Consider the following 1,153,433-nt stretch of genomic DNA (forward strand, 5'->3'; position numbering starts at 1 on the left):
TATACAGCATGAGGCAGGCTCAGACGGTGTTAGGCCCAGTATGGATTGCACGTCATTGCACAAAGGTTAGAAGGGGTACCGTATCCCCGGATAACATGTATGGATAGCGTACACATTCAAAATATATGTCTATACAGCATGAGGCAGGCTCAGACGGTGTTAGGCCCAGTATGGATTGCACGTCATTGCACAAAGGTTAAGAGGGGTACCGTATCCCCGGATAACATGTATGGATAGCGTACACATTCAAAATATATGTCTATACAGCATGAGGCAGGCTCAGACGGTGTTAGGCCCAGTATGGATTGCACGTCATTGCACAAAGGTTAGAAAGGGTACCGTATCCCTGGATAACATGTATGGATAGCGTACACATTCAAAATATATGTCTATACAGCATGAGGCAGGCTCAGACGGTGTTAGGCCCAGTATGGATTGCACGTTATTGCACAAAGGTTAGAAAGGGTACCGTATCCCCGGATAACATGTATGGATAGCGTACACATTCAAAATATATGTCTATACAGCATGAGGCAGGCTCAGACGGTGTTAGGCCCAGTATGGATTGCACGTCATTGCAGAAAGGTTAGAAGGGGTACCGTATCCCCGGATAACATGTATGGATAGCGTACACATTCAAAATATATGTCTATACAGCATGAGGCAGGCTCAGACGGTGTTAGGCCCAGTATGGATTGCACGTCATTGCACAAAGGTTAGAAGGGGTACCGTATCCCCGGATAACATGTATGGATAGTGTACACATTCAAAATATGTCTATACAGCATGAGGCAGGCTCAGACGGTGTTAGGCCCAGTATGGATTGCACGTCATTGCACAAAGGTTAGAAAGGGTACCGTATCCCCGGATAACATGTATGGATAGCGTACACATTCAAAATATATGTCTATACAGCATGAGGCAGGCTCAGACGGTGTTAGGCCCAGTATGGATTGCACGTCATTGCACAAAGGTTAGAAAGGGTACCGTATCCCTGGATAACATGTATGGATAGCGTACACATTCAAAATATATGTCTATACAGCATGAGGCAGGCTCAGATGGTGTTATGCCCAGTATGGATTGCACGTCATTGCACAAAGGTTAGAAGGGGTACCGTATCCCCGGATAACATGTATGGATAGCGTACACATTCAAAATATATGTCTATACATCAGGAGGCAGGCTCAGACGGTGTCAGGCACAGTATGGATTTGACGGCCCAGATTACACAGCGGAGGAGCAGGGAGAGGTAAAGATTGCAAATGCTGGGGCCCTGGCCAAGCAAGGGGGGCACACTCGTGGGCGTCGGTACTGGCACTGGGCCCCTCATAGTACAGCGGTGTGTCTGACGGCGGGTGTGCACCACCACCGTCAGAGACACTTGATTGCACTATGAGGGACCCTGTGCCAGTGCCCGCGCCCAAGAGTCGGCCTACCCACCTGTCCAGGGCAACGGCACTCGCACGGTGTCGTGCGCTAGGTGGTGACCCCGGCCATGGGGGGGAGGCAGCACAGATAGGGAGTTTTAGAAAGTGGCATATGTTGATGTTGGACATTCAACTGATGCAAAAGGCAAAATAGGTGAAGTACCAGGAAGAGGTGGACCAAAGCAAGCCATTTTTCTGTCACCCTATGTGTCATCAGGGGAAGGTGGGACAAAATCCTTGGAAACCCATGCGTGGTTCATTTTAATGAAGGTTAGATCATCCACATTTTGGGTTGACAGACGGGTCCTTTTTTCTGTCAGGATTGATCCAGCTGCACTGAAGACTCTTTCCGATAGCACACTTGCAGCTGGGCAAGCGAGCTCCTGTAAGGCATATTGGGCCAATTCAGGCCAGGTGTCCAGTTTAGCGGCCCAATAGTCAAAGGGGAATGACCTGTGTGGGAGAACATCGATATGGGAGGAAAAGTAGTTTGTAACCATAGTTGACAACTGCTGTCTCCTGTCACTTTCCATCGATGCAGTATTACCAGTTGTGTGAGCGGTATTTGAAAAATCAGTCCACAACATTGTCATGAAACCCCTGTCTCCAACGCCACTTCTGCTGTGTGCACCACGAACACCTCTGCCAAGCTGCCCCCGGCCCGTACGGCTCGTGTGAGAACCATCACCGCTGCTGTGTGCTGGGAATGCCTCAAGCAACCGATTTACCAGAGTTGCTTGTTTATTAGCCAATATTAGGTCAAGGTTCTCCTGTGGCATGATGTTTTGTAATTTGCCTTTATAGCGTGGATCCAGGATGCTGGCCAACCAGTAGTCGTCATCGTTCATCATTTTGGCAATGCGGGGGTCCCTTTTTAGGATCCGCAAGGCATAATCTGACATGTGGGCCAATGTTCCCGGTGTCAATGATGCACTGCGAGTGCTGGGTGGAGGAGCACTTTCTGGCAAATCCACATCCCTCCAGTCACGCACAAACCCTGTACCAGACCTTGCCACGCCAACATTTTCACTTGCCCCACGAGATGCATCCTCCTCCCCTAAGTAGTCATCCCCATCATCCTCCTCCTCCTCCTCCTCCTCCTCTTCTTCCTCCACCTCGTCCAGGAGAGGTCCCTGAGCAGACAATGGCTGAATGTCATCAAGGATTCCCTCCTCCTCTTCCTCCTCATCAACATTGGCTGCAGACGCCTGCTCCTTAAGGTGCGTCAAAGTTTGCATGAGCAGACGCATAAGTGGGATGCTCATGCTTAGGATGGCGTCGTCTGCGCTTACCAGCCGTGTGCATTCCTCAAAACACTGAAGGACTTTACAAAGGTCTTTCAGCTTCGACCACTGCACGCCTGTCAACTCCATGTCTGCTCTCAAAGTGCCTGGCCGTGTATCCTCCCACAAATGCATTATGGCCTGCCTCTGCTCGCACAGCCGCTCCACCATGTGCAGGGTGGAGTTCCACCTTGTTGCAATGTCGATAATGAGGCGGTGGTTGGGAAGGTGGAGCAATCGCTGCAGCTTCTGCATACGAACGGAGTGTACAGGTGACCGGCGGATGTGCGCGCACAGTCTTCGCACCTTCTGGAGCAGGGCTGTTAACTCCGGATAATTTTTGAGGAAGCACTGCACCACCAGGTTCAAGGTGTGAGCCAAGCAAGGTATGTGGCTGAGTTTTGAAAGGGCTATGGCTGCCACAAAATTACGGCCGTTATCACTAACTACCTTGCCTGCCTCAAGATGTACACTGCCCAGCCATGACTCAGTTTGTCGCTTCAAGTACTCGGCCAGCACCTCGGCGGTGTGTCTGTCGCCCAAACACATCATCTGCAACACAGCCTGCTGACGCTTTCCACTAGCTGCTCGATAGGGGGACACATCGTGTGCAACAGTGGCAGCTGCAGATGGAGTGCTCGTACGACTGCGCTCTGTGGACGAGCTGTCGCTTCTGGAGGAGGAGGAGGAGGAGGAGGGTCGAACGCCTACAGCCAACTGTTTCCTAGACCGTGGGCTAGGTAGCACTGTCCCACCACCGCTGTCCCCTGTGGACCCTGCATCCACCACATTAACCCAGTGCGCAGTGATGGACACGTAACGGCCCTGGCCATGCCGACTGGACCATGCATCAGTTGTGAGGTGCACCTTTCCGCTCACTGACTGCTTGAGTGCATGGACAATGGGTTCTTTCACATGATGGTGGAGGGCTGGGATGGCTTTGCGAGAGAAGAAGTGGCGACTGGGTAGGTCATAGCGTGGTACTGCATAGGCCATGAGTTCGCGGAAAGCTGTGCTTTCTACCAACCGAAAGGGCATCATCTCAAACGAGATTAGTTTGGCAATGTGGGCGTTCAAACCCAGTGTACGCGGATGAGAGACTGAGTACTTTCTTGACCTACTCATAGTGTCTGGGAGGGTGAGCTGGACTTGAGAGCTGCATATGGTGGAAGTAGCGGTGGACAGGGCGGACTGAGAGAGGGTTGATGATGGTGATGGAGTTGGTGTTCTTTCTGATGGCCTAGAATCAGTCTTTCATTGATATAACAGTGGGATTCCCTGACTGCTGTGGCCTTGCAACGACACCTCAACATTTGCTGCTGTGCTAACCGGTGTGCTTACAGTGGGGGAAACAATGTAGCGTTGCTGACTACCTTCATTGTGATCAGTTGCACATGTGGCACTTGAGGTTTGGTGTTGTGTCCACGCTTGCAAGTGCATGCTGGTTAAATGTCTAAGCATGCAACTGGTATTCAAATTTTTCAGATTTTTCCCTCGGCTAAAGGTCTTTGCGCACTTCTTACAGATAACCTTGGCCTGATCATGAGGATTTTGTTCAAAAAACTGCCACACTGCACTCTTCCTACTTTGGCAGACATTTTGCGGCCTAGCACGCTGTGATCTTTTGACCCTCTGGACAAGCTGTCCAGCAACTCTTTTGATGTTTGGAACCTGTCTTTGGAGTGCTCCGGGCCTGCCAGATAACAGCTGTTGCGATGTCGATGTCTGCTGTGGATGCTCCTCATCTGAGCTATTGGAAGCAGCACCCTCTTCCCCCAATGGATGCCAATCTGGGTCAACAACTGGGTCATCCATCACCTCCTCTTCTATGTCATGTGCACCTTTCTCTGTGTCACCGTGTATGGTGGTATAGTGTGCGGGAAGGGGCACCTGAGTCTCATCAGGGTCAAAATCTGGCTCTGTACACTGCGAGGACAATGTAGTGCTCTGAGTGAATGTACCAGCAGAATCATCCATCAGCGGCTGTGCATCAGTGCACTCCATGTCAGATTCATCTTGGCCTGGGTAATTCACCATTTGACTTGATAATCCAGGCATGGTATGTGAAAACAGCTCCATGGAGTAATCAGTAGTATGGTCTGCGTCATCCTTCAATCTTGGTTGGGGTGAAGGACACAAGGAAAGATGTGGTTCATGAACATGAGCCTCCAATGACGACTCAGTGCTTTTACTTTTTACAACTGAAGAAGAGGAGGCGATAGAGCTGGAGGCTGAGTCAGCAATGTAAGACAAAACTTTTTCCTGATGCTCTGCCTTTAAAAGCGGTTTGCCAACTCCTAGAAAACTAATCGTTCGAGGCCTTATGTAGACAGACGATGACGCAGGGTCAGCACCTCCTGCATTTGGTCCTATTTTGCTCTTGCCACTACCATCAGATCCACCACCAACACCATCATTACCAGCTGCCAACCCCCGCCCAATTCCACGGCCTCTTCCACCAGCCTTCCTCATTTTTGGTAGAAATGTAGACAAAATCCAACAAACTATATAGTAATGTAAAACAAGGTACAAGGTGTCTATAGGACAGGGGAGTTTTAGAATTTCTGCACACACTTGTGGACAGTGGACATTTGTGGATTGTGTGCGGCCCACTGATATCTGAGCGCTATGTGACACGCTCGATGGCACAGCTGCCTGTGACCAAAGTGACGAGAGGATAATGGAGATTTTGAATCTCTGCGTACACTTGTGGACAGTGGACACTTGTGGATTGTGTGCGGCCCACTGATATCTGAGCGCTATGTGACACGCTCGATGGCACAGCTGCCTGTGACCAAAGTGACGAGAGGATAATGGAGATTTTGAATCTCTGCGTACACTTGTGGACAGTGGACACTTGTGGATTGTGTGCGGCCCACTGATATCTGAGCGCTATGTGACACGCTCGATGGCACAGCTGCCTGTGACCAAAGTGACGAGAGGATAATGGAGATTTTGAATCTCTGCGTACACTTGTGGACAGTGGACACTTGTGGATTGTGTGCGGCCCACTGATATCTGAGCGCTATGTGACACGCTCGATGGCACAGCTGCCTGTGACCAAAGTGACTAGAGGATAATGGAGATTTTGAATCTCTGCGTACACTTGTGGACAGTGGACACTTGTGGATTGTGTGCGGCCCACTGATATCTGAGCGCTATGTGACACGCTCGATGGCACAGCTGCCTGTGACCAAAGTGACGAGAGGATAATGGAGATTTTGAATCTCTGCGTACACTTTTGGACACTGGACACTTGTGGATTGTGTGCGGCCCACTGATATCTGAGCGCTATGTGACACGCTCGATGGCACAGCTGCCTGTGACCAAAGTGACGAGAGGATAATGGAGATTTTGAATCTCTGCGTACACTTTTGGACACTGGACACTTGTGGATTGTGTGCGGCCCACTGATATCTGAGCGCTATGTGACACGCTCGATGGCACAGCTGCCTGTGACCAAAGTGACGAGAGGATAATGGAGATTTTGAATCTCTGCGTACACTTTTGGACACTGGACACTTGTGGATTGTGTGCGGCCCACTGATATCTGAGCGCTATGTGACACGCTCGATGGCACAGCTGCCTGTGACCAAAGTGACGAGAGGATAAGGGAGATTGGATTGCTTTTAAAAAAGCAGTTTGCGGAGCAGTGGGTAAACAGCAATGCCAGCGTGTTAGGAAGCCTTAGAAGGCAGCCCAACAACCAACACCACTGATACACCACAATATAGCCTCCCCTTGCACTGCACACACAGTGACTTGTGTGTTGTGCAGGCCAAATCGCTAGCATCAGAAGCAGTTTTTTTGTCTTCTTCCCTGCCTAACGCTCTCCCTACAGAATCAGCAGCAACCTCTCCCTATACTAAGATCGGCAGAAGTAATATGGCGGTCGGCGTGCACGCCCTTTTATACCCCCTGTGACGCCCACCAAAGCAAGCCAATCACTTGCATGCCCTTCTGAAAGATGGTGGTGACCCGTGCCTATGTCATCACGTTGCCCACAGTGTCCGTGGATCCTGATTGGCTGAAAAAGAGCGCAAAACAAACTTTTGAAACGCGACTTTGGCGCGTAAGTCGCCGACCTCGTGGCCGACCTCATCCTAGGGTCGGGTTTCGTTTCATGAAACCCGACTTTGCCAAAAGTCGGCGACTTTTGAATTTTTTCGACCCGTTTCGCTCAACTCTAGTAATCACAGATCCATCCCCATCACTAACGTTGTTCAGCGGGTTATCTGCACCTGTAAGCGACAAACGCTGGCCTTTTCAGTGTAGCGCACATGCAGCCACGGACATGTAAGGGCATGACACACCAGTTATTGGCCAATCTCATGTGCCACAGCCTCACGTGTCCCTCTAGTAAGCCGGACTTGGACCGCGGGGCATGACGGAGTCTCGTTCGTTAACGGAATTAAGCTTGCAATGTGTGCATCTGTTCTGTAGCTTGCATGGTTGAGGTTTCCCAGGTGGAGTCGAATTAAACCGTAGGCTCCACTCCTGGTGGTGCCCTTCTGGACATTCCTTTAAGGTTCAGCTTTGCAACCATACTGCCCACATAAAACAAACACTTTGCCTTCATGAACGCTGTTTGGAGGGTCATGACTCATGGGAATAACGCCGCCCAATCAGTTAACCTGCTAGAGAGATCCTTCGTTGCTCCCAAGCATGACATCACACTCCCTAGGAGGAAGGTAATGCCACTGTGGCGACCGTACTCCTGGGGGCGACACAAGTGCACTGATGCCCAGCCACTGCTCGATGAATCTGCTGGTACATTGACCCAGACCACTACATTCCCCTCGCACGCTACACGGCCTGAATCTGACCCTGATGAAACTCAGGTTACCCTTCCCATATACAGTTCCATCTTACACGGTGACAAAGAGGAAGCTGCAGATGAAAGTGCAGGTTCGGCCCACCCGCCATCAGACACACCACCGTACTATCAGGGGCCCTGTGCCAGTGCCGTCGCCAACGAGTGGGCCTCCCCTGCTTGCTCAGGATCACAGCACTTGCAAGGTTGAAATACTGTGCAGTGAGATGGAAGATGGGAACGACGAGGAGTCCAGACTAGAACAGGGATTCCCTAGCAAGGAGACTTATTTGATTATTTTCAATGTTGGGACAGCAATTTTTGGGGAGCACTATACTCTGGAGAATGATAGATGGGGCCCACCATACACTGGAACATTCCAAAGGTGAACATCAGACATTGGAGCAGCATTTACAGGGCCCATTATACACTAGAGCATTAGAAATGGGGCCCATTATGTTTGGAGCATTATTTGGGCCCATAAGACAGTGGAGCTTCATCCATGGGGACCAACATATACTGTAGCATTATGTGGAGCTCATCATATACTGTTTCAAACATTATATGGGACCAATGATTCTGTATGGAGAAATAGATGGGCCTTGTCATGAGCTGTAAAAAGTGAAGTATTTTTCATTGTACTATACCGCTATTTCTCTGCCGTATCGGAGCATGATGAGTTGTGGTATGTGTTAAAGGGGCGCTCTTTCGCCCAGGGCACATGAAAACCTGGAGCCAGCCCTCCCCCCCACAACTGTAGCCAAATAACCCCCATTTTTTAGTGCGTTACTTGTATTATGAAGTTAATTAAGGTTGACAAGCTTAAGTAAGAAGAATTGATGCTTTTGGCATTCAAATGGGCACTGTTGGTGTGTTTCCTGTCCTCCTCTCACTGCCGACTTTTATTCCCCATTGACTTACATTGGGTTTCGTGTTTCAGGACGACCCCGACTTTTCCCTATAATCGGACGATCTTGCTCGACCCGACTTTTGGAACAGTCGGGTTTCACGAAACGAAACGCGACCCTAAAAAACCAAAAGTTGCTCAACTCTAATGGGTACCAAAAATAGTGGGATCCCCTCCAAAAAATAGCGTGGGGTACCCCTATTTTTGTTAACCAGCCAAGGTAAAAGCAGACAGCTGTGGCCTCGTATTCTCAGGCTGGTGAGGCCCATGGATTTTGGCTCTCACCGGCCTAAGAATAGCAGCCCGCAGCTGCCCTACAATTGGCACATCCAAAGATGCGCCCATTGTGACACTTTATCCGGCTCATCCCACTTGCCCTGTAGTGGTGGCAAGTGGGGTTCATATTTGTGGGGTTGATGTCACCTTTGCATTGTCAGTTGGCCTCAAGCCCACAGATTAGTAATGGAGAGTGTTCTGTAAGACACCTATCCATTAATACTCCTATAGCTACATGGTAAATAAAGACACAGCCAGAATAAAGTCCTTTAATTTAAATAATGACACAGACTCCTTTACTAGATCTTAATTAAACCATATTTACTGCAATGCCTGTTCCACTGATGCCCTCATCTCCTGGAAGAGAATTAAAATAAAAAAGCAACAATATCCTTCACTGTCCGTGGAGAAAACATACATACTTGTCCCACGACGAGCCCAGCTCTGCTACATCTGGATGCCTTTGGCTGACCGGTGGCATTATGCCGCCATTCAACCTGACATCCAGAACACAGCTGAGCTTGAAACTGATCACCAGAGATAACTCGTGCACTGCAGTTCTTGGGGTCAGCTGATCATGAGAACTTGGCTAGTGACCGGAGATCACCCCATCCCCGGCGGTCATGTGCACGCCAGTTCTTGCGGTCAGCTAAGATCATCGCGAGAACTGTAGTGTAGGTGTACTTCCAGCTAAAACAAGGTACACCTATATTTAAATTAGTACACATGTGTAGTAAGCTGAGTTGCCACACTTAACCCCTTAAAGTCCAATGACAGACACAGTCCATCATTGGGCGCCTCCCCCTGTTTGGTGCGGGCTCCAGCTATGAGCCCGCACCTTTTCTGGGACATGACAGCTGATCTGATCAGCTGACATGAGCCCGGAACAGACGTGGGTGAAATCGCAATTCACCTGCGGCTGTTAACATGTTAAATGCAACTGTTAAACTCTGACAGCGGCATTTAACATGCATGCGCAGGAAACGCATCCTTTCCTCCTCCCATCGGCGCCCGTGTCACATGACTGTAATAACTGTTCTTTAGTCTGGGGGCTTAGTACAGGTAATTCTTCTCCATAGCTCCACCCTCTTTGACAGGAGCATTCTCATCAAAACTAAAATCAGATGGATTAAGAACCTGCATGCCGGACCCTTCATCATCCGCACCAGGCTCTGCGGGCGTCACTTCCCATGGCTTCTCAGCCACACTCCCTGTCTCACAGCTGCTTCATGTCTTCCATCCGGTAAGGGTCTTGTGAGCTGACGGCTGGCAAACTTTCCGCCTCAGGGGATGATACTAGCGGCTCTTCCTTCTCATTGACTTGAACCGTAGGAGTGTGCATCTCGGGAACTCTTGTCACCTCTTCTCCTTTGCCGGTAGCTTGTGGCAAGCCTGGTGGTGACTTACTTCGATGGACCACTCGAGCAGTCGTCCCTTCCTCCTCTTCAGGTCGAATTTCACTGTCGGGACCTCTAGACCCAGGTTGGAGTACTACTAAACTCAATCTCTTCTCAGCATCCGACGTCATGACATTGTCTTGCTCTGAGTGGGGCTCTCCTTCTCCTGCCGTACCATTCCCTCCAGTGGCAACGTTCCCTCCAATTAATAGGACCTTCGGAGGGGTGAGCAGATCTTTGCCATCGCTTTTCTCAGGTAGGGCAATTTCTGGACAGGTGTCCCACTCTTCTGCACTCCCAGCACTCACATCTGCGGCTGTCTGGTGTGCGCTTTGATCTGGATCGTCGACCCCGGCGGGAAGCATATCTGCTCTGTGGTTGCTCTTCACTCCAGGATAAAGGGTTATACTCTGGAGCTGTCACTGAAGCCTTCTTCATGCTCCGCACCTCTCCTCTAACTCCCTCTGCCTGCTTCCGTGCGTTACCTCGGGGTATGCCACTGGTCCCCAAGACAGCAGTAAGGGCTTCCCCCAGACTCTCGACTTTTTCCCAAATTCTCATTTCCAGCCATAAATCTCGGGTCCATGTCAGCTCTTCTTCATTCGGACTGGGCACTCCTCAATGCTGGACCATCCCTGTCAAGGCTGCAATCCCTTGCTCCTGCTCGCTGCTGCTTCTGCCCCAATCTCAGAGAAAGTCATACTGGGTTTTACTCGCAAGCGCTCCCTCAGAGCCTGCTTCAGCCGCACATCACATAGGCCTGTCAGTAGCTGGTCTCACAGTGCTACGTCAATGGACCCTACGCCGTCTTTGCGAGCAATGGCAGTATGGAGTTCCTGCAGCGCATTCATAAACTGGGTCACGGCCTCCCCCTCTCTTTGAATACGCCTGAATAGACGCATATGTAATTCTCCTATGTCCATAGGGTCCCCATAGGTCTCCTCAAGTATTAACAACACTTTTCCCAGGGTGTCTCTTGTCTGTGGGGGTTGCAAAATGACAGAGTCCCTGGCCTCCCCATCTAAAGCCATCATAGCCACCTCTGCTTCTAGGGCTGGAGTCATGGGATACATCTTCATCACCCCCCCTTACACGTTCAGTCCAACTCCACCGCATACTATCATTCCCAGTGTACTTAGGGAGATTGTTCAATATCGTCCCCAGCGGTATACTGGCCCTTGGAGCTCCCCCAACTGCTTGGTCTGCCACCCCTGCATTCAAAGACTGCATCCTGCCGACTTCGCCACTTGTAATAACCTGAAGGAACGCGGGATGCAGTCACGCTCGTGGAGGCAGATCAAGGGTTAAACAGGTTTATTTACAGGGGGATGTACTCCACGCAGGGAGTGAGGGATTGTAGGGTGATGGCGAGGAATGGGGCAGAACTGGAAGGTTAGCAGGGTAGATGAGGGATGAATGAGAGATTAGTAATAAAGAGGTTAAACCTATCGGACTGTATTCTTCTGTTCAAAGGAAGTACTGGCAGGAAAGAGTGGAGTATGACGGAACAGGTTTGAACCTGTTCACACAGGAGAAGAACCGCAAGGCTGCGGAGAAGAATAGTAGAGCAGCAAGAGGTTCTGCAGCAGCAGAACCAGAACCAAGCAGATCCGCAAGAGTGCAGAGCACAGGCAGAGCCTGCAGAGTACAGAGCAGGCAGAGTCGCAAGAGAGTGGAGCACAAGCAGAGCCGCAAGACTGCGGAGAAGAGTAGTAGAGCAGCAAGAGGTTCTACAGCAGCAGAACCAGAACCGCAAGAGTACGGAGCACAGGCAGAGCCTAAAGAGTACAGAGCAGGCAGAGTCGCAAGAGAGCGGAGCATGAACAGAGCCGCAAGAGTGCGGAACACAAGCAGACAGGGAGGACACAAAGAAAGACACAGGGAAAGAAGCCAAAGACAGGGAGACAGACAGACAGAGGTAGGACAGAATTCAGACAAGGTAACAGTGCAAGACAAGGTACAGGACCAAGGACACAGGGACCAGAGTATGCACAGGAACAAAGCAAGGCTAGAACAAAGACCCAGAGACCAGGATATCCTGCCCCCCAGGACGGCAGACAGAGAAGTAGCAAGCAAAGCTAGGAGCAATGCCTCCAGAGAAGGAGGAACACAGAGCAAGACCTGGCAGCTCAGTAGCAAGACACTTACTGAGTTAACACATTGCAAAAGCAAGATCCACAGGGTGGAGCTGCCCTAAATACTAGAGGGCTCTTTGTAATTGGCCAGGGACACATTAGACAGGTGCACCCTGATTCCATAAGAACCAGAGCATTCTGGCACCACCCCCCTATGCACACAGCCAGGAAACATGCCCAGAGCAGATATTAGACAAAGCATGGAGCTGGCAGCAGACAGAAATCACAGCATGGCCTGGAGCAGTGAGTAAGTTAGTGTGTGGGGGATGGGAGGCCATGCAGTGATGCCAGCAGGGTTGTTACAAGGATGCTGGGTGGTGAGAGGGGGTCCTGCTCTCACCACTCTTAGTTACAAGTCCACACTCAGAATTTGTCACCGCGCTCCTCGGTCTGTCCAGCTACTACTCTCAGGGGCTCAGATCTGGCACTGTGTACGCCGGGCGTGCACGCACTAGCGACTGTCTCTGGCTTGTCAAGGGAGTCTCCTCCGGTCACGGAGGCTGGCGGGATCACGTCTACACAGAGGGGACTCACCGCATACTGTCGGTCTGTCTCAGTCCTCAGCAGGAGGGCTCTTTTGAGTATGTGGTCACTCTTGGGCAGAGCGGGTACGGTACTCACTGTCTGCTAGTATATGGCACCTGGATCTGGCTTAGTTCCGCATGCTCCGCTCTGCTGGCACAGCTCCACACACTCCGCTCTGCTGGCACAGCGCCGCACACCTCGCTCTGCTGGCACAGCTAATTCCCTCAGCACCACAGCTCCTATTCCAGACAGCAGTAACATGGCCTGTCGCAGGGCTAGCACTCTCTGAAGGGGGAAGCATAGTGTGCTCTTCTCTGCTCTGCGCGCTGCACTTACTTGGTGCCAACTCCTGCTGCAGAGCGCGCTTTTCCTTCTTATCTCCCTGTGTCAGCGTGCTCTCCCTAGGCTCTCCCCGCCCTCTCTTCTTGGCACGAAACTCTGTCTCTCCTCTCCTTCCCTCCTGCAGCAGGGGAGTCCGCCTCACTCAGGATTCCCCCCAGAAACAGAGGATGCAGCCCTTTTAGTTCTGGACCAGGCATGCAGGTACCCATGGTCCAGTCCACCTCCTTACATGACCGCAAGTTGCCGAAGGGTTGGCATGACAACCCGGATGGGGTGCACCTGGTGGTCGGTGTTCATAGCAAGTGAGCATTTCTGATACATAGAGCAGGGCTGCAGCTCTGCTGTATGCATGGCTCCTCCGTCCTCCCCCTGCTGTATGCATGGCTCCCCCGTCATCCCCCTGCTGTATGTATGGCTCCTCTGTCCTCCCCCTGCTGTATGCATGGCTCCCCGTCCTCCCCCTGCTGCACGCATAGCTCCTCCATCCTCTCCCTGCTGCATGCATGGCTCCTCCGTCCTCCTGCTGTATGCATGGCTCCTCCGTCCTCCTCCTTCTGTATGCATGGCTCCTCCGTCCTCCTCCTGCTGTATGCATGGCTCCTCTCTCCTCCCCCCACTGTATGCATGGCTCGGCATGGCTCCACCTGTTCTCCCCGTCATACTCACCCCATCCTGGCGCAGTCTCTGCACTTCCCTGTTTCTCCATTGTCCAGGCGAGGCAGCTTCTTCCTTTGTTCAGTGGTCACGTGGTACTGCTCATTAAAGTAATGAATATTAAGCTTGGCTAAAATTGCTATTTAATATTGTGGCTCCACATATTATAATTACTAGAATTAGTCCTAAGTGTGGGCGTTCTTCATTTTTACAGTCTAGTCTATATCACACCTATAGTTGTGTGATTGATGTCCCAGCAGTCTAGTCTCCCATGGAGAGTATTGAAGCATGCAAAATGTTAAAAAAAAAATGTTTTTAAAATATAAAAAAAATAGAAAAGTTCAAATCACCCGCTTTTGCAACATTCAAAATAAAACAATTAAATAAAATCAAATATACACATATTTGGTATCGCCACGTTCAAAATCACCCGATCAATATAAAAAAAAATTACCATATATACTCGAGTATAAGCCGACCCGAGTATAAGCCGAGGCACATCATTTTGCCACGGAAAACTGGGTAAGCTTATTGACTCGAGTATAAGCCGGGTATGCATTGTCCCCTCATCTCTGTCCTGGTATGGCTCCTCTGTCCCCCCCCCTGCTGTATGCATAGCTCCCCCATCGTCCCCCTGCTGTATGCATGGCTCCCCCGCCCTCCCCTGCTGTATGCATGGCTCCCCCGCCCTCCCCCTGCTGTATGCATGGCTCCCCCATCCTCCCCCTGCTGCATGCATGGCTCCCCCATCCTCCCCCTGCTGCATGCATGGCTCCTCAGTCCTCGTCATGCTGTATGCATGGCTCCTCCGTCCTCCTCCTGCTGTATGCATGGCTCCTCCGTCCTCCCCCTGCTGTATGCATAGCTCCGCTGTCCTCCCCCTGCTGCATGCATGGCTCCCCCATCCTCCCCTGCTGCATGCATCGCTCCTCCGTCCTCCTCCTGCTGTATGCATGGCTCCTCCGTCCTCCTCCTGCTGTATGCATGGCTCCCCCGCCCTCCCCTGCTGTATGCATGGCTCCCCCGCCCTCCCCCTGCTGTATGCATGGCTCCCCCATCCTCCCCCTGCTGCATGCATGGCTCCTCTGTCCTCGTCATGCTGTATGCATGGCTCCTCCGTCCTCCTCCTGCTGTATGCATGGCTCCTCCGTCCTCCCCCTGCTGTATGCATAGCTACGCTGTCCTCCCCCTGCTGCATGCATGGCTCCCCCATCCTCCCCTGCTGCATGCATCGCTCCTCCGTCCTCCTCCTGCTGTATGCATGGCTCCTCCGTCCTCCTCCTGCTGTATGCATGGCTCATCTGTCCTCCCCCTGCTGTATGCATAGCTCCCCTGTCCTCCCCCTGCTGCATACATGGCTCCCCCATCCTCCCTCTGCTGCATGCATGGCTCCTTTGTCCTCCTCCTGCTGTATGCATGGCTCCTCAGTCCTCCTCCTGCTGTATGCATGGCTCCTCCGTCCTCCTCCTGCTGTATGCATGGCTCCTCCGTCCTCCCCCTGCTGTATGCATAGCTCCCCTGTCCTCCCTCTGCTGCATGCATGGCTCCTCTGTCCTCCTCCTGCTGTATGCATGGCTCCTCAGTCCTCCTCCTGCTGTATGCATGGCTCCTCTCTCCTCCTCCTGCTGTATGCATGGCTCGGCATGGCTCCCCTTGTTCTCACGTCATACTCACCCCCTCCTGGCGTAGTCTCTGCACTTCCCTGTTTCTCCATTGTGCAGGCGAGGCAGCTTCTTCCTTTGTTCAGCGGTCATGTGGTACCGCTCATTAAAGTAATGAATGTGCGCTCCACGCCTATGCCTATATTGCTATTTAATATTGTGGCTCCACATATTATAATTACTGGAATTAGTCCAAAATGTGGGCGTTCTTCATTTTTACAGTCTAGTCTATATCACACCTATAGTTGTGTGATTGATGTCCCAGCAAGGCCCTTTCTGTTTCCTCTCTACACCACAAATCCCTCGCATTAACGGTATTGGTCCTAACTCCGGGAGTCTGACAGCATTTCCCAGCGAGCTTAGTGCTGCTGTGGAACAGGGGGGAGGCAGATAGGTCTTTGCTAGGTCATTAATTGGGCCCTTTGGGGCGTGATAACCATAAAAAGGGGTTGGATTGTAGCAAAGAAAATTAGATAAACACTTGGGGTGATAGGAATCAGTTCTAGAAGCGCTGTTATTAGCTCGTAGGAGTGAATCCTGCTGATTCCCTTTAAATGCGGACTGAAGTATTTTTATAAATGAGCCCCACTGTCTCATTCCATCGGGGCTCTTTAGAACAAAAGATCCAAGTACACAGATATTCAAGTACAGGAAACAGAAAGAAAGAAAGCTGATCATTTACACAGTCGCTTTTCTTTGCTGCTTTGACCAAACCTCCCATTGGCATTCAATCAAACAACTTAAGTGGAAGTAGGAAGGATGTTTAGTTCATCTGCTGCCTGATTGCAGATCTGATCTTCTCTTGGCTCTTTCCCTCTCATTAACATTACGTGCCAAAAAGTCCTATAGCGATCCCAGAGACCTTACCTATCATGACTGATCTAACGACATAAGTCTCCGGAATTTCATTGTATAGAAATAAAATTAAAAATGCATTAGCTAGCTACTATTATATTAAAGGCGTAATGGATGTTTCTTTCCTCTAATGTTCCTACTGCATGTAGTAAATCTGCTGAAGGATGCAGGATGAAGTAATTATTTTGTCTACTTGGTCTATCCTGATAAAGTTTACATTTTGGGTGATTAACAGTGTTGTAAAGTAATAAAGTAATGACCAACAGCGGATGCAAAAAGGGGTTTGTGTATCAATCATCCTGCAGTAAAATAATTAGGAAATTATGGAGCAATAGTGTACAAAGTACGTGTGACCAAAGATCAAAGGTGTATCATAATGCTAAAATACTCTTACTAGAGTAGATGCACATGTTAAGTATTTGTTTCTGTCATTTCTGCATCAAAAATATGTCTCTTGGCAGGTAAATCGATGCATACAAAATAGTTTTTCCATGTGTTTTTTATGTGCTTTTTACATTTTTTTCCATTCATTAGGTTACAAATATGTTGAAATAATTGACATGCTACTGAATTGAAATAGCTTTAAATCCAGGGATGCCAACTGTCGAGAAATTCCAGGACAGTCCATCAAAATAGGGCACTTTTTTGCCCTGTCTGTAAATTTTTTTAAGGGGTCCATGATTTTTTTTAAGCTAAATAAAGTTATACAGATTATTTTGACGAGCCACAAAAGAAAAAACCAGTATAACATGCCAGTAAAATTGATTCTACTTTATTCAAGGAATTTGTAATAAAAATAGTATACATAACATCAATTCACATTTCAAGGTCACTACTGAAACATCATAGGAGTGAACAACGCCAAAAGCCCAACCTACTTATTATGCAAATCAGTGCACATTGTATTTCACAGACATAGCCATAGAAAAATCCACATTGGCTTAGGGTTGGCTGTCAGTATAAAACTACTATTATATTACCTAAAGATGAGTGCTGTGATAAAGAGAATTTGTTCAAAGCACTTACATATATATGTGGTCTGCTTATGCGGTCCTCCACAAGCGCCCCAACGCGCATTTTGTCCCTTCGTCAGGAGGCAAAGGGACGAAACGCGCATTGGGGCGCTTGTGGAGGACTGCATAAGCAGACCACATATATATATGTAAGTGCTTTGAACAAATTCTCTTTATCACAGCAGCCATCTTTAGGTAATATAATAGTAGTCTTTATACTGACAGCCAATACTAAGCCAATGTGGATTTTTCTATGGCTATGTCTGTGAAATACAATGTGCACTGATTTGCATAATAAGTAGGTCGGGCTTTTGGCGTTGTTCACTCCTATGATGTTTCAGTAGTGACCTTGAAATTGTGAATTGATGTTTTGTATACTATTTTTATTACAAATTCATTGAATAAAGTAGAATCAATCGTACTGGCATGTTATACTGTTTTTTTCTTGCTCATTCAGTTTTTCTCAGAACTGGACACCGTATTCCAGATGAGGCCTGACCAAGGAGGAGTAGAGGGGGATAATGACTTCACGTAATCTAGACTCAATACTTCTCTTACTTCATCCTAGAACTGTGTTTGCCTTTTTGCTGCTGCATCACATTGTTGACTCATGTGCAGTCTGTGATCTATTAGTATACCCAAGTCTTTTTCACCCATGCTGTTGCTTAGTTCTATTCCTTCCATTCTGTAAATGTGATATTGTTTTTCTTGCCCAGATATAGAATCTTGCATTTTTCCCTGTTAAATAGCATTCTATTTGTTGCTTCCCATTGTTCAAACTTCTCTAGATCCTTTCTCTGTCTTCTCTAGTGTTAACTATACATCCTAGCTTTGCATCTTCTGCAAATTTGATTAGTTTACCTTAAGTTCCCTTATCTAGATAATTTATAAAAATGTTTAACAACACTGGGGCCAGGACTATGCCTGGTAGTACCCTACTTGAAACACTCTTCCATTTGGATGTGCAACGATTTATTACCACTCTTTGAGTATGATCCCTGAACCTGATATGAATCCACCTAACCGTAGCCTTGACTATCCCATACTTGGTCATTTTTTCAATAAGAATAGTATGAGATACTTTATCAAATGCTTTGCTGAAGTTGAGATACAGTATACTTTATCTACCACACTTTCCTGACACACCCAGTCAGTAATTAGTTTAGTCTGGCATGACTTGTTTGCTACAAATCCATGCTGGCTCTGGTTGATTACTGTATTCTTATCCAAGTAGTAAAATACATGCTGTTTAATAATTTGTTCAAAGATCTTTCCTGGTATAGAAGTAATGCTGACTGGCCTGTAATTTCCTGGCTCCATCTTCTTTCATTTTTAGAAGATAGGGAAAACATTTGCCCTTCTCCAATTTTATGGGGCTTCTCTTGTTTTCCAGGATTTTTCAAAGATTCTGGCTATTGGTTCTGCAATTTCCTCTGCTAAATCTTTCAGTACCCTAGGATGTAAGTCATCTGGACCAGGAAATTTACATTCATGTAAATTAGCTAAGTGTTCCCTTACCATCTCTCTGTTTATAGATAGAGTGGATTCTTTTATTTCTTAGACGACACAGTGAAGATCAGTTGATGTTACAATTGCTTTGATGTTACAGATACAAATTAGGAATTTAAAAGTTCGGCCTTCTCAGCATCATTTTTCACCAGTTAAACCTTTTCATCCTGTAAAAATCCTATAGCATCTTTGACTTTTCTTTTGCTTTTGACATATCCCCAAAATCCTTTTCCACAGCTTTTGTTCTCCCTTGCAAGTTTCATTTCATTACTGGCTTTAGCTCTTCTAACGCTTGCCCTGCATTCCCTGAAGACAGCATTATATTCTTATTTAGATATGCCCCCTCTTTCCATTTAAGATACATTTCTTTTTCCTTTTTAGCAAGTGATTAAGTTCTGTGTTCATCCATTCTATTCTCTTTAAATGCTTCCAATTCTTCCTTCTTTTCAAGGTTGTTACCGATTGTGCAGTGTGAATTTCATTTAGTCAAATCTTCCATCATTCTTGGACGTTTCTGTATGATGTACAGCATGCAATGCTGTACAAAGTATATTCTATTAAAAATATATTACAATGTTTTGTCGTTGTCATCTAAATGGATAGGAAAACTATGAGGGAGGTACAGGGCGGTAGTCTGGCTGATACCAATTGCGTTAGTGCGCTCTTCCCTCCCGTCACACACACGTACTGGCCATAACACTGCATACCTGTGGCTTTTTCCCCAGCACCGTCAGGGTCCTCTGTCCGTGTCTGGAAGTCTTCAAAGTCTGGTTTTATACAAAATGAGCCACAGTCCAATTCAACTTTCAAACTGGTAACTTTACTGATTCTGGTACACAGCATATTCATATTCTTTCCATCATCAACATCAGGTTTCCCAACCTGCAACTCCTTCTCTTTCCCTGTACTAAGCTCGCTTCTGGGACGGACCGTACCTTTTGATCCTACAGCGTCCTTATGGTTCAGCCTTACTTCGTTAGGGGACTCCCTCAGCTGGTTCACCCCGGTCCTGAGGGCATCAGCCCACGCGATAAGCTGCCACATATTGAGAGACCTGCCCGTACTGCTTAGTCTTCACCGGCAACTGCAGTCCCACTAATACTGCACTGCTAGCACTATTGCTGTTGCTCCTTCTGGTGAAAATCCTGGCTACAAACACTGTATGGCTGGGTATTAATCTTCGGCAACATTGCATGGTGTTGCCCGGGGCTAGTTAGCCCAAGTGAGCTGCACAGGTGCCCTGGCCCCAACTGCTTCTATAAGGAAGTCCTTACTACCATATCCACCGTGCCCCTCCTATCTTAACTATTTACACTACTATTCCTACCACTAAACTGTACCCCATCTTGTGGCCAAACCTGGACACTACAGTCACCCTACCAGTACAATGACTACAATGACATACACACACAAATATATATATATATATTTGTAATATATATATATTACACAGATATACAACCTTTATACATACAGCAACCAGGACGTAACTTAAAGGGTTAACAAGGCTCTACAACCGTTAACAAAACCTTTAGTATTTATGGAAAAAAACTGACCTTTCTGAAGGTCAATTAACAAATCTGAAAATATAAAGTCTCTTTCTTCCTTCCTGCAATGCCTGCACATGAGGAAAGAGACATAGCAAAAGACCAGCAAAAGACCAGAAAAAGCCATACACCTGACAAATGCTATTGAGAACTCTGCTATTAGAAGTGGAAAGGAAGAACAAAGACAAAAGAATCTAATTAATAAAAATATTGGAGGAAGAGAAACCTATCACAAACTAAAATGTTTCTATACTAATGCGCAAAGCATGGGCAACAAACAAGGAGAATTGGAACTACTAACACAGGAAAAGAAATATGATGTCATTGGAATCACTGAAACTTGGTGGGACAATACACATGATTGGAATACAAAACTAGAAGGATACAACTTATTTGCAAGAAACAGACTTGATAAACGAGGAGGGGGTATCGCATTGTATGTTAGAAACGCGTATATCTGCACAGAGATTGAAGCTTCAGAGACTGGGAGTCCTGTGGAAACTGTTTGGGTAAGAATACAAGGACAGAACAATGGAAAGGACACCATTGAAGGCATTTACTACAGGCCGCCTGTGCAAGCTGAAGATATGGACGAACTCTTTATGCATCAAATGGCCAAGTTCTCCAAAAAACATGACATAGTTGTCATGGGAGATTTCAACTATCCAGACATTTGTTGGGAATCTCTCTCAGGCAAAACTAACAGGTCAAGGAAATTCTTATCCTCTCTTGCTGACAACTTTATCTTCCAAAATGTAGGGGAGAAAACAAGGGGAACTGCTACCTTGGATCTAATCCTTATAAACAGGGAGGAAATGGTTGAGGAGGTAAAAGTGGCTGGGACCCTAGGAGGTAGCGACCATGCTATTTTAGAATTTTGGATAACTAGAGGCGGAAGACCTGTGAAGACTCAGACGTCAAGGTTAGATTTCAGAAAGGCAGATTTTAAGGGATTCAGAAAGAGAATTGGAGGGATCCAATGGCTGGATATCCTTAAAGACAAAAATGTCCAGGAAGGATGGGAAATCTTGAAAAATGAAATTCTCAAAGCACAGTTGTTAACAATTCCGAAAAGAGGGAAGAATAGGAAGCATTTAAGGAAACCAGGATGGATGAACACTGAACTTAAGCACATGCTAAAAAGGAAGAAAAAAAGTTTATAAAATGGAAAGAGGGAGGCATATCTAAAGAAGAATATAATGCTGTCTGCAGAACCTGCAGGGCACAAATCAGATTAGTAAAGCTGAAAATGAATTGAAGCTTGCAAGAGATGTCAAAAGCAATAATAAAGGATTTTGGGGATATGTCAAAAGTAAAAGAAAAGTCAAAGATGCTATAGGATTTTTACAGGATGAAAATGATGAAATGGTAAGACAGGATGTTGAGAAGGCTGAACTTTTAAATTCCTATTTTGCATCTGTTTTCCCTCAGAAAGGAAATGTAACATCAACTGTTATTCACTGTCCTATTAAGGGAATAGAAGAATCCAGGATATCTATAAACAGAAAGATAGTGAGGAAAAACTTAGCTAACCTAAATGAATTCAAGTCTCCAGGTCCAGATGAGTTACACCCCAGAGTACTGAAGGAGATAGCAGAAGAAATTTTTGAACCCCTCTCCATAATCTTTGAAAATTCTTGGAGAACAGGAGAAGTGCCAGAAGACTGGAGAAGAGCAAATGTTGTTCCTATCTTCAAAAAGGGGAAGAAGGTGGACCCAGGCAACTATAGGCCGGTAAGTCTGACTTCTATACCAAGAAAGATCTTTGAACAAATTATTAAACAACATGTATGTCAATACCTGGATAAGCATGAAGTGATTAAACAGAGTCAGCATGGGTTTGTAACTAATAAGTCATGTCAGACTAACTTAATTTCCTTCTATGATGGTATCACTGATTGGGTGGATCAAGGAAATGCTGTAGATATAGTATATTTTGACTTCAGCAAAGCATTTGACAAAGTCTCTCATACAATCCTTATTGAAAAAATGACTAAGTATGGAATGGACAAGGCAACTGTTAGGTGGATTCATAACTGGCTTAGTGATCGGACCCAAAGAGTGGTCGTAAATGGCTGCACATCCAGTTGGAAGAATGTCTCAAGTGGGGTACCACAGGGCTCTGTCCTGGGCCCTGTATTGTTCAACATCTTTATCAACGATTTAGATGGAGGAATTGAGGGTAAACTGATTAAATTTGCTGATGACACAAAGCTAGGAGGGATAGCTAATACTAGAGAAGAGAGAGAGAGGATTCAAAAAGATTTAAATAAACTGGAGAAGTAGGCAGCAACTAACAGAATGGTTTTTAACAGGGAGAAATGCAAAGTACTACATCTGGGCAATAAAAATGAAAAAAGCATATACAGAATGGGAGGAATAGGGCTAAGTGACAGCACATATGAAAAAGACTTGGGTATACTAATAGATCACAGAATGAATATGAGTCAACAGTGTGATGCAGTAGCAAAAAAGGCAAATGCAATTCTAGGATGTATTAACAGAAGCATACAGTCTAGATCACGTGAAGTCATTATTTCCCTCTACTCCTCTTTGGTCAGACCTCATCTGGAATATTGTGTCCAGTTTTGGGCACCACATTTTAAAAAAGACATCAACAAACTGGAGCAAGTTCAGAAAAGAGCGACCAGAATGGTGACCGGTCTGCAAACCCTGTCTTATGAGGAAAGGTTGCAGGATTTGGGAATGTTTAGTTTGCAAAAGAGAAGACTGAGAGGAGACTTAATAGCTGTCTACAAATATCTAAAGGGCTGTCACATTGTAGAAGGATCAACTTTATTCTCATTTGCACAAGGAAAAGACTAGAAGCAATGGGATGAAACTGAATGGGAGGAGACACAGATTAGATATTAGAAAACTTTTTGACAGTTAGAGTGATCAATGAGTGGAACAGGCTGCCACGAGAAGTGGTGAGTTCTCCTTCAATGGAAGTCTTCAAACAGAGGCTGGACAGACATCTGACTGGGATGATTTAGCGAATCCTGCTTTGAGCAGGGGGTTGGACCAGATGGCCCAGGAGGTCCCTTCCAACTCTACGATTCTATGATTCTATGAAATCAGAAAGAATATACTACATTTCTAATTGGAGGTGTTTGCTAATATTATTATTGTTATTATTATTATTATTATTACACCTACTTCATATTGGGATAGGATCTTGGAGATGGGAATACCCCTATAATTACTATTTCTGGATCATCATCTACTACTCCACCCAAATTTTGCAGGCTAAGGGGCCATACCGAACAATGGAAATACAGTAAAATAAAATAACAACGACAATTCTTCTTTAGTGTACACTTTACAAGCATATGCTAATCAAGATCCTTATACATAGCTAACAATAAGTTATGGGAATGCACCAGTAAGCTACTCTTATTTCCAGGAGAACCAAGAAATAAAGACCGGGATTCAATTGCTATTCACTATAAAAATAAACTTATTGAACATGTTAAAAACAGTTAGAAAATGCTAAAAGGCAAGATAACTATATCTATGTCAGCTATTTCAGCATTATAAAAATTAGCTAGGCATATAGGAGCAAGCTGATGCCAAATGATAAACAAGACAGGCGTCTATGTCAAAACTGTATATAATTCCCATGCACAGCAAGCAAAGACAATGTATAGATATCAACAGTATTCACAAAATACGAACTATAACTTAAAATTTGTAAAAAAAAAATAGGAAATTAATAAGGCCTAGGGAAAAATAAGAGAATATAGAATGGTAAGGTATAGAGACATGTATGTATCTAAATGGTCATTTGGTCACCAAACCATCCTAAAATACAAGGGAAATGAGTTACAAGACCATGTAAATAGTAAACAAATCAATCAGCCGCTGTAAACAGTAAAGTAATACATGAATGAATAATGCCAGACGTGTCTCAAGAGCCTGCCTTGAGGTTCCCGAGTCCCAGTGTGCTTCAGCCTGCTTCCTCAGGGGGCATATATATAGGATCTTACCTACCCATATAATTGAGTAGGTAGGATCCTATCTATATAATTGGGTAGGTAGGATCCTACATACCCATATATATATAGGATCCTACCTACACATACAATTGCAGGCTAACAGCCCAGGAGAGGTATCATATTAGGTTAGGTTACCAGCAAAGAGGATCGCCTTGTTGTTGGCTGCTAGGCGCACATGAATTGGACAATTTATGCTCAAATTATCTTCTTTTTAACCTATTTTCTACAGCAGTAAGGGTCCCGTTTCACTTAGCGACGCACCAGCGATCCCGACAACGATACGACCTGGTAGGGATCGCTGGTGCGTTGCTAAATGATCGCTAGTAAGCTGCCAAACAGGCAAATCTCTTCAGTGACGCAGCAACGATCCAGCGATCAAACACAGCGAGGACGCTGACGACGAAAAAATGGCCCAGGACATTCCTGCATGATCAGCGATATGCAGCGGGGGGGCCGGTCACTGCTGCGTGTCACATGTAGCGAGATCGCAGGTGAGATCGCTGTTGCATCACAAAATCGGTGACGCATTAGCGATCTCATTAGCGATCTCGCTATGTGAGACGGGGCCTTATTGCAATTCCAATTTCTTCTATTTTATGTTTGCATACTATAGCGTTACAGAGTGCAGCTTTTGTTTGTTAGTCACATACAGGGCCGTCATCAGGGCATTACTGCCCTGACTGGTGTATGGGGCCCAGTGGGCGGAGGGGGCCCGCATCGGGCCCCATCTCATCTGCTCACTGGGCCCCTACTGGCAGGCTAAACCCGGCCCTTAGCGGCGCTGTGGGCTATGGCAGTTCAACCCTATTAACGTGCAGGCCCGGGCCTGCACGTCAATAGTTAACAGCTGCCAGCCAATTGGAGGCTGGCAGCTGACGTCAGCCGCAGTGTGCGTGGCCAGGTAAGAACTTGTTTTTTATTTTTTTTATTTTTATTGAAAGCGGTAATCCAGGGGGGCCCGGGGCAGACTGTGAGACATGGGGGCAGAATGCGAGACACGGGGGCAGAATGCAAGACACGGGGGCAGAATGGAAGACACGGGGCAGAATGCAAGACATGGGGGCAGAATGGAAGACATGGGGGCAGAATGGAAGACATGGGGCAGAATGGAAGACATGGGGCAGAATGGAAGACATGGGGGCAGAATGGAAGACATGGGGCAAATGGAAGATATGGGGCAGAATGCAAGACATGGGGGCAGAATGGACATGGGGCAGAATGGACATGGAGCAGAATGTGAGACACGGGGGCAGAATTGACATGGGGCAGAATGTGAAACACTGGGGCAGAATGTGAGACACTGAGGCAGAATGGACATGAGGGCAGAATGGACATGGGGCAGAATTTGAGATATGGGGGTAGAATGCGAGACATGGAGGCAGAATGGACATGGGGCAGAATGTGAGACATGGAGCAGAATGCGAGACACAGGGCAGAATGTGAGACATGGGGGCAGAATGTGACAGTGAGATACAGGAGGGGGCAGAATGGACAAGGGGGCAGAATATGACAGTAAGACACAGGAGGGGGCATAATATGAGACACGGGGCAGAATGGAAGACACGGGGGGCAGAATGGAAGACACGGGGCAGAATGCAAGACATGGGGCAGAATGGAAGACATGGGGGCAGAATGGAAGACATGGGGCAAATGGAAGATATGGGGGCAGAATGCAAGACATGGGGGCAGAATGGACATGGGGCAGAATGGACATGGAGCAGAATGTGAGACACGGGGGCAGAATGGACATGGGGCAGAATGTGAGACATGGGGCAGAATGTGAGACATGGGGCAGAATGGACATGAGGGCAGAATGTGAGACATGGGGGCAGAATGGACATGGGGCAGAATGCGAGACACAGGGCAGAATGTGACAGTAAGACACAGGAGGGGATGAATATGAGAAACAGGGGCAGAATGTGAGACGCAGGGGCAGAATGCGAGACGTGGGGGCAGAATGGAAGACACGGGGGCAGAATGGAAGATATGGGGCAGAATGCAAGACATGGGGGCAGAATGTACATGGGGCAGAATGTACATGGGGCAGAATGTACATGGGGCAGATTGTGAGACACTGGGGCAGAATGGACATGGTGCAGAATGGACAAGGGGCAGAATGTGAGAGACTGGGACAGAATGGACATGGGGCAGAATGGACATGAGGGCAGAATGTGAGACACGGGGGCAGAATGTGAGACATGGGGGCAGAATGCGAGAAACGGGGGCAGAATGCGAGAAACGGGGCAGAATGTGAGACACGGAGGGGAAGAATGGAAGATATGGGGGCAGAATGGAAGATATGGGGGCAGAATGGAAGATATGGGGGCAGAATGCAAGACATGGCGCAGAATGGACATGGGGCAGATTGTGAGACACGGGGCAGAATGGACATGGTGCAGAATGGACATGGGGCTGAATGTGAGACACTGTGGCAGAATGGACATGGGGCAGAATGGACATTAGGGCAGAATGTGAGACACAGGGGCAGAATGTGAGATATGGGGGTAGAATGCGAGACATTGGGGCAGAATGGACATGGGGCAGAATGCGAGACACGGGGCAGAATTCAAGACACGGGGGCAGAATGCAAGACATGGGGGCAGAATGTGAGACAAGGGGGCAGAATGTGACAGTGAGATACAGGAGGGGGCAGGATGTGAGACACAGGAGGGGGCAGGATACGAGACACAGGGGGCAGGATGGGAGTCACATGGTGCAGGATCATGGGGCAAGATGGATACGATGTAAACAGATGGGGCAGGATCAGGAGCAGAATGGATACTCATGAGGGCAGGATGAGAGAAAATATGGCTAGAGCCAGGAATGAGACACACGGGGGTCAGGATGGGGGATATTATTACCATAGGGGCTAATTAAGGGATATTATTACTGCAGTGATGTATTTATTTTATTTTTTGAGAATACTGTTTTAAATGGGGGATGGTTACTGTGCAGAGCGACAATATGTCGCCTTTTTTTCTTCATCTGGTGTATTGTAGAAGTTGGGAAAAAATTAAGTAATGTGTTCTGCAAGTGGAGCTCTAGATAACGGGTGTTATTTCCTGCAGAGACGAGCCCCGGCTGGAAGACATGATGGCGATCTGTGCTGGATGAAAGATGAAAAGCAAATATGAAGGACTTCACCTAGAGACGTCACTAGTGAGTCAGTGTGTTACCTGTACACTGACACTATACACTATATACAGAGTTCCTGTGTACGATGTCACCAGTGATCACTGTATTACCTGTACACTGGCACAATATACAAATGTCCTGTGCATAATGTCACCGGTGCTCACTGTATTACCTGTACACTGGAACTATATACAGAGCTCCTGTGTACAATGTCATTGATCACTGTATAACCTGTACAATATATACAGAGCTCCTGTGTACAATGTCACTGGTGATCACTGTTTTACCTGTACTCAGACACTGCATACTAAGTACAGATCTCCTGTGTATAATGGCACTTATGGTGATAGTATTATGTTTTCTTTTATTAATGATCAGTATTGTACTATTCAGTCACCATGTGGTGGTAAAATGTGATCTGGGTATGGTGCGGTGGTATTTGTCCCTTGTATGTGCTATTATTCTGTCACTGTGGTGGTAATATGTGGTCTAGTCATGGTGTGGCTTTATTTGCTCCTTGTATGTGGTATTATAAGTCACTATGTGGTGGTAATATGTGGTCTGGACATGGTGCAGTGGTATTTGTCCCTTTGGATGTGATATTATTGGTCATTTTAAAAATTGAAAAATAAATAAAAAATATACCTAAATTGTATTGGAAATTTTAACAAATGTTTAATAGGTTAGAGTAGGACCTGGCCAAAAGAGTCTACCTTGTCATGGTGGCAGATTTAAAAAATCTTTTGGCCAAAACAAGACCTGCTGGCTATATGTGTGATCTGGTGATGGAAACGGTTAGGCTATGTGTACACGCTGCGATTCACCTGCGGGTTTTTCCACGCAGATCCGCAGGTAAAACCGCAGGTAAAGTGACCTGCGGTTTTCCTGCGGTTTGGCCTGTGGTTTTCCCCTGCGGTTTGGTACCTGGACAATGGAATAGGTGCCAAACCGCTGCGGAATCCGCAGAAACAATTGACATGCTGCGGTTTTTAAACCGCAGCAAAACCGCGCGGAAAAAAGCACAGCGGTTTTTAAAACCCATAGGGTAGCATGGTACTGTAGCATGTCAGCGGAACTTCTGCGGTTCCGCAGGGCCAAAAACGCTGCAGAACCGCAGCAGAATCCGCAGTGTGTGCACATATCCTAAATGTGTGATTGGTGAGAAGTGGAGTTTTTCCAAGAGAGAGCGGTGGGACTGTGGACAGTTCGAGGGGTGGAGCCTGGGTGGAGTCTCAAGGGGTCCCTGAAAATTTTTCCAGTATGGGGCCCTGAAATTCCTAGTGACAGCCCTGGTCACATACAGAGAGGCTCTCTTAGCTTGCAGCTGTTCACATCTGTTTTCGGAAGGGAACATTCAGTTGACATGACAGGTTCTCTTTAAAAAAATTGTGTAGCTAATATGTTTTTGTTCTTAGTACTGACATTTATTATGTTTGCCTCAGGAGCATATCCTGATTTAGCTTAGTAAAATATTAACTATCACTTGTTCCTGTAAACACAATAATGTAGTGGACTCAGATAACTTACACAAACATTTCGTTTTAGGGTGCAGTCATTTTGCAAGGTAGGGTGTTATGTATGAAATTGTATTGCCAAATATGGTGCAAGTAAGAGTCTTTGACTTGTAGATGTGAAGGCAAACAAGATAAACAAGTAAAACAATCGTGGGGTAACATAAATCAGCATGTTATTGCATTGTTTGAGGGTTTTTTATTTGTTTGTTTTAATGCATGTAACTAAAGGAAAATCTGAAACAGTGTGATTTGTTTAGAAATTAGAATTATTCCATGTTGTTAAAACCTCAGTGCACCCTAAATATTGGTACAATAGAGGTATGTTAAGGTCTTTCAAGTTCAGACACATTATCAGATTGTTCAACACAAAATATATTTATTATGAAAATACTGGAACTTGGCAAAAGGATCTGCCATATCACTTAAAAACTGAATAAAGAGGTTCACATCAGGTCCTTCCTTTGCTCATCAGTATACAATGTGTAGGAATCTGTACTCACTTGGCTGCGGTTGATGTAGGCACAGGAAGCGGTATTGTGGAAATGTCCAAGCAAGTTTATTAAAGTTGCATAAACCGCTCTGGTTCAGCTGTCTTAGGCTGGTTTCACATTTGCGTTTTTTAGCGCTGGAAAAAAACGCATATGTGCGCATGCGTTTTTTCCCCTATATTTAACATGGGTGCGCATACCTGCGCGCTTGTAAGCGCATGTATGCGATTTTCATGCGCTGCGTTTTTTTGGGGTGTGCGTTTGTATTTTCCAGACGCAGCATGTTGCATTTTTTGGCCCTGCAAAAAAGCGCATGCGCACATATGCGCACGTTTTGCGCTAAAAATGACCATTATAGCCTATGGATGCGCATATGTGCGCACTGGCATGCTCATGTATGCGTTTTTTTGCATATGCGGTTTTTTTTTTTAACCATGGAATTTAGGGGTTTGGGTTAGAGTTAGGGTTAGTTAAGGGGGTTTAGGGTTAGGGTTAGGGTCAGGGTCAGGGTTAGGGTTGGGGTTTGGGTCAGGGTTAGGGTTAAGTATGGTTTGGTTAAGGGTTAGGGTCAGGGTTAGGGTCAGGATTAGGATTAGGGTCAGGGTTAGGGTTAGGGTCAGGGTTAGGGTTAGGGTCAGTGTTAGGGTTAAGTATGGTTTTGTTAAGGGTTAGGGTCAGGGTTAGGGTCAGGATTAGGGTTAAGTATGGTTTTGTTAAGGGTTAGGGTCAGGGTTAGGGTCAGGATTAGGGTTAAGTATGGTTTTGTTAAGGGTTAGGGTCAGGGTTAGGGTTAGGGTTAGGGTCAGGGTTAGGGTCAGGATTAGGGTTAAGTATGGTTTGGTTAAGGGTTAGGGTCAGGGTTAGGGTTAGGGTTAGGGTCAGGGTTAGGGTTAAGTATGGTTTTGTTAAGGGTTAGGGTCAGGGTTAGGGTTAGGGTTAGGGTCAGGGTTAGGGTTAGGGTCAGGGTTAGGGTTAGGGTTAGTTAGGGTTTAGGGTTTGGGTTAGGGTTAAGTATGATTTGGTTAAGGGTCAGGGTCAGGGTTAGGGTTAGGGTTAGGGTTAGGGTCAGGGTTAGGGTTAGGGTTAGGGTCAGGGTTAGGGTTAGTAAAGTCATGGTTTGGGTAGTGTGAGGGGCCACCTAAAAATGTTGGAAAAAAACGCAAACGCGGTAAAAACGCACTAAAAACGCATACAAACGCATAAAAACGCTGCGTTTTTTTCATGCATGCTCATAAAAATGCTTGAAAAAAACGCAGCAGTTGTATGCTTTTGTATGCGTTTTTTCAATGCGTTTTTTTGCGGGAAAAACGCGCTGCAAAAAAAAGCAAGTGTGAAACTAGCCTTACCCTGGCTGACCTATTATACACCTTGGACTGGGCTTCCTGAGCCTTGAGGAGGTGCTCCTTCACAATGGGCATCACACTGGCAATCCTCTCTTGCATTTGGGTGGCGTGCTCTACCACGCCTCTATAGGGGGTGGTTTCAGCCACCTAGGATTCCTTCGCCACATCCAGGAGCCCTCGAGGTTTTCGTCCATAGAGCAGTTCAAATAGGGACAAGTCAGTGGAAGCTTGGGGAACTTCCCGAATGGAGAACAACAGGTAAGGAAGCAACAGTCCCAGTCTCGGCCATCCTTCTCCACTGCTTTCTTCAGCATAGCCTTAAAGGTTTTGTTAAACTTCTCCACCAGTCCATCAGTCTGGGGATGGTACACTGAGGTTCTGAGTTGGTAGATTTGCAGGATCTTGCACAATGCCCTCATGACCTTCGACATGAAGGGGGTCCCTTGGTCCTCAGTATCTCCTTTGGTAGCCCGATTCTGGAGAAAATATGGATCAGCTCCTTAGAGATACATTTAGCAGAGGCATTTCTTAAGGGCATCACCTCTGGGTACCAGGTAGCATAATCCAGAACCACCAGTATGTATTGATGTTCTCTCACAGACTTTACCAGGGGACCCACCAGGTCCATCGCTATCCGCTCGAATGGCACCTCGATGATGAGCAACAGTACCAGAGGACTGCGGAAGTGAGCTACTCTGTAGGTCAGCTGGCAAGTGGGGGCAGGAACGACAATAGTTCAGGATTTCTCTGTAACACCTAGGCCAGTAGAATTTCTGCAGAATGCGCTCCTTGGTCTGATCTGCCCCCAGGTGACCACCCAACACATGGGAATGAGCCATGTCTAGCACCTTGCCTCTATAGAGTCCTGGTACCAATAACTGCTCTATCACCTCACATATTGGCTTGGTTACCATGTAAAGCAGATCACCAATCACAGAAAAATGAGGGAACCGACTGTCGGCCCTCGGATTCTGAAGCACACCATTTAACACAGTAATGTTTTCAAATGCCCATCTAAGAGTTAGGTCTCTGAGTTGGGCAGTTCCAAAATTTCCCCTGGACACCTCCAACTCAGGGAAGGTGGCCTCAGTGGATGCTGCTTCATCCTTATCACCAACCAACACACACAACGGAAACCTGTCATCTGCAGCCTGCGATGCGGTTTCTTTTGGGAGTAACCTGGATGTTGTCCGGACAACCAGACGTTCTCCCTTTCCCCCACAAGTCCCAAAATAATGCAAAGTCCCGCCCTAGTATAATAGGGTGCAATAGGTCCTTGACCACACCGGAACTCTATGCCACAGTTTGTGTTAATGACACTTGAGCCACAGGATAGTCCTTAGCGTCACCATGGATACAGCGGACGACCACTCTTTTCCCAGGAATCAGCCAATGGTGAATGGTAGCACTCACTTGGGTTACCAAACTCCCTGAATCCAGCAGACCAGTCACTTTCACCCCATTTACTGTTACAGGACATTCTAGTCGACCCTCCCCTGTCTGAGGGACAGCACTGCAGGCAGGATATGCAAAATACGAGCAGCACCGACGAGACAACAGGCAGCTATGTGGCCAGGGGTATGACACCTCTAACAAATTACACTATGGGAAGGAACCTTGGGCAGTAACTCTGGTACTCTTGGCTGCCCCACAGGTGTGGCTCTAGCTCCCCTCTTTTGGGTGTCAACCCCGCTTTGGGAGCCCCAGAATGGGGAGGCTCAGCCCCCTTGTTTTCCCATGGAACTCTGGCTGCCTGGTACCTCTCCACCAGGCTCACAAGGTCATCAGCATTACAGGGATCTCTCTGGGCAACCCAGGATTGCACCGGCCTCAGCAGGGAGTGTATTAACTTGTCCATAATGACCCTCTCCACCATCTGTGCTGGGGAGGAAGATTCAGGTTGCAACCACTTTTGGAACATGTGTAGAAGGTCAAACATTTGGGACAGGGGAGGTTTGTCACTGCGATAGGCCCACTGGGGCACTCACTGAGCCCTGACAGTCAGAGTCACTCCTAAGTGTGCCAAGATTTCAGCTTTCAACTTGATATTCTCTTTAGCATCCTGCAACGCCAGGTCACAGTAGGCCTTCTGTAAGGGGAGGCCAAGACTGTAGTCGTGATCACAGACACTGATGCATCTGTGTCCAGACCTTCCCTCACAGAAAACTGTATTCCTCTTCTCAGCGTACCTGCATCATCAAGTTCAGGTCTCCCTGGTCACTTCCCAGGTGGCGACGGTCCCTCTTTCAGGAGATCCCAGTAATGGAGACACAGTCCAGGTTAAATTGAACATTCTCTTTACTTAATACTTCACACATTACATCCACAGTTGGCACAACATGAAATTCGCTTGTCTCCTCTTTCCATGCTTTGCTGTCGCTTCTGTGCGGCACACGCCCGGATCGGACCATCTTAGACTGCTCCCCAGTTCCTTCCTGGCCTAACCTCGTCATGACAATTCCTTCTGCCTGTTTCGCCCCATACTCAAAATCATCAGGCACCCAGTTTGGTTGCCTCTGGTAAAGCATCCGTCCCATCTGTACCGTTCTCGTTGAAGCTCCAACTTCCTTCAACTCCTCAGTTCAAACGACTCCTGCCCTAAAGGCGTCCGCCCAGGAGATGAGTCGCCACATCTTTCCTTTCCTGTTCTGGCCCACTGCTATGATGCACAGTGGCCGTGGATAACGTGGGCTGCAGCGATTTAATGTTATGTGGCTGCTGAGTTGTCCAGGCCTATAGCCCATGTGGACACTTGGGGCACCCTGGTCCCGTCTGAACTAACTTCCTAAAAACTCCTGTCTTATCACCAGGCAGCCCCTCCTACATCTAACCATCTATAACCTTACTATGAACTATATCTAAAGTGCACACTAGTATGCCCCCATCTAGTGGTTCCCACAAGTACTACAGTTACCCTTAGTAGTAAAGAACTGCAAACACTATAATGCCCCCCTCTATTGTCGAAAGGGTACACTTCACTTTCCTTAAACTGTACATGAGCATTAGTAAACATTATATACACTGAAGAGCATGACAACACATTATTATATTACATTAAAGGAACACAACATAATATAATATTGTCCTACAAAGAATGGTAACACGTATGCATGTGGCAGTACCATATATGTGAGCGGTAATACATATTACTATGTAGCAGTACCACAAATATTAACATAGACATATGTAATTATCATATGTAAACATCAATACACTAAGAACAAATAAAGGAAGGGAAGCAAGGAGGTGATTCTATCTCACTCCCTTACACTTCTGCGGTTCATCTGTTAAATATGGCGCCAGAACCTCTGCCCACTGGTCCAGAGGCATTTTCTCCTGTTCCACCACCCTCTCGAAAACAGTTAGGAACGCCTCAAAGTCATCTCCCGGGGTCATCTTTTGCAACGCTCTTCTTACCACCTTCCGGATGTGGGCGTCATCAGCAGGACCTGGGGTTGGGGCCAGTGGCGTAGCTACCGGGGGGCAGGGGGACGGTGGCCCCGGGCCCCGCGCTCTGAGGGGCCCACCGGAGCTACACTACACTACTATTCTGCAGCAGAGCAGGGAGAATCGATCTCCCTACTCTGCTGCCCGGCCGCTATGGGCCCCTGAAAAGGCGGTGAGGGGCCCCGATGCCAGCAGTGGGCCCCCCACCACTCTGCCAGCAATGTCGTCCTGGGCTATTCTGTGCGCACAGGACTTGTGATGAGGTCACAGGAGGGGAGGAGTCAAGGGGTCACATGATCAGGGGCTGCAGGACTCTGCTGTGCTAGTTGTCATGGTGCTGGATGAGGTGAAGTTTCTGTGTGGGGTCAGGAGGGGTTTACAGTGTGGATGTAGCAGAGCTGTGTGTGTATGAGGTGTACAGAGCGGAGCCGTGTGTGTAGAAGGTATACGGAGCAGAGATATGCATGTATGAGGTGTACGGAGGCACGGAGCCGTGTGTGTATGGGGTGAGCGGAGCTGTTTGTGTACAAGGTGTACGGAGCGGAGCCGTGTGTGTACGGGGTGCACGGAGCCGAGCCGTGTGTGTACGGGGTGCTCGGAGCAGAGCCGTGTGTGTACGGGGTGCTCGGAGCAGAGCCGTGTGTGTACGGGGTGCTCGGAGCAGAGCCGTGTGTATATGGGGTGCACGAAGCAGAGCCGTGTGTGTACGGGGTGCACGAAGCAGAGCCGTGTGTGTACGGGGTGCACGGAGCCGAGCCGTGTGTGTACGGGGTGCACGGAGCAGAGCCGTGTGTGTACGGGGTGCACGGAGCAGAGCCGTGTGTGTACGGGGTGCACGGAGCAGAGCCGTGTGTGTACGGGGTGCACGGAGCAGAGCCGTGTGTGTACGGGGTGCACGAAGCAGAGCCGTGTGTGTACGGGGTGCACGAAGCAGAGCCGTGTGTGTACGGGGTGCACGAAGCCGAGCCGTGTGTGTACGGGGTGCACGGAGCCGAGCCGTGTGTGTACGGGGTGCACGGAGCCGAGCCGTGTGTGTACGGGGTGCACGGAGCCGAGCCGTGTGTGTACGGGGTGCACGGAGCCGAGCCGTGTGTGTACGGGGTGCACGGAGCCGAGCCGTGTGTGTACGGGGTGCACGGAGCAGAACTGTGTGTGTACGCGGTGCACGGAGCGGAGCCGTGTGTGTACGGGGTGCACGGAGCGGAGCCGTGTGTGTACAAGGTGTACGGAGCGGAGTCGTGTGTGTACGGGGTGTACGGAGCGGAGCCGTGTACGGAGCGGAGCCATGTACGGAGCGGAGCCGTGTGTGTACAGGGTGTACGGAGCGGAGCCAGGTGTGTACGGGGTGTACGGAGCGGAGCCAGGTGTGTACAAGGTGTACGGGGCGGAGCCGCGTGTGTACAGCGTGTACGGAGCACAGCCGCATGTGTACAGCATGTACGGAGTAGAGCCGCGTGTGTACATCGTGTACGGAGCAGAGCCATGTGTGTACAAGGTGTATGGAGCAGAGCCGTGTGTGTATAGGGGGTGCGGAGCGGAGCCATGTGTGTATATGGGGTATCAGGTGCAGTAATAGGGACACATAAGGCAGCAGCGGCTCAGCATTGTGGTATCAGGTGCAGTAATAAGGACACATACGGCTGCAGCGGCGCAGTATTGGGGTATCAGGTACAGTAATAGGGACACATACGGCAGCAGCGGCTCAGCATTGGGGTATCAGCAGGATGAGAGGTTTGTGCAGGTTGGGGATACATGGTGATGGGGCTGGAATATGAGAACTGAAACGTGTCTTTGTTGTATTCTCTGTAGCCGAGTCGTGGCTGGAGGAGTTGTCATGTCAGTCTGGGCCAGATGGAAAAGACGTGAAAAGTGAACGATTCCATCAGAAAGATCGTCAGCAGTAAGACACCAACTATAACTGTGCAGTAATCACGTATATGTTTTGTAGGACTGGTATTTACCACTGATCATATTGCGGTAATATCAATATTGGTCTTTATATAGGGATTATTTTCAGTAACAGCACAGTTATCTCCTACATCCACTATTAGGGTGCGTCACCGAGTTGTAATCAAAGTTACCTAGTTAGGGGCCCACTCAGAAGTTTCGCCCCCCCCGAACCGAAACCCTAGCTAGGCCTCTGGTTGGCTCGTCCTGCCCTGGATGGCGGATGCGAGAAGCTGCATCTGCTGCCGTTGCTCATGCTGTCTCTGCTGGATCTGCTGTAGCAACAGCCTGTTGGTCTCTTGCTGCTGCTGCTGCTGTGACTGGACCAATTGTTTCAGCAGGTCCTCAATTTTGTCTGACGATGCTTGCTGGCTTGCAAAAGACTTAACCCTGGACATGCGGTATCTGCAGTCAAACTGCCTCTTGGAATTCGTGCCCGTGCTTCTAGCACCAATTGTAGGAATCTATACTCATTTGGCTGCAGTTGAGGTAGGCACAGGAAGCAGTATTGTGGAAATGTCCAAGCAAATTTGTTAAAGTTGCATAAACCTCTCTGGATACTCAAAACAAATGAACAGCCTCTTCCGGCACAAGGTGAAGAGCAAACAGGAACAAATACACAGTCCATAAAATAATGCGGGTCCGCCCACTCTGGTCAGTGTCTTTAGCACACACACACATGGGAGGTCTCCACACCTCCAGCCACAGAGACATTTTATTATCCAAACCACCCAAAGGGGGTGAAGGGACGATGCATACCACGAAAGGAGGGTGAGGGGACCATGCATACGAGGATTGGGGAGTGAGGGGACCATGCATACCAGGATAGGAGGGGGGCAGCACATACCAGGATGGGAGACCGTCTAATATATAAAGCTCAATGTGGGTGTGTATGTCCGGGATTGGCATCTGCACCGTCGCAGCTAAAGCCACAAAATTTTGCACAGTCACACGTCTGGACCTCGAGAGCGTCATAGGCTATGTAGTGAGGCAAAATTTTAACCCCGCGCGTTCCAATTCTCCAAACAATTTTGCTCCTATCTACTTAATGGGGAAAAAGTGAAGGGAAAAGTGTTGGAGGCAAATTGACAGCTGCCAGATGTGAACAAGGGGGACTTAAAGAATGAGAGCGATGGCGCCAAAGAGTATATACCATACAGTTGCTAAGGTGGGGCCCTGACATGGGATACTCACCACACACGGGGATATGAACACACACAAAATGCGCCACACACTACCACGTGCTTCACCACATATACCACCCTCAGCACACATTCACCACACATACACCAACCTCGCCACATAAAAGTCGAAACACAAAAGTCCCACACAAAACTCACCACGTTGTCCCAGAGCTGTTTAAAAAATGAAAACTAAGCTCTGATTGGTTGCTATCAGCAACAGTTTTCTTTGTAGACAGTTGTGGTAACTGAGGCCTATTATTCTTATCATTTCTATGGTGTTATCGTCCTTCTGTAAAGCTGGAAATAACACAATTTATTACCGTGCCAACACAGACCACCCTCTGACACAGACTGCAGGGGGAGCCCAGTATCACACAGGATAGGATTAGATACACAGCTCAGCAGTCAGTATCACACAGGATAGGATTAGATACACGGCACAGCAGACATTATCACACAGGATAGGATTAGATACACAGCTCAGCAGTCAGTATCACACAGGATAGGATTAGATACACGGCTCAGCAGTCAGTATCACACAGGATAGGATTAGATACACAGCTCAGCAGGCAGTATCACACAGGATAGGAATAGATACACGGCTCAGCAGACATTATCACACAGGATAGGATTAGATACACAGTTCAGCAGTCAGTATCACACAGGATAGGATTAGATACACGGCACAGCAGGCAGTATCACACAGGATAGGATCAGATAAACGGCTCAGCAGTCAGTATCACACAGGATAGGATTAGATACACAGCTCAGCAGTCAGTATCACACAGGATAGGATTAGATACACGGCACAGCAGGCAGTATGACACAGGATAGGATCAGATACGCAGCTTAGCAGTCAGTATCACACAGAATAGTATTAGATACACGGCTCAGCACACAGTATCACACAGAATAGTATTAGATGCACGGCTCAGCAGACAGTATCACACAGAATACGATTAGATACACGGCTCAGCAGTCAGTATCACACAGGATAGGATTAGATGCACGGTTTTTATGTGCAATATAATCATAATTTGTTAAAACTAACCACAGTTGGTTACTATGCCCAGGCAACGCCGGGCTCTTCAGCTAGTATACCAATAAAAATGCTCGCCACCCGGGCGTAGAACGGGTTCATAGCTAGTACATATATATGCAGTACGTACTCTTTTAAGACCTAGCACCTTTGGAGGATGGCCAGATAAATTGTCGAATGTATTTTCTGGCCATATGTAGTCTTCATCTTCATCAATGTCTGCTGCTTTTCACTAAATGTAATTATATAAATCACAAAAATCACACCTGAGCAATGCCTGTGACTAGTTTCTCCATACAAGATGCGTCTTGAAGCTGCCATCATCAACAAAGGCTTTTGTGCGAATTATTAAATAAACTTTACTAAGCGTGTTCATTTCAATACTTTTTCCCTGTGTCACCTCTCATTATTACACATAACTTAATTTATGGACATCTATGGTTTGATTTCTTTGCCTGTGTGGATTGATGGATTGTTACTGACGAATTTCATGACGACAGCACTTTTAGAAATATATTTAATTAGAAAACTGGTGACATGTTCAATACTTTTTTGATATATATATATATATATATATATATATATATATATATATATTTGATAAAATAATAATATACAGTTGTGGCCAAAAGTATTGACACCCTGCAATTCTGTCAGATAATACTCAGTTTCTTCCTGAAAATGATTGCAAACACAAATTCTTTGGTATTATTATCTTCATTTAATTTGTCTTAAATGAAAAAACACAAAAGAGAATGAAGCAAAAAGCAAAACATTGATCATTTCACACAAAACTCCAAAAATGGGCCAGACAAAAGTATTGGCACCCTCAGCCTAATACTTGGTTGCACAACCTTTAGCCAAAATAACTGCGACCAACCGCTTGCGGTAACCATCAATGAGTTTCTTACAATGCTCTGCTGGAATTTTAGACCATTCTTCTTTGGCAAACTGCTCCAGGTCCCTGATATTTGAAGGGTGCCTTCTCCAAACTGCCATTTTTAGATCTCTCCACAGGTGTTCTATGGGATTCAGGTCTGGACTCATTGCTGGCCACCTTAGAAGTCTCCAGTGATTTCTCTCAAACCATTTTCTAGTGCTTTTTGAAGTGTGTTTTGGGTCATTGTCCTGCTGGAAGACCCATGACCTCTGAGGGAGACCCAGCTTTCTCACACTGGGCCCTACATTATGCTGCAAAATTTGTTGGTAGTCTTCAGACTTCATAAAGCCATGCACACGGTCAAGCAGTCCAGTGCCAGAGGCAGCAAAGCAACCCCAAAACATCAGGGAACCTCAGCCATGTTTGACTGTAGGGACCATGTTTTTTTCTTTGAATGCCTCTTTTTTTCTCCTGTAAACTCTATGTTGATGCCTTTGCCCAAAAAGCTCTACTTTTGTCTCATCTGACCAGAGAACATTCTTCCAAAACGTTTTAGGCTTTTTCAGGTAAGTTTTGGCAAACTCCAGCCTGGCTTTTTTATGTCTCAGGGTAAGAAGTGGGGTCTTCCTGGGTCTCCTACCATACAGTCCCTTTTCATTCAGACGCCGACGGATAGTACGGGTTGACACTGTTGTACCCTCGGACTGCAGGGCAGCTTGAACTTGTTTGGATGTTAGTCGAGGTTCTTTATCCAACATCCGCACAATCTTGCATTGAAATCTCTTGTCAATTTTTCTTTTCTGTCCACATCTAGGGAGGTTAGCCACAGTGCCATGGGCTTTAAACTTCTTGATGACACTGCACACGGTAGACACAGGAACATTCAGGTCTTTGGAGATGGACTTTGTAGCCTTGAGATTGCTCATGCTTCCTCACAATTTGGTTTCTCAAGTCCTCAGACAGTTCTTTGGTCTTCTTTCTTTTCTCCATGCTCAATGTGGTACACACAAGGACACAGGACAGAGGTTGAGTCAACTTTAATCCATGTCAACTGGCTGCAAGTGTGATTTAGTTATTGCCAACACCTGTTAGGTGCTACAGGTAAGTTACAGGTGCTGTTAATTACACAAATTAGAGAAGCATCACATGATTTTTCGAACAGTGCCAATACTTTTGTCCACCCTCTTTTTTATGTTTGGTATGGAATTATATCCAATTTGGCTTTAGGACAATTCTTTTTGTGTTTTTTCATTTAAGACAAATTAAATGAAGATAATAATACCAAAGAATTTGTGTTTGCAATCATTTTCAGGAAGAAACTGAGTATTATCTGACAGAATTGCAGGGGTGTCAATACTGTTGGCCACAACTGTAGCAATATATAAAAAGCATAATTACACTATATACATATTGCTACCATTATACCATAGTCAAAAATCATATAACAAAAGGCAGCACCTGTGCCCACCCACAATGCCGATGAGCTGATAATATCAGTCACCTCTGCAATTTGCAGTCAGGACTGGCCCGATTTTTACAACATCCATTTGAACTTGTCTACCAGTGATAATGTAAGTGTAGATTGCAGATCGTATATTGCTACCCTATGAGTCAGGAATCTGCTCTTGGAGTGGTCCTAATTATTATAATAAGAGCTTTGCAAGACAAGCACAGTTTCTCACTTGAATTGTCTCTATAGTAGAATAACGAGAGTGGAAATTTCCACTCTTTGAGTTTTAAAAACTGACACATTTAGATAAATATTATACAATGTAAGAATCAAAAAATCTTCTCAAATGTCAGTCTAGTTGAGAATCCATCCCAATAATTTATTTTGGCGGCATCCCAGATACAGTTCATTCCGCACCTAGTTAACAAATATGTATATTGCTTCATGAAAATCATAGCACGTTAGATGCAGGGTTTTCCTAAAGCACCATCATAAGTAATTTTATTAAGTGTTTTTTATTAGAAAAAGTGTGATTTTTTTAAAGGTTTTTTCTTAAGAATATATATATTTTTATAGTCTTTTTTATAATAAAAATTACAAAAAGGAAACTGGTCCGATGCAAAAGTTTGGAGCTTGGGCACCCTTGGAGATTTGTGTACTCAGATGACTTTGACAAAAGTTTCAGACCTTAATTAGACTTTTAGTATTATGGTTTGTTCACTTTCATCATTAGGAAAGGCCTAGTGATACAAATTCCCAGCTTTATGAAAACCCAGCCTCTTCTAACCTTGTGTTAAAAAACAGCAGCCATGGGTTCTTCTAAGAAGCTGCCTAGCACTCTGAAAATGAAAATGGTGCAGGTCCACAAAGCAGGAAAAGGCTATAAAAAAATAGCAAAGCAGTTTCAAGTTGCTCAGGAACAGTGAAGGTCAAGATAAGGTCTGGAAGACCAAGCAAAATGTCAGTGAGAGCTGCTGTTAGAATTCCTAGAGGGGGAAATCAGAACCCCCCTTGACTGCAAAAGATATTCATAAAGATTTAGCAGCAGACTCTGAAGTTGTGGTACATTGCTCTACTGTTCAGAGACACCTGCCCAAGTATGGCCTTCATGGAAGAGTAATCAGCAGAAAACCTCTCCTGCGTCCTCACCATAAAATTCAACATCAGAAGTATGCAAAAGAGCAGCTAAATAAGTCTGATGCATTTTGGAAACAAGTCCTGTGGACTGATGAGGCTAAAATAGAACTCTTTGGCCAAAGTGATTAAAGGTATGTGTGGAGAAAAAAGGGCACAGAATTTCAGGAAAAGAACATGTTGCCAACCATTAAGCATGGGGGTGGATCAATCATGCTTTGGGGTTGTGTTGCAGCCAATGGCAAAGGGAACATTTCACGGGTAGAGGGAAGAATGGATTCAATGAAATTTCAACAAATTCTTGATGCAAAGCTAACACGTTTCTGACATACACTATAAGAATAGGAACCCTATGAGTAAGAGAGTAGGGTACTCCAGAACCATGTAAGGCTTATCTTCATGGTTGTTATTCCTGTTTTTAAATTAATTTCTAACAAAAATGTGAATTTTATGGCTGGAAAAAAAATCCTTTTTTCTTATTCAGTTCTACAATAGCTGAGTTTCACCAGCAGGAATTGACTTTGAAGGGTGATGGAATGGACTTTCTACTGCAGTCTTCTATGATTTTTATGGATGAAAGTCCCGGTAAATTTTTTTTTGTTCTACTGTCATAAAATAGCCTAGGTTTACTGATGTGCGATAATGAAACGCAGAGATTGTTTGTTATATATGTTTCTATAAAATGAGTAATGGCAGCTCATGTTTTATCCATGTCTGATGATAATATCAGAAGGCTTTGCAGAGTATTTATTTTTCATTTATGCTTTTTAGCTGTAAAATTCAGCTAGCATTGTTACATTTCCTGCTTTACTTCACAGTCACGCAGCCTTAACCATAAATGGAGCCAAGTGACTCACGCAGCAAGAGACAGACTGACACAGGCCTCATAAAATTTTTTAATAATAGCTGTTTCATTAGGATTCTGAAGGTCAGGATGAGATTTTCGTTACTTATTAACAGTATAACTAAGTTACCTTAAAAAAAAAATCTTTGAAATAAATGAAGAAATGTTGCTATGGATTCTAATTAACACACATAAAGATTTAAAGTGTATTATCACTTTTGTTTTCCTTTACTGTAAATGAAGGAACTGCCCCACGACCTGTCTCAAGTCCAACCTCCATAAAAAATAACCAGTAAGCTTCTAAACCAAATTAATAAACTTCCAATAAAGTTTAGACAATAGTAAGAAGTGACCTATAAGTTTCTTTAAATGTCGTCTGAAACCATTATGAAATTTACTTCTGGGCTTTCCAGCTGGAATGTAAAATAAAACCTTTAAATATCACAACATTTTCATGTCCATTAGAAAAAATTCAATTTGGTTCCTCCGTCTTGTCATCGTGAAGAGATATTTTACAGCATTCCCTTTTCTGCATTTCAGTCCTGTCACTATCTCTCCTCCAACAGAGCCTACATGTTCCCGTTTTCAGCGCTGCCTACACAAAGTGATTATTTCTGTCTAATTTTAGTTTCACGAATGACTCCCACTGAAACGCCTGCTTCTTTATAGAATTTGGAGGGCCAATTACTTTACTTTTCTAACACGTGACAGCAAATAACATGTTTCTCCAACCATCTGACTTGCTTTGTTTGCTTTTTAGAAGACAGATTGCTTTTTAACAAGATTTTCATATGTCCTACACATTTGTCAAGTTTTCATGGAGTTTTTATCTTGTTTTCTTTCTTACTCTTATTTCTACATTAATTTTCAAATATAATATTTTAATTCTTTATCAAAGATATTTTGTTTGTACAGAAAATAGTTGCCAGATATAACCCTTAAACTAGTTACCTTATAATGTATAGCTCTCCCTCCTCCTGCCAAAGCAGTAAGACTTCTATAGGTGTCCTGTGGTATCTGACAGTTGCTTTAAAGTCAATGTATCATCAGGATTTCCCACCTAATCTGAGAGCATCCTAATGTAGAGACAAAAACCCTGATTCCAGCGATGTGTTACTTACTGTGCTACTTTCTGTAGTTTTGATAAAATCACTGTTATATTAGTAGCTGATTCTCTAGTAAACCGGTTGCCATGTAGTCCTCCCTATTCATAGGCTCTGTATAACCCCGCCCCTGCCACTGTTTGGCTGCTTTTTGCCTATCCACAGTGTATACAGAAAGATGCCAATCAGTGGTGTGGGCGGGGCTATACAGAGCTCAGCATTCAGAAAACTCCTAGATTTGCAGCAGACACAGCTTTATCAAAACTGCAGTAAGTGACACATTGCTGGAAGTCTCTACACCTATATCATGCTGCTCTCAGATGGGATAACAAAAACCTGGTGACAGATTCCCTTTAAAGGGAACCCGTTTAGCACATTCATTTTGCCCAAACAGCAGCATGTTATATCTGTGCTCATAAGTAGAGATGGGCGAACCCGAACAGTAAAGTTCGGTGTCCGTACTGAAAACCTATTGTTCGGGCATGGACACCTACCACGGACTTCAGCAGGAAGTCCGTGTTACTGTTCGGGTTTGGCTGCCTGAACACCGTGTGCTTGTCGCGCTGTCATGTGCATGACAGCGTGGCAAACATCGCTTCCGATCGGCGGTGAAATCATCCCTGCCGGTCAGAGAGCCGCAGTTTCCATGCTGTCAAAAGACAGAGTGAGGGCTCAGCTGTGATCGGAGGTATAAAGTTTACCTCTGGTTACTGGTGTCAGCTGAAGGGACTACAGCTCCCATCATCCGACAACCGCTACCATTAATAACAGCGAGTGCAGGAGCAGCAGATGGGTGTATTCATTAGCCGGCTCCTGCACTGTAAATAAATAATATTAAAAAAAATGGTGTGAGTTCCCCTGTGTTTTTGATAACCAGCCAGGCAAAACTCACAGCTGGGAGCTGCAACCCTCAACTGTCAGCAAGGCCGGTTATCAAGAATAGAGGGGTCCCCACGCTGTTTTTAAAATTATTTAAATAAATAATTTTAAAAAACGGCATGGGGTCCCCCCCTCCTTTTTGAAAACCAGCTTTGGTAAAGCAGACAGCTGGCATCTGGTATTCTCAGGCTGGTAAGGGGCCATGGATATTGCCCCCCAGCCAAAAATAGCAGCCCGCAGCTGCCCAGAAAAGGCACATCTATTAGATGTGCCAATTCTGGCGCTTTGCCCGGCTCTTCCCACTTGCCCTGTATCGGTGGCAAGTGGGGTTAATATTTAAGGGGTTGATGTCACCTTTGTATTTTCAGGTGATATCAAGCCCACGGATTACTAATGGAGAGGCGTCTATGAGTCACCGATCCATAACTAATCCTATAGTGGTGTGATAAATAAAGACACAGCCAGAATAAAGTATATTACAAATAAAACTACACACAGTTTTACTTCTTTATTTAAAAATAACAAACACAGTTATACTCACCTAACACCTATTCCACCAAAGCCCTTGCTCTCTTGTAAAAGAGGCCAGGAGCCATTTGGTGAGCTGCATTTCTTGCTACATGTTCACAGATTTACCAGTGGAAAAGCCAAACTTCACATGCCACAAATGCAAGCTTGTGACCCTGTTGGAGGAAAAGTTGCAAAATCTCGAAGAGAGGTTAGCTACGTTGAAGATAATTAAGGAAGGTGAAGAGTTCTTGGACAGAGCAGAATTATCTCTTCATGTTACAGAAAGAGAAGAAATTCGAAGTGCACCTGAAGAAACAGAGGAATGGAGACATGTGACCCAGAGAAGCAGGAGGATCAGGAGGCAGTCAGCACCCATACTTCTCAGAAACCAGTACCAGGCTCTCACGCAGGAAAATGATGAAGAAATACATCAGGATAAGACTTTGCCAACAAACAGCAACCTTGTACGCCTTCAGAGTCCTCCTGGATGGAGAAAGAAAAATGTTGTGAAGAAGAAACGGAGAGTGGTGGTCATGGGGGATTCCCTGTTGAGAGGAACAGAGGCCGCTATCTGCAGACCGGATATAACTTCAAGAGAAATGTGCTGTCTTCCAGGTGCAAAAATTAAAGATGTGTCTGACAGGATATCAGGACTCTTCAGACCTACAGATGACTACCCATTCCTGCTACTACATGTGGGGACAAATGACACCGCAAGAAACGACCTGGAAACCATCTGCAGAGACTTTGAAGACTTAGGCAAGAAAGTGAAAGAACTGGGAGCGCAGGTGGTCTTCTCTTCCATCCTCCCAGTGGATGGCCATGGAACAAGGAGGTGGAATAAGATTCTGCAGGTGAACAACTGGCTACGTCGATGGTGCCGTCAGCAACGATTTGGATTTCTGGATCACGGAGTGAACTACTTATACGATGGACTACTTGCTAGAGATGGGGTGCACCTTACGAAGACTGGAAAGCAGGTATTTGGAAGTCGCCTTGCTACACTTGTAAGGAGAGCTTTAAACTAGAACTACATGGGAAGGGAAGCAAAAGACCAGAAAAAGCCATACACCTGACAAATGCTATTGAGAACTCTGCTATTAGAAGTGGAAAGGAAGAACAAAGACGAAAGAATCTAATTAATAAAAATATTGGAGAAAGAGAAACCAATCACAAACTAAAATGTTTCTATACTAATGCACAAAGCATGGGCAACAAACAAGGAGAATTGGAACTACTAACACAGGAAAAGAAATATGATGTCATTGGAATCACTGAAACTTGGTGGGACAATACACATGATTGGAATACAAGACTAGAAGGACACAACTTATTTGCAAGAAACAGACTTGATAAACGAGGAGGGGGTGTCGCATTGTCTGTTAGAAATGCGTATATCTGCACAGAGATTGAAGCTTCAGAGACTGGGAGTTCTGTGGAAACTGTTTGGGTAAGAATACAAGGACAGAACAATGGAAAGGACACCATTGTAGGCATTTACTACAGGCCGCCTGTGCAAGCTGAAGATATGGATGAACTCTTTATGCATCAAATGGCCAAGTTCTCCAAAAAATATGACATAGTTGTCATGGGAGATTTCAACTATCCAGACATTTGTTGGGAATCTCTCTCAGGCAAAACTAACAGGTCAAGGAAATTCTTATCCTCTCTTGCTGACAACTTTATCTTCCAAAAGGTAAAGGAGAAAACAAGGGGAACTGCTACCTTGGATCTAATCCTTATAAACAGGAAGGAAATGGTTGAGGAGGTAAAAGTGGCTGGGACCCTAGGAGGTAGCGACCATGCTATTTTAGAATTTTGGATAACTAGAGGCGGAAGACCTGTGAAGACTCAGACGTCAAGGTTAGATTTCAGAAAGGCAGATTTTAAGGGATTCAGAAAGAGAATTGGAGGGATCCAATGGCTGGATATCCTTAAAGACAAAAATGTCCAGGAAGGATGGGAAATCTTGAAAAATGAAATTCTCAAAGCACAGTTGTTAACAATTCCGAAAAGAGGGAAGAATAGGAAGCATTTAAGGAAACCAGGATGGATGAACACAGAACTTAAGCACATGCTAAAAAGGAAGAAAAAAATGTTTATAAAATGGAAAGAAGGAGGCATATCTAAAGAAGAATATAATGCTGTCTGCAGAACCTGCAGGGCGCAAATCAGATTATCTAAAGCTGAAAATGAATTGAGGCTTGCAAGAGATGTCAAAAGCAATAATAAAGGATTTTGGGGATATGTCAAAAGTAAAAGAAAAGTCAAAGATGCTATAGGATTTTTACAGGATGAAAATGATGAAATGGTAAGACAGGATGTTGAGAAGGCTGAACTTTTAAATTCCTATTTTGCATCTGTTTTCTCTCAGAAAGGAAATGTAACATCAACTGTTATTCACTGTCCTATTAAGGGAATAGAAGAATCCAGGATATCTATAAACAGAAAGATAGTGAGGAAACACTTAGCTAACCTAAATTAATTCAAGTCTCCAGGTCCAGATGAATTACACCCCAGAGTACTGAAGGAGATAGCAGAAGAAATTTTTGAACCCCTCTCCATAATCTTTGAAAATTCTTGGAGAACAGGAGAAGTGCCAGAAGACTGGAGAAGAGCAAATGTTGTTCCTATCTTCAAAAAGGGGAAGAAGGTGGACCCAGGCAACTATAGGCCGGTGAGTCTGACTTCTATACCAGGAAAGATCTTTGAACAAATTATTAAACAACATGTATGTCAATACCTGGATAAGCATGAAGTGATTAAACAGAGTCAGCATGGGTTTGTAACTAATAAGTCATGTCAGACTAATTTAATTTCCTTCTATGACGGTATTACTGATTGGGTGGATCAAGGAAATGCTGTAGATATAGTATATCTTGACTTCAGCAAAGCATTTGACAAAGTCTCTCATACAATCCTTATTGAAAAAATGACTAAGTATGGAATGGACAAGGCAACTGTTAGGTGGATTCATAACTGGCTTAGTGATCGGACCCAAAGAGTGGTCGTAAATGGCTGCACATCCAGTTGGAAGAATGTCTCAAGTGGGGTACCACAGGGCTCTGTCCTGGGCCCTGTATTGTTCAACATCTTTATCAACGATTTAGATGAAGGAATTGAGGGTAAACTGATTAAATTTGCTGATGACACAAAGCTAGGAGGGATTGCTAATACTAGAGAAGAGAGAGAGGATTCAAAAAGATTTAAATAAACTGGAGAAGTGGGCAGCAACTAACAGAATAGTTTTTAACATGGGAGAAATGCAAAGTACTACATCTGGGCAATAAAAATGAAAAAAGCATATATAGAATGGGAGGAATAGGACTAAGTGACAGCACATGTGAAAAAGACTTGGGTATACTAATAGATCACAGACTGAATATGAGTCAACAGTGTGATGCAGCAGCAAAAAAGGCAAATGCAATTCTAGGATGTATTAACAGAAGCATACAGTCTAGATCACGTGAAGTAATTATTTCCCTCTACTCCTCTTTGGTCAGACCTCATCTGGAATATTGTATCCAATTTTGGGCACCACATTTTAAAAAAGACATCAACAAACTGGAGCAAGTTCAGAAAAGAGCGACTAGAATGGTGACCAGTCTGCAAACCCTGTCTTATGAGGAAAGGTTGCAGGATTTGGGAATGTTTAGTTTGCAAAAGAGAAGACTGAGAGGAGACTTAATAGCTGTCTACAAATATCTAAAGGGCTGTCACATTGTAGAAGGATCAACTTTATTCTCATTTGCACAAGGAAAGACTAGAAGCAATGGGATGAAGCTGAATGGGAGGAGACACAGATTAGATATTAGAAAAAACTTTTTGACAGTTAGAGTGATCAATGAGTGGAACAGGCTGCCACGAGAAGTGGTGAGTTCTCCTTCAATGGAAGTCTTCAAACAGAGGCTGGACAGACATCTAACTGGGATGATTTAGCGAATCCTGCTTTGAGCAGGGGGTTGGACCAGATGGCCCAGGAGGTCCCTTCCAACTCTACGATTCTATGATTAAAAAAATAAAAATAAAAAAACAACAATATCCCCTCATCTGTCGATTGTTCTGTCCCACACCATAATCTATGTCTGGGGGAGAACATTCAGATTTCCGCCCATCTCTACTCATAAGTCTGGAGTGCGGAAGGACGCTTTTGCTTGAACGCAACAGATAGATAGTCTGAAGAGGAATCCAGCTCCACGGAGTAACACTTTCTTTATTAGTGAATGAATTGAAATCCAGCAGTGAGGGTTAAAATATCATTTCAATAGCATAGCTATAGAGTAGATACGAAGCCATGACTAGATGGTCAAGCTATCGACCAAATGATCTACGCATTTTAGGTGTTGTGCCCCCTTAAACATGAACATTAAGGGTGATGATCAGGGTCGGAATGGCCCATCGGGACACCGGGGACATGCCCGCTGGGCCCCGCCCCAGAGAGGAGGAAGAAGACAAAAATTGAAGCGGAAGAAAAAAAAAAAAGGGACGCTTACCCTTTAACACTAAAGGAGGCTCAGGCGCACGCGTGCATGGGACGCATGCCGTCCCGTGCATGCAGTCCGGTCCCGACCAGGGCTGGCGGCATGGCACCACCCACCCCGTGAACCCAGGTAAGCGCTAGGGGCCCTGAGCAAACGGGGTGGGACACACGGCAGGACGCAGCATAGGGTCTGTGAGTCGGGGCCCCCCGGCACCAGCGCTGCCATTGGGGCCCCCTCTAATACTCGCCTCTCCTCATTCCGGCAGCTGCCTGCAGGGTCTTCAGCGCTCTCTGACTCTGCGGCGTCTCAGGGCAGAGAGTGCGATGACGTCATCACTGCATGCTCAGCCTCTCTGTCCGGAGCCCTGCAGAGCTGGAAGAGACACTGAGTGCACCTGCGGTGGAACGGGAGAGGTGAGGATTTTTTTTTATTTATACAGCATTACGTGGGGCCCATAATGCTGTATGGAGGAGCAGGGGCCATAATACTGTATTGGAGGAGCAGGGGCCATAATACTGTATGGAGGAGCAGGGGCCATAATACTGTATCGATGATCAGGGGCCATAATACTGTGTGGAGGAGCAGGGGCCATAATACTGTGTGGAGGAGCAGGAGGCCCATAATACTGTATGGAGGAGCATGGGGGCCCATAATACTGTATGGAGGAGCATGGGGGACCATAATACTGTATGGAGGAGCAGGGGCCCATAATACTGTATGGAGGAGCATGGGGGCCCATAATACTGTATGGAGGAGCATGGAGACCCATAATACTGTATGGAGGAGCATGGGGGCCCATAATACTGTATGGAGGAGCAGGGGCCCATAATACTGTATGGAGGAGCATGGAGGCCCATAATACTGTGTGGAGGAGCATGGGGACCCATAATACTGTATGGAGGAGCATGGGGGCCCATAATACTGTATGGAGGAGCATGGGGGCCCATAATACTGTATAGAGGAGCATGGGGGCCCATAATACTGTATAGAGGAGCAGGAGCCCATAATACTGTATGGAGGAGCAGGGGCCCATAATACTGTATGGAGGAGCAAGGGGCCAATAATGCTGTATGGAGGAGCAGGGGGCCCATAATGCTGTATGGAGGAGCAGGGGCCATAATATTGTATGGAGGAACATGGGGGCCCATAATACTGTATGGAGGAGCATGGGGGCCCATAATACTGTATGGAGGAGCAGGGGCCATAATACTGTATGGAGGAACATGGGGGCTCATAATACTGTATGGAGGAGCATGGGGGCCCATAATACTGTATGGAGGAGCAGGGGCCCATAATACTGTATGGAGGAGCATGGGGGTCCATAATACTGTATGGAGGAGCATGGGGGTCCATAATACTGTATAGACGAGCATGGGGGCCCATAATACTGCATGTAGGTGCATGGGGGCCCATAATACTGCATGGAGGTGCATGGGGGCCCATAATACTGTATGGAGGAGCATGGGAGGCCCATAATACTGTATGGAGGATCATGGGGGCCCATAATACTGTATGTAGGAGCATGGGGGTCCATAATACTGTATGGAGGAGCATGGGGGTCCATAATACTGTGTGGAGGAGCATGGGGGTCCATAATACTGTAAGGAGGAGCATGGGGGCCCACAATAATGCATGGAGGTGCATGGGGGCCCATGATACTGCATGGAGGAGCATGGGGGTCCATAATACTGTATGGAGGAGCATGGGGGCCCATAATACTGCATGGAGGTGCATGGGGACCCATAATACTGTATGGAAGAGCATGGGGGCCCATAATACTGTATGGAGGAGCATGGAGCCCCATAATACTGTATGGAGGAGCAAGGGGGTCCATAATACTGTATGGAGGAGCATGGGGGTCCATAATACTGTATGAAGGAGCATAGGGTCCCATAATACTGCATGAAAGTGCATGGGGGCCCATAATACTGTATGGAGGAGCATGGGGGCCCATAATACTGTATGGAGGAGTATGGGGGTGCATAATACTGTATGGAGGAGCATGGGGGCCCATAATACTGCATGGAGGAGCATGGGGGTCCATAATACTGTATGGAGGAGCATGGGGGCCCATAATACTGCATGGAGGTGCATGGGGGACCATAATACTGTATGGAGGAGCATGGGGGCCCATAATACTGTATGGAGGAGCATGGCAGTCCATAATACTGTATGGAGGAGCAGGGGCCCATAATATACTGTGTGGAGGAGAAGGGGCCCATAATATACTGTATGCAGGAGCAGGGGCCCATAATATACTGTATGGAGTGCAGGGGCCCATAATATACTGTATGTAGGTGCAGGGGGCCATAATACTGTATGGAGGAGCAGGGCAGCTCATAATGCTGTATGAAGGAGCAGGGGGGCCCATAATTCTGTATGGAGGAGCAGGGGGCCTATAATGCTGTATGGAGGAGTAGTATATGCAGCCCATGATATACTGCATGATTGAGTATTGCACGTGGCCCGTGATGTTCTATATGGATGAACAGTATACAGTGGGGAAAAAAAGTATTTAGTCAGTCAGCAATAATGCAAGTTCCACCACTTAAAAAGATGAGAGGCGTCTGTAATTTACATCATAGGTAGACCTCAACTATGGGAGACAAACTGAGAAAAAAAAAATCCAGAAAATCACATTGTCTGGTTTTTTTTCATTATATTTGCATATTATGGTGGAAAATAAGTATTTGGTCAGAAACAAAATTTCATCTCAATACTTTGTGATATATCCTTTGTTGGCAATGACAGAGGTCAAACGTTTTCTGTAAGTCTTCACAAGGTTGCCACACACTGTTGTTGGTATGTTGGCCCATTCCTCCATGCAGATCTCCTCTAGAGCAGTGATGTTTTTGGCTTTTCGCTTGGCAACACGGACTTTCAACTCCCTCCAAAGGTTTTCTATAGGGTTGAGATCTGTAGACTGGCTAGGCCACTCCAGGACCTTGAACTGCTTCTTACGAAGCCACTCCTTCATTGCCCTGGCGGTGTGCTTTGGATCATTGTCATGTTGAAAGACCCAGCCACGTTTCATCATCAATGCCCTTGCTGATGGAAGGAGGTTTGCACTCAAAATCTCACGATACATGGCCCCATTCATTCTTTCATGTACCCGGATCAGTCGTCCTGGCCCCTTTGCAGAGAAACAGCCCCAAAGCATGATGTTTCCACCACCATGCTTTACAGTAGGTATGGTGTTTGATGGATGCAACTCAGTATTCTTTTTCCTCCAAACACGACAAGTTGTGTTTCTACCAAACAGTTCCAGTTTGGTTTCATCAGACCATAGGACATTCTCCCAAAACTCCTCTGGATCATCCAAATGCTCTCTAGCAAACTTCAGACGGGCCCGGACATGTACAGGCTTAAGCAGTGGGACACGTCTGGCACTGCAGGATCTGAGTCCATGGTGGCGTAGTGTGTTACTTATGGTAGGCCTTGTTACATTGGTCCCAGCTCTCTGCAGTTCATTCACTAGGTCCCCCCGCGTGGTTCTGGGATTTTTGCTCACCGTTCTTGTGATCATTCTGACCCCATGGGGTGGGATTTTGCGTGGAGCACCAGATCGAGGGAGATTATCAGTGGTCTTGTATGTCTTCCATTTTCTAATTATTGCTCCCACAGTTGATTTCTTCACTCCAAGCTGGTTGGCTATTGCAGATTCAGTCTTCCCAGCCTGGTGCAGGGCTACAATTTTGTTTCTGGTGTCCTTTGACAGCTCTTTTGTCTTCACCATAGTGGAGTTTGGAGTCAGACTGTTTGAGGGTGTGCACAGGTGTCTTTTTATACTGATAACAAGTTTAAACAGGTGCCATTACTACAGGTAATGAGTTGAGGAAAGAGGAGACTCTTAAAGAAGAAGTTACAGGTCTGTGAGAGCCAGAAATCTTGATTGCTTGTTTCTGACCAAATACTTATTTTCCACCATAATATGCAAATAAAATGAAAAAAAACCAGACAATGTGATTTTCTGGATTTTTTTTTCTCAGTTTGTCTCCCATAGTTGAGGTCTACCTATGATGTAAATTACAGATGCCTCTCATCTTTTTAAGTGGTGGAACTTGCACTATTGCTGACTGACTAAATACTTTTTTCCCCACTGTATGTAGCCTGTGATATACTGTATGAATGAGCATTATATGGGGCCCATAATACTGTATGGTGGACTATGTGGTGCCCATAATACTGTATGGAGGATTATGTGGTGCCCATAATACTGTATGGAGGACTATGTGTTGCCCATAATACTGTATGGCGGACTATGTGGTGCCCATAATACTGTATGGAGGACTATGTGATGCCCATAATACTGTATGGAGGACTATTTGATGCCCATAATATTGTATGGAGGACTATGTGGTGCCCATAATACTGTATGGAGGACTATGTGGTGCCCATAATACTGTATGGAGGACTATGTGGTGCCCATAATTCTGTATGGAGGACTATGTGGTGCCCATAATACTGTATGGAGGACTATGTGGTGCCCATAATACTGTATGGAGAACTATGTGGTGCCCATAATACTGTATGGAGGATTATGTGATGCCCATAATATTGTATGGAGGACTATGTGGTGCCCATAATACTGTATGGAGGACTATGTGGTGCCCATAATACTATATGGAGAACTATGTGGTGCCCATAATACTGTATGGAGGACTATGTGGTGGCCATATTGTACTATACCTGTATGTTTTATCTGTGCATCATGAGTCGTGGCATGTATTAAAGGGGCCCACTGAGACTCTTTCGCCCGAGGCCCACAAAAACCTGGAGCTGACCCTGGTGACATCGCACATCAAGATGAATGCCAGCTGCAGCTGTGATAGGGCATTCTGCTCTGTGACAGGCCATGCGTTGACATCACATAGCAGTTACGTTGAATGACTCCTGCAGCCTTTGATAGGCTGGAGACCTTTCAATGTTACTGCTATGTGATGTCACTGGTGATCACTGTATTACGACCTGTACACTACATACAGGGGTTCTGTGTATAATGTCACCAGTAATCACTGTATTGCCTGTACACTGGCACTATATACAGAGGTCCTGTGTATAATGTCACTGTGATCACTGTATTACCTGTACACTGGCACTATATACAGAGCTCCTGTGTATAATGTCACCAGTGATCACTGTATTACCTGTACACTGGCACAATATACAGAGCTCCTGTGTATAATGTCACCGGTGATCACTGTATTACCTGTACACTATATACAGAGCTCCTGTGTATAATATCACCAGTGATCACTGTATTACCTGTACACTGACACTATATACAGAGCTCCTGTGTATAATGTCACTGGTGATCACTGTATTACCTGTACACTATACACTATATACAGAGCTCCTGTATATGTCACTGGTGATCACTGTATTACCTGTACACTATATATAGAGGTTCTGTGTATAATGTCATTGGTGATCACTGTATTACCTGTACACTGACACTATATACAGAGCTCCTGTGTATAATGTCACTGGTGATCACTGTATTACCTGTACACTGACACTATACACAGAACACCTGAGTATAATGTCACTGCTGGTAATAACAGTGTTAGTATTGTGGGTTGTATTCATGATTAGTATTGCAGTATTTGGTCATTATGTGGTGGTAATTTGTGGTCTGATGTCGGCGTGACAGTATTTCTCCTTGTATGTGGTATTATTTGGTCCTTATATGCTGGTAATATGTCATATTATTGAGTGACTATATGGTCTGATCATGGTGTGGTGGTATTTGTCCCTTGTATGTAGTATTATTCGGCCACTAAGTGGTCTGGTCATGGTGTGGCAGTATTTCTTTTCTGTATGTGGTATTATTCGGTCACCATGTAGTGGAATATGTAGTCTAGTTATGGTGTGGTGGTATTTCTCCTTGTATGTGGTATTATTTGGTCGCTCTATGCTGGTAATATTTGGTCACTATGTGGTCTGGTCATGGTGTGGTGGAATTTCTTCCCTGTATGTGGCATTATTGGTCTTGGTATAGTGGATTGTGTAGTGTATGGTGGTCATTTGTTCTCTCTAATAATTAAATACTTGGCACACAGTGGTAGAGATGCACTTAAGCCCCCATCACACAGCAAGATCGCTAGCGTGATCGCTGCTGAGTCACAAGATTTGTGATGCAACAGCGATCTCAGCAGTGATCTCGCTGTGTGTGACACCTATCAGCGACCGCCACCCCCTGCCGGGTATCGCTGATCGTGCTCGAAAGCCCTGGACATTTTTTTGATCGCTGGTCTCCTGCTGGCCAGCATGCATCGCTGCATGTGGCAGGCGGGAGACCAGCGATCAGCGAGCTGGAGCTGGTATCCAAGGTAAACCGCAGGTAACTAAGCGCGCGTCACTTAGAAACCCACTGTTTACCTTGGATACCAGCTGCTTGCACCAGTACGCTGGTATCTAAGGTATACTGCGGGTAACTAAGCGATGCGTGCACTTGTTACCCGCGTTGTCGCTGGTCCTGATCGCTGCTGACATCTGCATGTTTGGCAGCTAACCAGCGATCATGTAGCGAAACACCAGGGATCCTGACAAGTTCATATCGTTGTCGGGATCGCTGGTGCGCCGCTATGTGTGACGGGGCTTTCCTGTGAAAAAAGTAATCACCTCTCCACAGGATAAGTGAAAACGTATTGATTGGTGGGAGTCTGACTACTTTGACCCATTCAGCAAAATGTGGAACTTTTTATCTCCATTAGACTGGAGCGTCATGTACAACTTGATCACTGATCCATTCATTCCCTCCGTGGCTGCACTTGTTTTTTTTCTGGAAGCCCCAAAGAGAATGAATGGAGCTGCAGTCAGATATCCCACCTGCCACTCCATTTTAAAATGGGGATAAGTGTCCTATCAACGATAAAACTTCCTCATTCTTCCAATCGGTGCAGTTTCTAATGGTCGGACCTAAGCGATCACCTATCCTGTGGAGCCCATGGATCGGTGATAACTTGTTTAACCAAAGAACCCCATTAATGTAAACTACCATAATTATACATCCCAGTTATGGGGGGCACAGTAGATGTGCAGGAGCAGCCTGTGTTTTACAGCCGAAGCTCCACTATAATGGGGATAAGGACTGACAGATATTTTCATATAGCTGTAAGGTGGGCCCCTAGAGTCCATTCCCCTGGTGGACCCCAGACACCCCAGTCCGACCCTGGTGATGATGACATCGTGATCAAGGGTGGATAAGACTTGAAATGCGTAGATCATTTGTTCTAATCATGGACTTTTAAGAGTATGTTCCCATGGTGTCTTTAAGATGCCAACTGTTTTTCTGAAGTGTCTTTGCCGGTGTCTTTTCAGACATTTTTGCGTCTTTGCTCTGCACTCTCAATTGTATAGAGCGAGTGGCTTCCTACAGCAGTTAAAAAAAGTAACAATAGACAGACCATGTGCACAGTAATGTTGTTTTGATATTGATGTGCATTAAGTTCATGTTTTGAGGCTTTTTCAAGAATCTGTCTGAAAAAATGTGTGTACATGCCCTTAGAGCTGTATTTATCGGAAATAGAAAAGAGTAGAGTGTTGAAATCTGATTGCAGTATGCAGTGTCAGACTATGGGGGCCAAGGGCCCACCAGTAAGATTGACTTCAGGGTTGCCCACTTTTCACTAACATATAAATATTACACTACCCTCATTCATAAATTTACCTGTATCGCTATAATAATAATAAACTGGGTAGTTAAGTTAATTAATAAGATGCTGCTTTTTTTCTGTACAGAGTGAATCAAGTGAATTATTGCCAAGTACTGTCCATACAGAGGGATTGGGGGCCCACCGGGAGATTGCCCTGTTACCCTATGGGCCAGTCCGACCATGGAAGTATGGATAGGGCGTTTCAAAGAAAATATATTTTGAAAGCTGTTAGTTCTCTAAAGCCTAGAAAAATATCAGAAAAACAAGTCTTCGTAACCCATGACACCATTTTAATTGTTATCATCTGTCTACGTGGTTAGATGCTTCTGCCAGTGGTCAGCTCCAAATTCCCCTCATCTATATTTGAATAATGTCTAAATATGCCGAGGCCAAGTAACTTCTTGGCCAAAAAGCACTAACAGGATATGGTTCCACGAATTGTTAAATTGACCTAAGGGAAATGCCAAAACCCCCACATATTCCCGTCACCTCCAATTAAAATAATCTCATAACTCATGATATAGTTGACATATCATTATATAACTTATCTTTCTTGCCAATTATTGTACAACCGTATCTGTATTTTGCCAATTGTTACTCAATGTTGCGGAATTGTCCATATTTGTCCATTTCCTCTTCTGGTTTACTATAAAAGATCAAGCCTGCCCCTTTAATAAAGGAGATTTACTTGATAAACAAGCAACCTGTGTCTCTCGTTTTATTTCTCCCAATCCTAGGTACCTAGGCAAAAGCTCCTCCTGAGCTTTACCCGAGGAGACATAGAAATCCCTTCTCCGACAAAGCCGAGGACCATCGGCAGAGTCGAGACTAGCCATGCGCCGACACAGGTGATTGACAGATTTGTCGCTACAGGAGAGACCTATCATAACTTTTTGCAGTGCTGGGTAAAGTTGGCCGAAGGTGGTGTCAGACTGGTGGTGATGATCCCCGGCCAGCTCTTTTAACTATTACCTTCTCTGAAACACCTTTCAGAGAAAAATATACCTGGCTGCAGTTGTTGTTCCAGGCTTTCATTCATCCTACCTGTGGTTTGTGCAGCATGAATCAGCCGACAGGTTTCCTTTGAATTGATTCTTTTTTTTCTTACTTGCAGATAAGGTGATACTGATACATTACTCGCATAAAGGTAAATACAGAGAAGGGTAAATATGCAAATATCTTGTGAGGATGTTAGTCACAAAATGCTTTTTTTTTCAGATGAAAAATTGCAATTAATCATAGGGACACATGTATTATAAGACCAGCATTTTACTTCTAGCATGTTAGAAGTAGCTTAGGCCCATCACACTATATTTTCTGCTTGGCAAAATGTTTTCCAAGCCATTGTTGTCATAACATTTTGTAGCTGTTGATGTTGCTCACATAGCATGAAAAGACCGTAATAGAAATGTCAACCCCCATTAAAACGAAAATCCATCTGTGCATTACTTCCTCACTTTTTTTCCTTAAAGGGGCTGAGAAGAAAAGTAAGCAGTCATAGTAACTGCAGACAACCGAATCACGTCAGTGTGCGATGCATAGATCGTCCCAATTTCTCAAACTGCCTGTTGTGCCCAGCACTGATCTCTGCCGGCACAGAGCAGTCACCGACTACTCCTGCCAGCGATTCATTTTATTAACTGTAAAGCTGGAAAATTTCTAGTGTATTGAAATTCCAAAAAAAGTGCAATTTCACAATAGATTTTGTTTTATTTTTCTATTTACCATGTTCACTATAAAATTACAATGTTCACTGTAAAATTGACATGGCAATATAATTCTCCAAGTCAGTACAAGTCCACACATACCAAACGTGTACGGGTTCTTTTTTTTTCAGAGGTAAAAAAGAAATTTGGAAATTTGTGGAAAAAAAACTAAAACTTTCTTGTGACGCCATTTTTCTGAGACCCATAATGTTTCCATTTTTTAGGATCTAGGGCTGTGTGAAGATTTAATTTTTGCACCCTGAATTGATGATTTTAATGATACGATCTTGTGGTAGGTATGATGTTTTGATTGCCTCTTATTGCAATTTATTTAAAATAAACACATATTTCTAGCTTTTCAATTTCTTTTTATTATGCCGTTTACCAATCTGATTATTTTATTTTATATTTTGACAGATCGGACATTTACAAACTCAAAGAGACCAAATATGTGTGAACCTATTTTTTGTTTAATTTTTCATATTTTTAAAAACTTTTTTTTTTACTTTTTACTGTATTCAACACTCCCCTGTGGAGACTGGAAGCTGCGATCATCTGACCACTTGTGTTATACATAGCAGTGCATCAACACTGCTAGGTATTGCAAAAATAATGATCTCCTATGAACACCAGCTAAACGCTAGCTGAGAATTGAAATGACAGGTAAAGGGGTCGACTCTTCAGCAGATCCCCCGCCTGTCATCAGAACGCATCGGAGCCCGCAATCATATCACGGGCATGCCGATGAGCATGCGTAAAGTCGCGCCCCACCTGTTGGCACATGCTAAATTCTTCTGCGTTGCTCCACCTACAGCACTCGGAAAGTCAAGGAGCCGGCATATGACATGCGAGTACGTCATGTCAGTAACAGGTTAAAAGATTTTATGGATTTTTTTCAACTTACACCTTAAACCAGTAAAGATAGCAAAAAAACACAGCAAAGTGAACCTCAGGGAAAATGGGGCTCCAGTTTTCCTATCTGCATTCTTATATGTTATACATGACAGAGTCCTGTTCTATATGATGAACCAAGATCTTTGTGCATTGGAAAGGATAAATCTATTCGTATACTTTGCTTCCTTGTCAAACCAGTTTGAAGAGCATATTTGTGAAATGTCTTGTTCCTGCTATCCGAGGAGGAAGGCTGGAGAATGTTTATTGAAACAAGAGAGCCTTTCATATGAACCTGTCAACAATCTGTGCTCACTAACCCTTCACTAATTTAAGATCACATGTTCTTCCCCTGCCTCCATAAATACCCACACAGAATTCAGGAAGAGAGGGAGAAATGCATATCTTTATTTGTTACTAGTATATATTATTAAAATGCAGTCCCCTGCAATACATGTATATAAGTATCTCACTAGTAGTGTTGAGCATTCCGATACAGTAAATATCGGGTATCGGCCGATATTCGCGGTATCGGAATTCCGATACTGAGTTCCGATACCTTTTGCATATCGAATACCGGAATCGGAAGTTCCCATAATGCAATGAGCCAGTTTGATTTTATTCAGCCTATGAGGAATCCTAAGAAGTGTGGGCACATCCTGTTATGCATGTTAGGCATGTTAACTAATGGCATGGCTGTGATTGGCTGCGAACAGACCACCCAGCTGCTCCTCCCCCAGACACACGCTGAACAGTGATCTATGGAAAGTGAAACTAGTGAGGGAGGAGGAAACGACCAGTTCTCATTTCAAAGCCAGAACACCCCCCCTGGACGTTTGTCTTAGAAGCAAGAGATCATATCTTGGAAACCGTGCAGACTAGCCACAGAAGGTAAATTACTTATTGTCAGCATTCTGCAGCCCAGATATGCACTGAGATTATGTGAAAAGCCCAGACAACCTGTTCTGTTATGTATTTCCGCCAAGTTGGATTGCCCGCCAGGGCTGGTGGGGTACTCGGTACCGGGCCCGTTGGTTTCAATGGGAGATGTCACGGTAGCTGTGACCCGGTCCGTGGCCCTGGGCGTCCATTGTAAAAGGGAAATGTTGAACGTGTGGATGATGATTAAAGTTTATGAATGAATGATTCGTGACGCCACCTGTGGTGTTCGGCAATGAAGATGTTAAGCCGATGCTGCAGACAGATCCTCTGGGACAGATGGTGTGCTGCAGCTTTGATGTTGTGGCCCTCCACAGGTAGGGCTGTAGTCCCAAGGCAGTGTAGATGGAGAGGTAGTGAGGAGACGTAGATGGTGCAGTGCCAGGCACAGAGATGTAGCAGTGCTGAGTGTGTTGGCGCAGGAATAACTGGAGTACACCAGGGCATATAGTTCCAAAGCTTTACTCACAGTCTGTTGTGCATACAGGTGCCCGCATCCGTGCCGTGTCCTCAGGGTCAGGGGCTCAGATAACCTCCAAGCTAGATGAAGCACTCCATTCCAACACTCCGCCAATATGTGCCTTTTCTGAACGTGTCCCTCTATTGCTTCACAACCCCTTTAACATAGTCAATATCTTTGTAACTCCGAACGTCTTAAAAAAAAAATTAATTCCTGCTGTTCCATTTGATTGGGCTAAACCTCTATGCCTTTAATGTCTCCTCCACCTCCCCCAATACATTCTACATTATTCTTAGTTGTTTTCCTTCATGTAGAATTTACCTACAAGGAAAGTAAGGGTTTATTTTCATTCCGATATTTGTGTCCCATTGACTTGCATTGGTTTCTGGTATCGGAATCGGCGATATCCGATATTTTTGGGGTATCGGTCCGATCCAATCCGATCCGATATTTCCCGATATTGGAAGGTATCGCTCAACACTACTCACTAGGTATGCACATTGGTAACTAGAACATATATGTCCATGTTTGCCGCAAGGCACTGGAGGTCTAGTGCCTAACGTGGCAGGTTGCAGGGGGTGGCGCACTGGTCAAGGTTTAAAAAAATATATATTTTTATAATATCCCTCCCTCCTCCAGACTCTTTAAGAAAACGGCAGTTTTCTGGTGGAGGGAGGGGGTGCACCGCATTCATTTGTATTTGCATCTATAAAATGTGAATACAATTGAACTTCTGTGCATGCTGGCACTTACGGGATCAATGGAGCTCCAATAAGCTCCCTGAACTGACATGAGGTGGCGCATGAATGCTGCTGATGTCATAGTAGTGTGAAGAGGTGACCTAATCACACTTCTCTATGCCCAAACGAGGGCAGAGCAAAGCTCGATATTGCGCATGCACTGGCTTTACCTACGTGTCATCAGCGCATGCCGTCTGTGAGAATAATTAAAGCTCTTTTTTGTGCCTTGTATAGGGGACTGGGGACATAAAGACAGCTGTCATGCACGTGTCTATTGTGGACCCACTGTGCTATGATCTGAGCTTATCTAGGAAAGGCATAGCTAAGTGTCTAACTGATGGTGGACTTAGACTTAAGCTGTAGGTAGCTGTCAGGTACCATTCTAGGCAGTACCCGGTACTTAAGCTGCCGACCCCAAGGGTCAGGATCGCAGACACATACAGGAATTGGAGAAACTGAAAGGACAGGATTCGGACTCTGTTCAGACAGCACAGGTTCTAGATCTTTGGACAGAATGGATACTAATAGGGAGTCACTGACATGGCTGGATTCAAATACTGGAACAGTCTCCGACAGAACGTGACTGCAGAGTTGTGAATTCTCACATCACGTACTGCTTGCTGTGAGTATTCTCCAGTGTCAGCGTCAGGGACGGCAGTCATGTGACTTGCATGCTTCTGACACTAATTCGGACTTGCTCATTTTATTTGCATTGAGTAAGGCCATGCCCATCTAGTCAGTTTGTGGCCAGCAGTATGCATATCGCATATTTGTGGTCAAATGACCATCATTCCCGGCGCTGATACCGGAGAATCCTCACATCGTGCAGTGCGTGTGCTGGTAGGATGTACAACTCTACAGTCACAAACAGTGATTGCAGATATGTAGTTTTAGACCGTATAACCCCTTTAATGACTCTCAGCGTTTCCGAGAACTAGAACACAGGTCGATCATCCGAACTACTGCTCAATTTTTTCATGGTCTACTGCGACAGAAAGGGGCCAGAAAACCTCAGCGTCGGATTTCACCTACTCCTGCCTTGATTATAAGTAGATCGCTATAATATTAAGCAGTGTAGGTTTCTGATAGCCATGCAGAGGTTCCTGCTTGGATGATCTCATCTGTTCAGTAGTAGCCAGTCCTCTCTCCTATATGTACTCACCTCTGGCAATCTAGAATGCCAGTGTTAGTCTTGTACTCAAAAGGAAAAAAATGGCACCAGGTGATTTCCATAAAAATTCAAATTTTGACTTTTTATTTAATCCATAGCTTGTAAAAAGATGCCTATGAATAAGGATATAAAGGATATAAATAAGGATATAAAGTCCGAAACGCGTCAGGCGTGCAGAGGATGTTTGCTCCTTGACACGTATGTTCTTAACTTTTTACAAACTATGGATTAAATAAAAAGACAAAATTTTAATTTTTATGGAAATCACCTGGTGCTGTTTTTTTTCTTTTTGCTTGCATTTACAAGTGGCCTCCAGCCAGATTGAACCTAGCACCCGTGGTCCTGTGATACTCTGGTGAGCGCTGAGTTAATCCTTTTCCCCTTTTCCTCTGTTGATTTAGTCTTGTACTGTTTGGTGTGGAGTGGAGGTGTTGGTTTTTGGTAGAGGCATTTGGAGTGTTGATCTGTGACTTGCTTGCTATTTTGGCTGTGTGCAAATCCTAATCCTCTCCTTTGGTTTTCCTTCCTTTTCTCCCCAGTGTCCTATCTTTTGTCTGTGAGTGCATATTTGTATGTTTGGTATTTCATCTACCTCTGTAAGTCCTCCCTTGTTAGTCTGATTTGTGTATATACATATACTATTACTCCCCACTCCCCTGGGTGGGGGAGGGAGGCAGATATAGGGCTGATTCTGAAGTGCAGCAAGGTACAAGGCCCCACCGTCTTTACCATCACAAGTAATTCAGGAGTAGGGATAGCTAGGGAGCCCCTAGAATTAGGGACAGAGGAGTCCCTGGCCCCAGGTATTCCAACAACAGAGTTGTGACACATTAATTATTAATGCGAGTGCTGGAGATTACTGGAGTTCTGCTGATCTTTGGCATTCTCATTAGAATGAATGGAACAGTAGTGCAAACTATCAACCTCCACTCCGTTCTAGTTTTAGGCTTGGGGGGACCAATATCCATGGCCCCTTACCAGCCTGAGAATACCAGCCCCCAGCTATCTTCTTTAGTTTGGCTGGTGGTCAAAAATGGTGGGGCCTCCATGCCGTTTTTTTAAATTATTTATTTAAATAATTTAAAAAAACGGTATGGGACCCCTCTATTCTTGATAACCAACCTTGCTAAAGCTGACAGCTGAGGGTTGCAGCACGCAGCTGTCAGTTTGTCTGGCTGGTTATCAAAAATACAGGGGAACCCATGTCATTTTTTAAATTTCCTCATTTACAGTGCAGGAGTCAGCTGATGAATACATCTAGCGACAGCAGGCGCAGGCTGATAGGAGTAGTAGTCCCATCAGCCGACCCATGTTTCCGGTGGTAAACTTTTTACCTTTGGTCACAGCTGTGGGCTCACGCTGTCATCTGACAGCGTGGGAGCCAAAGCGCTCTGACCGGCAGTGTTAATCTTACTGCCGACAAGAGGCAGTATTTGCTGCACTGTCTTGCACATGGCAGCATGGTAAACACAACATGTTCGGGCCCCTCATTCATGTGAATGGGGGCCGGGTTTGGATACAGTTCTGGTACCTGAACCAAACTTTTTTTAACTGTTCGGCTGAACCCCCCGGACGCAAATGGGTCGCCCCGTCCTAGGGCCGTGGGGTACTCGGTACCGGGCCGGTGTCAGGAGGAAAGGTGTCACAGTGGCGGTGACCCGGTCCGTGGCCCTGGGCGCCCAAATCAATGGTGGTTTGTGATATAGTTTATGTGATGAAATAGTTTGTGATGCCACCTGTGGTGTTTGGCAAGCAAGATGTTAGCCAACGCTGCGTGCAGATCCTCTGGAGCTGATGGTGTGTTGCAGCATAGATGGTATAGCTCCCCACAGGTGAAGCTGTAACCCCAGGGCAGTGTGTAGGCGCAGGTAGTGTAAAGGATGATACCTAGATGTACCGGTGCTGACGGTGTTGGCGCACAATGACTGGAAGACACCAGGGCTTGTAGTTCCAAAGCTTTACTCACAGTTCGTGGTACACACTGCTGCCTGCCTCTGTGCTGTGTCCTCCGGGGTAGAGACTTAATCAACCTCCCAGGCAAGTCAGGCTTCTCCTCTTCAACACTCCACCAACATGTATCTGTCCTGAACAACTCCTCTATTGCGTCTTTAGTGTGAAGAGCTCCAGTACCGTGGTACTCTAGAGTCTCCTGTCAAATGTTCCTAACAACTCTTCCTTGTACGGCAGACAACTGTAGCCTACTTCAGGGACTCCCTTTATCCTGAGTCCCGGCTCTCTATACAGATGCTGTTGTGCCCCAAGTCTTGGATGGGAGTAGTGCATTTACAGCCAACTACTCCACCGGTGTCTGCTGCAGAACCATAAGTGTCCATACAACCTCAGAGACCGGGCCCCGGTCTTGCACTGAGAACCTATAGGCAGGGTTCCTCTTCCAACCCACAACTCATATCTGTTCTCCTACTCCTTCGTTCCGCGCTGTTCCTTCTCTCTCTTATGGAAGCTTAGGTTGCAGTTCTACGTCTTTCTCCTTCTGTTCCTTTCCCGTGCCAGCTGGCTCAGGTCGCTGAGGCACCTGTAGCACTCCTTCTTCTCTCTCCTCTCCTAGGGAGCTCATTCCACTAAGACCAGTCCTCAGCCTCGCCTGACTGACTGTCTTCCTCCGCCTTGAGTTCCCCTCAGGCTGACCTCCTGTTAGCCTGCTCTCTGACTCAGACTCCCAGTCTGACTGACCTGTATGTTAAGAACGGATAGCCGAGAAGAAAATAAAAACAACTCAAGCTAAGTCTCAGAAAACCAAAGAGGTTGGTAACTATAGAGACTGCAGATCCCTGATTCTAACCGCACAACTAGTAGCACTCGTGGAGCGTTCCTACGTTGGACCTAGATGCCTCATCACAACCGGAGAGCTACATAAGCCTAAAGCAGGAAAAGAGGAAAACTAACTGCCCCAGAGCAGACCCCAAAGGAAAGACAGCCCCCCACATGTATTGACGGTGAAACAAGATGAAAACACACACAAAGGAAGGAAAATAGGCTGAGCAAACGATGGGGCACGACTAACTAGAAAGGACAGGAAAGGAAAGACACTGTCTGCAGTTTGCCAAAAAACCCTACAAAATGTCCAACACAACTGATAGCAAAATTAACCCTGAAGTTACTAGACTTCTCCCATTATATCAGCACTCTGAAATATTCTGAGACAGAGCAAAAAGAGGACAATCTAACAAGAGGCAAAAAAAAGGCAATTTGGCAAATAAGAGTGGAAATTCAGCACAGCCCAGCCGAGCTGGCTGACAACACAAAAAACTGAAAAGACCAACAAGAGCAAGTGTTAACATTAGCAAAAAAACCAAACTTATCTTGAAAGACTGGAACAGAGCTGAGTCCTAGACCTGAGAAGCAGACTGAATCACCAGCAACAGGATAGGGCGTCGGCTGTCTTATATCCAGTCTGATACTCCAGAGATCCAATCATTATCTTCCTCACAAGGTGGCAGATCACTGCCACTTGAACCAACCTCACTACCTCCCATCACCACCAGAGGGAGAACGGAAGGGGAACTCTCAACTGATGGAGCAGAAAATGAGCTCATAACACCTGTAATTCTAAACTTTCCCACTCTTTTATATCTAACGCCACCCACCTCCCAGCACATCTCGTGTTACGAAGCAAGGACCCACGAAAGGTGCTCTGCTATCCTCTAAGCATGGAGCCGCAATCTGGTCCATTGCTGAACTATCCTGTGTGTGGGTGCAGGTGTTGGAGTGTGGAAAGGAGTTCCCAACTTACCTAGGTGGTGGGGCACTACACCTTAGGAGAAGGTGCAGTACCTCTGTGGCGACTGAGCCTCAGGGGCACCACATACCCCCCTGTTAAACACAGCACGTCCGCGGGCTGCAAGGTAACAAAGTAGACAGCAAAGAAGCATACAAAAATTTTGTGATGCATAACAAACTTTTCTTATACTAATCTTCCTAGTATAGGAGGTACTCATCTTGAACGTTACGAACAATTCTATCTAAAATTTTTAATTCTAAGTGCAATTCTCAATTCAAAGTGCTATTCTCTGTAACACATTTTTCTAGTTTCTTTCTCTAGTACACATTTATTTTTCTACTTTCACTGTCTCTTCTAGACGTAAGACGCTGACCGCAAATACCTGGTCCGTCACCTGTGTACTTTCAATTCTCTATTCACATCACTCATCTCTAGAACAGACATTCCTAATTCTTCTATAAAAGCCATTTCTCAGTTACTAATACTCATAAAACACATTATCAAATACTTCACAGTAAAACTTTCAACAGTTTTTCTTGTAAGTGCTGGACACCGCTCCCAGCCGGGATTTCTTGCAGTGTCCTTTGAGGTAGACATCATCTTCGAAAAGTATCCACGCAAAAACATTATCTTCGCAAAGTGTCTCTATATGTAAAACCAAGAGAGGGCACCTAAAGAGGTGCAACTATTTACAATAAAAGTTTTTGGATCACTCCAAGTTCATGATCGCTAGTTCAAATTGGGAAAACGCTGCCATTGCAAAAACTAGGCAACAAAAGTGCTACCAGAAAAACATGACAACAAAAAGGCACAACTGGTACAAATAAACCCTCCTGGGTAACGAGATTTAGAAGTTTACTTTACTTGTGGTCCCTTCCTGGGATTCTAGAAGAACTGGAACTGTTCTCATCCTGATTCTGGTTTCTTGTAACAGGGCCTTGAAACTGTGGCAAATGGAACCCATGATGTATCTCAATGCCCATCAACTGCTCTTCCACAATAGGTGACTCTGTTGCTCTGGTACGAGGTCTAGCTCCTAAGGCTTCTGCAGCTTGTCGGCTCTGACAAGCCACTGCCTGGGGACTTGGCAGTGAAGATCATCGTCCCAAAATAATCCAGACCCCCCTCTAGCCTGTAGATGTCGGATCGGGCACGCCGGCTCCAACCGTACCCCCACCAGCATGGTCCTCCTCCTCCTCCCCATCAACCCATTAGGAAGGCCAGGATATATATACCTGGGAGTTCCGGGCAGGAGCTTCTCTTCCTCCGCTTCAGCTCCCTGGGCTGAAAACAACTCCTCCAGTATCAGCGGCAAAGAGGGGACATTATACGCTGCCGATGGCATGGCAGCGGCTCCAAGCTCCGCAAGGTCTGCCAGGAAAAAATCCAGTGCAGCAGCCGTGGGTACCGGTGTCGTAGGTACCGCAGATGTAAGCCCCTCCTGGGCGCGCTGCAAGTTCAATGTCCATAGCGCCTCTCGCCTCAGTCGCAGGCGGCGCGTCAGCTGAATAATCTCGTCCTCCAGCTGTTGGTGATTCATCCCTGAGATCGGGTTGGAGCCTTCAGCCATGGTGCCAGGGAGATCCGTTTCCCCGCGCTCCGCAGGCCTCCTTCCCTCACTCTCCAAAATGGCGTTCTGGCGTTCTTCTTCCTGCCTCGGCCCCTTTCCCGCCACTGGCTTCTTCTGCCCCTCCTTCCGGGGGCGGCGTCTTCTTCCAGCACCTCCATACCAAGCCAGTATACGAACCCCTCTGGGGTGGGCCATGTCGCTGTCACATAGTAGTTCAGGAAGGGAAGGCCCAATACTCTTCGCGGTCTTTTCCTAGCACCTCCCAACTCTTCACGCCCTTCTCCGCGCCAGCGACCATTTCTAATGTCCATTTTACAGTCTATTAAATCAGGTCTTCTGCACATTTTCAAAAGCACAAAGTCTCACAAATTTCAGGTGCGCAGAACCCGATGGCATCGGGTCTCGTCATCCTGTTTGTGACGCCAAAATTGGGTCCCCCGTCCCAGGGCTGTGGGGTACTCGGTACCAGGCCGGTGTCAGGGGTAAAGGTGTCACAGCGGCAGTGACCCGGTCCGTGGCCCTGAGCGCCCAAATCAATGGTGGTTTGTGATATAGTTTATGTGATGAAATAGTTCGTGATGCCACCTGTGGTGTTTGGCAAGCAAGGTGTTAGCCAACGCTGCGTACAGATCCTCTGGGGCTGATGGTGTGTTGCAGCATAGATGGTATAGATGGTACAGGTGAAGCTGTAACCCCAGGGCAGTGTGTAGGCGCAGGTAGTGTAAAGAATGATACCTAGATGTAGTGGTGCTGACGGTGTTGGCGCACAATGACTGGAAGACACCAGGGCTTGTAGTTCCAAAGCTTTACTCACAGTTTGTGGTACACACTGGTGCCTGCCTCCGTGCTGTGTCCTCCGGGGTAGAGACTCAATCAACCTCCCAGGCAAGTCTGACTTCTCCTCTCCAACACTCCGCCAACATGTACCTGTCCTGAACGACTCCTCTATTGCGCCTTTAGTGTGAAGAGCTCCAATACCGTGGTACTCTGAAGTTCCTCCTGTCAGATGTTCCTAACAACTCTTCCTTGTACGGCAGACAGCTGTAGCCTACTTCGGGGACTCCCTTTATCCTGAGTCCCGGCTCTCTATACAGAAGATGCTGTTGTGCCCCAAGTCTTGGATGGGAGTAGTGCATTTACAGCCAACTACTCCACCGGTGTCTGCTGCAGAACCATAAGTGTCCATACAACCTCAGAGACCAGGCCCCGGCCTTGCGCTGAGAACCTATTGTCAGGGTTCCTCTTCCAACCCACAACTCCTCTCTGTTCTCCTACTCCTTTGTTCCGCGCTGTTCCTTCTCTCACTTATGGAAGCTTAAGTTGCAGTTCTACATCTTTCTCCTTCTGTTCCTTTCCCGTGCCAGCTGGCTCAGGTCACTGAGGCAGCTGCAGCACTCCTTCTTCTCTCTCCTCTCCTAGGGAGCTCGTTCCACTAAGTCCAGTCCTCAGCCTCACCTGACTGACTGTCTTCCTCCGCCTTGAGCTCCCCTCAGGCTGACCTCCTGTCAGCCTGCTCTCTGACTCCCCGTCTGACTGACCTGTAATTCTAAACTTTCCCACTCTTTTATATCTAACTCCACCCACCTCCCAGCAGATCTCGTGTTATGAAGCAAGGACCCACGAAAGGTGCTCTTCTATCCTCTAAGCATGGAGCCGCAATCTGGTCCATTGCTGAACTATCCTGTGTGTGGGTGCAGGTGTTGGAGTGTGGAAAGGAGTTCCCAACTTACCTAGGTGGTGGGGCACTACACCTTAGGAGAAGGTGCAGTACCTCTGTGGCGACTGAGCCTCAGGGGCGCCACACAAACATCCAGGGGTCTGCACATTACTAATTCCCTATAATTAACAAATACTAAGAAGTGGGGTACTAGGTAGAGATGAGAGGATCTTTTGAAATCCAAATTCACTGACTTTGCTGAATTTTTTCCCAATAGTTTCACGGCAAATAAATTTGCGCAAATATCAATATGAAAGGAGAGCTGGAGAGAGAGGACTCCGTTGACCATAAGAGTTTATACTCTACAGGAGAGAGAGGACCCCGCTGACCATAAGGGCTTACACTCTACAGAACTACAGAACAGAGAGGTCCTCAATGACCATAAGAGCTTACTTTCTACAGGAGAGAGAGTAAGAGCTTACACTCTACAGAGGACAAAGAGAATGGACCCTGCTGACCATAAGTGCTTACACTCTACAGGAGAGAGAGATGTAACCAGGGACTTTGCTGTGCAAACTGTGCTCCGCTGGGAACCACTGATCTGTGATGGCCACCACTGTGCAAGAGATGATAATCCGCTAGATGTCATAGCTGCAGGGCATTATGGGAATGCTCGCATGACAATGCAAAATGATGTCAGCTCACTCTCTGATGCTTCAGCAGTGTGGGAAATGTGTGTTGCAAATCACAAATTGAATCTCAAAATTTTCAAATTTACGTGAAACTGAAAATTTCAGTAAATTTAACTTGAACTTCCACAGATTGATCTGCTTATTTCTAGTACTAGCTCTAGATGGTATTTGTGAAAGTAATAGCCACATTAAAGCTAGAACATTGCCCAAAGCATCACTCTACCTGCTTGACCTATGGTGCATCTTGGTTATCATATCTTCCCCAGGTAAGTACCGTAATACACCCAGTCGTCGACATGTTGGTAAAAAAAAATGAATTCATCAGACCAGGCGAGGCCACATTCTTCAAGAAAATACTGATAGGTTGAAGGCAATTGCATCATGTGAATATTCCAAATATCCTATGTAGATATACTGTATTATTTGGACAGTACAAGAAGAAACTCCACTATCATATGAAACTAAAGAAATAGGATTGCCGACTTCATAATTACAAAGGAATCAATTTTATTAATCAAAATAAATCATAAAATATCTGAGGCGTACACCAAGAAGGAAACATCATTTGTCACCTGGGGAACAGTCATAATAATTGGGCTGTCATTACACAGGGGAATCATTCTAGCATACATAAAAATGCTATCATGAGTCAAGCATGTAAGAGTTTCTATCGGTATATATTGTGCCTACAGCACCAATAAAGAGGTATCTCCAAAGAAGAAAACGTAATATATACTAGGTGTATCCACATCCTAGTAATATACTTTTCTTTGAAAAAAATTGGTGTACATAGGCGAATCATACAGGTATCACTGATATGCTTGCTAGATCAATACGGAAAAAACAACTTACCCATTGAAAGGAGGCTAATGGCAGCTTAATCAATAAGAGGTATGTGTCACAGGTATGGCTGCTCCCTGTGATGTAACCCGGAGTATTTTCCTTTAGTGCACGTAAGCACTAGGATGTTGTTTAGTGCCCCTGTGTCCGGGTTGCGGGTAGCTATGAGAGATGGGCGGGTCTGGCTAACCACATACCTCATATCTGGGTGTGGTTATAGCCTACATAATGGAGGCTGTTGTTTGGCACATGGTCTTGGTGCAGAGAGGGAGAAGCCTTCCTGTTTGTGTGGCTCCAGACCGAGCCTGAGTGCTGGACATTGCCCTGCCTGTGTGCCCACAGGCCTGAGGGAGCAGAACCCAGCTGAGGACATTTTGGTGTTGTTTTATCTGCTCTGAAGGTCGTTTACCCTTTTGTTGTTGCGTATGGGTTTATGAAGTAAATAAACCCGCATGGACTTTTTTAAATAAACACACCTCCTGTTTTCCTCCTGCCGTACCTGAGTGAGTACGATCTCTATACCATGTTAAAGTGCAAGTGCAGTTAAGTGTTCCCCGGGGACCGTTTTGTGTTTGCTTTCTCACAGGGGTCTCACATACTTTGGTTGCTACATGCTCACGTTCTGATGCTCATATGTCCATTGTAGACAGTTTCAATGGTCGATAGGGGTCATTATTGGCCCTCTGACTGGTCTGAGGCATCGAAGCCCCAAATATGGCACATTAAAATGCCCTGTGTCTTCCAGCATCCCTTTTCACATTCAGCAGTAACTTTTCCAGAAATCTATTCTACAGTTGATCTACTGTGGGATTGAACCGGATGGGCTAATCTTCGCACTCCATGGACATAAATAAGCTTGATAGAGAAAAAGGCAATCAATAGTTAGTCTTCCTTGGATGACTTTTGGAGGGTATTAACTACTCCATATTAGGAATATTCCCTAGGACCTGCAATTTTGGAGATGCACTGACCCAGTCATCACAATTTGACCCTATGTTAAATTCACTCAGTTCCTTACATTTGCCTATTTCTCCGGCACATCAACTTCACTCTGGGAGAGCTGCAGAGATCCACAGCTCAGGTAGGAGAATCTGTCCACGGGAGAACTATTAGTAGTAGACCTTTATGGAAGAGTGGCAAAAAGAAAGCCATTTTTGAAAGCAAGCTATAAGAAGTCCCATTTGCAGTATGCAAAAAGCCATGTAGGGGACATAGCGAGTATGTGGAAGAAGGTGCTCGGGTCAGATAAGGCTAATCTAGAACTTTTTGGGTTAAATGCAAAACAATATGTGTGGTGGAAAAATTAACACTGCACATCAACTTGAAAACGCCATCCCCAACGTCACACATGGTGGTGGCAGCATCATGCTGCGGTGAGGCTTTTCTTCAGAAGGGGCAGGGAAGCTGGTCAGAGTTGATGGGAAGATGAATGGTGTCAAATACAGAGCAATTCTGGAGAAAAATCTGTTAGAGGCTGCAAAAGACTTGAGACTTGAGGCTGTAGCATAGGTTCACCTACAAGTTGGACAACAACCCTAAACATACTTCCAGAGCTAAAATGGATAGTTTAGATCAAAGCATATTCATGTGAGTGAATGGCCAAGTCACAGTCCAGACGGAAATTTCTTTGAGAATCTGTGACAAGACGTCTCTATCCAATCTCTCTGAGCGAGAGCGAGTGTGCAAAGAAAAAGGGGCAAAAATGTTATCCTCTAGATGTGCAAAACTGGTGAGACATACCCCAAAAGGCTTGCAGCAGTAATTGCAGCATAAGGTGGTCCTACAAAGTATTGATTCAAGGGGGTTGAAGACAAAAGCATATTACAAATTTTCAGATTTATATTTTTAAAATAATTAGAAAACCAGGTATAATTTTCTTTACACTTCACAAATACTTGCTACTTTGTGTTGGTATAGCACATAAAATACAAATAATACATTTAAACACTAACAGTGTATTCTATTTTTTGATTTAATAAATTAATAGTACACATTCAAATAAGCAGGGGTGGGATTCAAATTTTTAACAACAGGTTAATGTGCAGGAAAACCACACCCATTTTTAAACCACACCCATTTTAAGCCACACCCATTTTAAGCCACACCCATTTACACACACCTTTTCTTCAAACATATACAAGTAGGGGCGTAGTCAAACAGTTGAAAAAAAAATAATTGGAATAAGATCAGAACATTCTGGCCAGCGGCTCTCCTGACCCGAGTGTAACAGCTGCATTTATTTCTATGCAGCTGTCTCACTTGACTGACCGGCTGTGCACTACATTCTGATATTAACAGTTCCCATCAAACACTAGATCACACATATAACCAGCAGCTTTTGTTCTGGCCAAAATAATTTTTAAGCTGATACCACGACACAGTAGACTCAGTCGGCCGGGCCCTACTCTACTCTAAACTACTAAAAATAAATATATATTTATGTATTTTTCTTTAAGGGAATTAATCACAAACATTTACTTTTTTTAAACTACCATTAATACCACATACAAGGGACAAATATCATCACACCATGACCAGACCACATATTACCACCACATAGTCACTGAATAATACCACATACAAGGAACAAATAATGCCGCACCATGACCAGACCACATATTACCACCACATAGTCACCGAATAATACCACATACAAGGAACAAATAGCGCCACACCATGACCAGACCACATATTACCACCAGATAGTGACTGAATACTACAATACTGATCATTAATTAAAAACACAATACTAAATGCAATTGTATACAGGAACTCTGTATTTACTGTCAGTGTACAGGTAACACACTGACTCACCAGTGACGTCTCTAGCTGAAGTTCTTCATCTTTGCTTTTCATCCAGCACAGACCGCCATCACTTCTTCCAGCCAGGACTCGTCTCTGCATGAAATAACACAGTTACCTAGAGCACATTCCCCACTTTTTCTCTTTCTTCTACACCAGACATCTGAAAACAGACGTGCACCCACAATTAATACATAATTGGTTATTATGCAACCCACCATTCCAAATATAAATTACAATCCACCACTGTGCACCCACTAACTATAAATGCCACTTTCCCCATCTAATATATAAATTAGCACCTGTACTCTTTCCCCCAATTCATTACCAGGCACTTCAACCTCAACGCCCCCCACTATGTACCTCCCGCTCTAACCCTAACCCCGATTCATTATATTTGCATGCCCCTCCCACCTCAATTCATTGTCATGTCTTTCTCTCTCTCCCTCTATTCATTATCAACTGCTCTACCCCACATTCAATACATCACTTAGGCCTCTTTCACACTTCAGTTTTTTACAATCAGTCACAATCCGCCAGGTTTTGAAAAAAACGGATCCTCAATTTTCTTTTGAGGATCCGTTTTTTTCCCCCATTGACTTCCATTACTGGCGGATTGTGACGGATTGCTGTCCGTTGCATCCGTTTTTTTGCGGATCCGCCAAAAGTTCTTGTCCGTCACCATCCTCAAAGATTTGAAAACAGAGCTTGCAACGTTTTTTTTTCTGGCGGATCCTCCAGACACTAATTTAACCCGAAATTCCTTCTGGGTGCTGGACAAAACAAATTTTCTCTCTCTCTCTCTCTCCCCCCCCTTGCCGGCCAGCGATTCCTTTAAATTTCCTCATTTTCAGGATCCGTCTGAAAACGGATCCTGTGCCATCCGTTCACATCAGTTGAGAACGGATCCGCTTGTCTGACTTTTTGGCGGATTTCAACTGATGCAAAAAACTGAAGTGTGAAAGAGGCCTTACTCCCCCACACTCAAAATTCTTTATTTGTTCTCCAGATAGATCATTTGCTCTCCTTACCCCCACCTTCAATTCATCATTTGCTCTCCTTACCCCCACCTTCAATTAAATTGCTGTGCCCTGTCACTCACACTGAATTCATCATTTGCAGTCCCCCGCCCTCTCCCCCACATCATTTGCAGTCCCCCACTTTAATTTGAAGTCCCCTTACTACATCCGTTGCAGTCTCCTATCACCCCTCCCTTCATCTGCAGTGCCCCTTCATCATTTGCAGCCCCCTATCCCACTTCCATTTCATCATGTGCAGTCCCCCTTACCCCCCACTTCACCATGTGCAGTCTCCCTTCATCATGTGCAATCCCCCTTAACCCCCATCATCAAGTGCAGCCGCACTCCATCATGTACAGCCCCACTCCCCCTTCATGTGCAGCCTCACTCCCCCCACTCCATCATGTACAGCCCCACTCCCCCCACTCCATCATGTACAGCCCCACTCCATCATGTACAGCCTCACTCCCCCCAATCCATCATGTGCAGCCCCACTCCATCATGTACAGCCTCACTCCCCCCAATCCATCATGTGCAGCCCCACTCACCCCCTCCATCATGTACAGCCCCCGCACCCCCTCCATCATGTTGACATTGGCCATAAAACATAAAACCTGCAAAAGACAAAGTGAGCAAAAACCCTGCTGTAACTAAATAAGTAAAAGCAAAAGTGCATCTAAATAATACAGAGTTTTTAGTAATACTGTTTTTGATCAAAAGTAGCATGAAAGCCATCCCACCACGACTTTTGATCAAAAACAGTATTACTAAAAACTCTGTATTATTTAGATGCACTTTTGCTTTTACTTATTTAGTTACAGCAGGGTTTTTGCTCACTTTGTCTTTTGCAGGTTTTATGTTTTATGGCCAATGTCAACATGCATTTATACGCTGCATGTGTATCATCTCAAACCAAGCTCAATTTTTGTGTTTTTTCTTTGTATTTTTTGCATTCTGTGCAAGCTGGGGTGTGGCCTCCCTCTCCTGAGCTGGAAATTGTATATAAGGCTTCCCCAGACTGGTGTCTACTGTTTGGGACCCAGTCCTTTTGTCTGCCCTTGTTCACACATTGAGGTCAACTTTGACACAAAGCAAGGTTTTTAATATTAGACAGTGTAGGACTATCCTGAACAGAGTTACCTTGTCGTGGTGGGATGGCTTTCATGCTACTTTTGATCAAAAACAGTATTACTAAAAACTCTGTATTATTTAGATGCACTTTTGCTTTTACTTATTTAGTTACAGCAGGGTTTTTGCTCACTTTGTCTTTTGCAGGTTTTACCCCCTCCATCATGTACAGCCCCATTCACCCCCTCCATCATGTGCAGCCCCATTCACCCCCCTTCATCATGTACAGCTGCCCCATTCACCCCCTCCATCATGTATAGCTTCATTCACCCTCCTCCATCATGTACAGCCCCCGCACCCCTTGCCATCATATGCAGCCCATTTACCCCTCCTCCATCATGTCCAGCCATATTCACCCCCCTGCAACATGTACAGCTCCATTCACTCTCCCCTCCATCATGTACAGCCCCTGCACCCCCCTCCATCATGTGCAGCCCCATTCACCCTCCTCCATCATGTGCAGCCATATTCACCCCCCTCCAACATGTTCAGCTCCAGTCACTCCCCCCTCCATCATGTACAACCCCGCACCCCCCTCCATCATATGCAGCCCCATTCACCCCCCTCATGTGCAGCCATATTCACCCCTCTCCATCATGTACAGCCCCGACACCCCCTCCATCATGTGCAGCCCCATTCACCCCCTCCATCAGGTACAGCCCCCACACCCCCCTCCATCATGTACAGCCTCCGCACCCCTCTCCATCATGTGCAGCCATATTCACCCCCCTCCATCATGTACAGCTCCCGCACGCCCCTCCATCATGTATAGCCCCCGCACCCCCTCGATCATGTGCAACCCCATTAACCCCCTCCATCATGTACAGCCCCAGCACCTACCTCCATCATGTACAACCCCCGCACCCCTCTCCATCATGTGCAGCCATATTCACCCCCCTCCATCATGTACAGCCCCCGCACCCCCCTCCATCATGTGCTGTACATCCATATTCACCCCCCTCCATCATGTACAGCCCCCGCACCCCCCTCCATCATGTGCAGCCCCATTCACCCCCTCCATCATGTACAGCTCCCACACACCCCTCCATCATATACAGCCCCCGCACCCCCTCCATCATGTGCAGCCCCATTAACCCCCTCCATCATGTACAGCCCCAGCACCCCCCTCCATCATGTACAACCCCCGCACCCCTCTCCATCATGTGCAGCCATATTCACCCCCTCCATCATGTACAGCCCCCACACCCCCCTCCATCATGTACAGCCATATTCACCCCCTCCATCATGTACAGCTCCAGTCACTCCCCCCTCCATCATGTACAACCCCGCACCCCCCTCCATCATATGCAGCCCCATTCACCCCCCCTCATGTGCAGCCATATTCACCCCTCTCCATCATGTACAGCCCCGGCACCCCCTCCATCATTTGCAGCCCCATTCACCCCCTCCATCAGGTACAGCCCCCACACCCCCCTCCATCATGTACAGCCTCCGCACCCCTCTCCATCATGTGCAGCCATATTCACCCCCCTCCATCATGTACAGCTCCCGCATGCCCCTCCATCATGTACAGCCCCCGCACCCCCCTCCATCATGTACAGCCATATTCACCCCCCTCCATCATGTACAGCACCCGCACCCCCCTCCATCATGTGCAGCCCCATTCACCCCTTCCATCATGTACAGCCCCCGCACACCCCTCCATCATGTACAGCCCATGCATCCCTCTCCATTATGTGCAGCCATATTCTCCCCCCTCCTTCATGTACAGCCCCCGCACCCCCCTCCATCATGTGCAGCCCCCGCACCCCCTCCATCATGTGCATCCCCATTAACCCCCTCCATCATGTACAGCCCCAGCACCCACCTCCATCATGTACAACCCCCGCACCCCTCTCCATCATGTGCAGCCATATTCACCCCCCTCCATCATGTACAGCCCCCGCACCCCCTCCATCATGTACTGTAAAGCCATATTCACCCCCTCCATCATGTACAGCCCCCGCACCCCTCTCCATCATGTGCAGCCCCATTCACCCCCTCCATCATGTACAGCTCCCGCACCCCCCTCCATCATGTACAGCCCCCGCACCCCCTCCATCATGTGCAGCCCCATTAACCCCCTCCATCATGTACAGCCCCAGCACCCCCCTCCATCATGTACAACCCCCGCACCCCTCTCCATCATGTGCAGCCATATTCACCCCCCTCCATCATGTACAGCCCCCGCACCCCCCTCCATCATGTACAGCCATATTCACCCCCCTCCATCATGTACAGCCCCGCACCCCCCTCCATCATATGCAGCCCCATTCACCCCCCCTCATGTGCAGCCATATTCACCCCTCTCCATCATGTACAGCCCTGGCACCCCCTCCATCATGTGCAGCCCCATTCACCCCCTCCATCAGGTACAGCCCCCACACCCCCCTCCATCATGTACAGCCTACGCACCCCTCTCCATCATGTGCAGCCATATTCACCCCCCTCCATCATGTACAGCTCCCGCATGCCCCTCCATCATGTACAGCCCCCGCACCCCCTCGATCATGTGCAACCCCATTAACCCCCTCCATCATGTACAGCCCCAGCACCCCCCTCCATCATGTACAACCCCTGCACCCCTCTCCATCATGTGCAGCCATATTCACCCCCCTCCATCATGTACAGCCCCCGCACCCCCCTCCATCATGTACTGTACAGCCATATTCACCCCCCTCCATCATGTACAGCCCCCACACCCCCCTCCATCATGTGCAGCCCCATTCACCCCCTCCATCATGTACAGCTCCCGCACCCCCCTCCATCATGTACAGCCCCCGCACCCCCTCCATCATGTGCAGCCCCATTAACCCCCTCCATCATGTACAGCCCCAGCACCCCCCTCCATCATGTACATCCCCCGCACCCCTCTCCATCATGTGCAGCCATATTCACCCCCCTCCATCATGTACAGCCATATTCACCCCCCTCCATCATGTACAGCACCCGCACCCCCCTCCATCATGTGCAGCCCCATTCACCCCTTCCATCATGTACAGCCCCCGCACACCCCTCCATCATGTACAGCCCATGCACCCCTCTCCATTATGTGCAGCCATATTCTCCCCCCTCCTTCATGTACAGCCCCCGCACCCCCCTCCATCATGTGCAGCCATATTCACCCCTCTCCATCATGTACAGCCCCCGCACCCCCCTCCATCATGTAGAGCCATATTCACCCCCTTCCATCATGTACAGCTCCCGCACCCCCCTCCATCATGTGCAGCCCCATTCACCCCCTCCATCATGTACAGCCCCCGCACCCCTCTCCATCATGTACAGCCCATGCACCCCTCTCCATCATGTGCAGCCATATTCACCCCCCTCCATCATGTACAGACCCCGCACCCCCTCCATCATGTACAGCCCATGCACCCCTCTCCATTATGTGCAGCCATATTCTCCCCCCTCCTTCATGTACAGCCCCCGCACCCCCCTCCATCATGTGCAGCCATATTCACCCCCCTCCATCATGTACAGCCCCCGCACCCCCTCCATCATGTACAGCCATATTCACCCCCCTCCATCATGTACAGCTCCCGCACCCCCCTCCATCATGTGCAGCCCCATTCACCCCCTCCATCATGTACAGCCCCCGCACCCCTCTCCATCATGTACAGCCCATGCACCCCTCTCCATCATGTGCAGCCATATTCACCCCCCTCCATCATGTACAGCCATATTCACCCCCCTCCATCATGTACAGTCCCCGCACCCCTCTCCATCATGTGCAGCCATATTTAGCCCCTCCATCATGTACAGCTGCCCCATTCACCCCCCTCCATCATGTGCTGCCCCTCACCCACTGAATTCATTTAAAAAAAAAAGGTTTCCCATACTTACCTCACAGCCGCTCCCCAGCAACGCCTCTCTGCAGCCAGCATCCAGGTACATGTCGGCGTCTGCGCAATGACGTCATCACGCAGGCCCGACACCTGACCCGGAAGTAGAGAGGGAGCTGCGCAGCTGTCAAGGTGACGTACCGGATCGCAGCTGTGAATCTCCCCGGTTCGGGGAACCGGCTGCTTTTTTAACAATCGGTTCCACCAAACCGGGGAGAACCGGCTGAATCCCACCCCTGCAAATAAGCAACTTTGTAATATATCTTATGAGATAAAACTGCTTCTTTCTTCTCCAGGACTGATCTTTCCTTTTTAAAATTATCAATTCTCTGATAAAATCTGTCTTCAATGAAGACAGAATATTACAATACTGAGATGGGAGATGAGTTACTACAGACAAGATTCTATGTAAAGAATCTCATTTACGTAATATGAAAAATGTGGATATCTCTAGAATAAAATATTGGATTGCAAATATCAAGGTATGATTTTTTTTTTCCACTTTATATGACCCTTGTACCCATGCAGTTAGTTTACGAGGGTTGATCCTACTAACAGATTCCCTTTAAACCTTTGGATACCCAAATTATATGTTTTTATACCAAAGCATGAGACTTTATGCATTTACTTGATTTTATGAATTCCAATATTAGTCGGACTATAGAATAGCATTATTAGGATGATTGCATATTCCCATGCTTACGGGTCATAGTAACATTACCATTGTCCGTCTCAGCATTGCCAAATCTGAATGTCTTTTTACAAAGTTCCAACTGCATCATATGATCTATCCCTATGGGTTGTCTGTGACTCAGATACGTAAGACAAGAGTTCCCTCTTCTGGATAATACACATAATAGGATAAGTGGGAAAAATTTCCATCTTTACTTTGCCAGGCATTAGATGATTAGAATTCAACTTCAAGTATACTGTATTTCTACTTATCCTCTATTGGATTTCGCTCCTAGAAATTGCAGCCTATTTATCCAGGAACTTACAGCAGTGATTTGCCCAGTTGTGAAAAGACGCCGGCTCTTTGCTGGGATTCATTTCATAATGTTCATTGGTTTTGAGTTTAGTCCAAGTAAATTTTATCACTTCCACTCAGAAGAAGTGGAAATGTTCCTGTCACTTTCATTTACCATAAGGAATCACCACTTGGTTATAAAGCTGATGGTGGAAATTGTTCTGTACAGTTTTATATTTTTTTTTATAATGGATCACAATTATCTGCAGAGTCATTCTGTTTGCTATTACTAGTAGAAGTCATAGGCCGATTATAATGAGGACAATCAGGGTTATCGCCTGAGGCCCTAGGTTCCGTGGGGCCCATGGCCAGATTCTCCTCATTATAATGTTTTGTGCACCACCATCGGTAGCGCACGCATCCCATCAGGGAGCTTTCCTGGAGCTCCTCTCCCAACAAAAGAGAATAGCAGCGCAGCTCCAGGGGAACTCCTGTCACCTCTGCTGTGATGTGCCGATGCGATGACCTCATTAGCCAGCAGAGTGCTAGGGGAACGGCACCAGTTGGGTAAGTGGTGTTTTTTTTTAATATGTGTATGAGATGTGTGCATATACAAATATGTATATATATATATGGGCTATGTGGGGGTTCGTACTTTATATAGGTTGTTATGTGGGGGTTCATACCATATATAGGGAGTTATGCAGGGGCTTTTACTGTATACATATTGCTCTTTACGGGTTCATAACATAGGAGCCTATGTGAGGGCTCATATTGTATATAGTGGGCTATGTGAGGGCTCGTACTGTATATAGGAGGCTATGTGCAGGTTCACACTGTATATAGGGGCTATGCGCAGGCTCATACTGTATATAGGGAGCTCATCCTGTATATAGGGAGCTCATACTATATATAGGGAGCTCATAGTGTATATAGGGAGCTCATATGTGTGCGCTCATAGTGTATATATGAGGCTATGTGAGGGCTCATGCTATATATAGGAGGCTATGTGAGGGCTCATAGTGTTATATAGGAGAGTATATGGGGCTCATACTGTATATTGAGAGCTATGTGTGGGCTCACACTGTATATAGTAGGTTATGAGGGGCTCATACTGTATCTATAGAAAGCTATGTCAGGGATCATGCTTTATATAAGAGGCTATGTGGGGCTCATACAGTATATAGGCAGCTATGTGCAGGCTCATGCTGTATATAGGAGGCTATTTGAGGGCTCTTATTGTATATAGGAGGCTATATGGGGGCTCATACTGTATATGGGCAGCTATGTGTGTGTTCATACTATAAAAAGGAGGCTATGTGGGGACTCATACTGTATAAAGGAGGCTATATGGGAGCTCATACTGTATATAGGGAGCTATGTGCAGTCTCATACTGTATATAGGGATCTATGTGAGTGCTCATATATAGGAGACTCTGTTGTAGGGGCTCATATTGCATCTAGAGGGCTATGTGGGGGGTCATAGTGTATCTAGGTAGCTGTGCGGACTTACACTGTATATGGAGGACTATGTGGGAGTTCATACCATATTAAGGGGGCTGTGTGTGGACTCATACTTTATGTATCATATTGTATGTAGGGGCAGGTAGGAAGGAGATGCCACTAAGATAAGTACACAACTGTTCAGGCCATATAGGGTATATACGGTATATATACAGTGGGGCAAAAAAGTATTTAGTCAGTCAGCAATAGTGCAAGTTCCACCACTTAAAAAGATGAGAGGCGTCTGTAATTTACATCATAGGTAGACCTCAACTATGGGAGACAAACTGAGAAAAAAAAATCCCGAAAATCACATTGTCTGTTTTTTTTTTCATTTTATTTGCATATTATGGTGGAAAATAAGTATTTGGTCAGAAACAAGCAATCAAGATTTCTGGCTCTCACAGACCTGTAACTTCTTCTTTAAGAGTCTCCTCTTTCCTCCACTCATTACCTGTAGTAATGGCACCTGTTTAAACTTGTTATCAGTATAAAAAGACACCTGTGCACACCCTCAAACAGTCTGACTCCAAACTCCACTATGGTGAAGACCAAAGAGCTGTCAAAGGACACCAGAAACAAAATTGTAGCCCTGCACCAGGCTGGGAAGACTGAATCTGCAATAGCCAACCAGCTTGGAGTGAAGAAATAAACTGTGGGAGCAATAATTAGAAAATGGAAGACATACAAGACCACTGATAATCTCCCTCGATCTGGTGCTCCACGCAAGAACGGTGAGCAAAAATCCCAGAACCACGCGGGGGGACCTAGTGAATGAACTGCAGAGAGCTGGGACCAATGTAACAAGGCCTACCATAAGTAACACACTACACCACCATGGACTCAGATCCTGCAGTGCCAGACGTGTCCCACTGCTTAAGCCTGTACATGTCCGGGCCCATCTGAAGTTTGCTAGAGAGCATTTGGATGATCCAGAGGAGTTTTGGGAGAATGTCCTATGGTCTGATGAAACCAAACTGGAACTGTTTGGTAGAAACACAACTTGTTGTGTTTGGAGGAAAAAGAATACTGAGTTGCATCCATCAAACACCATACCTACTGTAAAGCATGGTGGTGGAAACTTCATGCTTTGGGGCTGTTTCTCTGCAAAGGGGCCAGGACGACTGATCCGGGTACATGAAAGAATGAATGGAGCCATGTATCGTGAGATTTTGAGTGCAAACCTCCTTCCATCAGCAAGGGCATTGATGATGAAACGTGGCTGGGTCTTTCAACATGACAATGATCCAAAGCACACCGCCCGGGCAATGAAGGAGTGGCTTCGTAAGAAGCATTTCAAGGTCCTGGAGTGGCCTAGCCAGTCTCCAGATCTCAACCCTATAGAAAACCTTTGGAGGGAGTTGAAAGTCCGTGTTGCCAAGCGAAAAGCCAAAAACATCACTGCTCTAGAGGAGATCTGCATGGAGGAATGGGCCAACATACCAACAACAGTGTGTGGCAACCTTGTGAAGACTTACAGAAAACGTTTGACCTCTGTCATTGCCAACAAAGGATATATCACAAAGTATTGAGATGAAATTTTGTTTCTGACCAAATACTTATTTTCCACCATAATATGCAAATAAAATGAAAAAAAAAACAGACAATGTGATTTTCTGGATTTTTTTTTTCTCAGTTTGTCTCCCATAGTTGAGGTCTACCTATGATGTAAATTACAGACGCCTCTCATATTTTTAAGTGGTGGAACTTGCACTATTGCTGACTGACTAAATACTTTTTTGCCCCACTGTATATATATATATATATATATATATATATATATATATATATACATACATACATACATACATACATACATACACACACACACCGCATATGTAGTCCATGTCTGTTGAAATGTGACTATAAGCTATATGGGTTTTTAAACCAACTAAAGAGATAATTTTTAAAGTTTTTTTTGTTATGGTTTGCCTATCACTTGATCTATCATGTACATCGGGTACTGAGTAGGCCATGTCTTCTAATCTAGCTGGGGCCCTGGCTACTCTTAATGCGCCTCCTGCGGCTGCAGTTCCTTGCACAACCAGATGGCCAGGAGAGCAGCAGTGCAGGAAAAAAATTAAAAGGGGCACAGCTTTGCACCTGTGGCAATATGACTGCTTCATTTTCATTTTCATGTTGTGTTGGTCCCAGCTGCCAGACACCCACTCCAATCATGAAATGATAACTCTCTGAGCAATATGCCCTCACTTTATAAGACTTTAAATGGTTTTTCTTGTACTCTGACAACACCTTCTTAAATACTGTATTCCCCAATTTAAAATTAATATAACAGATACTCACCACCTGCATCAACACGACTCCAGCAATGGTGGTACTAGGTCTTCTGAGTATTGTGTGATATTATTATGCCAGGTGAGCAGAGGGTTGCAGTTCTCACACTTCCCACAGACATCCAGGATTCATCTGAAGGAAGTTTGATCGAAGCAGCTCATCAGCAGCCGCTGATTGTCTGCAGTGCTCTCATGGCATAAAAATGTCACACTAGCCCCGATGCTGATGTCGGAAGTATCTCATATATTTATGTGACGCTGGGGAACAAAGTTTAAATATATCCTGACTGCTGATACATGCAGCCTGATCCATGGGCAACATGTATTAGCGAGTGGCTGCATGATTTCACACCTTGATTATTTCGGAAACAGTTTAATAGATGTAAATACTTATGTCCCCCCAAAAAATGAGAAAAGTATTAAAAGTGTGATACCTTTATTGGCTAACCAAAAAAAGTATATTAGCAAGCAAGCTTTCAGGATTCAAAAGGTCCCTTCATCAGGCTAGATTACAAGTGAATTACTAAGAAGAGATGGCAACATTTAAATAGGAATTATAACAGGACATGAGGTGATGCTAGCTAGAGACAGGCCAAGGAAATCAAATTAAGGTTTTTGTTACACATGCAGATGAGGACCAAGTGTTCTATTAGAGATCTGAAGACCTTCCTGTGGAGGTGTGAACTGTGTCCATGTAATGAGTCATGAATCTAGGTGTCAAATTCAGTCCTATTGTTAGAGATTGGAACATATTTGTAAATTTGAACTCCCAAATATTCCTTTCTCTGTCACTATTAAAATAACCTTTCAATATTAGGACTTTTACATCTGCCAAGCTGTGTCCAGGTCTAGAGAAGTGTATCCCTACAGGTGTCTATGCAGATTCATCCTTTCTTGTAGTTTTTGCTTAGTTTCCCTGATGTATGTCCCTGCATTGCACCTTGTACATTGTACCATGTACACGACTTTGGAGAATGTACATGAAAAAGAGTCCATGATCTTATAGTCCTGATTTGTCTTGGGTATGGGGACTTTATCTGTTGGTGATATGTGGGGGCAGGTCTTGCATTTCTCTTCTGTTACAAGGGACTGTGCCTGTCTCTGATGGTGATGCGAGGGCACTTCTGACAAGGATATTCCTTAGGTTGGGAGGCTGTTTGCAGGAGAGCAGTGGCAGTTCTGGGAATATTGCTTTCAGTCTGTGGTCTCTGTGGAATATGGGTTGGAGGTCAGCGCCAATTTTCCTTAAAATGTTCATGTGAGGGTTGTACGTGACCACAAGAGGCACCCTGTTGTTATCCTACTTCTGTTTGTAGTCCAGGAGGCTGCTTCTTGCGATCCATGTAGCTCTGTCGATCTGTTCATCAATTACAAGTGGATGATATCCTTGGTGTAGGAATGTTTTCCTGAATGATAGTAGTTGTAGTTTTCTATCCTCGTCTGAACAGATCCGAATGTACCTTAGAGCTTGACTGTAGATTATTGATTTTTTTGTGTGTCTCGGATGAAAGCTGTTCCATCTCAGGTATGCCGGACGTCCTGTGGGTTTATGGTAAATAGTCGTTTGTACGGTATTGTCTTTGATGTATATAGTTGTGTCCAGAAAATGGATTTGGGATTTTGAAAAGTTGAGGGTGAGCTTGATGGTTGGGTGGAACGTGTTGAAGTTTTTGTGGAAGGTAAGCAAGTCCTCCTCTGAGCCTTTCCAGATTATTAGTAGGTCATCAATGTAGCGGAAGTATGCTACAGGTTTGATAGTGCAGGATGCCAAAAAGTCTTGTTCTAGTTTAGCCATAAACAGGTTAGCATACTGTGGTGACATTTTGCTTCCCATGGTACTGCCCATGCACTGTTGGTTTATATTGCTTCCAAAGGAAAAATAGCTATGGTGGAGCACAAACCTGATGAATTGCAGGGCTGGTTCCGTGGCCAGATTGTTTTTTTGGAGGAAATATTTGCATGCAGCAATCCCATCTCTGTGTGGATTGTTGGAGTATAGGGACTCTACATCCATGAATACTTTTCTCAATTTTTGGGGGGACATAAGTATTTACATCTATTTTTCTGGCTAACACGGTACCACAATTTTATTTTGTATTGTACATCGGAAACAGTTTAAAGAAGAACAAGCATGTAATTTTTTTTTAAGTATAGCGCAAAGACATGGGCGGCAGAGCTGCCACAAGAATGACGGCAAAACAGTGAAATCTCATCAAAAGGACGACCGCCGGTACTCAACCTGAAGCGGCATCGCCTGGGAAACTTGATAGGTGCGTTGGTGTCTGAAAGATGAAGTGTGCACATATGCTAAGTTACTTATAAATTAGGTAAGCTTTTCATCACCGCTTTCCACTATCCCTTTTCAGAAACTAATTTAAACTAAAACCATTTTGGAGATGAAGGAGAATGAAAGAAGAAGAAAAGGAATGCAAAAGAAAAAGTTACAGGGATTGGACTACTGAGTGCAGAAATACTCAGTATTGATTCTACACAGATACCCAGTTGGATTCAAACTGGCGCTTAACAATAAAGAATATGGCTGGTGAAAAATAATTACATTCCACTTCCTACTCAATGCAAACAACATTTCATCTGCCTCAGTGTTCCTTGTAAATTAATTATGACATAAAGTAAAAATGGATTGTACATTTTCTGCTTACCTCTTTTGCTTTCACATTTTTATGATTCCACAAACTTTATGTAGTTTGTTTCTTACATACAGCTAGTCAGAGTTTTTTTGTAACTTTTTATTGAGTTTTTCCACAAGAACTTCTTTTTTTGTCAATAAGTTCATAAAAGTATCAAATGTGATAGGAACCTATGAGGGTGAACTAAAACCCTGTTACTTGGTGCACAGCTTTACTGTTAAAGTTCCTTTGTGGAGAGCACCAGGCTGGTGTAGCCATGCAATGCTCCACTAAATAATTAAATATGCAATTAGCCTCTTCATGGAGGACGAGAGCATGGACTTTAGTGTAACATTAGGGTTGGCTGTATGTCCTAACTCACGTGGCAAGGCTCTTATGGATTGCTACTTTCAACAAGTGGCATTAGAGTGCCTGATCTTCTCCTCTGTGAAGAAGTTACATAAATAGGTGCTAAATTGCCATATCTAATATACAGTCATATGTAAAAGTTTGGGCACCCCTATTAATGTTAACCTTTTTTCTTTATAACAATTTGGGTTTTTGCAACAGCTATTTCAGTTTCATACAGTGGGGAAAAAAAGTATTTGGTCAGTCAGCAATAGTGCAAGTTCCACCACTTAAAAAGATGAGAGGCGTCTGTAATTTACATCATAGGTAGACCTCAACTATGGGAGACAAACTGAGAAAAACAAATCCAGAAAATCACATTGTCTGTTTTTTTTTCATTTTATTTGCATATTATGGTGGAAAATAAGTATTTGGTCAGAAACAAGCAATCAAGATTTCTGGCTCTCACAGACCTGTAACTTCTTCTTTAAGAGTCTCCTCTTTCCTCCACTCATTACCTGTAGTAATGGCACCTGCTTAAACTTGTTATCAGTATAAAAAGACACCTGTGCACACCCTCAAACAGTCTGACTCCAAACTCCACTATGGTGAAGACCAAAGAGCTGTCAAAGGACACCAGAAACAAAATTGTAGCCCTGCACCAGGCTGGGAAGACTGAATCTGCAATAGCCAACCAGCTTGGAGTGAAGAAATCAACTGTGGGAGCAATAATTAGAAAATGGAAGACATACAAGACCACTGATAATCTCCCTCGATCTGGTGCTCCACGCAAAATCCCACCCCGTGGGGTCAAAATGATCACAAGAACGGTGAGCAAAAATCCCAGAACCACGCAGGGGGACCTAGTGAATGAACTGCAGAGAGCTGGGACCAATGTAACAAGGCCTACCATAAGTAACACACTACGCCACCATGGACTCAGATCCTGCAGTGCCAGACGTGTCCCACTGCTTAAGCCTGTACATGTCCGGGCCCGTCTGAAGTTTGCTAGAGAGCATTTCGATGATCCAGAGGAGTTTTGGGAGAATGTCCTATGGTCTGATGAAACCAAACTGGAACTGTTTGGTAGAAACACAACTTGTCGTGTTTGGAGGAAAAAGAATACTGAGTTGCATCCATCAAACACCATACCTACTGTAAAGCATGGTGGTGGAAACATCATGCTTTGGGGCTGTTTCTCTGCAAAGGGGCCAGGACGACTGATCCGGGTACATGAAAGAATGAATGGGGCCATGTATCGTGAAATTTTGAGTGCAAACCTCCTTCCATCAGCAAGGGCATTGAAGATGAAACGTGGCTGGGTCTTTCAACATGACAATGATCCAAAGCACACCGCCAGGGCAACGAAGGAGTGGCTTCGCAAGAAGCATTCCAAGGTCCTGGAGTGGCCTAGCCAGTCTCCAGATCTCAACCCTATAGAAAACCTTTGGAGGGAGTTGAAAGTCCGTGTTGCCAAGCGAAAAGCCAAAAACATCACTGCTCTAGAGGAGATCTGCATGGAGGAATGGGCCAACATACCAACAACAGTGTGTGGCAACCTTGTGAAGACTTACAGAAAACGTTTGACCTCTGTCATTGCCAACAAAGGATATATCACAAAGTATTGAGATGAAATTTTGTTTCTGACCAAATACTTATTTTCCACCATAATATGCGAATAAAATGAAAAAAAAACAGACAATGTGATTTTCTGGATTTTTTTTTCTCAGTTTGTCTCCCATATTTGAGGTCTACCTATGATGTAAATTACAGACGCCTCTCATCTTTTTAAGTGGTGGAACTTGCACTATTGCTGACTGACTAAATACTTTTTTCCCCACTGTATATCTAATAACTGATGGACTCAGTTATATTTCTGGATTCAAATGAGGTTTATTGTACTAACAGAAAATGTGCAATCTGCATTTAAACAAAATTTGACCGGTGCAAAAATATGGGCACCTCAACATAAAAGTGACATTAATATTTCGTAGATCCTCCTTTTGCAAAAATAACAGCCTCTAGTCGCTTCCTGTAGCTATTAATGAGTTCCTGGATCCTGGATGAAGGTATTTGTGACCATTCCTGTTTACAAAACAATTCCAGTTCAGTTAAGTTTGATGGTCACCGAGCATGGACAGCCCGCTTCAAATCATCCCACAGATGTTCAATGATATTCAGGTCTGGGGACTGGGAAGGCCATTCCAGAACATTGTAATTGTTCCTCTGCATGAATGCCTGAGTAGATTTGGAGCGGTGTTTTAGATCATTGTCTTGCTGAATTATCCATCCCCTGCGTAACTTCAACTTCGTCACTGATTCTTGCACATTATTGTCAAGAATCTGCTGATACTGAGTTGAATCCATGCGACCCTCAACTTTAACAAGATTCCCGATGCCGGCATTGGCCACACAGCCCCAAAACATGATGGAACCTCCACCAAATTTTACTGTGGGTAGCAAGTGTTTTTCTTGGAATGCTGTGCTTTTTAGCCTCCATGCATAATGCCTTTTTGTATGACAAAACAACTCAATCTTCGTTTCATCAGTCCACAGGACCTTCTTCCAAAATGTAACTGGCTTGTCCAAATGTGCTTTTGCATACCTCAGGCGACTCTGTGGCGTGCTTGCAGAAACGGCTTCTTTCGCATCACTCTCCCATACAGCTTCTCCTTATGCAAAGTGTGCTGTATTGTTGACCGATGCACAGTGACACCATCTGCAGCAAGATGATGCTGCAGGTCTTTGGAGGTGGTCTGTGGATTGTCCTTGACTGTTCTCACCATTCTTCTTCTCTGCCTTTCTGATATTTTTCTTGGCCTGCCACTTCTGGGCTTAACAAGAACTGTACCTGTGTTCTTCCATTTCCTTACTATGTTCCTCACAGTGGAAACTGACAGGTTAAATCTCTGAGACAACTTTTTGTATCCTTCCCCTGAAAAGCTATGTTGAATAATCTTTGTTTTCAGATCATTTGAGAGTTGTTTTGAGGAGCCCATGATGCCACTTTTCATAGGAGAATCAAATAGGAGAACTACTTGCAAGTGGCCATCTTAAATACCTTTTCTCATGATTTGATACACCTGGCTATGAAGTTCAAAGCTCAATGAGGTTACAAAACCAATTTAGTGCTTCAGGAAGTCAGTAAAAAGTAGTTAGGAGTGTTCAAATCAAGAAAATGATAAGGGTGCCCATACTTTTGCACCAGTCAAATTTTGTTTAAATGCAGATTGCACATTTTCTGTTAGTACAATAAGCCTCATTTGAATCCAGAAATATAACTGAGTCCATCAGTTATTAGATATATGAAACTGAAATAGCTGTTGCAAAAACCAAAATTGATTTAAAGAAAAAAGGTTAACATTAATAGGGGTGCCCAAACTTTTACATATGACTGTATAAAGCTCAATGTGGATGTGTATGTATGTATGTGTGTATGTCCGGGATTGGCATCCGCACCGTCGCAGCTACAGCCACAAAATGTGGCACAGTCACACGTCTGGACCCCAAGAGCGTCATAGGCTATGTTGTGAGGCAAAATATTAACCCCACATGTTCCAATTCACCAAACAATTTTGCCCCTATCTACATAATGGGGAAAAAGTGAAACGAAAAGTGTTGGAGGCAAATTGACAGCTGCCAGATGTGAACAAGGGGGACTTAAAGAATGAGAGCGATGGCGCCAAACAGTATATACCGTACAGTTGCTAAGGTGGGGCCCTGACATGGGATACTCACCACACACGGGGATATGAACACACACACAAAATGCGCCACACACTACCACGTGCTTCAACACATAGTCGAAACACAAAAGTCGCCACTCAAAACTTGCCATGCTGTCCCAGAGCTGTTTAAAAGTTGAAAAATGAGCTGTGATTGGTTGCTATCAGCAACAGTTTTCTTTGTAGACAGTTGTGGTAACGGAGGCCTATTATTCTTATCATTTCTATGATGTTATCGTCCTTCTGTAAAGCTGGAAATAACACAATTTATTACCGTGCCATCACAGACCACCCTCTGACACAGACTGCAGGGGGAGCTCAGTATCACACAGGATAGGATTAGATACACAGCTCAGCAGTCAGTATCACACAGGAGAGGATTAGACACATGGCTCAGCAGGCAGTATCACACAAGATAGGATTAGATACACAGCTCAGCATTCAGTATCACACAGGATAGGATTAGATACACAGCTCAGCAGTTAGTATCACACAGGATAGGAATAGATACACGGCTCAGCAGACAGTATCACACAGAGTTGGATTAGATACAAGGCTCAGCAGTCAGTATCACACATGATAGGATTAGATACACGGCTCAGCAGTCAGTCAGATAGGATTAGATGCACGGTTTTTGTGTGCAATATAATCATTATAATTTGTTATAACTAACCACAGTTGGTTACTATGCCCGGGCAACGCCGGGCTCTTCAGCTAGTATATATATACTAGTTTATGGCCCGATGCTATCGCATCGGGAGGATGCGATAGCATCACACCTCTTGCCATGTTAACCCTCAACACACACACTCCTCTCACCTTTCACCATCTCCACTCACTCTTTCACTCCACATATGACCCCTTCTCTCACTCCGTCTCTCATACTCACGCCGTCATCGCCGTTGCTCAACGATCCCCGACATCTTCTTCCGCCGGCGCCATCCTGGATCCAGACGTTGTCCACGCCGGCGACATGTTCTTGCGGCGATGCCATCTTGAGTATCGTGAAATCCCGCGATACTCAAGATGGCATCGCCGGAAGAACATGTCGCCGGCGTGGACGACGTCGGGATCCAAAATGGCATCGGCGAAATCTCGCGAGTTTTTGCCGACGCCATTTTGGATCCCGACGTCGTCCTCGCCGGCGACATGTTCTTGCGGCGAAGCCATCTTGACTATCGCGGGATTTCGCCGATCCAAAATGGCGTCGCCGCAAGAACATGTCGCCGACGTGGAGGACGTCTGGATCCAGGATGGCGCCGGCGGAAGAAGATGTCGGGGATCGTGGATCAGCGGCAATGACGGCGTGAGTATGAGAGACGGAGTGAGAGAAAGGGTCGTATGTGGAGTGAAAGAGTGAGTGGACGTGAGTGGAGATGGTGAAAGGTGAGTGGAGTGTGTGTGTTGAGGAGGAGTGGTGTGTTGAGGGTTAACATGGAAAGAGGTGTGCAGTGACGTCACCGGTTACTACTGGACGGAAGTTGTTACAACTGGAAGCTGCTTAGGGCATTTATTATTATAGATTTATAAATGAGGCATAAATGCCATCTATATAAATGAGGCTTTTAAAATAGTTGGCTGTATCAAATTAAAATTATGCAAAAGATCTTTAAAGGGATTTTTCATAATTAATCAACTAATAGATCATTGTATGATTGGTGTAGTCTTTTGCACTTAAAGGGTATCTGTTAGCAGGAATCCATACCCCCAAACTATTACTAAAGATGTGTAGCTCTTTCAAAGATAAATCAAGTAATAGCTTTACATGGAGAGTCTGTTCTTCTAATACAAAGAAATCAGCATTTAATTGTATTTGCAAATAAGGCGGTAGAACTGAAGCCTCTGTCACTCCAGCTCTAATCCCCGTCCAGTGCCACCTCCTCAATGCTTCCATGCCAGCTGATTTTCCTGAAGTCACACAGCTTTGGCCAGGTTTTACTGTTATACTTTAACCCTATTTCGGTTTTATTATATCTTATATTGCCTTCCAGTGTGAATTAACTCCTTTTTATATGGATCAGAGACTTACAAAGTTAGCGCACGTATTTAATGACGCACATTCCACCACATTGGGGTCATCTGATTTAAAGGAGCTGTTTTACAAACTGATTGACTTGGTGGGATTATAATTTCTTGAAAAATTCAATAGATAAAAAAATGATACCCCGTGGATTACATATAACCCCACACAACCACCCATGTGTTTTCAGATGAGTTCCTACAGAAATGGAATAACATCTTATCTGACTGTTTTCTAAAACTCATGGAATTAATCGTGACAAATGATGAACTCAAACTTTCCCATATGAAGGAGGAGATTGACACTATTAACACCTCCTTATCAACTCACATAAATACATCTGAACACACCTCATTAAACCAGAGGTTAAAGTCCCCGTTACACATAGCGATATCGCTGGCAATATCGCTGTAACATCACCGATTTTGTGACGTAGCAGCGATATTGCTAGCGATATCGCTACATGTGATACTTACCTCCAACCGGCTCCCCCGCTGCTCATTGCTGATCGCGCGAGAACGTCCTGGACCATTTCTCGTCGGGCGCTTCCTGCTGGGCTTCCTGTGGCACCGACGAGCGACACGTGGAGGCGGGTGGAGGACGTCAGGATCGCCGCATCTGACAGGTAAGTAGCGACCCCCGACCCCTGCGATGTCGCTGGTGAGATCTGCCTGGGTGGCAGCTCACTAGCGAGCACTTAGCGATGCACCAGCGATCCATATCGTTGTCGGGATCGCTGGTGCATCGCTAAGTATAACGGTACCCCAAGAGAAAATCTTAATGCTCAGGAGGAATCAATCATTAAAATGAAACGGTCCAAATTTAATAGGGATACTTTGGATTACAAAAATGTCAAGTTATGTACAAAAATTCTAAATTTAATCCCACTACAGGAACTAAATCTATTTTGAAAAATTGTAGTTTCAGAACTTCAGCTTCTGATGCTGACAAATGGGCCTCTTTTTCTTCCTCTGAACAGGAGTTGACAGATTTCAACTCGGGCACCTCTTTTTCAGATTCCAATTTCAGGATTTTTCCCAAAAAACGCCAGAGGAAGAGGGGGCAGCAAAGTTTGCAGAAAATACTCAGGGAGAGAAATCATTTTCAATGTCCATAGACCACCATTTAAATAGTGTCCTTATCCTTATACCTACTATTCTCAAAGCCCAACAGAACAAGGTTCTTCCTAGGGGTCTTAACTCTGTAGATTACGGATGTAAACAGGTTTGCCCGTAATCTAGCGGTTAATATACACTTCTTTAGGGAAGATGATTGTCACTTCTGAATCTGATTATTTTAGCTTGTCTGCTCATATAAATGAGTTTTCTGACTTATCTTTCACTGAACAAAATACATGATGTAACAAATCTGCATTCCTCTATTCCCCATTTTTTTTGCAACATCTGCTATTGAACATTATTTGAATAAGTACAGCACACATGAGTTTAAACAGTGTATCTTGATTGTTTTACATATCTTTTGAAACATAACTTTTTTATGTTTGAGTTCAAAATTTTTCTTACAAGTTGTTAGAGCCTCAATGGCTGCGAAGTTGTCCTCCTCTTTGGCCATTTTATTTATGGCCTGGTGGGAGGAGAATTTCATTTTTAATCCAATTAATGATTTTTCTTCTGATCTGAAAAGGTGCGGCAGATATGTGGACGATCTTCTCATAGTATGGTGTGGGAACATATCTGGCATTGCCAAGTTTTCGGCTTATCTAAATAATAATGAGTACAATTTGCGGTTTACAGTCAATACCCCTTCAAATCAGACTCCATTTTTGAATATTCATTTGACAGGTGAAGGGCAGGTTTATACTTCCTAATACAGAAAAAACATATTTGGCAGCACAATACTACAGTCCTCCAGTTGACTCCTTAGACTTACCATCCGAGCCATTCCATATGGCGAATATATGCGTGCCAGATGCATTTGCTCAGAGGAAAGTAGCTTCCATAGAGAGAGAACTATTGTCAAAAACAAGTTGCGAGAAAGAGATTATAATTAGAGTTGAGCGAATTTTTCAATATTCGGTTCGGATTACAATCGCCTGCAAATATTGTATTTACAATATTCACCAAACACAGCTGAACGCCATTGGAGTCAATAGGAACGGAAATGAGTGAATACGTTCGGAAACGATCGTCAGACATAAATTCGGCACAAACAGAGTACCAATATGGCACAAATATGGCAAATTCAGATTCGGCAATGGTTTCTGAACATATTCGCTCATATCTAGTTATAATTCCTACTTAGTATCTACAACACTTAACAGAGTCGCATCCCAACCTAGAAATGCATTATTGGAGCATAGAAGTACAAATCAAGCAACAAGTGGTTTAGTTGAATCTGTCCACTTTTCTACACCTTCTAGTCTGCAGTTTTGGCAAATAAGAAATATTATCCAAATAAATCTCTCCATTGCTTGTCAAGATGATATTGTGGGTAAAATCTTTTCAGGTGGCTGCAGATATGTAGATAGGAGGGGACGATCCTTTGGGAATATATTATCCCCTAGATTGTTCCACAAACCTGATACCACTATGTCTTGTCTAAATGTTAAGGGATTTTTTAGGTGTGCAAGGAGTTGGTGCAACATGTGCGTCTTTGGCTTGGATAAAACCAAGGATTTTTCTTCATAACAAGGTGGAAAATGTTATAATGATACATTTACTAATTGTGATAGCCACCGTGTGGTATACTTTATCGAATGCAGTGCATTACAGAAACTGTCCTGAACCTCCAAACTTGTCCCGGTTTAGTGTGTATATTTGTAAAATTGTGTATATATTATTGGTTCGTAATGATATGTATAAAATCTACAATGTAGATATGTATATGATTAGGGAAAGTGTAGTGTGCATGTTTGGTCACTAGATGGGGGTATTATAGGTGTGCTTAATGAAGGACAAGAGTTTATTCGTGTAAATGGTTAACCGTAGGAGGGGTTAGCTGGGTGTAAGACAGGAAGAATTCCTGGTTAGAGTCAGTCGGGGCAAGGTAACCCAAAGTGCTCGTGTGAGCTAAATGCCCGAGCTACTCAGCTCCCCTCAGCGTTTTAGGAGGAACCCAGCCATAAGGAGTCAGTGGGACAGTATTGTCTCAGATATAGCAGTGACGGCATCTACAGGAATTTGGGATACAGGAAAAGTCACGGCAGCACAACAGGGCAGGTTGCTCACTGTGGCAGGTCATTGCATGGGCTGATGCCCTCAGAACTGGTGCAAAATAGCTGAGGGAACACTCATATGCAGTGAGGCTGGCCAAGGAGGACGTTGAGGAGCCATTGGAAACGGTCTGACCCAGAAACATGCAGTGTGACAGGGAGATGAGTGCAGAGAAAGATGAAGTAACGTATAACGTACAAGCTGTCCAAAATATTGTAACGAATCTGGATGTGCTGCGAAGTCATGAAAGTAAAGTTTTAAGCTTTGAGTTGCACCGGGACTGTGTCTATGTTTCTTCAGAAGCGGCCGGAGGTGACCATAAAGAATGGAGATCAGACCCTGATGACGCAGGGGACAGAGAGGCAAGTAAGCTGACAGTGGAGCGTGATTTTTATGTATTGGAAGGCCAGGGCACACTATGGCCATGGCTGACCTCTACATAAGATAAGATACATAGGTTTCATTATTAGAAAACTAAAACAATGTATCTGAGAACATCTTGCTAATATAGTCAAAAAGAATGCATCGTATTCCAGTGCAGTAAAGCATTTTGTCTATGTATTTAATTGGGATACTAAACACTTTGGCTTCTATGTTGTAGGGAAGGCTTCATACCCTGTCAGAGGAGGAAGTTGACAGAAGCGCCTCATGTTGAGAAAAGCCTTTTGGAAACGTAAACTTGACACCAAAAAACCTGTGGGTATGAATTTCAGAAAAGATTTGTTTTTTATTTTTTTGTTTTCGTAGGTGCAATATCCTCAGGCCCCAATAAATATCCAATATATGAGTTTTTTTTCCCTCTACATGGCATATGAAGTACAGGGATTCTACTATTTTCTCTGCTTATTTCTTTAGTGACTGTCCAAATATTACGTGTTTAATTTTTTGAATATATTTGAGGTCATAGAACTTCTCACTTTGATATGTTGCATACATGATGCAAACCCCTTATCATTCAGGTGTGTTCTCAAGCATGTGCTTCTCCTGTTATGTGGTTTTCCTGTTAAGTGCATTTGCGTCATGTGTTAGCTATTGGATCATTGTGCTTTAAGTAAGACCACTAGTGTTGAGCGATACCGTTCGATACCCAAAAATATCGTATCGGATGGTATCGCCCGATACGAAAAAAATATCAGGTATCGCCGATTCCGATACCGGAAGTCCCATTCAAGTCAATGGGACTTCCGGTATCGGAATTAAAAAAAAGCCCTTTATTTCCTTGTTGGCTAATTCTACGTAATTGAAAACAAATAAGAGTCATGTAGAATGTATTGTGGGAGGTGGAGGAGACATTAAAGGCATAGTGGTTTATTCAAATCACATGGCATAGCAATAATTCCAATTTTTTTTTCAAGATGTTCGGAGTTAAAAAGATATTGACTATGTTAACTTTTTTATATTTTGTCAGATATGTATGTTTCACAACTTCCATGCTCTTCACCTTCTTTTGTACTTCTCCCACACTTTCTACTTCATGATCCGCAGCAGTAGCATTTTTTTCATCAACTTTTTCTTCACCTTATTCATCTTCTTCACCTTCTTCCCATTAATTTTTTTTTTCCATTCTTCATATTCTTCTTATTCAGCTATTATTAATTTTCAGATGTTACTTCTTCATCTTCTTCCTATTCTTCTTTGTCTTCATTTTCTTATGGTGACAGGCATTCCTGTAGTACTTATCTATAAAAGTTATAAGATTACACCTTACGTTCTGCCTGTCACAAAAGATTTACAACAGGATTTGTCCGCGTTCAGTTTGGCCTGCAGCAGGCATTTTCCAGGGGCACCACGAGGAGGAACGGACTCACCCCCATTTACTGCTTAGTCTTCTTCTGCTTATAATTTTGATTTCTTCTATGCTGATTTTTAGTCTTATGCTTAATGTTCTTCTGCTTTCTGTTCTTCTGCTTTTGCTTCTTCTGCTTCTTGTTCTTCTGTCTTTTGTTCTGTATCTTGGTGGTTGTCTTCATGTTCTTTGCCCTCTTGGTCTTATTATTTAGGGTCATATTTCTGGTCTTCTTTGGTGTGGTCTTCAGGGTCGTCGTTATCAGGGTCGTCGTCATGGAGATCAATAAGGATTACCAAAGACAATTTCAAAAAGCTTGATCTTGCAAATGTAGCAGAAGGTACAAGAAGGCTGAGAAACTGGCGAGAACCAGCTGACAGTACTGGAACCCCTAGTGGCAGCAGAAGGAACAATAGCCAATGGCATTCCTGAGGAACAGGTGACGGTGCTGGACCCCGGTTACTATGCAGGAGGTACCTGTGCTAGAAACCACTACCAAGGACCAGCTGACGGTGCTGGACCTCGGATACCGAGATGGAGGCACCTAGGCCAAAGGCTCTGGCGAGAACCAGCACACAGTGCTGGAACCCGGATGGGTAGCAGAAGGAACAAGAGCCAATGGCACTACCGAGGACCAACTGACGGTGATGGACCACGGTTACTAAGCAGAAGGTACCTGTGCTAAAAAGCACTACCAAGGACCAGCTGATGGTGCTGGACTTCGGATACCGAGATGGAGGCACCTAGGCCAAAGGCTCTGGCGAGAACCAGCTGACAGTGCTGGCACCCGGATGGGTAGCAGATGAACAAGAGCCAATGGCACTACCGAGGACCAACTGACGGTGCTGGACCACGGTTACTAAGCAGAAGGTACCTGTGCTAAAAAGCACTACCAAGGACCAGCTGACGGTGCTGGACTTCGGATACCGAGATGGAGGCACCTAGGCCAAAGGCTCTGGCGAGAACCAGCTGACAGTGCTGGCACCCGGATGGGTAGCAGAAGGAACAAGAGCCAATGGCACTACCGAGGACCGACTGACAGGGCTGGACCACGGTTACTAGGCAGGAGGTACCTGTGCTAAAAAGCACTACCAAGGACCAGCTGACGGTGCTGGACCTCGGATACCGAGATGGAGGCACCTAGGCCAAAGGCTGTGGCGAGAACCAGCTGACAGTGCTGGCACCCGGATGGGTAGCAGAAGGAACAAGAGCCAATGGCACTACCGAGGACCGACTGACGGGGCTGGACCACGGTTACTAGGCAGGAGGTACCTGTGCTAAAAAGCACTACCAAGGACCAGCTGACGGTGCTGGACCTCGGATACCGAGATGGAGGCACCTAGGCCAAAGGCTCTGGCGAGAACCAGCTGACAGTGCTGGCACCCGGATGGGTAGCAGAAGGAACAAGAGCCAATGGCACTACCGAGGACCGACTGACGGGGCTGGACCATGGTTACTAGGCAGGAGGTACCTGTGCTAAAAAGCACTACCAAGGACCAGCTGACGGTGCTGGACCTCGAATACCGAGATGGAGGCACCTAGGCCAAAGGCTCTGGCGAGAACCAGCTGACAGTGCTGGAACCCGGGTGGGTAGCAGAAGGTACCCATCCAAAGCAAAGTAGCCAGGCCGCAAGCCGGCCGCAGTTACCGAAACCCACAGTCCTACAGGGGGTCCATGTCCCATTGGCACTACGGATCCAGCCTTCAGTGCCAGTTCCCGCAGCCCACATAGGAGTCACCTAAACTGCAGGCACCGTAGAGTCGGCTAACCCGGCCGCAAGACGACAGGACAACGGATTGGTGGCATAGTGACCTTGACACTACCCGGAAACAGCTGGCGTGCTGGAACCAGGCTGGGCAACAGGGAGTACCCGTGCCAAAGACACTGCCGAGAACCAGCTGACGGTGCTGGAACCCAGATGAGTAGCAAAAGCTACAAGAGCCAATGGCACTACCGAGGAACAGCTGACATTGCTGGACCACGGTTACTAGGCAGGAGGTACCTGTGCTAGAAAGCACTACCAAGGACCAGCTGATGGTGCTGCACCTTCGGATACCGAGATGGAGGCACCTAGGCCAAAGGCTCTGGCGAGAACCAGCTGACAGTGCTAGAACCCGGGTGGGTAGCAGAAGGTACCCATCCAAAGCAAAGTAGCCAGGCCGCAAGCCAGCCGCAGTTACCGAAACCCACAGTCCTACAGGGGTTCCATGTCCCATTGGCACTACGGATCCAGCCTTCAGTGCCAGTTCCCGCAGCCCACATAGGAGTCACCTAAACTGCAGGCACCGTAGAGTCAGCTAACCCGGCCGCAAGACGACAGGACAATTGGTGGCATAGTGACCTTGACACTACCCGGTAACAGCTGGTGTGCTGGAACCCGGCTAGGCAACAGGGAGTACCGGTGCCAAAGACACTGCCGAGCACCAACTGGCATTGTTGGAGCCCAGGGACAATTATGGTGTAGGCCGAGGCCTACTTGGTGGCAGTTTTAGATTGTTTGTAGACTACAACAGACTGTCAACGTGCTCCAATTAGGCATCTGTCTCCACTCTGTTTCCAGGATTTCACGTGACCACCAACACTGCCAGTTTATGCGTACAGCAGCCGTCTGCCCAATCCACACGTGTTCCTGTGTTACTGGGGTTCTATAATGTCAGCAGATCCCCTGATGTGTGTCTGCCACTGTCTCCTGCTCTGTCCACATTCCCTCCGCTTGCAGTGGGAAGGTGGACAGCGCAGGACACAGTGCCGGACACACATTGGGGGATCTGCTCACGTAACAGAACACCAGGAACACAGGAACAAGTGTGGAATGCGTGGACGGCAACTGTGAGCAGGAACTGGCGGTGTTGGAGGTCAGGGGAAATACTAGAGACAGAGTGGAGACAGAGGCCAAATCAGAGAATGTTTAAATCTGAAGTAGTTACAATTTGGAGGCAGCAGCAGTTTGCCCTCCACACAGCAGGGGATCAGCTGACGTTACCGAACCCCACTTACACATGAGCGAGTGTTTTGTCTGTGCGTACAGCACTTCTGAGCACCAACTGGCGGTGTCGGAGCCCAGGGAAAATCAGGTAGTAGGCCGAGGCCTACTTGGAGCCAGGTGTAAATCTGAGGTTGTTTGACTGTGGAGGGAGCAGGACACTTTGCATTACACACAGCAGGGGATCAGCTGACGTTACCGAACCCCACTTACATATGAGCGAGTGTTTTGTCTGTGCGGACAGCACTTCTGAGCACCAACTGGCGGTGTCGGAGCCCAGGGAAAATCAGGTAGTAGGCTGAGGCCTACTTGGTGGCAGTTTTCGATTGTTTCTAGACTACTACTAACTGTCAACGTACTCCAATTAGGCCTCTGTCTTCACTCTGTTTCGAGTATTTCCTCTGGCTTCCAACCACGCCAGTTGCTGCTCTGAAATGCCGTCTGCACAACCCACACTTGTTCCTGTGTTACTGGGGTTCTGTAACAGCAGCTTCTCCCTAGAGGTGAGTCAGGCAATGTATCCTGCCTGCTCTGTCCACTTTTCCACTACAAGTAGTGGGAATGTAGACAAAGCAGGAGACATTGCCGGACTCACCTCTGGAGATGAGCAGATGTTACAGGACCCAGGTAACACAGGAACAAGTGTTGATTGTGCAGACGGCACTTGAGAGCAGAAACAGGTGGTGTTGTAGGCCGGAGGAAATACTCAAAACAGAGTGGAGACAGAGGGCAAATCAGAGAACATATTAAATCAGAGGTAGTCAGAAGTTGTAGGCAGCAGGAGAGTTTGCCGTACACACAGCAGGGGATCAGCTGACGTTACCGAACCCCACTTACACATGAGCGAGTGTTTTGTCTGTGCATACAGCACTTCTGAGCACCAACTGGCGATGTCGAAGCCCAGGGAAAATCAGGTAGTAGGCCGAGGCCTACTTGGAGCCAGGTGTAAATCTGAGGTTGTTTGACTGTGGAGGGAGCAGGACACTTTGCAATACACACAGCAGGGGATCAGCTGACGTTACCGAACCCCACTTACACATGAGCGAGTGTTTTGTCTGTGCGTACAGCACTTCTGAGCACCAACTGGCGGTGTCGGAGCCCAGGGAAAATCAGGTAGTAGGCCGAAGCCTACTTGGAGCCAGGTGTAAATCTGAGGTTGTTTGACTGTGGCGGGAGCAGGACACTTTGCCATACACACAGCAGGGGATCAGCTGACGCTACCGAACCCCACTTACACATGAGCGAGTGTTTTGTCTGTGCGGACAGCACTTCTGAGCACCAACTGGCGGTGTCGGAGCCCAGGGAAAATCAGGTAGTAGGCTAAGGCCTACTTGGTGGCAGTTTTCGATTGTTTCTAGACTACTACTAACTGTCAACGTACTCCAATTAGGCCTCTGTCTTCACTCTGTTTTGAGTATTTCCTCTGGCTTCCAACCACGCCAGTTGCTGCTCTGAATTGCCATCTGCACAACCCACACTTGTTCCTGTGTTACTGGGGTTCTGTAACAGCAGCTTCTCCCTAGAGGTGAGTCAGGCAATGTATCCTGCCTGCTCTGTCCACTTTTCCACTACAAGTAGTGGGAATGTAGACAAAGCAGGAGACATTGCCGGACTCACCTCTGGAGATGAGCAGATGTTACAGGACCCAGGTAACACAGGAACAAGTGTTGATTGTGCAGACGGCACTTGAGAGCAGAAACAGGCGGTGTTGTAGGCCGGAGGAAATACTCAAAACAGAGTGGAGACAGAGGGCAAATCAGAGAACATATTAAATCAGAGGTAGTCAGAAGTTGTAGGCAGCAGGAGAGTTTGCCGTACACACAGCAGGGGATCAGCTGACGTTACCGAACCCCACTTACACATGAGCGAGTGTTTTGTCTGTGTGGACAGCACTTCTGAGCAACAATGGGCGTTGCTGTAGCCCAGGAAATAAAGTTCAGGTCATAGAAACATGAACACAACAGGAGACCTGGATCCTGTTGCCAGCCAATTATTTATTCTGGAAGATGACTGGCAAATTCAGGTGAGATCCAGGCCTTGTTCATTTTCAGAAAAGTAAGCCGGTCAACATTATCGGCGGATAGTCGCGTGCGACGGTCTGTTACCACACCACCTGCAGCACTAAAGACACGTTCCGATAATACACTGGCAGCAGGGCAAGCCAGCACCTCCAATGCATACTGGCTAAGCTCTGGCCATGTATCCAGCTTAGAGACCCAATACTTGAACGGGGAAGAGCCGTCTGGGAGTACACTAACAGGGCAAGACAAGTAGTCTGTCGCCATCTGACGGAAACGTTGCCTCCTGCTGACTGGAGCCGTCTGTGATGGTGTAGCCGTTTGTGGCGGTCCCACAAAACTTTTCCACATTTGGGCCATATTGGCCATGCCTTGTCCTGCGGCACTGCCTCTGCTACCTCTTTGTGCAGAGCTTCCTCCACTGCCTCTACCCACATGGCTGCTTTGAAAAGCACTACCAGCAACACTTGCGGGGGGAATGGAGAACATGATGGCCTGCACAAGTGTTTCTTGGTACTCCCGCATTTTACGCTCACGGTTCAACTGTGGTATGAGGCTTTGTAAGTTGTCCCGGTAGCGAGGATCTAGGAGGGTGTACACCCAATAATCAGCCGTGTGGAGAATGTTGGCGATGCGGCGGTCATTTAACAAGCACTGCAGCATGAAATCAAACATGTGCTGCAGACTGCCAACTGGACCGGAAACACTGTCCCCAGCTTGAGGCAGCATCTCAGCCTGCTCAGCATCACCCCACCCTCGCTGTACACACTGACTAATAGAGCCTTGTGTACCTCCCTCCTCTGGAGAGATGTGTTCCTCCTTTTCCATTGACTCCTCGTCATCCTCCTCACTAAGTGTCCCCTGCCTGGGCCTTTGTGTGGAAGCACGTTGCGCAGACTTGCCAGAAGCAGATGGCATTTCTGACTCCTCATCCTCGACCTCTTCAAAAACCTCCTCACTTAGTGCTTGTAAGGTTTTTTGAAGCAGACAGATAAGGGGGACAGTCATGCTGACTAGTGCATCATCTGCACTGGCCATCCGCGTGGAGTCATCGAAGGCATGCAAAACTTGGCAGATGTCCCTCATAGTGGCCCACTCAGTGGTGGTGAAGTGTGTCACAGTGCGACTTGTTTGCGCCTGATGCAGCTGGTACTCCATTACTGCTGCCTGCTGCTCACACAACCGCTCCAACATATGTAACGTTGAATTCCACCTGGTGGGGAGGTCACATATGATGCGATGTTCTGGCAGGCGGAATCGGCGTTGCAGAGATGCAATGCGCAATCTAGCCATGCTGGAACGCCGCAAGTGAGCACACTCTAGGCGAACCTTGTGCAGCAGTGCATCAAGATCCGGATAGTCCCTCAGAAAGCTCTGCACGACCAAATTGAGCACGTGTGCCAGACATGGTATGTGAGTGAGGTTGCCTAGGCCCAGAGCTGCCACTAGATTTCGGCCATTGTCACTCACTACCAAACCTGGCTGGAGATTTGCTGTCACAAACTACACATCGCTCTCCAGCTTGATGGCATTCCAGAGCTCCTGTGCTGTGTGGCTCCGATTCCCCAAAGAAATTAATTTAAGGACGGCCTGTTGACGTTTGGCCACACCTGTGCTCATATCTGGCCTAACAGGCTCATGCAGTGCTGATTCCGAGGAACTAGAGTAGGAGGAGGACTCAATATGTACAGACTGCATTCCTGCAATCCTTGGAGTTGGCAGAATACGTACAGAGCCACTCTCCAGATCTGTACCCGGCTCCACAACATTGACCCAATGGGCAGTGAGGGAAAGGTATCGTCCCTGTCCATGGCTACTGGGCCACGCATCGGTGGTTAGGTGGACCTTGCTACTGATGATGTTTAGTAGCGCATTTTTAATTTTTCCCTCCACATGCTTTTGCAGGGCAGGGACGGCTTGCCTGCTGAAATAAAAGCGGCTGGGCACATTGTATTGTGGAACTGCCAATGACATCAAGTTCCGGAAGGTGTCAGTCTCCACCAGCCTGAATGACAGCATCTCAAGGGCCAGTAGTTTGGCAATGCCGGCATTCAGAGCCAGTGCTTGGGGATGGTTTGCCGAGTATGGCCGCTTTTTCTCCCATGCCTGTGCTACCGATTGCTGGTGAGTGGCCTGGGAGTGTGCTGATGACTGAGAACGTGGTTCAGTGGGTGGAATTTCACTGGGTCTCTGGACAACAGTGGCAGTGGTTCTTCCATGGCGTTCCAGTGAGGAAGCCGAACCAGCTGTGTGTGAGCTGGAGGAAGAGGCCCCAACACGAGCTGAAGAGGTGGTAGGTGCTGCTGAAGGTTGGCCTACATCTTCAGTGTGTCTGTGTAACTCCACCTCGTGCTTGGTACGCACATGTTTCCACATATTTGTGGTATTGAGGTTGCTCACATTTTTCCCTCATTTAACTTTCTGATGACACAGCTTGCATTTGACAAAGCAAATGTCATCTGCAACTGTGTCAAAAAAAGACCACGCCCTGCAAGTCCTGGGAGCGCCCGTTTTCTGTTTTGGAAGAGGATTGCTCCTCACGGGTGCCAAAGTGGAGGCTACAGGCAACCAAGTATGCCCCTGCCCTCTCCCTCCTCTTTTGGCCGTTCGGGGAATCTCTTCCTCAGAGCTGCTCCCACCACCTTCCTGTGGCTGACGCCATGATGGGTCAAGGACCTCATCATCTCCACTCCCCTCTTCAAGCACCGGCTGGTCCTGGGTTGTCTCGCCAGCACCGTACGCACCAGAAATTGGCAACTGAGTCTCATCATCATCAGATGAGCACTGAGGTGTGCTGACAATAGGCACTGGCCCACCCGCCTCTTCAGATTCAGAGGGACAAAGCAGTTGCGCATCACTGCATACTCCCTCTTCTTCACGCTCTAGAATGCTGCTTGGCTGGCCACCTCTTTCCAAGCCAACAGATTCTGAGAACAGAAGTAAAGATTGAGATGGCTCCTGTCCAGGGCTCTCAGACTGCCTGGGCAATTTGGCAGGTGGTGAAGAGACAGATGGTTGCTCTTCAGTGCTCTGGCCCTGGGAGGATGCGGAAGTCATTGAAGTGGATGCGTTAGCTGCCATCCATCCGACAACAGCTTCAATTTGTTCGTCACGCAGCAGTGGGGTATGGCGAGGTCCTACAAAGCTGCGCATGAAGGATTGTTGCCTGGTAAAAGTGAGGGATGCCGGGTCACTGGTGGCCGCAGCAGACACCGAATCCCCACGTCCTCTCCCTGCTGAATCCCCCCGTCCTCTCCCTGCTGAAACTCCATGGCCACGACCACGTGCCTTACTCCCTGCCTTCTTCATCTTGGTAGACTGATAAAGATAGGCAGAAAAGTAAAAAAGGGGTGGCTTAGTGTTCTTATTCCTGAACACCTGCTAACCAGTATAAGAAACACTAATTTAAACACTAATTTGGCTAAGAGTGTGTGTACTACACTTTAATATGATCTAATGTGGCCTACACAACTCTAAAGTGGAGTGTTTGGTGAACTTTATTTCCTTTTTTTTTTGTTTTTTTTGGGGGGAAAAAGAAAAGGATGTGACCAAAGTTTGAAAGCTATAGTATCACAAACTTTTTGGAGTGATTACAATGCGGGAAGCTAACCTACAATGCAATTGATGAGGCTCCAAAAAATAGGGTGATACTAGTCTGGCTGGCCCTGAAGGGCACAAGCCAGCAAAAAGGCTCCTCTATCTAATCCTATATAGTGTTTGCAACCAACCAATGACAATGGATGCGGATGGAAGCACACTAATATAGGAGCAAAAATCTGGACTAATTAGCTGCAAAAAAAGGACTATGTATGAGGCAGTGACGCACGCTGAGCGGACTACAACCAGCGGTGGCTGTAGAACACACTGCAACGTGAGCTGAACTCACACACAGAGAGACCTATCAGACAGCCAAAAACAGTGCAGAGAAATGGGCTATAGCACTGAAAGGCTGCTGAAAGGCTCCGCTGTCCACTCCTTTAGTGTTTGCAACCAACGTATATGGATACGTATGGAAGCACACTATACAGGAGAAAAAAAAAGCAGCAATAAAAGAAAAATGTGTATGAGGCAGAGACACACGCTGGGCGGCCTACAAGCAGACGTGCCTGCAGGACACACTACACAGCGTGGGTCTGCACTCACACAGCCCTTGCAGACAGCTATTAAAACAGCGCTGCTGGGCTACAAAAATGCTACAGTGGTGGATTATGTATCCTGGGTAGAGCAATAGATATGTTTGATGATCGCTATTTCTAACTGTCCCTCACAGTCTTCAACAGCAGCCTGTCCCTAACTGAATTCACAGCAGAGTGAACCCGAAATGGCGGCTGCTGCAGTTTTTATAGTGCATCATGACATCATTTCAGCAGCCAATCACAGCCATGGGAGTAGTTAACATGCCTACATGCCTAACAGGATGTGCCCACACTTCTGAGGATCCCCATTGGCTGAATCAAATCGAGCGGGCTCCTAGCATTATGAGAACTTCCGATTCCGGTATTCGATATGAAAAAAGTATCGGAACTAAGTATCGGAATAACGATACAGCGAATATCGGCCGATACCCGATACTTGCAGTATCGGAATGCTCAACACTAAAGACCACTGTAATGTAAGGTATTTGTTATACCATGAATAAGGGTGAGAAACGCATCGGTTTTGAATCCCTTGTGTGTCATTTTAATGGATACAAAATTAAAGAATTATTGACTTTTATTTACTGTTTGAGGTGTCGTCTCTTCCGTCTTCCCTAAGCTTAGAAGCTATCTTTAAGGCAGGAGGAGGTGGCGCTGGGTGGGTTTGAGGGTGAAATCCTGCTGACAGATTCCGTTTAAGATACAAAAGGAATCCAAGCACAACGCCGAACTCCACTTTTTTCATCATTGTCCGCAGACTTTAAAAGATGTGAGAACAAGGCATGAAGTGGTGCTTGAAACTTTATGAATCCTTCAGAATTGTTCATATTTCTGCATAAATTTGATTTAAAACTAAATGAGATTTTCATACAAATCCTAAAAGTAGATAAAGAGAACCAAATCAAACAATTGAGTCAAAAGTACTAGAATGTCTTTTTTTAAATGAGGAAAGTTATCCAATATCACATGTCTGCGAGTGACAAAAGTATGGTGGTTGAATCCCATGAAGCGCTTGCTTCAGGTCCTTCCACAACATTTCTCTAGGATTAAGACTTTGACTTAGCCACTCCAAAAGTTTAGCTTTATCTTCTTTGACCATTCTCTTATGGAGTGACTTGTGTGCTTTGGGTCCTTGTCGACTGCATGACCTACATTCTCTTGAGATTCAGATCATGGATAGATGTCCTGATATTTTGATATTTTCTTTTGGAATTTGATAATGCAATTCACCATCAATGATGACAGCCATCATGGTCCAGATTCAGCAAAACAGGGTCAACAAGGATACTACTATCACCATGTTTCACAGATGGTATGAGGTACTTATGCCATAATTCAGTGGAGACGGTGTTTGTCCAAATATAACGCTTCTCATTGAAACCAAAAGCCTCTATTTTGGTCTCATCTGTCCACAAAATATTAACTCACAAGCATTAACATTAACTAATGTAAAAAAGGCCTTTAGTTGCTTAGAAGTTATCTTGTGTTGCTTTGTGAGTGACCTCACCGACTATTATATTCTTTGTTTTTGTAGTGATCTTTGTTGATCTGACCCCCTTGGGGAGGGTAATAATGGTCTTGAATTTTCTCCATTTGTACACAATCTGTCTGACTGTGGATTAGTTGAGTCCAAACATTATATATTTATATATATATATATACACATACAGGATATATCTAATATATAAAGCTTAAGTGTGTGTATGTATGTATGTATCTGTGTATGTCCGGGATTGGCATCCGCACCGTCGCAGCTACAGCCACAAAATTTGGCACAGTCACACGTCTGTACCCCGAGAGCGTCCTAGGCTATGTTGTGAGGCAAAATTTTAACCCCGCACATTCCAATTCACCAAACAATTTTGCCCCTATCTACATAATGGGGAAAAAGTGTGTGTGTATCAAGCCCCGCCCCTCATTATGATGTCATAATGCTAGCCATGGCGACGCTGATGTCATCATAGGTTGCAAGCCCCGCCGTTCATTATGATGTCATAATGGTTGACTAATGGGATTGAGGATGTGTGATGGGTATATGGGCACTGGGCTATGGGATGGAGGATATGTATGATGGGTATATGGGCACGGGACTATGGGATGGAAGATGTGTGATGGGTATATGGGCACTAGACTATGGGATGGAGGATATGTATGACGGGTATATGGGCATGGGACTGTGGGAAGGCGGATATGTATGAGGGGTATACAGGCACGGGACTATGGGATGGAGGATATATATGATGGGTATATGGGCGTGGGACTATGAGAAGAAGGATGTGTGATGGGTATATGGGCACTCGACTATGAAATGGCGAATATGTATGATGGGTATATGGACATAGGACTATGGGATGGAGGATGTGTGATGGGTATATGGGCATGGGACTATGGGATGGAGGATGTGTGATGGGTATATGGGCATGGGACTATGGGATGGAGGATGTGTGATGGGTATATGGGCACTTGACTATGGGATGGAGGATATGTATGATGGGTATATGGGCACGGGCCTATGGGATCGTGAATATGTATGATGGGTATATGGGCACGGGACTATGGGATGGAGGATAATTATAATTTGCTATAACTAACTACAGTTAGTTACTATGCCCGGGCAGCGTCGGGCTCTTCAGCTAGTATATATATATATATATATATATATAATAAAATAATATAATAACTATTATTATATAATAATTATTTTATTAACTCGGCTGTTTGGACACTGCTGAATAGGTTTTGCACCAATTGTATAATTTTGGCAGTGCTGCCTTTTATATATATATATATATATATATATATATATACAGTCATATGTTAAAGTTTGGGCACCCCTATTAATGTTAACCTTTTTTCTTTATAACAATTTTGGTTTTTGCAACAGCTATTTCAGTTTCATATATCTAATAACTGATGGACTCAGTTATATTTCTGGATTCAAATGAGGTTTATTGTACTAACAGAAAATGTGCAATCTGCATTTAAACAAAATTTGACTGATGCAAAAGTATGGGCACCCTTATCATTTTCTTGATTTGAACACTCCTAACTACTTTTTACTGACTTCCTGAAGCACTAAATTGGTTTTGTAACCTCATTGAGCTTTGAACTTCATAGCCAGGTGTATCAAATCATGGGAAAAGGTATTTAAGGTGGCCACTTGCAAGTAGTTCTCCTATTTGATTCTCCTATGAAGAGTGGCATCATGGGCCCCTCAAAACAACTCTCAAATGATCCGAAAACAAAGATTATTCAACATAGCTTTTCAGGGAAAGGATACAAAAAGTTGTCTCAGAGATTTAACCTGTCAGTTTCCACTGTGAGGAACATAGTAAGGAAATGGAAGAACACAGGTACAGTTCTTGTTAAGCCCAGAAGTGGCAGGCCAAGAAAAATATCAGAAAGGCAGAGAAGAAGAATGGTGAGAACAGTCAAGGACAATCCAAAGACCACCTCCAAAAATCTGCAGCATCATCTTGCTGCAGATGGTGTCACTGTGCATCGGTCCACAATACAGCGCACTTTGCACAAGGAGAAGCTGTATGGGAGAGTGAAGCGAAAGAAGCCGTTTCTGCAAGCACACCACAAACAGAGTCGCCTGAGGTATGCAAAAGCACATTTGGACAAGCCAGTTACATTTTGGAAGACGGTCCTGTGGACTGATGAAACAAAGATTGAGTTGTTTGGTCATACAAAAGGCGTTATGCATGGAGGCTAAAAAACACAGCATTCCAAGAAAAACACTTGCTACCCACAGTAAAATTTGGTGGAGGTTCCATCATGCTTTGGGGCTGTGTGGCCAATGCCGGCACCGGGAATCTTGTTAAAGTTGAGGGTCGCATGGATTCAGCTCAGTGTCAGCAGATTCTTGACAATAATGTGCAAGAATCAGTGACGAAGTTGAAGTTACGCAGGGGATGGATATTTCAGCAAGACAATGATCCAAAACACCGCGCCAAATCTACTCAGGTATTCATGCAGAGGAACAATTACAATGTTCTGGAATGGCCATCCCAGTCCCCAGACCTGAATATCATTGAACATCTGTGGGATGATTTGCAGCGGGCTGTCCATGCTCAGCGACCATCAAATTTAATTGAACTGGAATTGTTTTGTAAACAGGAATGGTCACAAATACCTTCATCCAGGATCCAGGAGCTCATCAATAGCTACAGGAAGCGACTAGAGGCTGTTATTTTAGCAAAAGGAGGATCTACGAAATATTAATGTCACTTTTATGTTGAGGTGCCCATACTTTTGCACCGGTCAAATTTTGTTTAAATGCAGATTGCACATTTTCTGTTAGTACAATAAACCTCATTTAAATCCAGAAATATAACTGAGTCCATCAGTTATTAGAAATATGAAACTGAAATAGCTGTTACAAAAAACAAAATTGTTATAAAGAAAAAAGGTTAACATTAATAGGGGTGCCCAAACTTTAACATATGACTGTATATATATATATATATATATATATTTATATTTATAATTTTTGCCAGAGCTGTATAAAAGAGACCACTGCACAGTTTTATAAATATCAGCTTCTTTACATGTCTGACAGCCATTCCATTCCCGTGTCAGTTAAATTCCAACCAGAGTACACCTGATTCTACCTAATGTGCTTCTGATTAGGTGATCACCTGAACCAAATCTTATTTATTAAAGAAGGAAAGTATAAAAAACCCTGCTGTGGTGTTCACAATCCTCTTGCAATAGGACAAGCTGGATGGCAAAAAAGTGCTAGCAATATCCAAAAAGAAATAGGAAGGAAAAAATAACTTTTAACCATGCCAAAGAAGTTGAAAATAAAAGCTTTGAGTGACGGGAAAAAAAGAGGGTTCAATTCTGGCTTTAATAGCAGAGGGATTCAGTGAGCGTCATGTTGCCTCCATCCTTAAAATTGCTAATACGGCAGTCCATTACAACAAGGTCAAGCAGCAGACATTGGGGACAACAAAGCTACAGACCGGCAGACTGCGAAAACAACTCCACTGACCGTTATCTTATTCGAATGTCACTCAGCAACCCTAGGATGACATCAAGTGACCTAAAAAAGGAAGGCAAATGGCAGCTGGGGTGAAGTGCACGGTAAGAACAGTTCGTAACAGGCTCCGTGTGGCAGGGCTCAAGTCATGTAAAGCTAGAAAAAAGCCTTTCATCAATGAGAAGCAAAGGAGATCCTGGCTGAAGTTTGCCAAAGACCATAAAGATTGGACCATAGAGGACTGGAGTAAGGTAATCTTCTCTAATGAGTCAAATTTTCGGCTTTGCCCCACATCTGATCATCTAATGGTTAGACGGAGACCTGGAGAGGCGTACAAGATGCAGTGTCTTGCACCCATTGTGAAATTTGGTGGAGGATTGGTGATGATCTGGGGATGCTTCAGCAAAGCTGGAATTGAGCAGGTTAATCTTTGCGAAGGACTTGTGAATCAAGCCACATACAAGGTTATCCTGGAAAATCAGCTGATTCCTTCTGCTCAGGCAATGTTCCCAAACTCTGAGGACTTGTTTTTCCAGCAAGACAATGCACCATGCCACACAGCTAGGTCAATCAATGTGTGGATGAAGGACCATCCACCACATCAAATCTCTGTCATGACAAGCCCAATCTCCAGACCTGGCCCCATTGAAAACCTCTGGAATGTAATCAAGAGGAAAATGGATAGTCACAAGCCATCAAACAAAGAACAACTGCTTACATTTTTGTACCAGGAGTGGCATAAGGTCACCCAAAAGCAGTGTGAAAGACTGGTGGAAGGCATGCCAAGACACATGAAAGCTGTGATTAAAAATCAAGGTTATTCCACAAAATATTGATTTCTGAACTCTTACCGAGTTAAAACATTAGTATTGTTGTTTCTAAATGATTATGAACTTATTTTCTTATTTGAGGTCTGAAAGCACTGCATTTCTTTATTCTTTTTACCATTTCTCATTTTCTGAAAATAAATAAATGTATTGCTTGCAAATTCGAAAACATGTCAGTAGTTTATAAAATAAAAGAGCAATTTACATTCTACTCAAAAATATACCTATAAAGAGAAAAATCTGACAAACACAAGCTGAAAATTTTGCAGCGGTATTTTAATTTTTGCCAGGGGCAGGTTGGTTGTGCTGGAGCAGTTGGGCTGTACTGGGGTACTGGGGCAGCTGGGCTGGGCTGTGCTGGGGCAGGTGGGCTGTGCTGGGGCAGCTGTGCTGGGGCTGGGGCAGCTGTGCTGGGGCTGGGGCAGCTGTGCTCGGGCTGGGGCAGCTGTGCTGGGGCAGCAGGGCTGTGGCAGCTGGGCTGGATTGGGGCAGCTGTGCTCGGGCTGGGGCAGCTGTGCTGGGGCAGCTGGGCTGTGGCAGCTGGGCTGGATTGGGGCAGCTGTGCTGGAGCTGGGGCAGCTGTGCTGGGGCAGCTGGGCTGGAGCTGGGGCAGCTGTGCTGTGCTGGGGCTGGGGCAGCTGGGCTGTACTGGGGCAGCTGTGCTTGGGCTGGGGCAGCTGTGCTCCGGCTGGGGTAGCTGTGCTGGGGCAGCTGGGCTGTGGCAGCTGTGCTGGATTGGGGCAGCTGTGCTGGGGCTGGGGAAGCTGTGCTGGGGCAGCTGGGCTGTGCTGGAGCTGGGGCAGCTGTGCTGTGCTGGGGCTGGAGCAGGTGGGCTCTGTGGGGTGAGGGTGGCGGCTCTCTGCGCTCTGATGCAGGGGCTCCGCCGGCATTTCCTCCAAGCCCGGAGGCCCCCCGCACATCCCCTGCTGGTCGCCGCCATGTTGCGTGGCCTCTGGGAACATGGACGCCGGGAAGATGGCTGCCGGTCCCGGAACGGCGCATGCGCAGGTTCAGATCTCGTCCCGAGATCTCGGGGGACGAGATTCAAATCAAGTCCAAAGCCCCACGCCACCGATGCGCGTTTCGCTGCTCTTTTTCAAGGTGCCGGTTGGAAGTCACCTTGTCGATGGTGGGACGGCTTTTGTGCTATGTTTGATCAAATACAGTATTACTAAGAATTCTGTATGATTTAAATGCACTTTTGCTTTTTACTTATTTAATTATAGCAGGGTTTTTTTCATTTTGTCTTTTGTAGGTTTTGTTTTCTTACACAGTTAGCAAACACAAAGTACCATAAGAACACTGGAGTGATGGTTGTTGGAAATGGGCCTCTATACACCTATAAAGATACTGCATTACAAACCAGACTTTTGCAGCTAGAATAGTCATTTGCCACATTAGCAATGTATAGAGCGTATTTCTGAATCATTTAATAGAGTTGAGCGAAACGGGTCGGTCAAATTCAAAAGTCGTCAACTTTCGCTAAAGTTGGGTTTCGCCGAGTGAAACCCGACCATAGCGAGAGGTTGGCCATGCGGTCGCCAACCCGAGCACCAAAGCAGCGTTTCCCATAATGCTTTCAGGCGCCTTTTCTCTGCTAATGAGCAAGGATGCACACTGTGGGCAACACGATGACATGGGAAGCGGGCACCACCATCTTAGAGAAGGGCATTGCAGTGATTGGCTTGCTTTGTGTGGCGTCACAGTGGCTATAAAAGCCCTGACCGCCGACCGCCATTTTACTTCTGCTGATGTTAGCATAGGGAGAGGTTGCTGGCTGCCGCTGTTTCTCAATAGGGAGAGTGTTAGGCAGGAAATAAAACAGATAGGCAGGGAAGAAAAAACATTCTGTGCTTGTGCTGATAGCAATTGTGCTGTACAGTTAGTGTGCAGTGACAGGGGAGGATTTTTTTGTGTGCAGCAGCGCTGATTATTAGGCTGCCTTATTAGGCTACCTGATAGCTGCATTGCTGTGTGCACACTGCTGTGCAGACTGCTTTTTACACAGCACTCCTACTTTTATTCTTTTTTTCTGAACAGTTACTGAGCGTTCATTTTTTCCCACACCGTATTGGGGTTGTACGCTCCTCACACACTACCGTGTACCGGCTGGTATCACAGACAAATATATGCTATCTGTGTGTGACTCCGGAAAAAAATAGAGATTTACATTTTTCCATACACACTGCTAGGCATCGGGTTCCTGCAGCTGCACAGCAGGAATCAAGAGCCATGCAGCCAGCGGTCTCCCATTCCCCTCCAACCTCTCAGGGACCTGCACAGCAATCTCAGCCATCCAGATGCCCTGCTCAGACCAGTTCTTTGGTTCTGGTTGTTGCTGCCACCTCTGGACCAGTAATAGTAGCGCAGCCTGCTCTGCAGCAAACCACTCCAGAGGCTAAGTCCTCTCGCTGCGCTACTGGGCACACGAGACGATCTCCCAGTAGAGATCGGGAGTCACGTGCTCAGGTCCTTCTCCTGATCTGATTGGTCCATCTCAGAGATCTGGAAGGTCCCGGAAGCGCATGGCTATAAAAGGCCCTCATGGCCGCTCGGCCATGTGCTAGTATATACTCTACTTGCTACCTGTGTGAATGATGACGGATGCATGTGCCTGTGAATGACTCATTAAGACTCCCCTCCCTCTGATATTATGTGTGTGGATAGGGACTTAGTATTAGAGTCAGCGCCAGTCAGTGGCATGATACAGGCCACAGTGCATATCTTCACCTATCTAGCGTCCGACAGTGCGCCTCCTCTGGGCACTGACGTATAGTGGCTGAGTCAGTCGCCTCGCTGCAATCAGCAGCATCTGTGGGCGTCCGCGGTAGCAACGCCGCACACACGGTAGGTCTAGACGGACCCTGACTCTCTGCCTTGGGTTCAGCTCCTGTGACCATTTACCATGCATGCAGTTCTCTGAGACCTGTGAGTGCAACAGGCTCAGTATTTACGGATCGAATGGTATCGGCCCGATACGAAAAAAGTATCGGGTATCGCCGATTCCGATACCGGAAGTCCCATTCAAGTCTATGGGACTTCCGGTATCGGAATAAGAAAAACCCTTTTCTGTCCTTGTACAGCCTCTTGGGGGTGTGTACGGACCTTCTGGGGGTCTGTGCCGGCCTGCTTGGGGTCTGTGCCGACTGCCCAGGGGTCTGTGCGGACTGCCGGGGGTCTGTACCGGCCTGCCGGGGGGCTGTGCAGGCTGCGGGGGGCTGTGCCGGCCTGCCGGGGGTCTGTACCGATTGTCCGGGGGTCTGTGCAGGCTGCGGGGGTCTGTACCGGCCTGCCGGGGGGCTGTGCAGGCTGCGGGGGGCTGTGCCGGCCTGCCGGGGGTCTGTACCGATTGTCCGGGGGTCTGTGCCGGCCTGCCGGGGGTCTGTGCCGGCCTGCCGGGGGGCTGTGCCGGCCTGCCGGTGGTCTGTACAGGCTGCGGGGGTCTGTGCAGGATCGTCCGATGGGACTACAAGTCCCATCGGGCGATGCCTGCTACCATGACGGTGATTGACACATTAGCCAATGATGGGACAGTAGTAGTCCCATCATCCGGCTAATGTGTTGAATGTACAAAAAAAAAAACACATACTACGTACATGCTACATACATACTACATATATACTACATGCATACTACATATCTACTACATATATACTACATGCAACCAAATTCATACATACTACATATATTCTACATATATACTACATGCATGCAACATACATACATACTACATATATACTACATATATACTACATGCATGCAACATACATACATACTACATATATACTACATGCATGCAACATACATACTACATATATACCACATATATACTACATACATGCTAAATACATACTACATATATACTACATGCAACATGCATACTACATATATACTACATGCATGCAACATGCATATATACTACATGCAACATACATACTACATGCATGCAACATACATATATACTACATATATACTACATGCAACATACATACTACATACAGTATATACTACATGCATGCAACATACATACATACTACATATATACTACATGCATGCAACATAGTATACATGTTGCATGCATGTGGTATATATGTAGTATGTATGTTGCATGCATGTAGAATATATATGTAGTATATATGTAGTATGCATGTTGCATGCATGTGGTATATATGTAGTATGTATGTAGTATGTATGTTGCATGTAGTATATATGTAGTATACATGTATGTTGCATGCATGTAGTATATATGTTGTATATATGTAGTATGCATGTTGCATGCATGTAGTATAAATGTGGTATATATGTAGTATGCATGTTGCATGCATGTGGTATATATGCAGTATGCATGTTGCATGCATGTGGTATATATGTAGTATGTATGTATGTTGCATGCATGTAGTATATATGTATGTTGCATGCATGTAGTATATGTAGTATATATGTAGTATGCATGTTGCATGCATGTGGTATATATGTAGTATGTATGTAGTATGTATGTTGCATGTAATATATGTGTTGTATATATGTATGTTGCATGCATGTAGTATATATGTTGTATATATGTAGTATGCATGTTGCATGCATGTAGTATATATGTTGTATGTATGTATGTATGTTGCATGCATGTAGTATATATGTGGTATATATGTAGTATGCATGTTGCATGCATGTAGTATATATGTTGTATATATGTATGTTGCATGCATGTGGTATATATGTAGTATGCATGTAGTATGTAGTATGTATGTAGGGGAAGAGTCTTGAGGAGATCATTTGCATATTCCCAGTGCCTTCTGGGATAAGTGAAGAGTCTCCGCGAGCTCAACGATCACTGGGTTTTGGCCGTTGCAGCTGAAAAGAGGAAATCGGAGAAATTTTGGCTCATCTTTCATCTTTTTAAGAAATCTCAAGATGGAAGAGGCCAGGAGCCATTTGGTGAGCTGCATTTCTTGCTACATGTTCACAGATTTACCAGTGGAAAAGCCAAACTTCACATGCCACAAATGCAAGCTTGTGACCCTGTTGGAGGAAAAGTTGCAAAATCTCGAAGAGAGGTTAGCTACGTTGAAGATCATTAAGGAAGGTGAAGAGTTCTTGGACAGAGCAGAATTATCTCTTCATGTTACAGAAAGAGAAGAAATTCGAAGTGCACCTGAAGAAACAGAGGAATGGAGACATGTGACCCAGAGAAGCAGGAGGATCGGGAGGCAGTCAGCACCCATACTGCTCAGAAACCAGTACCAGGCTCTCACGCAGGAAAACGATGAAGAAATACATCAGGATAAGACTTTGCCAACAAGCAGCAACCTTGTACGCCTTCAGAGTCCTCCTGGATGGAGAAAGAAAAATGTTGTGAAGAAGAAACGGAGAGTGGTGGTCATGGGGGATTCCCTGTTGAGAGGAACAGAGGCCGCTATCTGCAGACCGGATATAACTTCAAGAGAAATGTGCTGTCTTCCAGGTGCAAAAATTAAAGATGTGTCTGACAGGATATCAGGACTCTTCAGACCTACAGATGACTACCCATTCCTGCTACTACATGTGGGGACAAATGACACCGCAAGAAATGACCTGGAAACCATCTGCAGAGACTTTGAAGACTTAGGCAAGAAAGTGAAAGAACTGGGAGCGCAGGTGGTCTTCTCTTCCATTCTCCCAGTGGATGGCCATGGAACAAGGAGGTGGAATAAGATTCTGCAGGTGAACAACTGGCTACGTCGATGGTGCCGTCAGCAACGATTTGGATTTCTGGATCACGGAGTGAACTACTTATACGATGGACTACTTGCTAGAGATGGGGTGCACCTTACAAAGACTGGAAAGCATGTATTTGGAAGTCGCCTTGCTACACTTGTAAGGAGAGCTTTAAACTAGAACAACATGGGAAGGGAAGCAAAAGACCAGAAAAAGCCATACACCTGACAAATGCTATTGAGAACTCTGCTATTAGAAGTGGAAAGGAAGAACAAAGACGAAAGAATCTAATTAAAAAAAATATTGGAGAAAGAGAAACCAATCACAAACTAAAATGTTTCTATACTAATGCACAAAGCATGGGCAACAAACAAGGAGAATTGGAACTACTAACACAGGAAAAGAAATATGATGTCATTGGAATCACTGAAACTTGGTGGGACAATACACATGATTGGAATACAAGACTAGAAGGATACAACTTATTTGCAAGAAACAGACTTGATAAACGAGGAGGGGGTGTCGCATTGTATGTTAGAAACGCGTATATCTGCACAGAGATTGAAGCTTCAGAGACTGGGAGTTCTGTGGAAACTGTTTGGGTAAGAATACAAGGACAGAACAATGGAAAGGACACCATTGTAGGCATTTACTACAGGCCGCCTGTGCAAGCTGAAGATATGGATGAACTCTTTATGCATCAAATGGCCAAGTTCTCCAAAAAATATGACATAGTTGTCATGGGAGATTTCAACTATCCAGACATTTGTTGGGAATCTCTCTCAGGCAAAACTAACAGGTCAAGGAAATTCTTATCCTCTCTTGCTGACAACTTTATCTTCCAAAAGGTAAGGGAGAAAACAAGGGGAACTGCTACCTTGGATCTAATCCTTATAAACAGGGAGGAAATGGTTGAGGAGGTAAAAGTGGCTGGGACCCTAGGAGGTAGCGACCATGCTATTTTAGAATTTTGGATAACTAGAGGCGGAAGACCTGTGAAGACTCAGACGTCAAGGTTAGATTTCAGAAAGGCAGATTTTAAGGGATTCAGAAAGAGAATTGGAGGGATTCAATGGCTGGATATCCTTAAAGACAAAAATGTCCAGGAAGGATGGGAAATCTTGAAAAATGAAATTCTCAAAGCACAGTTGTTAACAATTCCGAAAAGAGGGAAGAATAGGAAGCATTTAAGGAAACCAGGATGGATGAACACAGAACTTAAGCACATGCTAAAAAGGAAGCAAAAAATGTTTATAAAATGGAAAGAAGGAGGCATATCTAAAGAAGAATATAATGCTGTCTGCAGAACCTGCAAGGCACAAATCAGATTAGCTAAAGCTGAAAATGAATTGAGGCTTGCAAGAGATGTCAAAAGCAATAATAAAGGATTTTGGGGATATGTCAAAAGTAAAAGAAAAGTCAAAGATGCTATAGGATTTTTACAGGATGAAAATGATGAAATGGTAAGACAGGATGTTGAGAAGGCTGAACTTTTAAATTCCTATTTTGCATCTGTTTTCTCTCAGAAAGGAAATGTAACATCAACTGCTATTCACTGTCCTATTAAGGGAATAGAAGAATCCAGGATATCTATAAACAGAAAGATAGTGAGGAAACACTTAGCTAACCTAAATGTATTCAAGTCTCCAGGTCCAGATGAATTACACCCCAGAGTACTGAAGGAGATAGCAGAAGAAATTTTTGAACCCCTCTCCATAATCTTTGAAAATTCTTGGAGAACAGGAGACGTGCCAGAAGACTGGAGAAGAGCAAATGTTGTTCCTATCTTCAAAAAGGGGAAGAAGGTGGACCCAGGCAACTATAGGCCGGTGAGTCTGACTTCTATACCAGGAAAGATCTTTGAACAAATTATTAAACAACATGTATGTCAATACCTGGATAAGAATGAAGTGATTAAACAGAGTCAGCATGGGTTTGTAACTAATAAGTCATGTCAGACTAATTTAATTTCCTTCTATGATGGTATTACTGATTGGGTGGATCAAGGAAATGCTGTAGATATAGTATATCTTGACTTCAGCAAAGCATTTGACAAAGTCTCTCATACAATCCTTATTGAAAAAATGACTAAGTATGGAATGGACAAGGCAACTGTTAGGTGGATTCATAACTGGCTTAGTGATCGGACCCAAAGAGTGGTCGTAAATGGCTGCACATCCAGTTGGAAGAATGTCTCAAGTGGGGTACCACAGGGCTCTGTCCTGGGCCCTGTATTGTTCAACATCTTTATCAACGATTTAGATGAAGGAATTGAGGGTAAACTGATTAAATTTGCTGATGACACAAAGCTAGGAGGGATAGCTAATACTAGAGAAGAGAGAGAGAGGATTCAAAAAGATTTAAATAAACTGGAGAAGTGGGCAGCAACTAACAGAATGGTTTTTAACAGGGAGAAATGCAAAGTACTACATCTGTGCAATAAAAATGAAAAAAGTATATATAGAATGGGAGGAATAGGGCTAAGTGACAGCACATGTGAAAAAGACTTGGGTATACTAATAGATCACAGACTGAATATGAGTCAACAGTGTGATGCAGCAGCAAAAAAGGCAAATGCAATTCTAGGATGTATTAACAGAAGCATACAGTCTAGATCACGTGAAGTCATTATTTCCCTCTACTCCTCTTTGGTCAGACCTCATCTGGAATATTGTGTCCAATTTTGGGCACCACATTTTAAAAAAGACATCAACAAACTGGAGCAAGTTCAGAAAAGAGCGACCAGAATGGTGACCGGTCTGCAAACCCTGTCTTATGAGGAAAGGTTGCAGGATTTGGGAATGTTTAGTTTGCAAAAGAGAAGACTGAGAGGAGACTTAATAGCTGTCTACAAATATCTAAAGGGCTGTCACATTGTAGAAGGATCAACTTTATTCTCATTTGCACAAGGAAAGACTAGAAGCAATGGGATGAAGCTGAATGGGAGGAGACACAGATTAGATATTAGAAAAAACTTTTTGACAGTTAGAGTGATCAATGAGTGGAACAGGCTGCCACGAGAAGTGGTGAGTTCTCCTTCAATGGAAGTCTTCAAACAGAGGCTGGACAGACATCTAACTGGGATGATTTAGCGAATCCTGCTTTGAGCAGGGGGTTGGACCAGATGGCCCAGGAGGTCCCTTCCAACTCTACGATTCTATGATTCTATGATTCTATGATTCTATAGTATGTATGTTGCATGCATGTAGTATATATGTAGTATGTATGTTGCATGTAGTATATATGTATGTTGCATGCATGTGGTATATATGTAGTATATATGTAGTATGTATGTTGCATGTAGTATATATGTTGTATATATGTATGTTGCATGCATGTGGTATATATGTAGTATATATGTGGTATATATGTAGTATGCATGTTGCATGCATGTAGTATATATGTTGTATGTATGTATGTTGCATGCATGTTGCATGCATGTAGTATATATGTTGTATGTATGTTGCATGCATGTAGTATATATGTGGTATATATGTAGTATGCATGTTGCATGCATGTGGTATATATGTAGCATGCATGTTGCATGTAGTATATATGTATGTTGCATGCATGTAGTATAGATATGGTATATATATATACTATGCATGTTGCATGCATGTAGTATATATGTAGTATGTATGTTGCATGTAGTATATATGTAGTATGTATGTATGTTGCATGCATGTAGTATATATGTGGTATATATGTAGTATGCATGTTGCATGCATGTGGTATATATGTAGTATGCATGTTGCATGTAGTATATATGTAGTATGTATGTATGTTGCATGCATGTAGTATATATGTGGTATATATGTAGTATGCATGTTGCATGCATGTAGTATATATGTAGTATGCATGTTGCATGTATGTAGCATGTATGTAGCATGTAGTATGTATGTAGTATGTTTTTTTTTTACATTCAACACATTAGCCGGATGATGGGACTACTACTGTCCCATTATTAGCTAATGTGTCAATCACCGTCATGGTAGCAAGGACTGTGAGGGAAGGTGCCTGAGGGGCAGTGTTCAGGTAGCTTCCACTGAAGTACCAGCGGATCTCTCCTCGCTTCCCAAACCGTACCATCAGTACACGGACGTCTTCTCTAAAAAATCTGCAGAGACGCTTCCGCCGCACCGTCCTTACGATTGTCCGATAGATCTATTGCCAGGCACAGAACCTCCTAGAGGCTGCGTGTATCCGCTATCACTACCCGAGACGGAGGCTATGTCTCAATATATCCGGGAGAACCTGGCAAGAGGTTTTCTTCTTCGTGCAGAAGAAGAGCGGAGAGTTACGTCCCTGCATTGATTACAGAGGTCTCAACGCCCATAACGGTTAAAAATAAGTACCCCCTTCCGTTGATCTCTGCGAGGGGATCGGGTCTTTACAAAATTAGATCTATGGGGGGGGGGCGTACAACCTGATCCGCATTCGCGAAGGAGACGAGTGGAAGACCGCATTTAACACCAGGGACGGCCATTATGAATATCTGGTCATGCCCTTCGGCCTCTGTAATGCGCCTGCTGTCTTCCAGGATTTTGTTAACGACGTCTTCCGCGATATACTCTCTACCTAGGTGGTGGTCTATCTGGATGACATCCTCATCTTTTTGCCAGATTTGACCTCCCACCGGAGAGACGTCTGCAGGGTCTTCGACCGTCTACGGGCGAACTCTCTTTTTGCCAAGCTGGAGAAGTGCCAGTTTGAGCAGGAGTCCTTGCCGTTCCTGGGCTACATCATCTCAGCCCAGGGGTTGGCTATGGATCCGGCCAAACTGCAAGCGGTAATGGACTGGCAGGAACCACATTCACTCAAAGCGGTGCAGCGCTTTTTGGGGTTCGTCAACTATTATCGCCAGTTCATCCCCCACTTCTCCACACTGGTAGCTCCTCTGGTTGCTCTCACAAAGAAAAGAGCTAATCCTAAGGCTGAACTAGTATCCAAGGCCTTCTCGTCTCTAAAATCCCATTTTGCTGGCGCTCCCATCTTACACCGTCCCGATGTGGATAAACCTTTTATCCTAGAGGTAGATGCTTCGTCCGTCGGTGCAGGAGCAGTCCTTTTCCAGAAGGATGCTCAAGGTCGGAAGCATCCCTGCTTCTTCTCTAAGACCTTCTCACCGGTGGAGAAGAACTACTCCATCGGGGACAGGTAGCTCCTGGCAATGAAGTTGACCTTTTCCAAGTGGAGACATCTCCTGGAGGGAGCCCGGTTTCCCTTCCAGGTGTATACGGACCATAAAAATCTGGTCTATTTACAAACGGCCCAGAGCTTGAACTCTCGTCAAGCTAGGTGGTCGCTCTTCTTCTCCCGCTTCCGCTTCACCTTGCACTATCTGTCTAGAGAGAAGAACGTCCGTGCGATGCTCTCTCATGCTCAGTGGTTTCAGCAGAGGAAGAGGAGGCTGAGCCTCAGCTAATTCTCCCTACTGAGAGTTTTAGGACCGTGGCTCCAGTTGCTCTCGAGTCAGTGCCGCCGGGCAAGACCTTTGTCCCTCCTCAGCTATGGCCGGAGGTTCTCGCGTGGGCACACGCATCCAGCGTGGGTTGTCACTTCGGCAATAAGCGGACCACAGAACTTCTGGCAAGGTCTTATTGGTGGCCGCACATGGCTTGAGACACGAAGGAATACATACAGGCATGCGTCTCATGTGCACGGAACAGGTCCTCTAGACAGAGGCCAGCTGGGTTATTGTATCCTCTGCCGGTGGCAGACAGACCTTGGGAGATGGTTGGCATGGATTTTGTGGTTGGCCTGCCCAAGTCTGATGGCAGTACTGTCATCTGCGTAGTCACCGACCATTTTTCTAAAATGGTGCATCTGGTGCCACTCTCACGGTTGCCTTCCGCTCTTGGTCTTGCCACACTGTTCATAAAACATGTATTCCGCTTGCATGGCATGCCAGACAAAATTGTCAGTGACCGAGGTCCCCAATTCGTGTCCCGGTTTTGGAGGGAGCTCTGCAGCCTACTCAGCATTGAGCTAAACCTGTCCTCCGCATATCACCCCGAGACGAACAGGTTGGTTGAAAGAGCCAACCAAACCTTGGTCACGTACCTACGGCATTTTGTCTCTGCCAGGCATGATGACTGGGCATCCTTGCTACCATGAGCTGAATTTGCCCTGAATAATGCAGTGGCTGATTCCACTGGTCAGATGCCGTTCCTTCTTAATTACGGCCAGCATCCATGCATCCCTGTCCCGATGCCAGTGTCCTCCACTGATTCCAGGGTGGCAGACTGGGCAGTGGAGGCTCGCGACATTTGGGATTGCACCCAGGATGCTATTCGAGCCTCTAAAGAAAGAATGAGGGCGTCTGCCGACACACATCGGCGTGCCACTCCAACCTTTTCCCCCGGCGACTTGGTGTGGCTCTCTGCTCGAAATATCAAGCTGCGGGCCGTGTCTACCAAGTTCGCGCCACGATACATCGGAACTTTTAAGGTTCTCGAGCGAATCAGCTTGGTGGTCTACCGCCTGGCCCTTCCACCACATTTGGCCATCTCTGACGTCTTCCACGTGTCCCTTCTCAAACCTGTTCACATGGCCCGGTTCTCCGAATCATCTGCCGGCTCATCAGACTTGTCTTCAGATGAGTTTGAGGTTAACGCCATTGTGGGACGCAGGATTGTGCGCGGCAAAAAATTTTATTTGGAGGACTGGAAGGGTCATGGTCCAGAGGACCTGACCTCGGAGCCAGTGGAGAACATCCACGCTCGCTCCTAATTGCAGCCTTTGAGCATATCGAGGCTCAGAGGGGGGCCCTAGGAGTGGGGGTAATGTTAAGCATCAGGTTCCTGCAGCTGCACAGCAGGAATCCAGAGCCATGCAGCCAGCAGTCTCCCATTCCCCTCCAACCTCTCAGGGACCTGCACAGCAAATTCAGCAATCCAGGCACCCTGCTCAGACCAGTTCTCTGGATCTGGTTGTTGCTGCCACCTCTGGACCAGCAATAGTAGCGCAGCCTGCTCTGCAGCAAACCACTCCAGAGGCTAAATCCTCTCACCGCGCTACTGGGCATGCACACGAGACGATCTCCCAGTGGAGATCGGGAGTCACGTGGTCAGGTCCTTCTCCTGATCTGATTGGTCCATCTCAGAGATCTGGAAGGTCCCGGAAGCGCACGGCTATAAAGTGCCCACATGGCCGCTCGGCCATGCGCTAGTATATACTCTACTTGCTACCTGTGTGAATGATGACGGATGCATGTGCCTGTGAATGACTCATTAAGACTCCCCTCTGATATTACGCGTGTGGATAGGGACTTAGTATTAGAGTCAGCGCCAGTCAGTGGCATGATACAGGCCACAGTGCATATCTTCACCGATCTAGCGTCCGACAGTGCACCTCCTCTGGGCACTGACGTATAGCGGCTGAGTCAGTTGCCGCGCTGCAATCAGCAGCATCTGTGGGCATCTGCGGTAGTGACGCCGCACATACGGTAGGTCTAGATGGACCCTGACCCTCTGCCTTGGGTTCAGCTCCTGTGACCGTTTACCGTGCGTGCATTTCTCTGAGACCTGTGAGTGCAACAGGCTCAGTATTTACGCTTAAGTTCTAAGCGTCTCTGTGGAGATAACAGAGTACGCTCAGTGCACACCGGGTGACGTTCAACCCATGTGCGATATACTGCCATATTGTGCGTCTGCCATTATCTAGCAGCGGTGTAACACCTACTGCACGGTGGACCCTGGGCGGTGAACGCACTTATTATTTTTTATTTATTAGTGCGTTCCTCTGTCCCTAACACATACACCGTATAGAGCTGTCCGCTTCTGATACAGTACTGTATATCTACTGTTTGGATTACGGTCAAATCCATACTGAGACAGCGTCTGTGTGTGACTCTGGAAAAAAATAGACGGAGATTTACATGTTTCCATACATACACCATATAGAGCTGTCCGCCTCTGATACAGTACCGTATATCTGCTGTTTGGAATACGGTCAAATCCATACAGAGACAGCGTGTGTGTGTGACACCGGAAATAAATATACATAGATTTACATTTTTCCATACACCGCATAGAGCTGTCCGCTTCTGATACAGTACCGTATATCTGCTGTTTGGATTATGATCAAATCCATACTGAGACAGCGTGTGTGTGTGACTCCAGAAATAAATATACATAGATTTACATTTTTCCATACACCGTATAGAGCTGTCCGCTTCTGATACAGTACTGTATATCTGCTGTTTGGATTACGGTCAAATCCATACTGAGACAGCGTGTGTATGTGACTCCGGAAATAAATATACATAGATTTACATTTTTCCATACACCATATAGAGCTGTCCGCTTCTGGTACAGTACCATATATCTGCTGTTTGGATTACGGTCAAATACATACTGGGAGAGCGTCTGTGACTAAGGAAATATATATGGAGATTTAAATTTTTCACTACACCTTATACAGCTGTACGCTCCTCATATAGTACCATATATCTGCTGGCATTTTTGGTACATTTTCCCAAACATGAGGAAGTATGGTGGAAGAGGCCGAGGGCGGGGGGCAGCTGGTACTGATGGTGGTGGTGGTACATCTGCTGGTTATGCCAAAAGCACAATAGCAGCTAAGGAAGGAGATGTTGAGCCAGCATCATCGTCTGGCTCAAGAAGGCCTGTAAGGTTCCCTTTTCTGGGAGTAGGTAAACCGCTTTTAAAGCCGGAGCATCAGGAACAGGTTTTGGCTTACATTGCCAAACCAGCCTCCAGCTCTATTGCCTCCTCTTCTGAAGTTTCAAAAACTGCAAGCACTGAGTCGTCAGTGCAGGCTTCTGGTCAGGAACAACATCTTTCCTTGTGTCCTTCATCCTCACCAAAAGTGAAGGATGTGGCAGGCCATACTTCAGATTACTCCATGGAACTCTTTTCACATACCATGCCTGGGTTATCAAGTCAAATCCTGAATTCCCCAGTCCAAGATGAATCTGACATGGAGTGCGCTGATGCACAGCCACTGCTAGATGATTCTGCTGGTACATTGACCCAGAGCACTACATTACCCTCGCAGTCTACTGAGCCAGAATCTGACCCTGATGAAACTCAGGTTCTCCCTCCCGCATACTATACCACCTTACATGGTGACACAGAGGAAGGTGCAGATGAAATTCAAGAGGAGGTGATGGATGACCCAGTTGTTGACCCGAATTGGCATCCATTGGGGGAAGAGTGTGCCGCTGGCAATAGGTCAGAAGAGGAGAAGGATCCGCAGCATGCATCATCATCGCCGCATTGGTTATCTGGCAGGTCCGTAGCTGTCCAAAAACGTGGTAAAAAACAAAAAGAGTTCCAGGACAGCTTGGCCAGATGGTCAAATTAGCACAGCGTGCAAGCCCTGAAAATTTATACCATAGTAGGAAGAGTGCAGTGTGGCACTTTTTTGACCAAAATCCTATTAATGAGACAAAGGTTATCTGTAAGAAGTGCGGAAGGACCTTTAGCCGAGGGAAAAATCTCCGAAATTTGAATATCAGTTGCATGCTTAGACATTTAACCACTATGCATTTGCAAGCGTGGATGGACTACAAAACCTCAGGTAGCACATGTGCACCTGCTCCGACTGAAGGTAGCCAGCAACGCTCCATCGCTTCCCCCAATGTAAGCCCACCGGTAAGCACACCAGCAGCAAGAAATGTTGAGGTGTCGTCGCAAGGCCAAAGCAGTCAGGGAATCACAATGTTTTTGCAACGAAAGACTGAATCTAGGCCATCACCACCATCACCATCACCAACCCCTTGTCAGTCCGTCAGGTCCACCGTTAGTTCCCCATATGCAGCTCTCAAGTCCAGCTCACCCTACCAGACACTCTGAGTAGGACAAGAAAGTACTCACCCTCTCATCCGTGTACACTGGCTTTGAACGCCTACATTGCCAAACTGATCTCATTAGAGATGATGCCCTTCCTTTTGGTTGAAAGCGAAGCGTTCCAAGAGCTCATGGCCTACGCTGTCCCACGCTATGACCTACCCAGTCAGCACTTCTTTTCTAGAAAAGCCATCACTGCCCTCCACCTGCATGTGAAAGACCGCATTGTCCATGCACTCAAACAATCAGTGAGTTGAAAGGTGCACCTCACAACAGATGCATGGGCCAGTAGGCATGGCCAGGGCCGTTACACGTCCATCACTGCGCACTGGGTTAATGTGGTGGATGCAGGGTCCACAGGGTACAGCGATGGTGGGACAGTGCTGCCTAGCCCATGGTATAGGAAACAGTTGGCTGTAGCCGTTCGACCCTCCTCCTCTTCCAGAAGCGAAAGCTCGTCTACAGAGCGCAGTCGCATGAGCACTCCATCCGCAGCTGCCAGTGTTGCACACGAGGTGTCCCACTATCAAACAGCTAGTGGTAAGCGTCAGCAGGCTGTTTTAAAGATGAGGTCTTTGTGCAACAACAGACACACCGCGGAGGTACTGGCTAACTACTTGCAGCGAGAAACTTATTCATGGCTGGGCAGTCTAGATCTCGAGCCAGGCAAGGTAGTCAGTGATAACGTCCGTAATTTTGTGGCGGCCATAGCCCTTGCAAAACTCAGACACATACCTTGCCTGGCTCACACCTTGAACCTGGTGGTGCAGTGCTTCCTAAATAATTATCAGGAGTTAACAGCCCTGCTCCATAAGGTGCGAAGACTGTGCTCCCACATCCGTCGCTCGCCCATAGACTCCAGTCGTATGCAGAGGCTGCAGCAATCGCTCCACCTCCCCAAGCACCGCCTAATCATAGACGTTGCAACAAGGTGGAACTCCACCATGCACATGGTTGAGAGGCTGTGCGATCAGAGGCAGGCTGTAATGCATTTGTGGGAGGATACACGGGCAGGCAGTTTGAGGGCAGACATGGAGTTGTCGGGTGTGCAGTGGTCAAAGCTGAAAGACCTCTGTAAAGTCCTTCAGTGTTTTGCGGAATGCACACGGCTGGTAAGCGCAGACAACGCCTTCTTAAGCATGATTATACCACTTATGCGTCTGCTCATGCAAACTTTGACGCACATTAAGGATTAGGCATCTGCAGCGGAGGAGGAAGAGGAGGAGGAGGGAAGCCTTGATGACAGTCAGCCATTGTCTAGTCAGGGAACTGTCCTGGATGAGGTGGAAGAAGAGGAAGAGGAGGAGGATGAGGGGGATGATTATTTTGGGGAGGAGGATGCTTCTCGGGGGGCAAGGGAAAATGTTGGCTTGCCAAGGTCAGGTACAGGGTTTGTGCGTGACTGGAGGGATGTGGATTTGGCAGAAAGTGCTCCTCCACCCACCACTGTCAGTGCATCATTGACACCTGGAACATTGGCCCACATGTGTGATTATCTCTTGCGGATCCTAAAACGGGACCCTCGTATTGTCAAAATTATGAAGGATGACGACTACTGGTTGGCCAACATCCTCGATCCACGCTATAAAGGCAAATTACAGAACATCATGCCACAGGAGAACCTAGAGCTAATATTGGCGAATAGAGTTGAGCGAAACGGGTCAAAAAAATTCAAAAGTCGCCGACTTTTGGCAAAGTCGGGTTTCATGAAACGAAACCCGACCCTAGGATGAGGTCGGCCACGAGGTCGGCGACTTACGCGCCAAAGTCGCGTTTCAAAAGTTTGTTTTGCGCTCTTTTTCAGCCATTCAGGATCCACGGACACTGTGGGCAACGTGATGACATAGGCACGGGTCACCACCATCTTTCAGAAGGGCATGCAAGTGATTGGCTTGCTTTGGTGGGCATCACAGGGGGTATAAAAGGGCGTGCACGCCGACCGCCATCTTACTTCTGCCGATCTTAGTATAGGGAGAGGTTGCTGCTGATTCTGTAGGGAGAGCGTTAGGCAGGGAAGAAGACAAAAAAACTGCTTCTGCTGCTAGCGATTTGGCCTGCACAACACACCAGTCACTGTGTGTGCAGTGCAAGGGGAGGCTATATAGTGGTGTATCAGTGGTGTTGGTTGTTGGGCTGCCTTTTAAGGCTTCCTGACAGGCTGGCATTGCTGTTTACCCACTGCTCCGCAAACTGCTTTTTTAAAAGCAATCCCAATTTTTTTTTTTGTTCTGCTGAGAAGAAAAAAAAACTGCTTCTGCTGCTAGCAATTTGGCCTGCACAACACACCAGTCACTGTGTGTGCAGTGCAAGGGGAGGCTATATAGTGGTGTATCAGTGGTGTTGGTTGTTGGGCTGCCTTTTAAGGCTTCCTGACAGGCTGGCATTGCTGTTTACCCACTGCTCCGCAAACTGCTTTTTTAAAAGCAATCCAATCTCCCTTATCCTCTAGTCACTTTTGTCACAGCTGTGCCATCGAGCCTGTCACATAGCGCTCAGATATCAGTGGGCCTCACACAATCCAAAAGTGTCCACTGTCCACAAGTGTGTGCAGAAATTCAAAATCTCCCTTATCCTCTAGTCACTTTTGTCACAGCAGTGCCATCGAGCCTGTCACATAGCGCTCAGATATCAGTGGGCCTCACACAATCCAAAAGTGTCCACTGTCCACAAGTGTGTGCAGAAATTCAAAATCTCCCTTATCCTCTAGTCACTTTTGTCACAGCAGTGCCATCTAGCCTGTCACATAGCGCTCAGATATCAGTGGGCCTCACACAATCCAAAAGTGTCCAGTGTCCAAAAGTGTGTGCAGAGATTCAAAATCTCCCTTATCCTCTAGTCACTTTTGTCACAGCAGTGCCATCGAGCCTGTCACATAGCGCTCAGATATCAGTGGGCCTCACACAATCCAAAAGTGTCCACTGTCCACAAGTGTGTGCAGAAATTCAAAATCTCCCTTATCCTCTAGTCACTTTTGTCACAGCAGTGCCATCGAGCCTGTCACATAGCGCTCAGATATCAGTGGGCCTCACACAATCCAAAAGTGTCCACTGTCCACAAGTGTGTGCAGAAATTCAAAATCTCCCTTATCCTCTAGTCACTTTTGTCACAGCAGTGCCATCGAGCCTGTCACATAGCGCTCAGATATCAGTGGGCCTCACACAATCCAAAAGTGTCCAGTGTCCAAAAGTGTGTGCAGAGATTCAAAATCTCCCTTATCCTCTAGTCACTTTTGTCACAGCAGTGCCATCGAGCCTGTCACATAGCGCTCAGATATCAGTGGGCCTCACACAATCCAAAAGTGTCCAGTGTCCAAAAGTGTGTGCAGAGATTCAAAATCTCCCTTATCCTCTAGTCACTTTTGTCACAGCAGTGCCATCGAGCCTGTCACATAGCGCTCAGATATCAGTGGGCCTCACACAATCCAAAAGTGTCCACTGTCCACAAGTGTGTGCAGAAATTCAAAATCTCCCTTATCCTCTAGTCACTTTTGTCACAGCAGTGCCATCGAGCCTGTCACATAGCGCTCAGATATCAGTGGGCCTCACACAATCCAAAAGTGTCCAGTGTCCAAAAGTGTGTGCAGAAATTCAAAATCTCCCCTGTCCTATAGACACCTTGTACCTTGTTTTACATTACTATATAGTTTGTTGGATTTTGTCTACATTTCTACCAAAAATGAGGAAGGCTGGTGGAAGAGGCCGTGGAATTGGGCGGGGGTTGGCAGCTGGTAATGATGGTGTTGGTGGTGGATCTGATGGTAGTGGCAAGAGCAAAATAGGACCGAATGCAGGAGGTGCTGACCCTGCGTCATCGTCTGGCTACATAAGGCCTCGAACGCTTAGTTTTCTAGGAGTTGGCAAACCGCTTTTAAAGCCAGAGCATCAGGAAAAAGTTTTGTCTTACATTGCTGACTCAGCCTCCAGCTCTATCGCCTCCTCTTCTTCAGTTGTAAAAAGTAAAAGCACTGAGTCGTCATTGGAGGCTCATGTTCATGAACCACACCTTTCCTTGTGTCCTTCACCCCAACCAAGATTGAAGGATGACGCAGGCCATACTACTGATTACTCCATGGAGCTGTTTTCACATACCATGCCTGGATTATCAAGTGAAATGGTGAATTACCCAGGCCAAGATGAATCTGACATGGAGTGCACTGATGCACAGCCGCTGATGGATGATTCTGCTGGTACATTCACTCAGAGCACTACATTGTCCTCGCAGTGTACAGAGCCAGATTCTGACCCTGATGAGACTCAGGTGCCCCTTCCCGCACACTATACCACCATACACGGTGACACAGAGGAAGGTGCACATGACATAGAAGAGGAGGTGATGGATGACCCAGTTGTTGACCCAGATTGGCATCCATTGGGGGAAGAGGGTGCTGCTTCCAATAGCTCAGATGAGGAGCATCCACAGCAGACATCGACATCGCAACAGCTGTTATCTGGCAGGCCCGGAGCACTCCAAAGACAGGTTCCAAACATCAAAAGAGTTGCTGGACAGCTTGTCCAGAGGGTCAAAAGATCACAGCATGCTAGGCCGCAAAATGTCTGCCAAAGTAGGAAGAGTGCAGTGTGGCACTTTTTTGAACAAAATCCTCATGATCAGGCCAAGGTTATCTGTAAGAAGTGCGCAAAGACCTTTAGCCGAGGGAAAAATCTGAAAAATTTGAATACCAGTTGCATGCTTAGACATTTAACCAGCATGCACTTGCAAGCGTGGACACAACACCAAACCTCAAGTGCCACATGTGCAACTGATCACAACGAAGGTAGTCAGCAACGCTACATTGTTTCCCCCACTGTAAGCCCACCGGTTAGCACAGCAGCAAATGTTGAGGTGTCGTTGCAAGGCCACAGCAGTCAGGGAATCCCACTGTTATATCAACGAAAGACTGATTCTAGGCCATCAGAAAGAACACCAACTCCATCACCATCATCAACCCTCTCTCAGTCCGCCCAGTCCACCGCTACTTCCACCATATGCAGCTCTCAAGTCCAGCTCACCCTCCCAGACACTATGAGTAGGTCAAGAAAGTACTCAGTCTCTCATCCGCGTACACTGGGTTTGAACACCCACATTGCCAAACTAATCTCGTTTGAGATGATGCCCTTTCGGTTGGTGGAAAGCACAGCTTTCCGCGAACTCATGGCCTATGCAGTACCACGCTATGACCTACCCAGTCGCCACTTCTTCTCTCGCAAAGCCATCCCAGCCCTCCACCATCATGTGAAAGACCGCATTGTCCATGCACTCAAGCAGTCAGTGAGCGGAAAGGTGCACCTCACAACTGATGCATGGTCCAGTCGGCATGGCCAGGGCCGTTACGTGTCCATCACTGCGCACTGGGTTAATGTGGTGGATGCAGGGTCCACAGGGGACAGCGGTGGTGGGACAGTGCTGCCTAGCCCACGGTATAGGAAACAGTTGGCTGTAGGCGTTCGACCCTCCTCCTCCAGAAGCGAAAGCTCGTCCACAGAGCGCAGTCGTACGAGCACTGCAGCTGCCACTGTTGCACACAATGTGTCCCCCTATCGAGCAGCTAGTGGAAAGCGTCAGCAGGCTGTGTTGCAGATGATGTGTTTGGGCGACAGACACACCGCCGAGGTGCTGGCCGAGTACTTGAAGCGACAAACTGAGTCATGGCTGGGCAGTGTACATCTTGAGGCAGGCAAGGTAGTTAGTGATAACGGCCGTAATTTTGTGGCAGCCATAGCCCTTTCAAAACTCAGCCACATACCTTGCTTGGCTCACACCTTGAACCTGGTGGTGCAGTGCTTCCTCAAAAATTATCCGGAGTTAACAGCCCTGCTCCAGAAGGTGCGAAGACTTTGCGCGCACATCCGCCGGTCGCCTGTACACTCCGTTCGTATGCAGAAGCTGCAGCGATTGCTCCACCTTCCCAACCACCGCCTCATTATCGACATTGCAACAAGGTGGAACTCCACCCTGCACATGGTGGAGCGGCTGTGCGAGCAGAGGCAGGCCATAATGCATTTGTGGGAGGATACACGGCCAGGCACTTTGAGAGCAGACATGGAGTTGACAGGTGTGCAGTGGTCGAAGCTGAAAGACCTTTGTAAAGTCCTTCAGTGTTTTGAGGAATGCACACGGCTGGTAAGCGCAGACGACGCCATCCTAAGCATGAGCATCCCACTTATGCGTCTGCTCATGCAAACTTTGACGCACCTTAAGGAGCAGGCGTCTGCAGCCAATGTTGATGAGGAGGAAGAGGAGGAGGGAATCCTTGATGACATTCAGCCATTGTCTGCTCAGGGACCTCTCCTGGACGAGGTGGAGGAAGAAGAGGAGGAGGAGGAGGATGATGGGGATGATTACTTAGGGGAGGAGGATGCATCTCGTGGGGCAAGTGAAAATGTTGGCGTGGCAAGGTCTGGTACAGGGTTTGTGCGTGACTGGAGGGATGTGGATTTGCCAGAAAGTGCTCCTCCACCCAGCACTCGCAGTGCATCATTGACACCGGGAACATTGGCCCACATGTCAGATTATGCCTTGCGGATCCTAAAAAGGGACCCCCGCATTGCCAAAATGATGAATGATGATGACTACTGGTTGGCCAGCATCCTGGATCCACGCTATAAAGGCAAATTACAAAACATCATGCCACAGGAGAACCTTGACCTAATATTGGCTAATAAACAAGCAACTCTGGTAACTCGGTTGCTTGAGGCATTCCCAGCACACAGCAGCGGTGATGGTTCTCACACGAGCCGTACGGGCCGGGGGCAGCTTGGCAGAGGTGTTCGTGGTGCACACAGCAGAAGTGGCGTTGGAGACAGGGGTTTCATGACAATGTTGTGGACTGATTTTTCAAGTACCGCTCACACAACTGGTAATACAGCATCGATGGAAAGTGACAGGAGACAGCAGTTGTCAACTATGGTTACAAACTACTTTTCCTCCCATATCGATGTTCTCCCACACAGGTCATTCCCCTTTGACTATTGGGCCGCTAAACTGGACACCTGGCCTGAATTGGCACAATATGCCTTACAGGAGCTCGCTTGCCCAGCTGCAAGTGTGCTATCGGAAAGAGTCTTCAGTGCAGCTGGATCAATCCTGACAGAAAAAAGGACCCGTCTGTCAACCCAAAATGTGGATGATCTAACCTTCATTAAAATGAACCACGCATGGGTTTCCAAGGATTTTGTCCCACCTTCCCCTGATGACACATAGGGTGACAGAAAAATGGCTTGCTTTGGTCCACCTCTTCCTGGGACTTGACCTATTTCGCCTTTTGCATCAGCTGAATGTCCAACATCAACATATGCCACTTTCTAAAACTCCCTAACTGTGCTGCCTCCCCCCCCATGGCCGGGGTCACCACATACCGCACGACACCGTGCGAGTGCCGTTGCCCTGGACAGGTGGGTAGGCCGACTCTTGGGCGTGGGCACTGGCACAGGGTCCCTCATAGTGCAATCAAGTGTCTCTGACGGTGGTGGTGCACACCCGCCGTCAGACACACCGCTGTACTATGAGGGGCCCAGTGCCAGTACCGACGCCCACGAGTGGGCCCCCCTTGCTTGGGCAGGGCCCCAGCATTTGCAATCTTTACTTCTCCCTGCTCCTCCGCTGTGTAATCTGGGCCGTCAAATCCATACTGTGCCTGACACCGTCTGAGCCTGCCTCCTGAGACATATATTTTGAATGTGTACGCTATCCATACATGTTATCCGGGGATACGGTACCCTTTCTAACCTTTGTGCAATCACGTGCAATCCATACTGGGCCTAACACCGTCTGAGCCTGCCTCATGCTGTATAGACATATATTTTGAATGTGTACGCTATCCATACATGTTATCCAGGGATACGGTACCCTTTCTAACCTTTGTGCAATCACGTGCAATCCATACTGGGCCTAACACCGTCTGAGCCTGCCTCCTGAGACATATATTTTGAATGTGTACGCTATCCATACATGTTATCCGGGGATACGGTACCCTTTCTAACCTTTGTGCAATCACGTGCAATCCATACTGGGCCTAACACCGTCTGAGCCTGCCTCCTGAGACATATATTTTGAATGTGTACGCTATCCATACATGTTATCCGGGGATACGGTACCCTTTCTAACCTTTGTGCAATCACGTGCAATCCATACTGGGCCTAACACCGTCTGAGCCTGCCTCATGCTGTATAGACATATATTTTGAATGTGTACGCTATCCATACATGTTATCCAGGGATACGGTACCCTTTCTAACCTTTGTGCAATCACGTGCAATCCATGCTGGGCCTAACACCGTCTGAGAATGATAGATGGGGCCCACCATACACTGGAACATTCCAAAGGTGGACATCAGACACTGGAGCAGCATTTACAGGGCCCATTATACACTAGAGCATTAGAAATGGGGCCCATTATGTTTGGAGCATTATTTGGGCCCATAAGACAGTGGAGCTTCATCCATGGGGACCAACTTATACTGTAGCATTATGTGGAGCTCATCATATACTGTTTCAAACATTATATGGGACCAATGATTCTGTATGGAGAAATAGATGGGCCTCGTCATGAGATGTAAAAAGTGAGGTATTTTTCATTGTACTATACCGCTATTTCTCTGCCGTATCGGAGCATGATGAGTTGTGGTATGTGTTAAAGGGGCGCTCTTTCGCCCAGGGCACATGAAAACCTGGAGCCAGCCCTCCCCCCCCACAGTTTGTAGCCAAATAACCCCCATTTTTCAGTGCGTAACTTGTATTATGAAGTTAATTAAGGTTGACAAGCTTAAGAAAGAAGAATTGATGCTTTTGGCATTCAAATGGGCACTGTAGGTGTGTTTCCTGTCCTCCTTTCACTGCCGACTTTTATTCCACATTGACTTACATTGGGTTTCGTGTTTCGGGACGACCACGACTTTTCCCTATAATCGGACGATCTTGCTCGACCCGACTTTTGGAAAAGTCGGGTTTCACGAAACGAAACGCGACCCTAAAAAACCAAAAGTCGCTCAACTCTATTGGCGAACAAACAAGCAACTCTGGTAAACTGTTAGAGGCATTCCCAGCACACAGCAGCAGTGCAGGTTCTACCACGAGTCATACTGGGCCAAATGGAAGAGGTGTTCGTGGTGCACACAGCCAAACTGGCATTGGAGACAGGGGTTTCATGACCATGTTGTGGACTGATTTCTCGAGGACCACTCACACGACTGTTAATACTGAATCGATTGCAACAGACAGGAGACATCAGTTGTCAACTATAGTTCAAAATGACCTCTCCTCCCCTATCGATGTCCTCCCTCACAGTTCATTCCCCTTTGACTACTGGGCCTCTAAACTGGACACCTGGCCTGAATTGGCACAATATGCCTTACAGGAGCTCGCTTGCCCTGCTGGTAGTATGCTATCAGAAAGAGTCTTCAGTGCTGCTGGATCAATCCTGGCAGAAAGAAGCACCATTAAAATGAACCATGCCTGGGTTTCAAAGGATTTTGTACCACCTTCCCCTGATGACACATAGGTTGCCAGCAAAATGGCTCGCTTTGTCCTCCTCTTCCTCCGACTTCGGCAATTCCTCCATTTGCAGCTGCTGAACGTCCAGCAAACACCTCAACATATGCCAGTTTTTCCACCTCCCTAACTGGCCTGTCCCCCCCCAGGGCCGGCGTCAGCACCTGGCGCACCCGGGCAAGTGCTGGGGCCCTGAGCAGGTGGGGGGGCCCACTCGTGGGCGACTGCACTGGAACAGGGCCCCTCACAGTACGCAAAAGTCTCTGACTCCACAGGCAGCCCATCAGACCCCGGTGTCTTATTCACTTCCATAGAATCTAGAGCCTCCTCTAATTCCTACAGACTAATTGGTGCCTGCAGCCCAACAGCTTCCGATTCCGACAGAGTAGGCAGACCAGCAGTCCCCAAAAAGCTACTGAGCAACTTGTCAGAGAACACGCCCTGCGAATTATATAATGTCTCAAAAAACTCTCTAAAAGTTGCTAGAATTGCCCAGAAGATCTTTCTAGTTCCCCATTTTTGTTTTTTATCTCCGCTACCATTGCAGGGCCAGATTGAGTCTTGATCAGGGTAGCTAGTAGATGTCCAGTTCCACCCCCTTCCCCGAAATAGAGCTGCCACCGGAAATATCGTTTATCTGCAGCTTTTGAAAGCTTATGTTGGGTTGATCGTTTTTCAGCATCTTTTAATGTGTTAAAGTGTATATCCGACCGAGTTATCAAATATTGCAATTCTGCAGAGATAGCTTCCTTCTGTAAAAGTTCCTCATATTTTCTAGACTTAGTTCTAACTCTATTCACTTCCGAGATCAACAGTCCTCTCACATAAGCTTTAGACTCATTCCATAATCTTTCCCTGGGGGCTGTACCCTCATTAATAGCAAAAAATTATTTTAGCAAGTCAGGGTTCCTAGCATCTGCTTGAATAATAGGGAACCAGAATGCGTTAAACGACCATGGTGCCCGTTCCCCTCTCCCGCCATTTTCCCAATTAAATGTCGCCATAACAGGGGAGTGATCTGACAAGGCCCTAGGTTGATTCTTGCTTGCATAATTATTACTAGGCAAGTTGTATTTGAGAGGATTCTTTTTATTATTGAACAACAACTATGTTCTCAATCAACCGAAAAGACTCATAAATATCAAAGCTTAATATTTTTGGAAGTTGGAGTGGAGTTTTTTTAGATTTGGCTATCTTAGGAGGATATCTGTTTGTGCAGGTAAGGCTAGTTTCACACTAGCGTTTATGAGCGCAGCAACGGCCTGCACACGGCCGCCGCTAAGCCCCGCCCCCTGCCGCGCCCCGCCGGTAGCTCCGCCCACCGGCGCATGACGCTGCATGCGCCCTGCGTCCCCTATCTTTATCACAGGGGGTGCAGGCCGTGCGCAGTTTGCGTTTGGCGGCGCATGCGCCTTTTTGACGGTGCGCCGACGCAACCAAACTGCAGCAGGTTGCGTTTGGCGCAGGTCGGCGCACCGTCAAAAGGACGCATGCGCTGCCAAACGCATACTGCCCACGGCCTGCGCCCCCAGTGATAAAGATAGGGGACGCAGGGCGCATGCAGCGTCATGCGCCGGTGGGCGGAGCTACCGGCGGAGGCGCGGCAGGGGCGGGGCTTAGCGGCGGCCGTGCGCAGGCCGTCGCTGCGCTCATAAACGCTAGTGTGAAACTAGCCTAACTAGTACTGTGCAGAATTATTAGGCAACTTAATAAAAACCAAATATATACCCATCTCACTTGTTTATTTTCACCAGGTAAACCAATATAACAAAACACAAAATGTAGAAATAAACATTTCTGACATTCAAATCCCCCCAAAAAAGGGACCAACATAGCCACCTTTCTTTACGATGACTCAAAAGCCTTCCATCCATAGATTCTGTCAGTTGCTTGATCTGTTTACGATTAACATTGCGTGCAGCAGCCACCATAGCCTCCCTGACACTGTTCCCAGAGGTGTAATGTTTTGACTCCCTGTAGATCTCACATTTTATGAGGGACCACAGGTTCTCTATGGGGTTCAGATCAGGTGAACAAGGGGGCTATGTCATTATTTTTTCTTCTTTTAGACCTTTACTTGGCAGCCACGCTGTGGAGTATTTGGATGCATGTGATGGAGCATTGGCTTGCATGAAAATCATGTTTTTCTTGAACGATACCGACTTCTTCCTGTACCACTGGTTGAAGAAAGTGTCTTCCAGAAACTGGGAGCAGGTCTGGGAGTTGAGCTTCACTCCATCCTCAACCCGAAAAGGTCCCACAAGTTGATCTTTGATGATACCAGCCCATACCAGTACCCCACCTCCACTTTGCTGGCATCTGAGTCAGAGTGGAGCTCTCTGGCCTTTACTGATCCAGCCTCGGGCCCATCCATCTGGCCCATCAAGAGTCACTCTCATTTCATCAGTCCATAAAACCTTACAAAAAACTGTCTTAACATATTTCTTGGCCCAGTCTTGACGTTTTATCTTATGTTTCTTGTTCAAAGGTGGTCGTTTTCCAGCCTTCCTTACCTTGGCCATGTCCCTGAGTATGGCACACCTTGTGCTTTTTGATACTCCAGTAACGTTGCAGCTCTGAAATATGGCAAAACTGGTGTCAAATGGCATCTTGGCAGCTTCATGCTTGATTTTCCTCAATTCATGGGCAGTTATTTTGAGTCTTATTTTATCAACACGCTTCTTGCGACCCTGTTGGATATTTGCCATGAAACGCTTGATTGTTCATTGATCACGCTTCAAAAGTTTGGCAATTTCAAGACTGCTGCATCCCTCTGCAAGACATCTCACAATTTTTGACTTTTCAGAGTCCGTTAAAGCTCTCTTCTGACCCATTTTGCCAAAGGAAAGGAAGTTACCTAATAATTAAGCACACCTTATATAGGGTGTTGATGTCATTAGACCACACCCCTCCTCATTACAGAGATGCAAATCACCTGATTTACATAATTGGCAGTAGGCTTTCAAGCCTATACAGCTTGGAGTAGGACGACATGTATGAAAAGGATGATGTGATCAAAATACTCATTTGCCTTATAATTCTGCACACAGTGTATAGGCCCATCATACACAGGAGCATCATCCATGGGGCCCATCATATACTGCAGCATCATATGGGGCCCATTATATATGGAGCATAATATAGGCCCATCATACAATGGAGCATCATCCATGGGGCCCATTATATACTGGAGCATCATATGGGGCCCATAATATACTAGAGCATCATATGGGGCCCATTATATATGGAGCATAATATAGGCCCATCATACAATGGAGCATCATCCATGAGGAACATCATATACTGGAGCATCATATGGAGCCCATCATATACTAGAGCACCATATGGGGCCCATTATATATGGAGCATTATATAGGCCCATCATACAATGGAACATCATCCATGGGGCCCATCATACACTGGAGCATCATATGGGGTTCATTATTTATGGGGCATTATATAGGGTATGGAGCACATATGGGGCCTATTCTGTATGGAGCATTATATGGAGCCCATGCTGTATGGAGCAATATATGGGGCCCATCATTTACTGTATGGAGCTTTATATGCGACTCATTATACTGTATGGAGCAATATGTGGGGCTCATTCTACTCTATGGGGACCATTCTATACTGTATGGCACATTATATGGGGACCATCATATACTGTAGCATTATGTGGAGCTCATCATATACTGTATGGAACATTATATGGGACCAATTATTCTGTATGGAGCAATATATGGGGCTCATTAATCTGTATGGCGCACTATGTGGTGTCCATAATACTGTATGGAGGAATATACTGGCCGGTTTTTGAGCTATTGTAGAATTTAAAATACATATCAGTCATGTAATGTAAGAAGTGAAGTATTTGTCATTGCACTATACCTATATTTCTCTGCCGTATCGGAGCATCATGAATTGTGGTATGTGTTAAAGGGGTGCACTGACACTCTTTGGCCCAGAGCCCACGAAAACCTGGAGCCAGCCCTACCCCCCCACAACTTTAGCCAAATAACCCCCAGTTTTCAATGCGCAACTATTATTATGAAGTAAATTAAGTGACCCTAAACTTTTGAACAGTAGTGTGTAATATATATATATCTAATATATAAAGCTCAAATGTGTGTATGTACGTATGTATGTGTGTATGTTCGGGATTGGCATCCGCACCGTCGCAGCTACAGCCACAAAATTTGGCACAGTCACACGTCTGGACCCCTAGAGCGTCCTAGGCTATGTTGTGAGGCGAAATTTTAACCCCGCGCGTTCCAATTCACCAAACAATTTTGCCCCAATCTACATAATGGGGAAAAAGTGTGTTTGTATCAAGCCCCGCCCCTCATTATGATGTCATAATGGTTGCCATGGCGACGCTGATGTCATCATAGGTTGCAAGCCCCGCCGCCCATTATGATGTCATAATGGTTGACTATGGGATGGAGGATGTATGATGGGTATATGGGCAAGGGACTATGGGATGGAGGATGTGTGATAAGTATATGGGCACTCGACTATGGGATGGCGAATATGTATGATGGGTATATGGGCATGGGACTATGGGATGGAGGATGTGTATGATGGGTATATGGGCACTGGACTATGGGATGGAGGATATGTATGATGGGTATATGGGCATGGGACTATGAGATGAAGGATGTGTGATGGGTACTTGACTATGGGATGGCGAATATGTATGATGGGTATATGGGCATGGGACTATGGGATGGAGGATATGTATGATGAGTATATGGGACTATGGGATGGAGGATATGTATGATGAGTATATGGGACTATGGGATGGAGGATGTGTGATGGGTACGGGCCTATGGGATCGTGGATATGTATGATGGGTATATGGCACGGGACTATAGGATGGAGGATAATTATAATTTGCTATAACTAACCACAGTTAGTTACTATGCCTGGGCAGCGGCAGGCTCTTCAGCTAGTATATATATAATAATAATCTTTATTTAGCGCTAACATATTCCGCAGCGCTTTACAGTTTGCACACATTTTCATCACTGTCCCCGATGGGGCTCACAATCTAAATTCCCTATCAGTATGTCTTTGGAGTGTGGGAGGAAACCGGAGTGCCCGGAGGAAACCCACGCAAACACGGGGAGAACATACAAACTCCTTGCAGATGTTGTCCTTGGTGGGATTCGAACCCAGGACCCCAGCGCTGCAAGGCTGCAGTGCTAACCACTGAGCCACCATGCTGCCCAGGTATATATTAGGCTTACAAATACTGAGGTAAAATACTGACCAAATACTGAACGTGTCCACAAAAAAAAAAATATATATATATATACACAAATATATATATATACACACACAGTCTATATATACACATATACACCTTTTCCAGCCTGATGAACATAGACATCAACAGTCCTTCTGAGGTCCTCATAAATCTCCTTTGTTCATTTTATGACACATTTCAACACAGATATGGTGTGAAAATAAGACTTTGATAGATCCCGTTCTTTAAATAAAACAGGTCACACCCGAAAAACCAGAGACTCATTTACTCTTTAAATTATTTACTAATCATAAAGGTTCACTTGCTTTTACCACTGATAGACATGGCATATTATTAATTTTCCTTGTTTCACACTGTCAGTATTTGGTCAGTATTTTACATCATTATTTGTAAGCCAAAACCACGAGTGGAACAATCAGAGGAAAAGTATAATAGAGACACATCTCCACTTCTGCATTTATCCCCCACTGCTGGTTTTGGGCTTACAAATACTGAGGTAAAATACTGACCAAATACTGAACGTGTCCAAAAAAATGACAAATTCTAATATTACTCATTAATTGGATTTGGTTCTCTTTATCTACTTTTAGGACTTGAGAGAAGATCTGATGCAATGTTACTTTAAATTAGTGCAGACATTTGGAAAATTATAAAGGGTTCATAAATTTTCAAACTACAGTTCCTTACAATGAGAGAAGTAGGGGAGAACATAAGCCCACTGTTCTGGCAATTGGTAGGTGTCCCACACTGATCTAACAATTCACCGTACAGCGGATAGGTGATGAAATATGTATTCTGGAATAATTCTTTAAGAAAAAGAAAAACAACTTATTATTCTACATTTAAACCTCTGGGACAGAGCATTATGCCTACCGTAATTAGTGTCTGATTCCTTGTAGGTCATGGGTTTGGCACTAAAGCAGTTTTCCTTAAACAAATTTATTGATCTTTGATTTGACTTACATTGTAGAGTTTCTTTTATTTATTCTTTGGCCAATAAAACAGTATTTCAAAAAGAATTCAGGAAAAAAAACAGTAAGTGCATATTTATCTGTGGCTTTGGAAACATGATTTTTATTCTCTGTGACAAGGTTTATAGAATTAATTAAAATGTAATATTGCCATCTTGTGGTGAAGTCATGGAAAACCATGTACCGAAAAAAAAATCCTTATTAAAATAAAGCTTTTGTCTCTAATATACAGTTAAAGAAGCAATCCTCACATCTAAGTTTTTATCCACTTAATATGTTACAGTCATCATATTATATAGTTCTGTGTATTTACAATTGCTCATTTTGCCTTTTTACCAAGTTAGTTCTTCTTTTTTCCATTAGGTCTATGACTTGACATGATTAAAAACAGACTAGCTGAATCCTTCTAAGCTCTAAGTAGAAACAGGAAGTCTATTTTCCCTGCATGAGTCATCATTAGAACTGCAACTGCACATCTTAGTTCCTGTCAATCGATTTGCACCAATATTAGCCATGATTACTCTAAGGCTATATTTACATGTTGCATTTTGCAGCATTTTTTTTAGAAATCTCATTCACACGCTTGTTTTTTTTGTTCCCTGACTGAATTGAAAAACTATTGCATTTTTAAAAATCTGCAGCGTGTAAATTCTTTTATTTATTTCACCTATAGAGCACAAGGAGAAAGTGAAAAAATGTTGCAAAAAATGTAATGGCATTTATCGCAGAGTTTTTGCTGCATTTTCTAAGATTTTGGTGAATAAAACTGACTTTATTTAACATGTTTTGTAGGCAAAGCACACATGTAATCTGCAGCCAAAAAATGCTAAAAACACTTAAAAAGCACAGTGAAAAAAACAGAGCAAAAACGCAGATAAATGGGCTTTTGGAATGCAGTGTTTTTCCTGCCAAGGGAGCAAGTTTTCGTTCCAATAACAAAAACACAGCAAAAACGTTGCATGTGAATGTGAGGGACGGACAGGGCTGTAGTCGTGGCCACCAACATCTCCAACACTGTGCCCTGGCCTCCCATCACATAAACACACTGCCCATCACTCAGTGTATCTGCAGCGCCTTTCACAGCTCCATTTGGGTACTCTGTACATTTCTGGAGGGCTTCAGGATCCACTTTGGAAATAACTGAGTCATAGTCCAGTACAACTTTAAAAAGAGCAACTTTCCTGGGACTTGTACACAGCATATTCATATTCTTTCCATCATCATCATCATCATCATCAGGGTTCACATCATGCAACTTCTCTTTTGTCCCTTTCCTTCTCTCTCTGTCACTAAGCCCACTTCCAAGACGGACCGTGCCGAACAGTCCCACAGAATCTTCAGTGCCCAGCCGTACTCCAGTTGGGTGTTCCCTCAGCCATTTCACCCCAGCTCTGAGGGCATCAGCCCACGAGATAAGCTGCCACATGTTAAGTGATGTGCCCGCACTGCTTAGTCTTCAATAGCAACTGAAGACCCACTTATACTGCGCTGCCAGAGCTGCTGCTGTAGATTCCTCTGTAACAATCTTGGTCACGGATACTATATGCTGGGCCTTTGACTTTAACAGAATGTTGCGTGACACAGTGTTGCCTAGGGCTAGCCAGCCCTCCTGAGCTAATGGGCGCCTTCGCCCCAACTGACTCCTATCAGGAAGTTCTTCCTAATTTATCCCACTGTGCCCCTCCTTTGTGAACTGTAACTATTTCAAATATTCTACAATGCCCCATCAAGTGGCCAATCTGAAGTAATATTTCCCTTTAGCATTATACCTCCATCTAGTGGCCGACCCGGGGTAACTCACTTTCCCTGAATACCACAGTGCCGAACATATGTACATGGAGACAAATTATAGTATATAAACATATATAGTAGCAGCAAAATCTTAATTCCACAATTATATACAGCACAGCATAGGATACCGGAATGAACAAGGGCATAACCCACATTTATACCAACATGAGCATAAGGGATGTTTTCGTGATCCCGGCACATCCCCTACATGAACATAGCCTAATCCAGTTTCTCTGGATAAGACTAGTCAGCACCTGACCGCAAGTATGCAAATCTTATACATGTGGTCACATGACCGCCCATTCGCACAACGCATACAGGGGAATCGTGACACTATGCATCACGCTGCTACAATTTGGCAGTCTGCAATAACATGGGGTCACTCCAGACTTTTCTTCTAAGACTGGAAAACTATTTTAATTGTTATTAATATGTATTTTTTTTACTTGTGAAGCGGTACTCGCTACCGAGATGCTGTCCCATCACGCTCTGACACTTTACAGGAAAATTGTGTGTGTCCTGGTTAGGGGTTGATGTTGGTGTTGTGTTTGTCTTGTGCTTGTGCAGGATGCCTTTAGCCGATGTTATTGCCTGACCAGGACCACAACTTCCACAGATCAATGAAGGAGACTTCTGTGCAAACATGGGAACTTTACTGAACTTAATAATGGTTATGTACATGTGTATAATATATTCTTATTGGTCCATTTCATTTTGATTACTCTGAGGTGGTCCCTATAAAAAAAATGGTTTTGTCATGCTACTGTAGTGCAGTATAGCGCAACCTCCACCAGGAGGTGCTGATGAGGGACGAGAGGTTGCATACACAGCGTAGCAACACTGAGCAGTAGCACAAGTGGCACCAGGTGGCGAAAGAATGGTCAGACAAGCCGAGTGAAAAAACAGGAGCAGAAGTACCAGAAGTCACAGCAGTACACGTGGTCAGGAACAAGCCAGGGGGTCAGCAACGGTCAGAAGCAGATAAGGTAAAGACAGATGCAGGTCCAAATGCAAGCCAAGTCAAAACCAGACGGTCAAACTAGCAGCAAACCTGAGACCAGACTGAAGCTGCGAAAAGTTAACCCCTGAAATGACCAGACCGGGAACATGGAAACACAGGACTCAAAACCCGGTCTGGATCATGATAGTACCCTCCTCTCAAGGGGGGGGCTACCAGACCCCCAGGCTTCCCAGGAAAACGTGTAAGAAATGCCCGAACCAATCGATCAGCATGGACAGATCGCGACGGGACCCAAGATCGATCCTCAAGACTTTAACCCCTCTAATGGACCAAATACTGAAGCGAACTACAAACCATACGATAATCCATAATCCATTCCACTTCATACTCAGTCTGATCATCTGTAGAGACAGGAGGCAGAGGGGATGGGGACCCAGAAGAGGATGGCACAAATGACTTAAGAAGGGACTTATGGAAAATATTGAGATCCGAAGCGATGGAGGAAGGCGTAAGCCAGGGGTCCCCAACCGCCGGTCCGCGGCCCAGCACCGGGCCGCTGCAGTGCCCTTGCCGGTCCGTGGACACAAGGGGAGCCAGGGGCGGTCAGTGGCGTAGCGGGGGCTGGGGCGGCGCGCAGCAGTTCTTAGCGGCGGCCAGGGAGCGATCCAAGCAGCTCCGCTGCCTGCAAGGGGGAATAGTAGGAGCGGAGCTGCAAGGACCCGTCAACTGCGTCCAGCTTCCTGCCCGCCGCCCGCGCTTCCTGTCTCTGACTGACACAGAGAGGAGAGCGCGGCCGCTGCTGTGTCAGAGCGAGGAAGCGCGGGCGGCGGGCAGGTGAGAGGAGAGAGGTGGTGTGTGTATGTATAATGTGTGTGTGTGTATGTATAATGTGTGTATGTATGTCTGTCTGTGTGTGTACGTGTATATGTGTGTGTGTCTGTGTGTGTGTGTTGGTCTGTGTTTGTGTAGCCTGGCCCTGGAGGAGATGGGGACATGAGGAGAAGGCCATGAGGGGAGTGATGGAGAGACGGCAGTGATGGGGTGAAGGCAATGATGGGGAGAAGGGAGTGATGGGGTGAAGGCAATGATGGGGTGAAGGCAATGATGGGGAGACAGCAGTGATGGGGTGAAGGCAATGATGGGGAGACAGCAGAGATGGGGTGAAGGCAATGATGGAGAGATGGCAGTGATGGGGAGAAGGGAGTGATGGGGTGAAGGCAATGATGGGGAGAAGGGAGTGATGGGGTGAAGGCAATGATGGGGAGAAGGGGGTGATGGGGTGAAGGCAATGATGGGGTGAAGGCAATGATGGGGAGACAGCAGTGATGGGGTGAAGGCAATGATGGGGAGACAGCAGAGATGGGGTGAAGGCAATGATGGAGAGATGGCAGTGATGGGGTGAAGGCAATGATGGGGAGAAGGGAGTGATGGGGTGAAGGCAATGATGGGGAGAAGGGAGTGATGGGGTGAAGGCAATGATGGGGAGAAGGGGGTGATGGGGTGAAGGCAATGATGGGGTGAAGGCAATGATGGGGAGACAGCAGTGATGGGGTGAAGGCAATGATGGGGAGAAGGGAGTGATGGGGTGAAGGCAATGATGGGGAGAAGGGAGTGATGGGGTGAAGGCAATGATGGGGAGAAGGGAGTGATGGGGTGAAGGCAATGATGGGGAGAAGGGGGTGATGGGGTGAAGGCAATGATGGGGAGACAGCAGAGATGGGGTGAAGGCAATGATGGAGAGATGGCAGTGATGGGGTGAAGGCAATGATGGGGAGAAGGGAGTGATGGGGTGAAGGCAATGATGGGGAGAAGGGAGTGATGGGGTGAAGGCAATGATGAGGAGAAGGGGGTGATGGAGCACTTATTCAAAACCTATGGTGAGTTGAGTCACATTATAAATGTTATTTAATTATAAGTATGCACTGCTACACTATAACCGTGTCCATAGCCCCGCCCCCTTATGACCAAAGCCCCGCCCCTGCCACACCTCCATCCCCGCCCTGCCGGGCCATGGAAGAATGGTCTTGCTTGAAACCGATCCCTGGTGCAAAAAAGGTTGGGGACCACTGGCGTAAGCGAATGGCAACTGGATTAACAACCTCAATTATTTCATAAGGACCTATAAACCTGGGACCTAGCTTAGCCGAAGGAATGTTCTTGGTCGACAACCATACCTTATCACCCACCATGAACACAGGTCCTGTAGATCGTCGCTTATCGGTAAAATGTTTGTTTGATCTGAGCCTCCCCAATGTTACTCTGGACCTCCCTCCACACCTCCCTCAACCGCTGAATGGCTGACTCAGCTCTTGGACACCCGGAGTTCATCCTGGAAAACTCACCAAAATGGGGGTGAAAGCTGTAATTACAAAGGAACGGAGGGGTGCCCGTGGACTGGTTAGTCAGAATATTAAAGGCAAACTCAGCCACAGACAACGACGAGCACCACTCATCCTGCTGGGACTTGGCAAGACACCACAAAATCTGTTCAAAGGACTGATTGGTCCTCTCTGTCTGCCCGTTGGTTTCGGGATGATAAGCTGATGAGAAGGCCAACCTAATAGCTAATTTTTTACAAAAAGCCCTCCAGAATTTGGACACAAATTGTACCCCTCTATCTGAAACCACAGTCAAACGCACACCATGCAAACGCACCACGTGTTCCACAAACAACCTAGAAAGTGTTTCAGCATTAGGCAGTCCTGCTAAAGGTACAAAATGCGTCCGCTTACTGAATCTGTCCACCACCACTCAGTCCACAGTTTTGCCATAGGAAGGAGGGAAATCAGTGATAAATTCCATGGACAAATGAGTCCAAGGTCTATCCGGAATTGGCAATAGCACCAATTCCCCAGCTGGCTAGTTATGGGAGCTCTTAGCACGGGCACAGGTATCACACGCAGACACAAACCCAGCGACATCAGAGGTCATGAAGGACCACCAAAACAGCCTAGTTATGGCTTTCAGTGTGGCCAAGATTCCAGGATGCCCACTGAGAGCAGAATTGTGGAACTCCTGGAGCAACTTCAACCGATACTGCACAGGGACAAAGAGCTTGTAGTCAGGCAATGACAGAGGAGCAAGAGTCTGAGCCTCACGAATCTCTCTCTCCAATTCAGTGGACACCACTGCCATGACCACCCTGTGCTGAAGAATGGAGGAAGGAAGTTCGGGGGGGTGATATCGGATCAAAACTGCGAGATAAGGCATCCACCTTACATTCTTGGAACCAGGCCGAAAAGTGATAGAAAAATGAAAATGAGAAAAAAATAGCGACCACCTAGCTTGCGTAGAAGTTAACCGCTTGGCAGATTCAATGTAAGACAAGTACTTGTGGTCCGTAATGACCATGATCCGATGAACTGCCCCCACCAAAAAATACCTCCATTCTTCAAAAGCCAATTTAAGGCCAATAACTCCCAGTTACCGACATCATAGTTCCTCTCTGCCGAAGAAAACTTCCCGGAGAAAAAGGCACAAGGTCTTAAATTGGTCAAAGTAACGGGTCCCTGAGACAACACCGTCCCCACTCCCACCTCCAATGCATCCACTTCTACAATGAATGGTTCTGACGGATCGGGATGAACCAATACAGGAGCAGACATAAAACACTTCTTTAAAGTATTAAATGCTTCAACCACCAAGGGTGACCAGACTTTGAGATCAGTCCCCTTGCAAGTGAGATTGCTGAGTGGCTTGACCACCTGAGAAAACCCCTTGATAAATTTTCGATAATAATTGGCGAAACACAGAAAACGCTGCAGACCCTTGAGGTCTCTGGGATGCACCCATTCAAAAATGGCCTGTACCTTTCCGGGATCCATCCGAAACCCATTGGCAGAAAGGATGATCCCCAGAAAGGAAAGCTCCTGGACACAAAACAAACATTTCTCGGGTTTAGCGAACAGAGAGTTTCCCCATAACTTGTGAAGAACAGCACGTAAATGACCAATGTGGGATTCCTTGTCAGGCGAGAAAACAAGGATATCATCCAGGTATACAACCATAAAGCGCCCGATGAAATCAGAAAAAACATGGTTCATGAAGTTCTGAAACACTGTGGGTGCATTCGTGAGACTGAAGGGCATGACCAAATTTTCAAACAGATCCTCAGTAGAGTTGAGCGACTTTTGTTTTTTTAGGGTCGTGTTTCGTTTCGTGAAACCCGACTTTTCCAAAAGTCGGGTCGAACAAGATCGTCCGATTATAGGGAAAAGTCGGGGTCGTACCGAAACACGAAACCCAATGTAAGTCAATGGGGAATAAAAGTCGGCAGTGAGAGGAGGACAGGAAACACACCAACAGTGCCCATTTGAATGCCAAAAGCATCAATTCTTCTTACTTAAGCTTGTCAACCTTAATTAACTTCATAATACAAGTTACGCACTGAAAAATGGGGGTTATTTGGCTACAGTTGTGGGGGGGGAGGGCTGGCTCCAGGTTTTCATGTGCCCTGGGCGAAAGAGCGCCCCTTTAACACATACCACAACTCATCATGCTCCGATACGGCAGAGAAATAGCGGTATAGTACAATGAAAAATACTTCACTTTTTACATCTCATGACGAGGCCCATCTATTTCTCCATACAGAATCATTGGTCCCATATAATGTTTGAAACAGTATATGATGCGCTCCACATAATGCTACAGTATATGTTGGTCCCCATGGATGAAGCTCCACTGTCTTATGGGCCCAAATAATGCTCCAAACATAATGGGCCCCATTTCTAATGCTCTAGTGTATAATGGGCCCTGTAAATGCTGCTCCAGTGTCTGATGTCCACCTTTGGAATGTTCCAGTGTATGGTGGGCCCCATCTATCATTCTCCAGAGTATAGTGCTCCCCAAAAATTGCTGTCCCAACATTGAAAACAATCAAATAAGTCTCCTCGCTAGGGAATCCCTGTACTTGTCTGGACTCCTCGTCGTCCCCATCTTCCATCTCACTGCACAGTATTTCAACTTTGCAAGTGCTGTGATCCTGAGCAAGCAGGGGGGGCCCACCCAGTGCTGTGATCCTGAGCAAGCAGGGGGGGCCCAGGGGGGCCCACCCATTGGCGACGGCACTGGCACAGGGCCCCTGATAGTACGGTTGTGTGTCTGATGGCGGGTGGGCCGAACCTGCACTTTCATCTGCAGCTTCCTCTTTGTCACCGTGTAAGATGGAACTGTATATGGGAAGGGTAACCTGAGTTTCATCAGGGTCAGATTCAGGCCGTGTAGCGTGCGAGGGGAATGTAGTGGTCTGGGTCAATGTACCAGCAGATTCATCGAGCAGTGGCTGGGCATCAGTGCACTTGTGTCGCCCCCAGGAGTACGGTCGCCACAGTGGCATTACCTTCTTCCTAGGGAGTGTGATGTCATGCTTGGGAGCAACGAACGATCTCTCTAGCAGGTTAACTGATTGGGCGGCATTATTCCCACGAGTCATGACCCTCCAAACAGCGTTCATGAAGGCAAAGTGTTTGTTTTACGTGGGCAGTATGGTTGCAAAGCTGAACCTTAAAGGAATGTCCAGAAGGGCACCACCAGGAGTGGAGCCTACGGTTAAATTCGACTCCACCTGTGAAACCTCAACCATGCCAGCTACAGAACAGATGCACACATTGCAAGCTTAATTCCGTTAACGAACGAGACTCCGTCATGCCCCGCGGTCCGAGTCCGGCTTACTAGAGGGACACGTGAGGCTCTGGCACATGAGATTGGTGTGTCATGCCCTTACATGTCCGTGGCTGCATGTGCGCTACACTGAAAAGGCCAGCGTTTGTCGCTTACAGGTGCAGATAACCCGCTGAACAACGTTAGTGATGGGGATCACTGATTACAATTATTACCCGCGAACAATGATTTCCCAGTAAGTGCAGGTCAACCGCAGTTCCGGAATTAGGCCTAACCGTCATTCCTGAAAAAATGAAAAACTTACGTATGCAAACCACAGGTGCTGTAGCTTGCTTAACAGCTCGCCAGCCGTTCTCACGCCCAGTATGGATTACACGTGATTGCACAAAGGTGAGAAAGGGTACCATATCACCAGATAACATGTATGGATAGCGTACACATTCAAAATATATGTCTATACATCAGGAGGCAGGCTCAGACGGTGTTAGGCCCAGTATGGATTGCACGTGATTGCACAAAGGTTAGAAAGGGTACCGTATCCCTGGATAACATGTATGGATAGCGTACACATTCAAAATATATGTCTATACATCAGGAGGCAGGCTCAGACGGTGTTAGGCCCAGTATGGATTGCACGTGATTGCACAAAGGTTAGAAAGGGTACCGTATCCCCAGATAACATGTATGGATAGCGTACACATTCAAAATATATGTCTATAGATCAGGAGGCAGGCTCAGACGGTGTTAGGCCCAGTATGGATTGCATGTGATTGCACAAAGGTTAGAAAGGGTACCGTATCCCCAGATAACATGTATGGATAGCGTACACATTCAAAATATATGTCTATACATCAGGAGGCAGGCTCAAACGGTGTCAGGCACAGTATAGATTTGACGGCCCAGACTACACAGCGGAGGAGCAGGGAGAGGTAAAGATTGCAAATGCTGGGGCCCTGCCCAAGCAAGGGGGGCCCACTCGTGGGCGTCGGTACTGGTTCTGGGCCCCTCATAGTACGGCGGTGTGTCTGACGGCGGGTGTGCACCACCACCGTCAGAGACACTTGATTGCACTATGAGGGACCCTGTGCCAGTGCCCGCGCCCAAGAGTCGGCCTACCCACCTGTCCAGGACAACGGCACTCGCACGGTGTCGTGCGCTAGGTGGTGACCCCGGCCATGGGGGGGGAGGCAGCACAGTTAGGGAGTTTTAGAAAGTGGCATATGTTGATGTTGGACATTCAGCTGATGCAAAAGGTGAAATAGGTCAAGTCCCAGGAAGAGGTGGACCAAAGCAAGCCATTTTTCTGTACCCTATGTGTCATCAGGGGAAGGTGGGACAAATTCCTTGGAAACCCATGCGTGGTTCATTTTAATGAAAGTTAGATCATCCACATTTTGGGTTGACAGACGGGTCCTTTTTTCTGTCAGGATTGATCCAGCTGCACTGAAGACTCTTTCCGATAGCACACTTGCAGCTGGGCAAGCGAGCTCCTGTAAGGCATATTGTGCCAATTCAGGCCAGGTGTCCAGTTTAGCGGCCCAATAGTCAAAGGGGAATGACCTGTGTGGGAGAACATCGATATGGGAGGAAAAGTAGTTTGTAACCATAGTTGACAACTGTTGTCTCTTGTCACTTTCCATCGATGCAGTATTACCAGTTGTGTGAGCGGTACTTGAAAAATCAGTCCACAACATTGTCATGAAACCCCTGTCTCCAACGCCACTTCTGCTGTGTGCACCACGAACACCTCTGCCAAGCTGACCCCGGCCCGTACGGCTCGTGTGAGAACCATCACCGCTGCTGTGTGCTGGGAATGCCTCAAGCAACCGATTTACCAGAGTTGCTTGTTTATTAGCCAATATTAGGTCAAGGTTCTCCTGTGGCATGATATTTTGTAATTTGCCTTTATAGCATGGATCCAGGATGCTGGCCAACCAGTAGTCGTCATCGTTCATCATTTTGGCAATGCGGGGGTCCCTTTTTAGGATCTGCAAGGCATAATCTGACATGTGGGCCAATGTTCCCGGTGTCAATGATGCACTGCGAGTGCTGGTTGGAGGAGCACTTTCTGGCAAATCCACATCCCTCCAGTCACGCACAAACCCTGTACCAGACCTTGCCACGCCAACATTTTCATTTGCCCCACGAGATGCATCCTCCTCCCCTAAGTAATCATCCCCATCATCCTCCTCCTCCTCCTCCTCTTCTTCCTCCACCTCGTCCAGGAGAGGTCCCTGAGCAGACAATGGCTGAATGTCATCAAGGATTCCCTCCTCATCTTCCTCCTCATCAACATTGGCTGCAGAAGCCTGCTCCTTAAGGTGCGTCAAAGTTTGCATGAGCAGACGCATAAGTGGGATGCTCATGCTTAGGATGGCGTCGTCTGCGCTTACCAGCCGTGTGCATTCCTCAAAACACTGAAGGACTTTACAGAGGTCTTTCAGCTTCGACCACTGCACACCTGTCAACTCCATGTCTGCTCTCAAAGTGCCTGGCCGTGTATCCTCCCACAAATGCATTATGGCCTGCCTCTGCTCGCACAGCCGCTCCACCATGTGCAGGGTGGAGTTCCACCTTGTTGCAATGTCGATAATGAGGCGGTGGTTGGGAAGGTGGAACAATCGCTGCAGCTTCTGCATACGAACGGAGTGTACAGGCGACCGGCGGATGTGCGCATACAGTCTTCGCACCTTCTGGAGCAGGGCTGTTAACTCCGGATAATTTTTGAGGAAGCACTGCACCACCAGGTTCAAGGTGTGAGCCAAGCAAGGTTTGTGGCTGAGTTTTGAAAGGGCTATGGCTGCCACAAAATTACGGCCGTTATCACTAACTACCTTGCCTGCCTCAAGATGTACACTGCTCAGCCATGACTCAGTTTGTCGCTTCAAGTACTCGGCCACCACCTCGGCGGTGTGTCTGTCGCCCAAACACATCATCTGCAACACAGCCTGCTGACGCTTTCCACTAGCTGCTCGATAGGGGGACACCTCGTGTGCAACAGTGGCAGCTGCAGATGGAGTGCTCGTACGACTGCGCTCTGTGGACGAGCTTTCGCTTCTGGAGGAGGAGGAGGAGGGTCGAACGCCTACAGCCAACTGTTTCCTATACCGTGGGCTAGGCAGCACTGTCCCACCACCGCTGTCCCCTGTGGACCCTGCATCCACCACATTAACCCAGTGCGCAGTGATGGACACGTAACGGCCCTGGCCATGCCGACTGGATCATGCATCAGTTGTGAGGTGCACCTTTCCACTCACTGACTGCTTGAGTGCATGGACAATGCGGTCTTTCACATGATGGTGGAGGGCTGGGATGGCTTTGCGAGAGAAGAAGTGGCGACTGGGTAGGTCATAGCGTGGTACTGCATAGGCCATGAGTTCGCGGAAAGCTGCGCTTTCCACCAACCGAAAGGGCATCATCTCAAATGAGATTAGTTTGGCAATGTGGGCGTTCAAACCCAGTGTACGCGGATGAGAGACTGAGTACTTTCTTGACCTACTCATAGTGTCTGGGAGGGTGAGCTGGACTTGAGAGCTGCATGTGGTGGAAGTAGCGGTGGACAGGGCGGACTGAGAGAGGGTTGATGATGGTGATGGAGTTGGTGTTCTTTCTGATGGCCTAGAATCAGTCTTTCGTTGATATAACAGTGGGATTCCCTGACTGCTGTGGCCTTGCAACGACACCTCAACATTTGCTGCTGTGCTAACCGGTGGGCTTACAGTGGGGGAAACAATGTAGCGTTGCTGACTACCTTTGTTGTGATCAGTTGCACATGTGGCACTTGAGGTTTGGTGTTGTGTCCACGCTTGCAAGTGCATGCTGGTTAAATGTCTAAGCATGCAACTGGTATTCAAATTTTTCAGATTTTTCCCTCGGCTAAAGGTCTTTGCGCACTTCTTACAGATAACCTTGGCCTGATCATGAGGATTTTGTTCAAAAAGGTGCCACACTGCACTCTTCCTACTTTGGCAGACATTTTGCGGCCTAGCACGCTGTGATCTTTTGACCCTCTGGACAAGCTGTCCAGCAACTCTTTTGATTTTTGGAACCTGTCTTTGGAGTGCTCCGGGCCTGCCAGATAACAGCTGTTGCGATGTCGATGTCTGCTGTTATCTCATCTGAGCTATTGGAAGCAGCACCCTCTTCCCCCAATGGATGCCAATCTGGGTCAACAACTGGGTCATCCATCACCTCCTCTTCAATGTCATGTGCACCTTCCTCTGTGTCACCGTGTATGGTGGTATAGTGTGCGGGAAGGGGCACCTGAGTCTCATCAGGGTCAGAATCTGGCTCTGTACACTGCGAGGACAATGTAGTGCTCTGAGTGAATGTACCAGCAGAATCATCCATCAGCGGCTGTGCATCAGTGCACTCCATGTCAGATTCATCTTGGCCTGGGTAATTCACCATTTGACTTGATAATCCAGGCATGGTATGTGAAAACAGCTCCATGGAGTAATCAGTAGTATGGCCTGCGTCATCCTTCAATCTTGGTTGGGGTGAAGGACACAAGGAAAGGTGTGGTTCATGAACATGAGCCTCCAATGACGACTCAGTGCTTTTACTTTTTACAACTGAAGAAGAGGAGGCGATAGAGCTGGAGGCTGAGTCAGCAATGTAAGACAAAACTTTTTCCTGATGCTCTGGCTTTAAAAGCGGTTTGCCAACTCCTAGAAAACTAAGCCTTCGAAGCCTTATGGAGCCAGACGATGACGCAGGCTCAACACCTCCTGCATTCGGTCCTATTTTGCTCTTGCCACTACCATCAGATCCACCACTAACACCATCATTACCAGCTGCCAACCCCCACCCAATTCCACGGCCTCTTCCACCAGCCTTCCTCATTTTTGGTAGAAATGTAGACAAAATCCAACAAACTATATAGTAATGTAAAACAAGGTACAAGGTGTCTATAGGACAGGGGAGATTTTGAATTTCTGCTCACACTAGTGGACACTGGACACTTTTGGATTGTGTGAGGCCCACTGAATATCTGAGCGCTATGTCACAGGCTCGATGGCACAGCTGTGACCAAAGTGACTAGAGGATAAGTGAGATTTTGAATTTCTGCTCACACTAGTGGACACTGGACACTTTTGGATTGTGTGAGGCCCACTGAATATCTGAGCGCTATGTCACAGGCTCGATGGCACAGCTGTGACCAAAGTGACTAGAGGATAAGTAAGATTTTGAATTTCTGCAGACACTTGTGGACACTGGACACTTTTGGATTGTGTAAGGCCCACTGAATATCTGAGCGCTATGTCACAGGCTCGATGGCACAGCTGTGACCAAAGTGACTAGAGGATAAGTGAGATTTTGAATTTCTGCATACACTTGTGGACACTGGACACTTTTGGATTGTGTGAGGCCCACTGAATATCTGAGCGCTATGTCACAGGCTCGATGGCACAGCTGTGACCAAAGTGACTAGAGGATAAGTGAGATTTTGAATTTCTGCTCACACTAGTGGACACTGGACACTTTTGGATTGTGTGAGGCCCACTGAATATCTGAGCGCTATGTCACAGGCTCGATGGCACAGCTGTGACCAAAGTGACTAGAGGATAAGTGAGATTTTGAATTTCTGCAGACACTTGTGGACACTGGACACTTTTGGATTGTGTGAGGCCCACTGAATATCTGAGCGCTATGTCAGAGGCTCGATGGCACAGCTGTGACCAAAGTGACTAGAGCATAAGTGAGATTTTGAATTTCTGCAGACACTTGTGGACACTGGACACTTTTGGATTGTGTGAGGCCCACTGAATATCTGAGCGCTATGTCACAGGCTCGATGGCACAGCTGTGACCAAAGTGACTAGAGGATAAGTGAGATTTTGAATTTCTGCTCACACTAGTGGACACTGGACACTTTTGGATTGTGTGAGGCTCACTGAATATCTGAGCGCTATGTCACAGGCTCGATGGCACAGCTGTGACCAAAGTGACTAGAGGATAAGTAAGATTTTGAATTTCTGCAGACACTTGTGGACACTGGACACTTTTGGATTGTGTGAGGCCCACTGAATATCTGAGCGCTATGTCACAGGCTCGATGGCACAGCTGTGACCAAAGTGACTAGAGGATAAGTGAGATTTTGAATTTCTGCAGACACTTGTGGACACTGGACACTTTTGGATTGTGTGAGGCCCACTGAATATCTGAGCGCTATGTCACAGGCTCGATGGCACAGCTGTGACCAAAGTGACAAGAGGATAAGTGAGATTTTGAATTTCTGCTCACACTAGTGGACACTGGACACTTTTGGATTGTGTGAGGCCCACTGAATATCTGAGCGCTATGTCACAGGCTCGATGGCACAGCTGTGACCAAAGTGACTAGAGGATAAGTGAGATTTTGAATTTCTGCTCACACTAGTGGACACTGGACACTTTTGGATTGTGTGAGGCCCACTGAATATTTGAGCGCTATGTCACAGGTTCGATGGCACAGCTGTGACCAAAGTGACTAGAGGATAAGTGAGATTTTGAATTTCTGCAGACACTTGTGGACACTGGACACTTTTGGATTGTGTGAGGCCCACTGAATATCTGAGCGCTATGTCACAGGCTCGATGGCACAGCTGTGACCAAAGTGAGTAGAGGATAAGTGAGATTTTGAATTTCTGCTCACACTAGTGGACACTGGACACTTTTGGATTGTGTGAGGCCCACTGAATATCTGAGCGCTATGTCACAGGCTCGATGGCACAGCTGTGACCTAAGTGACTAGAGGATAAGTGAGATTTTGAATTTCTGCAGACACTTGTGGACACTGGACACTTTTGGATTGTGTGAGGCCCACTGAATATCTGAGCGCTATGTCACAGGCTCGATGGCACAGCTGTGACCAAAGTGACTAGAGGATAAGTGAGATTTTGAATTTCTGCAGACACTTGTGGACACTGGACACTTTTGGATTGTGTGAGGCCCACTGAATATCTGAGCGCTATGTCACAGGCTCGATGGCACAGCTGTGACCAAAGTGACTAGAGGATAAGTGAGATTTTGAATTTCTGCTCACACTAGTGGACACTGGACACTTTTGGATTGTGTGAGGCCCACTGAATATTTGAGCGCTATGTCACAGGTTCGATGGCACAGCTGTGACCAAAGTGACTAGAGGATAAGTGAGATTTTGAATTTCTGCAGACACTTGTGGACACTGGACACTTTTGGATTGTGTGAGGCCCACTGAATATCTGAGCGCTATGTCACAGGCTCGATGGCACAGCTGTGACCAAAGTGACTAGAGGATAAGTGAGATTTTGAATTTCTGCTCACACTAGTGGACACTGGACACTTTTGGATTGTGTGAGGCCCACTGAATATCTGAGCGCTATGTCACAGGCTCGATGGCACAGCTGTGACCTAAGTGACTAGAGGATAAGTGAGATTTTGAATTTCTGCAGACACTTGTGGACACTGGACACTTTTGGATTGTGTGAGGCCCACTGAATATCTGAGCGCTATGTCACAGGCTCGATGGCACAGCTGTGACCAAAGTGACTAGAGGATAAGTGAGATTTTGAATTTCTGCAGACACTTGTGGACACTGGACACTTTTGGATTGTGTGAGGCCCACTGAATATCTGAGCGCTATGTCACAGGCTCGATGGCACAGCTGTGACCAAAGTGACTAGAGGATAAGTGAGATTTTGAATTTCTGCTCACACTAGTGGACACTGGACACTTTTGGATTGTGTGAGGCCCACTGAATATCTGAGCGCTATGTCACAGGCTCGATGGCACAGCTATGACCAAAGTGAGTAGAGGATAAGTGAGATTTTGAATTTCTGCTCACACTAGTGGACACTGGACACTTTTGGATTGTGTGAGGCCCACTGAATATCTGAGCGCTATGTCACAGGCTCGATGGCACAGCTGTGACCAAAGTGACTAGAGGATAAGTGAGATTTTGAATTTCTGCAGACACTTGTGGACACTGGACACTTTTGGATTGTGTGAGGCCCACTGAATATCTGGGCGCTATGTCACAGGCTCGATGGCACAGCTGTGACCAAAGTGACTAGAGGATAAGTGAGATTTTGAATTTCTGCAGACACTTGTGGACACTGGACACTTTTGGATTGTGTGAGGCCCACTGAATATCTGAGCGCTATGTCACAGGCTCGATGGCACAGCTGTGACCAAAGTGACTAGAGGATAAGTGAGATTTTGAATTTCTGCTCACACTAGTGGACACTGGACACTTTTGGATTGTGTGAGGCCCACAGAATATCTGAGCGCTATGTCACAGGCTCGATGGCACAGCTGTGACCAAAGTGACTAGAGGATAAGTGAGATTTTGAATTTCTGCAGACACTTGTGGACACTGGACACTTTTGGATTGTGTGAGGCCCACTGAATATCTGAGCGCTATGTCACAGGCTCGATGGCACAGCTGTGACCAAAGTGACTGGAGGATAAGTGAGATTTTGAATTTCTGCTCACACTAGTGGACACTGGACACTTTTGGATTGTGTGAGGCACACTGAATATCTGAGCGCTATGTCACAGGCTCGATGGCACAGCTGTGACCAAAGTGACTAGAGGATAAGTGAGATTTTGAATTTCTTCAGACACTTGTGGACACTGGACACTTTTGGATTGTGTGAGGCCCACTGAATATCTGAGCGCTATGTCACAGGCTCGATGGCACAGCTGTGACCAAAGTGACTAGAGGATAAGTGAGATTTTGAATTTCTGCTCACACTAGTGGACACTGGACACTTTTGGATTGTGTGAGGCCCACTGAATATCTGAGCGCTATGTCACAGGCTCGATGGCACAGCTGTGACCAAAGTGACTAGAGGATAAGTGAGATTTTGAATTTCTGCAGACACTTGTGGACACTGGACACTTTTGGATTGTGTGAGGCCCACTGAATATCTGAGCGCTATGTCACAGGCTCGATGGCACAGCTGTGACCAAAGTGACTAGAGGATAAGTGAGATTTTGAATTTCTGCAGACACTTGTGGACACTGGACACTTTTGGATTGTGTGAGGCCCACTGAATATCTGAGCGCTATGTCACAGGCTCGATGGCACAGCTGTGACCAAAGTGACTAGAGGATAAGTGAGATTTTGAATTTCTGCTCACACTAGTGGACACTGGACACTTTTGGATTGTGTGAGGCCCACTGAATATTTGAGCGCTATGTCACAGGCTCGATGGCACAGCTGTGACCAAAGTGACTGGAGGATAAGTGAGATTTTGAATTTCTGCTCACACTAGTGGACACTTTTGGATTGTGTGAGGCCCACTGAATATCTGAGCGCTATGTCACAGGCTCGATGGCACAGCTGTGACCAAAGTGACTAGAGGATAAGTGAGATTTTGAATTTCTGCAGACACTTGTGGACACTGGACACTTTTGGATTGTGTGAGGCCCACTGAATATCTGAGCGCTATGTCACAGGCTCGATGGTACAGCTGTGACCAAAGTGACTAGAGGATAAGTGAGATTTTGAATTTCTGCAGACACTTGTGGACACTGGACACTTTTGGATTGTGTGAGGCCCACTGAATATCTGAGCGCTATGTCACAGGCTCGATGGCACAGCTGTGACCAAAGTGACTAGAGGATAAGTGAGATTTTGAATTTCTGCAGACACTTGTGGACACTGGACACTTTTGGATTGTGTGAGGCCCACTGAATATCTGAGCGCTATGTCACAGGCTCGATGGCACAGCTGTGACCAAAGTGACTAGAGGATAAGTGAGATTTTGAATTTCTGCAGACACTTGTGGACACTGGACACTTTTGGATTGTGTGAGGCCCACTGAATATCTGAGCGCTATGTCACAGGCTCGATGGCACACCTGTGACCAAAGTGACTAGAGGATAAGGGAGATTTTGAATTTCTGCAGACACTTGTGGACACTGGACACTTTTGGATTGTGTGAGGCCCACTGAATATCACAGCGCTATGTCACAGGCAGAAATTGGCTAGTGTATCACAAACTACAAGGTGTATGTAGAATTGGGCAGAGTAGGAATCTCCCTAGAGTGCAGGTCTGTAAGAACGGAACATGTCTTCGACTTATTCTCACAGAGTGACCCAGATAGCTTCACTGTGGCTGTGATAACAGCCGTTACACGGTACTGTGTGAGGAGCGTACACCGCTGCATGGTGTGAAAAAATGCACGCTCAGTACCTCAGCAGGACAAAAAAAAAAATTGGGATTGCTTTTAAAAAAGCAGTTTGCAGCTCAGTACCTCAGCAGGACAAAAAATAAAAATTGGGATTGCTTTTAAAAAAGCAGTTTGCAGAGCAGTGGGTAAACAGCAATGCAGCTGTCAGGAAGCCTTAGAAGGCAGCCCAACAACCAACACCACTGATACACCACAATATAGCCTCCCCTTGCACTGCACACACAGTGACTTGTGTGTTGTGCAGGCCAAATCGCTAGCAGCAGAAGCAGTTTTTTTTCTTCTTCCCTGCCTAACGCTCTCCCTACAGAATCAGCAGCAACCTCTCCCTATGCTAAGATCGGCAGAAGTAAGATGGCGGTCGGCGTGCACGCCCTTTTATACCCCCTGTGACGCCCACCAAAGCAAGCCAATCACTTGCATGCCCTTCTGAAAGATGGTGGTGACCCGTGCCTATGTCATCACGTTGCCCACAGTGTCCGTGGATCCTGATTGGCTGAAAAAGAGCGCAAAACAAACTTTTGAAACGCGACTTTGGCGCGTAAGTCGCCGACCTCGTGCCCGACCTCATCCTAGGGTCGGGTTTCGTTTCATGAAACCCGACTTTGCCAAAAGTCGGCGACTTTTGAAATTTTTCGACCCTTTTTGCTCAACTCTAATCCTCAGAGATGAGAAATGTCGTTTTCCACTCATCCCCTTCCGAAATGCAGATAATATGCTCCCCTGAGATCAAGTTTGGAAAACCACTTAGCCCCAGACAATTGATAAAGAGATCAGGAATAAGTGGGAGAGGGTAGATATTTCTCACTGTAATTTTATTTAGTTCCCGGAAATCGAGGCACGGGGATAAACCACCATCTTTTTTCTTGACAAAAAAGAATCCAGCGGCCACAGGTGAGACAGAGGGACGGATGTGACCTTTGCATAGACCATCAGAGATATAGTTTTTCATAGCAATAAGTTCCGGGCCAAAAAGATTGTACAAACATGCTTTGGGCAATTTAGAACCTGGAATAAGGTTAATTGTCATGATTCGGTACCGAGGAGGATTATGGGAAATAGCTAAGCAACCAGGAAACCAGAAAGGTTGGCAACTTAGCGGATTGCAGACCCCTAAACCTAACAACACAAATAACATTAGCCGTGGTATGTGCCTACGATGCCCTAGCTGCCTTGGCACAGCCAAAGAGTTAACTAAGCCTAAAGCAAGAAAGGGGAAAGCTATACTGCCCCGGAGTAGAACCCCAAAGAAATAGATAGCCCCCAAGCATATATTGACGGTGAGTAGAGTTGAGCGATACCGTCCGATACTTCAAAGTATCGGATCGGAATGGATCGGCCGATCTTTAAAAAAAGTATCGGTATCGCCGATTCCGATACCGGAAGTCCCATTCAAGTCTATGGGACTTCCGGTATCGGAATAAGAAAAACCCTGTTTTTGCCTTGTACAGCCTCTCTGGGGTCTGTACGGGCCTTTCGGGGGGCTGTGCCGGCCTGCCAGGGGGTCTGTGCAGGCTCCGGTGGTCTGTGCCGGCCTGCCGGGGGGCTGTGCCGGCCTGCCGGTGGTCTGTGCAGGCTCCGGTGGGCTGTGCCGGCCTGCCGGGGGGCTGTGCCGGCCTGCCGGTGGTCTGTGCAGGCTCCGGGGGGCTGTGCCGGCCTGCCGGGGGGCTGTGCCGGCCTGCCGGTGGTCTGTGCAGGCTTTGGGGGTCTGTGCAGGCATCGTCCGATGGGACTACAAGTCCCATCGGGCGATGCCTGCTACCATGACAGTGATTGACACATTAGCCAATGATGGGACAGTAGTAGTCCCATCATCCGGCTAATGTGTTGAATGTAAAAAAAAAAAAAAAATTACATGCTACATACATGCTACATACATACAACATGCATACTACATACATGCTACATTCATACTACATACTACATACATGCTACATTCATACTACATAAATACTACATGCAACATACATACTACATATATACTACATACATACTACATATATACTACATGCATGCTACATACATACTACATGCTACATACATACCACATATATACTACATGCATGCTACATACATACTACATGCTACATACATACTACATATATACTACATGCATGCTACATACATACTACATGCTACATACATACTACATATATACTACATGCATGCTACATACATACTACATGCTACATACATACCACATATATACTACATACATACTACATACATACTACATGCTACATACATACCACATATATACTACATACATACTACATACAATACATTCATACAATACATACATAGACATACAGTACATATAACATAGAGTAACATACTTACCAATACTTGTCACATTGTTCCCCGAAGCCATTGTCTTTTCCGGAATAAATATTAACATAACAAACCACAAAAATACTCACCCATGATCCGAAGCAGTCCACGAGTGTGTCCCACGACGATCTTGGGTAGAGAACTGCAGCATCAGCTGATGCTGCCGTTCTCTACGGGCTGCAGGAATCCAATGACGGAAGGTAGGTATCCTTCCGCACTGTATTCCTCCGCCACTTAAAAAAAAAAAAAGTCCCTAGTCTCACTTTATGCCATTGCTGTGTGGGAATTTTCCCACTTTTTATTCCGGAAAAGACAATGGCTTCGGGGAACAATGTGACAAGTATTGGTAAGTATGTTACTCTATGTTATATGTACTGTATGTCTATGTATGTATTGTATGAATGTATTGTATGTAGTATGTATGTAGTATATATGTGGTATGTACTGTATGTAGCATGTAGTATGTATGTAGTATGTATGTAGCATGCATGTAGCATGCAGTATGTATGTAGCATGCATGTAGTATATATGTAGTATGTATGTAGCATGCATGTAGTATGTATGTAGCATGTATGTAGTATGTATGTGGTATGTATGTAGCATGTAGTATGTATGTAGCATATATGTAGTATGTATGTAGCATGTAGTATGTATGTAGTATGTATGTAGTATGTATGTGGTATGTATGTAGCATGTAGTATGTATGTAGCATGCATGTAGCATGCATGTAGTATGTATGTAGCATGTATGTGGTATGTATGTAGCATGTAGTATGTATGTAGCATGCATGTAGCATGCATGTAGTATGTATGTAGCATGCATGTAGTATGTATGTAGTATGTATGTAGCATGTATGTAGTATGTATGTAGTATGTATGTAGCATGTAGCATGTATGTAGTATGTATGTGGTATGTATGTAGCATGTAGTATGTATGTAGCATGCATGTAGTATGTATGTAGTATATATGTAGTATGTATGTAGCATGTAGTATGTATGTAGTATGTATGTAGTATGTATGTGGTATGTATGTAGCATGTAGTATGTATGTAGCATGCATGTAGCATGCATGTAGTATGTATGTAGTATGTATGTAGCATGCAGTATGTATGTAGCATGTATGTAGTATGTATGTAGTATGTATGTAGTATATATGTAGTATGTATGTAGCATGTAGTATGTATGTAGCATGCATGTAGTATGTATGTAGTATGTATGTAGTATTTTTTTTTTTTTTTTTTTTAACATTTAACACATTAGCCGGATGATGGGACTACTACTGTCCCATCATTGGCTAATGTGTCAATCACTGTCATGGTAGCAGGCATCGCCAGATGGGACTTGTAGTCCCATCGGACGATGCTTGCACAGACCCCCGGACATCAGCACAGCCCCCCGGCAGGCCGGCACAGCCCCCCGGCAGGCCGGTACAGACCCCCACAGGGCGCACAGACCACCGGCAGGCCGGCACAGCCCCCCGGCAGGCCGGTACAGACCCCCACAGGGCGCACAGCCCCCCGGCAGGCCGGTACAGACCCCCACAGGGTGCACAGACCACCGGCAGGCCGGCACAGCCCCCCGGCAGGCCGGTACAGACCCCGGGCAGTCCACACAGCCCCCCGGCAGGCCGGCAGAGACCCCCGGAAGGCCCGAAATGACGGCGCATCATGATGCGCACACACCGCGCATCATGATGACGTCAGGCTGTCAATCAACTTTGAACTTCCGATTCCGATGCCGAATTCCGATATTGAAAAAATATCGGAAGTCGGTATCGGAATTCCGATACAGCAAGTATCGGCCGATACCCGATACTTGCGGTATCGGAATGCTCAACACTAACGGTGAGACAAGATGAGGCACAAACACAGGCAGAAAATAGAGTGAGCAAATGATGGGGTCCAAACTGTCTAGATAGGACAGGATAGAAAACATACTGTCTGCAATCACGCAAAAAACCTAAAAAATCCAACACGTCTGATGTACAAAACACTGAGGACACCCAACCTCTCCCCCGCTAGATCAGCATTCTGGTGTGAACTGGAAGCAAAGCAAAAGATACTAATATAACAGGGGATTATTAATACTGAACAGAATGACATAAGCTGTGACATATGAGAGGGGTCCAACACAAATCCCAGCAGGGAATAAGGCTGAACCCGCACAGTAAAGCAGAAGGCAGAGAAAGGCAAAACTATATCAAATGCAAAAGATTCCAGCAAACAAATAATTTATCTGAATGATGCAAAACCAAGGAGGGGAAAAAGTAGACTTCACAATGCACAGGAAGACAAACAAATCACCAGCAGCAACTGAAGGAAGCTTGCTCACTTAAATCCTCCTAGTCAGTAACTCCTGACTTCCAATCATCGTCTTCAGGTGACAGACTTCTGTCAATACGACCAGCTCCACTATGACACAAAAACAGCAGAAAGACAACCATTGGAACAATTTTGACCCCATTTAACAATATCACGAGATCCCCAGTGAATAACAGGATTATGCCTCTGTAACCAGGGGAACCTGTTGTGAATTCCCTTGCTCGAAGTTCTGAGCCGAAGCTCCCTCCGATCCCTCTGGTGGTTACAGAGAGAAGTGGAACTGGCCAGGTTGATGGACGTTCCCCACCTGATGACGATAATTGGGAACCTGGGATTACTGGCTGGGAGCATATAATTGAGCTGGCTGCTCTTGGAGGTTGCTGATGATTTTCTCCTTGTGCATTTGGAGTTCTTTTGTCCCCTGCCTGATCTGCATGGTTCAGTTAAGTTATTATTTTGCTAATCCTTTGCAGCTAATCTGGTTGTGCCTTTTTTTACTTTCTGCATTGTTGCTAGGGTTCAGCGTGCTCCCTGCTGGGGGCAGTGCTGGGCCCTGCTTCTTATGTTACAGCTTGTTCAGTCCCCTGTTATGTTAGGATCTTTTTGCTTTGCTTCCAGTTTATACCAGAGTGCTGATCTAGAGGGGGTGAGGTTGTGTGGCCTCAGTGGCCACCAGTCCTGCAGGAAGATTATTCATAACATAACATGAAATTTGTTCCCGTTCCCGATGCAAGGACCCCACCTTGAGGAGGAAATCCTCAGAGACAAACTTAATAACATTTTGAGCCAACGGTGTCTTATCAATGGCAATGATATGGTTGGGAGTCTGTAGCCTAACTGTCCCTAATTTTAACTTGGACACCAGACTAGAGTCAATAAAGTTCATGGAAGATCCACAGTCCACGAAAGCTGAAGTGGTTGTGAAACCACCTCCATAACACAGTTCCACCTCTAACAAAACTTTTTGAAATGATGAAAGTGGTACTTGAGAGTCTAGGTGACCTCCTCGACAATAACTCAGATTCGGCAGCTTGTTACCCGATGGACAAGAGGTGCAGTCCTTCTTCCAATGTCCGGAATCTCCACAATAAAAACATAATTTCCCATCACGTCGTTGCTTCCTCTCTTTCTCCTTGAAGTTGGTGGCACCAACCTACATAGTCTCCATGAATGGCATCACCTCAGACTTGGCAGCACACAGGGGCCCCAGGCAGCACACAGGGCAGAGACAGCAAACGGGGCCCCAGGCAGCACACGGGGGCCCCAGGCAGTGCACAGGGCCCCAGGCAGCACACGGGGGGCAGAGACAATGCGACTGTTAATGTTGATGATTATGGCTTACAGCTAATGAAAACCCAAAAGTCATTATCTCAGTAAATTAGAATACTTTATAACACCAGCTTGAAAAAATGATTTTAAAATCCAAAATGTTGGCCTACTGAAAAGCATATACACAAAATGCACTCATTACTTGGTCGGGCTCCTTTGACATCAATTACTGCATCAATGCGGCGTGGCATGGAGGCGATCAGCCTGTGGCATTGCTGAGGTGATATAGAAGCCCAGGTTGCTTTGAAAGCAGCCTTCAGCCCATCTGCATTGTTGGATCTGGAGTCTCTCATCTTCTTCTTGACAATGCGCCGTATATTCTCTATGGGGTTAAGGTCTGTCGAGTTTGCTGGCCAATGAAGCACAGTGATACTGTTATTTTTAAATCAGGTATTTTTGGCAGTGTGAACAGGTGTCAACTCATAATAATAATAATCTTTATTTATACAGTGCCAACATATTCCACAGCACTTTACAGTTTAACAGTTCATACACAAGTCATAAGTAACAAGGCTAAAAATAATACAATATTTAAAGCAAAATAAGACAACCCTGCCCATAAGAGCTTACAATCTACAATGAGGTAGGGGGGGACACAAAATACAAGTGTGTATTTACAGTGATGGTCCAGCCATCCTGAGGAAGATGGGAATAGATAAAGGCTGCATGAGCTGGTCACCAGCCAGTATTTGTGGTGCTATTGGGTGTGGTGGAGGGTTATTCTCAGATAAATAGTGAATGGGCCAAACACACACACTTCGATTAGGGAACGTGATAGATCGATCTAAAAAATTGTGTTTTAAGGCAGCGCCTAAAAATGTACAGGTTGTAGATAGTTCTATTTTCTTTGGGTAGAACATTCCAGAGGATTGGCGCAGCTCAGCAGAAGTCTTGGAGCCAGGAGTGGTAGGTACAGATTTGTGCAGAGGTTAGTAGAAAGTTGCTTGCAGAGTGTAACGATCCGGTAGGCCGATAAACAAAAATGAGAGAGGCGATGTAGGGGGGTGCCGCACTGTGGAGAGCTTTGTGGGTGAGAACAATTTAAATTGTATCCTATAATGAATGGGCAGCCAGTGAAATTGTGGCACCCCAGGAGTCCAGTTGCCACAGTGACATTGTCTCCCTCACAGGGAGTGATGTCATGCCTGGAAGCAAGGAGGGTTCCCCTTACCAGGTAACACCAGCATCCAACATTTTTCCAGACTTCAGACCAGAAGGGGTTGCTCTAACACCTGGTTTCAGGAAAGCTTCCCTGTAAGTTCTGGCCTGGAGGCTGGGTTAGTCAGTCAGTAGCAAACAGTCTGTGAGAGTCTGTGCTGCGGACAGGAACAGAGAGGAGCTTGTCCCCAGACAAGAGCAGAGTAAAGAGAGAGCAAAGTGTAAGTTTAGGAAAGCCTGGGGGTGGGAGCTGTGACCAAGCTCACCCCAGGGTAGAGCTCTTGGCACCGGATGCTGGAGTCCGTGGTTGTACGGGTACAACAGTCCCAGCAGCCAAATCCAGAGGACAGGAGACTGCAGGCCTCCTGGCCTCATCTCACACCTGAAGGCACAGCAGCATACTAGAGCTGGAGCCATCACGAAGGAGTGACACCTGTAAATGGCTCACGCTGCCTGCAATACGGGCAAGTACCACAGGACAGTAAGGAACAGAGGACCAAGCATAGCTTTAGGCAGCAAGGACCTCAAAGGACAGTGCAGAAAGGAGGCCTCCAACCCATCTGGCTTAGTGGATCCTAAGTTGCTTCCAGGCTGCTTGAATCTCCATTACCATCTGTACTCAGTGTCCTGATCTGCCCCTCAAACTGTGAGTAAATGTGTGAAGAATGCACCCCGCTGTGTCCTCCTGTTTATTTGCTGCACCACCTCAGCCCTGCACTACAACCATCATCACCATCATTTTACACTATTACCGCCCTGGGACTTAGCTCTACATGTGGAGAGCTGTAACAACTCTGCTGCATTATCATCAGCCCCAGCGGTCTCTTCAAGCAGTGTCGGCTAACATCTAATTGTGACTAGCTGGTCCAGTGCCTCCTTGTCTGACACATCCCTTCCTGTGACAGGCACCTCGCTGTCTATGGACTTTGTACACTGAGAGCTAGGTGTGGGCAGGGTTAGCTTCCTCAGCTCTGCTTCATTGCTAAATTTAAAAGTTCTGATTATGTCAGAATGGCTGCTCCCAGTAATCTAAGTGATACATTGCTGGATACAGCATCTCTTTGCCAACATCATGCTGCTCTAATATAAGGTAGCAAAAACCTCCACACAGATTCCCTTTAATAGTTAAAATCAATTACTAGTGCTACAAAAACGTCAGTGTAGCCCAGGGCTTAATGTCACTTGTAAATAAGCTAAGGATGGGCTGCTGTTTGGCCAGTTTGCACTCCAAACTAAAATTTGTCAGCCAGCCCCTGCATACCAGGATAGGGATGAGGGGGCCATGCATACAGTGGGTATGGAAAATATTCAGACCTAATTTTTTTCACTCTTTGTTTCATTGCAGTCATTTGGTAAATTCAAAAAATTTCATTTTTTTTCTCATTAATTTACACTCTGCACCCCATCTTGACTGGAAAAAAAACGAAATGTAGAAATTTTTGCAAATGTATTAAAAAAAGAAAAACTGAAATATCACATGGTCATAAGTATTCAGACCCTTTGCTCAGTATTGAGTAGAAGCACCCTTTTGAGCTAGTACAGCTATGAGTCTTCTTGGGAATGATGCAACAAGTTTTTCCCACCTGGATTTGGTTAGGGTTCTTAAAAGAAAGGGAGAAAAATAAAATAAAATGCAAAAACAGAAATTAACCATGTCCAGAAGGGTTTAATGCTTTAATGCACAATTCAGTAGAACCTATAAATAATAAAATATATTAATAATAAAATAATTTGTTTTTGAAGGCAGCTTAGAATTTTTTTCTACACGTCCCGTAAGCTCATTGTTCATTCCAGTATGAGCAAAATCACATTTGCCAAATGGATAAGCACAAAAAAAGGTATTATAAAACCAGGGAAGTGCCCAACAGTGTCCATCTGATTTTGGAATGAAGTAATACAGAAGTGTGGTGAAAAATACCCACAAGTTAAAACCAATTAATTCCAAAAAGCCGTATTTTGTATTATTTTCAAAGGCACCCCAAAGACTACTACAGAAAAGGCAATTACATACAATCCATGGGATCATGTTGTGTTACTAGCAGACTGGCCAATTATTTTATTGATTACCTTATATCTGCCAATTAAGTTATCAGTGTGGGACTAAACAAGGAGCAAGAAGTTCTTAGAGAAGTGCTGTGCACCTCGATCCACATAGTACTACCAACCCACGTTGTACAGAAGTTGGGTTTATCTCCAGCTGGGAACACTGATGTGTGATGATAGAGAAGCCAAATTTAATTTAGCTGTTTTAGTTATAACTCTTTTTCTTATAACTCTCCTTGGGATATGCAGCAATATAATTCTGATTAAAAAAGTTCTTATTGTGACTGTGCCCAGGGTTATTTTTATTAAAGAATGAGCGTTCTGGGTCCAAGAGCTCATGGGGCTTTTATGACACTTTCCAATCTTAAAGTGTTTCATGGAGGAGAGCTCTTGTCTTTTAAGTTTTGGGTAAAACAAGCACCACTTTATCAAAGTTATTATATTGTCCTTAAATGCACACTATAATGATAAAAGTAAAAGAATGGTTAAAAAGCAAACTAGAAAATATATGAATAAATATTAAAATAAAAGTATATAGCAGTAAATTAAAGTGTCTCGCCATTAGAGCAAGATCAGGCGTATTACAGACAGACAGCAAATTATAACTTAAATCTGTCCTTGTAGTAGATTTGGAGCTCTCCCAGCTAAGAACTAAGACTAGCCATACACATTAGATGGATGATGGGCAAACTGTCCTGCCGTCGATCATTCAGCTGACGGCCATCTCAGCCGGCACTCCCGATACACAGGAGCGTTCACTGGACAGAGCATTCCTCTGTTGTCTGTGAGAAAGCCATCGGCTGGCGACTTATCTCATGGGGAACGATGAGATCGACAGTATGAAATTGGACATTTCAAATTGACATCTCTCCCGACCATTAGTCAGCCGGAGGCCCTATATACAGTTAGGTACGTAAATATTTGGACAGTGACACAAGTTTGGGCAGCTTACCTGTTTGCCAAATTGCCAAAACATATTCAATATCCAGTTATATAATCAATATGGGCTTACAGTGCAGACTCTCAGCTTTAATGTGAGGGTATTCACATCCTAATCGGAGTAAGCGTTTAGGAAATACAGCTCTTTAATATGTAGCTGCTTCTTTTTAAAGGAACCAAAGGTAATTAGACAATTATCTCAAAAGTTCTTTAATGGGCTGCATGGGCTATTACCTCATTAATTCACCATCAAATAAGCAGGTAAAAGGTCTGGAGCTGATTCCAGGGGTGGCATTTGCATTTGGAAGTTGTTGCTGTGAACCCACAACATGCAGTAAAAGAAAATCTCAACTGAAGATAAACAGACCATCATAAAGTTGAAAAAAAGAAGAAATCTATCGGAAACATAGCAGAAATGTTAGGAGTGGCTATTTGTCAATGGAGTAGCATTCAAGCATGCACAGTGCTGCTCCATTTATTCTCAATGAGAATTGCTGAACTTGTACTCCGATATCTCCAGCAGTCCCATAAAGAGTAAATGGAGTGGCAGTGCCATCCAAACATTGCTTCATGCAATTGAGATGCAAAAGCCCCCTTTTTTAGCATTTTATGTGGGTCGCCCTGCAACAATCAAGCCCTTATCCAACTAGGTTATCAAAGCCAAGGTTAATGTGTCACAGAAGATTATCTTGCTTAAAAAGATAACATTGTAGAAGCCATTGACCGATTTCAGGTGAGGTGTTGAATTATGTGTTTTTTTTGTGCAGTGATACCCCAGTGTAGGAGTAAGTCAAGGTAACCTTTGCTATATCTGTACAGCGGCAGGAAAACCAAATTCTGGTTCTAAGAATGTGGCAAATACTTTTTTCAATGAGAAGCAGAAAAAACTATAACAAAGCCCTATACAACTGTAGTATTATTGTAATTGCCCAGACCCATAGCATTAAGCTAGTGTGGGGAAGTGTGACTTGACGGACAGACTTGACTGGAAGTAGGAGGGGACGGTTTGTGCACTATAGACGAGGATTGGCAATGACAGAAGGGTAACAGCTGGGAAAGATAGAAAAGGGAGTGCAGTACCTAGAATTGACCACAAGATGGCAGGGGGGAGTGTAGTTCAGGACTTGACATCAGCTTAGGGCTTAAGAAACTGCTTAGTCATGGGGGCGGGGAGATAGGAACCCAGGAGGGAAATTCCCAGTGAGAGAGGGGATAAATAGGACAGGTTAGGGTTCCAGGTTAGGCTAGTCCCGGGAGGAGCTCAGGAGGAGAAGACTCAGGACAGAAGACTGAGACCGGTGGAAGAGTTCGACCAGGGGACTGACAGGAAAAGACAGTCAGGGGGGTGGCCCTGACACGACGGACCGCAGGACAGATGAGGCCCTGGGGGTACCGATTGGACGACAACCTCGGGCAGGTGAAGCGCTGGCGGTAGATTGGTCTAGGACAGCCCCAGCAAAAGATCTGCGAGGGACGTCAATTCGACAGAAGGAAAGGTGAAGGTAACCGGGCCTGAAAACGGAGAACCGTAAAGGAACTGCGGTGCATGGCTATGGTCGTCAGGAGGACTTCCAACAAACCCGGATCTGTTACAACTGAAATCTGCCTCCGTCTCGTCTTTGCATCGCCTGGTGTCTGTGTCGTCTGGACATGGTAAGCAGTGGACCACCCCCCAATCTGGACCCTACCACACTACTTACTGCACGTGTTAGTTTAGCCACATATTAAATGGCGCAAAATTTTCATTAGCAGAATCAATAGCAGAATTAGTGTTTCCTATGTCATTGAAAAAAGAAAATAAAAACAAATACAATGACAGTAAAGGATGGACATTCACAACATGCTTGTTAGATTGCATTTGTCATAATTGCATAAACTGGCTAATGTAATTTTATTCAGAGCAGAATTTCTCTGATATAGACTGAGAAAACGTCACGCAATGGTTTCTGTTTTCGGCTATAACCAATTCTATGTGTCTGTAAAGGCACCTTACATTTAATGTATATTAATAGGATTAATTAGGGTGAATGCATTTTGCATTTCTTCTTGGTAAATCATAGCTTTGTAGGAGAGTTGTACATCTGTCACAACATCAGCTGATAGAAAGGAGTTTGTTTCACTTATACGTGCTGCAGTACCGTCTGGGGGTCTAGGGGGCTCAGTTTGGCTTATTCAGGTTATGTGTTGATAATCAAGTAACTCTGACCTTAAAGGTTCGTTTACACGAAGGTTATCGTGTCATGGATATTGAAGAAGAAACCCAAGCCAAGATACAGCAAAAACCAAGCTAACCAATCAGGGAAATTAGGTATCAATCAATATTTATTTTTAATTATTCAAAAGACATAGTGACAATAGAAGTAAAATTCATAAAAAACAACAAAAATGTGCGCATACAGGACAATACAAGATCATATAAAATATATAAATGAGAATAGTAGCCCTAAAAGGCTCATGTAAATAGTCTCGGTTAAGGAAAGTGCAATTAAAGTGCAAAAATTTGATTAAAGAAGTGGAAAATTCATAAGCAGAAAATTGCCAATATGGATAAAAGTGCAACATGCAGCAAAAGGCCTGAAACACTGTGGAAGCACTAATTAAATAGGCACATAGGGTGAAACAACGGATGATTAATAAACAGGATATCCCATTATAATAAAAAGTGCAGCATGCAAAAGAACCAGAGAATATATTTATATGTATAGCACAATGCAGCGTGCAAAAGAACTAGAGGATAAATCTATATATATAGCGCAATACCTTTTAGGAGTGGCTGTCCTGAGCGACATGTGCCCCGACACGCGTTTCGGATAGACTTTTTCCTTTGTCAGACTTTTTCTCCCCCCTGACGAAGGAAAAAGTCTATCTGAAACGTGCGTCGGGGTACATGTGTGCTTAGGACAGCCACCCCTAAAAGGTATTGTTTTGTTGTTTTTTATTATCCACTATACACAGGGTGAGCTTAATTTTAATTTAGTGTAAATATTATATTTATTATATATTTTTTAATACCTTAATAGAAATAATATATGTGAATATATATATTTCTAAAAAATCGCCAGGCAGCTCCACCCACCACTCCTTTCCTGAACGTTGGTTTCTAGTCATTTTGTTCTGCTAGTGATCTGTTTGTGCATGTGTATTCTGTTTCTCCCGTTAGTGACCCAGCTCACTTACCAGTCCTGTCTGAACTTTCCGCTCCTAATCTCGTCTACGTGTATCAAACCTGTGCTGCCTGCCCTCACCTCGGATCATCTGACCACATCTTTATCTACACCCTCCTGTGTTTCATACCTGAGCTTCTGACCCTCCGGTCAGCTACTGCAGTCCCGGAGACTTCCCTGGTGTAGTACCTGGTGTCTAATGGCAGCTGAACCTAAATAAAATGCTTCCATAAGAAGGGGGAGTTTGTAATGTAATATTCAGTAATAAACTAAGTAGTACACATAACAATTCTGGTCTGGAGTTGACACAGAGACCAGTAGGTACGGTGCAAGAACAGAATATAGGCCCTTTGCTCTCCCATGTCTCTTAATAAGGTGCCTTGTTATATACTTAACAATCTCCTAGTAAAAAAAATATTATTAGTTCAGTCCCTCACATGCAGTCAGTATGAAGTTGGCAGTCCCCCCTATCCTTCAGGTCACATATATATTACGTCTGCTCCTGATTCTGGCACATCTCATCTAAGATATCAGCATTGTGCCAGCAACTCCTTTTTTTATTAATGCTGGAAATTTAGGAATAAATGGACAAGTGGGTGTTACCATTCCCATGTTGAAAGAAATGGGTGCCTACTATAGAGAGGGCGGATTAATTTGTGGGGCACCGGTCCATCGGCCGAGTCAGTAGTCTCTGGCCACTGGATGGTAGGCTCAAAACTCTCTGACCTTTCAGGACCCTTGACAGAGCTTTTGATTAGCTGGGCTGGCACAGCGTCATTATTGAGACGCGACTCACACATGACATCACGCTAGCCCAGCTAATCAAAAGCAGCATCAGGGATTGGGGAAGATAAGAAATTTGTTATCCTCCCGTCCAACACCCAGAGACTACTGATCTGGTCGGTGAGCCGGAATCAATCCATCCATCTTTAGTCCCTATGGAATTTGATACTTTTCATCTGGATATTCTAAGAGTGTCCCCAAATACTATCCAATCAGTGCTAGCAGTATTACACTTTGTAGACACACCTCTTTGACACGGGAATGGTAACACCCTGTTGCCCGATAGTTTCATAAACTTTTAGCGGGAATAACAGAATAATGGCACAATGCAAAGGTCAAATAAAATATTGCCACAGGATTCTTATTTTATGGGCAAGGCAAGAATTTACTAAAATAGCTAGTCAGGGTAGATGACGGGTTCTGTTCCGTCCTCTTTGAAAAAAGCTTCCATTATGGATTATTATTTAAAATACTCAACATTCAAATTTTCAAGAAAATTTGCAGTTCAATTTTTCTTTTCCCTTAAATTCAAAGTCATCAAAACTTTTTTTTTATTTATATAAACATTATTACAATGCACCATAAGCACAAAGACCATAACAATAATAAGGAAAAACAAAAACTTTTTTTAAAGACAGGAGTGTTCCTTTTATAGAGTTGATTTTGAAGCATAAGTTTGGTTTTCAACAGCAGTTGCTTTCTACTAAAAATAGATGGTTATTTTCATTTATAGACCTGGCAGCCACTGTCTTTGTACAAACTAGAATAAAAGAAAAAGCTTTGACAAATTCCATCTGTAGCTTTTCTAATGTTCATTTATTCACTGCATGAAGTGAAAAGAAATACAGAACTACGCTCTACAGTATTCATGTCGCTGGTGGTTTTGATTAACCGGGTGGTCAAACTCACTTTATAATCCCTCTAATTGGAATAACTTTATCACATGGGGTAAAACGGGCCATGAAAAATCAAAACAGACGTTATAAAAGTGGTGGAATATGTGGCTTTGTAATTACATAAGTGTGATTCACAGACAGCTGTAACCAAGCAAGAGCTTGAATTGAGTCTTTCAAATACGCACATGAGAGATTTCTTTATTATATAGTAGTAAAAAAGAAAGAGCAGCAGAAGTGGTACTTATCCGAAATACTAATTAGATCCAGATCTGAATTTTTTGATTTGCGTCTTTGGGGTTCAAAAGCTATATTCTCATTTGTAACCATTTTTTATTTCTCCAATGCATCTTAAATAAAAACTAACGCTACTGAGGAGATGCCATATAACAGAAATATATTACTAATGTGTGTCTTCTGTGCCTATTTTCACGGATAAAGACTTGAAAGAAATATTAGATATCAGAAAATTGCACATATACTCCCTTCCACCTGTCTCTTACTTTTTGCTACTCTAAAGCCCCCCGTTACACATAGCGATATCGCTAGCAATATCGCTGTAACGTCACCGATTTTGTGGCGAAGCAGCGATATTGCTAGCGATATCGCTATGTCTAATACTTACCTCCGACCGGCTCCCCCGCTGGTTATCGCTGATCGCGCGAGAACGGCCTGGATCATTTCTCATCGGGCGCTTCCTGCTGGGCTTCCTGCTGTGGAGATGAGCGACGCGTGGACGCGGGCGGGAGGACATCAGGATCGCCTCGTCTGACAGGTAAGTAGCAACCCCCGATCGCTGCTATGTCGCTGGTGAGATCTGACTGTGTGCCAGCTCACTAGCGACCACTTAGCGATGCACCAGCGATCCATATCGTTGTCGGGATCACTGGTGCATCACTAAGTGTAACGGTACCCTAATACAAGTAAGGGATAGATGGAAGAGAGTGCAGATGTAGTTAAGTTTACTATCTTAAAGGGAATCTGTCAGCAAAATTTCACACCCCAAACTGTTTATATGCACATGTAGCTCTTTCAAAGACAAGTCCAGCAGTATCATTACATGGACGCTCCATCCTTTTGTTACTGAGAAACTTGAGGCACTTGAATTCTATGCAAATGAGGCTGAAGAGTTACTGTAGATCAAAAGCCTCCGCCTCCTCAAGCCTGACTGACAGTTCCATTTCTTGAAGTTTCACACTATAGAGCAGGGGTCCTCAAACTTTTTAAACAGGGGGCCAGATCACGGTCCCTTGGACCATTGGAGGGCCGGAATATAGTTTAAAAAAAATTATGAATAAATTCCTGTGCACACTGCACATATCTTATTTAGAAGTAATAAAACAAAAATAGGAACAAATACAATATTAAAAATGAAGTTAAATCATCAAACTTACCGATTTTTTGGGTTCTTCGAATATCCTACACTTCGAGTCAATTTTTTCTCTTTCTTGATATTATTGTTTCCTAGGGATTCAAAATTGTTATTAGTAAAATACCAACATATATACAGCGCTACAAAAACAATATACCAGCAATAAAACTGCCCACACAGAGACATACAGACTGCACTGACCATCAAGGCAGCCTGATCAGTGCCCATTAATGCAGTCTGATCAGTGCCCATCAATGCAGCCTGATCAGTGCCCATCAATGCAGCCTGATCAGTGCCCATCAGTACAGCCTGATCAGTGCCCATCAATGCAGCCTGATCAGTGCCCATCAATGCAGCCTGATCAGTGCCCATCAGCGCAGCCTGAGCAGTGCACATCAATGCAGTCTGATCAGTGCCCATCAGCGCAGCCTGATCAGTGCCCATCAATGCAGTCTGATCAGTGCCCATCAATGCAGCCTGATCAGTGCCTATCAATGCAGCCTCACCAGTGCCCATCAGCGCAGCCTGATCAGTGCCCATATTGGTGGAACTCCACTTTTACCTCAGGCTCAGACTGGTGTGGTGCAAGAATCCCCAATAGGCAGCATTGGTCCCTAAAAGGCAGGTAAATGTCCCCAATAGATAGCACAGGTCCCCAATAGACAGGTAAATGTCCCCAATAGGCAGCATAGGTCCCCAATAGGCAGGTAAATGTCCCCAATAGGCAACACAGGTCCCCAATAGGCAGGTAAATGTCCCCAATAGGCAGGTAAATGTCCCCAATAGGCAGCACAGGTCCCCAATAGGCAGGTAAATGTCCCCATTAGGCAGGTAAATCTCCCCAATAGGCAGCACAGGTCCCCATTAGGCAGCACAGGTCCCCAATAGGCAGGTAAATGTCCCCAATAGGCAGCACAGGTCCCCATTAGGCAGGTAAATGTCCCCAATAGGCAGCACAGGTCCTCATTAGGCAGCACAGGTCCCCATTAGGCAGCACAGGTCCCCAATAGGCAGCACAGGTCCCCATTAGGCAGCACAGGTCCCCATTAGGCAGGTATATGTCCCCAATAGGCAGCACAGGTCCCCAATAGGCAGGTAAATGTCCCCATTAGGCAGGTAAATGTCCCCAGTAGGCAGCACAGGTCCCCAATAGGCAGGTAAATGTCCCCAATAGGCAGCACCGTCCCCATTAGGCAGCACAGGTCCCCATTAGGCAGGTAAATATCCCCATTAGGCAGCACAGGTCCCCATTAGGCACAGCACCAGGTCCCCAATAGGCAGGTAAATGTCCCCATTAGGCAGCACAGGTCCCCAATAGGCAGCACAGGTCCCCAATAGGCAGGTAAATGTCCCCATTAGACAGCACAGGTCCCCAATTGGCAGGTAAATGTCCCCATTAGGCAGCACAGGTCCCCATTAGGCAGCACAGGTCCCCAATAGGCAGGTAAATGTCCCCATTAGGCAGGTAAATGTCCTCATTAGGCAGCACATGTCCCCATTAGGCAGGTAAATGACCCCAATAGGACCTGGCGTTATAAAAAAAAAAAAGTACTCACCTATGTCCCCCGCTGCTCTGAAGAGGCGCCCGCTCATCTCAGTCTTCTTCCTGCACAGGCACACAGGCGGCGCGACGTCATCAGGCCGCACAGGCGGCGTGATGACAATCACGCCGTCTGTGTGCACTGTGCTCTGCTGCATACGGAGGGCTGCGTAACGCCTTTCCTCGGCGCCTCGTCCCGTCCGCGAATACAGGGCCCGCTGGCATTGAACTGCAGTGCAGTTCATGAGTTCAATGTCGGCCTAGCGGGGGGCCGGATAAAAGTCCTTGGCGGGCCGCATGTGGCCCGCGGGCCGTAGATTGAGGACCCCTGCTATAGAGGCTATCTTGAAAGCAGGAGAAGGATTTGAGGGGGGAAGTCCTGCTGACACATTTCTTTTAAAATACAAAACACGACCAGCCATAAAGACCAAGCACAAGCCTACACTCCACTTTTTTCATCATTACATCATGTCATCAATGTTGCCTCATCCGGCATGAATGACAGCCTCTATTCTGTTGGCAGAAAAAAATCTAGCAACAAAAATGTAAAAAAATAATAGTTTAGAAAAAAAACAACAATTTATTTGTATCTATTATAATCATTAATCATGCGCGTTTCAAATATCCATTTCTTTACTTATACGTCGGAGCGCGTAAGCTTTCTTGGATCCCCCATTTTTTACATCATATGTTGTGTACTGATTTTAGTGGGTGCAAATTTTTTTTTTACTATTATTATTATTTTTTCAATTTTTGGTGCTGGATTTTTTACTCCTTTTTTCTGTACTTGCTGCCTATGATACTGGCCCTGCTTTATATACAAGCATCATTTTGTGGACTTTCATACATGTTTACTTTGGTGAGTTGATGGTTTTTACCCCTTTTTTCTTCATCTATTCTGTGTGACTTCATGCAAATTTGCCATTAATCAAGCAGGAGGAGGCAGCACCGGGTGGGGAATAGAGCTGGAGTGACAGAGGCTTTAGATCTACCATAGCTCTTTAGCCTCATTTACATATTGATTCAGATCCCAATTTCTCAGTAGCGGAGGAATGTACTTTTCAAGTAAAAGTATTGCTGGAATCTATGACTAAGAGCACACAAAGCGCCAGAAAAGTGTCAGAGTGTTTTTTCTATCACCAAAATGTGGATTTTAATTGTTTGATACTTATGGATTAAAATTTGAATATTTTAATCTATTTCTTGGATGTGCAGATCAACTTTTCTTGGACATATTACTGGACTTGTCTTTGAAAGAGCAACTGTACGTGCACATAAAAATAGTTTGTGATGCGAAATCCAGATGACAGATTCCATTTAAGAAAGATGACACCGTATATATCAGTCAGTGGCTTGTGCAAAGTTAGTTGATCTTAATCCCTTCAAGTGAGATAACCTTCAAAGACAAGTTATCAAGATGGTACCTTATTTGTCAAGTTAAAGATGGCCACATCAGCATGTCTGCAGCATCAGACTATGTCAGGTTTAGTTCCACGTCTGCATAAGAGCTGTAATTTCTGGTGAACTTGTCTGCCGTGCCTCTATCTCCCTCCAGTTTGTTATCCTAGAAACATCAGATGTGTATCTAGGATCCCCCCACCAACACCAAGCACATATGCGATTTGCACACTTAGTAATGTGTCGGCGAGCTGCTCGCCCTAATTCCTTCTTCAGTGAAAAACTGAGAGAAGCAGAAGAGAAGCTCGTTGTCACGTAACAGCGCAAGTATGAAAATCACATATGAGTGAAGCTGTCATGTGATGTCTGAAGGAACCAGCAAGCAGAGCTGAATCCTGACAGTGTAGATATTACTTGCTGTTAGGATTGGCTACAGAGATTCATTTTACAATTAAAGGGTGCATCCAGGTTTGAGATGAAAGTCTGCAGTCACTATGGGTGGCTGCAGGCTTCTGAATTCTCACAGCACATGCACTGCAGACTTTTAGGATTCTCCTTTGCACAAGTATGCGATTTGTATACTTCTGGCCACCTTCTGACTAGACATGTCCGGCCTCACTCAAATAATTTTCATTGAGGTCTAGTCAGCATGTGACCACATGTATGCCATTCAATGTATGCCATTCAATGTCAGCAAGCAGTTAATCCTGAATGCTTTATATGTGTCTTCAACTATGCAAGCTTATATCTGGTATATAGTTATTTCAACTTACTCTGCTTGTCCCCTTATGTTGTGAGGTCAAGAAACTTTTCAAAGTGCTTTATGATCCATGTAGTGCTGGACATCTGTTTATCTGACCACAACATTTATTGGGTTCTGCTGTCTCAATTTAGTTTGATTGATTAACGAGAAGAGAGAGAGCCAAAAAAAAAAAATCTAAGCCTTAGCCTCCTATATATTCAGACATAGCTTGGGGGAGCATTTATGCAGGGGGCATTTATGCACATGTAATCGAAGTACATGTATCAAAGTACGAGGCAGTTATAACATAGCAGTTAGACAGGGCAGGAGACAGGTAAGACATTTATATACATCTACTTCCTGTACATTTGGAGGGCAACAAATATATACCATATGCATTTGTTTAATTTATATCCTGGCCGCTGCATTCACACACATTGACTGCCCTGGCATTAACTCTCTACACTCCATCCATATCGGCCCCTCGCTTCTTTCCTCTCCTATGTATAGCACTCACGCTCTTTTCACATTGTTAAATTGCACAGATCCAGTCAGTCCCACCATTCAACATAAGAGACGCTCTCACAAATCACTTAACCATCAGCTCACTCTTTCTATCCTCCTTCTCATAGTTGCAGGAGACATTGCTCCCAACCCTGGTCCCCCATGTTACAGAAAGTCAAACCCCCCAACTGCTACACTCAGAAATCCCTCTAATCTTATTAATATTCCCTGCATTCCATCTGTCTCTCTTAATTGTGCACTTTGGAATTCTCACTCAGTGTGTAACAAGCTCTCCTTCATTCATGACTTTTTCCTTTGTAATTCTCTTAACCTCCTGGCTCTTACTGAAACCTGGATCCAGCAGTCAGACACTACCGCTGCTGTTGCTCTTTCATACGGGGGACTACACTTCTCTCATACCCCAAGGTCAGACAATAGAGCGGGTGGAGGCGTAGGTCTGCTTCTATCACCAAAATGTACCTTTCAGGTTATCCCTCAACTACCCTCACTAGTCTTCCCTTCTTTTGAGGTCCATGCCGTCAGTCTCTACACCCCCTTCTCCATGCGAGTGGCAGTGGTGTATTGTCCTCCTGGCCCTTGTCAACAGTTACTGCATCATTTTGCCACTTGGCTTCCACATTTTCTCTCCTGTGACATCCCTACCCTCATCATGAGAGATTTCAACATCCCCATTGCTCTTCCCCTCTCCCCATCTGCTACTCACATTTTATCTCTAACCTCCTCGTTTGGCCTTTCGCAGCTTACTATTTCTCCAACGCATGAAGACGGAAACTCCCTCGACTTGGTTTTCTCTCGGCTTTGTGCAGTGCATGATTTTGCAAACTCCCCTCTCCCGCTCTCTGACCACAATCTTCTTTCATTCTCTGTCAAGAACTGCCAGGCTGCTCAGGTCACCCCCACTGTCCATACTTATAGAAACATACAGGCCATTGACACCCAGAAACTTATGAAGAACTTGCAGTCTTCATTGGCCCCTATCTCCTCCCTCTCCTGTCCTGATTCTGCATTGAAGCATTGCAATGAAACACTTCAAGGTGCCCTGGATGAATCTGCACCCCCTATAAATAGAACACCACAACACAGACGGCGACAACCCTGGCACACCCTGCAAACACGTTTCCTGCAGCGGTGCTCCAGGTGCGCCGAACGTCTGTGGAGAAAATTCAATCTACACGAAGATTTCATCCATTATAAGTTTATGCTTAGAACATGCAACACTGCCCTTCACCTCTCCAAACAAACCTATTTCAACACCCTCATCACCTCACTGTCCAATAACCCTAAACGTCTCTTTGACACTTTTCATTCTCTACTCAACCCAAGAGTACAGGCCCCAACCACGGAGCTCTGAGCTGACGATCTGGCCAATTACTTCAAAGAAAAAATTGACCAGAACCGACAGGAAATTATCTCCCAATCACCTCATACCATGCATTGTCCTCCCTCCCCCACTGCATCTAGCTCACTCTCTGATTTTGAACCAGTCACAGAAAAAGAAGTAAGCAGGCTGCTTGCATCTTCTCGCCCAACCACTTGCACCATTGACCCATTTCCGTCACATCTCCTCCAGTCCCTTTCCCCTGTTGTCACCCCCTCGACCAAAACTGTGCCGCTAACTATAGACTTGTCTCTAATCTTCCCTTCATCTCTAAACTCCTGGAACGCCTTGTCCACTCCCGTCTTATCTGCTATCTCTTTGATAACACTCTTCTCGACCCTCTCCAATCTGGATTCCGCTCTTTACACTCTACTGAAACTGCCCTCACCAAAGTCTCTAATGATCTACTAACAGCTAAATCAAATTGTCATTACTCCATGCTAATTCTCTTGGATCTCTCTGCAGCATTCAACACTGTGGATCATCAGCTCCTCCTCACTATGCTCCATGCCATTGGCCTCAAGGACACCGTTCTCTCCTGGTTCTCCACCTATCTCTCTGACCGCTCCTTTGCTGTATCTTTTGCCAGTTCCTCCTCCTGTCACCTTCCCCTTACTGTTGGGGTTCCTCAAGGATCAGTCCTAGGCCCCCTACTCTTCTCTTTGTACACTGCCCCTATTGGTCAAACAATCAGTAGATTTGGTTTCCAGTACCATCTCTTTGCTGACGACACCCAATTATACGCTTCTTCTCCTGACATCACGCCAGCCTTTCTAGAAAACACCGGCGATTGTCTAAATGCTGTGTCTAACATCATGTCCTCACTATATCTGATACTGAACCTGTCAAAGACTGAACTCCTTGTGTTTCCTCCTGCTACTAATGTACCTATACCCGACATTGCCATTTCCTTGTGTGGTTCCACTATTACTCCCCAGCAACATGCCCGCTGTCTTGGGGTCATACTTGACTCCGAGATTTCCTTTGCCCCCCACATTCGATCACTAGCTCGCTCTTGTCATCTGCACCTCAAAAACATTTCTAGAATTCAACCTTTTCTTACTTTTGACTCCGCAAAAACTCTTACTGTTTCTCTTATTCATTCTCATCTCGACTATTGTAACTCTCTTCTAATCGGTCTCCCTCTTACCAAACTCTCCCCTCTCTAATCTGTCTTGAATGCTGCAGCCAGGATCATATTCCTCACCAATCGTTACACCGATGCCTCTTCCTTGTGCCAGTCATTACACTGGCTACCCATCCACTCCAGAATTCAGTATAAACTTATTACCCTCACCCACAAAGCCCTCCATGGCTCAGCACCACACTACATCTCTTCCCTTGCTTCAGTATGCCACCCTACCTGCGCCCTCCGTTCTGCTGATGACCTGAGGTTAGCATCCTCAATAATCAGAACCTCCCACTCCCGTCTCCAAGACTTTACACGTGCTGCGCCAATTCTTTGGAATGCACTTACCAGGTCAATACGATTAGTCCCCAATCCCTACAATTTAAAGTGTGCCCTGAAACGCATTTATTCAGACTGGCCTACCGCCTCAACACATTAACCTAATCTATCCCTGGGTGGCACAATCAAAAGTTTTACCATAACCAGGTTCCCCGCATCATGTTCCCACATTCTTTATGCATCCATTAGCCCTCTGTGTCTGTACTGTTACACACTTAACATTATGGCTGGTCCAAACAATCAGGGCAATTGTTATCACTCACCTTTCGTGTCTACCTCTTTCCTCATAGACTGTAAGCTTGTGAGCAGGGCCCTCATTCCTCTTGGTATTTGTAATAATCTATGTGATTATTGTTATGCTGTAATGTCTATTGTCTGTACAAATCCCCTCTGAAATGTAAAGTGCTGCGGAATATGTCGGTGCTATAGAAATAAAATTTATTATTATTATTATGTATGCAAATCGCTGGCACGTGAGAATCCTGACACTGAGCAGTGGGCACTGTGAGACTTCAGAAGTCTTCAGTCACATAGAATGACTGCATACTCACAAACTTGGACAACCCCTTTAATGCTACTATGAGAATTAGTATCACAAAAAACATTTTCATCCAGCTACCTTATGGATGACATTGTCCCTGGAGTCGTTTTCCTTCATCCACAGCTGGTCATTGCAGACTTCCATCGTCTCCGGTCTTCTGCAGCACATCCCCACACGATGCCCTTAAACATAGCAGTGTCATTATAATGCTCCTGAATAAAAATATCTGTCCTACGCTGAGCCCCTAAATAAATAATTGCCCCTTACTCCAGTATATTCCCTGCACAAATATGACCCCCACACTGTACCTCTTATGGTACATGCTTTCCACACTGTCCTCTCCTTTCCATACTGGGCCCCCTCTTCATTCTGGGCCCCCACAATAGGGCCCAGTCTCTGTACTATGCCCCCTCACCATACTTCCTCTCCTTGGTATATTGTCCCCTCTTGGCTGTGCCCTTATACTGTTCTCCCATCCCGCACACTACTCAGTCTCTATTCTGTACCCACTCACACTTTTCTTCTCCCATATTGTCTCCTCGCACTATTTCCGTCAATAGTCTCCTCCCTCACCTCCTCTTCACCCTCCATCCTCATATATTTACCCTCTCACTTTCTATACTGCCTCCTCACACATCCCACCAACTCCCCCTACTGTTTCCAAACCCATCCCATCATCCTCACTCCACATACTGTGTCTGCATACATTTTCCCCTCATTCCTCATGCTGTGTATACACCCATACCCCCACTCACTATACTGTGTCTGCACCTATTCCCCCATACATGCCCCCCATCTCCCCCCTTCCTCCTCATATTGTGTCTTCAAATTTCTCTCGCTCCCCATGTTTTGACTGTCCTTTTGTTTGCTCCCCAAACTTGGGTCTTCAAATCATCCCCCCCTTTACAATCTCCTCCAGCCCCGGTACACTAAATACCCCATCATAGTAAATCTCCCCCAGGCTTGTTTCAGTAAATCTTCCCCACACTCAGTAAATACCAAACAGTAAACACCCACACACACAGTAAATACACCCCCCACACAGTAAATACACCCACACACAGTAATACCCCACACACACAGTAAATACCCTCTGGTAACATTCTATTGATTTATGAAAAAAAAGAAAAAAAAAAAAGAAAAAAGAAAATGACAGTTACTCTTTAATCAAGACTATATACAGTATATAGATTTATATCAGTTTGCATTTTAAAATAATTTCAGTTGCAACATATCCTTTTTAGTGAAATATTTCCTCTGTGTGACATAATGTAGATAATATTTATGATCATGTGAACTCTCAAGCTATTGTCGCTCAGCGATTAATTTTCATTAGAGATGGGCAAATTTGTTTGAGTGGACCAGAATTCTACCAGAATTTTACAAAAATCCAAATTCTGGAGACTTTTTTATAATTTTCCCTACAAGAATTCAGCAAAATGGCAATCAGCTGCAGCTATCATCTTGCCGACAGTAGTGGAGTAAACAGGTGCGTGGATGCAACACAGCAGTGGTAATTAACAAACAACCATTATATATACAGTGGGGCAAAAAAGTATTTAGTCAGTCAGCAATAGTGCAAGTTCCACCACTTAAAAAGATGAGAGGCGTCTGTAATTTACATCATAGGTAGACCTCAACTATGGGAGACAAACTGAGAAAAAAAAATCCAGAAAATCACATTGTCTGTTTTTTTTTTCATTTTATTTGCATATTATGGTGGAAAATAAGTATTTGGTCAGAAACAAAAGTTCATCTCAATACTTTGTAATATATCCTTTGTTGGCAATGACAGAGGTCAAACGTTTTCTGTAAGTCTTCACAAGGTTGCCACACACTGTTGTTGGTATGTTGGCCCATTCCTCCATGCAGATCTCCTCTAGAGCAGTTATGTTTTTGGCTTTTCGCTTGGCAACACGGACTTTCAACTCCCTCCAAAGGTTTTCTATAGGGTTGAGATCTGGAGACTGGCTAGGCCACTCCAGGACCTTGAAATGCTTCTTACGAAGCCACTCCTTCGTTGCCCTGGCGGTGTGCTTTGGATCATTGTCATGTTGAAAGACCCAGCCACGTTTCATCTTCAATGCCCTTGCTGATGGAAGGAGGTTTGCACTCAAAATCTCATGATACATGGCCCCATTCATTCTTTCATGTACCCGGATCAGTCGTCCTGGCCCCTTTGCAGAGAAACAGCCCCAAAGCATGATGTCTCCACCACCATGCTTTACAGTAGGTATGGTGTTTGATGGATGCAACTCAGTATTCTTTTTCCTCCAAACACGACAAGTTGTGTTTCTACCAAACAGTTCCAGTTTGGTTTCATCAGACCATAGGACATTCTCCCAAAACTCCTCTGCATCATCCAAATGCTCTCTAGCAAACTTCAGACGGGCCCGGACATGTACAGGCTTAAGCAGTGAGACACGTCTGGCACTGCAGGACCTGAGTCCATGGTGGCGTAGTGTGTTACTTATGGTAGGCCTTGTTACATTGGTCCCAGCTCTCTGCAGTTCATTCACTAGGTCCCCCCGCGTGGTTCTGGGATTTTTGCTCACCGTTCTTGTGATCATTCTGACCCCACGGGGTGGGACTTTCCGTGGAGCACCAGATCGAGGGAGATTATCAGTGGTCTTGTATGTCTTCCATTTTCTAATTATTGCTCCCACAGTTGATTTCTTCACTCCAAGCTGGTTGGCTATTGCAGATTCAGTCTTCCCAGCCTGGTGCAGGGCTACAATTTTGTTTCTGGTGTCCTTTGACAGCTCTTTGGTCTTCACCATAGTGGAGTTTGGAGTCAGACTGTTTGAGGGTGTGCACAGGTGTCTTTTCATACTGATAACAAGTTTAAACAGGTGCCATTACTACAGGTAATGAGTGGAGGAAAGAGGAGACTTTTACAGAAGAAGTTACAGGTCTGTGAGAGCCAGAAATCTTGATTGCTTGTTTCTGACCAAATACTTATTTTCCACCATAATATGCAAATAAAATGAAAAAAAAACAGACAATGTGATTTTCTGGATTTTTTTTTCTCAGTTTGTCTCCCATAGTTGAGGTCTACCTATGATGTAAATTACAGACGCCTCTCATCTTTTTAAGTGGTGGAACTTGCACTATTGCTGACTGACTAAATACTTTTTTGCCCCACTGTATATATATATATATATATATATGTATATATATACAGTATCTATAAGCCTTCCTTCTCACCCCCCACTGGGAGTGGTCTTTGTTGTCCCTTCTCTTGTCCTCTACCATAGGCCTGGGAGTTTGAGGGTTCTGTGCAGGATCTTAGTTGTTCCCAGTATTGCGCTTTTCTGGACAGAGCTCAGATGTTGCTCCTGGGATCTGTTGTAGCCATTCTTCTAACTTAGGGGTCACTGCTCCAAGTGCTCCTATCACTGGAATCACTGTGCCTTCACCTTCCACATCTTCTCCAGTTCTCCTTTGAGACCCTGGTATTTCTCCAGCTCATATTCCTTCTTTCTGATGTTGCTGTCACTTGCCACTGCCATATCTATTATCATTGCTGCCTTCTGATCCATGTCTACTATCACAATGTCTGGTTGGTTAGCCAACACCTGCTTATCTGTCTGGATCTTAAAGTCCCATAGGATTTTAGCCCTCTGTTGGACGGTTTCGGAGGTTTCTTTGCATAGTCTGTGGGTCGCCCTCCCAGGGCTGTGGGGTACTCGGTACCGGGCCGGTGTCAGTGGGAATGTGTCACAGCAGCAGTGACCCGGTCCGTGGCCCTGGGCGCCCAAGTCAATGACGGAATGTATATGTAGTTAATGGAATAGTTTGTGACGCCACCTGTGGTGTTTGGCATGCAAGATATTAAGCCAACGCTGCATGCAGATCCTCTGGGGCTGATGGTGTGTTGCAGCATAGATGGTGTAGCTCCCCACAGGTAAAGCTGTAACCCAAGGGCAGTGTAATTGCAATAGATGAGGATAGGCCCAGGCGGTGTGAGGAATGCTGGTACCCAGATGTAGCGGTGCTGACGGTGTTAGCGCACAAATGAATGAAAGACACCAGGGCTTGCAGTTCCAAAGCTTTACTCACAGTCCGTGGTACACACTGGTGCCTGCCTCCATGCCATGTCCTCCGGGGCAGAGACTCAATTAACCTCCTGGGCAAGTCAGGATTCTCCTCTCCAACACTTCGCCAACATGTACCTTTCCTGAACGACTCCTCTATTGCGCCTTAAGGTGTGAAGAGCTCCAGTACCGTGGTACTCTGGAGTTCCTCCTGTCAGATAAACCTAACAACTCTACTCGTATGGCAGACAGCTGTAGCCTCTCTCGGGGACTCCCTTCTCCAGAGTACTGGCTCTCTATTCATTTGCTGTTGTGCCCCAAGTCTTAGATGGGAGTAGTGCATTTACAGCCAACTACTCCACCGGTGTCTGCTGCAGAACCATAAGCATCCATACAACCTCGGGGACGGGGCCCCGGCCTTGCACTGAGAACCTAAAGGCAGGGTTCCTCTTCCGACCCACAACTCCTCTCTGTTCTCCTACTCCTTCATTCCGCACTGTTCCTTCTCTCTCTTATGGAAGCTTAGGTTGCAGTTCTACGTCTTTCTCCTTCTGTTCCTTCCCCGTGCCAGCTCGCTCAGATCACTGAGGCAGCTGCAGCACTCCTTCTCCTTGGACCCGTCCTCAGACTCTCCTGACTATCCTACAGACTCCACTCCTCAGACTGATCTGACCTCCAGTCAGACTGAACTGTAATTCTAAACCTTCCCAACCTTTTATATGGATCTCAACTCCACCCACCTCCCAGCACATCCAGTGTTCCATGCAGGGAACCACCAGAGGTGCACTGCTACTCTCTAAGCACTGAGCCGCAATGTGGTTGTGCAGAACTACCCTGTTGTGTGGGGTGAGAGTGTTGGAGTGTGGAAAGGAGCTCCCAACTTACCTAGATGGTGGGGCACTACACCTTAGGAGAAGGTGCAGTACCTCTGTGGCGACTAAGCCTCAGGGGCGCCACATCTGCAACTTGGGTCCTGTTTTGTGTGGTAGATTCCTGCTTCTATGGATCTGGTACTTAGTGCTTGCTCTTGTGCTGCTATGATTAGTGTGCTTGGGCTGTCTTGAAGTCCAGCTTTCTCCAGCCATTGGTAGGATTTCTCCACGTCAGCCACCTCCATTATCTGCCGATGGTAGTGTAGTAATCGCAAGCACGCGGGATGCAGTGACGAGATGGGAGCCAAAGTAACCTTTAACTGTAACTTTTATATAGATATATATGAGTTTCCCTTTAGGGTTATCTCGCGTAACCAGCAAAATAACAAAACGTTATCCTTGCAGGGATCAAAACAACAATGCACAAGTAACACACTGATAACTGCCCGGTTGGAACCGGTACCTATAAGGCCGCTATACGGCCGACTACGGGTCCAGAAACTATGATTATACAACTACAGCGTGTCACTTATCCTCTTCTGACATCCGGCAAAGTGGTGATCGATGTCCATTCGACGTCTCAGCCGCTGGGCCCAGCCGACGCAGAGTTCTCAGGCTTCTGGCGTTCCTACGCCCAGGTGGAGCGAGGGCACAACAGGCCTCCGTGGAGTTCCTCTGCGTGGCGCCTCCCGGCGATGGTGATGTGACAGTGGTCGGGGCCCGGAGTGTGTAGGCCCCAGCCGCAGACTGGAGTCGAATGGAGCCGGCCGCGGGTGGCAGTGGGTAGGCCGCAGCCGTGGGCTAGAGTTGGCCGACAGTGGCAGCGGGTTGCAGTGGATGGGCCGCAGCCACGGGCTGGAGTCGGGCAGTAACGGCCACGGGTGACCACGGGTAGGCCACGACCGCGGACTGGAGTTGGCCGGCGGCCGCGGTCGGCAGCATGCAGGCCGCAACCGCGGGCTAGAGTGGGACAGTAGCTGCCTCGGTCACGGGTTGGAGTGACGGGGACAGGTGCGTGGTCGTTTGGTCGGCGGCTCCCTCCTGGATCGCCTGGGGCTGTCTCCTTCCTAGCAGTCGTGGATCTCCCTCCGTCCTCTCTGGCTGTCGCTCACTCCTGCGGGCTCTGGTTCAATGGCGTCACCTGAATCTCCTGCTCCTTCTCTCCTGTACTGTTGACTGCACCCTGCTGGTGTCCTCAGCTCCTTTTATATAGGCTCCGCCCCCACTCCTTCTAGAACTGTCTCTGGTCCGTAGTCTCAATATGTCCCCCGGAAACAGTCACCCTGGGAACCTTGGTGACAGTCCCCTTGGTTCTGGTCCGGTTCCACAGTGGGGACTCTCCCACCAACACTCCACCATCCTGTATGCTCGCCAGTCCTCGGGCGAGGGCTTCGAGGAGCTTGGGCCTGCTCCTTGATGTAAAAGTCTTTTTTGCCACATGAATTGGTCTTGTTCGTAGCGTTCAGGGGGTTTGCCAGCTGTAGGCCACTTGGAGCAGCGTGGCTCGACTATGGTGGAATCTTCTGAGGTGGTGGATCGACTGGGGTTGCTGGATCAACTGGGGTCGCTGGGGTATCGGTGCCTGAAGTGTCCATGTGTACCATTGGAGGATCTTCCTCGTCGTCCTCATTCCACACTGTCGGCGGAGGTTCTGGGACCTGAGGAGGGGCCTCGGGTCATTCAAGGTCCATGGAAGCCCAGGGCCGCAACATATTGTGGTGCATGGTTCGGGTAGGGTGTTTTTCCCCTTGCTCAGTTTGTATTTCGTACACCGGTCCATCTGGGCTTATTCGGCGCAGTACGCGGTTCTTACAGATCGCATAGGCGGCTGACTCCGCTGTCTGATCTCGAGCAGGGGTCACCACGGCGAATTTGGTAAAATGGTCCACCATGAGTAGGCAATGTTCGTACCCCTGGAGAGCGGGGCCAATGGTTAAATAGTCTATCATTAGGAGTTCGAGGGGTGCTGCTGTTGCTATTGTTTGCACTGGGGCCTGTTGCTCAGGTGGTTTTAGTTAGTTCGCACATGCGACATGCATGGCAAACTTCTTCCACTGCAGCTTGCAATCAGGGATGGTAGACCATTTGTTGTAGCCACTGGAAAATCTTTTGTGCCCTGAAATGAGCCCCCTTTTCATGGGCCTCGCGAGCAAGTTCAGCGAGCCGAGCTCCTGGAATCATGACCTGCCAGGCGGTCGTCGATGTTGTGCGCAGCACTGCCTTACGGTATAATAGTACTCCTTTCATAACCAATTTTTCCCATTGGCATAGCATTAGCAGAGTGTCTCGAGTCAATGTCCATCTTTGGGTGTCGCTGGATATCTGCTTTGTGGCCACCCATCGACGCAGGAGGCCTTTCTCTCCATCTGTTGTATCCATTCATCTCGGGATTGTTCTAGCAGGCCCTTAGCGTGTCCTGTGTGGGATTGCTCTCGGGTTACAGCTATGATTCCGGCGGGGGCCAGAGTGAACGTCTCTTCTCCTTCCAGCTCATCCTCTCGGTTTTGCCCAGGGGTTGCACATCGAATTCTAGAGAGGGCATCGGCATGTACATTTTCTGCTCCCCATTTATAGATGATTTTATATTTGAATTTGGCCATCCGGGCCACCCACTGCTGTTCGAGGGCCTTCAATTTGGCATTGTCAAGGTGGGCCAGCGGGTTGTTGTCAGTCCGTACCACCACCTCAGAGCCTGCCAGGTATTCCGCGAACCGCTCCGTCATGGCCCACACTACCGCGAGGTGCTCGAGTTTAAAGGAGCTGTAATTGTCGGGATTGCGTTCGGAATCGTGGCGTGATCGGCTACCATAAGCGATCACCCTTTCCCGGTCGTTTTGGACTTGTGACAATACAGCTCCCAGCCGGTGTAAGCTCCCGTCGGTGTGCAGTATGAACGGTTGCGAGAAATCCGTGTAGGTTAACACTGGGGCTCCCGAGAGAGCGGTTTTGAGATCTTGAAAGGCCTCTTCCTGCGGTTCTCACCACTGGATTTTCCAGCAATTGGCCATGCAGGGGCCCCCTTCAACAGGTCCTGTAGGGCTAGGGCCCGGCGGGCGAAGTTTTTTACGAAGCGACGGTAATATCCGGCTAACCCCAGAAAAGCTCGTACATCTTTTACCGTCTCGGGAGTAGGCCACCCTTGTATCGCGGCGACCTTCTCCATGGAGGGACTGACGCCCTCAGCTGAGACGGTATGCCCTAAGTATTTGATCTGCATACAGAATAGGTGGCATTTCTGGGGTTTTACCTTCAACCCATACTTTTGCAGTCGGCCAAGCACCTGTCCCATCCGCTGCAAGTGGTCTTCAAACGTGGCAGCATAGATGATGATATCGTCCAGGTATATCAAGGTGGCTTCGAAATTGAGATCTCCTAGACATCGCTCCTTCAGCCACTGGAAGGTCCCGGGGGCGTTGGCTAGTCTGAACGACATAAGATTAAACTCAAACAGTCCCATGGGTAGAATGAATGCGGTTTTGGCTCGGTCGTTCTCCAACATTGGCACCTGCCAGTACCCGCTGGCCAAATCTAAAGTAGAAAAATACATAGCTTTTCCTAAGGCTGATAGGGATTCCTCTATACGGGGCAGCGGGTACGAGTCTTTGATGGTACAGGCGTTCAATTTTCGATAATCCACGCAGAACCGCAAGGTACCTTCTTTCTTACGGACCAGCACAATGGGGGCCACCCAAGGACTTTGGCTTTCCCAGATAACCCCTTTTTGCAGCATTTGGCACAGCAGTGTTTTTACTTCTTGGTACAATTGCAGCGGAATCTGCCGATATTGCTCTCTGATAGGGATCATCCCTTCGGTGGGAATGCCGTGCGTGATGGCCGCGGTGCATCCGAAGTCGTCTTCATGGTTAGCAAATACCTCATAGTACTGGCCCAGAAGTGTTTTTACTTGCTGCATTTGGGCCGGGGTTAGGCCGGAGAGTTCTGCCCACATTTTCTCTAGGATAGTTCGGCCCTTCTCTTCGGACGTGGCCCCGGCGGTTTGGATGGAGCAGATAGTCACTGCCCAGGGGTCCCCCGCTTGCACTTTTAGCTGTAATGCCGGGGTCGGAGGCACCTCCTCCAAAGGTTTCACCAATTTTGCTATTTCGGCGCGCGGTTTTAGGATGACATCTTGGTCTTCCAGGTTGACACAGCGCACAAGAACGGTCCCCTTTCTCACGGTGGCCAAGACGCAGGCCACCAGGACCCCAGGGGGTAGGCGCTCCGAGAAGCACGGCTCCACCTGCACTTCTACTCCCTCCAGATGCATATGGGTCCGGATGGGCAGGGCTACCACCGTCTGCCCTGGCGGCAACATAAGCTGAGGGGTCGCCAGTGCCATTCCCTCCTGGCAATCCTGTAGGACTCGCTCCTCTCGCACCAGCTGTTGGAAGACCTGTCCTTGGGGAGTGTGGGAGCCCCATTGTCTCAGAGTTTCTTGCGTAGGTTCACTGAGGAGCAGGCTGCCGAACTCTCTCAATATGTTTATACCCAGAGTGACAGGGTGTTTTTCGTTCGCATCCCCCTGGGTCAGAATCATCCCTCGACAGCCGAGTTGTTTGCCGCACAATGAGATTTGCATCCAGGCCAATCCAACGGCAGGAACTGGTAGCTGGTTAGCGGCTAGTAACTTTATCATGAACCCCCACTGGGGCCTCATGGCTTCGGGAAAGTGCTGTCGGAAATAAGTTGCCGGCATGGTTGTTACTTGCGACCTCATAACTACCAGGCAGCGCACTGCACGTCCTTCTTACTCTGCCCATATCACCGGACACTTCGCAATCAGGTCTTCGGGATTTCCACCACCCCGTGTTGTGGGTTCTGGCTCCGAGCAGCGTCCCCTCAGCTCAGAGCCCTTTAATTTAATGGCCGCCGGGTGGGTATCTCCTACACTGCGGACACTCAGGCAAAGTGGCCTAGCTTGCCACATCCAAAACATTCCTGAGGCCGCAGGTCCGACCGCATCTGGGATTACAAGGGCCACATGGCGCTAGGCCCGGCCCAGGCTGACCACTTGTGGTCTCGGCCCTTCTCTTCACCTCGGCCAATTCGCCTCTGATACTCTTCAGCTCCTGCTTCAGTTCTTCACCCCATTGCGGCTCTCCGATGGCGTTTACGGAGTCTTCAGTACTCCGGACCGTTCCCACGGGGACTGTCAGCCCCTGTTCTTGCTCCCAGGCACGTGCCATGCGTGGGTTTACCTGGACCCATTTCCGCAATGCATGCTTAGTCAGGGGGTCATGAAGCCCGGTCACTAAGAGGTTGCATAGGGTTATGTCAATGGGCCCTACACCGACACCGTCCTTTCGTTCAATGGCCGTATATAACTCCTGAAGGACATTCATGTATTGGGTGACCGTCTCCCCTTCCCCTTGCATACGACTGAATAACTGGGTCCTCAGCTCTCCCACGTCTGTCGGGTCCCCATGGGTCTCCTCCAAGATCTGTAAAACCCTGACAAAGGTGTTTCTATGTCCCGGGGGCCTCAACATCACGGAATCCCGGGCCTCCCCATCCAACGCCATTAGGGCCACTTCTGCCTCTAGGTTAGGGGTCATCGGATGCATCCTAAATAGCCGTCGCATCCGTTCTGTCCAGCTCCACAGCATAGTGTTGCTGCCAGAGAACCGGGGCAGGTTATTCAGCACAGCCCCCAAGGTTAAGCTGGACCGGGGGCCACCGTCGCCCCGCTGGTCCACAGCATCGCTCGCGCTTGGAGACTGCGCCAAATGTAGTAATCGCAGGCACGTGGGATGCAGTGACGAGACGGGAGCTGAAGTAACCTTTAACTATAACTTTTATATAGATATATATGACTTTCCCTTTAGGGCTATCTCGAGTAACCAGCAAAATAACAAAACGTTATCCTCGCAGGGATCAGAACAACAATACACAAGTAACACACTGATAACTGCCCAGTTGGAACCGATACCTATAAGGCCGCGATGCGGCCGACTACGGGTCCAGAAACTATGATTATACAATTACAGCGTGTCACATCCTCCTCTGACATCCGGCTGAGTGGTGATCGATGTCCATTCGACGTCTCAGCCTCTGGGCCCAACCGACGAGGAGTTGTTGCAGGCTTCTGGTGTTCCTACGCCCAGGTGGAGCGAGGACACAACAGGCCTCCATGGAGTTCCTCTGCGTGGCGCATCCCGGCGATGGTGATGTGACAGTGGTCGGGGCCCGGAGCGTGTAGGCCTCAGCTGTGGACTGGAGTCGAATGGCGCCGGCCGCAGGCGGCAGCAAGCAGGCCGCAGCCGCCGGCTGGAGTTGGCCAGCGGTGGCCATGGGCTGCAGTGGATGGGCCGCGACCGCGGACTGGAGTTGGCCGGCAGCGGCCGCGGATGGCAGCGGGTATGCCTCAGCCGCGGGCTGAAGTTGGGCAGTGGCGGCCGAGGACGGCAGCGGGTAAGCCACAACCGTGGGTTGGAGTGGGGCAGTAGCGGCCACAGACCACACACCATTCCCATTTAATTTAGGTGTATCCATATAAATGGCCCACCCAGGTGTATCCATATAAATGGCCCACCCTGTGTATATATATATATATATATATATATTATATACAGTATATATGCACTTTGTCATGGGGAACAAGGAAGAATGTCAATACAGTAAAATATGTCAGAACACAGTAACACAGTCAAACAGTATATCTATTCAGCAATATATCTACAGTGCCTTGCAAATATTCGGCCCCCTGGAACTTTTCAACCGTTTCCCATACATCATGCTTCAAACATAAAGATACCAAATGTTAATTTTTGGTGAAGAATCAACAACAAGTGGGACACAATTGTGAAGTTGAACAAAAATTATTGGTTATTTTAAATTTTTGTGGAAATTCAAAAACTGAAAAGTGGGGCGTGCAATATTATTCGGCCCCTTTAACTTAATACTTTGTTGCGCCACCTTTGGCTGTGATTACAGCTGCAAGTCACTTGGGGTATGTCTCTATCAGTTTTGTACATCGAGAGACTGAAATTCTTGCCCATCCTTCCTTGGTAAACAGCTTGAGCTCAGTGAGGTTTGATGGAGATTGTTTGTGAACAGCAGTTTTCAGCTCTTTCCACAGATTCTCGATTTGATTCAGGTCTGGACTTTGACTTGGGCATTCTAACACCTGGATACGTTTATTTGTGAACCATTCCATTATATATTTTGCTTTATGTTTGGGATCATCGTCTTGTTGGAAGACAAATCTCCGTCCCAGTCTCAGGTCTTTTGCAGACTCCAACAGGTTTTCTTCAAGAATGGTCCTGTATTTGGCTCCAGCCATCTTCCCATCAATTTTAACCATCTTCCCTGTCCCTGCTGAAGAAAAGCAGGCCCAAACCATGATGCTGCCACCACCATGTTTGACAGTGGGGATGGTGTGTTCAGGGTGATGAGCTGTGTTGCCTTTATGCCAGTAGCGTAGCTACCAGGGGACAGAGGGGTCGGTGGCCCCGGGCCCCATTCTGAGGGGGCCCACCCGAGCTACACTATGTAACTGTATTGGCGTGCGCAGCTAAATGTCTCATTTTGAATGCAGTAAGATATGTGCATATGCACCTCATGTTATGCGTTCTGACCACTGGCAGTGCTGGCTCTTTTCTCTTTTTATTGCAAATTGGTTTTGTGGCTGACCACCACTGTTGCCGTGCACGCTGGGTCATGTTCGCCATCTTTTCTGTGTTTATTGTGATTGATCTAGGCTGCTGTGCACACTCACGGCAGCCCCGCCCTGCCCCAGGCTTTATTTATTTTTGCATCCATGTCTGAGCCTGCATTGCCCTTCATCTGTGTTTGCTGGTGAGGCAGTGTGTGGAGGTCAAACCTGAGATGTCTGTGTTCAGACCAGGTTGGCCTTCATCTGCACCTGCTCCATCTGGCTGCACGGGAGTGATGCAGATATGCTTCAGGTATGGATTGCATTTGATATGTTCTTGCTTTTAAAACATTTAGGAAGCCGCAATGGCACAGTGAATAAATAAAAATGTAGAGTAGGACCCCCCCCATATGAGATTGCCTTGGCGTGGCGGGGTGGCTCAATATATTGATCAATATTTTGCTAAATGTCTCATTTTGAATGCAGTAAGATATGTGCATATGCACCTCATGTTATGCGTTCTGACCACTGGCAGTGCTGGCTCTTTTCTCTTTTTATGGCAGCAGCGGCTCAGTATTGGGGTATCAGGTGCAATAATAGGGACACATACGGCAGCAGCGGCTCAGCATTGGGGTATCAGGTGCAGTAATAGGGACACATATGGCAGCAGCTCAGCATTGGGGTATCAGGTGCAGAAATAGGGACACATACGGCAGCAGCAGCTCAGCATTGGGGTGTCAGGTGCAGTAATAGGGACACATACAGCAGCAGCGGCTCAGTATTGGGGTATCAGGTGTAATAGGGACACATACGGCAGCAGCGGCTCAGTATTGGGATATCAGGTGCAGTAATAGGGACACATCATACGGCAGCAGCAGCTCAGTATTGGGGTATCAGGTACAGTAATAGGGACACATACAGCAGCAGCGGCTCAGCATTGGTGTATCAAGTGCAGTAATAAGGGCACATACAGCAGCAGCGGCTCAGTATTGGGGCATCAGGTGTAGTAATAGGGACACATATGGCAGCATCCGCTCAGCATTGGGGTATCAGGTGCAGTAATAGGGACACATACGGCAGCAGCAGCTCAGCATTGGGGTATCAAGTGCAGTAATAAGGACACATACGGCAGCAGCGGCTCAGTATTGGGGTATCAGGTGCAGTAATAGGGACACATACAGCAGCAGCGGCTCAGTAATGGGGTATCAGGTGCAATAATAGAGTCACAAACGCAGCAGCAGCTCAGCATTGGGGTATCAGGTGCAGTAATAGGGACAGATACAGCAGCAGTGGCTCAGCATTGGGGTATCAGGTGCAGTAATAGGGACACATACGGCAGCAGCGGCTCAGTATTGGGGTATCAGCAGGATGAGGGGTTTGCGCAGGTTGGGGATACATGGTGATGGGGTTGGAATATGAGAAGTGAAACGTGTCTTTCTTGTATTCACTGTAGCCGAGTCCTGGCTGGAGACGATGTCAATGTCGGTCTGGGCCAGATGGAAAAGACGTGAAAAGTGAACAATTCCATCAGAAAGAACATCAGCGGTAAGTCACCAACTATAACTGTGCAGTAATCATTTATATGTTTTGTAGTATTGGTATTTACCACTGACCATATGGCGGTAATATCCATGTTGGTCTTTATATAGAGATTATTTTCAGTAACTGCGCAGTCGTCTCCTACATCCACTATTAGGGTGCGTCACCGAGTTTTAATCAAAGTTACCTAGTTAGGGGCCCACTCAGAAGTTTCGCACCCTCTGAACCAAAACCCTAGCTACGCCTCTGCTTTATGCCAAACATAACGTTTGGCATTGTTGCCAAAAAGTTCAATTTTGGTTTCTCTTCCACATGTTTGGTGTGTCTCCCAGGTGGCTTGTTGCAAACTTTAAACAACACTTTTTATGGATATCTATGAGAAATGGCTTTCTTCTTTCCACTCTTCCATAAGGGCCAGATTTGTGCAGTGTATGACTGATTCTTGTCCTATGGGCAGACTGTCCCACCTCAGCTGTAGATCTCTGCAGTTCATCCAGAGTGATCATGGGCCTCTTGGCTGCATCTCTGAACAATCTTCTCCTTGTTTGAGATGAAAGTTTAGAGGGACGGCCCGGTCTTGGTAGATTTGCAGTGGTATGATACTCCTTCCATTTCAATATGATCTCTTGCACAATGCTCCTTGGGATGGTTAAAGTTTTGGAAATCATTTTGTATCCAAATCCGGCTTTAAACTTCTCCACAACAGTATCACGGACCTTCCTGTTGTGTTCCTTGGTCTTCATGATGCTCTCTGTGCTTCAAACAGAACCATGAGACTATCACAGAGCAGATGCATTTATACGGAGACTTGATTACGCACAGGTGGATTATATTGATCATCATTAGTCATTTAGGACAACATTAGATCATTCAGAGATCCACCATGAATTTCTGGAGTGAGTTTGCTGCACTGAAAGTAAAGGGGCCAAATAATATTGCACGCCCCACTTTTCAGTTTTTGATTTTCCAAAAAAATGTAAAATAACCAATAAATTTCGATCATCTTCACAATTGTGTCCCACTTGTTGTTGATTCTTCACCAAAAATTTACATTTGGTATATTTATGTTTGAAGCATGATATGTGGGAAAAGGTTGAAAAGTTCCAGGGGGCCGAATACTTTCGCAAGGCACTGTAAGTTCACACTCTGCTTTATATTTACAGCTAAGGAACTACTATCGTAGGTATTAGCTCATCATAAATCCCCAAGCTAAGGGTGTCACTCTCAGTACTAGGGTCCTTATCTTTCTCTAGGTGGCTCCAAACGTCACATAGGCCCTAGAGGGTCATCGGTATTTAGGCCTCAAGTCCTGGATTGTTGAGTTGCTTGGAACACAGTACACTCATCACATTGCTATCTTATTTTCTTGAAGCCTCACTCCGGTGTCCACTCTGTACCGTACATCTACGCTGTAATGATTCACACAAGTGTTCCTGTCTTCGGCCTGATCTCTTTCATAGCTCTGGTTTTGTTCACTCGATTTGGATCCCTCAGCCCTAGTCTCTCGGATCAGGTTATTTGGTCATGTTCTTGGATCTAATTGCTCAGTCCTCACTTGCAATGGCGGCTATAAGCCATTTCTGCTACGGTGCACATCCTTCCTGTTGCAAGTTTTGGCACCAACTTCTCCCTTTCCTTTACCATTCCTGGATTTTTAGAATTAATAAATGCACCACAGCTGTCAGCTGACGTGGTCTTCTCCAATCCCTTGCCCAAGGGAACATGTACTTCATTCTTGAGTTCCTGTTACTGTACTTTATGCTTTCATTTTCTCTACAGCCCCTGACCAGGAGATGGCGGGCATAGCCTTCAACTACTCTACTAGGTATTTACTGCGTACATCTTCTCTCTTGTTCTTCTACTTACAGAGGGTTGGCAAAAAATTAAAAGAAAAACAAAACATACCACTCACCTTTCTGGATGCACCCCGCTCTTCTCTTCCCAATGTCCGGTCTTCCACGCCTTTGTCATACTGCATCGCTCGGGCCCAGTGTTTTCTCTAGACTGGGGTTTCCAGCCTTGAGCAGTATTTATAATACTGGTGTCTCTGGGCTACCTCGGGAACCTGGGCACTGGTACAACTGCTGCATCTTCATCCATTAGAGCTGTGCCATGATATCTTTTGACTCGTAGGTGAAAGGGATGATATGCACTACCATCAGCTGTACCAAGAAATATATAGCCTTGGCTAGAGGTATAGATTAAAAGTGATTTCTCTGCTTGAATTTTCAATTCTTAATTTAATTCTTGATATATAAGTTCTCAAAGAACTTAACTTACCCCTTGCAGCTCCAGTGCTGCCTCACCGTCACTGCCCCATGTTTGTTTACAAAGTTGTAGCAGTGACATTGTAAGCAGGTTGCGTGATGCAGTGATGCAAAGGAGGCAGAGTAAGGGTTAACAAATTTAACAATTTAATTAACAGGGTAGATAAACTCCTCACAGGGAGATAGATGGTTAAATGGTGAAAAGCAAGTGCAAAATAATAACAGTCCAATTATCAAACTTATCGTGTCCTTTATGTTCCTCCATCGCAGATGATCCCGTGGGGGTTGTAGCACCGGCAACGGCCGTGGAGATGTCCACAGATGGGGGTATCAAACGATGATCCGTCTTCTGGCTTCAACGTATGGTCTCCTGTTTTACACGTTGAGCCCCTAGTCCATGAGCCTGTGCAAGCCAAAGCAAAAAGGGCTGCAGCAATCCCGGGGTTAAACGTGGACTCATGTGTAACAGATGGCATAGCGGACCGCAAGCTACTGTCCTTTACCCGGCCCTCGCTTCGCTGAACATGTGCAGTATTCACAGTCACTGGGCACACACCGCTCTTTACTCTCACTGTCCCACTAGTGGTGACAAGAGCCGTTAAGTGCAGTCCGTCGCAGCACCGCTGCTCGGGATGCGAAGCGCGCTGCTCACCCTGCTGCGCTCTGCCTGATGGCGGGAAACTCTGCCTCACTTCGCACGCTTTTCCCTTGGTTTCCGGTTCACCCAGGGCCCCTCCTTCCGGGTCATGGGACCTGTCCGGTCCCTATTCCTTCCCTCAGGCAACATGAGATGCAGCCTCGACAGTTCCGGACTCGGCTCAGTACAGATACCCGCAGCCCGGTCTTCCTCCTTACATCATTACGACAGCATGTCATCGCTGCAGCAAATCACTGAGATCAGTGGTGATGTCATTGTAAATGGCACGAGACTGATCAGTAACTGGCTGCGATGGTCATGTGCTGCAGTCGTAACGTCATCACCGCAACCACATTAACAAAGACTAGAGATGGTGATTGAGAATGAGCAACGGAAAAACGGAAAATGGAACGGGGTAAGTAAAGGTTTTTTTTGTTTCTTTTTGTTGTAGAACAAATCCAAGAAATAAAAAAAAAAGTTGTTGAAAAAAAAATCTTTAACTCACACCGTAGTTACCTTTGGTTGTATTCATTCCCTAGGATAAAACAGAAAGTGCTATGTCAACGACAATCTGTGTCATCACTAAAATATACTGTGTCATCACTGTATATGTGTTTTAAGCCGAGGTCACAATTGCAAGTGTGAAGCGAGAAACTCACATGAATACCCGGCACTGCCACCGGCACTCGGACCGGAGTGTGCGGCTGCATGTATTTTTATGCAGCCGCACACTCTCGTCCGAACCGCCGGCAGCAGTGCTGGGTATTGAGGCAAGAGAGTTTCTCGCATCAGACTGGCAAGTGTGACCCTGGCGTTACTGCAGCTTAAGAGAGAATAGAGACCTTCACTAAAATCTTTGCAAGTGCCAAACAGTGGGAAGTGTTGGTGTCTGCCCTTTGGCTTTTTATCCCAGATAGGAGAGGAAGAAAGTACAGAAAGGGAAAACAGAACAAAGGGATCAGAATGGTAATCTGATGAACAGAAATGGCTAAAACTCAAAGCTCTTCTTAAAGCGTTTTTCTCAGCTCCCTGCAGGCAATGTCCTATTTTTGTCTCGTACTTTGAAGTTCATCAGACACTTGAAATTTTTTTTGGAATTAAGTATATCACAAAGCAAAGCTCTTTCCATAGCGTTCATCAGAAGCTCAGGAAATTTAGCTCACTTTTTCTTTTTTTTTTGCAGAACTGAAGAGAAGTTTTTCGAGAACAGGCAAAATCTAGAATCAGGTAAAATAAAGGGAAAGATTATGAAAATTATGAAACACCAAGTACTCAGCTGATAAATCCCCAAACCCTTTCCAGGACTTGCAGAATTAGTTTTTGCTGCATATAAAATGTGGATATGGACTAACAGACTCAAAGAAGCTTAAAATGGCATTGTAAACTTTTGTAGACTCAAGTATTTCAGCAGGAATTCAACAATAACCAAGTTTTCAAACGACCGTCGTACAAAAGAAAATTCCAGTTGGTTTTTCAAAACGTTTGTATAAAGCGATGCAAACTTGAACAAAAACATTTACACCGCTCAAACCTGCAGATGGCGCTGTTGCAGCTGCTGTAGGCAAACATTGGGCATGTGACTAATTCTGGGCCATCACTATAAATGCTGTCAACTCACTGACCATAAAACATAGAGAACTGTTAAATGATTTATTACAGAGTGATGACGGTTAACGTATTAGGTCTACAAAATATTTAGTACATCTTTTTTTGTGTGCATAGACACATGAATTATTCAAATCCACGGCACTTTGTGAAAAAAGTCTCGGCTGAATTTCTGCAGGCTTTTTTTTTTAAGGAAGATAAGTTAGAAAGTTGATCAAATCTATGTTCACATGCAGTGTTTTTGCTTTTTTTTCTGCAGCGTTGTTTCACTTTCTCATTGCTTTCTACGAGTACAAAAGCATTGAAAGAATTGACATGCGGCAGATTTAAAAAACACTGCAGCTCTCAAATACAGTTGGGAAAAAAGAAGTGTGCATGAATGACATTTCTGGAATCTCATAGCTTTTGCTGGTAGTATAAAAAGATGCTAAAAAATTGCAGCAAAAACACAAAGTGTGAACACAGCAGGAACTTAGCAGATACTATATTGCACTGAAAATGGCAGTACAGCAGAGAACCCTTTTCAAGACAAGAGCTTATTCTTGACTTCAGTATAATTTTAAATACTTGCATATTCTCTTATCATATCCTACTTATCTTTTTCATCCATGTCACTGGCATTCAGTCGTCCATGTTGGATGTAAGTGTGGTGCCCCTAAGGGTCCAGTCGCCACAGAGGTACTGCACCTCATCCAGAGGTGTGGTATCCCAATCTCAGGTAAGGAGGGAGCACTACCCAGGACTCTAACACTCACACCCAACACACACCAGTTCAGTCAGGGCATCTGGGTGTACCCTTAGGGAGGATGGCTTCATCCCAGGCTGGCTAAGAAAGGGTGTTGGGGAATGAGTGGGGAAGGTAGGAAAAAGGGGAGGAGCTTAAGGGAGTGACAGTTGGTGGGAGGAGTTAGTGCTGAGGTAAGAAGATTGTTCTGGAAAGAGTCAGTCAGTCAGGCGGAAGTGAGAGGAGTGAGGGCTGACAGAGTCTGAGGAGAATTAGTGAGGAGACAGAGAAGGAGCAGTAGGAAGAGCTGGAGAGAGAGTTGTGAGGGGAGCCTGAAGAAAGCTCCCGGGAGGACAGAAGGGGTCCTTGGGGCACGGGAAGAGCGGAGGTCCAGAAGTGAAGGGACCAGGTCGCAGTGGGGGAGCCGGTCCCTAAGACTAGTGGAGGACTACAAAACTCAGCTAGCAAGCCGGAGGCTGGGGTAGCTGTACGTACCTCAGCCACAACCACATTCATTCGCCGAAAAGGCAGCCATATAGAAGGAAGGGGACTCAGAGGTCAACAACTATGAGAGACAAAATGAGAAAACAAATCCAGAAAATCACCTTGTCTGATTTGGCAAGATTTATTTTGCAAATTATGGTGGAAAATAAGAATTTAGTCATTAACAAAAGTTCATCTCAATATTTTGTTATATATCCTTTGTTGGCAATGACAAAAGTCAAGCGTTTTTTGTAAGTCTTCACCAGGTTGGCACACATTGTTGATGGTATGTTGGCCCATTCCTCCATGCAGATCTCCTCTAGAGCAGTGATATTTTGGGCCTGTCGCTGGGCAAAACGGACTTTCAAATCCCTTCAATGATTTTCTTTTGGGTTGAGATCTGGAGAATGGCTAGGCCACTCCAGGACCTTCATATGCTTCTTACAAAGCCACTCCTTCATTGCCCTGATGGTGTGCTTGGGATCATGCTGAAAGACCCATCCATGTTTCATCTTCAATGCCCTTGCTGATGGAAGGAGGTTTGCACTCAAAATCTCACGATACATGGCCCCATTCATTCTTTCATGCACATGGATCAGTCGTACTGGTCCCTTTGCAGAGAAACAGTCCCAAAGCCTGATGTTGCCACACCCATGCTTCACAGTAGGTATTGTGTTCTTTGGATGCAACTCAGCATTCTGTCTCCTCCAAACATGACGAGTTTTGTTTCTACCAAACAGTTCCACTTTGGTTTCATCAGACCATAGGACATTCTCCCAATACTCTTCTGGATAATCCAAATGCTCTCTAGCAAACTTCAGACGGGCCCGGGACATGTACTGGCTTAAGCAGGGGGACATGTCTGGCACTGCAGGATCTGAGTCCCTGGTGGCGTAGTGTGTTAGTGATGGTAGCCTTTATTACGGTGGTCCCAGCTCTATGCAGGTCATTCACTAGGTCCCCCTTCGTGGTTCTGGGATTTTTGCTCACCGTTCTTTTGATCATTTTGACCCCACAGGGTGAGATCTTGCATAGAGCCCCAGATCGAGGCAGATTATTAGTGGTCTTGTATGTCTTCCTGTCTTCCATTTTCTTATTCTTGCTCCCACAGTTGATTTCATCACACCAAGCTGTTTCCTATTGCAGATTCAGTCTTCCCAGCCTGGTGCGGGTTTAAAATTTTGGTTCTGGTGTCCTTTGGCAGCTCTTTGGATTTGTTTTCTCATTTTGACTCTCATAGTTGTGGTCTGCCTATGATGTCCATTACAGACCTCTCTCATCTTTTTAAGTGGTAGAACTTGCACAATTGGTAGCTGACTAAATACTTTTTATCCCCATTGTATAAAGAGCTCTTGTTTTTAATGTCACTGGGGATCACTGTATTACCTGTACCCTATACACTATATAGAGAGCGCCTGTGGTAATATGTGGTCTGGTCAAGGTGTGGTGGTACTTGTCCCTTGTATGTGGTATGTTGCATTATCAAAAATAAAGTCAGTGACATATAAGCTCAGCGCTGCTGGAGTTCCTACATCAATGACTTGATTTATGATGAGCTCAGAGGGCTGAAGACGTTGCAGAAACACTCAATCCTGTGATAAAACAAGTAGGGAAATGTGTCTTGAAACAGACTATAACAGTGTTTCATTTATGATTCCAGTAAATTATTATTAAACAGAATTTTACTGTGATGGTTATGGTTGGGTGCAGTTTAGCAGAAAGGGCTTCCGAAATTTATTATAATTTATGCCACAAAATTGGCAAAAGCTTATAGCAAAAATGGTCCATAAGTTGAATAACTGGAATACATTTCGGACAATGGCACATGGCAGCTGAAAGGTGCGTGAAATTCATTCATTTTTTTTTCTGGTTTCTGAATATTTTCCAAAATACTCTTATGTAAGTTAATATTGCAATAGTTACTGTAGCATGTACATCATCATATCTATTCTCGATGAGAAGAGCTTGTTTAGTTAAATGAAGCTCCTTATTGCCAGGAAAGGCGTACATGGCCGATATAAAATATCCCAGAATGAATTTATACAAAAAAGCAGCATCTCCACAAGCAGCAGATAAAGAGCCAATTATTAACAAGCCAAAGGTAAAAAGCCAGAGCCTAAAATAAAAACGTGTTAATTATAATCGACATGCAGAGTGATTAAATTCTAAATTAGATTTTAAAAGTGTGAACAGTGCGGCGCTAACAAAAGGAAGAAAGAAAATGTGTGATTTTATAGACCTAGGAGAAAAATGAACATTAATCCCTTTCTTAGTGTTGAAAAAAGAAACTGCATATTGATTTAAATTAACGTAGAAGACTTAATCTTATCGGTAGCGCTTTTTTCTGACCGTCATATATCCTTACATCAAAGGCCCACAATTGATGTATCATTTGGAACTAAGAAAATTGAAGGATGGTTAAAAGACGAGAGGTTTCTAACATTTTCTTGGCCATATTCGGATTTCCAGCCCTCTCCATTTACCAAAGCTGATTTGCTCCAGTTTGTCGAAGGAAGACACTCGATGATTTGGATTTTTTACAGGTAGTGCTTAAGATGATTGTAGCTTCTAATTATCCTGTCCTTGTCTTAATAGAAGTCATCCATTATTGGTAAGGTTTTGGTCCTCTTCTGCTTCTACAAAAGCTTGTTGGAACGAGAAGATCTACAATAAGTAGGGTGACAGCGGCAGAAAAGAGGTAAATTTCAGACTAAATTATCTACATAAGGGCTCAAGTAGACGCGCGTATAAGTCAGACATGAGCTGGCGGATTTTTGATCGGATAACGTACACACAGCACTTTGACCCCTGTAATTCAATAAGGCTGTTCACACGAACAATTTTTTGCTTGGTTCAACTGTCTGTGAAAAAAAATGTACATTTTTTAATGTAGATATATGAAAATGGATTTCACACGGATGTAAAAACGGACACATGGATGAAAATCCAGTTCTCTAGATGAAACGCGGATAATTTTTAATACTCTCGTCTGCAGCCGGCCTATGTTGTAGATAAGCTTGAGTCACTGATAGAATGAAATAATTTTTACATAAGTGACTTGTATGTAATTTTTAAATGGATGGTCAAGGTATCAGTAGATCAATGTTAATACTACTAGATGGACTCTTATCTAAAAATGAGTGAATATATTCGAGTGGAATTGAATTTTACTTGAATTTTCACATTTTCCAAAAAGTTCAGATTTTCTTGCAATTCACTTTGCGTGAATTCAGTAACATGGTTAAGGCTGAACCCTATTTTTCTGAACCATAAAGGATTATCAAAAGATTAAAAATTAAAAAAAATCATCATACTCACCTTGCCACTCTGCTCCTCACCATCACCTGTCCAGTTCACGTTGCATCTTCTGATCCCTGCCGTGAGCACTGAGCCAGGACTTCTTGCTTTGATAAGGCTCAGGAGGGTTCTGCTCATGTGTGCACAGGGTCACAGTGCACGTCGTCAAGTCTTGAACTCTTGTGCGCTTGCACAGATCCCTCCCTCAATGAGAGAGGCCCAGGGATTTCAGTGATTGTGTTGGAGATCAGAAGCTCAAAGGACCAGATGGTTGACAGTCTGGAGCAGAAGGGTTGAGAAGGTGAGCGGTAAGGTGAGAATAAGCATTTTTCTTTATTTTTTACATATTACATGAATTATGCTCTGGGGGTCTGAAGAGACCGTTAAGCACAATAAGATGCACTAAATTAGCTGATAACGAATTTTCTACAAATTGAATTTCCTAGGAAAATCTACGAGTACAGATGAATTCAAAGTGTGCCTCATCTGCTCTTCTCTACTTTTAAAGTAATGAAGAAGCCTTTTCAAAGAAGAAAAGAACAGGGTTTCAGTGAATGTAGGAGTCGATATTGACTCTCTGAAAAACCTTGCCACATGAATAAAGATATAAAATCAATTCAAAATCTTCTCCAAAAAAGAATAGACCTCCGTTTACAAGCAATTGTTTCAGGCAATAGCCTTTCATCAGTTGAAAGTAGGATTTGATGGAGCTCTAAGAATTAAATTTTCTCCTTGAGGACAGCGCCAATTTATTTATTTATTTTTTATTTTACTCACTTATATAGCACCACTAATTCCACAGCGCTTTACATACATTATTATCACTGTCCCCATTGGGGCTCACAATCTAAGTTCCCTATCAGTATGTCTTTAGAATGTGGGAGGAAATCGGAGAACCTGCAGGAAACCCACACAAACACGGGGAGAACATACAAATTCCTTGCAGATGATGTCCTTAGTGCCAATCTGACATAGGGAAACTTACAGGTCATACAATGGTCCCAGAGAAAAAAAAGTATGCAAATTGCCTTTTCAAAGAGGAAGCTGAGTAAAATGCCTTCCAATCAGGCTTCTACTCTGCACTGATGAGGGGCAAAAATCCTGAAACAGCTGTTTGGAAATGGAAATTCTGGTTTGGCTCTATATCCTAAAGTAATGCATCAAAGCTCTTAAAAGGGTCAATATACATTTCTTAGAGCGATGAAGGTGTTAGGCGTCGGGTTCCAGGCGCTACACAGCGGGAATCCCGAGCCTTGCTGTCAACGGTCTCCCATTCCCCTCTGGCTGCAGTGGAGCCTGCTCAGCAAACTCCACAATCTTGGCATTCTGCCCACACCAGCATGGTGGGTTCGGTTGCTGCTGCCACCTCTGGTCCAGTTATGGCAATGCAACCTGTCCAGCAGCAAAAGACTCCAGAGTCTAAGTCCTTCCTTCAGTCTACTGAGCATGCTCATGAGACGATCTCCCTTTGGGGATCGGGAGTCACATGCTCAGGTCCTTCTCCAGTTCTGATTGGTCCAACTGGAGGATCAGGAAGGTCCTGGAAGGGCACGGCTATAAAAGGCTCGCATGGCCGCCCCGCCATGCTCTATGATAGACTCTGAGACTAATGTATTTAGTGTATGTATAATGATGGATGAATGAGCCTGGTGACTGGCGCATTATCATTCCCCCTCCTTGGATATTACGCATGGGTTAGGAATTAGAGTCAGCACATTAGGTCTATCACTGCATAGTGCCACAGTGTTGCTCCTCATCTACCGCTAGTGCCTAGGGCGTCGGCCAGTATAGGCCTACTTGGCCAATTCTACCGCAGCGTCCACAGTAGCGCCATGCGCCGTGTGTGCGCTTTCCAGCACCGTTGTTTGGCTGGTTAGTGGCGTCCGTCAGGGCGGACACTGCACACGTTGCAAGCAGTGGTTCACACCACCGTGACCTGTGACGCTAACAGGTTGCGGTTGTTCGCCAGCTGGTACGTGTTACGTGAAGTAACGGAACTCGTGCCTGCTAGCATCGGTTCAGTGGTTACCCACTGGTGTCCGGCTTTCCTCCTACATACCTTTCCCTCATTGTTCAGCAGCAGTTGGTCACCTCTGCACGGTGGGCCCGGGCTGCGAACGCACCTCTTCTATTATTTCATCTTTATTTATTGGGTGCGTTCCGCCAGCCCGTGACAGCAGGGACAATAAAAGTGCAATAGGGTCTTATCCAATGAATGAAAGGTTGATAGAGTTAAGCTCACCTTGAAAGTTGTGTAACACCCAACAATGGGAAAGGAATTTAAAAGGAAAAATTTCCAGCTTCTGCAACATCTGTGTTGTTCAACTTCAAATCGCGGTGAGATTAAATCACACTGATGACCTTCTACACCATCTTTTGGATTTTTATTGGAATTATAGCACCAGAAGCTTCCTTCCAATACTTTAATATAAATTTCTTGCATTGCTGCCACCAAGAAGTGTCTTTAGAGACTGTTCTCTTCCTTTGAAGAGGTTATTTGCAAATCTTAAAAGTGCTAATACTTGTAAAGAAAGCTGATTAGGTGTTAAAGATGTGGACAATCCTTTATAGAATGTAGCCAGCAATACCCACTAGGGCCATGGGGTACTGGGTCCAGGCTGGTCCGTGGCCCTGGCAGCAGTGGCCCGGTCGGTGGCCCTGGGCGTGCAATGGAAATAAAGATGATTTTGGGGAATAAAGATGGGAAAGTTTATAGTGGATTTAACTTGATGCCACCCATGGTGTTCAGCAATAAGATGGCCGACGCTGCGATTCAGATCCACTGGGGATATTGGTGACGCAGCAAAGATGTTACAGCTCTCCACGGGTAGAGCTAGGCCCCAGGGCAGATATAAGGTAGTAGATGTTGGTAATGATTGTAGTGCAGGATAGATGACGCAGTAAATAAATCTGAGGACACAGCGGTATGCAGTCGTCACACTATTACTCATGGTCTTTCAAGTTACAATCCCCAGCTGGGGTGCAGTGTCCTCTTGGTCGGTGGTCCAGTCAACTCCCAGGTAGTTTGGGGTACACTTTTCCAGAATCCCCTTCTTATGTTCCTTCTCTGGTCGTCTCACTGCGCTGGCTCGCGGCTCTCCTGCCCTGCGCCTCACACAGTGTCCCAAGCCAGCAGCCTCGGATCCTGTCGGGCGATGATCTCCTAGTCCCCTTGACCCTATGTGGCTACCTTTTCAGTGAATGTGTGTGGATTTGGCTGTGGCACATACAGATACGTCAGCCTCCGGTTTGCTAGCTGAGTTTTGCAGTCTCTCCACTAGTCTAAGGCCGGTCCCCAAGTGCGACCTGGTCCCTCCACCCAACTACGGTCGGGTTGGATTCGGGCGCCACGGGCGGATCCCTCACTTCCCATGCCCCTAGGACCCCTTCTTCACTCCACTTTCCTCTCCAGTCCTGGGACAAGCTCCTCACTCCTTCCAGTCCCTTACACAACTCCCTTCTCTTCCTGAATGCTTCTGACTCCTCCTACAACTGTCACTCCTGTTACCATGACAACTCTCACTGTTAACTCTCAGCTTTCTCTCCAGCTGTCCTACCCTTATCTACTTCCTCCACCCACACCCTCTACCTAGTTCCTCCCTGGTCTAAAGAGGTGTTGTGTTGGGTGCTAGTGTGTGGGTACTGGATAGTGCCCCCTCCATACCCGAGAGTGGGGTACCACACCTTTGGCTGAGGTGCAGTACCTCTGTGGTGACTGGACCCTCAGGGGTGCCACATAGCCATCCCAATAATAAGTCAGTCAGTGCTGGCTTGGCTATTGTAATCGCATTTAGTCTTGGCAGTGTGAGGGCCCTTGCCTTGAGGTAGCCATTGAAGAAAGGTTATATACTCACAACACTTACGGTACTTAAAATGTCCCACCATGAGCATATGAATAGCGGAAATAAGTTTCTTTACACATGTACGTTAGGAGTTTTCGATGTCTTACACCTCAAAATGAAGGTTTTCAGCCTCCTTCAGGTAGATAAAGACCTCTGGAGATGTTTAACTCTTGGGTTGGATGTTTTCTGTATATATATGCTGAGCGCCTGTAAATGCGCAATGTGAACAAGCCTACAACACATATGAGCATGAGCTCTGCCAGCTAACCTTCCTACAGTAACTATTAGGGTATGTGTCCACGGGGCGTATTGGCAGCACCTTGGAAGTAGTAGATACCCGGCTCCGCCCAAAGCACTGCCCCCTTTTGTACGTGCGGTGATTCGGCATGTATTCATTGAATCACCACATCCTATACATAGACTGTGATATTTATCTTGCAGAGACTGAGCGTCACCGTAAGATAAATAGACATGCTGCGGTCTATAAAGACATGTCCGGTTGCGCAGGTCTACCGCCTGCGTGTTTGCACGCATAGTGGAAATGGGATGTCATGAAATCCCCTCCACTATGCTGTAACATCTGGATGCTGCGAATTGGATGCTGTGGCTGTTAAAATAAGTTAGAAAATATGGAACATTTGCAGAGCAAGAAATCATCTTTATATAGGCGTTGCGTGTGCAAACACAATATGCTATATGCACACAGAGGTATTTGAGGCATTCAAAAACCAAAAAAATTTCAAGCAGAAAATGCTCCTTTTCTACTGAGTTTTGAAGGCGGTGTTCTTTTCCTGAAGCAGGTTTTAATAGGTTTTGGGCTTTCTGCACACAGCTACTTGTGTTGAGTTTTAGGGTCAGAATCTGGCTATGTGCACTTGGAGATTTTTGAGGTGTTTTCAGAACAAAACTTTGATTGGAAATCTCCAATCAAAAATGCAAAACTCCTCAACCACTTGGAGTTTCTGCTCAGTGGCTATATGCACACAGCGTCTTTAATCTTTAAGAGTCTTTGAGTTTTCTTTCACATTTTCTCAGCAACTCTGCTGGTGTCTTTTGCCACTGTCTTCTATTAAACAGTGCGGGCGGCTTCCAAAGAAAACTACCCAAACAATGAATATGTTACTTCTTTTAACTACACCAGATTTTTCGAACCCTGAAGCAGATTGGAGTAATAAAATGCTGAACATGTGCACAGCAATGTGATTTTGATTTTTGTGGCACTTTTTCAGGCAGAATCCGCCTGAAGAAGACATCGTGTGCACATATCCAGTGAGTGGAAACTCTCCAAATCCTCCTCCAAATCTTAAAACTCCTCAAAAACTTGGGGGTTCTGCTCAGTTTCTTCTCCTAAATCTCAACAAAAAGACTCAATGTGCACATGGCCTAAAGGATAACGTGAATGTTGATTGCATGACATCTGGATATAGTTAGAGGCAGTTACTTAGAAAGGAAACTATATGTTTGTAATGTCAACCGTGAAACAGCCACTTGCTGTTTCTTGTAAAAAGATGTTATGTTATCAATAAAGGAAGTTTTTCCACCCAACATTGTTTAATCTGTTCAAACCAAGGCGCAGGGAGATGCCAGGTAACATTAAAGGAAACTCGATCCATCTTTATCATGTTTGTAAGGCTGTGCTGCTTTACTTCCTATCATAAAAAGAACATTTCTCCGTAGCTTTTTTCTAAAAATTGTAACTTTCCAAACATTAAAACTATAAAGCATAAATTAATGTTGCAATATATTAAGACTAACTACATAATTTAATTATATTTTAACAACTTATATTTTTAGCATGTGGCAGGTGGTTCAGTTGCTTGACTTAAAGGGGTTGTCTCCTTTCAGAAAACGCACTTTAAGCTGCAGTAGTTATACTGCACAACAAACTAACAAGCTATTACTTACCCTCCCTGGGTCAAGCGTCTGCTCTCCGTTACTGCCCTAGTCACTGTTATTTGCTGGTGTCGACAGACCTGCAGCCAATCACTGAGCTCAGTGGTTCAGCCTACATAGACGGCAAGAGCTGCCGACCTCACTGATTGTCTGCAGAGCAGAGATCTCTAATCAGCGCTGCCACAAAACAACAGAAAAGGATTAAGGGAATTGCAACATTAAAATGCACTTTTTATTGTTGAATTCCACTGTAACTGGAGATAGCATTTTAGCCCCAGTTGCAGGACAAACTCAGCTTCCTGTCTACGCTAGAAAATTAATCTGGTTCTGCTAAGACCCAACAGCTCCTGTTTCCTCCCAACATCTAATGGTCATATGTTCTCTGGGATGGGATTTTATTTTTAACTTTGCAAGTTACCATTTAATTGTGCCTTTGCTGTACACTTGAATCAACGCATCACCAAATGCAGTAATCTCTTATGCCCTATTACTTAATCCCAAATATAAACCCTACTTTATCGCACTAATATAATAGTAAAGCATTTATTCTTCTATTATCCAGATAGTGTTGATCCCAAGCAAAAAGGCAGACCAAGTCCTAATAACCGAAATACTGTGACATGGGCTGCTAATTAGTTTCACTAATCCAGGGGAGAATTCCTGCAATTGGTCTAATTATGTATTTGCCATTTTCCTTCCCACGTAAGTACTTATGTCTTTCTTAAAGGCTTTTACTTCTGCCCTCATTTCATAGTTATTTATGGCTCATAGATTAATGATTTTCCACCACCCTTATAAGGAGATGCTTTAGCGAAGCCAGTGATCATAACTTTCTTTGTGCAACACATTCCATAATAATCTACAAAATAGTCACCTGCTTTAGCACATTTCTGATATTATAGGTCGAAATTCGACACCTTTTCTTTTTACAGTTAATCATTTTAGAATTATTTTTTCTTTATTATGATTCCATGTTACGTAAAAAAAGAAAGTATAAAATACAGCTATAGATATAATCAATATTATTATTATTGAAAATTTATTTAACGGCCTTCTGCTTACTTTTTTTACCTTGATGGATGAATGATTTGTAGGAAGATCGATCTTCTGTAACCTAGGTAGGTCCAGCAGGGTCTTCTCCACCATTATCTTGATAGTATTAAGCCATCAGGTTTCTGGTCTTCCGCTTCGCCTTCTTCCTTCTATTTTTCTGATCATGATGTCCTTCTCCAGCAATTGGTCTTGCTAATCCTTGCTTCAAGTGACATTTTTGGCTTGATTTGTTAAAAAATTGATTTGTTTATTCTTCTTGCCATCCATGGAATTAATAACCTTCTTCTCCAGTACCATATTTCAATGGCGTCAATTCTTCTTCTCTCTTGTCTCTTTATCGTCCAGGTTTCGAGTCCATAAAATACCACAGAAAAGATTAGACTATTGTAGGGTCGGTGGGTCGGGCGAGCTGGGGGGTGGTCCCTCTATTATACCGCGCACAGACAAAACAGAGACAAGATGGAGGCAGGTACTGGGTACAACAGGTCCAAGTTTATTTCTTTACTTGCCGTCCGACTAACGGCCTCTGCAACACACCGCACTTCTCTTTACTTGACGGCCCTTCGTTTTCAGAGCTGTTTCACACTGTACTTCTCACCAGGGAAGTATCTGTACGTACCGTCCCTCCTTCACTGTTTGACGTTCCTGACTGGTCCGTCACTGTGGCCGCCCTAGGCCCGTAAACCAACAGCGCTTCCACTGGTCAGTCGTCGTGTTAAATACAGTCTCTTGCACCCACTGCCACGTCTCTTCTGCGGTACCTTCCTGTCAGGACCACCCCCCTGACGTTCTCTCTCCTCAGTCCCCCTGGTCGGATTCTCCTCAGAGCGCACAGACTGGCGCAGTCCTCCTGTCACCTGAGCTCCCCCTGGGGACTGGAATCTTCTGGAACCCTCCCTCAGAATTTATAGCTCACCCGGTTCCTTGAAACTGTCACTCCAACCACGCCCCCCATGACCAATGGTTTCTAAACCCCTAAGCTGCTGTCAAGTCCTTTGCTCACATTCCTCCCTGCCATCTAATGTCCACCCAAGGTACTGCACGTCCACTACACTTTCCTAGCTGTTTCCCCACTGTCATAACTGACACCTACCTACACTGTGCAAACCTTTCCTTCTTCACTCTGACTAGTCCGTCCATCCATCAGGTCACCTTCCCTACACTCGCCCTTCCTTTGTCCATTGTCGTCCTCGACAATCGTCATCCCTGCCTTCGTCGTTCTGAAGCTACACCTACCTTCTGTTGTCGGACCAGCTGTTGAGCCAAACCCAATATCTGCGGGGGCCAAACCATACTGGGAGCACTATGCTCTGAGCAGCCTACTGCTACTCACCAGCGTGCACGCCACATGACAACGTCTTTCAAATTGGGCTAGGTACACCCATATTCTCTCTATGGCGTGTACCTTCCCCTACTCTCCCCTACTGTCACCTTCCACTATTCGGTACGCCATGATCGAGGTCTCTTACCTTCCAGATCATTACCAGCGCCCGCCTTCCTCCTTCAGGGGTGTCCGTGGTGTTGGGGACCTGACCTAGGACGGCTGTCTCTCTCACGTCTTCCATTTCTATATCTTTCTCTCAAAAACGGGTCATGGTCGGCGTCCCAGTCTCCCAGACCTCCTCAACTCTTAGATCCCTACCGGATCTAACACTTTCCTTTGGTCCCGCAGACCTTCCCTTACCCGGACCTGTTGCATTTTACCTATTACCATATTATACATCAAACAACTTTATAATAGCACAAGTACCCATTTTTATATATTTTTTTTGTTTTCTTTTGCTTTAAAACTCAACATCCAACAGTAAACATCACCAGTACTCCGTTTCCCTCCCCCTTCCTTGGACATGGACACTCCCTCTCTTTTACTTATCCCCGCTCTGTCAGGCAATCAACTTTACGTTTGCTTTCCATACATGAAACAGAAAATAATTGCATCAGATAACAACAAAACATTTTTTTTTTTACGCAACTGTCCTTTTTAACCTGCACAACGGTGCACCGAAATTCTGACAGTCCAGGCCATCTCCTGATGGCCGGTAGCAAGGGGCCCCACAACCGTGGAGCTCCTGGGATGCAGGGAGTGTCCACAACAGTCCTCTTTACGGGGGTTCGCATTCCTCAGGTTCCGCCAGCACTGCCACCGCATAATATCCGCGGGGGCAGTACTCTTTATAATAGGAAACCAAGTCCCCTATTTCCAGAGCCCGGCCATGCCGTATAGAGGCCACGTTCACATACACTTTCTGGCCAGTCTTATCACGGATGAAACCGTACCCCTTCTCGAGGTTGGTGTATACCAGCCGCCCCTGTGATCTCTTCTCCGCCATGCCAGCCTCCCCCTTGTCATGCAGCTGTTTCCAAATCACTTTCTCCCGTGTCTTATTTCCCTTAATAACCTCCGCAACCCAAACGGAGGGTACCGCACCAGTCCCAGAGACCGGTGGGCGGGAGCTTGTCGAAAAAGGACGTGGGGCAGAGGCGGCCGATGGTATCTGTGGCCCAGCAGCCGCTGGGGCCGAGTGGCGGTTGAGAGCAGCCGTGTTTTTGGGGGGCTGGTCCAAAGGGCCCGTCAAACAGGCCGCCGCTGTTTTTAGCGCTGGCATTTTCACGGCCGCAGGGTAGGCCGCATCCACAACTTTAAGCAGAGCCGGAGTAACAGCCGATTCGAGTGATGAAGCTGGAATCGGCCGAGGAAGTGCAACCGAGCCTCTTGCCAATGAACTCCGCCCTGATGACTCCGGGCGGGTTGGCTCAGGGACAGGGACAGGGGCCTCGCTCAACTCCGCGTAAAGCATAGGGCCTTCTGCAGCCAGGCTTTCCGGTACGCAGGAGGCTGCGTGCTGCGGCAGAATGATAGGGGCCGCTGGGGTAGCCGCCGGCAGGACCGGGGGAACTCTCACCTTCCCCGGCGCCGCGGCCTCCGTCACATCACCACACGGCTCCTCCCGCAGCCTCCGCTCTTCAACCCGCTGCTCCGCGGGCCTAGCCTCCATACTCAGGGGCTCCGTGGGGAGGCTCTCTGCCGGTATCAATGGCAGCCGCTCTTCCTGGCTCCGCTCGGGCCCCGCACGGGCTCCGCTTCTTTCCCATGGACCCGAGGATGACGTCTTCTGGCTCACTTCGTTCTCCCGCCGCCATTGCCACTCCAGGCGGCCGATGCCCCGACACCCGCAGCGTCTCATACCGTCCGGTGGGCAGCAATCGAATGGCGCCAAACAGCCACAGCCAAGTCCCTCTTCTGTGCCACTCCTCCTGCTGGGTGGGGCATTGGCAGGCCTTTCCTCCCATCTGTTGGGGTACAGTACATGAGAGCGTCGGCCTCCGGGCACATACTGCTGTCCACAGGGGTATGTTGGAGGGGGCCCCAGTCCATTCAACACGACTGCAAACACCCGGACCTCTCCCCTGCGCTGTAGTAATGTCGCCATCTTGCGCAGCTCCTGATACCGCCCCGGATCTTCTGTCAGCACCACGGAGTCACCACAGCGCTCCCAATTTGTAATCCACAGGTAAGCCAATTGTAATCCACAGGTAATTGTAATCCAAACAGAGTAGTCCAAGTCCTTCTCCATTCTTTGAGGCAGGCCTGCCGCAGAAGATGGGGTATTAGCGGCGGCGATCCTGCCGACTACGCCAAATGTAGGGTCGGTGGGTCGGGCGAGCTGGGGGGTGGTCCCTCTATTATACCGCGCACAGACAAAACAGAGACAAGATGGAGGCAGGTACTGGGTACAACAGGTCCAAGTTTATTTCTTTACTTGCCATCCGACTAACGGCCTCCGCAACACACCGCACTTCTCTTTACTTGTCGGCCCTTCGTTTTCAGAGCCATTTCACACTGTACTTCTCACCAGGGACGTATCTGTACGTACCGTCCCTCCTTCACTGTTTGACGTTCCTGACTGGTCCGTCACTGTGGCCGCCCTAGGCCCGTAAACCAACAGCGCTTCCACTGGTCAGTCGTCGTGTTAAATACAGTCTCTTGCACCCACTGCCACGTCTCTTCTGCGGTACCTTCCTGTCAGGACCACCCCCCTGACGTTCTCTCTCCTCAGTCCCCCTGGTCGGATTCTCCTTAGAGCGCACAGACTGGCGCAGTCCTCCTGTCACCTGAGCTCCCCCTGGGGACTGGAATCTTCTGGAACCCTCCCTCAGAATTTATAGCTCACCCGGTTCCTTGAAACTGTCACTCCAACCACACCCCCCATGACCAATGGTTTCTAAAGCCCTAAGCTGCTGTCAAGTCCTTTGCTCACACTCCTCCCTGCCATCTAATGTCCACCCAAGGTACTGCACGTCCACTACACTTTCCTAGCTGTTTCCCCACTGTCATAACTGACACCTACCTACACTGTGCAAACCTTTCCTTCTTCACTCTGACTAGTCCGTCCATCAGGTCACCTTCCCTACACTATGTATGAGTCATGTCTTCATAGCCAGTGAAATGTTCCTCAATTTGAAGACATTGTCCAGTGACTTTGTTGCCCATAGCTATTCTCCTATTGACTTCCGCAGTCATCGCTGCATCTTGAGTGATCATCGATCTGTGTAGGTTGAAGTCCCTTACAACTTCCAGTTCATCGCCGTCCATCTCAAATGTTTCCCGGTCATACCTGGCAGTAGTCAATACCGTTATCTTCTTTGTGTTGGGTAGCAGCCCCATGCTGGAGCTTTCCATCCTGACACTCTGTAATAAGTCCTTCATTCCATCTACACCTCTTGCTATCAATGTTGTATCGTCTGCGCATTTAGCATTGTTGATGATTCTTCCAGCAATTTTGATTCTTTCTTCTTTTTCGGCAAGTCCCGCCTTCATGAGAATAGTTTCTGCAATATATGGTCTGGTATTGTCATGGATGTCCTGCATACTACTGGGACCTGTGGTACATCTGAGATAAGAAGATCACAGTGGTTAGCTGAGCACAGGTCCTCTTTAAATCTGCACAGCCATTTATGAGTTAACAGTTTTCTTGTAGCATGGAAAGGGTTTACTGTTCATTGTGGTCTATTGGCTGGTCTGCTTATTTGAACCGTACCCATTATATAAACCTGGGTCTGGCTTCCCTCCATGGGAGCAATAGAATCTTCATTCTGTTTCTGGCTTCATTTTTGAAAGTGTTCTGGAGAGTCGTTCTTGTCATCTTGAGATTGTTGCATGCAGTTTGTTGTGAATACCTCTACCTTCTCCTTCTGCCTCTTTACTGTGTACCCATTTTCCCTTTGTATTTTATCCTGTGTGTCAATCATTTGAGTGTGCCTTGGCTTCCCCATGTCTGCTGAGCTGGTGTTATACTTTTACTACTGCCCCTTTCCTCCTTGGGGGGAGGGTGGAAGCTGCGTAGGATTTCGTAGGAACACAGACAGGTACGAGACCCGGACATCTCCACCCTCAGGGGTAACCCTGGGTTTGAGATATACTAGGCCTTCCCTAGAATAAGGGACAGTATATGGTCCCTCCTCCCTGACTTTCCTACAGTCACAGTGTCACATGGACCTGTCCTGTGTGACACGGCTCGCAGGCCAGTAACAAAAACAGCAAGACGAGGCACGTGATACTGTTTTGTGTGACACGGCCCGCAGGCCGGTAACTAAAACAACAAGACAAGGGGAAGGGAAAACAGTTACAACGGTGGGCCCTGCGATAGGGAAAGGGGATGTGGAGACCTCCTGCACTCCCCTGAGTCAGTGTCCCTAACGCTCCTAACGTTCCCTATGCCGGTTCTGCACCGGGCGCCGCTCAGGATACCTGTCGCCCTAGCACACCCTACACCTATCCCTTGCTAGGGAGCTGGGTGGCGCAGGCACTGGCCCCACCGCTGTACTAATACACACAAAGGAAAAACACAAACAGGGAAACACCACTTAGCTTTACTCTGTTGCACTTGCTCCTGGCAACAGTCCACCACCAGAATGCAGCTCTCCTCCTGAAACGCTGCCACCAAGCTCTGTCAGAGCTACAAGGAAATCCCCTATGACTCCTTCCACACCAGGGCTAAGACAGTGCTGCAAGGAACGTTCTCCAGCTCCTTCCTCCACCAAGGATGGTTGAAATGAATACTATCACCAACGCTGATTGCAACACCAGTGACACTTTTATAGCAGAGCCAGCAATCACACCTGCATTATAAACATGTGCACTTAACTAAAGAAACTAGAGTGCAATGACGCTCACCACCACCAGGGGCAAACTTAGAACAAACGACACCACAGTGCAATAATCCTAATGGCCCCCGGGGGCAAAAACCACACTTAAGCACAGCTTAAGGAAAACAAAAAAGGTTACCTGTGCTTTTATCTGTCCTGATCCCGCATGGATCATGACACGCAGTGTGGCTTTAGGTTACAGGTAAAGTAAGAAGTGCTTTGGATACAAAACAAATGCTTAAAGAGGGTGACAAGCAAAATGTACTTTTGAATTAGAAAAGTCCTATAGTCTCAGAATTATCCAGAACCAACATCTACATTGCAAACTTAAAGGGAATCAGTCACAAGGTTTATGCTTCCCAATATGAGGGAAGTATAAAATAGGAGAGAGACCTGATTCTAAAACTATTGTCCCTAATTGGGCTTCATGCTAGTTTTTTGCTAATATCATTGTTTTATCTGCTGTAGTCCTCTAAGTAATTAGCTCATTATAACTACACCGCTGTGCATAGGCAAAATACAGCCAATCGATATTGAAGTTTATTCCCCTCAGCAGCCTCGCTCTTGCAGTCATAGAGGCGCAGCTGGCACTATTTCCGTCACCACGTAGTGCATAGAGAGTGGCGGCTGTAACCATACCCCGGCGCTGACTGACAGCTGAGACAGCTGACTCTAATGTTTGCTGTCAGTCAGTGCAGAGTCATAATGCTATTAACCCGCAGATTAACCCTATTTCTGCAGGTTATTATAGCTTTGTTTTACTTGACAGGTTCCCTGTAAGTGAGAGTGAACCTGGGACATTCTATAAGGTTTACTTACGGAAGGGCTTGGAAGTACAGGGTAGAGAGGCAGAGTCATAAAACAACATGGTATTATGTTCTTATTATGCTTTTCTTATATAGCGCTATCATATGATGCAGCGCTTTACATACATTATCATCACTGTCCCCAATGGGGCTCACTATCGAAGTTCCCTATCAGTATGTCCTTGGAATGTGGGAGGAAACCGGAGAACCCGGATGAAACCCATACAAACACGGGGAGAACATACAAACTCCTTGCAGATGTTGTCCTTGGTGGGATTTGAACTCAGGACCCCAGTGCTGCAATGCTAACCACTGAGCCACTGTGCTGCCCTACTTTTCTCCTTCACTGCAATCAGTATAGCACCTTCATTATGCACATAAGCAACTCGGCACAGCACAATGTATGGGTTGCATGTAGCCCAAGAGATCTACATGGAATGAAAATAATGTGCAATATGGCCCAGCCTGTACAATTAAATTGCAAAAGGAGATAGCAACACACAAAGCAAATGGGATGTAAAAAAAAATCATATCACAGATAATTATGTGAAATCACAATAATGAAAAGCACATCCCTAGCTCACATTACGGACAGTGTAGGACACACTTCACATCTACTAGAAAAACCACAAGAAAAAAACGCTATGAAAAAGTCCAGAGAAATATTGTTGTATCAAAAAGTGAATAAATAAACCAAGTAGTCATCACATGGGATAAAAAAGTGACAGACTGAATCCACATGCAAAAGGCGGTGGGACAGTGAAAGGTACCTCAAATGTAAATCTTTCAGTTAAATCCCAATTGTAAAGGGGGCCCTATACATACGGTAAACATATAACATACTGTATGTCCCGAGAATCCATAAAGTGCATAAAGTAATGTGAGGACTCAGGACTAACTTTCATAATTACAGCATACATGTTAATTGCAACCACATGAAACAGGCACCAAAAGGGGAAGAACATACCAGGAATGTAGATAGAGGCGCCACTTTGTCCACCGCCCACCCCAACGCGCGTTTCGGAGATTTCCTTCCTCTGGGGGCGTGCATTAATTAATTGCAGTAATTTAAGAGTGTAACACTGATCCAACTCTACTAGATGTCAATTCAGATTAAGTGTCCACGATCTATTAACACTTGAAGCCTAGTTAAAGAGTTCTCATAATGGCATCCTAACATCCAATACACAATACAATCCAGTCTATTTGATCATACAACACAGGATTGGGCCATGTGCTGTCAATCATCAATGATACTTATGGTTACACTGCTATTCCTCGTTGTTTTCACAATTACTTCCTATAGTTTCTTGTTGAGTTGAGATGCAAGTGCAGACCTTGAATCGTTCTTCAAATAAAATATGGTTTACTGTAACAGAAATTTGTAAATCTTTTCTCATCTGTATTTCCAGGCACAATTATTTTAACTATTCAAAATCCTTGTTTTAATTGTGCCAAAAACTACAGGGCACGTGAAAATTAGCATGTTTAACATCTCTATGAGTAACGTTTTGGGCTCCATAAGGGATTTAGCTTAAGTTCTGGACAACTTTGGCACAGTTATTGCTAAGGCTATGTTCACTAGTCCAGTTAATTTTTTTGCCCCTCTGAAATAAACTGATTTCAACTGGATCCCTTTTTTCAAACACTGAAGTTAATGGAATACAGATCCATTTAGTAGCCATCTGTTTCTCTCCCATTTTAAAAGGATCCATTTTTTACATATTGAAGGTGGAAAAATAGATATTTCACATATATTTCTGGATATGTGAACTTTCAAGTTATCATCTCTTTGAAACTGATTCAGTAAGCAAAAACAGATATTTTTCAAATGGGAGAAAGGCAGATGGCTAATTAATGGATCCATTTTCCATAGAGGGTGAAATCATAGAGAGCGATGTGGGAAAAGCAAATGTTTTAAATACTTTTTTCTCAACAGTGTTCACACAGGAAAAGGATTTGCCAGGGGAAATGCAGAGTGATAATGTAAACTCCCCATTAAGTATTACCTGCCTAACCCAAGAAGAAGTGCAGAACCGCCTTAGTAAGATTAAAATTGACAAATCACCAGGCCCTGATGGCATTCACCCTTGGGTATTAAGGGAGTTAAGTAATGTGATAGACAGGCCTCTATTCCTTATATTTAAAGACTCTATAGAAACAGGGTCTGTTCCTTTTGATTGGCGGCAAGCAAATGTGGTACCAATATTCAAAAAGGGGTGTAAAAGGGAACCTGGAAACTATAGGCCGGTAAGCTTAACATTTGTTGTTGGTAAAATTTTTGAAGGGTTTCTAAGGGATACTATTATGGAATATCTCAATGTTAATAAATGTTTAACTCCATATCAACATGGATTTATGAAGGATCGCTCCTGTCAAACTAACCTGATCAGCTTCTATGAGGATGTAAGCTCTCAAATGGACCAAGGAGAATCATTGGATGTCATTTATCTCGACTTCTCTAAAGCATTTGACACTGTCCCACATAAAAGATTGGTAAGTAAGATGAGAAAGCTTGGGCTAGGGGAAAATGTGTGTAGATGGGTAGGTAGCTGGCTTAGTGATAGAAAACAAAGAGTGGTTATTAATGGTGCATACTCAGATTGGGCCAGGGTTACTAGTGGGGTACCACAGGGTTCTGTATTGGGCCCCCTACTATTTAATATATTTATTAATGTTCTAGTGGATGGCTTACACAGTAAAATATCAGTATTTGCAGATGATACAAAACTATGTAAGGTAATTAACACAAAGGAGGACAGTTTGCAACTACAGACAGATTTTAGTAAATTGGAGAATTAGGCTGAAAAAAGGCAAATGAGGTTTAACACAGATAAGTGTAAGGTTATGCACATGGGAAGGAGAAACAGATGCTAAAATTACTTACTAAATGGGAAACTGCTGGGGAAATCAGACATGGAAAAAGACTTAGGCATCTTAGTCAATAAGAAGCTAAATTGGAGTGCCCAGTGTCAGGCAGCTGCCACCAAAGCAAATAGGGTCATGGGATGCATTAGAAGAGGTCTGGGGACACGAGATGAAAACATAATTCTCCCTCTGTACAAATCACTTGTCAGACCACACTTGGAGTATTGTGTGCAATTTTGGACGGCGTTGCTCAACAAAGACATTACTGAACTTGAAACGGTTCAAAGGCGGGCTACTAAAATGATAAATGGAGTTGGTTCACTACAATACCCAGAAAGGTTATCAAAATTAGGTCTATTTACTCTAGAAAAGAGAAGACTTAGGGGAGTCTTAATATATATGTACAAGTATATCAGAGGGCCATACAGAGATCTCTCCAATGAACTGTTTGTACCAAGGACTGTGACAAGAACAAGGGGGCATTCTCTTCATTTGGAGGAAAGACAATTTCTGCACCAGCATAGAAGAGGGTTCTTCACGGTAAGAGCAGTGAGGTTCTGGAATACCCTTCCTGAGGAAGTGGTGATGGCCAACTCACTGAATGAATTTAAGAAAGGAATGGATGCTTTTCTTGTGAGTAACAGTATAGAAGGTTACAAATAACAGAATATTATAGGTAGATGGTTGACCCAGCTTAGGGGAAGGAATTTTTTTCCCTATGGAGAAAATTGGCTTCTACTCTGGGTTTTTTACCATCCCCAGGATCAACAATGCAGAACAGCTGCACTAAAAATAGGCTGAACTAGATGGACATAAGGTCTTCCTTCAGCCTTCAAAACTATGTTACTATGTTTAATGTTTAAAAAAAGGGAACCCGTTAAAAGTAATTGTTTCCATTTGGGCAAAAATAAGTTATTTGCACAATTTTTTTTGTTAATGGATTGCTGATGATGATTATTGGACATATACCTTTGTAGGGCTGCCCTCTCCTGAAGAATTCTTGCCAATCAAAGGTGTGAGGAATGGACCCATGCAGGGTCGGTGCCAGCGCCCAGCAATTCCGGGCAAATGGCGACAGCAATTTAACCTCTTAGGGGTTGGAAATGGAGGAAGGTGTTCACACATCTGTGGGGAGCGAATAACATTATAACATTGTCATGGCAGTCTGGTGTTAGAGGCACTGAAGACCCGCATGCCTGTCATATTTGTATACCTGTGACTCCCAAAAGGGACTAAGAAAAATGTAAGAAAAGAATTAAAAAAGAAAAGTTTGCATAACCCCTTTTTTTTTTCTGGGAGTGTAAATAAAATCTATGAATAAAAAAAGCATATTTGTTATAGCCATTTGCGAAACTGTCCGAACTTATAAAATATCATAATATTTTTCTCATATGGCGAACACTGAAAAAGAGAATGAAAAGAGATCAGAAAGTCATACGGACACCAACATGGTAATGATAAATACTACAACTGTAATATTTATCATTATCACAGGCTACAATTATAGAAAGTTCTAGCTTTTGGGAATGGAGGAAGAAAATTCTAAGAGATTCTGAGCATGTGAGCTTGGAGAGGAAAACAAACACTAGGTCGGATTATCCCAGGAACGAAAGCAAGCAGCACAATGGGGGCCTATTTTAATTTTTGCAATGGGATTCTGTCTTTTCTATGTACACCACTGAGTATCAATGAATGATGTCATATATTTAGTAATAGAGATGAAAAAATGACTACCTGCTCATATATACTATCGAAGAATTTAGCACATCCTTCTCTTGTTAAACCAAAGTGTTTATTGTTGTCTGGTGATAATAACGTCACACTCCATTATATAATTTACGTAAAAATGTATAATTTTTAGTCTTTTGTAATATAGAATATATTTTTTTTTTACAAACCACTGTTAAACTCAGCATTTTGCCAGAATCAGTTTACATCACCTCCAATACTCTATGTGCTAAATATTCAATCCGGCCTCTGACCGGCACGCCGGTGGGAAGAATCGTATTGAAACCAAACAGGAAAAAAAAAACGGTAGTGATTCCCAGGCACTGCCACAGAGTGAAGACAAGGGTGTATGTTCTCTGGATCCTTATTCATTCATAGAACGCATTTCGAAGTCATGTTGACTCCTTCATCAGGTATACGTATCAGGTATATACCTGATGAAGGAGTCAACCCGACTTCGAAATGCATTGTATGGATGAATAAAGATCCAGAGAACATACACCCTTGTGTCATATATTGAGGGTAACACGTTTCGAGCCCCTTTTCTCTTTTTCGTTTCTATGTGGTAAATGAAAAACAACATTAAAGTTGGACTCTGGCCTGAGAGTTAGTATAGAAGTGCCGATGTAATTGCTGCAAGAGATTAAAAGCGCAGGATTAATCTGTGTCACATTAGTTTCTAGGTCATTGTAGAATATTAGTGCTTGTATGTAAAGGGAATTAGCTGGAGGAGTCACAAAATCTGCCTAATAGGTAAATCTTTCAGCTACTCCCAGGGCTTTGAAGTCAATCATTTTCAACATGAAGTTGACCTATTTTTAATCAGTAAACCCCAATAGGATAATTATTTTCTGTCACACTGTTGCTTTCGAATTAGCATTGGCACAATGTATCTTTCACTCAGATGAGCTCCATTCATCATTCCTTCTTTAACCAAAAGTTAACTCCTTGGAAAGTTTTTCAAGAAAATAACATCCATATTTATCCAGTGCAGAGGAAAGTTAGCGAAGTGAATAACAACTGCAAAAGTCTAATAAAATAATAAAAAATAAAATGTATAAATTCATTTTCAGTAGGTTTAAGGCTTAACCTAGATATGAAATAGTGATTATCATAAGGACTTTAAGGAGATTTAGTTGTTTCCAATCTTTGGGGCAAATATATCCTTTTAAGAGATGAAGTGAGCAGGAGGTAAAAATAAGTTGCGTTAAAGGAAAATTATATTTTTGTCTCATGAAGAAAACTCCTTTTCAGATGACAGCTGCTGCGGCGGCCAAAGGATCAGTGCAGATTTGGCTTCTGATATCCCCAGCAAACATGATTTTGCCAGGAAAAAGCTCCTCCTTTAGTTTGTGTATTATTACATGGCAGCCATTTGTGGCCAACACAGTAAGTATATGTGCACATGTTCATCATGGAATCCTAGAATGTTAGAGTTGGAAGGGACCTCCAGGGTCATCGTGTCCAACCCCCTGCTCAATGCAGGATACACTAAGCCATCTCAGACAGATGTCTGTCCAGCATCTGTTTGAAGACTTCCATTGAAGGAGAACTCACCACCTATCATGGCAGCCTGTTCCACTCACTGATCGCCCTCACTGTCAAAATGCTTTTTCTAATATCTAATCTGTATCTTCTCCCTTCCAGTTTCATTCCATTGCTTCTCGTGTTTCCATGTGCAAATGAGAATTATGATGATACCTCTACACTGTGACATCCCTTCAGTTATTTGGAGACAGCTATTAAGTCTCTTCTTAGCCTTCTTTTTTGCAAGCTAAACATTCCCAGATACTTTAACCGTTCCTCGTAGGACATAGTTTACAGTCCACTCACCATTCTGGTAGCTCTTCTCTGAATTTGCTCCAGTTTGTTGATGTCTTTTTTAAAATGTGGTGCCCAGAACTGGACACTGTATTCCAGATCAGGCCTGACCAAAGAGGAATAGAGGGGGATAATTACTTCATCTTAATTATTTGTAGCAAAAGAATCTGTTGAAAAAACTGGAGTGCTGACAGGACAGGAAAAATGCAATGTAAAATACGTGCGTGTTTGCAGCATTTTTGCTGCATTTTCAGGTGCATTTTTTATGTAATTTTTTCCCAATCATTTGAATTTGTGGAAAACGCTGCAGATTTGAAACTGCTTCAAATCTGCAACGAACAAATAAGCAACATGTGCACTGGCGCAGCTACCGGGGTAGCAGCCGAAGTGGTTGCTTTGGGACCCGCCGTCTATAGGGGCCCGGGTCCCCAGCTCCGATCGGCGCTACCCGGGGAGTGCAATTAAGTACATACTCACCTCTCCTGCATGTCTCTTGCAGCCCCCCTGCTTATTCCATCTTCTGAGCACTGTTCGTCCTGTTTTCAGCGGCCGCTCATTACATATGCGCATATGTAATGAGTGGCTCATTACATATGCGCATATGTAATGAGAGGCACCACGTGGACACTGAAAGCAGGAAGAACAGCGCTGAGATGGAATAAGCATGGGGGGGAGGCTGCAAGAGACATGCAGGAGAGGTGAGTATAACGGAGGGAGCCATATTCACCTGTTCCCCGTTCCACCACTGCGCATCGCTCTGCTGTCTTGCTTCCTCTGGCAGTGACATTCAGGTCAGAGGGTGCCATGACGTAGTTAGCAGGCACCCTCTACCTGAACAGTCACTGTGCAGGGCCGACAACGCTGAGGAGCAGCAGCTGCAGCTGCAGGGACGAGGTGAGTATATAGGCTTTTTTTTTCCTTTAATTGAGACAGCGGCAGCAGCATTGTAAGGGATCACTAATGACCGTGCAGCATTACAAGGGGCCACTAATCACTGTGCAGCATTACAAGGGGCCACTAATCACTGCAGCATTACAAGGGGCCAATAATCACTGTGCAGCATTACAAGGGGCCACCAATCACTGTGCAGTATTACAAGGGGCCACTAATCACTGCAGCATTACAAGGGGCCACCAATCACTGCAGCATTACAAGGGGCCACTAATCACTGTGCAGCATTACAAGGGGCCACTAATCACTGTGCAGTATTACAGGGGGCCACTAATCACTGTGCAGCATTACAAGGGGCCACTAATCACTGCAGCATTACAAGGGGCCACCAATCACTGTGCAGCATTACAAGGGGCCACTAATCACTGCAGCATTACAAGGGGCCAATAATCACTGTGCAGCATTACAAGGGGCCACTAATCACTGCAGCATTACAAGGGGCCACCAATCACTGTGCAGCATTACAAGGGGCCAATAATCACTGTGGAGCATTACAAGGGGCCACCAATCACTGCAGCATTACAAGGGGCCACTAATCACTGTGCAGCATTACAAGGGGCCACCAATCACTGTGCAGCATTATAAGGGGCCACCAATCACTGCAGCATTATATGGGGCAATGTTATTATGGAGCATGTTATAGGGCCACCATTATTCACTGTGCAGCATTATTAGGCATATTTTTGTATGGAGCACCACTGCGCATCGCTCTGCTGTCTTGATTCCTCTGGCAGTGACATTCAGGTCAGAGGGTGCCATGACGTAGTTAGCAGGCACCCTCTACCTCAACAGTCACTGTGCAGGGCCGGCAACGCTGAGGAGCAGCAGCTGCAGCTGCAGGGACGAGGTGAGTATATAGGCTTTTTTTTTCCTTTAATTGAGACAGCGGCAGCAGCATTGTAAGGGGCCACTAATGACCGTGCAGCATTACAAGGGGCCACTAATGACTGTGCAACATTACAAGGGGCCACTAATCACTGTGCAGCATTACAAGGGGCCACTAATCACTGCAGCATTACAAGGGGCCAATAATCACTGTGCAGCATTACAAGGGGCCGGTAATCACTGCAGCATTACAAGGGGCCAGTAATCACTGTGCAGCATTACAAGGGGCCACTAATCACTGCAGCATTACAAGGGGCCACCAATCACTGTGCAGCATTACAAGGGGCCAATAATCACTGTGCAGCATTACAAGGGGCCACCAATCACTGCAGCATTACAAGGGGCCACTAATCACTGTGCAGCATTACAAGGGGCCACTAATCACTGCAGCATTACAAGGGGCCACTAATCACTGTGCAGCATTACAAGGGGCCATTAATCACTGTGCAGCATTACAAGGGGCCACCAATCACTGTGCAGCATTATAAGGGGCCACCAATCACTGCAGCATTATATGGGGCAATGTTATTATGGAGCATGTTATAGGGCCACCATTATTCACTGTGCAGCATTATTAGGCATATTTTTGCATGGAGCATCTTATGAAACCCATCATGAACTTTATGGAGCATCTTATGGGGCCCATTTTATTTTTGAAATTTACCAGTAGCTTCGGCATTTTCCACCCTAGGCTTATACGCGAGTCAGTAAGTTTTCCCATTTTTTTGTGACAAAATTAGGGGGGTCGGCTTATACACGAGTATATACGGTACATTACTGCAGCGCTCCGGCGGGTGCTGTGGCCAACGCTGTCTTGGGGGCCCGCCGGCCCGGTGTGTGTAGTGTAGGGGATCCGGGGCCCCGATGGAAAAAATGTACACTATGATTTCAGAGCCTACGCTGCATTTCTGTGCCTGCGAAGCACATATTGGGCCCGCCTCCCTGCCTGCAGCCAGAGTATTGCTTCAGACTAGTTCAGTCCCGCCCCTTCCCTGAGCCCTCGCTGTCTATTAGCTCTTTGCAGAGCTGCCTGCTGCATGGACCTCTGGGAAATGTAGTTCCTGGAGGTTGGTTTGCGCGGAGGAAGGCTGGCAGCCCTCACTGTCTCAGCTGCATTAATGCCAGGCCAGCCACTCAGCCAACTCTAGTATGCATTATCGGTAAGAGGGTGCGTCTAGAAGGGGGGTGTCTTGAAGGGGATGTGTCTTGAAGGGGGTGTGTCTTTGAGGGGGCCCTGTTTAAAAGTTTCCTATGGGGCCCAATCAGTTCTAGTTACGCCCCTGAACATGTGTGTGAGATTTCAGGAATCTTATGTACTGAAAAAATGATTTATAAAGATGCAACGCATATACATACTCTTTCGATCCGAGTGTGATCCTACAAAACATCAGATAACACTCAGACCAATGTTATTCCATTGGGCCGTGCACATGTCCCATTTTTTCCTTGCACCGAGTCTGTTCGAGGAAAAAAAATTACAACATACACAATTTGCATCCCCAAATCGGATCATACTCGGCCATGCAAGTCAGTGGGTCCATCAAAGAAATCAGACCACTCTCAGATAACATCTGAAAGCGGTCCCATTTTCATGGACTAACAGAATGGAGATTGAGAAAAAAAAATTTCATCTTCTATACATCCGAGGAAATTGGATCACATTGCCATCACACATGATGATCAGAGTGTGATTAGCATAATCAGACCGATTTTCTCAGATTAAAGAAAATACAGTTGGGTGACCCTAGCCTAATCAACAATTATGAACATACTTCTACAATTATGGAAACATCTTCCATTTCAGTTTTTGTTATTGTCTAGATCCTTTGATGTTCATGATAATTTTAGAAACAACACAAATTTTGGCTTAGTTTGCAATGCGGCTACAAAGAGACTCTTAGCACATTACTTGATCATTAGCGCATCATGTTTTGCATACTGCAAAATTAAACCAATTATACTTTTGGAATTACTGAGTAAATATGTAATTAGTTACAAATATGTAAAAAACAAACAACAATTGATATATGCAGAAAAAAATCCCCACTGATACAAATAATATTCTAAAATACATAAGGGGTAAAAAAGGGTATTCACATCTGGGACATTTATGGTGTATTCACAGGGAGCATGCGCGCCAATTTTTGGAACTTCCAAATGAGTGACTATCACCTATTCATTCACAAGATCCTTCCAATAGTGAATAGACTCTATTTACAGTATTCGTTTGTAAGTTCTGAAAATTGTCGACAATGGTTCATGTGGATATACCATACATGTCCCAGATGCAAATGCAATTTCTAGACATACCTTTAGAATAATAATGTATTACTAGACATTTTTTCTGCATTCAATAGAGCGAGCTGCACATGCGTACCCAGTGATGATTGGACAAGCCATATTCTGGAGATTGATGGATGCTGTGGATTATCCATAAATGTTCCCTTTTCAGATGGGGAAATATTTATCCTATACAGCAGTGTATCTAAAGATGATTACCTTTGTTAAATATTGTCCCTATTACAGAACATATTTTTTTTCTTGATTTGTTGATACAGAATACAACAGAAAAAAATTAGGATATAGGTTTATGGTGGAGTAAGGATGCATGCTTGAGCCCTTAAACATTAATCTCTTAATGGTGTCCATTGTATTTTCACGTTAGACAGCGTGGATTCCAAATCTGCAGCAAAGTTTCTTTGGTGTTGCTGTAGTAACTTTCGTGCAGTCTAGCAGAAGCTTAATGGGTCTTTGGGGAGAAGACAGAACCAATTTCTCACCACTTCTGCCTTTTCTGTTTTTGTCTACTTAGCTCTCACGGACAAAGAATAGAAGTATTGGCAATGCCAATGCTTCTATTGGACACAGGCAGGATCGTACTGGCCCACCGGAGAACCGGAGGATTCTCCGGTGGGCCCAGGCACTGACACCTGCTGGCATACTAGCCAGCAGCTGCCTAGGGTCCCCACTGCTCCAGGGGCCCCCAGCCAGTGGTGTGTCACTAATAGCTGCATACCAGGCCGCTATGGAGCCCTTGAGTCAGCAGAGCAGTAGCTGGAGACAGGAGTGTGGGCGTGGAGAGGAGTGAATATCATTTCATTTTAATAGTTGGCAGTGTTAGCCTCAGGCTGAGGCTAACGCTGTCCGCATGTAAAGCCGGAGGTGGGCCCCTGCAGGACGGCTTACCCTGAGCGGAGTGGAGCTGCAGGGTGTCATGATCTGGTTAGTTTATGGGATTACGTAGTTCAGAGGTTAATCTGGATGGCCTCACTCTGAGATTCTGGGAGGCTTTTTATAGCCTCATTGTGAGCTCATTCCTCGTCGCTTATACTCAGACCCTTGGCCGAGTGAGTGTGACCCTGGTGTGCTTTGTGACTGTGATACTTTATGCTTGTTTGGTTTTGATCCGGTTCCGTCCCTGTTACGAGTTCTGTCTGTCCCTCTTGTACTGTGCTGCTATCTCCGTGTATGACTCATTGCCTATGACCTGACTATTCTATTATTGCCCCTCTTGTACTGTGCTGCTATCTCCGTGTATGACTCATTGCTTACATTCTGACTATTCTCTGCTCGCCCCTCTGGTGCCGCGCTGCCCTCTCTGTGTATGACCCCCCCGTTTGTCTGACCTGAGATCCCCTCGCCTCTCCTCCAGGATTCCTGTAGTAGAATCCTACAATCATCTCCAGCAGTGGGATGCTAAGCCCCACCCCCTGTGGTCACATTATCATAGGTCCTTGTACTTCTTACTACCTTCAGCGTCGCAGGTCCCATCTGTCTGAACTTTCCCTGCAGTATCTGACCTCAGGCCCTCCCGCAGTGTGGGTGGGTCACCCTGCTCAGCCGTGGCAGTTTGCCGGCACTGACAGGATCCTGATACAGTTTTCTGATGCGGCTTCCTTCCCGGTGCTTCATGTCTGACGCAGCTCAGCTGGATGTCGTCATCATTCAGTGCTCTGTTTCAGACAGAAAGATGCTAGGAAGGAAGAGGCTGCCGGGATGTGCTGCGGGGAACTTGCGGAGAGGTGAGTGGTGCTGTGTATTTGTGTGTTTGTGTGTGTGTGGTGCGGTGCTTTGTGTGTGAGTGTGAGAGAGTGGTGCGGTGCTGTGATTGTGTGAGAGAGTGGTGTGTGTATGTGGTGCCGTGCTTTGTGTGTGTGTGTGAGTGAGAGAGAGTGGTGTGATGCTTGTGTGTGTGTTTATTGGAGATTGGCAATGATGGGTGTGGTGGGGAAGGAGGCAATGATGGAGGTGGTGAAATGGGCAATGATGGGGTGGTGGGGAAGAAGGCAATGATGGCTGTGGTGGAAAGGACAATGATGGTAGTGGTGGAAAGGACAATAGTGGTGGTGGGGGAGGAAGCAATGATTGAGGTGGTGGAATGGGCAATGATGGGGGTGGTGATGAGGACAATGATGGGATGGAGGGGGAGAACAATGATGGAGGTGGAGAGGGGCTGCATTATACCCTATGAGAGGGGCGGCATTATACTTTGAGGGGGCTATATTATATTCTGTGGGGGTACTGCATTATTCTCTCAAGGTCTACATTATATTTTGGCGTGGCTACATCATACTATATGAGGGGGTACAATATACTCTATGGGGGGCTGCATTATATTCTGTGGTGGGGCTGCATTATTTTCTCAGGGGACTACATTATATTCTAGGGGCTACATCATACTATATGAGGTGGGCAGCATTATGCCCTATGAGGGGGGGGCTACAGTATATTCTACGGGTGGCTGCATTATATTCTGTGGTGGGGCTGCATTATACTATATGAGGGGGGCTACATTATATAGGGTACTACATTATATTCTATGGTGGGTACTGCATTATACCTTATAAGGGGGTTGCATTATATTTTGTGGGGTGCTGCATTACATTCTACTAGATGGAGGCCCAATACTATCACATCGGGAGGGCGGTAATGTCATGATGGGGGCAGGCTTTGCAGCGTGGAGAATCTCCCCCCATGTGTTCACCCATCTATCCACTCTCTCTTTCCCCATGTGGTGACTTCTCCTGTCTGTGCTCTCTTCTTTGACCTGTCTACCCCATGTGCTATCCCCCTTGTCTGCTGTCACTCTCCTTCCTGTGCTGTGTTCTTCCCTCATGTGCTGTCCCATTTAAACTGTCTCCCCCTGTGCTCTGTCTCACCCCTATGCGCTTTCTCTCTCTCTCTCCCCATCTGCTATTTTCTCCTCTCATGTCATCTCTTGTTTGACCTGTGTATTCCATCATTAAACAGTCAATGCATAGCATGTCAAAAAGAATTTCTATTTAAAGGGGTTTTCCCATGAATGAAACTTAATTTTAAAAATTCTCCATGTCTGACTGTGTACAGAACATACCACAGCTCCTGGGCAGGGGAGGAAGCAAAAGACAATACTGACATTACAGCAGGAGATTGCAGAGGATACATTTTGTGAGGTAAATTATTGTTTAAAAACAGTCAGTGAAATATTTTACCTCACAAAATGAATCCTCTGTGATCCCCTGCTGTATTGTCAGTATTGTCTTTTGCTTCCTCCCCTGCCAAGGAGATGTGGTATGCTCCGTACACGGTCAGACACGGAGAATTTTTAAAATGAACTTTCGCTTGTGGGAAAACGCCTTTAATGTGACCGGCTTCCTCTGCCTGCAGACATGTCATGCATCTGCCGCCGGGATCAGCCGAATGATTCACTGCACCTGCGCAGAATTCCGCTGGTGGTACCGTGCAAGAGGCTGCGTGAGTGTGTGAGTGAGAGAGTATGAGAGTGTGTGTGTGGTGCGTACGGCGTATAGAGTGTGTGTGTGTGTGTGTGTTTGTGGTGCAACGGTGTTCCAATGGTGGTACCAGCAGTAGTTTCCATATTGAGATACCCATCGGTGAACTTCCTCCACTTGGAATTATTTTATGAGGTTGGCTGCATTATATTATATGAGGGAGGCTACATTATATTCTATGAGGGGGCTACTTTATATTCTATGAGGGGGCTACCCCAACCCTTGCTACATAATTAAGATGTTTACTACCTTATATTATACCCGGATATTAGCATGTTTTACCACACAATTGGTGGTCTTGTATTTATTTCTATGTAGCTACATAGTGGTCCCCAAGAATGATTTTCTCTGGTGGGCCCAAGGTGCTCCAGTCCGACGCTGGACACAGGAATCAATTGATCCCAGAGTATCTTCAGGGCAAAGCATTTTCCTATAACTGCAGTTCAAATAGATGCCCTGTCATATTGAAAAATTGAGTAAAACACATACTCTGAGGAATAGTTTATCCAGCAGGACAATGTGCCATGCCACACAGCTAGGTCAATCAATGTGTGGATGAAGGACCACCACATCAAATCCCTGTCATGGCCAGACCAATCTCCAGACCTGAACCTCACTGAAAACCTCAAGAGGAAGATGGATAGTCACAAGCCATCAAACAAAGAAGAACTGCTTAAATTTTTGTACCAGGAGTGGCATAAGGTCACCCAAAAGCAGTGTGAAAGACTGGTGGAAAGCAGCCAAGACGCATGAAAGCTGTGATTAAAAATCATGGTTATTCCACAAAATATTGATTTCTGAACTCCTCCTGAAACATTAGTGTTGTTGTTTCTAAATGATTAGGAACTTGTTTTCTTAGCATTATTTGAGGTCTGCAAGCACTGCATTTTTTTGTTCTTTTGACCATTTCTCATTTTCTGAAAATAAATACAAAATTTAGTGCTTGGAAATTGAAAGGCATGTTGTCAGCAGTTTATAAATTAAAAGATCAATTTATATTTTACTCAAAAATGTACCTATAAAGAGAAAAATCAGACAAACTGAAAATTTTGCCAGAGCTGTGTATGTATATATATATATATATATATATATATATATATATATATATATATATATACTGTGTATATATCCCCCAGAGGTAATTTTTCACCTCTTCAGGGACATGTTATATAACAAACACATGTAAATAGAAACTTATATTTAATAAGAAACCATGGAATTTAAAGAAAAAAGACCCTTCACAAAAATTATAAACGTATTTTCATAGTTTGTGAGGCTGAAGGTAGACCTAAAGGGGTTGACCAGCGAATAAAGTACATTTTAATCACTAAATCTTGGAATAATAATAATTTCCACAATTGGATGTGTTTAAAAATAATGTTCCATCTGCTGAGATAATCTTATAAATGTCTCCCTGCTATGATATATACTGTGTAATGCCTGTGTCTCACTGTGCAGGAACATGGTCTGATCATACCACAGCTCCTGGGCAGGGGAGGATGCAAAAGAGTATTCAGACATTACAGCAGGGGATCACAACTGGTTCTTTGCATTTCACTGCCTGTTTTTAAGCAATGTTTTACCTAAAAAAGAATAAGCCATGTTCCCTTGCTGTTCTGTCTGAATACTCTTTTGCTTCCTCCCCTGCCCAGGAGCTGTGGTATGATCAGACCATGTTCCTGTACGGTCAGACACGGCCATTACACAGTACACAGCAGGTGCACATTGATGAGATTTTCTCAGCACAGGAACATTATTTTTAAATAGTGGAAATTATTATTATTCAAAGATCTATTCAGTAAAATGTTGATTAAAATTAACTTTGTTCATGGGAAAACCCCTTTAAATGCAAAAAGGCAAAAAGAAAAAAAAATATGGATGGTCCTTAAAGGCAACCTGTCATCTGAGTAATGCAGCCAGAAACGTAAACAGCAAGAATTAAATAATGCAGAGGACTATCGGTGTCTGAATAGGTAAACACTTATTAGTCAAAGTGATCGGGACACAGCATGAACCGGGTGACAGGTTCCCTTTAATGCCTTAGCTCAGGGTTTCTCATTAAATGGGGTTGTCTACTACCGTTACATTGATGACCTATCCTCAATGTCAGATCGCCCCCATCAGTTGCTGCCAGTGCTGATGACAGCCGGTCAATTGCTCCACAACTCTGTCACCTGCATAGTGGCTGCAGCGGGGTACCACAGATCAGCTCCCGAGTCCCAACTATTCTGATAGTGGCAGATGTGCAGTATCCATCCATAATGACGGAGCTGTACTCAGCAGCTCTGCAACTGATCACATTCGGGAACGCTGTGAGTGACGGGTGTCGCACTTCCACAGATTTGATATTGATTACCTATCCTAAAGTTAGTTCATTAATATAAAAGTAGTGGATAACCCTTTTAAGGGGTTCATGGCTAAATATATTTAGCTTAATTCAAAATAAACATAAATTAAATCTAACCATAAAATAACAAAAAATTAATAAAACCAATGCTACACGCAGTCAACAAAGCTTATGCAATGGGGAAAAACAGCACGAAATCCTGTAAGTCTCCGGGCCTTCCCATCATGGCTTGGCTGGGGTTACAGTACAGCTGCCAATGCTGACTGCAGGTGCTTGTGCTTCATTAATTGACATTTATCATCAGCCAAAGTTCTTTGCGTGAAAATCTTTTTCCTGCCCTAAAATTGACAGATTTTCCAAAAATTACCAGCCAACCAGCCCTGTTAAAATCTACAGTCAGGAAAACATGGACTAGCCACGATATCATTTAATATTACTCAGGTGCACGTAATAAAAACAAGTGCTGTGAAATGCAGAAATGTGCTTTTTCCAATATGCGCAGCGAAAGAAAGAGTCAAATCTGTCCAACCTTTTAAAACACTTACTTTTTAAAGGGAATCTATAAGCAGGTTTTTACTATTTAATCTGAGAGCAGCATAATGTAGGGGCAAAGAGCCCGATTCCAGTGATGTATCACTAACTGGTCTGTGCGCTGTAGTTTCAATACAGTGTTTTATCACCAGGAGATTATCACTGCCAGACTAGATCTCATGTGCACTGCAGCGCAGCTAATCTGTGTAACTCCGCCCCCAACACTGATTGGCGGCAGCTTGTTGGCAATGTACACTGTACATAGAAAGCTCCCAATCAGGGGTGTGGGCGGGGTTATACACAGCTCAGCATTCATTCTGGAATCAGAGTCTCTGTCCCTACATCATTCTGCTCTCAGATTACATCTCAAAAACCTGCTGACCGATTCCCTCTAAATACTGTAATTGGTTGATTATAGAGTAACTAAACATTACTTAACATTTTCTATAGTTTGTTGTTCATTTAATTGCATGCAGGTTGATGTGGGTCCAGGTCAGACGATCCCCATGGAGCACTCCGAAACACCCCAAAAAGTGCGCAGCTCAGAAGGGCACTGTGCGTGAGTGAGCTGTGTGTGTCAGCTGTACACTGCTGTCTCCTGAGCTGTGCACTTCTGTTGGTGTTTTGGAGCAATTGTTTGCTATTAAAAGATCCACAAAAATGTATTTTTTAAAATGTTATCCAATGTCTAGGTACTTTTTAATAATTGTATCCTAGGTTTGTTTTATGTTTTGTCGTGCTGCAGTATCCACACTGAGCAGTGATGAGGCAGTGACCCAGCAAAATTCAAAACAAAAATCTCTTTGATGTTCAACTCACAGCAAAACAGAGCGCACAATATTCTCCGGATCGCAGCCGGGAACCATATCCTCCAGATTGCAGTCAATAAACACACCAGTCCACCTCTGGTTCACAGATGGGCACAAGACAGTATACCTCCGGAACGCAGCCGGACACAGAAGAGTCTACCTGCGGGATTGGTTGCCGTGGGTGATTGCACCACCGTGTACGCTGTGGGTGCCAGGCCTTTCAACTCCGCCTGCTTGTGTTGCCTCACACAGGTGGAGCTCTGCAGAGCCTTCTGCTCTGCATGTTTGCCAGACTAAACTAACATTGACACTGACCCGGACACACCCAAACCCTTTTCTGCAAGGTTATTAACTGGAATCTGTGGCCATGTGCCACATGGAAAACCCAGGCCGGGAATGAAACCGACTGCACCACTACCATCTGTAGTCTGTTTCAAAGCACAAAAGCTCAGAGCAAATTTTCCCTAACTCTGCCTTGAACAACTAGCATGTCCAAGACCTATACTTACTTTTACCTTAAATTGCAATCACAGCTATGCCTGTGACTGTAATGCACTCTCAAGGCCTCAATACTAGAGTTGAGCGAAACGGGTCGAACAATTTCAAAAGTCACCGACTTTTGGCAAAGTCGGGTTTCATGAAACGAAACCCGACCCTAGGATGAGGTCGGCCACGAGGTCGGCGACTTACGCGCCAAAGTCGCGTTTCAAAAGTTTGTTTTGCGCTCTTTTTCAGCCAATCAGGATCCACGGACACTGTGGGCAACGTGATGACATAGGCAGGGGTCACCACCATCTTTCAGAAGGGCATGCAAGTGATTGGCTTGCTTTGGTGAGCGTCACAGGGGTTATAAAAGGGCGTGCACGCCGACCGCCATCTTACTTCTGCCGATCTTAGCATAGGGAGAGGTTGCTGATTCTGTAGGGAGAGCGTTAGGCAGGGAACAAGAAAAAAAAACTGCTTCTGCTGCTAGTGATTTTGCCTGTGCAACACACCAGTCACTGTGTGTGCAGTGCAAGGGGAGGCTATATTGTGGTGGATCAGCGGTGTTGGTTGTTAGGCTGCCTTCTAAGGCTTCCTGACAGCTGCATTGCTGTTTCCCCACTGCTCTGCAAACTGCTTTTTTAAAAGCAATCCCAATTTTTTTTTTTTGTCCTGCTGAGGTACTGAGCGTGCATTTATTCACACCATACAGCGGTGTACGCTCCTCACACAGTACCGTGTAACAGCTGTTATCACAGCCACAGTGAAGCTATCTGTGCGTCACTGTGGAATGATAAGTGGAGGACTTGTTCCGTTCTTACAGACCTACACTCTAGGGAGATTCCTATTCTGCCCAATTCTACAATTCACTTTTTTCACACCTGTGCCATCGAGCCTGTGACATAGCGCTCTGATATTCAGTGGGCCTCACACAATCCAAAAGTGTCCAGTGTCCACAAGTGTCTACAGAAATTCAAAATCTCCCTTATCCTGTAGTCACTTTTTTCACACCTGTGCCATCGAGCCTGTGACATAGCGCTCTGATATTCAGTGGGCCTCACACAATCCAAAAGTGTCCAGTGTCCACAAGTGTCTGCAGAAATTCAAAATCTCCCTTATCCTGTAGTCACTTTTTTCACACCTGTGCCATCGAGCCTGTGACATAGCGCTCCGATATTCAGTGGGCCTCACACAATCCAAAAGTGTCCAGTGTCCACAAGTGTCTGCAGAAATTCAAAATCTCCCTTATCCTGTAGTCACTTTTTTCACACCTGTGCCATCGAGCCTGTGACATAGCGCTCTGATATTCAGTGGGCCTCACACAATCCAAAAGTGTCCAGTGTCCACAAGTGTCTGCAGAAATTCAAAATCTCCCTTATCCTGTAGTCATTTTTTTCACACCTGTGCCATCGAGCCTGTGACATAGCGCTCTGATATTCAGTGGGCCTCACACAATCCAAAAGTGTCCAGTGTCCACAAGTGTCTGCAGAAATTCAAAATCTCCCTTATCCTGTAGTCACTTTTTTCACACCTGTGCCATCGAGCCTGTGACATAGCGCTCTGATATTCAGTGGGCCTCACACAATCCAAAAGTGTCCAGTGTCCACAAGTGTCTGCAGAAATTCAAAATCTCCCTTATCCTGTAGTCACTTTTTTCACACCTGTGCCATCGAGCCTGTGACATAGCGCTCTGATATTCAGTGGGCCTCACACAATCCAAAAGTGTCCAGTGTCCACAAGTGTCTGCAGAAATTCAAAATCTCCCTTATCCTGTAGTCACTTTTTTCACACCTGTGCCATCGAGCCTGTGACATAGCGCTGTGATATTCAGTGGGCCTCACACAATCCAAGTGTCCAGTGTCCACAAGTGTCTGCAGAAAATCTAAATCTCCCCTGTCCTATAGACACCTTGTACCTTGTTTTACATTACTATATAGTTTGTTGGATTTTGTCTACATTTCTACCAAAAATGAGGAAGGCTGGTGGAAGAGGCCGTGGAATTGGGCGGGGGTTGGCAGCTGGTAATGATGGTGTTGGTGGTGGATCTGATGGTAGTGGCAAAAGCAAAATAGGACCAAATGCAGGAGGTGTTGAGCCTGCGTCATCGTCTGCCTCCATAAGGCTTCGAAGGCTTAGTTTTCTAGGAGTTGGCAAACCGCTTTTAACGCCAGAGCATCAGGAAAAAGTTTTGTCTTACATTGCTGACTCAGCCTCCAGCTCTATCGCCTCCTCTTCTGAAGTTGTAAAAAGTAAAAGCACTGAGTCGTCATTGGAGGCTCATGTTCATGAACCACACCTTTCCTTGTGTCCTTCACCCCAACCAAGATTGAAGGATGATGCAGGCCATACTACTGATTACTCCATGGAGCTGTTTTCACATACCATGCCTGGATTATCAAGTGAAATGGTGAATTACCCAGGCCAACATGAATCTGACATGGAGTGCACTGATGCACAGCCGCTGATAGATGATTCTGCTGGTACATTCACTCAGAGCACTACATTGTCCTCGCAGTGTACAGAGCCAGATTCTGACCCTGATGAGACTCAGGTGCCCCTTCCCGCACACTATACCACCATACACGGTGACACAGAGGAAGGTGCAAATGACATTGAAGAGGAGGTGATGGATGACCCAGTTGTTGACCCAGATTGGCATCCATTGGGGGAAGAGGGTGCTGCTTCCAATAGCTCAGATGAGGAGCATCCACAGCAGACATCGACATCGCAACAGCTGTTATCTGGCAGGCCCGGAGCACTCCAAAGACAGGTTCCAAAAATTAAAAGAGTTGCTGGACAGCTTGTCCAGAGGGTCAAAACATCACAGCGTGCTAGGCCGCAAAATGTCTGCCAAAGTAGGAAGAGTGCAGTGTGGCACTTTTTTGAGCAAAATCCTCATGATCAGGCCAAGGTTATCTGTAAGAAGTGCGCAAAGACCTTTAGCCGAGGGAAAAATCTGAAAAATTTGAATACCAGTTGCATGCTTAGACATTTAACCAGCATGCACTTGCAAGCGTGGACACAACACCAAACCTCAAGTGCCACATGGGCAACTGATCATAAAGAAGGTAGTCAGCAACGCTACATTGTTTCCCCCACTGTAAGCCCACCGGTTAGCACAGCAGCAAATGTTGAGGTGTCATTGCAAGACCACAGCAGTCAGGGAATCCCACTGTTATATCAACGAAATACTGAATCTAGGCCATCAGAAAGAACACCAACTCCATCACCATCATCAACCATCTCTCAGTCCGCCCTGTCCACCGCTACTTCCACCATATGCAGCTCTCAAGTCCAGCTCACCCTCCCAGACACTATGAGTAGGTCAAGAAAGTACTCAGTCTCTCATCCGCGTACACTGGGTTTGAACGCCCACATTGCCAAACTAATCTCGTTTGAGATGATGCCCTATCAGTTGGTGGAAAGCGCAGCTTTCCGCGAACTCATGGCCTATGCAGTACCACGCTATGACCTACCCAGTCGCCACTTCTTCTCTCGCAAAGCCATCCCAGCCCTCCACCATCATGTGAAAGACCGCATTGTCCATGCACTCAAGCAGTCAGTGAGTGGAAAGGTGCACCTCACAACTGATGCATGGTCCAGTCGGCATGGCCAGGGCCGTTACGTGTCCATCACTGCGCACTGGGTTAATGTGGTGGATGCAGGGTCCACAGGGGACAGCGGTGGTGGGACAGTGCTGCCTAGCCCACGGTATAGGAAACAGTTGGCTGTAGGCGTTCCACCCTCCTCCTCCTCCTCCAGAAGCGATAGCTCGTCCACAGAGCGCAGTCGTACGAGCACTCCATCTGCATCTGCCACTGTTGCACACGAGGTGTCCCCCTATCGAGCAGCTAATGGAAAGCGTCAGCAGGCTGTGTTGCAGATGATGTGTTTGGGCGACAGACACACCGCCGAGGTGCTGGCCGAGTACTTGAAGCGACAAACTGAGTCATGGCTGGGCAGTGTACATCTTGAGGCAGGTAAGGTAGTTAGTAATAACGGCCGTAATTTTGTGGCAGCCATAGCCCTTTCAAAACTCAGCCACATACCTTGCTTGGCTCACACCTTGAACCTGGTGGTGCAGTGCTTCCTCAAAAATTATCCGGAGTTAACAGCCCTGCTCCATAAGGTGCGAAGACTGTGCGCGCACATCCGCCGGTCGCCTGTACACTCCGTTCGGATGCAGAAGCTGCAGCGATTGCTCCACCCTCCCAACCACCGCCTCATTATCGACATTGCAACAAGGTGGAACTCCACCCTGCACATGGTGGAGCGGCTGTGCGAGCAGAGGCAGGCCATAATGCATTTGTGGGAGGATACACGGCCAGGCACTTTGAGAGCAGACAAGGAGTTGACAGGTGTGCAGTGGTCGAAGCTGAAAGACCTCTGTAAAGTCCTTCAGTTTTTTGAGGAATGCACACGGCTGGTAAGCGCAGACGACGCCATCCTAAGCATGAGCATCCCACTTATGCGTCTGCTCATGCAAACTTTGACGCACCTTAAGGAGCAGGCGTCTGCAGCCAATGTTGACGAGGAGGAAGAGGTGGAGGGAATCCTTGATGACAATCAGCCATTGTCTGCTCAGGGACCTCTCCTGGACGAGTTGGAGGAAGAAGAGGAGGAGGAGGATGATGATGGGGATGATTACTTAGGGGAGGAGGATGCATCTCGTGGGGCAAGTGAAAATGTTGGCGTGGCAAGGTCTGGTACAGGGTTTGTGCGTGACTGGAGGGATGTGGATTTGCCAGAAAGTGCTCCTCCAACCAGCAGTCGCAGTGCATCATTGACACCGGGAACATTGGCCCACATGTCAGATTATGCCTTGCGGATCCTAAAAAGGGACCCCCGCATTGCCAAAATGATGAACGATGACGACTACTGGTTGGCCAGCATCCTGGATCCACGCTATAAAGGCAAATTACAAAACATCATGCCACAGGAGAACCTTGACCTAATATTGGCTAATAAACAAGCAACTCTGGTAAATCGGTTGCTTGAGGCATTCCCAGCACACAGCAGCGGTGATGGTTCTCACACGAGCCGTACGGGCCGGGGGCAGCTTGGCAGAGGTGTTCATGGTGCACACAGCAGAAGTGGCGTTGGAGACAGGGGTTTCATGACAATGTTGTGGACTGATTTTTCAAGTACCGCTCACACAACTGGTAATACAGCATCGATGGAAAGTGACAGGAGACAGCAGTTGTCAACTATGGTTACAAACTACTTTTCCTCCCATATCGATGTTCTCCCACACAGGTCATTCCCCTTTGACTATTGGGCCGCTAAACTGGACACCTGGCCTGAATTGGCACAATATGCCTTACAGGAGCTCGCTTGCCCAGCTGCAAGTGTGCTATCGGAAAGAGTCTTCAGTGCAGCTGGATCAATCCTGACAGAAAAAAGGACCCGTCTGTCAACCCAAAATGTGGATGATCTAACCTTCATTAAAATGAACCATGCATGGGTTTCCAAGGATTTTGTCCCACCTTCCCCTGATGACACATAGGGTGACAGAAAAATGGCTTGCTTTGGTCCACCTCTTCCTGGGACTTGACCTATTTCGCCTTTTGCATCAGCTGAATGTCCAACATCAACATATGCCACTTTCTAAAACTCCCTAACTGTGCTGCCTCCCCCCCCTATGGCCGGGGTCACCACCTAGCGCACGACACCGTGCGAGTGCCGTTGCCCTGGACAGGTGGGTAGGCTGACTCTTGGGCGCGGGCACTGGCACAGGGTCCCTCATAGTGCAATCAAGTGTCTCTGATGGTGGTGGTGCACACCCGCCATCAGACACACCGCCGTACTATGAGGGGCCCAGTGCCAGTACCGACGCCCACGAGTGGGCCACCCTTGCTTGGGCAGGGCCCCAGCATTTGCAATCTTTACCTCTCCCTGCTACTCCGCTGTGTAGTCTGGGCCGTCAAATCCATACTGTGCCTGACACCGTCTGAGCCTGCCTCCTGATGTATAGACATATATTTTGAAAGTGTACGCTATCCATACATGTTATCCGGGGATACGGTACCCTTTCTCACCTTTGTGCAATCACGTGCAAGCCATACTGGGCCTAACACCATCTGAGCCTGCCTCCTGATGTATAGACATATCTTTTGAATGTGTACGCTATCCATACATGTTATCCTGGGATACGGTACCCTTTCTCACCTTTGTGCAATCACGTGCAAGCCATACTCGGCCTAACACCGTCTGAGCCTGCCTCCTGATGTATAGACATATCTTTTGAATGTGTACGCTATCCATACATGTTATCCTGGGATACGGTACCCTTTCTCACCTTTGTGCAATCACGTGCAAGCCATACTGGGCCTAACACCGTCTGAGCCTGCCTCCTGATGTATAGACATATCTTTTGAATGTGTACGCTATCCATACATGTTATCCGGGGATACGGTACCCTTTCTCACCTTTGTGCAATCACGTGCAAGCCATACTGGGCCTAACACCGTCTGAGCCTGCCTCCTGATGTATAGACATATATTTTGAATGTGTACGCTATCCATACATGTTATCCTGGGATACGGTACCCTTTCTCACCTTTGTGCAATCACGTGCAAGCCATACTGGGCCTAACACCGTCTGAGCCTGCCTCCTGATGTATAGACATATCTTTTGAATGTGTACGCTATCCATACATGTTATCCGGGGATACGGTACCCTTTCTCACCTTTGTGCAATCACGTGTAATCCATACTGGGCGTGAGAACGGCTGGCGAGCTGTTAAGCAAGCTACAGCACCTGTGGTTTGCACACGTAAGTTTTTCATTTTTTCAGGAATGACGGTTAGGCCTAATTCCGGAACTGCGGTTGACCTGCACTTACTGGGAAATCATCGTTCGCGGGTAATAATTGTAATCAGTGATCCCCATCACTAACGTTGTTCAGCGGGTTATCCGCACCTGTAAGCGACAAACGCTGGCCTTTTCAGTGTAGCGCACATGCAGCCACAGACATGTAAGGGCATGACACACCAGTTATTGGCCAATCTCATGTGCCAGAGCCTCACGTGTCCCTCTAGTAAGCCGGACTCGGACCGCGGGGCATGACGGAGTCTCGTTCGTTAACGGAATTAAGCTTGCAATGTGTGCATCTGTTCTGTAGCTGGCATGGTTGAGGTTTCCCAGGTAGAGTCGAATTTAACCGTAGGCTCCACTCCTGGTGGTGCCCTTCTGGACATTCCTTTAAGGTTCAGCTTTGCAACCATACTGCCCACGTAAAACAAACACTTTGCCTTCATGAACGCTGTTTGGAGGGTCATGACTCGTGGGAATAACGCCGCCCAATCAGTTAACCTGCTAGAGAGATCCTTCGTTGCTCCCAAGCACGACATCACACTCCCTAGGAGGAAGGTAATGCCACTGTGGCGACCGTACTCCTGGGGGCGACACAAGTGCACTGATGCCCAGCCACTGCTCGATGAATCTGCTGGTACATTGACCCAGACCACTACATTCCCCTCGCACGCTACACGGCCTGAATCTGACCCTGATGAAACTCAGGTTACCCTTCCCATATACAGTTCCATCTTACACGGTGACAAAGAGGAAGCTGCAGATGAAAGTGCAGGTTCGGCCCACCCACCATCAGACACACCACCGTACTATCAGGGGCCCTGTGCCAGTGCCGTCGCCAACGAGTGGGCCCCCCCCTGCTTGCTCAGGATCACAGCACTTGCAAGGTTGAAATACTGTGCAGTGAGATGGAAGATGGGGATGACGAGGAGTCCAGACTAGTACAGGGATTCCCTAGCGAGGAGACTTATTTGATTGTTTTCAATGTTGGGACAGCAATTTTTGGGGAGCACTATACTCTGGAGAATGATAGATGGGGCCCAGCATACACTGGAACATTCCAAAGGTGGACATCAGACACTGGAGCAGCATTTACTGGGCCCATTATACACTAGAGCATTAGAAATGGGGCCCATTATGTTTGGAGCATTATTTGGGCCCATAAGACAGTGGAGCTTCATCCATGGGGACCAACATATACTGTAGCATTATGTGGAGCTCATCATATACTGTTTCAAACATTATATGGGACCAATGATTCTGTATGGAGAAATAGATGGGCCTCGTCATGAGATGTAAAAAGTGAAGTATTTTTCATTGTACTATACCGCTATTTCTCTGCCGTATCGGAGCATGATGAGTTGTGGTATGTGTTAAAGGGGCGCTCTTTCGCCCAGGGCACATGAAAACCTGGAGCCAGCCCTACCACCCCACAACTTTAGCCAAATAACCCCCATTTTTCAGTGCGTAACTTGTATTATGAAGTTAATTAAGGTTGACCAGCTTAAGTAAGAAGAATTGATGCTTTTGGCATTCAAATGAGCACTGTAGGTGTGTTTCCTGTCCTCCTCTCACTGCCGACTTTTATTCCCCATTGACTTACATTGGGTTTCGTGTTTCGGGACGACCCCGAGTTTTCCCTATAATCGGCCGATCTTGCTCGACCCGACTTTTGGAAAAGTCGGGTTTCACGAAACGAAACTCGACCCTAAAAAAACAAAAGTCGCTCAACTCTACTCAATACACCTCCATGCGCATCCTGGGGGGAACACACAGCGAACCCCTACATGCAACACCGGTCACTGCCTCACAGTTTACATACATCAGAGTAATAAAGTAGCCATGGTGGCTACATGTATGGTCACCCTTATACTTATTACACTGTAGAGTGATCATACCCATACAGTTAAATTCACTCAGAGAACACATTGACATGCGCCACTCTCACAACACTGAGATCACAGTGTCACTAGGTGGAAATTGCATCTGCTGGTCTCCTATGGGGTCTCTTTGCAACCTGCAACCTACCGAAACTGCAATGTTTCTAGATTTTGTTTGATTTTGTGTTATTGGTTGCAAGTCGCACTTAACTCATTTTCCACTTCAAGCCACTGGTAAAGTTCAAGTCTTCTTCCTCTCTGAAGAAGCAATTTACATAATTAATTTCCCAAAGGACCATTGCATGGCCAATAAGTCTCCATACACTGGAATGTCAGGTATGTGACTTTCCACAACGTTATCCCTTAGACACCTGAATTAAGAATTTTGACGATGATATATTAATCCTGGAGGAGGAAAAAGTTAATTTGTTTTATGACATGTTACAAAATTTCTTATTTTCATGTGTACTATTGATTTGTGAAGAAAGAAAAATTAAAACATTTCTTGTTTATCTGGAAAGCTACATATGGCAGGATTACAGACTACTGATTAGAGTTGAGCGAATATCTTCGGTTCCCCGCTTATTCAGCAAGCTATAGCGCTTGCCGAATAAGCTACAGCGGGAACCCAGCTTCCTGGATTGCGCCGGCTGAACAGCTCATCTCCGCCGCAGCTGTATGTGTCGCGGCTGTGTCACTGTCACAGCACATGCATGGAGAGACTGTGTATTGGGCTCTCCATGCATGTGCTGTTACAGTGACACAGCCGCGATACATGCACCTTGGCCGATAATCATCATCGTAACAAAAGTAAATGTAAGTGGCTACTTAATGAGGATCATCCTTGTCCAAATGCTCTGTTAGCCCCAGGAAAAATGAGCAGAAAATAATCAGTACGGAGCTGAATGCTTCCTCGTTAAGAGATTTTTAAGTTTCCTATTTTCCTCTGCTTTTTAGAAATATTTTGTTTTTAATTACGGTACTAGGTAATAAGATATCCCTCCAGAACACTTTTTTGTCTTTTTTTTAATAAATGTATTTACATAGATTTTTTTCTGGCTTAAACAGTACCACAATATATGGTAATTTATTATTGTACATCATAATAGTTAATAGTTAATCATAGAAGTTTAACTTTGTAAATACAGATTGTTCTTGGCAAAGAGCAGCAAACAGTATACTTGATACATGAACCTTATCTCTGTATGTATCAGTTTTTAGTGCTAGACCAGATCTTTAAATAAACAGAAAAAGCTTCAGAATTAATTGGAAAGGGGCTTCCATCTAAATCCTAAGCAAACATGTACCGAGCGATCAATAATCCAATAAAGTCTGCCGTTTTCGTTGCTTCATTAGCCTGAGATTTCACTTTGCAGCTCTGATTTATTTCTCAAAGTGATAATTAGTTGTTGCTTGCAACAACAATCTATGTTCTTTCAATACTTTACATCATTTTTCCTGTTTTTGTTTTTTTTTGTATATTTGAAGCTTTCGAATACTAGTTGTTTCCTTTTTAGTCAATTAGTTGTGGTAAGTAGAGACGTCCCTGGTGCTCTGAAGGCAGAGCAGGTGGCCTGAAGTTCACTTGGTCTTCCTTATTAGCAGTGCAGAGAGTGGCATTATTTCATATAATGTATATTTGAGTTAACAATAGGAATGAGCGAACGTGCTCAGTGATACTCTAATATCACTCAAGTTTCTGATGTGCTTGTTACTCTGTAAGCAATAGCAGGTGCTCAATTTCAAACTTGAATCCCTGCCCCACATGTTTGGCGCCTGTTACACAGCATGCGGGGATTGCCTGAATGTTACTGTAATGCCATAGCCATGTTGGTAGTAACATTACTGTGATTGGCTGGCCGTGTGACCTCATCAGGGGTTCCAAAAGGACAGGCACTGCCAGGCTCGGCACCCTGATGCCATTACACAGCTCTGTGACAGTTGTTATTGGAGGGAGCGAGTACTTGTCCAGGCCTGTGTGCACAGTATAATCAGAGTCCTGTAATGTTTATACTGGTGCTCAAACTGAACAATCAAACTAACAGCCCTCTTAAAGGGTTAATCTTGTGCTTTGCTCTTTGTGTCAGATACAATCTGCATTTAGCCAAGGGAGAGAGAGAGTTGCAGGAGCAGGGAGAGTGGTTGAATACAGTCTCTGGGCAGGGACTAGGGCTTTGCAGTCAGTTTCTAAATATATAGCTGTGGCAATTGACCACATTTTTACTTTTGGGTGAAAAAATTGACTATATTGTCATCCATAGAGTATTAGGTGCTTTGTGGAGCATTTCTGTGTTATTTAACACTCCAAAAAGGCCTTAAAACATTTTTCTGTATTCAATTACTCATCCATATACTATTACGTAGTCTGTGGAACATTTAGTGTCTTATAACATTCCAAAAAGTGTTGAAATATTTTTCTGCATTCAATTACTCATCCATATACTATTACGTGATCTGTGATACATTTTGGTGTCACATAACAGTCCAAAAAAGCCTTGAAACATTTTTATGTACTCAATTACTCATCAATATACTATTATGTGGTCTGTGGAACATTTCTGTGTTATATAACAGTCAAAAAGTGCAAAAGTACTGAAACATTTTTCATTATTTAAGTTACTCATCCATAGGGTATTACATGCTCTGGGGTACATTTCTGTGGTATATAAGACTCCAAAAAAGTGTTGAAAAATTTGTCTGGATTCAATTAGTCATCCATACAGTATTAGGTGCTTTCTGTCATATTTTGGTGGTATATAAGACTCCAAAAATGCATTTAAATATGTGACAGGATTCAATAAGTTATCCATACAGTATTATGTGCTTTCTGTGACATTTTGGCAGTATATAAAAAAGCCTTGAAAATATTTCTGGATTCAATTAGTCATCCATAGACTATTAGTTGCTATCTGTTACATTTCGGTGGCACAGTAGTGACCAAAAGTTTTGCATTTTTTTTAAAAGTGTGATTACTTCTGTCTGGTTGTTGTGATGCCATTTTCCTGGTGAAGCAAATAGTTGTCAGCTATAAGGATGAAAATTCTGTTTGACGTTGTTTTATCCCTTTATGTGTTAGTTTTCAACATTTGCTGGGCCAAATGTTTTGTACACTTTGTCATGGCAAAGACAAAGTCAAATTTATCACCAGATGACAGGAAGCTTATTATTCTGAGAGTGAAGTCAGGCAAAAGTAAAAAAGAGGTAGCTATGGAATTCAACTGCTCTCAGAGTCAAGTATTAAGTATAATAAAGAAAGAAAAAGAAGGTTATGGAACAGCTGACAAACCTAAAAGTGGACAACCACGGAAATCTTCCTTACTTCCATCAAAGTTGATCACATTATTAAGAAAAAGTCAGTATATGATGTCCATAAAAGTTCTGTATAGATTTCACACAAAATGAACGAAGAGTATCGGGTCAAAGTGAGTTGCCAAACTGTGTTGCAATGGCTAAGGATAGTAGATGTTTTATTTGCAGATTTGCAAATGGAATGGAGCAAGATACCTCACGATGTCTTGAATACCCTAGTAGTTTCAATGCCCCGTTGGTGTGAAGCAGTAATTAAAGCAAGAGGTTATGCTACAAAATACTAAGTTATGGCATTGTAATCAATGAATTACTCTCTATGTTGTGATCAATAAATAGTATATGCAAAACTTTTGGCAGTCAGTTTTCTTTAATTAAATGAACATACTTATATTATTAAGCATTTTGGTTAAAATTAAGGTCTTGCATGTTGATAGCTTCATGCACTTTCAATTCATCACCAGGAAAATTACATCACAACAACCAGAGAGAAGTAATAACACTTGCAAAACTTTTGGTCGCTACTGTATATAAGACTCAAAAAAAGTGTTGAAAAATATTTCTGGATTCACTTAATCATCCATAGAATATTAGGTGCTTTCTGTTACATTTCGGTGGAAAATAGCAGTCTAAAAAAGTATTCAAAATTTTTTCTGCATTATATTGCTCATCTATAGAGTATTAGGCACTTTCGGTGGTATTTAAGACCCCAAATAAACATTGAAAAATTTGACTGGATTCAATTGTCATCCATATAGTATAAGGTGCTTTTTTTTACATTTAGGTGGTATATAAGTTCTCAAAAAAAGTGTTCAAAAATGATTCTGTATTCAATTACTCATCCATGTAGTATTACGTGCTCTGGGGTACATTTCTGAGGTACATCTTTTTTTAGTATAATAATACGCATGCATAAATTATTGCGAGCATTCTGTTACATTTTGGTGGTTTATAACACTACAAAAAAGCGTTCAAAAATTTGTCTGGATTGAGTTAGGCTGGTTTTACACTTGCATTGGGCAGAGCTGCGGAGGGCTGCGTACTTCCTCCGTTAAGCCCCGCCCACTGCCGCACCTCTTCCATTCAGCTCCGCCTATGTCTGCCTGCATCCTGCCTACCTATCTTTAACATTGGGTACACAGGCCATGCGGATGTATGCGGATGCCTCTGCTTGCTTCGTTTTGACACATGGTCACGGTTGGCTCACGGTGGGCTCTATTGCTAGGAGCGTACGCAACAGAGCAAAGCTAAGTGGTGTTTCCCCTGTTTTTGTCATCTTTCCTCATGTGTGTTTTAGTGCAATGGTGGGATTAGTTTCCGCACCGACCAATTCCCTAGTGAGGGTTTAGGTCAGGGCGAGCTAGGGTTTTTAGGTTCCTGTTGCGCGCCCGGTGGGGAACCGGCATAGGGAACGTTAGGAGTGCAGGGACACTGGCTCAGGGGAGCTCAGGAGGTCTCCACTTCCCTATTCCCTATCGCAGGACCCACCATTGTTAATGTTTCCCAGGTTTCCCTTATTGTTTAAATTCACCTTACTGGAGGCGGGGTTTCCAGACTTGTATATACGTGTAATGTCTAAATTCGCCAGTTGGAGGCGGTGTATCCAGCTGCACGTGTTTATTATTTAAATTCGCCCCACTGGAGGCGGTGTATCCAGGGTCACGTGTGTCATATGGGTTCACCTTGCGGTACTCGCTGCGTCCAGACACACGTGACCATGACACTAAGTTACACTGGAGTTCCTCCTGACAGATGTTCCCAAGAACTTTCCTTGTACGGCAGACAGCTGTAGCCTGCTCCGGGGACTCCTTGCTTCTTAAGTCCTGGCTCACTATCAATGTTGATGTTGTGCCCTCAAGTCTGAGATGGGAGTAGTGCATTTACAGCCCACTACTCCACCGGTGTCTGCTGCAGAACCATTAGTGTCCATACAACCTCGGGGACCGGGCCCTGGCCTTGCGCTTAGAACTTTTAGGCAGGGTTCTTCCTCCTCTGGGGGTTTGAGCCTGTCATATCTACTTTATATCTTCCTCTAACCCACGTCCTCTGTTCACTTTTACTCCTTCGTACCGTACTAGTCTTTCCTTCTTATGGAAGATCAGGTTTCTGTTCAATGTCTTTCTCCTTCTTTCCTTTCCTGTGCCAGCAGACCCAGGTCACTGAGATCTGCTGCAGCACCTCCTTCCTCCATCCCTCTCCCAGGGATCTTCTCTCCTCACTCACTGACTCCGAACTCCCTGAAAATCTAAACCTCCCCGCTCTTTTATGTATTCTAACTCCACCCGCCTCCCAGCACGTTTAGTGTTCCAAGCAGGGAGCCACCAAAGGTGCTCTGCTACACTCCTAGCAGGGAGCCGCAATGTGGCTTTGCTGAACTACTGTGTTGTGTGGGATGCAAGTGTTGGAGCATGCTCAGGAGCCCCCAACCTACCTGGATGGTGGGGCACCACACCTCAGGAGGAGGTGCAGTACCTCTGTGGCAACTAAATCCTCAGGGGCGCCACAAACCCACCACCTCCACCCTCACCTACCAATTTGTCACTACCTTCCCTTGTGTCTTTGTCTGTTCCTTCCAGTTTGTCTATCGATTCCCATAATTCCACTTTGTCATCTATCCCCAATGTCTCCACTGCCATCCCTGATCAAATCCTTCAATTTGTTGCCCCTTCCCCTGTAATGCCTTCCTCATCAACTACCACCCAATCCTCACAGCTCCACACCCCCAATGTCCACCCCATCTCACACTCATGTAAATGCGGACGCAAAAAACAATCACCCTGACTTTAACCCTTTTTTGATAAATTTTGTAAAATCAAAGTTGTATTTTGTTTGCACTATATCTTGTTTTATTTGTATCTTTATGCGCCAGCGCCACCACAAACACACACGTGTATTGCATTTTTGAGGGAAGGTATTTTATTTAACACAGCAAACATTAGGGATGAATTGTAACATTACATGTACATTTTTACATCACAGGCACATTTAGGCTATGTGCACACGTTGCGGAATTGCCGCGGAAATTTCTGTGGAAATTCCGCAACTCCCTGCCACGGGAAATACGCTAGAATTCTGCATGCGTAATTCTCGCGTATTTCCAATGAAAAACTAGCATTTTGCAAGCATAACTAGCTTGCAGAATGCTAGCGTCTTCCAAGCGATCTGTAGCATCGCTTGGAAAACTGATTGACAGGTTGGTCACACTTGTCAAACATAGTGTTTGACTATTGTGACCAACTTTTTACTATTGAGGCTGTCTATGCGGCATCAGTAGTAAAAGATATAATGTTAAAAATAATTTAAAAAAAATAAAAAATGGGGATATTCTCACCTTCTGTCATCTCACGCAGCGTCCCCAGGCCTCAGCGATGCTCCTGGCAACTTCGGGTCCTAGTGATGCCTTGTGACAATGACCTTTGTTGACGTAGCATCTCGCGAGACCGCTACGTCATCACAGGTCATTGTAGCAAGGCATCACAAGGACCAGAAGATGCCGGTAGCATCACTGAGGCCTGGGGACGCTGCCCGGGACGCCGGAAGGTGAGAATATCACCATTTTTTATTTTAATTCTTTCTTTTTACAGGCATATGATACTCAGGGCCTGGAAGAGAATCTCCTCTCCTCCAGACCCTGGGTACCAGCCACACATTTTCCATAGCCACATGAGGAAAGTAAGCAGAACAATGCATTCCTATGTGTGCGGAATTCCCGCGATTCCGCAAAAGAATGAGCCTGCTGCGTATTTTTCTGCGATGTGATTTTTCCGCGGAAAAATACGCATCATTAGCATAGCATGTGTGGAATGCCATTGAATTCAATGGGCTGCTTATTTTATGCGTTTTTGCAGGGTTTTCGCGGCGAAAAAATGCATAAAATCTGCGGGAATTCCGGACGTGTGCACACAGCCTTAAACATAACAGGTATGTAATTTTGACATTACAGGTAAATTTAAACATAACAGGTACATTTTACTTAGTGGCTTAAATCATTTCGACTTGCCAGGCCACACTTCCATTATCTGAAACAATGTAAGCAGCAAACTTATCCCTCATCTGGGCAACTTCCACTGTGATTCTCAGAGGGTGAAATTGATAATCATGCAATGTAACAGGTTCCTCAGGTTGTAAGTTTGGTCGCTCTTTTACCAGGATGTAGTTGTGCAGACCACATGCTTTCACAACCTCATCAACAGTGTCAATTTTTAGATTAATGGATGTGCACAAAATGCGCCATTTAGATACCAGCAATCCAAAAGCACACTCCACGGTTCTTCGTGCCCTTGTCAGTCGGTAGTTGTAAATTTCTTTTGTGTGATTTAAGTTTCGACTTGAGTATGGTTTAATGAGGTTGACACACATTTGGAACGCCTCATCCCCAACATCACCAAAAGGCATTGGTGGTCCGTCAGTGTTGGGAAGAGGTTGTGGCTGCGGAAAACTAAAATCATTCCCATACAGACGTTGGCCCTTGTCAGAGTTTTTGAAAGTCTGCAAGTCATTTTCTCATCCAAATGAGCCAATGTCCATGGCACAAATCTGCACTCGGCATCCACAATAGCCATTAGAACAATGGAATAGTATTTTTTATATTTGAAGTACTCTTTTAAACTTACAGCAGGTTTCATAATCCTAATGTGTTTGCCATCCACAGCCCCCACACAGTTAGGAAAATTACAAATTTCCTGGAATTTGGAAGCATTTTCAAACCAGAGTTCAGTTGTGGGTTGGGGGAGGAATTCTTGCCGCAAAATGTCAACTAAAGCATGAAAGATGTCTACAATAGTCCCAGAAAGTGTGGACACTCTAATCCAGTAGCCAGGAATCTGCGGAACAGAAAATGAGTACATGGCTTTTAGAGCAATCATAATAATGCCAGGTGTTTCTTTTTCTAAATTACATACCTCAGGGTGACCAAAAGACGTTCCTCAGCAAGAATTGATTGACAGAGCTGTGTGTCCTGCCTGGCGATGGATCCTTGGACACGTAGCAGCAAGTCATGGAAGCTCTGTTGCGACATCCTCGTGTAGTCAAAAAACTTCTCTGAGTTTTGCTGCCGCTCTGTGTACATAGAGTGGTAGGCTCCATGGCTATCTCAGAGTTCAAGGATGGGGTGTTGCCAATAGCAATGACGACGTCTTCTCCGTCTTTCTCTTCTTCTTTGTTCTTGACAAGCAAAAGCAAAGACAGCTGCCAATTTCAGTTGTAAATCCAGATCTTCTTGGAAGCTGTCCGGTCAAGATCCATCTTGCAGCTAGATACAGCAGCCGAAGATGAGGATTTCATCAGTGCAGTGTGTCTATATATATATAGAAATCCAATGAGACACGCCTACTGGGTGTCTGATGTCAAGGAAAAGCTACTGCAAATTTCTAGTGCATGCGCATAATTAACGCAAATGCATGCAAAAACGTATACAAACGCATGCAAATGCAACGTTTTTGTCGCGTCATGCTTAAGACGAAGCTGATAAAAATGGTGCGTAAACATACATTTGCATGCGTTTTTGCATGCGATTGCACATGCAGATGATACGCTGCGCACAGAAACACTAATGTGAACCTAGCCTTAATAATATTTAAGTGAGGCACTACAATTGGTGCCTTCAAGGGTGTATGGATGACCATGCTTATAATTTTTGGCAGGATTTGCACTCACTGCAGATCTTTTATGAGTGTAGGAGTAATATAACTAAACTTTGTAAGGTTGGTTTCACATTTGAGTCTGTGTGCGCAGCGTTTTATAAGCAACAGTCCGAATGCGTCATGTGTACCTATCTTTAACATAGTGTACGCAGAGGCATGAGTTTGCATCAGTCCGCATGCGTCAGCGTACACATGCGTCGTTTCTCGGTGTGCGGCAGGGTCCGGTGAACGCAACATGTTGCCTTTTTTTGAAGCGGCAAAAATCCGTCAAATATGCGCAGTCATGCACATGCGGATGAATGCCTAAAAAAAAGCATTACTGTCTATTGGAACGCATGTGTACGCATGCATAATTTTAATGAGTTGGTCCAGGAAGTGATTCAACCACCTGCTAATTGATAGCTCTATTAAAGGAAGTATGGACACTGCAAGGCCATAACTCTTTGGGCTCTGGACGATACCACAAGACTGGCTATGTAAGTATAGAATGTCTGTCTCTCTCACTGCTGTTTGTACTGTGTACTAATTTTTTTTCTGTTACTTTTAGACTTGTCGACTCTCCTGGTGTAGTGGTTGTCCCTCTCACTCCGCCTGTAACCTTGACTCAGTGGCCCCATGGCGGCTGCATACTGTGCCGCTACGAGCAGTACGCTCCTGCCTGCAGGGGCCCCTCTCCACCTCCGGGCTCCGTGCATTTGCAACCGCAGTATGTCCGCCCCGTCTCTATGCATTCTTTCCCACCTTGATCTGACTTTCATCATGAAGCGACTCAACTGTATGCTATGTGGTACGCAGGGCAACTGTATAATGCTAGCAAGTAGCAAGTATTGTGCACGGGTCTTATTTTAATTAATAGGATACATGCACAATTAATCTTTTTTTTTACGTAACAATTTACATAAACCAACATATTCCACAGGGATGTATAGAGATTGATATCATTTTAACAGATCACTGTTCCCATTGAGGCTCACAGTATAAATTCTAAATTAGCCTACAATTATAGGTTTTTATGTGTTGGAAGAAACAAAGCTGAAGAACCTACAAACTCCCTGAAAATGTTGCCTTGCATTGGATTAGAACCCTGAACTATTGTAATTTTGGATGTCAAACCATTGGCACTACAAGAGTGCCACCCAGCTTGCAGTTGCAAACTCTCCACATCCAGTGCCACATTGGGCAAAGATTTATATGTAGAGGGAGTCAGTTTGGGCAAAAACAAAGCTTAGCATTTCATTAACATTCTTAGTGGTTTACATACAAGAAAGTACAACCAATTTTCTGCTAAGAAAAACTTGTCACACAATAGGGAAACTTCACATCTGTGTAGTTGCTTTGTGCTCATCAAGGCGATATTATATATTGCGAGACCATTTGAAGCTGTGCTGTATCCCCATAAGTCTGCAATTTACTCCCAAGAAAAGGGAGTGTGTGCAGTTATATTGAAAATCCAATTGCAAATGTGTGTTTTAATGTAGTTATGGTAAATTAATTCCAACATATTATATACTGGTCAAACATAGCCTTACAACAGAGACTAGTAACACAGGAGCAGTAAGTAGGGATATGAAACTCCAGTTAAAGCTTGAGTGGGGGCATCAGACTCTGTGTGGTGTACTGGGGGGAGGCCATCTTACTGTGTGTGGGAGTAGCTGTGCTGGGCATCATACTGTGTGTGTGAGCAGGGCTGCCACTAGGAATTTTGGGGCCCCCTTGAGACTCCATCCAGGCTTTACCCCAGCCCCAACTCCACCCCTGGAACTGTCCACAGTCCCATCGCCCACTCTTAGAAAATCTCCATTTCTGCACTACGTCCTCACCAATCACACATTTAGGGCAGAGACAAACTGCTGTATTTTTCGTCCGAGAATCGGATCGTAAAACTTGCCCTGGCAGGCACCTCTCCTGACCTGAGCTTGACAGCTGCATAGTAATCCATCATGCTGTCTTGCTCAGGTCAGGAGAGGTGCCGGCCAGTCCGTGCTATGCGATGCGTTTATCGCATGAGAAATTCGGCAGTGTGACTCCAGCCTTACAGTTCCCATCACCAGATCACATACATAGCCAGCAGCTTCTGTTTTAGCCAAAACATTTTTTAATCCGCCACCACGACAAGGTCGATTCTTTTGGTCGAGCCCTACTTTACTCTATCCTATTAATCATTTGTTAAAATATCCAATACAATTTAGGTAAATTTTTATTTATTTTTCAATGTTTAAAATGACCAATAATACCTCAATAATACCACATACAAGAGACAAATACCACCGCACCATGACGAGACAACATATTATCACCACATAGTGACCAAATAATAGCACATACAAGGAACAAATACAGCCACACCATGGCCGGACACCATATTACCACCACATACTGACTGAATACTACAATACTGATCATAAATAAACACACTCCATGACCAGATTACATATTACCACCACAGTGACTGAATAATACCACATACAAGGAATAAATACCACCTCACAATGACCAGACAACATATTACCACCACATAGTGACCTGTAATACCACATACACGGAACAAATACAGCCACACCATGGCCGGACACCATATTACCACCACATACTGACATAAAAATAACACAATACTAATATCACCATAAGTGCCATTATACACAGAAGATATGTACTTAGTATGCAGTGTCTGTGTACAGGTAATACAGTGATCAGTGCCATTGTACACAGGAGCTCTGGATACAGTGTCAGTGTACAGGTAATACAGTGTTCACTGGTGACATTGTACACAGGAGCTCTGTATATAGTGTCAGTGTAAAGGTGATACAGTGATCACCAATGACATTTGTTATGAATGAGTCACCGAAGGAGGAAAAAACAAAAATACAAGCTAAGTCCAGAAAAACGGAGAGGTTGGTAGCTATCGGATTGCAGACCCCTGATCCTATTCAACACAACTAACAGTAGCCGTGGGGGGTTCCTACGGTGCCCTAGACCCCTCGTTCACAGCCGGAGAACTAAATAAGCCTAAAGAAAGAAAGGGGAAATCTAAACTGCCCCAGAGCAGACCCCAAAGCAATAGACAGCCCCCAAAATGTATTGTCAGTGCAAAGCAGATGAAAATACAAACACAGACAGAAAGACAGGTTGAGCAAACGATGGGGCCCAACTAACTAAATAGGAAAGGACAGAAAAGATGCTGGCTGCAATCCGCAAAAAACCCTACCAAAAATGTCCCAACCATCTGATAGGGAAAAAGGCCCTGACGTCGCTAGACTTCAAAATCACTATATCAGCACTCAGGTATATTCTGAAAACAGAGCAAAGAGATAAACTGATCAGAGACAAAAATGGAGCTCAGCCCGCCCCAACAAAGGCAGGCTGAACACAAAACACGAAGCAAACAGACAAAATCTCATGTAAAAATAAGAGAGCAAAATCTTAGCTTTCAGTAGACAGGACTAACTGGTTGCAAGAGCTCAGAGCAGAAAGGATCACCAGCACCCCTGTAGGGCGTCAGCTGCCTTATATCCACTCAGTGATTCCGGGTGTCCAATCAGGCTCCACCTGTTCAGATGACAGGTTCTTCTCAACCCAATCAATTTCACTACCTCTCTTCACCAGCAGAGGGAGTTCATCAGACATCAACGGTGAAGGGGAAAATGAACTCACAACAGACATTATATACAGGAGCTCTGTATTTATTCTCAGTGTACAGGTAATACAGTGATCACTGGTGACATTGTACACAGAACCTCTGTATATAGTATACAGTACATAGTGTCAGTGTACAGGTAACACCGACTCACCAGTGATGTCTCTAGGTAAAGTCCTTTGTCTTCATCAAGTACAGACTGCCATCAGTTCTTCCAGCCAGGGCTCATCTGTGCAGGAAATAACACAGTTATCTAGAGCACCGCTTGCAGAGCACATTACTTAATTTTTCACAACTTCTACACTACATCAGATGAAGAAAAAAAGACGACATAGTGTTGTTCTACACAGCAACAGGATCCTCCATTGAAAACAGTATCCTCAAAAAATAATATACATGACTGCATTAATAATATCCCTTAATTAGCCCCTGTCACGAACTGCAACCGCAGACGCGGCCCAGCAGGCGCCTCCACGCCAATGGCGAGGGGCGGGCGTCCCCCAGGGATGCAATATGGACCCTCTATACCATAGAGGGGGATCCGGGCCTACCCGATCAAGGGAAGGGCAGCGACCGGGATTCTGTGGCAGCTGAGCATGTGGACAAATAAAACACGTAGGACTAGATAACACCGCACAACTTCAGGTATAAATAAAGTAAAGTTTACTTAAAGTAAAGTCACAGTACATATACAAAACAGGGCTAAACCAGGATCCCAATACCACACCTCCCAGAAGGGTACCACCCAGTGGACCCCAAGGCACCATCGGATCACCGAGGCACCCTTAAGTGGGACATCGGGACACAGGCAGGACATCAGGACACACGAGGTCATCAGGACATCAGGACACACGAGGTCATCAGGACATCAGGACACACGAGGTCATCAGGACATGAGGTCATCAGGACACATGAGGTCATCAGGACATCAGGATACACTAGGTCATCAAGATGCAGGCAGGACATCAGGGTCACCCACAGGACATCAGAGTCACCAGCACACATCAGACGGGAGTCGTTTGGTTCCGGACATCCAACACGACCTACAGGCACCGCTGCAGTCATCCAGCTCCAGGCAGCGGTCATCAGGTTCCTGACTGCGGTCATCTGGCTCCAGGTATCGGACCTAGGAAGGAACTCAAGCGTGATGGTACTAACACCATAGGATTGCTGGACCTGCATGGAGCTAGCACCGCATGGTAGTCAGAGCACAGCATAATAGATGCTCAGCAGGAACACTGGTTACAAGAGTCTCAGAGTCACTGAGTGTGGGGCTCCAAACACAGAGGGATTCCAGGAACATAACACAGCAGACAGTTCAGACATGGTCAGGTACAGGATCAAGGATTCAAGCCTGGATACACCGCCTCCAGGCCAGGGTGAATTTAGACAGGGTCAGGTACAGGACAGGCAAAGGATCAAGGATTCAGGCCCGGATATACCACCTCCGGGGCAGGGCGAGGGTACAGGACAAAGTTGGAATCATGGAAGGGACTTTGGTACCATAACCGAGACAGTCGAGGTCCAGAGACACAGACACACATGGCAAAGTCCAGGAGCTTTGTGAGTAGCTCTGGCCCCACCCATAGGGCAGGGTAAGTTTATAAAGGGGCTGCCCCTCAGCAATTGGCTGGGGACAGCATTTCAAGAACACACACTAACCCTGATAAAAGCAGGGAAGGTGTGGCTGCGCACGCCCTAAGCACACACAGAAACCATTACAGCAAAGTCAGTGCAGGAACTGCAGCCTAGAGCACCTGGCCATGGCTGCCAGCCAAGACACACGTGGAAAGTCATGCACCAGCTGTAAATGACCTCACAACCCGCGGACAGCTTCCACAGCAGGGACCGCACATGTGAATGGTCAAGCAGCAGAGCAAAGACCCAACACCACATGTGCAGCTACACAGCAGAGCAGGGAACAGAGCAGGCTCCACACAGGTAAAAGCCAGCAGTATCCCAGCTTAATTAGGGGGAAAGGAGTAAGGGGTTAAAGCAAAAAACATGCATTGTCACGCCGACAACCAAATACAAACAGAACGGCGTGACATCCCCCTAGGGTAATGCTATCCCCCATCCTGGCCCCCTTGTGTCTCATTCCTGGCTCCATCCATATGTTCTCCTATCCTGCCCTTATGAGTATCTGGGTCGCCCTCCCAGGGCCGTGGGGTACTCGGTGCCGGGCCGGTATCAGTGCGATGTGTCACAGCAGCAGTGACCCGGACCGTGGCCCTGGGCGCCCAAGTAATGGGGGGAATTGTGAATGGTGGAATGTAGTTAGATGGAATAGTTCGTGACGCCACCTGTGGTGTTCGGCAAGTGAGATGTTAGGCTGACACTGCGTGCAGATCCTCTGGGGCTGGTGATGGGTTGCAGTCAAGATGGTGAAGCTCCCCACAGGTGGAGCTGTAGCCCCAGGGCAGTGTGGATGTAGGGGAAGAGGAGAGGCACAGGCGGTGTAGAAGCTGGTACCCAGATGTAGCGGTGCTGAGTGTGTTGGCGCAAGAATCAATGGAGGACACCAGGGCTTGTAGTTCCAAAGCTTTACTCACAGTCTGTAGTACACACAGGTGCCGGCCTCCGTGCCATGTCCTCCGGGTCAGGGACTCAGCCAACCTCCAGGCAAGATGGAATGCTCCCTTCCAACGCTCCGCCAACGTGCCTTTCTGAACGTCTCTTCTTATAGCGCCTTTTAGTGTGAAGATCTCCTAGTACTGAGTTACACTGGAGTTCCTCCTAACAGATTTTCCCAAGAACTCTACTTGTATGGCAGACAGCTGTAGCCTGCTTCGGGACTTCTTACTCCTGAGTCCCGGCTCTCTATCCGTGTTGCTGCTGTGCCCCCAAGTCTTAGATGGGAGTAGTGCATTTACAGCCCACTACACCGGTGTCTGCTGCAGAACCATTAGTGTCCATACAACCTCGGGGACCGGGCCCCGACCTTGCGCTTAGAACTTCTAGGCAGGGTTCTTCCTCTAACCCACGTCCTCTGTGTTCTCTTATTCTCCTACTTTCCGTACTTGTCTTTCTTTCCTATGGAAGCTCAGGCTTCAGTTCAGTGTCTGTCTCCTTCTTTCCTTTCCCGTGCCAGCAGACCCGGGTCACTCAGGTCTGCTGCAGCACTCCTTCCTCTATCCCTCTCTCAGGGATCTTCTTTCCTCACTCCTCTCTGAGTGACTTCCTCCCTCAGACCACCTGTAATTCTAAACCTTCCCGCTCTTTAATGTATTCTCAACTCCACCCACCTCCCAGCACGTTTCGTGTTCCAAGCAGGGAGCCACCAAAGGTGCTCTGCTACACTCTAAGCAAGAGCCGCAATGTGGCTTTGCTGAACTACCCTGTTGTGTGGGGTGTGAGTGTTGGAGCGTGGTCAGGAGTTCCCACCTTAGGCTAGTTTCACACTAGCGCTTTTGAGCGCAGCGACGGCCTGCGCACGGCCGCCGCTAAGCCCCGCCCCCTGCCGCGCCTCCACCGGTAGCTCTGCCTACCGGCGCATGACGCTGCATGCGTCCTGCGTTCCCTATCTTTATCACTGGGGCGCAGGCCGTGCGCAATATTCGTTTGGCGGCGCATGCGCGTTTTTGACGGTGCGCCGGCGCAACCAAACTGCAGCAGATTGCGTTTGGCGCAGGTCGGCGCACCGTCAAAAGGACGCATGCGCCGCCAAACGCATACTGCGCACGGCCTGCGCCCCCAGTGATAAAGATAGGGGACTGTTATGATTGAGTCACCATAGGAGGCAAAAACAGAACTGCTAGCTAAGTCCAGAAAACCAGAGAAGTTGGCAGCTATCGGATTGCAGACCCCTGAAACTATCAACACAACTAGCAGTAGCCGTGGGGGGTTCCGACGATGCCCTAGACCCCTTCGATCACAGCCGGAGAAATAACTAGGCCTAAAGAAATAAAGGGGAAAACTAAACTGCCCCAGAGCAGACCCCAAAGCAATAGGCAGCCCCCAACATATAATGACGGTGAAGCAAGATGAAAACACTAACACAGACAGAAAGATAGACTGAGCAAAGACGGGGCCCAAACTACCTAGATAGGAAAGGACAGGAAGGCTGCTGTCTGCAATCCGTGAAAAACCCTATGAAAATAAGAGCCAACAGACTGACAGTGAAAAAGGCCCTGAAGACGCTAGGCTTCAAAAAAGCTATGTCAGTACTCAGGAATATTCTGAAGACAGAGCTACAGGCAAAAGGAGATTCAGCTCACCCCAGCAGGGAATGGCAGAATCAAGAAAAGCAAGGAAAACAAAAACTAAACACTAATGCAAACAGGCAAAGCAGAAAAACTTAGCTTAGAGGAGCAGGAATCAGACTGGTGTCCTAGAAGTCCACAGAGAAATCACCCGCAGGGCAGGAGGGCGTCGGCAGTCTTATATCCTGGCTCATTACCTTCCTTCACCAGAATAGGGAGTTCACCAGACCTCAGTGATGAAGGGGAAAATGAACTCACAACAGTACCTCCCCCTTGAGGAGGGGTCACCGAACCCTCAACCACGCCACCAGGGCGATCAGGGTGAGCCCGATGAAAGGCACGCACCAATCTTTCGGCATGAATATCAGAGGCAGAGACCCAGGAATTATCCTCCTGACCATAACCCTTCCACTTAACCAAATACTGGAGTCTCCGTCTAGCCAGACGGGAATCCAGTATTTTCTCTACCTCATATTCCATGTTACCTTCAACCAATACAGGGTCTGGAGGTGCCACCCCAGGAACAACTGGTTCAACAAACCTCTTCAACAAGGACTTATGAAACACATTATGGATTTTAAATGTGACAGGAAGAGCCAAACGGAAAGAGTCCGGATTAATAATCTCCAAAATCTTGTAAGGTCCAATAAATCTAGGCTTAAACTTAGGAGAAGCCACCTTCATAGCAATATTTTTTGATGATAACCACACCATATCACCAATCTTAAACTGGGGACCAATGGTCCTATGTCGATTGGAAAACCGCTGGGCCTTTTCCTGAGAGAGAAATAACTTATCCACCACTTGGTCCCAGATCTGGTGCATTCTCTCCACCACAGTGTCAACACCTGGGCAGGCAGAAGGCTCCACCTGCCCTGAAGAAAATCGAGGATGAAACCCAAAGTTACAAAAAAAAGGTGACATCAAAGTGGCAGAACTAGCTCTATTATTTAAAGCAAATTCGGCCAAGGGCAAAAATGAAACCCAATCATCCTGATCAGCAGAAATAAAACATCTCAAATACGACTCCAAGGTCTGGTTTGTTCTCTCTGTCTGCCCATTGGTCTGAGGGTGAAAAGCAGAGGAGAAGGACAACTGAATTCCCAGCTTGGAACAGAAAGTCCTCCAAAATCTAGACACAAACTGAACTCCTCTGTCAGATACAATGTTCTCAGGAATCCCTTGTAAGCGAACCACCTGTTGCAAAAACAGGGGCACCAACTCAGAGGAAGATGGCAACTTAGGGAGTGGTACAAGATGAACCATCTTAGGCTGTGTGCACACGCTGCGGATTTTGCTGCGGTTCCGCAGCAGCTTTTGCTGCGGTGTACAGTACCATGATTCCCTATGGGAATCAAAAACCGCAGTGCAGACGGTGCGGAATTTTCCGCGCGGATTATCTGCGGTTTTCAATCCGCAGAAAGAATTGACATGTCAATTCTTTCTGCGGATTCCCCTGCGGTTTGCCATCTCCTCCATTGAGGAGATGAAAAACCGCAGGGCAAAACCGCAGAGCAATCCGCAGGTAAAACCGCAGGTATTTTGACCTGCGGTTTCACCTGCGGATTTTACAAAATCCGCGCGGATGAATCCGCACCTAATCCGCAGCGTGTGCACACAGCCTGAGAGAACCTATCACAAATCACCCAAATAACAGTCATTCTTTGAGAGACCGGCATATCAGAGATGAAATCCATTGAAATATGGGTCCATGGCCTCTTGGGAACAGGCAAAGGCATCAACAACCCACTAGAGCGAGAACAAGATTTAGACCGGGAGCAAGTCCCACAGGACTGCACAAAATTCCTGACATCATGAGACAAGGTGGGCCACCAAAAAGAGCGACTCACCAGATCTCTAGTACCAAAAATACCTGGATGACCAGCCAATGCAGAGCAATGAACTTCAGACATCACTCTCTTCTTCCACTGGTCAGGAACATACAACTTTCCACTGGGACAACGCTCAGGTTTGTCCTCCTGGAACTCTTGCAGAGCAAGTCTCAAATCGGGCGAGATGGCAGAAAGAACTACCCCTTCGCCTAAGATGGTAGCAGGCTTGGTCACCACAGGAGAATCAGCAAAGAAACTCCTAGAGAGGGCGTCTGCCTTGACATTCTTAGTTCCAGGAAGAAAAGAGACCACAAAATCAAAACGTGTAAAAAACAAGGCCCACCTAGCCTGTCTAGGGTTCAAGCGTTTAGCCGACTCTAGGTAAATCAAATTCTTGTGGTTAGTGAGGACCACAACTTGATGTTTAGCTCCCTCCAACCAATGTCTCCACTCCTCAAAGGCCCATTTCATGGCCAACAGTTCCCGATTCCCCACATCATAGTTACGTTCAGATGGAGAGAACTTTCGGGAAAAGAAAGCACAGGGATTCATTTTAGCTGTCACAGGATCCTTTTGGGACAAAACAGCTCCTGCACCAGTCTCAGAAGCATCCACCTCTACCTGGAACGGGAGTGAGACATCAGGTTGCCGCAAAACCGGGGCGGAGGTAAATCTTCGCTTCAGCTCCTGAAAGGAAGCAACAGCCTCCGAAGACCAATTCAACACATCAGCACCCTTCTTAGTCAGATCAGTCAATGGCTTGGCAATACTAGAAAATTTTGCTATAAATTTCCGATAAAAATTAGCAAAACCCAAAAACTTCTGGAGGGCCTTCAAAGAAGTGGGCTGAACCCAATCATAAATGGCCTGTATCTTGGCAGGGTCCATTTCAATAGTTGAGGGAGACAAAATAAATCCCAAAAATGAAATCCTCTGTACTCCAAAAAGGCATTTTGATCCTTTGACATACAGGGAATTCTCCCTCAAGATCCGGAACACAGTCCGAATATGTTCCACATGAGAATCCCAATCCTTGGAGAAGACCAAAATATCATCCAGATAGATAATCAAAAATTTATCCACAAAGTCTCGAAAAATATCGTTCATGAAGCACTGGAAGACAGAAGGGGCATTAGTGAGCCCAAAAGGCATCACCAGGTACTCAAAATGTCCCTCCGGAGTATTAAACGCCGTCTTCCATTCATCCCCCTGCTTAATGCGGATAAGATTATACGCCCCCTGAGGTCAAGCTTGGTAAACCAGCAAGCACCTCTAACTCTAGAGAATAGATCCGAAATCAGGGGTAACGGATACTGTTATTTAATAGTAATTTTATTGAGGGCACGATAATCAATACAAGGCCTTAAAGAACCCCTTTTTGGCCACCTAAGGGTGAAGAGGATGGTCTAATATGACCCTTCTCCAACGCCTCCTTAATATAGGACCGCATAGCCTCGTGCTCGGGTACAGATAAATTGAAGAGCCGACCCTTGGGAAATTTACACCCCGGGCTTAGTTCAATTGCACAGTCATAACTCCTATGAGGAGGCAAGGACGCGGACTCATTCTCACTAAATACATCATAAAAGTCCGCCAAATAGTCAGGAACATCATGCGACTGAGGAGAGGTGGAAAAAACCGGAGCCTCACTAAAGGTACACCAACAACCCCAACTCACCACAGACACAGATTTCCAGTCCAAAACTGGATTATGAATTTGCAACCAGGGAAACCCCAGAACAACGGCATCATGCAGACCATGCAACACCAAAAATCTGCAATTTTCTTGATGGTCTGGGGCGACCCGCATGACCACCTGGGTCCAAAACTGAGGATTATTTTTAGCCAAAGGAGTAGCATCAATCCCCCTCAAAGGGATAGGCGTCTGCAGAGGTGTCATCGGAAATCCACAACGTTTAGCAAAATACAAGTCCATTAGGTTTAGCGCTGCTCCCGAATCCACAAAAGCCTTGGCGGAAAATGTGGACAGGGAGCAGATCAGAGTAATTGCCAGAAGAAACTTAGGTTGAACACCACCAACAGAAAACGTGTGTGCAAAGCGTTTCTCTCGTTTAGGACAAACAGAAGTAATATGCGAGGCATCTCCACAGAAAAAACACAGCTTATTACGCCTTCTGAACTCCTGACGTTGCGTCTTAGACAAAACTCTATCACATTGCATAGGTTCAGACGTCTGTTTAACCGGTGGCAACACCTCTCGTGCAATCCTGCGTTCACGTAAACGCCAATCAACCTGAATGGCTAATGACATAGAATCGTCCAGACCAGAGGGAACAGGAAATCCCACCATAGTATCTTTTACGGCTTCTGACAAACCCTTCCGAAAGAGAGCAGCCAAGGCATTATCATTCCAGGTAGTAAGGACCGCCCAGTTTCGGAACTTTTGACAGTACAACTCTGCAAAATCTCGACCTGGTTCAATGCCAACAGGGTATTTTCAGCCTGATCAATAGCATTAGGTTCGTCATACAACAACCCCAAGGCCTGAAAAAATGCGTTCACATTAGTCAGAATAGGATCATCTGGTTTCAAAGAAAACGCCCAATCCTGGGGATCGCCACGCAGCAAAGAGATGACAATTTTAACCTGCTGCGCGGAGCTCCCTGATGAGTTAGGCTTCAAGGCAAAAAAAAATTTACAATTATTTTTGAAACTCAAAAATTTAGATCGATCCCCAAAAAATACATCAGGTGTAGGGATCTTTGGTTCAACAGCATGCGAACGAGCAAGGTAGGCGGAAATTCCCCGCACTTCCGCAGCGAGCTGCTCCACACGATCAGACAATTGCTTTATCTCCATTGAGAGAAAAAAAAAATTCCCCCTACGGCCTCAGAGATATAGAGGAAAGAATATACAAACACCTATTTATTTTTTATTTTTTTTTAAACACAATTCTTTCCTGCTATAGAGTACCCTAGGATCTGTGGTATGGCGGGTGATTCTGTTATGATTGAGTCACCGTAGGAGGCAAAAACAGAACTGCTAGCTAAGTCCAGAAAACCAGAGAAGTTGGCAGCTATCGGATTGCAGACCCCTGAAACTATCAACACAACTAGCAGTAGCCGTGGGGGGTTCCGACGATGCCCTAGACCCCTCGATCACAGCCGGCGAAATAACTAGGCCTAAAGAAATAAAGGGGAAAACTAAACTGCCCCAGAGCAGACCCCAAAGCAATAGGCAGCCCCCAACATATAATGACGGTGAAGCAAGATGAAAACACTAACACAGACAGAAAGATAGACTGAGCAAAGACGGGGCCCAAACTACCTAGATAGGAAAGGACAGGAAGGCTGCTGTCTGCAATCCGTGAAAAACCCTATGAAAATAAGAGCCAACAGACTGACAGTGAAAAAGGCCCTGAAAACGCTCGGCTTCAAAAAAGCTATGTCAGTACTCAGGAATATTCTGAAGACAGAGCTACAGGCAAAAGGAGATTCAGCTCACCCCAGCAGGGAATGGCAGAATCAAGAAAAGCAAGGAAAACAAAAACTAAACACTAATGCAAACAGGCAAAGCAGAAAAACATAGCTTAGAGGAGCAGGAATCAGACTGGTGTCCTAGAAGTCCACAGAGAAATCACCCGCAGGGCAGGAGGGCATCGGCAGCCTTATATCCAGTCCGTGACTCCACTCAGCCAGTCATCCTCATCAGGCTCAGGTGCCTGATAATCAGGCTCATTACCTTCCTTCACCAGAATAGGGAGTTCACCAGACCTCAGTGACGAAGGGGAAAATGAACTCACAACAGGGGACGCAGGACGCATGCAGCGTCATGCGCCGGTAGGCGGAGCTACCGGCGGAGGCGCGGCAGGGGGCGGGGCTTAGCGGCGGCCGTGCGCAGGCCGTCGCTGCGCTCAAAAGCGCTAGTGTGAAACTAGCCTTACCTGGATGGTGGGGCACCACACCTTAGGAGAAGATGCAGTACCTCTGTGGCGACTGAGCCTGAAGGGTGCCACATATCCATTCTCCCCATGTGATGTCCCATCCTGCCCCATATGATCTCTCCATCTGTCTCCATTCTGCCCCATCTGTCTCCATTCTGTTCCATCTGTCCCATGATCTTGCTCCATCTGTCCCAAGATCCTGCCTCATCTGTCCCATGATCCTGCCCCATCTCTCCATCGTATCCATCCTGCCCCATGATCCTGCACCATCTGTCTCCATTCTGCCCCTTGATCCTGCCCCATCTGTCTCCATCCTGCCCCATGATCCTGCACCATCGTCTCCATCTGATCATGCAGCATCTATCTCTATCCTTCCCCATGTCTCTATCCTGCCCCATGATCCTGCACCATCTGTCTCCATCCTGCCCCATGATCCTGCACCATCTGTCTCCATCCTGCCCCATGATCCTGCACCATCTGTCTCCACTGTGCCCCATGATCCTGCACCATCTGTCTCTATCTAGTCCCATGATTCTGCACCATGTGTCACCATCCTGCCCCATGATCCTGCACCATGCATTTCCATCCTGCCCCATCTACCTCCATCCTGTCCCATCTGTCTCCATACCTCCCTGTCTCCATCCTGCCCATGATCCTGTGCCCCATGTCTGCATCCTGCTAGATATCTCCATCCTGTCCCATGATACTGCACCCTGTGTCTCCATCCTGCCCCATGTTCCTACCCCATCTGTCTCCATCCCTCCGTATCTGTCTACATTCCTCCCTATCTGTCTCCATCCTGCCCCATGATCTTGCACCATGTGTCTCCATCCTGCCCCATGATCCTGCCCCATCTGTCTCCATCTTGCCCCAACTGTCTCCATCCTGTTCCATCTGCCTCCATCCTCACCCATGTTCCTGTCCCATCTGTCTTCATTGGTTCCCATCTGTCTCCATCCTGCCCCATGTTCCTGACCCATCTGTCTCCATTCTGCCCCATGTCTACGTCCTGCCCATGATCCTGCACATCTGCCTTTATCCTGCCCCTTATCTCCATCCTGCACCATGATCATGAGGCAGGAAGGAGACAGATGTTGCAGGATGGAGACACATGCCGGCCAAACATCTTGTGGCTTGCCACTTTCAATAAACAAAACACTCTCTCCTTAACTGGCCGTGCTCCAGTGGCGACATCCATCCCAGGCATTTCAAGAGTGGACTCGCCGGCGAATGACAATGACGTCATATGCCGGCAACGTGCGCGCTGACGTCAACTGCCAACCTCCTATTGGCTGGTGGCAATAGGGTTTAACTGAACCTACTGCACCTGCAGAATCCTGCCGCTGAGGCCTGGTGAGCAGAAGAGACAGGACCCGATGTGGGCCCCACTGCTCGTCGGACCCCATACGCCAGTCAGGGCAGTAATGCACGGATGCCGGCCCTGTGTGCGAGTAGTTGAGTAGGGCATTATACTGTGTGTGGGAGCATTATAGGGGCATCATACTGTGTAGGGGGGAATAAGGGGAATCTTACTCTTTGTGAAACTGTTAGAGCATCAAATTGTGTATGATGGGGACTTTGCGGGCCTTGTACTGTGTGTTGGGGGGACTGTGTGGGCATCATTCTGTGCAGAAGACTATGTGGACATCACACTTTGTGTGAGGTGCTGTAAGGGCATCATATTGTGGGGGCATCAAAATGTGTGTGAGTGGCATTATACTGTGCTGTGTGTGAAGGAATTTACTGTGTGCTGCATAGTACTGCGTATGGAGGAATAAACTGTGGGATATATCATACTGTGTGTGAGTAGGAAAGTATTGTGAGGAGCATTAGACTGTTTGGGGGAATGTATTTTGGAGGGATGACACTGTGTGGGGACATCATACTGTGTGGGGGGAATATTCTTTGGGAGGCATTATATTGTGTGTGAGGGAATGTACTGTTTGGGGCCATACACTGTGTGTAGGCTTTATTTAGAGGAATGTATTGTGGGGGGCATAGTACTGTGTGTGGAGGAATGTACTGTGGGAGGAATCATACTATGTGGGGGGAATGTACTGTGGGGAGCATTATACTATGTGTGGAGGAATGTACTGTGTTCAAAACAGTTTCTAGCACTGCTTACAAATTCTACAGGGTGGGCCATTTATATGGACACCTAAATAAAATGGGAATGGTTGGTGATATCAACTTCCTGTTTGCGGTACATTAGTATGTAGGAGAGGAAAAACTTTTCAAGATGGGTGGTGACCATGGCAGCCATTTTGAAGTCATCCATTTTGGATCCAACTTTATTTTTTTCAATGGGAAGAGGGTCATGTGACACATCAAACTTGTTGAGAATTTCACAAGAAAAACAATGGTATGGTTGGTTTTAGCATAACTTTATTCTTTCATGAGTTTCTGTTTGTTTACAGCTATTGACATGTCGCGGAGGTTAACACTAGTGTTGAGCGATACCATCCGATACTCTAAAATATTGGATCGGATGGTATCGGCCCGATACGAAAAAAGTATCGGGTATCGCCGATTCCGATACCGGAAGTCCCATTCAAGTGTATGGGACTTCCGGTATCGGAATAAGAAAAACCCTTTACAGTCCTTGTACAGCCTCTCGGGGGGGGTGTACGGACCTTCCAGGGGTCTGTGCCGACTGCCCGGGGGTCTGTGCGGACTGCCGGGGGTCTGTACCGGCCTGCCGGGGGGCTGTGCCGGCCTGCCGGTGGTCTGTACCGACTGTCCGGGGGTCTGTGCATACTACATATATACTACATGCATGCAACATACATACATACTACATATATACCACATGCATGCAACATGCATACTACATATATACCACATATATACTACATGCATGCAACATACATATATACCACATATATACTACATGCATGCAACATACATACTACATATATATCACATATATACTACATGCATACTACATATATACCACATGCATGCAACATGCATACTACATATATACCACATATATACTACATGCATGCAACATACATATATACTACATATATACTACATGCAACATACATACTACATATATACTGCATAGTGTTGAGCATTCCAATACTGCAAATATCGTGTATCGGCCGATATTCGCTGTATCGGAATTCCGATACCGACTACCGATATTTTTTCAATATCGGATATCGGAATCGGAAGTTCCCATAATGCAAACAGCCACTGCTGTGGCTCTGATTGGCTGCCGAAATGACGTCATCATGATGCGCGGTGTGTGCGCATCATGATGCGCCGTCAGTTCGGGCCTTCCGGGTGGTCTGTGCCGACTGCCCGGGGGTCTGTGCCGACTGACCGGGGGTCTGTGCCGACTAACCGGGGGTCTGTGCCGGCCTGCCGGTGGTCTGTACCGACTGTCCGGGGGTCTGTGCAGGCTGCGGGGGTCTGTACCGACCTGCCGGGGGGCTGTGCCGGCCTGCCGGTGGTCTGTGCCGACTGTCCGGGGGTCTGTGCAGGCTGCGGGGGGCTGCCGAAATGACGTCATCATGATGCGCGGTCTGTGCGCATCATGATGCGCCGTCAGTTCGGGCCTTCCGGGGGGTCTGTGCCGACTGCCCGGGGGTCTGTACCGGCCTGCTGGGGGTCTGTGCCGACGGCCCGGGGGTCTGTGCGGACTGCCGGGGGTCTGTACCGGCCTGCCGGTGGTCTGTACCGACTGTCAGGGGGTCTGTGCAGGCTGCGGGAGTCTACTGGCCTGCCGGTGATCTGTACCGACTGTACGGGGGTCTGAGCGGACTGCCGGGGATCTGTACCGACCTGCCGGGGGGCTGTGCCGGCCTGCCGGTGGTCTGTACCGACCTGCCGGGGGGCTATGCCGGCCTGCCGGGGGGCTGTGCCGACTGTCCGGGGGGCTGTGCAGGCATCGTCCGATGGGACTACAAGTCCCATCGGGCGATGCCTGCTACCATGACGGTGATTGACACATTAGCCAATGATGGGACAGTAGTAGTCCCATCATCCGGCCTATGTGCTGAATGTAAAAAAATAAAATAAAATACATACTACATACATACTACATGCTACATACATTCTACATACATGCTACATGCATGCAACATACATACATACATACTACATATATACCACATATATACTACATGCATACTACATATATACCACATGCATGCAACATGCATACTACATATATACCACCTATATACTACATGCATGCAACATATATATACTACATATATACTACATGCAACATACATACTACATATATACTACATAGTATTAAGCATTCCGATACTGCAAATATCGGGTATCGGATGATATTCGCTGTATCGGAATTCTGATACCGAGTACCGATATTTTTTCAATATCGGATATCGGAATCAGAAGTTCCCATAATGCAAAGAGCCACTGCTGTGGCTCTGATTGGCTGCCGAAATGACGTCATCATGATGAGCGGTCTGTGCGCATCATGATGCGCCGTCAGTTCGAGCTTTCCGGGGGGTCTGTGCCGACTGCCCGAGGGTCTGTACCGGGCTGCCGGGGGTCTGTGCCGACTGCCCGGGGGTCTGAGCGGACTGCCGGGGGTCTGTACCGGCCTGCCGGGGGGCTGTGTCGGCCTGCCGGTGTTCTGTACCGACTGTCGGGGGGTCTGTGCAGGCTGCGGGGGTCTGTACCGGCCTGCCGATGGTCTGTGCTGACTGTCCGGGGGTCTGTGCCGACTGCCCGGGGATCTGTGCGGACTGCCGGGGGTCTGTACCGGCCAGCCGGTGGCCTGTACCGACTGTCTGGGTGTCTGTGCAGGCTGCGGGGGTCTGTACCGGCCTGCCAGTGGTCTTTACTGACTGTCCGGGGGTCTGAGCGGACTGCCCGGGGGTCTGTGCGGACTGCCGGGGGTCTGTACCGGCCTGCCGGTGGTCTGTACCGACTGTCCGGGGGTCTGTGCAGGCTGCGGGGGTCTGTACCGGCCTACCGGTGGTCTGTACTGACTGTCCCGGGGTCTGTGCACGCCGTCAGTTCGGGCCTTCCGGGTGGTCTGTGCCGACTGCCCGGGGGTCTGTGCCGACTAACCGGGGGTCTGTGCCGGCCTGCCGGTGGTCTGTACCGACTGTCCGGGGGTCTGTGTAGGCTGCGGGGGTCTGTACCGACCTGCCGGGGGGCTGTGCCGGCCTGCCGGTGGTCTGTGCCGACTGTCCGGGGGTCTGTGCAGGCTGCGGGGGGCTGCCGAAATGACGTCATCATGATGCGCGGTCTGTGCACATCATGATGCGCCGTCAGTTCGGGCCTTCCGGGGGGTCTGTGCCGACTGCCCGGGGGTCTGTACCGGCCTGCTGGGGGTCTGTGCCGACGGCCCGGGGGTCTGTGCGGACTGCCGGGGGTCTGTACCGGCCTGCCGGTGGTCTGTACCGACTGTCAGGGGGTCTGTGCAGGCTGCGGGAGTCTACTGGCCTGCCGGTGATCTGTACCGACTGTACGGGGGTCTGAGCGGACTGCCGGGGATCTGTACCGACCTGCCGGGGGGCTGTGCCGGCCTGCCGGTGGTCTGTACCGACCTGCCGGGGGGCTATGCCGGCCTGCCGGGGGGCTGTGCCGACTGTCCGGGGGGCTGTGCAGGCATCGTCCGATGGGACTACAAGTCCCATCGGGCGATGGCTGCTACCATGACGGTGATTGACACATTAGCCAATGATGGGACAGTAGTAGTCCCATCATCCGGCCTATGTGCTGAATGTAAAAAAATAAAATAAAATACATACTACATACATACTACATGCTACATACATACTACATACATGCTACATACATGCTACATGCATGCAACATACATACATACATACTACATATATACCACATATATACTACATGCATACTACATATATACCACATGCATGCAACATGCATACTACATATATACCACCTATATACTACATGCATGCAACATATATATACTACATATATACTACATGCAACATACATACTACATATATACTACATAGTATTAAGCATTCCGATACTGCAAATATCGGGTATCAGACGATATTCGCTGTATCGGAATTCTGATACCGAGTACCGATATTTTTTCAATATCGGATATCGGAATCAGAAGTTCCCATAATGCAAAGAGCCACTGCTGTGGCTCTGATTGGCTGCCGAAATGACGTCATCATGATGAGCGGTCTGTGCGCATCATGATGCGCCGTCAGTTCGAGCCTTCCGGGGGGTCTGTGCCGACTGCCCGAGGGTCTGTACCGGGCTGCCGGGGGTCTGTGCCGACTGCCCGGGGGTCTGAGCGGACTGCCGGGGGTCTGTACCGGCCTGCCGGGGGGCTGTGTCGGCCTGCCGGTGGTCTGTACCGACTGTCCGGGGGTCTGTGCAGGCTGCGGGGGTCTGTACCGGCCTGCCGATGGTCTGTGCTGACTGTCCGGGGGTCTGTGCCGACTGCCCGGGGATCTGTGCGGACTGCCGGGGGTCTGTACCGGCCAGCCGGTGGCCTGTACCGACTGTCTGGGGGTCTGTGCAGGCTGCGGGGGTCTGTACCGGCCTGCCAGTGGTCTTTACTGACTGTCCGGGGGCCTGAGCGGACTGCCCGGGGGTCTGTGCGGACTGCCGGGGGTCTGTACCGGCCTGCCGGTGGTCTGTACCGACTGTCCGGGGGTCTGTGCAGGCTGCGGGGGTCTGTACCGGCCTACCGGTGGTCTGTACTGACTGTCCCGGGGTCTGTGCAGGCTGCGGGGTCTGTGCAGGCTGCGGGGGTCTGTACCAGCCTGCCGGTGGTCTGTACCGACTGTCCGGGGGTCTGTGCAGGCTGCAGGGGTCTGTACCGGCCTGCCGGTGGTCTGTACCGACTGTCCGGGGGTCTGTGCATACTACATATATACTACATGCATGCAACATACATACATACTACATATATACCACATGCATGCAACATGCATACTACATATATACCACATATATACTACATGCATGCAACATACATATATACCACATATATACTACATGCATGCAACATACATACTACATATATATCACATATATACTACATGCATACTACATATATACCACATGCATGCAACATGCATACTACATATATACCACATATACTACATGCATGCAACATACATATATACTACATATATACTACATGCAACATACATACTACATATATACTGCATAGTGTTGAGCATTCCGATACTGCAAATATCGTGTATCGGCCGATATTCGCTGTATCGGAATTCCGATACCGAGTACCGATATTTTTTCAATATCGGATATCGGAATCGGAAGTTCCCATAATGCAAACAGCCACTGCTGTGGCTCTGATTGGCTGCCGAAATGACGTCATCATGATGCGCGGTCTGTGCGCATCATGATGCGCCGTCAGTTCGGGCCTTCCGGGTGGTCTGTGCCGACTGCCCGGGGGTCTGTACCGGCCTGCCGGGGGTCTGTGCCGACTGCCCGGGGGTCTGTGCCGACTGACCGGGGGTCTGTGCCGACTAACCGGGGGTCTGTGCCGGCCTGCCGGTGGTCTGTACCGACTGTCCGGGGGTCTGTGCAGGCTGCGGGGGTCTGTACCGACCTGCCGGGGGGCTGTGCCAGCCTGCCGGTGGTCTGTGCCGACTGTCCGGGGGTCTGTGCAGGCTGCGGGGGGCTGCCGAAATGACGTCATCATGATGCGCGGTCTGTGCGCATCATGATGCGCCGTCAGTTCGGGCCTTCCGGGGGGTCTGTGCCGACTGCCCGGGGGTCTGTACCGGCCTGCTGGGGGTCTGTGCCGACGGCCCGGGGGTCTGTGCGGACTGCCGGGGTTTGTACCGGCCTGCCGGTGGTCTGTACCGACTGTCAGGGGGTCTGTGCAGGCTGCGGGAGTCTGTACTGGCCTGCCGGTGATCTGTACCGACTGTACGGGGGTCTGAGCGGACTGCCGGGGATCTGTACCGACCTTCCGGGGGGCTGTGCCGGCCTGCCGGTGGTCTGTACCGACCTGCCGGGGGGCTATGCCGGCCTGCCGGGGGGCTGTGCCGACTGTCCGGGGGGCTGTGCAGGCATCGTCCGATGGGACTACAAGTCCCATCGGGCGATGCCTGCTACCATGACGGTGATTGACACATTAGCCAATGATGGGACAGTAGTAGTCCCATCATCCGGCCTATGTGCTGAATGTAAAAAAATAAAATAAAATACATACTACATACATACTACATGCTACATACATACTACATACATGCTACATACATGCTACATGCATGCAACATACATACATACATACTACATATATACCACATATATACTACATGCATACTACATATATACCACATGCATGCAACATGCATACTACATATACACTCACTGGCCACTTTATTAGGTACACCTGTCCAACTGTGTGTTAAGACTTAATTTCTAATCAGCCAATCACATGGCGGCAACTCAGTGCATTTAGGCATGTAGACATGGTCAAGACAATCTCCTGCAGTTCAAACCGAGCATCAGTATGGGGAAGAAAGGTGATTTGAGTGCCTTTGAACGTGGCATGATTGTTGGTGCCAGAAGGGCTGGTCTGAGAATTTCAGAAACTGCTGATCTACTGGGATTTTCACGCACAACCATCTCTAGGGTTTACAGAGAATGGTCCGAAAAAGAAAAAAAATCCAGTGAGCGGCAGTTCTGTGGCCGGAAATGCCTTGTTGATGCCAGAGGTCAGAGGAGAATGGGCAGACTGGTTCGAGCTGATAGAAAGGCAACAGTGACTCAAATTGCCACCCGTTACAACCAAGGTAGGCAGAAGAGCATCTCTGAACGCACAGTGCGTCGAACTTTGAGGCAGATGGGCTACAGCAGCAGAAGACCACACTGGGTACCACTCCTCTCAGCTAAGAACAGGAAACTGAGGCTACAATTTGCACAAGCTCATCGAAATTGGACAGTAGAAGATTGGAAAAACGTTGCCTGGTCTGATGAGTCTCGATTTCTGCTGCGACATTCGGATGGTAGGGTCTGAATTTGGCGTAAACAACATGAAAGCATGGATCCATCCTGCCTTGTATCAACGGTTCAGGCTGGTGGTGGTGGTGTCATGGTGTGGGGAATTTTTTCTGGGCACTCTTTGGGCACAATTTGGTACCAATTGAGCATCGTTGCAACGCCACAGCCTACCTGAGTATTGTTGCTGACCATGTCCATCCCTTTATGACCACAATGTACCCAACATCTGATGGCTACTTTCAGCAGGATAATGCGCCATGTCATAAAGCTCGAATCATCTCAGATTGGTTTCTTGAACATGACAATGAGTTTACTGTACTCAAATGGCCTCCTCAGTCACCAGATCTCAATCCAATAGAGCATCTTTGGGATGTGGTGGAACGGGAGATTCGCATCAGGGATGTGCAGCCGACAAATCTGCGCCAACTGTGTGATGCCATCATGTCAATATGGTCCAAAATCTCTGAGGAATGCTTCCAGCACCTTGTTGAATCTCTGCCACGAAGAATTGAGGCAGTTCTGAAGGCAAAAGGGGGTCCAACCCCTTACTAGCATGGTGTACCTAATAAAGTGGCCAGTGAGTGTATACCACCTATATACTACATGCATGCAACATATATATACTACATATATACTACATGCAACATACATACTACATATATACTACATAGTATTAAGCATTCCGATACTGCAAATATCGGGTATCAGACGATATTCGCTGTATCGGAATTCTGATACCGAGTACCGATATTTTTTCATTATCGGATATCGGAATCAGAAGTTCCCATAATGCAAAGAGCCACTGCTGTGGCTCTGATTGGCTGCCGAAATGACGTCATCATGATGAGCGGTCTGTGCGCATCATGATGCGCCGTCAGTTCGAGCTTTCCGGGGGGTCTGTGCCGACTGCCCGAGGGTCTGTACCGGGCTGCCGGGGGTCTGTGCCGACTGCCCGGGGGTCTGAGCGGACTGCCGGGGGTCTGTACCGGCCTGCCGGGGGGCTGTGTCGGCCTGCCGGTGTTCTGTACCGACTGTCCGGGGGTCTGTGCAGGCTGCGGGGGTCTGTACCGGCCTGCCGATGGTCTGTGCTGACTGTCCGGGGGTCTGTGCCGACTGCCCGGGGATCTGTGCGGACTGCCGGGGGTCTGTACCGGCCAGCCGGTGGCCTGTACCGACTGTCTGGGGGTCTGTGCAGGCTGCGGGGGTCTGTACTGGCCTGCCAGTGGTCTTTACTGACTGTCCGGGGGTCTGAGCGGACTGCCCGGGGGTCTGTGCGGACTGCCGGGGGTCTGTACCGGCCTGCCGGTGGTCTGTACCGACTGTCCGGGGGTCTGTGCAGGCTGCGGGGGTCTGTACCGGCCTACCGGTGGTCTGTACTGACTGTCCCGGGGTCTGTGCAGGCTGCGGGGTCTGTGCAGGCTGCGGGGGTCTGTACCGGCCTGCTGGTGGTCTGTCCCGACTGTCCGGGGGTCTGTGCAGGCTGCGGGGGTCTGTACCGGCCTGCCGGTGGTCTGTACCGACTGCCTGGGGGTCTGTGCAGGCTGCGGGGGTCTGTACCGGCCTGCCGGTGGTCTGTACCGACTGTCTGGGGGTCTGAGCGGACTGTCGGGGGTCTCTACCGGCCTGCCGGGGGGGCTGTGCCGGCCTGCCAGTGGTCTGTGCCGACTGTCCGGGGGTCTGTGCAGGATGCGGGGGTCTGTACCGGCCTGCCGGGGGGCTGTGCCGGCCTGCCGGTGGTCTGTGCAGGCTGCGGGGGTCTGTGCAGGCATCGTCCGATGGGACTACAAGTCACATCGGGCGATGCCTGCTACCATGACGGTGATTGACACATTAGTCAATGATGGGACAGTAGTAGTCCCATCATCCGGCCTATGTGTTGAATGTAAAAAAAATAAAATAAAAAAAAATAATACATACTACATGCTACATACATACTACATACATACTACATGCTACATACATACTACATGCATGCAACATGCATACTACATATATACTACATGCATGCAACATACATACATACTACATATATACCACATGCATGTAACATGCAAACTACATATATACCACATATATACTACATGCATACTACATATATACCACATGCATGCAACATACATATATACAACATATATACTACATGCAACATACATACTACATATATACTACATGCATGCAACATACATACAACATATATACTACATGCATGCAACATGCATACTACATATATACTACATGCATGCAACATACATACAGTATATACTACATATATACTACATGCAACATACATACTACATATATACTACATGCATGCAACATACATACATACTACATATATATCACATGCATGCAACATGCATACTACATATATACCACATATATACTACATGCATGCAACATACATACTACATATATACTACATGCATGCAACATATATACAACATATATACTACATGCATGCAACATACATATATACTACATATACTACATGCAACATACATACTACATATATACTACATGCATGCAACATACATATATACTACATATACTACATGCAACATACATACTACATATATACTACAAGTATGCAACATGCATACTACATATATACCACATATATACTACATGCATGCAACATACATACAACATATATACTACATGCATGCAACATGCATACTACATATATACTACATGCATGCAACATACATATATACTACATGCAACATGCATACTACATATATACTACATGCATGCAACATACTACATATATACCACATGCATGCAACATGCAAACTACATATATACCACATATATACTACATGCATATCACATATATACCACATGCATGCAACATACATATATACAACATATATACTACATGCAACATACATACTACATATATACTACATGCATGCAACATACATACAACATATATACTACATGCATGCAACATGCATACTACATATATACTACATGCATGCAACATACATATATACTACATGCAACATGCATACTACATATGTACTACATGCATGCAACATACATACATACTACATATATACCACATGCATGCAACATGCATACTACATATATACCACATATATACTACATGCATGCAACATACAACATATATACTACATGCATGTAACATGCATACTACATATATACTCATGCATGCAACATACATATATACTACATGCAACATGCATACTACATATATACAACATGCATGCAACATACATACTACATATATACCACATGCATGCAGCATACATATATACAACATATATACTACATGCAACATACATATTACATATATACTACATGCATGCAACATACATACTACATATATACTACATGCATACTACAGATATACCACATGCATGCAACATATGTAGTATGTATGTATGTTGCATTCATGTAGTATATATGTAGTATGCATGTTGCATGCATGTAGTATGTATGTAGCATGTAGTATGTATGTAGTATGTTTTTGTTTTTTTTTCAACACATTCAACACATAGGCCGGATGATGGGACTACTACTGTCCCATCATTGGCTAATGTGTCAATCACTGTCATGGCAGCAGGCATCACCCGATGGGACTTGTAGTCCCATCGGACGATGCCTGCACAGACCCCCGCAGCCTGCACAGACCCCCGAACAGTCGGCACAGACCACCGGCAGGCCGGTACAGACCCCCGCAGCCTGCACAGACCCCCGGACAGTCGGTACAGACCACCGGCAGGCCGGCACAGCCCCCCGGCAGGCCGGTACAGACCCCTGGCAGTCCGCTCAGACCCCCGTACAGTCGGTACAGACCACCGGCAGGCCGGTACAGACCCCCGCAGCCTGCACAGACCCCGCAGCCTGCACAGACCCCCGGACAGTCGGTACAGATCACCGGCAGGCCGGTACAGACCCCCGGTAGCCCGCACAGACCCCCGGGCAGTCGGCACAGACCCCCGGCAGGCCGGTACAGACCCCCGGGCAGTCGGCACAGACCCCCCGGAAGGCTCGAACTGACGGCGCATCATGATGCGCACAGACCGCGCATCATGATGACGTCATTTCGGCAGCCAATCAGAGCCACAGCAGTGGCTCTTTGCATTATGGGAACTTCCGATTCCAATATCCGATATTGAAAAAATATCGGTACTCGGTATCGGAATTCCGATACAGCGAATATCGGCCGATACCCGATATTTGCAGTATCGGAATGCTCAACACTAGTTAACACGTGAGGAGTGGATAAAAATTGTGTTGATGTCTGATGAACGCAGTATCAGGGTCATTGCTGCAGATTTCAATGCAAGACACCCTGCGCAAGACAACTGTCACCATTCCCATTTTATTTAGATGTATGCATATAAAAGGCCCACCCAAAAAAGTTTGCCTCATCACTGAACATAATGTTCTGTATAAACTGAGGGTCCTGTTCCAATTTTTGTTTTGCCCATTCTGCAAATTCAGCATGCCGATCTGGGTCACCAACCATTCCCATCTTATTTAGGTGTATCCATATAAATAGCCCACCCTGTACATTCTTTTTCTAATTCATTAAAAAGACATAATATGCAGACAGCCAGGCGTGTAGGTAGCAGTGTAGCCTAACGTACGCAATTCAAACTTCATGACTGTCTGTATATTATATGTATTTAATGGAATAAAATAAAGGAGAACACAGAATTTCTAAACAGTATAGAAAGTGTTTGGACTTTGTTAATTAAACCTGTTTTATATTGTGCAGTTATGATGCAAGTTTTGTTGTGGTTTGTTTTTGTTTTGTTTTTTAGCCAGAAATGGAATTGGATCCTAAAAAATAGGAAAAATCCTACATTTACAGTCTTCAAGATCCCTTCATGGCCTTTGCCAAAAAAAAATTACAGTTTAAATTGCATTAAATTACCCTGTGTGAACCTGACTTTAAAATAAGGACACCGAATAGTTACATAAGAATATGACATTTAATTTCAGTGTACTTTATCCAGAGGTTATGCTCTCCAGATAATGCATCTCTAATACTCATAATTGCTATAAGAGGTCATTTATCTTCTGAGGAATAAAAGTAAAGGTTACATTATTAAAACTAAAGAGCTTATGTTAGAGATTGGACTGACATTTGATTGCTGTTCTTCTGCTTTTACTGAAGCTTATGATTACAGTAATATCCAGTATTTGCATCTAATCTTCTATACAATGAGGATATTTACTACTTACATAAACATATTTTTTTATGTCACTGACCATTTCTTAAAGGGGTGGTCCGAAACCAAAGGTGAATTTCATACTAAATGTCTTTCTATTTAATTTAATAATTCAATCAATTTGCTAATATACTCAAATGAAAAATTACCAACCTTTCCCTCTCTACTCTAACCTCCTGTCTGCTTTTTAATTTTTTACATTTATGATGACATTTTCCTTGAGAATCCCTAGTGCATGCTGGGATACTCAAATGGCACTTTGTCAGGATGCTGGGACTGCGATCACTACAGCAGCCTTTGCTACCGCCCTGAAATGCAGCATTACCACTGACGTCTGTTTCAGGGACTTGGCATATGCCGGTTGTAAATTCTGACGCATTCTCAGTATGCGCTCCCTGCTCTATATTCCTTTGACTATACAATGCACTGACAGTGCGCTCCCTAAATGGCTCTAAAGAGAAGCAATGAGCCAGAAATAGAGTGCACTGGCAGTGCGCATTGCAAAGGAGAGAAATGGATGAGCAAGCAGAGCAGACACCAACCCCCAAAATAGACCTCAACGATGATGTCCCATTACAGGGCAGTGACATCTGTTTTGGGATCTGTTTGCTGCATTGTATACTTCTTTTGCCGAATTGTCACTTCTCTTTAGAGCCAGTGACGGAGTGCAATGTCAGTGTGCATTAGAAGGAGCAGGAAGCACATACTGAGCATGAGTCAGAATTGAAAACTGGTGCATGCTCACTAGAACAGGGACTAGCCCAGCAAGTTAGTGTAAAGAGGGAGTGGTAGGGAACTTTTAATTAAAGTATGTTAGAAAAGTGATTGTATTCATTAATTGAATGGATACAGTAGACCTATAGCATGAAAATCACGCTTGATTTCAGACCACTTCCTTTAAAGTGACCACACACTAGTCTAAAATGATCAACACAGACAATTTCCATCAAATTTGTCTAAGGGTGAAATGTAACAACAATTATAGCTTTTTCTGACCAATGACAGACCGCCAGCATTATCTGATGAGAAGTTGGCTACAATGAACCCTCCCTTTTCAAGAAACTATTTTTCAAGAAAGAACATTTTGTAAAATGTACCCATAACCATCCCATAAATATCATTCATCACTAGTTTTCTGTCACTGAACATGTAGGGATAGTATGAAAGACTGTGACGGTGAGTACGGGATGACATTTTTTGAGGGAAACTATTCAGATAATGACTTTTTTTTAAATCAGGTTTATCTAATCCTATTCTGTGTGATACTGTCTGCTGAGCCGTGTATCTAATACTATTCTGTGTGATACTGTGTGCTGAGCTGCGTATCTAATCCTATCCTGTGTGATACTGACTGCTGAGCCGTGTATCTAATACTATTCTGTGTGATACTGGGTGCTGAGCTGCGTATCTAATCCTATCCTGTGTGATACTGACTGCTGAGCCGTGTATCTATTACTATTCTGTGTGATACTGACTGCTGAGCCGTGTATCTAATCCTATCCTGTGTGATACTGCCTGCTGAGCCATGTGTCTAATGCTCTCCTGTGTGATACTGACTGCTGAGCCGTGTATCTAATCCTATTCTGTGTGATACCATCTGCTGAGCCATGTATCTAATCCTATCCTGTGTGATACTGACTGCTGAGCTGTGTATCTAATCCTATCCTGTGTGATACTGACTGCTGAGCTGTGTATCTAATCCTATCCTGTGTGATACTGACTGCAGTGCCGTGTATCTAATCCTATCCTGTGTGATACTGCCTGCTGAGCCATGTGTCTAATCCTCTCCTGTGTGATACTGACTGCTGAGCTGTGTATCTAATCCTATTCTGTGTGATACTGACTGCTGAGCCGTGTATCTAATTCTATACTGTGTGATACTGACTGCTGAGTCGTGTATCTAATCCTATCCTGTGTGATACTGACTGCTGAGCCGTGTATCTAATCCTATCCTGTGTGATACTGACTGCTGAGCCGTGTATCTAATCCTATCCTGTGAGATACTGGGCTCCCCCTGCTGTCTGTGTCAGAGGGAGGTCTGTGATGGCACGGTAATAAATTGTGTTATTTCCAGCTTTACAGAAGGACGATAACACCATAGAAATGATAAGAATAATAGGCCTCAGTTACCACAACTGTCTACAAAGAAAACTGTTGCTGATAGCAACCAATCACAGCTCATTTTTCATCTTTTAAACAGCTCTGGGACAGTGTGGCGAGTTTTGCATGTGGCGAGTTTTGAGTGGCGAGTTTTGTGTTTCGACTTTTATGTGGCGAGGTTGGTGTATGTGTGGTGAAATGTGTGCTGAGGGTGGGATAAGTGGTGAAGCACGTGGTAGTGTGTGGTGCATTTTGTGTGTGTGTTCTTATCCCCGTGTGTGGTGAGTATCCCATGTCAGGGCCCCACCTTACCAACTGTATGGTATATACTCTTTGGCGCCGTCGCTCTCATTCTTTCAGTCCCCCTTGTTCACATCTGGCAGCTGTCAATTTGCCTCCAACACTTTTCCTTTCACTTTTTTCCCCATTATGTAGATAGAGGCAAAATTGTTTGGTGAATTGAAACGCGCGGGGTTAAAATTTTGCCTCACAACATAGCCTATGATGCTCTCGGGGTCCAGACGTGTGACTGTGCCAAATTTTGTGGCTGTAGGTACGACGGTGCAGATGCCAATCCCGGACATACATACATACATACATACACACACACATTGAGCTTTATATATTAGATTTATTTATTTTTATACATATCACTATCTATTCTATTATTTCCAAACACTGTTTTCCGGTGATTCCTTTGTATCTCCATTCATACTGCACCCACACACACAAATGATACACCATTTGAAAGATAAACTTGCCCCCTTCAGCAAGAAAATAGCCAATCAAACCACACATCTACGATTTTATCACTAATTACAGTTGAAACATTCATTTTCATAAACCTGCAGAAAGACACAATGACCTGCAGGTGGCATCTCAACCAGAAAACATTTTTTGGCCTCTTCTTATCAAAACAATTTATTGTATTACCAATCTACATATATAAATGCCTGTCTGTGTTCATCAGCTCATGAAATACATTTACATTTGACCAGCTTGCTTTTCCTGAAATTGCCTGCGCCCCCGACGACCAATGTGTGAAAATTTCACACGGGCAAGCTAGTCTGTATGAATAATAAAAAATAGAAATCTTGCAATTTTTATACTGACCACTGGGGCTTTTTCAGGGGCTTTTGTAATCCACTGGGTCTCACTCCTCATTATATTCCTGCCATTACTGGGCAAAACAACTCCTGTAAACTCTTTTTGAAGGGACTAAAAATGTGACTAGAAAAATCTCCAGTGGTCTGTGTGAAAATTGCAAGACCATAACTTTATTTTTTATTTTTTAATAAAATTTTAATGTTACAAAAATGTTTTTTTTATTTTTACATACAAAACACAGAAAATTGAGTTAAGCATTAGGTTGTGTTCTGATGATAGCTTCCTGATAATGTTTAATGATCGTTAAAATATAACTATATAAGTTTGGTATCGTCGTAAATTGTAACGATTCGCAGAATATATCTATAAAAATACAATGTTGCTTTATGCTGTGCAGCAAATGGCACAAAAAAAATCTGGAACTGCTGTTTTTTTGCTTTTCTGCAACAGATATAGTTGATAAAAGTTAGAATATGTAATATTTGTTCTCCAAAAAAGAACCATTGAAAAATACAACTCATCTTGGAATAGAAAACAATCCATCTTGGAAAAACAGAGCAAAATGATGGCTCCTAGAACACTATATGGGCATTAGGCCGGGGTCACACTAGAGAGGAATACGGACGAGTGAGAGGCGTTAAAACCACGCATTACACACGGACCAATGACTCTCTATGGGGCAGCTCCCAACAACCGTATATTTCTCGTCCATATTCTACGGTCCGTGCCAATCGCAGCATGCTGCGATTGTCAGCGTACTACACCCGTAGTACGCCAATGCAAGTCTATGGGTGCGCAAAAAATACGGATTACACACGGACCACACATGTGACTTGCCAGAAATACGCAGGACTTTGGCAGGTGACAGGAAATGCTCCAAGCAATTATCAGGAAGCTTGGACATGCTAATTAGCTCAAAAAGCGCTCCAGACATCCAGGAAGTACGCCTCCATGGAGTACAGCATCATGGCACCCTACCTGAATCTGAATGTGGAGATGCTAATTGTTCTTGTGCAGGATCGCCCGGAAATATGGGACCAACGGGATGCACATTATGCCGACCGGGCAAGAAAGGAGGCTGCATGGAGGCGCATATGTCGCCAAATGTTCCCTGATTTTGTTGATCGGCAATGTGAGGAGCAGCAGCTCATAAGTAAGTGCCCATAAATTATGTATGTCAAATTACCTGCCATCAAAAAATTATTGTACACGTAGGCCCCCCACATCCTGTGCTTGTGATATTGGGCTCTTGTGGCTTGTATATTATTTTTGGACGCACTGTTTGACCCGGAGAGGATTTTACCCTGTCCCCAAGCTCCTCATAATGCCTAGCAAAAACAGTTTAAAGAGTTGCTACTTGCCACATGAGCTACTGTGACCCTGTGCATCTGGCCTGGTTGCACCAATGCTATATGCCACCCTAGGTAGAACTCACACCCAAGTAGGCCACATGACTTTGATTCTAGTTCAAAAGCTTGTTTTAGGCAAATTGTAATTTTTCATTCTTTTATGTCACATTGCAGTCGAAGATGTGATGAGACGCTGGCGCAGCATCCGTGACCAGTATCGCCGTGAGCGCCAGCAGTGGGCAAGAAGTGGTTCTGCGAACCCCACAAAGCGGAAATGTTCGACCGCCTCTCGTTCCTCGCTCCAATTATGGATCTCAGACCGTAAGTATACCAAAAACACCACATGACACAAATGCTTTATAGGGCCCGATCCAAATATTCCTTTTTCTCCATTTTAAATTTAATCACAGAACTCAGTCAGGGTCTGATTCAGAGGCCATCCTCAATCCTGTAGGTGGACAGGTTGAGGTGTCTGGCCCATCTTGTTACCTTCCAAGGAGCCAGGCCCAAGTGACTTCTCCTGCTCGACCTGAGCCTGCCCTAGAACCTGGCCCACCACCAGAAATACCACCACCAGGAACAGAGCCACTACAAGGACCATCAGCTGCAGCACCACCCGACATCAAGGATGAACAGGGTAACAGCAGCAGCCCAACAGTTCGGCTAGAGGGCTCCCCCCAGCCTGCTGTGCCATCCCGGCGAGGTAGACGAAGGCGCCGTATCCTTGTCACTGATAACAGGACCAATGTGGATACAGGGGACCAAAATTATCTTACCAGAGTTGCCACTGATGATGGGGGGGAGGCGTACTTATGCAGCCTTGCCCATTATCTTCATTCCCTTCCCCATAAGGTGCGGATACGTGTGTGAGGATCCATTCAGATCCTAATTGACGCAAGCACACCCCCCAATACCCCTTATGAGGTGTTTGAGTTTCTGGAGAGGTGGCAGCTGTCCCCCAGGAATCTCATGCATCTTAACCCACACCCCCAAGTGCTTGCTCAATCAGGGTCTGAGGATCCTCCTACATGTGGGCCTACACCTCACCCCCTTCCCCCCACCCAACATTGGCAACATTATTCCCAAATGTCAGGGTATAACCCAGCACACCAATATGGCCACTTGTTCCCTGCCAATGTTGGAGGCTGGTCCCAATCTGGTTGGGGACGACATGACCACTTTGGTGGTTTAGACTCACGGCCCTACCAGCCCCAACAGGAGCGTCGTCTCCAATATCATAGTGCCCAGTATCCACCTCAAGCCCATGAGCCAGCCCACTACCTCCATCATGGGCAAGAGTATGCCCCCACACAGGCCGAGGGACAAGTTGGCCAAACTAGCCATCAGGCAACACAGGCTGGGTTGCCGCCTTCTCCCCCCCTACATACTACAATTTATAAGTTTGTGTGTTTTTTTGTGGTTAGTGCTGTATTGTAACATTTAAACATTTTTTTGTGTTTTAAGGCCAATTTTGGCCATTTTGCTAAATACCATATGGCTCAAATATGGTTTCACAAGGCCTTGGGAAAAAAGATGCATAAAAAGTTTTAACTTTCAATTGTTGTTGTCTTTATCAATGATGCACTTACATCACGACATGCTGCCATATGCTTACACTGTGATTTAGAAACAGAGTAAAGACATAAGGGGTTGTAATATATATCTTTTCCCAAAGGCCAAAAAGAAAAATTTGCAACATAGACAAAGAATGCTCTTGCCATGAAGTTTCCCCCTCAGGTGACATAAAATAATTTGTGTAAATATCACGCACTTTGATACCAGAGAGTGGATGACAGGTAGGGTTGACATGTGCGTCCATCACACACCACAACATCAAAGGCAGAGCAATCATGAATCCTGGTGAAATTATGTAGGACCACACATGCTTTGATTACCTCATTGACATTTTGTTCACTCAGCTGAATGGCTGACTGGAGAACACGCCATTTGGCACAAAGAATGCCAAAGGCGCACTCCACCAGTCGCCGGGCAAGTGATAGGCGCAAGTTAAATATCCTGCACCCGTGGTCCAGGTTGCGCCGGGATATGGCCTCATTACATGAAAGGCCTCATCGGCAACAAGGACATAAGGGACAGATTGTTGATTTGAGCCAGGTAGCTGCCGTGGTGGGAGTAGATCCAACTGGTTGGTGCATAGCCGCCGACCCATAATGGAAGTATTGAAGACTCTAGAGTCTCCCGTCCTTCCATAGGCCACAATTTCTACAATAATAAACTTGTATTCACTGTCGGCCAGAGCCAACAAAACAACAGAAAGGTCTTGCTTATAATTGAAGAATTGTGTGCCTGAGTTGGGCGTCTTACACACCCGGATATGTTTCCCATCCAGGGCCCCAAAACAATTTGGAAACTGGCATTGCTCCTCAAAGTCCCTTGAGATCCTCAACCAGTCTTCCATCCTGGGCTCGGGCATGACGACTTGATGGAGTCTTGACCATATTTCACAACATGTAGACCTCAATATGCCCGAAATGGTTGACCTTCCAATGAGAAACTCATGATGCAGTGCGGCATGACAGGCCAGTGGACAGGAAGCTGGATAACCACAAAAGGTGAAAAAACTGTATTAAGAAAATTGATAAGTAAGAGCTATATCAATAGAACACAGTATCACTTTAAATCTGTTAAAACACACACCTTTTTCGAATAATAATGCATATTTGCTAGACATTTAATACCACACATATTAATCTGGTATGAAATTTCCAAGATACCTGGCCAATGATGAGGGCAACAAATGTAAAACAAAGAAGAAACGAAACATACTTTGAGCTATACATCATGAACATAGAGAATGTGGTTGAGGAATACATACCGTAATGTTATTAGAAGTCGCTCCTCAGCAGATATAGTTTTGCGCATCCTTGTGTCTCGAAAGGTTATCCCATGACACACTGTCTCCAACAATAGATCAAAGGTGTCCAGGCTCATGCGACAATATTGGAAGAATTTTTCCGGATGAGTCCGCATAGAAGAATAGAGGCGATGAAAATGACCTCTTGCGAGTCGTTGTCTCAAAAGTGGATGGACCCACATGCGTCTCCTCCTCCGCGGATCCACTATCACTGGGTATGGGTGACCAAAGCGGCGTGACAAAAGCCAGTTGAAGAGAACCTGCTCAGCTGTGTTGAAACTCAGACTGTCTGCCATGTTGCACATACAACAGCAACACACCTAGTCAAGGCAAGGTCACAAATGGACAGAATGGAGGCAGCCACCTGTTGCAGAGCCAATAAATAGGGTGTAGGCTGCTGATTTAAATAGTTAGCAGGCCTCAAAACCGTTAAATGTCCATTTTGCAAGCCTGCGAGAAAATCATACGGATGCCATACGGATTACATACGAATGCTGACATGCGCAAAATACGCGACCACACCTTGCTTACGGATGACATACGGAGCACTATTTAGGGGTCATTCATCAGTATTAAGCATGTAAAATACGGACCGTATTTTGCGTCGGTTAGTGTGACTCCGGCCTTACAGAAATGTTGGGAATTATTATATGGAAAGGCAAATTAGGCACAGTAGTTGTTGTGCATTATACTTATTAACCCCTTCGCGACCTTGGGTTTTTCCGTCTTTTGCTCCCTTTTGTTTCCAGATCCATAATTTTTTTATTTTTCCGCCTATATAGCCATGTGAGGGCTTTTTTTTGCGGGACGAGTTCTGCTTTTCAACCACACGATTGGTTTTACCATATTGTGTACTGGAAAACAGAAAAGAAAAATCAAAGTGATGAGAAATTGCAAAAAAGTACAATTCCACAATAGTTTTTTGTTTTGTTTTTGCTTTTTTACCATGTTCATTAAATGCTAAAACAGACTTGCCATTATGATTTTCCAGGTCATTACGAGTTTGTATATACCAACATTTAGGATCTTTTTTATTTAAATGTTGAAAAAAAAATCTACAATTTCTAAAAAAAAGGTCACCATTTTCCGAGACCCGTAGCATCTCCATTTTTCTTGATTTGGGGCTGTGTGAGGACTTATTTTTTTGTGTGCCGAGCTGATGTTTTTAATGATATCATTTTGGTGCAGTTAGGATCTTTTGATCGCCAGTTATTGCATTTTAATGCAATGTAGCAGCGACCAAAAAAAAAAACTAATTCTGGCATTTTTACTTTTTCTCATTACACTGTTTACCAATCGGATTCTTTTGATATCTGGATAGATCGGGTGATTCTGAACGTGGCGATACCAAATATGTTTATATTTTTATTGTTTTATTTTAAATTAGGCAAATGGGATGTGATTTAAACTTTTCTATTTTTAAAACCTTTTTTTTATTACTTTTTACTTTCTTCAATAGTCTCAATTGGAGACTAGAAGCTGCGATCATCCAACTGCTTGTGATACACAAAGCAGCAGCCCTGCTCTATGTAGCTAAAATGCTCACTTGCTATCAGCACCGACTGGGCAGAGTTAGTGACGTGCTTCCCGTTTGAAGATGTTAAATGCCGTTGTCAGAGATTAACAGCAGCATTTAACATGTTAACAGCCGCAGGTGAATTGCAATTCCACTCGCGGCTGTTAAGGGCTCATGTCAGCTATTCAAATCAGTTGACATGTGTCGGAGAAGTTGCGGGCTCATCGCCGGAGCCTGCATCCAGCAGGTGGAGCCCACCTTAGAGGAAACTATACGTCCCTGTTATAGTGATCAGTAAGGGTATTTTCACATTGCATTTTTTTCCAATGCGTCCCCTTCTACAAACAAAGCAAAAAATGACTGCAAAAACTAGGCTGTTACGCCAATGTCTAAAAGTTATTGGACCAGATTCATCAAACCTTTCATGCCAGAATTTTGCCTGTAATAAACTTTGAAAAAAAAATCGCAAAATCTTTGCACAACTCGGAGTTGCATAAATATTTTAATGACTTTTAACATTTTCATATTGATTTCTCAAACTTTGCTAAACTTGGCAGTGCAGGAGTGGTATTGGGGCATGGCAGAGGTGTGACACCACAGCTCATATAATTCATGATGTAAACTGTAAAGCACTGCGGAATATGTTGGCGCTATAAAAATAAAGATTATTATTATTATTATTATTATGAGCTGTGTGATTCCTTTCTCCAGAAATCTTACCACACTGGAGTAACATCTTTGGTGTGGCGTACAGATGCGCACACTACTCGTCAGACACTTCTGATTCCTTAGGGAACTACTAAACGCCCGCTAAGGCTACTTTCACACTAGCGTCGTGTGACGTACGTCGCAATGCGTCGTTTTGGAGAAAAAATGCATCCTGCAAAGTTACCCGCAGGATGCGTTTTTTCTCCATAGACTTGCATTAGCGACGCATTGCGACGTATTGCCACACGTCGCATCCATTGTGCGACGGATGCGTCGTGTTTTGGCGGCCGCGACGCACACAAAAACGTTACATGTAGCTTTTTTTGTGCGTCGTGTCCGCCATTTTCGACTGCGCATGCGTGGCCGAAACTCCGCCCCCTCCTTCCTGGACATTACAATGGGGCAGCGGATGCGTTGCAAAACTTTCACAACGTGCGTCGGTACGTCACCCCAACGCATGGCGACGTACGTCACATGACGCTAGTGTGAAAGTAGCCTAACCGAGACTGGCAAGAATATCGCCGGTCTTGATAATGGGGTCATTAGATGCATAACCTAAAGGTGAAGATGATTGCCCTCTATTGGATAGATGATTCATAGAATCATAGAGTTGGAAGGGACCTCCTGGGCCATCTGGTCCAACCCCCTGCTCAAAGCAGGATTCGCTAAATCATCCCAGTCAGATGTCTGTCCAGCCTCTGTTTGAAGACTTCCATTGAAGGAGAACTCACCACTTCTCGTGGCAGCCTGTTCCACTCATTGATCACTCTAACTGTCAAAAAGTTTTTTCTAATATCTAATCTGTGTCTCCTCCCATTCAGTTTCATCCCATTGCTTCTAGTCTTTCCTTGTGCAAATGAGAATAAAGTTGATCCTTCTACAATGTGACAGCCCTTTAGATATTTGTAGACAGCTATTAAGTCTCCTCTCAGTCTTCTCTTTTGCAAACTAAACATTCCCAAATCCTGCAACCTTTCCTCATAAGACAGGGTTTGCAGACCGGTCACCATTCTGGTCGCTCTTTTCTGAACTTGCTCCAGTTTGTTGATGTCTTTTTTAAAATATGGTGCCCAAAACTGGACACAATATTCCAGATGAGGTCTGACCAAAGAGGAGTAGAGGGAAATAATGACTTCACGTGATCTAGACTGTATGCTTCTGTTAATACATCCTAGAATTGCATTTGCCTTTTTTGCTGCTGCATCACACTGTTGACTCATATTCAGTCTGTGATCTATTAGTATACCCAAGTCTTTTTCACATGTGCTGTCACTTAGCCCTATTCCTCCCATTCTATATCTGCTTTTTTCATTTTTATTGCCCAGATGTAGTACTTTGCATTTCTCCCTGTTAAAAACCATTCTGTTAGTTGCTGCCCACTTCTCCAGTTTATTTAAATCTTTTTGAATCCTCTCTCTCTCTTCTCTAGTATTAGCTATCCCTCCTAGCTTTGTGTCATCAGCAAATTTAATCAGTTTACCCTCAATTCCTTCATCTAAATCGTTGATAAAGATGTTGAACAATACAGGGCCCAGGACAGAGCCCTGTGGTACCCCACTTGAGACATTCTTCCAACTGGATGTGCAGCCATTTACGACCACTCTTTGGTTCCGATCACTAAGCCAGTTATGAATCCACCTAACAGTTGCCTTGTCCATTCCATACTTAGTCATTTTTTCAATAAGGATTGTATGAGAGACTTTGTCAAATGCTTTGCTAAAGTCAAGATATACTATATCTACAGCATTTCCTTGATCCACCCAATCAGTGATACCATCATAGAAGGAAATTAAGTTAGTCTGACATGACTTATTAGTTACAAACCCATGCTGACTCTGTTTAATCACGTCATTCTTATCCAGGTATTGACATACATGTTGTTTAATAATTTGTTCAAAGATCTTTCCTGGTATAGAAGTCAGACTCACCGGCCTATAGTTGCCTGGGTCCACCTTCTTCCCCTTTTTGAAGATAGGAACAACATTTGCTCTTCTCCAGTCTTCTGGCACTTCTCCTGTTCTCCAAGAATTTTCAAAGATTATGGAGAGGGGTTCAAAAATTTCTTCTGCTATCTCCTTCAGTACTCTGGGGTGTAATTCATCTGGACCTGGAGACTTGAATTCATTTAGGTTAGCTAAGTGTTTCCTCACTATCTTTCTGTTTATAGATATCCTGGATTCTTCTATTCCCTTAATAGGACAGTGAATAACAGTTGATGCTACATTTCCTTTCTGAGAGAAAACAGATGCAAAATAGGAATTTAAAAGTTCAGCCTTCTCAACATCCTGTCTTACCATTTCATCATTTTCATCCTGTAAAAATCCTATAGCATCTTTGACTTTTCTTTTACTTTTGACATATCCCCAAAATCCTTTAATATTGCTTTTGACATCTCTTGCAAGCCTCAATTCATTTTCAGCTTTAGCTAATCTGATTTGTGCCCTGCAGGTTCTGCAGACAGCATTATATTCTTCTTTAGATATGCCTCCCTCTTTCCATTTTATAAACATTTTTTTCTTCCTTTTTAGCATGTGCTTAAGTTCTGTGTTCATCCATCCTGGTTTCCTTAAATGCTTCCTATTCTTCCCTCTTTTCGGAATTGTTAACAACTGTGCTTTGAGAATTTCATTTTTCAAGATTTCCCATCCTTCCTGGACATTTTTGTCTTTAAGGATATCCAGCCATTGGATCCCTCCAATTCTCTTTCTGAATCCCTTAAAATCTGCCTTTCTGAAATCTAACCTTGATGTCTGAGTCTTCACAGGTCTTCCGCCTCTAGTTATCCAAAATTCTAAAATAGCATGGTCGCTACCTCCTAGGGTCCCAGCCACTTTTACCTCCTCAACCATTTCCTCCCTGTTTATAAGGATTAGATCCAAGGTAGCAGTTCCCCTTGTTTTCTCTCTTACCTTTTGGAAGATAAAGTTGTCAGCAAGAGAGGATAAGAATTTCCTTGACCTGTTAGTTTTGCCTGAGAGAGATTCCCAACAAATGTCTGGATAGTTGAAATCTCCCATGACAACTATGTCATATTTTTTGGAGAACTTGGCCATTTGATGCATAAAGAGTTCATCCATATCTTCAGCTTGCACAGGCGGCCTGTAGTAAATGCCTACAATGGTGTCCTTTCCATTGTTCTGTCCTTGTATTCTTACCCAAACAGTTTCCACAGAACTCCCAGTCTGTGAAGCTTCAATCTCTGTGCAGATATACGCGTTTCTAACATACAATGCGACACCCCCTCCTCGTTTATCAAGTCTGTTTCTTGCAAATAAGTTGTATCCTTCTAGTCTTGTATTCCAATCATGTGTATTGTCCCACCAAGTTTCAGTGATTCCAATGACATCATATTTCTTTTCCTGTGTTAGTAGTTCCAATTCTTGTTGTTATTGGCTGTAATACTCATCTATTCCATCTCTCTGGGCCACAGTTATCGCTAAGAATGAGCTGTGTTGCTCATAGTGACTAACCAAAGCTTATCTTTCATTTCTAATTGATAAAATATATTGGGAAATATTTGTCATTGCATTTACACCAAAATGTTTCCCAAATTCATCAAATTTAATTTATCACCATCTATTACAAAAATACTAAAAGGGTTTTTTGTCATCTCAGCTTGTTGTGACTGAGGCAGGATATCCTGTCCTTGATCCGACCACTGGAGGGAGAGCTACAAAATCAACCATGAGTGGCTGTGCCAAACTGTTTCTGTAACTCCCATTCTTATATGAGCTGAGCTCCAGAACTAGCGTAGCTCAGCCTATCTTGTCTCATAGTTCCAAGACCAATGGTCTGAGCTGAATGGAGTTATTCTCGTCTCAACCATGAAGGGATGAGATGGAATAACCTTTTAAAGGGAACCTGTCAGCCAATTTTTATCTGAACCCAGCATAATATAGAGCAAGAGAGCCTGATTCCAGGGATGTGTCATTTATTAGGCTGTGTGTTGTAGTTTCAATACAATCAGTGTTTTATTAGCAGGAGATTGTCATTGCCTGACTAGGTCTCATGTGCACAACAATCCAGCTAATCTGTGTAAACCTTCCCCCACTATTGATTGGCTGCTTGCTGAAAATATACAATGCACATAGGAAGCTGCCAATCAGGGAATGTGGGCGGAGTTATACACAGCTCAACGTTCTGCTACATCTACAGCAGAAAAAACAGGGATATTATCAAAACAAAATTGCACCAAGCAGTCCAGTGAGATACAAATCATTGGACTCAGGCTCTCAGCCCCTACATAATGCTGCTTTCAGATTACATAGTAACAACATGCTGGCACATTTTCTTTAAATGTATAATAAACTCTGTATCAAGGGAGAACATTAATAAAAGGACATAGCAATATCAATCCTAAGGACACATGGTCTTATGGCTCCATTCAACCTACAAGCTAAACAAAGCCATTATATGGCTCAGCAGCAAGTGGATTAACCCTTAAAGGTTTAGTTTCAGAATCTTAAATGGGTAAAATTGCAAAGTGCTTGTAAAAGCAATGTACCTTTGCACTTTACTTGTTATTAAAAATCATTGTTCCGTGCTTACAATCTCTTTCGAATACTAGTAATCACTGCTCTGAAGTTGTGCTCTGCAAAGGTAAAGCTGCCTCCTTTCGAAGTATCAAAGAGTGTACAGTCAATCAAGCAGGAGCAACCACACCCCCGTGTATGCAGGAAGCCAGGAGGCTGGGGAGTGGTGTATAATGTTCAGAAAAGGGGACAACCCCTTGAAATGTAGAAATATGAAGGTTTCTTTCAGCACTTTTGCACCATTTTTTCACCCGTAGAAAACAATGAGTAAGTGCAAAAATGCTGCTATCCAGGGCAGTTTCTAGGGAATTTTGCCAACAGGGCGAACATCGAAAAAGCGCCCCCCCCCCCGAACATTAACATGCTGAATACTTTAGATAAACTTAGATAAACGTGTCCTCATGTCACTGTTATTAGCGGCAGCAGGTGTAGGTTGATAGGAGTAATAGTCCCAAAAGCCTCCACTTGCTGGCATTGTTCTCACCTTAATATAATGCTCATCATTCTCCCCTGCTCGCGCCGATCGCCGGCAGAGCAGGGGAGAATGATGAGAGCCGTCTTCAGCACCCGCTGCCGGGGAACAGTGCTTACTGTAGCGCTTCTTCCCCGGCGGCCTCCTGTGTTGAACTGATGTGGCACACGGACGGCACACGGTTGCCACACGTGTGCCGCAAGTATTACACACTCAGTCACGGATATCTCCGGTACCGGTTTTCCGGTACCAGAAATATCAGGACGTGTGAAACCGGCCTCACACACGTGACTCACAGACCCTGCGCTATCAATCTGAAAATTGCAAAGATTGCAGTGTGTGAACAATGTATGTAAGACATCCATCTCTAATCTAGGAAACAATGGTTTTCATTTGGGATGATAACGTATGAGAATAACGAGAGTGGCTCCCGTCCTCACCGAACATCTGTGAGCCGGTAATGGTCCATCATCATCTATAGGAGCCGGCGCAGACTTCTGTGTGCAGCCTCCGACCCTCTCCTGTACCATTACATCACTCACCCCCCCACCAACCAGGACATGACAAGTGACATCAGCGAAGCCTCCCAAAATCAATGGGGTAGACACTGGGGTAAATACACATCACTGGGGCAGACACTGGGGTATATACACATCACTGGGGCAGACACTGGGGTATATATACATCACTGGGGCAGACACTGAGGTATATACACATCACTGAGGCAGACTTTGGGGTATACACACATCACTGAGGCAGACATTGGGGTATATACACATATCACTGGGGCAGACACTGGGGTATGTACAGATCACTGGGGCAGACACTGGGGTATATACACATCACTGGGGCAGACACTGGGGTATGTACAGATCACTGGGGCAGACACTGGGGTATATATACATCACTGGGGCAGACACTGAGGTACATACACATCACTGAGGCAGACATTGGGGTATACACACATATCACTGGGGCAGACACTGAGGTATATACACATATCACTGGGGCAGACACTGGGGTATATACAGATCACTGGGGCAGACACTGGGGTATATACACATCACTGGGGCAGACACCGGGGTATATACACATCATTGAGGCAGACATTGGGGTGTTTACATCACTGAGGCAGACATTGGGGTATATACAGATCACTGGGGCAGACACTGGGGTATATACACATCACTGGGGCAGACACCGGGGTATATACACATCATTGAGGCAGACATTGGGGTGTTTACATCACTGAGGCAGACATTGGGGTATATACAGATCACTGGGGCAGACAGTGGGGTATATACACATCACTGGGGCAGACACCGCGGTATATGCACATCACTGAGGCAGACATTGGGGTATTTACATCACTGAGGCAGACACTGGGGTATATACAGATCACTGGAGCAGACAGTGGGGTATATACACATCACTGGGGCAGACATTGGGGTATATACACATATCACTGGGGCAGACACTGGGGTATGTACAGATCACTGGGGCAGACACTGGGGTATATATACATCACTGGGGCAGACACTGAGGTACATACACATCACTGAGGCAGACATTGGGGTATACACACATATCACTGGGGCAGACACTGGGGTATATACACATATCACTGGGGCAGACACTGGGGTATATACAGATCACTGGGGCAGACACTGGGGTATATACACATCACTGGGGCAGACACCGGGGTATATACACATCATTGAGGCAGACATTGGGGTGTTTACATCACTGAGGCAGACATTGGGGTATATACAGATCACTGGGGCAGAGAGTGGGGTATATACACATCACTGGGGCAGACACCGCGGTATATGCACATCACTGAGGCAGACATTGGGGTATTTACATCACTGAGGCAGACACTGAGGTATATACACATCACTGGGGCAGACACCGCGGTATATGCACATCACTGAGGCAGACATTGGGGTATTTACATCACTGAGGCAGACACTGGGGTATATACACATCACTGGGGCAGACACCGGGGTATATACACATCATTGAGGCAGACATTGGGGTGTTTACATCACTGAGGCAGACATTGGGGTATATACAGATCACTGGGGCAGACAGTGGGGTATATACACATCACTGGGGCAGACACCGCGGTATATGCACATCACTGAGGCAGACATTGGGGTATTTACATCACTGAGGCAGACACTGGGGTATATACACATCACTGGGGCAGACACTGTGGTATATACACATCACTGGGGCAGACACTGGGGTATACACACATATCACTGGGGCAGACACGGGTATATACAGATCCCTGGGGCAGACACAGGTATATACACATCACTGGGGCAGACACTGAGGTATATACAGATCACTGGGGCAGACGCTGGGGTATATACACATCACTGGGGCAGACACTGGGGTATATACAGACACTGTGGTATATAGACATCACTGGGGCAGACACTGGGGTATATACATCACTGGGGCAGACACTGGGGTATATACACATCACTGGGGCAGACACTGGGGTATATACACATCACTGGGGCAGACACTGGGGTATATACACATCACTGGGGCAGACACTGGGGTATATACAGACACTGGCGCAGACACTGAGGTATATACAGACACTGGGGCAGACACTGAGGTATATACACATCACTGGGGCAGACACTGGGGTATATACAGACACTGGGGTATATACACATCACTGGGGCCGGGACTGTGTGCATACAGTAACAGATGCTCCATGTCTGGACTCACCCAGATCCTGATGAGGGGAAGATGAAAGGCGGGAACGCAGAGCAGATTCCATAGACAATACAGGCACAGAGCAGACTCCATAGAGACAATGGAACAGAGCACAAACTCTGCCCACAGAAAAACTTCCTTGCTGGAGTCAGACATGTGACACAGCAGGGGTTACAGGGAGAGTCGGCACCACATTATCTGACAGGGGGGCCGCTCTGCCGCCCCCTGTCTTCAGGAAGCACTGCCTCCTGAGGAAAATAGCTCAACTTGGCTCATAATAGGTGCGGCCCTGCAGGCGCCCCCTGGCTTGGATGGCACCCCGAGCGATCACACCCCCCATCCCCCCTAAAAACTGCCCTGCTGCTATCATTTTTTTTTCTTCAGTGTTTTTGGTGAAAAAGCAGGTACAGCAGGGTGTTGTTTTTGTGGTTTTCCTGAGTAGAAACGAAAATGTCTTGGGTCTCACATGAGTATGGTATTAGTAAAGTTTAATTAAATTAGTAATATGTGTTAAAGTACACAATGCCTGTCACACTGCAGCTATGCAGGTACTGCAACCTCCACTAGATGGCAATAGAGTAGAAGGATGGCAACAAGTCAGCAAGCGCAGACCTGCAGTGCTGCAATGAAGCTACCACCAGGTGGCAGCAGAATAGTCAAACAAGCCGAGTCAAAACCTATACCGTCACGCAGTGCAAAGGGAAAAAATCAAGCAAAAGTCAGTGGAGAGCCAAAGGGTCAATACCAGACAAAAGGCAGAAGTACTAGGGACCCGATACAACGTCAAGTCAGAGTCAAAGCCAAGTCAAATACTGGGAAATCCAAAAGCAATCAGGAAACACTAAGACAAGATAGACAGAGGGGGAGGAACAGACACGGGCAAGGTCAGAAAGTGCAGCAGGACAAATCAGGGTACTCTCAGAGTCAGATACTCACGCCGTAGGCAGAAAATATAACTGACAACACCTGCAGGAAGCAGCAGGAAGAAATAGCAGACCTGAACCCAAAACGAGACCAGGCAGAGTTAACCCTTGCCATGATCAGATTGGGAAAGGGCAGACAGGGCTCAAAACCCGGACTGGATCATGACAATGCCCTACCAATGTGTGAAAGAAAACAATGCCCTACCAATGTGTAAAGTAAAAATGCCCTACCAATAAGTGAAAGTAAACAATCCCCTACCAATGTGTGAAAGTAAACAATGTCCTACCCATGTGTGAAAGTAAACAATGCCGTACTAATTAAACAAAGTAAACAATCCCCTACCAATGTGTGAAAGTAAGGAATGTCCTACCAACTAGTGAAAGTAAACAATCCCCTACCAATGTGTGAAAGTAAACAATGCCCTACCAATGTGTTAAGTAACCAGTGTCCTACCAATTCAGCTTCACCTGCTGTTTTTACATTTGCAATTGTGTACTGTATATTTCACGAACTCAAGTGAGCTTAGAGTGGAAGTAAAACCTGTGTTTTGTCTGCAGGTTTTCTACTGCCAAGAGATCAGATTTTTACTTCAGAAAAACTGCAGCAAAAAAGCAATATGAACATAGCCTTATTGCAGAGTCCTAAAACTGGCTAAAATTGAAACAGTAGTTCAGGTCATCTAAAGAGTTCAAGAATTCAGATTTTTGTTGAAATCTGAATCTCACGTGGTCCTACTGTTGCCATATTATCAGTGTTATGGTTTGTCTTATCATTTCACATTGTTTTTAGTTAAGATCCAGACCAGACACCCACAAATTGCACAGTTAATCACAACATCTGCTCCATGTCACGTCATTATGAATATATAATAATGAATGAGGGCATACATTTTTAATTTGTTTTGCCATCTGTCTTTTTCAGTAAGCGAACAGTAAAGGCCTTTTTTAATATTCAGATGCGGCGAAGACAAAATTTACTTGATAGTCGACCAAAATAATAATAAAGCAAATCTAATTCATTTTCAAGCTGGAAATGGAAATTAATCTTTATATTGTCTGTGTTTTTTCCTGCATGTTGAAGGGTACATCTGTCAGTGGAAGCCACTATTAGGCCAGGGTCACACTTGCTAGTGCAATGCAAGAAACTCGCGCGAGTCTCTCACCTCAATACCTGGCACTGCCGCCGGCTGTTCGGACTGGAGCGTTCAGCTGCATAGAAATACATGCGGCCGCACACTCTGGTCCCGGGTGCTGGCAGCAGTGTCAGGTATTGATGCGAGAGACTCACGCGAGTTTCTCGCATTGCACTAACAAGTGTGACCCCGGCCTTACAACTTATATTGTGACCGCGAACAGATTGATAGTCTGTCCTTCCTTACTGAAGATAAGTCAGTAGTATATAATCCTGTTGACTGGATGCCACTGACCGGTATATTCTGATATCTAGGACATTAAATATAGCTATCATTTCAAGCAAACCTTAAACATCATGGTCGTCATATACTTGTCGGAAACTGCGATGGTAAAATTAACTTGAATTGAGTGGATGTCTATGTCTCAGCATTCTGTTAGCATTATATGAGCTGGAACTATCTTGCTTTCACTTCCCAGCATGGATTTTGATTCCCTCTGCAGTGCACACATCTTATAATATGCCGATGGAATCAAAAGCCGCTCCTCATTTTGGGGCAAGGAGGGCAGGAGCAATAAAAACAGCATCTTAGCAATCACTGGAGCAATCAAGGAGGTCATAAACTGCTCAAGACCGACTGGCATGAATAATGGATGAAGACAACGGCTGGTAAGCATAAGACTAGGAAAGGGGATCTCAGATTAGTAACACCACTCCAGCGCTGCAATAAAGACAGCTGGAACGGTGCTTTAATACTGTGAGATTCTTAGACAATGCAAACTGTCTGGTCTAAGGGTCCCGTTACACTAAGTGACGCTACAGCGATCCCGACAATGATACGACCTGGTAAGGATCGCTGGTACGCCGCTACATGGTCGCTAGTAAGCTGTCAAACAGGCAGATCTACTCAACGACGCAGTAACGATCCGGCGATCCATATAACGACCTCGGCAGTCATAGAGACCTTGTCACACAGCAGCTATTCTGACAACTCACGCCTGCGTCCCCGAGTTCTGCGTCGCCAACAAGGTCGTTCGTCGGCATGAAACACAGCAATTCATGCTGTTCAGCGGAACGCCAACGGTCAAAAAATGGCCTAGGATATTCGAGCATGACCAGCGATATCCAGCGGGGGGCGGTCGCCGCTATGTGTCACACGTAGTGAGATCGCTGGCGAGGTCACTGTTGCATCACAAAACTGTGACGTTTCAGCAATCCCGCTAACGATCTCGTTATGTGAGACGGGGCCTTAAGTTTACACCATCTGTTACTGGGCTTACTTTGTGCCAAAATTTTGTTGCATATTTTGGTGCAATGGGTTTCAAGATAAACTGCACCTTTTTTCAGGAAAATGCCACCCATTTTAAGTGAGGCCATACACGATGTAAAGAAAGTATCTAAGACACATAATAAATATGAAACACAGGGGTGTTCTTTTGCACAAATTTCACTAGGGCAATATTTAGAAAGTTAAATGAACCAGAATTTTCAAGTATCAGTTTTAACTAACATTCAATAATACCCTTCAATATTAATAACCCTGCCATAGTTTATTTTTGAAATCGCCATTGTCCTATTTATTTTATTTTATTTTTACAGTTGTTATTTTTCCCCAATTTTTTATAACATGTAAACCCTTTGTGATTTGTAGCTTTTATGCATTAGCTTTTTCTTGCTTGACATAATATCTAATCATAAAAATAAGACATATCTGCTACAGGAAAACCAATCTTTTTTTGTGTTCTCATCTTTCAGCACTCAGAGCAGAAAGCAAGAAATACTGAGAAGCGATCAGCGATCAGTGTCTGCATTTTGATCGTTAAAAGAGAAATATTGCAAGACTAGACAGTTTTCAACTTTTGAATATTCAATTCCTGCTTTATATTTGTTACAGTCAATTGGAACACAAGCTCGGAAAATGCAGCAAAAGAAATAGTCTATCGGCAGTTTTGACTTTGCAAAACTGTGGCAGTGCTAGATAAAATACCCGGTAACCTGTTCTACCATAACATAGTTATGTTTTGATTTTTTATTACCAAGACCAAAAAGAAAATGTTTTAATCCTGCATGAACCACCATGCACAGTCTACAATAGACATTTTCAAAATGTGAAGGGTCCTTGGCTCTCGACACTCAACACTCCCCAACCCTTCGAGTCAGGTCTAAGTGACAGCTGTAGTGTCAATCCAGAAGACATCTAGAGCCATCACTAAAGTGCATAGGGGAGAGCGTGAAGAGCATAACATGCCGAGTGCTTAAAAAGGCTAAAAGAATCCATGCAAGCTCCCTAGCGCAATAAGTTCCAATATCGAAGGAAAGTATGAGTGGATTGAGGTTACTAACTTTATAGAGCTTTGCATATAAAAGGCACAAAACTACAATGTGTGTGGCTGGGACATCAAACACCTCCGAGTGGGTGTGGGCTGCTGCTCCATCTGGCTGAAATCCTCTAGTCTCAGCAGCCAAAGTAGGAGGCAAGTAAAAGTTAATAGCTAAGATAGAATAACCTTGTGCCGAACGCTGCTCCTCGAATGAACAGAGGAAAATTTCAAAAAATAAAATGTAATGATGGAAAAATCAGTGTATAACAATGTGTTTCAGTGCAGGATTTGCACTTTTATTGGTGTATCATAGAATCATAGAATCGTAGAGTTGGAAGGGACCTCCTGGGCCATCTGGTCCAACCCCCTGCTCAAAGCAGGATTCGCTAAATCATCCCAGTCAGATGTCTGTCCAGCCTCTGTTTGAAGACTTCCATTGAAGGAGAACTCACCACTTCTCGTGGCAGCTTGTTCCACTCATTAATCACTCTAACTGTCAAAAAGTTTTTCTAATATCTAATCTGTGTCTCCTCCCATTCAGTTTCATCCCATTGCTTCTAGTCTTTCCTTGTGCAAATGAGAATAAAGTTGATCCTTCTGCAATGTGACAGCCCTTTAGATATTTGTAGACAGCTATTAAGTCTCCTCTCAGTCTTCTCTTTTGCAAACTAAACATTCCCAAATCCTGCAACCTTTCCTCATAAGACAGGGTTTGCAGACCGGTCACCATTCTGGTCGCTCTTTTCTGAACTTGCTCCAGTTTGTTGATGTCTTTTTTAAAATGTGGTGCCCAAAACTGGACACAATATTCCAGATGAGGTCTGACCAAAGAGGAGTAGAGGGAAATAATGACTTCACGTGATCTAGACTGTATGCTTCTGTTAATACATCCTAGAATTGCATTTGCCTTTTTTTGCTGCTGCATCACACTGTTGACTCATATTCAGTCTGTGATCTATTAGTATACCCAAGTCTTTTTCACATGTGCTGTTGCTTAGCCCTATTCCTCCCATTCTGTATATACTTTTTTCATTTTTATTGCCCAGATGTAGTACTTTGCATTTTTCCCTGTTAAAAACCATTCTGTTAGTTGCTGCCCACTTCTCCAGTTTATTTATATCTTTTTGAATCCTCTCTCTCTCTTCTCTAGTATTAGCTATCCCTCCTAGCTTTGTGTCATCAGCAAATGTAATCAGTTTACCCTCAATTCCTTCATCTAAATCGTTGATAAAGATGTTGAACAATACAGGGCCCAGGACAGAGCCCTGTGGTACCCCACTTGAGACATTCTTCCAACTGGATGTGCAGCCATTTACGACCACTCTTTGGGTCCGATCACTAAGACAGTTATGAATCCACCTAACAGTTGCCTTGTCCATTCCATACTTAGTCATTTTTTCAATAAGGATTGTATGAGATACTTTGTCAAATGCTTTGCTGAAGTCAAGATATACTATATCTACAGCATTTCCTTGATCCACCCAATCAGTGATTCCATCATAGAAGGAAATTAAGTTAGTCTGACATGACTTATTAGTTACAAACCCATGCTGACTCTGTTTAATCACTTCATTCTTATCCAGGTACTGACATACATGTTGTTTAATAATTTGTTCAAAGATCTTTCCTGGTATAGAAGTCAGACTCACCGGCCTATAGTTGCCTAGGTCCACCTTCTTCCCCTTTTTGAAGACAGGAACAACATTTGCTCTTCTCCAGTCTTCTGGGACTTCTCCTGTTCTCCAAGAATTTTCAAAGATTATGGAGAGGGGTTCAAAAATTTCTTCTGCTATCTCCTTCAGTACTCTGGGGTGTAATTCATCTGGACCTGGAGACTTGAATTCATTTAGGTTAGCTAAGTGTTTCTTGACTATCTTTCTGTCTATAGATATCCTGGATACTTCTATTCCCTTAATAGGACAGTGAAGAACAGTTGATGTTACATTTCCTTTCTGAGAGAAAACAGATGCAAAATAGAAATTTAAAAGTTCGGCCTTCTCAACATCCTGTCTTACCATTTCATCATTTTCATCCTGTAAAAATCCTATAGCATCTTTGACTTTTCTTTTACTTTTGACATACCCCCAAAATCCTTTATTATTGCTTTTGACATCTCTTGCAAGCCTCAATTCATTGTCAGCTTTAATAATCTGATTTGTACCCTGCAGGTTCTGCAGACAGCATTATATTCTTCTTTAGATATGCCTCCCTCTTTCCATTTTATAAACATTTTTTTCTTCCTTTTTAGCATGTGCTTAAGTTCTGTGTTCATCCTTCCTGGCTTCCTTAAATGCTTCCTATTCTTCCCTCTTTTTGGAATTGTTAACAATTGTGCTTTGAGAATTTCATTTTTCAAGATTTCCCATCCTTCCTGGACATTTTTGTCTTTAAGGATATCCAGCCATTGGATCCCTCCAATTCTCTTTCTGAATCCCTTAAAATCTGCCTTTCTGAAATCTAACCTTGACGTCTGAGTCTTCACAGGTCTTCCTCCTCTAGCTATCCAAAATTCTAAAATAGCATGGTCGCTACCTCCTAGGGTCCCAGCCACTTTTACCTCCTCAACCATTCCCTCAGTGTTTATAAGGATTAGATCCAAGGTAGCAGTTCCCCTTGTTTTCTCCCCTACCTTTTGGAAGATAAAGTTATCAGCAAGAGAGGATAAGAATTTCCTTGACCTGTTAGTTTTGCCTGAGAGAGATTCCCAACAAATGTCTGGATAGTTGAAATCTCCCATGACAACTATGTCATATTTTTTGGAGAACTTGGCCATTTGATGCATAAAGAGTTCATCCATATCTTCAGCTTGCACAGGCGGCCTGTAGTAAATGCCTACAATGGTGTCCTTTCCATTGTTCTGTCCTTGTATTCTTACCCAAACAGTTTCCACAGAACTCCCAGTCTCTGAAGCTTCAATCTCTGTGCAGATATACGCGTTTCTAACATACAATGCGACACCTCCTCCTCGTTTATCAAGTCTGTTTCTTGCAAATAAGTTGTATCCTTCTAGTCTTGTATTCCAATCATGTGTATTGTCCCACCAAGTTTCAGTGATTCCAATGACATCATATTTCTTTTCCTGTGTTAGTAGTTCCAATTCTCCTTGTTTGTTGCCCATGCTTTGTGCATTAGTATAGAAACATTTTAGTTTGTGATTGGTTTCTCTTTCTCCAATATTTTTATTAATTAGATTCTTTAGTCTTTGTTCTTCCTTTCCACTTCTAATAGCAGAGTTCTCAATAGCATTTGTCAGGTGTATGGCTTTTTCTGGTCTTTTGCTTCCCTTCCCATGTTGTTCTAGTTTAAAGCTCTCCTTACAAGTGTAGCAAGGCTACTTGCAAATACATGTTTTCCAGTCTTCGTAAGGTGCACCCCATCTCTAGCAAGTAGTCCATCGTAAAGGTAATTCACTCCGTGATCCTTAAATCCAAATCGTTGCTGACGGCACCATCGACGTAGCCAGTTGTTCACCTGCAGAATTTTATTCCACCTCCTTGTTCCATGGCCATCCACTGGGAGGATGGAAGAGAAGACCACCTGCGCTCCCAGTTCTTTCACTTTCTTGCCTAAGTCTTCATAGTCTCTGCAGATGGTTTCCAGGTCGTTTCTTGCGGTGTCATTTGTCCCCACATGTAGTAGCAGGAATGGGTAGTCATCTGTAGGTCTGAAGAGTCCTGATATCCTGTCAGACACATCTTTAATTTTTGCACCTGGAAGACAGCACATCTCTCTTGAATTTATATCCGGTCTGCAGATAGCGGCCTCTGTTCCTCTCAACAGGGAATCCCCCATGACCACCACTCTCCGTTTCTTCTTCACGACATTTTTCTTTCTCCATCCAGGAGGACTCTGAAGGCGTACAAGGTTGCTGTTTGTGGGCAAAGTCTTATCCTGATGTATTTCTTCATCGTTTTCCTGCATGAGAGCCTGGTACTGGTTCCTGAGAAGTATGGGTGCTGACTGCCTCCTGATAATCCTGCTTCTCTGGGTCACATGTCTCCATTCCTCTGTTTCTTCAGGTGCACTTCGAATTTCTTCTCTTTCTGTAACATGAAGAGAAAATTCTGCTCTGTCTAAGAACTCTTCACCTTCCTTAATGATCTTCAACGTAGCTAACCTCTCTTCGAGATTTTGCAACTTTTCTTCCAACAGGGACACAAGCTTGCATTTGTGGCATGAGAAGTTTGGCTTTTCCACTGGTAAATCTGTGAACATGTAGCAAGAAATGCAGCTCACCAAATGGCTCCTGGCCCCTTTCATATTGAGATTTCTTAAAAACGATGAAAGATGAGTATCGGCGCGCGGTTTTCCGATTTCCTCTTTTCAGCTGTAACGGCCAAAACCCAGTGATCGTTGAGATCGCGGAGACTCTTCACTTATCCCAGAAGGCACTGAGAATATGCAAATGATCTCCTCAAGACTCTTCCCCTGGTTTTCCGATTTCCTCTTTTCAGCTGTAACGGCCAAAACCCAGTGATCGTTGAGCTCGCGGAGACTCTTCACTTATCCCAGAAGGCACTGAGTATATGCAAATGATCTCCTCAAGACTCTTCCCCTGGTTTTGTAAATACACTATAAAGAAACTTAGGAAACCTAAAATATAAATACATCCATAAAGATGACTTTGATCCACCTATTGATGTACCAGGAATGTTTCTCTACATTACATTCAACCTGATGAAGGTGCAAATCCTGCACTGAAACACATTGTTTTACCTTGATTTTTTTTTATTTTTCGGGAATTTTTCTCTATGTGCATTCAAGAAGCACCGCTCAACACAAGACTGTTTGATCTTAGCCAGTAGCCCATGCCAAGAGGCTAGGACTTTCCATAGTTAGAAATTGTCTGATTTTATAAATGTTTCTTAAAACCTTTACTTCTTGGTCTTCCTGATAGTAAGAATGTACACACTAGTGGCGGCACACCACACAGCCACTGTGGCTGTTTTAATTAGCTGGATCCTTCCTGCCCTATAAATTGTAGGCTTTTCAGCACAGGAGAGCTGTCATTATCAGTTTGGGTACCCAACAATAAGGTACGCCTTGTGGCTGGCTGTTGGGCTCTCAGCTCTCATGAATTTGCCAATTTATGCGCTAAGTAACTGATTTTTCTGTAGCAATTTTTTTATGTAGTAATATCAAAGTTCCATTTTTCTATATTTCATATGTAAATATATTATAGTGTCACCTATTTTCTTTGGCAGTAATGCAATTCCAATTTTCTAGATTCAATGTTATGCTTTTCGGGGTGCAGATATTTTTTCTTAGTTTTATTGACATAGATGTCCTAGCTTGCACCTGTACACATTAGTTTGCATGTGCCGGTAAGTTTTTTCTGTTTGCTAATAATTAGAACGTATACACCAGTAGAGTACCGCCAATGGTGGCAGACCACACAGTCACTATGAGGCCCGTGAATCTGGGGGGCCCAGTATCGGCACCAGACAGCCTTTCTGGCATCACACATTCAATTGTATCGACATCCAATGCTGTTACAGTTGAAAGCAGTGATGGAGGAAAGAGCATCAGGCTCCCTCCTCCATCATTCTTCGTCTGCATCTGACATCATAGCGTGTGCAGTGATGTCACTATAACACATTACTGTGCCAAGCAGGCCAGTGTTGGGACGATTATACTGTTTGGAGGGCTAGTTGGGCAATTATGCAGTGTGGAGGTTTGCTTGTGATCCATTATACTGGGTGGGGGGCCATCATATTTTGTGGAGGGCTGTGTTGGGGGTCACAGTTGGGGCATCATACTGTATTGTGGTCACCATAGTTTGCCGGTAAAGGCTGCAAAGTTGTGAAATATGCTCTACTGTGCCCCACCATTTTTTTCTTTTTAATTTTCTTTCTTTATTTTCTTTTTTGGGGGACACTGATTAGAATTTCTGCTATGGGGTTCCACGATTTCTATTTACACAGAGATATGTTTAAACTGGTTTCCAGGTCTCTTTTCTAACACTGTCAGCAGTTTTAAGCGGTCAATAGACTCCATTAAAAGAAAGTCACATGATTATTTTTCTAAGCATTAATTATGCGAAAATAAAACTAGCCCTTATGGAGATTACTGAAAAATGATGAAAAATTACAAAATATCAATGAAAAAAAAGAATGTAAATTAAAGTAACTAATGTCTAAGCCAGGAAATATTAACTGGAAAGGTTAATTTTTCATTGGTCATACATTAGTTAGGTTAATGTTAACCCATTATGTTTGCTTTTACATTTGTGCTTCTTGGAGTTTGATATCCATTTTGGGTCAGTTCTCTGATGATCGGTTTAACACGTGCAACAAAGTTGATCTACTTTTTTTCTACACTTTTGTTTTTTGTTCATTTTTTGCTTGTAGGCTGCTGGTACAGCATGTTTTCTATTGTTTGTCCCTTTAACTCACAAATGTACGCAGTGCTCAAGAAGGACTAATTAAAATAAAAGTAGGGTTTTTTTTTTACTTTTTGCCATGTATAGAGAAAATTAATTTGACAACAGCTCTTCCTATCAGAGTCATTGCCAGAAAAAGCAGTGAACTATGCAGTGTTGTTTTTCTTATTGAAATCGTCCAGACAGAATACCAGTAGACCCCAACATAAAGTCATAGTCGTTTGATGGAACTCATATAAAACTGCTGCATGCAGGATTCCGTTATGAATGGAATCCTTAGCCAAGATGTGAACAGAACTTTGCAGTTATACTTTACGTTTCTATAAGAAAAAAACTTTTCAAAAGTGTGTAAAAGTATGGCAGAAATCTCAAAAAATATGTACAATATTTGCATACTATGACAATATCAACATTTTAATATCTACACTACAACATTTAAGGGTCTAAATGAACAGTATTTGTTTTTCCACAGAAACCTCAAATCCCTTTGATTCTTACTCCATTCCTTTAATTTAAGTCCCTTGTTGCCCATGCATTGAATGTCCAAACATTAGTCACCATGTCTGCAGGACTCAGGGTGAAATCATGAGATTAACCACTCATGATTTCGCCAATCATGCAAGACCACTTCCCTAGCTGGAACCCGTCAGGAGCTAAGCAGTGGATGACCGTGTCCGGCACCTACACTGATTGTATATACAAATATCAATACCAAGATTGATTATCAGAATTTTACTCTATACAGTATGTTCAAGTAAGAGACTGTTATCTGCTGAAAGCATCCTAGAAAATATTCTGACCTTGGGTTTATTGTTTGACACAGGCAAATCTGTGATGTATATCCTCCTGTTGTACAAGAACTGCACGGTAAGACTTAAGAGCACCAGAAACTCATTTGGGATTCTAAAAACATTTTTCTCATTATCTAGAAGTTTTTCTCATTACTTCTCACAGTCCTGTGATCATCAGAGACTTCTAAAATAATCCCGATGACTTATAAGTACTTTCTAACTTGTCAGAAAACTTTAATTGACTTTTGTTTGCTTCAGACTTTCTTTTAACTTTAGCCTGATTACAAACGTACAATAATGTCAGAGCAAATGCAATTGAAGTGAATATGCAACATTCACTCTCTCCACATTTTTCATGTTAAGCTGGACACACAGTGTAACATAGGCTGCAGAGCAGAATAACACATTTTTATGTTTATTTTAATTTTGCCTCTCTGTTGTGGAGAGCGCTATCACAGTATTTGGGATCTAATCAGTTTATTTTCGTTATGTATAATGAGATAGTTTTCACTGGGGGTGTGTACTTCTTCTTCCTGTATAATGTTGACCCATCCTAAGCAGGTGGCAGCAGTTATAGTAAAGAAGAACACGCCCCCACCGTAACTTGGAGCAGATTTCTCAATGTGTGAGATGTAAGGATTCAGTTCTGACAACCTGGTCTAACCTCCTTTATGAGTCAGTGTGCAGGGAGGGGGAGCGCAGCTGAGATTAGCTGTGTCACATTACAAACCTTTCTATCAGTTGTCCTCCTTTCATCATACTGTCAGCTCTGTTGTAGGGCCCAAAATGGGTGTCAGTAATCACACTTATGTCTGGGTTGCTCAACCTGTAATATTTTGGCATTGAGATCAGAGCAGGGTGTCATTACATATCATGCAGGCGTAGTCCAGAACAGGCAAGTTACTCCCATTTGAGATTTAATGACCCCCTTCTCTGATCTCAAACTGCAGCGAGATTACAAGTTGTGCACAACAGATAAAAGAATAATTACAGACACCTTTGAGCTCTCAGCTACAAACAGACAGTATGGGTGGGGGGCTGTTATTATTAATATTTTTTAGGAGGCATTTTTCGCTTTTGGCGCACCTTATGCCAGCTCGCTTTTGGGTTAGGACTGACCTGTCTTGATATATTTTTTCGTATGGAATATTCTGTTTTGGTAGGAAAATATTCAGAATTGAGAGACCTCAGTGGTTGATACCTTTTAATGGCTATCTGAAAAGATGGTAACACATTGCAAGCTTTCGAGACTACTCAGGTCTCTTCATCAGGCATAGACTAATACAAAATCTGAAGGGTCACATATTTATGCACAAAATAGCACAGAAAAAATGCAATAGATGAGACAAGTGACGTGAAGCAGAATTATGATTATGGGAGAGGGAGAAACATAAATATTGGACCAGTTCATAGATAAGGAGTCCGGATGTTTTATTGTCCTCTGATTGGGGTCTCCTAATGTGTTGTGATGCCCTCACAAGGTCTTAGGAGCAAATTCCTTAATTGATGTAAAAAGACATAAATCCATGCGACACATTCATTCCAGCATTGAGAGTGTCAAAGGTCGTCATAAATTTATACTCACAGACTCTTCTCTCTCTCTGAGATGTGAAGTTACCTTTCAATACCAGTAATTTCATATCCCTGGTGTTGTGGTCTAACATACAAAAATGTTTTGCCACAGGTAGATCCATTCTTTTTTCTCTTATTGTGTGACGATGAGCATTCATCCTTGTTCTAAGCTTTTGCCCTGTCATCCGGACTCCGTATCTATAAACTGATCCAATATTTATGTTTCTCCCTCTCCCATAATCATAATTCTGCTTCACGTCATTTGTCTCATCTATTGCATTTTTCTGTGCTGTATTGTGTATAAATATGTGACTCTTCAGATTTTGTATTAGTCAATGCCTGAAGAAGAGACCTGAGTAGTCTCGAAAGCTTGCAATGTCTTACCATCTTTTCAGTTAGCCATTAAAAGGTATCAACCACTGAGGACTCTCAATTCTGAATATTTTTCTATCTACTGGCTAACACGGTACAAAGATATACATCTTTCCTGTTTTGGTAGGGGCATTTTGATCTTCCTTTGCTTTTCGGCTCACAGCAGCAACTAATAGATTTGGAAGTAGAGAGGAATAGTTCATTTCATCTCTGTTGTTGCGGCACATGAAGCAGGATTAAGGGCACCACTTTAGATTTTTTTCATGATGATTTAATTTGAACTTCTCAGACTTTAATAAAATGCTACAGCCAAAGCAAATGAAATTATTCCCTGCTGTAAGGATTTATGTTATTTTTCTCATCAGATTGACGATTTCTTCATGGCACAAAAAAGGCACAATAGCAATGTTTCTATATTAATCTAATTTGATATCAAATGTTACATATGTGTTGTATTCAAATAATCACAGAATAAAAGCAAGGAATATAATGAGAGGAACAACTGAGTATGGTTTTTTACGCTGATGTTTCCAGTATCCCTTGCAAATCTGTGGCCATTCTTGAGATATAACCTGTAGTTATGAGCGAGTATGCTCGTTACTCGAGTTTTCCGAGCATGCTCGGGTGTCCTCCGAGTATTTTGAGCGTGCTTGGAGATTTAGTTTGTGTTTCCACAGCTACATGATTTGCAGCTGCTAGACAGCCTGAAAACATGTGGGGATTCCAGAACAAACAAGCAATTCCCACATGTATTCAGGCTGTCTAGCAGCCGCAAATCATGCAGCTGAGATAACGAAAACTAAATCTCCGAGAACGCCGAAAATACTCGGAAAACTCGAGTAACGAGCATACTCGCTCATCACCAATCACCTGCATATATTCTGCAATGTGTTTTATTATTCTTCTTTTAACAGTCTATAATATTTTTAGTAGATCATATGTTAAAAGCTTTGCGCACTTTCACAACCATTTTTCATTCCAATGCATGAACAGATTCATCATTTGTAATTTGTTTTATGTCGCTTTTCTTTTTTGTCTTGTAATCGTTGCCATTTTTTACACCGAATTTTTGAAAATTGCAACAGGGATTCATGAGTTTTGTGCAAAGAGAAAAATAATCTCTTTTTCTGTCTTTAACAGTTTTTGCGACCTTGTAACAGAAAAAGTTAAATGGCACAAACATTGCACAAAAATAACTTGAGTACTTAAAATCTCTCGGGTGGGGAACCTCACTACATTTAATCCATATTTTTTAACTTCTTTAAAATTTATAATTGATAGATCAGGCGAAAACAACTGGAAAACCCAATTCCCGCACACAATGGCAAACGTTGGAAAAAAATCAGGTGGACATACAGTATATAAAATAGACTTCAAAAAAAGGCACAAACTACAAGAACTAGTTACAATTAAAAAACAGATGAAAATTTCTAAAAATTAGACAAAAAACAGGTGCAAATGCAATAGGGCCCATATTGTGTATACAGCTTCTGTGCAGACCTATGTGTCTCCATAGTTTCAGACTACAACTGTACCTGTGTGGTTTGATTGTACATGTACTCCTTCCATAATCCTGCTACACCTTGATAACTTTCAAATGCATGCTGGTAAGATGTAGGGAGAAGGTAGAATGAAGAATAACTGCAGAATCACACTTTTCAGGGTTTATTTTCAGTCTGTAACCATCGGAGTTACATAGGTCTGCATAGAAGCTGTATACCTTAAACATTCACTTCTTTACTGTAAGCCAGTTTCAAAATTAATTGTAAAATTGCTTTATTTTTCATTTTAGATGCATCGGAACAATAGCAATAAATAGTTGTCAATGACAACCATCCATTTAATGTTCGGAATTATCAGGCATTCTGTATCTGCACAGACTGTATAGTAAGTTTTTCCGATTTTTTTATGAAAATGCTTTTTTTTGTAATGAAAATGTATTTTATGGCTTTAAGTCGTCTTATCTCAGAAGCAACTAGAGAAAATGAAAATGTATTATTGAACTTGGGATATATTTCTCTGTGTGGGAGGATATGCGGGTTATTACCAACTCAAGTAATAAAATCTGAACTATTCATTTTCTTCTGCAACAGAATCTTGTCGAATGCTCTTTGTATCTCTTCAGGCTTCTTAGTTGCATTTATTCTGTAATCCCTATGTATTTAGCCATGAAGGATCGGCAGCAATACTATATGATGGATTCATTCAAATGGAGAGATTCCGCTGTAGTTCGGAGCTGACTTCTCTTCACCCTGAAACCCCTCTTCTAAACCGGAATCAGCCTCCTGCATGTTGTGCTGTAGGACACATTCTGTACTCGTCATTCGGGGGTCCTTGTTACTTCACCGTCAATGGGACTGGATACAGTCTCACACATAACAGGAGATCTTGGATCGGTTCAACAGGTTCGGTTTTTCCTGTACAGTTCAGGTACATTCGGCTGTGGCGTACAGTATGAGATGGAGTCCCTTTTGGTTGATGTTCCCTTTACCCAGTGTGCTGTCAGTTCTTGCCTCCGATCTGTCCGATCAGCCCCCTCCTTAACAGATTCTGTTGGTTCCAGCATTACAGTGTTCCTGAGGCCCACCATCTTTCCCTCTCGCTGTGGCCAGACCACCTCTTCCACCAAAAGAAGAAAGAGCCATGGATACCGTGGTACAGTTGTTGCAACTAGGCTGCCATCAGTGACATTGACTCTGGGGGTCCACGGTTCTGCTACATGTTCCACAGTTACATAGGTTGAAAAAATACCTAGGTCCATCAAAATTAACCTTTCTCTGCCATTCTTTGTCAATAAATTATTCATACCTTACAATGCCATTGCTGCTGAGGAAATCACTCAGCCCTTTTTTAAAAGCTGTCATAGTGTCTGCCATTACTACCTCCTGTGGTCGGGCATGCCACATTCTGACTGCTCTAACTGTAAAGAAGCCTTTCCTATTTAGCTGCCGGAATCACCTTTCTTCCACCGGTAATGCAGCCTGGTCCTCAGTATGGTCCTCTGTACTGACCACACATGTATTTATACATATAAATGAGCTCTCCTCTAAGATGTCTTTTTTCTAAGCTAAACAAGCCCAACTTTTCCAACCTCTTCTCATATGAGAGGCCTTCCATCCCTTGTAATAATCTAGTTGCCCATCTTTGAACCGATTCTAACTTCTGAATATCTTTTTAAAAATGTGGAGCCCAAAACTGAATCCCATATTCTAGATGTGGCCTCACCAGCGATTTATAAAGGGGTAACAATACGGTGGATCACGGGATTTTATCTTTCTCTTTATGCACCCTAAAATCTTGTTTTCTTTTGCAGCTGCTGCTTGACATTGAGTGCTGCTGCTCAGCTTAGGCATCTTTCACACTTCAGTTTTTTACAATCAGTCACAATCCGCCAGGTTTAAAAAAAAACGGATCCTCAATTTTCTTTTGAGGATCCGTTTTTTTTCCCCATTGACTTCCATTATTGGCGGATTGTGACGGATTGCCGTCCGTTGCATCCGTTTTTTTTGCGGATCCGCCAAAAGTTGCTGTCCGTCTCCATCCTCAAAGAATTCAAAACGGAGCTTGCAACGTTTTTTTCTCTGGCGGATCCTCCAGACACTCATTTAACCCGAAATTCTTTCTGGGTGCCGGTCCAAAAAAAAAATATCTCTCTCTCTCTCTCTCCTTTTCCAGGCTGCGATTCCTTTAAAATCTTCATTTGTCGGATCCGTCAAAAAAAACGGATGGGTGGCATTTGTTGTCATCAGTACTAAAACGGATCCGCCATCCGTCCTTTTGGCGGATTTTGACTGATGCAAAAAACTGAAGTGTGAAAGAGGCCTTACCTGTAACCAGAATACCCAAGTCCTTCTCCTGTCTGTAGTCCCGAGTATACTTCCATTTAATATTCACAAATAGTGTATTATGTATTGTACTACTGCCAACTACTGTTAATAACCGGGACCCACTTCTGCACTGAGGCCCACCAGAGGTTTCACCTGTTCCCAAGCCTGATGCCGTCAACCCGTTCCTTCTGTTCTCTAGTCCCCAAATAGCTGCTAATATATCTCCCAAGAAAATCTTATGTTGTCTCTACCAATCAACACAAGAATACTTTTGAACATGTTGGACATTGCAATTTTGGGTTTTGCACAGCGTGGTATGCACTGAAACCAACTGATCTATTTCTTCTGTTTCACAAGTGTTTTCAGTCATGCCTTCCCATATCAGGAATATCTCTGCTTAGATACAAATTAATTCTGATCTGTCTATTAATCCATCAAGAAATCTGTCAGAATTAATAGAAATATTGTCCCATCACAATCTGTTTTCTCAACAGGGGTTATGCAAGGTGGATTATATTATGAAAACAACATCATAGCCTGGATATTGTTCTACATTCTAAAATCTAACCAAAATCCAAGTTCTGGAATTCATTATATGACTGTGCAGCATAAGGATAATGTAGAGATGAGTGAATCTTTTGAAATTCAAATTCGCCATTTTCACGAAATTAATTGAAAAAAATTGATTAACAATTAATTGATTTGCATCAAACTGCAAGTACTTCAAAGCGTTCAGTTTCCCTGAAAAGCACTCTGCAGTAAAATTATATAAAATTATCCTATCTTGGTGTCATATGCCACATAGGCATTTCCAATGGAAGTCGTTCATTTTGGCATGCTCTTGTCAACATTTTCCAACTTTGGGGAGCAGGAAAAACACTTTTTTAAAAAATAAAGATTCAATAGCTTTCTAACAAGCCTTACAAAAATGATCTTTTTTTGGAAGTAGCAATAGGTTTGCTGTTATCAGAGTGAAGAAACTTTGGCCTTTCAACAAGCTATTCAAAAATTATCCCTTTTTTAGAAGCAGCAATAGATAGGTTAGCTGTTTGAAAGGGAATAATCAATGTTTTTTAACAAGCTGTCTAAAAAATATCTGTTTTACGGTATCGGTAATAGGTTCGCTGTTTGAAAAATGAACAAACAGTGGCTTTTTAACAAGTTGTGCAAAAATTATCCTTTTCTTGAGGATCAGAAGCAGGTTTGCTGTGTGAAAAATGAAAAGGAAATAGCTTTTAGCAAGCCATAGAAAAATGTTCCTTTGTTTGGAAGTAGTTTCAGGTTTACTTAGCTATGGGCAGGATAAGGTTCCCAGCAGAAGTACAGTATAGCTATAGAGCACTATGGACAGGCAGAACATATGTGGCTAGCTGTCGCCAGCGGCAGTGGCAGCATCAGCACCCGCACTTATAAAATATGATAGGACAGGCAAGGAGATGTTCCTCATTGTAGAGTTATCACTGGCAGCAGCACAGTATACTGATAACGTGATAGAGAAGCAGGAGATGCCTGGCTGTGTGGGGGCTTTGTCACCCATGAAAACAGATACTGTAAGTATAGGACACAATAGACAACCAGGCAGATGCTACATTAAAATTAATCTTAGGAATCAGCTGTCAATGAAGGAAAGTTGGAATTGATCCATGCCTGATTCGTTTTGACAAATGTAAGGTTTTTCACATTTGCAGAGGACAACCTGGTCTGCTTCAGTATGACAAAGTTTCTGTCAGTGCTGATTACACTCTGACAATACACTGGAAGCGGGGCAAGACGGTACACCTAAGGCAAACTGTGCCAGTTCTTGACACTGATCCAATCTGCTGGCCCAGAAGTCCATGTGGTCAACATTCAGGGTATCTGAACGAAAAAGGACACAGTTTAGGTATGACTAAACCTGGCTGGTAAGGCGATGGGTCTGATGTGTGTCAGGTTGTCGCAGCGGCAGATTAAACATATGGTCTATCATGTCATATGTTCTGTAATCGCTGCTGCTGTCTCAGCTACCTTTAATCCTAGCACTGGCATAGACAATGAGAATCGACTTTACAAGGAGCAGAGTTACAGTGGGGCAAAAAAGTATTTAGTCAGTCAGCAATAGTGCAAGTTCCACCACTTAAAAAGATGAGAAGCGTCTGTAATTTACATCATAGGTAGACCTCAACTATGGGAGACAAACTGAGAAAAAAAAATCCAGAAAATCACATTGTCTGTTTTTTTCATTTTATTTGCATATTATGGTGGAAAATAAGTATTTGGTCAGAAACAAAATTTCATCTCAATACTTTGTGATATATCCTTTGTTGGCAATGACAGAGGTCAAACGTTTTCTGTAAGTCTTCACAAGGTTGCCACACACTGTTGTTGGTATGTTGGCCCATTCCTCCATGCAGATCTCCTCTAGAGCAGTGATGTTTTTGGCTTTTCGCTTGGCAACACGGACTTTCAACTCCCTCCAAAGGTTTTCTATAGGGTTGAGATCTGGAGACTGGCTAGGCCACTCCAGGACCTTGAAATGCTTCTTACGAAGCCACTCCTTCGTTGCCCTGGCGGTGTGCTTTGGATCATTGTCATGTTGAAAGACCCAGCCACGTTTCATCTTCAATGCCCTTGCTGATGGAAGGAGGTTTGCACTCAAAATCTCACGATACATGGCCCCATTCATTCTTTCATGTACCCGGATCAGTCGTCCTGGCCCCTTTGCAGAGAAACAGCCCCAAAGCATGATGTTTCCACCACCATGCTTTACAGTAGGTATGGTGTTTGATGGATGCAACTCAGTATTCTTTTTCCTCCAAACACGACAAGTTGTGTTTCTACCAAACAGTTCCAGTTTGGTTTCATCAGACCATAGGACATTCTCCCAAAACTCCTCTGGATCATCCAAATGCTCTCTAGCAAACTTCAGACGGGCCCGGACATGTACAGGCTTAAGCAGTGGGACACGTCTGGCACTGCAGGATCTGAGTCCATGGTGGCGTAGTGTGTTACTTATGGTAGGCCTTGTTACATTGGTCCCAGCTCTCTGCAGTTCATTCACTAGGTCCCCCCGCGTGGTTCTGGGATTTTTGCTCACCGTTCTTGTGATCATTCTGACCCCACGGGGTGGGATTTTGCGTGGAGCACCAGATCGAGGGAGATTATCAGTGGTCTTGTATGTCTTCCATTTTCTAATTATTGCTCCCACAGTTGATTTCTTCACTCCAAGCTGGTTGGCTATTGCAGATTCAGTCTTCCCAGCCTGGTGCAGGGCTACAATTTTGTTTCTGGTGTCCTTTGACAGCTCTTTGGTCTTCACCATAGTGGAGTTTGGAGTCAGACTGTTTGAGGGTGTGCACAGGTGTCTTTTTATACTGATAACAAGTTTAAACAGGTGGCATTACTACAGGTAATGAGTGGAGGAAAGAGGAGACTCTTAAAGAAGAAGTTACAGGTCTGTGAGAGCCAGAAATCTTGATTGCTTGTTTCTGACCAAATACTTATTTTCCACCATAATATGCAAATAAAATGAAAAAAAAAACAGACAATGTGATTTTCTGGATTTTTTTTTCTCAGTTTGTCTCCCATAGTTGAGGTCTACCTATGATGTAAATTACAGACGCCTCTCATCTTTTTAAGTGGTGGAACTTGCACTATTGCTGACTGACTAAATACTTTTTTGCCCCACTGTATGTCTCCCAGTCTGATATGTGGTCAGCTGGCCTTTGCTCAGTGAAATGTTCACACAGCATTGACTTTGGGGGTCTCCAACAGCCCCAGGGTGGCAATAAAAATGTAGAAGTTGCCGTTCTCCCTCCATCTCCTGATGTATCTACAATTAATTGTTTCTTTCCAATACAAATTTGAGATGGATGACAATGTTGATGCCACAGTTGTCCCTTATGACAAATTTAGTAGTCTCTTCAAATGCCCTAAGTAGACAAAATGCATCTTTCAACAATTGCCATTGGCAGGTTTCAAAGCAAACCAAGTTGTAGATTGCCTGCTGCATGATATAATCTGTCGCTGCTTTACGCTGCTCGTACAGACGTTCTAACATACGTAGCATTGAATTACATTGCATTGCACTATTGTAAATCAGGTGGTCCTAGGGCAGTGGTTGTGGATGATGATACCAACCAGGTACTACATGCGAAAACCAGAAAGAAGAACGTGATGAGGAAGAGGAGGAGGGCAACTTGAGGTATGCTCCGATTCCTGCCCGAATTGATTTTTCCAAATGAGCAGGTGAAGTCGCTTCTTGTACGGATGGAGAGCTCTAGTTCTTAGTCTAGCTCAGCTGAGACATCCATGGCTTAATCCATCCTGCAGAGCCTGCATGCTGCAAAAGATTCATCAGTCTGCAATATGGAAAATAATTTCCACACCCGAGATGTCCACATGTAGGACTAAACATGACCACAACCAGAGCTTTCAACCACTGTCGAGTCTCACCCGTCAAAAGCAGCTACGGCATCACCTGCCCCCGAATTGAGGAAGCAAATCTGTCCTTAGAAGATATGTTGATATTGTGGTGCTCTTTATCACTGAGTCCAACACCCTCCTCCTCTCATGACTGATTATTGGCAGCTTGTTTAGTCTCCAAGATTGTTATGAAAGAATCCTAGGAATGGACCTTTAGGGTATGTTAGCACAGACTTTTTTATGTGGATACTCATCAAAGATTGTTCAAAGACTGTTTGGAGCAGTTTTGAATGTGAATGTTTAAGCAGATCCACTTCAAAATCCACATGAAAAAAGCTTTATGTGAACCCACCCTGACTGTTCTGTGCTTACCACAAAGCCTTTTTAGATGCATCATAGAACTCTCTAGTGAAGAAAAGTATATCCAGAGTAACAAACTACTAGGATGACCTAATACTTTTCCAAACAAGAGTACAAATCCACATCACTAAAGCAGACACATCGTGCCAAAAAGGATTTAATTAGGAAATAGTCCTACTTTTTAATACCACACTGCATGTGAGTTGAGGATTCACTTCTAGACTAAAGCCGCTCAACCCTTTTAAGAAAAAAGGTTCTCGGGACCCTGGCTCAGAGGCCAAATCAGTTGGTTCATGCGAACATCCTCCTACCTGCTTGCATTCCCTACGTCTCATCCACTTACAAGGCCTGACGTGATGTCATGCTGCAATGATCTCACCACGTCGATACCTGCTAATCAGAAGATGCCGGCAGGAAGAAGGGGGTTAGCAGGGCTCTGGTCTTGTGGCAACAGGCTCCTGACGTGGCCGCTCCACCGGGATCTGTGTATTTTTATTCTTAACTGTATAGGCCATATGAATTATCTGTACATATGCCACCTGCAACCACAAAAATAAGGCACATTATTATTTTGTTTTCCAGAACATCTCCGAGGAGTTCATTTTTTTTTTTTCGTGGGAAATAAGTTATCTTTAAATAGATGTCATGATTTTCCATCTTCAATAAACAAGGCTTATCTATAAATGATCTGTTCTGTGTCTTAAGAACGCAGAAGACAGTCCATAATGGTCTAACACTTCACAGAACTAGTCCTTCATCTTTCCTTTTATCAATAATATTTCATAAATTCAAAACAAAGTCACATAACACTCTCATATCTCTGGGGGAAGTCGTACGTAACACGGCAGGAGATACCCGTGGGAAATGTGTATTTCTACATACATCCTTGGTCTGGATGAGGTGCTAGCTGGACAACAGTCGATAGCGTGCAGAATTTCTGGACTCAGTGAGGAAGGTCATACTAGGCAGCTCCCCGGCAGTTTCGGTTTCAGATTGCATGAAGGGAATTGTCAAGAAAAGTTTAAAGTATATATTTAATGTTTTCAGACGTTTCAGACTGACACATTGCTAGAAAAAAAAAAATCCCTAAGACTCACCGCTGCATAACTTGTATATTGTTTACAGGTTTCAGGGCCGAGAGGGAGAAAACAATGCTGCCCTTGTATGAAATCTTGGCACGTAAAAATATTTATAGAATGTATCAATTACTGAATAACATCTAATTGAATAAATAGAACAGGTCCAAACAAATTATAATGAAGCCGTCGATTCACAACCAAATATTCTGTACACTTTAAACTATCTCAATTAAGAAAAGGGAATTCTTTTACAGTAATAAAAAATTAGATTAGTGAACTCAATTTTTTTCTATGACATTATCAGTGAATTGGATCATATGTCCCCTATATTTTGCTTCTCTATCAAATGTATGTACATTATAATTAGGGAAGTGATGTGATTCAATAAATAGTAAATAAAAATGACTATTTGCAAAGTTGTTCTTTTTTCATATTAGGTACCTTCGAACACTCTAAAAAATTGAGAATATGGATATAAAAGAGGTTGATCTTTTTAGAAAAACAGTAATCAAATAAAAATTCTCAAATAATTAATAGGGTATGTCTTAAAGAAAGGTGAATTTACAGAAGCTTCTGGCCCTTATAAGCACATCTTATACAGCATGGACAGATGTATGGTGGTGCAGCAGAGCAGATAAGTTGTAATACAGATGTGCAGAACAGATGTGGAAGGGACGAGCAGAAGAACTGGAGTTGCGGAGGCTAGATGTGGCAGAGCGGAATTGATTTAATGGAGAGTTGATGTAGCAGAGCAGAAACAGCACAGTTGTTTCAGTGAAGACAAGATGCTGGAGAGCTGGAAAAGCGGAGTCATAATAATGGAGATCATATGAAGCAGAGTTGGTACAACCAGATTATTGTAATGGAAACTGAATATTGCAGAGATGGAACAGAGTGTAATCACAGTTGTAATGAAAATGTCATACAGTAGTTCTGAGCAAAAAAGTATTAGAGACGTGATACAGCAGAGCGGAGCAGGGGAATAATAGAGACTTTATACAGCAGAGCTGAGTATTGGAGTAGTGCAGATTTTATACAGCAGAGCTGGGCAGTGGAGCAGCAGAGATTTTATACCACAGAGCTGAGCAGTGGAGTAGTGCAGATTTTATACCGCAGAGCTGAGCAGTGGAGTAGCAGAGACTTTATACAGCAGAGCTGAGCAGTGGAGTAGCAGAGACTTTATACAGCAGTGCTGAGCAGTAGAGTAGCAGAGACTTTATACAGCAGAGCTGAGCAGTGGAGTAGTGCAGATTTTATACAACTAAGCTGAGTAGTGGAGTAGCACTGACTATATACAGCAGGGCTGAGCAGTGGAGTAGCAGAGACTTTATACAGCAGAGCTGAGCAGTAGAGTAGCAGAGACTTTATACAGCAGGGCTGAGCAGTAGAGTAGCAGAGACTTTATACAGCAGAGCTGAGCAGTGGAGTAGTGCAGATTTTATACAACTAAGCTGAATAGTGGAGTAGCACTGACTATATACAGCAGGGCTGAGCAGTGGAGTAATACAGATTTTTTACAGCAGAGCTGAGCAGTAGAGTAGCAGAGACTTTATACAGCAGAGCTGAGCAGTGGAGTAGTGCATATTTTATACAACTAAGCTGAGTAGTGGAGTAGCACTGACTTTATACAGCAGGGCTGAGCAGTGGAGTAGCAGAGACTTTATACAGCAGAGCTGAGCAGTGGAGTAGCAGAGACTTTATACAGCAGGGCTGAGCACTAGAGTAGTACAGACTTTATACAGTAGAGCTGAGCAGTGGAGTAGTGCAGATTTTATACAGCAGAACTGAGCAGTTGAGTCTTTATAGAGCAGAGCTGAGCAGTGGAGTAGTACAGACTTTATACGGTAGAGCTGAGCAGTGGAGTAGTGCAGATTTTATACAGCAGAACTGAGCAGTTGAGTCTTTATAGAGCAGAGCTGAGCAGTGGAGTAGTACAGACTTTATACTGTAGAGCTGAGCAGTGGAGTAGTGTAGATTTTATACAACTAAGCTGAATAGTGGAGTAGCACTGACTTTATACAGCAGGGCTGAGCAGTGGAGTAGTACAGATTTTATACAGCAGAGCTGAGCAGTAGAGTAGCAGAGACTTTATACAGCAGAGCTGAGCAATGGAGTAGTGCAGATTTTATACAACTAAGCTGAGTAGTGGAGTAGCACTGACTTTATACAGCAGGGCTGAGCAGTGGAGTAGGAGAGACTATACAGCAGAGCTGAGCAGTGGAGTAGCAGAGACTTTATACAGCAGGGCTGAGCAGTGGAGTAGCAGACTTTATACAGCAGGGCTGAGCAGTATAGTACAGACTTTATACAGTAGAGCTGAGCAGTGGAGTAGTGCAGATTTTATACAACTAAGCTGAGTAGTGGAGTAGCACTGACTTTATACAGCAGGGCTGAGCAGTGGAGTAGCAGAGACTTTATACAGCATAGCTGAGCAGTGGAGTAGCAGAGACTTTATACAGCAGAGCTGAGCAGTGGAGAAGCAGAGACTTTATACAGCAGAGCTGAGCAGTGGAGAAGCAGAGACTTTATACAGCAGAGCTGAGCAGTGGAGTAGCAGAGACTTTATACAGCAGAGCTGAGCAGTGGAGTAGCAGAGACTTTATACAGCAGGGCTGAGCAGTAGAGTAGTACAGACTTTATACAGTAGAGCTGAGCAGTAGAGTAGTACAGACTTTATACAGTAGAGCTGAGCAGTGGAGTAGTGCAGATTTTATACAACTAAGCTGAGTAGTGGAGTAGCACTGACTTTATACAGCAGGGCTGAGCAGTGGAGTAGCAGAGACTTTATACAGCAGAGCTGAGCAGTGGAGTAGCAGAGACTTTATACAGCAGAGCTGAGCAGTGGAGAAGCAGAGACTTTATACAGCAGAGCTGAGCAGTGGAGAAGCAGAGACTTTATACAGCAGAGCTGAGCAGTGGAGTAGCAGAGACTTTATACAGCAGAGCTGAGCAGTGGAGTAGCAGAGACTTTATACAGCAGGGCTGAGCAGTAGAGTAGTACAGACTTTATACAGTAGAGCTGAGCAGTGGAGTAGTGCAGATTTTATACAGCAGAACTGAGCAGTTGAGTCTTTATTGAGCAGAGCTGAGCAGTGGAGTAGTACAGATTTTATACAACTAAGCTGAGTAGTGGAGTAGCAGAGACTTTATACAGTAGAGCTGAGCAGTGGAGTAGCAGAGACTTGATGTAATAGAGGTGAGCAGCAGAGTATCAAAGACTTAATTCAACATTGCTGAACAACAAAGTAGTGGAGACCACTGATACCAAAGAATTTGCATAAGCCTGCCATCCACCAAAGATCTGTGGAGAGTTTATTAAGATGTTTGGAACAACCTCCCTGCTGAGCGCCTTCAATTACTTGTGTGTAAATGTACTGTACATAGAAGAATTCTTACTTTACAGCACTTTTCCACACCTGCCTAAAACTTTTGCGCGATACTGTGCATAATAGCAAAAATATAAATATAGAAGTTCCTTAATGTGCATTCTTTAAAGGAGTATTCTCAAATTGCATCTTCAGTTATTGAAGATTCCTTACAGTTTCCTTACTTCAAGGTTTCTGGCAGGCCGGGCTCTCCTTCTTGAGTGACAGCCCTGGTTAATAGTATAACTGTAGGATTAGAAGTATAACGCTCAGCACAAGTTCTACTATTACACATTCAATCATCAATGGTTTCTTCATTAGTGTACACTGCTATCACTGTTTTACACATCAGGAGAGCAGGGCCATTGAACAAGCACACAGCTCCAGACAGAGAGAGCAGAGAGGCGAGATTAGTAGATCTGTTTTCAAAGCTTCTGATTTATAACTGCATCTCTTCAGAAGATGAAAGGGAGGAGATCAGAGGGGGAGGTAGGTGAGAAGATAACTTCTGTATAGAAATCAATGGGCTGAAGAGTGGTGACTGGTATGTTAAGAGTTAACCCCTCTCTTGGAATGTAAAGCTGGAGTCACACATAGCGACTTACCAGCGATCCCGACAACGATATCAACGTGTCAGGATCGCTGGTAAGTCGCTATGTGATCGCTGGTGAGCTGTCAAACAGCTTCACCAGCGATCAGCACAGCGACGACGCCCTGTAAAAAAATAGAATTAAAATAAAAAATATTGTTATTCTCACCTTCCGACGTCACGAGCAGCCATCCCACCTCTCTCCACGCTCCTGGTCCCAGTAATCCTTTGCAAGAATGAGCGCAAGAATGTCACAATCTCGCGGGAGCGCGACGTCTCGCGGTCATTCGTGCAAAGGATCACTGGGACCGGGAGCGTGGAGAGAGGTGGAAATGCTGCGCGGGACGATGGAAGGTGAGAATAACAATATTTTTTATTTTTTTTATTATTTTTGTACAGCTGATCGCTGGTCTCCCACCTGTCACACGCAGTGATGCGTGCTGTCCAGTGGGAGACCAGCGACGAAAAATATGTCCAGAGGTTTTTTGCAGCGATCAGCGATACCGGCAGGGGGGCCGGTCGCTGATCACTGTCACACACAGCGATCTCGCTGGTGAGATCGCTGTGTTGTGTCACAAAAGTTGTGACTCAGCAGCGATCTCACTAGCGAGATTGCTATGTGTGACTCCAGCGTTTCTACTGCACACTTGGAGGCCAGGCTCTATGGAAACGAGCTGTACACAATAAAAGAGAAAAGCTCTCACTGCAGAAGAATGACAGCAGATAGAAAAAGCAAATCAATTGCAAGTTTGGTTATTTTCAAGCTGTCTAACTAAGTAAAACAATTTAAGCCTTGAAAACACCGCTTTAAACATAGTCTGTGACATCTTCAGAGGTTACTGTGAGAGGGAGGAAGAGGTGAGCTGATACCATCACCTATTGGAAATTATTCACATGTTTTCAAAATATAGAGAGTCATTATTGGACCACCAAAAATATACTTAAAGGGAATCTGTCACCGCATTTTTCGAGTATCAGCTGCCGGCACCACCATCAGGGGCTTATCTACAGCATTCTGTAATGCTGTAGATAAGCCACCGATGTAACCTGAAAGATAAGAAAAGTGAGTTATATTATACTCACCCAGGGGTGGTCCGGTTTTGGCCCGATGGGTGTTGCGGTCTGGTCCGGTACCTCCCTTCTTCTAACGGTGACGTCTTCTTCTTTGCTGCCTGTCGTTGCTCCTGCGCAGGTGCACTGCTATGCCCTACTGAGGGCAGAGCAAAGTCCTGCAGTGCGGGAGAGGTCTGGCGCCTGCGCACTGCAGTTTTCTGCTCTGCCCTCAACAGAGCAGAGCAGTGTGCCTGCGCAGGAGCAACGACAGGCAGCAAAGAAGAGGACATCACCATTAGAAGATGGGAGGCGCCGGACCGCAACACCCATTGGACCAAGACTAGACTGCCCCTGGGTGAGTATAATATAACTAATTTTTCTTATCTTTCAGGTTACATCGGTGGCTTATCTACAGCATTACAGAATGCTGTAGATAAGCCCCTGATGGTGGTGCTAGCAGCTGATACTCAAAAAATGGGGTGACAGATTCCCTTTAATAAAAGTACAAACTTATATTAAGCAGTGTGTCATTTAAAAAAAAAAATCCCTTTAACCAAAGTAAGTTGTTCTCACAAACAATGTTATTCTCATCCTTACTGAATTCCGTGCATTCATCTTTTCATGACATACATTTTTTTCAAGCCAACACACAAGGGCTCATCACTAGTTTTTTTTATATTTGCTCTTGAACTAATATTCTTTTTTTTTTTTTATCAGTCTATGTCACATGACTTGAGATATGTGAACATAACAGTAATTTTCCACTAGTGGTAAGTCACATGGAAATGCTCATGTAAGCCTTATCTCTAGCTTGCAAATAGATTTCATTTTATAAAGTGTTTCTTCAGAGATTGCGGAGAGTGGAACAAGCAGTTAGAGTGAGTTCGTCAAAACAAGCAGCTTTTATAATAATGTAAGCGGTGGTTTCTTGTCTTTTAGCAAGTGACAAGTACTGAACTTAATAATTTATTCTGCTTATCTCGGTTTCCCACACAATGTCTGCATGAAGCCTCCCTTCTAGTACAATAGCATGTAACTTACAACTCTTCTTTTTCCTACATGTTCATCATCAATTCGGATTTTTTCCTACAATGTTGCATGCATGAAGTGTGCATTGGGGGGGGTGTCTGCTGAAGCCCCTGTGGCATAGTGCTATCTCTCTGGCGCTCCCCATCCATGTTTATAGAGCTGCAGCGGTAATCTCTTGTCCACAACACATGACCGATACAACCAATCAATGGCCTTAGCAGACGCCTAATTTTTGAAGTCTTGTGAACAAACACCATCAGCAGCAATGGAGAGGTGGTATCGGAACCCCGTGGCTTCAACAGTTAAGTCATGCCGGTTTTATTTATTACAAAGCATTACCAACCGTCACATCAATTTTTTTTTTTAACACACACACATTTTTCCTATAGAAAAACCTCAGTACAATGATCGCCCAATGAAACACCATCATTTGTCGTTTGTGTAAAAGATTTGTCAACAGCCGATCCCTTGGTGTAAATAGGGGGCAAGCGTGAACGTTAATGGTTGCAAATGAACTATTGTTTATTCGAAAGCCCCACATGTAAATGTACCTAAACGGGCATCAATTGACTTGCCACATTGGTGCTCATTATGAAAAAATTATATTCCCAAATAAACGGGAGTTTAGATTTCAATTTTATAGTCAATGATAAGGAATGATAAATTAAAATTATTTATTGTACAGGCTGGGTGATAAGCTTAAAGGGGTTGTGTCATGGATGTGTCAGAGGCTGCAGACAGTCACACTGCCTCTAGCTGCAGGAGGTCTCTGAATTTGGACTTGCAGACACCTTCTTAACCCATCTGACTCTTTGACCCAGTGGTAGCCTTTCTGTGGCTTTAAATGATTGACACACCCGGACCGGGGTGTTTATAGACTCCTAGCCCGCTGGGAGTTGTCGGTGATATTTCCATTTCCCCCTGTTGAGTCTAGGAGCTATAGCAGTCGGCTATCTTCCTATTTGGTGTTACTGGAGGATGTCTGTGTTACATCTCTGAGACTACTCAAGATGAGTGTCCCCCTTGTTTGTCTATCCCAGCTATTTTTAGTAGGAGTGGGGATGGACTAGTGCCACCCCGTCATTCCCTAAGTAGGGTTTATCACCAGAGTCAGGCAGGGATTAGATTCCTGCTCAGTGAAAGGTGCAGAGCCTATATAGGGACGTTTAGGGCAGACACGGTAATTTTAGATCTGCCTAGTGGTCTCCACACCCCCACTTTCCTATTGTTGGAATCCTTTTCCCCTCATCCCTTCTTGTTGCACTTGGTCTTTCCCTCACTGTGCATGACAGGTTGTCCGGCACTTTCATATTGATGGCCTATACTTAGGATAAGTCATCAATATCTGATCGGTGTGGGTGCAACAGCTGGCACCACCGCTGATCAGCTATCCCCGGTGGCGCTTGAAGTGGCCTGAACTGCTCAGTTACGGAGCTGCACAACTCTGTCAGCTGTATATTGGCCGTGACAAGGTACTGCACATCCGCCCCCCTATTCAAATCAGTAGGGGGCTGATGTGCAGTGCAGGACTGTGACCACCATACAGCTGATGGAGCTGCGCAGCTCCATAACTGAGCAGTTAAGGCCACCGCAAGTGCCACCGGGGACAGCTGATCGGCGGTGGTGCCAGCTGTTTTTAAATTCTAATGACAACCCAAAACATCCAAATGACCCTGATCAAAAGATCACATACTCTGATGATTTTGGCCTGATAACATGCACAGAAGTTGACACAAATGGGCTTGAATGGCTACTAAAGGTAACATCCTCACCTGTGACCTGTTTGCTTGCAATCAGTGTGTGTGCATAAAAGCTGAATGCTTTTCTGGGATCCAGACAAACTCTTGCATATTTGATCCAGCCACTAACATTTCTGGATTGTGAGTCATGGGGAAAGCAATAGAATTGTCAATGGATCTATGGGAAAAGGTAATTGAACTGTATAAAACAGGAAAGGGATACAAAAAGATATCCAAGGAATTGATAATGCCAGTCAGCAGCATTCAAACTGTGATTAACAAATGGAAAATCAGGGGTTCTGTAAAAACAAAACCATGGCCAGGCAGACCAACAAAAAAATAGTCCACGACTGCCAGGAAAATTGTTCAGGATGCAAAGAAAAACCCACAAATAACATCAGCTGAGATACTGGACTCTGAAAACTAGTGGTTTGGCTGTTTCAAGGTACACAATAAGGAGGCACTTGAAGATAAATGAGCTGCATGGTCGAGTTGATAGAAGAAAACCATTACTACGCAAATGCCATAAAGTATCTTGCCTACAATGTGCAAAACAGCACAGAGACTAGCCTCAAAACTTCTGAAACAAGGTAATTTGGAGTGATGAGACCAAAATTGAACTTTTTGGCCACAACCATAAATGTTACATTTGGAGAGAGGTCAACAAGGCCTATGATGAAAGGAACACCATTCCTTCTGTAAAGCACGGATGTGGATCACTGATGTATGGGGATGTGTGAGCTACAAAGGCACAGGAAACTTGATCAGAGTTGAAGGAAAGATGAATGCAGCACGTTATCAACAAATACTGGAGGCAAATTTGCACTCATCAGCCCTGAAGCTGGGACGTACTTGGACGTTCCAACATGACAACGATCCAAAACACAAGGCCCAGTCAACCTGTCATTGGCTACAGCAGAACAAAGTGAAGGTTCTGGAGTGACTATCTCAGTCTCCTGACCTCAATATCATTGAGCCACTCTGGGGAGATCTCAAGCATGCAGTTCATGCTAGACAGCCCACAAATTTACAGGAACTGGAAGCTTGGGCAGAGTGGGCAGCTTTACCATCTGAGAAAATAAAGAACCTCATCCCCAAATACTACAAAAAACTTCAAGCTGTCCTTGATGTTAGAGGGGGGAATACACGGTATTCTAGAAATGGGGTATGTGAACTTTTGATCAGGGTCATTTGGATGTTTTAGGTTGTCATTATGAATTAGAAAGAGAAAACACAGTAGTTTGACAATAAATGGCTTCACCCAACCACTAACCATGAGTGGAGAAAAAGTTTTGGTGCTATCATTCATATTCTCTGAAAAAAAGGCCAAGAAAGCAAATATTCCGCTGGGGTATGTAAACTTTTGAGCACTACTGTGTGTGCAGAGGTTTGGAATCATACTGACCTGGAGAATCACATTGCCTGGTCATTTGTATAATATGATGAACGCTGTAAATAAAAAATGATCCGAAAATCAATTGTGGAATTGTGCTTTTTCCACTATTTTGCTTCACCTTCAATTTGTTTTCTTGCTTTCCAGTATGTTTCCAGGTTTCTCAGAAAATAAGACAGGTTCTTCTGTTATATTTTTGTCATGATCTGAAGTGATCTGACAGTTTTAAATCACTGGGTGAACTTTTTTTACTTTGGAAAGTTCCAAGGTGTCTTGACTGTCCCCGGTGGTGGTTTTGATATTGCACTTTAGGTTTTGTGCACTTAATCATGTATCAGGTGTTACACCCTATAAAGGTGTGCTAGAGGTGTGCAATCACTGCCTGTGATATTGTGAGTTTGTGTTCACTCTGTTTTTGGGAGAGCCTGGATGAAGGATGGAGCTGGTGAGGAGTCCTGCGCAGCTTAGCCAGGGGGGATGTGTTTCAGCTATGGTGTCTGGACGAAGGGCTGGCATGGCGTGGTGGAGTGGCAGTGATGGTGTCAGCGGGAAGTGTCTGCATGGGCTGGTGGAGTGGCGACTATGGAGAGTGGCACTCACCATGTGGGACTTGGCCGCTGAGCTGGACTCAAGCATGCTCGACTTCGTGTCAGCAGCTGAACTCATCCTTGGGACTCTGGTTCTAAGCAGCTGCAACTGGTGTTGGACTCTGCTCCAAGGTTGCACTAAGGTGAAGGATCCTGTTATGGTGATGGATCCGGGTGGAGGAGAAGACGCACTCAGGTGGAGGGCTCTGTTGCTAGGAGCGCACGCAACAGAGCAAAGCTAAGTGGTGTTTCCCCTGTATTGTCTCTTTCCTCATGTGTGTTATTAGTGCAGTGGTGGGATTAGTTTCCGCACCGACCTATTCCCTAGTGAGGGTTTAGGGTCAGGGCGAGCTAGGGCGTTGAGGTACGCGTGCGGCGCCCGGTGCGAAACCGGCATAGGGAACGTTAGGAGTGCAGGGACACTGGCTCAGGGGAGCTCAGGACGTCTCCAATTCCCTTTCCCTATTGCAGGGCCCACCATTGTTAAAGTTACCCAGGTTCCCCCCTTTATTATTTAAATGCGCCTTACTGGAGGCGGTGTTTCCAGATATTGTATGTATAACGTGTAATACCTAAATTCGCCAGGTGGAGGCGGCGTATCCACCTGCACGTTTTTATTATTTAAATGCGCCCCACTGGAGGCGGTGTATCCAGGGTCACGTGTGTTATGGGTTCGCCTTGCGGCATCGTCTGCGTCCTGACACACGTGACCATGACAATTTTGCTCTGAAAGATGAGTTAGGGCTTGTTTTTAGGGGATGTCTTATTTTTTTCAATGAACAACAATCCACATTTAGTCTTGAAAAAAAATCAACATTTATTTAAATATATACATGTCATCACACACTGCACATACACATGTATACACACATGTATACAGTAAAGGAAATAATTATTTGATCCCTTGATGATTTGTAAGCTTGCCTACTGACAAAGACATGAACAGTCTCTATTTTTAAGGGTAGGTTAATTTTAACATTGAGAGATAAAATATCAAAAATAAAATACAGAAAATCACATTTGAACAGATGAGACAAAGATAAAGTTTTCTGGTAAAGCACATCATTCTACTGTTTACTGTAAATGGAATGAGGCATACAAATAAAATAACACAGTAGTCACAGTGAAATATGGTGGAGGTTGAAAGATATTTTGGGGGTGTTTTGCTGCCTCTGGCTTTGGGTGCCTTGATTGTGCAAGGCATTATGAAATGTGAAGATTCCATAAGGAATTTTTGTCGCAATGAAGTGCCCAGGGTATGAAAGCTGGGTTTGCATCCTAGGTCATGGGTCTCCCAGCAGGACAATGACCCCAAACATACTTCAAGAAGCACCCAGAAATAGATGGAAACAAAGCACTCGATAATTCAGAATTGGTAATTCCAGATCCAGTAGCGTAAAGTGTCCCGCCACTACCTCTAACATTCAAAACTGTGAATGGGCACGTTAAATCAGTTAATTTTGCCTGCGTTGATGAATTTCTGAGTACAGAACTTTTAAGAATTTTTGCTTGCTGCTCAAATTGACTCTCATCCGAACATATCTTTTCATGCAAAGAAATTGACCAGTCGGAATGGCTTTTTTAATCTGAGGATGATGGGCTGAGGTGGCATGCAGGAGTGTATCAGTTGCTGTTTCTGTGCGGAAGACATTAGTCATAATAAAATCGTCTCCATTTTTCTCAATAATTACATCCAAAAATTCAACTTTATCTTTACTATGTTTCCACATGAGTCTGATGTTACGTTCATTATTATTTAGTCTATCAAAAAAAGATTAAGGTATGTTACAGAGCCTTGCCATATAAACAAAATGCTGTCTGTATACCTGGACCTTGAGACCACGGCATCAACGCCTTCCATATTTTGGACCAGCTCTCTCTCCCACAGCCTCAGGAACAGGTTGGCATATGAGGGCGCACAAGTCGGCCCCATCGCCATTCTTTGGAGCTGTAGGAAGAACTGGCCTTTGAAGACAAAAAAAGTTGTGTGTTAACGAAAATTATAACAATTCAATGATAAATTCTATCATGTCATGATCTAAATTGGGGGAATATTTGCATTCTTGTGTATTTTTGCTGTTAAGTAGAAAGCAAGGGTTACTGTAAATTCAGTGGTCAGACCTTCAAGGGTTTTTGCAACTATCACACCGTTCTTAAATGTATGCAAGATAGAGTCCAAATGTAGCTTAAAGTCACAAAGTGGACTACAATCTAATTATCTATAGTACTGGGCCATATCCAACTGCCTAAACACCTCTCGTTCGTACATATCTGTAGGCCACAACACAACATTTCCCCCCTTATCTATAGGTTTAATCACTAGATGTTTCATTTTTAAGTTCTTTTATTGCTCTATTTTCAGCAGATGTTAAATTAGAATCTGATATATTTTCTGGGATATTTGCTAGTTCATCTTTTTACTAGTTTTACAAATATATATACATTTGGGCATAATCCCTGCCGGGGGTATCTGTTGTGAGCGGCCATATAGATGAGTGGGGATGCCGGTACTGGCTGATGTGGCTTGGTCAGTTAACAGTGACTCAGTGACTCAAGGTCCACCAGTGCTTGTTGTTCGGTATGTGTAGCAAACAGACTATGGGTTGGACTAGCAAAATATGTTTTACAGGTCAATTTACAGGCAAATAGCTCTAGGTCTTTCACCTCTGTAAAGTGATTAAATCGGGCAGATGGTGAGAATGTTTGTCCCCTTTCTAACGCTGTAGTCTGTGCAACTGGCAAGTGTGTATCAGATAAATTGTTTGCCTTCAGATTTAGTGTTGTCTTTTGTTTCCCTTTACATAATTGTAAGTATGTTTGGGTGGGACGGGAGTTATGGATTTGTTGGTAGGATTTATTGAGTTGCTTCCCTTGCCTAACCAAGTCCAATTTCATTAAAATTACCCTTCAAATGATTCTTCAGAATTGACGGATGCAATGGAAGATGACGGTGATATAGAGCTTGAATTGATTCTTTTATTGAATTGCCACTTACAGACATTGTTATTAGAATAATCTCATTGGTATTTGCGAATTTTCAAATCCTGTACATCTTTTTCTCATTTGGAAAGTTCTACTTCCAATTCCTTATCAAATTTATTACATTTATCAGGCATCAATGCAGTTTGTATCTAAGTTTTCAACAAGTCAATTTCACTTTCAATAGTTTCTAGGGATTTGCGATCAGAATCTATTAAAAGTTTCAATAAGGTGCAAGAGCATTTGGTTAGCATATCTTCCCATTTATTGATGAATGTGGAATCATTATTGTCAATGGTGGGATAAATTTGGATTTGCAGTCCCCTTGGGATAGTATGTTTTTTTAAATAATTTTCCAATGCCATGTTATTCCACCATAGTTTTTGATGCTGGCATGGCAGATGTTGCAAATGTCCTTTTTTTAAAAAAAGGACTGGACTGTTTTTAAAAAGTGCTAGACTTGGAAACACCTAATCCTTGGCTTGGCAACTTCACCTGTTTTGGTGCTCTGGGGAACAATTGTCCGCCTTGTGTTTCCGACCACCCCACTGCCTCTTCCTGCCAGTTGTGGTGCTGCAGATCCCTCCCCCTGATCCATCTGGTGCATTTGTATCAATGCACTTTTGATCCCTAAAATCTCCAGTGTTTGTTCATTGGGTTAAACCCTTATTGTCCAGTCTGTTAGATAGGAGTCTGTGTGGATCATACAAAGTATAAAGATTTGTATGGTCTTTATACTTGATATAGTCCTCTTCATACAAAACGCATTCCTTAATTGTTCAGACTGTTCTACCTGGTGCACTCAGAAACCAATTTTTTAAGATGGTAGTCTTCATGGCAATCTGTAGGAATTGGAGAGCTTAACATTAGAGTTATATGGTTTCTGTATTTATTTTAGTGCGTCTTATACATGACTCACTGCAGAGTTGTTCAGACTGATCTACCTGTTGCAGTCTGGATTGATTTTGAATATTGCAGTGTACTTGGCAGATCCTGAATGTTAAGATTTAATATCAATACGCTCTCTGTGGGGTTTATCATATTACATACATCTGGGTATTGTATACACTTATTGTTTTTTATGAGAATGATCTAAAAATAACTGTTCATACAATCTACACATGTTTGACAGCTATTTTTTGTGAATTCCCTGGCTCAGACTTCTGAGCCGAAGCTCCCCCTGTACTGGTTATGGGTAATTTGGAATATGAGGTAGAGAAGATATTGGATTCTCATCTGGCTGGACAGAGACTTCAGTACTTGGTCAAGTGGAAGGGTTATGGCCAAGAGGATAATTCTTGGGTTTCTGCTGCTGACATCCATGCCAAGAGATTGATTCGTGCCTTTCACCAGGCCCATCCTGATCAGCCTGGTGGCGTGGATGAGGGTTTCATGACCCCTCCTCAAGGGGGGGTACTGTTGTGAATTCCCAGGGTCAAACTTCTGAGCCAAAGCTCCCCCTGCTCCCTCCGGTGGTTACTGGAGGTAGTGGAGCTGGCCAGATTGACAGAGATTTGCCACCTGATGATGATGATGATGACTGGTGATCTGGGGTTACGGATTGGAGTATTTAAGTCTGCAGACTTCCTGCAATCCCTGCTGGTGATTGCTTTCCTGTGCATTCAGAGGTCTGATGTCTCCTGCCCTGTTCCTGTATTGTTCAGCTAAGTGATTCATTTGCTAATCCTTTGCATCTGATCTGGTTTTGTCTATCTCTGCTTGTTGTGCGGGTTCAGCTTGCTCTTGCTGGGGGCTGTGCTGGACCACCGCTCCATATGTTACTGCTTGTGTCAGTTTGTTCAGTCCCTTGTTATATTGCTCTCTTTGCTTTGCTTCCAGTTAATACCGGAGTGCTGCTTTAGTGGGGGCGAAGTCGTGTGACTTCAGTATTTTTGTGTACATCAGATGTGTTGGATTTTTCAGGGTTTTTTGCGTGATTGCAGACAGTGTATTTTCTTTCCTATCCTGTCTAGTCAGTTTGGGCCCCATCATTTGTTCTGTCTATTTTTCTGCCTGCGTTTGTGTTTCATCTTGTCTCACCTACAATGTTTGGGGGCTATCTATTCCTTTGGGGTCTGCTTTGGGGCAGTTTAGATTTCACCTTCCTTGCTTTAGGTTTAGTTAGCTCTCCAGCTGTGCTGAGGCGTCTAGGGTATCGTAGGTACGCTCCACGGCTACTGCTAGTTGTGTGGATAGGATCAGGGGTCTGCAATCCGCTTATTTAAAAACCTCTCCGGTTTTCTGGTGGCTTAGCCTGTACCTGCCATCCTCCTCAGTGACCCATTCATAACAGAATCACCAGCCTTACTGTAGACTCTAGGGTACTCTAAAGAAGGAAAGAATTGTAAAGAAAAAAAATGTCAGAATATTAGTATTTTTTCCTCTTTTTTCTCTGGGGCCGTAGCAGAATTTTTTTTGTCTAAATGGAGACTAAGCAATTGTCCGATCGTGTTGAGCAGCTTGCTGCTGAAGTGTGGGGAATTTCTGCCTATCTCGTTCAATCATCTGCTGTCGAACCAAAAATCCCTACTCCTGATGTGTTTTCTGGGGATCGGTCTAAATTTTTGAATTTTAAGAATAATTGTAAACTATTTTTTGCTTTGAAACCTAACTCATCGGGGAGCTCTGTGCAGCAGATTAAAATTGTCATCTCCCTGATGCGCGGCGATCCCCAGGATTGGGCTTTTTCTTTGACACTGTCATGCTCGCCATGTCCGCCATGTCTGTTTTGCCTCATGACCCTTGGAGCGGTGTGCACGCGCATCTCATGTCTGCTATCTTGCATGTTCCCTAGAGCAGTGTGCACACTCACCTCATGACTGTTGAGCTGCGGGATGCCTGCGTTTCTGCTCTGCCTTCTGTGTTCGTCTCGTCATGTCCAGAACCCCTGATCATATGTCCTTCCTATGTTCCAGCAGAGGCTGGTTCTGCATTCATCTCTGCATGTCTGGAACTCTGATCATGTGACCTGCTTAGGTTTCAGCACTGGTTCTGCTATCATCTCTGCATGTCTGGAATTCTGATCATGTGACCTGCCTAGGTTTCAGCATTGGTTCTGCAATCATGCCTGCATGTCTGGAATCCTGATCATGTGACTGCTCCCTGTGATCCTGGAGGATCTGAACTGGAAGCTCTTCCCTGGTCCTGACCCAGAAGTGGAGGTGCTATGCCCTATATCAGACCGCCCCTTCATATGCTCAGGGCCTAAGTATTGTGTTGCTTCCCTGCATGGCTGCTTGGTCTGCTGGGTCGCGCCCTCTATTCTGTGGCCTTGCACTTTGCTCTGTCGTGTGTCTCTGCACACGCTCCATGCTCGTATTCCGTCTCTTGTCTCGTGCTTTGTCTCGTGTTGTCCTTTGTGCTTTGTTTGTCTTTGCTATGCTTCTTTGTTATGCTATGTTCTGTACCCTGTCCCTGACGTGTCTTTCTCTACACGTGCAGGCCTCCGCTCTGTACCCTGTCCCTGATGTGTCCCTTTTCACATGCAGGCCTCGTCTTGTACTTTGCCCCTGGCAAGTCCTCTGCATGCGAAGGACTCTGCCTCTTACCCTATGCCTTGTCTCTGATGTTTCGTGCGCCCTTGCATTTTTCGTACTAGGCTTTGCCGTGCTGTTTCGCACGCGTCTCTGTCTTGTACCTTTGCCTGCCTGTTGTGCCTCAGCCATTGCCGCCTCTAGTCGTGCTCGCCTGTGTGCCTCAGCCGTGCCCGCCGTCCAGTGCTATAGTGGTTACCGGCTGTTTGAGCTGCAGTTGTGCCGCCTCTAAGTCGTGCCCACCTGCTTATGCCACCGTTGGTACCGCCTGCCGGTGCCCCAGCCGTGGTTTCCGTGCTCCCTTGCACGCACGCTGGTTTTCGCACTGTGCCTTTTTGTGCTACTCTTGCACAAAGTCTTTTGCTTACTTTGCTCTGCTCTGATGTCCCTGTACCTGTCCTTGGCATGCCCCTTGGCATGCGCAGGCCTCCGTCCTGTGAACCTGACCCGGGCGTGTTCATTGACACGCATCCAGTTTCTAACTTTGTCGTGTCTCCTTGCATGGATCCCTGGTTTACTTACCGGATGTCCGGAACTTGCCGATCACCTTCAGCGCTACAGAACCTGATGTTCCGGTTGATCGTTGCTTGCCGTCCGGAGTCTGTCGTCATCGTGCTTCTGCCTACCATCCTACACGTACCATGCTTTGGACCTTGGCGTGCCCTTGCACGCACTTTGCTATGTGCTCCCTGTGTATTTACGTTTGGCACCTGTTATTACCCTGAAGTGTTCCTTAATGAAGTTACTTTGAATTAACGCCTTATCTCGCCTTGTCTTGTTTCCCTGAGCCGGCCGTCTGGTCCAGCTGCCGTGGTGGCTCACCTCCTTGGTCTTGCCCCTGACACTCCCTGGTGGGTGGGTGCCACGGCCGAGAGGGTCCACTAATTCAAGAAAAATGACTCAGCGTAAGCTGACGCTAGTCACAGACACCCGGAGATCCTATTCTGGCTAATGTGGATGCGCTTTTTCAAGCCCTGAGGTTGTTGTATGATGAACCTAATGCTATTGATCAAGCTGAGAAAACCTTATTGGCATTGAACCAAGGTCGTGATTCTGCAGAATTATATTGTCAAAAATTCTGAAAGTGGCGGTCCTTACTAAATGGAATGATGATGCCCTAGCAGCTCTCTTTTGGAAGGGTCTGGCAGAAACCATAAAAGATGTTATGGTGGGATTTCCTGTCCCCTCTGGTCTTGACCACTCTATGTCATTGGCCATTCAAATTGATCGGCGTTTACGTGAACGTAAAACTACACGAGAGGCATTGCCGCTTTTCGAACGAATTTCTGAACCCATGCAGTGCGATCGGGTTTTGTCTAGGGCACAACATCAGGAGTTTAGAAGGCGTAATAAGTTGTGTTTTTTCTGTGGGGACGCCTCTCATACTATTTCTGTCTGCCCTAAGCGAGAAAAGCATTTTGCTCACGCATTTGCGGTGGGCATTGTACAGCCCAAGTTCCTTTTGGCGATTACCTTGATCTGCTCCTTGTCTACATTTTCCGCTAAGACTTTTGTTGATTCAGGAGCAGCTTTAAATCTGATGGATTTTGACTTTGCCAAACGTTGTGGTTTTCACATGATACCCCTGCGGACTCCTATCCCTTTGAGGGGTATTGATGCTACTCCTTTAGCGGAGAATAAGCCCCAGATTTGGACCCAGGTGATAATTCGGGTCGCCCCGGACCACCAAGAGAATTGTAAATTTTTGGTGTTGCACAGTTTGCATGATACTATTGTTCTGGGTTTTCCTTGGTTGCAAACACATAATCCTGTTTTGGATTGGAAATCTGTGTCTGTGGTGAGTTGGGGTTGTCAATGTGTTCTTAGTGACATTCCTGTTTTCTGCACCTCTCCCCAGTCTCATGATATTCCTGACTATTTGGATGACTTTTCTGATGTATTTAGCGAGAGTAGATCTGCGTCTTTGCCTCCTCATAGGAGTTATCACTGTGCAATTGAGTTAATGCCCGGGTGTAAATTTCCCAAGGGTCGGCTTTTCAATTTATTGGTACCTGAACATGATGCTTTGCGATCTTATATCAAGGAGTCGTTGGAGAAGGGTCATTTCAGACCATCCTCTTCACCTTTAGGTGCTGTTTTTTTTGTGGCCAAGAAAGATGGCTCATTAAGGCCATGTACTGACTATCGTTCCCTTAACAAAATCACTGTTGAATATCAGTATCCGTTACCCCTCATTTCTGATTTATTTTCCAGAGTTAAAAGTGCCTGTTGATTTACCAAACTTGACCTCAGGGGGGCTTATAATCTTATTCGCATCAAGCATGGGGATGAACGGAAGACGGCGCTTAATACCCCAGAGGGACATTTTGAGTACCTGGTGATGCCTTTTGGGCTCACTAATGCCCCTTCTGTCTTCAAATCTTTTATGAACGATATTTTCTGGGACTTTGTGGATAAGTTTTTGATCATTTATCTGGATGATATTTTGATCTTTTCCAGTGATTGGGATTCTCATGTGGAACATGTCCGGACTGTGTTCCGGATTTTTAGGGAAAATACTCTGTATGTTAAGGGATCAAAGTGTCTCTTTGGTGTACAGAGGATTTCGTTTTTGGGATTCATTTTGTCTTCATCTGCTATTGAAATGGACCCAGCCAAGGTACAGGCCATTTATGATTGGGTTCAGCCCACTTCTTTGAAGGCTCTCCAGAAGTTTTTGGGTTTTTCTAATTTCTACCGTAAATTTATAAGTAATTTTTCTGGTATTGTTAAACCACTGGCTGATTTGACCTAAAAGGGCGTTGATGTGGTGAATTGGTCTACAGAGGCAGTCTCGGCATTTCAGGAGCTTAAGCGGAGATTCACTTCTGCTCCGGTTCTACGGCAACCTGATGTCTCACTCCCATTTCAGGTGGAGATAGATGCTTCTGAGATTGGTGCAGGAGCCGTTTTGTCCCAAAGAGATCCAGTAACTTCTAAGATGAATCCCTGTGCCTTCTTTTCTCGAAATTTTCCCCATCTGAACGTAACTATGATGTGGGGAATCGGGAATTGTTGGCCATGAAATGGGCATTTGAAGAGTGGAGACATTGGTTGGAGCGAGCTAGACATCAAATTGTGGTCCTCACCGGCCTCAAGAATTTAATTTATCTTGAATCAGCCAAGCATTGAATCCTAGACAGGCTAGGTGGGCCTTGTTTTTCACGCGTTTTAATTTTGTGGTCCCCTTTCTTCCCGGCACTAAGAATGTTAAGGCGGACGCCCTTTCCAGGAGTTTCTTTGCGGATTCTCTTGTTGTGACCGAGCCTACTACCATTCTAAATGAGGGTGTAGTTCTTTCAACCATCTCTTCTGATTTGAGACGTGCCCTGGAGGAATTTCAGGAGGATAAACCTGAACAATGCCCTATGGGAAAATTGTATGTCCTTGACCAGTGGACGAAAAGAGTAATGTCTGAAATTCATTGCTCCACGTTGGCTGGTCATCCAGGTATCTTTGGTACCAGAGATTGGGGGGGTGTCTGTCTTTTTGTGGCCTGCCTTATCTCGTGATTTCAGGAATTTTGTGCAGTCCTGTGGGACTTGTTCTTGGTCCAAGCCCTGTTCTCTCGTGCTAGTGGTTTGTTGATGACCCTGCCAGTGCCCAGGAGGACGTGGAACCATATCTCAATAGATGTTATCTCTGATCTCCCTGTCTCTTAGAGAATGACTGTTATTTGGGTGATCTATGATAGATTTTCTAAGATGGTCCATCTTGTACCAATCCCAAAGTTGCCATCTTCTTCTGAGTTGGTGCCCGTGTTTTTACAACAGGTGGTTCGTCTGCACGGGATTCCTGAGAACATTGTGTCCGACAGAGGAGTCTAGTTTGCTTTCAGATTTTGGAGCGCTTTTTGTTCCAAACTGGGAATTCAGTTGTCTTTCTACTCTGCATTTCATCCTCAGACCAATGGGCAGACTGAGAGAACAAACCAGACTTTGGAGTCCTATTTGAGATGTTTCATATCTGCTGATCAGGATGATTGGGTCTCATTTTTGCCATTGGCCAAATTCACACTGAACAATAGGGCTAGTTCTGCCACTTTGATGTCTCATTTCTTTTGTAACTTTGGGTTTCATCCTCGATTTTCTTCGGGGCAGGTGGAAGCTTCTGCCTGCCCAGGTGTGGATTCTGTGGTAGAGAGAATGCAGCAGATTTGGGACCAAGTAGTGAATAAGTTGTCCCACTCTCAGGAAAAGGCCCAACGGTTTTCCAACCAGCATAGGACCATTGGTCCCCGGTTTAAAGTGGGTGATATGGTTTGGTTGTCCTCAAAAAATATTCCCATGAAGGTTGCATCTCCAAAATTCAAGCCAAGGTTTATAGGACATTATATGATTTTGGAAATCCTTAACCCCGTTTCTTTCCATTTGGCCCTTCCAGTTACGTTTAAGATTCATAATGTTTTTCATAAATCTTTGTTGAAAAGGTTTGTGGAGCCAGTGGTTCCCATGGTGGCACCCCCTGACCCTGTACTGGTTGAGGGTAATTTAGAATATGAGGTAGAGAAGATATTGGATTCTCATCTGGCTGGACAGAGACTTCAGTACTTGGTCAAGTGGAAGGGTTATGGCCAAGAGGATAATTCTTGGGTTTCTGCTGCTGACATCCATGCCAAGAGATTGATTCGTGCCTTTCACCGGGTCCATCCTGATCGGCCTAGTATCGTGGATGAGGGTTCCGTTACCCCTCCTCAAGGGGGGGGTACTGTTGTGAATTCCCTGGCTCACACCAGCACCTCCTCCTGCTCAGCTTTCCGGGACACAGTGGCATCATGGGTCTCATATAGACTTGATGACGCTATGCAGCCAGCTAATCACAGCAATGCCACAACCAAGATGGCTACAACATTACAGTGACTGGCAGGCAATCCCCATATTTTTATTGGCTGTCTAAAAAGAGACTAGCATGTGAGGCAGGGATTCAAGTTACCACTCAAGGATTAAAAAAAATACTCGCCGAGTAACGAGCATCCCGAGCACACTGATGCTTGAGCGGGTCACGAGTAGTGACGAGGACGCTCGCTCATCACTAATAACTACTGGAAATGTGAACATAGCCTTAGCCAGGTAACATAGCCTTAGCCAGGTTAAGTCATCCTAAATAATATCCATCAGTTTATTAGACATTGTGATATTGAGCAGCTTTGTAACACTGTGTACAATATAACATTGCAACGTACGGAGACATTATTCCAGCCATGATAAACTGAAGGGGTAATTTAGTAAAACAAACATCTCTGAGTTTACATATTATAGCTATTTACAAAGGCTGCTGAAGCTTCTGGCTTCTATTTACTTTAGGATTATAGGAAACACTGCTAAGAATAGTTTTCCAAAGGTTCAGGATCCTCACTTTTACATTTCATGATAGAAGAACACCAAACTTAGTAGCTTTTCAGCTACTTTTAGGGCTTATACACACAGCCATGATACTGAGTTGTAGAGAGGGTTTTATTCTGCAAACTCATACAGAATCCACAAAAGCATTTACAACTTTATATTTTCCATATTACAGGGATATTCTTCCCTGTTAGAATTGCTTTTGGAGAGAATACAGCATTCATATGACACACAAAGGGCCCGATTCATTATTGCATTCGCACCCTTCTTTGCCAAGTTTTTCTTGGTTTGAGCTGTTTTCTTTTTTCTTTTTTTTTCCCTCAAATTTTTCTTTTGAGTTGCTCCTATTTTAAGTCTATTTTTATTTGTTCATCTGTGTTTTGGGGGTCTGTTCACCTTTTTGAGTGTGATTTTTGTAATCCAGATATTTCTGGCCAATTTATTAATTGCAACTTTTTAAAAAGTCACAATTTTTTGGGGGGGGTAAAAATGTACTTCAGTGATGGCGAGTACCATCATTGCTCTGGTCTTCCCGCGCATGCACAGGTGATCTCCGAGTATTTTGGCGTGCTCGGAGATTTAGTTTTCGTCGTCCTAGCTGCATGATTTGCGACTTGTAGACAGGCTGAATATATGTGGGAATTCCCTAACAAACAGGCATTCCACACATGTATTCAGGCTGTGCATTAGTCGCAAAACATGCAGCTGAGGCGACCAAAAATAAATCTCCGAGCACGCCAAAAGACTCGGAGATAACCCGAGCATGCTCGGGAAAACCCAAACAACGAGTATACTCGCTCATCAGTCCAATTGGAGTATAATCCAGTCCAATATTTTTGTTTGCCACAAATTTTTGTGCAAATGGTAAAGTTGCACGCAACATTTTAAAGGATCATATGACTCTTAGATCGAAAAAAGGAGAAAAAAAGATGACAAAAATTTTTTTTTTACTTTGTATAAAATTGATCAAACTGCCTTTTTGAAAAATGTTAATGCAAGAAATGGCAATGACTGAAAGTAGACAAAAAAAACAAACATGAATCTGGCCAAATTTGTCTATGACATTGTATACAGAACTGTAGAAACTTTAAGCTCGATTCATTAAGGCTACTTTCACACTTGTGTTTTTTTGCGCTGCGTGCACAGTGCAAACGTGCATAAAAACATATCATGCGTTTTTTAATGCGTTTTCTTGTTTTTGCAAAAAATGCATGCTTTTTTTGCGCTGACGTGTGCGTGACCATGCGCACGTCAGCGCTCCCATAGACTTTAATGGGTTTCGGGTGAATTTCGTGCGCATGGCGTGCGCATGCGTTTTTTTGAGACAGGTCAGAAGCACAAAAAATGCAACAGGATGCATTTTGTGCACCCTGGCGCGCACTGCAAAAAAACACATGCGCATACAAACACGTACAAATGCATGACAATGCGCACCCATGTTAAATATAGGGAAAAAACGCATGCGCATTTATGCGCAAAAACGCAGCGCAAAAAAAACGCAAGTGTGAAAGTAACCTAAGACCAGCATTGTTCTCACGCCCCGTCCTGCAAATACTCCAGAAGTCACAAAATTTAGGCGAAGCTCCAAGTTGCACCTAAATTTTGCAATGTTTCAAAGGTTTTACACCAGAAATCTGGCATGCAAGCTTTGATACATGGGGCCTTTAATGTGACACCTTGCAGGGTCAATGCATGTGGCATTATCATTTACATGGCAAATTACAGATAGACCAAATTTACTCTTGCAATTACCTTACACTCTTAATTTGGGCAACTGTTTTCAGATAGAAAAAAAATGCTGACATAAAATAGTAGCATGTCTATGATTGTGTTTTTGCTAAATTAATATTACAGGAGAAACCTTGAGTAGTGTGAATTCTCTATGGCACACTTAAATATAGTTGGTTCGAGAACTTTGACAAAGAATGCCGGATAGCGCTCGAAAGTCGAAACACGTTCCTTTATATTCTTTTTTTTTGCTTCCTGCCATGGAATGAATTTTAAAATGCCACAATAAAGTGGAAATTTATCCAGGAGCACGAACATTACTTTTTTCTTTTTGCATTTACTCCATATTTGGTCAGGTTGTGGTTCCGTGCATACTGAAACCTAACATTCAAAATTGGTGAGCTGGCATTTTCCCTAATTTTCTTTGCCCCTTTCAGACTGTGGTGTTTGGTACATTAACAGGCCGTACTCGGTAAGAGATCTTTTTCCTTCACTTGAGCTGTTCCCTTGAGTCGGCACTTGGGTTTCCAAATCCTGAGCAGTATCCCCTCTTTGTTTTTGCTACAATACTAGGAGATTGCTTTGTATACAATCTCTTACTACATTTACATTACCTAAATCTGAGCACAGAGCAGGAAAGTCATGCAGAGATGATTTTGTGGCATTTACTAATATATATGCATCAGTAGAGTTGACTTTGAAGGCTCATCCTTGCAAGAAGATATGGCAGATTTCAGGCTGTTAAAAGGAGGCTTTTTTTATAATAGTATTATCATATATTTTTAAATTTCCTTTGATGTAGTCTTATGAGGGATTTTTCAGTAGCACCAGTTGGGGATATACAGCAATAATTGATTAAATGTTTGAGGGGAAAACAAGTAGAAGAAAAAAAATGAAATCTGTGATCACATTTTATTCATTTTTTTCTAGCATAAGTCGAATGTGCAATCGCAAGCTGTGGGGATACGGGGGGCAGTGGTGACATTCAGGAAATGGGGTCTATGGAAAGGTGAGACGGACCCCCTGTGCCAACTCAGGAGCTAGACATGATGGCATTCAGTCACAACATATTTATCATAAACTGGGTAATATATCAGATAAACTACTCATTTGACACAATCACCAAGATGATGCGGAAGTGGTGCATTATCCAATTGTTGTTGGAAGGTGGTGGAGGCATCTGCAGGGGAATCTACAAAACTGAAAGCCCACATTCTGTCTTATGGGCCTACCGGGAAATTCATCGGCTTCCCAGAGGCCCAGTCCAAGCCTGCTGGTTACATGGGATAGCTGTTTTTCAGTTGGAGAAGTTCCATCAGCTCTCTATTGAGAAAAGGAGAGCTGAGCAGCCTGTGTGGAAGGCAGCACTAACAGGTGCAGGAAGAGAACCTGTAATACTTATATATTAATAAGTGTTATGTCTTACATGGAAAGGTGGATTCTCACAACCTTTGAGCACAAGTAATATTGGTTCAGAAAGGCAATATAGTTGGCAGAGCTGGAACAATGACTACTAGTACTGGAGTAGCTGAACTGAAATAACAGCTGCTGACAGTGATATAGCAAAGTTGTCTCAGTGATAGAACAATGAATTTGCAGCAAAGGTTCAGTAGTAAAGCTGGCATAGCAAGGCTTGACGTACCAGTGATGGGACCACGGGATAGCAGAGATGTGAAGTACAATGGTGCTTGATATAGGAATGCTTGGCCCATGGAATAGCAGAGATGAGATGTACACCGGTGCTCAATATAGAAGTGCTGGGACCACGGAAAAGCAGAGATGAGATGAACAATGGTGCTCGATAAAGTTGGGCCAAGACCACGGAATAGTAGAGATGAGATATACAATGGTGCTGGATATAGAAGTGCTGGAACCACTGAAAAGCAGAGTTGTGTTTCTTGTGAAAGTGAAGTGTAGCAGCCAGAATGCCAACCACCTGATTAATTTGGTGGCATCCTGCTTCTTCAACTGTGTTTCAGATAAGGACTTTAAGGGAAAGGATCATCCTAAAAGAACCTGGAGAGTTGAGTAAATGCCATAAACGTACCGTATGTTCCAAACACATTTGTTAAAATTAAGATAAAGTGCCCACTCACTTTTACATTCCCCTTTCCTGTCGTATGCAGCTATAAAACCAATTCATATAGAAACAAATGCAGAAAGTTGAAATAGTCAAAATAAATCTGCTAATAATCCGTTAAAGGGGTAGTCCAGACTGTCACAAATTGACTGGCCCTGTGTGACACGACCCCACAATCGGTCAGTCACTAAACAGAAAACAAGGGAACACCGGGGAAACAATTACAACGGTGGGCCCTGCGATAGGGGACGGGAAATGGACACCTCCTGCACTCTCCTGAGGCTGTGCCCTGGTCTATCCTGACGTCACTATACGGCTTCTTTCAAACCATAGTTGAGCAGGATACCTTAGCCCTAGCTTGCCCTGCACCTATCCCTAAGTAGGGAATTGGCAAGTGCGGACACTGGTCCCACCGCTGCACTAATAAAACACAAGGTAAGGCTAGACAGACAGTAAAAAGAGCAGGGTAACAAAAATGCAACACTTAGCTTTCTGCTGTAAAGCATCGCACAGCAGGATCACAACACCAGATTCACCATGAACAGCTGAAGCACCACTGCACCAGCAACCTCCTGTCTTCAGCACGGCTGGTATCCAAAAGGACCTGTATAACCAACAGTCAGCTGATGCATCAAGTGACCTTTTAAAGGAAGGTGGGAGTGGTCACCACCTACATCAGCAAACTCACCAGCAGCAATGTAATTACACCAGCGGCCACCGGGAGGAAAACTGATATTAACCCCCGATGGCCTGAAAGGAAATAGTTTTAGTGTGAGAATCCAGATCTGCCACAGATCTAAAAATGGATCGTGACACAGACTTGGGACTCACATCTGCGGTCACTCTATGGGCGCTGTCAAGATTCTGCAATGTCGGGAGCAAGCGGTCATGTAACTGTATGTGACTTTCCATACTTCCGCCCACATTCCTACTAGATATGTCTGTCATCTGTGCCCAACACCCCCATCCTGCTAAAAACAAGCCTTTATATGGCTATACTGATGGAAAAGTTATGGTTGTTGGAAGAAGGGGAGGAACAAAAAAAACAAAAGGGCTAAAGTAAAAATTAAGAAATTAAAAAGGATCCATTTTTTAGACTCATTATTTCTGCATATATTTGACAATCACTAAACACATTCAGTATGTGCCGTAGCTTCTATCCTGTTATTCTCATGAAATACATTTAGCAGCAGGCAGTAGTTTCCTTTCTTATGACAGGTTGATACATTTGTTTGTTTTATTATGCAGTGATGAAAGTTGTATTTCCACAAAATCACAAATCTATCTTATCTTTTTCTTGCTGTTTTCCTCTTTGATCTTTATTGCCACGTTCAGATTCTTCACCCTATCAGATAATGTCTTGTTTATATTAGACAAAATGTTTGTCATGTTAGTAATTGCGGCACTTACACTGTTTACAGAGACAGGGTGCTTCTTGCATTTGGCTATTTTATTCCTTGCCGATCTGTCCCACCAGTTGATGATTAACATTGCATTTTACACAAACCACAAAGTGAATGTAATAAAGTCATAAATTAATTAAAGTGCCAAGAACAATCAATAAAGATTAATTGCTCTGTTTAAATTCTGTTGTATTTTGACTGACTCTCCAGAAGTAAAAGAAAAAAAAAGACATTTCTGTTTTTGATCCAATTTGTGGTTCTTATTTGCTCATTCATTGATAGCATTTGGATGTCATCAGATTTTTTTTTCACTTTTTAATAGGTAGGAGGAGCTTGGAAAAAATTGGAAAAATATTTTTTTGCGTGGTACAAAAATGGATCCAAGTGGTAACGTTTCTCCTTGCGAAGAGTGACATGTCAAGCCTGTCATGCCGAGGTGAGGAGACTTCTTAGCCACAATGCTCCTCTGTGAAATATGCAAACTGTCTCTTCAGAGAGGAAGAGGAACTCTAGTGCCACCTATAGAAAGTAGATATTGATTTTTAAGATTGCTACTTCCTATAGGCGTCACTAGAGTTCTGGTCATCTTCCTCTATGAAGAGACAATTTACAAAAATGGTTCTCATACTAAGGCCACATGCTGAGTCAGAATTTTAGATCAGTATCTGTAAGCCAAAACCAGGAGTGGAACAATCAGAAGAAAAGTACAATAGAAACACATCACCACTTTTGGATTTATCACCCACTCCTGGTTTTGGCTACAAATACTGATGTAAAATTCTGACCAAATACCTGGATCACCCCCAGGGCAGGTTGGGTTCCTTTACTCGGTACCGGGCCGGTGTCTTTTAGGGGATGTGTCGCAGTGGCAGTGACCCGGTCCGTGGCCCTTGGTGTCCATGTAAAATAGATGGATTGAATAAAGTTTATGTATGGATAAGTTCGTGATGCCACCTGTGGTATCTGGTCAGAAGGGGACCAGCTCTGCTGTGCAGATCCTCTGGGACAGATGGTGTGGTGCAGCAGAGGTGTAATAGCTCTCCACAGGCAGAGCTGTAGTCCCAGGGCAGCAGTAGATGTTGAGGTAGATGGTGTAGTGTTTAGGCACAGAGATGTAGCAGTGCTGAAGGGGTTGATGCAGGAAGAAGGCAATGACACAGGTGAATGCAGTTCCAATGCTTTACTCACGTTTCTGGCATGCACAGGTGCCCACATCAGTGCCGCGGTCTCCAAGTGAAGGGCTCAGCCAACTCCCAGGCAGATGGAATACACCTTTCCAGCCTTCCCTTTCTTGTGCCTTTTCTGAACATCTCTTTAATAGCGCTAATCTGAAGTACTTGTAGTTATGAATTTCACTCAAGTTCCTCTTTCTTGACGTTACTTATAACTCCCCTCGCATGGCAGGCAGTTATAGCCAACTTCAGGGACTCCTTACAATCATGTCCCGGCTCACACACACTACTGCTGTGTCGTCGAGTCTTAGGTGGGAATAAAGTGGTCACAACTTCTATTCCTCCAGTTTCTGCAGTAGAACCATTAGCATTCACACAGCCTCGGATACCGGCGCCCGGCCTTTGGTGCATTAACTTAGGGAAGGGCTCTGCTCTAGCCCTAGTCCCCAGTTCTCTCCACCTCACATTCCGTCCTTTTCTATCTGTCTTCTGAAGAGCTGATCTTTCTCTTTCTCCCTTTCCTTGCTGCATATACCTCCTTTCACTCCATCCCTCTCTGGGGATCTGACCTAACTTCCTGTCAGCTTTTCCCTCTCTTGTGCAAACTAATCTCCACCTACCTCCCAGCACCCTTCATGAACCAAGCAGGGGCCATAGAGGCTTCTCTGCTGTTCTAAGGTTTCCGTGCTGGGTGCAGGTGCTGTAGTCTGGTCAGGTGTCCCCATCTTACCTGGAGAGTGGGATACTACACCTCAGGAGGAGGTGCAGTACCTCTGTGATTACTGAACCCTCAAGGGCGCCACATACTGAAAGTGTGAATGTGGCCTAATGTTGACTATCTTTAGCAACATCCTTTTTGCTTTGCTGAGACACTGCTAGATTTGCAAATGACTCCCATCAGGCTCCCATGTGTGAAATTTACACCCAGACATTGGTCTTATCTTACCTCTTCTGGTTGTTGTTCTTCACACATTCTGATTTTGATCCTAATTCATCCTGTTCCAGACCTTGGCTTAGTTCTTGGATACTCCTCCTGTCTAGGGCTTCTTTTAGTCAAAGTGCAAAATTCAAAGTGGGACCCCAGATCCTGAAATAGTGCACTAACACTGTGCTGAATTTATGGTCAAAGTAATAAAATCAATGATACTCACCAGCTCACATTCACGTATATGCCGTTCCGGGCGATCTGTGCCTGCACTGTAAATCATGATGTGATGTCACCATTCACAGGACTGTGATAGGCTGCTGAGGTCACATCTCATCCTATGACTGCGGACGGTTCCAGGCCATGGTGGTGACCAATGATGTCATCACTTTAGGTGCTGATACAGATCACGGAGCAGCGTGCGCTTCATTCAAAGGAATTACAGCAGAGATTGTGAGCCCTCGCGGGCAGGGTCCTCTCTCCTCCTGTACCAGTTATGACTTGTATTGTTTAAGATTATTGTACTTTTATTATGTATACCCCTCCTTACATGTAAAGCGCCATGGAATAAATGGCGCTATAATAATAAATAATAATAATAATGAATAGGACGTTATTTGTTATTTTCAATTAATCCAAGCTGCACAACATTACATTTAGGTCATACGACCCCTTTATGAAGTTGAATTTTTATTCCTTTTTTTTCAGCGCACATTTATTACTTTAGGAGTTAGGATTGCTGTCCGCATCCTACTTGTACTTTTAGCCCCCAATTTAATTACACCCTAAAGAGCACACTAGATGTTAAGGATGCTTTCACATGTTGTGGCCTCAGGTTGTTGGGAAAAAAAAGCAAAACAAATATGCCCACAACTTGTGAACCACCTGTAACTATGCAGTGTAAAACTCATCAGTCCTGGGTGTTCCTGGTTGGCATTACAACAGCTGCATTGTGTCCGGAGAGCTGCTAGTAGCCATGTATATATGGACTTAGTCGTGTCACTTACAGCCGCTGTGTATGCTATGTATTTGGAAATCAAGGTCCCAGAGTCTGGAGAGTGGAGAGGTCACAATCCAAGCTGCTGGAGGTCTAGTGTGAAGTTTCCACAATCAGTGATGGTTTGGGGAGATGTCATCTGCTGGTGTAGGTTCACTGTGTTTTATCAAGACCAAAGTCAGCGCAGCCGTCTACCAGGAAATGTTAGGCTGTGTGCAGACGCTGCGGAATCCGCTGCGGATTAATCCGCACGGATTTTGCTAAAACCGCAGATAAACCGCAGGTCAAAAGACCTGCGGATTATCTGCGGTTTTGCCTGCGGTTTGGTCCTGCGGATTCACCATCTCCACAATGGTGGAGATAGGAACCCACTGCGGATTCCGCAGAAAGAATTGACATGCCACTTCTTTCTGCTGTTTCAAAACCGCAGCAAATCCGCGCGGATTTTTCCACAACGTCTACACAGCGTTTTTTTGTTACCATTCATTTGAATGGTACTGTACACCGCAGCTAAAACTGCTGCGGGTCCGCAGCGGCCAAAACCGCTGCGGAAACGCAGCGGAATCCGCAGCGTGTGCACACACCCTAAGAGCACTTCATGCTTCCCTCTGCCGACAAGCCTTTTGGAGATGGAAATGAAAAAGTACCAATACCTGGTTAACAAACAACAGTATCACTGTGCTTGATTGGCCAGCAAACTCGCCTGACCTTATCCTCATAGAGAATCTATGGGGTATTGTCAAGAGGAAGATGAGAGACACCAGACCCAACAATGCAGACGAGCTGAGGGCTGCGATCGAAGCCACCTGGGCTTCCATAACACCTCAGCAGTGCCACAGGCTGATTGCCTCCATGCCACGCCCATTGATGCAGTAATTGATGCAAAAGGAGCCCTGACCAAGTATTGAGTGCATTTACTGAGCATGAATTGCAGTAGGCCAACATTTTGAATTTTAACCCCTTCAAGACTGGAGGTTTTACGTTTTTGTGGTTTCGTTTTTCACTCCCCTTCTTCCCACAACCGCAACTTTTTTTTATTTTTCCATCAATATGGCCATGTGAGGGCTTGTTTTTTGTGGGACGAGTTTTACTTTTGAACAACACCATTGGTTTTAACATATCGCATACTGGAAAATGGGGAAAAAAATTCCAAGTGCGGTGAAATTGTAAAAAAGTGCAATCCCACAGCGTTTTTTTTGTTTGGCTTTTTTACTATGGTCACTAAATGCTAAATTTGACCTGCCTCTATGATTCTCCAGGTCATTACGAGTTCATAGACACCAAACATGTCTAGGTTCTTTTTTATATAAGGGGAGAAAAAAAAATCCAAACTTTGTTAAAAAAAAAATTGTGCCATTTTCCGATACCTGTAGCATCTCCATTTTTTGTGATCTCGGGTTGGGTGAGGGCTTATTTTTTTGCACGCCGAGCTGACGTTTTTAAAGATACCATTTTGGAGCAGATACTTGGATTTTTGTGAGTACTTACCGTAAAATCCTTTTCTCCGAGACGCTCATTGGGGGACACAGAGACTGTGGGTGTATGCTACTGCCGTCTGGAGGCTGACACTAGGTATACAAAAAACAAGTTAGCTCCTCCTCCGCCACATACACCCTCGCCCCGGTACCGGGCGGAAACCAGTTTAGTGCAAAAAGCAGTAGGAGGACATAAACATAATTTTAACTTATGCCAAACATATGTCTGAAAAAGGACCACCCTACCTTAAATAAGGAATTATACTAATTAAATAAACAAGAGCCAACTGGCTATCAGGGTGGGTGCTGTGTCCCCCAATGAGCGTCTCGGAGAAAAGGATTTTACGGTGAGTACTCACAAAAATCCATGTTTCTCCTTCGTCTCATTGGGGGACACAGAGACTGTGGGACGTCCTAAAGCAGTCCCTGGGTGGGAAGACAACTCACCGCTCCAAGCCGCATGCCCTCCTGACTAAAGGTGTGCCACTGCTGCCTGGAGAATTTTCCTACCCAGGCTCGCATCAGACGAAGCCTGCGTATGCACATTGTAATGTTTACAAAAAGTGTGCAGGCTGGACCAGGTTGCTGCCTTGCATACCTGCTCTGCCGAAGCCTGGTGCCGAAGCGCCCAAGAGGCGCCCACTGCCCGAGTAGAGTGCGCCCCTATTCCCGTAGGAATCGGCGTGCCTCTAAGACGGTAAGCCTCCTGAATAGTTAGGCGAATCCATCTGGCTATGGTTGACCGTGAAGCTGCGAGCCCCTTCCTGCGCCCTTCGGGGATCACAAACAGCGAGTCTGTCTGGCGGAAAGGTGCTGTCCTTGACACATACCTCCTGAGAGCTCTTACCAGGTCCAACGTGTGGAGCGCTCTCTCCACTCTGTGAACTAGTGCCGGACAAAACGAAGGCAGAACAATGTCCTCATTAATATGGAAAGAGGACTCGACCTTCGGCAAAAAAGGCGGCGGCGGTCTAAGGACTACCTTATCCTTAAAAAAAGTCAAAAATGGAGCCCTGCAAGACAATGCCCCCAATTCAGAGACCCGCCTAATGGAAGTTATGGCCACCAGAAACACCCCCTTCCTGGAGAGATATGGCAACGAAACCTCCTGTAGCGGCTCAAACGGGGCCTCCTGCAGGACACTCAGTACCAGATTCAGGTCCCAGGCCTCCAAGGGTGCCCTAAAGGAGGGGTACCAAATGAGAGACCCCTTGAATGAACGTCCTGACCTGCATGATGGTAGCGATCTTTCGCTGAAAAAGGACCGACAAGGCCGATATCTGCCTCTTAAGGGAACTCGGAGCCAACCCTGCGTCTAGGCCGGACTGGAGAAAGGCCAGGATGTTGGGGACCGAGAAGGATAATGGCACAACTCCGCGTTCTCGACACCACTGAAAGAAAACCTTCCAAGTGTTATGGTAGATTCTCGCCGAGGCCGGTTTCCGGGCGCTAACCATTGTAGCCACCACATCATGCCCGAACCCCGCCTGGGTCAGAACCCAAGATTCAACGGCCATGCCGTCAAACACAGGGCCCCTAAGTTCGGGTGGCAGATCAGCCCCTGAGACAGCAAGTCTGGACGTTCTGGTAGCCGCCAGGGTACGTCTGCGAGGAGCTGCACCAGATCCGCATACCATGCCCGACGGGGCCAATCTGGGGCCAGCAGAATCGCCTGAACCCCCTCTGTCTTGATCTTTCTGATGACCCTCGGGAGAAGTGGCAGCGGGGGAAATAAGTACGGGAGCCGAAACTGGTTCCATGGTAGGACCAGCGCATCTACTGCGAGCGCTCGCGGGTCCCGAGACCGGGCGACAAACACGCCCACCTTGGCGTTTTCCCTGGAGGCCATCAGATCCACGTCTGGAGTCCCCCACCGCTGGCAAATTTGCTGAAAAACATCGGGGTGCAGAGACCATTCCCCGGCCGCGATCCCCTGCTGGCTTAGGAAATCTGCCGCCCAATTTTCCACGCCTGGTATGTGGACTGCTGAGATCATCGAGTGGTTCCTCTTGGCCCAGCGGAGTACATGTTCTATCTCGCGCATGGTTGCCTTGCTGCGCGTGCCTCCCTGGTGATTCACATATGCTACTGCCGTGGCGTTGTCTGACTGAATCCGGACCGGGCGCCCTGCCAGCAAGTGCTGAAACTGCTGCAGTGCAAACCGCACTGCTCGAATCTCCAACAAGTTGATAGGGAGACACGCCTCTTGAGGCGACCATTGCCCCTGGGCCGTGTGGTGGCGGAAGATTGCCCCCCAACCGAAAAGACTTGCATCGGTCGTGATCACTAACCACTGATCCGGGGGAAAGGGCCTTCCCTGACGGAGAGAGGCGCCGCGCGTCCACCACTGAAGCGCCCCTCGGACCTGAGAGGACAACCTGCACTGATGATCGAGCGAGAACGGGCTTTTGTCCCATGTCGCTAAGAGAGCATGCTGCAGGGGGCGGAGATGAAATTGTGCAAACGGAATTGCTTCCATCGCCGCCACCATCTTCCCTAGAACCCTCATCCCAAACCGGATAGTGTGGGGCCCCGGCTGTTGAAGGGTTCGAACTCCCTGCTGCAGTGCTCGAGCCTTGTCCTGAGGGAGAATCACCAACCCTCGGGAAGTATCGAAAATCATCCCTAGAAATAGAATCCTCTGGGCTGGAATAAGGGATGACTTCTTCCCGTTGATCAACCACCCTAGGCGAGTTAGGGTGTCCAGAGTAATGCTGACATTCTCTTCGCAAGCTCGAAAGGTCGAACCCTTTACCAGGAGGTCGTCCAGGTACGGCATAACCACTATGCCCCGAGAATGTAGGGTGGCCATAACAACCGCCATCACTTTCGTGAATATCCTGGGGGCCGTGGCCAACCCGAAAGGTAGGGCCACAAACTGGAAATGTCGCCCATTGATTGCGAACCTCAGGAATTTTTGATGCGGGGGAAAAATAGGGATGTGCAGGTAGGCATCCTGGACATCGATGGAGGCCAAATATTCTCCCTGCTCCATGGACGCTATGACCGACCGGAGAGATTCCATGCGGAAATGCCTGACCCTGATGAACCTGTTCAGGAGCTTTAAGTCCAGAACCGGCCTTACTGTTCCATCCTTCTTGGGTACCACGAATAGGTTGGAATAAAAACCTCGGGTTTTCTCGCCCTCTGGTACCGGGACAATGACCTCGTTGCGCTGCAGCACTTTGATGGCCTCTAGCAAAGCCTGTGCCCGAACTTCCGTCTTGGGAAGCCGAGAAAGAAAAAATCGTTTTGGCGGATCCCTCATAAATTCTATTTTGTACCCGGAAGACACTAATTCTGCCACCCATGCGTCGCGCGCCACTGCGACCCAGACGTGGCAGAACCTGAGAAGACGTCCGCCTACCCTGCTGTCCCCGGGTACTGGATGTTTCGAGTCATTTTGTTGAGGTCCTTTGAGACCTGGCCCCCCTTGATCTGGGCGGCCGGCCCCGCATTCTGCCCAAGGGGTTGGCCTTGTACGTAACCTGACGCTCTTTGTCTTGGCCATAGCGACCTGGGCCGGAGGTACCGGCCGCTGCCATCCCTGGGGTACGAAATGCTCGAAAGCGCGCTTGTGGTTGACGAAACGGCACTTTATTCCTCTGTTGTGGAAGAAAACTGCTTTTTCCCCCCGTGGCGTCTGAAATAAGCTTATCCAATTTCTCCCCAAATAACCGGTCCCCCTGAAAGGGCAGAGAAGTCAACGATTTTTTAGAGATTGAATCAGCTCGCCACAGCCTTAGCCATAAGGTTCTCCTAATGGCGATTGCGTTTGCCGCCGCTAGCGCAGCGCCATTAGCTACATCTAAAGATGCATTGATTAAATAGTCCCCTGCCATTGCGATCTGACTTGCTATCTCGCCTACGTCTGTCGGCACCTCTCTATCCTGCAGGATTTTGTTCAAAGACTCCGACCACGACATCATGGCCTTGGCTACCCATGTCGCTGCAAAAGAAGGGAGGAGCGCTGATCCTGATGCCTCATATACCGAGCGGGCTAAGCCCTCTATGAGCCGATCCGTGGGGTCCTTAATGGCGGAGCCACTGGGAACTAACAACAGGGATCTTGAGGCTAGGCGAGACACTGGGGGATCCACTACCGGGGATTCCGCCCATTTTTTACAGAGCTCTGATGCGAATGGATATTTCGCTTCTAGCGTTTTCTGTCCCGAAAACCGCTTATCAGGACGTTCCCTGTGCCGCTGCACAATGTCCTCGAACTCAGGATGGGAGCTAAATACTCTGTGTGGTATCCTGGCCCTTTTAAAAGATACCTTATGACCTGTAGCTGGGGAGACATCATCCTCAATACCCAGAGTCTGATTAACAGCTTCAATAAGACTGTCTACCGTCTCCCGACACCCCGGTATATCCAGGTTCAAGGGTTCTTCTACGTCGTCACCCGAACTCTGCTCGTTCCCGGAAAAAGGTGACGGTGAGCGTGATGCCACACTCGCGGATGCTGACGCACCGGAGGGGCCTGGAGACACAGTATGGGTTCTTTTCCTGTGCGTCTGCCTGGAGAGTGTGCGGCCCCTGCAGGCCGAAGGCTCCTGTGAGGTGGACGACCCCTCCCAAACAAGCGAGCCATCGTCTCTACCCCTATCCGGGGCCTGAAGGGTCTCAATCGCTTTCGTAAGTGAAGCCATGGACCGAGACAGTGATAACGCCCATTCCGGGGGATCCAGACCCCTGGGCTCTGTCGCAGGGGAGGGCTCCTGGGCGCGTTCGGAGTCGCAGGCTTCACACAATTTGATAGTCTGTGCTCGTGGGAACATAACACCACAGGAAACGCATGCGGCATAAAGGAACGTGTGCGTTTTCCCTTTTCCAGACATAATGCCGCTTACTCCTATCACAAGCTAAAGGGGAAAGGAGGAGGAGGAGGGTAACCTTTAAATGTGCCCCGGGCAGTCCAGGACAGGGTCGCACTTACCCTCTGTGTGCCCCCCTTCCAGCGTGACTCCTTGCACTGGTGGATGCTCAGCCTGGTGCCGATCCTCTGGGTAGGTTGCCCGTGCTTTTTCCGCATGCGGCCTACCCTGCTCTGAAGCCGGGGCCTCGATTTAAGCCAGCGCCCACCCTAGGCTGAGGGGCGGCGCCGGATCTGATGTCACGCTGGGGCAGTGCCGCTGTGACGCCGCGCCGGGGGCGGCGCTGACCGTGATGTCACGCCGGGGGCGGCGCCGATCACGCCGCCGCTGTGTGCCCCTAATGGCGGCACCGACCGCGACGCCATCCTGATGAGTCCAGCTCACCCCCCGACGGCGCCCGGCCCTGGGCCTACTCCGGTCCTACACCCTCGCCCTGCAGGTAATCTTAGGCGAGGGGCGAGCGAGGAGCGAGGGGGCGAGCGAGGAGCGAGGGGCGTGGGGGGGGTACCTGGCTCCTACTCCTTGCCCAGAGCCCTCCCCAGCTGCAAAAACTTACCGGGTATTTTGCTCTGTGGACGGTGCAGGCACCCTAACTCCGTCTGCCCAGCAGGGGCGACGAGAGGGACCGTCCGCCGCCATGCAGCACCGCCGTCTAGCGTTGGTGGAGCAGTGGGGGCGCACAGACTAGTCTTGTGCCACTGTGCAAGCCCATGGTTTCCATACCTAGGGGTGGACAGGGCTAAGTCTGGCATAATGTCCCACGTTGCGGGAGAGAAAAACGTGGAGGGATACTCGCACGTGGTCGCCCGTTGCTGGTTTGGGGAAATCGGATCCTTTCAATAGGATGCGTTGCCCCTGTCTCATCTTCAAAAAATAATAAACACGGAAAAAATAGATGTCTGGGGAAAAGTCCCAGAGATGTCCCTCGGTGCGGGAAAGGATACGCGGAGCGATGCTCAACGCGTGCTCGCCCGTTGTTGGTTTGGGGAGATCGGACCCTTTCTATAGGATCCGTCGCCCCTGTCTCCTCTTCATAGCGAGAGAACCGAAAAGGAAAAAAAAAAAAAAGTCTGGAGAACGGTACCGGGGCGAGGGTGTATGTGGCGGAGGAGGCACTAACTTGTTTTTTGGATACCTAGTGTCAGCCTCCAGACGGCAGTAGCATACACCCACAGTCTCTGTGTCCCCCAATGAGACGAAGGAGAAAAGATCTTTTGATTGCCCGTTATTGCATTTTAATGCAATGCTGCAGCGACCAAAAAAACGTAGTTCGGGCGTTTTGACTTTTTTCTCAATACACTGTATAGTGATTAAGTTAATCCTTTTTTTATTGATAGATCGGGTGATTCTGAACCCGGCGATACGAAATATGTCTATGTTTGATTTTTTATTGTTTTATTTTGTATGGGGTGAAAGGGTGGTGATTTAAACTTTTTAAAAATATAAAAAAATGAAAAATATAAAAAATTTTTTTACTTTTGTCATGCTTTAATAGTTTTCATGGGAGACTAGAAGCTGCCATAACTCGATTGGCTCTGCTACATACTGGCGATGATCAGATCGGCTATATGTAGCAGAATTACTCACTTGCTATGAGCACCGACCACTGGGCGATCATGTGACAGGGTTCACCGATGGGCAGATTTCTGGCACAATTGTCGGAAGCACGTTTTAAATACCGCTGTCAAACTTTGACATTTAGCGGGTTAACAGCTGTGGGAGGATCCACCCGCGGCTGTTTCAGGCACATGTCAACTATTCAAAACAGCTGACATGTGCCAGAAAAGATGTAGGCTCACCGTTGGAGCCAACATCAAAGGACAGGCTTCTGACATCGGCATATTATTATGCCCGATGTCAGATGTAGGAAAGGGGTTAAAATCATTTTTAAAGCTGGTATTATAAAGTATTCTAATTTACTGAGATAATGACTTTTGGGTTTTCATTGGCTGGAAGCCATAATCATCAACATTAACAGAAATAAACACTTGAAATAGATCACTCTGTAATGACTATATAATATATGAGTTTCACTTTTTGTATTGAAGAACTGAAATACATTAACTTTTTGATGATATTCTAATTTTGCGAGATGCACCTGTATATTTGTTACTTCTCAGCACATTTTCTAATGTAAACGTTAATGTACTGCCGATACTGTAATACTATATGAGGACATGTAACGACGTATAAATCCACAGGTAAAAAATACATGTGTTCTTAGAACATTTCTGCCTCAGAAACACGCTAAAAATGCATGTAGTCCTCTCATGTCTCCTTAACTGTATCAAAGTTTTTCCTGAAGACAAATACCAGGAAATATTAAAAAGGTAGTTTTATTTAAAATATAACATACGGTACCAAGAATAGACAAAAGATTCAAAAGCTCAATAAAAATGCATGAAAGAAAAAAAAAGCGCAAACGCAGTAAAAAAAATTAAACATGCAAGAACCTTAATTTACCTTTTGAATGACAAAAATATGCAACATCAAAAACTAAAATGCTCGCCGTGGGAACGCAGCCTAATGGATCAAATCAGAACATGCACAAGTAACATACATCAAATGGCCAAGTTCCCCAAAAAAATGACATAGTTGTCATGGGAGATTTCAACTATCCAGACATTTGTTGGGAATCTCTCTCAGGAAAAACTAACAGGTCAAGGAAATTCTTATCCTCTCTTGCTGACAACATTATCTTCCAAAAGGTAAGGGAGAAAACAAGGGGAACTGCTACCTTGGATCTAATCCTTATAAACAGGGAGGAAATGGTTGAGGAGGTAAAAGTGTCTGGGACCCTAGGAGGTAGCGACCATGCTATTTTAGAATTTTGGATAACTAGAGGAGGAAGACCTGTGAAGACTCAGACGTCAAGGTTAAATTTCAGAAAGGCAGATTTTAAGGGATTCAGAAAGAGCATTGGAGGGATCCAATGGCTGGATATCCTTCAGGACAAAAATGTCCAGGAAGGATGGGAAATCTTGAAAAATGAAATTCTCAAAGCCCAATTGTTGACAATTCCAAAAAGAGGGAAGACTAGGAAGCATTTAAGGAAACCAGGATGGATGAACACAGAACTTAAGCACATGCTAAAAAAGAAGAAAGAAATGTTTATAAAATGGAAAGAGGGAGGCATTTCTTTTGTGAATTCCCTGGCTCAGACTTCTGAGTCGAAGCTCCCCCTGCTCCCTCCGGTGGTTACTGCAGTTAGTGGAGCTGGCCAGATTGACAGAGGTCTGCCACCTGATGATGACGATTGGAGATCTGGGGTTACTGATTGGAGTATTTAAGTCTGAAGATTTCCTGCAATCCCTGCTGGTGATTGCTTTCCTGTGCATTCAGAGGTCTGATGTCTGCTGCACTGATTCTGCATTGTTCAGCTAAGTGGTTCATTTGCTAATCCTTTGCATCTGATCTGGTTTTGTCTCTCTCTGCTTGTTGTGCTGGTTCAGCTTGCTCCTCTGGGGGCTGTGCTGGACCACCGCTCTATATGTTACTGCTTGTGTCAGTTTGTTCAGTCCCCTGTTATATTGGTTTCTTTTGCTTTGCTCCCAGTTCATACCAGAGTGCTGATATAGTGGAGGCGAAGTCGTGTGACTTAAGTGTTTTTTTTGTACATCAGGGTTTTTGCGTGATTGCAGACAGTGTCTTTCCTTTCCTGTCCTGTCTAGACAGCTTGGGCCCCACTGTTTGCTCAGTCTGTTCTCTGCCTTTGTTTGTGTCTCATCTTGTTTCACCGACAATATATGTTTGGGGCCTATCTATTCCTTTTGGGATCTGCTCCCGGGCAGTTTAGATTTCACCTTTCTTGCTTTAGGCTTAGTAAGCTCTTTGCCTGTGCCGAGGCGTCTAGGGCATCGAAGGTACACTCCACGGCTACTGCTAGATGTGTGGATAGGATCAGGGCTCTGCAATCCACTTAGTTACCAACCTCTCTGGTTTTCTGGTGGCTTAGCCTGTTCCTGCCATCCTCCTCAGTGACCCATTCATAACACATATCTAAAGAAGAATATAATGCTGTCTGCAGAACTTGCAGGGCACAAATCAGATTACTAAAGCTGAAAATGAATTAAGGCTTGCAAGAGACATCAAAAGCAATAAAAAAGGATTTGGGGGATACTGTATGTCAAAAGTAAAAGAAAAGTCAAAGATGCTATAGGATTTTTACAGGATGAAAATGATGAAATGGTAAGACAGGATGCTGAGAAGGCTGAACTTTTAAATTCATATTTTGCATTTGCTTTCTCTCAGAAAGGAAATGTAACATCAATGTTTCTTCACTGTCCTAGTAAGGGAATAAAAGAATCCAGGATATCTATAAACGAAAAGATAGTGAGGAAACACTTAGCTAACCTAAATGAATTCAAGTCTCCAGGTCCAGATGAATTACACCCCAGAGTACTGAAGGAGATAGCAGAAAAAATTTTTGAACCACTCTCCATAATCTTTGAAAATTCTTGGAGAACAGAAGTCCCAGAAGACTGGAGAGGAGCAAATGTTGCTTCTATCTTCAAAAAGCGGAAGAAGGTGGACCCAGGCAACTATAGGCCGGTGAGTCTGACTTCTATACCAGGAAAGGTCTTTGAACAAATTATTAAACAACATATATGTAAGTACCTGGATAAGAATGAAGTGATTAAACAACATGTATGTAAGTACCTGGATAAGAATTAAGTGATTAAACAGAGTCAGCATGGTTTGTAACTAATAAGTCATTTCAGACTAACTTAATTTCTTTCTATGACAGAATCACTGACTGGGTGGATAAGGGAAATTCTGTAGATATAATATATCTTGATTTCAGCAAAGCATTTGACAAAGTATCTCACACCATCCTTATTGAAAAAATGACTAAGTATGGAATGGACAAGGCAAATGTTAGGTGGATTCATAGCTGGCTTAGTGATTGGACCCAAAGAGTGGTCGTAAATGGCTGCACATCCAGTTGGAAGAATGTCTCAAGTGGGATACCACAGGGCTCTGTCCTGGGCCCTGTATTGTTCAACATCTTTATCAATGATTTAGATGAAGGAATTGAGGGTAAACTGATTAAATTTTCTGATGACACAAAGCTAGGAAGGATAGTTAATACTAGAGAAGAGAGAGATGATTCAAAAAGATATAAATAAACTGGAGCAGTGGGCAGCAACCAACAGAATGGCTTTTAACAAGGAAAAATGTAAAGTACTACATCTGGGCAATAAAAATGAAAAAAGCATATACAGAATGGGAGGAATAGGGCTAAGCAACAGCATATGTGAAAAAGACTTGGGTATACTAATAGATCACAGACTGAATATGAGTCAACAGTGTGATGCAGCAGCAAAAAAGGCAAGTGCAATTCTAGGATGTATTAACAGAAGCATACAGTCTAGATCACGGGAAGTCATTATTGGCCTCTACTCCTCTTTGGTCAGACCTCATCTGGAATACTGTGTCCAGTTTTGAGCGCCACATTTTAAAAATGACATCAACAAACGAGCAAGTTCAGAAAAGAGCGACCAGAATGGTGACCGGTCTGCAAACCCTGTCTTATGAGGAAAGGTTGCAGGATTTGGGAATGTTTAGCTTGCAGAAGAGAAGACTGAGAGGAGACTTAATAGCTGTCTACAAATATCTCAAGGGCTGTCACATTGTAGAAGGATCATCTTTATTCTCATTTACACAAAGAAAGACTAGAAGCAATGGGATGAAACTGAATGGGAGGAGACACAGATTAGATATTAGAACAAACTGAGTGATCAATGAGTGGAACAGGCTGCCACGAGAGGTGGTGAGTTCTCCTTCAATAGAAGTCTTCAAACAGAGGCTGGACAGACATCTGCCCGGGATGATTTAGTGAATCCTGCTTTGAGCAGGGGGTTGGACAAGATTCTATGATTCTATGTTTCTAAGTACTATTAGGCTGTGGGCTCACCACAAGTTTTAAAAAAAACGCTAGTAATCCGCACCTAAATTATTTTGTCAAAACCAAATATCAGTAAGTATCAAAAACAAAGCAGCTTTATGTAAAACATGACAAGCCAAGAAGAGACCAAAGAAAATGTCGCATCAAAAAGACGATAAAAAAAGTACTCAAAAATGCAATGAAAAAAAACAAATTTACAAAATAACTGCAGAAAATCTGAAACCACAAAAACACACTAAAAGCTCCTTGTGGGAATGTAGTCATAGACTACTCACCCACATATAGCCTACGTCAAACTCATTGGAACTTAAAGAATCAGATTTTACAGTTTGTGACATTCTGATTACAATTATGTATAGTAGCCGAGTACTGGATTTGGGAGCATACAATCTAATTTTGTAAAGTAACAATAAGTTTAACATTTATTACTCCTATTATTGGAGCTTTTACGATGCCCTGGAACCAACGCTTATCACAATGTGGAAATTGCATGGCACAGGCACAAAGCAAAAGGAACATCATCAGTAATCTGCCACTAAGGCCACATGCACACATTCAGTATTTGGTGAATTTTTTACCTACGTATTTGTAAGCCAAAACCAGGAGTGGGTGAAAAATGCAGAAGTGGTGCAATTGTTTCTATTCTGCTTTTCCTCTGACCGTTTCACTCCTGGTTTTGGCTTACAAATACTGGTGTAAAAAACTCACCAAATACTGAATGTGTGCACATGACCTTATTCCTATCATGCCCAACACACAAAATGACAATGCTCATTAATCTAAACCTTGTCCTTGTCGAGCAAAAGTTGTTACCTGAGTCTCCCGTCTTTATGTGCCGTGTCTGAAATACTGCAGTGATTTTTTTATTTCATTGCCAATCTTTTGTAACCACTATAAAAAAATGTAATCAATCAACTGTATAAATAGTTATAGCCTCCAGACTGTGCCCTTTCCTCCCAGGACCACCACATAGACGGAATTAAAGAAACCGTTTAGAATTTTTTTACCCCTCCTTCTATTATCTACAACCCCTTGCAAAAATTATGGAATCACCGACCTTGGATGATGTTCATTCAGTTCTTTAATTTTGTAGAAAAAAAACAGATCACAGACATGGCATAAAACTAAAGTAATTTCAAATGGCAACTTTCTGGCTTTAAGAAACACTAAAAGAAATCCAGAACCAAAAATGTGGTAGTCAGTAATGGTTACTTTTTTAGTCTAAGCAGAGGTGAAAAATTATGGAATCACTCAATTGTGTGGGAAACAATTATTGAATCACCCTCTAAATTTTCATTCCCAAAACTAACACCTGCATCAAATTAGATCTTCTCGTTAGTCTGCATCTAAAAAGGAGTGATCACACCTTGGAGAGCTGTTGCACCAAGTGGACTGACATGAATCAGGGCTCCAACACGAGAGATGTCAATTGAAACAAAGGAGAGGATTATCAAACTCTTAAAATAGGGTAAATCATCATGCAATGTTGTAAAAGATGTTGGTTGTTCACAGTCAGCTGTGTCTAAAAGCTGGACCAAATACAAACAGCATGGGAAGGTTGTTAAAGGCAAACATACTGGTAGACCAAGGAAGACATCAAAGCATCAATACCGGAAACTTAAAGCAATATGTCTCCAAAACAGGAAATGAACAACAAAACAAATAAGGAACGAATGGGAGGAAACTGGAGTCAACGTCTATGACCGAACTGTAAGAAACCGCTTAAAGGAAATGGGATTTATATACAGAAAAGCTAAGCAAAAGCCATCATTAACACCTAAACAGACAAAAACAAGGTTACAATGGGCTAAGGAAAAGCAATGGTGGACTGTGGATGGCTGGATGAAAGTCCCATTCAGTGATGAATCGCGAATCTGCAATGGGCAAGGTGAAGATGCTGGAACTTTTGTTTGGTGCCATTCCAATGAGATTTATAAAGATAACTGCCTGAAGAGAACATGCAAATTTCCAAAGTCATTGATGATATGGGGCTGCATGTTACGTAAAGGCACTGGGGAGATGGCTGTCATTACATCTTCAATAAATAGACAAGTTTATGTTGATATTTTGGACACTTTTCTTATCCCATCAATTGAAAGGATGTTTGGGGATGATGAAATCATTTTTCAAAATGATAATGCATCCTGCCATAGAGCAAAAACTGTGAAAACATTCCTTGAAAAAAGACACATAAGGTCAATGTCATGGCCTGCAAATAGAACGGATCTCAATCCAATTGAAAATCTTTGGTGGAAGTTGAAGAAAATGGTCCATGACAAGGCTCCAACCTGCAAAGCTGATCTGGCAACAGCAATCAGAGAAAGTTGGAGCCAGATTGATGAAGAGTATTGTTTGACATTCATTAAGTCGATGCCTCAGAGACTGCAAGCTGTTGTAAAAGCCAGAGGTGGTGAACAAAATACTAGTGATGCGTTGGAGTGTTTTTTTGTTGGTTTGTTTTTCATGATTCCATAACTTTTTCCCAAAGAATTGAGTGATTCTATAATTTTACCTCTCTGCATGGTCTAAAAAAGTAACCATTACTGACTACTACATCCTCCAAGGCCGGTGATTTCATAATTTTTGCCAGGGGTTGTATACATACCTAAAAAGCAGATCTATACACATTCCTGCAGCCAGGGAGCTAAAGCACTTGTTTGTTCATACATGTCTAGGAACAAAGGATATGGACAACCATCGGAGCACTTTACTAAACTTTTGTGTGTTTGTGTTATAGTTTTCTGCAGGAACACACTGCCTCCCAGTTTCCCGGCTTTCTGTTTGCTGGGAGATGGGGCACTCATGCCTCATTCGCAGTTTGAACCTGATGTATCTTGGTGTCACTGGCCCAAACTGCACGCTCTTTTTCTGCTTGCAGAGGTACTTTTGGCTCTTCAGCACCGGAGTGGTGTGGTGTCACTAAAGCTGGCTTCTACAGCTCAATGGATATACAGTAGATTGAAAAATAAGATAAAATTGACATTTGTCAGTGAGCTCATACTGACGGCAGAATTCTGTAAGACTTATCTTTCTTCTCCCTAACCATCTTCTAAGCTCATCTTAGTCAAGTCTTTCAAATCTTTAACTTTTCTGTTAAGTCATTCTACAGCCTTCATTGTACAGTGATACATAGAGGCTGTAGAAGCCAAACAGTCCAGCAATTTTAATGGCAACTTATTAGCAAAAAAATACTTTTGAGCCAAAAATATATGCATTTAAATTAAAATAAAATGATCCCAAAGGAGTCCATATGCTTTGACATCCTTACAAGTGTTTTGGGTGATTCCTTATATCAGTCATATTTTTAAGACTACAGGCTCATACAAAGAAACTTTTTTTTAATATGGCAAATAATATATTCTATTGCCGTAAAACATATATTTTTAAGCCAGCGTAAAACTGTCAGGGCTATCTTCATTGATGTGATATGTCCTAATATAGACATATGACTGACTGTGGAATCTTACAAGACGGTTCCAAACAAGCAGTTATTTGGCAGGAGATGAATTCTCATCAGAGGTCTGCCTCATACAAGCATCTTAAAAAAATTTGGCCAAGATTCATAAAAAATGATTTTCCACAGAGGAGAGGGACATGTTTGGAGAGGTCACATTAAATTCACAGCCGTAGACAGATATTTTGGAAACAAAAAAAAATATACATATAAAATGTTCCTGAAATTAATCACAACTTTTTATTTTATTTTTATTTTTATATTTCTTCGTGACGTGGTACAGCTAAAATTACCGGACAGAAATGTTTGGCTGGAAGGGATGTTTGTTTTAATCCAAGACACGCAGTTGTGTTTTACTGACACTTCCTGACCACAAGTGCACGAGAAAGATGTGACCAGTGTTCTGCAATGAGCAGCACACCTGTGTCACATCCCCTTGAATGCCAAGACCCGGGCCGGACATCGTCCAATGGATCACACTCATGCCATTAGCTTTTCTTCCTGTATTGCGTCATGCTGACAACTCTTCCCCCGGGTATATAATGCACAGGCACTTGTTGTAATAGAAAATGTGATTCTTCACAACGGACCACCTCCTTCCATTGCAACTTGGTCCAATTCAGTTCGGATGCTCACGCCCTATGCATTAAAAAACAAAAATGTTTTATTCTTCTTTGCAAATTTTTATTCTTCTCAAATTTTTCATGTTGAGCTGGACATACAATGTAAGGTCCTCTTTAAAGGGGTTGTCCAGGACTAGTCTTTTTTATTTATTTTTTTATTATGGGCCTAAAAACTACCAAGCAGTATTCTGCTGCTTTACATAGACAGAGCAGCTGCTTCTCTTCTGCTCTGCTCTGTTGATGGGGCTGACTGCCGATGTCTTGTTGATTGACAGTCGGAGTCCCTCAGAATCGCCAGCAGGAGCAATCTGTGACCAATCTGAGCCAGCAGAGATTGGCAGCGGGCAGGACAGGTAGTTAATTAGCAACTACCAGCCTGTTTGTTCTTAAGCCCACAGTAAAAAAAAATAAAATAGTTGTGACGCTAGTGTAAGGGAGACACTGAAGCATCTGTGTCCCGACCTTCCCTCACAGAAAACTGTATTCCACTTCTCAGCGTACCTGCATCTCCAGTTTCAGGTCCCCTTGGACGCTTCCCAGCTGGCGACGCCTATTCTTCCAGGCATCCCCCAGTAATGGAGACACAGTCCTGGATAACTTGAACATTTTCTTTACTTAGAACTTTACATATTATATCCACGGTTGGCACATCATGGAATTCACATTCAACTTCACTTGTTTTCTCATCTTTCCCCACCTCACTGACGCTTCTGTGCAGCACACATCTGGACCGGACCGTGTTAGACTGCTCCCCAGATTATTCCTGGCCTAACCGCGCCATGATGACAATTCAATCTCCCTGTTTCGCTCCAGACTCGAAATCATCAGCCACCCGGTTTGGTTGCCTCTGGAAAAGCATCCGGCCCGTCTGTACCATTCCCTTCGAAGCTCCAGCTTCCTTCAGTTCCTCACTCCCACCCGACTCCTGCCCTAAAGGCATCCACCCAGGCTATGGGTTGCTACATCTTCCTTCTTCTGTACTGCCCACTGCAATGATGCCTAGTGGACCTGGATAAAGTAGGCTACAGCTACTTAACGTTGCGTGGCTGCTGAGCCATCCTGGGCCTATCGCCCATGTGGATGTCAGAGACACCGCACTACACTCGCTCACAGAGCCAGTGCGTGTGTCCTGAGTACAGAAAAAGTGCTAAAAGATACCTGTGGAGCAGGGCAGCAGAGGTGACAATGCGTGCTTCAAACTATTAGTGTCAGGGTCCAGTCAGCGCCGGAAAGTAAAGAGGCACAGGACCTGCGGACACTGAAATTATCAAGCTGGCACAGGACCTATAGTCAGGTGACTGCAAGGGGGCGGGCTTAGCGTCCTGCTTTCAGATATGACAGGACACCATACAACAACTCAGTCAGGCAAAACGGAGGTCACAACAGTACGGGCAAACGAGGCACAGGAGGGACAAACAGACGGCTAGTCAGACAAAGCCAAAGGTCATACACAAGAGGGCAACGTGGTACCAAGGGGACGAGCAGAGAGAAGTCGAGTCACAAGCAGAGGTCATACACGAGAGGTAGCGCAGTACAAGAGGGACAGGCAGAACTCATAACAGGGACAGAACCGGATCAAAACCAAACAAGCAAGCAAGATATCAGGCACAAGGCACACATACGCACAAGGTCAACTAACTCAGCCGAGGGCAGGAGTATAACTGACACCGGACCTAGGTCCAGTGAGCACTAAATAGCCGCCCTCTGCCAGAGAGAGGCGGAACAATTAACCCCCAGGTCTCTCAGGGTACTTGGCGTGAAAGGCCCGGACCAACCGATCCGCATGGACCGATTGAGCAGGAACCCACGACCGTTCTTCAGGACCATAACCTTTCCAATGTATCAGATATTGAAGGGCACGACGGACCAACCTAGAGTTGACGATTCGTTCCACCTCGTACTCCGACTGCCCGTCTTCCAAAATCGGTGGTGGGGAAGCTGATGATCCCTCCCCACCGGACCTCACAGGTTTCAAAAGGGCCTTATGGAAAACATTTGGGTTCCGCAGAGATGGCGGGAGCCGCAATCGAAAAGCCACCAGGTTAACTGCTTCGGTAATTACATAGGGACCTATAAACTTGGGTCCAAGCTTCGCAGAGGGGACCTTGAGCCTTATATTCTTGGTGGACAACCATACCTTATCCTCAATCTGAAACACCGGTCTCGCGGATCGTTTTTTGTCCGCAAAAAACTTAAATTTGTCCTGGGCCTTCGTAATGTTACTCTGGACCTCCCGCCATACCTCCCCCAACCGCTGGATCGTCTCATCTGCCCCAGGACACCCAGAATTCAAACGGGAAAATTCTCCAAAATGAGGATGAAACCCATAATTACAGAAAAAGGGAGATGTACCCGTAGACTGGTTAATGCGGTTGTTAAATGCAAACTCGGCCAACGGTAACACAGAACACCAACCATCCTGTCGGGCTGAGGTCAAGCAACACAAAATTTGCTCCAGAGATTGATTGGTCCGCTCGGTCTGCCCATTAGTCTCAGGATGATAAGCGGATGAAAAGGACAGGCCAATGCCCAACCTCTTGCAAAAAGCCCTCCAAAATCTGGAAACAAATTGCACTCCTCTATCAGACACCACATTCAAGGGTACCCCATGCAATCGCACCACATGCTCAACGAACAATCTGGACAACGTTTCCGCATTAGGTAGAGTTGCCAAAGGTACAAAATGTGCCTGCTTACTAAACCTGTCCACCACAACCCAAACGACGGTATTACCCTTGGAGGGGGGAAGGTTGGTGATGAAATCCATGGACATATGAGTCCATGGTCTCTCAGGAATTGGCAGTGGTACCAATTCCCCGGCCGGCCGGTTTTGGGTGGTTTTTGCACGGGCACAAACATCACAAGCAGACACATATTCCCCAACATCAGAGGCTAAAGCAGACTACCAGAATACTCTAGCAATGGCCTTCCGGGTAGCTGAGATCCCTGGATGTCCACCCAGAACTGAGTCATGGAACTCCCGGAGGATCTTGAGGCGAAACGGAGCTGGCACGAAAAGCTTATCCACCGGCTTAGTCGGAGGTGCCAGAGACTGAGCCTCCCGAATCTCCCATTCCAACATATTAGAAATATCTGCCACCACCACCCCAGGCTGAAGAATGGAGGATGGAGGTAACACCGGATCTAGACTGCGTGACAAGGCATCCGCTCTGACATTTTTAGATCCTGGCCGAAAAGTGACCATCTAGCCTGTCTGGGAGTCAACCTTTTAGCTGACTCAATGTAAGCTAGGTTTTTGTGGTCCGTAATTACTGTTATAGGATGGAAAGCCCCCTCCAAAAAATGCCTCCATTCTTCAAAGGCCAACTTTACGGCCAGAAGTTCTCGATTCCCCACATCATAGTTTCTCTCCGCAGGGGAGAACTTCTTTGAGAAAAAGGCGCAAGGTCTCAAATTGGTCAAAGTGGCGGGTCCCTGGGACAATACCGCCCCCACCTCTGAGGCGTCTACCTCAACAATAAATGGTTCCGACGGGTCCGGTTGAATAAGAACTGGGGCAGACATGAAACATTTTTTTAAAAACTGAAACGCCTCTAACGCTGCGGTTGACCAATTCTTGATATCGGCCCCCTTTTGAGTCATGTCTGTGAGGGGTTTAACCATCTGTGAGAACCCCCTTATAAATTTACGGTAATAATTGGCGAATCCTAGGAAACGCTGCAGAGCCTTCAAATCGCAAGGCTGAACCCACTCGACAATGGCCTGCACCTTATTAGGATCCATGCGATACCCCTCAGCAGACACAATGAATCCCAGAAAAGACAGTTCCTGGACAAAATATAAGCATTTTTCTAATTTAGCAAAGAGATAGTTCTCCCGGAGCCTTTGGAGAACTGCCCGAACATGACCAATGTGAGCCTGTTTATCAGGAGAGTAGATCAATATGTCATCCAAATATACCACCATAAAACATCCAATGAAATCAGAGAAAACATGATTAATGAAATTTTGGAAAACCGCTGGAGCATTGGACAGACCGAAAGGCATGACCAAGTTTTCCAACAACCCTTCAGTAGTGAGAAAAGCGGTTTTCCACTCATCTCCGTCCCGGACTCGGATAAGGTTATATGCTCCCCGTAGATCTAACTTTGAAAAACACTTAGCTCCGGACAACTGATTGTATAAATCAGGAATAAGTGGAAGGGGATACGTATTCCTCACAGTTATCTTATTTAACTCACGAAAATCGAGGCATGGGCGTAAACCACCATCTTTTTTCTTTACAAAAAAGAACCCCGCCGCTACGGGAGAAACAGAAGGACGAATGTGTCCCTTACGGAGACTCTCAGAAATATATTCTCTCATCGCGGCCCGTTCTGGACCCAAAAGGTTATACAAGCGGGCTTTGGGCAATTTAGCACCTGGAATCAAGTCAACGGCACAATCAAATGGGCGGTGTGGTGGTAAAACCTCAGCCTCTTTTTCGGAGAAAACATCCGTATAGTCTTTCAGGCACTCCGGAATACCTTCCAGACCCACGGACGACACAGACACCGTAACAAGACATTTTTCAGTACAATAGGGACCCCATTTAACAATGTCCCGATATTCCCAATTAATTACAGGATTATGCAATTGTAACCAGGGGAACCCTAACACCAGTCCCGCAGGCAGGTTGTCCATAACAAAACATGAAATATGCTCCTGGTGTAAGGAACTCACTTTAAGGAGAAACTCTTCAGTGCGAAACATAACGTTATTCTTAACCAGTGGTGTTTTGTCAATGGCAACAATGTGAATAGGAGTCTCCAACCTAACTGTCCCTAACTTACACCTGGCCACCAAGTCCGAGTCAATAAAGTTCAATGATGAACCGCAATCCACGAAGGCAGAAGTGGATGTAGAGACACTCCCACAACAAAGTTCCACTTGTAACAACATTTTAGAGAAGGCAGAATCGGGTATCTGAGAGCCTGGGTGACCTCCATGACAATCACCCGGGCTCAGTCGCTTGTTGGTCAGTGGACTGGAGGGGCAATCCTTTTTCCAATGTCCAGAATCGCCACAGTGAAAACAGCATTTTCCCATGCACCGTTGTCTCCTTTCATTTTCTTTGAGGCCGATGGTTCTCATCTCCGTGACTTCCAATGTATGACTCTCTCCCCTTCCTTGGGAGAATAACGGTCTCTCAATTTGCAGCACTCCCCTCGCCCGTAGCCTGCGATCCATTCGGACGGTCTGTGTCATAGCCTCTTCCAGGGAATCAGGCGGAGGGTGGAGAGCCAAGGCATCTTTCAGATGTTCAGACAGGCCTCTATGGAACAAACCCCAGAGGGCGGCGTCATTCCAGCAGACCTCAGCAGCCCAGCGTCTGAACTCTGAGCAAAACCACTTGGCTGAGTGCTTTCCCTGGCACACACTCATCACCATGTCCTCAGCCATATGCATTCGATCAGGCTCATCATAAATATGCCCCAGGGCTTCAAAAAATGCATCCACATTCATACGCTCAGGGGCCGTGGACGGAAGGGAGAAAGCCCAAGCTTGGGGGGCTCCCCTTAACAGAGACATAATGACCCCCACTCTCTGACCTTCATCCCCAGAAGAGTGTGGTCTCAATGAAAAAAAAAGCTTACAGCCCTCCTTGAAAACTCTGAATTTCCTTTTATCTCCAGAAAAGGTATCTGGTAACCTAACCGGAGACTCAGGGGAAACTAATATAACATCCCGAGCCCCCGATGAGAATACCCCCTGCACCGTGTCAGCGATCAGCTGCTGAGACTGAGCCACGACTCGTTCTCCAAGGAGTTTCAGAGACATCTGAGTCAGGTGTCTCACCTGCTCAGAAAAAGCGTGCATAGGATCCATCACATACACAGGAAAATGGGAGCAGAGAAAAAAAAATGGTATGGGTCAGTTATAATGTCAGAGACACCGCACTACACTCGCTCACAGAGCCAGTGCGCATGTCCTGAGTACAGAAACAGTGCTAAAAGATACCTGTGGAGCAGGGCAGCAGAGGTGACAATGCGTGCTTCAAACTATTAGTGTCAGGGTCCAGTCAGCGCCGGAAAGTAAAGAGGCACAGGACCTGCGGACACTGAAATTAGCAAGCTGGCACAGGACCTATGGTCAGGTGACTGCAAGGGGGCGGGGCTTAGCGTCCTGCTTTCAGATATGACAGGACACCATACAACAACTCAGAGTAAGGCAAAACGGAGGTCACAACAGTACGGGCAAACAAGGCACAGGAGGGACAAACAGACGTGTAGTCAGACAAAGCCAAAGGTCATACACAAGAGGACAACGTGGTACCAAGGGGATGAGCAGAGAGAAGTCGGGTCACAAGCAGAGAGTCATACACGAGAGGTAGCGCAGTACAAGAGGGACAGGCAGAACTCGTAACAGGGACAGAACCGGATCAAAACCAAACAAGCAAGCAAGATATCAGGTACAAGGCACACATACGCACAATGTCAACTAACTCAGCCGAGGGCAGGAGTATAACTGACACCGGACCTAGGTCCAGTGAGCATTAAATAGCCGCCCTCTGCCAGAGAGAGGTGGAACAATTAACCCCCAGTCTGATCAGGACGGGCCAAAGCGAAACCCCATCCTAGATCATGACAGTGGACACTTTGGGCACCCTGGCCCCGTCTGCCTAACTTCCCCTTTGTTCTAACCCTATCTCTCGGCAGCCCATCCTACACTTAACCCTATACTACCCACTAACTATTCTATTTACTAGAGTGCCCCCTCTAGTGTCCAACCAAGAGTACTACACTTTCCCTATACTATATATGAAACATGAAACATTACTACACTGTATACAATCAGGAACATGAAAACACAGTAATGGTAATACCCAGAAGGGGTAGCAGTACCATAACATAAATTAGGAAGTACTTAAAACATGTAGCAATACCAGTAAGCAAAAAGACAAATACTGCAATGAACATTACTAAACCAACCCCTTTACACTAGTCACTAGTCACAGAGTTACCGTGAGGAAGAATAGTCTAGAGGTCCGGGGTCATTACCAAGAGAGCTCATAATGGACAAAGGAAAAAAACAAAAGTGTAGTCAGGAAACAGCCTGAGGTCAGAGTATCAGTAAGGATCAAGGCAAAGGGGTAAGCCAAATCGATAGATGGTTAAAAGGTAAATCCATTGCAAGGTACCTGTCATTCGGGTAGGTGATACTCGCTTGGCAGCCAAATAACCACATCCGGCACGGGTTTTCCATAAAACAATCACAGTCCATGCGGTTTATTTAGGCATCATAAACCCACAGCAGCAACATAAAGTTCATATCCATATCATAACGTCCATGACAGAGCTTCACTCTGTTATCCTAATGGTCACACAAGTTGTGACATGTCCAGCAAACAGGCTCTCTTAGCCTCACAGATATATCCCCTCTCCGGGTTTACCTCATCGCTGCTTCACCACGCTGCAGACGTCCATTCCCTCCAGGGAACTATCAGGCACGTGCAGCCATTAAAACAGCGTTCACTTGCTGTCAGGAAGACAGCCCCATCTCTCTCAGATGGGACCTTCCAAAACGGACCAACCGGTTCCCTGCATTCACTCCATGTGACCTACCCTGGCCACCTTATATGGTCAGTAGCCATGCCCACCGGGTCACATGGCTATGACCTCATCACAGGTCCTTCAACCACTCATGCACACTTTACAATAGCGTTCTTAACCACACCCCTGGGTGGATTTGTAGGTAACTGTTCTCGCCCGTCTCACCAGCTACCTAGAGACATCCCAAACACATTGAAACAGCACCTCAGCAGTATCACTGCTGATCAACATACACACAAGTCTCCATCCCAAGGCCACCCACCTTGAGATACAGAATGGTCATTCAGTATTCTGCCACTCATCCTTTCTCCTGGGACATCCACACCGCGCCCCCTAGCGGACACAGTGGTCACTACACCACATACCTCCCCCTCTGTTCAAACTTGTGTGGTTGAACACACAACATTACCCCAGGATCTCGAGACCGGGCACTCATTACACCTTGCCCCACAGGTCAAGAGAACCTTCTCCATTTGTCGTACGGCCTCATCCCTACGTTAGGCCTCCCCTGCCCCCAGCAGTCAGAATATCAGTCGTCGTCTTTGACCCTCCAGTCACGGTCTGTCTGCGTCATCAGACACTGTTTAGTCACCATCCTTTCTCTATCTAAGCGTCTTGTAGCAAATGGTACCCCACCACGTCTAAGTTTGCTTTTCAGTGCATTAACTTCACGGTTCATTGCACCTGCTGTCTCTGTAACATCCTCCAGTTCACACTGTAATCTACGGTGCAACGTATTGGCACGTTGAGCCTCTTTCTCTGCTTCTTCCACCTGGCGCTTCAGCTGTTTCAGACGCACATTATTTCCCTCCGCCAGGTCTTTGTACTGCTCAGAACTACGCCTTTCATCATCCATTTGCCTTAGTGCAACCTTCAGTTTTTTCTCTGTACGACGTACTTGTTTCCTTGCAGATTGTCGCACTTTAGTTTCCACATCAAGTTGTTCCTCCAGTTGTGCAACCTTTGCTTCTAACTCCTTATTCTGGCGAACTAATTGCTGATGGGCACTCTCATTCTTCTGAGCATTACTACGTTCTGTCTTCAGATCAGCATTCATCTGGTCAACCTGAAGTGTGGTCTTTCTCAGCCTGTCATTGGCTAATTCAACGTTGCCGTGTTCTTCCTCCACTTCTTCTTCTAGCTGAGCAATGCGAGACTCTAAACGCCTCTTTTCTTCCAAAGCCAGAGCATCTTTACCACTGTTATTGGCAACTACATCAGCCAGTTCATCTCTTTCCTGCTGTGCTTGCCTTTTAGCACGCTCTGCAGCAACAAGCTCCTCCCGCAAACGAATCATCTCTACTTCCATACTCTCCAGTTTCTTCTTGTCTTCACACTGTTCCTCACTCAGGCCTGGCCGCTGTGAGTCTTCATCCCACTTCTTCTCCCGCAGAAGACCTCTTACAGTTTCTGTTAGTACTCCTACCTCTTCTCTGAGGGACTTATTCAGACCTTGCCACGATGCCAGGTGACCTTTGAGCTTGAAGACTTCTTTCTCTAGCTCATCTAGTCTGTGCTCCCTCTCTCTCTCAGAGCCACAGTCACCCCCAGAGTCTAAGTCTCCCCGATCATCCGAGTGAACCCTCCAGTTACCCTCTGACCGTGTGTCCACTCCAGTCGTCTCATCTACCAGCTCACCACCATTCATGTCACGAGAAGTCAGGTCCGTCCGTTGGGCAGATGTACCCCTTCTTCCGGTCATTTCTACATCAGACCTGTCCACTAAGGCAGGCGTCACCATTACAATGTCTGCTAGCCCAACAGTAGGAAAGTCTCCCTCCTCCTGCCATATATCATCAAGCAAGACAAAGTCCTGGCCCCTCTCAAAGGTACGCACTAAGTTTGGTGGCATAGTACCACCTTGGCACTCCCCCTTTGTCATCTGAACCATGACTCTGTTCACCGTATAATTCACAATGACCCCATGGTTGCAGCAAACCCTGAGGTTTTTCTCGGTCAGAGATAAAACGAGAGGAGTTCCTGTCAGAGTCACCTGACTCTTTGTCATGCTGTTCTGTTTGTATTTGGGTGTCGGCGTGACAATGCATGTTTTTTGCTTTAACCCCTTAGTCCTTTCCCCCTAATTGAGCTGGGATACTGCTGGCTTTAACCTGTATGGAGCCTGCTCAGTTCCCTGCTCAGCTGCGTAGCTGCACATGTGGTGTTAGGTGTTTGCTCTGCTGCTTGACCATTCACATGTGCGGTCCCTGGTCGCCGCTGTGGAAGCTGTCCGCGGGTTGTGAGGTCATTTGCAGCTGGTGCATAACTTTCCACGTGTGTCTAGGCTTGCAGACAATGCAAGGTGCTCTAGGCTGCAGTTCCTGCACTGATTGTGCTGCAGTGGTTTCTGTGTGTGCTTAGGGCGTGCGCAGCCACACCTTCCCTGCTTTTATCAGGGTTAGGCTGTGTTCACACGTAGCGGAACTCTCGCGGAAATTACCGCGAGAATTCCGGAATTCCATTCCGCTGGAAAATCGCATTTTAAATTCCCGCGGAAAAACTAGCATTTTGCAAGCGTAATTAGCTTGCAGAATTGATGGCGTTTTCCAAGCGATCTGGAGCATCGCTTGGAGAACTGATTGACAGGTTGGTCACACTCGTCAAACATAGTGTTTGACGAGTGTGACCAACTTTTTATTATTGAGGCCGCCTATGCGGCATCAATAGTTAAAGATAGAATGTAAAAAATAATAATAAAAAAAAAAATATATTGTTATTCTCACCTTCCGACGTCCTGCGTGCGCAGCCTTCCCGCATCTCTCCACACTCCCGGTCCCAGTAATCCTTTGCGACAATTACCGCGATTACGTCTGTTCTCGCGGGATCGCGACGTCTCGCGGTCATTCGCGATGACGTCGCGTGAATGACCGCGAGACTTCGCGATCCCGTGAGAACGGACGTCATCACTCGCAAAGGCTTACTGGGACCGGGAGTGTGGAGAGAGGCGGGAAGGCTGTGCGGGACGTCAGAAGGTGAGAATATCAATATTTTTTATTTTAAATTCTATTTTTTACAGGGATATGGTACCCAAAGCCCAGAGGACAGTCTCCTCTCCTCCGGACCGTGGGTACCATCCGCAAATGTTCTACTTACTTTTCGCATGGTGTGCACAGCCACATGCGGAAAGTAAGCAGAACAATGCATTCCTATGGGTGCAGGATCGCCGCGATTCCGCGAAATTAATGAGCATGCTGCATTTTTTACCGCAAAGCGATTCCGCCGCGGTAAAAATCACACCATTAGCACAGCATTGCGGAATCCCATAGGAATGCATGGGATGCTTATTTTTCACGTTTTCGTGGCAAAATCGCGCGGTTAAAACCGCAGCGGAAACGCGAAAAAAACGCCACGTGTGAACTCAGCCTTAGTGTGTGTACTTGAAATGCTGTCCCCAGCCAATTGCTGAGGGGCAGCTCCTTTATAAACTTACCTGCCCTATGGGCAGGGCCAGAGCTACTCACAAAGCTCCTGGACTTTGCTATATGTGTCTCATGTCTGTGGACCTTGTCTGTCTCGGTTATGGTACCAAATTCCCTGCCTTGATTCCTGCTTTGTCCTGTTCCCTCGCCCTGCCCCGAAGGCGGTATATCCAGGCCTGAATCCCTGATCCTTTACCTGTCATGTACCTGACCCCATCTAAATTCGCCCTGGCCTGGAGGCGGTGTATCCAGGCTTGAATCCTTGATCCTGTACCTATCCCTTACCTGACTATGTCTGAACTGTCTGCTGTGTTATGTTCCTGGAATCCCTCTGTGTTTGGAGCCCCACACCCAGTGACTCTGAGACTCTTGTAACCGGTGTTCCTGCTGAGCATCTACTATGCTGTGCTCTAACTACCATGCGGTGCTAGCTCCATGCAGGCCCAGCAATCTTGCGGTGTTAGCACCATCACGCTTGAGTTCCTTCCTAGGTCCGATGCCCGGAGCCTGTCGACCGCAGTCTGGAACCTGATGACCGCTGCCTGGAGCCTGGAGCTGGATGACTGCAGTGGTGCCTGTAGGTCGTGTTGGATGTCTGGAACCAAACGACTCCCGTCTGATGTCTGCCGGTGACTCTGATGTCCTGAGGGTGACCCTGATGACCTCGTGTGTCCTGATGTCCTGATGACCTCGTGTGTCCTGGTTTTGTCTATGTACTGTGACTTTACTTTAAGTAAACTTTACTTTATTTATACCTGAAGTTGTGCGGTGTCATCAAGTCTATGTGTCCTTGTCCATATGCTCAGCTGCCACAGAATCATGGTCACTGCCCATCCCTAGTTCGGGTAGGCCCAGGTCCCCCTCTGTGGTATAGAAGGTCCATATTGCGTCCCCGGGGGATGCCCGCCCCTCGCCATCGGCGTGGAGGCGCCTGCTGGGCCGCGACTGCGGCCGCAGTCATGACCCTCTTTGAGTCCAGCCTACCAGAGACTCCTTTCCGGTGCAGCATCACGGTACACACCTGTGGCCCGTCGTTGTCTGGAAAATACATGCCGCACTCCTCAAAAGACATACACACACACTGCAGTTCTCCAGACATGTCCACTGAGGTACCCAGTGCTGCCCCTTTTGCAAACTTGGCCCCTTTCTGGACCAACATCCCAATTTGGGCCACCGCCTCCCACTGGGACTTGACTCCTTTTTGGGTTACCATCTCAATTTGGGTCACTGCCCCCTTCTGGCACTCCACTCCCTTTTGGGCTACCACCCCGATTTGGGCCACCGCCCCCTTTCGGGATTTCCCCATGTCCGTTCTACAGGTCTCCTTAGACCACAGTTCACACAACACAGTTTATGTCTGTTTTAAGATACCACACAAGTCCTTGCTGGCAACACCACAGCTCCTGCCGTCACTGATCTCCGACACCTCCGGCTGCTGTTCACACACAGCTGTTGATGTCACCTTCATAACCCCGCCGAGTTACAGGAAGCCGCTTGTCCCCTTCGTAACCCCACCGAGTTACAGAAAGCCGCTTGTCACCTTTGTAACCCTGCCGAGTTACAACAAGCCGCTTGTCACCTTCTTGACTTTTCCTGAGGGAAAAAAAAAACACACAAAACTCACGTGTCCTGTCTGTGTGCTATTCAGGACGTTCCGTCTCCGCCTGAGACCGTCCAACACATAGGGCGGACCGGGTGCTATTCAGGGAGCCGACCCTCCTCCCAGGGTTTCCCAACACACCGGCCTCACCAGGTCCAGGGGCTCAGCGGGTGCTCTTCAGGATATCCGTCTCCGCCTGAGACTGCCCAACACTCACCAGGTCCAAGGTCATAACACGTGCTCCAGGGATCCGACTCTTCTCCTAGAATCTCCCAACACTGACCCTCCAGGACCTTTGCTCACTGAACCCTCCAGGTACACAGTCTTTCCCACTGACCCAGGTCAGTACAACACGAGCACCTGTCCATTACCTGTGTCGGCCACAGTACAACACGAGCACCTGTCAGTAGAACACGAGCACCTGTCCGTTACCTGTGTCGGCCGCACAGGTCCTCGGGTACCTCATATCCGCAGAGGCACCCTAGCAACCACCAGTCTCTTTCTCTGACCCCGGTCAGTACAACACGGCTTTCACAACCGTCACCTGCTGGTTGCGCAGGTTCTTGGACCCCTCTACTGCAGAGGTGTCCTATAAGTCTCTTCCACTGACCTGCTGTCAGTATATCACATGGCTTTCACAACTGTCAGCCCGCCTGGCTCAGCGTTGCCAGCACTGCACCATGTGCTTTGGAAACCATTGCCCATAGCAACCGAATTTTGCAGTCCTCTTCCGTTGCTCCTAGCAACAAGGCTACAACACTGCCCATAGCATTCTCCACCAATTGTAAGGTAGCGCTGTCATTCGGGTAGGGGATACTCGCTTGGCAGCCAAATAACCACATACGGCACGGGTTTTCCATAAAACAATCACAGTCCATGTGGTTTATTTAGGCATCATAAACCCACAGCAGCAGCATAAAGTTCATATCCATATCATAACGTCCATGACAGAGCTTCACTCTGTTATCCCTGTGGTCACACAGGTTATGCCATGTCCAGCACACAGGCTCTCTTAGCCTCACAGTTATATCCCCTCTCCGGGTTTACCTCATGGCTGCTTCACCATGCTGCAGACATCCATTCCCTCCAGGGAACTATCAGGCACGTGCAGCCATTAACACAGCGTTCGCTTGCTGTCAGGAAGACAGCCCCATCTCTCTCACACGGGACCTTCCAAAACGGACCAACCGGGTCCCTGCATTCACTCCATGTGACCTACCCTGGCCACCTTATATGGTCAGTAGCCACGCCCACCGGGTCACATGGCTATGACTTCATCACAGGTCCTTCAGCCACTCATACACACTTTACAATAGCGTTCTTAACCACACCCCTGGGTGGATTTGTAGGTAACTGGTCTCGCCCATCTCACCAGCTACCTAGAGACTTCCCAAACACATTGAAACAGCACCTCAGCAGTATCACTGCTGATCAACATACACACAAGTCTCTATCCCAAGGCCACCCACCTTGAGATACAGAACGGTCATTCAGTATTCTGCCACTCATCCTCTCTCCTGGGACATCCACACAGCGCCCCCTAGTGGACACAGTGGTCACTACACCACACCATGTTTAGCAATGGAGATCAGTATACAACTGAGAGCAAAGGGCAGACACACACAGACCACTTGAGCAAAGCTACAATTGGCAAAGGTCTGACAATTATCAGAGTGCTAAATAGCCCTGTAATCACTCAGAACATATAACACCTGGAGGATATCCCACAAACCCAGCCAGACAGGATGGCTGAGCTGTCAATCACAATGCTCACACTTCTGCCTCAGATTGTGCAGTAGAGTTGTCACTCCTGACAGCTCAGCCAGTCCTCGATTCCATAGGACCACAGAGCTGTCATTCACAGCATACCTAGGACACCGTGAGTGCTGGAATCGTGACAATAGTCCCAAATAATTCCTTTAACAACAGCAGCTGTTTTTCACTGATGGCATAATTTAAGCACTATCAGAGCCTGTGGCCTGCTGACAGCCCCCATGTCTGTCATGGTAATCCTTCTGTGATGTCCATCCACAGGCTGAGCTTTATAGGAGACCTCTTGGGCCCCTGTACGGTGGCACGGGTTGCTTCAATGGTCTGTCCTCTACTGTGTATTCTGTATGTAAACGCTCTACACATGTGCAGCACCAAAAAGTATATAACAATAATAATACATAGGATATCTTATCTGATAAATGCTTAGTATTGATTAACCTTAGAATGACTGTACTTTAACTTGGCAGGAATTACAGAGGTTTGGAAAGGGATAAATGAGCATTGAACTAAACCACCAGGGGGATAAGTACAAATTAAACACTGTTTAGTCAATGTATAGATCGCCCGCTGTCGCGGTTAATATCTTGCCTGTGAATTCTTCAGGAGTTTCCTGTAAGGTAAGGCGATCTCCCACACATCAGCATGAATAAACCTTAGGCTACAGCGCTGTGACCATATGTAGTCAATAAAGGAAATGTGTCATCAGAAAATATTCTATTATTTATAGCAATTTCGTACATTAAATATTTTTATAATACTGTCTTCAAAATAAAAAAAATGGAGTTTTCACTCTGTCTGCCGAGCCTCCAAGTAGACTGATGCTTGCTGTTCTATAGAGATAACTTCTCAGCAGTTTCATTATCATCACAATCAGGGTAACACCTAGAGATAGAAAACACAGGATAATTACACACCGTTAATTATAATAGGTAAAGGTCAGAGATCACCTAATCCTCCTCTCTGCACAGGTCACTGAGCACAGCAACAACTACTCTCCCGTGAATGTCGTAGCATCAGATCCTGTCTGTTGTTGTCTTATAGTCTATGTTGCAGCTACAGAGAGTATGTCTGAATGCGGTTAAAGGGAACCTGTCTCCAGGTTTTCCCCATGTAAAGTACGGCCACCACAATTAGGGCCTTTATACTGCATTCTAGAATGCTGTAAAAAAAAAGTTCCCAATCCCGTCGGAAAGATCCCTAAAATAATCTTTTATTATACTCACAGATGGGACGGTCCGGTCCCATGGGCGTCTCTGGTCTTGATCTGGCACCATCTTCCTTCACTGCTTCATGTGGATGATGTGTCCTCCTACCTCATCTACATTGTCCTCCATCGCGCTCCTGCACAGGAGCACTTCTCTCTTCCCTGCCGAGCGAAGATCAGAGTACTGTAGTTGGGTGATAGGAGCACCAAAAGAAGACAACAGGCATATTTTTGAGTCTAGTATTCATGTGAGCTCGCATCACCTCCTTTCTGCGCCCCTCTCTGAACCTGTTGCTATAAAGCTATAAAATGTTGTCCATACATAGGACGACAGATTAATCCCTTATCAACATCCATCATATACAGTGGGGAAAAAAAGTATTTAGTCAGCCACCAATTGTGCAAGTTCTCCCACTTAATAAGATGAGAGAGGCCTGTAATTGTCATCATAGGTAGAGCACAACTATGAGAGACAAAATGAGAAAGCAAATCCAGAAAATCACCTTGTCTGATTTGGCAAGATTTATTTTGCAAATTATGGTGGAAAATAAGTATTTGGTCATTAACAAGTTCATCTCAATATTTTGTTATATATCCTTTGTTGGCAATGACAGAGGTCAAACGATTTCTGTAAGTCTTCACAAGGTTGGCACACACTGTTGGTGGTATGTTGGCCCATTCCTCCATGCAGATCCCCTCTAAAACAGTGATGTTTTGGGCCTGTCGCTGGGCAACACGGACTTTCAAATCCCTCCAAACGTTTTCTATGGGGTTGAGATCTGGAGACTGGCTAGGTCACTCCAGGACCTTCATATGCTTCATACGAAGCCACTCCTTCGTTGTCCTGGCGGTGTGCTTGGGATCATTATCATGCTGAAATACCCATCCATGTTTCATCTTCAATGCCCTTGCTGATGGAAGGAGGTTTGCACTCAAAATCTCACAAAACATGGCCCCATTCATTCTTTCATGTACATGGATAAGTTGTCCTGGTCCCTTTGCAGAGAAACAACCCCAAAGCATGATGGTGCCACTACCATGCTTCACAGTAGGTATGGTGTTGTTGGATGCAACTCAGCAGTCTGTCTTCTCCAAACACGACGAGTTTTATTTCTACCAAACAGTTCCACTTTGATTTCATCAGACCATGTGACATTCTCCCAGTACTCTTCTGGATAATCCAAATGCTCTCTAGCAAACTTCAGATGGACCTGCACATGTACTGGCTTAAGCAGGGGGACACATCTGGCACTGTAGGATCTGAGTCCCTGGCGGTGTAGTGTATTACCGATGGCAGCCTTTGTTACATTGGTCCCAGCTCTATGCAGGTCATTCACTAGGTCCCCTGTGTGGTTCTGGGATTTTTGCTCACCATTCCTGTGATCACTTTGACCCCACAGGGTGAGATCTTGCGTGGAGCCCCAGATTGAGGGAGATTATTAGTTGTCTTGTATGTCTTCCATTTTCTTATTATTGCTCCCACAGTTGATTTCATCACACCAAGCTGCTTGCCTATTGCAGATTCAGTCTTCACAGCCTGGTGCAGGGCTGCAATTTTGTTTCTATTGTCCTTCAACAGCTCTTTGGTCTTCACCATAGTGGAGTTTGGAGTGTGACTGTTTGAGGTTGTGGACAGGTGTCTTTTATACTGATAAAAAGTTCAAACAGGTGCCATTACTACAGGTAATGAGTGGAGGACAGAGGAGCCTCTTAAAGAAGAAGTTACAGGTCTGTGAGAGCCAGGAATCTTGCATGTTTTTATGTGACCATATACTTATTTTCCTCCATAATTTGAAAAATAAATCTGGCCAAGTCAGACACGGTGATCTTTTGGATCTGTTTTCTCATTTTGTCTCTCATAGTTGTGGTCTACCTATGATGTCAATTACAGGCCTCTCTCATCTTTTTAAGTGGGAGAACTTGCACAATTAGTGGGTAACTAAATATTTTTTTCCCCACTGTATGTATGCTGCAAGTTGGTAGCGGGTGTATGGAGCAGGCTCACGTGGTGAGCCCGCTCCATAACTCACAGGTGATGGCGGTGTGTTACAGCCAGGACCTGCCTCTAATGATTTTTAACCTGTTAAATGCTACTGTCAAACTCTGACAGCGGCATTACTAACGCACCGGCATTGGGGCGCATCATTCAATGCGGCCATGACGTGATTGCGGGTTGCCGATGGATTGTTAAAGCAGCTGGGGGTCTGCTGAAAACCCTCATGATTGTCATAATTGAGCTCCCTTGAAACCCTTCCTGTGGCTGGACTTCAAAGGAGGCCGTGATTTTCACGATATGCGTTATATAGTACAAGCAGACGATCGCAGCATCAAGTCCCCTTAGGGACTAATAAATACAGAGAAAAGTTTAAAAAAAATTTAAAAAATATGAAACAAATAAATAAAAGCTCAAATCGCTATCTTTTTTCCCACATTATCAGTAAAGATCATAAAAAAAAAAAACAATTGCAGGTTTTTTTTTCACAATTTCCCCATTTTTTTCCCCCCATTTTCCAGTACATTAAATGGTAATGAATGGTGTCATTCACAAGTATAACTCGACCCTCAAAAAATAAGCCCTCATCTGACTATATGGACAAAAAAATAAAAAAGTTTTGGCTCTTCGAAGAAGGGGAGGAAAAAACTAAAGCGCAAAAACGGAAAACGACTACATCAAGAACAGGTTAAAGAGGCTGCTAAAACTTAGCTATGTGCTCTTACCACAATTCATCATTTGCTTTCTTTTAGGATTTTTTTATGGTCTTTTCTTTTTTTTTGCCTTTCTTTTTATACTGGTGGATCTAAAACCAAATGTTTGCCTTCATCTGTGAAAAAAATAATCAGACTGATTTTGTACTCCAGTAAGGAACTAAAGAATACTGCTCAAAAAAATAAAGGGAACACATCCTAGTACATTGTGTTGTTTAAGTGCTCCCTTTATTTTTTTGAGCAGTATACTATTTTGCAAAAGTTTTGCAATATTTTTTAAATCTCGAAAATGAATTAGCCGGAAACATCTGGAAAATGAAACTCATGCCCTCCATTATCAAACGTAATGAATTTGGCACAAACATAAAAATTCAGAAGATTCTCGGTAACGTTGAAGCAGAGTGCTGAGGTATAGCAGAGCAGACTATGTCAAGAAGATTGCTGTGGCAATGTAGTAGAACTGTATATGTCCAAAGACTCGTGAAGATAAAATAGCAGAGACTGGTATGATAGGCAGAGAATGTTAATCTAAGTGACGATGTACCACAGCTTGATAAGTCTTTATGCACTCTGAGGCAGTTTAGCAGTGCTAAGTATGAAAGGAGGCACATTGTGGTATAGCAGACCAGAGTATGTATTGAGGCACACTCTGGTTGTATATAGTGCTGAATATATATGTGGGCACAGAATGGAGAGGTAATAAGTAGTAATAGCAGACCCGAATTTATCTGAATTTTCAGGCCGCGTCTTGTCGCCTGAGCTGGGCTAAATGACCCATGTGAGTGACGTTGTAGAAATGCATCAGGTTGCAATGGCAACCTGCAGCTGCAAGGGAAGATGGAGTGCTCAGTACTGGACCCAGCAGAGGTAACACTAAGGCCGGGGTCACACTAACCGACGCAAAATACGGTCCGTAGTTTACAGGCGTAATACGGATGAATGACCCCTAAATAGTGCTCCGTATGTCATCCGTAAGCAAGGTGTGGTCGCGTATTTTGCGCATGTCAGCATCCGTATGTAATCCGTATGGAATCCATATTGCGAGATTTTCTCGCAGTCTTGCAAAATGGACATTTAATGGTTTTGAGGCCTGCTAACTATTTAAATCATTAGCCTGCACCCTATTTATTGCCTCAGGAACAGGTGGCTGCCTCCATTCTGGCCATTTGTGACCTTGCCTTCACTAGGTGTGTTGCTGTTGTATGTGCAACATGGCAAACAGTCTGAGTTTCAACACAACTGAGCAGGTTCTCTTCAACTGGCTTTGGTCATGCCGCTTTAGCCAACCATACCCAGTGATAGTGGATCCGCGGAGGAGGAGACGCATGTGGGTCCATCCACTTTTGAGGCAACGACTCACAAGAGGTCATTTTCACCGCCTCTATTCTTCTATGCGGGAGCATCCTGTAAAATTCTACCAATACTGTCGCATGAGCCTTGAAACATTTGATCGACTCTTGGAGACAGTGCGCCCTGGGATAACCTTTCAGGACACAAGGATGCGCAAAGCTATATCTGCAGAGGAGTGACTTGTACTCACAATACGGTATGTACTACCCAACCACATTCTCTATGTTCATAATGTGTTGACCAAAGTATGCATTTTTGGCTTCTTGGACTAAGTTTAATGCCCTCATCTTAGTCCACATATGTTTCAACTTACAGACCAGAATGTTATGTGTAATATGTACTGAATATCACTTAGTAATTGTGCTGTCATGATCTGACAGTTTTAAATTGCACTGGGTGAACTTTTTTTACTTTGGAAAGTTCCAAGGTGTCTTGACTGTCCCCGGTGGTGGTTAGTGGTATTGCACTTTAGGTTTTTTGTGCACGTGATTATGGATCAGGTGTGACACCCTATAAAGGTGTGCTAGGGGTGTGCAATCACTGCCTGTGATATTGTGAGATTGGTTTCATTCTGAGTTTGAGAGCCTGGTGGAAGGATGGAGCTGGAGAGGAGTCCTGCGCTGCTTAGCCGGGAGGACGTGTGTCAGCTATGGTGTCTGGACGAAGGGCTGGCATGGCGTGGTGGGGTCGCAGTGATGGTGTCAGCGGGAAGTGTCTGCATGGACTGGTGGAGTGGCGACTATGGAGAGTGGCACTCACCATTTGGGACTTGGCTGCTGAGCTGGACTCAAGCATGCTTGACTTCATGGCAGAAGCTGAACTCATCTTTGGGACTCTGTTACTAAGCAACAGCAACTGGTGGTGGACCCTGCTCCAAGGCTGCGCTATGGTGAAGGATCCTGTTATGGTGATGGATCCGGGTGGAGGAGAAGATGCACACAGGTGGTGGGCTCTGTTGCTAGGAGCGTACGCAACAGAGCAAAGCTAAGTGGTGTTTCCCCTGTATTGTCTCTTTCCTCATGTGTGTTGTTAGTGCAGTGGTGGGAATAGTCTCCGCACCGACCTATTCCCTAGTGAGGGTTTAGGGTCAGGGCGAGCAAGGGTTTTAAGGTACGCGTGCGGCGACAGGTGCGGAGCCTGTATAGGGAACGTAAGGAGTGCAGGGACACTGGCTCAGGGGAGCTTAGGAGGTCTCCTCGTCCCCATTCCCTATCGCAGGGCCCACCATTGTTAAAGTTTCCCAGGTTCCCCCTTTATTATTTAAATTCGCCTTACTGGAGGCGGGGTTTCCAGAATGTATGTATAACGTGTAATTCCTAAATTCGCCAGGTGCGTATCCACCTGCACGTTTTATTATTTAAATGTGCCCCACTGGAGGCGGTGTATCCAGGGTCACGTGTGTTATGGGTTCGCCTTGCGGTAACCGCTGCGTCCAGAGACACGTGACCATGACATGTGCAACCAAATATGTGTGTGATCTGAATTCCTAACAAGTTTGGTATGTATGTACCTGGTTTCTTTGTAATTTGTGCATTCTAAAATCTTCCTTTTCTGTTGTTCTTCAGCTTCCTGTCCACTGGCCTGTCTTATGCCGCCCTCCACCATGAGTTTCTCATTGGAAGATCTACCATTTCTGGCATAGTCAGGTCAACATGTATTGAAATCTGGACAAGACTACATCAAATCGTTATGCCCGAGCCCAGGATGGAAGACTGGTTGAGGATATCAAGGGACTTTGAGGAGGAATGCCAGTTTCCTAATTGTATTGGGGCCCTTGAAGGCAAACATATCCGGGTGCGTAAGCCGCCGAACTCTGGCTCTCAATTCTTCAATTATAGACAATACTTTTCTGTTGTATTGTTGGCTCTGGCCGACCCTCAATACAAGTTTATAATTGTTGACATTGGGGCCTATGGAAGGACGGGAGACTCTAGAGTCTTCAATACTTCCATTATGGCTCAGCGGCTACGCACCAACCAGTTGGATCTACCACCACCACGCCAACTACCAGGCTCCACTCAAGAATCAGTCCCTTATGTCCTTGTGGCAGATGAGGCATTTCAGTTAACACACAATGTCATGAGGCCATATCCCCGATGCAACCTGGACCACCGGCACAGAATTTTTATCTTGCGCCTATCACGTGCTAGGCGACTGGTGGAGTGTTCCTTTGGCATTCTTTGTGCCAAATGGCGGGTACTCCAGTCTGCCATTCAGCTGAGTGAACAAAATGTTAATGAAGTAATTAAAGCCTGTGTCGTTCTTCATAACTTCACCAGGATACATGATTGCTCCTCCTCTGCTGGTGTTGTGCGTAGGCCGGACAATGTGCGCAGGGTGAGACCACCTATCAACCCTCAACGTAGACCGCTCTCTGGGCTCAAAGTGCGTGATATTTTCACTAATTACTTTGTCACCTGAGGGGGAAACTTCTTGGCAGGAGCATGCTGTATCTATGTTATAATTTTTGGTTTTATGTGTGTCTAAATTGATACTGTATATTTCTACCCCTTCTGATTCTATGACTGTTTAATTGCATTGGTAAGCGTATGTTAGTATGCTGACACGGTTTTTGAGAATTGAGACAGAGACGTAAAGTGTGTTAGACAAATTTTTACTTTTGCCTTTTTTTGTTTTGTTCTTTTTTTTAAAGGCAAACATTATTGCCCTATGATAAACTGGGGCAATGGGCCAAATTGGCCTTTTTGCAGATGTGAACATTTTAGAAATATACAATTTTCACACATATCCAAACCAAACAGAATGTAATAACAAAATTGCTACATTAGACATTTAGAATCCAAAGGAAAAAAGAGGTGGTCTCCATCAACAAAATTACATAAAAAAGATAAAACTCACATTTATTAGGAAGGTTTTCAAATCATATTAATAAGCCACCATGACAGGCAAGGCTACCTTACGCGTTTCTGACACATATTACATGTCTGTAAAAAAGACTATATTTCACAAAGCTATACTGGGAAAGTCAAAGGATCAAAATAGACTACTCACTTGATAATACATAGAGAGAGCGTGATGTTATTGGGGCTGTTCGCCTTGATTTGGGTATATAGTTAGCTGCCAAAAAAGTGACCAATTGAATAAGGACAGCACGCCTTTTCTATGCATTATCAAGTGAGTAGTCTATTTTGATCCTTTCACTTTCCCAGTATAGCGCGGTGAAATATTGTGCTTTTTACAGACATGCAATATGTGTCAGAAACGCGTAAGGTAGCCTTGCCTGTCATGGTGGCTTTTAATATGATTTGAAAACCTTCCTAATAAAGGTGAGTTTTATCTTTTTTATATAATTTTGATGATGGAGAACACCTCTTTTTTCCTTTGTATTGGGATTTAGAGCACCAGTTGACACACTGGACATCTCCTGGCATCAGACCGCTTATGGACACTGATGTACGGTATGCGTAAACAATTTGCATGTTTTTAAGCCCTTATAAATTGTGGTAAGTTGGGAAAGGAGAAGGCGGAAGAGCAGCCTGTGGTTGCTGCTGGCTACTTTGCCCAGCATTGCCCTGTGTGGGGGCAACCTGTTGCCCATGATGTGGGTAGTGTCCTTCCTCCTGGGATTGTTGGGGATACTGGCCAGAGGAATAATGAAGAGGGGCATCTTGTTAGCTCGGGTAGGCCCGTGTCTCATACCCACCAATATAGTCATGTCGTCCCCAACCAGGTTGGGACCAGCCTCCAACACTGGGTGGGAAAAAGTGGCCATATTGGTGGGGTTGGCTAGAGGCAGACATATGTTGTTGCTGTTGTGAAGGTTGGGTAGGGGAGGAAGGGGGTGAGGTGTAGGCCCACGTATTTGAGTATCTTCAGACCCTGCTTGAGCAAGCATCTGTGTGGGTGGTCTCATGCGCATTAGATTTCGGTGGGAAAGCTGCCACCTCTCCAGATATTCAAACAGCTCATATGGGGTATTGGGGGGTGTGCTTGCATCAAGCAGGATCTGAAAACATCCTCGAATACGGAGCCTCACCTCACGTTAAAGGGCACGGAGATAAAGGGCCAGGCTACGTGAGTATGCCTCCTCCCCATCATCTGTATTCACTCTAGCCAGATAATTTAGGACCCCTGTGTCCACATTGGTCCTGGTATCTTGGGCAGGGATGTGGCGCCTTCTTCGTCCGCGCCAGGATGTTCCAGCAGGCTGTGGGGAGCCCCGGATCTGGGCAGTTGGGCTGCTGCTCATGTTGCCCTGCTCCTCCAGTATGGGTGATGGTGCAGCAGCAGACGGTCCTGGTGGTGGGGTTTGGGGCGCAGGCAATGGGTTCTCCTGAGACGATTCTTCACCCAAGCTTCTTGTAGGGGGAGAAGATGGGCCAGCCACCTCATCCCCTACAGGGTCAATTATGGGCTCTGTATCTGAGCCCGTTCCTCTATCCGTAAGGTTGGAGTGAGTTTTGTTATGAAATAGAACAGAGCCAAAAATACATTAATATTTTTGGCCCTGTAAAGTATCGGTGTAATGTGGTGTGAGGTATCTACTTACGGTCTCAGATCCAGAATAGGGGCGAGGAAGGAGAGGCAGTCGTAATAAATGTATTTTCGTTTGACGTAGCCCGCATCCCCACTCCTGGACCGCTGCTGACGTTCCCACCTGTACTGATCGCGGATGCTGCGCCAGCGTTTCATCACATCTTCCACTGCAATGTGACAGGAAATATTCTCAATTTTACATATTTGATCGGTCACATTTGCTACCAGTAGTCTAGGCATGTGGCCTTCTGGGGTGTGCTTTCTACCCAGGGTGGCATATCTAATTGGGCCATCCAGGCCAGATACACAAGGTCAGAATAGTTCATGTATCAAGTAACTACACTTAATAACTTGGTTGGCCAAGAGGATGAGGAGCTTGTGGCCTGGGCAAAATTATGGCAGTGTCAAACCATGTGTCACATCAAAATCTAACGGCCTCATGAGGAAAAAAGTAGAAGCACAGGAAGGGGGGGGGGGCTGATTCTATATGCATTTTTTGATGTGAGGTAATTTTAATCAGTTTTTGGCCTTGTACTTACTCATTTTCTGCTGCTCCTCACATGGCCGATCACCAAAATCATGGAACATCTGGCGACATATGCGCCTCCATGACGCCTCCTTTCTTGCCCGGTTCGCATAATGGGCATCACGTTGGTCCCAGAGTTCTGGCCGCTCCTGAACCAGTACAATGAGCATCTCCACATTCAGGAAATATGGCGCCATGACGCTGCTGTACTCCGTGGAGGCGTACTTCCTGGATGTCTGGAGCGGTTTTTGAGCTCATTTGCATGTCTAGGCTTCCTGATGATGGATTGGACCATTTCCTGTCATCTGGCAAAAGACCTGCGTATTTTTCGCAAGTCACATTTGTGGTCCGTGTGTAATCCGTATTTTTTGCGCTCCCATAGACTTGCATTGGCATACTATGGGCGTAGTACGCTGACAATCGCAGCATGCTGCGATTGGCACGGTCCGTAGAATACGGCCGAGAAATATACGGCTGTTGGGAGCTGCCCCATAGTGCTTTTAACGCCTCTCACTCGTCCTTATTCCTCTCTAGTGTGACCCCGGCCTTATACTGGGCTTCAGATTCCATCTATTGTTCTTCAGTACAGAAATATTTTATGAACTCCGCTTGTATCGCTGGCTCTTAAGTCTGGCTGTTTTAGAAACTTTGGCAAAGTTCCTCACTATAAAAGAGACAAATTTGTCAAAATGTTTCACAACCGTCTCACAGTTACATCTGAGTTTTACTAGATTTGTCTGAATGAATGTGAACACAGGGAAACTGGGGTCAAAGATGACATATTTGTACACACTGCAGTTGCTGCATCACTTTTTCCATTCGGCAGAGGGAGGAGTTTCAGTTTGTGCGGTTTTCATTGCTAACTTGTTCAAAAACACTTCCTCGCTGAACACAGCCCCTTTTAATCATCTGTTTCTCAAACGAGAATTTCCACATACTATCTCCAATCTCACATTTGCACTGAAAGGAAAGCTTTGTAGAAAAGCTTATAAACGCCGGAGAGTTTTACAGCGGTAAATGGTGAACTCTCCAACAGATGACAGAATCTATTGTATGTTAATGTGTAGCCTGCAGGACCAATTCACCCTATCGGAGAGGGAACTATCATTATGTCTGTACAAATGATCAGGGGCTTGTTTGTTTTTTATATAAAAAAAATAACTGCTGCCATTATATGTATTGTTTTGGCATATACGGTAAGTGACATATTACTTCTGGAAGTAAAGGAATAAAATATGCAGCTGTATACTGCTCACTATTAAACACTTATAGGGTAGATGTATGTTAAGAGTGTCCAGAAGGCAATAGAGTGCTTTGAAAAAGTATTCATACCCCATGAACTTTTCCACATTTTTTCACACTACACCCACAAACTTTTATTTGGATTTTATGTGATATAAACATGCATTGAGAAATGTATTTGCATTCGGCCCCCCTGAGTTAATTCTTTGTAGGACCACCTTTTACTACAATTACTGCTGCAAGTCTTTAGGGTACTTTCTGTTATGGGGATACTGTGGAGTTTGATAATATGAACTCCTGCACTGATAATAACTGCTTCACCATCCTATTAAACAGTGCAGGTTTCCTTGCTGTCATGGCTGTCATGATCCAGTCCGGGGATTGTTTTCTGCTATCTTCTCTATGGACTGGTCATGCGTGGGTTAATCCCCTCTGCCTCGTTTTGGAGCCGGTTGAGCTATTTCAGTCCGCTGCAGCCTGCTGGCCAGCGTCAGCTATGGTTCATGCTTCCAGGCTAGAGCAGCTGACCCGTATACCCTAGTGATCCTTCTGCTTCTGACTTCCCATATTTGCGTGTGACCCATTCCCTATCTATGACTTAATGTGTGTCTGGTGGTTTCCTTACTGTATATGACTTGGTCTGATCTCTGAACCCCGCCTCTGGTTTTCCATCCCTGATACCATGTTTCCCGGCTGGCTTTGACTCACTGGCTTGTACCCCAGCTACGTCTTATGTCTCACGTTTTGGATACTACATTCCCGTTAGGCTCTGACTTCTGGCTTGTCCCTTACTACGTGCATTGCTGTGAACTTTGGTACTTCTGCTCCTGGCAGTTTCTGATTCGGCTTGTCTGACCACTCTTTCGTTACCTGTGACACCTGTGCTGCTGCTCAGTGTTGCTACGCTGTGTGTGCAACCTCTTTTCCCTCACCAGCACCCCCTGGTGGAGGTTGCACTTCAGCAGCATTACAATGGCAAAGGTTAATCAGTTCAGTTGATCTACAGGAGTACTCCATCCTGAATTGCCTCAGCTGATCAGTGTTGGCCACTCCCCACTGGTATATATGCTGGCTAGTGGCACTTGTGAGTTTCCAATGATAGTTCTACTTCCTAGCCTGATGGTGAAGGAAAAAGTTCAGTGTGTGGAATTGGCGATTGCAGAGTTTTTCTGGAGATTTCTGCGTGGAGTTAGTTTGCATGTGTTCCCTTATCCTCTCACATTTGGTTTCCCCTTCCAATATCTCCTTTCTTTCCCACTCTGTTGTTTTGTGAGTGTATTTGTATGATTGTAGTTTTCTTTTATCTCTGTCTGTCTGGTTAGTATTTTCCTATACATTTTAGCCCTTCACCTCCCTGAGTGGGGGCATGATCAGATAACGGTTAAGTTAGTAGCATACATAGGTACAAGAACCCAGCGTCTCCACCTTAAGGAGTAATCCAGGGGATAGGAAGCCCCTGGTTTGAGCGATGGGTAGGTTCCCCCAGTCCCTTGACACTACATGAAAAGTTCTTGGATCATTCTTCTTTGTAAACTAGCCCTAGCTCAGTAGGATTGGATGCAGGCATCTGTTAACAGCAACTTTTAGCTTTTGTCAAAGATTTTCAATGTGAGTGTCTGGACTGTGACTAGGCCATTTACACACATGAATATGCTTTGATCAAAACCCTACATTGTAGCTCTGGTAGGATGTTTAGGTTCATTGTACGGCTTGAAGGTGAACATACACCCCAGTGCCAAGTCTTTTGCATCCTCTATTAGGTTTTCATCATGGATTGCCCTGTATTTAGCTCCATTCATTTTCACATCAATATGAACAACTTCCGTTTACCTACTAAAGAAAACATAACCATAGCACAGGACCAGCGTTTGGAGCAGGCAGACCAGGCAGCTTCCTAGGGCCCCCGCTCCTTCAGGGGCCCCCAGCCAAAGGCGTGATGCTAATAGCGGCACACCACGTGGCCGCTATGGGACCTGTGAGTAAGGGGCCTGGTGCCGCCTCGCCCCCTGCATCATGCATTCAACTATAGTTGAAAGCAGTGATGAAGGAGAGAGCATCAGATGATGCCAGCAGTGAGGCTGATGAGACGCTTAGATGCTCTGCAGAAGCCAGAGCAGTGGGGGAACAAGGAGGAGAAGTAAATATTGTGTGTGTGTTTGAATGCATTACAGTATGTGTGTGTGTGTGTGTGTGTGTGTGTGTGTTTGTGTGTGTGTGTGTCTGCTGCAGTATACAGTGTGTGGGAGACTGCACTAGTCTTTGTATGTGGGGGGGGCTGCATTATACTATGTGTGGGGGACTGCATTATACTGTGTATGCGGGGGGCTATGTAATCACAAAAAATTGCCCAGTAATCACAAAAACCCAATGAAGGGTAATATACCACCAACAAATAGTTTCACTTTATGGTAACCAAAAAGTATGAAAGAGATCTGGTACCACACAATGGTATATAATTAAAACCACATCTTTATTAACATTAAAAATCACAAGTACAAAAGAAAGGTGTCAGACAATAGGAAAAGGGACTAAAATAGTTCATAGGAGATACCACCACAGCAAGTTGTCAAAGACATTTTAACACACCCATATAATATGCCTAAGCATGATAATAATAATGGGGGAGAATTGGGAACACAACCAATTGGGTAATGTAATAAGTATTATTGCCTATAACAGACATATATAGATCAAAAGACCAAGTGTGAAAATCCCCTCTTATATTTTTCCTCCTAACGGTGCTAACCATAGGTAGGGTGAGCTGTAAAAGACTCAATACCTGTAAATGTCAGCTGGTGGGGGTCCCTGGACGACCCTTATGCCCCGACGCGCGTTTTGCACTGCTTCTTCCGGATAGCGCCATTAGGAGGAAAAATATAAGAGGGGATTTTCACACTTGGTCATTTGATCTATATATGTCTGTTATAGGCAATAATACTTATTACATTACCCAACTGGCTGTGTTCCCAGTTCTCCCCCATTATTATTATCATGCTTAGGCATATTATATGGGTGTGTTAAAATGTCTTTGACAACTTGCTGTGGTGGGATCCATAAAGCTTTGTGACCACGCAACATTTAAAAGAGAAGCCCAGCCATCCAGGGCAACAGGCCAGAACAGCAGCAGGCCACTGCAGTTTTGGAACAGAGGCTAAGGTCAAGTCCAGGAAAGTAAGGGGATGCAGGTGGCTCCATAATGTGGCAACTTATCGCATGGGCTAATGCCCTCAGAACTGGGGTGACATGGCTGAGGAAACCCCCAAGCGCAGTCAGTTTGGTCAGGAAGGATGTTGTGTCATCACAAGAGACAGTGCAGAAGGGCAGGTTGCTCACCACGTGGCAGCTGTTTTCGTGGGCAGATGCCCTTATGTCTGGTGCAAAACAGACGAGAGAACGCCTACCCATAGCAAAGCTGGACAGGGAGGACTCTGAGGAAACGTATGATATGGTCCGACCTGGGTACGTGATGTATGACAAGGAAAGGAATACAGGGAAAGAGGAAGAAATGTGCATGATGGAACCTGTTGTTAATGCTGTGTTTAACATGGATGTGCTGCGTAAGGAAACCATTAAAGCTGTTCATTTGAAATGTGAAATTGTCTTTGTCTCAATTTGTGCGGATCCGTCTAGAGGGAGCCTTCAGAAATGCAGAGGAGACTCTGATGGAGCTGAAAGTGAAGCCACAGGTACGCTGAGTAATGGACACTGTTTTCATGTGATGGGAGGTCAGGGCACGACTAAACAGCTGGCCTCGGTCATGACTACGGCCCTGGCCCTTCCTCACATCAGCATTGAGAATTCAAGCTTTGAAGCCACGTGAAAATTAGCAAGGAAGAGCCCAGGAGGCGTATTGATGTCTGTCAAACTTTTCTTTTTACACTTCATGATGCACGCTGTTAAATGACAACCGACCAGCAACATGCTTGTGCCAGATGACATGAAAGTATTCCCTGGAATAGATAAATCTGGATCTATTGGTTTCTGAGTTTGACACTAAGGCTATGTGCACACGTAGCGTTTTAAAACGCTTACTAAAAACCGGACTCCTTTACAGAAATCGCGCGTTTTTTTCCACGCGATTTCACCGCGATTTTACAGCGATTATGATCGCGATTTTCGCGTGCGTTATTCAAGCACTTTCCAAGCGATTTGAAGCATTGCTTGGAAAGTGATTGACAGGTTGGTCACACTCGTCAAACATAGTGTTTGACAAGTGTGACCAGGTTTTTACTATTGAGGCCGCCTATGCGGCATCAATAGTAAAAGATAGGTCGTTAAAATGCTAAAAAAAAAAAATCGGGGTATATTTACCTTCCGGCGTCCCGCGCTGCATTCCCGGGCCTCAGCGTTCCCAGTAATGCCTTGCGAGACCTGTGATGACGTAGTCTCGCGTTGCTATAGCGATCTCACGAGACCGCTAGAGTCACGCGAGACTACGTCATTACAGGGCCTTGCCGCAAGGCATTACTGGGAACGCTAGGCTGGGAATGCAGCGCGGGACACCGGAAGGTAAATATACCCCGATTTTTTATTTTTTATTTTTTTTACAGGGGTATGGTACCCAGGGCCTGGATGACAGTCTCCTCTCCTCCACACCGTGGGTACCAACCGCACATGAGACGCTTAACTTCCCGCATGGTGGGCATAGCCACATGCGGGAAGTAAGCGATTCTTATGCATTCCTATGGGTGCGGAATCGCGGCAATTCTTTGCGATTCCGCACAAAAGAATGATCATGCTGCGATTTTTTCCGTGATGCGATTCCGCCGCGGAAAAAAGCGCAGCATTAGCACAGCATGTGCGGAATGCCATAGAAATGCATGGGGGGGGGGGCGTTCTGTACACGATTTTTAAGCGTTTTCGCGCCGAAAATCCCGGCAAAAACGCTTAAAAATCGCTACGTGTGCACACAGCCTCATAATAACTGAGATAAGAGAGAACCTCTGATATGATCGAGTTTGCGTCAAATTTCCTGAAATCCGCGGTTTCCCACACATTTGAACAATTTGAGATTTAATTTGCAGTTTGCAGAAAAAAAAAACACTTGTCAGGCATCATTTCCCTGAAGTATTAGAGAGCGTTCTAACATCATTTTGTGCTTTTGCATGGGCCTCATAATACCTTGCAGCGATGAAATGTAGCAGATTATCACACATTGTATAGTGGTGATCAGTACCTGGGCCATCACGGATCAGCGGTTCCCACTGGAGCACAAGTTTTCCTCTCTCTCCTGTAGAACGTAAGCTCTTATGGTCAGCAGGGTCCTCTCGCTCTCTCTCCTGTAGAGTGTAAGCTCTATGCTGTTCCGTCTAAGGTAATTCTTATATGCTTTATACAGATTGTGTTATATTACCATTCTTTGAGTACAGTCGTGCATTTGGTCTGCTGCCACCTGCTGTCCTTTTTCTGTACTGCAGCTAATTAATTCTAGTACATGCCTTCCACTTCCGGGTCAGTCACTCCTTCTCTTCCTGCTTGCGGCCATTCTTAGTTTCATCTTTATCCGGGAGAGACGCGCCTGTACCGGGCTGAGAAAGGCATCAGTTTTTCGCCACCTTGCTACCAACTTGCTGCACACACTCTGCTGAATCACATTTGCTGCCCAACTTTCTTCACAGTTTGCTGTGTCACCTTGGTCGTTACATCTGCACGTCTGGAGAACTTACTGCATTACCAATCATACGCTGTATGTCTAGATCTCCAAATAAACAAGTCTCGACTTCGCAAGCCTTGGTGTGTATCATCTCTCCGGATGCTGGAGCAACATGGTCCTGTCTGCCCTGCATTGAGCAAATGGAAGGTAGGAATCTCTCCCAGCCCCAATCAACTACACCTCCATTCGCCTCATGTGGGGACAGAACAGTCAAAAAACTGCCTTGAAGCCCGGCAAAAAAATCACCCTTATATCCTAACCCGTCTGCCTGCTCACATACTGCAGCCCTGCTCTGCTGAAAAAAATGCAGCGCTACCCCAGACTGCATTGTGCATAGAGACTCTCTGCATATTATACAACATCGTTGCAGATTGTCGGAATGCAAAACCCCACAATTCTCTAAAAACACATTGGGGATCTTGTCAGGACGTCTTAACTAAGCTGCACTGAGAATTCCAGCCCCCAATTCAAAAGTTCAGTTTCTTAAAGAGACAGTGCACCTTAAATCAAAATGGCCGAAAAAGACCCTGCACAGTCTCCCACTGCTGAAACAGAGCAAATACAACCCGATACTGTCCATTTTGAAGAGGCGGATACAGTGCCAGCTTCAGAAACAGACCAAGACTCATGACCAAAGCGCTCTGTCAAACCAACCATAAGGGCTGTCAAAAACTATCATAATATGAAGGATGAGTTCAATGACAACCTGGAGGACCTATGGGAATGAGTCACCTCCCTCATGTCAGGCATCCAACGCCACAAAAATGATAAAAAAAGGCACAAACATTGAGCTTGGTTTGAGTTGGTACACATGCAGCATATAAATGCATGTTCACATGGCCAAAAAGCATACAGCACCTACAAAAGACAAAATGAAAAAAACCCTGCTATAATTAAATAAGTAAAAAGCAAAGTGCATTTAAATAATACAGAGTTCTTAGGAATACTGTATTTGATCAAACATAGCATAAAAGCTGTCCCACCATCGACAAGGTGACTCTGTGGTCCAGTGGTTGGGACTCAGTCCTTGTCTGCCCTTATTCACACAGACGTCAACTTTGACACATGATAAGGTTATTAATACTAGACAGTGTAGGACCGCCCTGACCACAGAGTCACCTTGTCGATGGTGGGACAGCTTTTATGCTATGTTTGATCAAATACAGTATTACTAAGAACTCTGTATGATTTAAATGCACTTTTGCGTTTTACTTATTTAATTATAGCAGGGTTTTTTCATTTTGTCTTTTGTAGGTGTTGTATGCTTTTTGGCCATGTGAACATGCATTTACATGCTGCATATATACCAACTCAAACCAAGCTCAATTTTTGTGTTTTTTCTTTGTATTTTTGCATTCTGTGCAAGCTGGGGTGTGGCCCCCCTCTCCTGAGCTGAAAATTGTATTTAAAGGCTTCCCCTGACTGGTGTCCAGTGGTTGGGACCCGGTCCTTGTCTGCCCTTATTCACAGAGATGTCAACTTTGACACATGATAAGGTTATTAATACTAGACAGTGTAGGACTGCCCCGACTACAGAGTCACCATGTCGATGGTGGGACGGCTTTTATGCTATGTTTGATCAAATACAGTATTACTAAGAACTCTGTATGATTTAAATGCACTTTTGCTTTTTACTTATTTAATTATAGCAGGGTTTTTTTCATTTTGTCTTTTGTAGGTGTTGTATGCCACAAAAATGATGCAGTGAGTCTACCGGACACTATAAAACGGCTAGACACGGCTCACGGAAGATACAAAAGACTATCCGCAAGGTACGTTGCCTTCCTAAAAGACACTAATATTGATGAAGCCTCATCAGAATTAAGCAAAGTAGATTCCACAGAAAGAGAAAGGGATGCCGCCGTGCAAGATGCCAAAGATAAAGGGGAGCTCCGTATTGCTCATCTGCCAGAATCTAGATCCCACAGGTCAGGCTCATCCAGACACTCTTCTCGGTCATACAAATCATCCTGCTCAAGGACTTCAACCCTCTGCGACAGAATCCTAGAGGCCCGTTTAAATGCAGAGCGATCCAAACTAAGATGCTCCTACACAGAAAAGAAAGCAGAAGCACAGGCAGAAGCCCAGTTAGTAGAAGCCGAGGCAGAAACTAGAAAAGCAGAGGCAGAGGCAGAATTCAGAAAAGCTGAAGCACAGGCAGAAGCCAAGAAAGCAGAAGCTCAAGCAAAGATTCTTCAAACACAAATGGAGGAAGAAATCGCGCTAGCCGAAGTAAAAATACTCGCGCAAGCATTGAAGCAAAACCTCGACCCGATTTGCCTACCACCACTGGAAGAAGAGGACCCAGCCGTCCGTACCAGTGATTACGTGCAGAAACAGATATCTGCAGCACACACCTTCTACAGCGACGTTCAACCCAACAATGTGGAAACGTCCAAGTCAGCCCAAATTACGGTGCCAGTGTTACCCACAGCATCTGCAGAGACCCAAGACCAACGCCATAATGTGTCCCCTAAGGAGCAACAATCATCACAAGACGACCACAAGATGCACTCCAGTCCATCTCCACAGTTCAAGCCGCAGTCATCGAAATCTCCAGAGGTTAAACCACAGCTCAACCCTGCAGCAACATCATTCTACCCGGGACCAATTCACCCTTCCACGCCACACAGCTTATACACCCGAGAGGCAACACAAGCTAACATGGTAACAAGGAGTGAAGGATCGGATATGCCCGAGTTAGCCAGGTTTATGGTGAGCAAAGATCTAATCAGCACCAGCCCCACAAAGTTTGACGACTGTGCAGAGAACTACAGAGCCTGGAAAGCAACCTTCAGGGCCACCATTGCTGACCTCAACCTATCTGCAGAACGGGAGCTTGACCTCATGGTAAAATGGTTGGGTCCTGACTCCACAAACCGTATCAAGTGTCTTCGGACCGTCTACGTGGGGCAAGCTGAAGCAGGTCTCGCTGCTGCCTGGCTGAGACTCAAAAGAACCTATGGCAGCGCTGAAGCCGTAGAAAAGACCCTATTCAAGAGACTGCAGAATGTTCCAAGGATCAACCTTAAGGAAGCCCACAAGCTTCTGTACTTAAGCGATCTGCTTATGGAACTGGAACTTGCAAAAAGAGACCCGCGTCTGTCTGGATTGTGCTACCTGGACACCGCCCATGGGGTGAACCAAATCGTCTCAAAGCTGCCACATAGTCTGCAAGAGAAGTGGGCAGTGTGCGTTTCCAGGTACAAAAGGTCACATGATGTCACCTTTCCTCCGTTTAATCAGTTCTGCAAGTTTGTCGACAAACAGGCGCAAATGAGGAACGACCCTAGTCTAGACTTCCTGGAGTCTAACACTACAGCTCCAGCAACACCATCATCAAGGTATGAAAGCGTCTCACATAGACGCAAGGACTTGAGGAGCAGTATAAGTGTCAGAAAGACTAACCTGCCACCACCTGCAGTAACTGTCGATAAACAGTACACTATTCCATCGAGAGATAAGTCTTTCAATCGTGAGTGTCCCATTCACAAAAAAAACACACTCATTGAACAAATCTAGAGGCTTCAGGTCCAAAACCATGCAGGAGCGCAAGAAAATCCTCAGCGAACTTGGGGTATGTTTCAAGTGCTGCGCCTCATTAGAACACATGGCCAAGGACAGCAATTCTGCCATTAAGTGTGAAGAGTGCCATAGTGACAAACACCCATCAGCTTTGCATCCAACCTCAGCCACCAGCGATCCAGCAGTCACAGTTACCTCTAGTCCAGCTACAAGCCATGGCGGGGAGCCACAGAACAACGCCAAGTCCACCACGGCTGTCTCCTGCTCATGCTCAGAGGTATGTGGGGAGAGCCAAGGTGACAAATGCTGTGCCGGGATATGCCTAATCATAGTTTATCCAGAAGGGCAACCAGAGAAGGCAGTAAAAATGTATGCCATCATTGACGATCAGAGCAATTGATCCCTATTTGGACCTAAGTTCTTTGAAGCCTTTGGAATCAAGGGACCAGCAACGCCCTATACTCTGAATACTTGCTCAGGTCGCATAGAGACTATCAGTAGGAGGGCACAAGGTTTCATTGCTTCTCCTGTCAACGGAGGCGTAGAAATACCCTTACCTACGCTAATCGAATGCGATCAAATACCCGACCAAAGGGATGAGATCCCTACCCCGGAAGCTGCGTTCCACCAACCACACCTAAGGCACCTAGTCAGTGTTATCCCACCTATGGACTCAGATGCTGAAATCCTACTTCTGCTCGGCAGAGACTATTTAAGGATACATAAGGTCCGCCAACAGTGCAATGGTCCCGACTATGCCCCCTATGCACAGAGACTTGACTTGGGGTGGGTAATCATAGGAAATGTGTGCTTTGACCGAACAAGAGGCGATTCCTTTAAGACCTATGTACGCAGAGACGGACAAGCTACTTTCTGTAAACCATGCCCTCATCACTATGAGGTGAAAGAGAAGCCTCCAGATCCCGTACAGCTGCCTGATGTCATTACTTCTCCCTATGCAGACGACTTGGGAAGATCGGTGTTTCATACAACTAAGGATGACAACAATGTAGCCCCGTCAGTGGAAGACAAGGAATTTGTCAGGATAATGGACAATGAGTTCCTTAAGGACGAGACTAATCACTGGGTTTTTCCTCTAACCTTCCGAGCTACCAGGGTAAGACTCCCGAACAATCATGAACAAGCCTTGTCCAGATTCAACTCTCTCCAGCGCACACTTAGTAACAAACCAGAGATGAAAGAACACATTGTCACCTTTATGAGCAAGATATTCCGGAATAAGCATGTAGAGCCAGCGCCTCCCTTAAAGGAAAACGAGGAGTGCTGGTACCTACCCTCATTCGGAGTATATCACCCACGGAAACCTAAGCAAATTAGAGTTGTCTTTGATTCAAGCGCCAAACATCAAGGCGTATCTCTCAATGATGTCCTCCTCACGGGTCCTATTCTTACAAACAACCTAGTAGGAGTGTTGATGAGGTTCCAGAAAGAGCCCATTGCCATCACCGCAGACATTGAACAGATGTTCCACTGTTTCATAGTGTTAGCGTGGGTGGTCTGGAGCAGGAACCTCCAGGAGTGGACCCTCTGGACCGTGGCACCGAGGGGCCCCGGGCGAGCTGCCAGATGGAAACGACCCCTATACAGGGACCATTAGGAGCAGGCCCAAGGGTTCGAGTACCACGGTAGCCGGTACCGAGAGGGGCGGCTCAGGATGGACCGGAGTAAGACTGAGACTGGAGTAAAGAATAACAGAACAAGACTGGAACCAGGAGGCTGGAATGAAGAGAGACTGAAGACTGGAACGAGGAGGAATGACAGGAGTAGGAACACTGGAGATTGGACTGGAGTAGGACGGTAAGGACACTGAAGGCAGGACTGGAGTAGGACGGCAGGAACACTGGAAGCTGAACTGGAGCAGGACGGCAGGAGCACTGGAGGCAGGACAGGAGTAGGACGACAGAAACACTGGAGACAGGACTGGAGTAGGACAGCAGGAACACTGGAGACAGGACTGGAGTGGGACGGCAGGAACACTGGAAACAGGACTGGAGTAGGACGACAGGAACACAGGAGACAGAACTGCGGACAAGAACAAGGAACACAGGTAGCAGGACTGAGAGGCTGCTGCGGGGAGCAGCCGAGAACGGAACTGCAGGAGCAGAGAGCACACGAAGTGAGGCCAGAGTGCTAGGAAACACAATGATCAGGCGCCTCCCTCAGGGGGAAGCGGCCTGATATGGCCCCGTCTGGTCAGCCATTGGTCCAAAGGTGCTTCCGGGTCAGGGCACAGCCGGAGCATAAGAAGCAGGAAGAAGGCGTGGCCGCGGCCTATGGCGCATGCGCATAGCATGCAGGGAAGGCATCGGTCGCGAGCCCGTCTCAGGTGACCGCCGCGGCCTTCGGGTGGAGAGAGGCTGCGGCGTGGGAGCAGAGGCCGACTGCGGCGTGGGAGTGGAGGTTGGGTGAGTATAGCGGAGCAGTGTAATAGTACCCCCCACCCTAAGGCGCCCCCCCAGAGGTTAGAAAAAAACCTCTTGAGGATACGGGGAGCATTGATATTCTCCCGAGGCTCCCAGGATCTCTCCTCAGAACCAAAGCCCTTCCAATCATCAAGAAAGAAAGTCCTACCTCTAACCCTCTTCACAGCGAGAATGTCCTGCACTTCAAAAACATCATCGGCACCCACCGGCTGAGAACCAGGATCAAGCGAGGAATGGAAGCGATTCAGCACCACAGGCTTCAAGAGAGAGACGTGAAAGGTGTTCGGGATCCGGAGCGAAGCAGGCAACCTCAATTTGTAGGCGACTTCGTTAATACATCCCAGAATTTCAAATGGTTCGATGTAGCGTGGGCCCAATTTGTAGGAGGGCAGTTTTAATCGGACGAATTTGGAGGAGAGCCAGACCTTGTCTCCAACACGATACGGAGGAGGATCGAACCTCTTTTTGTCCGCATAGTTCTTCATCTGATCAGCGGATCTCTTGAGTGATGTGTTGGTCTCAGCCCAAATCTTAGAAAATTCAGAGGACAAGGCGTTGGCCGCCGGTACCTTGGAGGCAGGAGTTATCGGAAGAGGAACACCAGGATGTCTGCCAAAAACAATGACAAACGGAAACTTGGCCGAAGACTCACCAGCATGGTTGTTATAAGCGAACTCTGCCCAGGGGAGTAAGTTGACCCAATCGTTCTGGTGGGTGTTGGAGAAATGACGTAAGTACCACGTAAACGTCTGGTTAGTACGCTCTACCTGTCCGTTGGACTGTGGATGGTAGGCCGAGGAGAAGTCAAGGGAAACGTTCATGAGCTTACAAAGCGAACGTCAGAACTTGGAGGTAAACTGAACCCCTCGGTCAGACACAATGCGTCGAGATAGTCCGTGAAGTCTGAAGATTTGACGAATGAAGATTTTGGCCAGCTCCGGCGCTGAGGGAAGACCGGGCAGAGGGACGAAGTGAGCCATCTTGGAAAAACGATCCACCACCACCAGGATGACTGTGCAGCCCGCAGAGCAGGGTAGGTCGGTGATGAAATCCATGGCGATGTTCTCCCAAGGAACCGTAGGGACGGGCAACAGAAGCAACAAGCCAGACAGAGGTCTCCGTGGCACTTTGTTTTTTGCACAGGATGGACAAGAAGCCCGTCGAGGAAGCGTCCACCTCGAGTACATTTCTCAATCTTCGCATACAGGCGGTTCTCCCGAAGACACTGAAGCACCAGGCGGACACTCTTTCTGTGGGACGAGAGGTCCGGCGAGAAGACGAGGATGTCGTCTAAGTACACGACCACACAGGAGTACAAGAGATCCCGGAAGATCTCATTGACGAACTCTTGAAAGACTGCAGGAGCATTGCAAAGACCGAAGGGCATGACCAGGTACTTGTAATGGCCATCTTGAGTGTTGAAAGCGGTCTTCCACTCGTCACCTGCACGGATACTGACCAGATTGTAGGCTCCTCTGAGGTCCAGCTTGGAAAAGACCCAAGCCCCTCTGAGATGGTCAAACAGCTCCGGAATGAGTGGAAGAGGGTACCTGTTCTTGATGGTAATCTCATTCAAGCCCATATAGTCAATGCACGGCCGTAGAGTTCCGTCTTTCTTTTTGACGAAGAAGAACCCGGCTCCCGCGTGCGAAGAGGATTTCCATATAAAGCCTTTGGCGAGGTTCTCTTGGACGTACTCGGACATGTCGGTGGTCTCTGCGGGAGACAGAGGGTAGATTCTGCCCCTTGGAGGGGTTGAACCGGAAACAAGTTCAATTGGGCAGTCAAACGGCCGGTGTGGATGGAGGGCCTCCGCTTCCTTCTTATCAAAAACATCGGCGTAGGAGCTGTAGGCTGGAGGAAGACCCAGGAGGTCTTGAGATGACCGAGGAGCGGCCACCAGGCGGACAGGAGTCAGACAGCAAGCTTGGCACAGGTGCCCCCAGCGGAGTATCTCCCCAGAAGACCAGTCGAGAACAGGCTGATGAGTCCTTAACCATGGAAGACCGAGTAGAATGGCGTGAGAGAGCTTAGGCAAAACGTAAAAGGCTATCTTCTCTCGATGTAAGGCTCCGACTTGCAACTCCACCTCTTGACCAAGGTGACAGTCACCTGTAGCAGTTTGCCATCCATGGTGGCAATCTGAATTGGGTTAGATAGAGTGACTACAGGAATTTGGTATTTGTCCACCTCTTCCGGCCGAATGAAGCTACCCGCTGAGCCCGAATCCACGTAGGCCACCTTGGAACCACGCCTCCTTCCAGAAACCAAAAGCACAGAAATCGTAAGGGGTTGAGAGGGATCATCATCACCTAGGAAGGCCACTCTTACCTGACCTAGGTGGAGTCGTTTCCCTGTCTCTTAGGACAGGTGCGGACATAGTGTGACGAATCACCGCAATAGAGGCACAGACCTTGTGCCTGTCTCTCTCTGATGCAACTCGGCCAACCTGAGACGGTCTATGTGCATGGGCTCACCCGAAGAGAGGGAAGAGGACCCGACCCAACGGGAGCTGGCAGACCGGGTGAAAGGAGAAACTGACCTGGAGGACCGCCTGTCTCTCGCTGACTCCCAAGCGCGCTCCAGGAAGCGCAGGTCAATGCGGGTAGCCAGCGAGATAAGGTCGGAGTATCTCGACCTGCGAGTTCATCCTTTATTCTACTAGAAAGACCGCGCCAGAATGCCCCCACCAAAGCCGCGTTATTCCAGCCGAGCTCGGAGGGGATAGTGCGAAAGCGAATAGCGTACTGTCCAACCATGAGAGAACCCTGGTGTAAGTTAAAGAGTGACTCCATGAGAGAGGCTAACCGACCCGGCTCATTGAAAACCTTACGAAACGTATCCAGGGAAACCGGGAGACTCGAGATGACCGGGTCGTCATGTTCCCAGAGCGGGTTTACCCAAGACAGGGCCTCTCCCTCCAGATGGGACATGATGAAGGCCACTTTGGCCCGATCCGAGGGATATTGCTGCGGCAGCCATTCAAAGTGGAGGCTACACTGATTTAAGGACCCACTACAGAGCTTGGGATCCCCGGTGAAACGAGGCGGGGCGTCGGGAGAGCAGTAGACGCGGGAGGAGGAGTCGGCACTGCAGTGGCAGCCTGGAGGGCCGACAAGCGACTATCAAAGGAGGCCATGTAGGACAAAATGTGGGCTTGAGTATCTTGCTGCTGGCCCAGCTCCTCTTGGAGACTGGCCAGCTGAGTGGCATTTCCAGGATTGGCCACCTGTAAGGCCAACAAACGGGTGTCCATCGACTTCATGACTGACATAATGCGACCCTGATTCTCCAGTAGGAATAGCAACTCTTTCTGGGTAGCAGTCGTAGTACCGACGGAGTCCATGGCCTGATCGTACTGTTAGTGTGGGTGGTCTGGAGAAGGAACCTCTGGGAGTGGACCCTCTGGACCGTGGCACCAAAGGGCCCCGGGCGAGCTGCCAGATGGAACCGACCCCTATACAGGGACCGTTAGGAGCAGGCCCAGGGGTTCGAGTACCACCGTAGCCGTTACCGAGAGGGGCGGCTCAGGATGGACCAGAGTAAGACTGAGACTGGAGTAAAGAATAACAGAACAAGACTGAAACCAGGAGGCTGGAATGAAGAGAGACAGAAGAATGGAACGAGGAGGAATGACAGGAGTAGGAACACTGGAGATTGGACTGGAGTAGGACGGCAGGGACATTGGAGACAGGACTGGAGTGGGAAGGCAGGAACACTGGAGACAGGACTGGAGTAGGACGACAGGAACACAGGAGACAGAACTGCGGACGAGAACAAGGAACACAGGTAGCAGGACTGAGAGGCTGCTGCGGGGAGCAGCCGAGAACGGAACTGCAGGAGCAGAGAGCACACGATGAAGTGAGGCCAGAGTGCTAGGAAACACAACGATCTGGCGCCTCCCTCAGGGGGAAGTGGCCTGATATGGCCCCGTCTGGTCAGCCATTGGTCCAATGGTGCTTCCGTGTCAGGGCACAGCCGGAGCATAAGAAGCAGGAAGGAGGCGCGGCCTATGGCGCATGCGCATAGCATGCAGGGAAGGCATCGGTCACGAGCCCGTCTCAGGTGACCGCCGCGGCCGTCGGGTGGAGAGAGGCTGCGGCGTGGGAGCGGAGGTCAGGTGAGTATGGTGGAGCGGTGTAACATAGTCAGAGAGGACCATAGGAATTTCCTCAGGTTCCTTTGGTACAAGGACAATGACCCCAGCAAAGAGATGGTGGAGTATCGCATGAGGGTGCACGTATTCGGGAACAGCTCTTCCCCCGCAGTGGTAACCTACGGCCTGCGGAGAACCGCACAAGAAGGAGAGTCCAAATATGGAACAGACGCCAGAGACTTTGTAGAGAAAGACTTCTACGTAGATCATGGACTAAAATCTCTACACACAGAAGAAGCGGCGATCGACCTACTCAAGAGGACCCAAGGTCCTAAGTTTCTGTTGTAACAGAGGGGAAGTGAATGTGTCCAGGAGGTCTTCAGCATCCAGGATCCGGATGGCGATCTAGAAGTCCGCTCCAAGGTCAGTGCTTTGGCGACGAACATTAAACCAACCTCCAGCCTCGGTTGCCAGCGCTTCGAATGCTTCTCCAATTGGATGAAACTTGTCAAGACTATCGCAAGGTTAGTCCACATTGGGAGATCGTATCACAACTCACTTGGAGACAAAGACTGTCATGGCTGGCACTTCTGCCGTAAACCACTCTCTGCTGAGGACATTTCTCACTGTGAGTCCCTTATAATACGTTACATCCAGCAGAGCGTATTCAGTACTGAATGGGAATGCCTACACCACAAACAGCAGATCCCTCTGAAAAGCCCCACTGCCAACTTGAATCCAGTAATGGACGGCTTCGGTTTGCTGAGAGTCGGTGGTCGTTTAAATCAAGCCTAGATTGCGGCTTCAGAGCAACATCCTAGCATCATTCCCAGTAAACATCATATCACTGATCTACTGATCCGGCACTTTCATGAAAAAAAATCGAGCACCAAGGCAGGCAGATCACAGAAGGCAAGTTACGGTCTGCAGGGCTTTGGATCATAGGTATGAAAAGACACGTAGCAGGATCACTACATCGCTGTGTGCAATGTCGGAAAACCAGAGGAAAACAGGTACATCAACAAATGTCCGACCTGCCCTCTGACAGACTGAGTGCCAAACTGCCTTTCACCTACGTTGGCCTAGATGTCTTTGGGCCATGGATGGTATCTGCATGCAGAACTCGAGGTGGCCACGCCAACAGCAAACGTTGGGCTGTACTATTCACTTGCATCAGTGTCCGTGCTGTCCACATAGAGGTAATAGAGTCTATGGACACATCCAGCCTGATCAACGCCCTCTGGCGTTTTCTAGAGATCAGAGGACCGGTGAAACAGCTAAGGTCTGACCACGGAAGCAACTTCATTGGTGCATGTAGAGACCTGAATATCAACATCAAGCCAATTCAGGATCAACTGGCAGAAAGATGTTGCACCTGGATCTTCAATCCTCTGCATAGTTCTGTTATGAATGGGAAACCGAGGAGGAAAAACAAGACAACAAGCTAAGTCTCAGAAAACCAGAGAAGTTGGTAACTATGCAGATTGCAGATCCCTGATCTTAACCGCACAACTAGAAGCAGTCGTGGAGCGTTCCTATGTTGATCCTAGACGCCTCGTCACAACCGGAGAACTACATAAGCCTAAAGCAGGAAAAGAGGAAAACTAACTGCCCCAGAGCAGACCCCAAAGGAAAGACAGCCCCCCACATGTATTGACGGTGAAAAGATGAAAATACAAAAAAGGTAGGAAAATAGGCTGAGCAAACGATGGGGCCCGGCTAACTAAAAAGGACAGAAAAGGAAAGACACTGTCTGCAATCTGCCAAAAACAACCTACAAAAATATTGTCCAACACTTCTGATAGCAAAATTAACCCTGAAGTCACTAGACTTCTAAACCTATATCAGCACTCTGAAATATTCTGAGACAGAGCAAAAAAGAGGCCAATCTAATAAGGGACAAAAAGCAGATTGGCAAATACTGATTAATAGGAGTGGAAATTCAGCATAGCCCCAGCAGGGGCAGGCTGAATACACAACAAACTGAATTGACCAACAAGCGCAAGTGTGAACATTAGCAAAAAACAAACTTAACTGAGAAGACTGGAAGAGAGCTGAAGTCCAGGACCTGAGAAGAAGACCAGCACCCGGATAGGGCGTCGACTGTCTTATATCCAGTCTGATACTCCAGAGATCCAATCGTTATCTTCCTCATCAGGTGGCAGATCACTACCACTTAAACCAACCGCACTACCTCCTGTCACCACCAGAGGGAGAACGGAAGGGGAACTCTCAACTGGTGGAGCAGAAAATGAGTTCATGACAGTTCTCACATGGGAGGTTCCTGGGAAAGGATGATCGGGATCTCACGCAACATGCTGAACTCTGTTTATGGACGTAAATTCTTCAAGGCTTACGCATGAGACCTTGGTTACTCTTCTGGCTGAAGTCTCCACCATAATCAACTCAAGACCACTTGTCCCAGTGTCCATGGATCCCGAAAAACCGACCATTCTTACGCCAGCTACTCTTCTCACCCAAAAGACCGGGAACCCGCCAACAGTCAGCGGAGAGTTTACTCATGCAAACACCTACCAGAAAGAGAGGAAACATGTGCAGTCCCTTGCGGATTACTTCTGGAACCGGTGGAGAAAGGAGTATCTCTTGATCCTCCAAGGAAGAAGGAAATGGCAACAGAATAAACCGAACTTGAAAGAAGGAGACATGGTACTAATGAAAGAACAACAAGCCCGAAGGATCGACTGGCCTATGGGAATCGTTACAAAGACTTTCCCTAGTCAAGACGGTAAGGTCCGGAAGGTGGAGCTGAAGGTCCTTAGGAAAGGCGAGCCTAAGACATTTCAGAGGCCAATCCACGAGCTCGTATTGATACTACCAATCGAGGACATTCCGGTAGGATGAACCATGAACAGAACCGTGCCCTAGTACTTCATCCATTTGATTACCGTTGGATAGGAGACAGTTTGGCCTAATGCGGCTTCTCCGATCCGAAGATGGGTTTTCTTTGGATTGTCTCAGGAATTGTGTCATCTACCTTGTTTTTAAGTTATTATTGCATGCATGCATATTTTTGTTTATTTTCCAGGTTATTGAACTTTATTTAAAAAAAAAAAATATATATATATATATATATATATATATATATATATATATATATATATATAGTTAAATCCCTTACAGAATTTCAGACTGGGAGTATGCTGTTCCGTCTAAGGTTATTCTTATATGCTTTATACAGATTGTGTTATATTACCATTCTTTGTGTACAGTCGTGCATTTGGTCTGCTGCCACCTGCTGTCCTTTTTCTGTATGGCAGCCTGCAGCTAATTAATTCTAGTACATGCCTTCCACTTCCGGGTCAGTCACTCCTCTTCCTGCCTGCGGCCATTCTTAGTTTCATCTTTACCCGGGAGAGACGCGCCTGTACCAGGCTGTGAAAGGCATCAGTTTTTTTGACCAAATTACTACCAACTTGCTGCACACACTTTGCTGAATCATATTTGCTGCACAACTTGCTTCACAGTTTGCTGTGTCACCTTGGTCGTTACATCTGCATGTCTGGAGAACGTACTGCATTACCAATCATACGCTGTATGTCCAGATCTCCAAATAAACAAGTCTGGACTTCACAAGCCTTGGTGTGTATCATCCCTCCGGACGCTGGAGCAACATGGTCCTGTCTTCCCTGCATTGAGGAAACGGAAGGTAGGAATCTCTCCCAGCCCCAATCAACTACACCTTCATTTGCCTCATGTAGGGACAGAACAAGCTCTTATGATCAGCAGGGTCCTCTATCTCTCACCTCTAACTTATGTGTTTTTTCTTAGCAATTACAAGTTTTTCAATATTGAGATTTCAAATTTTCATAATGAAAATTTTTGGGAAAATTTGAAGAATTCAGCGAATTCGAATTTTAAAAGATCCTCTCATGTCTGCTATTAATATCTATAAAGTTTTGGCCATTACAAATATAGCGGGCTCAGATTGGTTAAAATAAATTAGTCAAACTGGTTCAATTGACAACAAGAAAATCTAAGTTATATGCCTTGTATTTTAGACACTTCATGCATTTGCCTTGTGCGCAAGCCTCAATTCAGAGGAGTTGTGACTTAAAATGCAACAATGTAACAAATGCTTTGCACCAAAATGTTGGCATAAACTAATCCAACCAAAAGATAGAATAGTCTGAAGTGTGATAAATTTGGCACAGTTTCAGATTGTCTTATCTAGGTTTACATAATCTAAATATTAGACACGACTAATAAATCTGATCCATGGTTTCCATTAACTGATATTCAAAAGAGATATTCAAAACAGGTAAAAAAAAAATTGCAACAAAAATGATATAAGAAAATTACTTGATTCATGGAAAAGAAAAGTTATACTATGTAATTTCCATCTTACATAAACATGAGTGATGGTATAATGCGGAACTCCTATTCACATGTAACTTTCTTTCTATTATTAGTACGAAGCAACAACATCTGGTTTAGCTTTGGGGGATTTTTTTTTTAAATAGCTATAAATGTTGGGGCTGAACGTGTTGCTTTCTATTTTGAGTTGCTGAAAAATGTTAATCAAAGCATTCTGAAGACATAAAGGCATCTGCCAGAATTGATGTTCAGACAGTGACAGTTTTCTATATGCAAAATGCAATGGGTTAAAATGAAAGCTGTCAAGAAAGTCAGATAAATAAAGAAATAAAGTCCTAAGACAGAGCTTTGATACATTTTTAAATGTCATGGGTTAGTCTTCTCGTAACAATAATGGGATGTTTATATTAAACTTGTTACAATCTATTACATTGTTACCATTTTTTTAAAATAAGAAATACTGACTTCAGAGCTGAAATTGTAGCACTCAGTACCAGAAAATATAAAGACTGGTCAGCCCTACCTGTAATATAAAATGAGTATGCCAGAATCAATGACCAGTCTCATAAAAAATTTTCACTATGGAGGACCAGCTCAGCAATATATCTAGGAATGGCAAATTGATTAATTTACCATAAGCCCTAAGGTGTTGCTGCCATACATATTGTAGCAACATCAGGGTAGGATTGGGTTAAATCCTAGCCCTACAGGTCTTGTTTTGATGCACCTGCCTAGCTTTGAATGAGAAGCAGGGCCTGTGTTCACCTTGGGATTCGGACTGCTTGGTGTAGCGCAGTGTCAAGTGTGCTGCTGGTAAGTGACCAGCTAAAATCTGAGCTGTAGCTGAGAGACAGCCGTGCTGAGGTTTCTGTCTGACTGGAGACTGCATGGGTCAGCTAGGAAAGCTGGCCAGTCTGTGTGTTGGATGTGTAGAGAAATGTTTTTAAGCTGCAGTCTGTTCAGTGTGAATTGTGACGGGAGTTAACAACTTCTGTTTAGCACTGGAAGCTACTGGAGCTTGGGCCGAAGGTGACACCTAGACAGGTAAGACGTACCTCTAAAGGGCCTGTCACACTAAGCGATATCGCTAGCAATATCGCTGTAACGTCACTGGTTTTTGTGACGTTATAGCGATATTGCTAGCGATATCGCTATGTCTGATACTTACCTCTGACCGGCTCCCCCGCTTATTATCGCTGATCGCGCGAGAACGTCCTGGACCGTTTCTCGTCGTCAGCTTGCTGCTGGGCTTCCTGCTGTGATGACGAGCGATGCGTGAATGTGGGCGGGAGGACGTCAGGATCGCCTCGTCTGACAGGTAAGTAGCGACCCCCGACCCCTGCGATGTCGCTGATGAGATCTGCCTGTGTGGCAGCTCACTAGCGACCACTTAGCGATGCACCAGCGATCCTGACCCCATCATATCGCTGGTCGGGATCGCTGGTGCATCGCTAAGTGTGACAGTACCTTATTTAAGTAAAGTTTGCTCTGGGAAAATGGACTTTATGTATAATCTGATTATGTCTGGAAGGAAGAAAAGACCTCTGGTGTTGGCAGTCTCAGGCAGAAGCTGAGAGGGGGAGAACTGAAATCTGTTTGGATGAGTTGGCACTGACATATGTGCCCTGGCAAATGAACTGTTTATTTGCCTTTGTGCCTAGAAAACTACATTTTTTATTTTTAAATCCTTTGGTATTTTTATGAAAGCAAATGCACAACACAGAAATACTAGTCCGCACAGCGGAAAAGTCCGAGCCTCAGCACATGTGTCCACCAATCAAGCCGCATTCACATATTCAGCGACTACTGCTCCAACATAATCTGGGTGCCTCTCCGATAAGACCACACATATAAATCCTGATAGAGAAGAAAAAGCGGATGGCACTCACCAATAAAAATCACTGTTTATTCCAACGATCAAAACATTGTCGTCGGGAGGATGGAAGCGGGAGTGCAGGCAACAACGGCCGTTTCGCACTAAAGTTGCGCTTCTACGGGTCACACGTGTGATTCGCTGGAATAAACAGTGAGTTTTATTGGTGAGTGCCATCCGCTTTTTCTTTTGCATCGTGTTTTAGGAAAGCAATAAAACTGTACATGTTTGAAATAAATCGTATTGCCTGTGTGAACACTACCTAATGCCTACCTGAGAGAGTGATATAACAGCACTCTGCAATCAATGAATACATTACATCCACTGTACCTACACACATAAAAACTACGATGAACTGAGTTTACAGTTTTGATCAACATTCTATAAGTCCATCCACCAGCGACAAGGTGACGTCTTTTAAATGGGATTCTGTTTCTATAGACTCACCTTTCCAAGTGCCTAGCTAGGCATCAAATGAACTGGATCCAACTGTACTTTGCTCTAAGTACAAACAACATGCTTAGAATAAGGATATTTCCATCTCATAAAGTGATCACGTATTGATAGGCTATACTATCACTGTATAATTGGTGGGGGTCCTACTTCTGGGACCCCAACCAATCTTGAAACTAAAGGTAATGCAGTTCTGTGGTCCCTTACCATGCACAGCAGGACCACAGCCCCCTCATTATGGTAGTGGATTGCTGCACAACTCCATTCAAGTGAAGAATTAGAAAACGCTAAAGGGGGACACAGCCTTAAATTAGGATGTGGGCTCTTCATTTTTAGAATCAGTGCTTGCCCAAGTTATGTCTTCACTTGAGACTGGAATAACCTTTAGACTTTTACCCACCCTGCTATGTATAGGGTAGCTGTGGGCCCCTCATACTGTGCATAGGAGAGCTGTGGACCCACCTTGCTATGTATAGGGTAGCTGTGGGCCCCTCATACTGTGCATAGGAGCAGTGGCGGATTAAGTGGACTATGGGCCCGGGGCTGTTCATAAAACCTGGGCCCCTGTACCCCCCTTCCCACCTGAGCGCTGCGGTCCCCGTGCGGGAATTGACAGCCGTACGGACCGCAGCACTTGGTTTGCTGCGGGTCCATATGGAAAACCCGCCACCATTCCACCACGTGTGGACATGGCCTAAAAAGACGTTGCACATAAGCTGTAGGCCTACAGCCAATACGCACAAAATCGCCCAACGTGATCCTGGCCATAGGGGATCCACTTTAATGTCCCCACTTTAATTTGAAGTCCCCTTACTTCATCCATTGCAGTCCCCTATCACCCACTCACTTCATCTGCAGTGCCGCTTCATCATTTGCAGCCCCTTATCCCCCCTTCCATTTCATCATGTGCAGTCCCCTTCCCCCCAACTTCATGTGCAGCCCCACTCCCCCATCATCATGTGCAGTTAATTTTACCCCCACATCATGTGCAGTCCCCCTTACCCCCACTTCATGTGCAGTGCCCCTTACCCCCACTTCATCATGTGCAGTCCCCCTTACCCCCAATTCATCATGTGCAGTCCCTCTTACCCCCAATTCATCATGTTCAGTCACACTTACCCCTTAATTCATCATGTGCAGTTCCCCTTACCCCCAATTCATCATGTGCAGCCCCACTTACCCCTTAATTCATCATGTGCAGCCCCACTTACCCCTTAATTCATCATGTGCAGTCCCCCTTATCCCCCACTTCATCATGTGCAGCCCCACTCACCCCCCGCTTCATCATATGCAGCCCCACTCACCCCCCCTTCATCATGTGCAGCCCCACTCACCCCCCTTGATCATGTGAAGCCCCCACTCATCCCCCCTTCATCCTGTGAAGCCCCCACTCACCCCCTTCATCCTGTACAACCCCAGTCACCCCCCTTCATCATATACAGCCCCCAGTCACCCCCCCTTCATCATATACAGGCCCCAGTCACCCCCCTTCATCATATACAGCCCCCAGTCACCCCCCCTTCATCATATACAGGCCCCAGACACCCCCCCTTCATCATGTACAGCCCCAGTCACCCCCCTTCATCATGTACAGGCCCCAGTCACCCCCCTTCATCATATACAGCCCCCAGTCACCCCCCCTTCATCATATACAGGCCCCAGTCACCCCCCTTAATCATATACAGGCCCCAGTCACCCCCCCTTCATCATATACAGGCCCCAGTCACCCCCCTTCATCGTGTACAGCCCCCAGTCACCCCCCCCTTCATCATATACAGGCCCCAGTCACCCCCCCCCTTCATCATGTACAGCCCCAGTCACCCCCCCTTCATTGTGTACAGCCCCCACTCACCCCCCCTTCATCATATACAGGCCCCAGTCACCCCCCTTCATCATATACAGCCCCAGTCACCCCCCTTCATTGTGTACAGCCCCCACTCGCCCCCTCCCCCATTTAATTCATTTTATAAATAAAAAAAAATAAAAAAAGTTCCCCATACTTACCTCACAGCCGGCTCGCTCCCCAGCAGCGCCTCTGCTTTCAGCATCCTCCGGGACATGTCGGCGCGTGCACGATGACGTCATCGCGCACGCCCGACATCTGACCCGGAAGTAAAGCCGGAGGGAGCCGGAGCTGAGCAGCCGTCAAGGTGACGGCCGTGCACAGCTCCCGGCCCCTCATAGAATGTGACACGAGCGGCTGTCTGCTGCCGGTGGCGTCACAGCACAGGGCACGGCTGGCCCTGTACAGGTGGTGCTGGTGGAGCGGTCCGGGGGGCATTTGCCTCTCTGCCACCCGGCCCAGCCCGCCCCTGCCCCTGGGCCCCCAAAAAACCTTGGGCCCGGGGCGACCGCCCCATCCGCCCCTATTAAGATCCGCCATTGCATAGGAGAGCTGTGGACCCACCCTGCTATGTATAGGGGAGCTGTGGGCCCCTCATACTGTGCATAGGAGAGCTGTGGACCCACCCTGCTATGTATAGGGAAGCTGTGGGCCCCTCATACTGTGCATAGGAGAGCTGTGGACCCACCCTGCTATGTATAGGGTAGCTGTGGGCCCCTCATACTGTGCATAGGAGAGCTGTGGACCCACCCTGCTATGTATAGGGTGGCTGTGGGCCCCTCATACTGTGCATAGGAGAGCTGTGGACCCACCCTGCTATGTATAGGGTGGCTGTGGGCCCCTCATACTGTGCATGTGGAAGCTGTGGGTCCCTCATACTGTGTATAGGGGAGATGTACATGGGGAGACTCAGGGGGCATTATTAAATGTTAGGTGGCCACTTAAGAAGCATTATTGTTATATGGGCACTCAGTGTTTTGCGACTCTCAAAGGTGGCATTATTTATTTCTTGGGACCAAATGTGTAAACTGTTTTCACAGTGGCACAGAGGTGGCATTACGATGTATGGCAGTAAGAGGATCCCTGATTTTGTATGGTAGGTGCATTAATAGGGACACATACGGCAGATGCGGTTCAGTATTGGGGTATCAGTAGGATGAGGAGGTTGTGCAGGCAGGGAATAGATGGGAACGGTGCTGAAAATGTGAGAAGTAAGAAGTGTCTTTGCTGTAACATTTGCAGCTGAGTCCTTACTGGAGAAATTGTCATGTCGGCCTGGGCCAGATGGAAAAGCCGGAAAAGGCAGGAAGAGTAAAATGTCAGCGGTAAGTCACTATTTATAAGTGTACTGTAATCTCCTACATGTTCTTCAGTAGTGGTATCTAGCACCGTATGGCGGTAATAACAGTGTTGTTTTTTCACAGAGATTTATTTTCAGTAATACCATGGTCATTGGCTGAGGTTCCCCTATGTCCACAATTAGGGTGCGCCACTATAGTTGTAAACAGGGTTTCCACCGGGTTCTCCAGTTTTCTCCCACCCTCCAAAGATATAGTGATAGGGAATCTAGACTGTGAGCCCAATGGGGACAGTGATGATAACGTCTGTCAAGCGCTATGGATTATAATGACGCCATATACGCAGAACATAACAAAACAAGATAGAGAAGGAGACTTTACCAACTGATGGAATAAAGAACCACTGATGAATCTGCCATGGTGAATGAAGCCTGCCCTTATTAAATGGGACTTCTGCTGAGGCTGAGCACCACCGGAGCGGGATGATGTCGGCTAGAGGTGTCCTAATGGACAATGGCTAAGTTGTTGCCAGCCTATGGTCTCCCATACACATTGCAGAGGGTATAATAAATTACGTGAAATAAATTGGGAACATCGTGAATTGTAGATTGTGCATTATAACTTAGATTTATGCTGTCTTGTAAAACTACTGTATCTGACTTGGCAGAGTTTGTTCCACTGATGTCTCTATGGACATAATAACAATCAAAAGATGTCAGAAACAAAGAGAGTATGTGTGAACTAGAAATTGTGTTGCTTGTGTGATAAAAGAAAAAAAAAAAGATTTTTCTGGTAAAGCAAGTTCCCTACTGTACATATCTTGTGTTTGACAGTGAAATATGTAAAGGTCACTGATTATATATTATTCCCTAGACTCTATGTCTGTGGATATTAAATCACTGCTCCCCTGGGTCTCTTATGTTGCCTCCAACTAAAAAATGACTATCCGTATTATGTACTATATATGGCATCATCTATTCAGTGTAGGGGCTCTGATGGAGAGCAAGTCTTCTGCTGACCTAAATATCACAGGATTTAAACAGGAACAAAAATGAAATTAAAATGTTATTAAGAAAAGTCTACCTACAGTGAAATTCCTTTAATCCTGCGAGCAAAAAGTAACAGATGAACATAGAAAAGTATCTAAAATTCACTTTATATTGAAGGATTTATCTTATCACTCATCAACTCCCTTAATGAACAAGATGCAGGGGATCAGATTGCTACTAAGACAAGGCAAAAAAGTTACCATCACAAAGTATTGCTTAGGCAGCCATTAAAGGGGTTGTCCACTCAAAAGCTACAAGTCTGTGCCTGCAGACTTGTGAACCTTCACATCAAGTCGGGAGCAGTGGGCACGTGACTGCATGTATGTGTTTAGCAAAGTTTTTATTCTCTTTATTATATTGCAGTCATCATATTATAGAGCACCGTGTACTTACAATTGCTCATTTTACCCTTTCTATCCAGTCTCTCTTTTCTATTAGATCCATGACATCGCATGATTAAAAACTGACTAGCTGAATACCCCTAAGCTCTATGTAGATACAGGAAGTCTCTTTTCCCTGCATGAGTCATCATCAGATCTACAATTCTACATCACTGAAAATTTTCTGGCAGAGGAGGAGAGGAGCAGCTGAGTCAGGAGCTGAAGAGGAGGTAGGCTGCTGGGGACTTTGCAGTGATGTGGAGTTGTAGTTCTAATGATGACTCATGCAGGGAATAGAGATTTTCAATTTCTACATAGACCTTTAAAGGGATTCGGGTAGTCAGTTCTTAATCAGGTGATGCCAGAGACTTAATGGAAAAGAAAATAATTAACTGGGTAGAAAGGCAAAATGAGCAATTGTAACCACACAGTGCTTTATAATATGATGACTGCAATATATTAAGAGGCTAAACATTTTAATGGGAGTGCTTCTTTAACCCCTTTCCTACAATGGACGTAATACTCCGTCCATGTGACCTGGGACCTAATTCCCATGGACGGAATATTACGTCTAATGCGATCAGCTGCGCTCACGGGGGGAGCACAGCTCATCGCGGCCGGGTGTCAGCTGATTTTCACCGCTGACACCCGGCACAATGTGTCAGGGGCGGTCACGGACCGCCCCCGACACGTTAACCCCTGGCACATCGCGATCAAACACGATCGCGGTGTACCGGGGGTTAAAGGGAAGCATTGGCAGGGAGGGCGCTCCCTCCATGCTTCCCTGAGCCCCCCACAGCAGCGCAATGTGCAGCGCTGCTGCGGGGAGCTCCTTCCCTGCAGGTCACCAGATCCTATATGGTGACGGGGGCCTGCAGGGAGCTGGCTTCCTCAATTGCCCGCAGAGCGCAGGAAAGGAGGAAGCCTGTGCAGTGCCTGTGACAGATTGCTGATCTGTCACAGTGATCTGTGATGTGACAGATCAGCGATCTGTCACAGGACAGTGATGTCCCACCTGGGACAATGTAATAAAGTTAAAAAAAAAAAGTGTAAAAATATTTTTTTTTAAAAAAAATCGCTAAATAAATTAAAAAAAAATTCCCTAATAAATTCATTTTTTGGAAATAAAAAAAAAAAACAATAAAACTGTCCCATTAGTTAACCCCTTTAGCGAACCCCTAAAATAAAAAACTAAGAAAAAAAAATAATGATTTATTATCATACCACCGAACAAAAAGTGCAATAACGCGCGATCAAAAAGACGCATATAAATATCCAAGGTACCGCTGAAAACGTCATCTTGTCCCGCAAAAAACGAGCTGCCATACAGTGTCATAAGCGAAAAAATAAAAAAGTTATAGCTCGCAGAATAAAGCGATACAAAAATAATTATTTTTTATATAAAAATTGTTTTCATTGCATAAAACCGACAAAACATAAAAAAATTACATACCAAATGAGGTATCGCTGTAACCATACTGACCCGAAGAATAAAAGCGCTTTATCAATTTTACCACACGCGGAACGGTGTAAACGCACCCCAAAACAAATTCATGAAACGCTGGTTTTTGTTCATTCTGCTTCCCAAAAATCAGAATAAAAAGCGATCAAAAGATGTCACGTGCCCGAAAATGGTACCAATAAAAACATCAACTCGTCCCGAAAAAAATAAGACCTCACATGACTCGGTAGGTCAAAATACGGAAAAATTATAGCTCTCAATATGTGGTGATGCAAAAACTATTTTTATAATAAAAAGCGTCTTATAGCGTGTGACAGCTGCCAAACATAAAAACCGCCATAAATAGTAAATAAAACCCCCCGTTATCACCCCCTTAGTTAGGCAAAAATAATAAAATAAAAAAAATGTATTTATTTCCATTTTCCCATTAGGGTTAGGGCTAGGGCTAGGATTAGGGTTAGGGGTGTGTTGGGGTTAGGGTTGGAGTTAGAACTGGGGGGTTTCCACTGTTTGGGCACATCAGGGGCTCTCCAAATGCAACATGGCATCTGATCTATATTCCAGCCAATTCTGCGTTGAAAAGTCAAATGGTGCTCCTTCCCTTCCAAGCTCTGCCATGCATCAGGGGCTCTCCAAAGGCAACATGACACCTGCAGACCATTCCATCAAAGTCTGCATTCCAAAACATCACTACTTCCCTTCCGAGCCCCGAAGTGGGCCCATACAGTAGTTTTCTCCCACATATGGGGTATCAGTGTACTCAGGACAAATTGGACAACAACTTTTGGGGTCCAATTTCTCCTGGTACCCTTGGGAAAATAAAAAAATTGGTGACTAAAAGATCATGTTTGTGGAAAAAATACGATTTTTTTATTTTCACGCCTGGGCATTATAAACTGTGAAGCACTGGGGGGGGGGGTTCAAAGTTCTCACCACACATCTAGATAAGTTCCTTGGGGGGTCTAGTTTCCAAAATGGTGTCATTTGTGGGGGGTTTCCACTGTTTAGGTACATCAGGGGCTCTCCAAACGTGACATGGCGTCCGATCTGAATTCCAGCCAAATTTGCATTGAAAAAGTCAAACGGTGCTCCTTCCCTTCTGAGCTCTGCCATGCGCCCAAACAGTGGTTCCCCCCCACATATCAGGTATCAGCGTACTCAGGACAAATTGCACAATAACTTTTGCTGTCCAATTTCTCCTGTTACCCTTGGTAAAATAAAAAAAAAATTGAACCTGAAGTATTTTTTTGTGAAAAAAAGTTAAATGTTCATTTTTTTTAAATATTCAAAAAATTCCTGTGACGCACCTGAAGGATTAATAAACTTCTTGAATGTAGTTTTGAGCATCTTAAGGGGTGCAGTTTTTAGAATGGTGTCACTTTTGGGTATTTTCTATCCTATAGACCCCTCAAAGTGGCTTTAAATGTGATGTGGTCCATAAAAATAAAATGGTGTTGCAAAAATGAGAAATCGCTGGTCAACTTTTAACCCTTATAACTTCCTAACAAAAAAAAAATATTGGTTCCAAAATTGTGCTGATGTAAAGTAAACATGTGGGAAATGTTACTTATTAAGTTTTTTGTGTGCCGTATCTCTCTGATTTAAGGGCATAAAAATTCAAAGTTGGGAAATTGCGAAATTTTCAAAATTTTCGCCAAATTTCTGTTTTTTTCACAAATAAACACAAGTTATTTGAATGAAATTTTACCACTAACGTGAAGTACAATATGTCACGAGAAAACAATGTCAGAATCACCGGCATCCATGGAAGTGTTTCAGAGCTATTACCGCTTAAAGGGACAGTGGTCAGAATTGTAAAAATTGGCCCGGGAGTTAACGTGCAAACCACCCTTGGTAGTGAAGGGGTTAAATCTGGGTGAAATGCCTCTGATGCTCCTTTTATTGTATAAATTATACACGTATGTTCATTCATCATCATGAACTAGGCTTGGATGTGACAGAAAGTGTTACATTATGGCAAAGCTGTGTTTCATTCAATATTTATTCCTGTGCTGTAGCCCACACAGAAGGCTTTAAATAGCCCCATGCATCTGCCATGGATTATATAACAGCTGGCTGCCCAGTATTGTTCTGCAAAGTGTGGTAACTTTGTAATCAATACAGATAATTGAAAGTCTGTCAAGACTCCGAGCCTTCCCGAGTCAGATCATCAGTCAGACACATTTTTTTTTCCATCATAGACAGCAACAAATTCTATCCTGCTCTTCCCCCTCACAGATAAAGACAGGATGCTGCAAGCAAAAAATAGATCTCAGCTATTGTTGCTGTCAAGTGTAAACATCCATTCATCTTTGTAGTTATAAATGCAATTTTAGGTTCACCTCTGGCCCGGTAAAGGTAAAGCTTAGATATTCGGGGGCAGCATATACATTATGAAGATTACAGTCCTTACACGTTGGTGCTTACCAATTATAGTGCTTTGCAAAGTCAGGCAAATAAAGTTGGCAGTGTCTTCTTTATCCACCTTTTAAGTGTACCTGTCATTTTAGGTGACTTTTCAGAATATGCTTTTATAGCTTTCAATAGTGAAGAATTACACTGCATTGTGCACCAGTTTTCCACCTCTGCAGTCTGCATCTGAGCTAGTGAGTCGAGACTAGCTATTATGGTGTCTTCCATACACAGCACACACAGACATGAAGGATTCCTGATTTCCTGACTCTATGTAGCACACATTCAGAAGCAGCAGTAGCATGAAAGGCATTGTAGAGAAGTACTGAGCAATGTAGCTGCGAATCCAGCTCTGTAATTAGATAAAACTCTTACTAGAAAGCAGCTACACCATCTGACTTTTTGTCTTAGACCAAAGTCACACTAGTGTATAACACAGACAATAAAACATCGCATAGCACTCCGTCCAATGTTATGCTCTAGGGCAGCCCAGATCTGCATGCTGTGAATGCATCTAAGGATTGGATCGCATTCTCCCATACAAGTGTATGGGTGCGTGTGAAACATCGGACTGCACTCTGATGTCATCCGATTGCAGTTCGACCTACGCCCATTCTGGCCATGGAGGAGATGGAGAAATTACTTTCTCCGTCGCCTCCACAGCTGTGCTGCTATTCTCTCATGAGAGAGGATCGGAGCACAGAGCGCTGACACTTGGATCACGTTAGCAGCAAAGCTGAAGCCGAGGGTCATTAGCAAATCGCATCGGATGTTATACGCTAATGTGTCCCATGCCTTGCCTTGTTCCTCACTTCTCTGTAGACTTTAAGATGAACTGTGAGCTGACAGCACATCATGTTTTGAGCAAGATTAATTTTAGTAGTTTTTGATAGGAAATGATCCATTTCAGAGGTGAATGAGAGAAGAGGAAGAGGCTTAATACAGGAAAAAAAAGCATATTTTACAAAATTTCTTACAGTACTGGTCAAAAGGTTGTACACACCTGTGCATGCAATGGTTTTTCTTGCTCTTATTGGGATTTGCACATTGTAGATTCAGACTGACGGCAGCAAAATCATGAAGGAGCACATATGGAAATAAGGAGTAAAGAAACAAGTGGGATACAAACCAGAATATGTGCTAAACCTTATATTCCTTAACTTAACCCTCTTTTAGGGTATGTTTCCACAGTCAGGATTTGCTGCGGATTGGACTCTGCGTACAGCCGCAGCGTTCAGATGTTACAGCAGAGTGGAGGGGATTTTATGAAATCCCATCTCCACTATGCGAGCAGGGACACCTCGGGCATCCCTGCGTATACGCACGTGTGGTGCGTCTTTTTTGTCTAGACCGCAGCATATCTATTTATCTTGCGGAGACACTCCGTTTCCGCAAGATAAATAACCCAGTCTATGAATAGGATGCAGTGATTCCACATGTGTTCAATGAATACATGCGGTACAAAAGGGGGCAGCACGTACAAAAGGGGGCAGCGCTTTGGGCGGAGCAGGATTTCCGCTGCATCCAAAGCGCTGCATATCTGGACCGTGGACACATACCCTTACTCTAACAACATCTTTACATCCCATACGAAATCTGTCAAGCAGACAGAATAAACTCAAAAATATTTTCCGGATCCGTACATTCCCCAACCAAGAATCTGCAAAAACCCTAGTCTATGCCCTCACCATCTCCCGCCTTGACTACTGCAACCTCCTGCTCTCTGGACTCCCCTCTAACACTCTCACACCCCTCCAATCTATTCTAAACTCTGCTGCCCGTCTAATACACCTGTCCCCCCGCTATTCCCTGTCCTCTCCCCTCTGTCAATCCCGGCACTGGCTCCATGTTACCCAAAGACTCCAGTTCAAAACCCTAACCATGACATACTAAGCCTTCCACAACCTGTGTCCTCCATACATCTGTGACCTCGTCTCCCGGTACTTACCTGCACGCAACCTCCGATCCTCACAAGATCTCCTTCTCTACTCCCCACTTCCTACAATTGCATACAAGACTTCTCCCGCTCATCTCCCCTACTCTAGAAATCTCTACCCCAACATATCAGACTCTCACCTACCATGGAAACCTTCAAAAAGAACCTTAAGGCCTAGCTCTTCCGACAAGCCTACAACCTACAGTAACCACCGATCCACCAAACCGCTGCACGACCAGCTCTGCCATCACGTATTGTATTCTCACCCATCCCTTGTAGATTGTGAGCCATCGTGGGCAGGAGCCTCTCTCCTCCTGTACCAGTCGGTGACTTGTATTGTTAAGATTACTGTACTTGTTTTTTACTATGTATACCCCTCCTCACATGTAAAGCGTCATGGAATAAATGGCGCTATAATAATTAATAATAATAATAATAATAAGCTGATTCCTCAGGTTGTCACTTGCAATATCTTCCAATGAACAGATCCTGTAAGCCTCATAAAGAGTTCTTTTATAGAATCATCAGCCTTCAAAAAGTCTTCATCAGCGTCCATCAGGTGTGTTTTGCAGATGCAGTGTTCATGCATAGTTTCATACAGTGCTGAAAACTGTTCTAAGCCAGAATATGGCAAGAATCACTCAAGAACTAAGAGAAATGACAGTCCATCATTACTTTAAGGCATGATGGTCAGTCAATCTGAAAAGTAGCTAGATCCTTGAAGTTATCCCAAAGAGCAGCCCTGAAAACCCTAAATTACTATGATGAAATTGGCTCTCATGAGGACCACACCAGGAAAGGAAGACCAAGAATTACCTTTGCTGCAGAGGATAAGTTCATCATCGTTACCAGCCTCAGAAACTGCAAATTTACAGCACCTAAGATAACAACCCACATAAATGACAGTACAACGCAGCTAAATCTGCTGCCGACCCGCAGAGCCTGAAACGCTGCGGATCCTCAGCAGAATCCGCAACGTGTGCACATGGCCTTATAGTCGAGTTGCAACAGTGGAGCCACGATGGAGGACCGCAGACAAGAAGAGATTTGTTGAGGACAAGTAACACAATAAATGCACCTTAAATCAGTGCAAATGTGTACATTAGTTTGGAGAGTCAAACATCAAGATTTATGGTACTAACCGCCATGTCTTTATGAGACACAGAAAAGGTGAGCAGATGGTTTCTACATGTGTGGTGCCCACCATGAAAAATAGAACAGAAAGTGTCATGGTGCTTTGCTGGTGACTCTATTGATGATTTATTCCAAATTTAAGGCACACACACCACAGCATTCTGCAATGACATGCCATCCATTTTTTTTTGCACTTAGTGAGACCATGATATGTGTTGCAACATAATAATGACCCAAAACACCTCCAAGCTATGTAAGGGTTAGGAGACCATCCAGTTCTCTCTTTCCTATTTACATTGACTTCTATAAGCAGCACGTGAAATTTAAGCACTCACTGTAGACAGACCTGTAGACTCATTTGAGCAGTTTTTATGAGTGAATGATCATTGCAGGAAAGAAGTGATTGATAAGATTGATAAGTGACGAAAGAAGCAATAAGATCTTGCACAGTGTGTGTATATACACTCACTGGCCACTTTATTAGGTACACCTGTCCAACTGTGTGTTAAGACTTAATTTCTAATCAGCCAATCACATGGCGGCAACTCAGTGCATTTAGGCATGTAGACATGGTCAAGACAATCTCCTGCAGTTCAAACCGAGCATCAGTATGGGGAAGAAAGGTGATTTGAGTGCCTTTGAACGTGGCATGATTGTTGGTGCCAGAAGGGCTGGTCTGAGTATTTCAGAAACTGCTGATCTACTGGGATTTTCACGCACAACCATCTCTAGGGTTTACAGAGAATGGTCCGAAAAAGAAAAAAAATCCAGTGAGCGGCAGTTCTGTGGCCGGAAATGCCATGTTGATGCCAGAGGAGAATGGGCAGACTGGTTCGAGCTGATAGAAAGGCAACAGCGACTCAAATTGCCACCCGTTACAACCAAGGTAGGCAGAAGAGCATCTCTGAACGCACAGTGCGTCGAACTTTGAGGCAGATGGGCTACAGCAGCAGAAGACCACACTGGGTACCACTCCTCTCAGCTAAGAACAGGAAACTGAGGCTACAATTTGCACAAGCTCATCGAAATTGGACAGTAGAAGATTGGAAAAACGTTGCCTGGTCTGATGAGTCTCGATTTCTGCTGTGACATTCGGATGGTAGGGTCAGAATTTGGCATAAACAACATGAAAGCATGGATCCATCCTGCCTTGTATCAACGGTTCAGGCTGGTGGTGGTGGTGTCATGGTGTGGGGAATTTTTTCTGGGCACTCTTTGGGCCCCTTGGTACCAATTGAGCATCGTTGCAACGCCACAGCCTACCTGAGTATTGTTGCTGACCATGTCCATCCCTTTATGACCACAATGTACCCAACATCTGATGGCTACTTTCAGCAGGATAATGCGCCATGTCATAAAGCTCGAATCATCTCAGATTGGTTTCTTGAACATGACAATGAGTTTACTGTACTCAAATGGCCTCCTCAGTCACCAGATCTCAATCCAATAGAGCATCTTTGGGATGTGGTGGAATGGGAGATTCGCATCAGGGATGTGCAGCCGACAAATCTGCGCCAACTGTGTGATGCCATCATGTCAATATGGTCCAAAATCTCTGAGGAATGCTTCCAGCACCTTGTTGAATCTCTGCCACGAAGAATTGAGGCAGTTCTGAAGGCAAAAGGGGGTCCAACCCCTTACTAGCATGGTGTACCTAATAAAGTGGCCAGTGAGTGTATATTGTGGTAGATCGGCTCACTCAGCTGTACATGGAGGTAGACATGGGAACACTGCAGCTTTAGAAATATTCTTGGTTTATTCAGGTGCGGCATAAACTAAACTGTAGCACAAAGAAACACGTCCCTCTGGGCAAAAACAGCCAAAAAAAAAAAAAAAAGAAAAAAAAGAAAAACAGTAGCACTAAGTACAGTCCTTGTATTAGCAGCGTTCGGCCCACTCAGGGTTAACAAGACCCACAGTTTAGGCATAAACAAAATATAAAACACTTCTCTGGAGTGTTCCTCTCCAGACACTGGACACTGCATTTGGAGGCCAGCTACTTAAGCCCAGACCACATTATGGGGTGGAGATTAGATGCTCATCCTCCCACCCACTCTATGGATGTCCACATAAAAGCGTGTTCATTATGCAAATGACTTAACCCCTCACAACAGTGATGCCATTTGGCGTAGTGAAACATATCTCCCCTCCAGGACTTTACCAGTGACTTTTTCACCAAAAAAAAAAAAAATAATAAATATATATATATATATATATATATATATTATGGTAGATTGGCTCACTCAGCTGCACACAAAGGTTGACATAGGTACACTGTCTCGTTAAATCTTCCATTGGTTTATTAGACATGTGGCATAAACCAACATGAAGTGAAAAGAAACACAGCCCTTTGGGCAAAAACAGGAAAAAACAAAGCTAAATGGTATATAGTCTCGGCATCTGCGGGGATCAGCCTGCTCAGGATAATAACCACTCACTGGTTCCGTTTTCCTTCTCAGGACACAAAACTCTGGAGTTCCTCTCTCCAGTTCTAGTGAACACTGAATTCTTTTCTATTTAACACCCAGACCACACCCTATGGTGGAGATAAAGTGGCTGATTAACCCCTCTCAACACATTGTGTACTGGAGGAAACTTCTGAATTTCAAATCACTGAAGCTAAAAGCCTCAGTGAAACGTTTCTCTCATCTTGTACTTTGCCAGTGACTTTGTCACAAATATGTATATATTATATATATATATATATATATATATATATATATATATATATATTATTACTATTATTATTAATAATAATTTACCTTTTCAGGTGGGCTTTAGAGAGTGTTCACACAGGCAATGTGGTGTGGTCCAACCTTGTTCAGTAAGGTGTATTGCTTTCATAAAATTCCAAAGGATTCAGAATTAAAAACAGCCTTTTCTTGGCACAAAGGTATCACAGCAAATAAAGAGTTCATTTAGCGGGCCCATATACAATCATGGACAAAAATGTTGGCACCCTTAAAAATGTTCCAGAAAGCAAAGTATTTCTCCCAGAAAATTACTGCAATTACACGTTTGGTTATACCCATGTTTATTGCCTGTGTGTGTATTGGGTAAACACATACAAACTGAAAAAAAAAGGCAAATTGGACATAATTTCACCCAAAACTCAAAAAAATGGTCTTGTCAAAATTGTTGGCACCCGTCAACCTAATATCTGGCTGCACACCGTTTGCAATAAATAACTGCAATCAATCACTTCTTATAGCCATCAACAAGCTTCTTACATATCTCAGCTAGAATTTTGGACCACTCTTCTTTTGCAGATTGCTCCAGGTGTCTCATATTTGAAGGCGCCTTCTCCCAACAGCAATCAATGGGATTTAGATCCGGACTCATTGCTGGCCACTTCAGACCTCTCCAGTGCTTTGTTTCGATCCATTTCTGGGTGCTTCTTGAAGAATTTTTGGGATCATTGTCCTGCACTACTTTGCGACCCCAAAGCCATTGGTAATCTTCACGTACATCTTGGCAAACTGCAGTCTAGCTTTTCTATGTTTCTGTGTCAGCAGTGGGGTCCTCCTGGGTCTCCTGTCAGCGTTTCATATCATTCAAATGACGACGGACAGTTTGCGCTGGCAATCATGCACCCTGAGCATGCAGGACAGCTTGAATTTCTTTGGAACTTGATTGGGGCTGCTTATCTAGCATCTAACTATCATGTGTTGCAAATTTTCATTAGTTTTTCTCTGCCGTCCACGTCCAGGGAGATTAGCTATAGTGCCATGGGTTGTAAAAGTTCTTGATTATGTTTCGCACCGTGGACAAAGGAATCCAGTAATCCGTTGGGAGAATGACCGCAAGAGTCACGGTCTCGTGGGAGCGCGAAGTCTCGCGGTCATTCGTGCAAAGGATCACTGGAACCGGAGCGTGGAGAGAGGAATGCTGCGTGGGACGTCGGAAGGTGAGAATAACAATATTTTTTATTTTAATTCTATTTTTTACAGCTGATCACTGGTCTCCCGCCTGTCACACACAGCGATGCGTGCTGGCCAGCGGGAGCCCAGCAACCAAAAAAATGTCCAGAGGTTTCTTACAGCGATCCCGGCAGGGGGGCCGCTCGCTGATCGCTGTTACACACAGCGATCTCGCTGGTGAGATCGCTGTTACGTCACAAAAGTTGTGACTCAGCAGCGATCTCGCTAACGAGATTGCTATGTGTGACTCCCGCTTTCCTAGAAGTAAGATAAGGTTTGTGGTGATAAACACCCCTACATGAAGAGTCTGGACTGGTTGGAATATTGTAAAACCAGAAAAACCACATTTTCTAAAGTGTGAGGTAGCGCTGTCATTTACTTGGGGAATTCTCGCTTGGCAGCGAACAAAACACATCCGGCACAGGTTTTCCCATCAAACATAGCAGTCCATGCGGTGTATTATGCAGCATAAATGATAGAAGCAATCAACAAAACTTCACATAAACAGCAGAGCGTCCATTATAGCTTCCCTCTGTAAACCCAGTGTTCACACAGGTTGTTCAATGTCCAGCACACAGGCTCTTAGCCTCATTTATCTCACCCACGTCAGGGTCTCCACATGGTTCCGTCACTCATGCTGCAGACGTCCATATCCCTCCAGGGAACCTTCAGGCTCTGGCAGCCATTACACACAGCCACACACCGGCTGTTAGCCAGGAGACAATCCTGCGCACGGGACCTTCCGCTCTGGACCAACCAGGTCCCTGCATTCACCACTTGTGACTCACCCTGGCCACATTATATCATTCAAAGCCACGCCCACTGGGTCACATGACTCTGACCTCATCACAGGTCCTTCAGGCATTTTCACACTCTTTACAACCGTACTTTAAACACCCCCCCGGGTGGGTTTGTAGGTAACCAGGGCCCCCCAACTCTCTAGTTACCTGGAGACTTCTCCCTTACTTATTAACGCAGCACCTCAGCAATGTCCTTGCTGATCACACATACACAAGTCTCCATCTCGAAGCCACCCACTTTGAGATACACAACGGCCACTCAATACTCTGCCATTCATCCTTTCCCCTGGGACCTCCACACAGCGCCCCCTAGCGGACACAGTGGTTACTACACCACATACCTTGCCCCTCTGTTCAAACTTGTGGGGTTGAACACACAACATTACATCAGGCTCTCGAGACCGGGCACTCATTACACCTTGCCCCACAGGTCGAGAGGACCTTTCCCATCTGTCATACGGCCTCCTCTCTACGTTAGGCCTCCCCTGCCCCCAGCCGTCAGAATATCGGTCCTGATCTTTGACCCTCCAGTAACAGTCTGCCTGCATCATCAGACACTGTCTAGTCACCACCTTCCTCTCTCTGTTTGTTCCGTTCCCCGACCAGCTCCCCCGGTTGGTACGGTCATCAGTCTTAGTTGGGCCTACTGTCTGGCCCGAGTCTGACCCATTCAGCGTCTCACAGGAACTCATATCCCTCAGCCTCGTACGGCCTGTTGAACTGCCACTTGCTGACACTCTTCGGCCATCTGCCCTGTCGCTTCTTGGTGGAACCATTTGGGTCCTTACATCTTGGGTTGGAGGCAGCCGCCACCTGGTATTCCGTACTTCTTTATTAATTCACCGGCGGTCCTGCCTCAACTGCTCAATCTCTTGCAGGTACCCCACTCGATACTCCAAGAGCATCCGAAAGTCTCTCAGGCTCTCCCCGGAGCCAACCACCAGGATGGGAATCCTACCCACTTCACTGGATACTTGGTCTTCATCATCAGGAGGGATCCTCACTCTCACCACACTGGAGATATTCACAAGGTATTGCATTACCTTCCCGGATCTTCCAATGATTCTCCCAATCAGAGCTTTGGGTACTGGCACCACATCTTTCCGCAAACCCAGCTGATCCATAGCCTCCCTTGCTAACTCTAGGTGTCGAGCAGCCTTCAGATTGCTCTGCCTGACCCGCTGTTTGGTGTGGAAACATTGTAGCTGTATCTCTTTCAGGACAGCTACTCGGTTTGATGTATCTTCTCTGTCCGATACTATCACCAACTGCCGAGTCTCAGGTGCCCAGCGCACCTTACACGCTTTGACTGCTTCTTTGAAAGCCTCATGCACACCTTCCTCCGCACAGGCTTCTTGCATGTCCTCTGGTACATCAATCACAAACTGGAAGGTTGTGGTCTTGCTCTCTTCCTGGACCGAAGGCTCTAGCTTTACGACGGACACTTCCCTCACTACAGTTGACCCGACCGGGTGACTGTCTTCCTCAGTTCTTAACTCACCAACTTCACACGATTTGACCACTTCATGACCCTTTGCCATGAGGGCTACTGGCCGTTCTGTCCTGTTATCACTTGCGCTCACCCGTGGTAAGTCTTCGTCCAATTTCTCCCGCAGAAGACTTTTAACTACTCCTCTGAGATCTTCCATTTCTTTCCTAAGGGTGTTGTTCACGCTGTGCCACGTTGACAGGTGACCTCTGAGCTTCAAGACTTCTTTCTCAAGCTCCTCCACTCTGTGCTCGGCCATTTGTCTCATCACACTTTCTTGTTCGAGATGTTCCTTCACTGTCTCTTATTATCTGTATCTCCTGCTCTTGTTCACTTTTGGCCAGCATATGTTGCACCATTATTTCTTTAATCATATCGTCAAAGGGTACCCCTGGATTAGTCCCGTCAGTCGAGTGAACCCCCCAGTTACTCTCTGACTGTGTCTCTACTCCCGTTATCTTCTCGATCAGGTTACCATCAGTCCTGTCACGAGTTTCAGTCAGCGCAGCACTAGTTTCTGTCCTAGGGGTGGCTACTGGAAATAACACATCACAGTCACACCATATCGTAAGGTGAACGCCCAAGGCACTCTCTACCCATAGTACAGCTCTGCTCTTTTTGTTTACCACACCCTTCTCATTCATACTGTGGTACCCTTCAGGTGACGTCAGGTCAGTAAATTCGTCCGATGCCATTTTTTCTTCAGTCGCCCCTACATCTGGCCTGTCCCCGTTAGGAGGCGTCAGCGTCTCAGTGTCTGCTAGCCCTACAGTAGAAACGTCTCTATCCTCCTCCCCCACATCATCAAATAGGACAAAGTCCCGGCGCTTCTCAAAGGTATGCACTAAGTTTGGTGGTATCCTACCACCTTGGCACTCCCCATTTTTCATCTCAATCAGGTCTCTGTCCACCTTATAATTCACAACGCCCCCGTGGACGCAGCAAACTCTGACGTTTTTCTTGGTCAGAGATAAATCGAGCGGAGTTCCTGTCAGAGTCACCTGGCTCTTGGAGTCCAGTCTACCAGAGAATCCTTCCTGGTACAGCATCACGGTACACACCTGGGGCCCGTCATTACTACCCAGAAAGGATATCTCACATTCCTCCCAAGACATACACATACACTGCGGTACTGCAGACATACCCACTGAGTCAACCAGTGCTGTTATTTCTTCAAACTTGGCCCCTTTCTGGACCACCACCCCACTTTGGGTTGCCGCCCCCTCCCGGAACTCCACCCCTTTTTGGGTTACCACCCCGATTTGGGTCACCGTCCCCTTCTGGGACTCCACCCCTTTTCGGGATCTCCCCATGTCCGTTATACCGGGCTTCTCAGACCACAGTTCACACAACACAGTTTGTCTTAACAATACCACACAAGTCCTTGTTGGCACCACCACAGCTCCTGCTGTCACCGATCACCGACACCACCGGCTGCCCCTCACACACACACAGCGGCTGGAGTCACTGCAGCTCCTACTGCGCTGTCTTCGTGGACCCGCCGATCCACCGGAAGCCGCTTGTCCTCTTCGTAACCCCGCCGAGTTACCGCAAGCCGCTTGTCACCTTCGTAACCCCACTGAGCCACATCAAGCCGCTTGTCACCTTCTTGACTCCCACTGAGCCACCGCAGGCTGAGTTGAGAAAAGAAGAAAGAAAAACACCACACTCAAAAAACTCACGTGTCCTTTCTGTGTGCTATTCAGGACGTACCGTCTCCGCCTGAGACCGTCCAACACACAGCGCGCACCGGGTGCTATTCAGGGAGCGACCCTCCTCCCAGGGTTTCCCAACACACCGGCCACACCAACACAAAACTCACGTGTCCTGTCTGTGTGCTATTCAGGATGTACCATCTCCGCCTGAGACCGTCAAACACACAGGGAGCACCGGGTGCTATTCAGGGAGCCGACCCTCTTTCCAGGGTTTCCCAACACACCGGCCTCTCCAGGTCCAGGGGCTTAGCGGGTGCTATTCAGGGCATCCGTCTCTGCCTGAGACTGTCCAACACTTACGCCTCACCAGGTCCAAGGTCATACCACGTGCTCCAGGGATCTTCCCAACACTGACCCTCTAGGACCTTGCTCACTGAACCCTCCAGGAACACAGTCTTTCCCACTGATCCAGGTCAGTACCACATGAACACCAGTCCGTTGCCTGTGTCGGCCACACAGGTCCTCGGATACCTCTTCTCCTCAGAGGCACCCTATAGCAATCACCAGTCTCTTGCTCACTGAGGAAGCGGCCGCACTGGGCTCACCGATCCAGACAGTGCCTTACTCACTAGGCCGCCACACGGTTCCAGAACCACCGCCGGGCAGTGGCTTCCCCAACCGTCAGCCGTCCTGGCTCAGCGTTGCCAGCACTGCAACATACGCCTTTGGAAACCGTTGCCCTTAGCAACCGAAACTTTGCAGTCCTCTTCCGTTGCTCCCAGCAACAAGGCTACAACAATGCCCATAGCTTTCTCCACCAAATGTGAGTTAGCACTGTCATTTACTTGGGGAATTCTCGCTTGGCAGCGAACAAAACACATCCGGCACGGGTTTTCCATCAAACATAGCAGTCCATGCGGTTTATTATGCAGCATAAACCGATAGAAGCAATCAACAAAACTTCACATAAACAGCAGAGCGTCCATTATAGCTTCCCTCTGTAAACTCAGTGTTCACACAGGTTGCTCAATGTCCAGCACACAGGCTCTTAGCCTCATTTATCTCACCCACGTCAGGGTCTCCACATGGTTCCGTCACTCATGCTGCAGACGTCCATATCCCTCCAGGGAACCTTCAGGCTCTGGCAGCCATTACACACAGCCACACACCAGCTGTTAGCCAGGAGACAATCCTGCGCACGGGACCTTCCGCTCTGGACCAACCAGGTCCCTGCATTCACCACTTGTGACTCACCCTGGTCACATTATATCGTTCATAGCCACGCCCACTGGGTCACATGACTCTGACCTCATCACAGGTCCTTCAGGCATTTTCACACTCTTTACAACCGTGCTTTAAACACCCCCCCTGGGTGGATTTGTAGGTAACCAGGCCCCCTCAACTCTCTAGTTACCTGGAGACTTCTCCTTTACTTATTAACGCAGCACCTCAGCAATGTCCTTGCTGATCACACATACACAAGTCTCCATCTCAAAGCCACCCACTTTGAGATGCACAATGGCCACTCAATACTCTGCCATTCATCCTTTCCCCTGGGACCTCCTCACAGCGCCCCCTAGCGGACACAGTGGTTACACCACAAAAGATATATACCTAAGGATAAATGGAGGTTGCAGTCTATCCAGCATATAGTCTAGTCTTGTCTGATGATGACATGATGGACTTTTCTGTTGACTGATCCTCCTGAGGATATCAAACTGATGTGTATGTCATATATTTTGTAGCATTCCCACCCGTATGTACCAATATTACCTAGCTATTGGGCATATCCACGAACATGTTTTACAAACAATGTTCGCTGCTATCCTTTTTGCTGCCTGAGGAAAAAAATGACGTATGGAATGCCCCCTTTTCACCCACCCCACCGCTTCCTGAACTGGAGGTGATAGACTGATCATCTATTGAGGAGGTTGAAGAAAATTTATCACCTTGTCTTATGGAGTGTGCACTACTGTTCTCCTGCATATTTAACCAGAAGGGTACTGGCCGTGACTGTACTCTGTGTATATAATGCAATATTATTGATATGGAGAGGTTAATTTAGTACTATGGTCCTTTGGTTCAAATACTGGATGTGCATGGAAAATCTGCAAATGTATACCTCAGACAGAAGACTGAATGGTATCTAACTACATAGTGGAATGCAGCAGCTTTCATGACAGTACGGTAAAGGGGCAGTGACCCATTTTAGTTTTAAATGTCTTCTTTTGGCAAAAATAACTCAAACTTTATCCTTCGATTCGTAGCCGGATTGTCAATAACAGTTTATATCAAATCTATTGCCGTGGGCCACTGCACCGCCGTATCAATCGTGGGTGCATCAATGGCTTTGGGTTCTCTGGCCTGTGTTCAGTCTCACACAGACTTGTCCCGCACATAGCTCCTGCTGTGTGATACTTGCAAACCAAACACTGACACATCCAAACCTTAACTGTAAGTTTACAGTAAATGGGAATGGTGGACATAGGCCACTACCAAGACCTGGAGTGGAAAGAGAGATCTGCCCCACTACCATCCTGCAGATCTCTCCAGAAATAAAAGCCCATGTCAGGTTTTCCATCTGGCTTCTGAATCAGTACAATGGGGCTAGCACACTCGCTCCTGGACTCCTCAATAACTCATAGCTGGAGCATTTGCTTCACCTCAGCCGTGATGGGTTGCCTCTAAGTATCTGGCACACGATACGGTTTCCCTTACTTGAGTCTTGGTGACAATGTCATGTTGGATAACAGATATTCAGCCGGGCAGTTCCGAGAAAACGTCAGTAATCTGCTGCACCAATTTCCAAGCCTTCCATTGCTACAGATTATAGAGGGGGTCGCTTATCTTTACTGTTCTCCCGTCCTCCTCCCAGGCCGGTGTCTGAGGTTCCGAAGACAATACAACCAGAGTTGCATCCGTAATCATGCATACCTCGTCTTTCCACAACTTTAGCAGATTTACATGATATAATTGCTCAGGTTTCCTCTTCCCAGGCTGATATACCCTGTAACACACACCCCCAGCCTTTTCTCGAACTTCCTATGGCCCTTACCACATGGCCATGAGCTTACTTTCTGTAGTGAGTAACTATGCTGCCTGGGCATCAACTAGATGTTCCTTTACAATCGGCATCACAGCCGCGATCCTGTCCTGCATATTCGCCACATGCTCTATTACACTTTTATGGGAAGTAGACTCCCGTTCCCACGTTTTTTTGGAAATGTCCAGCAGGCCCCAGGAATGTCCACAGTATAATAGTTCAAATGGAGAGAATCCCGTTGAGGACTGCAAATATTAAACACCCCCGACGAAGCTTGAGTGAAACGCGCGTTGGGGCAGGGGGTTCAACACTATACCATTACCTGACTAATGTGCATCATTTGATGTAAGTACTTTGCCTGCTATGTATGTACCTCTCTTTTATCAGTACTTAACATTCTATTTGTCACAGCCAAGAGCTTCAGGCTGACACACTGTTGTCTGTGTACTCGGTATATGTTTTTCAACATCAATTTATGTTTATGTAAAGTGTTTTTCCCCCTATTTTTCGTTACTCTGCATTTATTTCATACTTTTTTTTACTGTGTATTATTTTAATATTTTCAATAAATTGTATATTTTATGAGACTAAGTTTGCACTTTATTTGTTTCTGTTGGTATTTGGTTCTATCTATGGTGTTTCTCTGTATATGTATCACTAATTTTTTGTTGGTATTAAACATTAAATAGGTCAGTAGAAATCCCAATCTTTCCCATCTTTGGAGACCACTTTCTTTAGCATAGATTTAAGGGTCCTGTTAAATCTTTCCACTTGACCATCTGTCTGTGGGTGGTACACTGATGTGCGTAATTGTTTTATCTGGAGCAGTTTACACAATTCCTTTGTAACCTTGGACATAAAAGGAGTCACATAGTTACATAGGTTGAATAAAGACCTAGGTCCATCAAGTTCAACCTTTCTCCACCAATGTACATTTCGTCACTAATCTAACTATAACTCACAATGTTATGTGTACGTATTGTAACGAATGGAAGCGGAGGCAGAGATGGCGAAGTTCACATTCATTTTTTATTTTTAAAGTGGAACCTCGGGACCACAGTCTCTGAAGGGGCGTAACTAGTGATCCCCGGGTACCCGTAGTAAAGTCCCTCAGACAGGACCAGGATGGAATACCCGGAAGACACATGTGCTACATCCAGTTAGACGCCAAACACGTGGCAGCTGTCCCAGCGGGACCAAAAGGGATACCAGAACTAATAGCAGAGTCCGTAATGAGGCAGGTCCCGGATCTGGGTAGTTGGTAGATAGCTGGCTCCGGTAACCTTGTCACAGTCCTCAGACTCGGATGGCTGTTGGCGGAACGGGATGGCTTTTGCACAGATGATTGCAGAGATTGCCAGGGTTATCAGGATACAGATAATCTGTGGAGACAGATAGCATAAGAGAATGCACAGAGACTGCAAAAGCAGCGCAGACAGGTTAGCAACAGAACCGGATGTAGCAATGATTGATACTCGTTGCTTCGGCGCTCTCCCTGTCATGATCCATGCTGGATCAGGACTGATATACAGCACAGGTAACCTTTTTTTTTTCCTAAGCTGTGCTTAAGGTTGGTTTTTGCCCCCGGTGTCCATTAGGATTATTGCACTGTGGTGTCGTTTGTTCAAGTTTGCCCCCGGTGGTGGTGAGCATCATTGCACTCTAGTTTCTTTAGTTAAGTGCACATGATTATAATACAGGTGTGATTGCTGGCTCTGCTATAAAAGAGTCACAGGTGTTGCAATCAGTGTTGGTGATAGTGTTCATTTCAACCATCCTTGGTGGAGGAAGGAGTGGAGAGCGTTCCTTGCAGCACTGTCTTAGCCCTGGTGTGGAAGGGGCCATAGGGGATTTCCTTGTAGCTCTGACAGAGCTTGGTGGCAGCTATCCAGGAGGAGAGCTGCATGCTGGTGGTGAACTCTGTTGCCAGGAGCAAGTGCAACAGAGTAAAGCTAAGTTGTGTTTCCCCGTTTGTGTTTTTCATTAGTCTGTATTAGTACAGCGGTGCGGTCAGTGCCTGCGCCACCCAGCTCCCTAGCAAGGGATAGCTGTAGGGTGTGCTAGGGTTATTTGGTATCCTGATCGGCGCCCGTGCGGAACCGGCATAGGGAACGTTAGGAGCACTAGGGACACTGACTCAGGGGAGTGCAGGAGGTCTCCACGTCCCCTTTCCCTATTACAGGGCCCACCGTTGTAACTGTTTCCCTACCCCTTGTCTTGTTTTAGTTACTGGCCTGCGAGCCATGTCACACAGGACAGTATCACGTGCCGCGTCCTGTTGTTTTATTTACCGGCCTGCTGGTCGCGTCACACAGGACGGGTCCACGTGACATTATCACCAACCACAACTTTTTTTTCTGCTGAGCTATGGACCCAGTTCAGCCCTTTGCCTAATTGCTGCAGACCCTTACTAATGAGATTAGGGGGCTGCGCGGAGGGTTGGTGCGGCAGCTGCGACTGTTGGTCGGCTCTGGGGGCATGGTTCAGGAACAGGCTCAGCCAGAACCCAAGATATCCCTCCCTGACAGATTTTAAGGAGGGAGAGATCAATTCTTGGTGTTTCATCAAGCCTGTAAATTGTATTTCAGGCTGCGCCCTCGTTCATCAGGGAGTGAAGAGCAAAGGGTGGGAATCATTATGTCCCTTCTTAAAGGGGATCCCCAATCCTGAGCCTTCTCCCTACCGGACGATTCTCCATCTTTAGAGTCTGTGGACGAGTTCTTTGCGGCTTTGGCACTTGTGTATGGGGATCCTGATTGATGGCGTCGCCCTGGCGGAATTTTGAATCCGTAGGTGTAAACAGGGAGCCCGGGTTGCTGAGGAGTACTGCTCAGAGTTTAGGAGATGGGCCACTAATACTCAGTGGCATGACCCTGCACTTAGGAGTCAATTTGTGCAGGGTTTGTCTCCAAAGTTGCAGGACACTCTGGTGCAGTACGCCGCCCCCAGGTCGCTGGAGGCCGCCATGTCCCTTGCCATCTGGGTGGATAGACGCCTTAGGGAAAGACATATACAAAAAGTGCCCCCTGATGTCCTCGCTAGGGAGGAGGACCCACCAGTGCGGACGAAGGAACCCAGACAGCCCGGTGTTGTTGATACAAAAAAGGGGGGTGTCTGCGGCTCGTCATGGTGGGGGGTATGCTTTTCCTGTGGGAAGCCTAGCCATTTTATGAGAGCCTGCCCAGTTCATGCCAAGTCTCCTGTCGAACCTATGCAAGTAGGAGGAGCTAGTTTGTTTTCGGAACTGCCTACGGTTCGGGGAGTGGTGTCGGCATGTTTGTACTGTGGGCAGACTGGTGATGTCCTGAAGGCTTGCCCATTGCTGCCAAATTATCTGTGCCATCTGAGAAGCCGCATTCCCCTGGTCGCTTGGAGGGAGGCGACCAGGGAGTATACATTTCCTCCATTTTGCCCTCCCAAGGTACCATGTCAGCAGAGGTCTTGGCTGGCGGGGTACTGAAGGTGATACCGGTGTTTGTGAACAGCGGAGCAGGAGTCAGTCTGGTGGATGCTCGCTTTGTCCAGACTCATGGTCTGAGGTGTAGGACGCTAGCCCAGCCTATAAGCGTCCAGGCCATAAACTCTGTTCCACTGAGCCAGGGGAGCTTGACCAAGGTCATAGAGAATATCCATCTGCGTATAGGACATCATGAGGAGTCCTTGTCATGCTACGTCTTGGAGGGAATGCCAGTACCTATTGTTTTAGGGCTCCCTTGGCTGAAGAGACACAACCCGGTAATAGATTGGCGGGCGAGGGAAGTGGTCAGCTGGGGGCACTCGTGTGAGGGCTGCTGCCTAGGAACTACTGTCTCTGCCGTCTCTCTTCAGCGGACCCCTTTCTCTCCGGTGAGGGCAGCAGATGTGCTGCAGGAGAGTAGGGGCAAGTCTCAACCCTCGCCATTGGCCAACCCTGGGAGGCGCAGACCTCGTGGTGGAAGGGGTTGGAGGGTGGTGTAGCCCTTGGTGAGGTGCAGGGGTGTGAGTGTGGTGACACAGGGGGACGCCTCTGTTGTCGATCCCAGAACAAGTTCTCCAAGTGGTGACAAACGAATGAGTGGCAATAAACGTTCAGGTCCGGACCTGTGTGTGAACGAGCGTGTATGAGTGGCCACTAAAAAACATCCAGTGGAAGTGTGTTGTGGAGAGTTACCAGCTCATACCAAACATACACATACACAACCCGTTCCCCAGGTCAGCGCTTCGGAGATGTGTGTTGCCTCCAGAACATACGTTGCCAATACCAGCGGGCTCGTTTCTCATCAACCTGACATGCAGGTGATTGCTGGGGTGAACTCTGGGTCTGGGCGTCCCCGCTGTAGGTGGTTCCCTGATGGAGAGCGGTCTTGAGGGTCCAGAGGCCCCTCATTAAGGGGAGGGTACTGTCATGATCCATGCTGGATCAGGACTGATATAAAGCACAGGTAACCTTTTTTTTCTTAAGTTGTGCTTAAGGTTGGTTTTTGCCCCCGGTGGCCATTAGGATTATTGCACTGTGGTGTCATTTGTCCAAGTTTGCCCCTGGTGGTGGTGAGCGTCATTGCACTCTAGTTTCTTTAGTTAAGTGCACATGATTATAATACAGGTGTGATTGCTGGCTCTGCTAAAAAAGAGTCACAGATGTTGCAATCAGTGTTGGTGATAGTGTTCATTTCATCCATCCTTGGTGGAGGAAGGAGTGGAGAGCTTTCCTTGCAGCACTGTCTTAGCCCTGGTGTGGAAGAAGCCATAGGGGATTTCCTTGTAGCTCTGACAGAGCTTGGTGGCAGCGATCCAGGAGGAGAGCTGCATGCTGGTGGTGAACTCTGTTGCCAGGAGCAAGTGCAACAGAGTAAAGCTAAGTTGTGTTTCCCCGTTTGAGTTTTTCCTTAGTGTTTATTAGTACAGCGGTGGGGCCAGTGCCTGCGCCACCCAGCTCCCTAGCAAGGGAGAGGTGTAGGGTGTGCTAGGGTTATTAGGTATCCTGATCGGCGCCCGGTGCGAAACCGGCGTAGGGAATGTTAGGAGCATTAGGGACACTGACTCAGGGGAGTGCAGGAGGTCTCCAAGTCCCCTTTCCCTATCGCAGGGCCCACCGTTGTAACTGTTTCCTTACCCCTTGTCCTGTTGTTTTATTTACCGGCCTGCTGGTCGCGTCACACAGGACGGGTCCACGTGACACTCCCTATGGAGGAGAGGCCAGATATAGCAGCCAGTGCGCTGCCATTGGATAATTACCAATTTTGAAAAATGCACGCAGTCCCTTTAAGAAGCCAGGGGAGCGCGCGCGCGTGCCCTAATAGCTTTAGCTGAAGACCTGCCGACGGGACGCCAGGAGATGGGGGAAGTGGAGAGAGCAGAAGGCTGAAAAGCAGCAAGGGACACACAGGGAGCCGGCTGCTGCACAGGGACAGCGTGCAAGACACGAGGTAAGTGCCCTGAACGGAGGGCAGCGGCAGACCAGGGTGCAGAGCCAGGACAGGGACCGGGTGTAACATGTATCAAGGAAATCATCCAGCCCATTTTTAAAAGCTGTCAGTCTCTGCCATTACTACCTCTTGTGGTCAGGCATTCTACATTCTGACTGCTCTTAGTGTAAAGAACCCTTTCCTATTTAGCTGTCGGAATCGCCTTTCTTCCACCCGTAATGAGTGCCCCCTAGTCTTCAACACGGTCCTTGGAAGGAACAAGTCACGTGCCAGTGTTTAGTACTGGCCACACATATATTTATACATGTAAATGAGAGCTCCATTGAGGCGTCATTTTTCTAAGCTAAACAAGCCCAACTTTTCCAACCTCTCATCATATGAGCGGCCTCCATCCCTTGTAATAATCTAGTTGCCTGTCGCTGAACTGATTCTAACTTCTGAATATCCATTTTAAAATGTGGATCCCAAAACTGGATCCCATATACTAGATGTGGTGTAGTGTAAAACAAATAGACTACACAAAAAGCTGAGAAGTCCAAACAAAATCATAATTATATCATATGGGATAATAAATATACATTGTTGGCTCAGCTCTGGAAAAGGACAGTGTAGGACACACTGCAAGGACAACTAAAACAACCACAAAGAGCAAGCAATGCAAAACAGTCCAAAATAATATGAAAAAATCTTTATTGGGGACACAACAGTGAACAGCAAGAAAAAGCTAAAAAGTGACACACAATATCTGTAAAAAAGCGGTGGAGAAGTGGGAAAAGACTCCAAAAATTATAATGGCATAATTATATGTTGAAGCCTGAATGCATGGCCAACAAATGGATTATATACAGTGCATATAGCAATGACCCAGATCCCCTGTACAAGGGCCCATATAAAGCATAAATGATGACTAGCAGGCTGATATATAGATTGTGGTCAAATGAACCAACATTAGGTAATAGATGGCTGCATAGCTAATATCCAGACCGCCAGTCAACATAGCATAAAGGCATACAGACCTATTTTCTTAGAAGATAAATGGACCCTGTAGAAACAGTGGCCACATTAGACCTGTACATATTTTATACACAAGTGTTCAAAAAGTGGCCGCAATTAATGTTGACAGGGAAGGCTACATACCAGGATTGGAGGCTCCACACAGCCCACCGCTACCCCAACGCGCGTTTCAGAGCAGTTCCTTCCTCAGGTGGCGTGGAAGGAACTGCTTCACACATTGGGGTAGCGGTGGGCTGTGTGGAGCCTCCAATCCTGGTATGTAACCTTCCCTGTCAACATTAATTGCAGCCACTTTTTGAACACTTGTGTATAATATATGTACAGGTCTAATGTGGCCACTGTTTCTATAGGGTCCATTTATCTACTAAGAAAATAGTTCTGTATGCCTTTATGCTATGTTGACTGGCAGTCTGCATATTAGCTATACAGCCATCTATTACCTAATGTTGGTTTATTTGACCACAATCTATACATCAGCCTGCTAGTCATCATTTATGCTCTATATGGGCCCTTGTACAGGGGATCTGGGTCACTGCTATATGCACTGTATATAATCCATTTGTTGGACATGGATTCAGGCTTCAACATATAATTATGCTATTATAATTTTTGGAGTCTTTTCCCACTTCTCCACCGCTTTTTTACAGATATTGTGTTTCACTTTTTAGCGTTTTCTTGCTGTTCCCCTTTTGTGTCCCCAATAAAGATTTATTCATATTATTTTGGACTGTTTTGCATTGCTTGCTCTTTGTGGTTGTTTTAGATGTGGTGTAGGTACATGTACCGACCGGGGGTGGCCCCTCTCTTTGCCGCGAACAGACTGAGACAGAGACTGATGTGCATCCAACAGGTCCTCCTTTATTGGTCGTACTCTCAATGACCCGCAGCACCACACAGCAGCTGCAAGATAAACTCCGCAGCACCACACAGCAGCTGTTCGACTCCGCACACAGGCCCGGGTACCTTCACTTCCTTCCTTTTGCTAATTGACGTCCCTCATGGCTCTTTCACTGTGGCTGCCCTAGGCCTACCATCACAGCGCTTCACCAGTCCGAGTCTGTCCGTTCATGGTACCCCAGGCTGTCTCTGTCTGCGGCTCTCCAGTCAGGGCCACCCCCCTGACCGTCTCTCTCACCAGTCCTTCTCTGGAGCTTCTTCCTGTCTCGTCTCTCCTACCAATCTTCTGCACTCCTGAGCTCCTCTCCCTGGACTGACCCTTCTAGAACTCTCTGCCTTCCTTTTATCCCCTCTCTCACTGGGAATTCCCCTCTAAAGTTCCTGTAACCCCGCCCCCCTTGACTGCGCGGTTTCGTAGCCCTAAGCTGATGTTAAGCCTTGCTCTCACTGCTCCCTGCTCCTATCTTGTGGCCAAATTGCAGTACTACACCTTCTTCCACTTCTGCTGTCTTTGATCTCCCCCTAGTGGCCAAAACCCTATACTACAACATACTTCTCCACTGTCTAGCTGTCTCTTACCTTCCTATACAGCAGTCCATGTCCAGCATATTGTACATTAACCCTTCCTCTGCAGACAGGTCCGTATGTCAATCCACTTCCCCTACAGTGGCCTCACCAGTGATTTGTAAAGGGGTATACGTTGGGATCGCAGGATTTTATCTCTTTTTATACATCCTAAAATCTTGTTTTCTTTTGCAGCTGCTGCTTGACATTCAGTACTGCTGCTCAGCTTAATTGTAACTAGAATACCCAAGTCTTTCTCTTGATCTGTATTCATTTAATGTGTATGCAGCAATAGGATTAGTCCGTTCTAAGTGCATTACTTTACATTTATCTACATTAAATCTCATTTGCCAAGTTTTTGCCCATTCAGTCATCTTATTCAGATCATTTTGCAATATTGTATTTGTAAGGGGGTGTAAAAGTGGTACTGCTTCCCCACATTCATCCCGGTATGTCTAATTGTATATATATTATGGTGCATAACGTCTTATTATATATTTCAGAGTGTATTTATGGTTAGTTCCTGTAAAAGTGTATATATTTATCTATGGTGTTGAATAGAGAAATTGTAGTGCCGTAATCAGCCACTAGATGGGATAAGTGGCACCTCAGTGTTATAGACAGTGTAAATAGTTAATATAGGAGGGGTTAGCTAGGGAGTAAGGGAGAAACATTTCCTGGTCAGATCCAGAAGGGGCTAGGTAGTCTAAAGTGCTCGGGAGGGCTCAATGCCAAGCTACTCTGCACCCCGCAACGTTCATGAGGGAGCCCAGCCATTCAGAGCCAGTGGGTCAGCATAGCTAAAGATACAGCAGTGGCAGCAGCTACAAGAACTTGCGTTACAGGAGAAGTCACCGCAGCACAGCAGGACAGGTTGCTCACCATGTGGTAGGTCATTGTTTGGGCTGATGCCCTCAGATCCAGGGCAAAATGGCTGAGGGAACACCCGTATGCAGTGAGGCTGGCCAAGTAGGACACTGAGAAGCCATTGGAATTGGTCCAACCCAGGCACGTGCAGTGTGACAAGGAGAGGAGTGCAGGGAAAGACGAAGTAACGTGTAACGTACAAGCTGTCAATAATGTTGTAACGAATATTGATGTGCTGCGAAGACATGAGAGTAAAATTTTAAGTTTTGAGTTGTACCTGGACTGTGTCTCTGTTTATTCGGAAGCGGCTGGAGGTGACCTAAAAGAACGGAGAAAAGACCCTGATGGTGGAGGCGACGGAGAGACAAGTAAGCTGACAGTGAAACATGATTTATATGTATTGGAAGGCCACCCTGGCTGACCTCTACATAATGTCAAGGTCAGATTTTAATATTCTGCATAGTTTGGTGTCAACAGCAAAGACTGACAATTTACTCTCAATCCCATCCATAAGGTCATTAATATAGAGGTTAAAAATAATCAGTCCTAGCAGAGGCGTATCTAGGCTTCCTGGCACCCGGGGCAAGAATTTGGTTTGGCGCCCCCCCCCACACACCAAGTACATATGCGACTTGCACACTTAGCCATGTACCCACGAGCTGCTCTCCCTAATGCTCTCAATGTTCAGTAAAAAACTGAAAGCAGGAAGAGAAGCTCGTTGTCAAGTATGAAAATCGCATATGAGTGAAGTGTCCGTGTGATGACTACTGGAACCTGCAGAGCTGAATCCTGACATTGCAGGCTTCTGAATTCGCACAACGAATGCACTGCACACATTTAGGATTCTCCCTTGCCGATGTACAGTCATGTCAGCACAAGTATGTGATTTATATACTTCTGGCCACATTCCGACTAGACGTGCCCGGCCTCGCTCAGTTCATTTTCATTGAGTGAGGCCACACATGTCTAGTCAGCATGTGACCGCATGTATGTAAATTACCGGCACGAGAGAATCCTGACAGCGTTCAGTACGCACTGTGAGAATTCAGAAGTCTGCAGACTCCGTACAAACCTGGACAACCCCTTTAATGCTCCTAACAAATAAAAACATGAGAACAAGTCAGTAGCACAAATAACATTTACATCCAGGTACCTTATAGATGACGTCTCTGTAGTCGTTCTCCTTTTCTTCTTCTTGTCCAAACCCCATGATGAGATTTCTCATCCACAACGGCCTCTGCAGACTTCCATCTTCTCCGGTCTTCTGCAGCAAATCTCCACACGATCCCCTTAAAGTTAGAAGTGTCATTATAATGCCCCTAAATACAAATATCTGCAATATACTGTCGCCTCACACTATTCCCCTCCTTCCTCATACTGTCTCCTCTAACATCCTCTCTGTTCACCATACTGTCTCCTCATATATTTACCCCCTCACTCTCTATACTGCCTGCTCACACATACCCCAGACTCCCCATACATTAACCCGTTCGCTCCCCATACTGTCTGCACCCAACCCCCATACTGTTTCCTCATACATACTCTGTGTCCTCAAATCTCCCCACACACATTAAATCCCCCCATCCCCACTCCAAATCCCTCACACACATTAAATAACCCCCCATCCACACTCCAAATCCCTCAGACACATTAAATACCCCCATCCTCACTCCAAATCCCTCACATACATTAAATAACCCCCATCCCCACTCCCAAATCCCCCCACACATTATGTACCCCCCACTCCAAATCCCCGACACATTAAATAACCCCTATCCCCACTCCCAAATCCCCACACACATTATGTACCCCCCACTCCAAAACCCCCACATATTAACCCCATCCCTACTCATTAACCTCCCCAAACAATAACCCCCATCCCCACTCATTAATTCCATCCCCACTCATTAACCCCCCGTCCATACTCCCAAATCCCCCAACACATTATGTACCCCCCACTCCAAATCCCCCACACATTAACCCCCATCCCCACTCATTAACCCCCCACACATTAATTTCATCTCCACTCATTAACCCTCCACAAATTAATTCCATCCCCACTCAATAACCCCCATCCCCACTCATTAACCCGCCACACATTAACCCCCATCCCCACTCATTAACCCCCCACACATTAACCCCCATCCCCACTCATTAACCCCCCACACATTAACCCCATCCCCACTCATTAACCCCCCACACATTAACCCCATCCCCACTCTTTACCCCCCACACAGTAACCCCCATCCCCACTCTTTACCCCCCACACAGTAACCCCCATCCCCACTTATTAACCCCACTACACATTAACCCCATCCCCACTCATTAACCCCCATCCCCACTCATTAACCCCCATCCCCACACATTAACCCCCATCCCCACTCATTAACCCCCACACATTAACCCCTTCCCCACATTAACCTCATCTCCACTCATTAACCCCCCCACGCATTAACCCCATCCCCACTCATTAACCCCCATCGCCACACATTAACACCCCCCATCTTCGGTGGTTTCTTCAGCTCCACATTGGAGCACACTTACCACCAGCGCTGAGCGTTCACTCTGGGCGCCGGGGAGTGACGTCAGCAGCGTGATCACATGACATGTCACGCTGCTGACGTCGCTCTGGCCCGGCGGTCAGAGCTGCAATAGTACTGGCGTCTATACAAGCTAAACATTCCCAGATCCTTTAACAGTTCCTTGTAGGACTTATTTTATAGTCCGCTCACCATCCTGTTAGCTCTTCTCTGAACTTACTCCAGTTTTCCAATGTCTTTTTTAAAATGTGGTGCCCAGAACTGGACACAGTATTCCAGATGAGGCCTAACCAAGAAGGAATAGAGGGGGATAATTACTTCACGTGATCTAGACTATGCTTCCTTTAATACATCCTAGAACTGTTTGCCTTTTTTGCTGCTGCAGCACACTGTTGAATTATGTGCAGTCTGTGATCTATTAGTATACCCAAGCCTTTTTCACAAATGCTGTTGCTTAGTTTTATTCCTCCCATTCTATAGATATAATTTTCGTTTTTCTTTCTCAAATGTAGAACCTTGCATTTTTCCCTGTTAAATATTATTATTACTATTATTTATATAACACCATTAATTCCATGGTGCTGTACATGAGACTGGGTTACTTCAATTTAATACCTTTCTATTAGTCGCTGCCCATTGTTCAAGCTTATCTAGTTCATTCCGAATCCTTTCCCTATGTTCTCTAGTGTTAGCTATCCTCTCTAGCTAAGGATCTCCAAGGCGACATAACATGGAAAACAGCTCCCGGTCAATAAGTTTAGCCGAGGTGTGACAAAGCGGAATTGCCTCCGAGTAAGGAGTAACATAGTTTATTACCATTAATATGTATTGGTGGCCTCGGGCTGCCTTTACTATGGGCCCTACTAGGTCAATAGCAATCCAAAGTTACCTCTATAACACGCAGAGGAGCCAATGGACTATGGAAACTTGCGGTGCGTGATGTCAGCTGACACTTTGGGGATGACGCACAAAACCTCTGAACCTCTGCATAATTCCAGAGCCAAAAGAACTGTTGAAGAATACACTCTTGCATCTTTTTAACCCCTAAGTGACCACCCAGCATGTGTTTGAGAGCCATCTCGAGCACCACCTGGGGGTATGATTGGGGCATTGCCAGCTGTTCCATTACTTCATGCCTGATTTTTTTCAACCCGATATAGCAACTCCTAGCTAACAGTCAGGCGTGGGAAAACCGCTTCTGCCCCTAGTTGCTGAGCCACCCCATTTACTTCTATCAAGCTTTCCCGTGCCCAGGTCAGATTGGAATCCTGGATCTGGGCTGTCCCAAAATTCCACTGAGATACTTTCAGCTGTGGGATCGATGTGGCCTCCTTGACCTCTCCTGCCAACACCTCTAGGGGAAACCTATCGGATTTACACTCTTTCCCTATGAGGATGACCCTTTTGGCAGGTATCCCTGACTCAGGACCATCGGGTTCCACGCTCGGACAGACCTTTACCTTGGTAGGGTTAATGTTACTCCCCCACAGGGACTAGAACAGGGGCAAGTCTTTTCCCAAAACAGTCCCATAAGAAAGGGTCTTCACCACTCCCACCACATTTAACCTCCCCGCACGTAGTGGAAAAGGTAACCTCCGCCGAATACAAATGATCCTGACTTTTCCCATATTGGGTTATAACCCATGGACCAGTGTCACTTGGCTCCCGAAGTCCAAGAGAGCTCCATTGATGCGCACCTAGCACAGATGGGGTTCACTCGCTGGGGCGATGGCGTCCGTGGTGTAGACGGCCTAGGCATACATTGATACCCGGCGAGTAAACCCACAGTCCATGGGTTCAGAAGTCAGGGGGCAGTTTGCAGCCACATGTCCTGGTCCTTTGTACTGCCAGCTCATGATAGCGGCGGTACCGCTAGTCCACAGGACTGGTTTAGGGGAAACTTATCTCCTGCCACCCTAATTCCAGGGTACCCCCTCAGTATGGGCTCAGTTCTTACTGATCCCAAGTCTGACTGGAACTGACAAGGGCTTTGTCCCTTTTCCAGGCTCCTGGGCTTACAAGGGTTGATTGATATCCATAGTGAGGTAGAGTGCCACACGATGACCTGGGTGGCCACATAACGTTCAATCAGGCTAACCAACAGATCTAGGTTGCCTGGGTCTCCTTGCCTCACTCAACATACCTCTCTATCATCTGGGTTGGGGTCAAGGTCTCAGACAGGAGCTATTTTTTTAATAGGTGCAATAAGGAAAATGACCTAGCGGGTTGGGCCTCCACAAAGGTTCATTGATATACGCACTGCGTTGGTGGTGGAGGCGTCTCTCATAGGGCCGCAATCTGCTGCAAAATCAGGTTGTCTGCTGCTGGTACAGCCGTTGCTGATGCTGGGTGTTCTGACCATTCTGTGCAGCAAGACATTTCTTAAGTGTTGTTCCAGCTATGTCCAGTAGACGTCATAGTTGCCCTTCTCTTTCCTATTCATGTGTTTGGAATCTTCTGTCCCTTTAATAGTTAACTGTTCAGAACCACCCCTTCTTCCTTCCCTGGTCAACAACATGTAACCATTTCAGCCACTTTTCTGAGGAGCTCACATGTGCTCAGCTCTCTGCCAAACCACTGCTTATATCAAGTGAATTCTGGTAAGGGTTTAATGCATTTATGTAAATATGTTATGCATCTGTGTTAGCTGGCCATAGTGCATGCCTCATGATATTTGCAATGCATGTTCAGCTTCTGTAATGCCATTACAATGCATGTTAGTTATATGCTTCCTCTGTTCAGCGAATGCAAGGCTGGCAACCATAAGTTGTTCAGATATTACTTTCTCTTTTACTGCTGTGTATGTTGTATTGCTCAGCTTCTATATAATGCATGCTACCGATATAACAGCATCCTGTATGATTGCCACTGTTGTGATAGTACCCTGTATTGCTGTGATATTGTCTGTCAGTACTGACATGCTGCATTATCTGTTTCTTATAGTTTTTACCTGAATCATCCACAACTTTGTACAACAAGCCCTGAGTTCATTTACTACTGTGTTCGCCAATTTCATGTACTATACCATCTGTTATCATCTCTCATGGTTGTCCATATCATCCCAATAAATACGGTAATAGACTTAAGCAGCCATACAGTCTTGTTACTGGGAGTGGATGAAAGGTTTAGCTGTATGCTGGAATCCACACAACATCATACAGTTGTGGCCAAAAGTATTGACACCCCTGCAATTCTGTCAGATAATACTCAGTTTCTTCCAGAAAATGATTGCAAACACAAATTATTTGCTATTATTATCTTCATTTAATTTGTCTTATATCAAAAAACACAAAAAGAATTGTCCTAAAGCCAAATTGGATATAATTCCACACCAAACATAAAAAAGAGGGTGGACAAAAGTAATGGCACTGTTCGAAAAATCATGTGATGCTTCTCTAATTTGTGTAATTAACAGCACCTGTAACTTACCTGTGGCACCTAACAGGTGTTGGCAATAACTAAATCACACTTGCAGCCAGTTGACATGGATTAAAGTTGACTCAACCTCTGTCCTGTGTCCTTGTGTGTACCACATTGAGAATGGAGAAAAGAAAGAAGACCAAAGAACTGTCTGAGGACTTGAGAAACCAAATTGTGAGGAAGCATGAGCAATCTCAAGGCTACAAGTCCATCTCCAAAGACCTGAATGTTCCTGTGTCTACCGTGCGCAGTGTCATCAAGAAGTTTAAAGCCCATGGCACTGTGGCTAACCTCCCTAGATGTAGACGGAAAAGAAAAATTGACAAGAGATTTCAACGCAAGATTGTGCGGATGTTGGATAAAGAACCTCGACTAACATCCAAACAAGTTCAAGCTGCCCTGCAGTCCGAGGATACAACAGTGTCAACCCGTACTATGCGTCGGCGTCTGAATGAAAAGGGACTGTATGGTAGGAGACCCAGGAAGACCCCACTTCTTACCCCGAGACATAAAAAAGCCAGGCTGGAGTTTGCCAAAACTTACCTGAAAAAGCCTAAAACGTTTTGGAAGAATGTTCTCTGGTCAGATGAGACAAAAGTAGAGCTTTTAGGGCAAAGGGCATCAACATAGAGTTTACAGGAGAAAAAAAGAGGCATTCAAAGAAAAAAACACGGTCCCTACAGTCAAACATGGCGGAGGTTCCCTGATGTTTTGGGGTTGCTGTGCTGCCTCTGGCACTGGACTGCTTGACCATGTACATGGCATCATGAAGTCTGAAGACTACCAACAAATTTTGCAGCATAATGTAGGGCCCAGTGTGAGAAAGCTGGGTCTCCCTCAGAGGTCATGGGTCTCCCAGCAGGACAATGACCCAAAACACACTTCAAAAAGCACTAGAAAATGGTTTGAGAGAAAGCACTGGAGACTTCTAAGGTGGCCAGCAATGAGACCAGACCTGAATCCCATAGAACACCTGTGGAGAGATCTAAAAATGGCAGTTTGGAGAAGGCACCCTTCTAATATCAGGGACCTGGAGCAGTTTGCCAAAGAAGAATTGTCTAAAATTCCAGCATAGCATTGTAAGAAACTCATTGATGGTTACTGGAAGCGGTTATTTTGGCTAAAGGTTGTGCAACCAAGTATTAGCTAAGGGTGCCAATACTTTTGTCTGGCCCATTTTTGGAGTTTTGTGTGAAATGATCAATGTTTTGCTTTTTGCTTCATTCTCTTTTGTGTTTTTTCATTTAAGACAAATTAAATGAAGATAATAATACCAAAGAATTTGTGATTGCAATCATTTTCAGTATGAGTATTATCTGACAGAATTGCAGGGGTGTCAATACTTTTGGCCTTTACTGTAAGTGGAAGGCAGAACACTGGTGCTGCTCCTACTGTTGCTGCTGAAACTGCAGCTGGGTGAGGATCAACTGCTTTAGCAGTTTTTCCATATTGTCCATGGGGCCTGATTTGTAACTTTACACAGCGAAATACTTCCGGGACATAGTTCACCGGTGCATGCGCACTAATGCTTTTCAGCTTTGCCCGCAGTTGGGCAAAGCATACTGCGCGTGCGCGAGTCCAGATTGCAATGCGCATGCGCATAATATGGAGACCAAGTACAGAAATTTCCAGAAATATTGGCGGCCAAGGAGGGGTGGAGGAAAGGACCCAAAACACCGCCCATCGGACCGTACCCAAGTCATTTAAATACCGCGCCAAAATGAGGTGACAGATTCCCTTGAAGGTGTTTTCTATGCATTTGGTTTTGCCTCCCATTGAATTTAATGAGTTTTGGATAAGTTTGACGAATGTGAACTGTTTGGCAAAATCGGTCCGTTCGCCAAATCATAACTGAACCGAAACTTTAGGTTCACTCAACTCTAGACAGGAGTATTTCCATGCAGAGACGCCAAGCATAGATTACTAATATGTGTGAACAGATCCTTAGGTCTCGTGCAGATAACCATATTTTCGATCCAGAAAAACATTATTCTATGCGGCCATGTCTGATTTTTTTTTTCATGGACCGAGTCTCTCCAAGGAAAACAATAGCAGCATGCACAATTTCTATCCCTAAATCAGATTGCACTCAGCAGTGAAAGTTAATGAGTCCGTGAAGAAAAACTGGACTGCACTCAGATGACGTATAAGCGCAGTCTGATTTTTATGCACTGAGACAATGGAGACGATGGAAACATTTTTTTTCCATCTTATCTTTATCCGATGGAATCAGACTGCACTGTGTTCATACTCTGAACAAACTCTGTTCCGAGTGTGAAGTGAGTGTGATTAGCATAATCAGTCTGATATATTCATTTTTGCATGCTCTTAAAGGGAATCTGTCACCCATTTTTAGTGATATCATGTAAAGATATCACCCAATTGTGCGTCCCATAAGGATTCTATTAGGATTTTTGATTCCCCCCCCCCCGACCCCGCACCTTTGATGCATAAATACCTTTTTTTATCTTGGTAGAGATGTATGCAAATCGCTGCAGTCCGGTCCGATGGGCGTGGCTTTGTCGCCTTCTCCCCCCCTCCTCGGCTTGCTGAACGTAATCTTCATCTGTGAATATCAAAGATAACGTTGTTTTCCGCGCTTGCACATTGAAAAGGTCTCCGGCGCCTGCGCAGTATGCTTTGCCCAACTGTTGGCGAAGCATATAATCGGACGCTACGGGTATTGGAAAATGGTGCAAATTTTTTATTTTTTTTTAATTTTAGAATTTTTTTTCACTCCTTAAATAAAAAAAGACCCTAGACATGTTTGGTGTCTATGAACTTGTAATGTCCTGGAGAATCATAATGACAGGTCAGTTTTAGCATTTGGTGAACATGGTAAAAAAAATTCTTAAAAACTGTTGTGGACTTACACTTTTTTTGCAATTTCACCGCACTTGGAATTTTTTTTCCCGTTTTTCAGTACACGATATGGTAAAACCAATGTTATTGTTCAAAAGTACAACTTGTCCCATAAAAAAACAAACCCTCACATGGCAATATTGACAGAAAAATAAAAAAGTTATGGCTCTGGGAAGAAGGGGAAGGAAAAACAGAAACGCAAAAAACGAAAATGGTCTGGGTCTCTAATAAAAATTGTTAACAAAAATGTCATGTTTTTAAATACAAAAATCCATATTCAAAAATTCTGCTAGTAAAGGCAGCACACTAATCCATGTCTGGGGGATAAACAGTTTTCAACCTGGACGGTGGGACGATGCGACCATCCAGGCTGAGAACCAGTGGCGACTGAACTGCTGTGAGCGCAGCGTCAATGACCATCGGTGACGTCATCAAGGTTACTGCAGGTCACTGAGGCTGTGTTCCCAGCTGAGCTTATCTGCCATGACCTCGGTGAGATCCTCGCTAGCACCGTGACCTTTTTATTTTTGTTTTATTACAGAAGACGAGGGCTTCGGTGGAAAAGGCGTTAGGTGAGTATAACTGTGTTTCTTATTTTTAGCTAAAATGGTAAAAGTGAGTTTTTGTTTTATTTCAAATAAATAACTTTATTCTGGCTATGTCTTTATTTACCAGATAACTATAGGATTAGTAATGGATAGGTGTCTTATAGACGCCTCTCCATTAGTAAGCTGTGGGCTTGAGGTCACCTGACAATACAAAGGTGACATTAACCCCACAAATATGAACCCCACTTGCCACCGCTGCAGGGCAAGTGGGAAGAAAGGCAAAGCTTCAGAATTGGTGCATCTAACAAATGTGGAGGGCCAATATCCATGGCCCCTTAATAGCCTGAGAATACCAGCCCCAAGCTGTCTGTTTTAGAAAGGCTGGTTGTCAAAAATGGGGGGACCCCACGCCATTTTTTACAATTATTTATTTAAAGGGAACCTGTCACCCCCCAGGCGGTTTTAACTAAAAGAGCCACCTTGTGCAGCACTAATGCTGCATTCTGTCAAGGTGGCTCTTTTAGTTGGGGTCCCTTCCACCGCTGAAAAAAAAATCGTTTTTATAATTTGTCCCTCATACCTCTAGTTTGTCCAGGGGGCAGGTCTCTCCCCACCGGACACAGACGCCTCACACCTTTCCTCTGGGTGCCGTCTCATCAGCGTTCAGTTATTTACCCGGCACCTGAGCTGTAATCTTGTTTCTTGGGCATGCGCAGTTAGCGCTGCCCGTCCACTGACATCACATGATGTCTTCCTTCTCGCGCCTGTGTGTGGACGCGCGGCCCGTGATCCCGTCCCACAGTCTCTTCTGATTTATTCACACTGCAGGGCAGGATCTCGGACCCGGAGGAGAAAATGACTGATGGCTGTGAGGCGTCTGTGTCCGGGGGGGGGGAAGACCTGTCCCTCGGACAATCTAGAGGTATGAGGGACAAATTATAAAAACGATTCTTTCAGCGGTGGAAAGGACCCCAACTAAAGAGCCACCTTAAAAGAATGCAGCATTAGTGCTGCACAAGGTGACTCTTTTAGTTAAAACCGCCTGGAGGGTGACAGGTTCCCTTTAAATACAGCTTGGGGACCTCTCTATTCTTGATAACTAGCCTTGCTGAAGATGACACCTGAGTTATCAAAAATACAGAGAATCCTATGCCGCTTTTATTTTTAATTATTTATTTACAGCGTAGGAGCCGCTAATGAATACACACATCGGCCACTCCTGCTCTTGGTGTTAATAGTGGCAGCAGGCGTCGGATGATGGGTGCAGTAGTCCTATCAGCTGACACCAAAGACCAGAGGTAAACTTTATATCTCCGATCGCAGCTGAGTGCTCTCGCTATCTTTTGACAGCGTGGGAACCGCGGCTCTCTGACCAGCGGGGATTTCACCGCCGATCAAAAGCATTGTTTGCCGCGCAGTCATGCACATGGCAGCATGACAAACACCCCGGGTTCGGGCAGGCGAACCCGAACAGTAATAGGAACTTCCTGGTGAAGTCCGTGTTCTTTGTCCTTGCCTGAACAGTAGGTGTTTGGTATGGGCACCGAACTTTACTGTTCGGGTTCGCCCATCTCTACAAGTAACCTAACAAAACATTACACTTCAACACATTAATATCAAGGAACAATATCTTCCTGCCATGGTGTTTCCCCCTCTGGAGTGTCGAAATACGAGGCCAAATGCCAAACCCTATCGTCATGTAGCTGGGCTTGATGAACCATGAATGGGAATGGGCACATCCTATACATCTTCAGGATCAGCATCATAACGACATTCAAGCATGCGGGTAACACACATGCATTCAGCACACCATTCTCATTCTGTTCGCTAACTTGCAGGGAGCCAAAACGTACTCTCCACCATTCTGCGTGCACGAGACATGCCTGTTCATCCATATGTCCCAATGTCAACATTTATTTACATGTAATTACTGTCCACTAAGACCAATAGTACAATAAAAAATAGAAAAATACTGCTTTTAATTGAAATATTGGCAGCCGAAGTTTGGCAGCTTCTTCACCCCGATGTGTGTTCCTATCTCAGACCCTGCAGCAGTTTGGAAATTTTGTTTTATGCAAAAAGCCTCGTGAGATCTGCTCCCAGTTGAGGTGCGCAGCCTCTGGCATAACAGCAGAATGGATTTTCTCCCGTATCTGGGCACATGCGTGCCTCACAATTGGTGAGATTGTTGACTTTCCCATGAGGAATTCCAAATGAAGGGCTGCAAATAACACTCCTGTAAATGGGAACCTAACTGAATAATGAAAAAAACATAATGAGATAGAGTAGAAGAATATTTACACATTGTGTAAACATAATAATAAAGGGAAAAAAGTAAAAAAAATAAAGAAATATGTACAAAATAAGACAAGCATAGTCTAAATTGAAAGTTTTGTCTCTACGCTTGGTATAATTAAGTCATACTCAAACATTTACAACCACTATTGAAAAGCATGGCCACATTGATGCTATAAACAAAGACATATTAAGACATGGAAGACATATTAATAATGGAAAAAAATGGACTAAGCTATTTAAACTCAAACAAAAAGTATCTGGCAAAATGTGAAAGAGAGGAAAGACAAAATAGTTTAACAAAACATATAATTTAATTGCTAAGTCAAATTGCCTTAGTGTCAGGAGAAGTTGGTGCTCCGCAGAAATACTGTGCCGCATGGTGATATTCTGGTAGGCTATCCCCGGCATCAGCCCCTCCAAAACATGGTCAAATGTAGATACGTTCATCCAGCTGTAGGCGCAAAACTTTTGAGGATGCATGCATAGCTCATTATACAGTCTATGAGGCCTCTTTCACACGTCCCTGTCTCCAGTACGTGTGGGGACAGTTTTCACATGTACCGGAGACAGTTACACAGGTAGAAAAATTGAAATCTATGTTGCTGTGCACATGTCCGTGTGTTAACGTGGACCATGTGTCCATGTGACCCACACATAGACATATCTGTTTTTTACCGGCAGCACAAGCTGCAAAACGTCCTGGACACGTGCACATGGAAGACACACTGGGATGCCATCCGTGTGACATGCATCGGCACCTGAGAAGCAGCGGTGCAGTAAGCGCTGTTCCCCAGCGCTGGGTGCTGAAGATCGCTCTCATCATGCTCCCCGGCAATCAGCGCTATCAGGGGAGCATGATGAGAGTTAAATTGAAGTGATAGCAATGAGAGTAGTAGGCGGCGGCTGATGGGGCTATTACTACCATCAGCCTACACCTGCTGCCGCTAATAACAGTGACAGCAGGAGTGGCTGATGGGAGTATTCATCACCTGCCGGCTGCGCTATAAATAAACAAAAAATCGGGGGTGGATTCCCCTGTATTTTCTATAACCAGCCAGACAAAACTGACAGCTGGGGGCTGCAATCCTCAGCTGTCAGCGTTTGCAAGGCTGGTTATCAAGAATAGAGGGGTCCCCACGCCGTATTTTTTAATTATTTAAATAAATAATTTTAAAACACTGCATGGGGTCCCCCCCATTTTTGACAACCAGTCTTGCCAAAGCAGACAGCTGGGAACTGGTATTCTCAGGCTGGTAAGGGGCCATGGATATTGCTTCCGCGGCCTAAGACATGGTTGCAGCCCCCAGCTGTCAGTTTTGCCTGGCTGGTTATAGAAAATACAGAGGAACCCATGCAGGATTTTTTATTTATTTATTGCTCACGCTGTTATCAGTTGAATATAATTCTCAACATTCTGCCTTGCTCATGCTGATCACCGCAGTGCAGGGGAGAATGATGAGAGCCATCTTCAGCACCCGGCGCCTGGGAATAGCGCTTACTGTGCCGCTGCTTCCCTGGCACCGGTGTGTGGTACTGATGAGGCACACGGTATTACACACATGGACACTAACATCTCAGGTACCGTTTTTTTTCTGGTGCCGGAAAAAAACGGATGTGTGAAACTGGCCTTAAAGTGTTTTACACAAGAATTGCTTATGCTTTTTATTGAAAATACTTGAAGGAAATCACATGGCAAATGGATGGCATTCACATCACATACGCTGAAACCGGAAAAAAAAGCACAAATGCATTACACTTGCAGAGGAATCGGAAGCAAAATCGCATAACGCTCGTCTGACTCTCCTGCATTAAAATCAAATCGATTTTAAAAACATCCTAATAATAAGTGACACATTGTTAGAATCAGGCTCTCTTTGACAAATTCCCTTCAACATAGCAAGCTGATATTTTATCAATACCATTTTAGGGTACATATGACTTTTCGATCACTTTTTATTGCCTACTTTAAAAAGGTGCAGTAACCTAAAAAAAACACAATTCTGGTATTTTGATTTTTTTTTCTCTTTGAGACATTTACCATGTGTAAGTAAATTATATATTTTGTTAGATCAAACTTTTACACTTTTTTTTTTACCAATTTTTATTTTTCCTTATTTTGAAAGGGGATAAAATAAAGCGATTCAAATGTTAATTTTTGAAAAAACGCATTTATTATTATTGTTATTTTTACATTTTTATTTTTCCGTCAACTTAGGAGACTTAGGACGACACTTGAGCCTGTGATCAGTTGATCGCTACTTCTATACTGTATACTGCAATTCTATTTCATTGCAATATATAATCAGAGTGACATTCTTCTATGAATCCCAGCAGGTTCAACTAAGATGGCAACTATGGGGGCCCTCAGCCGGCCCCCAGCTGGCATGACAGCCCATCAGTATCTGGCATTTGTATTGCGGTGGATGCCACTGGGGCCGGTGCAAAGCAGCTCTGGCAGTCATGTCATGTAAATGCTTCTGTCAATGATTGACAGGCGACATTTTGATTTTTAAGGAGCAGTGATCGGAGCATTTTCTTGCACACCGGTTGAGCGCAAATCACTAATATGATGTAAGCATAGTGGACAACTGCCTGAGCCTGCTCCATACACCATACACCGACACCCAATGTAGAAAGTACATATACATAACGCGTCACGAAGGGCTTAAAGTGGGGCAGCACTGCAGGGCTTTAAAGCATGGCACACTATCGCTACGAGTGAGTCTGGCTTCAAAAATCTCCTTCTACATTTATTGCAGTTATTTTGTACTATCAGCACAGAGTTAGAAAAGATGCATCAAATTCATCACAGTGGCTGATGCCGGTTATTACATTTGGTATCTGTTTTCTCTAACTCTATACCACCTTTTGGTTAACTTACTTTACATCATTTTTTGGAACCAAAATGTTGGGACAATGTGAAACTTCCTAAGCCACCACCTCTTTCCCGACACTTACCAACCCCTTGTTATCTAAGGCAGAGAAAATATTGGAAACAAACAATATGGTTCAGTATAAGCCACAATTCTGGGGCTTGTTGATTTTGATTTATAAATGTGCCCCAATGTGTTTAAACTTCATGTAAAAGAAGTTGTTTCGTTACACCAACCACTGTCGATATGCTCTATTAGAAGAGATTGATGTTATAACCAAAGTAGAGAGCTGCTGCGGGCGGTGGCTCTTGTGGACCTCCCCTGCCCATGTATTAAATGGACACAAAAGAGGGGAAGTACATGATACTTATTAGACCCTGCTAATTGATGCCCAGCAATCAGGCATTTACTCCTGAGTTTTCTGAACCTGGACCCTTGGTGTTCCACTGATCATTGGGTCATCTTCAATGATAACCTTTTTCTCTCTGTGATGTTTAAGCCCCCTACAAACAACAGATACAGTAGCTATCGGCTGAGCAATAATTATTTGTCCGTTTGCTATCCCCAATTCACATGTGTGCCACTTGACCAAGCCCCCCTGTGTTCTCTGTGAGAGAACCATTGCCAACCCCTGATGAAGGCCTCTGGCGAAACCCATGTCACTACCCGGCCCTACTCCAACAGGAGCACACAGATATTTTTTAGCATGTAGTCGTACACTTACGTATTTTCTCTGTATTTACCATTTTGCTACCATATATAGTAGATCTCTCTTTTAACCCACATGTAGATTTCTAATTTCAGCATGGCCATTGTGTGTTTGTTATTACTTGTTATATATTGTGCATTATTTATGGCCATGTGATTGGTCATAAATGCAATAAATATATAATATTTAATATTTAATTCTACTTTTAGCGGGCTGATGGTTATAGTAACTTGCTCTTGTTACTGTTGTAGCTTTTTACTAGCTTAGTTTGCATTTCTAGACATATTTATTTTGCCATCACATTGTACTGTCTCCTCCTGCTTGGTCAGGCGCACCTTCCGCAGTGTGATAATATAGTTGTAACCTGTTAATCTATTAGCATATATATAATTAAATAAATGAATGTATTTTTCCAGAATTTTTGCCTGTCTTTCCTATATTTTATCATATTGGATGCATGCTGGACTCCTCTCTTATCTTACAGAGAACAAGCGGATCGGCTGTCCGGAATCAGTCAGGCTGGATCCTTCTCTTCCAACATTATCTGTTGGGGGATAGTCGGGAGACCCTCATACACATTAGTTGATACTTTTCCTATTGGACTAATTCTGCAACAAAAACATACTGTTTCAGTTACTGGAACTTTTTTCAATTTCCACTCGAAATTTAACAACTTTTTGCCCTCACCTTGTCTACTTTTTGGGCCATAGATTCAACATTCATTGATGCAAATCGACTCCCCCTATGGCTACGTAATAGATCTGCAAAGTAACCCCTCCATGTGCTACTGATTAAAGTGTTGGTCAGGTTTCTACTGCTTTTTTTTGTTGGATCTGCTGTGATTCAGACAGTCCAAGAGCAATGAAAATCTAATATTAATTTAGTTACCGGAGCTTTACTCTTATCTGTATTACTTGGCTCGATGGCAGCGTTTACATGAAAAAGTGATTGATTTGACACCTTTTGGCAGCACCAAGAATGAGTACTAAGATGCCAGTTGGAAGCGCAGGCACATCCCAATGATTGTGTTTCCAGATGCAAGAGAGAGCCGCCAACTCCATGCATTGCAATACATGCTGCCGTCCAATCAGAGACAAGCAGCGGACGTCGACTTGCCTGTGATGACCTGCCCATGGCAGTGACGTCATGTGCTGCCCGTGCCGGCATGCCAAAGTCAGCTGCCAGCTATAGGGCTGGCTATAAATGAGGATGTCCCATGTCGTGGAAGCAGGGAGATGGTAAGAATAATCATTTGTTTATTTAAAAAATGTGCTGGAGAAGAATGAAAGGAGCGCAGGATGGGGGCAGTATACCAGGAAGAGGCCAAGGATAGGGGTATTATAACAGGAAGAAGCCAAGGATAGGGGGCATTGTACCAGAAAGGACCAAGGATAGGGAAATTATACCAGGAAGGAGCCCAGGATGGGAGGCATTGTAACAGGAAGAGGCCAAGGATAGGGGTATTATACCAGGAAGAAGCCAAGGATTGGGGGCATTATACCAGGAAGAGGACAAGGATACAGTGTTGTGAGTTCATTTTTCCCTTCACCATTGAGGTCTGATGAACTCCCTCCTCTGGTGAAGGAAGGTAGTGAGGCTGATTACCAAACACATGGGCAGCTAGATGATGACTGGGTGGCTGGAATTGAGGACTGGATATAAGGCTGCCGACGCCCTTCTTCCTGGCTGGTGATTTTCCTGCTGGATTCTTGGAGACCAGTCTGATTCCTGCATCTCAAAGCTAAGTTTTCTGCTCTTCTTTGTACTCTTCAGTTTTGTTTTTGTTTTGCCTTGTTTTTTTGGAGTTCTGCCATCCCCGGCCGGGGGTGAGCTGAACTCCATTTTTGTCTCTGATCTGTTGATATTTTGCTCTGTCTTCAGAATATACCTGAGTGCTGATATAGTCTTTTGAAGCCTAGCGACTTCAGGGCCTGTTTTTCCTATCAGTCGGTTGGCTCATTTTGATAGGGTTTTTGCGGATGGCAGACAGCAGCTTTCCTATCCTGTCCTATGTAGTTAGCTTGGGCCCCATCATTTGCTCAACCTATCTTTCTATCTGTGTTAGTGTTTTCATCTTGCTTCACCGTCATTATATGTTGGGGGCTGCCTATTGCTTTGGGGTCTGCTCTGGGGCAGTTTAGTTTTTCCCCTTTCTGTCTTTAGGCTATATAGTTCTCCGGCTGTGATCGAGGGGTCTAGGGCACCGTAGGAACCCCCCACGGCTACTGCTAGTTGTTGTGGATAGGTTCAGGGGTCTGCAATCCGATAGCTGCCAACCTCTCTGGTTTTTCTGGACTTAGCTGGTATTTTGTTTTTTCCTCCTTCGGTGACTCATCATAACAATACAGGCATTATACCAGGAAGGAGCCCAGGATGTGGGGCATTGTACCAGAAAGGACCAAGGATAGGGAAATTATACCAGGAAGGAGCCCAGGATGGGGGGCATTTTACCAAGAAGGGGCCAAGGATAGGGACATTATGACAGGAAGAAGCCCAGGATGGGGGGCATTGTACCAGGAAGGGGGCAAGGATAGGGGCATTATAGCCGGAAAGAGCCCAGGATGGGGGGGCATTGTACCAGGAAGAGGCCAAGAATAGGGGCATTATACCAGGAAGGGTCCCTGGATGGGGGCATTGTACCAGTATGACTGACTTTATACCATAAAGGGGGACAGAATGTGGAACATTATATCAAGAAGGGGTCTAGGATTTGGGGCATTATTACTAGAAGGGCCCCAAGATTGTTATAGGATAAAAAACAGGGATAGAGGGAAAGGAAAGTCAGCTCACCTGATATGCTGATACAGCATCAGTCAAATGGACAAATGCACGGAAAAGCCCTGGCCAGGGCTGGTATGCATTCAATAGAAAAAAGGATTTAAAGTTAAAAATAAGTCATTTTCTTTGTTAAAACTTCACTCACATTTATTCCTTGGATTAAAAATGTATGTATGTAACAAGGTGGCACAGGGTGGTAGTTGCAGGTGAGTCTACTACAGCAGAGTCAGACCACACCCTGGCCCCTTGCACATAAAATGACAGTCCTAATCCCAGTCCCAGGTCACAGTGGGTTACTTCAGTCCTGTGGCTGTTCCCCATGATAGGATGGCGTCCTCCGGTTGAACCACACTTCACACTGTATAGGGCCCAACAGTGGCAACTGGTATTATAATAATGGTGATGTAGAAATAAACAAGAGACGTATATGTTCTCCCCAGCCCGGGGTTTGTTCCGTCCCATAAGGGGACTGCAGACAGGGAATCCCTGTCTGCTTGGAAGCTGCTGAGCCAGCCCCCAGAGTTAACTCTTTGCTGTCCCTATTCTACATACACAATACATAGGTATAACATTGAGACAATACAGTACATGAAATATTACAGTAATTCACAACAGACACAGACACATCAACATATTAACAGATGACAGTACATTGACATAAAGCAACCCTCAGGGCACTGTACGGGGCACGCAGTCCCGACCTGTAGGAGAGAGGGGGAAACTGAGGGTCTCCGCCAACTCCTTACATGTACACAAGACAGGCCACGGGCCAGTCACACCTCATGGTTAGACCATAATTAAGGCGTGACTGCCGAAATATGTTGGTCCTGATCACATCCGTAGCCTGTCTTATGTACATACCATTTTGGTCTTGTTCAATCCTTTTTTAATTGTTATAGGATGGGGCTCAGGATGGGGGATATTATTATTTGAAGGGCTGAGGATGGGGGCAATATTACTGGAAGTAGCCAGGAAGGGGATGTTATTACCTGGAAGGAGCCCAGGATGAGGTACATTATTCCTGAAAGGGTCCTATAGTGGAGGACATTATTATAGGAAGGGACCAGGATGTGGGAGATTACTACAGAACGGGGCCAGGAGGGGGACATTATTTGACGGGGGAAACACATTTGCCCAACATGCAGGTGGGGCCCTGGTTGTAATATTGCACAATTAGTTACGCCACCGGTTCAATTCCTCCTCTGTTACATGTCTGCACAGACCTCTCGGATATATTCCTGATACTTTTGTGCTACTGTGATGTGGAGGTTATGGGTAAAGCACAAGCAGAACTATCATTACATGACTTGATTTTTGTAGTCTTTACCATCTTGTTAAGGCTGGGATCACACATGTGAGAAACATGGCCGAGTCTCGCATGTTAATACCCGGCACTGCCGCCAGCTCTCGGGAGGCTTTATCTGCCTATGGTGCACTTTACACTTCATTAATTGCAGTGCTCCCATTCTCAGTATACATGAGCTCTCCCTCCCTGCCGCTGCTGATTGACAAGTGTCTCTCTGTTACCGTGCATAGGGGGATATCTGTCAATCAGCAGAGGGGTTAGACTCACAACTAATGAATACCGAGGACCCCCGAGCTCACGGTGCAGATCTGAGCGCTGCAACTAATAAGCTGCAAATTTCACAAAGGCACAAATAACCAATATGTCTGATCCTAATTCATGCTACACAGAAGCTTGGCGAGAGACTCCTGTGAAAAATTCAATTCTCCTTGTTCTGGGGGGCTTCTTTGTGCTACTTAAAGGGGCCATGATGAATGTGGGTTCAGATTTTAATGGCAAAAATAAAGCTCAAATGAGGTTTACTTGTGTCCAAACCTACAATTCTATACAGTAACTTAGCATTAAAATGATAATTTTTGGACAGACATTGATGACATATGGCAAGAATAGTTTTCCCTCGGGTATAATGGAGCCACCATGAATCCCCTGGACAAATCTGACAAAAGCCATCAGAAAACGAAGCAGCACTTTGCTTTTTTTTTCCAGCAGGAATCATAGGTATCTGATCATCTTTGATTAGAAATTGATGGCATATTTCATTGACGTTCTCTTTTTTTTTTTTTGCTGGTCAAAAACATTGACATCACATTTTACATTAAAGTCTATAGTACAACAATGAAAAGTCTCCATACAAAGAATTTTTCTTTTTGTAGTTTTTGGGGATACGTTTTCAGCCTGTTCTTTTATTTATTTTTTTTCTGTATCACTTGAAAAACAAAGGATTGAAAAAGGACCGTAAAAAAACACTTGAAATTCACAGATTTTTTTTAACAAGCTTTTTAAAAGGCAGGAAAAAAAAATGTGCTTTAAAAAGACAGAAGTGACCTGACGTGTTTTGGTAGTTGTGCTTTCTGGATGGATGTCTAGTGAAGAGTAGACCATTGACAATAACAATAATTCGTCAGAAGGACCCCAGACTAAGCGAATACATAGGGAACTATTAACATTATGAACGCTGGAAGGCTACACCGGTCACATGAGGGTTATTCTAGTATAGCGAGTTGCTATTAAAAATCTTCCCTTGGTACCAAATTTTTCGCTAGAGTGAAGAATACATAGTCTGTAGGGAAAAAGAAAAGAAACGTAACCGCTCCTTGCGACTAATAATGGTTACGTATTTAGTGAAGTTAATTCCCAGCATTATTCAATGAGTCACGGTGGTTGCTCCTGTTACGCAATGGCTGTTGGACTCTGCATTGGCGGCTATTACGCTACAGCAGCGCTTCCGTCATTGGCTTCTATGTTTCCTATATCTTATAGACAATGAGTATAAAGCAAGCGTAGGCAATTAATTTCCCATGGGGCCACATGAGATCCTGTGACTGTTGGGAAGGGACGAACTGAATTCTGCTCATTACTATTGTTTTATATTAATTTGTATCACTTAACATTGAGCAGAATTAAGTCTGGTAACTCGCTGCTGCTGCCGCTGCTAATTCATGTTGTGATAGGGCTCATAGTAACCTGTATTCTTACGTCTAGCCGAGAATCAACACCATATAGTTGACTGCTTTTTATAATGTTTAGATAAAGCAGCAACAAGTCTGATCCTCTTATGCAGCCATTGTATTTTGATCAACAGCTCTCACAACAATATTATACCCCCACAGTCCCCACACACAGTATAATGTCCCCACAGTCCCCACACACAGTATAATGTCCCCACAGTCCCCACACACAGTATAATGTCCCCACAGTCCCCACACACAGTATAATGTCCCCACACACAGTATAATGTCCCCACAGTCCCCACATACAGTATAATGTCCCCACAGTCCCCACACACAGTATAATGTCCCCACAGTCCCCACACACAGTATAATGTCCCCACAGTCCCCACACACAGTATAATGTCCCCACACACAGTATAATGTCCCCACAGTCCCCACATACAGTATAATGTCCCCACAGTCCCCACACACAGTATAATGTCCCCACAGTCCCCACACACAGTATAATGTCCCCACACACAGTATAATGTCCCCACAGTCCCCACACACAGTATAATGTCCCCACAGTCCCCTCACACAGTATAATGTCCCCACAGTCCCCACACACAGTATAATGTCCCCACAGTCCCCACACACAGTATAATGTCCCCACACACAGTATAATGTCCCCACAGTCCCCACACACAGTATAATGTCCCCACAGTCCCCACACACAGTATAATGTCCCCACACACAGTATAATGTCCCCACAGTCCCCACACACAGTATAATGTCCCCACAGTCCCCTCACACAGTATAATGTCCCCACAGTCCCCACACACAGTATAATGTCCCCGCAGTCCCCACACACAGTATAATGTCCCCACAGTCCCCACACACAGTATAATGTCCCCACACACAGTATAATGTCCCCACAGTCCCCACACACAGTATAATGTCCCCACAGTCCCCTCACACAGTATAATGTCCCCACAAAGTCCCCCAATGCAGAATAATATCCCCACACTACCCCACTACACAGTATGACGTCCCCACAGAGCATAACTACACAGTATTATGTCATTACACAGACCCCCATGCAGAATGATATCCCCACACAGCCCCCTTACACAGTATTATGTCCCCCACGCAGCCCCCATGCAAAGATGTCCCCAGCCAGCTAACTTGCACAGTAAAGTGTTCCCATCACAGCCCCCTCATCGTGCCTGCTGTGCTAACAGATGCACAGGCTCAATGACGGAACTGGAAGCTGTTGCATCATTGAGCACACCACTCAGTAAGAGCCCCCATCAGCCCCCTACTCGGTATAGCGGCCCCCACTGGCCTCCCACTCAGGATAATGGCTCATATCAGCCCCTCACTCAGTACAATGGCTCCCATTCACTATAAGGTCCTTCACAGCTCCCATTCAATATGATGTCCCCCTTAGGCTATCACTTAGGCCTCCTCCACACGTCCTGGTGATTCCTATACAGGAAAAACAGTACTGGTGAGATTCGTGATCCATGTTTGTGCCATCCCTATGTACATATGTGACATCCGTTTGACATCCGTGTATACGTGTGTTGTCTGTGTGTCCATGTTTCACATCTATGTGCCGTCTGTGTGCTGTCCTTGTGTCCATGTGACAAGTACCGACTCCTGGGAAGAAGCTTTACAGTTCACGCAGATCCCAGGCACCGGCTGCTGCTGAAGGCAGTTCTCATAATTGTCACCTCGTCTCGCTGAGATCAGTGCGACCAGGAGACAATGATGGGAGTTGTGCTTAGCAGCAGATGTGTAACTCCTGTGTAAAAGAAAGAATTAAAGAAAAAAGTCTCCTGCACAATTTTAATAACCTGGGACAAGGGACAATTCCCCATAAGATTCCCAGGCTATTAATAACAGCTCACAGCTGGATGTGCCACTTCTTGGGCAGCTGAGGGCTGATGTTAGCAGCCTGGGGTGGGGCAATATTTCAGACCTCTTGCCAGGCTATAACTATCAACCCACAGCTGTCTGTTTAGCCTTTGCTGGTTTGACTTTATAGGGGGACCCTCGGTCATTTTTTTTCTGGGGTCCCCGTAAATTCACCAGGAAAGGCTAAGCAATGTACAGCCAATCCTGCATTTGTTCCCCATTCTGGTATATGTCCCACATCCTGGAATATGGCGTTCATCCTGATATTTGGCCCCATTCCGGTATATGAACCACATCCTGGTATATGTCCCCCATCCTGGTATATGGCCTCATCCTCGTATATGTCCCCATCCTGATATATGTCCCCATCCTGATATATGGTAGTCATCCTGTTATATATTGTCATCCTGGTATATGTCCCCCATACTGGTAAATGGCTGTCATCCTGGGATATGGCCCTCATCCTGCTATATGGCCTTCATTCTGGTATATGGCCCTCATCCTGGTATATAGCCTCCATCCTGGTATATGTCCCCGACCTAGGCCTCATCCTGTTATATGCCCCCATCCTGGTATATGTCCAGATCCTGGTATATGGCCACCATCCTGGTATATATCCCTCATTCTGGGTCTCATCCTGGTATATGTTTTTTTTCTGGTATATATTCCCATCCTGGTATATGTCCCCCATACTGGTATATGACTGTCATCCTGGGATATGGCCCTCATCCTGCTATATGGCCTTCATCCTGGTATATGGCCCTCATCCTGGTATATAGCCTCCATCTTGGTATATGTCCCCGACCTGGCCTCATCCTGTTATATGTTCCCATCCTGGTATATGCCCCCCATCCTGGTATATGTCCCGATCCTGGAATATAGCCACCATCCTGGTATATATCCCTCATTCTGGGGCTCATCCTGGTATATGCCTTTTTCCTGGTATATGGCCCTCATCCTGGTATATGTCCCCATCCTGGTATATGTCTCCATCCTGTTATACTGTATGTCCCCAATCTGGTATATATCCCTCATTCTGGGCCTCATCCTGGTATATGTCTTTTTCCTGGTGTATGGCCCTCATCCTGGTATATGTCCCCATCCTGGTATATGTCTCTATCCTGGTATATCTCCCCAATCTGGTATGAGGCCCTCACCCTGTTAATCCATCCTGGTATATTGCCCTCATTTTAGTATATGGCCCCCATTCTGGTACATGGCCCCATCATTGTTTATGGTCCTCATCCTGGTATGTGTCCCCATCCTGCTATATGGCCCTCATCCTGGTATATGCCCCATCTTGGTATATGTTTCTCATCATGGAATTAGGCCTCACCCTGGCATATGGCCCTCATCCTCGTATATGGCCCCCATCCTGTTATATGTCCTCATCCTGATATATATAGAAACTGAAGAGTGGCGGTCACAGGGAAGCGCTGGGTTACAGCCTCACGAGGATATTAAAGGGGAGTCCACTGCAGCTCCAGCCAAGTACCTCCGTAGGAGGAAAGGTGCAATAGTACCACCTGATGAAGACGGTGTGTTACCATTGTGGATTAAAGATAAACATCTCTAATTGGTGTCCTGTGCGCTCCGTTTGACTGTGATTATTTGTTACTATTACTCATCCTGGTATATGGCCCTTATCCTTGGCCTCATCCTGAAATATGGCCCTCATCCTGGTACATGTCCCATCCTGGTATATGTCCCCATCCTGGTATATGTCCTCATCCTAGTATATGGTTCTTATCCTGGGCCTCTTTGACGTCCGTCTGGTGCGAGTCTGAGCTGCAAGTAAAACAGCACCCCGAGAAACCCTGACACCCTTTACCCCTATACAGGGATCTGGAATTACAGCAGAGCCCAAGAGGTAGCTGCCTATAAGAGCAGCGAACCAGAGCAGGACGGTCGAGAGAAAGGGATTAATAAACGGGACCGAAATCATAGTCAGGAGTCCAAGTCAAAACCAGGTGGGCAGCAGAGGTACAAAATCAGCAGGCTGAAGTAGAGTCAAAATCCAGGCCAAGGTCAGAGTCACCGGAAGAGGAGCAGAGGTACAAAATCGGCAGGCTAAAGAGGGGTCAGAAATCCAGGCAAAGGTCGGAATCAAGAATAGCAAATTAATCACTAGCACACTGGGGAAACCAAGACTATACCTGCGACCTGCAGGACAGGCTCCAAAGTATTTGAAGGATAAAGCGATCCCCCACAGGCTCACAGTCGGATGACCTCATCTGGACCGCCCCCAGAACCAGGCCAGATGGCGATGCACCAACCCCTTCACCTCTGACAGAGGAGCGAAGCCTGCGCCCACCAGATGCCTGCGCAGGAGCCCCTTCTCTGTCACCACCATCACCCATAGAAGAAACACAGCGATGCCCAACGACAGAGGCATGCGTCAAAGGAGCGGACCCACACGAGGACATAGCGCTCCTGTCGCCAGCATCATCAGTTGAAGGAGTCCGGCGCCTCCCAGTGGCCGAGGCAGGAACTGCAGCCCCAGAGTCTGACGGCGACATGACAGTCCGGCGCCTCCCAGTGGCCGAGGCCGGAACACCAGCCCCCTGACGGCGACGTGACAGCCTCATCCTGGTACATGGCCCCTATCCTGATATATGGCCCACATCCTGGTATGTCCCCATCCTGGTATATGTCCCCTATCCTGGTATACTCTCCTACTAACCTTGCCTGCATTCCCCCCGCCTTGCAGTGTACACTTCTGAAGCCAGAAGCTGACTTCTGCGTGCATTGGGAGCGCATGATGTCACTGCCATGTGTCCCTGGTCACGTGCACGCCGACGTCAGTAAGCGTGTATTGCGGCACATGGACCTGATAGGTTTTTATGCTGCAACCCACTTCAGCTGAATGTGCGTCCATGGAAAAATATCCAGCTGAAGAAGGGGCTGGCGTCAGCGGACTCCTCACCCGCTGTGCCTGGTTGCAGCCGTGACTGCTGCAACCACGGTCGTTACCCCCTGTATGAACCTCATACACTGCGCAGTCATGGGGAACAGAAAAGAGCCTTCCCCACACTGTTACCAAACAGCTGGAAGCTAGAATTATCCTCAATATCTTGTGCTGAAGTTAAGATTTCCCTTGACAGGAACTAAAGAGCTAAGGCAAAAACCTGAAAAACATCACCACAGTATTATCCCTCCGCCCCTAAACTGTACAGCGGGCACAATGGAGTCAGGTTGGCAACATTCTCCTGGCATTCATCAAACCCACACTCATCCATCAGACGCCAGATCACGTTTCCATCTATTACTGCACAGGACATGTTTCCTCCAGAGTCCAGTGGTGGCAGCTTTACACCACTTCATCTTTAGCTCGGCATTGTGCTTGGTGATGTAAGGCTGCATGCAACTGCTCGGCCATGAAGCTCCCAGTAGGGGGGCAGTGCTTGTGTCGATGTTGTGTAGGGAAGGTGACCTGACGGACGGACTTGTCTGTAGGAAGAAGGGATGTTGGGTGCACTGTAGATGGACATTTATAATAATAGAAGGGAAACAGCTGGGGGAAAATGGAATAGGAGTGCAGTACCTAAGTTTGACCACAAGATGGCAGGGGGGAGCGTGAGTACAGGACTTGACAGCAGCTTATGGCTTTAGAAACCGCTTAGTCATGGGGGGCGGGGAGACAGGAACCCAGGAGGGGATTTCTCGAGGAGGGAGATAAATAGGACAGGAGAGGGTTCCAGAGGGTTCCAGTCCTGGGAGGAGCTCAGGAGGAAAAGAGACAGTGAAGGAGAATGAACAGCAGTGGGGAGCTTGACCAGTGGACTGAGGAGAAAAGAAGTCAGGGGGTGGCCCCGACACGAAGAACCGCAGAACAGACGAGGCCCCGGGGGTACCAAATTGACGACGAGCTCGGACTGGTGAAGCGCTGGCAGTAGATAGGCCTAGGGCAGCCCCAGTGAAAGAGCCGCGAGGAACGTCACTACGACAGACGGAAGGTGTAGGTACCCGGGCCTGAATGCGGAGAGCTGTAAGGGTGCTGCAGTGTATTGCTACGGTCGTCAGGAGGACGGCCAATAAACTTGGACCTGTTGTACCCGAAAATCTGCCTCCGTCTCGTCTCTGTGTCGTCTGTGCGCGGTAAGCAGTGGAACACCCCCCAATCTGGGCCATTACTACATTTATACCAGAGGTCTGTACTCTGCAGTTATTTCTGCCCTCTGCTCCTCAGCACTCAGTCCCCCGCTCTGTACCGTTACGGGTTGCTGCGGTTCCTTCCACTTCTCAGTAATATCAGTCCCAAGTGATGGAGGAAGATTTAGGACGGAGAAATGTCATGAACAGCCTTGTTACCCTGGTGGCTCCTATTACAGGACCATGCTGGTATCAGTGAGCTCTGCACCTCCTGCAGATTTGGCACATGCTAGTAAAGTCAGATGGCAAGCGAGGGGGGGGGGGGGCTGGAGGTTATACACTGGGGGAAGGGACAGCGTTAGAGGCAAGCAAACTAGGCATTTGCCTATGGCCCCTACATGCCAGGAGACCCCCTAGCTAGTGGTGTACTGCTAATAGGGGCCCATGAGTTAGGGTGGCCCGGTGCCAGTGACGGCTCTGCATTGTGCATTCAACTGTATCAGCATCAGAGATGCTGATATAGTTGAAAGCAACGATGGAGAAGAGAGCATCAGCTGCCTCTCAGATCATTTCCCCTCTGCATCTCACGCAGCGGGCACGCTGATATCACGTTATTGCGCTCCACACTGCTGAGGAGATGTATTGCAGACACCGGAGCAGCGGGGGAATGGGGAGAGGTGAGTATTGTATTGTTTTGGTTTTAAATTGGTAAGTACATTGTGGTGGCCATAATACTGGAGGACTTTGGGGCTGCATTATACTCTATGGGGCTGCATTATACCCTATGATCCTGCATTATACTCTATGGGGCTGCATTGTACTATATGGGACCGCATTGTACTCTATAGGGCCGCATTATACTCTATGGGGCCTCATTGTACTGTATGGAGGACTATGGGGAATGCATTATACTGCATGGAGGACTATGGGGTATGCATTGTACTATATGGCGGACTATGGGAGCATTATACTATATTGAGAACTATGGGCTGTGTATTATATTATATGGAGGACTTTGAGGAGTGCATTATACTGTATGGAGGAATATGTCGTGCATTATATTAAACGAACAAAATGCTGCCTATTGATCAAGTGATTGGATTGTTTATGCCAAAACTGAATTCACTGTTCTCAGCAGCACATCGTCGCTGTAACCTGCAGATATGCTGCTGATAACATGATACCATATGGGGACTGACTGATCTAATAGTGATTGTTCTGTCCCATCCTTATTCCTCAGTCGGTATAAAGAGTCCAGAAAACAGCAGTTGAACAGCTTTAATATTGTCAATCATGCTCGTCTAACGGTCAGAAGTCATATGCATTTAGGGCCGCACTCCAATGTTTTGCCCAGGGCCCCACTTTGTCTGAAACCGACCATGACTGGGGGCGATTGGCTGGATGTTATACACCATGGGCGAGGGATCAGATGTTATACACCATGGGCGAGGGGCTGGATGTTATACACAGGAGCGAGGAGCCGGATGTTATACACTAGGGGCGAGGAGCTGGATGTTATACACCGGGGGGCGAGGAGCTGGATGTTATACACCGGGGGGGAGAGCTGGCTGTTATACACTGGGGTGAGGAGCTGGATGTTATACACCGGGGGGGGAAGAGCTGGATGTTATACACCAGGGCGAGGAGCTGGATGTTATACACAAGGGGCAAGGAGCTGGATGTTATACACCGGGGATGAGGGGCTGGATGTTATACACCAGGGATGAGGGGCTGGATGTTATACACCGGGGGGGAAGAGCTGGATGTTATACACCAGGGCGAGGAGCTGGATGTTATACACCAGGGGCGAGGAGCTGGATGTTATACACCGGGGGTGAGGGGCTGGATGTTATGCATCGGGGATGAGGGGCTGGATGTTATACACCGGGGGTGAAGAGCTGGATGTTATACACCAGGGACGAGGAGCTGGATGTTATACACCGGGGGCGAGGAGTTGGATGTTATACACCAGGGGTGAGGGGCTGGATGTTCAACACCAGGGGCGAGGGGCTGGATGTTATACAGCGGAGGCGAGGAGTTGGATGTTATACAGCGGGGGTGAGAAGCTGGATGTTATACAGCGGGGCTGAGGAGCTGGGTGTTATACAGCGGGGGTGAGGAGCTGTATGTTATACAGCGGGGGTGAGGGGCTGGATGTTATACACCGGGGGGCGAGGAGTTGGATGTTATACAGCAGGGGTGAGGGGCTGGATGTTATACAGCGGAGGTGAGGAGCTGGATGTTATACAGCGGGGGTGAGGGGCTGGATGTTAGACGGGGTGAGGAGCTGGATGTTATACAGCAGGGTGAGGGGCTGGATGTTATACACCTGGGTGAGGAGCTGGATGTTATACACCAGGGATGAGGAGTTGGATGCTATACACTGGCGGTGAGGAGCTGGATGTTATACAGCGGGGAGAGGATCTGGATTTTATACATCGGGGGTGAGGGGCTGGATGTTATACAGTGGGGTTGAGGAGCTGGATGTTATACACCTGGGTGAAGGGCTGGATGTTATACACCGGGGGTGAGGGGCTGAATGTTATACTTCGGGGGTGAGCAGCTGGATGTTATACTCCGGGAGTAGGAGCTGGATGTTATACTCCGGGGGTGAGGGGCTGGATGTTATACTCTGGGGGTGAGGAGCTGGATGTTATACACCTGGGTGAGGAGCTGGATGTTATAAACCGGGGGTGAGGGGCTGCATGTTATACTCCGGTTGTGAGGAGCTGGATGTTATACACCGGGGGTGAGCGGCTGGATGTTATACTCCGGTTGTGAGGAGCTGGATGTTATACACCGGTTGTGAGGAGCAGGATGTTATACACCAGGGGTGAGGAGCTGAATGTTATACTCCGGTTGTCAGGAGCTGGATGTTATACACCGGGGGTGAGGGGCTGGATGTTATACACCGGGGGTGAGGAGCTGGATGTTATACTCCGGTTGTGAGGAGCTGAATGTTATACTCCGGTTGTGAGGAGCTGGATGTTATACACCGGGGTGAGGGGCTGGATGTTACACTCCGGTTGTGAGGAGCTGGATGTTATACTCCGGTGGGGTGCTGGGCTGGATTTTATACACCGGGGGTGAGGGGCTGGATGTTATACACCGGGGGTGAGAGGCTGGATGTTATACACTGGGGGGTGAGGGGCTGGATGTTATACTCCGATTGTGAGGAACTGGATGTTATACAGCGGGCGTGAGGAGTTGGATGTTATATTCCGGGGGTGAGGGGCTGGATGTTATACACCTGGGTGAGGGGCTGGATGTTATACACCGGGGGTGAGAGGCTGGATGTTATACACCGGGGGTGAGAAGCTTAATGTTCTACACCGGGGGTGAGGGGCTGAATGTTATACACTGGGGGTGAGGAGCTGTATGTTATACACCGGGGGTGAGGGGCTGTATGTTATACACCGGGGGTGAGGAGCTGGATGTTATACTCCGGTTGTGAGGAGCTGGATGTTATACACCGGGGGTGAGGAGCTGGATGTTATACTCCGGTTGTGAGGAGCTGGATGTTATACTCCGATTGTGAGGAGCTGGATGCTATACTCCGGTTGTGAGGAGCTGAATGTTATACTCCGGTTGTGAGGAGCTGGATGTTATACACCGGGGGTGAGGGGCTGGATGTTATACTCCGGTTGTGAAGAGCTGGATGTTATACACAGGGGGTGAGGCGCTGGATGCTATACTCCAGTTGTGAGGAGCTGGATGTTATACACCGGGGGTGAGGAGCTGGATGTTATACACCTGGCGTGAGGAGCTGGATGTTATACTCCGGGGGTGAGGGGCTGGATGTTATACACCTGGGTGAGGGGCTGGATGTTATACATCGGGGGTGAGAGGCTGGATGTTATACACCTGGGTGAGGAGCTGGATGTTATACTCCGGGGGTGAGGGGCTGGATGTTATACACCTGGGTGAGGGGCTGGATGTTATACACCGGGGGTGAGAGGCTGGATATTATACACCGGGGGTGAGGAGCTTAATGTTATACACCGGGGGTGAGGGGCTGAATGTTATACACGGGGGTAAGGAGCTGGATGTTATACACCGGGGGTGAGGAGCTGGATGTTATGATTTATGGTACAGGGAAACAAAGCGCCTGTAAAAGCCGAACCACGCAACATTTTTAATGAAAACAAATTGCTAAAATGATTTTTAGCCCAAAATACACTGATTAAGTAAGAAAAAATGTCAGCAGAGGTGGACAATTCCTTTAAGACTGTTTACCCATCCTTGTATGCACATAGTGTGTGTGACATTGTGAATACATGCAGGCTTCGCTGTCACTGACTACCACCCCCAGCAGATAGAGAGATGCAGACTGCAGGTGTCAGGTGGACACTTTCCCTTTAAGAGATCAGGGGATTGACCCTCTGTAGTGACGTCACCAGGCTACTCCCCTATCCCCGCCCCCTGCCGTTTGCTCAGTCCCGGCGGCTCTGCTGTAGAGGAGCCGCACGGTGCACCCGCCGCACAATCTGCGCCGCCGGAGCCGTCCCTCCCGGACACAGGAACTTGCAGCCGCGGGAAGTTGTGCAGCAGGCTCGGCCGGGCATGGCTTCATGTGCTGCAGGCAGCTGCCGGATCTAGAGGCGCTGGAGGGGCCGGGGGATGTCCAGGAGCCGTCCCTGAGCGCCGGGGCTGCCTGCCGCCGCCGCCGCCGCTGCACGGAGCCGAGACGCCGGAGCGCTCTCCACCTCTGCCGCTGACTCCTTCCATGCTCCGCGCTGCTCCCGGTGGACGCTGCTGATCCGGACAGTATGGCGGGGAGAGCGGCTGCCCCGGGCACCGGGATCCTGCTGGTCACAGCCAACGTCGGCACTCTGTTCGATGATGTGAGTAGTAGCACAACTCCTCTCCTGCGCTGCCGCCGGTCCGCACTGAGTGACGGGCGCTCTGTGATGAGGCGCTGCCGCCGGTCCGCACTGAGTGACGGGCGCTCTGTGATGAGGCGCTGCCGCCGGTCCGCACTGAGTGACGGGCGCTCTGTGATGAGGCGCTGCCGCCGGTCCGCACTGAGTGACGGGCGCTCTGTGATGAGGCGCTGCCGCCGGTCCGCACTGAGTGACGGGCGCTCTGTGATGAGGCGCTGCCGCCGGTCCGCACTGAGTGACGGGCGCTCTGTGATGAGGCGCTGCCGCCGGTCCGCACTGAGTGACGGGCGCTCTGTGATGAGGCGCTGCCGCCGGTCCGCACTGAGTGACGGGCGCTCTGTGATGAGGCGCTGCCGCCGGTCCGCACTGAGTGACGGGCGCTCTGTGATGAGGCGCTGCCGCCGGTCCGCACTGAGTGACGGGCGCTCTGTGATGAGGCGCTGCCGCCGGTCCGCACTGAGTGACGGGCGCTCTGTGATGAGGCGCTGCCGCCGGTCCGCACTGAGTGACGGGCGCTCTGTGATGAGGCGCTGCCGCCGGTCCGCACTGAGTGACGGGCGCTCTGTGATGAGGCGCTGCCGCCGGTCCGCACTGAGTGACGGGCGCTCTGTGATGAGGCGCTGCCGCCGGTCCGCACTGAGTGACGGGCGCTCTGTGATGAGGCGCTGCCGCCGGTCCGCACAAATGTCTCACCACACGAGGAAATGTCGCACATGACAGGCGCTATGTCAAGACTTCTTGTTTGTTTGTTTACACTTTTGTGTAAATATTTACAAAGTGTCTGCGCTGTTCCGACCTGCGACCAGTGCACGGACGCTGCCATCGCTGGGGTGTGGAGCCTGCCGTGGGATTCAGGGGGCTCCTGCATCTCTCTGCTGGGGCCAATGATAGGATAAGAAATGCTGGGAATGAGTGATGTTTCCACCGATGGCGCCGGCGGCTTTCTATAAGGCGTCGTTCAGACGTGCGGCTTCTTTTCACAGAACGTATGCCCAGTGGGGGGGGGGGGGGCTTCAGTCCTAGGAAAGTCATTTTGCTTTTTTTGTTTGGGGTGATGGTTCGTGAAAGAGAACTTGACAGCGTATCGGTGCCGTCCGTGTGTCGCGTGCGGGTGTGCCATCCGAGACGTACATAGCTCCATGTAGGATGAAAAAGTTGATCCTTGGTTCTCATTCCGATGTCCGTTTATAACATGCTGATGGCGTCCGTGTGCTAGCTGCTGTGGTTTTTGTTTTTTTTTTTCCTTTTTTTATAGAGCCATTGATCAAATGGATAAGTTTCCCGTCATTCGGATCGGATGACAAAGGACAGTTTTTTGTTGTTTTTTTTTGGTGGGGGCATCTGTCCACAAAGTAAAATGGTCATGTGAACTGCGCCGTAGACTGACAGGTCCGTGTTCTATTTGTGAAAAGTGGATGTTTGATTCCTAATAGTGTTGAGGTATTATCTGAGCATGCTCGGGTGCTAACCAAGTGTCTTCGGTGTGCTCGAAAAATATGTTGGTGCCCCCGCGGCTGTTAGACAGCAGCTGTAACACATGCAGATATTGCCTAAGAAACAGGGAATCCCTGCGTGTGTTGTGACTGTCGAAATGCCACGACACATGCAGCCGCGGGGGCTCCAACATATTTTTCAAGCACGCCAAAGACACTCGGTTACCACACGCACGGATAACACCTTATCTGAGCATTTTCGCTCGTCACTAATTCCTATCACACCCATCTACCTGAATGGCATAAAGTTATAAATGTGCACTTTGCATGGGACTGCTGAACTGCATTGTGAAGGGGGGGAAAAAGGCCGTAAATATGGCGCCACGTGATTGCATTTGTGACCTGTGTAGGAGCGAGATGGAGCCCTGTGATATTAGCTGTGCCTGTGATTCATGGTGACCATTGTGTGATTTGTTTCCATTATGTTTCTCTATTTGTGATTTATACAATGTATCTTGTGTTCTGCAACATTGTCATTTTCTCAGCACATCTTAGTCCTGTCTCACACTTCAGTTGTTTGACGTCAGTCAAAATCCGCCGTTTTTATAAAAAAGCAGATCCGCAATTTTTTTGGCGGATCCGTTTTTTTTCCCCATAGACTTGCATTAGCGGTGGACTTTGACTGATGGTCGTCCGTTGCATCCGTTTTTTGACATATCTGTTTGAATTTTAGCGTCTGCCGGCTGGAGTAGACGGACAATGTAATGTTTTTTTTCCCAGCGGCGGACCGCTATTTTAAACTGCGCATGCCCGGAAGATTTTCTCTTTCATGCATTTTAACCCTAAATGGCATTTTGGAAGTGGCGAAAAAAGTCTCTATCTCCTTTTCCAGACCTCTGTTCCTTTAAATGTCGTGCACTTAGCTGCTGCAGCGGATCCGGCAGCATCTGTTTGTTGCAAATCGGAAACGGATTCGTTTTTTCACACTTTGGCGGTTGGCAACTGACGTCAAACAACTGAAGTGTGAAACAGGCCTAACGAGCAGTTGAGATTTTTAGCTCTTATTCATATTACTGTAAAATGTAGTTGTTTTTTTTTTTGTTTTTTTTTTCAGAAAGGAGCAAAATTTTAAAAAAAGCAGTGTGAACAAATGCAGGTCTATCTGGACAATGCGGAAATCAAACATATATCAAGTTGACTGTTGCTCTTTAGCTTCCGTTTAGAGTCAGTGGTTCCCCATCTCCAGTCCTCGCGGACCCCAACAGGTCATGGTTTCAGGATTTCCTTAGTATTTCACAGGTGATGGAAGTATCATCAAGACATCAGGAATTCTCTCATGTGGAAATCCTGAAAACATGACCTGTTGGGGTCCGTGAGGACTGGAGTTTGGGAACCACTGGTACATGAAGCGATCAACTTCGGTGTGTGAGGAAGAATAATCTCGTCGTCGTACAGTTCTATCAGCTGCAGGTTTGCACTTTTGATAAGGATGATTTTTATTTCCGCTCACTGGATGCCTATTTTTGCGCAGGGCAGTGATCAAGAATAAACGTTCAATGGTTGACCTTACTATATGGTCCTTCATGTTGCGTTTACAACAAGCAATGAAATTATCTTTAACAACGCTAGTTCATGACTGCTTGCCCGTGTGAACATGCGCTCACTTGTTGAATGAGCAAACTGCTCGTTAGGCCTGTTTCACACTTCAGTTGTTTGACGTCAGTTGCCAACCGGCAAAGTGTGAAAAAACGGATCCGATTCCGTTTTGCAACAAACAGATGCCGCCGGTTCCGTTTCCTGGACGGATCCGCTGCAGCAGCTAAGTGTATGAAATTTAAAGGAACAGAGGTCTTGAAAAGGAGATAGACTTTTTTTCGCCGCTTCCAAAACGCCGTTTGGGGTTAAAATGCATGAAAGGGAAAATCTTCCAGGCATGCGCAGTTTAAAATAGCGGTCCGCCACTGGGAAAAAATGTTACATTGTCCTGTCTACTCCAGCTGGCGGATGCTACAATTCAAACGGATCTGTCAAAAAACGGATGCAACGGACGACCATCAGTCAAAATCCGCCTCTAATGCAAGTCTATGGGGGAAAAAAATGGATCCGCCAAAAAAAAAATGGAGGATCCGCTTTTTTTTTTTTTATAAAAACGGCAGATTTTGAATGACGTCAAACAACTGAAGTGTGAGACAGGCCTTAGTCAAGTGATTAGATTTTTCAGTACAGCTTAAAAATTCTAATTATCGGCAGCCTGTAAAAAACATGTGGTGTCAATAACATACTGTCTATGGGGACAGAACAATTGTACTGGCGATCATTCGGTTTCCATCAATATTCGTCGGCCTGTGTAAGCAAGCTGGTAAACGAGTGGCGATCAACTTAGATGATCAACATTTCCCTTTAAGCATGTACGTGAAAACAAATGGTATTGGTGTAATCCATGTTTATCACGGATGGATAAATAAATTGCAGATTCTTCTATACCTTGCGAGTTAATATGGACCGCACAAGGACGCCACCTGTGTACTTGTACGTGTTTTTTCACGGACCCATTGACTTGTATTAGCATGTTTCACCCATGATACTGGAAATAGCTGACATGTCTCCGTGAAGAACAGACTAGTGAATAGCACCGTAGATTCTAATGGGTCCGTGTTGTATCCGTGAAAAACAAGCGGATGCAGCGCAGACGTCTGAATGAGACCTTCGTTACATTGATGTTCAAATGCACCGTTAAGAAAAGTTCATGTAAAGTTTTATCCACCGTGGCTCCATTGGGTCTGACTCCCTGGAAAAAACGATTCAGACTCTTGGTAATGATGGGGTGATTGACTTCAAAGATGAAGGCAGGGTCAGGGTGTGTGCACACGTTGCGGCTTCTGCGGATTTTTCCACACAGATTTGTCTAAATCTGCAGGTCAAAAGACCTGCGGTTTATCTGCGGACTAGCCTGCGGTTTTCCCCTGCGGTTTGACACCTAACCGCTGCGGAATCCGCACAAAGAAGTAACATGCTGCGGATTTAAAACCTCAGAAAATTCCGCACCGTGGGCATTGCAGTTTGCATTGACTTAAATGGTACTGTACAATGCAGCAGAAACTGCTGCGGATCCGCAGGGCCAAATCCGCTGCGGATCCGCAGCAGAATCCGCAACGTGTGCACTCACCCTAACTGGTGTGCTGTTGGACATCATTTTTGGTAGTATCTGCCTGTTTTTTAGGCGGCACCAAAAAACGTGATCCATACTACCAATGGCCGACACTCAGCACGGTGACGCGGTTTCCATCATTAGAGTCAATGACCCCCATCAACGCAAACGTCAGAATCCATTTTTTTAGGGCTTCGGATTCTGAAATGTAAAGTGCTACGGAATATGTCGGCGCTGTAGAAATAAAATTTATTATTATATAAATCCCAATGGAGTCATTGTCATAAGGGTAAAACGTGATTTGGGCCTAGCCTAGGTAATGAAGCGCCGAACATTTATCTGTTTTGATGATGACTGCCATTTATGGTTTTGAGTGTTGAAAATCTTATCTGGTGGTTGTTACCCATGATTTTCTCTGAAGTGGTAACTGTTGTGTTTGCCATCATTGGAGTCATTTTTGTGGGGAAATCTTTTTGTGTATGTCGTCTTCCCTGGAAAACAAATCAAAAGGTTTATGGTATAATGGTCAGTTATTAAAGAGGCTTTCCAACAATAAAGATTTATTACCTGACAACAAAACGGATAAATGTCTGATCTTTGGAACAGTCGGCACTCGCAAGAAGAGGAGTCCTGACCGTATCTTTCCTTCTCTCTGCTCAACCGATGTAGTGTGGAGTTTGGATAGAGCAGTGGTGGAGCCTGCACCGTCACTCCATTCATTTTCTGTGAAGCTGACGGAGATTGCCACTTATGGGGTGTCCCCAACCCTCTAGATGTTGACTAGATGATGCATGCTCAAAAACTGCGCTATCCAAACTCTTCCTCTGTGCAGTCTTGCAGAGAGAAGGAAAGGGGAGCTCTGGACCCTATTAGTAGTCAGCAGCATTTCCAATGATCAGATTTATCTTGTGGAGTTTTCCCACTATAGACGTTTTAAATGGTTATTCCCATATATAAAAAGGATCTGAAATGTCCTATTAGAATGTAGCCGCTGCGTGCCACCACTTCATTAGTTCTTTGTGGGGCTACAAGTGCGCACCACCGCTTACTAGACGTCTGCGGGGCTGCAAGTGCGCACCACTGCTCCATTAATTGTCTGTTGGGCTGCACGTGCGCACCACCGCTCACTAGACGTCTGCGGGGCTGCACGTGCGCACCACCGCTCCACTAGTTGTCTGTTGGGCTGCACGTGCGCACCAACCGCTCCATTAGTTGTCTGTTGGGCTGCAAGAGTTGGGCAACCACAGCAACTGGCTATCTCTGACATGTCTATTGAGTGAATGCTTTTTGATAAATTATTTTAGACCCCATTCTTTGGGTCAATGGGGGTTCAAGCAGTCGGACCCGCATATATGCAAGCTTTCACCCTTTCCTTTGGTGATTACTTTTAACGATATATTTTGCGAATTGCCTCTTCAGAGAGGAAAAGGCCTTGAACTTTATAGCGCCACCTGTTGGTAGTAGCGATCCTACAAGTCACAATCGACCGTTTAACGAGTCTTGTAGTATGACTTAGGATAAAAGCCAAATCAGAATCTGAATTTGCAGACACGGTGTTTCGGGCTATTGGTTCTCGTTAGGAGAAACCTTACCCCTTGAACGATATATTTTATAATGCTTCCAGTCTATGGTCGGTTTTATATGTTTGGAAGAACTTTTTAATGGCGGAGTGTTTTTGGGATAACTAAAAAGCTATGATCTGAATGTGTTTTGTGGTTTCTATATGCTGTGGTGCAACTTATCCATGTAACACCTGACAAATGGCAGCGGTTAGTCTAGTCTACCTGTGTCATGTCTAAATCATTTTGCTGCAAAGCTTTAACAATAAAATGATGGAAATCTGCTCCATAAGTGAGAACCGTAATGGGTCCTGTAAACACCCCTGAAGTGGCCTTAATGTTATAACTCCAAAATTTAAAAAAAAAAAAAAAAAAAAGCGCTCCCATTTCTCACACCTACATGCAGTCACCCTGTGTTCTTGTTATGTAGCACTCCGTGGTATGTCTACATAGTGGAGTTACTAGAGCAGCTATTACTTTGTTACAGCCAGTGAATCTTTTGCGTTTTTACTTTCTAAAAGATCGGACTGCACTGTACTCCGGGCTTTTGCCTCCCACGTTGCGGAAGAAGCATTTGGTTGAGCGGAGATGTTTCTTTGAGTTTTGTGGTGTAGACTTACTACGCAGACGTTGCTCCCTGTCAGTTGTCTGCAGTCTCTTTTGCTAGATGGAAGGGAATAAAACGAGCAGTGAGTGTTAGGAGGTCTGCACAAGGGGTTAATGCTGGTATGTTCTTGGGAGACTCACCTTGGCCTCTGGAAATAGACTGTAACACTTATGCTACAGAGAACAGTGTATCCTGCTAATGTAATGTATCTAATGTTTACACCCATCACACCTCTACAACTGGAGAAGGCTGAGGGTATGTGCACACGCTGCGGATTCTGCTGCGGTGTACAGTACCTTTATTTCCTATGGAAAAAAAACCGCAGTGCACATATTGCGGATTTTTCCGCGGGTTACAATCCGCAGCATGTCAATTCTTTGTGTGGTTTCTCACCTTATCATTATGAGGTGTGAAACCGCAGGCCAATCCGCAGATAAACCGCAGGACTCTTATCCTGCGGATTTACCAACAAATTCTGCACAACATAAAAACTACGTGTGCACTTACCCTAAGATATAAGTATGGATTATTCTGTGTTTTATAAAATGTATCCACAGAAAATATTTACGTGAAATAACATTTAGGCTATGTGCACACGTACCGGAACTCTCGCGGAAATTACCGTGAGAATTCCGGAATTCCATTCCACGGGAAAATCGCATTTTAAATTCCCACGATATTCCCGCGGAAAAAATAGCATTTTGCAAGCGTATTTAGCTTGCAAAATGCTAGCGTTTTCCAAGCGATCTGTAGCATCGCTTGGAGAACTGATTGACAGGTTCGTCACACTCGTCAAACATAGTGTTTGACAAGTGTGACCAACTTTTTACTATTGAGGCCGCCTAGGCAGCATCAGTAGTAAAAGATAAAATGTAAAAAAAAAATAAAAAATGGTGTTATTCTTACCTTCCGACGTCCCGCGCAGCCGTTCCCAGTAATCCGTTGAGAAAATGCCCGCGATGACATCGCGCGAATGACCGCGAGACTTCGCGATCCCGCGAGAGCGGACGTCATCGCGGGCATTTTCGCAAAGGATTACTGGGAACGAGAGCGTGGAGAGAAGCGGGAAGGCTGCGCGGGATGTCGGAAGGTGAGAATAACAATATTTTTTATTTTAAATTCTCTTTTTTTACAGGGATATGGTACCCAAAGCCCGGAGGACAGTCTCCTCTCCTCCGGACCGTGGGTACCATCCGCAAATGTTCTGCTTACTTTCCGCATGTTGTGCACAGCCACATGCGGGAAGTAAGCGGAACAATGCATTCCTATGGGTGCGGGATCGCCGCGATTCCGCAAAATTAATGAGCATGCTGCGGTTTTTACCGCGAAGCGATTCCGCCGCGGTAAAAACCGCAGCATTAGCACAGCATTGCGGAATCCCATAGGAATGCATGGGATGCTTATTTTTCGCGGCAAAATCGCGCGGTTAAAACCACTGCGGAAACGCGAAAAAAAGCCACGTGTGAATTCAGCCTTTACAGTCACTTCTAGCACCACTCACTGTTTGGCTGTGTGCACATGATGTCTTTTTTCAGGCAAATTCTTACGCAGAAACCTTGTATGGAGAAAATAAATATAAAGCTGCTTGTTGCGCACATGTTCGATCACCTTTTAGACCAGTTTCAGGTTTCTAAAAACACCCAACGGTTAATCGATATGTCCATTCTTGGTGTTTTCTGCTCATAAGATGCTCTTGTTTCTTTCTGACTGACTTGTATTGTAAAGTGCAAAGATGTGTTTTTGCTTTGGGGGGGGGGGGGGGACTCCTAAAACCCTACAAAAAATTTTCTGACTTAAACCTTACCAAAAAAAAAAACTTGGGAAACTATGAAAAAGTACTCAGAAGATGTATCAGGAAAAATTACTCCGGAGTTTCCTGAAGCATCTTCTGCTTGGAAAAGCTCATCTAGTTTGAATTTAAGACGTTGTGTACACATGGCTTTTTAGGAGTGTTTTTTTTTTTTTTTTTTTTTTTTTTTTTTAATGCTGTGTGAACACTGACTATGTTTTAACTAGTGATGCACAAACGTGCTCGGGTAAGGTGCTATTAGTGTTTTCGATGTGCTCGACTAGTACGGTATGCTCGAGGACACATGGCTGTTTGTTAGCCAATTCCTGCATGTGTTGCAGCTGTCGAACAGCCGTGGGGACTAGAACATATTTTCCGAGCACGCCGAAGACACACTATTGGCACGCGAGCATTCCCGGATAACCTTATGCCTCACATTCTGTCATTACTATTCGTATTGCTGTACGCTTCATCAGTCCCTGCCTGTTCAGGATCTAGACATGATTTGTGCTGCTTGGTGTATACATTGCTATTGTCACCACTGCATAATAGAATTTCGGCCAATATTAGTGCTGTCTGTGCGGATAGTTTGACCCTTTCTGGTAGTAACCATGTCTGTGGAGTCAGAGTCTGAGCCAATTTGGGTGGAGTCAGAGTTGATGTCATGGAAATTGAGGAGTCGGAGTCGAAGGTTTGGCTTACCGACTCCACAGCCGCAAAGTGAACGCAGCTTTGGGATATAATGCAGGTTGTGTTTTGGGAACCATATGGGACAAGTATTACTATTTACTTGCTGAACTGTTTAATGTTCTAATTGACATTTTAATGACAACTTTAATATCCAACTTCAAGTTGCACTAAAAATGGTTGTCAATGAGAAAGTTTCATTGTAAAGCAGAAGTAAGGCAACTTTTAATGAAACTCTGTAAGGCAACCCTAAGAGATGGAAGCCTCTACCGGGACATTATTACTGGAAGACCCGCTGTCCTGTGAAAGCTCTTACAATTTTTCCTTCTGTGCCAAGCAGGGCTGTGGAGTTGGTAAGCCAAACCTGCGACTCTGACTCCTCAATTTCCCTTAGGCTAAGTGCACACGTTGCAGAAAACTTCTGCTCAAAAACCTGAATCCCTTCCCAGAAACCGCACCTATTTTTCCGCGGCGTTTTTTGCGCAGTTTTGATGCGTTATTTTCCGCAGCGGTTTCTAAACGCATGGAAGGAGCCAAAACCGCGGAAAAATCCACAAAATTAATGTGCATGCTGCGTTTTTCACCGCGATGCGTTTTTTTCGCAGTAAAAAAAGCATCAATATGCACAAAAAGTGCAAAATGCATAGAAATGACTGTGCAGCTTATTTTTAGCGGTTTTATAGTGAAAACCGCGGTAAAAACCGCTGTGTGAACACAGCCTTACACCGACTCCAACGCCATGACTCCGACTCCCACATATATTGCTTATATTTAAGTGAAAAATTTATTTTTAGTACAATGTGAACATCAGACATTTAATAATTTTTATGATACAACTAGCTGAAGAGCCCGGCGTTGCCCGGGCATAGTAACCAACTGTGGTTAGTTATAACAAATTATAACGATTATATTGCACATAAAAACATTTCACATCATATATTCAACACAAATTAACTAAGCGATTACCCAAGTATTGATAGTATTTTATTTACAACTCATTCAAGAGCTTTTTGATAAACAACATTTTTGGTTTTTCCTTTCGGTGCAATGATGAACAGAATTTTGGCAGTTCCAAATCTTGAACAGACCATGTAAAATTGACCATGAGAAAAGCATGGAGATTGCAAATCTATCCCTTCTACTTTCAAGGACTGTCCCTGAGCATTGTTAATGGACATTGCAAATGCCAGTCGAACTGGAAACTGGAGGCGTTTAAAATCAAAAAACAAATCAGATGGAATGAGAGGAATTCTTGGAATGAAAATGTCCTCTCCTTTGGCACATCCTGTTTCTGAGCTGTGTATCTAACCCTATCATGTGTGATAATGTCTGCTGAGCTGTGTACCTAATCCTCTCCTGTGTGATACTTTCTGCTGAGCTGTGTATCTAATCCTATTGTGTTACTGACTGCTCAGCCGTGTATCTAATCCTATTCTGTGTGATACTGTCTGCTGAGCCGTCTATCTAATACTATTCTGTGTGTTACTGTGTGCTGAGCTGTGTATCTAATCCTATCCTGTGTGATACTGACTGCTGAGCCATGTGTCTAATCCTCTCCTGTGTGATACTTTCTGCTGAGCTGTGTATCTAATCCTATCCTGTGTGATACTGGGCTCCCCCTGCAGTCTGTGTCAGAGGGTGATCTGTGTTGGCACGGTAATAAATTGTGTTATTTCCAGCTTTACAGAAGGACGATAACACCATAGAAATGATAAGAATAATAGGCAAAATTGTTTGAATTGGAATGTTTGGGGTTAAAATTTCGCCTCACAACATAGCCTATGACGCTCTCGGGGTCCAGACGTGTGACTGTGCAAAATTTTGTGGCTGTAGCTGCGACGGTGCAGATGCCAATCCCGGACAGACATACATACATACATACATACACATTGAGCTTTATATATTAGATAATCAAGATATTTAGAACATAATATATATTTATTGGAATACAACTTTAGAACACAAAAAACTGTAATAAATTGTAAATATGTAATACACTATGTAATATCGATTACATATATATATATATATATATATATATATATATATATATATGCACTATGTAATAAACTATGTAAGTGGCAAAAAACAGATTTCAACAAAAACATACTAAACATTTGTGCAGTCTATGAATTTGTTCTAAGAAATAGAATTGCCTCCTTCATAGATGACCTCACATCTGACCTAATAATTTTAAGGCCAGAGAACAACCTCTCTACAGTAACTTGGGTTGGAGGCAAAGCCGTAACCACATGGGCAACATCTCTAACAATTTCCAAGTATAAAGGAATTGCCTCATGCACAGTCAGTTTTGATGAACGGTTGAATTTTTCTATTTCTTTGAGAACAAGTGAAACATTTTGCTGAAATATGGTCAGTCTGCTTGCTATAGGAGACAGAGTGAAATCTTTTTCCTTGCGGCAACGCTTTGCCTGCTCCATGTCATCCAAATTTTTGTCAAAGTCAAACTCCTCATCTGATGAGGATGAAGATATGGCAGCAGTAGCACTGTCAGGACCCAAGTCCTCTTGCGTCTGGCAGTACTCCTGTAGGCCACTCATCCTAACTACTACCTCAATCAGAGCTTCTTTTCCTTTAGTAAGCTGTTGATCATCAAGCAATATACGATGACTTGGGTCCACATAAACAGCTGCCAGAAAAATTTTATTTTCCAATAGCTGTGTCTCTCTCCGTTTCATTGAAGCAGAAATGCCATCTGCGATTAAACCACCTCTTTGGGACAGGCAAAATAGCAAGTTCTTCCACTCCCTTATGAAAATGCCAGGAGTTAAATCCTCAGCTTGTAATTTTTTAGTCACGGTAAATGGGTGATTAAGCAATTCCTTCAATTCAGCCACCTGTGTCCATTGACGTTCATTTAGGGTTACCTGAGGGTTCGCCATACCTATAAGAAACGGTTTTAGTTCAAGCAGTCGCCCAATCATTAAATAAGTGCTGCCCCACCGAGTGGCTTGATCAACAATTGCCCCTTTCCCAGCACGTCTCTTCAAGATGGAATCAATTTTAGCGGTTCAGGCAGCAATAACCAATTTCCTCACTTTTCCAATCAGATTTCCAGCATGACCCTCTTGCAGACTATCTCTTACTGCCAGCTGCAGCGTGTGCACAACTTTCTCACTTTCTCCAGCTCGGGGCCCAGAAATCGGATCCTGTGCAGAGCAGGCACCCCTCCCCCTCCTCTCTTTGGTGAATACTGCAGAAGGCAGGACAGAGGAGGGGAGATTGCCCCTGCAGTCTGGAGCCGGTGCAGGACGGGAGCACTGCAGCATACGAGTTTTGATAGGTGCATGCCCCTGCTTCTAGGGGGGGGCAGCTACCCCCCCCCTCACCCCTCGCTGGCTACGGCCATGATTCTCACACAGGGTTTTTGCGGATCCGTTTTTTGCAGTAAAATGCAGTGACTCTGGGCATCCCAGCAAAGTCAGTGGGTTTCAAGATATGACATTCAGACACATTGTTTTGTGAGGATCCGTTTTTGGGCTGAATGAGCATGTCAGTTTGTGTGGCATTTTTCTAATCTGCTTTTGCTATTGAAAACATTATCTATGAGCTCAAAAACTTTTCAGGTGATGCGTTTTTTTAAAAAAAAAAAAAAAAAAAAAAGCTGATCTGCTTTTGCAGCTGAAAAACGTATCCTCAAAAAACGCAGCAAAAACGCTGTGTGTGAATGTAGCCTTAGATCAGGAATAGAACAGCCATTTATAGGACTTTTCATAACTTTCCCAAATTCCTATGAAAAAATATTCAGCACATCCTGCATTGAACTATTGTACCCAATTTATTATATATTTTAGGAGTCGGTTCGGTCCATTTTATACCGACTCCACCAAAATGAGCTCCGACTCCACAGCCCTGGTCCCAAGACTACAGCTGCATAACGACTCTGGTTGCACCCATTAGACACCAAAGCCGCAGACATGTGAAACTTCCATTGAACTCCATGCTGGAAAAGTTGCATCAATAATAATAATTTTATTTATCTAGCGCTAACATATCCTCATGTCGTGTGCGGTAATTCCACCACGTTCTCCATCATCAGTGGCGTGCTTCAGTCTTGCCCTACGTGTCGGATCCCATCGTCGATATCTGTGCTCCTGATAATCGGACTCGTGTAGTATGTACTGTACAATCTATGGCCAAGTTGATTGATAAAATTGTGATGAGCGGTTTTAAAAAGGTCTGGCCATATTACTTACTGGCTGGTAATTATTGTGTCTATATTATTGGTTACGTTTGTTTCGGATAGTGGATTTTTTTTTTTTTTTTTTTTGGGAGGGGGGCTTTTATTATTGCAGATTGGCAAGGAAGGGGCTCTAATTATCGAATGTACGAGATTACAGTAAATAAACGTTACGTAGGCGGTGTCGCACTTCACACTCCACGCTGAATAAATGTAAGAGATCCCAAGATCATATGTTGGAGACTCTGGCATCCCGCAGACATATGATCAGCTCCCAGGGGATCCTAGCGGTATTTTTTTCTGCATTTCTTAATTGCTAAAATTTGCCATCAGGCCAGCTTCACACAAGCTTAAGCATGTTTTATCACCAGTATTACAGATGCAAGTCCCAGCCCGACCGCTGGATTATTTCTTTTGAGTTTTATGATGCCCTCAGTTTGGCTCTCTGGTCCCTCAATCGGTTGTGGGACTTCGTCTCTGAGGATGTCTAAGAAATGTGATACCGGTACAACTGTCAAAAATTGGCTTTAGACTTGTCCCGCACACTGCGCCATTTTTTTTTTTTTCTTTCTGAAAAGCGACTTTTTCATGGCTTATTTGTGCAAATAAAGGTCACATTAAAGCGGATCAGTAATCAGATTTCTTGATCCAAGTTGTATACTGTTTGACTAAAGGACTTTTCTATGCACAAGAAAGTTATTTTCCTTGGTGCAGTTTGTTGTAAATGGGGGGAAAAAATGTAAAAAAAAAAAAAAAGCAAAACTCTTGTGCTTTTACTTGCTTTCTCAGGGTCCAGCATTATCCTCCTCCTAGTTGCAGGAGACATTGCTCCCAACCCTGGTCCCCCATGTTATAGAAAGTCAAACCCCCCCACTGCTACACTCAGAAACCCCTCTAATCTTATTAATATTCCCTGCATGCCATCTGTCTCTCTTAATTGTGCACTTTGGAATTCTCGCTCAGTGTGTAACAAACTCTCCTTCATTCATGAATTCTTCCTTTCTAATTCTCTTAACCTCCTGGCTCTTACTGAAACCTGGATCCAGCAGTCAGACACTACCGCTGCTGCTGCTCTTTCATATGGTGGACTACACTTCTCTCATACCCCAAGATCAGACAATAGAGCTGGTGGAGGCGTTGGTCTGCTCCTATCACCAAAATGTACCTTTCAGGTTATCCCTCAAGTACCCTCACTTGTCTTCCATTCTTTTGAGGTCCATGCCGTCAGACTCTACACCCCCTTCTCCATGCGAGTGGCGGTGGTATATCGTCCTCCCGGCCCCTCCCATCAGTTCCTGGATCATTTTGCCACTTGGCTTCCACATTTTCTCTCCTGTGACATCCCTACCCTCATCATGGGAGATTTCATCATCCCCATTGCTCTTCCCCTCTCCCCATCTGCTACTCACCTTTTATCTCTAACCTCCTCATTTGGCCTTTCGCAGCTTACTAATTCTCCAACGCATGAAGACGGAAACTCCCTCGACTTGGTCTTCTCTCGGCTTTGTGCAGTGGATGATTTTGCAAACTCCCCTCTCCCGCTCTCTGTCCACAATCTTCTTTCATTCTCTATAAAGAACTGCCAGGCTGCTCAGGTCACCCCCACTGTCCAGACTTATAGAAACATACAGGCCATTAACACCCAGAAACTTCTGAAGAACTTGCAGTCTTCATTGGCCCCTATCTTCTCCCTCTCATGTCCTGATTCTGCATTGAAGCATTACAATGAAACACTTCAAAGTGCCCTGGATGAATTTGCACCCCCTATAAATAGAACACCACAACGCAGACGGCGACAACCCTGGCACACCCTGCAAACACGTTTCCTGCAGCGGTGCTCCAGGTGCGCCGAACGTCTGTGGAGAAAATCCAATCTACACGAAGATTTCATCCATTTTAAGTTTATGCTTAGAACATACAACACTGCCCTTCACCTCTCCAAACAAACCTATTTCAACACCCTCATCATCTCACTGTCCAATAACCCGAAACGTCTCTTTGACACTTTTCATTCTCTACTCAATCCAAGAGTACAGGCCCCAACCACGGAGCTCCGAGCTGACGATCTGGCCAATTACTTCAAAGAAAAAATTGATCAGATCCGACAGGAAATTATCTCCAAATCCCCTCATACAATGCACTGTCCTCCCTCCCCCACTGCATCTAACTCACTCTCTGATTTTGAACCAGTCACAGAAGAAGAAGTAAGCAGGCTCCTTGCATCTTCTCGCCCAACTACTTGCACCAGTGACCCATTTCCGTCACATCTCCTCCAGTCCCTTTCCCCTGCTGTCACCCCTCACCTAACTAAAATATTTAACCTCTCTCTCTCTTCTGGTATTTTTCCCTCCTCATTTAAGCATGCCATCATACATCCACTACTTAAAAAACCATCCCTCGACCAAAACTGTGCCGCTAACTATAGACCTGTCTCTAATCTTCCCTTCATCTCTAAACTCCTGGAACGCCTGGTCCACTCCCGTCTTATCCGCTATCTCTCAGAAAACTCTGTTCTCGACCCTCTCCAATCCGGTTTCCGCTCTTTACACTCCACTGAAACTGCCCTCACTAAAGTCTCTAATGATCTGCTAACAGCTAAATCAAATGGTCATTACTCCATGCTAATTCTCTTGGATCTCTCTGCAGCATTCGACACTGTGGATCATCAGCTCCTCCTCACTATGCTCCATTCCATTGGCCTCAAGGACACCGTTCTCTCCTGGTTCTCCTCCTATCTCTCTGACCGCTCCTTTACTGTTTCTTTTGCCGGTTCCTCCTCCTCTCACCTTCCCCTTACTGTTGGGGTTCCTCAAGGATCGGTTCTAGGCCCCCTCCTCTTCTCCTTGTACACTGCCCCTATTGGTCAAACAATCAGTAGATTTGGTTTCCAGTACCATCTCTATGCTGATGACACCCAATTATACGCTTCTTCTCCTGACATCACGACAGCCTTTCTAGAAAACACTGGCGATTGTCTAAACGCTGTGTATAACATCATGTCCTCACTATATCTGAAACTGAACCTGTCAAAGACTGAACTCCTTGTGTTTCCTCCCTCTACTAATGTACCTACACCCGACATTGCCATTTCCGTGTGTGGTTCCACTATTACTCCCCAGCAACATGCCCGCTGTCTTGGGGTCATACTTGATTCCGAGCTTTCCTTTGCCCCCCACATTCGATCACTGGCTCGCTCTTGTCATCTGCACCTCAAAAACATTTCTAGAATTCGACCTTTTCTTACTTTTGACTCTGCAAAAACTCTTACTGTTTCTCTTATTCATTCTCGTCTCGACTATTGTAACTCTCTTCTAATCGGTCTCCCTCTTACCAAACTCTCCCCTCTCCAATCTGTCTTGAATGCTGCAGCCAGGATCATATTCCTCACCAATCGTTACACCGATGCCTCTACCTTGTGCCAGTCATTACACTGGTTACCCATCCACTCCAGAATTCAGTATAAACTTATTACCCTCACCCACAAAGCCCTCAATGGCTCAGCACCACCCTACATCTCCTCCCTTGTTTCAGTATACCACCCTACCCGCGCCCTCCGTTCTGCTGATGACCTGAGGTTAGTATCCTCAATAGTCAGAACCTCCCACTCCCGTCTCCAAGACTTTACACGTGCCGCGCCAATTCTTTGGAATGCACTTCCCAGGTCAATACAATTAGTCCCCAATCCCCACAATTTTAAGCGTGTCCTGAAAACGCATTTATTCAGACTGGCCTATCGCCTCAACACATTAACCTAACCTATCCCTGTGTGGCAGAGCCAAAAGTTTTACCATAACCAGGTTCCCAGCATCATGTTCCCACATGCTTTATGCATCCATTAGCCCTCTGTGTCTGTACTGTTACACACTTAACATTATGGCTGGTCCATACAATCAGGGCAACTGTTACCACCCACCTTTCGTGTCTACCTCTTTCCTCATAGACTGTAAGCTTGCGAGCAGGTCCCTCACTCCTCTTGGTATTTGTTATAATCTACTGTATGTGATTATTGTTATGCTGTAATGTCTATTGTCTGTACAAATCCCCTCTGAAATGTAAAGTGCTGCGGAATATGTCGGCGCTATAAAAATAAAATTTATTATTATTATTATTATTATTACCTTATTACTGCTGCTGCCGTTTGCAGCGCTCGCATCACGTCGACAGCACTGTCGTCAATTAGTGAGCTCAGTGGTTTGCAGGGCTGTGGAGCCGGTGTCCATTTTTTGTGGAGTTTGTATAAAATTAACCAATTCCGACTCGAAAAATACATAACAAATTAGGGAACAGTAGTGCACTGCAGGATGTGCTGTAAAGGTTTTCGTCAGAATTTGGGAAAGTTATGAAATGTCCTATAAATGTTTGTTCTGGTCCCGATCTAAGGATCTGGGCTTTTAGCTGAGATGAATCTGTGCTGCACTTTATGCACATGCTCAGTAGCGACCAGCGCTGTGGGGTCGGAGTCGTGTAAACTTGGTGGTTTGCGCTGTCTACACAGGCAGTTGCTGAGCGCAAACATTGGCTGCAGCACTGCCAACATGATGGAGACCACACGTGGTGGTGAGTGAGGGAGGCTGCAATGGACCTGGGGAGGGTGAGTAAAGCAGATGATTTATTTTTACGGCAAGCTGTACCTGGGGACACTAATTCCTTGAACATGGAAAATACCCTTAATAACGTGTGCAATCTTCTGATTTGATCCTTGTAAATGTGACCTCTATATACACACATATCATGAAAAAAGTGGCATTTTTTCCAAATAAGTCCGCAAGGGTCCAGTATTTCTTGAGAACTAATAATCCAACACACCAATCCAATAATTGGTTATTAAGCCTGATGACTTTAACCTAGTGTACCTACCATGAAAAATAAAAAAAAAATTATGTAAATTCCTATTTGAGTTCAGCTAGAGTAGAAAATTATAGTATTTATGGAAAAGAAATGGCGTGTAGTAAGATTGGCTTTACTTCCAACAAGGACATTTTATTGACTTGTAATTCACAAAGAGCCAATGAGTAACTTTTAAACTTGACTCCGTCACCCCATACATGTTACATGAAAACCTACCTACCCGCTGATAGTTGTAGGATTGGCCCAGAGTGTAATGTTGGGAGGGAGAGGTGACGGCTGAGCATCATTCCACCCACTTCTATCCAATGTCCCCAAACTGGTGAACCCACTACAAAGTTTAAACCCTGTATGTGAGTGAGATTTGCATTCTATGGCAGACATGCTGAGGATTTCTCAAATTCTCTTCATGCCTTATCTGTCAGTGTAAAAGGCGTGAAGTCCACAGTCCTAGGTAATTTCTGCAGTGTTTTGCCATTTACGTAGCTGAAGTCGTCTCCTCAATGTGGGCGTCTCAGTGGTGCTATATCTGAGAAGCTGCGATTCCTCTTCTGTCCGTGTTCTCTATATGGCCGCCTCTCCAGAAATTTTGGGGCTCATACTCGCTTGCGAGAGACTCGCACAAAAACCTGGCACTGCCGCCGGCACTCGGACCGGAGTGTACGGCTACATGTATTTCTATGCAGCCACACGCTCCGGTCCGAGTGCCGACGGCAGTGCCAGGTTTTCATGCGGAAAATACTTGTATGGTGGCCATGTGGTGCAGGTACTTTGGCCACTCGGTCAGCGGAGTTGAAGACGGTGCTGCTGCTCTGTCGACGTGACATCAGTGGAAGCCACAGGATCAATTACTGGAGCTGTCTGTGACCGGCGCAACAGGCGTCAGGTAGGTGAGTAGCTACTACCTACCTGTTAGTTCTTAGACCCATATAGAAAAACATAATCTAGTCCTGGATAAGCCCTTTAAAATAGATTTATGAGCCAATACAGGCACACAGGGCTTTGAGAATTCCAGTCCTATGCTATGTTCACCCATTTTTTTTTAATACAAATTTTAAGCTGCGTTTTACAGTTCCAGCAGAGTCTGAGATTTCCAAAATCTCATGCGCACACACTGGTTTTATTTTCCTGACTGATTTGGAAGCTGCAGCATGTCACTTCTTCCAGCGTCTATGCAGCATTTTTTTCACCCATAGGAAACCATGGGTAAGTGCAAAAACCCAGCAAAAGAGCGCAGGTATCAGTTTTTTCCTGCGTGTTTGGTGCAAAAACCTAAGGAAGTTAAATGATGCTATGTTTGGGTCAATAAATTTAATATGCACAACAGACAACAAAAAAAATGCAACGTGTGAACAGAGCCCTAATCTGACATTTTGCAAGCTCTCTTGTAATCTATAGCCAACGAGCACAGATCTCATGACGCACAGCAAATCTCGGTATTAAGAGGCAAGTTTTTCTCTTGTTACTCGTCATATTGTTTACACTTCCCATCTCCTCCAGCAAGATTACAAAATAAACTACGCCAGTGCAAAGGCGTCATGTGCAGCCGGCAGCTGTTTGACACATGCATAATAAACCGCTGGTGTAAAGTTGTGATTTTCTTTTTTTCCTCTCTCTCTCCATCTAATGGTGTGTGCGTGTTCAGCATCAGCGCATCTTGTACCTGTGAATTGTCACCCTTGACACAGTAAGGTGTAAAAAATCTGTGACAACATAATGAAGCCTGCCCCAAAGAAACAAGCTGTATAGTCCAAACAGCGAGCGCCTCCATCTCCAGGGTTCTTTTATTTTTTTCCACATGGATACTTTTAAAGGACTGATTATACGCCATCTATCTGTCATAGATAAACATGTGTGATACATTAGGTCGATATACAAGTCATCCTTGTGCAGGTGACTGATTGTAAATGCAGGTACTGGGGAGCCGTGGTTAGGTGACGGAGATAGAATACTGCAATGGTGTTATCCGAGGAATCTTTACTTCCAGCAGTGTTTTGTTTTTGTTTTTTTTTTAAGTAATACTCAGTGTTTCTAATGTAAAAAAAACAATGACTTTCTATTAATTATTTTGCTTTTACTCCTCCTCCCATTGCTGATTTTAATGTGCTGTTCTTGTCAGAATTTGTGTCCTTCCCCCTCTGGCAGCTGACGTGTGTTTTTGTTTTGTTTTTTGTTTTGTTTTTTTTTTCTTCCCCCTACTTCCCATGCCGGAGGAGTCTTCTCAGCAAACACAACTTGGAGGATGGTGCTAAAGGCTAGGTTCCCTAACCGTAAAAGTAGAAGTAAACCTAGCACTCGACTTGGATGTGATCAAAAAGATTTATTGTAGTACGCATACAAAACGTTTCGGTCAATTGCGACCTTCAGTTAAGACTGTCTGTCAGCACGAGTTAACTTATTTATGTGGACTGATGGGGCATATATGTGCCTCCGGACACGGGATCCACCACAAGTCTTACAGCGGATCCCATTTCTGGAGGCACATATGCCCCATCAGTCCACATAAATAAGTTAACTCGTGCTGACAGTCTTTTAACTGAAGAAGGTCGCAATTGACCGAAACGTTTTGTATGCGTACTACAATAAATCTTTTTGATCACATCCAAGTTGAGTGCTAGGTTTATAACTTCTCAGCAAACACTGGCACGCTGCGGCAGAGGCTGTGCACCTTTTCTTTTCTTTATTGGCCTCTCTGAGTGAACAGAGTCACTAAACAGACGCCTGGCTGGGACTGAGCATGTGCAACCACCTGCCTTCCGCACCAAATCATTAGGTGGACTTACACATTTCTAAAAGGATGTCACAGGAAAGATGTATATCTTTGTACCGTGTTAGCCGGTAGATAGAAAAATATTCAGGATTGAGAGTCCTCAGTGGTTGATACCTTTTAATGGCTAACTGAAAAGATGGTAACACATTGCAAGCTTTCGAGACTACTCAGGTCTCTTCATCAGGCATAGACTAATACAAAATCTGAAGGGTCACATATTTATACACAGAAATAACGCAATAGATAAGGCAAGTGACGTGAAGCAGAACTATTGCGTTATTTCTGTTTTGTGTATTAAATATGTGACTCTTCAGATGTTGTTAGTCTTTGCCTGATGAAGAGACCTGAGTAGTCTCGAAAATGTGTAACACTGTGGAAATCCTGAAAACATGACCTGTTGGGGTCCGTGAGGGCTGGAGTTTGGGAACCACTGCACTAGATGATATTTTGCCTGCCTCTGCCATATATTGGAGCGCTCGCTCTGCAGAGGTCTCTAGTGGCAGCTTATAACTTGGAGAACTTAAATCGGCAGTCCGAAATCTCGAATATGTCGTGGAAGAGTGACAGGGCCCCCATATACGTCTGGCTGTTTTCTGAATCCGTCGATATCGGCGCATTTGGGGCCTTTACTGTGCCTCCACATCCGTACAATGAAATGTTTTACCACCTCCATCAGATGTTTTCCAAAACTTTTCTTCTATTGTAACAACTTCTGGTGAAAATATCTCCATGGTACATCATGTGGCTGAACTATGTGAAAACTGCACATGGCGCCACTAAACAGCCTCCTTTTCAACATAGAAATGGAAATTGAAAATTGTGTTTTCAGAGAGGAAGACTACTTAATCTCTAGCGCCAGCTACTGAAAGTAGCAATCCTAAAAGTCAATATCAACCCTTTTAACGCGCTTTGTCACATGACTTGGGGGTATTTGGAATCAGAATATCTGTTTGCAGACGTGTTTCGTGCTGTTGCCCCTCTTCAGTGATAAGCATGAGATCAAATTTGACTGTATGAGAAGCCTCTGACTGGTTAGTTTCTTTTTGTGGAGAGGGACATGCGTGACATATCAGGTTTAAGGAGACTTGTAGGCCATGTCACTGTCCACCCCTTACACCGCATTATAAAGATACATGGCATTTACACATGTAAATTTGATTTCCATATCTGATATCTTCAATGCTTTTTTTCTTTTGCCCTCGCTGGTTTGGATGCAACACACGAAAACAGGTCTTTAGTAGTGACGAGCGAATGTGATCGGATAAGGCGTTATCCGGCCACGCTCGGGGGCTGAGTGTTTTTGACGTGCTCGAAAAATATGTTCCAGTGTCCGCGACTGCATGTCTCGTGTCTTTTAGACAGCTGCAACACATGATGCGATTGTCTAACAAACAGGTTATCCCTGCGTCTGTTGAGACTGTCGAATAGCCGCGAGACATGTATCCGCAGGTCCTTGATTACATTCAGGCACGTTGAAGACACTCCGTTGGCACACGAGCAGGCTCGCACAAAGCTAGACTTTAGCTAATCCGCGGTTTGACCGCTATGTCTAGCTATACTGGTAGTTTTCCCTATCCAACATGGCTTTCATGCGGTATGTTGTCAGTGTGGCGCAGAAGCAGTTAAAAGCTAAATCATATTCTATTAGAATGAACACAAGTGACCTAGATAATATCTGTATAATTTCCCCTGTGGACATCTCTGTTCTGTGCAGCATTGGAAGAGCAGCAGCAGCGGTGCCAGCTGCACGTAAGGAGCCGTCATGTCACTACAGTGTCGTCTGTTCTAAGCATGGGGGGTGGATATGTTCTTTGAGGGCTTCCTTACTCCGTGCTTTTCCTTTTTTGATAGTTTTTCAGATCTATTTGCTCAGTCTCATTGGTGGGATTCTTCAGCTGCTACAACTTATTATACTTCTGCGTTATAATCCTGGGGTTGTCTGAGATCGGAGTAGTTGGTCTCCATCGCCCGTCAGGAGTCCCATGTTTTAAATGAGGCTGATGCCTGATCCAGACCGTAGACAAAAGTGATACGGCTTCAGATTGGGCTAGTCAACAGCCATTTTTTTTCAAATCCTGTGCAAAGTTAATGTGTACTTGTTGCAAATGTAAATGTTCTTGTTGCAGCATTATTATGTTTCAGTTTTACTACTCTTGTGTTACAAGAAAAATTACCGTATATCATAGAATGCTAGAATGGTAGAGTTGGAAGGAATCACCAGGGTCATCGTGCTCAATGCACGATTCACTAAATCATCCCAGACAGATGTCTGTCCAGCCTCTGTTTGAAGACTTCCATTATAGGAGAACTCGCCACCGCTCGTGGCAGCCTGTTCCACTCAAGTGTTTCAGAGTGGGACATTTGCACTTGCAGCAATACTTCCCTCCCTCCCTATTCCCTGCCTGCCTCCTATGTCTGACAGGTCACTCTTGTGTCATTGATTTGCTCTCGCTAGTGGCGTCATTGCCTGGGACGTAGCACGAGCAGTAAGGTCCTTATGATATTGCAAGTCATCAATGTATCGGTCTGCACATGCACCACTCCAGTCACTGACAACGAAGGCGAGAGGTCTCCAGTGTATAGATGGCTGGAGAAATTGGTGGAACATGTAGCGGGCGTCTGGACGTTCTTAGCTATATCTGCCTCTATTGCATATTTCCATGTTGAGTACTAGAATTGCTTTCACTTCCATTTTGTCCAGTGTCAAAATATCTGAAATCTGTTTAGCTTTAAATGTATGATGTAATATGTTACCTGTTTATATCGAATTACTTTTTTTTTTATCAGACACTTGTCCCAATTATCATTGGTGCGACTGAACTCTGAACATGGGTAATTTTCAGGGGTAACTTGTCTTTAGCTGATATCCAGGGAATCCCGCTAATTGCATGCACCTTGGTGTATTCTAAATGGAATGCTGTTGTATGCGATTGTGTAATTTCATGGCTTGCATCCATTGGAAAAGTGCAGGAACTAAACTTTAGCAAAAGTTGGGCAATTGCCACATGCATATGAATAAGAAAAATAGCTTATTATCTGAGTTTTAACCTTAACTACTAATATTAATAAAAGTTAGTTTGTGCTGATAATATGCTATGTGACTGTGCAGAACACGTGGAGTCCCGATGCTGTAGGTGCCTCATTTACCACTGTCTGGGGCCTTGATGCAGCACTGCAATGCTTTTTTGAGAATAATTTGTAAATCTGAGCAACCCTTCTGTTGTTTTTTTTTTTTTTTAGGAATCTGGCAGTAAAACACTCAATCTGGAATTAGAAGCATGTGGAGGGGTCCATAAACCTATCTGGGTGCTGTGCTGTGTAGCTGTAATACAGCTGTGTGTCTGAGCGCTGTCTCCTGGACGGGTTCTTTTGCCTCTTCTCTCATTTCTATGACTGTAGAAGCGTAGATACTGGTGAAGGATAAGTGTAAAAATGCTGGGATATCAATGGGTTTGGTTGGTGCCGCTAATCTGTGTTTGAGGCACCAACTCCTTGGTGGAGATGAAGATTGGACATGTCTGATTTGAGACTGCCAATTGCTTTGTTCTCCCATGATAAACCGCCAGCCGGTATCTCTGCCTGCAGTGGCTTTCTCGCAGGGGGCCCTCGGCTACATGGGCTCTCCCATGTTTGAGTGCCGGCTTAGAAGGCTGTCTACTGAATGAATGGCTGAAGCATTGTTCAGCCAACAGCCATGTAATGTTTGGCAGCCATTACCCTGTGCACAGGTTAATTTCTCATTTGGACAATCCCATAATTGGCAATTAGCTTTTGTGTAAACAAGCTGGCAATTGCTCAACTAATGAGCAAACGTTTGTCTGGTTGATTGGATTGTTAATGTTGCCATTCAATATAGTCGTTATCGGCAGCACAGAGATGTGCTGCCGATAATAATCTTTTATGTCTACAAGCGAATCATAGTAACAAACATTCTGTGAGCATAGAATACTGATCGACCTGTCTACGGCGCCAGACGGGTGTATAAATCTGACTGAGGTCGGAACGCTGTGCTCGGACTGGTCGCCGATCTCCTGCTTGAGCGTGACCGGTGCATTGGAGTACGTGAAGCTGTCGGGCTTGGTTCGGGAGAGCTGCCGTCTGACTGGGGTCCTAAGGGTGCATTCACATCTGTCGACTGCGGCTATTAAAGAAATGCCAATTGCCTAGATACAAGTCTTCTCACAGAACTATTGTTAACATAATCGTTCGTTCCGCATGGACTGTAATCATTATTGGCAGCATAGGCTAATGTGCTGCAGATAAAGATGATTTTAATGTCGGCATGAACTAGCTAATCGCTCAGTGATCGAACATTTTGCTTGATTGCCGACAAGTCTAAGCAAGCCGATTATTAATCTGCAAATGATCGTTCCAGCGAGCGCTAATTCCTGATCATCCGCTTGTCTAAATGAGCGAGTTAACAGACCATTAAACGACACCGATCTGCTTCTATATAGCTGATCACCTGTCGTTTAACAACCTCTGTCGCCACCTTTACACTGCCGGTTATAGAGCTTCAGATATTCACAATGACTATTTTTTAATGAATTGTATATTAACCTGGCTGATAATGCATCACACTGGAGAAAACAGTAGGAGTGGCCGGCTGCTGGGTGTTTGTGATCCCAGAACGATGCTGCTGCCTGGAGAAACGTGCGTCAGGGCGATAATTCCTTCACAATTGCAATAAAGGCTTTACTTCCAATGTATAAATGCATTTTAAATGGTATATAAAATATCTAGTTTAGAACACGACGGAAGGATTATCTAAAAGAAAAAAAGTCATTTGGAAAATGTTGGAAGTACATCATAAAAGGTACATTTAACCCAGGTCTGTAATTTAAATTACAGGATTCCAGCAGGAGAGTGAGCCTACGTCTCCCTCCCTCTCCTGCACCTTCCCTTGCTGCGGCTTTTCATCTGGTTTCAATTTGCATATTTTCCTTTTTGGTTCTTGACCTGAAAGTACAAAACAGAATGTCCTGATTTATGTGCATGATAATATTTATAATCAGCTCCTGTAAATCCAGGTTCACATACATTTGTCCAAATTTTTAAACCTTTTTTTTATTTTTTTGCATCTGTTGCGTATCATAGTTTTGAGTGTTTGATGTCGTTTTATGATTGTAGGGGGGGTTGTGATCATTTTTGCACACTTTTGCATCTGATGTGGTGTTTTAGACTTCCTTGGTGGATAAAAAAGTAATAAGGGGCACATTTGGATGCAAAAAAGAAAGCACCCTCGCCTGAAGATTGAAGTGTTCAAAACTGGTGACCTGTGTGTGCCCCCCCTTGTGGTAATACACCGCGTTCCAAATTAGCATGCAAATACCATTTTTCTCTGACTTTTATTCGTAAAAGGTCATTACAAATCAGTCATTATGTCAAATCCTCTTATTCAACAGACCTCACTTATTTCAAAACTAAAAAAAATAAAATGCATGGTTTCAAATTCTGTACAGGTACTGCTCATGTCTTGTCTCCCCCTTTTGATGTGGGCTCCGGCCCTTAGCGAAACATCTTTCCCAGCTAACATGTCCCCCTAACAGCCGCGGGTGGAGTCGCTGAATCTATTAAATGCCGCTGTCAATTTTTGACAGTGGCATTTAATGTGATCTCGTGTCACTAATCCCATCCATCAGCACCTATATCACATGACAGCAAGTCGCCCATGGGTTGCAGCAGACCCCAGTGGTTTTTTTGTTTTTTTTTGATAGCCGCAATATTGCATTAACGTGCAATCACAATCAAAAGAACGTATCTGCACCAAAATGGTATCATTAAAGACATCAGCTCAGCACGCAAAAAATAGGCCTTCACCCACCCAACCCGAGATCACGAAAAATGCTTTTTCCAGGACGTCCACCTGACAGCACTATGGAGGACGTCCTCCTCCTCCTTACAGGGACAGGAAAGCACACGAGAGGTTAAAAGGCCATGTCCCACCCCCTTTCCCTCAGTGTTTTTCCTGTCCCTGCACGGAGGGACACGCGAGAGCTTACCGGAGGGACCCAGGGGATCGTGCGGCCGGTCCAATCCTTCCCCTGTCAAGAGGTCCCGGAGCCGAAACTTCCCGGTGGGGAGTCCCTCGGTTCCAAAGGCCAGGAGCAGGACGGCGCTCCTGGAGGGAGCCGTTCCTCCCGGTGGGGGGGCTCTCGGCTCCAGGACGGGTCGGCTCCCCGCAGGCGGCTGGCCATGCGGGCACCGACAGAAGCGGGGCGGCGGGCCGAGCCCGCAGAACGACGCTGACGTTGGGCAGTGGAAGCCTGGGGCTCGCGCCGAGCGCGGTCGCGCGCAGATGCCCGGCAGGAAGTGGAGGCGCGGCTTACCAGCGTCACATCCGGTGACGTCAGACGCCGGTTTCAAATCCAGGGCGCGCGCGCTCCTGGACCAAAGCCTTCTCCAGCGTCACAGGCGGTTCCAGGCTGTGTGACTGCATCGGACGCCAGGGGATGGAAGGCAACACTGCATCTGGTGGAGGGGTAAGTGCGCATAGCGCAGACCACCCTCCCCACTCGTCCCCACAGCCCAGATCTGATGAGGTGCCCCTTATATTATTAGGAAAAGGGAACCCCGGCTGAGTCCCCCTCGGGAAAGGACCCGGCGAAAGCTACCGCCAAATCAGTCAGATGTCCGGTGTGCAGAGTAAAGCTGCCAGACACCTATAGCAAGACCCTATGCGGTCCCTGTACCTCCAGGGTCATAGGCGAGGAACAGCCATCTCTGCTTTCTGAAATGAGGTCGCTGATAAGGGAAGAGATTCAGGCCTCTACGTCCCGTCGATCCCCCAGCCCTGGTCCAGGTCGCAAGTGTCCGAGGTGGGAACCAGTCCCAGTATCAGAGGCGAGCCCTAGCGAGGAATCCGATTTCCGGAACTCAGATCAGGAGGAAGAAGGCGAGATCCTGGGGGATAGTCAGGAACAGAACAGAAAGTACCTGTTCAGACTGGAGGATACGGACGAGCTGGTACACGCGGTCAGAAATACCATGCAGATGGAAGAAGTCCCTAAGCCACAGTCCAGACAGGACTTAATGTTTGGAGGACTGGTGTCCCGCAAACAGGTGGTGTTCCCTGTGAGCGAGCACATCAAAGCAATGATCCAGGAGGAGTGGAAGGAAGCAGAACGTCGGTTGACACTCTCCCGAAACTTTAAAAATAGACTGCCCTTCGATCCCGAGGAAACTCGGGCGTGGGAAGAGGTCCCTAAGATCGACGTCCCGGTTGCCAAGGTTACGAAGAAATCGGCTATCCCAGCCGAGGACTCGTCCGGTCTTCGAGACCCAATGGATAGAAAGGCGGACGTCTTGTTAAAAAGAACATGGGAGACGTCGGCGGCCCTGATTAGAGCCAACATAGCAGCCACCTCGGTGGCCAGGTCTATGTTCCTGTGGTTGGGGCAGTTGGAGGAAAACCTAACCAACAAGACCCCGAGGTCAGAGATTCTAGCATCTCTTCCTCTTTTGAAATCAGCCACGGCGTTCCTGTCGGATACGTCGGCGGAATCAGTTAGGTTTGCGGCCAGAAACAGCTCCCTCTCTAATGCGGCCCGGCGAGCAGTCTGGCTTAGATCCTGGTCGGGAGATAACCCTTCTAAGGCCAAGTTATGTGCCATCCCTTTCTCGGGTCTGAGGGTGTTTGGTCCAGCCCTGGATAATATCCTTGAGCTGGTGTCTGATAAGAATAAGGGATTCCCGGAAGAAAAGCCCAGACGGTCCCAGTCCTTTCGGAGAGGCTCCTTCTTCAGAGGACAGTCAGAGTTTAGGGGCCGGGCGAGGTCTAATAGAAGCTCCTACAGAGGCTCCTTCAGCCAAAGTGGGAAGAGCAGAGACCCCCCATTTGCATCGACATCTAGGTCGAGGAGACAATGACGCCATAGGCATTGGGGGGAGACTTCGCCACTTTGCAGCAAACTGGTCGCGAGTCACCAACAATCAGTGGGTTCTCAGAACCATCAGAGAGGGTTACAGGATAGAGCTCTATTCTCCTCCCCCCGACAGATATATTGCCCCCACTGTCGTCCAGGAGGACTCCGCAATGTGGTCGGATCTTCAGGACATGCTAGACTCAGGGGTCATAATACCAGTTTCGCCATCAGAAAGAGGGAAAGGTCATTACTCTTCCCTGTTTGTAATTACAAAAAAATCCGGAGAGGCCCGCACCATCATAAACCTGAAGCCACTAAATGCTTGGGTCAGATACAGGAGGTTCCGGATGGAGTCAATCCGATCCGCAATTCCTCTGATAGACAGGGACGCAGTTATGTGCACCCTAGACCTAAAAAAGGCATATTATCAGGTTCCTATTCATCCCTCATCCCAAAGCCTATTAAGGTTTGCGATCAGTTCACCAGCCCGGACCTGCCATTTTCAGTTTCAGGGTCTTCCATTCGGGCTGGCCTCAGCTCCCAGGATCTTTACAAAGCTGGTGGTAGAGGTGGTGGCCTACCTGAGAGATCAGGGTATTGTGATTGTGCCGTACCTGGACGACTTCTTACTGGTGGCAAGATCCAAGGAAGCGCTCATCCGAGACAGGATCCGAACAACTACTGTGTTGGAGTTCCTGGGCTGGGTGATCAACTGGGAGAAGTCGGACCTCACTCCAAACACCAGAAAGGTATTCCTGGGAGTCCTCCTAGACTCAGCCGACAGAATATCCTGGCTACCCGAGCAGAAGCAGAAGTCCATTCAGGCCAGAACCAGAGGTCTGTTGAAGCGTCAATGCTCCATAAGGGAAGCAATGGAGGTCCTGGGCCTTATGACAGCCTGCATCCAGTGTGTCCGTTGGGCCCAATTCCACTCGCGGTTGTTACAAAGAGAAATTCTCGCGAGGTGGGACAGGAGTCAGGCGTCGCTAGACAAACCCCTAAGACTCTCAGGACGAGTAAAGGAGTCCCTTCGCTGGTGGTTACAGGCCAGGAATCTTCAGGTGGGCGTGCATTGGACAACCTCTCCATACGTGGTAGTCACCACAGACGCAAGTGCGTGGGGATGGGGAGCCCACATAGAAGGGAAGATCTTCCAGGGGAAGTGGCCAGCAAGCATCAAGGCCAGATCCTCCAATTTCAAGGAACTCTTCGCGGTCTGGGAAGCGTTGCGGAGAAACCGGTCGGTACTAAAGAGTCGTCATGTCCGCATTTTATCCGACAATACGACGACAGTGGCATTCCTGAAACACCAAGGAGGAACCAGACATCAACCACTTCAGGCACTGGCGGAAAAGATATTCACGTGGGCAGAACGGACAGTTCGATCCGTGACCGCGGTACATCTAGAAGGTTCCCAAAACGAAGTGGCGGACTACCTGAGCAGACAACAGATCCACCCGACAGAGTGGGAACTGAACATAGAGATCTTCAACCAGCTTTGTCAGCGCTGGGGGAACCCCAGTATAGATCTCTTCGCGAGCCGCAAGAACGCGAAGGTTCCCAGATTCTACTCCTTAAATCCGATGGACCATCCAGAGGGCGTAGACGCCCTGAGTCAGACTTGGGGAGAATCCCTCTCTTATGCGTTCCCACCACTGGCCCTCATACCGGCAGTGCTCAGAAAGATACGCGAGGACCACGCAAGAGTGATATTGATAGTGCCATACTGGCCGAGGAGAAGCTGGTTTTCCCTTCTGGGAGCCATGGCAGTAGAAGATCCAGTCGAGCTGCCCTTGTGGAAGAACATCATCCACCAGGGCCCGATCCACCACCCGGACCCAGCAAGACTCCATCTATCGGCTTGGATCCTGAGAGGGACATCCTGAAGGCAAAAGGATTGTCGGAGCAGGTCATATCCACCCTACAGGCCAGCAGGAAGCCGGTGACGTCGGCAATCTATCGGAAGATATGGAGGAGATTCTGTCTGGAGGGTGGCAGGTCCGAGCTCGTGGCAGGTACCCCGGATCTCCCTAACATACTAGGGTTCCTGCAGGCAGGCTTTAATAAAGGCCTCAAGCCCAGCACTCTAAAAGTCCAGGTTTCAGCTTTGAGCGCCTTCTTTGATTATCAGTTAGCTGCACATCCCTGGGTGATAAGGTTTATTAAAGCCACACAACGCCTGCGTCCCACGATTAGGCAGCTCACCCCGCCATGGGACCTGGGCCTGGTACTTCGGTTCCTCTGCTCGGACACTTTCGCCTTTAGTGAGAAGATACCCATCCGTGCTCTCACTCGTAAAACGGCCTTTCTAGTAGCCATTACCACGGCCAAAAGAATAGGGGAGATCCAGGCCCTATCCACTAAGGATCCATACCTCCAGATAAGAGAGGATAGTATAATCCTTAGGTTAGACCCGGCATTTACCCCGAAGGTAGCCTCCACAAGAAACCTGAACCAGGAGGTAGTGTTACCCTCTTTCTGTGATAATCCCCGAAATGAGAAGGAGCGGCAGCTCCACTCGCTAGACGTGAGGCGCGCAGTTATAGAATACCTAGAGGCCACCAATAGTTGGCGTATCGACCCGAACCTGTTCGTTCTCTTTGGTGGTAGGAATAAAGGGAAGAAGGCCTCTAAGGCGTCCATAGCGCGTTGGATTACCTCAGTAATCTCGGACGCCTACCAGGCTGAAGGCGCCAGCCCGCCTGATTCCTTAAAAGCCCACTCTACAAGGGCGGTATCGGCCTCATGGGCCGAGCGGGCAGGGGCGTCAGTTGATCAAATTTGTCGAGCGGCAACCTGGGCTAGTCTTAATACATTCTGCAAACACTACAAACTAGATGTGTTAGCTGGCCAACAAACCGCATTCGGGAGAAAAGTTCTCCAAGCAGTAATCCCACCCTGAGGAGGTGCTTTGGTACTCTCCATAGTGCTGTCAGGTGGACGTCCTGGAAAATAGGTATTAGACCTACCGGTAATGATGTTTCCAGGAGTCCATCCTGACAGCACGGGTAGTTCCCTCCCTGTTATGTTATACTATGTTGTATTATGTTATGTCATATGCTGTAATATGACTGTTTCATTAAACCGTTACTAGCATCATCCACCTTGTGGTACTTGTCAAATCACTGAGGGAAAGGGGGTGGGACATGGCCTTTTAACCTCTCGTGTGCTTTCCTGTCCCTGTAAGGAGGAGGAGGACGTCCTCCATAGTGCTGTCAGGATGGACTCCTGGAAACATCATTACCGGTAGGTCTAATACCTATTTTTTTCAAATTTTGGATTTTTACCCTTCGCCACGACAGCACCCACTGGAGGTATCGGATCCGCCCCATTTGGAACAGGAAACCCTACAGAAAGATAAAATTGGCGGTCCGCCTTTCCTCCTCAGTTTTGGCTTTCTGTTCCCAGGGAACCTCAGGACTAACCCTTCAGGAAGACGTACCTGGGTTTGCACGCCGCCTGCGCAGTGTCCATGAGAACGGCAGGGGCTGCGATCCGGAAGCAGCGTCGGGGGAGACTCCGTTAGACGGCTCCCGCCTCGTCTGATGGCGGAGAGGTGATGACCGGGTCCGGGGGGGCCGCCCAGTCTCACCTAGGAGTGCGCCAGGGGGCACCAAACGCGCAGGAGCCGCCGCTGCAGGGAGCGGTAAGTGCGCCAGTGGCACGAAGAGAAGGAAAAAAAAAAAAGAGTGGCTGTAGCGTGGGGAGAAGCGCGGGCCGCATACAGAAGCGGTGGCGCGGTAGCCGGCCGGCGCAGAGGCTCCTGTGCCCCGGAAGTAATGAGTGAACTTCCGGGGCAGGATGGCTGAAGAGCGCGACGGCGCATGTGCGGGAACCCGGGGAGGAGGAGCGACTTCCGGGGGCAGAGAAAAAAAAAAAGAGCAATCTATTTAAACAAGCACTGCAGCTGAGCGGCAGGAACCATGTCATCTCCAACAGAAGTGCACGCTCCAGCAGGAGGCAGCTCCTGCAGGGACTGCACCACCAGAACAGACACCTCCCGCAGGAGCGAGGTGGGAGAGTCAAGACCTAGGACGGGATCTCAGCCATCTGATCCGGTAATATAAGGCTTCACTGGGTGAGTGTGCAATATATATACTCTGACCTCTCCTCCCCCCCCTCCTCTCCTTTCGCCATGTCACCCCTCTCCAGCCGAAGAAAAAACAAAAATCCAAGCATAAAGAATGCGCTTTTTGCGCTGAACCTCTCCCTGACTCCGACCCCAAAAAGCTCTGTAAACAGTGCACCAAGGAGACTAGGCAAGGGTCGGAAGTGTCATCAAAGCACATTCGGGCCATAATTAGGGAGGAAATACAGGCTATCACTCGTGCCAGTACTCCCTCAGAGGCTAGGAGCAAAAAACAGGTGACCCTCAGCTCAGAGTCAGAGGAAGAGCAGGGGTTAATCTCAGATTCCTCACTCGCATCCTGGTCATCATCATCAGACATGGAGGGACAGTCATGTTTTCCCCTGGATAGTGTGGATAACCTGGTCAAATCCGTGAGGAACACTATGGGGTGTGAGGAAGCAAGGTGTGCCCAAATCACACAAGAAATCATGTTTGCGGGGTTGGCGAAAAAGAAAAGGAGAGCGTTTCCAGTGATACCGGCAGTTAAGGCCCTAATAAAGAGAGAGTGGGAGAAACACGATCAAAGAAGTTTTCTCCCATCGGCCTCAAAGAGAAAATAGCCATTTAACAATGACGAGCTATTAAAATGGACCAAGGTGCCAAAGGTTGATGCCGTTGTAGCCTCTACTTCGAAACAGTCCACCATTCCGGTAGAGGACGCAGGCTTGTTGGCAGACCCGCTAGACCATAAGGCAGAGTCGTCATTGAAAAGGTCTTGGGAATCTACCACGGGAATTTTTAAGCCAGCAGTAGCCAGCACATGCACCGCCAGATCTATGCTCGTGTGGTTGGACCAATCGGATCAACAAATCGAGCAGAAGGTGTCTAGGGAAAAATTACGGGCCGCTATTCCATTAATTAGAGGGGCAGCAGCCTTCATGGCCGATGCATCGGCAGATACTCTATGGCTGGCAGCAAGATCGGCGGCTCTTGTAAACAACGCCAGGCGGGCACTGTGGATGAAGAGCTGGAAGGGGGCCGCGCAATCAAAATCTAAGATTTGCGCAACCCAGTGTGAGGGTGAGTTTCTCTTTGGGAAAGCCCTAGATGACATACTCGCCAAAGCAAAAGAAAGGAAGACCTTCCCTGATTCTTCTATCCCTTTCTACAGGAGAACCTTTAAAAGGCGACCGTTTGGAAGAAGGAGACAAACGGATAGACCAAATAGATGGCCCACGAAGGAGGAAAAGCAAAAGGGTAGCATGTTCAGGAGTTCAACATTCCGGAAGGAAAATAAATATTAAAAAATTAGACCCACCAGTAGGGGGTAGATTAAAATTTTTTTGTTCAAAATGGGAACAAATAACTTCGAGCCCATGGATTCTAAGTATAATTAAAGAAGGAGTGAAAACAGAATTCCTTCAAATCCCTTATGATTTCTTTATCATAACCGGCCTTAACTCTATAGTTCAACTAAAGGCCCTCGAAGAGGAAATTCGGAGCCTACTATCCAAGGGGGTTTTAGTAGAAGTCCCAGAGGGACAGGTAGGTAGAGGATTCTACTCTCCTTTATTTTTAATTTCCAAACCAGATGGTACATTTAGGACAATTATAAATTTAAGGAAGCTCAACATGTTTATAAAAAATTATAAGTTTAAGATGGAATCAATCAGATCCACCATAAAGCTTCTCTTTCCAAACTGTGTAATGGTGGGGATTGACTTGAAGGATGCTTACTATCATCTTCCTATTCATGATAGATACCAAAAGTACCTAAGGGTCGCGGTGGTATTCGAAGGCAAGATCCGTCATTTTCAGTACACAGCCATGCCTTTCGGCATTCTACAGCGCCAAGAATCTTCACCAAGGTGATGACAGAGGTGATGGCCTATCTTCGTCAAAAAGACACTCTAATCGTGCCTTACATAGATGACTTCCTAATTATCAGGAACTCTGTCACCCAGTGTACCAGACGTGTGGCTGACGCTATCTCATCTTTGCAGGATCTAGGCTGGATCATCAGTGTACAGTAGTCCAGACTCGTTCCGCATTCCCTTCAGATGTTCTTAGGGTTCCAGTTAAACTCCACAACCCAGACATGTCTACTCCCTCAGGTAAAGATTGCACTCACAAAAGAGAAAGTGGAGGCAGCCATAAGTAGACCACGCATGTCTGAGAGGGGCAATGTCGCTATTGGGGTCGCTCAATTCTTGTGCCCCAGCAGTCCAGTGGGCCCAGTATCACGTCCGCACACTGCAGCATCAGATCCTCCAAGAGGACAGGCGACATGGTGGTCACCTCGAGAGAAAGATAACCTTATCACAGGAGGTCTTGACTTCTCTAGAATGGTGGCTAGATGATAGCCATCTATCCTCAGGAGTCCCATGGGTTATAGTACCATCTCGTATCCTAACCACCGATGCTAGCCCCCACGGCTGGGGAGCCCATATGGGGAGTAGCTTTTATCAAGGAAGGTAGAATAGAGATGAATGGGGATACTCGTCTAATTTAAAAGAGCTGACGGTGGTATATTATGCTCTACACTATTTTCTTCCACAGCTCCAACAGAAACATGTCAGGATCTTGTCGGACAACAATACTACAGTGGCCTACAAAAACACAGGGAGGTACTCTATCAGAGACTCTGATGTCTTCCGCGGCAAGAATCTTAAACTTGGCCGAAAGTTATTTGTTGTCCCTCTCGGCTCTTCATATCAGGGGAGAGAACAACCAAGAGGCGGACTTCTTAAGCCGACACACACTTCGGCAAGGGGAGTGGTGCCTCAGTCGCCGAGTCTTCAAGGAGATAGTAGCTTTATGGGGGCAACCTCAGGTGGACCTCTTTGCCACGAAAGAGAACAGACAGATAAAGGTGTTTGCTTCCCTGTCTCCGTCAGATCACCCAGACATACTAGATGCCCTCCAGGCCTCATGGAAGTTCAACCTGGCATATGCCTTCCCTCCGATAATTCTCCTGCCACAGGTCATTCGGAAGATCAGAGAGGACAAGGCGAGAGTGATTTTGATAGCACCATTCTGGCCCAAGAGACCTTGGTTCTCATGGCTACGAATTATGTCGGTGACAGATCCTTGGGTCCTCCCTTCGATTCCCAACCTACTCTCCCAAGGCCCTTTTTTCCGCCCCCAAGTGGACAGCTTACACTTGACGGCGTGGAATTTGAAAGGCAGCTACTAAGATCAAGAGGCTTTTCTGAAACACTAATTTCTACACTCTTACAGAGCAGGAAGCAGTCCACTACCCAGATTTATACAAGGATATGGAAAAAATTCCTGCAGTTTCATACAGCGCCTCATACCACAAAAGTCCCGATAGTTCCTATCTTAGAATTTCTACGGAGAGGAAAGGACTTGGGCCTGGCAGTAAACACACTGAAAGTCCAGGTGTCCGCATTAGGGGCACTATACGGCCATAATATAGCAGGGAATAAGTGGATTTCACGATTTATTACAGCTTGCGAAAGGATAACTCCAGTTCACATACCTGCAATCCCTGCATGGGACTTAAATCTGGTCTTAGACGCCCTGACGGAAGAACCCTTTGAGCCGATAGACACGATATCCCTCAAATGCTTGTCCCTCAAGACGGCCCTCTTAGTAGCACTGACATCTGCTAGGAGAGTGAGTGATATCCAGGCCCTATCCATAGACCCACCCTTTTTTCAGATATACCAAGATAGGTTAATATTAAAACCAGACCCCTCATACCTTCCTAAGGTATCAACAAAATTCCATAGATCTCAAGAGATACTCCTCCCGACCTTCTTTGGAGATCCCTCCACTCCAGAGGAGCGGAAATTCCACACCTTGGATGTTAGAAGAACTGTCCTAAAATATATTGAGAGGGCCAGGAGCTGGAGGCAGTGTAGGGCTCTGTTCATATCTTTTCAGGGCTGTAAAAAAAGGTACGGAGTCACGAAGAGCATCATTTCCCGATGGGTCAGGGATGCCATTCGCTTAGCCTACTCCGCGAAAAATGAAGATCCTCCGGAGAGCATCAGAGCACATTCCACCAGAGCAGTGGCAACCTCCTGGGCCGAGAGGGGAGACGTTCCATTTGAAACCATATGTAAGGCGGCAATTTGGTCATCTCCTTCTACCTTCTATAATCCACTATAGATTTGACCTTTCATCAACTTCTGACCTAAGCTTTGGCAGGACTGTTCTTGGCACGGTGGTCCCACCCAGGTGATGGTCTCTGGAATCTCTCCAGTGGATGCTGTCGTGGTGAAGGGTAAAAAGCCGGATTACTTACCGGTAATGCTCTTTTAATGAGTCCACGACAGCACCCGCTCACTTCCCTCCCTGCTAAAGATATCAATAATAGAGTATATAAGTGAAGTTTAGAAATGCAAAAACATTGCCTAGTCCTTGGCGGTCCTCCTGGTACTCTGAAATGCAAAACTGAGGAGGAAAGGCGAACCGCCCCTTTTATCTTTCTGTAGGGTTTCCTGTTCCAAATGGGGCGGATCCGATACCTCCAGTGGATGCTGTCGTGGACTCATTAAAAGAGCTTTACCGGTAAGTAATCCGGCTCTTTTTCACCACTTGGATAAAAAAGAACCTAGACATGTTTGGGGTCTGTGAACTTGTATAAGGACCTGGAGAATCATAATGGCAGGTCAGTTTTAGGATTTGGTGAACATGGTAAAACAACAATAAAAAAAAAAACAGTTGTGGAATTGCACTTTTTTAGCAATTTCATCGCACTTGTAATTTTTTTTTCCTGTTTTCCAGCACACGATATGGTAAAACCAATGGTGTTATTCAAAAGTACAACTTGTCCCGCAAACAACAAGCCCTGACAAGGCCATATTGACGGGAAAATAAAAAAGTTATGGCTCTGGGAAGAAGGGGAGTGAAAAACTAATGCAAAAATTAAAAAGGGCTGCCACGTAAAGGGGTTGTCTGATCCAAATCAATAAGTCTGAAGTCTCTGTGTGACTGCAGACTTATGAATCTTCCCCCCTCCCCCACCGCGCATGCACTGTGCGCTGTGGGGATTCGCCGGTTTCTGACCCGGAGGGTATGTATGCGTTATACATACTCCCGGGCAGTAGGTGTCGCCTCACTGCATACACTTGTATGGAGCGAGTACGCGCCTTCTAGTCGTACACGCCCACTGACCAACTACGTCACTAGACGGGGTGTGGAGAGCGAGGCTGTTCCCACTGGCCGGGAGTATGTATAACTCTTACATACCATCTGGTCTAGAGTCGGAAACCTTCGAATCTCTGCAGAGCCCTGATCGTGCACTGGTGGGGGGGGATTTATAAGTCTACAGTCAGTGCATTCTTGCATCCATTGAACTTGTGAGTTTTTGGATGTCATAATCGCCTTCCAGAGCTTCTGTTCGGATGTGAGCGGCCTTCCACCCTCACAGACCTTTTTCTTGAGGATATTCCAATGGTTCTCAATAGTGTTGAGGTCAGGGGAGGATGGTGGCCACACAATGAGGTTGTCTCCGTTTATGTCCATAGCAGCCAATGACTCGGGGGTATTCTTTACAGCACGGGGCATTGTCAGCATGAAGATGATTTTGCTATGGATGGCATGGTTCTTCTTTTGGAACATGGAAGAAAGTGGTCAGTGAAAAATTCTATATACGTTACCCAGGTTATTTTCACTCCTTTAGAGACCCTAAAAGGGCCTATCAACTCTCCTCCCATGTTTCCGGCCCCAAAACATTATTCTGCCACCTCCTTCTTGACGTTGCAATTTTGTTGGGACATGGTGGCCATCCAATACTTCATCCACCTGCACCATCCAGGGTTGTAGAAACCTTCCTCATTATGCCTTTAGCTGCACATACCCATAAAAATACTTTGAGATAAAACGTTCCTCATGAACCTTTTATCTCAGCACAGTTTCTATCCTGTACTTATGTTCCTTCTCGTATGATTTTTTTTCTTTTCTCATTATATGTAGCCTGTTTTCTATGTTCTCCCTAACACTTGGAAAACCTGGCAGGGACTTGCCTCATGGAGTAGTCACCTTGTTCCCGATCACATGTGCACCTTTTTGTTTTTGTTTTTTCTTTTGTTCCTGATGTACCACAATATTTCAGAGTAATACTTAGATGTTTAGAATGCTGGAGCTGGAGGCGACATAAATTGGCCGACGGGTTCCCTTTTGAATTGTTGGTGTCATGTCTGTTTTAAAAACTGACCACAAACTGAGAATCTGGTGTGAATGTGACCTAAGGGTGTGTTTACATTGAATCTTTTTGCTGAATTTTTTCAGAAACAGAGGAAATTATCCAAAATCTTCAGAAACTGAAAACTCCTCAAACTTGGTGTTTCTTCTCCAAAAACCCAGCAAAGAAAAACTTTGAACACCCCTTTAGACTTGCATGTGGTTTTAGTAGAGGCAAATCTATGAGCGTGGAAGGAAGTAATTTTATGTGATGTGTGGGTTTTTTTCTTACCGCATTTCGGGTAGGATTGCAATTCGTCTTCACTATGGTGTGGTCCTATAGTATTTGGTTCAATACCTGAAAAATCTAAAACCTTCCCTTCGTGATTCTTGGATAGGTTAAAAGCTGTTTGACCACAGATTGGTTTCTTGCAGGGCTAATAACTAGTGTGCTCTGAAATATTCAGCTGCATCTTTCTGGATTTTTCCTGTTTTGTTTTTTGCTGATAAAAAGTTATTGAAACATTGTGGTGTATAAATACTGTGGATCTTTCAAATGAGGACTTACACACGGAAAATCCTCTGCTTATTACATTACCAGCCATGTGGATACGAATAAGCACACTGTAAAATACGCTTGATGTAAATTTACTCACATGAATGTATTAAACAAAATTAATAGAGAGTTGCCGCGCTGACCACACTGTGTGATCAGAAAGGGTTAAGGTGTAAAACCAAATCAGCCAGAGATAGCAAATGGAGGTACTCCCTGATACTAGTACTTTATGCCGGTATTTCTCCATTCCTCATAAAGGCCAGTGGGTGAAAAGGCTGATGAGATGCAGGGAGCGTCCTCCCGTTTGCATGGAAAAAAAAACCCCTGGAGAGCTCGCCACAGCAAGCGGTAGGCAGCCTCGGCCGATGGCGCCGTTCAGTAGCGTGGTTAGCGGGGGGCGTGTAGTGAAGCGGTGACGTCACCGGTCTGCAATTGACGGACGTGTGCAGGGGCCAATCCCAATGTATTGATGCAGCTTGTTGTAGACAGACTTTTTAGGCGAGTCCTATATCAAAAGGATGTTCTTGCGCTCTCAATTACTTTCCTCTTCTTTTTTTTTTTTTTTATAACCAACTGCGTTTTGAAAGTAAGTAGTCATGTATTTTTTCTAATCCTTAACACCTGTTAATAAACTAATCTCAGGGTAGTGTAAGAAAAGAAAAAAACAAAAAAAAACAAAACTGGACTTTCCAACCGGATTGCCGCCACCCCTCCCCACTTCTTACTGTGTCTTTCTCAGGTCTCCTAACTTAGGCTAGTTTCACATTTGTGGACGGAGGGCTGCAGACTTCCTCCGTGAAGCCCCGCCCCTGCCGCGCCTCCTCTGGTCAGCTCCACCTATTTCTGCATGCGACTTCATGCAGCCTTCGTACCCTATCTTTAACACTGGGTATGCAGGCCGTACCGCAGTATGCGGATGCCTCTGCATGCGTCGTTTTGTGAAACCAGCCTTAAACATCCGAGAGTTGGTGTTGAAATGTCAGTTGTAACCATGACCGATCATTGGCCACTATCGGTTGCAGCCTGTAGCTTGTCACTGACTGCATTGGTCAGGTCAAGTCTCTTGATTTGCTATAGTTTAAAATAAGAAACCGAGCATTAGTTCCCCTGTTTCCGCCTCTTCCGGCACGGCTTGTCTGCCGCCTCTTCCGGCACGGCTTGTCTGCCGCCTCTTCCGGCACGGCTTGTCTGCCGCCTCTTCCGGCACGGCTTGTCTGCCGCCTCTTCCGGCACGGCTTGTCTGCCGCCTCTTCCGGCACGGCTTGTCTGCCGCCTCTTCCGGCACGGCTTGTCTGCCACCGCCACCTCCCCAGTGTTACCCGGAAACAGCGTTGACATCAGGACTTCAGTCACGTGCACTGTAGTTGTGCTGTCACTTCTGCAGCCGGTAATCGATCAGCTATGCGGAGAGGCAGCGCTGGAGCAGGGAGTTTATTAGTAAAACTCTTATCCTTTTTTTTTTTTTTTTTTTTTTTTTTTTTTTTAAGCCTAAAAGCTTTTCAGTTTGAAATATCCAGCTAAAAACTCCTGCATCACCCATAGTGGCGTTGCCCTAGTATATTGTGGCATCTGTAGTAATTGATATCATAGGTCCAAGACCTTTTTAAATGAAGACCCTTCTATCTAAATTCATATTCAAATAATGTGATCAGTATAAAGTGTGATAGACAGGCAAATCTGTCTCCAGAGGATATCAGTGACACCGAGCAGGGAGATCCTTTTACACATACTGTACTGAGAATAAAAAAATTCCTAGTGTGGAGAAATGGGGGGGGGGGGGGGCTCAATTCTGACCTTTTTTTTTTTTGGAGTGGGGAAGGTGGCGAGGGTGAAATAAATGTCCAGGTCAGTACAATTACGACGATGCCAATATTTTCCTTTATTTTTTTTTTCTAAATGGTAAAAAAAAAATTGTTTTCAATTTTCAGAGTCTTGTAACATTCTCATTTTTGAGTTGATGGAGCCGTGTTATTTATTTTGGAGTGAGACAGATTTATTGGTACCATTTTGGAATGGATATGATGTTTGATCTCTTCTTATTACATTTTGTTGCGGCAAGCAAAACAACACAATTTTTTTGTTAAACTTTTCTGTTTGCTGATTTGGTTTACCTTTTCTCATATTTTTAATTTCTTTACTCTGTCTCTTTAGGGCACTAGAACCTCTGATGGCTTCTACTATATACAGCAATACCAATCGGTCTCCTTTGAAGCCCTGCCACAGGGCTGAGTTTCAGCGGAGCTCCGTGATGGCAGTCATGGGGGTCTTCAACAGACAGGGAGCCCGATGGGCGCATGGAATAACGCACTCCCATATTGGTGTGCTGTTATTATGACACTGACCTTTAACAGGGTAACAGTCAAAGGCAGAACTCCACTCCACCCGTGGCTGTTAGAGACAGATCTTTGCTATGACACGCAGTCATTATGTCAAGTACAGGGCAGGCTCACATACTGAGCCTGCTCCATACACCCATGCCCAACTTGCACTGTACCTATACGGTGAATGTCAGGAAGGGGTTAAAAGGAAGCTGTTATCAGAAAATGACTTATTGTTTAAATCATATCTTTTTATTTAAAAAAAAAAAAAACAAATCTCACAATTTTCCCTTTGACCACTAAAGTGAGTTTAGTTCTGTACTTCTGTTTTTTCAGGAAATGTTTTTAGCAGTCTCCTTACCAGCAGAGGCAGGATTGCAATGACTGATAACACCTCTATACGCAGCTCATAAGACACGATCCACCATTTACAATAGGCGATATCAAAGTTAATCTTGCTCTCCCACCCTTCGCAATCAATTTACAGACACTGGTTAGGTGATTCAATTCAAAGAATGCTGTCAGGGACTGGCCAGTGTGACCATGTACAGTGCCTTGCGGAAGTATTCGGCTCCCTGGAACTTTTCAACCTTTCCCCACATATCATGCTTCAAACATAAAGATACCAAATGTAAATTTTTGGTGAAGAATCAACAACAAGTGGGACACAATTGTGAAGTTGAACGAAATTTATTGGTTATTTTAAATTTTTGTGGAAATTCAAAAACTGAAAAGTGGGGCGTGCAATATTATTTGGCCCCTTTAACTTAATACTTTGTTGCGCCACCTTTTGCTGCGATTACAGTTGCAAGTCGCTTGGGGTATGTCTCTATCAGTTTTGTACATCGAGAGACTGAAATTCTTGCCCTTTCTTCCTTGGCAAACAGCTCGAGCTCAGTGAGGTTTGATGGAGATCGTTTGTGAACAGCAGTTTTCAGCTCTTTCCACAGATTCTCGATTGGATTCATGTCTGGACTGTGACTTGGCCATTCTAACACATGGATACGTTTATTTGTGAACCATTCCATTGTAGATTTTGCTTTATGTTTGGGATCATTGTCTTGTTGGAAGACGAATCTCCGTCCCAGCCTCAGGTCTTTTGCAGACTCCCAACAGGTTTTCTTCAAGAGTAGTCCTGTATTTGGCTCCATCCATCTTCCCATCAATTTTAACCATCCTCCCTGTCCCTGCTGAAGAAAAGCAGGCCCAATCCATGATGCTGCCACCACCATGTTTGACAGTGGGGATGGTGTGTTTAGGGCGATGAGCTGTGTTGCCTTTACGCCAAACATATCGTTTGGCATTGTTGCCAAAAAGTTCGATTTTGGTTTCATCTGACCAGAGCACCTTCTTCCACATGTTTGGTGTGTCTCCCAGGTGGCTTGTTGCAAACTTTAAACAACACTTTTTATGGATATCTTTGAGAAATGGCTTTCTTCTTGCCACTCTTACATTAAGGCCAGATTTGTGCAGTGTACGACTGATTGTTGTCCTATGGACAGACTGTCCCACCTCAGCTGTAGATCTCTGCAGTTCATACAGAGTGATCATGGGCCTCTTGGCTGCAACTCTGATCAGTCTTCTCCTTGATTGAGATGAAAGTTTAGAGGGACGGCCGGGTCTTGGTAGATTTGCAGTGGTATGATACTCCTTCCATTTCAATATGATCACTTGCACAGTGCTTCTTGGGATGTTTAAAGTTTTGGAAATCATTTTGTATCCAAATCCGGCTTTAAACTTCTCCACAACAGTATCACGGACCTGCCTGTTGTGTTCCTTGGTCTTCATGATGCTCTCTGTGCATCAAACAGAACCCTGAGACTATCACAGAGCAGGTGCATTTATACGGAGACTTGATTACACACAGGTGGATTATATTTATCATCATTAGTCATTTAGGACAACAATGGATCATTCAGAGATCCACAAAGAACTTCTGGAGTGCGTTTGCTACACAGAAAGTAAAGGGGCTGAATAATATTGCACCTCCCACTTTTCAGTTTTTGGATTTTGAAAAAAATTTAAAATAGCCAATAAATTTCAATCAACTTCACAATTGTGTCCCACTCTTTGTTGATTCTTCACCAAAAATTTACATTTGGCATCTTTGTTTGAAGCATGATATGTGGGAAAAGGTTGAAAAGTTCCAGGGGGCCGAATACTTTTGCAAGGCACTGTACATCTGTTGGTTCCTGAAACAAAGTCTAAAAAATAAAATCCCCCCCCATGCCTATTATAAAAAAAATGTACAAAAAGTAATTTTTTTTACTTCTTAATCCAACTTGTGTAAGAATAAAATGCCTAAAATGTGTGTAAAACAAACAAAATTAAATTAAAAAAAAAAAAAAGGACTTAGCAGAGTCACAGTTTAAATGGAGCAGTAATGAACAGAAAAGCAGATTACTTCGCCACAATGGAGACTACAGAATTGCCGATAATGCAAGTCCAGTGGGATTGTATAAAAACAAGGATATTGGATGTATACAGACTGCCCGATGCTCGAACTACGTAGCGGGTCGACCTTGATCAGAGTATTTTTCTTGCTCTTTAACACCCTTCCAATTCTGAACATGTTGACGTCTTCTGCTCTGTAGATTCTTCTGTCTGCGCTGCCGGCGACGTGCGAGTTGGTTTTTTTTCCCAGTGCTGTGTGATAACACAGACGGCATAAATTGTGCACTGCGAACCTCAGACCTCATCCCCGAAGTTAAATTTGCTCTCATTTTAGAACTTCGTAAATTTTGTTTTTGAAGTTTTTTTTGTTTTCTGCACACCGCAATCTTCAGCACAATGCAGGTAAATGGGATTTACGTATCGTCGGGGAGGGAAAAAAGGCACAAAAATACAAGTAGTTATTTCCTGCACCGTAGATGTGGACTTATTCTGCATAGTGTTATTTCCATAGTGAAAACCATTAAAGGGGTTGTCTCGATGTGCGTTTTGAGGAGCTTCCTGATTGCTGGGGTAGGCCGTGTGCCTATGATTGACAGCATGGCCCAGCATCGTGTCTGCAGCGCCGGGACGGTGTGTAGAAGTCTCCCGTGTTACAAACAGAGGCAGTTTTGCTTCTTTCCACATCGGAGGAGCTGGCAGAATCCAACAATCCTGCAGCTTAAGAGCAGCACATACAAGTTGCATAAGCAAAGAGCTTGTAAGCGTCCACTCCTTGCCTGGTAGAATGGGTTCCAGGCCTTTTGGAGCAAAGTGTAAAACTATAAAATTAAAAAGATCGGAGAGAAATTTTAATAAGTAAATTACAAGTTTGCTTATTTTTTTTTTTTTTTGTACAATCGCTTAGCAATTTTGCCCATTTAAAGGGATGCTGTCACCAGATTTTTGCTACCTCCTCTGAGAGCAGCAGAATGTAGAGAAAGAGACCCTGATTCCAGCGATGTATGTTTCCTGGGTGCAGCAGTTGTGCTACAATCAGACTTTATATGTAGCAGAGCTCACCGAGCTGCCCACATCTGGTTATCATCTTTCTGGGTACATTGTCAATAAGCTGCTAATCAGTGGTGTGTGGTTAGACCAGGACTCCGCCCGTTCAGGAGTGATAATCTCCTGCTGATAAACTGATTGTATCGAAACAACAGCACACGGCCCAGTAAGTGGCAAATAGCTGGAATTGTTTTTTCAGCCCCTACATCAGATTCCATAGCAAAAATCTACTGACCGTTTCCATTTAGTAAGATGGCACAATTCTGTTTTACCTTCTTGTGCATTATAAGGAACTTCTTGAAGTCACCGAATTCTTGTATGAAAGAAACCTTTGCACTCCAGCGATTCTGTTTAGTGGATTTCCTCCACATACCGGTCTTGTGATCCTTCCACCGTTGTTGAATTTGTGACTTGCACGGAGTCTCGTTAATATTCAGTTCGTTGGCATCGGCCGGGGCTTCAGTTCACATATTTTATAATTAGAACAGGGGCTCGTTAAAGTTAAGGAGCTCCCATTGTGTCGCCTCCTTGACCGCGTCAGTGACTGGGGCACTATTGATTGTGAACAATGGGATTGTTCTGTTGCAATACGTTTTTTGAGCCGTGACTTTGTGCCAGTCCCGGCAGTGGATGCCAGCCCTTCATTTCTTCCCCTGCTTTCTTTCTCTCTCGGGCTTCCTCCTCTCCTCGTACTGAAGAATTTTCTCTAAACTTTTTTTTTTCTCAGCCTCACGTCAAGGCCCAGGAGAGAAGGTTTTTTTTTTGTTTTTTTTTATCTTCCCACAATATGAGCTAGGAATGATAAACCAAAACAAAATGACATTCTCTGCCAGCTTGACGTTGGTCCAGAAGTTACTTTATATTTATTTTTCTGACGGAACCCAGGGGAAGAGCAACCTTGCAGAAAACCCAATGGCTGCTATAAATCAGCAAAAACTGTCACACAGAGGATTTTTATTTATTTCTCTTTGTGATTATTTTTCTTTTTTTTCCCCGTCAAAAAGCCTAAAATGTTTTCTATCCCCTCCAGACTCTAGATTAGAATCTGTCAGGTTTTTTTTTTTTAAATACCTGAAACATCAGGGGCTGAATTCAGTGCATTATGATGACTATTGTGTCCAGCCGCGGTGATGTCTTTGTGATTGATCGGGGGCCGGGGGGGGTAGTCGTGGCTGAGAGTGGAAATACTGGCACACCCTGGCCCACCGTCACAAAAATATTGTCCTTTCTGTGGTACCCTTGGTGGTCCACTTACTTGTACATCAGGGTCCACCTCTGTCTGCTGGGGCATGTTTCCTTTACATACCATGTAATGACAGGCAGTCCAAATCCATTTTCAGCAAAGCAAGTTTACTCCGCTCATCCAGTTTAGGCACAGAAATAGCACAAGGTTCTTCACAGAGTATCATCATTATGTTCCCTATACGGTCACTCACTTATCCAGGAATATCGCAGGGTTGTACTGTTGTCTTCGGTACCGCATCAGCCCAACCTGCTTCAGGAGTTCTCTGTCCGTTTCGCCCCGGATGTTTAGGATTGTTCTCTCGAAGTTAGCTGCTACCATGTTGAAGCTTCCCTGTATTCCTCCACCACTGCGTGCCTGTCAGCCCATAGGCCCTGGAAGGCTGGGCATGCAGCTTAAATGTTACGGGGAACAATTGTTCTGGCTCCCAGCCCCAACTAACTCCAGGAAGCTCCCCGACTTAATCCCAGTTGGTCACTCCTATCATACTCTATTATGCCCCCCCTTAGTGGGCTAAATCTATATCCTATGCTTTCCCTACATTTATACAATACAAGAATAATATATATATATATATATATATATATATATATATATATATATATATATATATATATATATATATATATATATATACACACACACACACACACACACATACATACACAGCACAGACCAAAAGTTTGGACACACCGTCTCATTCAAAGAGTTTTCTTTATTTTCATGACTATGAAGATTGTAAATTCACTCTGAAGGCATCAAAACTATGAATTCACACATGTGGAATTATATCATTAACAGAAAAGTGTGAAACAACTGAAAATGTCTTATATTCTAGGTTCTTCAAAGTAGCCACCTTTTGCTTTGATTACTGCTTTGCACTCTCTTGGCATTCTCTTGATGAGCTTCAAGAGGTAGTCACCGGAAATGGTTTTCACTTTACAGATGTGCCCTGTCAGGTTTAATAAGTGGGATTTCTTGCCTTATAAATGGGGTTGGGACCATCAGTTGTGTTGTGCAGACGTCTGGTGGATACACAGCTGGTAGTCCTACTGAATAGACTGTTAGCTGCTTTTTTTTCTTGCCATAATACAAATTCTAAGTAAAGAAAAACGAGTGGCCATCATTACTTTAAGAAATGAAGGTCAGTCAGTCCGAAAATTTGGGAAAACTTTGAAAGTGTCCCCAAGTGCAGTGGCAAAAACCATCAAGCGCTACAAAGAAACTGGCTCACATGAGGACCGCCCCAGGAAAGGAAGACCAAGAGTCACCTCGGATGAACTTATCCTTCTCAGCAGAGTCACCAGCCTCAGAAATCGCAGATTAACAGCAGCTCAGATTAGAGACCAGGTCAATGCCACACAGAGTTCTAGCAGCAGACACATCTCTACAACAACTGTTAAGAGGAGACTTTGTGCAGCAGGCCTTCATGGTAAAATAGCTGCTAGGAAACCACTGCTAAGGACAGGCAACAAGCAGAAGAGACTTGTTTGGGCTAAAGAACACAAGGAATGGACATTAGACCAGTGGAAATCTGTGCTTTGGTCTGATGAGTCCAAATTTGAGATCTTTGGTTCCAACCACCGTGTCTTTGTGCGACGCAGAAAAGGTGAACGGATGGACTCGACATGCCTAGTTCCCACCGTGAAGCATGGAGGAGGAGGAGGTGTGATGGTGTGGGGGTGCTTTTCTGGTGACACTGTTGGGGATTTAGTCAAAATTGAAGGCATACTGAACCAGCATGGCTACCACAGCATCTTGCAGCGCGGCATGCTATTCCATCCGGTTTGAGTTTAGTTGGACCATCATTTATTTTTCAACAGGGCAATGGCCTCAAACACACCTCCAGGCTGTGTAAGGGCTATTTGACCAAGAAGGAGAGTGATGGGGTGCTACGCCAGATGACCTGGCCTCCACAGTCACCAGACCTGAACCCAATCATGATGGTTTGGGGTGAGCTGGACCGCAGAGTGAAGGCAAAAGGGCCAACAAGTGCTAAGCATCTCTGGGAACTCCTTCAAGACTGTTGGAAGACCATTTCCGGTGACTACCTCTTGAAGCTCATCAAGAGAATGCCAAGAGTGTGCAAAGCAGTAATCAAAGCAAAAGGTGGCTACTTTGAAGAACCTAGAATATAAGACATATATTCAGTCGTTTCACACTTTTTTGTTAATTGTACAATTCCACATGTGTTAATTCATAGTTTTGATGCCTTCTGAGTGAATCTACAATTTTCATAGTCATGAAAATAAAGAAAACTCTTTGAGAAGGTGTTTTTGGTCTGTACTGTATATTAGCATTACACAACAATATAATGACATGCAGTATAAGACATATGAGGTATATCAATTGTACAGAGACATAGGGACGTGTGCAAGGCAAAAACTAGCCCCCGTACCCCCTTACAATTGTATGAGAATACGGCAGCTGACTAAATTTCTCTCCAAGGAAAAGTTTTAGGCTAAGTTCACACTGGGCGTTTTTTTTATTTTATGCTAATTTTCGGATGCTCTTTACAGTACTGGTAAAACCAATGAGATTTCAGAAATCTCATGCACACACATTGTTGTTTGTTTTGTTTTGTTTTTTTGGCAGTATTTTGTGCATTGTATGGTTTTTGGACATTGTGACCTGCTCTACTTTCACATTTTTTTTCAGCGTTATTCACCTACTGACTTGAAATGCTTAGTGTGAACTTACCCTTAGACTCTTTGTGGGGGCCAATAAAATGTACTTATGTGAAAGTCGAGGGCACAATGCAAGCTTTACATTGATACCTGATTTATACCTGTTGCACCAATCAATAAATGGGTTGTCTGATTTTAGAGCGGAACTTCTGTAAGGGGCAGTGGTAGAAGTATAGAAGCAAGAAGGTTGTCGCTTGGCCGTCTTGGAGTGTTGTCTCTGAGAACATTCTGCATGGAAATAGTCTGTGCGTGTGGTGCAGCCATTTTCCTTTTGTATGATCGCATCATATTTTACGCCACTCATACACTGAAGTAAGATTTCTGTCCTAAGGAACGTCACGGCTCGTCATGAATTATGAGGGGCTGCTGATAAGTCTTTGGCTTTACCCAGAAAGAACCAAGATATGAAGATGAAACTTTACATTTATTCCATATACTCTCCACTGTTGACACACTTCTTACATCAGTATTCCAAGTTTAAGGGTATGTGCACATGTTGCAGATTAGCCTGCGGAATTTTCTGCACAGAATCCACACCTCTTGGCAGAAAACACAGGTGCGTTTTTTATGCGGGTTTTCATGCGTTTTTGTAAGCTAAACAAAGATATGTTATTTAACAAAAAAAAAATTGATGTCATTTCTTGTCCAATCTCCTCTTTTACATTTGTCCAACAAATACTCCATTACACACACACATGGATGGCTAGATGATGGATGGCTAAAATGGTACATAAATAGTTAGACACACACACAAAATCTTCTCGCAATATCTTAAATTTAAAAAAAGGGGGGAAAAAATGGCGTGGGCTCATGCGCAATTTTCTGTGCCTGAGGGGGAAAACCGACGGCCAGGGCCAATATTTCTAGCCTGGGAAGGGGTTAATACCCATAGAGCTTCCCAGGCTATGAATATCAGCCCGCAGCTAGCCTGTACTGGCTATTAAAATACGGGGACCCCCAAAAAAATTACATGGGGTCCCCCTATAATTTATAGCAGGTTACGTAGGCAGCTGCGGGCTGATATTCATAGTCTAGGAAGGGGCCATGGATCTTGGCCCCCCCCCCCCCCTGGCTAAAAATACCAGCACCCCTGCCCACTGCTGTCTAGCGGTGGCATATGGGGTAATAAGGGGTAAATGTCACCTTGCTATTGTAAGGTGACATTAAGCCCGGTTAATAATGGAGAGGCATCAATAAGACACCTATCTCATAGTTTGAAAGGGTTAAAAAACCCACCCACATAAGAATGAAGTATTTTAATGAAATAAAACACGATATGGTTTTTCATAGTTTTATTGCACGCCTAATCCGTGCAACGCCCTTGGATAATCTGCTGTGGATCTGCAATAAATCTGCATCGTGGGCACACAGCCTAAGGCTGGTTTCACACTTGCGTTTTTTGCGTAAAAAAAGCATGCGTTTTTCCTATTCTTTACATGGGTGCGCATACACATGCATTTGTACGTGTTTGTATGCATGCGTCTTTTTGTAGTGTGCGCTCGGGCGCACAAAATGCACTCTGTTGCATTTTTTGTGAGTCCGACTTGTCCCAAAAAAATGCATGCGCACGCAATGCTTTTTTTTTTTTTTTTCACCCAACCACCCATTATAGTCTGTGGGTGCGCTGACGTGCGCATGGTAATGCGCACGTTAGCGCAAAAAAACACATGCGTTTTTTAAAAAAGCGCGCAAAACCGCAAAAAACGCATGATGCGTTTTTTATGTGAGTTTGCACTGCGCACGGTGCGCAGCGCAAAAAAAACGCAAGTGTGAAAGTAGCCTTAGCCTTGCAAAAAGAAGGATTTTGGTTTTGCCTCAAACCAGGCATCCGTGGCATCGAAAATGGTGTGAAATTTGGTACCCTTGGATATTTCTTCAGGTTTGGAAACGGCTGATAGTCGGAGGGAGCTAGATCTGGTGAATAATGTGGGTGGTCCACCAGCTGGAAGCCCAGCTCCGCCAGTTTTGCCTTGGTTGCTGGTGCAGTGTGAGCAGAGGCGTTGTCTTGCAGGAATAAGATTCCTTTGGACAGCTTGCCGCGCCTTTTGGCCTTCAGAGCTGCCTTCAGTTGGTCCAAAAGTTCAATGTAATACCTTGCATTGATGGTGGAACCCTTTTGAAGGTAGTCCTCTAGCAGCACGCCCTCCTTATCCCAGAACACAGACGCCATCACCTTAGTGGCTGATTTTTGCACCCTGGACTTCTTTGGACGAGGAGAACCACGGTGCCTCCACTCTTTTCACTGCTCCTTGGTTTCAGGGTCATACAAATAAATCCAGGTCTCGTCCATAGTGACCAGTCGATCCAGGAAGTTCTTATCAGTCTGGAAATGCCGACAAATGGACCAGGAAGTTTTCACTCGCATGCTTTTCTGATCTGTTGTCAAACATTTGGAGATCCATTTTGCAGATAGCTTCTAAATGCCCAAATTTTCATGGATAATTACACACACACGTTCACGGGAAATCCCCATGATGTCTATCGCTTTAGCTGAAATTCGCCGATTCTCCAGTATGAGGTTGTGCTCAGCATCGACGATCTCAGGAACAACAACCACTCTCGGTCCTCCAGGACGTTCCTCATTGTTGGTGCTGAAGTGGCCCGTTTTACATTTGGCAATCCAGTTCTTAACTGTAGACTATGAAGGGCATTGATACCCCAATGTCTGTGACATATCACCATGAATATCCTTTGCGGACTTTCCTTGCAGAAACAATTTTATCACTCCTCTGCTCTCCTTTGCTGTGAATATCGCATTAGACTCCGCCATTTTGTTTTACCGGGTGCGTAGAGCACTGTTGCCATGAGCTAAAAACACAATTTTGAAAACATATGTTGGACACACAAGGCTTTCACGTGATGTAACATTCTTTACCATTTGAAACAAAAAAAATCACAAAGCCAAAGACTTACCAGCAGCCCCTCGTTGTTGCCACCGTCCGGCCCCAGTTCTACGCAAATTTGACGGAGCTGGGTAAAACTTGCATGAAAGCACAAAAATTTTCTAAATTTTTGCCAGAAATTTGCTTTTGACGAATTGGGAACCATTTTTGCGTTTTTATTTTTTTTTTTACGTAATTTTCACTTTTTCAGTCCTGAGCTGCATCTTTCTCCAGTTATTATAAAAAAAAAAAAAAAACTCCTCTGTGTGGCCACTTACGGTATCTATTTTTACATGTCCGCTGGCCTTTTTGACAGGAGGCTTGTCATCGCTGACTTTCTGTTCACACTCTGGTGAGTTTGCAGAGCTGCTTTCTAAATATACATTGCAGAATGTAGGTCAACAAAGGAGTCCACAGATGACAGACGTTAAAGTGGCAACTGTTTGTGATAAACAAGGAAGGGCTGGTGGGTCTGTGACACATGATATTTATGCATTAAAAAGGGGGGTCACCTAGTCTCCCGCCGATCCAGAAAATGAATGTAGCGCTGCATCCCCCTGCGTTGCACCCCCCCGCTGTTTTTCATGACTATTTTTTCAAAAAATACATTATTTCAAATGCAGCATGAAAGGTCCTGGGTAGTATTCTGTCTGTTGGATTCTCATACTCTATTTCTACTATATCTACCGGTTTCCTTTCTGGAGCCATTTGCTAGTCCTTAGCAGTAATGGCGAGGAGAACCTCCCCCGCTTTCCTTAGAATTACTATGCTATGTGCATGTAGAGGCAGATGTGCAATAAATATAAAATAGACACGTCCTAGAATGAAGGAAGACCCTTTATTACAGCTGTCACTGACTTTTTTACTTTTCTTGTGGTTTCCAAGTACAGCAGCTCTGTTCCCCTGATTATCTTTGTATGCGGGAACGGACACAAGCTGCAGAGTGCGAGAAGCCTCCACCAGTTTACAGGTTTTGATATAGAAATCTGTTTGATGGGATTTATTCTAGCCATTCGCCTGAAGAAAGCTGAAGGAGTCACTGTGGACACTCTAGCCAAAAATGTGGTTTTGCAGGTCTGAAAACGGCGACTACAGCCATGAAGGAGGCTCCAGTGTGTCAACAATGTCTCCATTGGTTTCTTTCAAGTGTGCAGCTCCGTCGGGGCTCCCATCGGAATACAATACTTCTGGGGTTCCGATAGAAACCGTAATGTAGCACTTATTAGGGATTTGGATGTTTCGCCCCTGGGTACATTTCGCCCCTGCACATTTGATAAAGAGGTTCTGTAGAAGCTGGTTAACCACCACTTTAGTTCAGCAAAGCCAATATCTCAGTTCTGCAGAGATGGTTTGTGGGATTAACCCTGTAGTCAGTCAACAGTCCCTGGGGCGAACTGCTGGGTGCGAAATTTCCTATAACCCACTTATTATGACCCTGGCCTAGGTGTATTTTTACTTTTTCCATGTCCCCATCTATAGACGTAAACTAATATTTATTTCCGCACTGAACCATCCGATAGTCTGACGCTATTTGGGCGCCCGCAGACGAACATTAAACATCATCTGTTTCATCCAGAAAACTTTTTTTTTTTTTTTTTCCGCAATTGTGTGACATCCTTGTGATGTGTGCGATTTGTTTTCATACAACTACATTAAACATGGACATGATCCCATACAGTTTCCTGGGTTTATAATAGAAATATATCCGTAAAAATCGAATTTCGCACTGAGGGTTTGTGTGCGATCAGATTTATTTATTTTTTCCCACACACTCAGACTTGAATCGAGACTTGGATTAAAGTAGCACATGGTGCAGCTTTTTTTTAGTTACCAGATTTATTTTTTCCTCACGGACTGTCAGACCAAGAAAAAAAAATATTCTGATCAGTACTAATGAATAGCGTGGGTCAGTATACTGTCCAGTAAAAAAAACAAAACCAAAACTGGTCACTTTATACTCTCGTCTGCATGAGCCCGTTGACACAATTTCTTTGTAAATACTGATTTTCTTCAATCATGTCTTATTGGGTTTTTTTAAACTTCATTAACCCTGCTTGGATATTGTTCATAACCTGCATGTGATTTTGCCCCGTTACACCTCAGTGTAAGCACGGCCGGACTGGCCATCTCGCAATTCTGGCAAATGCCAGAAGGGCCTGTCTGGTCGTGGGCTTCCTTGTCTGCTACGTTGTTAACAGAATCTGTGTTCTCAAGACATCCATACAAGAGTTGTCACGGAACACAAAGTCCCTTATCCCAGCATGCCACGGGTGTCATTAGAAATATTGGTCTTGTAGTAAATCTTGCTTTCTTCAGTCCAGGGTAATATATCCCATCTGGTGCTTGGGAACGGGGACATCATGGTCGTTTCAAATCACAGGGCTGAATTTCAGCCCCCCTTCTGTACCTAAGTGTAAGGCACGGACTTATGACTCGGGTAGAAGCCTGATCGCAGCAGTAAGATGGTTGCATTACAGTAGATAGTTTGGCCACACTACTTTGATGTCGGTGAGTAGCTGCACCAGATAGAGGTGTCGGAGTTGTGTTTTTCTGTCCATGGAGACAAATAACCCAAGATCAGCATATGGACACTTGGTTTGTGACCTTTGCACTTTTAACAAGCCTTCTCACGACACTCTACCACACATGGTCAATAGTTTTCCAAACTGAGGTCCCAGGTTCAGGTGGCTGCTGTAAAGTAAATTAAAATTTGAAAATCTAAACCTAAAGCTTTATTTTCTGACTTTCTGGTTATACATTCACCGTAAGGGACATAAGAATATATTCTGTGCGTTCTTGGAGCGAGGCACACTTACAACTCCCAAGTTTAATCTTGGCCGTAAATAACCCTGCAGCATGTGCCGTTGACCATGACCATTGACGGTCTATTCTAGTAGGAAAAATTATCACATCTTATCCAAATATTCCTATTTGCACACAGTGACCAACTCGTCTTATTCGGTGCCAGCAGAAATTTTCCTCTTCCAACCCTCCCCGATTCGCCCCCGCTAAGCCTTTCCGAGAACCTTCTGCACAGTGGTCTTTCATGAAGCTTTGCGGGAATCTGATCTTTCGGTGTAAATATTTTCTTTAGCGCAACCCGGGTTACCAGCATGTTTGTTAAATATGGGTGGCGTTTTGATGGACATTTTGTGTTATTTGATGCTTATTTGATTCATTGCTTATGTTTAGCAAAGGCCACACCATAGGTTAGGTTTGTGTTCACAGTGCGGTTTCGGTTGCAATAGAGTTATACAAGTCACGCTTGTAATGTGAAAGTCAGAATAGAGCCATCATACTACAGATTGGTTAATTACCTGATGAGCAAATTCCAATGATTATGATTTTAGGTTTTTATTACATTTCTATTTTTATTTATTTATTTTTTTTCATTTAATGGAACATATTTATAGTGGTCAGAGCCCCATTTTGTTTGTAGAGCCTGGGAGATGAATGAAGACTCAATTATTAGGACTAATGGGAGCTATATAAATCACTTTTTATAATTTGACTTTGACTGTGTGATGGGACGCAGGGATTGAAGACTCCGCTTTATGTAGGTAATGCTGCGAAGCGGTTAAAAGAAATAACCTGACCATTCTTCAGACGACATGCATTTTTAACAATAAGTTTAAAAAAAAAATTGCTGGTGGCAAAGGAAAAACGCTGCCCACATTTGCCATAAGCATCTTCTGCTTGCAAAACACAGCGGGTACACCTGTAAAGGGTTTTAAGGAAACCCCAGGCGCAGTTTGTTTTGAGACCAACAAGCTAATTTCTTGTACAACAATACATTTTTTTGCATTAAATTACTAATGTCATCAAGCTACTTTGATGCCATAAATAGGTATTTGCCTCTGGCAAATTTGTACTCAAATCCTAGTGGTCGGACCCTATTGTTCGAGCATTTTGTCACCTATCCCAAGGATTAATTGATACCTTTTTTTGCTCTTTAAAGAGCAAAGCTTATACGTGACAGATCCGACTTAAATAAATATTGCATCTCGTCATATCGTTGACTTTGGGAAGATAGTTGCTCCGCATTACAATTTCTAAAAATGTATTTGCAGGTCACTTGTTTCATCAGAACGCCTTTAGGTTGTATGAAAGGAAGCGGAGATGTGAAATCCAGCTGGAATGGGAATTATGTTCTCACTGCTTTCATCCACGTAAGATGATAATTACAAGTGTTTGTACCTTAAACTAAGGATCGTTACACTAATTTGAGTCCATTAAATTTACGATACCGGGCAAAAGTCAAACCCTGGGAGCTAAAGCTGCACTTAGCCTCTTAAAGCTGAAATTCCTGCAGGCGCTATATGCTGATACAGTATCTTGCCTAGTAGTACACCGTAAGAATGTGACCCTGAATACTTTACAACCGAATTTTATATCCCTTTTATTGCTTGTATAGATAATTTTCTTTCTAGACTGCAATTATTGGACAGCTGGTTATTAATGGGTCTTAGAACAGCAATATCAATTTACTATTTTTCCTAACTCTCTGCACCTATCGAGTAGCGGACAACTTTTTTTTTTTTTTTTTAAAAAGGAACCTGTCTTGTGTAACAAAGTTTAAAAGTATGGGCCAGTGGCATTCATGCCATACAATATACCATATTCAACCAGAGACTGCCATGGTTTGGATGCACCCCCTCCTTGACATTCACACAATTTCAGTTGATTTTTGAATGAGCTTTCTGCCGGCGCTACATATGCTGGCACTTCCAGTCCATCTTCAAAAGCGCGCATAGGCTTTTTCAAATAGTATGTCTGCCTTGAACTGACCCCCCCCACCCTCTGCCTTTTTAACAGAGAGCAGTAAAGACAACAGTTCACTTTGCAAGGTCCCCCCCCTTCTCCATTTGTATTCAGTCTCTGCCTTTTTTCATTGCTGCTGGAGACTGATTACACTTGGGGGGGGAAAAGTCAGGCTAATGCCACTCATTTATATCTGTGGGCAGAAATTGTAGTCATGTGAATTCTTGGTTTAAGTAGGAATGAGCACAGACAAGATACTTCTTGCATTTATTATGTTAGAAAAAGCAATGGCTTTACAGTAAAATTCCATCCAGTGCCATCGTTTACTTCTGAGCGCCGGATCATTTGGCAGCTCCCAAAGGCACTGGAATTTGTATAATCCACTGACAAAATTAGTCTGTTTCCCCATCGCTGACCCATGGATGAGATTAACTCGTAATATCCATGACCTTCCCAGAGCAGCATTGCGAGGCTTATAAGTCTCCTCACCTTGGCATGTCAGGCTTGACATGTCACCTCTCCGCAAGGAGAAACGTTTCCCCCTTGGAACCCTCTGCTCACGCCCTGAAACGTGTTAGCAGAAATGGTCCTAAAATAAGTCTCATCAGCTACAGCAGCAGTAAAAGTGCACCACCAAGTCTCGCGGGTCTACTTAAAAACATCCTTCATTTGCCCTTTTGACCATAAAGACCTGCTTTAAGGCTGTGTGCACACGCTGCGGATTTTGCTGCGGTTCCGCAGCGGTTTTGGCCGCTGCGGACCCGCAGCAGTTTCTGCTGCGGTGTACAGTACAATGATTCCCTATGGGAATCAAAAACCGCGCGGATTATCTGCGGTTTTCAATCCGCAGAAAGAATTGACATGTCAATTCTTTCTGCGGATTCTCCTGCGGTTTGCCATCTCCTCCATTGAGGAGATGAAAAACCGCAGGGCAAAACCGCAGAGCAATCCGCAGGTAAAACCGCAGGTCTTTTGACCTGCGGTTTTACCTGCGGATTGTACAAAATCCGCGCGGATGAATCCGCACCTTTTCCGCAGCGTGTGCACACAGCCTAAAGGGGTGGCCCAGTTAAATCAACAATACAATCCAGGTAAGCTACCGTAAGAGAGGATTAGAAGGCGCACCGTGTGTGTGTGTGTATGTATATATATATATATATATATATATATATATATATATATATATATATATATATATATATATAAAGACACCTGTGCACACCCTCAAACAGTCTGACTCCAAACTCCACTATGGTGAAGACCAAAGAGCTGTCAAAGGACACCAGAAACAAAATTGTAGCCCTGCACCAGGCTGGGAAGACTGAATCTGCAATAGCCAACCAGCTTGGAGTGAAGAAATCAACTGTGGGAGCAATAATTAGAAAATGGAAGACATACAAGACCACTGATAATCTCCCTCGATCTGGTGCTCCACGCAAAATCCCACCCCGTGGGGTCAGAATGATCACAAGAACGGTGAGCAAAAATCACAGAACCACGCGGGGGGACCTAGTGAATGAACTGCAGAGAGCTGGGACCAATGTAACAAGGCCTACCATAAGTAACACACTATGCCACCATGGACTCAGATCCTGCAGTGCCAGACGTGTCCCACTGCTTAAGCCTGTACATGTCCGGGCCCATCTGAAGTTTGCTAGAGAGCATTTGGATGATCCAGAGGAGTTTTGGGAGAATGTCCTATGGTCTGATGAAACCAAACTGGAACTGTTTGGTAGAAACACAACTTGTCGTGTTTGGAGGAAAAAGAATACTGAGTTGCATCCATCAAACACCATACCTACTGTAAAGCATGGTGGTGGAAACATCATGCTTTGGGGCTGTTTCTCTGCAAAGGGGCCAGGACGACTGATCCGGGTACATGAAAGAATGAATGGGGCCATGTATCGTGAGATTTTGAGTGCAAACCTCCTTCCATCAGCAAGGGCATTGAAGATGAAACGTGGCTGGGTCTTTCAACATGACAATGATCCAAAGCACACCGCCAGGGCAACGAAGGAGTGGCTTCGTAAGAAGCATTTCAAGGTCCTGGAGTGGCCTAGCCAGTCTCCAGATCTCAACCCTATAGAAAACCTTTGGAGGGAGTTGAAAGTCCATGTTGCCAAGCGAAAAGCCAAAAACATCACTGCTCTAGAGGAGATCTGCATGGAGGAAAGGGCCAACATACCAACAACAGTGTGTGGCAACCTTGTGAAGACTTACAGAAAACGTTTGACCTCTGTCATTGCCAACAAAGGATATATCACAAAGTATTGAGATTAAATTTTGTTTCTGACCAAATACTTATTTTCCACCATAATATGCAAATAAAATGAAAAAAAAACAGACAATGTGATTTTCTGAATTTTTTTTTCCTCAGTTTGTCTCCCATAGTTGAGGTCTACCTATGATGTAAATTACAGACGCCTCTCATCTTTTTAAGTGGTGGAACTTGCACTATTGCTGACTGACTAAATACATTTTTGCCCCACTGTATATAATATACCTATTTTCCGCCCCAAAATTTGGGATGCGTTTTATAATCCGCTGTGTTTTTTATAATCTGTAAAATACTGTAATTTAGTGATAAAAATGTTCAATTAATTGGTGGAGAAGGGTTGAACTTGATGGACCTAGGTCTTTTCTCAACCTATGTAACTAGACTATATTTTTTAACCCCATTAAAGTTTACATATTTGTACATCATTTATTTATTTTTTTTTAAATAAAATACATGACTTCCTAAACTTTTTGTATCTCTATCTAAAAAAAAAAAAAACTGATGATGAAACATTATGCAGCTCTATCAGTCCGGATTTTGCTTCCCACTCAATCTGATTTTTTTTTTTTATTTTTTATTTTTAAATAAAATAATTTTAGCAGCGATATCTGATTTATCATGATCTGCTAATGAGTCCTGCATATAACGACACAAAAAGCTGTTATCCCTGCATGCAAAACAAATATTAGCTATAAAAAAAGTCTATTTGTCTGCGTGCTTTTTGATGTTGTGCCAAGGGCTTTTTCCAGCGGGGCCTCCGTGCACGGAGATCTGTGCCGCAGAAATCTCCCTGCTCTCTCTGATTCCCATAGAACTCCGACGTTGTGCATCGCCTGCAGACATAATAAATTGCTCTCTCTGGGTTTCAAGCATCTGATAGATTCTTTATTCCTGGGATGTGCTGATAATCTGTCTTGGTGGTTTTGTGAATTGCTCATGTTGTGACCTCTTCATCTTCCATCCTCCTCAATATAGAAGGAATGACCTTGTTATTTCTAATGTCCCGATATCGTCATTGTTTTATCTGTTCTAAACTGAACCATGATGAACCATTTTATTTTTTTATGCTTTGATTCATTTCCATTCGTTTTCTCTTTCTGACAGTGATTTACAGATGCAACAGTGGAATAATTCATTCTCTTTTCCTGCCTCTACATGTGTGAAAAGTTGCTGGCATGACGTTCTGATAAGGGGTTAATTGCCAAATAACCTTTTTTTTTTTTTTTTTGCATATGGTATTCCCATATCCCTTCTCAATCTGTTTTTTGCCCGGTCTGGGCTGCTTCAATCTTACTTAAGAAGCTTATTGCTCCTTGATAATTTGGCAAGCGCTTGACTCGGCTCCACTGCGTGACGTGAGCACAATTTAATCCGTTCCCATGTAAAGGTTTTTAGAATTTTGTATATCCTTCTTCCATATAAACATCCAAGAATAGAACTTTCAAGGCAGTAAGAAAAGTTTTCGCTTACAACGGCTCGGCGACGAAATCTTGGAGCAACCTCCTTGTCTTAAGAGATTTTGTTTCAGGAGAAGAGAAAAATTGCGCGTAAATGTTTTATATCGGGGATGTAAAATGCAGCTTTTTTTTCTTTTTTTACCCTCCTATTGTACTGCACCTGATCCAACTATTGGGGATACAAAAATCATTGACGGTAGCACGTAGCCTTTGTCTCCGTACTATTTACAGACCAATCGTGTTAATCGTTCTCCCTATAGTTTTTGTCCGTCTGCGTGAAGAGTCCAGTACATGTGCAGATCACATTGTACAGTTGTGCTCAAAAGTTTACATACCCCGGCAGAATTTTTGCTTTCTTGGCCTTTTTTCAGAGAATATGAATGATGACATCAAAACTTTTTCACCACTCCTGGTTAGTGGCTGGGTGAAGCCATTTATTGTCAAACTTCTGTGCTTTCTCGTTTTAAATCATAATGACAACCCAAAACCTCCAAATGACCCTGATCAAAAGTTTACATACCCTTTTGATTTTGGCCTGATAACATGCACAGAAGTTGACACAAATGGGTTTGACTGGCTACTAAAGGTAATATCAGTTACAATCAGACTACAAAATCGGCAGCAGGTTGTGAGCTAGACCGCCACTCTATTCACCGGTTGAAAGGAATCCCACTAACCTTGGTTCTATCGCCTATGCAGTGGATATAAAGGCATTGCGCTGATACATGATTTTAAAAAATAAAATAAAAATGACTTGGATACGTCATGTGACGCAAATTTTAACTTGAAGAACCACTATATATGGACCCAAAGACTTGACATTGAATCATTACTAAAGTCTGCATGCATTCTCATGTAGGTGCTTAGGACACACTTTAGCAAACAGAATAATCTTTTGATTGATCGGTCTGAGATCTGAGGATCTGAACCTCGACTATTCTACAGGACTACTTTAAGGGGAGCTAGACCCCTTCATTGTATCCAGGTAAAGGGAACCAGTCAGTTGATTAGTGATCAAACCACAGGCAGCATTAATTGGAACTTGATTGTAGCTAAGCATATTTTTCTATGAAAAGCTATAGCATTTATTTATTTTTAATTTATAATTAAAGGGAACCTGTCACAACTTTTTGGGCCTACCAGCTAAAAATATCATTTGAGTGTCAGCTGTGCGTTCCACAACTAGATCTGAAACCCCCTGACTCCCCATGTATCGCCCATAAAAACTGATTTTCGGCTTTGCCCTCAGTTGGGCAAAGCTTACTGCGCATGCGCGAGGTCACATTTCAATGCATACTCGCGGAATCTGTACGCGATCTGTGATCTTCACAGCGAAAAATGCGTACAGCAAGCAGAGGAGGAGTGGAGTGACCGAACAGAGGCAACGCCCATCTGACCGGACCGAACAGATTAACATACAGTGGGGAACAAATAAAGGTTTTTATGGGTACTACATGGGGAGTCAGGGGGTTTCAGAACTAGTTGTAGAATGCATAGCTGACACTCAATTAGGCTGTGTGCACATGATGCGGATATCCAGCGGATCCGCAGCGGATTTTACCGCGCAGAAACGTTGCATATCCGCATTGTGATGTACAGTAGCTTTAAAATCAATGGAAAAAAAAACCCGCTGTGCAGACTCTGCGGATTTTTCCACGCGGTTTTCCTGCGGTACAAAATCCGCAGCATGTCACTTGTTTTGTGCGGTTTTCCACCTCCCCTGTCTCCAAATCCACAGGGGGAAAACCGCAGTGGAAAACCGCAGGAAAAATGGAAGAAATCCGCAGGAAAAATGCAGGTCATTTGACCTGCGGATTTCTTCCATTCTGCACGGAAAAATCCGCAGGGCTAAAAACTCCGTCTGCACTCAGCCTGAAATGATATTTTTAGCTGGTAGACCAAAAAAGTGGTGACAGGTTCCCTTTAAACAAAAATCTTATTGCCACATCGGTCATTCAACTATTCGTGTGTGAAGGATCTTTAAACTGTTTCTTCTGAAACACCAGAGCGATTTAGAGAACTTGCCGTAATTGGCAATCGTTAATGCCATAGTTTGGGCAGCATGAATTGAGTGACGGGTTAACCCCCTTTAAACATTTTAAACCTCTTAATAGTAGGTGCCTTCACGGTGCCTATTCCAGCAGACTTAGTGCAATCTGTTATTAAACATGTGTCTATCTTTCAGTTATGAGCCAAGATACGTGCTTGGCATGAGATTAATGTATGCAGAAGAATTAAGCTTTGTAAATTACCTGGAGATGGGAGGCTGCTACGGTGTCTTGAAATTCCTGTTCAATGTCTCTGAACAGCTACAACGGTTACCTTATCAGGGTTCAATTCAGATTTGGTTGGGTGTGTCCAATTGTGATTTTTTTTTTTCCCTTCATTTATGTACAGCGATTAAACTTCATTGGTAAAACCCATATATTTTTCTAAATTTTATTGTTAAAAAAAAAAAAGCAAAAAAAAAGGTTTACTCATTCTGTTCTAATAGTTCCAAAAATTTATGATGCAAAGTGAGTGTAGGTATCTCCCTGCAGCCGGGCTTTGAATGTTAACGTATGTCAGTGAATTTTACTAGATAGTCTGGAAACATGGATACAGTAAAGTGATTTTAAGTCACCGTACCAGACTAAACCTACTGGGAAACTGGCTGTGGTCAAGAGGTCCAAGATCAACAGCCAGGAAGGTAGTCAAGGCAAAATGTTAATCATGGGTAAAGTCTGGGGTCTGAACTCTAAAGTCAGAATAAGTCAAAGGAAAAAGGGTTTATACAAACAGGTAGTCGAAAGGCAAATCCAAGGTCTGACCACAAAAGATCAGAATATAATAGAGTAAGCACACCACAGAGCTGAAGCTACAAATAAAAAATAACTTTCATACTAGCATTACTCTTCCTTACTTATACTTGCCTTCTGTGGCGGTCTGCTGATATCAAGACACGCTTTTAAGACGCCCTTCCCTAATATTTGGCAAATTTTGACAGCATTCAAATGTTTTTTAGTTTTTGTAATCCTCTTGCATCTGTCTGCTGGTAACTTCCTCCAATGCAATTCTTTGAAGCTCTTGAATATTTGTAAGGTTCCTTTTTGCAGTAGGGTTCCCAACTATCTCCAAAGATTTTTCACTTGAACTTGAATAGGGCTCATTGCTGGCTAGTGTAAAACGTTCCATTTTTTTTCTTCCTTCTTGACTATTCTTGTGTAATTTTAGTTGTAGGGTTTAGGTCATTATCCTGCTGTAATAACCACTTTGTTCAACTCCACCTTGGCTTTCTGACACTTTGGGAGCACAGTGTTCTGGAGATCCTCTAATTTCACTTGTTCTTATGACACTTCTAGGTCTCCCTTCCCAGAGCTGCCATTTTTCACACTAGTTAGGGTGTGCTTTCTTTATTAGCTTGATTTTGTGTATAAACAGGACGCTGTTCTGTATTACCATTTAACTCCTAGTATGGTTTCATCCTTCCATAAAACATTTTCACACAAGGCTTGGGGCTGCTGTGTAACTTTTAGCAAAGTTAAAACTTTTTTTTTTTTATTACTATAAGCACTGTGATCTCCTTTTACCCTTTTGACTGTAGAACCCTGTTTTCTGCGGTGTATGGCAAAAATTGAAGCCATAACTCCAGACGTCTCAAGTTCAGCTCAAAGTTATTTGGACCTTGTAATTTGTTTCTTTTTGACTTTCTGCCACTGGAAGGTTCTTGTCTGATCCATGTGTAGTAAACTTCTTGATAGCATCTTGAACTGTTGAAGCTAGAATGCCAAGGTCTTTAGAGATCTTGTGCAGTCTTTAGACTGCTTGTGCTTGGAAATATTAGTAATTTGAAGAAAGAAAAAGCACCACTGTACAATAACGCACACTATCCCCATATAATATTTAGAAATTTATTGATTGTTCCCTTCTGTTTATGGGATTGGCCAACCTTGATGTATGGGACTTTGGATAATTGGATGAATGGGATTTTCATCTTATGGAATACTTATATGTATTGACTAATAAAATTGGCATTTGACCTTCCAATATGCTTTATTATGTGCTATGGATCTTTAATCCTATTTTTGGATAGACCGATTGCCTTTTCCTTATGGATACTCATATCTTCAGATGTTTTTTGGAATTTTGGGCTCATGGGGATCATATTTTAGGGTTTCACATTGGTAGTATTGGATGTTCTTCTTTGATCTAGACTTTATTAATAAAACAAAGGGGTCCTTTATCATGATCTGGATTTTCTCTTGGATATGGAGATTTTTGATCATTGAACAATAGTGATGAGGTGAGATCTTCATCTATAATTGCCCCTATCCACAGCGATTTACACATTATGGTGGTTGCTGTGGATTTGTGTCCTGCTATTCCCTATTTGCATGTATTGTCTGGTGTTTTAATCATTTCTTCATCATTACTGTGTGTATATATATGTATGTCTTGTCTGGTGTCCTCCTTCTCTCCTGTGTATATGTTATATATTGTCCCTTGTCCATGTTGGTTGTTTTATGTATATTGCTCCCGGGAGTGACGCGCATTTTTATTGCATCAGTTTAATATCAAATGGTTCTAAGGCGCCTCATCTCTAGTGGCGCTCGTCCAGCCGGACATAGGTATTTTGCCCTATGCGTTCCACTGGACGCAGGCGCAGTAGGACTGTCATACCTAGTTGAGGTGAAGTGCACTGCGCATGCGTGGCGGCCATTATTATTTTTGGTCATGTGACCGGGACGCCGGCCTTCATGCGGTCGCCATGCTTGACGAATAGTGCGCGCGCACTCCCACTTTTTGGACCCTAACAAGGTATTTAAAGCTTCTCGGACCATGACTTACACACTTCCCCTGACGAAGCTGCACATGCTGCAGCGATACGCGTGATTTGCATCAATAAATTTCTAAATATTATATGGGGATAGTGTGCGTTATTGTACAGTGGTGCTTTTTCTTTCTTCAAATTGCTTCAGTGGCTATTCCACTGTAACGGCACCTACCCTCTATATATTGTATAATATATTGCACAGATTGTGCGCCCCGGCCTTGTTGTTGTTGGAAATATTAGTAATGCTGGTCTACATCAATCAGGCAGTGGTCTTGTCATTGTGATTATGAACGCTGAATAAAACTGGCATTTTTAAGCTGTAAATTAAGTTTTGCCTGACTTTTGACCTTTGTTTCAAACTGTACAGTGAGTGTGAATAGTTCCCTGACATTGTTTTTCTTTTTTTTTTCTTTTTCTTTTTTCTTTTCCAATTTTGTATCCATTTTCCCCCACCAAAGTTTTGTATCTTGTGAGTTTCTGTATAAAACACATGATTTTAGATATATCCAAGTAGTTACAATAAAATCTTATTTATTCTTTGTGGGGTACTTAATATTTAGGGGTGCTAATTATTTTGATCTGGACTGTACTGATCGATCTGTGGGCAGCAAGTTATAAAGCAGAAGTGCAACTTGTAAGGTATTACTATAAATCCATTCTCCATCAACAGTAGCCTTTATGTATAGACCTGTATACACTCGTGTTGGCCATAAAGTAGGACCGCCCTCTGGACTGGATTCCTAGTCTTACAGTCAAAAGAAAAAAAAAAATTATACTAAATTGTTTCCTTCAAATTATATATCTATTTGCACAGCTTCTCCTGCTCTGTAATATTCTGTCTGCAGATAGGACAACACACGTGTAGAAATCGCAGGAACGTGGGATGCAGTGACGGACAGGAGGCAGAGCAAGGGTTAACAGGTTTATTAACAGGGAAATACTCCACACAGGGAGGTAAAGGGTTGAACAGTGGATTAAACAGGCTAAGGATATGGTGACGTGGAGAACAAAGTTTCAGATAACGGCAGTTCATTAGCACGTAGGTCAGGAAGTCCTTAAACTGCAGCTCCTGGTGCGGTGTATCTTCCAAGAAGGTCCTGTGTGCAACAAAACCCTTCTTGTGACAGCGGTCAGTCTCCGGCACCTTCCGTTGCCCCTAGTCCATATACTACTGTTGGCGGAGGAGCGTGGGTCACGGTACTGTCTAAGGCCTCTTTCACACTTCAGTTTTTTTGTGTCAGTTAAAATCCGCCAAAATGGTGGAGAGAGAGCGGAACCCAGACAGAATTTCGGGTTAAATCAGTGTCTGGAGGATCCGCCGGCCAAAAAAACGTTGCAAGCTCCGTTTGGAAATCTTTGAGGATGTTGACGGACAGCAACATTATGGCGGATCCGCACAAAAACGGATGCAACGGACGGCAATCTGTCAAGATCCGCCAATAATGCAAGTCAATGGGGAAAACCTGGCGGATTTTGACTGATTGTAAAAAACGGAAGTGTGAAAGAGGCTTAAGCCCAACGTGGTTCCACAACTGTGAAGTCAGGTCCCAAGTGTCAGGGCAACTACTCGCTGCCAACGTCAGGGCGCAAGTGTCGGTCTCGTATGAGGTCCCTCTTGGGCAGCGCGTGTGCGGTTCTCGCGGTCATGTAGTGTGCAGCACCCGGTTCTCTGGCAGTTACCTGACACACACTGCACGTGTCGCTTTTCCTGGTTCTCGCTGTTGGCGGCGGGCGACACTGGTCTGTGCGGCACTGGTGCTCCCGACCGGAGCGCTCCTCTCTGTGGTTGGAGCAACACCCGGCTCGGCTCTGCACGGGTCTCTCTCCGGATTGCTGCTGGGCACACTACTCCCCTCAATGCAGAAGTCCCCGTCCTTAAGGCCTGCTGCAGCATGGCCGGTCGCAGCCCTGGCACGTAAAGCAGAGCGTGCTGCTAACTACTCTGCGCTGGCGCCACACTGACCTGCTTCGCTCGCTTTTTCCTTTTATTCCTCCACTGCTGCGCTCGCTTTTCTGGCTCTTCCCTCCCCCCTTGGTCAGGAGGAAGGTCCGACTCCCTCAGGCTTCCCCCTGAGATACAGTGGAAGGTCCACCTCACTAAAGCTTCCCCTCGGGAACAGAGGATGCAACCTCTCAAGTTCTGAACCCGGCACGCAGGTACCCACTGCTTAGCAGGAATCCCTGGAGCAATACTTGAGTATTTTAGCCAATGGCAGTTGTAAGCCCCACCCCTGAGCAGCACAGAGGGAAGTTTTATTAAACAGCAGACTCGCTGCCCGGTCATCCTGCCTAACGATCTGAATGCAAGGATTTCTCCTTCTGGACCCGCAAAGGATGTGCTGGGCAATCACTAGGTCTCTGTAGTGCGGCTTCTATCGGCTCTTTTAGTTCACGCTCTTTGCTGCGTTTTCTATCTTGTGCATAGCTAATACTCTTCATATGTATCTAATGTTTTATTTAGTGTGTTAATTTCAGCCTAGTAACGCGCACAGACTGGATATATAATGCAATGAGAAATCTGAGAACGGAACTGTCATGAATATTAGATTTATACACATAAACTGCATATGTTATCCGCAGCGCATCCTTTATTTGCACAGGGCGATATAACTTTTTTTTTTTTTTTTTTTCCCCAAGATGTGTATGATCCAATTACCTGATAACCAAGGATTTTGCTCGTTCGTCAGGTGATCGCTGACATGTTTGCGTTGGCTGATTATCAGTAACAGGCTTTCCTGAGAATTATTGGCTAGTCTGAATGTGCCATTACGTTTTTCTTATGACAATGCTCAGTCTGCTACTATGTAGAAATTATTTTCTTTCCATATATCCCGATTTTTAACAAACGGCGTCACTAGAGCGACACAGAATTCATCATGGACCTGGCGGTTGTGAAAACCTAAAGATCTTTCTAACCATCTATGAGATCTAATCAGACCAAAAGTTCTCCTGTGAGCTGCAGTCGGCAGTGCAAGGGTCAGAGACCTCCATTGTGACCTCTCTCCTGCTGACTAATGCTATATGCAGGGTGGGCCATTTATATGGTTACACCTAAATAAAATGGGAATGGTTGGTGATATCAACTTCCTGTTAGTATATGGGAGGGGGAAAACTTTTTAAGATGGGTGGTGACCATTTTGGAGCCAACATTTTTCTAGTGGGAAGAGGGTCATGTGACACATCAAACTTATTGAGAATTTCACAAGAAAAGCAATGGTGTGCTTAGTTTTAACATAACTTTATTCTTTTAGGAGTTATTTACAAGTTTCTCTTTGTTTACCATTCCTATTTTAGTTAGGTGTATCCATATAAATGGCCCAATATATATATATATATATATATATATATATATATATATATATATATATATATATATAGTTCTATTTTTTTTAAATTGAAGTTACGTGTCCTGGAGAATCCTTTGTAAGTGGTCGCAATGACAATACGACCCCAAAAACATGCTGAGACACATGCACCATCAACTGGGATTGCACACATGGCTCAGCAGGTACATGAGTTCATATGGTCATTGCCACCGTTCACACCTGATACGTAAGTTTAGCAGTACTAGAATGCCCCTTTTAAAGAGATTGCCCCCAACCCTTTAAAATAAACTTTCTACTTTTTTTTTCTCTGGGATCAGCACCATTCCTCCATTCTTGACTCTGTGTTCCTGGGCCGGTATCCTGACAACGGCGACAGATTAGCTACCCACCTTCACTATTGCGGCAGAGCGGACAAACAATTACAATCATGACCAGTCTTCTGTCTCATGAACGCTGCAGCCAGTCAACACCCATAAGCCTCGTGATTGCCAAACTCTTCTTCCGCTCTACAGGAATAGTGAAGGCAGCCTATTCGTGGCCACTTCAAGATACTGACCCGGGGACATAAGACCAAGTTTGGAGTTAGGCCCCGTATTGGCGACATAAGTATACTTTTTTTTTTTTTTTTTTTTTGCACCCTGGAGCTTTTAAAAAGATGTTGTCTAGTAGTGGATAACCCCTTTCAAGATCCGAACAAGAACGTCTTTATGTAAACTATGGCATTAAGTTACTGCAAATTACAGTACGTGCTCCTCCTTGGCTAAAATATTCCTCAAAAATGGCGAAGAGGAGCGTTTTTATCCCTCTGTAAGATGCGTAATGTGAACTCTTATTTCTTTAACTGATGTTTTGTCTTTTTGGGCTCAAATGCTTTATGTTCTATGAAATCATTATCGGATCGCTCACCATTTTATCTAGAATTCCTGCTGGCTTTTTTTTTTTTTTTTTTTTTCTAAGGGTTGTAATGTCCAAACTGTATGATTTTGAGAACGGTTTTCCACGATTGTTACAAGGAAAAGAAAAGATTGTAAACTTTCTCCAGGGACAGCTGACCTTCCCTGGTGAATCCAGATAATACAGAACAGCAATAGATTACATGGTTAATTACCCCGAGGAAAGGTCAGATGGCGCTGAGAGTAAACATATCCTACGTTACCGCGGCCTCGCTCTACTGTAGTGTGAGACAGAGACTCGACGCTCGTAGAAATGCGCCATCAGTGAATCTAAAACTTACCGCAATAACCTAATGTTGGACATATCATCCTAGATTTTAGCCTCCATAGATTCCTCCAAATATTTGCCTTCAGCAATCACACAGTATTCACTGCATTACATACTGGTTGTAGTCACAACAATTCCGCCTCCCAGCCAGGGGTGCAGAGACTTTTCGATCAAATTGACATATTGTTTTAAGGGGGGTCACGACTTTTATTTTTTTCTTTTATATAGCGCCATCATTTTATAACCATCACTGTTCTCATATTGAATTTTGATTATCTGTATGTCTTTGAAGTGTGGAAATAAACTGGAGTACCCCAAGCAAACGCTAGCAAACATTGGGGAGAACACTTTTTTTTTTTTGCTGTTTTTAAGTACTCAATGGTTAAACCTCAATGTAATTTCTGGGTCTGATTTTTCTAGTTTGTCACGAGCTGTTTTACGCTCCGTTTTGCCTGTTCCCAAAATGGAATAAATGGAAATCGTGCCCAAAGCGAATGTTTGCTTACTGATATAAATGGGACTAGATGGACCTCATAATAATAAAATAGGATCGACTTGGTTTCCATTTGGTATCATTTTTTTAGAATTAAAAAGAAAAAGTTCTACACCACTTCCATGCTGAAACCGGGCAGAGCTTAAATGGTCACTACATCAGTTGGGTCCGTTCCATTCCTTTTCCATCAGTGGATCCTTTATGGGCATAAGCTTGGTTTGGTAATATTTGACCAATTTCTTTTCTTTTCGGTATGCACATTGTGCATAGTTATACTTCACATAACAATATATTCTTATATTCTTTGCTTTTCCAGTACAAATACTAGATCCTTTAATATATTTTGTCAGACTTCTGTACTACTTAATGTACTGGGTGGGCCATTTATATGGATACACCTGGGTGGGCCATTTATAAAATGGCCGCCACCAATCTTGACAAGTTTTCCCCCTCCCGTATACTAATCTGCCACAAACAGGAAGTTGATATCACCAACCATTCCCATTTAATTTAGGTGTATCCATATAAATGGCCCAACCAAGTTTTAACTTCTAAATGGCCCACCGTGTATTTTTCTGATTTTATTCAAGTAAACTTCAACCCGTCCAGTTTAGTTATTGGGGAGTTTAGTAGATCATTGCTCTGTGTGGGCCGCTCGTCAGCTTTTGTGGTGTGTTACTGTCATATCTTTGTTATTGCGCTCGCTGATTACGTCGGAGTGCGAGTCAGAAGGTGTCAAAACCTACAATTTTTATTTCCTGAATTGAAGCTCTAATGCTGGGAGAGTGGCCGGCTAGATGACGGCTTGTGATTTGTGGTTAATGGATTTCAGTTTAGACTGTGATAAAAATCCTCTGCTTTATCTGGATTACCGGTTTGGTATAAATCCTGAACGGAAGGGAAAATCTGAGGGTTTTGAATAAAACTTGGATTGTTGGGGTTTTTTTTCCTCTCCTTTTATTGAGAAAAACAAATGTGGCTACTCCAATTCACACTGTCAAAAAGTTTGTAAAATAACTCTTAACTGCATAGACAAAATGACTTTTTAGTTTCCACGTTTACTCTCATTTAATGTTGACTCTCTCCAGATGAAAAGTAGTAACTAAAGGGGTATTCTCAAGATGTGGTTTCAGGAGCACATCGTTCCTTGGCTTCCTGCTTTGACCGAAGGCGCTGCGCTCTTAAAAATTGGCAATTTGGATCAATAGCATGATCTATACTCGGTGTCAGACTGAAGAACACTGGGCCAACAAGAGGATTTAATTCTGAGGGCCCACCTTTCTCCCCCACTTAAGAGCCCCATAGCAGCTGCAAGGTTTGCACTATGAACTCTTCTAAAGGACAAGCCTGGGTCCACCGGAGGATTCACCGGTTCTGTGGTGGGTCAGTCCAACCCTGTCTTTACTGAGTTCTCTCCCAAACATATAGCAGAGGCAGCATAAGGAGAAAGCATAGAGGCGTTGAAGCTGCTCGAACCAAGTAGTCCAGCTCAGAGCCACACTCTTACAGATTGTAAAGCATAATGTCTTTTCGCGTCTTGCCTAGGTATCTGGCCACTCTGAGACCGCAAGGTGGCTGGTAGCCAAGGCAAGAAGCAGTACACTATAAAATCCCACAATTCTTAAGAACAGAGTGGATTTTTAATAATGGAATAAATTGCTAGTTTTTCTAACAATGTACCCATGTCTGAACTTTAGACAAATAATTGTCACCCAAGCATACCCGCCAGCTGCTGCTTCTAGGTGACTGGCTCATCTAGAGGCGTTCTGAGTGGGAGATCCCCCTCTATCATATCCATATTCCCTATTTCCAGGAGATGAAAAAACATTTGAAGGTGCATTCACTTGACCTCCAAAATTTTACTGACGTTCAGTCTAGTGCTATTTGAAACTTTTATTACTCAGGAAACTGTCAAGTCAGCGATGTTTCCTATTTTTGCCAGATTTATTCTTCTGACAATGTCCAGATATTTCTGGTTTTAGTTTTCTTACTCTGATTACTTATTCTGGAGCAGTGCACAATGATTTATCTCTTAACTCCATCTCTCTGTATCTTCGTCTTTCTACCTCGGCATCTTTTTATTTTGCGGTTTCTTTTCTCCGTTTTTGTTTTTCTATAAAATGCATGAGAAAAAAATTATATTTTCTTGTGTTTATTATGACCCTTTCGTCTGTGTTACTGGCGTTTTTCAACAGAAAAAGGTCACTGGTTGAAAAAAAGATACCGTACCTGACGAAGAGCTCCAAGTAATCTTTAAAATCAAGTTACAAAGCCCATTTTCATTTTATTAGCTATAAAAAGTTGTATATTTATATACAAGGATATTTTGCTTCTTCGACAACATTCGTTAACATGCATGTTATCATCCAAGAGTAATGTTTTTGTTGGGGTTTTTTCTTTTTTTTTCTTTTTTTTTTTTTTTTACTGTCTGATCTTTTTTAATATATTATTCATTGACTTGGTGGAATTCTAACGTTCAAAGTCTTCATTGTGTTATCTTGTTTACACTGATGCCCATAGACATTAATGGTAGAGTCTGGTCTGCAAAACGGATGAGACTAGGACACATTCCGAGTCTCCTCGACACATGAATCTGTAAAACGTGTGTATGGATCAGTGATTCTCTGGGTCGGTATGCCACCACACGGATGTGTGAATGTAGCCTTAATAGAGAGAGCAATAAATCCTGAGTGGTTGACCATCTGATGTGTATGGGGGGCTCTCCTGCAACAGTTTTTAGGAAGAATAATACCTTTTGTTTAGTTTTTATGAGCTGTGCTTCGGTTGCTTATGTATGGGGAGTTCTTGTTTTTATTCCTCTTTTGACTTGTCATGTTTTAAACTTAAGCTGATTCTATTTTTGATACTTTCTGATATTTGACTTTGACAAAGCATTGATAGTCGTGTGCAGACATCACGTATTTTGGAATTTCATGGGGATTATCCACCCCTAAAACTCCAATGTACACGCAAGAGAAAGTAACATTTCACAGATACAGTGCCTTGTGAAAGTATTCGGCTCCTTGGAACTTTTCAACCTTTTCCCACATATCATGCTTCAAACATAAAGATACCAAATGTAAATTTAAGGTGAAGAATCAATAAGTGTGACATAATTGTGAAGTTGAATGAAATTTATTGGTTATTTTAGATTTTTGTGGAAATTCAAAAACTGAAAAGTGGGGTGTGCAATATTATTCGTCCCTTTAACTTAATACTTTGTTGCGCCACCTTTTGCTGCGATTACAGCTGCAAGTCGCTTGGGGTATGTCTCTATCAGTTTTGTACATCGAGAGATTGGGCAAGAATTTCATTCTTCCTTGGCAAACAGCTCGAGCTCAGTGAGGTTGGATGGAGATCGTTTGTGAACAGCAGTTTTCAGCTCTTTCCACAGATTCTCGATTGGATTCAGGTCTGGACTTTGACTTGGCCATTCTAACACCTAGATATGTTTTTATTTGTGAGCCATTCAATTGAAGATTTTGCTTTACGTTTGGGATCATTGTTTTGTTGGAAGACAAATCTCCGTCCCAGTCTCAGGTATTTTGCAGACTCCAACAGGTTTTCATCAAGAATGGTCCTGTATTTGGCACCATCGATCTTCCCATCATTTTTAACCAACTTCCCTGTCCCTGATGAAGAAAAGCAGCCCCAAACCATGATGCTGCCACCACCATGTTTGACAGTGGGGATGGTGTGTTCAGGGTATTGAGCTATGTTGCCTTTACACCAAACACATCGTTTGGCATTGTTGCCAAAAAGTTTGATTTTGGTTTCATCTGACCAGAGCACCTTCTTCCACATGTTTGGTGTGTTTCCCAGGTGGCTTGTTGCAAACTTTAAATTACACTTTTTATGGATATCTTTGAGAAATGGCTTTCTTCTTGCCACTATTCCATAAAGGCCAGATTTGTGCAGTGTACAGCTGATTGTTGTCCTATGGACAGACTGTCCCACCTCAGCTGTAGATCTCTGCAGTACATCCAGAGTGATCATGGGCCTCTTGGCTGCATCTCTGATCAGTCTTCTCTTTGTTTGAGATGAAAGTTTAGAGGGACGGCCGGGTCGTGGTATGATACACCTTCCATTTCAATATCATCGCTTGCACAGTGCTCCTTGGGATGTTTAAAGTTTTGGAAATCATATTGTATCCAAATCCGGCTTTAAACTTCTCCACAACAGTATCACGGACCTGCCTGTTGTGTTCCTTAGTCTTTATGATGCTCTCTGTGCATCAAACTGAGACTATCACAGAGCAGGTGCATTTATACGGAGACTTGAATACACACAGGTGGATTATATTTATCATCATTAGTCATTTAGAACAACATTGGATCATTCAGAGAGCCACAATGAACTTCTGGAGTGAGTTTGCTGCACTGAAAGTAAAGGGGCCGAATAATATTGCACGCCCCACTTTTTAGTTTTTGAATTTCCACAAAAATTTAAAATAACCAATATATTTTGTTCAACTTCACAATTGTGTCCCACTTTGATTCTTCACCAAAAAATTACATTTGGTATCTTTGTTTGAAGCATGATATGTGGGAAAAGGTTGAAAAGTTCCAGGGAGCCGAATATTTTCGCAAGGCACTGTATGAGACAATCGCTGCAGGTCAGTTTTACGCAACGTAGAAAATAAAAATCACATTCTATAAATTCTATAAACTTTGCTTTCACTGTGTAAGTCACAAATTTTTGTGCAGCGAAAAATATGCAGCGTCAAAAACTCATGGTGGGAACTTAACCTAACCGCTAGGATGCTACGTTTAGTATTGCCACAGGTTGGAGCTGGATACTGAGTCATCAGAGATGACAAGCTCCCTCCACATCTTGTTACGTCCATCAAGTTTTAGAAGCAGAGTCCAGATGCCAAAGAAATAAGAGAAGCTCTTATGTTCTCAAGAGCCACACAAAACAATAATGTGAAGTTTACTGGTAAGAGGATATTATTAGAGGCCGATGACATATGCGCCTTCGACTTCCATACAGGGAATTTAATAGAGATGGTTAAATCAAAGCAAAACATTGAATACTTCTCACGCCTCCTGCTGGAATTCTGTACTTATCTTGGTCGTTAAGATCAAATTCACGTTGCTACTAGGAGCTCATAGTTTTAATTACATTTATCGAAGTAGACAGGATACCAATAATGTTTGTCCAGTTCTCGAGGGGGAGGGCCTGGCACGTGGGCATCTTGATTTTTTTTTTTTTTTCTCGAATAGAACAATAATAAAAACTGCTCAGTTCTCAAGAATGAAGGGATGTTTGTAGTGTGAACGCTGCCCACATGACTCTGAAGCAACTGAAAATGGGAACTCTGTTGCTTAACACAACCAGGCTACACTTTCCCTCTTTGAGATTGTGGGTTTATTGCACCTTGGAACAAACGTATTACAATTCTAGATTTACTAAGGCAAAAACAGTCCAGCGCTTACAAAAAAAATGAAATCATAAAACATACACGCAAGAAAAAAATGGTATAAAAAAAATTAGAATTCTTAAATGCAGATTCTTCTCTGTGAGACTTTCTGGGTGAGATCACCTTGGAAGTTTAGACAGATCTACAAAACACATTATATCTCTCTCATGGTTTGAAAATGAGTTTTTGTGGCTAAGGCTGGAGTCACACTGCCGAAGTTCTCATGCGATAATAGCATCGCACTGCACGGACTGGCCGGCGCCTCTCCTGACCTGAGCGTGATGGATTACTATGCAGTTGTCAAGCTCAGGTCAGGAGAGCCGACAGCCAGTGCAAGTTTTACGATGCGATTCTCGGATGAAAAATGCGCCAGTGTGTCTCTGCCCTACGGGTCTCCTCCAGAGCCCTCCGCTTGGTCCAGGTGAGAGGATAGCTAATTGTATGTACGTAATGATGGCTAGAGGACCTAATTCTAATATGTCTTATTTTCCAACTGAAACCTCCTAGTGGAACAATATGACCACTATATTTCTGCACCTAGTTTCACCATCCTAGAGACATCAAAAACTGCTATGATATATCCATAATTTGGGTTAGTACATTTCTGTGGTTTCCCAAGGCTGAAAATCCTGGCGCTTGAACTCACAAACGATTGTCTCTTCTGATCTTGGATAGATCTGTTGGTGTTTGTCAGATTATTGATATGGTATGGAAACATTGCATTTTTATTGACATGGGATGTCCCTGGAATGCTAGAGACGTACAGTCATGGCCAAAAGTTTTGAGAATGACACAAATATTATATTTTCACATGATCTGCTGGCCTCTGGTTTTTATGTGTGTTTGTCAGATGTTTTTATCACATACAGAAATATAATTGCAATCATATTATGAGTAGCAAAAGGTTATATTGACAGTTAGAATGAGTTAATGCAGCAAGTCAATATTTGCAGTGTTGACCCTTCTTCTTCAGGACCTCAGCAATTCTCCCTGGCATGCTCTCAATCAACTTCTGGATCAAATCCTGACTGATAGCAGTCCATTCTTGCAAAATCAATGCTTTTATTTTGTCTGAATTTGAAGGTTTTTGTTTGTCCACCCGTCTCTTGATGTTTGACCACAAGTTCTCAATGGGATTAAGATCTGGGGAGTTTCTAGGCCATGGTCCCAAAATCTCTGTTTTGTTCCCTGAGCCATTTAGTTATCACCTTTGCTTTATGGCAAGGTGCTCCATCATGTTGAAAAAGGCATTGTTGATAGCCAAACTGCTCTTGGACGGTTGGGAGAAGTTGCTCTTGGAGGACATTCTGGTACCATTCTTTATTCATGGCTGTGTTTTTAGGCAAGACTGAGAGAGAGCCCATTCCCTTGGCTGAGAAGCAACCCCACACATGAATGGTTTCAGGATGCTTGACAGTTGGCATGAGACAAGACTGGTGGTAGCGCTCACCTGGTCTTCTCCGAATAAGCCGTTTTCCAGATGTCCCAAACAATCGAAAAGGGGATTCATCAGAGAAAATGACTTTACCCCAGTCCTCAGCAGTCCACTCCCTGTACCTCTTGCAGAATATCAGTCTGTCCATGATGTTTTTCCTGGAGAGAAGTGGCTTGTTTGCTGCCCTCCTTGAGACCAGGCCTTGCTCCAGGAGTCTCCGCCTCACAGTGCGTGCAGATGCAATCACACCTGCCTGCTGCCATTCCTGAGCAAGCTCTGCACTGCTGGTAGCCCGATCCCGCAGCTGAAACACTTTTAAGAGACTGTCCTGATGCTTGCTGGTCGGTCTTGGGCGCCCTGGAGCCTTTTTGGCAACAAGGGAACCTCTCTCCTTGAAGTTCTTGATGATGCGATAGATTGTTGACTGAGGTGCAATCTTTCTAGCTGCGATACTCTTCCCTGTTAGGCCATTTTTGTGCAGTGCAATGATGACTGCACGTGTTTCTTTAGAGATAACCATGGTTAACAGAAGAGAAACAATGATGCCAAGCACCAGCCTCCTTTTAAAGTGTCCAGTGGTGTCATTCTTACTTAATCATGACAGATTGATCTCCAGCCCTGTCCTCATCAACACCCACACCTGTGTTAATGGAGTAATCACTGAAACGATGTTAGCTGGTCCTTTTTAAGGCAGGGCTGCAATGATGTTGAAATGTGTTTTGGGGGATAAAGTTCATTTTCTAGGCAAATATTGACTTTGCAAGTAATTGCTGTTAAGCTGATCACTCTTTATAACATTCTGGAGTATATGCAAATTGCCATTAGAAAAAATAAAGCAGTAGACTTTGTAAAAATTAATATTTGTGTCATTCTCAAAACTTTTGGCCATGACTGTACATTCTATCTTAAAGGGAAACCTGTCACCGTTTTTTTTCCACTACAACTTACAGCCACCGCCTTTCAGCCCCATGTGACATCATTCTATAATGCTGCACATGTGACTCCAATAAGCCCTGCAAGGCAAAAAAGAAATTTTATTCGGGCTCGCTCACACTTGGGTAGAACTCTGACTAGTGTAATCCGATAGAAATCGGATTGCACTTGGACCAATGTTATTCAATAAGGCAGTGCAAATCTGCGTATTTTTATTCCTCAGCTGAATTTGGCATAAGGAAATAAAAAAAAAAAACGCTGCATACTCCGAAATCTGATGGGTGTGAGAAAAAAAATCAGCTGTTGTACGGACCATCCGTATGGCATCTGATTGTTACGGATACATTGCAGTTCTGTAAGATGGGATATACTGTAAATGGCCCTGTGAAAGATTAATAGCTGCTGAGTTAAAAAAAAAAAAAAAAAAAAAAAAAGCAATTTTAGACGGATTACAAGTGAGAAAAAAATTGTCCCACTCTTCGGACTGATTTATACACAAGTGAGCGATTCTTTATACTCACTGATGGAGCGGTCCAGTCTGAGGGGCGTCTCTGGTCTTGATCCAGTGCCTACGCTCTTCTTGCGATGCCGTCTTCCTTTTGTACTTTTCTACATCACCCACAGTGTTCCCCTTCACGCTTCTGCTCACTTCACTTCTCTCTTTCAATGCTTGCGTGTATGTGTATACACATATGCGTATAATGTATGTATACATATTATATAGTGTGACATAGTGTAATATATGTAGTGTGTGTATATTAATATATTACACTACTATGGAGTGGTTGGTCGAGGCTTGATTAGCATCCAAGCTTCCATCACGGATGAAACAAGGAGTATCCAGGAATACATCAGAAGAATGGCACCAGAAGATGAGATGCTGAGAGAAAGCCTAAGGCAACAACAACAGATCTGGAAGGAAGAACAGGAACATGAAGCGCCATGGCAAGACAAGCCGCTGCATGGGATGTACCACCGACAGATGACTGAGGTGGCTGACATGGAGAAATGGCTGGAGAAAGCTGGACTGCGAGACAGCACAGAGGCACTAATCATATCGGCACAAGAGCAAGCACCAAGTACAAGATCCATAGAAGCAGGAATCTACCACACAAGTCTGGACCCAAGGTGCAGACTATGCAAAGAAACCTCAGAAACCGTCCATCATATAGTGGCAGGATGCAAGCAGGAACCAAGTAGCGGGACTTGTATACAGGAACATCTGCACAGCATATGGGCTAAGTCCCCCTAAATCCAGGTGGGAGACCCCATTAAAAAGTGGTGGGGAATGAAAGGGCTAAAATCCTGTGGGACTTCAAGATCCAGACAGATAAGCAGGTGTTGGCTAACCAACCAGACATTGTGATAGTAGACAAGGATCAGAAGACAGCAATGATAATAGATGTGGCAGTGCCGAGTGACTGCAACATCAGGAAGAAGGAAGCTGGAGAAATACCAGGGCCTCAAAAGGAGAACTGAAGAAGATGTGGAAGGTGAAGGCAACAGTGATTCCAGTTATAGGAGCACTTGGAGCAGTGACCCCTAAGTTGGAAGGATGGCTACAACAGATCCCAGGAGCAACATCTGAGCTCTGTCCAGAAAAGCGCAATGCTGGGAACAACTAAGATCCTGCGCAGAACCCTCAAACTCCCAGGCCTCTGGTAGAGGACCCGAGAATGAGAAAGGACAACAAAGACCACTCCCATTGAGGGGTGAGAAGGAAGTTTATATTTATCCATATCCTGTAATCTGAGAATCTTTCCTGATCACGTGATCAATATTTGAGCATCTTCTGACTTCCTGTGTTGTGGTCTCACGTCAGTTTCTCCCAGAGTTCCTGGCTGTGGAATCTGACTTCACATATGTCCTGTGACTTTTATGTGCTGTGAGTGGGCGGGGCTTTATCAGCAGAGCTCTCACTGCTCCTGTGCATGCCACTGCAGACACAGCTCTACCATCTCCATCTCTTCTCCTGAGCCCTTCATTGTGTCAGTAAGTACATGTATCCTGTTACAGTAGAACATGGTTAGTCAATGAGGGGGATGCTCAGAGCGGATTCTGAAGCTGCATCGGCGCATCCCTATGACTGAAAGCCCAAGGCTGCTTGCAGGAAAAAAGTTATTTTCCTCCCGGAAGCGGGGCTTTCAGTGCCGGTACTATGCAGCTTTAGAACCCTATTAACCTTTAGATAAACCCCATATCTGTAGGGGATTGGTGTGTTTTTTTTTTTTTGTTTTTTTTTTTATACTTGAAAGTGTTAGTGATGGTGTTGCCGCTGTCCATTACACCACTACATAGAATAATGGAGGATTGTTTTTTTTCTTTATCTAGCCACATGACTAAATTACAGGAAAGCGGGGGCAATTATGCGAGGTTAAATCCACTGACTGCTTATGCAATGATTCAGGCATATATCATTTATTGATTTCTGTTCTCAGATCATGATACAGGAAAGATGTATATCTTTGTACCGTGTTAGCCACGTTGTTCTCAGATCAGTCATTTTATATTTTTTTAAAGCATAAATATCCCATTTCATGAAGACTGCCGCAGGTTCAACTAAAGTATTTCTTATTAAAACTGATAGAAAGCCAATTGAATGTTTTTGAAACTAATTTTTTTTGTGGGTTTTGGAGCAGAATCCTGTTCATACTTTAAAAAAAAAAAAAAAAAAAAAAAATATATGTCCCCGAAGCCTTTCTTGCTTACATTGCAGCTCTTTTTCTATCAGCAAGGAGACTGTTCAGTTTATATAACTACGGTATGTAGTCAGTCCATACAATGTTCGTGGACATTCGGTGCTGGGATTGTAACTTTTTCCAAGTTCTATCGTATTGTTTGATATATGCAGCACCTCTCTGTGTTACTTTCAGAGATCTCCTCCAGTTTCCCCTAAAGCATGGTAAATTGCCCATGATATTTTTTTATACTGATGATAATTGTATTTATTATCTCAGCCATAAAGCTTTCTTTGTAGAGGCAGCGTTCTGCTTTCATATCTTGGTTACGTGATTCGTATTTTTAATTCAGTATCTCGGATTACCGATTTGTGCAAGTTTTACGCTCTCAATGCGGAAGATTATGTTCCTCGGTTTTCTCCAAATCGTGGATGATTTGCAATTGCATTGTTAGAGTAACTGTTATTACCTTTTTTATGTTTTTACTCAAGTTGTGGATGTGAACCGTTTAGATACCACTTTTTTTTTTTTTTTTTCCTTTTTGGCTAGTCTTTTTAATTTCCAAGCAAAAGATACAATGGCTAGTGATGGTTTTTGGAAAAAAAAATTACATTGTGTTGTGCAAACTCCTGCGAAACCTGCACAGGCCACTCCAGTGTCTGCAAAACAGTAGAAAGCGACAATGTCCCAATTTGCTATCACCCGACCATTGACATGTGGCTGCAGCGTTGGTTCACTGGAGCAGCATACGTTGCGGATTCTGCTGCGGATTCGCAGCGGATTTGGCCCTGCGGGTCCACAGCAGTTTCTGCAGCGTTGTATAGTACCCTTTTAGTCTATGTAAAAAAAAAAAAACGCAGTGCACACGATGCGGGATTTTCTGCGCGGATTTGCTGCGGGTTTCTTTGTGCGAATTCCGCAGCCGTTTGGCACCTGCTCCATGACTGGTGCTAAACCGCAGTAAATCCGCAGATAAACCTCAGGTCATTTGATCTGCGGATTTACCTGCAAATTCTGCGCAGAAAAATCTGCAGCAGAATCCGCAAAGTGTGCACACCCTTATACTCTCCTGACCACTGCAACCAAGTGCAAACCTCCGCTGTTGGGTCACTAAGTAGACTTCTTCATTGCATCCGTACTGGGTGCCGAGAGTCCCAGCTTTTGTTTTTTATTCCATCTCTGCTGCTTGTAAACTTTTGTCTTAAGGTTGCACCTTATTCCTTGAAGAAGGGAGTCTTCCTCTCTTCCAGTTTATTAAGGGGAGCATCTACCGTAGGTAGGAGATGCTCCTGTTCTAAAGTCCTAAAGTCACGCAGGCTGACTTGGTGAGCAAGAATGAAAATATATATATATATTAATTATAGGACATATTGTGTGCATTACATCTCTCCGGACTCGCTCTCTTCCTGTCCCCCGTGTTCCCTGTGTATTACGGGCGGCTGTCGGCAACATCTGGTCTCGTACTGGAAGCAGCCGAATCAGGAGGAGTGATGGTTCATAGAAGGTGAGCACATTGTAGACATTCTCCATCTGCTCCCTGCTCATATTTTCTTCAGTAGATTTGGAGTCGGCAATCCTTGATGTAAAAATTGACCCTTTGTGTTACCTCTGAGACGCCAGTGTAGCTGCCATTTTTTTTTTCTTCCCCAGGCCTAGCTGTTCGTTAAACCGCCGGCTGTCGTTTTCCTGCAGCGGTTTTGCCGCCATACCTGCGTCAGCTCCGCCGCTGGTGTCTGTTTCCTCTGTACCGTGAAGTATAGAGAGCGGGCGGCTTCCGAGCAAAAATCGTCACAAGAATTTTGGTTTGTGGGAACCCTGAAGCCGTTAAAAGAAAAGTGCCCTCAGTCGGAGCATTGCACAGAAATGTCGTTTACAGGGCACTTTTGGCGGCGCTGTTCCAGGCAGAATCCACGTGATAAAGATGTGTGCACACGGCCTTAAAGAGCCTCGTCTTATGATTTAGGATGTGCCGCCAAAGCAGAATCTTTGACAAAAGGGAAAAAAAAAATATCCACTTGCAGACAGCTATTTTGGGGACTATGATATGTAATATAGGATAAAAGTGGCATCTACTTCCCCCTACTACCATCAGACTTTATAGACTTCTGTTTGTAAATGTTCAGAAATCTCCCTGTGCACCAGTAAAAATAAAACCCAAACCGATAAGCTGGAGATAAACTGCATCTTGTCATGCAACCCAAAACATTTGAGCAAGTTGCAGTATTTAAGGTCCTGATTTTGCTATACATCCGTCAGGTTGCAGACACATCGTCCATGACTCTGCGTGTTGCGTGACACTTATGGCAAGTGTGTTGCATTCGACTTGTCACCATTGGCTGAAAATCCAACCTGTGCGACTGTTGTGGATGCCAACAAGACCCCATAGGAAATGATTCCATCCAGTGATACAACGGTTCTGCAGTTGTAAACAGTGACTGTTTGCGTTTTACCCAGATTGTAATGGCTCCGACCAAGAACTAATGTTGCACTGGGTCCCTGGATGTGCCTGCAGTGAGATCACTGCGATTTACAGTAGCTTTTTTTTTTTTTCTTTTTTGTAAGGGGGAAAAGAAAAAGTTTCTATCCTCAGATGTAAAGCAGTATAGTGCAGCTTCAGTGTAGATTAGTTTGCTACGGTATCCTTTCCCAGAACGTAGCTTTGGCAACTAGAATAACATCCATTGCTTATACTTTCTGGCTGCTTTTAGAAGGATTATCAGGAAAATTACTAGTCGGGAGAGCGTCAGAATAGAAACACTCGTGTAGCTGACAGTTACTTAGAATATTCTCTATAGTAATATCATTTTAAAGGGATTTTCCACTTCAGGACAAATCACAAAACTTTTGTTTCTCACGTGTGTGGACGGTGCAGAAAGTGTTTGCATCCCCTGTATACGAATACCTGTGTTTTTGTGACTGTTACTTTTGTAACCGCATTAATAGGAGCATTTTTCCGTAATGATGGATGACTATACTCTGCCTCTGATCCGTGTCGTCTCTGCTTGTTATCGGCTGTGATAACGTTTTGGCAGTCGTCTACCCGGTTTTGAAATCCACTTTCTGTTGCTTTTTTCTCTCTCTTCCCTTTAAATGGACGTTTGGGGCTTCCAGAGCATTTTTTTTTCTAGACTTGGCAGCAGAACAGTTCTCACATTCAGCCTTGTTGGGTTATTTTAGCTGTGGGTGTGTGATGCTAAATGTCAGCTGGCTGGCCCGTCCGGCCGTTATTGCAATTGGTCAGACATCAAGTTGGACGCTTAAAGTAATACTGTGGCTGCTCTCGCACTCTATGTAGACTGTGGCTGCTCTCGCACTCTGTATAAACTGTGGCTGCTCTCGCACTCTGTATAGACTGTGGCTGCTCTCGCACTCTGTATAGACTGTGGCTGCTCTCGCACTCTGTGTAGACTGTGGCTGCGCTCGCACTCTGTGTAGACTGTGGCTGCGCTCGCACTCTGTGTAGACTGTGGCTGCGCTCGCACTCTGTGTAGACTGCACGTCGTACTTGTGTTAGCTTTCTAATTAGTGTTTAGAGCCTTTAAAAAATTACTTGATCATAATGTTTCTTGCCAATGTCTCTTGGAATAGTTAGGGCCGTGTGTGCATCTTCAGCATCTATAGACCTCTGTCCTCCTGACATGGAAAGAGTATCATTATGTGATGCCAATATGTATACGTGTACTCCTTTTTTGTTTTCTTCTAATTGTGCTGACAACTACGGGGGATGTTTGTTATAAATATAGTGGATCCTATAAGAAAAACGTGTAATGGTAGGGCGTACGTAGAAAACATGAAAAATATTCATTATTGAGAGTCCTCAGTGGTTGATACCTTTTAATGGCTAACTGAAAAGATGGTAACACATTGCAAGCTTTCGAGACTACTCAGGTCTCTTCATCAGGCATTGACTAATACAAAATCTGAAGAGTCACATATTTATACACATTTATACAATATTCTTCAGATTTTGTATTAGTCTATGCCTGATGAAGAGACCTGAGTAGTCTCGAAAGCTTGCAATTTGTTACCATCTTTTCAATTAGCCATTAAAAGGTATCAACTACTGAGGACTCTCAATTCCGAATATTTTTCTATCTACTGGCTAACACGGTACAAAGATATACATCTTTCATGCATAGAAAACATGGGGACCCATTGCAAAAATCGTAATGCACCCAACCCTCAAAAAGTACAGTGCCTACAAGTAGTATTCAACCCCCTGCAGATTTAGCAGGTTTACACATTCGGAATTAACTTGGCATTGTGACATTTGGACTGTAGATCAGCCTGGAAGTGTGAAATGCACTGCAGCAAAAAAGAATGTTATTTCTTTGTTTAATTTTTTTTTAAATTGTGAAAAGTTTATTCAGAGGGTCATTTATTATTCAACCCCTCAAACCAGCAGAATTCTGTTTGGTTCCCCTAAAGTATTAAGAAGTATTTCAGGCACAAAGAACAATGAGCTTCACATGTTTGGATTAATTATCTCTTTTTCCAGCCTTTTCTGACTATTTAAGACCCTCCCCAAACTTGTGAACAGCACTCATACATGGTCAACATGGGAAAGACAAAGGAGCATTCCAAGGCCATCAGAGACAAGATCGTGGAGGGTCACAAGGCTGGCAAGGGGTACAAAACCCTTTCCAAGGAGTTGGGTCTACCTGTCTCCACTGTTGGGAGCATCATCCGGAAGTGGAAGGCTTATGGAACTACTGTTAGCCTTCCACGGCCTGGACAGCCTTTGAAAGTTTCCTCCCGTGCCGAGGCCAGGCTTGTCCAAAGAGTCAAGGCTAACCCAAGGACAACAAGGAAGGAGCTCCGGGAAGATCTCATGGCAGTGGGGACATTGGTTTCAGTCAATACCATAAGTAACGTACTCCACCGCAATGGTCTCCGTTCCAGACGAGCCCGTAAGGTACCTTTACTTTCAAAGCGTCATGTCAAGGCTCGTCTACAGTTTGCTCATGATCACTTGGAGGACTCTGAGACAGACTGGTTCAAGGTTCTCTGGTCTGATGAGACCAAGATCGAGATCTTTGATGCCAACCACACACGTGACGTTTGGAGACTGGATGGCACTGCATACGACCCCAAGAATACCATCCCTACAGTCAAGCATGATGGTGGCAGCATCATGCTGTGGGGCTGTTTCTCAGCCAAGGGGCCTGGCCATCTGGTCCGCATCCATGGGAAGATGGATAGCACTGCCTACCTGGAGATTTTGGCCAAGAACCTCCGCTCCTCCATCAAGGATCTTAAGATGGGTCGTCATTTCATCTTCCAACAAGACAACGACTCAAAGCACACAGCCAAGAAAACCAAGGCCTGGTTCAAGAGGGAAAAAATCAAGGTGTTGGAGTGGCCTAGTCAGTCTCCTGACCTTAACCCAATTGAAAACTTGTGGAAGGAGCTCAAGATTAAAGTCCACATGAGACACCCAAAGAACCTAGATAACTTGGAGAAGATCTGCATGGAGGAGTGGGCCAAGATAACTCCAGAGACCTGTGCCGGCCTGATCAGGTCTTATAAAAGACGATTATTAGCTGTAATTGCAAACAAGGGTTATTCCACAAAATATTAAACCTAGGGGTTGAATAATAATTGACCCACACTTGTATGTTTAAAATTTATTAAAATTTAACTGAGCAACATAACTTTTTGGTTTGTAAGATTTATGCATCTGTTAATAAATCCTGCTCTTGTGTGAAGTTTGAAGGCTCTAACTTATTTGCATCTTATCAAACCTGCTAAATCTGCAGGGGGTTGAATACTACTTGTAGGCACTGTAAATAAATTTGGCAGGGTCATAGAATAGCGCATGCTACATTCTATAATGGCCCCCACACAACCCTCCACATTGTGTAATGGCCCCCCACACAACCCTCCACATAGCCCATCACATAGTATGATGGCCCCTACATAGCCCACCACGTTGTAGGATGATCCACCTTATAGCCTTTCATAAAATGATAGTCTACCACATAGTCTGGCTCTCCACATAACCCTCCACATAGTATGATGGCCCCCACAAAGTACTTAATCTAGCCTCTCCTTGTTCACCCGCTACTCCGGTCTCTGCAGTGTGTTGTCTGATCCCCTGCATTGCTTGGTACAGCGCTCTCGATGATGCAGTGATGTGATCATGCCCACTGTGCTAAGACGTCAGACACAAAGGAAGAATGACTGAGGAGGGAAGGACGGCTAATGTCTCCCTCCTCCATCGCTTCCAGCTGTATCTGTAACCTGGATAACAAGGTGGGGCAGTGCTGTTACTGTCAGCGAGGCCTCAAACTCACGGCTGTGGCTGCGTGGTCTGCAACTATTAATGGTGCACCATTGTGTCATTCGACATATAGGTCAGGAAGTTTTCGTCTGTGCATGATGAGAATAAATTGAGTCTAGATCCCACAGCTGCTGTGGCTGTAGGTCCTCTTGGGGTACGTTCACACGCTGAGGTGAGCTTGAGAACACTCTTAAAAAACAGACTTTGGTTTTCTTGCATTCTGACGCCTTTTTACTTTTGCAGGTGAAACATGTAGATTATACAGTTCTCAATCACATCTCGGCTGCAACGTGTAGGATATGACCCCAGAATCTGATTTTATGCTTCTTGAGTTCTTTGCTCATTGGGTGCAATCAGAAGTCAAAGGGTTCACGCACCCCGCTGTATTTTTGATCTAGTATTCGAACTTCTGGGAGTTGCCATGATGAGGCATTGTCTTGAAGTAGTGCAACGAGAAGAGAATGACAGGTGTCCATGTTGTGGTGGGAACCTTTGTCTAGTGGTCAGAGAACATCATCATCTACACAAACCCTTATGGGATCTGTTCACACAGTTTTTGACGTGGCTTTTGGAGCAGATCCACTTTTAAAGAGCGTTCAAAGAGTATTTGAATCAGTTTTTGAAGTGGATTTAGAAATATGCATCCACTTTTATAATCCACATTTAAAAAAACTGTCTGAACGTCAATCTTGATTCTTGTTCTTGGGTGTTGAGAGACGTTACAAAAAGAGATGATCCAAAGTCTCAACGTAAAGTTGGGCTCAGGACTAGAAAATGTGAAATATTGTCAGTTATGTGAAGGCACAAAGCAAATGTTCCGCCTCCATAATTAAACTGTCCTCCCACTCGGTACCAGGGTGCTCCACGTATTGGATCTCAAGCTATCCAAACTGCAGTCATGGACGTGATATTGAGTAAAATGGCAAGTTTGATGCTTGTAATGTAGCGCGGTGGTCTGCCAACTGTAGTTTCTCGGCCAACTCTAGGCCAGAGATTCTCAATGCGTGCTGGGATTTGTAGTTTTACATACCAATATATATTTGTCTATTTGTTTTTCTTCTTTGTTACTGGAATCTAACCTCAGTGGTCACACCATGACACACGTCATTAAATCATTATCTGATTTCCTACTTCACATTTTTTTTTCTTTGCTCTGGATAAGAAAACTCATCAAATAGACTTTTTCTTTCATGTGTAAAGTCTTGCTCTAAGTGTAGGAATAATCTAAACAGTTTGTAGAAGGGTCACATACTGTTAATAAACCTAAATATAGATATCCTACCCGAGAGGATGGAGATGCTGGACTGTTTAGCGCAAGGCTCCCTTTTCTGAAGGCGCTCCTTCCGTTAATCTGCAGTCTTGGAACCCAGAACTTGCATGAAGTTTGAGATAAAGAATTTAAGAGGAAGTCCATAAATATAGTCCACACTCACATGGCACATGAACGGACAATCTTTTCCTATAGATAAGTTTATAGCTTGTCTATTCTTCCTGTTTTTTCCCTCTTGTTAACTGTAATTTAGCCAAAAATGTTAGCAGCTCATAGATCATCCAGGTGGCCGCTCTATTTCAGCAGATATTGATATTTAGTACTTAATGTAGAGTTTCCTTCACACAATGTTCTTCCCTAGAGAACTAGAGGACGTTCACTTTGTGTGAAGGAAAGATGATTCCGGCATCTAAATAGGAAAGTGGGTTTTTTTTTTTTTTATCGATAAAGTAGTCAATTTTCAAATACACAACCACAAAAGGTATTAATGTTACATACAGTACAGACCAAAAGTTTGGACACACCTTCTCATTCAAAGAGTTTTCTTTCTTTTCATGAATATGAAAATTGTAGATTCACTCTGAAGACATCAGAACTATGAATTAACACATGTGGAATTATATCATTAACAAAAAAGTGTGAAACAACTGAAAATGTCTTATATTCTAGGTTCTTCAAAGTAGCCACCTTTTGCTTTGATTACTGCTTTGCACACTCTTGGCATTCTTTTGATGAGCTTCAAGAGGTAGTCACCGGAAATGGTTTTCACTTCACGGGTGTGCCCTGTCAGGTTTAATAAGTGGGATTTCTTGCCTTATAAATGGGGTTGGGACCATCAGCTGCTTTTTTCTTGCCATAATACACATTCTAAGTAAAGAAAAATGAGTGGCCTTCGTTACTTTAAGAAATGAAGGTCAGTCAGTCCAGAAAATTGGGAAAACTTTGAAAGTGTCCCCAAGTGCAGTGGCAAAAACATCAAGTGCTACAAAGAAACTGGCTCACATGAGGACCGCCCCAGGAAAGGAAGACCAAGAGTCACCTCTGTTGTGGAGGATAAGTTCATCCTAGTCACCAGCCTCAGAAATCGCAGGTTAACAGCAGCTCAGATTAGAGACCAGGTCAATGCCACACAGAGTTCTAGCAGCAGACACATCTCTACAACAACTGTTAAGAGGAGACTTTGTGCAGCAGGCCTTCATGGTAAAATAGCTGCTAGGAAACCACTGCTAAGGACAGGCAACAAGCAGAAGAGACTTATTTGGGCTAAAGAACACAAGGAATGGACATTAGACCAGTGGAAATCTGTGCTTTGGTCTGATGAGTCCAAATTTGAGATCTTTGGGTCCAACCACCGTGTCTTTCTGCGATGCAGAAAAGGTGAACGGATGGACTCTACATGCCTTGTTCCCACCATGAAGCATGGAGGAGGTGTGATGGTGTGGGGGCGCTTTGCTGGTGACACTGTTGGGGATTTATTCAAAATTGAATAAATCCAGCATACTGAACCAGCATGGCTACCACAGCATAGCGGCATGCCATTCCATCCGGTTTGCGTTTAGTTGGACCATCATTTATTTTTCAACAGGACAATGACCCCAAACACACCTCCAGGCTGTGTAAGGGCTATTTGACCAAGAAGGAGAGTGATGGGGTGCTACGCCAGATGACCTGGCCTCCACAGTCAACAGACCTGAACCCAAGAAAGATGGTTTGGGGTGAGCTGGACCGCAGAGTGAAGGCAAAAAGGCCAACAAGTGCTAAGCATCTCTGGGAACTCCTTCAAGACTGTTGGAAGACCATTTCCGATGACTACCTCTTGAAGCTCATCAAGAGAATGCCAAGAGTGTGCAAAGCAGTAATCAAAGCAAAAGGTGGCTACTTTGAAGAACCTAGAATATAAGACATATTTTCAGTTGTTTCACACTTTTTGGTAATTGTATAATTCCACATGTGTTAATTCATAGTTTTGATTCCTTCAGAGTGAATCTACAAATTTCATAGTCATGAAAATAAAGAAAACTATTTGAATGAGAAGGTGTGTCCAAACTTTTGGTCTGTAGTGTATATTAGTTTTCAAAGAGGGCTGAATGCTTTATCTCATAACAAATATTCTGGTTTGTAAATAACCTATAGATGTGTAAGTGAGAGTTCCATCAAATTCAGGCTGTCTTCATTTTCAACTTATGGGACGGAGTTGTCTCTATGTATTTTCAGGAGCGTTTCTTGCTTAAAATGTTCTCCTGATAACCGCTCGGACCAGTGGAACAATTGCACCACTGGGGCGAACCATGCATGCTACGATGCCGCAGACAGAAGCAGCTTTGCCCCCTGCATCATCAGAGAAGTGTAGCAAGAAGTTTTTGGCTAGACCTATCCATCTGGATTGATGGAAGTGGTCAACTTCAAAACACTGCTTACAATCTCTATAACAGAGCCTTCACGTTCTGTGTCCCTTGCCTAGGAGCCCAGCCACTGCCGATGGACTGCAGAGGTGGCCGGTAACTTGGACCATGAGCAGTAAACAAAATAATCCATTTCCTTCGTTCTTGAAAACAGAAGTTTATAATGGCTCAATTTGAAGTTATTTATTTTTACAAGCACTTAGAAATTTTTACGAAGACGAGTTACACTCCTTAATGGACTTTCAGCAGCACTAGATACAACTGCAATTAGGAAATAAAATACTGTATTTTTCAGATTCAAAGACACATTAATGAAAAATGGGGGAGCGTTTTATATTCCGAATGTAGCTTACAGTGGGATGGGGGGGCAGCTGCGGTGGAACGGAGTCCCAGGGGCCAGTGTCGCTGCTGCATGAGTGGGGCAATGTTGCGGGCCCCAGGCTGGGAGGAGGGGAGTGTTAGGAGTTGCGAGGCTACAGCAGGCACTGGGCTTTCACAAACGGTCTGGATTCCTCTCACTTCCCAACCTTTTCAGTGCGGTGGACTGCGCATGATTGAGATCTCTGCAGCAGTGACCCTGCCTCCTAGAACCCCCGCTCCACCGCAGCCGGTCCCGCCCTCCCTTGCCTGGTAAGTTACCGTAAAATCGTACTATAAGACACACCGCCATTTTATTTTATTTTTTTTTCCTATTTTCCTTCCCAAAATTTGGGGTGCATCTTATAATCTGCAAAATCCGGCATTTAGACCTGCAGCTGGCAGCCAGTTGACTCTGATTTCCAAGCTTCTTTATGATTTGGTGACCCACTGTAGACCAGTACTATTTTTCAGCAGATGCTGTTCATGCTGAATGATAGCAGCGGGGCTTATTTTATCTTTTATTTTCCCATATATTAAACATGAAGTTTTGCCACCGTGCATGGTCATGGCGGACAGTCACCTTTTATTAAAGGGGCTGCTTCAACTGCTGATTTGTGATATGAACAGAAAACGGGGAGCTGTTCATTTTCTTTGCAGCAGTACATTACCCTTATACTTATGCCTTTCCCCCACTGTTGACTTGTGTATGATGTAATTGAATTATGGCGAGGGACACCTGACATCGGCTTCTCAGAAGCATCAACATGCTACCATACCATTATACGTTAAGTATATAAAATTGTCGTCATTTGTTGAGGAACTGCATTGAACCACATTAAAGGGGTTATCCAGAACTTTTTTTTTTTTTAAACTATGAGCATAAGAACTAACAGGCAGGTAGTTGCTACTGATCTCCGCCAGCACAGATCAGTGTTCATACTGGTGATTGTGCAGCTGAGGCTGATGTCACTTCGTCAGAGCAGCGGCTTCTCTTCCGTTCCGTGCTGTTGATGGGGAGGGACTGCCGAGCTCATGCTGATTGACAGCCGGCTCCCCGCTGCCTAACTGCAGGGAGTCAGCTGCTGATCAACATTATGTAGGCAGTACCTCTCCATCTACAGCAGCCCCGAAGAGGAAGAGCTACTGTGTTGACAGGGAGCAGTTAAGCATTGACCACATGAATAGAGTTGGAGCAAGCACTAGTGTTCTGTCTATTATGGAAGAGACTTGCCTAGTCAAGTCTATAGGTACACCAAAAGAAATTGGATCCAATACAAATCAACCATATATCATCTGATTTTTAGGGATACAATGTAGTTATCATAGGAAAACTGTATTCGGTGTTGTACATTTTATTCGTTACTGGTGCGGATGACACGACAGACATGAAATATCATCCATTTCCTTCTAGATGAAAAATATATATGTGTGTGTGTGTGTGTATATATATATATATATATATATATATATATATATATATAGTATGTATGTGTAGAGATGGCTATATATGTAATTTTCGATCTTGTGTACTTGGCCTGACACAACATTTATTTTCACTGTCAGTTGTAGGAGACTGAACAATAGCGGCAATACCTGATATGAAAAATGGGGATAGTAGATTGTAAATGTCATCATGGAATTTTCCAGATTTGCACCTGGCTACAATTTTTATTGCTGAAAAAAATAACCTTTCTATACATATATATTCTGATTCCGATGATTTTCCAAGTTAACTCCTCTTCTAAGGAAATGTTTTACATGAATAATCCCTGGAGTTTCGGCATAAAAATAAACTGAATAAGGACGTGTTTTTTTTTTTTGTTTTTTTTCCTTCTCTCAATCCTTTCCCACCTGTCCGAACACACAGTGGTCATTGTGTGTTAGAAAGCTGTGGCCGCCATACTGCAGCGCTCCCCTCGCCAACCACAGAACTATTGCTTATTCTCCTCCATAAATAAATCCTCGCAGCCTTGTATACGGTTTTCCACTACTAACCCTATTTGCATTCTATTTATACGCTCGCTGTCTGCCAGAGCCCGGCTTTTCTGCTGACTGTCTACACTATATTTAGATGTGATCCTTGTTGCAGAGAAATAAACTGCCTGTCTTTCTAATGAAGGGACTAATGACTTTCTTTAAGGATTAGAGGAGAGGGCATGAGGCAGGATTTCCTGAGGAAATTGCTTGCAGATTCCGATCCTTACTTTGAACTTGATGCCATGCACGAGCATCTCGGTGGGCAGTGTCTCTTAAGTAGATGTTGGTTTGGTATCTTGGTGCTAAAGGAGTTTTTGGAAAAGCCCTCATCCCCTGCTGTTTGTTTTTTGTTTTTTTTTATTTTTGCTAATTCAAAACAAAACTGTCTTTACTCGCCTGTCTTGGGTCCAGCACCAAGTCTCTGCCTCTCCTCCTAGTGTTTTTTGTCTGCTGCTCTAATGTCACAATAAGGGAGCTGCAGACAGTAACTGAGCTTACGGCTGCAGCGCTGTTAATGTGACTTCAGTACGGCAGACAAACCCAAGGAGCAGTGGCAGAAACTCTGTGCAGGATCTGGGGAGGAGGATGAATAAAGAACAGCATTTTTTTTTTCTTAAGCAAACTGCAGCTAAGGAAGAAAGGATTTCTGATAGATGAAATACCCTTTAAACAGGTTCTGCCTTAGTCCTTTAAAGTAATGTTTTCTGCTGCGTGGAGTTTGGTATATTCTGTAGTGTTTGTGCTTGTAACTATTAAAAGGGTTTGGCTGACACCAGATTCAATTTTTCCCAAATAAAAATAAAGCAAAGTAAACCTGTTGCAAAGATATATCTATATTTTTTTTTTTTTAAAGGAAGTTTTCATCAGAAAATGACCTATTGTTTAAATTAGATTTTTTTTGTTTCGACAAATTTTTTTTTCCTTACCACAATCTATATTTAAACATAAAAAAAACATTTTTCACACTTGCCACATGAACTTTTTTAGACTAACTTCCTATTGCTTCAGGAAACACGTGAACATTAGCCACAATGAACAGACGTCATCCCTATCTTTTGTACTGAAGCATCTAATGAGCGTGTACAAAGGTCGTTATGAAGGGAGGCGGACGAGGTGAGCTGTGACCTCCCCGGCTGTGAATGGTGGACACTGTGTACAGGAGTGTTACCGTCATTGTAATCCTGCTTCTGACGATTAAAGCGCCTGCTAAAAACTCAGTCTGAAAGGACAGCTATACTTTAACAAAAAATAGTGATATGAAAGAAAATGGCAATTTAAAAAAAAAAATTGTAACATGAATAACCTGATTTAAATGGAATGTCACCAGATTTTTTTTTTCTATGTCATCTGAGAGTAGAATAGGGGTAGAGACCCTGATTCCAGTGATGTCACTTGCTGATCTGCATGCTGTCATTTTGATTCTCCTTGCTTTCTCTGCTGCAGATCTGGCAGTGCTGAGAATGCTGAGCCCTGTATAATCCCACCCATGGTATTTGCAACTTTCTGTATACACTGTATATTGCCCAAAAGCTGCCAATCAGTGGTTTGTGTGCGGGGTTACATACAGCAGTTGACCGAGAAGCATGAGACATCTAGTCCTGTAGTGATGATCTCCTGCTGATAAAGCAGTTTTTATTTAAACCACAAAACAGACCAGTGACACATCGCTGGAATCAGGGTCTCCGCCTACATATTTGCTGACAGATTCTATATAAATTGTAAGTGACTTTCTGATGGCTTGTGTTTTAACGTTAATTTGCTTCCAAAAGCGCAAAGAAACCACTTTCTAAAAGTGTTTTTTTTTATTTTTCTATTTTGCTGCTGCAGACTCAAGTTCTTTAGGTGATTTTGCTTTTGCAAAAATGATCAAATACATCAAAACTCCTTGTTAGGCTGCTTTGTCGTCCCCGTCAATTCTGTTCCTATAATTTTTTTTTTATTGAAAGTTTTACTTGAAAGCAAATTAAAAAAAAAAAAGGTATAAAAGATAAACATAAAATGAAGGGTGGAAATGACTAAGAGTGAAAGTAGGGAAGTGAAAATGTGATTAAGGAAAATGGGAAAACTGTGGGAAGGGAGAATTAAAGGGATAGGAGAGAGATGAAAGTTCATTAGTACAAAGTCAGCAAGAAGAAGGGATACAATACACAAACACCTTGTATATCAAATATTTGATGGGTAGGAAAGAGGCATGGACAGAGGAGAAAAGGACTTAATCGGACCAAGGATAAGGAAGAGGAGATGGGAAGGGATGACACTCACTTTTCCTTGTACCTTATCCTGCCACTAAAGTCCAGCCAATGGCGAGTCTGATGTCAAATGCGACTTGTTTCTTAGTTAGTGGGAAATCCCAGCTGTGGCTGATGCTTTCCCTTGGCAGTGATGCTGGGCATAGGTGACTCTCCAATAACCAGTCTGGCATGCTGTAGGGGCTGATGATTAACGTTGGGAGTGATGCAAAAATACTGTTGTCCATTTACAACCCTTACGACTTGTTTCTCTTTTTTTTTTTCTTTTTTTTTTTTTATGCATTTGCGCAAATGTTCTTTGGAATGTATGTGTGATGGAAAATGCTTAGAATGTTCTAGTCTTTTTAAGTGAGGGAACAGGTCATGTGCAGAAACTCCATTTATCTTTTAGATGTAGGATAAATCTGCAGGGAAATGTTGTTAAAACTCCTACCTGCCTATCTTACTGGAAGCACGGCTGAAGGGAGAAAATGAAGTTATCCTCCCTGTAGCCGCTCCCTGTCAGTCATAGGAGCTGTGCGGGGATCGGTTACATTCACTGCTCTCTATGCAATTTATTTTTGCAAGATATTGGATTGCAGATGTTCATTCTTATCAGGCAAATATACAGATGAATGAGTTTAACTGTCCTAAAATATTTACAATGTAATGTGGTGATTCATTTCTAGCAGCTATGCGTTACATTAAAAACTCTCTGCCCCGTACCGATTAGATAGCTGTAGACAAAAACTAATATTCAACCAACGTCTTTTTTTTTTTTTCGCTCTGATTCTCGTCTCGGTGACGTCACCGCTCTGATTCTCGTCTCGGTGACGTCACCGCTCTGATTCTCGTCTCGGTGACGTCACCGCACTGATTCTCGTCTCGGTGACGTCACCGCACTGATTCTCGTCTCGGTGACGTCACCGCACTGATTCTCGTCTCTGTGACGTCACCGCTCTGATTCTCGTCTCGGTGACGTCACCGCTCTGATTCTCGTCTCGGTGACGTCACCGCTCTGATTCTCGTCTCGGTGACGTCACCGCTCTGATTCTCGTCTCGGTGACGTCACCGCTCTGATTCTCGTCTCGGTGACGTCACCGCTCTGATTCTCGTCTCGGTGACGTCACCGCTCTGATTCTCGTCTCGGTGACGTCACCGCTCTGATTCTCGTCTCGGTGACGTCACCGCTCTGATTCTCGTCTCGGTGACGTCACCGCTCTGCAGATTATCCGGATCACGTCTGTAAGTGGCTTTTTCCGGTGTAAGTCTGTGGAGTGTCAGAACAAAACTTAAATTGAAAAAGCCACTTCCCATTAAGACATAAAGTGACCCAGGGAATCTGAAGAGCGGTGACGTCACTGAGAAGAGGAGCAGAACGACACTGGATCCCAGAGAAAGGGCAGGAGTGGGAGATGAGCATATTAGTACACTACATTACATGGAGGGCTTCTTTAACAAAGTGGCCTCTCATAGTATTTCATTTATGTTGCTGTAGTATCCTTTTTTTTGTATAGATTAGAGTATTGGGCTATAAAAAGTAGCGCCAAAATATAAAAGTCAACGTCTCCTGAACTGGATGTCGCATTGAAATAAATGAATACTCAGGGGAACAACTGGATTAAAAGCAAAAACTGCCCACTTTTGACCTGGTGACAGTTCAGCTTTAAATGCTGCAGTTTAAAAAATCGACCTGTGTACCGTTTTACGTATGCAGCTCCCATGCAGACCTCGCTCTCTTCACCCCGTCGTCTTACTATCGTCGATTAGTGAGTCAGCCCTTCCTAAATGAGAGAAATGTTCCATGGACTCCTCTGCCTCTAGAAGACCTGATATTACAGATCCGTTCTGTACAAATCAATAGTGCGCGCCTCCCACAGCCAATTACGGTATATTAAGAGGCGCATTTTTTTTCTTTATGCTTCCTCACATGCCATATTACAGAATTATTCCTGCTGAGGAGTCATGTGGTGACGCAGGTCGTACCTCGGAGTCTATTATTGAGACCCCCAGGGGGACGGAGCGTGCTGCCGTACATCGTCCGGGCACGTGACCTTTCCGTGTGCATCAGCTATTAATGATCTATTCTTCCTACTGCAAGTAATTGGTGTTTTTACTCTTGTTGGTTAGCGACTCTTTTAATTGAGCCGGGGTTGTACTGTAAAACCCGTCCGTCGTCGATACGCGTGTATTTGTCCTCCATGCGTGGAGGCTCCTCGGGCTCACAATAAGCAGTGAGGGCATTGGTGTCATGAACTGTAGGGGTAGTGAGCTAATATACAACTGTGCGCCTTGTGATGATCCAATGAAGGGGTTTGCATTAGCTTTTCGAGGAACCCCGACCCTATGAGGAGGACTTGATGCCTGCCTGTTTATGAATTATTTTTTTCTACTGAGCAGCATTTAGTTTTTTTTTTTTTTTTTTTTTTTTTTTCTTTTAGCCTGCAGAGCTGAGCTGTCCCAGCACACTTACTGGAACTTGTTCTTGTGGCGTGCACTGTGGAAAGTGTAGTCTTTTATAAGCAATATGTTCCACAATTTCTTAATTTTGGGAACAGTTCAGCATTTTCCAGAACTCCAATTCACTTTCTCAGAAGTTATGTAAACAGAGTAGCTCATTATTATATATTATGCTTATATAGCACCATCGTATTCCACAGCGCTTTACAGACATCCCTGCCCCCATTGGAGCTCACAATCTATACTCCTTATTGGTGTATCTTTGGAGCGTGGGAGGAAATTTGAGAACCCGGAGGAAACGCACACGCAGTAGACTATGGGGCCGGGCAGCGGCTTGGGCTAGGGGGCTGGACAGCGGATTGGGCCAGGAGGCCAAGTGGTGGCTTGAGCTAGGTTTGGTCAGCATGTATCAGCTGTCAGGTTCTTTTTAAATGATTACAAACAAATACCGTAATACTGTGGTGCAGATTCGCTACAGTTGAGCCACGGCATGGACCCCTCCCTACATGTGCAGTTGCCAGCCAGCCATGAGCACGTCATTCAGATGTCCAGGCGTTGCATACTTGCTCTAGGCAAGATTTTCATTGCTAGAACCCGTTCCCCTTGCAGTCTCCGGGGCTGCTCACACTTCACATCTCCGCAATTTAAAGGCGAAAATAGTCAATGATTGCCTGTTCGAGCCTGAGTCCGTAATGGTGACTGTCGTCCGTGCACAATCCAAGTGATGTCCATGATTGAACATTTTGGTAGAAAGCAAAGCTTCTCCTATTTCTGTATCCATATGTGAAAGTCAATGAGAAAACGCTAATTGTAAAGTCAATAAGGCAAACGTCTGACTCCAACTAATATTTTTTTTTTCACACTTGGCTCTGACTCGCTCATAAATGTATAATTTAGTAATAAACTGTCATAAATTGGTAACTGGGGGCCTACACTATAGTTTATTGGCCTATAATTTATATTTACCAATTATTTGTAACCGATCCTAAAATCCAGCTTTGGAAAACGTATAACGAGCTTCTTATTAAACAACTTGATCAAACAATAATATCTAATGTTTTTGATTTAAAGCCAGAGTTGGAATTGGATCACTTCTATCGACTCCTCCCAAATGTGACTCCACCTTTCGACCCTATCTGCCTTTGACTCCTGAGCCCCAATTTTCTCTCTACTCCCAAATAATGTCTTACACAGGTTCTGCCCTGCACATTTATTGGATTTAAAAGAAAATCTGTTACTAGGTTGTGCTACCTCCATTTGAGAGAAGCACAATGTAGGGGCAGAGACCCTGATTCCAGTGATGTCGCATACTAGGCTGTTTGCTGTAGTTTGTTTTTTTTTTTGTTTTTTTTTTGTTTAAAAACTGTTTTCTCTGCTCTGTATAGCACCAACCACACTACTGATTTTTCAGTTTTCAGCCTATGCACAGTTAACACTGAAAGCTTCCAATCAGTGGTGGGGTTATACGGAGTATATAAATATGGAGGACTATGTGACAACAGGTTTACTAGTGGTAATTTCCTACTGATAACTGATTTTTATCAAAACTACAGCAAGGAGCCCTATAAGTGACACCACTGGAATCGAGGTCTCTGTCTCTACATTATGCTGCCCTCCAATTAAGTTGCAATTGGTGACAGATTTCTTTCTAAGATTTCTATATGGAAATCTCCTGGAATCTGAGACGTGCCAGTGTTTAACTATAACACAAATTAGTGGCATATGGAATGGCTTATTCACCGTGGAGAGCCTTTTCATAAGCTTCGCACTAAATCTTTGACGGTCCCCAGCAGTCATTAAGCAAGCCAACCTAATTAAAGGATTACTTATCGGTTACAAGAAAGTGGATTGCACACAATCACTGCTAAATCGTGCGCCCCATCACTCGTGCCAGTATCCTGCTGATTCTGCCCTCCGCCAACACTCTGCTTATTCAATCTCCAAATGTTACATAATATCCCGGCTTCTAATGAGATCTTGTTTCAATGCTATAATTTCAACTTTACAAATATTAATGTTGGGCCGGCTGTTTGGACGATGCGTTATTACTACGGTCTGGATCTGTTCCAGGATGGAGCGTGACAGAAAGCTAATTGGACATTTCATAGTGTTAGATCTGTCCTTTTCAATAGGGCAGAGGCAGCCGCAGGTCACGGATTCCACTGCGCAGGCGTGAGAATGATTCCACTGCGCAGGTCACTGATTCCACTGCTCAGGCTCGAGAATGATTCCACTGTGCAGGTCACTGATTCCACTGCTCAGACGTGAGAATGATTCCACTGCGCAGGTCACTGATTCCACTGCTCAGGCGTGAGAATGATTCCACTGTGCAGGTCACTGATTCCACTGTGCAGCCGTGAGAATGATTCCACTGTGCAGGTCACTGATTCCACTGCTCAGGCGTGAGAATGATTCCACTGTGCAGGTCACTGATTCCACTGCTCAGGCGTGAGAATGATTCCACTGTGCAGGTCACTGATTCCACTGTGCAGGTCACTGATTCCACTGTGCAGGCATGAGAATGATTCCACTGTGCAGGTCACTGATTCCACTGCTCAGGCGCGAGAATGATTCCACTGTGCAGGTCACTGATTCCACTGCTCAGGCGTGAGAATGATTCCACTGTGCAGGTCACTGATTCCACTGCTCAGGCGTGAGAATGATTCCACTGCGCAGGTCACCGATTCCACTGCTCAGGCTCGAGAATGATTCCACTGTGCAGGTCACTGATTCCACTGCTCAGACGTGAGAATGATTCCACTGCGCAGGTCACTGATTCCACTGCTCAGGCGTGAGAATGTTTCCACTGTGCAGGTCACTGATTCCACTGCTCAGACGTGAGAATGATTCCACTGCGCAGGTCACTGATTCCACTGCTCAGGCGTGAGAATGATTCCACTGTGCAGGTCACTGATTCCACTGTGCAGCCGTGAGAATGATTCCACTGTGCAGGTCACTGATTCCACTGCTCAGGCGTGAGAATGATTCCACTGTGCAGGTCACTGATTCCACTGCTCAGGCGTGAGAATGATTCCACTGTGCAGGTCACTGATTCCACTGCTCAGGCGTGAGAATGATTCCACTGTGCAGGTCACTGATTCCACTGCTCAGGCGTGAGAATGATTCCACTGTGCAGGTCACTGATTCCACTGTGCAGGTCACTGATTCCACTGTGCAGGCATGAGAATGATTCCACTGTGCAGGTCACTGATTCCACTGCTCAGGCGCGAGAATGATTCCACTGTGCAGGTCACTGATTCCACTGCTCAGGCGCGAGAATGATTCCACTGTGCAGGTCACTGATTCCACTGCTCAGGCGTGAGAATGATTCCACTGTGCAGGTCACTGATTCCACTGCTCAGGCGTGAGAATGATTCCACTGTGCAGGTCACTGATTCCACTGCTCAGGCGTGAGAATGATTCCACTGTGCAGGTCACTGATTCCACTTCTCAGGCGTGAGAATGATTCCACTGTGCAGGTCACTGATTCCACTGTGCAGGCGTGAGAATGATTCCACTGTGCAGGTCACTGATTCCACTGTGCAGGCGTGAGAATGATTCCACTGTGCAGGTCACTGATTCCACTGTGCAGGCGTGAGAATGATTCCACTGTGCAGGTCACTGATTCCACTGTGCAGGTCACTGATTCCACTGCGCAGGCGTGAGAATGTTTCCACTGTGCAGGTCACTGATTCCACTGCTCAGGCGTGAGAATGATTCCACTGTGCAGGTCACTGATTCCACTGCTCAGGCGTGAGAATGATTCCACTGTGCAGGTCACTGATTCCACTGCTCAGGCGTGAGAATGATTCCACTGTGCAGGTCACTGATTCCACTGCTCAGGCGTGAGAATGATTCCACTGTGCAGGTCACTGATTCCACTGCTCAGGCGTGAGAATGATTCCACTGTGCAGGTCACTGATTCCACTGCTCAGGCGTGAGAATGATTCCACTGTGCAGGTCACTGATTCCACTGCTCAGGCGTGAGAATGATTCCACTGTGCAGGTCACTGATTCCACTGCTCAGGCGTGAGAATGATTCCACTGTGCAGGTCACTGATTCCACTGCTCAGGCGTGAGAATGATTCCACTGTGCAGGTCACTGATTCCACTGCTCAGGCGTGAGAATGATTCCACTGTGCAGGTCACTGATTCCACTGCTCAGGCGTGAGAATGATTCCACTGTGCAGGTCACTGATTCCACTGCTCAGGCGTGAGAATGATTCCACTGTGCAGGTCACTGATTCCACTGCTCAGGCGTGAGAATGATTCCACTGTGCAGGTCACTGATTCCACTGCTCAGGCGTGAGAATGATTCCACTGTGCAGGTCACTGATTCCACTGCTCAGGCGTGAGAATGATTCCACTGTGCAGGTCTCTGATTCCACTGTGCACGTCACTGATTCCACTGTGCAGGCGCGAGAATGATTCCACTGTGCAGTTCACTGATTCCACTGCTCAGGCGTGAGAATGATTCCACTGTGCAGGCGCGAGAATTCTATCTGGATGGAAGCGAATGATGTAGAAACATCATCCACTCAGTACTCGAAGAAGCGTCATGGGCAGCACTAATCCCAAACTGGATTTGCCCATCGGACTGGACCGCACAATTTGCATACAGCAGGATTTTATTTTTGTTTCTATAGATCCAATAAACAAGGTTATCACTGTAAAAGGCATTCTGTTATGCTTTCAAGCAGCAATTCAAAAGCTTCCCAAATGTAGAGCCATTTCTCACTTTTGGATTTACCAATAACCACCGTAGTTTAGACTTTGGACCTTTGAGAAGAATAGATTGAATTTTTTTTTTTGCTTCTGATTATTTTGCCTTGTTCCCAGTTTTCCTTATTCATTATTTCCAAAAGGCCCATGTGTTTTTAGCTACCCGCTTACAGGGTGATATTTTTCATGTCTGCCAGAATATAACAGATCTGCTCTCATCTAAACACAAAACCACAAAACTAAACTGAAAAGATTGTGTTATGGCAAATACACTAGAGGCAAAATAAAATCGCCTGCGAAGGCTTTAAATAAACACGGAGGCTTATTTATTTGAAAAAAAAAAAATCTGAAAAAATGAACGACCTATGGACAGAGGCCGTATACTTGGTAAAAAGTATTTTTCCTTCTGAAAATGCTGTAGTGTATGTGATAAAACACTGACCCTATAACAGGAAGTGCAACAGTTATTGTCTGCAAAGTGCAATATCACTTTTCATCTGTGACTTGGGGGATGTCCAGCTTTGAGCCTTTTTGTTATATATTTTTGCATATGTATGTGTGTAGAAAAATATACATATAATAAATTTTGTAACTGGGGCTAGATTAAAGTATTTTTGCAATTGGGTTTAATTTAAAAATGTTTGCACTGTTTTGGCTTTTGTTTCCCAAAGCCATATCCAAGAAGTATCGTTTCTCCTAGGGGAGATTGACATGCTAAGCATGCCGAGATGAGGAAACTTAAAGCCGCAATGCTCCTCTGTGAAATATGCAAATTGTCTCTTCAGAGAGGTAGAGGACTGGAACTCTAGTGCCACCTATTGGAAGTCGCAATCCTAGAAGTCAATGTTGACCCTTTGACGAGCCGTGTCACATGACTTGGGATGAAAGCCAAACCCAAATCTCAATTTGCAGACGCTGTGTTTCGGGGTACTGCCCCTCATCAATGCAAATTGTGAGATCTGGTTTGGCTGCGTCAGAGACGTCTGACCAATATCCAAGAAGTGTCATTTCTCCTTTCAGAGATTGACATGCTAAGCATGCCAAGATGAGACTTAAAGCCGCAATGCTCCTCTGGGAAATATGCAAATTGTCTCTTCAGAGAGGAAGAGGACTGGAACTCTAGTGCCACCTATTGGAAGTAGTAACCCTAGAAGTCAATGTTGACCCTTTGACGAGCTGTGTCACATGACTTAGGATGAAAGCCAAACCCAAATCTCAATTTGCAGACGCTGTGTTTCGGGGTACTGCCCCTCGTCAATGCAAATTGTGAGATCTGGTTTGGCTGCGTCAGAGACGTCTGACCGATATCCAAGAAGTGTGATTTCTCCTTGCAGAGATTGACATGCTAAGCATGCCAAGATGAGACTTAAAGCCGCAATGCTCCTCTGGAAAACAGTGTCTGCAAATTGAGATTCTGGTTTGGCTTTTATCCTAAGTCATGTGACACGGCTCGTCAAAGGGGTGACATTGACTTTTAGGATTGCTACTTCCAATAGGTGGCACTGGAGTTCTAGTCCTCTGTCTCTTTGAAGAGAATTTGCATATTTCCTAAAGCCAGAGAGAGGAGTACAGAAAACTGAAGCTTTCCCGTCAGATGGAGTTCAGACAGCCTCTTGGCTTATTTTGCGTTCATCAATAAATAGTACAAAGCAGAAGCTACAAAAGCTTTTTTTTTTTTTTAAATTTTGTCTATAGTGGAACCCATTGGTAATTTTTTTTTTTTTTTTTTTTGTCTTTTAAAGTTCAAAATAAATGCATTTAAGCAACAACAACAACAACCCTAAAGTTTGGGGATTTTTAAAAAAAATCTGCTATGCACTGAATAGATAAGTATGAGCGCTAATGGTCCGTTGTCTACATTTTGTGGCTTTAATTATCCACACAAAACAGAAAACAAGCCTATTTTCTGAAAGAAAAGTGTAATGCAACAACTTATTTTTTGTAGAGGGAAGTCTCGTGATACTGTCATAAATGAGAGTGCGGAGAGTGCCTAACGCTCGCATTATCCGGGTTCAGCACCTTGTGTAACGAGCCTGTGTTCCGGTAGAGGAAGCGGCGCAGGCTGTTCTCTTCTTCAGGTTGTGTCGTGCATCTCAATGTGAGCTTTCATCTGCCACACAAAAGACCATTAACTCCTAAATTCTTAAAAGTCAAAGGCAAGACACAAACTTGTCCGATGTTTCCTTTATTCAGATTTCCGTGTGACACAAAAACTAAATGTTCTAACTCTTCAATCACTAGCTTTTAAAAGATTCTTTCATCTTTATAAAATCTACTTTTGTTTCTAATCCTTGAATTTTTAAAGATTTCTGCTGTGTGAACACTGGCTAAAAGAAGAGGCCGCTAATACGGCAAAAAAATTAAAAGCATGACCCATAGGCTGTCTGAGTAACAGAGGTCATATACAGTTGTGCTCAAAAGTTTACATACCGCGGCAGAATTTTTTCTTTCTTTGCCTTTTTTCAGAGAATATGAATGATCACACCAAGACTTTTTCTCCACTCATGGTTAGTGGTTGGGTGAAGCCATTTATTGTCAAACTACTGTGTTTTCTCTTTTTAAATCCTAATGACAACCAAAACATCCAAATGACCCTGATCAAAAGTTTACATATCCCATTTAATACAGTGCATTGCCCAATCAAACATCAATGACAGCGTGAAGTCTTTTGTGGTAGTTGTGGATGAGGTTCTTTATTTTCTCAGATGGTAAAGCTGCCCACTCTTCTTGGCAAAAAGCCTCCAATTCCTGTAAATTCCTGGGCTGTCTAGCATGAACTGAGCGCTTGAGATCTCTAAAGAGTGGCTCAATAATATTCTTTACATAGCCAAACAATGTGGGGGGTTTTTACGCACGTCATCCGCATGCGGATGACTGCGGATATTTACTGCCGCAAAAAATGCAACAAGATGCGTTCGGCGCGCCCCGCCACATACCGCGAAAAGGCGTAAATGCACTCGAATGCAGACAAACGCATGTCCCTGCGTACCCCATGTTAAAGATAGGTATGCAGGACGCATGCAGATGTATGCGCATCAAACGCAGAGGACTAAACCGCAAATGTGAAACCAGCCTTTCTTGAGAGATTTTCAAGCATCCTCTGATTCGGGCAAATGTCATGGTGAAGAAAGGGGGTAACTGTGGTATTCCCAATTTGTGAATGGTGTGTTATGTGCTGTATGTAGAAATGTTATCAGTTACTGTAATCTTTCATTGACTAGCTTGGATGGGGTTACTGTCTGAGTACAGTTTTTCAGGGACTTCGAAAGTCACCCTGACTTGGTGCGTAGCGGAGAGCGTCCGATTAATGTGAACCTAGGCTAAAACCCATACATTGCAGTCTGAGATTAAACCGATTTGCACGGGCGTCTACATGAGTCCTTACTTGTAAGAGAGCGAACTTTCTGCCTCTACATTATGCACACATCTGTGCTATTTTAGGTGCATTGTCTAAGGGGTAACCTTTCTCCTTGGGAAGAGTGACGTGCCAGTGTAAGGAGACTTATAGGCCATGCAGTGCTCATCTGGGAAATTTAATATGCAGTTAGACTCCTCAGAGAGGCCTTGAACTGTAGTGACACTTAATGAAAGTAGCAAGCCTAAAAGTCAATATCGACCCTTTAATCACTTAGAGCAGTGTTGCACGTCTATAAGCCTACTTACCGTGGCATGTCACTCTCCATAAGGAGAAAAGTTACCGTACTCCTTAGATCCCCAGTCCACAGTCTCCCATGCTTTGCACTGATGAGAAGCAAGAACCCGAAACATGTGTTTGCAAATTAAGATTCTGGTTTGAATTTTAGCCGAAGTCTTGTTAAAGGGTCGATATTGACTTTAAGATTGTTACTTCCAATCGGCGGTGCTAGAGTTCAAGTCCTCTTTCTCTCTGGAGAAACAATTTGCATATTTTGAAGCAATGTGACGTCCTCAGTCAGCTGATAAGGTGGAATGTCCATCACCACAACCATCTCGTTTTTAACTTTTATACTAAGGATAAGTTATTATTATTAAAGTCCCGGGAAACGTCCCTAATTTCATCACAAAGAATAGAAGATGTGACATGGCAGCTGCGGCTACAGCCCATTCATGGTAATCATAGTATTGATCTGCTTAGTGAGCGCATGTGTAGCTTGTCCTTGGAATCTGATGTTTCTATTAGTGTCTGTATTTCCCCCTTGGAGTAATCGGACCATTGATTTAATTATCTGCAAAACAATCCTTTCCTGTGGGATAAACATGCAGATGAAATATCTAGAATGACAGTGTAGTCGAGAACTATATCTTCCCATATTCCTTTTCTTAACTGGCAGTGTTGATGCATTGTAATAATTTTCAGTAGATTTGTTTAGTAGGTAAGATTGTAAAGAAGCTACAGTAGAGGTGTCTCATGTCCCCCGCACCTCTATGCCCCCTCTTGTCCCCTGCACCTCTATGGCATCTCCTCTCCCCCGCTCCTCTGACGTCTCTTGACCCCCCCCCTTCTCCTCTATGACGTCCCTTGTCCCACTCTGTACCTCTATGGCATCTCCTGTCCCCCGCTCCTCTGACGTCTCTTGACCCCCCCCTTCTCCTCTATGGCCTCCCTTGTCCCACTCTGTACCTCTATGGCATCTCCTGTCCCCCGCTCCTCTGACGCCTTGTTGACCCCCCCGCTCCTCTATGACATCTCTTGACTCCCCCTCTGCTCCCCTATGGCGTCTCTTGTCCCCCCCCCTGCACCTCTGTCGTCTTCCGTCTCTTGTCCCCCCCCCCTGCACCTCTGTCGTCTTCCGTCTCTTGTCCCCCCCCCCTGCACCTCTGTCGTCTTTCGTCTCTTGTCCCCCCGCCCCTCTATGGCGTCTCTTGTCCCCCCACCCCTCTATGGCGTCTCTTGTCCCCCCGCACCTCTATGTCCTCTCTTGTCCCACGCACCTCTATCTCCTCTCTTGACCCCTGCACCTCTATGGCATCTCCTGTTCCCCGCTCCTCTGACGCCTCTTGACCCCCCCCCCGCTCCTCTGACATCTCTTGACTCCCCCGCTGCTCCCCTATGGCGTCTCTTGTCCCCCCCCCCCCCCCGCACCTCTTTCGTCTCTTGTCCCCCCGCCCCTCTATGGGGTCTCTTGTCCCCCCGCACCTCTATGATGTTCATCCAGTGTTTTATTATGGAAGGGTATATATTGCAGTGGGGAAAACGAGGAAAGTAATCACAACAATGTTCATTTTATTCCATTTTTGCAGTAACTGTTGGCAAAGTTAGAACACCCTGATGTGAAAAGATATACTCTACCTTATGCTTGTTTTTTTTTTTTTTTTGTCTTCTTCCAGAAGATATCTAATTGCTCAGAAATTCACCTAAAATCAGAACACCTGCAAGAACAAGGGGCAGGACAAATATCAATAGATCAATATATCAATACTCTGTCTGCTTTTAATGGTTAATTATTTTTTATTAATAGCTGAGCGAACGTGCTCGGAAAAGGTGTTATCTGAGCATGCTCGTGTGCTGCATGTCTCGCGGCTATTCGACAGCTACAACACATGCAGGGATTACCATACTATTAGACCATATTTTTATGTGAAACTATGGTGGGAGGTGTACAGGAAAGTGTTGAATCATTAGGCTATTAATTTGTGTACACGTACATATACACAATCACTGCAACAAGTATATGTCTGGCAAGACAGGAGACCAATGATACTAATAGTGTATTAAAACAGATATTTTAAAAAAAATATTTTGACAGGTCCAAGGTACAAATGTAAATGTCAAGGGCACGAGAAAGAAAAGGAAGGATGGTATATACTAAAAAGTCAAGAACATTGTCCCATCAGTCCAACCATAAATTTCAAGCAAAATGGTGTTCTTGTACGGAACCAACCACCCACAAGGACATGTGATGCATTTCACCAACATTGCAGTGATGACAATGTCCACATATACATATTAAAGCTGCTGTTCACTACCTGGACCTCCCCAGCTTAAACAATTGTGCCCCGTAAAAATAAAAACAATGCATACGCCCATCCTGCCGTTCCCAGCGGTCGTATGCCACAATAATCAGCGGTCGATGATCCGTCTGACACCCATCGGTTTTCTGTTAGACTATTTGACCACTCTGAAGAAATGGTAAAGACTGCAGACGGCTGTTTGCCACTGTTGGACGTCAGCTCTCATGTGGCATGGTGATGTCGGTGTTGGGTTTCCGGGTGGTTACGTGACATCACTAGAGCAGTGCCAGTGCAAGAGGTGACACTGAGCTTTCTTTATTTTGATCAGGGTACCTGGGCATTTTAAGAAGGGGTTGTCCAAGTAGCAGTCAGCGCCTCTAAGAATTAATTGCATAATGATCTTGTCTTAATATTTGCTCATCAGTACAAAGTGTGAGATCTGGTTTGGCTGGTTAAGAGGCGTCTGACCTAGATGCAAGGGGTAACGTTTCTCCTAGCGGAGAGTGACATGTCAAGCTTGGCATGTGAAGTTGAGGACAATTTTAAGCCTTGCAATGCTCCTCTGTTAATTTAAATATGCATATTGTCTTTTCATAGAGGAAGAGGACTAGAACTCTAGTGATTGCTACTTTGAATAGGTGACATTAGACTTCTAGTCCTCTTCTTCTCTGAACAGACTATTTGCATGTATATTTGTAGCATATGGGAAAGTACAGGGTTAAATCCTAGCTCTGCAGTATTTGATTAGAAGCATCTGCATGATTTCTTTAAGAAGCAGATAGTAGATTTGTTGCGGGGCAGTCTCCTGAGCTTGTCAGTCTACTGGATGAGGCAGAGTTGTGTGTGCTGCTGGAAGGTGCCCAGCCAAGAAGTGAGCTTGTAGCTCAGAGACCCTCGGATGTCTTTCTCCCTCTGAATAGAGTCATTGGGGAGTCGGTCAGTCTGCTGGATGTAGCAGAGGCAAGAATCACTTCATGAGAAGAGTCTGCACATGCAGAATGCAGAGAACCGCAAGTATCAGTGATTGCTATGTACAGTAGCTGTTTGTTTTGACCGAGCTGGGGCTAGCTCAGTTGTGTATGAGTAGCCAGGGTCTGTTCTGCTTAGAAAGCGCCTGGACAAGGCCGGGATTTCTGTTTTCGAGTTTGCTTTGGTGCTGTGCCACATGTGAAAAACAATAAAAACTGCAAGTGTTTGAACCAAAACTGCGTGGTGGTCTGTGTGAGCGCTACCTAAGGCCTAACGCCTACCAGAGAGAGTGAACCCTTACTATGTGTATATTTGATATGTTTTATGTATTTTGATATTGATGTTTGACTTGCAGATATCTTCTGTGCATACATCTGTCTGTACATTAATGGTGTCCTTTGTGCACTAGACCCCAATTTTTGTACAAGCGGCTTTGCTGCACCTCTACTAGAAGTCATTACAGTCCAGCTGCCTCTTGAAATACAGAAGACTAAGAGACAGAAGGGCACATTCATTAGTCACAGAAACAAATTGTGGATCTATGTGTAAAACCTGCCAATAATCTGATGCCTGAAACATAAACGTTGAAATGTCAAAGGTCTTCTGGTAAATGTCTCTCACACTGAGGCCACATTCACTTGGTCTTATTTTCGGTCTGTGGAAAATCTACGTCCTCTTCAGCATGGAAGTGAAGAAGGAGGTTTATTGGGAATCGGTGTTTATCAGGACATGCTGGACGTTGCACTTTTAGAAAAAGGTGGCGAGCCGCAGTTTGGATAACTCTATGCTACTTAATCACAAATCTGCAACTGTTTCAGAATATCGTAAGTTCTGGACGGTGATCCGAGCTCATCTTTTGTCTTCAGTACATTAGTTGACTTAATAATGGTCAAATCAAAATGAACGTAGAATTACAATATTTCACAGAATAAAAAATTGAAACTTCTACACGTCAGTTTGATTTTTAGATAGAATTCGGTTAAACTGCCAGTGGCGAAGGTTTTAGGAAGATGGTCACTTTCACCCTGTTCTTCAGAAATGCACCATTGACCTTAGATTTGTGTTTTGGGTCATTAGAAAAGTGCTCCTGTACCAAGGGCACGGAGTGATAAGATAAACTTCTCTTTAACTATAGAGCAGTACATCAATGAAATGTCGCTCCCCTGTAATCAGCAGGTGCTGTGATGCAGTAACCCAAATGCTCCAGAGCAGGGATCAACTATATTTATTTAACAATGGGAAAACTCCTCACAGGGAGATAGCAGGGTAAACAAGGAGTACAAAGATAAAACTAAATAAAAGTTGGTTAACTAAACAGTGTCTTGTTAAAGGTTTCACTCTCTGAAGGCCCTGTAGGTAGCAGAGTGTCGGTGGTGTTAAATATAATGTCTGCTGGCGTCCTCACCTAGCACTCGGTCCTTCTTCTGGCAGCAGCGGGCTGTGTCTGGTTTTGCCCGCTGAGCCCCTAGTCCATATACTGTGGAGTAAGAGCGTAGAGCTCTCCACAAGATTCCTCTCTGTGCAGGTCTCCCTTAGCAGCCGGCATGACCTGAAGGGCTTCCCTGCAATGCTTTACTCGGTGTGCACCTCTCTGGATATCCAGCCGAAACCCGGACGTTCATACTGCGATGCTATGTCGATCGCACCCGCCGGTTTCGGTGAGTCCCTCACTACGCTGCCCTTTCTCTTCACACCTCGGCCTGTCGCTCACTTCACAGCGATTGCGGTCTGCCCCTCATCGCCGTTCTGGTGGGGAAGACCTCTTCAGTTGCCCCGCAACCCATTTTACCTCACACTGACTGGCCACGCCCCCTTCACCCTGGTTACTAGCTTGCTCCGGCTGCAATCTCATTCCCCTCAGGAACAGGAGGTTCGGCCCCTGCAGTTCTGGACCCTACGCTTTAGCAGCTTGGTCCTCCCTTCTACACCCTGACACCAGGAGCTCATGCAGCCCCCACATAAGGACAATGACACCTCCATGTCTCACTGTGGGCACTATGCTTTTTTCTTTGTGCTCCTCACCTTTGCGGCGCTATACTTTTTTGTAGCAATCAGTTCCAAAAACATACTCTATCTCCACTCCATTGAGATGGGGCTCATCAGTGGCCTGTTCTCAGTAATCATTGGGGGTCAGCCGCCATCCCCAATACTAAGTTATTCCCTATATTATCCATCCATTAAAAAAAGTAGTATCTGACCTAATGAGTGCGAATTCAGAAGCAAAAATCTTTCTAGAGTCCATTACTCCAAGACCAATTCTCTTATCTACTGTAATACATTGGAATAGACTCCACTGGTGGATTTACCAGCAGCACGCAGGGCTTTTAGGAATGGTGAGGAGTTGTTGGTGCCTTCCATATTTGAAGCTTCAGTAGCTTTTTCATTTTACTATGATTAATCTTGTGTGTCTACATGACTGGGCAGCTCCATTAATGGCTTCTTACAGCAGAGAATAAATGTGATACTTAAGTTGCTCTGCATTGTATGAAAGATGATCTATGGTGGACATAAATTTGATAGTGGTTTCCTGAATGTCGTGCTAAATGTGTATTGTGTTAAGGGCGTTGTATCTGTGAAGTGTTAGGACAAAATATGACTGCAGTGATTTATATCTCCCCTGCGAGAGGCGGTAGAAGTAGTCGTTGATCGGGTATGGCAAACTCGTGCATTTTGCTTCAGCCCACACAGTGGCTTCCTCTGCACAGTTAGTTCACTTTCTTATGCCCATACAGAGACCATTCTAGGTAATATCATATATACATACCGTATATACTCGAGTATAAGCCGACCAGAGTATAAGCTGAGGCCCCTAATTTTGCCATGGAAAACTGGCTAAGCTTAATGACTCGAGTCTAAGCCGGGTGTACATTGTCCCCTCATCCCTGTGCTGCTCTGCGTGGCTCTCCCCCCTCCCAGTACGCGTGGTTCGGCTCCCCCTTCTATGTATGGCTCAGCTCCCTGTCCTCACCTGTGCTCCTCCGTGCTTCCAATCTTCCAATGCCCTCTGCGCAGCCCCCGTCCTCCGAGCTGCCAACATTCTCCTCCGTGCTGCACCCGTCCTCTGTGCTTCCAATGCCCTCTGTGCAGCCCCCGCCCTCCTCCATGCTGCCACCGTAGCCCTCTGTGCAGCCCCCGCCCTCCTCCATGCTTCCCGTCATTCCCCAGTCCTCCTCTGTGCTGCCCTTGTCCTCCTCCATGCAGCCCCCGTCCTCCCCTGTGCTGCACCCATCCTCCTCCTTCATACTCACCCTGCTGTGCCGTCGCTGAACGTCCCTGCATCCTCCGTTGTCCAGCGCCGACAGCTTCTTCATGCCTTCAGCGGTCACATGGTAACGCTCATTAAGGTAATGAATATGCTTCCACTCCCATGGGCGTCCATATTCATCAGCTTAATGAGCGGTACCATGTGACCTCTGAAGGCAGGAAGAAGCTGTCAGCGCTGGGACAAGGAGGATGCAGGGGACGTTCAGCGAGGCACGGGAGGGGTGAGTATGACTTCCCAGCCACCGGCTCCTGCCGCCGCTCCCCTTCCCCCGCTGGTTTCTGCTGAATGACTCGTGTATAAGACGAGGGGGCATTTTCAGCACAAAAAAATGTGCTGAAAATCTCGGCTTATACACGAGTATATACGGTATATACAAAAGATTCTATTGGACTTTTAAATAGGAAATGAATTGCATGATGTCCTGTTTTTCCTTATACCAGATTTTGATACTACGTTCCAGAAGGTGGGGGAAAAAGTGTTTCCAAAAATGCAAAGATTTTTTACCTCCAACTTCCCGGTGCCAAATCAAAGTTGACGTCACTGTCCCCACCTTTAGACATACAAGTAATCGAGAGTAAGTCAGAGCTGCGCCTGACCGCTCACGCTGGTACGGGAGAGGAGTATAAGTTTTGATTTTTTTTTGTTTGTTTTTTTACTTTAACAGTGCCAAACATTAGGAATTATAAGGGGTTGTCCCAATAGTGGACAAGTCCTTTAATTCAGTTTTGCTAGATAGTCTTCATGATCTCAATTGAGACAGCTTTCATCCACTTTCCACCTGAAAGTACTCCCCAAAATTTTCAATAAAAATGGCATTATTTTACACAAGTCACACCCTTGACTTCAGATCATTGCAAAGACCAAGCAACATCGCGCTTTCTCATTGTGTTCAGGCACCAGTTTGGTGGTACCCTCATGGCTTACGTCCAAACCCTACATGAAACGGAATTTGGGGGTATGCCCCGATGGGGTCATAGAAGGTAATGAGTGAACCTGTGCTCTGCTGTGCATAATTTTCGAGCGTGTACGCCTACTGCAGGCGGAAACTCGGACATGGTAGAATTTTCTAATGATGAAGGGACATGAGATTGATCTTAATTTCCTTTTTTTTTGGGGGGGGGGGGGCGCCTGCTAAGTCCCTTTTAGTAACATGTTAGATCTTTGAGAATTAAGTCTAATATTTATTCACTTATAAATATAGTTCTTCATACTCCAGAGGCCTTTTTTTTTTCCCACCCCGAAGCCTAATATAAAAATATTGCATCTTAATCGGGGGTGCTGCTTTCGTAATATATGTACATAAAATTAGTCAGATTCCAACTTGATGTATTTTGCCTTCAAGTATGTGAATATTTATTGAGCAGAACTTCAGAGGAAGCAGACACCAGCTGGGTCGGGCTGTAATGAGGCAGTCTCGAAATGTCACAATTATCGACATTCAAATTAGATCTCTTTTATAGTTAATCGCCGGTTATTATGTAGCTGGTTATCTTTACCCAGCAGTTAGCAGTCATTTTCACCCATAATTTGTCACTATATCAATGTATTGTAAGGTAGGGTGAATACAGAAAGTTTAGCCAAGTCATTCAAGGGAGTTGGTCAGCGCAAACTGGCAGTATGAACAAAGCGCATAGCCAAGTGGGGCTGTAGCCTCAAGCCCATAGTTCTAATTGCTGCCTCTGTTCTGCTTAAACTGAAGTTTAATAAAATGTTAACAGGGGGGCTGGGTGCACCCTGGGTGTGACCAAGAGGCTCAGTGCACCATTGTGCATACTGGTTCTGTTTTGCTCTTCCTTCGCTACTGACAGGTACTCCCTGAGGGAGGTAAGAGATGCGAAACCTGCAGGTGAACATTATACTGAGCTCCTTGGTCACACCGAGGGTGCACCAAGCACTAAAATTGATATGTTTGGTTGAACTTTATTTTGTGCAGAAGTGAAGCAGCAACGTGGACACTAAAGCTGCAATTTGTATGCGGGCTATATCCCCTATAAGTCTGTTCTTAGTTAATACTGTCCTTTTGGCTGAGAAACCCACTTACAAACTGCAGTGTGTGAAGGAGAATGTCTGACAGGCTTGTTGGGGAAGGAGGCTGGCTTAGCTATTCAATCTATGTATATGCTTTTATTCTAATGGGACCGGGATTAACTTTTGACTGGATGGTTGTATATATCTGTTTCAGTTAATGTGCCATTGCTACACTGTCTGACATCTTAATTCCTCCTATGATATAGTTCTTCTAATTCTGCTTACGTTCCTTGTGATACTTCTGGCTTTTTTGAGGAGGTGAAATCTCATGACTAATGTTGCTCTGCTGAGTCCTTTTTAATGGCATTAATGATACATCAGTGATCTAGAATTGCTGTCCCTTGACTCTGATGGTATAAGCTCAGTGCCTGTAATATCACTTCATCTCCTTACTCATTATTGCTTGTAAAAGGTTTCTCCCTGTCTGCTCTAACAAGCAGGAGGCAGGTAGGGTGGTGGTAGGCTGAAGCTACATCTTCTAGGATACACAGAATCTGCACTCAGATACACAATGTATGTATATATATATATATATATATATATATTATGTATATGTTAGTATATTGACCACATAGCGTATTTGTGCCCTTGTGCATTAATTTAATACTAAAGTTGTGCAGGTCCTATTTCTTATTTTTTGTGCAGATAGTAGTATAGGCATTCAGTAGAGTAATTCATGGGATTTTTTTAGCATGGCTGATTATTGCATGGTGCATAAACTGGTGATATATAATGCAGAAACTATGTAGCTTCAACTGCATTGGGAACATACAGAGGGAAAGGGAGGATGGGAGTTTGGGGTGGTTTGGGAGCTGTCAGGAGGGATTTGAGAGAGATTGTATTTATGTAGTTCAGAGTATCAGACTGACTTCTTGCCAACACTGGCGATTATATTCTGGACTTTAGATCATAGTGGAGATCACAGCACTATAATGAAGGATGCAAAATGTGTAGATGCAACTGAGCCGGACTGACACAAATAGCACGGCTAGTGAGCTTCCATTATATGTAAAGATCAATTTAAATACTTTTATGCCCAAAAAATACAAACGTATTCTAGGAGTGATGATGCAATATAATTCTTTTTACTGTAAATCCTTATGTCCAGCCCATTATTTTGGAGTAGTTCTTTAGGCTGGCCACACACGAGAGATGCTTTTCATCTGACACCACCATAACGTTCACATATTGGTGCATAATGTGTGTTTTTACAATGTAGGAGGGAGGGGAGGGTATTATGTGCCTGGAAGGGAGGTATAATCTCTTCTGGAATTGAAGATCAACTTGGTGAAATTCAATATGGTGGATCCCTCTCTCTTCCCTGATAATTGCCATTAAACAGTTCCTAACAGATAATCGCTGCATGTGTTGTGGCTGTAGCGGGGACTCGAACATGGTATTCGAGCACGGTCGCTCATCATTAGTGTAATGGAATTTCATTTAAATGTCATCATTTATAGTGCGTGGTGCATCTTAAAAAGGACCATGGAGGTGACTTCTGCACGTCATGTCTATCCATGCACCCCTGCAATATCCCCTACCTCCGGCTCCTACAGAAAGTGAATCCTGCACTGAAAACCTCGCCCCTTCTTTAACAGTACCATGTTTTGACTGGATTTTTAATTGGAATAATTACCAGTTAATAAGGTTCCTAAAACCTCCTGGTTAAACGTATGTGTGTTTTTTTTTTTTTGTTTTTTTTTTGTTTAATATGTGGACTTTGTATGAAAGAAGTCAGAAGGTGTAGCTGATCCCTGTTCATTTTTTGGAAGTCAGCCAAGTTAGTATAGCTAAAGGATTAATGTTCTGTAGCTGCCCTCCGGCAAGGAAACACTTGGTGGTGATCCAGCCGCTGTGTGCGGGTGCCAGCCCAGTCATTTCTCTCCGTCGGTAACACAATCGGCATTTATTTCTGACAACGATGTCCTATTTAGTTATTTCCATTGGAGAATATCTGTATCCAGTGTAAATTTTGTGATTTTTGTATTACTTTATGTGATGTGTATTTATTTATTTTATTTTTTTTGTGGTTGGAATAAGCAATTGTGTGTCCTGGGTTGTGGTTGGGGAGGCTGAGAAGATGTTCTGCTTTTTACAAAGGTTTCATAGAACTTCTTTTTGAGTTTTAATTCTGTGTAACTACATTGCGTATGTGATTTCTAATTTCTCAACATGTAACCTTTAAAAAGTACATTCGAGCAAATGTACGTCTTCCCTCTGTGGGCACGTGCTCTGCTGGAATGGGTGGTCTCACACTTGGGATTTCTTAATTATCAAAGCACAGAGCTGCTCAGTGCACCTATATTTTGTATGCAAACCCATTGGATGGAGACTTCTGATTTTTGTTTAGCGTCTGTTGGAGTGGGGAGCAGATTCCTGGGATGAATAAAAAAAATGACAGTAGGAAGTTATGCAGATAAAAATATATATATATATAGAGAGAGAGAGACCGTGATGGCATTTCACACAGCGATACCATCAGCGTTTGGTCGTCTGGATCTGATCACAATGACCAGTGCTGACCACTCGGCAATGATGAAAAGCACGGTGCCATCTCTAGAGGCCGCGTGGGAGTCCTATAATAGTCAAAAGGCCTCTTTATAGAAAACTGTGCAGCGGTTCCCAGTGCAGCTGATGATTAGGTCCTTTTGATTATTGAGATCGAGATCTTGAGCTTTGTTAAAGAAACCCTAAAACTTGAAATTAATTGTAAGGATAAATAAAATAAATTGCTGCCCCCACTGTTTGACATTTTTCTACATGATCCTGAAAAATCTTGTAGAAATTTGAAGAGCACAAATGATTCTCGTGATCATTTCTTTCTTCTTTGGCTGAGAAGCCGGCCCCCGAGGAGCTCCCTTTATCCCACTGCAGAGGAGACAGGCTCCAGCTTCAGCTAGTTGTCTTAAAGCTGGAAACTGGACAATGAGGAGGAGCGGGGGATATATCTCTTACCTCCTGGAATACAGAGATTTCACTTTTTTTGTTTATTGCGGACTAAATCTGGTCTAGACAAAGGAGAGGAATTCCTTTTTTTTTTTATTATTATTGTTTAATTAGACCTTTTTAATTCCCCCCCCCCCCCCCGATAAAACCATTTTGGCTCAGCGTTTGCTCACCTGCAAATGTAGTAATATAGTCCCCAAGTAGAACTGTCAGTAACCGGAACTTGAGCTCTGTCAGTCGCATATTGCAAACCGGATCAAATGTAATCTATCTTCTCAAATTAAAAAAATTAAATAGGGTTACAAACTTTTGTGTTTTTTGTGAAGTTTGTGGGGGAAAAAAAATGAAGTAACTGTACACCGTTTTTTGTTTGTTTACTAAATGTTTTATTTTTATTGTTTCAGACAGAAAACCTTCAGAAAAATTGGCTGCGGGAATTTTATCAGGTATGATTTAATTTGAATAATTCTTGACTGGTGGTCGGTGTGCATATATGTGTGTATGTATATATTATTTTATTAGCACCGCATCCACCATTCACATTAAGCTCACCGTCTCATTTTTCACATGGGTTTTGCGCAGAGGATGCCCATGACAGTCTCGGGCTTCTAAATGCTGTTAACAAGTTGGGATGCGGTGCCAGACAACGGCGTCGATAATTGGATAATTTGGCGGACAAGATGTAATCACTTACGGTCCTGATGGAGACCACCCGAGTCGTATAACACTGGTTCTCCAAACTACACACGTGGTCAAAATTGTTGGTACCCCTCGTTTAATGACAGGTCACAGAAATAAATAACTGCAATCTGACAAAAGTAATAGTAAATCAAAAATCTACAAAATTTACAAACAAATGAAAGTCAGACATTGCTTTTCAACCATGCTTCCACAGAATCTAAAAAAAAAAAAACTCCTGAAATGAGCCCTCGCGGGCAGGGTCCCATCTCCTTATGTAATTGTGTGTCCCTTGTCTTACACGTTTATTATACTTGTTTATATTTCCCCTTTTCACATGTAAAGTGCCATGGAATAAATGGCGCTATATAAATGCATAATAATAAAATAGTCCTGGACAGAAATGATGGTAGCCTTAACTTAATATTTTGTTGCACAACCTTTTGAGGCAATCACTGCAATCAAATGATTCCAGTAACTGTCAATGAGACTTCTGCACCTCTTGACAGGTATTGTGGCCCACTCCTCCAGAGCAAACTGCTCCAGTTGTCTCGTGTATGAAGGTTGCCTTTTCCAGACGGCATGTTTCAGCTCTTTCCAAAGATGCTTAATAGGATTTAGGTCAGGGCTCATACAAGGCCACTTCAGAATAGTCCAATGTTTTCCTCTTAGCCATTCTTGGGTGTTTTTAGCAGTGTGTTTTGGGTCATTATCCTGTCGCAAGACCCATGACCTGCGACTGAGATCCGCTTTCTGACACTGGGCAGCACATTTCTCTCCAGAATCCGTTGCTAGTCTTGTGATTTCATTGTACCCTGGACAGATTCTAGACACAGTGTGCCAGATGCAGCAAAGCAGCCCCAGAACATAACAGAGCCTCCTCCATGTTTCACAGTAGGGACAGTGTTCTTTTCTTGATATGCTTCATTTTTCCATCTGTGAACATAGAGCTGACGTGCCTTGCCAAAAAGTTCAATTTTTGTATCATCTGTCCATAGGGCATTCTCCCAAAAGCTTTGTGGCTTGTCAACATGTTGATTGGCAAATTCCAGTCTAGCTTTTTTATGATTTTTTTTTTTTTTTCAACAACGGTGTCCTCCTTCGTAGTCTCCCATGAAGTCCACTTTGGCTCATACAACAACGGATGGTGCGATCTGACACTGATGTTCCTTGAGCTTGATATTCACCTTTAATCTGTTTAGAAGTTTTTCTGGGCTCTTTTGTTACCATTCGTATTATCCATCTCTTTGATTTGTCATCAATTTTCCTTCTGCGGCCACGTCCAGGGAGGTTGGGTACAGTCCCATGGAGCTTAAATTTCTGAATGATCTTGCAGTCACAAGAACATCAAGCTACTTGGAGATGGTCTTAAAACTTTTACCTTTAACATGTTTGTCAATAATTTTCTTCCTAATCTCCTGAGACAACTCTTTGCTTCGCTTCCTCTGGTCCATGTTGAGTGTGATACACACCATGTCTCCACACAGCACAGTGAGTATCTATAGCCCTCTATACAGGCCACTCACTAATTCCAAGATTGTAGACACCTGTGATGCTAGTTAGCGGACACACCTTGATTTAACTTGTCCCTTTTGTCACATTATTTTCCTGGGGATCTGGGTTCAAATCCCACCAAGGACAATATCTGCAAGGAGTTTGTATGTTCTCCCCGTGTTTTCGTGGGTTTCCACTCGGTACTACGATTTCCTCCCACATTCGAAAGACATACTGATAGGGAATTTAGATTGTGAGCCACGTCAGGGACAGTGCCAATAATGTCTGTAAAGCGCTGTGGAATTAATGCTGCTATATGAATGAGTAAAATATAAAAAAAAAAAAAAAAATATGAAGGAGCATCCAGTAGTGTGTGTGTGCCTGTGTTTGTGTGTGTGTGTGTATTTACTGTCTTTTATAAATTGAAGTAAGTACTTTCTGGAGCTCTACAACTGAGAAATGTCCATGGATTTTCTATCATCTCATACTTTAATTGAAATGGTAATTGGAATGATTTTCCTATTAAACTGTAATTTTTGCGCAGCCCTGAGCTATATCTGTTCATCAGAAATTAGAAGTTTTAAAATGTTGTAATTGCCCATGAAGACACAATGGCAACAGCTAAGTGTGTGTGGGCTCCGCATAGCAATGCATACCCAAATGACAAAATCGTTTCCAGGTTCCCTTGGAGACAAACTATAAATTATCCCGTCTGTCACAGGTTCCAGGTCATTGTGACATACGGTGTTAAACCTGTATTGCAATAGACTCGAGAATAACATTCTGCGTGCACCTCCTTGTCCATGGAGGGGTAAATTGCTTCTTGAATTTTTTTTTTTAATTTTACGCACATTAAGCCCTTGGCAAAATATTTCCGTGTGATAATTCTTCCATTCATTCTTTCCGATTGAAGCTGTAGTGAAAGAATTCTTTGTTCGCAGTTAAATAAGATGTTTGTCGTGTGAAGTCTTGTAAGCGAGCAATAAAATGAACCCGAAAACTCCAAAAAGGCACTGGAAAATATTTTCAGCAAGTTTGGGCTCTATCAACATATATAGAGCAAACCACAGATCAGCCACAAACCACACTGTTTTTTTTTTTTTTCCATCGTGACTTGAGAGTCATGTTCTTTTTCCACAGCCTGTTTGGTGACGGGGCTATTTGTAGAACTTTTAAGCAATTTCAATAATTGAAATTAAGTAACCGTGAACACGGTCTGCGTTCGCCGACGCCGGGATTCAAAATGCCCCGATAACAGCAGACATTAGAGAGGATCCAACTCCTCCTGGAAAGCTTCGCTACCCCTTTCACGACATCTGTCGTACATGTACGCCACAAGTTGGAAGCCGGTATATGAAGCAGTCTCATGTGGTGAGCTTGAGTCGAACTTGACAGGTAATGACTCTTAAGCCCCCCGTCACACAGTGATCTTGCTAGCGAGTCACAAGTTTTGTGACGCAACAGCGATCTCACCAGCGAGATCGCGGTGTGTGACACCTATTCTATGATTCTGTCGGCAACCGGCCCCCCTGCCTGGTATCGCTGATCGTGCTGGAATGCCCTGGACTTTTTTTTGGATCGTTGGTCTCCCGCTGGCCAGCACGATGTTTACCTTGATTACCAGCTCCCTGCACCAGTGCGCTGGTATCTAAGGAACACAGCGACGCGAGCGCTCGTCGTCGCTGGTTCTGATCCCTGGTGAAGCTGCCTGTTTGGCAGCTCACCAGCGATCATGTAGCGACTTACCAGCGATCCTGACAAGTTCATATCGTTGTCAGGATCGCTGGTGAGTCGCTATGTGTGACGGGGCCCGTACAACCAGGACATGCTACTAACTATCGCAGCTGGCACAAAGCTGTTAACTTGGTAAAGCGCCGGCAAGTGGTGCATCATACCATATGCCCATCGGCATACCCGTGACGTGATAGCTGGTCGCCGATGGGTTGTTTTGGCAGCCAGGGGTCTGCTCAAATTAACAAAGTTGCACTCTGTAGCCCTATATTATGCAAACATGAAATACGTAAAATTTAAATTGCTTTACAGCTCTAGAAAATAGGAAATAACAAGAATACTTGGCGCCTGAATTGGCCAATTCATGTATACCCATCAGCCGTGATAAGGCGATTCTTGTTGCTGGGACCTAGCCTAGTGTGATTCCTGTCCTGAGTTGATAGCCTACATTTATATGGGTAGGTAGGATCCTGCGGTCATTAAAACCGCCAAAGGCTGAAGGGGTGGAGTGATCGGTCAGAGAGCCTATGAATACATATAACAAAAGACTGATCGTCCCTTCCAAACAGAAAACAAGTGCGTACATGTGCTTACTAAGAGTAGCCATGTCAATATATAACTGCACTCTGTAGCCCTATAGCATGCAAACATGAATTATATGAAATTTGAATTGTATTACTGCTCTAGAAAATAGGAAAAAACTATAATTTTTAGTGCACTAATTTGGCCAATTCTGCTCAAGATCCCGTTCTTATCATCATGGCGCTCCTTTGGAACCCTGCCTGCTATATGCAGCAATGCTGAGGCATCCTTGTGTATAGCACAAGCGATAAGACGATCACAGCTTTAAGTCCCCTAAGGGGACTAACTATAACAAAGTGAAAAATTGAATAAAATGTGTGGTGGTTTTTGTTTTTTTTTAATAATTGAATAATTCACTCCACCCCCACCCATAAAAATAAAGACCTTTTTTTTTAAAATCCAAGAACTCCAAATTTACGGGATTTTTTTTTTTGTCGCTGCAATACCAATAAAATAAACCTGTTTAGTATCGCCATAATTGTCCTGATGAGAATCATATTGCGAGATTCATTTTTACCACACACTGTACGCCATAAAAACAATTACCAAAAATGTCAGTGTTTCATTTTTTTTTTTATTTTTTTTTCCAGTCTCTTCCCAGTTGGAATATTTTTTTTTTCCTGTTTCCAATACACTATGTGATAAAATGACTGGAGTCATTTAAAAGTACAAATTGTCCTGCAAAATACAAGCCCTCATATGTTTACGTGGACAGAAAAATAAAGTTATGGAAAGAAGGGTACCAAACAAAACGAAGATTGGCCGCTTCATGAAGGGTTGAAAGCAAAACCAGATCAAAATATAAAACCTTTCTGAAATCCTTTATATTTAGGAAAATTAAAACAAATATCTCCTAGTGTAATAGCTCTGACTTTACCAATGGGAGACTGAAGTCAGGCTCTAAGCTGTATAATATAGCAAACAAATACTCACAATTCAATTAAGAAAGGGAGATAATAGAGTTTTTATTGCCAAAATGACAAATTTTATTATAAGCAATGAATAAGACAGAGCATACAAACTAATTGGCACAGGGCAAATATAATAAAACGTAGCACTTCATGATGAATATCAGTAATCATAAAAATACAGTATAATAAAATGTGTGTGCCATACAAAATCAATGCAGTGACCAACTGTACTTTATACTAAATGTAAAGGATAATGTTTCCTTCCTATAATCAAAATCAGTTGCACCTGGCTAAATGCCTATTAAAGGGCTGGAACAACAATCCAATGCTCCCTGGTGCTATACCGAGATAGGGTTCTAAAGGTATATATTACATGTGCAAGCGCCCATAAAACTTATAAGCTTAGTGCAAAAACGTCCTAACTAGGAAAAAGTGCTACAAAATATAAGAATGCCAGACTTACATGAAGTGTATAGTAACGCTGCCCTGGCCAGCCGCCTCTACGCGCGTTACGCCGCAGCTTCTTCAGGAGGCGTGTATCTGTTCCTGATCTCAAGATGAATCTGTGCTGCACTTTATGTACATGCCCAGTAGTGACCAGTGCTGTGGAGTTAGAAGTCAGGGAAATTGGGAAGTCAGAGGTTTGGCCTACTGACTCCACCGCCCTGTTGCAAACAATTGTCAAAATAGTTAAGGAACTGCAGTAATAGCCATATGGGTTTTCAGTTTTTTTTCTTAAGGAGCTTTAATTCACAGAGGAGTTTACATAGAAGCCACATGCTGTACGGGAGTTCTTATCTCCCAAACCAGTTGTTCATAGGTTACTTCTTCGGATGTTCATAAAAACAAATAGTAGCACAGTGCATCAAAGGAGTCACAAGGACTCTAATGAAATAGTTGAGAAATACTGAACATATTACATTTAAACAGTAATGCCGCCCTACATGTTCGACTAAAGTCAACTGAACCCGCCAACATCTGTGGAATAGGTGAAAAGATTAATTTGCTTAGGAGTCTCCTGACTAAAGTTGATGTCAGGGAATAAAATCATCTGGCACATTGTATTTTCAAAGGCCGATTCTTTAGCTCCCTGAAAGATTAATCGGGCAGAAATCTCAGTAGCAAATCAGATGATTCCCATCCTTTTAATTAACCAAAGTGAACACAATAAAGTAAAAATGTTCTTCTCTGGAAGATTTCAACTGTTGGGTGAATGGAGCTGGGATTTCACACAGCATCTGAATGGTAAAGTGGAGTCTATCTGGAAGGATATGACAAGTTTTGCCATGTTGTTGACACGATACTCCATAGAGTCCAATGGAGAACTTGAAATCCTTTTTCTTAAATTCATAAAGAAAAAAAAAACCTATAAACATTGTAAGTTAATTCACCTGTGCATCCAGTGGTCAGCACTTAAAGTGCACATCGATTAATATTTAACTTAATTTTCCACAAGGAGTCTGAATTCTACTTAAAAGTGAATACTGTTATTTAATCAGCGAGATTGAGATGACTCTGTCCATTAACTCTTATGAAAATAAAAAAAAAGAAAAGAAATATAGAGCGGCTTATAAGATTTATATCTGCAAAGGAGAACACAGCTACACCTAAAGAGCTAATCTACAGAAAGAGGACATAGCAGCTTGTAAAGGGGTAATCTGCAAAAAATGGCATCTCTTGCAAACTGAGGCACATTATATAATAGATGCTGTCTTCCCCTTCGGGCATACATCAAAATTATCTAGCCTCTAGTTTTCTGGAGTTTGCAATCATGGCATACACACAGGGAGGCTAGATAATTTTGATGTATGCCCGAAGGGGAAGACAGCATCTATTATATAATGTGCCTCAGTTTGCAAGAGATGCCATTTTTATTTGAGTCATTATATTGCTGCTAGAATGTCTGTTTTTTGGTACCTTCTATGGAGAAGGGGTTGTACCACTTTATTGCGTGGATTGAGCTTTTGATTCATCATAGACAATTCTCATTTCTCATATATTAATGATTAATGAGGAATGGGACTTTTGGCTTCAATGATCGTACAATACAATAAGGGGATAAGCCTGATTTCAGATGGACATGTCATATTGCCCCTGAACACAATATAAGGGTTTTCATGATTACAATGTGCTTATGAGGAGATCATTGGGGTCTGTTCTTGACTATCTGCATAGGATACTGGGATAGTCTATATTTTTGTGTTTGTCTTTGTTACGTGCACTTTTACTAGGATACTTTTCCTTTGTAATGGGTTCTAATAAAGTAGATTTGTTTTAATGTTAGTTAATTGGCACTAGCGTGCTGCTAATCTATTAATTTCCGGCTAGTGGATCACTTTCTAACTTTGACTGTACTACTGTACCCAATGTATTATATATTTTAGGAGTCGGGCCATTTTATACTGACTCTGACTCAGACTCCGACTCCACTACAATCTGACTCCGACTCAGACTCCACAGCCCTGGTTTGCAAAGACAATTCTAGGCATAATTTTAGCTGGCTGTTCCATTCCTCCTTTAGGCTAGTTTCACATTGGCGTTTACGGCCACAGCGTTGGGCTGCGCACGGCTGCCGCTAAGCCCCGCCCCTGCCGCACCTCCGCCGGTAGCTCCGCCTACGGATGCAAGATGCTGCATGCGTCCTGCGTCCTTTATCGTTAGCACTGGGGACACAGGCCGAGCGCAGGTATGCGTCCTTTTGACGGTGCGCCGAGCCCACCAAATTGCTACAGGTTGCGTTTGGCTCTGGTTGGCGCACCGTCAAAAGGACGCATGCGCCGCCAAACGCATACCTGCGCTCGGCCTGCGTCCCCAGTGCTAAAGATAGGGAACGCATGCAGCGTCATGCACCCGTAGGCGGAGCTACCGGCGGAGGCCCGGCAGGGGGCAGGGCTTAGCGGCGGCCCTGCGCAGGCCGACGCTGCGGCCGTAAACGCTAATGTGAAACTAGCCTTACTGATACACTGCAGTTTGAATCAGTATTCAAATACGGCTGCAGTGCTTTGGGCGTGTTGTAGCACTTTCCAAGCCTCTTGTCTCTCCGGCTCTCTTCTCCTTTTGCTGTGAGTTTTCAACCAAAGGAGCTGTCGGTCATGCTGGAGATGGTGCCTTTGGGCGGGAAGTTGAGCAAGAGGGGTGGTAGACTTCAGCCTCATTTGCATATTGACTACAAAATTCTGGTAGTGGAGGGACAGACATGCTTGCTAAAGGTATGGCTGGAATTGTCTTTACATGTGCATGTAGCTCAAGCAAATAGTTTGGGGGTGAAATTAAGCTGACGGATTCCTTGTAATTATGAGATCAGTGCATGTAATGGCAGGCAGCTCATGCACAACTTTGTGGTGCAAATGGCGTATTGACGTACACAGGGCCACATTACAATTTTGATACCTGGCCTTATAATAACAATAAACCTAGAAAAAAATATGATTGTAGATCAGAATTTCAGTTTAGGTAAATCTTCAGCCAGGAGTCCAGGATAGATGTTTTTGTAGGAGTTTTTTGCCATCTTTTATATGTTTGACAGTATGCAATAATTGCTGGTGTCCATGGTTGACATTTTTCACTTTCTTCTGCTTGTGTTCTGAGTCTTATTGTGCAGACACAGGAGTGCTGGTTATAATGGTTCAGGTCACTATTAAAGCCAGAATAATTGTCGTTGTTTTACCATCTAAGTGCAGGTTTGCAGTGCTAAGCTCCATGGAAAAGCACTTGATGGGTAGTATATGAACACCTTGCTCCAAGTCAATTCTTTACAGTTGTTTTTTTTTTTCTTTTATCAAGTTCATCTCTGATAGTGATAACATTTTCGTCAATTTCCTCCCTGGCTTTAGAACAGAATCCTCCATCATATTTAATCACTTAAGATGAACAAGGTGAACAACTGGCTACGACGATGGTGCCGACAGCAACGATTTGGATTTCTGGATCACGGAGTGAATTACCTTTACGATGGACTACTTGCTAGAGATGGGGTGCACCTTACGAAGACTGGAAAGCATGTATTTGGAAGTCTCCTTGCTACACTTGTAAGGAGAGCTTTAAACTAGAACAATGTGGGAAGGGGGAAGCAAAAGACCAGAAAAAGCCATACACCTGACAAATGCTATTGAGAACTCTGCTATTAGAAGTGGAAAGGAAGAACAAAGACAAAAGAATCTAATTAATAAAAATATTGGAGAAAGAGAAACCAATCACAAACTAAAATGTTTCTATACTAATGCACAAAGCATGGGCAACAAACGAGGAGAATTGGAACTACTAACACAGGAAAAGAAATATGATGTCATTGGAATCACTGAAACTTGGTGGGACAATACACATGATTGGAATACAAGGCTAGAAGGATACAACTTATTTGCAAGAAACAGACTTGATAAACGAGGAGGAGGTGTCGCATTGTATGTTAGAAACGCGTATATCTGCACAGAGATTGAAGCTTCAGAGACTGGGAGTTCTGTGGAAACTGGGTAAGAATACAAGGACCGAACAATGGAAAGGACACCATTGTAGGCATTTACTACAGGCCGCCTGTGCAAGCTGAAGACATGGATGAACTCTTTATGCATCAAATGGCCAAGTTCTCCAAAAAATATGACATAGTTGTCATGGGAGATTTCAACTATCCAGACATTTGTTGGGAATCTCTCTCAGGCAAAACAGGTCAAGGAAATTCTTATCCTCTCTTGCTGACAACTTTATCTTCCAAAAGGTAAAGGAGAAAACAAGGGGAACTGCTACCTTGGATCTAATCCTTATAAACAGGGAGGAAATGGTTGAGGAGGTAAAAGTGGCTGGGACCCTAGGAGGTAGCGACCATGCTATTTTAGAATTTTGGATAACTAGAGGAAGACCTGTGAAGACTCAGACGTCAAGGTTAGATTTCAGAAAGGCAGATTTTAAGGGATTCAGAAAGAGAATTGGAGGGATCCAATGGCTGGATATCCTTAAAGACAAAAATGTCCAGGAAGGATGGGAAATCTTGAAAAATGAAATTCTCAAAGCACAATTGTTAACAATTCCAAAAAGAGGGAAGAATAGGAAGCATTTAAGGAAACCAGGATGGATGAACACAGAACTTAAGCACATGCTAAAAAGGAAGTAAAAGAAAAGTCAAAGATGCTATAGGATTTTTACAGGATGAAAATGATGAAATGGTAAGACAGGATGTTGAGAAGGCCGAACTTTTAAATTCCTATTTTGCATCTGTGTTCTCTCAGAAAGGAAATGTAACATCAACTGTTCTTCACTGTCCTATTAAGGGAATAGAAGAATCCAGGATATCTATAAACAGAAAGATAGTGAGGAAACACTTAGCTAACCTAAATGAATTCAAGTCTCCAGGTCCAGATGAATTACACCCCAGAGTACTTTTTGAACCTCTCTCTCCATAATCTTTGAAAATTCTTGGAGAACAGGAGAAGTCCCAGAAGACTGGAGAAGAACAAATGTTGTTCCTATCTTCAAAAAGGGGAAGAAGGTGGACCCAGGCAACTATAGGCCGGTGAGTCTGACTTCTATACCAGGAAAGATCTTTGAACAAATTATTAAACAACATGTATGTCAGTACCTGGATAAGAATGAAGTGATTAAACAGAGTCAGCATGGGTTTGTAACTAATAAGTCATGTCAGACTAACTTTCCTTCTATGACAGAATCACTGATTGGGTGGATCAAGGAAATGCAGTAGATCTAGTATATCTTGACTTAAGCAAAGCATTTGACAAAGTATCTCATACAATCCTTATTGAAAAAATATGTAAGTATGGAATGGACAAGGCAACTGTTAGGTGGATTCATAACTGGCTTAGTGATCGGACCCAAAGAGTGGTCGTAAATGGCTGCACATCCAGTTGGAAGAATGTCTCAAGTGGGGTACCACAGGGCTCTGTCCTGGGCCCTGTATTGTTCAACATCTTTATCAACGATTTAGATGAAGGAATTGAGGGTAAACTGATTAAGTTTGCTGATGACACAAAGCTAGGAGGGATAGCTAATACTAGAGAAGAGCGAGAGAGGATTCAAAAAGATATAAATAAACTGGAGCAGTGGGCAGCAACTAACAGAATGGTTTTTAACAGGGAAAAATGCAAAGTACTACATCTGGGCAATACAAATGAAAAAAGCATATACAGAATGGGAGGAATAGGGCTAAGTAACAGCACATGTGAAAAAGACTTGGGTATACTAATAGATCACAGACTGAATATGAGTCAACAGTGTGATGCAGCAGCAAAAAAGGCAAATGCAATTCTAGGATGTATTAACAGAAGCATACAGTCTAGATCACGTGAAGTCATTATTTCCCTCTACTCCTCTTTGGTCAGACCTCATCTGGAATATTGTGTCCAGTTTTGGGCACCACATTTTAAAAAAGACATCAACAAACTGGAGCAAGTTCAGAAAAGAGCGACCAGAATGGTGACCGGTCTGCAAACCCTGTCTTATGAGGAAAGGTTGCAGGATTTGGGAATGTTTAGTTTGCAAAAGATAAGACAGAGGAGACTTAATAGCTGTCTACAAATATCTAAAGGGCTGTCACATTGTAGAAGGATCAATTTTATTCTCATTTGCACAAGGAAAGACTAGAAGCAATGGGATGAAACTGAATGGGAGGAGACACAGATCAGATATTAGAAAAAACTTTTTGACAGAGTGATCAATGAGTGGAATAAGCTGCCACAAGAAGTGGTGAGTTCTCCTTCAATGGAAGTCTTCAAACAGAGGCTGTACAGACATCTGACTGGGATGATTTAGCGAATCTTGCTTTGAGCCAGGGGGTTGGACCAGATGGCCCAGGAGGTCCCTTCCAACTCTACGATTCTATGAAGATTTTGCAAGGAACTTCTGTGTTATTAACACTTTGTACTCTGTGTATATACAGTTGAAACCAGAAGTTTACATACACAGAGAAAAACATGCAGATGTGCCTTTTTATAAATATCTGACATGAAATCAGAATAAACCTTTCCCGTCAATTAGGATTACCATAATTATTAATATTTGTCAACTGCCAGAATAATGAGAATGTTTTAAAGCATTTTTATTGCTTACTGCCAAGTCAAAAGTGTACATCCATTTCATTAGTATTTGGTACCATTGACACTAAACTGAATAATTCAGGTCAAACGTTTGTGATCTCCTTCCACAAGCTTCTCACAATAGTCTTTGTTCCTATCAGAAGCTTCATATGACATCATCATATGGGCAGTCCAGAATTGTTTAAAGGCATAGTAATCTTAGTGTATGTAAACTTTTGACTTTGCAGCAAGTCATAAAAATGTTTTAAAATATTCTCTCTCATTATTCTGACATTTGTCAAATATCAATAATTATGGGAATCCTAATTGACCTAAAATGGGAAAAGTTTATTCTGACTTCATGTCAGATATTGAGAAAATCTACATTTTTTTTATGTAGTGTATGTAGACTTCTAGTTTCAACTGTATGTGTGTGTATATGATGTGAGTTCATTTTTCCCTTCAACATTGAGGTCTGATGAACTCCCTCCTCTGGTGAAGGAAGGTAGTGAGGCTGATTACCAAACACCTGGGCAGCTAGATGATGACTGGGTGGCTGGAATTGAGGACTGGATATAAGGCTGCCGACGCCCTTCTTCCTGGCTGGTGATTTTCCTGCTGGATTCTTGGAGACCAGTCTGATTCCTGCATCTCAAAGCTAAGTTTTTCTGCTCTTCTTTGTACTCTTCAGTTTTGTTTTTGTTTTGCCTTGTTTTTTTGGAGTTCTGCCATCCCCGGCCGGGGGTGAGCTGAACTCCATTTTTGTCTCTGATCTGTTGATATTTTGCTCTGTCTTCAGAATATACCTGAGTGCTGATATAGTCTTTTGAAGCCTAGCGACTTCAGGGCCTGTTTTTCCTATCAGTCGGTTGGCTCATTTTGATAGGGTTTTTGCGGATGGCAGACAGCACCTTTCCTATCCTGTCCTATGTAGTTTGCTTGGGCCCCATCATTTGCTCAACCTATCTTTCTATCTGTGTTAGTGTTTTCATCTTGCTTCACCGTCATTATATGTTGGGGGCTGCCTATTGCTTTGGGGTCTGCTCTGGGGCAGTTTAGTTTTTCCTCTTTCTGTCTTTAGGCTATATAGTTCTCCGGCTGTGATCGAGGGGTCTAGGGCACCGTTGGAACCCCCCACAGTTGTTGTGGATAGGTTCAAGGGTCTGCAATCCGATAGCTGCCAACCTCTCTGGTTTTTCTGGACTTAGCTGGTATTTTGTTTTTTCCTCCTTCGGTGACTCATCATAACATGTATATTTATAATTCGCAAAGCCAAGTAGGACAAGATTAAATCCTATCACTGCAGGTCTTTATAAAGTGCACCTGACTAACTTTGATTAAGATCCAGGGTCTGTGTTCACTAGGGGGGGTATCAGTCTGCTGAATGAAGCAAACAAGTGTGCTGAAGCTGGGGAGTGTCCACACAAAATGTGAGCTGTAGTTGGGAGAGAGACATTCCAGAGTCTCTCTGAATGGAGACTGCATGAGTCAGCTAGGAAAGCTGAGCGGTCTGTGTGTTGGAGCTACAAAGTAATATTTGAAAGCTGCAGTCTATGTGAACTGTGCCCTGGGTTGAATACTTCTGTTTGGCACTGGAAGCTGCTGAAGCTCGGGCTGAAGGGGATATTGAGATAGGTAGGATCGAGCCTCTTCTTTATATTGGTTTTCTCTGGGGAAAAAGTACTGAAACTGTTCAGGTGAGCCCAAACGAATGTGCACTGCTGAATTAAGTGTTCATTTGCTGTGATGCCTTTGTTCCCAGAAGAGGCTGTTTTTGGTTTTGAATCCCTTGGAGTTTTATGAAATCAATATTTATTCGGTCGTCCATGACAGCACCACCTGAGAGAGGGGATCCGCCCTTCAGGAACAGGAAACCTACAGATACAAAAGGGCGGCACCTCTCCCACGCATCAGTTGGTTTCCTGTTCCTATAGGACGGGACTTCCTACAGATGGTCCATCATGGAGTCGTCGAGGGATTCCCAGGCCGGCTGACCGACCCAGGTAGCGGGGGGGTCTCCTACCTCGGTCAAGCTCGGGTCCCTGGATGCGCCACGGTGGGGCCGGGTAGGTCACCACGACAGTGGTTGGAGCAGGCGGAGCAGAGGGGTCCGGTGGACAGCCGTCTCCATAGGGCCGGCACAAGGTATGTATGACCCCTGGAACCCCTCCTGTTGCATTCACCCGGTCTCCGCTTGCTCCTCTCTCTCTCTCGCCGGGGGCTGGCGGTCGCGCCTGTGCGGCGGGCGCAGGTCGGCGCATGTGGGGGCGGCAGGCATTCCGGAGCCGGGGGCGCCGTGCCGGCTCCTTTCCGCGCGCTCCCGCGGTCTTGATCGCGCGGCGGAAGTGACGCAGCAGAAGGGGCGGGGCCGGGAACGCCGAAACCGGAAGTCGGGTGCCGGCCGGCTTTCCGGGATGCGCCGCCAGTGCTCGGCGGTCTGGGGTGGCGCGCGGTACCCGGGGGGGGGACGGAGCATGTGGGGGGGGAGTCGCGGGGGGGGGGAGGACCCGGGGGGAGGTGCCGCGCCAGAGCCCTGCTGACCCGGACACTGTGGGAGGCATTAAAAGCACAGGAGGTGACGCTGCTGGGGTGCTTCTGAAGGCCCAGCAATGGATTCGACAGAAGCCCCCACAGAGCAGCAGGACGAGGCGCAGGAGCGCCCAGAGAAACAGGCCACAGTGAATTCACATGCGAGTGGCCAGCAGAAGAAGAAACGGACGGGCGAACAAAGCCACAGAAGTTCCTCCAGGCTAAAGGACCCTCCTGCCTCCCTCCGTGACCCGGTACCTGCCTCATCTGCATGGGTAAGAGATCTCTGTGAATGTACCCTGATGCAGTGTTTTATTTTGTTCTTTCGCAGGCAAGGAAAGCTACGGGGAAGCAGAAGCACAGGGAATGTGCCCTCTGTAATTGCCCTTTGCCAGACGGCCACCCTAAAAAGTTGTGTCAGCCATGCGTGCGACAAACGGTAGGGGTTGGATAGGGGTACCCTAGGGGTAGATTGACAGGCCCTTACACTCTTCCCCGTCCATACAGGTGGCGGAAGAAACACCGGACTTCACCACAAGCCTGAGGGAGATAATCAGGACAGAAATGAAGGCCCTATCTAAAAAAGACTCCTCTAAGGGAAGAGATGTTAACCTCTCTGGTTCAGAGTCCTCGGCCGCACCTGGAATCGATATCTCCTCAGATTCCCCGGCCTCCACTTCATCATCTTCAGAGGAAGACTCGAGCCGTTTCTGCTTTCCCTTAGACCAGATGGATAAGTTAGTTAAAGCAGTAAGGTCCACCATGGGGGTAGCAGACACAAAACCGGAACTTTCGGCACAGGACGTGATGTTCGGAGGCCTAGATCCCAGAAAGCGCAGATCCTTCCCGTTGAATGATAAAGTCCAGAACCTAATAGATAGAGAATGGAAAAAGCCTGAAAAAAGAGGTTCTTTGCCACCTGCCTTCAAACGAAGGTACCCGTTTGATGACCCAGTGGTAACCAAATGGGACAAGGCCCCTAAGCTGGACGCGGCAGTGGCCAAAGCCTCCAAAAAGTCCTCCATACCTTTCGATGACATGGCCTCCTTAAAAGACCCGCTAGATAAAAAAGCGGATTCTTTTCTGAAAGGAACATGGGAGATGTCAGCGGGTGCCTTGAGACCAGCGGTAGCGGCCACATGTACGGCCAGATCCTTGATGGTCTGGCTGGATCAGCTGGATTCCCAATTGAAGGATGGAACCTCAAGAGCATACATTCGAAAAGCTTTACCAGTTATCCAAAGTGCTGCTGCTTTTCTGGCTGATGCGTCAGCAGATTCTGCGAGGATGGCAGCTAGGACCGCAGGTTTATCCAACGCAGCTCGAAGGGCTCTCTGGTTAAAATGCTGGCCAGGAGACATCCAGGCCAGATCTCGACTCTGTTCCATTCCTTGTGAGGGCGAATACCTGTTTGGGCCCGTCCTGGATGAACTTTTAGAGGAGGCCGGGGACGATAAAAAGAAGTTCCCCAGTCTGCCGAACCCCTCTTTTAGACGCCCCTTTACCAGGAAAGGATATTTCCGTAGGAGGCCGTCCAGGGATCAGGGCAGATGGGACGACAAAAGAAGGAGAGGTACTGGATTCATGTTCGGAGGAGGGGGGCGCCAGGAAGGTCCACCACGGGACACTAAAAAGCCGCCCCAATGACTAGTTGCTCCGGTAGGGGGGAGACTAGCTGCCTTCTACCCGGCCTGGGCATTAATCTCTAATAGCAACTGGATACTGGGGGTGGTAACTGGGGGCCTACGACTAGAATTCTCCCGGGTTCCCCAAGATCGTTTTAAGGTCACTCCTCTTAGGTCATCCTCATCAGAACAGTCTGCCCTGGAAGCTGAAGTTCGGGATCTTTGCCATAAAAAGGTCCTAACTAAAGTTCCAGAGGAAGAAAGGGGGAAAGGTTTCTACTCCCCTTTGTTCCTGGTCTGCAAGCCAGACAGTTCCTTTAGGACCATAATAAATCTTAAATCCCTCAATGAATTCCTGGTCACACGTCCATTTAAGATGGAAACAATTAATTCAACAATAAAATTACTGTTTCAAAACTGCTTCATGGTGGTGTTAGATTTGAAAGATGCCTACTACCATATACCCATTCATGCAGATCATCAGAGTTTTCTCAGAGTGGCAGTGCAGTTAGATGGGTCAGTTCAACATTTCCAGTATGCGGCCCTCCCCTTTGGGGTGGCAGTCGCTCCCCGTGTGTTTACTAAAGTAGTAGCGGAAGTTATGGCCCATCTACGTGAATCAGACATTTTAGTAGTTCCCTACTTAGATGACTTCTTGATTGTAGGGAAAACGGCTAACCATTGTTTGCAACAGCTACAAAGGGCAAGGTCTGCCCTAGAACGGTTAGGATGGCTGCTTAACATTAAAAAATCTCGGTTACAGCCGATGAGAATCCAACAATTCTTGGGCCTCATCCTAGATTCCGAAAAACAGGAATGCCGTCTGCCCCCGGAGAAGCTGGTTCGCCTACACTATCAGGTCCTGAACGCTTCCAATAACCCGACCATGTCCCTCAGGAAAGCCATGTCCCTTCTAGGTTCACTTTCCTCCTGTATCCCGGCGGTCCAGTGGGCCCAGTTTCATTCAAGAACTCTACAGGGCGAGGTCTTAAGGCATCAAAAAATGCTTGGGGGTTACTTAGAGGGCCAGCTAACCTTGTCCCGAAACACAAGGGAGTCCCTAGAATGGTGGCTAGACGAGAATAATTTATCCAGAGGGGTTCCCTGGGAATATGACATATCCCGCATAATCACCACGGATGCTAGCCCTTCCGGTTGGGGGGCTCATATGGGGGAAATTCTGGTCCAGGGCCTATGGGAGCATCATCAGATAGAGATGTCATCCAACTTGAAAGAATTGACAGCAGTAGAGCTGGCGGCTAAAGAACTGCTTGTGTATCTACAGGGCCATCATGTGCGAGTGTTCTCCGACAATCTGGTCACCGTAGCGTATATCAACCACCAAGGCGGGACCCGTTCCAAATCCCTGATGAATGTAGCAGAACGGCTGTTCCAGCTAGCAGAGCAGCATTTCCTATCATTAACAGCTCTACATATAAAGGGGAAAGAAAACACCACGGCAGATTTCCTGAGCCGCAATCTCTTAAGGCAAGGAGAATGGTCCCTAAAAAACTCTATCTTCGACCTGATTGTACAGAAGTGGGGACTGCCAGAGATAGATCTCTTCGCCACCAAGGAAAACAGGAAAGTAAGTCAGTTTTGCTCACTAAATCCCAGAGAAGACCCCCTGGCGGTAGACTCCTTGCTGATAAAGTGGGATTTCGGGCTATCCTATGCCTTCCCTCCCCTATCGCTATTACCTCTAGTGGTGAGGAAAATCAGGAGAGACAGAGCGAAAGTTATAGTGATCGCTCCGTTTTGGCCCAGGAGGGCTTGGTTCTCATGCCTCAGGACCATGTCAGTGTCCGATCCTTGGGTCCTGCCGGAGATCCCGGATCTCCTATCCCAGGGCCCAGTCTTTCATCCTCAGGTGGCTGGCCTACATCTGACGGCGTGGAGTTTGAATGGACACTGCTGAAAGATAAAGGCTTCTCCCCAGACCTGGTTGACACTCTACTTAAAAGTAGAAAGATCACTACTACCAAGATCTATGTCAGAATTTGGAAGAGATTCCTAAAGAACTCTAAAGTAGTCGCTGGGGGTTCGGCTCCTATAAATCAAATCTTAGAATTTCTTCAGAAAGGTCTAGCATTGGGGCTCTCCACTAGTACCCTCAAAGTACAAGCTTCAGCCTTGGGGGGCCCTCTTTAGCTGCAACATCGCGGGTAATTACTGGGTCAGTAGATTCATCAAGGCAGCAGGTAGATCCAGGCCAGTGGTGAAGGATAGATTCATGCCATGGGACTTGAACCTAGTCCTCACAGCCATGACAGAAGCTCCATTCGAACCCATCTCATCAGCCTCTATAAAAAACCTGTCCCTCAAGGTAGCCTTCCTGGTAGCTCTAACCTCAGCTCGTAGAGTAAGCGACATCCAGGCATTATCTAGGCGTCCTCCTTATTTACAGTTTAAGGACGATAGGGTAATACTCAGACCTGACCCGGCGTACTTACCGAAGGTAGTTTCTAGCTTTCATAGAACACAGAAAATAGTCCTTCCATCCTTCCTCCCTAATCCAGCTAATGAGAAGGAAGAGAAATTACACACCTTAGATGTTAGAGAATGCCTTAAAGAATATCTGGCGGTTACTGACCCCTGGAAAAAGGAGAATGCCCTATTTATCTCCCATCAAGGTCCCAGGAAAGGCTGTAGAGTGTCAAAAAATACACTAGCTAGGTGGATTAGAGAGGCTATTTCAATTGCATACACCTCAAAGGGCAGACCGGCACCTGCAAAACTGAGGGCGCATTCCACCAGAGCCATGGCGTCCTCGTGGGCCGAGAGATCAGAAGTCTCCATTGACCAGATATGTAAGGCGGCTACTTGGTCCTCTCCGAGCACCTTTTATAACACAGGTCAACGAAAAAAATTTTTTTTTCTGGTGTCCAAAATATTTTAATGAATTTGGGGTATTTTTGGGGTGCTGATTCTGAATATGTCATCAGTTTTGCCAGATTGGCTCAAGTTTTTGAGATTTTTGGTATCTTATTTATAGCACTTGTTGGTAAATGCGACGCATCATCTCATTAATTTCTTTGGATTAGTACTTGAACTGAGCAGTTCTCAATATAGTTTTGTGTTAATTAGTGTTCTAAAAGTTTGTTCATAGCTTGATTTTTGCACTAACTTTATGTTGTTGTCTGTTTTCCAGTGAAAAGCATGAACTCATCATGAAGAAGTTGTCTTAACGATCCAGACTCATTCTGTTACATTTGTGGTGAATATACACTGCCAAAACATAGAAGAAACATAACACACTTCGTAAAAAAAGTGTATTTTGCCTATTTTGGGGTTATGCTTGGGGACCAAGACAAGTTTTGGGCACCACACATAGTGTGCAAAGCATGTATCGAATTATTACGAAAATGGAGCAAAGGACAAAGAAAAAGCTTCAAATTTGGTGTTCCAATGGTGTGGAGAGAGCCAAAAAATCATCATGATGACTGTTATTTCTGTGCAGTGCAAGTGCAAGGATTCAATAAGCATAAGAAACGAAAATGGGAGTAACATGGAATCTGCAAGAAGGCCTGTCCCTCATTGTGAAGATGTGCCTGTACCTGTGTTTACCATAAATAACAGTCATCATGATGATTTTTTGGCTCTCTCCACACCATTGGAACACCAAATTTGAAGCTTTTTCTTTGTCCTTTGCTCCATTTTCGTAATAATTCGATACATGCTTTGCACACTATGTGTGGTGCCCAAAACTTGTCTTGGTCCCCAAGCATAACCCCAAAATAGGCAAAATACACTTTTTTTACGAAGTCTGTTATGTTTCTTCTATGTTTTGGCAGTGTGTATTCACCACAAATGTAACAGAATGAGTCTGGATCGTTAAGACAACTTCTTCTTGATGAGTTCATGCTTTTCACTGGAAAACAGACAACAACATAAAGTTAGTGCAAAAATCAAGCTATGAACAAACTTTTAGAACACTAATTAACACAAAACTATATTGAGAACTGCTCAGTTCAAGTACTAATCCAAAGAAATTAATGAGATGATGCGTCGCATTTACCAACAAGTGCTATAAATAAGATACCAAAAATCTCAAAAACTTGAGCCAATCTGGCAAAACTGATGACATATTCAGAATCAGCACCCCAAAAATACCCTAAATTCGATGAAATATCTTTGGCACCAAAAATGCTGTTGACCAGTGTAATCATTATAGGCTAGACTTGGGTGCTTCCACAGACCTCTCTTTTGGTATAAGGGTACTGCAGGCTGTAGTCCCTCCCTAAAATAGTTATTACTCTCTGTAAATCTCTCAGGTGGTGCTGTCATGGACGACCGAATAAAGTCTTAGTTACTCACCGGTTAACGGTATTTTTCGGAGTCCATGACAGCACCCGTATATTCCCCCCCCTTTTGTAGTTTAAATTTGGATATGCACTTCTTTCTCTTATATGTACACTAGTAAGGAATAGTTGTATAAAAAACACTGTGTATAAATTTTGCTATTAACCATTGTGGTCCTCTTGTGCTCTGTAATCCAACTGATGCGTGGGAGAGGTGCCGCCCTTTTGTATCTGTAGGTTTCCTGTTCCTGAAGGGCGGATCCCCTCTCTCAGGTGGTGCTGTCATGGACTCCGAAAAATACCGTTAACCGGTGAGTAACTAAGACTTTCTGCACCTGTTTCGACCAATCATTAACTTAATGCCTATGAGAGGGAAGAATTAAAATAAATATATATCTCAAAAAAATTAATGGAATGCGTTGAGAACAATAAAACATCAAAATGATCAATGTAAATCCAAATTCCCCATGGAGATGTGGAAAATCAAATTACAAGCTGATCCAACTTCAGTGGAAATGCCTCAAGACAAATGATTTTCAGTTGTGTGTGCCTCCACATGCCTGTATGACCTCCCTACAATGTCTGGGCATGGTCCTTATGATGTTCTCCTGATTGTCCAGGAGTTGACTTGATGCATTAATCCAGATCTCAGAGGAGACCAATCTGTGGTCCAACTTGGCGTTGTTGAATGGAAAGAGACATGATGTCCCAGATGTGCTCGATTGGATTTAGGTCTGGGGAACGGGCAGGCCAGTCCATAGCATCAATGCCTTCATCATACAGATACTGCTGACACACTTCAGCCACTTGAGGCCTAGCATTATCATGCATCAGAAAAAAAACCAGGGCCCCCTGCACCTGCATATGGTCTGACAATGGGTATGAGGATCTCCAAAGAATTCTCCCCACACAATTACAGACCCACTGCCAAACCGGTCATACTGGAGGATGTTGAAGGCAGCAGATCGTTCTCCATGGCGTCTTCATTCTCTCGTGTCTGTTACATGTACTCGGTGTGAACCTTCTCTCTACAGTGAAGAGCACAGAGCACCAATGTCTAATCTGCCAATCTAGGTTTTCTCTGGCAAATGCCAATCGCCCTGCACGGTGTTGGGTTTTGAGCAGAACACCCAGTTGTGAATGTTGAGCTCTCATAGCACCCTCATGGAGTCTGCTTCTGACAGTTTGAGCAGAGAAATGGATGTTGGTGGCCTGTTGGAGTCATTTTGTAGGGCTCTGGCACTTCTCCTCCTCTTTGCGCAAAGGAGGTAGTGGTCCTGCTGATGGGTTGTTTCCCTCCTACGGCCACTCCATGTCTCCTCCTATTGTACTGGCCTGTCTCCTGGTATCTGCTCCATGCTCTGGACACTGCTGACCGATAGATACTCTTCTTGCCACAGCTCGCATTGATGTTCCATCAATGGAATGGTAACTGCACTACCTGAGCAACTTCTGTGTGTTGTACCATAGATACTGCCTCATGCTACTCTAGGGGTGAGAGAAATGACAAAGTGCAAAAGTGACCAAAACAGCCATAAAGGATGAGAATAGAGAAATGGTCTGTGGTCACCCCCTGCAGAACCACTCTTGTATAGGGGTTGTGTTGCTAATTGCCTATAATTTTTACCTGTTGTCTGTTCCACTTGCACAACAGCAGGAGAAATTGATTCACCATCGGTGTTGCTGCATAAGTGGACAGGTTGATTTCACAGAAATGTGATGGACTTGGAGATACATTGTGTTGTTTTAAGTGTCCCCTTTATTTCTGTCATAACGAAACAATCACTGACCTCAGGGAGACCAGTCAAAGAAAACACTGCGGCAGCCGGCAAAGGCGCTCAATCACAGTGAAATCCTAGGTGCATTGCTCCCTGGGAAATACGAGCATGCAAATAAAGTCCGTGGAGCCTCATTTAAGAGTCTCAAACACGGGACTAGCCAGATCTTCCTCCGGGGAAGGACCCAGCCAAGGAGTGGCTCCTTTTGGAAACCACCATTACCACCATATTAAGTGGCCCTTTAAGTCAATATCCAGCTATTTACGAGTTTAAAGATATGACAAGGGAAATACCAAGGCCAGATATCCATCCACAGACAGCTGTTTCAGGGTGTTTCCCCTCATCAGTGTAGAGTAGGATTCTGGCTAGGTGGGAGCAATGCCTAGTAGACCAACATCACGAAACTGACTTCAGCTAGACCAGTCAAAAAAAACACTGCGGCAGCCAGCAAAGGCGCTCAATCACAGTGAAATCCTAGGTGCATTGCTACCTGGGAAATACAAATATGCAAATAAAGTCCGTGGAGCCTCATTTAAGAGTCTCAAACACGGGACTAGCCAGATCTTCCTCCAGGGAAGGACCCTTTATTTCTGTGAAATTAGAAGGTGAAAAAAATGGTACAATACAACTTTTTTCCTGTTATTGTTTTTTTCACATGTGTGCTTTTGTCTACAGTTTGTACGTTTAATAGTGTTTTGTATTCACCACAAATCCAAGTTTCATCTTTTGTAGCTTTTTTTTTTCACTTTCTCATTTCATTACATGGGTGAAAAAAAATGTCGCCTGTGATCATAGTGTAACAGGTGATCTGATGAGCCATGCATTTTTTAAATAGCCAGCTTCATTGGAAGCTCACTGCACCTTGCAGTTTTATGTACTGGCAAATTTCCTCTATCTGTAACGCTACTTCAGATTAAAAAACAGCCTTGTCAGAATGAGAATTGACTTGGCTACACTGCTTCCATCAGACATACAATGTCAAGAATTTATTCTTTCTGAGTAGATTGATTCCATAAGTAGGTCAACGCGTTTCAGGGTCATACGGACCCCTTTGTCAGAACATTTCGTTTATATGCAATATATCTTTGGCAACCAAAAATGTTATTTTAAATGGGCAAATTGTGATGACAGTCTGTATGATCTGAAACGCGTTGACCTGTTATCTATGCAATCCATAAACCACCATGAATAAAGACCTATGTTTGGTAGCAGCGAGGCCAAGTGAAAATCCAGTGTTTTAAGCCCATTATGGACTAGTGCCGTAACCATGAAAGGGGTGTATCTGCAACAGTTTCAGTGATATTGGTGGCTTTTATAGCTGTTGTGTCCTAAAGACAACACCACAAAGTTAGCAAGGAAATTGAAAGGGGGTCAAGGTGGATTTATCACCTACCTGTCCCAGTGACTGTTTTCATATGTTTTATTTTTCAGATAATTTAATTTGCTCCTTAAAGACCCCCATACTTTGGATTTTATAGGCAGAACCCGCCAATTTCGACCTATTTGGCCAATAATCAAATGTGTATGGGGGCACTGGTCAGCTGGTGTTCTGTTTTGGGCCGATTCCGCCATCAGCCAGCACCTTTCTCTTAGCGAAAACAGGAGCGCGAAGCCAAGTGTATGGGAGTGTCTTCTGAGATGGTGGTTGGTTGAAGCATTGTTAGACCGATAGCCATCTAATCTGTATGGACGGCTTTGGACTAAAGCGGGCGCTATGTGGCAGCGGTGTTCAGGTAACCTAAGTTTCCTCATTTTGGTTCCCCAGATCAGTCCTTGATTCCATAGGCTGTAGTGCTTTGGAAGCACTATAGGGACCACTGTAGGCTAACCCCAGCATAGGGGCACAGTAGATGGATGAGTGGGAGGGTGGGAGTCATTTTGAAGCTGCAATTCTCTCTATCCGACTAATCTTATGTGGCTTTTGATCCATGTGGATATCCTGCACTGGTGCTAAAAAAATATTGTGTGCAAGTATGAGGTTTCAAAGGATAGGAAAACAATTTGATTGGATAACCCTTTTTGGAATTCGATGAGTCAGGTCTACAAGTCGGCTGAGCTATGTAATGTGTTCCATACTGATACATCCTACAGAAATGCAATGAGCAAGTACTAGGCCTGAAACAGCTACATAAGTTTGAAGCTTGTAAGTACACAGTCATTTTCAGTGTAGCACGATGGGGTTAAATGGGCTTGTATGATGTTGACATCTTTAGGATTAGAATTGCTTGGAGCCTATTAATCTTTCCTAACCACTATCCCATGGAAGCCCTCTTCAGGCTGTGGTGTGAGAGCCGTGTTGTGCCAACATCTGTTTGTTCTCTGCTGACTGACTGTTTTACAAATGGCAAACATGGGTGTATTCTGTACACTCAGAAGTGCTGCAGCTTTCACTAACGTTCAGATTCATTATACACAGACCAAGGAAGGCATACATAGTCCAGTAGATCAATAATAAAACCATTTTAATTGGGATTAGCTTTAAAAAAAAAAAGCACTTTTTTTTTTTTCTTTGACTTGATGGATGTCACAGAACTTTTGTGGACATTTACTACTTCTCCTCTATGAAGCAGTCGTGTCTTGAATGGCCAATGTCAAAGAGGAGAAAAAGCAGACTCCCTCAAAGAAGGTCACTGCTATAGCCATACACAGTGTGTCCTCACTCCAAACTCTTTTTTTTTTTCTTTTTTTTTTTTTTCCGCAGCGCTTGAGAGCCGTAGCAATGAACCTGATTTAATGCTACAGGTGATGTACTGTGCTCCTTTTCTCTTGTGCTCTGGTTCTACAGTGCTGATGGACTCCGGTAGTCTGACGGCACCAATAACAGGAAGGGACAAGGCAACTATGGCGTAAAAACATGTCGAGCCAGGCTACAGCTGTGACTTTCTCTGTGTAGGTGATTTGCTTTTTCTCCCTCTATAAATGCAGATGTGTTTTGATTGGTCTGCATCATAGGGGGAGAAAATGAAAACACCCACATGAATGTTCAGCAGTGTACGACCAGTCGATTAAAGGGAGAAGTTGAATATTCAGTGCTCTTTATTACTGTGGGGTTAAGGGTATTACTTTGGAATGCAGGGGAACATAAAATTAAATAACTATCAATATATCTGAGGTTAGCATCTTTTCATTACTCATACTGATTTTATCTGTAGTTTGTGTAAGGAGAAGTAAAGTTGGTTAGTGAGTGTGCACACTGGCATTGCTTCACCCTCTGCTTCTGTTACATCAGGCTGCGAGAGGCTCAAAAAGATGTTCTGTAAGTTAATATGAAAGGTCATCTTGTGTTCTTTGAGCAAATATATGATTAACTATTTTTCTTATTTGCAAGTGTACCCAAGGCAGCATCCACCCTAAAAATGTAACACAATTTGCACACACATTTAATTGTTGGGAGGAGGACAGACTTTGTAGCAAGCAGGAGGTGGCGAGATTTACCTGGATTTTGACTTATTTGGCTACTGGCAACAGCTCAACTTGCAACTGTGCTTCTGTATCTGGAGGATTTGTGAGGTTTGTGCATCTTCTTATGAAAAAAACAACAACAAATTTTTTTAACTCCCTCCCACATACGTACTTGGGACCATATTTGAAGTTTATCAACTTTTTTATTTTTTCCTCTTCCTATCACCCCACTTCACCCTTAACACGTCTCTTCTCACTTTGCAAAATACTGATTCCAATACATAAATGGATCTCCCCCAACGATTTATGATGATGACCCTTCAGAATGTCAGTTGTCATCCACATAGGGGTACCAATGAATTTCCCCCCTCCACCCCTCACAAACTATTTGTAAGCCCATGTAGCTCTTTCAAAGTCAAGTTCAGCAATACCTTTTAAATGGCTGGTACGTTCCTCCATTACTGAGAAATCAGAGTTTGAATTGATATACTAATAAGGTGGTAGATCTGAAGCCTCCGTCGTTCCAGCTCTATTCCACACCCATTGCGCCTGAAGTCTCACAGCATAGAGGCTGTCAGTCAATCAGGAGAAGGCGGCAATGGTCGGAAAATAGAGCTGGCGTGACAGAGGCTCCAGATCTGCAACCTTATTTTTATATCAATACAAACAGGAGGTCAATTTTCCACATAGGAGTCATAAGTCCCTGGCAGGGAGAGGAGGGAGCAGCTGGGTCATGAGGTGAAGAGGGGAATGATAAATGCAGGGACAAGACTTCCGGTGTCTACATAGAACAGAGAAAAGAGAAGCATTACTTGGGTAGAAAGGGAAAATGAGCAATTGTAAGTACATAGTGCTGTATAATATGATGATTGCAATATATTAAGAAGATACATTTTGATGGGAGTACTTATTGAAAATGTAAAAATCACACTAGAAACACCTTGTTGAGAAATTTTGTGCAGTGTTTCTTATATATGGAGAATTTTTGTGCTTGCAGCGGCTGTTTTCAAATGGTCGTGGTTGTTTTTTTTTTTTTTTTTTTTCTCCACTGATGAACCACATCTTTCTGTTGCCCTGTATTCTGAACCCCCCCCCCCCCCATCCACTCTGACCAATGCTAATTTTTTTTTTCTTGAAAGCCAGATGCTCTGCCAGCACAGTTGGGTGTTAGGTCATGCCTCCTAGTTTACTCTGCGGCAGTGTTCCCCAACTCCAGTTCTCAAGATCCCCCAACAGGTCATGTTTTTTCATCCCTGGCACTTTTTCTCGTTAGTAGGGCCAGCATGAAGTCATCAATGCAACATGTCATCATGCCAGAAGAGGCACAGGTAGTAGGATGTTCATATTGCTCTGGCCTGGTGGACTTGGATTATAACAAGGCCACCGACCCAGGTTCCTGTAAATCTTTTTTGCTCAGCTCTGATATCCCAAACACAGTGGTGGCAGTGTAATATTTTTTTGCCATACATGGGAGTTAATTTAATGAAAAGTGGAATGATACATTGCTCTAGGCATCCGAACACCACCTGCTTTGTTTCAGGGACCGGAATGTGTTCCTAAAGCTCTACTTGTTTTATTTTTTTATTCTTTGCACCCTGGCTCAGGCCTCAATAAACAGTCCGGTAAAAGATGGCTTGTGTCACCCTGTCAGCAATGCAAACAATCAAGAAGTGTAAAGCTTTGTCCGCATCCTAGCTGCTTGTTCTTTTGCCGTAAAAGGTTTTGAACGTAAGAGTAAACCCAAAATACCATTCTTGGTCACTGGTGCCGCGTACGCACTTCCCAAAATAAAGCCTATGGTTATGCTGTGATGTCCATTTTCCTGTGTTATGCAGAACTGTAATTAGTGGTACATTTAACTTTAAGTTTAGAAACTGTTGTTTTTTTTTTGTTTGTTTGTTTTTTTTAGAAGACCCATTCAACTGTCCCTTATTTTTTATTTATTTATTTTTTTTGGTATCAAAAGCTCTTGAGATTATATTAGTTAGGTTACTGGGGGCTTTTACTCCAGTTCCTATATCATGAGTGGCCGAGCTTCCATGGGGAAAGCTATAGACCTAATTGACATGAAGAAACATCATCTTTTATGAAGTTTTTTTTTTTTCCCTGCAAGAAAAACTGTTGAAAAATTTATGTTAAAAATGGAAATATTGTCAAAAATCATTCTGTTCTCGTACATAAGAAAGTAAGAATGTGAAGCTGTCCCTACTTGACACACACTTTGCTGTCAGGTTTAGTAGATCAGCCCCTGCCGCTCTGTCTATTCTGCAGTGATAATGCTCCGTGCACTTGGCGCTCTGGCTGCTCTTCCTACCCAAGTGCTTTCTACTTGACAAACTTCTTGAGAGACTGTCAGGTGCTCCTGTCCTATTTGGCACCGTGGTGGTTTTTACCAGAGTTATTCCATTACTAGAAAAAAAAAGCCCTGTAAGTATAACGTTGGTGTCCTCTATGGAGACGATACCGCAAAGATTATCATCGCCACTCCAGGTCGTACTTGAAATTTTTCTGTAAACTTAGTAGAAAAACTGTAAAGCGCTGCGGAATATGGTGGCGCTATATAAAGATTATTACTATAATACTTTCAATTGGTCGACTTTGCACAATTATAGTAGGAAAGTAGCTTCGTATTTAATAGAAGCAGGAGCAATAAAGTATAAATTTTATTGTTATACAAAAATGAAATAAAATACAATTTTAGGAAAAATTAGTTATAAAATTGGAGATAAGGGAATCAGCGACACCCAGTTGCCACACGCAGGTATAGGTAATGGTACAAATTGCAATAACTGAACAAAGGCATATAAAGGTAGCAGAAAATGGCTCTCTCTCTGTTATCCCTTAAATACAAAAGCACACAATATCTTCTCAATGTTCACATAAAGTGCAATAGTGCATGAGAATAGTCCAAAACTAGGACTAGGCCAGGTACATGAGGAATATATAATCCTATGTCAATCACAGCAAATATCGGAGGGAAATAAGTGTATCTACCAGTGTAAAGCAAATGTATATAATGAAAGTTATCCTAAGGTAGAACCACTGGTAACCACAGACAGAGACAATAGTAGAGACAATAGACACTGAAAGAGAGAGAGGAGGTAGATATATGCCAGGAATAGATAAGTGTGTGAGCAGATGCCAACTTATCTGTTGTGTGGACTGCGGGACCCCTACGCGCGTTTCGCTTCTTCGGGGAGCGCCCCCTCCTGGTTCCATTTTTTTCTTTGGTTTATATATTGCTTTAATGGATGAGCTCTAATATTGATAGCCTCCTTGTGGTATTCAATAGAAGCAAATATACCTTGCACAGAGTATATATTTTTATTAATGTAGGAGAAGTAAACGTTGCATGTAAATATTTACCCGTGACATCTGATTCTAAAGTGGCCTGAGGAAATTTCTTTGAGATATTTGGATTAGAAATACATTCTTACACTGCACTCTGTAACCATCTTGTACTGTATCAACCTCTTGTCCATGCGGACATTATAAAGGGTGGTCTTCAAGACCTTATCCGACCATGTTCGCTCATCACTAACTACAAGCCATAACCTCGTGTGTTTGCCCTCAGCTCTACAGCGAGAGATACATGTGGATTTGCTGTATCATGTGTTCAGTTACATCTGCTGCATATCTGTCATGTATTGATTTCCAACATCATAGAACAAATTATTAAATGCAATCCCAGCTAATCCGTGACTTGGATGTGCACACCGACCTTTTGTGATTTTATTCCTCTGCCTTTTTAGAAAGTTGGGTTTTTTTTTGTTTTTTTTTTCCACCATCGCTGTGATTTCAAATCGAAATGTTTTGGAAAAGCCAAGAGCATTAAATTAATCTCTGTACAAACAAGCTTTTGTGAAATGATAGCATCACAAAGCCATTTGTCAACACCTCTCCCATCATTTATCTTCTTCCTATAACCAGCCAACTTCAGTAATGTGTACCGCGCTTTAGTTGTCAGTTCTGGAGTAAAAAATGTAAATTATGATTTTGGTGTATTTTTAAAACTGTAGATCATGGTCATTTAAAGAGGACATGGCTTGTTTCCATGTTTGCCTTCCTCATTTTACACTGTTGTTCCTCCATTATTCCAACCCCTAAATCCAATTGTAGTCTGTCCAAATGTATAGAAAGGGATTTCTGCTATTATTGCCTGTACTCGAACCACACCTAGAAATATATGATATATGCTAGTCATTTTCACTGAAATGTGTTTTTACTAGTGGTGGTTTTTTCCTGGGGGGGGGTGTTGAGGGAGGAGAAAATTATTTTTTTTTTATAGACTCACTCCATGTGGTCATCTGCACAGGACTGGTGCAGGAGCTTTTCTTCTAGGTGATCATATATATACACCTTCCAGAATTCTCTCCTTCCCAGTTTCCAGACTTCACAGCCATTAATACATTTCTCTACGTGTTTTAAATCTTGGGCTCCGAAATTTTTTTTTATTTCAAGGGTATCTATCACTAATGCAGAATTTGAGCAATATTTCATATTAAATGTTTGGGAGGTTTTGTGCTCCTCCAGTTCAGATACATATACTAGATGGTGGCCCGATTCTATCGCATCGGGTATTCTAGAGTCTGTTAAAATAAAAAATAGTTATATGCTCACCTTCCGACAGCCCCCGAACTCTTTCTCTCCTCTCACCACGCTCCCGGCATCTTTCGGTTCCAGTAATGCTTTGCGCGAAACACCGCTGATGATATCGTGCTCTTGCGAGAAGCTAATCATTACTGGGACCGGAAGATGCCGGGCGCGTGGTGAGAGGAGGGACAGAGTCCGGGGGCCGTCGCAAGGTGAGTATATAACTATTTTTTATTTTAACAGAGACTCTAAAATACCCGATGCGATAGAATCGAGCCACCATCTAGTGTATTATACTCCTGGTACACCGGGAGCTGCTGTCACTGTTCTGCTGTTACCTAATGTATTGTACTCCAGTTACACCCAGAGCTGCTGTCCCTGTTCTGCTGTTACCTAATGTATTGTACTCCACTTACACCCAGAGCTGCAGTCACTGTTCTGCTGTTGTCTAATGTATTGTACTCCAGTTACTCCCAGAGCTGCAGTCACTGTTCTGCTTTTACCTAATGTATTGTAGTCCAGTTACACCCAGAGCTGCAGTCACCATTCTGCTCTTACCTAATGTATTATACTCCTGTTACAGCCAGAGCTGCAGTCACTGTTCAGATCTTACCAAATGTATTGTACTCCACTTACACCCAGAGCTGCAGTCACTGTTCTGCTGTTATCTAATGTATTGTACTCCAGTTACTCCCAGAGCTGCAGTCACTGTTCTGCTTTTACCTAATGTATTGTAGTCCAGTTACACCCAGAGCTGCAGTCACCATTCTGCTCTTACCTAATGTATTATACTCCTGTTACAGCCAGAGCTGCAGTCGCTGTTCAGATCTTACCAAATGTATTGTACTCCACTTACACCCAGAGCTGCAGTCACTGTTCTGCTGTTATCTAATGTATTGTACTCCAGTTACTCCCAGAGCTGCAGTCACTGTTCTGCTTTTACCTAATGTATTGTAGTCCAGTTACACCCAGAGCTGCAGTCACCATTCTGCTCTTACCTAATGTATTATACTCCTGTTACAGCCAGAGCTGCAGTCGCTGTTCAGATCTTACCAAATGTATTGTACTCCAGTTACACCCAGATCTGCAGTCACTGTTCTGCTGTTACCTAATATACTCCTGTTACACCCAGAGCTGCAGTCTCTCTTCTGCTGTTACCTAATGTAGTGTGCTCCAGTTACACCCAGAACTGCGGTCACTGTTCTGCTGTTGCCTAATGTATTGTTCTCCAGTTACACCCAGTTCTGCAGTCACTGTTCTGCTTTTACCTAATGTATTATACTCCTGTTACAGTCAGAGCTGCAGTCACTGTTCAGATCTTGCCTAATTTACTGTACTCCAGTTACACCCAGAGCTGCAGTTACTTTTCTGCTCTTACCTAATGTATTGTACACAAGTTACACCCAGAGCTGCAGTCACTGTTCTACTGTTATCTAATGTATTGTACTCCAGTTACACCCTGATCTGCAGTCACTGTTCTGCTGTTACCTAATGTACTCCTGTTACACCCAGAGCTGCAGTCACTCTTCTGCTGTTACCTAATGTATTGTACTCCAGAATATGTACAGGACTGTGCCTGTGTAATGAGCGACGCAGCAGTGATTCCTTTAACGGCAGTAATGTGCCTGTACAATAAGTGATGCGGCCATGTTGCCGTGACAACTAAGCGACTGTCGCTGATTGGTCACGGCCTAACTGCCACGACAAATTAGCAACGCAGGATTTCGGTTACAGACATAAGACAAATATATATATATATATATATATATATATATATATATATTCAATGTATGAAAATACTGCAAAAGGACACAATATTAAAAAAAGGCAAAATAGGGCAGCCATATTTACCAACACTGTCTCACTAAACTAATGCACTTACAATATGCAGTCGATCCCCTTTATAAAAGCGGTGTAACAGAGGTGCAAAATACTGATAAAACAAACCACTCCCACAACGACCATTAATGGAGGGGGTACTTGCCTTGTATTAGAATTGCACATGGATAAGGCTTGTATCGGGCGCTGGTCAAACAGATACGTGTGATGATGATCTATGTCTGGCTTACAGCCGATTAATGACGCTCATACTATTAGATCAGGCCGCTGCCCTGCGCTATATAAGTGTACCCCACAGGGACGGGCTCCTTAGTTTACAAAGCCAACATAGATGGGCCTGCTACATTTTCAATGCGTCTTTTTTTAAGCTTTTTTAAACATTTTTTTCCTTTGTTTCAATTAAGAGTATTTATTTTAGTTAAGTTCTGCACATTTTTGTGCATATATTTTTATATGTTGTGTACTGTGGTAGATCGGCTGATTTAAGAAGAAACACTTTCCGGGTAAATTTTAAAATGGTTTATTAAAACCGTACTGCATAAACCAGTCCATAATTGGGTATACAAACCCTGCCCTTCTGGCATCCAGTAAAGTCAGTGTGGCTGAGGGGATCCACCCACTCAGGGGAACAAAAACAAGGATCAGTTCTCTTTACCACGAGCACAGCTCTGGAGATCTTCTCTCCAGACACACAGAACACGGACTTAAACAGTTACAAAACACACTCCACATTTACCTTCTGGACCACACCCTGGGGTGGAGATATGGTGAACAGCCTGCTATCCACTCTTCAGATGTTCACAGAAACCCAGCCCTTAACTTAGCTGATTAACCCCTCTCAGCACTTGGTGTGCTGGAGCATTTTCCCAGATTCGTATCACTGAGGCTAACAACCCGAGTGTTACATATCTCCACTCCAGAATTTTACCAGTGATGTTCTCATAATACATAGAACCTTACATTCAGTTGTAGGTTTTATTTCTGTAAAATTACACATCTGCTCTGGCACATAGGATAGTTTAAGTCTTTTTTTCACAACACAAGGACTGAAAATACATTTGTGTGACTGAATACTAATAATGGCATCAGCATGGTTTTGGAGGTAATAAGGTAATTGCAGACAGTCCGTATATTCTTTATGGATTTGGGAGCTAAGAATTGGCAACATAGTACAGTACTAACCATTAATCGGATGATATTTTATTTTTTTTTTCTCTTGTGCAAATTGATGTACAATTTTTAGATTTTGAAATCTGCAGCATATCAAATTCTTTCTCCAGACTGACATAGCGGATTTCACTCTCTGCGATACATCGGGTAAAATCTGCTGCAAATCTTTGTTGTAGATACTGTGGAATATCAGCATCAGACTGAGTGCAGGGAGCCTTTTAGAATTCTTAATTGGTGGCTGGGTTTCCCAAAAAGTGTTTGAAAAGAGTGAATTTATATGCTTCAGAATAAAGGAAAACTGTCAGGAAGTGAGCCGTATTTTGAGGATCTCTCACTTACTGGACTGTGTTGTAGTTTTTGTAAGTCCATGTTTTCTCAGCTTAAGATTATCACTGCAGGGCTAGGTCTCTGGTGCAGACCAGTCCAGCTAATCTGTGTAACCACACCCCCACCACTGATTGGCTGCTTGCTGACAGTGCTCACTGGAAGCTGCCAATCAGAGTGGGTGGGGTTATACACAGCCCTGAAGTCTAATCTCCGCTACAGCTCAACAGATAAAACAGGGATTCTATTAAAAACTGCTCCAAGCAGTCCAATAAGTGGCACATCGCTGGAATCAAAGTCTCTTGCTCTATGTTATGCTGCTCTCAGATTAAATTGTAAAAATCTGCTGACAGATTCCTTCTAATTGCAATATTTTTGTGAGTCTTCCGTTACTGTTTATAGACAATCAACATGCTATGCAGGTTGATTTATGCTGTGGATATTTTTCACAACGTACGCATGAGATTTCTTAATGCAAGTCATTGTGGTGATACTATATAAAGCCCTGGATATTCGGTCTGGGGAAATCCTCTCTTTTGCCAAATGTGATTGTAGTCTTCATATTTCTCAAGACAACAATTAATGTATTAATAATCCTATAATTTCTATTTTTGTCATTGTTTGGCAACCAGTGCCATATATTCTGAAAAATTTGAGTTTGAGCTTATTTCTTAAAAAAGATCTCATTATTTATAATTGTTATCCTCTCCACGGTCCTGGTTTTGTTATAAAGTGACACTTATGTGAACAGATCCTGACGAGCCCGTATATTTTTACAAGGCTTGTACATTACTAAATGTTAGAAAAGCTAATGGTAAAAAGAGGAGCGAAATACATTTGCACAAATGGGGTAATTAGATCATGCTTACATGACTCTTAAAGGTGGTTACGGAGTTATAGCAAAGGGTTAAGTTTAAAAAAAATCTATTTTAAATACGTTTTTCTTGGCAAGTGAATCTTGTTCTTAAAGAAGAAAAGGTCTATTTAATTATGATTCAGATAATGTAAGGGAAGAGAAGAGCGCATGAAAGCATTTAATTGCACGGCACAATTCAGACATTTTATACTTTGCCAAACAGCTTCGGTTCCAAAATATGTCATTACCGCGCAATTGGATTTCTAAATATAAGATGTCTCGAATACAGTTTTAGGAATAACTGCTGGATTTATGGTGGTGCTGCCCTGTCGGTTGCTCTGATGTCTTGATTTCCAGCTGTCTATTTAATACTGAACTTGCTTAGTGCCAGCAGCTTCACGAGGGTCTGTGTCATGTAACGCAACCTCCGTATCTCTCCACTTGTAAGTTATACGCCTGCTATTGTCTCATGTATAGGTTTCCTTAAAGTGACCGCTATATGCTGCATCCTCTTTTTAAAGCCCGGACTCTCTAGTCTCCCCAGTGTAGACATATGTCATCAACTGATGCCGTTTTGCGTTAGACTTACAATCTGTCACATATAACCCAATCTTAAAGAGAATCTATCACCAGGTTTTTGCCACCTATTCTAACAGCAGCGTAATATAGAGACAGGAACCCTGATTCCAGCGATGTGTCACTTACTGGGCTGCTTGCTGTAGTTTTGATAAAATCAGAGTTTTCTCTGTTGCAGATGTACCAGTTCTCTGAAAGCTGTGCTCTGTGTAACCCCGCCCCCACCACTTATTGGCAGCTGTCTAGTCAGTGTACACAGCTGCCAATCAGTGGTGTGGGCGGGGTTACACAGAGCTCAGCATTCAGAGAAATGATAGACCTGTAGTACAGAAAACTCTAATTTTATCAAAACTGTAGCAAACAGCCCAGTAAGTGGCACATTGCTAGAATCAGGCTCTCTGCCCCTACACTATACTATTCTCAGATATCGTTGCAAAAATCTAGTGACCGATTCCCTTTAAACAGGAATTTCCTGATTGCTAAAGTCCCATCGTCACATACCGACACCCTCATGTATGCAGTATCAGCAATTCATGCTGCTTCAGAACTGCTTTAATTTGGGTCTAGGTGAAGGCCGGTTTTAGAATCATGTATGAAGATCTCGTCTTGCTACTTCTTGATTTTCAGATACTTGGCGCTTGAATTTTTAAGACATCGGTCTCCACATTGTGCTGCCACCATGTATTTTTAATGTTCGCTTCCATTGTGGAAAGTCTTCCCTGCGCTTTGCTTTTAATTTTTAATCTGTCAATGAGCTCGATAGACTAATGGGGAAGATGCCGTGGCCTCTGAACGAGGATCTGAAAAATAGGTTAATGTTATTTAGTTTGTAATTACAGTGGAGGGAGAAGCCTGCAGATATAATAACAGTAATATTACTGTGCTGTTGTACATTCCAGGAAAACGGGCTCCGCGCTCACATTTTTCTAGAGTAGTTGTGGCTTAGGAATGTGTGTAGGTGTCTTGGTACAAAAAGAGTTTATTTTCATTAGCGCTGACGGGTAAAACTACTTAGTCTTAACTTTAAAGAACAAATGTCTTGTGTGAGACAACGGCATAGGCGATTTCTGCCTTTCACAGAAACAAGAACTTGTGTAGGACACAGACTGTAGCGGTGCTGAAAACCTCAACTATCTGACTATAGACAACTGATAATGGACTAATGGTTACCATCTTGGATTCCTCTCCTACATCATCCTGCACGTACAGCTTAGCCTAAGATCTCATTCACAAGTCAGTTTTTCATGTTTGAGCGCTATCCATTTTTATCCCAGATAACACTCATACCTGTGATGCCCTCTGGGGCTGTCACACACCAGTCTGAGCGAAGGTCTCCTGACCCGAGCATGGCAGCTTTATATATTTCTACGAGGCCGTTTCGCTCAGGTTTGGAGACCCACGACCAGTCTGTGCATGCATTTTGAACCATTAAACTCAATGGTTTTTAGTCAGAACACACACCCATCCATTTATATTGTAGCAAAGCCTGGACTAAATCCTAGCACTGCAATTAATAATTAGATGTACCTGGCTAGCTTTGACTAAGAACAAGGGCATGTATTTACTTAGAAGTTCAGTTTGCTGGGTATTTTGAGCAGAGTGTAGTGTGTTGAAGTTGGTGATTGCCCAGCCAAAATGTGAGCTGTACCTGGGAGAGAGACATGTCAGAGTCTCTCTGAAAGGAGACTGCACGGGTCAGCTAGGAAAGCTGAGCAGCCTGTGTGTTGGAGCTGTAGAGAACCGTGAAGAATCTGCAGCTTGTTCAGTGTGAACTGTGCATGGAGTTGAACACTTCTGTTTGGTGCTGGAAGCTGCTTGGGATGAAGGTGATACAGAGACTGGTAGGACCTTCCCTTAACTGTGTGTAAAGTTTGCTCTGGTACATCTGTTTGGATGAAAGTGGGAAAGATAAGTATTTAATACACTTCCGATTTTGCAAATGTTCCCACCTACAAAGAATGGAGAGGTGTGTAATTTTTATCGTAGGTACACTTCACCTGTGAGAGACAGAATCTAAAAATAAAAAAACAGAATCACATTGTATGATTTTTAAATAAACTGCATTTTATTGCATGAAATCAGTATTTAATCACCTACCAATCAGTAAGAGTTCTGGCTCTCACAGACCAGTTAGTTTTTCTTTAAGAAGCCCTCCTACTCTGCACTCATTACCTGTATTAATTGCACCTGTTTGAACTTCTTACCTGTATAAAATACTTATTAGTAATACCTATATATGATCAAACAATATTTATGTTGGGCATTTACAAAATAGACACAAAAATGAATAAATGGGAAACTCCTAGTAATAAAAATTCAGTTTTATTAATCAATACTTATTAAAACAGGCAGTAAACATACTAAAATAGGGAAAATAAGTATAGCGTGAAGCCCAACCCAGACACAGCAACACTAGAATGTAGACAAGTATTGACCACTGGTGTATGTATAAAGGCAAGTTTACGAAGCAATCGCTGACCTCAGGGAGACCAGTCAAAGAAAACACTGCGGCAGCCGGCAAAGGCGCTCAATCACAGTGAAATCCTAGGTGCATTGCTCTCTGGGAAATACGAATATGCAAATAAAGTCCGTGGAGCCTCATTTAAGAGTCTCAAACACGGGACTAGCCAGATCTTCCTCCAGGGAAGGACCCAGCCAAGGAGTGTCTCCTTTCAGAAACCACCATTACCACCATATTAAGTGGCCCTTTAAGTCAATATCCAGCTCTTTACGAGTTTACAGATATGACAAGGGAAATACCAAGGCCAGATATCCATCCACAGACAGCTGTTTCGGGGTATTGCCCCTCATCAGTGTGGAGTAGGATTCTGGCTAGGTGGGAGCAATGATCTGGCTAGTCCCATGTTTGAGACTCTTAAATGAGGCTCCACGGACTTTATTTGCATATTCATATGTCCCAGGGAGCAATGCACCTAGGATTTCACTGTGATTGAGCGCCTTTGCCGGCTGCCGCAGTATTTTCTTTGACTGGTCTCCCTGAGGTCAGTGATTGTTTCGTGATGTTGGTCTACTAGGCATTGCTCCCACCTAGAATCCTACTCCACACTGATGAGGGGCAACACCCCGAAACAGCTGTCTGCGGATGGATACCTGGCGGTATTTTCCTTATCATATCTGTAAACTCGTAAAGAGCTGGATATTGACTTAAAGGGCAACTTAATATGGTAGTAATGGTGGTTTCCGAAAGGAGCCACTCGTTGGCTGGGTCCTTCCCTGGAGGAAGATCTGGTAAGTCCCGTGTTTGAGACTCTTAAATGAGGCTCCACGGACTTTATTTGCATAAAGGCAAGTGTAGTATTGCGTGGTAGAGGCAATCTAGTGAGCACGTAGCCCATTAGAAAAAATGTAATTCAATATATGTATCACTAGAGGTATATTATAGATACAGTAGAAAAATGTGTCTTCAATGGTACTCTATAGTAAATATTGCTGCTGTACTAATGTGGTCACAAAGTGACAAGTGCAAGAATATACAAGATGACTTTTGTGAAACCAAGTCCATATTGCACATATGGAGTGTCAAGGTAAATGCCTTAGCAGGTAAATAAATGCTGTCAATAATTAGTACTGTCCATGTGCAACAATGGATTAGATCTAAAAAAAAATCAATCATATATGAAATGCATAAAAGTACATAAAGTATATGCTATGGAATATACCTTTAAAAATGTGTCAACTTGGTTAGGCAAGGGCCCTGACGCACGTTTCACATCTTCTTCCAGGGGGCATAGATGTCAGTGATAGTATTGTGAGACTATCACAGCTGACAGGCAGGGTGACAGCGCTGTACATGGCCGTCGTGGGCCGGAAGCGGTGGCTTCAGCGTCCCAGGTCATCGGTCACCACACACCTCCTACGCATCAGGAAATGGGAGGGCAGGATGAAGCTATGAGATGCATTGCCACGGCAACCAAACCTCAGCCAGCCAGTGCTAGGGCACACTGTCTATGCGGAGGGCATGATGAGTGTAACATAGTAAAAAACTCTGTATGAAAAGACACCTGTCCTCACACTCAATCACACTTGACCCTCTTCACCATGGCTGAGATCTTAGGACACCAGGGACAAAATTGTAGACCTTCACAAGGCTAGGGTGGGCTACAGGACTATAGGCAGCAGCTTGGTGAGAAGGCAATAACTTTGGCCACAATTATTCGAAAATGGAATAAACACAATATGACTGTCAATCTCACTCAGTCTGCGGCTCCATGCAAGATCTTGCCTCATGGGGTATGAATTATTTTGAGAAAGGTTAGTAATCAGCACAGATTTACTACACCGGAGGATCTGGTCAATGACCTGAAGAGAGCTGGGACCACAGTCTCAAACAGTACCATTAGTAACATACTACGCGGTCATGGATTAAAATCCTGCAGGGCACTCTGGGTCCTCCTGCTGACGCCAGCACGTTTCCAAGCCGTTTGACGTTCACCGGTCACCATCTGGATGATCTAGAGCAGGGTTTCCCAACTCCAGTCCTCAAGGCACACCAACAGATCATGTTTTCAGGATTTCCTTAGTATTGCTCAGGTGATAATTGCTTCACCTGTGCAATACAAAGGAAATCCTGAAAACATGATCTGTTGGTGGGCCTTGAGGACTGGAGTTGGGAAACCCTGATCTAGAGAATGCATGTGAGAAGGTCATGGGGTCAGATGAGACCAAAATGGAACTTATTGGTATCAACTCCACTCCATGTTTGGGGGAAGAAGGATGAGAACAACCCTAAGAACAACTTCCCAACTATGAAGCTTGGTGGGAGAAATATCATACTTTGGGCGTACGTTTCTGCAAAGCGGTATTGAAGGCCGTATGGATGGAGTCATGTATCGCAAGATTTTGGCCAAAAAAATCCTTCCTGCAGTAGGAGCATTGAAGAAGGGTTGTGGCTGGGTCTTCTAGCATGACAATGACTTGAAACACACAACCAGGGCAAGTAAGGAGTAACTCCATAAGAAGCATTTCAGGTCCTGGAGTGGCCTAGCCGGCCACAGATCTCTCAATTCTTTATAGGTGGGAACACTTGCAAAATCGGCCGTGTGTCAAATAATTATTTTCTCCACTGTCTGTGCCTGCTGAATGAACTGTTTATTTGCTGTTACTGTGTGCCGTTTTATGAATCCCTAAAATATATATATTTATGCAATATATTAGAATGTCTACAGCACCATGCCACATCCTATTTAGAGAAATTCCTGCAGCTTTGAACTATTACTATTTGCAAAAGATAAAGGGTGGTGCTCAGCGAGCTTAGTAATTTAAGTCCATATTACTAGTATGAAGAAATGGGGCACTCACCATCTCTTTAAAAAATTCAGTCCTTTATTTCATTATTTCGAGCAGGCAATCGTCAGGCAGGGGGGTTCCATTTTCCTTTTTTGCACCCCCTGCCTGTCCCTTGCCTGTCCAAAATTATAAAATGAAGGACTGAATTATTTATAGATACGGTGAGTGCTGTATTTTTTTTTATACTTGTAATATGTCTATATATCTGCATTTGTATATTTGGTTATTTATACAATGCCGGCAAAATAAATTCTTTACAAGCATTCACGTGGTTTATTGTGGCTATTTCGTTACAATTGGTGTTGTCGGGTCACCCTTACCACTATTGGCGGTCGTGAGCCAGTTTTGCTATTAGACAGTTTTTGATCATCGTCCCCATGTGCACTTAAGAAGTGAATTAAGTCTTCTATGGTGATCCCGCTTTAAACTCTGCTTAAGCATGAAATCCATAAACTGTTCCCTTTTAATCTCATGGTCGTGTATATTTTCTTTGTTTTCAGACTGTACACGCACAGAAGCCTCAGTTTGTATCTTTGCACTGTCAAGAGGTTGGTGGGAAGAACTATGAAGCTTCTATGGCTCATGTCGACAAGTTGGTCAAGTAAGTATATAGATTTGAAGGTTATATTCTTTTTATTGTTCATTTTATTCCTAAATGCAATTTTAAGCAACTTTCTAAACTGGATTCATTAAAAATTGTAAACCATTTTTGCTGCTGCGCAGTGCGTGTAAGTCCTGCATCTGAGTGCCCTGCAAAACTGATCAAATCCATCAAAGCTTCTGATGACTCTGGCCGTCCGCTTCTTTCTCTTGAAGAGATGACATTCAAAAACTACGTCAAAATGTAAAGTGTGAAATGAAGCTTCAAGGCCCCTCCCAAATGGCAAATCACACACTAGGAAGGTGATCGCCATAATACATAAAAATGGCTGCCATCTTGTTTCGCTGACAGAAACCTGTCCATGGATGTAAAAATAGAATGGGATTTTGTGAGCTTGTGAAGTAGGAAGCTCCTTCCCTTCAGGTGTTTGATGTGCTCTCAGGGGTGCTGAGGTAAGAGGCTGCTCACACTGCTGTCCACCCTGTTTGATCTAATACTGGAGATACCAGGGGTGCTGAGGTAAGAGGCTGCTCACACTGCTGTCTGTCTGATCTAATAATGAAGATACCAGGGGTGCTGAGGTAAGAAGAAGCTGCTCACACTGCTGTCTGTGTGATCTAATACTGGAGATATCAGGGGTGCTGAGGTAAGAAGAGGCTGCTCACACTGCTGTCCACCCTATCTTTCTGATCTAATACTGGAGATACCAGGGGTGCTGAGGTAAGAAGAGGCTGCTGACACTGCTGTCTGTCTGATCTAATACTGGAGATATTAGGGGTGCTGAGGTAAGAAGAGGCTGCTCACACTGCTGTCCACCCTATCTTTCTGATCTAATACTGGAGATACCAGGGGTGCTGAGGTAAGAAGAGGCTGCTCACACTGCTGTCTGTCTGATCTATTACTGGAGATATTAGGGGTGCTGAGGTAAGAAGAGGCTGCTCACACTGCTGTCCACCCTAACTTTCTGATCTAATACTGGAGATACCAGGGGTGCAGAGGTAAGAAGAGGCTGCTCACACTGCTGTCTGTCTGATCTAATACTGGAGATATCAAAGGTGCTGAGGTAAGAAGAGGCTGCTCTCACTGCTGTCCACCCTATCTTTCTGATCTAATACTGGAGATACCAGGGGTGCTGAGGTAAGAAGAGGCTGCTCACACTGCTGTCTGTCTGATCTAATAATGGAGATATCAGGAGTGCTGAGGTAAGAATAGGCTACTCACACTGCTGCCCACAGTTTCTTATTTGATTGAATATTGGAGATTCGAGTGGTGCTGAGGTAAGAATAGGCTACTCACACTGCTGCCCACAGTTTCTTATTTGATTGAATATTGGAGATTCGAGTGGTGCTGAGGTTACGAAGGATCTGCTCACACTGCTGTCCACCCTGTCTATCTGATCTAACACTGAAGACATCAGTTGTGCTCAGGTAAGAGGCTGCTCACACTGCTTCCCACAGTTTATTTGATTGAATATTGGAGATTAATAATAATAATCTTTATTTTTATATAGCGCTAACATATTCCGCAGCGCTTTACAGTTTGCACACATTATCATCACTGTCCCCAATGGGGCTCACAATCTAAATTCCCTATCAGTATGTCTTTGGAATGTGGGAGGAAACCCACGCAAACACTGGGAGAACATACAAACTCCTTGCAGATGTTGTCCTTGGTGGGATCCTGTGGTGCTGATGTAAGAAGGATCTGCTGACACTGCTGTCCACACTGTTTACTTAAATGCGGAGCAGTTGAAGTGAATGAGAGAGGTGGCTTTAGGCTATGATCACACATCTTTTTATGCAAATTTTCAGCTGCTTTATACAGTACCAGCAAAGTCTGCGATTTCAGAAATCTCATGCAAACACATTGTTTTTTTTTTTGTCCTCAGTATTTTGTGCAGTACCTTGGTTTTTGCAGAATGCAGCATGTCACTATTTTCGGCAGGTATCTATTTTTGCTGCTTTTTTTGTGTGCCAAAACCTGAAGTTTTCTGCACTAAACTTTGTCAGCATGCACAAGAGACAAATGTACCCTGATGATAAAAATGCAGGGAAAGAAACGCAACAAAAACTAAGCAACACGAGGAAGAAGCTCTGGAAGTCGATTGGATCTGTGAAAAGGAACCAATTTTCAGTTGCACAAAGTTTTTAAATCTCTCTCTTCTAGGGTCTAAAAGTTTAAGAACTTTTTATTACAAACAAATATCAAGTGGCCTTTTGTCTCATGTTACCGTCTGTCCTCACACATCTCATAATGCACGGTGGGGTTTTGTTTTTCTTTTTCTTTATTTTTGCAAACTGGAATGTTCCCCTGGTTGTTTTAAAAGTAAAAAAAAAATAATCTAAGCTTCCTTTCCTTGCTTACGTTATCGTAGATCAGATTTGATTTTCTGTAAAATTGGCCTTCAACTATGGCTAGATAGCAATGCAAGATTAATGTGCAGTTTGTAAAACAAATACATCTCAGCTGCTTGCTTCTTGATGGCTGAGGAAAACCCTCGCTCCATCAGTGATGTTAAACAAGCAAATAAATATGTTCTATTTCCATGGATCGGCAGTGCTATGAAAGTTGGTAAACACTGCCCTCTAGCGGTGATGGTCCAAATTAACTTCTACACCCAAATCAAGCATAGAAGCCTGTATCAAAAATGTAATCATTCTTTTCGTTTCATGTCTCTGCAGCATGTGTTGCATTCTTAATGTACGTAGAGAAAATTACATTTTATAGCTGATTTGTAGGATTTGTATTCAGATACTGTGGCACATTATTACTGCTGTATGGTGGTAGTGTCTCAGACAATTAGTAAATGCTGTACAATCTGCAATAAGTTTTAGACACAGAAAAAAAAATTGGGAAAGTATTAAAAAACTAAGACCCATGTTAACAAAAAGTGGGGTTTTTCTTAGTTTTTTTCCCCCTCTTCTAATGCCAAAGTTAGGGGCCTTTATTTCATGGCTTTCAGTACTGTCTAGGGGGTTTAAAAAAAACCAAAAAAAAAAAACCTCATGGTTTCGCTTAGTTTTTTTCTTTAAAAAAAAAAAAAAAAAATTCAGTGAATACCGATTGTAACTTTTTCCAGACCAGCGATATCTGCGTTCATTGCCACTGCAGTAATTTTTTTTTATTTTTCTGCTTTCAGAGATCTGCTGTCAAGTGATGCTATGAAAGAATACAACAGAGCTCGAGTGTACCTAGACGAGAACTACAAGTCACAGGAAAACTTCACGGTATGCCTGGCCTTCATATCAACGCTCCATCTATTCTATGAACATAAGGAGCTTGTCTTCTAGAGGGTAATAGGCAGAGGCGTAGCTAGGGTTTTGGTTCGGGGGGACGAAACTTCTGAGTGGGCCACTAACCAGGTAACCTTGATTTATAACTCGGTGACGCACCCTAATAGTGGATGTAGGAGATGACTGCGCCGTTACTGAATAATCTCTATATAAAGACCAACATGGATATTACCGCAATATGGTCAGTGGTAAATACCAGTCCTACACATCATATAAGTGATTACTGCACAGTTATAGTTGGTGTCTTACCGCTGACAATCTTTCTGATGGAATCGTTATTTTTCCCGTCTTTTCCATCTGGCCCAGACCGACATGACGACTCCTCCAGCCAGGACTCGGCTACAGAGAATACAACAAAGACACGTTTCACTTCTCATATTCCAGCCCCATCACCATGTATCCCCAACCTGCGCAAACCCCTCATCCTGCTGATACGGCAGCAGCGGCTTAGCGTTGGGGTATGTGTCCCTATTACTGCACCTGCTGTGTGGTTCTGTGTGTCCTTTAAATTCTAAAGCAACCCCCAAGAAAACAGTGCCCACATTTTGTCCCCTAGAATGTAGTAATGCCCTCTGTGTGCCCCTTTGACAGTCACAGTAACCTGAGTTCCCCTATAACAATAAGTGCTCACTTTACATTTAATAATGTCCCGAGTCTCCCCTCCCCCTGTACAGATCCTCTATACACAGCATGATGCCCCCTCACTGTATACATACTGACCCCTTAGTATCCCCCAAACTGTTTGATGGCTCCAACACTGTATGATGGCCCCCTAACTGTAATCTCCACACTGTATGATGGCACTCTAGATAGCCTCCAGATAGTATACTACACTAGATAGTCCTCAATATAGTATAATGCAGCCCCCCCCCATTAGCAGACTCTATAGTATAATGCAGCTCACCATAAGCAGACTGTAATGTAAGGCAGTCCACATAAGCAGATTCTATAGTATAAGGCAGCCCCCCATAGACTGTAATATAAGGCAGCCCCTCCATAGTCAGACTGTAATACAATGAATCCCTCCCTAGACAGACTAATATAATGCACCCCAAGGCAGACTCTAATATAAGGCAGCCCCCACATAGGCAGACTTTAATATAAGGCGGCAGACAGTAATGTAAGGCAGCACCCCCCACACCTATAGGCGGACAGTAATGTAAGGCAGCACACACACACCCACACCTATAGGCTGACTGTAATGTAAGGCTGCACCCCCCCTATAGGCAGACAGTAATGTAAGGCAGCACACACACTCCCACCTATAGGCAGACTGTAATGTAAGTCAGCACACACACTCCCACCTATAGGCAGACTGTAATGTAAGGCAGCACACACACTCCCACCTATAGGCAGACTGTAATGTAAGGCAGCACACACACTCCCACCTATAGGCAGACTGTAATGTAAGGCAGCACACACACTCCCACCTATAGGCAGACTGTAATGTAAGTCAGCACCCCCCCCCCCACCTATAGGCAGACTGTAATGTAAGTCAGCACACCCCCCCACCTATAGGCAGACTGTAATATAAGGCAGCACCCCCCACATATAGGCAGACTGTAATGTAAGGCAGCACACCCCCCCCCACATATAGGCAGACTGTAATGTTAGGCAGCACACCCCCCTATAGGCAGACTGGAATGTAAGACAGCACACCCCCCTGTAGGCAGACTGGAATGTAAGGCAGCACACACCCCTATAGGCAGACTAGAATGTAAGGCAGCACACCCCCCCCCACACACACACACACAACTATCGGCAGACTGTAACGTTAGGCAGACTGTAATATAATGCACCCCCATAAAAAAAAATAAATCCAATACTCCCCTCTCTTCCTCCTGGCTCATGCGACCTGCGCTGCTCCATGCTCTCCCGCTCATCTCCCTGACAGTGGGCGCAGGGCAATGATGTCATCGCGCTCGCTGTCTGTGAGAGGGGAATGATGGGAGAAGGAGTGTAACACTCCTTCTCTATTCAATGCAGTCAGCTGTACCGGCTGGATGCCGATACAGCTGACCCTGCGATGACAGGCGGGGGGGGGGGGGGGGGGGGGCAGTGCTGGCAACGGGCCTCCCTGCCTGCTCAGGGGCCACATAGCGCACTGCACAATGTAACTGTATCAGCGCGCCGTGCACGCCGATACAGTTACAGTCGCGAGACCCAGTGCCATGGCCCCCTCTGCCCCCCCCCGGTAGCTACGCTATTGGTAAGGCCTGTTTCACACTTCCGTTTTTTCAAATCCGTCAAAATCCGTTGTTTTCCGTAAAAAAACGGATCCGCCATTTTTTGCAGGATCCGTTTTTTTTGTCCCATAGACTTCCATTACGGTTACCGCGGATCCGTCAAAAAAACGGATCCGTTTTTAAAAAAACGGATCCGTTTGCATCAGTTTCCGTCAAAAAAACGGAAACGGATCCGTTTGGCGGACACAAAAACGGAAGTGTGAAACAGGCCTTATAGGTTTTGGATTGCGGGATGAGCTTATAGCACTGAAATGAGGCAGAGAGCAAAGAATTAAAAAGCTGCATTTTTGCTTTAAGCACCAGAAGATGATTGCAGGAAGGGCTAGTGTCCCTTTTATTTGGTCAGTGTTGTGTTTTTTTCTGTTTTTTTTTTTTTCTTCCCCAGCTTGGAAGGGAACTATACATTTTTACTCGATCATTCAAATTCATCATTTTCTTATCCACCTATGGATCCTAGCCCAGAGAACAAAGTGCACAACTTGGAAATTTTTCTTACTCATGTGTTTAACCTAATGTCATACAACTAATGTGTGGAAACACAAGACCAAATTTTATTTTTTTTCTTGTGGTGGAAATTCTTAATAAAAATCTTGTATTGGTTAATACAAAGTTCATGTAATGTTTGTGAGGAGGGGATTTTTGTTAACCTCTTCCAAAGTTAGAAAAAATAAAACTTGTGTATGAAAAGCCAAAAATTATGATATTCAGACCGTTGTCTTTAGTATGATATTTATGGGGTTGTAAAAAGTGTTAGGGTATTAATTGGCATGTAGGACACATGAAGCCATAAAAAGCACCCATAATTTTTACTTTGTGACTTATGGGTGCTATTCAATTGATATAGAGCAGACACAGTAATGTTTAAAAGCCAGAATACGTCATCGATGTGCCAGCCACAGTGGCCCCCTCGGTATAACAGCTATCTAATGTGAAGGCTATTGGCCAGGCAGTTTTCAGGGGTGAAGTTTAAGAAAATATGTATACGCTGAAACAGAAAGGTGAGGGAATAACTTTGATTATATGGTGACAATAATGTATGGCTGGAATGGGATATATTCGGCAGCAAGTGAACAGTCTGTTCTCGAAGTTGATGTGTTTCTGGAAGCAAGACAAATGTGCAAATGTAAGGACTTGAGGAAAAAGTGCAAATTGGGATGACTGGTTCAGAGCATCCCCAAAACAGCCGTTCTTGAGGGCTACCAATAATGGTTCAAGAAAGGAGAACTAGAGTCAGCCATGTGCATCCACAACTCTTTCATGAACCTGGGGGTCTGAAGTCTAGTCCGTCTTGGCTCTTTCAGACATCAAATTAACAATGGAAAGACAAGTTGATGGATGTGGAATGATGCACTGCACAGAGTTCTGCTGGTAAATATGGTTCCTGACATGCATGTGGTTGTCTCTTTGACATGTACAACCTACCTAAATATTGTACAGACCAAGTGCGTGCCTTTCTGGTATTCATGAGTAGTCGTGTCTTTTTTTTTTTTTTTTCAGCAGTATAATGTCCCTCCCACACTGCAAAAATTGTGCAGGAATGGTGTGAGGAACACGCCAACGAGTTCAAGGTCTCCAAGTTCTCCAGTTCACAATTCGATCGCTCATCTATGGCAGTGTTGCCCCAACTTTAGTTCTCAGAGATGACATTGTCAACATTTCCTTAATATTGCACAGGTGAGAGAACTGTGAAAATTTCTGATGTTTGATGATGATTCCATCACCTCTGCAATACTAAAAAAAAAAAATCCCGACAACATGATCTTTTGGGGTGGCCATGAGAGGACTGGAGATTGGATAACATTGATCTATGGGGATGTCTGATCCCTTGACTTTCCAGAAGTTGCTCAGCGTGACATCTATGGATTAATCTGCCAGATACTACAGGTCTTCTGGAGTTGGTTGGTTTGGCGGCAGTTGGGGGTGATCAACCCAATATTAGGCAGGTTTCCCTGGTGTTATGGATATATCGGTGTTTGTAGTGTTTCCCTGTAGCTTCTCCGCCTCCAGCAATCTCTCCATAATCAAGCTGTCCGGAGCTCGCCCTCCCTGTGATGTATCATTATAAATGTTATTTCTTTGATATTCTGCCCTGTATGTAAGAAGTTTATTCCAGGTAGTTTTTATATAAGGGGTTTCGGAGCTATTTAGTACCCTGTTTATACTTGAGGCATTGGCGCACTGAAGTTTTTACTGTGTGATATAAAGCCTGAGACTCGTGTTCTGCTAAATTAGGCTTTGGGAGCGCAGCCTGTATTCTTGGCACTCGGTATTTACACTCGGGCTCTTGGCTCATTATAGGAAGCACAGTCCTGTATTTAGAGACTAAAAATACTCCTCGTCTTCATCCTGCAAGTGAAATAAACCTTTCCCTTCCAGGAAGAATGGAAACCATCTATAAATTCGGCCTCGGGGGTCATTCTGGCTGCACATTTAGGTCTTTTGTCCTTAACTTGTGTTTTATTAGCGTTTGGCAGGTTTCCATCAACAATAATTAGAAAATTATAGTTCCCATGCTCTATTAACAAAGCCGGTATTTGAGTGTTATTTATGACGTGGTCAGTCAGGAGTGTAACACGGAGAGATTCTTCTCTGTCCGCGCGTTCATCATCGTGCATTCAGAGCGGTCTCCTCCGATCTGGTACCGTATTGGCGGTGGGCGGGAGGAGGCTCTGTGCTGATCACATCTGGTTTTTGGAGCGTCTTGATGAAACAAACGAAGTATGCCACTAGTCCGAAGTCAGATGCCATAACACAGGCCAGGTGGACCCCCATTATAGTCAATAGGGTCGATCGGGGGCTGCCAGGTAGTAAAGGAATTGAATGGCTCAGTTGCAACCAGGCACAGAAATCAAGCTCTGCTCCACGTCGGCAGAATTGCTACCGGGGAGGTGATCAGCCACAAATCAAGCTTTTTCTGGGATCGATTCAATTTGATTCAAAAGTTACGAGTAACCGTTTTTTTATTTTTCATAAATTAATACTCATGAAAATAAGAAACTTTGCAATATATCTGATCAGAGAAACCTCCTACTTTCTCCTCCTCCTCATTCATTCTTTCTTAATTCACAGGTAAAATCTGTCTTCAGTAAATAGATAGTGTCCCTGTAATGAGATGGATGACAGTTGGTGCTCATAACTTTCTATGGAGAACTAACCATGGTCTGTCTGGCTCCTCTCTCTCCATAGAATTTTAGAGCACTAACTGTCATCTCCTATCTCAGTAATGGAAGGCCTGTACTTATGATTTGAGAGTGATCAGTTCAGGAGGAGAAAGAATCAGATTTCTCTTATAAGATATATTGCACAGTTGCTCGTCTTCATGTTCTTACTATTGATTTGCAAAATAAAAATTAAACCGGCGATTACACTTTAAGTTGGTTTGAGTCCTGGATTTGTTTTAATGTCTACCTTGGACTTGTCTTGTCATCACTCCAGTCAGCTTCCCTTTCTGGTTTTTGCCTCCTATGCAAAACACTTTATTCTTCTATCAACATTTTTAGAATATTTTCTTAATTTTTTATTAACTTATAATATATCAGTGCTAGTGAAGATGAGAAACTTTTGAAATAGTTGTAATTAAAGGAAAAGTTCCTCCACTTAGCCAACACTTTACTGCTCCGATCTGCCTTCAGTGAAGTAAATGTTTCAGCTTTACTGAGATCAGTTTACTGTTGCTGCCTATAGAAGTCTATGCAGTAGGAAATCGAAATATGTACTGACGGCAGATTTTCTTCAGAGATTTGCGTATAGGAAAATATGCAGCATGAGGCCTCCTTCACACGTCTGTTTCCAGTATGCGTGGTATCCGCTTTTTTTTTTTCTGTTCAGATAATCTATTGTCCTATGCACATATCCATGTCTTTCTAGCAGCACGGTTGACAAAGGCCAATACAAGTGGTTGGATTTGTGAATAACACATACAGCAAACTGATGGCATCCATGTGCAGTCTGTGTTCCAGTATAGGAGAATCTTTGTAATTTATTTTTTTATCCATATGGATGAATCAGGTTTTTTTTTTTTTGCAGAGGTGTAAAGGAGGCCAGAGACAGTGTTGGCTAAAAATCACGTCACCACTTCTGTATTTATCTCCCACTCCTGGTTTTGGCTTAAAAATACTGATGTAAAATACTGACCAAATACTGAATGTGTGAACGTGGCCTTGAGATGTCTAGTTGCCGCCCTCCCTATCTTTATAATTCTCACAGACCAGGTTATCCGCGATTGCAAAAGGGTCCAGGTGGGCTCGGGGGCCATCTACTAGACCCTTCTATATAAATCTAGGTCACTTGTGTGCATTTCTCCATCTATAGTTTATTTGCTTTTTTTATTAATTTTTCTCCCCTTGATTCATCCAGATTCTTGGATCATTATTTCTTCTTAATTAACAACTAATTTTTCCTTCCTTTTTCTTCAGTAGGGAACAGATGACTTGGAAAATGAGGTTAATAAAAACGAAAGCTTTTTCCCTTAATAACGTGTCACAATCCTCCCTTTCCCTGTAGGAATTATGCCTGTTTTACTAACAGAAAGGTGAAGTTAATTTTTAGCAGATTAATGGGATCCCTGTAATATTTTTTAGTTGAGTTTGGTTCTGTTAATTGACCGTTAATTGAAAAAGGAAATTGAACCTGATTTATTACAGGCCGTCGGCTTACCACCGATGTTAATTGGCTTCACAAAATGCTCCGCAAAATGCCGGCATCTTCTGAGCTCTGGAGCCATCACTGATAATAGTGATGAGTGATCGTGCTGGGATAGTGTTATCTGTGCATGCTCGGGTGCTAACCCAGTGTTCAAGTCCCCATGGCTGTTCCTAACAGGCAATCGCTGCATGTGTTGTAGCTGTCGAACAGCCGCGAGACATGCAGCCACAGGGACTCGAACATATTTTTCAAGCACACTGAAGTCTCTCGGTTAGCCCCCGAGCATGCTCAGATAACACTTTATCCCAGCACGTTCGCTCATCACTAGATATTAGCTTTCATTATATGTTAGCACTTGCCCCATAATTGGTTTTACATTGATTTGTAGTATAAAATTGTGCGAATGATACCGCTGATTTTTTCCTTATTCTGCAAGAGGGGGCACTGTGTGTCCAAAATTCAGAATTTTGTTGTTTTCTGGGGTCATTTTCCTCTATAGTATGGACGCTTGTATAACATCTCGTATTTATTCTACTATTGGGCATATATTGAGGAGTAGTATATATTGAAGACGTAATTCCCCATTTTCATATTTGTGACTTGCTTTTTTTTTTTTTTTATGGGTGAGGGTCTCATTTTTAATTTTTATTTTTTTCTCATTTTGCTCCTTATTTGTCTTTTAATTTGTGCCTTTTTATTACGTGATTGTTTTTACAGGTTTGTCATTGAGGGCAGATTTTCTCGTTTCCTGCTGTTTTCAGCCGATTAATCAATTGCGACTTTTTAAGAAGTCCCACAATGACGTGTGAATGTGCACCAGTCCTTCCTCCTTCACTGCAGTGATTTTTTTTTTTTTTTATATGTACGTCTGACACTTTTGCACAAATTTTGTGACTTTTTATAGCAGCAGTCAATTTTTTTTGCTCCTAAAGATGCAAAAAAAAAGTTAAAGCATTTTTGTTTTTAAGTAAAAATCATGAACCCAATGCGCCATTTTGAAGAAATGTCAACTAATACTGTAATGCAAACACATAAAAGGGATTTTGAAGAAAAAAAACACCCTAAGTGTATGCTTCCATGGGAAAGAGAGTATTCTTGGTGTTTTTTATTTTATCTCTTTAAAAATTTTCTGTTCCAATATTTAGTCTTTCCAATAACTTTTTTTTTTTGCTTTGGGTTTTGAAAATCGCCTGCCCCCCAAAAAAATATTTCCCTGCGGGCTCCACTTGAAAACTTGATTTTTTTTTTTTTTTTTTAACCACCTCAAAGAAAAAAAAAATCCTACATGTAAAAAATGAATACAAAAATCAGCACCAAATAAGAAAAAGCGCATGTAAAAAATACATCGACAACTCATGAAAAAAATCTGCACCAAAACACATATAAAAAAAAATGCATCAAAAACGCAGAAAAAAATCTGCGCTAAAAACAGTTTAGTGCAGATTTTTTGTGTGTTTTTGATGCATTTTTACATGTTTTCGCTGCAGATTTTTGTGTTTTTGATGCATTTTTTACATGTTTTGGTGCAGATTTTTTTTTATGCGTTTTGTACTAGCATTTTTGTTGCACATTTTTTTTTCCCCACTGATTAGTATGAGTGAAATCTGCAACAAAATCGCTGAAAGGATTGACACGTTGTAGATTTAAATCTGCACCAAACCTGCAAGTGACAAATAAGCGACATGTGCGCGAGACGTCAGGTTTCTTTCCTGGAATCGGGGAACCCTTCCTGTTTGGTGACCAACCCGTAACGTGTGCACAGGCCCTTAATATCCAGGGGGATGCCATGTGCTGCACTTCCCATCTATTCTCTAAATTTTGCCCCCAAAAGAATCTGTAAGGTTAGAAAGCGTCATTCATAGTACTGCTCTATAAATGAGCAAAATTGCAGCTATTAGGAATAAAACGGCCCTAAAAACCTACAGAAGTCCTAAATTCTGGAATCGGGAGATTCTGCAAATTTTAAGCGGCCAAAGACTGCATCATTATAGCGGCGGTGGATCTCCTTGGTGTGCGCCTCGGGGTGGTTATGTGATGGCTTTTAACTTCTCATCTTTATTTACTTGTTTCAAAAAATGTATAACCTGAAGTGGAAAGACTAAAGAGTAAAAGATAGAGACGGTCATTGCTGTTTACGTTCCATAAACATTAATTTCAGTGATTTTTTTTTTTTGTGAGCCTTGCAGCATTTGTCCACAAGGTGGCAGCCTGCTTCCATCCTCTGTCGTTTTTCTTGCAGTTTTTTCTGGAGTTTTGCATGAGAAATGTGGGAAGTTTGGGGAAGTTTTCTACACAGGATGCCTTGGTGTTTGGTTTCATGTTTTCTAGCTACTTAAATTGTTCTCACTACATAACCTTGTCATTTAGAAATGAAGCTTGCAAGTGTTATACTTAACGCAGGTTGTGAGAACCGTTCAGTGATTTATTTTCAAAGCCTCCTGTCATGTTGAAAATATTCTCTGATCTGCAGGTCGGATGTTAAAGAGCAGGAGGAGCTGATCAGATAGGTGTATGTGTATTATTGTGGGAAAAGTTTCAGTTCAACTTGCATTTCATTAATTGAAATCCTACTTATATATGCACAGGAGTCCAGTGGGCGGGGCCTGTTGACCGTCTTCTCTGTATGACTGACTTTGCATGCTTAGACAGCGGTCAACTAGTAGGACCGCCCACTGGACTCCTATGCATACAAAATAGGGATTTTAATGAATAAGATGCAAGTTATAATGAATTTTTTCCAATAAACTGATATATTGTTCTGCTCAACTTCATGCACAGTGTGACGGGGTCGTCCCTTTAAGATTGCACTGTTTGAAAATATATAAAGCTCAAGTGTGTGTGTGTGTGTGTGTCCGGGATTGGCATCCGCACCGTCGCAGCTACAGCCACAAATTTTGGCACAGTCACACGTCTGGACCCCGAGAGTGTCATAGGCTATGTTGTGAGGCGAAATTTTAACCCTGCGCGTTCCAATTCACCAAACAATTTTGCCCCTATCAACATAATGGGGAAAAAGTGTGTATCAAGCCCCGCCCCTCATTATGATGTCATAATGGTTGCCATGGCGACGCTGATGTCATCATAGGTTGCAAGGCCCGCCGCTCATTATGATGTCATAATGGTTGCCATGGCGACGCTGATGTCATCATAGGTTGCAAGCCTCTCTCTCTCTCTCTCTCTCTCTCTCTCTCTCTCTCTCTCTATATATATATGTATATATTTTGTATGTAGATATTGTGTGTATGTGATTAACTTTTCAATTCGAATTTGTACATAATTTTTTTTTTTTTGCCTATATTCTCTAGTTAACACAGGCTGTCAGTTACAGTCCAGTTATCTGAGCCCTCATCGCAGATCCTGCACCTTTTTTGATCATCACTTGACCAAATAGGCTCTTAAAGGAACAGTAAACCTAGATATCCATGTTTTAGATTAATTAGAAATCTCCTTGATCTCACGGTTTCAGGATCATGTAGATCAGGGCTGGGGAACCTCAGGCCCGCGGCTCGTTTACGGCCCTGGATGGCCTTATATCCAGCCCCCGAGCAGATTCCCGGGGACCGCAGTGCTTGGGCCGGTCGCTGTATTTTCTCCGCCGATGGCCCATTAATTCCTTCTTGCTCTGTGAGCACATGTGCGCAGTGATCACTACTGAACGTTGAGGCTCCTGAAATGTTCGTTTTTCGTCATGACAGCGGTGTTAGCGTCAGGACATATTTTTTGGGCAGAGTTAGCTCGTAATATCCAAGTTGCCCTTTGCAGAAAAGATACCCCATCCCTGATGTAGATTTTTTTTTTTTATTACGCTTTCCTTGTATAGCGCTATCCTATTCCACAGCACTTTACATACATTAGGAGGACGTGCTGGTGTTTCGTTTGTTTTTTTTTGTGTAAGGGTGGCCCGTTCCTGCCAACTCCCCTTGAACGTTTGACATAAGTTCTCGGACAAAACCGCCGCCAGATTTGGCTCTTAAAAGTACAGAAGGAAGATCGGCCGCTGCATAATCCATCTTTACGTAGTGAGTCCTCTCTGGTTCCGCTGAAATCGTTGGGTTCTTTATTTTTCTTTCTTTATTTTTTTTATATAGCGCTAACATATTCCGCAGCGCTTTACAGTTTGCACACATTAGCATCACTGTCCCCGATGGGGCTCACAATCTAAATTTCCTATCAGTATATGTCTTTGGAGTGTGGGAGGAAACCCACGCAAACACGGGGAGAACATACAAACTCCTTGCAGATGTTGTCCTTGGTGGGATCAGCAAACATTTATCTGTGTATGATCCACTTTATAGTTATTATTTTTCTGGCTCATTACTAGCCCCCTACATGACAAATCTAAATGATGGTTTACTTAATCTTCTGTACAAAATTCTTTTGAAAATGTCTCCCGCTCCATCCAAGCAACACTAGATCATTGTTTGGTATGCCACGGATAAGCGCTGCCGAGGAAGGCCTGCCCAAAATCTGACATTAATTGCCGGAGACTTAATGAAATACACTTTAAAGAACCTTCTAATGCGTTGGCCTAAAGGAATCTAATTGAATCATAAATAAGAGTTAGATGACTGGATGCAGTATATATCTGGATACTGTTTGCTTATTCCAGATAATGACTTTATTGACGTTTGGAAACAGTTCTGCAGCGTGTTATTGGCATCGCAGTAACCCTTTTAGTGTCGAAACAAGGTCTGTACTTGTAGGGAAAATTGCTGCATGCTGTCATCCGAGAAATACTTAAATGTAAAGTTCCATCTCAGTATAGTTATTCTCCCAAGCCAAGTATAACGCCTAAAACTTTCCACACTACTTTTGTGGTGTGGGTTGTGTGGAGGTGTGTGTCGAGAAGATCTATACAACAGATGGTGTATAAACAAAGAATTGGTTTCGACGTAAACATTCAGTACAGACCAAAAGTTTGGACACACCTCATTCAAAGAGTTTTCTTTATTCTCATGACTATGAAAATTGTAGATTCACTCTGAAGGCATCAAAACTATGAATTACCGTATATACTCGTGTATAAGCCGAGATTTTCAGCCCATTTTTTGGGGTTGAAAGTCCCCCTCTCGGCTTCTACACGGGTCATATACCTGGGGGTCGGCGGGGGAGGGGGAGCGGGGGTGTCAGAGTTCATACTTACCTGTCCTGCCATGGTCTCTGCAGCCTCGCTCGCTTCTCCACTGTCGCCCTTGCTGTCTTCGGCAGTCACGTGGTGCTGCTCATTGCCACTCATGAATATGCGCATATTCATGAGTGGTAATGAGCAGTACCACGTGACCGCTGAAGACAGGAAGGGAAAGGAAGACAGTGGAGAAGTGAGCAAGGCTGCAGAGACCGCGGCAGGACAGGTAAGTATAGCGATGGTCACCTGTCCCCCGGTCCATCGCTGATCACCGCTGTCTCTGCTGCATCCTGTGCCAGTGATGTTTTAGCAGCAGGGGGCGCGGTGACGTGATTAGTCTGCGCCGCCCCTTTGCTGGCTGGACAGTCACTGACACAAGAAGCGGCAGACGGCCGCGATGGACCCAGGAGAAGCGAGTATGGCTTTTTTTTTTTTTTGCAGCATATGGGGGCATATTCTGTGGAGCAGCATATGAGGGCATAGTCTATGGAGCAGCATATGAGGGCATAGTCTGTGGAGCAGTATATGGGGGCATAGTCTGTGGAGCAGTATATGGGGGCATAGTCTGTGGAGCAGTATATGGGGGCATAGTCTGTGGGGCAGTATATAGGGGCATAGTCTGTGGAGCAGTATATGGGGGCATAGTCTGTGGAGCAGTATATAGGGGCATAGTCTGTGGAGCAGTATATGGGGGCATAGTCTGTGGGGCAGCATATGGGGGGCATAAACTATGGAGAAGCATATGGGGGCATATTCTATGGAGCAGCATATAGGGGAATAGTCTATGGAGCAGCATATAGGGGAATAGTCTATGGAGCAGCATATGAGGGCATAGTCTATGGAGCAGCATATGAGGGCATAGTCTGTGGAGCAGTATATGAGGGCATAGTCTGTGGAGCAGTATATGGGGGCATAGTCTGTGGGGCAGCATATGGGGGGCATAGTCTGTGGAGCAGTATATGGGGGCATAGTCTGTGGGGCAGCATATGGGGGGCATAAACTATGGAGAAGCATATGGGGGCATATTCTATGGAGCAGCATATAGGGGCATAGTCTGTGGATTCCACCCTCGGCTTATACACGAGTCAATATGTTTTCCCAGTTTTTTGTGGCAAAATTAGGAGGGTCGGCTTATACACAGGTCGGCTTATACACGAGTATATACGGTAACACGTGGAATGATATAATTAACAAAAAAGTGTGAAACAACTGAAAGTATGTCTTATATTCTAGGTTCTTCAAAGCAGCCACCTTTTGCTTTGATTACTGCTTTGCACACTCTTGGCATTCTGTTGATGAGCTTCAAGAGGTAGTCACCGGAAATGGTCTTCCAACAGTCTTGAAGGAGTTTCCATTGATGCTTAGCACTTGTTGGCCCTATTGCCTTCACTCTGTGGTCCAGCTCACCCCAAACCATCTCGATTGGGTTCAGGTCTGGTGACTGTGGAGGCCAGGTCATCTTGCATAGCACACCATCACTCTCCTTCTTGGTCAGTAGCCCTTACACAGCCTGGAGGTGTGTTTGGGGTCATTGTCCTGTTGAAAAATAAATGATGGTTCAACTAAACGCAAACCGGATGAAATAGCATGCCGCTGCAAGATGCTGTGGTAGCCATGCTGGTTAAGTATGCCTTCAATTTAGAATAAATCCCCAACAGTGTCACCAGCAAAGCACCCCCACACCATAACACCTCCTTCTCCATGCTTCACGATGGGAACCATACATGTAGAGTCCATCCGTTCACCTTTTCTGCGTCGCACAAAGACACGGTGGTTGGAACCAAAGATCTCAAATTTGGACTCATCAGACCAAAGCACAGATTTCCACTGGTCTAATGTCCATTCCTTGTGTTCTTTAGCCCAAACAAGTCTCTTCTGCTTGTTGCCTGTCCTTAGCAGTGATTTCCTAGCAGATATTTTACCATGAAGGCCTGCTGCACAAAGTCTCCTCCTAACAGTTGTTGTAGAGATGTGTCTGCTGCTAGAACTCTGTGTGGCATTGACCTGGTCTCTAATCTGAGCTGCTGTTAACCTGTGATTTTTGAGGCTGGTGACTCTGATGAACTTATCCTCCGCAGCGGAGGTGACTCTTGGTCTTCCTTTCCTGGGGCGGTCCTCATGTGAGCCAGTTTCTTTGTAGCGCTTGTTGGTTTTTTCCACTGCACTTGGGGACACTTTCAAAGTTTTCCCAATTTTTCGGACTGACTGACCTTCATTTCTTAAAGTAATGATGGCCACTCATTTATCTTTACTTAGCTGCTTTTTTCTTGCCATAATACAAATTCTAACAGTCTATTCAGTAGGACTATCAGCTGTGTATCCACCAGACTTCTGCACAACACAACTGATGGTCCCAACCCCATTTATAAGGCAAGAAATCCCACTTACTAGACCTGACAGGGCACACCTGTGAAGTGAAAACCATTTCCGGTGACTACCTCTTAAAGCTCATCAAGAGAATGTCAAGAGTGTGCAAAGCAGTAATCAAAGCAAAAGGTGGCTACTTTGAAGAACCTAGAATATAAGACATATTGTCAGTTGTTTCACATTTTTGTTAATTATATAATTCCACTTGTGTTAATTCATAGTTTTGATGCCTTCAGAGTAAATCTACAATTTTCATAGTCATGAAAATAAAGAAAACTCTTTGAATGAGAAGGTGTGTCCAAACTTTTTGTCTGTACTGTAGTTAATGAATGTCCCGGTAAGAAATGACAAAGTCTTCTGAGCTGTTGCACACAACTAAAAAAAAAAGTGACAAACACCCTACGGAGCCAAAAGAAAATTTCTTTGGCCTCTTCCTTGTGCCTATAAGTGAATTTCACATATGTGCTTTGATTCTTTTTGCATCCGGTAAACAGATTGAAGAATAAGGATGCTCCATCCGTTCTCCAAATAGAATGGTAAACTTTATTCCAACATCTTTAAAATTGCGACATTTTTATTAAACAGCCTTCAGCTTGGTCTCGAGCCATGGCGACTTGATGGATGAATGCTCTGTAGGAAGATCGATCTTGAGCAAGACTAGATGGGTCCACCAGGGTCTCCTCCACTGTTATCTTGTATCAAGCCATCTGATTTTTCTCTTCGCCTTGCTCCTTCTATCCTTTGGACCATGATGTCCTTCTCCAGTGACTGCACTCTTCGTATTGAGTGTCCAAAGTAGACATGTCGTAGCCCGGTGATTCTTGCTTCGAGTGATATGTCTGGCTTGATTTTGTTCCAAAATTGATTTGTTTAACCTCCTCCAACACCACATTTCGAAGTCATTGATTCTTCTTCTGTCGTTTCTTTGTTGCCCACGTTTCATATCCAAATGTTACTACAGAAATGACCAGGCTATGTTCAATCCGGGTCTTTGTCGCTAGTGAAATGTTTCTCGATTTGAAGACCTTATCCGGTGACTTCATTGTTGATTTGCCCATAGCTATTCTATTGACTTCCGCAGTTGACTTCCAGTTTGTCGCCGTCCATGTCAATTGGGCATACCTGGAAGCAGTAATTATCTTTTGTCATCTTTGTGTTGGGTAGCAGTCCCATGTTGGAGGTTTCCATCTTGACACTCCTTAATAAGTCTTCATTCCATCTAAGCTTGTTGTTCTCAATGTTGTATCATCTGTGCATTTAAGATTACTGATGATTTGTCCCGCAATTTTGAGTTCTTCTTTTTCGGCAAGTCCAGCCTTCCTGAAAATGGCTTCCGCATATAAATTGAAGAGAAATGATAATAGGCTACAGCTTGTCTGATGCCTCACTCTAGTTTGATCCATGCCGTTGCTTCTTGATCGATGTAAGGGTTCCTAATGAGGCTGATTAGATAGTTTAGTACACCCATATTCTTCATGGTATTCCAAAGTTTCCAGTGATCAACACCGCCGAAGGCTTTCCTGTAGTCGATGAAGCAAAAATACCGTAGATCTACTTGTATTCTTTGGCCTTTTCCATTATTCATTTAATGTTTAGCAATTACATCTTTCTCCTCTGCCTTTTCTTAATCCTGCTTGTTCCTCTGGCAGCTCTTTGTCAAAGTAAGGCTGTAGCTGTCTTTGTAGGATCTTCAGTTGTATTTTGCTGTCATGACCTTGTTCACATCACATCTGTTTATAATGGAAGACACAGTGCTCTTCTGGATATATCATGTGACGAAAGCTTTGTGCACCGCATTTACTATGATGAGGTCCATCTGATTTTGCCTAAGTTTTTGTTGTTTTTTTTTTGACTGGAGAAACGGTTTCCTCCAAATGTCTGATTATTTTTCACTAATTAGGTCATACATGATTTTCTTTGGTTAGATCTATTTTCAGGGGCACTCAAGACATTCATTATGGAAAATTTTCCAGTTCTATCTAAGTTGTCTTCTAGATACCTGAACATAAGAAACATCAGTGTGGACGCTTGCTTTGCAGAAATGGGATCCTGGGTTCAATCTTGACTACATTTTCATGTATTTAGGCTTAAGAGGTCAATTGTGGCCGAAACTTTACCTGTTTTGTCTTCCTGTTGTGATTTTAATGAACATGGAATAAAGATCAAGTGTTTTTTTTTTTTTGATTTTTTTTTTTGTTCTTTTAATCAAAAATGTGATGATTTTGCAATTTTGTATTTCTACATTACCTTGGACCTGGTGGAAGGCCTTGCCGAACTAGGCACAAGTCTGGTCAATGGAACAGATGGATCTACTGTTGGACGGAGCCATGTTTGAGTGTTTTTCTTAAGAGAATTGCTCCTACACGTCATGTGACTCTGAGCCGAATCGATATGATTAAGAAAAAGAAATTATATCGCGTGTAACTGGAAATGAATTCAAACTCTGTGGCAATGGTTCGGAAACATGACGATGTCCGGTGCACTAAGCAAGGTCCATAAAGGCAGGGTTGGGGAAGTTTGGGATGAACTAGACCAACAGGGTCACTACAAAATTTTGTAGGCATCATTCCCAGAAGAGTAGAAGCTGGTAAAACTGGAATGGGGAGCAACTCCATATTAAATGGATCGTCCACCTTTTTGAGGACTTTGAAAAAAAAAAAGTATATGTATTTAAGGCTAAAAATCATTTTGCAATTGGGTTTTATTAAAATCTTAACAGTATTTGACTTTTGCAGGCTCTGTTTCTCTTCAAATTTAACTTTTATGTGATCGTTGGTCATAAATGGGTTATGAGGAGCTCAGGAAAAAAAAACAACTTCGAAGTGTTAAAAACCCTCCTATCAGACAGAATGAGCTCATTGATGGATTCTCAATTTTACTTACTCTGCAGCCGGAAATTGTGCGACACAAAGGCTGTGTATATAGGAGGCAAACTGTGCAAAATTTAATGAGACCCAATTGTAAAAAGTTTTAAAATAAAAAAAGAATTTTTAAGTCCCAAATACCAATTAAGGGATACAATTAAATGTTCCCAAAGGTGAGCAACCGATATAATGCCTATGAGTTTATAATGGGATGTTGTAAAATCTCTTGCAGGTGTCACAATGCTTTTATCCAATTACAGGACCATATATTTAAAAGCTAGATGGACAGAACGAACACTTCGACAGGAGAAGCTCGCACACGTCTCCTTTTCTACACTTACGGAATTACTCCTCCTGGTAGTCACAACTTATCATTTGGGCATTAGAATATGTGCCGTGTTTATTTTGGCTTTATTTATGCTCCTAGCCGATACGGATTTTGATAATATATAAGTTTATTATAGCTAAATATTGAAGTGTAACCTTCACTTGCGCAGTCTAACAGTCTATTGATCACTCTGCTAACTGCCCAGAAATAATGTCTCATTTAACTGGGTCGCATTGAAGAGTATAGAAAAAGCATTATTTATCCCCTGAAAGGCTCCGAGCATCGATAAGAGAAGGTAACATTAATGACTTTCCTATACCCCAGCCTCCGAAATGGCTAAATGAGGAAGAAATTACACTTTTATTTTGCTATGAATTTAGTAGTTGTCTTACTTTAACAAAGCCGTTAATCCTGAGATGTTGAAACGCTGTGGCTGTAATTTGTCTGATTTGCTGATGTTACTGTAGGAAAGTTGTGTCATAGTAAAAAAACAAAAACAAACAAAAGCCGAAAATGGTCAATCCATATGTTTTATTAAAATGTAGGGATGTCTACATTTAAATAGTCAAAGTAAAGGTAGTTCAGAAAAGTGGAACAATTATTCTTCTCCTGTCATCCTATTGCAGTCCATTTTTTTCTTTCTTTTTTTTTTTTTTTTATACAGCCGTAGAAATTTAAAATTTACAAGCCAATAGTTTCCCGAGCTACAGAATTAAAATTGTAAAGATGCTAAACTGTGGCTCTATTGTATATGGCATCCTTATATTTTTTTTTTTTTTCTTTGTGTGACGCGCCAGAGTCCGGTTGTCACAGTGACATCGCCTCCCTCTAAGAGGTGAAGTCATGCTTGGAGGCAGAAAGGGACCCCCCATGCCAGGTAACAGATTAAAAATCACAATTCCTGCTGCAAGTCAGAAAAGGGAGCTGCCTTATAAATTCTGGCCAGCGGAGGGAGTTGGTGAGTCAGCTAGAAGTCAGCTGAGGGAGTTGTCATGGAAACGAGAGCAGCTGTGAGCAAATGACAAGGCAGTTAAAAAAAAAACGTGAATTAAAGAGATCTTTCTGGAAGATCCTGTCAGTTCAGGAGGGAGCTGATGTGAGAGGAGTTCAAGACAGGCAGCTGATCTGTGAAGAGGGAAAGGACAAGAGCAGAGCCAGAGAGACTCTGGGGAAGCTAAAATACTGCATATAGCAGACCCCTGAGCGAAGCGCTAATAGGGAGAAAAGGAACGTCAGAGTCTTTGGTGGTCAGGAACTGTATGTTCTGATCACCGGATCTGAAAGTACAGTGAATTGTAAATTCCTGCACGACATTGAACACCTGAGGGCACGGCAGCAGATAAGGAGCCCGGGGCTGGCGGTGAAAAGGACGGTACCCGTGGAATAGGCTCACGCTGACAGCCGTACAGGTTAGTGAAATCATCACGCAATTAAGGGTCGCAGCATAGTTATAAACAGCAGAGACCCACACACAAAGCGCAGAAGGAAGGTCCTAAATCCCCACCTGGCAAGGTGGATCCCCTGAATGCCTCCAGGCGAGTCAGACTCATTCCCTCACCTGCATGTGGTACTCCGGACTGCAACCAATTGCCAGTAAAAGGTAAAGAAACTGCACCTCTCTGTGTCCTCTCATTTCTCTGCACCCCCAACGTTCACAGCCATTTTTACTATTAATTTAACATCTTTGCCCTGGGACTATTGCTCTACCTGTGGAGAGCTATTTTCACCTCAGCTGCGACACACCAACAGTCTCAGGGGAACAACACCGCAGCGCTGGTCACCTCTGACCAGAATACCACAGGTGGCGTCACGTATTTAACCATCTATAAACGTTATCTTCATTTTTACCACATAAATACCACACAACTTTCCCCTATTTTATTACTGGACGCATCTGGGCCACGGACCGGGTCGCCGCCGCCGTGACACCGTCCCCTATTGAAGTTGACGGGCCCGGTACCGAGTACCACTAGGCCCCGCGGGGCGCTCCAACTGGCGTCACGAACAGGATTTAGCGAGCCTAGCAAAGCTGGGTACTGTGCACCATAGACTTTATTAAAGTGAGTGCTAAAGACTTAGCTTTCTAATAACCGCCATAACTGCGTCATACAGCGCATGCGAGCAGAGAGGGACGTGCAATTGTGGACAGAGCCAGAAATAAAGCACGACGCGAAGCCCCTGCCCGTGCTGTGACGTTAGTGAGCAAGTGAAAAAGCAGGAAGAAAAATGTCAACGTGGGTGAAGATGCAGCGGCGGTCGCTGCTGCAGCCCCCATAATGCTGCTATCGGTGCCATATATACCAGGAGCAGCCTGGTTACCACAGTACTCAGGGGAGTCGAACACCCTGAGTGATTTTAAAGAAAGACTAAGTAGTTTATTCAAAGTGTACCCCCTGTCAGAAAGCCATAAAGTCAGTGTCCTCATTGGCCAGTTAACTGGTGCGGCTCAGAGGGAAGTGAATTCCTTGCCGGACATTGATAAAAGAACTGTCAAACAAATCTTAGCCAGACTGAAAGACATTTTTGATACCCGCACTGCAACAGAGATTAAAATGAGATTTTTTTGGGTGCAAACAGAGAGTGCAGGACAGTATACGGGACTATGCCCTTAATCTTCAGGAGGCACTACGGGCTGTAAAGCAGGTTGATCCTGAGAGCGTGCAAGATGAAGATAGATTATTAATATAGCAGTTCATAGAGGGACTCAAGTCTAACAACCAAAGGACACAGCTGCGCGTAATGGCCCTACAAAATCCTGAATTGGACTTTGCACACTTTAAGGATAGAGCCATCAGAGTGCTGCGTGAACCAAACCCTAGCAGCACAGAGCCCTCTAAGCATCCTGCAATTACATACCAGCAGGAGACAGCATCCATTCCAGAGACCCCTATTGAGACTGACAAGCTGTCCCAAGATAAGGATTCTGCTGCAGACTTACGTCTCCAAGTCAAGGAACGAAGTGTGGCTACACTCACAAAAACTGTGCAGTCCCTGCAAGTGATTCCAAAGAAGATCCAGCTGGCCTCCAATACAGAAGATGTCCCGTGGCGACAGCAGAAGAGGATCCCACCGACCAGAGGGAGAGACAGTGATCGTTACGAGGACGGACAGCCCATCTGTCGCCGCTGCAAAGGGCCAACCCTCAGGAGTAAGACCAGGCCTACCAAATTGGCGAGACAAGTACGTAGGACGACGGCCAATCTTGCCTGTCGTGATTGACGGTTTTCCGATTAACAATTTACTGGACACTGGCTCCCAGGTGACAACGATACCATATGTTCTTTTTAAGCAGTACCAGGCAGATTCAGACATTACTCATAGCCCAGATAAAGACCTTACCATTTTTGTCAGCAATGGTCAGTCCTTGCCTCAGATGGGATATAAAGAGGTGACCATCAAGATTGGCCGAGTAGAATTGCAATCGCAAGGTTTGATAATAGTTGAAATTGACAAACGAGAATGCCATCCTATGATCACTTTAGGCACTAATGTAATTGAAAATTGTTTTGGAGAAATTATTGTTTTGTTACAACAGGTAGCCGAGACCGCCAGCTGCAGTCAGCAGCGGGTCCTGCAAAAGGAGATCAGAGCCCTGATGCAGAGACATCAGGTAAAGCTGTCTGGTGGAGAAGTCAGCAGTGTCAGAGTAAGTGATCCTTTCCCCATTGCAGTACCTCCCAGAAGTGAAATGTTAATTTGGTGTCGGGCAGCAATAGGCCTAAAGGATCAAGATTACCAAGCCTTGGTAGAACCCATGTGTTCTGATAGTAGGCCCACTATCCTGACAGCCAGAGGGGTAGTTGATGTCTGCATCTTAAATTGTGGGGAGAGAGAGGTGCACCGTCAGTAACAATGCAACACTAGAACCCTTGCTTCCGTCTGACAAGGTGGAAGAGAGTGGCTCTGAAGGGCAACAGGAGGATTGGTGTCAGCAGCTACACATAGGCACTGACTCCACCCCTTCACACCAAAAGCATGGGGCTTACCGGGTGGCTCGAGAATTTGAGCGGGTCTTCAGCAAGCATCCTCTAGATTTTTGGCCAGGCAAAAGGGGTTCAACATCACATCCCCACCGGAGATCATCCACCAATTAAAGAGAGACACCGGCCTGTACCCCCAGCACACTACCAATGTGCCAAGAGTATGTTACGAGAGATGGAGGCTGGGGTAATCCGAGATAGTTGTAGCCCCTGAGCCCATGAGAGCCTACAGAGACTTACTGTAAGAACCTTTTTAAGTATTCGCAATAACCAGTTAAAGGACAATTGGGCCACAGGACTATGTGTGGTCAGAACTGTATTTGTAAATAGTTACTCCAAAAAGGCCTTGAAAATAAGCCGCCGTCATGGCTGAAAAACAGGCCCATCTGCAGAGCGCCCTGTAGCCACACCCAGGGACGACACACAAAGTGGGCTAAGGCGGTTCCCACCAACCAAACTCCAGGTACAAGCACCATGACAATTCCTGGACAGCAGCGTAAGAACTGGTCTCTGCAGTAACTGTACTATTGTTTGTTCTTTTTCTTGTCTGGTTTTTGATAATTTTTACATTTAAGACTTTGTAGATTTTCCTTAGTTGTTGTTGTTGTTGTTGTTAACAATTCTTGTTGTGTTTCCTCAGTCCAGGAGTACTGAACTTAACTGGGGGGGAATGTGACACCCCAGAGTCCGGTTGTCACAGTGACATCGCCTCCCTCTAAGAGGTGAAGCCATGCTTGGAGGCAGAAAGGGACCCCCATGCCAGGTAACAGATTAAAAATCACAATTCCTGCTGCAGGTCAGAAAAGGGAGCTGCCTTATAAATTCTGGCCAGCGGAGGGGGTTGGTGAGTCAGCTAGAAGTCAGCTGAGGGAGTTGTCATGGAAACGAGAGCAGCTGTGAGCAAATGACAAGGCAGTTAAAAAAAAAACGTGAATTAAAGAGATCTTTCTGGAAGATCCTGTCAGTTCAGGAGGGAGCTGATGTGAGAGGAGTTCAAGACAGGCAGCTGATCTGTGAAGAGGGAAAGGACAAGAGCAGAGCCAGAGAGACTCTGGGGAAGCTAAAATACTGCATATAGCAGACCCCTGAGCAAAGCGCTAATAGGGAGAAAAGGGACGTCGGAGTCTTTGGTGGGTAGGAACTATATGTTCTGGTCACCGGATCTGAAAGTACAGGGTATTGTAAATTCCTGCGTGACATTGAACACCTGAGGGCACAGTAGCAGATAAGGAGCCCAGGGCCGACAGTGAAAAGGACGGTACCCGTGGAATAGGCTCATGCTGACAGCTGTACAGGTTAGTGAAATCATCACGCAATTAAGGGTCGCAGCATAGTTATAAACAGCGGAGACCCACACACAAAGCGCAGAAGGAAGGTCCTAAATCCCCACCTGGCAAGGTGGATCCCCTGAATGCCTCCAGGCGAACCGGACTCATTCCCTCACCTGTATGTGGTACTCCGGACTGCAACCAATTGCCAGTAAAGGGTAAGGAAACTGTACCTCTCTGCGTCTTTCTCTCATTTCTCTGCACCCCAACATTCACAGCCATTTTTACTATTAATTTAACATCTTTGCCCTGGGACTATTGCTCTACCTGTGGAGAGCTATTTTCACCTCAGCTGCGACACACCAACAGTCTCAGGGGAACAACACCGCAGCGCTGGTCACCTCTGACCAGAATACCACAGGTGGCGTCACATATTTAACCATCTATAAACTTTATCTTCATTTTTACCACATAAATACCACACAACTTTCCCCCATTTTATTACTGGACACCTCTGGGCCACGGTCCGGGTCACTGCCACCGTGACACCATCCCCCATTGAAGTCGACGGGCCCGGTACCGAGTACCCCCAGGCCCCGTGGGGCGCTCCATATGCACCCGTAGACTTGAATGGCAAAGCTCATCCAATTTGCAGAAGAAACTAGTGCATGCTGTTTTGTTTGTGTTTTTTTTTGGTTTTTTTTCGTATGCATAATTGGCAAGTGGAAAAAATGTTAAAAATCGCCCATCGGCAATAACCTGTAAAAGGGAACCTGTCACCCCCCCCAGGGCGTTTTTAACTAAAAGAGCCACCTTCAGCAGCACTAAGGGTACCTTTACACTAAGCGATGCACCAACGATCCCGACAACAATACGACCTGGTAAGGATCGCTGGTGCGTTGCTAGTAAGCTGTCAAACAGGCAGATCTATGCATCGATCCGTATAACGACCTCAGCGGTCGTTGGGACCTTGTCACACAGCAGCTATTCTGACGACTCACACCTGCAACCATGAGTTCTGCGTCACTGACGTGGTCATTCGTCGGCGTCAAACACAGCGATGCATGCTGGCCAGCGGGACACCCAACGATCAAAAAATGGCCTGGGACATTCGAGCACGATCAGCGATATCCAGCGGGGTGGTCGCCGCTATGTATCACACGTAGCGAGATTGCTGTTGCGTCACAAAATTGGTGACTTTCCAGCTATCTCTTCTGTTTCTGACCCCCACTAATGCCAAAATATAGACTTTTATAAATAGGTCCTCAAAACCTTCCATCACAGAGGTATGGAGTTTCCCTCTGTTTAAGCCGCCTCCCAGCTGTCCATCATCCCCCTATAACGTCCCTGCGCCTCCTATCTCCTGTGCTGCTGTTCGCGTTAGATGCTGCCGGGCACTTGCGCTGTGCCAACAGCTCCCAGGCATGCGCAGTGCGCACTGCCCGGGAACTGACATCAGGCTATCACGCCTGCTTGATGTGGAGGCACCAGCCCCGCAGTGTGAATCTATAATAATAAATGCCCTAAGCAGCTTCCGGTTGTAACAACTTCCATCCAGTTGTAACCGGTGACGTCACCGCACACCATGGATGCCGTCTGGATCCAGGATGGCGCCGGCGGAAGAAGATGTCGGGGATCGTGGAGCATCGGCGATGACGGCGTGAGTATGAGAGACGGAGTGAGAGAAGGGGTCGTATGTGGAGTGAAAGAGTGAGTGGAGATGGTGAAAGGTGAGAGGAGTGTGTGTGTTGAGGGTTAACATGGAAAGAGGTGTGATGCTATCGCATCCTCCCGATGCGATAGCATCGGGCCATAATCTAGTACTTCATAACACACTACGGGGCGGGATCTGGGGACTCAGAAACACGCAGGCACGATAACCTGATGGCAGTTCCCAGGCAGCGCGCGCTGTGCATGCCTGAGAAATGTCACAGTGCAGGCGCCCGACAACATGTAACGGCAACAACACAGGAGGAGGTGGTGCTGGGATGCGACATAGGGAGGTTGATGGACAGCTGGGAGGCGGCTTAAATAGAGGGACACTCTATACCTCTGTGACGGAATGCAGGTATGAGGACCTATTTATAAAAGTCTATATTTTAGCATTAATGGGGGTCAGAAACAGAAGAGCCACCTTCACAGAATGCAGCCTTGGTGCTGCTGAAGGTGGCTCTTTTAGTTAAAAATGCCCTGGAGGGGGGTGACAGGTTCCCTTTAAATATCGTTTGGTCAGAGTGCTGTCCGTGTTTTCCACAGACAGCACTCGGACAGTTGCAATCTTACAGCTTGTTCTCAAGACCGTATTTTCGTTCCAAGACTCGGGCATGCTTCGATAACACCTTATCCAAGCACGTTTGCTCAAAATTAGTGACCACTAGTGATGAGCGATTGTGCTGGTTACTAGAGTTTTCCGAGCAGGCTCGGGTGTTCTCCGAGTATCTTGGGTGTGCTCGTAGATTGTTTGTGTCTCCGCAGCTGCATGATTTGTGGCTGCTAGACAGCCTGAAGACATGCGAGGATTGCCTGTTTATTAGGGAATCCCCGCATGTCTTCAGGCTGTCTAGCAGCCGCAAATCCTGCAACTGCGGAGACACAAAGATACTTGGAGAACACCTGAGCCTGCTCGGAAAACTCGAGTAACCAGCACACTCGCTCATCACTAGTGTCCACTTCTGTAATCCATAGCAGCCGGAACATAGCACTGATTACCCCATTATTCCTGATGCTTCAGATTAGGAAGCCTGATAACAGCATCCTATTCAGAAGAAGAGGTGCAGCGGCTGCCGCAGATCAGAGATCCCCATTGCGATGATGTAGCTGCGTTGGTGGCTGCAGGTATAGGGTCCTAGTTTGTTCAACTCCAATGAGAACTAGACCTATTACTTCTCATCTGTTAACTCAATGCAATAGTATCCAGTGTCCTCTGGACCAGGGTTCCCCAACTCCAGTCCTCAAGACCCACCAACATGTCAGGTTTTCAGGATTTCCCTTGTATTGTACAGGTGATGCAATTATCACCTGGGCAATGCTAAGGAAATCCTGAAAACATGACCTGTTGGGGAACACTGCTCTAGACAATAGTCTGTAGCAGTAGTATGTTCCACTGTATCAATGACTACAGCAGCATGGCCACTGTCTGCAACAGTCAAATGTAGACTGAAGTCGCCACTGGCGGCAGGGCGGAGTTGAGATTCCAGCAGGTAAGTAATGCTCTCTCCTCTCTTACAGTATGAAAAGTGTGACATGTCCCTTCTGTTATGACGATACCTCAAAGAATCCACATCAAAGTTTAACGTTATAATGGCTGCAAAAATGTGAAAAGAAAACATGCTAAACACTATTTAAACAAAACCGAATTAGAGCTGAAATTCGTTATTAAAAACATTAAAAACACGTGGATTTCCACGTTGGCTCTTTCCACTTCAAAAAAAAAACCTTCCGATATTGAAATGTGTTTGTGTGTATGTGTACAGTGTAAGTATATAATATATATATGTGTGTGTGTGTATGTGTGTATATGTATATATATATATATATATATATATATATATATATATATATATATATATATATATATATATATTTTTTTTTTTATTTTTTTTTATTAGATTTTCTCATAAAAGGAGGAAAAAAAATATGGAAATAGTGATGAGCGATCGTGCTTGAATAAGGTATTAATCAGAGCATGCTGGGGTGCTAACAAAGTGTCTTCGGCATGCTCGAATAATATGTTCGATTCCCTGCGGCTGCATGGCTCGCTGACTTAAATGGCAGAGTGTAATCGGACCGATTTGCTTGTACAAGAAAGTCGTGAGATCCTAGCCTAAGGAGATCCAGTTGATCCAAAGCATTAGGCTTGCTTGCATCAGTCGATTGTACCGCTTTGCTCCATTGTTAGTGCAGCGATGTCAAAAGCACCAATTTTGGATTCTACCCCTCACTTTCTAATAGCAGTATAATGAAATGAAAAATAAAAGTACTCGCCGCGGCCTTATTGATATTTCTAGCGTTAAGGCTGGGGACATTTATTAAATAATCATGTGCCTAGCAGCGTAATGGATAAATAGAATTATGAGCCATTGAAGTAATTAGAGGGACATCTTTGCACATGAAGAATCTTGATTTTACCTCTTTGCTTGGAGAATACCGGAATGTATATTATATGAGACGTATCCGGACTTGGAAGGAGACCTGGGAATGGTTCTGAGTGAGATTAAATGACCGACCTGTGATCAATCATCGCTACGTGTAAATGTGCCGGTTATTTACTGTTGTCTACAATCTGCACTGAATACTATTTCAGTACATTTTATTTTACACCGTGTGATTTATTTTCCTTTAAAACAGCCATAAACTATCGGATCAATCACCTCATGAATAGTGCGCCCATCACATTCTGTACATAAGCTCGTGCAGCAGGTGCCCGAAGTGTCCTGCAACGCCGTCTACAGGGGCTGCTCTGTGGGGGGGCTGGGTTTTTTTTTTTAATTTTTTTTAACTTTATGTGGCATACAATTGTGGTCAGATTTTTTACGCTTTTTTTTTTTTTTTTTTCACACCATCGCTTATAATGTACTTACTCATCTTGAGATCTAAAAAGTAGACAGAACAGAGCAGATCATGTAGGAGAAAATCATCGATGAGAAGGTATCGGTAAAATCTGGGGTTAATTTATTAACGTAACAAATGAGTACAAATATTGGGAAAAATTTATGAAAACCGGTACAAACAAAGAAATTTGTAATTGCAGAGGTTTTTTTTTAAAATGTATTGCAAATCCACTGTTACTGAAATGAGATTTATCATAACTGTTGCAATGAAACTGAGCTTCTGAAAATTCCCTTATAATGCAAGAGTTTTCCAGCTACAAAAATCACAATTTTCTTAAAAATCTGTTCACGATCGCCACTCTTCTCGATCGCCACTCTTCTCGATCGCCACTCTTCTCGATCGCCACTCTTCTCGATCGCCACTCTTCTCGATCGCCACTCTTCTCGATCGCCACTCTTCTCGATCGCCACTCTTCTCGATCGCCACTCTTCTCGATCGCCACTCTTCTCGATCGCCACTCTTCTCGATCGCCACTCTTCTCGATCGCCACTCTTCTCGATCGCCACTCTTCTCGATCGCCACTCTTCTCGATCGCCACTCTTCTCGATCGCCACTCTTCTCGATCGCCACTCTTCTCGATCGCCACTCTTCTCGATCGCCACTCCTCTCGATCGCCACTCTTCTCGATCGCCACTCTTCTCGATCGCCACTCTTCTCGATCGCCACTCTTCTCGATCGCCACTCTTCTCGATCGCCACTCTTCTCGATCGCCACTCTTCTCGATCGCCACTCTTCTCTGCGCAAATACATCCGGAGCGCTATAGACAGAGGTTATTGCTACAGGTGAAACCTCACTATGACAAGATTTCAAATATTGAAATAAATATTTGAAATCTTTGTATTTGTAGGATCCTGTTTGACCAAGGGTGATTTCACGTTGCTTTGTTTGTTCCCGTCAGGGAATACATCCGAAATCCCACGCAAAATGGGGTTTCGATGTATGCACGAGAACCATAGACTGCAGTGGTGAAGGCAGGGCGCACGCGTGCTCTACTGCACTTTTTTCAGGAGCGTACACCCATAGGAGGCAGACACTCAGATGTAGTAGACTACGTCGTGAAGGCATACACTCCCAAAAATGGTGCACAACAGAGTGTACGTTCATTCTGCTGTCACCATTGGAGTCTATGGTCCCGTCAGCGCACACGTCCAGACCCATTTTGCCCGAGATTTCGGACGTATATGCCCCGACGGGGACACCCAACGCAATGTGAATGCACCCTTACCTGCTGATGGATTCCCTTTTTAAACGTTTGCTATGTAATTGGACAGCAGCATAATGTAGGAACCTGATCAGCTTTCTCTGCTTCAGATCTAGCACAAATGCTCAGCTGTGAATATCCCCCGCCCACACCATGGATTGGATGCTTTCTGTATACATTGTATATTGACAGCTGCCAATAAGTGATGGGGCCGAGTTGGACCAGGAGGCGCGAGATACCTAGTCCTCTAGTGATAATCTGCTGATATAACACTGAATTATGCAGCCCTTAAAGTGACACATTGTTGGAATCAGTGTCTCTGCTCCTATGTTATGGTGCTCTCAGATTACATAGCAAAAACCTGCTGACAGATTCCCTTTAAAAAAAAAAAAAAAGTTAAATGCAACGCTTATATAGCTGCTACGATATTGGCTGCAAAGCTATAACCTTGTCGGTATTATATTGTATGTGAGCTATAATACGTTTAATGGGATCTGAAGGAGCTTGATCCCTTTCTATAAGGGTAGGTGCAGATGGCCATTGGTTCTCTGATGCGAGAGAATCTGGTCGATAATGCAAAGTACATTCTGATCAGACTGTGAGCATAGCGACATCCTATTTTCTCCATCTTGCCCCTTCTGTGAGTACGTGATAATCAGACTGCACTCAGATGGTTTATACGCACTTATTGACGATTCATGGCCGAGTGGGATCCATATATTGGAAAATACTTGGGCATGCAGCTTTTATTTTATTCAGTCGCCATGACAGCACCACGAGAGGGGATCCGCCGTTCGGGGACAAGAAACCTACAGACATAAAAAGGGCGGCCCTCTCTCCCACCTCAGTTGGTTTCCTGTCCATGACGGGATCCCTTCTGACATACCTCTTCATGAGTCCAGAGTGTTCAGTATGGAATCCCATGCCCGGCAGGCCGATTCAGGCAGCGGGGGTCCCCTGCCTCGGTCTGTCCGGAGTATTGGAAGTGCCGCACGACAGGGGGACTGTTGGTGCAGGCGGCAGCAGGTGGAAGAGGCCTTCAGGGGAGAGCCTGCTTCTGGGTGCCAGACGCCAGTACCGGGTAGGTAGCTCCGGGCTGTCCCTCGTCCGATACTGCAGGGGGGCAGCAGTTGCCTTCGGCGCGGGGCGTGGGCCCGGGGGCTTCCGTGGCATGCCCGGGGCGTCTGCTTCCGCAGGAGGTGGGGGCCGCTGGTTCACCGGCGAGGCCCGGTCGCGCCGTATGATGCGCCGGACGTGTGCTGTGGGCCGTGGCTGTGGCGTCAGGGGTGTGCACCTCGGGGGGGGCCGGGGCGTTTGCTTGCATGGCGTGCCCGCCCGGTCAGGGGTTTCCGGTCCCCACCGCGGACACGGTCGGGGGGAGGAGCTGGACTTCAGGGGGTACTCGGCAGGCCTGGATGAGGGACACCTGTGAGCCCCATAGGGGGCTGTACAGGGGGTTGGCCAGCTACTTAGCTGCCTCAGAGCAGCTGCGAGGCGCTTCTCGCCCTGTGTTGTTTGATAATGACGTCGCAGGAGCAGGCAGAGGCTCTGGATGAGAATCAACAGACGCAACCTCAGCCTTTAGAAAAATCCCAGCAGTGGTCTAGCAGCAGCAGCCGCTCTGAGAAACATAGATCTACTCAGAAGGCGAGACCAGAAAAGTCCACGAGCCGTAAAGGATCGGCGGCTCCGATGGACCCCCCACAGAACCCGGTACTGCGCCGTTTAAAGCCAGGGTAAGTGATCTGCGAGGAAGTTCACCGTGGTGATTTTCTGTTTCCCCTTATGTTCCCTCTCTCCATTCTGCCAGGAGGAAAAGTGCTCTGGGAAGAGCAAGCACAGAGAGTGTGCTGAATGCGGGGATCCCCTCCCGGACGGTCAGGGAAGGAAGTTATGTAGACCCTGCATACATCACCTAGTCACAGAAGAGACCGCTGACTTTACCTCCAGTATACGGGAGATAGTCAGGCAGGAGGTTAGGGGTTCGGTTAGATCCCTATCTCCGGACACGGGGTTCAGGGAGAAATCCCCTAGATCCCCCGTTCTGGTCTCCGATAGCGACTTGCAGGAGTTAAAATCAGATTCATCCTCATAATCATCTGAAGTCAGATCAGGCCACTCCTGTTTTCCACTAGAACGAGTCAATCGTCTAGTAAAGGCGGTAACCACCACAATGGGGATTGAGGAGACTCCAACAGAGAAGTCAGTACAGGATTCGATGTTCCGGGGATTGGACCGAAAAAATCAAAGGTCCTTCCCATTGGTAGACAAGATTAGTGCCCTTATTACAAGGGAGTGGAAAAAACCCGAGAGGAAAGGCTCCCTGCCTCCTGCCTTCAAAAGAAGGTATCCATTTGAGGAAATGGCTTCGTCCTCATGGGACAAAGCCCCAAGATTGGACGCGGCTATCGCTAAAGCGTGCAATAAGACGTCTCTACCTTTTGAGGATCTTGGTAGCTTAAAGGACCCGCTGGACAGGAAGGCGGATGTGTTCCTCAAAGGAACCTGGGAAACATCAGTTGAAGCCCTACGGCCAGCGATCGCTGCCACGTGCACTGCCAGGTCCTTAATGGTATGGTTGGACCAGGTGGAAGAGCAGCTTAGAGATAAGGTCCCAAGACAGGACATTCTTTCCTCCCTCTCTACAGCCCAGGGAGCGGCGGCCTTCCACTTAGACGCGTCGGCAGACTCTGTGAAGTTAGCAGCCAGATCCGCGGCCCTCTCCAATGCCGCCCGTAGGTCCTTGTGGCTCAAATGTTGGCCAGGTGACATGCAGGCCAGATCAAAGTTATGCAGTATCCCATGCGAAGGGGTTTACTTATTTGGTAAAGTGCTTGATGAACTGTTAGAGAAAGCTGGCGACAGCAAGAAATTCTTTGCCTATTTAACAAGACCGCCTTACAGAAGAGACTCCTTCAGAAGGTGGTTTGACCGTAGGAGAACAACAAGAGAAAGACCCAGATATGACGCCAGGAGGAAAGGTAGGCAGAATGTTTAATACCCCTCGGGACCGCAGCAATCTGAAATGACTGCCGGCCCAGGTGGGGGGGATGTTGTCCTTCTACCCAGCCTGGTCTCGTATTTCAAACAGTCCTTGGATACGGAACATTATCGGAGTAGGACTGAGGTTTGAGTTCCAGCATACTCCTCGTGAGAAGTTTCTTCTAACCCCTATCCGTTCTTCATCTACAGAACAGAAAGCATTGGAGGCGGAGATCCAGGATCTTCTCCAAAAGGGTGTCTTGGTGAAGGTTCCTGAGCTACAAAGAGGTAAGGGGTTTTACTCCCCCCTCTTTCTAGTCAAGAAGCCATACGGCTCCTTCCACACCATTATTAATCTCAGAAGCCTTAATAAATTCATTGAAAATCACTCTTTCAAAATGGAGTCTGTAAAATCGGCGGTTAAATTGCTATTCGGTGGGTGCTTTATGGTAGTCTTAGACCTTAAGGACGCCTATTATCATGTCCCGATACACGCAGATCATCAGCAATTTCTAAGGGTGGCTATTTCACTGGGCGGAACTATAGGCCATTTCCAATACAGGGCACTTCCCTTCGGGGTGGCGGTGGCACCCCGGGTCTTCACAAAGATAATGGCGTAGGTTATAGCTCATTTGCACGAACAAGACATTCTCGTGATCCCCTATCTAGACGATCTACTAATTGTGGGGCACTCTGAGTCTCACTGCACCACCCAATTAGGGAAGGTAATATCCAGCCTTCAGGGTCTAGGTTGGATCATTAATTTTAAGAGGTCACAACTGCAGCCCCTAAAAGTGCAACAGTTCCTCGGCCTTATCCTTGACTCTGAAATGCAGTTTCCAGAGTCTAAGGTATTCAACATTCAGCATCAGATACTCAGGGTGATAGACAATCCATCGATTACTCTTAGAGGGGTAATGTCACTGTTGGGCTCACTTACGGCATGTATACCAGCAGTACTCTGGGCCCAATTCCACACCAGAACCCTGCAGTGAGACATTTTGCACAACACCCATCAGCTAGAAGGTCGCCTCGAGGGTAGAGTTACCTTATCCAACGATACCATTCAGTCCCTACGTTGGTGGTCGCTGATTCCAAATCTGCGTAGGGGCGTTCCCTGGGTAAACCAGATCTCCCGAATTCTAACCACGGATGCTAGCCCCAGGGGCTGGGGAGCTCATATGGGGAATAAATGGGTCCAGGGAGCGTGGACACCGTCAGAACAGAAATTCTCCTCTAACCTTAAGGAGCTGTTAGCCGTGGAGTGGGCTGTAAGTGCTTTCCTTATGTCCCTACAGGGCAAACACATCAGACTATTCTCAGACAACCAGGTAACTGTAGCCTACATTAACCACCAGGGGGGAACCCGGTCCAGGCCCTTAATGGATGTGGCGAATCGTATCTTTCAGATCGCTGAGGATCACCTTCTATCCCTTACAGCCCTCCATATAAAAGGAAAACAAAATTTAACAGCCGATTTCCTAAGTCGCAACAGGCTCAAACAGGGAGAGTGGGCACTAAAGAGGGCCGTCTTCGGACAGATCGTACACAGGTGGGGTCTCCCAGAAATAGACTTGTTCGCCAGCAGAAGGAACAGACAGCTCCCTACGTCTTGTTCTCTGGATCCCAGAGAGAACCTGTATGCAGTGGACGCTCTCCTGATCTCCTGTGGAGCTTCGACCTGGCGTATGCCTTCCCCCCCCCCTCCCCCCCACTGAATCTGATTCCGATGGTACTGAGGAAGATCCGGGAGGTCAGGGCTCACGTTATCTTAGTAGTCCCTTTCTGGCCCAGGAGGCCTTGGTTTCCTTGGCTGAGGAAGATGTCTGTATCCCAGCCATGGATTCTCCCAGAGCTCCCTGACCTTCTGTCCCAGGGTCCAGTGTATCACCCACGGGTTTCCAACTTACACCTAGCGGCGTGGAGTTTGAGGGGGAGCTGCTAAGGGGGAGGGGGTTTTCCCGGGGACTAGTCAACACCCTATTAAAAAGCAGGAAAGCCTCCACAACAAATATCTATGCCAGAGTCTGGAAAAGATTATCAGCCTCAGGGGCGGAGGTTGGTCCAAAAAATCCGCATTGACCAGATACTGGAATTCCTTCAGAAAGGGTTGGAGATGGGTCTAGCCACAAATACGCTTAGAGTCCAGGTTTCGGCTCTAGGGGCATTTTACAACTGCAACCTAGCAAACAATTACTGGGTGGCAAGATTCATTAAAGCAGCACGTGGACCTCTCCATCCACGTTTTTTAACCACTATAGATTGGATTTAGGTGGGTCCGCCGACCTCACGTTTGGGAGAAAGGTGCTTGAGGCAGCTATCCCTCCCCAAGAGTTCTCTTCATCTCTGTAAATCTCTCGTGGTGCTGTCATGGTGACTGAATAAATGCTCAGCTACTTACCGGTAGCAGTGTTTTTCAGGAGCCCATGACAGCACCTTTACATTCCCTCCCTCTGCTCTCACGTCTTGGATCAGCATCTTTTTTCAGTTAAAACGTTAGTCACAAGGGTGAAGAATATTTAGTTTGTCTGTGTATATATGAATTGCTACTAACCAGGGAGGTCCTCTCATGCTCTGTTATCCAACTGAGGCGGGAGAGAGGGCCGCCCTTTTTATGTCTGTAGGTTTCCTGTCCCCGAAGGGTGGATCCCCTCTCGTGGTGCTGTCATGGGCTACAGAAAAACACCGCTACCAGTAAGTAGCTGAGCATTTTCCTTGGATGTGTCCATGGCCCCATAGATGAACTGGTCCCAGTGCAATCCGAGGTGTTGGATGAACCCACCCTTCTCTTGTATTTGGTCCAACCACCATTCCCCATTAATCAAAGGACAAACCTTCCATAAATGACCAGGATCAATGTTGTCAGCATCTTTCCCCCTAGTACATAGAGGGGTGTCAAAGCCCTAATAGGGGGCATACAAGCAGGGGTCGTCCTGACTATATATTATCCTGAATATATCTATTATTTTTTGTGTCCTGTAAGTGCAGAAATCGGAGTCTTATAAAACTGTTATCAACAGTGATACATTGCAGTTCCTTCATTATGAAGTATCTATTATTATAAAATTGTGTTCTCCTTACACACATAACCATAAGGTGCATCCGGCTGAAGTAGCCGTTGAATTATCGCCTCCTCCATGTGACTTGGTGCATTCATCACCCCCGGCTCAAGGGTATTTAGCCGACTTCTTTTATGGGTTTATTCATATCGAATTGAATGGAGGAAATAAGTTGTTCGGTATAAATTTATTTTATCGCTCCGTATGATTAGACCGTCCGGCACACAATAATAATGTTTTATGTTTGTCATGAACTGGGCTGTTGCAAATTTCCAGTTATATGAACAGGGTGGGTGGGGGGGAATCTAGCTTTGATATAAGATGTCTGTGCTCAAACAAGCTGTAGTCTATCACTTCTCAGCTTCCCCCCTCCGCTCACCTTCCAGCTTGTGACATGGGAAAGGCAGCCCAGACTTAAACCATTTAAATGAAGTGAATGTCAGCACCGTAATACACTGGAGTCATAATTCTTCTCCCCATGCCCTCCGCCATACGCAGAAGCGATCAATGAGGCCGCCATTGGAAATGACTGATTGTTACTGGTTCTGTGTCCCTGGTTTCGGCTTTTGAATAATTTTCTTGGAAATTTATGAAAAATTAATTACAGTTTACAGATGTTCCCTGTTTTTTTTTTTTACTTAAAAGAAATTGGATGCATTTCTGATGGAGGATGTAATCTGCTTTAGGAAACTGATCAAGAGGACAACCCTCCCCTCCTTCCTTCCATTCTTCTCCACCTGCTTTTCCTCTCCCTCCACAGTGTTAGCTAGGTTAAAAAGACAGGCTTGATAAAGTGAAAGATGCAAGATTGGTTTTCTAAGGGCATCGGGCTTTTCATGATAAGCTAAATCACGTCTGTCTAAGGCCATCGCCATTTAATAATATGATCCCGTAACCAAAGCCACCTGGACTATCCCCCCTCTTCCACCTCCTTCCTTCCTTCGTGCCATCGGCCCCGCACCTCTGCCCCTCCTCTGCAGATTATGATGTGCAGCAGTCAACTTCAAGGGTCTACAGTGAAGGTGAAACTGTCGTATCGATCTTTTTAGCACTAAAATATGAGCCACTTTACTCTGCTCCCCAATGCTGGGATGTGAAAAATAATAACTTGGAGCCAAATTAAAAATATTGATCCTCAGAAGGTGTAGAAAGTAAATAAACACCTTCAGAAATATTCAGGTCAGCCATGATATGCCGCTCGGCAATAAATGTGTCGCCATGTCAGAATTCAGGGTTCTCATATTTTTTATTTATATTTTTCTTTGAATTTATTCCCCATTATTTATTTCCTAAAACGTGTAAGAAATAGTCTTTTACTGTTAAATCCATGTGTTTGGTCTGATTGTTTGCGTTGTCACGCCGGCCAACCTCTCCAAACTATGGCAGCTCATTGATTGAGCTTTGCAAGGGGCGAAGGCTGTTTTTGTTTTATGATGTGATTAATAATGATTGGCATTATTTATCATAGATTATTTTATTTTTATTTTTTTTCCCCTTGGTCCTGCATAGTCAACATATCAACATAAAGGTTAATTTTAATCAGAAAATTTACTCAACTCAAAGGCTTAGAAGTGCAGGCACTTGCACAGAGACATCGCAACGTATCTTCTAAAACTGACCTATCGCTGAATGCACAGTGTACCAGACCGATTGCAACAGAGATCATGTTATCAAAGAGCATGTTTGTTTCTTAAAAAAATCCAAATTCTGTAGACTCCAAATTTGGATATTTTTGTCTTCAGGGTCCTAAGGGTTAACATTTCTTTTTGTGGAGAGTGACAAGCAGGGCTGTGGAGTTGGTAAGCCAAACCTCCGACTCCAACTCCTCCATTCCCATGACACGGACTCCGACTCCATGACTCCGACTCTGACTCCCTCATACATGGCTCATGCTTAAATTTAAGTGATAAATTTACTGTAGTAAAATGGTAACTTCAGGCTTTTAATCTTTATGATGATGCAATAATCAAGCCATTTAGATAGAACATAAAATGTTTATTGGAATACAACTTTAGAACAAAATAACTTTGCATATTTACAATTTATTATACGCTCTGCAGTAAGTGGGGAAAAAACCGTTTTCAACAAAAACGTACTGAATAGCATTTGTGCAGTCTATGAATTTGTTCATAGAATTGCCTCCATCAGATCCTCCTTCATAGATGACCTCAAATCTGACCGAATTATTTTAAGACCAGAGAGAACAACCTCTCTACACTAACTTGGTGGCAAAGCAGCAACAACATGAACAACATCTCTAACAATTTCATGGTGTAAAGGAATTGCATCGTACACAGTCAGTTTTGATGAACGATTGAACTCTCCTACTTCATTGAGAGCAAGTGAAAAATTTTTCTGAAATATGGTCAGTCAGTTTTCTATGGGAGTGGAATCTTTTTCCCTGCCGCAACGCTTTTCCTGCTCCATGTCGTCCAAATACTTGTCGAAATCAAACTCCTCATCTGATGAGGATGAAGGAACGGCAGCAGCAGCACTGGCAGGACCCGAGTCCTTTTGCTCTTGGCCGTCCTGTAGCCCACTCAACCTAACTGCTACCTCAATCAGAGCTTCTTTGCCTTTAGTAAGCTGTTGATCATCCAGCAATATACGATGACTTGGGTCCACATAAACAGCTGCCAGGAGAATTTTATTTTCTAATAGCAGTGTCTCTGGTTAATTGAAGCAGCAATGCCATCTGTGATTAAACCTCTGTGGGACAGGCAGAACAAGTTCTTCCATTCATTTATAAAAATGAAAGGAGTTAAAGCCTCAGCTTGTAAATTTTTAGTCACTGTAAATGGGTGATGAAGCAATTCCTTCAATTCAGGCACCTGACTCTCATTGCCATCTACAGCGTGTGCACAACACAGCACATGTGATGAATAGGCAAGAGGTGTGAAGCAGCTTCAACAATATCATATAATTGTAAAGAATCAGTTAGCTGTTATTCTGTATTACTGTGGCCTTCCATCTCAAACATACTGAATGTGAAATGTTCTTCTAGCTGCTGTTCACCTTCGTTACGGGCCTGTCACACTAAGCGATATCGCTAGCAATATCGCTATAATGTCACTGGTTTTTGTGATGTTATAGCGATATTGCTAGCGATATCGCTATGTCTGATACTTATCTCCGACCGGCTCCCCCGCTGGTTATCGCTGATCGCGCGAGAACGTCCTGGACTGTTTCTCATCGTCAGTTTCCTGCTGGGGCTTCCTGCTGTGGAGACGAGCGACGCGTGGACGCGGGCGGGAGGACGTCAGGATCGCCTCGTCTGACAGGTAAGTAGCGACCCTCAACCGCTGCGATGACGCTGGTGAGATCTGCTTGTGTGGCAGCTCACTAGCGACCACTTAGCGATGCACCAGTGATCCTGACCGCGTCATATCGCTGGTCGGGACCGCTGGTACATCGCTAAGTGTGACAGTACCTTTATTCTCATTCATCAGCTTAATTGTACTTATCAAGTTTGAAGCATTATCAGTTACAATAGAAAGGACCTATTGTTTTTTGAGTTCATATTCTTGCAGAACTTTTTCCACTAAGGTCTGGAGAAACTGGCTGCTGTGATGAAATTTAGTATCTTTTACTGCCAGTGTCGTAGTAACAATTTTTTTGTTGTCAAACCATATCGAATGTTGATAGCAAAATAGTTCACTCTGTGACATGTGCAGGCATCCTTTTTAAGAAATACAAAGCATCTCTTGAGAGTCTTTTTAAGGGCTTCCTCAATCACTAATTTTCTAATGCTTTCTTTTTCCAGAGAAACACCAAGTCTGGTCGTGCAAATAATAATGGTACACAGTCCTTAACAACAAGCTTGATGAGCTGTCTTTTAAACACATCTGCTGTCATTGTTACAGTAACTTTGTCACTTACAAAATATCTTGTAACTGACGTTTCAGATGCTCTTTCCTCCTCCATTGCCGAGCGGAAAGTGCTGGTCTCTGGTTTCTTGGTGCTTCTGTGATCTTTTTCAGTCACAGCTTTGTAAACTTCTGGATGGCAGCATTTAGAAAGGGGAGCACAAATAATCTCAAATAGGAATAATTAATATGATGGATACCTATGTGATCAATGTGCCCTCTCCCAAATGAATGGATGGCAGACCATCCGGTAATGGATAAGAAAACCAGCTGAAGATGGTGAGAGATAAACCTGATAGGGATTATATATGCGATAAAATAAAAGTGAAGAGAATAAAATTGCTTTAATAAGATAGCCTTTATTGTACAAATTGGCTCAACATAAAAAAATAGTATAATATTCGTGCATAAGGCAATTAATCCGCTTTAATAAAAAAGGATATAGGACCTTGAAAATGCAGATAATGGATCCACCCAATATACCTAGGTAATACCTATGCCTCTCAAGCCTGTTGCAGGAAAAATGCAATTAGAAGGCCAATAGTTTGGCAGCAATAAAGTGCAAAGTGCTAAAAGGTGCAGTAAATTTGAATATTAATGCAAAAAATATGCATATGATGCAAACTGCACAGACCTATTTAATGTTGTAAAAAAGTGCAAAATTGGCTTGGCTTGGTAGATGGACCACAACAATCTGCGCAGAGGTCTCAGCTGGTCCCATGTCCCCTTGGTTGCAGTAACATCAGATGCCAGCAAAAAAAAAAAAAAAAAAAAAGTCTGGGGAACCGTGGTATCCCAACTGCCATTCCAGAGGTTATGGAGTCAAGGAGTGAGTATGAGATCTTCCAATTTCAGGGAGCTGAAAGCAGTGGAAGAAGCTCTCCTGGCTGCAAGACACCTGGTCCAGGGTCATCATATCAGTCTATGACAATAGGACAACAGTGGCACACCTCAAACACCAGGGTGGCACGAAGTTCAACAGCCTAAAAAATCTTTCAAGACAAATACTTTCCTGAGCCGAAAGGCACCTCCTTTCACTAACAGCAGTCCACCTAAAGGGGACCTCCAATCTTCAGGCAGACTTCCTGAGCACAAGATCCTTCCAGCCTGGCGAGTGGAGTCTGAATGGAAGAATCTTTCAGAAGCTAGTAAACAAGTGGGGCCTTTCGGAGGTGGATCTGCTAGCATCAAGCAGAAATGCTAAAGTAGGAAACTACTTCTCCCTGAACCCCAGGGACAGATCACTAGAGGTAGAGGCATTCGCTCACAAGTGGGAATTCCATTTGGCGCATGGCTTTCCCCCAATTCCAATCCTTGTCGCAACCCTGCGAAAGATCCGAGAAGATCGAACCCTGACCATCTTGGTGGCTCCGCTGGGAAGAGGAGCTGGTTTTCCTTAATTACAGCCAGGTCCTGATGGCCAAGGGTCTATCAGAGGCGTTAGCTGAGACCCTTTTGAAATCAAGGAAGTCAGTCACCAATGCCATATGCAACAAAGTATGGAAGAGATTTTCATCATGGTGTCTGCCGAATCCTCCTGACCCATCGTATCCTGGATTTCTTACGGAAGGGGCTCGAGTTAGGCCTAAAACCTAGCACCCTGAAGGTACAGGTCTCGGCCTTAAGCTCCAGTTTCGACTGCGACTTAGCCAGCCACCGGTGCATAAGAAGGTTCATGACATCAGCCACTAGGCTACATCCAAAAAAACAAATTGTCATTCCACCATGGGACTTAAATGTGGTGCTTAAGGGGCTCACTCAATCCCACTTTGAGCCCCTATCATCTTATACTTCTTAGCTCCTCTCCTTTAAAGCGGCCTTCCTTGTCAGCAATAACCTCAGCGAGGCGTATAGGAGCGCTACAGGCTCTTTCAATTAGAGAACCCTACCTAACCATTAGGGATGATTCCCTAGTTCTCTCCCTTGATCCATCCTTTCTCCCGAAGGTCGTGTCTAACTTTAATAGGTCACAGAATATAATTCTTCCCTCGTTTTGCCAGAACCCAGCAAATCATAAAAACGAAATGTTTCATACGCTTGGTGTAAGGCGCATAATCCTTCACTACTTGAGTTGTACTAAGCCCTATAGAATCGACCACAACCGGTTTATCCATTAGTCGGGTGCAAATAAAGGAAAGAAGGTGACAAACACCATTGCCAACTGTATCAAGAAGGTCATCTCTGAAACATATCTAGCACAGAACATCACACCCCTTACAGGAATCAGGGCTCATTCAACGCGGTCTTCTGTCTCATAAGCTAAGAAGGCAGCTGCATCCTCCGAGCGGATCTGCAGGGCTGCAACCTGGTCCTCGTTACATACCTTTACTAAACACTATAGGTTGGACCTTGGTCCAGCAGGGATTTAATCTTTGGCCGAAAAGTTCTTCAGGCCGTTGTCCCCACCTAGGTGCAGTATAGGTTGGTATGCCTCCTATGCTGTCGTGGAAGGTTGCTAGAGAAAATAGAATTAGACTTACCGGTAATTCGGTTTCTAGAAACCTTCCATGACCGCACTATTTCCCTCCCTGTATTCTTGGACAAATTCTGAGAATCTTAAGGTAACTGGTGCTACGGAGTTCAGTTATAAGTCACTGGTGAGAGGGAGGTGGGAGCGGCCTTTTAACCTCTTTGTACTTCCTGTCCCCTATTGGGGCGTGGAGACAACCTCCTATGCTGTCGTGGAAGGTTTCTAGAAGCAGAATTACCGGTAAGTCTAATTCTATTTTCAGAACTTTCCCAAATTCTTATGAAAACAATATTCCCCACAAACTGCATTGAACTACTGTACCCGATTTATATATTTTTACGAGTCAGTACATTTTATTCCGACTCCACAGCCCTGGTGAGAAGCCAAGCCTGGCATGTCAGACTGAGAAGACCCATAAACCATGCATGCTGCTCTGGGAAATTAAATATATCTTTCAAGGTCAATATTCTGCCCTGAAACAGAAGACATTAAGATCTTTGTTTCACTACTATAGAGCTTCAGATCCCCTTTACAAAGCCACAGAACTAAGCTAGGGACAAGGTGTGCCCTCAGGAGGAGCTGTCCACCCAATAGTGAGCACAATCAGGATGGGTGCCTAGTAGTGATGAGCGGACGTGCTGGGATAAGGCGTTATCTGAGCATGTTCGGGTGCTAATCGAGTGTCTTTGGTGTGCTCTAATAATATATTCAAGTCCCCGCAACTGCATGTCTCGCTGCTGTTCGACAGCCACAACACATTTAGTGATTGCCTGTTTGTTAGACAATCCCTGCATGTGTTGCTGCTGCCGAACAGCCGTGAGACATGCAAGAACGGGACCTTGAACATAATATTCGCGCATGCCAAAGACACTATTGGCACCCGAGCATTCTCAGATAACACCTTATCCGGGCACGTTCACTCATCACTAATACCTAATTATCTGTCCATCATAGGGACCCAGTGGAAAAAAAAACCACTGCATTGTATACTTTTTTTTTTTTTTTTTTAATATTTTTCCTTCTTACATAGTTACGTAGGTTGAATAAAGACCTAGGTCCATCAAGTTCAACCTTTCTCCACCAACTGTACATTTTGTCACTAATCTAGCTGTAACGCGCAATGTTATGTGTATCAAGGAAATCATCCGGCCCTTTTTTAAAGGCTGTCCATAGCGTCTGCCATTACTACCTCTTGTGATCGGCATTCCACAGTCTGACTGCTCTAACTGTAAAGAAGACTTTCCTCAGTTTAGCTATCGGAATCGCCTTTCTTCCACCCGTAATGAATGCCCCCTAGTCCTCAGCATGGTCCTTGGAAGGAACAAGTCATGTGCCAGTGTTTTGTACTGGCCACACATATATTTATACATGTAAATGAGATCTCCTCTGAGGTGTCTTATTTCTAAACTAAACGAGCCCAATTTTTCCAACCTCTCATATGAGAGGCCTGCCATCCCTTGTAATAATCTAGTTGCCCGTGGTTGAACTTACTCAACTTCTGAATATCCTTTTTAAAATGTGGAGCCCAAAACTGGATCCCATATTCTAAGTGTCTTCACCAATGATTTATACAGGGGTAATATGTTGGGATCACGGGATTTTATCTTTTTTTATCTGTTCAGTCATCTTATTCAGGTCGTTTTGCAATATTGTAATGTCAAGGTCAGATTTTAATATCCTGCATAGTTTGATGTTGTCAGCAAAGACGGACACGTAAATCTCAATTCCATCCACAAGGTCATTAATAAAGAAGTTAAAAAGAATCGGTCCTAGCACAGATCCCTGAGGTCCCCACTGCTGACTATATCCCATTTAGAGAACGTACCATTTGTGATAACTCTGTTTCCGGTCATGTAACCAATTCCTTACCCATCTGCATATAGTTCCGGTTCCTCCTCCTCTCACCTTCCCCTTACTGTTGGGGTTCCTCAAGGATCGGTTCTAGGCCCCCTCCTCTTCTCCTTGTACACTGCCCCTATTGGTCAAACAATCAGTAGATTTGGTTTCCAGTACCATCTCTATGCTGATGACACCCAATTATACGCTTCTTCTCCTGACATCACGCCTGCCTTTCTAGAAAACACTGGCGATTGTCTAAACGATGTGTCTAACATCATGTCCTCACTATAACTGAAACTGAACCTGTCAAAGACTGAACTCCTTGTGTTTCCTCCCTCTACTAATGTACCTATACCCGACATTGCCATTTCTGTGTGTGGTTCCACTATTACTCCCCAGCAACATGCCCGCTGTCTTGGGGTCATACTTGATTCCGAGCTTTCCTTTGACCCCCACATTCGATCACTGGCTCGCTCTTGTCATCTGCACCTCAAAAACATTTCTAGAATTCGACCTTTTCTTACTTTTGACTCTGCAAAAACTCTTACTGTTTCTCTTATTCATTCTCATCTCGGCTATTGTAACTCTCTTCTAATCGGTCTCCCTCTTACCAAACTCTCCCCTCTCCAATCTGTCTTGAATGCTGCAGCCAGGATCATATTCCTCACCAATCGTTACACTGATACCTCTACCTTGTGCCAGTCATTACACTGGCTACCCATCCACTCCAGAATTCAGTATAACCTTATTACCCTCACCCACAAAGCCCTCCATGGCTCAGCACCACCCTACATCTCCTCCCTTGTTTCAGTGTACCACCCTACCCGCACCCTCCGTTCTGCTGATGACCTGAGGGTAGCATCCTCAATAATCAGAACCTCCCACTCTCGTCTCCAAGACTTTACACGTGCTGCGCCAATTCTTTGGAATGCACTTCCGAGGTCAATACGATTAGTCCCCAATCCCCACAATTTTAAGCATGCCCTGAAAACGCATTTATTCAGACTGGCCTATCACCTCAACACATTAACCTAAGCTATCCCTGTGTGGCACAGCCAAAAGTTTTACCATGCACAAAAGGAAATTTTCTGCTCACCCCTCTTCACTCCTAATCACACCTCCGACGCACGGAAACACCCTGACCCGGGTGTATAGTGCATGCACAACATAGAAAAAGATTTTCCAGCGTCTCCAGGAGATAAAATAACAATTGCTTTATTGAAAATATAAAATCTTCTTACCATCAAGTAAAAACAACATAAAGAGGCATATGGAGGGGAGCACTTTCCTACGCGTTTCACCCTGAAAGGGCTTAATCATGGAAAGTTTTACCATAACCAGGTTCCCCGCATCATGTTCCCACATGCTTTATGCATCCATTAGCCCTCTGTGTCTGTACTGTTACACACTTAACATTATAGCTGGTCCATACAATCAGGGCAACTGTTACCACCCACCTTTCGTGTCTCCCTCTTTCCTCATAGACTGTAAGCTTGCGAGCAGGGCCCTCATTCCTCTTGGTATTTGTTATAATCTATGTTATTGTTATGCTGTAATGTCTATTGTCTGTACAAATCCCCTCTGAAATGTAAAGAGCTGCGGAATATGTCAGCGCTATAGAAATAAAACTTATTATTAGTTTCCCCCAGTCCTTGCTTCTGTAGCTTAACCCCTTAACGACCACCGATGCGCCTTTTAACGACGACAATTAAGGGTTCTTATGCCACAGCATCATTAAAAAGCGTATAGCGCCCCCTCCCCGGAATCGGAATTTATCCAGGGACTCAGCTACCGGGTGTTGCGATCACCGACTCAGCTACCGGGTGTTGCGATCACCGCTATTAACGGTATAACGGCGACCACAAAAAAGTCAGATTTTCAATTTAATTAATCTCTTTTCTGATGTGCTTGCACATCAGAGGAGAAAGAAATGGGGTCCCTCGATTCCCCCCCCCCCCCCTCCGGTACCTCCTTTGTTCCTGCAACCACCCATGAAAGCCCCCGGGCGGCCGGCATCATCTTCCGGGATAAAATGGTGGGTGCACCCGCCGAGATCTGCCGGCCGACACCCGGCAACAATAGGAGATTTTCCTGTTGGTTCATTTTGATCACAGTGATCAAAATTAAAAAAAAAAAAAAAAAAAAGTAAATCAAACCCCCACTTTATCACTTCCTTAGGTAAAAATAATAAAATAAAATTAGTGTTAGTTGGGCTAAAGTGGGTTGGGGTGTTTCCACTGTTTAGGTACATCAGGAAGTCTTCAAACGCGACATGGCGCCACCATTGATTCCAGCCAAAAAGTCAAACGGTGCTTCCTCCCTTCTGTGCCCTGCTATGCACCCAGAGAGTGACTTTCCCCCACATATGGGGTATCGGTGTACTCGGGAGAAATTGCACAACAAACTTTGTGGTTCATTTTCTCCTGATACCCTTGTGAAAAGAAAAAAAAATTGGTTCCAAAGTAAATTTTTTTCCTTCGACATTGCCTTAGTTCTCGTGAAACACCTGAAGGGTTAATAAACTTCTTGAATGTGGGGAGGTGCAGTTTTTAGAATGGTGGCACTTTTGGGTATTTTCTCTTATATTGACCCCCCAAACGTACTTCAAATGTGAGGTGGTCTGTAAAAAAAAAAATATGGTTTTGTAAATTTTGTTGGAAAAATAAGAAATCGCTGGTCAACTTTTAACCCTTATAACGTCCTAATAAAAAATAAAAATGGTTTACAAAATTGTGCTGATGTTAAGTAGACATGTGGGAAATGTTTATTAACTATATTGTGTGACACCGCTCTCTGATTTAAGTGTACAAAAATTAAACGTTTGAAAATTTTAGCCAAATATCCATTTTTTTTCTTAAATAAATGCAAGTTAAATCGAAGAAATTTTGCCACGAAGATGAAATACAATATGTCACGAAAGAAACGTTCTCAGAATCAGTGGGATACATTGAAGCGTTCCAGAGCTATAACTTCATAAATTGACTGGTCAGAATTGTAAAAATTGGCTTGGTCATTGAAGGGAACCTGTCACCCCCCCCCCCCACCACCCTGGCATTTTTAAGTAAAAGAGCCACCTTGTGTAGCACTAATGATGCATTCTGTCAAGGTGGCTCTTTTAGTTAGGGTACCTTCCACCGCAGAAATAATAGTCTATAAAATTGGTCAGACATACTTGATATTTGACATGGGGGGGGCAGGTCTTTCCCCATCTGACAGACGCCTCACATCTGTCACTCATGTCTTCCTGCATTTTTGGATCCGCCTCCACTTCGCTCTTTTCAAATTCTGGCGCCTGCGCTGTCCTATTTATTCTTGGGCATGCGCAGTTACCGCTGCCCGTCCTCTCTCATGACTTCCTGGCCTTCCTATCGCGCCTGCGTGGACACGTGGCCAGAGATCCCGCCCCGCAGTCGCTTTTGGTTTATTCACACTGCGGGGCTGGGAATCTTTGGCATGCGCAGTAGTTATCTGCGGCTCTCCGACTCCATTAAATCCCTCCGCCTCTTTCTTACATTGCAGCGTCATCGGTGGAATCATCAGCTTCTCCCACCAAATATCAGGTATGTCTGACTAATTTTATAAACTATTATTTCTGCGGTGGAAGGTACCCTAAATAAAAGAGCCACCTTGACAGAAAGCAGCATAGTGCTGCACAAGGTGGCTCTTTTACTTAAAAACACCAGGGGGGTGACAGGTTCCCTTTAAGTACCAAATTGGCTCTGTCACTAAGGGGTTAAGTGTAAGTCTGTTATGTGGAACTGTATGCCTTTGCAAAGTCCAGATAAATTACATCAGCGCATTACCTACATCCAGATTTGCACTTGCCTCCTCATAGAAACTCAACATATTCGTTAGACACGACTTATTTTCATGAATCCGTTTTGATTGTCAGTTATTATATTATTCTCTGCAATATATCTCTGCAGATCATCTCTTATAATGCCCTCAAAAATTTTGCACACTACCAATGTCAGGCTTACTGGACGGTAGTTGCCCGGATCCACCTTCTTACCTTTCTTAAATATTGGTACCACGTGAGCCATCCTCCAATCTTGTGGCACCACCCCTGTTACAAGAGAGTCTTAGGAATATGAGATACAGTGGCCTGTCAATTATTGAACTCAATTCCCTCAGTATCCATGGATGAATGCCATCTGGGCCTTGGGAATTTGTCAATGTTTAAACTGCTCAGACATAAATGCAATTCTTTTTGTGTTAAACTAGTTATATCAGGTTATAAATTTTGATTTTTGCCTTGTTGAATGATCCCTGTAACAGGCAGTTCATTGGTGAACGTGGATGAAAAGTCTGTTTAATATCTCAGCCTTTTCTTTGTCCTCTGTGATTACCTTGTTATTGTCATCTTTTAAGGGGCTGATACCATCTATTTTTTTCTTTTTGGCATTTATGTATTTATAAAAAAATGTTGGGATTTATTTTCATGTCGTTGGCGATTTGCTTCTCTGTAGATAACTTTGCTAGCTTGATTTCTTTTTTACATTTCTTCTTTAGCTCTTTACACTCCTGAAATGCTATTTCAGTATTCTCGGCTTTCAAGATTTTGAATGCCCTTTGTTTATGTCTTGTGTTTTTTTTTTTTGTTTTGTTTTTGCTTTTGCATGCCTGTATTGGAAAACTAAAATCTGCTGCGGCCTATTATACAGAAACTAATATGTATACCTGCAAGACGGAGGCCAATGATTAGTGGTGTATGGGAACAAAATGGGTATACGTCGAAAGTAGAGATAAGCGGATCAGGCAAAATTCAAATTTGCGTGGATTTTCCTGGGAACTTTGATTCACAGGTAAATTATTTACCACAGATTTAATATCCCTTATGTCCTGGTATTTCTTCAGACCCCAGAGTGAAATAAGCGATAAATGTAATGTGTAAAATATATTAACGCCTTACCGCTCACCTCTCCTGCCCTTCCACTCCTCGCAGTCGCCCTTCTGGTCCTCGTTTCATATCTGAATGGCTGTCGGTTGCGCTGAAATTCCAGGCATCGCTCGCCAGGCTGGGGCTTCTAGCAGCATATACTTAAACAATAACTTCTGTTTTAATTATATATTTGTTGTTAGTACTTAAAAATTTTGTAATATATATTACCAGAGAAATCATCTTCTTTCTCCTCCTGGACTGATAAGTCATTCTCAAAATTCTCTATTCATTGGATAATTTGTGTTCACTGAAGAAAGATTTTTACCCATTACTGAGATAGGTGACAGTGCTTATAAAGTTCTATAGAGAAAAATAGAAGAACTTGCAGCAGAATACCTCTTGCTCCGCCCTGTGCCTCTTGCGCTGCCCTGTGCCTCCATAGCATTTTAGAGCACGAACTGTCATCTATCTCAATAATGGGTTAAATCCGTATTTAGTGGAGGCAGATTTTCCTACTTATTAAGAGTGAAAGATCAGTCCAGTTGGAGAAAGAAGACGATTTCTCCGATATGAAAATAAACTTAGTAATATCTTGTGTACCATTCATTTATTGAATTAAAATTTATAATACTCTTTAAAGCTTAGTTAATCTCAATTTTGTTCATTGCAGAGGCTGAATGACAGTTATTGTGCCTCTAGTGATAAACCATAACAGTGGGAGCCAATATTATACAGCAAAATATCCTATTGACTGCATCCAGGTATCTAATATAGTGGTTCTCCTTTAAAAAATTTTTGTGGCTTAATAGGAGTCTTGTATTAACAAATCGTGTCTGGACGTTTAATAAGCGAGATGAACACAGTTAAGAAACTGCCTCATGCACCTTTCTTTAGCATTTTATCTCTCTTCCGCTCTTTAGTTCTGCTGGCTATTATTTTAAGACATTTCAAAATGATTTTTCACCACTATAAGAATAAAAAAAATTAGACAAGTTTAGCATTGCAGAACTGTACTGACCATGAGTGTCCAGTTGCCAGGTCATAGACACCGTAAAACCCTACCCTCACATCACTTCTGCCCCCCAAAATGGCAGATTTTGCGCTGCTTAACAACTTTTTTCCCATTTTCGTTTTCCGATAGAATGTACGGTAAAATGAATGTCATTCAAACCTACAACTGTTTACAAACAAAAACACTGTCCTGTGTATATTTCAAAGGTAAAAATAAAAGTTTATTTACTCTTAGAACAAGAGAAGGAAAAAGAAGTGCAAATGCAAAAAATTCCTGAGTCCTTAAGGAGCTAAACAATAGAATTTTTTTTTTTTTTTTTTTAAATAAATGCCGCTTCGGTCCGGATCAGACGAGCGTATGAAAAATATTTAATTTTCATCCATATTTACATCCGTGTGAAGTCCTTTGACATCTGCTTTTATACAGCAACTTTTTGAAATGTACTTGATGAAATACCATTTCCTAGGTTAACAATGTCCAATGTATCCATACTAAATAGATCTTAAGTATGAGATCCGTTTTTTTTTTTTTTTTTCTTGCAAGGATGAATCTCAGAATAGTGCATGCTGCAATTTTTTTTTTTTTTTTCCCACGTGGATACTTGGTTCATTTAGTAAAGTTGGTTAGCGTGCTGTCCAATTTTTTTTTTTTTTTTTTTTATACTTCCTGCACATTCTACACTCACCACATTGAGCCCTTAATGGAAGAGAGGTGGAAGTTTCAACAAAGCAGTTTTGCAGTCAAGATCTTGCAAAATTTCCTGCAAATTGGAAAACTGACTTTCTGTTCTGCTCTCTCATTAATTTCTAGGTGTAATGTCTTTTTAAACGCTTGCATTAAATAGAATTTAAAATGTCTTAATTCAATTATCAGGGCCGTCTGTTGAACAATGTTAATAGGAAATACTAATGGATGGATTGGAGAGCTAATTGTTTTCCAGTGTACCGTGCGTCTATTCATCATGTGGATCCTTGGCCTGCATTTGTTTAACAAATCTTATTAATTATCATCAAGCCCAATGCTAGGGCAGTCAACAGTCCATCACTGCAATGTTACCTGATGGATAGGATTTGCTCTTTATCTGCAAACACATCAATCTCCTGCTGTTCTATCAAAGGTTGAGGGTTTGTTGTTTTTCTTGCTGGCAATAAATATATCCGCTGCTCTATTTAGTAATATCTCCCATACAAAATCTGGGTTGATTTAAACATTTACTACCTGTGCGATCTATCTACCAATAAATAGTCTCCCTCATCAGTGATACATATTCATCCTTTTGATGCTGACTTTCTGCACAGTCAAATATTAAAAACCAATGAAGGGTCACAATGTTTTTGCATAAAATAGGGGTAGAGATTAGTGATGAATGAGCGTGCCACCCGAGTATTTCGGACATGCTCGAGTAATATGTTCAAGTCCCCACGGTTGCATGATTCGTGGCTGTTGGACTGCCGCAACACATGCAGGGCTGTCAGCCGCGATTGATTCAGCCATGGGGACTCCAGCACGCCAAAGATACTCTGATAGCACGTCATCCGAACATTCTTGCTCACCACCAGTCGAAATCCTAATTCTGGCACTGTTTGCAATTGACTTGCTTTTTCTATATGAAGTCACAGCTTTTATCTTGCATAGTGTACAGCTTGTTTTCAAGGAGCTCTGCCACCAGCTCCTGGATAACTATGAGCAGTAAGTGCGTTCCATGAGATAAGTTAACTCCTAACATACCAGCCACCTATATCCAGCACATTCATTTCTATACAACAGTTAGCTGCTCACTAGAGGTGTTCTCCAGTAATATTTTCGATGATTCGCACCTGTTAGGCAATCCCTGCCTGATAGACAGCCGCAAAACATGCAGCCGAAGGGACTAGAACATCTTATCGGAGCATGTGCACTCATCACTACTGCTCACCTCCCTCTTAACTCCTGACAAGCTGCTGTTATAAAGTTTGAAAAATTCCCAGTCCACATTATCGACCGTTTCCAGAGCAGTTCTTCTAATCACTGATCTCTCTTTTGAGCCATTGCTTTTTCAATTGACCCGTTATCGCTATGTAAATGTAAGTGATAGCAGTGTACACTACAAAATGAACCACTAGTAGCTGAATGTGTCACAATAAAGCTCAGCACAAGTTCTGCTTCTGAAAAGAACTGTCAGTGTCCGCCCCCCAGAAGCCAGGAAATAAGGAGACTGCAAATAGGTGAGCTGCTCAAGAGACAGCTTGTGAATACCCCTTGAAAGATCCCGTGATCGGCAGCAGCTTTCAATTCTTCTGGATGTTACATCTGACGATAGTGAGAATGAAGCAGTCAATTACTGACCACTGGTCACTCGATCCCCGGGAAACCTGGCACCGGAGGAGAGTACAGGCTGTTTATATTTTACATGGGGGAATATAGTAATAGAGAAGGGGTTGCCTGAGAAGTGAACAACCCCTTTTCATCTGTTCTAAGTTTGTGGCTCACATTTATAGTATGTATGTCAGACACCTGAAACCAGCCTTATACAAGTTGATCAGCGCTCACTGAAAGCTCCTTTACACTGGCTTTCAACTGCTCCTCGTCACCAATACACCCCATGTTTATAAAGTAACGTGCTACTGACATTATCTATTAGCGCATATAAAAAAATTAGCTGAATCGCATTTCTAATTTTTTTTTTTTTTTTTTTTTCTGCCTTGATTACAAAGGTCAATGATTGGCAATGGACGTTTTTACAAAAACTGTTCTACCATGTAAAGAAACCTTTAACATTGTGTAAGAAAGCAGGAGGTAAGGTCCCTGGATGGCAGGTATGTGTCCCCGAGGTGGCTGGCCTCTGATGCAAGTCCCTGGAGAATGTGCGCCAGTATCAATGGATAAGAGACGGGTTTTGGGTCTGGAATTTAAGACTAACCAAAAGAGTTGGGTGGGAAAGGTCACTTCCATACCAGTTCTTGTAGGCTTAATAACAGCAGCTGGGTATAGCTCAGCAGAGTGTGTTGTACAAGGGCTGCATGGACAGTCTTAGAAACTGAGAAATGACTGTTAAAGCAGGTTAGTGAGACTGTTTTATTTGTTTTTGCCTTACCCAAAAGAAAGGACTGTTTTGTTAGTTTGTGCTGAAGAAAGAACTGTTTTTCTTTTGGAGCTACAAAGTTTATGAAGGACAATAAACTTTGCTTTTATATTAACCCCTGTACTTGTGTGTGCAAGCGGCTACCCAAAAGCTGAAACAGCCACAATTGGCATCATGGGTTTAGAGAGAGGTGTTTATTTAGTATTCTTTTTAAAATGGGCACCTTTTGTAGAACCTGTAGTCCGTGATTGTAAAAAGCTTATTGCACATGTCCTAAATCCTCCTAGTCACGACAGGATATTCATTCTTTTACCTTTTACACCATAACATTAGCCTTCATATTTAGGATAATGAAAAATCCTAGACATTTTAGAGCCAGATTTCATTTTCTACACTTAATTGAAAGGCGAGGCATGTCAGAATTCGGTGCCAGAGTTGTAGGACTCATTCAAGCTCCAATCCAAAACCCGCTGGAGTTTTTATAGATCATTTATGAGACCCAATAAAGTAATGATGTCATTTCATTCTTTTGATGAATACCGCCGTTGCCTGCAAAAGCCATTTTCATTGAGAATGAAATCTCTGCTATGGCGGCCACCGTTGTACAGGAGTCTAAAGCCATTTAATAGATCTTGCTTGTTCTTCTAACAATTGCAATTATTTAAAGGATTTTATTTAAAGAAAAAAAAAAAAGAGAGGACTTGCGTAAATCTAATCACGCGATTACAATTGTATCTCATTTCGGGTTTATTTTGCCATCTCTTCTGCTTTGGAGTCTCCACCCAGTTTTCATCCCATACCACAATAATTGGGTTTAGAAACTGAAATCAAATTTATCAAATTGCGTTATCCTCTCTTGAAATTGGATAGGTATCTTGGCAGGGGAAGTCTGAAGTTAATCTGCTTTGCTAAAGCCCCCAGTGGCGCAGCGGCAACAGGATTGAGAGGGCTCAAACATTTCATGTCACCCAAGACACGATGTAATTTCTCCTCTATCCCTTGTGCAAATAATGACATTTGAATCGAGCATTAACAGGCTTAATTACTTTAAAATTGTCATTTTAATTTACACTGATATAGTATTGATCATACAAGCAGAGATTAAGCTGTTCACTGGAGCAGATGATGGGGAATTAAACATTAAAGGGTCCTCGTGGGGCTGAGAGGGCCGGCCGGCCGGCCTGTGCCAGAAGAGAAATGATATTTCTCTGTAATGAACTGGCTGCATGCAGGGACATGAATCTTTGGCCTGCTGGAAAAAAGGAAAATAATGGGGTTTGGGAAGCATTTGCCGTTTATTCATTCGCTGCCATGCACCAATTCTCCTGTGATTCATCCGCCGCACCAATATTTATTTATCTAGCAAATTCGGGAGCACTGACCTTTTTTCTTTTTTTTTTTTTTTTCACTAAATACATTTTAACAAAAGGCGGAAGGGAATTTTTTTTTTTTTTTTTTTTTAAATGTAACTTTTAACGAATGATAGGTATTGCCCCTTATTTCTAGGAATTGGAACACCAGGCTACTTGGAGAATATCATCGACGAGAGGAAGCATTAACTTTAGTTATTGTTCCGCTGACTGCGGAGCTTTAGAAGAAATGTCTGCCTACATAATAATGATCTCCGGTTTATGGCGCCCGGCACGGCCCTGTTCACATTTTACTGGGCATTGCACCTCTAGAGTACAGAATAAAATAATGTTTCGCAATTGCAGATACCGTAATCTCATTTTCTGGAGAGATTAAACAACATGACTGCTAATAAGATACTTGTTTTTGTTTTTTGTTTTTTCAATGCACTGTGTTGAAAAAAGTTGGCTTTTTAAAGAGAATCTGTCAGCAGGTTTTGGTCATGTAATCTGAGAGCATCGTGACGTAGGAGCTGAGATCCTGATTTCAGCAATGTGTCTCTCACTGAGCACCTTGGCGTAGCATTGATAGAATCCGCTGTATATAACCCCGCCTGATTGGCCGTTGCCTTTATGCGCTATACATTGCTGCCAATCAGTATTAGTGGGTGGGGTTACACAAATTAGCTGGACTGCTGTGCATATCAGATCTAGTCCTGTAGTGATAATTTCCTACTGATAAATCACTGATTGTATTGAGGCTACAGCATACAGCCTAATAAGAGACACATCAGGCTCTCTTGCCCAGTTTATATGCTGTTTTCAGATAAAATGGCAAAAACCTACTGACAGATTTTCTTTAAAGAGGACCTATCACATCCCTAAATTATGTAATTTTTGCATGTAAATTTTATTTATTTTACTCACTTATATATCGCCATTAATCCAACAGCGCTTTACAGACGTTATCATTACTGTCCCCATTAGGGGGAACAATCTAGATTTTTAATCAGTATATCTTTGGAGTGTGAGAAGAAATTGAAGAACCAGGCGGAAACCCACGCAAACATGGAGAGGACATACAAATGTCTTGCAGACATTGTCGTTGGTTGGATTTAAACCCAGGACCCCAAGGCTGCATTGCTAACCACTGAGCCACCGTGCCGTTCTCATGAATCTGGACTGTATCTTTTGTCCTGCCATCTCTGCCTTCCTGAAATATGGCCTCTCCACTTCCTTGTAAATAAATATAGTCCAGCTGGGAGTGGTCTTTCAGAAGACGGCCACAGAGAAGAGTTGATGCCCACGCCCACTTGGCTAATACTTGATTTGCATACAGTGAAGAGGGGACCGTATCTCTAAAACATAAAGGAAAAAATAAAATAAAATTGTCAGATTCAGAACAGTGGCATTTCTACCAGCTAAGAAAATATGGCAAATTGTTAGTAATTAATTTTTAGGTGCCTGTGCCATCACAAACTTTTTTTCAACTTTTATTACTGATATTCAAACCAGTTATGAAAGAAAGAAAAGTGGTGGGTCTTATTTTGAAGCCCCTACAATTGCTGAGCATTTGTAGCTCTTAGTCCTGATTCTTGGCAGTATAGCAGGATGGCATGCACGCACGGGTCCCCGACACAAGCATTTGACTGTTGTAGGTGGAAAATTCCTTGTTGATTCTGTTTTGCACCGTAAGGAAAAATCTGCATTCTGAAGTGTCTAAATCCTGTCTAAGTTGCAAGCCAGTCCCGTTTTTCACTCCAGCTTTGCAGATTGATGTGCACAGTGCAAATGGTTAATGAATGTGTCAGTGAGAGGATGAGACGTTCTTGCAGAGTAAAATGAATAAAGACCTAGGCACAAATACATTGATGCATGGGGACCTCTCCATTAGATGTAATTATATACAATGTGTGTGATATTTTGACTTTTAAAAATGAGCCCAATGTGTATATGCATTTTTTTTTTCCTCCGTTTAGACAGATGTGTTAAGTTAAGGCATGGCAGCGCTGTGATTGACGGATACAATGTTAGACGAGTGTGTACGATATTTGAAACCATGCATTGCCAGTCAGCTGTCAGTCCGTCCAGTGGTTACATATGTCCTGGAGGTCATGATTTGGCTTCTCTTTTCTGTCTTGTTAATTCTCCTATCCATTATGCTTCCCTCACACATCAATATAAATCTTTTTTTTTTTTTTTTTTTTTTTTTAGTCTAGCCTGCCCATTTTGGTCAGTGTCTCTTGGCCTCCTTTCCAGCGCCATGTTGGCCCACCGTCCGCCGCCTCTTTGGTCCGCCGCCTCTTTGGGCCCCCCATCCGCCGCCTCTTTGGGCCCCCCAGTCTGCCGCCTCTTTGGCCCCCCCCAGTCCGCCGCCTCCTCTTTGGCCCCCCCCCACGTCCGCCACGTCTCTGGCCACCCCGTCTGCCGCCTCTTTGGCCCCCCGTCCGTCGCCTCTTTGGGCCCCAGTCCGCCGCCTCTTTGGCCCCCCCAGTCCGCCGCCTCCTCTTTGCCCCCCCCCACGTCCGCCGCCTCTTTGGCCCCCCCCACGTCCACCGCCTCTTTGATCCGCCGCCTCTTTGTTCCGCCGTCCGCCGCCTCTTTGGCCCCCCACGTCCGCCGCCTCTTTGGCCCCCCCACGTCCGCCGCCTCTTTGGCCCCCTCCACGTCCACCTCCTCTTTGGCCCCCCCACGTCCGCCTCCTCTTTGGGGCCCCCCCACGATCGTCGCCTCTTTGGGCCCCCCGTCCACCGCGTCTTTGCCCCCCCCCCCGTCCGCCGCCTCTTTGGCCCGCTGACAGGCTGAACATCCATCACATGTAGATACCGAATAGATATTTACATTAATCTCTCTATGAACTATAAGTTCAGTGCATTAATCTACATGAGATCTCACACATTCTGAAATAAAACTGTTTATTCAAAATACTGAGACATGTTCTTGACTCTAAAGGGCATAGTAGAAAAAAAAAATGGTCCTGAATTTTAAATGTCCTCCTCTTCACAAAATGACCATATTTCTTCCTCATGTCAGGTTGGCCTGAACATCGCTCTGGAGATGTGATCTGTATAGATACGTTTCCAGAATAATTTTATAAATGACATGTTAAAATTTCTGTGTAGGTTAAAATTCAAAAGAGCAGATAATGCAGAAGGGCAGACATTTAACCTTTTATTTAAATTTCTGACTGACTGGGTCAGAGTTGAGGCCCCAGAAAGTGTCTGAATCATTGAACCTTTAAATACTTCATTTATCATTGCTATGCAGCCTGATATAAATTTTTCCTTATTAAGTCAGTAGGCCCGGTTACCTCAGACAGCCGTCCTGCCTGGAGATGGTGATGAATGGTGTGCATTAAACTGATGCCGCGCGCTGGATTTGTAGTCGTGGACCCCAACAGTAATTTAAATTTATGTAGATTTCTATTGGCTTTTTCATTTCATCTATATCTATTACAAGCAAACCCTAATAGGGTTTTACTAGGAAACATACACTATATGTGCGCGCTGGCCTCGGGGTTAATATCCTATAAATGCAGCTTTCTTTATATTTAGAAAACTGGGTATATTTTATTTTTATTTTTCTTTAGAAAAATGAAATGTCTGATACGGAGACTAATATCCTATATTTCATCATGCAGCGGACACGTAAAAGGGCCACGACAGCCGTCCTATGTAATGCGCAAATAAAGGTGCTACGACCCAGTCAGTCATAACATTAAAGCCTAGTATTGCCACCAAAACAGCTGACCCGTCCTGGCATGGACTCCACGGGAGGAGTCTTGTGGTATCTAGGCCATAGACAATAGCAGCGGGTCCTATAAGTCGCAGGTATGGTCTCATTGGACATCTAGTTGTGTATTTTTGTGTTTTTTTTGTTTGTTTTTTTTTCCATCAATCCCAACAGATACTCCGAGTGGGATCTGGTAAATTTGAAGGTCAAGTCACTCTCGTGAACTCTTTGGTCCCGGTTTTCATTGCCATTTTTTTGTTCTAATTTGTACCAAAACGGTGCAGACGCTTCATTAGTTTTGTGCTATGTTAAAAATAGTTGTTTTCTTTTGTTTGTTTTGTTTTTTTAAGTTGTCCAGTTTTGCTTTTTTTTGCTTTACTGCAAAAAGTTAAATTGGTGCAAAAATTGCATCAAAGAGGAGACTGGGTTCCGTAAAATCATTCCGGGGTGAGAGTGCCGTACATTTGCAAAAAAAAAAAGGTGGTGACTTTTTAAACATTGGATGAATCCATCCAAAACCTCTGGAAATGCCACATTGACGTAATAATTAGAAAACTAAACGGGACAACTTTAACAAAAGCGAGGCGCAAATAATTTTTTTTTGTGAATAGCGCAAATTAATCAAAAGTCGAAAATGCATTGATTAATTTAGACCCTTTTGTTTTTCAAACCATTTATGCACAATTTTCGCACTCTGGCCGGGGCATGTTATCCTGCTGAAAGAAGGAGCTACCATTACAGAATAACTTTACCATGAGCTAGAATACTCGGTCTGTTTTATTTTAGGTACGATAGTTGTCACATTGTGAGTCCTCAGACCAGGCCTCCTTCTATCTTTGCTCCACTGTCTAGGCCTCCTTCTATCTTTGCCCCACTGTCTAGGTTTGATGCTTATGTGATCACATACACAGCGTGCTGCAATGCTGTGTTGTCACCTTTGTCATTAACATGACGTGTTAATATGACATTCTTCAACAATTTATTCTACAATTAACTCTTTGTGAAATTGTGTCACACAATCTTGCCTTTGCTCACAATTCACATTAGTTAGCTTTGTGGCCAGGCTCGGACTGGCCCACAGGGTAACAGGAGAATCCCCCGGTGGGCCCCTGTGCAGGAGTAAGCCGCTTATCCTCCAACATGAGCAGTAGTTAGCCGAATACATTTGATTCTCTATGTACAAACAAAAGAAGCATCTCATTAATCATTCAGCTGAGTACTTGGTTTATTAATGTCGAGAAGCAAGAGCTACGGTAAATTTTAGAGGTATGCTCTCAGAATTGGTGTTAAAAAAAAATATATATATAGATAGATATATATAGATAGATAGATAGAGATATATATATATATATATAGATAGATAGATAGATAGATAGAGATATATATATATATATATATATCTGATTTAGTATAATTTTCTTGATGCCTTCCCCTTGGGCAACTTTATTTAAAAATGTCAGAAATGGCATAGATCCATGGGCTTGACTTTAGTTATCCTCTATTGTCCTCTATTGTCTTTTTCAGAATTCATTTTCAATTAATTTTTAACCATTTTTTTTTTTCTTTTTAATCCTCAAAGATTGAGCGTCTGATTCCACAGTAGCTCGTTCCTCCGCTTCCTTCAGACATGGTTTCATGTGTCATAATCATTTCTAGTCTATAGGAATCACTGCCAGGCGCTTTTTAGGCAAAGGAAAACTCATCAGCTATAGTAGTCTATTAATGTACAGTAACGGAAGATTGTCTAAGGTTTGAGGCTGTTAATTCACTCTGTGGTTGATGGTTCCCAATCCCCCCGCCTGATGTCATGCTTCAATCACCCATTCTATAAGGAGATTGCCCCTCTGTGCTACCTTTGCCCTTTCACCTCATGTTTTTCGTTTTCAATTTTTTGAAGCGGTTTGTCACCATTTTGTACTTTGTCAGAGCTGATGCATTACCTTGAGGCGAGTGGAGGAAAATGAAATAACTTTTGTTAACGCTTTTAGTCTCTAGCCTTTCTTGTTAAATCTCTTTAATATTTGCATTAAAGTTGGCTTCAGGGATCATGCAATAACCAAGGGATGGATAGATATAGAGGCAGACTTTTTCGTGCCACCTTGGCATCTTCATGTGTGTGGTGGGAACCACTGCCCCCCCATAGTAAGGGATCAAAGAACTAACTAAATTTATGCTGCCATTTTCTGTCCACAAAAAGTTCAGATAATTGATGGATATTTGTCCGCTAATATGGAGTGGTGACTCAGTCTACACCTCTGTAATAAAACAAAAATGGTGGAGCAGTATGTATTCTTGATACTAGAGAGTAATGGGGCCCCATATACATTAAATTTAAAGTCTGCCGAACTTGCCATTATCGACTAGATCAGCCTCTCAACTCCCCCACCACCCCTACCACTTGACTAATGATGAGACAGAAGGATCCAGAAGCTGGCCGATTCTTTTCGGTGGCCGCCACTTTCTCATAGAGAACACACATGTTCGGGTGAGCCGAGCGTTTCTGGTTAGAGGGTTGTTGGTAGCGATTTTATGTTTTGCCAAGTAATCATTTCGCTGGAAACTAAAATGCAGGGGTGCCTTAAAGGGAATCTGTCACCCCTTTTTTCGGCTATGAGCTGCCGACACCGACATCAGGGGCTTATCTACAGCATTCTGTAATGCTGTAGATAAGCCCCCGATGTAACCTGAAAAAGAAGACAAAGGAGTTAGATTATACTCACCGGGGGGTGGTCCGGTCTTGGTCCGATGGGTGTTGCGGTCCGGCTCCTCCCATCTTCTAACGGTGACGTCCTCTTCTTTCCTTCCTGTCGTGGCGTAGGCGCACTGCTCTGCCCTGTTGAGAGCAGAGCAGAATACTGCAGTGCGTAGGCGCCGGACCTCTCCCGGAGCCTGTTACTGCAGGACGCTGCTCTGCCCTCATCAGGGCAGAACAGTACGCCTGCGCCAGAGCCACGACAGGAAGGAAAGAAAAGGACGGCTTCGTATGAAGATGGGAGGCACCGGACCGGATGCCAGGTTGAGGTATAATCTAACTTTTTTTCCTTCAGGATACATCATGGGTTTATCTACAGCATTACAGAATGCTGTAGATAAGCCGCTGATGTCGGTGCCGGCAGCTGATATTCGAAAAAAGGGGTGACAGATTCCCTTTAAGACGATGAATGACACCATTAGACTCTAGATCTTTTATGTGGTTGGATTGGATATATTACGGTTTTATTTCATTTCTGAATTTTCCTTAATTTTCTCCAGTAGTCTGATCATCTGTTTTGTTGTTTTTTTTTTGCCTTTTTAATTTTGACATTGTTTGACATCAGAAATAGTAAACATTGATACAGCCTCTAATTCGCACTACCAGGTGAGATTGCAGATATTGGTATTATTTAGTATCTGGCCATTATACCAGCGTATCATTAAATGAGACCTGGAGACGTCCGAGCTTACATGTGCTTTCAATATGGAGAGTGGAGACACTTCTCTCAGCAGCTTATCTCCTGGGAGAACAAAAGATTAAGCAGTTGAAACTCGGTCACCCTTCCTTCTTTCCAAAATTATCTGTTAGGGAAAAGTTGGGCAGCCCCTATAAACTTTGGATAGCCGTTAGATCCTGTTGAATTCAATGGGCTCGGACAGTTGATCTGCCTATGGTCAGCTTTAGAAGTGCAATGATGGATGGTTTCTGATCAGTGTGAAAAGTATTATTATTTATTGTTATAGCGCCATTTATTCCATGGCGCTTTACATGTAAGGAGGGGTATACATACTAAAAACAAGTACAATAATGTTAAACAATACAAGTCATAACTGGTACAGGAGGAGAGAGGACCCTGCCCGCGAAGGCTCACAATCTACAAGGGATGGGTGAGAATACAGTAGGCGAGGGTAGAGCTGGTCATGCAGCGGTTTGGTCGATCGGTGGTTACTGCAGGTTATAGGCTTGTCGGAAGAGGTAGGTCTTCAGGCTCTTTTTGAAGGTTTCGATGGTAGGTGAGAGTCTGATATCTTGTGGTAGAGAGTTCCAGAGTAGGGGGGATGTGCGAGAGAAATCTTGTATGCGATTGTGGGAAGAGGAGATAAGAGGGGAGTAGAGAAGGAAGGAGATCTTGTGAGGATCCGGAGGTTGCGTGCAGGAAAGTACCGGGAGACGAGGTCACAGATGTATGGAGGAGACAGGTTGTGGATGGCTTTGTATGACATGGTTAGGGTTTTGTACTGGAGTCTCTGGGCAATGGGGAGCCAGTGAAGGGATTGACAGAGGGGAGAAGCTGGGGGATAGCGGGGGGACAGGTGGATTAGTCGGGCAGCAGAGTAGAAAAGTAGGCTATGTTCACACGCAGGGTTTTTTATGCACAAATAGAAGCTGTTTTACAGTATCCGCAAAAGCTTTTTGCTTTTTTTGTGACTGAATTTGAGAATTAGAAGATCAATAGTAAAAGATAAAGTGCCGGAGAAAGAAAAATAAGCAATAAAAATAAATAGATTTTAATTATAAAGAAAAATTACGGTAATAGACAACAAAAAGTAATAGTTGTCCCAACAGACAATTGACACGTGTTGGTGGGAGAACCCAAAGGAGACGCCTATGAAAGTAATAAAAAATGGTCCTTGTGGAAAACAGAAGGTATAGTCAATCTATTCTAGTATTTCTAAACACTGTTTTTCGTGATTCCTTTGTATCCCCGTTCATACTGCACCCACAAACACAAATAATACACCATTTGAAAGGTAAACTTGCCCCCTTCAGCAAGAAGATAGCCAAACAAACCACACATCCACAATTTGTTCACAAAATACAGTTTAAACATTTTCATAAACCTGCAGTAAGGAAAAATGACCTGCAGATGGCACCACAGTACCCCAAAGCACACTACCAACACATTTGTAAACATGCACTGCGTTTTCGCTGATTACTTTGCTCCACACACAAATGAGACACCATTTGAAAGGTGAACTTGCTCCCTTCAGCAAGAAAATAGCCAAACAAACCACACATTCACAATTTTATCACTAAATACAGTTTAAACATTCATTTCCATAAACCTGCAGAAAGACACAATGACCTGCAGATGGCATCTCAACCAGAAGACATTTTTTGGCCTCTACTTATCAAAACAATTTATTGTATTACCAATCTACATATATAAATACCTGCCTGTGTTCATCAGCTCATGAAATACATTTACATTTGACCAGCTTGCTTTTTTCAGAAATTGCCAGCGCCCCCGACGACCAATGTGCGAAAATTTGGCACTGGCCAAGCTAGTACATAATAAAAGTGGAAATGGCATGGCAAGAGAAAAGTGTAGAAAGTAACAAAAAACCATATTACTGTAGAGTGTAGGAATAAACATAAGGCCAACCAAGACAGAGAGGCTCACCCATCAAACACATCTGACACTTTTCACAGATGCTTCATCAGGTGACCAAATGGAAAATGTTTTACTGTACCAGCAAAAGCTATGAGATTTCAGAAATCTAATGCACAGCCATGTTTGTTTTGTTTTTCTTGCGACTGAATTTGAGAATTGCAGCATTTTTTTTTTTTTAAATTTGCAGCTTTTTAATTCTTCCAGTGTTTATCCAGCGTTTATTAAACCTACAGAAAGCAATGAGTGCAAAAAAAATATAAACAGGTTTTGCTGTGTTTTTGTGACTAAAATTCACTTTATTAAGGCTGCTTTCACACATCCGGCTTTTTGAATCCAGCACGATGCGGAGAAATTTGGAACAACCGGATCCGGTACCGGATCCAGTTTTGTCCCATAGAGTTGTATTGTCGCCGCACCATGCCGGAAGGGTATGCGGCACATCCGGTTTTTGCCGGATACGGCAAAAAGTAGCCGTCCGGCGTCTGCAAAAAACGTTCGCTGCAACGTTTTTTGACAGCGCCGGACCGGTTTTTCTCAGAGCGCATGCGCGGAGACTCTGAGTCTTGCGCTGCTCTTTTAAATGTGGGCGCCACCGTATCTGGCCACACAGGCATCCGGTGTCTCCGGCACATCCCGGATCCGCCCCTACGGCTTTTCGCCGCACGGCGCCGGAGACACAAAGCCGGATGTGTGAAAGAAACCTAAAGGGGTAGTCCAACTTAAGGCTACAAGTCTGCGCTCACGCTGACTGCAGACGCTGTAAGGATTCTTCAAGGTTGGCAGAAGTATGTGATTTGCATACATGCGGTCACCTGCCAGCTAGATGTTTGTGCCTCACTCAATGCAAGCGTGTTGAGCGAGGCTGGATAAATCTAGTCGTACTGGTGCCGGAAAAATGCAAACTTGCAGTCACATGACTGCCTGCTCCCGGGGCCAACACCGAAGACTCCGCACAGCGCATATTGCGCGTGATGTGTGGATTCACAAATCTGCAGTCACTCTAAAGGTACCGTCACATTTAGCGATGCACCAGCGATCACGACAACGATACGACCCGGTCAGGATCTCTGGTGCATCGCTAAATGGTCACTAGTGAGCTGCCACACAGGCAGATCTCACCAGCGACATAACAGCGGTCGGCGGTCGTTACTTACCTGTCAGACGCGGCAATGATGACGTCCTCCCGCCCGCGTTCATGTGTCGCTCGTCGGCGCCAGCAGGAAGCGGCCGATGAGAAACGGCCCAGGATGTTCTCGCGCGATCTGCGATAGCCAGCGGGGGAGCCGGTCGGAGGTATCACACACAGCGATATCGCTAGCAATATCGCTGCTGCGTCACAAAATCGGTGACGCTTTAGCGATATCGCTAGCGATCTCGCTTAGTATGACGGGGCCTTAAGACCAGACAACTTCTTTTAAACATGTCTACGATACATGTAGTTCATTCCCCAAAAAAGTTTAAAACTCCCAGCAAAGTAAAAACTGCAAAACCTGTGTGTGAACATAGCCTTATAATTAGGACGCGCTCTTTTAGTCCTGTTTTATTGTATGATTACTACTGTGGCACGACTCAAAATGTGTATAAATGCCACTCGTGAAAGTCCAGAAGAAACGGAGCACAATGAAAACCAGGATATAAAGCAATTAATCTGATCAAGAAACCATTTGGGGTTTTTTTGTTTTTTTTATTTGCAAAGAAACCCCTTCCAGCAAAAGTCCTACTGGGGAGTGTATTGTGTATGGTGGTGTCTGTGCCCATGAAAATGCCTTTCACTTTAATTATGTTAGATCATCTGCATTATGCATCCGCCATTGTAATCTGTGTGAATTCAGTTATGGTATTGAAAAGATAATGATGTTAAGGGATCAGAAGGTTGAGGATTTTATTAATGACATAAACGTCCCATGTGATTTAATTAATGAGGAAATGTATGGATTACCTTTGTTTTGCTTAACCTTTTTGATATACAAAGTGGCATAATGTAATAAAGCTAATTTTATAATTGGATGCATGCTAGAAATTGGAATTCTATTTTGCTGTGCTAAAAGGTTTAATAGGACAGGCATTATTCTTCCCGAATTGTAATATTGTAAAGTTAACTGTGAAATATGCATATTTCGAAATGCACTTTGGCATTGTTTGAGGCACTTCATAAAATTAAGTTGTTTTTGGTGCTTACCTAAGATTATAAATCATAATAATAGGTTAGCGGCCATTTGCATCACTATAGCGCCCTGTGTGCGGTTACCTTCTCTATTGTCTGATCTATGGCTCGGAAACTTGTGTATTTAGATTGCTTAAATCCTGCAATGTGTTTGTCCTGTCTAATGAAGTACACAATAAGTTTTATCACTCTGCTGTATGCCGGCTAACAAATGAATGTAAAACCTGTGTTAATCTTACAGCAAATTACAGGACATTGACTCCAAGAAAGAACAAGTCATTTTTATTACTAATAATGGCATGTCATCACACTGGGTCGCAGCATTTGTCTGCTGATGTCATTCGGTCGTTGGACTCTGTGATGCCTTGAAATTGAACGTCTCTGCTGGAGCCTGAAGGCACACAAGACCTAAATAGCTACTGCCTAATACTTGTCCTTCTTCCACCTTTCTGAAGACACTCGGCTTCTGCGCCATCTTCTTCCCGAAAGACATAGTCTATAGTGTTGAACAAACGTGCTAGGATAAGGTGTTATCCGAGCATGTTCGGGTGCTAACAGTGTCTTCGGCGTGCTCGAATAATATGTTCAAGTTCCCGCTTCTGCATGTCCAGTGGCTGTTCGACAGCCTCAACACGTTCAGGGATTGGCTGTTTGTTAGGTAATCTTTGCATGTGTTGTGGCTGTCGAACAGCCACTAGAGATGCAGCCGCAGGAACTCGACCATAGTATTCAAGCACACCCAAGAGCATTCTCGAATAACACCTTATCCAAGCACGTTTGCATCATCACCCAATATATATTGGTTGTTGTCAAGGACCAAAACCTTGGTTAGATGGATTGAAAGTGGATACTTTATGGTCAAAACTTTAAAACTTTGCATCTTTTGTGTGATGATACTGTAATAAAGACCGTTGGGCCAGTTTCAGATGTCCAGCATTCATAGTCAGAGCCTAAACCACAGTGTCCAGGTCAACCAAAGGTCTCCTCAATTGAATTCAACAGCCTTATCTATGCCAGTTAGGTTGTTAATGGGGTTATCCACTACTCGACCACTCCTCAATTTTTACAGTATAAAAACAGCCTATACTCACTGTTCCAGCAATGGCTGCACTTGGTCTGACACTTTACCACGTAAGCCCAGGAGTGATTTGGCGGCCTCTTCACTCTCACTTCCTTCGGCCGTAACTGACATGTAGGAAGTCGGAGAGGAGCAGCAGCTGTCAGTACTTGCGGTTGTCAATTTTGCTGGAAGGAAGTGAGTTAAATGACTGCTGATTTGCTGCAAGGGTCAAGCGGCATAACTTCACGGAGCCCTGGAAGACCCTGTGCCGTCATTGCTGGAGCGGCATCAGAGGTGCACATAGTCTGTTTCATTTTGTACGCCGAAATATAGTAATTGAGAATGGGTTGTCGAAGTAGTGGAAAGCCACTTTAGGTTCACATGAGGAGACCAACTGTTGCATGGCATTGTACATGTGGACCATTAATGTCGGATGTGTGAAACTGGCCTTGTCTGCAAAATGGTCAGGTTCAGTGGCTTCCATAATTGAATGGTAAGCAATGCTTGATGCCCTATGGAGCAATGCATGCATGACTAAGTCCACAAATGGTGCAAAGCAGGGTCGTATTGTCATTTCGAGTAAATGTTTGATTAGAACAGGATTTCTTGGGCTTGACATGAAAAATCCCAGCGATCTCATGATGAATATACCTAGAAGTTTTCTGTAAATGTCTCTGAAAGTTCATATTAATGACTACTCATCGAAGCGTTTATGCCACAAGTGACATAAAAGGTTTGAAAAGCAGCAAAAGTGTTTGGTCAACAATTTAACAACTTTTGGCATTTTCACAACACTTTTGCATCAGCTCCACTGAAATGGGTGACATTGGGGAAGAGCCGGAACGGAGTGTGTCCACACCTGCCCGACCAACTCATAAATAGTACTGGCATTTTTTAAGCCAAAAATGCTAATTTTGTCCTGGACTGGAATAACATTTTTGGTGCAATGCACGGATGCTCATATCCCTCCAGAAGAAGCAACCAAGTGGTGTTTGCTTCTTAATTCGACGCCTCTTCTACACCATAACGACTTGGGTAGCACCCATGTGTGCTAAGTGAGTCTTGATGAATCTGCCACAAAGTCAACAATATTTTATCCTTTGACAATTTATACACATTAGACTGACGCTTCCTGTTCTGTAGCGATCACTTTTCAGCACACTCATTATCTTAAATTTGTGCCTGAAAATCCATTCCGCGGAAACCAAATGGGGTTGTTCCTGCAGCAAGTACATGGATTTCTGCAAGCACCATTAAGATGAGTGAGAGCGTTGCAGAAACTTCTGCAACAAATCCGCCACGTGTGAGTATTATCGTGTAAAGTCGGAGGCAGATAAACAAGCATTTATCTTTGCCACGTGATACTCCATTCTGTAGGTTCCTGTGAGCAATATGGCTGCTCTAAAGCACAGCCATAAAAGCCGCTAGCAACTAAGGCAAGATGGCTGACCTCGAAATCATGAACAGAAAATAGAGGGGAAAAAAATCTACACTCCTAAAACAGCAATACGAAAGTATATACTTTAAGTTGTTTTTTTTTTAACTAATTGAAATAACTAAACAGTTCTCTTTAAGCCAATCCTTTTGAAAATGGCTTCCCCATTTTATCATAAAATTGTAAGGCTGTGTTCACACACAGCGTTTTTTTTTTTTGCATTTTTCCCGCGGATTTACCAAAAAATCCGCTCAAAAAAACGCTTAAAAGAAGCTTCCCATTCATTTTAATGCATTTTGCACTTTTTGTGCATATTGATGCCTTTTTTTACGCGAAAAAAACGCTTTGCGGTTCTCATTAATTTTGCGGAAAATTCCGCATTTCTTGCTATTTTCTATGTGTCTGGGGACGCGTGGCAAAAACGCGCAAAATGTGCGAAAAACACGCGTTTTCTGGGAAGGAGTCCGGTTTTTATGCAGAAATTTCCTGCATACGTGGGCACACTGCGGTTCCGCTGCGGTTTTGGCCACAGCAGTTCTGCAGACAATGTACAGTTGCATGTTATCCTATGGGATTTACATTCTGCTGTGCACATGCTGCGGATTTTTAACTGCGGAAAAGCTGATGTCAATTCTTTTTTGCGGATTCTGCTGCGGTTTACCATCTCCATTGTAGAGATGATAAACCGCAGGGAAAACCGCAGGCCAATCCGCAGGTCATTTTACCTGCGGTTCCGCAGATAAAAAAATCTGCAGACCAGTCCGCAGCATGTGCACATAGCCTAACACTATGAAACATAAGATTGTTCACACCATTATATATGTAAGCCGGTAAAATTACCATAATATATCGTAATTTGCATAGAATGAGGAATGTGTGTGAATATCTACGTATAGAAAGAAATATGCAAATTGCCTCTTCAGAGAGGAAGAAGACTTGAACTCTATAGCGCCACCTGTTGGAAGTAGCAATCCTTTAATTCATTATTCACCATTTTAATGACTCTTGAAATGTGACCTAGCATAAAAGCCAAATCAGAATGTCAATTTGTAGACACGATTTTACGGGCTATTGCCCTTCGTCAGTGCAAAGTATGAGAACTGATTTGGCCAAGTGAGAGGCTCTGGACTGAGGTCTAAGGGGTAAGGTTTCTCCTTGTGGAGAGTGACATACAGTCTCTGGCTTGTCAAGGTAAGGAGGCTTATTAGCCATTGAATGCTCCTCTGGGAAATTCAATATGCAAATTGCCACTTAAAGAAGAAGAGGACTAAGGTGTTTCAGGGTATTACCCATCATCAGTGCAAAGTATAAGAACTGAATTGGCTAGGTGAGAAGCTCTGGACTGAGGTTTAAGAGGTAACGTTTCAAAGCATTCTCATAAAAAGTATTCTGTCTGAAGTTGAAAAGTAATTGTTGTTTTTAAATGTACTTATTTTTTAATATAAATTAATGATAAAATCAAAAATATCAAATATAAGAAACTTTTAGAGAAGAGCTAATCAATTCCCATTACCAAGGTCCAGCAGTATTGGCAAAGCCAGCACTGCTTCTGATTTGTAGGGCCAGTGCGACAGTCTTTGTGGGGTAACACATGATATTGCAGTTATTCCGACAAGTAGGAGGCAGTGATTCCTTCTAGTGGCTTCTGGACCCGGATTCTGTGAATCCGTTTGCTCAGTCTCCTCCGTCACTTCCTTCTGCACTGATCATTCACTGCTCAATTTCATTTTCACTGGAGGCAGGATATCCTGTAGTAGGATGAGGGGAGCAGGGAGGCATGTACTCCATGTTGCTGTTAACTGTATTTTTCAGACTATAAGATGCACTTTTTTCCCTCCCAAAATGGGGGGTGCATTTTCTAGTTTGGATGTACTGGCTCTGGCTGTGGTAGGGAGGTGGAGGAGCAGTTTCAGTGGACCAGCGGGACAGAGGCAGGAGCTGGCTGCTCTGGCTTACTCCTGTGCCCGCTGCTAAAGAGAAATTTATATTCACTGCATTCCACACCCATGGGCGTGGAGGGCAATGAATATTATTTTCTTTTTGGCATCCTGGTATGATTGGTCCCATCCAGTTCCTGGTATGATTGTTCCCCATCCTTATTCTGGTATGATTGGCCTCATCCCGTTCCTGGTATCCATGGCCCCATCAGAAAAGATTAAACAAAACAAGCCATTACACTTACCTTCCTGGTGCTCCCTCGCAGTATCCTGCTCCATTGCCAGCAGCCGCTTAATGCTCATAAGCAGCGCATGGTAGGGACGTCATCCGCTGTTTAGAAGCAGAGAACAGCTGCCAGAATACTCACCGGGACTGAATATTAATTTCTCTTAAGTAGCGACACACGTGACCACCTGCAGCTGCAGGAAGGCTCCAGCTGACATTGCTCGCTATTGAAGAGCAATGAATACTCACTGCTCTCTGCAATGAACAGTCCTGTTGAGTATTCAGGATAATGATGAGACCATGCATACCAGGACCGTGATGGAGCTAATCATACCAGGATAAGGATGGAACCATGCATACCAGGACTGGGATGGGGGCCAATCATACCAGGTTAAGGATGGGACCCTGCATACCAGGATAGGGATGGGGCCAATGCTTACTTGGACGAGATGGGAGCTCTGCATACCAGTATAGGGATTAGGGTAATCCTGCCAGGATAGGGATTAGGGGGACCATTCTTACCAGGATAGGGATGAGGGGGCCATGCATACCAGGCTAGGGATGAGGAGGCATGCTTACCAGGATGGGGATGAGGGTCATGCATACCAGGATGAGGGAGCCATACATACCAGGATAGGGATGAGGGGCCATGTGTATCAGGATAGCGATGAGGGGACCATATTTACCAGGATAGGGGGATATTGAGTACAGAATTGACCACATTTTTTTTGCTTCAGTTTTTTTTCACACAGGAAAGATGTATATCTTTTGTACCGTGTTAGCCAGTAGATAGAAAAATATTCAGAATTGAGTCCTCAGTGGTTGATACCTTTTAATGGCACCTGTGTTGCCGCCATCTTAACTATATGGGTCCACTGCATCCTGATAGTGCATTTATTTGGAGTCCTGGGCAGGTAAGCGCATCTGCCTGTTTTGCTGTATTTTTTAATTTTTGGAGGATTTTCAAGTCCTCTTTTTGTGCTATTGCTGTTTAGTGTTTCAGAGGTTTTTTTTTCCTAATTTCCTCCTCTAAAACCTAGGTGTGTCTTATAGTCCAAAAAATACAATATTCCGAGGGTATGCTACAAAGAGTTTGGGGAGCAGGATCTCTCTCTTCTGTGATTTGACATAGGGGAACATTAAGGTCCCATTACACATAGCAACGCTCCAGCGATCCCGAGAACGATACGACCTGGTAAGGATCGCTGGAGCATTGCTACTTGGTCGCTAGTAAGACAGTCAGATCTCTTCAATGACGCAGCAACGATACGGCGATCCTCGGCGGTCTCTGGGACCTGGTCACACAGCTGCTATTCTGACGATACAGACCTCGATACACGTGCTTTAATGAGGTCGCTCGTCGTTGTTATGGCGTCAAACACAGTGATGCATGCTGGCCAGCGGGACACCAACGATCAAAAAATTGGCCAGGACATTCGAGCACGATCAGCGAGATCGCAGCGGGGGGGCGAGGTCGCTGTTGCGTCTCAAAATCTGTGACATTTCAGCGATCTTGCTATGTGTGAAGTACCCCTTAGAGCAGCTAATCTTCACTAGTTCTCGTAAAGATGAAAATTAGATATAGAGCATGTAGAGGAGACATCCAGAACATGCACACCGACAGCTTATTCTGAATAGTCTCAACTTCTTAAATAAAATAATAAAAATGGATATGGACCTGAAGGTCCACTAGTGATGAGTGAACGTGCTCTGATAAGGTCTTATCTTGGGTGCTAACCAAGTGTCTTCGGCATGCTCAAAAAAAAATGTTTGAGTCTCTGCAGCTGCATGTCTTGCTGCTGTTCGACAGCAGTACGATCGTTTCCACTGACTCATTGATGTGAATTGCCGAGGGCAATAAAAATATCTGATTAAATTGGGCACGCAGTGATTTTTTTTTTTCTCTCTGCCTGACTCTGTCCATGGGAAAAATCTGCCTTGTATGGCCCCATAGAATAACATTGGTCCATGTACAATCCAATATTTTTATTTTACAAATATTTTAACATTTTCAAAATAAAACAAAACAACCTATTTACATGAAGGCAAGTACATCAAGTATCCAAGATTTATAGAAACAAAACAAAAAAAATACAGTAAATCTTCATGGAAATATTTCCAGCCAGTGACGCCATTTTTTTCAAAAAGTAGGGAAACTACAATCCGATGTTTAATATTAAAAACTGACCGTCCCTTCAAACAGAAAACCGATGTCAACAGGTGCTTACCAAGAGTAGCCACCTCCATGTATAACTAACAAATGTTACACTCTTTAACGCTATAGCATGTAAATATGAAATGTATAAAATTATTGCATTACTGCCTTAGAAAATAGGTTAAAATGAAGATACTTGGCACCTAAATTGGCCAATTCATGTGTGCCCAGCAGCCAGCAACAAGGCGAGCCTCTTTGCTGGGAGCCTAACCTAATATTATACATCTCCTGGTCTGACAGCCTACAATTATATGGGTAGGAAGGATCCTACTGTGAATAAAACTACCAGAGGCTGATGGGTGGAGTGCTCGGTCAGCCTATGATTGGCTATCAAAGACTAACTGTCACTGTTTTGTCGAATCGAATTCAGACTGTAAATATGGCCATGTGCACGAGCCTGAAGACTTACTTGTAGGGCCAGATCTGGCAGAGATCAGATCAAATTGGCCAGTAGATTTCTTCTACTTCACCTGTTTTAAGCTCCAGTCAAGTATTAAATCATCCACCTCAGCTACTTCTGTCTTCTATGATATAGCCAGTATTATTTACAACTCAGTCGGGCATTCAAGTTATCAAGTTCTCATAACTATTTAGTCCTCTTCACACATGGCCTCTGCAATCAAGGTATACCTTCAAGTGTGGTACTATTTAGCACTTTTGTGACATCGTTGCTATTAACCATTGCCCTACTAGAAGATACCAGACTGCATTCCTGTGATTAACTGCTTTCCTGACAGAAGATACCAGTTTCAGATAGTTATTACTGTTTTTGTTTTTCTTTTTTTTTTTTTTTTTACAATGAGCAAAAAATTAATGAGGAAGGAGCAAGAGGGCAGGGTTGAAAGGTAAACAATGGAAAAGATTGCAAATTACAATATTAAAGAAGTAAACATTCAATGGCATCTTTAAATTAATATTGCGCACAAAAAACTCTACATCCTCATTGTCACACTCTCTGTATAGAGAAGCGCCTTTTAAGCCTATGTATAGCGAAGTTGTTTTTCCTTAGTTAAGTATGTCCTTGAGAAAACCCCTCATCTCTTCATTGCGTTCTTTCCTCTAGTTATCTGGGGGTGCAGTCTTGTCGGAGTGCACTTTATCTTTGTTATTGTAATTCACTAATTTAACGGGTTTATTAATCTAGTGGAATTTATTATGGCTCAGCTATGGCTATTATTAAGTTGCTGTTGTAGAAAAATAAAATACATTTAGCCTGTCAAGATGGCTTGTCTTCTGCATTGGCAGACATGAAAACATTTATTTTGTCTCCTAATTAGAGGGGCAGCAATCACAAACTTTGACAGAGTTCAGCTCTTCAATGCATTGTCTGCCAGCTTCCATAGAGCAAGCTTTATAAAATTCTCTTTAATTCAGGAGCAGAATATCATTAACTTTGTAAGTGGATGAATACAATGGACAAGCAATTTAATTAACTTCTAACATTGGATGTTGGACGGCAGACAAAATGAAATTATGCACATATTTCTCATAGAGGCAGTCAACCTTGAAAGGGGCTTGATTGTGGTGGGTCAGACAGGGGAACAACTTTGTCCAATTATTTCATGTTTAGCTTGGGCATATGAAATTTTAAAATATGGTACTTTGTAAATCAATCATCTCTCATTTTGAGGCAGTTACAAGGGTTTCTACACGGGGGCCGAGCCCGATATGAATGACATGCTAACTATTTTTATCACATGGCTTACAAGTGCCCTGGATTCGAAATTACATATGGCTTATGAGGCTTACTGTCTTATCTTCTCACGTTTTGATTGATGTTGTTCTTCTTTAAAGTGCACTTGTCCGCGCGCAGCGTTTTATTTTATTAGCTCAGTTGCCTTTCTTTTCCCTGAGTATGGCTTGTCAGTCGGAGCTTCATACGTCATGTCATTTTTTAGGATCCATAGCTGCTTAACCTGTTAAATATAGGTGTAAAATAAATTAGACAAAAAATTATTCACTGCACTTAATATAATGTCATATAATAGAATATATACCATACTAGCTGTATATTGAAGAATGCACCATATAATCTCATATTCTGAATCCTCACAATGTGGCCTACTTTGTGTAGTGGACATTATCTAATACGCAAGGCGTGACTGTAGCTGCCTTTAGTTTATTAACCTTTGCACAATAGCTTATTTATATCTTTATTGACTCTTATAATTCGGATAGTGTTGGAAAAGCTTTTCACTACCGCTAAAGGCGTAATGCAGACAACCCCTCCTCTTCAATGTGATTGTCAGCTCATTGCTTGAAGGGCAAATCTAATTTCGGTTACACTTCCGCCCCTGTCCCACCTAGGAAGACGTGAAGAAATGGCTCCTTATGTTGTTTCGGTCTTAGTAACTTCTGCATGTGTCACATTCAAAGACAAAAAGAGCAAATGTCGTGTGATATTTATTTTTACTGATAAATCTAATTTGGGAAATGATAAATTGCTGCTTTGCCTAAATTGTTTGCAAATTAAAAGTGATAAAATGTATTGTGATGGCGGTTGATTTTGTGCGCGAGTCCGGTTTACACACCTTCAATGACTAATATGCCTTTTCTTTGCTTCCAGGGACAGTTGAGGAAGTGTGTGATAAGTATAGGTGACCAATATACATACCTTTACATTTCTTCTGACTATTTTCTGCAAAGGAAGAGATCATATAGCAAGCACCTTCTCATTTGGACATTTTCTTTTTTTAATTAACTTATGCTGGCATAGCTTTTTTTGTCTGTGTATGTATTTAGATATGTGTGTGTGTGTGTATGTATGTGTGTATATGTATGTGTGTGTATATATCTAAATCTAATATGTATAAATATTACATATCTAATATATATTTCATAGGCACATCTTCTTGACCACAACAGGTTACACTGCCTGTGTTGCCCCTAGCAACCAATCACTAAGCATCTTTCATTTCACTAGAGCGGTTAAACCCCTTCACGACATTTGACATACTATACCGTCCATGTGACCTGGGCCTTAATGCCCATGGACGGTATAGTACGTCATGAGCGATCAGCTGCGCTCACAGCTGACACCCGGCACTAAGTGCCAGGAGCGGTCACGGACTGCTCCCGGCACTTTAACCCCCGGAACACTGCAATCAAATATGATCGCAGCTTTCCAGGAATAGACAGGGGCTGACAGCCCCTCTGCCTTTGGATCGGAGACCTATCGGGGTCTAATTTCTCCTGTTACCCTTGGGAAAATAAAAAAGTTGGGAGTGAAAAGATCATTTTTGTGAATTTTTTTTTTTTTTTTTTTAAGGCTCTACATTATAAACTTCTGTAAAGCAATTGGGGGTTCAAAGTGCTCACCACACATCTAGATAAGTTCCTTAGGGGGTCTACTTTCCAAAATGGTGTCACTTATAGGGGGTTTCCACTGTTTAGACACATCAGGGGCTCTCCTAACGCGACATGGTGTCCAATCTCAATTCCAGCCAATTTTGCATTGAAAAGTCAAACGGTGCTCCTTCCCTTCCGAGCTCTGCCATGCGCCCAAACAGTGGTTTACCTGCATATATGTGTTATCAATGTACTCAGGACAAATTGTAAAACAACTTTTGGGGTCCAATTTCTTCTGTTACCCTTGTTAAAATAAAACAAATTGTATCTGAAGTAAAGTTTTTGTAAAACAAAAATTTTTTTTTAAAACATTCCAAAAATTCCTGTGAAGCCACCTGAAGGATTAATAACCTTCTTGAATGTGGTTTTGAGCACCTTGAGGGGTGCAGTTTTTAGAAAATAGAATGGTGTCACTTTTGGGTGTCATATAGACCCCTCAATGTGATGTGGTCCCTACAAAAATGGTTTTGTAAATTTTGTTGTAAAAATGAGAAATCGCTGGTCAACTTTTAACCCTTATAACTTCCTAACAAAAAAATAATTTTGGCTACAAAATTATGCTGATGTAAAGTAGACATGTGGGAAATGTTACTTAAGTATTTTGTGTGATAGATCTGTATGATTTAAGGGCATGAAAATTCAAAGTTGGAAAATTGCAACATTTTCAAAATTTTCCACAAATTTCCATTTTTCTTCACAAACGCAAGTTATATCAAAGAAATTTTACCACTATCATGACGTACAATGTGTCATGAGAAAACAATGTAAGAATCATCAGGATCCATGGAAGCCTTCCAGAGTTATTACCTCATAAAGGGACAGTGGTCAGAATTGTAAAAATTGGCCTGGTCATTAATATGCAAATCACCATTGTGGGTAACGGGGTTAAAAGATGAAAGCTGAGCTGTGATTGCTTGTTATGAGCAAGTTTTCCTTGTAGACTGTTGTGGTAACTGAGGCCTATTATTCTTATCATTTCTATGGTGTTATCGTCCTTCTGTAAAGCTGGAAATAACACAATTTATTACCGTGCCGACACAGATCACCCTCTGACACAGACTGCAGGGGAAGGCAAGACTCAGGAACTTTTGTCTGGCATGAAGCGTCCTCATTAACTTAAAAATTCAAACACAGATTAAAAAAAGAAACACAAGATGGATTTCTCCAACCCAGGTATCATTTTAAACGGTCTAACAGCGCCAATCAAATATTGGGGGTAGTAGTCTGGTGGCTCTGGCTGACGGGATGATGTGGGATATTAGGGAGAGTAGTCCTGTGGCTCTGGCTGACGGGATGATATGGGATATTAGGGGTAGTAGTCCGGTGGCTCTGGCTGACGGGATGATGTGGGATATTATGGGTAATAGTTCGTTGGCTCTGGCTGATGGGATGATGTGGGATATTAGTGGTAGTAGTCCGGAGGCTCTGGCTGATGGGATGATGTGGGATATTAGGGGTAGTAGTCCGGTAGCTCTGACTGGATGATGTGGGATATTAGGGGGAGTAGTCTGGTGTCTCTGGCTGACTGGAAGCTGTGGGATATTAGGGGGAGTAGTCTTGTGGCTCTGGCTGACTGGATGATGTGGGATATTCTGGGTAATAGTTTGTTGGGTCTGGCTGATGGGATCATGTGGGATGTTAGGGGTAGTAGTCCGGTGGCTTTGGCTGACGGGATGATGTTGGATATTAAGGGTAGTAGTCTGGTGGCTCTGGCTGATGGGATGATGTGGGTTATTAGGGGTAGTAGTCCGGTAGCTCTGAAGATGATGTGGGATATTAGTGGTAGTAGTCCGGTGAGTCTGGCTGATGGGATGATGTGGCATATTAGGTGTAGTAGTCCGGTGGCTCTGGCTGAAGGGATGATGTGGGATATTATGGGTAATAGTCTGTTGGCTCTGGCTGATGGGATGATGTGGGATATTAGGGGGAGTAGTCCTGTGGCTCTGGCTGATGGGATGATGTGGGATATTAAGGGTAATAGTTCGTTGGCTCTGGCTGATGGGATGATGTGGGATATTAGTGGTAGTAGTCCGGAGGCTCTGGCTGATGGGATGATGTGGGATATTAGGGGTAGTAGTCCGGTAGCTCTGACTGGATGATGTGGGATATTAGGGGTAGTAGTCTGGTGTCTCTGGCTGACTGGAAGCTGTGGGATATTAGGGGGAGTAGTCTTGTGGCTCTGGCTGACTGGATGATGTGGGATATTCTGGGTAATAGTTTGTTGGGTCTGGCTGATGGGATCATGTGGGATGTTAGGGGTAGTAGTCCGGTGGCTTTGGCTGACGGGATGATGTTGGATATTAAGGGTAGTAGTCTGGTGGCTCTGGCTGATGGGATGATGTGGGATATTAGGGGTAGTAGTCCGGTAGCTCTGACTGGATGATGTGGGATATTAGGGGTAGTAGTCTGGTGTCTCTGGCTGACTGGAAGCTGTGGGATATTAGGGGGAGTAGTCTTGTGGCTCTGGCTGACTGGATGATGTGGGATATTCTGGGTAATAGTTTGTTGGGTCTGGCTGATGGGATCATGTGGGATGTTAGGGGTAGTAGTCCGGTGGCTTTGGCTGACGGGATGATGTTGGATATTAAGGGTAGTAGTCTGGTGGCTCTGGCTGATGGGATGATGTGGGATATTAGGGGTAGTAGTCCGGTAGCTCTGACTGGATGATGTGGGATATTAGGGGTAGTAGTCTGGTGTCTCTGGCTGATGAGATGATGTGGGATATTAGGGGGAGTAGTCTCGTGGCTCTGGCTGACGGGATGATGTGGGATATTATGGGTAGTAGTCCGGTGGCTTTGGCTGACGGGATGATGTGGGATATTAAGGGTAGTAGTCTGGTGGCTCTGGCTGATGGGATGATGTGGGATATTAGGGGTAGTAGTCCTGTGGCTCTGACGGGATGATGTGGGATATTAGTGGTAGTAGTCCGGTGAGTCTGGCTGACGGGATGATGTGGGATATTAGGGGTAGTAGTCCGGTGGATCTGGCTGACGGGATATTATAGTGTGGCTTATGCGGAGTGGGTGGGGCTATACACCCAGCTATATATAGATATCACTATAATTTGTTATAACTAACCACAGATAGTTACTATGCCCGGGCAATGCCGGGCTCTTCAGCTAGTAGTGTATATATAATTATTTATTTTAGAATTTGTAATGTGTTTATACAGTAAAATACAAATGAATAAGATGCTCTTCAAAATGTTTTCTGCGCACACTCATTAGACTTTTCAAAGCAAAAGATATTGTCCAGATCTGGCTAATGTACATGCGTTTTTTCCTGAAACAAAAGGAAGTAAGGCTACTTTTACAGTTACCGTATTTTTTGCGGTCCGTTATTGCGGCCCATTTTTGTGGGCCATATCACCGCATTTTTTGTGGTCTGCCCCGCAATAACGCCATTTTCATTTTTTTTTTTCTTTCCAATACTATGGAAATAGTATTGGGGAAAAAAACAGCGTTCCACAAAACCGGAAGTCACGGTGCGCCGCAAAAACAAACGGAAGTTTGTTTTGGGGGGCTGTGTCCGTACGCCGTATAAGATATTGTGCAAGCTAGTTGTTTTATCACGGCTGCAAAAATAGCCCTCACAACCGTACGGCACATGGCGCAACGTGGAATTTATGTGGGCCGATTTTGTGGCCTCGTAGAAATCTATTGGGGCTGCAAAATAGGCCCGCAAAAGCACTGTAAGTGTAAAAGCAGCCCAAGAGTCTCATAAATCCAGAGTGTCTAATGTAAAAAATTCAAGCGTTCTATTTTTTTCTTTTTTTTTAACACAGATTGAGATTGTGAGTTATAGTTAATTTAGTGACCAAATGTATAATTGGTGGATAAAGAATGAACTTGATGGACCGTGGTCTTTTTTTTCAACCTATAACACAGATTTTGAAAAAATAAATTTAACACAAAAGACAATTTTAAACAATAGGTAATTTTCGAATGATGGCTTCCCTTTTAAAGGGGTCGTCCAGGCTTGGGGCTCAAGTCTACAGTCATTTTCTGACTCCTCACAATGCACTCTGTTAGAATTTGCCAGCAGGAACGGGCAGTCATGTAACATTTACATACTTCGGGCCACATTTCGACTAGACGTATCCAGCCTTACTCAATACACTGATATTGAGCAAGGCTGCGCACGTCTAGTTGGCACGTGACTGCATGTATGCAAATCTCATACTTGGGTCACGCATCTTCCGCTCCCTGCACCAGAGAATCCTTACACCGCTCACACTGAGGACTCACTAGTCTGCAGTCAAAGTAACTGCATACTTGAACCTTGCGTATGGACAGCCCAATCTAATGTCAATTTATGACGAAGATTTTTTTTTTTCCTGCGGCTCTTGGACGAGATTTCTTAAAATCTCACCCACATTGCTGCTACTGTAATACGCTATGGATTTTTTGCAGCGCATTCTACCCTGCTACAAGAATGCAACCCAAGGGTTTTACAGTCTCCCGTTTCACTAGGTGGGAGTGACAACGATACGACTTGGTAGGGATTGCTGGTGCGTCGCTAGTAAGCTGCCAAACAGGCAGATCTCTTCAACGACACAGCAACGATCCCGACAACGATACGACCTGGTAAGGATCGCTGGTGCATTGTCACACAGCAGCTATTCTGAACGATTCCAGCCTGCATCCCTCAGTTCTGCGTTGCCAACGAGGTCGCTCGTCGGCGTCAAACACAGCGGTGCATGCTGACCAGTGGGACACCGACGATGAAAAAATGGCCCAGGACATTCGAGCGCGATCAGCGATATCCAGCGGGGGTTCCGGTCGCTGCTATGTGTCACACGTAGCGAGATTGCTGTTGCGACACAAAATCGGTGACACATCAGCGATCTTGCTATGTGAGACGGGGGCTTAACAGAAGCAGCTTGGCCCCATTCTCATAATGGGTGGAGGTCCAAGAGCAAAGACCCTCCACTTTTATGATCCATCTTGTAGATGTGGGAAATCACCAATGCAAAAATTGGCATATTGTACTGCAATTTATAGTCACATATCTGATTCTTATATATATATATATATATATATATATATATATATATATATATATATATATATATATGCGGCCAGCAATCCTTTCCTTGATCTGCTCTTTACTGCTGAACTTGAATACTTTTTCGTTTTTTTTTCCCTCCAGTAAATGGGAACAACTTTTCCCTGCCCCTTGGAAAGGCTGAAAACATATTGCCTGCTCTCGTCTTGTTTTAAGATAATTGCTACATAAATTTCATCTAATGGGAATGAGATGTCTGACAGTCACTAAGAACCAGCTGCGTGCGGTGTTTGGACGATGTAAATGTAAATTTCGCACAAATCTGTTGCCGCTGCCTGTTTTCCGCCGTGGTATAATAGACTGCATCTCTCCTAATGGGAAAATAATGTGTGTTTCTGACAATCTCCTTTATAAATATGTAAAATATTTTATTTTTTATTCCCCCCCCCTTCCTGAAGAATACAGACATATAATCAATAATGTCAGATGTGACAGAAATACTGTTGACACACACTTGGGTTGAAGGGACTGGTTAGAGATAAGGACTTCCTGTCAGCGCGGCCCCGACCTGATTAATAATCCATCTATGGCATGTCCATTAACAAATGGAATCATTGAACTGTATTGATAGAGCGGGTTAAACATTTCAAAAGTTCTGTTGAACTTTAACTTTCAATATTCATGCTAGCTAATTATAGATTTTATGACTGCATGAATTACGGTTTCTGTGTCATTATAGGCAATCGGTTTGACATCTATTTATTTTAATATTCAGACTATCATATTAGCTCGATCTTTTTTGCCCGAGGTAATGCATTAAATGTTTGTTCTGAGCAGAGGTAAATTTGGAGAGCTGAGTCTGAGTAGATCTGTCGGTGATAGTGTATTGTTGCCTGTTGTCAATACGCCTGGGAGGAGAGAAACGGCCACCAACTGCTCCGCGTACATGACTAATGACATGCTGGGGATGCCTGACAACGAGGGCAGACTTCTGCTGTTTTTGGACACCAGCCCATTGGTGAGCAGATCATTAGCGCAGGAGCCACGTGGTCATGTAATTTCGCAGTGTGCTCAGAAGATTCGAATGTTGGTCTCATTCGTCAGGCTTCTGTCGCCACAAAGTTGAGCCCATACAGAGTAACCATAGGTTCTATCTCATAAATCATTAGTACGTATGAGAATAAGAAACTTTGTAATATAGCTCATTAGAAAAATCTTCTTTCTCTTCTTGGGCTGATCATTCGTTCTCAATTCTCGGGCAAAATCTGTATTCAGTGAAGGCATAGTTTCCCATTACTGAGAGAGAAGATTAAAGTTAATTTGTAAAAAGTTCTATGGAGAACTGTAAGGCTATGTTAACACTTTGCCTTTTTGCTGCATCTTCTTCCACAACTAAAACCTAATCTCTTGGCAATAGAAAAGCTGCAGCCCAAACACTTTTTTGCTGCCCTTTTTTTCCCCCCTTCCTCTTTTTTGCTGTCCTTTTGTTTGGTTCCGTTTTCTTTTTTGCTTCGCTTTTTTTTTGTACCCTTTTTCTTTTTTTGTGCCTTTTTCTTGTGCCCTTTTTTTGTCTTTTTCTTTTCTTGCTGCCCTTTTTCTTTCCTTTTTTTTTTTTTTCCTGCATTTTCAGGATCCCAGAGTTCAGCTTTGCTTCTTGCAAGCATAAACAATACAAGATGTTTAGACCACCAATGCAAAAAGTATGTAAAACAGTAAAAATGGAAATTTGATCAATGCTGTGCTTGTGGAGGGTTTTTTTTCCACACAACAAAGCAGCAAAACCTCATAGCTTTTTTTTTTTTGTACTTTCTCATTTGCTTTTTATGGGCAAAAAATGTTCAAAAACACTGAAGGAATTGACATGCTGCAGTTTTTAAAAGCACAGCAGTTTTCCCAATTCAGACTGGGGGGGAAAAAAGCGGAAAAATGTATATTTGACTTTGGTCATGTTTTACTAAAACTGGCGCCGAGGATTTTACACTTGGGAGGAGGTTCACAGTGCTGTGACTCAGTGACCAAGGACTACCGGATGGCCGCTGGACCAGGAGCTACAAATGTTTATCAACTATAATAGGCGTGTTTTGCGCTACTTTTGTTTGTTCATAAAAAAAAAATATTGAAATCTAAGAGCAAGTTACAATCTAAAATATCAGGGTGTCTGCAATCTAAATCTGATTAATATGTATGTTTATGAGAGAGACTGACATTCCGGGCTTAGGAGTCAAGTGGGCGGTTAGGTGAATACTGGTACAGCTATTAGTCACTGCTTAGGATCGCCGTCTTTACTGTTAAGACCTGAATGCTAAATCTTTTCCACAAGTTTGTATATTGACCTGTTTAGTTTCTGCTCTGTAGCATGATGCCCACATATTGCACAGCATTTCCAAGCTTACAGGTCCCCATTTAGCCTTGGTCCACTCCTTATTCTTTTGCTCTCTGTTGAGAGGACTTTTATTTATTTGTTAACTTTCCATTATAACTGATTGAATATGGAGTAGTCTCCGTTTTCAGTATCCTGTTTTAGTCTACAAAGCAATGGGGATGACTCATTTCGGGGGAAAAAAACACTTCCTGTTTCTACATAGAGCAAAGAAAAGAGAAGAATTACCGGGTAGAAAAGCAAAATGAGCAATTGTAAGTACACAGTACCATATAATCGCAGTAACGACTGCTGCAGCCAATCTGTTTACATAAGCGGAACCTCTTAGCCCAGCGATTAGTTCCTATGGTGCTGCAGCCTGTCTCCACAGACGAGAGAAGCACTACTGTAAGACTGCGGGGGGTAACACCTCACTTGAATATTTTAACCTAATTGAAGCTAATGGGGATGAAAACATGTATCCAGAAATTCCCCTTTAATATTAGGTTTTGGGTTATATGAACTCAGAACCACGGTTTCTATGTACTGGAAATGAAAAAATGTCTCTGGTCACCATAAAAATTCATCAATTTAATACGTTATCCGTATGTTTCATTGGATTATCTTGAATGTCAGGGAAATGGGTAGGGTCTCATGTAGGCGCTTTTGACAAATCAGCAAATGTTTAATTTTGTGGATGTGCAGCTTGTCATAAATTATGCAGGAGTCACTGAGCCAAGACCAAACCCTGCCAACTGGCATCTGTCACTTTTTCAGAAAAAAAAAATTAAAGTGTAAAACAAAAAAAATCTTATGGCTTTTGAAAATATTGTGCTTGCCTTGGTTGTGGGGGTAATGTGTAGGTCTGTACTTCTGGTGCATAATAAAAAAATACTGGCAAATTATATATGTAAATAACCTGATTTCAGGAGAAACTGACATATTTGTGGTGTTGTGTATGCAAATTAGTTCCAGGAGAGCAATCTCGCAAATATTATTTAGGAAAGATGGTTTCCCTGTAAATAAATGTCCCACCCTTTAATGATCCTTGCAACATGACTAGCCTGCTTCGTTCTACGAGAGCTCATCTCCATATTTTTCTTCCAAGGGGCATTGCCTGGCAGACCCCAATACTTAGCTAATGTGTAAGGAGAACCAGTACTTGGCCCACTTTTAGCATTTTTAAGAAGTCTCACCTAAGAAAAAAAAAAAATTTGGCGCATAGGAGACTTTTTATTTTTGTGACGCCCATTTTAAAAGCTTTTCAGCACAAATCAAGAAATGTAATGTTCAACAATAAACCAAATTCTATGAGTGTGGGAAGCAATGAATATTCATTTCTTTTAGGCAACGGACTCAGGTGTTAGCCGCAGCAGCCTGCTCCTGACTCCTGTCCTGTGACTCGCTGCTTCACCTGTGTGGCGCCCCTGAGGGTTCAGTTGCCACAGAGGTACTGCACCTCCTCCTGAGGTGTGGTACCCCACCTGTTATGAATGAGTCACCGGAGGAAGAAAAAACAAAAACACAAGCTAAGTCCAGAAAACCGGAGAGGTTGGTAGCTAGCGGATTGCAGACCCCTGATCCTATTCACCACAACTAACAGTAGCCGTGGGGGGTTCCTACGGTGCCCTAGACCCCTCGTCACAGCCGGAGAGCTAAATAAGCCTAAAGAAAGGGGAAATCTAAACTGCCCCAGAGCAGACCCAAAAGCAATAGACAGCCCCCAACATGTATTGTCGGTGAAAAACAGATGAAAACACAGACAGAAAGACAGGCTGAGCAAATGATGGGGCCCAACTAACTAGATAGGAAAGGACAGAAAAGATGCTGGCTGCAATCACGCAAAAAACCCTGCCAAAAATAATGTCCAACACGTCTGATAGAAAAGGCCCTGAAGTCACTAGACTTCAAAATCACTATATCAGCACTCGGGTATATTCTGAAGACAGAGCAAAGAGATCAACTGATCAGAGACAAAAATGGAGTTCAGCCCGTCCCAACTAGGGCAGGCTGAACACAAACACTAAGTAAACAGACAAAATCTCATGGAAAAATAGTAGAGCAAAAACTTAGCTTTTAGTAGACAGGAACTAAACTGGATGCCAGAGCTCAGAGCAGAAAGGATCACCAGCAACCCTGCAGGGTGTCTGCTGCCTTATGTCCACTCAGAAATTCCGGATGTCCAATCACACTCCACCTGTTCAGATGACAGGTTCTTCACATCCAGATCAATTTCACTACCTCCTTTCACCAGCAGAGGGAGTTCATCATACCTCAGAGGTGAAGGAGAAAATGAACTCATAACACGCACCATCCAGGTAAGGTGGAGACACCTGACCACACTCCAACACCTGCATCCCACACCACAAAGTAGTGTAGCAAAGCACCTTCGGCGGCTCCCTGCTTGGAACACGAAACGTGCTGGGAGGTGGGTGGAGTTTAGTTCGCACAAAAGAGCGGGAAGAGTTGAGTCAGTCAGTCTTTTCATTCAGTCAATGAGTGAGGATGTAGAAGGACAGAGTGTGAGAAAGAGAAGATCCCCGGGAGAGGGATGGAAGAAGGAAGTGCTGCAGCAGGCCACAGTGATCTGGGTCTGCTGGCACAGGAAAGAGACAGAGAAAGGAAGCTTGAGTCTCCATTGGGAAGAAGGATTAGCACGGAACGTGAGGAGAATAAGAGAACAAGGACCAGGGTTAGAGGACAACCCTTTTCAGTTCTAAGCGCAAGGCCAGGGTCCGGTCCCCGAGGTTGTACGGATACTAATGGTCCTGCAGCAGACACCGGAGTAATAGAAGTAGTGACCACTTTATTCCCACTCAAGGCTTGGGGGCACAACAGCAACATATTAGTGAGCCGGGACTTGGTAGCAAGGAGTCCCCGAAGCAGGCTACAGCTGTCTGCCATACAAGTAAGAGTTCATAGGAACATCTGACAGGAGGAACTCCACTGTAACTCAGTACTAGGAGTACTTCATTCAAAGGCGCTAAAAGAGGAGACGTTGAGAAAAGGCACATATGTTGGCGGAGTGGTGGAAAGGAGTACTTCATCTTGCCTGGACGTTGGCTGAGCTCCTGACCTGGAGGACACGGCACGGATGCGGGCACCTGTACCTGCAACAGACTGTGAGTAAAGCTTTGGAACTACATGCCCTGGTGTCCTCCACTTATTCCTGCGCCAACCTGCCCAGCACTGCTACATCCCTTGCTCCTGACACTACACCATCTAAGTGTCACTTCACCTACACTGCCCTGGGACTACAGCTCTGCCTGTGGAGGGCTATAACATCACTGCTGCACCACATCATCTGTCCCAGAGGATCTGTCTGGTAGCGTCGCCTTACATCTCTATTGCCGAACACCACAGGTGGCGTCACGAGTCACTTATAAACTTTCACCACCATAAGCACACTGAAACATAGCCCCTTTTGTAATGGAGCCCCAGGGCCACGGACCGGGTCACTGCTGCCGTGACTACCCCCATTGAGAAGATCAACCGGTCTGGTACCGAGTACCCCACGGCCCTGGTGAGTGAGGGCGCTCTACCTGTGCCGCTCCCTCTCCGTCTTGTGGGACCCTCACTCTAGTATGAGCCGAGGGAGGGATTTTTCAGCATTAAAAATGTGCTGAAAAAAGGCACACACCTGTCTATAGAAGATCTCACAGCTCACAATGCATGTCAGACCAAATGAGAATCATAAGGTCAAATGAAATGGCCAAGGTTACAAAAAATTTCTACATTACTCAAGGTTCCTAAGAGCACAGTGGCCTCAATAATCCTTAAATGGAAGAAGTTTGGGACCACCAGAAGTCTTTCTAGTCCTGGCCATCCAGCCAAACTGAGCAATCGTGGGAGAAGAGCCTTGGTGAGAGAGGTAAAGAAGAACCCCAAGATCACTGTTGCTGAGCTCCACAGATGAAGTAGGGAGGTGGAAGAAACTTCCACAAAGTCAACTATCCCTGCAACCCTCCAACAGTTGGCCCTTTATGGCAGAGTGGCCCGACGGAAGGCTCTCGTCAGTGCAAGACATATGAAAGCCCGCATAGTTTGCTAAAAAACACATGAAGGACTCCCAGACTATGAGAAATAAGATTCTCTGGTCTGATGAGACGAAGATAGAATTATCACCAAAACGTTCTAAGCAGTATGTGTGGAGAAAATCAGACACTGCTCATCACCTGCCCAATACAATCCCAACAGTGAAACATGGTGGTGGCAGCATCATGCTATGGGGGTGTTTTTCAGCTGTCGGGACTGGACGACTGGTTGCAATTGAAGGAAACATGAATGCGGCCAAGTACAGAGAGATTCTGGATGAAAACCTCTTCCAGAGTGCTCTGGACCTCAGATTGGCCGAAGGTTCACCTTCCAACACGACAATGACCCTAAGCACACAGCTAAAATAACAAAGAAGTGGCTTCAGAACAACTCTTTGACCATTCTTGACTGGCCCAGCCAGAGCCCTGACCTAAACCCAATTGAGCATTTTCTAGAGAGACCCTGAAAATGGCTGTCCACCAACGTTCACCATCCAACCTGATGGAACTGGAGAGGATCTGCAAGGAAGAATGGCAGCGGATCCCCAAATCCAGGTGTGAGAAACTTGTTGCATCATTCCTAAGAAGACTCATGGCTGTACTAGCTCAAAAGGTGCTTCTACTCAATACTGAGCAAAGGGTCTGAATACTTATGACCATGTGATATTTCAGTTTTTATTTAATAAATTTGCAAAAATTCCTAAGGCTAGTTTCACACTAGCGTTTTGGAGCGCAGCGACGGCCTGCGCACGGCCGCCGCTAAGCCCCGCCCCCTGCCGCGCCCGCCGGTAGCTCCACCCACCGGCGCATGACGCTGCATGCGCCCTGCGTCCCCTATCTTTATCACAGGGGGCGCAGGCCGTGCACAGTATGCGTTTGGCGGCGCATGCGCCTTTTTGACGATGCGCCGACGCAACCAAAATGCAGCAGGTTGCGTTTGGCGCAGGTCGGCGCACCGTCAAAAAGGCGCATGCGCCGCCAAACGCATACTGTGCACGGCCTGCGCCCCCTGTGATAAAGATAGGGGACGCAGGGCGCATGCAGCGTCATGCGCCGGTGGGCGGAGATACCGGCGGGGCAGGGGCGGGGCTTAGCGGCGGCCGTGCGCAGGCCGTCGCTGCGCTCCAAAACACTAGTGTGAAACTAGCCTAAATTTGTTTTTTTTTTCCTTTTTCAGTCAAGATGGGGTGCAGAGTGTACATTAATGAGATATAATATATATTATACCATATATATTATAATTTAAAAAGGTTTTCAAATACACCCGGGTAAACAAAACAATACACATGATTGGTCTTCGTTGGTTATGCATTAAAGTCAGAACATCTTTGCAATTAGTGGCATGGAACAGCACATGTAATGTGTTAATAATAAAGAAAACAGAGTTTTACATTTATTTTGGAAATGCCAAGTTTCCTTCTCCCTTTTTTCTCTATGTGAACAATACTAGATAATGTACGTGATAACCGGACGTCTGAGTGAGGTGGTAAAATTAAGATGTTTCAGTGTGTCTTCTTAAGAAACTAGTGGATCTGGAGTTGTTTTGATTTTCTTATTTTCTTTATATTTTTCAGGCTCTTGGAAGCTTTTACTTTCTGCATGAGTCTTTGAAGAATGTGTTTCAGTATGACTTTAAAGGTGAGCTGCTTTGAAACATGCTAAATAATACTTCTAAATAACTATATATTGTTAATGTTCACACACACTTTTTTTTTTGCCTGGACTTGGATGTATTGTATTATTTCAAATGCTGATTCCCAGACTGAACTGTCTCTCCACTCTCGTGCACCTTTTTTAACCATTGGAAGCTGCAGAATATTTTTTTTTTTTTTTTTCAAATTGAAAGTGTAATACCATTATTTTCATTTTTCCAAGTAGACTAGAACCGGCACTTATTTTGTTGTATGTAAAATCCCTTTAAATTAAGAACATGTGCCACAATAGTAGATAATACACTTATTATTTATTTATATAGCACCATTAATTCCATGGTGCTGTACATGAGAAGGGGTTATATCAAAATACAAATATCACTTACAGTAAACAAAACTAACAATGACAGACTGATAGAGGGAAGAGGGCCCTGCCTTTGCGGACTTACATTCTACAGGATTATAGGGAAGGAGACAATAGGTCGGGAGTTGCAGTAGCTCCGATGGTGTTGAGGTGGTCAGTACAGGTTGTAAGCTTTTTTTGAAGAGATGGGTTTTCAGGTTGCGTTTGAAGGCACAGAATTCCAGAGGATGGGGGATATTCGGGAGAAGTCTTGGAGGCGATTGGGTGAGGGGCGAAAAAGCGTGGAAGAGGGGAGGTGGTCTTGGGAGGACCGCAGATTACATGAAAGAAGATATTGAGAGATTAGTTCAGAAATATACGGAGGAGAAAGGTTATGGATGGCTTTTGTAGGTCAGTGTTAGTAGTTTAAACTGGATACGCTGGGAAATTGAGAGCCAGTGAAGGAATTTGCAAAGAGGAGAAGCAAGAGTTTAGTGAGGAGAGAGATTAATTAGTTGGGCAGCAGAGTTGAGGACGGACTGGAGGGGTGTGAGAGTGTTAGAAGGTAGGCCACAGAGCAGGATGTTGCAGTAGTTGAGGTAGGAGATGAGGGCATTCACAATCATTTTGGTAGAGTGAGGGTTGAGAAAAGGACGGATTCTGGAAAGAGGACTTTATTTAAAAACCCTTGTGGCATGGCCACATGGGCTAAATAAAGTCCTTTTGTATTGGTAACTATTGGAGTGCTGCCTACTTCTTCCATTTTTCTATAACTTTGCAAAAGTTGGATGTTTTTACATGGGGAGATTTTGCTCCCACATTGGATCTGTTTAAGTGTGCTATTTTCACCTTTGCCTCATTGGGGGACACAGGTACTGTGGGTGTATGCTACTGCCGCCTGGAGGCTGACACTAAGTGAAAAAAAAAAGGTTAGCGCCTCCTCCGCCGTATACACACTCGCCCCGATTGCGGGTGGAATCCAGTTTTTTGCTTAGTATTTGTTGGAGGCACACGTCGGTCTGTCTTAAGACTGATTTTTTTTTTTTTCTCTTTTTCCCCATGAAGATAAGACAGGGGCGACGGACCCTATTGAAAGGGTCCAATCTCCCCCAAACCAACAACGGGCGAGCACGTGCGAATGTCCCTCCACGTATCCTCTCCCGCAATGGGGATTTTTTTCCGGATGTTCCTTTTTTTCACATGAAGCTAAGATAGGGGCGACGGATCCTATTGAAAGTGTCCGATCTGCCTAAACCAACAACGGGCGACCACGTGCGAGTGTCCCTCCACGTATCCTCTCCCGCAACATGGGATATTGTCAGGCCACGGAGGTGAGATACGGACGACAGACCCTATTGAAGGGGTCCGATCTCCCCAAACCAACAACGGGTGAGCACGTGCGAGTGTCCCTCCACGTATCCTCTCCCGCACTGTGGGACATGATGCCGGACTTAGCCCTGTCTACCCTAGGGTAATGAAACTCTAGGCTGCACAGAGGCACAAGTGTAGTCCATGCAGAACCCACTGCCCTATCAAAGCTAAGACTGCGTTGAGGGCAAGGCGGCGGACGGTCCCTCTCCTCACCCCTTGAAGGGGTTAGATGGAGCTATGGTGCCTGCACCATCCTTGTTTCATATGGCCCTCTACCTGAGCTCGATGGAGGTGGATGGCCAGGGAGGGCTCCTGCAGCGGCGCAGGGCTGGAGCCCTTAGCTTCTCCCGGGCAGCAGCAGAGACCAGCAGCGGCGGATCCGGTCCCAGCCTTGATTCTGGAGTCCGGCGGTTCCGCCAAGACCCCCACCCCGGCGGTTAGTAAAAATCGAGGCCGTGCCTTCAGCCGGCGCTAGGCCGCGGCGGCTAGTCTCCGCCCCCGGCGTCGCGTCATGCGGCCCCGCCCCCCATGGCCTGGGCGGACGCCGAAGAAATTTATGCCCCGGCTTCAGGCTGAAGCTAGGCCGCAAAAGGAAGTGCCGCCCCCAGGATCCTGTGTTTTTTTTTTGTTTTTTTTTTTTTTTTGTTTTTTTTTTCCCCCGGGGGCCTGCCTGCAGTGGTGGCGCGCATGCTGAGGACACAGGGGGACACAGGACTGGGGTACGTGCTGCCCCCTAGCCCCTCAGAGAGGGAACAGCGCCCTCCCCCCCGGTGTTTTTTTTTCAGCGCGGATGCATGTCAGGAAAACCTAAGACGCATACGTTTTTATACGCTGCATGCATCTCCTGTCGGTCCGCTTTTCCGCGGATGCAGACCAAGTGAGTATGCAAAGCCTGCAAGTCCAAACACGCTCAGGAGCCCTCCCCTGCAACCGAGCCCAGTGTACCAAGTCCCCCGGAATGGGTGTTATCATTGTCGCAATCTATGGCGTCACTTACGAGAGCAATCGAGTCCCTTCGGGCCCCAGATAGGGGCAGGGACAGTGGCTTGCCTGTCTTAGAGGGGTCCTCTACCTCACAGGAGCCTCTGGCCTGCAGGGGCTGCTCTCACTCCAGGCAGACCCGGGGAAACAAACCCACACGGTGTCTCCCAATCCATCTGGTGCCTCGGCATCCGTGAGCTCTGCTTCTCGCTCCCCATCACCAGCAGTCGATAGCGAGCAAGGCTCGGACTATGACTTGGATGAACCTCTTGACCTAGATACGCCGGGTGGTCAGGAAACTGTTGACAGACTCATAGAAGCTGTCAACCAGTCTCTGTGGATTGAGGATGATTCCACTCTGGCTCTGGGCCATAAGGTGTCATTTAAGCGAGTCAAGCGTCCCCATAGAGTATTTTGCACTCACCCTGAATTTGAGGACATAGTGCAACGACACAGGGAATGGCCGGACAGGCATTTCTCGGGCCAGAAGGCACTCAAGGCGAAGTATCCTTTTGCCCCAGATCTCCGTAAAAAGTGGACGGAATCTCCAACGGTGGATCCACCTGTGTCGTGCTTGGCTACAAAAACTCTACTATCCGTACCTAGTGGTTCTTCTATTAAGGATCCCACTGATCGTCTCATAGAGAACTTGGCCCGCTCAGTGTTTGAGGCATCGGGATCAGCAATCTCTCACTCGTTCGCAGCAACGTGGGTAGCCAAGGCCATGATTTCTTGGTCAGAATCATTGAATAGATCCTTGCAAGACATAGACCTACCAGCTGAAGAATCAGAAATCAGATAGCCATGGTGGGGGACTAGTTGATCAATGCATCTTTAGATGCGGCCAACTGCGCGTCACTTGCGTCCGCAAATGCAGTCTTCATTAGGATAGCGCTATGGTTAAGGACATGGCGGGCCGGTTAAGGACATGGCGGGCCGATTCAGCCTCAAAAAAGTCCTTAACAGAGCTACTATACCAGTGTGGCCGCCTGTTCGGAGAGAAGTTAGATCAGCTCATCTCCGACTCCACAGGAGGCAAGAGCGGTTTTCTTCCTCAACAGAAGGTCAAACCGCCGTTTTGTCACCAGTTTCAGGCGCGTTTTCGGGTCTTTCGCAACCTCGGGTGGACTATGGCGGCTAATTCCGCCACGTCAGGGCGCCCCAACCAGAATAGGGACCGACAGGTCTCATATAGAGCCAACCCATTGGAGAGGATGCGTACTAACCAGGCCAGGTCAAAGGGATGCAGGTCCCAAAGATCATCAGCCAAATGACTCGTGGCATTTGTCAGGCGGCACCAGCAAGGTAGGTGGCCACCTACTCTGGTTTCACCACGCCTGGCTCAATGTCGCACACGACACATGGGTGAGAGCTGGTGTCCACAGGGTACAAGATAGAATTTGTCAGGTACCCCCAAGACTATTTTTTTCTTTCCCATCTTCCCAAAGTGGATACCCGGGCAAAGGCTCTACTAGGAGCCATCGACTTCGCTCGGCCTCAACGGAGTCATCATTCCAGTACCGGAAACCAAGAAGACTCAGGGCTTCTGTTCCAATCTGTTTGCAGACCCCAAAAAGGACGGGACTGTCAGGCCCATTTTGGATCTTAAAGCTTCTGAACAAATTTATCAGGATCAGACATTTCCGGATGGCGTCCCTCCGTTCAGTCATATCGGCAATGGGGCAGGGAGAGTTCTTGGCCTCTATCGATATTCAGTACGCCTATCTACATATCCCCATTTTCCCTCTGCATCAAAGGTTTCTACGCTTCGCCATCAATGGTCTACATTTTCAGTTTGCAGCGCTGCCCTTCGGGCTAACCACTGCCCCAGAGTGTTCACAAAGGTCATGGCAGTCCCCATGGCCATCCTGCACTCCCGGGGCATAGTCGTATTCCCCTACTTAGACGACCTCTTGGTCAAGGGCCCTTCAAGGCGGGCATGCGAGGAAAGTGTCAGCATCACGCTAGATACTCTTGCCTTCTTAGGGTGGTTGGTCAATGTAAAGAAGTCATCCCTTGTTCCAGCTCAGAGAAGGGCACATGCTTCGCTGGGCCAAGAGGAACCGCTCGGTGATATCGGCGGTTCACATCCCGGGGGTAGAGAACTGGGCGGCAGACTTCCTCAGCCGGCAGGGTCTGGCATTTGGGGGATTGTCACTACACCCAGATGTCTTTCAGCAGATTTGCCAATGGTGGGGAACACCGGATGTGAATCTGATGGCCTCCAGGGTGAACGCCAAGGTGTCAGTATTTGTCGCTCGGTCCCGGGACCCGCAGGCAATCGCCGTGGATGCGCTGGTTTTGCCATGGAATCCATTTCGCCTCCCATACCTATTTCCCCCCGCTGCCATTATTTCCGAGGGTCATCAAGAAGATCAAGGCTGAAGGGATGCCAGTGATTCTGCTGGCCCCAGACTTGGCCTCGTTGTCGGGCGTGATACGCAGATCTAGTGCAGCTGCTCGTCGACGTGCCATGGCGACTGCCAGAGCACTCAGATCTACTTTCTCAAGGACTGATCTGCCACCCAAACTCAGGGGCCCTGTGTTTGATGGCTTGACCATTGAATCTTGGATTCTGGCGCAGGCGGGGTTTGGGAGCAAAGTGGTTGCTATGATGGTTAGCGCCCGGAAGCCTACCTCAGCAAGAATTTACCACCACACCTGGAAGGTTTTCTTTGCATGGTGTTGAGGCAACGGTTGTTCTCCACTGAGATTCTCCATCCCTAATATCTTGGCATTTCTCCAGTCTGGCCTAGACTCAGGCTTGGCCACCAGTTCTCTCAGGAGACAGACATCGGCTTTATCCGTCCTTTTTCAGTGCAGGATTCCTACCAACTTGCAGGTAAAGACTTTCATCCAGGAGGTCTCCCACTTGATGTCTCTCACTTGGTACCTCCCTGTAAGGCACCTATGGACACCTGGGACCTTTAACCTGGTCCTAGGTGTTCTGCAGGAAGCTCCATTTGAGCCGCTACAGGATGTCTTTGTCATACCTTTCCTGGAAGGTGGTGTTCCTGGTAGCTATAACATCAATCAGGCGGGTCTCTGAGCTGGCAGCGTTATCTTGCCGAGCCCCGTTTCTTACCTTTCACCAAAGGCAAGGTGGTTGTTAGACCAGCTCCTCCTTTTTTGCCAAAAGTCGTTTTCTCGTTTCACATTAATGAGGATATTGTCTTGCCCTATTTTTGTCCAGCACCGGTACACCGTGTGGAAAAGGCCCTGCATATGTTAGACCTGGTGAGAGCACTCAGGAGGTACGTGTGGCGGACGGCACCCTTTCGTCAGTCAGATGCACTGTTCATGCTCCCTGAAGGTCACAGGAAGGGACTTGCTGCCTCAAAATCGACCATAGCCAGATGGATTTGTTTGGCTATTCAGGAGTCCTACCGCATCAGAGGAGTGCCGATTCCAGCAGGAATCAGAGCACACTCTACTTGGGCAGTGGGCGCCTCTTGGGCACTTCGGCACCAGGCTTCGACGGAACAGGTTTGCAAGGCAGCAACCTGGTCCAGACTTCAGATGTTTACTTAACATTACAATATCCATACTCAGGCTTCAGCGGATGCGAGCCTGGGTAGAAGGAGTCTCCAAGCAGCGGTGGCGCACCTTTAGTCAGGAAGTGCATGTAGCTTGGATCGGTGAGTCAACTTCCCACCCAGGGACTGCTTTAGGACGTCCCACAGTACCTGTGTACCCCAATGAGGCGAAGGAGAAACATGGATTTTTGTGATAACTCACCATAAAATCCTTTTCTCCGAGACGCTCATTGGGGGACACAGCACCCACCCTGATAGCCAAGTTGGCTTCTGTTTATTTGATTAATATGCTCTCTGTATGAGATTAGGGTGGTTATTTTCTAGACATGTTGTTACCTGCATTAAGGTTGATGTCTGATTTTTGTTTGATCTCCTCCTGCTTTTGCACCAAACTGGTTTCCGCCCGCAATCGGGGCAAGGGTGTATACAGCGGAGTAGGAGCTAACCTCTTTTTTTCACTTAGTGTCAGCCTCCAGGCGGCAGTAGCATACACCCACAGTACCTGTGTCCCCCAATGAGCGTCTCTGAGAAAAGGATTTTACAGTGAGTTATCACAAAAATCCATGTTTTTTTTATAAATCTAGAACTACAGTATATAGATATAATCTCAAATAGTCCCATATATACATTGACTGTGTATGTATATTAATATAAACCTATATATAGTGCAGTTCTCTATATTCTTAAAACTGACTTTTTCTCAAGATTATGGTAGAAATAAAAGTTGGTTATTTTCCAGATTAGTCACCTACGTAATTTACGGCTTGCTCATTTCTTCAGCACATCCCATTGTAAATGGTCGGGCCAGACCACATTAATCGGCCCTTTACATCACATTAATTTGAAACGTCATGAAGTGGCAATAACTGTGAAATGAACTAATTGGCTCGATTTATACCGTTTCATTAATGTATTTTTTTTTTTCAAGCCTGTCGAAAGCCAAATTACCTCTTTTCTTATAATTGAGGGTACAGGGTCTCGCCACTGTAACTTATTTGAGTGGCATTTCTGTAGACATAGCATCTGAAAGTTTTACAGCCATCAATCATTTTTTCCTGTGCCAGGAGCCTCCATCATCTCGAACAGTAAACGAAATAAAATTAGATAACCGTATTAAAAAACCATTAACATTTTATTGTATTTCTGGGCAACAACGCTCCATGATTTTTCACTAGAACGACGCATGACTTTTAATGAGGAGAGTCTGACCACAGTGTCCCCTCGCCCACCTTTAAATAGTTTAATGAGCTCTAAGCATAAAAAGTTGATGTTCTTAATCAACGAGACAGTGAATGAGATTGATGCAGATGGGACTTATTTAGCGTGTGCCGTAAAATGAATTGAAATGAGAATACATTTTGAGTAATTAAACTTTTGTTCTCAACGATGTTTCTTTCATAGGGCTAGAAGAACAATTTAAGAAAAGTATTTGTAATTCCTGATAGTTATTGTGCACTTTTTATTTAAAAAAATAAATATATTATTTAAATTCAAGACGCGCACATACATGTGTTCAAATTGAGAACAGTCAGTCCCCATGTTAATTATCCCCACCGACTAGGAACTTGAGATCAGCGGGGACCTGTTAAGTGAGAAAATCTCCCAGGCAGGAGATCAGTTTTTCTAATTTTACTTGTACTATTAGGGCTCATACTCATTTGCGAGAGATTCGCACAATTTTCGTGCGAGTCTCTCGCATGAAAATCCGGTACTGCCGCCAGCACTCAGACTGGAGTGTGCGGCGGCATAGAAATACATGTAGCCGCACGCTCCGATCCGAGTGCCGGCGGCAGTGCCAGGTTTTCATGCGAGAGACTCGCACGAGAATCGTGCGACTCTCTCACAAGTGAGTATGAGCCCTTACTACCTCTTCTGGTCGGTATTCCACAGTTTGACTGCTCTAACTGTAATGAACCCCTTTCCTATTTAGATGGTGGCATCCCTGTTCCTAAATAGGTAATGAATAATCCCTAGTCCTTCTGTAAGATTCTTTGTATTGACCACACATGTGTTTATACATGAAAATGAGAGCGCCTCTGAGTCTTTATATTTCTTGGCTAAAGAAGCCCAACATTTCTAAACTAGAAGACCTTCCATCCCATTTAATATTCTAGTTGCCTGTAGATTTTCAATATCCTTTTTTAGAATGTGGAGCCCAAAACTGGATCTTACATTAAAGATGTAGCCTCACTAGCTATTTTTATAGAGGGGGGTAATATTACATGCAGATCAGACTTTTTATCTCTTTTTATGCACACTAAGATCGTATTTCCTTTTGCAGCTGCTGCTTGACATTGAGCACTGCTGCTTCATTACCGTATATACTCGTGTATAAGCTGACCAGTGTATAAGCCGACCCCCCTAATTCTGCCACAAAAAACTGGGAAAACTTATTGACTCGTGTATAAGCCGAGGGTGGTGCTGCACAAGGGTTAATGGTGGTCCAAAAAGATGCTCCATAGATAAATACCCCCATAAAATGCTGCAAAAAGGTTAATGGTGGCCCAACAAGATGCTCCAAGGATATATTGCTGCACAAGGGTTAATGTCCCAAGTAGATGCTCCATACATAAATACCCCCACATGCTGCACTAGGGTTAATGGTGGCCCAAGTAGGAGCTCCATACACAAATACCCCCCATATGATGCACAGGATGGTCGCCCAAGTAGAATCGCCATACATAAATACCCCTCATATGATGCACAGGGGTTAATGGTGGCCCAAGTAGAAGCTCCATACATAAATACCCCCATATGCTGCACAAGGGTTAATGGTGGCCCAAGTAGAAGCTCCATACATAAATACCCCCAACATGCTGCACAAGGGTTAAAAGTGGCCCAAGTGGATGCTCCATAAACACCCCCCATATGCTGCGCAAGGGTTAAGTGGCCCAAGTAGATGCTCCATATATAAACACCCCCCCATATGATGCGCAAGGGTTAATGGTGGCCCAAGTAGATGCTCCATATATAAACGCCCCCCCATATGCTGCACAAGGGTTAATGGTGGCCCAAGTAGATGCTCCATATATAAACACCCCCCATATGCTGTCGCTGGGGGCCAGGCGCCGGTGTAGCCGCTGGCTCAGGCCCCCAGCATTGGCTATATTTACCATAACGGTTCCATCGCTGTCTCCGGGTTCTGTGCAGTGACGTTTGCAGAGGGCGCGCACTGAGTATGTCACCGCGCCCTCTGCTAATGTCACAGCCAGAGGACCTGGAGAGCGGTAAGTATTGCTCAGCTCCACGTCCTCCCCGTCATACTCACCGCCCTCCTGGTGCCCGGTCTCTTCAGTGCCTGCTTCCAGCATGATGTCGGCGTCCAAGCTCTTCCTGCATTCAGCGGTCACGTGGTACCGCTCATTAAATATGTGCATATTCATGAGTTTAATGAGTGGTACCACCTGACCGCTGAATGCTGGTACAGCTGGGACACTGAGATCATGGGGGAAGCAGGGGGGCTGCAGATACCATGCCAGGAGGGGGGAGTATGGTCTCTGACACCCCCCCTCTCCCCCGCCAACCCCGTATATGACTCATGTATAAGCCGAGAGGGGGACTTTCAGCCCCAAAAAATGGGCTGAAAATCTCGGCTTATACACAAGTATATACAATACTTGTAGCCAGAATTCACAAGTCCTTCTCCTGTAGTCCTGAAATTACTGTTGTCCAAGTACATTACTCAATGTTTATCAGCATTAAACTTGAGCTGCCATGTTTTGCCTATGTGCCCAGGTGTCTTTAATGTTAGTCAAGCAAACACTTGTTATTTTTAATCCCATCCACTAGGTTATTAAGGACAGATTAAAAAGAATTGCACCCAACATTAATCCTTGTGGTCCTTACTGTTCGCAGTAAAGAACCTTGTGGCCTACACTGCTCCCGGTATAGATCCTTTTGGTAACCCCCCCCCACTCCTACTTTAGCCCATTTAGACAGTTTTGCCTTTTCCTTATTGTAACGATAATGGAAAAAAAAATATCATGTATGACTTTTCCGGAACATTCCAGAATCTTTCATTCTCTGCACTTTCTAGAAGGATTCGTAGCAGCACAGAGCCCAGCGACCCCCCCTTCTTCCCCCCTTGTCACACATTGCAGCCCTGTGCCTGCTGCAGCGTCACACACACTCTTTAATACTACACCAGCTCTTTCCTGTCTTCCCCCTCTCCTCACTGCAAGGAATGTTAATTAGCTAGTAGAAAGACTTTTTTCTTTGTCTGAGCAGATGTGATTGTATATGTGTGGGAAATATTAAAGAGGCCATAGCTCTGGTGTCGTCGGCAACAGAAATATGAAAATTACATGTCTTCGACGTGCGCCGAACCAGCTTCCTGGCCCATGTTTTTCATGGTCCCAGAAGCCACGGAATCAGAGAAATGGATTTCTCCTGAACGGTGTGAAATAACTAGTTCGAGTTTGGTCTTGAATTAATGCCAGCGATGAGCTGGAAAAGATACTATGTGCGTGTCTATACGAGGTACCCTCTGCGTGATATAGTTATAAGTTTTGTAGTCAGATTGTAACTGCGAGAGCAGGGGGACGACCGTCACAAGACAGCCCCTTTGGTGATGTTACCGGCCCAAAGGTATAAGGTATTGTCCCCTAAACCCCCATTCATTCTAGTCTGGGATGCCGTGCCAGTAAGATCTCAAATGAGTGGTGACGTGTGGCTCCTCCTCCCCGCATGGTTCTGCCTGAAATGATCTAAGCATTATGTAAGTGTATTTTCTGTTTTAACCCCTATTTTATTTGTAATCGTATTGTACATATTTTAATCTCATTTCGTAAAGCCCTTTTATCGTCTGTAAACACTGCCCATCTTTTGGGACTGAACTATAAAATTTATTAGTTCTGCCTCTTTGCTCTGTGATGAATTCACGCGCCTATAAGCTAATTACGCTACTGATTCTGGTTTGCTTCGAACCCCTCTATTTTTAAATATTAACCAGAGAAATCTGAAGCTGGTGGCAGCAAAGTGTGTTTTGGCTGGGTGGGCTAGCTGGCAGCAACAGAAGGGGTTTTATAAGCGTTTGTGTGGCTGCGGCCAGATTATTTATAATTCCCTCGCTGCAGCACACCGAACAGCCAGTCCACAGTGAGCGGCCCGTCCGGTGACCAATTATCCCACGTGTAGTTCCCTGACTGACCTGAGGGTAAGGGGGCTGCCGGAGAGCTGCAAGTTCCAAAGTGGAACTGGAAAGTGGGATATCCATAAATCTCGACAGCTTGTAACATATTGTGGCAGTGGTGGGATAACTAAAATAAACCCCCCTGCTGTAAATTGTTAGGGCAAGACTAGCTTGCTGTTTTTTATCACATGGTGCCAGTGGTGGGATAACTAAGATAAGCCCCCCCTGTGCCTATGATAGCCGTGTGCAGCCAAAGGTCACATCCCCTGGTCCGTGACATATTGGTGGTACCAGGTGGCATCGTGACATATTGGTGGCAGCAGTGGGATCTTGACACTTATCCAGTTTGTTACCCATCTCTATGTAGTGTCCTCTAATCGCTGCTTCTGGAGCTTCAGTATAAGGCTCATTTGTGGTACAGAATGAAATGCCTTTTGAAAGTCCTGATGAATCCCATCAGCCTCATTGCCAACATCCAGATTGATAGTTGCCTCCTTAAAGGAACCCTACATGTTGATTAGACACGACTTGTCTTTCATGAATCCATGCTGGTTGTCAGTAGAGTTGAGCGATTTGCTTGGGTCCCTGCTTATTTGGCAAGCTATAGCGCTGATCAAATAAGCTGCAGAGGGAACCCAGCTTCCTGGATCGCGTCGGCTGTTCGGCCACAGCTGGATGTGTCGCGACTGTGTGACAGTCATGATACGGGCATGGAGAGCCTGTTTGTTGGGACTCGGGAAGCAATATAGCTTGCCAAATAAGCGGGAACCCGAGCAAATTCGCTCAACTCTAGTTGTCAGCTATTAGATTATACACTTACCATAAGTTGTGTTTGATATTTATTCTGAGACCATATCTCCACAATCAGGCTGTCCACCATATTACCATTGTGCGACATCACAAAACTTGAGCTGAAAAATAGCAACATTGAATTTAACTTTTTTTTTTTTTATTCCATTTCAGCAAAAAAATACAGAAAAGTCACAGGCAAAGAGATCTACTCCGACACACTAGAAAGCACACCAATGCTGGAGAAAGAGAAATTCCCTCAAGAGTTTTTCCCAGAGGTTTGTATTATATTACAGCTGAACGTGTGGTTTTCATTCTGATAAGATTTATAAATCTATACAAATGTTAGGATAGTGCCTGTTGTAACAGCCAAATTCCAATGGGGCCCCGGTGTAGAATTCAGACCTTGGCCCCCACCTCCATGTTGGTCAGATATATGTGCCCTTGAAGCGTTCTACATACTAATCGCCCCCCATGTAATAATGTCCCCATGCTGGCCTCTTGCATTAATAATGCCCCCCCCCTTTCCTAATCCCCTTATTTAATAATGTTCCCCACTCTGGGTCACTTCCTTTTAATGTCCTCCGTCCCAACACTTTTTTTTTGAAGAGAAACAAATCATTATTCTTGCCTTTCTCCGCTCCCACGACGCACGGCATCCTCTTCAGTGGCCTGCACACAAGCTGGCAGTGGACTTAACACATGACATCACTACCATGCGCCGCCATTGACAGGCTAGCTGACGTCAGCTGCCATCCTCTCATTGGTCTTCTGTGTGTATTTTGGTGCAGGGAGTCAATGGGTCAAAGCATCGCAATGCATTTCAGCTGAATTCTCGCCCAAAGACCTAGTGCTGATGATGGCAGGACCCCATTCTGCCCAAACCCTGTCACTGTCTTACCCTGTATGACCGGGATCGTTACGCCCTTGTGTTCGAAGATTGATTCTTATCTAGCAGTAAATTATTTTACTTGAAATGCCTATAACACCAAGTAGATCAGTAACTAATGGAAGGTTTTATATGCACACTCTCCGCACATGCCTTGGTGAAACAGATTGATTCTTCCTACGTTGTATGGGGAAAAAACGCATCATTCATGTCTTTCTACCTCTCAAAAAAAAAAAAAAAAAAAAAATCACCATGGAGGATCTCTCTATGTCTCGTCAGGAGCTCTCCTGGGCGCATTTCCATAGAACGCTCATGTGTCATATGATAGCGTCACTCCTCCTGCACCTGTCTATTAACAGAGACCAGTGCAGGAAGCAGCCAAAGGGGGCCAGTATAGAAAATCCCCTTTACTTTGTCTAGTCGCTGGAGAACAAGTATGTCTTCTATATATATAGAAAAAATAAAGTAAAAGACCTTAGCCAGCTCACCAACTTGACCTGCAGGTGCACGGAACTCCATCTTGACTGGATGTCATGTTTCCAATAGAAATACTTTTGGAAAAGCACTAATAAAATGTCAAATTTTTTTAAGGAGCTGGAACATTCTTTTTTCTTCTCTGTCTTCTATAGTTGCAAAAGTGTTAATCCAAAGATCTATTTTTCAAGTTTCCTTTCTACCTAAAGTTTGAATATGTAGTACTATGTTTTTTTTTATGCACTAGGTTATGCTTAAGTGGTTTCTCCGCCTTTGGGGACAATTTTTCATGCTTAGTTGCATGCATGCAATTGGGGGTTAAAACAATCATTTTTTGATATTGGGTTTCACTAAAATTTTTGCACAGTTTGTCTCCTGGAGTATAATATAAATCTCACCGGGGGAGATATTAACTCTTCAATGTTGAAATTGCACCAAGAAGCAAAACTCAGGCAATTATAGAAATCACACGATGGATAGACATGTCAGTGATATGCAAATGATGGAAAAATAATAGTAATTTTTCAAAACCTCTTAATTTATTTGGTATCAAGTATGTGCACCAAGTTCAGTAATCCCTGCATTTACAGCCTTGGTTCAAATGTTTATTAATGGTTGTCTGAGGAATTTTCTGCCACGTAGGGTAAATCTTCAAGAGCGGTTGATGGCAGCTTCCTTTTGCAATTGTCGACCAATGAGGTCCCAGATGTGTTCGATGGGAGACACGTCCGGAAACTCTGCAGGCCATGGTAGCACATTTAGTCCATGCAGGCTGCTCACAGTAGCACGAGCAACATGTGGTTTGGCGTTTCAATGTTATTAAATTTAATTTGTGTGCCCAAGTGGACTCAGTGCGGCAGAACATTCCTCAGACGACCATTAATAACCTCATTGATGGCATCCAAGGCTGTAAGTGCAGGGATTTCTGCATGTGGTTCATACTCGTCAATTAATATATCGAGATGTTTTTTTGAATATTGCTTCCATTATATTTTATCATTTGCACATCGGTAACATGTCTGTCATTCCTGTGATTTCTGTAACTCAAAAACTTTGTTTTGCAATTTCAATGTTAAGTGTATTTGCCTAATCCATTATGCTAAGAACAGACAAAGCGGTGTCACAATATCTTTCCTACTTGATTTACTGCAGTTATTCATTAGGACAAACATACACGACAATCAAGAGGTTACATGCGCCATTGTCCCTTCATGACAGCATTTAGTCTCTCGGGCAATATGATAATGGGCACTGTCAGTTAACAAGCAATTACTGCTCAGAGTAGATTATATTCCTCCCGCCTCTGATTTGTAGCAAGGTTTTAAAAAAAACAAATATGCAAAACCTTCCGTGCCGCCGACCGATCTCTCTTCCCTTCTTTATAGCCGGCGTTTAGGGATTATCTAACAATAATTACGGTGATTGAGACGTAATGTTGTTCAAAATAATTACAAGCGGCAGCATTGAAAATGAACAAAACTTTCCCTTTTAATTTATGAGGTCTCTTGGCAAGATATGAGTCAGGAAATAGTCCTTTGGGAGAAGCACTTGAGATAATGTTAGATCATTTAGAAAAAAAAAAAAAATCACCGCAGATTTGTGTAGTCTATCAGGGTTGAGCCATATAGAAATATGTTTTTCTTTAGCCGTGGTGAGGAATGGCTGCTTGTCATAGATCACAAATACTGCTCCAGGCTCTTATGAAAGATGAATTAATTTCACTAATGCTCTAATGCAAACCTTTCATGGAGAAGGCTGTGTGGTGATAACCTCCTCGCTGCCTCTCCTTTCTCGGCCATGATTTATGCCGTATTTTAGCAGATGAAACTGCCTCTGTTCACCATCTGTCTGCAGCCTGAAGGAATCAGATTATTAAAACCCTGCGAGACTCCTTGTTGTAAGGTGGAAGATATAAAAGTGTATTTACCTTGAGTAGTGAATTTTGTGTATTGGGCACATGTTTAATCCATACCCAGGTCCCCAGTGCTGCGTTTCGTGGCTCTGTAGGGGATAAACTTTTATGTCAGATGATATGACATGGAAACTATGGGCCACGTTGGTTTTAAGCTGCTTGCCTCATCAAACGCAGGAGGATCATAGCACTAAAAGCAAAGAATGCTGAATAAGGTACTTGATATTTACTTAGTTTTTTTGTGACGTTCTTGCATGTTTCGCCAAATTAAGAGCTTCCTCAGGAATTAAAGTAGATTCTCAATGTGTACAGTAGACACATTAATGGCACTCCTGCTCTATTATTCATAGGCGGCGGTCATTTTTCTTGTGTTTTGTTTATTCAAATAAAACACATTTCATAGAAAAAATAATTTTTATATTGCAACATCTTAGTGCTGTTTCTGGCTGAAAATCGGCAGACTTTTCTATGTATTCCTAGTCAACTGCTTTTTAAGGCAGTCTTTCAGCAAAAAAATTAATGTTCAAACCAAGCTCAGTGCACCTTCCACTTGCAAACTGTCAATAAAAGGAATAGTGAGGCGGTAATAGGTGGGAATGTGCACTGACTTGTATGGTCACGGTGGTCATAGTGCACCAAGCGACTGTGCGTGGTTTGAACAGTCATTTTATGTTGACTCTTTAATAAAATCAGTCCGTTAAATTTGTAATAGAAAGCAATCAAATAAAACGTTGTGCCTGAAAATGGTACCAATAAAAACGTCAGCTCCGTCCTGCAAAAAACGAGCCCTCACATGACTGTCAGTCGAAATATGGCAAAATTATAGCGGTCTAAATATTGTGATGCAAAAACTAGTTTTTGCAATAAAAACCGTCTTAGTGTGTGACAGCTGCTAAACATAAAAACCTGATATAAATCTGGTGTCGCTGTAATCTCACCGACTCGAACAATAAAGTCGCCTAATTACGCACGAGACTGAGACTCCTGAGGTCCAATCGTCATTCTCATTCTCAGGTGGCAGATCTCCACTGATCAAATCAGCCTCACTACCTCCTGTTACCACCAGAGGGAGTCTGGAAGGAGAACTCACAACTGGTGAACCAGAGAATGAACTCACAACAGACAACGCTTAACAGAGGCCAGGCGGAGTACACAGTAACTCTGCTGCTTCATTATAGTGAATGGATCCACCGGCGGTTTCATCGGTCACGTCACTCGGAGAGTTAGATTGACACCCTGATGTAAGTGCTCAGCGTAGAGCGCCGGATAAATGTGATCCAAAATGTTACGTAAAATGTTCCCAATAAAAGCTTCAGCTCAACTCACAAAAAAAGCAAGCCCTCACTCTGGTCAGTCATCAGTCATCTGTTAATGGAAATATAGTAGGCTTCCACGTTAGTGGTAGCACAAAGGCTCTGAAAAAAAGCAAAATGGCTTCTCACCCCCCAAAAGAAATTCAGCAAATTCTTCGTTCCCAAATCCAAATGCCCCCTCTCCCTTCTGAGCCCCAATGTGCCTAAATTTAGCACACACGTTTGGCATTTCTATAGTGATGAGAGACCACCTAACTTACAGGTGTGTGTCTACAGAAGCATGAGCTGGGCATAATGTCCTGGTCACTGGAGCGTAGTGGGAACTGCAGCGTACTGGTCACTACAGCATACTGGTCACTACAGTGGCAGTTTGAAATCTTCACTCGGCAACATCAACTGCTGCTTGTTTCTGGAACACACCCATGGAGTCAAAACCATCACTACATCAGTAGATACATACTCTAAATTCTCAAAGTTATAATTTCCAAAATGGAGTCACTTGAGGGGAGATTCTGCTTTCTTAGCACTTAAAAACTCTTTACATGTAATCCGCAAACTATTCTAGGAAAATCTGCGCTCCAGGAGGCCAAGTCTCTCCATGTGGCTAAGCAGTGCTGTACATCCACATATGGGGTATTTCTACATTCAGGTGAAAATGTCAATTGGTTTTTTTTCTTTACTGCAAAATGGTATAAAATTCTGTGACACACCTGTGTTTTTAATATAATCACTGCACCCCTTGATGAATTCATTGAGAGATTTAGGTTGTGAGATAGGGTCACTTATGGGGAATTCTGCTGTGTTGGCACCTTAAGGGCTCTGCCAATATAACATGGCACCCTCAAACAAGTGCATCAAAATCTGCACTGTAATATGACATTTCTTCCCTTTGAACTTTGCACAGTGCCTTAAAAGTAGTTTTTGACCACATATGGGGTATTTGTGAACTCAGGAGACATTGCACAACAAATTTTGAGGACCATTTTCTTCTGTTACCTTTGTGAAAATTATAAATTTGGATATAAAAAATATTTTTGCGGGAAAAATGTAAATTTTTTTTATTTTCACGACTTGACAGCCTTTGCACCAAATTTTGTGACCGCTGCACACCGGAAAGTATTAAGGAGCTTAGAAGCATTTGGGCATTCAGAGCAATAGAAATTGAGTCACTTGCACAAATTACCAACAAACAATGGAAAAAAGATGGTTTGGGGTTTGTTTTTGTTTTTTAGTTTAATACATACAAAACATTTTGTTCAAAGTGTAGAATTATGTTTTTGAAAAGTTCAAACTTTCAAGTTACAACATGAAGGTCTGTTACTTCATTAATGTCAGCAAGTCTGAGATATTCTATGGAAATGAGGTATTCTATCAAGACCTTTCAAATATAGACATGTATGTAATATATTGATGGGTTGGATCTATCAGGACAGTCAGACTTTCAAGGCCTCTTGTTTTTACTGGGTGGTCATAGTCATTCAAGATGAGGAGAGATTCTGTGAGACAAGAACTTTAAGGCTATTTACCCACTGAGCTTTTGATGAATAATTTTTGATGTTGATTCTCTGCAAATACTACATACATTTTTCGATTGTGTTTTATTTCGTTTTTGACACTGCGTTTTTTTTGTACTTTTTGGTGTGTGTTAACACCCCCTCCCAGCCTGTTTTCACCATCATAACCAGGCCAAATTTTGCAATCCTTTGTGACCAGTATTTCTTTGCGGTAATAACTCTGGAACGCTTTCACGGATACCAGTGATTCTGAGCGTTTTTTTCATGACATATTGTACCTTCTTAAAAACTGTACCCCTCAAGGTGCTCAAAACCACATTGAAGAAGTTTTTTTTAACCCTTCAGGTGCTTCACAGGAATTAATGGAATGTGGAAGGAAAAAATGAACATTTAACTTTTTTTTTCATAAATTTAATTTTCACCCAAATTTCTTTATTTACACGAGGTAAGCTGGTGAAAATGGACCTCAAAATTTGTTCTGCGATTTCTCCTGAACATGCTGCTACCCCATGTGTGGGTGAAAACCACTGTTTGGACGCAGGGCTCAGAAGCGAAGAAGCACCGTTTGACTTTTTAAACACAAAATTGGCTGGAATTGAAAGTGGTCGCCATGCCGTGTTTGGAGAGCCCCTGATGTGCCTAAATAGCGGAAACCCCACACAACTGACCCCATTTTGGAAACTAGACCCCTCAAGGAATTTACCAAGACATATAGTGAACACCTTGAACCCCCGGGTACTTTGCAGAATTTTATAATGTTGAGCTGCAAAAATAAAAAAATCACATTTTTTTCCACAAAAAGTTCATTTAGCCCCAATTTTTTATATTTTCACTAAGGTAACAGAGAAAATTGCACTACATCATTTCTCCTGAGTATGTTGATGCCCAATATGTTGGGGAAAACTACTATTTGGGGAACGGCAGGGCTCAGAAAGGAAGGAGTGATCTTTTGGAATGCAGACTTTGATGAAATTGAGTGTAGGTGTTGTGTCTAGGTTGGAGGGCCCTGGTGTGCCTAAACGGTGTAAACCTTCCCACGGGTGACCCCATTTTAAAAACTAGACCCCTCAAGGAATTTACTTAGACTTGGGTCACCTTGAACCCTCAGCTACTTCACAGAATTTTACAACATTGAGCTGTGAAAATGAAGAAGAAACTTTGAAACTGTTTTAGCCCAAGTTTTTATGATTTTCACAAGGATAGCAGGAGAAAATGGACCCCAAAATTTGTTGTGCAATTTCCACGCCGATATCCCATATGTGGTTGAAATCTACTTTTGAGGCACAGTGCAAAGCTGAGGTGGCTGAAGAAGCACCATATTGGCATTCAGAGGGTGCTATGTCACATTGACATAGCCCCTGAAGTGCCAGAATAGCAAAAACTCCCCATATATGACCTCATTTTACAAACTTCACTCGCCAAAGAATTCATTTAGGGGTGTAGTAATCATATTATCACCACATGTGCCTCACAGAATTTTATAATAATTGGGTGGTGAAGAAAGAGTTACATTTTTACCACTAAAATGTTTAGCCCCATTTTTTTAATTTTTCTAAGGACTAATAGGAAAAAATGGACCTGTTCTAAAAATTTCTCCTGAGTGCGCCAATTCCCTACATGTAAATGGGAAAAACTTTTCATGCACCGTGCAAACCTCAGAAGGGAAGAAGCACCATATTATAGTGCAGAATTTACTGTTCTGGTTTGTGGGTGCCATGACCGACTGGGAAGAGCCCCTGAGGTGACAAAATAGCAGAACTCCTCATAAGCGGCCCCATTCTACAAACTACACCTGATGAATTATTCTAGGGTTGCAGTGATTATATTGACAGCACAGGTATCACAGAATTTTATACCATTGGGCAGTGAAGAAAAAAGAATTATAGTTTTACTACAAAAATATTGGTTTAGCCCCAGATTTTACATTTTTACTACATCAGGTTGCCATAGTAACAATCGGGCCCCTGCGATGATGTTGTGGGGCCACTGATCAGAGTGCAGAGGAGGCTCCCTCCCTCTACATGCCTGCTAAATGCAGCGATCACAGTATTTTGAGGGTTAATGTGCCGGGAGCTGTACAGGTACCACTCCATCACTGTGTGCCCGCTCTCAAAATCCGCTGACGCCCGGCGACCATTGTGCACACACAGCTCCTGTGCGCGCAAAATCGCCTGTACATACTTAATAGGTCCAAGGGCAGTAAGTACCAGCTGACCAGGACTTTGAGTATGTCCAAGTTTGTGAAGGGGTTAAACAAAGCTGCTTTGTTTTTTATGCTCCTAGTATTTAACTTTGATAGTCAAGTGCGGATTACATGGGTTTTTTATTCATTTCCGCTGCCGGAAAACCGCATCTAAGTATTTTCTGTATCTAATGCAAGTTTGTGAGAAAAATCTGCACATGAAGCTCAGCATACCCACGAGAGAAATTGACATGTTGCATATTTGACACTCACACCGCAGGTCAGTTTACACTTAGAACTGTATGTGCGCACATTGAGTATTTGCTTGCAGAAATTTCTGCAAGGTTTCTGCATGTCTTGGCAGGAAAAGTGTTTTTAATGCCAATGCAGTGGCATCAGAATAATGTTATTAGGGCTTGGTGTCAGCAGATGTCATTGACACCTAGCTGTAGGCTTATTAATAAAAAGGTGTCAGCCCGACACCCTCATTACTAAGCCGATAAGTAAACACAAACACACACAGACACACATACACAAAATCCTACACACACATTGTCACCAGCCTATGTAGGAGCATTAACAGAATGAGTGTACATAGGCTGTAACCAGACAGCAACTGTTAATTTTAAAGAAAAAAATGAAAAAAAAAAATTCATGGGCTCCTGCATAATTTTAGCCGATGACTGGGGGCAGATGTTTATAGCCTTGGAAGGGGGTAATACCCATGGAGCTTCCTAGGCTATTAATATCAGCTCATTGCTGTATACTTAGCCTTTACTGGCTATTAAGATGGGGAACTCCCAAAAAAATTTAGTGGGGTATCCCTATAATAACCAGCAAAGGCTATGCAGACAGCTGCGGGGTGATATTAATAGCCTAGGAAGGGGCCATGGATACTGCCCCCAGGCTAAAAACATCAGCTCTCAGCCACCCCAGAAAAGGCGCATATCTAAGATACGCCAATTATAGCGCTTAGCCTTGCTCTTCCCACTTGACTTGTAGCAGTGGCAAGTGGGGTTCATATTTGTGGGGTTGCGGTCACCTTTGTATTGTCAGGTGACATCAAGCCCACAGGTTAGTAATGGAGAGATGTCTATAAGACACCTATCCATTAGTAACCCCATAGTGATATTGTATAAAAACACAGACACCCAAAATAAAGTCCTTCATTTGAAATAATGACGCAGAGTCCTTTAATAATCTTAAATAAACCATACTCACCGAACGCCTAATCCACCAAAGCCAACGTCTCCTTCAACAAAAATAAAATAATTAACCACAATATTAAATAATAATAATAATCTTCATTTTTATATAGCGCTAACATATTCCGCAGCGCTTTACAGTTTGCACACATTATCACTGTCCCTGATGGGGCTCACAATCTAAATTCCCTATCAGTATGTCTTTGGAGTGTGGGAGGAAACCGGAGTGCCCGGAGGAAACCCACGCAAACACGGGGAGAACATACATACTCCTTGCAGATGTTGTCCTTGGTGGGATTCGAACCCAGGACTCCAGCTCTGCAAGGCTGCAGCGCTAACCACTGAGCCACCGTGCTGCCCATATTCCTCACTTGTCCTCCGAGAAGGTAATCCATAATGTCCCACAACGATCCTGATCATTTTGAGAGCAGGCATGAAGTGATGTGACTGCTCTCAAAGACAGCTGGTGATACACTGACTGGAGGTAATTGCTCCCACAGTGTATCACTGAACTGCATTTAGAGTTCACCAGAGTTCATCAGCTGATCAGCTCTGGTGATCACCCTTACGGCACCAGTGCTGCATGGGAAAGTTCTCATGCAGCGGTGCTGTAAGTGATCGCACCGGAGCTGATGAACTCCGGTGAACTCTCACAGCAGCTCAGTGATACAATGCGGGAACGGTTACCTCCTGTCAGTGTATCGCCAGTGGCCGGGTAGAGCTGATGTGACTGTTCTACATGTGAGATCACCGTGGGACACTGATTACCTGGACTAATGCAGACAGGTGAGTATATGTTGGTTTATTATTTGACGTTATTTCTAGGAGACAAGGGCGTCGGGGATTTGGTGTTAGGTGAGTATAATTTTTGTTTATTTTTATTTGAATATGTTTGTAATTTTACTTTTTTTTTTTTTTTTTTTTTAAGGCAGATGAGACTACGTTTCCCATCAGCGGCACCTGCTGTTACTGTTATCGGTGACAGCAGATGTAGGGAGCAGAAGTCTCATCTGCCCACGTCTGCGGGTTACAGTCACAGCTGCGGGGTCACGCTGACATCTGACAGCGTTACCCCACATCGCTCTGACCGATGGTCTTACCAGCGGTAGCGTTACTGCCGATAAGAACCTCCGTGCCAGTGTTTCCCATGCTGTCACACACATGACAGCGTGGGAAACTCCATAGGAAGCCGATAAAACGCAAAAGAAAACTCAGCAAATCCGCAAACATTTTTATACCTGCGTTTGTGCTGGGGATTTGACTGACTCAGTTGAAGTCAATAGGTGCAGAAACGCAAAAAGAATTGACATGAAAAAGTGTACTGCAAATGCGGACAGAAATTTACTGCTCTTGAGCACAACACTTCAGGATTGTCATTGAATTACCTTGCATAAAGATTCCATTGCATTTTTGGACCATTTTTGTTTGGGAAAAAAACGCTTCAAAAACGCATCGTGTGCACATAGCCTAAGATGCTGCGTTTTTGACGCAGCAAAAATTACCTGGAGTAAAAAAAGAAACCTCACCAAAAAACTCATCATGTGCACACAGCCAAAATCTTTTCACAAAAACATGAATATAACTAGAAATGTTAATTGCCGTTTGTATGAATTGTAGATCGCAACTTTTAGCCATTTTCATCTTAATATATTCTGCAGTTTATGAACAATTGACCAAGACTACCCTGGGAAAATCAATATATAAAAAAGAAAAAAAGATTTAAGAGTTTATTCTTTTTTTTTTTTTTTTTTTTTTTTTTTTTTTTTTAATACTGTATGCAATCTAGAAGTTAGAAAGCGAGCCCTTTTTTTTTTACTGCCCTCTCCAAATGATTTTGACTCTGGCAGCTCTGTAATGCCGCTTGATGTTTAAGTTAATGTTGGCCATTGCACTGGTCAAAATCTTTCTGCCTCTTGCCTCTGAAGTACATTTTGCAGGAGCTAAATGATCACAACTCTGTTCCTGGGTGTCCCATTTCATCCTGCAATTGTAAAGAGAAAAGGCCTTTTATTTGAAGGCAGATCTGTAATCGAGATATTTGAACTGACATTTGGGAACTAGACTGGTATTTATAGTTGAGATTCATCAGCGAACAAGCTTCAGCATTGCGTCTAATCACACTTTCTGGAAGCAATGTATTTCTGAAATGTAGCAAATGAAATGCACTGCAACCTGTAGATACTAAAAAAGGGAGTAAAAAAAAAACACCACTGCCAAAGTGAATACAGTGCAATTTTTCATTGAAAGGGATGAAAATGTACCATGTCTCATCCCCTTTACTAATATTAATTTAAGTGCTAAAATAAGAATTTAACATATATGTAGCCAGATTTCACAATATAACATACACTATTAGATATTTAGCCTTGGCGAGCCTGGTCTACTTGCTTTTGAAAATTGATGTCACAATGGCAATACAATCCTGAGCATTTTAATAGCAGTCAGGAACATTTTTCGCTTTATAAGACGCACCTGGCCCCTTGTGCTGGCACAGGGCCCCCCCTCTCTCTATATGCGTCCCTGCTGGTACGCCCACTGCCCCCGCGTCCCTATATTCACCCCTGCTGGCATTCACACAGCCCCCCTGTCTCTATATTCCTCCCTGCTGGCACACATTGTCCCCCGTCTATATATTCCCCCCTGCTGGCACACATTGTCCCCCCGTCCCTAAATTCCCTCCTGCTGGCACACATGGCTCCTCGTTCATATATTCCCCCCTGCTGTCACACATGGCCCCCGTCCCTACATTTTCCCCCTGCTGGCAAGCACATGATAAAATAATAAACAGTTAACGCACCTTCTGATGATGGCTCCTGCTCCCAGCTCCCCCCCGTGGCTTTCCTGTGTCTGCTGAGATCCTCCTCCTGCGAGGGCGCGCGCAGCTGCTGCTCATTCAGGCAGCTCATTGTAGCTACAGGACTTTCCGTGATGTGACCAATAGGACCTGCGGTCACGTGACTCGCAGTGCACACTGGGAGTCACGTGACTGCAGGTCCTATTGGTCACATCATGGAAGGTCCTGAAGCAATTAAATGCCTGAATGAGCAGCTGCTGTCGTGCGCCCTGCAGGAGAAGAATCTCAGCAGACACAGGAAAGCCACGGAGCGAGCTGGGAGCAGGAGCGATCATCGGTAGGTGACTATAGGGGCGGAAGAGTGCAGGCACATGTAATATGCGCTGCTCTCCTGTCTACCAACTCGGCGCTGCGTCAGCACCAAGGTAATGGACAGCGGGTGCAGTGAATATTACATGAGCCTAATAAGCGGGAGCACAGAACCTCCCACTGTCTCTGCAGCCAGCCCACCCCTGACACCACGCCAGTGCCGTCCCCCCACTCTATAGCACAGCAGTACACAGATTCGCATTATAAGACGCCCCCCCCACTTTCCCTCAAAATTTGGGGGACCAAAAGTGCATCTTATAATCTGAAAAATACGGTAAATAGCCATTCTGACAGATTTGCAAAGTATGTACATCAGCCTTATCAGGTCTAAGATCTGGGCCACCAGCGGTGCGTGTCGCATGGGTCGCTGGTGGTGCGTGTTGCCATGGTACTAGCATCCAGGATCATCATCTTAATACAACTGGTTTTCTATTCGCTTTATATGTGTGTGCATACATATGTATGTGTGTGTGTATATACTGTATGTATATGTGTGTGTGTGTGTATATGTATATATATATATATATATATATATATATATATATATATATATATATATATATAAAAATGTAATGATCATATTGTGAGTCTGATCCATAACATCAGACTCTCAATTCTCCTTATCCGGAGTAATTGACTAAATGGAAAGGATTCCACCATTTTTCTTGGGTGGTGACTGTCATAACAAAGTAAGTTATTTTTAGCAGTGGATTTCACATAAATCTGTTTCCAATCTGTCATCCTTCCACTTGATCAAAATATCCAAAAACTGGATGTCCGTTTCTGAATAAACCATAGTAAATTTTATGTCATCATTAATGGAGTTCAAAAACCCATGAAAGGTCTCCAACTCCACCATTGTACCAAAGTAGGAGGACATAATCTATGTATCTCCACCACCCGAGCACATGATCAAAGTGGTGGGACACATAGATGAAGTCCTCCTCCATGGCTGCCATGACCAAATTTGCATAAGCGGGCAACATGTTGGCACCCATGGCGGTCCCTCTCAATTGGATAAAATAGTCATCTTCAAATAAAAAATAATTATTGCACAATAACAATTCCAATAAAATTAATAAGTTTTTTTGTAGAAATGTAAACTCAGTGTTATTCAAGGCCCTGTCTACTGACTTAAGGCCTAATTCATGGCTGATTGATGTATACACCGAAACTACATCAAATGATACAAGGATCACATCTTTCTGCAATCGTATCCCACCTACCGTAATTTACACAAAATATCTGTTGTGTCCAGTATGTACGATTTAGTATGTCGGCTGAAAGGGCTTAATATTTTTTCCAAAAAAATCCCAATATGATTAAAAATTGAGCCCCTACCCGACACTATAGGGCGTCCGGGTGGATTTATCAAAGACTAGTGGATTTTTGGTAATATATAATTGGTGTGATCGGATTATCCACCAACAGATATTTATGTAAATCTTCATCAATTAATTTGTCACAAAAAGCTTTTATTTAGGATCATTTTAATCTTCCCCATAATCTGAAATTTGGGGTCACAGTCCAGTTTCCTATAGACTCCAACATCCGACAGTTGTCTCCTAACTTCCATTACATGAATATTACTATTACTATTCATAACAACGACAGCACCACCCTTGTCTGCTGACTTAATGGTGATGCTGTCGTCCTGTGACAACTGAATCAGAGCCTTATATTCGGCAGCACTCATATTGGGATGCTTAAATCTATCCATAGTATGACTTTCTTTAAATAACTCCACACCTTTTTTTTTTTTTTTTTACAGCTGTAATAAATGCTTCAATAGCAGTTACATTATTTGCTGGAATAAAATCACTTTTGTTAGACAACATTATATTTATGTAATTCAAATATGCCTGCATCATTATTCACAGTATCAATGCTACCCATATTCACATCCTTGACCATGACCTCTTTTGAATTCTTAGGATCAGAAAACCAGTGTTTTAGGTTAATCTGTCTAAAAAATCGAAACAATTCCTTTTCTTATTAAACCAGTCAATGTGACTACTTGGACTAAAAGACAGTCCCTTTGATAAAACTGTAATTTCATCATTAGATAATGATCTACTTGAGAGATTTACCATAAGGTCTGATCCTTTTTCTTGTTCGCTGCTGGTCTTGTAGGATTGGTTCGTACTCTCTGGCGTCTGTCTTTTTTGTCCGCGGTGATGTTTCCACCCTCCTCTTCTGGTCCTCCGATACATTCCTCCAGATTGCGTTTCTTTGTTTCTAGAAAAATCGCAAGTATTTAAAAGAAAAAAAGACCTTTTTAGCAGATTTTGTGACTTGATAATAACCTGATATATTAGGAACTTTCTTTATAATTTCTCTTTGGTTCCGTTTGCCATTTGTAAACTGTAACAACCCTGCTGGCATCACTGCATGGCCTCCCATCCCCCGCACACCAACTTACTTTCTGCTTCAAGCCATGCTGTGAATTCTGTCTGTTGCCAGCCCTGAGCTCCATGTGCTATGCCTCTTGTTTTCCTGCTTGCTCTCCATGTTTCCTGACAGTGTGTATAGGGGTGCGGCGCCTGAACTCTCTGGTTCTTATGCAGTCAGGGTGCACCTGGATAATGGGTCCCTGACCAATTACCTAGAGCCCTGGACTATTTAACCCTGCCACAGCCACTGAAACATGGCCTGTGCAATGTCTAAACTCAGTTAGCTCCTTGCTGCTGAGCCAGCCAGGCCCTGTCCTATGTCTTGCCTTCTCTAAAGGCTCTTACTGCGTATTCCTGTGTCTTGGTACCTTGCCTAGCATTTCTCTGTCCGCCTGCCAGGAGGCAGAATATCCTGGTCCTTGTGTCTTTGTCCCTGTGTCTCTGTCTGAACTCAGCCTTACCTCTGTCTGTCAGTCTCCTTGTCCGTGGCTTCCTTCCCTGCTGTCTTTCCTTGTGTCCTCTCTGTCTTTGCATCTGCACCCTCGCAGCACTGCCTGCACGGCTCCCTAGCCGCTCTGCCTGCACGGCTCCCTAGCCGCTCTGCCTGCACGGCTCCCTAGCCGCTCTGCCTGCACGGCTCCCTAGCCGCTCTGCCTGCACGGCTCCCTAGCCGCTCTGCCTGCACGGCTCCCTAGCCGCTCTGCCTGCACGGCTCCCTAGCCGCTCTGCCTGCACGGCTCCCTAGCCGCTCTGCCTGCACGGCTCCCTAGCCGCTCTCCCTAGGAGCCCAGCCTACTCCACACTCCTGCGGCTCCGCCTACCTGCACCTCCTGTGTGAACAAGTCCAAACCTGTTCTCTCATATACCACTCCTGCTTGCCCTGTGTCTCAAGCCATCACCTACCTGCCCAGTGTCTCCAAGCCGTGCCCGCTTGCCCAGTGTCTCCCAGCCGTGCCCGCTTGCCCAGTGTCTCCAAGCCGTGCCCGCTTGCCCAGTGTCTCAGCCGTGCCTGTCGTGTCTACCTGCCTGCCTGTCTATAGCACCTGTCCAAGTGACTTGTCCCCGAGCGGGAACAGCAGCCACAGCCAGACACCACCTTGGAGTGGCACCCGACAGCTACCTGCCGCACAAGCCTGACCTCACCATCAGAGGCTCCAGTGAAGACCGAGGTAGCTGTCGTAGTCACGCCCCTTCCAGGGTAGTCTGGTTTGTGGCACAGTGGGACCACAACCCCCGGCTTGCGCCATTCAGCCAAGGCGTGAGCTTGACATAAACTTTACCCACACGATAATCTTCAGTGTCTTTAGTCCACTTACGCCTCTTCACCTCCTCTTGATCCTCTTTTATGTTATTTAAACGTGTAGTAACAGTCTCCTTAAGTTTGTCAAACACCTCCATGCCCAAAATGTCTTATTTTATTTTCAATATCAGCAACACTAGCATTAAGAGACACAATTTATTCTTGTAAAAATTCCATGTTTACCAGGAGTATATCCATAGCATATTTTTTAGACGAAAAAGTGAATTTCTCACAAAAACGTTCATTGCCAAGAAATAGATTAGATTCTTTTGATGTGCTGCTTTCATCTTGAGGAATATATATATATATATATATATATATATATATATATATATATATACACATATACGCATACATACAGTTGTGGCCAAAAGTATTGACACCCCTGCAATTTTGTCAGATAATACTCCGTTTCTTCCTGAAAATGATTGCAAACACAAATTCTTTGGTGTTATCTTCATTTAATTTGTCTTACTGTAAATGAAAAAACACAAAAAGAATTGTCCTAAAGCCAAATTGGATATAATTCCACACCAAACATAAAAAAGAGGGTGGACGAAAGTATTGGCACTGTTCGAAAAATCATGCGATGCTTCTCTAATTTGTGTAATTAACAGCACCTGTAACTTACCTGTGGCACCTAACAGGTGTTGGCAATAACTAAATCACACTTGCAGCCAGTTGACATGGATTAAAGTTGACTCAACCTCTGTCCTGTGTCCTTGTGTGTACCACATTGAGCATGGAGAAAAGAAAGAAGACCAAAGAACTGTCTGAGGACTTGAGAGACCAAATTGTGATGAAGCATGAGCAACCTCAAGGCTACAAGTCCATCTCCAAAGACCTGAATATTCCTGTGTCTACCGTGCGCAGTGTCATCGAGAAGTTTAAAGCCCATGGCACTGTGGCTAACCTCCCTAGATGTGGACGGAAAAGAAAAATTGACAAGAGATTTCAACGCAAGATTGTGCTGATGTTGGATATAGAACCTGGACTAACATCCAAACAAGTTCAAGCTGCCCTGCAGTCCGAGGATACAACAGTGTCAACCCGTACTATCCGTCGGCATCTGAATGAAAAGGGACTGTATGGTAGGAGACCCAGGAAGATCCCACTTCTTACCCCGAGACATAAAAAAGCCAGTCTTTTGAAAGAATGTTCTCTGGTCAGATGAGATAAAAGTAGAGCTTTTTGGGCAAAGGCATCAACATAGAGTTTACAGGAGAAAAAAAGAGGCATTAAAAAAAGAACACGGTCCCTACAGTCAAACATGGCGGAGGTTCCCTAATGTTTTGGAGTTGCTTTGCTGCCTCTGGCACTGGACTACTTGACTGTGTGCATGGCATTATGAAGTCTGAAGACTACCAACAAATTTTGCAGCATAATGTAGGGCCCAGTGTGAGAAAGCTGGGTCTCCCTCAGAGGTCATGGGTCTTCCAGCAGGACAATGACCCAAAACACACTTCAAAAAGCACTAGGAAATGGTTTGAGAGCAGGCTCTGGAGACTTCTAAGGTGGCCAGCAAAAGTCTCCTCTTAACAGTTGTTGTAGAGATGTGTCTGCTGCTAGAACTCTGTGTGGCGTTGACCTGGTCTCTAATCTGAGCTGCTGTTAACCTGCGATTTCTGAGGCTGGTGACTCGGATGAACTTATCCTCTGCAGCAGAGGTGACTCCTTGGTCTTTCTTTCCGGGGGCGGTCCTCATGTGAGCCAGTTTCTTTGTAGTGCTTGATGGTTTTTGCCAATGCACTTGGGGACACTTTCAAAGTTTTCCCAATTTTTCGGACTGACTGACCTTCATTTCTTAAAGTAATGATGGCCACTCATTTTTCTTAGCTGCTTTTTTCTTGCCATAATACAAATTCAAACAGTCTATTCAGTAGGACTATCAGCTGTGTATCCACCAGACTTCTGCACAACACAACTGATGGTCCCAACCTCATTTATAAGGCAAGAATTCCCACTTATTAAACCTGACAGGGCACACCTGTGAAGTGAAAACTGTTTCTGGTGAATACCTCTTGAAGCTCATCAAGAGAATGCCAAGAGTGTGCAAAGCAGTAATCAAAGCAAATGGTGGCTACTTTGAAGAACCTAGAATATAAGACATATTTTCAGTTGTTTCACACTTTTTTGTTAATTATATAATTCCACATGTGTTAATTCATAGTTTTGATGCCTTCAGAGTGAATCTACAATTTTCATAGTCATGAAAATAAAGAAAACTCTTTGAATGAGAAGGTGTGTCCAAACTTTTGGTCTGTATGTGTGTGTGTATGTATGTGTGTGTGTGTGTGTGTGTGTATATATATATATATATATATATATATATATATATATATATATATATATATATAATATAATGTGTGTGTGTATATTTGTGTATGTATGTGTGTATGTATATATATATATACATATTATGTATGAATAATATAACTTTTTTTTAATAAATCCTTTTGCTTTATATTTCATTCCGAGCAGTCAGGTTTTCTCTCCATTATGCTGCAGTACACATCATATAATTATAACTCCTGTAATTCTTAATATATACATGTAGATGTGAGCCAATATTCTCGATCAGCCCATATGAATCAGTCATTTGCCAAACTAAAATTGGAATAGCATTGAAAGGTGTCTCCAAATTGGCGTCTATTTATTCTTTCAATCAATATGAAATGACTTTTAAATCGGCTGATATTTTGTTTCCGATAAGAATATTGAGTCCTGGCTGTTTTTGTGTCAAGGTTCACATATTTTGCTTTCATGGACGCTGATAAGACTGGCAGTATAATGTGTTTGTAAAGTGTTGGAAGATTTGTTTGTTTTTTTGTGCTTCGAGGCGTAGACCAGAGTACAAAATGTACAAATGTGAAAAAGGTTATTAATCATAGTGACGGAATTACTATATCCTTAGTCCATTCATGGTCATCAACAGTAAATATAGGAACTGAGTAACACGACTGGAATCTGAGGACATGGATAACTGGAATAAAACATTTTGTAATTTTAGAATGGGGGTCTAAGGGGTAACATTTCTCCTTATGCAGAGTGACAAGCCAAGCCTGGCATGTCAGAGTGAGGCGACTTTTAAGCCATGCATGTGCCTCATTGAAATTAAATATGCAAATTGTCTTAAAATTTGCATGTTTAATTTTAGAATTAAACCTGTTTAAAAAAAAAAAAAAACTAAACTGTAACTGTTCCAAGAGACTTGCATGATTACATGGTACAAGCTAATATATGACGCTTTGTCATATATTTCATCAGAGAAGTGTATTTTATTATTATGCATTTATATAGCACCATTTATTCCATGGCACTTTTACAAGTGAAAAGGGGAAATATAGACAAGTATAATAAACATGTGTAAGACAAGGGACACACAAGTACAGAAGGAGAGGGGACCCTGCCCGCGAGGGCTCACAGTTTACAGGGTACCTTCACTTAAGAGATGCTTATCCTTCCCTGCCTCCAAAATTCAACATTTTCCTCTGTGAAGAAACAAAAAACAGCTCAATTCTATCTTGATCAAGATGAACTGAAAGTTCACTTAGGGATTAGATTATGGATACCTATTGAAGTCTATGGAGATGTGGGAGGAGCAGAGTGACAGACCAGCAGAAGATACTGATACCCATTTTCTTAAGGAAAACATATAAACTGATAGAAATTTTGTTTGTTGCTGAAATTCTCCCAAAAATGCAATAAGCCATGAAAACGTACAGATCCATCACGTAAAATAATTATAACACAAACCAATAAAATATATATATATATATATATATATATATATATATATATATATATATATATATATACACACAGCTCTGGAAAAAATTAAGAGACCACCACATCAAAACCCTGTCATGGGCAGCCCATTGTCCAGACCTGAACCCCATTGAAAACCTCTGGAATGTAATAAAGAGGATGATGGATAGTCACAAGCCATCAAACAAAGAAGAACTGCTTACATTTCACCAGAAGCAGTGTGAAAGGCTGGTGGCTACCATGCTAAGACGCATGAAAGCTTTTTTTTAAAAAAATCATGGTTATTCCACAAAATATTGATTTCAGAACTCTTCCTGAGTTAAAACATTAGTATTGTTGTTTCTAAATGATTATGAATGTTTTCTTTGCATTATTTGAGGTCTGAAAACACTGGGGTTTTTTTTTTCAATTTTGACCATTTTTATTTGTCAGAAAAAATACAAAATTTATTGCTTGGAAATTCGCAGACATGTTGTCAGATGTTTATAGACTAAAAGAACAATTTACATTTTACTGAAAAATATACCTATAAAGAGAAAAATCAGACAAACTGAACATGTGAAAGTGGTCTCTTAATTTTTGCCACATATATATACACACACACTGCTCAAAAAAATAAAGGGAACTCTAAAATACCACATCCTAGATATCTCTGAATGAAATACTCCAGTTGCAAATTTTTATTCATTGCATAGTGGAATGTGTTCAGAACAATAAATCATAGCAATTATCAATGAAAATGAATATCCCATGGCGGTCTGGATTTGGAATGATACTCAAAATCAAAGTGGAAAATCAAATTACAGGCTGATCCAACTTCAGTGGAAATGCCTCATTACAAGGAAAAGATGCTCAGTAGTGTGTGTGGCCTCCATGTGCCTCTATGACCTCCCTACAATGCCTGGGCATGCTCCTGATGAGGCAGCAGATGGTCTCCTGAGAGATCTCCTTCCAGACCTGGACTAAAGCATCCGCCAACTCCTGGACAGTCTGTGGTCAAACGTGACGATGGATGGAGCGAGACATGATGTCCCGGATTCTGGTTTGGAGAATGGGCAGTCCTGTCCATAACTTCAATTTCTTTCATCTTGCAGGAACTGCTGATACACTCCAGCCACATGATGTCTGGCATTGTCCTGCATTAGGAGGAACCCAGGGCCAACCGCACCAGCATATGGTCTAACAAGGGGTCTGAGGATCTCATCTCGGTACCTAATGGCAGTCAGGCTACCTCTGATGAGCACATGATGGCTGTGCAGCCCTCCAAAGAAATACCACACCATTACTTACCCACTGTCAAACCCGTCATGCTGAAGATGTTGCAGGCAGCAGATCGCTCTTCACAAAGTCTCCAGACTGACACGTTTGTCACATGTGCTCAGTGTGAACCTGCTTTCATCTGTGAAGAGCACAGGGCGCCAGTGGCAAATTTGCCAATCCTGGTGTTCTTTGGCAAATGCCAAGCGTCCTGCACTGTGCTGGGCTGTGAGCACAACCCCATCTTTGGACGTTGGGCACTCAGACCATCCTCATGGAGTCAGTTTCTAACCATTTGTGCAGACACATGCACATTTGTGGCCTGCTGGAGTTCATTTTGCAGGGCTTTGGCAGTGCTCCTCCTGTTCCTCCTTGCGCAAAGGTGGAGGTATCGGTCCTGCTGCTGGGTTGTTGCCCTCCTGCTGCCTCCCCACATCTCCTGGTGTACTGGCCTGTCTCCTGGTAGTGCCTCCAGCCTCTGGACACTACACTGACACACAGCAAACCTTCTTGCCACAGCTCGCATTGATGTACCATCCTGGATGAGCTGCACTACCTGAGCCACTTATGTGGGTTGGAGAGTCTGTCTCATGCTACCACAAGAGTGAAAGCACAGCCAACATTCAAAAGTGACCAAAACAATCAGCAATGTGTTCTCTGGATTTTTGTGAAAAAAGTTAAATGTTCATTTTTAAAAAAAATCCAAAAATTCCTGTGAAGCACCAGAAGGGTTAATAAACTTTTTGAATGTGGTTTTGAGCACCTTGAGGGGTGCAGTTTTTAGAATGGTGTCACTTTTGGGTATTTTCTATCATATAGACCCCCCAAAAAAAGGTGTAAAAATGAGAATTCGCTGTTTAACTTTTAACCCTTGTAACTTCCTAAGAAATAACAATTTTGGTTCCAAAATTGTGCTGATGTAAAGTAAACATGTGGGAAATGTTGCTTAAGTATTTTGTGTAATATAAGGGCATGAAAATTCAAAGTTGGAAAATTGCGAAATTTTCGCCAAATTTCGTTTTCGTTTTTCTTTCACAAACGCAAGTCATATAAAAGACTTTTTATCACTATCCTGAAGTACAATATATCATGAGAAAACCTTCTCAGAATCATCGGGATCCATTGAAGTGTTCCAAAGTTATTACCTCATAAAGGGACAGTGGTCAGAATTGTAAAAATTGGCCCGGTCATTAACATGCAAACCATCCTTGGGGGTAAAGGGGTTAAAGCAGCTGTGTGACCTCATGGAGACCGACCTTGTGGTGCCCAAATCAAGCCACTGTATGCAAGAAAATACAAAAGATATCACAAAGCCATGTGCATTCTGTTAAACGTTATTGTAGATGTTATAAAGCCATGGGGTCAAAATCATTGAGCCGACTGCATGACAGTGCTACAATGCATATGGATCAAAAAAATAATGTATAAATCCCCATGCAGTCAAATAGATTTGCATACTTGATCAATCTCCAGGAAACAGCACAGTGCCATGGATAAACAAAACATAATAGTAAATTGCAGCACATTGGGTTAGTACCATATTATGATTCATACTAGTGCATATATTTACCTAAATAAAAGGACATCATAAAACATTTTTCCACCATGTACTTAAATATGGGAAAGGGTACACCCATAAGAACGAAGTGCCTGTCTATGAGTGTGTGAATCACCATGCATATGTTCAAGATTTACCTGGTAGGAACCGTAAGAGCTGGGATTTGAGCTGTGTCCCTCACCCCGACGCACGTTTCGCCTATCTTCTCCCTGTGAACTATTGCACTGCGTCCTCTTCTTTGACATGAGGCATTTTGTTTTAATCTGTCTTATGTGATTTTCAAATAAAGAATTGTTTATTTAACCTCTGATATACTCTGATATACACTTCTTGCCCTTGAGCCACTTGAGCGAATTGTGACCTTCAGTTGAAACGGTTTTGGACTAAAATTTATAATTTATATGCATATAATAATCAGCCTGTGATGACGAAACCTTCTTTCCTATAGATGTACATGATGATCACTGGTCGTCGTTGCAGGCCTAGGTGTAAACACAGCCTTATACAGATCTCATTGACATTGTAATAAGATCACTCTTAAGCCTTTGTTTTTTTTCCAAACTGAATAATTTTGAATTTGATAACCTAAGTACCTCCGTTCCCCCATTCATTTAAAAACCTTGGTCGCTCTCCTCTATTCGCTCAGGTTCATTTATGTCTTTATTATACACTGGAGTCCAACAAGGATAAGGCTCTTGGGGGGGGGGGGTAAAAAGAGAAAAAACAGTAAAAATTGTCGGTCATGATGGGGTTAAAAACAGATTTGGATGAGAGTAATGTTGTGTAAATCAATGTGAAGTTTTTCTAATAAAAAAAAAAAAAAAAATTTCTACTCTGAAGACACAAAATCCGGCCTGTGACGATCCCTTCACTTACACGACACAGGCGTGCCGTAAGATCGGTGAATGATGGCTTGGAGTGAAAACTGTGATTTGTTTATATGCACTACACTCAGATCACCATTAATCATCGGCACAATATACGGGACGTGTTACTGTGCAGATAGTCTGCCTTAGAGACCTAATCACGCCTGCCTACTCTCTCAGTTGTGAAATTAATATCGCCTTACTGTTTTTCTCATTAGTGACACAGCTGCCTTTCTGTGTATTAAAATCCACTTTTGTATTGTGTTTATCTTTCAGAGCAAATCATCTAGAAAAGGCTTTATTCGAACGCGATGGTGTATTACTGACTGGTACGTTCTGTGAGATTTCTCGCGCGCACGTAATGTAACATTCAGGCTATGTGATTGAGGACCTGTTTAAGAACTAAGTAATTCACATCAATGTTCTTGTGGCTGAATAGATCAGGGATAGAAAGTGATAAAAAAAAAAAAATATGTATGTAGCGCTTTTATGGAATAGTCTGGTTCATGTCCTTGTTATAATTGTAACCAAACGATTAATAATTGCCACCAATCACGCTCGGATTTCTAAGGCAGATTTTCAGTTTGTGCCACACAGTGATTAGCCCTCTTAAATGAGGCTAAACTGTGAGTGGCGCACCACCTCGAAAAACAGTCTCAAGAATTGACACTACTTTTACCGCGGCTTGGATTTTTTTATTTTGAATTTGTGCAGTAAAATCCATGCCGCATGAACTACAGTGCAGACTGAAAACTGTAGGAGGCTGAAGGAGAGCTAATTTCTAAATTTAAAAACCCTTTGTGTCTATGTCCTTACTAGGCAAACAGGTGACTATACTAGCAGAAATCAATTTTGGTATTTATGTATCTTTACAAATCTGTTTTTGTCTATAAACAAGACCAAAAAAATGCTGTGCAAAAACGTGTAGCGAACTAGCTAAGGTTCTGAGGTTGTGTAAATTAAAGGAGCGCCCCCAGAGAGAAAACAAATCTACTTTATCTAAAACTATAAATGCTCATATCCCACTCTGTTTTTTTTTCTGTAACATTGTCATTTTTCTACTTACTGAGACCTTACATCACAGCACTGCTGCTGCTCCTGAGTGTCCCCTCTCCCATTTGGGACCCCACATCATTGATCATGGGGTGGAGCTTGTTTCTTGCTCTTTATGCAAGCCACCCCTCTGACCAAGATCATCACAGTCACTGTGCAGGTTTGGTGCTCTGTTCTCCTTTCCGACAGGCAGTGTAGATGGAGGGTGGTACATCATACCAACTCACAGATTGTGATCATCCTTACGGTTGCCTGTCATATATGGCAAGACACAATCTATTCATTCATGTTCTCTTATGTAGCATCCCAGAAGCGTGGGGGAGCACTCAGGAGCAGCAGCAATGAGGTGAGGTCACATTGATTAGTAGTAAAATCACAATGTTACATATAAAATCAGGCAGAGCAATTTCTCCTTCGTCTCATTGGGGGACACAGGTACTGTGGGTGTATGCTACTGCCTTCTGGAGGCTGACACTAGGCAATACAACACAAGGTTAGCTCCTCCCCCGCCGCATACACCCTCACCCTGATTGCGGGCGGAAACCAGTTTTTTGCTTAGTGTCTTATGGAGGCACACACAATCTGGATCTCTCCAGACTATTTTTTTCTAGTTTACTATGAAGATGAGACAGGGGCGACGGATCCTATTGAAAGGGTCCGATCTCCCCAAACCATCAACGGGCGAGCACGCGTTGAGTATCGTCTCCGCGTATACTTTCCCGCACCGTGGGACATATCTGGGACTTTTCCCCAGACTTCTATTTTGTTATTTTATGAAGATGAGACCGGGGCAACGCATCCTATTGAAAGGATCCGATTTCCCCAAACCATCAACGGGCGACCACGTGAGAGTGTCGCCTCCACGTATCCTCTCCCGCACCGTGGGACAAATCTGGGCAGGTTCCCAGAATTTTTTATTTTAGTTTGTTTTTTCTTTTCTTTATTTTTTCTAAGAAGATGAGACAGGGGCAACGGATCCTATTAAAAGGGACCGATTTCCCCAAACCATCAACGGGCGACCACGTGAGAGTGTCGCCTCCATGTATCCTCTCCCGCGACGTGGGACACGATGCCAGACTTAGCCCTTTCCACCCCTAGGTATTGAAACCATGGGCTTGCACAGAGGCACAAGACGAGTCTGTGCGGCCCCCACTGCTCCACCAACGCTAGACGGAGGTGCTGCAAGGCGGCGGACGGTCCCTCTCCTCGGCTGAAGCTGGACGGAGTTAGGGTGCCTGTACCGTCCTGGATCCCCCACCACCCCTCTCCTCCCCGGTATACCTGGTGGAGTCGTCAGAGATCGCAAATCACCGGCCGTGTGTGTGGGGCTCCTGGGCAGAGAGATGCGGACACAGCAGCGGTGTGCTGAGAGCAGTGCAGCAAATCCTTCCCGGTGCTTCCTCCTGCAGGTAAGCTGGCGCCCGTCGCCGCCACCTCCGCCTCCGACCACTCCTGTTGCGGAGCCTGGCGCCTCCGGCAGTTGCGCCGCTGCGGCGTCCTCGGCCGCATCCCGCGGGCGGATGCTGTAAAATTGAGCCCGCGGCTTTGGCCAGAGCTAGGCCGCGGCGGAAGTCCCGCCTCTGTCGGGATGTCACTTCCGGCGGCCCGCCCCTTGAAGCCGGGCAGGCGCCGAATTAATTGAGGCCCCGGCTTCGGGGTGGGATAAGCCGCGGGAGGTAGAGTGGTCGGCCTGCCCCAGAGAGGTGCGCAGGAGCGGGTAAGGCGCAGCTGAGCTGCAGGTGCACACTGGACACGCAGGGGGTGCCCTCCTGCCCCCCCCCCCCTCCGTTCCCTCTCTGGGGAAAAAAGAGAGGAGAAAAAACGCCTTGCTTATGCAATATGGCCAGGGAGGGTAAAGCGCATTACGCTGCATGCATCTCCTGTAGAGAAGCTTGGCGGCTGCTAAGCAGCCTGAGCCAGGGCCGGGACCCAAATGGGAGACCTAAGCCCAAACGTGCCCAGGAGCCCCCCTCCGGTAGCTGAGTCCAGAGAGCCAAATACTCCGGAAGGCTATCACTATGGCGTCGCTTACAAAGGCGATCGACTCTCTTCATGCCCGGAGAGGGGTCCTCCATCTCACGAGAACCCTCGGCCTGCAGGGGCCGCTCTCATGCCAGACAGATGCCAAAGGAACGCACCTACACGAGGTCTTTCCGGGTTGCCCAGTGCCTCGGCATCTGGGAGTTCAGCATCACGCTCTATGTCACCTATGTTCGGGAGCAGGCAGAGTGTGGATTGGGACTCAGACGCTCCGCCAGACCTGGATAACCGGGGCTGTCAGTAGCAATAGACAGCCTCATTGGAGCTGTCAAGCAAACCTTGGGGGTAGAGAATGAAGTTACCCCGGCCTTGAGCCATAAAGTAGCCTTTAGACAGGCCAGGCGTCCGCACGGAGTCTTTGGCACTCGCCAAGAGTTTGAAGGCATTGGGCAGCACCACAGAGAACGCCCAGATAGGCGCATCTTGGGTCAGGAGACTATGGAGGCAAGATATCCATTTGCCCCTGAACTCTGTAGAAGAAAAAAAAAAAAAAGATCGACGGAATCACCAGTGGTGGGTCCACCAGTATCTCGTCTGGCCTCGAGGTCCATTAAGAATCCCTCTGATAGGCTTATTGAGAGCTTGGCTCGATTAGTGTTTTTGAAGCGTCAGCTTCAGCGCTCGCCCCCTCCTTTGCGCAACAGGGAGAGCCAAGGCCATGATGTCATGGTCTGAGTCAGTGAATAAGGCTTTGCGAGATAGAGACCTGCCTGCGGAGGTGTTAGAGGTCACAAATCAGATTCCTATGGCCAGAGACAACTTGATCAATGCCTCCTTGGAGGCAGCCAATTGTGCAGCATCGGCAGCCGCTATCGCGGTAGCTATTAGGAGAGCCCCTTTTGTTAAGGGCTTGGCGAGAGGATTCTATTTCCAAGAGGTCTCTGACTTCCGTACCCTATCAAGGGCCTGTTCGGGGAAAGATTTGGATCAGCGCATTTCTGACGCTGCAGAAGGAAAGAGCAACTTCCTCAGCAGAAGATCAGGCAACCTTTTTTCCTAGTTTCCGACATAGTTTCGGGTCTTTCGCAACTCCGGGGGGACGGCGGCAGCCAGTTCGGCCGGTCCAAGTCGCCCCAGCCAGAACAGGGAGCGACAGGTCTCATGTAGACCCAATTCAGTGGAGGGTTCCGCGCCCGCCAGGTCGAGACGTGCCAGGAACCCCCAGCCAAATGACTCGGGGAGCATTATGGGCGACATCAACAGGGCAGGCTGGCGCCTGCTCTTACTTCGTCATTCTGGGTCGAGTTAGCACACGACTTATGGGGGACGAAACTGGTGTCTACGGGTACGACTTACAGTTTGAGGAACCCCCAAGACGGTTTTTTGTCTGCCCGACTTCCCAAGGTACAGTCCAGGGCAGGGACGTTGCGGGGGTCCGTCAGGTCACTCCAGGATGACAGGTCATTATTCCATACCAGAGCTCGAGAGGGCTCAGAAGTTTTATTCCAATCTCTTCACAGTCCCCGAAAGGGACGGGACAGTCAGGACGATTTTGAACCTGAGGCTCCTGAACAAGTTCATCAGGATCACACATTTCAGGATGGAATAGCTTCGTTCGGTTATATCGGGCATGGTGCAGAGAGAATACATAGCCTAAGTCGGTTTTTAGGATGCCTACCTGCATTTTTTCTTTTGCTCCTCCCATCAAAAGGTTCTTCGGGGCGCCATCAATGGCCAACATTTTTAGGCTAGCCACCACCCCGGAGGGTTCACAAAACTAGGGGTAGGCGTGAGGGCCGTCTTACACTCTCGGGGCATAGTCGTCTTGCATACTTAGACGACCTCTTGGTGAAGGGTCCCTCTTTTTGAGCATGCAAGGAGAATGTCAGCATTACGCTAAAATACGCTATTCCGCTTAGGATGGCTGGTCAACAGGGAAACGTCATCCCTTGTCCCAACCCACAGGATTTTCTTCCTAGGAATAATCTTCGATACCTTCCGAGGGTTGGTGAGTCTCCCTCAAGACAGAGCCGTACCGCTCCAGCAGCCAGTTCCTCGCACCATTCGTTTCGGGATGAGGATGCTGGGGAAGATGGTGGCAGCAAGGGAAGCGATTCCGTTTGCCCAGTTTCCTTCTTCACCCGCTACAGCAGGCTCTCTTGTTAGATTGGGATAAGAATCCATTTGCCCTCGATCAGCGGTGCCAGCTATTCTCTCAGATCAGATAGTCACTGGAGTGGTGGACGGTCAGATCTTCGCTTCTTCAGGGTAAACCTTTTCCCCCAGAGCACTGGCTAGTGGTCACGACAGATGCCAGCCTCCTGGGCCTGGGGAGCAGTGTTTCATCACCACACGACTCAGGGCCAATGGTCGCGACAGGAGGCACGCCTCCAGGTCAACTTGTTTGAGATACGTATAGTCCGGCGGACACTGCAGTATTTTCGGCACTTGCTAGCCGAACCACCCGTTCGGATTCAGTCAGTCAATGCCACGGCAGTGGCTTACGTAAATCATCAAGGGGGCACGCACAGCAGGACAACCATGCGTGAGACGGGACACGTCCGGCAGTGAGCCGAGAACATCCAGTGGTGTTTTCGGCGGGCCACATCCCAGGGGTAGAGAATTAGGCAGTCTACTTCCTCAGCCGACAGGAGGTCATGGCTGGGGAGGGGTCCCGGCACCCCGAGGTTGTTCAGCATATTTGCAACGATGGGGGACACCAGATGTAGATCGGATGGCGTTCAAAATGAACGCCAAGGTGCCCGTGTTCGTTGCTCAGGCACGGGTCCCACGAGTGTTCGGGGTGGAGGCGTTGGTTCTACCAGGGGACCAGTTTCACCTCTCCATACTTGTTTCCTCCGTTGCCATCGCTTCCAGGAGTTATCAGAAAGATCAAGGTAGAAGGGGTACCAGTAGAGCTGCTGGCACCAGATGGGCCCTGACGGACATGCTATGCAGATCCGATACAGCAGCTCACCGACATCCAGTGGCGATTGCCGCAGCGTGCGGATCGGCTGTCCCAAGGACCGATCTGCCACCCGAACTCAGTGGCCCTGGGTTACATGGCATGGCCATTGAATCTTGGATTCTAGCTCAAGCGGGGTTTTCACCACGAGGTAGGCGCTACAATGGTTAGCGCCAGGAAGCATACCTCGGCGAGAGTCTATCGTTACTCCTGAAAGTTGTTCTTTACTTAGGGTCGAGAGCATGGTCTTTCGCCCCGGACATTCTCTATTCCCGACATCATGGCCTCTCTCCAGTCGGGCCTAAATGCAGGATTAGCCCGAGCTCTTAGAAGTCGGATATCGGCATTGTCCTTCCTATCCCAGTGTAGAATGGCTACTAATATGCAGGTAAAGGCTTTCATCCAGGGAGTCTCTCATCTAGTACCTCCCTATAAGGCGCCAATGGGCACTAGGGACCTTATCCTAGTCCTGAGTGTTCTGCAGGAAGCTCCCTTTGAGCCGCTACAGGTCTTTCCTTTACCATTTCGTTCGTGGAAGGGGGTATTTTTGGTAGCCGTCACCTCAGTTAGGCGATTGTCGGAATTGGCGGCGCTGTCATGCAGAGCACCGTTCCTCGCTTTCCGCAAGATAAGGTGATGCTTAGGTCAGCTCCCCCCTTTTCTTCCAAAGAGGTGTCCACATTCCACATCAAGGAGGATATTGTCTTGCGATCGTCCTGTCCGGTATCAGTGCATCGCGTGGAGGAAGCTCTGCACATGTTAGACCTGGTAAGAGCTCTCCGGAGGTACGTGTCAAGGACAGCACCCTTGCGCAAGACGGATGCGCCGTTCGTGCTCCCTGAAGGGCCCAGTAAGGGACTCGCTGCCTCAAAAATCGACCATAGCCAGAGGGATCCGTTTAACTATTCAAGAGGCCTATCGCATCAGAGGGGCGCTGGTTCCATCAGGGATCAAAGCGCATTTTTCTCAGGCAGTGGGCGCCTCCTGGGCGCTTCGGCATCAGGCTTCGGCGGAGCAGGTATGCAAAGCAGCAACCTGGTCCAGCCTGTACACGTTTACTAAATATTACATTGTCCATACTCAGGCTTCGGTGGATGCGAGCCTGGGTAGAAGGATTCTCCAAGCAGCGGTAACGCACCTTTAAACAGGGGATGCGTGGAGCTTGGATAGGTGAGTTAATCTCCCACCCAGGGACTGCTTCAGGACGTCCCACTGTACCTGTGTCCCCCAATGAGAAGGAGAAACATGGATTTTTGTGAGTACTCACCGTAAAATCCTTTTCTCCGAGACGCTCATTGGGGGACACAGCACCCACCCTGTTAGCCTGTTGGCTCTTGTTTATTTGATTAATTTGTATGTTGTGGTGAATGTCAGGGTGGTCCTTTGCAGACATATTGTTTACTGCATTAAGGCTAATGGTTATTGCTCTCCTACTGCTTTTGCACTAAACTGGTTTCCGCCCGCAATCATGGCGAGGGTGTATGCGGCGGGGGAGGAGCTAACCTTGTGTTGTATTGCCTAGTGTCAGCCTCCAGATGGCAGTAGCATACACCCACAGTACCTGTGTCCCCCAATGAGCGTCTCGGAGAAAAGGATTTTACGGTGAGTACTCACAAAAATCCATGTTTTAGCAGTAATAGTTTGATGAAATGTAGATTGCAATGACTAAATCTCAACAGAAAATGACCTGTTATTACATGTATTTTTTTTTCACATCAAGGTACGTAGTTAAAAAAAAAAAAAAATACTGGTAATTATGTGTTTTTACACTGGCCACTTGGGCTATTTTAGACTTTGACTTCCTGTCCTTTAAAGCGTGTTCATTATCCTCACAGGCAGAATTACAGTGCCATGTAACACATCTATACATGGGGTAACGTTTCTCCTTTCGGAGAGTGACACCTCAAGCCTGACATGCTGAGGAGACTTTTAAGCCTTGCAATGCTCCTCTGGGAATATGCAAAGCGTCTTTAAAAAGAAGAGGACTAGAACTCTACCCATTGGAAGTAGCATTCCTAAAAGTCAACATCAAGTCTCTAATGAGCCTTGCCACACGACTTAAGATAAAAGCCAAAATCTTGATTAAACACAGACCCTGTGTTTCGGGGTGCTACCCCTCATCAGTGCAAAATGTGAGATCAGGTTTGGCTGGGTGAGAGGTGTCTGACTGGGATGCAAGGGAGTAACCTTTCTTATTGTGGAGAGTGACATGTCAATCCTGACATGCCAAGATCAAGAGACGTTTAAGCCTTGCAATGCTTTTCTGTGAAATATGCAAATTCTATTTTCAGAGAGGAAGACAACAAGAACTCTAGGTCCACCTGCACTGACGAGGGGCAGTACCCCGAAACACAGTATCTGCAAATTTAGATTTTGGTTTTGGCTTTTATCCTAAGTCATGTGACAAGGCTAGTTAGTTGATATTGACTTTTAGGATCACTACTTCGAATAGTCCTCTTCCATTCTGAAAAGACAATTTGAATATTTCCCAGAGGAGCATTGCGGTTTGTCTCCTCGCCGTGGTATGTCAAGCTTGACATGTCACTCTCTGCAAGTAGAAATGTTGCTTCTTGGATATCGGTCAGCCTCCTCTCACACAGCCAAACCAGATCTCACACATTGCATGGTCGAGGGGCTGTACAACGACAGTGTCTGCAAATTCTGATTTTGGCTTTTATCCGTAGGTGACGCGGCTCGTTAGAGGGTAGATATTGACTTTTAGGATTGCTTCTTCCAGTAGGTAGTGCTGAGAGTTCTAGTCCTCTTCCTCTGTGAAGAGACAATTTGCATACCTCTATACATAGAAAAGGATCGCCCATTGACAATAAGCAATGTTACAGTTCCACCTGCTTCTCCTTTGCACACGGTGATAAGAGGCTTCAATAGAAAAAATGCAGTCTGCGCTAGTTTATTGCTTGTAATGTAATCAGGCCCGGATTGGCAATATAACTAAACGGGCATTTTCCCGCTGGGCCGCTGTCACGTGGGCCGCGGGCGGCAGCGCCCAATCATCTGGCCGCTTGCCAGCTGCTGCGGCCACTGTTGCTCCTGCCGTCGGCCCTCTGCGGGCACGGCGGTGATAGTTTCAAGTTCCTCCCACACTGCAGGGAGATAAGCCGCCACGCCCCCCCCACGCACCCCATCCTCGCCTTAGCATGAGACCCCCTCCCCCCCGCAGCCACTCACAGCGTCGCACTCGCTTGCCTGCTCGCTCTGTTCGCAGGACCTGTGATGAGGTCACAGGAGGGGAGGAGTCAGGGGGTCAAATGATCAGCAGGAGCCTTTGTCAAAACCTCAGGTCTTGTCACCCCTGACTCCGCCCCTCTTGTGACCTCATCACAGGTCCTGTGCGCTCAGCCTTGCCTCTACCGTCTGCAAGACTCTGCTTTGCTGTTGTCATGGTGCTGGTTGAGGTATGTATGTGTGGGGTCAGGATTTACAGTGTGGATGTAGCAGAGCTGTGAGTGTACGAGGTGTACGGAGCGGAGCCGCGCGTGTGTACGAGGTGTACGGAGCGGAGCCGCGCGTGTGTACGAGGTGTACGGAGCGGAGCCGCGCCGCGCGTGTGTACGAGGTGTGCGGAGCCGCGCGTGTGTACGAGGTGTGCGGAGCGGAGCCGCGCGTGTGTACGAGGTGTGCGGAGCGGAGCCGCGCGTGTGTACGAGGTGGACGGAGCGGAGCCGCGCGTGTGTACGAGGTGGACGGAGCGGAGCCGCGCGTGTGTACGAGGTGGACGGAGCGGAGCCGCGCGTGTGTACGAGGTGGGCGGAGCCATATGTGTACGGGATGTGCGGAGCCAAGTGTGTACAAAGCATACAAAGCGGGCTTTTCCCACGGACACAGGAGTACACGGCGGAGCCCCGAGGAGCATTTTAAAACACACACATGACGTTCCACCTGAAGTGATGTGCTGGAAGCTGACCGGAAATGAGAATTTCTTGAGGAGATTGTGACGGAACCAGGAATGCTTCAGATCCATCACCGTGTCCTCCTCCGACAGCGCAGACAGCAGGATCGCCTTGGAATCGGGGATGCCGGCCATGTGAGCGGATCATGATAGGTCCTGCACCGGGAGGCTCAGGTGGGCACTACAATGGGAGCCGGGCTGCTATAGTATCTTTGTAGAATCTTTCTTTATTTCTTTCTCTCTTTTTCTTTCTTTCTCTGTTCTTTCATTCTCTGTTCTGTCTTTCCCTCATTTTCTTTCTCTCTCTGTTCTTTCTTTCTCTCTCTGTTCTTTCTTTCTCTCTCTGTTCTTTCTTTGTCTCTCTGTTCTTTCTTTCTCTCTCTAATCTTTCTTTTTTCTCTCTCTGTTCTTTCTTCCCCTCTTTCTTTTTCTTTCCTCTTTCTCTCTGTTCTTTCTTTCTTTTCTTTACTTCTTTCTTTCTCTCTCTGTTCTTTCTCTGTCTCTCACTGTTCTTTCTTTGTCTCTCACTGTTCTTTCTTTGTCTCTCACTGTTCTTTCTTTCCCCTTTCTTTCTCGCTCTCTCTGTTTTCTTTTTTCTCTCTCTCTCTGTTTTCTCTCTTCCTTAGTGCCAGTCAGTGTGCCCATAATGCCAGCCACTGTGCCCTCAGTACCAGTCAGTGTGATCAGCAGTGCTAAATGGGTGCGATTAGGTGTGGACATGGGTGTGACTAGTTGTGAAATGGGTGTGGCTGGGCGTGGCCAAAATTTGCAGCAGCACGCTATGCGCGCCGCAGTCTTTGTCCATCTTTCCCTTCTTCAAAAGTTGGGAGGTATGATAGGGGCGGCTATGACCAGGGGGTCTGGTTGCCCAATAGAGAGCAGTTCTGCCAGGAATTCTGTAATCATGCATACAAAAGGGGACAGAGATTTGGGAGGAGTACTGTACCTAAAAGCAATAAATAGGACTGAGCTGAAATACTGGGCACAGCTCTGACTACATGTTATATAGTCGTGTTAATCTCCTCTCACTTCTTGTAACCTACAAGTGTACAAAGATATTATATAGTCACCATGTGACTAGTGGGCCTGTGTAACTTCAAATGCCAGGGCTGAATTTTAGTCCCAGTCCGGCCCTGAATGTAACTGTGAACAAAGGAGCAGCAAATATTAGAATAGAACAGCCTTAGTGGCCAGTGTGAAAATTGCACAATGTCTCATTTTTATTTTTAACACAAATAATGTGAGCAAAAAAAATTGGCCAAACCCAGTTTAAAAAATACAGTTGAAAAAAAAGTAAACAAAAGGTAATTTTCTGACTACATATTAGGCTCTGATAAGTAGCTAAGAGGGGATAGTCCCATGGTGTGCTGCTGCATGTCTTCATATTGGGGGCAAATGAGCCCACAACTTTGCCTGTAATACCTCATTGCTACTCCAAGCTCTTGTGCTGGATCGGAGCCTCAGGTGGGCGTCACATTCGTCTGCATGAGGCAGTGCACCATGGGACAGTACGCCTAAGGGTATGGTAACGTGCCAAGGTTCTGTTCACATCTGCTTCTTGATTTTCGTTACAATTGGAAGCCATAACGCAGTGCCGACTCTGCCCCATGATGAACACCTGACAAAGTCCATCTATTTTCTTTGTCCAGAAAATATGGACCTGTTCTCTCTTACCCGTCATCTGGTTTTGCCTCCATCTTGCATCTGCTTTACATCACTATCTCAGGTTTTTTTTTTGTTTTGTTTTTTCTTATCCGGTTCTAAAAATTGATGTAGGTAGAATGTCAGAACATTTTTTTTTTTTTTAATCCATTGACTCTCGCAATGGACCATTTAAAAACAGATTGTAACACAGAAGGAAAACTTATCCCCATAAAAGTTAATGTCCGAGTCTGATCTGGAAAACGGATGAGAGCAGGACACGCTCCGAGCCTCACCGATTGGATCCACGGATCCGTTTTTAAAGTGGTTGTGCGCATGGATCAATGAATCTCTGACATTGTGCGCTGTATGTTTTAGAAAAGAAAGCACACTGACATGTATAACGGATGTGTGAACGCAGCCTAACGTCCACGTCTAATGCCAAAGAGTTGGCTTGTGTTTTCTGTAATTTACCTGGAATATGTTGTCACTGGTAAAAAAAAAAAATGTACAATCTGTTTTTCTTCAGTGCCTTCGACTTAGTGAACATTCACCTTTTCCATGATGCTTCCAATTTAATTGCATGGGAATCCAGCCCGTCCAGTTACTCAGGAATACGGCAGAAGGCTCTAAGTTATGTTTTAAATAGGTAAGTGATATTCTCCTTATTATTGATGACCGAATGTGCTGGGATAAGGTGTTATTCCGAGCATGCTCGGGTGTTAACGGAAGGTCTTTGGCCTGCTCGAAAATATGTTCGAGTCCCCGAGGCTGCGTGTCACATTTCAGGGATTGTCTGTTTGTTAAAGAATCCCTGCATGGGTTGCGGCTGTCTGACAACCATGAGACATGCAGCCGCGGGGACTCGGAACATGCAATTTTGCATTTTTAAATCTGCTGCATGAATGTTACATGAGGCCATAAACTAAAGTTTACATTATTATTGCCGTATCCTTTATATCTGGATCTTGCTTTTACTGGGTAACAGCCTATAGTTTACTTTTTTCCTTCTTTGAGGTCAATCTGAAATGAATTGTAAAAACTTTAGCACAATAATTTATAATTTTTTTTTCCAGTTTTTCCATTAGTTTAGCGGAGTTGGGATTCCCCTCCTTTATAATCTCTAGAGATGTGACCGCTTCAGGTCGCTTTCTCTAGTAAAGTATCCTATGTTATAAAATCTTTTACAAAATCTACCCAAGGTCCGTAAAGGTTCCGAATGATCAGGAGATCGCAGGATTCTCTGCAAGGACAGGGGGTCAGTGTGTGGCTTCCTAATTGTGCTCGTTCAACTGGCTACTAATCCATTTTAAAGAGATCCTTAAAGTTCTTCCCATTCCTGGGACAATATGGTGGAATACTGATGATTCAGGCGAGTATGCGATAAATTAAACTTTCTGCGCCTCAGTGTGGAGGACAATGAGAGAAACAAACGTCTTTTCTCACTTGGCCGTTTCTTTGTCATTATCTGTACTATGTTATACATAGGGGCAGAGACAATGGCTCCTTATCCCATTCACATCATGCATGCCTCTCTGACACTGGGACCTTTTCATACTATTTGTTTAAAACAAAGGTTGCCTGTAGGACACTTTCCCTTTTTTTGTGTGTCTGTGCTTCCTGTTTAAAAGATGGTGCTTGAATGTGACGTCACATATTGAGGAGGGACTGAGAAACCTGAAGAATTTAAGAATTTCTTCTCCCATTTTGTATGAATTTCATTATATTTTTTGGATTTATGTATCAAAACGCACACAAAAAAATTTGACTTTTGACTCCCATTGTGTCATCAAGGGAGAACAGGTTTTCACTTTTTATTTTACTTGAAACATTACAGTGTATCCTGTCTAGATTTTCGACAGATCTATACAGTCCAGTTAGAAAGTTCTAAAATTTAGCAAAACTTTTTAAGACTTTGTTGCATTCTTCTCGAAACGTTGCAACAATTGTCACGTTTTACGTGAACCCATTATGTGTTTGTAAAATCGTCAAAGCAGAAGTAAATGGACTTTGTCGTGTTGTGACATTCCCTCTTGTGTAATAAATTGTAAAGGTTAATAAATGAAGATAAAGCCATTTGAGCATTGTGATTCCTTACCATTATCCTTTTCTTTAACAACCCTTTGGCCATCATATTTGTTACTGTAAATCACTCATCCGGGGAAACACGAGGTCCGTCTGAATGCTGTCTTCACCGTCTTGTCACCTCCTGCTTCATTAAACTAATTTTGTGTGCCCAGACCTCCCACGGTGGCCTGGCAGAGAGGGCGGGAAAGTGACAGTAAGTTTTTAGCGTTCACTTTGGGTCAGTGATGTTTGCAACTGGTATCATTAAAATGTGACATTTGCCAAGAAAGTGCCTTAGCATCTCATCCTTCCATGACGGGAGGGTGAGCCCTGGATCCTAGGCTGTTCTGCCATTTGTGGAATTGCTTTCACATGCACTAACCATTTTAAGGGAGCACCGAGCCGCAGATCCGGACCTCCATAGTGAAACGATGGGCTGAGCAGTACAAAAGAGCAGTTCTGTAAAAGCAGTGAATAATGACTAACCCTTTTCATTCTCGCAGCTAACCTTTTGGCAGCCACCAGCACAGTCTATTCTGATCGGCTGATTGGGGTGGACAATACACTGAAGCTCACTTTGAATGAATGCTACCACCAACAGTGTCTCTATTCAAGGTTTTGGGAACCATCTTTCTCCATTGTCTAGCACCACTCCTCCAGACAGTAGGAAAGGAAAAAGTGAGAGCATATATATGGGGAAAGTGCTTCTTTTCTTGCCTGTAATCCCCTCTTAAAGCCACGTAGAGGGACATTTCCAGCCGAGCAACAGGAACCATTCAGTGTCGGATAAACACAGAGGGGAGAGGTTTAAAGTCAGGCATTTATATCCCTTTAACTGCACGGCCTAATAATGCAGATTTAGTGGCTCTGAAAACAGAAGCCGATAAGTCTTTTCCCTCTTAAGACTTTAAATGGCTAAAGAGCATTTGACTCTATAGTGCATCTTATTACCGAGCAGACAAAGCCGACAATTCAAAACCCGCTTTTAACAGGGAAAACGTTTAGAGAGATGCATCTTTCCCAAGTAAGAGAGCTGATTACCAGCTAAGTAGCTTCAAACTTGTTGGAATGTGCAATATGTTAAACTACATTGCCCCCTAAAAAGAAAACAAATCGCTTGTACGAAGAAGTCCTAAAGTTATCCATTTCTTCTATTTAGCAATGTCCATTTCAGGAAAGCTGTGCTGTCACTTGACTTTCCGAGATTTTTTTTTTTTTTTTAAACAGAGGCTAATTTGTACCGTAAAATTCTGGTAGATTTGTTGCCGCAAAAGTGGTGTCCTATCACTCGTCTAAGTTGCATTACTGGTTATGTTGGTCCAGCCGTCCGAGACAACAATAGAATTTTGAACAACTTTTAGAAAGTGAATAAAAAGCAAATATGCTCGCTATATGATAAAAAAAATATCCATTGGGATACATTCCTCATCTTATCCCCCTTTCCTCCATTATTAGGGATGTCTATAAATTAGTTTGCTTTAATGTTCAGTTATCTTGACTAATAGAATCACATTTAGGATTTATTGTTGTGCATGGACTTATCTCAGTGTTATTTAATGGACAGGGAGACTATAGAATACTCATGTTTCAATATGGGAAGCTAAAAAGGAGAGAGCCTGTATCCTAGACTTGGATCGCCCTCACGTTCAGATCCCCTGTCTCTCCCACTTCATTTTTTTTTCTTGCTCCCTCCCCTTCACCCACCTTCTCTCCAACACTCAGTCATCTTTTCTTCCCCGTATTCATCCTTCTCCCCCCTTCTCCTGCTGTTCTCTGGCGCCCCCCCCCCCTCGTTCTCTGGCGCCCCCCTCATTCTCTGGCGCCCCCCCTTGTTCCCTCGCCCCCCCCCTAGTTCCCTCGCCCCCCCCCCTAGTTCCCTCGCCCCCGTTCCCTCGCCCCCCCCCCCTAGTTCCCTCGCCCCCCCCCCTCGTTCCCTCGCCGCCCCCCCCCCCCCCCTCGTTCCCTCGCCCCCCCCCCCCTCGTTCATCTCATTTCTCACACCTTCCCCCCTTTCTGGAGGAGGGAAGTCAGCAGTTAAAATCAAAACAACAAATATTCAGTGTTATGCATTGACGTTTCTGGAGCAAGTGGGATTAGCTTTGCGCACACACTCCCTTTCTGCCCTGGTCCTGGGTGGAGTATCACTTTGTGTTACAGAAGCCATAATCACATGGAGGCAATTTTGTGTACTTTCACTGTGCAGTACAACAGTGTCCTTCCCATTTAGGTGTGTGTTTGTATAATAGAGATTATATAGAGTGAGAATCGGTAAGTATTTATTACATTATTATCTGCGGTCTGTAATCATAGTAACTGCAGGCAGGAATTCTATCTCCGTGTAATCCCATTGCTGTCTTATAAGGGGCTATAATATAAGTGGCAAACTTTTTTTTTTTTTTTTTTTTATAACCTTCTCTATGGTGTTTGAAAATGTCTTCTTGTTTGCCACCCTGGTCGTCTGTTATCATTATTAATGGTAAGACTCTTTACTTTTTCCCAGTGTGTCTTGGGTAAACTGTCCAGGGTGACTTTGTACACATTACCGTTCCAGAACTCCTGGAGACGCGCAGGCTTAGCGCCGTGCTGATATGTTATGGCTGACCTCCTGATGATCATGTCAGTAAAACGCCCTGACGTTGTCCTTGGAGTCCAGGTCCGTGAAATGAGATTTCATTTCAAGGGTCTGACATGGCTCCTGTTATCTTTTGGAAATGGCTGCCTCGTCTAGTTCAACAGGAACATTTTTACATTGGAACTGTGAAATCCGGGCATAAAGCAGCCCTTTGTGCGTCTCATTATTTTCTCACAAATATAGTCCATTGTTGCATAGCTGGAGTTAATTTGATCAACATTGGGACATTTAACGTTTATGTCTGGTCAAAAGACCTGCTTCATGCTCATTTTGGGCATTGAGAGGGAATGATTGCAAGAAAATTAATGTTACTGTTAACAATTCGGAGCAATTAGTTTCCCAGGGTGAGGAGTTGTGATGCACGGGCTCCACACAGCTTTTCTTTGTGGTTTTATGGATACTCATTAGTCATCTGTCAAATGGTCTCAAAGACCCCTCCAATCTCTTCTTTTTCCCAGAACTTGTAGCTGAAAGAAGCAGAGAGGAGCCCCCTGGTTTCTAAGTAAAAAATGACTTAAAGTCCAGAAAAAAAAACTGGGTCGTTAAGAAACGTTGCTGGACTAGCAAACACCACACCTTTTCTTCCTGCTGGTAAATCATGTTCTTGCTCTTTTGTTATGTTAAGGACATGACGGTCCAGCCTCCAATCAGATCTGGTCTCATTCTGATCCGGAGCATAATAAATATTCATCCTCGCTATAGAACCGGCAGTGGCAACATCAAGACATGAATCTATTACACAGTTATACTTATTTAGGCATTTATTAGATCTGGTATTATTCTGTTTCTATAGATTTTAGGATTTTTTAGCTTCTAAGATGCTTTTATTAATTTAAAGCATCAGTTGCTACACTCCTGTTTATCTTAAAACTCTTTGAACTCTTGGTCTATTGCTGTCTGATCCAATATCTTTCAGACCTCTCCTCTTGACCCTTTATAATGTTTTCCATACTACAAAAATTTTCCTCACTAAAATCTCGATCTACTGAAAGCTATCTGGGATGGTCACTACTCTCCGCAGATTCTTCTGGATCTCTCTGCTGCATTTGACACTGTGGATTACCACCACCTCCCAGGGCTGGACTGGGACTAAAATTCAGCCCTGGCATTTGAAGTTACACAGGCCCACTAGTCACATGGTGACTATATAATATCTTTGTACACTTGTAGGTTACAAGAAGTGAGAGGAGATTAACACGACTATATAACATGTAGTCAGAGCTGTGCCCAGTATTTCAGCTCAGTCCTATTTATTGCTTTTAGGTACAGTACTCCTCCCAAAGCCCTGTCCCCTTTTGTACGCACGGTGACAGAATTCCTGGCAGAACTGCTATCCATTGGGCAACCAGACCCCCCTGGTCATAGTCGCCCCTATCATACCTCCCAACTTTTGAAGAAGGCAAAGAGGGACAAAGACTGCGGCGCGCCGCTGCAAATTTTAGGCCACGCCCGGCCACACCCATGTCCACGCCAAATCGCACCCATTTAGCACTGCTGATCACACTGACTGGTACTGAGGGCTCAGTGGCTGGCATTATGGGCACACTGACTGGCACTAAGGAAGAGAGAAAACAAAGAAAGAACAGGGCGAGAAAGAAAGAACAGGGCGAGAAAGAAAGAACAGGGCGAGAAAGAAAGAACAGGGCGAGAAAGAAAGAACAGGGCGAGAAAGAAAGAACAGGGCGAGAAAGAAAGAACAGGGCGAGAAAGAAAGAACAGGGCGAGAAAGAAAGAACAGGGCGAGAAAGAAAGAACAGGGCGAGAAAGAAAGAACAGGGCGAGAACGAGGAAAGAAGGGGAAAGATGAGAGAGAGAACAGAGAGAGAGAAAAAAGAAAGATTCTATAAAGATACTATAGCAGCCCGGCTCCCATTGTAGTGCCCACCTGAGCCTCCCGATGCAGGACATATCATGATCCGCTCACATGGCCGGCATCCCCGATTCCAAGGCGATCCTGCTGTCTGCGCTGTCGAAGGAGGACACAGTGATGGATCTGAAGCATTCCTGGTTCCGTCACAATCTCCTCAAGAAATTATCTCATTTCCGGTCAGCTTCCAGCACATGACTTCAGGTGGAACGTCATGTGTGTGTGTTTTAAAATGCTCCTCGGGGCTCCGCCATGTACTCTTGTGTCCGTGGGAAAAGCCCGCTTTGTATGCTTCGTACACACTTGACTCTGCTCCGTACATCCCGTACACATATGGCTCCGCTCCGTACACACACGGCTCCGCCCGTATACCCCATACACACGCGGCTCCGCTCCGTACATTCTGTACACACGCGGCACCACTCCGTATACCCCATACACATGGCTCCGCTCCGTACATCCCGTACACACATGGCTCCACCTCGTACACACGCGACTCCGTACACCAAGTACACACGCGGCTCCGCTCCGTACACCTCATACGCGGCTCCGCTCCGTGCACCTCGTTCACACGTGTCTCCGCTCCGTGCACCTCGTAAACACGCGTCTCCGCTCCGTGCACCTCGTACACACGCGACTCCGCTCCGTGCACCTCGTTCACACGCGGCTCCGCTCCGTGCACCTCGTTCACACGCGGCTCCGCTCCGTGCACCTCGTACACACGCGGCTCCGCTCCGTGCACCTCGTACACACGCGGCTCCGCTCCGTGCACCTCGTACACACGCGGCTCCGCTCCGTGCACCTCGTACACACGCGGCTCCGCTCCGTGCACCTCGTACACACGCGGCTCCGCTCCGTGCACCTCGTACACACGCGGCTCCGCTCCGTGCACCTCGTACACACGCGGCTCCGCTCCGTGCACCTCGTACACACGCGGCTCCGCTCCGTGCACCTCGTACCCACGCGGCTCCGCTCCGTGCACCTCGTACCCACGCGGCTCCGCTCCGTGCACCTCGTACCCACGCGGCTCCGCTCCGTGCACCTCGTACCCACGCGGCTCCGCTCCGTGCACCTCGTACCCACGCGGCTCCGCTCCGTGCACCTCGTACCCACGCGGCTCCGCTCCGTGCACCTCGTACCCACGCGGCTCCGCTCCGTGCACCTCGTACCCACGCGGCTCCGCTCCGTGCACCTCGTACCCACGCGGCTCCGCTCCGTGCACCTCGTACCCACGCGGCTCCGCTCCGTGCACCTCGTACCCACGCGGCTCCGCTCCGTGCACCTCGTACCCACGCGGCTCCGCTCCGTGCACCTCGTACCCACGCGGCTCCGCTCCGTGCACCTCGTACCCACGCGGCTCCGCTCCGTGCACCTCGTACCCACGCGGCTCCGCTCCGTGCACCTCGTACCCACGCGGCTCCGCTCCGTGCACCTCGTACCCACGCGGCTCCGCTCCGTGCACCTCGTACCCACGCGGCTCCGCTCCGTGCACCTCGTACACACGCGGCTCCGCTCCGTGCACCTCGTACACACGCGGCTCCGCTCCATCTACCCTGTAAACTCCTCCTGACCCCACATATACGGTACTTACCTCATCCAGCACCATGACAACAGCACAGCAGAGTCTTGCAGACACCAAGAGGCAAGGCTGAGCGCACAGGACCATGTGGGTCTGGACAATGGCTCCTGATTATGTGACCCCTGACTCCTCCCCTCCTGTGACCTCATCACAGGTCCTGTGAACAGAGAAGAGAGTAGGCAAGCGATGCTGTGAGTGGCTGCGGGGGGGAGGTCTCATGCTACGGCGAGGATGGGGTGCGTGGGGGGGCGTGGCGGCTTATGTCCCTGCAGTGCGGGAGGGTTGGAAAACTATAACCGCCGTGCCCGCAGAGGGCTGGCGGCAGGAGAAACAGCCAGGCCAGTGGCCGCATCAGCTGGCAAGCGGCCAGATGATCGGGCGCTGCCGCCCGCGGCCAACATGACAGCGGCCCAGCGGGAAAATGCCCGGTTGGTTATATTACCAATCCGGGCCTGCCACCTCCTCACTTAGCTCTCACGATCTGTCTGTAGGACGCCACTCTCTTGGTTCTCTTCCTACTTCTCTGACCACTCGTTCAGGTTCAGTGTACCTTTTGCTGACTCTTCTTCCTCTTTACTTTCCTGTCTGTCTTCCTCAAGGTTAATTCCTTTGTCTCCTCTTTTCTCTGTAAGCTGCCTCCACTGAACAAACCATCAATAGATATGGTTTCCAGAACCATCTCTATACTGATTGTTCTGATATCACTCCTACATTGCTACAGCATACCAGGGATTGTCTTTCTGCTCTCTCTAGAATCATGTCCTCCCTGAAGCTGAAACTGAATCTTTCCAAAGCTAAACTTCTTGCGTTTTCTCCCTCTACTAACCGACCTAAACCTGACCTTTCCATTTCTGTGAGTGGTTTTACCATTACTCCCAAGCAACACGCCCTCTGTCTTGGGATTATATTTCCCTACCTATATCCACTCACCTGCTCATGACACCTTCACCTCAAAAACATCTCCAGAATCCAACCTTTTTTTTTTTTTAATTTGAAGCTGCAAAGATTCTACTTGTCGTTCTTATTTATTCTTATCGGGACTACTGCAACTCTTTACTAATTTGTGGAATTGTATACCTTACCGCGCTATACTGAGCAGGTGTATGGGACCAACAAGGTCTATAGTAGACAAAATACCAGAGGGGGGGGAGAAAAGGTGGAGATTATAGACCAATACTTACTGTTAAATGGAGTATTAATAACATATTCTTAGTAATTTTAAGGCGTTTATCTAGCAGATGCCTCGCCCGTGATGTTGTATTCGTAATTTCTTGTAGTAGTCAGTGACACTGATGAGGGAATATATTGATAGAATTAGATTATCAATAATGTAAAAATCTAAACTGTAAGTTAGTGGGTTGACTATACTCACTACAGTTTTCTGAATGTTGCTATTTCCTTCAGATGGGTACCGTAGTGCTTACTAACAGCTCATTTTCACGGTGCTGAACAGATGGAATTAGATATAATTAATACAAGTGACTGTGATAATATGACACAGTAGTAAAAGTGCCTCTCCACTTCTATTCGTGTGGAAGACGTGAACAGGAGCAGTATCCTCCTTTATAATGGAGTTTATTTATGATGTTGCAATTTCCTTCAGATGGGTACCGTGGTACTTATTGGCAGCCCATTGGTACAGTGCTAAACAGGTAGAATTAGATATGGTTAATACTGTGATATTATGTCTCAGCTGTAAAAAATGCCTCTCCACTTATATTGATATGAAAGAGGTAAACAGGACCAGTGTCCCCTCATGTAGGCATTGTGATGGAGTTTCTGGCTGTAACTGCTTTTTTCACTGATGGAGTGCTTATAGTAATCCCTGCTGGCTGAATAGAGTAGGAGCAAGGTTTGCTAGTTCTATCAGGCACTATAGAAAAAAATAGATAACATAGATCGCTTAATAGAGTAATGTTAAAGTGATCAGTTAGCCCAATTAGGGCTTTTTGATCTAACTTACATGTGCCGTTTGCTGAGTACCCTGATCTGCCCAGATGATAGCTGTTTGCTGTGCGCGGGGAAGATGAGACTGCACCGCACGTAGCGAAGGAGCGGGTGAACGCTAGGCACCTCGTGTGCTCCGGCCAGAAGCAGCAGCGAGGACGTGGCGTGATAGGGGGGCGGAGCTCTGTGACGTCACAAGCTTGAAAAAAGGACGGGTGCGCAGAGGGCACAAACCAACGCGTTTCGAGGGTGGCTACCCTCTTCATCAGGGCTGTGATGCGTGTCTGTCAGCCCGTCCTTATATATGGGGTCACCCAGCTGCAGCCAATCATCCTTAAAACAGGCTGTGGTTCTATAATACCCCTGCTTAATATTAATGGGTCTGGTGGGTTGTATATGTTTTATTAATAAATAAAAGCGATACCTCCCCCTACATGCTTTTTAACCAAGCTGGGAGTATCAACCCCCCCCCCTCCTTTTACTATTCCTAACCTCCCCTTTCCGCTTCCCCTGTTACAGGGAGTCTATTACAATCTTTTAACCTCCCGAGTTTTTTAGTTCCTGGTCATAATGATGAACCCCCCCCCTTCTTTTATATTATATCCTACTTCTTACTAATGAACGAGGGAGGTATTGTTTTTATTAATGAATATAATATACATATACACATTTACCCCATTTTTTGTTTACCCTTATACATTAAGCTGCATTATTCACTTTTTAATAATGTACGAGGGAGGTATTGCTTTTATTTATTTATTAATAAAACATATACACAATATTCTATTTTAAAAAAATTCTGTTTGTTTTATATGTTCTATTTTTTAATAGACAGATGAGATTGATGTATGTTTATTGAATTTATCAAAATTAAAAGTTAAGTTTTAATATATGAGCACGATTGGTTATAAAATCCACGTTTAATAACTGAGCAGTCATTTTACAATGTAAAAACCGCTACAACCCACCAGACCCATTAATATTAAGCAGGAGTATTATAGAACCACAGCCTGTTTTAAGGATGATTGGCTGCAGCTGGGTGACCCCATATATAAGGACGGGCTGACAGACACGCATCACAGCCCTGACGAAGAGGGTAGCCACCCTCGAAACGCGTTGGTTTGTGCCCTCTGCGTACCCGTCCTTTTTTCAAGCTTGTGACGTCACAGAGCTCCGCCCCCCTATCACGCCGTGTCCTCGCTGCTGCTTCCGGCCGGAGCACACGAGGTGCCTAGCGTTCACCCGCTCCTTCGCTACGTGCGGTGCCGTCTCATCTTCCCCGCGCACAGCAAACAGCTATCATCTGGGCAGATCAGGGTACTCAGCAAACGGCACAAGTAAGTTAGATCAAAAAGCACTAATTGGGCTAACTGATCACTTTAACATTACTCTATTAAGCGATCTATGTTATCTATTTTTTTCTATAGTGCCTGATAGAACTAGCAAACCTTGCTCCTACTCTATTCAGCCAGCAGGGATTACTATAAGCACTCCATCAGTGAAAAAAGCAGTTACAGCCAGAAACTCCATCACAATGCCTACATGAGGGGACACTGGTCCTGTTTACCTCTTTCATATCAATATAAGTAAGTGGAGAGGCATTTTTTACAGCAGAGTTATAATATCACAGTATTAACCATATCTAATTCTACCTGTTTAGCACTGTACCAATGGGCTGCCAATAAGTACCACGGTACCCATCTGAAGGAAATTCCAACATCATAAAAAAACTCCATTATAAAGGAGGATACTGCTCCTGTTCACGTCTTCCACACGAATAGAAGTGGAGAGGCACTTTTACTACTGTGTCATATTATCACAGTCACTTGTATTAATTATATCTAATTCCATCTGTTCAGCACCGTGAAAATGAGCTGTTAGTAAGCACTACGGTACCCATCTGAAGGAAATAGCAACATTCAGAAAACTGTAGTGAGTATAGTCAACCCACTAACTTACAGTTTAGATTTTTACATTATTGATAATCTAATTCTATCAATATATTCCCTCATCAGTGTCACTGACTACTACAAGAAATTACGAATACAACATCACGGGCGAGGCATCTGCTAGATAAACGCCTTAAAATTACTAAGAATATGTTATTAATACTCCATTTAACAGTAAGTATTGGTCTATAATCTCCACCTTTTCTCCCCCCCCCTCTGGTATTTTGTCTACTATAGACCTTGTTGGTCCCATACACCTGCTCAGTATAGCGCGGTAAGGTATACAATTCCACAAATTAGTAAAGAGTTGCAGTAGTCCCGATAAGAATAAATAAGAACGACAAGTAGAATCTTTGCAGCTTCAAATTAAAAAAAAAAAAGGTTGGATTCTGGAGATGTTTTTGAGGTGAAGGTGTCATGAGCAGGTGAGTGGATATAGGTAGGGAAATATAATCCCAAGACAGAGGGCGTGTTGCTTGGGAGTAATGGTAAAACCACTCACAGAAATGGAAAGGTCAGGTTTAGGTCGGTTAGTAGAGGGAGAAAACGCAAGAAGTTTAGCTTTGGAAAGATTCAGTTTCAGCTTCAGGGAGGACATGATTCTAGAGAGAGCAGAAAGACAATCCCTGGTATGCTGTAGCAATGTAGGAGTGATATCAGAACAATCAGTATAGAGATGGTTCTGGAAACCATATCTATTGATGGTTTGTTCAGTGGAGGCAGCTTACAGAGAAAAGAGGAGACAAAGGAATTAACCTTGAGGAAGACAGACAGGAAAGTAAAGAGGAAGAAGAGTCAGCAAAAGGTACACTGAACCTGAACGAGTGGTCAGAGAAGTAGGAAGAGAACCAAGAGAGTGGCGTCCTTCAGACAGATCGTGAGAGCTAAGTGAGGAGGTGGCAGGCCCGGATTGGTAATATAACCAACCGGGCATTTTCCCGCTGGGCCGCTGTCATGTTGGCCGCGGGCGGCAGCGCCTGATCATCTGGCCGCTTGCCAGCTGATGCGGCCACTGGCCTGGCTGTTTCTCCTGCCGCCAGCCCTCTGCGGGCACGGCAGTTATAGTTTTCCAACCCTCCCGCACTGCAGGGAGATAAGCCGCCACGCCCCCCCACGCACCCCATCCTCGCCGTAGCATGAGACCTCCCCCCCGCAGCTACTCACAGCATCGCTTGCCTACTCTCTTCTCTGTTCACAGGACCTGTGATGAGGTCACAGGAGGGGAGGAGTCAGGGGTCACATAATCAGGAGCCATTGTCCAGACCCACATGGTCCTGTGCGCTTAGCCTTGCCTCTTGGTGTCTGCAAGACTCTGCTGTGCTGTTGTCATGGTGCTGGATGAGGTAAGTACCGTATATGTGGGGTCAGGAGGAGTTTACAGGGTAGATGGAGCGGAGCCGCGTGTGTACGAGGTGCACGGAGCGGAGCCGCGTGTGTACGAGGTGCACGGAGCGGAGCCGCGTGTGTACGAGGTGCACGGAGCGGAGCCGCGTGTGTACGAGGTGCACGGAGCGGAGCCGCGTGTGTACGAGGTGCACGGAGCGGAGCCGCGTGTGTACGAGGTGCACGGAGCGGAGCCGCGTGTGTACGAGGTGCACGGAGGGGAGCCGCGTGTGTACGAGGTGCACGGAGCGGAGCCGCGTGTGTACGAGGTGCACGGAGGGGAGCCGCGTGTGTACGAGGTGCACGGAGGCATCTGCTAGATAAACGCCTTAAAATTACTAAGAATATGTTATTAATACTCCATTTAACAGTAAGTATTGGTCTATAATCTCCACCTTTTCTCCCCCCCCCTCTGGTATTTTGTCTACTATAGACCTTGTTGGTCCCATACACCTGCTCAGTATAGCGCGGTAAGGTATACAATTCTACAGTTTTTAGTTTCAAACAGGAACCGACACAGCCCTGTCTCCCTACCTGCTGCATCTGAGCTACTTTTTATAGCTAGGTAGCGCCCGTGTATATTGTAATCTATTTCTTTACTAATTTGTCTCCCTCGTACTAAACTCTTCTCTCCTCGATATAATGCAACGAAAACTTGCCATGCTCATCCACAAAGCTGTCCACACAGCGGTGTCTCCTAACATCCCCTTCATTTTCTCAGCTGTGTCTCCTTACATCCCCTTCATTATCTCGATCTACCACCTTCTGGTTCCCCACATTCTGCTGATGATCAAAGACTAACATCCACCATAATCCCAACCTCCAACTCCCATCTGCAGTTCTTTGCATGTGACTGCCGGTTGTCTGGAATGCACTGCTCTAGATAGTTTAATTGCCAGTATTTCCAGTTTTTAAGAAGTCTTGAAAGCATCTCTGTTTAGACCGATCTATCACCTCACTAATTTAACTATTTCCTGTTTTTTCTCCTTAAATTCTCCTCGTAATCTGGTCCGTTCTATCATCTGTTCCCACAAGCTCCGTTCACTCATTGTCACATTGCATCTGCACATAAATCGGTACCAGCTCGTGACCGGGTCATGAGGCTCTACTTGAACACCTTTATTTATTATAAAGATAGCTGGACTATACACAAAATAATTTTTACCTTGGGTGTCCGCAATTTCGGTATAGATTTTAGCTTGTGAGCAGGGCCCTCACTCCTCTTGTTTAAATTTGAGTTGTTACTCTGTAACATATTGTTTGCACATGTCTCCTATGAATGGCAAATGACTGCAGAATATATATTGGTTATAGAAGTAAATTATAGTAGTTTATATACAGTCAGTGTATCTGTTTCTGCCCAAGAAGACTGCAAAGGACCTCATTACAAGGTACATAAAGGTTCTCCAAACCCTTTAATTTCCGCAAGGTGAATGGACCATGTATTGTGTATGGGGGCCTGTTGGCTCGCCTGACACGTGATGTTTCAGGAGATGAGGATTGACAGTTTACATTTTTTCACCCAATCCATTTATCCAGAGTCTGGCAGCAGCTTACTCAGCTTTTCCAATGGAGTACACATGAACACTTGACTGAGCTGCAGGGTTGTCAGCACTTGAGATATACACTTTTCATAAAATTAAAGGGAACACTACAATACCACATCCTGATATCACTGAATGAAATATTCCAGTTGCAAACCTTTATTATCTACATAGTGCAATGCATTGAGAACAATAAAACAAAAATCATCAATGTGAATCAAATTTAATATCCCATGGAGGTCTGGATATGGAATGATATTCAAAATCAAAGTGGAAACTCAAATTACAAGTTGATCCAATGTCTGTAGAAATGCCTCAAGAAAAGGAAATGATGCTCAGTAGTGTGTGTGGCCTCCACGTGCTGTGTGACCTACCTACAATGCCTGGGCATGATCCTGATGAGGCGGTGGATGTTCTCCTGAGGGATCTCCTCTCAGACCTGGATTAAAGCATCGTCAACTCCTGGACAGTCTGTGGTGCAACTTGGTGTTGGTGGATGGAAAGAGATATCATGTCCCATATGTCCTCAATTGAATTCAGATCTGGGCAGCGGGCAGGCCAGTCCATAGCATAAATTCGTTCATCATGCAGGAGCTGCTGACACACATGAGCCACATGAGGCCTAGCATTGTTATGCATCAGAAGGTACCCAGGGCCTAGTGCACCTGCATATGGTCTCACAATCTCATCCCAGTACCTAATGGCAATCAGGGTACCTCTGGCCAGCACATGAAGGGCTATACGGCCCTCTAAAGAAATGCCTCCCCATGCCATTACTGAAACCCTGCCAAAACAGGTCATTCTGGATGATGTTGCCAGCAGCAGAACACTCTCCACGGCATCTTCAGACTGTCACATGTGCGCAGTGTGAACCTGCTCTCATCCATGAACAGCACAGGGTGCCATTGTCGAATCTCCCAATCTTGGTGTTCTCTGGCAAATGCCAATCTCTCTGCATGGTGTTGGGCTTTAAGCTCAACACCCACTTGTGGACATCGGGCCCTCATACCGCCCTCATGGAGTCTGTTTGTGACAGTTTGAACAGATACATGGATGTTAGTGGCCTGCTGGAGGTCATTTTGCAGGGCTCTGGCACTGCACCTCTTGTTCCTCCTTGCACAAAGGAGGAGGTAGCTGTCCTGCTGAGTTGTTGCCCTCCTATGGTCCTCTTCACGTCTCCTGGTGTACTGGCTTGTTCCCTGGTATCTGCTCCATGTTCTGGACACTGTGGTTGCAGACACCGCTATCTTTCTTGCCACAGCTCACATTAATGTGCTATCCTAGATGAGCTGCACTACCTGAGCAACTTCTGTAGATTGTAGACATTGCCTCATGCTACTGTACCTCTAGGGGTGAGCCCAATGACAAAATGCAAATGTTACCAAAACAGCCAAAAAGGATGAAAACAGAGAAATGGTCTGTGGTCACCTCCGGCAGAACCACTCTTTTATAGGGGTTGTATTTTTTAATTGCCTATCATTTCTACCATTGTTTGTTCCATTTGCACAACAGCAGGAGAAATTGATTGACAATCAGTGTCGCTTCATAACTGGACAGGTGATTGACTTGGAGTTACATTGTGTTTAAGTATTCTCTTTATTTTTTTGAGCAGTGTATATATAATATACAGTATACGTTGCTGATTAATTCCAGACTACACTGTACCTTCATTTTGCTCTCTACATTACTTCAAATCAGTACAGATTCTTTCCTGTAGTTCATGTACTATCCTTATTGTATTTTTATGCAGCCTGTTCTCTCAGCCCTCCCTGAGACTATAGATGCTTTTCACTTTTTCGACACTGGAGATCTGTGTAAAACTCGCTCCGTCTACCTTACCCGCTGTTACTTCTAATGGCGCCTTCACACGTCAGTGATTTTTTTTTTTGCACACAAAAAAAATTCAAGTTTCATCAGTATTTTTCATCAGAGAATCCTCAGAATTTGAACCGGTTCAGGTTTTTAGCAGTTTTGTCTAAGTTTGACCTGTTTTTCTCTGGTAAAAAAAAAATGTTTCTTAAGCTTGTCTTAAACAGTCCGTGAAAAGCAGACAACCATTTGGCATCCATGTACTGTCCTTTTTTTTTTTTTTTTTTTTTCTCTCATGGATTTATAGATTTGCACTGACGGGTTTGATCCGATACTCTGATCAACATCTGACAATCCTCCATGCTTTTTTTGGACTACTTGGTCCGAGGAAAATAAATAAAATGTGAGCTACTCTATAGTCTATAGCGGATACGATTGCTATCTGTGAAAAATATGGTTCTCTCTTGTACAAGAAGAACTGATGTCTCAAAGAGCCACAACACTGGGAAAAGAAAGGTGAGCGCAGATGCATCAGAACTGAGCAGGAGCTCTGACTGATTTGTAACATTTGTGCAAAAGCACTTAATGTTTCTTGTGCTGGCTAATTCCCTTTAAGTCTTTAGCTACCTACAGTGGGTACGGAAAGTACTCAGACCCCTTTAAATTTTTCACTCTGTTTCATTGCAGCCATTTAGTATATTCAAAAAGTTGTTTTTTTCCTCAGTAATGTGCACTCTGCACCCCATCTTCACTGAAAAAAAAATGTAGAAATTTTTGTAAATTTATTAAAAAAGAAAAACTGAAATCACATGGTCATAAGTATTCAGACACTTATATTTAAGTCACATGCTGTCCATTTCCTTGTGATCCTCCTTGAGATGTTTCTACTCCTTCATTGGAGTCCAGCTGTGTGTAATTAAACTGATAGGACTTGATTTGTAAAGGCACACACCTGTGTATATAAGACCTCACAGCTCACAGTGCATGGCAGACCAAATGAGAATCATGAGGTCAAAGGAACCGGCCAAGGAGCTCAGAGACAGAATTGTGGCAAGACAAAAAGAGTTTCTGCAGTGCTCAAGGTTCCTAAGAGCACAGTGGCCTCCATAATCCTTAAATGGAAGAAGTTTGGGACCACCAGAAGTCTTCCTAGTCCTGGCTGTCCAGCCAAACTGAGCAATCGTGGGAGCCTTGGTGAGAGAGGTAAAGAAGAACCTCAAGATCACTGTGGCTGAGCTCCACAGATGCAGTTGGGAGATAGAAGAAAGTTCCACAAAGTCAACTATTACTGCAGCCCTCCACCAGTCGGGCCATTATGGCAGAGTGGCCCAACGGAAGCCTCTCCTCAGTGCAAGACATATGAAAGCCCGCATAGAGTTTGCAGCCATTCAGACCCATTTGTGTCAACTTCTGTGCATGTTATCAGGCCCAAATCACCAGGGTATGTAAACTTTTGATCAGGGTCATTTGGATGTTTTGGGTTGTCCTTATGATTTACAAAAAGAAAGCACAGTAGTTTGACAATAAATGGCTTCACCCAACCACTAACCATAAGTGGAGAAAGAGTTTTGGTGGCGTTATTCATATTCTCCAAAGGCCAAGAAAGCAAAAATTCTGCAGGGGTATGTAAACTTTAGAGCACAACTGTATGTGTTGGGAATGGTGCAGCTACTGTCTGATACATGCTTTTGTGTCAGCATGTATCAGCTGTCAGGTTCCCTTTAAACCAATCCACTATTTTTTATTTTACTCTTTGAAACCTTTTAGAATCCAACTATTTCCGTTTTTCAAGGGATTATGCATAGAATGAAGACCACTATAGGCTTTCAGTAAACTCTCTGATCCCCTTTCCTGCCTTACATCTTTAAATGTACACTTGATTATTATGTAAGCGGAGGAATATTTTTAATTTCCAGTTGAGGTACATTAGTAATCTATCAGAGGATAAGAGGAGACCGTAACGCTCTGTACGTTTTCATACAGTCTAGGTTTGGCAATTATATTTCACTGTCACTACAAATTAATTGAATCATCATCAAAAAAGCCTCCTCTTGAGCCGACGCGTTTTATGTTAGTTTTCTTTCTAATCAAAATGAAGTAAAATCCATAAATGCTAATGCCACTAGATATTATATGATTAGATTAGAATAAAATGAAAATGAATGAATCTTTGTGGTTTTATTTATATCCTGTAAGTATACCGATTTATAATGGACATGTCAGGCAGGGCTTCGAATTGCAAAATGTTCAGTTCTAGTTAATAGAAGCTCATTGGGTCTAGATACAAATAAAGAAAACATTGAGATCTGTATGATGTCAGTAATAAGAAAATCAAATAAGCGATGCTACGAGTTGTTTTTTAATCTCAGTCCTAATTTACCAGTAGGCAACTGGAATGGTACTGTAGCATCGGACCAAATTTGTTTTCAAAATATTCCAGAATGTTGCATTTCTCTTCATGCGGCCGCTGGAAGGGGGAAAAAAAATGAACTAATTTGATGCCAAAATAATTTTTATAGATTACTATGCAATGCATGATCTCCATGCATCAGTTGCTGCACCAGACTGAAAGAAGAGCCAGATAAAAATGTTGCATGCGCTATTTTTTTAAATTTTTTATTTGTCTGTGGACTAGACTGGTGTAGTTTGCCATCACTTATGGCTCTGGCACGCAGCATCTAAGTTATGAAGAATATCTCTGCAAAAATGTATTTTTTTTTTTTACCTCGTATGTTCTCTCTAGTATATTGAAAAACAAAACCAATGATATAAGGGGGATATGAAGCCTTCTATAAAAAGTGTCTGCAGAATACCTCTGGTGAAAATCTTTGCAGTCAGTGTTTGTATTCCGCAAAGGGAGCCTATTGTATCGACCCAAACGGACGGTAAATCTAAACCCAGAGCCTTGTAGGGGATGTTGCCCCTATAAAACAAAAATTAAGAAATTATGCCTTTTTAGTTTTTAAATCATTGCTTCCTTTTCCAGGAACTGAAATTTATTCAAAGATGTTAATTGGATGCTTTGTGCACCCTGGGTGTGGCTAAAAGACGCATTTCACTGGTTATTCATGATCCACATTCCCCGTTGGTGATTGACAGCTTTGACACCGCCTGAAGAAAGCTCTGTTTGCGCCGAAATTTCAAGCAAGTCCATCACTAGTGATGGGGTCGAGATGTGTAAATTCTGTTCTGGACGGCGTACTTAGTATATTCGATTAAACTTTAGACGCTCGTTTTCTTTGCAAAGTCTTGACTGAAATAAAAAAATACTGCTTATCTAGACTAAATGTGTCTCTGTTTTCAGAATCGATGGGTGTCCGGGTGGTTAAACCGCCAGTAATCAACTTAAGGCCGGGGTGCAATGCGAGAAACTCTCCTCAATACCCGACATGTCTATGCAGCTGAACGCTCCGGTCCAAACCGCCGGCGGCAGTGACGGGTATTGAGGCGAGAGATTCGCATTGCACTCGCAAGTGTGACCCCGGCCTAATGTGAAATAACGTACTAATTTGGAAAAACCCCTGTAATAGACAAGAGAAGAAAGTGTGACTATATGATCAGACTACACAGTGTTTGTAGTCTGTAACCATGGAGACGCACTTTGATTCTATTCACGGACGAATTCTACAGCTGCTACATTTCCGATGCAATGCGTTGGAAAGGTGAACATGTCCTTTTAATAATGAACCTGCGCGACATATAATGCAAGATGTTCCTTAAAAATACAGCCACGATTTTGCATCAACTTATGAAGCCACCCTATTAATAAATGAGTTCAATAAGAGTGATAAATAGGGTTATTGATACTTTGTCTCCAAACTTGTTTGTTTTTTGTGATTTGCTCTTTTGACCTGAGATTACGGTATATTACTTTACTGTTTCTAAAATAGTTTTTAAATATTTTTTTTTCTTGCAATTTTGATTGCAATTTTAGAAAATGGAAAAAAAAAATCTACTTCCGCTCGGCCTTTCTTTGTGTACTGATTTGTCTGAATGGGCTCACGACAAGGCGCACAGAACAGATGTGTTGTTGGATACTGTTGCTAACACAGAACACTTTCATTGTCCTTCTAGCCAAGAACTGTTGGCAGTAAGATCCGTGTGGGGCCTTTATATAGTGTGAAACGGTTGCGCAGCCACATGTAGTCCCCCAGTGCAATATTCACGCAGTGCACTACCAGTACAGTCTGGATTACTGCAGATTAGTACTTGTAATCTTCCCTAGTGCACCTATTAGTGATCAATACTCTCATTACCTTCTGTTTAATTATCTCACTATGCCCTCCAATATGAAGAGTATTTTTGGGGAATGTGATATTCGAAAATTACCTACTGTTTAAATCAGGTTTTTTTTATATAAAATTTTTTAGAATTTATTTTGGTTTTTACATTTTTCATATCCCAATTTATACTTAAGAAATAAAATATGATTTTTTTTCTTACTGGCTACTAGGTCTTATAACGCTAGGTGATGGTCAAAGCTCACTTCCTCCCCCCTCCCTACACAATGATCTTTGCCTTGATGAGAGAAAGCCCATTAAATACTTCAATAATATTCAGTATGGTCTGGGTCAGTCTATTGCTGCAATAGGAGAGTAGAGTCCAATATAAAAAATTGCAAGTTTTTCTTTTTAGATGTGAATCTTTTTTTTATTACATTTTTGATTTAAAAAATGGGTTATTTTGTGATGGACAATTCCTTTAAAGGGGTTCATATACCTTCTATACCTATAAAAAGGACCTTTCACAATTTTTTTTTCATGTTGATCTGAACATACTATGTACTAGTGGCTGCAGAAAGGAATAAAACATGTTTTTTTGCCTTTCCATTACAAAAATATTAGCAATAAAAGTATTTTGGCGTCTAAAGCGTTAACATCCACTTGGACTTAACTAAAGTTATCAGATAGTTTTCACTGGGGGTGTGTACTAATTCTCCCTGTAAGTGGGTGTTATCAGGTAGTTTTCACTAAAGGCATGTACTTCTTCATCCTGGTAATCTCTCTGGGTATTGTAGTTCCCCCATCCCCTTTATTAATTTTGTTGCCCTCCTTTGTACTCTCTAGTTCCATTATATCCTTCCTGAGCACCGGTGCCCAAAACTCTACACAGTACTCCATGTGCGGTCTAACCAGGGATTTGTACAGAGGCAGTATAATGCTCTCATCATGTGTATCCAGATCTCTTTTAATGCACCTCATGATCCTGTTTGCCTTGGCAGCCGCTGCCTGGCAATGGCTGCTCCAGGTAAGTTTATCATTAACTAGGATCCCCAAGTCCTTCTCTATGTCAAATTTACCAAGTGGTTTCCCGTTCAGCGTCTAATGGTGATATTGTACTTAATTCTGTACTTAATATATCATATCCTGGTATATATCGTCCCCTTATCCCCATCCTGGTATGCATGGCCACCTCATCCCTATCCTGGTATACATGGCCCCCTCATCCCCATTCTGGTATGCATGGCCACCTCATCCCTATCCTGGTATACATGGCCCCCTCATCCCCATTCTGGTATGCACAGCTCCCTCATCCCCTTCCTGGTATGCACAGCCCCCTCATCCCTATCTTGGTATGTATGGCCCCCTCGTCCTCATCCTTGTATGCATGGCCCCTTCATCCCTAGTGTGGTAAGCATATCTCCCTTATCCCTAGCCTGGTAGACATGGCTCCCCTCATCCCTATCCTGGTAGGCATAGTCCACCTCATCCCTATCCTGGTAGGCATAGTCCACTTCATCCCTATCCTGGTAGGCATGGTCCACCTCATCCCTATCCTGGTATGCAGGGTCTCGATCTCCATCCTGGTATGCACAACCCCCATCAGAAAAACATTTAAAAAAAAAACACAATCCATCCTATTTACCTTCCTGTTCTCCTTCGCAGCGTCTTGTTCCGATGCCAGCAGTTGATTTATGCTTGTAAGCAGCGCATGACAGGGACGTCATGCGCTGTTTGCAAGCCGAGGACACCTGCCGGAATATGCTCATGGAGAGCAGTAAATATTCATTGCTCTTTAATAGCGAGCACAGTGTTAGCCACAGCCGCCGGCTTCCTGTAGGTGCCAGGCATTCATGTGTGCCCGCTACTAACGGGAATGAATATTCACTGTATTCCACGCCTATGGGAATGGAGAGCAGAGAATATTCATTGCCTTAACTTGCAGACACATGCGAAAGCCTGGCAGCTGCAGGAAGCTGGTAGCTGTGGCTAACACTGTGCTCGCTATTAAAGAGCAATGAATATTAACTGCCCTTCACGCCCATGGGCGTGGAATGCAGTGAATATTCATTTCTCTTTAGCAGTGGGCACAGGAGTTAGCCGCAGCCGCCGACTCCTGCATCCTTTGACCCACTGCTCCGCCTCTGCCGCTCCCCCCACCTTCCCACCACAGCCAGAGCAGGTACATCCGGACTATAAAATGCACCCCCCATTTTCCTCCACATTTTTGGAGGAAACAAGTGCGTCTTATAGTCCAACATATACGGTAACTCATTAAATGTCAAATACTTTCATAGCTAATATCTTCGCTACGAGGCAAAAAAATACATTCCCCTCTGCAGCCGCTATTACAGCGTGTGTCCAGTTCAAAGCGAAAAATTTGGTGAAAGGTCCTCTTTAAGAACAAATTGACTGGGCATATTCAAATCCTCCCCAGACAGATTTTTCATTCTCCCAACATGTGCTTTCGGGGAAGAATGGGGTCACCGCCATACACTTTTGACGGACAGCTAAAATTGGCGCGACATTGAAGCAGCTTTGAAATGGCCATCCTTATGTATTTGATTTCCTGCCATTAGTGTTTATTTCGGTGTCTGTATTGTTGGCTCCTGTTATAGTTGCCTTTCTGTTAACGGGAGTTTTGACCTATGCATGCGAGTTTTGAGAAAGCTGATCATGAGTGATAGGACAGATCAATCAGCTGTTAATTTGTATTAATGTAAAACGCTTACAGCCTGCTTTCATTTACAATAATGCGCTCAGTTGAGAAATGCCGCACACAAGAGTAATGTGCCTTTTTTTCCTTGCAAACAAATGGTCTTGAAAAATTCAAGCATTCATCAAACAGCAATATAATGAGTAAATGTGATTGCTCAGCAGATATTTCCTACTTGTTTGTTGGCCTGACTCTTTGTATGCTGGAAGAAGGACTCTTGCTTTGCAAATGAGATCTCATGTGCCAGGTGGTATAAATCATTTCCATTTTTAGGGGATACTCTGTCTTTTTAGCCTAAAACTGACAATAGTCAAAACAAATTTTAGGGGTCACTGAACACCTGACACTAGTAAATCATTTTGTATTTTCACACGTATATACATATGTAGGGGTGAGACGCCCAAGACCGAAGGCAGAAATATTTCTATTTTGTATTTTTTTCCTCTTCAAACTTAAACTTTCTGATAAGGAATTATATTAACATAACTCGTTGAATTAGAGTTTTTAATACATATTTTTTAATTTTGGGGTAGGACTCCTTTTGTTTACAAATGGGTTACATATGTATTCATGTATATATACAGTTGAAACCAGAAGTTTACATACACTGTATAAAAAGACACTTATGTGTGTTTTTCTCAATATCTGACTTGAAATCAGAATAAATCTTTCCCGTTTTAGGTCAGTTAGGATTACCATAATTATTAATGTTTACCAAATGCCAAAATAATGAGAGAGAATGTTTTAAGGCATTTTTATTACTTACTGCAAAGTCAAAAGTGTACATACATTTTATTAGTATTTGGTACCATTGCCCTTAAACTGAATGACTCGGGTCAAACATTTGGGATATTCTTCCACAAGCTTCTCACAATAGTTGGTTGGAATTTGGGCCCATTCCTCCTGACAAAATGATCCAGGTTTGTAGGTTGCCTTGCTTTCACCCAACTTTTCAACTTTTCCCGTAAATTTTCAATAGGATTGAGATCAGGGCTTTGTGATGGCCACTCCAAAACATTGACTTTGTTATCCTTAAGCCACTAAGTTACCATTTTGGCAGTATGCTTCTGGTCATTGTCCATTTGGAAGGCCTGTTTCCGCCCAAGCTTTAACTTCCTGGCTGATGTCTTGAGATGTTGCTTCAGTATTGCAACGTAATCCTCTTTTCTCATGATGCCATCTATTTTGTGAAGTGTACCAGTCCCTCCTGCAGCAAAACAACCCCAAAACATGATGCCGCCACCCCCGTGTTTCACAGATGGAGTTTTTAGGCTTCCAAGCTTCTCCCTTTTTCCTCCATACGTAACGATGGTCATTATGCCCAAAAAGTTAAATTTTAGTTTCATCAGACCACAGGACATATCTAAAAAAAATTAAGGTCTTTGTTCCTGTGTGCATTTGCAAGCATTAATCTGGCTTCTTTGTTTTTGTTTTTTTTTTGGAGTAAAGGCTTCTTCCTGGCAGAGTGGTCTTTAACCCCTTTCTGACATCCAACGTACTATCCCGTCCATGGGACCTGGGACCCTATGCCCATGGACGGGATAGTACGTCTACCGCGATCAGCGGCGCCCACGTGGTGAGCGCCGCTGATCGCGGCCGGGTGTCAGCTGATTATCACAGCTGACACCCGGCACAATGTGTCAGGGGCGGTCACGGACCGCCCCCGACACGTTAACCCCTTGCACACCGCGATCAAACACGATCGCGGTGTACCGGGGGTTAAAGGGAAGCATCAGCAGGGAGGGGGCTCCCTCCGTGCTTCCCTGAGCCCCCCACGGCAGCGCAATGTGCAGCGCTGCTGCGGGGGGCTCCTTTCCTGCAGGCCCCCGAATCCAAGATGGCGACGGGGGCCTTCGGGGGCCTGCAGGAAGCTGACTTCCTCAGTGCCTGCAAAGCGCAGGCAAGAGGAAGTCTTCAATGCCTGTGACAGATTGTTGATCTGTCACAGTGATCTGTGATGTGACAGATCAGCGATCTGTCACAGGACAGTGATGTCCCACCTGGGACTATTTAATAAAGTTAAAAAAAAAAATAAAAAAAAGTGTTAAAATAAAAAATCGCCAAATAAATTAGAAAAAAAAAAAAATATTCCCCCAAATAAATCCATTTTTTGGAAATAATAAAAAAAAAAACAATAAAAGTACACATATTAGGTATCGCCGCGTCCGTAACGACCCGCCCTATAATACTGTCCCATTAGTTAACCCCTTTTGCGAACCCCTTAAAAAATAAAAAAAAACGAAGCAAAAAATAATGATTTATTATCATACCGCCAAACAAAAAGTGTAATAACGCGCGATCAAAAAGACGCATATAAATATCCATGGCACCGCTGAAAACGTCATCTTGTTCCGCAAAAAATGAGCCACCACACAGCATCATCAGCGAAAAAATTAAAAAGTTATAGCTCGCAGAATAAAGCGATGCAAAAAGTTATTTTTTATATAAAATAGTTTTCATTGCATAAAACCGACAAAACATAAAAAAAGACATAAATGAGGTATCGCTGTAACCGTACTGACCCGAAGAATAAAACCGCTTTAGCAATTTTACCGCACGCGGAACGGTGTAAACACACTCCCCCAAAAGAAATTCATGAAACGCTGGTTTTTGTTCATTCTGCGTCCCAAAAATCGGAATAAAAAGCGATCAAAAAATGTCACGTGCCCGAAAATGGTACCAATAAAAACGTCAACTCGTCCCGCAAAAAATAAGACCTCACATGACTCGGTGGGTCAAAATACGGAAAAATTATAGCTCTCAATATGTGGTGATGCAAAAACTATTTTTACAATAAAAAGCGTCTTTTAGCGTGCGACAGCCGGCAAATATAAAAACCGCCATAAATAGTAAATCAAACCCCCCGTTATCACCCCCTTAGTTAGGGAAAAATAATAAAATAAAAAAATGTATTTATTTCCATTTTTCCGTTAGGTCTAGGGTTAGGGTTAGGGCTGAGATTAGGGTTAGGGGTGTGTTGGGGTTCGGGTTGGAGTTAGAATTGGGGGGTTTCCACTGTTTGGGCACATCAGGGGCTCTCCAAATGCAACATGGCGTCTGATCTCAATTCCAGCCAATTCTGAGTTGAAAAAGTCAAATGGTGCTCCTTCCCTTCCAAGCTCTGCCATGCACCCAAACAGTGTTTTACCCCCACATGTAGGGTATCAGCCTACTCAGGACAAATTGCAAAACAATTTTTGGGGTCCAATTTCCTTAGGAAAATAAAAAATTGGGGGGCAAAAATATCATTTTTGTGGAAAAAAATGATTTTTTTATTTTCACGTCCGAGCGTTATAAACTTCTGTGAAGCACTTGGGGGTTCAAAGTGCTCACCACACATCTAGATAAGTTCCGTGGGGGGTCTAGTGTCCAAAATGGGGTCACTTGTGGGGAGTTTCAATAGTTTAGGTACATCAGGGGCTCTCCAAACGCACATGACACCCGCAGACCATTCCATCAGAGTCTGCATTCCAAAACGTCACTGCTTCCCTTCCGAGCCCCGACGTGTGTCCATACAGTAGTTTTCTCCCACATATGGGGTGTCAGCGTACTCATGTCAAATTGGACAACAACTTTTGGGGTCCAATTTCTCCTGTTACCCTTGGGAAAATGAAAAAATTGGGGACTAATTGATCATGTTTGTGGAAAAAATACGATTTTTTTATTTTCATGCCCTGGCATTATAAACTTCTGTGAAGCACTGGGGGGTTCAAAGTGCTCACCACACATCTAGATAAGTTCCTTGGGGGGTCTAGTTTACAAAATGGTGTCATTTGTGGTTGGTTTCCACTGTTTAGGTACATCAGGGGTTTTCCAATCGCGACATGGTGTCCGATCTCAATTCCAGCCAAAAACGTCAAATGGCGCTGCTTCCCTTCCAAGCTCTGCCAAATAGTGGTTTACCCCCACATGTGGGGTATCAGCGTACTCAGGACAAATTGCACAATAACTTTTAGGGTCCTGTTACCCTTGGGAAAATAAAAATTGGGGTGAAAAGATCATTTTTGTGGAAAAAATATGATTTTTTAATTGTACCGCTGTACGTTATAAACTTCTGTAAAGCCCTTGTGGGTTCAAAGTTCTCACCACATATCTAGATAAGTTCCTTGGGGGGTCTAGTTTCCAAAATGGGGTCACTTGTAGGGGGTTTCCACTGTTTAGGTACATCAGGGACTCTCCAAACGTGACATGGCGTCTGATCTGAATTCCAGTCAATTTTGCATTGAAAAAGTCAAACGGCGCTCCTTCCATTCTGAGCTCTGCCATGCGCCGAAACAGTCGTTCCCCCCCACATATCAGGTATCAGCGTACTCAGGACAAATTGCACAATAACTTTTGCAGTCCAATTTCTCCTGTTACCCTTGGTAAAATAAAAAAAATTGAACCTGAAGTATTTTTTTTGTGAAAAAATGTTAATGTTCATTTTTTTTTAAATATTCAAAAAAATTCCTGTGACGCACCTAAAGGGTTAATAAACTTCTTGAATGTGGTTTTGAGCACCTTAAGGGGTGCAGTTTTTAGAATGGTGTCACTTTTGGGTATTTTCTATCATATAGACCCCTCAAAGTGGCTTCAAATGTGATGTGGTCCTAAAAATAAAATGGTGTTGTAAAAATGAGAAATCGCTGGTCAACTTTTAACCCTTATGACTTCCTAACAAAAAAAAATTTTGGTTCCAAAATTGTGCTGATGTAAAGTAAACATGTGGGAAATGTTAGTTATCAAGTTTTTTGTGTGCCGTATCTCTGTGATTTAAGGGCATAAAAATTCAAATTTGGAAAATTGCGAAATTTTCAAAATTTTTGCCAAATTTCCATTTTTTTCACAAATAAACGCAAGTTATTTGAATGAAATTTTACCAATAACATGAAGTACAATATGTCACGAGAAAACAATGTCAGAATCACCGGGATCCATGAAAACGTTCCAGAGTTATGACCTCATAAAGGTACAGTGGTCAGAATTGTAAAAATTGGCCCGGTCATGAACGTGCAAACCACCCTTGGGGGTGAAGGGGTTAAGCCCATGTTGATACAGTACTCATTTCACTGTGGATATTGACACAATCTTGCCAGCTTCCGCCATCATCTTCACAAGATCTTTTGCTTTTGTCCTTGGGTTGATATGCACATGTCAGACCAAAGCACGTTCATTTCTGGGACACAGAACACATCTCCTTCCTGAGCGGTGTGATGGCTGGACATTCCCATCTTGTTTGTACTTGCGTGTAATTGTTCAAATGAACGAGGCACCTTCATGTATCTTGAAATTGTACCCAAGGGTGAGCCAGACTTATGCAAGTCCACAATTCTCTTTCTGATATCTTGGCTGATTTCTTTAGACTTTCCCATAATGCTACACAAAGAAGCAGTGTTTCAGGTGTGCATTAAAATACATCCACTTCCTTTGATTTGATTTCTAGATTACTTAAAAAAATAAATAAATAAATACTTTTTTTTTTACTTTTTTTAGTATTCTAGAAATCAATTCAAAGGAAGTGATGTGCTCAGAGCAGTTGGCACTTCCCTTTTCCTGTTCTTCTCTAATCCTTAATGGATGACTTTTTCAACCTAGAAGCTGGAGAATACTTTGGAAGAAGTTTTGAAACCAGCTCACCTAGTCAGTTCTCGGTGTGCAGAAGAAGGGAAAACTGTGTTGACTACATGTATACATCCAAGCAAAAAAAGTTCCAGCTCCAAAAATTCCTAATTTTTTTTTTCCAAACGTTTAAAACCTTGAATCCAAAATGATGATCAACTCAACACGTTTCAAACACTCACAGGTTTTTTTCTCTGAGCTCATTCTTGGAGAATGCTTTCTTCCCATTGCTACATTGTAACACATATAACTTGCCTTGAGTGATCTTGCAGCTATGGACTTCTAAGGTTTTCGCTGTATACTATATCGTTTACTAAAACACCTAACTCATAAAAATGTGATTTAGAGTGCAGTAATGTGGGATCAATAAGGTATCAGTTTAAGATAACATTCATAGAAAAATCCCCCCCTTATTTTGGTGTTCTGGTACTGTAAAGTGATACATGTGAACTTTAGAACTCATCCATGTAGGGGCACAGGGACGAAATTCTGTGAGTGTGCACAATTTTGAGCAGCACCACCCTCCATTCTCATGCTCATTGGAGTGGTGCACAGATGCAGTAATTGACACAACCGGCAGCTGGATGCGTAAAGTAGCTGGCAGCTTTGTCTTTTTGGTGTCGCCAGTTCCTATGCAGAGTGCATCAGTTCAGATGAGCTGCTGTGCTCTGCATAGTCAACAATGGCAAAGACCATATGCACTACACTCTCCTACTGCTCTGTACCTCACTTGTAATTTTGTGAGTAGAGACGGAGACCTGCTGGGAGAGATGTCCCATATTTAAAGTGTTCCTTCTACAAATAAAGTAGCTATAATTATACCAGTACAATTCACATGCTAGGGGGATAAATGGTTCAGTACTAGACTGGTAGCCTTTACCCGACTCCCTGCCATCAGTCCATGGATTAGGTGAAAGAGTACTTGCATGGGGCGCTAGCAGCTCACCCTATACCATGTCAGTGTCATGTCTGCACGAATCACCATAAAATCCAGGCAGGTTATTTTGCATTTTAACAATCTGAAGGTTGGTTTTGTACAATGAGTAGATATTTCCTCAACTAAATGTGCAAACGAATAGTGGTTATAATACGGATATTATCAGAAAACTGCTTTATTTAATTCAAGATATTTTCTCTTTAAACATTTTTAAGAATTTAAATTTATCATTTAATAAAGCAAATTGGAAACTTGCAGTTTTCATTCTGGCCACTAAGTCCTGTATTCGACTGACACTTTCTATTCTGTAGAGATCACTTCTCAGCATTCTTATTAATACCTACAGGTGCTTCTCACAAAATTAGAATATCATCAAAAAGTTAATTTATTTCAGTTCTTCAATACAAAAAGTGAAACTCGTATATGGTCACTACACACAGAGTGATCTATTTCATGTGTTTATTTCTGTTAATGTTGATGATTATGGCTTACAGCCAATGAAAACCCGAAAGTCATTATCTCAGTAAATTAGAATAAATATCAAAAAACACCTGCAAAGGCTTCTTAAGTGTTGAAAAAAGTCCCTTAGTCTGTTTCAGTACCTCCACAATCATGGGGAAGACTGCTGACTTGACAGATGTCCAGAAGGCAGTCATTGACACACTCCACAAGGAGGGTAAGCCACAAAAGGTCATCGCTAAAGAAGCTGGCTGTTCACAGAGTGTATCCAGGCATATTAATGGTAAGGTGAGTGGAAGGAAAAAGTGTGGTAGAAAAAGGTGCACAAGCAACAGGGATAATTGCAACCTTGAAAGGATTGTTAGAAAAGGCCATTCAATATGGGGGAAATTCACAAGTATTGGACTGCTGCTGGAGTCATTGCTTCAAGAGCCACCACACACAGACGTATCCAGGACATGGGCTACAAGTGTCACATTCCTTGTGTCAAGCCACTCATGACCAATAGACAAGCGCCAGAAGCGTCTTACCTGGACCAAGGAGAAAAAGAACTGGACTGTTGCTCAGTGGTCCAAGGTGTTGTTTTCAGATGAAAGTAAATTTTACATTTCATTTGGAAATCAAGGTCCCAGAGTCTGAAGGAAGAGTGGAGAGGCCACAATCCAAGCTGCTGGAGGTCTAGTGTGAAGTCTCCACAATCAGTGACAGTTTGGTGTTGATAAAACACAGTGGACCTACACCAGCAGATGACATCTCCCCAAAGTCAGTGCAGCAGTCTACCAGGAAATTTTAGAGCACTTCATGCTTCCCGCTGCCGACAAGCTTTTCGAAGATGGAAATGTAATTCTCCAGCAGGACTTGGCACCTGTCCACACTGCCAAAAGTACCAATACCTGGTGTACAAACAACAGTATCACTGTGCTTGATTGGCAGCAAACTCGCCTGACCTTAACTCCATAGAGAATCTATGGGATATTGTCAAGAGGAAGATGAGAGACTCCAGACCCAACAATGCAGACGAGCTGAAGGCTGCTATCAAAGCAACCTGGGCTTCCATAACCCCTCAGCAGTGCCACAGGCTGTTCGCCTCCATGCCACGCCGCATTGTTGCAGTAATTGATGCAAAAGGAGCCCTGATCAAGTATTGAGTGCATTTACTGAACATACATTTCAGTAGGCCAACATTTTGGATTTTTAAAATCAGTTTTCAAGCTGGTGTTATAAAGTATTCTAATTTACTGAGATAATGACTTTTGGGTTTTCATTGGCTGTAAGCCATAATCATCAACATTAACAGAAATAAACACCTGAAATAGATCACACTGTTTTGGAATAACTCAATATAATGAGTTTCACTTTTTGTATTGGAAGAACTGAAATAAATTTAACTTTTTGATCTAATTTAGTGAGAAGCATTTGTATATATGAAAAACCATGAATCCACCATTGACAATAGGCGATAACAGCTCACCTTCTCCTCCTACCTTGCCCAGATCACGAAGCATGACCTAGAATACTGCTATACAAATAAATGCATCATTTACAGACTCCTATCATAGAACGTTAGAGTTGGAAGGGACCTCCTGGGTCATCTGGTCCAACCCCCTGCTCCATACAGGATTCACTAAACCATCCAAGACAGATGTCTGTCCAGCCTCTGTTTGAAGACTTCCATTGAAGGAGAACTCACCACCTCTCATGGCAGCCTGTTCCACTCATTGATCACCCTCACTGTGAAAAAGTTTTTTAGAATATCTAATCTGTCTTCTCCCATTCAGTTTCATCCCATTGCTTCTAGTCTTTCCTTGTGCAAATGAGAATAAAGATGATCCTTCTACAATGTGACAGCTCTTGAGATATTTGTAGACGGCTATTAAGTCTTCTCTGTCTTCTTTTTTGCAAGCTGAACATTCCCAAGTCCTGTAACCATTTTTCTTAGGACAGGGTTAAAAGAAAGGTCACCATTCTGGTCGCTCTTCTCTGAACTTGCTCCAGTTTGTTGATGTTTTTTTAAAATGTGGTGCCTAAAACTGTACACATTATTCCTGATGAAATCTGACCAAAGACGAGTAGAGGGCAATAATGACTTCACATGATCTGGACTGTATGCGTCTGTTAATACATCCCAAAATTGTAGTTGCCTTTTTTGCTGCTGCATCACACTGTTGACTCATGTGCAGTCTGTGAGCTATTAGTATACCCAAGTCTTTTTCACATGTGCTGTTGCTTAGCCCTATGGTTCATGTGGCTGCTATAATGAAAACAGAATGAAAACCTCTACAAGTGGGAAAAAATGCAGGTAAAAAAAAAAAGTTTAGTTAGAAAAAAATATTTACCATCTATTTATAAAAAGGTAAAATTGTGACATTTTTGATAAACCTAATGTTGAATATGAAATTAATAAATTGCACAACAGACTTTTTTTTCTTATTTAACTCCACTGACACTTAGGTTGATACTTTGTAATGTTACTTTTAATACACGGACTAAGAAATGTCAGCCGCTTTTTAGGTAATGATCCCTCAACAATGATGTATCTGTTCTCTCCTGTGAGAGAATCTTTGAATCTATGACTTTCGTAGCTTAGATTAAGTTTATTAAATGGATGCAATTTTTTTTGCTTTCGTCTTAAATAGCTACTGACAAGGTCATTAATTTAACGAAATACAACATTTTGTCTTCCAAGTGTTACTATTGAAATTAAAAATGGATGTTGCATCTTAATCTAAAGCGTCTGGCAAATGTTATAAAGTAGCAAATTAATTACCATCCCCGTTTGACAACACCTCCAGTGTTTAGCATCTTCACCCATTCTGTTTGCTTATTATTAATAGTCATAAGCTTTTATATCAAGACCCTGGTGTATTTGTGCGATCAAACATTGTTCTTTAAGACAAGCTTGCATCCGCCCATTGATGTCATATTTGCACATTCAGTTTTTTCTCCTTTTAAAGTGACCAAAAACTAAAGAAAATAAAAAAGCGTAATATTATGGGGACTATCTTTAACGCCATCCCTCCTGGGCATTTTTTATTTTAAGATTTCTTACCCTCCTTTTTTTTCCAAAGTTCATAAGTTTATTATTCAAACAACCTAGCGTATGAGGGCTCGTTTTTTTTTTTTTTTGCAGGACAAGTTGTAGTTTTGAGTGGTGGTATCCATTTTTGCCATACAATGTTCTAAAAAAAAAAAACCTTTTCTCCCCCCTCAATGGAGGTGGTATTTGTTGCCCTTTCTCATTCTCGGGTCTTCTACCAGAGGCCTGGGAGTTTGAGGGTTCTGCGCAGGATCTTAGTTGTTCCCAGCATTACGCTTTTCTGGACAGAGAGCTCAGATGTTGCTTCTGGGATCTGTTGTAGACCTTTTTCTAACTTAGGGATCACTGCTCCAAGTTCTCCTATCACCACTGGAATCACTGTTGCCTTCACCTCCCACATCTTCTCCAGATCTCCTTTTGAGGCCCTAGTATTTCTCCAGCTTCTCATATTCCTTCTTTCTGATGTTGCTGTCACTTGGCACTGCTACATCTATTATCATTGCTGTCTTCTGATCCTTGTCTGCTATCACAATGTCTGGTTGGTTAGCCAACACCTGATTATCTCTCTGGAACTTGAAGTCCCACAGGATTTTAGCCCTTTCATTTTCCACCACTTTTTCTGGGGTCTCCCACCTGAACTTAGGGGGGGCTTAGCCCATATGCTGTGCAGACGTTCCTGTATACAGTTCCCGCTACTTGGTTGTGGTGTTCAGTATACGCTGTTCCTGCTTGCATTTTGCATCCTGCCACTATGTGTTGGACGGTTTCTGAGGAGTCTTTGCATAGTCTGCACCTTGGGTCTTGTCTTGTGTGGTAGATTCCTGCTTCTATGGATCTTGTACTTAGTGCTTGCTCTTGTGCCGCTATGATTAGTGCCTCTGTGCTGTCTCGGAATCCAGCTTTCTCCAACCGTTGGTAGGATTTCTCCATGTCAGCCATCTCCATTATCTGTCGGTGGTACATCCCATGCGGCTTGTCTTGCCATGGCGCTTCATGTTCCTGTTTTTCCTTCCAGATGTTGTTGCTGCCTTAGGCTTTCTCTCAGCATCTCATCTTTTGGTGACATTCTTCTGATGTATTCCTGAATACTCCTTGTTTCATCCATGATGGTGGCTTGGACACTTATCAAGCTTTTACCACCCTCCTTTCTGTTGGTATACAGTCTTTGGGTGCTAGACTTAGGGTGGTGACCTCCATGCATTGTGAGGAGCTTTTCGTGTCTTCACATCTGCAGCTTCCATCTCTTCTTTTGGCCATCACACTATGCCAGCAGGGTCTCTGATAACTGGCAGGGCATATGTATTCATGTCACGGATTTTATTCTTCCCATTGAGCTGGCTCTTCAGGATCTGTCTTACCCTTTGATGGTATTTGGATGTTGCTGCTTTCCTTGCCTCCTTATCATGGTTACCATATCCCTGTGGATGCTGAGGTACTTGTAGCATGTCTGTACATCTGCTATATGCCCTGCTGGTAATTCCACTCCATCGGTCTTGACTACCTTGCCTCTCTTTATTACCAACTGGCTGCACTTCTCCAGTCCGAAGGACATCCCAATGTCTTCACTGTAGATCCTTGTCAGGTGAATCAGTGAATCGATGTCTCGTTCATTTTTCACATACAGCTTGATATCATCCATGTAGAGGAGGAGGCTAATGGTTTTTCCATCCTTGAACTTGTATCCACAGCCAGACTGTAATTATCTGACTGAGGGGGTTCAAGCCTATGCAGAACAGCAATGGGGACAACACATCACCTTGGTATATGCCACATTTGATGGTCACTTGTGCTAGTTGTCTTGAGTTGACTTCTAATGTTGGTCTCCATAGCCCCATTGACTTTCTGATGAAGGTTCTTAATTTCCTGTTGACTTTGTAGAGAGCCAAGCATTCACAGATCCATGTGTGTGGCATTGAGTCATAGGCTTTCCTGTAGTCAATCCAGGCTGTGTTGAGATTGGTCTGTCTGGATCTTGAGTCTTGAGCGACTGCTCTATCTTCTTGGAGCTAGTGCTTTGAGCCTCTGGTGTCGGTCCCGATGCCTTTCTGAGCTGGATTCATGTACTAGTTCATATGGTTCTGTAGCTTGGTGGCTGTGATGCCTGACAGGAGTTTCCATGTTGTTGTGAGTCAGGTTATTGGGTGGTAGTTGAATGGAACTGTTCCTTTATGAGAATCCTTAAAGATCAGCATTGTTCTACCTTGTCTTAGCCAAGCTGGGTGGTGGCCTTCTTCTAGCAGTTGGTTCATCTGCTTTGCCATGCGTTCATGTACCGCTGTTAATTTCTTTGGCCTTCTAGCAGTTGGTTCATCTGCTTTGCCATGCGTTCATGTACCGCTGTTAATTTCTTTAGCCAGTAGGTGTGGATCATGTCTGGGCCAGGTGCTGTCCAGCTCTTCATGTTCTTGACCCGCTGTTGGATGTCTTCTTCTGTAATGGTGACTGGTTCTTGCTCTAGGTGGTTGCTGTGTTTCATTCTCAGATCTTGTAACCACATTGCACTGGTGTGTGTGTTTTTTCCTTCTCCCATATGTTCCCCCAGTATTGTTCAGTCTCTGCTACTGGTGGAGTTGCTACCTTTGTGCTGTTACTCTGTAGTTGGGAGTACACTTTGGATGGTCCTTTGGAGAACAGGGCATTTATTTTCTTGGCCTCAGCTTCTCTAGTGTATCTCCCGAGTCTTGCAGCGAGTACTGTGAGCTTTTGTTTAGCCCTCTCTAGGGCTTCAGCTGGGGACATGTCTTTGTACTTGTCCAGCTTGGTCTTATTCTTGATCTTTACACCTTTCAGTATTTCTGTTAGTTGGCTGACTTCCCTTCGTGTCACCTTGATCTTTATCTCTAGTCTTCTTTTCCAAGGGGGGCACATATTTCTGTTGTTCTTGCTGGTTGTATAGCCAAGCATTTCCATGATTGCTGAGGCAGTAGCATACACTCACTGGCCACTTTATTAGGTACACCATGCTAGTAACGGGTTGGACCCCCTTTTGCCTTCAGAACTGCCTCAATTCTTCGTGGCAGAGATTCAACAAGGTGCTGGAAGCATTCCTCATAGATTTTGGACCATATTGACATGATGGCATCACACAGTTGGCGCAGATTTGTCGGCTGCACATCCCTGATGCGAATCTCCCGTTCCACCACATCCCAAAGATGCTCTATTGGATTGAGATCTGGTGACTGAGGAGGCCATTTGAGTACAGTGAACTCATTGTCATGTTCAAGAAACCAATCTGAGATGATTCGAGCTTTATGACATGGCGCATTATCCTGCTGAAAGTAGCCATCAGATGTTGGGTACATTGTGGTCATAAAGGGATGGACATGGTCAGCAACAATACTCAGGTAGGCTGTGGCGTTGCAACGATGCTCAATTGGTACCAAGGGGCCCAAAGAGTGCCAAGAAAAAATTCCCCACACCATGACACCACCACCACCAGCCTGAACCGTTGATACAAGGCAGGATGGATCCATGCTTTCATGTTGTTTACGCCAAATTCTGACCCTACCATCCGAATGTCGCAGCAGAAATCGAGACTCATCAGACCAGGCAACGTTTTTCCAATCTTCTACTGTCCAATTTCGATGAGCTTGTGCAAATTGTAGCCTCAGTTTCCTGTTCTTAGCTGAGAGGAGTGGTACCCAGTGTGGTCTTCTGCTGCTGTAGCCCATCTGCCTCAAAGTTCGACGCACTGTGCGTTCAGAGATGCTCTTCTGCCTACCTTGGTTGTAACGGGTGGCAATTTGAGTCACTGTTGCCTTTCTATCAGCTCGAACCAGTCTGCCCATTCTCCTCTGACCTCTGGCATCAACAAGGCATTTCCGGCCACAGAACTGCCGCTCACTGGATTTTTTTTCTTTTTCGGACCATTCTCTGTAAACCCTAGAGATGGTTGTGCGTGAAAATCCCAGTAGATCAGCAGTTTCTGAAATACTCAGACCAGCCCTTCTGGCACCAACAATCATGCCACGTTCAAAGGCACTCAAATCACCTTTCTTCCCCATACTGATGCTCGGTTTGAACTGCAGGAGATTGTCTTGACCATGTCTACATGCCTAAATGCACTGAGTTGCCGCCATGTGATTGGCTGATTAGAAATTAAGTCTTAACACACAGTTGGACAGGTGTACCTAATAAAGTGGCCAGTGAGTGTAGATCAGTTTATAGATCCATCTCAATTTGAGATAATGGCTTTCTCTTTATGTAGAGCATGATAAGCTTCATGTCTGATATTCTTGATACAGAGCGCCAAATGCATACAAATAGTTACATAATGAAATGTCTGTCTTCATTAACCTACTCTCTGCAAGAACTCTTACTATCTTACTATTGCTCTTATCCATTCTCGTCTGGACTATTGCAACTGTCTGCTAATCGGTCTCCCTCTTACCTACCCCCCCCCCCCTCCAATCCGTCCTGAATGCAGCAGCCAGGATCATATTCCTCACCAACCGTTACAGCGATGTTTCTGCCCTGGGCCAGTCGTTGCACTGGTTGCCCATCCACTACAGGGTCAATAACACCTCAATCATCTCTGTCCATCACCCTACCAGTGCCCTCTGTTCCGCTAATGACCTGAGACTATCATCCTTAATTATCCGAACCTCCCACTCACGTCTCCAAGCCTTCTGGTGTGCTGCACCAGTTCTCTGGAATGCACTACCCAGGACAATGTGATTAATTCCCAATACCCACAGTTTTAAGCATGCCCTAAAAATGCACTTTTTTATACTGCCATATTGCCTCACCTCACTTATCCTTTCAAAATTTTGTTCCAAATCTAGTCCCTATAATCTGGTCACACCCTCCACGCACTTAAGTTGTCTGTGTCTGTACTGTACACACACCGGCTGGTGACCGATTCATGCAGCGTTATGTAAATCCCCTATTATATTGATGGCTGTACTGTACAATACAAGCACACTTTACCATTCACTTTTCGTGTCCCCCCTATTCCCTCATAGATTATAAGGTTGCAAGAGGCAGGACCCTCACTCCTTTTGGCATTTGTTAAATGAGTTACTCTGTAATGTCTATTGTCTGTATAAGTCGCTTCTGTAATGTAAAGTGCTGCGGAACATGTTGGTGCTCTAGAAATAAAAATTAAGCATATAAATCCTACATTAAACTTAAGGCAGTGTGTCATCAGAAATATACCTATTGTGTAAATCAGGTTATTTTTTTTCCATATCATGATCTACGTTAAAAATAGAAATGAGAAATCTTGCAATTGTTACACTGGCCACTGTTGGATATTTGCGACTTATATCTTCCTGTTTCAGGAAATCCGCATGCTCATAAGCAGCAGTAGACTGACTCAAACCCTATCTCTTGTATTGAAGCATCTAATGAGCATGTGGAAAGGTCGTTGTGAAGGGAGGGGGCGCTGTGACGTCGCCTAATGTTATTGGTGGAAACGGTTATCAGCTGTGTATAGAGGAATTACCAGTCATTGTAATCCTGCCTCTGATGATAATGAGTCTGCTGAAAACTCTACCTGAAAGGGCAGGAACTGGGAGTCTAACATATTGGTCAGTGGCTAGTTTGAAAATTACATGATTAATCAATTTTTTTTGTATATAGACATGATATAGGGAAACATTAGAATCATTAAAACCTGATTTTAAGCAGTGGCGCATTACCTTTAAACCTGTTTACACTAAGCTGTTATGCTCCTCCTAGTGGCAGCTGTAGGAATTCTAGCATTTAGGATCTGATTTCTCAGTCTGAGATTACAAAAATTGCGTTGTTTTTTTTTTTTTTCTGGGGGGGGGGGGAGGAGGGTAATGGGGTGGTAACAGCATAAATGTTGCCATTCATATCCATTAAAGTTAGTAGGGCTGACCTGCAACACCACGTACAAACCATAGACAGAAATGGCGCTGCTGCTAGAAAATGAAAATATAACTTTTTTTTTTTTTTCGTTCCCTGGAAAACCCCAGTATCTGTTTGGGATTTGGAGCAATGTATCACAACCACCAAGGAAGACTGTTATTAAAAATATATTGTGGACAGAATGTTAGACTGGAAAACAACATGGGGTTTGTAAGAAAGAATTGAAAAGTTTACCATTGGAAGGATTTTATGATGAGCGAATTCACTGCCTAGTTGTACCTAGTTTTCACCTTGTGCAGTGGTAGATGGAAACTGAAAATTTTGGGGGTGGGGGGTTTAACTATCCTGTCTTTACCAAACTTTTTTTTTTTTTTGTTACCAGCACGTTTATTATGGTCTGTTCTCTTCCCTCTGGTAGGATCTGATCCAGATAGTAGGAGATCCTTGTACCATGTTTGGTAGGATGAACTCAACTTCTTGCTTCCTTTTCAATGTTCTGTTCTTGGTTTCTTCTGACTTTGTGACCACATTAGTAGATCCTTGTGTGTGTATATCTGCTCTGTTTCCACTAGGAGTCCCCATAAAACCTACGTTTTCCTATTGTAGGAGGACTTTTAGTTCACTTGTGGTTCATACACTTGTTTTTTGTTTTTGTTACTGTCCAGAAATTTGTGTTTTTTAATCAAGTTATGCCATAAAAATCCATAAAATCCATGAGCAGCTGAAGTGCTTCTTTTTTCTATCACACTTAGGCGGCACTTTTTTTTTTTTTTTTCCCCCAAGTAATTTAGGCTAACATTGGACTTCTATATCCACAGCCTGACCATGGGTCTCCTGAAATGAGCTTGTCGCCTCCTAGGTCCAGGCTTTGGTGTCTGTATCAGGAACACAGAAAAGCCATAAACCTTCTGGACACCTATTAGTGTGTGTGCACACTGCGGATTTTGCTGCAGATCCGCAGCGTTTCTGGCCCTGCGGGTCCGCGGCAGAGTCTGCTACGTTGTACAGAACAATTTTACTCTATGTAAAATGGAAACCGCTGTGCACATGCTGCGGAATTTTCCGCGGTTTTAAATCTGCAGAAAAATGACATGTCACTACTTTTCTGCAGATTCCGCTGTGATAAACCGCAGGCTAATCCGCAGCTAAACCGCAGGTCTTTTGATCTGAAATTTACCTGCGGATTTTACAAAATCCGCTGGGAGAAATCCGCAGCACCTAAAAACTACGTGTGCACATACCCTTAGGGTCATAGACGTCCATTTTTCATGTACTTTGTGTTTTTCACATACTTCTTATACTCTGTGGAGCTGTTCATATCTGTGTTCTTACTGACCAAGGGTCCATTGTGTCAGCTATCCAATGAAAACATAGGGGCAGAGTTATCCGTTAGGCTATGTTCACACGTTACTTTTTTTAATGCTTTTTTTATATGCAAATTTTAGCTCCCTTTTACAGAACCAGCAATGTGTATGAGAATTCAGAAATCTCACGCACGCAGCTTGTTTTTTCCTCTTTTGTACAATACCTTGGGTTTTGCAGTATGCGGCAAGTCGTTTCGTTCAGCATTTTTTCCTCGTTTTTCAGCCACTGAAAGCAATGGGTGGTGCAAAAAATTCTGCAAAAAAAAAAAACTGCAGTTATCAGTTTTTGCTGCATTTTTTGTGCCAAAACCTGATGAAGTAGAATGAGATTTTTTTTTCTTTTATCCACTAACCTTTATCAGCATACACAAGAGATGAATGTACCCTGACAAGAACGCAGCAAAAAATGAGCAAAACCTGCTCTTTTGCAACAAGTTTCTTAGCGCCAAGAGAGCAGGGTTTTCCCGTGGAAATAAATGCATCAAAAACGCAACGTGTGAACATAGCCGAAGTCATAAGCTTAAAATTACGTTATATCACTCGTGTCTATTTATTTTTAAATCAATGCTGGCAAAAAGTAATTTTTTAAGTTGTTATTATGGTTTACTGCCCTATTCAGCATTCTTTTTCCAAATTGTCTTCATTATTAAAAAAAAAAAAAAAGAAAACTTCTAAAGGCTGGGCGCAGATGACTTCTCAGAATTTCTCAATCTTCTCCATTCTCTCAGTATGTGGAAAACTCTCAGTATGTGCAGTCCAATGTTTTCCACAGACTCATTAACTTTGCCTGGCCGAGTGCGATCTGAATATCAGATCAAATTCAAGGATGCTGAGATTTTTTTTTTTTTTCCCCCCGGACTTGGAACGGTAAACCTGCGTCGACAGAACCAGGGATGAAGAAAAGTTTCTGCCTTTGAGATATTTATCATAAAGTATTGATATCATAGAAAATATCTGTGATTCAAAGCTAATCCCTATTTATACATGGTACCGAAACTGTCCCTACAACCTTACTAAACCTTCTCCTATGTAATGCCGCGTTGTACCAGCGGAGTGTGATTAAGAAGGTAACTGGAAGCGAATGTCTCCCGATCTTCGTGGAAGGGTCTTTGTCCCGTCACCTTTAGCTGACCTTCACTTGACAATACTGGTGAAAGTCCTCTTTGTAGTGAATGTGAACAGTGGGGTATCACACAGTTTCCCTTGCACCTAGCTGCTATGTAAAGTTATCTATTGTCCCCGGGGAATACGTGGTCCCCTCTGCGACTTGCTGAACTGACAGAATGCAAAACCCAGGATCCTTCCCGGCTACTTTCATCAGATTCTTAGTTAAATTGGATCTTTTCTAGATCAAAAGGTTAAGAAATTCCGCTTCTTGGTAATCACTCTCCCTAAGGCAAATCACCCAATGATAGGCGTTTATTAGAGGTTTTTATATTTTTGATTAGTAAATCACGATACAGAGAGTTTCATGATATTTTGACCTTTCTCTTCTTTCTGAACATTGAGCCTGTATTTATAAGGTTAAAGTGTTTTATTCTCACTCAGGGTTTTGGAAGTGAAAGATCTTCTGAATGAGCGGAATATTTTAAATATGGGTAACTTTTATTTTTGTCTTCAATTTATGTTCTAAAATATGTAGTTGTGGAATCAAATAATCACACAAATGAGCAAGGCGACCGTTGGTATATTACTTAAAGCACATTTATCAGTGGTATCTTCCCTCCTGAGCTGTCTATGTGGGCATGTAGGTCTTAGGAAGCTGAATACAATGATATCTAGATATCTGCAATCCAATGCTTTTTTTTTTTTTTTTCAAGAGAAATTCACGTGTTTCTTCTTGTTGCCCTTGGAAAAATAAATAGCGGGCTAAAAAATCGTTTTTGAGGGGAAAAAATGATTTTTTTATTTTCACTGCTCTGCATTTATAACCTGTGAAGCACTTGGTGGTTCAAAGTGCTCACTACACATCTAGATAAGCTCCTTGGGTGGTCTAGTTTCCAAAATGGGGTCACTTGTGGGGGGGGTTTCTCCTGTTTAGACACATCAGGGGTTCTCTAAACGCGACATGGTGTCCACTAACGATTGGAGCTAATTTTCCATTCAAAAAGTCAAATGGCTCCTTTCCTTCCGGGCCCTGCCGTGCGCCCAAACAGTGGTTTATGACCACATATGAGGTATCGGTGTACTCAGGAGAAATTGCCCAACAAATTTTAGGATCCATTTTATCCTGTTGCCCATGTGAAAATGGAAAACTGAGGCTATAAGAAAATTTTTGTGAAAAAAAGTACTTTTTTTTATGGATCAATTTATGAAGCACCTGGTGGTTCAAAGTGATCACTATGCACCTAGATAAGTTCCTTGGGGGGTCTAGTTTCCACAATGGGGTCACTTGTGGGGGAGTTCCAATGTTTAGGCACACAGGGACTCTCCAAACGCCACATGGCAACTGCTAAATATTCCAACATGTTTTCCATTCAAAAAGTCAAATGGCGCTCCTTCCCTTCTGAGCCCTGCCGTGCGCCAAACAGTGGTTTATGACCATATATGAGGTATCCGTGTACTCAAGAGAAATTGCCCAACAAATTTTAGGATCCATTTTATCCTGTTACCCATGTGAAAATGAAAAAATTGATGCTAAAAGAAAATATTTGTTGGAAAAATTAAAATGTCCATTTTTTTTCCTTCCACGTTGCTTTAGTTCCTGTGAAGCACCTGAAGAGTTAATAATCTTCTTGAATCTAGTTTTGAGTAGCTTGAGGGGGGCAGTTTTTAGAATGGTGTCACTTTTGGGTATTTTCTCCCATATAAACCCCTCAAAGTTACTTCAAATGTGAGGTGGTCCCTAAAAAAAATGGTTTTGTAAATTTTTGTTGTAAAAATGAAACCCTTAACTTCCTAACAAAAAAAAATTTTGTTTCCAAAATTTTGCTGATGTAAAGTAGACATGTGAGAAATGTTATTTATTAACTATTTTGTGTCACATAACTCTCTGGTTTAACGGAATAAAAATTCAAAATGTGAAAATTGCAAAATTTTCAAAGTTTTTGCCAAATTTCTGTTTTTTTAACAAACGCAAAAATTATCGACCTAAATTTACCACTAATATTAAACCCAATATGTCACGAAAAAACATTCTCAGAATCGCTAGGATCCTTTGAAGCGTTCCTGAGTTATTACCTCATAAAGGGGCATTGGTCAGAATTGCAAAAAATGGCCAGGTCATTAAGGTCAAAACAGGCTGGGTCATGAAGGGGTTGGTATATATGCAGCATATAAACGCATGTTCACATTGGCCATAAAGCGTACAGAACCTACAAAAGACAAAATGAGAAAAACACTGCTGTAATTAAATAAATAAAAAGCAAAAGTGCATTTTAAGTAATACAGAGTTCTTAGTAATACTGTTATTTGATCAAATATAGCATCAAAGCCGTCCCACCATCGACAAGGTGACTCTGATTGGGGTGGTCCTACACTGTCTAATATTAAAAACCTTAGGATTTTGGCTGCACTAAGGAGGTGGGAACTTACAATATAATCACTTACATGTTTGTATTGGGGTCGAACATTGAGGAGGATTTGGTCTTGTATTTTTAATGAAAGATGTATTTGGTGAGGAAGAGAAAAAAAAATTCCAAAAATGTTTTGTAAAAAAAAAAAAAATTATATATATATAATATACATTTAATACAAAAACCTGATTTAAACATGAGGTCTTTTTCTGATGACACATTACCTTCAAATATTAAAAAAAAATTTAATATTTAATTGTGGGGGGAAACCAGAGTATCCGGAGGAAACCCACGCCAACACGGAGAGAACAAACAAACTCCTTGCAGATGGGAAGACCAATAACTGTGATTTACTGGTCTGTTCTGTTGGTGTATATTCACATATGGCAGATTTCTTGTCTGAACTCTGCCCAACTTATTGGAATAGAATTGTGGTGGCAAACACAAGGTTTTTTTGCAAGATCATTTCAGATGAATGGAAAGACTAAAGGCCTTGTCACACTAAGCGAGATCGCTGCTAAGTCACAAGTATTGTGACGTTATAGCGATCTCACCAGCGAGATCGCTGTGTTTGACAGTGACCAGCGACCGGCCCCCCTGCAGGGTATCGCTGATCGTGCCCGAAATGTCTGGACATTTTTTTGGTCGCTCATGTCCCGCAGCGTACCTTGTATCGTCACGTTTGACACAGCCCAACGACCTCGTTAGCGACTCACAAGCAAGACAAAGGTGTGGATTTGCGTTCCCGTTTCCACGCCTCCCTCTGCTCCGATTGGTGGTCACTACAGCGTCCTGATTGGCAAGCTTTCTTTTAAAAGAAGCTAACATAGTAGCGCTTCAGTTTTTTGTTCCTGACCCGGGTGTGTCCTAGTTCAGATCCTGTTAGCGTCCAACAGCTGCGACTCCACATTGTCTCATCTGCTTTACCATCAGCGTTGCTTCTATAGCCAGTTTATGGTAGGTATATTTTGGGGTCTCAACAGCGTTTCCACATATATATAATTTTTTTTTTTTTTTGCTTTATTTTTTTTAAACTTTTTAAATTTGTGCTCCAGTTGCTATGATGGGAGGGTGTTTTTTTTTTTTCTTTGTGAGAACAAAGGGTCATGCATGGGCAGCCATTTTAGGCTGTATGAAGTGAACACACCCAACACCCTGTATTTTTCTGTAATTATTTTTTTTTTTTGTGGTATACTTTAAACAAAGTTCCATTCATGTTCGTAGTGTTAACCTTTTTTCTTCTTTACAGATGTCTTACAATAGTGAGGAGTTCGTTCGGGAGATGATTGAGCTGTATCGGTCTCTTCCATGTCTTTGGAAAATAAAGTCCGCCGAGTACAGTAATAGGATCAAAAAAAGGGAGGCGTATGAGAAGATGATTCGCCTCTTTAAGCGTCATAAGCCGAACGAGAAGGTGGACGAAACTCTTGTTAGGAAAAAAAATCCCGTCTCACCGCACCGTTTATAAAAAGGAGCTGAACAAGATCGGGTGCCGGCACAGATGAAGTTTATGTGCCCTCGCTGTGGTACTACGACCTACTCGGCTTCACCCGTGACCAGGAACTTCCGAGGAAGACCGTGTCTTCCATGCGGCCGAATGTGCAACCTGACACAGAGATCGAGAAAGATCCAGACTCCCCTGTTGGAGATGTAAGTACCTTCTTTTTTCCAAAAAAAAAGTGAATTATTATTTTGCATGTACATGCCGTATTTATTGTGAAAAATATTTAATCTAAAACCTTAGCATATGGACCACCAGTCATTGAAATTTGCGACATATTTGCCATTCTTTGCTTAACGTTTTTTTTTTGGTTTCTTTGTTCCCACATCAGCAGTGTCAACAAGAACAGGCCACGCAAGGGAGTGACACCTTCACCGAGTGTGAACGGAGTATGGAGGACGCATTAGAGGGGTCGAGTCAAGAACCTGCTCCCCTTACTGTATGTCGACGACAAAATAATGCTCGCAAAAGAAAGGGAACTTTGCCCCCGTCCCAAGACCTGATGTGTTTGGCCAACCAAATAATGGCAAGCTCGGCCATGGACAGCTTTGCCAACTTTGCAGCTGATCGCCTTGGTAAGCTGGATGCAAACCAGAGGAAACATGCCGAAAGGGTCATTTTTGAAACTTTGAGTAAGGCGGATTCAGGTCGACTGGATGAAAGTTCTGCCGTTAAAAGTTTGATCACCCGTGAGCCTTCTTGGCCACCTTCATGGACACAAACTCCAGAGCCACTGCGGAGCACACCAGTGCGGAGGATTGGGCCACCGCAAAACCATCCCCAACCGCCACCCAACCACCATTTTCCTCACTACTGTCGTTTCTCTCTGAACTATCTTCTCCACCCTGGCGTGGTTTTTCAAATTTAGATAATGAATATGAAGACTTATAATTTTTTTTATTCCCCTTTTTTTCGTAACAGTTTTAAAATATATTTTATTGTTTTTTAATCTTTTGTAAATATACTATATAATTAAAACTTTTTTATATTTATTGTTTGTTGTATTTTAATAAACTTTTACTGTATTTGCACTTTAATTGACTGCATTCTTCATTTTACTTTGCCTATTTTGATTAATACCCAAAATAGTTTGTATTTTTAAGTGGAACCTAAAGAGGAATGAAAAGCTATCATTCTTGTGAGCGAGGTTTTTTTTTTTTTTTTTCTTTTTTAAGAGAAAACGCAACAATTGATATGAAACTTTTTTATAGCCTGGGTTTCAGCAACTTAAGACCATGTAGAAAATAAAACAAGAACTAACACAACAAAACAAAAATAAAAAAAAAATTAGCGTCTTCCGCCCCGTGGTTGCGCCGCCGCCGCCCTTAACAGTAGCTGTTTGTGGTCCTCAACAGCTTGGGTCACTCTCCTTAGTAACTCCAGGGACTCTTCAGGTGTTGGGATTCCTATGGTGTGAAATGGTAAAACTTTACAATTCTAAACATGCTACATATTATTGGTTACTTTTTAGTTTAATAAACTCTTACGGTTTCTCGCACCCTCCGATTCTTCAGAGGATGAGGGGCTTATGTTCCATCCGGATCCTCGTGCATCATCTTCTTCGTTTTCTGGTTTGTCTGGCAGTGGCACCGGCTCTTCTTCTTCTGTGCCAACTTGGCTCTCAGTATCTGGAGGACAAAAACACAATTAACAATAGCACTGGTACTCTGCGGGTCTGTGCAGGTCCTGGGTGGGACTTTTCAGGGACTATACTGGGGTCCGTGTGTTTATGCAGGTACTAAGCGGGTCTGTGCAGGTCCTGGGTGGGACTTTTCAGGGACTATACTGGGGTCCATGTGTCTGTGCAGGTACTAAACGGGTCTGTGCAGGTCCTGGGTGGGACTTTTCAGGGACTATACTGAGGTCCGTGTATCTGTGCAGGTACTATGTGGGTCTGTGCAGGTCCCGGGTGTGACTTTTCAGGGACTATACTGGGGTTCGGTTGTCTGTGCAGGTACTAAGCGGGTCTGTGCAGGTCCTTAGTGGGGCTTTTCAGGGACTATACTGGGGTTCGTGTTTCTCTACTATGTGCACTCACCACGATGGGAGACCATCAGGGCACGGACAATGGCGATGCGGCTGCTTGACCGGTATCGCCGATCTGCCAGCTTCTTTCTTATCTGCTTGGTGGACCGATCCACACCAAATTGCCTGGCCAAGCCCCACCTAATCCTCCGCAGTACTGCCTGCTTATGGAGGACAGGGTGTTGATTTTGCTGGGTGCAGGCATAATCTTGCTCATCCACCTCCCTGATGAGATACCGCACCTCTGCGTCACCTCAGTGACTAGAACGCCGCCTGGTCGCCATGTTCTAAATTGCTAGGCCGCACTAAGGTCATAACACACGCCCACGACGTTATAGCTCCACCCACATTTATTAACATGCGGCGGCTTCTCGGACGCTATAGGGTCCTCCAAAGGTTTTCCCTATACAGTCATGGTCTGACGGGGGCGCTTTTGCGTCCCGAAACCAAACCACTTTTTCACATAGGCATATATTAATATTGTGTACAGAATGTGTGTGTGTGTGTGCGCTTCAGTTTGTGATTGTGTAGTATGTGTATTATTAGGTAAAGACACATTTATGGTTGTGTGTCTCAATGTGTGTAAATGGAATAGTATGTACCTTCACATGTTTTGTAAAGAAATAAAAACACCAAAAAGTGTTTTTTTTAATTAAAAAAAATTATTATAACCTTTATTGAACAGCAAAGTAGCATAATTTTTAAATACGGTAAAAGAAAAAAAAATCACTGCTGATGCTGCCAAGCAACAGCGCCAGGACCATTGAAATAATGGGAATACTGTTCACGGCAGGTCTTGGCATCCTGTGTGTATCTGCCGGGTCCTAAAGGTCGAAGGCCTGCTATTGCAGGAGTGGTCGAATGCCATTCCCCCAGCTGAACTTCGCCATTTGTTGCGTCCACTGAGTCCATGAACCCTGGTGGACAGTACGAACTGGAATCTCGCCGACGGAGAAAGTTATGGAACACACAACAGGCCATCACCACAGAGTCAATTGAGTCCAGTTTCATTTTTATTGGCGTGTGCAATACACGGAACCGATTGGCCATGATCCCAAAGGCATTTTCAACCACTCGACGGGCCCTTGACAAGCGGTAATTGAAAATATGTCTTTCTGCCGTTAGAGTTTTTTGGGGGAACGGTTTAACAAATGTGGATGAAGCGGGAATGCCTCGTCGCCGACAAAACAAAGTTTGTTTCCTCGGGTGTCGGAGTTTGGAGGCAACTAAAAGTCTGAGCCAAATAAACGTTCTCCAAAATGGGTATGCTCCAAAACTCTCCCATCGGAAACCCTTCCGTTCATGCCGACGTCCACATAAATAAATTCATACTTGGCGTTTACAAGGGCCATCAGGATGATACTAAAATAGCCCTTGTAATTGAAGAAGTATGACCCGCTGTTGGGCGATGCAGACATGTTTGCCGTCCAAAGCACCACCACAATTAGGAAACTGCCAAAGTTCCTCAAAATCGGAGGCAATCTGTTTCCAATCCTCGTCCGTTTTTGGAAAATCCATGAAGCTGCGTAGACACTGGAAAATCGCTCTGCATGTCTCCGGAATAAGAACACTGAGGAGGGGCCTTGAAATAGCGGCTGAGAAATGCAGGTCCTGAAGTGAGCGCCCGGTGGCCAGGAATCTCAGCGTGACTGCCAATCTTTCATCTACGGGGATGGCAGCACGCATTTTTGTATCCCTCCTTTCAATAAATGGAGTAATTAGCTCCAGTAAATAGATAAACGATTCCTCAGACATCCGCAGGTAGTTCCGGAAATCGTGTGGATTTTTGTCCTGCAACTCTCTGACTAGCTGCATGTGCGACAATTCGGACCTCCTCTGCAGCCACTCTCTGGTCCACATGCGACGTTTTCTTTTGGAACGCCTCTCCAGGGTCTGGGCTTCATCACGACGGCGAGCTTCCTCTGCCAACAAGGCAGCCACCACAACCGAACACTGTGCCTTGTTCATGATGGAGCAAACTGCCAAAAATAAAGTTGAAATATTATAAAAAGTTAGAAAAAAAAAATCACAACAAGGTATGTGTGATGCTAAATTGCATACCATCCTATTAACCGGGCGTGGCTGTAACATTCTTTCTCAAACTAAAATTGCTGACCATACAATTGCATACCATTGTATTACCGGGCATGGCAGTAACGTGCTTTGACCAAGATGGCTGACCATACAATTGCATATGGGCGTGCCATTTATGTGTCCACCAACTAAAATGGCTGACCATACAAAAGGCGAATAAACCAAAGCCCTCCCTCAAGTAGACCAAAATAGACCCCAAAGATGCATACCGTCAACAATGAGTAGGCATCTGGGTAAATCAATCTGGAATCACAGCCCGTGAACGCTATTTGGACAGCCGGTGAACGTAAATAGGACACCGGTGATTGCTACTAGGTTCTGCTAGCCAAAAGACTCAGGAACAATGAAATGAAGCGCTAGTATGTCACCTTCTTTTAAATGCAAGGCCGCCAATCAGGACGCAGTAGCGACCACCAATCAGAGCTGTGAGGGCGTGAAAAAGGGAACGCAATCCCTGCCTGTGTAAATACAGCGTCACACAGTACATCCCTCATCGAGGTGTAAATCATCAAGAAGACATGCTATGTGACAGGGTCCCAACGACCACCTGCAAAGGTCGCTATGGCACGCCAGATCGTTGTGCCGTCGTTGGGTAGATTGGACTGTTTGACATCCCAATAGCGACCACATAGCGATGCGGCAACGATCCCTGTCATGTCGTATCGTTGTCGGGATCGTTGTAGCATCGCTATGTGTGACGGGACCTTAAGAGGTTTCAGAAACAAATCTGCACTTGTGGATCATCAGCTGCTGATTTCCTTTGGTGCTGCTTATCTTTCCATTGAAGCTTTTGGGTGTATTCTCACGTTGCAAAAAAGCCGCGGATCTTCTGCTCCTTATTTGCTGCTTTTTACAGTGTCTGCATAATGCATGAGATGTTAAAAAATCTGCAAAAAGAAAAAATAATTGCAGCAGAAATCGAAAGAAGCGGCAGGTTTTTAGATCACTGCATATTCATTTGTGCTGCAGATATGCAACGCAAAGGGGAAGATGTGGGGCTCTTGGCACATTCATCACGAAAATATCCTTAGCGGTAAATATTACAGAAGTGAACCTCCACTTCTGTAGACGTTCCGTAAAAATGTTCTGTGGGAATGTACTCTTCAACTGTTAAGTCTCATTCAGACATCCTGTGCCAATCAGTCCTAGCACAGACCGGACGGGACTCTCCTGACCCCCAAGCGTGACCGCTTCATATATTTCTGTGAGGCTGCTCCGCTCTGGTCAGGAGACCCGCAACCAAGTCTATGCATTAGGAGTCCGATCTCTTAACGATTTTTCCGGGTGTCTGAACGTGCCCTTACTATGGGCTTGCCCGAGATTTTCTACAGTAACTTGCGATGATGCAAATTTAGGGACGATTAGGTCAAGAATTTTGTGGTTATCTCTTTTGGAACCACCAATACTTGAACTTGCTGCAGTGAGCAGGTAAGCCAACAAATTACAACAATGCAATATCTAACAATATACTGTATATGGGTATGTTTTTCTGCAATTTCAATATTTTGCCTTTCTGAAAAAATACAAATGACGGTCACGCAGGGATATTCATTAGACCATAAAATCGATTGTAAATCCACGCTATTAAAGTTCAACTATCTAGAAAATACCATTTTGACTTTTTTTTATGTTCCTCCAAATTTTAACTTTTTTAATCTAATTTAAAAATGGCAGGAAAAAGAAACAAAAAAGCAATTTTTTTTTTTTTTATTGATGTCAAGGCAGGATGAATTGGCTGGAGGAAGCATGTTTATAGACTGTGTGAAGAACTTTGTCTTTGTGTGGGAATGTTGGTGACACTGTTGTGGTTTGCTTGAATGAACTGCAATGACGCTACTAATAAGGTGCCCCGCTGAGAACCACAGAGGGGCTTATTCAGACCTCCCACCTCTGCCATTCAGCTCTAGTTCAGTGTGGCTAATTTTTCCCATTCCTTCAATTCTTTTGGCCTCCTTACAAACAGAAAAGTCAACTTTCACACCGAATGCCTGATAAGTGCTTTAGGAAATAATCGTGTAAACAGTATGTTACCTTCTGACCTGCAGCTGATACCTTGGTCTGGGACAAAACCCCCAAGGCTATTGCATTAGGCATGGCTATTAGGGGAATAATGCAGCCGATCCTCCTTACAAAGTACCCTGAGAAATGGTTTAGCTAAATCCGTGTGCCCCTTGTCACATGGACTTATGCTCAGCTGCCTCCTACTTTAAGTTGCATACGTTTATCCCAAGGGGCTTTTTTTCCGTCTTTTGGTGCATATCTGGAGAAAGTATCGCTGTCATCAGTACTTGACTCATGCTACTGTCAAAGTTTTGTCCTCTTTTACTGAAATGAAGCTTTGCAGTGAAATGGTAGTGGATGAGTTAATGACCATAAACATTTCCAAGAAGTTGAAATCAAATTGAAGTCAACATTTATGTATAGTGCTTAATGGATATTACATAGATAATGGATATTAGATAGCTCATAGATAATGAGTCGTACTGTAGGTATTAAATGATCGATATTAGATGATGGGTTGTAGATATTTGTTCGTTGATTTGGGGTTGTTGATTTTTGGATATTGGGTCATAGATATTAGATTATTTATATGGCACCATTGATTCCATGGTGCTGTACATAAGGGGTTCCATACAAAACCCAAATATCACAGTAAACTAACAATGATATACTGGTACAGAATGGGTGAGAACCGAATAAGTGTGGAGGAGAGGAGGTTTTGGGGAGACCGGAGCTAATTTGAGGGAAGATATCAGGAGATTAGTTTGGAGATGTACGGAGGAGAAAGGTTATGGATTGTTTTGTAGGTCAGTGTTTGTAGTTTGAACTGTATACTCTGGAAAATTGGAAGCCAATGGAGGGATTTGCAAAGTGAGGAAGAAGAGGATTAGTGAGGCGTGAGATGAATTAGTCGAGCAGCAGAGTTATGGATTGACTGTAAAGGTGCGAGAGTGCTAGAAGGTAGGCCACAAAGAAGGCTGTTGCAGTAGTCGAGGCAGGAGATGAGGGCATGCCACAAGCATTTTAGTAGATTGAGGGTTGAGGAAAGGATGGATTTTGGAAATATTTTTGAGCTGAAGGCGACAGGAAGTGGCGAGAGCTTGGATGTGTGGTTGAAGGACAGGGCACAGTCGAGGGTTACTCCGAGACAGCGGATTTCAGGCATAAGGGAATGTGTGATGTCATTTATTGTGATAAAGATGAGTTCAGGTTTGTCCACATTGAGCTTTAGGAAACGAGATGAGAAGGAGTACATGGCTTATAGACACTCCGGGATTCTTGACAGCAGAGAGGTGACGTCTGGGCCAGAAAGAGAGCGCGGAGTATCATCAGCGTACAGATGGTACTGTAAGCCATAGGGCTTGTCCCAAGCCAAGGTTATAGATGGAGAAGAGTAGGGGTCCTAGGACAGACCCTTGAGGGACTCCAACAGAGAGAGGGCGGGATGAGGAGGTAGTGTGGGAGGAGGTAGTGTCGGAGTAGGAGACGCTAAATGTCTGGTTGGTAATGTATGAGGAATCCAGGATAGGGCGAGGTCTTTGATGCCAAAGGAAGAGAGGATCTGTAGTGGGGAGGCAGTGGTCAACTGTGTCGAAGGCAAAAGACAGGTCAAGGAGGAGGAGTATAGAGAACTGTACGTTAGCTTTGGCTGTAAATAAGTCGTTAGTAATTTTGGTCAGGGCAGTTTCATAGGAATGGTGGGGACGGAAGCCAGATCGGAGTTTGTCAAAGAGCGAGTTAGATGACCAGTGGGAGGAAAGTCCAGCGCGAACATGCTGCTCAAGGAATTTGGAAACGAATTGGAGCAGCAGTATTGGGCGATAGCTGGACATAGCGGTCGGGTCGAGAGTTGGCTTTTTTGAGGATAGGCTTGATGGCGGCATGTTTGAAAGCATGATGGATGATGGGTCAAAGATATTTATTACATATTGGGTCATAAAGAGATATTAGATGAATATTTTTAAATGGATGATATTTTTCATTCATTGCATTGAAATAATTAATTTACAGACGTTGTAGCCACTAAATTAAAGATCTGTTTGTGTTTTTTGCGATTCCTGTAGTTTGCTCCTAGTACACATACCCTCTCTTAGGTCAGTTCAGATCATTGCTATAGTTCCAGAATGTGAAATGTCAGAATAATACTAGAGTCAATGATTTACTTCAGCTTTTCTTTCAGCACATACTCAGTGGGTGAGAAGTTTATATACATGTAATCAGTATTGGTAGTATTGCCTTTATATTGTGCGACTGGGTGATGTGATCAGTCAGTCCTTGTGCTGCCTCCATGCAGGTCCTGGTAATTTTCTCCTGCTCTACACCAATCACATAGATCAGTGTGGGGCAGGAAGAGAGAGGGCAGCTCTCTCTGATCGGGAAAGACTATATATAAAGTGGGTATTTATTTTTTTTAGCATGAGTTTTTCTTGTTAAAGTGCATCTTAAAGTCCCAAAAATGCGAGAGAGATGTATGTGTGCAAAGTTGTAAATCAGGTGGGAAAAATAGGACTCACTGGCTTTCTCTAGGAGTCCTGATAGTATTTACACAGCTTTTATATTACTGGTAATAAAAACCACACTACTTGGGCTTGTTCATGTGACCATAGTTTTGGTCTCAGTGCTGTCCATTTTTTTCAGTGTTATTCAATGGGGCGGTGCAGATGACCGATTTCTTTTTTTACTGACAGACTTGCAGCCTGCACAAATTTCCTTTAAAAATTAGATGACACTCGCCCATCGTGCCAAAACGGAGCCGCAATACAGCATTTGATTTTTACGGAAACATTGCAATTCTGTAACATAGGAAACTGTAAATGATTAATGTCTGCCGCTGTTAAAAAGATTGTATACGGTGACAAGTGAGAAAACAATTGTCTCAAGTTTTCAGAATAACGCCACATTCAGTATTTGGTCAGTATTTTGCATCTGTATTTTTCACCCACTCCAGGTTTTCGCTTACAAATACTGATGTAAAATACTGACCGAATACTGAACATGTGAACTTGGCCCAAGCTGCGCATCTCTATCCAATGTAGCCTTCATGAACTGTAGCAGAGCTCTGTTGTAGGGATAGGCACTCTTTATGACCTTGCAGCCGCAGTCTTTAAAAACACGCGAGGACCAAAAATCAGGTATTCTGTAGAGTAATTGTGAATGAGCGCTGCTGTCTGCGATGGTCACCCAAGCCACAATTTCATTAAAGTTATAATAGGAAACCATCAGCAGGTTGATGACTTCTTCCATGTAATACATTTTTCTGAGCTAAAAAAAAGGACTAGCTGAAAAGAAAGAAAAAAATAAATGTTAGATTTGACCAGAGGTGGAGCTTCACTTTACATGTACAACATTTGCCAAAAATAAAAAGCTGTACTTTAAGAGATGGCACATTTTGATGAAACTCTCCCTCGAAGCATCACCGGGTTCTAGAGAGCCATTCTAAAATTTGCCTTTTAGAGCGCTCCCGGTGATGTATTGCGATATTGTGTTACACCGCTCGCACTGTTACTAGTTCACCTCCTGCTCACCCTTTGTGGCATGAATCATGCTATTGTTATGATGCATCCCTTGTAGCATTTACCAATGGATGCCCTCACAGGGACGACTTATGGCTTCTTCATGGGATAACATTTATAAAATCCTTAAGCTGCAGCCATAAAGCTGCGGAGTAGAAGAAGCCATTCTAATTTATCACGACTTTTCTGTATTTATTTTGGTTATCACAAATCTATCTGTTCCTGCCCCAAAGTCTGAATATTTCAGCTGTTGTGTTATCTGGGATGAGGAGTATTACCTGTTGCCGTGCCATCCATTACTGTCAAGCGTGGGATAAAAAATGACATTAAACTAAAATCTGGATTCTCTTGATCTTTAAAAAAACCGGAAGCTCAGTGAGCGTCTCATACGCTGGGTGTAAAGCAGGAGTCTAGCCATAGGGGGCGCAAAGGAGGTGAGTGCATTGGAACCCAGACACGAGTAATATAAATGGCACTTGCTAAATTGGGTGGTGTTGTTACAGACATTAGGTTGGGTCCCAGAAACTTAGAGGATTTATCACCTTTAAGAAAACTGCATACATTAATAACGGAATGTTAGACCTGATTAGGCTGTTGTACTCACTGTGAAAATTCATGGCAGAATGGCTGTATAATCCTGTAAATAAAGTTAGTCAAATGTTGGCATTTGCCTGTAACAGCAGCAACCAGAGCTGACTGTTTAAATGGTATATCCAGGACTTTCTGAAAAACAAAAAACTGCCTAAGCACTAATGGGAAGGTAGTTGCTACCTACCTGCCTGTTGTGCACGGCACCATTCTTCCCGGGTACAAAGTGATCACAGACTGTTCCTGCTGACGATTCAGCTGCCTCCTTTACGTCCTGCAGTGTCGACGGGGTGGGACTTCCGCCTTCATTCTGATTGACAGCCTGCTCCCCCAGTTAGGCAGTGGGAGTCCGGCTGTCAAGAGAGCAGAGGGGAAAAGAATCTGTCAACGAGACATCAGCAGAGGCAGCTGAATCGCCGGCAGTAGCAGTCTGTGACCCCTCTGTGCCAGGGAATAACTGGTGCCGTGACCACTACCTAGCGTTGATGTGATATGCTTCTGTTCGTTTGAATTTTTTTCCTTTTTCTTTCCTTTTTCTATTAATCTGTAAATGGACATCCTTGATAAAGGCCAGAGAGTTGAAACGTTGGAAATTTTGTCTTGTCCATTTTCTTTGTTGGCTGTCGACTTTTTCAATCATTAGAAACTGTACAGAAGCGTCATTTTTGAGTGCCGAAGGAGTGGACTATAATCTGTATCCTACATTTCCTTCTGAGCATCTACATCTAATGAGTGGAGTGCAAAAACTTCTGACTACTTTTACTCCGTCTGGTTACCGCCAGTTTTCAGCTGATGGCACCGCTGGACATCTTCCAATTTTGAAGGAAAGTGAGCATGATGTGACTCATCTGCTGCACTAAACTTCCTTGGCCTACAACTGCATAATTGGTCCTCAACATTGCTCATTTTTGGTGTCTTCAGTGCTGAGGAATATGGCAGATGATTATCCATCATGAACTGCCATTAGGGAGGTGACTGTCTTCTTCTAGAACATGATAACAACCTCAATTGAACATGCAACCAATGTGATTAACAACCATTAGCGTTAAGAAGAACAAAGAAGTGATACAGCCCCACAGAGCTCAACATCCTCCAGTCTGTCTAGGATTACACGAAGAGAGAGAAGGATTTACACAAGTGACATCCACAGAAGATCTGTGGTTAGTCCTCCAAAATGTTTGGAGCAACCTCCTGCTGCGTTCCTTCAAGTGTATGCAGGTGTCCCTAGAAGAACTGATGTTTTGAAGGAAAAAAAAAAAAAAGTGTAGCTATCTCTTTTGTTCATCCACTTTGCAATTTTTATGTTTAATGATAAAAAAAGATATATTTTTTAAAAGCATTCTTTGAAACCTTTTTCAATGCCTGCCTAAAACTTTTTTTTATACAATACTGTATATATTCTGAAATATTGTACTTTTTACACTGGGTTATACAGGCTATAGAAGAGACTTTTCAGCAGTCTCATTATCAGAAATTGCACACGTAATAAATGTTAACACCTCTATATACAATAGATAACACAGGATCCACCAATGATAATAAGTGATGTTATCATGATAAGTCTCCCATATTGGATCTTATCCAATTTATGCTTCTATATGAACAAATGGGGTCTGAGTCTGCTGCTAATGTCCATGTGAAGTCTGAATCGAAGGCCGGGGTCACACTTGCGTGTGCAGTGCGAGTGACTCGCGTATCAATACACGGCACTGCCGCCGGCACTCGGGACCGGAGTGTGCGGCTGCATGTATTTCTGTGCAGTCGCACACTCCGGTCCGAGTGCCGATGGCAGTGCCGGGTATTGATGCAAGAGGCTCGCGAGTTTATGGCAGTGCACACGCAAGTGTCACCCCGGTCTTATGGACCTAGTTGCCAGTGTAAAAATTTCAAGGTTTTTATTTATAGATAGCGATATGAATAATAAAAAAAAATAGCAAAACCCCAAATTTTTCTTAAAAATATAATTTAATCAATAAGCTATTTTTTGATTAAACAGTCCCATTGAGAGTTTAGATCCTTAACGAGGAGATAAATGTACAAGACAGTCAAGTTTTTGAGGGGTATTTGCCCCTCATTCTTCTTTGAAGAACACTTTCCACTATGCACAGCCAGCACAAACCATAGCTGGAACACTCAGGGCTGCCTTTCTATATCTTCAGGGCAAAGCATGATCTTCTGAACCGAGGTGAAACTTATCATTTTTATGAAATCCCTAAATGTGTTAAAGTAATGTAATTGAGCTTTAATTAACTGATATCTTTTTGTTTTTGGCCCAGATTTTTTTTTTTTTACTCCATCATTTCTGACTTGTGATATCCATTTAGTTAACAAGCCGTAAGTAGCAGATCTTTGGCAAGAAGTGTCAATTTAAAAAAATGACTTTGGGGAAAAATTAGCTGCACATACCTTCCTTGAAAAATCAATTTATTTAAAAAGCAATCCGTCACGCCTTTCTGCCGCTTTACCAACATTCATTATTTTTATGTTAGCTGTAAATGACCTTGAGCAATGCCAAAAAATCGAAATGAATTACTGAAATTGGCAAAGGCCAAAATGTCTTTGCTTAAAGTTAATGTGTTATGAATTGTGGTGTGAACCTAACAGGAATGGTTAGAACTTTTGGGAGAAAAATGGACTCATGTTCTTGTGACCGGTATTGACACCTGCTTGATATATATACGACATTGATTCTAGTTAAATTTAAGAAATTATTCAGTCGTCGTGTTGTATTACCTTTCAAAATACCCTTATTTTTGTTTGTCCAGCCCTGTTTTTTGTCATAATGAGGCTCCCGCTATTCATCCAAACAATGGGCGCTCAGCTCGGCCGATAGCTTGTGTGTTCTCTACGAGAGGACCGCCACCACACACGTTTTAACAGCAGCTTATATCCAAGTGAACAAGAAAATTGGCCATTGTAAAACTAAAGTTATGATGACAGGAGAGAATCGGGAGGCCCCCGTACAAATTAGACATCAATCCGATATCGGCAGATTTGGCCCACCATAGTCAAATTTGTATGGGGGCCTTCAGGCCCATTTCCTACTACATTTGCTTGAAATTGCCATTTGGGTGTGTTAAAAACTCAGTTCGATCTTTATATTTATATATTCTATCCATGGGGTTGTTTCAGAAGCAGATACATTGATTTTTTATGAATGGGACAGTTGCAGATATTTCTACGACACTTCTTCCTAAAAGCTGTCGTGTTCACAATCGTAGCCTTTTTTTTTTAATTCCAATATTGATTTTTTTTATTGAGCCTTTTATTCATTAAAAGTTGTTTAAAATGCTGTTATGTGACTGACGTGGTTTCATTTTTTAGTATTACAGATCATCGATTCGAGAAAGCTCCTTACTTTGTCTTTGGAGATTTTAATTTTCGACTGGATTTAAAATCAGTGGTAGAGGTAAGCCATGTACAGTTTGCTCCATCCTTTATACAGTGGAAATGATGAACCAAAATCTAATGATTAACTGATTATTTTATAATCCTGCTTCTGTCATTTACCCCCTTTTATGCACTTAAAGGATTATCCGGTGAAAGTCCAGAACAACTCACTTTTTACGGCATTACAACCCGCACACCTGACGGACATGCGTGCATGATCGGCAGGAATGCTGGTCGTAATGTGAATGGCTCTGCTGTTCTCCAGATATTCTCCTTACGTAGAATTTTTAAACCAGGGATAAATTATTGATGCTGTGAGTAATTCTTGAATGTATGGATGACATTCCTATCGTGGCTGTCATCACAGCCATGGAGGAGGTTCCTTCTAGCTCAACTAGAAGTAGAATTGTTGACCATCGTTGTCTCTCATGGCCCTCCTGTGGTGTTCCATGTTGAGCATCAAATAAATTTAACATCTTTGAAGATGCTAGCAATGTTTTATTTTTTTATTCTTTTAAACCATGGGCCAGCTGAAGTGTCACAGACTACAGACCACTAATTTGTTATTTATTTTATGCAGCCATGCAAATTTGCTTTCTTTTAGCCTTAAGCCTTCAGCTAATCTCCACTGTTACAACTCTGTTCCTGTTCTCTTGTTAATAATAATAATCTTTATATGTCGCCGACATATTCCGCAGCGCTTTACAGTTTAACAGTTTCAAAACCCAAGTCATAAGTAACAACGCTAACAATACAATAATTAAAGTAAAATAAGACGACCCTGCTCGTGAGAGCTTACAATCTACAATGAGTTGGGGGAGATACAGAGTACAGGTGTGTATTTACAATGTATTTACAATGATGGTCCAGCCATCTTGAGAAGGTGGGTTACAGAGATAGTGAATGGGCTACACACGCACACTTACATATAGAATGACTTTGATTAGTGAACGTAATAGGCTGCTCTGAACAGATGTGTTTTGAGGGACTGCCTGAAACTGCAAATTGTGGATAGTCCTAATTTCTTGGGATAGAGCATTCCAGAGGATTGGCGCAGCGCGGGAGAAATCTTGGAGTCGGGAGTGGGAGGTACGGATTAGTGCAGAGGTTAGTCGAAAGTCTTTTGCAGAGCGCAGCGGTCGGCTAGGCCAATAGACAGAAATGAGAGAGGAGATGTAGGGGGGTGCCGCACTGTGGAGAGCTTTGTGGGTGAGAACAAGTACTTTGAATTGGATCCTATAATGAATGGGCAGCCAGTGTAATGATTGGCGAAGAGCAGACGCGTCCGAGTACCGATTAGCCAGATGGATGACCCTGGCTGCTGCATTAAGTATGGACTGGAGAGGGGAAAGTCGAGTAATGGGGAGGCCAATTAATAGAGCATTGCAGTAGTTCAGGCGGGAGTGGATCAATGCGACTCTGAGGGTTTTTGTTTCCATGGTGAGAAAAGGGCGAATTCTGGAGATGTTCTTTAGGTGTAAGTGGCAAGAGCGTGCAAGAGATTGTATATGGGATGTGAAAGCGAGATTGGTGCCTGCTGCCGGGGTGTTATTATGGTGCCACCCACAGAGAGGGAAGTGTCAGATTTAGGGAGGTTAGTAGACGGCGGGAGCAGAAGAAGTTCAGTTTTGGAGAGGTTGAGTTTCAGATACAGAGCGGACATTATGTTGGAGACTGCAGACAGTCAGTGGCGTTCTGTAGTAAAGCGGGGGTAAGGTCGGGGGATGATGTGTATAGTTGTGTGTCATCAGCAAAAAGATGTACTGAAAGCCTAATCTGCTGATAGTCTGTCCAGTTGGGACCGTGTAGAGAGAGACGAGAAGAGGGCCAAGGACTGAGCCCTGAGGTACCCCGACAGCGAGAGGAAGAGGAGATGACGTGGAGCCAGAGAACAAAACACTGAAGGAGCGGTCAGAAAGATAGGAATAGAACCAGGAGAGCGCAGTGTCCTTAATGCCTAGTGACTGGAGCCTATGGAGTAGGAGACGGTGGTCAACTGTGTCGAAAGCTGCAGAAAGGTCGAGAAGAATGAGCAGAAGAGTGTTCACCGTTATATTTTGCTGTCAGAAGGTCATTGGTAACTTTGAGTGCAGTTTCAGTCAAATGTAGGGGTTGGAAGCCAGACTGTGGAGGGTCTAGGAGGGAGTGAGTGGAGAGGTAACGGGTAAGGCGGGAGTAGACTAGGCGCTCCAAAAGTTTAGAGACGAAGGGGAGATTGGAGACTGGTCTGTAGTTGTTTGTGCAGAATGGGTCAAGAGCAGGTTTCTTTAATAATGGAGTAATGATAGTGTTTGAAGGAGGATGGGAAAATGCCCGAGGAGAGGGAGAGATTAAAGATTGTAGTTAGGTGAGTTGTTGACGACTGGAGAGAGAGACTGGAGGAGATGTGAGGGAATGGGGTCGGTAGTGCATGTAGTCGGACGAGAAGAAGAGAGGAGTCTGGAGACTTCTTCTGTGATGGGATCAAATGTGGAAAGTGAGCCAGGAGAAATGCAGGTAGGGATAAGAATCACAGCACTTGATGGTTGGGAGCGGATTTCCTGACGGATATTATCTATTTTCTCTATAAAATGGGAGGCCAGGTCATCTGCACAAATGTCTGAGATAGGAGCTTGTGCTTTTGGCCTCAGGAGGGAGTGAAAGGTGTCAAAAAGTTTCATGGGTTGTTGGCTAGTGAGGAGATCAGGGTGGTGGTGAGGTGAGGAGATCTGGAGGGTTTTTCACGTTCACCTTTTCTGGTCTGGTTAGACCCCGAGGCACACAAAAAATGTTTAGGAATTGCTTGTACAACTCAGTCTGTGAAAAACCTTTGCATTGCAGCTTTTGCAAATTTTAATTATTTTCTCCCATATTAAATTTTCCTTTTTAAGCCACAAAACAAAATGTGGAGTGATCGATTCAGATTAAAGCAGGGAAATAAAAAAGTCAAATGCTCATTTTGAAAATGCAAAATATGAATAATATGGCTGTTCTACTTTTTCTACTGCCAAAAACAGCAGGTGAGAAACCACAGGAAAATGCCAAGTGCGAATATGATAGCCGCTCAATATAACGCTGTGGCTCAAGATACAGTGATATCACTTTTTGATCCAAGCACCTGGATCAGTAAACAGCTTCTTTATGCCAAGTATTTTTTTTTGTTATTTTACATTTTGTCACTATTTGTTTAAGTTTTTTGTGCTATTTTCTTACCCTAGCTATTAATTTTTAGCTCACGAAAACAATCATGTCCTGCAATTAACTTTTCCAAGCATTAACATTTGTGACAATAGCAAAAAATGGCCAACGAACAACATATCCGACCAAAAATATGATATCATTCACAATATACTTGTTCGCTGGTCAAGCCAAAAGCATCAATTTATAGAATAAATGCCGGTTTCACATATCCGAAAATTAACACGGTCAGAGTATGATCCGTAAGGCCATGACTAGATGTAGATCTCCTGTCCTGAACTCTACAACCTCATATGCTGCTTAGACCATGAATGTTGGAAGTGTGAAACCGGCCTATAAATGTTCAGAGTGTTGGGTAGACTCATGGCAAATCTGATATCCGGTGTGGGTAGACACTACTGTATGCTGTGTGGTGGATGCTGAGCAGCAAATGTCATGCAAGAGACATAATATTTAGATTGGGACACATGCACAATATGTGTTAAATCAGAGGGGAGGGAATGTGTGGACCACCCAATTAAAGGTGCTGTCAGACAGTCATGTGTATCAGATCAAGATCGGAACGCAGCGCACGGACTGGCCGGCGGCTCTCCCGACCTGAGCAATGGATTGGCTACATAGAAATACATGAAGCTGTCATGCTCAGGTTGAGAGCCGTCGGCCAGTCTGTGCGCTGCATTCCAATCTTTCCTTTTTTGTTTTCAAATATTTTTATTAGGTATTTTAACAAAATTTACAAACATGCTCTTTGTTTATGTATAATCTTTCCTTTTTTACAGCCCCTAAAGTGACTTTATTTAGAAAGCTTTCTAACCTCTCTAATGTAAGGAACCTTTTTTCAAATTTTTTTTTTTCTTTATAAAATGGTAAAAGTTTTTAAAAATTGTAACTCGGCTGCTCAAAATCACGCACAAATAAACCTGACTTCATTACTCTGTTACCCTGCACACCTAATCAAATAGCTGGGTCTCTTACACCTCGGTAATTGGTGTCTACCCTTTAGTAGAGCAGATAGTGTACCTGTAGCCGAGCATGATTATTCTCCTAATCACCGCTACAACAGCTGTGTTTGCTCTTCTAGGTTCATACTTTTGTACCTTGTTTATGGGTATTTTGGACAATACTGGCGTGTAAGTAATTAGCTTACTGTAAATCATCCTTCATTGCCGTTCAAGTGGTCGTTTAGTCATTGAAAAGAAGAATCGCCTCTTTGGCTTGCAGATATATCGACCGAGCCTTTTTGCATTGTATCAAAAAGAATTGTGAGTGTTCTGGGATTAAAGGCAGGTTATCGAGACTTCGCTTGAGGCGTTTGGATACATTGGATAGTACAAGTGACGTATTCTTTTGCAGCAGGAAAAAGCCAACATTTTCTGATGAGTTTGTGATGACCCTATATTACCATATTCAAACATTAATCTGTACCAAAAATTTATAATCATTCAAAAATGAAAATAAAACATTTAAGCTTAGAAATCCCAAATGTTGGATGCTGGGGGGCGGGGGGGGAGTCCAACCACTGGGAACCCCACCAGTTTCAAAAACTGGGCTGTTGGAGATGTGACGGTAAGCTTTGTGACTGTTTCAATGGAGGACCCGCAGAATTGTGGATACAGCTCTAGGCTAAAATATAGCCTGTAAGTCGGGGCTACTTCGAAAAGATAAGCTTTGTGTTTCGAAAAGAAAACTAGGTACAGATGAACGTTGGTGCTCTAGAATAGAGTTGAGCGAATTTTTTTAAAATTTGGTTTAGATTACAATCGGTGGCGAATATTGTAATTGCAATATTCTCCGAACGTAATTGGAGTCAATGGGAGGAGATATGAACAAATATGTTTGGAACCGATCATCAAACATAAATTCTGCACAAATAGGGTACCAGTATGGCACAAATATGGCAAATTCAGATTCCGCGACGGATTCCGAACATATTTGCTCAACTCTATTCTAGAACTATAAATATCTGAAGCTACATGCACTCGTACAAAGGCTGTCCAACAAGAAAGCAAGGCATGTGACTCCATCTTCTCGATTCAGACAGTGTGTGGAAATCTAATTGTGCTCCAGTGTCATCTGAGTGCAGTCTGATGTTTTCCACACACTCATTTACTTGAATGGCTAATTGCGATACAAATATCGGACATGTGTACGGCACCGTAGAATAACATTAGTTTGAGTGCAAACTGAAGTTTTGTCAGATTTCTCCTGGATTAAAAATTACTCTACTCTGCCCCTGCCTTAACATTGACCAGTGTGCGATCTGTTACATATGTAGTAAGAGAACTGAACAAACCTGGTAGTCTTATTCAATTCCACAAGGGGCTGTAAAATTTCTGCTGCAAAATTTTCTGAAAATGATCATGTATATTTGCTTGTTTTCAGCTGAGATTTTGTTGTTGATTCATGGCACATTTCAGCCCTTCTACATAGAAAGTTATAATAAGAAAATCCGTGACCGATTCCCAATAGAATGAGCTTTGTGCAGATTTTAAAAATTTGTAGCATTTTCATTCACGCCCTTAAAAAATTCCTCAGCATGTGAATGAACTTGATAAAATCTTGCCTGCTACCAATCTATTATGTTCTTTTTATTAGTTACGTTTGGTGGGTTTAGTTTTGTTTTCGATTGTCATTTAGTAGCGAGGAACATCTCATCCAGTGAAAACAATGATTTTCACAATTGTTCTTGGTTTACCTATTAAGGACCTAATTCTGATTCCCGTGAATACAGACTGGAGTGTTTGTCAGGTCCCTTTTGTTGTGAGGAATTAGAGGAGGCGGCTATGTAAGTGAAATATAGCAAGACTCGCTGCCGGGGACCATGTCAATGACTGACCGTCAGTCACTGCGTAGGAACAACTTGTGTAGCCTGCTTCCCACTGAGTCTTCTGAAGACCACACAGGCTCATGCAATGCAAGAAATCAACCGATGGCCAAAGGATTTCCCAAACAAATTTCTATCTAGTGTCCGATACCTTTTTAAAGTTAGCCATTAAAAGGTATCAACCACTGAGGACTCTCAATTCTAAATATTTTTCTATGTACTGGCTAACACGGTACAAAGATATATATATATCTTTCCTGTATCTAGTGTCCGAGCACAGAATGCGATGCCAGGACCGGCTGTGGATCTCCTGACTTGAACTCAAAGTTTTCATATATGCTGCTTGGACTGTGAATGTGTGAAATGTAAAAATAACCCAAGTTGTCTCAAGGGGTTGGGGAGAAAACTTTCCTTCCTGATCTGACACCTGACCTCGGAAGACTCAACAGCATGTTGAATTTTGGTTAAGACCGTCTACTGCTATCCAACAAATATCATGCATGTTTTCTTTTTTCGGGGGGGAGGTTTGTATATTCTTGGAGAAAATATATTTTCCCTTAAAGGGAATTTGCCACCAGGTTTTTGCTGCCTAATCTGTGAGCGGCATGATGTAAAGACAGACTCTGATTTCAGCGACGTGTCACTGGGCTGTAGTTTTTATTATATTGTGATTGGGCCGGATACCCTACTTGCGCACCTCTCTCCTTATTTTTATGAGTGCCGTATATAACGTTGTTGTTGTTTTATAAAATCACTGTTTTATCAGCAGGAGATTATCACTAGAAGACTAGTAAACCTGAAGCCATCAGCGGTCGTTTAATACCCTGTTTACTTCACTTACTGAAGATCTGTGATAGCTTGTTCAGTTCTCTTTAGCTGCCATTGATCTTTCCGGCGCTGTTCCGGCGTACACAGAACAATGCGTTACCAAGAATGATATTTTGTGCAAATTAAAAGATCGTTCCATTTTGATCATTCGTCAGATAATAGGCAGCTTATTTGCATTGCACGATTATCGTGAAACGAGTATTCATAGGAACGCCCATTTGCCTGAATTTTGCAGTGTAAATCGACCTTTATTCTGGCTGGCTGCAGCACTCCCTTCCCAGGCCTTCGTGAGAACCAATACCCATGATGTTTTTGGTCTCCCTCTAGAATAATTTAAGTTTGGGTCTCATTCACCCCTCTGATTTTTCCACCATAAACGGACTGATTCTTCTGCTCAGACGCTGATCAGAGTGTGGTCAGAGTCTCATCCATTTTTCTCGTACTTGAATAAATAAAATAAAGCTTTCTCCACCTTTTTCCATTAGTTGTAATAGATATCCTTGCAAAACAGCCAAAACTCTGTATCTGTTACTGATTTTTTTTTTTCTTCTTGTGAATAATAAAAAAAAAATCTCCCTATGCAGAACTTGCAAAATAAGAGGTCGTAGTGCGGTTTGTAAGGCGCCATTGTTGCCAGTCATGTATGCGGCGTGTCTTATGCTTCCTGTCGGTATGAGGTGGGGGACATAGCGCTAGAAGGATATATCAGCTGATGTCTTGGAAGGAGCTCCCACCTTTATTTCAAAATAGTCATTCTTGGCCCATCAATAAAAAAATATATCAACGAGACCAATGTTGGGTTGGCGTCTCCAACGTGTAGGGAGATGACAAAATTCAAGTGTGTCTTATTGTCATTTTTTTTAAAATGCGTTTCCATGCTCCTGAAGTTTGCTCCCCAAGAAGCGATGTTGTTGGATATGACTGACAATAGTTTGTGGATCAGTGACTGTAAAATATTTTGCCTCATTTTAGTAATGGCAGTGTCTCCTAAGTAATGGCAGGTCGAGCACCTCACGAGCACTCAACACGAAGGCCTGTTTCACATTTCCGTTTGTTGCCATCAGTCAAAATCCGCCGTTTTGGAAAAAAAATGGATCCACCATTTTTTTTGGCGGATCTGTTTTTTTCCCATTGACTTGCATTAGCGGCGGATTTTGACTGATGGTCATCCGTTGGATCCGTTTTTTGACGGATCCGCCAAAATTTTGGCGTCTGCTGACTTCAGTGGACGGACAATAAAACGTTTTTTGCCTGCATCAAAATAGCGGATAGCAACGGATCCACCACTATCTGCCATTCGTGATAATGGTCGCCTATGGGCGGCAGATCCGTTGCCAACCGTTTTTTGACGGAATCCGGCAACGGATTCGCTTTTTACACTGAGCATGCCCGGAAGAATTTCCTTGCCGGAAATTTAACCCCAAATTCTCGCTCTCTCTCTCTCTCTCTCCTTTTTCTAGGCTTGTGTTCCTTTAAATTTCCACCACTAGCTGATAATGCGGATCCATCAAAAAACCGGATCCGGTGGCCTCCGTTTGTGCCACAATGGAAACGGATCCGTTTTTTCACATTCTGGCGGATTTACACTGACGTGACGTCAAAAAACGGAAATGTGAAAAAGGCCTAAGGGTGGTTTCTTCTGCTAGTGATTTTTAACGAGGCAAAACATTTTTTAAAAAATGCTGCCGGTGGGTCACCTGACATTGTTGTCACGTGACCTCTGATTGGCTGCAGCCCCTTTCTGTACGGTCAGTTGACGGCTGCTGTGATAGAATAGTAAAGAAGACTGCAACCGATCGGCTGCCATGAATGACATTTGCAGGAACTGCTGCCACAGGCGAATATTGATTGTCCTTATTCTATGAGGCTATGTGCACACGTAGATTTTTGTCCTGCGGAATTTTCCGTGCGGATTTATAAAAATCCGCAGGTGAAATCTCAGGTCAAAAGACCTGCGGATTAGCCTGCGGTTTAGCCCTGCGGTTTCACACCCCACAATGGTGAATGAGTGAAACCGCAGCGGAATCCGCACAAAGACTTGACATGCTGCGGATTGTGACCCGCAGAAAATCCGCAGCATGTGCACAGCATTTTTGTTTTACCATTGCAAACAATGGTACTGTACAAGGCAGCAGAAACTGCTGCGGACCCGCAACAGAATCCGCACCGTGTGCACATAGCCTAAGGGGGCACTGGAGTGAATAAGTAGTGGACAGCCCCTTTAACAGTCCGGTTTATTGATTAACCTGCTGATGTCTCTGTAGGACGCGCACCTCTTTGGATTCTATTTACACCAGATTCTATCAGCGGTTAGTCACTGCTTGTGTGCAGCAAATGGCGCTCAGTCTGGCATCTTTTCTCCTGTAGGCCATTGTGGCAATAATGGGATTATTAGCACCATACACGATTGCGGACGTTCCCGTGTCACTTCCATTTGTCCATTTACATCACAATGAATAACTCTCCTGATTACTGTCCTGGGCCCTGAGCCTCGGTTCTCACTCTGTAAGGCTGGTTTCACATTTGCGTTTTTTAGCGCTGGAAAAAAACGCATATGTGCGCATGCGTTTTTTCCCCTATATTTAACATGGGTGCGCATACCTGCGCGCTTGTAAGCGCATGTATGCGATTTTCATGCGCTGCGTTTTTTTGGGGTGTGCGTTTGTATTTTCCAGACGCAGCATGTTGCATTTTTTGGCCCTGCAAAAAAGCGCATGCGCACATATGCGCACGTTTTGCGCTAAAAATGGCCATTATAGCCTATGGATGCGCATATGTGCGCACTGGCATGCTCATGTATGCGTTTTTTTGCATATGCGTTTTTTTTTTTTAACCATGGAATTTAGGGGTTTGGGTTAGAGTTAGGGTTAGTTAAGGGGGTTTAGGGTTGGGGTTTGGGTCAGGGTTAGGGTTAAGTATGGTTTGGTTAAGGGTTAGGGTCAGGGTTAGGGTCATGATTAGGGTTAAGTATGGTTTGGTTAAGGGTTAGGGTTAGGGTCAGGGTTAGGGTCAGGGTTAGGGTCAGGGTTAGGGTTAGTAAAGTCATGGTTTGGGTTAGTGTGAGGGGCCACCTAATGTTGGAAAAAAACGCAAACGCGGTAATAACGCACTAAAAACGCATACAAACGCATAAAAACGCTGCATTTTTTTCATGCATGCTCATAAAAATGCTTGAAAAAAACGCAGCAGTTGTATGCTTTTGTATGCGTTTTTTCAATGCGTTTTTTTGCGGGAAAAACGCGCTGCAAAAAAAAGCAAGTGTGAAACTAGCCTAATTCATTTCACCTTCTTGTTAACCTGACATGTAAATGAGACATATTACTGAAAAGTGAAGGCTGTCATGTTTTCTTTATTATATTATTTTTTTTTTTACTTTTCCATGAATGCAACAATGGCTTTTTTGTTTGCTTTTAGTAAAAAAAAAAACCTCAATCTACGGCAGTCGTGCAATTTTTTTTCTCTATTTGTTTCATTCATAAAACTATACTCAAATGTTCTGTACAAGGTCCAGAGCCATAATATGGCCTTAATAGAAGACAAGTGCTATCATATACCTTTGGTCTCAATGAAGGCTTTTTTTTTGTTTTTGGTTTTTTTTGCACTTGGAATATATGTAAAAAAAAAAGAAAACTCTAGAAAAAAATTGTGCTGTTTTTCACGTAATGCCATAAGTATTGATTTCAGAGGAATATTACTTGTGGAATAGACCATGCTGCATTGCAATGTGATTTACCCTGGACTCCATGTGCCACAAAGTTCAAGTGCATAGGAACTATGTATGACAAACATACGCTGTTTCCTGTGTGTGTTTGTTTGTTTTTTTTGTTTTTTTTTATCCTTCCATGATTTTTTTCAGCCATTCGTTATTTGCTTTCTAAATTAAAGAGATTGTTCACTACTTTTAGATTGGTTGCCCTGTCTGATCGACTGGGGTCCGACACCGGGCTACCCCTCCACACCCCGATCAGTTGTCATTGGTGTCTCCGGCCGCTAGTGATCTCTTGCCGAGCTGGCCGTCTAGGTGTAGTGGCTGCTGCAGGGTACTGTACATCCACCTCCTATTGATTTGAATAGGAGGCGGATGTGCTGTACCCTGCAGAAGCCACTACACCTAGACGGCCAGCTGTTCAAGCAAGTACTTCTGGCTGGTCGCTACCGCCACCAATAACAGCTGATCGGCGGCGGTGCCCGGTGTCAGACCCCAGACGATCAGACATTGCCTATCCTGAGGATATGCCATCAATGTAAAAGTAGTGGACAATGATAGCATACATGCCTCCCCTAGACTGTATTCTTCTCTCCTTTTCCTACTAATGAGCAGCGCTGTTACTTTGGCACGGTTTCTACAAATTTGGCCAACCTGAGCCTATACCCAGATAAATATTTTATTACACTGCCAAAATGTCTATTCCTACAGCCAGTGGCATTTGGCTTCCAGGTAGAGTGGCACACAATACCGGACCTTGGTGACCCTCACAGGCTTTTGGCAGAAACATGTAGGGTTCCGAGCAGATGCAGTCAGGTTCCTGGACAAAACTCCATCGCCTTCCTCCAGCCATCTGCACAACAATATCCACTAATGTAAAGCGCATCCATTGATTGGCATTGTGTAGTACTGACTTATTGATGGAGACAGTTTTATCCAGGGGACCTGGTTAAGGTGCCCCAACGAGTCTTCAGCCACTGTACCACCGATAGGAGTGTGTGGGTCCAACACTTGGGTGGATCTGTAGATTTTTTTTTTTTTCTACTGTGCAGAAAGAATTGTTCACTACATATCTTATCAAACCTGCGGGCTTCTCGTGCTAGAAGTATTCTTTCTTCCTCATAGGGGTTACTATAGTTTTAATATTAGGAGGAGATGGTTTTGCCGCTATGCAAAGCATCAGGTTTACATTAACTGATTTGCAGTATTAAAGCGAAGTTCACCTGTCCAGTAGTCATCCTTTAGAACGGATCCAGTGGCAATCTGTTGAGAAAAAAGTTGTGCAGACACAGCCTTTGTCCTGGAAAAAAAAACTGATTTCAACTGGATCCGTTTTTGATAACCTTGAGGTATATGGAAATCAGATCCATTAAATGGCCATCTTCCATTTCAAACTGATCCACCAATCAAAAAAAAAAGCGATCATTTAAAATGAGAGAAAAACAGATGGCCATTTAACGGATCCGTTTTTCATAAACTTCAGTGTTAAAAACTGATGAGATCAGTTGTTTGTCTGCCAGGAAAAAAAAACTGGACATGTGAACAGAGCCTTAAATAAACATCGGCCAGTAAAAAAAATTTCAATTTCCGGAGGTGACCATACTTCTTACCATGAGAATTTTAATTTTTGGACTTGGTCACGGCGGGAGCAGTTGATAGTTTCGGTAACGCACTTTGTCCATAGTGAGTAAAGCGCAATACAAATGTTTGGAAGGAAATAACAAATACTTATGCAAATGTGTACAGCTCTTGTTCTGAATGTTGAATCAGTCCACATACACCTGGAACAGTACGTTTGCTGCTTGAGGGCATGCATTATGGGTGTATTTATACCCTCTTCCTTTTACCATTTCCCTTTCCTTGGTTGGACATGATAGACATTTTTTTTCCGCCACTATCTAATTATATAGGGCTACTTGCACATTGGTGTCGTGCTCTCTGTGGAGCGTATATCTGGGTTTCTGTTGGCATCCCTGAAGAGTTGGATTCCGATGGAAACCCCGGCATAACCCCAACAAACCACATTTTAAAGGAAATGTGTCAGGATCAACCATCCTAAGCCACGTATATGGGCATGTAGGTTATAGGAAGGTGAACAAAATTACATACAGTTAGGTCCATATATATTTGGACAGAGACAACATTTTTCTAATTTTGGTTCTAGACATTACCACAATGAATTTTAAGCAAAACAATTCAGATGCAGTTGAAGTTCAGACTTTCAGCTTTCATTTGAGAGTATCCACATTAAAATTGGATGAAGGGTTTAGGAGTTTCAGCTCCTTAACATGTGCCACCCTGTTTTTAATGGGACCAAAAGTAATTGGACAATTGACTACAAGGCTATTTCATGGACAGGTGTGGGCAATCCCTTCTTTATGTCATTCTCAATTAAGCAGATAAAAGGCCTGGAGTTGATTTGAGGTGTGGTGCTTGCATTTGGAAGGTTTTGCTTTGAAGGAAATATGCGGTCAAAGGAGCTCTCCATGCAGGTGAAACAAGCCATCCTTAAGCTGCAAAAATTGAAAAAACCCATCCTAGAAATTGCTACAACATTAGGAGTGGCAAAATCTACAGTTTGGTACATCCTGAGAAAGAAAGAAAGCACTGGTGAACTCATCAATGCAAAAAGACCTGGGAGCCCACGGAAGACAACAGTGGTGGATGATCGCAGAATAATCTCCATGGTGAAGAGAAACCCCTTCACAACAGCCAACCAAGTGACCAACACTCTCCAGGAGGTAGGCGTATCAATATCCAAATGTACCATAAAGAGAAGACTGATGAAAGTAAATACAGAGGGTTCACTGTACGGTGCAAGCCACTCATAAGCATCAAGAATAAAAAGGCTAGACCGGACTTTGCTAAAAAACATCTAAAAAAGCCAGCACAGTTCTGGAAGAACATTCTTTGAACAGATGAAACCAAGATCAACCTCTACCAGAATGATGGAAAGAGAAAAGTATGGTGAAGACGTGGTACAGCTCATGATCCAAAGCATACCACACCATCTGTAAAACACGGCGGAGGCAGTGCGATGGCTTGGGCATGCATGGCTGCCAGTGGCACTGGGTCACTAGTGTTTATTGATGATGTGACACAGGACAGAAGCAGCCGAATGAATTCTGAGGTATTCAGAGCCATACTGTATGCTCAGATCCAGCCAAATGCAGCCAAACTGTAAACATGTCAGAAAAGGATTACTACTGGCAGGGCAGAGGCTAGAGAGTGACTATCAACTTCATTCAAATGATTGGCTCCGTTTGTGTTTCCCAACGTTTAGTGCTTGATAGAGAGCACTGTGTAATTGTAAACCTGCCCTTAAAAGTCATGCAGAAAGCGTCAATGCAATACAGTAAAGCATAATGGCCTATTCATTACTGAAGAGCGTTTTTAGGTGCCGCATGCAGCGAAGCTCAGGGGCTGTGCGTACATTACATTATCTATAGACAGTGAGCTGCTTATCACAGGAGGGGGCGTGGTTGGACTACCTGTAGCGTGAACTGTAGTCCAGCAGTGATGGTGTCTGGGTGATTAAAACCTTCATTGTACGTAAACAGCCTAATAAATGACACATCCCTGAATTCTGTATTTCAGCCTTTATCTCCTGCTGTCTTCAGATTACATGGCAAAAATCTCCGGACAGATTACCTTCAAGAATGGCATTGCTTATCATGAATTTAATGGGCGGGCCAACAAGTCATCCCACCCATGTTACTATCAAATCGGCATAGCTAGACTGGACTGGCTGTTTGTCTTACGGATGTTCAACAGCCGCAACAAATGCAGAGGTTCCCTGTTTGTTAGGCAATCCCTGCATGTGTTGCTTCTGTCGAACAGTCGCGGGGAATGGAACATATTATTCGAGCACGCCGAATACACTGTTAGCACCCGAGCATGCCCAGATAACACCTCATCCCAGCACGTCTGCTCATCACTAGAGTAAACCCCTTAATAAATCGCATAAAATGTTCTTCTATTAGTGCCCACTGTGAAACAATTGGTAATGGCTGCAAATAGAAGAAAAAGTTCACGACTATAGACCTCCATCCATTTCCGTCCAATATAGTAGTCTGCCTGCCTCTGTCCCTTGAAGGGTTAAGTACGACAGCTTGATGTGTATTTCATTTTTCAATTATCCGCAGCCGTATACCAGCTCCAAAATGAGTCTTGATCTGTTAACATCATCCGATTACAACATTTATGTCCTCAGGCTAACTTAGTAAGCCTTTTGCTATGATTTAGCGCCTCTGTTTGCGTCCCATTGTACTCGTGTTTGCCTAATATATTCATGGGCCAAGGATTTTAATCACAACCTTGCGCCAGGTTTAGTGCTGATTACCCTTCTTTTCAACAGCACTTGTGACATATCTGATTGCCGTCTCGCGCTGCCACGCTTTGCTGGCAAGATTCATTGGAGGTTAATTAAATCCATCTTCAAAAACAACGAGGGGCCAATGAGCCATATCCTTGTTGCAATAGTAAATTAAATGATGCAATTGTTTCTACCTCCATCATCCGAGAAGTGAGGGAGGGAGGGCTCGAGTAAATGAATTGTTATAAGGCTCGCACGTTCCTAGACCCCCCCCCCCCAAGGGGAAGTAGCAGTGTGTGGCCGTAAAAATCCGGGCTAAAGATTACCGTTATCGGCAGGCAGAGGTCCCCCGGGGGATGGCTCCATGTTAAAGATGACACATTTTAAAAATTAAAAATGTTTTTATTCCCTGTAGGAATTTACAACATTTCTTCCTATTCACATGCAAATGAATTTAAAAAAAAAAAAAAAAAAAAATCCAAGTCCGGGATCAGGCTCCACGCTGCCTCCGCTGTAATTAAAACATACACAGATTAAATACAATTATCTCGTTTGCTTTTTTTTTTTTTTTCTAACAGCACCGAGCATCATTAATCTAATTAATATCACAGTCAATCAACTCTGCAATGCTGTTGTGATTGTTGGAAGTGTATGTTTTATTTCTTGCGTGGCAGCAACTGGCAGCTGCAAGCCTCAGCTGGCACGGCGTGACAAAGGGATGACAGCAGTACCAGCAGCCCCTGTCCCTCGCTCAATGGGTACTATAGTCTGCGTCCACCACACCTGCCATTCATCACCTACATGACAGTCATTGTGATAGATGACGATTAAGAAGCTTTTCTGCCCTGTCTTTCCCTTCTGATGGCTTCATCTTTTTTTTTTCTTATTTTAAGTATGTATTTCCCGACAGACTCTAAGCTTTAATTATTTTATACTTTTACTCCATATTAATATAAAGGGGTATAAGGAGCCATTTATTAGTTTGTTTGTTTTTTCTTGGCGCATTCTCCTTTTTTCACATGTTTGCGGACATTACATTCACACAAGAGTGGACTGATTTTTGTCTGGTTTTATCCTAGTTGCAGTTTTTTTTTTCAATCTTTTTTTTTTTTTTTTTTTTTTTTTCCTCTTTTTAGACTATCTACATTTTTTTATCCGTTGACTCATAGCAGTGGATCAGTTAAAATTAAATGGAACTCTGAAACACACTTATGTCTTCCGTTTGATGTCAATTTGGCACAGATTCCCCTAGATTGAGTCTGATCCGCAAAACAGTTGAGAAAAGGACAATGCTCTGCGTCTCAAAGACAGGATTGCCGGATGCATTTTCAAAACAAATTTCTAGATGGATCCATTTCCAAAACAGATTTGTGTATGGATCAGTGAAGTTTCAGAAGTTTGAGAAAACAAAAAAAAAACGGACCACAGGTTACATGGATTGTGTGAATGAAGGTGAAGGCTACTGTAGCTGAATTGCTTTACTGTCACTTAGGATTCTTCAGAAACCTTCCATATACATGTATTTTGGTTTTGTTTTTGTTTTTTTTGCTAAAGCGCACAATTAAGAAGTCAATGCATTTGATGATATACAATTAGCGTAACCAGGCTTGGACTGGCCCACAGGCGTACAGGAGAATCCTCCGGTAGGCCCCTATGAAGGAGTGCTAGTACACTTGATTCAAAGTTTGCAGGTATAATCTAATCATTCTTTCAACAAGCCAACAAAGTAATATTACATAGGAGCAAAAGTTAACTTATGTACTAGGGTCGGGTTATTTTTGCATCTAGCTGAACAGTGGGGACCAAGAATCAATGTCACTGGTTGGCCTTGGCCAATCCAGTCTGACACAGAGTGGACCTTACGTGGCATGGAAGTCCAAGTGACCATATGGTTATGTCCGGATTGCATTTCAATTTACACTACAGTTTTCTTTGTTTTTGTTTTTTTAAACAGCACGTGGTAAGATCACTACATTTTGCAGCTGTAATACACTGTGGATTTTTCTCTCCCCCCACACAAATCCATATCGAAAATTTTGTAGATTTTCTCTCCTATTTAAAAATACACTAAGATAATTGCACTCTGAGTCAACTGGGCCAATTTAGATGTCATTTTTAATTGCGTCACGAAGTCTGTGTGCCCACGTAAGCGTTTTTTTGCGTTTAAGCGATTTTACCAGGAAAAAACGCTTAAAAATCGCTCAAAATAAGCGTTTTAATGCATTTTGCACTTTTTGTGCATATTAATGCGTTTTTTTCCTGCAAAAAAGACGCGTCGCGGTAAAAAAAACGCAGCATGCTCATTAATTTTGCGCAAAAGTCAGCGTTTTAGCTATTTTCTATGTGTCTGGAGACGCGCGGAAAAAAAACATCCAAAACGCGCATTTTTGCAAAAACCGTTCGGAAAAAACGCTCGTTTTCTGCGAAGGAGTCCGGTTTTCATGCAGAAATTTTCTGCATACGTGGGCACATAGCCTAAGGGTCCATTTACACGAACTGGCCGGCGGCACGATCCGACCGCATGACCTTTACCGATCGGCGGGTATTTAAATTTCCATTTTACACAGGCAGACCATAGTAAAGGATGCGCAATCTGTAATAGATCGTAGATCGGTGCACATAGAATCATAGAATGGTAGAGTTGGAAGGGACCTCCTGGGCCATCTAGTCCAACCCCCTGCTCAAAGCAGGATTCGCTAAATCATCCCAGTCAGATGTCTGTCCAGCCTCTGTTTGAAGACTTCCATTGAAGGAGAACTCACCACTTCTCGTGGCAGCCTGCTCCACTCATTGATCACTCTGTCAAAAAGTATTTTCTAATATCTAATCTGTGTCTCCTCCCATTCAGTTTCATCCCATTGCTTCTAGTCTTTCCTTGTGCAAATGAGAATAAAGTTGATCCTTCTACAATGTGACAGCCCTTGAGATATTTGTAGACAGCTATTAAGTCTCCTCTCAGTCTTCTCTTTTGCAAACTAAACAATCCCAAATCCTGCAACCTTTCCTCATAAGACATAAGCCGCCATGGTTCTCCGCTGCTTGAGTCCTTTTCACACAGGACAATGCACCGCTGAGAACGACTGTGTGATGAAGAAGCGTTTTGCTTGTTCGAGTGATTCTATTTACACTGCAAGATAAGAATGAAACGAGCGATTTTAAGAGCATTTGTCCATAATTATCTTGCAGTGTAAATGCTCCTAAAAGCCAAGACTCCATGATGTTTTTAGATGTTAAGATTATTGAGGTAGATCGATTGCAGTAGGTCTCTGTGTAGTGTTGTGTCACCACCACTAATGGTAAGAAGGAAGGGGCACTCAAAAAAGTGAAGTGCACAGGGTTGATTGGAAAAAAAATCAAAACCAGAATTTCTTGCAATTATAAAAAACAAGCAAAAGTGCACAAAACTGAATGTAAAGGACACATGCTACTTCATGAAGCCCTAAAAGTGTTAATATAGTGGGGATGACTTGTGTAAGGACCATGTAGGTCTATAGTTCAGGCTCCGTGTGTCTGTACGGAACCATATTAGAGTTTCTTCTAGAGTAGAAGACCTCCGTGAAGAGTTCGGTGCCATATAAAGCACATTCCATGGGTACTTTGTTATGGTACCGTATAACCCTGGAGTTTACATAAATACAGACAATCCTAGCAAAACCACATAAGGCTATGTTCGCACGTTGCGTTTCTGCATCGACTTTTTGTAGCATTTTTTTTAGCGCAAATTTTCAGCTGCGTTTCACAGTGTCCGCAGCGTCTGAGATGTCAGAAATCTCATGCACAGTTTTTTTTCCTTACTGTTTTGTCAAATAACTTGGTTTTTGCAAAATGCAGCACGTCACTTCTTTCAGCGTTTTTTTTTTTTTTTTTTTAGCGTATTTGCAGCGTTTTTTACCCATTGGAAATGCAAAAACGCAGCAAAAAAAGCCGGTATCAGGTTTTGCTGCATTTTTGGTGCCACTACCTGATGAAGTTGATTCATATTTTTTTGTATGCGCTAAACTTGATCAGCATGCCCGAGACAAATGTACCCTGACAAAAACGCAGTTAAAAAAAAAGCACCAAAAACTAATCAAAACCTGCTTTTTGTGAGCAGCTTAAAATTGGCATAAAAAAAAAATCGCATCAAAAATGCAACGTGTGAACATAGCCTAAAGGTTACCGTATGTGGGGAAGGGAATTTTTTTCTCTTGTGGGATAAGCAAGCAAAATTTCTAAATGAGTAGATGCTATATATAAATGAAATGGTAGCGGTGATGAGATACAGAACTTATTAGCACTTGTGACCCTGCATTGGAAGTAGCGTCCGGGGTTAAAAGGATTAATTGTTCGGGGCAGGATATCACTAGCTCCATAAGACCTTAATCACTTCCACGTTGAGCTGCAAAATCTGCAGCCTGAGCGGTCAGTAGTTAAATCACTTCAGCTGCAATGGAGCCAGCTGGATAGCAACCCGACCGCTATAATGATTCAGTGACATCTTAAGTTTTATTTTTGTACATGAAATAAATATAAATCAAGAATTACTAGACCACATTACTCCTTTTACACTCATTGCCGGGAGGCATTTGATTTTCATGTGCAAAATATATGGACATTCTCCTAATAGAAGTGACTTCTTTTTTAGCTTTAGTTTGTAAACTCAAATACACTCAATATTTGAGATGTGTTATGGAGCTCAAATGCCACAAGTAGGTACCAAATCAGTGGCACATTTTGGGGTTTCTTGTGTTGGTGTGCAGGCATTTTCATGCAATATGACCTCATTCCATTTGTAAAAGTGCGCAGTCAGGCTTATGCTGCACAGAGCAAAAAATCGGCTTTGCGCATGAGCTTCTAACATCTTTGGTATAATGTGTCAGAATCGAGGTTAGGAGCTCTTTACACCAGCTTCTAAATAGCTCCAGTGAGTACCAGAGCCATGCACAGTTTTTAGGGCTCTTTGTGTATTGGATCTATACACATCCCATTAGTCAAAAATAGTTAAGGTATGAAATGTAAGAAAACCTGATAGCATAAACACTGATAGCAGTCTGAGCGGAACCTAAAAGCGGTCACATTAGAACACATTAGACAAACGATGGCCAAACCTTGCTATTGGGAGAACCAGCTGACCATCTAATGTGTATTAGTTTAGTAGTTGTTAGGGGTGTGGATTGGACATGTTGAATTTAAACATGATCAAGCCTTTGTTCATAAGGCGAGGTAAGATTTGTTAAAGCAAAGTGCAAAGCAAAAGTAGAGGCTCTAATTCTCTGCAAAGCCAGCCATACACATTAGATGGCTGTCGGCCAAACGATGCTTTGGCTGTTGGTTTGTCCAATGTCCATCTCTCCCATACACTGGTGCCTTTGTTCAGCCGAGCTCTCCTGTGTTCTCCCTGAGAGATCTGAAGAGAGACATCTATGCCAGTGGGGGACTTATTTTCTGGATGACAAGGCTATCGGTAGTCCTAAATCGGACATGCCCGATCGACATCTCCTTTGACCGTCATCTACCGCTACCATCAGTTGGCAAGTGTCCCATACTCATTATTGTCTGCTGAAGCAATCAATATCAGCAGGAACGGCCATCATTCGCTCCTATGTGTATGGAGGCTTAGAGAAATCTGGTTATCTAAAACTCTTCCACTTTTCCTGAATCTCCCATCCCAAAGTCTTTTTTAAACCTGATTCCAGGTCATAAGTGTCTATTTTCTGCTCTAATTCTATTCCCGTTGTTTCCCTGACTATATATAGTTTTTTTATTATTATTTTCCAATCTGCCATGATTCTAGAAAAATGGGCTTTTTATATGGTGCTAATTTTTATGATCTTTACCGAGGGGGAGTGGCCGATATATATTTTAGGGCATTTCTTTAGGTTGCTTTGCATTATTACTCTGTGAGCACCACCCCTTTTGTAAAAAAATAGAAAAAAATAGCTCTAAATAAGTCCTATATCTCTGGGACTGTAGTGCGGATTAAAATAAAAGAAAAAAATATGCTTACTCAGGGAAACAGCGGGAAAAAAGAAAATTGGTCATTTTTGGTCACAGTCTTTTTAATTACTAGTGATACATTAATTTACTAGTGGTGAACATTGTGTGCACTTGATATAATCGGGTATGTCTGACCACTACCACTGCATCAGCATAACCGAGTCCCGCGCGGTCTGTCTATACATGCGCTGGTAGAGTTAATTCCTCCTAATCATATGAAGCTTCCTACCGACAGACATTTTACAACTGTATTATTTGACGCAAGAAAAGATTTGTCTCCGATATTGACAACAACATCTCATAATAGTGCCTTTTCATTTACTGAATGACAATGCTCCGTTGGCTCTCGGGCACAGGCGCTTCTTTGTGTGTCTTAATAATGCTTGTACACAGTGATGTCAGTCAATTTCTGACCTCTACAGTCTTGTTTTATTTTCGGCTCTGCAATAGATTTCTCCCCTACGGTCACTTACCCGCTAATAGAACTCTTCAATTTGCCGACGTTTATTGTGTCCCTGTAATTTAGGACTGAAGGATTTTAATTCATTGATGTAGTCTGTTTTGATAACTGGTAACATACGTTTATCAGATTCTGTTTAGGAATATCGACAAGAGAAACTGTCACCGGTTGGGCAATTTGCCTTTTATACTAATCTGTAAAAGATCTGGATTTACTGAAGAGTCACACGTTTATAGAGATTTGCAATAGTATAGATTTATTTATTTTTTCTTCAGGCATACTATGAATCTCAAAGTACATTTCTAGTAGTGGGCAACCCCTTCTTGATCAAAATGTTTGGCCCCCCCATAAAATAATAAAGCTTATACTCCCCTCATGTGTCGGCGCTGTTCCCGCGGTGTCGGCACTCGCTCTCCCGGGGCTCCCGTACGGTTGTTGTGACGTGACACCGGTGCCCAATCAGCGCTGGTGTCACTGTCCCCGCCTTCAGACAAATCGAACATGAAGAGGACGTCCGGGCTGCAATCGATCTGACTTCATGCTCAATTCGACAGGATGCGGGGACCGTGATGACAGCTCTGATTGGGCACCAAAGTCACGTGTCACAGCAACCGCTCGGGAGCCACGGGGAGAGCGAGTGCCGACACCGCGGGAATGGCGCCAGCATGGGAGGTGAGCATAAGCTTTATTTTATGGGGGCCAAGCGAGGGGTATGACATGAAGTTGTCCAAGTAGTGGACAACTGCTTTAACGGTTAAAGCATAATCGTAATAGTTCAATAGGACACATGAAAATGAGAAGCTTCGTAATAGATCTTATCCAATAAATCTGCTTCTTACTCTTTCTGGACTGATCTTTAATTTTCAAAAGTCTAAATTCCTTGGTAAAATCCGTCTTCAGTGATTACAGATTTTTACATTACTGAGGTAGGAGATGACCGTTACTACTGATAAGATTATATCCGTAGAAACTGTCATCTCCTTTATCAGAAAAGTAAAAATCTGTAATCACTGAAGACAGATTTTACCAAGGAATTCAGACTTTTGAAAAGGAAGGATCAGTCCAGAAAGAAAAAGAAGCAGATTTTTCTTTTAAGATATATTACCAAGGTTCTTAAGACTTGAGTCTTAAGTTTGCACAGTCTAGGTTAGTCAGTATTGGTAAATCTGCCTCAATGGCTTATTGCCTCTTTTCAGAGATTTGAAACACGTTGATGTTAAGCAGAGGTCCGGTCCATCGACTGTCACCAGCTACTGCTATAAGGCTATGTGCACACGCTGCAGATTTTATGCGTTTTTGCCGTGTTTTTTCCCCGCGAAAATGCATACAAAAAGCAACCCATTAAATTCAATAACATTCCGCACATGCTGTGCTAATGCTGCGTATTTTTCCACGGCGGAATTGCATCGCGGAAAAATACGCAGCAAGCTCATTCTTTGTGTGGAATCACAAAGCACACATAGGAATGCATTGATCCGCTTTCTTTCCACGTGTGGCTATGCCCACCATGCGCAAAGTAAGTGGAAAATGTGCAGATGGTACTCAGGGTCTGAAGGAGAGGAGACTCTCCTCCAGGCTCTGGGCACCATATCCCTGTTAAAAAAAAAAAAAATTAAAATAAAAAATAGTGATATACTCACCTTCTGGCGGCCCCCGCAGCCTTCCCAGGCCTCAGCGATGCTCCCGGCAAGTCCCCGTTCCCAGTGATGCCTTGCGACAATGACCTGTGATGACGTCGCGGTCTCGCGTGATGCTACGTCATCTGGGGTCATTGTCGCAAGGCATCGCTGGGAACGGGAGTTGCCAGGAGCATTGCAAGGATCGGGAACGCTTTTTACTACTGATGCTGCATATGCAGCAGCCTCAATAGTAAAAAGTTGGTCACACTAATCAAACACTATGTTTGACGAGTGTGACCAACCTGTCAGTTTTCCAAGCGATGCTACAGATCGCTTGGAAAACGCTAGCATTCTGTAAGCTAGTTTTTCGCGGGAAATCCCGCAGCAGGGAGTTGTGGAATTGCCGTGGAAATTTCCACGGCAATTCCGCACGTGTGCACATAGCCTAACAGTACGAGTGTAATTTTTATTTTTTCGATAGTGTTTTGTGTAACTTACTATCACTGCATTGTTTGAAGAATAAAGTATTAGTCTGCACAGTCACATGTTGGTGTTGTAGCACTCGTTCGTTGATCTAGCCCAGCTTCAATAGCATATGGAACTACTCGGATTAAAACGTCATCCTTCAAACACTGCAGCGTTAACACAATTTACACCTTATCTACCCCAAACATTTGATCGGAGCTGTTCTGTTCTCTTAATAGGGCAAAGAATGTTTTATTATTGCTGGGTTAATTATAAGACCATCTAGTGGTGGCTGAATTTATAGCAGTGTCTTCAATAGCATTATAAAGCCTGTGACTTTAACAGAAGCAATGCACTATGGGATTAAAGCAGTGCTTTGTGGGAAGGAAGCAATGTATTCTGGGATGAAGAAGGGCCATTTTGCTTCTGTGGATCTCGTAGGATGCACATGTTATTTTCTCCTCCTGTGTAACCTTTGTTTTTCCTGCAACTTCTCTACTTGAGTCACTACCCGGCTAAAACATATCTGGTAAGCTTAATCTTTCTTGCAATGCAGTGATTCAGAGAGGTGTTATTTACTGTCTAGCAGCCAAGAGATGTCATTAACCCTTTAGTTGCCAGTTCTCAGTAAATGTAATCATAAACTAATGTATTCCTATGTAATGTTTGCATCTCAATGTACACTTCTGTGATTGTGTTAGCTGTGATCATCTGCCCAATACTTATGCATGTTATTTGTATTCCTTGTAGTTTTACCGCGCATGTTCTATACTCTTCACAAATAAACAAGTTAGACTACAGAGAGCAGTCTGCTTATTTTGGAAGACAGAGCTGTGGTTTATACTGTATGCTAGATTGCACATCGTGCCTGAAGGCAGAAGAGGAGCAATTTTATATATTTTGTGTGCTCCTAGGAAACAAATGATTTTGCATTCTTGCCAACAGTCCTAATTTTGAAAGGACAAACCCAAAACCTCAAAGTGTGTAAGATTTGGCAGCATTTGGCTGCGATTGTCAGCGTACTACGCCCGTAGTACACCAATGCAAGTCTATGGGTGCGCAAAAAATACGGATTACACACAGACCACACGTGTGACTTGTGAGAAATACGCAGGTCTTTTGGCAGGTGACAGGAAATGGGCCAATCCATCATCAGGAAGCTTAGACATGCTAATTAGCTCAAAAAGTGCTCCAGACATCCAGGAAGTACGCCTCCACGGAGTCCTGCAGCGTCATGGCGCCATATTTCCTCAATGTGGAGATGCTGATTGTACTAGTGCAGGAGCGCCCGGAAATCTGGGACCAACGTGATGCCCATTATGCCAACCGGGCAAGAAAGGAGGCGTCATGGAGGCGCATATGTTCCACGATTTTGCTGATCGGCCACGTTAGGAGCAGCAGCAACTGAGTAAGTACAACCCAAAAACTGTTTAAAATTACCTCACATCAAAAAAGGCATTTAGAATCAGGCCCCCCCCTTCCTGTGCTTGGACTTTTTGCCTCATGAGGCGGGTAGATTTTTGTGACCAATGGTTTTACACTGCCATAATTTGGCCCAGGCCACAAGCTCCTCATCCTCCTAGCCAACCAAGTTATTAAGTGTAGTTACTTGATACCTGAACTATTGTGACCCTGTGTATCTGGCTTGGATGCCCCAATTATATATGCCACCCTGGGTAGAAAGCACACCCTAGAAGGCCACATGCCTAGGCTACTGGTAGCAAATTTGACCTAGCAAATATGTGAAATTGAGAATATTTCCCTGTCACGTTGCATTGGAAGATGTGATGAGACGCTGGTGCAGCATCCGCGACCAATACAGGCGGGAACGTCAGCAGCGGTCCAGGAGTGGTGATGCGGGCCACATAAAGAGGAAATATATCTATTATGACCGACTCTCCTTCCTCGCTCCAATTCTGGATCTGAGACCGTAAGTAAATACCTCATACCACATTACACAGATACTTTACAGGGCCAAAAAATGGATTTATTTTTGGCTCTGTTCTATTTCATAACAGAACTCAGTCCAACCTTACCGAGAGAGAAATTGGCTCAGATACCGAGCCCATCATAGATCCTGGGTCTGTAGGGGAAGAGGTGGCTGGCCCATCTTCTCCCCCTCCAAGATGTATGGGTGAAGATTCCTCTCAGGAAAACCCAGTGCCTGCACCACATACCCCACCACCAGGACCACTTCCACAAGCAGGACCGTTTGCTGCTGCACCATCAGCCATACAGGAGGAGCAGGGCAACATCAGCAGCAGCCCAACTGCCCAGATCCGGGGCTCCCCACAGCCTGCTGGACCATCCCGGCGAGGAAGAAGGCGGCGCCAGATCCCTGCCCAAGATACCCGTACCAATGTTGACACAGGGGTACTGAACTATCTGGCTAGAGTCAATAATGATGATATCGAGGAGGCATACTCACGCAGCCTGGCACTTTATCTTCGTGCCCTTTCCCGTGAGGTGAAGCTACGTATTCGAGGATGTTTTCAGATGCTGCTTGATGCAAGCACACACCCCCAATACCCCATATGAGTTATTTGAATAACTGGAGAGGTGGCAGCTTTCCCCCAGGAATCTGATGCGCCTTAGACACCCCACACACATGCTTGCTCAAGCAGGCTCTGAGGATTCTCAAATACTAGGGGCTTACGCCTCACCCCCTTCCTCCCCCTACCCAACCTTTCCTACAGCAGCCACATATGTCTGGCTCTAGCCAACCTCACCAATATGGCCACTTGTTGCCACCCAGTGTTGGAGGCTGGTCCCAACCTGGTTGGAGACGACATGACTATTTTGGTGGGTATGAGACACGGGCCTACCAGACCCAACAAGAGGCCCCTCTCCAGTATCACTCTGGCCAGTACCAACCACAATCCCACGAGGCAGTACACTGCCCACATCATGGGCAACAGTATGCCCCCACACAGGGCGATGGCCAAGTTGGGCAAAGTAGCCAGCAGCAAACACAGGCTGGTCTTCCACCTTCTCCTTCCCTGACCTACCAAAATTTATAATGTTGCCATTTTGGTATTGACTAATGGTTTTGTGGTTGTTTTGTTTGTCAGAAAATGTTATTTGTTTCCAATTTTCACATCTGCACAAAGGCCAATTTGGCCCATTGCCACATTGATCATACGGCAATAATGTTTTTCTAAAAAAAAAACAAATAAGGCAAAAGTAAACATTTGTCTACTACATTTTATGTCTCTGTCTCAATTCTAAAAAAAAAAGGTGTCCGCATACTAACATACACTTACCAATGCAATTAAACAGTCATAGAATCATAAGGGGTTTAAATATATTTAGACACACATAAACCAAAAAATTATAACATAGATACAGCATGCTCTTGCCAAGAAGTTTCACCCACAGGTGACATAAAATAATTTGTGAAAATATCACGCACTTTGAGCCCAGAAAGCGGTCTACATTGAGGGTTGATAGGTGGTCTCGCCCTATGCACATTGTCCGACCGACGCACAACACAAGCAGAGGAGGAACAATCATGTATCCTGGTGAAGGTATGAAGAACGACACATGCTTTAATTACTTCATTTACATTTTGTTCACTCAGCTGAATGGCAGACTGGAGTACCCGCCATTTGGCACAAAGAATGCCAAAGGAACACTCCACCAGTCGCCGAGCACGTGATAGGCGCAAGTTAAAAATTCTGTGCCGGTGGTCCAGGTTGCGCCGGGGATAGGGCCTCATGACATTGCACGTTAACTGAAACACCTCATCTGCTACAAGGACATAAGGGACTGATTCTTGAGTGGAGCCTGGTAGCTGGCGTGGTGGTGGTAGATCCAACTGGTTGGTGCGTAGCCGCCGAGCCATAATGGAAGTATTGAAGACTCGAGAGTCTCCAGGCCTTCCATAGGCCCCAATGTCGACAATTATAAACTTGTATTGAGGGTCAGCCAGAGCCAACAATACAGCAGAAAAGTATTGTTTATAATTGAAGAATTGGGAGCCAGAGTTCGGCGGCTTACGCACCCGGATATGTTTGCCATCAAGGGCCCCAATACAATTAGGAAACTGGCAGTCCTCCTCAAAGTCCCTTGAAATCCTCAACCAGTCTTCCATCCTGGGCTCGGGAATGACGAGTTGATGTAGTCTTGACCATATTTCACTACATGTCGACCTGACTATGCCAGAAATGGTAGATCTTCCAATGAGAAACTCATGGTGGAGGGCGGCATAAGACAGGCCAGTGGACAGGAAGCTGAAGAATAACAGAAATGGAACATTTTAGAATGCACAAATTAACAAAACACCAGGTACATACATACAAAACTTTTTATTGATTCATATCTACTAACACACATATATTTGGTCGCTCAATGACTACGTGATATTCAGGACATATTACACATAACATTCTGGTCTGTAAGTTTAAATATATCTGGAATAAGATGAGGGTATAAAACTTAGTCCAAAAATCAAAAAATACATACTTTGGGCAACACATCATGAACATAGAGAATGTGGTTGAGTAATACATACCGTAATGTGAGTAGAAGTCGCTCCTCTGCAGATATGGCTTTGCGCATCCTTGTGTCCTGAAAGGTTATCCCAGGGCGCACTGTCTCCAAGAGTAGATCAAATGTTGCAAGGCTCATGCGACAGTATTGGTAACATTTTTCAGGATGATCCCGCAGAGAAGAATAGAGGCGGTGGAAATGACCTCTTGTGAGTCGTTGCCTCAAAAGTGGATGGACCCACATGCGTCTCCTCCGCAGATCCACTATCACTGGGTTTGTGTGACCAAAGCCAATTGAAGAGAACCTGCTCAGTTGTGTTGAAACTCAGACTGTCTGCCATGTTGAACATACAACACCAACACACCTAGTCAAGGCAAGGTCACAAATGGACAGAATGGAGGCAGCCAGCTGTTCCTGAGCCAATAAATATGGTGCAGGCTAATGATTTAAATAGTTTGCAGGCCTCAAAACCGTTAAATGTCCATTTTGCAAGCCTGCGAGAAAATCTTGCCATACGGATGCCTTACGGATTACATACGGATGCTGACATGCGCAAAATACGCGACCACACCTTGCTTACGGATGACATACGGAGCACTATTTAGGGGTCATTCATCCGTATTACGCATGTAATATACGGACCGTATTTTGCGTCGGTTAGTGTGACCCCGGCCTAACTGTTATCTATTATCCCATACATATTTATCTACCTATCTCCCCGCTACCAACTTCTTTTACCTTTCTTTGCCACATAGCATCTACCTTTTCACTGTTGGATTACTACAAAGCCGGATAGGGAGGACCTGGGAAGCTGTTGAGCATGTGCATCCACCACTGAATGGAGAGAAGGTGGGCCAACATTCTGTCCATAGGAGAAACAGCAAGGGGTTAATTACCACATTTGAAACTGTAGTGTATATCGAAACCCACACACTATTATTGGCTCTATATTGCAGATACTTTTCCTTTAATGAGCTCTATAGACTTTTAATAAATAGCTTTCATAGGACATCCCCTGTAAGGACACTGATCTTTGTTCTTAGTTCCGTATTAGAACTGATGATGGTGATATGACCCTACACACCTGCTGACACTCGTGCTCCTGTCACACTGTAATGAGCAAGTCCCATGCACAGTACCTGTCATTCGTACATACGTCTTGAGTGGGGTGTGGGGTCGTAACGTCTTCGGCACTCTCACTCGCAATTTGGAATGGGGGCAGCACCAAATATCCCCTGTAAGAAGACTGACCAGTATAAAAGGGGAAAATCAATGTCTCCTTGTATGACCCAGCTCACGGTTATATTAACATTGCTTTTTTAAGGCCTCTTTCACACTTCAGTTTTTTGTGTCAGTTAAAATCCGCCAAAAAGGCGGAAAAGCGGATCCGTTCCTAACTGATGTGAATGGATGCCACAGGATCCGTTTTGTGACGGATCCTCAGAATGAAGAATTTTAAAGGAACCGCTGGCAAGAGAGAGAGAGAATTTTTTTTTCCTCCGCCGAAAATGCGGATCCAACAACAAAAAAAACGTTGCAAGGTCCGTCCAGGCATGCAGGCGGACGAAAAAAATTTGGCGGATCCTCACAAAAACGGATCCAACGGATGGCCATCTGTCAAGATCTGCCAGTAATGCAACTCAATGGGAAAAAAAAATGGCGGATCCGTTTTTTTCAAAACCTGGCGGATTTTGACTGATGGTCAAAAACGGAAGTGTGAAAGAGGCGTCAGATGGGTAGGAACCAAAAAGTTATTTCAAATCACTTCAAAATTTTCCACGGATCTACAGCCTAGAGTCTGTATGAAGTTGTCATAATAATGTCATTGATTCTTCACAATGAGTAAAGCAGTTGTCCTTATCCATGTCTTAAAGGAGATCTCCTGCCATTAGACAAAGCAAAGAGACACTACCAAGAGCCTGGAGGACTCAGCGCCACCATATATTAATGTATATAGGTGAAGATGTAATATCTCATTTCTCCTACACTCTGTAATTCCTGGTGAGCAGATTGCCAGGTGTTCCATATTTATGCCAACATAACGGGCCATTAAATATTCATTATCTATCGTTCCTCAGTAGCATTGCTGCACGTTTCTTTGCTTCCTCTAATGGTGGGAATGACATGTCCATGATTGGCTGCAGGGTTCATGAACATAGTGGCAAAACTTGAAGCTTCTTGTCACCAATACAAAACCTTCAATGGGACTCCCAACTAGAACTATTTTTTAATAGTATTGCTCTTCTCATATGGGCCAAAAGTATCTCTTGGGGTCCCATAGACTCCAGGACCCGAGAGCGGCTGCAACCCATGTACCCATTATAGTTACTTCCCTGACAGTAGCTAGTTGAAGCTGCAGGACATTTTTTTATTATTATTTTTATACCATTGCTGGGCCCATTTTAGTTCAAAGAAGAAAAAAAAAACCCGTCACATTTTTTTTTTTGCCTGGTGTAAGTGCCGATTTTCTCCTGAATCTGGCTTTTTACTTTTTGTTCCTCCATTTCTTCATTCCTAAAGAAATTTTTAAGCCATATAGGCGTGGTTACATAGAGAAAAAGTTGACCGCCCACTTGTCAAAAAAAGATTGAGGCCTCGTTCACACTTCAGGTTTTCTCGTACGTGTGCTATCCGTCATGTCCACACATATTACTTGTACTTGTTATAGTCTATGGACCATACACATGTCTGATTTCTTATTTTGCAAACTAAGAGATCCGTGGAGAATTGCGGAGACATGTCTGATTTTGATCCGAGGGTGGGATCAAAATCAGCAATGCCAAACAATGTGTCTGTGAAACAAAATCAGACTGCTCTCGGATGACATTTCCGAATGCGGTTAGATCTTCACGGACTGTCATGATGGAGAAGTTGGAAAAAAATTTTTCCACTTCAATACGTTTGAGAAAATTGGCTGACTCTCCGACCATAGTGATCAGTCTGTTTTTCTCGTACTTGGAAAAATTGGACGTGTGAATGAAGCCTTACTCTTAGGAACAATGGAAATACTATACCGGATTCAGGTGAGGAGCGACATTAACAGGTAGAAAACAAATGACTTGTTAATGGAAAATGACTTTTTATGACTTTTCTACAGAGTTTGTGATGGTGTTTTCAGATAAATGAATGATGGTAAATGGGTGGGTAGATGGACGTACAGATTGCGGAATGGACAGGCAGAGGATGGATGGATGGACTGATTCATGGACATCATCACTGTGAGATTTAGTCAGGGATTTCCCCGTGATAAACTCTTGGCCATTGAGATGGTTCTTCTTCCTTTTGCCTAGTTACACGATGGCCAAGTTTTTTGAGCTTCATCAATTGGCCTATTTAGATTAATGATATGGTAATGGCTTAACATTCATCAAGCACTCAGTGCTGGGTATACTGAGAAGAAAGCAGGGCAATGGTATCTAAACCTTCCATTGTCCCTGGTTGGAAGCTGGAGTAGCCATTGTTGAGTTGCCTTCCCAGTGTGCTATAGAATGGGGAGATTTGAAGATGTCAATCAAGACTTGTAAATTCCAGACCTTGGACAACCCACAATATGAAGTTACTAGTTTAAACAGGTGCAGCGTAACGATCCGGGGCCAGGTTTACAGACTGCTGGCACATACCACAATAAAAAGCCAAAATAAAAGCTTTTACTTCTCTTTTATTTATCAGCTCCCCTTCATTCACATGGTGACGTGCCCATGAATATTGACAATTTGTCTCCAGATCTAATGTTTAATGATGTCTCATTGGTCGATGAACCATCTAGATGATTCTATTGTGCCAGTTTATTGCTGCTTATCTTTAATGGCCAAGTCCTTTAAAAGTGGAGTGCACTGGGTCGCTGACGCTTGTACGTTTTTTTTTTTTTTCTTCCTCTTACTCATTCTTTTCTACAGAACATCTGTTTGAGGCGAGAATCAGCCCCAGCTCAACCCTTTGTTTGCCCTGCTTTTGTTTCCAATTTCATGCTATCAGAGGGGCTGCATGTTTTTCTGCTTTAAGTTGTCAGACAAATAAAAGCTTTGGATACAGGGTCACATTTAGAGGGATGTGCATGAAAAATTGGTAAGAAGCACTGTTAAGGCCACCCAGCTAACCGTCCAATTCTAGAACAGAGTATTGCGTTGCTGGGATTCCTATCAATACAAAATTCTAAAATTTTACTCTCTTTGAGAAGAGTCAATTAGTTAAAGCTTGAAATTTCATATTTAGATTGGATTGGGGCATACTAAAGTGTTTTTGATACCAATATTGTGTCTTAAGGGTTTTTATCTCCTCTTAGAAATGAATGACATATCGCTGTTACATGCCATCACTTTATTATCAGTGGGAAAAACACACCGATCCTGAGAATAAAAAGCAAAAATTGCTTATTTCACCACTGTACTATCTTTTTCCCTGCGCATCAGCGCTCATACACCCGATTTTCGGAGTACTGCAGGTGACTGCATTCTGAAGCAGAGCAGGCTTCTTCTGGGGCACCAATCTGCAAGCCTTAACCCCTTATTGTGTCGTCTGTGATTTTTCTTGTACAATAAGAATCGGTCTTGGCTTTATCAGTTTTTTCATGGCTAAAAAAATAATAATGGAGATTTTGCAAGCTTCATATCAAACAGTCCATGAATAACAGACACAAAAGAGTAGAAATCGAGTGCTGTTTAGTTTCTGTTATCCTTGCGTCAGTCTTTATCACAGTCTGAAACTGATGTTTTCATTTACTCATTTGTCTGCACTATCACCTTTTTGGTGTGGCTTTATATACTTTCCCCTGCTGGTGATGGTCTAATTTGGATGTTCAGCCATATTATTGTAGTTTAAGCCAGTCAGTGAAAGAACAGCTAGGGTTAATCTGTCTGCTGGTTATGATCTTTCCCCTTCATCTATCTTCTGTTTCTTTTTAGGAAGTATTTTCTAACAGCATGTACTAAACACTTGATTTTGTATTTCGTGGTTTTATACTCACTCTGGGATCTCTTTCTATTTCAGCACATGTTCCTTTCTGTAGGTAATTTACACTCTGCTCTGCCCTGCCCTCTGGCTCCGTAGGAGGTATGTGAAGCGCTCGACGGCCTTTCAGGCAGCATAGGTCTGAGTTGCAATCTTTTAGTCTGTGATTAGGGCTATGTCTGCTCATGGAGGCACCACTAGGGACTTGCGGGGTCAGGATCTCTAGTCTGTACAGGAACCGGCAGGGTTAGCTGCAGTTTTCAGTGTTATCTATTTTCCCGAATGAGTTCCTACACAATCAAAATACATAGACTTGCTTTGGCAACTTTGATCCAACACTCTGATTAATATTGGACGGTTCCATGACAATTGTGTACAAGATAATTGTGTACGGACAATTGTGTACAGAAAATTGTGTCCAAGGCCAATTGTGTCCAAGGCCAATTGTGTCCAAGGCCAATTGTGTACAAGGCCAATTGTGTACAAGGACAATTGTGTACAGGGCAATCGCCTTGTACACAATTGCCTTGTACACAATTGTCATTGTACACAATTGGCCTGTACACAATTGTCTGTACACAATAGTCCGTACACAATTATCTTGTACACAATTGTCCTGTCACCATATTGGACAAGTCGCCATGCTTTTGTTCTCACAACTCAGTCCAAGGAAAAAATGGTCTATGGAGTAGTTCATATGTCCCATCATAATTATGAGTGCTATCCGTGAAAACGCACATGGCCTTCATACTGATGTGGGAAGGAGCCATAGTCTGCTCCTTCACACAGCTCTAAACTACCCCTGCATCCCCTTTACTCTCAGGATTGTCAGACCCTCACTAATCATTAGATTATGGAATTTCAAGAGGTTTTTCCATCTTGCATAATGCTACACAATTGCTAGCAATTTTGTGTAATCATCTACTTCACTTGTACTTTAACCAACTTGCAATCTTGAGGAACAATGTGCGAAACCTGTCCATTGACACGTGCATGAGCCCTAAAGCTGATAGCCGATTGGCAAGTTAGGCTATGTGCACACGCTGCGGATTCACCTGTGGGTTTTTCCACGCGGATCTGCAGGTAAAACCGCAGGTAAAGTGACCTGCGGTTTTCCTGTTTATTAGCCTGCGGTTTTGCCCTGCGGTTTCACACCTCTAATATGTTAAAGGTGTGAAACCGCTGCGGAATCCGCACAAACACTTGACATGCTGTGGTTTGTAAACCGCAGCAAAACGCACGGAAAAAACCGCAGCGTGAGCACAGTGGATTTGAATTGCCATAGGCTAACATGGTACTGTACCATGTCTGCGGAACTGCTGCTTTTCCGCAGGGCCAAAAACGCTGCGGAAACGCAGCAGAATCCGCAACGTGTTCACATAGCCTAAGGCTACATTTCCAAAATGAGTAAGTACTTGGTGAGTTACTACTTTGTTTTTGATAGTTCCTTGGTACTTGTCTTTGACAAATCTTTGATAGTCATGTGTGGATTGCATGTGGTGTTAGTGCATATATGCATTTGTTTACCTGCAGATTTTCAGCATCTAATACAATTCTATGGTGGGGAATCCGCACTTAAAACTCAGCGGTCTGGGGGGCAGTGAAAATGTTTTACTGTGTGGGAAAAGTGCTTAATGGACGGACTACAGCATGGGGAAGACCTCTGGAAGCATCTGTGACTCCCAGATCGCTGCTGAGAACAATGATGTCACACTTTTACCCCACTTTAAGGACTGACAAAAAAACATTCCAAATCAACGAGAAATTGGAGTTTACAGGAAAAACTGTTAAAAAAACATTTTTTTTCCTGTATAATGACTTTTGTTTCAGGCAAAAAAATTTTAAGGATTTAAAAAAAATAATTTAAGTAAACCAAAATTGAATTTTTTATTAAATTGGAAATTTCATTGTAATTTATTTCATTTATAAAGGAATCAAGAAGTTCCAAAAATTAGGGACTCGGATACACCCTGTATTAGACGTAAAGGAGGGCCTCATACACATTCTGTTTAAATTGTAATGTAGTAGCACTCTTAGACTCATAAAGGCTCTGCACACAGTGCAAAGCCTGCCAATAATTACAAGCAGGGTCATCCTTACACCCTTGAATGCACCAACAGGAGTGCCTCATTAAAAAAAAAATTAGGAAAGTGTAGTTGTGATACTTCTACACTCATAAGACTTTGTACAAAGTGTAAAGCCTGGAAAAAATTATAAGTCATTACTACACCCTACACAACTGGCGGGCCTCATTCAAATATTGAATATTATATAGAACTGTAATGTAACAATAACGGTGTTAAACTATGGATGGTAATCTGAATCCAGAAAAAAAATTTCAACGTAAATATTTTGAATGTGTAGTTGTAGTGTAGTTACTCCTAAACTAAAACGCTCTTCAGAAAGTGCAAAGCCAATAAAAATTATAAGTCGGGTTAACACAGTAATTTTCTTCAGGTGTCCGCTGCTTCCGCTCCTTCCTTGGGAGGCTGGGGAGAGACTGCCTCCCCCTGTTTCCTGGAACCTGATTCCCAGGTGCCTGGTCTGTAAGTAATCCACCTTCAGGTAGTGCTGGAACCCCTGACATGTAGAAATGGGTGATAGCCCCCTGTATCCCTTGCACCATCGTAATACTCTATGGATGAGTAATTGATTAAAGAAAAAACTTTCAATTCTTTTTTGGAGTTTTACATACCACTGTAATGAAGCAATAACCAAGTTAAACTGTGTGAATTTTCAAACTGAATCCAGAAAAAATTTTGGAACGTAAATATTTTGAAAGTGTAGTTGCTGTACTTCTACACTCATAAAGGCTTTGCACAAAGTGTGCAGTGGACAACACTCTCTCCCTCCAGTGTCACAGAGCTGTGCAATGGCGTCCGTGTTCTGAGCCTGGCGGCGCCTGTCCTTTTATTGCCCGTGATGTCACATGGCCAGCCTATCACAGTAATGCCACTACCAAGATGGCTATGGCATTACAGTGACGCACAGACAATCCCCGCATGCTTATTGGCTGCGTAACAAGTCCCAAACATGTAGAGCTGAGACTCGAATTTGAAATCGGGCGCCAGCAAATGGTCGCTGAGTAACGAGCACATCAGAGCACCCAGATACTCGAGCAATATCTGAGTATCACCGAGCATGTTCACTTATCCCTATTTGTAATTTCTTTATCTATCCTTGAAAAACACTGATGGTAAAAACTGGCGCACAAACCATACACGGACACACTGATCCACCATTTTTTGAGGCCTTTCCCAGTGTTTGCCGACAAGGCCATTAGAAAGTATTAATGACTGTAGGCTGGAAACTTCTTTTGCACATAGAAAACTTTTCATTTGTTCGTAATGTTGCTGTCTGGAAAGGATATATCCCAGTCTTTATATACGTATGGAGGACACCAGACGTAAAGCATATACTTTGTGCCAAAGCCGCAAGTTGAAAGTACATTAAAGTCTACTCTGTCAGACATTATAGGATTACCACACCTCAGACTCTAATCAGATCCCTCAGAAGCTCCTTTTAAAGACTCGCAAAGGTGACTTCAGAAAATGGTTTTTACAGAAGTGTTGCACCATTAAATAAGTTCAATTTTTAGTGTCTCTAAAAGACAAATGGCATCCGACATGCCAAGATATCAAGTGGCACAGCAGACTCTGCAGAAAAGATGCAATTTAGATAAAATGATTAAGTGGAAATATTTTCACCCATGTACTGGAAATGGGGTGTTGAGGGATAAAAAATATATATATCATTTTATATTATATTTTTTGTAATTATATTTTAAAAAAATATATATCTGTATATTCATACAGAATCTTCTGTATTTGGCTGTGTTCATTCAGACACATCTGTGAAACACATTCTGAGCACGGACCCCAATCCATGGACTGGTCACGTGTCTCCTGACTAGAGATGAGTGAACCCAAACATCGGGGGTTCGGGGTCCATACCGGAGAGTTAGCGTCCAGTGTTAAACGTCGTCCATGGACTTCTAGAGGTTTATTGCAATGTTTGGAGTTCGGGGTAAGTCCAGAGAGATTTCCAGCTCAAAACTTCGAGTCACCATTGTTTTCATTAGGGTTCAGGTATAGTTCTTGTACCAGAACCTAAACTTCCACGGGTCTGGACAGCTCATCCCTATTCTTGACACGAACTCTGCAGTCTCATGTACTCGTATAAGGCTGCAGAGTTCAGGTCTGGAGACCCATGGCCAGTCTGTGGATTGTGGTCTTGGATAACTACAATAGGTGCAGGGGTTGCAAGTACACCCAAGCCTTGGAGCTTAAGGAGCCTGAAAAGGTCAATACATTAAAGATTTGCAGTAATTGGGGGCCCTGTTGGAGCTTTTGCATTGGAGCCCATGCGCTTCATCTTACACCACGGATTGTGGTTCATGCTCGGACCGAGCTTCATGAACGTCTGATGAGTGAGTCCTTGGGTTTCTCCAACCCTATTGCCTCACACCTGACTGTTTTGTTGCAGAGTGTCTAATGCAACAAATACAGCATCTGCATCCACAAAAACTCTTATGGATGAACTTTCACAAGTTCCAACACCCTAACGCGCCCTATGTATACTCAGTATATGATTATGTATCTACACATGAATGTGCCATAAGGCATTCCCTAATTCCCTTTGGACTTCAAAACTAATCAGATTTGCCATTCTAACTTTTTTTGGGGGAAAAAAATGAAATTCTGCCCTGCCATGCAATTGCGCTGGAATTGCCGTAAATTTTAGTTTATATTTTACACTGCAGTTTTTGTTCCGAGTATGAATGAGAAAAATTAGCATATACTGCCTAAATGACAGGTAGATGCAGAACTTGTCCAGTAATGTGATACAGAAGTTTTTTTTTCTGGAAAATAACTGTAATAATAGAACATTTCCAGTTTATGCAAGGAAAGAGTTTGTCAATAAAGCAACTATATTGATCAAGAGATGCAAAGTTTGCTTGTCAATTTAGTACGAAAAAACGACTGCTCCCCTTGTATGTTAAACAGCCCCATGGACATCTGCCATGTTTGGTTTTAATCTGCTGATTTAAAAAAAAAAAGTCAGGATTAAATCTTGCCTTTACACCCCTTTTGTACTGCAGTCAAAAAAGTGACAGAGCTGCTCTGAAACAAAGGTCTTCCTCCTTCAACCCAGTGTACCATTTGGCTGATCACCCCCTGTTTCCAGATCTGCTTCTATGCCGGAGACAATGAAGCATCTGGTTAGGCTTTCATGTGGCCAAGATATTTTCTTGTCTGTACCTTACCTCGGACAGTCCCCCCTAGCCTCCCTGGGTGCTATATTTCCCCCCCTTTTAAGGGCCTGGTGCAGCAAACTTAGAGGTCAAGAGGCCAAAGTGATGAATTTTTATGCCCCTGTTCCTTGTGTTTCTGCTCACTGACAATTTTTTGCGCGCTGGGCTGCCTCTGAAAAGAAGGCACAGAGAGCAATTTGTCCTCCCGGGCAGGAAGAATAGAAAGGCAGATGAGTTAAAAAAGCACGTATGAGCGAACAGAAGAGCGCACAAATGTTTTCCTATGGTAAAACAGAATGCTCCTGTCACCAGTCACGCTGGGAGGTGTGCGGCGATTTGTGGCCTATTGGCATCCGATCAAATGACAAATGAATTTAACAGCACTTAAAGATATAGCCGAGAATGGGGTTTGGAGCACCCAGGACTGTCGCAGATGTTAATGGGAGGCAGCAGTTGTTTTAACCAATCATGTACTGGTTAAAAGTCATCAATGCAAATGCACAGAAGGATTTGTATTCACTATAAGCTATCGATGATCGTTCTGCTCAAGCATTCTGTATTGCCATACCCAACAATATAAAATCTTCCCATGTAAATCTGTGCGTGCACAACTTTTTGCCAAAGAGAAGTAATATATTTATGTTACTTTGCAATACATTTTTACTTAAGGATAATTAAACACAATTGCATCATTTTTCACAAAGCCCGGTAAATGCAAACTTATTGTTAACATACAAATTATTTCTTGTATCTCACTAGTGTTTTGGGTTTTTTTTTTTATTCTTCACCTGCCCCTCTGTGCATCCAACTTCACAAAGCTGAATGTGCGGTCCTATTCTTTCGTTGCTAAGGGTAAATTTCCCACTGCTTCCCCTCAGTGCTGCAGGCCCCTCGCTCAGAGTGCCTCTGACTGGCCGCACCTCTGAGCCTGTGCTGGATGTCGGCTGGTGGATGAATGGGCAAAATGGCATCAAATTCCTCAACAACTCTTCTGGTTTGTGCCCTGTACTGCTTTGCTTCCGCCATGATTATTGACACCTCAAGCTAATCTATATGTAAAACCTACTCTGCGTCGATACAGTATATGGTCCTGTACACTACTGTCATAACTATTTTTATCTTTTATACTCATATACATCAATATAGCTGCATGTGTGTTTTTGCATCAATGATTTTGTTAGTCAGCATCTAACTCCGCTTCGGTGTTCTCTTCTCTGCTCTGCCTTCAATAATGTAGCTTAATAAAACTATTAAAGCACAGCTAGGCTGAGGGAAGCATAGCTGAGCTGTCCTTGATACCTGCTGACAGATCAGTGATGTAAAACTTAGAGTTGAGCGAAACAGGTTGGTCAGATTCAAAAGTCGCCGACTTTCGCCAAAGTCGGGTTTCATGAAACGAAACCCGACCACAGTGTGAAGTTGGCCATGCGGTCGGCGACCCAAGCGCCAAAGTCGGGTTTCGCCGAATGCTTGCACGTGACTTTTTTCAGCCAATGAGAGTAGCGGGAGAGAGAGATTTAGCCGCCTCTAGGGTTAAAATTCATGCCAGGTGTGTTTACAGTCCTCCACTCACTGCCGACTTTTCTCCCCATTGACTTGCATTGGGTTTCGTGTTTCACGACTTTTCCCGACTTTTCCCTATAGTCGGCCGATTTCGTTCGACTCGACTTTTGAGAAAGTCTGGTTTCATGAAACCCGACTCGACCCTAAAAAAGGCAAAGTCGCTCATCTCTAGTAAAACTGCATATGCGGCTCTATTGCATATAGAAGACTTTAAATTCTGCCATAAGCATCATGGAGTGTGTAGCGCTTCAGCGCTCTGGTAGCTGGTTTTAATCTCAAAACAAAATAAAGTTTATTGTCCTTCATAAACTTTACAGCTGCAAAATTGAAAACAGTCTGTCTTTACCACAAGTGAATAACCCAAAGCAGTCCTTTCTCTGGGGGGAAGGCCAAGTAAATCAAAAAGGGTCTTACCAACTTGGAACCTTCCAGGCTCTTTACAGGCTATCCACAAGCTCTTTCGCCAGTTCCAACACAATACACTCTGCTGAGTTAACCCAGCTGCTTGTTTATTAGGCCTGTAAAACCCAAACTGGAGTATCTGAGCGACCTTTCCCACCCAGGCTCTTTTGTTCACTCCTAAATCCTGGACCCAAAATCCAGTCAGTCAAAATAAATATATCTCCGTTAACTTACCCTCTGCTTTCTTACAAGTGGCATTTGCATTTTTCCATTCTTGATTTGTTAGCTGGCTTTTATCACAGCCCTGCTGTGCTGTGATCTGCTCTGCTGTGCTTCCCCAATGATTATTTCAAGCTCTAATGTGGAGGGAAAGAGCCATCCCCAGCAGAGCAAAACAAAGATCAGCTGAGCTGGATGCTGGCTAACAAGTCATTGATGGCAAAACAAATTTGTAGCTACATTGCTTTATATGGTGGAAGAGCAAATTGATGTGATAGTTGTGCACAGGGTCGTACAGTGTGCAGAAAGTTAGAGTACATTGAAAACTTACATTAGCTTCATGTTGTGCCAACTATATGTGGTGGAGGCAAAGCAGAGCTGTGCTGGAAGCCAGGTGACAGTTCAGTGTGTAAAATCATAAAATGCTTTACGCATGCTCACCCCGGATTAGTGGATCTCCTGCATGTAGGATCCAATAGCAATAGGAGGTTCATCTTTAGCAGTTTACTTTTCATAAATGGCACCATTTTTTGACTGGAGCATGTTCCCTTTCTGCTCAGCCATATAAAGTCAATGAAAATCAGCCGCAAAACTGGGAACAGCCCATGTACGGAGGGGGTGATAGGATGGTAACGGGGCACTTAAAAAAATATAATTAAAACCTTTTTTAATCTTTATCGGTTTCTTTAAAGCATCTAGAAGTCACTACTTTTCTGCCTTTTGAGCTATGCATTAGTTTAGCAAAATCATATAATCAGCTTTGATATGAAGATTATGAAGTAGTCTCCAGTCAACATGACGCATGGCACAGGAAGGGGACAAAAGGGAAATTTATGTTTTTGAAATTCATAGTTGATTATTTGCTTTGGCAAAGCCATCGAACTGATACTAACGATCTTTCAAAGTGCCATGTATCCTAGCTCATATGTCACTGGGAATAACCTCACCCATAAAGGGTTATTTGACATCTGTACTCCAAATTCTGCATTTGCTTTGTGGTTCCATAAAAAAGAAGCTTTCTGCAATGAGGGGCTGCAGATGAAGCATCCCTGTGCCCAGCAGTCCAGATGAGCAACTGTTCTATACGTCTGCTCCAACTATTTGCTGCTGTTCAATGATCTCTGGTGCAAGAAATGATTGTACAATCTGTTTGATGTGGAAACAAAATAGCCTGGCAGAAAGCAAAATGAAGAAATAAGGGGAGATGATTATATGATGCTATCATTAAAAAATGTTAACTCTTTCAGTCATATTTTTGAGTACTTTGAGACATACAGAATATTATTTACTCCGAGATTCAGACTGTTCCATCACAGTACCATAGGATCCTTTGGAGCGACAAGTCCTTGCTTCCCATTAAGCCCGATTGTTGCCGGGAACTGTCCATGGTATATGTTCAAGACTAGCAAAATAATGGACCCTAATAGAAACAGACCTGATAAGCAGATACTGTATATATTATAAGGCTTTTCTTGGCCACATATCCAAGGTCTTGATTGGGACCCAGCTGCCATTAAAACATCCCATCAGATGCCCATTACCGTTTATCACCGTATCTAAGGTCTAAACTGCTGCAGTTACTAGCAGGTTATTGCAGTGTAAAATAGCAGTCGTCCACGGGGTATGGAGCAAGTTAAGCACGTTTCCAGGCACTGGGATTATTTGGTGCCAAGCCGCCCCCAACTCTGGCCCATAGCGGTCACCTTGTCTGCACCCATGGCGGTACGTCACTAACGTTCTGTTTCCAGGATGTTATCAAATGCCATCTTATCCAAGTTAGATAATGTATATGGAGATTTCTTGATAACATGTCTGTCTATGAATCCAGTATATTATTGTTGCATAAAGTTAAGCATTTTTTTTTTTCACTGCAAACGGAACATGTAACCTGCAATATGTCATCAGTTAAACACTATAATCGTTGCGTGATTCTTTCAATGCGTTGATCGTACCAGTAAATATATATACATTGAGAAACCACTTTAGCTTTTTTATACTTTCAGGAACCTGCTGCTTAAACTCTTGAGGTCCAACCCCGTTTGTAGCTATTGGTTGTGCAGTTTTCAGATTTTACCTGTCCGCTTTAGAACCTTCGGAATATTCCGCAGAGAGGTGATAGAGAACTTGTTTTTTTCTTGTTTTTGTTTTTTTATTCCTGATAAACCCACAACTTGTTCTTTTTCTTGTGACGTACAGTGGGTACAGAAAGTATTCAGACCCCTTAAATTTTTCACTCTTTGTTTCATTGCAGCCATTTGGTAAATTCAAAAAAAGTTGTTTTTTTTCTCATTAATGTACACTCTGCACCCCATCTTGACTGAAAAAAATCAGAAATGTAGACATTTTTTTCAAATTTATTAATTCATTACCTCTCTCGCCAAGGCTCTTCTCCCATGATTGATCAGTTTGGCTGGACGGCCAGGTCTAGGAAGACTTCTGGTGGTCCCAAACGTCTTCCATTTAAGGATTATGGAGGCCACTGTGCTCTTTAAAACCTTGAGTACTGGAGAAATTCTTTTGTAACCTTGGCCAGATCTGTGCCTTGCCACAATTCTGTCCCTGAGCTCCTTGGCCGGTTCCTTTGACCTCATGATTCTCATTTGGTCTGACATGCACTGTGAGCTGTGAGGTCTTATATAGACAGGTGTGTGCCTTTACAAATCAAGTCCTATCAGTTTAATTAAACACAGCTGGACTCCAATGAAGGCGCAGAACCATCTTAAGGAGGATCACAAGGAAAAGGACAGCATGTGACTTAAATATGAGTGTCTGAGCAAAGGGTCTGAATACTTATGACCATGTCATATTTCAGTGTTTCTATTTTAATAAATGGGGAAAAAAAATTCTAAATTTCTGTATTTTTTCAGTGAATATGGGGTGCAGAGTGTACATTAATGAGAAAAAAATGAACTTTTTTGAATTTACCAAATGGCTGCAATGAAACAGAGTGAAAATTTAAAGGGGTCTGAATACTTAACATACCCACTATACCATGTCAGTATATGTGAATATGACTTCATGATTAATAAGTGGGTTTGTCTCTTCTGCCCCTACCCACATTTAATACACATTCTCAATTGATTGTGCATTTGGCTGATGTTTAACAGGGTTGTCTAGGTATAGGGATTTGATGACCGATCTACAGGATAGGTCTTTTATAGCAGATTGGTGGGGGTCCAACACTCGGTACTCCCATTGATTAGCTGTGATTTGCATCGGCTGGGTGCAAACACTTGGAACATAGCTACTAAGCACAGGTCCGTTCAAAGTGTAGGAGCTGATGGGTGTGTCGGTTATCAGACCCCCACCATCCTGTTATTTACGACGATGGTTGTAGATAGGTCTTTGTATCCCTATGCACCAACCACCCTAACTCCTCTAGGGGTGCTTTATCCCATTAGAAGAAAAGAGCGTATTGGGAAGCCCACATACCTATTAGATGGTCGACTGGTCCAGCCAAAATTTAGTTTTTGATTATTTTTGCAAGCATCCTCCAAATGTTATACATAGCAAAATAGTCCCAAAAGACAATAATAGCCACCTTAGATCAATACTATATAACAACTTCTGCCACAAATTTGCCCAGACAAAAAAGGCAATAGGCAAATGAATAAATCCATAAAATCAATCATATACTTTCCAAAAAAATATGTAACAAGGAAATCTCTCCAAAATGCCAGATACAAAGATTTTTGGTGCACACAGAACATTTGCTTCATCAAAAAAGACACTGCAATTTTATGTACATAGCGGTATGATCACAAATGTATTCAGTATGCCATAGTGGCGTGGCATGTATATTAGGCACGGAGTAAAGTGAAACTTTTTTACTGAAGAGCTATTCTCTTGTTGGGGATATGGCGGTGGGGTTTTTTTCCCCTCTTTTTTTCTAGATATCTGCAATTAGATTTTAACGAGTGCGGATGTTTTGATCATGTGGCATATGATATTTAATTATTTTTTATTGCCTTTATACTGAATACATTTGTGATCATACCGCTATGTACATAAAATAGCAGTGTCTTTTTTTGATGTAGCAAATGTTCTCTGTGCACCAAAAAACTTTGTATCTGACATTTTGGAGAAATTTCCTTGTTACATATTTTTTGAAAGTATGTAAATGATTGATTTTATGGATTTATTCATTTGCCTATTGCCTTTTTGTCTGCACAAATTTGTGGCAGAATTTGTTATATAATATCCTCCAAATGTTAACTGGTATAAGTTCAGAACAGGACAATGTTTTTGCAGTATTTTTTTTGTTGATTTTCTGTTTGCAGACCTATTTTTTCTGTCTCACAAATTAAGCCCTCTACACCGATTGTCATATTCATACCTGTCACTGTCTTTAATTGACACAAATACACTAAGACCTATGGTATTTCATAGTAGCCTATAAAACGTGCATTTTTCATCATGGAAGGAAACTTTTGTATCCCCACAACATGTACTTAAGTATTAAAAAAAAACAGTCTTTGTATCCTGTTATACATTTAGGAATGTCGCATTTTTACCCCTAGGTGGGTTTAGCATTTAGCATTGGGTCGTGGAGCTTCTCCAGCAGTGTAGGAGTTAACTCTGACTCCTCATGCGTATATGTCATATACATTGGCCTTCTTACCCTTCATTGCATAGAAAGCCTTTTTTATCCCCCCCCCAGACTCTTAAGATCTCAATTGTGTGATTAATTTAGGAGCAGTGCAGAAGTCTGTGATCTCATTACAGGATTCTTTGATCAGATTTGGGTTTTTAAGTTCTCAAGTGTTTCCTTCTTCAAGCTTTGTGCATTTCTATTGGCCCCCGAGTTTCCGCTAATTCCTTTTTATTCGGACTCCCATGACAGCACCACGAGAGAGGGGATCCGCCCTATAGGAACAGGAAACCTACAGATACAAAAGGGCGGTACCTCTCCCACGCATCAGTTGGTTTCCTGTTCCTGAGGGGACGGGATCCTACAGAAGAATGGGATCCCAGGCCTGCCAGCCGACACCGGTAGCGAGGGGGTCTCCTACCTCGGCTTGGTTCGGATTTTCTGGAAGACGCCACGGTGGCCCAGGATGGGTGTCACGGCAGTGGCGTGGACAGCAGGGAGCGGCGTCCGGAGGATGGCCGTCTCCGGAATTAAGCCGCCGCCGGTAAGTATTCCCCCCCCGGGGATTCCCGGCTCCGGCGGTGCAGATAGGTTGCCAGCGCTGTGCAGGGGGCTGCGACCGGGCGCTGCTCCCGGGCGTCCCACAGGAGCTTCCGGCGTTTCCGGGGTAGCGGTGACGTCAGGGGGCGGGCGGAGGAGGCGCTTCCGGGTCAGCGCGCTACTGCGCATGCGCGGCGATCCCAAGATGGCGGCGCCCATCGGAAACACCGATGGCGCGCGGTGGGGCGCCAGCTGGGGTAGGGGGCTCCGTTAAGGGGGGGAGGGGCGCGGCATGGAAGCTGCTGACCGGAGGAGGGGTATTTAGGCGGGACCCGGGCAGAGTACCTTGCCTTGGCCACATTACTACATGCAGCAGTGTGCAGCAGCAGCAGTGGTGATGGAAAGCGATCGAGAGCAGCAGCGACAGAAGCAAGGGCAGCAGCGGCAAACATCACTGCCGCCCGCCCCTGGATGACCTTCGGCAGGTCAAACAGAAAAAGAAAGGGTCCCGTGACAGTAATGCGGGACGAAGTGACCAGTCCACTCGTAAAAGCTCCTCCAGGCAGACAGGAGCATCGGCTGAAAGAAATCCCCCTCGTTCTCCGGTACTTGATTGTGGCACTGGTAAGTGATCTTCGTGAAAGTTCACTCAGTGACGGGACCCCCCTTCTGTGTTTTTCTTTTTCTAGGGAAAAAAAGCTACAAATAAAAATAAACATAGGGAATGCGCACTCTGTGCATGCCCATTACCGGACGCATGCCTCAAAAGATTGTGCCCCCCCTGTATTCAGCAGACGGTGGCAGAAGAGTCGCCTGCAGTAGCGGCGAGTTTGAGAGACATTGTCAGGGTAGAAATGAGAGAAACCCTAAAGTCCTTGTCTCAGCCGCAAAGTCTAAGGGGCGAGGTCCCGGCGGAGTCTGATTCCTCGGCAGAGTGGAGAAAAAGCAGAGACTCCCAGGCTTCATCTCCCTCGTCCTCTTCAGGAGAAGAGGACTCGGGGCGATTTTGTCTGCCTCTTGACCGGGTAGACAAGCTGGTCAAAGCAGTCAGAGGGACAATGGAGGTAGAGGAGCCTAAGCCCCATTTATCCATGCAGGATGTCATGTTCGGTGGGCTGGAACAGAGGAAGCGGAGAGTCTTTCCGTTAAACCAAAAGATACAGGATCTGATCCACAGAGAGTGGAAAAGACCGGATAAAAGAGGGTCGCTACCACCAGCCCTCAAAAGGAGATACCCCTTCGATGATCCGGCAGTAAGTTCTTGGGACAAAGCCCCCAAATTAGACGCTGCCATTGCGAAGGCATCAAAAAAATCCTCACTCCCCTTTGAGGACATGGGATCCCTTAAAGATCCCTTAGACAGGAAAGCTGATACTTTCCTGAAAAACACCTGGGAGATGGCGGCCGGATCCTTAAGACCAGCAGTGGCTTCAACGTGCACGGCCAGGTCCATGATGGTCTGGTTGGACCAGTTGGAGTCACAACTAAAGCAGGGTACATCAAGACAAACAATTCTTGGGGCCCTACCGACCATCCAAGAGGGAGCAGCCTTCCTAGCAGATGCCTCAGCGGATGCAGTGAGAATGGCCGCCAGAGCAGCAGGTCTCTCCAACGCAGCTCGCAGAGCCCTGTGGCTAAAGTGCTGGCAGGGAGACATCCAGTCCAGAGCAAAGCTCTGTGCGATTCCATGTGAGGGCGAATACTTGTTTGGAACTGTCCTAGACGAGCTGCTTGAAAAGGCGGGGGACGACAAGAAAAAGTTCCCAAACCTTTCATCAGCGTCCTACCGTCGCCCATTTGGTAGAAGGAGATTTGGCCAGGGGAGAAGGCGCAACTCTTCGCCTGTTAGAGATCGACCCAGATGGGAAGACAGAAGGAGACGAGGTACGGGCTATATGTTTACACGCTCGTCAAGAGATCAAAAGAAACCAAATCAATGACTAGCGGTTCCCGTAGGGGGTAGACTGTCATCCTTCTTCCCGGCATGGTCGCAGATTACGAATAGTGACTGGGCGCGCAAGGTAATATCCACCGGGCTTAGGTTGGAATTTACCCAGATCCCGCGGGACACCTTTAAACTGACCCCCTTAAGATCTTCTCATCTTGAACAAGCGGCTTTAGAAGCGGAAGTCTTGAGCCTATGTCAGAAAAATGTTCTGGTAGAGGTCCCAGAGGCTGAAAGAGGAAGAGGGTTTTACTCTCCCCTGTTTCTAATCCAGAAACCTGATAACACATTCAGAACGATTATAAACCTTCGTTCCCTTAACGAATTTTTGATTAATCATAAATTCAAAATGGAGTCCATTAATACAACAATAAAAATATTGTTTAAAGGTTGTTTTATGGCAGTCATAGATTTGAAAGACGCGTACTATCACGTACCTATCCATACAGACTTCCAGCAGTTCCTGAGGGTGGCAGTTTCAGTAGAGGGCACAGTACGTCATTTTCAGTATAGAGCCCTTCCCTTTGGTCTCTCAGCAGCACCCAGGGTTTTTACAAAATTAGTGGCCGAAGTTATGGCTCACTTACGAGAGGTTGACGTCTTAATCATTCCATATTTAGACGATTTCTTGATTGTAGGAAAATCGGTGGGTCATTGTAAATCCCAGATAGAAAAAGCGAGATCCAGGTTAGAAAACCTAGGATGGATTTTAAACTACGAGAAATCCCGACTCCAGCCCTTAAAAATACAAAAAATTTTAGGATTGATACTAAATTCAGACACTCAGCGGTGCCTGCTACCACTAGATAAATTACAAAAGATACAGGAGCAGGTTCTTCGGGCAATGGATAATCCATCTATGACCCTCAGACAGGCCATGTCCCTGTTAGGTTCTCTAACTTCATGCATCCCAGCAGTAAGGTGGGCACAGTTCCATACCAGAACCCTTCAAAACGACGTCTTGATTAATAGCAGGGCCCTTGGAGGCTCCTTACAAGGTCGGATGTGTCTAAGCCCCTCAACTGTTACATCACTAAGATGGTGGCTTCAGAGCGAGAACCTAGCGTCAGGGGTGCCCTGGATAGCACAGATAACCCGTATTATAACCACAGACGCTAGTTCTTTTGGTTGGGGAGCCCATATGGGGGACATAGTGGTACAGGGCCAGTGGGATTCTAATTCTGAAATCTCATCCAACCAGAGAGAACTATTGGCGATAGAGCGAGCAGTCAAGAAACTCATTATCTACCTGCAGGGCCATCATGTGAGGATACACTCGGACAACCAGGTAGCGGTAGCATATGTCAACCACCAAGGTGGAACCCGCTCCAGCGCTCTGATGCAGATAACAGAACGGCTCCTCCAGATAGCAGAGAGAAATTGTCTATCTTTGACCGCGCTCCACATCAGCGGAAAGGACAATGTAAGAGCAGACTTTTTAAGCCGCAAGGCTCTAAGACAAGGAGAATGGGCTTTGAACAAAGACATTTACCGCCAGATTGTCCGCAGATGGGGCCAGCCAGAGGTAGACCTCTTTGCCACCAGAGAAAACAGAAAAGAAAGATTGTTCTGCTCTCTGAACCCCAGGGAAAATCCCCTGGCGGTGGATGCCCTACTGATAAGATGGGACTTTTCTCTGGCATACGCCTTCCCACCATTGAATCTTCTTCCCCTGGTAGTCAGGAAGATCAGAGAGGATCAGGCAAGAGTCATACTGATTGCCCCCTTTTGGCCCAGGAGGACCTGGTTCGCGTGGTTGAGGACCATGTCGGTAGGCGATCCCTGGGTACTACCGAACCTTCCGGATCTCCTCTACCAGGGGCCAGTCAGCCACCCACAAGTAGCGGGACTTCATTTGACGGCGTGGTATTTGAAAGGTCACTATTAAAAAATAGAGGGTTCTCCAGGAACTTAATTGACACCCTCCTAAGAAGCAGAAAATTAACCACCACTAATATTTATGCTAGGACCTGGAAACGCTTCCTATCCACCTTTCACTTTGACATCAGAGATGGAATTCCCACGAAACATATTCTGGAATTTCTCCAGAAAGGTTTCGAATTGGGTCTCTCCACAAGTACGCTAAAAGTACAGGTTTCAGCCTTAGGGGCCCTGTTTGCAGCTGATATTGCAAAAGATTATTGGGTAGCAAGGTTCATCAGAGCAGCGGCCAGATCGAGACCTATACACAAAGACAGATGCGTACCGTGGGACTTAAACTTAGTCCTTACAGCCATGACAGAAAGTCCGTTTGAACCTTTAGATTCCGCCTCACTAAAGATTATATCCCTTAAAACAGCATTCCTGGTAGCAATAACATCCGCACGTAGGGTGAGCGACATACAGGCACTTTCCAGATTGCCTCCTTACACAGAGTTCTTACAGGATAGAGTGATCCTAAGGCCAGATCCAGCATACCTTCCCAAGGTAGCAACACAATTCCACAGGACACAGGAGATAGTTCTGCCTTCCTTCCTCCCTAATCCAACCAACCCTAAAGAGCAGAAACTTCAGGCTTTAGATATTAGGCGGTGCTTACTGACATATTTATCAGCCACGGATCCTTGGAAGAAGGAGAACGCATTATTCCTATCCTTCCAAGGTTCCAGAAAAGGATACAGAGTATCAAATCGCACATTAGCAAGGTGGATTAGGGAGGCTATCTCTCTTGCCTACACAGCAGGTGGCGGTCCGGCTCCACAGAACCTGAGGGCACATTCCACTCGGGCCATGGCATCATCCTGGGCAGAGAGATCTGGAGTATCAATTGATCAAATATGTAAGGCGGCCACCTGGTCATCTCCTTCCACCTTTTTTAACCACTATCGGTTAGACATGGGTGCCTCCTCAGACCTCACCTTCGGGCTAAGGGTGCTGCAGGCTGTAGTCCCTCCCTAAGTTAGTTTACATCTCTGTAATTCTCTCGTGGTGCTGTCATGGGAGTCCGAATAAAGTATTAAGTTACGTACCGGTAACGGTATTTTTCGGAAGCCCATGACAGCACCCTTAGTTCCCTCCCTTGTTCACATATAGGGGTGCACTCCTTAGAAGTTTGTTCATAGAATCACCTTATGTGGGAGATGGTATGAAATAATTCTGTTAAATAGGGTAGATAGGTTGTATATATCATATGTTGTGTACTAACCATGGTAGCCTCTCAAGCTCTGTAATCCAACTGATGCGTGGGAGAGGTACCGCCCTTTTGTATCTGTAGGTTTCCTGTTCCTATAGGGCGGATCCCCTCTCTCGTGGTGCTGTCATGGGCTTCCGAAAAATACCGTTACCGGTACGTAACTTAATACTATTCAGTGTACTAGCAACGGAGACCACTACTCGTGCAGTCCAGGCTGGTGGAGGGGCGCACAGCTCAGATCTACGATTTACGGTAGTGAATCGTAGAAAATAAGTGTGGTGTCTTGGTATCATGTTTTACATTAGGGTACATTAGGGTATTTTAGGGTTTTTTCACAGGTTTACGTTTTTGCCGCAGGAAAAAACCTTCCCAGCAAAGTGAATGAAATTAGTGAAAGCTCACGCACATGCTGCTTATATTTTCTTTGCAGATTTGAACCTTTTAAAGATTTTTGTTGTTTTTTTTTTTTTTTTCAAATCTTCAACTTGTTTGCCATATTTTTCACCCCAAAAAATGGTGGTAAAAAAAATCTGCCTTATTTTAAGCGGCGTTTTTTTCTGCCAACTCTCTGGGTTTTACAGCAGAAAACTCTGTAAATGCTGAACATGTGCACATAAATTGGATTCTTGAATTGTATCTACGCAAAACCCGTAATCTCTGCATTAAAGAGGGTTTCCATGTCTGTCGGATATAACAAGATTTGGGCCAAATTTTTCCTCCACGATTAAGAAATTGTATCTCATCGCCAGGGCTGTGGAGTCGGTAAGCCAAACCTCCGACTCCTCAATTTCCATGACTCCCGACTCCACCAAATTGGCTCCGATTCCACGACTCCGACTCAGACTCCACAGCCCTGCTCATCGCTCTTTTTTTTTTTTCAGTCTACTGATGGAAAGAAAAAAGTGCAAATAACTTTTTCACCTGGTTTAAATGCCGTTTTAGTTTTCTGGATCTAGTGTTGCTTTTCATTTGTACTGTATTTTTCTTTCTGAGATATAGCTCCGTTTTTTTCCCTGTATGTAAATCTAGTCTTGTTAGCCAAGTGAGGAGTGGTCCTCTGCTCTTCCCTATGGGTGATTTTTGAGGACCTCACCCAGTTCTTTAAAAAGATAAGATTTTTAGGCTGGGATGAAGGATCCAATGGAGAGGGACCGGAACAAAAAGATAATAAAATTAAAAAAATGTAAAAAAAAGCAGATTCAGGAGAACATACGGAAGACTTTTAAACCAGGAGAAATTACATACCGTATTTAAAGGTTTCCCAGTACTCCACAACCCCATCTTAATTGATCCAAGACCCCAAATAAAGTGAAAACTGTGTATGCTCTCCTCTCGCAGCATCCACCGTACCAGCGATGGTCTGTACCGATGTTCCTGGAGTTGTGATGTGACATCTTTTTTGGCCTTCATTTAATTGTCATGACCACGCGCACTTTCTATGAGCCTGTATACCTATCTTCTTGGTTTTCCTGGAGGGCCAAATAGACATCGCTTTTTTTTTTTCTTCTGCAATCTATTTCAGCTTCTGGAGGGGTCTCCACATTCTGACCACTTCTCAAACACACAAAGCAAATGGTCGGGATTGTCCAAGTGGCATTCATTTAAAATTAGTAGCAAGTTTCTTCTGTGTTTTAATGCACCTCCTTTGTTAAAATATATTTTCTTCTCTGACATAGTACCAATAGAGGTAGCAAAGTAGCGTGCTCAGCTATTTTTGGAACCTTCTATAAAAGTGAATAGAGATGGCCACGCATGTGTGACAACCACTCCGTTTAGAAGCAGGACAATGGCCACCACTCCGTTTCCCAACAGGATAAGATGGATTCAAGTCCTCACGATATGTTGTTCCTAGAGGAGGAACCTGTATTTATCATTATTGTATTGTATGTATACACCTTTAACTGACGACCCTTTTACCCACCAAAACTAGTGCTTTCTCCTTAAATGGCCACGTAATAAAATGGCATCTGTGTCTTCTCTGCGCAACGCTGATCTGGCCCAGGCTGTGCTGACTTGGCTTTACCAACATCTGCTCTTATGCCACGTAAATCTTTTCTGTTTTCAATGTTGCTATTCTCTTAATAATCAGGTATTGTAACACATTTTGTTCTGTCCATTATTTCGGGTAAAATATATATTAATACCTGAGAGAATATTAAACTCTGAGCCGCCAGAAACCAATCCACAGGGAATGCTTTTTTTCCCCTTCAGCTGCTTGACCACAATGATATTCTATCATTTGATAAATACTTCGGATCAGATCCTTTTGATAAGGAGGCTCTTGAAAATGTTCTGCATGGTCACCCGCGACTGTAGCGGTTCAAAAGAACAATCCCCCTATTGCATATGAAATGAACCTTGGTATAATTGAATGGACTTCGTCATTTTGCAACTTTTTTTTTTTTTTTTTTTTTTTAGGGGGGACGTCTTTATGGTCAAAGAAAAAGTCCTTGCTGTAGTGCTTACTGGTACTTTGCAGAAGTTGCAAAGTTTTTAGAGTTGACCAAGGGATAAAGTGGCGGCAGGGAAAATGCCTTCTGAGGCAGATGCTTTTAAAGGTCAGAAATAATGAATTTCTTGAATTGCCACTGCTCTCCGATGGCTACAATGACTGTGAGACAGTGGCAGGAGCTGTCCCTTGTGTTTTGCGGAGGTCTTTTTTTTTTTTGGGGTCCTTTCACTCTGCAAAGCTGCTTAAGCGCACTTAAGCGCATTAGCATGTGGATGCTAGGAGAGCATATTGACCCTCATTTGGAAAGTTTAAATGAGTGAAAGATGGAGCGATTTGTTAGGGCTTTACAAACCAGCTTTAGAAAGCGTCCGGTTTGCCCCTCTGGCTTGTCCGAATGCTTGTTCTAATCTTGTGTGCTGTTTAAAGGCGACCAGACTGATTTGTGACACATAAGTCCAAAGGCCTTCTTTTTTTAGGCTTGACCCGATTAGCTAATCTGTGCTTTGAATTTCAATGCCTGGTATCAGAGAAGAACGCTCTTGGGAAACCACTCGCATGTGAATCCCGGCATTTGAAAGTGTAAGCCGGCACAGATGGTTCAGAAAAATGGGAAGTGCAAAATTTTACATTGATTTTTTTTTTTTTATTTATACATAAGACTGAAAGAAACCTACTTTATACCACAGGCCAATGCCCTCAGGGCTTTCTACCTATTTTCTTTCCGCTATGTAATCCAGTCATTTGGTGGCAAAGGTAATTAATTCAGCAAAACATTTTAATCACAAGTTAATAAAATACTGGTAATACTACAAGTGAAGCGGTAATTTTTGGAGCAGGGCCAGAACACCCAAGTTTTTTGTATCTGTCTATATGTGCGTGTGAAATGCAGAAACCACCTTGTAATGTGTGATGTACAAAATAAGGTACATGTTTTGTATAATTGTGCACTTATTATGGGTGCGATCCGGTAGCCTCAAGTAACTGCACCCTGAACTTAAAAAAAACCAAAAGATATTCAGTATAATGTCAAAATTTGGTATTTTGGAATATTTTAATCGTAAGATCTGCTTAAACTCTGTGATTAGCTACAGGGGTGATGCACACTATCGACATGCATTAAAAAAAACCAGATCAGTGCAGCAGGGTGTGGTGCAGTCAAAAAAACGAGATCTGAGCAGCAGGGAGTGTGCGCAGCCAAAAAAAAGTGATCTGAGCAGCAGGGAGTGGGCCAGGTAAAAAAAAGGGTTCTGAGCAGCAGGGAGTGTGTGCAGGCAAAAAAAGAGATCTGAGCAGCAGGGAGTGGGCCAGGTAAAAAAAAAAAAGGGTTCTGAGCAGCAGGGAGTGGGCGCAGCTGAAAAAAAACTAATTCTGAGCAGCAGGGAGTGGGGTAGCCAAAAAAAACCGAGGTCTGATCAGCAGGGAGTGTGCGCAGCAAAAAAAACGAGATCTGAGCAGCAGGGAGTGTGCGCAGCCAAAAACCGAGATCTAAGCAGCAGGGAGTGTGCGCAGCCAAAAAAACGAGATCTGGGCAGCAGGGAGTGGGCCAGGTAAAAAAAAACTAAATCTGAGCAGCAGGGAGTGGTGTAGCCAAAAAAAAACGAGGTCTGAGCAGCAGGGAGTGGGCGCAGCCAACAAAAACGAGATCTGAGCAGCAAGGACTAAGCGCAGCCAAAAAAAACCAAGATCTGAGCAGCAGGGAACCGGCATAGCCAAACAAAATTGAGATCTGAGCAGCAGGGAGGCGGTGCTAGATTCAGGAAGGTGAGTACCTGCTCAGTTTGATATTTGAGTGTTTGGTATCAACTTTCCTGAAAGTGGAAAACCCCTTTTAAGCCTAAGGCTATGTGCACACGCTGCGGATTAACCTGCGGATTTGTATCTTCGGATCCGCAGGTAAAATGACCTGCGGATTGGCCAGCGGTTTTCCCCTGCGGTTTGACACCTGGACAATGGTATAGGTGGCAAACTGCCGCAGAATCCGCAGAAAGAATTGCCATGTCAATTCTTTCTGCGGATTCAAAACCGCAGCTTTTCTGCGGTGAAAATCCGCAGCATGTGCACAGCAGATTGTAAATCACATAGACTTATATCATCTGCAGAACTGTTGCAGATCCGCAGAGGCCAAATCCGCAGCAGAATCCGCAGCGTGTGCACAGACCCTAAGATGATATCAGAAATGCTGCTAAAATTATAAGAGAAAAAACTGATTGTAATTTTGTTGAAATTGCAACTGTTACCATGGCATTTAGTTTTACACATGTCAGATGAGTGGTGGATAATTGTGAGCTTTGTGTAAGTACAGCAGTAATTACAAAGTGTAATTGGTTGTCTTTTTTAGTATTACAATATTACTGTATTGAATTTATGCTAAAACTACTTTCTTTCAGACACTTTGTGCAAAAACTACAATGCAGACAGTCCATGGAACGGACAGCAGCACCGTAGACAAGTTGGTTTTCCGAGAATCGGAGAATGATCGCAAGGTTTGTCAATCTGTTTATTAAAGTTGCTCGTGTTCTTACTTTCAGGCAGTAGTTGCACTTTACTAACGTTAAAAAAATTCAGGTTAATTTCTTTTTGTTTGCTTTGTCTGCACTAAACCTGGAGACACGACCATAAAGATGAAAATATAGAGTTTTACAAATTAAATCACAAAAAATAATTATTTTAAGTCCTCTAATAAAAATCTGGAATTTATTCATCTTTATGGTAGGGTATAATTTCAGGTTTTGTGCAGGTCACATACTGTCCGGGTTTGCTATCACTAACTATTTGGGATTATTAGGACAAAGATAATTACAGCCCTTCCCCAAACTTGTAGATCTTGTTTGTTGTTTTTTTTTTTTTTTTATGGTCCAAATCGATAAGTCTGCCCTCATTTTGTGTGACTGTACACTTGAGTATCCCCCCAGTGCACGCACTGCTTTGGAGGATTCACTGGTTTGTGACCCGGGACTGGAGGATATGTATGAGATATACATACTCCTGGGCCCTGGGCGCAGCCTCACACTTGTATGGAGCGAGGCCGCTCCCACTGTCCGGCTGCATCACTAGACAGGGCGCGGCCTTGCTCTGGGCTGCGCCCAGTGCCCAGGAGTATGTATATCTCATACATATCCTCCGATCCCGGGTCAGAAAAACAGCGAATCCCAGTGCGTGTGTTGGGGGATTCATAAGGCTTATCGATTTAGACCAGACAACCGCTTTAAGCCTTCTCATTTGAGTTGTATTGTAAAGTTTTGAGTGGAAAATGCCAAAAGAAGGGACATCTCACTACTTTTAATTGGGTGGAATCTTTAGAAATATGAAACATTAAAAGACGTTCAAAAGCCTGAACATATGACCATTAAGTCATTTTTACATCCAAATTAATTGGACCATTCTTTTGATCCTTACATTTGCACTTTTTCCCCCCATTGTTTTTGAGTGGACCTGCTCAAAATAAAAAAAAAAAAATAGCAGAAAGATATGCAGTGTGAACATACCCTTCAGCTGCATGTAATTAGTATGGTCATGTGTAATTTTGCGTGTTTTCATGGCTAGAACATAGAACAATTATAGTCTCTGAAGTTGTTCATATGCCTGTGTTTTTTTTTGTTTTTTTGGGGGGAAGGGGAATTTGGTTGATCCATTGTCCGCAAAAAAAAACTTTTTTTTTTTTTTTTATCCAATGTTCCTATCAAAATCGTCTATTAAAGTGAATGGGTCACTAAAAAAAGGATCGTTCTCAGATACCATCCATCCAAGTACTGTCTGTTTTTTAACTACCTACGGTTAGGAATTGATTTTATGTGTGAGAACACTGGATTACGCACTGATGGCAAAAATGGATGAAAATTGGACCCAGCAGACTGTTGAAAAATGGCCTGTTTTCACAAAAGCGCATACACAAAAAGTCTTCTGTCTGAGGTTTAATGCCATTTTTAGTGTTTTTTAAGAGGAAAGCATGTACAGCGCATCATAACAGGAAAAGTTTTTGCATTTTAGCAACTTTAGACGTTTATGTGGTGCGAGTGGTGCGTCCTCTAGAGAGGGATCTGTGTGATCATGTGTAGGACCATGCTCTCTAACAATATTCTCTATTTTCTTTCCGGTTTCTTCCAGGTCGTTCTACAAATAGAAAAGAAATTATTTGATTATTTTAATCAAGAAGTTTTTAGAGATAACAATGGCACTGCGGTGAGTCGGGATTTGTTTAAACTTTGTAACGTCCTTTTCACTTCTGCTTGCTGTCAATGATTGACAATATTATTGTTTGCATCTTGGGGCTGAAAGCCTGTCCTCACCCTGCCCAACTTCATGATTTTACTGTGATTTTTCAAGCAAAGTCCATTCTTTAAATGTTACATAAATGCCACAGAGATTTCAGGGATTTCTGCTTCTCCAAGGTTAGTAGGGAAAATCCCATAAGTATAAAAGTCTGTTTATAAAAATCCTAATCACAATGTGTATATGTGACACAGTAATTGTGATTTTACATAGAAGTAGTTCTAAGAACATTTCCTAGTAAAAAAGATTTGCTTATACCAGAATGCAGAATCTGAACCCAACCTGACAGATGCACGGCTTGCCCCCAAAACGCCCCCCCCCCCAAACCGCTTGATCTTGAAACTAGCAATAAATGTTTCAGAAAGAAGACTTCATAGCAGAACTTTATTCGGAGCTTCACTCAGAGCCAGAATGTTGGTACAGTTTGGTATAGGAAATTTCCCACATTGTTTGCACCAAAAACTGCCGCACACGACTTGTGCTCCATTAATTATATATTTGTTTCACAATTCTTGCTGCTTTGTAAGCAGTGGCCTAGAAGGAAAGCATATGTTGCTTTGTGGAAAAATCTGTGGACTCAAAATGCAACAATGTGAAATAATTTTACAAAATTTTGGTGCAAAATGTAGGCATGCTCATGTGCTAACCGAGTGTCTTCGGCGTGCTCGAATAATATGTTCGGGTCCCTATCCCTGCATGTCTCGTGGCTGTTCAACAGCTGCAACACATGCATGGATTGTCAAACACACAGGCTCTCTCCATGCATGTGTTGTGACTGTCACACAGCCGTGACAAATGCAGCTACGGCACCAAACAGCTGATTATCGGGAGCGTTCCAGGTATCCGGGTTCCCGATGCAGCTATTCGGATAAAGAGTTATCTGAAGCTATTTGCTCATCCCTAGTAATTATGTGACTACAGAAAATGCAGAGAGGCCTGTGATCCCATAACTGCAGATGACCACCTCTTAGTTGTGATGCAAAGTTTAAAATGATATTTCAAGCGTCAAGGATAATCACCTTTTCACGGGATAGTTGATGACTGTTAAAACTGAGTTGGTCCCCCTGCGAAGACTTCCACCAATGACCCAAACTGTGAACTTGCGTCCCCATTTTCTCATTATGCTTTCTTCTTTCCAGTAGACCAGTAGACCACAGCCATGAGGCGCCTCCCCTGCATGCACCCTGCCGCATTATTGACCGCTTATGGCCACTACCTCTTCTGCGGGCACTTCACCTCTTTGTTGACTGTTTAAGACAGACCTGGACAAAGTGCGGCCCGTGAGCCACATCCGGCCCTCTGGGTGTCTCAGTCCAGCCCACGGACGGAGACAGCCATGGGGCTGGAAACCTGACGTCAGCGGGCTGCACCGTGCCCGCCCGCTCGCTGTCTCCATCTGTGCTGACTGCGTTAGTGGAGGAGGGGCCTCCAGCCACTTCCTCCACCAATCAGCATGTGAAACAGCTGACGCGATGACATCATGTGTACTGCGAAGAGTCAACGCACCGGAGACACCGAGACAGGAGCAGAAGCAGAGCGCCGGGGAACGAGACCGAGGTGAGTATGTGATGTTCGTTTTTTTTCATGTGTATGAGATGTTTGCCTGGGCATGGGGAGGCTATGGGGGTGTTATGCAGAACATGGGGATGCTATGGGGGCGTCGTGCAGAACACAAGTAGGCTATGGGGGCGTCGTGCAGCACATGGGGATGCTATGAGGGTGACATGCTGCACACGGGGAGGCAATGGGGGTGACATGCTGCTCAAGGGGAGGCAATGGGGGTGACAAGCTGCTCATGGGGAGGCTATGAGGGTGACATGCTGCGCATGGAGAGGCTATGGGGGTGACATGCTGCACATGGGGAGGCAATGGGGGTGACATGCTGCACATGGGGAGGCAATGGGGGTGACATGCTGCACATGGGGAGGCAATGGGGGTGACATGCTGCTCATGGGGAGGTTATGGGGGTGTCATGCTGCGCATGGCGAGGTTATGGGGGTGTCATGCTGCGCATGGGGAAGTTATGGGGGTGTCGTGCAGAACATGGGCAGGCTATGGGGGTGATATATTGCACATCAGGAGGCTGTGGGGATGACATGCAGTATATGGGGAGGCTGTGTGGGGCCTCATGGTGTTTATAGGGAGGCTGTGGGGGCCTCATGCAGTAAAAATAGGCAGGCTGAGTGGGGCTCATCTTGTATATGGGGAGGCTGTATGGGGCTGTATATGGAGAGGCGAGGCTGGTGGGGCTCATGCTGTATATGAGGAGTCTATGTGGGGCTCATGCTGTATATGAGGAGTCTATGTGGGGCTCTTGCTGTATATGTGGAGGCTGTGTGGGGCTCATGCAGTGTATATGGGGAGGCTGTATGGTGCTCATGCAGTGTATATAGGAAGGTTGTGTGGGGCTCATATGCTGTATCTGGGGGGAGGCTGTGTGGGGCTCATGCTGTATCTGGGGGGAGGCTGTGTGGGGCTCATGCTGTATCTGGGGGAGGCTGTGTGGGGCTCATGCTGTATCTGGGGGACGCTGTGTGGGGCTCATGCTGTATATGGGGGAGGCTGTGTGGGGCTCATGCTGTATATGTAGTATATAGGGAGGGGCTGTACTCTGTTTCAAATGATATATAGGGGTATGTCGGCATACTTAATTCTACGCAATATTAAGTGATACAATTAATATTATCAATCATATAATATATCGATATTAATATTGAGTAGAATTAATTTCAGCCTATTGGTTTGGCCCTCCACAACTGTCACGATCTCTCATGTGGCCCCTTGGGAAAATTAATTGCCCACCCTTGGTTTAAGGCATTAATGCTTTGCTCTATCAACTTCATGAGCATTTACAGTGAAAAAAGCATCAGGGGGCATATTCATCTGGCCACTCTATTTAGTGCCTCCTGGTTTCTGTCTTGTGACCAGGGGAAAACTGTTTGACACGTACACACACGAATCTAATGTTTTTGGAGACTGGAATACCCCTTTAATGCCAAGGTGGCAGCTACACTCTGCGCTTTTTACTTTTCAAACAAAATGCATTGTAACCAAAACAGAAAACAGGATCTATTTGAACTGTACGATATGAAACTACATCCCAAGTATTGAATGGAGAATAGAGCACCAACGTTGATTGTATGATCTTGCTTTATCCGAAAGCTGCAGGAGGAGCCAGAGCTTTTTCCAACAAGGCTGCATATAGATTCATGCCTCCAACATTAAGGCTCTTAAAAGGGTTTTCCCAAAATGGGCATCAATCATCTGTTCACAGGATGGGTAATTAATAACTGATCACTGGTCCCCCACTGATTACTAAGATATGGAGTCACCTGTTTTTCCTCAATGCACAATCACAATGAGTTTGAATTGAGCAGCTGGAGACCTTGTGTCTAGAGTTGAGCGACTTTGGTTGGATCGGGTTTCATGAAACAAAATTTGTTTCAAATGAAACTGGTCCGACTAGGGCAAAAAAAGTCGGAGTTTCGTCTGAAACCCGACCCCAATGCAAGTCAATGGGGAATAAAAGTCGGCATTGAGTGGATGAATGCCATCCGCTTAATGCCGACTTTTATTTCCCATTGACTTGCATTGTGGTCGGGTTTCGGACGAAACTCCGACTTTTTTTGCCCTAGTCGGACCAGTTTCATTTAAAACAAATTTTGTTTCATGAAACCCGATCCGACCAAAGTCGCTCAACTCTACTTGTGTCCAACATGAGAGCTGTACTTTGTCTAAGGGTGGACACATCATTGGTGTAACCTGTGTAACCGCACAAGGGCCCAAGAGGTAAGTTGGGAAATTTCCTCCTCCAAATCAGGTGGAATTGTACATTGATGAGCTTTTGGACTGAAAAGGGCCCAAATATTTTTCAGTGCCACAGACTTTGAATGGATCTAGACCACAAATGCTCAACCAACGCTCTATTCAAATGCCAACATACAGGAGTGGAACTATAGTAGGTGTAGGCATGGCCTGAAGGTTAGGGGGCATGAAAATTCTCTTTGGCCAATATAAAAAATGACCAATATTAGTAACAATCCCTCATAGTTGGTGACCCTGTCGGAGATATTGCATTGTGCAATCAAGTTTCGAGTTACACCACTTGGCTGTACCTTTGGGGGCTCTGGGAACACCGTTCTAGTGATCAATGAAGGTACTAGTAGCTTTTGACCTTTGTCACTTCTCCTATGGAGAAGTGATACATCTCCATCTTGAGAAAACTCCAATTAAACTGCTAGATTAGATTTACTATTTTACAGTCATTCTTTTTATGGGGAAACTTTTTATTATTCTGTTTGTATAATTTTATTCTTAATTTTATTTTAGTCTGAAATGAGATAAATGGGTCTACTACTTTCCCCCCCAAATGCGGCGCTGCTCATGGTGCCGCATCTAAGTTAACAGGGCTGCGCTGCAATGCCTGAGGCAGCCCATAAACAAGAGCGCACTATTTTTGGCATAAAGCCGTCCATTTTTCTGGTCCTATGTCCATTTTACTGGTCCTAGACAACCCTCTCTAGTTATCGATCTGTTTTCCATAAAGGGTTCAGCCTTAAGACCCCCATACAAAAGAGCGAAGGGTCGGCCAAACATTCATTCGGCTAAGGATTATCTCTCCCCCATACGTAGGAACGCTAGGATCGGCCAAGTATTCCTGTTCTCTGAGAGGTGCGCTGTTGGACTAATCTTGGGATGGCTTATCCCAAAAGGATCAGCTTCTGAAGTTCACCAGGCCAGATCTTTCTATCCTTGACATCTGACTTGGGAAAACTTGGGAGGCCCCGGTGCACATCAGATGGTTGCCTTATTCTGCCAAAATCATCAGGTTCGTCTGACTTTAGCTTACAGAAGTTGTCCGCTACTTGGACAACTCCTTGTAATACCCCACACTTGGCCCCGATAAAATAAAAAAAAGCTTATACTCACATCCTGTTCCAGCAGTGTCGGCACTCACTCTTCCAGGGGCTCCCGTGTGGTTGTTGTGACGCTGGCACCCAGTCAGCGCTGGCATCACTGTCCCCGCCTTGAGACAAATTGAACATGAAGAGGAAGTCTGGGATGTAGCCAATTTCTGACTTTCTCTTCATGTTCACTTTGTCCAAAGGCGGGGTCAGTGATGCCAGCGCTGGTTTGGCGCCAGAGTCACATGTCACAACAACCACACAAGAGCTCCTGGACCGTGAGTGCAGACACCATGGGTACGGCGCCTACACAGGAGGTGAGTATAGGCTTTTTTTATTTTATCTGGGCCAAGCATATGGGGTATGAGAAGGGGTTGTCCTTGTAGTGGACAACCCCTTTAATGTGTACGGAGGCCTTTAAGACTGTGCCGGCCTTACCTGCAAGATGCATAGCATATATCCTTAAGAAAAACAGCCGGAACCTCTTTTTTTTGTACTTGCAGAGAATCTTCCTATCCAGCCATAGAGGCAAGAAAAAGATAAATGATATAATGAGTCAGAGGAGATAATCTAATCTTCATGGTCTAGTTAAATACGCAGCACCATGATCGCTAAAAAACAAACTACCTATCTTAAAGGATGAATGTTCCTGGGCCGAATTCAACCCCAAAAAAATCCATTGCATCCTTCATCAAGCACTGGTCTTGTACCAGGCTGACAGAAATTTAATTCGAGCTGGCTCCTGAAAATAATTATTGTATTTTAAGAGTAGTAATCATTGGCTGGGACATGATTGAATGTGTCCATGGCTATTGACTTTTGCTATGATATATGGCTCGGTTTAGTCGATATTCCCATCGAAATTGTATAATTAATTATAAGTGGGGCTGTCAGGTCTGCAGGATGGAGTGCCCTGATGAGTATTTGGGAAGATTAAATTTTCCTTCGCTGCAGCGAGGCAAGACTTGGGAATTTTCTCCGCGCGCCGCTTGTTGGATAAAGATGTTTTTCTGTGTGTTTAGCAACTGCTTGAGCTCAAGATGCATTGATTTTCTAGCCTCTATTTATTTCTATCTGTGCAGCGTCTCTTCACTAATAGCGGAATTTGTGCAGATGTGACAAGACCTGACAAATATTTATTATCCACTAACTACTTTATCATTGTCCGTGGAGAGGGTTTTTTTTTTTATTATTTTATTTATATATTTATTTCGCCTCTCGTCTCTTTTCCCAGTGTAATTTAAGAGATAGATGTCCCTGATACATAAAATAGTTATCATACTTATAAGAAATCTGTAATAGATCACTTTTTTTTCTCTCTAAGCAGCAGAAATGAAATTTTAATTCTGAAAAAGCTTCAGACTTTGTAGTTTTTGATCTGTGCAGCCCATACCCAGCGGAAGCAGCTTTAGTATAATGCGTGTTTAATCTGCGTTTTTTTTTTATTTCTGAAGACCTGAGGGTAAATATTATACCCCAAAGTTATTAATAATTGATCTCCTAGTTTAGTCTTCAAATCTCCCAAATGAGGCGTCTGGATCTCTCTGTGTGTTTTATGTCGTAACTTAATAACTTTGAATGAAAGACGTAAACTGAATTCAAATTTTCATAAAGGGATAAATAAAATATATATTTTTTTTATTGCTTTTAAACCAATCTCAGGTACACGCAGGTAAGTTTGATTTTTGCTTTTAGAAGCGCGACTGCTTAAAGGGTTTATTCCGGTCATATAAAATCAGTGGTGTACCCTCGGTCTTCCATACGTGGGGGTCCGACTCTTGTGACAGCCACCGAATAGCCTATGACTCCCCAATGTCTATATACCTGAAGCAGCGCCATACTTTTAATAGTGGCTGTGCCTGGTATTGCAGCACAGTCCTATTGATTTGGATAAGACCCAGCTGCTCTTAGTTGCAATACCCAGCACGGCCACCCAAAAAAATATGGAGCCGTGACAGCGAAACAATGAAGGCACTGCTGCACTTCCCGAAATGGCAGACAGCTGATGATCCCCCCCCATCGGTCTTTTATCTGTGAGGCCCCGAAACGCCTCCTTAACATCACCTGTGTTAGCTGAAAGGTAAGTAAAACCTTGAGCCTATTCAGAATATGTTTGCGTATGCATTATCTGGGGCTCAAATGTTTTAGCTCAGAGTTACTCCAGGATATTCTATAATTTCCCCCCCCCCCCCCCCAAAAAAAACAAAACAAAAACCTTGCCTTTGACTTTGGAAAACCAGTGTGTGGACCCCATAACTTGCACAGGTTTTGAAGAATAACCATTGTTTTTATTTTTTTTCTTAAATTAATAATATACATTAAAATAAGAAACATTTTTATACCTCTTAAAACAGGAATCTGTTCTTTCTCCTCCTGGACTGATCATTTACGGTATTCTCAAAATTTCCAAATCCAGGGTAAAATGTATGTTCAGTAAATACAAATGTTCACATAGCGGAGATTAGAGGGGACATTTGGTGCTCATAAAGTTCTATGGAAAGTTGTAGAATTTCAGAAGAACTTGCAGCAGAAGGTCTGTCTATAGATCCTCCCTCCTCCATCAACCTGTCATCTCTTAGCTCAGTAATGGGGAAATTTTACCCATGAATTGAGAGTGAAAGCTCAGTCCAGGAGGTGAAAGAAGCAAATCTATCTTCATTTTGCAAAGTTTCTTATTTTCATATGTATTATTGATTAATGAAATAAAAATGTGTCGTCAGTCAGTCAGTGAAAAATAGACAGCACTCACGTGGCACCTGAGTGCTGTCTGACATTTTTTTTACGACACCTAAGACTTTCAATGCCAAGTTTGATGCGACATTCCAATCAACATCGGTCATGTCTGTGATTTTGCATGGACCATGCAGTCCACAACAAATCAGTCTATGGGGCTGCTCACATGTCCATCGTAGGTATTAGTGCTATCCATGACAAACACAGATCTCACTCATCATCAAAAACTGATGTGTACATGAGCCCAAAAGGAAACCGGTCAGGCCCCCTGTCCCTAGTAATCTGCACCCATGCCACCTTAATATAGTGCATGGGAATAGTTAGGGGACCTGACGGATTCCATTTAAGTAAATATATGGCAGCAGCTTTTGACATTTGATACTTGGGAAATCTGCCATGATGATCAGGCGGTCACTGAAAAGTTTTGTATTATACTTTTTTTTGTTTGTTTTTATGTCTGCTATTCAAACAAATTGCTGACTTTATAATACGTGGACAAACCCGGGTCTGACATGGAGGGGGAACGGCTCTTGCCTAGCAATCTTTACTTTGATTCGGAGAGGGTGGTCCGTGGCGTATGGATAGTGGTTGTCTTTATGAACCGATTGTCGTCTGTGCTATATATATAACGATTTAGGACCTTGTCCAGTGTATTTTTTTTGGACGCGTGAAAAAAAGAATGTAAATCGTTGTAGATTTTTGTAAAATAAAGGCCCCGATTCATTAAGACTTGGCATGCTGCGTGCCGGTCTTAAGGTAGGGGGAGAGCTGGAGTTAAAAGAACCAAATTTAAGAGGCACACGCCTGTGTAAGGAATTTGGCGCATCTTTCAAATGTTGTATGCCAGGAAGGGGCTGACGTAGATTTTTTTTTTTGTAATTTTTTCCAAAACTGTTATGGAAGTTCTGATGAATTGGGGGGAACACCCCTGGTCACACTCAAAAGGCATAAAAATGCATAAAATCACCCAAAAATTGCAACATTTCATGGAGTTTTACTCAAAAACCGCTTGATAAATCTGCCCCAAAATTAGAATTAAGCAAAGAATTGGCGACTGCAAACGATGGAGAACCCCTGAACTTGCATCCGGTATGTGCACACAATACTATGGGGCGAGACCGTGCGTGCAGCTAAACCAGAATCATCAGCAAGTAAAGGACGGTGGGTGCAGGCCTAAAAATGACCAGTCAGTAGCACTGGTGATCTGTAGCTCATCAAGTATCGGATTCTTCATTTAATGACAGTGTACTTGCATAGATTGCTTGGCACATTTACCAGTCTTGGTGGGAGAGGTCGTGTCGCAGGGTTTGCACTGACGTTGCCAGATTCTATTACGTTACTTCTGAAGTCCTTGATGTGGATGCAGAATAGGCATCGGAGTAAAAATGCATTTATCCGACGCGTATGTCACATAGTGTTTGCAACATAGAAGTTACTTATTGGGTTAATGCAGAGATGTATATACTAATTATCTCGGCAGGCCGCGGTGCCATCCTTATTTATGCTGACAGCTCTCGGTACTGTACATTAAACAACATTGCTTGCAAGACTCGGCAAAGGGTCAATTGAAGAACTGTCAGGGGGCAATTAGGAGCTTAGTTTGCCTGTCATGTTCAGCGAGAGCGGACTGATAGCTTTGTTCGGATCTGTGTTGTCAGATGTGGTGTAGCACATTTTAATAGCGGATTGCAGTCGTATTACTGATAAACAGTGCGGCGCTGCGGCGACATTATACAGATATCAACAAAGTAATATGAGCGATACTGCATATCAGCCCCGTATCTTATAGAATATCACTTTGTCCGTCAGGAGCAGATTATGGTTTGAAAATAAGACATCATTTGCATCCCAGTAATTATTTATTTTTTATAAGACCTAAACCGCCTCTGTCCCATCTTGTCTCATGCTCCAGAATCCTGATCTTTTTACTTGAGAGATCTTTCTGACTTTAAAAAAATGGGGTGTCCGACAGTAATATGTGTATATAAACATTTTTTTTTTAGCCACGGATTGATTAAAAGTAATACATTTTGGTATACTCCCCTTTCAGCGCCCTCTGCCCCCAACCCGGATCCAGCTCAGGACGCTCCGGAGGTCTCCATCTTGTTTGGTGGTGGTCAAGGTAAAGTGGATAAATCCAGCATCCTTAATTGAAAACAAAAAATTATTTGACCACTCTTAATATTTCAAAGATTAAAAAAATGCTTCTCGTATGCGCTTCAAGCCCTTAGTATTGGGGTCTGGCATGGGTTGAAATGCGTACGCCAAGTTTTTTTTTTTTAAAAAGTCTAAAATTTTAGCGTGATCAAATAAATGTTTCTGATGCTAGAATAATCCACTTTAATTTATTCATATCCTGGGAACCGGCCACTCCTTGTCCATGCACTGCACCCAACAAACTGCTTTTGTTACCTTGAAGTGAGAAGATGATGATTTTTGGTTTTCTATTTTGTTCTATTTTCCGGAGGTGGTGTTTGCTAGTGATGGGTGAACTGGAAAAATTTGGTGTCCGTACCGAACACCTGTTTGGGCACGGGTACTGAACACTGACTTTACCAGGAAGTCCTTGTTACTGTTCGGGTTCCGCCCCTCGAACACCATGTTTTTCTCGTAGTGTCATGTGCATGACAGCACACAAACACTTCCTTTGATCTGCGGTAAATTCATTACTGCCAGTCAGACACCTGCGGTTTACATACTTTCAAATGACAGCGTGAGCCCGCAGCTGTGATCGGAGGCAAGAAGTGTATCTCTGGTCATTGGTGTCAACTGATGGGACTATTGCTCCTATCAGCTGACACCTGCTGGTGCTAATAACAGCGAGAGCAGGTGGTGGCTGATGGGAGTATTCATCAGTCGGCGCCTGCACTCTAAATAATATTAAAAAAAAAAAACTGCATGGGTTCTCCTGTAGTTTTTTGATAACCAGCCAGGCAAAACTGTCAGTTGCGAGCTGCACCTCTCAGTTGTCAGCTTCAGCAAGGCTGGTTATCAAGAATAGAGGGGTCCCCACTAAAGTTGAGCAAATATGTTTGGAAATGATCACCAAATCTGAATTTGCCATATTGGTAGCCTATTTGTGCGAAATTTGTTTGATAATCAGTCCCGAACATTAATTATTAGTTCATTTCTACTCCCATTGACTCCAATGACGTTCGGCTGTGTTCGGTGAATATTGCAAATTCAATATTCGCCGCCGAACATAATCCGAACCAAATGTTGAAAAATTCACTGAACTCTAGTCCACACGCTGTTTTTTTTTTAAAAAAAATAAATAATGTAAAAACCGTCGTCGGGTCCCCCCTACATTTTTGACAACCAGCCAAGTTAAAATGGACAACTATGGACTGGTATTCTCAGGCTGGTAAGGTACTATGGACTTTAGTCATATTTACAATCTCCTTTAAAATATAAAACACAGAGGAAAAAATGGGGTTAGATCTTGTGAAACTTATCAGAAATATCATATCTAAATCTGTTATTTGGGACAGCAATAAAATGAAGTCTCATAGTAGATCTTCGGTTCTGTGTGCACTGTGGTTTTGTCATGTTTTTGTCGCCTTGTTTTTCTGCACAGATTTGTCACAAAACCTGAAGGATTTTCTATTGCTAGCAAAGTGAGTGAGAATCCTGAAGTCAAATGCATGTTGCTAATTTTTTCTTGGAGTGTTTAAAAACCTGCAGCATGTCAATTCTTTCAGTGTTTTTTTCTGCAGATTTCACCCATAGTTATGAGTGTGGGAAAATCTGAACCAAACATGCAAGTAAAAAAAAGTCAAATTTTTACTGGCAAGAGATGCAAAAACGTTGTGCCAAATACTGACAAGGAGTATCCGGGACTTTACAAAAAAAAATTGTACCTAATCACTAACAGGCAGATAATTGCAAATTGCCTGCCTGTTGTGCCCCGCTCCTGCCGGAGATTCAGCTGCCTCTGCTGACGCGACAGGGTGAAACTTCAGAGGTTATTCTGATTGACGTTCATCTCCCTCAAGTAGCAGGGTCCGGCTGTCAATCAGAATGACCTCGGAAGTCCTGCCAGGGCGAACCAGAAAAGAGGCCTCCGTTGTGTAGACGTGACCTCAGCAGAGGCTTCTGCATCCCCGACAGGAGCGTATGTGACCGCAGTGTGCTGGGGAGAATGGCGCCGAGCACAACAGGCATGTAAGTTGCAATTACCTGCCTGTTACAGCTTAGGTACATTTTTTGTTAAGTTCCAGATATACCCTTTAGGCCGGGATCACACATGCGAGAAACTTGGCCGAGTCTCGCATGTTAATACCCCGGCGCTGCCGACTACAATCAGGAGTGGAGCGTGCGGTGGCATAGAAATACATGCAGCCGCACGGTCCACTCCTGAGTGTCTGCGGCAGTGCCGGGTATTAACATGCGAGACTCGGCCGTGTTTCTCACATGTGTGATCCCGGCCTTAAAATGTGAACATACACTATAGAGACAAGCAGAGTATCACAGGGGAAGGGAAGCCATAATGTTGTAAAACAGTCACTTGAAGGCAATATTAAAGAAGCTGAAGCAAAATATCATAGTCTTAGTTATATTTGTGGCATACGGCATTTTTAGCTAAGCTGTATTCCCCATTACACTGTGTTCCAAATTATTATGCAAATGATATTGTTCTCTGATTTTCCTAAATAGTCGGTACAAATGACAGTCAGTCTAATAAAAGTCATCACCGGTTAGAGTATACATCAAATTTTATTGAAGAAACCTCCCAATAATAACAGTATAATCTCCAAAATGAATAAAACCTCAAAATGCACTGTTCCAAATTATTAGGCACAGTAGAATTTCTAAACATTTGATCTGTTTTAAAGAACTGAAAATGCTCATTTGTGGAATTTGCAGCATTAGGAGGTCACATTCACTGAACAAAAAGGATATTTTGAAGTTAAGTAGCTTAACAGGCCAAGTTACATGCTATCATAGGAACCCTTCTTTGATATCACCTTCACAATTCTTGCATCCATTGAACTTGTGAGTTTTTGGAGAGTTTCTGCTTGTATTTCTTTGCATGAAGTCAGAATAGCCTCCCAGAGCTGCTGTCTTGATGTGAGCTGCCTCCCACTCTCATTGATCTTTTGCTTGATTATACTCCAAAGGTTCTCTATAGGGTTGAGATCAGGGGAAGATGGTGGACACACCATGAGTTTATCTCCTTTTATGCCCATAGCAGTCAATGATCAGAGGTATTCTTTGCAGCATGAGATGGTGCATTGTCATGCATGAAGAGGATTTTGCTCCTGAAGGCACATTTCTGCTTTTTATACCATGGAAGACAGCTGTCAGTCAGAAACTCGATATACTTTGCAGAGGTCATTTTCACACCTTCAGGAACCTTAAAGAGCCCTACCAGCTGTTTCCCCATGATTTCGGCCCAAAACATGACTCCTCCACCTCCTTGCTGACGTCGCAGCCTTGTTGGGACATAGTGGCCATCCACCAACCATCCACTACTCCATCCATCTGGACCATCCAGGGTTGCTCGACACTTATCAGTAAACAAGACTGTTTGAAAATTAGTCTTCATGTATGTCTGGGCCCACTGCAACCATTTCTGCTTGCGAACACTGTTTAGGGGTGGCCGAATAGTAGATTTCTGCACCACAGCATGCCTTTGAAGGATCCCACACCTTGAGGTTCGAGGGACTCCAGAGGCACCAGCAGCTTTAAATATCTGTTTGCTGGTTTGTAATGGCTTTTTAGCAGTCACTCTCTTAATCCAATGAATTACCTGGCAGAAACCTTCCTCATTCTGCCTTTATCAGCACAAACATGTCTGTGCAATGATCACGTTTAAGTTTTTGGGAAATATCTAATGTTTTCATCTCTTGACCAAGGCATTGCACTATTTGATGCTTTTCAGCAGCAGAGAGATCCTTTTTATTTCCGAAATTCCTTGAAACCTGTGCCCTGCTTAATAATGTGGAACATTATTCTTAAATAGCTTTCCTTTAATTGAGCTCATCTGGTAAACTAATTATCACAGGCGTTTGAGATTGATTTCAGTGATCCAAAGAGCCCTGATACACAATACCATCTATGAGTTTATTTGATAAGCAAAAAATTACATCTTTATGACACTTAAATCCAATTTGCATAATAATTTGGAACACTGTATATAATTGTCAGTGGGACATAGGACAATACTGAACTTTCATTTACCTTTTTTACTTTCTTTGTTCCCATCCTCACAGTTAGGTACACCTAAATGCTGAGTACTTTTCCATTAATTCTCCGGTATATTTCAGATGTCAAATGGGATGTTAGGTCTCCAGAATTAACATAATTTTTAGTTTGGTGATTATTTGCAGCCGCTGGCGCTTAACCAGCAACAAAGGCAGTGAAACTGTACATAGATAATTAAATTCTAAATGTAACGAGTAGCGCTGCTAACAATAAATAGCTGATGACGGGAATGATTTCCCTCTTGTCTTTTTACTTCCTGCAGCGAGCACCTGACTGCACAAATTCTCCACATCCCATATTACAGATCTCACTTGTGGGATTTTTAATTTCATGGAAATGGGTTTAATCATTTCTAATATAGCAAGGGCTTTGGCATCAGTAAGCTCAGCCACAATCGGCAACCAGTGTTACTAGAAATTTTGTTCAATGCAAGGTATTTGTCCTTATATGCAGTTGAAACCAGAAGTTTACTTACACTGTATAGAAAGACACATATGCATGTTTTTCTCAATATCTGACATGAAATCAGAATAAAAGGGAAGAGCTTGGAAGCCTTAGAACACCATCCCAACTGTGAAACATGGGGGTGGCAGCATCATGTATGTAAACTTTTGACTTTGCAGTAATAAAAAATTTGGCAAATAATAATTATGGTAATCCTAATTGACTTAAAATGGGAAAGGTTTATTCTGATTTCACGTGAGTTGTTGAGAAAAACATGCATAAGTGTCTGAGTACGGAGGGATATTTAATGTTTACTGCTCGTTGCTTAAGTTATAGGCCACAGCTGCACTCTCAGAATTTGCCAGTCTCCTAGGCAAGGAGTGCAGTGCTTACAAGCCATTTTCTTCACAGCTTGGAAGCATTGCTCTAAATCTGGCTGGAACTGTCCAGCTTCAATGCACATGCTTTCCGCCGATGCAGCCTCATATAGCAGCATCGGAGAGTGCGCTATCATTCCTCTGGTATGAACTGTGAATGAGGATCACGCCACCCCTTGAATGAAAGAAGCTGGGAAGATGGTGAGTATTGCGCTCCTGAAAATTAAAGAAGCACTTCCATTAAACTTTTTATCCTCTTAATATATTGCAATCATCATATTATGTAGCACTGCATACTTACCATTGCTCATTTTGCCCTTCTACCCAGCTAATTTTTCTCTCTTCCTTTAGGTTTTTGACATCAGGTGATTAAAAACTGACTAGCTGAATCCTTCTAAGCTCTGTGTAGAAACAGGAAGTATTTTTCCTGCATGAGTCATCATTAGAACTACAATTCTACATCACTGCAAGTTCCTGGCAGAGGGAGAAGAGGATGAGCTGGTTCAGGAGTTGACTAGGGGGTGACTCATGCAGAGAAAAGACTTCCTGTTTCTACATATAGCTTAGGAGGATTCATCTAGTCAGTTAATCACATAATGAGATGCAACTAATTTAAAATTCTTATTTTGCATCTGTGTTCTCTAAAAAATCAAATGTGACAGCAATTGATCTTCACTGTGCTGTTGAAGGAATAAAGGAATCCACTCTATCCATAAACCGAGAGATGGTGAAGGAACACTTAGCTAATTTAAATTAATTTAAATCTCCTGGTCCGGATGAATTACACCTTATGGTACTGAAAGAGATAGCAGAGGAAATTGCAGAACCACTAGCCACAATCTTTGCAAAATCCTGGAAAATAGGAGAAGTCCTAGAAGATTGGAAAATAGCAAATGTTGTCCCTTTCTCCAAAGAAGGAAGGAAATTACAGGCCAGTGAGCCTTACCTCTATACCAGAAAATATATTTGAACAAATTATTAAACATCATGTATGTAAGTGCTTGTATAAGAATACAGTAATTAACCAGAGCCAGCATGGGATTGTAACAAACAAATCGTGCCATACTAATTTAATTTACTTCCATGATGGAATCACTTACTTGATCAAGGAAATGTGGTAGACATAGTAGACCTTGACTTCAGAAAAGCATTTGATCTCATACTGTCCTTATATAAAAAAGATGACCAAGTATGGGATTGACAAGGCTACGGTTAGGTGGATTCATAACTGACTCAGTCATTGTGCTCAGAGTGGTAATAAATGGTTGCACATCCAATTGGAAGAGTTCTTCAAGTTGGGTACCACAAGGCTTTATCCTGGCCCCAGTGGTGTTCAACATTTTTATAAAAGATCTAGAAAAGGGAACTGAAGGTAAATTAATCAAATTTGCAGATGATGCAAAGCTAAGAGGTTTAGCTAACACTAGAGAAGACAGAGAAATTATTCTGATGGATCTAGAGAAGCTTGTTCAATGGGCAGCGACTAATAGAATAGTATTTAATGGGGAGAAATGCAAGATTCTACATCTAGGCTATAAAAACAAAAATGACTTTTACAAAATGGGAGAAATAGAATTAAGCAACAGCGCGTGTGGAAAAGACTTGGGTATACTAATAGATCACAGACTGCACATGAGTCAGCAGTGTGATGCAGCAGCAAAAATTGCAAACACAGTTCTAGAATGTATTAAGAGAAGCATAGAGTCTAGATCACATGAAGTCATTATTGCCCTCTACTCCTCCTTAGTAAGGCCTCATCTGGAATACTGTGTCCAGTTCTGGGCACCACATTTTAAAAAAGACACTGAAAAACTGCAGCAAGTTCAGAGAAGAGCTACCAGGATGGTGAGCAAACTGCAAACTATCGTACAATGAATGGTTAAAGGATCTGGGAATGTTTAGCTTACAAAAGAGAAGGCTAAGAGGAGATCATATTTAGCAGTGCTTTACAAGCATCATGATCACATTCCCCATTGGGGCTCACGGTTTAGATTCCCTATCAGTATGTCTTTGGAGTGTGGGAGGAAACCAGAGAACCTGGAGGAAACCCAAGGAAGCATTCCCTATCAGTATGTCTTTGGAGTCTGGGAGGAAACCAGAGAACCTGGAGGAAACCCAAGGAAGCATGGGGAGAACATACAAACTCTCTTCAGATGTTGTCCTTGGTGGGATTTGAACTCAAGACCCCAGTGCTGCAAAGCAGCCGTGCTAACCACTGAGCCTCCGTGCTAACTACTGAGCCATCGTGCTAACCACTGAGCTGCCGTGCTGCCCAATGAATTTAACGTTTTTGCAGTGATGCAAGATAGAGAAGCTACACTATTTAGAGCATTGCTTTTCATATGCAACAGAACAAAGTGCACGGCCACTATACAGAGAATGGTGATCACTTTGCTCTATTAATCGTCATTCTTCTACATGGTTGTATTTTGTGCGATCATTGAGAGCTGTACATCCTGTGGATTTCCAGCCATTAGTCTCACGTTCTCGCAGCAGTATTAGATGTATATTTAATATTGACCAGAATTCACACGTGTGAGTGCCCCTTAGTTTTGTTTTCTTATCCTTGGATCCTAAACTTCATTTCCCTTGCACAGCTGTGAATTCCCCAGTGTGTGCTGGCGAAGGATTTGACAAATGCTGCTAATATCACCTCTTGATCTAGCAATGCTCCGAGTTTGGTCCGCGGGTCTTGATGAGTAATTGCTGTTGTTCTACTCCAATGACTGAATTAAGTTGCCCTGTTATAAAGGGTTCATACTACAGTGATTTCAGTCCAGGCGGCTCATGGCCGTGTCCCTGTGGACAGTGACCTTTTGCAGGGTATCTTTCTACTTCCAGATAAAACGGCCTAAATTGTTTTCTATTGACTGAGGCGTCTTACTTTATCTGGTAAAGGTATTGTACGAGGCCGAGAAATTGCTCAACATTCATTTACTAGTGGCTAAAGACCCCATTCCTTTTTTCCCCTCTCACTAATGACCATGTATAAACATTGTACTCAAATTTGTCCATTTTTTTGACCATTTTACATCCTGATTATTGATGGGATTGCTTTTAAAATGATGCGGGATATCCTCTGCTGTTAATTCTCTGGTGGATCTCCGCTCACGTGGCTCCATAAATAGTGTCTACAACACACGTGACCACTAGTGGTGGCGCGGTAACGCAGATTAGTGCAGGTAGTCTGCTTTGCCCGCATGGTTCCAGCTGAATGTCGGAGATGTACACTGCCAATGTATTTCTTTAATGGAAATATGAGATTTGTCACTGTAAAAACAGACATTACATACAATCCCAGTGCAAAAAAAATGCTCTCCATATAGACAAGTGGAGTTTTCTGGGAATTTCTATGCAGTTAACAAACGTTGTGCCGACACATACCGTCATAGCTGAGGCTGGAAAGGCACTTTTTTTTTTTCTTCCATCTGGATAAAGGGAAGAGAAGCCAACTTTCGGGACCACAGTGATTCCAAGAACAGATGACAGGACACTATTTAGACATATACAGTAAATGTATCTCCTAGTTATGGTACTATGGATGCCTGAGAAATAGGACAATCTTTACTCATGTCCCTGATGTGTCTTCCACAATTTATATTGCCATAAATCAGTTTAGAGGAACTCTGAAATAAATCTGACTGAGGCTCCTCCTCTGAGAAAATTGGTCTGATTATGCAAATCACTTTCTAATTAAACTCTATTCAGACTTTGATCATAGTGTGATCTGATGATCTGATTTTCTTGGATGAGGAGAAGATGGTGGGAAAAAATGTTTTCAACTTCTCCATTCTCAGTCCATGAAAATTGGATCACACTCAGATGTCACAGACTCATTGGTTTGCATGGCTGAGTGGGTTCCGATTTTCGGATGCAAATCAGACATGCTGCTTTTTTTTTCTTTTTTTTTTTTTTATTCCCTCGGACAGACACTGTCCGAGGAAAAAATCGGACATGCGCAGGACCTCATAAAATGACATTGGTCTGAGTGCAATCCGATTTTTTTTTTTTGATCGCATTCGGACTGAAAATACGGTGGTCTATACAAGCCCAAAAGAGATATAAACCCTTTCAATGGGATGTCCAACCCCATGATTGATTTATATATATATATTTTTATTTTTTTCAAATAAAAAGTGTGCCACAATAATATAGGTGAAAAATCTCACCAATCCTCTGCTCTTCATTCACTGGTCCCTAGTGGACCTCTGTTCAGGATGCTCCATTGATGGTGTCTACAACACATGTGATCACTGTAGTGGTAGTGTGTTATCACAGGATACTGCTGCAGCCATTGATTGGCTGCAGCGGTCACGTGAGTAGGCAGCACATCAAGACTGAAGCTGGGTGTACACACAAGTAGGAAACATCTAAGTTCTGACCACTTTTGTGGCTGTGGTTGGACAGTCCCTTTAACAGCTGATTAGTGAGGTATCTGTTGTATGGGAAGGTATTGTCCAAAAATCATACAACCCATGTAATTCTTCTTGCAACGTAGCATGCGTTTCAAATGAATAGCAATATAATTGTATATAGTGCTAAAGATTTCCCTTCACCCTGCAGTGGTAGGTTCTCCAAAATTTGACTATCCTGCCATTGTCAGCTCTACAAATACTCTGTGCCGCTGTAAGCAGGCGAAAGATCCAACTAGTATCTTATTAAAAATGGAGAATATATATTGGTCAATAATGGTGAACAGATTGGATCACTGGTGTAATTCAGGTGTTTGTCTATTTCCTCAGCTCTCGGATAAACTTCTTAAAACTTGAGATGGCCACGTATGTGACCACCAATGCCGGTGGGCTTGGTAGCTGCTTTTTACATTGATAATTAATGTGTACAAGTAGCTGCTAATTGCATGTCCCAGAAATGATTTATGAGGAGGCAAGGGGCATAAAAGGACAAAATGTCACTTCCTCCAGAACATCTCCCACCATACAATGGTATCGGCACAGCTGTGAGATGGGACATGATTAATGGACGCTGGGTAAACGCTGTCGTAGGAGGAGGATCCACCCTTCATGACACCAGTGTAGGGGTAAGAAGTAGTGTAGGATAATCACTATGAGCAGTGCGGCATTAGCTGGACTACTAGACCTTATTCTCATTGGTGGCATTGTGGGTTTTTTGCAGGTTATATACAGTAATATATAAAAACATGGTAAAATAATTTATTTTGGGTCAAGCTGAACATTTTTCCCTCTATTGCTAGACTCAGACCCTAAGAGGACTCTAATATTAGATCTAGTGAAAAATGCTGGATAATTGTTTTATATAGTAGAATGAAGAATAAAAATTGCCCCCCCCAAAGTTTTAAATAGTAATTTTCTGAAAACCTTAGATTGAACTGATGCACGATTTTCTACATTTTTTCTTCCCCGTGCTGATTTGTTAACAAAACCTGATACTATCGAAAATGAATGAGAAATCTGAAGTGTCATGCACTTAATTTGATGCAGGGAATAATCTGCACTTTGTCAATTCTCTGTGAGTTTCTCGCCCGTTGACTTAAATGAAGTTGGTCTAAAGTGCTAGAAAAACTATGGTGTACAAAACTATTGCGGATTTGCTGCTATTTTGGTTAACTAATTTAAAGAGAAAAACTATGCAAACCCATAATAAACAGAACATTCACCATCCACCATTCCGGCTTGCTTTTAATGTATGGAAAAAGGTTATTTTCTTTTTTTTTTTCAACTAGGTTAAATTTTTGTCTAAAAATGAATGCAAAAAACGCACCATAACTGCACAAAAAAACGCACGTTTTGAGGCTGCATTTTCCTGCAGAAATTTCTGCAGGCAGATTACTCAGCGTGTGCACATACCCTTATTTATAGAGCAGGAATGTGCGCAATATGTTTTTCTAAAATCCATTGCTTTGCCAATTATGGTTCTAACTTGTAGCACAGAGCTGCCAGACTGCTCAGATCTATGCTGCTTTGTCTCCTAGTCTCCTATGTCCATAATGGTCCTCCACCATGATTAGCAGAGCAGCTTGCAGGAAGGACTGTGTCCATCCTGAATCTGCAATGCAAGTGTTTTAGAAAAGTGATTGTGCCCAGTCCCGGTCTATAATCACTGTCCTATATTATTGGAGGTGCACTTAGCAGAAAGGGGCATTTCTATGGAATGTATTCCAGTTTGTATTGAAAATCCATGGAATTTGCCTCCTTAAGTGGATAGAATAACGTTTGCCAAAAGTAAGTGATCAGAATGACATATAAAGTCCCTCTACAAGTAAACATGACATCCTTAGCTCCTGAAGACGTACATTTGCAGAGCATATTCTTCCAGCAAGATGAATACTAATTATTGCTCACATGTGACAGATCCTCACATAGGAAAAATAAATTGTGTGAAATACCTTGTAAAATTTGCTAATTCCGCTGTTCATTTCCATATTGCGATGTGAATATCTCTGATACAGAGTTACACATTTGTTGCTTTTGGAGCACAGTATGTGAAATCTCTGCTTAGCAGTCCAACTGGTTGTATCCTCACTTGTCTTTGAGGGTTTGCTTTTATCCCTCCTAGATGATGCCCATCACAGCTCGACAGGTGATCTAGCAGGTTTATAATCTTTATGAATAATAATCATAATCTTTATATAGCGCTAACATATTCCGCAGCGCTTTACAGTTTGCACATATTATCATCGCTGTCCCCGATGGGGCTCACAATCTAAATTCCCTATCACTATGTCTTTGTAATGTGGGAGGAAACCGGAGTACCCAGAGGAAACCCACGCAAACACGGGGAGAACATACAAACTCCTTGCAGATGTTATCCTTGGTGGGATTTGAACCCAGGACCCCAGCGCAGCAAGGCTGCAGTGCTAACCACTGAGTCACTGTGCTGCCCCATCAGTCTCTGATGCTGCCAAACTGTGATTAATAGCATCTGGAAGGGAGATTAAATATGCACGCACCAGAGAAGACTCTAAAGAAACCATCCATTGGACTTCAATGCAAAGATTTCACAAAGTGTGCTCCAAAAGCAATAAATGTGAATATCTCTGCAGTCGAGTGATGCATCATAAAATGGAAAAGAACCACAGTATTGGGGAAACATGGGGATATAAACAAGGTAGTTAATGCAATTTTTTTAAGCAAGTGAACCGTACTCTATAAACTATTGTAAGTTTATTTACTTATATATCACTATTCTATTCCACAGCACTTTAAAGACGTCATCATTGGATACCGTTAATTTCTTGTACTTACTGTCTGTTTTATTTGTCTTGCAGCTTTTAGAATTTGACAAGGAGTTATCCGTCTTTAAAGACAAATTGTATGAACTGGACATCACTTTTCCTCCCAGGTAAGGAATATATCAGTCATTGCTGGTGCTCTCATAGTCTGGGTGTAAGTGAAGAGACACGTATATGCTTGTGGTCTGTCAATATACAGTGGGGAAAATAAGTATTTGATACACTGCCAATTTTACAAGTTTCCCCACCTCCAAATACTTGATGGGTCTGTCATTTTTATCATAGTGCTCTTCACCTGTGAGAGACAGAATCTAAAAAATATTAAAAAAAAAAACCCAGAAAATCACATTGTATGATTTTTGTATAATTAATTTGCTTTTTATTGCATGAAATAAGTATTTGATCACCTACCAACCAGCAAGAATTCTGGCTCTCACAGACCTGTTAGTTTTTCTTTAAGAAGGCCTCCTACTCTGCACTCATTACCTGTATTTATTGCACCAACTCTTTGACACCTGTCCACACACTCAATCACACTTCATCCTCTCCAACATGGGCAAGACCAAAGATCTGTCTAACAACACCAGAGACAAAATTGTAGACCTGCATAAGGCTGGGAATTGCTACAGGAAAATAGGCAAGCAGCTTGGTGAGAAGGCAACAACTGTTGGCGTAATTATTAGAACATGAAAGAAACAAAAGATGACTGTCAATTTTCCTTGGTCTGGGGATCCATGCGAGAGCTCACCTCGTGGGGTAAGGATGAGTACAACCCTAAGAACACCATCCCAACCATGAATCATGGTGGAAACATCATAGTTTGGGGGTGCTTTTCTGCAAAGAAGACAGGACAACTGCACCGTATGGAAGGGAGGATGGATAAGATCCTGTATCGCAAGATTTTGGCCAACAACCTCCTTCCCTCAGTAAGAGCATTAAAGATGGGTCATGGCTGTGTCTTCCAGCATGACAATGACCTGAAACCCACAGCCAGGGCAACTAAGGAGTAGCTCCGCAAGAAGCATTTCAAGGTCCTTGAGTGGCCTAGCGAGACCTGAACCCTATAGAAAATCTTAGAAGTGAGGTGAAACTCCATGTTGGCCAACAACAGCCCCGAAACCTGAAAGATCTGGAGAAGATCTGTATGGAGGAGTGGGCCAAAATCCCTGCTGCAGTGTGTGCAAACTTGGTCAAGAACTACAGGAAACGTCTTACCTCTATAATTGCAAAGAAAGGTTTCTGTACCAAATATTGAGTTCTGTGTTTCTATTGTATCAAAAACTTTTTTAATGCAATAAAATGCAAAGATTAATGCAAACAACCTCTTTGCAAAGAGAAAAGAGGCTATGTCTGCGAGTGACTGTCCCTGCACATCACAACTTGATGACTATGCCCACAAAACCGATAAAATTCTGCTGAAGACTTTGCAACGCAAAAATCTTTCCAGGTACTCCTCTCACCGATGCAGAGAACAGTTATATTCCTAATACAGTGACCATTCCCAACCAGGCTCAGTGTCGTGAAGCGTTTGGTCGGCTTTGGTGTTGTATCAGCTGCTGTCCTTCCATGGATGGTTTATCTTATCATTATTCTATCAATAACATTCATTATCGGCTTCCAGTGTTTTACTTCTAGTGGAAAGTCACGTAACAGGCTACTCTAATGTAAATGCTGAAGGTACAACCTCGCAGCATGCTGTCTGGGCCACGTGTCACCTTTGTTAAAAAAAAAAAAAAAACTTCACAGTATATGTTTTGCAGGTCAAGCATGATTAGTCTCATAAACCACTTTTTTAATAAAGTGAGCAAAAAAGGTAACACATCTGGACATTATTTTTGTTTTTTGACTCTTAATAACCTAGCATGTGTATGACACAGAAATAGCCTGGACACGATGAATGTACAGAGCCAAAGGACCCACTTAATGGGATTGTCCTGCCAACAAAGAACATTTTATTCAATTGATCTGTACATAATAACAAGTTCCGCAGTTGGATTTGTTAAAGATGTTCCTGTGCTGAGATTCTATACATTTGTCCATGCTGTACACTGTGATTTCCTGTGTCTGATTGTGTCGAGCTGCACCAGTTCATGCACACACCACAACTCTTAGGAATGATTATACAGAGGAAGCAGCAGAGACTCACATCTACTGCTTTCTGAGACAACACGCTTCCCTGCCTTCACTGACTTGCTACATGATGAGTTCACAGGACTGGTTAGGTGGCAGAAACACTCACTCCTGTGATAAAACAGGCAGGGAAGCGCATTGCCTCGGGCAGGGAAGCGCGTTGCCTCTGAAAGTAGCAGCTTTGAGTCCCTGCTGTTTTATCTGTATGCTCATGTCAAATAAATGACTTGTGCTTCCCTGTCTGACCAGGATCTCTTATATGTGCCAACCATGAACTGGAGCAGCTCTGCACTGTCGGACACAGCCATAACAGAGAGTACATTGCAGGAGCAAATTCATAGGGTTATCTCCGCACAGGAACTTTTATTAATCCAATTGTGGAACTTATTCCAAGATCTATTAATTAAAATGTACTTTGCGTGTGGGACAACCGCTTTCAGGCTTTATTTAAATGTCGTCTGTTTTTTATGGACCAAACACGTTTCCTTTAAAGTCTGTTTCTGCTTCATTGCCTTTTTGTGGGCCAAGTGTTCACACAAAAGAGATCTGTCTGATTTCTCTCATCAAAATCCCCAGTGCCAGTCTCTTTGTGATCAGATACCATCATTGACTATTTATTTGATAACTGTTAGGAAACCACTTTTTTTTTTTTTTTTTTTTTTTTTTTATTTTGATGAAACATTGAAGGTAAAACTGACACATTAACATAACACTTATGATAACCTGATCCAAAAGACTGATGGAACAAAACAGTGTGAATGAGGTCATACTCCTTTTAACCAATGTTGAGCTGTGAGTTAAACTGAATTCACATACAAGCTTTTATTGTTTGTTTGCAAAAAAAAAACAATTTTGTTCTGGATCCCATTTTCTTTTTTTATTTTTAAATGTCTGTTTTTTCCATCTGATGATGCAAAAAATAAATATATAATGGACGAGTCCCAAGCAACCAGTCAGTGACAATCAGAAAGTGCATATGATGTCAGGGGTGTGCTGTCTGTTTTATCTCACTGGTCCATTCACTTAGTGTGTTTTGTAAATTGAACTAAAATAAGATATGGCTCTGTTTTTGTTTTTTTGTTTTTTGTGAATAAACTGTCAATAAAGAAACCTGACATGTCAACAGCCCTGTAGCGTACAATGTGTCATTGACAAACACTAAAAGCAGTCATATATGAAAACTAATGTATGAATGAGTCCTAATTAGGGTATTCTAACTGTTTGAATGCCTGGTTATGCTAGATTCTTTAAACTTGGTACAAAATATTACTATTTTATTAATCAACTGCGGAATGGTCAGTCGGGCAGATTTTGACAACCCAGGTGAGGAGCAGGAGATATTCTTCATTGATTTCAGTTCTCTGTAACCTGTAACACAGTTTTATTCTTGCTTCATCCATCTACTGAAATTTTCGCTCTTCCCCCACCTTACCGTATATATTTTTTACATCTCACTTACAAGACCCTAGAATAAGTGTTGTAATCCAGTATAATGCATGTTGTTGGGGGCTTCAGATATGTTCAGCATCCCAGGATGGGGAATGCAGTGGAGCATTTCTAGCCGTTCCCTCCTCTGAGCTGCCAGCTGAGGTTCTGATTACTCTTGTTTCCCCCGGGAAGGTCAGAACCGCGGTTGACAAGGTGGCTGCAGCTCTCGATTGTTCTTACTGATTGATTATGATGACGCTTGGGCAGAAGTGTGTAAATCTTAGGGTCTTGCCATTAGTTATATACCCCCGGCCAGTAGTGTTAAGGGGTTCTTGATTTAAGGGTGAGCATGAGGACTTGTGTTTGGCTCCATGCGGCAGAAGATGGTCTCTGATGAATTGTGGGTGATTGCACGTTTTATAGTTCCATTAACCTACACTTGGCATTTGCCCCACAGTTATAAAACCTATAAGGACCTTGTCACTAACCAGTGAAATGTTGAAGTCCATACCAGTCTGCTGGGTCCTATTCTTTGCCACAGTTTGGGGTTTCAGGTGCCCCTTTAATACAGTAGGACCTGCTATTTTGTGCTCATAACCAATATCTATGGTTGGCCGCTGACCTATTTAAAATAAGATTTTATGGATAAATTTGACACTAATGATTATTTTATTAAATTAATAAATAGATTATTGATTGTTCCAGAATTTTCAATATTAACGATTATTTTTTAGGGAAGTTAAGGGAAATGTTAATTCGGTAACATACAAGAAATTTTGGAAAATTGTATGCTTGAAACTTTGTGGCAACAGTTTCTGGGATGACCCTTTTATGTTGCAGGATGACTATGCCTTAGTGCACAGAGCGAGATCCATACAAACATGGTTGGGGGAGTTTGAGGTGGAAGCACATGACCGGCTGCACAGAGCCCGGTCCTCCACCCCATCGTATTCCTTTTGGAAAAATCTACATGGAAGACATATTGTCAGGTGTCATGGGACCAAGGGCTCTTTCCCTGTCCCTAACGCTAGGGGCGCCTTAGCTCGCCCTGTTCCCCGGATTACTTCTAATGAAGATGCCGGGGTCACGTACTTGCCTTAGCTCCTGAATCTGCCATCATTCTATACCCTTTCCCCACCAAGGGGAGAGGGGAGTAGAAGTGTACTGTAGTACACCAACCAGACTAACAAGGTAATATAAGCACGGATAAAGGAAAATATCAATCATACAAATATGCTCACACAAACAGAGGTAAACACCAGGGAGTGGAGGATGGGGTTAAATCAAAGTAGGAGAAGGCAGGGAATTGGCACACAGCTGAAACCTAGCAACAGTCTCCGGTAAATCCACCAATTGCCTTCTCAAACAACAAAAAAACACCATCTCCTAACCATGCAGCATGAAGCTTGCTCTGGCAATGAGTGCTAGCCGGGGTGCAGATTATATATTTTGCTCGATGACCTACAGATAACTGCGTCCCTCCGAGACCCTCTAAAGGCCCCGTTACACATAACGATGTCCCAGCGATCCCACCAACGATCCAACATGGATGGGATCGCTGGGACATCATGGCTGATCGCTGGTGAGCTGTCACATAGCCCCTCCAGTGATCAGGACCTGCAAGCAAGCTGGTTTCTAAAATAAACATTGGGTATCCAGGAGCCGCGGCTCTTGGATACCTGCTGTTTACCTTGGAAACCGGCGTACACACTGGTTTGCAAGGTAAACATCGAGTATCTAAGAGCCGCGGCTCTTAGATACCCGATGTTTACATTAGAAACCAGCGTCGCTGATCGCTGGTCTCTCGCTGCCACACGCAGCGATGCGTGCTGGCCAGTGGGAGACCAGCGATCAAACAATGGCCCAGGCCGATCGAGCATGATCAGCGATACCCAGCAGGGGGGCCGGTCGCTGATCCCCGTCACACACCGCGATCTCATTGGAGAGATCGCTGATGCGTCACCAAATCAGCGATCTCGCTAGCGAGATTGCTGTGTGTGACGGATCCTTAACTCCTTCTCGTTCTGCAAACAGGTAATTAAAGTTGATCATCTGATAGATCACAGATACCATTCCATTTCTCAACTTTCAGGAGAATGTGGACGGTGACATATTTATGGCCCTTGCCTGCCAGTGTCTCAGAACTGCCGAGCTAACTAATTTAGGACACTCTTTTTACTGCTCTGCAAGTTATGAATATTGAGGTTTTTCATAAACAGCATACGCATGACAGATGTGAGAGTCATATTTTCGTAGTTGTAGTACTCCTATCAGCAAAAGTCTGTGAACAGAGGTAAACATTTTACCTCTGATCACAGTTGCTGGTCCATGCAGTCATTTTTTTTTTTTTTTTTTTTAATAACTGTTCAGCTGGAACCGAACATCCATGGTTTCGCCCTTCATTAGTTGGGAATTATTCCTGCAACTGAAAATGAGTCCCACACGTCTGAGGCTTTTTTTTTTTGTTGTTGTTGCAGAAAGTGTATTCACTATTAAAAACCCCCCATTAAAATCTACTGTCATAGGTCTACTTGGGGCTCGTGCACACGACAGATTTTCTCATACGATTGCGATCTGTTGTTTTCAAGGATAGCACTTGTACATATGATATTCTATGGGGCTACACATATTTCATTTTATCCTTGGATCGAATGGTCCTCGGGAAAAAAATCGGAGACCTGTTGGATCAAAACTGGCGGTGTAAGTCTATAAGTCCCTGAAAAAAAACCCTCTACACTCAGATGACATTCGAGTGTACTTTTCACGAACAGACAAAATTAAGTAGGTGGAGTGCAGACAGCTGGGGACTGGTTTTCTCAGGCTGGTAAGGGGCCATGGATATGGCTTTCTCTCAGCCTAAAAATAGCAACCTGCAGTCACCCCTGAAAAAGTGCATTAGATGTGCCAATTCTGGCGCTTTGCCCGACTCTACCCACTTGCCACCGCCACAGGATAAGTGGAGTTAATATATGTGGGGTTGATGTCACCTTTGTATTTTGGTTAGTAATACAGTAGTAATTATTTATTTGCAGGCGCCGGCTGATGAATACTCCAATCAGCGGCGCTGTCTCTCGCTCTTATTCGTGACAGCAGGCTTAGGCTGATGGGAGTAGTACTCTCATCAGACGACGCCTCTGTGACAGGAGCATGCTGGGATAACGCCTTATCCGAGCACGTTCGCTTATTAATATAGAAAAAATAAAATTAAAAAAACTTATTTGCTGAACCAGAATCACTTCTCATTATGCAGAGCTGTGTCCGCTCTGGTCTCTTGGCATCAATATCTAGTGGGAATGTCTCCTAAATTCTGCAATCAATCGGTGGCCATTGATCAGCCGCAGCGTTCACAACTAGTCTGAGCCTGTTTTTTACACCCCTGTTAGTACAGCCCCTCGCTGCCCAGACTCTAGTATTTCAGTGACTTTCCAGTTTTTCTCGACATGTCAAATAAGTCAATAACCTCCAATATAGAAGTACCCAGAGCTCAATCTGGAATCGGTAAGGTAACGTTCTTCTGTTGTAACCACGCGGATCGTCTTATCTCGTATGCAGACGTGTTACTTCACATTCATATGTTCAGATATGATCAGGGGAGGTGCCTTGGTTCCGTCGTGTTTGCTTTTGCTTTCTTTGTGTTGAATCTTGTCTCCTTCAGCGCCGCAGCTGATATTTCCACGTATAATGTCACGGCGTTGTTTGACAAGTTGCACGGGTCAAGGTCTGTATTGACTCTGGCTCTGTGCTGATATCTAAATAACAATTTGCTATGTTTAAAGGGTATGAGCGCATGGAAAACCTCCTGCCGTGTCCCCTCCATGTCCATTGGAAGTGACTGAAGCTCGCTGGTCATACAGTAATATTGAAAGATGGCAAGAGCATTGAAAATTATAGCGCTGAACATTTTATTTGTGAAAAAATTTTGCATGTAGAAATAAAATTTAATTCAATTATAATATAGCAGATCTGTCACCAGGTTTAGGAATACAAGCAGCGTACGTTATTATAAAGAGCTTGGACCTGATGAGGCTGTTGCGCTTACTTGGAAAATACATGTCAGAAAGCACCAAGAGCAAAATAAGCACTTATTTTGATGTTGGCTTTTGATTCACATACCCAAATACCATTTACTTTTTCCTCCCTCAAAGGCCTTTCTATGGCTGTACAATCCTATAATCTGCCCCCCTCCTTCTATCTCTCTCTGACCCATAGCCTGTTTGACAGCTCCTCAGAGTACTTCCTCCTTGTTGAGATCTCACGCTGCTCAGTACAACCTGCAGCTATCACTTGGGCTCAGTGGTCGGAGAATGAATACACTTGGACTCATGACCCCTCTCACTCACCAGCTGGACTCTTAATATGCTCATTTTGATATATCAGCCATTCTTCCTTGGATTTTCATAGTAATTACACCAGCCAGCCTCATCAGAGTTCTATGCTTTAATGTATGCAGATTGTATACTTGCTAGCATACTGCAACCTGTGACTATTCAGTTAGAGGACTACTGTTAACATGCTCTCACACACTTCAGAAAACCCATGGACATGTCCAAATCTGAGTTTAGCACCACTATTATTTATTCTGCTTTGCTTATATAGCTCCATCATATTCCAGAGCGCATTGCATACATTATCATCACTGTTCCCGTCGGGGATCACTGTCTAAATCCCCTATCGGTATGTATTTGGAGTGTGGGAGAAAAGTGAAGAACCCCGGGAGAACATACAAACTCCTTGCAGATGTTGTCCTTGGTGGGATTTGAAACCAGAACCCCAGCGTTGCAAAGCAACAGTGCTAACCACTGAGCCACCGTGCTGCACCTCTATGTTAGAGGCACAGAGTGTCTTTTCTCTCAAACCCCATATACATGGTCTTAGGATGCATGATCAGTATCAGACAGGGTGGCTATCGCTCCAGATTACAAACCCATAGTGCAGTCTGGGCACCTCCTTATGAGCCTGATAATCCGTTGAAAGTTTTCCTAGAAATGTTCGTCTCCTTGATTATTCAAGTCGTCATGTTCGGCAGCTTATCGACCTGTGTAATCAGGTGACGTGCTGCCGAGAGCTTGATTTTGTGTGGCCACAAAGCAATCATATTGGGCTCGTGAATTTCCGGTCAGCCTGTCCAAGGTGATTAAACAACAGCCGATCGGCTTTACATGTAGCCGATAAACAGACGCAGTGGGCCAGTATAAATGCTTTATTCTGGCATGTGGTATAATATTTGTGCCTAATGCACCTATATTCTGTTTCAAGTCCTCTTTAAACTTTTCTTTCTTTCTAACTTCTGATTTCTAAACGGTGTCACAAATGGAAGAGGGGGCACAATAGCACCAATAGCCAAATAGGCAACAGTTTTATGATGGACTTTGCTACCCATACCCAAGTGCCATATGTTGTTCTCCCTCCAAGGTCTTCCTATGGTCTTCGGACCTTTTTTTTCCCCCTTCTATGCCAATAGAGTGATTCCTCTGGAGAGAAAACATTTGGACGATTTTTTGTCATTCAGTAAAATAGGACATTGAATCAATCACAGATGAACCCAGCAATTTATGCATGATTGTGGAGGAAAAATTGTACGTTTTAGCTAAATGACTGCTTTTTTGGGGGGTCCGTAGCTCTTTTTTATTTTTTGACTGAGATGGCCAAGTGACCATTGTGGCGATCAAACTCCTATGCAACAGCTGCAGCGGTCACATGCCTGTCCCAGCCTGAAAGGAACGATGGGGACTGGTTGGGGTCACGGTCAACATTGAGAGAGAAATGGTGGTGGACTGGAAAGTGAGTGTAACCACTTTAGACCATGCTTTTATTAAAAAAAAAAGTGGGTTCAAAGCATCATCTTTTAGAACAAGTCACTAGCTATGAAAACCAGTCAGCACGTTTACTGGTACCATATGCATCATTGCTTATGATAATTTATTGGTTATTCTGCAATCAAAATGTCCAAAAATATAGTTATAAAAAACAGCAGAATTTTTAACTTTTTTTTTTTTTAAACATTTAGAATGATGATGCGTTCCAATGTTTTGTGTTATGGAGTATCTAGCTTTTGCATCATCTCTAATGAATTAAAATTAGTACCGTAATTCATGGTCATCTCACTGGGCAAAGTTTAAAGTGGCACAAAGCCATAGAGACTCTGGCACCAGTGGAAAATTCAGAGCTCGCTGAAGGAGTCATCTGTCAGGTCAGGCTTGGCTGCACTGATCACTGCTCACCCTTGTGATGAATTTTACCTTCCCATGTTAGTTGTGGCCCTGGAGCCAGGAAGGTAAGACACCGGCCGTGATGGAGTGCTGGCATCTGACTTCAAGGCCTTAATCCACTAGTTTACTGCACAGAGGGCAGGGGCCGAGAGCAGGTGCAGAATTCAGGAATGGCTGTTGGCTGTCTGAGCAAATGTGAGCCTCTGATTCATGGGGAACTCCTATAATTACAAGAGTATGAATAAGCGGGTATTTTGGCATTAGTCATGTTGCTTTAATTCTATAGTATGTTTATGACGGCTCTTTGGATGAACATGCAGATTACTACTTTAACCTAATGGGCATCACTTTTGCATATAATTTGCTCAAGTCACCGCTTTTCTTGTTGAACAAGTGGCTGCGGTCTCTTTCCTTTCGATGAAAGCGGTTGTCACGAAAACAACTTTTATATTCCATCTGCAGCATGGTTGTTAGACGTATGATCGCTGGGGGTCCAACTCTGTCCCTCTACCCCAACCCAATTTTTGTTGATCCCAATGGTGGAAGTCCAAAATCACGTGTGACTGGAGCGATAGTGCACTTTCTTATAGAAAAGGCAATGGTTGCACGTACTTGCTACCACTTTACTCCCGGGACTTTGTAACCCTCCTAATTTGTGGGGGTCTCAACAGTCAGACCCCCCAGCTGTCATAAATGTATTACCGGTCTTGTGATGTGGAGCCTTGGCCTTATATACTGCGGTGTCCAGATATGTTTCATATGAACCAGCTAAGATCGATGCCCACCAACTTTGAAGCCCAGTACACCAACATAATCAAAGGCTAAGGATGTTTTCATATTTCATTCCAACACCCGTTTGGTGGCCCCGTCTGGACTTGCGTCCAAACCCACTCCCGCCAAATGGGATTCGGACTTTTGCGCCGACGGGGTCATAGATTATAATAGTGCTGGCAGAGTGAACATACGCTCTCCTGTGCATGTTTTGCAAGCGTGTAGTGTTGTGCTTTAAACCTTGTTCCTCTTTGAAGCCCAATACACCAGAATAATCAAAGGCTAATGGTGCTTTCACATGGTGTTCCAGCACCCATTCGAACCCCCAGCTAAACGGGGTCACACACTATAATGGTGGTGGCAGAGCGAACATATGCTCATCCATGCATCATTTTCGAGCTCGGACACTCAGACGTAGTAGACTGGGTTACCACTGTTCTAATTCCATTCGAGTCCAGATTCTGGCCCACTTCTTCCCCACCTGCCTGGGCCAGAGGATCTTTAGTTAAAATATAGTGGAAAACCCTTATAATAAAACTCATAGAGATAAAGTTTGTGTCCACAGAGTTGTGAATGGTACACACAGAGCATCCACTCAGAGTAAGATACCTTTATTGTAGGCGTATGGTGTCAGAACGATGCAAAAATGTAGAAAAATATAAAAAGTTTTATTTCACATAGCTTAAATTTCCGAGCCAAGACAAAGCATCCGTGACACAGTAGACACTGATGGCATCACTGTAGGGTATTTTATGTCATTTTATGTGAACATGATCAAAGTAACACATTTTTTCCATAATTAATGTTTAAATCATGTGATTTGTAAAAAAAAAAAAAGTCCTTAAATATAAAGCTATACTGCAAAATTTGTAAATAATCACAAGACAGACATTAGGTATTGACATAAAAATACTATACTCAGTGTAAAGCTATCATCAGGCAACAACCTATTGGTTAAATCAGGCTTTTGTTTCATGTATTTTTAACATTTTTTGCAATTTTTTTTTTTTATTTTAATTACCAGTACGATCTTTATTAAAATACAAATTGCTAATCTTGCAATTTTCAGCATAGCACTGCGACATTTTTAGACTTCGGCTTCCTGTCTTTTCAGGAAGTTTTTAGCAAGGTTTCTTATGCTCAGGATTGCAATGACCGGTAACACACCCCTGTACACAGCTGATAACACAGGATCCGCCAATCACAATTATGAGTGAATTTGTTGCTTTTGCTCTGGTGATGCCGCTGATGTCCACTATATGATACATTTTTATTTTATAACGAATTTAGTATGTCAAAGCTTTTTATATTTTTCCTACGTCTTAGCGGCATTTTGACCCAAGTTTGTTGCATTTTCATGACTAGGCTGCCTATTTTGATGTAGAAGCGCTTGTCTTGTAGAAAGTCTTCAGTCTGGACTTACTTTACGCAGTCTCCAGACAGATGCGGAATGATAACTTGCAGTGGACACACCGCTGTCTCTTCTCCGTCTGGTGTTTAATGCCGAACTGAAGCTGTTAGCAAGGTAACATACATCCGCTAAACTCGTCACATCTATGGCAATGAGTGAACAAGTAACTGTGTCTTAAACTGCCATGGGAACTTGCTCCAGGAAGGTAACACTTAGTAGCGCACTTTTTATTTTTAAAAATTGATTTGTCACATCATTTTTTTCAATGTATAGTACATGTATTTAGTTACTTTCTTAGATTACGTGGGTGGTCATTTTAAGATAAATCATAGTTCTAATTACCAGGTATCCTGCTGCCCACAAACACATTTGTACTGTAGAGTTCAGTAGGGTCATCTACATTCTGTCTGGTTCTAGATTTATTTTTTTCTCTAGTCCTTCAGGTTTAGCTAACTTCTGCCAAATCGCAGATAGACAACTGTGCAAAACTGTTCATAGAATCCAGTAGCTGCTAACCATGCATTTTTTTAGATACAGTACAGACCAAAAGTTTGGACACACCTTCTCATTCAAAGAGTTTTCTTTCTTTTCATGACTATGAAAATTGTAGATTCACTCTGAAGGCATCAAAACTATGAATTAACACATGTGGAATTATATAATTAACAAGAAAGTGTGAAACAACTGAAAATGTCTTATTTTCTAGGTTCTTCAAAGTAGCCACCTTTTGCTTTGATTACTGCTTTGCATACTCTTGGCATTCTCTTGATGAGCTTCAAAAGGTAGTCACTGGAATTGGTCTTCCACCAGTCTTGAAGGAGTTCCCAGAGATGCTTAGCACTTGTTGGCCCTTTTGCCTTGACTCTGCGGTCCAGCTCACCCCAAACCATCTCGATTGGGTTCAGGTCTGGTGACTGTGGAGGCCAGGTCATCTTGCATAGCACACCATCACTCTCCTTCTTGGTCAAATAGCCCTTACACAGCCTGGAGGTGTGTTTGGGGTCATTGTCCTGTTGAAAAATAAATGATTGTCCAACTAAACGCAAACCGGATGGAATAGCATGCTGCTGCAAGATGCTGTGGTAGCCATGCTGGTTCAGTATGCCTTCAATTTTAAATAAATCGCCAACAGTGTCACCAGTAAAGCACCCCCACACCATCACACCACCTCCTCCATGCTTCACGGTGGGAACCAGGCATGTAGAGTCCATCCGTTCACCTTTTCTGCATCGCACAAAGACACGGTGGTTGGAACCAAAGATCTCAAATTTGGACTCTCAGACCAAAGCACAGATTTCCACTGGTCTAATGTCCATTCCTTGTGTTCTTTAGCCCAAACAAGTCTCTTCTGCTTGTTGCCTGTCCTTAGCAGTGGTTTCCTAGCAGCTATTATACCATGAAGGCCTGCTGCACAAAGTCTCCTCTTAACAGTTGTTGTAGAGATGTGTCTGCTGCTAGAACTCTGTGTGGAATTGACCTGGTCTCTAATCTGAGCTGCTGTTATCCTGCGATTTCTGAGGCTGGTGACTTGGATGAACTTATCCTCCGCAGCAGAGGTGACTCTTGGTCTTCCTTTCCTGGGGCGGTCCTCATGTGAGCCAGTTTCTTTGTAGCGCTTGATGGTTTTTGCCAATGCACTTGGGGACACTTTCAAAGTTTTCCCAAATTTTCGGACTGACTGACCTTCATTTCTCAAAGTAATGATGGCCACTCGTTTATCTTAGCTGCTTTTTTCTTGCCATAATACAAATTCTAACAGTCTATTCAGTAGGACTATCAGCTGTGTATCCACCAGACTTATGCACGACACAACTGATGGTCCCAACCCCATTTGTAAGGCAAGAAATCCCACTTATTAAACCTGACAGGGTACACCTGTGAAATGAAAACCATTTCCGGTGACTACCTCTTGAAGCTCATCAAGAGAATGCCAAGAGTGTGCAAAGCAGTAATCAAAGCAAAAGGTGGCTACCTTGAAGAACCTAGAATATAAGACATTTTCAGTTTTTTCACACTTTCTTGTTAATTATATAATTCCACATGTGTTAATTCATAGTTTTGATGCCTTCAGAGTGAAACTACAATTTTCATAGTCATGAAAATAAAGAAAACGCTTTGATTGAGAAGGTGTGTCCAAACTTTCGGTCTGTACTGTATGTGCCCATGTTATATGGACCTTTTAAACAGAAATGCAGCATACATCCTTGGCGTACTACACTAATTCACTAAGTACATTAGCCCAGTGTGTATGACCCATTTGACTAATCTTTGGACTGTTACTCATTTTTGTAAATGACAGTCCATTCGTAGTGTGAAATCATAGCGCGCACATGTCTCTGTTTTTCTGAAGGATACATTTTGTTAGACATTGAACGGTACAGTAGCTGAAAAATTAGTGTCTTTTTGGAGATGTTGTTGAGCAAATTAATGAAAAAAAATTGTGTGCCTATAGTTTCATGCACCTGTTCAGAATAAGCTGTGTTGTGTGTCTGTGGCGCCCCTGAGGGTTCAGTCGCCACAGAGGTACTGCACCTCCTCCTGAGGTGTGGTGTCCCACTATCCAGGTAAGGTGGAGACACCTGACCACTCTCTAACACCGGCATTCCACACAACATAGTAGTGTAGCAAAGCACCCTTTGGTGGCTCCCTGCTTGGAACACGAAGCGTGCTGGGAGGAGGGTGGAGTTTAGTTTGCATTAAAAGAGCGGGAAGAGGATCGGATTGAGGCAGTTAGTCACAGGAGTCTGACGAGGTCAGTCTGTGAAAGGAGGTCCCCTGAGTGGGATGGATGAAGGAAGTGCTGCAGCCGACCTCAGTGATCTGGGTCCGCTGGCACAGGAAAGGAACATTAATAGAAAGCCTGACACTCTCCATAGGAAGGAAAGAATTAGTACGGAACGTGAGGAGAAGAAGAGAACCAAGGATCAGGGTTAGAGGAGAACCCTTCCCAAGTTCTAAGCGCAAGGCCGGGGTCCGGTCCCCGAGGTTGTATAGATACTAATGGTCCTGCAGCAGACACCGGAGGAATAGAAGTTGTCACCGCTTTATTCCCACACAAGACTTGGGGGCACAACAGCAACGTAAGAGAGCCGGTACTAGGTAGTAAGGAGTCCCCGAAGCAGGCTACAGCTGTCTGCCGTACAAGTAGAGTTCATAGGAACATCTGTCAGGAGGAACTCCAGTGTAACTCAGTACTGTGAGTACTTCACTAAAGGCGCTAAGAGGGAGACGTTCCGAAAAGGCACATATGTTGGCGGAGTGTTGGAAAGGAGTACTTCATCTAGCCTGGAAGTTGGCTGAGCTCCTGACCCGGAGGACACGGCAAGGATGAGGGCACCTGTACCTGCAACAGACTGTGAGTAAAGCTTTGGAACTACATGCCCCTGTGTCCTCCACTTATTCCTGCGTCAACCTGCCCAGCACTGCTACATCCCTTGCGCCCGACACTACACCATCTAAGTGTCACGTCACTTACTCTGCCCTGGGACTACAGCCCTGCCTATAGCATCATTGCTGCACCACACCATCTGTCCCAGAGGATCTGTCTGCAGCGTCGGCTCAACATCTTCATTGCCGAACACCACAGGTGGCGTCACGACTCATTCAATCATAAACTTTAATCATCATAAGCACGCTGAACTTTCCCCCTTTTACAATGGGCGCCCAGGGCCACGGGCCGGGTCCCAGCTGCCGTGACATCTCCCATTGAAGTTCATCGGGCCCGGTACCAAGTACCCCACTGCCCTGGGAGGGCGACTCATGTCCATGAGGAGTAATACTGTTTCTGGCTGCTATATGACTTGTATCCAGCATTGTTGATCAGTTTTTCACATCTGCAGGTTTTACCTCTAATTTTTATTTGTCTGAGCCAGTGGATGGAGACTAGTTGCTACGATGTCGCACATAGACAGATCTTTCTGTAGCACATATGAAGCATAGAGGACATTGTGTGGCTTATCGATGATATATCAATACTGAGCTCTGTAACTGTGAATCCAGATCTGGAGTGAGATGGAAAGCGGCAGCATCATCTGTGTGTCTGCACTTCAGTCTGCTTGCCCCTCTTATCTCCATAGAGCTATATAGTCAGCTGTAATAGGATCCCCTTAGTGAGCTGACAGTCCATCTTAATTTGAGCACAGTGGATTTTAGCTGTAATTTTTTTTTAAGAGAAATTGTTTTATGTTAAATTCTGTCACATAAATATTTGGCCTTTAATGCAGCAGATTACAGATTCTAGCTCATTATCCCATTAGCAGAAATGGCACACACAATGTGAAGTACTCCTTGGCTAATGGTAGCAGTTAAAGAATACAAAAAAGTATAAGTCCACTATGTTCATGAAGGAGAGAGCTCCCCTGACTTCCTCCATTAATTTATTTGAGGGAATCAATCATAAGACATTTTTGCACAATTTGTAAATTGACAATAGTCCTTAAGCCATAGCCAATGTGCAGGGTCGCTATTTGCCTAGGGCCTCCACTCCCTCAGGTCCCTCTCAACCCAATTGCGTGCCACTATTAGTGGCATTCCACGCAGTCAGTATGGGGCCCGTGAGTCAGGGCGACTCGGTGCCAACGCCACCTCTCCTTTCCCCCACATCACGTTTTCAACTGTATCGGCATAGTAGCTGCCGATACAATTGAAAGCAACGATGGAGGAGAGAGCTTCTTCCCCCCACATTCTCCCTCTGCGTCTGACATCTCCATACTGTGGCGGGCAGTGGAGCTGCTGAGATAATGCGCTGCATAGACCGGAGGAGTGGGGGAACGAGGAGAGGCGAGTAGGTGTTTGGGTTTTTTTGTTTATCAGTGAGTATGTGGTGACCATAATACTGGAGGACTTATGGGGTTTGCATTATACCCTATGGGACTGCATTATATAGGGTAGAGTGCATTATACTATTGGGTGGACTATGAGTTGCATTATACTGAATGAAGCACTATGGGGAATGTATTGTACTATATGGAGGACTATGGGGTGTGCATTATACTATATGGAGGACTACGGGGTGTGCATTATACTATATAGAGGACTATGAGGTGTGCATTATACTATATGGAGGACTATGGGGTGTGCATTATACTATATGGAGGACTATGAGGTGTGCATTATACTATATGGAGGACTATGGGGTGTGCATTATACTATATGGAGGACTATGGAGTGTGCATTATACTGTATGGAGGATTATGGAGATGCATTATACTGTATGGATGACTATGGGGTGTGCATTATATTATATGGAGGACTATGGGGAATGTATTGTACTATATGGAGGACTATGGGGAGTGCATTATACTATATGGAGGACTATGAGGCTCATTATACTGAGCAAGCAAAATGCTGCCTATTCATCGAGTAATTGGATTGTTTATGACGGAGCCAAATTCATTTTTCTCAGCAGCGCATCGCCTAGTGAAAATTGCAGATATGCTGCTAACGTGATACTGTATGGGGACAGATTTGACATACTAGTGATCCTTCTGTACCCATCATTCTTCCTCAGCCGGTGTAAAAAGGCTGGGAAACGAGCCTCGAACCACTTAAATATTGTTGATCACACTTATTTAACGGCCTCAGTGCATGGAAACACAACCAAAATGTGTGTGTGATGGTGCAATATGTGAGCATTTGGGTCCCACTTTAAACTTTTGCCCAGGGTCCCACTGTGTCTAAAACCGGTCCTGCCAATATGACTCTTCATATGCACAGTGTATAGGATATTCTGTTTTGATCCATAATCACATTATCTTCCATGATGGAGCATTTACAAGGGGATCGGTTGTATTTGTGCTCTTCTACAACTACACAGAAGAGTGATTTTACGTAGTTTTACATTTTCTTTGAGTATTGTTTTTCTGGTGCGCTGCAATTTGCCTATAGTTACATTTTCTCCCTGATTTATCCTGGAGAGTACAAGCCTTTATGAAATCATTTTGTACATTATATTTATAGGGGATTCTGCTTGGCTCTAGATCAGTGATCACGTTGAAGCCTGCGTGTCTCAGTCATATTTTACAGCCTCTGAACAGTAGTGTCTATAATTCTGTGATACGAATGTAGCGAGTGGCAGTAAATCATGGCTGTGATTGATTGCTAATTACATAGTGTTTTTATTTAGATTTACTGTTACAGATAGCTAATGCTTATTCAATGCTTCTAGTTATTGCTGAAGGAATTTGTAACTTATCCTTAAACAGTGACTATTATCAAGGTTTGTAAAAGCATCAAATGACACTTAAAAGGGGCAATGAATAGTAAAAGAAATAGCACTTAAAAATCCTCCTTCTTTAAAGTTATATTTTCCCGTTTCGTGTTCCAAAAAGTAACAAACAAATCTAATAAGAGGAGCAAGAGTCATTTTATCCTTCTCTCTTACTCCTTATACTCATAAGGCTCCTTTCTCCCCTTCTCTGCCCCTTCCCTTCCACAAGCATGCTCGACTCTGCAGAGCATGCATATTCCTTATAAAAAGTGGAATAAGCTTCCTTCAAGAGACCGCTGGCAGCATCTCGGTCGAGGAAATCCACTTTGGGTATGTTTTGGCTTTTTTTTTTTTTTATTTAATTGCAATGTTGCAATGCAACAACATGATCTTAATGTTGTATGATGCTTGTTGCCATTTTAGCCGCCCTAGCCTTAAGGAATTAAATTTTAATTTTTTTAATTCAGTTTTAAATTAAAATTTCAAAAGTATTGATATCAAAATCTAAAAAGTATAAAATACATATGGTAATTCAGGAATAATCACATGGAGCTATTGTTTTGCTGTGATTTAAAAAAAAAATGCATCAAGAAACTTTTTCCGCTTACGAGCTACTTCCCCCTGCGTCCTGAATGCGAGGGTAGCGCGGCAGTATTTTTCTCTTATCTGAGAGAATCAGGCTGATTATGCTATAATCACACTTTGATTAGACTGTGAGCATTGAGTTATTCGATTTACTGGGACATAATGGGGGAAAAAAATCCTCCATCGTCTCCATTCTGTCACTGAATATCGAACCACACTCAGATGTCATCAGAGTGCGGTCTGATCTTTTTTTTTTTTTACATTGACTTGCATGGCCTAGTTTGATCTCATTTACATGTATGCTGCGATTTTTTTTATTTTTTTTCCCCCTCGGACAAACTTGATCCGAGGAAAAAATTGGACATTTGCATGGCCCCATAGAATAACATTGGATGAGTGCAATCTGTTTTGTCAAATCACTCTCGGACTGAAAATGCGGACGTCTGCACAAACCCTTACTGTGAAAAGCATTAGGAATTATATTACAGCTGCCTATTGAAGTACATCGAGAAGTGAGGAGAAGCTTAGGGTCACAGAGAAAAATATGGTGCAGCTGCTTTTTGGTTAGTGCTGGATTTAGAGCTACACTGCTCAGTACTGCTGTTTAATGTCCTCCATACTGCTACTCCAGTGCTGGATTTACAGCTGCACTGCTGCTCACCCCAGTGCTGGATTTACAGCTACACTGCTCAATACTGTTGTGTAATGTCCTCCATATTGTTGCTCACCTCAGTCCTGGATTTCCAGCTACATTGCTCAGTACTGCTGTATAATGTTCTCCATGTTTGTTACTTGCCCCAGTGTTGCATTTGCAGCTACACTGCTAAGTACTACTGTATAGTGTGTGCTTCTGAACAAGTGCTACATAGAGACAAGAGAGCAGGAGTCACTAATATCTTTGAGTGCAGTGTATGGGAGACATCATAACCTCTACTCTCCAACCACTAGCTCATAGACCACTAATTCGAGAAAAAGCTTGAAGAGGAGAAAATAAATGAGAAAAAGCAGAAAACTATTAATATGTCCAAAACCATTGAAATGACAAGTTTGTATCGAATGTCAAATTAGGTTTTAATGATTTACATACAGGTTTTGTTATTTGGAAACTATTAACTAAGGAATTGCGTAGTCATAGTGAGTTATTCTAGGTAACCCAGTGGTCAGACCTTCAAGGGGAAAAGGAAAAAACTACTTACACCCAGGTTGCTTTTTCCATGTTTAGTGTAATCTAATAGGCACCATAGCAACACTATCCAATCTGTCCAAAGCTAGCGCATGCATCTTGCCAGAGGCAACAAGGACTTCCTGGCCACCATGAACAAACAGTGCGCTCCACACGGGCGAGAATACCGGGCGATGCTCAGTAATCATTGAGGGAGAAGGAGAACTAGGTGTGAATGGAGGAATGAAGGAATGGTGGTAATCCAAGATACAGGTGGGCAATTGTTAATGTTATCACTTTGGTCCATTAATTATGATAATTACTCTTGTAGCTGTAAAATGACCCAGATAGGAGCGGACTTTTCCACAGGTTCACACCCACATACAAGTTTACTCTCCGATAAGTCTGCACACTCTGTAATCTGACGCATTAATCATTTCCTTAAAGTGACCTATTCGTGTTTGCCATGGCATTAAACTGTCATGAAGTTTACCAGCTGGATCTATATTCACCTGTGTCCGTTTTTTTTGTTTTTCTGGAAAATAAAAATACTGTAAGTTTTGTTATTTCTTTACAGATTCTCGATCTGTGAAAATGTTCCATTTCTGTATTGTTGTTTTCTTTATTTTTAAGTCTTTTGCGTCTTCAGTTTTTGATTTATTTCTAGAATGAGTTTGTTTTTCGCTTGACACAAAGTAATGTGTTTTGGTCATTTGTCATTCTGGATGGAGGAGCATAAATCCTGTTCGATGAGGTGATATTCCAAGCAAGACAGTGAGTAGCAAGAACTGGATTGCCGTGTTATTTCTGGTATGACGGAAGAAAATTTGTGTAAGAAGGAAAGCTAGAAATGAAACTCGCGCTGGAAGTTGGAGTTATTTTAAAGGGGAAATCCAACAAAAATTACACTTGGAGACGTAGATCAGATGGTAGATTTAGAAAAAATTGGAGTCCGGCTCAACAGGATTGGATTTTCCTTTTCTTTTTCAAAATAAATTCTAGTGCATAGAAAATAAAATTTTCATGGTCGACATGACCCTGTCGACGCGTTTCGACTGCACTAAGCAGTCTTACTCATGCGGAAAATCCAGTCCCGTTGCGCAGGACTCCAATTTTTTCTATTATCCTTGATGTGAGGCCGGTGTCGGAGCCCCAGGTGGATGAGCATAGAGCAACTGGGTGAGCTGGAGTTACTTTTTTATTATAGATGGAAGATTCTTGGAGTTTGGCCCTCCACTGATTTTGATAACTCTGTGAACCAAGCCCAATCTGTACTGCCAAGGTGGTTTAATCTCTTAGGATTTTGCATTCTAATTGCTTTTTAAAAGGTTTGTCCAAAACTATATATATATTTTTTTTTTTGACTAAAAACTATAGTTTTGGATACACCCAGTAAAAACTAACAGGTACTGTAGGTAGGTGCTACCTACCTGCCTGCTGTGCCCAGTACCAATCTACCAGCACAGTGCGGTGAGGCAGGAAGGCGACTGTCAATCAGCATGACGTCTGCAGTCACGCCCCATCAACAGAACAGCCCGGAAGCGGAAGAGCTGCTCTGCTGATATTGAGAGCTCCTGCCCTCGATTCCACTGCTTAATGAGTACTTTGCCTGCGCTGGGTAGAATAGGCAGGTAGTTCACAACTACCTGCCTGTATAATTAAGAAAAACAAGTCCTGGATAAACTTTTTAAAGATAATTAATAGAATGTTAAGAGTTGGAAGGGACCTCTATGGTCATTGTGTCCAGCCTCCTGCTCAATGCAGGATTCACTAAACCATCTACCAATCAACCAACCACTAAACCATGTCCGATATTTTGACAACTTTTTTTTATAATGGGTCCTGGGTGGTGAAAAAAAAAAAATACGGCATATACTTCTGGTCGAGTACTGCTCCTTCATTGTCAGTACTGCACTCCTCGCCATCAACATGTGGCATGGGCGCCAGGTGAGCGCCGCTGGTCAGCTGCAGCATTCATACCATTTCTGAGCCAAGCTGATCAAAATGTGATGCATTGTTTCTTCCAGCTCAGCTTGGGCAAAATGTGAACACTGCAGCCAATTAGCAGCCACTGATTTGGTGGCGCACTCATGACAGATGATGATTCCTGCAGGTCTGCATGGGGTGCGGTTCTCAGGATAGGGGCTGGTCCTTATGTGGGAGTATAATTTTTTTTTTCTTGCCTCTTTTGGTTCATTAGTCAGTAGTGGACAACTCCTTTATGTGAATGGAACTTTGATTAAAATGCTTCGGCAGAAATTTCCTGAAAATGCTAGTTCTCATCTTGTATTCCTACCGCAATGCCTCCCCTGATGACCTAAGCGTCATAATTATTTTCTGTGTTTCATTTTACTAAGTTCAGTTTGCGGTTCTGTTCACCGATTGACAGCGATCTCTGTATACTCTTATACAAGGAAGGGTGTCGGTGCTAACAAGACCGCCCACTGGACTCCTAAGCCCAAATTAAATGGAAATATAAATGAATTAATTAAGTTATACTGAATCTTTTCTTACAAATCTGATCAGCTTCTCGTGTGCTATATCATGCTGCCTACAGACCAGACTTCATGTTCATCTTGCTTTGTAAGTATTCTATGCAAGCCTTAGAAAGTAATCTAATCGTCCTCCAATGGGATTACTTTCTGGATCTCCAGATGCAACCCTTTCCCCCATGATCACTAGTTTCCAGTTCAGAGAACCTTCATGTGCGTGACAGATGTGCTAGACTTTAGCTTTATGGTGTTAGTGGTATAAATCACCATGTCTGGTAAAAATTGCATTGGCCAATTTTTTTTTTACTTCTTAGGCTACTTTCACACTAGCGTTTTTTTGCGCTGCGCCTCGTGCGCATTCCAAACGCTTGCAAAAACGCATTAAGCGTTTTGCATGCGTTTGCTGTTTTTTGCGCATGCGATTGTTAACTCTAAAAACGCATGTGATCCCATAGACTGTGATGTTTTTTTTGCTCATTCTGTGCGCTAACGTGCGCATGCGTTTTTTGGCAGCAGTTGGGCGCACAGAAAAATGCAACATGCTGCGTCTAGCGTGCCTGGGCGCACACCTGGGAGACATGCAGCGCGCGAAAATGCACATGAACGCGTACAAGCACTATACCATGCGCCCACCATGTTAAAGATAGGGGAGCAATGCGCATGCGCACGAGGCGCAGCGCTAAAAAACGGAAGTGTGAAACCAGCCTAAGTTTTATAATTCCCTGTTTATAAATCATCACTTTTGCATCGTTTTTTCTCACTTACTTTTTATCCTCCACATTTTTTTTTATTAAAGTATATAAGAACAGCGTCTGTGAAGAGCAGCAAAAACAAGACTGAAATGTGACAAATACCAGCGGACGAGTGCACCTACAGCGTGATTAACATGGAATCTATAGTCAGGAGCACTTATGTCACGATCCCACCAGGGGGGTTGGGTCAGCAGACGGCAGAACACACAACGGGATGGTAAAGGGGTGAGGAAGGCCCTACCGATAGGGAAATGAGGGATGGATACCTCCTGAGCCTGTCCCTGCATTCCCCTAACGCCCTAAGCGGGTCGTTCCACTCGCCGCTGTCATGAACCTCGTCCCTCACTATCACCTCACACTGCCATAGCTTGTGCACTGGCCGGCAAGGGTGCTAGCCTCACCACTGCATATTGTCACTGTCTCTTTTGTTGTACCATCACGAGACAGATGAGGTAAAAACACAAAACTTAGCTTTACAACTTTATCTCCTGCAAAGCACCACACAGCAGAAGAAAGACACCAGGATCACGAACTCAGGAAACCAGCAGAGGCACCACTGAAACCAAAGAGCTCCTTACTCCTGGCTTGGTCAACATAGATTGCTCTATCACCGACAGGTGACCATTTAAAGGATTGTCGGAGTGGTCACCACCCATATCAGCTGACCTAGCAACTCTGCAGTTAAAGCAAGCTGCCAGCAAGGGAAACTGATATTAACCCCCACTGGCCTGAGAAGGAAAAAAGCTACATTTAAAACATAGTGGAACCAGAGCTGCCTCTAATCCAAAAATCGATCGTGACAGCTTAGCATCCCTAGAAAATAACTTGGTTTTCACAGAACTTTTCTGTTAAAAATCTGCATTTTTTTAATCCTTAAGTCCACATGTGCCATGCATATAAATGCAAGAGGAATGTGGTAGATTGCTGGCACTGACAAAAATGGTTCAGGTGGTATGTATAAAAAAAAAAAAAAAAAACTTCACAATTGATTGCAACGCGTTTCGGAGTATATTTTACTCCTTCCTCAGAAAGCAGTAAAAGTGTCAAAGCAATTACCGTATATGTGGAAGATGAGGAAACTAGCAGGCGTCGTGTGACCAGTGAGCCGTCGCCCTTCCAGGGGAGTCATGATGGCTTTTTTTAATTTTATGGGATATTTGGTCATATAGCCCCATCCCAAAACTGCTGCAAGTCTCCCTGGACCCCAGGCCGTGTCGCTTTATCTTTCTCATTGCCCCCCTAAGATGATGTGGTCTGCGGGTCTCCATCATCTGTAACTCTGGCTGCCTGAGGAAGGAGAAAAATACTACTCCGAAACGCGTTGCAATAAACAGATTTTTTTTTTTTTATACATGCCACCTGAACCACTTGTGTCAGTGGCAATGCCCGGGAGCCTCTCTCCTTCACTCGCTATGTCCTCTATACACTCAGTGTGAGCACATCGGCTGAGCAGCAGCCACCTTGGGATTATACATCACTCTTCCACTTAGTTGTGCCATGCGCAGATTTAGTCAGGTGAGCGACCAACCTTCTTCCTCACCTTTACTTAGCGAAGTAATAAAAAGGAAACAGAGGGTAAGTGTACTCACGTTTTGGGATTGTGTGAGACACAACCTCTAGAATTGCATAAATTACAGTCACTGCAGCTTCCAAAGGGAATAAATACAAATGGGCAATGGAAGTATCCTGCGCTGCTGATTAAATGACAAGCCATAATGAGATGAAAAAATGCCGAATTAATGCCAATGCGTTTCGGAGTCACTCCAAGGACCTGTGTACATCTCCCGAGGACCTGTGTACATTTTGCCTGGATGGGTCCTAGAAGATGTTTAACTTGGTAATTTATCCTCAGGGGAATTTAAATGATCTGAAAACATTTTTTTTAATTATTCATTCTAGCTGCATCTAGAAAATGCACCCTTGGGTAGTTGAAATCTACTCCAATAGCAGTATATATTAAATGCATACAGTCCTGTTCATGGTTATTGGCACCCATGAAGTTTAAGTACATAATGTGGAATATCTCCTGAAAAAATGAATCAAATGAAAGTTTGTTTTTTGGGGGTATAGAGCACTCGTGTTAAATACAAAAGAGCAAATGTCAGCAATAATTTAGAACAAAAAATAATGGGAGGGGAAAAATAGCAGAAACCTAAATCTTGCTGTGACACTGGTATTGGCACCCTTTACATTATATTAGTATGGAAACACATTTTGACTCGCCTGTGGTAAATCACAAATAGGAATCAACTGTGATTAATTGTCGGTGCCCATGTGACATGAATTAGCCAATGAATGATGACTGCAGTGTTTTAAAAATCTACGTGGTAGTGTGTGTTCCGTTGTCACAATGGTGAGAACAAAGGAGCTGTCAGAGGACATCAGACCAGCTTATTAGCAAAGGCCAGACTACCAAATTGTATAAGACCATTTCCAAAGACTTTGGTATCCCAGTTTCAACAGTGAGCAATGTTAAGTTTGCCAAGCATGGAACCATCAAGAACCTCCCTGGACATGGAGGAAAGAGGAAAATTGACTAGATATCTTCGAAGGTTGATGGAAAAAACACATCAATCATCCAAAGACTTCAAGGCCAACCTGGAGCAGTCTGGGGTTATGGTTTCAACAAGTACCATACGCTGCACACTAAGCCAAGCAGAGCTTTATTGGTGAAGGCCAAGGAAGAAACCATTGCTGAAGAAAAGACATAAAAAGTAATGACTTATCTTTGCAAATAGTACCTTGACAAACCACAATCCTTTTGGGAAAATGTTCTGTAGACAGATGAAGCAAAAACACGGGTATTACATACCTGGTAATGTGTTTTTTCATGACACATGACGGCACCACGAGAGAGGGGATCCGCCCCACGAGGACAGGAAACCTTCAAGATAAAAGGGGCGGCACCTCTCTCCGCATCAGTTGTTTTACAGAGCACGAGAGGAACTCCGCAGGTTATTGGACACATAAATAATACCTATCTTACACTGCTAAATTTCCAACACCAAGGGAGTGTATAATATTAACAAAACACCCAACTAATGACGTGATCAAATAGGGCGGGAATATAAGGGTGCCGTCATGTGTCATGAAAAAACACATTACCAGGTATGTAATACCCGTGTTTTTCCATTCTACATGACGGCACCACGAGAGAGTTACAGAGATTTGTATTCTCTTTAGGGGGGGATTACTGCCTGTAACACTCTTCTCCCAAATGTGAGATCGGAGGTAGCAGATAGGTCTAATCTATAATGTCTGAAAAAGGTAGATGGAGAGGACCAAGTGGCCGCCTTACAGATTTGGTCGATGGAGGCGTCCGCGCTCTCCGCCCAGGACGTTGCCATGGCCCTCGTGGAGTGGGCTTTTAGGCCCTCTGGAACAGCCCTGCCTGCACTACTATATGCTAGTATGATGGCCTCTCTCACCCATCTAGCTATAGTTTGCTTAGAGGCTTTAAGGCCTTTCCTTGCCCCCTGATATGAGACAAATAAGGCCCTCTGTTTCCGCCATGGTTTTGTCACCTCTAAATACTGTAGGATACATCTCCTAACGTCTAAGCAATGTAATCTCTCTTCCTTTTTGTTACCGGGGTTAGGACAAAAGGATGGCAAGATTATTTCCTGAGCTCTGTGGAATTTCGACACTACCTTAGGGAGGTATGCTGGATCTAATCTTAACACGACTCTATCGTCCATAACCTGAGTGTATGGCGGGTCTGCTGATAGTGCGTGTAAGTCCCCAACCCTTCGTGCTGATGTGAGTGCCACTAACAAGGCTGTTTTTAAAGTTAACACTTTATCTGATGTTGCGTTTATTGGTTCAAATGGGCTTTCCGTTAGAGATGATAGGACTAAATTTAGATCCCAGGGAGGAGGTTTAGGAGCTGGGACAGAGTCAGCTCTAGTACAGGCCCGGATAAATCTGGCGACCCATCTATCGTTTGCCAGGTCATAGTTGAATAATGCTGCCAGGGCTGAGACGTGTACTTTCAGGGTGCTGACCGCTAACCCCAAGTCTAAACCCCTTTGTAGAAACTCTAGCACTGCCCTCACAGGTACTTCCCCCTCCTGTATTGGGCCTGAGGTGGACAAAAATTTTCTCCATATTCTCCCGTATATTTTTGTAGTCACTGGCTTTCTGCTACTGATTAGGGTGGCAATCAACCTTGCTGAAAAACCTTTCTTCTCTAACAGTGACCTTTCAAATTCAAGGCTGTCAAATGCAGCCTGGAATTCGGAGGGTGATTGAAGGGACCCTGTGTTAGGAGGTCGTGGTCCTCTGGGAGCACCCATGGGTCTGTCACTGACATCACTCTTAGCCAATAGAACCACGTCCTTTTTGGCCAAAAGGGAGCTATCATAATTACTCTGGCTTGGTCCTCCCTGATCTTCTTCAGGACTAATGGAATGAGGCATATCGGAGGGAAGGCGTACAGGAGACCTGATGTCCATTTTATCCTGAAGGCGTCTACCGCCAGTGGCATGTCTGCTGGCCTTAGGGAGCAGAATTTTTTAACTTTTCTGTTGGTTTTTGAGGCGAAGAGATCTATTATGGGTTTTCCCCACCTCTGCACAATTTGTTGAAAAATGGACTCTTTTAGGCACCATTCGCCTTGCTTTAAGCGGTTTCTGCTCAGAAAGTCCGCCTTCAGGTTGTCCACGCCTCGGATATGCAGGGCCGATAATGAGAGAAACTGATGTTCCGCCAGAGTCAGGATTCTTCTTGCTATTTCCATTAATGCCCGAGAACGGGTGCCCCCCTGATGGTTCACGTATGCAACTGCTGTACGATTGTCCGATAGGACTTTCACATGATGTCCTCTCAGGTGTGTCAGCAATCCTTCCAGCGCTCTTTCGATGGCTAGTAGCTCCCACTCGTTTGAGGATAGATCTTTTTCCTCCTGAGCCCAAGGATCTTGGAGCCATAGGGTGTCTAGATGGGCTCCCCAGCCCCAGGGACTGGCATCTGTCGTGACCACTCTGGAGGCTGTATATGTCCAGGGTACACCCCTCGGAGAGGACTCTATCTGTAACCACCATCTTAGTGACTGGAGTACAGCATCCGGGATGGTGAGCTTCTGTTCTAACTGCCCTTGAAGCGTCAGATCGCTTTGTAACACACACCACTGAAGTTCCCTTGTGTGAAATTGAGCCCATTTTACCGCTGGTATGCAGGAGGTTAGGGACCCCAACACTGACATGGCTTTCCTCAGAGTCATTGTTGGCTTTCCTAATGTTGTCCTGATTAGATTTTTGATTTTCTCTTCTTTCTCCTTTGGGAGGCGACATTCCTGTATTACCGAGTCTATTGTTAGGCCCAAAAAATTCTGGACCATTGTTGGCTCCAATCTGGATTTTTTGAGGTTCAGTTGCCAACCCAGAGTCTGAAGAGTCTCTATCACTATCTTGACTTGTTCCTGACAGTGAGCGAAATCTTTCCCCACTATCAAGAAGTCGTCCAGATATGGTATTACTAGAGCATCTTTTTCTCTGAGATGTGCCGTGACCTCCGCAATTAATTTCGTGAAGACCCGGGGGGCTGTTGCTACCCCAAAGGGCAGAGCCTTGTACTGAAAGTGATGCCACTGAGATTTTATCTGGACTGCCACCCTGAGATATTTGCGGTCTTGCTGCCGGATCGGGACATGATAGTAAGCATCCTTGAGATCCAGGACCGACATGTAACACCGAGGGAAGAGGAGTTTCACTGTAGATCTTATCGTCTCCATCTTGAATGATGGGACTACTAGATACTTGTTGAGGCCTTTCAGATTTATAATCGTCCTCCAGGAATCGTCTGGTTTCTTTATCAGAAATAGGGGGGAGTAAAAGCCTTCCTTCTTTTCTTTTTCTGGAACTTCTTCCAGTACGAGTTTTTGTATAAGCGATAATACCTCCTCTTCCAAACTCTTTTGTCTTTCTTGAGATGATTGTACCGGAGTTTGAATGAATTTTTGTGGTGGCCCGTGGTGGAATTTTAACTCCAGACCTGACCCTACTATCTGTCGGATCCAGGTGCTGGATGAGATCCTTTCCCAGGCTGGGAGGAAGTGAGAGAGCCTTCCCCCCACCTGAGAAGGACCATCACTGGGCGGGTTTTTTGGCTTCTCTTGGGAGTTTACTGAAATAGAAGCCTCTCCCTCCTCTGTATCGTCTGTCAGAATTGTTTCTATCACGATCTTTAAATTGTTGTCTTCTGAATTTTCGGCCCCTCTGAAAGGAGCGCCGAAAGGCTTGAAATGGTTGTTTCGGAAAATTCTTTTTTGTATCACTCGCTTTTTCCAACACTTCATCCAATGCCGGACCGAATAAGAAATTTCCTTCACATGGTAGAGAGCAAAGTTTCATTTTTGCCTGAGTGTCCCCCGGCCAGCATTTGAGCCATACCGCACGCCGTCCTACATTGGTTAAGGCTGCTGACTTTGACGCTAGCCTGGCCGAATCTGCTGACGCCTCTGCGAGAAAGTCTGCCGCCGCTCTAATAGCCGGTAATGCTTCCAGAATCGTCTCTCTGGGAACTCCTTGTTCTAATTGATCCTCCAAGTTGTCTGTCCATATCTTCAGGGACCTAGCCACACAAGTGGCTGCGATGGCGGGTCTTAGTGCCCCAGCCGAGGTTTCCCAGGCTGCCTTAAGGCAATTGTCCGCCTTCCGGTCCAGCGGTTCTTTTTAGAAACCCTAGGTCCTCAAAGGGTAGGGAAGATTTTCTGGCGACCTTTGATATCGCTACATCAATTTTGGGGGCCCTATCCCAGGATGAGGATGCCTCTTCCTCAAAGGGGTATCTCCTCTTCAGGGAATTCGTTATCTGGGACTTCCTTTCTGGTTTTTCCCATTCGCGTTTTATGAGTGCTTTCAGTTGCTCATTAACAGGGAAGGTCTTACGTTTTTTCTTTTGCAGTCCACTGAACATGAGTTCTTGGGCTGTCTTTTTTGCTCGCTCTTCTACTAGCCCCATGGTAGATCTAACTGCTTTAATGAGTTCATCCGTAGTTTCTACTGGGAACGTATCTTCCCCGTCCGAGCTACTTCCTGAATACTGCGTCTTATTTGAGTCGTCCTCTGACCCTGTGGAGTCTTGTTGAGAGACCCCTGAGGGGCTTGATCTCCTAGTTTTCCTCTCTGTGTCTACAGATTATAATGCTCTTACTGACTTGGAAACTTCTGTCTGAATTATGGACCTCAGACTATCCGAAAATGAGGGTGTCTCCTCCGCTATGGTCTTGTTAATGCACTCCTGGCATAACTTTTTGTTCCAGGCTGCTTCTACGGGACTTTTACATAAAGCACATTCTTTATTTTTAGACTTTCCTCTACATTTCTTAGGGACCTCCTATACTCCACCCCGCCAATGTATGTAAGAGGAGGAGGAGAGGGAAGCGAGGAGAAAAGAGAAAGAGAACAGACATTAGATTACTGGACTTTCTCGAAGTTCACTCACCACTCAGGCGCTTCACAGAACGGGTACCGGATCTGGAGGCTGACTGGTCCTTTCACTGTCTCCCAACGAGACTATGGACCCCTCTTTCCTGCGGTGACGATCCGCCCGTGCGCTGCCCGAGTGGCTCACACTACTGCTGCGGCGTGTCTTTGCTTTCTCCTCTGAGCACGACCGCCTCTCCTTTGCTTCCTGGCGCGGTTGCACATGCTCTGGCGAAGGGCTCTCCATTGTGCTGCCTATGGCTGCGAGTAGTCACCTCCAACTCAAAATTGGTGCTGTGACGCCTGCTCGCCATTTCTGGCGATCTTAAATAGCACCTCTTTTTTTTTTTTTTTTTTTTTGGACCACCTGGTCCCGCACCTGCCCCGCTAGTGTCTGTGTGAACGCGCACGTGCCGTCTGCGTGCCCCCCCGGGACCGTGCACACCTTCTGCCTCTCGCAGCCACGGTGCCGTCTACTTCCGGGTCGCACGCAACCACTTCCGGTTCATCGGCCGTCATGCGCACTCCCAACGCGCACGCCTCCCGGTGCGGCCATACGAACCTGGGCCGGGTGAGCGCCTGGGCCCTACTTGCTTCGGGGCCCCCCGACACCCCTTACCTGCCCGATGGCCTGGCCACCACTGACTGCAGGTATACCCTTTCCGCTGCGGGGTCCGGTGTCTGGTTTTCAACACGGAGGGTACACTGTCTGTGGCCTCCGAGGAGCCTTTTTCTCTGCCCGGGCACCGATGTGTCTCCTGGGCTTAATGGCCACTGTATGTCGACAGGGAGGGAACACTGCAAGTGGCCTCCCTGGACCTTCTTTGTGTGCTGTCATCTTGGAGGGTCCACCGCCAAGGTACCCCGCTTCGCCTGGGCATCTGCCCTACCGGCTGTGGCCATGCCCTCGCTCAGGGGGGACATAGGCATATATGGCCCCCGAGGCGACTACCGGTACCCGGCGTCGGGTGTAGCAAATCCATGCCTGCCATTAATCACCCGACCAGGGTCCAGGCATCCTCTTCTTTCTTCAAAATCTTCAAGAGGCTTTCATCTTGAGGGTTCCCCGTCGAGGACAGGAAACCAACTGATGCGGAGAGAGGAGCCGCCCCTTTTATCTTGAAGGTTTCCTGTCCTCGTGGGGCGGATCCCCTCTCTCGTGGTGCCGTCATGTAGAATGGAAAAATAGAGCTTTTTGGCAATGCAAAGCAACAATTTATTTATGGACGGTGCTGTGACGCTTATAAGGAAAAAAACACCCTACCAACAGTTAATTATGGTGGAGGATCCATAATGCTGTGCTGCGTCTGTTACTGGAGGCCTTGACTGTATCACAGGAATCCTGAAATTGGAGAATTATCAAGATATTTTAGAGTAAAATGCCCTACCCAGTGTAAGAAAACTTGGTTTGAGTCGAAGATTATGGGTCCTCTAGCAAGACAATAACCCAAAGCACACATCCAAACGTACACAGGATTAGTTGAAAAAGAAAAACTGGATGGTTTTAAAATGGCAATCAATGAGTCTTGACCTTAATCCCATTGAAAATCTTTGGGGTGAGCTGAAATCTGTCATTGGAAAAAAAGAACCCTGCAAACATTCAAGAGCTTGAACAAACTGCAAAGGAAGAGTGGGAGAAAATGCCAGCTGAGAAGTGAAGACTCTTATAGATGACTACAAGAAATCTGTGGAGACTGTCATCAATGCCAAAGGGCGTGCAACTAAGTATTAATTAGGGGTTCCTTTATTGCTGCACATGCTGTTTATTCGGTTTCTTCTTTGAAATTGCAACAGGTAAGTTGAAAAACAATGTTTTATTGTTGTATTACTTGGGGTCACTAACTAAAAAAAATCCTGAGGATATAACTTTGCTACATTTCCATTTATTTCTGAAGATCTTGTACAGTCTATGTAAAAAATGAAGGGCTGCAATTAATGGTGAGCAGCACGGTATATAGATTTGGCCATGGATGACATGACATTATCTTGTTGACCTATGGTGGGTAAAGTTATGGCTGTGCTTTACCTTTTATTACAGAATTGTCTGCTTGCCCTCCTCATGGCAGTGTTGATTGTTGGCTGGATCTCTATGGTTTTCACGTAACTTTTCGAAGTCGCAGCTGTTTAGCACATTGTACTTTTTCACTGTTTGCCGGCCTGTATTTGCCTTCCTGATTTTAGTGTGCCTGAGATATAGTCATCACTGTAAGTTTGTTCGCTGCTCAGTGGCTCCGATTCCTTTCTTTTACTATTTACGAGTAACTTTTCTGTACATTTATTTTTTTTGTTCTGAGTCGCTCAAGTTGGATGTGTGTCGTGATCAACATGATCTATATGGAGTTATCTTGCTCTCAGTGGTATGTGGAAATAGAATATTGTTTGCTTCATTGCTATGTTAAGTGAGCAGCATTGAATAGGAACCATAGAAAAAATGTTCACGGACAGGATTAGAAAAATTTTTTACACTTTTATTCCAGAAACGGAAACACATTTTTGTTCATGCATTGTCACACGCAGCTTGGGTAATCTTGGTCATCCCCTTTATTAAATGTTACTCTGATACAGGATCAAGTTTGGATTGTTTGCATCAATTAGATTATAGAATTAATAGTATACACTGGCTGGCGTAACAGTGGCATGTGCACTAGTTGAATATTTTTCTGCAGCAAAGTCTGTGAGGCTATGTGCACACGGTGCGGATTCTGCTGTGGAATTTTTCGCGCAGAATTTGCTAAATCTGTAGGTAAAATGACCTGCGTTTTACCTGCAGTTTTAGTGCAGATTTAGTGCAGATTTATCGCAGATTTGGTGCAGTTTTTGTGCGGATTTCCCCTGCAGATTTCTATAATGGAGCAGGTGGACAACTGCAGCAAAACCGCACAAAAGAAGCGACATGCTGCTTCTTTTATTCTGCACCAAATTTGCGCAGAAAAATCTGCAGCATGTGCACAGCCTTGTTTGTTTTACATAGCCTTACTGTACATCACGTACAGTTCTGCTGCTCTTCTGCTGCAGTTCTGCAGGGCCAAATCTGCTGCAGAACTGCACAGAATCTGCACCGTGTGCACAGGGCCTTACAGTTTGTATTTACTGAAAATTTGACCCTGTCCTTTGCAAAGCACAAAATCATCTGTGCTGAATTCTGCAGCTTACTTCAAAATCCTTTTGGCAGAAAATTTTCAGAAACATGCAGTCTGAGATTTGTTGCATTTTCACGTAGTTAAAGGGGTGTTCTCAAGTTTAAAAGCTAATGGATAGGTGATAATGTTTCGATCGCTGGGGGTCCAACCTTTACAGAATGGCCCCACTGATCCTAAGAATCTGGTCTCTGAAGAGCTCTGCTTGAATGATGCAGAGGTTGATCATATACACTGCCGGTCCATTCATTCATAATAGGAGCATTGGAGAATGCTGAGCACAGCGCTCGGCTGATGTGCGCTGGAGACTGCCCAGAGCGGCGCTCGGCTGATGTGTGCTGGAGACTGCCCAGAGCGGCGCTCGGCTGATGTGCGCTGGAGACTGCCCAGAGCGGGGCTTGGATGATCTTTGGCGCTTCTATTAGAATGAATGGAGAGGCAGTGCGCATGAACCTCTGCACCGTTCAGCCAGGGCACTTAAGAGCTCCGATTCTTAGGGGTCAGTGAGGGCCACAGAGATCGGCTCCCCAGCAATTGGAAAGTTATTTCCTTTCCAAAGGATAGGTGATAGCTGTCAAACTCTATAACCATTTCTGCACTATGCTGCAGATTTCATGCACCCAATTCAGTGTGAAAAATCCCTAACAAATACACAATGTGGCAGCATAACCTTTAATGTACAAATAAACATTCTCTTTTTTTTTTTTTCTAATAGCACAGGTTCCCTGAATTCATATACTTTGCTTTAAAACGCATGAAAAAAAGCATTTCTATACATTCATTGTTTGGTGATTTATTTAATACTTTTTTTGTGTTCTATGCAAAAACTGTATAAAAATGCAGTGTATGTACTGATGATGAAATTGGTTTTCTAAAAAATTAGCCCTAAAGATTTGTGCTTCTGAAATAGAAAAAAAAAATGTGAGAAGGAAAAGATGTGAGTGATTACAATCTAAAGCAAAACATGTTGGCACCATATAAATAATGGAAAAAATAAATATTGGTGTTCGTGACGGTTAATATCCAATATATTAGTACTTTCATGTTGTTTGGGGATTCTTTATAACATTAACCGTATGATTGAGAAGAATTCACCGTTACTATTCTGCATTGCTGGCTGGTCTCTGTATGGAGTGTCCATACACTTGCCTGCCCACAGTAGCATCTGACCTTCCCTGGCCGCTGTTTACTTGCGGAGATGAACTGTGTATTGTGTTTTGTTTGCTTCCCTACAATGGGCTCAAACACAAAGCTCTGTCATGTGCTGCAGTAGCCGCCTGTCCTAGCGGGAAACCATCAGCAGAAAATGATCTATTGTTTAAATCAGGTTCATGCATTACATGTATTTTTTTTTTTTTTTTTGCTTTTCATATCGCAATCATTTTTGGAGGAAATCAAAAATGAGTAATCTTGGAAATGATTTGACTGTTCTTGGCGGCAAATGTTCATGTGTTTACTAACAGTCTAAAAAAAATAAAGCCCCAAAGGCCAGTATGACTATTGTGCAAGATTACATTTTTTTTTTTTATATTGTAATATGAAAAAAACAAATTGCCCAAAAAGTGTTGATAAATGTAATGCACAAACCTGATTTTAACAATTGGTCATCTTGGTATACCTTTCCATTAAAAAGAAAATCTGTGCCCTTTTTTATTTCCTTTGTAATTCCACAGCGCTTTACAGACATTATCATCACTGTCCCCATTGGGGCTCACCATCTAGATTCCCTATCAGTATGTCTGGAATGTGGGAGGAAACCAGAGAACCTGGAGGAAACCCACGCAAACACAGGGAGAACATACAAACTCCTTGCAGATGTTGTCCTCGGTGGGATTTGAACCCAGGACCCTATTATAATACTATATTGCAATTCTTACTTGCATTCAGTATTTAGGAACAGACTTATTTTGTGGCATGAAACTTAATTCATTTGCCCTAATGACTTTTCCATAGGTCCTAGTTTTTGATGCACGTTTTTTACATGTGTGTTTTGGGTTTGTTTGGTTTTTTTTGCAGCTCTGAAGTATTGTCAATGGCCCGGATTTATCAAGCAGTTTTGGAGTTGCGCAAAAATCATTCAACTTCTGGTGTTTTTTCCACCAGTCCTGACCAGCCCATAACATCCTGACCATCCCGAACATCTTCATATTAGTAGGCATAGTTTGTTCGCCATTGCGTAGCCCAATTAATCATTTGTTCATACACTGCCGATATTTTCCATTCACATCCGTCCCATTCCTTAGTGGGGTTCTAAATCCATTACCCCACGTCGACAGATACACCAGGACCAATTTCATTGGAAGCTACGTGATCATTATATTTTGGGGTGGAGTGCGATAGGAAACCAGAGTAGCCATACAACTAACAAATTAAAGCTGCGTTCTGAAACGCTATAATATGTAAGCATGAAATACATGAAATTGGAATTCCATTACTGCTGTAGAAAACATGCTAAAAAAGGAAAGGACTTGGCTCACAATTTGGCCATACAAACACGTGAAAAACATACAATCTCCATGCAGATGTTGTCCTTAGTAGTGCTGAGCGAATGTGCTGGAATAAGGCACTATCCAAGCGTGCTCGGGTGCTAACCGAGTGTCTTCGGCGTGCTTGAAAAATATGCTTGAGTCCCCGCGGCTGCATGTCTTGCTTCTATTCAACATCCGCAGCACACGCGGGGATTTCCTGTTTGTTAAGCAATCCCCGCATGAGTTGGGTGTCCAGCTGCGGGGACGTGAACATTTTTTTTCAAGTACACCAAAAAACGCTTGGTTAGCACACGAGCGTAGTCGGATAACACCTTATCCCAGCACGTTTGTTAATCACTAGTCGTTGGTCAGATTTGAGCCCATGACACCAGTGCTGCGAAGCTACAGCACTCCCCTTGAGCCTCCGTGCTGCCCAGTGGGCATTGGACTTGTAGCAGTCAAACACGTTTCCGTATTTCATCGTTCTCTCTGCAGCTTCATAAACTTCCACCCTGCAGTTAGTTTCATGGACCCGCTAAACCTACGAGAGGTTCTCTCAGTCAAGTAGCAAATTGAATTCTTATAATGTGCGTCATGAATGAGCCTTGTAAGATTTGATGAGGTGGAAAAAAAGAAAAGGTACTGATACCAGCATTGCTCGTGGCATCTTGCCATCTCTAATGCCTTTTTAATGGGGCAGAAGCTTGTAAACCCAATTGGAAAAATGCTGTTGTGTTCTCACACCGAACAGGGTGGTAAATAAGCTTCTACTCAAGCATCCAGCCGTTTCTTTTCACTACATATACGGCTGTCTGGAGGAAAGCCTCCATGTAATCGCCAGATTACAGTGTGAGTTTTGAGATATTTGTGCAAAATTGTGCTGAAAGGCAGTGGAAATCCGCACCATTAGCCCCCTTATAGATAATATATTTTTTTTTAGTATACATTCTAATTTCATGCTTTTTTAATGCATTTGGTTGCAGCACAGTATTTTTATTAAAGCATTATATCCCTGATTCATGGAGACCGGCTTTGCTGATAAGGAGGGGATAAGTGTTATTGGCCACCATGCGTTGTGCCACAAATCTTAAGTGTTAGGAGGAATGTGGTGGATATCTGTGATGCTGATCCAATGAAATCCTGAGTAATGATGTGGAGTAGAATCGAATTTTGCAAACTTCTTCATCAGTAGCGCCACAATTCAGCATAATTGGGATGTATTCACATCTGCACTAGAGGCTCCGCCATCATCGATTCTGTCAAAATACCAAACCTATTTGCCCAACACACTACGCTCTTTTTTTTTTTTTTCCAGTTAAATTCCAGACCGCTTGAGAGAAACTTGATGGACCCCCTATCACAGCACACTGCATGCAGTCTAACAAGGGCAATGAAGAAGAGAACTGACTGCAGCTGCATCTCCCTCCTCCCTCTCTAGTATTACTTTACTGGAGCTATAGAAAAGAACATATTATGCATATCTGAATAGAAATAACCCATTAATGTGTGTTGTAATGGGGAAAGTCAGTGGCCTTCTTCACCCTTTTTGAGGTTCATGCAGCTAATAGACCTATTTTAAGATTGCAAATGAACGTTTTGAATTTAGTTGTAACTTTCTTGTCATGAAAGCGTAAATGAGGCATAGATAGGGTTGATCAAATAGCTTCGGATTAGAGCTTATCCGAATAGCTATAGCAGTTACCGAATAGCTGCATCAAGACCCCGGATACCTGGAGTGCTCCCCATGATCAGTTGATCGCTGCAGCAGCTGCATGTGTAGCGGCTGTGTGACAGTCACAACAAACAGGCTCTCCATGCATGTGCTGTGACTGTCACACAGCTGCGACACATGCAGCTGCGGCGCCGTACTGCTGATTCTCGGGAGCGCTCCAGGTATCTGTGTTCCCGATGCAGCTATTCAGTAACCGCTATAACTGTTCGGATAAGCTCTAATCCGAAGCTATTCGATCAACTCTAGTCATAGACATTAGTATGAAACGATTGTCCATTGAGTGAAGAAGCCGACGAGCCTCCCGTGCAGCACGGTCCCCATCGGTTTTACAAGTATATTTCAGATTCAAACATACTTGGCTGAAATTCTAGAGCCAGTGTCTGCTACATGCTGCCAGATCCACAGCCAGCATGTACCAGCTGTCTGGTTCCCTTGATGACTGTGATGTCAAAACAATTTTTCTCAGGCCAATCACTTATGGTTTGTCAGCCAGTAACCTATTTTGCCTCGTTTTCTATGGCTGCCGTAAAGAGGATTTTTCACTGGATTTTCTTGGAAACTCAGGACCTCCTCCAGCTGGTGCTGCTTCTCTAATATTGGAGCAGGTTTTCTTTTTCATCAGTGCCTATCCGTTCCAAAGCTATGCCGCCCCTCCGGTAATATGGTGCAAAATTTCCGTTCAACCAACTGGGCGTCTACCACAGGACACGGCCGGGTTTTGATTGGACAAGGTTATAGAGAGAGCACACGCCCACAGTGAAGTGTTGTGGTATACACCCAGTTGGTAGAAGGGAAAATTTACATCTTTACTTCCAGAGGGCATAACTTTGTAAGGCTACTTTCACACTTGCTTTGTTTTGCAGCGTGTTTTTCCCGCAAAAAGACACATGGAAAAAACGCATACAAATGCTGCGTTTTTTTCAAGAATTTTTTTGAGCATGCATGAAAAAAACGCAGCGTTTTTATGCGTTTGTATGCGTTTTTTGTGTGTTTTTACCGCGTTTGCGTTTTTTTCCAACATTAGTTGGCCCCTCACACTAACCCAAACCATGACTTTACTAACCCTAACCCTTAACCAAACCATACCCTGACCCTAACCTTTAACCAAACCATACTAACCCTTAACCAAACCCTACTAACCCAAACCCTAACCCTTAACCAAACCATACTTACCCAAACCCTAACCCTAAACCCCCTTAACTAACCCTAACTTTAACCCAAACCCTTAATTTCCATTGTCTAACCAATGGTCAACAAAAAAAACGCATGCGCAAAAAAACGCTTACATGAGCATGCCAATGAGCACATTTGCGCACCCATAGACTTATAATGGGTGTCTTGCTGTAAAAAAAACGCATTGCTCGCACATGCGTTTTTTTGAGGCAAGTCAGACGCCCAAAAAATGCAACAGGATGCATTTTGTGCGCCCGAGCGCACACCACAAAAAACGCATGCGCGTAAAAACGCATACAAACACATGTGTATGCGCACATAAGCGCATCCCATGCAAAATATAGGAAAAAAGCGCATGCGTTTTTTAGCGCTAAAATACAGCGCAAAAAAATGCAAGTGTGAAACCAGCCTAACGGAGGGACACCGAAGAAGAATAAAAATAATTGTTCCAGAATTAAGTGGAGCAGCACCATAGTAATTTGAGAGTAGTTAAAGCAAAATGTTAAACTGCTGCAAAACTGATTTCACGTTGACTATTTCATAATTCTTTTCAATGAGTGGTGTGGAGAGATTGAGGCGATAAGGAAGAACAAGTTGATTACAAATCTATTCCTTTATTCAGAGGCTTATGTTCCTATATAGCTGTAGTTAAACCAGTCATAATGCCTTTGCTGGAAATGATAGTGCTGTAAAATTCAATTAGCTCGTTCTGTCAGGTGCAGATATGTCACTTCGGATAATAAATTACCTCCATTGAAATGACATTAGATAACCTTTTTTTCCGTTTTCTTTTTGCATTGTAAATCAGTTTAGGAATAAGTGATCATTTGTCAATACTCCTAAACCAGTCCTTTAAGTCTCTTAGGACAAGCAGCTCAATACTTAATCTAGTCTAATTGAACAATGTAGAGAGCAATAGTTAGCCCGTGTTTGTCACTGTAAAGAATCTGTCAATGTTGCAGGTAAATGCTTGTGTTGTGTCCTTCACGTGCCTATGCCAGATTATCCTCAATAAATGGACTTGTATTGGTCAGACATTATAGCTTGTGAATGGGAGAGAATGATGCTTTGTTCACCCTTTACATAACAAATGTTCAACGTGTTCTTAAGAATTTTTATCTCGGGAGTGATGTTAGGGAGGAGCGATATTGGGGAGAAATATTGCTAGAATATGTTACCCATATCAAAGTGACATGGATCTGACCCCGGTGAATCCTTCTGATCTCTAGAAAAGTTGCAGAGGGGCAAGGAAAGAACAGCAATGTTTCGTCTCACAATCGTTCTACTAAACATTCTCTGGAGCCCGATATGTTTGACCAACGCAGTCAGTGACCAACAAGGAGAGAGGAACTGGCACGGCACAATCCTAGTTTGTTCTTGTGATTTGGAGGCATTTAAAGAATGATAATATAATGTGTGTGGTGAGGTTTAAAGAAGTTGTTTCAGGTCATAAAAATACATCTAAATGAATGTTGGATAATTCACTTCAGTGTCTAGACACCTTTAAATTTTATAGAAACTGATGGTGTGTAGAGATGAGCAGTTTAGTTTGAGGTGTCCTGGTCCCGCATCTAGTCTCGTCCTCTGTTGCAGTTAGCCAACACTACTGCTGCCCGCACTTGCCATCGCACAACTTTCTAACGAGCGCCTCAACATCATGATATCGCGGGGTCTAATAAGCGCCAGAAGGCCAGGTGAAAGGTGAAAATGGCTGTCATGGAAAAACCGACTTGACACCGGACCAGGGCAGTGCCAGTCAAGTTGCTAATCTCTAATTGTCCAAACAAAAAAAGCTAGAGACATTGCTACCAAGGTTCACTTTATGGACTAAACTTCCTCTTTTAAGGTTGTTCCAAAACTTTTTTGATTGTAAGCTCTACAGCTGGCCCCGATATCAGGCAGATCTTCCTGGTTATTTAATCGTTCATCCCCGGCTTCCTTGTTGCTTGATAACGAGTCAGATTTGGGATTCGAGAACCTGTGCAAACTGGATAACTTCTGTAGTAAGATCGGTAATCGCCCACTCCTGTAGCCATTGTTCAGAAGCGGTCAGGTCAATGACCAGTGGTTTTTGCTTTTCTCAGTATGGTATGAACTGTTGTTTTGTTAGACTATCTATATATAAAAGGTTTTAGGTAACTTTTGGATTTTTTTTTTTATTTTAACATAGTTGTATTAATAATGGCCATTAGAGTTGAGCGACTTTAGTCGGATTGGGTTTCATGAAACAAAATTTGTTTCAGATGAAACTGGTCCGACTAGGGCAAAAAAGTCGGAGTTTCATCCGAGACCCGACCCCAATGCAAGTCAGTGGGAAATAAAAGTCGCCATTGAGTGGATGAATGTCATCCGCTCAATACCGACTTTTTTTTCCCATTGACTTGCATTGGGGTCGGTTTTTGGACGAAACTCTGACTTTTTTTTGCCCTAGTCACCCAATCCGACTAAAGCCGCTCAACTCTAATGGCCACATGTTAAATGGAGATTTAAAAAAGAAAAAAAAACTATATTTTTTTAAAAAGATGAATGTTCTTTCTTACTATTGACCTGGGGGATTATTCTGTTAAATACTATTCATGTAGGCTGAATGTTTTCTGTTTTTTACAGCGACACGAGTGACATGTAGACCACCAGAGCTTGACGTGTCTGTATTGACTCTCTTCTAGTTATCCATACAGTGAAGACAGCAGTCAGGGAAAGCAATACATGAATACACGATGTCCAGCGTGGTGCGATCGAATACTAATGTCACACTCTGCTAAAGAACTCCTTTTAAAGGTAAACCCTCGATAGAGTAATAAATTGTTTCTCTGAATACATTTACCCATTAATTCCGCCATGATAACACTTGGGTTATTGCTGTTAATGTAGAATACTGATCCATGGATTAGTCCTATTGCCAGAAGGGATCACAAAAGGAATTTTTCTCACTTTATGGCAAATCGATCTGTGCCAGTCAGGGGCAGTTTTGCCGTCCTCTGAATCGCCCAAGGTTTTGGTCATTTTAAAAAGTTAAATTGTATGACCCCGCTGGATTTCTGGTTGCATCATAGACCACAATGTAAGGTGCCTGCAGACTGGTGGTAATTTGTTTACTGCCAGATCGCAACCTTTAAAGGGAACCCATCTTGTTGAAACTGGCATCTGGTCTGCAGGCCGGATGTTATAAGGCAGGAGGAGTGGATCAGATTGATAGACATTTTTGTGGGAAAAGTTTCAGTAAATCTTGCATTTAATTCATTAAAATCCTTGGTGTTTGTATGCACAGGAGTCCAGTGGGCGGTCCTACTCGGTGACTGACAGTCTTTCCTGTGTGTATGCATGCAGAACTAGCTGTCGATTACTAGTAGGACGACCACTGGACTCCTGTACATATAAACACCAGGGATTTCAATGAATAAAATACAAAATATACTGAATCTTTTCCAACATAGTGATACCATTCTGCTCCGCTTCTCCTTCTTTACATCATGCTGTTCACAGATCATTCAGCTTGTGTACAATGTGGTAAAGTGAACGCAGCACATTCTTTCAAATTGCAAGGTATTAGTGATGAGTGAGCGTGCTCGGATATCGTGTTATCCGTGCATGCTCGAGTAATATGTTTGAGTCCCTGCGGCTGCATGTCTTGCGGCTGTTTGACAGCTGCCACACCTACTTGGATTGCCTACCAAATAGGAAATCACTGCGAGTGTTGTGGCTGTCAATCAGCCGCGAATCGTGCAGCCGCTGAGACTTGATCACGGCACAGACGCTCTGATAGCACCTGAGCACGCTCACTCACACTACAAGGTATAATTGTTGCATTTATTGTTCAGCAATCTAAAAAAAAAAAAAAAAAGTTGTTTTGGTCCGGTTATATATGAGCTTGTTGCTTCAGCAACACATCTACATAAACTGACCGAAACCTCACCTTTTTTGGATTGTTGGACGATAACAGAACAACTATACCTTGCAGTTTGAAAGAGTGCCGAGTTCTTGGTTTATATAAGGGCTAGGACTCTACTTGAGCACCTTGCACTGGAAATGGAGTGCTGTGTTCACTTTTCTGGGTGGACAATGGGACAGGTTCTCTTTAAGGCCAAATTCACATTTCCATATTTCAAAAGAACAGCACGTGGATGGCATGTAAAGATAACCATACGCTACAATGTGTAAATTAAAAAATATATTTAAAAAAATTTTGGTACCCACATGTATGTATCCATCCTTAACTCTGTTGGCCGACTAATCCACCTCACTACTCCTCCGCTTCTCCCCTCTGCAAATCCCTACAATGGGTCCCAAATCCTCAATGTATCATATCCAGTTCAAACTACACAGCCGTCCATAATCTGTCTCCTCCATATGTCTCCCAACTAATCTCCTGATATCTTCCCACATCTAATCTCCGGTCTTCATAAAACCTCCTTCTCTCCTCCACACTCGTATGTTCCTCACCCAGTGACCTACCATGACCTCTCCTGAGTATACCCATCTTCTAGAATTCCGTACCCCAACACGTCTGATTATCCACCACATCCAGAAATTTTCAGATGGATCTTGAAAACCCATATATTCAAGGAAGCTACAGCTGCAATAACCCACCTCACCACCACCTCTCGAATTTACGGTTTCCTTCCCCATCACCCTGTAGGCTTGTAGGCCAACAAGATCAGGATCCTCTCCTTTCTGTATCAGTGGGTCATTATAAGTTTCTTGACTGTATTTAATATCTGTATTTTGGATGTAACTCCTTCACCACATGGAATCACTTTTGCTCTAAAAATTAATATTAGCAGATCAAATTTGCACAAGTCAACCATATACCCCCCCACCCCCGAGAGTGAGTATTCTTTCTTGCCTGCCTATCTCATGTTAGATGTACAACTTTACCAAATGTTCTCTGTAGGGTTTCTTTACAATGCAGAGAGATTTCCCGTGATCTAGCCTGAAACAATGTGCTGATCCAGCTAGATTTCAGTGATAAAAACCAGAATTTCATCCATCAGTGCTGAGCGGCGGTCTGTGCTCAGAAAATGGATGGTCTTCACAAATTAGCACACAGCATGTGCAGCCCCGCACGCTAGGCGTTACAGATTGTACAGACATGGGGCTGTAAACAGCTTTCATGCTGCACCATCTATCATGCCATGCTCGGTTACCTCACCATCATGTTATTTTATGCTTCCTGAGCCCTAAAACACCAAAGGTTGCCCACCGCTCGGGAGTCACGTTGACGCCTGATAGCATGCAATAATGAATGCTCAGCCATGTGTGCCCTGTTCCTGCTTGTGCAGTGCTGTAATTTGTTTATCTGTCTAAAGATTATACAGTTGGAAATCCACAATTTTATGCTGCCTTTCTAAATTATCAAGTCTCTGTTTGATGAATGCTTTTCCACTTGCAAAGGAAGTGCCATTATGATCTTGAAATATTGGAAAGTGCTCATGCATACAATGCGGGAAGGTTATGTTTTCTTCTATGGTTTTGGCAGACAATGATAATATAACGTAAGCCTGACCTTAAGCCAGTCTAATGTATTAACATAATTTAGTTTTTTTAGTCTCCACACTGATGTGTATATTACACTCTTATTCATTCAAACTTGACTGGTTGAAGAGGGAAAAAATAATAATAATGGTTGTGCCGCCAGGGTTTTTTTGTTTGGATTTTTTTTTTCACATCAACAATATCAAAATAATGTTTTCTATTAGTTAGCAAGTAAATGCAATTATAAACGTTTGAGTTTTTTCAAAGCCTTTGATTGGTGATGAGTGATCGGGCTCGGATAAGGTGTTATTTGAGTATGCTCAGGTGCTAACAGTGTGTCTTCGGCGTGCTCAAAATATGTGATTGAGTCACCGTGCCTGCATTTCTCGCGGCTGTTAGGCTAGTTTCACACTAGCGTATGGCCGAGTTGCGGTGGGCTGCGGACTTCGTCCGTGAAGCTCCGCCCACGGCCGCACCTCCTCTTGTCAGCTCCGCCCTACGTCGGCATGTGGCCTGTGTACCCCATCTTTAGCAATGGGTACGCAGGCCGTTCTGATATATGCGGATGCCTCCGTATGACAGTGCGGCGACCTGCGCTGAACGCAACGAGTTGCATTTTGGTGCGTTCACCGCACCGTCAAAAAGACGCATGTGGAGGCATCCGCGTACATCAGCACGGCCTGCGAACCCAATTCTAAAGATAGGGTCCGCTTGCCGATGTAGGTGGAGCTGACCGGAGGTGGCGCGGCCGAGGGCGGAGCTTCACGGAGGAAGTCCGCATCCCTCCCAGCTCCTCCATACGCTAGTGTGAAACTAGCCTTAGACAGCAGGGATTGTCTAACAAACGGGTGGAAATTGAAACAACCAAGACAAAACTGCCAACTGCAGTCATTTCATAGGTAATGGACACTTTGCCCCTTACTGTTTTTTTTTGTTGTTTTTTCTTAAACATCTCTACAATTAATGTTTGTGTAATTGGTTACACGTTCAATCTTAAAGTGCTAAAACCTTCTCTGTGCAGACAGGAAAAATGACATCCTTGTCCAGAATATCTAAAGTTATTGTAAGATGGCACATTACTGATTGTTACCTGTCACACTTTGTTTTTCAGTCTGAAAATGATGAAAGGATAGTGATTTATGACAGTATCGGGCCAAATATCTGCATGGGGGACCACAAGGTAAAGGACTGCTTTTAGTTTTACTTTTGTTTCTATTCTGTTTCATCAGTTCAGAAGAAGAACATAAAGAGTAACCGTTGTTCGAATAAATCAATAGTACACATGAAAATAAGCGACTTTGTCATATATCTTATCAGAGAAATCTGCTTCATTCTCTGCCAAAATTGATCAGTCATTATTATTAATGAGCGAGCATGCTTGGATGAAGCTTTATCCGAGCATGTTTGAGTGCTAAACAAGTGACATCAGCGTGCTTGAAAAATATGTTCCAGTCCCTGCGGCTGCATGTCTCACGGCCGTTCGACAGCCGCAACACATGCAGGGATTGGCTAATAAACAGGCAATCCCTGCATGTGGTAAGATGCATGATTCTTGTCAATTACCTCTGCCAGCGCTGGGAAGAGGCGGCCAAGGGTGGAGCCGGACTAGACTTGGGCAGCCGGACTAGACTTGGGCAGCCGGACTAGACTTGGGCAGCCGGACTAGACTTGGGCAGCCAGGCTCTGATTCATGCTGCCTGGTGACAGGTTCCTTTTAACCTTGACTTCAACTTTTAAGTCTATGTATTTAGTCATTTTGTTGAACTTTCCCATGCTGGTGTGTGTTTGCTGTCAATTTTTACTTTTACTCTTGAGCATATGAACCTTCTATATTTAATACATTTTTTCTTTTTTTTTTCTGTCCAGCCTGTCTTCCTGTCCTTTCGAATAGGCACTGGGGCAGGTAAAGCTAATGCACATGTGCACAAGTGTTGTATCGTGCAGTGATGTGGTGGTAAATATCCATTTCTTTTCTAATTTTTTCTTTTATTTCGTTTAATTTAGTAGTGTGATTTTTTTTTCTCTTCCCTGTCTTTTTTGCATGTTGATCTAAAGTGTTCTTTGACACTATTCCAATTTATTAATAAAAATTTTCCCTTTTTTCGACAGGGAAAAGATGCCAACTCAATGAAAAGATCTACAGAGAGACCACCCTGTGAGGATGCCCAACTGCAGTATAGCGGACTCCTCCATCGGTCCTCACGGCTACATTTCCACATTATGGATCATCTTCTAGGCTTCATCTTCCCAACAAGGCTCACATACCTCACTATCTCTCGTCCGGTTGCGTAACGTCCAGTAGAAACATACGGATATGTGTGTGTATGTATATATATATATTTTTATCATCACTGTTGTGTTGCCAAAATGCTAGCAAGGCAATACATAGCTGACAATCTCCTCTGTTATCTTGCGGCATCGCAAATCGGAAAGCAGAGTTTGCGCACGCACGGACACTTTGTAGAGGTTAATCGATAAGGAGGGGGGACAGTTCAGTGCCTGGCGCCTCCAGTTCTGTAAGGGTTAATCCCTCCCAACCTGGATCGATCAATGTCATTTCCAAATTATGCCCACTACATGCCGATGTAAATCCATGAGCGGCCCCGTTATCACTTTTCACCATCTCCTGCTTCTCACTTTTCACCATCTCCTGCTTATAACTTCTGAAGACTCCAGCTCTAATGACGTCCGTAAAGGCTTGAGGTTTGGCAGCAGATGGGAAGATTTTAATAGATGTCGTCAATATATCGGCGGGTTTTTAATACATTTTCGTTGCTGACTGCGGCCTGCGCGCCTCTAACATTAGTCTAGATAGGGGTGTAGCCACTAAAGTGCAATAATCATAAAGTGACCATTTAAATCAATAGCCATTACCAAAAGTTAATGGCGTCACACTCCAGATCTTAAACCCCCTTTCTACCATCCCACCTTCATTTTTGCTGTTTTTAGAACGAAGTTTTCAACGTCCATGTTATTTACTACACTGCCATGTAACATGGGGTTTTTCCCCCCCCCCCCCCCCCCGAGTCACACAGCAGCTGCTTCTCATTTTTTTATATATATAATATATATAAATATAAAAAAAAAAATCTATGTATACTTTTTAAAATAATTTATAAATTTTACCAAAACCTATGCTAAGTATTCTTTCCAGTACTGGCGCGTGTGCCATATCAGTAACGAACATTCAGGAGTAGCAGTTTTTAGACATCTATATATATATATATAATTCTATATGTACATCAGCAACCAAAATTTCTATGTAACCTTTTTTTGTGTCGTCGTCCTTGATATGAGAAAAAAGAAAAAAAATACACCATAGTCGATACAATACGTATATATACAGTAGCAGTTTTCACTTTATTACTCTTGTAATAAATTATTTGTATGTGACATTGAGGACTGAATGTGAAGTTTCTAGCTAGATTTTGGGTGTATCTTTTAAAGTTTTGTAAACTTTTTTTTTTTTTTTTCTTTTGTCATTTTTTTGTTTGTTACTGTATCATGGTGCCAATTACTCTCTCCATTCACAGTGATGACACGGGAGACGCATTATATAGAGTTTCTAGATTAGGTAAGGTAGTGTAAAGTTTTTTAGAATTTTTTTTTCATTTTTTTAGGACAAAAAAAGTCACTTTTGGCAGGTGACCCTCCCTATCCCCACCACCCCCCTGTCTACATCATGTAAAGGTGATTAGAGAGTTTTTACTATTGTATTCAGAACACTACAGTTTTAAAGGATTACGTGATTGCATTAGATTAAAGCTCAATATATATATATTTTTGGTATAAATCACTACTATTTGGAAATTTCTTCTGTGTCCTCTTGCAGAATCGGTCTTCCCAGATGCACATTTGTTAGTGTGTTAATAGACGGAGACTGTATTTTGTTAACGTGCCATGTTCATTGTAATAGCATCACAAAAGTGTGTTTCTGCATATTCCACCGATGTGTGAATCGCCTTTAACATCATGGCCTATCTGGTTCTCAACTTCAAGCAATAAACTGTTTATTGTGGCAATCTGGTCTCCGGTGGTATTTTCTTTTTTTATTTTGTGCTATGTTCTCCATGTAGATTGTCACTTACTATAAATGTGTTATTTTGTTATCAGGTGTTATAAATGTCCCTGTTCTCCTGAATCCGCCGTAGTTCGGTTTTTACTTCCTACACCTCTTTTGTTCCTGAGATATCGGCCCCTCTTCCCTATATGTAAAATTTGTCTCTTTAGACAAGAGGGCGCGATCCTCACCTCTTCTCACTCTGGTGCCTTGTTGAGGAACATGCCCATTTGGATAAAAAGACTACATTTATATACTAGAAAGAGAGGGCCATATCTCAGGAACAGAGAGGGGCAGGAACTAGATAAAAAAAAAATACTAGTCTTCCTTAAAGGGGGTGTCCACTTTCTGTCCCAGCTGCTATTTGTTAAAAGAAAAAAATGCGCTGTACTACCTTTCTTGGCTCCACCATTGCGCTTCCACCATTACTCCCAGTGTCTGGGGTGAGGAACCGCCCTTAAAAAGTTGGCTTTTTCTGTCCCATAGAGATCAGTTGTGGCTGAAAAATTGATCCTACCGTGCGCCATTAAAATGAACAAATTGTAAGACTAATGCAACTTGATGTGGTCTTGTGAATCAGCCAGCTATCGTCTGTTGACCATAATGTTAAGGACTCAGGAATATAGGGGATATATATATATATATATAGCCATTTATATGGATACAACTAAATTAAATGGGAATGGTTGGTGATGTCAACTTCCTGTATGTGGCACATAGTACATAGGAGGGGGAAAATGTAAAAATTTTCAAGATAGGTGGTGACCATGGCGGCCATTTTAAAGTCGGCCACTTTGGATTGCATCTTTATAAATGGGCCACCCAGGTGTATCCATATAAATGGCCCACCCTGTATGAAACCTTGTATTTAGATTCTAAGGGTCGATTTACATAATAGTGAAAAATGAGGATGAATGAACTCATGGAGATCAACATGCAACACTGCGGAGACACCATCACATGTTTCTCACGCAGTGATTCTAGAGCACTGCCCCCATCCGTTATGGGAAATATGTAAAATATGCAAAACACAAGCCGCGGAGACACCATCACATGTTTCTCAATGCAAGCAATGACTAGCCAGGTCTTTCCCCGGGAAGGAACAACCACGGGAAGGGCAGTCTCCAATGAAGGAAACCACCTATGCCAAAACATTGTGTCCATCCACAGACAGCTGTTTCGGGGTATTGCCCCTCATCAGTGTGGAGTAGGAAACTGGCCAGTAGGAGCAATGCCTAGTAGAAGACTATGAAAAATGAGGATGAATGAACTCATGGAGATCAACATCCAACACTGCGGAGACACCATCACATGTTTCTCAACACAGTGATTCTAGAGCAATGCCCCCATCCCTTATGGGAAATATGTAAAATATGCAAATCACAAGCTGCAGAGACACCATCACGTTTCTCAACGCCGCGGAGACACCATCACATACCCCGAAACAGCTGTCTGTGGATGGACACCATGTTTTGGCATAGGTGGTTTCCTTCATTGGAGACTGCCCTTCCCGTGGTTGTTCCTTCCTGGGGAAAGACCTGGCTAGTCATTGCTTGCATTGAGAAACATGTGATGGTGTCTCCGCGGCTTGTGTTTTGCATGATTTACATAATAGGACCTACGGCCAAAAATGACCACTGATTGGCTCCATATTTGTGCATCGATGACTCATTAGCAGCCCATTCGGACACACCGACCACAATGTACATAGAGTGGTCAGTAGTAGGCCGTTCTGAGTCCACAGGCTGTCCTGGTTCAGCAGCACATGTTCTGTTTAAACATGACAAAGATCTATGCCAAGAACTCTCTCTCTCTCTCTCTCTCTCTCTCTCTATATATATATATATATATATATATATATATATATATATATATATATATATATATATATATATACATTTTTTTATTTTTTTTTTTTGCAGCCAAAAGATTGTTTCGCCCAATGAACGAGCAATTTGCCCGTTTGCCAGGTGATCGGCAGCCTGTTTACACTTCACGATAATCTGCATTTTGATAACCGTTCAGTGTAGATGCATATTAAGACTAGAATGTGTGATTTAGGCCAGTGTTCCCCAAATCCAGACCTCAAGGCCCACCAACAGGTCATGTTTTCAGGATTTTCTTAGTATTGCCAAGGTCATAATTGCATCGCCTGTGCAATACAAAGGAAATCCTGAAAACCTGATCTGTTGGTGGGCCTTGAGGACTGGAGTTGGGGAACACTAATTTAGGCGCCTTTTACACATCCTATTTTCTTATACATGTTCTATCCATGTTTTTCATAGACCACATTCCCATAGTAGCCCATGGGTGGCTGTGGATTTTTTTTTTGTTTTTACTTTTGAAAACAGATTGTCCGTCTGCAGAAAAAAATGTAAACATGTTTAATTTTGATTCTAGTCATGGATGAAAATCACCCATACAAACAAGTCTATGGATTCTTGAAAACCTCAGACAACGCACTGACGGCACCATAGTGCTGTCTGCTTTTCATTGACTGATAGGAGAAACCTCCATCAATTCTTTTTTGCATACGAGAAAAACTGATGAAACTCTGATGGTAAAAACTCACACATGGACAATACACTGATAAAAATCCATTTCATGTATTCGGAAAAAAAAAACTGTTGTGTGAAACCTGCTGTGTAACGTCAAAGTTTAAAATACGCTTAAAACATCTTTTGGACACCGCTACACAAGATATCTGCAGAATTCACACTACAAACTTATCTGCTGTGTGCCACGTGTCCTAGATCACAATCACGATTCGTGACCATTTGGAGCATTAACTGGTGGATCTATGGTGACAAAAAACATGAATTAAAAATTAGCAGACCTTATTGATTTGCAGCTACTCTGGGTTGTCATTTGTATGTTTGTATATGAAGATGATCAATCTGCCACAAATTTCTTGTTTAGAGCAGTGTATATGTTAATAATTATGTTGCTTTTTGTTTTCATATTTGTGTTCTTAGGCTTCACACAGACTTCACAGTCTTCATTTATAACTGATAACACTTTGCTAGATCAGTTGTACAACTTCTCATAAAGCAAAACATATCATGACTAACCCCAATCCCAGGTATTAGGAGACACTCACAAGTGGTATTATAATCCATGAAGAAATGTATTTATTCCGCGTGTATATATATATATAATTCAAGAGGTATACAGGGATAGCAGGTTGTCTCTGGCTGTTTCATGCACTCTGTGCTTTTTCAAGACATTGCAAAAGTGCTTTGTGTGCAAAACATCCGTTGTCAACCTATCACTAAAAACCTCCCAACTCTTTTTATATGCAGATTAAATAACTTTCTACATGGATTTTAACACAACATGGCGAGTGTCATATATATATATATATATATATATATATATATATATATATATCCTTTGTGGACTTGTGACGCTGAGTCATTTCTCACTCCTAAGTCGTGAGACAGGATAGTCAAGGAGTCTGAGGTCAAAGCCAGGTAGGTAAACAGAAGGAAGAGACAAAGGTGTAGTAACAAAATGTTCCAAACTCAGAATACCAGGAGGATAGTGGATCAGAGTAGAAGGGATTAAATAGATGGATGGTCAGAACGAGGTCCAGGGTCAGGCAACAAAAGATCTATAAACAAAACGCAAGGCACAGAGAGACAAACCACACACAGCTCAGCATGCCCCTGCATCAAACGGGACGACAGCTGTCAAAGTACTGATATCTTCAGCACGCCCCTGTACCAGATTGGACTGCTGAACTGTCGGTAACTGCATCCCAGACACACTGAGAGATGGAGCCGTGCTCTGCCTTCATACACGTTGACACGGTGTGCACTATAGTTTACAGCATAAACCACCTTCTATCTTCCAAAATAAGCAGACTGTTCTCTGTAGTCTAGCTTGTTTATTGGTGAAGAGTATAGAACATGCAGTAAAACTATAAAGAATACAAACTACATGGGTAAGTATTGGGCAGATGAGCACACAGCTAACAAAATTACAAGAAGTATACAGTGTGATGCAGACTTTACATAGAAATACACAGGTGTCTAATTACACCTGCTGTGCACTGGCTGTCATACAGTTAATAACATCTCTGAACAAAACTGCATTGCATGAAAGATAATCTTACCAGATATGCTTTACCCGGATAACGAACTCAAGTAGGGGAGTTAACAGGAGGACAAATAAACACGTGTCCTTATGAAATACACAGAAGAAGATGGCATCTTCCTCATCCCAGAGTACATTTCTTCATTCCCACAATGCATTTCTCTGTTAAAGACACAGGCTGGTGCTATGACTAACCAGCACATAATACAAATATATTTTGCCCTATATATTCAGAGGGCAGAACACTCCCCGCTTGGCATCAACTGATGCCACTTCATTTTCCAGGTTTGGAGCGGTAAAGGCGTGCTTGCAGTGGTGCCAACCTTTACAAGACTTCCGACTGGTGGGTGATGTTGATTTGTAAGACTGAGCCACATGAATTAAACAAGCAATGGCACGAACAAGCGAGTTCCAGGTTAAAAACCTGTTGAAATGGTGGGATTTGAGGTGATTGTCTGAAGTCACCATACTTAGAGCGGATACCTGAGGGTGGATTTCTTCATCTGCATCTACCAGTTCAAAGGTGTCTGATTCATCACTGTAAGGCGTTGAACGGTATAAGAATGCAGGGCCCGTAAACCAGGTCATGTCCTTAAGGTGTCTGGATTCAACAGATCTAGATGCGTGGTCCACAGGAATGTGGTGTGTGGACACATAGTGCCACTGTTTAGGGCAAGTGGATCTCCTGATCCTTAGCACCCGATTGCTGATGTAAATCTAAAAGCATCGAGTTTCATTGCAAATGTACCCAAGCACTACCTTGCTGTCTGAGTAGAACTCAACGTCCTTGACTTCCAGGTCAATTTCTGTCAAGATAAGTTCAGCTAACTCTACTGCTAGCACAGCCGCACAGAGTTCCCGTCTGGGTATTGTGTGCTCCTGGACTGGTGCTAGTTTTGCCCGGCTTATAACAAGCCTTACATGGCATTGTTCCTTGATGTCAGTAGTTTTCAGATATGCTACTGCTGCAATCGCTTTGGTTGAGGCATCACAAAGCCTTTGCATCTTGTCTTCTGTTGATGGCATGGAAATGTATGATCGTGCCACATAAAGATTTGTCAAGGCTTCTAAAGATTTCTTCCATCTTACCCACAAATCTCTCTTCTCCATGAGAAGCAGATCATCCCATTCAGACATCTCTTGGGTGAAGTCTCTCAACATCATTTTATCTTGGATAGTTACAGTGGTTACAAATCCTAGGGGATTGTACAGGCTGTTTATCACAGACAGGACGCCTCTACGTGTGAAAGGTTTTTCTTCGTTGATCCCAAAGGTAAATGCATCTCTCTTCAAATCCCAGAGCAAACCGAGGCTCCGTTGCATGGGAAGGAAGTCCGTGTCTAAATCCAAGTCTTTTAGATCAGTTGAGTAATCTTGAGAGGAAAAGGCTGCCATCATTTTTTGGCTGTTGGAAGCAATTTTGTGCAGCCTCAAATTGGACAAAGCAAGCATTTCTTGTGTCCTATTTAGGAGACTGACTGCCGATTCATCTGTGGGTGTAGATTTCAAGCAGTCGTCCACGTAGAAATCCTTCCCCACAAACGATCTAACATTCGACCCGTACTTTGCTTCGCCCTCTCTGGCTGAATGTCTAAGACCATAGATGGCAACAGCAGGGAAAGGGCCGTTCCCGAAGATGTGTACTTTCATCCGATACTCCATGAGGTCTTTGTAGGGGTCGCTATCGCGGTACCAGAAAAATCTCAAATAGTTTCTATTTTCTTTTTTGACAAGGCAGCAATGAAACATCTGTTGTATGTCAGCCATGAATGCCACTGCATCTTTGCGGAAGCGAAGAAGTACTCTTAGAAGTCTGTTATTGAGGTCTGGGCAAGTCAAAAAGACATCGTTTAGCGAGACACCTTCATATCTGGCGCTTGAGTCAAATACTCTTATCTGACCAGGTTTCTTAGGATGATACACACCAAAAATGGGTAGATACCAACATTCTTCGGAATCTTGGAGTACAGGTGCAATTTCTGCATGGCCATTCTGAAGTATTTTCTCCATGAAGGCAAAGAAGTGCTCTCTCATTTCAGCTGCCTTCTGAAATTTGCGTTTGAGGGAGACAAATTGACCGTAGACAGGTTCTCTGTTGTTGGGTAAGCGTTGCCTCTGGGGTTTAAATGGTAGAGGGGCCATACAACTCTTTGACTCATCTCTTACCATCTCTCGATCCATGATGTCCAAAAACAGTCTGTCTTCTATGGACATTTCTACCTTGTTGTCTTCTCTTGTTCTGTGGAAAACTGCACCCTGTGTGATCTTGGTCGCCGTCACGTGTGTTCTTCACAGGAAAGGGGGTGATGTGTCGCCACTTCCCGTGAAGGTATTTCTGACCTGTTGTCAGGAATCGTTGCACTCCAGGATGGTCGGTAACGATAGGCAGGTCTGGCCATCTATGGACTCCACCTTGTATCCGGTAGCTTTTCTCCCCGCCATCTCAACGGTACCTGAACACATCCTCAGGGTGTAGGGAGAACCAGGGCCTACAATGCTGAAGTTGTCAAAGAAGATGGACCTGGCTAGGGACCTGTTACTTTGGTCATCCAGAATTGCATATATCTTGAGGGCTTTGTCCTTGTGGCCTGCTGGATAGACTCGGCAAGGCAGATTTTTGAACATGACTTTCCTCCTGTGAGTCCCTTACAGCTATCCATACATTTAGAGCTGACCTCAGGAGTGTCTTCGGTGTCTTTCTGCTTCTCATCGTGCTCCTCCGCTTGTGACAACACTCGTGGAGTTGATCCAGGATGCATGGCTGTATTGTGATCCGTGGGGCTGCATTCTGCACATTTCACGCTAGCTTCACAGTTCCTGGCGAAGTGAGAGGTTGTGGCACAACATTTGAAGCAGATGTTGTTCTCAGTGAGGAAACCTTTGCAATCCTCTAAAGATTTATCCCTGAAGGCTCTGCATTTTAGTGGAGGATGTGATTTCTTGTGTAGAGGACAATGTTTACTGACATCCTGAGGCTTGCTCTCGTCCGGAGGAGGTTTATTCTCATTGTGAGGAGGGCCTGTGGAAACAAGGTTAGTTTTGTGGACTGCCACGGGTGTCCTACTGGGTTTGACACTGGGGACAGTAGAACACGACAGAGTAAAGTCAAAACTAGGGTCATTTCTAATCCTAGATTGTTTGAAGACAAAATCAACAAATACAGTGAAAGGAGGAAATGATACATTATGATTTTGTTTATACTCTGAACCACATGTAATCCACTTTTCTTGTAGGTTGTAAGGAAGTTTCTGTACTATCAGATTGACACCCTTAGCGGTGTCTAAGTATGCCAATCCGGGCAAATCTTCCTCCTGGGCAACGTGTAATTCAAGCAATAAATCACTCACAACTCTAAGCTTTTGATAACCTTTAGGTTCTATCTTAGGAAAATCATCAATTCTTTTATATGAAGCATTCTCTATGACTTCTACTGTCCCATAGCATTCATCAAGTCTTTTCCACACTTTACGTAGACCTGTGCGAAGATGCCTCTCAGACATTAATGTCTCTCAGTCTTTTGGCATGTTCCGACTCACTTCCGAGCCACTTTACTAGGAGATCTCACTCCTCACTACAAGAAAGGTCCAGACTGTGAATGGTGTGCCAGAACGAGGCTCGCCATGATCTATAGTTCTCTGGTTTGTCAGTGAACTTTACAAGTCCCTTCGTAACCAGTTCTCGGTGGGCAAAGAACTTTGCAAAGTCCATGGTGGCTCGGTCAGTGCTGGCATGAGCCGGTGTATTATAGTCATGTCTAGTGTGTGGTGTATCACCATACCTATAAGACGCTTCTGACTCCGGATAGTCTGTACAGTACCTTCATGGTGAAGGTGTCTCTTTAAGGCGGGATGGGAGCTGTACCTTCTCAGTGGAACGATAGCTGTGGTCGACATCTCTGTGCTGGACGGCTCCTTGATTATGTTAGTGAAGCTTGGGGTTGTGTCGCTGGTAATCGGCATAGGCTGATTGATATTATGCGCCAGGGCTGTCATCTATGCCGGAATGTTGACGGGCGTACACTGTGATGCGCTGCGCTGGATCTTGCTGCTCTAGATCTGGCCCGAGAATGTTGCTGCGGCTCTCATAATCAGGATCTTTCATAGCTTCTAAATATTCTGCTTTATCTATTGTAGCTGCTGTCTCTGTGTGCCGCAAGTCTTTCCAGCTCTGCTTGCAAACATGCAGTTTCCGCTTCTTTCTCTGCCTGCAAACGTGCGATATCGGCTTGCAGTATTGCAGTTTTCGCCTCTCTCTGCCTGCAATCGTGTGGTTTCGGCTTGCAGTGGTGTAGTTTCCGCCTCTTGCCGTACCTGCAAATGTGCGGTTTCGGCACCTTGATCTGCTTGTCTCAGCTTTAGATGCATCTCTCATTCGGCAAAGGAGGATCTCGCCTTGGCCGCTTCGGCACGAGCGACAGCAGCAAGCTATGATATAGACGACCTTCTAGAGCTTGCTCGTGACCTCATTTTGAGTGAGGATATGCTTTTCTAAGACATTGTGTGTTTAGCTGCGTACTGCTGAGTATATTGGTGGTAAACTGAGTCTATGTAAGGCGGGCAAGATGTAGCTCTTGATGGCGGGCTGCACTCTCAGTACTTGTGACTGTATGGCGGCCACTGCAGTATCCGCAGGCAGTGCGGTGTGGGTACAAGCGGCTCCTTAAGTCGTATTCACTATTGCAGGCGTCTAGCATCTGCTTTACTGTTCTGCCTTCATACACGTTGACACGGTGTGCACTCTAGCATACAGCATAAACCACCTTCTATCTTCCAAAATAAGCAGACTGTTCTCTGTAGTCTAACTTGTTTATTGGTGAAGAGTATAGAACATGCGGTAAAGCTATAAAGAATACAGATTACATGGGTAAGTATTGGGCAGATGATCACACAGCTAACACAGTTACAGGAAGTAAACAGTGTGATGCAAACTTTACATAGAAATACACAGGTGTCTAATTACATCTGCTGTGCACTGGCTGCCATGCAGTTAATAACATCTCTGAACAAACTGCATTGCAAGAAAAAGACCTTAATCTTACCACATATGCTTTACCTGGATAACGAACTCAAGTAGGGGAGTTACAGGAGGACTAATAAACATCTGTGTCCATATGAAATACACAGAAGAAGATGGCATCTTCCTCATCCCAGAATACATTGCTTCATTCCCACAATGCATTGCTCTGTTAAAGACACAGGCTGTAAATGCTATTACAGACAGCTATAAATTCAGCCACCACAATATGGTGCTATAACTAACCAGCACATAATAGAAACATATTTTGCCCTATATTCAGAAGGCAGAACAAGCCGTGACAGGACTACTGTTATGATTGCTATCAATGGTGCCCAATTGGTCCATTTGACCAATCTCTCGGGTTTCAGTAGTTCTGGCAGTACTATTCTTCAAAATTGACCAGAATCTGTTACCATTATCAGAATGTTAATGTGTTAGGACACATTCTAGTGGCCATAGTTACTGTGACAGGTGTAGATTTGTAAGTCATTTAGAGAAGATGAACTCTTCATACTTTGCATACGACTTCCACAACAAATGTCAGTAGTTTTAATATTGATATTCTCTTTTCATCTATATATAGATTTAACTAAGTATTTCCAAGTAGAGCTAACGGTATACTGGCAGAGGACTTACACATGGTGTTATGCACTACAAGAATAACTCCATGGGAAAATAAAGCATCTCGGGTATGACAGCGACTAACCTTAGTATCCGCCCTCAAAGCCACAGCATCTTTCGCGTAGGGAATGTTATTTTTTAGACTCTACATTAGTGGTGTTGCCCCTGAAAGTGATGGTAATTAGAAGGCTTCTCTATATTAATTGGAAATTGCCAGCTTTCAAAAGATATTTTGCGATTGGGGAGGAATGACCACTGGGACTCCCAGTGGAGATCCTAGAATTTGCAACCCCACCGATCTGCAAGTTATCGCTTATTCTTTGAATGTTGTGGGAAAAAACACTTTGAATATTTATTAGTTGGGGTCAAACTGTTGAAACTTGCCATCATAGAAGGTCCCATATTCCCTGTTTGCCTTAAGGAAAAGCCTACACAATTTTTTTTTCTATAGGAAACAGAAAAACAGTAGCATGTCCTCACTGAAGTAAAATAAAAATGATGGACTTGAGACCACTGTTTTTGTGATCTATGGAGGTTTGATCAAAATTTTCAAAACCGCTTCCTATATCTTGACTTCAAGTACCCATCATCGGAGAGGAGTCAGTTGTTTGATAAAAGTTGTGTAAATGCACATTATAGTAAAGAAATATTTAATATGTAGTATTTTTGCTTTTTGGCTTATATGATACTTCATATGAGGAAGGTGTGGAAGGATGTATGTTTTCTATGCACTTTTACAATCTATATTAGATGACTGGCTACCTAATAAGGTTTTTTGTTTCTGTTCCACCCTCTAAAAACTTTAACAATTGGTGTTCCCAAATTGTTGTTCACAAGTGCATAAACTCTAGTTATTCTCCTCCTTTTCCTTCTCCTTCAACTTCTGTCTCCGACATTTAATTCATAATCCCTGATTATTTTGCTTGTTAATGTTTACAGGGTTTTCTGGCTCCATCTAGTGACCAGAGTCATAACTGCAGTGTTATTGTGTGTTTCACTTTGATATTTCCCTCCGTTTGCAGTATATTCTGGTAAGGTTGCAATGCACCCTGGTAGCCTTTTCCAAAGGATTATGGTTAGTTCAGCCCCATTTTCCCTCCAGTCCACCATTTTCCTTCTGCCTGCATTCAGGAAGCATCTAATTTCTCTTCTCCCCTTGTGACAGCATTGCTGTTTCACCCCGCCAATATACCATCACGTTCAATAAAGCACAGATTCAACTACAGTCTCCCTTATTGGACCCCGGTATAGCGGTTTAGCTGCCTGTATAGCTACGTGAAGTCGGCTTCATTTAGTGAGGACAGAACAGTGAAACAGTGGCTATCCAGCTAGTGGGAACTCAGAAAAAGAAGAGTCTTCCATCCTGCAGGGGTCAGTAAAACAGCGGCCATCCAGCTAGTGGAATTCAGGGAAAAGACAGCCCTTCATCCATCTTGTAGGAACTAGTGGAACTGCATTCACCCAGCTAGTGAGATTCAAGTCACCGGCTACACAGAGACTAATACAGCTACAACAATCTCTGCACAGCCAAGCATTCCCCCAAGACACCATGTCCCACAAATCATACAGGACAAAATCTGCTACATCTGTCTCCTCAAAGACCATGTTCATCAGCAGCGCGGTCGCCATTGTCCATGCAAATGCTGAACCGCCAAAATACGAGCAAGCTTTGCTGTAGAAGAGATGGAACTTAAATTAGAGAAAGTACACCTAGAAGACCAAGAGAGAAGGTCACGCATAGAGAGAGACCAAGAGAGAAGGTCACACATAGAGAGAGAGGATCAAGAGAGAAGGTTTCGCTTAGAAAGAGATGAGCAAGAGAGAAGGTTATGCTTAGAAAGAGATGAGCAAGAGAGAAGGTTATGCTTAGAGAGAGATGAGCAAGAGAGAAAGACGCAGTTAGGGAAGGCACGCGTGGATGCCGCCTTAGAAAGCCTAACAGTAAAAAGAGAAGCTGCCGCAGCACTAGCCGAAGCTGAATCATTAGAAGCTGCGCACAACCCTGAGCTGCATAGCCAAAGCAGAACGTCAAGTCTGAAGTTGCCACTGCAAAATTCGCCACAACGCACATCTCAGTATGTTAATGAACTTCCTGATCCAAACTATAACCAAGAACATGACACATCCAGTGAAGCGAGTGAGAGTCATCATGAGTCTCAGCTCCAAGAAAACGTGGAGCAAACTATTCTGCTAATGACTACCTTGCCCCTCACCAGGTAACCAATGTGAATCGCCTTGCTGACACACCGCACGTCAGACCGAAGCAATATGACACCGGTTGGTGCCACCCTGAGGATACTTACAGGTATAAGCGCACCTCACATCATTATCAGGGTAACCCATCACCAGTATACTCTGATGACAACCGGTTCACAACAGAATTTGCTAAGTTCTTCACACGACATGATCTGGTTGCCAAGGGATTCATGAAATTCACTGACCACACTGAAGGTTACAGAGCTTGGAAAGCTTCCTTCCAACATGTCACTAGAGACTTGTGGCTACAACACAGGGAAGAGATAGACCTCTTAGCCAAATACCTAGGAGAAGAGTCAAACATGCTTTAAGGATCAGAGACATTAATATATACCACCCTCAAATCGGCCTCAAAGAGATCTGGAAGAGACTGGATGAGTATTATGGCTCAGCAGAGGTAATAGAGAGAGCCTTGTTCAAAAGAATCCATGACTTTAACAAAGATCTCCAGAAACTTAGAGAACTAGGTGACCTGCTAAAGGAAGTCCTAGTTGGCAAATGTGAAGGTGAACTGCAAGGACTTGCATTCCTTGACACAGCCAAAGGTGTTAACCCTATAGTCCTAAAGTTGCCCTACAATCTACAGGAGAGGTGGCTCACATATGGCTCCACGTACAAATACAAACACAGTGTTCCATTTCCTCCCTTCTCCAGTTTTGTAGACTTTATACACAAACAAGTGACAATCAGAAATGATCCCAGCTTCGATTTTGCAATGTCACAGGTCACACCGTCACCAGCTGCAAACCCACACAGAACATCTGTGGCAGTGCACAAGACTTATGTTTCTTCTCCAAGTTAAAATAACAGGTCTGCTGGCCGCTCTCAATCAGAGACAAAGGTACAGCGCCCTGACAAGCAGTGCCCGCTCCTTCAGAAGCCTCATCCTCTCCTGAAATGCAGAGCCTTCAGGGGAAAATCTATGCCAGATCGCAGAAGCTTCCTGAAAGAGAATGGAATCTGCTACAAGTGCTGCTCATCCACAACTCATCTCACCAAGGATTGAAAGGTCAGTGTAAAATGCACAAAATGTGGCACCACAGATCATAACACTGCTCTACACCCTGGCCCAGCTCCATGAAGTGCACAAAACACGCCAGCTGACAGTGAGCATGGCGGGGAGGAAAGGAGCACTGATGCAGCTATGCCAGAGATCACTTCACAATGTACTGAAGTATGTAAAGGGACAATAGACAGTAGGTCCTGTTCAAAAATATGCCTCATCAGAGTGTACCTAAAGGGCCATAGAGACAAAGCTGTAAGACTGTATGCTATCTTGGATTATCAAAGTAATCGATCCTTGGATAGATCAACATTCCTTGACCTATTCATCATCAAAGGGCCAAGCACCCCCTACTCATTAAAGACGTGTGCAGGTACTGTGACAACAGCAGGTAGGAAAGCTACTGACTACCAAATTGAGTCCTTAGACGGACGATTCTGACTACCACTACCTACAATCATCGAGTGCAATCAGATCCCAGACAACAGATCTGAAATCACTACACCAGATTTGGCAATCCAACATGCTCACTTGAAACACATAGCATACCTTATAACGGAACTCGACCATCAGGCAAAGATAATACTGCTGTTGGGAAGAGATATCCTACAGGTTCATAAAGTGACATGTCATATCAATGGACTCCACAATGCTCCCTATGCCCAAAAGCTAGACCTAGGATGGGTCAAAATAGGAAGCGTATGCTTGGGACACATGCACACCCCATCTTCTGTGACAAGTATGCTAACAAATACATTGGAGAAAGGATGCCCATCTCTGATTCAACCTTGCAACAACCAGTTCCATGTCAAGGAACTACCACACAGCATTCAACTGGCCAATCATTTAATAGACTGTACTCATGACAGCAGTATGGTGTCAGGAAGCTATGAGGATCAGTTGGGGTGCACAGTATTCCAGAGAACTAAGCAAGACAACAAAGTAGCAATGTCGGTAGAGGACAAGTTGTTCTTAGAGGTAATGGACAAGGGACTTGTAAAAGATGAGACCCAACAGCTGGGTCGCACCTCTTCCCTTCAGAACCCACGGACCACGTCTACCAAACAACAGAAATCAAGCACTAAAACGTTTCTCTCTTAAACATAATCTGCAAAAGAAACCAGAGATGAAAGATCACTTTTTCTCCTTCATGTCTAAGATTTTTGAGAACTGTCATGCAGAACTAGCTCCCACTCTAAAAGACTCTGAAGAATGCTGGTTCCTACCCATGTTTGGAGTATACCACCCTAAGAAACCGGGCCAGATTAGCTTGGTGTTTGACTCCAGTGCTTAGTTTAATGATGTCTCCCTGAATGATGTTCTACTGACAGGACCAGATCTCAATAACAAGCTGCTGGGAGTACTTATGCGTTTCCGTAAGGATTCCATTGCCTTCATCGCTGACATCCAGCAAATGTTCCATTGTTTCCTTGTGAGAGAGAGAGACAGGAACTTCCTAAGATTCTTCTGGTACAGAGACAATGATCCTACTAAAGAGGTCACAGAGTATCGCATGAAAGTGCACATCTTTGGCAATAGTCCTTCACCTGCAGTCGCCATTTATGAACTCAAAAGGTCAGCTCAAGAAGGAGAAACAGAATACGGATCAGATGTCAGACAATTCATAGAAAAAGACTTTTATATTAACTGAAAGCCATGCCTTCAAATGAGACTGCCATCAGTCTTCTCAGGAGAGCCCATGAGATGCTTGCCTGCTCTAACCTCAGGCCTCACAAAATAGCCTCAAACAGCCAAGAACTCATGAAAGCATTCCCTTCAAAAGACTTGTGTATTGGTCTCAGAGACTTGGACCTGGGGTCAGACCCCACACCAGTGCAATGCAGCCTCGGGCTTCTCTGGAATCTACAGTCAGACACTTTTACCTTTCAGGTCAGCCAGGAAGAAAAGCCTTTCACATGCAGAGGTGTCCTGTCTACCATCAACAGCCTGTACGATCCCTTGGGTTTTGCAGCTCCTGTTACTATACAATGCAAAGCAATACTAAGAGACTTAACTAAAGAAACATCTGACTGGGATGCACTTCTGCCACCTGATAAGAGAATCCAGGGGGAAGTATTGAAGAACTCTTTAGCAGCCCTCTCCAACCTGAATGTCACAAGACCATACACCCCTGTGCTGTCTACAGAAATACAAAGCCAAAGACTCTACGTATTTGCAGATGCTTCTGTAAAAGCAATTTCTGCTGTTGCCTATTTCAAAACTGTGGACTCCAAATGTCAGAGCCACATCGGATTCATTATGGGGAAGGCCAAACTTGCTCCACAACCAGAGCACACTGTACCAAGGTTAGAACTTTGTGCTGCAGTCTTAGCCCTCGATTTAGCAGAGTTCATCGCATCCGAGATGGACATCAACCTTACACAAGCCAAGTTCTACTCAGAAAGCAAAGTAGTCCTGGGATACATCCACAATGAATTTAAGCCATTCTCCAGACCAGTAACTGAGCTGGTCCTATTGTTGTTTTCGGAGAAAAAGAATAGTGACATCCATTTGATGCCAGACGGGGAGTGTTCTGTCTCCAACATTTAATTCATAATCCCTGATTATTCTGCTTGTTAATGTTTACAGTGTTTTCTGGCTCCATCTAGTGACCAGAGTCATAACCGCTGTTGAGTTTTACTTTCACTTTGCTATTTCCCTCCATTTGCAGTACATTCTGGTAAGGTTGCAATGCACCCTGGTAGCCTTTTCCAAAGGATTATGGTTAGTTCAGCCCCATTTTCCCTCCAGTCCACCATTTTCCTTCTGCCTGCATTCAGGAAGCATCTAATTTCTCATCTCCCCTAGTGACAGCATCACTGTTTCACCCTGCCAATATACCATCACGTTCAATAAAGCACATATTCAACTACAGTCTCCCTTATTGGACCCCGTTATAGCGATTTAGCTGCCTGTATAGCTACGTGAAGTCTGCTCCATTTAGTGAGGACTGAACAACTTCTCGTTCTAGTTCTCCTTCTACTTCTACTTCTTCTCCTCCTCCTCCTTCCACTTCTCCTACTTCTTCTACTTTTCCTTCTTCTACTTCTCCCTCTTCTACTTCTCCTTATTCTTCTACTTCTCCTTATTCTTCTACTTCTCCTTATTCTTCTACTTCTCCTTTTTCTTCTATTTCTCCTTCTCCGCCTTTTATTTCTCCTCCTTCTATTTCTCCTTCTTCTACTTCTATTTCTCCTTCTTCTACTTCTATTTCTCCTTCTTCTACTTCTATTTCTCCTTCTACTTCTTCTTCTTCTTCTTCTACTTCTACTTCTTCTCCTTCTACGTCTTCTATTTCTTCTTCTCCTTCTTCTGCTCCTTCTCCTCCTCCTCTTTTTTCTGCTCTTTCTTCTCTTTCTCCTCTTTCTCCTTCTTCTTTTCCTCCTTCTCCTTCATCATCATCTTCTCTATCAACCACCATCATGGTAATTTCTATATATAAAATGACATCATTTTTTTAAGGGTTTTTTTTTTGTCTTTTTATTGCACACTACACTACCTCCAGGGTGCACTTGTGCAAAAGAGAATCTTGCTTTCAGAAAATCTGGTGTGTGTCTCCTTGTCACCTGTTCTCTGTTGGACTTCTAGCCACCACATTTCTATACTGGGCTTGAAAGGGTTTGGTCTCCCCTGGGTAACCAAGAATGAAAGTAATAAATTGAGCCTATTTATTACATCATCAAATTCTAATTAGAGATGTTGCAGCTGTGTGCTTTTCATCTGCCCGAGATGATTAATGAAATGGGTTTTAATTAGGTTGCATGCTAATCTTTCAAATGAAAGTTAATGATATTAGAGGGAGCACAGGAAAAGAAAAAAGTGCAGTGAAAAAGTTTAGTAAATTGGTTGTGTCTGGTGAAATGAAGTCTCAACAATTAGGCCAGGTTCACATACTGCATTTGCAGAACAGTTTTTAGTTCTGCTATTTTTTTTTTTAGGAAAAGAAGCAGCAAATCTTAGTGAAGGGATGGTTATGTTTTACATTTTAATAGTACATAGGCTTGGAGACTTATAAAAAAAAAAAAAAGAGCTTTACCCGCCTTCCCTGCTACTCTGCTGCTTCATTCTTTGTTGGTTGTCTGTAGTGGTAACGTCACGTTTACAGTGCTCTTAACCACTGAAGCCATTCATTGGGCTCAGCAGATCGTGCTATCTAAATGCAACTTTTTTTATATATATAAGACTTTCCCTTTAAGTTGTTCTTTCCTATGTTTGTTCATTTTTTAAAAGTGATTATAAAGAGAAAATAATGAGAAAATGAACACCTTTTAAGATCTCATATTCACAAAAAAAAATTAATTTAATTGAAGTTATAAACATATTTTTATCATTTTTTTTTATAGTTAAAAAAAAATCCTGAAACATTGCAGTTTTCTCCTTGGCAAATTAGCCTCAATAGTCTGACACTTCTTGTTCTGTAGAGCTCACTTCTCAATAATCTCGGTCACTGGCAGGGTTACAATGTGAAAGATATTAGGGGGAAAAAATCAAGACGCTTTGCACTTAAATTGACCAAATTCATGCATGCACATCAACCAACCTCAAGTGGTCTCAAATCTGCTGGGTCCTACATATCTAGTGTGAATACCTCTCTAAGGGCTCATCCCCATTTGCGATAAAAAAAAATAGGTCCGATTTCTGGACTGTAAAAAATAGAGGAGTGCTATGCGAGTGTCATGCGATCTCTATGCGATTTTTAATCTTTCCATCCGATTTCAATCAGTTTTCCAGTTAGAGTGATCAAAGAGTGGAACAGGCTGCCACGAGAGGTGGTGAGTTCTCCTTCAGTAGAAGTCTTCAAACAGGGGCTGGACAGACATCTGTCTGGGATAATTTAGCGAATCCTGCTTTGAGCAGGGGGTTGGACCAGATGGCCCAGGAGGTCCCTTCCAACTCTACCATTCTATGATTCTATAACATGTAACCATTCTCCAGCATCTCCTGAGCAGCCCACATGTGTTTAGCTCAGCTCTTTGCAAAACCATTGCTATAACAAGCGGATTCCGGTAAGGATAATGCAATTATGAGTTATGCTTCTGTGCTTGAAGCCATAATGCAGCCCCCATGATGTTTGCAATGCATGCTCAGCTCCTGTGATGTTATTTCACTGCATGATTGTTATAAGCATCCTCTAGTTATGCATCCTCTGTTCAGTGAGTGTAAGGCTGGCAGCAACTAGTTGTGTTGGATATTTCTTTCTCCTTTGCTGCTGTGTATGTTGTATTGCTCAACTCTTGTGTGATGCTTGATGACAGCATCCTGTGTCATTGCTACTGTTGTGATAGTACCCTCCATTGCTATTACCTGCCAGTATTTGTGTATTGTATACTGTCTAAGTACTGACATGCTGTATTGTCTGTCTTTTGTAGTTTTTACCTGAATCACCCACATTTTGTACAACAATCTGCTGAATTATCCATCCATTATCATGTCCCATCGTTGTCCATATCATCCCAATAAATGATAAACTTAAGCACCAATACAGTCTTGTTTCTGGGAGTGGATGAAAGGTTAAGCTGTATGCTGGAATCCACACAGCGTCATATGTGGAAGAAGGCAGAACAATGTGAATATTGCAACGCAAGACAGAGTAGCTGCTTCTTGGTAACTGAGATTCAGTCATCATATCTCTAAATGAAAATCTCCATTTGAGGTTCATGTGAAGTTTAAAGCACCAATATCAATTAAGAAGTCCAGACCGTCAACCAGATTACTTTCAAAAGCACTTGGACATGTAGGCTATGTGCCCACGTTGCAGAATGCTGTAGAAATGTCCGCAGCATTTCCGCACCTCCCTGCAGCGGGTAAAACGCATACGGAATTCGCATGCTGTTTCCCGCAAAACACAAACGTTTTTAGCTTGCAGAATGCTTGCGCTTTTCCAAGCGATTTGAAGCATCGCTTGGAAAGTGATTGACAGATTGGTCACACTTGATAAGCATAGTGCTTGACAAGTGTGACCAACTTTTTACTAGTGATGCTGCTTATGCAGCATCAATAGTAAAATATAGAATGTTAAAAATAATTTAAAAAATAGGGATATACTTGCCCTCTGTCGGCCCCCGGAGTCCTTCCTGCCCTCAATGGTGCTGGCGGCTACTTCCGTTCCCAGGGATGCATTGCGCGAATGACCTATGATGACGTAGCGGTCTCGCGAGACATCTTCAGAGGTCATTCACGCAATTCATCCCTTGAAACGGAAGTTGCCGCCAGCTCCAATGAGATTGGGAATGTCTCCGAGGGCCGACAGAGGGTAAGTATATCCCTATTTTTTTATTTTAATTCTATTTTTTACAGGAATATGGTATCCAGGGCCTGGAAGAGACTCTCCTCTCCCCCAGAACCTGGGTACCATCCGCACAAGAAGCGCCCACTTTACGCATGGTGGGCATACCAACATGCGTAAAGTGGGCGTTTCAAAGGAATCCTATGGCAGCGGAATCGCCGCGATTCCGCAGAAATAATGGACATGCTGCGGATTTTACCGCTATGCGATTTCGCAGCGGTGAAATCCACAGCATTGGCACAGCAACTGCGAAATCCCATAGGATTGCATGGCAATGCATTTTTTAAGTGTTTCTGCAGGAGCAAAAGCACGGTGGAAACGCTTATAAAACGCAACGTGGGCACACAGCCGTAGGAACCAGGGGGCGTAACTAATGCAGTTTCAAAGTGTGTTACTGGGTCTGTGGATACAGGGAGTCTGCCAAATCTGTTATCAGCTGATTGTGCAACTTCAGACACCTGGAACCAGCCTCAAAAGGTGCTAAAGAAAAAGCTAAAAAGAATGAACGTGCACAGCAATGTCAAAGCGACTTGCTGTTCATATTTCCATCTTTAAGGCAGGGATCACACATGCGAGGAATACGGCCAAGTCTCGCATGTTAATACCCGGCACTGCCGCCGGCTCCATGTATTGCTATGCGGCCGCACGCTCTGATCCGAGTGCCAGTGGCAGTGCCGGATATTAAAATGCGAGACTTGGCCTTGTTTCTCGCATGTGTGATCCCGGCCTAAAGGGAATGTCCGCACAAGGGCTGTGGAGTCAGTGTCCATTTTGATGGAGTTTGAACAGTCATTCTGTGCTGACAGACTACCTTCAACTTGTTTTAACTGCTTCAGTTTTCAAAAGCTGTGAACCTCTAAAAAGAAAAGTGACCTGACCCTTCTTCAGGTGCTTCTGCTTCCAAACTGCCACAATCCTATACATGAATTTAAAAGAAAAGTCAGTCACAAAGACGCTACTTAGACAATGCAAAAGACCTCAAAGAAGACTCTTCAGAGATCACAGCGCCAGCATTTTCCTGGTCCAACAACGATGTGGCTACATCATGTGCACATACCTTTAAAATCCCACTCACCTTGTTGATTCTGTCCGAGTCTGCACAGCAAAGCTGACAAATGTTCTATAGAACATAGGAAATTACAGCCTACTGAGTGTGCTCCTGGTTTGTTTATATGTTTTTTAAAACATATGTGTATATATATATATATATATAATATTTGAATAAAAAATGCTTAAGTTAAAATATAAATTAGAATTTTCTTGCTAAGATATTCCATTTGGCTAAATGTCTAATATTGAAGATTTCCCGTTTAAAGGGTTAATGATTGTACTGGAATCCTTACATCTACTGAAATGTGTTAATTTAAAATGAAGTAGAACTTATATATCAGTGATATGTGGATCCTTCAATAATGAGGTGGTCAGAAGATTAATGACCGGCGCAGGAACGGGTAATGTGCTCCAGCAAAACAGCAGAGGGATTTGTCTTTAAGGGGCAATTAAGTTATCTGAAAAGTTGTAATTTTCTAAATTGTTTTGTGATCTCAGCATATCCCTTATCTTAACATTACTGCTCTCCGCGCTCTATATCTTGGCAAGCGTCTTACCTAATTATCCCACTGTAAATGTTGTAGTAAGGGTTCGCCGAACATCTGCCACCATAATCTGGTACAATAAATATATATATAGGAAAAATTAGCCCGTCTAAATGTAAAAGAAAAAAACAACTCCAAAACTCTTCTTATATATTGTGCACCTTCTAATTAAAGAACCATTAATTTTTAGAGTATGTTAGTTCATCTTGGCTCGAGATTTGACAAACTTTTTAGATGTAGGTTTCAGATGGCATCCATAGTGAATACTCTCTACTGATATGATAAAGGGCTAAATCTATAAATTGTTGAAATAAAAAATATTCCCTTTTTTTCCCTCTGTCTGCAACCCATTGTATAAACTCTTGAAGTAAATTAAAACAAAAAAAAATTTTCTAAAGCTGCTATCAGGTGCATCTGGCATCGGCTTACTCTTCTCTGCCCATAGGAATCACACACACTTGGCTGAGAATTACCGTCATTTGTATGGTGGAAGTGGGAGAAATTCAAATCTAACAAAGGTTGCATTGACGGAGATAAAACAGCATGGAATATTGCGGCACAAAAAAGTGTAATTTGACAATCAGCGTTGGTCAATGGGCCGTGAAATGTTAAGTCATAGAATGTGAGAGAACCTTTGCTCTATCTCTAGTTATCTTTGACTGTTATCTAATGTGTATGGACGGACACCTTAAAAGGGTTGTCTTAAGCACACTCTCTAAAATCTCTGTTTTACAGTCTAACTTGGCACTTCTTCAAAGTCTTCTCTGGGGGCGTGTACTTTCACCCCTCTGGCTTAAATTCTGCCAATCACAGCTCAGCAGCTTTTGTGATTATTAGACTGCTGAACTGTGATTGGCAGCATCTGAGAAGGAGAGGTGAAAGTGCACGCCCCCATCGAAGACTGCTCGCAGACCAAGTGTTTCTACACAGTGATCTCACATTCTGCGCTCCAGAAGAAACAAATGTGAAAATCTCTGCAATGAAGCTACGCAGAGCAAATTAGAAATTGAATTATCAGGGGAGTGCAGGGATTTTTATAAAGTGATTTAGCAGAATTTTTTAGCAAGTGACAGCTCCTCTTTAAGCAGCTTTCTAAATAGTCTTCATTAAAACTTTTATACCATTTTGCGTCTATGGAATGTCTGTAAGTTCTTTATCTAGTACTTTTGTGAAATCCTTCAGAGCTCCATGTTCTGATGGTTCTCTGGTCCCCCTACCTTCTCTGAGTTAATAGCAGGAGGGAGGGATTGCACCTAATATCTGCAATGGAGAGATCGGAAGCTTCTTTGAAGGCACAGAAAACCTTGGATAAGGCGGAGAGGACATGGAGAGAAGTACAGTATTGGAGCAGTGTTCTTGTATGAAGGCAAGTGAAGACAGCAGAACCCTGGCTCCACACAGAGATCACATCCAGCTTACATTACTGAGGCTAGTTTCACACTAGCGTTACCGGGCGCAGCGCACGGCCGCCGCTAAGTTCCGCCCCCAGCCATGCCTCCTCCGGTCAGCTCCTCCTATGATCGCATGACGCTGCATGCGATAAGCGTACCCTATATTTAGCATTGGGCACACTGGTCGTGCGCTGGCACACTTTTGCCGGCACATCCGCCCTTTTGGCGCTGCGCCGAGCGCACAAAAATGCAACACAGTGCGTTTGGCGCATGTCAGCACAGTGCCAAAAGGGCGTATGCGTCGGCAAAAGTGTGCCAGCACACGACCAGCGTACCCAAAGCTAGATATAGGGTACGCTGATCGCATGCAGCGTCATGCAATCATAGGAGGAGCTGACCGGCGGGGGGTGCGGCCGGAGGCAGAGCTTAGCAGCGGCCGTGCGCTGCGCCCGGTACCGCTAGTGTGAAACTAGGAGAGACACTCCCATGAGAACAGTCTGAAACTTGGATCATCCTGCAAACTGTGTATTAGGAGAGCTGAAAATGAGTGAATAAAGAAAAGAAAAGTGCAGGCTGAAACTTAGATTGCACTATCATATGTAAAAAAAAACAAACTATTTTCTATGTTGAATGTTTTCGTAACCTTTAATACATGTTGTACACTATGTGCACAATTATTAGACAAGTGAGTTTTTTGACCATATCATTTTATGCAGATTTTTGAACCCTGTGTTGTATAAACTTGAATGCTTATTGGATGAGGAAGATCAGGTGATCTTTATGTAATGAGTGAGACGTGGCCTAAGTATACAACACCCCTTATCAAGGTGCACAGAATTATTGAGCAGCTTGTTTTCATTAGGCAAAATGGGCCATAAAATAGATTTAACCGACACTGAATATTAAGAAATTGTTACAAGTCTTACAGAGGGATTCAGCACTTTTGAAATTACTAAAATATTGGGTTGCGATCACAGAACCATCAAAAGTTCTGTTGCAAATGGTCTGCAGAGCTGCAAAAAAAACATGCTGAAGAACAAAGCCGCATATTAACTGCAAAGAATGGAGAAGAATCAAAAGTGAAGTGACCAGGAAGCCATTATCCTCCAGTGCTGTCATATTCCAGAACTGGAGAGCCCAGGAGTAGGTGTTCAGTGCTCAGAGACACAGCCAGGGTGAGGAGGCTGAGCCCGACCACCTCTGAGCAAGACACAGAAGGGGAAATGTCAAGACAGGGCCAAGAAATATCTGAAGACAGATTTGTCAAAGGTTTTATGGACTTATGAGTGGAGAGGGCCCTAATATAGTGACGGCTAGTTGCTAGTGGTCATAACCATGGATACCTAAGGTCCTGCAATGCCTGCACATAAGGAAAGAGACATAGCGAATCAGACGAACTATACTACATTTCTAATTGGAGGTATTTGCTAATATTATTACTATTACACCTACTACATATTGGGATAGGATCTTGGAGATAGGAATACCCCTTTAATGGTGAAAGAACAATGGCACAGATCCTTCCTAAAGCTGTGTGCCCACGTAGCGATTTTTAAGCATTTTTGCTGCGATTTTCGGCGCGAAAACGTTTAAAAATCTGGTACAGAACGCCCCCCATGCATTCCTATGGCATTCCGCACATGCTGTGCTAATGCTGCGCTTTTTTCCGCGGCGGAATCGCATCGCGGAAAAAATCGCAGCATGGTCATTCTTTTGTGCGGAATCGCAAAGAATTGCCGCGATTCCGCACCCATAGGAATGCATGAGAATCGCTTATTTCCCGCATGCGGCTATGCGCACCATGCGCGAAGTTAAGCGTCTCATGTGCGGTTGGTACCCACGGTGTGGAGGAGAGGAGACTGTCCTCCAGGCCCTGGGTACCATACCCCTGTAAAAAAAAGAATAAAAAATAAAAAATCGGGGTATATTTACCTTCCGGCGTCCCGCGCTGCATTCCCGGCCTCAGCGTTCCCAGTAATGCCTTGCGGCAAGGCCCTGTAATGACGTAGTCTCGCGTGACCGCTATAGCAACGCGATACCAACGTTATCACAGGTCTCGCAAGGCATCGCTGGGAACGCTGAGGCCAGGAATGCAGCGCGGGACGCCGGAAGGTAACTATACCCCGATTTTTTTATTTTTTTTAGCATTTTAACATTCTATCTTTTACTATTGATGCCACATAGGCGGCCTCAATAGTAAAAACCTGGTCACACTTGTCAAACACTATGTTTGACGAGTGTGACCAACCTGTCAATCACTTTCCAAGCGATGCTTCAAATCGCTTGGAAAGTGCTTGAATATCGCACGCGAAAATCGCGGCAAAATCGCTAGCATATTCGCGGTGAAATCGCGCGGAAAAAACGCGCAATTTCTGGGAAGGAGTCCGGTATTTAGTGTCCGGAATAAAACGCTACGTGTGCACATAGCCTTAAATGGGAGATTTACAGTGAAGGAAAACAGTCTGGGAGTCTGTGGTTGGTGCTGCCCAAAAAGATTAAGAGATTGACGACTTATGACTATTATTGAAAAGAAAGGCGCATATATTGGCCTTTTTTAATGTCAGAAATTTATTTTTGCACATTGAATTTTTTGGTTATTTTTCTCACTTTAAGAGATGAATATAAATGATTGAGATGGGAAAATTTAGGTTTTTCAGTTAGTTGCATAATAATTTTGCACTCAGATATATTCTCCAAGGAAAGACAAAGCCTCACTTTTACTTTCTTAAATATTCAGATTTCAGGTTTATTAACCTTTCGGATTGACCGACGGCACTGGAGTTGTTTGATAATAAAGTGAATCTTCAGAAATACCAATTGCCCATTAATCTCGTATATATCCTTTTGTGGAGTTTAGTACAACTGTTTCTGCTGCATAAAGGATTTGCATTTTTGCCTATTTCTGAAATTTTTACCAATTACCTTAAACGTTTACAAATTTTCAGGTTAAGAAAAAATCTGTAGCACACCACAGTGTTGGTAAAGTAAATGAGATTTAAAGAATCTCGCCTGCAAGTTGCCGAAATTTTAGTAAATAAATTGTGCTGCGGTGTGGATTCTGACATCTGCAGTATCTTGATTGTTTCATTGGATTTTTTCTTATTAGAGATTTCACCCTTTGCATTACATTTTGTAAAACCTCCATGTAACGTATACAAATCATGTTGCCGATTTTCTGCAGCACATCCGTTCAGTCTACATTTATCCTAATGATCCATCCAGGCCAACACACTGAGCTATGGTTCCCTATGCGAGACGATCAGTCAGTCTTTGTGAGGCTTACATACCCTTGTCTAGCTCATTATGGACATCATTGCTCGGTTGACCGTTTCATTGTGAGTTAGCGACGTAGGTTTTAAAAGTGTCTTGAGTAGTCAAAGGTTCAAGGTCTCAGAATACTCACGGGCTGCTGTTTCTTTGGGATAATGAACTGATGAGCCGCAGTTTACATGAGTTGTTGTTTTTCAATATAAATACACATACTTCTTATCCATCCCGTGCAAAATAAATGGTTTCTATTATGTATCTGTCCCAAGCTTTTGGCAGGGACTTGTCTCATTTTTCTCCAAAGATCTATACAGTGATCGCACTCTGTCAATAGGATCATTCATTCATTGGGATTTATTGCATATATTCACTAAAGTACAAAAATCCATTAGAAGGAAATGATTCTCAGATATTTGCCATTGGTTTAAATTACATAGCATCTTATGTGTTCTACCCATTCCCTCCTGAGTGCGATTATTAATAATGAAATTATAGTGGCAAATAAATAGCAACTATACATAACAACAGATACATAAAATATAGTAATCAATATATTAAAAATAGGTCAATGGCAGACGCAGAAAGAATTTTTATATAAAAATGAATAGATCATAATTGATCAACCAATAATATTATATCCTTCCTTCGTCAATTCCGAAACGTGCGTCGGGGAGTGTGCTGTGCCGGCATATTGATGAACTTTTAAAGGTATATCCCCGGCAATATTTTTATATTGCACTTTTGCATCTTAGCACTTTATAGTTTGGTTACTTGCCTGTATTGGTTCCTTTGCACTATGGCTCTTTGATTTTACCCTCCCGATATTTGTGTGGGGGGGGGGAGGTTTCCACCATATCACCATATGCACTAGAACATATATCATTATTTGTTGTTACCCTTATTATTCATCATTGATTTTTGTTTCTTTACCTGGTTCATATAATACTATTGGTTGATCAATTATGATCTATCCATTTTTATATACAAATTCTTTCTATGTCTGCCATGCACATATTTTTAATATATTGATTGCTATATTTTATGTATCTGTTGATCCGTGCACAGGCACTTGTTTTTAATATTTAAGGTGTTACTCTATTGCCACTAGGTATAAACAAAGGCACTTTTATTTTAAATACTTTTGCAGTCCGATATTCCTTTGGTTCTATGCTTTGGGGTACTTTTTCCTTTTGTATACACTTGAGTGGTTCCCACTCTCTTTTTCCAGTACACATGACAATCTATATTTTGACGTATATATATTTTTATTCGTTGATATCTCTTTGAGGCTGTGACTTGTTATAAGATTATCAGGTGTACGATATTTTGATTAACTGTTTTAAAAATGGGCAGAACATGAACCCCTGGAAATCAATGAGGCTTCTCATACATAGAGCTGAGTGGATTTGTTCGGGTCCCTGCTTATTCGGCAAGCTATAGCACTTACTGAATAAGCTGCAGAGGGAACCTTGATACGTGGAGCACACCGGCTGATCGGTGCTGCAGCTGCATGTGTCGCGGCTGTGTGACAGTCACAGCACAAAATGGAGAAACTGTGTGTTGGGCTTTCCATGCATGTGCATATTCTTGTGTGTGAATATCACAGTCCAGACTAAAATCCCATTAATAACCTGTTTCAAGAGTTGAGATTTGCTGTTCACAGACGTCGCCATCCAATATCACTGAGCAAGAGCGAGTGTGCAAAAGAATGTGAGGGGAGCCAGGGCCATAGTCGTGGCCAACTTAGATTGCTCAAACGTGCCCTGGTCTCCCGCCACATACATACAATGTCCCCTTTGCAGCCTACCTTTTGATACACCTTCTGCACCCTTGGGGTCCCATCTGGTCTGCTGAAGTTCTGCTGCTGGCTTTGTTACAGGACCACAGCATCTCTTTTGTGCAGCTTCACTAACTTTAGGAGTTCCCCTGTCCGTTTCACCCTGGACATAAGGGCATCTTCCCATGTAGTTAGTTGCCACATCCTGGTGCTGCCCTGCATCGTTTTCCTGCTGCAACCTTTGGCCACTATCAGGCCCTGGACAAACTGGGCTCCTAACTTGTGAACATTGCGGAGTCACTGTGCTGTCCCGGACAAAAGCCCTACAGGACTGTCTGGGCTCCTTGGCCCTATACTAGGTTCAGGAAATACCCCTGGCTTACCCACAGTTGGCTCCTTCTAAGTTAACTATGTACACTAATGTACCCCCATCTAGTGTCCACATTGAGGTACTGCACTTACCCTAAGCTACAGCATATCACAGCACATAAGTACAAAACACTATATAAAGAGTAAGACGTTCAAAACCAGAACATGTACAGGGCATCAACAGTTTTTGAACCATGTATCATTTCCTTTACACTTCACGAATGCTTGTTACTTTGTGTTGCACATAAAAAAATCCTAATAAAATACATTTGTGGGTGTAACATGAAAAAATGTGGAAAATTTCACAGGGTATGAATACTTTTTCTCGCCACTGTATATTGGTGCGCACTGTGGCTGCTGTATTTTTTGACATCCATTTACTGCAGTCACATCACATTGCGCCTGTTCACACTTGCTTTGTTCTGTTGAATTTGTTTCTTTGCAGCATAAATTTGACTGCCTCCATATCTGGCTCCTTCTATCAGTCTAAGCCTGTTATTAATTAGTACAGGATCATACTTGCTCTTTTAGATTTGTAGAGTTTTGGCCCAGAAGAGGCATGCTTGATAAAAAAAAAAAATTAGGGTCCCTTCAGAGAAAGGTTCATCTTGTGGCTGTTGGACACACAAAATTTGGCCAAATATTGTGCAAATTACCGAAATTATAAGTGTAGCCAATATGGCAGTAATGCGGACTACATTTAATCTACTCACTGTTTGCATATATGTATATTATTATTATTGTTTATATAGCACCATTGATTCCATAGTGCTGTACATGAGAAGGGGTTACATACAAATTACAGATATCACTTACAGTAAACAAACTAACAATGACAGACTGATACAGAATGGAGAGGACCCTGCCCTTGCGGGCTTACATTCTACAGGATGGTGGGGAAGGAGACAGCATGTTAGGGGGTTGCAGCAGCTCCAGTGTTGGTGAGGCGGTAGCTCCGGTAGTGGTGAGGAGGCAGCAGGGACATTGCAGGTTGTAAGCTTTCTTGAAGAGGTGGGTTTTCAGGTTCTGTCTGAAGGATCCAAATGTGGTTGATAGTCGGACGTGTTGTGGCACAGAATTCCAGAGGATGGGGGATATTTGGGAGAAATCTTGGAGGTGATTAGGTGGGTAGTGAATAAGTGTGGCGGAGAGAAGGTCTTGGGAGGACCGGAGATTACGTGAGGGAAGATATCATGAGATTAGTTCAGAGACCTATGGAGAAGACAGGTTATAAATGGCTTTGTAGGTCAGTATTAGTAATTTGAACTGGATACGCTGAGGGATTGGAAGCCAGTGAAGAGATTTGCAGAGGAGTAGCGAGGAGAGAGATGAATTAGTCGGTCAGCAGAGTTAAGGATGGACTGGAGAGGTGCAAGAGTGTTAGCAGGGAGGCCACAGAAAAGGATCTTGCAGTAGTCGAGGCGGGAGATGATGAGGGCATGCACAAACATTTTAGTAGATTGAGGGTTGAGGAAAGGACAGATTCTGGAGATATTTTTGAGCTGGAGGAGACAGGTGGTGGAAAGAGCTTGGATGTGCAGTTTGAAGGACAGGGCAGAGTCAAGGGTTACTCCGAGGCAGTGGACTTCCGGTACGTGGGAAAGCGTGATTTCATTAATTGTGATAGATCAGGCAAGGAAGATCTGTGAGATGGAGGAAAGATGATGAGTTCAGATATGTCCACATTGAGTTTGAGGAAGCGAGAGGAGAAGGAGGATATGGCTGATAGATACTCCGGGATATTGGACAGCAGAGAGGTGACATCTGGGCCAGAGAGGTAGATCTGAGTGTCATCAGCATAAAGGTGGTACTGGAATCCATGGGACTTTGAGTTGTCCCAGGCCAAGTGTATAGATTGAGAAGAGTAGGGGTCCTAGAACAGAGCCTTTGGGGACTCCAGCAGAGAGAAGGTGGGATGAGGAGGGTAGTGTGGAAGGTGGTGAATGTGCAATTGGAAAGGTATGATGAGATCCAGGATAGGGCCAGGTCTTTGATGCTAAATATATCTTGGCGCACTCAGTGTGCTGCTAAACTGATTTTTTTGTTCCCGCCACGTGGTCATTAGGCTTTGGTCACTTCCTGAGATGGTTTGAGTTCTGCAGTAAGTAAGAAGACAGGATAGACAATATTAGCACATAAATCCGGCTCTGTAAGTTTGTATTGTTCTCTGCTTCATAGCCGAGCCATTGCTAATTTTATACTCATCCAAAATACAATAATGGCACTTGCAAAATACTTCATCTCCTAAAATGTCTAGGAGGTGCCTACAAAAAAAGGCGAGACCTCCCAATAGAGATGTCATTAGTGTTGAGAGAGCGTGCTCGCCACTGAAGTCAGCATTGGGGTGCTCGGGTAAGCATCGAGTATCGCGGGTACTCGAACGTCATGTTCATAGGCAATTCTCGCATGTTTATTGGCTGTGTAACAGCCGCAAAACATGTTGAGCGGGGACTTAAGCATGGCACGCTTGCACCCGTGATACTTGATGTGCACCCAAGCACCCCGAAGCTCACTCAAGTGGCGAGCATGTTCACTCAATGTCATGGCACTGCATGTGTCTCCTGGAAGGTAGCGCCTCAAGGTTTTACATACTGATGGCCACAATCCAGACTCCACATCTCCCATCAGAGCACTGCAGTCGCTGGTCGCATGGTCCTATGAGTTTACAGAAAGAAGAAGCTGTTGAAGGTGACCCATGCCCATCATACTAAGGGAAGGGATATTCCGGTAACGACCTATACGCACTGCCCTGCATTGTGTAAGATTCACAGGTTTCCTCCAAAGTAATAACCCTCTACAGTTGGCTGCATTATTCAAGCTCACTTCATACATCCATATCTTTCCACACGCAGAAATATTTTCCAAAACTTCAACAAAACAGTTACACCCATAAGCCAGTCTCATTTTTGCAAACTTGTGTTATGAGTGGCAATCAAAACATTCAGGAGGGTTCTAGAAAATAAGAGACATGCAGTACTGCCATCATTGTTGCAAAGGATGTAGTGCACTGGCAAAAGCTCCTGGAATCAAAATCCTCAAGACCAGTTGTACCAGATTGACTTTTTTTCCTGATCTAAAAAAATTGCATGCTGTGTTTTGTGAATCAGCTATGGATGCCTTACTGGTGCAGAACTCTGGTATCTGTTGTGACAAAATAAAGCTGGAAACCAATCAGCCTTAAAGGGAACCTGTCACCTCGTTTTGCCGCTATAAGATACGGCCACTGCCTTTCAGGGCTTATCTAAAGCATTCTATAATGCTGTAGATAAGCCCCCGGTCTGACCTGAAAGAGAAGAAAAACAAGTTTTATTATACTCACCTGGGGCGGTTCGGTCCGATTGGTGTCGCAGGTCCTGGTCCGGCGCCTCCCATCTTCATGCAATGTCGTCATCCTGATTGCTTCGTGCCATACTCCTGCGCAAGCGTACTGATCTGCCCTGTTGAGGGCAGAGCAAAGTACTGCATTGCGCAGGTGCCGGAAAAGGTCAGAGAGACCCAGTGCCTGTGTACTGTAGTACTTGGCTCTGCCCTGAACAGGGCAGATCAGTACGCCTGTGCAGGAGTGCGGCATGAAGCAATCATGATGACGACATCGCATGAAGATGGGAGGCGCCCTTCCCGGGACCTGGTGTGATAATGGCAGGTACGCGGGATGCAGTGACGAGACGCAAGACCAATTTGTGCTTAAGGTAGTAACTTTTATAGGGCTATCCTAAGCAACCAAATAAAATAACAGGAGTTGTCCTCGCAGGGAATCAACACAAGCAAACACTGGTTATAAGAACACAACTAACCCGGTGAAGGCCGGTCACTATAGGGCCGCGGTATAGCCGACTACGGGTCCTTAGTTCTATTGTATCACTTATCCATCCTGACGTCCCTCGGCGTCCTGGACGATGGTGCTTCGGCGGCACAGCTGCTGAGGATCTGGCGTAGTATACGGGCGTTCCGATGCCCAGGCGAGGTGGGGGTGCAGCAGGCCCTAGGCGAGTCCTTTGGTGGAGCAACCTCCCGTGAGGGCAGCGGGGTTCCGCCTGCTAGCGGGATGAAGGAGGCCGCAGCCTCTGGGAAGGGGCGAGCCACAGTTATGCAGAGTGGCGGCTGGTAGGCCGCGGGCACAGCCTGGGGTTGTGCGGAGGGTCCCACTGATGGAGAGGGGCAGGCTCCAGCTGCGGGATGCAGCGGGGCGGTGGCGGCTGCGGGTGGAAGCGGATAGGCCACAGCCGCGGGCTGGAGTAGAGTGGCAACGGCCGCGGGCAGCAGCGGGTTGGCCGCAACCGCGGGCTGGAGTGAAGCGGCAACGGCCGCAGGCGGCAGCGGGCAGGCCACAACCGCAGGATGGAGAGAAACGGTGGTCTTCTGTCGGTCGGCTCGGTGTCGTCTCCCTGCAGTCCTCCGTATGTCTCACTCCTGCCGCTGTCCTCCTCTCTGGTCACTGCTTGTGGTTCTGGCTCTCTGGCGCTCCCATGGTCTCCTGCTCCATCTCTGTCGTTTTGCTGACTCACCTTGACTGGTGTTCTCTGCCCCTTTTATATTGGCTCCTCCCTCTACTGTCCTGTCAGTCTCAGCGGTCCACCTTCTAACTCTGCTCCCTGGGAACAGATCCTCTAGGAACCTAGATGGCGGCCCCCTTGGTTACGGCCATCACACTCGGCGGGGGCCCCCCCTCCTACACTGGGACACCCATCTGATCGGACCGACCCCGGGAGAGTATAATAAAACTTATTTTTCTAATCTTTCAGGTCGGACTGGGGGCTTATCTACACCATTACAGAATTGGGAACCTATTGAGCGATTCATCCCCGACCTCAGATGCTCCCCACAGTCTTCCGGGCTGGGTCCTTTCCTGCCGCCACTTCCACTCTATGCAGCCGACACTGCCACAATGACGGGCACAAGAATGGGTGGCCGGTGCCGTGCCTCGTAATGGCACCACACAGCTGCATACAAGGTTTTCTTTGGGGCCCCACCTGTTCCAGGGTGGAGCCGCTTCCAGCAGCTCCACCCATTCAGCATCAGACTCCACCCGCCCCTGGGGAATCTGCTGTAAGGGGCGAGGCTTCCTTTTATTTTGTTGCGCCCACCATAGGTGAGCACCGCTCACCGGGGGATGCATCTCAGATTTGGGTCACTGTCTTTCCCCTGCGGAATTTCGTGCCACTTTCAGGTTAGGACACCCACGAGGGGCAGAGCTAAAGTTGTCCTCAGTCTCTGCGCCATTTTCTGCCATCTTTGCCATAGTAATGGTACCCCTACCTTCTGCATGCGAGGTACCCTGATCCTGCCGTAGTAGGCCAAGTGAAACAGAGGCAAGGCGGGTAGTCGTGGTTGAGAGTGGCAGCACTGGCACACCCCGGCCATCTGCTCTATTAACACACAGTAATTCACTCACTTGCAAGGCAGGGTACATTTCCTTTAACGTCACACAATGACAGTCAGAGTCCTGGTTCACCTTCAACAAAACAATTTTACTCAGCTCGTCCAGTTTAGTCACAGAAACAGCACAAGATTCTTCTCAGAATATCACCATTCTGTTCCCTGTACTATCCCTCACTCCTCCAGAAACATCTGCCGGATCCGCCGGTCCCGCAGCTTCCTTACTGGGCAGATTAACCTGCTTCAGGAGTTCCCCGCCCACTTCCCTCTCCAAAGGTGAAGTCGAGAAATGGCGCTTCCATTCCTTACCAGGCCGTAGGCCTTGGTCGTTTAGGGTTGTTCCCACGAAGTTATCTGCCACCATTCTGATGCTGCCAAGACATTCCTCCACACTGTGTGACTGTCAGCTCTAAGGCCCTGGACTGCTGGGCTTCTCGCCTTAACTGTTCCCCCCCCTGGACATGACTGTCCTTTCCTTGCTCCCGACTCACACTGACTAACTCCAGGAAGCTCCCCAACTACTCTTTCTTCCTAGGCTCCTCCTAACTAACCTAATCCTGTTGGTCTATCTAATTTCTATTCTATTCTATTGTGCTCCCACTACAACACAGGAACATAGGTACATGTGTAATACATATATATATATTACATGACATATGAAATATACGGTTTCTATTAGGAACATATTTACATGCCATATGACATTCTACCAGGGACATATGCAAGAAGCACAGGGCATTAAACTGGCCTCCACACCCCTTACACTATCACAATGCCACTTTTAATACCACTGAGCTCTTCTCCATAACTCATTCTGCTGCCAGTGTTTGCCTATGAAAATCCTATGTCTGTTTGCATAGTATCATGAACCATGAAGCATTGGAAGAAGGACATTTGGTCTGAAGAAACATGAGATGACACCAGGATGCACTGTAGACCAAAGACAATCCAGTGAAGACAGAGTGATGATCTAGGTCATGTTCTTCTGAGAAACCTTGGGTCTTGACATTCATGTGGATGTTACTTTGATATGTACCTCCTTCATAAACATTGTAGACCCCTCAATAGCATTAGGTATTCCCTAATGGCAGTGCCCTCTTTCAGTACAATAATACATCCTGCCATACTGAAAAAGTTCCCTGGACATCAATCTGATCAAGCATCTGTGGAGTGCTGGAAAAAAATATCATAAATGGAGACCCCCTACCTTGCTACTTACAAGACTTAGGAGATCTGCGCCTAACATGCTGTTTCCAAATATCACAGGGCACCTTCAGAGATATTGTGGTTTGCATGCCCTGATGAGTCAGAGAATGAGCCACACAACATTAGGCAGGTGGCTTGAGGCTATGTGCACACGTCCGAAATTCCCGCGTATTTTATGCGTTTTTGCTGCGAAAGCGCATAAATTAAGCAACCCATTGTATTTAATGGGATTCCGCACATGCTGTGCTAATGCAGCGTATTTTTCTGCGGCAAAATCGCAACGCGGAAAAATACGCAGCATGCTCATTCTTTGTGTGGAATTGCGGGAATTCCACACACATATGAATGCATTGTTCCGCTTACTTTCCGCACGTGGCTGTGCCCACCATGCGCAAAGTAAGCGGAAAATGTGCGGATGGTACCCAGTGTCTGGAGGAGAGGAGATTCTCCTCCAGGCTCTGGGTACCATATCCCTGTTAAAAAAAGAATTAAAATAAAAAATCATGCTAGTCTCACCTTCCGGCGTCCCCCGCAATGAGGGACGCCGTAATGTGAGAACAACATGATTTTTTATTTTTTTATTATTTTTAACTTTATATCTTTTTACTACTGATGCTGCATAGAAGTCCAAAAGAGGTCTCTATATACCACCCTTCCTGAATATCATAAATACCCAAAAACAAGGAAATAAGGCACATCAAAATGAAAATAAATGCAATAGATTTTTATTGTAGCCCATATAGCATAAACAAGGAGAAGAAACAAACAGGTGTGAACATCACCCAATAGGTATACACAAATCCACATCAAATGGGCCACATGAAAAGAGCCCTATATATTACACATATACTTCATGAAGCCCATCAGCAGTGATATAACATAGACACATATTAGTGAGAAGCTCCTAAAATACTCCAAAAGGGAAAAAAGTAAGTCAATAGTCAGAAAACCTTTAATTAGGTATCTTTCAAGGAAACATAAGCCTAAAAATGAATGCATCCAAAAGTGGTAGCTGTAATCCTCTGACAATGGAGACGGAGCAGTTACTGCTGTAATGAACTGCAGAGAGCAGTGGAATAAAGTGCCATGTGCATTCCTAAGTGCAATGTGCATAGCGCATTACCATTTTCACACAAATATAGCAGCAAAAGTGCTAAGTGAAACACATATGCCGTATATGAAACCATGTACCCTATGGAAATACAATGAAGGTCACAAAGACCAACACTAGGGTAAGTAGCCAGAGAAATAAATGTACTAATAGTGGTACATGGAGTTGATACGCAAGTGTGTGATTGTTGCCGCATAATAACAGGTTAATATACCCATACTATTGCATCAATGCCCGCTTGTCTGTTAGCCCAAATACTGGCGCTAATTAAATATGCACCAATTGGTTGCGCCAGTATCTGGCCAATATATTAGCGCCTGTTGGATTTAAACACCAGTAATTGCACAATACCCGCTTACATGATGGCCCATAATCTGATAGATAGACTTCTAGTGAAGTACCATGTGTATACCTGAGGGTGAAGAGATGAACCCCGACGCGCGTTTCGCGTCAGCTTCCTCGAGGACCCAGATGGTTGGACACAGTGGAGGAAAAGATGCACGCAGGTGGTGGGCTCTGTTGCTGGGAGCGTAAGCAACAGAGCAAAGCTAAGTGGTGTTCCCCTGTTTTGTCACTTTTCCTTATGTGTGTTTAGTGCAGTGGTGGGATTAGTTTCCGCACCGACCAATTCCCTAGTGAGGGTTTAGGTGCAGGGCGAGTCAGGGTTTTTAGGTTCCTGATCGGTGCCTGGTGCGGAACCGGCCTAGGGAACGTTAGGAGTGTAGAGATACTGACTCAAGGGAGTGCAGGAGGTCTCCACTTCCCCATTCCCAATCACAGGGCCACCATTGTTATTGTTACCCAGGTTTTCCCTATTCCTTTGTCTTATTGTATTAGTTACCGGCCTGCGGGCCGTATCACATAGGAAAATTACACGTGCCGCATCCTGTTGTTTCAGTTACTGGCCTGCTGGCCGTGTCACTCAGGACGGGGCACGTGACAGTAATTATATATGCTATAAAAAAGAAGAGGTCCCTATGCTGACCCCTGTTGTACCCCACTGTTAACTGTGACCCAATCCGAGTGTGTTCCATTAATAACCACCCTTGGCTTCCTATCACTGAGCCAGTTGTTAACTCAGTTACACATATTTTCACCTAGTTCCATTATTCTCATTTTATGTAACAACTTTTTGTGTGGCACCATATCAAACACCTTTGAAAAATTTAGCTAGACAACATCCATGGTATTACCCTGGTCCTGTCTGAAACATACCTCCTCATAGCAGCAGATCATATTAGTTTGGCAGTACCGATCCTTCATGTTGATACTGGGTCATGAGGTTATTTTTATTAAAATACTCCAGGATATCTCTTGGGAAACAATAATTGATTTTACTCAGAAACTTACAGTAATTTTGAGGCTCAGATATTTTCCCCTTTTGAATATTGGCACTACATTTGCTATGCCCATTCCTGTTGTACAGACCCTGTTATTATGGAATCTTTATTAGAAATAATGTGTATCACAGTAATTCCTACAGTACTCGAGGGTGTATACCATCCGCGATTTGTGTATTTTAGTGCTTTTGAGGCTGCACCATATTTCCTGCTGGCTTTAGCAGATGACGTTTCATTGAGAATTTCTGGTATCGCGGATCATGTCGTCTGTCTTGAGATTTTCTTGTGTAAATACTGTAAAGAAAAAAGCGTTTTGCAGAATGGCCTTTCCTTCAACCTGTTTCACAATTTCACCCACTCTATTTTTGAGGGGACCAAGACTTCCATTTTTGCAGTTTCTTACGGTTTATATACTTGAAAAATATTTTTGGATTATTTTTATTTTCTTTGAAAATGAGTATCACTGTCTCAATCTTTGTTGCCTTAAACTGTTTTTTTTTTAACTATTTATTTTTTCTTTCTAATTATTAATGCCTTGTCACTATCATCTTGCTTTAATTCTCTAAACACTTTATTTTTGTCATTGCGTCCCTCGCGGCTCTATTTAGCCATTCTGGTTTCCTCCTATTTCTATCTTATTTATTCCCATAGAGTACATACTGTGCCTAAGTTTGGCATTTTGATATATGTACAATAACTGTCAATATGGCCTTACAAGGAAAAAATAAATTGATTTGAAGTGTTTTTCAGTTCCTAAAATGTAAGACTTCCTTCTGCCATTGTTTCATTATTCTCTGTCTTGTTACAAAAAAAAAATCATCTAGCTGTGATTGTTACAAAAATACCATTTCTGACGTGTTAATAGTTTTTCATTCTGACTTAAAAAGAAAGAAAATAATAAAAGTCTTAACTTTCTGATACCATGTTTTATTGTGCTTGTACAAAGATTCAAAAACGGGCTCACACGATATTTTTGCTAAAATTTGCAACTTTTGTTTCCCCTCGCACCACTTTGGAAAAGTGGGTTGGTTTATCTAAGGGTCAATAGGCCATTATTTACAAGCTGACTATGAACTATGTCAAATATTGTAACAAATTATAGTTTATTCTACTTCTTTCTACATATTTCCATTTTTAAGCTGCCCATATAAAGTTTAGCTGTTTTACTAGGATTTTCTTGGCATTTTCTAATTTGCAATTTACAGCAAAAGCCATGGTCTATAAACCGCTTACAACTCAGCAAAGGGATCTCATGTTGACAGTTATCAGCCATGAGAACGGTAAAAAAAAAATATTCACGTCATTAGATTTAGAACTGGAACACTGTGAAGACAGTAATCAAGATGTGGCTTACTTTTGGCTCAACCGTGGCATTACGTAGAACTAGACATCCATAAAAATTAAAGCAAAGACCCCAAAAAATTGGTCTGGACCCCACTCAAGTCCATCATTTGTTAACGAAAATGCAGGGGGCATCCACGTTACGGGTAGCACATAGGCTCTGGAAAAGTTAAATGGCCCCTCACACCCCAAAAGAAATTCTCTGCTCCCAAATCCAACTGTCATCCTCCCTCCTGAATCCCAGTGTGCCTAAACCACATTTAGCATCCACATGTCTGGCATTTTTGCAGTGATTAGAGTCCGCCTAGTTTACGGATACGTGTCTCCAGAAGCATGAGCTGGTCACTATAACGTACTGGTGACTACAGCGTACTGGCCACTACAATGGCAGTTTGCAATTTTCACTTGGCAACATCCATTGCTGCTTATTTAAGGAAAACGCCCATGGGGACACTTGAGGGGGGATTCAGCTCTTCTAGCACTTAGGGGCTCTGTATATGGAGTCTTAAAACTAATCTAGGAAATCTGCGCTGCAGGAGGCAAATCGCGCTCCGTCCCTCCCGAGTCTCACTATATGGTTAAGCAGTGCTGTACAGACACACATTTTTACCAACTTCCACCTGTGAAAATGTCAAATCTGGTGCTGAAACAAAATTTTTTGTGCTAAAAATATAATTATTTTTCTTCACTGTCCAATGGTATAAAATTCTGTAACATTTTTGTTGAAAAATTGGATTTTTCTTTGTATTTTCACAGCTCAATGTTAAAAACTTTTGTGAAGCATTCAAAAAGTCAAACGGTGACCTTTCCTTCCAAACCCTGCCGGGCGCCCAAACAATAGTTTTCACCCACATATGGTGTATCGACATACTCAGAAGAAATTACAGAACAAATTTTGTGGTCAATTTTCTCCTGATGCCCTCGTAAAAAAAAAATGGGTCCAAAGTAAAACTTTTGTGAAAAAAAGTTAATTGTTCATTTTTTTTCTTTCCACATTGCAAAAATTCCTTTGAAGCACTTGAAGGGTTAATAAACTTCTCGAATGCAGTTTATAGAATGGTGTAAATTTGGGGAATTTTCTGTCATATAAACTCCTAAAAGTCACTTCAAATGTGATGTGGTTCCTATAAAAAATGGTTTGTATAATTGTGCTGATGTAAAGTAGACATGTGGGAAATGTTATCACTATTATCACTATTTTGTGTGACATAACTCTGGTTTAAGGGCATAAAAAATGGCTAAATTTTCAACATTTTTTTTTTTGTTACAAATTTCTGATATTTTCTCAAATAAACACAAGTCTTATTGCACAAATTTTACCGCTATCAGTGTGATCTGATGGAGCATTACAGAATTATTACCACGTAAAGTGACACTGGTCGTAATTGTAAAATGTGGCCTGGTCATGACAGCGAAAACTGCCTTGGGGGTGAAGGGGTTAATATTGTATAATTCACGTATTAAATTAATAGCGTATTGCCTATTAACTTTTATCAGAATTTAGAAATAATGGTGATGAAAAGACTGGTAACATTTAATTTATATCTCTGCAGAGACGCTCAGATTATTAAGTCTAATCTTAATAGCAGTAATGCCAATAACATTTCAATATTCAATGTACATGTAAACAGTTTTTTCCATGTACTGTTATTTATGTTTCATTTTGATTTACCGTTACATCTAATACAGGGTCCACATAAGTCTCACTTTTGGGGGACATTTCATTTTTTGGACTCATTTTGGGAACTACAAACCATGTAATAGGCTATATAGCACTTTATTGTGCAAACTCCTGTTTAAACATGTGGGTTCGTGCATATACAGTCATCTGTTAATTAGATCTAATTTTTTCATGACATGCAAACTGTCTGTTTGGTGTATTGTCATTTATGTGCGACTTGGTCACACTTATATTTAACCATACAGGTCTTATTCTATGTATGCACTTACATCTTTTGCATATTTTTGCCCGGCATATTGGAGGGGGTGTACATTGGGTTTCTATAAGAACCCTTTGCTTTGGAGTGTCATTCATGGCCATTCCGTTTTGGCCTTTTTAATTGTTTTTAAGTTTCTCCTTTGTCACTTGTGTGTTTTCCTTTTGTATGCTGCTAATAAAAATGTATTATTTTTTCATATGATTATGTGATATATATCACTATTATTATTTATTTAATTTGTCTTATTTTGAGGTTGATCGCGTCCAGTTTTGCACACTTCTTCTATTTTTGTGTCCTTCCCTGTTCCTAGCGCTAAGGGTGCCATAGCTATCCCTGCTCCCTGGATTACTTCTGATGGTGAAGACGCCAGGGCTACGAACCTTGCTGAACTCCTGAATTAGCCCTATATTTGTCCCCCTTCCCCACCCAGGGAAGTCGGGAGTAATAGTGTATGTATATACACAAACCAGGCTAACAAGGAAGGACGTACAGGGATAAAGAAAAAATACCAATCATACAAATATGCACTCTTAGACAACAGAGGGGAACACTGGTGAGAAAAGGAATGAAAACCGAATAGGAGAGGAAGAGGATTTGCAAACAGCTAAAAAGTCCTAGCAACAGTCACAAAACAATATTTCAAATGCCTCTACCAACAACTGACACCTCCACTCCACACCAAGTAGTACAAGACTAACACTGGCAATCCAGATTGCCGGAGGCGAGTATATATAGGAGAGAGGCGTGGCCAATATTGAATAGCTGCGATCATCCAAGCAGGGAGGCTTCAGAGACTCTAAGCTGAACAGTTTAACCCCTGCACTGCTAACAGAAACCTGAACCTGAATCTTCTGGCCCCTCTCTGTTGCGGTAAACCCACGACAGTAGTTAATTATTATACATGAGCCATTTATACAGGAGTCGGAGTTGGACAGAGTGTGGAATAACAGAAGACTGGCAGAAGTTTGGCAGCTCTGGGTTCCACTTGTTCATGAATGTGGCCAATATTGTAGAACTATAAATGTTGCTACAACGGCCAAAATAATCTCTTGTTGCAGCTGCAGAATCTTAAGTCTTCAATAGCAAACCTTGTCTAAATCTGACAAATAAAATCCTCCATTATCTCAGCAGTGTGTGGCGGTTTGTGTTTCCGAGCATACAGTAACACAGATATATAAATATTAGGTATAGTTCACATTTATTACTATGATTTATAGATTTACTATTTACTTCCTGTTGGTGTATTTAGGGTTTAATTATTCACAAGAACTGGAGGCTTTACTATAGTACTTATCATTCACTATGCCTCCACAGCAATCAATACCCTGCTAGATGATAACGTGTAGTAGCTGGGATGTCTTTCACTTTGAGATTACTGGAACATGGCTGTTAGAATATCCGTCAGTTTCTTGGCAGACACAGACAGCAAGGTTCCCCCCATTGATGGCTGACACCTCCTGTCAATTGTGTCCACACTGCTGGCTATGTCAATATTCGGAGTATGTTCACACACGTCAGATTTGTTGCAAAAACTACCACACTACAATTGTTGAAGCATGGGGATGCAAACATTTGCAAAAAATGGAATTGAAATTTCTGCTACTAATCTGCAATGTTTCACCATTGTCATTTAATTTTACAATATATATTGTACGACCATAGTCAATTAGCATTACTATATATCTCAATGTATATTATATTTAATGTAACATGAACAAACACCACAATATTATACAGCTCTGGCAAAATTAAGAGACCACTTTCAAATGTTCAGTTTGATTTTTCACTTTATAGGTAGATTTTTGAGTAAAATGTAAATTGTTCTTTTAGTCTATAAACTTCTGACAACATGTCTCCGAATTTCCAAGCAATACATTGTTTTGTTTTTCTGAAAAGGAGAAATGGTCAAAATTAAAAAAAAAGCAAAAAAATGCAATGCTTTCAGACCTCAAATAATGCAAAGAAAACAAGTTCATAATCATTTCGAAACAACAATACTAATGTTTTAACTCAGGAAGAGTTCAGAAATCAATATTTTGTGGAATAACCATAATTTTTAATCACAGCTTTCATGCGTCTTGGCATGCTTTCCACCAGTCTTTCACACTGCTTCTGGCGCAAAAATGTAAGCAGTTCTTCTTTGTTTGATGGCTTGTGATTATCCATCATCCTCTTTATTACATTCCAGAGGTTTTCAGTGGGGTTCAGGTCTGGAGAATGGGCTGCCCATGACAGGGTTTTGATGTGGTGGTCTCTTAAGTTTTGCCAGAGCTGTATATAGGGGCAGGGGATTCACCTGTTCTACTATGGCCATTTCGAGCCTGCATAAATATATACATGCACATATATACAGTGTGGAAAATAAGTATTTGATGCAAAATCGCAGTGTAAGTTTTCCCATCTACAAAGAATGGAGAGGCACAATTCAACTATGAGAGACAGAATTTAAAAATAAAAAAATACAGAAATTCACGTTGTATTATTTCTACATAATAAAATAGCATTTTATTGCATGAAATAAATATTTGATTACCTACCAACCAGCACGAATTCTGGCTCTCTCAGACCTGGTAGTTTTTCTTTAAGAAACCCTCCTACTCTGCACTCATTACCTGCATTAATTGCACCTGTTTGAACTCGTTACCTGTATAAAATACACCTGTCCACAAACTCAATCACATTCCAACCTCTCCACCATGGTCAAGTCCAAAAAGCTGTCTAAGGACACCAGGGACAAAAATTGTAAACCTGAACAAGGCTGGGATGTGCTACAAGACAGTAGGCAAGCAGTTTGGTGAGAAGGCAACTGCTGGCACAATTATTAGAAAATGGAGGAAACACAAGATGACTGTCAATCTTCCTCAGTATGGGCCTCCATGCAAAATCTTTCCTCGTGGGGTAAGGATTGTAACGGGGTCTACCAAGCTGGGGTACCTCTTTCAGTACCACCCCGTGTTTTCAGAGGTCCGCTCTGCGTTGGCTGGAGTCTGAATGAATGACGCTGGCTGGAATCCCTGGGTTACATGGGCGCATATAAAAGATCACTGCTTCGCCACGTATTTCCAGTCTGACAACACTTTACTCACAGGACACAGAATATATCACACAGATACAGAGGGCAGGCCAATAGAAAAGCCGTAGGTGGCCGGAGCCTGCCGATGTTAACTGTGGAAATTACAAAGGTTGGGGGAGGGCGGACAAAAGGGGAATGCTGATGCATTAGGGACATGCATCTCACATAGAACCTATTATCCATACATATAACTGCACAACATATTCTGGGTGCTAAATGGTTCTGTAACACGTAACAAGGATGCTTCTGAGAAAGGTCAGGAATCAGCCCAGAACTCCATGGGAGGACCTTGTCAATGACCTGAAGAGAGCTGGGACCAAAGTCTCAAACATTACCCTTAGTAACACACTATGCCGTCATGGATTAAAAACCTGCAGAGCAAGCAGGGTCCCCCTGCTCACTCCAGCACATGTCCAGGCCCATTTGAAGTTCACCAATGGCCATCTGGATGATCCAGAGGAGGCATGGGAGAAAGTCATGTGCTCAGATGAGACCAAAATAGAACTTCTTGGTATCAACTCTACTCACAGTGTTTGGAGGAAGAAGAAGGATGAGTACAGCCCCAACATCACCATCCAATCCGTGAAGCATAGTGGGGGAAACGAAGGGAGGATGGATGGGGTCATGTATCGCGAGATTTTGGCTAACAAAATGCTTCCCTCAGTAAGAGCTTTAAAGAGATGAGTCATGGCTGGGTCTTCCAGCATGACAATAACCGGAAACGCACAACCAGGGCAACTATGGCGTGGCTCAGTAAGAAGCATTTCAAGGTCCTGGAGTGGCTTAGCTAGTCTCCAGAACTGAACCCTAAAGAAAATCTTTGGAGGGAGCTGAAACTAAATGTTGTTCAGTGACAGCCTCAAAATCTGAAAGATCTGCAGAAGATCTATATGGAGGAGTGGGCCAAAATCCCTGCTGCCGTGTGTGCAAACTTGGTCAAGAACTACAGGAAACGTCTGACCTCTGTAATTGCAAACAAAGGTTTCTGTGCTAAATATTAAGTTCTGTTTTTCTATTGTATTACATACTTATTTCATGCAATAAAATGTAAATTAATTATGTAAAAATCATACAATGTGATTTTCTGTTTTGATTTTTTTTATTTATCATTTTTATTCTGTCTCTCACAGTTGAAGTGTACCTATGATACCAATTACAGGCCTCTCCATATATGTATCTAATACTTTTCCCCCGCTCTGTGTATACACACATACTATAGAAAGTACTAAGATAGTAAAAGTAATTAACTTTAGTTATACAATTAGTTGTAAAAATTATATATGTACATTCGCATAAATGCACATTAGTGGATTGCGTGTGTCTCTTATGCTTAATTCATGATTTCATATGTAATTGTTTAATACACTCTCTATGGCTGCTGTACATAAAATTAGTAAATTGATTTTTTTCTGTGATTTCGGTTTTCGTGCTTAGTTTTATATTCCTCCATATACTAACGAATAGCAGGTCTTCTTGTGTATTTATATTATAATATCTATATGCACATTTATGCAAGAAAACGTGCTATTTTTTAATATGTATTACATTTAGGTATGAATATATATATATATATATATATATATATATATATATATGTATATATATATATATATATATGAATCCAGTTTCCAATTTATGTACAGCAGCCATAGAAAATGTGTTGGACAGTTTACATATAAAATTCTGGACTACATGTATCAGACATAATCTGTAAAGAACATGTGGAACATCCCTCTCTTCTGTCTATCTATGTATCCATCTATATATCTTTCTGCCTATCTATTTAGCATATATTTAGAATTTATCACTAAAAGTAAAGTATAAACATAAGAATCTACTTATCAATAAAATTACCCATTTGTACCATTCAGAGCCAGAGGAGACTTCCACAGTACAGCAGTGCGCGCAGAACATATGCCGACAACCTCTTGATAAGTTGTTAAATAATTTATTTTAATATACAAAGTTGTTTTTGTTTCCAATAACTGGAGCACAATGTCTGTTGTTGTTTTTTTCTTCATGTCACTGTGTTTTTGGCAGGTTTTAGGGTACAGGCCTTTTTTTGGGGAGTGTGGGGGGACTTGAGAAAAATGCAAAGAGCTTTAATTTATTGCCTTGGAAAATAACACGCCAGAAAAAAAAATCTATAATTTTCTATATACAAAGTGACCGGAAAATCTGTACAAAACAAGTAACAAATTGTTATATATATATATATATATATATATATATATATATATAGTGTAATAATAGAAGGGCATGGGGTTGGAAGGGAGATATGGATTATTTAACCCTTTTCTCCCCCTGACTGGGAATCATTCAGAGTCCTTTTCAGCCTAATTTATACAAGCGATAAGATTTTTATAACTTATTCTGTAAAAAATATATATACATCTCAACATACAATTTAGTCTGTACAACACATAGCACTTACATACACGTACAACTCTTATTTATAATGTGAATACCCTGGTCATCTCAGCTGGTAAAGCGCTTTAAAAAGAGGTTCTTGGGGCGAGGAGGGTAGGGATGAGCTGCAGCCTTTGGAGAAGAGGTCTTGAGATGAAGGCAGTCAAGAGGAGGCCCCTTCTCTGGATGTGAGGTCCTGGGGTGAGGAGGGGGTGGAAAAGGTGCAGGCTGGACTGGAGCTCCTGCAATGGGAAGGAAAAGGGAGAGGTGCAAGCTCTAGAGGAAGTGTAAGGTACCAGGAGAGAAAGAGGTTCAGTCTCTGGGGTTAGGTGATGTAGTAGGGAAAGAAAATCTGCAGTCTCTAGGGGAGAAGAGTGAAGGAAGAAGTGCAGGATCTGGGGGAGGAGGGTGAAGGAGGAGAAGCAGGCTCTGGGAGAGGAGGGTGAAGGAAGAGGTGCAGGATCTGGGGGAGGAGGGTGAAGGAGGAGAAGCAGGCTCTGGGAGAGGAGGGTGAAGGAAGAGGTGCAGGCTCTGGAGGAGAAGGGTGAAGGAAGAGGAGCAGGCTCTGGGAGAGGAGGGTGAAGAGGTGCAGGCTCTGGGGGAGGAGGGTGAAGGAAGAGGTGCAGGCTCTGGAGGAGAAGGGTGAAGGAAGAGGAGCAGGCTCTGGGAGAGGAGGGTGAAGGAAGAGGTGCAGGCTCTGGGAGAGGAGGGTGAAGGAAGAGGTGCAGGCTCTCGAGGAGAAGGGTGAAGGAAGAGGAGCAGGCTCTGGGAGAGGATGGTGAAGGAAGAGGTGCAGGCTCTGGGGGAGGAGGGTGAAGGAAGAGGTGCAGGCTCTGGAGGAGAAGGGTGAAGGATGAGGTGCAGGCTCTGGGGGAGGAGGGTGAAGGAAGAGGTGCAGGCTCTGGGGGAGGAGGGTGAAGGAAGAGGAGCAGGCTCTGGAGGAGGAGGGTGAAGGAACAGGTTCAGGCTCTGGAGGAGGAGGGTGAAGGAAGAGGAGCAGGCTCTGGAGGAGGAGGGTGAAGGAACAGGTGCAGGCTCTGGAGTAGGAGGGTGAAGGAAGAGGAGCAGGCTCTGGGGGAGGAGGGTGAATGAAGAGGAGTTGTCTCTGGGGATATGAGGAAGGGAATAGGAGCTAGCTCTGGGGGTTTAGTAAAGAAGGAGTTTAGGAAGAGGTGCAGTCTCTGATGGAAAGGATCACAAGGTGTCCGAGTTATTGCTGCATGGACTCAGCAGATTCAAGTTTGTGTTTTTGTGCTTTTTCAACAACCTGGAGATTTTCTCATCATCTGAGTTGGGGTCCAGGGGTTTGTTGTACTCATCATCGTCCTCATTGTCTGAGCTCTCTTTCATCTTCTCTGTTTCTGAGTCATGCTTCTTCTTGGCTGTGGCCATCTCTGCTGCGTGTCTTTTCCTCCACTTTGTCCTACGATTTTGGAACCAAACCTATATAAAAAGCAGGATAATCACCCATGAGAAACCACAACCATGTGTCCTAGCACAGTATACAATGTATGAAGCGTGTGTGATACACAACTGCTACTAACAAGTAATAACACATCTACATACACTGGAGAGTTATATCTATGGGAGAAGAAATCATAGTTATACAAATAATACATTGTATATAATAGTGACACATGGAGGAAACAAATCCGCTCACTACAAAGACATATTAATAATAAAGTAAGTTACTAATTGCTGATGAATTTGCTGTGGAGTCTCTGCTCTCTATCACTATACATATACTGTGACTAACTGCAGTGTAAGAGCATCATCTAAAATAAAGGATGGACTGATATATACAGATAGATTATACTGGGGAATTGTACATTACTAAATCACACAACAACAATGTGCCTCTAGAACCATATATAACATTACATTACACTTATAGCAACATAGAAAATCTGAAATATATTGTACTGTCTATCACCATAAGGTAGAAGACAATAAGACACAAATAAGATATTACTGATAAAAACCCAATACTGCTATCTACAAGTTCCAAAAGTTATAGTGTTAATTATAATTAATTACATGCATATATACTGATCAAAACCTAATAGTAGTAGCTACAAGTTCCATGAGTTATAGTGTCACTTATAATTAATTACATGCATATATATATACAACATATATACACACATTATATATATATGTATATATACATTATATATAGATATATATATAGAGAGATAGTATATAAAAATACACATATATACAGTGTACATATATATATATAATGACACACACTGGAACCTTTTTTCAGATATCACTTTTACACACAAATTTTAAAGCTAGAAATATATATATATTTTCTGTATTGGGAATGCTGCCTTCATTTTTGTATATTGGGGTATTGGTGTATGCTCTGCACCCCTGCCCCCTCTCTTTTTTTTTTAGCTGGTGCTGCCTTGGAAAAAAAATATATATATATATATTTAACAGGTGCATCCAGTTATATATAGCCTGGAGCATATTACTACAGTTAAAAATAAAATAAATAAAGAGAATATAAAGAAAAAAAATGATAATGTGGTCTTAAAAATGACATATAAAACATTCAAGAACTATGGCAAATAGTTAAAATTAAAACGTAAAGTAAGTTGCATGGAATTTACATTACTGTAGTAATACATTTTGTGTAATGTATTATTTTTTTTATCTTCCAAAAAAATAAATCTGAAAGTCCACTTCCATCACATATGAGGCTACCGATCGCTCCATGTCAGTCCCTGGCACCTCTGCCCCTTGTGTTATTGAGCAGGGCTGAGCTGCATCATGCTGTATGTAGGCTCTGCAGGCTGATCATGGATGCACAGAGCAGGGCTGAGCTGCATCATGCTGTATGTAGGCTCTGCAGGCTGATCATGAATGCACAGAGCAGGGCTGAGCTGCATCATGCTGTATGTAGGCTCTGCAGGCTGATCATGAATGCACAGAGCAGGGCTGAGCTGCATCATGCTGTATGTAGGCTCTGCAGGCTGATCATGGATGCACAGAGCAGGGCTGAGCTGCATCATGCTGTATGTAGGCTCTGCAGGCTGATCATGGATGCACAGAGCAGGGCTGAGCTGCATCATGCTGTATGTAGGCTCTGCAGGCTGATCATGAATGCACAGAGCAGGGCTGAGCTGCATCATGCTGTATGTAGGCTCTGCAGGCTGATCATGAATGCACAGAGCAGGGCTGAGCTGCATCATGCTGTATGTAGGCTCTGCAGGCTGATCATGAATGCACAGAGCAGGGCTGAGCTGCATCATGCTGTATGTAGGCTCTGCAGGCTGATCATGGATGCACAGAGCAGGGCTGAGCTGCATCATGCTGTATGTAGGCTCTGCAGGCTGATCATGGATGCACAGAGCAGGGCTGAGCTGCATCATGCTGTATGTAGGCTCTGCAGGCTGATCATGGATGCACAGAGCAGGGCTGAGCTGCATCATGCTGTATGTAGGCTCTGCAGGCTGATCATGAATGCACAGAGCAGGGCTGAGCTGCATCATGCTGTATGTAGGCTCTGCAGGCTGATCATGGATGCACAGAGCAGGGCTGAGCTGCATCATGCTGTATGTAGGCTCTGCAGGCTGATCATGGATGCACAGAGCAGGGCTGAGCTGCATCATGCTGTATGTAGGCTCTGCAGGCTGATCATGGATGCACAGAGCAGGGCTGAGCTGCATCATGCTGTATGTAGGCTCTGCAGGCTGATCATGGATGCACAGAGCAGGGCTGAGCTGCATCATGCTGTATGTAGGCTCTGCAGGCTGATCATGGATGCACAGAGCAGGGCTGAGCTGCATCATGCTGTATGTAGGCTCTGCAGGCTGATCATGGATGCACAGAGCAGGGCTGAGCTGCATCATGCTGTATGTAGGCTCTGCAGGCTGATCATGGATGCACAGAGCAGGGCTGAGCTGTTACTATCCAGCACATTCACATATTAGGAGCAAATTAAAATCAAGATATTTAGCCTTTAGTCCTTCCAAGTAGATATCCACTACTCCTATCAGGATATATATTGCAGTTCCTTCACTTTAGATCCAGCACACAGCTGATTACATTATCAGGAAATACAAAACTTAGTAGTTTGGTGTCCAGGTGTCACCAGCGCTGCAGTCAGTCACATAAAGGCTGCAGACAGTCACATGTATAGATTATATAGTGATTATTATTACTATAGCCCAGTGTAGATCGATTTTCCCATCAGCTTTTTATTTCACACAGTTTAATTCTCATTCGTGCAATAAATTTGCAATTAAAATAAAACAATAAATGATATGGAATCTCTCCTCCCTTCCCATCAAATAAACAAATGCGAAATAACATTCCGACCAGACAGTAATTGAAAGGTAGAATAAAAGTGACAGCTCAGTGACCTGCCATTATCTGCAATAGACTTGTCATTTCTAATTATTACTACCTATCAGGAGCACTCCATGCTAATCCGATCCAATAGATGGTAGAGAGCAAAAGCTGCTGCTCATTATTATTATTATTATTATTATTTGCATTATATAGTGGTTGCTACATTATAATGGATTCTCTATAAACAATGTGTATTTAGAAATGTAGAAAGAACGAGAATCATAAAATAAAATAATACAGTTTCATATATAAACTTTAAAATTATGTAAGAAAGCGATCAATAATCTGTAATATCAGTAATATTACACTATACATTGGGTAACATATTATGTACTATTACTACATCAGCTATATCAGTAATATTACACTGTATAAAGTGTATTTTTTTTATTTATAACAACACTAATTTTTAATGTTACACTATATGTAGTAAATGATAACATATTATTACTACACTGCAATCTATAATAACAGTAATATACTAAAAATAGTATGATATATTATTATGTATAATTGTAATATATGTGTAGTAAATATTGTGCCTGTATATATTTATATATTACTACACTAACTTAAGAATATATATATATAGTGTGTGTGTCTCTATATACACTATATATTCTATAATCAATGTTAATAAATGTAAGTGATAAATCTATATATCCATATAGTGCAGATGTTTTTCATTCTGTTTTATATAATCACATACTGTGCCTTACACGGTGTAACACACTGTTCCCTATATAAAGTCACTGGTCCCAATATCTAGAGGTTGCAGAGCACATGTTATGTGTGCTGCAGATCTGGAGTGACAGGGGAGTACAGGCTTCTTACCTTGACCTGGGACTCGGTCATGCCCAGGGAATAGGCCAGTCGGGCTCTTTCTGGCCCTGCCAGGTATTTGGTCTGCTCGAAGGTCTTCTCCAGGGCGAAGATCTGCTGCCCTGAGAAGGTGGGCCTGGAGTGCTTCTTCTTGCCGTCCTTGTCCAGCATCAGCCCGGCTTGTGCTAAAGACATCACCAGAAACGACAGCAATGAATGGAGGGCTCACTGTGCCAGACAGAGCCTGCTGGGAGTTGTAGTGCCACCGCAGGGGCAGGAAAGCACCATCGGACTAGAATCATTGTCTGGATCAGCAGCTTGGAATTTAGGACATTTTTTCATGCTATAACTACAACATGCTATAAGTATAACATGCAGCAACTTATGTGATAACAGGAAAACCCCGAATATGGGGACACCTGTAATAATAACCAACATCCCGCATATAGAGCTCTAATTATTAACTCTATAGGGCAACAACCCACCGCGATTATATTCTGGTGTATACTGTAATGTGTAGTGTATATTGTGGGATCTATGCACTAGATAGTATAGAATATGGTAAGTACTGTATATACATATATTGTGGTGTATACTGCACTATATAGTATAGAATATGGTATATACTGTAATATATGTAAATATTGTATATTTATTATATACCATAATATATACTTTGTATTGTGCTATATACTCTAATATATATATATATATAGTAATACATATGTATTCTGGTATCTTCTGTTATATATATATATATATATATATATATATATATATATATATTCTATCGGGGCATCTACTCTCCTATTTATAGTATATATTGAGGTTCATAATGTACTATATATATATCGATAATAATGATACACATTAATAGTAAGAATACATTTTATGTTTATTTTGGTGTATACTGTACTATATACATTATTGTGGAATCTATTGTGCTATATATAGTGTGTATTGTGGTTTATACAGCATTATATATAATTATATTGTGATGTATAATGTTCTATATACAGTATCTATTGTGGAATCTGCTGTACTATATACAGTATATATTTTGGTGTATACTGTACTATATATTATACACAATAATATATACTTTGTATTGTGCTATATACTGTACTATTTATATATTGTGGTGTATACTGCACTATATAGTATAGATTATGATATACACTGTAATATATGTATATACTGTAGTACATACTGTACTATTTATTTATTATATACCATAATGTATACTTTGTATTGTCCTACATACTGTTATATATATATATATATATACATATGTATTGTGGTACCTTCTGATATATATATATATATATATATATATATTGGGGTATCTACTCTCCTATTTGTAGTATGTATTGTGGTTCATAATGTACTATATATAGATATATAGTATATATTTTGGTGTATACTGCACTATATATATATATTTATACATAGCATATTGTGGTGTATACTGTAATAATGCAGGTTATTATGAATAATACACATTATAGTAAGAATACATTGTATGTTTATTTTGGTGTATACTGTACTATATACATTAGTGTGGAATCTACTGTGCTATATATAGTGTGTACTGTGGTATATACAGCATTATATATAATTATATTGTGATGTATAATGTGCTATATACAGTATATATTGTGGTGTATACAGCATTATATATATATGTATATATGAGATATTGTGATGTATAATGTGCTATATATAGTGTGTATTGTGGTGTATACAGCATTATATATATATATATATGTATATATGAGATATTGTGATGTATAATGTGTTATATATAGTGTGTATTGTGGTGTATACAGCATTATATATATATATATGTATATATGAGATATTGTGATGTATAATGTGCTATATACAGGATGTATTGTGGAATCTGCTGTGCTATATATAGTGTGTATTGTGGTGTATACAGCATTATATATATATATATATATGTATATATGAGATATTGTGATGTATAATGTGCTATATACAGGATGTATTGTGGAATCTGCTGTGCTATATATAGTGTGTATTGTGGTGTATACAGCATTAAATATATCATTGTATTGTGATGTATAATGTGCTATATACAGTATATATTATCCATTGTGGAATCCGCTATATATTGGGTGTATTGTGGTGTATACTGTTTTGTATATAGTATATACTGTAGTGATGCAGGTTATGAGGACACATTAATAGTTGTCCTGTTTATGTCCCCAGTGATAGTACTGATCTTCCACATGTGGGGGTCTCACTTACCAGGACAGGCCAGCCTGGGGTCCCTCCACGGAGAAGTCTGCATAACTCCGGGCCAGAAGATCGGGGGTCTCCCCGGCAGCTCGGCCAGCGGTTTGGGGTACCTAGACACAGCTGCTGGGTTGAAGTACATCCCAGTGGAAGTGGCAAGTCCATTAATGCGAGGCAGGCTGGAGAGCAGGTTGCCCGACGCCCCCAGAGCTGTGCCCAGGGGTCTGCTGAGAATGTCACTAATCCCATGAGGAGTCCCCAGGGGGAACTGTGCACTGAGAGAGGACAAGTTTGGGGCTTTGAAGTTAGAAGGGTTCTGCAGGGCATAAGGGAACAAGGTGGTCTTCATCTCTGCCATGTTGTGCAGGGCTGCCAGGGGGGCGCTGCTCAGCACGAAGGCACTCTGTCTGTTCGTATCCATCTGCCCCACCGCTAACATTGGTGTGGAGCCTCCCGAGCAGCCTCAGCCTGTGTGGGGACGTCCTGCAGCCTGCGGGGAGCGGTGTGTGATCACCCCTGACGTCTCTGGAGAGGAGCAGCCAGCAGCATCCAGCCGAGTCTATGGGCTCCCTGCTGCGGAGGAGCGGAGCGTCCCGAGTCCTGCACACATCCCACTGCCACCCAGTCATTGTGGGGCCCTGATAACTGGCCAGCACCTGGCAGCCTCCGCCCCTGATTGGCCAGCCCCGAGCCCAGGCCCCTGCTCTGCAGCCACGTCACTGATGATGAGGCTGAGGATGAAGTCAGGAGCTCTCCAGGGCTGTAAATCCACACACTGATTTATCTCTGCAGCCACTAAATAAATCCCATTCAATGAGAGTTTAGTGAGGCTCTGGCTCTAAAGAGGAATCTATAGCCCTGGATCTCATCACAGGGGGAGAATGGAAATGTGAGGCTCATTATGGGCTGACGATTAATTGGTCTTAGATAAAAAGGCAAGAAATAAAGTGCAATAATCAGCATCTGTTACAGTGATCTATAGCAAGGAACGATCCTCAGAGAAGCAGCAGCCACACGTGGAGATATATATATGTATATAGATATATATGTATCACCAAGAGCAAATCTCTCCACTGGATCTCACTGGGCTCAATTATCAGCTGCAACCTGTAGCATCGACATGGAGATGATTCTCATTATTATTTATTATTATAAGCAGTGGCATCATTATTCTGGAGGTTCTTGGTTGTATCACAGCTTATATTATTTATCTTTATTATTATAGTATTATTATCAATATTGTCTTACAGTATCATTATCAGAGTATTATTGTAGTGTTATTATCATTTTTGTATCATGGCATTATTATATTATCACTTGTTTTATAATAATATTGTTATATTGTATTATCATTGTTTTATTATGGTGGTATTATTATTATAACTGTTGTTTTATGATATTATTGTTTTATTGTATTATTATTATTATATTATTATTATTATCACTGTTGTTTTATAAGATTATTATTTTACTGTATTATTATTGTTGTGTTATTGTATTATTATATTAGTGTGGTATTATAGTAGTAGTATTTTTGCAGTATTATTGTAGCAGGAATATATATATATATATATATATATAGGTAGTAATGTTTTCTATTCTGTTGGTATTGCTAAAGAATAGTTTTATTAGTGAAAGTATTACTTTCTGTCTTTATGCATGTATGTGTTTCCTCATTTGCTGTTGCTTGGTGTCTCATCACTTTTGGCAGCAGTGTTAGTTGCATTCTTGCTCCCAGCATTTCCCCTCTCTTATTACAGGCAGTCATGGTGTTGATGATATGGTTGTATTCTAGTAGTCGCACCATTATATAAATTCCTAATGTTTATCAGGTTGTTTCTATCACTCCATAGATCTGTTTCTAGTTTTACTTTTCGGACATTTGAAGCTTTCCTCCTTTGCTGACATCACTGTGCGACTTTTGCTTCTTTTGCGGAGAGGAGAGGTGGTGCAGCAGCTGCGGCAGCAGGCGGTGGTGGTGGGAGAGTCACATTGCAGGTAGGTACTTTACAGGCAGAACACAATGGAGACAGTAAATGCAGATTGTGCACTCAGCCATCACACCCTGCAATGTCTGCTCATCACTAGGGGCTTTTTGTGTTCTGGCTTCCATTGTATATAGTCTGAAGACCCCCTGATCGCTCTCTCCTGGAGATATTATTGTGTGCTGAGACCCTCCACATGGAGAGGGCTATATGTGGATATAGGAGAGGGCCTGTCTGCTAGAATGAATGAGAAATGATGGGATGTGACCTGTCCTGATTGCCCAGTGACAAACTGCTGCCATTAATATAGTCCTGAAATGACAAGGTCCCCAGCAACCTCCAGACCTCTGTCCCATCACACACACAGGGTACACACCATATACAGCCCACCAACATCTCCATTATTCATATCCATCCATCCATCTATCTATCTATCTATCCTTCTATTATCTATCATCTATCTATCTATTATCTATCTATATCTCTCTATCTATCATCTATATATCTATCTATCAATCTATCTATTATCTATCTATCTATCTATCTATCTATCCTCTATCTATCTATCTATCTATCCATCCATCTATTTTCCTGCTCAGACTCCTTCTCTAGCAGATCTATTCTATAGTCAGACCTTACAGAGAAACTAGAAATTCCACCAATATTATTAATTAATTTATTTTCGAATACAATTGTGCCTATTTTTTTAAATTTTTTTATATATATTTTTTTTAATTTGAACATAAAGAATAGTAATAAGACTGAATCTCATCACTGCTGCAGTTATTGCGTTTGGTCGCAGTATAATATCCTGGGTATTAATTTTCCTCTTACACCTAAGAATTAGGAACATTTCAGCTGATGGCTGTAGATGTGGGGTATCGGTAATTGTCCATATGGGTTTATGGATGGATATATTAATCACATAATATTTACCCTCCAAACTTTAATTTTGAGTCCATGTTCTAACGGGTTAAGTATTTTAATCACAATTATAATTCATAGAGTTAAGTTAGAGTTTAGGATAATGGGGATCTGTAATCTGCTATCATATAGTTGTTGTTATTATTATTATTATTATTATTATTATTATTATTATTATTATTATTATTATTATGTACATGTAAAGAAAGATAAATATAAAACTGTTGCCTTGTCTCTTTAATTCCACAGTATGAATGATAGGAGGGTGGAAGCCCCATTATAAGGGGGCAAGTAAGGAGCAGACGAGCAGGGCTGAGCCCCTTCACACATTTCTGCTGTCTGCTTATTACCTATTAAATAATATATTTACAATTTCAAAGTATATTGATTTCCTTTATTTTTTTTCTTACTGTTATCATGTCTTCTTCATACATTCTGCAGATCTCCTGCACAACAAGTCCCATATTCTCCTTCCTCTGCAGTAGTAGAGCAGCAGCCAGCAGTCACTGACCTGTCTACAGCCAGGTGTCCCTCATCACTGTGTATATATGTATATATATATATATTTATTTATTATGATGCTATTGATCTTATATTAGGCAGTATCAGATGACAGGTGAAATGTCGCAGATGACAGGTGAAATGTCGCAGATGACAGGTGAAAAGTCGCAGATGACAGGTGAAAAGTCGCAGATGACAGGTGAAAAGTCGCAGATGACAGGTGAAATTTCGCAGAGGATAGGTGAAAAGTCGCAGAGGATAGGTGAAAAGTCGCAGATGACAGGTGAAATTTCGCAGAGGATAGGTGAAAAGTTGCAGAGGATAGGTGAAATGTCGCAGATGACAGGTGAAATTTCGCAGATGACAGGTGAAAAGTCGCAGATGACAGGTGAAAAGTCGCAGATGACAGGTGAAAAGTCGCAGAGGATAGGTGAAAAGTCGCAGAGGATAGGTGAAATGTCGCAGATGACAGGTGAAATGTCGCAGATGACAGGTGAAATGTCGCAGAGGATAGGTGAAATGTCGCAGATGACAGGTGAAATGTCGCAGATGACAGGTGAAATGTCGCAGAGGATAGGTGAAATGTCGCAGAGGACAGGTGACATGTCGCACATACACTCCAGGCTGAGAGAGCAGATCTGTGTCTCCTGGTCGCGGTCACATTTGCAGGAGTCGCAGGATGCTGCTGCATTTGTCGCTGTCTCTGGTCCTCACTCCCTGCAGTCTGCACAGGGATCTATGGACGATTACCGTGGACTGCACAAAATAATGCTTTGCTTCCTGTATTGAGGAAAAGCTTTATAGATGATTATTAATGAGATTTAGAGGTAATAACATATATACTTGTAATTATTATTCATAAATTGAATAATGGAAATAAGAAAAAAACAACAACACTAAACACTGCAGAATAACAGCCATGCAACAATGAGTCATTCCAATATAATAAATAACAACATGAATAAAGACTCTAACACTGTGATTATTGCTACAAATGATAAGAATTCTCTTTGCATTAGTATTACTTTAATTTGAGTCATTTTAAGATTTCGAAAAAGCAAAAAAAAGCCCAGATCTGTAAACACTTTAATGCCCAAAATGACAAAAAGGATTCAAAGAGTGAACCAGAAAAATGATATCTGCAGCTTCCACAGCACAGAGGCTCCTTCATCGGGCAAGCTTGGAACTATATATATATATATATATATATATATATATATATATATATATATATATGATTTCATTGTAATCCTGAAAAAGCAGAAAGAGAGAGGTTACAGTGCCATCATCACATACTGCCAGTACTAGGAGCACAGGATTATTAGCAGGAGGTAAATGATTATTATGATCCGCGCAATCTTTACTACCAATATCTCTGTTAAAAGAGCTCTACAATAGTGCAGGACTGCTGGATTATAATTTGTAGGACGAGGCTTATTATTTGTAGATAACTCCTGAACAGAAATACTAATACTAACTAATAATAATAACAATAAAATACATGAAAATAATAATAATATAGTATTATTGTCAATAATAATTTATTGTTTTTAATAATACAAACAATAACAAGAACATAATATTAAATATAATAAAAATCATACTACTACTCTTAATAATATTATTAAAAATAATAATAAAACGCATACTAATTAATCTAAATTAAACAATTATAATTATATAATAATAGTTCACAAAATAACATTACACAATTATTAACCTAATAATAAACATAATAAATATAATATAGTAATAAAACTAATAATAAAAACATAATTAATCTAATAATAAACAAAATAATAATAATAATAATAATAATAATCAAATAATATAACCTAACAATACACATAATAATACATATAATTAACCTAATAATAAACATAATAATAATAATCTAATAATATAACCTAACAATACACATAATAATACATATAATTAACCTAATAATAATAATAATAATAATAATAATAATAATAATAATAATAATCTAATAATATAACCTAACAATGCACATAATAATACATATAATTAACATAATAATAATAATAATAATAATAATAATAATATAACCTAACAATGCACATAATAATACATATAATTAACATAATAATAATCATAATACTACAGATAATAATTAATAAACCTATTATAATTAATTATGAAAATTGTGAAATTAATTATAATAATACAATATTGAATTATTCTTGTAGTTTTTAAGACTTGAGTACTAATACATAGCTATTTCTATACTGATGCATATTTTTATTAGTATTTCCTATAAGTCAATATATATATATATATGGATTTCATCAGCATCGTTATTGGCCCCATTAGATGGGCAGCCCTGGTATAAAAGCTGCTGGATCAGAACCTTCAGGCACAGTGAGGACTGTGGAGGGGGGATGTCATTGTGTGGCTGGGCAGGACCCTCACTGTGTCAGCAGATGCAGGGCAGAGTGATATTAATGGCTCTTTATAGACCCCATCTCTCTATAGCCAGACCTGTGAAATCTTCCTAGGTTGTGCTGTGAGTTTATACAGAGCTGATCTGTCATCCAGCCCACAGCCCCCCACACAATGACTACTGTCCATGTTACCCAGACAGGTCCTAGAAATACACTCCTTCACACTCACACCCTCTGCTCCTGAGAAATTCTCCTTTCATTACAAGCCTAATGCAAAAATAATCCAAGCTGGCTGCATTGTAGTAACACAGTGATCACTTTCATCAGTTACTTGGACTTTTTTTTAACCAGAAAATATCAATAGCAAACAAGGTTTACAGAATAGAAGATGGATTAGTTGAGTGCTTCTATTATATTAATCTTGTGTTTATTTTTAATTTTTTTTTTTTTTTTTTGGGTGTAGACAGTGGCAGGAAATTTACTATTGATCCATACAACTCATCTCTTAATTTTGTTGTTGTAATATTGTATAGGGCAATTTGTATTTATACAATATTTACTAATACTCATATTCTATACTGGTTTTTTTTTTATACTGTTGTGTGATCATGTTAACATTAAAAAAGAAAAAAAAAATCACAGAAATGCAAACTTTTATTTATTCACTGGGTCTGTTACTAACCAGGTCCTTGGCACACAGGGGGCTCACACAGGCTGGTCTTTGGGCGCCCTCTAGTGGACAATGTTGATTAAAGCAGGAAAACATTTTATTTTAACATCCTAGATAAATCTAATCCAGTAAATCGTACCTTCACTGATTGCAAATTGTTATGATAAAAACATAATTTTTTTTTCAAAACTTAAAGAGGTTATCCAGGACTATGTGCACAACTGGTTCCTGAAATAAAAATTAAAACTATGATTAATATTTAAGGTTAAGTTCAGACAAGAATTGAACTTATTGGACTAGTGAAGTGTACAAAACCAGATGTAACTGACTCCGTATTCCGCTCTGTGCCTAGTGGACGGTGCAGGCATTACATGTACTAGTCTGGTCCTTAAATGTTACCAGTCTTTTGCAAGCTGTGACTTTTTACATGTGTAAGGGACATACATGTGGAAGCGCACCTGTGTGCAATAGAACATATGCTACTTTGGTCACTGTATTAAAATATGTTCATGTGATTGTATCCTGCAGCTGGCTTCCTGTATATCTCTTGTGTCCTGACGCTTGCTCCCGTCTCTGCAGCGAACGTTCTGTAGTACCCGAACATCTCAGGGCAGCGGGCGCCATGTAGTAACGTCATTGTTCCCCCTGTGCTGAGACATCAGATGCTGAGGAAGAATTATGGGGAAGGGATTATCATCATTGCTTTCACCTGTATCGGCATCCAGGATAGCAGCCCCATAGCAGCCGCATGGCCCGCCGCAATTGCTGGTACTCCCCTGGTCCAACTCATCACTTGATGCTAAAATGTAAAGAATACAAGCCACCAGGGATCTCTTTATTGGTTGCCACTTACAAAAGATAAATGCAATGTTTCAGCCACATAGGGACTTTTTAAAGCCAACATTTGATGCTTTAGGGTCATAGTAATGATCTAAATAAAACTGGCTGTCATGCTTCTGGATTTGAACGCTTGATTCTGTGGTCGGCGTCTGTTTCTGCCAATTCACAACTAATTCACCTTTACTTTGGGTCTTTAAGTTCTGTTATCTTGGTTTATTTTGGTTTTGGGTAACAGGTGTTTTTCATTGACTCTGTCTGTCCTATCACCTTTCGGGTGCAGCTTTAAATACCTTACCCTACTGGTGTTTCCTGCTGGTAGTAGACTATGTTGGATTCAGTCACTTTGCTGTAGTTTGTGTTGGTTGCAGTAGTTTTGTGTGAGAGTCCTTTTCTTCTTAGGGAACTGCTACTCTAGGGATTCTAGGAGCTGCTGAGGACATTCAGGGTAAGCCGCCGTCAAGTGGGGGTGTCAGCACATTGTCTTAATGTGTTAACCTCCGCAGTCAGGCAGGAACAGATAAGGGTCAGAGAAGGGCTTTTCATAGTCTGAACAGAGACCTGTCAGTTTCAGGTATTTGTCTTCCTGGTTTATATGTTACCCATGTGAATGTGTGTTTGGCAGTCATAACACTGGCATCAGTTCTGCCATCATGTACCCTCCACAGTTTTACTACCTCACAGGAGGGGAGAAAATCAGCCAAATATATGGAAATCAAACATATTATGGACTGCGGTTGAACACGCCACAATCTTTTTCTCAATAATTCATATTTTTTATGAATCAACAAGGGGGTATATTCTGAATCTTCTGAGGAGTCAATGTAAAATGTGCACTAGCGCCTCTGTCCCAACAATCTGAAACTGTATACCGCTATTGCTGACGTCCCTGCATGGTTCCCTTTCCTTCTCCATGCAGGGATGCCGGCATACTCACTGCAACGGCCGTTTGGCGTGGTCCCACACATGCTCCCTGTCTCCTTCCTGTTTCTGTGTCTCCTGGTGGCGCACATGCTACCCTGCTTTTGAAGGGGCAGAATGTTCATATAGTAAAATTCTCCCAGCCTATAGCTGGGAGGCATTCATTGAAACAGTACACCTGCAAGATGGCTACCAGCCAATAGCTAAGAGGCTTCTTGTTTAAAAGACACTCTCCACATTGAGTCATTAGGTAGTGTGGTGTTCTACCAGTGCAGTTGTGAGGTACCCTGTTCCTGTTGTGATTAGGGTCCTGAACCTGAATCCCTAGACCTTGTGCGGCCAGTCCTGAACCTGAAGTCCCTGGTACTTGTGCGGCCAGTACTGAACCCGAAGTCCCTGGTACTTGTGCGGCCGTTCCTGATATTGAAGTCCCTGGTCCTTGTGCGGCAAGTGCCAAACCCAAAATCCATGGTCCTGGTGTGGCCAGTCCTGAACCTGAAGTCACTGGTCCTGGTGTGGCCAGTCCTGCACCCGAAGTCCCTGGTCCCGGTGTAGCCAGTCCAGAATTCAAAGTCACTGGTCCTAATGGGTCCTGGTGTGGCCAGTCCAGAATTCAAAGTCCCTGGTCCTAATATGGCCGATGCCTGAACCTCGGCCCCTGGTCCATGTGCAGCCAGTCCTTGAAACAGTATCTGAGACGTGTCTGAACGTGTGCCTTTCCGAGTGCCCCATGTATCCAGACTGCTACAACAAGTCTCTGAACATTGAATACGCATCGGCGGCACCTGTATCCTAAAGCCGCATCAGCGATACCTAAATCAGTCCTGTCCCTCTGTAGTAACAGTTCTGAAGATCCAGAACCTATTAGACTGAATAGAGTCTGGGTCCATATCTGTGTCTGCGTACCTGACCCCCTAGGGCCATCTGCAGAACCGGTGACTGCAAGGACTGGTACCTGGCGTCTACCTACAGCCAAGTTTGACTCCACCATCTTGAGCTCCAGTGAACACCCCTCCTATGCAAGCCTGGACCCATGGCACAGTGGGTTTGTGAAACCACGTGCACCTCCTGCCTGCTTAACAAGCTGTATATTTGGTACTTTTAACACTAGCACATGCCACAGATGAAATAAGTATTAAACATGTCACCAATTTTCTAAATAAATATATTTCTAAAGGTGCTATTGACATAAAATTCTCACCAGATGTTGGTAGCAACCCATCCAATCCACACAGGAAAATGTAATTAATACTTTGTACAAAAGCCTTTGGTGATGAAAGCTTCAAGACACCTCCTGTTTGGAGAAAGTAGTCACATGCATTGCTCAGGTGTAACTGTGGCCCATTTTTCCCACACAAACACTTTCCAAATCCTGAAGTTTCCGTGGGCTCATTCTATGAACTCTGAGCTTCACTTCCTTCCATACATTTTCTATTAGATTTAGGTCAGGTGATTGGTTCAGCCATTCTAACAGTTTTATTTTCTTTCTCTGAAACCAATGGAGAGTTTCCTTGGTTGTGTGTTTGAGATCACTGTCTTTCTGAAATGTCCACTCTTGTTTCATCTTCATCATCCTAATAGATGGCAGCAGATTTTTATCAGGAAGGTCACTGTAAGGAGATGGACATATTCCCCTGTTCCCCCTTGAAGACATCAGTGCTGTGTACAATGCAGGGTGGATAAAAATCAATGTTTTTTTTTAAAAAATCGGATTTTTTTTATTTAAATCGGATTTTTTTTATTTAAATCGGATTTTTTTCAATAAACTGCTTTTTGAGGAAAATATTTTACCATCCAAAGGTTCTTCCATCATGAGATAAAGCTGAGTTGTTTAACTCAGTAGAATAAAGGCTGTATATGTGTAACATTCACAATGCCATGCTCTTCCAGAGGTTTCTGTAGGATTAGTGGGCAGTTTCTCTCCTATATTATCACAGACGCTCGCTTTACTTACGCAGTTCTCAAAACTGAATTTGACTCCGCAGAGGTCCCAGCCTCTTCTTCACGGCAAAAATGTTACAACATGAACAGAGTTGAGAAAAAGACCTTAATCCTATTGTTCTACAAACCTATGAATACAGAATCAACCCCTTCAGTGCCAAGTCCAAGAAGTTAGACAATAGGTTTCTGATTGTTTGGAGTGGAATAGATCTGCACAACACAAGAAGAATGTGAATCTAAGTGTGAGGAGGAGGCAGGGCAAGCAGACAAGAAAATGAAAGTGAAACTTTGAGCACAATACTGCAGCATAGCCACAGACAGACAAGTCTGGATCTGTTTGTGTGTACGATCTGAGGTTTATTACATTCTTTCCTTATAATGGCAGCAGGCCGTAAAAGAGACCCAGTTTGGGAATATTTTAATGAAGCTCCTTCGCCTATCGGTAAGGCAGGCATGCGTGCAAAATGCAAACGATGCAACAAAGAGATGCAAGGCCTGGTGGTGCGAATGAGGCAACATCATGAGAAGTGCAGTGATGAAGATGTCCAAAGAAACACTTCTGAACAGGCAGGATCTTCAGGTTGGTAAACATTTTTATTGAATCCTATTTCTAAAGACTGAACTGTCATGTGTGAAAAAAATTATATTTCTTATTATTACTGCATGTTACTGTCATTTGGTACAGTTATGAAGAAAAACAAATATTCCTTTTGGGGCAGGGGCAGTGATGTGTTGTGTACAATAAGCAGAAATTGTATAAACAATAAAATAACAGCATTGACTTTTTTTGTTTAGGGGAATTCATGGATTCTGGAAACTATCCACCTCCAAGATCACCATAATAATAATAATAATAAATTTTATTTTTATAGCGCCGACATATTCCGCAGCACTTTACATTTCAGAGGGGATTTGTACAGACAATAGACATTACAGCATAACAATAATCACATACAGTAGATTATAACAAATACCAAGAGGAGTGAGGGCCCTGCTCGCAAGCTTACAGTCTATGAGGAAAGAGGTAGACACGAAAGGTGGGTGGTAACAGTTGCCCTGATTGTATGGACCAGCCATAATGTTAAGTGTGTGACAGTACAGACACAGAGGGCTAATGGATGCATAAAGCATGTGGGAACATGATGCGGGAAATCTGGTTATGGTAAAACTTTTGGCTGTGCCACACAGGGATAGATTAGGTTAATGTGTTGAGGCGATAGGCCAGTCTGAATAAATGTGTTTTCAGGGCACGCTTAAAATTGTGGGGATTGGGGACTAATCGTATTGACCTGGGAAGTGCATTCCAAAGAATTGGCGCGGCACGTGTAAAGTCTTGGAGACGGGAGTGGGAGGTTCTGACTATTGAGGATACTAACCTCAGGTCATCAGCAGAACGGAGGGCGCGGGTAGGGTGGTATACTGAAACAAGGGAGGAGATGTAGGGTGGTGCTGAGCCATGGAGGGCTTTGTGGGTGAGGGTAATAAGTTTATACTGAATTCTGGAGTGGATGGGTAGCCAGTGTAATGACTGGCACAAGGTAGAGGCATCGGTGTAACGATTGGTGAGGAATATGATCCTGGCTGCAGCATTCAAGACAGATTGGAGAGGGGAGAGTTTGGTAAGAGGGAGACCGATTAGAAGAGAGTTACAATAGTCAAGATGAGAATGAATAAGAGAAACAGTAAGAGTTTTTGCAGAGTCAAAAGTAAGAAAAGGTCGAATTCTAGAAATGTTTTTGAGGTGCAGATGACAAGAGCGAGCCAGTGATCGAATGTGGGGGGCAAAGGAAAGCTCGGAATCAAGTATGACCCCAAGACAGCGGGCCTGTTGCTGGGGAGTAATAGTGGAGCCACCCACAGAAATAGCAATGTCGGGTATAGGTACATTAGTAGAGGGAGGAAACACCAGGAGTTCAGTTCACCATCATCCTGTTCTACAGTTTCAGAGTTATCCATCCAGGATAGTGCTTCATTAGCAGCAGCAGCAGCATCATCATCAGACACCCACAGCCACATATCACCATCACCCAAAAGGAAGAAAAAACCTTTACCTCCTGGAACCACCATAGATAGGTTTGTGATAAGAACTAGCAGATTAGAAAAAGAGTTGATTGATGAAAAAATTGCCCAGTTTATTTATGCAACAAACTCTTCTTTCCGTCTGACTGAGAACCCACATTTCATTAATATGGTTCAGTCACTGAGACCAGGATACAGTCCACCCAGCAGAGCTGATGTTGCAGGGAAACTGCTGGATCAAGTGTATGACAGAGAAATGGAGCAATGTGCAACAGCTCTGGAGGGTAAAATTGTTAACCTAAGTATTGATGGGTGGAGAAATGTCCACAATGATCCTATTGTATGTGCTTGTATAACAACAGAAGAAGGTAAACTCTTCCTTGCACAAACGACTGATACGTCAGGAAATGCACACACAGCAGAATACTTACAAGAAGTGGCAGTAAAAGCTATAACGACATGTGAACAAAAATTCAAATGTCTAGTACGCAGTTTGGTCACTGACAATGCTGCAAACGTATCCAAGATGAGAAGAGATTTAGAAGAGCAGGGAGGGAATACAAAGCTGCTAATAACATATGGTTGCAGTGCTCATTTGCTGCACCTCTTAGCCAAAGACTTAAGTGTTCCAGAAATAAAGGCTAATGTTGTTGAAATTGCTAAATACTTCCATAATAATCATTTTGCTGCAGCAGCTCTGAAAAGGATGGGTGGAACCAAGCTAACGCTCCCACAAGATGTTAGATAGAACTCTGTGGTGGACTGTTTTGAGCAGTATATCAAAAATTGGCCTATTCTGATGACACTTTGTCAAGAAAATCGAGATAAAATAGATGGCACTGTCACGGCCAAAATCCTCAACATTGGGCTTAAGAGAAATGTTGAACATATGCTGAGCTTCTTGAAACCCATCTCTCAAGCTTTAATCAAAATACAGAAAAATAGCTGTTTTATTGCGGATGCTGTTGAAATTTGGAAGGAACTGAGTGAACACTTAAAAACAGAACTACACATGGACAGAATTAAATTACAAGCAGTAAACAAACGAATGGGACAAGCACTGACTCCAGCTCATTTTTTGACAAATATTGTCAATATCCAATATCAGGGTCAAAACCTAAGTGCTGAGGAAGAGGAGTTAGCTATGACATGGATATCCAGCAATCATCCATCTTTAATGCCAACTATAATAAACTTCAGAGCTAAGGGGGAACCATTCAAGAAATATATGTTTGCTGAAGATATTTTAAGGAAGGTCACACCAGTAAACTGGTGGAAGTCACTTAAGCGCTTGGATTTAGAGACTGTTCAAGTAATGATTTCACTTTTAACAGCAGTAGCTTCTTCTGCAGGCTTTGAAAGAATATTCTCTTCCTTTGGACTCATTCATTCTAAATTGAGAAATTGGTTGGGACCCAATAAAGCAGGAAAGCTTGTTTTTCTTTTCCAGATTATGAATAGGAACAAAGAAGAAGATGATGATGAAGATGACGACAAGTGAGCTACAGAGGACAGCAGGGACAGTAGTATTTAAGTTTTTCATGTGTCGGCTGGGCTGACAGTCTAAGTATCTTAAAATATATATATATTTTGTTTAGCCAAATTAGTTAACAAACATGGATGTTTGTTTAAGCAAATAACTTATGCTGTAATGTTGTTATTGTTTCAGTTGAATAAATCTATTTAAATTGTTATTAAGGTCAGGATTATTTTTCTCCTTCCTAAGTACAACAGAACAGTGGTGTCCAAATATGAATGATTAACCCATTAAACCGGGGAGAAAAAAGTAATATAAAAAGTGATTCTAAATTCTTCATCTACTTGCATGTTAAAGTAGCAAGAACTAGTTTAGGTAGAAACTTTGATTTAAATCACTGATTTAAATCAAGCCTTACTGACTAGTGATTTAAATCGTGATTTAAATCGTGATTTAAATCAGTTAGATTTAAATCAAATCCACCCTGGTACAATGTAAAGTGTAGTGTGTACAGTTGTGGCCAAAAGTATTGACACCCGTGCAATTCTGTCAGATAATACTCAGTTTCTTCCTGAAAATGATTGCAAACACAAATTCTTTGGTATTATTATCTTCATTTAATTTGTCTTAAATGAAAAAACACAAAAAGAATTGTCCTAAAGCAAAATTGGATATAATTCCACACCAAACATAAAAAAGAGGGTGGACAAAAGTATTGACACTGTTCGAAAAATCATGTGATGCTTCTCTAATTTGTGTAATTAACAGCACCTGTAACTTACCTGTGGCACCTAACAGGTGTTGGCAATAACTAAATCACACTTGCAGCCAGTTGACACAGATTAAAGTTGACTCAACCTCTGTCCTGTGTCCTTGTGTGTACCACATTGAGCATGGAGAAAAGAAAGAAGACCAAAGAACTGTCTGAGGACTTGAGAAACCAAATTGTGAGGAAGCATGAGCAATCTCAAGGCTACAAGTCCATCTCCAAAGACCTGAATGTTCCTGTGTCTACCGTGCGCAGTGTCATCAAGAAGTTTAAAGCCCATGGCACTGTGGCTAACCTCCCTAGATTTGGACAGAAAAGAAAGATTGACAAGAGATTTCAACACAAGATTGTGCGGATGTTGGATGAAGAACCTCGACTAACATCCAAACAAGTTCAAGCCGCCCTGCAGTCCGAGGGTACAACAGTGTCAACCCGTTCTATCCGTCGGCGTCTGAATAAAAAGGGACTGTATGGTAGGAGACCCAGGAAGACCCCACTTCTTACCCCGAGACATAAAAAAGTCAGGCTGGAATTTGCCAAAACTTACCTGAAAAAGCCTAAAACGTTTTGGAAGAATGTTCTCTGGTCAGATGAGACAAAAGTAGAGCTTTTTGGGCAAATGCATCAACATAGAGTTTTCAGGAGAGAAAAAGAGGCATTCAAAGAAAAGAACACGGTCCCTACAGTCAAACATGGCGGAGGTTCCCTGATGTTTTGGGGTTGCTTTGCTGCCTCTGGCACTGGACTGCTTGACCGTGTGCATGGCATTAAGAAGTCTGAAGACTACCAACAAATTTTGCAGCATAAAGTAGGGCCCAGTGTGAGAAAGCCGAGTCTCCCTCAGAGGTCATGGGTCTTCCAGCAGGACAATGACCCAAAACACACTTCAAAAAGCACTAGAAAATGGTTTGAGAGAAAGCACTGGAGACTTCTAAGGTGGCCAGCAATGAGTCCAGACCTGAATCCCATAGAACAGGGGTCCCCAACCGCCGGTCCGCGGCCCAGCACCGGGCCGCTGCAGTGCCCTTGCCGGTCCGCGGACACAAGGGGAGCCAGGGGCGGTCAGTGGCATAGCGGGGGCTGGGGCGGCGCACAGCAATTCTTAGCGGCGGCCAGGGAGCGATCCAAGCAGCTCCGCTGCCTGCAAGAGGGAATAGCAGGAGCGGAGCTGCAAGGACCCGTCCAGCTTCCTGCCCGCCGCCCGCGCTTCCTGTCTCTGAGTGACACAGAGAGGAGAGCGCCGCTGCTGTGTGAGAGCAAGGACGCGCGGGCGGCGGGCAGGTGAGAGGAGAGAGGTGGTGTCTGTGTGTATATATAATGTGTGTGTGTGTATGTGTAATGTGTGTGTATGTATAATGTGTGTGTGTATGTATGTCTGTCTGTGTGTGTACATGTGTGTGTGTATGTATAATGTGTGTGTGTGTGTGTGTATGTATAATGTGTGTGTCTGTGTGTGTGTACATGTATGTGTGTGTGTGTGTTTGTGTAGCCTGGCCCTGGAGGAGATGGGGACATGAGGCTGTGTGCACACGCTGCGGATTAGGTGCGGATTCATCCGCGCGGATTTTGTAAAAGACCTGTGGTTTTACCTGCGGATTGCTCTGCGGTTTTGCCCTGCGGTTTTCCATCTCCTCAAATGGAGAAGATGGCAAACTGCAGGGGAATCCGCAGAAAGAATTAACATGTCAATTCTTTCTGCGGATTGAAAACCGCAGATAATCCGCGCGGAAAATTCCGCACCGTCTGCATTGCGGTTTTTGATTCCCATAGGGAATCATGGTACTGTACACCGCAGCAGAAACTGCTGTGGGTCCGCAGTGGCCAAAACCACTGCAGAACCGCAGCAAAATCCGCAGCGTGTGCACACAGCCTCAGGAGAAGGCCATGAGGGGAGTGATGGAGAGACGGCAGTGATGGGGTGAAGGCAATGATGGGGAGAGGGGAGTGATGGGCTGAAGGCAATGATGGGGAGAAGGGAGTGATGGGGTGAAGGCAATGATGGGGAGAGGGGAGTGATGGGGTGAAGGCAATGATGGGGAGAAGGGAGTGATGGGGTGAAGGCAATGATGGAGAGATGGCAGTGATGGGGTGAAGGCAATGATGGGGAGACAGCAGTGATGGGGTGAAGGCAATGATGGGGAGAAGGGAGTGATGGGGTGAAGGCAATGATGGAGAGATGGCAGTGATGGGGTGAAGGCAATGATGGGGAGACAGCAGTGATGGGGTGAAGGCAATGATGGGGAGAAGGGGGTGATGGGGTGAAGGCAATGATGGGGAGAAGGCAATGATGGGGAGAGGGGAGTGATGGGGTGAAGGCAATGATGGAGAGATTGCAGTGATGGGGTGAAGGCAATGATGGGGAGAAGGGAGTGATGGGGTGAAGGCAATGATGGGGAGAAGGGAGTGATGGGGTGAAGGCAATGATGGAGAGATGGCAGTGATGGGGTGAAGGCAATGATGGGGAGACAGCAGTGATGGGGTGAAGGCAATGATGGGGAGAAGGGAGTGATGGGGTGAAGGCAATGATGGGGAGAAGGGGGTGATGGAGCACTTATTCAAAACCTATGGTGAGTTGAGTCACATTCTAAATGTTATTTAATTATAAGTATGCACTGCTACACTACAACCGCGTCCATAGCCCCGCCCCCTTATGACCAAAGCCCTGCCCCTGCCACACCTCCATCCCCGCCCTGCCGGGCCACGGAAGAATGGTCTTGCTTGAAACCGGTCCCTGGTGCAAAAAAGGTTGGGGACCACTGCCATAGAACACCTGTGGAGAGATCCAAAAAATGGCAGTTTGGAGAAGGCACCCTTCAAATATCAGGGACCCGGAGCAGTTTGCCAAAGAAGAATGGTCTAAAATTCCAGCAGAGCATTGTAAGAAACTCATTGATGGTTACCGGAAGCGGTTGGTCGCAGTTATTTTGGCTAAAGGCTGTGCAACCAAGTATTAGGCAGAGGGTGCCAATACCTTTGTCTGGCCCATTTTTGGAGTTTTGTGTGAAATGATCAATGTTTTGCTTTTTGCTTCATTCTCTTTTTGTGTTTTTTCATTTAAGACAATTTAAATGAAGATAATAATACCAAAGAATTTGTGTTTGCAATCATTTTCAGGAAGAAACTGAGTATTATCTGACAGAATTGCAGGGGTGTCAATACTTTTGGCCACAACTGTATAATGTCATGCGTGATTGTGATGTTGTGTATTGTAATGTTTTGCACTGTAATTTGTGAAGTTGAGTTCTGCCCAGAAACAGACAGTCAGTTGGTAATACATAGTTAAGTTTTGGGACTAGCCCAGAGAAGGAGGGTCTATGTAGCAGGATCTGAAAGACTTCCTGGTAGTGAGTCAGACAGGGCATAAGGTGCAGTTAGGGCAATGTTTGGTCTGAGGGCTCAGCAGGGATGTTCTGTAGCAAGAGAGAAAGAAGATTGGGACAGAGATAGCGTGATCCTGGGCAACAGACCAAGACAGAGAGAGAGAGTTACAGGGACTCAGAGAGAAGGACAGTGCCAGCTCAGAGGAATGATCAGAGCAGAATGACCAAGTGAAAGGGGTTTGGAGAAGGTACGCCTAGCAGTAAGGCCCCTTAAGCTCTTAAAGGTAACGGGCCAGGATGGAATAGAACGTGAGACAAAGTTAGTGCCCCGGGCAGGAGTTCCCTAAGCATCAGAGAGCTTAAAGCTGAGTCCTGATATATTGGCAAACCCTCTCATCAAAGAGGAGAATCAGACGCGGAACTGTGGGAAGAGGAAATGACTGGCACAGACTGTACTGTGGTGCCAAGCTGGGTGGTGTTGAAGACCAAACCAGTGGAGACAGGAATATGTGAGGTTGAGGAAGTGATGAGACTGTGTATTGAGATGCTCTATATCAATGAAGAAATGTGTGAGAAGTGTACATAGTTGACATGCAGTGGCTGTTAGTAAAGCATTGTTTGTTAAGAACTAGTGATCGCCTTTCATGAACTGGTTAACATGTGGTCCTGGCAAACCAGTGTCATGAGTTACATGAGGCCTGCATGGGCGTAGCGCCCTCACAGTACACATACCCAGCCATGACCCTCACTTTCATATAACGTGCCAGTGCGCAAGAGACGAGTACCTCGCCCACAGTTACCCCCCCGTGTCGTGTTACAGAGGTACATCTGTTCATTCATCCTTCCTTCAATTAAATGAAGTATGCCAGTACGGTATGCTGAAAAAAAACTGCTACAAACCATGATATTACCATCTCCAAACTTACTATTGGTATGGCATTTCCGGGGTGCTACTGTATACGATGCCTTTTGTCCTGCAAACACGGTGTATATTATAACTTCCAAAGAGTTCAATTTTGGTCTCATATAATCAGACTATATTCTTCAAGTATCTTACAAGCTTGTCTAAATGTTGTTGATCAAACTTTAAACATGCTTTTTCTTCAGCAATGGTGTCTTGCGTGAGGTGAGCGTGCATGTGTAAGGGGTGTACAAGGACTGGTTTGTGCCCCACTTCCCTTGAAGAGAAGGAAATAAAACAATGCTCCAGCTCCCATAAAATCATAGATTTTTATTCTTCCAGTAAAAGCATTAGACAGATGGCATGCTCATGTGAGGTAGCTAAGGGAACAAGCGACACGTTTCGATCAAAAAGATCTTTGTCACAGCCAGGGCAAACCAGTGAGCTGGTTACTTTCTTTCTTTTTTATATGCCCCACTTCCCTTGCCTGTGTTGCTACGTCCCTGAGAAGCTGGTACTTTTAATATGTCCTATAATGCTGCTATATTATGTATGTCTGATATAAGGTATGTGTATTATAATATTGCTATGTATTGCAAATATATATATTCCTTGTATTGTATAAATGTAGGGAAAGTATAGGATTTAGATGAGCCCTCTAGGGGGGGCACAAGAGAATAGAGTAAGTGAGAAATTAGATAGACCAATAGGATTTGGTTAATTAGGAGGGGCCAACTGGTTGCAATTTAGGGAGCTTCCTGAGTTCAGTAGTTGGGGCTGGGAGCCAGGACAGGACAGTTGTGTCCCACAACATTTAAGCTGGGAAGCCCAGCCGTCCAGGGCCTATGGGCTGACAGTCACATGGTAGTGGTGGAATACAGGGCAGCATCAAGATGGTAGCAGCTAACTTTGTGGGAACAATCCCAAAAGTCTGGGGCGAAACGGACAGTGAACTCTTGAAGCGAGTTGGTCTGGCAAGACACGAAGCTGTGGTACTGAAGGCGACGGCACGACCCTGCGATATTCCTGGAGGAGTGAGGGACAGCACAGGAAAAGGAAACGTTATGCTCTGTGAAGAATCTTGCGCTATTTCTGTGACAAAACTGGACGTGCTGTGTAAAGAACTGAGTAAAGTTGTTTTGTTGGAACTGGATATGGACTGTGACTGTCATTGTGTGGTACTGAAATGAAAAAGGCCCCAGCAGACCGGAGTGGACTCTGATGTGCAAGTAAGTGAACCACCAAGTACACAACAGAAGGGACAATGTGTTTATGTGACAGTAGGCCAGGGTGCAACAGAGCAGCCACTACTAGCCACAACTACCCCCCTGGTCCCCGTTACACTTGGGGTAGTACAGCAGGACCCGGAAACCTTGCAATGTGAAGATGCCTTTAATGTGACAAAGAAACATGTCCTGAATGTGACAGATGCCCTGAGGCTATGTACCCACGTTGCAGAAATGCTGCGGAAAGCATTACTGGGACCGGAAGATGCCGGGAGCATGGTGAGAGGCGGGAAGGACTCCGGGGGTCATCAGAGGGTGAGTATATCACTATTTTTTATTTTTATTCTATTTTTTACAGGATTATGGTACCCAGGGCATCGAGGATCTCATCTCCTCCAGGCCCTGGGTACCATCCGTACATGATCCGCTTACTTTGCGCATGGTGGGCATAGCCACATGCGGAAAGTAAGCTGATCAATGCATTCCTATGGGTGCGGAATCGCCGCAATTCCGCAAAAAGAATGGGTGATTCTGCAGCGGAAAAATTCGCAGCATTAGCACAGCATTGCGGAATCCCATAGGATTGCATGGGATGTGTTTTCTTTGCGGCAATTCCACAGCGGAAAAATGCCGCAAAACGCAAAAAAATGCAACGTGTGCATACAGCCTGAATGTGGTAGATGCCCGGAATATGACAGATACCATGAATATGACAAAGATGGCAGAAAATGGTGCGAAGATTGAGGACAACTTCAACCCCACCCCTCTTGGGCGTCCTGATCTGAAAATGGCGCGAAACTCCATCTGGCAGACAGTGAACCAGGCCTGAGAATCATCCCCCGGTGAGCGGTGCCCGCCCATGGTGGATGCTATGCAAGAAAAGAAAGCCTCACCCCTTGCAGCAGATTCCTGAAGAAAGGGTGTAATGGGTGGGGTTCAGAAAGAAAACCCATGTGCAGCTGTGCGGTGCCATTGCTAGATGCGTCACCAGCAGCGATGGCACATTCCTGTACCCGTAGCTGCGGCGGAGGTGGCCTCATCGAATGGAAATGGAGGCAGACGGAGGAGAAGACCCGACCCGTAAGGCTTGGGGGGTGATCGGCTGTGAATACACTGAGCATGAACTGCGGTGCACTCCTCACTGGCATTTTACCACGGTACAGAGGTTACGGCAGATCAGGCTGTGAGGGAGCGCAGACTCAGTGACGTCACCGCTAGTCACTGAGTCTGATCTCCCAGCATCTCCTCATTCACCAGTGGTTTTCAGCCGGAGCGGTCGCATCTTGGCACCGTCCTGGTTGAAAATCTTATATACCCCAAATATGGATTACTGCGTGGGACACAATGATGGACAGGTATGGTATATTGTTGGTTTATTATTTTATTTCTATTACATGAGATCAAGGGCTTCGCATGAATTAGGCATGGTTGTAAGTATGGTTTAAATAAAAATATTAAAGGAGTCTTCTGTGTCTTTATTCAAATTAAAGGATTTTTACTGGGTGTCTGTGTTTTATTTACAATTTGACTATGGGGTTAGTAACAGGGGTGTCTTATTGACGCCTCTCCATTACTACCTCGGGGCTTGATGTCACAAAGGTTACATCAACCCCCATAACTATTACCCCACTTGCCACGTCTGGAGGAAAGAAGGTTTAAGCATACTAACAGACGCGGATTCTTTACTGTAAGAGCAGTGAGACTATGGAACTCTCTGCCATATGATGTTGTAATGAGTGATTCCCTACTAAAATTTAAGAAGGGACTGGATGCCTTTCTTGAAAAGTATAATATTACAGGGTATATACACTAGTTTCCTTAGTGTATATAGTGTTGCGCTGATCCAGGGAGCTAGTCTGATTGCCGTATGTGGAGTCGGGAAGGAATTTTTATCCCCAATGTGAAGCTTACTGTTGCCACATGGGTTTTTTTTGCCTTCCTCTGGATCAACATGTTAGGGCAAGTTAGGATAGGATGGGTTGAACTAGATGGACTTAAAGTCTCCCTTCAACCTTAATTACTATGTTACTATGTAACAGGGCAAGTGGGAAGAGCAGAGGCTAAGTGCCAGAATTGGCGCATCTTAGAGATGCACCTTTTCTGGGGTGGCTGAGAGCTGATGTTTTTAGCTAGGGGGAGGCAGTACCCATGGCCCCTTCATAGGCTATTAATATCAGCCCGCAGCTGTCTGCATAGCCTTTGCTGGCTATTAATTATAGGGGGACCCCACGTCATTTTTTTGGGGGGGATCCCCTTATTTTAATAGCCAGGAAAGACTAAGTATACAGCTGTGAGCTGATATTAATAGCGTGGGAAGCTCCATGGGTATTACCCCTTCCCAGGCTAGAAACATTGGCCCTCAGCAGTCGGCCTACCCTCTGCTGATTACGAAAATTGTGCAGGAGCCCACACCATTTTTTTTGTAAAAGTAATCTTTTATTAATTAAATACATGTACAGAAATGTCCACACACACTGTACTAATTGTATTTGTCACTGACATGTATATATCTACCTATTCTGTATGTATTTACTGTATGTAAACCATTTCTTCTATCCTGTCGGCTCCTGCAGTGATTTTACAGAACCCGGCAGATGTATTACCGGCTTTTCTTCTATCTCTCTATGCAATATAAATACATATATACAGTTGTGGCCAAAAGTATTGACACCACTGCAATTCTGTCAGATAATACTCAGTTTCTTCCTGAAAATGATTGCAAACACAAATTCTTTGGTATTATTATCTTCATTTAATTTGTCTTAAATGAAAAAACACAAAAAGAATTGTCCTAAAGCCAAATCGGATAAAATTCCACACCAAACATAAAAAAGAGGGTGGACAAAAGTATTGGCACTGTTCAAAAATTCATGTGATGCTTCTCTAATTTGTGCAATTAACAGCACCTGTAACTTACCTGTGGCACCTAACAGGTGTTGGCAATAACTAAATCACACTTGCAGCCAGTTGACATGGATTAAAGTTGACTCAACCTCTGTCCTGTGTCCTTGTGTGTACCACATTGAGCATGGAGAAAAGAAAGAAGACCAAAGAACTGTCTGAGGACTTGAGAAACCAAATTGTGAGGAAGCATGAGCAATCTCAAGGCTACAAGTCCATCTCTAAAGACCTGAATGTTCCTGTGTCTACCGTGCGCAGTGTCATGAAGAAGTTTAAAGCCCATGGCACTGTGGCTAACCTCCCTAGATGTGGACGGAAAAGAAAAATTGACAAGAGATTTCAATGCAAGATTGTGCGGATGTTGGATAAAGAACCTCGACTAGCATCCAAACAAGTTCAAACTGCCCTGCAGTGCGAGGGTACAACAGTGTCAACCCGTACTATCCGTCGGCGTCTGAATGAAAAGGGAATGTATGATAGGAGACCCAGGAAGACCCCACTTCTTACCCCGAGACATAAAAAAGCCAGGCTGGAGTTTGCCAAAACTTACCTGAAAAAGCCTAAAACGTTTTGGAAGAATGTTCTCTGGTCAGATGAGACAAAAGTAGAGCTTTTTGGGCAAAGGTATCAACATAGAGTTTATAGGAGAAAAAAAGAGGCATTCAAAGAAAAGAACACGGTCAAACAGTCCCTACAGTCAAACATGGCGGAGGTTTCCTGATGTTTTGGGGTTGCTTTGCTGCCTCTGGCACTGGACTGTTTGACCGTGTGCATGGCATTATGAAGTCTGAAGACTACCAACAAATTTTGCAGCATAATGTAGGGCCCAGTGTGAGAAAGCTGGGTCTCCCTCAGAGGTCATGGGTCTTCCAGCAGGACAATGACCCAAAACACACTTCAAAAAGCACTAGAAAATGGTTTGAGAGAAAGCACTGGAGACTTCTAAAGTGGCCAGCAATGAGTCCAGACCTGAATCCCATAGAACACCTGTGGAGAGATCTAAAAATGGCAGTTTGGAGAAGGCACCCTTCAAATATCAGGGACCTGGAGCAGTTTGCCAAAGAAGAATGGTCTAAAATTCCAGCAGAGCATTGTAAGAAACTCATTGATGGTTACCGGAAGCGGTTGGTGGCAGTTATTTTGGCTAACGGTTGTGCAACCAAGTATTAGGCTGAGGGTGCCAATACTTTTGTCTGGCCCATTTTTGGAGTTTTGTGTGAAATGATCAATGTTTTGCTTTTTGCTTCATTCTCTTTTGTGTTTTTTCATTTAAGACAAATTAAATGAAGATAATAATACCAAAGAATTTGTGTTTGCAATCATTTTCAGGAAGAAACTGAGTATTATCTGACAGAATTGCAGGGGTGTCAATACTTTTGGCCACAACTGTATATACATACTGTATGTGTAGGTCACTGACATCTATATATATAAAGCTGTGTGTGTATGTGTGTGTATCAAGTCCCGCCCCGCAATATGATGTCATAATGGTTGCCATGGCGATGCTGATGTCATAATGGGTTGCAATGGTGACGGTTATGTCATAATGGTTGCCATGGTGATGATGATGTCATAATAGGTTGCCATGGCGAAGATGATGTCATAATGAGTATATGGGCACAGAACTATGGGATGGAGGATGTATGATGGGTATATGGGCACAGGACTATGGGATGGACGATGTGTGATGGGTATATGGGCACTGGACTATGGGATGGCGGATATGTATGATGGGTATATGGCACGGGACTATGGGATGGCGGATATGTATGATGGGTATATGGGCACTGGACTGTGGGATGGAGGATATGTATGATGGGAATATGGGCACGGTACTATGGGATGGAGGATATGTATGATGGGTATATGGGCATGGGACTATGGGATGAAGGATATGTATGATGAGTATATGGGCACGGGACTATGGGATGGTGGGTATATATGATGGGTATATGGGTATGGGACTATGGGATGGAGAATATGTATGATGGGTATATATATAAAGCTGAGTGTGTGTGCGTGTGTATATGTGTGTTTGTATGTGTGTTTGTATCAAGCCCCGTCCTGCATTATCTATATATATAAAGCTGAGTGTATGTGTGTATGTATGTGTGTGTGTGTGTGTGTGTGTGTGTATGTGTACACAACCGTTCAAAAGTTTAGGGTCACTTAGAAATGTCCTTATTTTTGAAAGAAAAGCACATTTTTTTCCAATGAAGCTAACATTAAATTATTCAGAAATACACTCTATACATTGTTAATGTGGTAAATAACTATTCTAGCTGCAAACCTCTGGTTTGTAATGCAATATCTTCATAGGTGTATAGAGGCCCATTTCCAACAACCATCACTCCAGTGTTCTTATGGTACTTTGTGTTTGCTGTGTAAAAAGGCTAATGGATGGTTAGAATACCCTTGAAAACCCTTGTGCAAGTATGTTAGCTCAGCTGAAAACAGTTTGGCTGATTAGAAAAGCTGTAAACCTGACCTTCCTTTGAGCTAGTTGAGAATCTGGAGCATTACATTTTTTGGTTCCAATAAACTCTCAAAATGGCCAGAAAAAAAGAACTTTCATGTGAAACTCGACAGTCTATTCTTGTTCTTAGAAATGAAGGCTTTTCCATGAGAGAAATTGCCAAGAAACTGAAGATTTCCTACAACGGTGTGTACTACTCCCTTCAGAGGAGAGCACAAACAGGCTCTATCCAGAGCAGAAAGAGAAGTGGGAGGCCCTGCTGCACAACTGAGCAACAAGACAAGTACATTAGAGTCTGTAGTTTGAGAAATCGACGCCTCACAGGTTGTCAACTGGCAGCTTCATTAAATAGTACACGCAAAACACCAGTGTCAACGTCTACAGTGAAGAGGCAACTCCGGGATGCTGGCCTTCAGGACAGAGTGGCAAAGAATAAGCCATATCTGAGACTGGCTAATAAAAGGAAAAGATTAATATGGGCAAAAGAATACAGACATTGGACAGAGGAAGATTGGAAAAAAGTGTTATGGACAGACAAATCCAAGTTTGAGGTGTTTGGATCATATAGAAGAACATTTGTGAGACGCAGAACAACTGAAAAGATGCTGGAAGAGTGCCTGACGCCATCTGTCAAGCATGGTGGAGGTAATGTGATGGTCTGTGGTTGCTTTGGTGCTGGTAAAGTGGAAGATTTGTACAAGGTAAAAGGAATTTTGAATAAGGAAGGCTATCACTCTATTTTGCAACGCCATGCCATACCCTGTGGACAGCGCTTGAATGGAGCCAATTTCATCCTACAACAGGACAATGACCCAAAGCACACCTCCAAATTATGCAAGTACTATTTAGGGAAGAAGCAGGCAGCTGGTATTCTATCTGTAATGGCGTGGCCAGCGCAGTCACCAGATCTCAACCCCATTGAGCTGTTGTGGGAGCAGCTTGACCGTATGGTACCCAAAAAGTGCCCATCAAGCCAAACCAACTTGTGGGAGGGGCTTCTGGAAGCATGGGGCGAAATTTCTCCAGATTACCTGAGCAAATTAACTGCTAGAATGCCAAAGGTCTGCAATGCTGAAATTGCTGCAAAGGGAGCATTCTTGGCCAAAAGCAAAGTTTGAAGGAGAAAATTATTATTTCAAATAAAAAAATTTTTTAGAACCTTGTCAATGTCGGGACTAGATTTTAAATTCATTTGGCAACTCATTTGATTAATAAAAGCATGAGTTTTCATGGAAAACACAAAATTGTCTGGGTGACCCCAAACTTTTGAACGGTAGTGTATGTGTGTGTGTATCGACGATGATGTCATAAAGGTTGCCATGGCGAAGATGATGTCATAAGGGTTGCCATGGTGATAATGATGTCATAATAGGTTGCAATGGTGACGGTTATGTCATAATGGTTGCCATGGTGACGATGATGTCATAATAGGTTGCCATTTCGAAGATTATGTCATAATGTGTGTGTATGCATCAAGCCCAGCCCCAAGATGTCATAATGGTTGCCATAGCGAAGCTGATGTCATAATGGGTTGCCATGGTGACGATGATGTCATAATAGGTTGCCATGGCGAAGATGATGTCATAATGGGTATGCTAAATAGCAAAGCCACTAAGGAAGACTCAAGGTGTCCAAAAATTCATTTTTAAACAGCAGAAAAAAAAGGCAGCAACACTTGCCTGCCCAGGTCTAAGAACAAATGCACTGCAGGGTGCAGCCAGCTCATAAAGCAAGATGTTAGTGGGTCGCCCTCCCAGGGCTGTGGGGTACTCGGTACTTGGCCCGATGAGCTTCAATGGGAGATGTCACGGCAGTTGGGACCCGGCCCGTTGCCCTGGGCGCCCATTGTAAAAGGGGAATGTTCAGTGTACTTATGATGAGTGATTTGTGACGCCACCTGTAGTGTTCAGCAATAGAGATGTAAGCCGACGCTGCAGACAGATCCTCTGGGACAGATGGTGTGGTGCAGCAGTGATGGTATAGCCCTCCACAGGCAGGGCTGTAGTCCCAGGGCAGTGTAGGTGAAGTGACACTTAGATGGTGTAGTGTCAGGCGCAAGGGATGTAGCGGTGCTGGGCAGGTTGGCGCAGGAATAAGTGGACACCAGGGCATGTAGTTCCAAAGCTTTAGTCACAGTATGTTGCAGGTACAGGTGCCCGCATCCGCGCCGTGTCCTCCGGGTCAGGAGCTCAGCCAACTTCCAGGCAAGATGAAGTACTCCTTTCCAACACTCCGCCAACATATGTGCCTTTTCTGAACGTCTCCTCTTATAGCGCCTTTGAGTGAAGTACTCCTAGTACTGAGTTACACTGGAGTTCCTCCTGTCAGATGTTCCTATGGAATCAACTTGTACGGCAGACAGCTGTAGCCTGCTTCGGGGACTCCTTGCTATTAAGTCCCGGCTCACTAATATGTTGTTGTTGTGCCCCCAAGTCTTGTGTGGGAGTAAAGTGATCACTACTTCTATTCTTCCGGTGTCTGCTGCAGGACTATTAGTATCCATACAACCTCGGGGACCGGACCCCGACCTTGCGCTTAGAACTTGAAAAGGGTTCTCCTCTAACCCTGGTCCTTGTTCTCTTATTCTCCTCACGTTCCGTGCTAATCCTTCCCAATGGAGAATCAAGTTTCCTTTCTCTGTCTCTTCCCTGTGCCAGCAGACCCAGATCACTGTGGCCTGCTGCAGCACTTCCTTCTTCCATCCATCTTCTCTGTCTCACACTCTGTCCTTCTACATCCTCATTCACTGACTGAATGAAAGTCTGACTGACTCAACTCTTCCCGCTCTTTTATGCGAACTAAACTCCACCCACCTCCCAGCACGTCTCGTGTTCCAAGCAGGGAGCCACCAATGGGTGCTATGCTATACTCCAAGCAGGGAGCAGCCGAAGGTGCTTTGCTACACTACTTTGCGGTGTGGGGTGCAGGTGCTGGAGTGTGGTCAGGTGTCTCCACCTTACCTGGATAGCGGGGTACCACACCTCAGGAAGAGGTGCAGCACCTCTGTGGCGACTGAACCCTCAGGGGCGCCACATTAGCAACACAGGTGCAAAATACCAGATTAACAGCCACTCTCCAAATACCCATTCCTGGAGGAGGTGACTGCCCAGTATAAAACTGCACAATAAAGGCCCGCATAGGGCGCTGTTCACACCAGGGAACTACACAGTGTCTGGCTCACAGCCTATTAGTCACGCCCCTACTATTCGACTAGGCGGGCTGGCCAGCACACCCTCAATGCATCCCAGTGTGAACACCCCTCATACGAGACCAAATGTGTTTGGGCTCGGCTGCACCCTGAAAATTATATAGTGCAAAAAGTACACAATTAGTTAGGTATTAGCTGATATTTTGGCCAAAATACTTGAGCCCGTAAACTGCGCCAAAGTTCCTCACGCTTACGGGTCCCTACACTAAACTAAATAGCAAAGTGTTCACACTGGGATGCATTGAGGGTGTGCTGGCCAGCCCGCCTAGTCGAATAGTAGGGGCGTGACTAATAGGCTGTGAGCCAGACACTGTGTAGTTCCCTGGTGTGAACAGCACCCTATGGGGGCCTTTATTGTGCAATTTTATACTGGGCAGTGTGAGGTAGCGCTATCATTTACTTGGGGAATTCTCGCTTGGCAGCGAACAAAACACATCCGGCACAGGTTTTCCATCAAACATAGCAGTCCATGCGGTGTATTATGCAGCATAAACCGATAGAAGCAATCAACAAAACTTCACATAAACAGCAGAGCGTCCATTATAGCTTCCCTCTGTAAACTCAGTGTTCACACAGGTTGTTCAATGTCCAGCATACAGGCTCTCTTAGCCTCATTTATCTCACCCACGTCAGGGTCTCCACATGGTTCCGTCACTCATGCTGCAGACGTCCATATCCCTCCAGGGAACCTTCAGGCTCTGGCAGCCATTACACACAGCCACACACCAGCTGTTAGCCAGGAGACAATCCTGCGCACGGGACCTTTCCCTCTGGACCAACCAGGTCCCTGCATTCACCACTTGTGACTCACCCTGGCCACATTATATTGTTCATAGCCACAAAGCCACCCACTTTGAGATACCTAACTGCCATTCAATATTTTGCCATTCATCCTTTTTCCTGGAACCTCCACACAGCGCCCCCTAGCGGACACAGTGGTTACTACACCACAGAAGTCACCCCCTCCAGGAATGGGTATGTGGCTGTTAATCTGGTATTTTGCACCTGTGTTGCTAACATCTTGCTTTATGGGCTGGCTGCACCCTGCAGTGCATTTGTTCTTAGACCTGGGCAGGTAAGTGTTGCTGCCTTTTTTTCTGCTGTTCATAATGGGTATATGGGCACGGGACTATGGGATGGTGGATATGCACGATGGGACTATGGGATGGTGGATATGTATGATGGGAATATGGGCATGGGACTATGGGATGGCGGATAGGTATGATGGGTATATGGGCACGGGACTATGGGATGAAGGATATGTATGATGGGAATATGGGCATGGGAGTATGGGATGAAGGATATGTATGATGGGTATATGGGCACGGGACTATGGGATGAAGGATATGTATGATGGGTATATGGGCACGGGACTATGGGATGGAGGATAATCATTATAATTTGTTATAACTAACCACAGTTAGTTACTATGCCCGGGCAGCGCCGGGCGCTTCAGCTAGTGAAGCATAACAGCCGCCTCCACTGCCGTGTTTTTCACACCAGAACTGATAGACCTTGGGATTAGCTGACTTGTTGACTCCAATATTTTGCCTTGGATATCCACCTTTTAGTTTGTAAATCGATGGACGGACTTTATTTCGTATTTTTCCAACTGTCAAGGCACTCACATGAACCAATTTGGAAATTTTCTTTGCCAAGAGACTGCTGTTGATGAGCTGGATGATGCTGTTTCTCTTTTCTTGGGAAATTGTCTTCATGGCTGCTCCTCGATTTGAATCAATGACCTTTCACTTGGGAATCAACCTAATAACACACTGAGCTATTAGGGAATGTGAGAACAGGTTGTATTTTGTAGTATTCAGGAAGAAAAATATTTTTTCCACCACCAGGAGCTCAACAGTAACAATGCAGTGACAAGAATCTTTATAACTAATCATATGCTAAATAGCTGCAAGTCAAATTTATGTATGAGAGAACCAAGATGATTGCCTATGAAATGATGGTAGTCTCACGATCAAAGCTGTATTGGATGGTGAGATATGGAGCCTGAAAGTCAAAAGTTCAAAACACTGTTACCCTTTTGTTCTTCACTGTATATGTTTAATGGGAATGAAGGTAAGTAAGTGACCCCCCACAAAGTCACAAGGCTCACACAACTATCACATAACCAATGAGACATAATGATAAAGATAAAAAAAAATACAAGAAAATCATGTATGTATATAAAGTTACAAGTGCTTACTCATAAAGTAATGTCCCCATGTACGCCTGCAGCCCCGCCACAAGTTTTGTGTGGTCACCCTCAAGGGGAATGTGTGTGCATGTAGGTAACTCCCTTCTGGTGTAATCAGGGCTGCCACCAGGAATTTCAGGGCCCCATAATGGCAACATTTTCAGGCCTCCTTTAGACTCTGTCCAGGCTCTACCCCAGCTCCGCCTAGACCCCTTGAACCATCCACAGTCCCACCGCCCACTCTTGGAAATACTTCACTTTTGCACTACGTCCTCATCAATCACACATTAACAGTTCACATTGATCACCAGATCACATACATCACCATCAGCTTTTGTTTTGACCAAAAGATTTTTTTTTGGCCTGTCACCACAACATGGTAGACTCTTTTGGCCGGGCCCTACTCTAACCTATTAAACATTTCTTAAATTATACAATACTCTTTTTAGGTATATTTTTATTTATTTTTCTTTAGGGGAATGTGTCACATACATTTTTAAAATGACTAATAATACCACATACAAGAGACAAATACTGTCACAGCATGGCTGGACCACATATTACCACCACATAGTGACCCAATAATACCACATACAAGGATCAAATACCACCACTCAGTGTACATGTTGTGCTGTGATTACCAGTGACATTATACACAGGAGCTTTGTATATACAGTTGTGCTCAAAAGTTTACATACCCCGGCAGAATTTTTGCTTTCTTGACCTTTTTTCAGAGAATATGAATGATCACACCACTCATGGTTAGTGGTTGGGTGAAGCCATTTATTGTCAAACTATTGTGTTTTCTCTTTGTAAATCAAAATGACAACCCAAAACATCCAAATGACCCTGATCAAAAGTTCACATACCCAATTTCTTAATACCTTTTATTGCCCCCTCTAACAGAAATGACAGCTTGAAGTCTTTTGTGGTAGTTGTGGATGAGGTTATTTATTTTCTCAAATTGTAATGCTACCCACTCTTCTTGGCAAAAAGCCTCCAGTTCCTGTAAATTCCTGGGTTTTCTAGCATGAACTGCGTGCTTGAGATCTCCCCAGAGTGGCTCAATGATATTGCAATCAGGAGACTGAGATGACCGCTCCAGAACCTTCACTTTGTTCTGCTGTAGCCAATGACAGGTCGACTGGGCCTTGTGTTTTGGATCTTTGTCATGTAGGAACATCCAAGTACATCCCATGAGCAGCTTCCGGGCTAATGAGTGCAAATTTGCCTCCAGTATTTGCTGATAATGTGCTGCATTCATCTTTCCTTCAACTTTGACAAAGTTTCATGTGCCTTTATAGCTCACACCTCCTCAAAACATCAGTGATCCACCTCTTTGCTTTACAGTAGGAATGGTGTTCCTTTCATCATTGGCCTTGTTGACCACTCTCTAAAAGTAACGTTTGTGGCCAAAAAGTTCAATTTTGGACTCATCACTCCAAATTACCTTGTTCTAGAAGTTTTGACACTTGTCTCTGTGCTGTTTTGCATATTGTAGGCGAGGAGCTCTGTATATAGTATCAGTGTACAGGTAGAACACTGATCACTGGTGACATTATACACCAGAGCTCTGTATGTAGTGCATAGAGGAGAGGTAATACAGTGATCATCAGTGACATTATACACATGAGCTCTGTATATAGTGTAAGTGTACAGGTAATGCAGTGATCACCAGTTACATTATACAAAGGAGCTCTGTATACAGTGCATAATGTATAGGTAAAACAGTCATCACCTTTGACATTATACACAGGAGCTCTGTATACCGTGTATAGACTACAGTTATTACAGGGATCACCAGTGCCAGTACACTGCTCTATATTGCTCTATACATATTATACAGTGTATGGTGTCAGTGACAGGTAACATCTTCGCTTTTCTTCTTCATCCAGCGCAGACACACAGTTACCTAGAGCACTGCTTCCATTGCATATTCCCCACTTTTTCTCTAACTTCTATACTACATCCGATGAAGAAAAAAGTGATATAGTGCCGCTCTGCACAGTATCAGGACCCCCCTCAATTCATCATTTGCTCTTACCGTGTCATGACTCTGTTTTAGGGTGTCCTAGGACCAGGGTCTCCCTCTCTGTCCCTAACACTAGGGGCGCCGTATCTCTCCCTGTTCCATGAATTGCTTCTGATGGCGAAGACTCTAGGTCCACAAACCTTGTCTTAGATTCTGATTACGTCTTCAATCTGTACCCTTCTTGCACCCAGGGAAGAGGAGAGTAGCAGTGTACCGTAATACACCAACCAGACTAACAAGGTATTATGAACAGGGATAATACCTATCATACAAATATACACACATAAATAACACAGGTAAACACCAGGTAGTGGAGGATGGGGTTAAACCAAAGTAAGAAAGTGTAAGAAAGGGAATTACCACACACTCAAAATCTAACAACAGTCACAATTAAATCCAAAAACCTTCTACAATAATAACCACCAACAACCTCCAGTCATGCAGCAAAAGCTACTCTGACAATGAGTGCAAGCCAGGACCCAATTTATATAGGAGATGGAAGTGTCTAACAGTGCGCAGCTGAGAGCCTTAACGCAGTGTATGTGTGTATAGCTGTTGGTTTAATGTTATATTGCCACAGATTGTCTATCATTACTCTGTTGGCCATGCTCAACTTTTCATTATACTAGTTCCTAAGGCTATGTGCACACGCTGCGGATTGGTCTGCGGATTTGTATCTGCGGAACAGCAGGTAAAACCGCAGGTAAAATGACCTGCTGTTTTACCTGCGGATTAGGCTGCGGTTTTCCCATGTGGTTTATCACCTCTACAATGGAGGAGATGGTAAACCGCAGCAGAATCCGCAGAAAAGAATTGACATGTCATTTCTTTCTGCGGATTCAAAACCGCAGCTTTTCCGCAGTTAAAAATCCGCAGCATGTGCACAGCAGATTGTAAATCACATAGATTTACATGCTACTGTACACTGTCTGCAGAACTGCTGCAGATCCGCAGCGGCCAAAACCGCAGCGGATCCGCAGCAAAAACCGCAGCGTGTGCACATAGCCTAAATGTGACATTGTCACAGGTTGTCTTTTACTCTGCTGACTATGCTGAACGTTTGTCACTGAACTGCCCCACCGATGTGATTATCAGTGTTACTTAAACATAATGATTACATTTTGATGTTTACAAGGCACTAAGCATTTTAACTTATTTGAGTGTTTGAAATGCTTTTTCTTTGATATAACACCAGTTACTATCTATTTACTCTTGTTATATTGGTGGGGCGTGCTATTAGCATTCCCACTACAATATTAAGGCTGTACTCTGTGTTGCATCAACTATACTCTTACAGCCACTGATATCAAGCACCTCCTCACCCTCTCCCTTTAAATCAGATCATAAGAGCATCAACATTCAGTCAAGGGACAGAAGGGACAGCCGCCGACGAGCGGGGGCGCCATTCTCGCTGTATCTAGGGTGCCAATACCCTCTGTTAGGCAATCTTGAGAGTATAGGGGCAGATATATACAAAATATTTTCCATACAAGACGCTTTTGAATTACAAAATTCTCAAATACCATTTTTTCAACCCTCTATCTCTATTTAGTGCCGTAATTCTTTCAATTTTTTTCTCTCTCCCCTGTTCCACAGTAGGGCCAATAGGGCCAGCAGTGTGAGCCGTCGACGAGCTGGGGCACTATTGCGCATTATTTAGGGTGCAAACCTGCGCTGAAAGGTAGGCAAGTCAGTGTACTATAGGGATAGGCACCTCCCTAGCTATTTCTTATCAAGTGTCTATATGATACTTTGGTGGTGGTATGTGTTTATTTCACTGTATTAGTATTTTTACAAAATTTATTAAAATTTATATTTTAATGTATCCTTAAATTGGGGTTTCTCATGGTAAATAAATAATTTAGTATACTCCTACATTTTCTGTGAAAACAAATTTAATGCAGGAAAGCTTTCAGGAGCTCTCAACTGAGCAGATTAATCCCTGCACTGCTAAAAGAAACTTACACCGTTTAATATGAAGGTGAAGTGCTTCTAATCAGTGCAGGAGTAGGAGAAATCAGATGCTGAGGTTCTCGTGAATCCTCTTTGTCATGGTAAACCCATGACAGCTAGCTTGTTGACTTGCAAAACAGAGGTGTAAATACTCTGGAAATTGATTAGATGGTCAAACAATGCAGGTTAATCACATCTTATCACATCTTTCTCTTGACATCTGAATGCTGTTTTGAAGGACAGTTGTTATCTCTAAATAGATGAGATGTGCCTTTGCTACAGATATACAGTACCTCCATTTATCCAGATAGCCAAGAGATCCAGAGATCTAGATGTTCTTTACAAGAGAGCAGCCAAGACATCATGGCTGCATCATGAGGGACACAGATTTGACATTCTTCAGGATAACAGCTTAGGGGATCATGGCCCCAGCTGAAAGAAGGTAGATCTGCTCCATTGACTATCAATGAACCATGGATACATTTGGGGTAGTCAGGATTTGGACCCACTGGTCATCTAATCCCCATGGATACGTTTGGAGAAAGCCAGGATTGGGAACCACTGGTCACCTGGCTCCATGGAGATGTTTGGAGAAGCCAGGATGTGATCCTGGCACAGGAGCTGTGCCATCTTCAATGGATTGAATCGGATTTAATCCAGGAACCATGGGCTGTGGAAGATGCCATGTGTGGACACAATGGATACAAGTCGGTTCTCGTCAACTACGTGTGGAGACATGGAATATGTCCTGAGGAAACTGCATGATGCAAAGTTTTGTTCTCATGAAGGTGAGACCTCTTTCATTCGTGTCTATGAAGACATGCTATGGACTGTCACCGATAAGTGGAAAAGGATAGGATGATTGGAATCCTATCATGTCTGGCTAATTAAGATAGGGGAGCAATGTGATGAGAAAGCATTTTATTTTAATGAACCAGACATCTATTTTCAGTAAGCCAGGAGGAATAGACTTATCTATGTGTTGACTTTTCAATTTATGTGTTTCTTTCTGGTTGATCAAGACTTTTGCTTGTATAAGGTTGTAATATTGACCTCTAAGTTGACGTTCCTTGTAACATATTATGCTGTTATCCTGGATGACAGAAATGCAAGGCAATTGAACAATGATCTTTGCTGATATTTTGTTTACACATTTTCTAGGCCAGCTAGCTTAATTTGCAAAACAAAGGAGTAAAAGCTATACAAATTGATTAGATGATCAAACAATGCAGGTTGATCTTATCACATCTTTCTCTTGACCTCTGAAAGATGACTTGAAGGACAGTCGTTAACTATAAAAAGAGGAGATGTGTCTCTGTAACAGATATACCTCCATTCATCCAGACAGCCAAGAGATCCAGAGATCTTAAGAACCAGAGGCTCTTTACAAGACAGCAGCCAAGGCATCATGGCTCCATCATGAGAGACACAGATTTAACATTCTACAGGATGTCAGCATAGGGGACCATGGCCCCAGCTGAAGAAATACAGATCTGCTCTATTGACCAACAATGAAACATGGATGCATTTGGGGTAGTCAGGATTTGGACCCACTGGTCACCTAAACCCCATGGATACGTTTGGAGAAAGTCAGGATTGGGAAACACTGGTCACCTGGCTCCATGGAGATGTTCAGAGAAGCCAGGATGTGACCCTCTGGTCACGTGGCCTTGTATCTGAATGGACTGTCATCTTCCTAAGCTTGTTGTTACCTTCTCTCTGTGCGTGCCACAGGTAGGGTATTCGGCCATTGAAGCTCTGAAGTCATAGCTAATCTTATCTCGGCGAGTCAGTGGAACGTTGAGACTATGTAATTTTACAACATCTTGGGTATTGTGTTGGGATTGTTCTACATGTTATTTGCCTGTTTTGTGGTTCAATAAAGTATTGCCACACTGTTTTACCCTCATCTTGTGTTGTCTGAGTAGCATTATGCCCACGATACAAGGAGAGCGGGAGTTCGGTGGGATGATTCCTCGTCCAAGCGGTCTAGGCTAGCGGACTAGGACACCCGCTGACCCCCGTATCTCTACAGCATCTTATAGCTTATTTTTACCCACAGATGCATTTTTTATATATGCAGTGTGCAACAAGCACTGTGTATATGAAAAACACGTTTCCTAGTATCAACTGCTTGTTCAGTTTACAGCTTATCTCTTTGATTTTCATTCTGGGACGTGAATTTATTTTCTTATTTTAGAAACTCTATGCATTAATCCGTGATATTATCAGGATGGGGATGGCAGGTCATGCGCCTTATGCTATGGGGTTTGAAGCTCACCAGCGATCCTGACAAGGTGATATTGTTGTCGGGATCGCCGGTGAGTCGCTCTGTGTGACGGGGGCCTTTCTCAATGTTCTGCCAATGTCTTAGGTAAACAATTCCAGACAAATTGAATTCCCCCCGCTGTTTTTACACTTGCAATTGTGTATTTTTTCATGAATGCGTATGAACTTTTTTTTGTCCAGAACAGTCACTATATTTTCAGACGTAAAAATCTTTCTCCACTAAATAATTTGATCAAATTGCCCCTTTTTCCTAAAAATGTTTTATGGTTTCACATATGTCTTGCATTGGCAGCCAATCACCTTGTATTGTTTATGCTTGTATGGCGGATGTAAAGCTGAACTTTGGGATCCAGAAAAACGCAGCAAAAAACAGCAAGAAAAGCAGCAAAAAAAGCAAGCAAAATCTGCATTTTGTCTGCAACTTCTTTTTACAGCCAAGAGATCAAGTTTTGGTTGTAGGAAAAAAACAGCACAAAAGTAAAGTGTGAACAAAGACAAATAAAGGAATCAAGAAGGACCCCACAATAATCAATGGGGACATTAAAAACAACGCTGACAAACGCATTGTCATAGGAGTGAATAAGAGACAATGTTCCCAAACTTTAAATGCAGTTAATGCAATTTTTGTAATTACAGTTTAGATCAGTGATGTCTCCCATGTGGTAAAACTATTTATCAGCTACAGGGCTAGGTTATTGAATATGTCGTCTTTTGTCACTTTCGATATAGGCAAAATGATTTGTTGCCTCTATAAAACATTCAGGGAACATTTTTAGCTCTATTTCTACCATGTCTCATTCAGCATGTATGAAAGGCTGAAGGGGGTTATTTTATGTTTTTAAAAGGCATGAGCATTGAGTATGTTGTAATGTTACTGGCTGGTGGTGAGAGACACAAAGTCCTATGTAAAAAAGCCATACTTATTGGTAAATTCCATGATTTGTGGTGGTGGTGATTGCACAGTATCTCCAGAAATAGAAAATAAATAAAAGTAATGTCATTCTCAGAAAATCACAACTTACACGTACGTGTCTAAGGAGGTAATCTCTATAGTACATTGACATGGCTGCCATTGTTTTAAACTTGTCCTAGAGTATTAAATGGACATATTTCAGTGATCATGTGTAGTAGTGAGCTCCACTACTGTGACCTGGAGAGAACCAATAACAAGTAATGTCAAGCTATCTCCAGGTCAGAGCTGCCACTAAGGTAGACAAGATGGACAGCAGTGTGAGCAGCCTCTTCTTACCTCATCACTCTTGGTATCTCCAGTATTAGATCAGATAGACATGGTGGGCGCAGTGTAAACAGCCTCTTCTTACCTCAGTATCCTGATATCTCCAGTATTTGATTAAATAGACAGGGTGGACAGCAGTGTGATCAGACTTTTCTTACCTTAGCCCCCTGATATCTCCAGTATTAAATCAGATAGACATGGTGGACAGCAGTTTGAGCAGCCTCTTCTTACCTCATCACTCTTGGTATCGCCAGTATTAGATCAGATAGACATGGTGGACAGCAGTGTGAGCAGCCTCTTCTTAAATCAGCACCCCCGGTATCTCCAGTATTAGATAATAAAGACATGGTGGACAGCAGTGTGAGGAGCACGTAGTCATCAACTAAATAGCAGACAGGATGCAGCAGGATAGAAAAATGAGCTGGAATTGTAGTCAGAAGAGAGGCTAGGAATTGATACCAGAAGTGGAAATGCAATATAAACAAAAAATAAGACAGGAGCCTAATACAGCATCAAGGCCGCACTACGCCACTAGTGAAACAGACAAATCATGGGTTAGCATGGAGTCAGCCTAGTGTGATGCCTTCTTCTTGCTTTAGTTTCTTCTACTGGTGGGGAAAAAAGAAAGCGCATGAAATGTCTTTAATTGGCTCCTGAAGGAATCTTCTCCAAACGACACTCTGTCAAATCAAAAGGCTGCAAAAATTGCAGAAAAAAATTGAGGAAAAAAAATCTCTTTTAATAAAACTTCCAAACTGCTTCAGGCAACCAAAAACTCCTCTATAAACTCCCCAAAGAAGAATAGTTTCCTGAAGCTTTTTCTACTTGAAAACTTGTAGCTTACGAACACACAAAAAAAACCCTCCATGTGCACATATCACAAGGAGGTGAGTTTCCTGGCAGTGGGGGGTCAGACTGACACATGGCAGAAGAGAAAGCCACCATTAAAAGTGTAAAGTGCTGCAGAGCGGTAGTCATGACCAAGCTGTCTGGTTGCGCTCTCACCCTTTACAGACAATGGGTGTCTCATTCCTGGTGTGCTGTAGAGTGTGCTAAAATACTGACCATTAATAAAAAAACCACATAATACTAATATTACTACATGTGCCATTATACACAGGAGCTCTGATCATACACTATACACTGTATACCGAGCCGGCGTTAGCAACAGGCAGACTAGGCAGCTGCCTAGGGCCCCCTCTTCCCCAGGGGGGCCAGTGGCGTGCCACTAATTATTTAACATCAAGTAGGCAGAGTTTCGTCCGTGTGTTGGCGAGGTTTCGGCAGCTTATATATGTGTTCACCTATTTAATAGGGATCTATAAGAGCCGGCTCTTTTTGCCAGATCATCAAAAAGAGCGGTCCGCCCATCACTACTGACTGAACGCACTCTAACCAGGATGTGCACCCCCTTCTTATCAGCCCTGGTGCCCTCCCACTGGGCTCTTCCTATCACTAACCATTTTCTATGCACATGTTAAGTTGTGCTATATACTATGTGGTCCTAAATTTATCCTAATGCTATACTCACACTATGCGCTAGCACTTTATAGACACAATACATTACATTAGACACACGTTACATCACACATAAAACAGCACGACGGTATTCACACAGTGCGTCGGTATCTTCAGCGGCAGGAACAGGGTAAGACAGTCCACATCCCTACAAAAGTCTCAGGATTGCCAGGGTACAGGCAGCGATGAGGCTTATTCCCGTGTGAAGTTTGCGCCCCTCTATAAAAGGTGAGATGACAGCCGCACCAGAGGAGTCCATACTTACCAGCATCTTTGGCACTATAAACAGAGATGTTCACGTGCCTCCCCAGGGTCTGACCACCCCCAAATCAGAAAGGACTGCATTTACATAAACCTTACTTCATCCTGGAAGGACAGTAATGGGGACAACTTAACTCCACCAAGTTCTTTTTCTGCACTCACACAAAACAGAGCCTCTAATGAAGCCCCTGAGTGTTACCGCACAGTTCACAGCTTAATACCTTTTTGTTGCCTCCAGACAGAATGATGCCCCAAAAATTCTGCTCATACATTTCTCCATCACACAATATAATGGCCTCATAGACATTAAGATGTGATGCCCCCATAGTGCCCCCTACATACATTATTATGCCACTAGAGCGCCCCTCCACATTGTAATGCCCTCAGTCCTCTCCCACTGTGCTCCATACACAGAATGGGGCCCCCCACTTTGTAAGAGCCCTGCACAGTTTGATGCCCCCACAGTCGTCATTTTGCATCCACAGTGCCCCCCACACAGTATGACGCCCCACAGTGACCCTTACCACACCCTCCACACACACTATGGTGCCACTACACTCCACCAAGCAAACATACAAAAAATGAAATTAAAAATACTCACCGAGCCACGTTTCCCTCTCATTGTGTATCATCCTGGTGCAGGAGGTGCGATGTAGTGATGTCATGGCACCGCCTGCACAGAGGTGAAGCGGAGAGCCAATGGGTCCTTGTATTATACTGGTTATAAGCCCAAAACTACACCTGTGGGGTAAATAATTTAGAAAAATCAAAGTGCTCATATAGGAAGGAGATCTGGTCAGTTTAGGGCAGGACCATACTAAGTGAATAAAAGACAGTATATCAGACCTTCATCTACATTTTAGAGGAAATACACTTCAGCACTGTAGGAACAGTAGATCTTGAAGAAAAATGTAATTTTGATTTTTTTTTTTAAATCATTTCCATTTCTACCACTAGATGGGAGTCTAATACTAACTAAGGTGCACAAGCTGCCAGCTACAAACGCATCTCATCTGGTCCAGGCCTATCTGTACCCTGATGGGAGGACATGCTTTATAAATGGCATCTTCTCCCCATGAAATTAACCATCTGAATAAACAATCTTAAAATAGTCATCTGAAACCAGGAAGCATGTCCTTTTTAATAAAAAAAAAAGGGTCTAAGTTGTATATATGGCTTCCGTCGCACACACACCATTTGTACAAGTGCTCGTAAACCGTCAATTTTTTACGTGTTTTCTTTTTTTATGGCTTCTTTTCTGTGTGTTTTTTTAATATGCATTTTAGTACTGCCCAAAAAAAACCCACTATACCCATCAACAATTGATCTACAGGCGAAAAATACTACAAAACACCAAACTTTCAGTATGCTGTGACTTTGACAAAAATTGAAAAAATGTGAGTAGATAAAAAAAATGCAGAGCACATATTAAATATAATATTAAACTGTTGACTCCAAGCAAAGTTGTTTCAATGAGTTCCATTTTAACGTGTCACCTTGAAAATCAAGCAAATCTCGCATGATATGTCCACATGTGGGGACCGCAGAAAGAGATGACATATCCATAAACTACGCAGACCCCCTCCATCCTCATAATATCCCGCAGAATCCCCCAGAAAGGAGCACTTTTCTAAACAATAATAATATGTTTCCTGAAGTCAGGCTCCATTGGCTGCTGGCAAATTGTCACTTTCTCATGCAGCAAAAGAACAACAAGGTTTACCCGTCCAGGCCTCCAAACAAATGCACTATCAGGATGCAGTGGACCCATATAATAAAGATGGCAACACAGGTGCAAAAATACCAATCAAGCAACTGCTCCAGCCTACCAATACATGGAGGGGGCGATTGCCTGGTATGTTGATGCACAAAACAACTTGTATGCGGCGCTGTTCACACTATGGCCCGCACAGCATCCAGGCCAGCCTAGTACCAAAAAAATGTGGAGTATTAGCTGATATTTTGGCCAAAATACGTGAGCCCGTAACCTACGTCAAAGATCTCCACGCTTACGGGTTAGTGTTAGGTACCCGTAAGCGTGGAGATCTTTGACGTAGGTTACGGGCTCACGTATTTTGGCCAAAATATCAGCTAATACTCCACATTTTTTTTTTTTTTTTTTTTAAATGTGTTTTTTGCACTTTTTATTCAGGGTGCAGTTGGGCCCATTTGGTCTTGTAAATTGCGGTGTCTGTTGTTCACACGGCATGCATTTGTTTAGCGCTGGGCAGCCCGCCTGAACTAATAGAAGGGTGTTGGTACTAGGCTGGCCTGGATGCTGTGCGGGCCATAGTGTGAACAGCGCCGCATACAAGTTGTTTTGTGCATCAACATACCAGGCAATCGCCCCCTCCATGTATTGGTAGGCTGGAGCAGTTGCTTGATTGGTATTTTTGCACCTGTGTTGCCATCTTTATTATATGGGTCCACTGCATCCTGATAGTGCATTTGTTTGGAGGCCTGTACGGGTAAACCTTGTGGTTCTTTTGCTGTTCTCATTATTGGAGGATTTTCAAGTCCTCTTTTTGTACTGTGCTGTATTATCACTTTCTCATGCAGAAAAAAAAATGGACAAGTTTTTAATCCGCATTGTTACCCATATACCATCCAAATGTCTTATTTATGTTTTTATTTTATTTTTTTACATCCATACGGCATTGGGTTTTTTTTTTACATCAACAATTATAAAATTATACAAGACTAAATACAGTTTTTTATGTTAACAACTGAAGTGGAATCAGTAAGAACAGATGGATGTGACTATTTACAGTATGTACCCATTCAGTGCAATTTCTTTATACCGATGGTCCACATGTAAAATCTTTTATCTGAACTACGCAGTTCGCTTGCATTGGTGATGTGCGGTCTATACGGCGCTGTTTTATTTTTTTAAGGCTTTCTGCTCAATCTTGAACCATGGCGACTTGAAGGATGAATGCTCTGTAGGAAGACTCATCTTGTGCAAGCCTAGATAGGTCCACCAGGGTCTTCTCTTCCATCATCTTGATAGCATCAAGCCATCGGGTTGCTGGTCTTCTTCACCTTGTTCCTTCTATTCCTCAGACCAAGATGTCCTTCTCCAGTGATTGATCTCTTCGTATGTTGTGTCCAAAGTAGACATATCTGGCTTGGTGATCCCGGCTCCGAGTGACATATCTGGCTTGGTGATCCCGGCTCCGAGTGACATGTCTGGCTTGGTGATCCCGGCTCCGAGTGACATATCTGGCTTGGTGATCCCGGCTCCGAGTGACATGTCTGGCTTGGTGATCCCAGCTCCGAGTGACATATCTGGCTTGGTGATCCCGGCTCCGAGTGACATGTCTGGCTTGGTGATCCCGGCTCCGAGTGACATGTCTGGCTTGGTGATCCCGGCTCCGAGTGACATGTCTGGCAAGGTGATCCCGGCTCCGAGTGACATATCTGGCTTGGTGATCCCGGCTCCGAGTGACATGTCTGGCTTGGTGATCCCGGCTCCGAGTGACATGTCTGGCTTGGTGATCCCGGCTCCGAGTGACATGTCTGGCTTGGTGATCCCGGCTCCGAGTGACATGTCTGGCTTGGTGATCCCGGCTCCGAGTGACATGTCTGGCTTGGTGATCCCGGCTCCGAGTCACATGTCTGGCAAGGTGATCCCGGCTCCGAGTGACATATCTGGCTTGGTGATCCCGGCTCCGAGTGACATGTCTGGCTTGGTGATCCCGGCTCCGAGTGACATGTCTGGCTTGGTGATCCCGGCTCCGAGTGACATGTCTGGCTTGGTGATCCCGGCTCCGAGTGACATATCTGGCTTGGTGATCTCGGCTCCGAGTGACATGTCTGGCTTGGTGATCCCGGCTCCGAGTGACATATTTGGCTTGGTGATCCCGGCTCCGAGTGACATACCTGGCTTGGTGATCCCGGCTCCGAGTGACATATCTGGCTTGGTGATCCCGGCTCCGAGTGACATATCTGGTTTGGTGATCCCGGCTCCAAGTGACATGTCTGGCTTGATTTGTTCCAAGATTTGTTTGTTCTTCTTGCCATCCATGGTATTGATAACCTCCTTCTCCAGCACCACATTTCGAAGATGCCGAATCTTCTCCTTGTTTCTTTATCGTCCAGATTTCACGTCCTTAAAAATACGTATCACAAATCCCATCAATATAAACATGGAACAAAGAAGAGATCCCAATAATAAAAAAATTATTTTGTTTAAAAATTTCTAAAAATGACAAAAGCATAATGCCGTATAGGGGACACCGTACACACTTAATAAATCATGAGGAGACCATGAGAGACCGACATGTATGAACCAATTAAATGACAGTACATATCAATTCTTGTATCAATTATAATAATATAAATACCATACAGTCAGAACCCATATATAATGCCTAAGTAAGATATCCAAAATATCCCTCCCCCTTATTGGTATAAGGGAAACCACTCAGAGGCTGAATACATATATGCCATATACTATAACCGTGTAAAATGACACGGACAAACTGAAAAGGTAAAGAATCCTGATCTAGCAATGGCAATATGCACCAAGCATGAATGAAAATTAATTTTACCTCAAATGACAAGTGTGATCCAGCGTCCCCTCACCCCGACGCGCGTTTCACCGCCTGCTTCTTCTGGGGGCGTGTCCAGGGTGAGGGGCGGCAAGGATTAAATGTGAGTAGAAATCAACAGTTGACCAATGAAATCGGATGACACATGACGCTATGAATCATATCTTCAGAGCCAATCAGATAGAGCGGCGCGTGACGCCGCTGAACACACCCCCCATGACGTACTTCCCCTGACGCTCAATGAACCGCAAGCTTAGAGCTATGCGTGTCAATGACAGAGCATCACAGGGAAGCACCCGGGGCTGTGATAAACAGCACACGCGCACAATCTGAAATGCCAAATGGCATACCGGGACTAAACAGGAGAGATCAAGTGTGGAAATTAATGTCAAGTATCAATACAATATAAAGTGTCTTGTGCCTGACTATAATAATAGTCCACATTAATGTGATTATATACTAATTATACAATACCATTAATATTGTTAATAAATCGTGACTATTGTATAAATATAATACTAATCCCTTATCAATGATAAAGTGCATAGTGCTAAAGTGATACAAATATGATGACATTACAAAAAATAACAAATATCCCCACAATACCAAATATCATATAACATGGACAATATGTGTAAAGGGACATGATGCAATCTTTTAAACCCTATCCATACATCATAATCAAACATACATATTTAGTGACAGTAAACCATTGTGACGATAATTTCTTGTGTCTTGATAGTAGAAATATCCACAACAGAATCTCTAATCCCAGATAAAAATTTCTGAATATGAAAAGATGACTACTCATATGCTGTAATAAAGAAATAAAAATTAGTGATCATGATAAAACAAACCCCAAACCCATAAAAAAGAGGCCAGATCACAGAAAAGCAGCAAAACCCATGTTTTCATTTAAACCAAAACGTGTGAGGGTGCCCAACCGATAAATCCAACGACTTTCAAATTGTGAGAGAATCTTGAAAACATCGCCACCTCTAGTACCTAGATCTAGAGGTGGCGATGTTTTCAAGATTCTCTCACAATTTGAAAGTCGTTGGGTTTGTTTTATCATGATCACTAATTTTTATTTCTTTATTACAGCATATGAGTAGTCATCTTTTCATATTCAGAAATTTTTATCCGGGATTCAGAGATTCTGTCACTAAATATGTATGTTTGATTATGATGTATGGATAGGGTTTAAAAGATTGCATCATGTCCCTTTACACATATTGTCCATGTTATATGATATTTGGCATTGTGGGGATATTTGTTATTTTTTGTAATGTCATCATATTTGTACCACTTTAGCACTATGCACTTTATCATTGATAAGGGATTAGTATTATATTTATACAATAGTCACGATTTATTAACAATATTAATGGTATTGTATAATTAGTATATAATCACATTAATGTGGACTATTATTATAGTCAGGCACAAGACACTTTATATTGTATTGATACTTGACATTAATTTCCACACTTGATCTCTCCTTTTTAGTCCCGGTATGCCATTTGGCATTTCAGATTGTGCGCGTGCGCTGTTTATCACAGACCCGGGTGCTTCCCTGTGATGCTCTGTCATTGACACGCATAGCTCTAAGCTTGCGGTTCATTGAGCGTCAGGGGAAGTACGTCATGGGGGGCGTGTTCAGCGGCGTCACGCGCCGCTCTATCTGATTGGCTCTGAAGACATGATTCATAGCGTCATGTGTCGTCCGATTTCATTGGTCAACTGTTGATTTCTACTCACATTTAAACCTTGCCGCCCCTCACCCTGGACACGCCCCTGGAAGAAGCAGGCGGCGAAACGCGCGTCGGGGTGAGGGGATGCTGGATCACACTTGTCATTTGAGGTAAAATTATTTTTTCGTTCATGCTTGGTGCATATCGCCATTGTTAGATCAGGATTCTTTACCTTTTCAGTTTGTCCGTGTCATTTTACATGGTTATAGTATATGGCATATATGTATTCAGCCTCTGAGTGGTTTCCCTTATACCAATAAGGGGGAGAGATATTTTGGATATCTTACTTAGACATTATATATGGGTTCTGACTGTATGGTATTTATATTATTATAATTGATACAAGAATTGATATGTACTGTCATTTAATTGGTTCATACATGTCGGTCTCTCATGGTCTCCTCATGATTTATTAAGTGTGTACGGTGTCCCCTATATGGCATTATGCTTTTGTCATTTTTAGAAATTTTTGAATAAAATAATTTTTTTATTATTGGGATCTCTTCTTTGTTCCATGTTTATATTGATGGGATTTGTGATACAGATTTGTGTGAAGTGCCCTTTTTGATTAGGTTTGGGACACTGTAGTTATTGTCCTTAAAAATACGCTTGCCTGAATGGATCAGACCCAGTCACTCACGTTTATGAGGATTTGTCAAAAACAGTTGAAACATGCTCCAGGTATGGATGTGATGTATGCACTGGCAGACTGGTTTTCTGACCTGTAGCTGTTGAGTTTGGATTGGGAGACTGGCGGCCAGTCTGAACATTTCGGTCCATACACGGACTTATGAATACGGCCGAATAAATATGGTTCCTAAGCAGGGCACCATTGTCTATTAACCCCTTAACACTCAATGATGGACATAGCACGTAATGGGCAGGTTTCAGTTCCAGCAACCTGTCGGGCTATGTCCGTCATGCATTTAAACTGTCAATGCGTGGAAAGAGGTGCGGGGACCCATGCTGTCGGCCCCTGCACCCATATCGCGGTTATAGGATGGCATGATCGCGCAGGAGATGCTGAAATTCAACGATTTAGATGAAGGAATTGAGAGTAAACTGATTAAATTTGCTTATGACACAAAGCTAGGAGGGATAGCTAATACTAGAGAAGAGAGAGAGAAGATTCAAAAAGATATAAATAAACTGGAGAAGTGGGCAGCAACTAACAGAATGGTTTTTAACAGGGAAAAATGCAAAGTACTACATCTGGGCAATAAAAATGAAAAAAGCATATACAGAATGGGAGGAATAGGGCTAAGCAACAGCACATGTGAAAAAGACTTGGGTATACTAATAGATCACAGACTGAATATGAGTCAACAGTGTGATGCAGCAGCAAAAAAGGCAAATGCAATTCTAGGATGTATTAACAGAAGCATACAGTCCAGATCATGTGAAGTCATTATTGCCCTCTACTCCTCTTTGGTCAGACCTCATCTGGAAGACTGTGTCCAGTTTTGGGCGCCACATTTAAAAAGACATTATGAAACTGGAGCAAGTTCAGAAAAGAGCGACCAGAATGGTGACCGGTCTGCAAACCATGTCTTATGAGGAAAGGTTGCAGGATTTGGGAATGTTTAGCTTGCAGAAGAGAAGACTGAGAGGAGACTTAATAGCTGTCTACAAATATCTAAAGGGCTGTCACATTGTAGAAGGATCATCTTTATTCTCATTTGCACAAGGAAAGACTAGAAGCAATGGGATGAAACTGAATGGGAGGAGACACAGATTAGATATTAGAAAAAACTTTTGACAGTCAGAGTGATCAATGAGTGGAACAGGCTGCCACGAGAAGAGGTGAGTTCTCCTTTAATAGAAGTCTTCAAACAGAGGCTGGACAGACATCTGTCTGGGGTGATTTAGCGAATCCTGCTTTGAGCAGGGGTTTGGACCAGATGGCCCAGGAGGTCCCTTCCAACTCTACCATTCTATGATTCTATGAAATATCAGCCCCTCCTGCCCGATCAGTGCAGCAGCTCAGCTCTGCCAGTGGCTGAGCATCTGCACTAACAGCTAGGAGCGGTGTTAGCGCCGCCCGTGACTGTTAACCCTCTAAATGCTGCAATCAAGCGCAATTAATTTGCAACATTCAGGAGGGAGGCAGAGGGACAGGAGCTCCCTCTGCCTTCAGATCGGCGCCCCCGCAATGATTTTGCAGGGGACCGATCATTGCCATGGTGACCCAAGGTCATCATGAAGAACCGCGGGTCACCAAGCTACGGAAAGACCATACTCACAGCTTGTTGTCAGACGCTTTGAGTATAGCTATAATGCATTGCAATGCTAGTACATTATATCTGCAATCAGAGTGCAAAAAAAAAAAAAAAAGTGAAATTAACATATACAAGCTAAGTTAAATTAAAATGTAAAAATATGTAAACAAAAATTACAAAATAATAGTAAATAAAAAATATTACACTAATAAATACACATTTTTATGTAGGAAAAAAACCACACGTTTGGTATAGCTGTGTCCGGTATAACCCGATCTATAGAAGTGTCATACTAGTTAACCCATTCAGAGAATGCCGTAAAAAAACACAAAAAAAGTAGCAAATTACGCTTTATCATCATACCGCTGGAAAAAAATGGAATACAACGAGATCCAAAAGACGAGTGTAAATAAACGTGGTACCACTGAAAACGTCATCTTGTCCCACAAAAAAATCAAGCTGTCATACAGGTCCATCACTGGAAAAATAAAAAAGTTATAGCTCTAAGAATAGCAATTCCTGAATCACTGGTTTTTGTTCATTCTGCCTCCTCAAAAATCAGAATAGAAAGCGATCAAAAAATGTCATGTGACCGAAAAAGGTACCAGTAAAAACGTCAAATCATCCTGCAAAAAATAAGCCCTCACATGCCTTTCGGTCGAAATATGAAAAAATTAAAGCTCTCAAAATATGGGGATGAGTTTTTGCAATAAAAAGGGTCTTTTAGTGTATGACAGCAGCCAAACATAAAAACCTGCTATAAATCTGGTATCATTGTAATCGCACCGACCCGAAAAACAAAGTCGCCTAATCATACCACACGAAGAACAGTGTAAAAAATAAATAAAAGCAATTCCTCATGTGATGTTGATTTGTTCATTTTGCCTCCCAAGATTGAAGTAAAGTTCAGTTCACATTTATCCTGCGCTCTGCATTGAGCACTTACACCAGTGTTTCCGTGTAAATCTCTGAAATACGTGATTCAGACGGAACCTCTGGTGGAAGATTCCCTATAATGAGGCGGATGGAGGCACTGTGAACACTGTATGGCCTGTGATTCGGCGGTGTCTGTCTTTTTAGGAGGGCATAAAAACGCGGTCCACCATAGTTTTGTGAACTTTTGAAAAGGGGGACTCCGCTGAATAAAGGCTAGACTGACTCAGGAGTAACCCTCCTGCCTTATTATAGTGATTGGATCCCTTGGGTGTTTCATCAGTCACGCCACTCAAAGATTTAGATGGAAATCCCAAAGTAAGTGCTCATTGTAGAAGGCCAGATAAATGTGATCCCAAATGTTATGTAAAGTGTTCCCAATAAAAGCCCTAGTGTGCCTAAACTACATATAGTGTCCTCATGTTTGTCAAGGGTAAAATTTCCAAAATGGGATCACTTGAGGGGAATTCTGCTTTTCCAGCACTTAGGGCCTCTGTATGGAGTCTGCAAGTTATTCTAGGAAAATCTGTGCTCTAGGAGGCAAATAGCGCCCCATCCCTCCCGAACCTCTCTGTATGGCTAAACAGTACTGTACAGCCACATATGAGGTATTTCTACTTTCAGCAGAAATTATGGGATAAATTTTGGTGCCATTTTACCCATTTTCCTGTGTGAAAATATAAAATCAACAAGATTTCTATGGTAAAAATGTAATTATTTTTTCTTCACTGCCCAATGGAATAAAATTCTGCGACACACCTGTGCTGTCAATATGATTACTGCACCCTTAGATAAATTCATTGAGAGGTGTAGCTTGTAAAATGACATCACTTATGGGGGAGTTCTGCTGTTCTGGCACCTCAGGGGCTCTGCTACTGTGACATGGCCCCCTCAAACCACTCCACAGGCTATCAACTGTGCTTTGTTTTTTAGGTGGGGGTGTATTTTTTTTGGGGGGGAATGTAATGTACAGGAAGAAAGCAGACATCATAGAAGAGGTGATGTGACTGCGGCAGATGGTGGCAAGCGATGGCAGAAGCTGTGAACATTCTGCTGCAGATGAACTTGTTCTTGCGCGCTCTTTTCTAACAGATGGCCGCGAATCTGAAGTGTGCGGAGGAGATAGGAAGTCTGGCCGGCTGCGGCCTTCCAAAGTACAACGGTGACTCCGTCACAAAGAAAGCAGATGGCATCCGTCACCGTCCTTTGATAATGTCCCTCTGCTGCAAGGACAAGTACTCTGCTTTCACTTCAACAAAGAGCAGGAATAATATAAAAGGATGTTCCGCTGGAAAATGGATCCACAACACACAAGAATGCACTTTGCGTCTGTGTCTCCCTTGTTATTGTATGTGTCGTGGACACATTAGGTTGGGTAGAAACTCTGCTGATAGTAACGAAGAGAACAAAGGGCGTCCACCGGGGAGCGTGTGCGAACAGCAGCCTTCTTATGGAAACACAGGATATCACTGTAGACAAAAATCATAATTAACATTAAAGAGAATCTCATCAGGTTTTTAATACCCCACAGGAAAGCAGCATGATGAAGGGGCAGAAACTCGGATTCCAGCGATGTGTCACTTACTGGGTTGCTCGCTGTTTTATCTGCTGCAGATCTACCAGTTCTCTGAATGCTGAGCTCTGTTTGACCCCGCCCGCACCACTCATTGGCAGCTGTGTACACTGTGCATAGGCAGGAAGCTGCCAATCAGTGGTGGGGGTGTGGTTGGACTACTTGGCAGCAAGTTTACTAGTCTTCTAGTGAAAAAATAAAAATCACCGTTTTACTATCAGATTGTCAAAACTACTGCATGCAACCCAGTAAGTGACACATCACTGGAATCAGGCTCTCAGTCTCTACCTTATGCTACTCATATGTATGGTAGAAAAAATTGTTGATGGATTCCATTTAAAAAAAGCTATCTACACATTTTTTTTAACCTAATGGTGTGTGCACACGTTGCGGATTCTGCTGCGGATCCGCATTGGTTTTGGCCCTGCGGATCCGCAGCAGTTTCTGCTGCGTTGTACAGTAGCATTGTAATCAGTGCAAAACAAAAAACGCTGTGCACATGCTGCGGATTTTTCAGCGCGGATTTGCTGTGGTCTTAAATCTGCAGCATGTCACTTCTTTGTGGGGATTCCACAGTGGTTTGACACCTGTTCCATGATCAGGTGTCAAACCGCAGGGGAAAGCCGCAGGCTAATCCGCAGGTAAAAGGCAGGTCTTTTGAACTGCGCATTTACCTGCAGATTTAGGCAAATCCGTGCTGAAAAATCCACAGCAGATTCCGCAACATGTGCACACACCCTAAGGCTATGTGCACACGTTGCGGATTTTGCTGCAGATCCGCAGCGTTTCTGGCCCTGCGGGTCCGCAGCAGAATCTGCTGCGTTGTACAGAACCATTTTACTCTATGTAAAATGGAAACCACTGTGCACATGCTGCGGAATTTTCTGCGGTTTCAAATCCGCAGAAAGAAATGACATGTCACTTCTTTTCTGCGGATTCCGCTGCGGTTTACCATCTCCTCCATTGTAGAGGTGATAAACCACAGGGGAAAACCGCAGTCTAATCCGCAGGTCTTTTGACCTGAAATTTACCTGTGTATTTTTACAAATCCACGAAGAAAAATCTGCAGCTACAAAAACTACGTGTGCACATACCCTAAGGGTGTGTGCACACGCTGCAGATTCTGCTGCAGATCCGCTAACATTGTACAGTACAATGTTATCCAATGGGTTTTCAAAACCGCAGTGCACATGCTGCGGATTTGCTGCAGTTTTAAATCCGCAGCATGTCAATTCTTTCTGTGGATTCCGCTGCGGTTTGACACCTGTTCCATTGTCCAGGTGTCAAACCGCAGGGGAAAACCGCTGGCCAATCCACAGGAAAACCGCAGATCATTTTACATGCAGTTTTACCTGCAAATCTGAGTGGAAAAATCCGTAGTGGAATCCACACTGTATGCACTCAAACCTAAATGCATGTTTGAGCAAACTTATTCGCAGAGGCAACATTGAACTCCGTGGCTGCCGGACCAGAGCCATGTTAACCTCCTCCTTCCTGCCAGGCTTCCCCGACTCCTCGTGTGTCCCTCTACATTGATGATGTTGTGCTGTTCCTACTTATTAGAAGAAGCACCAATAATTACGGCAGGTAAGAGAAAGGTTGCAGGGCTCCGATCTGGCGGTCATGGCCTACATATGTTGGCTGTGGCTATGAGTCAAGGGTCCTGCATATCATTTTGCTCTACTGTGCTTTCTTGGCAAAAATTCATTTTTGCATTTAGGTTTCATTACACTTTTTGCACCGTTTATCTTCTTTAGTCTGTTTGTTAGGGCTTGTGAAGACTCTATCCAAGGAGAAGAAAAAAGAAAACTGACATCTGCACAGCCCCACAGAATAACATAGGTCCAGGTTGTGCTGTTCTGTCTAAGTTATGCTTATATGGTTTCATAGACTGTATTATTTTTTATGCTGTGTATAATCTAGTCCCGCATTTGCTCTGCTGCCACCTGCTGTCTTTTTTCTGTATGGCAGCCTGCAGCTAAGGTTCAGGGCTTCTCTTCCTCTTTGCAGCCATTCTTAGTTTCACTTTCACCTGGGAGAGACCTGCTTGTACTGAGCTGTGAAAGGCATCAGTTTTTCGACCACACTTTGCTGTACCACCTTGGTTGTTACACCTGCATTTCTGCAGAAGTACAGCATTACCAATCATACGTTGTATGTCCAGATTTCCAAATAAACAAGCCTGGACCTCACAATCCCTGGTGTGTATCATCTTTCTGGACGCTGAGCAGCAACATGGTCCTGTCTGCTCTGCATTGAGGAAACGGAAGGTAGGAATCTCTCCCAACCCCAATCAACTACACCTCCATTTGCCTCATGTGGGGACAGAACACAGGTGCTATCTGATATTTTGCTGGATTGCACTCGTATAGATAAAATGGTCATCTGCACGAGCCCTTACACTGTAGATTGCTGTCTGTAGAAGAATGTTGTCAGCACCGCCCCTTGTTCCACGGCTGGCCCCACTGCCGCTCCAGTACTCACCGCCTCTGGCCCGGGTTCCTCCACTCTCACAGCTCCGGCGCGCGCCTCCGGTTCTCTTGCTTTACAGCAGGCGGCTTCCTGGCGCGCTCCTTCTCTTCCCTCGGCCGTGCGCACTGTACCTCTGCGCATGCGCCGGAGAGCCAAACCGCGCGTCCCTGCTGCACTTCCGCCTGCCAACGTGACCTGAGCCGGACCCTCCTCCTAACCAATCGGAGGCTACCAGCAGGTATTTCAGCCGGCCCTCCCTTAGTGGAGGCGCCTATCGAGTTAGTTTCTCGCTGTGTCTAGGCCCTGCTCGCTTCCGCTAGCCGCTTGCTTCAGCCTGCTCTCCTGGTTCCCGTGGTTCCTCTATCTGTGCCGCTGCTAACCCTTGTGTCTCCTTTCCTTTTGCAATTCGCCTTCTCCCCTGTCTCCTCCAGGCTCCCGCTGTCCTCCACCGTTCCGCTTCCAACTCTCTTGGCCTCTGGTTATCCCGGATACCTCGCCGGATCCCCCACCACTCCTCATCATCTGCTCATCCTCTTGAGCCGACCCCTGGTCCTGGCTGCAGTGGCGCTTGAACTCCCTGAGCCTGCTCCCTAACGGTCCCTTTATAGGGGTCGGTCCACTTGGTGCGCTCGCTCCACTTGGTGCGCTCGTTCGGGGAGGGTTCGGCGTCACGGTCCAGTGGGCCCACTCTTGCTCCCGTCACCAGCAGCGTAACAAATGTGACTTAGAATCCATCAGCGAGCTCATTTTTGAGAGTCTATAATTCTTCCACAGTGCCATCTCCTAGTCCTTGCTGTACCAGATTTCTTGCCACATGGTTAGCACCAAACCAGTGGATTGCCAGCACGTGGCGCAGGGCAACTTTTTTGTGTCCCCCAAACCCATAGACTGCACATCTTATCCCCCAAAAAGTATGGTATTAAAAATAATACTGATATAATTATACTTTACCCTTCTACGTTTTTTATTTTACTTGATTATTTTAATACCTTTATGTGTTTTTTCCCCCTGTAACTATGTTTTTACCTTTGTTCGATCTCTAGCCCTAACCTTAACACTAGGCCAAGGTCTATCCCTAACCTTAACCCTAAGCCAAGCTCTAGCTCTAAGCCTAGCTCTAGCCCTAACCTTAAGTCTAGCTCTACCCCTAACCTTAGCCCTAAGCCTAGCTCTAGCCCTAACCTTAACTCTAAGCCAAGTTCTGGCCCTAACCTTAAGCCTAGCTCTACTGCTAACCTTAGCCCTAAGCCTAGCTCTAGCCCTAACCTTAAGCCTAGCTCTACCCCTAAGCCTAGCTCTAGCCCTAACCTTAAGCCTAGCTCTAGCCCTAACCTTAACCCTAAGCCTAGCTCTAGCCCTAACCCTAGCTCTAGCCCTAACCTTAACCCTAAGCCTAGCTCTAGCCCTAACCTTAACTCTAAGCCAAGCACTAGCCCTAACCTTAAGCCTAGCTCTACCTGTTACCATTAGCCCTAAGCCTAGCTCTAGCCCTAACCTTAAGTCTTGCTCTACCCCTAACCTTAGCCCTAAGCCTAACTCTAGCCCTAACCTTAACCCTAAGCCTAGGTCTAGCCCTAAACTTAAGTCTAGCTCTACCCCTAACCTTAGTCCTAAGCCTAGCCCTAACATTAGCCCTAAGCCTAGCTCTAGCCCTAACCTTAAGCCTAGCTCTAGCCCTAACCTTAACCCTAAGCCAAGCTCTACCCCTAACCTTAGCCCTAAGCCTAGCTCTAGCCCTAACCTTAACCCTAAGCCTAGCTCTAGCCCAAACCACAATTAAGATTAGAAAAAACTATGTGGAAATGTAAAATTTATGATAATAATGTTTTTGTTTTGTTTTTGTTTTGTTTAAAGTGACAGCTCGGCCAGCAGGTCTCAGTCATGCCTCTCACAGACAGAGCACTGCTTATCTGCACTGGAGGGATTGTTTGACAGTGGGAATAAAAATAAAGTGGTCCTAAAGCATATGGCGTCTGATGCAACTGAACCTGTGGCTCCCTCCTCTATGTTATGTCACTGCACCAAACCTTTCCCCCTTACCCTCTGGACCGGTCACTAGGAGCATTTTATAAATAAAAAAAATTATCAGCAAAAAAAAGTGTCTAATAAAAATCTGATTTATGTAGAATGTACATTTCTGATGATATAATTCCTTTGAAACGGATTACCAAAGGGTTAATTTATGGTCGGTCGTTCACATAAAAATGTAAAGAAGCATATAAATAAATTGCTATCCATTAAGTGCAGATGAGAGCCGCTCTAGGAAAATGGCATTCTGTTCCTGAATGAAAGGCTCTATTCATGTAGTCATGTGGGTAAGACTCAAGAAGTGTAGAAAGTGCATTAAGGTTTCCTTATTTATCAGCCGCTGAAACAACTTGTGTTTGTGAATCTTTGTGTCGAGTTATTGAGCGTAGCAGAAGAGAGCAGGGCGCGTGTCACAGAAATGGGTGCGCGTCACAGAAAGGGGTGCGCGTCACAGAAAGGGGTGCGCGTCACAGGGGTGCGCGTCACAGAAAGGGGTGCGCGTCACAAAGGGATGCGCGTCACAAAGGGGTGCGTGTCACAAAGGGGTGCGTGTCACAGAAAGGGGTGGGCGTCACAGAAAGGGGTGCGCGTCACAGAAAGGGGTGCGCGTCACAAAGGGGTGCGTGTCACAGAAAGGGCTGCGCGTCACAGAAGGGTGCGCGTCACAGAAAGGGGCACATGTCACAGAAAGGGGTGCGTGTCACAGAAAGGGGTGCGTGTCACAGAAAGGGGTGCGTGTCACAGAAAGGGGCACATGGTACAGAAACAGAAAAAGGAAGCGCAGCACAGAAAGGGTTAGACCTATTCATATTTAGATTAGTTTTCCTGCAGACCCCGCTGCTTTCATGATGAGCCTATAAAAGGGTAAATGCCTCAAGGCACAACCAATCAATAACTGATTTACTTGCTCACTTAACTTCTGCAGAGCCTTGATGATCATAAACACATGGCACTTGGATGTGGACGAGGTGCTGGGTCGCAGAGGGTGAGGTTTACGAGGGTCAAACATTGTTGCAGGGAGGTTTTTTGTATGTAAAGGATGGTGCTGATTGCACTAACGGATATTGATTAGATTTTGGAACCAAATACAATGATACAGTAAAAAAAAATTTAGACAAAAGAAAGTGTAATAAGTTATTTTAGTCTCCAAATAAATACATATTATTCTGACTGATTGTCCAGAGGATGACTTATAGGAATGCATTCGAGCACGACACCAGTTGTGTTAATTCAAGGGCTGAGCCACCTTTCAACCTGTCACTGTGGCATAGAGAATAAATGGAGATAGATCGCATGATGTATGGTGTAGCGGCGCTCTTTTACCAATGCCATCTTCAGATTAATCATATAATATATTCTTAAAGTAGTTTAAACAGGTTGTTTTAAATGTAATTATTGTCCAGGCATTGCAAAAGTATTTCTGTCATTTCTTTATTTTGCTTCCTTCTCTCCCAAACACTAGGTGCCTGCTGTGCCGTTTCAAAGCCTAGTATGTGTTCCTTTAGAACAGGGATGGGGAACCTATTAGATTACCTTTTCTCCAGCCCTCGGGCAGATTCTCGGGGACCACTTTACATCAAGATTTTCCTTCCCTGGACCAAAGGATCAGAGGCTGTATCCTGAAAAACAAGCCCATAGAGTTATCCCTCCTCCACCAAACTTTACATCAATCAGGGCAACTGTTACCACCCACCTTTCGTGTCTCCCTCTTTCCTCATAGACTGTAAGCTTGTGAGCAGGGCCCTCATTCCTCTTGGTATTTGTTATAATCTATGTGATTATTGTTATGCTGTAATGTCTATTGTCTGTACAAGTCCCCTCTAAAATGTAAAGTGCTGCGGAATATGGCGGCGCTATAGAAATAAAATTTATTATTATTATATCTGGCACAATGGAGTCGGGTGGATAATGTTCTCCTGGCATTCACCAAACCCACACTCACTCATCAGATGCCAGATAAAGAAGGGTCATTGAACAGAACATGTTTCTGATGTCAAGTGGTGGCAGCTCTACACCACTCCATCCGACCTTCTGCATTGTGCTTGGTGATGTAAGGCTTCGTGCAACTGCTCGGCCATGAGGATCCCAGCGGAAACAGAGTTTTTGCGCTGATGTTATTCAGGAGACAGTATGGACTTTGCAGTTATGGAGTCAGCAGAGCGTTGGTGACTTTTCTGTCCTCAGCTCCTCAGCACTGCCAATGCGAGAAAAGCTGAATACTCACCCAGTGTTTTAATATACATGGAACGTAGGTTTATTTGTAAATGATTTGTAGGAGCTTCCTGTAAGATGCTTTTCCCTTCTGAGCTGGAGCAAAATGCTGCTACAAAGGACTCAGGACTAATGTATTTCATGGTCCCCCATTCCATGCAATGGTCACTGTGTGCCGCCATGTTTCCTCCCGGTGCGGCCACCTGCAGTTCCTCCTATTACTTGTACGGAATAATGACTATAATGACTGTATCCTGTGAATCGGAAAGTGACTAGATTCTTTACATAAAAGGATTTTCCTGCTTCAGCCATACACAGACACACATCCATTTTTATCATTTCCGAGACACGTGGTGCACTGACTCTGAAGAAAGGCTGCTGCATGAAATTCCATGTTTAGAGCACTCTGCGTGGATTTTACAGAACTGAGCATTGCAATGTCCCATTAGTAAAGGTGCCTTCTCCTTGTGCACAGGTCGCCTCCTGCACCCTCCTTGTTTCTTGTCCTGATTACATATACTGAATTCACACGTATCTTCCCCGCGCCGCCGGCTGAGACAGGTGTCAGATTGTATATGAAGTAGTGTGAACACTTTATACATCGCTCTGCTGAATTCTGCACAGACGACGATGCACATTTTACCGAGCCATGGGATTTGTTCTAACGCCATCCATTTTTTATGGCAAATTTCCTTGTCAATATCCGGTACACTTGGCACATACTGTTGACTTAGAGTTAGCAGTGGAGTAACGTAGCGGGAAGAGAGATCATGGAGGCAGTTGCAAATGGCGCAAAAAATCCTAGAGGACGCAAAATTTTAAACAATTTTTAATTGTGATTTTTGGGCCAGTGGTACCTCTCTCATGTCAGGACCGGAACTATTGGGGCTGTCACCACTGTTGCTGGGGGGAGAGCTTTCTGACCAGGACAAACCTTTGCACTCGACTGTAGACTTAAAAGGGACGGTGCGCACCAATGCAGGGCTCTTGGCGGGAAGACAGAGTGCACAGTAGGAGAAGGTTGACTCACTCTCCGCAGCGAGACGCCGGAGTACAGGACCGTGCTGCATAGTACCAGCCCAAGCGCATACTGACTGTGAACAACCTGTGACTGTGTGCCCGCTCACCTCTGATATGGAGAAGACGTCCCGTGCCGTTCCGCTGACTATTGCTGGCGCACAACTTAGTTCTGACCGGGAGGAACATGCAGAGCCAGGTAGCATAACCTCCGAACCCAGTCATTCTCCGGCGGTGCCACAGACTTTTCCGCATCGTGTGCTTCGGCCCGAGACCGCGAGGCTGCGCCTAGGAGAGCCAGGATACGCCGCTGCCGTCAGGAGACAGTGCCTCACTTTCCTTCAGGATCAGGCCAGAGACTTCACGTGTCACTGACTGTGCCACCATGGGATTTCAAGCCTTCACCATCCGAAAACATCAGACTGATATGTTCATATAACAGGTGAACACTTAGTCTCTGTTACTATACTGAGCCTTACCCTTTATACCCCTTACACTCTTCCTGCATGGAGTTTCCCCTGTAATAAACCCGTTAACTCTTGCTCTGCCTCCTACTCGTCACTGCATCCCGCCGTTCCTGCTTATTTCTTACAGTGTCACTAACACCAATAGATCTGGGACACCTGCAGGCAAGCACCACTTTGAACTGTATAGCTATCAACATGAGGTCAATACAGCTGGATCCTACGGTAAAGCATGGAGCCAGAAGCCGCAGATCCACTACTCTTGGTCCTGTAGTCCTACAACTTACATCAATGTCCCGGCGACGTCACTGCGTTCCGGGTATTTAAGCAAAGTACTGTAGTGCGCATGCACTGGCTTTACTTCTAGGTTACTGGCGCTCTTCCGCCTCTCCCGATGCATGCATATTACGGTACATTGCTCTGTCCACAGCAGGGCAGAGAGAAGTGTGCATTCATAGGGGACGTAGGACGGGTCATCCACATGATGCAGGAGGAAGGCGATTGCGACGAGAGGAGGCAAAGCAAGACCAGCTCCGCCGATCAGCTCGGACCATACGGTTTGTGGAGGAGGGAGGAATTATAATAGGTATTTTTGGGGCTATGCAGAGGGGGATAGGAACTTCTGTATATATTGCTAGATTACTCTAAAATTTATATCCCTGCTCATTCTGGGGTCAGGGATCCGTCCTACTTGGTGTTTAAAAGACTTTCATAGAGCAAGGGTCAGCAACCTTTGGCAATCCAGATGTTGCAGAACTACAATTACCAGCATTCCATGCGGATGCCATGGTATTTTAGGCATTGCAATTTCAGAACAGCTGCAGTGCCAAAGTTTGGCATAGAGAGATAGCTGTCAATCATCAATTAGGACCGCCCACTGGACTCAAACTAAAAACGAGAAGGAGTTTTAATGCATAAATACAAGTTATACCAAATCTTTTCAAATCTGTAGATATCAATCCATTTAGCTTCTCCTGATGCTCATAGATTGCATAGAATGTCCATTCTTGCATTAAGACAATGCATCATGCAGTCCTCTCATATCTTTGTTAAAACCCTAAAAGCCACTGGGTTTTGGCTTGAATTCTGAATAAATACATTTCCAGCATACTTTGATAATTGTCTTTTTCAGGTGGTTAGTGCTCTCCCCACCCCTCTTCCTCTCAATATATAGCTTCAGCGCCCCTGTTACAGAAGTGTTAAAGATAAAATTCTAAAAGCCTGCAGCCACCACTAGGGGGAGCTTACATTGAAAAAACGTCTGCAGTATTACAGTATCCAGTAATCCTCCCTCAGTGGAGGTATTCAGGATATAATTTATTTTTAAAGGCTATGTCTTGTGCACTGCATACGGATCTCAGTCCCACTAATACGGCCCCCTGACTGCGCCCTGTACAGATAGCGGAAGAGTGGGTGTTGTACACAGATCTCCACAATATAGAAAGTATGTAAAGTCTCAGGGAGGGTAGAGAAAACCATCTATAGACAAGGAGGAATGCAAATAAGTATTGTAGAAGACAGCAGCTCTGCTGAGGCATGAAAGTAACTGAAGACAGCAGCCTCTGGTAACATAAAACCACTCGATGAGAGGATTCTATTTCCCTACAAGAGAAGAATCTGAAACTTGGATCAGACTGCAAATTACATATAATGGAGTCTGAAAATCAAAAAAGGGACTGAAGATAGTAAAATTGTACTAAGTTTGATAACTATTACTAACTATTAACATAAGCAAAAATCATTTTTCTTCCATGTGTCAATAGCCTTTAAACATAAAAAAAATACATGAACTCTAAACTGAATGACCACCACAATGCATAATATGTAAAGGGTCACATTATATTTTCACATCAAAGGAAATAAAAGCACCAACTCACCCTTTCTGTTCCAAATAGTGAGGAGGTACAAGGTCACACCATTGCCCATCGTTTGTAGATGTGAGGAAGAGGAGAAAAAAAAGGTCCAGATCCAATTACAGATAAAACGTGATTTTATTGTTAATCCGTGAAGAAAAAATATACATATTGCAAAGAATGAGAATTGAGCCGATTATGCTAATGACACTCCGCTAAAACTCTGTCAGAGTCTGATTTGAGTGTCATCTGATTCTCTCGCATGAGATAATTGTATCGCAGGTGAGAAGACTGAGAACATAATTTCTCCATCGTCTCTGTGAGTGTAGATCAGACTGCACTCGGAAGACATCTGAGTGCAGTCAGATGTTTCACACGCACCCATAGACTTGCATGCAGTAATTGTTCTCTCATGCTAAATCAGCATGAGAAAATAAATTGCAAATCTGCGCTGCCCCAAAGTATAACATTGGGCCGAGTGCTATCCAATAAAACATTGACGAGCACTTGGCCGTGTTATACGGCAATGTGAGCGTACGCTTAGTTAATGGAGTCATCTCCTTTCAGAAAATCCCAGTGTTTGGCTGAAGTTTGTTATAAAAAAACAAGCTTTTCTTTACTCGCCCTCCTCAGGTCCAGCGCTGAGTCTCCACTGCTGCTCTCGGAGTGTGTTATTACAGCCAATCACTGAGCCCAGCGACTTTCCCTGTGTAGATGGAGCGCCCCACCCGGCTGCTGAGCTCACGGATTGGCTGCGGTGCCATCACGTCTTCAGTGCTGCAGCCAGTCGGCCTGCGATCTTAGCGGCTCTGAGTGGGGCGTTCTGTCTACACAGGTAGAGGCGCTGAGCTCAGTGGTTGGCTTCAGTGCTACAGCCAATAACTGACCGTGGGAGCAGCAGTGGAGACTGAGCGCTGGACCAGAGGAGGGTGAGTAATTATTTATTTTTTTTAACAAACTGCATCTGTGGACTAAAATTTTCTAAGAGGGGGAAGGAAGCCTCTTTATGATACCATAATCCTGATCTATAGCATCTCACGTGGAGATGAAGAGTCAAAATAGATTTATTGTTCATTTCTGTGACACAAAGCCTTCTACCCCCTGATGTAACAAACGACCAAGAAAAATGGAGCTTCAGTTAGCGGCTGCTCGATATATCCCGCTTTATTTTGACATAAACTGCACAGCGAATCTTTAGGCAAATCTAATTTGATTTATCCCCGCACATTCCTTAGGATGATGGGCCATGAACTGATTCATATTGATTGCAATTCTGTTAACACCTGCTTAATGTTCTCCATTCTGCTGCCATGACAACCATGGAAGATGTCCTGTCAAAATATATTAGAAGGGAACAAATGGACCTTTTTGTGTAATTGCGAGGCAGGAAGATGCCGAATGCAGAGTAATGGCGGTAATCCTGTGCCCATGCACCTCACCGTACCTCTGCGCCTCTCATTTCATACACGGACATACGCTTCAAGTCAACCTGACCTAAGAGGTGAAGTTTTGCTGATTTTGCATTTATAAGAGAACTACACCTGCAACTTACTGGCATTTTCAAGGACAATGATAAAGCAGCATATAATGACAGTCTTATATAATGGGCTACCATATCGGGCAACGGATAGGGACTAATAGCCGACCGGTTACATCTGAGGGTGTACGGAGCCGGCTCAGGAGCTCCTCCCACTCCACAAGGAGTAGATGCTGGCTGTGTAAAACAGCCGACACCTGCATCTAACAACAGGGATCGGTGCCAAGCTGATGCCGATTAAGCACTTGAAGAGGATCTGTCACCAGATCAAAACTGGCCCGTTGCAAAATTTATTTTTTTTACCACTGCTCCCTTGAGTATTTTGCTCTTTGTTTTGATTTTTGTTTGTTTTGTTTATTTTTTAATCTGCCATATATTTCTGGAGATATAGGCCTTTTTTATTTCATTCAAATTTTTATTGTCTTTACGAGAGGGCGTGGCTCCCAGTATAATTATGCACAACAGCCTAAAGACACGCCCTAGAGGATCCTGTGAGCCACACCCCCTATTTAAAGGTCATAAATATTAGCACTGAATAAAAAGGCCCAAATCTATGGAACCAATGGTGCATTTTTAAGACACAAAAAAACTTCTTACTCATGGGGATCATCAGGAATAAAATAAGAGCAAAAACTGGTTACTTTTCACTTGGTGACAGGTCCACTTTAAGTAACGCTATGAATCTCTGACCGCAGCATTTAAGTGACGTGATCCTGGGGTCACAGTTTCGGGGTCCCATCTGCCCACTCCTGTGACATGATCAAGGAAGGAGTGCTGTAGGCCTTCTGAAGGTCTCCTGGCGCCACCATATTGGGACTCTTGTGAAGCCAAGCCACAGGCTGAGCTTCGCAGGAGACCATCATTTTCACTATATACCGCAGTATGTGGAGGAAAATCGCAGGTTCAAGTCCCCTATGGAAATCAGAAAAAGTGAAAAGAAAAATATAAAGATTAAATAAATAAGCTTATCTGGTATCATCGGATTATTAAAAGTCTGATCAAAATTTAATATTAATTAACAAGTACAATAAAGATAAAAAATGAGATGGGCCATTAACATTGCGCAAACATTTACATTAGTTAAGAATATGCTACGGATTGTGATGGTGTTGGGGAAATACCCTCCATAATATTTATTATATGTAAAGAAAGACCTTGTGATGTTCTTTTCACGTTATGATGCATTTAGTTAATATATATTATAGACATACACACTCTATATACGTAGATGAATTATGTACATGTATGACAGATATGTAAATGTACGCTGCGTATATTTGTACGTACACTATGATCTAGTACTGCTAATATAATGAAGACGCTAGAATTGATCATCCGTTTTTCATGGCAGGGACAGTTGGAGCAGCCTGGACCGGTCATTGTTATTCTTCCTTCTTTTTGTTACTGTAGAACTATGACGCCTTTTTACAACATAAGCCACTGTGAATAAACTGAATTTCCTTGGAACCCAAAACTTACTGTGATGGTGCTGGCAGTAAAGTGAGTGTATGGCACAGCCATCCATACTGGCAAGCAGAGGACTAATAACAGTGGCCAATGCAGGCTTCACTTCATCTTCTTCCAATTTTCATCCCCTTTGCTTGCATGTGTTTTAAAGGAAAGCTGTCACTTTGAACAGGGAATGTAATCTGCCAGCAGCATGTCATAGAGACGGAGGACTCTTCAGGCTCCTGGGCTGAGTGCTGCATCCTCCATTCTACGCACCTCTGCAAGACGTAAACCTGATGCACTCCATTGATGTCAAACATGAGTATTCAAGTGGTCGGCATCTTGCTGCCACATCTTACTGGGAACCTTCCCATCCTTTCACGCTTCTAGCACTGCTACTTCAGTCTTCTCTGAGTCAACTTTGTCACATCTCTGTTAGCTCTGCTACCATTCCAGTTTAGATATGTAAGAGTATGTCAGGGACAATGAATACAATCAATTTTTGCTCTCTAATAAAAAGGGTGTATGTTTGTGTATTTAAAATGTATTTCAAGTCCATAGAATATCACGGGCACCAACGTGAACAAATTTGTGTTGGTTATATGAGTGTTGTAATATTAACAATTTTATAGAAGATTTTAAATACTAATGTTGTGGAGCTCATAATGTGTTCATGTACTCAGAATAATACTTTCCTTAGGGTAAGAAATTAGGACATAGAAATTGGATAATGCAGTAGATTTAGATAAGGATTGGGAACGTGCAGTGGAGGGCACAATAGAATCAGGAAGTAGATAGTTACAGAGAAGGAAAATTTAAAGTGTTTGGGAAAACCCCCAATATGGGTGGGGTAGGGTTAATTAAAAAGGGGAACACTTCCTGCTTTAGATTAGATGAGAAGATTAGTTGGAAGGTGTGATAAGTATAGTCCAAGGTCAGAGGGCTGAAAAGCACAAGAGAGTATGAACTTTGGGCAGCATTTGGATGGCTGCCACTAACCTTTGCAGACCTTCCCTGGATGTGCGGGGCCTACGGCCAGAATTAGGTACAGAGGAGCGTGCCTGTATCACTTTACAGAAAGGAAAGCAACATAGGGAACCGCATCAGAATGGCGGATCAGAACCCATGGGAGGTGTGGAGCCAGAAAGAGTATCTCAGAGGCCAGTGGTGCCAGACAAGAAAAGGGATAACTCAGGCTGAAAGAAATGTAACACAGTACTGTGCTGTGACTAAGATGGAGTTTGGACTGTCAAGTAAAATCAAACTGTTTGTAACTGTTGGAAAAGGATCAAGTATCTCCTCTATTATTCTGGGTCTATATGTGTAATGGGCGGTCCTATTTATTGACAGATGCCGTTTGTGGACTCCGCCCACTGGACTCCTACAGAATAAGCAGAAATTGAAATAAAAATACAAGTTATACTGAATCTTGTCCTACAAATCTTTATATCAATCTGCTCAGCTCTATAAATAGCATTTTTATGGTACCAGGCTCCCCTTATTCATGTACTGATAATGTTCCCCGGGACGGTTCGCTGTTCTCAGCCTGACTTCATGGCTCACACAATGGAACAATTACTGCACTTCTCATGTAACAAAAAAGTCTCCATCATTACAATTCAATAATAGTAATGCGGGGACCATGGAAACAGCATAATAACAGCTTTATTGTCGGCGTGTTGCTGCCGAGGTCTGAAATGTCTGCAGGTTGCTCATTGGCACAAACAGGAGCAGAGGCGATGGCTGAGCCGCAGAGAACTGCATCAGTGTTGCATCAGGTTGGACAGTTGCATTTTTCACTTTTATTGTAGGGGCTGTGGCTAGATCAGATCCTCCATGTATTAAAAGGGGTTTGTCCAACTGTAAAAATACTTTTTCTTTTTAAAGCATGGATTGATTAAAAATTAGTAAATGGAGCAGAGATGAGATTACAAGTCTGCAAATCACGCGGATTTTACAGGAAAATTTGTTTCACAATGAAGTTATTTTTCGTGAATTTATTGTACCTTATTATCTTCTGGGGCCTCTCAAAAAAAAAAAAAAAATGTAATACTGGCCTCTTTGCAGCTCGCCACCCGGTTCTCGTCATCTCTACTTTTCCTTTTCCCAAATCGCACAAATTCTTTTTGGAAATTTTACAAAGGCTCTCGACTGATGTCACCACACGACAAGCAATCACATCGAAACGTCACGGTGCACGGTGACGACCAAGGTCACGTCAAACTGGAAGCCAAGGCCTGCAATAAAGATTCTGTAGAGAGTATGTATGATAAAGGAGGGGAAAGAAAGAGCAGGCAATATTTGTTTTTAACCTTTTGCCTGGCCATCTACGGTCCAGCAAACTGGCAGACGGCCTAGGTCATATTGCTGAATTCACGCAGAGAAAATTGCAAAAAAAAACTATTTTGGAGAAAATGGATTTTCTAAAATTCAAAGACAATTCACTTTCATTGAAATAAATTTGCTGATCTCTAAAACAGACACATACTCACCTTACAGCATTCCTGCGGATTGAGAAAAGGCCACTCCAAAGGTCTCCGCCAGCTCCGCGGTGGTCAGGCGATGTTGCTGCTGATTTTCCACTTCTATAGTGTCGCAGATTGAACAAGTCTTTTTACATGTTCCTGCTCCAGCTTATTTATTAGTTCAGCTGGAGGAGTCCACGCTCTCTGCCCGTGGGTCACAGCGCACAATGTCAAACATACAGTGACAAAAACAGCCTCAGGCCAAGGCAAAAACAGAGCACCCTCCTTCTCCAGGAAGCGTTTTACAGATGTAATGAAATGTGCCTGGGTGCACAATGGTATAGGCAGGGGGCAGGATCTGGGCATTTGTGGAGCACATTAGTTTATAGTTTCAAAACCCTAACCTAATTATGCAAATTGTCTCTTCAGAGAGGAAGAGGACTAGAACTCTAGTGCCACCTATTGGAGGTAGCAATCCTAAAAGTCAATGTTGACCCTTTAACGAGCCTAGCTACATGACTTAGGATAAAAGCCAAACCAGAATCTCCATTTGCAGACACTGTGTTTCGGGGTACTGCCCCTCATCAGTGCAAAGTGTGAGATCTGGTTTGGCTGTGAGAGAGGCGTCTGACCGATATCCAAGAAGTATCATTTCTCCTTGCGGAGAATGACATGCTAAGCATGTCGAGATGAGGAGACTTAAAGTTAAAAGGTCAACATTGACTTTTAGGATTGCTACCTCCAATAGGTGGCACTAGAGTTCTAGTCCTCTTCCTCTCTGAAGAGACAATTTGCATAATTAGCATATTTCCCATAGGAGCATTGCGGCTTTAAGTCTCCTCACCTCGACATGCTTAGCATGTCATTCTCCGCAAGGAGAAATGATACTTCTTGGATATAAAACCCTAACCATGACATACAAAGCCATCCACAACCTGAGTCCTCCGTACATCTGTGACCTAGTCTCCCGGTACTTACCTGCACGAAACCTCCGATCCTCACAAGATCTCCTTCTATACTCCCCTCTTATCTCCTCTTCTCACAATCGCATACAAGATTTCTCCCGCGCATCCCCCCTACTCTGGAACTCTCTACCACAACATATCAGACTCTCGCCTACCATGGAAACCTTCAAAAAGAACTTGAAGACCCACCTCTTCAGACAAGCCTACAACTTGCAGTAACCACCGATCCACCAAACCCCTGCACAACCAGCTCTACCCTCGCCTACTGTATCCTCACCCATCCCTTGTAGATTGTGAGCCCTCGCGGACAGGGTCCTCTCTCCTCCTGTACCAGTCGTGACTTGTTTTGTTTAAGATTACAGTACTTGTAAGTAATATGTATACCCCTCCTCACATGCAAAGCGCCATGGAATAAATGGCGCTATAATAATAAATAATAATAATAATAATAGGGAAAAAGAAAGCTGAAGGTGGTTCAAACACATGGATGATGTTTTCTAGAATGTTTATATATTCTGCACATACAGCGACATCTCTCCAGAAGACCTCCTCTTGAAAAGACCACCGTGATCTTGAATGGATTTTCCAGCATTGGGCTAATTTTTGTCAATTAATATACAGGGTGATTTACTCAATACTTTTACCAGGAAAAATTACTATAACTTCTAAAAGATGATGTATCGTACTAAAATTTTGACTGTACATACCTTGGAAACTAATGTTTTAAAGCAGGAGTTGAAAATTGTCACCGTTTGAATCCAAACATGCGCCATTCCATATTGCTGAACTAATTCTGCAGGAGGTCTGGGGTCATAGCCTGAACTTCTGGCTCTGTGTTCTCTCGGAGCGCCTGTAATATTCGTGGCTTCTTGCCGTGTACCTGACTTCCAAAGGAAACATCCTCCATCATGCCTATCCAGTAATGTTCCAGCTTATTCACCACTGACAGAATACACAGTTTATACAGCAGATTTCGACCTCCAAACTTCGGCACCAGACCCGGTTTTCTCGATGAAAACACGCTGCTCCAAACTGTCTGTACATGGTTAACAAATGAAGAAGAAATTCAGCAGAAGTCAAATGCAAGCACCACACAAACTATCGACAGGCAGAAAGGCATGCAGCAAGTCTATCTCGTATTGAGGACAACCGGCGAGGTGACAAGTCAGCGAGACCACACGGCGTGAGGATGTCGGTGAGGCTCATTGCACTCACTTCTCATAGTATGTTCAGTCCAAATTTCAGAATGGTTGGCCTTCTTTTTTATAAATTACAGCAATTTTTCCAGATAAAATAGCAAGTAAATCACCCTGTAGAATGCCAAATCCTAACAGTATAACAACTGAAATGGAATGATACGGTTAATTCGGCGCTACTGGTGTTCAAAGATTGAAGAAAAGAACAATATGAAGGAATGCATATCAACACGTTTCAAAGTTCGAAACTTCTTCATCAGGCACACTACGGTTTGATAAAGAGGTCTGAAACTTCAAAACACATAGACAAATAGACTGCATACTGAATACCATTCTATTCTTCCATCTTTGACCACGGCCAGCGCAGAATTAACTCTATCATTCCATTTCAGTTGTTATCTTAGCTGTGGGTCTGCAGCAGATTTGAGCCTTTTAATGGTTGTGGTCACACAACCATACCAGGTGAGGACCATTGCCTTTGGTCTCCCCATTGTCACTGGGATAAAAACCCTATTGCGCTTATTGTTATTCCAGTTTTCCAACCTAAAGTCCTAAACAGTATGTAATATACACACTGCTAGGATGCAGCTCTACTTGCTGTTTCCAATGGTAGTCAAGTAACCACTGAAGCAGGAAGAGAAGATAGTCGGCACCAGACTGCAAGTATAAGTTTTACCAGCGTTTTTGATCAGAATGTCAGATTGTTCATTGTAAGTAATAGAAAACTGAGTGAACAATAAGAACTAGTCTGAACAGGTGCATACCAAAAACAACTTACATATCAAAATAAGGAAATGGTTGCACTCAATTGCATTAAAGCATATCAATGTGAAATACATGAAGTGTGAATAGCAAAACAGCTTTTGAAATTTAGGAAAAAACACATGAGATGCTTAGCACAAAATTTGGCCAAAAAATGTGAGCCCATCCACCATCGTCAAGGTAATATCATGAATCGGATCGTTCCATGACTTAACTGCCCAATGTGAACACTTACCTAGTTTGGTCATTGTTTCCTCAGCTTTTCTTGGATTAAAAAAAAAAAAAACTAACAAAATCTCGGTTACGACAGGGGCTCCTTCCCTGTCCCTAATGCTAGGGGTGCTCTAGCTCGCCATGTTCCCCGGATTACTTCTGATGGTGAAGATGCCGGGGCCACGTACCTTGCACTAGGTCCTGCATCCACGCTCAGACTGCACCCTTCCCCCAGCCAGTGAAGAGGGAAGTAGTAATGTACTGTAATACATACCAACCAGACTAAAAAGGGTGATACGAACAGAGATAAAAGAAAATACCAATTATACAAATATACTCACAAACAACAGAGGTATACACTGGGGAGTGGAGGATGGGGTAACACCAAAGTAAGGGAAGGAGGGGGATAAGCACACACAAAATCTCATAACAGTCTCAGACAGTCTCATCTGTATGCCTGATGAAGGGGCCTTCTGAGCCTTGAACGCTTGCAAATGTAATATCTCTGGTTAGCCAATAAAAGGTATCACTCCTTGAATACTTTTCTCAAATTTTTGGGGGGACATAAGTATTTACATCTATTTTTCTGGCTAACATGGTACCACAATATTATTTTGTATTGTACATCATAACAGCTCAGATAAATCCAAACACCTTCTCAAACAACAACCACAAACCACCATATCCAATCACCAATCATGCAGCTAGCTATGGCAATGACTGCTTGCTAGGGCCAAGATTACATAGGAGGTGGGAGTGGCTTACAGTGAACAGGTGAGATCCTTAATGCAGGAAAGCTTCCAAGAGCTGCTCTGATGATGCTTCATTTCAGGCCGGGTGCATGGGCTGTGACAGTGACCGCAACCTCTACCCCCTACTCTGATGATGCTTCGTTTGAGTATCCCAGGATATCTGGGGGCTCTCACACAATCATCAGGCAGGAAGCAAAAAGAAAAATAGACTAAGAGCAGTTAGGGAATGGACCACCCCTTTAAGCTTCTCTTTTCAGAAAGTCCTCGAAAAACAGCGCAAAAAAGGCATAAGAATGCTGTCCGATTTTTTTCAATATCCATTGATTTGCACTGGCAAGTATGAGCAGAGACTTACATAAAAACTGGACATGTTTCTGTGACTTTGTGTAGCCCAATTGGTACGAGGAATCATGGACAGAACTCGTTAAAGTGAAAAACTGACACTTGAATGAACCATTAGGACTACATGCTCTGGTCACCATTTTGCCCTAGCCTGTAAAATCCTTTTAGAACCTAGGAATATTGTATGTATATTTTTTCAATGTTTTTTGTGATCATGCTGGAAACATTGAATGGCCACAACATTAGGGTTCGCTCACATGAGTATATAATACGGCCGAGTGCTATCTGAGGTTTTATCCGGCAGCACCAATGTTATACTAAGGGTCAGTGGAGATCGGATTTGTTTACTAATGCCAAAAAAAAATACTTGCAGCAGAACGGGAAAACCTGGCTGTGACCCCTGCTAGGGCCAGAATTCCAGAGAGAGTGAGAGCACCTACAGTGGGGAAAAAAAGTATTTATTCAGCCACCAATTGTGCAAGTTTTCCCTCTTAAAAAGATGAGAGAGGCCTGTAATGGACATCATAGGTAGACCACAAGTATGAGAGTCAAAATGAGAAAACAAATCCAGAAAATCACCTTGTCTGATTTGGCAAGATTTATTTATTATGGAGGAAAATAAGTATTTGGTCACCTAAAAACATGCAAGATTACTGGCTCTCACAGACCTGCAACTTCTTCTTTAAGAGGCTCCTCTGTCCTCCACTCATTACCCACTGTAACAAAGGCTACCATCAATAACACACTACGCCGCCAGGGACTCAGTGTTATGGACGGCGGAACAAACTAAATATAAAATAATAGAAAGTGCGTTCGCCGCCCGGGGTCCACCGTACATAGGTGTTAAACTGCTGCTATGTAAAGGCAGACGCACAATATGGCGGTATAGCACACGCGGGTTGAACGTCACCCGGTGTGCGCTGGCAAGCTCTGTTAAGTTCACAGAGGCACCTAAGGCACAAACATAAAATGCCGAGCCTGTTGACCTCACAGGTCTCAGCGGTGTGCACGCACGGTATATGGTCACAGGACTCGAGCCCAAGACACAGGGTCAGTGTCCGTCTAGACCTACCGTGCGTGCGGCGTCTCTACCGCGGACACCAACAAGTGCTGCTGACTGCAGCGTGGCGACCTACACAGCCGCTATACGACAATGCCCAAGAGGGGCGCACTGTCGGACGCTAGTTCTGTGGAGATATGCACTGTTGCCTGTAGCATGCCACTGACTGGCGCTGACTCTATAAGTCCCTATCCACACACGTAATATCAGAGGGAGGGGATCTGATTCGCAGGTTCATGCATCCATCATCATTCACACAGATAGCAACTAGAGTCTACACTAGCGCATGGCTGAGCGGCCATGCGAACCATTTATAGCCGGGACCTTCCGGAAGCTTCCAGATCCCTGAGATAGACCAATCAGGTCACGAGAAGGACCTGAGCATGTGACTCCCGATCTCCAATGGGAGATCGTCACGTGAGGATGCCCAGTAGAGCGACGGGAGGACTTAGCCTCTGGAATGGCTTGCTGCTGAGCATCCTGCGTTGCTATTGCTGGTCCAGAGGAGGCAGCAACAGCCAGACCCACAGAGCTGGTCTGAGCAGAGCGTCTGGAACGCAGGGACTGCTGTGCAGGCTCCTGTGCGGTCGGTGGAGAATGGGAGACCGCTGAATGCAAGGCTCTGGATTCCTGCTGTGCAGTTGCAGGAACCCGACGCCTAACACTCAGATCCTGCAGTGCCAGATGTGTCCCCCTACTTAAGCCTGTACATGTCCGGGTCTGTTTGAATTTTGCTAGAGAGCATTTGGATTATCCAGAAGAGTATTGGGAGAGTGTCATATGGTCTGATGAAACCAAAGTAGAACTGTTTGGTACAAACAAAATTTGTCGTGTTTGGAGGAGACAGAATGCTGAGTTGCATCCAAAGAACACCATACCTACTGTGAAGCATGGGGGTGGCGACATCATGCTTTGGGGCTGTTTCTTTGCAACAGGACCAGGATGACTGATTCGTGTAGATGAAAGAATGAATGGGGCTATGTATCGTGAGATTTTGAGTGCAAACCTCCTTCCATCAGCAAGGGCATTGAAGATGAAACGTGGATGGATCTTTCAGCATGATAATGATCCCAAACACACCACCAGGACAACAAAGGAGTGGCTTCGTAAGAAGCATATGAAGGTCCTGGAATGACCTAGCCAGTCTCCAGATCTCAACCCCATAGAAAACCTTTAGAGGGATTTGAAAGTCCGTGTTGCCCAGCGACAGGCCCAAAACTTCACTGCTCTAGAGGAGATCTGCGTGGAGGACTGCGCCAACATACCACCAACAGTGTGTGCCAACCTTGTGAAGATTTACAGAAAACGTTTGACTTCTGTCATTGCCAACAAAGGATATATAACAAAATATTGAGATGAACTTTTGTTAAAGGGAATCTGTCACCCTTTTTTTGACTATCAGCTGCCGGCATCGAGATCAGGGGCTTATCTACAGCATTCTGTAATGCTGTAGGTAAGCCCCCGATGTAACCTGAAAGATAAGAAAAACACGTTAGATTATACTCACCGGAGGGGGCGGTCCGATCTGATGGGTGTTGCGGTCCGGTCTGACGCCTCCCTTCTTCATACGATGCCGTCCTCTTCTTCCTTATCTGTCGTGGCTGCGGCGCAGGCTCACTGCTCTGCCCTGTTGAGGGCAGAGCAGAGACCTGCAGTGTGCAGGCATCGGGAGAGGTCTCGCGCCTGCGCACTGCAGTATTCTGCAGTGCGCCTGCGCCAGAGCCACTACAGGAAGGGAAGAAGAGGACGGCATCGTATGAAGATGGGAGGCGTCGGACCGGACCGCGACACCCATCGGACCGGACCGCCCCCTCCGGTGAGTATAATCTAATGTGTTTTTCTTATCTTTCAGGTTACATCGGGGGCTTATCTACAGCATTACAGAATGCATTACAGAATGCTGTAGATAAGCCCCTGATGTCAATGCTGGCAGCTGATAGTCCAAAAAAACGGTGACAGATTCCCTTTAATGACCAAATACTTATTTTCCACCATAACTTGCAAAATAAATCTTGCCAAACCAGACACGGTGATTTTCTGGATTTGTTTTCTCATTTTGACTCTCATAGTTGTGGTCTACCTATGATGTCAATTACAGGCCTCGCTCATTTTTTTAAGTGGGAGAACTTACACAATTGGTGGCTGACTAAATACTTTTCCCCACTTTAGGTGAATACCGTGAACGGGCGTACCACCTTCACGCAGAGGACTTCAATATTGCATAGTGAAGAACTTCCTTTGCTAATCTGGTCACCTACATTACATTTACATACGTGTCATTACTTTGGGGTATAAACTCCTGATGACAAGTTCGCGGTGCGGCCTCCATGGATCAGATTTGTTGTTCCAGCATATCTCACAGATGATCAAGCAGACTGAAATCTGGGCAATATGGAGACAAGTCATCACCTTGATGTTTTGCCTCCTTCCTCGCACCATTCCTGGACAGTTTTTGCAGCGTGGCATTATCCTGCAGATAGAGACCATTGCCATTAGTGGTGAATATCACTGCCTTGGAGAGGAGTACCATGTTTGGGCGGGTAGTAGATGACATATGTCTTATGTACATGGATGCTGGTATCCAAGGTTCTCCAGTAGAACACTTCTCAGATTTAGCGAATCCTGCATTGAGCAGGGGGTTGGACTAGATGGCCCAGGAGGTCCCTTCCAACTCTACGATTCTATGATTCAGATCATCACTCTATATTGTCTTTGCACCCGGGGGCCATCTTCTCCCATTCACCAGCATCTTTGACAGCACGACACGTGTCACGGCCAAAGTCACCATCTAGCCCCAGCCTTATGGATTTGTTGTTTATTTAACCATATAAAAATAAAGATTATTATAACCAATTCACTGCTTTTTTTCCCCAAAAAATTTGTACAAATTCTGGAAGGCTCCTGCCATATTTTCAGGTATCTGAATGTGGAGAGGCAGAAATTCCTCCAGCAGAATTCTAGGAAGGAGCTCAGAGAGGGGTCAGTGTGGTGAGGGGCAGCAGCAGCACATCCCACCCATGGTCCCTGTGCTGTGCCTGCTCCCTGGATTTCCCCTCTTCCACACACACACAGCATGGATTGCTGCTGCTGGGTGATGATGACAGCTCAGGAGTCCCAGTTCCCAGCCTTGTTGGTCTGCACTCTCAGACCACGCCTAACCAAAAGTGAGAGGAGGTGGGCAGGGGAGAAAGGAGCCCCCCTGCAGCTCTGTGTCCATCTCACTGCAGCAGAGGAGCACACTGTGTGCAGGGATTGTGCTGGAGCAGCAGAGGAGCACACTGTGTGCAGGGATTGTGCTGGAGCAGCAGAGGAGCACACTGTGTGCAGGGATTGTGCTGGAGCAGCAGAGGAGCACACTGTGTGCAGGGATTGTGCTGGAGCAGCAGAGGAGCACACTGTGTGCAGGGATTGTGCTGGAGCAGCAGAGGAGCACACTGTGTGCAGGGATTGTGCTGGAGCAGCAGAGGAGTTGGATGAGACTCTGTGCACTCACCCCCAGGATGGAGCAAGGTACCAGCCTCTTCTCTCCATCTTTGCACTTTGAGGACATGTGTTTGCTGACTGTGTGCTTGTAGCAGCTCATTGTCTGCTGGGGCTGCTGCTAACACTTGGCACAGCCACAACAATGGCATCAAACTGCAAGGGACAGATTTACTGCTGTTCTACACATTAGCCATTGTTTTGTGCCCTCCTTAACCCTTGCAATCCATGGAGTACATGTGTGATTGTGGGGTGTGTGATGGCTGCAGTGATCCTCCCCCAGAGGTGCAGGGAGTGAATGAGGCAGGAACTTTGAATGAAAGCCTTTGTGTCAGTGATCAGGGGCTAATTGTAGGAAAGGTGAGATGTACTCAGTGCTGATCCCCCAGGGAAGGTAGGTGATAAAGCTGTGTGCAATGTCTAATATGTGCAATGTATGGTGTGTGCAGTGTAATAATGCTGGATGTGTGCCATACATTACTATATGCAGGATAATGTATGATGTGTGCAAAGTAATGTATGACATATGGGATACAAGTATATGTGTAGGATAATGTATGATTTCTGGACTATATTGCCTAAACTATTATTAATGTGCGGTATGTACAATGTAATGTATGACATGCAGTATAATACTGTATGATGTGTGCAATATATCAGTAATAGTGTTTATCTGTAATTTAATGTATGAGGTTTACAATGTCATGTATACGATATAATAGTGTATAATGTCTGCAGTGCCATTAGGATCTAGGTATAATGTGATGTGCAGAGTATATATGTAATATAGTAATGTAGGATGCAGGCAGCTTATTAGGATATAGGTGCCGATGTGCGATACATGCAATATACCGTATGTGATACATTGACATGTGTAATTGATATACAGTGTGTGCAATGAGTTGTGTTGCTTTTCCCAATATCGGAATATAAGGTTATAGATGGTGTGGAGGCTGGCAGCAAATGCATTGATTCATTGATTGATGTCTATTGCATTTTTATTCCAGGCCACAAAAAAAAAAAAGTCAAACTGTCCCTCCGAGTGATCAAACTGACCTCCGGAGTCCACATTGATCCCTTTACCGTCCCCCGCTTCTGATGCCATATTTGTATATGAACCCATCATGCTGTCATATACACTGTACAGGCACGACAACGTCAGAGACATTACGGTATTATTTGCCAAAATAGGATGTAGGGATTTATGGAGCCCGGAGGCTGCACGTGTAGCATCTGGCCACTGGCGGGCACAAACAGAAGAGGGCCCCTGTACAAGAATAATATACGGGCCCTTTGAAGCCCTATACCTCATCATAATGCACAATTGGACCTACTTTGTTAATGGAAATGGGCCCCCTGACCTCCTGGGCCCTGTACGGCCGCACAGGTTGCACTGATGATATGTCCACCTCTGCATCCAGCCCTAGAATTTGTCATCTGATGTGCGCCCAAACCATCCCTCCAAGCATAGGTTCATGTGCATTACCGCACCAGCAATGTAGATTTTCCCATAAAGTTAGCGGACGGATTTTAATCAGTTTATGTTGCGGATTTTATCCTTTGCAAAACATGGAGGGAAAATCCATGGCAGGTTCCAAATGTAATCCTCGCAGAATTTGCTGAAATTTTTACATTCAACATAAAGGTTTTTTTCAGCGTTGCTAAACGATTGTACAAACCCCCTGAGTTTCAAGCATTTTTTGAATCTGCAAAATGAGGATCCATTCATGGGTACTCTGGTTTCCTCCCAGACAGGCATTTTTTTTGCTTTACTGAGAACCACTTTTATTAAAAAAAAATGCAGCAAAAAAAATGGCACATGTGGACACAGCCTTATGGGAAAAGCCATTTTATTCAAGGATGGTGCCCACACAATTGGTCTGGGGGTTGCTGTATATCTACATGATCAGTTCTGACACAGATGTCTCCATCAGCTGCTGTTTTTCTAATTTTTGCATGTTTTACATCAGAGATAATCTGTCACTGTGTTCTGCTTCCACCAGAGCGCCAAAGGCTATTTTTGTTATTTAGGAACCTCTAGGTGGGGCTCCTATTTTGCAGAGTATGCCATAATCTTTCCCTTTATTTCTTGCAGTTTGATCTTTACATGGAGCATCAACACTTTACAAAAGCCGTTTCAGGGTCATCCCACAAACCCACCCAAAACCAAATGCTACTGATGAGCGAAAGGGTTAGGTTATGTTCTATGGGTCAAACAGTGACTTTCAGGGTAGCAACTGATAGACGGCTTTCTTCCATTTGGATGAGAGCTGTTTTGCATTATTTTTGTAAGACTCCCGATGCCAGATGGACCTCTGCAGGGAGAATCGACACCTTACAAAAAGGTGTTCGGAAAAGTACCATAGTCCTTAAACTGCTCCAGTGAAAAACTACATTACACTACTGCAATGAATTGGGTCATTGGTGGTTTGAGAACGAAAAGCCTATCCCTAAAAAAAAAGTGCGCCCTTTAACGTGTGAATTCTATTTCATGAAGTCTTGTACGACGTAACTACAGAACGTTCAATGAATAAAAACGGAATCCCAGAAGAATGCCAAATGGGAGCCCAACCTTAAAGTTTTTGCCGAGATTCCTGGTTTGTCTGGGGTACTCCGGGATGGGGCGTAGGGGGGAGAAGAAGAAGAGGAGATCACCTTGGAAGATTAGCCCTTTTTTTCTCCCTCGCTACCTGGCCATTGACTACTTTCTTAACAACCCTGACGGTTCAGTAATGATACCAGCTGGTCTCCAGGCTGCCAAGGTAAACCATCGGCACCCGACATGGCATCGCAGGGGGCTGGTGCACAGGCGACTGTTCATGTAAATGATGCTGTCAGAGGTATCTAAATGGTTTAACAGCAGCAATTAGAGCTGGCTCTGCTTGCTGCTGTTAGAAAAACCGGCTGGTTGAATGAGGCCACGTTCAGTACTTTACATCACTGTTTGTGAGCCAAAACTAAGAATGGCTAAAAGAAAAATACAGAAGTGGTGATGTGTTACTTTTCCTCTGGTTGTTCCCCTCCTGGTTTTGACTTGCAAATACTGAGGTAGATTTTATATATTTTATGTGTACCCTACGGGATAAATAATCAGGTCATTACAAATGCTGTAATACCACTACCACAGTACAATACACACCCCATAGTCCTCCATACAGTGCAACGCAGTCCCCTTAAATACAATACAATACTCCCCTCTCCTCATTCCACCTACAGCGTGTCTCCTCACTTCAGCAGCTCCACTGTCATCGCGCCCGCTGTGTCAGAGGCAGAGGGAGTGTAGAGGTGGGGGGCCGGGCTGGGGGGTGGTCCCTCTTCTTACCGCGCAGAGATAAAAACAGAGACACGATGGAGGCAGATTCTGGGTGCAACAGGTCCAAGTTTATTCTCTGGCCGTCCACTTGACAGCCTTCACAGTATACCGCACTTCCAAGCAATACGCTTTCCCTTGTCGGCCCTCCTTTTCCAGGGCCGCTTCTTACACACCGTACTTTATGCTGGGGACGTGTCTGCACACACCGTCCCCTCCTCACTCATCGACGCTCCTGCCAGATCCGTCACTGTGGCCGCCTTAGGCCTGTAAACCAACAGCGCTTCCACTAATCAGTCGTCGTGTCAAATACGGTGTCTCACACCCAGTGCCTCGTCCCTTCTGCGGTTCTTCCTGTCAGGACCACCCCCCTGACATTCTCTCTCCTCAGTCCCCCTGGTTTAGATTCTCCTCACAGCGCACAGACTGTCGCAGTCCTCCTGTCACTGGAGCTCCCCCTGGGGACTGGACCCTTCTGGAACCCTCCCTCAGTATTTATAGCTCTCCCGGTCCCCTGTCACTGTAACTCCGCCCCCCATGACCAACGGTTTCTAAAGCCCTAAGCTGATGTCAAGTCCTTTGCTCACACTCCTCCCTGCCATCTAATGGTCAACCCAAGGTACTGCACGTCCACTACACTTTCCTAGCTGTTTCCCCACTGTAATAACCGACACCTACCTACACTGTGCAAACCTTTCCTTCTTCACTCTGACTAGTCCGTCCGTCCGGTCACCTTCCCTACAGGAGCGCCATGTGACATGGTCTCCATCATTGCTTTCAACTGTATCGCCATCTGTGATGCCGATACAGTTGAATGCAGGGGGAGGGGGTGCTGGCTCCATAGTAGCGGCATGCCCTGAGACCCGTGGGCCCCTGGGGTAGTGGGCGCCCAAGGCAGATGCCTAATGTTTAGGAATGGTGCGCACTCGGGTCGTATTAGAAGAAATAGGTGCTGGTGAATTGGACCACTAGGGCCCTAAACATATATAGAGGAAATGATTCACTGCACTCAACAACTTGATAGTATGGGGTGAATGGGAGACTGTGCTGGTCCATGGCATGGCAGGGTTTAAATGCCGCGCTGTGTACCGCCGGACCGGAAGTGCGTCATCCGGCCCAGAAGTGACACAGCGCTGTATTGAAAGGAGACACCGCGCATGCGCAGTGATTGCAGAGACCGCAATAATATATGAATGACCGCGCTTGCACGGTCAAAACGAGAGCTGCGATGTTGTTGGAGCGTTGTCATGGAGAAGGGGGCGTACTTGTAATGCAGCCGAAGGCGTAGTAAAGGCAAAGGGGGGAGATAGGAGGGAGATAGGAACATTGCACTGAGGCCGGGCAGATATTCTAATGGTGGATAAGATAGATTATAGCAAGGGGTAGCACATTGGTAATATATAGGTTATGATAAAAAGCAATCCTGTAGATGGGAGATAAAATGGCAAGGAAGAAAAACATTGAAGAAATACAGAAAATCAAAAACAAAATGATAAAAAGTAAAAATAAGTAAATAAAAAGACGAAAGAAAGAAATGAGCAAAAAGACAAAACAAAAATGAATAATGGAAAAATAATGAAAATATTGAAAATATTAAAGAGTGAAAAAATATGAAAAAAAGGGGGGATAATAAAATTAAAAAATGCTGAAAAAATTGAAAATGAAATGAAAATAAAAATAAAAGTAAAATTGGAAAAATAAATAGAAATAAAAATAAATAAATATAAAAAATGAAACAAAAGAAGAAATTTAAAAAATTTTCTTATATAAAAAGAAGGGGAAAAAAACTTACCAATTATAGGGGACTGTCAACGTGTCTGAAAATAGATAAAAGATTGGTTAATCATAGAAGCCAATTTATTTCTCTATTTAGGCCTTTGGGGACAGTGTGTCTAGTTTGTGGATCCAATAAGTTTCTCTCTGCTTCAGTAGTCTTATATGGTTGCCACCCCTTCTAGGTTTAGACACCTGTTCAATTACTTGGTATAATAATTGTGCCACTGTATGTTTGTGTTTAATGAAATGATCCGGAATGGGTAACCATGTCTTGCCACATCTAATCGTAAATTTGTGGCTAGCAATTCTGTCTTTGACATGTTGTGTTGTCTCACTCACGTATAGGAGGCCACATGGGCACTTGATGACGTATATTACAAAATTAGAATCACAGGTATAAAACCCTTGGATAGGAAATGATTTGCCCGTACGTGGATGAGTAACTGTGTCAGATTTGATAATATTGGAACAGGAAGCACAACTAAGGCAAGGAAAAGTGCCATTACGACGTGTGGCAAGCTGCCGTTGTGTCGATATGGGTCGTTTACTACCTATATCTGCCCAAACCAGTTTGTCCTTGATATTGGGAGCTCTCCTGGTGCACATAAGGGCCGGTGTAGTGAATGTTTTGATGTTGGGATATGCCCTAGAGAGCAAAGACCAGTGTTTGTGAATGATGGAATGAATTTTCGGCATAAGAGGGTGGTAGGTGTGGACAAAAGGGACTCTTTCAGGTTGAGATTGTAGTAGGTGGATCTAGAATTCGTGCTCTCTCCTGTTGGAGGAGTCCAGTGGGGTAATTTCTCTCTAAGAATTTAGATGACATCTCATCCAGACGAACAGGTAGCAATTTTGGATCAGAGACAATTCTCGATACCCGTGTGAACTGTGACCTTGGAAGACTATCCTTGGTAGCCTTAGAATGGCTGCTAGAATAGCATAGTAGACTATTGCAGTCCGTGGATTTTGTGTAAAGGTCAGTAGTAAGATTACCCAAAGAGTCCTTTTGTACCATTGTATTCAAGAAAGGTATATGTGTCATGTCATAGTGGATGGTAAACTGTAGGTCAGCGTCCAATGAATTCAGGTAGGTGTAGTAAGATTCCAGAGACTTAGGAGGACCTGTCCAGATAAAGAAAATATCATCGATATAACGATGATAACATACGATGGATTCTTTGAAAACCTTGTTTGGATAAATAAAGTTCTCCTCAAAGGAGTACATAAATGCATTACCGTAGGCTGGTCCCCCGTAATTGGATGTAGTATGCGTCCTCGAATAAAAAGAAATTTTCGTACAGGACTAGCGTGAGGAGATCTAGACACAACTGGATAGATTCAACAGACATACTGGAAGTTTCTAACAAGGACCTGGTAGCTTGTATCCCCTTGGTATGGGAAATAGATGTATAAAGACTATTCACATCTAGGGTAACTAGCAAACTATCAGGGAACGTGGTATTGAGGTCATGGATAATTCTCAGGAAGTGTCCAGTGTCTAGTGGGAAAGAGGGAGTAGTCTTGACCAGTGGTGTTAATATATTCTCAAGGAAAACAGAGAGAGGTGAAAGTATAGAATCAGTTGATGCCACAATTGGCCTACCGGGGGGGATTTATGTGCGATTTGTGGATTTTCGGGAGGATGTAGAAAACAGGAGTAATGGGATGAGGATTGGTGAGAAATGTGACTGTTTTGTTATCTAAAATGTTTTTATCCAAGTAGGTCTTAAGTAGAGACTGGATCTTACTACTGATGTCAAATGTGGGGTCCCTTGGTATAGACTTGTAGGTTTGTTTATCAGATAGCTGCCGTTCAATTTCACCAATGTACATGGTACGTTCCAGAATGATGATGGCACCCCCCTTATCTGCCGGTTTAATGACAATAGTTTTATTATTTTGTAGTGCTGTAAGTGCTTGTTTTTCTACCCGTGTCAGATTGTTATGACTGGGAAAGAAACCCAGACGTTGTTGGTGTATCAAATATTTGACCTCTCTATCAATAAAAGAAATAAAAGTCTCTGTGGCAGGAGGAATCCAGCCTTACACGGTGGCACCCTGGATTCTTCCTGCGGGCACTAAGCGCTGTTAACCCATTCCTGTAGCCCTGCTTTATCCAGTCACATTAATCTAACTCCAACCAGATATACAGAGGCTGGAGCACGAGTCTAATACCAGTTTTCTACCAAAAGAAACCAAAAAAACCCTTTCTGATGAAGGTCCGTTGTTGGACCGAAATCGTTCATACGATATGAGTCTATTTTTGTCTGGATGCTAAATAAAGAATATACTGCTTCTTCATTTTTGAGTGCCAAGTATTTTTGTACGTATTTATGGGTTGGAAACTGTAATTGAGCACCGAACAACCTTCCTTTTTTTTCTCTGAAGTGCCGTGTTCTTTTGTCTACATATATACATTGTTTGTTATCTATCCATACTCCGGCTATAGCTTGTATATATTTGAATATTCACTGTATAATTACTGTTCAACGTTTTTTTTTTTTTTTTTTCGTTTTAGTGTACCCCATGATTAAGATCCGGGAGGATCAAAACGTCGGGTATTTTTGATCGTACATATTCTAATCTTGTTTGGGCACATTCTTTGATGGATTGGACACTTTGAATAAATTTACGAATTTTTGCATACTATCAAGTTGTTGAGTGCGGTGAATCATTTCCTCTATACAAGACAGATGCCCTGGCTGTGTGGTAGTAATATGTTGTCAGGTCATTGTGTGGCAGTATTTGTTCCTTGTATGTGGTATTCTTCAATCACTATTTGGTGGTAATATGTGGTCTGGTCATGGTGTGGCGGTATTTGTTCCTTGTACAGTACAGACCAAAAGTTTGGACACATCTTAGGCAGCACGGTGGCTCAGTGGTTAGCGCTGCAGCCTTGCAGCGCTGGGGTCCTGGGTTCGAATCCCACCAAGGACAACATCTGCAAGGAGTTTGTATGTTCTCCCTGTGTTTGCGTGGGTTTCCTCCGGGTACTCCGGTTTCCTCCCACACTCCAAAGACATACTGATAGGGAATTTAGATTGTGAGCCCCATCGGGGACAGTGATGATAATGTGTGCAAACTGTAAAGCGCTGCGGAATATGTTAGCGCTATATAAAAATAAAGATTATTATTATTTCCTCTATATACAGTAAGACAGATGCCCTGGCTGTGTGGTAGTAATATGTTGTCAGGTCATTGTGTGGCAGTATTTGTTCCTTGTATATGGTATTCTTCAATCACTATTTGGTGGTAATATGTGGTCTGGTCATGGTGTGGCGGTATTTGTTCCTTGTACAGTACAGACCAAAAGTTTGGACACATCTTATTCAAAGAGTTTTCTTTATTTTCATGACTATGAAAATTGTAGATTCACTCAGAAGGCATCAAAACTACAGTATGAATTAACACATGTGGAATTGTATAATTAACAATAACGTGTGAAACAACTGAAAATAGGTTTATATTCTAGGTTCTTCAAAGTAGCCACCTTTTGCTTTGATTTCTGCTTTGCACACTCTTGGCATTCTCTTGATGAGCTTCAAGAGGTAGTCACCGGAAATGGTTTTCACTTCACAGGTGTGCCCAGTCAGCTTTAATAAGTGGGATTTCTTGCCTTATAAATGAGGTTGGGACCATCAGTTGTGTTGTGCAGAAGTCTGGTGGATACACAGCTAATAGTCCTACTGAATAGACTGTTAGAATTTGTATTATGGCAAGAAAAAAGCAGCTAAGTAAAGAAAAACGAGTGGCCATGATTACTTTAAGAAATGAAGGTCAGTCAGTCCGAAAAATTGTGAAATCTTTGAAAGTGTCCCCAAGTGCAGTGGTAAAAACCATCAAGCGCTACAAAGAAACTGGCTCACATGAGGACCTCCCCAGGAAAGGAAGACCAAGAGTCACCTCTGCTGTGGAGGATAAGTTCATCCTAGTCACCAGCCTCAGAAATCACAGGTTAACAGCAGCTCAGATTAGAGACCAGGTCAATGCCACACAGAGTTCTAGCAGCAGACACATCTCTACAACAACTGTTAAGAGGAGACTTTGTGCAGCAGGCCTTCATGGTAAAATATCTGCTAGGAAACCACTGCTAAGGACAGGGAACAAGCAGAAGAGACTTGTTTGGGCTAAAGAACACAAGGAATGGACATTAGACCAGTGGAAATCTGTGCTTTGGTCTGAGGAGTCCAAATTTGAGATCTTTGGTTCCAACCACCGTGTCTTTGTGCAACGCAGAAAAGGTGAATGGATGTACTCTACATGCCTGGTTCCCACCGTGAAGCATGGAGGAGGAGGTGTGATGGTGTGGGGGTGCTTTGCTGGTGACACTGTTATGTTGGGGATTTATTCAAAATTGAAGGCATACTGAACCAGCATGGCTACCACAGCATCTTGCAGCGCGGCATGCTATTCCATCCTGTTTGTGTTTAGTTGGACCATCATTTAATTTTCAACAGGACAATGACCACAAACACACCTCCAGGTTGTATAATGGCTATTTGACCAAGAAGGAGAGTGATGGGGTGCTATGCCAGATGACCTGGCTTCCACAGTCACCAGACCTGAACCCAATCGAGATGGTTTGGGGTGAGCTGGACCGCAGAGTGAAGGCAAAAGGGCCAACAAGTGCTAAGCATCTCTGGGAACTCCTTCAAGACTGTTGGAAGACCATTTCCGGTGACTACCTCTTGAAGCTTATCAAGAGAATGCCAAGAGTGTGCAAAGCAGTAATCAAAGCAAAAGGTGGCTACTTTGAAGAACCTAGAATATAAGACATATTTTCAGTTGTTTCACACTTTTTTGTTAATTATATAATTCCACATGTGTTAATTCATTGTTTTGATGCCTTCAGAGTGAATCTACAATTTTCATAGTCATGAAAATAAAGAAAACTCTTTGAATGAGAAGGTGTGTCCAAACTTTTGGTCTGTACTGTGTGTGGTATTATTTGGTCACTATGTGATGGTAATATGTAGTCTGGTCATGGTGTGGCGGTATTTGTTCCTTGTATGTGGTATTATTTGGTCACTATGGGATGTTAATATGTGGTCTGGTCATGGTGTGGCAGTATTTGTCCCCTGTATGTGGTATTATTTGGTCACTATGTGATGGTAATGTGTAGTCTGGTCATGTTATGGTGGTATTTGTTCCTTGTATGTGGTATTATTTGGTCTCTATGTGATACAGGTCAATACAAATGCTGCAATACCACTTTTATCCCAAAATAAACTAATTTATTTACAGTTATGTCCTTTTGAAAATTATATGTTTATAATATAGATATGTTGAACTTTATAATATACTTTTTTTCTCCCAAAGTGTCCCCATCAGTTAGTTCCCGACCCCTTCATTTCCTCTCCTATGCTTCACACAGCAGAAAGTTTCCTGTGTCAGCAGGGCAGCAATAATGTAGAGGAGGCTGCCTAACTGGCTAATTTTAATTACTACGCCATTTCCTTCTGCCACAGTCAAACCATAGATAACCACATGAGCTGATACTAAAGAAAAGTAAACGGATTTCACTGCCACGTTATTTAACCTGAACTGTCCCCTTTAAAATAACTTCCCTTTTTTCATAACTATGTTCAGTAGGGAAAGTTTTCAAACTTTGCAAATAAGTTTATTATTGGATTTGTTTTCATTCCTGTAAAATAATTGCATGTAAATGGCTTCCAAACCTCAGATTTTCACAGATGATGGCAGTGATGGGTCAGCAACTGTCTCCTCCTTGAGTGATCTACTTATCAGAACAGTTTCCTGCAGCAGCTTATCCCCAGAGTTAGTGAGACACAGGGGCTGAGCTGATCCATCACTGCCATCATCTGTACTCCAAATAATTACGGTCTGATATCAGTGCAGCTAAAGGCAGGCAAATAGATTGGGGAAATACAGGATCTTAGAAGTCGCTTTTCTTTTGGAGGGGCGAGGGTGAGCAGGCTGCGAGGGACGAGGGTGAGCAGTCTGTGAGGGGGGGCCAGGCTGTGAGGGGCGAGGGTGAGCAGGCTGTGAGGGGCGGCCAGGCTGTGAGGGGCGAGGGTGAGCAGGCTGTGAGGGGCGGCCAGGCTGTGAGGAGCGAGGGTGAGCAGGCTGTGAGGGGCGGCCAGGCTGTGAGGGGCGAGGGTGAGCAGGCTGCAAGGGGTGGTCAGGCAGCGAGAGGCAGCAAGGCAGCGAGTGTTAGGAGTATGATTTCTGCCTCTCCTTTGCTGAAATCTAGGTCCTCACATTCTGCAGTCTACTGCGCTTTCCCTGCTGCAGAGGAGATTGCAGAGGAGATTGCCCTGCAGCAACTCTCTCCAGAGGCTGTCCTTTGTTCCCTCATCTGAGCATGCTCATGGGACAAACTCCCATTGGAGTTCAGGATTCAGGTGCTCAGGTCCTGTGTCGAATCCCATTGGCTCTTCCTGGAGCCTTGGAGATTTCCAGAAGGTCCCGTTCATTATAAAAAGCGCGCATGGCTGTTCCACCATTATTATTATTATTATTTATTGTTATAGCGCCATTTATTCCATGGCGCTTTACATGTGAGGGGGGTATACATAAAAACAAGTACAATAATCTTAAACAATACAAGTCATAACTGGTACAGGAGGAGAGAGGACCCTGCCCGCGAGGGCTCACAATCTTCAAGGGATGGGTGATAATACAGTAGGCGAGGGTAGAGCTGGTCGTGCAGCGGTTTGGTCGATCGGTGGTTACTGCAGGTTATAGGCTTGTCGGAAGAGGTGGGTCTTCAGGCTCTTTTTGAAGGTTTCGATGGTAGGTGAGAGTCTGATATGTTGTGGTAGAGAGTTCCAGAGTAGGGGTGATGCGCGAGAGAAATCTTGTATGCGATTGTGGGAAGAGGAGATAAGAGGGGAGTAGAGAAGGAGATCTTGTGAGGATCGGAGGTTGCGTGCAGGAAAGTACCGGGAGACGAGGTCACAGATGTATGGAGGAGACAAGTTGTGGATGGCTTTGTATGTCATGGTTAGGGTTTGTAATGGAGTCTCTGGGCAATTGGGAGCCAGTGAAGGGATTGACAGAGGGGAGAAGCTGGGGAATAGCGGGGGGACAGGTGGATTAGCCGGGCAGCAGAGTTTAGAATAGATTGGAGGGGTGCGAGAGTGTTTGAGGGGAGGCCGCAGAGCATGAGGTTGCAGTAGTCAAGGCGAGAGATGATGAGGGCATGGACTAGGGTTTTAGCAGATTCTTGGGTGAGGAATGAACGGATGCGTGAAATATTTTTGAGTTGAAGTCGGCAGGAAGTGGAAAGGGTTTGGATATGTGGTTTGAAGGAGAGATCAGCATCAAGGATTACTCCGAGGCAGCGAGCTTGTGGGACTGGGGAGAGTGGGCAGTCATTTACTGTAATTGATAGGTTCGTAGGGGGGGTCACGTGAGATGGGGGAAAGATGATGAATTCTGTTTTGTCCATGTTGAGTTTCAGATATCTAGTGGAGAAGAAGGATGAAATAGTGGACAGACATTGAGGGATTCTGGTTAGTAGGGAGGTGATATCTGGTCCAGAGATGTAGATCTGTGTGTCATCAGCATAAAGATGATACTGAAAGCCATGAGATTCTATGAGCTGTCCCAGGCCAAAGGTGTAAATAGAGAACAGCAGGGGCCCTAGGACTGAACCTTGTGGGACTCCGACAGATAGGGGGCGAGGTGAGGAGGTGGTGTGTGAGTGGGAGACGCTGAATGTCCGGTCTGTTAGGTATGATGAGATCCAGGAGAGGGCCAAGTCTGTGATGCCGAGGGATGAGAGGGTCTGTAATAATAGGGAATGGTCCACTGTGTCAAAGGCAGCCGACAGGTCCAGGAGGAGGAGGACAGAGTAGTGTCGCTTGCTCTTGGCAGTTAAGAGGTCATTGGTGACCTTAGTAAGGGCAGTTTCAGTGGAGTGGTGTGACCGGAAGCCAGATTGTAAGCGGTCGAAGAGGGAGCAAGAAGAGAGATGGGAGGACAGTTCAAGGTAGACGTGTTGTTCCAGTAGCTTGGAGGCGTATGGGAGAAGTGATATAGGGCGATAGCTAGATGCAGAGGATGGGTCAAGAGAGGGCTTTTTGAGGATAGGTGTGATGGAGGCATGTTTAAAGCTTGAGGGGAAAACACCAGTTGTTAGTGATAGGTTGAAGAGATGGGTTAGGGTTGGGATGAAGACTGTGGTGAGGTTTGGGATGAAGTGGGATGGGATCGGGTCGAGTGCACAGGTGGTGAGATGTGATCTTGAGAGTAGAGTGGAGAGTCGATCTTCTGTAATGGTGGAGAAGTTGGTTTTGAAGGTGGAGGGCTGGGAAGTCGGGAGGAAGGGCTCTGGGGGTTGTTGACCAAAACTGTCCCTGATGTTATCAATTTTCTGCTTGAAAAATGAGGCGCTAGTATATTCATACTTGCTGCTGTATGTTTGTTGATGGATGCTTGGACTGGTGAATGACTCATTTGAGACCCCCATTCCTCTGATGCTACGTCTGTATGAGTGTTTGAGTTCTGCCAGTAGCAGCGCTACCGCCAGCGCGCATTTGCTCCATCTATCTCAGCAGCTTAGCGTCTGCATTGCGCCAGCGTGATAGCGGCGTTTTGCCAGCGGCGCAATTATCGCCGCACTGCGATTGCAGTCCTGCCGGGCGTTCGCAGTTGCGACGCGACGCACACTTGTCTCTATGGTAGGTCTAGACGGAGTAGTCCTGCTGTCTAAGGCTACTCCTGTGACCATAAATACCGCGTGTGCATCGCTGAGAGTCTGTGACCTTAAACAGACTCAGCGTTCCTGTGTTTGGTTTTTGCCTGCAGCCTCTGTGATTGCAACAGAGTTTGCATAGTGCAATTGGGTGCAGTTTAACCCTTTGCACACTGCCGCCAGATTGCTCTGCCTTCACTTAGCTGCGGTTTTTCCAGCTTCCGCACGGTGGACCCGGAGTGGCAAAGGCATTTAAATTATATTTTTATTTAGTGCCTTCCGCCACTCCTAACAGCGATAGGTGGCCAGGCAGTGAGGTGGCCAGGCAGTGAGGTTGGTCAGGCAGTGAGGTTGGCCAGGCAGTGAGGGCAGGCAGTCTGAGAGGGTGCAGAATACTTACACAATCTGATTGCAGCACTGGTGCATAAGACATTTTGGGTGCAAGATAACAAGCTGTGGGTGTATTGGGCGGTGTGCGAGCTCATTCAATCGGCCCACATTACCAAGCGCCTTTGGTCCGGCCTTCTCATCTTCTGAGACACACGATTCATCAGCTCTCCATGGAAAAGGAGAAAGTAGAAGACATAATCAGTGCAGATGTCAGGCGCACTCTGTGACCGATTGATGATTCACCATGGACCAAATAAAACCGCACATTTAAAAAAAAAACAATACCGCCATCCCTCTTCTAGGATCTGTGACATTTACAAGATCTGTAGAGGGAAATGAATGTGACAGCTTTAAACCGCTCCAGAATAGTTCGTAAATGAGAAGGTTTCATCTTGGAAATGTCACTGCTTGTTGCTAATTTGTATGCATGAGTATTCGGTTTAATAAGGTGATAGGCTCCAGGAAAACCTGTTTATCTCCCCGAGATTAAGGATACATTTCACATTTACTGTCCACCCAATTTATGGAAACCATTTATATTCTGCTCTCCCAGTCAACTTAGTAATGGATTACGGTTGCATATAAATTACACGTCTTGCCTCGGCGTCCTTGTGGGAGACGGTGGAAAGTTTAGCTCCCGGCAAGACAAAGAGGTGGCAGATGTGGTCTTATGTTACTGATGCCATCACATGATTATAAAGCTATAGGCGGCAGCTTTACGAATTTTCTAATCTTATTTATGTACTAATTTATAAGAATTTGCAAGATCTTCACTTGCTGCCGTTCAGTAGGATCTTCAGTGTTTATTGCAGGTGATAAAAATCTTTGTAGTGATCACACCCCTCTACGACTCGTTGCAAGGAGAGGATGCACGAGATTCTTCTGCCATGAATTTCCCCACAAATCTACAGCCAATCAATTCGGCATTATCTTACAGAATACCGCAATGCTACACACCGGTGTTAGTGAGGGTGGTGGTTATGGAGAATAGGTGTGTTTGGCAATATACTTACCAACTGCCTATGAATAATAATTTGGAGAGGGTATATTGGGATCTAAGGGGTAATGTTTCTCCTTATGGGGAGTGACATACCAGGCCTGGCATGTCAGGTTGAGGAGACGTAAATGCCATGCATGCTCCTCTAAAAGGGGACATTAAAATAAGTCTGCGGTCAGGTGAAGACAACTGAAGGCATTTCGTTCACAAACGGTAATTAAGACCCCATTCATCAAACTCTAAATTAATACAGACTACACTCCAGACCCCCTAAACAAATACAAACCATACACAAAGACATGAGATGCTGTATACTATAATAAAGCAGGACCCAGTATATAATAAAGGAGGACACTGTATGTAACAAAGGACACCACTAAACATCAGGGAGGACACTGTATGCAGAGGTCCGAGGGGTCATAGAATCATAGAATCGTAGAGTTGGAAGGGACCTCCTGGGCCATCTGGTCCAACCCCCTGCTCAAAGCAGGATTCGCTAAATCATCCCAGTCAGATGTCTGTCCAGCCTCTGTTTGAAGACTTCCATTGAAGGAGAACTCACCACTTCTCTTGGCAGCCTGTTCCACTCATTGATCACTCTAACTGTCAAAAAGTTTTTTCTAATATCTAATCTGTGTCTCCTCCCATTCAGTTTCATCCCATTGCTTCTAGTCTTTCCTTGTGCAAATGAGAATAAAGTTGATCCTTCTACAATGTGACAGCCCTTTAGATATTTGTAGACAGCTATTAAGTCTCCTCTCAGTCTGCTCTTTTGCAAACTAAACATTCCCAAATCCTGCAACCTTTCCTCATAAGACAGGGTTTGCAGACCGGTCACCATTCTGGTTGCTCTTTTCTGAAATTGCTCCAGTTTGTTGATGTCTTTTTTAAAATGTGGTGCCCAAAACTGGACACAATATTCCAGATGAGGTCTGACCAAAGAGGAGTAGAGGGAAATAATGACTTCACGTGATCTAGACTGTATGCTTCTGTTAATACATCCTAGAATTGCATTTGCCTTTTTTGCTGCTGCATCACACTGTTGACTCATATTCAGTCTGTGATCTATTAGTATACCCAAGTCTTTTTCACATGTGCTGTTGCTTAGGCCTATTCCTCCCATTCTGTATATGCTTTTTTTCATTTTTATTGCCCAGATGTAGTACTTTGCATTTCTCCCTGTTAAAAACCATTCTGTTAGTTGCTGCCCACTTCTCCAGTTTATTTAAGTCTTTTTGAATCCTCTCTCTCTTCTCTAGTATTAGCTATCCCTCCTAGCTTTGTGTCATCAGCAAACTTAATCAGTTTACCCTCAATTCCTTCATCTAAATCGTTGATAAAGATGTTGAACAATACAGGGCCCAGGACAGAGCCCTGTGGTACCCCACTTGAGACATTCTTCCAACTGGATGTGCAGCCATTTACGACCACTCTTTGGGTCCGATCACTAAGCCAGTTATGAATCCACCTAACAGTTGCCTTGTCCATTCCATACTTAGTCATTTTTTCAATAAGGATTGTATGAGAGACTTTGTCAAATGCTTTGCTGAAGTCAAGATATACTATATCTACAGCATTTCCTTGATCCACTGAATCAGTGATTCCGTCATAGAAGGAAATTAAGTTAGTCTGACATGACTTATTAGTTACAAACCCATGCTGACTCTGTTTAATCACTTCATTCTTATCCAGGTATTGACATACATGTTGTTTAATAATTTTTTCAAAGATCTTTCCTGGTATAGAAGTCAGACTCACCAGCCTATAGTTGCCTGGGTCCACCTTCTTCCCCTTTTTGAAGATAGGAAAAATATTTGCTCTTCTCCAGTCTTCTGGCACTTCTCCTGTTCTCCAAGAATTTTCAAAGATTATGGAGATGGGTTCAAAAATTTCTTCTGCTATCTCCTTCAGTACTCTGGGGTGTAATTCATCTGGACCTGGAGACTTGAATTCATTTAGGTTAGCTAAGTGTTTCCTCACTATCTTTCTGTTTATAGATATTCTGGATTCTTCTATTCCCTTAATAGGACAGTGAAGAACAGTTGATGTTACATTTCCTTTCTGAGAGAAAACAAATGCAAAATAGGAATTTAAAAGTTCAGCCTTCTCAACATCCTGTCTTACCATTTCATCATTTTCATCCTGTAAAAATCCTATAGCATCTTTGACTTTTGTTTTACTTTTGACATATCCCCAAAATCCTTTATTATTGCTTTTGACATCTCTTGCAAGCCTCAATTCATTTTCAGCTTTAGCTAATCTGATTTGTGCCCTGCAGGTTCTGCAGACAGCATTATATTCTTCTTTAGATATGCCTCCCTCTTTCCATTTTATAAACATTTTTTTCTTCCTTTTTAGCATGTGCTTAAGTTCTGTGTTCATCCATCCTGGTTTCCTTAAATGCTTCCTATTCTTCCCTCTTTTCGGAATTGTTAACAACTGTGCTTTGAGAATTTCATTTTTCAAGATTTCCCATCCTTCCTGGACATTTTTGTCTTTAAGGATATCCAGCCATTGGATCCCTCCAATTCTCTTTCTGAATCCCTTAAAATCTGCCTTTCTGAAATCTAACCTTGACGTCTGAGTCTTCACAGGTCTTCCTCCTCTAGTTATCCAAAATTCTAAAATAGCATGGTCGCTACCGCCTAGGGTCCCAGCCACTTTTACCTCCTCAACCATTTCCTCCCTGTTTATAAGGATTAGATCCAAGGTAGCAGTTCCCCTTGTTTTCTCCCCTACCTTTTAGAAGATTAAGTTGTCAGCAAGACAGGATAAGAATTTCCTTGACCTGTTAGTTTTGCCTGAGAGAGATTCCCAACAAATGTCTGGATAGTTGAAATCTCCCATGACAACTATGTCATATTTTTTGGAGAACTTGGCCATTTGATGCATAAAGAGTTCATCCATATCTTCACCTTGCACAGGCGGCCTGTAGTAACCCAATTTTTGCACAGTTCTATATATGTAAATTTGTACTGTGGTAAACTACATCACCTAGTGTAACCTTAAAGGGTTTTCCACTACTATTATATTGATGAACCAACCTCTAGATATCTCAGCAATAATCATGTCGATGGGCATCCAACACCCGACACCTCCACTGATCAGCTGTCCTCATGTAAACAGAGTAAAGACTGGTGGACCAAAGCGTCGTCAGTCGTCATGCATTATAGCGGCTGCTTCCGGATCTTGCAGATCAGCTCATATTCAGTTAAAGGAGCAGGATTTACCCCCCATAAAGTGCTGCATCAGCTTCCTAATGACGTTTGTAGCAATGTCCTTACTATACATGGGTTTTTGTATTTGTTGCAAAATTGTAGTCTAAGCTGACTGCTTCTGTCTCTGGACTAGTCCGGGATCATTGTCACTCATATCCTTCCTTCGCTGGCATCTCGCCCCCCCCACAGCAGGATTGTTAAATCAGTGTGCGCAGAGAGAACAGGGAGGAGGACAACAAGTCATCCCTCTGCTCCTCCTCCCCGTTCTCTAGGCAAACATTAGTTTATCACGTGTGGGGGGACGAAATGCCAGTAAAGGGCAGAGATGAGTAGACTATGTAGAGAGCCTGGTGTGGGCGGGAGCAGCTTTCTCAGCTCTGCTGCATTGTTAAATTTAAGAACTCCGTGTCAGAACAGCTGCACCAAGTAAGCGAAGTGATGCATCATTAGATTCAGGGTAGCTTTCTCTACGTCATTCTGCTCTCAGATGAGGTAGCAAAATCCTGCTGACATCATCCCTTTAAGTCAGCATTGTACCCTTGGAAAAAAGGTCTAAGGCTACTTTCACACTTGCATTTTTTTGCCCTGCGTGCGCAGTGCAAACACGCATAAAAACGCATCACGCGGCTTTTAATGCGTTTTGTTTTTTGCGCATGGTTTTTGCAAAAAAAGCATGCTTTTTTTGTGCTGACGTGCGCATGACCATGCGCACGTCAGCGCTCCCATAGACTTTAATGGGTTTTGGGTGATTTTCATGCGCATTGCGTGCGCATGCGTTTTTTTGAGACAGGTCAGACGCACAAAAAATGCAACAGGATGCATTTTGTGCGCCCGGGCGCACACTACAAAAAACCGCATGCGCACACAAACGCATGACTGTGCGCACCCATGTTAAGAATAGGAAAAAAGAACACATGCGCATGTGTGCGCAAAAAAACGCAAGTGTGAAACCAGACTAAGCCCCTCAGAATAGAAATTAAGCTACCACTGTGCCCCTTCAGTATATAAAATAAGTTGCAATTGGGCCCCTTGATTGGAACAAAAAAGATCATCACGTTCCATCAGATGATCCCGCGCAGTGCTGTCTCCTCTCCAGTTTTCTGCTGAATGACGCCAGCAGCGCTAAGACATCATAATATTACATCAATGGCGTCAGAGAAGGTGCTGAGCAGCAAAGATAGCGAGCCAATAGTGGGTTTGTGCAGAACCGCTACTATAGTCAGTGATATCTATAGCTTAAGACCGGAGTCACACTAAACGTATGGAAAAGGCGTTCCGAGTCTCCCTGTCGAGAGTCGAACGAGTGTAATGCAATTGTCATGCGAGTACAATCAGATTTTTCACACCTAGGATCCGATTTACATCTGAGTGCAATGCAATTTTTACATGAGCTTTTACATAGAGCAGTTCTCTGTCATTTACACATCGTTTTCAAAGGAAATATTCGTCAAAACATACATATATATTAGATAGATAGATAGAGAGATCACAGCGTGACAGGTTAGAATAGATATATACACATAGAATGCATAGAGATATAGATGTCAGTGACACGTGTACTAGCTGAAGAGTCCGGTGCTGCCCGGGCATAGTAATTAACTGTGGTTAGTTATAACAAATGATAATTCCGGGTATATTCCCCACTCGTATATTCCCCGCTCTTGACTCTGATCCCGGGTATATTTCCCACTGTTTTCTCTGATCCTGGGTATATTCCCCGCTCTTGTCTCTGATCCCGGGTATATTGTTCGCTTTCATCTCTGATCCTGGGTATACTCCCGGCTCTCTTCTCTGATCCCGGCTTTCGTCTCTGATCCCGGGTATATTTTCCACTATCGTCTGTGATCCTGGGTATATTCCCGGCTCTCGTCTCTGATCCCGGGTATATTGTTCGCTTTCATCTCTGATCCTGGGTATACTCCCGGCTCTCGTCTCTGATCCTGGGTATACTCCCGGCTCTCGTCTCTGATCCTGGGTATATTTCCCACTGTCTTCTCTGATCCTGGGTATACTCCCGGCTCTCTTCTCTGATCCTGGATATACTCCCGGCTCTCGTCTCTGATCCTGGGTATATTTCCCACTGTTTTCTCTGATCCTGGGTATATTCCCCGCTCTTGTCTCTGATCCCGGGTATATTGTTCGCTTTCATCTCTGATCCTGGGAATACTCCCGGCTCTCTTCTCTGATCCCGGCTTTCGTCTCTGATCCTGGGTATATTTCCCACTGTCTTCTCTGATCCTGGGTATACTCCCGGCTCTCTTCTCTGATCCTGGATATACTCCCGGCTCTCGTCTCTGATCCTGGGTATATTTCCCACTGTTTTCTCTGATCCTGGGTATATTCCCCGCTCTTGTCTCTGATCCCGGGTATATTGTTCGCTTTCATCTCTGATCCTGGGTATACTCCCGGCTCTCTTCTCTGATCCCGGCTTTCGTCTCTGATCCCGGGTATATTTTCCACTATCGTCTGTGATCCTGGGTATATTCCCGGCTCTCGTCTCTGATCCCGGGTATATTGTTCGCTTTCATCTCTGATCCTGGGTATACTCCCGGCTCTCGTCTCTGATCCTGGGTATACTCCCGGCTCTCGTCTCTGATCCTGGGTATATTTCCCACTGTCTTCTCTGATCCTGGGTATACTCCCGGCTCTCTTCTCTGATCCTGGATATACTCCCGGCTCTCGTCTCTGATCCTGGGTATATTTCCCACTGTTTTCTCTGATCCTGGGTATATTCCCGGCTCTCGTCTCTGATCCCGGGTATATTTCCCACTGTCTTCTCTGATCCTGGGTATACTCCCGGCTCTCTTCTCTGATCCTGGGTATACTCCCGGCTCTCTTCTCTGATCCCGGCTTTCGTCTCTGATCCCGGCTTTCGTCTCTGATCCCGGGTATATTTCCCACTGTCTTCTCTGATCCTGGGTATATTCCCGGCTCTTGTCTCTGATCCCGGGTATATTGTTCGCTTTCATCTCTGATCCTGGGTATACTCCTGGCTCTCTTCTCTGATCCCGGCTTTCGTCTCTGATCCCGGGTATATTTTCCTCTATCGTCTGTGATCCTAGGTATATTCCCCGCTTTCGTCTCTGATCCTGGGTATATTTCCCACTGTTTTCTCTGATCCTGGGTATATTCCCGGCTCTCGTCTCTGATCCCGGGAATATTGCCACCTCTCGTCAGGGAAAAACTACAACTCCTGACAACCCTCGCAGCGGCAATGTTGGCGGTACAGAGTGTGGATCGCCAATGATGTTGGTGTTCATGTTCTCCAGCGACAGCGGGGGCTCCGCCTATCTGTGGTGGGTTTCTTCTTTCCTCGTTCCTGCCAGACCAGCAGCTGGGGCATAGATCCAATCCCAGGTCCAGAGAGTTTCTGGGCTTTATGTGCCAATCAGCACATTGGCGGCGATCAGCGCAGACACAGTGAATCTCCGGAGAGGGTTCTTCTCTTCCCTGTCTGTACTCTCGGTGGACCTGTGATGATGTCACAACCGTGTGACCAGTCACTTTCTTGGGAGGAGTCGTCAGACGCAGGGCTGTGCTGGTGCTGGAGTAGAGCAGGGTCTTATATCACATCACTGGGGGAAGTATAGTAACTCCGTATACATGGGATCAGAGGGTCCCTGCAGCAGAGCTGTGTGTCACAACTGTTGTCGGGTGTCCCTGGACCAGGGGCTCTTTCCCTGTGGCTATGCAGAGTGGGCAGGTCTCTGGAGTGGGCGTGGCTTGATACATACATACAAACATACATACTCAGCTATATAGATAGAAAAAAAGCCAACAATTCAGCAGCCGCGTAGTGTAAAATCACAGCAGGAGCCGACAGGGTAGAAGAGATGAATTACATACAGTAAATATCCAAGAAGTATAATTTCTCCTTGCGGAGAATGACATGCTAAGCATGTCGAGGTGAGGAGACTTAAAGCCGCAATGCTCCTCTGGGAAATATGCTAATTATGCAAATTGTCTCTTCAGAGAGGAAGAGGACTAGAACTCTAGTGCCACCTATTGGAGGTAGCAATCCTAAAAGTCAATGTTGACCCTTTAACGAGCCTAGTTACATGACTTAGGATAAAAGCCAAATGGAATAGGTAGATATATACATGTTAGTGACAAATACAAGTACAGTGTGTGCAAATTACTGGGCATGTATTTAATTAATAAAAGATTATTTTTCTGAAAAAAATGGTGTGGGCTCCCGCATAATTTTCTTACCCAGCTGAAGGAAAGTCAGCAACTGGGGGCAGATGATTATAGCCTGGGAAGGGGGTAATATCCATGGAGCTTCCCAGGCTATTAATATCAGGTCACAACTGAATACTTTACTGGCTATTAAAATGGGGGAGCCTAAAAAAAATGACGTAGGGTCCCCCTATAATTAATAATCAGCAAAGGCTATGCAGACAGCTGCAGGCTGATATTAATAGCCTAGGAAGGGCCATGGATACTGGCCCCCCAGGCTATAAACATCAGCTCTCAGCTACCTCAGAAATGGCACACCTATAAGATGTGCCATTTGTGGCGCTTATCCTGGCTCTTCTCATTTGCCCTGTAACGATGGCACGTGGGGGTAATAGTTGGGGGAGTTGATATTGCCTTTGTATTGTCAGGTGACATCAAGCCCTGAGGTTAGTAATGGATATGCATCAATAAGATGCCCCCATTTCTAACCCCATAGTCACATTGTAAGAAAACACACACCCAGAATAAAGTCCTTTAATTGAAAGAATGACACTGACTCCTTTAATCGATTTTTTTTTTTCTCGCACCCATAGGCTTGCATTGGCAAGTCTCAGCTGAGTCTCCATGACTCGTACATGCCAAAAATGGCAGAGAAAATAAACACTGGCCCATTGATTAACACTAGGCCGAGTGCCATGCAATGTTTTCTTGCATAGCTAATGGCCGTATTCTACGGTAGTGTGACTCCGACCTAAAGGGGGTATTCCCATCTCCACGATCCTCTCCCAATAAGTAGTAGGTTTAATATTATTATTATTAGCAAGTACCTCCAATTAGAAATGTATAGTTCTCCTGATTTGCTATGTCTCTTTCCTTATATGCAGGCATTGCAGGACCTTAGGTATCCATGGTTACAACCACTAGCAGCTAACTGTCACTACATCAGTGGTTGTAACCATGGATACCATTGGTCCTGCAATGCCTGCACTTGAGGAAAGAGACAGCGAATCAGAAGTACTATACTACATTTCTAATTGCAGGTGTTTGTTAATATTATTATTATTATGACACCAACTGCATATTGGGATAGGATCATGGAGATGGGAATAACCCTTTAAGTATGGGTCGCCCACCCAGGGCTGTGGGGTACTCGGTACCGGGCCGGTGTCAGGGGAATGTGTCACAGCAGCGGTGACCCGGTCCGTGGCCCTGGGCGCCCAAGTAATGGCGGGGATGTCATGTAGTTTATGTGAAATTGAATAGTTCGTGACGCCACCTGTGGTGCTCGGCAAGGGAGGTGTTAAGCCGACGCTGCAGACAGATCCTCTGGGACAGATGGTATGGTGCGGCAGTGATGGTATAGCCCTCCACAGGCAGGGCTGATGTCCCAGGGCAGTGTAGTTGTAATGGTTGTGGAAAGGCGTAGGTGGTGTAAAGGATGGTACCCAGATGTAGCGGTGCTGAGTGGGTTGGCGCAGGAATGAATGGAGGACACTGAGCCTTGTAGTTCCAAAGCTTTACTCACAGTCTGCGGTACACAAGGGTGCCTGCCTCCGGGCTGTGTCCTCCGGGTCAGAGACTCAGTCAACCTCCAGGCCAGATGGAAAGCTCCCCTCCAATACTCCACCAACATGTACCTTTCCTGAACGACTCCTCTATTGCGCCTTAAAGTGTGAAGAGCTCCAGTACCGTGGTACTCTGGAGTTCTTCTTGTCAGATGTTCCCAAGAACTCTACTCATATGGCAGACATCTGTAGCCTGCTTCGGGGACTCCCTTCTCCTGAGACCCGGCTCTCTAAATCAGTTGCTGTTGTGCCTCAAGTCTTAGATGGGAGTAGTGCATTTACAGCCTACTACTCCATCGGTGTCTGCTGCAGAACCATAAGTGTCCATACAACCTCGGGGACTGGGCCCCGGCCTTGCGCTGAGAACCTATAGGCAGGGTTCCTCTTCCAACCCACGTCTCCTCTCTGTTCTCCTACTCCTTCGTTCCGTACTGATCCTTCTCTCTCTTATGGAAGCTTAGGTTGCAGCTCTACGTCTTTCTCCTGTTCCTTTCCCGTGCCAGCTGGCTCAGATCACTGAGGCAGCTGCAGCACTCCTTCCTCCATCCCTCCTTCCAGGGATCCCCACTCCTCCCGAGTGGCTTCCTTCCTCACTGACCTTCTGTCAGACTGAACCTGACTGAACTCCCATCCTACACTTTCCCACTCTTTTATGTATCTTAATTCCACCCACCTCCCAGCACATCCAGTGTTCCATGCAGGGAACCACCAGAGGTGCTCTGCTACTCTCTAAGCACTGAGCCGCAATGTGGTTGTGCAGAACTACCCTGTTGTGTGGGGTGCGAGTGTTGGAGTGTGGAAAGGAGTTCCCACCTTACCTGGATGGTGGGGCACTACACCTTAGGAGAAGGTGCAGTACCTCTGTGGCGACTGAGCCTCAGGGGCGCCATAAGTACAAATCCACTGTGAAAATCTTGCAGCATATATTGACCTGCTGCGGATTTTATATGTGCAGCGTGTGGAGGAGATTTGGTAAAATATTATCCGTTTTGCTGGTATTATAATATGATGTGGATTCTTTGTGCACGATTCCGTAGCAGAGTATTTTCGCTACAAATCCTAAATGGCAAATCCTCACTGCTACGTCTGTAGATTTCAGCTGTAATTATTGAGCCTGTTCTTTACTTACTGTAACAAAGACGAGGTCTGGTGCGAAGAGCCAGTTTCTTAATATAGCCGTCCCCCATATGTTTAAGATCACATTGTTCACATTTTGCTGTGCCGTACTTGATTATTTTAGGCTTTTAGTTCACTTGAATTTTCAACAGAAAGATGATTTTATAATGTAGAATATTGGGAGGTTTCTGCTCATACAGCACATTTACGGTATTAATACAAAAGAATAGGATTTCTAAAAAAATACTAGTACAATACAGCACAGTCCTGCATCCGGCCGACGTGACCAGTTTTTTGGATTTTTTTTTTTTAGTCTCTGGTTAAAGGGAATCTGTCAGTAGGATCAACCCTCCTAAGCCATCTATATGGGCATTCAGGTCATAGGAAATTAAATGTCTTAGGCCGGTTTCACATTTGCGCTTTATAGCGCAGCGACGGCCTGCGCACGGCCGTTGCTAATCCCCGCCCCCTGCCGGCTCCCTGCCCGCCCCTTCCGGTCATCGCCGCCTACTAGCGCACATGGACCCTTGCGATCTGCGCACCCTATCTTTAGCATAGGGTGCGCAGATCGTGCGCTAGCAGGATTTTGCCGTGCGCTGCGCACTCTTGAAGGTGCGCCGTGCGCACCGAAATGCAACATGCTGCGTTTGGCGCACACGGGCGCACCTTCAAAAGTGCGCAGCGCACGATCTGCGCACCCTATGGTAAAGATAGGGTGCGCAGATCGCAAGCGTCCATGTGCGCTAGTAGGCGGCGATGACCGGAAGCGGCGGGCAGGGAGCCGGCAGGAGGCGGGCCGTCGCTGTGTTATAAAGCGCAAATGTGAAACCGGCCTCAGGCTACGTTCACACTCTCAGTATTTGTTCAGCATTTTTTCCTCTGCATTTGTAAGCCAAAACCAGGAACAATCAGAGGACAAGGTATAATAGAAATAAGTGCACAAATTCTGCATGTTTGACCCACTCCGGGTTTTGGCTTACAAATACTGATGTGAAATATTGACTAAATACTGATAGTGTGGCCATAGCCTCATTCAAGAGAAATCCACGTTTCCAAATTCTCGGGGAGATCTATATCCAGCCCATAGATCTTAACAGCTCATTTACATATTAAGAAAAACATGGATTTCTCTGGAATAAGACACGAGATCGCAGATATCAAGGTATCATTTTATCCAGCTCCCTATGAGCTGCGTCCCCATATAGACGGCTTAAGAGAGGTGATTCTATTGGCAGATTTCCTTTAATACAAAGATATAGATTTTTTTTTTCAGCTTCTTAGTTTTCTACAAGGAAATCCCAAATCTTATCTAACAACAATAATATAATTCACTGAAAATGAAGCTAAATTCAGAAATACATCACAGAGAAAAGGCAGATGTGCTCACCAACAGCAGGCTGCAGGAAGCAGATCACCATTATAAAGGCGGCGGCAGCACAGGTGCAAAATACTGATGATTCATAGCGGGGAGGTTGTCTAGTATTAGGCCACGTTCACACGTTCAGTATTTGGTGAGTTTTTTACCTCAGTATTTGTAAGCTGAAACCAGGAGTGGGTGATAAATACCGGAGTGGTGACGTGTTCCTATTATACTTTCCCTCTGATTGTTCCACTCCTGGTTTTCAATTACAAATACTGAGGTGAAATACTGACCAAATACTGACAGTGTGAACGTGGCCTTGGAATTGCACTGAGATAAGGCTTGTGTAGGGCACCGGTCAAACATGCAGGCCAGGATCACACATGCAAGAAACACAGTCGAGTCTCGCATGTTAATTCCCGGCAGTCGGATCAGGGCGTGCTGCCTCATAGCAATACATGGAGCCGCAGGCTCCGCTTCTGAGCGCTGGCGGCAGTGCCGGGAATTAACATGCGAGACTCGGCCGTATTCCTCGCATGTGTGATCCCGGCCTTACACAGTATAAGGCTGTGTGCACACGTCCTGAATTCCCACGGATTTTATGCTGCAAAAACGCACAAAATAAGCAACCCATTGTATTCAATGGCGTTCCGCACATGCTGTGCTAATGCTGCGTATTTTTGCGCGGCAGAATCGCATCACGGAAAAAGACGCAGCATGCTCATTCTTTGTGCGGAATCGCGGGAATTCCACACACATAGGAAAGCGTTGTTCCGCTTACTTTCCGCATGTGGCTGTGGCCACCATGCACAAAGTAAGCGGAAAATGTGCGGATGGTACCCAGTGTCTGGAGGAGAGGAGATTCTCCTCCAGGCTCTGGGTACCATATCCCTGTAAAAAAAAGAATAAAAATAAAAAATTGTGATATTCTCACCTTCTGGTGGCCCACACAGCGTCCCCAGGCCTCAGCGATGCTCCCGCTCCCAGTGATGCCTTGCGACAATGACCTTTGATGAAGTCGCTGTCTCGCGAAACCGCTACATCATCAAAGGTCATTGTTGCAAGGCATCACTGGGAACGGGACTTGCCGGGAGCAACGTGAGGATCGGGAACGCTGCGCGGGATGCTGGAAGGTGAGAAAAACACCATTTTTTATTATTTTTAACTTTATATCGTTTTACTACTGATGCTGCATAGGCGGCCTCAATAGTAAAAAGTTTGTCACACTAGTCGAACACTATGTGTGCACATTGCCTAATACTAGACGACCTCCCCATCCATGTATAGTAGGTGTGTGAGCGGTTGTATCATCAGTATTTTACACCTGTGCTGCCCCCGCCTTTATCATGGGGTCTGCTGCACCCTGTAGTGCTTTGGTATTGTGACCTGGTGTTGGTGAGTAAGGCGCTGGCTGTTCACGGTAATATTATTAGTAGAAAAGTTATATTCTCAGTTATAAAATGTAGTGATAATAATACAAGTTCCCTTAGTTTGGCTATGCTGGGTCTTTGGGTTCTTGGATTGTTTGTTTTTCTTTGTGGTTGTCGTTAGTTTTTGAGTCCTGACTCTTGTGTTTGATGACCTGCTTCGGGCAAATCCGGATCTTTTTCTCCTCTTTCATGTCTGCATTATCATTCGTAAGATTACTTTTTGTCTTTACTACAAGACCGTGCCAAAAGAAGACCATAAATATGTATAGTGCGGGATTCAGTTATTAGCAGTATTTTTTACAGTGATGTTTTTAAAACCCAATCTATGGCAAAATACCTACTGTAAGGCTATGTGCACACGGTGTGGATTCTGCTGCGGATCTGCAGCCGACTTGGCCCTGCGGATCCGCAGCAGAACTGCAGGTGATGTACAGTACCATTATAGCCTATGTAAAAAAATAAAAACTGCTGTGCACATGCTGCGGATGTCGTGGGGAATAAAAGAAGCAGCATGTCACTTCTTTTGTGCGGTTTTGCTGCAGTTTTCCACCTGCTCCATTCTACAAATCCGCAGGTGGAAAGCGGCAGTAAAACCGCAGGAAAAATGCAGGTCATTTGACCTGCGGATTTAGTAAAATCCGCGTGGAAAAATCCGCACCGTGTGCACATAGCCTTAGGCTATGTTCACTGGTTTTTTTTTTAAATTTTTATTTTATTTTTTTTAAACCGAAATTTAAGCTGCTTATAAAGCAGGTTTTTCTTAGGTTTTACGGCATTTTCGTTGATGCGTTTTTGTTAGGGTAGATTTGTCTCTTGCGCATGCTGATAAAACTTGTGCATAAAAAATAAAAAGCAGATTCAACTTCATCAGGTTTTGGCACCAAAAAACGCAAGAAACTCTGATGCCTGTGTTTTTTACACCACTCATTGCTTTCAATGAGTGAAAAATGCTGAAAGAAGTGACATGCTGTATCTTTTTTTTTTTCTTATAATTCTTTATTTAAAGACTCACAACAAAATCCAGGTTATCATGACATGCTGTATCTTGCAAAAACAGGAAAAAACAAAACAAGCTATGATATTTCTGAAGTTTCTTAGACTTTGCTTGTACTGTGAACTGTAGCTCAAAATTTGCATAAAAAAGCTGCAAAAACTCAGTGTGAACATAGCCTAAGGATGGGTGCACACGTGGCGTCTTTGATGATAATAATTAAAATATATATATAATTTTTTTTTTTATGCAGATTTGTCACAAAACCTGAAGGGTTTCCTGATGCCAGCAAAAGTGAATGAGAGTCCTGATGCACACATTGCTTATTTGTGGCTTGCAGATTTGCAGCAGCTTTAAATCTACAACATATCAAATTCTTTCAGTGTTTTTGCTGCAGATTTCACCCAGACTAATTAGGCTATGTGTACACTTTGAGTCTTTGATTGCAGAAATTTCTGCACCACTTCTGCATCTGTTGGCAGGAAAATGTGGTCTCAAAAACGGTGTTTTTGGTAGGTTTCTGTGCATTCATTCTGACATGCTGCAGATTATTTTCTGCACCAAGTCTGCAAGTCAAAAATGCTTAGGATGTGTGCACACGCTGCGGATTCTACTGCGGATCCGCAGCGGTTTTGGCTCTGCGGATCTGCAGCAGTTTCTGCTGCGGTGTACATTACCATTATATCCTATGAGAAATGGAAACCGCAGTGCAGACGGTGCAGATTTGCTGCAGTTTCAAATCCTTTAGAAAGAATTGACATGTCAATACTTTCTGCGGATTCCGCTGCGGTTTACCATCTCCTCTGTTGTAGAGGTGATAAACTGCAGGTCTTTTGACGGATTTTGCTAAATCCGTGCGGATCAATCCGCGTGTGCACACACCCTTAAAGGGAACCTGTCACCTCGTTTTGCGGCTATAAGATGTGCCACTGCCTTTCGGGGCTTATCTACAGCATGCTGTATGTAAGCACCCGGTCCCACCGGAAAGAAGAAAAACAAGTTTTATTATACACACCCAGGGGCAGTCCGGTCCTATGGGTGTCGCAGGTCCCGGATCCGGCACCTCCCATCTTCATGCGATGTCGTCATCCTGTTTGCCTCATGCCGCACTCCTGCGCAGGCGTACTGATCTGCCCTGTTGAAGGCGGAGCTAAGTACTGCAGTGCGAAAGCGCCGGGAAAGGTTTTTCTTTTTTCATGTCGGATCGGGGGCTTATCTACACCAATATAGAATGCTGTAGATAAGCCCCAGAAGACAGTGGCCACATGTTAGGCTGGGTTCACACTAGCGTTTAACGCAGCGCATCGTGCGCGTACATGCGCATGCGTCCTGATCCCTTATCTTTAACATGGGGGCGCATGGTCTAGCGTTTGCACGCGTTCGTATTTGTTTTCGTGCGCATGCGTTTTTTTGTTGTGTGCGCCGGATGCAACCTGTTGCATTTTTGGTCCGTCCGACCTGTCTCAAAAAAACGCGTGCGCACGTAATGCGACAAAATATCACATTACAGCCTATGGGAACGCAGACGTGGACATGGACATGCGCACGTCAGCGTTTAAAATTGCATGCGTTTTAAGAGTCAGTATGGCTACAAACTGGTTAAAATGCATGCGCATAAAATAAGCAAACGCATGCAAAACGCTTGATGCATTTTTTTTGTATGCGTTTGGACTGCGCACACAGCGCAGCGCAAAAAAAGCTAGTGTGAAAGTAGCCTTATAGCGGCAAAACGAGGTGAAAGGTTCCCTTTAAGCCAGGTGTGCATGACACGTCAGGTTTCTTAAAATCGGCAACGTGTGCACACAGCCTAATGATGCAGAAAAATCTGAACAAAAATACGCGGTTTTCCTGCTAAGGATGATTTCACATTGCGTTTTTAGGAACACGTTCTCTGGCCAAGTCAGGGCATAAATCTGAATGAATCTTACTCCTCCAGTCTGGGACTGGAATGAGATTTCTGGTGTGAGAAACAGCTGAATTAGACGAGATGGGGTGTCACACCCCATTTTTACCCATTTTGACAAAGCTGGGCAAACACCAAAAGCCACAAAACTTGTGCATTAATGTGACTTCGAAAGTGGTTGACTCCAAAATTGTGGCGTCATTGCTTTGATGTATCGGCAGCTTGGAGTTGCTGCTCCTGAAAATGCTGCAAAAAGACTCCATGTGCACATACCCTTACAACATGGAATGTTGGGCCATCTTCATGTGCGGGTTTTTTTTTTGTTTCTAGTATTTTTGGTGACTTTTATTTTGTTGTATTTGAACCATGCAATTTTTGGTATTTGATTCCTCCTATGCAAAAAAAAAATAAAGTGAAAAGCAGTGCACACAGTATGCTACGTAAAAAAAGCCTATGGGCGAATGAGCACTAAAGTGCTACAAGCGTAAACACTGTAGATTCTATATTTTATTATAGACTTAAAAGTTAGGAACGTATACAAAAATGGCAGAAAATGTGGAGACATTTCTAGGTTTGGATTTCAAAACCCACATTTATAGAGGACCCATCAGAAGGTCAGTAGTGTCACTATGTATTTAGTCTGCCATACAGTTTTAGAATGATGGGCTTTTCATTTAGCTCTAATTTTTAGACTACGGTCCTATGGTGAACTTTTGATGCAGATTTTTTCCGAGTTACTTGCTTTTTATTTATTTTATTTTTTTAGGTGAGTCATGTTTTAAATAAAGCTGCTTTGCGCTTTTTATCAGATTTTCTATTTACTGCAATTCTATGGGGAAAATCCGCAAGTAAAACTCAGCGAAGTTCACACTGTTAGCGTGGCTGGTCTGGAGCCGGAATCTTCTGGAGTGGACCCTCTGAGCCGTGGCACCAAGGGGCCCCGGGCGAGCTGCCAGGTGGAACCGACCCCTATACAGGGACCGTTAGGAGCAGGCCCCAGGGTTCGAGTACCACGGTAGCCGGTACCGAGAGGGGCGGCTCAGGATGGACTGGAGAAGGAGTGTGGGACTGAAGTGTAGATGGCATGACAGAGCTGGAACACGGGAGACAGGAGTGGAGTAAGACTGTAGACTGGAACGTGGAGGGATGGTTGTAGCAGGAACACAGGAGACAGGATTGGAACAGGAACACCGGAGGCAGAAGTGGAGTAGGACGGAAGGACTGGAGTCGGACTGCGGAGTACAGCAGGGGACATGGATAGCAGGACTGCGAGGCTGCTGCAGGGAGCACACGAGAACGGGACTGTGAGACTGCAGAGAGCACACGAAGAAGCGAGGCCCAGTGTGCTAGGAAACACAATGATCAGGCACCTCCCTCGGGGAATGCGGCCTGATATGCCCCTGTCTGGTCTGCCATTGGTCAGGGGGTGCTTCTGGGTCAGGGCATAGCCGTAGCACAAGAAGCAGAAGGGAGATGCGGCCTATGGTGCATGCGCATTGCATGCAAAGATGCCGTCGGCCGTGCGCCTGTCAGAGGTGACCGCCGTGGCTGTCGGGCAGCGAGAGGCTGCGGCGTGCGAGCGATGGCTAGGTGAGTATACCGAGACGGCATGGGAACAGCGGCCGGGTTAGTGTGCCGGAACTGCACAGAAGGTCAGTTTACGGACCTTTACGGACGGAGGAAAAAAAAAAAAAAAAGAAAAGTGCAGCGAGCATGAGATCTCTATAAATGCCATCCACTTTGCTGGAACCGTAAGACGCTGTGTTTTTGACAAAGCGAAAATATGCTGCATCAAATGCTCATAGTGAGATCACAGCCTTATGGTCTTTTTTTTCCCAAGGGGGCGTGGCTCAGGGTAATTGGGCAGAATAGCCTAAAGACACGCCCCCGAGTATCGTGTGACTCGCACGTCCTCGGTGAAGACCATATATAGGCCCGTATTAATGGAACTGGATGGCACATTTCCCAGGGAAGCGGCAGGAATAAATGACGAAAAATCTTGTGCTGTCCGTGCGTAGATGATCATTTTCCCCCCAGTGCTGGTGTAAATCTGCTGCGCTGCTGGTTGACCACATCTCGCTCACGGTGTGTGATACCTGACCGCTTACCCTCTCCTAGATGGGAGAATACAGTCGGTGCCCACAGGTGTCTCCCAGGACATATATTGCAATGCCACCATATGACTGTGTGCACACAACATTACTATGTGCACGCAGCCTTCTAGTAAGAATAAAGCATTGTCCTATATTGTCCATTTAATGTAATAGAAGATGTGAGGTCTCCTCTTTTTTTGCTTTAGATTGGCCTAAAGTTACACTTGCTACTTCTCCCTCCACAGTCCTTCCTGCGGGTGAAGTCTGCGGGACCTGGTGGGTGCGGATCACTGGAAGAAGCTGGAACATCTGGAGTCGGGTCATTAGCGTTCACATTGCCTCGCGTTCAATGGACATTAGCTGTCAATTAGTGTTCAGTGAATGAAGCGGCCAGAGCACCGGTAATGGATGGCGGTGCTGCCTGCCGGCAGGGCCGGCTGTAGCTGGGGAGCTCTGTCTCCACAATTACAATATGAGGATGACTTGGACTATGGCGTGGGAGCTGGGGCGTACACGGGAGAGATGCGCTGTGGGGTGTATATAATGTCCTATATATTGGGGAGCAAGAATACTTATAGGTTGTCCAGTCATAAAATAATATTGATGACCTGTCCCTACAGAGGGGCGCCCTGACACCCGCCTCTCCCCATCCCCAGGATCTAGTGTTGAATCTCCACCGTTGCTGCTGACGTAACACCACAGAGCTCAGGTATTGGCTGCAGTGCCATGGATAATAACAGACATTGGGAGCAGTTGTGAAGGTTCTGGACAGGACCTGGGGAGGGTGAGTAAAATGTGATTTTTTTTTTTTTTTTTTTTTTTTTATCATTGTAACCATAATGGTAGCTATTTTTAAATGAAGGAATGGAAACCCCAGGAGCCGGGTGACAATAGTGTCTAAACGTGTTACACTAGCATCCAAATGTTTCTGTTGAGATTTATGCATTCTCTAAGCCATTAAAACGTGTTAAGTTGGATCCAGAAGTGGCTTAACAACCAGCTTCTTTTGGATTTCAGGATTTTGTTGAATTTTCTGTTTAAAGTTTTCAAATATATTTATTATGGAATTTTCTGAACTTTTTTTTTTTTCTATCTTAAAGGGGGTTCTTTATATTTCGGGTACAAGAACTCCCCCTCTGTGAATCCTCAGTGTACGGTGTTGGGATTCTACGGTGGTGGAAGTGGCAAGCATGTGGTTTGCATATTTCCGGCCACATTCTGACTAGACGGTGATATTGATTAAGGCTGGACACGTCTAGTTGGCATGTGACCACATATGTGCAAATGGCGTACTTGCGGTCATGCGCCTACCGCTCCCAGCGCCACAGAATCCTTGTTTAAGGACAACAGACTTGTACCCCAAGCCTGGACAAACCCTTTAAGTGCCTTTCATTATTTCTATGGGGAATAACTTTGGCCCCTTGGTTATGGAGAGAACTGCTTGCATAAAATTGTCCAAGGAACTTGTATCTCATAAGAGTGCAGTGTCTTAAAGGGGTAATCTCATGGTTATTCTATGCCAATATGTAGTACGTGTAGTAATAATATTAGCAAATTCCGTCAATTAGAAATGTAGTATAGTTCTTCTGATTCGCTATGTCCTTTACTTTATGTGCATGCATTGCAGTAGCTTGGATATCCATGGTTATAACCACTCGTATAGCGAAAGTTAGCTGTTAGTGGTCTAAACCATGGATGCCCAATCTACTGCAATGCCCTGCACATGGGGAAAGCGACATAGTGAATCAGAAGAACTGTACTATATTTCTAATTGGAGGTATTTGCTAATATTATTGCTATTTAAGGCGGCCAGAGTGGTAGTCATAGCAACGGCTGTACTTTTCCCACACCTTGACGCCCCACCGATTAAAACACAGTGTCCCTTCTTCTGCGTGCGCAGCCCTACACTTGCATTCACTGTCAGCATCTTTTCAAGTTCTGTCATCTCCGCGTTTCCGAGCTCCACAAAACATTTCAGCGACACAGTTCTTTTCCAACAGTTGAGCTTTACTAATCAATAGGGAATTCATCACATTTGCAGCACAGGCTTTACAAAGGGACATCTTCTGATCTTTTGCTGCCTTCCAGGCAGCCTCTACTTTTCCTGTCAACTGTCTCTTTTTCCGGCAATCTGTCTTCTCTCTAGACAAGGTCTGTCTCGACAGTGTCTACAGTGGCACCAGTTCCCTGCAAGCCCCTCGTCCGGTTCCAATAGGGAAAGGTGCCAGGAAAGCCATCGCAGCTACTCCCGCCCCGGTCGTAGACCCTCGGATCCTTCTTGGGGATAGTCCTTCTTAGGCTGGTTTCACATTAACGTATGAAGGGGCTGTGGACTTCCTCCGGTCAGCTCCACCTGTGGCTGCATGCGGCCTGCGTACCCTATCTTTTACATTGGGTACGCAGGCTGTGCGAATGCATACAGACACCGCCGCATGCGTCGTTTTGACGATGCGTCAAACGTATCATGTTGGAATTTGATGCGTTCGCTGCATCGTCAAAACGACGCATGCGGCGGCATCCATATACATCCGCACGGCCTGCTTACCCAGTGTTAGGGTATGCAGGCCACATGCGGACATAGGCGGAGCTGATTGGAGGAGGCGCGGCAGGGGCGGAGCTTCACGGAGGAAGTCCGCAGCCCTCCGCAGATCTCCTCCATACACTAGTGTGAAACTAGCCTTAGCTGGTGCTCGACTGCACAGTCCTCAGCCTGGGGCCCCTTCCTGCCATAGCAGCTTTATCCCCACAGCAGTCCATCTGTCTCCTTTACTGCTTCTTAAACCGTGCTCTGGTAAGGCAGCCCGGGCTCTGCTCCCTAAACAGGAAGTGTCTGTCCTATATCACTAATGCTCTGCCCTACTCTAACTCCTCCCCACTGAACAACGCCCATGCTGCCTGTACCTTACTAACACACTATTCTATTCCCTATCTCTTTGATGCCCCCACTAGTCTAATCCTAATCTATCCCTAAGCCTATACACAGTACATTACAGTACATAACAAGTATAATAACTTTAGTGAATCAAGAGGTTCCGCACAAAATCATGTGAACAGCATCCATGGGAGAGGAGGCATGTGAGGGTCCCCGCCACTTCCTTACAGCTGCACCTCCTACATATTGGGATAGGGTCTTGGAGATGGGTATACCCCTTTTTAAATGATCACTGAACTGTCAGACCACTTAATTGCATTTGTCTATATATGAGCTTATTTATCAATCCGCAAATCACTTTTTGAAAAGTTTTGCCGTGCCGCTGAATCCATAAGTAGCAAGCAATGCATGTAACTGCATGCAGACATAGTAGAAAGGCAAACTGTAAAATTGGGGCAAACAAGCCATTTGGGAATTCTTGTAAGTGAAGGAAAGGAAGCTCAAGTACCTATAGTGCTGGCAGAATGCTGATACCGAAAAAATGCCAGTAGAAAAAGTGTATGGCAACCTAAAGAACATTAGAATTGTGACAGTTCTTGGAGAGATTGGACTGGTATGGACACCAAAAATAATTTTAACTGATTGTGACAGTAGCAAGACCAGTCATGTCTACAGGTTTTGTCCAGCAGCGCTAAAATCTGCTCTATTGTGTATGAAATGTTACCTAATTGAAATTTACTGTTCAAATGTGCCCTGATAATCTGGTTACTGCCTCTCTACTGGTCTTGACATAGAAGGTTTTTATCACCCCCTCGAATGTTATCGTATGACCAGTGTCTGGGGAAATAATGTGTAATGGCAATAAAGCGCAAATAGGGCCTTATCTGAGTAACAATGGGTAGATTGTGGGCGATGGTACTCACCTGGTATGTTGTGTACCCACACCCCACTAAAAGGCTCAGGGCTGCTGCGGACCCACGGTTTGGATAACAGGTGAAAGGGTTAATTCTGTGCTGCCGGTATAAAATTAAAAAAAAGAACAATGTCCAGGAATGCAGTTCATTTGTCATCTCATTTTGACGTTCCAATCTTCTTCATCAGGACATAGGTACACTGTGGTTTGTCCTGATGAAGTTTGGCACTTCAAAACACGTTGACACAGCACATTCCTGGACATCGTTCTTTTAATACTGCTGGCAGGGCAGAGTAAACCCTTTTCATTCCTTTCACCTATCATATGACCACTGACTTGCCTGAATGATCTGGCTGTCCGCCTCAATTCATTTACCAAGCCAGCCCCCTTCTATGTATCAGCATAGATAGTGACCGCAAAGGGGGCTGGCTTGGCACTGAAATAAGTCAGATAGCCAGCCTACCTCCTAAATGTTACCAAAACATTGAAGGGTCTTAACCCCTCCTGATTCATAGAATCGTAGAGTTGGAAGGGACCTCCTTGGCCATCTAGTCCAACCCCCTGCTCAAAGCAGGATTCGCTAAATCATCCCAGACAGATATCTGTCCAGCCTCTGTTTGAAAACTTCTATTGAAGGAGAACTCGCCACCTCTCGTGGCAGCCTGTTCCACCCATTGATCACTCTAACTGTCAAAAAGCTTTTTCTAATATCTAATCTGTGTCTCCTCCCATTCAGTTTCATCCCATTGCTTATAGTCTTTCCTTGTGCAAATGAGAATAAAGATGATCCTTCTACAATGTGACAGCCCTTGAGATATTTGTAGACCGCTATTAAGTCTCCTCTGTCTTCTCTTTTGCAAGCTAAACATTCCCAAATCCTGCAAGCTTTCCTCATAAGACGGGGTTGGCAGACCGGTCACCATTCTGGTCGCTCTTTTCTGAACTTGCTCCAGTTTGTTGATGTCTTTTTTAAAATGTGGTGCCCAAAACTGGACACAGTATTCCAGATGAGGTCTGACTAAAGAGGAGTAGAGGGCAATAATGACTTCATGTGATCTAGACTGTATGCTTCTGTTAATACATCCTAGAATTGTATTTGCCTTTTTTGCTGCTGCATCACACTGTTGACTCATATTCAGTCTGTGATCTATTAGTATACCCAAGTCTTTTTCACATGTGCTGTTGCTTAGCCCTATTCCTCCCATTCTGTATATGCTTTTTTCATTTCTATTGTCCAGATGTAGTACTATACTATATCTACAGCATTTCCCTGATCCACACAATCAGTGATTCTGTCATAGAAGGAAATCAAGCTAGTCTGACATGACTTATTAGTTACAAACCCATGATGACTGTTTAATCACTTCATTCTTATCCAGGTACTGACATACATGTTGTTTAATAATTTGTTCAAAGATCTTTCCTGGTATAGAAGTCAGACTCACCGGCCTATAGTTGCCTGGGTCCACCTTCTTCCCCTTTTTGAAGTTAGGAACAACATTTGCTCTTCTCCAGTCTTCTGGGGCTTCTGCTCTCCAAGAATTTTCAAAGATTATGGAGAGGGGTTCAAAAATTTCTTCTGCTATCTCCTTCAGTACTCTGGGGTGTAATTCATCTGGACCTGGAGACTTGAATTCATTTAGGTTAGCTAAGTGTTTCCTCACTATCTTTCTGTCTATAGATATTCTGGATTCTTCTATTCCCTTAATAGGACAGTGAAGAACAGTTCATGTTACATTTCCTTTCTGAGAGAAAACAGATGCAAAAAAAGGAATTTAAAAGTTCGGCCTTCTCAACATCCTGTCTTACCATTTCATCATTTTCATCCTGTAAAAATCGTATAGCATCTTTGACTTTTCTTTTACTTTTGACATATCCCCAAAATCCTTTATTGCTTTTGACGTCTCTTGCAAGCCTCAATTCATTGTCGGCTTTAAATAATCTGATTCGTGCCCTGCAGGTTCTGCAGACAGCATTATATTCTTCTTTAGATATGCCTCCCTCTTTCCATTTTATAAACACTTCTTTCTTCCTTTTTAGCATGTGCTTAAGTTCTGTGTTCATCCATCCTTAAATGCTTCCTATTCTTCCCTCTTTTTGGAATTGTTAGCAATTGTGCTTTGAGAATTTCATTTTTCAAGATTTCCCATCCTTCCTGGACATTTTTGTCTTTAAGGATATCCAGCCATTGGATCCCTCCAATTCTCTTTCTGAATCCCTTAAAATCTGCCTTTCTGAAATCTAACATTGACGTCTGAGTCTTCACAGGTCTTCCGCCTCTAGTTATCCAAAATTCTAAAATAGCATGGTCGCTACCTCCTAGGGTCCCAGCCACTTTTACCTCCTCAACCATTTCCTCAGTGTTTATAAGGATTAGATCCAAGGTAGCAGTTCCCCTTGTTTTCTCCCTTACCTTTTGGAAGATAAAGTTGTCAGCAAGAGAGGATAAGAATTTCCTTGACCTGTTAGTTTTGCCTGAGAGAGATTCCCAACAAATGTCTGGATAGTTGAAATCTCCCATGACAACTATGTCATATTTTTTGGAGAACTCGGCCATTTGATGCATAAAGAGTTCATCCAGATCTTCAGCTTGCACAGGCGGCCTGTAGTAAATGCCTACAATAGTGTCCTTTCCATTGTTCTGTCCTTGTATTCTTACCCAAACAGTTTCCACAGAACTCCCAGATCTAATTGCTAATGTTGGGATCAGACGTCACCCAAAAAATGTCTCAAAAGTCGGGGCGCCACGAATGACGACAGATTAGTGTTAAAACAATGTGACAGCTGCTCGTCTTATAGAAGGCATTGCTATGTGAGGAATGGCATGAACGTCTTTTTCCTGTAACATCATTGTGTTTGCTCTTCTAATCGGAGGCCATTGATGGCGTCTGGACGTGGAGATCTCCTTCTGAGTCAATTATCAGTCAGTTTGAGTCATTTAATGAGCCTGTCGTAATGGGTCATGAAAACATTCAGGATCAATAGCGTGTCAATAATCCAATCACACCGGGGCGGCTACAATCCGGATCGTCTGTTTCCAATTCTTCTCTGTAATTGTATCAGTGATTGGTTCATATGTGGCAGTGCTGTGTATATAACCACTATATGCTGTGTGTGTGTATACTATATATCCGTTATATGCTGTATACCAGCTCGCGAGTGTAAGGTGCCCTCTTGTGGTGGTCTGCATCGCAGTGGATATCAAGGACGCAGGGCTGAGCAGCACTGGGTATTCTCTGGGTGCAGTACGGCCATTGGCATAACTGCGCTCTACAACTTTCTTGGCACTACATGGGCATTGTAAAGGAGGAATGAATGGCACTATATGGGTGCACTATGGCACGGTGTGTAGCTGGCATGGGTAGTCTTACATGCCAGGATGTGCTGTGTGCAGGGAAAAGCTGTTTCTCTAAATTAACCTGTGGGTTGCTATAATGAAAATTTAAATCTAACCCATTATAGAGCCTTAAAGTGGGCATGTCACGTGCTGAAAATACTATTTTATTTTTACGTGTTGTAAATGCCGCTGTTCTCCTGAATCTGGCGTTGTTTTTCTTTTGTTCCTACGCCTTACCATTCCTGAGTTATGGCCGCCTCTTCCCTGCAGGAAAAGCTGATCTTTTCAGACAAGTGGGCCTGGTCCTCAGTCTTTCTCTGTGGGCGTTTCCTTGAACACCACACCCAATTGTCTAAATAAGACTAGAATGATATACAGGGAATTGGAAGCCATATCTCAGGAATGGAGAGGTGTAGAAACAAAAGGAAAACTGCCCCAGATTCAGGAGGAGAGCGTCATTTACGACAGGTTAAAAAAGTGACGTTTATGGTAAGTGACAGGTCCTCTTTAACAGAGCGGTCACCTCTCGGCCATGATCGTAGGAGTCTCAGGAATGGACCCGCACCTGTATCTCAAGGAAAGGGAGAGGTGGCCTAGGTCCGGATGAGCCGACGTCTCTCTGTGGTTAGTCGCCCCAAGATCTGATTCCAGTTTAGTGCATGAAATAGAAACTATCGATGGCGAGAGGAGAAATGTCTCCGTGCTAATAACATCACACTCCCCACTGCATATATAAGTTGTAATTCTCTATTATGTTACCAGGCAACCCGCTTCTACTGACCTTCAGGTATGTAGGCTTTTGTGTACTCGGTGCCTGAAAGGTTTTGACTTTGTGTGACCCAGGTAACAGCGTGTCATCTTGTCGTTATAGATGGATGTAATTCTATGAGGGGTTAATTAATCGTAGTCATTAGAAAACATTAAATACGACCTTTAATGTAAAGCTACGTATGTGTGGACAGTCATGAATGTGTATGGTGGCTTTGGGCAGTTCTTTACTCTCCACATGGATACAGATGATTCTGCATTTGTCAGTAGTTCACCCCTTGGGATAGGTAGATTGCTACATAGATTGGGGTATTTGAGTTACTGCAGCTGTATTCCCACCAAACAGGGAATGACAAGCTGGGCTATTTTTTTTTTTCTTTTTTTTAGGAATTTTCTGGCTTACAAAGTCCTGAGATTACAGCAGCATCAGCAGTGCCTCTTCCCCCAATTTCCTTCTATGACAGAATCACTGATTGGGTGGATCAGGGAAATGGTGTAGATTTTATTATTATAATATTATAATAACTTTTATTTTTATATAGCGCTAACATATTCCGCAGCGCTTTACAGTTTGCACACATTAGCATCACTGTCCCCGATGGGGCTCACAATCTAAATTCCCTATCAGTATGTCTTTGGAGTGTGGGAGGAAACCCACGAAAACACGGGGAGAACATACAAACTCCTTGCAGATGTTGTCCTTGGTGGGATTCGAACCCAGGAGTATATCTTGACTTCAGCAAAGCATTTGACAAAGTATTTCACACAATCCTTATTGAAAAAATGACTAAGTATGGAATGGACAAGGCAACTGTTAGGTGGATTCATAACTGGCTTAGTGATCGGACCCAAAGAGTGGTCGTAAATGGCTGCACATCCAGTAGGAAGAATGTCTCAAGTGGGGTACCACAGGGCTCTGTCCTGGGCCCTGTATTGTTCAACATCTTTATCAACGATTTAGATGAAGGAATTGAGGGTAAACTGATTAAATTTGCTGATGACACAAAGCTAGGAGGGATAGCTAATACTAGAGAAGAGAGAGAGAGGATTCAAAAAGATATAAATAAACTGGAGAAGTGGGCAGCAACTAACAGAATGGTTTTTAACAGGGAAAAATGCAAAGTACTACATCTGGGCAATAAAAATGAAAAAAGCATATACAGAATGGGAGGAATAGGGCTAAACAACAGCACAGGTGAAAGACTTGGGTATACTAATAGATCACAGACTGAATATGAGTCAACAGTGTGATGCAGCAGCAAAAAAGGCAAATGCAATTCTAGGATGTATTGACAGAAGCATACAGTCTAGATCATGTGAAGTCATTATTTCCCTCTACTCCTCTTTGGTCAGACCTCATCTGGAATATTGTGTCCAGTTTTGGGCACCACATTTTAAAAAAGACATCAACAAACTGGAGCAAGTTCAGAAAAGAGCGACCAGAATGGTGACCGGTCTGCAAACCCTGTCTTATGAGGAAAGGTTGCAGGATTTGGGAATGTTTAGCTTGCAAAAGAGAAGACTGAGAGGAGACTTAATAGCTGTCTACAAATATCTAAAGGGCTGTCACATTGTAGAAGGATCAACTTTATTCTCATTTGCACAAGGAAAGACTAGAAGCAATGGGATGAAACTGAATGGGAGGAGACACAGATTAGATATTAGAAAAAACTTTGGAACAGGCTGCCACGAGAGGTGGTGAGTTCTCCTTCAATAGAAGTCTTCAAACAGAGGCTGGACAGACATCTGACTGGGATGATTTAGTGAATCTTGCTTTGAGCAGGGGGTTGGACCAGATGGCCCAGGAGGTCCCTTCCAACTCTATGATTTTATGATTCCCCCTCTTCCAAGGGATAATGTTTTTTCTTGCAGAGAGTGACATGCCAAGGTGAGGAGACTTTTAATCCTTGCAATACTCCTCTGAGAAATATGCATATTGTCTCTTCAGAGAGAAAGAGGAAGCAGAGATCCTAAAAGTCAATATAGACCCTTTAACGAGCCTTTCCACATGACTTAGGATAAAAGCCAAAACCAATATCTCAATTTGCAGACACTGTGTTTCAGGGTACTGCCCCTCATCAATGCAAAGTGTTTGTGGCCAACTAAATACGTTATATATTTTTTATTTTTTTTCCTACCCACATGGTTACTGGAGGCTAGAAATAGTCATGTAAAGGTTACTCAATGTTATGTTCACTTGTCGCCCTCTAGTGGCAACAATATTATTATTTTTTTTTTAAAGATGCTTTTACAAAAAGTTGTTGCACCTGTTTTCTCGTTAATTTACACCCAAATTTTGCAGCTTTTAATGTTTTCTGCCTAAAAGCAATGGGCACATGTGCTGCACTCAACACTTTTGTTGTTTTGGCTCGAAAGTGGAATATTAATCTTTGCTAAATGTATTACCAGCATGCACCAGTTTTTGGTGCAGGTTAAAGGTCTTAGTTAAGCCAAAAAAGAGTTGGTATAAATAAGAGAGAAGAGGATTCTAATGTCTAGCAAGATGTGGCAAGTCTCTTACACTGCATGTTCCACTACAGTACAGCTTCGGACTACCAGGAATGATAAGGGGGTGTGCACACGCTGCGGATTCTGCTGCGGATCTTTCCGCGTGGATTTTGCAAAATCCGCAGGTAAACTCTCAGGTCAAAAGACCTGCGGATTAGCCTGCAGTTTGCCCCTGCGGTTCGATACCTCTACAATGGAGCAGGTGTAAAACCGCTGCGGATTCCGCACAAAAGTGGCATGCTGCGGATTTGAAACCGCAGCAAATCCATGCAGAAAAATCCCCACCGTGTGCACTGCGGTTTTTGATTTCCATAAAACAGCAGAATCCGCAGCGTGTGCACACACCCTAACGGTTCCGCTGTCTACATATTCCACTAGAAAAAAGTTGGATTGTGAGCAGGGAGCTGAGCTATGAGTTACTCTAATGTCTTATCCGGTCTGTACGAGTCCCCTCTGAATTGCAATGTACTGCGGCGTATGTTGGTGCTATAGAAATGATTATAAATGTACAGTCTATATTCTGTTGCATCTAGAGCAAGGATGTCAAACTCAAATACACAGAGGGACAAAACTGAAAGCATGGACTAAAATCTCGGGCCAATATTTAAAAAAAAAAAAAAAGTCTACAAATGAGGAGTAGAGTTGAGCGACTTTAGTCGGATCGGGTTTCATGAAACAAAATTTGTTTCAGATGAAACTGGTCCGACTAGGGCAAAAATAGTCGTAGTTTTGTCCGAAACCCGACCACAATGCAAGTCAATGGGAAATAAAAGTCGGCATTGAGCGGATGACATTCATCCACTCAATGCCGACTTTTATTTCCCATTGACTTGCATTGTGGTCGGGTTTCGGACAAAACTACGACTATTTTTGCCCTAGTCGGACTAGTTTCATCTGAAACAAATTTTGTTTCATGAAACCCGATCCGACTAAAGTCGCTCAACTCTAATGAGGACATTTTTTGTTATCAAATATAACAATGAACCTTTTCATATTGACACAAACTTAAAGGGGTTGTCCCATGAACAAAAACCACATGCACGGTATGATGACCATACTGTACACCTCCCCCGCCCCCTGGTAAAGTATGATTCCACAACTGTAATCCCCATACAGCCTTCCATACAGTATAAGGCCCACACATAGTGCTCCATACAGTATAATGGCCCACACATAGAGCTCCATACAGTATAAGGGCCCCACATAGAGCTCCATACAGTATAAGGGCCCCACATAGAGCTCCATACAGTATAAGGGCCCCCCACATAGAGCTCCATACAGTATAAGGGCCCCCCACATAGAGCTCCATACAGTATAATGGCCCACACATAGTGCTCCATACAGTATAAGGGCCCACACATAGAGCTCCATACAGTATAAGGGCCCCCCCACATAGAGCTCCATACAGTATAATGGCCCACACATAGTGCTCCATACAGTATAAGGGCCCACACATAGAGCTCCATACAGTATAAGGGCCCCCCACATAGAGCTCCATACAGTATAATGGCCCACACATAGTGCTCCATACAGTATAAGGGCCCCACATAGAGCTCCATACAGTATAAGGGCCCCACATAGTGCTCCATACAGTATAATGGCCCACACATAGTGCTCCATACAGTATAAGGGCCCCACATAGAGCTCCATACAGTATAAGGGCCCCCCACATAGAGCTCCATACAGTATAAGGGCCCCCCACATAGAGCTCCATACAGTATAATGGCCCACACATAGTGCTCCATACAGTATAATGGCCCCCCACATAGAGCTCCATACAGTATAAGGGCCCCCCACATAGAGCTCCATACAGTATAAGGGCCCCCCACATAGAGCTCCATACAGTATAAGGGCCCACACATAGTGCTCCATACAGTATAAGGGCCCACACATAGTGCTCCATACAGTATAAGGGCCCACACATAGTGCTCCATACAGTATAAGGGCCCACACATAGTGCTCCATACAGTATAAGGGCCCACACATAGAGCTCCATACAGTATAAGGGCCCCCCACATAGAGCTCCATACAGTATAATGGCCCACACATAGTGCTCCATACAGTATAATGGCCCACACACAGTCCTCCATACAGTATAATGGCCCACACACAGTCCTCCATACAGTATAATGGCCCACACACAGTGCTCCATACAGTATAATGGCCCACACACAGTGCTCCATACAGTATAATGGCCCACACACAGTGCTCCATACAGTATAATGGCCCCTCACATAGAGCTCCATACAGTATAAAGGCTCCCACACAGCCCTCAATACAGTATAAGGGCCCCCAAATAAAATACATCCTCTCCTCATTCCCCCGCTGCTCCGGTTTCTGCTTGTTCTAGTCCTCTGCACTGCTCGGCACAGCAAGCGCATTGTAATGACGTAATCTCGCCTGTGGAGGGAGCGGGCCAAATATACTCGGCCTGCAGGCCAGATTTTGAAATGTGTCCTCTAGAGGGAGCTCATTGTATACAGATTTATTGAGTTCTACTAAAATCCTTAAAGCCCTATGCGGTGAGCGCCCTCTAATGGCAGCTGCAGGCAGACGTAATTTTATTACTTGGCTGGATGTATGAATAGGTGACTTTTTCTTCTGGTACAGAGGTAAAGCCCAATGCTGAGCCTATTGATATCAATGAGGGTGACACACTGTGTACTTGTCATTTTATTTAAAGGGGTATTTGCATCTCAGAATAATTGCAGGAATAGTATTGATAAGTGATTATTTGATAAAGTGCTTGTTGAAAATTGGCAAAGTTACTTATTTCGGCAGTGGAGGGGTTTGGTGAGGACTTTTGGTAACAGACACTTATTAGTAGCCCCACATGTGTTTGCCGCCTTGTCTCTTATTAAAGCTTAGCTCCCATTCACTTGAATGAAACCACATCAGTCTTTTGTTACCGGCTTCAGCCGCATGTGCCGGTCCCAATGTAATATGGTCCTGGCGGAGCCTGGGACACGAGTCCAATGTAATGTTAGTGGGTGAGACTTCTCGTTATTCCGGCTCGTTCATACGTGACCGTCGCTCTAATAAAATTTTTTATTTTTTTTCCTCTTAAATCAATAATACACATGAAAATATACAAGTTTTGTAATATATATTATCAGAGAAATCTGCTTCTTCCTTTTATTGATCTTTCATTCTCAATTCATGGGTAAAATTCAGTGAATACAGACTTTCCCATTACTGAGATAGGAGATAACAGTTGGTGCTTCTGAAATTCTATGGAGGAGCTAGTAGAACAGACATTCTGAAGCAAGTTCTCGTAAAATTACACTTCTCCATATAACTTTCTGAGCACCAACTGTCATCTCTAATCGCAGTAATGGGAGAAAGTCTATATTCACTGAAAACCCATTTTATTGGATCAGTCCAGGAGGAGAAAGGAGCAGAATTTTCTGATAGGACGTCTGACAAAAGTTGCTTATTTTTATGTGTAATATTAGTTTATGAAGGGGCGGACCTAACCGACGGTCACTCTTTAATGGTCCGCACTGCTGATGATTGCTATACTGTGATCAGGATGCAAGCTGCTGCTCTTTCCAAACCTCTCTGACTTCTTGCATCTTTGCAGCCTGGCGAGCAGTGTCATGGGATAGGTATGCCAGGGTATAGCACACTGCCCACCGCAGAAGATGGACATGTTGGAGAAGCAGAAAGGGAAGCGGATGCGGCTGGACCAGATCTGTGAAGGTGAGCGGACCCAAAGTCAGACGCTGAGCGCGCGTGGTCTTCCTGACTATTTTTAATACCATTTATATCTACTCTCATGATGACCGTAACATTTATTAGGACTTAAAGGGGGTTTCCAGTGGATAAATATAATTTTTTAAATGTTGGCTTAAAGTGTAGCCACCGTTCTAATATTTATTTTTTTATCTCCCATAAAACATTACTACATGGGGGGAAAAGAAGGAAATGTGTGATATATCTTGTCCTCATTATTCTCCACTTCCTGGTTCTGCATGGACACACAGGAAATGGGTGGAAATGTCAACCAATCACTGGCCTCAACTGTGACCCGCCTCAGCCAGTGATTGGCTCAGCAGGCATTTCCTGTGTGTCAAGACCGGACCAGGAAATGGAGACTTGGAGGCGACGGGAGCTGAATTTTATTGTGGTGGGTCATAATTTTTCATGGGTGCAGCTGTTGAGTTCATTTTCCCCTTCACCATTGAGGTCTGATGAACTCCCTCTTCTGGTGAAGGAAGGTAGTGAGGCTGATTACCAAGCACCTGAGCAGAATGATGATGACTGGGTGACTGGAATTGCTGACTGGATATAAGGCAGCCGACGCCCTTCTGGCTTGCGGGTGATTTCTCTGAGGGATTCTAGGAGACCAGTCTGATTCCTGCTCCTCAAAAGCTAAGTTTTCTGCTCTGCTTTTTGCATTTGTGTTTTGGTTTTGTTTTGCCTTGTTTTTCTGGATTTCTGCCATTCCCTGCCGGGGTGAGCTGAATTCCTTTTGCTCTGTCTTCAGAAAATACCTGAGTACAGATATAGTCTTTTTGAAGCCTAGCGTCTTCAGGGCTTTTTTCCCTATCAGTCTGTTGGCTCTTGTTTTGATAGGGTTTTGGCGGATTGCAGACAGCAGCTTTTCTATCCTGTCCTATCTAGTTAGCTTGGGCCCCATCGTTTGCTCAGCCTATCTTTCTATCTGTGTGAGTGTTTTTTCATCTTGCTTCACCGTCATTATATGTTGGGGCTGCCTATTGCTTTGGGGTCTGCTCTGGGGCAGTTTAGATTTCCCTTTCTGTCTTTAGGCTATTTAGTTCTCCGGCTGTGATCGAGGGGTCTAGGGCACTGTAGGAACCCCCCACGGCAATTCCTAGTTGTTGTTGATAGGTTCAGGGGTCTGCAATCCGATAGCTGCCAACTTCTCTGGTTTTGTGGACTTAGCTAGTATTTCTGTTTTTGCCTCCTACGGTGACTCATTCATAACAGATGCCACCAAAATGACCATCCAATAAATGATGGCAAACTGCAGAGTCATGTGCTCTGGATCAGCAAACATGGGATTTTTTTTTTTTTTTTTTTTGAGCAAGAACTCAATTGCAACCCTAAACACTAGTGAGAACTGAGCCTTACATTGAGCCCACTCCTTGTGTGGTCCCGGGATGGGGTCTTCCCGGAGTACACAACACGCCTGTTCAACAGCTCTGCAGCTAGCAGGGGTTGTCGTTCTGTATGACTGCAGACTTGGGAATCCTCGTATCACGCGTGCTGTGAGGATTGTGTGTGTATGATCCCCTCCCCCTCCCCCAGTATGCGATTTGCATACATTCGGTCACGTGATGACTAGACTTGCACAACCTTGCTGAATGCAAGTGTATTGCACAAGGCCGGATACAGTCTAGTCGTAATGTGGCTGCATGTGTGCAAATCGCATACTTGCAGTCCCATGACTGCCTGCTTCCAACGCTGGCAACATCGGAGATTCCTCCCCCACCGGAGATACCCAAGTCTGCAGTCACTTTAAGGCCTCGCTCACACGCGTGTATCATACGGCAGAGTGCTATGCCATGTTTTATCGGATAGCTCCCTGACCAGTGTTATACTATGGGGCAGTGCTGCAGCGATTATGGTATTTTCTCATGCTGATTCTGCAACGATTGGCAGCTCTGCTTACATGCACCTATACAAGTCTATGGGTGCGAGTGAAAAAAACATCGCACTGCACTCGGATGTCATCCAAGTGCAGTCTGATATATGCTGACTCTGGCCATGGAGGAGATGGATAAATTACTTTGTCTCCTCTGCACCTATGCTGCTATCCTCTCGTGCGAGAGGATCGGAGCACTGACACTCTGCTCACAATCGCAGCAGAGCTGGAGCCAAGGGTCATTAGCAAATCACATCCGATGTGATACCCTGGGATGTGTAAGAAAATAAAACGTTTGATTTTTCTTTATGATCTGTGGTCGACCTAAGTGAATGTGATTTGAGCTGCAATACCAGATGCAGCCTGTAAACAAGAGTGGCGCTGTTTGTGGGGGGGGGGGGGGGAGCAGATTCATATTTTTTTTTTTCTAAACTTTTTATACATGTTCATTTTTTTAATTCATTGTGTTTTATTTTAATAATGTCAATTTTACCCTGTAAGATTTTCATTGTGGGCAAAACTTTTTACAACTTTTTGTAACTTTTTTGCATAGAATGACCCCGTTTGACTTTTATTTCCAAATCTGAATCAGAAAATCTAGAGGTAAAGAGGTAAATGCTCTCTGGTGACCATTGTAATGACTTCTCCGGATTTCCTGTACTATCGCACGATATGGCTGACACTTCTCTGTAGATACAAGCCTTTTTAAGCTGACATATCGTTTCCTATTGCACTGGCTCCTAAAATATTCCTGGTTGACGTGTGTTCCTGTGCCGTGACTAACGCGTCCTTAGCCGGGCTCCCTAATCTCTGGTCTTTACCTCGAGTGGCCGCTCCGTGGGGGGCACACCAGACCCCCTTCCCAATCCTTCCTGCCGCACCATCTGCCGCTCACTCGCAGCCAGGGACAAGAAAAAGCCACAGATGTGCTGAGCGCACCCTGACGTCACGCCGGTTCTTACCGGCTCCGCACCTGGTTATTGTATATAAATAGGTGGCGCAGCCGCCGATCGCTCACACCCAGTGCCATGCTATTATTAGGCCGGAGCGCTGTCCGCCGGCGGGGATATGTCACTAGGTAGCAGATTATAATGATCTGATTGATGTAGCAGAGCGGAGTTTGGTGCCTAGTGACAATCAAGATGCCTCATCAGTGGTTTACATGGGACTGCAGGTAAAGCCAATTCATCAGATTGCTTTTAAGGCTAAGTTCCCACGATGAGTTTTTGGTGAGTTTGTTTTTTTTTTTTTTTTTCATTGTATGTTTAAAAAAAAAAAAAAAAATGCAAGTAACCTATTTTACTTTAATGTGTGCAGAAAATGTGCAACATCCAAAGCTCCTCGTGGGAATGAACAAAAACTGCTTCAGCTCAGCTACATCTGTACATAAAACAGGCGAGGGATCTAAGCGCAAGACTTAAATAAAGCCACTAAAGAGCTCAGAAAAAGACTAAAGCGTTGCATACACACTGCCTGACAAACCAACCTGGTGGGCTCACTGACAAACTCACAGTTAACTCCTTCTGCAGCCAGCAAGACAGTGCAACCCAGATTAAAGGCCAACTTGGCATCATTTTTAATTACGGTATGCCCAATAGCAAAATTACTTTTTGGCCCAAAATATGTGCATTTAGGTAAAAAAAAAAAAAAAAATTCCCAAAAAGTGGACAACCCCTTTAACTTTGTGTCACAATAGATGTCTCCCTTTTTTTCTAGCTTGCTGTCCACTACTGTTCAGTAAAATCCATCATTATTAGCTGAGATGTCTGGCATGGGGGTAAGTCTTTCTTTCTACAGGGAGAGGGTCTTCAAGAAGTGGGCTATTGCCCCTTTGCTCATGCTCTCTTGTCTGTCAAACTTTATATGGACTTAATACAGAGGTTGGCTTTCAGTTCACCTAAGGCAAGTCATTGAGTTTGGGGAAAGAAGTTTTAGCACCTATAGTGCTGGCAGAATGCTAATGAGACAGAACCACCTACTGTACACAAATGGGGTGGATTGCAGGGTATAGAGGAGAATCAGGACCGTTCCTGGACATATTGGTCTGTTTTGTGCCCCAAAAGCCGTATTGACTAGGGTTTGAAGGCAGCGAGGCTGTGCTTTTTCTACAAATTCTGTGCAAGAATGGGGAAGCTGTAAAGTATAATAATAATAAACTAATTAATAAAACTGGCCAGTCCAGTGATCTAAATAAACCATTTTCATATTCCCAGTCCAGTACAGGCAGGATTCAATATGTCCCTGATGATGATGTGCACATTAAGGCCAGGGTCACACTACAGAATAACACGGTCACTTGCTATGCGATAAAACAACACATAGCACTCGGCCTAGTGTTATACTATGGGGCAGCTCACATCTGCCATTATTTTCTCAGGCCGATTCGGCATTTTGTGATTGGCAGCGAAACTTTGCTCCTAGTAAAACATCACACTGCACTCAGATGTCATCCGAGTACAGTCCGATATACGCCAAGTCAGGCCAAGGAGGAGAAGGAGAAATTAGTTTATCCGTCTCCTCCGCACGTGTGTGCTGCTATTCTCTTGCGGGAGGGTTGGAGCACAGAGCGTTGACACTTGGCTCACACTTGCAGCAGAGCAGGAGCCGAGGGTCATTAGCATATCGCATTTGACACTCCCCGCATACAATACGGCGATGTGATTCCAGCCTAAGGTTACATATTCACAATGAACTTTTGGTGATTTTTTTTTTTTTTTGCTGCTGCAAATATATATATATGTGTGTATATATAATTTTATATTTTTTCTGCCTGTATAAATAAGCGCAGAAGTGTTGCTTTCTTGTACAGTGGGCAACTGAGAAAAAAAATAGACATTACTGCATGGTCTAATTAGATGTATAGCCAACCCCTTGAGAAAGCTGACCTATTTTTCCTTACAGCACTGCCATCTGCTGACCACAATAATTTTTTTCCCCCCATATTTAAATAGTACTTCTTACCAAACTTTTAAAACATTTTATTTTGCATCTGTTGCACAGATATTGGCAATCAAATATTTAGCATTTAACGTTAAGTTGACTCATTAGCTCAATGTGGGCGTTTGTTTTCACAGAGGCGTGTCCTTCTCCCTGTATAACGACAACCAATCATAGGCTGGCAGCAACTTACAAGTGTAGAAGGACATGTGATGTCATCAGGGTCACGTGACTGGAGTCCAGCAGCCCTGCCAGGCCGGAGTGTGCCACCTAAAGTGTCGCAATATCTGGAGTTAATGCTTCCACACATGGTTTACAGGAAACACACACTACCTTTTGTAGCCACGTTGCCTTGTAATACAGCTCTGTTCCTTTCAAGATAAATGTATGATTGCTGGGGTACCGGATCCTATGAAAATGGTTTCATCTTCAAAAATAATTTTTGTTTTTCTCCGACTTGAATGCCGAAATTGGTGAACGACTGTTTCACCAATGCAGCCAGTTCCAGACCATCTATCGTGGGCTAAACCAATCGTTTGGTAAATCTCATCCAATGAACGTTCATTGTGGTAGAAATCGATAACGTGTCTCGTTCTCCCCCCATACTAGACATCTGCAAGACTGGAATAGTTGCGTTTTGTTCTGACCCTTTTGTCTTCCTCCTCATTGGGCAGAGAAGATGTCCTGATACTTGGAGAAGCCATAAATACAGACCTTTACGTCTACAGATTTAGCTTTACGAAGTTTGGCACAAAATTTGCTTCGAGGTACAAGGCTGCTTAATTGTGGCAGCGCAATGTATCCATAAACTGGGCCTCATAATAACTTGTGGCAACGTAGCAAACTACATGATCGTTACCAAACGCCTCCGGTAAGGCAAAGAAGTGTCCGCTGTGAAACCTTACTACTAATGACTTGCGTTGGATTGCATATTGTTGCTGCAGCGCACACATTTCTTGTAGCCCTGACCCGTGTTTCATGTTGTTCCTGGTTACTTTGTTGTCAAGTCCTTTTGAAACTCGATCACCGCCTTCATCATCGTCCTGTAATTTATTTATGGGCCCCTGGTGATCAGTAACCGATCCTGGTGCCCTCTAACCTTCTGTTATGAGATCGGTGCCCCCCTTTGGTGCTTTGTTTGCTTTTGTACCCCGATCCTTCAGTTTGTACTTCACTGTATTCGAAGACGCCTCTGCTTTGGAAACGGTGCTGACGTGAACATTCGCAGGGAGCGATCACATTTCTGCAGAAATAGATACTTTATTTAACGCTGACACAGTCCGCCACTCTTCAGACAGATTGAAAGAACCCCTGAAGCAGCGAGCGACACGTCTGAATATTCATTATTTTGTTCTATGATTCTCTTTCTTTTGCTGAGAAATTCATTCTTTCACCATAGTAACAGTGGCTGCCACATTGCTGCCTCTCCTTCCACAACAGAGGCAGCCACAGTGCCGCCAACCCTCCCTCCACAACGTGGCATTGACCATGCAGCCACAGTGCCGCCACCCCTCCCTCCACAACGTGGCATTGACCATGCAGCCACAGTGCCGCCACCCCTCCCTCCACAACAGTGGCATTGACCATGCAGCCACAGTGCCGCCACCCCTCCCTCCACAACGTGGCATTGACCATGCAGCCACAGTGCCGCCACCCCTCCCTCCACAACAGTGGCATTGACCATGCAGCCACAGTGCCGCCACCCCTCCCTCCACAACGTGGCATTGACCATGCAGCCACAGTGCCGCCACCCCTCCCTCCACAACGTGGCATTGACCATGCAGCCAGAGTGCCGCCACCCCTCCCTCCACAACGTGGCATTGACCATGCAGCCAGAGTGCCGCCACCCCTCCCTCCACAACAGTGGCATTGACCATGCAGCCACAGTGCCGCCACCCCTCCCTCCACAACGTGGCATTGACCATGCAGCCACAGTGCCGCCACCCCTCCCTCCACAACAGTGGCATTGACCATGCAGCCACAGTGCCGCCACCCCTCCCTCCACAAGTGGCATTGACCATGCAGCCACAGTGCCACCACCCCTCCCTCCACAACAGTGGCATTGGCTGCATGGTCAATGCCACTGTTGTGGAGGGAGGGGTGGCGGCACTGTGGCTGCATGGTCAATGCCACTGTTGTGGAGGGAGGGGTGGTGGCACTGTGGCTGCATGGTCAATGCCACTGTTGTGGAGGGAGGGGTGGCGGCACTGTGGCTGCATGGTCAAT

At 44.3% G+C, this 1,153,433-nt stretch overlaps 3 protein-coding genes and 3 long non-coding RNA genes across 13 annotated transcripts in view; 3 read left to right on the forward strand and 3 right to left on the reverse strand.

The window, feature by feature from the left end:
- Positions 1-389,898: 389,898 nt before the first annotated feature.
- Positions 389,899-406,141, reverse strand: LOC141049682 (uncharacterized). 2 transcript variants are annotated; one of them, XR_012220416.1, is made up of 3 exons: positions 405,901-406,141; positions 390,423-390,587; positions 389,899-390,081 (listed from the first exon to the last, which is right to left on the reverse strand). It is a non-coding gene; the product is annotated as an uncharacterized lncRNA (long non-coding RNA). The 2 variants fall into 2 exon arrangements; XR_012220417.1 differs by having other exon boundaries at positions 390,423-390,565; positions 405,901-406,139.
- A 79,504-nt stretch (positions 406,142-485,645) lies between these two features.
- Positions 485,646-971,046, forward strand: INPP5A (inositol polyphosphate-5-phosphatase A). 5 transcript variants are annotated; one of them, XM_073546399.1, is made up of 16 exons: positions 485,650-486,110; positions 604,462-604,503; positions 645,273-645,373; positions 648,513-648,600; positions 736,282-736,345; positions 748,685-748,788; positions 772,581-772,633; positions 784,380-784,499; positions 843,354-843,438; positions 898,714-898,809; positions 900,431-900,505; positions 922,507-922,580; positions 964,219-964,330; positions 968,136-968,204; positions 968,891-968,927; positions 969,134-971,046. In XM_073546399.1, exons 1-16 carry the CDS (start codon positions 486,036-486,038, stop codon positions 969,181-969,183), a joined length of 1,245 nt encoding a protein of 414 aa, XP_073402500.1. In that variant the 5' UTR covers positions 485,650-486,035; the 3' UTR covers positions 969,184-971,046. The 5 variants fall into 5 exon arrangements, with proteins under 5 accessions (XP_073402504.1, XP_073402502.1, XP_073402500.1 ...); XM_073546404.1 differs by having other exon boundaries at positions 485,651-486,110; positions 604,466-604,503; XM_073546400.1 differs by having other exon boundaries at positions 485,652-486,110; positions 968,891-968,978.
- On the reverse strand, positions 793,213-793,560 carry LOC141049715 (uncharacterized). Its single transcript, XR_012220422.1, has 3 exons — positions 793,517-793,560; positions 793,368-793,440; positions 793,213-793,284 (listed from the first exon to the last, which is right to left on the reverse strand). It is a non-coding gene; the product is annotated as an uncharacterized lncRNA (long non-coding RNA).
- Positions 795,682-796,060, forward strand: LOC141049714 (uncharacterized). The gene is made up of 3 exons (XR_012220421.1): positions 795,682-795,725; positions 795,802-795,874; positions 795,958-796,060. It is a non-coding gene; the product is annotated as an uncharacterized lncRNA (long non-coding RNA).
- A 45,032-nt stretch (positions 971,047-1,016,078) lies between the features above and the next one.
- On the reverse strand, positions 1,016,079-1,024,619 carry NKX6-2 (NK6 homeobox 2). 2 transcript variants are annotated; one of them, XM_073546405.1, is made up of 4 exons: positions 1,024,021-1,024,619; positions 1,021,759-1,021,931; positions 1,017,827-1,018,002; positions 1,016,079-1,016,801 (listed from the first exon to the last, which is right to left on the reverse strand). In XM_073546405.1, the coding sequence occupies exons 1-4, from the start codon at positions 1,024,445-1,024,447 to the stop codon at positions 1,016,723-1,016,725; spliced, it is 855 nt and encodes a 284-aa protein (XP_073402506.1). In that variant the 5' UTR covers positions 1,024,448-1,024,619; the 3' UTR covers positions 1,016,079-1,016,722. The 2 variants fall into 2 exon arrangements, with proteins under 2 accessions (XP_073402506.1, XP_073402508.1); XM_073546407.1 differs by having other exon boundaries at positions 1,016,079-1,018,002.
- Positions 1,024,620-1,099,038: 74,419 nt separating this feature from the next.
- CTBP2 (C-terminal binding protein 2) overlaps positions 1,099,039-1,153,433 on the forward strand; it is a 105,629-nt gene continuing 51,234 nt past the window's right edge. The window contains exons 1-2 of one of the 2 annotated variants that reach the window (XM_073546410.1): positions 1,099,039-1,099,301; positions 1,146,243-1,146,361. In XM_073546410.1, coding sequence (XP_073402511.1) covers positions 1,146,304-1,146,361 — 58 coding nt within the window. In that variant the 5' untranslated portion in view covers positions 1,099,039-1,099,301; positions 1,146,243-1,146,303. Of the gene's footprint in view, positions 1,099,302-1,127,166; positions 1,127,240-1,146,242; positions 1,146,362-1,153,433 lie in introns of those variants that run through there. The other variant, XM_073546409.1, reaches the window with a different exon arrangement.

This window comes from Dendrobates tinctorius, unplaced genomic scaffold, assembly GCF_039654945.1.
Source record: "Dendrobates tinctorius isolate UK_male_01 unplaced genomic scaffold, ASM3965494v1 ptg000147l, whole genome shotgun sequence".
NCBI lineage: Eukaryota > Metazoa > Chordata > Amphibia > Anura > Dendrobatidae > Dendrobates > Dendrobates tinctorius.

Bases quoted from the DNA above. Each gene is read 5' to 3' on its own strand.
- INPP5A (XM_073546399.1), top strand. From the start codon at position 486,036: ATGGCGGGGAGAGCGGCTGCCCCGGGCACCGGGATCCTGCTGGTCACA. The intron at 736,346-748,684 runs GTGAGCTGCTTT...ATTCCATTTCAG, and splicing joins GTTTCAGTATGACTTTAAAG to CAAAAAAATACAGAAAAGTC. The intron at 772,634-784,379 runs GTACGTTCTGTG...GTTTTTCTTCAG, and splicing joins CGATGGTGTATTACTGACTG to TGCCTTCGACTTAGTGAACA.
- NKX6-2 (XM_073546405.1), bottom strand. From the start codon at position 1,024,447: ATGTTAGCGGTGGGGCAGATGGATACGAACAGACAGAGTGCCTTCGTG. The intron at 1,021,932-1,024,020 runs GTAAGTGAGACC...TGATGTCTTTAG, and splicing joins CCCCAGGCTGGCCTGTCCTG to CACAAGCCGGGCTGATGCTG. The intron at 1,018,003-1,021,758 runs GTAAGAAGCCTG...CTTTTTATATAG, and splicing joins TGACCGAGTCCCAGGTCAAG to GTTTGGTTCCAAAATCGTAG.